The 1,109,548-nt window shown below is 45.8% G+C and overlaps 4 protein-coding genes and 474 non-coding genes across 481 annotated transcripts in view; 301 read left to right on the forward strand and 177 right to left on the reverse strand.

Annotated features, from left to right (window-relative positions):
- LOC126334838 (Golgi-specific brefeldin A-resistance guanine nucleotide exchange factor 1) overlaps positions 1-100,088 on the reverse strand; it is a 290,716-nt gene extending 190,628 nt beyond the window's left edge. For both annotated transcript variants that reach the window (XM_049997502.1, XM_049997501.1), the window contains exons 1-13: positions 99,812-100,088; positions 79,821-79,920; positions 71,171-71,269; positions 65,346-65,464; positions 65,159-65,267; positions 47,800-47,906; positions 44,000-44,150; positions 36,694-37,362; positions 33,452-33,672; positions 26,710-26,887; positions 26,093-26,208; positions 25,873-26,008; positions 17,773-17,924 (exon numbers count right to left, since the gene is read on the reverse strand). In XM_049997502.1, coding sequence (XP_049853459.1) covers positions 17,773-17,924; positions 25,873-26,008; positions 26,093-26,208; positions 26,710-26,887; positions 33,452-33,672; positions 36,694-37,362; positions 44,000-44,150; positions 47,800-47,906; positions 65,159-65,267; positions 65,346-65,464; positions 71,171-71,269; positions 79,821-79,920; positions 99,812-99,928 — 2,274 coding nt within the window. In that variant the 5' untranslated portion in view covers positions 99,929-100,088. The remainder of the gene's footprint in view (positions 1-17,772; positions 17,925-25,872; positions 26,009-26,092; positions 26,209-26,709; positions 26,888-33,451; positions 33,673-36,693; positions 37,363-43,999; positions 44,151-47,799; positions 47,907-65,158; positions 65,268-65,345; positions 65,465-71,170; positions 71,270-79,820; positions 79,921-99,811) is intronic.
- Positions 100,089-166,662: 66,574 nt separating this feature from the next.
- LOC126334839 (pyruvate kinase-like) lies at positions 166,663-168,739 on the reverse strand. Its single transcript, XM_049997503.1, has one exon. The coding sequence runs from the start codon at positions 168,400-168,402 to the stop codon at positions 166,789-166,791; it is 1,614 nt and encodes a 537-aa protein (XP_049853460.1). The 5' UTR covers positions 168,403-168,739; the 3' UTR covers positions 166,663-166,788.
- On the forward strand, positions 168,713-214,032 carry LOC126334842 (uncharacterized). Of its 3 annotated transcripts, none has more exons than XM_049997508.1 (5): positions 168,713-168,985; positions 176,216-176,318; positions 184,099-184,253; positions 206,787-206,891; positions 213,663-214,032. In XM_049997508.1, the coding sequence occupies exons 3-5, from the start codon at positions 184,119-184,121 to the stop codon at positions 213,753-213,755; spliced, it is 333 nt and encodes a 110-aa protein (XP_049853465.1). In that variant the 5' UTR covers positions 168,713-168,985; positions 176,216-176,318; positions 184,099-184,118; the 3' UTR covers positions 213,756-214,032. The 3 variants fall into 3 exon arrangements, with proteins under 3 accessions (XP_049853465.1, XP_049853464.1, XP_049853463.1); XM_049997507.1 differs by having other exon boundaries at positions 168,841-168,985; positions 184,129-184,253; XM_049997506.1 differs by lacking the exon at positions 176,216-176,318 and having other exon boundaries at positions 168,883-168,985.
- Positions 214,033-287,916: 73,884 nt separating this feature from the next.
- Positions 287,917-356,344, reverse strand: LOC126334843 (dihydrolipoyllysine-residue acetyltransferase component of pyruvate dehydrogenase complex, mitochondrial). The gene is made up of 9 exons (XM_049997510.1): positions 355,778-356,344; positions 354,987-355,153; positions 341,765-341,901; positions 326,295-326,555; positions 323,087-323,260; positions 309,774-309,967; positions 299,289-299,451; positions 288,879-289,018; positions 287,917-288,528 (listed from the first exon to the last, which is right to left on the reverse strand). Exons 1-9 carry the CDS (start codon positions 355,894-355,896, stop codon positions 288,399-288,401), a joined length of 1,485 nt encoding a protein of 494 aa, XP_049853467.1. The 5' UTR covers positions 355,897-356,344; the 3' UTR covers positions 287,917-288,398.
- A 16,580-nt stretch (positions 356,345-372,924) lies between these two features.
- Trnav-uac (transfer RNA valine (anticodon UAC)) lies at positions 372,925-372,997 on the reverse strand. The gene has a single exon. It is a non-coding gene; the product is annotated as a tRNA-Val (tRNA).
- Positions 372,998-380,328: 7,331 nt separating this feature from the next.
- Trnap-ugg (transfer RNA proline (anticodon UGG)) lies at positions 380,329-380,400 on the forward strand. Its single transcript has one exon. It is a non-coding gene; the product is annotated as a tRNA-Pro (tRNA).
- Positions 380,401-381,035: 635 nt separating this feature from the next.
- Trnav-uac (transfer RNA valine (anticodon UAC)) lies at positions 381,036-381,108 on the reverse strand. Its single transcript has one exon. It is a non-coding gene; the product is annotated as a tRNA-Val (tRNA).
- Positions 381,109-381,329: 221 nt separating this feature from the next.
- On the forward strand, positions 381,330-381,401 carry Trnap-cgg (transfer RNA proline (anticodon CGG)). The gene has a single exon. It is a non-coding gene; the product is annotated as a tRNA-Pro (tRNA).
- A 3,198-nt stretch (positions 381,402-384,599) lies between these two features.
- Trnap-ugg (transfer RNA proline (anticodon UGG)) lies at positions 384,600-384,671 on the forward strand. Its single transcript has one exon. It is a non-coding gene; the product is annotated as a tRNA-Pro (tRNA).
- Positions 384,672-385,306: 635 nt separating this feature from the next.
- Positions 385,307-385,379, reverse strand: Trnav-uac (transfer RNA valine (anticodon UAC)). Its single transcript has one exon. It is a non-coding gene; the product is annotated as a tRNA-Val (tRNA).
- A 221-nt stretch (positions 385,380-385,600) lies between these two features.
- Trnap-cgg (transfer RNA proline (anticodon CGG)) lies at positions 385,601-385,672 on the forward strand. The gene has a single exon. It is a non-coding gene; the product is annotated as a tRNA-Pro (tRNA).
- Positions 385,673-393,798: 8,126 nt separating this feature from the next.
- On the forward strand, positions 393,799-393,870 carry Trnap-ugg (transfer RNA proline (anticodon UGG)). Its single transcript has one exon. It is a non-coding gene; the product is annotated as a tRNA-Pro (tRNA).
- A 635-nt stretch (positions 393,871-394,505) lies between these two features.
- Trnav-uac (transfer RNA valine (anticodon UAC)) lies at positions 394,506-394,578 on the reverse strand. Its single transcript has one exon. It is a non-coding gene; the product is annotated as a tRNA-Val (tRNA).
- A 221-nt stretch (positions 394,579-394,799) lies between these two features.
- Trnap-cgg (transfer RNA proline (anticodon CGG)) lies at positions 394,800-394,871 on the forward strand. Its single transcript has one exon. It is a non-coding gene; the product is annotated as a tRNA-Pro (tRNA).
- Positions 394,872-396,662: 1,791 nt separating this feature from the next.
- Trnap-ugg (transfer RNA proline (anticodon UGG)) lies at positions 396,663-396,734 on the forward strand. Its single transcript has one exon. It is a non-coding gene; the product is annotated as a tRNA-Pro (tRNA).
- A 635-nt stretch (positions 396,735-397,369) lies between these two features.
- Trnav-uac (transfer RNA valine (anticodon UAC)) lies at positions 397,370-397,442 on the reverse strand. The gene has a single exon. It is a non-coding gene; the product is annotated as a tRNA-Val (tRNA).
- A 221-nt stretch (positions 397,443-397,663) lies between these two features.
- Trnap-cgg (transfer RNA proline (anticodon CGG)) lies at positions 397,664-397,735 on the forward strand. Its single transcript has one exon. It is a non-coding gene; the product is annotated as a tRNA-Pro (tRNA).
- Positions 397,736-399,526: 1,791 nt separating this feature from the next.
- Positions 399,527-399,598, forward strand: Trnap-ugg (transfer RNA proline (anticodon UGG)). The gene has a single exon. It is a non-coding gene; the product is annotated as a tRNA-Pro (tRNA).
- A 635-nt stretch (positions 399,599-400,233) lies between these two features.
- Trnav-uac (transfer RNA valine (anticodon UAC)) lies at positions 400,234-400,306 on the reverse strand. Its single transcript has one exon. It is a non-coding gene; the product is annotated as a tRNA-Val (tRNA).
- A 221-nt stretch (positions 400,307-400,527) lies between these two features.
- Positions 400,528-400,599, forward strand: Trnap-cgg (transfer RNA proline (anticodon CGG)). The gene has a single exon. It is a non-coding gene; the product is annotated as a tRNA-Pro (tRNA).
- A 1,791-nt stretch (positions 400,600-402,390) lies between these two features.
- Positions 402,391-402,462, forward strand: Trnap-ugg (transfer RNA proline (anticodon UGG)). Its single transcript has one exon. It is a non-coding gene; the product is annotated as a tRNA-Pro (tRNA).
- Positions 402,463-403,097: 635 nt separating this feature from the next.
- Positions 403,098-403,170, reverse strand: Trnav-uac (transfer RNA valine (anticodon UAC)). The gene has a single exon. It is a non-coding gene; the product is annotated as a tRNA-Val (tRNA).
- A 221-nt stretch (positions 403,171-403,391) lies between these two features.
- Trnap-cgg (transfer RNA proline (anticodon CGG)) lies at positions 403,392-403,463 on the forward strand. Its single transcript has one exon. It is a non-coding gene; the product is annotated as a tRNA-Pro (tRNA).
- A 1,791-nt stretch (positions 403,464-405,254) lies between these two features.
- Positions 405,255-405,326, forward strand: Trnap-ugg (transfer RNA proline (anticodon UGG)). The gene has a single exon. It is a non-coding gene; the product is annotated as a tRNA-Pro (tRNA).
- Positions 405,327-405,961: 635 nt separating this feature from the next.
- On the reverse strand, positions 405,962-406,034 carry Trnav-uac (transfer RNA valine (anticodon UAC)). Its single transcript has one exon. It is a non-coding gene; the product is annotated as a tRNA-Val (tRNA).
- A 221-nt stretch (positions 406,035-406,255) lies between these two features.
- Trnap-cgg (transfer RNA proline (anticodon CGG)) lies at positions 406,256-406,327 on the forward strand. Its single transcript has one exon. It is a non-coding gene; the product is annotated as a tRNA-Pro (tRNA).
- Positions 406,328-408,118: 1,791 nt separating this feature from the next.
- Positions 408,119-408,190, forward strand: Trnap-ugg (transfer RNA proline (anticodon UGG)). The gene has a single exon. It is a non-coding gene; the product is annotated as a tRNA-Pro (tRNA).
- A 635-nt stretch (positions 408,191-408,825) lies between these two features.
- On the reverse strand, positions 408,826-408,898 carry Trnav-uac (transfer RNA valine (anticodon UAC)). Its single transcript has one exon. It is a non-coding gene; the product is annotated as a tRNA-Val (tRNA).
- A 221-nt stretch (positions 408,899-409,119) lies between these two features.
- Positions 409,120-409,191, forward strand: Trnap-cgg (transfer RNA proline (anticodon CGG)). Its single transcript has one exon. It is a non-coding gene; the product is annotated as a tRNA-Pro (tRNA).
- Positions 409,192-410,982: 1,791 nt separating this feature from the next.
- On the forward strand, positions 410,983-411,054 carry Trnap-ugg (transfer RNA proline (anticodon UGG)). Its single transcript has one exon. It is a non-coding gene; the product is annotated as a tRNA-Pro (tRNA).
- A 635-nt stretch (positions 411,055-411,689) lies between these two features.
- Trnav-uac (transfer RNA valine (anticodon UAC)) lies at positions 411,690-411,762 on the reverse strand. Its single transcript has one exon. It is a non-coding gene; the product is annotated as a tRNA-Val (tRNA).
- Positions 411,763-411,983: 221 nt separating this feature from the next.
- Trnap-cgg (transfer RNA proline (anticodon CGG)) lies at positions 411,984-412,055 on the forward strand. Its single transcript has one exon. It is a non-coding gene; the product is annotated as a tRNA-Pro (tRNA).
- A 1,791-nt stretch (positions 412,056-413,846) lies between these two features.
- On the forward strand, positions 413,847-413,918 carry Trnap-ugg (transfer RNA proline (anticodon UGG)). The gene has a single exon. It is a non-coding gene; the product is annotated as a tRNA-Pro (tRNA).
- A 635-nt stretch (positions 413,919-414,553) lies between these two features.
- Trnav-uac (transfer RNA valine (anticodon UAC)) lies at positions 414,554-414,626 on the reverse strand. Its single transcript has one exon. It is a non-coding gene; the product is annotated as a tRNA-Val (tRNA).
- A 221-nt stretch (positions 414,627-414,847) lies between these two features.
- Positions 414,848-414,919, forward strand: Trnap-cgg (transfer RNA proline (anticodon CGG)). Its single transcript has one exon. It is a non-coding gene; the product is annotated as a tRNA-Pro (tRNA).
- A 1,791-nt stretch (positions 414,920-416,710) lies between these two features.
- On the forward strand, positions 416,711-416,782 carry Trnap-ugg (transfer RNA proline (anticodon UGG)). Its single transcript has one exon. It is a non-coding gene; the product is annotated as a tRNA-Pro (tRNA).
- Positions 416,783-417,417: 635 nt separating this feature from the next.
- Trnav-uac (transfer RNA valine (anticodon UAC)) lies at positions 417,418-417,490 on the reverse strand. The gene has a single exon. It is a non-coding gene; the product is annotated as a tRNA-Val (tRNA).
- Positions 417,491-425,378: 7,888 nt separating this feature from the next.
- On the forward strand, positions 425,379-425,450 carry Trnap-ugg (transfer RNA proline (anticodon UGG)). The gene has a single exon. It is a non-coding gene; the product is annotated as a tRNA-Pro (tRNA).
- Positions 425,451-426,085: 635 nt separating this feature from the next.
- Trnav-uac (transfer RNA valine (anticodon UAC)) lies at positions 426,086-426,158 on the reverse strand. Its single transcript has one exon. It is a non-coding gene; the product is annotated as a tRNA-Val (tRNA).
- Positions 426,159-434,022: 7,864 nt separating this feature from the next.
- On the forward strand, positions 434,023-434,094 carry Trnap-ugg (transfer RNA proline (anticodon UGG)). The gene has a single exon. It is a non-coding gene; the product is annotated as a tRNA-Pro (tRNA).
- Positions 434,095-434,729: 635 nt separating this feature from the next.
- On the reverse strand, positions 434,730-434,802 carry Trnav-uac (transfer RNA valine (anticodon UAC)). The gene has a single exon. It is a non-coding gene; the product is annotated as a tRNA-Val (tRNA).
- Positions 434,803-449,202: 14,400 nt separating this feature from the next.
- Trnav-uac (transfer RNA valine (anticodon UAC)) lies at positions 449,203-449,275 on the reverse strand. The gene has a single exon. It is a non-coding gene; the product is annotated as a tRNA-Val (tRNA).
- A 221-nt stretch (positions 449,276-449,496) lies between these two features.
- Trnap-cgg (transfer RNA proline (anticodon CGG)) lies at positions 449,497-449,568 on the forward strand. Its single transcript has one exon. It is a non-coding gene; the product is annotated as a tRNA-Pro (tRNA).
- A 1,791-nt stretch (positions 449,569-451,359) lies between these two features.
- On the forward strand, positions 451,360-451,431 carry Trnap-ugg (transfer RNA proline (anticodon UGG)). The gene has a single exon. It is a non-coding gene; the product is annotated as a tRNA-Pro (tRNA).
- Positions 451,432-452,066: 635 nt separating this feature from the next.
- On the reverse strand, positions 452,067-452,139 carry Trnav-uac (transfer RNA valine (anticodon UAC)). Its single transcript has one exon. It is a non-coding gene; the product is annotated as a tRNA-Val (tRNA).
- A 221-nt stretch (positions 452,140-452,360) lies between these two features.
- Trnap-cgg (transfer RNA proline (anticodon CGG)) lies at positions 452,361-452,432 on the forward strand. Its single transcript has one exon. It is a non-coding gene; the product is annotated as a tRNA-Pro (tRNA).
- An 8,835-nt stretch (positions 452,433-461,267) lies between these two features.
- On the reverse strand, positions 461,268-461,340 carry Trnav-uac (transfer RNA valine (anticodon UAC)). Its single transcript has one exon. It is a non-coding gene; the product is annotated as a tRNA-Val (tRNA).
- A 221-nt stretch (positions 461,341-461,561) lies between these two features.
- On the forward strand, positions 461,562-461,633 carry Trnap-cgg (transfer RNA proline (anticodon CGG)). The gene has a single exon. It is a non-coding gene; the product is annotated as a tRNA-Pro (tRNA).
- Positions 461,634-463,424: 1,791 nt separating this feature from the next.
- On the forward strand, positions 463,425-463,496 carry Trnap-ugg (transfer RNA proline (anticodon UGG)). The gene has a single exon. It is a non-coding gene; the product is annotated as a tRNA-Pro (tRNA).
- A 635-nt stretch (positions 463,497-464,131) lies between these two features.
- On the reverse strand, positions 464,132-464,204 carry Trnav-uac (transfer RNA valine (anticodon UAC)). Its single transcript has one exon. It is a non-coding gene; the product is annotated as a tRNA-Val (tRNA).
- A 221-nt stretch (positions 464,205-464,425) lies between these two features.
- On the forward strand, positions 464,426-464,497 carry Trnap-cgg (transfer RNA proline (anticodon CGG)). Its single transcript has one exon. It is a non-coding gene; the product is annotated as a tRNA-Pro (tRNA).
- Positions 464,498-466,288: 1,791 nt separating this feature from the next.
- On the forward strand, positions 466,289-466,360 carry Trnap-ugg (transfer RNA proline (anticodon UGG)). Its single transcript has one exon. It is a non-coding gene; the product is annotated as a tRNA-Pro (tRNA).
- A 635-nt stretch (positions 466,361-466,995) lies between these two features.
- Trnav-uac (transfer RNA valine (anticodon UAC)) lies at positions 466,996-467,068 on the reverse strand. The gene has a single exon. It is a non-coding gene; the product is annotated as a tRNA-Val (tRNA).
- A 221-nt stretch (positions 467,069-467,289) lies between these two features.
- Positions 467,290-467,361, forward strand: Trnap-cgg (transfer RNA proline (anticodon CGG)). Its single transcript has one exon. It is a non-coding gene; the product is annotated as a tRNA-Pro (tRNA).
- A 1,791-nt stretch (positions 467,362-469,152) lies between these two features.
- On the forward strand, positions 469,153-469,224 carry Trnap-ugg (transfer RNA proline (anticodon UGG)). Its single transcript has one exon. It is a non-coding gene; the product is annotated as a tRNA-Pro (tRNA).
- Positions 469,225-469,859: 635 nt separating this feature from the next.
- Positions 469,860-469,932, reverse strand: Trnav-uac (transfer RNA valine (anticodon UAC)). The gene has a single exon. It is a non-coding gene; the product is annotated as a tRNA-Val (tRNA).
- Positions 469,933-470,153: 221 nt separating this feature from the next.
- Trnap-cgg (transfer RNA proline (anticodon CGG)) lies at positions 470,154-470,225 on the forward strand. Its single transcript has one exon. It is a non-coding gene; the product is annotated as a tRNA-Pro (tRNA).
- Positions 470,226-472,443: 2,218 nt separating this feature from the next.
- Positions 472,444-472,515, forward strand: Trnap-ugg (transfer RNA proline (anticodon UGG)). The gene has a single exon. It is a non-coding gene; the product is annotated as a tRNA-Pro (tRNA).
- Positions 472,516-473,150: 635 nt separating this feature from the next.
- Positions 473,151-473,223, reverse strand: Trnav-uac (transfer RNA valine (anticodon UAC)). The gene has a single exon. It is a non-coding gene; the product is annotated as a tRNA-Val (tRNA).
- Positions 473,224-481,246: 8,023 nt separating this feature from the next.
- On the forward strand, positions 481,247-481,318 carry Trnap-ugg (transfer RNA proline (anticodon UGG)). Its single transcript has one exon. It is a non-coding gene; the product is annotated as a tRNA-Pro (tRNA).
- A 635-nt stretch (positions 481,319-481,953) lies between these two features.
- Positions 481,954-482,026, reverse strand: Trnav-uac (transfer RNA valine (anticodon UAC)). Its single transcript has one exon. It is a non-coding gene; the product is annotated as a tRNA-Val (tRNA).
- A 221-nt stretch (positions 482,027-482,247) lies between these two features.
- Positions 482,248-482,319, forward strand: Trnap-cgg (transfer RNA proline (anticodon CGG)). Its single transcript has one exon. It is a non-coding gene; the product is annotated as a tRNA-Pro (tRNA).
- A 1,791-nt stretch (positions 482,320-484,110) lies between these two features.
- On the forward strand, positions 484,111-484,182 carry Trnap-ugg (transfer RNA proline (anticodon UGG)). Its single transcript has one exon. It is a non-coding gene; the product is annotated as a tRNA-Pro (tRNA).
- Positions 484,183-484,817: 635 nt separating this feature from the next.
- Trnav-uac (transfer RNA valine (anticodon UAC)) lies at positions 484,818-484,890 on the reverse strand. The gene has a single exon. It is a non-coding gene; the product is annotated as a tRNA-Val (tRNA).
- Positions 484,891-485,111: 221 nt separating this feature from the next.
- Positions 485,112-485,183, forward strand: Trnap-cgg (transfer RNA proline (anticodon CGG)). Its single transcript has one exon. It is a non-coding gene; the product is annotated as a tRNA-Pro (tRNA).
- A 1,791-nt stretch (positions 485,184-486,974) lies between these two features.
- Positions 486,975-487,046, forward strand: Trnap-ugg (transfer RNA proline (anticodon UGG)). The gene has a single exon. It is a non-coding gene; the product is annotated as a tRNA-Pro (tRNA).
- A 635-nt stretch (positions 487,047-487,681) lies between these two features.
- Positions 487,682-487,754, reverse strand: Trnav-uac (transfer RNA valine (anticodon UAC)). Its single transcript has one exon. It is a non-coding gene; the product is annotated as a tRNA-Val (tRNA).
- A 221-nt stretch (positions 487,755-487,975) lies between these two features.
- Positions 487,976-488,047, forward strand: Trnap-cgg (transfer RNA proline (anticodon CGG)). The gene has a single exon. It is a non-coding gene; the product is annotated as a tRNA-Pro (tRNA).
- A 1,791-nt stretch (positions 488,048-489,838) lies between these two features.
- Positions 489,839-489,910, forward strand: Trnap-ugg (transfer RNA proline (anticodon UGG)). The gene has a single exon. It is a non-coding gene; the product is annotated as a tRNA-Pro (tRNA).
- Positions 489,911-490,545: 635 nt separating this feature from the next.
- Trnav-uac (transfer RNA valine (anticodon UAC)) lies at positions 490,546-490,618 on the reverse strand. The gene has a single exon. It is a non-coding gene; the product is annotated as a tRNA-Val (tRNA).
- A 221-nt stretch (positions 490,619-490,839) lies between these two features.
- On the forward strand, positions 490,840-490,911 carry Trnap-cgg (transfer RNA proline (anticodon CGG)). Its single transcript has one exon. It is a non-coding gene; the product is annotated as a tRNA-Pro (tRNA).
- An 8,879-nt stretch (positions 490,912-499,790) lies between these two features.
- Trnap-ugg (transfer RNA proline (anticodon UGG)) lies at positions 499,791-499,862 on the forward strand. The gene has a single exon. It is a non-coding gene; the product is annotated as a tRNA-Pro (tRNA).
- Positions 499,863-500,497: 635 nt separating this feature from the next.
- On the reverse strand, positions 500,498-500,570 carry Trnav-uac (transfer RNA valine (anticodon UAC)). Its single transcript has one exon. It is a non-coding gene; the product is annotated as a tRNA-Val (tRNA).
- Positions 500,571-500,791: 221 nt separating this feature from the next.
- On the forward strand, positions 500,792-500,863 carry Trnap-cgg (transfer RNA proline (anticodon CGG)). The gene has a single exon. It is a non-coding gene; the product is annotated as a tRNA-Pro (tRNA).
- Positions 500,864-502,654: 1,791 nt separating this feature from the next.
- On the forward strand, positions 502,655-502,726 carry Trnap-ugg (transfer RNA proline (anticodon UGG)). The gene has a single exon. It is a non-coding gene; the product is annotated as a tRNA-Pro (tRNA).
- Positions 502,727-503,361: 635 nt separating this feature from the next.
- Positions 503,362-503,434, reverse strand: Trnav-uac (transfer RNA valine (anticodon UAC)). Its single transcript has one exon. It is a non-coding gene; the product is annotated as a tRNA-Val (tRNA).
- A 221-nt stretch (positions 503,435-503,655) lies between these two features.
- On the forward strand, positions 503,656-503,727 carry Trnap-cgg (transfer RNA proline (anticodon CGG)). Its single transcript has one exon. It is a non-coding gene; the product is annotated as a tRNA-Pro (tRNA).
- A 1,791-nt stretch (positions 503,728-505,518) lies between these two features.
- Positions 505,519-505,590, forward strand: Trnap-ugg (transfer RNA proline (anticodon UGG)). Its single transcript has one exon. It is a non-coding gene; the product is annotated as a tRNA-Pro (tRNA).
- Positions 505,591-506,235: 645 nt separating this feature from the next.
- Trnav-uac (transfer RNA valine (anticodon UAC)) lies at positions 506,236-506,308 on the reverse strand. The gene has a single exon. It is a non-coding gene; the product is annotated as a tRNA-Val (tRNA).
- A 221-nt stretch (positions 506,309-506,529) lies between these two features.
- Trnap-cgg (transfer RNA proline (anticodon CGG)) lies at positions 506,530-506,601 on the forward strand. The gene has a single exon. It is a non-coding gene; the product is annotated as a tRNA-Pro (tRNA).
- Positions 506,602-508,392: 1,791 nt separating this feature from the next.
- Positions 508,393-508,464, forward strand: Trnap-ugg (transfer RNA proline (anticodon UGG)). The gene has a single exon. It is a non-coding gene; the product is annotated as a tRNA-Pro (tRNA).
- Positions 508,465-509,098: 634 nt separating this feature from the next.
- Positions 509,099-509,171, reverse strand: Trnav-uac (transfer RNA valine (anticodon UAC)). Its single transcript has one exon. It is a non-coding gene; the product is annotated as a tRNA-Val (tRNA).
- A 221-nt stretch (positions 509,172-509,392) lies between these two features.
- On the forward strand, positions 509,393-509,464 carry Trnap-cgg (transfer RNA proline (anticodon CGG)). Its single transcript has one exon. It is a non-coding gene; the product is annotated as a tRNA-Pro (tRNA).
- A 1,791-nt stretch (positions 509,465-511,255) lies between these two features.
- Trnap-ugg (transfer RNA proline (anticodon UGG)) lies at positions 511,256-511,327 on the forward strand. Its single transcript has one exon. It is a non-coding gene; the product is annotated as a tRNA-Pro (tRNA).
- Positions 511,328-511,961: 634 nt separating this feature from the next.
- Trnav-uac (transfer RNA valine (anticodon UAC)) lies at positions 511,962-512,034 on the reverse strand. Its single transcript has one exon. It is a non-coding gene; the product is annotated as a tRNA-Val (tRNA).
- Positions 512,035-512,255: 221 nt separating this feature from the next.
- Trnap-cgg (transfer RNA proline (anticodon CGG)) lies at positions 512,256-512,327 on the forward strand. Its single transcript has one exon. It is a non-coding gene; the product is annotated as a tRNA-Pro (tRNA).
- Positions 512,328-514,118: 1,791 nt separating this feature from the next.
- On the forward strand, positions 514,119-514,190 carry Trnap-ugg (transfer RNA proline (anticodon UGG)). Its single transcript has one exon. It is a non-coding gene; the product is annotated as a tRNA-Pro (tRNA).
- A 634-nt stretch (positions 514,191-514,824) lies between these two features.
- Trnav-uac (transfer RNA valine (anticodon UAC)) lies at positions 514,825-514,897 on the reverse strand. Its single transcript has one exon. It is a non-coding gene; the product is annotated as a tRNA-Val (tRNA).
- Positions 514,898-515,118: 221 nt separating this feature from the next.
- Trnap-cgg (transfer RNA proline (anticodon CGG)) lies at positions 515,119-515,190 on the forward strand. Its single transcript has one exon. It is a non-coding gene; the product is annotated as a tRNA-Pro (tRNA).
- Positions 515,191-516,981: 1,791 nt separating this feature from the next.
- Positions 516,982-517,054, forward strand: Trnap-ugg (transfer RNA proline (anticodon UGG)). The gene has a single exon. It is a non-coding gene; the product is annotated as a tRNA-Pro (tRNA).
- A 633-nt stretch (positions 517,055-517,687) lies between these two features.
- On the reverse strand, positions 517,688-517,760 carry Trnav-uac (transfer RNA valine (anticodon UAC)). Its single transcript has one exon. It is a non-coding gene; the product is annotated as a tRNA-Val (tRNA).
- A 2,084-nt stretch (positions 517,761-519,844) lies between these two features.
- On the forward strand, positions 519,845-519,917 carry Trnap-ugg (transfer RNA proline (anticodon UGG)). Its single transcript has one exon. It is a non-coding gene; the product is annotated as a tRNA-Pro (tRNA).
- A 633-nt stretch (positions 519,918-520,550) lies between these two features.
- Trnav-uac (transfer RNA valine (anticodon UAC)) lies at positions 520,551-520,623 on the reverse strand. The gene has a single exon. It is a non-coding gene; the product is annotated as a tRNA-Val (tRNA).
- A 2,084-nt stretch (positions 520,624-522,707) lies between these two features.
- Trnap-ugg (transfer RNA proline (anticodon UGG)) lies at positions 522,708-522,779 on the forward strand. The gene has a single exon. It is a non-coding gene; the product is annotated as a tRNA-Pro (tRNA).
- A 635-nt stretch (positions 522,780-523,414) lies between these two features.
- Trnav-uac (transfer RNA valine (anticodon UAC)) lies at positions 523,415-523,487 on the reverse strand. Its single transcript has one exon. It is a non-coding gene; the product is annotated as a tRNA-Val (tRNA).
- Positions 523,488-523,708: 221 nt separating this feature from the next.
- Positions 523,709-523,780, forward strand: Trnap-cgg (transfer RNA proline (anticodon CGG)). Its single transcript has one exon. It is a non-coding gene; the product is annotated as a tRNA-Pro (tRNA).
- A 1,791-nt stretch (positions 523,781-525,571) lies between these two features.
- Trnap-ugg (transfer RNA proline (anticodon UGG)) lies at positions 525,572-525,643 on the forward strand. The gene has a single exon. It is a non-coding gene; the product is annotated as a tRNA-Pro (tRNA).
- A 635-nt stretch (positions 525,644-526,278) lies between these two features.
- Positions 526,279-526,351, reverse strand: Trnav-uac (transfer RNA valine (anticodon UAC)). The gene has a single exon. It is a non-coding gene; the product is annotated as a tRNA-Val (tRNA).
- Positions 526,352-526,572: 221 nt separating this feature from the next.
- On the forward strand, positions 526,573-526,644 carry Trnap-cgg (transfer RNA proline (anticodon CGG)). Its single transcript has one exon. It is a non-coding gene; the product is annotated as a tRNA-Pro (tRNA).
- A 1,791-nt stretch (positions 526,645-528,435) lies between these two features.
- Positions 528,436-528,507, forward strand: Trnap-ugg (transfer RNA proline (anticodon UGG)). The gene has a single exon. It is a non-coding gene; the product is annotated as a tRNA-Pro (tRNA).
- Positions 528,508-529,142: 635 nt separating this feature from the next.
- Trnav-uac (transfer RNA valine (anticodon UAC)) lies at positions 529,143-529,215 on the reverse strand. The gene has a single exon. It is a non-coding gene; the product is annotated as a tRNA-Val (tRNA).
- Positions 529,216-529,436: 221 nt separating this feature from the next.
- Trnap-cgg (transfer RNA proline (anticodon CGG)) lies at positions 529,437-529,508 on the forward strand. Its single transcript has one exon. It is a non-coding gene; the product is annotated as a tRNA-Pro (tRNA).
- Positions 529,509-531,299: 1,791 nt separating this feature from the next.
- Trnap-ugg (transfer RNA proline (anticodon UGG)) lies at positions 531,300-531,371 on the forward strand. Its single transcript has one exon. It is a non-coding gene; the product is annotated as a tRNA-Pro (tRNA).
- Positions 531,372-532,006: 635 nt separating this feature from the next.
- On the reverse strand, positions 532,007-532,079 carry Trnav-uac (transfer RNA valine (anticodon UAC)). Its single transcript has one exon. It is a non-coding gene; the product is annotated as a tRNA-Val (tRNA).
- Positions 532,080-532,300: 221 nt separating this feature from the next.
- Trnap-cgg (transfer RNA proline (anticodon CGG)) lies at positions 532,301-532,372 on the forward strand. Its single transcript has one exon. It is a non-coding gene; the product is annotated as a tRNA-Pro (tRNA).
- Positions 532,373-534,163: 1,791 nt separating this feature from the next.
- Trnap-ugg (transfer RNA proline (anticodon UGG)) lies at positions 534,164-534,235 on the forward strand. Its single transcript has one exon. It is a non-coding gene; the product is annotated as a tRNA-Pro (tRNA).
- A 635-nt stretch (positions 534,236-534,870) lies between these two features.
- Trnav-uac (transfer RNA valine (anticodon UAC)) lies at positions 534,871-534,943 on the reverse strand. Its single transcript has one exon. It is a non-coding gene; the product is annotated as a tRNA-Val (tRNA).
- A 221-nt stretch (positions 534,944-535,164) lies between these two features.
- Positions 535,165-535,236, forward strand: Trnap-cgg (transfer RNA proline (anticodon CGG)). The gene has a single exon. It is a non-coding gene; the product is annotated as a tRNA-Pro (tRNA).
- A 1,791-nt stretch (positions 535,237-537,027) lies between these two features.
- On the forward strand, positions 537,028-537,099 carry Trnap-ugg (transfer RNA proline (anticodon UGG)). Its single transcript has one exon. It is a non-coding gene; the product is annotated as a tRNA-Pro (tRNA).
- A 635-nt stretch (positions 537,100-537,734) lies between these two features.
- Trnav-uac (transfer RNA valine (anticodon UAC)) lies at positions 537,735-537,807 on the reverse strand. Its single transcript has one exon. It is a non-coding gene; the product is annotated as a tRNA-Val (tRNA).
- Positions 537,808-538,028: 221 nt separating this feature from the next.
- On the forward strand, positions 538,029-538,100 carry Trnap-cgg (transfer RNA proline (anticodon CGG)). Its single transcript has one exon. It is a non-coding gene; the product is annotated as a tRNA-Pro (tRNA).
- A 1,791-nt stretch (positions 538,101-539,891) lies between these two features.
- Positions 539,892-539,963, forward strand: Trnap-ugg (transfer RNA proline (anticodon UGG)). Its single transcript has one exon. It is a non-coding gene; the product is annotated as a tRNA-Pro (tRNA).
- A 635-nt stretch (positions 539,964-540,598) lies between these two features.
- Trnav-uac (transfer RNA valine (anticodon UAC)) lies at positions 540,599-540,671 on the reverse strand. Its single transcript has one exon. It is a non-coding gene; the product is annotated as a tRNA-Val (tRNA).
- Positions 540,672-540,892: 221 nt separating this feature from the next.
- Positions 540,893-540,964, forward strand: Trnap-cgg (transfer RNA proline (anticodon CGG)). Its single transcript has one exon. It is a non-coding gene; the product is annotated as a tRNA-Pro (tRNA).
- A 1,791-nt stretch (positions 540,965-542,755) lies between these two features.
- On the forward strand, positions 542,756-542,827 carry Trnap-ugg (transfer RNA proline (anticodon UGG)). The gene has a single exon. It is a non-coding gene; the product is annotated as a tRNA-Pro (tRNA).
- A 635-nt stretch (positions 542,828-543,462) lies between these two features.
- Positions 543,463-543,535, reverse strand: Trnav-uac (transfer RNA valine (anticodon UAC)). Its single transcript has one exon. It is a non-coding gene; the product is annotated as a tRNA-Val (tRNA).
- A 221-nt stretch (positions 543,536-543,756) lies between these two features.
- Trnap-cgg (transfer RNA proline (anticodon CGG)) lies at positions 543,757-543,828 on the forward strand. The gene has a single exon. It is a non-coding gene; the product is annotated as a tRNA-Pro (tRNA).
- Positions 543,829-545,619: 1,791 nt separating this feature from the next.
- On the forward strand, positions 545,620-545,691 carry Trnap-ugg (transfer RNA proline (anticodon UGG)). The gene has a single exon. It is a non-coding gene; the product is annotated as a tRNA-Pro (tRNA).
- A 635-nt stretch (positions 545,692-546,326) lies between these two features.
- Trnav-uac (transfer RNA valine (anticodon UAC)) lies at positions 546,327-546,399 on the reverse strand. The gene has a single exon. It is a non-coding gene; the product is annotated as a tRNA-Val (tRNA).
- A 221-nt stretch (positions 546,400-546,620) lies between these two features.
- Positions 546,621-546,692, forward strand: Trnap-cgg (transfer RNA proline (anticodon CGG)). The gene has a single exon. It is a non-coding gene; the product is annotated as a tRNA-Pro (tRNA).
- Positions 546,693-555,618: 8,926 nt separating this feature from the next.
- Trnap-ugg (transfer RNA proline (anticodon UGG)) lies at positions 555,619-555,690 on the forward strand. The gene has a single exon. It is a non-coding gene; the product is annotated as a tRNA-Pro (tRNA).
- Positions 555,691-556,325: 635 nt separating this feature from the next.
- On the reverse strand, positions 556,326-556,398 carry Trnav-uac (transfer RNA valine (anticodon UAC)). Its single transcript has one exon. It is a non-coding gene; the product is annotated as a tRNA-Val (tRNA).
- Positions 556,399-556,619: 221 nt separating this feature from the next.
- Trnap-cgg (transfer RNA proline (anticodon CGG)) lies at positions 556,620-556,691 on the forward strand. The gene has a single exon. It is a non-coding gene; the product is annotated as a tRNA-Pro (tRNA).
- A 1,797-nt stretch (positions 556,692-558,488) lies between these two features.
- On the forward strand, positions 558,489-558,560 carry Trnap-ugg (transfer RNA proline (anticodon UGG)). The gene has a single exon. It is a non-coding gene; the product is annotated as a tRNA-Pro (tRNA).
- Positions 558,561-559,195: 635 nt separating this feature from the next.
- Positions 559,196-559,268, reverse strand: Trnav-uac (transfer RNA valine (anticodon UAC)). The gene has a single exon. It is a non-coding gene; the product is annotated as a tRNA-Val (tRNA).
- A 221-nt stretch (positions 559,269-559,489) lies between these two features.
- Trnap-cgg (transfer RNA proline (anticodon CGG)) lies at positions 559,490-559,561 on the forward strand. The gene has a single exon. It is a non-coding gene; the product is annotated as a tRNA-Pro (tRNA).
- A 1,797-nt stretch (positions 559,562-561,358) lies between these two features.
- Positions 561,359-561,430, forward strand: Trnap-ugg (transfer RNA proline (anticodon UGG)). Its single transcript has one exon. It is a non-coding gene; the product is annotated as a tRNA-Pro (tRNA).
- A 635-nt stretch (positions 561,431-562,065) lies between these two features.
- On the reverse strand, positions 562,066-562,138 carry Trnav-uac (transfer RNA valine (anticodon UAC)). Its single transcript has one exon. It is a non-coding gene; the product is annotated as a tRNA-Val (tRNA).
- A 221-nt stretch (positions 562,139-562,359) lies between these two features.
- Positions 562,360-562,431, forward strand: Trnap-cgg (transfer RNA proline (anticodon CGG)). The gene has a single exon. It is a non-coding gene; the product is annotated as a tRNA-Pro (tRNA).
- A 1,793-nt stretch (positions 562,432-564,224) lies between these two features.
- Trnap-ugg (transfer RNA proline (anticodon UGG)) lies at positions 564,225-564,296 on the forward strand. Its single transcript has one exon. It is a non-coding gene; the product is annotated as a tRNA-Pro (tRNA).
- A 635-nt stretch (positions 564,297-564,931) lies between these two features.
- On the reverse strand, positions 564,932-565,004 carry Trnav-uac (transfer RNA valine (anticodon UAC)). Its single transcript has one exon. It is a non-coding gene; the product is annotated as a tRNA-Val (tRNA).
- Positions 565,005-572,464: 7,460 nt separating this feature from the next.
- On the forward strand, positions 572,465-572,536 carry Trnap-ugg (transfer RNA proline (anticodon UGG)). Its single transcript has one exon. It is a non-coding gene; the product is annotated as a tRNA-Pro (tRNA).
- A 635-nt stretch (positions 572,537-573,171) lies between these two features.
- Positions 573,172-573,244, reverse strand: Trnav-uac (transfer RNA valine (anticodon UAC)). Its single transcript has one exon. It is a non-coding gene; the product is annotated as a tRNA-Val (tRNA).
- A 221-nt stretch (positions 573,245-573,465) lies between these two features.
- Positions 573,466-573,537, forward strand: Trnap-cgg (transfer RNA proline (anticodon CGG)). Its single transcript has one exon. It is a non-coding gene; the product is annotated as a tRNA-Pro (tRNA).
- Positions 573,538-575,328: 1,791 nt separating this feature from the next.
- Positions 575,329-575,400, forward strand: Trnap-ugg (transfer RNA proline (anticodon UGG)). Its single transcript has one exon. It is a non-coding gene; the product is annotated as a tRNA-Pro (tRNA).
- A 635-nt stretch (positions 575,401-576,035) lies between these two features.
- Trnav-uac (transfer RNA valine (anticodon UAC)) lies at positions 576,036-576,108 on the reverse strand. The gene has a single exon. It is a non-coding gene; the product is annotated as a tRNA-Val (tRNA).
- A 221-nt stretch (positions 576,109-576,329) lies between these two features.
- On the forward strand, positions 576,330-576,401 carry Trnap-cgg (transfer RNA proline (anticodon CGG)). The gene has a single exon. It is a non-coding gene; the product is annotated as a tRNA-Pro (tRNA).
- A 1,791-nt stretch (positions 576,402-578,192) lies between these two features.
- On the forward strand, positions 578,193-578,264 carry Trnap-ugg (transfer RNA proline (anticodon UGG)). The gene has a single exon. It is a non-coding gene; the product is annotated as a tRNA-Pro (tRNA).
- A 635-nt stretch (positions 578,265-578,899) lies between these two features.
- Positions 578,900-578,972, reverse strand: Trnav-uac (transfer RNA valine (anticodon UAC)). The gene has a single exon. It is a non-coding gene; the product is annotated as a tRNA-Val (tRNA).
- Positions 578,973-579,193: 221 nt separating this feature from the next.
- Trnap-cgg (transfer RNA proline (anticodon CGG)) lies at positions 579,194-579,265 on the forward strand. Its single transcript has one exon. It is a non-coding gene; the product is annotated as a tRNA-Pro (tRNA).
- A 1,791-nt stretch (positions 579,266-581,056) lies between these two features.
- Trnap-ugg (transfer RNA proline (anticodon UGG)) lies at positions 581,057-581,128 on the forward strand. The gene has a single exon. It is a non-coding gene; the product is annotated as a tRNA-Pro (tRNA).
- Positions 581,129-581,763: 635 nt separating this feature from the next.
- On the reverse strand, positions 581,764-581,836 carry Trnav-uac (transfer RNA valine (anticodon UAC)). Its single transcript has one exon. It is a non-coding gene; the product is annotated as a tRNA-Val (tRNA).
- A 221-nt stretch (positions 581,837-582,057) lies between these two features.
- Positions 582,058-582,129, forward strand: Trnap-cgg (transfer RNA proline (anticodon CGG)). Its single transcript has one exon. It is a non-coding gene; the product is annotated as a tRNA-Pro (tRNA).
- Positions 582,130-583,926: 1,797 nt separating this feature from the next.
- Positions 583,927-583,998, forward strand: Trnap-ugg (transfer RNA proline (anticodon UGG)). Its single transcript has one exon. It is a non-coding gene; the product is annotated as a tRNA-Pro (tRNA).
- A 635-nt stretch (positions 583,999-584,633) lies between these two features.
- Positions 584,634-584,706, reverse strand: Trnav-uac (transfer RNA valine (anticodon UAC)). Its single transcript has one exon. It is a non-coding gene; the product is annotated as a tRNA-Val (tRNA).
- Positions 584,707-584,927: 221 nt separating this feature from the next.
- Trnap-cgg (transfer RNA proline (anticodon CGG)) lies at positions 584,928-584,999 on the forward strand. The gene has a single exon. It is a non-coding gene; the product is annotated as a tRNA-Pro (tRNA).
- A 1,797-nt stretch (positions 585,000-586,796) lies between these two features.
- Positions 586,797-586,868, forward strand: Trnap-ugg (transfer RNA proline (anticodon UGG)). The gene has a single exon. It is a non-coding gene; the product is annotated as a tRNA-Pro (tRNA).
- A 635-nt stretch (positions 586,869-587,503) lies between these two features.
- On the reverse strand, positions 587,504-587,576 carry Trnav-uac (transfer RNA valine (anticodon UAC)). The gene has a single exon. It is a non-coding gene; the product is annotated as a tRNA-Val (tRNA).
- A 221-nt stretch (positions 587,577-587,797) lies between these two features.
- On the forward strand, positions 587,798-587,869 carry Trnap-cgg (transfer RNA proline (anticodon CGG)). The gene has a single exon. It is a non-coding gene; the product is annotated as a tRNA-Pro (tRNA).
- A 1,796-nt stretch (positions 587,870-589,665) lies between these two features.
- Positions 589,666-589,737, forward strand: Trnap-ugg (transfer RNA proline (anticodon UGG)). The gene has a single exon. It is a non-coding gene; the product is annotated as a tRNA-Pro (tRNA).
- A 635-nt stretch (positions 589,738-590,372) lies between these two features.
- Positions 590,373-590,445, reverse strand: Trnav-uac (transfer RNA valine (anticodon UAC)). The gene has a single exon. It is a non-coding gene; the product is annotated as a tRNA-Val (tRNA).
- A 7,758-nt stretch (positions 590,446-598,203) lies between these two features.
- On the forward strand, positions 598,204-598,275 carry Trnap-ugg (transfer RNA proline (anticodon UGG)). The gene has a single exon. It is a non-coding gene; the product is annotated as a tRNA-Pro (tRNA).
- Positions 598,276-598,910: 635 nt separating this feature from the next.
- Positions 598,911-598,983, reverse strand: Trnav-uac (transfer RNA valine (anticodon UAC)). The gene has a single exon. It is a non-coding gene; the product is annotated as a tRNA-Val (tRNA).
- A 221-nt stretch (positions 598,984-599,204) lies between these two features.
- Positions 599,205-599,276, forward strand: Trnap-cgg (transfer RNA proline (anticodon CGG)). The gene has a single exon. It is a non-coding gene; the product is annotated as a tRNA-Pro (tRNA).
- Positions 599,277-601,067: 1,791 nt separating this feature from the next.
- Positions 601,068-601,139, forward strand: Trnap-ugg (transfer RNA proline (anticodon UGG)). The gene has a single exon. It is a non-coding gene; the product is annotated as a tRNA-Pro (tRNA).
- Positions 601,140-601,774: 635 nt separating this feature from the next.
- Trnav-uac (transfer RNA valine (anticodon UAC)) lies at positions 601,775-601,847 on the reverse strand. The gene has a single exon. It is a non-coding gene; the product is annotated as a tRNA-Val (tRNA).
- Positions 601,848-609,131: 7,284 nt separating this feature from the next.
- Positions 609,132-609,203, forward strand: Trnap-ugg (transfer RNA proline (anticodon UGG)). Its single transcript has one exon. It is a non-coding gene; the product is annotated as a tRNA-Pro (tRNA).
- Positions 609,204-609,838: 635 nt separating this feature from the next.
- On the reverse strand, positions 609,839-609,911 carry Trnav-uac (transfer RNA valine (anticodon UAC)). Its single transcript has one exon. It is a non-coding gene; the product is annotated as a tRNA-Val (tRNA).
- A 221-nt stretch (positions 609,912-610,132) lies between these two features.
- Positions 610,133-610,204, forward strand: Trnap-cgg (transfer RNA proline (anticodon CGG)). Its single transcript has one exon. It is a non-coding gene; the product is annotated as a tRNA-Pro (tRNA).
- A 1,791-nt stretch (positions 610,205-611,995) lies between these two features.
- Positions 611,996-612,067, forward strand: Trnap-ugg (transfer RNA proline (anticodon UGG)). The gene has a single exon. It is a non-coding gene; the product is annotated as a tRNA-Pro (tRNA).
- Positions 612,068-612,702: 635 nt separating this feature from the next.
- On the reverse strand, positions 612,703-612,775 carry Trnav-uac (transfer RNA valine (anticodon UAC)). The gene has a single exon. It is a non-coding gene; the product is annotated as a tRNA-Val (tRNA).
- Positions 612,776-612,996: 221 nt separating this feature from the next.
- Positions 612,997-613,068, forward strand: Trnap-cgg (transfer RNA proline (anticodon CGG)). The gene has a single exon. It is a non-coding gene; the product is annotated as a tRNA-Pro (tRNA).
- Positions 613,069-614,859: 1,791 nt separating this feature from the next.
- Trnap-ugg (transfer RNA proline (anticodon UGG)) lies at positions 614,860-614,931 on the forward strand. Its single transcript has one exon. It is a non-coding gene; the product is annotated as a tRNA-Pro (tRNA).
- A 635-nt stretch (positions 614,932-615,566) lies between these two features.
- On the reverse strand, positions 615,567-615,639 carry Trnav-uac (transfer RNA valine (anticodon UAC)). Its single transcript has one exon. It is a non-coding gene; the product is annotated as a tRNA-Val (tRNA).
- Positions 615,640-623,955: 8,316 nt separating this feature from the next.
- Positions 623,956-624,027, forward strand: Trnap-ugg (transfer RNA proline (anticodon UGG)). The gene has a single exon. It is a non-coding gene; the product is annotated as a tRNA-Pro (tRNA).
- Positions 624,028-624,658: 631 nt separating this feature from the next.
- Positions 624,659-624,731, reverse strand: Trnav-uac (transfer RNA valine (anticodon UAC)). The gene has a single exon. It is a non-coding gene; the product is annotated as a tRNA-Val (tRNA).
- Positions 624,732-624,952: 221 nt separating this feature from the next.
- Trnap-cgg (transfer RNA proline (anticodon CGG)) lies at positions 624,953-625,024 on the forward strand. Its single transcript has one exon. It is a non-coding gene; the product is annotated as a tRNA-Pro (tRNA).
- Positions 625,025-626,821: 1,797 nt separating this feature from the next.
- Positions 626,822-626,893, forward strand: Trnap-ugg (transfer RNA proline (anticodon UGG)). The gene has a single exon. It is a non-coding gene; the product is annotated as a tRNA-Pro (tRNA).
- A 635-nt stretch (positions 626,894-627,528) lies between these two features.
- On the reverse strand, positions 627,529-627,601 carry Trnav-uac (transfer RNA valine (anticodon UAC)). The gene has a single exon. It is a non-coding gene; the product is annotated as a tRNA-Val (tRNA).
- Positions 627,602-627,822: 221 nt separating this feature from the next.
- On the forward strand, positions 627,823-627,894 carry Trnap-cgg (transfer RNA proline (anticodon CGG)). Its single transcript has one exon. It is a non-coding gene; the product is annotated as a tRNA-Pro (tRNA).
- Positions 627,895-629,685: 1,791 nt separating this feature from the next.
- Positions 629,686-629,757, forward strand: Trnap-ugg (transfer RNA proline (anticodon UGG)). Its single transcript has one exon. It is a non-coding gene; the product is annotated as a tRNA-Pro (tRNA).
- A 635-nt stretch (positions 629,758-630,392) lies between these two features.
- Trnav-uac (transfer RNA valine (anticodon UAC)) lies at positions 630,393-630,465 on the reverse strand. The gene has a single exon. It is a non-coding gene; the product is annotated as a tRNA-Val (tRNA).
- Positions 630,466-630,686: 221 nt separating this feature from the next.
- On the forward strand, positions 630,687-630,758 carry Trnap-cgg (transfer RNA proline (anticodon CGG)). The gene has a single exon. It is a non-coding gene; the product is annotated as a tRNA-Pro (tRNA).
- Positions 630,759-632,549: 1,791 nt separating this feature from the next.
- Positions 632,550-632,621, forward strand: Trnap-ugg (transfer RNA proline (anticodon UGG)). The gene has a single exon. It is a non-coding gene; the product is annotated as a tRNA-Pro (tRNA).
- A 635-nt stretch (positions 632,622-633,256) lies between these two features.
- Trnav-uac (transfer RNA valine (anticodon UAC)) lies at positions 633,257-633,329 on the reverse strand. The gene has a single exon. It is a non-coding gene; the product is annotated as a tRNA-Val (tRNA).
- Positions 633,330-633,550: 221 nt separating this feature from the next.
- On the forward strand, positions 633,551-633,622 carry Trnap-cgg (transfer RNA proline (anticodon CGG)). The gene has a single exon. It is a non-coding gene; the product is annotated as a tRNA-Pro (tRNA).
- Positions 633,623-635,413: 1,791 nt separating this feature from the next.
- Positions 635,414-635,485, forward strand: Trnap-ugg (transfer RNA proline (anticodon UGG)). The gene has a single exon. It is a non-coding gene; the product is annotated as a tRNA-Pro (tRNA).
- A 635-nt stretch (positions 635,486-636,120) lies between these two features.
- On the reverse strand, positions 636,121-636,193 carry Trnav-uac (transfer RNA valine (anticodon UAC)). Its single transcript has one exon. It is a non-coding gene; the product is annotated as a tRNA-Val (tRNA).
- A 221-nt stretch (positions 636,194-636,414) lies between these two features.
- Positions 636,415-636,486, forward strand: Trnap-cgg (transfer RNA proline (anticodon CGG)). The gene has a single exon. It is a non-coding gene; the product is annotated as a tRNA-Pro (tRNA).
- Positions 636,487-638,277: 1,791 nt separating this feature from the next.
- On the forward strand, positions 638,278-638,349 carry Trnap-ugg (transfer RNA proline (anticodon UGG)). Its single transcript has one exon. It is a non-coding gene; the product is annotated as a tRNA-Pro (tRNA).
- Positions 638,350-638,984: 635 nt separating this feature from the next.
- Trnav-uac (transfer RNA valine (anticodon UAC)) lies at positions 638,985-639,057 on the reverse strand. Its single transcript has one exon. It is a non-coding gene; the product is annotated as a tRNA-Val (tRNA).
- A 221-nt stretch (positions 639,058-639,278) lies between these two features.
- Positions 639,279-639,350, forward strand: Trnap-cgg (transfer RNA proline (anticodon CGG)). Its single transcript has one exon. It is a non-coding gene; the product is annotated as a tRNA-Pro (tRNA).
- A 1,791-nt stretch (positions 639,351-641,141) lies between these two features.
- Trnap-ugg (transfer RNA proline (anticodon UGG)) lies at positions 641,142-641,213 on the forward strand. The gene has a single exon. It is a non-coding gene; the product is annotated as a tRNA-Pro (tRNA).
- A 635-nt stretch (positions 641,214-641,848) lies between these two features.
- Positions 641,849-641,921, reverse strand: Trnav-uac (transfer RNA valine (anticodon UAC)). Its single transcript has one exon. It is a non-coding gene; the product is annotated as a tRNA-Val (tRNA).
- Positions 641,922-649,632: 7,711 nt separating this feature from the next.
- On the forward strand, positions 649,633-649,704 carry Trnap-ugg (transfer RNA proline (anticodon UGG)). Its single transcript has one exon. It is a non-coding gene; the product is annotated as a tRNA-Pro (tRNA).
- Positions 649,705-650,339: 635 nt separating this feature from the next.
- Trnav-uac (transfer RNA valine (anticodon UAC)) lies at positions 650,340-650,412 on the reverse strand. The gene has a single exon. It is a non-coding gene; the product is annotated as a tRNA-Val (tRNA).
- Positions 650,413-650,633: 221 nt separating this feature from the next.
- On the forward strand, positions 650,634-650,705 carry Trnap-cgg (transfer RNA proline (anticodon CGG)). Its single transcript has one exon. It is a non-coding gene; the product is annotated as a tRNA-Pro (tRNA).
- A 1,791-nt stretch (positions 650,706-652,496) lies between these two features.
- Trnap-ugg (transfer RNA proline (anticodon UGG)) lies at positions 652,497-652,568 on the forward strand. Its single transcript has one exon. It is a non-coding gene; the product is annotated as a tRNA-Pro (tRNA).
- A 635-nt stretch (positions 652,569-653,203) lies between these two features.
- Positions 653,204-653,276, reverse strand: Trnav-uac (transfer RNA valine (anticodon UAC)). The gene has a single exon. It is a non-coding gene; the product is annotated as a tRNA-Val (tRNA).
- Positions 653,277-653,497: 221 nt separating this feature from the next.
- Trnap-cgg (transfer RNA proline (anticodon CGG)) lies at positions 653,498-653,569 on the forward strand. The gene has a single exon. It is a non-coding gene; the product is annotated as a tRNA-Pro (tRNA).
- Positions 653,570-655,360: 1,791 nt separating this feature from the next.
- On the forward strand, positions 655,361-655,432 carry Trnap-ugg (transfer RNA proline (anticodon UGG)). Its single transcript has one exon. It is a non-coding gene; the product is annotated as a tRNA-Pro (tRNA).
- Positions 655,433-656,066: 634 nt separating this feature from the next.
- On the reverse strand, positions 656,067-656,139 carry Trnav-uac (transfer RNA valine (anticodon UAC)). The gene has a single exon. It is a non-coding gene; the product is annotated as a tRNA-Val (tRNA).
- Positions 656,140-656,360: 221 nt separating this feature from the next.
- Positions 656,361-656,432, forward strand: Trnap-cgg (transfer RNA proline (anticodon CGG)). The gene has a single exon. It is a non-coding gene; the product is annotated as a tRNA-Pro (tRNA).
- A 1,791-nt stretch (positions 656,433-658,223) lies between these two features.
- Positions 658,224-658,295, forward strand: Trnap-ugg (transfer RNA proline (anticodon UGG)). Its single transcript has one exon. It is a non-coding gene; the product is annotated as a tRNA-Pro (tRNA).
- Positions 658,296-658,930: 635 nt separating this feature from the next.
- Trnav-uac (transfer RNA valine (anticodon UAC)) lies at positions 658,931-659,003 on the reverse strand. The gene has a single exon. It is a non-coding gene; the product is annotated as a tRNA-Val (tRNA).
- A 221-nt stretch (positions 659,004-659,224) lies between these two features.
- Positions 659,225-659,296, forward strand: Trnap-cgg (transfer RNA proline (anticodon CGG)). Its single transcript has one exon. It is a non-coding gene; the product is annotated as a tRNA-Pro (tRNA).
- Positions 659,297-661,087: 1,791 nt separating this feature from the next.
- Trnap-ugg (transfer RNA proline (anticodon UGG)) lies at positions 661,088-661,159 on the forward strand. Its single transcript has one exon. It is a non-coding gene; the product is annotated as a tRNA-Pro (tRNA).
- A 635-nt stretch (positions 661,160-661,794) lies between these two features.
- Trnav-uac (transfer RNA valine (anticodon UAC)) lies at positions 661,795-661,867 on the reverse strand. Its single transcript has one exon. It is a non-coding gene; the product is annotated as a tRNA-Val (tRNA).
- A 221-nt stretch (positions 661,868-662,088) lies between these two features.
- Positions 662,089-662,160, forward strand: Trnap-cgg (transfer RNA proline (anticodon CGG)). The gene has a single exon. It is a non-coding gene; the product is annotated as a tRNA-Pro (tRNA).
- A 1,791-nt stretch (positions 662,161-663,951) lies between these two features.
- Trnap-ugg (transfer RNA proline (anticodon UGG)) lies at positions 663,952-664,023 on the forward strand. The gene has a single exon. It is a non-coding gene; the product is annotated as a tRNA-Pro (tRNA).
- Positions 664,024-664,658: 635 nt separating this feature from the next.
- On the reverse strand, positions 664,659-664,731 carry Trnav-uac (transfer RNA valine (anticodon UAC)). Its single transcript has one exon. It is a non-coding gene; the product is annotated as a tRNA-Val (tRNA).
- Positions 664,732-664,952: 221 nt separating this feature from the next.
- Trnap-cgg (transfer RNA proline (anticodon CGG)) lies at positions 664,953-665,024 on the forward strand. The gene has a single exon. It is a non-coding gene; the product is annotated as a tRNA-Pro (tRNA).
- A 1,791-nt stretch (positions 665,025-666,815) lies between these two features.
- Trnap-ugg (transfer RNA proline (anticodon UGG)) lies at positions 666,816-666,887 on the forward strand. The gene has a single exon. It is a non-coding gene; the product is annotated as a tRNA-Pro (tRNA).
- A 635-nt stretch (positions 666,888-667,522) lies between these two features.
- On the reverse strand, positions 667,523-667,595 carry Trnav-uac (transfer RNA valine (anticodon UAC)). Its single transcript has one exon. It is a non-coding gene; the product is annotated as a tRNA-Val (tRNA).
- A 221-nt stretch (positions 667,596-667,816) lies between these two features.
- Positions 667,817-667,888, forward strand: Trnap-cgg (transfer RNA proline (anticodon CGG)). Its single transcript has one exon. It is a non-coding gene; the product is annotated as a tRNA-Pro (tRNA).
- A 1,791-nt stretch (positions 667,889-669,679) lies between these two features.
- Trnap-ugg (transfer RNA proline (anticodon UGG)) lies at positions 669,680-669,751 on the forward strand. Its single transcript has one exon. It is a non-coding gene; the product is annotated as a tRNA-Pro (tRNA).
- Positions 669,752-670,386: 635 nt separating this feature from the next.
- Trnav-uac (transfer RNA valine (anticodon UAC)) lies at positions 670,387-670,459 on the reverse strand. Its single transcript has one exon. It is a non-coding gene; the product is annotated as a tRNA-Val (tRNA).
- A 221-nt stretch (positions 670,460-670,680) lies between these two features.
- Positions 670,681-670,752, forward strand: Trnap-cgg (transfer RNA proline (anticodon CGG)). The gene has a single exon. It is a non-coding gene; the product is annotated as a tRNA-Pro (tRNA).
- A 1,791-nt stretch (positions 670,753-672,543) lies between these two features.
- Trnap-ugg (transfer RNA proline (anticodon UGG)) lies at positions 672,544-672,615 on the forward strand. The gene has a single exon. It is a non-coding gene; the product is annotated as a tRNA-Pro (tRNA).
- Positions 672,616-673,250: 635 nt separating this feature from the next.
- On the reverse strand, positions 673,251-673,323 carry Trnav-uac (transfer RNA valine (anticodon UAC)). The gene has a single exon. It is a non-coding gene; the product is annotated as a tRNA-Val (tRNA).
- A 221-nt stretch (positions 673,324-673,544) lies between these two features.
- Trnap-cgg (transfer RNA proline (anticodon CGG)) lies at positions 673,545-673,616 on the forward strand. Its single transcript has one exon. It is a non-coding gene; the product is annotated as a tRNA-Pro (tRNA).
- Positions 673,617-675,407: 1,791 nt separating this feature from the next.
- On the forward strand, positions 675,408-675,479 carry Trnap-ugg (transfer RNA proline (anticodon UGG)). The gene has a single exon. It is a non-coding gene; the product is annotated as a tRNA-Pro (tRNA).
- Positions 675,480-676,114: 635 nt separating this feature from the next.
- Positions 676,115-676,187, reverse strand: Trnav-uac (transfer RNA valine (anticodon UAC)). The gene has a single exon. It is a non-coding gene; the product is annotated as a tRNA-Val (tRNA).
- Positions 676,188-676,408: 221 nt separating this feature from the next.
- Trnap-cgg (transfer RNA proline (anticodon CGG)) lies at positions 676,409-676,480 on the forward strand. Its single transcript has one exon. It is a non-coding gene; the product is annotated as a tRNA-Pro (tRNA).
- Positions 676,481-678,271: 1,791 nt separating this feature from the next.
- On the forward strand, positions 678,272-678,343 carry Trnap-ugg (transfer RNA proline (anticodon UGG)). Its single transcript has one exon. It is a non-coding gene; the product is annotated as a tRNA-Pro (tRNA).
- Positions 678,344-678,978: 635 nt separating this feature from the next.
- On the reverse strand, positions 678,979-679,051 carry Trnav-uac (transfer RNA valine (anticodon UAC)). Its single transcript has one exon. It is a non-coding gene; the product is annotated as a tRNA-Val (tRNA).
- Positions 679,052-679,272: 221 nt separating this feature from the next.
- Positions 679,273-679,344, forward strand: Trnap-cgg (transfer RNA proline (anticodon CGG)). Its single transcript has one exon. It is a non-coding gene; the product is annotated as a tRNA-Pro (tRNA).
- An 8,147-nt stretch (positions 679,345-687,491) lies between these two features.
- On the forward strand, positions 687,492-687,563 carry Trnap-ugg (transfer RNA proline (anticodon UGG)). Its single transcript has one exon. It is a non-coding gene; the product is annotated as a tRNA-Pro (tRNA).
- Positions 687,564-688,198: 635 nt separating this feature from the next.
- On the reverse strand, positions 688,199-688,271 carry Trnav-uac (transfer RNA valine (anticodon UAC)). Its single transcript has one exon. It is a non-coding gene; the product is annotated as a tRNA-Val (tRNA).
- Positions 688,272-688,492: 221 nt separating this feature from the next.
- Trnap-cgg (transfer RNA proline (anticodon CGG)) lies at positions 688,493-688,564 on the forward strand. The gene has a single exon. It is a non-coding gene; the product is annotated as a tRNA-Pro (tRNA).
- A 1,791-nt stretch (positions 688,565-690,355) lies between these two features.
- Positions 690,356-690,427, forward strand: Trnap-ugg (transfer RNA proline (anticodon UGG)). Its single transcript has one exon. It is a non-coding gene; the product is annotated as a tRNA-Pro (tRNA).
- Positions 690,428-691,062: 635 nt separating this feature from the next.
- On the reverse strand, positions 691,063-691,135 carry Trnav-uac (transfer RNA valine (anticodon UAC)). The gene has a single exon. It is a non-coding gene; the product is annotated as a tRNA-Val (tRNA).
- A 221-nt stretch (positions 691,136-691,356) lies between these two features.
- Trnap-cgg (transfer RNA proline (anticodon CGG)) lies at positions 691,357-691,427 on the forward strand. The gene has a single exon. It is a non-coding gene; the product is annotated as a tRNA-Pro (tRNA).
- A 1,790-nt stretch (positions 691,428-693,217) lies between these two features.
- Trnap-ugg (transfer RNA proline (anticodon UGG)) lies at positions 693,218-693,289 on the forward strand. The gene has a single exon. It is a non-coding gene; the product is annotated as a tRNA-Pro (tRNA).
- A 2,778-nt stretch (positions 693,290-696,067) lies between these two features.
- Positions 696,068-696,139, forward strand: Trnap-ugg (transfer RNA proline (anticodon UGG)). Its single transcript has one exon. It is a non-coding gene; the product is annotated as a tRNA-Pro (tRNA).
- Positions 696,140-698,917: 2,778 nt separating this feature from the next.
- On the forward strand, positions 698,918-698,989 carry Trnap-ugg (transfer RNA proline (anticodon UGG)). The gene has a single exon. It is a non-coding gene; the product is annotated as a tRNA-Pro (tRNA).
- Positions 698,990-701,768: 2,779 nt separating this feature from the next.
- On the forward strand, positions 701,769-701,840 carry Trnap-ugg (transfer RNA proline (anticodon UGG)). Its single transcript has one exon. It is a non-coding gene; the product is annotated as a tRNA-Pro (tRNA).
- A 916-nt stretch (positions 701,841-702,756) lies between these two features.
- On the forward strand, positions 702,757-702,828 carry Trnap-cgg (transfer RNA proline (anticodon CGG)). The gene has a single exon. It is a non-coding gene; the product is annotated as a tRNA-Pro (tRNA).
- A 1,790-nt stretch (positions 702,829-704,618) lies between these two features.
- Positions 704,619-704,690, forward strand: Trnap-ugg (transfer RNA proline (anticodon UGG)). The gene has a single exon. It is a non-coding gene; the product is annotated as a tRNA-Pro (tRNA).
- A 2,778-nt stretch (positions 704,691-707,468) lies between these two features.
- On the forward strand, positions 707,469-707,540 carry Trnap-ugg (transfer RNA proline (anticodon UGG)). Its single transcript has one exon. It is a non-coding gene; the product is annotated as a tRNA-Pro (tRNA).
- A 916-nt stretch (positions 707,541-708,456) lies between these two features.
- Positions 708,457-708,528, forward strand: Trnap-cgg (transfer RNA proline (anticodon CGG)). Its single transcript has one exon. It is a non-coding gene; the product is annotated as a tRNA-Pro (tRNA).
- Positions 708,529-710,318: 1,790 nt separating this feature from the next.
- Positions 710,319-710,390, forward strand: Trnap-ugg (transfer RNA proline (anticodon UGG)). The gene has a single exon. It is a non-coding gene; the product is annotated as a tRNA-Pro (tRNA).
- A 2,778-nt stretch (positions 710,391-713,168) lies between these two features.
- Trnap-ugg (transfer RNA proline (anticodon UGG)) lies at positions 713,169-713,240 on the forward strand. The gene has a single exon. It is a non-coding gene; the product is annotated as a tRNA-Pro (tRNA).
- Positions 713,241-713,875: 635 nt separating this feature from the next.
- Trnav-uac (transfer RNA valine (anticodon UAC)) lies at positions 713,876-713,948 on the reverse strand. Its single transcript has one exon. It is a non-coding gene; the product is annotated as a tRNA-Val (tRNA).
- Positions 713,949-714,169: 221 nt separating this feature from the next.
- On the forward strand, positions 714,170-714,241 carry Trnap-cgg (transfer RNA proline (anticodon CGG)). Its single transcript has one exon. It is a non-coding gene; the product is annotated as a tRNA-Pro (tRNA).
- A 1,791-nt stretch (positions 714,242-716,032) lies between these two features.
- On the forward strand, positions 716,033-716,104 carry Trnap-ugg (transfer RNA proline (anticodon UGG)). Its single transcript has one exon. It is a non-coding gene; the product is annotated as a tRNA-Pro (tRNA).
- Positions 716,105-716,739: 635 nt separating this feature from the next.
- On the reverse strand, positions 716,740-716,812 carry Trnav-uac (transfer RNA valine (anticodon UAC)). Its single transcript has one exon. It is a non-coding gene; the product is annotated as a tRNA-Val (tRNA).
- A 221-nt stretch (positions 716,813-717,033) lies between these two features.
- Positions 717,034-717,105, forward strand: Trnap-cgg (transfer RNA proline (anticodon CGG)). Its single transcript has one exon. It is a non-coding gene; the product is annotated as a tRNA-Pro (tRNA).
- A 1,791-nt stretch (positions 717,106-718,896) lies between these two features.
- On the forward strand, positions 718,897-718,968 carry Trnap-ugg (transfer RNA proline (anticodon UGG)). The gene has a single exon. It is a non-coding gene; the product is annotated as a tRNA-Pro (tRNA).
- Positions 718,969-719,884: 916 nt separating this feature from the next.
- On the forward strand, positions 719,885-719,956 carry Trnap-cgg (transfer RNA proline (anticodon CGG)). The gene has a single exon. It is a non-coding gene; the product is annotated as a tRNA-Pro (tRNA).
- Positions 719,957-721,746: 1,790 nt separating this feature from the next.
- On the forward strand, positions 721,747-721,818 carry Trnap-ugg (transfer RNA proline (anticodon UGG)). Its single transcript has one exon. It is a non-coding gene; the product is annotated as a tRNA-Pro (tRNA).
- Positions 721,819-724,596: 2,778 nt separating this feature from the next.
- On the forward strand, positions 724,597-724,668 carry Trnap-ugg (transfer RNA proline (anticodon UGG)). Its single transcript has one exon. It is a non-coding gene; the product is annotated as a tRNA-Pro (tRNA).
- A 2,778-nt stretch (positions 724,669-727,446) lies between these two features.
- Trnap-ugg (transfer RNA proline (anticodon UGG)) lies at positions 727,447-727,518 on the forward strand. The gene has a single exon. It is a non-coding gene; the product is annotated as a tRNA-Pro (tRNA).
- Positions 727,519-730,296: 2,778 nt separating this feature from the next.
- Positions 730,297-730,368, forward strand: Trnap-ugg (transfer RNA proline (anticodon UGG)). The gene has a single exon. It is a non-coding gene; the product is annotated as a tRNA-Pro (tRNA).
- Positions 730,369-733,146: 2,778 nt separating this feature from the next.
- Positions 733,147-733,218, forward strand: Trnap-ugg (transfer RNA proline (anticodon UGG)). Its single transcript has one exon. It is a non-coding gene; the product is annotated as a tRNA-Pro (tRNA).
- A 2,778-nt stretch (positions 733,219-735,996) lies between these two features.
- Positions 735,997-736,068, forward strand: Trnap-ugg (transfer RNA proline (anticodon UGG)). The gene has a single exon. It is a non-coding gene; the product is annotated as a tRNA-Pro (tRNA).
- A 2,778-nt stretch (positions 736,069-738,846) lies between these two features.
- On the forward strand, positions 738,847-738,918 carry Trnap-ugg (transfer RNA proline (anticodon UGG)). Its single transcript has one exon. It is a non-coding gene; the product is annotated as a tRNA-Pro (tRNA).
- Positions 738,919-741,697: 2,779 nt separating this feature from the next.
- On the forward strand, positions 741,698-741,769 carry Trnap-ugg (transfer RNA proline (anticodon UGG)). Its single transcript has one exon. It is a non-coding gene; the product is annotated as a tRNA-Pro (tRNA).
- Positions 741,770-742,685: 916 nt separating this feature from the next.
- On the forward strand, positions 742,686-742,757 carry Trnap-cgg (transfer RNA proline (anticodon CGG)). Its single transcript has one exon. It is a non-coding gene; the product is annotated as a tRNA-Pro (tRNA).
- Positions 742,758-744,548: 1,791 nt separating this feature from the next.
- Trnap-ugg (transfer RNA proline (anticodon UGG)) lies at positions 744,549-744,620 on the forward strand. The gene has a single exon. It is a non-coding gene; the product is annotated as a tRNA-Pro (tRNA).
- A 916-nt stretch (positions 744,621-745,536) lies between these two features.
- Positions 745,537-745,608, forward strand: Trnap-cgg (transfer RNA proline (anticodon CGG)). The gene has a single exon. It is a non-coding gene; the product is annotated as a tRNA-Pro (tRNA).
- A 1,791-nt stretch (positions 745,609-747,399) lies between these two features.
- On the forward strand, positions 747,400-747,471 carry Trnap-ugg (transfer RNA proline (anticodon UGG)). The gene has a single exon. It is a non-coding gene; the product is annotated as a tRNA-Pro (tRNA).
- Positions 747,472-748,106: 635 nt separating this feature from the next.
- Positions 748,107-748,179, reverse strand: Trnav-uac (transfer RNA valine (anticodon UAC)). Its single transcript has one exon. It is a non-coding gene; the product is annotated as a tRNA-Val (tRNA).
- Positions 748,180-748,400: 221 nt separating this feature from the next.
- Trnap-cgg (transfer RNA proline (anticodon CGG)) lies at positions 748,401-748,472 on the forward strand. Its single transcript has one exon. It is a non-coding gene; the product is annotated as a tRNA-Pro (tRNA).
- A 7,535-nt stretch (positions 748,473-756,007) lies between these two features.
- On the forward strand, positions 756,008-756,079 carry Trnap-ugg (transfer RNA proline (anticodon UGG)). The gene has a single exon. It is a non-coding gene; the product is annotated as a tRNA-Pro (tRNA).
- A 916-nt stretch (positions 756,080-756,995) lies between these two features.
- On the forward strand, positions 756,996-757,067 carry Trnap-cgg (transfer RNA proline (anticodon CGG)). Its single transcript has one exon. It is a non-coding gene; the product is annotated as a tRNA-Pro (tRNA).
- A 1,791-nt stretch (positions 757,068-758,858) lies between these two features.
- On the forward strand, positions 758,859-758,930 carry Trnap-ugg (transfer RNA proline (anticodon UGG)). Its single transcript has one exon. It is a non-coding gene; the product is annotated as a tRNA-Pro (tRNA).
- Positions 758,931-759,846: 916 nt separating this feature from the next.
- On the forward strand, positions 759,847-759,918 carry Trnap-cgg (transfer RNA proline (anticodon CGG)). The gene has a single exon. It is a non-coding gene; the product is annotated as a tRNA-Pro (tRNA).
- Positions 759,919-761,709: 1,791 nt separating this feature from the next.
- On the forward strand, positions 761,710-761,781 carry Trnap-ugg (transfer RNA proline (anticodon UGG)). The gene has a single exon. It is a non-coding gene; the product is annotated as a tRNA-Pro (tRNA).
- A 635-nt stretch (positions 761,782-762,416) lies between these two features.
- On the reverse strand, positions 762,417-762,489 carry Trnav-uac (transfer RNA valine (anticodon UAC)). Its single transcript has one exon. It is a non-coding gene; the product is annotated as a tRNA-Val (tRNA).
- Positions 762,490-764,573: 2,084 nt separating this feature from the next.
- Trnap-ugg (transfer RNA proline (anticodon UGG)) lies at positions 764,574-764,645 on the forward strand. The gene has a single exon. It is a non-coding gene; the product is annotated as a tRNA-Pro (tRNA).
- A 635-nt stretch (positions 764,646-765,280) lies between these two features.
- Positions 765,281-765,353, reverse strand: Trnav-uac (transfer RNA valine (anticodon UAC)). Its single transcript has one exon. It is a non-coding gene; the product is annotated as a tRNA-Val (tRNA).
- A 2,084-nt stretch (positions 765,354-767,437) lies between these two features.
- On the forward strand, positions 767,438-767,509 carry Trnap-ugg (transfer RNA proline (anticodon UGG)). Its single transcript has one exon. It is a non-coding gene; the product is annotated as a tRNA-Pro (tRNA).
- Positions 767,510-768,144: 635 nt separating this feature from the next.
- Positions 768,145-768,217, reverse strand: Trnav-uac (transfer RNA valine (anticodon UAC)). Its single transcript has one exon. It is a non-coding gene; the product is annotated as a tRNA-Val (tRNA).
- Positions 768,218-770,301: 2,084 nt separating this feature from the next.
- Positions 770,302-770,373, forward strand: Trnap-ugg (transfer RNA proline (anticodon UGG)). The gene has a single exon. It is a non-coding gene; the product is annotated as a tRNA-Pro (tRNA).
- A 635-nt stretch (positions 770,374-771,008) lies between these two features.
- On the reverse strand, positions 771,009-771,081 carry Trnav-uac (transfer RNA valine (anticodon UAC)). The gene has a single exon. It is a non-coding gene; the product is annotated as a tRNA-Val (tRNA).
- Positions 771,082-773,165: 2,084 nt separating this feature from the next.
- On the forward strand, positions 773,166-773,237 carry Trnap-ugg (transfer RNA proline (anticodon UGG)). The gene has a single exon. It is a non-coding gene; the product is annotated as a tRNA-Pro (tRNA).
- Positions 773,238-776,016: 2,779 nt separating this feature from the next.
- Positions 776,017-776,088, forward strand: Trnap-ugg (transfer RNA proline (anticodon UGG)). Its single transcript has one exon. It is a non-coding gene; the product is annotated as a tRNA-Pro (tRNA).
- Positions 776,089-776,723: 635 nt separating this feature from the next.
- Trnav-uac (transfer RNA valine (anticodon UAC)) lies at positions 776,724-776,796 on the reverse strand. The gene has a single exon. It is a non-coding gene; the product is annotated as a tRNA-Val (tRNA).
- Positions 776,797-778,880: 2,084 nt separating this feature from the next.
- Positions 778,881-778,952, forward strand: Trnap-ugg (transfer RNA proline (anticodon UGG)). The gene has a single exon. It is a non-coding gene; the product is annotated as a tRNA-Pro (tRNA).
- A 635-nt stretch (positions 778,953-779,587) lies between these two features.
- Positions 779,588-779,660, reverse strand: Trnav-uac (transfer RNA valine (anticodon UAC)). Its single transcript has one exon. It is a non-coding gene; the product is annotated as a tRNA-Val (tRNA).
- Positions 779,661-781,744: 2,084 nt separating this feature from the next.
- On the forward strand, positions 781,745-781,816 carry Trnap-ugg (transfer RNA proline (anticodon UGG)). Its single transcript has one exon. It is a non-coding gene; the product is annotated as a tRNA-Pro (tRNA).
- A 916-nt stretch (positions 781,817-782,732) lies between these two features.
- Trnap-cgg (transfer RNA proline (anticodon CGG)) lies at positions 782,733-782,804 on the forward strand. The gene has a single exon. It is a non-coding gene; the product is annotated as a tRNA-Pro (tRNA).
- A 1,791-nt stretch (positions 782,805-784,595) lies between these two features.
- Positions 784,596-784,667, forward strand: Trnap-ugg (transfer RNA proline (anticodon UGG)). The gene has a single exon. It is a non-coding gene; the product is annotated as a tRNA-Pro (tRNA).
- Positions 784,668-785,302: 635 nt separating this feature from the next.
- On the reverse strand, positions 785,303-785,375 carry Trnav-uac (transfer RNA valine (anticodon UAC)). The gene has a single exon. It is a non-coding gene; the product is annotated as a tRNA-Val (tRNA).
- A 221-nt stretch (positions 785,376-785,596) lies between these two features.
- Trnap-cgg (transfer RNA proline (anticodon CGG)) lies at positions 785,597-785,668 on the forward strand. The gene has a single exon. It is a non-coding gene; the product is annotated as a tRNA-Pro (tRNA).
- A 1,791-nt stretch (positions 785,669-787,459) lies between these two features.
- Trnap-ugg (transfer RNA proline (anticodon UGG)) lies at positions 787,460-787,531 on the forward strand. Its single transcript has one exon. It is a non-coding gene; the product is annotated as a tRNA-Pro (tRNA).
- Positions 787,532-788,447: 916 nt separating this feature from the next.
- On the forward strand, positions 788,448-788,519 carry Trnap-cgg (transfer RNA proline (anticodon CGG)). Its single transcript has one exon. It is a non-coding gene; the product is annotated as a tRNA-Pro (tRNA).
- Positions 788,520-793,497: 4,978 nt separating this feature from the next.
- Positions 793,498-793,569, forward strand: Trnap-ugg (transfer RNA proline (anticodon UGG)). Its single transcript has one exon. It is a non-coding gene; the product is annotated as a tRNA-Pro (tRNA).
- Positions 793,570-794,204: 635 nt separating this feature from the next.
- Positions 794,205-794,277, reverse strand: Trnav-uac (transfer RNA valine (anticodon UAC)). Its single transcript has one exon. It is a non-coding gene; the product is annotated as a tRNA-Val (tRNA).
- A 221-nt stretch (positions 794,278-794,498) lies between these two features.
- On the forward strand, positions 794,499-794,570 carry Trnap-cgg (transfer RNA proline (anticodon CGG)). The gene has a single exon. It is a non-coding gene; the product is annotated as a tRNA-Pro (tRNA).
- A 1,791-nt stretch (positions 794,571-796,361) lies between these two features.
- Trnap-ugg (transfer RNA proline (anticodon UGG)) lies at positions 796,362-796,433 on the forward strand. Its single transcript has one exon. It is a non-coding gene; the product is annotated as a tRNA-Pro (tRNA).
- Positions 796,434-797,068: 635 nt separating this feature from the next.
- Positions 797,069-797,141, reverse strand: Trnav-uac (transfer RNA valine (anticodon UAC)). The gene has a single exon. It is a non-coding gene; the product is annotated as a tRNA-Val (tRNA).
- A 221-nt stretch (positions 797,142-797,362) lies between these two features.
- Trnap-ugg (transfer RNA proline (anticodon UGG)) lies at positions 797,363-797,434 on the forward strand. Its single transcript has one exon. It is a non-coding gene; the product is annotated as a tRNA-Pro (tRNA).
- A 2,009-nt stretch (positions 797,435-799,443) lies between these two features.
- Positions 799,444-799,515, forward strand: Trnap-ugg (transfer RNA proline (anticodon UGG)). Its single transcript has one exon. It is a non-coding gene; the product is annotated as a tRNA-Pro (tRNA).
- Positions 799,516-800,150: 635 nt separating this feature from the next.
- On the reverse strand, positions 800,151-800,223 carry Trnav-uac (transfer RNA valine (anticodon UAC)). The gene has a single exon. It is a non-coding gene; the product is annotated as a tRNA-Val (tRNA).
- Positions 800,224-800,444: 221 nt separating this feature from the next.
- Positions 800,445-800,516, forward strand: Trnap-cgg (transfer RNA proline (anticodon CGG)). The gene has a single exon. It is a non-coding gene; the product is annotated as a tRNA-Pro (tRNA).
- Positions 800,517-802,307: 1,791 nt separating this feature from the next.
- On the forward strand, positions 802,308-802,379 carry Trnap-ugg (transfer RNA proline (anticodon UGG)). The gene has a single exon. It is a non-coding gene; the product is annotated as a tRNA-Pro (tRNA).
- Positions 802,380-803,014: 635 nt separating this feature from the next.
- Positions 803,015-803,087, reverse strand: Trnav-uac (transfer RNA valine (anticodon UAC)). Its single transcript has one exon. It is a non-coding gene; the product is annotated as a tRNA-Val (tRNA).
- A 221-nt stretch (positions 803,088-803,308) lies between these two features.
- On the forward strand, positions 803,309-803,380 carry Trnap-cgg (transfer RNA proline (anticodon CGG)). Its single transcript has one exon. It is a non-coding gene; the product is annotated as a tRNA-Pro (tRNA).
- Positions 803,381-805,177: 1,797 nt separating this feature from the next.
- Trnap-ugg (transfer RNA proline (anticodon UGG)) lies at positions 805,178-805,249 on the forward strand. Its single transcript has one exon. It is a non-coding gene; the product is annotated as a tRNA-Pro (tRNA).
- Positions 805,250-805,884: 635 nt separating this feature from the next.
- Positions 805,885-805,957, reverse strand: Trnav-uac (transfer RNA valine (anticodon UAC)). Its single transcript has one exon. It is a non-coding gene; the product is annotated as a tRNA-Val (tRNA).
- A 221-nt stretch (positions 805,958-806,178) lies between these two features.
- On the forward strand, positions 806,179-806,250 carry Trnap-cgg (transfer RNA proline (anticodon CGG)). The gene has a single exon. It is a non-coding gene; the product is annotated as a tRNA-Pro (tRNA).
- A 1,791-nt stretch (positions 806,251-808,041) lies between these two features.
- Positions 808,042-808,113, forward strand: Trnap-ugg (transfer RNA proline (anticodon UGG)). Its single transcript has one exon. It is a non-coding gene; the product is annotated as a tRNA-Pro (tRNA).
- Positions 808,114-808,748: 635 nt separating this feature from the next.
- Trnav-uac (transfer RNA valine (anticodon UAC)) lies at positions 808,749-808,821 on the reverse strand. Its single transcript has one exon. It is a non-coding gene; the product is annotated as a tRNA-Val (tRNA).
- Positions 808,822-809,042: 221 nt separating this feature from the next.
- Positions 809,043-809,114, forward strand: Trnap-ugg (transfer RNA proline (anticodon UGG)). The gene has a single exon. It is a non-coding gene; the product is annotated as a tRNA-Pro (tRNA).
- Positions 809,115-811,117: 2,003 nt separating this feature from the next.
- Trnap-ugg (transfer RNA proline (anticodon UGG)) lies at positions 811,118-811,189 on the forward strand. Its single transcript has one exon. It is a non-coding gene; the product is annotated as a tRNA-Pro (tRNA).
- A 635-nt stretch (positions 811,190-811,824) lies between these two features.
- Positions 811,825-811,897, reverse strand: Trnav-uac (transfer RNA valine (anticodon UAC)). The gene has a single exon. It is a non-coding gene; the product is annotated as a tRNA-Val (tRNA).
- Positions 811,898-812,118: 221 nt separating this feature from the next.
- Positions 812,119-812,190, forward strand: Trnap-cgg (transfer RNA proline (anticodon CGG)). The gene has a single exon. It is a non-coding gene; the product is annotated as a tRNA-Pro (tRNA).
- Positions 812,191-814,686: 2,496 nt separating this feature from the next.
- Trnav-uac (transfer RNA valine (anticodon UAC)) lies at positions 814,687-814,759 on the reverse strand. Its single transcript has one exon. It is a non-coding gene; the product is annotated as a tRNA-Val (tRNA).
- Positions 814,760-814,980: 221 nt separating this feature from the next.
- Positions 814,981-815,052, forward strand: Trnap-cgg (transfer RNA proline (anticodon CGG)). Its single transcript has one exon. It is a non-coding gene; the product is annotated as a tRNA-Pro (tRNA).
- Positions 815,053-824,349: 9,297 nt separating this feature from the next.
- On the reverse strand, positions 824,350-824,422 carry Trnav-uac (transfer RNA valine (anticodon UAC)). The gene has a single exon. It is a non-coding gene; the product is annotated as a tRNA-Val (tRNA).
- A 221-nt stretch (positions 824,423-824,643) lies between these two features.
- Trnap-cgg (transfer RNA proline (anticodon CGG)) lies at positions 824,644-824,715 on the forward strand. The gene has a single exon. It is a non-coding gene; the product is annotated as a tRNA-Pro (tRNA).
- Positions 824,716-826,506: 1,791 nt separating this feature from the next.
- Trnar-ucg (transfer RNA arginine (anticodon UCG)) lies at positions 826,507-826,578 on the forward strand. Its single transcript has one exon. It is a non-coding gene; the product is annotated as a tRNA-Arg (tRNA).
- A 635-nt stretch (positions 826,579-827,213) lies between these two features.
- Positions 827,214-827,286, reverse strand: Trnav-uac (transfer RNA valine (anticodon UAC)). The gene has a single exon. It is a non-coding gene; the product is annotated as a tRNA-Val (tRNA).
- A 221-nt stretch (positions 827,287-827,507) lies between these two features.
- Trnap-cgg (transfer RNA proline (anticodon CGG)) lies at positions 827,508-827,579 on the forward strand. Its single transcript has one exon. It is a non-coding gene; the product is annotated as a tRNA-Pro (tRNA).
- A 1,791-nt stretch (positions 827,580-829,370) lies between these two features.
- On the forward strand, positions 829,371-829,442 carry Trnap-ugg (transfer RNA proline (anticodon UGG)). The gene has a single exon. It is a non-coding gene; the product is annotated as a tRNA-Pro (tRNA).
- Positions 829,443-830,077: 635 nt separating this feature from the next.
- Trnav-uac (transfer RNA valine (anticodon UAC)) lies at positions 830,078-830,150 on the reverse strand. The gene has a single exon. It is a non-coding gene; the product is annotated as a tRNA-Val (tRNA).
- A 221-nt stretch (positions 830,151-830,371) lies between these two features.
- On the forward strand, positions 830,372-830,443 carry Trnap-cgg (transfer RNA proline (anticodon CGG)). Its single transcript has one exon. It is a non-coding gene; the product is annotated as a tRNA-Pro (tRNA).
- A 1,791-nt stretch (positions 830,444-832,234) lies between these two features.
- Positions 832,235-832,306, forward strand: Trnap-ugg (transfer RNA proline (anticodon UGG)). Its single transcript has one exon. It is a non-coding gene; the product is annotated as a tRNA-Pro (tRNA).
- Positions 832,307-832,941: 635 nt separating this feature from the next.
- Trnav-uac (transfer RNA valine (anticodon UAC)) lies at positions 832,942-833,014 on the reverse strand. The gene has a single exon. It is a non-coding gene; the product is annotated as a tRNA-Val (tRNA).
- A 221-nt stretch (positions 833,015-833,235) lies between these two features.
- Trnap-cgg (transfer RNA proline (anticodon CGG)) lies at positions 833,236-833,307 on the forward strand. The gene has a single exon. It is a non-coding gene; the product is annotated as a tRNA-Pro (tRNA).
- A 1,791-nt stretch (positions 833,308-835,098) lies between these two features.
- Trnap-ugg (transfer RNA proline (anticodon UGG)) lies at positions 835,099-835,170 on the forward strand. The gene has a single exon. It is a non-coding gene; the product is annotated as a tRNA-Pro (tRNA).
- Positions 835,171-835,805: 635 nt separating this feature from the next.
- Trnav-uac (transfer RNA valine (anticodon UAC)) lies at positions 835,806-835,878 on the reverse strand. The gene has a single exon. It is a non-coding gene; the product is annotated as a tRNA-Val (tRNA).
- Positions 835,879-836,099: 221 nt separating this feature from the next.
- Positions 836,100-836,171, forward strand: Trnap-cgg (transfer RNA proline (anticodon CGG)). Its single transcript has one exon. It is a non-coding gene; the product is annotated as a tRNA-Pro (tRNA).
- Positions 836,172-837,962: 1,791 nt separating this feature from the next.
- On the forward strand, positions 837,963-838,034 carry Trnap-ugg (transfer RNA proline (anticodon UGG)). Its single transcript has one exon. It is a non-coding gene; the product is annotated as a tRNA-Pro (tRNA).
- Positions 838,035-838,669: 635 nt separating this feature from the next.
- On the reverse strand, positions 838,670-838,742 carry Trnav-uac (transfer RNA valine (anticodon UAC)). Its single transcript has one exon. It is a non-coding gene; the product is annotated as a tRNA-Val (tRNA).
- A 221-nt stretch (positions 838,743-838,963) lies between these two features.
- On the forward strand, positions 838,964-839,035 carry Trnap-cgg (transfer RNA proline (anticodon CGG)). The gene has a single exon. It is a non-coding gene; the product is annotated as a tRNA-Pro (tRNA).
- Positions 839,036-840,826: 1,791 nt separating this feature from the next.
- Trnap-ugg (transfer RNA proline (anticodon UGG)) lies at positions 840,827-840,898 on the forward strand. The gene has a single exon. It is a non-coding gene; the product is annotated as a tRNA-Pro (tRNA).
- A 634-nt stretch (positions 840,899-841,532) lies between these two features.
- Trnav-uac (transfer RNA valine (anticodon UAC)) lies at positions 841,533-841,605 on the reverse strand. The gene has a single exon. It is a non-coding gene; the product is annotated as a tRNA-Val (tRNA).
- Positions 841,606-841,826: 221 nt separating this feature from the next.
- Positions 841,827-841,898, forward strand: Trnap-cgg (transfer RNA proline (anticodon CGG)). The gene has a single exon. It is a non-coding gene; the product is annotated as a tRNA-Pro (tRNA).
- A 1,791-nt stretch (positions 841,899-843,689) lies between these two features.
- Trnap-ugg (transfer RNA proline (anticodon UGG)) lies at positions 843,690-843,761 on the forward strand. The gene has a single exon. It is a non-coding gene; the product is annotated as a tRNA-Pro (tRNA).
- A 626-nt stretch (positions 843,762-844,387) lies between these two features.
- Trnav-uac (transfer RNA valine (anticodon UAC)) lies at positions 844,388-844,460 on the reverse strand. Its single transcript has one exon. It is a non-coding gene; the product is annotated as a tRNA-Val (tRNA).
- Positions 844,461-844,681: 221 nt separating this feature from the next.
- Trnap-cgg (transfer RNA proline (anticodon CGG)) lies at positions 844,682-844,753 on the forward strand. The gene has a single exon. It is a non-coding gene; the product is annotated as a tRNA-Pro (tRNA).
- A 1,791-nt stretch (positions 844,754-846,544) lies between these two features.
- Trnap-ugg (transfer RNA proline (anticodon UGG)) lies at positions 846,545-846,616 on the forward strand. Its single transcript has one exon. It is a non-coding gene; the product is annotated as a tRNA-Pro (tRNA).
- A 626-nt stretch (positions 846,617-847,242) lies between these two features.
- Positions 847,243-847,315, reverse strand: Trnav-uac (transfer RNA valine (anticodon UAC)). The gene has a single exon. It is a non-coding gene; the product is annotated as a tRNA-Val (tRNA).
- A 221-nt stretch (positions 847,316-847,536) lies between these two features.
- Positions 847,537-847,608, forward strand: Trnap-cgg (transfer RNA proline (anticodon CGG)). The gene has a single exon. It is a non-coding gene; the product is annotated as a tRNA-Pro (tRNA).
- A 1,791-nt stretch (positions 847,609-849,399) lies between these two features.
- On the forward strand, positions 849,400-849,471 carry Trnap-ugg (transfer RNA proline (anticodon UGG)). Its single transcript has one exon. It is a non-coding gene; the product is annotated as a tRNA-Pro (tRNA).
- A 626-nt stretch (positions 849,472-850,097) lies between these two features.
- Trnav-uac (transfer RNA valine (anticodon UAC)) lies at positions 850,098-850,170 on the reverse strand. Its single transcript has one exon. It is a non-coding gene; the product is annotated as a tRNA-Val (tRNA).
- Positions 850,171-850,391: 221 nt separating this feature from the next.
- Positions 850,392-850,463, forward strand: Trnap-cgg (transfer RNA proline (anticodon CGG)). The gene has a single exon. It is a non-coding gene; the product is annotated as a tRNA-Pro (tRNA).
- A 2,153-nt stretch (positions 850,464-852,616) lies between these two features.
- Positions 852,617-852,688, forward strand: Trnap-ugg (transfer RNA proline (anticodon UGG)). Its single transcript has one exon. It is a non-coding gene; the product is annotated as a tRNA-Pro (tRNA).
- Positions 852,689-853,314: 626 nt separating this feature from the next.
- Positions 853,315-853,387, reverse strand: Trnav-uac (transfer RNA valine (anticodon UAC)). The gene has a single exon. It is a non-coding gene; the product is annotated as a tRNA-Val (tRNA).
- Positions 853,388-853,608: 221 nt separating this feature from the next.
- Positions 853,609-853,680, forward strand: Trnap-cgg (transfer RNA proline (anticodon CGG)). Its single transcript has one exon. It is a non-coding gene; the product is annotated as a tRNA-Pro (tRNA).
- A 1,791-nt stretch (positions 853,681-855,471) lies between these two features.
- Trnap-ugg (transfer RNA proline (anticodon UGG)) lies at positions 855,472-855,543 on the forward strand. The gene has a single exon. It is a non-coding gene; the product is annotated as a tRNA-Pro (tRNA).
- Positions 855,544-856,178: 635 nt separating this feature from the next.
- On the reverse strand, positions 856,179-856,251 carry Trnav-uac (transfer RNA valine (anticodon UAC)). The gene has a single exon. It is a non-coding gene; the product is annotated as a tRNA-Val (tRNA).
- Positions 856,252-856,472: 221 nt separating this feature from the next.
- Trnap-cgg (transfer RNA proline (anticodon CGG)) lies at positions 856,473-856,544 on the forward strand. Its single transcript has one exon. It is a non-coding gene; the product is annotated as a tRNA-Pro (tRNA).
- Positions 856,545-871,646: 15,102 nt separating this feature from the next.
- Positions 871,647-871,719, reverse strand: Trnav-uac (transfer RNA valine (anticodon UAC)). The gene has a single exon. It is a non-coding gene; the product is annotated as a tRNA-Val (tRNA).
- Positions 871,720-881,788: 10,069 nt separating this feature from the next.
- On the forward strand, positions 881,789-881,860 carry Trnap-ugg (transfer RNA proline (anticodon UGG)). Its single transcript has one exon. It is a non-coding gene; the product is annotated as a tRNA-Pro (tRNA).
- An 11,656-nt stretch (positions 881,861-893,516) lies between these two features.
- On the forward strand, positions 893,517-893,589 carry Trnav-uac (transfer RNA valine (anticodon UAC)). The gene has a single exon. It is a non-coding gene; the product is annotated as a tRNA-Val (tRNA).
- A 635-nt stretch (positions 893,590-894,224) lies between these two features.
- Positions 894,225-894,296, reverse strand: Trnap-ugg (transfer RNA proline (anticodon UGG)). The gene has a single exon. It is a non-coding gene; the product is annotated as a tRNA-Pro (tRNA).
- An 8,355-nt stretch (positions 894,297-902,651) lies between these two features.
- Trnav-uac (transfer RNA valine (anticodon UAC)) lies at positions 902,652-902,724 on the forward strand. Its single transcript has one exon. It is a non-coding gene; the product is annotated as a tRNA-Val (tRNA).
- Positions 902,725-903,359: 635 nt separating this feature from the next.
- On the reverse strand, positions 903,360-903,431 carry Trnap-ugg (transfer RNA proline (anticodon UGG)). The gene has a single exon. It is a non-coding gene; the product is annotated as a tRNA-Pro (tRNA).
- Positions 903,432-905,227: 1,796 nt separating this feature from the next.
- On the reverse strand, positions 905,228-905,299 carry Trnap-cgg (transfer RNA proline (anticodon CGG)). Its single transcript has one exon. It is a non-coding gene; the product is annotated as a tRNA-Pro (tRNA).
- Positions 905,300-905,520: 221 nt separating this feature from the next.
- Trnav-uac (transfer RNA valine (anticodon UAC)) lies at positions 905,521-905,593 on the forward strand. Its single transcript has one exon. It is a non-coding gene; the product is annotated as a tRNA-Val (tRNA).
- A 6,337-nt stretch (positions 905,594-911,930) lies between these two features.
- Trnav-uac (transfer RNA valine (anticodon UAC)) lies at positions 911,931-912,003 on the forward strand. The gene has a single exon. It is a non-coding gene; the product is annotated as a tRNA-Val (tRNA).
- Positions 912,004-912,638: 635 nt separating this feature from the next.
- On the reverse strand, positions 912,639-912,710 carry Trnap-ugg (transfer RNA proline (anticodon UGG)). The gene has a single exon. It is a non-coding gene; the product is annotated as a tRNA-Pro (tRNA).
- A 1,790-nt stretch (positions 912,711-914,500) lies between these two features.
- Positions 914,501-914,572, reverse strand: Trnap-cgg (transfer RNA proline (anticodon CGG)). Its single transcript has one exon. It is a non-coding gene; the product is annotated as a tRNA-Pro (tRNA).
- A 221-nt stretch (positions 914,573-914,793) lies between these two features.
- Trnav-uac (transfer RNA valine (anticodon UAC)) lies at positions 914,794-914,866 on the forward strand. Its single transcript has one exon. It is a non-coding gene; the product is annotated as a tRNA-Val (tRNA).
- A 635-nt stretch (positions 914,867-915,501) lies between these two features.
- Trnap-ugg (transfer RNA proline (anticodon UGG)) lies at positions 915,502-915,573 on the reverse strand. The gene has a single exon. It is a non-coding gene; the product is annotated as a tRNA-Pro (tRNA).
- Positions 915,574-917,364: 1,791 nt separating this feature from the next.
- On the reverse strand, positions 917,365-917,436 carry Trnap-cgg (transfer RNA proline (anticodon CGG)). The gene has a single exon. It is a non-coding gene; the product is annotated as a tRNA-Pro (tRNA).
- A 221-nt stretch (positions 917,437-917,657) lies between these two features.
- Trnav-uac (transfer RNA valine (anticodon UAC)) lies at positions 917,658-917,730 on the forward strand. Its single transcript has one exon. It is a non-coding gene; the product is annotated as a tRNA-Val (tRNA).
- Positions 917,731-918,365: 635 nt separating this feature from the next.
- Positions 918,366-918,437, reverse strand: Trnap-ugg (transfer RNA proline (anticodon UGG)). Its single transcript has one exon. It is a non-coding gene; the product is annotated as a tRNA-Pro (tRNA).
- A 1,791-nt stretch (positions 918,438-920,228) lies between these two features.
- On the reverse strand, positions 920,229-920,300 carry Trnap-cgg (transfer RNA proline (anticodon CGG)). The gene has a single exon. It is a non-coding gene; the product is annotated as a tRNA-Pro (tRNA).
- Positions 920,301-920,521: 221 nt separating this feature from the next.
- Positions 920,522-920,594, forward strand: Trnav-uac (transfer RNA valine (anticodon UAC)). The gene has a single exon. It is a non-coding gene; the product is annotated as a tRNA-Val (tRNA).
- Positions 920,595-921,229: 635 nt separating this feature from the next.
- Trnap-ugg (transfer RNA proline (anticodon UGG)) lies at positions 921,230-921,301 on the reverse strand. The gene has a single exon. It is a non-coding gene; the product is annotated as a tRNA-Pro (tRNA).
- A 1,791-nt stretch (positions 921,302-923,092) lies between these two features.
- On the reverse strand, positions 923,093-923,164 carry Trnap-cgg (transfer RNA proline (anticodon CGG)). The gene has a single exon. It is a non-coding gene; the product is annotated as a tRNA-Pro (tRNA).
- Positions 923,165-923,385: 221 nt separating this feature from the next.
- Positions 923,386-923,458, forward strand: Trnav-uac (transfer RNA valine (anticodon UAC)). Its single transcript has one exon. It is a non-coding gene; the product is annotated as a tRNA-Val (tRNA).
- A 635-nt stretch (positions 923,459-924,093) lies between these two features.
- Trnap-ugg (transfer RNA proline (anticodon UGG)) lies at positions 924,094-924,165 on the reverse strand. Its single transcript has one exon. It is a non-coding gene; the product is annotated as a tRNA-Pro (tRNA).
- Positions 924,166-925,956: 1,791 nt separating this feature from the next.
- Positions 925,957-926,028, reverse strand: Trnap-cgg (transfer RNA proline (anticodon CGG)). Its single transcript has one exon. It is a non-coding gene; the product is annotated as a tRNA-Pro (tRNA).
- A 221-nt stretch (positions 926,029-926,249) lies between these two features.
- Positions 926,250-926,321, forward strand: Trnav-uac (transfer RNA valine (anticodon UAC)). Its single transcript has one exon. It is a non-coding gene; the product is annotated as a tRNA-Val (tRNA).
- A 635-nt stretch (positions 926,322-926,956) lies between these two features.
- Positions 926,957-927,028, reverse strand: Trnap-ugg (transfer RNA proline (anticodon UGG)). Its single transcript has one exon. It is a non-coding gene; the product is annotated as a tRNA-Pro (tRNA).
- Positions 927,029-937,786: 10,758 nt separating this feature from the next.
- Positions 937,787-937,858, reverse strand: Trnap-cgg (transfer RNA proline (anticodon CGG)). Its single transcript has one exon. It is a non-coding gene; the product is annotated as a tRNA-Pro (tRNA).
- A 221-nt stretch (positions 937,859-938,079) lies between these two features.
- Trnav-uac (transfer RNA valine (anticodon UAC)) lies at positions 938,080-938,152 on the forward strand. The gene has a single exon. It is a non-coding gene; the product is annotated as a tRNA-Val (tRNA).
- A 635-nt stretch (positions 938,153-938,787) lies between these two features.
- On the reverse strand, positions 938,788-938,859 carry Trnap-ugg (transfer RNA proline (anticodon UGG)). Its single transcript has one exon. It is a non-coding gene; the product is annotated as a tRNA-Pro (tRNA).
- Positions 938,860-940,650: 1,791 nt separating this feature from the next.
- Trnap-cgg (transfer RNA proline (anticodon CGG)) lies at positions 940,651-940,722 on the reverse strand. Its single transcript has one exon. It is a non-coding gene; the product is annotated as a tRNA-Pro (tRNA).
- Positions 940,723-940,943: 221 nt separating this feature from the next.
- On the forward strand, positions 940,944-941,016 carry Trnav-uac (transfer RNA valine (anticodon UAC)). Its single transcript has one exon. It is a non-coding gene; the product is annotated as a tRNA-Val (tRNA).
- An 8,899-nt stretch (positions 941,017-949,915) lies between these two features.
- Positions 949,916-949,987, reverse strand: Trnap-cgg (transfer RNA proline (anticodon CGG)). The gene has a single exon. It is a non-coding gene; the product is annotated as a tRNA-Pro (tRNA).
- Positions 949,988-950,208: 221 nt separating this feature from the next.
- On the forward strand, positions 950,209-950,281 carry Trnav-uac (transfer RNA valine (anticodon UAC)). Its single transcript has one exon. It is a non-coding gene; the product is annotated as a tRNA-Val (tRNA).
- Positions 950,282-950,916: 635 nt separating this feature from the next.
- On the reverse strand, positions 950,917-950,989 carry Trnaq-uug (transfer RNA glutamine (anticodon UUG)). Its single transcript has one exon. It is a non-coding gene; the product is annotated as a tRNA-Gln (tRNA).
- Positions 950,990-952,787: 1,798 nt separating this feature from the next.
- Positions 952,788-952,859, reverse strand: Trnap-cgg (transfer RNA proline (anticodon CGG)). Its single transcript has one exon. It is a non-coding gene; the product is annotated as a tRNA-Pro (tRNA).
- A 221-nt stretch (positions 952,860-953,080) lies between these two features.
- Positions 953,081-953,153, forward strand: Trnav-uac (transfer RNA valine (anticodon UAC)). The gene has a single exon. It is a non-coding gene; the product is annotated as a tRNA-Val (tRNA).
- Positions 953,154-953,788: 635 nt separating this feature from the next.
- Positions 953,789-953,861, reverse strand: Trnaq-uug (transfer RNA glutamine (anticodon UUG)). The gene has a single exon. It is a non-coding gene; the product is annotated as a tRNA-Gln (tRNA).
- A 7,627-nt stretch (positions 953,862-961,488) lies between these two features.
- Trnav-uac (transfer RNA valine (anticodon UAC)) lies at positions 961,489-961,561 on the forward strand. Its single transcript has one exon. It is a non-coding gene; the product is annotated as a tRNA-Val (tRNA).
- A 7,784-nt stretch (positions 961,562-969,345) lies between these two features.
- Trnap-cgg (transfer RNA proline (anticodon CGG)) lies at positions 969,346-969,417 on the reverse strand. The gene has a single exon. It is a non-coding gene; the product is annotated as a tRNA-Pro (tRNA).
- A 221-nt stretch (positions 969,418-969,638) lies between these two features.
- Positions 969,639-969,711, forward strand: Trnav-uac (transfer RNA valine (anticodon UAC)). Its single transcript has one exon. It is a non-coding gene; the product is annotated as a tRNA-Val (tRNA).
- Positions 969,712-970,346: 635 nt separating this feature from the next.
- Trnap-ugg (transfer RNA proline (anticodon UGG)) lies at positions 970,347-970,418 on the reverse strand. The gene has a single exon. It is a non-coding gene; the product is annotated as a tRNA-Pro (tRNA).
- An 8,041-nt stretch (positions 970,419-978,459) lies between these two features.
- On the reverse strand, positions 978,460-978,531 carry Trnap-cgg (transfer RNA proline (anticodon CGG)). The gene has a single exon. It is a non-coding gene; the product is annotated as a tRNA-Pro (tRNA).
- Positions 978,532-978,752: 221 nt separating this feature from the next.
- On the forward strand, positions 978,753-978,825 carry Trnav-uac (transfer RNA valine (anticodon UAC)). The gene has a single exon. It is a non-coding gene; the product is annotated as a tRNA-Val (tRNA).
- Positions 978,826-979,460: 635 nt separating this feature from the next.
- On the reverse strand, positions 979,461-979,532 carry Trnap-ugg (transfer RNA proline (anticodon UGG)). Its single transcript has one exon. It is a non-coding gene; the product is annotated as a tRNA-Pro (tRNA).
- Positions 979,533-987,336: 7,804 nt separating this feature from the next.
- Trnav-aac (transfer RNA valine (anticodon AAC)) lies at positions 987,337-987,409 on the reverse strand. The gene has a single exon. It is a non-coding gene; the product is annotated as a tRNA-Val (tRNA).
- A 1,029-nt stretch (positions 987,410-988,438) lies between these two features.
- On the forward strand, positions 988,439-988,510 carry Trnap-ugg (transfer RNA proline (anticodon UGG)). Its single transcript has one exon. It is a non-coding gene; the product is annotated as a tRNA-Pro (tRNA).
- A 636-nt stretch (positions 988,511-989,146) lies between these two features.
- Trnav-uac (transfer RNA valine (anticodon UAC)) lies at positions 989,147-989,219 on the reverse strand. The gene has a single exon. It is a non-coding gene; the product is annotated as a tRNA-Val (tRNA).
- Positions 989,220-989,440: 221 nt separating this feature from the next.
- On the forward strand, positions 989,441-989,512 carry Trnap-cgg (transfer RNA proline (anticodon CGG)). Its single transcript has one exon. It is a non-coding gene; the product is annotated as a tRNA-Pro (tRNA).
- A 1,796-nt stretch (positions 989,513-991,308) lies between these two features.
- Trnap-ugg (transfer RNA proline (anticodon UGG)) lies at positions 991,309-991,380 on the forward strand. The gene has a single exon. It is a non-coding gene; the product is annotated as a tRNA-Pro (tRNA).
- A 930-nt stretch (positions 991,381-992,310) lies between these two features.
- Positions 992,311-992,382, forward strand: Trnap-cgg (transfer RNA proline (anticodon CGG)). The gene has a single exon. It is a non-coding gene; the product is annotated as a tRNA-Pro (tRNA).
- A 1,736-nt stretch (positions 992,383-994,118) lies between these two features.
- Trnap-ugg (transfer RNA proline (anticodon UGG)) lies at positions 994,119-994,190 on the forward strand. Its single transcript has one exon. It is a non-coding gene; the product is annotated as a tRNA-Pro (tRNA).
- Positions 994,191-994,825: 635 nt separating this feature from the next.
- Trnav-uac (transfer RNA valine (anticodon UAC)) lies at positions 994,826-994,898 on the reverse strand. The gene has a single exon. It is a non-coding gene; the product is annotated as a tRNA-Val (tRNA).
- A 221-nt stretch (positions 994,899-995,119) lies between these two features.
- Trnap-cgg (transfer RNA proline (anticodon CGG)) lies at positions 995,120-995,191 on the forward strand. The gene has a single exon. It is a non-coding gene; the product is annotated as a tRNA-Pro (tRNA).
- Positions 995,192-996,927: 1,736 nt separating this feature from the next.
- Positions 996,928-996,999, forward strand: Trnap-ugg (transfer RNA proline (anticodon UGG)). The gene has a single exon. It is a non-coding gene; the product is annotated as a tRNA-Pro (tRNA).
- Positions 997,000-997,634: 635 nt separating this feature from the next.
- On the reverse strand, positions 997,635-997,707 carry Trnav-uac (transfer RNA valine (anticodon UAC)). The gene has a single exon. It is a non-coding gene; the product is annotated as a tRNA-Val (tRNA).
- Positions 997,708-1,005,922: 8,215 nt separating this feature from the next.
- Positions 1,005,923-1,005,995, reverse strand: Trnav-uac (transfer RNA valine (anticodon UAC)). The gene has a single exon. It is a non-coding gene; the product is annotated as a tRNA-Val (tRNA).
- Positions 1,005,996-1,008,083: 2,088 nt separating this feature from the next.
- Trnap-ugg (transfer RNA proline (anticodon UGG)) lies at positions 1,008,084-1,008,155 on the forward strand. Its single transcript has one exon. It is a non-coding gene; the product is annotated as a tRNA-Pro (tRNA).
- A 635-nt stretch (positions 1,008,156-1,008,790) lies between these two features.
- Positions 1,008,791-1,008,863, reverse strand: Trnav-uac (transfer RNA valine (anticodon UAC)). The gene has a single exon. It is a non-coding gene; the product is annotated as a tRNA-Val (tRNA).
- Positions 1,008,864-1,010,946: 2,083 nt separating this feature from the next.
- Trnap-ugg (transfer RNA proline (anticodon UGG)) lies at positions 1,010,947-1,011,018 on the forward strand. The gene has a single exon. It is a non-coding gene; the product is annotated as a tRNA-Pro (tRNA).
- A 635-nt stretch (positions 1,011,019-1,011,653) lies between these two features.
- Trnav-uac (transfer RNA valine (anticodon UAC)) lies at positions 1,011,654-1,011,726 on the reverse strand. Its single transcript has one exon. It is a non-coding gene; the product is annotated as a tRNA-Val (tRNA).
- Positions 1,011,727-1,013,809: 2,083 nt separating this feature from the next.
- Positions 1,013,810-1,013,881, forward strand: Trnap-ugg (transfer RNA proline (anticodon UGG)). Its single transcript has one exon. It is a non-coding gene; the product is annotated as a tRNA-Pro (tRNA).
- A 635-nt stretch (positions 1,013,882-1,014,516) lies between these two features.
- Trnav-uac (transfer RNA valine (anticodon UAC)) lies at positions 1,014,517-1,014,589 on the reverse strand. The gene has a single exon. It is a non-coding gene; the product is annotated as a tRNA-Val (tRNA).
- Positions 1,014,590-1,016,678: 2,089 nt separating this feature from the next.
- On the forward strand, positions 1,016,679-1,016,750 carry Trnap-ugg (transfer RNA proline (anticodon UGG)). Its single transcript has one exon. It is a non-coding gene; the product is annotated as a tRNA-Pro (tRNA).
- Positions 1,016,751-1,017,385: 635 nt separating this feature from the next.
- Positions 1,017,386-1,017,458, reverse strand: Trnav-uac (transfer RNA valine (anticodon UAC)). The gene has a single exon. It is a non-coding gene; the product is annotated as a tRNA-Val (tRNA).
- A 2,089-nt stretch (positions 1,017,459-1,019,547) lies between these two features.
- On the forward strand, positions 1,019,548-1,019,619 carry Trnap-ugg (transfer RNA proline (anticodon UGG)). Its single transcript has one exon. It is a non-coding gene; the product is annotated as a tRNA-Pro (tRNA).
- Positions 1,019,620-1,020,254: 635 nt separating this feature from the next.
- On the reverse strand, positions 1,020,255-1,020,327 carry Trnav-uac (transfer RNA valine (anticodon UAC)). Its single transcript has one exon. It is a non-coding gene; the product is annotated as a tRNA-Val (tRNA).
- A 2,089-nt stretch (positions 1,020,328-1,022,416) lies between these two features.
- Trnap-ugg (transfer RNA proline (anticodon UGG)) lies at positions 1,022,417-1,022,488 on the forward strand. The gene has a single exon. It is a non-coding gene; the product is annotated as a tRNA-Pro (tRNA).
- Positions 1,022,489-1,023,123: 635 nt separating this feature from the next.
- On the reverse strand, positions 1,023,124-1,023,196 carry Trnav-uac (transfer RNA valine (anticodon UAC)). The gene has a single exon. It is a non-coding gene; the product is annotated as a tRNA-Val (tRNA).
- A 221-nt stretch (positions 1,023,197-1,023,417) lies between these two features.
- Trnap-cgg (transfer RNA proline (anticodon CGG)) lies at positions 1,023,418-1,023,489 on the forward strand. Its single transcript has one exon. It is a non-coding gene; the product is annotated as a tRNA-Pro (tRNA).
- Positions 1,023,490-1,025,279: 1,790 nt separating this feature from the next.
- On the forward strand, positions 1,025,280-1,025,351 carry Trnap-ugg (transfer RNA proline (anticodon UGG)). The gene has a single exon. It is a non-coding gene; the product is annotated as a tRNA-Pro (tRNA).
- A 635-nt stretch (positions 1,025,352-1,025,986) lies between these two features.
- Trnav-uac (transfer RNA valine (anticodon UAC)) lies at positions 1,025,987-1,026,059 on the reverse strand. Its single transcript has one exon. It is a non-coding gene; the product is annotated as a tRNA-Val (tRNA).
- Positions 1,026,060-1,028,143: 2,084 nt separating this feature from the next.
- Positions 1,028,144-1,028,215, forward strand: Trnap-ugg (transfer RNA proline (anticodon UGG)). Its single transcript has one exon. It is a non-coding gene; the product is annotated as a tRNA-Pro (tRNA).
- A 635-nt stretch (positions 1,028,216-1,028,850) lies between these two features.
- On the reverse strand, positions 1,028,851-1,028,923 carry Trnav-uac (transfer RNA valine (anticodon UAC)). The gene has a single exon. It is a non-coding gene; the product is annotated as a tRNA-Val (tRNA).
- A 2,084-nt stretch (positions 1,028,924-1,031,007) lies between these two features.
- On the forward strand, positions 1,031,008-1,031,079 carry Trnap-ugg (transfer RNA proline (anticodon UGG)). The gene has a single exon. It is a non-coding gene; the product is annotated as a tRNA-Pro (tRNA).
- A 635-nt stretch (positions 1,031,080-1,031,714) lies between these two features.
- Trnav-uac (transfer RNA valine (anticodon UAC)) lies at positions 1,031,715-1,031,787 on the reverse strand. The gene has a single exon. It is a non-coding gene; the product is annotated as a tRNA-Val (tRNA).
- Positions 1,031,788-1,033,859: 2,072 nt separating this feature from the next.
- Trnap-ugg (transfer RNA proline (anticodon UGG)) lies at positions 1,033,860-1,033,931 on the forward strand. Its single transcript has one exon. It is a non-coding gene; the product is annotated as a tRNA-Pro (tRNA).
- A 635-nt stretch (positions 1,033,932-1,034,566) lies between these two features.
- On the reverse strand, positions 1,034,567-1,034,639 carry Trnav-uac (transfer RNA valine (anticodon UAC)). The gene has a single exon. It is a non-coding gene; the product is annotated as a tRNA-Val (tRNA).
- Positions 1,034,640-1,036,723: 2,084 nt separating this feature from the next.
- Positions 1,036,724-1,036,795, forward strand: Trnap-ugg (transfer RNA proline (anticodon UGG)). The gene has a single exon. It is a non-coding gene; the product is annotated as a tRNA-Pro (tRNA).
- Positions 1,036,796-1,037,430: 635 nt separating this feature from the next.
- On the reverse strand, positions 1,037,431-1,037,503 carry Trnav-uac (transfer RNA valine (anticodon UAC)). The gene has a single exon. It is a non-coding gene; the product is annotated as a tRNA-Val (tRNA).
- Positions 1,037,504-1,039,575: 2,072 nt separating this feature from the next.
- Positions 1,039,576-1,039,647, forward strand: Trnap-ugg (transfer RNA proline (anticodon UGG)). Its single transcript has one exon. It is a non-coding gene; the product is annotated as a tRNA-Pro (tRNA).
- Positions 1,039,648-1,040,282: 635 nt separating this feature from the next.
- Trnav-uac (transfer RNA valine (anticodon UAC)) lies at positions 1,040,283-1,040,355 on the reverse strand. The gene has a single exon. It is a non-coding gene; the product is annotated as a tRNA-Val (tRNA).
- A 2,084-nt stretch (positions 1,040,356-1,042,439) lies between these two features.
- Positions 1,042,440-1,042,511, forward strand: Trnap-ugg (transfer RNA proline (anticodon UGG)). Its single transcript has one exon. It is a non-coding gene; the product is annotated as a tRNA-Pro (tRNA).
- Positions 1,042,512-1,043,146: 635 nt separating this feature from the next.
- Trnav-uac (transfer RNA valine (anticodon UAC)) lies at positions 1,043,147-1,043,219 on the reverse strand. Its single transcript has one exon. It is a non-coding gene; the product is annotated as a tRNA-Val (tRNA).
- Positions 1,043,220-1,045,303: 2,084 nt separating this feature from the next.
- Positions 1,045,304-1,045,375, forward strand: Trnap-ugg (transfer RNA proline (anticodon UGG)). Its single transcript has one exon. It is a non-coding gene; the product is annotated as a tRNA-Pro (tRNA).
- Positions 1,045,376-1,046,010: 635 nt separating this feature from the next.
- On the reverse strand, positions 1,046,011-1,046,083 carry Trnav-uac (transfer RNA valine (anticodon UAC)). Its single transcript has one exon. It is a non-coding gene; the product is annotated as a tRNA-Val (tRNA).
- Positions 1,046,084-1,048,155: 2,072 nt separating this feature from the next.
- On the forward strand, positions 1,048,156-1,048,227 carry Trnap-ugg (transfer RNA proline (anticodon UGG)). Its single transcript has one exon. It is a non-coding gene; the product is annotated as a tRNA-Pro (tRNA).
- Positions 1,048,228-1,048,862: 635 nt separating this feature from the next.
- Positions 1,048,863-1,048,935, reverse strand: Trnav-uac (transfer RNA valine (anticodon UAC)). Its single transcript has one exon. It is a non-coding gene; the product is annotated as a tRNA-Val (tRNA).
- A 2,072-nt stretch (positions 1,048,936-1,051,007) lies between these two features.
- Positions 1,051,008-1,051,079, forward strand: Trnap-ugg (transfer RNA proline (anticodon UGG)). Its single transcript has one exon. It is a non-coding gene; the product is annotated as a tRNA-Pro (tRNA).
- A 635-nt stretch (positions 1,051,080-1,051,714) lies between these two features.
- Trnav-uac (transfer RNA valine (anticodon UAC)) lies at positions 1,051,715-1,051,787 on the reverse strand. Its single transcript has one exon. It is a non-coding gene; the product is annotated as a tRNA-Val (tRNA).
- A 2,072-nt stretch (positions 1,051,788-1,053,859) lies between these two features.
- On the forward strand, positions 1,053,860-1,053,931 carry Trnap-ugg (transfer RNA proline (anticodon UGG)). Its single transcript has one exon. It is a non-coding gene; the product is annotated as a tRNA-Pro (tRNA).
- Positions 1,053,932-1,054,566: 635 nt separating this feature from the next.
- Positions 1,054,567-1,054,639, reverse strand: Trnav-uac (transfer RNA valine (anticodon UAC)). Its single transcript has one exon. It is a non-coding gene; the product is annotated as a tRNA-Val (tRNA).
- Positions 1,054,640-1,056,716: 2,077 nt separating this feature from the next.
- Positions 1,056,717-1,056,788, forward strand: Trnap-ugg (transfer RNA proline (anticodon UGG)). The gene has a single exon. It is a non-coding gene; the product is annotated as a tRNA-Pro (tRNA).
- Positions 1,056,789-1,057,423: 635 nt separating this feature from the next.
- Positions 1,057,424-1,057,496, reverse strand: Trnav-uac (transfer RNA valine (anticodon UAC)). The gene has a single exon. It is a non-coding gene; the product is annotated as a tRNA-Val (tRNA).
- A 221-nt stretch (positions 1,057,497-1,057,717) lies between these two features.
- Positions 1,057,718-1,057,789, forward strand: Trnap-cgg (transfer RNA proline (anticodon CGG)). Its single transcript has one exon. It is a non-coding gene; the product is annotated as a tRNA-Pro (tRNA).
- Positions 1,057,790-1,060,019: 2,230 nt separating this feature from the next.
- Trnap-ugg (transfer RNA proline (anticodon UGG)) lies at positions 1,060,020-1,060,091 on the forward strand. The gene has a single exon. It is a non-coding gene; the product is annotated as a tRNA-Pro (tRNA).
- Positions 1,060,092-1,060,726: 635 nt separating this feature from the next.
- Trnav-uac (transfer RNA valine (anticodon UAC)) lies at positions 1,060,727-1,060,799 on the reverse strand. The gene has a single exon. It is a non-coding gene; the product is annotated as a tRNA-Val (tRNA).
- Positions 1,060,800-1,062,876: 2,077 nt separating this feature from the next.
- Trnap-ugg (transfer RNA proline (anticodon UGG)) lies at positions 1,062,877-1,062,948 on the forward strand. The gene has a single exon. It is a non-coding gene; the product is annotated as a tRNA-Pro (tRNA).
- A 635-nt stretch (positions 1,062,949-1,063,583) lies between these two features.
- Positions 1,063,584-1,063,656, reverse strand: Trnav-uac (transfer RNA valine (anticodon UAC)). The gene has a single exon. It is a non-coding gene; the product is annotated as a tRNA-Val (tRNA).
- A 221-nt stretch (positions 1,063,657-1,063,877) lies between these two features.
- Trnap-cgg (transfer RNA proline (anticodon CGG)) lies at positions 1,063,878-1,063,949 on the forward strand. Its single transcript has one exon. It is a non-coding gene; the product is annotated as a tRNA-Pro (tRNA).
- Positions 1,063,950-1,066,179: 2,230 nt separating this feature from the next.
- On the forward strand, positions 1,066,180-1,066,251 carry Trnap-ugg (transfer RNA proline (anticodon UGG)). The gene has a single exon. It is a non-coding gene; the product is annotated as a tRNA-Pro (tRNA).
- Positions 1,066,252-1,066,886: 635 nt separating this feature from the next.
- Trnav-uac (transfer RNA valine (anticodon UAC)) lies at positions 1,066,887-1,066,959 on the reverse strand. The gene has a single exon. It is a non-coding gene; the product is annotated as a tRNA-Val (tRNA).
- A 221-nt stretch (positions 1,066,960-1,067,180) lies between these two features.
- Positions 1,067,181-1,067,252, forward strand: Trnap-cgg (transfer RNA proline (anticodon CGG)). The gene has a single exon. It is a non-coding gene; the product is annotated as a tRNA-Pro (tRNA).
- Positions 1,067,253-1,069,482: 2,230 nt separating this feature from the next.
- On the forward strand, positions 1,069,483-1,069,554 carry Trnap-ugg (transfer RNA proline (anticodon UGG)). The gene has a single exon. It is a non-coding gene; the product is annotated as a tRNA-Pro (tRNA).
- Positions 1,069,555-1,070,189: 635 nt separating this feature from the next.
- On the reverse strand, positions 1,070,190-1,070,262 carry Trnav-uac (transfer RNA valine (anticodon UAC)). Its single transcript has one exon. It is a non-coding gene; the product is annotated as a tRNA-Val (tRNA).
- Positions 1,070,263-1,070,483: 221 nt separating this feature from the next.
- On the forward strand, positions 1,070,484-1,070,555 carry Trnap-cgg (transfer RNA proline (anticodon CGG)). Its single transcript has one exon. It is a non-coding gene; the product is annotated as a tRNA-Pro (tRNA).
- Positions 1,070,556-1,072,345: 1,790 nt separating this feature from the next.
- Positions 1,072,346-1,072,417, forward strand: Trnap-ugg (transfer RNA proline (anticodon UGG)). Its single transcript has one exon. It is a non-coding gene; the product is annotated as a tRNA-Pro (tRNA).
- Positions 1,072,418-1,073,052: 635 nt separating this feature from the next.
- Trnav-uac (transfer RNA valine (anticodon UAC)) lies at positions 1,073,053-1,073,125 on the reverse strand. The gene has a single exon. It is a non-coding gene; the product is annotated as a tRNA-Val (tRNA).
- Positions 1,073,126-1,073,346: 221 nt separating this feature from the next.
- Trnap-cgg (transfer RNA proline (anticodon CGG)) lies at positions 1,073,347-1,073,418 on the forward strand. The gene has a single exon. It is a non-coding gene; the product is annotated as a tRNA-Pro (tRNA).
- A 1,796-nt stretch (positions 1,073,419-1,075,214) lies between these two features.
- Positions 1,075,215-1,075,286, forward strand: Trnap-ugg (transfer RNA proline (anticodon UGG)). The gene has a single exon. It is a non-coding gene; the product is annotated as a tRNA-Pro (tRNA).
- A 635-nt stretch (positions 1,075,287-1,075,921) lies between these two features.
- On the reverse strand, positions 1,075,922-1,075,994 carry Trnav-uac (transfer RNA valine (anticodon UAC)). The gene has a single exon. It is a non-coding gene; the product is annotated as a tRNA-Val (tRNA).
- Positions 1,075,995-1,076,215: 221 nt separating this feature from the next.
- On the forward strand, positions 1,076,216-1,076,287 carry Trnap-cgg (transfer RNA proline (anticodon CGG)). Its single transcript has one exon. It is a non-coding gene; the product is annotated as a tRNA-Pro (tRNA).
- A 1,791-nt stretch (positions 1,076,288-1,078,078) lies between these two features.
- Trnap-ugg (transfer RNA proline (anticodon UGG)) lies at positions 1,078,079-1,078,150 on the forward strand. The gene has a single exon. It is a non-coding gene; the product is annotated as a tRNA-Pro (tRNA).
- Positions 1,078,151-1,078,785: 635 nt separating this feature from the next.
- On the reverse strand, positions 1,078,786-1,078,858 carry Trnav-uac (transfer RNA valine (anticodon UAC)). The gene has a single exon. It is a non-coding gene; the product is annotated as a tRNA-Val (tRNA).
- Positions 1,078,859-1,079,079: 221 nt separating this feature from the next.
- Trnap-cgg (transfer RNA proline (anticodon CGG)) lies at positions 1,079,080-1,079,151 on the forward strand. The gene has a single exon. It is a non-coding gene; the product is annotated as a tRNA-Pro (tRNA).
- A 1,790-nt stretch (positions 1,079,152-1,080,941) lies between these two features.
- Positions 1,080,942-1,081,013, forward strand: Trnap-ugg (transfer RNA proline (anticodon UGG)). The gene has a single exon. It is a non-coding gene; the product is annotated as a tRNA-Pro (tRNA).
- A 635-nt stretch (positions 1,081,014-1,081,648) lies between these two features.
- Trnav-uac (transfer RNA valine (anticodon UAC)) lies at positions 1,081,649-1,081,721 on the reverse strand. The gene has a single exon. It is a non-coding gene; the product is annotated as a tRNA-Val (tRNA).
- Positions 1,081,722-1,081,942: 221 nt separating this feature from the next.
- On the forward strand, positions 1,081,943-1,082,014 carry Trnap-cgg (transfer RNA proline (anticodon CGG)). The gene has a single exon. It is a non-coding gene; the product is annotated as a tRNA-Pro (tRNA).
- Positions 1,082,015-1,083,804: 1,790 nt separating this feature from the next.
- On the forward strand, positions 1,083,805-1,083,876 carry Trnap-ugg (transfer RNA proline (anticodon UGG)). The gene has a single exon. It is a non-coding gene; the product is annotated as a tRNA-Pro (tRNA).
- Positions 1,083,877-1,084,511: 635 nt separating this feature from the next.
- On the reverse strand, positions 1,084,512-1,084,584 carry Trnav-uac (transfer RNA valine (anticodon UAC)). Its single transcript has one exon. It is a non-coding gene; the product is annotated as a tRNA-Val (tRNA).
- Positions 1,084,585-1,084,805: 221 nt separating this feature from the next.
- On the forward strand, positions 1,084,806-1,084,877 carry Trnap-cgg (transfer RNA proline (anticodon CGG)). Its single transcript has one exon. It is a non-coding gene; the product is annotated as a tRNA-Pro (tRNA).
- Positions 1,084,878-1,086,667: 1,790 nt separating this feature from the next.
- Positions 1,086,668-1,086,739, forward strand: Trnap-ugg (transfer RNA proline (anticodon UGG)). Its single transcript has one exon. It is a non-coding gene; the product is annotated as a tRNA-Pro (tRNA).
- A 635-nt stretch (positions 1,086,740-1,087,374) lies between these two features.
- On the reverse strand, positions 1,087,375-1,087,447 carry Trnav-uac (transfer RNA valine (anticodon UAC)). Its single transcript has one exon. It is a non-coding gene; the product is annotated as a tRNA-Val (tRNA).
- Positions 1,087,448-1,087,668: 221 nt separating this feature from the next.
- Trnap-cgg (transfer RNA proline (anticodon CGG)) lies at positions 1,087,669-1,087,740 on the forward strand. Its single transcript has one exon. It is a non-coding gene; the product is annotated as a tRNA-Pro (tRNA).
- Positions 1,087,741-1,089,530: 1,790 nt separating this feature from the next.
- Positions 1,089,531-1,089,602, forward strand: Trnap-ugg (transfer RNA proline (anticodon UGG)). Its single transcript has one exon. It is a non-coding gene; the product is annotated as a tRNA-Pro (tRNA).
- A 635-nt stretch (positions 1,089,603-1,090,237) lies between these two features.
- Positions 1,090,238-1,090,310, reverse strand: Trnav-uac (transfer RNA valine (anticodon UAC)). The gene has a single exon. It is a non-coding gene; the product is annotated as a tRNA-Val (tRNA).
- A 221-nt stretch (positions 1,090,311-1,090,531) lies between these two features.
- Positions 1,090,532-1,090,603, forward strand: Trnap-cgg (transfer RNA proline (anticodon CGG)). Its single transcript has one exon. It is a non-coding gene; the product is annotated as a tRNA-Pro (tRNA).
- Positions 1,090,604-1,092,399: 1,796 nt separating this feature from the next.
- Trnap-ugg (transfer RNA proline (anticodon UGG)) lies at positions 1,092,400-1,092,471 on the forward strand. The gene has a single exon. It is a non-coding gene; the product is annotated as a tRNA-Pro (tRNA).
- A 635-nt stretch (positions 1,092,472-1,093,106) lies between these two features.
- Trnav-uac (transfer RNA valine (anticodon UAC)) lies at positions 1,093,107-1,093,179 on the reverse strand. Its single transcript has one exon. It is a non-coding gene; the product is annotated as a tRNA-Val (tRNA).
- A 221-nt stretch (positions 1,093,180-1,093,400) lies between these two features.
- Trnap-cgg (transfer RNA proline (anticodon CGG)) lies at positions 1,093,401-1,093,472 on the forward strand. Its single transcript has one exon. It is a non-coding gene; the product is annotated as a tRNA-Pro (tRNA).
- Positions 1,093,473-1,095,262: 1,790 nt separating this feature from the next.
- Trnap-ugg (transfer RNA proline (anticodon UGG)) lies at positions 1,095,263-1,095,334 on the forward strand. The gene has a single exon. It is a non-coding gene; the product is annotated as a tRNA-Pro (tRNA).
- A 635-nt stretch (positions 1,095,335-1,095,969) lies between these two features.
- On the reverse strand, positions 1,095,970-1,096,042 carry Trnav-uac (transfer RNA valine (anticodon UAC)). Its single transcript has one exon. It is a non-coding gene; the product is annotated as a tRNA-Val (tRNA).
- Positions 1,096,043-1,096,263: 221 nt separating this feature from the next.
- Trnap-cgg (transfer RNA proline (anticodon CGG)) lies at positions 1,096,264-1,096,335 on the forward strand. The gene has a single exon. It is a non-coding gene; the product is annotated as a tRNA-Pro (tRNA).
- Positions 1,096,336-1,098,125: 1,790 nt separating this feature from the next.
- On the forward strand, positions 1,098,126-1,098,197 carry Trnap-ugg (transfer RNA proline (anticodon UGG)). Its single transcript has one exon. It is a non-coding gene; the product is annotated as a tRNA-Pro (tRNA).
- Positions 1,098,198-1,098,832: 635 nt separating this feature from the next.
- Positions 1,098,833-1,098,905, reverse strand: Trnav-uac (transfer RNA valine (anticodon UAC)). The gene has a single exon. It is a non-coding gene; the product is annotated as a tRNA-Val (tRNA).
- A 221-nt stretch (positions 1,098,906-1,099,126) lies between these two features.
- On the forward strand, positions 1,099,127-1,099,198 carry Trnap-cgg (transfer RNA proline (anticodon CGG)). The gene has a single exon. It is a non-coding gene; the product is annotated as a tRNA-Pro (tRNA).
- Positions 1,099,199-1,100,986: 1,788 nt separating this feature from the next.
- Positions 1,100,987-1,101,058, forward strand: Trnap-ugg (transfer RNA proline (anticodon UGG)). The gene has a single exon. It is a non-coding gene; the product is annotated as a tRNA-Pro (tRNA).
- Positions 1,101,059-1,101,693: 635 nt separating this feature from the next.
- Trnav-uac (transfer RNA valine (anticodon UAC)) lies at positions 1,101,694-1,101,766 on the reverse strand. The gene has a single exon. It is a non-coding gene; the product is annotated as a tRNA-Val (tRNA).
- Positions 1,101,767-1,101,987: 221 nt separating this feature from the next.
- Trnap-cgg (transfer RNA proline (anticodon CGG)) lies at positions 1,101,988-1,102,059 on the forward strand. The gene has a single exon. It is a non-coding gene; the product is annotated as a tRNA-Pro (tRNA).
- A 1,796-nt stretch (positions 1,102,060-1,103,855) lies between these two features.
- Positions 1,103,856-1,103,927, forward strand: Trnap-ugg (transfer RNA proline (anticodon UGG)). Its single transcript has one exon. It is a non-coding gene; the product is annotated as a tRNA-Pro (tRNA).
- Positions 1,103,928-1,104,562: 635 nt separating this feature from the next.
- Positions 1,104,563-1,104,635, reverse strand: Trnav-uac (transfer RNA valine (anticodon UAC)). Its single transcript has one exon. It is a non-coding gene; the product is annotated as a tRNA-Val (tRNA).
- Positions 1,104,636-1,106,718: 2,083 nt separating this feature from the next.
- Positions 1,106,719-1,106,790, forward strand: Trnap-ugg (transfer RNA proline (anticodon UGG)). The gene has a single exon. It is a non-coding gene; the product is annotated as a tRNA-Pro (tRNA).
- Positions 1,106,791-1,107,425: 635 nt separating this feature from the next.
- On the reverse strand, positions 1,107,426-1,107,498 carry Trnav-uac (transfer RNA valine (anticodon UAC)). The gene has a single exon. It is a non-coding gene; the product is annotated as a tRNA-Val (tRNA).
- A 221-nt stretch (positions 1,107,499-1,107,719) lies between these two features.
- On the forward strand, positions 1,107,720-1,107,791 carry Trnap-cgg (transfer RNA proline (anticodon CGG)). Its single transcript has one exon. It is a non-coding gene; the product is annotated as a tRNA-Pro (tRNA).
- The last annotated feature ends 1,757 nt before the right edge of the window (positions 1,107,792-1,109,548 follow it).

A 1,109,548-nucleotide genomic window follows, 5' to 3' on the forward strand; every position in this document is an offset into this window, starting at 1 on the left:
GTGTGAAAATCGGCCTTGAAAACAATGTAAACTTCACAGCGCATGTCTGGTAGAGTGAAAGCATGATGAAAATGCAATTTAGAGTGCAATAGATTGACAGCACAAAGATATGGAATAAAAATTTTTATTTCCCTAATATTTTCCAATCATCTACAAATTCGTCAAAAAGGTGTTGATTTTTTTTTGAAAGAATGAAAGCAGGGTATATTCGATACTTCTTTTACAAATACAGTTTTCTATTAAGGCTTCAAAGCCCCTCTCATTTGAACAACCAATTTTAAGCCCCCACCCTTCCCAGAACAATGATTTATTTTCCAATATTGGCTAACAGAGGCAAAGTAGGAAGAAAAATCGCACAGAGAACAGAGTTTTAACTTTGGCATGTTATTTCTCATTGATCAAAGGCATTTGAAATTGATTACAGAAAAAAAGTTTTGTACAAGTAACCTGAATGTGATCTATATTTGTACTACTAAGGATAAAAGAATATAACTGTCTATGTTATGTCTTAATAATTTCAAAGCATCATATGTAGATTACTGTATGAGTTTTGTTATACTGGTGCAATGTACTCGGCGTAATTACATTTGCCCCAGTACAGATATTGCGCCATCTCAATTGCCAAGTCCGTTCATTTTCCAGCAAACTGCTACATATGAAGAAGTCAGGCATTGTTTGAATAATTTTAAACCTGTTACATCTGTTTCCCATCCTTTATGATCCGGACTTTGGGCAGACACTGGCAAAGTTAAAAATATAAATATTTTTTACATTTTTTTAGTAATTCATTCAGAAGTGTCAAATATTTTCAGATTTAGTTCCCAATGATTAGTAACACTTCTTTGTATAAGTCTCAAAGCAAGGTGCAATACATAATGGAACGTTGCAAGTTTTGCATTGGTATTTTGTTTCCCCGGTTTACTTTCTGTTTAGTGCAAATCACACATCTGCACATAAGAATATTTTTCTGCGAATGTTCACTGACAAATAAAAGCCAGAAAACGTCTCCCTGTGAATTGCAGAGGATTCTCGTCATCGTAGTACCTTCCCCTACCAGCTTTTTTTCGTTCTGCAGCATGTTTTTCTTCCATCTCCCTTACGAGAGAAAGGTGAAACTCTGCGAGTACCATTTTTTGCCCTGTTACTGACCAGTGGAGAGCATGAGCATTTATAAAGCACAAATCCAGAATGTGAAAAAATATTTCTAGTACCATTTCACAGTCTTACGCACTAGTTCCACTGAGCTCAGTAACATGTAACAACATCAACTGCACCCATACTTGAGTTGTAACCTACAATACATTGAAGTTTCGTTATTTTTTCGCCAGTATTTCTGTCAGTCTTCACTGTTTCACTCATTTGTGTTGTACGACTTGTGGGAAACATGCGCACCTCTCTCTTATCGCACCACTTGATAGCAAGGATCTTGTCAATGGACTTAAACTCAGTTTCTCCTCATTTTAATTTCTTCTGCAGTTTTGGCATGTTGTGCCTATTCTTATGACAAGTGACACATGTGGTTGTTCCATGGTTGTGAAACCACAGGAACAGGCCCAAGCTGGAGTACCAATTATCGACATACAGAATATGACCCTGTTCCAAATACAGTCCCATAAGAGTAGCCACTACATCGCCACTTTTCACTAAGTTGTGGAAATACAATTTCTGTTGTTGCACTTGTATATACAACAAAATCCAAAATACACACACACTGACAGTCAGACAGTACAAATGTCTTTATTATGAATCTACTTAGCTTGGTTGGAATAAATGCTTAACAGATAATCGCCATTTGAACATCAAGAGACTTTATCTACACACAGCTTGTGATGTCGACGAAATGAATAACAAAATGTCTTGCAAACTTTGTCAACAATTGTCCTGATTTTAAATAGACTGTCAGCTAAAGTACTTGCAGAGTGATCACTGAAGTATAGCATTCTCAGAAATAGACAAAAATTGTCTCTAGACATAATTTTGCTGAAAACTGGTTTGTTCAAAAGTGTATCTCTAGGCCAATAATCACTTAATTTTAACTTCTTAACTTGTGCCATTAGAAGGCAAATATCAACAAAACAATACATTTCCTCAAATCCAGAGTCTTCCCCCTTTGACAGCCGAGAATAAACAGATTCTGTAGTATTTTCTCTGTAAACGTAAAATCGATTTGTTTCATTTGATATAAATTGCAACAGCTCTTGAGACAGAAATATCACAAAAAATGAAAGAATGCTAAGGTCAGTATCTAGTTTACATTTGTTTCCTGAACTCGAGTCATCAAAGTAATGGTTTAACAGATGGAAATTGGTTTCTTTCCAGTCAAACGTGTCACTGTCACTTTCTGATTCCTCAGATTCACAGGAACTGCTGACTGTAATTCTTGCTCTCCCCTCTGATGTAAAGGGCTGAGGACTACAGCTTTGAGATTCTGTTGGAGACTCATCACTGCTAGCAAAATCAGATAATTCACACTCACTGTCGCTCCTAGTGAGTATATCCACGTCCTCTTTATCTGTGCAACCACGGCACAGTGACATTTCTCCCATTTAAATATTAATAATAATAAGAATAAATCCCGTGCAGGCCCGGAAAAAGAATAGGCCTCTGGTATGTTCTGCCAGTCATAAAAGACGACGAAAAGAACAAACCACTGATAGGGCTACACCCCCCACCCCCCTTTTAGTGTGATTAGTTGGTTCAGGACAGAACTAAAGAAGCCTCGGACAAGCGCCGTCATTGTCGGGGACGACACTTGAACCCTATCCCTGCCCACAATGGTAACAACACTGCTGGCAAACTGTAAAATGATTTAAATCCAAATATAGGATATGCTTCCTGCAACCACCCTAGAAGGAAAACAAAGACCGAGGATGAGTTGGACAGATGTAGTTACCCGACACCTCATGTTCTGTTATTACCAAGCAACAAACCTAGGAACCAACACAACTGGATACAGATCACAAGTATACACAACATTTATAACCAGATACTCAGAATTAAAATTTTTAACAGTACCCAATGACTAGCTGATCAGATCCGTATAATAATAAAAAAAACAACAGGATAACCCAGTCAGAATTAGAAAACATCAAACAAGTACAACAAATACTGAAACAAAATAATGCGCAATCAGAAGAAGAAAAAAATACAGTAATGGATTCAAACATCCCAGAGCAAACAGACAAAGAACAACACGCATCAATTAAACAATCATAGGAAAACAAAATCTTAAGACAGCCACCAGAACAAGCACAAATAGAACACGAAGTGACACACATGTTAGATGTAGAAAAAAATTTCAGCCGACATATATAGAATACAAAGACACAAATACAGACATTAGACCATTCTTGCATAGACCGCCAAATAACCCACAAGTCAAAACAATAAAAACTATCAACAAAATCATACACAACAACATAAATGAAAACACAACTATGGAAGAGTTAAAACTACTGGTTTATATAGGAGCACTCACTACACTAAATATACACACTAGGCAGAGATCAGAACCAACCAACACACAGAAGAAACTCACAAAACCAGCATGGCAACACAGGCTACAGATCAGAATAGAAAAACTGAGAAAAGACATCGGACAGCTAACACAGTTTATAAGAAATGAAATGTCAGAAAAAAATGAAAAGGGTTCGGTAAAATCTCACAACAAGAAGCGATTGAGCAATTAGATGAAAAGAAGCAGAAATTACAAGCATTGGCCAAACGACTTAGAAGATAAAAAAAAGTGAAAATAGGAGGAAACAAAACCAAACATCTGGAGCAACATACGGTCAAACTCTGTACAACACAAACCAAAAGAAATTTTACCATAGATAACACACACAGTAAAATAGACAATCCACCAAACATAACAGACATGGAACACTTCTGGAGCAACATATGGTCAAACCTTGTACAACATAACAGGCATGCACGGTGGACACAAGCAGAAACAGACACATACAAGATGATACCACAAATGCCTGAAGTGATAATTTTGCAACATGAAGTCACCCAAGCAATTAATTCTACTCACAATTGGAAAGCCCCAGGAAAAGATAAAACAGCAAATTTCTGGCTGAAGAAGTTCACCTCAACACATTCACATCTAACTAAATTATTTAACATAATAGAGGGAAACATTCCATGTGGGAAAAATAGATCTAAAAACAAAGATGATGTGACTTACCCTCTCCCTTAAAACCCACATCCTTTCATCTTTCCCTCTCCTTCCCTCTTTCCTGAAGATGCAACCTTGAATTTTGTGTGTACGTTTGTGTGTCTATCGACCTGTAGTGCTTTTGTTTGGTAAGTCACATCATCTTTGTTTTTAGATATAAATTGTTTAACAGTTACATTGCAGACCCATACACATTCCCTGATACACTTACACATGGAATAACTTATCTGAAACCTAAAGATCAAGCAGACACAGCAAACCCAGCAAAATATCGCCCCATAACATGCCTACCAACAATATATAAAATATTAACTTCAGTCATTACACAGAAATTAATGACATATACAACACAGAACAAAATTATAAATGAAGAACAAAAAGGCTGTTGCAAAGGAGCACGAGGATGTAAAGAGCAACTGATAATAGATGCAGAGGTGACATATCAAGCTAAAACTAAACAAAGGTCACTACACTATGCATACATTTATTACCAAAAAGCTTTTGATAGTGTACCCCACTCGGCTACTACAAATATTGGAAATATACAAAGTACATCCTAAATTGATACAGTTCCTAAACATAGTAATGAAAAATTGGAAAACCACACTTAATATCCAAAGAAATTCAAATAATATCACATCACAGCCAATACAGATTAAGTGTGGAATATACCAAGGAGACTCATTTAGTCCTTTGTGGTTCTGCCTTGCTCTGAATCCACTATCCAACATGCTAAATAATACAAATTATGGATACAATTTTACTGGAACATAACAACACAAAATCACACATTTGCTATACATGGATGATCTAAAACTACTGGCACCAACAAATCAAAAACTCAACCAATTACTAAAGGTAACAGAAGTATTAAGCAATGATATAAATTTGACTTTTGGAACAGACAAATGTAAGAAAAATAGCATAGTCAAGGGAAAACACACTAAACAAGAAGATTACATATTGGATAACCACACCGACTGCATAGAAGCGATGGAAAAACAGATGCCTATAAATATCTAGGATACAGACAAAAATAGGAATAGATAATACAAACATTAAAGAAGAACTAAAAGAAAAATATAGACGAAGACTAACAAAAATACTGAAAACAGAATTGACAGCATGAAACAAGACAAAAGCTATAAATACTTATGCTATACCAATATTGACCTACTCATTTGGAATAGTGAAATGGAGTAACACAGACGTAGAAGCACTCAATACAGTTACATGATCACAATGCCACAAATATAGAATACATCACATACATTCAGCAATAGAAAGATTCACATTAAGCAGAAATGAAGGAGGAAGGGGATTTATCGACATGAAAAACCTACCTTAGGAACTGGTAGACAATTTAAGAAAATTCTTTATATAACAAGCATAAACTAGCAAAATACACAAATCAATCACTCATATAAATAGCAATTTCATAACCACTTCTACTACCCTTTAGATTGCATAACATCAACATATACGAAGAAAGAAAATTGGAAAAAGAAAACACTACATGGCAAGCACCCGTATCATCTAACACAGCCACACAGCGATCAAGATGCATCCAACACGTGGCTAAGAAAAGGCAATATATACAGTGAGATGGAAGGATTCATGATTGCAATACAGGATCAAACAATAAACAGCACATATTACAGCAAGCATATTATTAAAGATCCCAATACCAAACAGATAAATGCAGACTTTGCGAACGACAAATAGAAACAGTAGATCACATCACAAGCGGATGTACAATACTAGCAAATACAGAATACCACAGAAGACATGACAATGTAGCAAAAAATAATACATCAACAGTTTGCCTTACAACATACACTTATAAAACAACATGTTCCCAGATACAAGTACGCACCACAAAATGTACTGGAGAATGATGAATACAAATTATACCGGAACAAAACCATTATAACAGATAAAACAACACCATATAACAAACCTGACATCATACTCACCAATAAAAAGAAGAAATCAACACAACTAATCTAAATATCAATACCCAATACAACAAATATACAAAAGAAAACAGGAGAAAAAAAATTGGAAAAAAAAAACATCCAACTGGCTGAAGAAGTCAAGGACATGTGGCATCAGGATAAAGTTGACATTATATCAATTATACTATCAACTGCAAATAAAATAGAAAGAAACTTCCACATGGGAAAAATATATTAAAAACAAATATTCCAAGACTTACCAAGCGGGAAAGCGCCGGCAGACAGGCACAATGAACAAAACACACAAACACACACACAGAATTACTAGCTTTCGCAACCAGCAGTTGCTTCTTCAGGAAGGAGAGGGAAAGACGAAAGGATGTGGTTTTTAAGGGAGAAGGTAAGGAGTCATTCCAATCCCGGGAGCGGAAAGACTTCCCTTCGGGGGGAAAAAAAAGGACAGGTGTACACTCGTGCGCGCGCGCACACACACACACACACACACACACACACACACACACACACACACACACATCCATCCGCACATACACAGACACAAGCAGACATATTTAGGCAAAGAGTAAGGGCAGAGATGTCAGTCGAGGCGGAAGTACACAGGCAAAGAAGTTGTTGAAAGACAGGTGAGGTATGAGCGGCGGCAACTTGAAATTAGCGGAGGTTGAGGCCTGGCGGATATCGAGAAGAGAGGATATACTGAAAGGGCGAGTTCCCATCTCCGGAGTTCGGATAGGTTGGTGTTGGTGGGAAGTATCCAGATAACTCTGACGGTGTAACACTGTGCCAAGATGTGCTGGCCGTGCACCAAGGCATGTTTAGCCACAGGGTGATCCTCATTACCAACAAACACTGTCTGCCTGTGTCCATTCATGTGAATGGACAGTTTGTTGCTGGTCATTCCCACATAGAAAGCGTCACAGTGCAGGCAGGTCAGTTGGTAAATCATGTGAGTGCTTTCACACGTGGCTCTCCCTTTGATCGTGTACACCTTCCGGGTTAGAGGACTGGAGTAGGTGGTGGTGGGAGGGTGCATAGGACAGGTTTTACACCAGGGGTGGTTGCAAGGGTAGGAGCCAGAGGGTAGGGAAGGTGGTTTGGGGATTTCATAGGGATGAACCAAGAGGTTACGAAGGTTAGGTGGACGGCGGAAAGACACTCTTGGTGGAGTGGGGAGGATTTCATGAAGGATGGATCTCATTTCGGGACAGGATTTTAGGAAGTTGTATCCCTGCTGGAGAGCCACATTCAAGGTCTGATCCAGTCCCGGGAAGTATTCTGTCACAAGTGGGGCACTTTTAGGGTTCTTCTGTGAGAGGTTCTGGGTTTGAGGGGATGAGGAAGTGGCTCTGGTTATCTGCTTCTGTACCAGGTTGGAAGGGTAGTTGCGGGATGCGAAAGCTGTTTTCAGGTTGTTGGTGTAATGGTCAAGGGATTCAGGACTGGAGCAGATTCGTTTGCCACGAAGGCCTAGGCTGTAGGGAAGGGACCGTTTGATATGGAATGGGTGGCAGCTGTCATAATGGAGGTACTGTTGCTTGTTGGTGGGTTTGATGTGGACGGATGTGTGAGGCTGGCCATTGGACAGATGGAGGTCAACGTCTAGGAAAGTGGCATGGGACCTGGAGTAGGACCAGGTGAATCTGATGGAACCAAAGGAGTTGAGGTTGGAGAGGAAATTCTGGAGTTGTTCTTCACTGTGAGTCCAGATCATGAAGATGTCATCAATAAATCTGTACCAAACTTTGGGTTGGCAAGCTTGGGTAACCAAGAAGGCTTCCTCTAAGCGACCCATAAATAGGTCGGCATACGAGGGGGCCATCCTGGTACCCATGGCTGTTCCCTTTAATTGTTGGTATGTCTGGCCTTCAAAAGTGAAGAAGTTGTGGGTCAGGATGAAGCTGGCTAAGGTGACGAGGAAAGAGGTTTTAGGTAGGGTGGCAGGTGATCGGCGTGAAAGGAAGTGCTCCATTGCAGCGAGGCCCTGGACGTGTGGGATATTCGTGTATAGGGAAGTGGCATCAATGGTTACAAGGATGGTTTCTGGGGGTAACAGACTGGGTACGGATTCCAGGCGTTCGAGAAAGTGGTTGGTGTCTTTGATGAAGGATGGGAGACTGCATGTAATGGGTTGAAGGTGTTGATCTACGTAAGCAGAGATACGTTCTGTGGGGGCTTGGTAACCAGCTACAATGGGACGGCCAGGATGTTTGGGTTTGTGAATTTTAGGAAGTAGGTAGAAGGTAGGAGTAGGAGGTGTCGGTGGGGTCAGGAGTTTGATGGAGTCAGGTGAAAGGTTTTGTAGGGGGCCTAAGGTTCTGAGGATTCCTTGAAGCTCCACCTGGACATCAAGAGTGGGGTTACCTTGGCAAACTTTGTATGTAGAGTTGTCTGAAAGCTGACGCAGTCCCTCAGCCACATACTCCCGACGATCCAGTACCACGGTCGTGGTGATTTACCAACTGACCTGCCTGCACTGTGACGCTTTCTATGTGGGAATGACCAGCAACAAACTGTCCATTCGCATGAATGGACACAGGCAGACAGTGTTTGTTGGTAATGAGGATCACCCTGTGGCTAAACATGCCTTGGTGCACGGCCAGCACATCTTGGCACAGTGTTACACCGTCCGAGTTATCTGGATTCTTCCCACCAACACCAACCTATCCGAACTCCGGAGATGGGAACTCTCCCTTCAGTATATACTCTCTTCTCGATATCCGCCAGGCCTCAACCTCCGCTAATTTCAAGTTGCCGCCGCTCATACCTCACATGTCTTTCAACAACTTCTTTGCCTCTGTACTTCCGCCTCGACTGACATCTCTGCCCTTACTCTTTGCCTAAATATGTCTGCTTGTGTCTGTGTATATGCGGATGGATACGTGTGTGTGTGTGTGTGTGTGTGTGTGTGTGTGTGTGTGTGTGTGTATGTATGTGTGTGTGTGTATGTGTGTGTGTGTATGTATGTGTGCGCGCGCGCGAGGTACACCTGTCCTTTTTTTCCCCCTAAGGGAAGTCTTTCCGCTCCCGGGATTGGAATGACTCCTTGCCCTCTCCCTTAAAACCCACATCCTTTCGTCTTTCCCTCTCCTTCTTGAAGAAGCAACCATCGGTTGCGAAAGCTAGTAATTCTGTGTGTGTGTTTGTGTGTTTTGTTCATTGTGCCTGTCTGCCAGTGCTTTCCCGCTTGGTAAGTCTTGGAATCTTTGTTTTTAATATATTTTTCCCATGTGGAAGTTTCTTTCTATTTTATTTACGAAATCTGTAATTATTGATACATGTTCAATTACCCAAAAGTTCCCAAAAGCAATGTAACATATACTGTACAGTTAAAAAGAAGTCACGCTTGAGCAAAGGTCTGCGTCACTTTCCATTTTTAACCAGACATAAGAAATAATAATAAAACTGACAAATACATGGAGCAAAGTCAAATTCTGCAAAGAGGGAACACAGAAAGAAACATATACGCATTCTCAAACTATACAGTCAGACCACTGAACAGCTACTGGAAGAGCAGAGTGGAAAGACAGCTATGCGTTTTTACATGTCAGTCATAAGGTAGATGTGACTCAGAGCACCTAAACTCGTCCCTAGCAGTGAAAAGGCCAGTGGCATGGTATGTGCCAACTCATCCTCAGCGCTGTAGGGAAACCCATAGGCCGCACTTAAACACGTCGGGTGTGAAAGGGGAACGGCGAGGCATGTCGAGTTAACACCTCCCCAGCAGTCAAAGGGTTAATTCCAGCTTGTCACCAGCAACCAAGGATGAAGCTCTGACAATGACAGCCTTTTGGGCTGACAAAACCTCAGAGAAATCATTACACAAATGGCTTCTGCAGAAGCCAACAGGCATACGTCAATCTCACCTTTATTCGGTCAGAGACTCCCATTCCTCAAAATACATGCTAACAGGACATTTTGTAACTCCCTTCGCACAAATTATACAGCCTTCTATACTATTGATGATTTATTGAAATGATTTACCAAGTTCAGAAATTTCTGTTAATATGTATTCTTGATCCGTTTTACCTTACAGCCTGATTGTAAAGCAGTGCTTAACATTAGGTTAATGAACAGGCTGCCTTCTACATCATTCTAGAAAGTTTGGAATCAATGAGTCAGCAGCCAGGTGGATCCTACTAGAGATGTATTTCACTTAATCCCATCTCTCCATTTCTTGGCTTTACAGAATCCCATTTATGTTGCTCACTACCGATACACTGCTTTGTCTGGTATATGCATGGGGAAATTGTCACTAGACTTCAAATCATTAGAAACTTCCTACCAAGCAGGGTTTGTGAGGACACAAGAGCAGAACAAGATATCAGTGATGGAGACAGGCAGCAGCTCTGCCTAACTGGCTGTTGCACCTCAGCTTCATATCCACATGGGGCTTAATAGCTCCACCCCAATGGCAAATGAACCTGGAGTCCGGCTGGGAATGCTCTAACAGAAGGCTGTAGTAGTTCCCGAAGGCGGACTTCAGTGCTACTGTCATTATCACTTTTGTGTTCTTCAGAATCAAGACAAAGAGTGATCTGATGCTTTTGAGATTTTTGACAGGCCTACTCAGTCTACGCTTCTATGGCCAGAACTGTTCTTCCTGAGAGGGTGGTGGCAACTTCATTTGTAACACATTCTTTAAGAGTTGTACGTCTGTCTATATGGGTCAACAATGGTCTCCAGGCAAAAATCTCCATTTAAAAAAGTTTTATTGTTTTCTCAAATTCTGCATTGGTCACAGAACAATTGGTGACAAACATTAGTATTTTCATAACATTCTCCCAACCTTCCCCTTTTCAAATGTGGTATTCATTTTTGAGATCAACAGTCCCACTGTCAAGATATTCTTCATCTGGACTTAGTGATGTCTGTGAGAAATTTGGCCAGATTATGAAAGTATGTCTGAGTTATAAAATCTAGGCACTGAAAGCAATACTGATAGAAGAGGTTAAATTACATGGGGTGGGCCATTACATAAGTAAGAGCAGACAACAGGTCACCCAGGGCTCTTCTGAAGTGAGCGAGACCCCACATGCTTCGAACACACCACCAATCGGTCTATTACAGAATAAAGAATAATTTATATTAGGGAGACCCATAATAGCAAAAATTTGAAGGTTAGAAACATAGTGAACATTTGTTGGATGAACAATAATAGATCACGATGAGAGAACTGATAAGGTCTGCAGGTGGATGAGGCCACGCAAGTGTCCCCTGTTGCTCCACATGCCTCTGCTACCCCTGTCCGTCCCCTCGCCACAAATTATCCATACCAACATGTTACGGAGGGAAGTAGTACCTATTATTCACAAAAAAAAAAAAAAAAAAAAAAAAAAAAAAAAAAAAAAAAAAAAGAGTGTAGCAGAAAAAAAGCAATTGAGATAGAGTAAAATAGATATGACCTAGGTAGCTTGCAAAGCAGGTGAGATCAAGTGTTCATCAGACCCAGCATGTGGTGGAACACACGCCAAACCCAGCCACCTGCCCCCAACCCAAAAGTAGTTTATAACATTTTACCTGATAATACCTACCACTTTCACAGAGTAAATGGAGAACCAGTTCAACAGTCCACAAGTTTCCAGCCAATATTACAGGCAACAAATCTCGAAGACCATGTTTAACATGGAGAGTCAGGAGCAGAAAGCAATCCTCCAGGATGTGAGTACTGTCCATTAAGATTTGTGAAAAGAATGTGAGGGTGGATCATTATGTAAAATAAGCTATGAATTAAACTGCTATGACAGATGTGGAAGTATCATAGGATGATATGGATGTAGAGGAATTCCTTCTGAGAGGAACTGATGGAGGAGTACCATCCATCAGTTGTTTCTTTGATAGTTTGATGTTAATTAGAGGGGGCAGTAGGCCACCAGATGTCGTTCCATCTTTGAGTATTGGGAGTTATTTGCAAACGGCAAGACCACACCTGGAATCATCAAAGTGTATGTTGGGCGAAGAATTGCTTCTCTAGGCAAACAATCAGCCAGATCTTTCCCTGGAATACCTACATGACTTGGGGCCCGCAGAAAGACAAATGAGCAGGCAGTACCATTACAGTAAGAGAGAAAGTCACAAACAGCAGGTATTATAGACTGAAGAGTAACACTAACCAACAGCCTGAAGACTGCTCACTGAGCCACTACAAACAAAAATGCAGCCTAGGAAGGCCTATTTAATAAAACATAGGGCTCTGTTAATGTTATCGGCTCTGAAACAACCACTGGGAAATATAAAAGCATATCCCATCTTCTCATTGGTTTTAGAGCCATCATTGTAAATGATGGTAGCACCTTGATATTTCTGAAGAACAAGAGGAACGGATGCCTAAAGGTGATTGGGGCAACTAACTTCAGGACCTTGAAATACAAGGGTTGGAACTTTAATAATGGCAACTATTTATTTACAGCTCATACAGAATAGATACATGTTTACTGATGTTCAGGGTAGTCACCAGCATTGTGTATAACCTGTTGACAGTGATGTCGAAGTCATAGGATACTCCTAGCAGTGCTAGTTGTGTTGACAGTTCAAGCAGTGCGGCCTGTTGCTAGATGAATTTGTAGCATTTGTAGATATTTCCTTCAGTTCAGAAATCTAGTTACACTTACGAAGGCTTAAGTCAGGGGAGTGCAGTAGGTGGTATAGCACTTAGCAGCCCCATCAGTCAAACAAATAAGTAACAGCTTGCACTGTACGTGCTTCAACAATGTCCTGCAAAATGATATCAGGTCCTGCAGCAAGTGTCATCACTTCTGTCTCTATGCTGTTCATTTTTGGAACCTATGACCAGCTTAGAAACAGAAGTGACAACAATTTCTGCAGGACCTGACCATCATTTTGCAAGACAACGCTCAAGCACATACACTGCAAGCTGTTACTGATTTGTTTGACTGATGGAGCTGCTAAGTGCTATACCACCTACTGCACTCCCCTGAGTTAAGCCCTCGTGAGTTCAACTCTATTTCTAAACTAAAGGAAACACTTCACGGCATTCGTTTCAGAACTGCTACAGATTCGTCAGGCAATAGACCACGCCGCTTGAACGGTCAACAAAACTGGCACTGCAAAGACTATCCTACAACTTCTACATCGCTGTCAACGGGTTATACACAATGCTGGTGACTACTCTGAAGGTCAGTAAAACTTTGAAACCCCTATCTATCTTGTACGAGCTGTAAATAAATAGTTGCCACTATTAAAGTCCCAACCCTCGTATATTGGTCCTAATTTGTGTCTGGGTACTAAACAAGGGAGCTGAAGGTGAGCGGCGTCCTGGAAAACACAGGGAGCCCATTCTAAGGACATTAGCAGAGAGTCCCATCAGATTGCTTCATGGTGTACTGGTAATCCCACAGAAGGGTGAGAGTGACTGGGTCGATGACCCTTGCATGCAAAAATAATTTGCTAGGTTGGATGATCGGGAAATTGCCGTATGGTGATTGCATAAGTGAGCACGAGTTGGTATCACCGAAACTGCAGAGGAAAAATTGCTGCTTTGGCGGGGAGATTGTCTATGGGACTAGTTGAATGCACCAGTGGCCAGGCTCATTCCATGATGATGGAGTGAGTCCAATAATTTTAAAACTGAAGTTGCCACTGAAACATTAACCTGGCAACCATAATGCAATCTGGATGAGACCTGGGTTCCAATAAATATGGAAGAGAGCAACAAACTGCACTCCAAAAGGTGTGGGCAAAGATGCAGCCAGTCTAGTTGACAAATATGGCTCACATAAGCTTTTTATCAAAGAAGGGTCCCAAAAAATGGGTCTATGTAACAATATTCAAACAATGGATACCAATGTACGTTTCTGGGTCATGAGGGACCATGGTATTATGACAGTAATGAACAATTCATGTTTTAGCGAAATAACTGCTGGAAGCTATGGGAAAGGGCTCCAGTAGAGGCCCTTCAGTTGGCAATTTGTAGCTGATGTTCAAGGCAAGGCTTCAGTTTGGGACCTATACAAAGTGCACAAATTGCCTTCTTGTATGACAGAGTGACCAGTGATCTGATGGAGATCACTAGCCTGTTCATGAGAATTAAGAAGTGTGCAACACTCGGTACAGAGCCATGAGGGACAAGTAACCATTATGGAGCCTCAAAAGCCCCAAACATGGAGGGTAAAAAAAAAGTGACATGATGGTAAAGAAAATGTGGTGTCATATGCCTCATTCACATCAAAAAAGGCTGCAATGATGTGCTGGTTACAAAATGCCTGTCACAGTACTGTTTCCCACCTAATCAGATGATCGGTTGTGCATCATGCTCCCAAAAACGATACTGATAGGGGGATGAATGGCACCATGATTTGAGAGCCCAGCACAACTGCCAGGAACCATCCTTTCGAGCAGTTTGCGCAGCACATTGCTGAGAATAATCAGTTATGTATGTTTCAATGGTTGATGACTTTTTGCCTAATTAAGGACTGAGACAATAATATTATCTCAGCATTGCGAAAGAGAAACACCTTCAAGCATAATACAACTGAAATACTTATGTTGATCGAATCTTCGAATAACGTTCAGATGTTGGGTCATCACAGCAATAACTGACACATTGGTACAAATACCACCATGCAGGTCTTTGATGGCCCAGAAGACTATGGATCTTGACCTACACCTGAAGTGCAGTGATCCCAGCAATTTTTCTTTCTGTATTGTCCCATAATGGTAAGGGGACAGTGAAAGTAGAAAAGACAGTTTGTGTTAACTGATTTAGAACGCAGGCTACACATCAAGGGTTGAGGTGGTAGGTCCACAGGACAAATATCCTTTAAGTGAGACTTCAGATATTAGCCACAGTAGCAGTGGGGTGACACGTATGGTTGACTTTGTGTATCTCAAGAGATGTGTGGAAGGTGGGAGTCTGGGGAGTGATGCGACAGAGGGCAAAGTTTGAGGAAAAAGGGTTGAGATACACAACAACAATTTCAAAGAACTGATGTAAGTTATTTTATTCCCAGAATTATGTAAAAACATTGAAAAAGTTTTTATTATGAATTATTTTTCTGAACACTGCATGTCACATGTCATATTTCATGCATTCTGTCAGATATTGTGGATCTTCCTAATGTTCAATCTGCAGAATTTTTAGTAAATATCTTTTTGGTATCATCCCTAATTAGAATCAATAGATTCCCCCAATTTTATTATCCAATTTTGACAACTGAAACTCTCTATTTTATTCACTGTTCTACTACTGACAATGAATCCACCTACACTGATCATGTTACATTAAAACAAAGTAAGTACATACCTCACAAACGGTTCACATCTTATTTTAATACTAACTGTAGTTATCCTGCCAAGTTGCTAGAAGCAACTTTATTATATCATGGTCCTAAACATTAATAAAGAAATTTATCTCCAATCTCAAACTACTATGATAACATCCACATACATAAAGAAATTATGATAAAAGAAAAAGTTTTGGATTCCAGATATCCTTCAGTTTTTTAAATGAGGAAATGGCAGGGGCAATTTACCTATCCTATGACATGCAAAATGGTCTCTTATAGTTCAGAGCGAAGATGCCCTTTGCAGGATGCAAAGCAAGGTAATGGAAATTAACAAAGAAATCTGGCAATAAATGACACATGGATAAATGAAAAGCAGGAGAATAAAGTGATGGCCTACTAAAAATACATTTTGCAACTGAGCCATTTGATACACATTATTCAAAAATATGCTACTCTGATTAAACTTCAGACATGCAGCCACAGAAACGTTAGTTTTGTCTATTTACCTTTCAGGCTCTTCAGATTGGACTGACAGACTGAAGCTGCAAAAGTCACTCCATCCTCTTAAATCTTTGGTCTGCATCACTGGGCATGCAGCCATAGATACATTAGCATCAGAGAAGTTGATTGGTGGTAAAGTAATATGCCTAAACTGAATCTATGGCTACGTGGTTGACCTAAGTTGGGATCTATGTATCATTATGAACTCTACCGTAGTGATGACTTTGTGAGTATATTAATGAAAGTGCCAGATTTCATGATTGGTCCAAGTTGAAACCACTATCTACATTGATTAAATTCTGCATCAAATGGCTTTCAATTGCTTCTCTCTCCATGAAGTCCCAAGAAGACTAAGTAGATGCTATGGTTTAGACATTTCATATCATACAGAGTGACCAGTGTTGATAAAGTGCTCCACCACAGCTGATTTAATGGGAAACCCACAGCATTTTGGAGATATCTTGAAAGTGAGGATAAATTATGGAAATTTTCAAACAATCTACTTTCTATTCACAGAAAAATTCAGTTTACAATGAAAATTAAGAAGGAGGGATGCCTTCCATTCTTTGTATGTTTTCATTAATTGCAAAGATGATGGTACTTTCTGAAAAGTAGTTTATTAGAAGCCATCTCGTATGGACTTACATTTACATGCAAATAGCAGTCTTACAAGATGAGTGTTTTCACAACACTAGTTCATGAAGCAAACATCATTGCTCATGAAAACAGTCTGCAGGATGAGCTTCTACTCTTTAAGGGAGATTTGAAGCGAATGGGCTTTCTTCACAACACAAATGCAAGGTACTACAAATAAAACATAAGGTGGAGATAAGGAACGAGAAAGAAGGCACAAACAGATTCAAATCAATGGCTCTCCTGCCATATGTGGGAAGCCTCCACCAAGCACAAGTTAGTGATTTTTTGCCTTTCATCAAAGACAGCATCTATTTTGGGTTCTTACTTGATGCTCCTAAATGCTAGGATCTACGAAGTCCCCTGCAAGTGTGGCCTTTCATACATTAGGCAAGTGACACTTAGAGTTCATGAAAGACGCACAAAGTGAAGCAGGAACACCCAGCTCTTAAAACCCAATAAACTGGCTATGCCAGAGCACTGCATCAACACTGGTCACTATGTGGTATGAAAATATCTAAATTATAGCATCGACTTCATTTTCTTGTAACTTGGTGATAAAAGAAGCAACTGAAATGTGTTTGGCAAAGAATTTAATCAATAGAGACAACAATTTCAGCTTTGACTAATTGTGGAATCCAGGATTTTCTTTAATGAACTCACAAATACTTCACTACAGTGCATCTCATGATGATACACTGATAGCCTAGCATGTATCAGCCACAGATTCCATTTATGTGTACAACTTTGCCACCAATCCACATCTCTGGAACTTACCCAACTGTGGTAGCATGCACAATGGCACAGTCTGCTGGTTTTAAACAACAGAGCAAGTGCTGCAACTTGAATCTGTCGGCACCTTTGAAGGTGGCCAAGAGGTATATGGTCGAAATATTAGAAGGGAAAAAAAATCACTTTTCTGTGCCTGCATACCCAAAATTTCATGGGCCAGCTATTCCTTCATGAAAACGTCAATGTGTGTACTCTCACATTCTACTGCAGTGCGGAGGACAACTTTTCCTGCGAGAAAAATCTCAGTGGTATTGACCTTAAGCCAAGTAATGGATGGAGGAAGCATAACCTATTGGCAAAGTGATCTGTGCAATGATATATGACTCATTTAATTTATTACACAATATCTCTTTTGAAGGATATTTTTCATTCAAAATGTTGTGAAATGTAAGGAACCACTAAGTATTTGCAAACAATTAATAATTTTTTTAGATACCTCCGACTATACCTTTTTCTTATGTTTGATAGCCATCAACTGTTCATGACTTGGTATATTTTCTGATATTTTCTGTCTTCCAAATCTTGATGTATGTTGGCCATATTTCAATATTTCCGCTGCAGCCAGTGACTCTACATCTGAGACAATGTCAGATAAACCATCTGGAAGTAAAGAATTTATCCAAGATAACTTTTTTAATACCAAGACATAGCTTAATGGGATAATAAGCAAGACAAAAACACAATTTCCAGGGCATTTCAGTGAAATGTTTTTGTCTTTTTCGGATTGTACCTTATGTTTAATAACTGTAAATAATTCATTCAATATTGCTTTTTTCGTGGGTAACAGGACAGAGAAGCTGATAATTTATGGTTACAAATTTTAGATAATATGTTAAGTATATGGCAATATGTTACGTTTCAGAAAAATGTAAGTGCTTTTCCAATACAAAACAAATACATTGTTTGAAGCTGCAATAAGAAACTATTATCTTTTTCATAAGCATATCTTTGTATCAGTGACTGCTGCAGGATAGTAACATGCATTACAAATTTTTGTTTCTGCAAAAAAGGCTTGAACCTAATAGGTAACACACAATCAAATAATGTATTACTGGAAAATATATCCATAAATCACATTTTCAACTTTATAAACTTCTCTACTGTTTATGACATCTCACGAGTGCCCCTCATTACCACAACTGTATATTTATCATGTTTTATATGGCATGTGTAAACATGGTGCTCACCTTGAGTCACCTAATTAAGTTTGACAAGACACCTCCTTCTGAATCTGAAACTGTCATATTAATTTAAATATAAAAGACATGCAGTAATTTTTGTTGGTCAGTTCACAGATTACCGAGAAAATACATTTGTCTACCTTCGTAATTGCTCTCTACCTTCACACACCACCCACACATTTATTGCCTTCAGAAGGGGACCAGATGGCAACTGGAATTTTGTAACTCTTTATATTTATGGTAATTGAGATTCAAAACTCACATAGCAATCTTCCAAAGCACTTTGATGTCACTCTCAAAAATTCTTGAGAAAATTGACTGATTTTCTCTAAGCAGTTTTAATTCATTAATGTTACAAAGGTTCGATTCTTGTGTCCATCATTATTTTTTTTCTTCATTTTTTCATTCAATTTGAGTAACTATATTATTTAAAAATAAAATTCGTCAAATGTATGATTCATTTTATCAATATAGCAGCCCTCCATGAGACTGAATTCCCAGATGAATAACCAATGGAATCTAAAAGATATAGAATATATAAAGAAAAACCTGGCAAGAGTTGTGGAGAATGTACACTTCTCGAGGACCGGTCTTGCAGTACACCACAAATGGATTGCAAGTATATTTGACTTCTCCTCTCCCACATGTGATATTGCTACCTCCGTATGCTGCCAGATTGCTCCATGTCAATACCTGGGCCAGCTCTATCTAGGCATATATGACAAAGTGGGCTTCTTGACAACACAACCCAGACAAATATACCTCTGCCTCCAACCAAACTAAAGATCACTTGCGCTCTGAACTTGTTTCTCGTCACACGATGTCAGATGTATTCTGTGCTGACACCGGACTGGGCTACTGACATGTCTACTGCCAGCATTGTGCTGTACTTCAAGCCTTCCTGACTCCGACTCCAGTGACAGCCCCATTGCAGTTTTCACACCAGCTGGTGAGTTGCACAGGATGCACCTTATGGTAGACACAGCCATGCACCTGCTAGCCTGATGCTCTCAGGCATCAAACTGGATCCACCCTGTGGGGATGTTAGTGTGCCCAGGTACCTAACATTCCATCGACTTTGGGGCTGTCTGGTCCCTTGCCACCTCAGCAAGACCACACAGCCAGCTGTTGCCACCACTGCAGTCACCACATAGCCTCAGTGGCCCCCAGCCACTGGGCACTGGCCAATTTTACTGAAAATAATGTGTTGCCAATAAAAGCTGTTTAACCTCTGGCTTCACTATTGCACAGACCCGAAATTTCCCACTCCCAGAGGTCACCCACACTCCATGTCATCATGGCCAAGTGGACATCCTGCTATCCGAGGGTGAATACATAATGGTCAGTAACCCAGAGCACTACATTTAGTATCAGAAGTGTGACTGGAAACCAGTGAGACATTATGGGTGTAGGTCTACAATGAAACTTTACTATTCTGAGTGCAGTACCATTTCTCACACTTATGATTTTGGTGTCGATCCTTTTCTGTTAAATACTTTCCTTTCATTGTACACATGGGCCTTGCAATGTCTAAACAAGTGGTAGAGAAGGTTACCCGATGAAGGCAGTTCACACTTTACTAATTCAAATGGTATATATGTAAGCAGACGATATGGAATTAGGCAAGCAGTTAGAGGCACTGAGGGAACATCGGACGGAACAGTCCTCATTAACTATGGCAACACTAAACCTTGAAGCTTGCACTGCTAGCTAGTCTTTCCTTTTTCTAGTGTAGGAGGTTAGGGTGTTTTTGCATTCCTTGGTAACTGGTTAACAGCTAAGCTGGGTTGGCAGCCAGAGGAACAACTTGCATAAGGCTAAATTACATTTGGCAAGGGACATTAGGTGTGTGTAATATATTTTGAGGAGTTACGGAACACTCCAACATTTGAGAGTCTAAGGGTAGGATTGTTACAGTAATACAAAAGGAAGAACAGCTAAAGGTCGCATAGAAAAAAGTTGACCAATGGGTCACATAAGCATAGAGCACCCATTCAGAATTTAATGAGAAAGTTAAAGAAACTTTATGTCAAAATGTACGAGTAACAGATAGCGATGGCACTAACAGGATCCTGCAAGGGACAGAACAGAGAGCATGAGACGCATTTTTGTGGGAGTTGCCTCCTGATGTGTTGAGGAAAAACACAGGAAGAGTTCCCTAAGAACTTTACTGGAGCCGTAGGAACTGCAACAGCATTGGAATAAACAGAAGTGGTGGCAAGTCCAGAACAGAAGGTGAATTTCTCTGAGGAAGTGTTACCGATACAACTGATCAGGCTACATACACTAGAAATACCATAAGCTGCAGTGTAAGAAATTTGAGAGCGATTAGGACATACAGAAAGGGAGTGGAGACAGAAACCTAAAAAGGGGTCTGATAGATGAACACAGGATGGGAATATTAACCTTCTGTTAAAAAGTAACTGGAGCTCCAGTGTTGCCACATAGGTCTCCCAGTGAATATAAGCAAGGCTAAAATGTGTCTCATGAAAGAATTTTGCTTATGCGGGTTTGTGGATGGAAGGAAACAAGTTTTCATTTGATGCTTATTTACAGGTGTCTGTGTCAAGTCTTGGCCACATGGGGAAAAGGAGGTTGTGCATGCCATGGTGTTAAGATGAGTGGGTAGAACAAACATGTGTTCGGTATTTTCAGTGACACCTAATTTTCAGGTTGAGCTAAAAATTTCTGGGCTCCTATGGAAACACTGTCTCATGCAGGTGATGGTTAATTCACAATCTAATGGTTAGATTTCTTGGTTAAACATCACACTGAAATTGAGCTTTATCAGCACAAGGTAGAAATCAATGTAACAGTGTTCCATCTAGGAGAAATACTGATGATGCCCCACAGCTGCAAGGTCCATCCTTGGTGCAAGGGGCACCATTTAAATTGTGTGCAAGGGCAATAAGGATCAATTCGCACAGTAATGTACTGCAAGGTGCAAGAAAACTGCAATGGGCAAGCATAGAAACTAACTACAGAAGACTGAGGAACTGGTTAAAGCACGGCATTTCGTACACAGGAGTGACGTACATGCACAGGAATTAGATGGTGAGCAGGTAGGACCCGTAAGAATAGAAAACTTTGCGACTATAGGCATGGTGTTGTCTAGAGGGTTGATTATTACTGACAGAGAGATACTTGTGGAAGACGAGATGGACAGAGCAAATTCGGGCCCTAAACTTAAACAAACCAACAGCTTAGCTTCATTATACAAAAAAAGGTAGAGCGCTTGAAAGCAACAGAAAGGTTAGGAATGTAGCACTTAAAAGAGTTTCAGAGTCTGTTTTGTCCTCATGGACCACTGCCAGCAAAGCACAGAAACCCAAACAGAATGAACAATCTGTGTATCATAAGCCCATATTGTATGCCTCATCACCTACAACTGGTGAGGGAGGAGGTTATTAACCAGTAGTTGCAAGGTGGCGTTATTGAAGAAATCAGTCCTTGATACTGGTGGTAATCATCCCAAAGAACATTTAGGATGGTACGAAGGCATATTGTTTTGTTATGATAACAGCTAAATTTGTAACCTCTTGGTAAAAGACACTTATCTGAGTATAATGGAAATTTTGGTTGATCAGTAGCAATGCAGATATTTTTCTAATCTACTGTAGACTGGGAGAAAGTGGAAGTTCAGGATGACCATTGCAAGCTATTTGCAATGCAACTACAATTCACTGTGCACAGCGGACTGTTGTGTAAGAAAAAAAAATTAAAATAGTAACAGACCTTCTGCTGTGGTTCCAGCTACAATGCAGGGGGCAGTATTAAGACAGGCACACATCATGTGGTAGCAGGCCATGGGATTGTGGAACAACGGAATGACCTGTTGTTGAGTAAGTTTAGAGTTGAATAAGGAGATAGGACGTGGGACAGCATTTAAAATACTCTGTATTATATGTTCAACTTGCTGAGTTAATTCACCAATGTATTCAGTTACAGAGATTACCAGAAGCAAGCAAATCATTTGATGTGGTTGGATTGGACATCTTGAGTCCTCTGGGCAAATGTTAGTGGGACAGTGTTGTATGTTAACAGCGACAAATCACTTTTCACATTATGTGGAGATGATAGGTACATGAATAAACAAGCCGATACAGTGACACAAGCAATGGTGAATAATTAGCTCTTAAAATTCAGAATCCCAAAGATTTTGATTGCGGACCAAGTTACTAACTTTGTGTAGGAACTAATAAAGCAAATGTGTCATTTATTGCAAATTTGTAAGTTAACAAGTGTGTTACACCTGCAAGCAAATAGCAGATCAGAAAGTGAGCACAGGATGATATGAGAGATTTTGAGTTCCTATGTTGAGTCACCGTAGCAACTGGGATTTGCTATTACTTTACAGTGTTGCAACACACAATTCAAAAATCAATGAGGGTACAGGTCTGTCTTCATACGATGTGGTATATAATCTGTAGATGATATCACCATCCAAGGGGGAAGGATGGTAAATCAGCACAGAAGTTTGCAAAAACATTACAGACAGTATGGTGCCAAGTGCAGAAAGGAAACAATGAAGCCTTGGAATGGTAAGAGCAAATGGCACAACAAAATGCCAAGTTGCCAAAGAAGATGTAGGATAGTGTGTAATGTTGATAGCCCTTATACCCCAAAGAGGAAGACTACAAAGTTTTGCAATTGCTATTGGTGTCAAAACCAAATAGTGGAGATAACATTGCCAGTAAATGTGACATTGTAATTACTGCGTAGTGAGTAGTCATCCATGTAGGATGTAGGACGTATATGAGCCTTTCAGGGTACAGCAGAAGCTTTGCCATCACTACTGGCATTGGTTCCAAGAAAGGTGGGAGGGGGTTAGAAAAGAAAATTGGAACAACAGGTTGAGCAAGCCACTACTACAAAGTCTGCGCGTACTTTGTCATATGCATGAAGACACAGTGTTAGGCCAATATAAGGAAAAGAGGAAGTTGATTAAAGTTTCGTCACTCGCAGAGATGGCAACAAGAGACATGGCATTATTGATGCTGCTGCACATTTGCAGCAATAGAAGAGACATTGTATTTATCATGTCCATTTTCTGCATCTCATGTTCCATGGTAATGAGAGTATGTGCAGTGAATGATGAGCAAATTATGAAGGGATTTTATTTTCATTTATTTATATATGTAATTTGCTTGAGAATGTACAAAAGTCTTTGAGCACTGGATGGGTACAGCAACCACCGTCTAGCTGCGAAATGACATCCAGATGATGTTGACAGATGGCAAGCAACAATGCTGATTTGAGGTTATAATGTGTTTATGAATTTCATTCTTGTGGTATGTTAATAGTTTATTGTGGGATATTATGTGGGTTGTTTGTATGGACGGATTTCAGTGTCTTGTTAATATAGTAATTTTTTTTTTTTTATGGCAGGGAATAGCGTTTGCTTATTTTGCTGTCTGTACACAGTGAGAGTAAAGCATGAGTATGAGTACTTTCAGATTGTAGATTTAGGTGAAACAGTGGAAATGAAAGTAACTTACAGCTGTTGTGACAGTTGAAAGGTTTTGATGTACAGAGATTTTGGCATGTGTTTAATTCACAGCAGGGCAGAAAGACAGCAATACTGGATCATTAAGTTGACAGCAGAAGAGTTTTGTTAATACCAGAAGGAACGGGTTCAATACGCTCCTCCATGGTGGGTCGAACTGTCATGGGAGCAAGCCAAATGGAGCTATTCCTATGGGGAACAAGTATGGAGGGATGCCCTCAGGACATCCCTGCCTCTTAATCATATTCCAAAAAATAAGGCCGCACTGGGTCTACTTGATGTATGACGCGATCATAGCTATCACTATTTACTACAAGCAAGGGTGTACAATGGACACAGAGTGGTTAGAACTATGGGGTAGCAGGTTACTTCTGAATGGAATTCAACGTGACATCTTGGGATTGACTTTTCAGCTTTCTACAGCAATAACAGGGACTACGGCATTGAATGTGATGTATCCTCTACTGCTCTACTGTATCTGCCAGACAGTCCTTTCAGTAATTTACAAGTAAAAGTTAACCTACTTGAATTACAGCCTTAGTACCATCACAAATTCCCTCAACAAGCTAATAGCAGCATAGAATGAGCACATTAACACAGAACAGTTGTTCCACCATATTCAACAGTACAGCAACAATTACCAGCATCGTAACATGGTAATTGGAATATTATCCTCAGGAACTTTCCTAATCTTGGTAGACTTATATGACAAAAAGAAGAACTTCTTGAACTAACACCACCACCACCACCACCACAAACCACCACAAACCACCACCACCACCACCACCACCACCCAGCAAGTATCGGGGACTTGCACCGTGGACTTGTCTCTTGTCACTTGATGTTAGACCTGTTCCGTCCTGTCATCAGGCTGGACTTCTGTCAAGTTTGTTGACGGCACCATGCTGTGCTTCAACTCCAGTCCTAACTTAGCTTCCAGCCTTCCAAGACCAATGCAGTCCCCACACCAGCTGGTGCCCCCTCGAGTTGCACCTGCTACTATACACAGTTACAGACAAGCTAGCCCGATGTTTTCAGGTGTCAAACTGAATCCATCCAGAGGGGATTGTTCAACATGCACCAGCACCAAGCACTTCATTGGCTTTAGAAATCCTTAGTAAAACCCGGCCAGACCAAGCCCAGCTAGCCACGTCAAGGACTGCCAGCAACATTAGCTGTTATCACCTCACTGCTGTAGGGCTATGGTGTTACAGCCAACCTAAGCAAGTCCACCCAGCTGGCTACTGCCGGCTTTGCACTCAGTGCCTACTGCCACTTCATCGATTCCCAGTCACAGGTGCTTGTCAACTCTGCTGCACACAATACACTGCCAATTACAGCTGTTTACCTTCTCAGAACATTCTTGGGTCCTGCCTTCACCATGAACTTGGCATTATCAATTCCCTGAGGTCACCAATACTTGACATCCTGATGGTCAGGCACCATCCTGCAATCCTTTGGTGACTATGTAATGGTTAGTATCCTGGATTGCTAGAATCAGCTTGAACTCCTGATGTAAGTGAATTGAATTTTACACACTGCCAAAAAGGAATGTTAGTATGTAAGAGAGAAGGCTTTACTCATTTGATTAGCAAACATTATTCTGCAATACCTCAGTTTATTTTCTTCAGTTTTGATCTATCATCAGATAAATGCTCTTTAAGAAAAATAACTCATTGTTCTAGAACTGCTGCGAATTTCCATAAGGAAATATAAAAACTTTTGCAGTAATGAGATAATGAGATGATGAGTGTTATCAGTACTGAAGGCACCAAGCAATAAATATTCATTGTATTATAAACAAAGAGAATGTTACCAGAATGTTTTGACTAGCTGTAGTGATGATATACAGATGACAAACCTGAATGCTGTCTACCATCTTGTTTTTCATTAAGAATACGACTATAACAATGGGCTTCAATTGAGTCTATTATTGTGAGAAGTGCATCCAAAGAAAGCAGATGTGTGTTGTAAATCCCAGACACAGGAAAAGCATTCTGAAAATGAAATTACACAAATCTGAGCAAACATAATTATACATATTACCTGTTCATAAATAATTTTAATACAAATTTATTCACCTTCGACAAGAGCTTTGTAAGATCTTCAAAAAGATTTGGTGAATATAAATCACAGTCATAATTAAGATATAGCTCTGTTACAAGACCTGGAATCCTCCACAACTGGACAATACTTTCTGCAAAAACATGACAAGCATCAATAAGTCACACAATGACATGGTACTTCAAATAATTACTTAGGTATAAAAGATTATCAACAAAATTGAATTATAAAGAAATTTAGGTAGAAAAAATTTACGGAGAGAATTCAGAGTCAACAACAAAACACTACCTTCCAGAACAAGAGATTCCCTCATTATGTACAAGAGACTAAACGGTTTAAGGAAGCAAGACTAATCGAATATACAAATTAATTGAGATCCTGAATAAAGTCACTGATTTACTTGCATTCCTTTACTCTTTGAATGTGTGCACCTATAACTAATTTTTCATTGGTCTCATTTCCTCCATAATTTTCTTGTGTTTCATCGGAGGAACCTCTGATCCTGAAAGCTAGTGTTTTATTGCACGACTAAGTGCCTGTCTCTGGTGGTAAACAGAAATTCTAATTAACTGCATCTGACTGAAATCATAAATTTTGTACTGCAGAGCATCTCAGTATGGTTAAGTTAATTTACCTAATGCCATTTCTTTCTGTTCAAATGAAATCTTTTGAGAAGTTGCAATAATAATATCCATAAGCCTACTCAGGTACAATTCCAACTGGAACTTCAGATGTGTACGCAGAGATTCAAACAGCAGGAATGACACTTGTAGTACTGCAGCAAATATTGAGAGGCGTTCAGTGCTCAGTAACTGGAAATTAAACGATATTTTATTATAATGAGAACACACAAATAAAAAAACATATTACTCATACAACATGTAAGCTGAAATGGATACATCAGATGAGCAAATCCCTTATCAATGTAAAGTAAGGGAAACAGGCACCTGGTATATGGAAGAAGGGCAAGCCAGATTTTATTCACTCGCCACAGTTTTTACAAGGAAAACAATATTTTGTTTAAGTCAGGTTGCTCACACAAGTCAACTTACTAGTCTTTTTTTAGAAGGCTACTGTATAAAAAAAATGATTTCCCTACTATCACTTTAACATTAAAGTCTTATGCATATTTTAAGAAACAGATTTCACCAAGATAGTCAAATTATTTACAGTCAGAAGTAACACTGACGTCTGTTCCGTTACACTGAAGAATCTTTTACAGATGACTTGCAGAAAATGTGGAAGTATCAGGAATATTTTTAAGCCATTAAATGACATAAAACATATTATGAGTCCGTGATCACAACAGCACTAATTAGTGCAATGTTAAGTCTTCATTATTTTTTAATAATTCTGCACATCTTCAGTGGCCATGGTAGAAATCATCTCTAACACTGCCGATTTAGGTATGGTATTAAGCCCAGTTCAGCAACACTGTTCATGAATGATTTACGAAAATCAGTTTTAAAGTATGATGAACAACAGTAATACTATTGCTTCTGGAACAGCAATGGATCTACAGTTGATGCATTATAAGGAGCTGCTGCCAGATGGTAAGTGGTGGTTTCCCAGCCTTAACACTGAGTTGTAAGTGTATGTACCCAGCCTGATCCCCTGACAATGAATAGCATCAATGACCTTAAAGTAAGAGACTGGGACTTGATGAAAACTTTCTAAACCTTTCTGAATGTTTTAAATTTAGAGTGGCATCACTCTTTTGTGCAACTTTTAGATTCCATCCCGGATCGTAATTTGGTGGTGACAGGAATGGCATCTGGTCATCCCTTAGAATTAACCATGCACAAGAAAATTATTATGATGATGGTGATGATTATTAAAACCATTGTACTCCCCCTCCCACTTACACACACACACACACACACACACACACACACACACACACACACACACACACACACACACACAAGAAATTGTTAACAGAATGCTGGCAGTAAGGGGCATGTTGCTATTGCAGAGTTGGGGGGGGGGGGGGGGAAATCATCGCCAAATAAGGAGTACTGTCTAAGTCTTTGTACTACTCGTGACAAAGGTGTACAGACTACTCTTTAAATATTACATTATCTAATTGAAATATACCAGAAAAACTTCATCAAATCACTACCTTAAAAACCACTGAGATATATACTCGATAAGAACTCTTGATGATACTTTCTTTGAAGCGTATAGCACTTACTGTGTTATAGTAATACTACAAAAAAAAAATAACAATTCATATTCCTAACAGAATAAGTAAGTCTGCTTATATTACACTCAACGGTTCTTTACAAATTAGACATACTGAATATTCAGACACATAGACTATTCAATAACTAATCACCTCGATACCGAGTTTTACATTCTGAGAGATTTTGAGAATCTAAGAAATTTTGATTCTCCTGAAACAGAGGAAAAGTGAAACGGGGAATTTATCCTTAGATATATGCATTTCACAGCCTACAAAAGCTTCTATAGGGATATATGGCACCCGCTTAAAGATTTGGTTTCCACGGATATGAACCCTCCACATGGTTGTATTTAAATAAGTATTCCTGAGCAAGATTTTTTTCCCCATTGTTCTGCAGCTTCACATACAATAACTACCTTCCCAGGGATATCTTCTCCCCATTTTTTCCTTAAGTATTTCATGAATTTTGATTTTGTCTTTACAGTTTGGCTTTACAATTATTTCATAAAACGGACTTCCAGGAAGGATGATGCTCAATACCACTGATGAAGACAGTGACAGAGCTGACCCAATTTCTGTGCACTGTTCCGAATTCGGAAAAGACTGGACAGAACAGAGTTTGGATCATAACTTGGATTCACCTGGGAAGGCTGCAAATGAAAAATTTCACACCTGACAACAGAACAAACACCATTTGCAAAAAGAAATGTCAAAATTCACATTACAGCTAGCTCTTTGTAGATGTTTGTTGGCAACACAAAGTTAAAACCTAAAACAATGCACACAGACAGAAGGCGACAAACAATTTGGAAATAATACTTGGTGGATTTTTATTTCCGAGTTATATTCATTCCCTGGAATGACGGAAGGAAGATTAGGGTTTAACATCCCACAGACCTTGAAATCATTACGGATGGAGCACAAACTTGGATTGGTTCAAGGACGGGGAAGATAACTAGCCCAGCCCTTCAAAGGGTTAGGATTTGCCAGGACTGATTCAGGGAGATCATCAGAAACATAAATTTTGATGGCCGGATGTGAGTTTGAACCCTTGTGCTCCAAAAAGCAAGTCCACTGTGCTAAACTCTGCATCACCTTGCTCGGTACATTGCATTCCTTGGAGTTTTGCATGTCTGAGGGAATTCAAAGTGATTGTCATCAGAAATCTACAGCACAAGGGCTATAATTCTGTGGCATCAATATATTATTCAATGAGCTAACAGCCGCAGAGGGATTGTTATAGCAGTTAACAGTCCTTTTAAAAATCCCCCTTTCAATCATTCATTGAACTTCAGACAATGCATCATTCCTTATAGTCAAAGCTACATGATGTAGGATATGAAAGAGAGGATCATGTTCCCTTATTTGTGGCTTACACAGTGTTTGTTAATAGTATTGGAGGTTTTTACGATTTCCAGTAAGTCCCTCTTCTCAGAGTCTGTTCATCCATAAATCTCTCTCTCTCTAAATCCTTTTCGCTGGCTACTTTTTTTTTGTCTTGACATTTGTTGTTGGAATCCTTTTTATTTCCATTTGCTTTATTATTTCTTCCCTCTTATGAATAGACAAATTCTACTTTTTTGTTTTCCTTCACTATGTATGACTCTCTCATAAGACCATTCAGTATTATATCCTTTCTTTATAAACTGTGCAAGATTTTTCAGCTTTTGACGTAGCCACCTCCTTAACCAACAAATCTGTCCACATAATTGAGTCTACATTTAATCCCCATGTACCAACAATGCAATACCATGGCCAAAGAACACAGGGTGACAAACATAACTTTGTTACCTAACATTTTTACACCTTGCACTCACACACGTGCACAAAAACAACTAACTTTGTACCTGTAATTGGTGCAGAATGTATGGCCAGTTTCATCCTTCAGTAGCCTTGCCTCGTTACAAGCCAAAAATCTCCAATAGCTGCCAAAAGATTCCGTCATAACCCATTACACATTTCAGATTCTCCCAGACTTACTTCCCCTGACCCATAAGAACACAGAATCCACACATACTTACAAAATTTTGAAACATCTGCAAAGAGCATTAATTTCACAGAAGATAAGCTCTCTTCTAAGCCCTGTACCCTCCAATGACACCAATCTCACGATCATTAAACCACTCACCATCCACCATCTACAAACTGATGCTGATGCTGACTAGCTATTCTCCCTACACACAAAATGAGCAACTTTGACATGAGCCATTGTAGTCACCTGCAAGAGAGGCAGTGAGACAGACCCTTCCCCAAACAATTTGTTAACACTGACAAACAGAACATGTCTCAGTATTCTGTAGGCCCTGCCAAGGTCTTAGCAGTTCAACACAACCTACCTGATATGACACAGAAAATGATCTCCCAAGTCAAATACACTATCTTTGGCTGTCCCTACGCCACCACTGCTCCCATCCCCTGACCCATAGGTCATTCATTTACAAGACACAGGTGCAATACCTCCTCCACCTCCCCCTCCCATGTGCACACCCACATGCACCCTAGTGCACGTGCACCTTTGTCAGCCGAAGGCTTGAAGGCTTGGCATGACCATTTGGAAAACTGGAAGACTTGTCAGGTGTTCAAGGAATGGTGTGGTGAGCGTCGTAAACATGTGGTGAAACCATGCCCAGATGTCGTGGGGTTTGGCAGCCACCCCTCAATACAGATTTCAGACAACATACACTGAGCAGACTCGTAAAATGGGACAAGTGGCAAACTGTGGTGGAACTAACTTCAGACTTTAATGCTGGACAATGTACAAGTGCTTCTTAACACAAAGTGCATCAAACACTCCTAACAATGGACCTCTGCAGCTGACAACCCACGCGCATGCCAACACCACAACATTGGTAACTGCAACTGAAATTGTCATGCGACCATGTGCACTGAGTGTTGGCACAGTGGCAGAGCAGTGCACAGTCTGATGAATCCTGATACCTTCTTCATCATGACAATGGGACATCACAAATCTGTTGTCATCCAGGAGAACAGCTCCTTGACATCTGTACTGTGGGACAGAGACCATGAGGTCCACAGAGTATTGTACACTTGGTTGCAGACCATATATGCCCATTCCTGACAGAAGTAGCATTTTTCAACAAGATAATGCTCCATGTCACAAGACCAGGAGTGTGATAGAGTGGTTCAAGGAACACAGTAGTTTGTTCCAATTGAGATGCTGGCCCCCAACTCACCACACTTGAACTCAATGGAACACATCTGCGATGAAATTGAACAGGGGTCAGATCTTATCACCCCCCCCCCCTCCCTGGAATTTATGGGATGGGAATTCTGTGACCTCTCTCTCTCTCTCTCTCTCTCTCTCTCTCTCTCTCTCTCTCTCTCTCTGTCTGTCTGTCTGTCTGTCTGTCTGTGTGTGTGTGTGTGTGTGGTGCCAATTCTCACCAGCGACCTACCAAGGCCTCACTGCTTCCATGCCATAATGCATTGCCACTGTTATCTGTGTCAAATGTGGACGTACTGGCTATTAGGTAAGTGGTCATAATGTTACGGCTGATCAGTGTGTGATCACAATTGTGTGTGTACAGTGTTCCTTCAGACATGAATAAACTCCAAACATACAACAGTACAGATATGCCTCAATGATCAAGCCAACTATTTCAATGCGGATGCATACCATTGTTTGGCCCCTTGTGGTGCACAGTGAGGCTGCAGGCAAAGGGAAAAATAAATTAGGTTCAAGTATCAGTCGTGACCAGCACTTGGGAATTTCAGGTGGATGGGAAGCATGACCAGATGACCAAGGCTGTCAAGTCAACTGTTCTTGAGAAACAAAGAACCTGTATTCGAGTCCCAGTATGGTCACAAATTTTCAAGTGCCGCTTTTGAAATAATTCAGTGACAAAGCAGCTAAGTCACAAATTTTCCTTTAGTTGCACAAATGACTACTACCAGTCGTTCTAGCCCTGTCACTGGTTGTTACATCATCTACCAACTTCTCTGCAATCATTGTATAATTTTCTGTATGGGAATGACTATGAATCAGTTATCCACACAAACGAATGGCCAGTTTAACTGTGCCAGACAGCAGTTGGACCACCTAATTGTGAAGGATGCTACTCTGTTTAATGTGGACAACTTTAAGAACTATCTCACAACTCATGTCACCATTCTCCCTCCAATGACCTGCTGTACTGAACTGCCTAGTTATGGCAAACATGGTACTTTCCTTCTCACCCCAAACTCCCACTTATCTTTGTTTTTCTGATACTCTACCTCCGGATCCCCTCCTCACCCTGTACTATATACTCTCAGCACCTGTTCTTTAGTTTGCACCTACATATTTTTTAGTTACCAAGCACTTCTCCTTTGCACACATGGCACATCCCACACCTGTACCTAATGAGATAGCATAATGGACTTGTATTTGGGAAGACAACAATTAAAACCCACATCCAGCCCTCCCAATGTAGGTTTTCCACAACTTCCATAAATCGCTGAAGGCAGATGCAGGGATGGTTTCTTTGGAACGGCATAGTCGTGTTCCTCCAGCCTTCCCTAAACTGAGTTTGGGCTCAGTCTTTAATGAGCTCGCTGTCGATGGGACATTGAATGTAAATCTCCTCCTCCACACCTGTTCAATCTTTCTTGATCTACTCCCTTGCTGTGATCTCTCACGTTCTCCCAGCATTACTGATTAACAGTATGCTTACAGGAGTTCAGTCAAGTTGAAGTCCACACATTGAGCAGAGATAACAGCAAATCCACAGTACATAAAGAAGATGATTGGATCATTCGTTGAAGTATTGTGTATAAAATGAAAAAACAGCTCAGCAGCATGCTATTACTCCATTGCTGTTTCTAACTCTTTTCAACTGATATTTTTTTTCCACCATACAACTCACCTGAGATCAACACATACACCATATGAACTGTAGAGTGAGGGAGGGAGGGAGGGAGGGAGGGAGGGAACTAAACACTTACTATAAAAACTACAAAGTACAGACTAAACTAATAATATCTGGTACTCCTTTTTCAATGTGCCCGACTGACAATCAATAACTCCTCTTCGTGGTGAGTATCATTGTTTTTATTACTGTTATTCCATTCCAGATTTTCCAGTTTTGTGTGTTAAAATATTTTGTTTTATGAACAATTGCAAATCTGACAATCAATAAATTAATTGAAACAATGTTTGGTGCACATTTACAAAATTATGTATAAAACTCACAGAAAAAAGGTTTCTGCAGAATTCATCCTTAACGAGTGCCAACAGAGAGTTGTATTTACCAATACTGTCAGCACCAGTTTCCAAAGCCACTGTTAGCAATGTCAGACCCATATGGATCATCATTTCATCATTCTGCTTATCAAGTGGGTTACAGAGAGAAACCAGGAACCTGAACAGTTCCTGAATACATACAATACCATATGGCACTAAGGACAGCTCACCTACAGAAAAGAAAAACATGTTAGTATTAGCACTACAAACATTTCATTCCTTGATATGTACACTTATTTCACACAAACAAAACCTTTAACAAGCTGTACAGTAAACGGCAGTATTATACAGTTACAAAAAAATATTAAATAAGCAACGATATATAACCTGACAACTTTCATCGACTTAAGAAGTGTATTGCCTTTCAAAAGACTCAGCGGCTGACAACCATTTCTGTTTAATCCTTCTACAACCATGTACAGACTAACCAAGATGCAAAATTTCCATTAAAAGTGCCATTCATTTTCTAATCATGACTCCATTCTTGGGGCTTCTTTTTGGAAATGACGGGACAGATTTTCATACATCCGTGTGGTGAACAACGAAGGGAGGTTCAAATATCACTGCCATGTGCTTATTTTTAATTCTCAGTGAGAGATGATGACTGATAGAGCTTTGAAACACCTCTGTTATCATATTACATTTAAAAGTATTGGTTGTTGTCAAACCACTTTCATTTGAACATGTACGATTTTGAATATAACATGGAAAATAGTACAAAAGCAATGATGATTTATCCTTTTACTTTTCCAGTGATGTATGCACAAAGAAGTGGTAGATATAAATCACATAAAAAAATTTTAAACAGTGTCACAGTTGATCAGTACCAAAATCATTGCAGCCCTAAGGTTATAGAGTGTCAAAATCTTTGACATTTATGCTGGTATTTTTTTTTTTTTTTTTTTTTTTTCTACCAAGAGTTACTTCTGATATTTTCTAAATATTACATATTAACTGATTATTTGTTAGTAAACTAAGTGTAATGTGCAGTTATCAAATACAATACAGCTTTTTCAGTGTAAGCAAATTAACATCTTTAATCATTAATTGAAATCATTTATTTAATTTATTCCCTTGAAACTGCCAGGAAAAAAAAATTTATTTCACATGCTATTTATTAATGAAAAAAGAATGGAGTTCTTACTTTTGATAGGGTGGGTGTTATTGCAAGGTTTGCAGGGACCTATTATTTAATGTAAATTCACTTGGCACTTTTGCCCCAGAGTTTAAGAGAATTGTCACACTAAAATGATTAAAACTGCACTGTGTTTTACAGGCAACACACATTTTAAAAACTACTAAGAAGGCAAGATTACAATTTATTTATTACTGACTTAAAGCTCTTTCCAGGCTGCAAGAAACACACTGTCAAACACTCCTATTATTTGAATCACATCCAATAAGAGTGTAGTATTTCATTAACATAAGCCGCAGACAAGTGCCTGATGACATGACACTAATTTTGCATCTAACAAGCCAAAATACTGACAAAAAGAAATTACTAAATTGCTTCTGCAAAGAAAGGTCATAAATAAGGCCTAAATGAAAGTTTTTTTCTGCTGAACATATGAAATTTTTGATTAAATTGTTTTAACAAAGAAAAGTAGCTGGCAAGGAAAAATGGTTTATTCCTCAGTGCTAGTGCCACAAACAAAATTTTAACAAAAGGTAATTAATTAATGTCCATAAAGCTTAAGTTTAACTCCAAAGGTGTGATTGCATGTTCGTATAGCAAGATCAGGTGTGCTGTGCTATTCTGATATTTCTTAAAAGAACAATTTCAGAAGTTTAATTAAACACAAGGACATTAAAAGTTAAAAAAGTCATCACCATGTACCACACAAAGTCTGATGAAGTAACTATCAAGCATCAGGAAAACAACTTGTAAATGGAAGTAGCTAACTAACTTCTATTCAGTCCCTATAACCTATTACTTTCTGCTGATAGAAGTGGACAGTGTTGAATACTAGGGATTACAGCTCGATAATAAATTCAAACGGAAGGAGCACACTACAGAACTGCTGAAGCGTCTAAACAAATCTCTATTTGCAATGCAGATATAAAAATGAAAAAGCTGGCATACTATGCTTACTTCAACTCTATAATATCATATGGGATTATTTTCTGGGGTAATTCATCAAGCCAAGCTAAAGTTTTCCAGGCACAACAACATGCAATAAGAGTTATATGTAGTGTGAACTCAAAAACATCCTATACAGGCCTGTTGATGGAAGTAGGGATACTAACTACTGCTTCCCAATATATTTATTCCTTAAGGAAATTTGTCATTAAAAATATATCACTTTTTCAAACCAACAGCTCCGTTCGTGGAATCAATACTAGAAATAAGACTAATCTTCACAAGGATTTGAAGTCAGTTACTCTTGTACAAAAAGGTGAGCTTTATTCAGGAACACACATTTTCAATAACTTGCCAGCAGCCATAAAAAGCTTAACAACCAATGAAATTCAGTTTAAGAAAAGCCTAAAGGATTTATTGGTGGCCAACTACTCCAACTCCATTGGTGAATTTCTCAGCAGAACCAACAGATTTTTTTTTTGGTGGGTGCGCGCGTGTGCACAATCTAACTTCTGCACCATTTCAGTGCAGTAACGTGATCATTGTAAATAGGTACTGTAGTAGTTCTATTATATGTTTATTATCTTATAAATAAATAAAAACTTTTTTAATTTTAAATTCAATGTGTTAATGCGATCTTAGTAAATGAGTTGTAAAATGATACTTTCATGTAGTGTTCATTTTTTTTAAAATGACTACCATTCGTCTTGGGACCTGTGAAAGATACATTAGCTTATTTGTTTTGGTAGTAAATATTTGTGATGTATTATTGTTTGACATGTTCTACATCCTGGAGGATCTCCTCATTAAGGATCAATTGGAATGAAAGTAAATCTAATCTAATGATGGTTTCTTTATCAGTGTTTAGCAGAATAACTTCTTACACTAATGAACAAAACAATAATGTGAACATTTAGCATAAATAAACAGCAATACAACACACTGTTTTCTTTTACTGTTAAATGAGTTTACTGGAAAAAAATGGGAGGTTATAAATAGAAATTCTATACACATACATTATTAATTACACTAAGTAATGTTCTTTCTTAAGCAACATCTGGTACTGAAACTAACATCATAGTGTAAATAGAAATATTTGATAAAATTTTACCATTTTCACCAACTTCTTGGTTTATAAATCTGACGCCCTGAGGGTTTACATAATCTTGAGTCTCAGACATCACTGTTCCACTACCTTCATCTGAAATTACAGAGGGCACACCAATGTGTGACTCATTATTTGGCTTTACATTTGCATCTACAGAAACATCTTGACAGCTTATAGTGTCCTGTTTCATAACTTGATCTTCAGAAACTGTAGATTCGTTTTCAGTAAATGCACTATCGGTCAGCACCTGTTTATTTTCTCCTTGGTTGACTGACACACTGTTCACTGGCTCAGTTGGAGCTGCATCAAGCACTGGGCTTTCAACGCTATCGCTACATTCACAAATTTCATTGCTGACACTGTCAGTCTCAACATTGATAACCACACAGGAGTCAGAATCACTTGGACTTAACTGCACGAGCTGCTCTGATGTAACTTTCTCACTGTGAGAGCTGTCTATGTGAGCGGACCCAATGTCTTCCAAACCACTGTCATATTCTGGTGGAGGACTTCCATGATGGACAGAGCCACCACTGTCATATTCCAGAGGTGGACTATCGTGGTGAATAGAGCCCTGCATGTCAACAATATTGCCCCCTGTTTCTGAAACTGGTGTTGTGGCCAAAACAGAATTGGCTGGAATGTCTTCACTTTTGACTGGTCCCACTGGCTCTGAAACAATAACACACAATGATCAAATGAAGTACACACAACATACAGTACAATACATAAAAGTGTAGCTGCCTAAATGAGATTCATAGCAGACCATACCATGAAAAGAAGACTGTCACTGTTAATATTCTTCAGACATTAATACTAAGAGTACACTAAAATGCTTAGTTTTTAGTAATGACAGGCACATCAATGCAGACTTAGTCTTGTAGCAAGTCTACACAGCAAACTAGGCACCAATATTATTGATAAACAGCAGGAGAACTGTTCACTGGACAAAACTTCTATCACACATCAAACATGGAGAGAAGTACCTTCATTAATGACCTAATGCAGTACTTCTGCTACACAGGCAGTAGTCTTTGGAACTCTCAAGAGAATTCACAACACTATAATATCACATGAATGCTCTTAACAACACAATAGTATAAAATCAGTGGAATATTAACATCTGGTGCAATATCAATTATGACAAGCACATCCTTTCATGCTTGCACGTCTCCCTTAAGGACATCTCTATCCATTACACTCTGTGTGAAAAAACTTATATCACTACAGAATACTTTGACAATCATGGGATTAGCTTCTCTTGGGTGCAACCTAAGATTTATCAAATCTGAGATGGCACGGTAAGTTTATACAGGATATTCACAGCATGATAGGTATAAAACATGTCACAAGCAATACAAACCTTATGGATAAATTTAGGTTTCTGAAGTGCAAACAATGGCTCAGCATGTTTCAGTGATCAATCTAACAACAAGTCGATAACCATACACAGAATTCTTCTCTAGGAGATTACTAGGTCTGACTAAAAATCTAAACCTTTAAGAGTATCACCACTGAAAAATCTTAGGCAGTGGTGCTTTGCGAACATTCCTAAAATAATGGGTATGAGTTTATACAAAAAAGTATCAAATTCTGAAGGCAGGAATCACCGAGTGGAAAAAACAGTACATGACTTGCAACCTGAGAACTGCAGTCCTTTTGAAACAAGTGCAAATTAATCTCCTACACTGCATAAGTAGAATGTTTACAATGTCTCACGGCGGTGAGATTATCAGCAGCCTCGCTAAATGATTTGAGATTGATGTGACAAATATACCAAACCCTTTAAGCATAAAGTATGAACTCAGTTAAAAACTCTGAACACTGCCTTCCATTTTCACTCTTCTCTCTCAATCCATCAAGCAATCAAGCAAACAATCAATTAATATACAGAAGTATAAAAATTTAACAAAAGACAAGGAAGACTAAAATAAGAGCTGAGGAAAAAGTGGCTGCCTGAATCATTTGAGAAGCAGACCAGACGTCTTGTCTAGATGGCTTAGAGTCTGAGCACGAGGAAGTTTACAATACAATTATGTCTCACCTGCTCCAGGGACCTCAAGTTCACAATTAATACCCCATCACACACTGTAAAATCATTCAGTAAACAGAGTCTGTGGTAATATATTGAGGGCAGACAGGAATGTCCTTCTGACTGACCCTATTTGTAACTATTACTGCATAGTTGCAGTGCATATTAAATGTCCCAATTTATTGAACTACAAATGTTTCCAGGAGTACTCTTACTTCTTTACTTCAGTAACTAAAATTATTCTGTGGCTCTTCAGTAATGAGGACAGAATTTGATTCCATCCTCAGTTATGATTGGTACAAATTCATACCAAGGTTGTGCTTTGTACAGACTTCAAATGGCTGTCGTTTGTGATGACTTATACAAACTGATTCCATAGCAGTGCAAGCAATGATTTGTAATATCAAAGAGTCTTGACAGCAAGATAGTGCACATCCAACATAGCATGAGGAGCTGCCATCAAACCATAGCACGAGGAGCTACCACCAAACAGTAAGTAGCAGCTTCCACACACCTGCATACAGACCAACATACTTCCACCAAAATGATTAGTGCTAACAGTCTTAACAACATGTACATCTTCATGAATCATAAATCATGCATTATCAAAAATGTTACTGGGCTTGTACAAGAGTTTCATAAAAAGTGGAGTGTGTAAACCATATCTTCCCCATGAGGCCTATGACTTAGCCACTTCACAACATTCAGTGCCTTCAAAATATCAATTAGCTGAGTCAAGTACGAGGCCCAAAAACTCCCTTACCAACTGTTTTAAAATGAGAGATGTAACTGACAAGCTGAAGCCTGAGAGTGAGAAGAGGAACAAAATATTGGAAAATCCTTCACATGTAAGGGGAACAGCAGTGGCTAAGATGTCAATGAACTGTGGCATGGTCATATCGACGGAGTCCTGAGTGGCCAAGCTGAGGAGTTGGCATCAGAAACAGATGGAAGACATTGCAAATGACAGCTAAAAACAAGGCAGCCATGTGTAAACTATGGGCAGACCTTTATAGATACCTGCAGTGGCTGGCAGAAAAGGAGCTGACAGTCCAGATATGTATCCATGCTGGTTTCCCAGCAGCATACATGGCAAAAAGTTCCTCTGATAACTTCCACTGGCTGTTTGAACACAGCACCTTACATAATGTCACATGGACAAAAACCACTTTTAAACTGATTTAGCTTTGAAATTCTAAGTGTGCCAAAATTAACAACTCCGAAAGGCAATTAAGATGAACTAACGACCCAATTTCCATAATAAAAACTCTGTGAGCTACATAACGTTCTGTGATGTACACATGTAGAACATGATTATTTATTATTACTCGAATTCATGATAACACAGAGTCACGGTATATATAAGTCATAAGATTTTCTTACAATTAACAATATATAGACTTGTGATACTTCAGCTTCTCCCAGCACAATTCATAAAGAAATAGTTCATGGATGAACATCTGAATGTCAGTGTCCAATAGTTCGGCAACTGGTCATATTGACATCATCAAGTGTGCTGATGAACTGAATACTTAGGGGCTGCTGGATCACAGCAAGTAAAGACTGGACATGCTGCTCCACTGAACTACTGTTTGCTAAGAGAGAATGCATTGCATTTAATTTATTTATGTAACAGCTCTTCAGGTTTAGATGGTTTTATTATATGAATTAACCACTGTTAGTTTGTGCGTTTTTGTATTTCATGACTCGCGCAATGGGTTAGAATCAAACTCGGTGGAATTAAATGATGTTCAGGAAAGAAATTACAATATAGTCTTATGTCCTTTCTTTGAATAAATGTGGTCCTTTATAGCTCTTATATACTAAATAGATCTGCGATACTGATGAAGTAGCATGAACAGCACCGGAGGTATGAACATGTGCTGCAACTGGTAGCATACCACCCACAAAAGGAAAGAGTTACACCAGACAGGTAATTTTACTTATAAAAATGGTCACACCACAGCTAATAAGAACAAGTAGCAACTAAGTTCATTCCAGTACACTTGCTGCAAAAAGATCACTGAAAATATTAAGGATCCATAAAAGATGGAGGGAGGAAGGGAGGGAGGGCGGGAAGGAAGTCCCCTGCAAGCTAATCAACTGGGAAAATGTATTCAGTACACAAAGTGTGTCTTATAATGTTTCAAAAATGGTTTAGCACTTGTGAATGTGCTTTTCATGCATGTCCTCCATGCAAAAGCTATGTAAAACACAGAAACAACTATTACTTCTAATATTCTAACACATTTTTCAAAATAGTCTGTGTTTCTTATTATCTCCAGCCAAGGTTAATAAATGAGTATCTCCACCAGCATTAGGAAATTGGACAAGATGAATCCATAAAGTAAGTTTCCCTTTGCACAAAGTGACTGCAAATATGTGATACTGTGAAATGGGACTACCTTCACATCCCTATCTGAAATTCCTTCCTCATGTTAACATCCTCTGAAGTGGTCAATTTAGCTCAAATTTTTAACTTTCTCGACTTTATACTGTTATGTCTATAGCCAGTTCCAGTAGTAAACAGCCCTTTAAAAAATTTGTACAAATGAGTTTACTATTTCAGATTAATTTTCACATTAATATGTTACCCAATTTATAACAGCAACTAAGGGCAGTAAGTTGTTTGTTAATAATCCAACTTTGAAATTTCATGATATGAAATGTGCACTCTTCTTGCACCACATTCTTGAAATTTTACTTCTCCCCTATTTTTGAAAGCTACAATGTTTGTTCATTCAAAATTATTTAAAATTATAGCTCTACTCAAGATCTATCAAAAAAAAACCTTAACAATATTTTATTCAAAGTTATTTGTTCATAATTAACTAAAATATAATTTAAATGGTTGTAATGTAAAACTTACTGAAATTGTGTATTGAATTAAGTAAACTTTTCCAAATTGAACATCTGAACATGTAGGCCAACATGTGGCCCATTTGTTGATGAAAGTAATGAAAATCTAATGACTTAATTGTTATTTTGACAATGTATCTGATTGTTTAGTTTTATACAAAAGGAAGTGGCACATGAGCCATAGCAAGGACTAAGCCAAAGAGAATCAGTCAGGGCAGTGAGAGAGAGTGATCAGTCTTGAGTCTGCGTTATTGTCTTTCGAAAGATGTTTGTGGTGTGGCTCTTGGAGGCTGCCAGACAAACGTATATTTCATCAATATACATTCAAATCAGTCATAATACAAAAGAAGTAAATTGATAACACTGTGTTTTATTTAAAAATTAGTACATCAGCAATGTCTAAATCTGGGACTTTGAGGCAACACCACCTGATGATATCAAAATTAAGTACCTCATCATATAGTGCAGTTAAGTTATTATGTGAACTTTTATTAACTGTGATTGAAATTTTCTAGTTTTCACTCTTCTTTGTACTTGAGAATGGTGGAGGCCCAAACTATCAAGTTGCTCCATTGGTACAACTGAGAATTCGCAGTTACCATATCCAATTATAGATAGAATTACAGAAACCATATATATTTTATTCTCATTCAGCATCAGTGGTAATTAAAATGCTTCCCTCCTCTCACACCTTTAAAGATGTCATTTTAACTGTAATGATGTGACACAGTGCATGCACTAAAGGAACCAAAGTCCCTCAGTAGCCTCGTAGCAGCAGCTGAAAATATAGACATGTATTCCAGCTCCTGCCGCGTGTGAATGTGGCCAAGATGAAATTTTTGATTGCATAGAACACTGTGCTGACAGAAATTCATCATCAGCTGTGCCTGGTTGATGGGCCTAACATCATAAAGAAAGCAGATGGTGCATCACTGGTGCAGAGACTTTGCAGCAGGCCACTAAAATATTCATGACGAGGCGTGCAGCAGGAATCCATCCATCATTACGGTGACCTTTTAGAGCTTGTATGGAAATGCATTATGAAGAATTGTTGCTCCACAATCATGAAACTCAGCAGCCAGTTCTCACAGATGTGCAGTTGCTCGTTACACAATATTGTCACAGAGAGCCTGTTTTACTGGGAATTGTGTGCCTAGTGGGTGCCAAAGCGACTGACTGCAGAAAACAAAACCAAGCATATAGGGCAGCTTTGACTTTTCTACAGTGGTACCATGACAATGGCAACAAGTTTCTGGATCAGACCTTCACAGGTGATGAGAGAGGTTGTGTACAAAACTCCAAACCAGGCGGCAGTTAATGGCATACAGCGGCTCTCCCAGCAAGATGAAATCCAAGCAGACTGTCAGTGTCGAAAGTGATGTATTCAGTGCTCTGGTACAGATGAGGACTTGTTCTCACCAAACAACTGACCAGAGGTTACAGGTGACTGAAGTTTACTGCGAAACAATGCAGAAATTGCAATGGACTATTCAAAACAATCAATGGTGAATGGTTAGTGCCAGTGTTGTCTTGCTGCACAATAACACTTGGCCACATGGGTCAATGTACAACAGAGTTCCTGCAAGTGTTTGGCTTGGAGGCATTTGATCATCCACCCTACAGACCAGAGCTCACTCCAAGTGGTTTCTTTATGGTCTGGAACCTCAAGAAATTATTGTTTGGTCGGCATTAGTGTTTTCAGACTGACAGACAGGCAGAGGCAGTTGTCACACAGCAGTTCCAGTCCCAGATGGCACACAACTGTGACACAGGGATGCAAAAGATAGTCCCGTCATATGACAAATGTCTGAATTCCAATAGTGACTATGTTGAAAATGGCTCAGCACTTCCTGTTCTAATAATTTTTTCATTTAAATTGTGTTTTGTTTCTATTCACAGCCCCATGGAACTTTACTTTATGGCTATGCCTTGTACACTAAGATCGAAGACCTAGGTTCTGCAAAATTTTTCTTTATCTAGATTTGTCTAGCATTATCTTAATCTAGCATTCATTTTCAAACTGTAATAAAAGTTTTTAGGCAGTTCCATTATTTATCCAAAGTCCAAATAGTTAGAGGGGAACCACCCACAAATCATACGTAACTTTCCTTTATTGACATGTTTCGCTTGACAGATGCGAGCGTACATTAAATATCCAAATGTCCGTGGCTCCGTATAGTATCACTCATCATGCACATTCTGTATAATGATGGCTTTATATACAGCCATGCATATTTAATGTGTGCCCCTCAGATACTTAATTTCTAAAAAAAGGGTTACTGCTTCTGACGTGTGGTTGTTCTACAATTTTAATTTCTCAGGGTTGCTGTTTGCTCCTGCAAGTGATGTCTGTGCTAACTAAAGTAATATTAATATGAGTTTCCACAGTTGTACAGTTCCTAATTCAAGACATCTCACCTGTCTGACGTGCAGTAGTAGTTTCCTTTGTTGCTAGAGAGGAACTTTCATCATTCTTTGTCGATGTACGATTGGGTTTCATTCGAAAAGAATTTCTGCTTCTTCTCTTAGAATGAGATGAGTCAATAGCACCAGCTCTCACTTTGAGTTTCTGCAACATTAGATATCACATATTCATGCTACATGGTACTAGGGTTATATAAAAAGCTTCGCATTTTTGTCTCCAGCCTCATTTTTATGAAAAAGGTTAGTATAAATCACAAAAGAAAACCATTATTGATGCCTGCATAAGTAATGACAGTAAACTGCATTAACATTAATATGGAACTAGTAATATATTATTCAGTTTAGTACACTGTAGAAATACATGCATCTGTTTAGGGCAATATTGACATGCTTGAAGAAAATTGAAAGATCTATGATCCAGAATACATTCTAAGCTTTGAGTATACATTTCAAATGAATAACCATACATTTCAAATGAACGACTGAGAATGTCAATAACATTGTGTTCAATTTGTGTGTCTACACAGTACTTCTCCCTCTTCAATAAAAGGACCTTTGCTACAGCACAAAGGTTTGTATGCGTAACAATATACAGTGCCAAAGAGGAGATGCAACCACATCACAAAGGTATCTATGGGAAGGTCAAACTAGTATATGATTCCTGAAGAGAGGCAGGCAGTAGCCTCTTTCAGTAGTGACAGGAGAACATTCTGGTTAATTAACTAAGTCTGTCTTGTAACATTAAACAATACATTGGTAGTGATGCATGGCTGAAACAAAGGAAAGCTATAGCCACTCAGCTCCCAGAAGGCATGCAGTTTTTCTGGAAGGTTTAATGTTAATGGTGTTCTTTGGGGTAAAATATTCTAAAAGGTAACATAGTAGCCCATTCAGATCTTTGGGTAGTGATGGCTGAAGAACAAGCAAATATGGCATTCTATGGAATGGACTGTGGTATGTTATGTTACATCCGTTAATAATTGCATCAGAAGGCACATTAAACTGAGAACACTGTTATACCACAAAGAGGCTGATTGACTGGGCCTTTGAGAAATAAATTTTCCAGTACTGTCAATAAAACACTTAAAAGCAGATAAAACTATTTCAAGGTTTTGGAAGTCTTTGTTTATTCCTCAAAGAGTACAAGAGGATTCGAAAGGGAGAGGGTGGGAGGATAGGCTGGTCACTTACACTCCACGTTGAGAAGACCCACTTCTGGTGAGGACAATAGGATATGAAGATTAAGTATTAGCCAGCATTCTGTCGCCTATTAATTTAATGTCTCATGATGGGTGAGAAAGGTTGAAGCGAGAAATAGGTTGAAGTTAGAAATGATGGTAATTAGTTAAGTGCAGTGGCAAAAGATAAGGATTTCTGTTCAGGTGATTACTGAGTTACCAATACAAAAACAAACAGAGCTAAGACAAACACAAGGACATGACTTAGAACAGTAGTACAAGTACAAAAACTTAGTAATTCCACAGATGACGAGAATGAAAAAAAGTATGCTGAGATAAATTATTCAGTATTTTAAGACATACAAAAAATAATTTTGATGAATACAGAATTTTATAGCACGAAAAGCAGAGAATGAAAAATGGCAGAAGAATGTAGACTGGAGAAAAGGACTAAAAGACAGAATGAACCTTCTAAAATTTGGCACAGAGCACTGTTTAACCATTGCCAACACTGTTTCAGTATCATGACTATATGATACTGCGTAGATTCAAAAAACAGGTTTTAAACTGCAAAAAATTTCCGGAGCATGTGGGCTGTCAAAATGCCCTCAGGCTTCAAGATGAATCTAATACTCTTAATATAAAACAAGCCTGGTGTTGATGGGCACATCAGTAATACAATATTACAAAATACTAACATTAATAATATTCGTATAAACTGACTACGGGGAAGACCAGTTTTGGTTCCAGAGAAATTTAGGAACATGCGAAGCAACACCGACCACACAACTTTTAGCATTTGTGGAATGCTTTAGACAATGTAGTACAATACACACTTTGAAATTCTGTAGCGTCAGTGTCAGTAGTAGTAGTAGTAGTAGTAGTAGCAGTAGCAGCAGCAGCAGTAATCATCTTTTTTAGTTCAAAGACTGGTTCGATGCAGCTGTCCACACTAGTCTACCAAGTGGAAGACTCTTCAATTACAAATGACTCCTGAAATTCACATCCATCTGAAGCTGCTTACTGTAGCCATCCCTTGGTCTTCCTCTACAATTTTTAGTCCCCACATTTCCCTCCAATACCAAACTAACAATTCCTTGCAGCCTCAGAATGCATCGTACCAACTGATCCCTTCTTTTACTCATGAAGTGCCTTACTTTTATTTTCTTTCCAGTTCAATTCAGTATAACCTCATTAGTTTCATGATCTACCCATCTAAATATTCAGTAGTTTCCTTGATCACCACATTTCAAAAGCTTCTACTCTCATTTTGTCTGAACTGTTTATCAGCCATGTGTCACTACTGTGCAAGATTACACTCCACATAAATACACTCAGAAAAGACTTCTTAACATTTAAATTTGCATTCAATGTGAAATTATTCTTTTTCAAAAATGCTTTCCTTGTTACAGCCAGTCTGCATTTCATATCCTCTCTACTTTGGCCATCATCAGTTATTTTGCTGCCAAAATAGCAAAAATCTTCTATTACATTTAGTGTCTTTCCTAATTTGACTCTCTCGGCACTGCCTGACTTAATACAACTACATCCCATTACCCTTGTCTTATTTTCGTTGACACTCAAAACTTGAAGTATGGTAAATAAAAAGTACAAAGATTGGCAGGTTATCTACAACCTATACAGAAACTAGACTGTAGCTGTAAAGTTAAAGGAGATGAAAGTTAAGCAGAAGTAGAGAGGGCAATGACAAGATTGCAGCCTATGTCCCATTTTATTTTATCTGTACAGAGAGCAAGCAGCCGAGATAACTGGCAAAGGAATTAATATGCAGGAAGAAGTAGTAAAAACTTTCATGTCTGCCTATGACATTGTAATTCTGATAGAGACAGCAAAGGATTTGGAAGATCAGTTGAACGGAATAGGTAGTGTTTCGACAGAGATTGCTGGATGATTATAAAAACATGTAAAATGAAAGTAAAGGCGTGTAGTAAAATTAAATAAAATGGGGTTGAAGGGAATCACATCATAAAATGGGACACAAAGTAATCTAAGAGTTTTACTATTTAGGTAGCAAAATAACTGACAAAGACTGAAGTACAGAAGATTTAAAATTTATGCTTGTAATAGCAACAAAGATTGCAAAAGGAAGGAAGTTAACATCCAATATAAATTTAAGTGCTAGGAAGTCTCTTCTGAAAGTGTTTGCTTGGAGTGTAGCTTTACATGTAAGTGGAATATGGAATATAAACAGTACAGCCAAGAAAAAAATAAAAGCTACTAAAATTTGATGTTACAAAATACCAACTAAACGATGGGTAGATTAGACAACTAAAAGTGAAGTACTGAATCAAACCAAGGAGATATGGGTTTTACAACACAGCTTTACCACAGTAAGGAGGTTCACATTTATGTACATTGCAGTAGTTATGAAAGATGACAAGACTTGCAAATGGAAGAACTTTTAAGGGATGTACATGCACAGGACAGTTTCATGAATTTTAAAACTCAAACACTGTGTCCTTTGACATACCAAATTGATTGGAAACACATTTGCAGGAGACAATGGATTTCTTAAATACTGTCACTATACCTTTATAGATCCTTGTTGATAGCTATTGAAATTTTAAGTACTATGTAGCTACTTAACATCATTACCTTCACATTTGAGGGGATCCGGTGATCCTCTGAGAAAAGAGGTAATCTGGAAAACAGGAACTGCACCATGTCTTTCAAGCAATGTTCAGCAGACTTTCGCAGTAATTCTGAAATCAATGGAAAACAGTTTTTATATTCTTCGAAGATTATATTAATGTTTTCCCTCATCAATAGCATGAAAAAACATAAATAATTAAATAAATGACCCATTCATCACAATGCCATCAATTCCGAGTGTGAAATTATGAGTGGCGAGTCCACTAAGTGTGGTATGCATACGCAGAATATTTGGTTGAGTGTCTTGTGTCTAGCAACTTGCTGTCGTGTGGCTGGACCACGTCAGTCAGATTTGGCATTTGGCAAACGACCCAGGTTATTGCAGTGAGCTGTGAGCACCCAGGGGTTGGTCAACAGTTTACAGGGCCTCAGTAACTTGGAAATCTTGAGTGGAAGGGGAATATTCCTCTGCGTATTTTAAGTGAGGCAAGACGGTCCAACAACTGAGTGCGTTAAAACTATAACATAATCTAGCAATATTCACCAAAAATGTCATAGCTGATCACAGAAATGCTATGAAAAATCTAAACAGTACCTGGCATTCTGGCTCATGCTGCTGGAGTTGAGTGTGTGAGTGCGTGCGCATGCGCGCAACTTAACATGTCATCTTTACGGGAAGTGGCACTATCTTTTCCTACATTGTTGACATTCCTGATTTTTGACAGTGAGACAAGGTCACTAAAATTATAATCATGTGTATACAGTTGTTATATTAATGAAGTTACCAACAGTTAACACTAGAATAACTTATAAAATCAAACAAAGGATATAGACACACAATATAGGCACACAACACACTGTTGAGTAGCTCTTGATGTCAACAAAGGACTTAACAAGTATCTAATATTGTAAAACAAGTAAGTAAATAGTTATAAATGATATGAAAAATAGTGCCAAAAACACGATTTCTCCAAATGTCCATTATAGATTACTGCCAGCAAGAGATTACTATCCTATTATGCCATCAACCCATATGTTATTTACCAAGACTTTGGTATAGTCATTCGACTAAAGCAGGACTACAACATGTGTGTGTGTGTGTGTGTGTGTGTGTGTGTGTGTGTGTGTGTGTGTGTGTTGTACTGACTATTGTCAGCTGAAGCTCTGGATATGGCAAAGAAAATACAGCTTACTGTTAATGCTAAGTATACTGAGAATATTGTACAATGAAATCAAATTTTACTCAAGATTGTTTAATGTGAATATTTAAAGTTATGTAAACATTCCAACATATCTGATTTAACGAATGATCATCAGGTTGAGAGACCCAAGTATTGGTCATGTGAGCAAGATTTTAAATAGACATACATACGAGATCTAAAGATCTGTTGGCCAGTGTTGTTCGTTTAGGTAAGGTCTTTTGCTGGTGTGGTATTGAAGTGGTAAGGTGGAAGGTACTGTGTGGCCACAGAGCCACTCAGGTTTAAATGGTGTAGTATGGACTCAGAAATACTTAAACATTCACTAATTCAGGACTCAGTAATTGAATAATTCCGACCACAGTAAAATTCGTTTAAATGAAGGGTTGCAGTGGCAGTGGCTCAAGGTGGAGAGGGGGGGAGGAGGAGGAGGGGGGGGGGGGGGGGGAAGAGTCGGGAGTCGTCGCAGCACGTTGGCGGTGGGGCTCCCTGTACGGAGGCAGGTCCAGGCGTCGCTTCCTGGTGCAGCCTGCCCAACCGATCTACTGCCTTTTGCCTTTGCGGTTTTGCATTTGAGAGTTCTTGTCATATTTTTGTTCAATTAACTAACTTATGAAATAGTCAAACACCCTGTGCAGCTACTAAAGCCTCTCATGAATCATAGTCCTCACCCTGTCAAAAACCCATTGGAGGTCATGAAGATACTTTGAGGGACACTACTGAACTGGTCAGCTTTGATGTCAACATCCCTCTTCACACAGGTACCTCTTGAGGACTCCTTGACATTACTAAGGGGCTACTTCGACAAAGACACAGTGGAACCGTTCCACCATGCACTCACAGTCACATACTTCCAATAGGGTGGTAAATTCTACCAACAGTTACGTGGAGAGGTCATGGGTTCTCCCCCTGGCACCATGTATTGCAAATCTACACATGGAACAGTTTGAAGAAACGGCTCTCATAATGGCATGCCTGAAACCAAAAGTGTTCTACTGCTACTTGGACGAAACATTCATGATTTGACCGCATGGTGAAGAAACTCGACAACAATTACTTAAACACCTCAATGACTTACATGACAATATTAAATTCACCATGGAGGTGGAAGAAAACTGATATCTGTCTTTCCTCAACATACTGATAAAGAAGATGACTGACGGCACATTAGGTCATTCTGATAACAGGAACAAGACACATCGACCTAAACCGTAACGCCAATAGCTGCCACTATCCAGCACAATGCAAATCTGTGCTCAACACCTTGGAGAGCAGAGCATGACACATGTGCGACAAGGAGAATCTACCTTCCAAATTGTGTATAGAGAAAAAACCTTCGCGAGAACAGATATTCTGAGACACATAAGATGCACTGTCCTACCAATGAAGAAGAAGACATAAGCGAAGAAGACACTAAGCGCTTTATGTTCCTTCCGTATGATGGGCCACCCGTGCTGAGATTGCAAGAATAGTAGAAGAGAGCAACATTAAAATCATCTTTCGTTCATTGGCCAAAATCCATAATATGCTGGGCTCAGTGAAGGATAAACTACAAATACAGACACCTGGAGTCTACAGCATCAGTTGCGAGAGTGGCAAACAACACATCAGCCAGATGCAGCCAATGTATATTGCAGTGTTGCTCAGAGCATGTAGTGAGGAACATTTGCCCAGGCCAAAAGGAGAAACCTGCAGTGGCAGATCGCAACCTCAATGAGAACCCAATGTTTGATTTCAAACAAATATAGCTGGTATGCAGGGGAACTAGTTCTGGGATTTGATACTTAAAGAGGCTGTGGAGATACAAATCCATGATAACCTTGTCAACTGAGGTAGCGGTTTTCGTCAAAAATACGGACAAGAACACTCCAATGCAAAAACGGTGAATGCATCAGATGGAAAGGACAGGCCGCACCAGGATGCAAAGCTCAACCACGACACCTCTTTTGCAGGCACGCGATTGGCACTGCCAACACAGACAACACAAAGCAGTCTGCGGCCCAGCAGCTGTAAAGAAATGTTGCCACAACCTGGCACCTTGACTCAGTTGATAAACTGAGAAGACTTCATCAATATTATGTTGAGTTAATGATCTGTGTAAGGCCATCATTCAGATACAAATCTGTGTGCGAGTATTTGAATAAACATATTGTCAAGAATAACCTACCTGTTGTAAACTAGGTTATTATGGGGTCTTTTCTTAAATGTTTTCCATTTAATGATCGTTATTCCTATATTTATTTACTTTATTATTTCACTAATTGTGGTGCTTCAAGAATAATCCATGCTTCTATAAAGGCTTAAAGCAACAGCAAGTGGGCCTGGTGATGAGATGATTAGTGCAGTTATCCTGAGTATCACCTGGTCGAAGAGGGAACAGTGTATCCATTATTGTTTTGACCTCCAGTCCCTGGAGCAAAATGAATGCTACGAGGCTGTACTTCAAAACGATGTCTTCTACAAAGAACTCCACAATGTCCAGAACTTCTGCAGTCAGCACAGCTTTGGTGACAGTGTAGTGGGTGAGGAAGTCAATTCAGATTATTGTCCATCGATTCTCATTTGCAACTTGGGAACATCCCAAAGAGATCAATTCCAATTTGGTAGAATGGCACTGCTGCAGATGTAACTGGAACAAGATGCTTTAGAGGTAACTGCAGCATGTACTTCCACTGCTAGCATTCCTTAAAGTGATTCACATAGTGTATAATGGATCGCAAGAGACCTAACCAGTAATGCCTGCGTCTTATTCCGTGTAAAGTTTTCACGAATTCTAGGTGAGCAGATGTTGGAGTGTTATAGAAATACTTCAGAATAGCTGGCTGTAGATGAGCTAGGATGAACTGTGACTGTTTCCACGCGATTGGATAATAGTTCCTTTTGTACAATATTCCCTTTATTAACTCCAAATTCCTCTTTGTTCAATGATTTACAGTTTTCAACAGTCTTTGATCTTCCTTCCATTTAGCAGCAATGCAGTTTATTGCTGCACTGACAGATTTCATCCATACTGCTGTGTTCTTCCCACAGATTCTTGTTAAGGCAATTGCCCTTTTGTTTGTGCCTACTTTTGTAAACCATTGTGACATTTCACTTCTGAACCCTCAGTCAAACCGACATATTTTTCACACTAGTCAGCCAGCGTAGCAAACGGTGGCCGCTCATAACAGTTTATGGTCTTCCAAAAAAATACAGCAAAAACTTGCTTATGACCCAAACAATAGCAGGGCACTCTTTCTCGATTAGAGAGTAGTTCATCTCTCAGACTTTGAGAGTACTAGGAAGCATAAGCTATCATCTTTTTAGCACATTCCTGAATTTGCACTAAACTGCAGCTAAATAGTATGTGCTAGCATCAGGATGAAGTGCTGTCTCAGCATTCTCATCTCCCAAGATGGGGAAGATGTTAGTGCCTCCTTAAGCGTAGAGAAATATCTTTCTTGTACATTTTCCCAGGAAAATTCTGTGTCTTCCTGCAGTAGTTCTTGCAAGGAGTGTGCCTTGATACAAAAGTCCTTTATGGAACACTGATGGTATGAGCACATTCTGAGAGAACTACTTGCATCATCAGTGTGCCAAGTCAGACAGTCGGTGACAGCTATTGTTTTCTTCGGTTTGGGACAGACTCCATTTCCATACACTAGGTGCCCAAGATTTCTTAGGACAAAAGAGGCACTTTCTTAGATTCATGCAGCAGACTGCAGTCTGAACACACTTCAATTGAATTGAATTTTATTTGATCCTGTGAGATTACACTGTGTACAGTAAATGTACGTGTAATATTGGACATGTCAAAGTATTAACATTCTTTATCACTTATTTTTCTACACCTTTAGCTTACATTTTTACATCACTGATAATGAGTAACAATATATACAAATTTAATGGCATAAGTATTCTGCAACACTGCAAAACTCTTTTACAATGAGATAGTCTTTAAATTCTTAGGAAAGTCATTGTGAAGTACACTATCTTTGCAGGTTTTTGGGCAGACTTCTTAGTAGTCTGATACCAGAGTACTGGTGTCATTTTTCTAGCATTGCCAGTTGGTGGGGTATGCTCCGTACTTCTTTCTTGTATTGTGGGTGTGTACACTAGCATTTGTAATCCAGTCCTCACTACCTTTTGTGATGTACGTTATTGTTTTGTATAGATACAACGATGAAAAAGTTAAGATACCTAAATTCTTGAAACAGTTTCTGCATGTTTCACAGGTCTTTCTTCTTAAAATGTTCCTAATTGCTTTTTTTCTAATGTGAACACTCGTTTTGTCTCTTGTTTGTTTGAGTTTCCCCACACAGTCACTACATACTGAAAGTATGGTTCGAAAAGTCCATGATACACTGTACACAGAAGGTTCTTGTCTGAATACTGTGATAGCTGCATCATTAAGAATATGACAGAGCTCAGTTTCTTACAGACATTATTAATATGTTTTTTCCATTTCAGTCCATTGTCCACAAGAATACCTAAGAATCTAGCAGATTCTACTTCTTCCAGCCTTGTTCCATCAACCTCTAAATCCATGTCTATAGCCTTTTCCTTGTTTTTAAACACTGCATACATAGTCTTTTTTAGATTTATAACCAGTTCATTTTCCAACAGCCATAGAGCTGTGACATTTGCAGATATGTATGCTCTTCTCTCAAGCCATTCCATATTTTGGTCACTGTTTAGTATTGTCATGTCATCAGCATATAATATTTTCTTTTCTTCCTCCTCAACACCTATATCATTAACAAATACATTTAATAACAATGGCCCCATTACCGAACCCTGCGGCACTCCATATTTGATGGATTTGGTTTCTGATTGGTACTAGTTTCCTAATGATACATACTGCTTGCAGTTGCACAAGTATGATTTTATCCATTCACCTGGTTGCCCCCAAATTCCATAGTTGCTTAATTTTTGTACCACCATTTCATGGTCAATGATGTCAAATGTCTTTGAAAGATCCAGAAACATTGCAGAGACAACCTTTTTCTCATCTAAGAACTGTAAAATGTATTCTGTTAGACTGACAATTGCTGATTCTGTAGATTTACCCTTTCTGAAACCATGTTGAGAGGGCATGAGAATGTTATGTTTGTCCAAATAGTTAACTAATCTGGTATACATAAGCATTTCTAGGATTTTTGAGAAACGTGATATCAGTGAAACTGGTCTGTAGTTGTTGGGATCATCCTTACATCCTTTCTTGTACACTGCCACTACCTTTGTTATCTTCAGTTTTTCTGGAAAAATTGCATCTCTGAAAGAACAGTTTGCTATGTTCAGCAGTGGTGTTATTATCTCCTCACATAACAGCTTTATTACATGATTTGATATATCATCATCACCAGCTGATTTCTTGGACTTCAGTTTCTGTATAGTTTTCCGCACTTCATCTTCCGTGACTGGTCTCAAGAACATAGTACTGCACAATCTTCTTGGTACCTTAATACCCTTCTGTTTTTGATTATTTCTTTCCAATTTTAGGTTTTCTACTACACTGATATAGTTATTATTCAGTATGTTTGCTATTTCCATACCATCTGTGACCACTGTGTTGTCTATTTTAATTGACCTAATACCTTCTTCTTTGTTTGACCCACCTTTTTCCTTTCTTTCAGCATTGATTGCATTCCAAGCTGCCTTTGTCTTTTTTTTAGTTCACTGTAGTGGTGTTAATTGCTCTTGCTTTCGCTTCTCTTATTGTTTTTCTATACTTCTTTTTTAACATTATTTTTGTATTTCACTGGTAATCCACTGTGTTTGATCTTGCTGCCTTTCTTGTCTCTTTACTCTGGGAAATGCTACATTAAAATGGTACTTAATTGTTAAATAAATGCATCATATTTTTCATTTACACTCTGGGCCTGTAGGGTTTCATTCCAGGTTTCCCTACTTAACATTGTTCTAAAGATATTGATATTTCGTTCACTGATGATCCTAATTTCTTTGGTTGTTTGTTTTGGTTCTAATACTGTGTCATTACTTCCGCAAAAGCAGATTAGTTGTCCATGATGATCAGATATTTCTGTCTGAACTACATGTGACTCATAGTTACACATATTAGTAATTATGTTGTCAATAATTGTCTCACTTTGTGAAGTCACTCCTGTTGGTGCAGTTATTGCCACTTTCATGTTATGCTTTATTAACAATTCTTCAAAATCCTGTCTTATTTTTGTGTCTTTTCCCATGTCAATGTTGAAGTCTCCACATATAATAAGATTTCTCTTCATATTCATTCTCAATAAGCTAGCATTATTTTTTTTTTTTTTTTTTTTGGAATATGCTAATATCGCCACATGGTGACCTGTACACACAAAACACTAAAATCCTCTGCCACTATACCAGTAACTTCAAAGTCTCTTTCTCTAGCTATGGGAAATGTAGCAGCTTCACTGTTTAAATTCTTTGATAGAGTACCTGTTTTAATATATATACAAACGCCACCACCCTTATATTTATATCTGCAGACGTAACTAGCTAGTTTGTAGTCCTTTATTGCCACATTATGTATTGTACTTTCAGTTAGTCCATGTTCACTTATGCATAATATGTCTGGCCTTACTTCACTCAGGAGTACTTCTGCTTCTAATTTTTTGTTACCAAAGTATTGAATTTTTTGATGACGTACTTTTATGTAATTTTTCTTTTGTGGGTTTACAGGTTGTGAGCTGTATTTTGGGGCAAATTCTTTAGTATCGTCTTTCTGTATGGTGCTTATATTTTTCTTTTCCAGCTGGAGTGTAGGATTTTTCACCCGCTTCAGGCCATATTAGTTTCCCTTGCATCTAATGATTTTACAAACATCTGCAAACATTCTGCTGAACGTTACAGACCTCAGTCTATTTAAATGCAAGCCATCCTTCGGTAGCGAGTTTTCACATAGGAATTTGTTTGGGTCTATAAAAATTGCCCCAAGACGATCACATTGTTCTTTAAGAGCACAGTTTATTTTGGCAATATATTTTTCACTCACCAACCTACTGTTTATGATTACGCTAAGTATCAGATGAGATCCTGCATACATATTTCTTACAGAACGAATCATGTTTCTTGTTTTGCTTGCCATTTCTTCCTCACTGCTGCTCCTTAATAAATTCGTTCCAACATGTATAAACACCCCATTATAGTTATGTCTGGTTTCAGAATCTGGTTCTGTAGTATCTCGTCTTGCATTTACCATATTTTTAAAATGTTTACCGAGTTGATGCGTTCTGATACCAGGTCGTACGTCGATCTTGCAATCTGGGACAGCGATAATCTTCAGCAGCGAATCGCCAATTATTAAAAAGTCATTTTCCTTTTGTTGCGTATTTGTCGCCTTGTTTTTCCTTTTGCTGTATGTCACCACCTTCCATTTATATTTATCTTCCAGTTTTTGGCTTACTGAGTTTACCGAGACATCAACGGGAACACTTGAAATGTTGTTTTTAAAGTACGATCGGTCACTCATATTTTCGCGAACATCTTGCTTTTCCGTTTGATGGCTTTTACACACACAGGACTTCTTTTCTTGTATTAATGTATCGTTTTCTTTCTTGATGGTCGAAAGTACGGTTTTTAATGCCTCAATGTCACTTCGTAGTAATTTTGTAATTTCGTTTTTTGTATCAACTGCACTCAAGATCGGCCGTTTCATCATGAAAACAACCGTGACATGTCCACGGAAAATCATCACTGACGATCTTCAGATTTACTTTTGCGCACTTTTCGTGTAACCAGAAGTTGTATTTGATACACAGAATACCCTTCATCACACACTTTTTACATTCTCTACACTAAGAACTGTTCATTTTTTGCCTTTTTAGCGAGAGAGAAGCGTCACTACACTTTCCTATCAGCACCATCTTACAAGACTTGTCCTCCGAGCCTTCAGCATGGCTGTCAGGTGTCTTAGAAGTTCGTCAGAAGTCTTCGGAGACATGAGTGTCATCCACATAAGATGTCAAAGCAGGTTGTTCACAATATGTGTATAGGTGGCTGGAGCTTTACACAGTCCAAATGACATATCTTTGAACCCTCAGAAACTGTCTTGTGTTATGAAGGCAATCTTTCCCCTGCCAACCTCATCAACCTCAATTTGTCAGTGGCTTGTCTGCATATCCACAGCTGAGAAATATTTTGCCTATGCTGTCAATGGGTGTGATTTTGGACAGCCATCGGTAATCAGAACAGAAATGTGTAGTGCTATCCTACTTCCCGAAGACCACAGGAGAAGACCAAGAACTCAAGGTTTAGTAGTGGTATCTTGCAGCAGCATCTTCACTTCTCCTGCAATACAGTTATTAAGCCAGCAACAATCTGCACGACATTGGCTAATCAGTGGATGATCCCCGGTGCTGATACAGTGTTTTACCATGGGCCAGCTGCCCTGTCTTTTCTCCACTCTGGATCCAAAAATTTGTGCAGAACTGCTAACACTCAACGACATTGTTCCTCAGTCAGGCCAGATTCCATTGGCAGTTTGAAAGTAGCAACGTCCCATGCATTGTCTGTAGTGGTAGAGAAGCACAGTTCTTCATTGCTAGAACTAAGTGCAATTCCCAGGTCATTTCAGCTGTCCCCATGCTTGCACCTTTATGCATGATGAGTTGTGGCTGCTTGTGACAATTACTGATCGAAAGTTCTCCTTCACCATCAACAATGTTTATGATCATCACTGACTGGTATGTAGACAACTTTTTGAGCCTCAGTAGCTTTTCGCAATCAACAGAAGCTTGTTTAACCAAGCATCTTGACTGATGACTGGAACTTGTTTCGTTAGTGATGGAGGGATAATATAACCTTCAATGGCAATCTTTGTTATGTGTGCTTGTTGGAATAGCTTCATCTACTTCATCTATCTCAAGCTCTGACCTTCCACTGTCTATGAATGCTTGTGATTCCAGCAAGAAGTTCTGCCCAATAACAACTTTTTGCAAAAAAAGACAAATTCAAAAGACTGCATTCTGTCATTGATAATTGTTCTTGTAGATAATGTTCGTATTGGCTGGATGTATTTCCCATATTTTACTTTCAGCACAATCATTTCCATGTTATGGAACAGTCTTCTTTATCTGACTACTATAAGCACCTGACATTACAGAAAGTGAAGTCCAAGTTGACTAGCACCCAGGCATGTTGAATGTTTATGAAGTCAATGATATTTACTGAAGTCTCCAATCGCCATCCATGGACGCTTTTCATCTGTGGCTGCCCCACCTCCATAGAAGGTCACTTCATTTTATTTTCCTGAATTCAATGGCTAGACAAGCAGATGGTACCTCTGAACAGTGACAAGAAACTATTATGGCATGTTGGGTAGTGACCTCGACCGGGGTACAGCGATGGGCTTCATCTCTCAAGCTGACTACAGTCAACTAGTGTCAACAGAACTGTTGTGATGGCTGATATCTGGCAGCATAGCAGTCATTGAAACCTAGCCTTCTGTCTCTGCAGTAACACACAACATGCCCAGAGCATTACCTGCTGGCATATGAGAGAGAAGAAGTAGTGGCTGTCTTCTACACCTGCCATAGGCACCACATTCAGGCATCTTTTAGTACATGATGGTGATTCAAACTCCTTGCCTAGCCCAAGTATCAATATGGAGAACATATCAGAGATACTCAGCTTACATACGACAACTGCAACTTGCACCTGCACAAGGCGGCGAAACTGTGGCAAGCACATTATTTAGTGCTGCCTCATGACACATGTGCCGCTAAGTACAGAAGCCCAGCTCACCCCAGTTAGTCTCTCTTTAATCTCTATAGTTTTCAGTAATGTTTCATTGGATAATAAAGTCTTGGCCTTGCCTGATTTACATTTGTGATCTGGATTGTTCCGTGGACTGTTATACGGTTAAGACAACATTGCTACACCCAGGATTTGCTACGGTTATCCTATCACTTTATGAACTATGCTTTCATTGACCTCAGGAACTTCTTGTTAATTCTGACTGTCTCTGCTTTACAACTAATGCAAGTGATCATAAACTGTGTTCTACCTACACAAAGTAGAATAGGAAACTGGCAATTATTTCAGTGAAGCACAGATTCAGCAAGAAAAACATTGGGAATTCTACCAGCAACAGCAGTCTTGGCTGTTACGAGTGCTGCAAAACCAACAACAGTCAGCAGCAGCCATTTCCTCAGCTCCCCCTCACCATCTGTCTGCTCCAATGAGGCAAACAAGAGTTGGGAGATATATTTATGTCACTTCATTTTACAGTGCAAGGCAAATCAACTAACTGACCCTGAAAATCAGTTTGTGCTCTTACTGTCTTCTAATAGTGAACTGTATGAAATGGTGCAATACTTAGGCCCACTCTCGTGTTCTAGTAGTGTGACTTTTTCTGATGTTTGTGGTTTGCTGACTGACTATTAATGTCACTAAACTCACAGCATTGCAACAAGTGTAATTAGTGTGTTAGTAATGTAAGCAATCCTATGCAGCATGGTCTACTGAATTACAACACTTGGCATGCAAGTGTGATTTTTTTTTTTCTGTAAACACTGTGGTGCATCATATGTGGACTCCTTGATCCACCATTGCTGTTGTCCATCTCACGCCTGATAGAAAAACTAGTATGAAGGCTTCAGAGGTATCTGAACCCACTCTGACTGATACGTTAGAAATTGCTACAGATCACGAAGTATGTGTGTCAGAGCACACTATGCTTCACAATTCCTCTGGTCTCAACACTGTTAAGAGTACTAGTCACCATTGTGCTCTACTATCACCTGATGACTTCCATTCAACATCAGCAACCAATTTACCAAGCATCCATTCATCTGGTAGTGCTGCAACCTAGGATTCAGTAGTCACCAATCACCCAACCTCATTATCGGTAGATGCACATAAACAAAAATGTTGACATGTTCCAAAGTGAGCGGAGGATCATGGAATGTTTTGCTCTCTATTATTGTCAAAAGACCTCACAAAGGTTCACACCGTCAAATTGTGTTCAGATTGCAACCCAAAGCATCAATGGTGTCACTGTCCTTACTGTGACATTAGTTTTGCATGCTGCAAACTGGAGCACCTCACAAGTATCTGCCACAGCCAGAGTGCATCAAAAACTTCTGCCGTCAGCACCCTACACACTATCTTGCCAGTGCTCATGGCAGCAGCATACAGGATGCAGTGTATCATGTTGCAACTGGACATTAATTTGATGGTGGCAAGTTCCAATTGGACACAGGCTTGGTCATGTATGTGATTACTGAGGACATGTACCCAACGCACTGGCTCCCCGCAGCTGTGGTCTCCTCAGTGCAAAGTGGTGACATACAATGGTTAGTTGATCCTGCTGCAGGGTAATATCTCAATATAAGCTAAGTATAAAAATGCTGCCTGGTACCTAATCTTGTCAGTAGTCATCTCTTGGACAACAACTAACATTTTTTGTTTAGATCCTTTTGTTCTTGGTTTTCCAGTTCAGGACCATGTTAATCTACTTTCAACTGTGATCACATTCATGGAACCTTATTTGTTGCGTGTGCAATTTAAGCAGCTATCTGAACCTATATTAGGCTATAGAACAGGGTTCCAGATCCAAGTATCCTTAAAGCATAACTAGTAAGGTTACTATGTATGTGTATGTGGTATCTCTGGTACCATCTAGCCAGAGGGCTATGCCCATGATTAGAGGTAAGAAACCTAATGTATCACTTTACATTTGACGTGATTGCAAGTCTAGCTTTGATGCTCAAGAAATTGTTGATCTGTATCTACTTCCAAGGCTGGAGGAATTTTTGGCTAAACTGGCCGAGAGGAAAAGCTAAATTGGCTGGGAGCAATAATTTTTCACAGTTATATATCATCGATGGCAACTTTTAACTGCCTGTAGGTACCAGATGAAACAGTTTTTAGTTTTTAATATGCCATTCAGCATATATTGTTATAAGTGCTTCCATAATATTTCAGAGATACTTTGAGCAACTCATCCAATGTATCCCAACTATGTCAATTGCTTAAATGATCTGTTAGTTACCAACCCAAGTAGCAGCAGCTACTGCTCTACCTACAGGTTTTTGGGCAGCTCTAAGCCCATGGTTTTAATTGTGGTCTCTTTGAGCCAAGTGTCAAGTGCTTGGGATACATTAAGTAAATATGGGCTCCCACCCACACAGACCACCTGAATACAATAACCAAATTACCACCTTCTAACAATTTCACAGAACTACAGCAAAGTAAATTTCACAGAACTCAGCAAAGTAAATTATTTTGCCAAGTTTATTCCCAAAGCAGTCCGTATTTTCCATCTGCTCGACTGCACATAAAAAGGTGTTAAATCAGTGTTGTCAGGGGCATGCCAGAAGGCCTTTGTGCAACTTAAGAAGTATGTGTTTAATGCTTGCCACTGATGCATCAGATTGGGGCGTTGGTGCCATACTATCCCACAAATATGCCGACAACACGTCATAACCACTGCATTTGCATCTCAAACATTAAATGCAGTTAAGAGGAATTATTCAACCATCAAGAAAGAAGTGTTGGCTACTTTATATGGCATCCAGACATTTCATGTGCATCTTTATGGTACTAAGTTTCACCTGGTCACTTATCACAAACCATTTTGCTGTTCAGTCCCCATTTGAAAATTCCTAATAAAACAAAGCAGCAGCTGGAATGGTGTTCTTAATTATATATATTTATGAGATCCATTATCAGTCAACTACACAGCACTCCAAAGCTGAAGCACTTTTCCACTTGCCGTGCAGCCTAGATGCCGGATTTGATAGGCACAAGGTGCTGTGCTTTGCCTCAGATGCAAATCAGTGACACGCCCTTGATTTTTCCATTACAGTGCAACAAGTAGCAGCAGACAGGGAGAGTTATCCACCCCTACTCAGGGTGTTGCCAGCTATACAGTAGGGTTCACCACAGGGCTTCCCTAAGGATGCCGACCTGGAATAGCACACAATTTTTCTTTACAGTGCAGACCAACATCACTGAGGAGATCATTATGTTAGTTATGGATGACACTGAAAGCTGGGTCATAGTTCATCCCACAATCCATGCCCACATACTGAAGCTCATCCACACAACACTTTGGGGAATGCACAGAATGCAAGCAATAGCACAGCATCATGTATACTGACCTGAGGTTGATGCCACTGAATGCACCATCTGTAACTGCCATGCCTCCATTTGCAACTGCCCGAGCACAGCATTTCTACCCTTGGCCACGTACTGACCACCCCTGGTAAAGGGTGCACATTGATTTTGATGGTCCATTCTGGGGAGCAACGTGGTTGCTAGTTGTCAATGCTCTGTTTACCTTTCCAGTGTTGCTCAGATTGCTACAACTACTACAGCAATTACAATCCATGCCCTGTCCATCAGATCTGCAATGAAGGGGACACCTCCCATCCTAGTTTCTGGAAACATCCCTCAGTTTATGGCATCTGCATTTCAGGATTTTTGTCAACACAGTGGCATTGAGCACCCAACAACAGCCCCTTCCAATCCCACATCCGACTCAGAAGCTGAGTGGATGGTCAAAACATTCAAGACACAGATGTGCAATATTCTGATGATAGCTGAATCTGGGTACACACTCAACTGCTTCCTCAGAACCTCTCAGTCCATCCCTGTAAAAGGATATAGCCAGCCAAAATGTTATATAAGCATAGGCACCACATCCTGTTCAACCTGCTATGCCTACTACCCACACACAGAGTCATGTAACTGTGTGGGCTCCCACGTTTGGGATCATAACTTTGGCCAGGGTTCCATTTTGACCTAAAACATCATCGTCAGCAAAAAGAGGTGGCAGGTATTTGACACTGCAGCCAGTCAAGAGCAGCTGATTTGACATCAGAATCAGCTCCGTCAACAAGATGAGATACTTACCCCCCCCCCCCCCCCCTTTTTCCCTTCCACCACCAACTCAACATGACTTCCACAACAACTCTAGGACAAGCCAGCACAACATCCTGCCTCTTACTGCTACAACCTCTGCCCTCATGTTCAGCACCAACAGGAAATCGACAATCACTAGTGGTGGGAGCCAATGGAGGTGAAACCACTTCTGCCCACTATACAGCTTCTAACTCCCATCCTTCACCACGGATGGAACTCTCCTCTCACATTCCACAGAGGTTAAATATTTTCAGACCTTGGTTCCCTTGGAGTCAGAACTGTTGGTCACCGCCACATCCAGCACCCACTCCCCAGCACAAAGGCCCAAGCTACATCCCAGACATTGTTGATCAGCCAGGACTCAAAGACGCCATCTTCCAACACAGTCAAACACAATGAGGACCTACAGTGGTACTCTTTGGCAGGGATTCCTGCATCTCCCTCTCCCCTTGCACAGTGAAGTCAGCAAAGGCCACTCCATTTATGGCCCTACACACTGATTAAAAGGGAGAGGGCTTTAGTATTTCCCTCAGATTGAGTACCAATAATAAGAGCACGTCAGAGGTACTCTGGCTACATACAACTGCTGTGGCTTCCAGATGCATGAGGCATAACATGTATTGTTATGTTGATACAGTCAATCATTGTCTCAAAATGGTTACTGTACTGTACACAGTCAAGAATGCTGTAAAACGTGTGTGTGTGTGTGTGTGTGTGTGTGTGTGTGTGTGTCCTTCCACAGTTAGTATTTTCTTAAGCACAATAAGGAGATAACATCATAACTATGTAAAACATAATACCATAATGCTGCCTCCTCTATAATTCACTGCTGGCACGAGAAGTGATGGTAGACACCATCTTTCAGGCAAACGGCAAACTCAAAACCTTCTACTGGATGCCATAGTGTAGAATGTGATTCACCAACCCAAATCATTCTTTACACTACCAGAAGCATAGAAATGTGTGGCTTATGGAGAGCTGATCAACCAATGTACCCCACTCCCTACATGTTTCCACTTCATAATCACATCACAAACAGTCAATCTGGGTAGGTTTACAAGGTTGAAATGTCCCTCGTGGATTTGTCACTCATGTGACATCTTATGATTAGTCCATTTTCTAAGTTGCTGGTCCTTTCTGCTGTTACTGCTTCTCTACTGACAACACTATACTCCCCCGAAATATATATCTTTCTCACCCATATTTTTGGACTACAACCATTAGCAATTAGGAAACAAAGCACGTGAATAAAAGTGTGTCAGAGTGGCAAAATGCAAGGTACAAAACCAGTTATCACAGGTTTGTTTCTTGGGATACAGACAGACCTTGCCATCCAAATGAAAGTTTGTTACATACCACCACATTACTGATTTGTCTTTCCTCAACACACTAACTCTCCAACTTTTGTATCTAACTTGATATCTCCAATGTACACTCATTTACCCATCGTGATCAGCAAATGCTGAACAACGCTTTTAGTTATTGCAAATATAACAAAAGACATTAATTATATGAATATAATAGAAAGAAACATTCCACATGGGAAAAATATATTAAAAATGTTGTGACTTACCAAATGGGAAAGCACTGGTAGATAGACACAATAAAAAACACACAAACACACACACACACACACACACAAACACACAAACACACACACACACACACACACACACACACACACACACACAGATATCAAGCTTTCGCAACCCACAGTTGCTTCATCAGGAAAGAGAAAAGGACAGGTATACACTTGCTTGCACGCACGCACACACACACACACACACACACACACACACACACACACACACACACACAGCCTCTGTACTTCCGCCTCAACTGACATCTCTGCCCAACTCTTTGCCTTTAAGTATGTCTGCTTGCGTCTGTATATGTGCGGACGGCTGTGTGCATGTGTGCGAGCGCACGCGCGAGCGAGCGAGTGTATATCTGTTCCTTTTTCCCCCTAAGGTAGGTCTTTCCACTCCCAGGATTGGAATGACTCCTTACCCTCACCCTTAAAACCACATCCTTTCATCTTTCCCTCTCCTTCCCTCTTTTCTGATGAAGCAACCTTGGGTTGCGATATCTGTGTGTGTGTGTGTGTGTGTGTGTGTGTGTGTGTGTGTGTGTGTGTTTTATTGTGTCTATCTACCAGCACTTTCCTGTTTGGTAAGTCACAACATTTTTTTAATATATAAAATACATTAATATGTATGTGTATACTAGTTCAGAAAGTCTCCATTTCGAACCCATGAAATATGGCTCAAGATGTATGTATTACTAAATAAGAGAAACCATTAAGCATTACTTACCACTCAGCCTTGATTCAAAACATATCCTAAAACAGCTCATTAAAATTTCACATACACTGTCATTGCTAAGCATGATTCCCTCAGGTGAAAACATCAGTGTTCGTAGTACCTAGAATAACATGTAACTGCATTAGTATATAAGGACATAATATTGCTTTAATTTATAAATAATACCACAACACATCACCTGCAGTATGACAAGAAGCACAACACCGTCACTATCTTGGTCAGTGCCCATAAATCTCGCATGTGTAACAGCATCAGCGATGTTTTGCACAGTAGTGGGAACCGATTTCCCTCCTGGGTCTGAAAAATATTCAAAGTATGACAATCAGTCTTCCTTTTTTCTAAATACATTAAGCTTTAAACTACTCATATAGATAGAAAATGTCACTTAGTTTTCATTTCACACAAAACATAATTTTGAAATGTTACATCATGTTGACTTCTCACTTAACAGGCTGATGCAAATGTTAATTGTGGAACACTGTACAACAAATATGAGAGAGTGTAACATGCCACAAATACAGAAATGCGTAGTCAGATGTGTCTAATAAACGTTTGTGCCACTTCTATTGGAGCCTCCTGGCCCCTGCATTCCACCACAGAGAGACCACTTGCGAGAAGCTCTGTATCTTACAGAAGCTGACTTTTAATGACTATTCAGCTTTCCATATAATCATAATGGCCTATGCTATCAGTAAGAATTAATAACTGTGTTCAAGGGTGTGAACGAGCAAGAGTGTGTGTGTCATTTCAATCCTTTGGATAAAAATAAATTTACATACAAAGATTGATTGTTTTGTTTTAGGGCACAAAAACAACTAGGGTCATACACGCCTATATCAGAATGGTAGAACACAAAGACGAAGAGAGGAGTTAAAAGAACGACACATTAATCCTAATCATCAGAAGATAAGACAGCTGACAACAGGGATGTGGAGAAAGGTCTATAAAATACGGCATAGAGAAACGAGGGTCCTGAAATAAAAATTAAATGGCCTTCACCATATTGGTACAACATATAAAAAGTAAAACAGAGTCGACAGCCCACTTGTTTTTTGCTGAAACAGCTGATAACTTAGACGGTAAACACAAACGAGAACGTAAATGGTTAAAAAGGGGCATTCCGTCAGGAAATGGCAGACTGTCAAAGCCTGAGCGCAATGAGCACAAAGTGGTGGGACAGTACCACTTAAACGGTGATGGCTAAAAAGACAATGCCCAATGCACAACCTAGCTAAAATGTTCTCCTCCAGCCGAAGAGAGTTGTGAGAAGAGGTCATCCATGTCACTTGGAGAGGCTTAATAACCCGGAGCTTGTTCCCATGAAGGGAGGACCAGTGGTGATGACAAAGTGGCACCATCTACTGACAAACGGCAACATGGATCATTGGAGGGAATGTAAGAACCAGCGGGGTGAGGTAAGAGGACTGCAGCCTTGGCAGCAGCATCAGCAGCCTCATTTCCTGTCAGCTCACAAAGGCTTGGAAGGACACAGAGTGTCAGAGCAGATGATGCAATTGAAAAGTCTGGGTCACCACATGTGCTGTGTGGCCTGATACAGGCCAAGAGTTCTGCTGTAAATACTGAGCAGTGTTCCAGAAGGCAATAGCAAAAAACATTGGTGGCAGCGAAGAAGGCACACCTGACACCACAGTCAGTTCAAGAGCCATCAGTGTACACAAAAGTACTATTGTGAAGTTACATGCTAAGCTGGTGAAACTTCCAGCAATAGAGCAAGCCTGGAGTAGTGTCCTTGTGAAGCAAATGAAGGCCCAGGTGAACACGGGCCACCACACGAAGCCAAGGAGGTGAAGGGTTCACACCCACCAGGAAAGCTGCAGGTAGCGTAAAGTTAAGCTGCCAGAGCAATAGCCGAAAGCAAACTCCAGAAGTTAACAGAGAAGAGGGACACGCCCCCTACTGGTGATAAAAAGAAGTCATCAAAGAAGGATGCATAGGATGGATGGCCATGCACGGCAGTCAAACAGCATGCATATCTGCTGAGGAGAAAGTCACAGTGGTAGGACCGCAGTAGTTCGGCAGTGTCCACATACAAACTCTCAACTGGGGTAGTGAAAAGGCGTCAGTGGCCAAATGGATGCCACAATGGTGGGTAGTACTGAGACGGCATAAGAGGAACAGACATGCAGATGCCTAAACAAAATGCCCATAGTCTAGAATCAAACGGACAAGGGACTGGTACAAACAAAGAAGGATGGTTCGATCTGCTCCCCAGATAGTTCCACTGAGGGCACACAGGACACTGAGGAACCACATACAGCAGGCTGCTAGGTAAGACATGTGGGAGGACTGAGAAAGTTGCCTAACGGGCACGAGTCCCAGCAATTGTGTAGTTTGAACGAACGGAAGAGCAACAGGCCCAAGATCTAAAGATGGTGCAAGAAACCAATTGCACCACCAGAAATTCATACAAATGGTTTTGTCAGTGGAAAAACAAAAGCCATTGGCAATGCTCCACGAGTGAAGGCGATCAAGACATTGCTGAAGATGCTGCTCAATGAGCAAGTCCGTGATAACTGCAACAGGTAGCAAAATCATCAACAAAAAGGGAGCCAGAGATGCCTGGTGCAAGACAGGCCATCATAAGGTTAATGGCGATAGCGACACTTAGGACATAACTCTTGTAGAGAATACAGAGGACACCAGTCCTCCAGCAGGTGTCATAGGCTTTCTCCAGATCCAAAAACACAGCCACAGTCTGGGATTTCTGCAGAAAACCATTCATGACATGGGTGGACAAAGTGACGAGATGGTCAACTGCAGAACGGTGTGCTCAAAACCCACATTGTGCGGCTGTCAGTAAATTGCGAGATTCAAGCCATCACACCAGTCGGAATGATTCGTATGTTCCATCACCTTGCAAACACAGCTGGTGAGAGAAATGGGGTGTTAGCTACAAGGAAGGTGTTTGTCCTTACCAGGCATGGGTATGGGTACGACAGTGGCTGCACACCAGCATCTTGGAAATGTGCACTCTGCCCAGATGTGGTTGTACGTATGAAGGAGAAAGCAAGACAATGGTGCTACAACATCTGATTGTGAACATCATCTGGCACTGTGGAAGATGACCAGGATGAAGGGAGAGCATGTTCTAGCTCCCTCATAGTCCTGAAGAATGTAACAACACTGTGCATGCAACTGTTTATAATGAATGCAGTTTGCCATCGTAAGATGATGGTTAAAAATGCAGAGAGCATGTTTCCACATGTGAATTGCATTGCAGCACAACTCGGTCCACCAAAGCATGGTGACATGGTGTGGTAAAGAGGGCGTGTGAGGAATGGACCGAGACACAGCACGGTAAAGAGAAAGTGCGAGGAATAGAATGTTCTGCAGCAGAAAGGATAACGTTTGTAAAATATTCTATGTGGTCATCACAACTGGGGAAATGTTGTTCTTTGAGGTCACCAGAGAGGAGTAAAGCCTCCAGTCAGCTTTAACAAGCTGCCACTGGGTGGGGTAGGAGTCAGCAAACAGATAGCACATGCAAAACCTCGCTCGAGTACGTGTCGGAGACAATGGACCATTTGAGACAATGGGCAAGCTGGGCAGTGCAGAAGGATAGGTTCAAATGGGAATAGGAGTGCTGGAGTCTGGAAGAAACATGGGTGCTCCTGTGTTATTGTAGAGGAGGTTAAATTGATTGAAAAGGTCAGCCAAGAGGACACCTCTCTGACAGGCTCTGGGAGAACCCCATAGGGGACAGTGCGCGTTGGTATCACTGAGGAGCAGAAAGGCGATAGGTAGTTGCCCAATAAGCTGGAGGAAGTCCACCCTGGTGACATCGAATGATGGAGGGATTTAAACTGTACAAAGGGAAAAGGTCAAGCGAGGATCAGAGAAGTACATTTGAATTTCTGCCTCAGTCAGCCCATCATGCAGCCTAGTGTAAATAACATGAAGAGAAGAATTCAGAGTTCAATGGGCCTAGACACGAACAGGATAGCTGTGGATGAGCAAAGCGGCAAGCAGTTGTGCTTCCGACACTGAAGTAGTCTACAAAAGCAAGTTGACATTGCACATTGCATAAACGAGAGTAGGATTTCACAGGATGAGCAATTGCATCAGCACCTTTGTGAATAAGAAACGGATTTACCACTGCAAAGGACTGATCTCCTCCAGTATGTGAAACGACGGGAAACCGTGGTGCAGCTGTGAGGATCTTTGAATCAGAAGCTTCATTCTGTTTATGTTTATGTTTATGTTTATGTTTGGTAGACATTGACTGTAAAGATGATGATTGGGTCATTGTGCGAAAATCCCACGATTGTCGGAGTCTCCAATGGCATGCTTTATCCAACTGGGGGGGGGGACTCAGAGTGGTCTCACCTGCCTTAGGTGATTGTTCACACCTCCCAAACACTTGACAGAGGGACCAATCAACAATTTGGAAAGGTAGCACCTCAGACAATCACCCCTCCCTGGGCCTGGCCTGTACCATGGGATACGTGGGATACATACAAACCCTACCCGTCAACACGGAGCTGGGAATTACGCATTATCCAGTCACCTGTTACGTGTCAGCTGCGTGGACCAGCCTTCAGGAGTTCACAAGATGGAAGAAGAAAACGAGGAACCTCAAACATCAAAGCGGTGGAAGGATAGGAGGTGGTGAACGAAGAAAGAAAAAAAGGAACCAAAAACAGTGGTGAAGCTGTTCTTACATCAGCTACTGAAAATGCGGAACACGTTCTCAAAAACACCCAGATATGTTCCCCAGGGGAGGGGAAAAGGGATAGTAAGAGGATAGACACGCAGCACAGAAGGAAAAAAATGCTGCAAAGACTAGGCCCCATGATAGCTAAGCATGAACCCGGCAAAGAGCGGCAATCCGCATGGGGAGTACATACGAAGAATCAACAATATACCCTACAAGTCTCAATTCAACGTCTGACAGAACTGATACAGGTGGAAGACATTCAGCGAAGTTAATATGGTAGCTATGGTTCACTTTGCTGAAATTCTTCATTAAAATGAGCTGAGATGGATAACCCTTTTGACAGACAGCAAAATAAATAGTTAAAAATATCTGTAAGTAACAGTGCACAGAGGACATGAAAGTTTTTAAGTACAGGTATAGTTACCATTATTGATGTACATCTGCCAATCTAATTATTTCTACTAATATACGTTTACAACTTCTCCTTTAACCACCTTAAATTTATACGAAAATGTTATCTTACAATTATTTATATTTAAATTAACTATCCTCATGGTTACTTCATGTTCACACAACCAACTGTCTGCCTAACCTCAGAATCCTCAAATCAAACTGAACGCTTATCACTGACACCTAAATAAATTGTATGAAGAAAGACAAATCAGGAATGGTACAGCCATGTTAGGAGAATGGAGGAAAACGAGATTCCTAAATATATTAGGAGTATTGTCCAGAAAAATACATAACAAAAGACTGATTGAAGGTGAACAGACACATGTCAGATTTAAAATGTAGGAAGCAGAAAAATTAATAGTATTTCCAATTAAAGAAAGAAAATACGAATACAGGGACACTTTATATACACATTTCATTCAATTTTTGTTTAAAAAAACTAACAAATCCATTACCATAGATCATATCATATAAGCTCACCTTTAAATATGCAGCACCAAAACACACAATACCTATATATTATTTTTTTTTTAAATTAATCATCTCTTTTATAGTACAATCAAGGTAAATCATTCCCCTAATACCACATGCACTGACTTTCACTATTTGCTGTTAAATGAAGCAACAAGAATACATAAGAGGCAACTGAAATGTTTCCATTTGACAGTATTGTTTCAGAGTATACGCAACCAACAGTGACCCGATGTGGATATATAAGCACCAACACTTAGGCAAGGGGTTAGTATAGGCCTCTGAATGGAAACTTTTTCACTGCCCGTTATAGAAGTTATTTAGCATGCTAAACAATATCCACAAAATAGAAAAAGTTAGAAAACTTTCAGTATCAAATAATTATTTGAAGTGTTGCTTACCTATCAGGCCATAAGACAAAAACTTATTCACCGATGAAAGTGCTAAGCTAGTAACTGGACCAGTTGTCTCCTCAGAACGAATCACCTCCAGAAATGGGCCTGTAATGAAAGTACTATACTTCATACAGCAGAGAAAGCTCAGTCAGGACTGAAGCTAATATATGTAATCTACAACTACTGTTTTAACCATGTTTCTCAATTTAAGAGGCTCTCTGCATGGTCTCCAGAAAAGTGTTTCAGCTTCACTATTACATTTCATCCATCCATCAACTTGTATTTATTTCTCACTGCCTTCAATATTTAATGCTTTTTAATTTCTTGTTGTGATCATCTACATCTACATCTACATAACGCTGTCAGTGAAACATCTTTTACATTTTTAGGATTATATATTATTGTATGTGCAGATTACTTAATAATTTAACACTGGCAACACACAACTTTGACAATGAGAAAGATACTACGGGCAACACTACAGAAAATCTTGTCTGCAAACTATCACTTCAACGATGGTTGTTTGATTTAAGATCTTTATTCTGCTAATATGTCAAACCTTCAATAACCTACCATGCAATGGCAAAAGTTTTTACAACAGTTAGCAAACACAGAAAGAGAAAGAAGCAGCAGTAACATATAGGAAGTTTTTCATAGACCTATCAGTAAGTCATGCAAAAACTGCTCACAAAAGACACACAAAATGCGATAACCCTATTTGTATCCTTAGAACTTCAGACACATGTGGATCTCAGTGAGTATCAAATGAAATGGATATACAGAGATTTTCATAGATTTCCAAAAAAGTTAGAACAACATGACTGTAAAATTCATAAATTACATGGAAACAATGTTCTATAGAATAGCAGATGGAAACGAGGTGATGATCAATCTTTGTGGAAACATTGAACCATTTCTATTCTGAGCACTGTACTCTTAATTGACGCAGCAAGTTAAGAAAATCAAACTTTTACGACAGTGAATAACTGTATTATAAGCAGTACAATTACTCACACAGTCCGTTCATGAACACTGTGCACAACAGTAACAATTGTCAGTAAGAATGACAGAAAGTAGCACAAAAGTCTAGTTGTGAGGAAGGTGGGTGCATGAGAGGCACAGAACAAATCCTAATTAAGTGTAATTCTTCTGCTGCCAATGTGGTCACATTTAGAAAACTCTTGGGTCTGTTCACCAACATGAACACATGGAAGTTTACAAGTAAACATCTGAATTTTTTTTATTTTTATTATTATTTTTGGGTTTAAGGGCGCTCAACTACTGAGGTCATTAGCGCCCAGTCACAATTATAAGATCACATAGAATCTAGTAAAACTCGGGGGGGGGACCAGAAAGTTCTTACATAGATGCAGATAAAATAAGTGAAAGAGTTAGATGTCTTTGGACAAGCCAGTCAAAGTAATAAAACAAAGAACACTAGCAGCTGCTCGAGCGTCATCAGCTAAAATATCCTGTAAAGTAGATGGAAGAGACAGGACAACACAAGATTGCCTAAAATGGGGACACGACAATAAAACATGGCGCACTGTCAATGCATGACCACAAGAGCACTGCGGGGCTGGGTCACCGGAGAGCTGGTAGCGGTGGCTAAACCGACAATGCCCAATCCGCAACCTGGTCAGAAGGGCCTCTTCTCGCCGAGATGGTCGGAAGGAGGTTGTCCAAGCAGTTGGGAACGGTTTTACGGCCCAGAGCTTGTTTTCGTGAAGTGATGACCAAGTATCCCACCACAATTACACAAGCCTCTTACAAACAACCCCACTAATGTCAGATGACTGGACACAATGGGAGGCTGGCCCCGGCAGGAGGATGGCAGCCTTGGCTGCAGCATCAGCAGCCTCATTCCCAGGCACTCCTACATGGCCGGGAACCCACAGAAAGCTGACAGGAGAGCCATTATCAGCAAAAGAATGGAGGGACTGCTGGATCCGTTGCACCAAGGGATGGACCGGACATGGAGCTCCAAGGCTCTGAAGAGCACTGAGTGAATCAGAGCAGAGTACATATGATGAATGGCGGTGGCGGCGGGCATACTGAACGGCCCGATGGAGAGCAAAAAGCTCGGCCGTAAAGCTGGAACACTGGTCGAGGAGCCGGTATTTAAAGGTGACGGCCCCGACGACAAAGGCACAGCCGACAGACACCATCTTCAGTTTTGGAGCCATCAGTGTAAATCAAGGTGTGACTGGCAAGTCGCGCACGAAGTTCGACAAACCATGAGCAATACACTGCAGCCGGAGTACCCTCCTTCAGGAGCGAGCTGAGGTCGTGATGAATATGAACCGGAGCCTGGAGCCGAGGTGGTGTCGGGCTCTCACCCTCTCTGAAGGTGGTAGGGAGGGCAAAATCCAATTGTCGAAGCAGGCGACAAAAGCGGACTCCAGGGGGCAGCAGGGCAGACACGTACAACCCATACTGACGGTCGAGAGAATCGGCGAAGAAGGACTGATAAGAGGGGTGGCCGGGCATTGACAACAGCCAGCAGGCATACCGACAAAGCAGTACGCCACGCCAGTAGGTCAATGGTAATTCGGCAGCTTCAGCATAAAGACTCTTGATGGGACTAGTGTAGAATGCTCCGGTCGCAAGACGTAGGCCCCGATGGTGGATGGAGTTGAGACGACGTAAGAGGGATGGCCGAGCAGACAAGGCTCCCATAATCCAGCTTTGATTGGACTATGGACCGATACAAGCGAAGCAGGACAGTGCAATCTGCTCCCCAAGATGAACCACTAAGAACTCTAAGGACATTAAGGGAACTTGTACAACGGGCAGCCAAATAAGAGACGTGCGGAGACCAACCAAGTTTCCTGTCCAGTGTGAGCCCTAGAAACTTAGTCGTTTCCACGAATGGGAGAACAACGGGACCGAGATGTAAGGATGAAGGAAGGAATGCTTTATATCGCCAAAAGTTTATGCAAACCGTCTTCTCTTCAGAGAACCGGAAGCCATTATCCACAATCCATGAGTATAGGCTGTCAAGACAACGCTGAAGGCAGCGCTCCAGGAGGCATGTTCTCTGGGCACTGCAGTAGATCGCGAAGTCATCGACAAAAAGAGAGCCTGAGACATTAGGTGGAATGCAATCCATAATTGGATTGATTGCTATGGCAAAAAGGGCTACACTGAAGACGGAGCCCTGAGGCACTCCGTTCTCCTGGAGGAAGACGTCGGACAATACGGAACCCACACGTACCCTAAACTTTCGATCAGTTAAAAAGAAATCAATAAAAAGGGGCAGGCGACCGCGTAGACCCCACCTGTGCATAGTGCGGAGGATACCTCCCCTCCAACAGATATCATAAGCCTTCTCCAAATCGAAGAACACGGCTACCGTTTGGCGCTTTCGTAAAAAGTTGGTCATAATGAATGTCGACAAGGTCACAAGGTGGTCAACAGCGGAGCGGAGGCGACGAAAGCCGCATTAAACATTGGTAAGTAGCCATCGAGATTCAAGAATCCAAACTAACCGAGTGTTAACCATGCTCTCCATCACCTTACAGATACAGCTTGTAAGAGAAATGGGGCGGTAACTAGAAGGAAGGTGTCTATCCTTCCCGGGTTTGGGTATAGGAACAATGACGGCATCACGCTAACGCATGGGGACTTGAGCTTCGGTCCAGACGCGATTGTAGGTACGAAGAAGAAAGCTTTTGCCTGCCGGAGAAAGGTGTGTCAGCATCTGAACATGAATGGCATCTGGCTCCGGAGCAGAGGACCGGGACAGTGCAAGTGCACGTTTGAGTTCCCGCATAGTAAAGGGGGCATTATAATTTTCCAGATTCAGCGAGTGGAAGGAAGGTCGCCGAGCCTCTTCTGCCTCTTTCCTGGGAAGGAAGGCAGGGTGGTAACGGGCAGAACTTGAAACCTCCGCGAAAAAGTGGCTGAAGGCGTTGGAGACATCCACAGGATCAACAAATACCTCATTACCTGAAGTCAGGCCAGGTACCAAGGAGTGGGCCTTAATGCCCGACAGCCGGCGCAGGCCACCCCAGACGACAGAAGAGGGAGTAAAACTGTTAAAGGAGCTGGTGAAAGAGACCCAACAAGCTATTTTGCTGTCTTTGATGACTCTACGGCATTGCGCTCAGAGTTGTTTTTATCCAATACAATTCGCCGACGTAGGATGGCGGCGAAAGGTGTGTAAAGCATGTCGTCGAGCACAGATAGCATCTCTACAAGCCTCATTCCACCAGGGAACAGAAACGAGACGTTAAGAAGAGGTAGTACGAGGAATGGAAAGTTCGGCAGCGGAGCAGAGTGAAAATCTCATTCTGGAAACATCCCCCAGGCTGTGGCTAAGCCATGTCTCCGCAATATCCTTTCTTTCAGGAGTGCTAGTTCTGCAAGTTTCGCAGAAGAGCTTCTGTAAAGTTTGGAAGGTAGGAGACGGATACTGGCAGAAGTAAAGCTGTGAGTACCGGACGTGAGTCGTGCTTCGGTAGCTCAGTTAGTAGAGCACTTGCCCGCGAAAGGCAAAGGTCCCGAGTTCGAGTCTCGGTCGGGCACACAGTTTTAATCTGCCAGGAAGTTTCATATCAGCGCACACTCCGCTGCAGAGTGAAAATCTCATTCTGGAAACATCCCCCAGGCTGTGGCTAAGCCATGTCTCCGCAATATCCTTTCTTTCAGGAGTGCTAGTTCTGCAAGTTTCGCAGAAGAGCTTCTGTAAAGTTTGGAAGGTAGGAGACGGATACTGGCAGAAGTAAAGCTGTGAGTACCGGACGTGAGTCGTGCTTCGGTAGCTCAGTTAGTAGAGCACTTGCCCGCGAAAGGCAAAGGTCCCGAGTTCGAGTCTCGGTCGGGCACACAGTTTTAATCTGCCAGGAAGTTTCACAGGGGAAATGGTCGCTCGAATAGGTGTCAGAAAGAACATACCACACGAACCGACAGGCAAGAGTGGTAGAACAGATCGAGAGGTCCAAGTGGGAGTAGGTATGAGTAGAGTCCGAGAGGAAAGTCGGGGTGCCAGTATTGAGGCAGACAAGATTGAGATGGTTGAAGACATCCCCCAAGAGGGAGCCTCTCTGACAGGATGCAGGAGAGCCCCAAAGGGGATGATGGGCATTGAAGTCGCCAAACAATAAAAACGGCGGAGGAAGCTGAACAATCAGGTGCATCATGTCAGCCCGACTAACTGCGGATGATGATGGCGTGTAGACAGTACAAACAGAAAAAGTAAAGGCAGAAAGAATAATACGGACAGCTATTGCTTGGAGTGGGGTGGTCAATGGGATGGGATGGTAATAGACATCATCCCGAACGAGCAACATAACCACACGATGAGCTGGAATACGGTCCACAGGGGTGAGGTCAGACCGCTCCAAGGTATAGTGGATAAAAGCAATACGGTCAGTTGGGCACAACTTGGTTTCCTGGAGACCAAAGACGAGCAGACAGTGCAGGCGGAGGAGCAGTTGTAATTCCTCCCGATTAGATCGAATACCTCTTATGTTCCAATGTAACAAAGCCATTGCTAGTCAGAGAAAAAGGGGAACGAAACGGGTGAAGAGCTGGTCACCTCGACGGCTGCTGAGGGCCAGGTTTTGAGGGAACAACGCTACAACTGGCGGAAGGCGGATCCTGTTCCATCGAGTCGTCGCCAGCTGCGGCCGCATTCCTGGGTTGCGTAGGAGGGGCAGCATCATTCGCCGACGACAGGCCAGCAGAGCGCCTGGCAGCAGAGCGTCGCGGCGAAACTGAGGACGGCCGGGAGCAGCGACTCACGGATGGAGCGTCAGACAAAACGTGCCGGGGTGAAGAGGGGGATAAAGACTCCTTCTTGGAGGCCTTCTTGTAAGTCCGATGAGGCACGGGGTTGGTGGGCTGGACCTGAAAAAGGTCCTCACGTGCCGGGTCCGTTTTGGAATGGCGGACCTTGGAAGCCGGGGTCCGGAACGTTTCCCCGATGGACGCCTGAGAAGAGGAGGGCGGTGGAGGGGGAGAGGGAAGAAGAGGAGGAGGAGGAGGAGGAGGAGGAGGAGGAGGAGGAGGAGTGGCCTCAGGGGCAGAGGTGACAGGGGCCGCGATGGAGGAGGATTTGGAAGGGAGGGATTTGGGAGGCGGAGGCATAGACCCCGGATGGGGTGAGGAGGTGGAGGGGGGACAGGATAGGGGTGAGGATACTGTGGAAGGAGTGGACACAACTGAGGCAAACGAATTTGTCAACGTCACGGGATGGAGGCGGTCATACTTCTTCCTGGCCTCAGAATAAGAGAGACGGTGCAAAGTTTTTAATTCTTGAATCGTCTTCTCCTTCTGATACGCAGGGCAGTCTAAAGATCTAGGTGAGTGGACGCCAGGACAATTGACGCACTGAGGTGGTGTGGTGCATGTATGTTCCTCACGAAGAGGACGTGCACAATCGCCACAAAGGGGCTCAGCCTCACACCGTGACAAGTGCCTGAAGCGCAAACACCGAAAGCAGCGCATAGGAGGTGGGACGTATGGTCGCACGTCGCACCAGTAGCACATCACCTTTACCTTCTCCGGGAGAACGTCCCCCTCGAAGGCAAGGATAAAGGCCCCGGTGTCGATGCGACAGTCTTTAGGGCCGCACTAGACTCGCCGGACAAAGTGCACGCCTCGGCACTCCAGGTTGGCCCTGAGCTCCTCATCAGATTGCAGCAGGAGGTCCCAATGAAAAATAACCACCTGTGTCCTATTCAGTGCCTGATGCAGGACAATGGACACTGGGATGTTCCCTAGTCAGTCGCACGCCTGGAGCGCCGCCGACTGTGTGGCGGAGGTGGTCTTTATAAGAACAGACCCCGAACGCATTTTACTGAGAGCCTCGATTTCCCTGAATATGTCCTCGATGTGCTGGACAAAGAAAATGGGCTTGGAGGTGGCGTGGCGAACATCCCCCCATCGGTCCGAGAACAGACTAAATAGCGGGGGAAGTACTTTGCCCCAAACCGGCGGGCCTGTCCTGCCTCCCAGGGAGTGGCCAAGGGGGAAAGGGCAGGAGAACCAGAACCAGAGACAGTACCTTTCTCTTTAAAAGACTCGGCCGCAGATCGACCTGATACATGTTGACGTTTCATCTGCGAAACGTCCGCTCCGATACCACCCACTCCGACCAGGGGCTCTCCCCATGGGCGCCACCCAGCCTCAGCAAGGGCCACCTGGCAGGATGACCGTTGCCGGGAGTCCTGATGCCCCAAGGAGACGGGCATCTACTCCTTGGCCGACGTGGGGAGGGTGCAGCTCAGGTATCAGCAGTACGATCCCTGTGTTGTCAGGGGGCTACAACCTAGAGTGTACATGACGACCCCACCACAACGGGTTGGCTATCGTGCTGGATTTCGGGTGCCATGGAAAGTCCATCATGATCGTAGGTGCAGATGGGGACGCACTATTGGCGTAACTTGTGCAACCCATCAGGCATTTAGGCCTAATTTGAGGAATAGTGGGTGCGGTTACAACGCCGTTACAATGCTGAGTGCAAGGTCTTAGTGCACTGAGGACCAGTGATACACCACGTAAGGCATCCTTCCCCAAAAGGCTCGTACTTCAGTAGAATTTTGAAAAATGGAGGTCAAACCCCAAGGGGGACCATCACATGGAAAGCCGAAACGGTTGAAACTCCTTTTAGTCGCCTCTTACGACAGGCAGGAATACCTTGGGCCTATTCTTACCCCGGACCCACAGGGGGGAAACTTCTGAAAGAGCACTAATCAAAATCTGTCTTCCTCACATACATATAAAATAATCACATGTTGGTGACATATGACAAAATTTGGGCTTTTCATCATCTACACTATAGACAGAAACATGGCTACAGGAAGAATAGCAAATAATAAATTTTTACTTAGAGCGTGTTTGTGTGGTGAGAGAGAGAGAGAGAGAGAGAGAGAGAGAGAGAGAGAGAGAGAGAGAGAGATCCTTAATAAGTCTATCTCAGTGTCTTAAGTGAAAACTGACAATACACAATGAGTGTACATCTTATAGTCAAGTTTAGAAATATCTTTAGTTTACCAAAAGCACTGCAGGGTATTTACACTCTTCTTTGTATTTCTTTTGTTGCCCCATCACCATCTTCAAATACCTTAAATGCAAAAATTCATCAACAGAGTTTACGACTTCATTCTTAACTTCTGTTTCTGCATTTTCAATGTACTGAATATACATTAGTGCAGTTTTATTACATTTGATTTTCAAGCCTACTTTTAAAATTAGTTAATTACGTTTTCCATTTGCTACTTAAGGCTCGCTGAGCCAGAAGCAAATGGCATAATATGATCAACAAGATGATGGTTAAGATATGCTCAACTAACACATATCCATTGCAATGCGGAATCTTCCCGCCCAACTTCTTTCAGTTTCTCACTAATACCTAATTTGTTATTACAATAATTAAGGATGAAGTAACTCTTTTCTTCACAAATGCTGTAAATACAAATTTTGTTGAAATTGAGTAAAAATCTTTTGCAGACTCTCTTAATCTAGGCAAAGTATTAATACACATTACTACTTTCTACAATTTTGCCCATTACTTGCAAGTGGTCCATTTGGTTACATCCATTTCAAAAGCCAAACTGTTCCTTTGTCTTACTAAAGCTAAGGACTTTTTTGTGTCTTTTACATTACAAGGAGTATGGATACAAAATCATTCAATAAACAGCCAGCTTACCCAGATAATGGTTAGGATCCAAGTCCCGTAAGTCACCAAGCTGATTAAGAACTTCTTTAACATCAGTGAAGCTTCTGATAAGTTTATCATGTCCTTCATCCTGAAAAAAATCCATAGTTGTATATTTATTTTTTCCTACTCAGAGAACTAAAACACAGGAAGCCGATGCAGCTATAGTGTTCAAGGGAAAGGCTGACACCATATCACAATGTTTTAAAAACAAAACAGTCGACAAAATTTTAATTTCTTATTCATTTTTCTTTACCCACCTGCACAAAACTTTACCTTTGTGCCTTAAGTGCCATATGTTGTGGAGATTAGCATAGGCAAAGAAACACAAATTTTGGATGCTCTAAACAAGGAAGTTTGTTTAGACCAGTAAGTCACAGTACATGTTGGCAGATGCTGAAGGCCAGTACTAGTACAGTAACGACATGAGGCAATGCATCTCACTTATAAACAGAACACTGTTCAGACAGATGGAGTAGGTATTCTTGTGTGATGGGTGTCCACCTGTGATAAAATGGAGCCCTGTTATGTCAGTCATCTCTCATCAGAAATTTGTACAGGAGTGCAATGTCCTATCCTGTGCATCTGTCTGTTTACCTGCAGCAATGTGAAGGCAGTCTGTATTGTCACAAAAAGATTGCATGACACTAACACCTCCAAATTTTGTCAGTGATTTGAACAATAATACAGACATAAGGATACTTGTCTGCTCTCTCCACCGTTCTTCTCCTCCACTCACTTGTTACATGAGATGCTATTAAGTGAGATGCACATACTTTGGACTAAACTGATTGACCTCATAGAGCAATGGGAAGTGGTCAAATATTAGGATGAATCTCAATGCTTTTGATGTTTCATAGAGTCTACCTCATAATCTAACAGCTTTGCACCTCCCTTATTAGCAAACTCTGCCATATCTAGCCCCAAGGCCACTTGTGAAAAGAGGTGTGGGAGGAATAACATCTCGTTTAAAAAGGGTCATTCCATGCCAAGTGGTCTAGAGGCTCCCACATGACCCTCATGGATTTTGATGAAATTTTGTACGAACATTCATACATGTTCTCAATTAACACTGGTAAAGTTTCCGTTTCAGAAATTCAATACTTTCGGAGATACAGTCACTTGTTTAAGACCATGGCACAGCTTTCTATAGTGCGTCCTTGAATTTTCAGCAACTTTGAGGAGATATTTCTGTAAGTATTTGCAAGAAAGAAACAAAACTTTGCCATCTTATACAACTTTTATAGTTCTTTAAAGTAAAATATTAAGAAAAGGATTCCTGAGCAATTTTCATATAGATAATTTGAAGCAAAGTTGGGTGAAAAACTAACTGTTAAAAAAAAATGCTAACTTTAGTTTTTTATATCTCCAAAAGTAATTGTGGGATGTACATGAAACTTTGCACACCATAACTCACCAACACAAGGTCTTAGAATATATAATTTCATTCTCCTGTTGCTTTCCATTATTTCACAAATCTACAGTAAAGTTGACAATTTTTCAAAAAGTGCTAAAAATGGGTATTTTTAGTCAAATTTTTCACAAAAGTGTTTTCTCCAAACAAGAGGAGGACTTTTCCTCCTTGTTGCCTAGTCCTGCATGGCCAGGGAAGGGAACATATTGGGACTGTATTTCATTGCATCATACGAGGCCTTTCCATTCGAAGAAACCACTAGGACCGTGCGACTACAGCAAGAGAAAATTTAAGTCGCTTCATGTTCAAACTATCGCCATCCACTCCAAATGGGAGTTCTCCCCATGGATGCCACCCAGCCACAGCAATGGCTACCAGGCCAGTAATCTGTTTCTGGGAGTCCCCATGCCCCAGTAATGACGGGCACATACTCCATGGCGTACATGGTGAGTGTGCAGCACAGGCACTAACAGTGCGATCCCTTTGTGGTAAGGGAGCTACCACCATGCAGGTACTTGATGATAGCCCCTCCCACAAAACGGGACTGCTACTGTGATGGGTTCTGAGCATACTAAAACAACAGGAAGGAAGGGTACCAGGGTTAAAGGGCATAGGTGCAGAGCATACACCACAGTGGGCAACCTCCCCTGCATGACGCACACTTCTGTAAAATTTGGGAAAGTTGGCAGGTCAAACCCAATAATGGAGACCATATAATCGTTAATGGAAGGTGAAGATAGTGCCGGGAGTGAAACTGGAAATCAAGACCAAAATTTTGAACTAAGTCGAAGCAGGGCCTGCACCAAAAGGACCATCTGACAGAAAGTCAGAAGACTTAAGAGAATCAACATGTAGGTTGGCAGCACACAAAGAGGAAGTAGTGCTGCAAAGGCTGGGATCCCAATGGTAGCCAAGCACGTTCTCACCAAAGAACAGTGAGCCCCTGGAGTGAGAGAGGGGAGAGATGTCATGGAGGTGGATGAGATCATGTCAGATGGATTTGCTGTGAAGGCTTAACTCAATGGTATTTCAGGTCTACAGCAATCTATTGAAGTCAAAATGTTGGAAATTGCACATCCCATTTCATTTCATTTCAGCTGTGGAATACGGTTCCAAGATCATAGTGTGTGTGTCACATTGTTGCACGCTGAGGTCCATCTTAAACAGAATCCCATGTGTAGTTGTTTTTCTTGCTGTCATACCTTCATCTCAAGTCCAATGGCAATGGAATAATAATGGCTGTCTCTGAGACCCCACTGATACTCAGGAATTTGAGCCTACACTTGTATTTGTACACACCTATTTAGGATCACCACCGCCCACCCCGAATGGGGAAGGCCTTAGAAAACATAGGCTAAACATCTGTAGTCTCTCAGCCGACTGGGAGGCCACATTCAGTGGGTCACCACTGATGTGGTAGAACCATGAAGATTACAAAAACTTTAATAATAGGAATGCCCCATGATCCAGCCTTACATGATCTGAAAGATAAGAGGCCTCAGACAAGAACAGTGCTTTTCACCCATGACCTCGATTGAGTTAACATTGATATTACTGTCTTAAGTGACACCAGACTGTCTAGCGATGGTAAATTTAGAATTCAGTTCAGGTTACGACATTTTCTGAAAGGGAAAAGATAAGAGAGTGTCACATTCATGGTGCTAGAATCACCGTGAAGTCCACATTGGTGAATGATCATCAGGTAATTCCAACTGTTGCCAGTGAAATATTTGTGTGTGTCAGAATCCCACTCTCTGAAGACAAATTTATGACATCTCTGCATATGCTTCCAACTTGGATGCTGGGCTAAACCATCACCAAAGTACGACCTAGAGATAAACTGTTATTACATGATGAATTCAAAACCAGAGCTGCTAAAGTTAATCAATTACAAAGCACTGTGATGGTTGGCCTATGTGCTGAATGTGAACTCCCTATTACTATCGCTCAGTTCTGCTTACCTAACCACTACAAGACCACTTGGATGCATCCTCACTTAAACCACTGGCATATCCTCAATTATATCATCACTAAGCAATGTGATAAAATTGAAGTCCTTGTTACCAGGACTGCAAGAAATGTTGGTGACTGCAGGACAGATCATAAGTTCCTTTTTGCCAGCTGAGGATCTCAATTGGTTGTAAACCAAAAAGATCCATCCACAACCAACCTAAGTGGAAATTCAACACTTTTTAACTTTAAATTTACTGCTACAGATTACAGAAAATCAATCCCAAATAAGCTGGTCCATCATCCAGCCAGTACTAATTATGCAAATGAGGAGTGGGCCACACTTCAGAAAATCATTTTTGAGTCTGAGGAAAAAATTGGTTTTATAAAGAAAAAAAAAGAAAAAACTTGTTTGATGAAAATAATGAAGAAATTATGTGTCTGGTCAATGTCAAATGGGAAAGCCCATCTATCCTCCTTCAAGATCCTTCTCCCAGTGTGAAAAATTACATTTAATGGAAGTTATACGGAAAAGCAGGCACAAATTAAGGAAATGAAGAAAAACTGATGGCAACAAAAAGCAAAGTACTGTAAAAACTATCTGATGTCCATGACCTGCAAAACTTGTATGCAGACACAAAAGACATATACAGACCAGTTCATCCTCATCAGGAACACTAAAGACTGCTGACAATTCCCTCAGTTAAACTGACAATGAAAAAATCTTAATGCATTGGAAGGAACATTTCTCTAAGCTCCTAAATTGTGCCTCCAATGTTGCAGAGGACTTTCTTCACTATGTCACTCAGCAACCCCAACAACCATGGATGGCGGTTCCACCCACATACAGAGACTATCAAAGCACTCGTTCAACTCAGACCACGAAAAACTCTTGGTCCTGATAACAGCCCTCTAGAATTGGTACTAAATGGAGATGTACCCTCAAAGACTATACTTTTTACACTCATCCTCTTAATTTCTTAACCCCAGAAGAACCTGTCAACTTTATGAATGTTACCACCATCATTGTCATTAAGAAAGGCCACCATACTACATGTGTGAACTACCATGGTATATCACTGCTGCCAACTGCAGGTAACATTTCCAATTCTATTAAATTGACTAACTCATTTCAGAGAGCATTTTGCCTGAATCTCACTGTGGTTTCTGAGCCTCTACAGGCATAACAGATATTATGATCTGGGACAGACAAGTCAATAAGAAATGAAGAGAGCAACAGAAGCCTCTATACTTAGTTTTCTATGACCTGAGAAAATCCTTTGATTCAGTATGTGAATCTGCCTTGTGGAAACTACTGAGACACTTTGGTTGTTCTGAGCATATGTGGAATTGGTTCAAGTTCTTCACAATAGCATGGTTGCTTAAGTTCTTCACCATGACTCTGCATCCAAATTGTCCTCAATCACTCAGTGTTCGAAACAAATCTGTGTGCTCGCTCTAACACTCTTAGCACTGTACATGGCTTCCATGCTGTATGAATCACCTACAAACAACCAAAGCATGGAGATTAATTTCGTTTTGATGGAGGTCTCTTCAATCTCGCAACATTTCATTCATAAAATCTTACTCAGGTCACAGAACTACAATGTGTCAATGACACCTCCTCTTCTGTTACAACAGTCATTCAACTGCTTTAAAACTGTAATTTCATTGATCTTACCATCAAAATGAAAAAACGAAGGCTTTCACAACCTGGCAACCACATACAGCAGACAACACACATCTTTTCAAACAGTTCCTTTACTCTTTTTACAGCTGTAACAATTCGGATACATTTAGTGTTCTGTAACTGTTAATAATTCATTTCTAAACTGATGGTCTCAAACATGGGTGTGGTGTAAGTATTAAGCCAAAAATCTACATAAAGTGACACAAAATGTCCCATTTTTGTAAAGAAATGTGCTTGCTTAAGCAAGACAGTATGTTATCATTTTTTTAAAAAAAGAGAGAAAGACTTGGGATAAGATCCTTGCAGGTATAAAAGACTGCTGGCAGTGATCGGACCATGTGTCCATTTGCCAAACCCACATTCAGCTGTGTCTAATGCAGAGTCTCCTGACTAACATTGAATAAAATGTTAGTGAGTTTTCAGCTGTGACAAGTGATTAAAATTACATGAGCTTTCAATGAAGCCTTCCTTGGCTGCTCTCAAGTAGTATGACAGCCAATGGGCTGCAGGTACACCCACCCAGGAGGAATATCACAATCTCCAAAGTGATTCTACATGTGAAAACAAACAAAAAAGTCCTATGAACATATGTCCAATTTTCGATCATTATGGAACTGGAAAGGGTTCAAGACTACACACATTGACAAATGATTACTAAAATAAATGTGAATATTACTTACCGAAACACTGTGCAGCGCTGCAGTGCACAGAATAATGGTGGGACAGATGGCTGATCCACCCTACAAAAGGCATTCAGAAAGTCCCCCACCCATCTAAATGCACTTGTCTACACATTGGAGGGTGTGTTGTGTTGCACATCGATCATCATCTTGGCGAGGTTTAGCACAGGCAACAGAGTCGGTGACAGGAGCAAAAATTTTTTCATGTGTATCCACCTTAATGTATACCTCTCTTTAGTAAACCCCATAAACAAAACTCAAACTGGGTTACATCGGATGATCTGGCAGGCCAGTTAATGGCTCCCCTACGGCCAATCCACCGTTGAGGGAATTTGTTATCCAGATAGGAGGATACTTGTCTGGTATGTAACATATGCAACAACCACATTTCTGGAATACTGAGCTCGTGGTTAATACACTGTCTACTGGTGGTGGGACACCATTGCAATAATGTCTTCCCTTCCCTCAATTGGCTAGATAGCCTCACGTTCTGAAGTTACACATACACTAGGTATGTGTTCCAAATTCATGTAATGTTTGAAAAACTCTGGGAAATTCGCTGGCACATGGGGGTTTGACAATCAGGGAAACATCTCTGGTATACTGTCACAGCAGCATGGGTATTGCCATTACAGTACCTGTACACAAACATGTCTGTGTATTCTGCATAGATGAACGTATGTGACGAGTTTGTATACACGGACACAATGGAACTTTCCCAATTAGACAAGACTCAAGAACTATATGCATACGGCCTCATGACTTCTCGCTGATCCAACTCAGGATTGCACACTGGATATGCTTGCAGCTGTTGCTTCGGTGCAATGTCACTGTGTTGCCATCTGTTGGAGAAACCCCACACCCCTCGTAGGGTGGATCAGTCACCTGTGCCACCATTACTCTGTTCACCACAACACCTATGCAGCACTTCAGTAAGTAATACTCACACCTGTATTCATATCCATTCATGGATGCATGTAGTCTTCAACCCACTCCAGTTCCGTATGGATCAGAAATTGGACACATGTTCATAGGCCTTTTTCGGTTTAGTTTCACACGTAGAATCACCTCACAAATTATGTGATATTCCTCCTGAACCACCCTGTGCACTAGCTGCTGGCTGTGATGTCACTGGTGCTTGCGGCATCACCATATATGAGTGTACGCTGACTCAGTTTTTAACTTACCCGCTTCAACCATGCAATCGCTAGACCCTATGCTGAGCTGAGCTGCAGGCCACTGCCTCTATTTAGTGGGTTATGGTGATTTTTATTTCAATGCTTCTTTAATGACATAGTTTCCGGAGCTGCTGGTGCAAGCCATGACACAGGTTCATCAAATTTTATGTGGAGGCCATTTCCTAAAGCATGCTCAGCTAAAGGAGATTTTTCGGGGTAGCACTGGCAGTACAGTCTCTCATGCTCCTTCCTCGATTGTCCCACAGTGCGCCTGCCGGAAGTTAAGACTGGCCACACTTGTAAGGTACCTTGTAGAACACAGGCATTCTGGGACCGGCTACATCTTTAACTGGTCTCAGTAACTGACTGATTTTTGTTAAGGTCTGGGATTGGTTCTAACCTGCAGCACTTCACTGTCCGCCACCCCCAAAATACTATGACATTCCTCGCCCTAGCCTACTCTGAACCCCCACCCAGTTGCCATTACCATCATGCACTGGTGTTGCTGCTAGCAGCGAGGTTTCAGTTGCCTGAGACTGCAGTCACGTGGGCGAGTTGCATTTTGTGTTTCTGTGTGTGTGTGTGTGTGTGTGTGTGTGTGTGTGTGTGTGTGGGGGGGGGGGGGGGGGGAGAGAGAGAGAGAGAGAGAGAGAGAGAGAGATTGTTGACAAAGGCCTTAATGGCTAAAAGCTTTAATTGTGAGTGTCTTTTTGTTGTGCTTATCTGCGGCTCAGCATCTCCGTTATAAGGTGAGCAGCACCTTATCTCATAATAAGGTCAAGGTGAAGGTCATGAACAACAGATACCATACAGGATGAGACAAATCAATGGCCTGGAAACTGCTGATTGAAGCACCACCAATTAAAATGTTGTCAAGGGAGATATTTTCAATAGAAAGGAGAGCTCTGTTAAAAGACATCAACTGAACCTTAATAACACTAAACGTTCCCACAACAATTGATGGTCCTGACCAGTGAGAGATGTAAACGCATATCCCATTTTAATCATGGTTTTAAAGCTGTTATTGTGGGTAACGAACTTTAGGACCTTGAAATAGACTGGTTCTAACTCCTGATCTGTCCCCTAGCCAAGGGTGGCTGGGGAAGGGAGATGCAGAAAACATGGGGACCACACCCTAACTTGGTTAGGCAGACGCATTCAAAGTGGTAACCCCATCCAAAGACATGTGACAGTGGGCTGATGACACTCATACATAAAAATAACTTGATAAGTTTGATGCCCAGGAAATTGTGAGATGGTGATTGTGCAAGTGAACAAGAGTTGGTATCACTGGAAGTGAAGAAGGAAGATCACTGCTTCATCAAGGACTGTCTTAACTACTTGTCTAGAAGAAGCCAGTCGACAGTCTTGCTCCACAATGAAGGACTTGGTACAAGAACTTCAAAGCTGTAGGTGCCACTGAGCCATAAAAATTGCAATCTTAGTCGAATGTGGACAAGACCAGGGTCCGGAAAATAAGAGTGTAGCACGTGCTTCACCCCAGGAGTTTCGGACAAGGAAGCAGAAAGTGTATGACTTCTGCATGTAGCTAGTCTTTAGTTAGTGTATATGAGGCAGCTATGAGTCTTTTTAATCAAGAGGCGCCTCAAATATCAGGAATGTGCAACAACGCCCAAGAGCTGGATAACCAAATACAGTTCTGGGTCAGAATGGACCGTCGTACAACAACAGAAATGCACAACTTGTATTTAGCGGGTTTACAGCCATGTGAAACAGTCCACGCAGAGGCTATTCAGATGGTTGGTGGGTTGGTTGGCTGGACGATTAAAGGGACGAAACTACTAGGTCATCAGTCCCTTTTTCCTTGAAAAGACCAGTCTACATGACTGCACATCAGAGATTGCCTACTGCGCAAAACCCAGCTGAAGGAAACCCCAAGGTCTACCAAAGTCCAAAGAAGGCTAGATAAGGGGCAAAAGAGAAGAAAGGTGGACATAGGAAGAAAGGCAGGTGAAGTGCCCCATCAAGGAAGCAGATGAAAGCCCCGACAGCAGAGTACAATGAGAGGACAATGTCCCCCACTCCTGCCATTTACCAGGAATACCCCACTTAAATTGCCTAGGAAAGACTAGCAACATGGATAGGGCAAGAGAAGCGCACATAGACAAAAGATGACCAAGTCGAACAGACTACATGAAAGGGGGAAGGGGTGTGGAGGAAGAGTAGAAGAACAGGTAGGTTGTGGGCCGGGCTGGGCCACCAAACCCAAAAAAACTGTAGTCTGGTCTGGGCAGAGGAGGCAACAGTGTTCTGCCAACTCTAGAATGAGTCGATAACATTAGCTGGCCCTTTCTTAAAGAGAGGGGTAAAAGCCCCCCTTCATGAATAAAACATAAAACTAAGTCAGTCGCTGAGGCACTGTCTCCTACCAATAGGGGTAACGAGTCAGGGAGATTAAGATTCCACCACTGGGTGGCTCGATTGGAACAGTCCAGCAACATGTGGACCATTATCAAACAGGAACCATGACAGTGGGATGGGTCCTTGCGATGGAGACGACTAAGAGTCAGACAAGTATGGCTGATGCAGAGCTGGCAAAGGACAGGAGAGTCCTTGGGAGAGACCTGCATGGAGGCTAGTGTCCTTTATCATCCATATTTTGTTTAGTGGAGTCAGAGTGAACCATTCCACATTACAGATCTCTAAAACTAGATGGCATAATACCGATCAGAGGTCGGTTTCCAGAATACCGGTCTCAAGAGTCTGTTTAGTAATAGCCAGTTTGGCCAAGCTATCAGCGAGTACATTCCCCAGGATCCCACCGTAGCCTGGGGTCCAGATGAAGGTCACCATTCAGATGGTTTCTTAAAACTGTCATTTAGTCAAAGCTACTGATTGATAGGTATATCATACACAAAAGTTGTCATCTTACAGCACAGGGGTGACCACTGGTCTGAAAGATCACTGGTCCACTGATAGTGATGAGAAAAGTAACACTCAGTACAGAGCCTTTTTAATGGGATAAAAATTGACAGATTTAGGGTGTCTAGTGAAGGAATCCCCAATTTCAAAATAAAATATCTTGGATGCTTCAAAAAGGTATATTTGTGTTATAGCTGTAAGAATTTTATATGAAAGCTATGCATAAGTTTTTAGTTAGTTCGAAAAGCTGCAAGCAGATGGCACTGTGAAGCTCACACATTATCAGCATGTACAATTAAATTAAACATGTGCAAACAGTCAGTGCAATCAAATTGTGATCTTTTCTAAACATCGAATATGCAGGTGGCAGAAAAATAAAACAATGAAAATTGCCATCACATCCTGTACTGTCTTCACAGAAATGGATCCAGATGCCACACAGACTGCCAATTCAACCTCACACAACATGGTGGGGTGGTTCCAGCATACAGTGTCTTCCAGTTGTTGTTGTTGTCTTCAGTCCTGAGACTGGTTTGATGCAGCTCTCCATGCTACTCTATCCTGTGCAAGCTGCTTCATCTCCCAGTACCTACCGCAACCTACATCCTTCTGAATCTGCTTAGTGTACTGATCTCTCGGTCTCCCTCTACGATCTCTACCCTCCACGCTGCCCTCCAATGCTAAATTTGTGATCCCTTGATGCCTCAAAACATGTCCTACCAACCGATCCCTTCTTCTAGTCAAGTTGTGCCACAAACTTCTCTTCTCCCCAATCCTATTCAATACCTCCTCATTAGTTACGTGATCGATCCACCTTATCTTCAGCATTCTTCCGTAGCACCACATTTCGAAAGCTTCTATTCTCTTCTTGTCCAAACTAGTTACCGTCCATGTTTCACTTCCATACATGGCTACACTCCAAACAAATACTTTCAGAAACGACTTCCTGATACATAAATCTATATTCGATGTTAACAAATTTCTCTTCTTCAGAAACGCTTTCCTTGCCATTGCCAGTCTACATTTTATATCCTCTCTACTTCGACCATCATCAGTTATTTTACTTCCTAAATAGCAAAACTCCTTTACTACTTTAAGTGTCTCATTTCCTAATCTAATTTCCTCAGCATCACCCGATTTAATTTGACTACATTCCATTATCCTCGTTTTGCTTTTGTTAATGTTCATCTTATATCCTCCTTTCAAGACACTGTCCATTCCGTTCAACTGCTCTTCCAAGTCCTTTGCCGTCTCTGACAGAATTACAATGTCATCGGCGAACCTCAAAGTTTTTACTTCGTCTCCATGAATTTTAATACCTACTCCAAATTTTTCTTTTGTTTCCTTTACTGCTTGCTCAATATACAGATTGAATAACATCGGGGAGAGGCTACAACCCTGTCTCACTCCTTTCCCAACCACTGCTTCCCTTTCATGCCCCTCGACTCTTATTACTGCCATCTGGTTTCTGTACAAATTATAAATAGCCTTTCGCTCCCTGTATTTTACCCCTGCCACCTTTAGAATTTGAAAAAGAGTATTCCAGTCAACATTGTCAAAAGCTTTCTCTAAGTCTACAAATGCTAGAAACGTAGGTTTGCCTTTTCTTAATCTTTCTTCTAAGATAAGTCGTAAGGTCAGTATTGCCTCAAGTGTTCCAACATTTCGACGGAATCCAAACTGATCCTCCCCGAGGTCTGCATCTACCAGTTTTTCCATTCGTCTGTAAAGAATTCGCGTTAGTATTTTGCAGCCGTGGCTTATTAAACTGATAGTTCGGTAATTTTCACATCTGTCAGCACCTGCTTTCTTTGGGATTGGAATTATTATATTCTTCTTGAAGTCTGAGGGTATTTCGCCTGTCTCATACATCTTGCTCACCAGCTGGTAGAGTTTTGTCACGACTGGTTCTCCCAAGGCCGTCAGTAGTTCCAATGGAATGTTGTCTACTCCGGGGGCCTTGTTTCGACTCAGGTCTTTCAGTGCTCTGTCAAACTCTTCACGCAGTATCGTATCTCCCATTTCGTCTTCATCTACATCCTCTTCCATTTCCATAATATTGTCCTCAAGTACATCGCCCTTGTATAAACCTTCTATATACTCCTTCCACCTTTCTGCCTTCCCTTCTTTGCTTAGAACTGAGTTGCCATCTGAGCTCTTGATATTCATACACATGGTTCTCTTCTCTCCAAAGGTCTCTTTAATTTTCCTGTAGGCAGTATCTATCTTACCCCTAGTGAGATAAGCTTCTACATCCTTACATTTGTCCTCTAGCCATCCCTGTTTAGCCATTTTGCACTTCCTGTCGATCTCATTTTTGAGACGTTTGTATTCCTTTTTGCCTGCTTCATTTACTGCATTTTTATATTTTCTCCTTTCATCAATTAAATTCAATATTTCTTCTGTTACCCAAGGATTTCTAGCAGCCCTCGTCTTTGTACCTACTTTATCCTCTGCTGCCTTCACTACTTCATCCCTCAGAGCTACCCATTCTTCTTCTACTGTATTTCTTTCCCCTATTCCTGCCAATTGTTCCCTTATCCTCTCCCTGAAACTCTGTACAACCTCTGGTTCTTTCAGTTTATCCAGGTCCCATCTCCTTAATTTCCCACATTTTTGCAGTTTCTTCAGTTTTAATCTACAGGTCATAACCAATAGATTGTGGTCAGAGTCCACATCTGCCCCTGGAAATGTCTTACAACTTAAAACCTGGTTCCTAAATCTCTGTCTTACCATTATATAATCTATCTGATACCTTTTAGTATCTCCAGGGTTCTTCCACGTATACAACCTTCTTTCATGATTCTTAAACCAAGTGTTAGCTATGATTAAGTTGTGCTCTGTGCAAAATTCTACTAGGCGGCTTCCTCTTTCATTTCTTAGCCCCAATCCATATTCACCTACTATGTATCCTTCTCTCCCTTTTCCTACACTCGAATTCCAGTCACCCATTACTATTAAATTTTCGTCTCCCTTCACTATCTGAATAATTTCTTTTATTTCATCGTACATTTCTTCAATTTCTTCATCATCTGCAGAGCTAGTTGGCATATAAACTTGTACTACTGTAGTAGGTGTGGGCTTCGTATCTATCTTGGCCACAATAATGCGTTCACTATGCTGTTTGTAGTAGCTTACCCGCATTCCTATTTTCCTATTCATTATTAAACCTACTCCTGCATTACCCCTATTTGATTTTGTGTTTATAACCCTGTAGTCACCTGACCAGAAGTCTTGTTCCTCCTGCCACCGAACTTCACTAATTCCCACTATATCTAACTTTAACCTATCCATTTCCCTTTTTAAATTTTCTAACCTACCTGCCCGATTAAGGGATCTGACATTCCACGCTCCGATCCGTAGAACGCCAGTTTTCTTTCTCCTGATAACGACATCCTCCTGAGTAGTCCCCGCCCGGAGATCCGAATGGGGGACTATTTTACCTCCGGAATATTTTACCCAAGAGGATGCCATCATCATTTAATCATACAGTAAAGCTGCATGTCCTCGGGAAAAATTACGGCTGTAGTTTCCCCTTGCTTTCAGCCGTTCGCAGTACCAGCACAGCAAGGCCGTTTTGGTTAATGTTGCAAGGCCAGATCAGTCAATCATCCAGACTGTTGCCCCTGCAACTACTGAAAAGGCTGCTGCCCCTCTTCAGGAACCACACGTTTGTCTGGCCTCTCAACAGATACCCCTCCGTTGTGGTTGCACCTACGGTACGGCCATCTGTATCGCTGAGGCACGCAAGCCTCCCCACCAACGGCAAGGTCCATGGTTCATGGGGGGAGGTGTCTTCCAGTATGCCCCACAAAAGTAGTCACAAGGAGTTGGTTTGGGCAAATGATTCCTGCACTAGTAAATTTGCAATAATCCCACACTATGAATCTATTGCCAAATTATTCATCAAGAAAGGGAAACAACTGTTCGCTGTGATGTGGTCTGATCCCATCTTGTGTATGAAACACTCAGTGCCTTATCGATCCTGCTATGCAACAAATTGTACCAAAATTGTAATGTAATGTTCACTAGTGATCATTTGTCAGATGAAAAAAGGGCCAGTGATTCCTCTGCTGCCTACTACAGACTAAACAGAAACTTTGGGAGAATACAGTAGTTTTGCCTCACAAATGAGGATTTTTGCAATCCCAAGTCACCAATTCTGTTTACTCACAACTCCATTCAGGTAGAAGTATATTTCATCTGTGAACCGGATGCAGTCAATGTCAAATGCTTCATTATCAATTATTGTGAAAATGTGGTATGCAAAGTCAGCCATCTGTCACACAGCTCATACAGTTATGGATTGGTGGCTCTGAATTTTGAATGGAAATGTGTAGCTCCATCTCAGTATTTTCTGCATACTGGAATGCTTCAAACTAGTCTACTGCAATTCTTCAGATAGATTTTGCTGAATAATTCCAGAAACCATGGCAACATTTTCAGGAGTAGCTACAATTTGCCTGGCAGACATTCCTCACTGGATTGTCAGCCACACTGTCTGTCCATTCTAATTTTTAGAACAGCTTGACAATGGTTTTTGCATTGCATCCTCTTTTAACATTATACCATGTTTGACAACTGTGCCTTGTTGCTGTAGGACTGGGTTCTAACCTATGGTATTCCAACACCAGAAAAACATGTTGTCCAAGGTAAAAGATGATTCCAACCTGTTCCTTCTGTACACTAACTTCCCTTCATCTTTCAAAGGTGGACCTTATCACCTTGAGCTGTGGAACACTATCAATACGCTCTACATATTGCGATAACAGTGCCATCTGTTAGCAGCTTTTTGAACCATTTCGAAACTTCTGTATAAAGTCCGTATAAAATTCTTAAAGCTTTCACAATAAACATGCCATTTGTTGTACTCCACTCATCTATCGACCTCAGTTTTCCAGATATTTAATTTTGAAATTGGGTGCTTGTTCACTGGTCACCCTGTAGAGAACAGTAGGGTGCCTCAAAAACCATTGTCATAGACGGTAAATAAACTGTGATGGCACTAAGGAGTCATATGCCTTATGTAGAGCCAGAAAGAATGCAATGAGGTGGTGGTGGTGGTGGTGGTGTTTAGAAAAAGTCTACTGGATTGCTGTTTACAACCTAACCATATGGCTAGTTGTGGATCACTCCTCTCAGATGCCACACTGATAGGGAGAACAAAAGGCTGCGTGATTTGAGAACCCAGCATAATCACCAAACTACAATCCTTTCCTGCAGTTTGTAGAGTATGTTGGTGAACTGATCAGTTGGTAGTTGATGATACATGTTGGATTTTTGCCTGGTTTAAGGATTGGGATGACAACACCATCTCACCATTGTGAAGGGAAAATGTCACTGCAGGAGAACTGTCACCGAGGGGACACAGATCAAGACTGGAATAAAGATGATCAATCAGAATGTTCTTACCAGATGAAGTAGTGCTTACCTACAGGGGTTGTGCACATTCCACAGGTAGGAGAAATGGGAGGGGGACGAGTTTTGGTTTAAGGTGATGATTTCAAGGTAAGTAAGCATCCTGCCAGATGGTAAATGAACGTTTCACATTATGATCACTGGGCTTTTTAGAACTTGCACTGCTAACACTTCAAACACAGTATGTAGGAGTATCCTCTCACTGATGTGATTTGTGTGCACCAATTCCTTACTTTGATTTCTTAGGGCCAGTACAGTTTTGACTATGTATGGTAACCTCAAAGAGTTGGGGAATGGTCATCAGTGAAGACTTTCTTAGAGAACAAAATACAGATCACACAACAAGAGGTAACTAGTTGCAGCAGTTCTGAAAAAAGGAATAGTAACATCCACCAGAGTAGCCTTCTCCCAAGACTATTTCTCTTCACCTTCTTCTCTTTCACAACCTTTGGCAGCTGAGATTCTTATGAGAGCTTATCTATTAAGGGTGTAGGAATGGAAGAAGAGCAGTCATATCTGGAACCCAAAATCCATGGCTCCCTCAGCCAATGGCTGGTGTTGGGCCTCTGGTCTGTTACGTTTCCAGTGAGCTGGTTCCCAAGAGGGAGCTGTGTCATTGGTGAATATCAGAGCAGAAAGCTGTTTCTGTGGCTGAATGTGGGGACTGGTTCTCAAAGATGAGCCTACAAGAATCAAGAGTCTGGAGGACCTATTGTCCCACCTGTCAAGTTTACTGGCACAATACCAGATGCCTGTGTTTAAAGAGTAAATAGACCAGGTACTACTGATCGCCTGGCCACAGTAGTGTCAAAAATAAATGTCACCAAGACTGGATACAAATCACCATCATATTTCTGAGCTTCGGAACATAAGTGACCTCCAATTCCTGGATTCTGCATTCACTGAGTAGGTTAAAACATTTCAGAGATTGAGGAGGGTGTTATTCTTGCAACTGACACAGGTAGATGAATCTTCCTTATGTGGCAGGCTAGCCTACAAAACTTGGGTTATGCATGCTGAAAAAACATTTGCTCAAAGTACTGGCATTTAAAATACCACATCTGTTTGGGTTACATGACCTCTCATCACACTGGTAACATTATTTTGACCACCTCTGACAGTGAATCCCCCTCAAAATGAGGATGAATGCACCAGTGTCTAACTTGTTATTTGGTGTGTCTTGACAACAATGACATATAAAATAGATTCCACATGTCTTTGAGTGCCCATGTAGTTCTTCATCCATCTGCAGTCCTATGTTCTAGAAAAAAGAAAAAAAAATCCTGCATCATGTTGAGGTTCTCATGGGAGTAATGCCCATGACTGGGGGGGGGGGGGGGGGGGAGATCTGCATTCTTAAGGTGGAACCATGGCAAAATTTTCTACGTGAAGAGTGTTTGCGAAATGCATTTTCAATAGTCTCAACAAAAAAAACCACTGTCTTGTTATCTTATTTTCAATTGCTTTATACTGAGCAGGGTTTTTCTCTTTCAGCTCATTCCTTTTGTCAATGAGTTACAATATTTATGGCATCGTCCAAGGTTTCCTAGATTCTAACTTCTTATTCCTATTAAGTCTGTGGTTGCGTTTGTATATTTTATCATCATCCAATTCATATGCTCCTCATTTCTTATGATATTTCAGCTGGTAATTCTTAAATCTGACACTAAACTTTGCCTCAATAAGTGTAGGTCACTATGTATATCAGCACCACATTAACTATTACCACACTTTACTTGATTCCTGTATATATGCTTTACTGTTATACAATCAATCATACACTGAGGTGACAAAAGTCATGGGATACATTCTAATATTGCGTTAGACCACTTTTTGCCCAACGTACTGCAACAACTCAAGTGGCATGGAATCAACAAATTTTTGGAAGTCCCACACTGAAATATTGAGCCACGTGCCTCTATAGCAGTCCATACTTGAGACAGTGTTGCTGGTGTATGAACTAACCTCTCTTATGTCAAATGTCAGGTGGTCTATGTGGCAAAACGATTCGCTCAAATTGTCCACAACGTTCCTCAAACCAAATACAACCAATTGTGGCCTAGTGCATTGTCATCAATAAAAAAACCATCTTTGTTTGGGAACATGAAGTACATAACCGGTTGCAAATCGTCTCCAAGTAGCTGAACATAATTTCCAGTCATTTCAGTTGGACCAAAGGACCCAGACCATTCCATGTAAATGCAGCCCACACCATTATGGAGCCTCCATTAGCTTGCACAGTGCATTGTTGGTAACTTGAGTCCATGGCTCCATGGGGTCTGCACCACACTCCAACCCTACTATCAGCTCTTAGTAACTGAAATTGGTACTCATCAGGCAATGGTTTTCGAGCCGTCTGAGGTCAAACCAATATGGTCACGAGAACAGGAGAGGTGCTGCAAGCAATGTCATTGCTGTTATTTCAAAGGCACTATTGTAGGCCATCTGCTGCCATAGTCCAACACCAAATTTCGCCGCACTGTCTTAATGGATCCATTCATCATTTAACTCATATTTAATTCTGCAGTTATTTCATGTAATTTTGCTTGCTTGTTAGTACTGACAACTAAGGTATTGCCGCTGCTCTCGGTAATTAAGTGAAGCCATTGGCCACAGCATTGCCTACAGTGAGAGGTAATGCCTGAAGTGTGGTTTACTCAGTACACTCTTGACATTTATCTCGGAATACTGAATTCCCTAACGATTTCTGAAATGGAATGTCACATGCATATATCTCCAACTACCATTCCACATTTAAATTCTTAATTGCTACCATGCAGCCCTTTTCACACGAATTACATGAATACAAATGACAGCTGCGCCAATGCACTATGCTTTTATACCTCATGTACACGATACTACTGTTATCTGTATATGTGCATGTCACTATCCCATGACTTGTCATCTCAGTGTATATTTCCCACTATCACCAGATGCTTTCTACATGGAATGTCTTCTCTTGGGAGCTTCATAACATGCGCTTGTTATTCCCACCTCATGTTGTTTATAAAACTCTAATGTTTTCTCACCTCTAATTCATATTTCCCACTCTGAACTTACCAGCACATTGGCTTGCTTTGTGTTGTTCTCCTTGGAACCAGCAGTTTAAGGATATGGCTTTAAAAGTGTCATAAGAGACTGTAGTAGGAACTAAAGAAATTTTGGTATATTCTACCAACACTGAAACTATCCTGTGTCTACTAAGACCTAGAGTGGAGTTCTGCTCCCAGCTTATGGAGGTGCCTTAGTATCTGGCAAAGCTAGATATGTAAGATAATGCTTCACTGGATGCAGAATGGAGTTTTGTCAGTTACTGGCAATTTATATTTAACTGTTCCAAACTGCATAATTGAAAGTAGTTTCAGGGAAAGATAATCAGTGGTAACACTCAGGTTATATATTTGTGTAACTATTCACAGACATTGCTGCATTGATAATGGTTGATCTCCAACCTCTGTAATCTTACAAGTTCTATATCTAGTGTGGACAAATGGGGAATATCGCTGGAACGAAGCAGTACAAGAGGGGATGGAAGACTGCGAAACAGCAGAAAAAAAAAAATTCATTTGCTGCAAAAAGCCAAGCAAAATTAAATGTAGAATACTGCATTAAATGATGCCTTCAATACCGCTTCACCAGCAACCACCTGAACTGTCACCTTTCAATCTTGGGCTACACTACAGATCAACATGTCATCATAACTATGTCTTTATTTTCACATTTGTTGGCTTTGACAATCAACAACTAGTCTGACACAACCTACATAAAAAAACACAGACAAGAATTCCATTTTCTTTTTGGTTACACACGTCATCATTTATCAGAACAACACTGTCAGTTCACGAGATGAAGCAGACTTCCAATACTAGATGTACAGATGCACAGCCAGCAGCTTGAAATACAACATTTTTAATAAGGGATAAATGAACTGATGAAGTTAAAATCTTCTAGGTCATTAGGCCGCATCATATTTCTACTAAAATGATCGACTTTTCGACCCCTCTGCTGGGAACTTCCTCAGGATCTTCTGGTCTCCACTACTCACTACTATAATATAGTTATATGTACTAGCTTTAAATATTATATAATTGTTCTACCTCATCAGCAACAAAAACGCAATGGTAATCTGAAACTTAGTGATCAAAGTCGGCTATCATTTACCGCTCAATAATAACATAGGCTACTGGTTGACGGTAGTTTTCTCTCACTGTCCAGTCTCGCCCTTTCTTTCTAAATCTCAGAATTTACAAACGTAACCACAGGGGTAAGCCTTTGCGCTGTTGAAAATTTTTGCTATCATGACACTAGATGCAGCCAAAGCAAAATAATTACAGCTTCAACTGATCTACAAATACATAAACGCAGCAGCATTTAATAGATGTACAATCATGTTTAACTTGTACAAAAAAAAGAAACATTCAGGAGATAAATGTAGTAAGTTCCAGTTTTCCTCTAACTAAACTGTTCCTTCTGTGCCGGGACAAGGATGACATTCCATCTGCTTCTTTCAATTAGCGTGTATATTTCTGCTAGAGTTTGCTAACTAACTGAAGGTCTATATGAATGATAGTTGTTTTTCCTGTTATAACCGTGTACCTCTTATTATTCGAATGGAACAAAACAGACGAATAAAAACGAATTGGTTACGATCCACAAAAGCTGTCAATATTTATTGTAAGTAGGCTATGACAATTAACAATACTACAGCTCTCAGACCCATATGTACAAATTACATTAGCTGCATAACAGAAAACAAAAATAATATTTACCTGGTATGAATGTGACGACCACCTAGCCCCTCTTCGCATAGCTGTCAGGAGAATTGTCATCTCCCCTTGCACCACATAAATGCCATTCCCAGGGCAAACCATTTTTTTATTCTCCATTATCGGTATAACCAGACTTAACTACGGTTTAACAAAAATAGGTTTACATTGTTCACATTCGCACAGATTCGACACTCATCAAACGCCACCGCACAACTTCCAACTCGGTAGCATTCTCTATTGGACAGCTGGTAATGTGACATATCAGCTGAAGAGTCGATATATGCACAGCGGACGAGCATCATGTTGATATTATAATTGTGACAGAAAAATAAACTGATATGACTATGTATATAGTTATTGGTATGTAAATACAAAGACGTTAATGCGGACGAAAAGTTTTAAGGTACAAAACATGCATAAATAACATTATTTTTGTTATTTTTTATATCTCTAAGAGACGCTCGGGGACTGTCTGCAGTTTCTGTTCCACGGAATGAAGTGTAGAGTTTACCCAACGTATCATTTTAAAAATCAAGGCGCAACAGAGTAGTTAGTGGTACTGATTCGCATTTGCGTAACTAAAATTTACTGAGAGATTTCAAAGATTTGATTTCATTTTTATTTGGCCCTCTTAAATTAAATTCAGTACAAAGTTTGTACTAATGTACTGTAATGTAGGACAAGCCAGTGAATATAGTATTACATGAGCACAAAGAGAAGAAAAACAAACATTCCTGTAAACATCATAAATGCAAGATACACAATATCAAAGGCAGGTTTTCAAGAAAAACAACACTGAAGAAAATATACATACTAGTTATACAATATTATACACGTTAGCTTACAAATTACATAACTTATAGTATAATACATCTTTACAAAACTTGTACATCTAAAAATTCATTTAATTTAAGAGGAATTGTTTCAGTTCCATACTGAATACATGAGTGTTGTCAGCGTCATTTTTTTACATTCAGTGGGAGCCTATTGTACATTTTTACTACAGCCTGGATAACTCCTTTTTGTACAACACTGAGAGTTACTGAGTCTTTATAAAGGCTTTGTTTCTGCCATGACGGTGAATATCACAGCGAGTTTGAAAAGTAGATATACTGAGTTGTGAGTGTCAATATCCCAAGTGTCTTGGATAGATGTCAACAGAATGTCCAATTTCAAACGCTACAAATCAAACATATAGCTCGTTTTCGTATACCAATATTAAAATTTTTTACCCCTTTTGCAACGTTTCTCAAGAATATGATACCACATGAGATCTGACAATGGAAATATGCAAAACATGACAACATTAGCTTGTTATTTCTCTGTCATCATAGAGTGAAATAGTTTTCTGTGCAAAGCATGTTTAGTTTACTTTCTTGAGCTGATAATCAATATGTTTGGTCCATCTAAACTTATTATCCGCCATAAACTGAGGTGACTTTGCGCCGTGTAATGTCTTTGTACCGACCACACTGTCTGACGAACAAATGCGTTCTAGAATTTAGTAATGTCCCCACCAGAAGAGCTAAGGTGCATAAAAACTTTGTTGGATAGTACTACCATCTGCAGAGTTATTCAGTATTTACATTCTACTTCAGATCGTCCCACGAAACCATTTGCAGCAGTCTGACTATTTTGTGGTATGAGCCTGTTGATTGAAAACCTTCTATAGTGCCTCACACAAAGAAGAACACCAGAAAACTCTGGTTACTACATAGATTTGCTACATTATTTATTAGCGTGACTTCACACTACGACTGTTCTCTCGCTGATGGCTTTGGCACATTAGGGAGAGCTGTTAAAAACTGAAAGATGCAGGGGTGATTTTACACCACCTTTTTATTAAGGCTTTGGGTGACTTTTCAGTAATACACTGTGAGGTACTAGTATTCATAATACTAATTTGCTGTAGACGATGCTATTGCAGAAGATGCCACAGACGTACAAAATATCGCAGATTGTCGTCGCTATGCCGACTACAGGTATTCACCAATGTACCCTCACAGGCAAATTTGCATGGAAAACATCATACACCAGTGAGTAGATAAATTTTATTTAATAAAGAAAAGGAGGATATATTTGCTGCAAAATCTCTGACAATTTGCGATTATAGTTTTCATTTTTAATGGTGGATTTTTGGTGCACTATATAAGCGGATCTTAACCAGTGATGTTCTTCTTTTACATCTGAGAGTCTAAAAACATATAGGACCAGTAAATTCGTAAAGTACTGTAAAATTTGTAATAATACATTGCATACTCAATTAAAAAATAATTATTTTATTCTTATTTATGGACTCTTCTGTTACTTCTTGGTAGAACAATCCCATCTTTAAGATTAAATAACATGAATACTCTTTTGGTTCTACAGATTATTGTTTATTTCTAACTAGTTTTTGGCTTACTGAGTCATCTTCAGGAAACTACTATCATTAGGACAAAAACAATGTACTTCTTATTCAAACTTAATTGTTTTATTGTTAAAAATTATTTACTTTGTATGTTGGTGCCATTAGACCATTCACTGTTTGCCAATGTAAAACCCAAGAACGAGACAAGGCACAAAGTCATAATCCCCTATAAGGTAACATTGTACCAAGTTTCTAAAATACTTTTGAAAGAAAGGTGCAATCCAGAAAATATGTGCACATTTTATTGGATGAGGCATGTTCAACTCATATACCCCTTCAGAATTTACCAAAAACGTTTCTCTAGTTTGTTTTTGTTTTTTGTTTTTTTTGGTAAAAAGCTTTCAGAAGTGGCACAAAGTCATCCCAGATTAAGGCGTTTTGCTTTCCAAGAAACATTATATGTGAAGTTTCATTTATTTTATGACTACTAATATTTAGTTCAAGAACTTGTAGCTTATTTCCTATGTGAAATAGTGTGAAGCTTGTTTTTAACAGGTTTAATCATAGGCTTTTTGACGTAAACCATTTGTATACTTTTGTATTATTGCTTCAGCTGTAATCTGCACTGAAGATTTCATTCCCTAGATCAAGATACTAGTATCATCATCAATGATTAGTATACAGGGTGGTCCATCGACTGTGTACCACATACTTATACGTTCGTGACTATTACAGCGCCATCTACCACAAAGCGAAAAAAGTGGTCCAACTAAAACATTCATATTTCTTTACGTACTACACGAATATGTAATAAAAATGATGCAGTTGATATCCGTTTGACACATGGCAGCGCCATCTAACAGGCCAACCATAGCGCCATCTGGTATCCCCCTTCAAGCTAGACAAGTTTCGTTCTTTGTAGTTTTTTCGTCTGACGCTTAATTCGTGAGACATTTGGCCTGGTCACGATCAATGTACCACCATATATATATATATATATATATATATATATATATATATATATATATATATATATATATATAAGTCTAGCTGACATTGATGCTCTTTTGCAATGAACAATCCTGAGTTCAGATGAATGGAGGCTAAGTATGCGAGTGCTATCCTCCATTAATCCTGATGGGTGGAACATGTTGGGCCTCTCGATGCGGACTGGCCTGATGTTCTCTCTGGCGATAACTATGGAGGACAGGGAAACTGAAAATGCTGGGGACCCAGCTTGAGGAGTGACTTGAGTGCTTCCACATCTTTGGCAGCCAGATTAGCTGGCAGCAGGTGCAGCTGCCAGGCTACCTCCATTTTTCTTCCTGCACCCAAGAAGCTGAGAGCATAATGATGTGATCATAGTTCGCAAGCTGTTGGTGAGCTTCAGTTTCTTCCTCCAGACGACTGAACACAAGACCAATAGGTGCTTGATGAGGTCATAAGGCATGTGAGGAAGAGTGAGCTTGGGTTTGTCTGGATGGTAAGGGGGTGCGGGTTATCAAGGTGGGCGTATGTCCCGACCCTAAGTGCCCCGCAGACCTTATTCAGCAATATGTGGAAGCGGCACTCATCTGGGAGTGGCAGGTGGACGCGCCCATCCACCGCCAATGCAGATGTGTTGTGTGCGGCAACAACAGAAGTCCCTTCTTCTCTGTATGTCTGCTACGCGACCATCTGGCTAGGAGGGAGAGCAGATGACTCGTAGCCCATGGGTGCACCCTCTAGCCCCAGCGAGACCGCGGGATCCGGTGGGCCGTCGCTTAGTACAGCTGCACCCGCAGTAGCGGAAGTGGACGTGCCTGTCTTTGCCGCTCCCAGCTCGTCCCTGGGCAGATGAAGCTCACAGCGCATGCCCAGTGCTTCTGTAGATAGTGCCTCCCATTCCGCTAACACAGCAGCATGAAGGGCAGGCACCGCTTCGTTGGTCGGCGCCTGCAGGGCGGCAGGCGAGCTGACTGTCCATGGGGCAGTGCGGCCCGCCTCCCTCTCTTGGAAGAGGGGGTAGGGCGACTGCCAGCACTGCCCGGGCGATCTGGTTCAAATTACGACATTCAAAGATGCCGTCATCCGGCCGTCACTTCACGTCACGTCGTGTCGTGTCAACGTTGTAAGGGAAGAGAGTTTTTATTAGTGACATAGACTAAAAATGAAAGTTAACCTATTACTGCCGAGCTCATTAATGTTTAGTGTTTTATTTTGTGCTTTTGTATCTTCTAACACTTGTTTACATGGCGAACTACAAATGTTCCATTACGACTTGGCTACTTTTTTTGTTGATTGTTCTTCCGCAAACAAGGTCTGATATCTGAAAGCGAAAAATTATTTATATTACACCACAACAAGACAGAGCTGATACACTGTATATTTATAGTAAAAACATAAGTTGACGAAGCAATTTTCAGTTAACAACATTTCATTGAAAAAGTCAGCTCTAAAGTAGGAAGCAAATACAGTTGTTTATGACATTGTTAATCATATGAGGAAACATAATGGATAAGATAAACAGTCTCTATTTGTTCTGTTATAAATATTATGTGTACATTTTTTGGCTAAAAAATAAATGTCGATGGTTTGAAATGTTTCACTTTTACAAAGTTTATCACAAAAAATGATCAAGAACTAACATTATGAAGTTTGCTTTGGCCTTTCATAAACTTTGTCACTGTTAATTCTTATACCAACCCTATATTCCTACTTTTGTGTCATGGATGGTAAATCATAATTTTACTTTCACTGTGCTATACTGGCCTAAGTGAATTGAGAAGGCGTGATGGACAGTGTGAATAAACCCTCACATAATGATGCGTGAAGTGACATGACATTACATGACAGTCAGTGCCTACTGGCCTTTATATTATAAATCTGATATTGTCCATAGGACTAAGATTTAGGAAGACCTGTAACATGTGCTTCCCAGTTCAGGTTATTACCGAAGAAGTTAGAATATTCTGTTTTATTTGTTGATTAACTCTATACATTATTTATTATGTGGTCAGACCTTGAGCCATAATAAGTAGCATTATTGTGTTTAACATAAATTCCAGAATCAGTTACTAGTTTTCAAGAAAACATTATTTACATTTTAGAGTATTGAAATTGCTCCAATAGACTTGATTTTTAAACTTGCACCATCAGAAATGAAAAATGTGTTTATTTCTGACGTATATGATGGAAGATCATTTATACAGGGTGGTCCATTGATCAAGACCGGGCCAAGTATCTCACGAAATTAAGCGTCAAACGAAAAAGCTACAAAGAACGAAACTTGTCTAGCTTGAAGGGGGAAACCAGATGGCACTATGGTTGGCCTGCTAGATGGCGCTGCCATAGGTCAAACGGATATCATTTGCGTTTCTTCAAACAGGAACTCCCATTTTTTTTACATATTCGTGTAGTATGTAAAAAAATATGAATGTTTTAGTTGGACCACTTTTTTCGCTTTGTGATTGATGGTGCTGTAATAGTCACAAACATATGGATCACAATTTTAGACGAACAGTTGGTTACAGGTCGGTTTTTTAAATTAAAATTCAAACTGTAGGTACGTTTGAACAATTTATTTCGGTTGTTCCAGTGTGATACATGTACCTTTGTTAACTAATCATTTCTGAGAAAGCATGCTGTTACAGCGTGATTACCTGTAAATACCACATTAATGCAATAAATGCTCAAAATGATGTCCGTCAACCTCAATGTATTTGGCAATACGTGTAACGACATTCCTCTCAACAGCCACCCACAATGTTCGCACATGCATTGACAATGCGCTTAACCTTGTCGTCAGGCGTTGTCGGTGGATCACGATAGCAAATATCCTTCAACTTTCCCCACAGAAAGAAATCCGAGGACGTTAGATCCGGTGAATGTGCAGGCCATGGTATGGTGTTTCAAGCACACGCGAGGTATTTGCCGGACATTCATCATCTTGGAAGTATATCGCCATTCTGTCATGCAGTGAAACATCTTGTAGTAACATCGGTACAACATTATGTAGGAAATCAGCATACAGTGCACCATTTAGATTGCCATGGATAAAATGGGGGCCAATTATCCTTCCTCCCATAATACCACACCATACATTAAACCGCCAAGGTCGCTGATGTTCCACTTGTCGCAGCCATCGTGGATTTTCCGTTGCCTAATAGTGCATATTATGCCGGTTTACATTACCGTTATTGGTGAATGACGCTTTGTCGCTAAATAGAATGCGAGCAATAAGTCTGTCATTGTCCCATAATTTCTCTTGTGCCCAGTGGCAGAACTGTCTGAGACATTCAACGTCGTCGCCATGCAATTCCTGGTGCATAGACATATGGTAACGGTGCAATCGATGCTGATGAAGCATTCTCAAAACCGACATTTTTGAGATTCCCGATCCTCGTGCAATTTGTCTGCTACTGATGTGCATATTAGCCGCGACAGCAGCTAAAACACCTACTTGGGCATCATCATTTGTTGCAGATCGTGGTTGACGTTTAACATATGGCTGAGCACTTCCTGTTTCCTTAAATAACATAACTACCCGACGAACAGTCCGCACACTTGGATGATATCGTCCAGGATAACGAGCAGCATAAATAGCACACACCTATTGGGCATTTTGATCACAATAGCTGTACATCAACACAATATCGACCTTTCCCGCAATTGGTAAACAGTCCATTTTGACACGGGTAATGTATCATGAAGCAAATACCGTCCGCACTGGCGGAATGTCACGTGATACCACACACTTATGCATTTGTGGCTATTACAGCACCATCTATCACAAAGCGAAAAAAGTGGTCCAACTAAAACATTCATATTTCTTTACGTACTACAAGAATATGTAATAAAAAATGGGGGTTCGTTTTTAAAAAAAACATAGTTGATATCCATTTGACCTATGGCAGCGCCATCTAGCGGGCCAACCATAGTGCCATCTGGTTTCCCCATTCAGGCTAAATGAGTTTCGTTCTGTGTAATTTTTTCATTTGACGTTTATTTCGTGAGGTATTTGGCCTGGTCACTATGAATGGACCACCCTGTATATAACAGAACCAAGAGTCAACCCAATTTTTGTGCCTATGGTACACAGCAATGAGTATTACCCATTCTGAAGATTTTGTTTCATTGTGAACACGTTTCTTAACCCAGCAACCTGGATCCTATTAGTTGGGACGAAAACCAGGGTTTGAGCTTATGGAGGACAATAGGCCTACTGTGAACTTCAAAATCAAATGCTTTTAACAAGTTATATAAGATATCAGTTGGCAATATCTGTCATTTCAATGTTGTCTTATGCGATTTTTTATATGAAAAACAGCGAATTATGGAAAGAAATACTTTAGAAATCCAAACTGAGGCTGGACAAGTATGTTATTTTTTTATGTACGAATACATAACTTTTCGCAATGCTCCAAGAAGCAGGCAAATTGTGATAGTGGCCTATAGTTGCTAATAACTGGAAAGGAGTCTGCCAACCGGACATTTTAATCTACCTATAACTAAACCCTATGATAGGGATGTGTTGCATATATGACTGAAAACATTGTGTGTATGGAACAGAATTTTAGTACTTTACTCAAGATATTGCCAACTCCATAGATGTTCTTGTATTTGAGGAGTTAAATATATTCTTCATTTCTTTGGCAGAGCATGGAGTATTTTAATTTGCCTTTATGCATGAGGAGAAGGTCCATGCCAATCTCTTGAAATACTCCAAGTAATTATGAAATAAATTGAATATCGGGTTGCTTTAATTTATTATTTGGATGTTTGACACATTGATATCACCTATAAATTCTGTCATTACAGATTTCAAGTACTTCACATTGACATAAACCTTCTTCATAGATCAATTGCACAAACAGTATTATAAGCCTTCACAAATGGTTAAAGTGTTTATTGAACCAATGTCTATGATGAGATCACTCTGTTATCGAATTTAGTCAATGCTAGTAAAATTCTTTCTATAATAAACATGAAAATATGGCTAGAACTATATACAAATAGCACAGTCACCTTTCATTCTGCAATCAATATATATAATGGATGTATAAATGTGTGCAAAAATTAATTGGGAAATAAGAATTCTTTATGAAAATTTTACACAGGGATTTTGATGTTTAAAAATTCAGTTTAAGGAAGAACTGACTTCAAGTTTATAATTTTGTGGGCCATATTACTTAATTAACTCCCCTTGTGTTTATTTACTTTTATTTGCTATGGTTTCATACTATATTTATAATTTTAAGCTTGTGTATTTACTGTAGAAAATAAACATTCAGTGCTGTTCATTACTGAAACATCATTTACTGTTCAAATGTAATGTACCTGGTAAACGGTAAAAGTTATAAATGAGACTTGCAACCAGCAGTGCAATACTTACACGGAATCAGGTCATAGTCAGGTGCAGGACAGTGAACTGCATGTTCAGCAGCTTTTCAAAGCCTCTGGGTTGACAGAATACACTGGATCTTCCTGCAGGAGGTAGTGCATCTGATACCGGGGATAAGTTACTGGTCAGAGCAACCCAGAAACACATCTTTTGCCGTAAAATCACCAAGGAACAACAGTATTTACCCACAGTCCTCGTCTGACCAGCTGGACAATATGTTACGCCTAGTCTGCGCAAATTGGAGCCCTCACCCTAACTCTGATATCACCGGTGGGTCGCGAACGACGAGTCTCTGCCTGCCTACTAACCCAGACAGTCAACACTGCACCAGTTGCTGCTCAGCACTGATCCAGACTTCGACTCTGGAAAAATCCATCGCCTTGTAGCTGGACACAGCGACGTTCCACAGTGGCGAAGACGAAGGTGACAGCTCTGTATCAGTAGTGTGGCCACATCCTGCCACCTCAGTTTCTGAGCTGTTGCATGTGGCAGCTCAGCATGCTGTAATTCCTGCAGTGCGCTCACATTTCTCGCCGTACACTATTGCCTCTGGCCACTAAAGTACCCGCATACTACAAGGGAATAGTGGACCACTCTAGAGTAAAGAGTGCACTCAAAAGACTGTCTAAGCCGAATAAACCAATAAAGGAATGTTATATGATCACCACTGGTTTGTCTGCAGCTTTCTCACACGCCATACCTGTCTCCCAAACCATGTACGGACCATATAACACCCACAGATAACTCAAACATATCCTAACAAGAAGAATTGTGTATGTTCCCTGTTCCCCTTCTGCGCTGTGATAATACTTCTCAGCATACCTTACGTTGCCTGGAGATAATTATGTGGCTGAGAAACTGATAAACATGTGATTAGGCGTACACCAAGCAGCAAAATGTCTTTAGTTTTTAATTTAATAAGAGTTTCGAAATTAGAAATACGTCACTCATTTAACAAGAATGTCATTCTTGCATGGTGGCACATCGATTCATATTTGATAACCTTTCAGGAACCATGGAGCTTGCACTGTAAATATCTTTTCAAAGGGCTATGATTTTTAGATTGTACTCATCCTTCACTATCAACTCTGCCAGATATTCAATGTGAGTAGAAGAAATCGTGTTCCACTCTGTAACATACACTAAAGAGCCAAAGAAACTGGTACACCAGCCTAATATTGTATAAGGACCCTACAAATACGCGGAAGTGCCACAACGTGACATAGCATGGACTCGACTAATGTCTGAAGTAGTGCTGGATGGAACATACTCCATGAATGCTGCAAGGCTGTCCATAAATCCGTAACAGTTTGGGGGGGGGGGGGTGGAGGTCTCTTCTGAACAGCACATTGCAAGGCATGTCAGATATCCTCAATAATCTTCATGTATGGGGCATTTGGTGGCCAGTGGAAGTGTTTAAACTCAAAAGAGTGTTCCTAGAGCACCTCTGTAGCGATTCTGGATGTGTGGAGTGTCACATTGTCCTGCTGGAATTGCCCAAGTCCGTCAGAATGCACAATGAACATGAATGGATACAGGTGATCAGAAAGGACGCTTACATATGTGTCATCTGTCAGAATCATAACTAGATGTATCAGTGGTTCCATATCACTCCAACTGCACACGCCCCACACCATTACAGAGCTTCCACCAGCTTGAACGGATGCATGAGGTTGTCTCCATACCCATACACGTCCATCTTCTCGATACAATTTGAAACAAGACTCGTCCAATCAGGCAAAATGTTTCCAGTCATTGACAGTCCAAAGTCGCTGTTGACAGGGCCAGGCGAGACGTAAAACTTTATGTCTTGCACTGATCAAAGGTACGCAAATGGGCCTTTGGCTCCGAAAGCCCAAATCGATGAACAATCGGGAAATGGTCATACCGGAAACTCTCCACTTCATCATTACCTCGGAGATGCTGTGTCTCATCACTCGAGTGCCGTCTGTTACACTATGTTCAAACTCACTTAAATCTTGATAACTTTCCATTGTAGCAGCAGTAACCGATCTGTAGAATGAAGGCTTTCATGAGCGGGTGACATGGCTGTTGATATACTTTCCGGGATGTGAGGTCGTGGTCCAAGAACATTTTCTGCTCCTTACGTTTCGTCCAGGACTGCGCTGGACTTCCTCAGAGGCGCTGCTCCGCTGAGTCTTGCCGACTGACTGGTCGGGTGTCTGAGAGCGACTTGTATATTGTGAGAAAGGGGGGCGTGGTTCAGGTGACACGTGATGAGCTGTGATAATCCATAGCAAAGATAAGGTTGACTATCGATTACCACCTTGTCAAGATAAAAATTGTTAGCAATTTTGTAGAGCCACTGTCCATATATCGCTGAGTTTCATAGCCTCCTCTTTCCTATTAAAATTACCGTGATGTTTATAAATTTCAATATCTTCTCTGTATAGGCGTGGATAGTAATTTAACGTTGTAGATAAAACTTCGGTATCCAAAAACTTCACATGGTGGTTTCCTGGTTGAAGAGCATGTTCCGCTACAGCTGATTTTTCTATTTTTCCAAGTCGACAAAGACTTTTATGCTCTTTCAGTCGCGTATTTACGCTTCTTTTGGTAGTACCAATATAAACTTTCCCACAGGTACATAGAATTTTATACGCACCACATGTCGACAGAGGAGTGCGTTTATCCTTCACAGATCGTAGTACTTGACTGATTTTCTTTATTGGTTTAAAGACCGGTGTTATGTCATGTTTTCGTAAAATCTTACCGATCCGATCTGTTACTTTTTTAATAAAAGGGAGAACTACTGTATTTTTCTGTCGTTGTGGTTCATTCTTATCTTTTGGTCTTCTGTTCCTTGGATGCAAAATTCTGTTTATCTCTTTTTTTGAGTAGCCCCCCTTTCTCACAATATATAAGTCGCTCTCAGACACCCGACCAGTCAGTCGGCAAGACTCAGCGGAGCAGCGCCTCTGAGGAAGTCCAGCGCAGTCCTGGACGAAACGTAAGGAGCAGAAAAAGTTCTTGGACCACGACCTCACATCCCGGAAAGTATATCAACAGCCAGTAACCGATCTAACAACAGCACCAGACACTTGTTTACAGTGGCGTTGCCGACCGCTACGCCATATTCTAGTTGTTTACAAAGCTCTGTATTTGAATAGCATACCTATACCAGTTTCTTTGGCGCTGTGGTGTATATCGCCCAAGATTTATGATAACTTCCGGAAACAACCGAGATTTTGATTTGTCGCCTTCTTTTCAGTAATGTTTGAACTAAATTTCACCTACAAATTGTATGATTTATGTTTTCCAAATATTTACATTGTACACTAGGGTCGTTGTTAAAATCTTCTATATTTCCAAATTGATGCACAACATAAAAATAATAATTTTGCACATTTCTGGTAAGAAAATTAGTTGTCCTACTGATTCCATGTTACTTTGGTTACCAAAGAGGCCATGTATTTCAGACAATTGCCAACATACCAGTTACATAACTGTTCATGAAAATCGTTTATTCAGAAAATGAAATTTGTTTCTGTGTATAAAAAACGTCTCTACTTTTTCATAAATACAGCCACACAGTAGCAAAAGCTACTCTTAAGGATATAGCATATTTATAAATCTTAAAAATTAATTTTTTCAGCCATTTAAAGCAAACAGTATTACTAAATTTATCCTTACTTTCTTGTAAATTGCAAAATATGTAGCTTTGATTTAAACTATTCGCTACTGAAGAATGGAAATGCATACAATCTTAATTGGAATCATTTCTGTTTACAGAACATTGTTCTCCAGGTACACTATAATTAACCGCTATTACGTTTATTAAGTGAGTGTTTTACTTTTGTTATGACTCACATTCTCATACTTCATACTATCACATATCATCAGTCATGCAGCAACAAACTTCCAAGAAATATTTCTGATCACACTTGTCCTTGACAAGACATCTAGACAAGATTCAGAATTAACAGGCATTCATTTCCAAACTTTAAGTAGCAGTGATAATGTGTCTGCAATTACGTTTCGTTATACCTAGACATAAACTATTTCGGAATTGTACTCTTGAAGAGAAGTGTTCATCTAAGAAGTCGTGGATGAAGCAGCTTGCAGCTCCAAAGACACTTAAACCCTTGTGATCCACGAAAATTCCATAAATGATGTCCATTATGATAGCAATGAAAGTTGCAGAATGTCCACACAATTGTAAGTGCTTCCAATTGAGTCTGAATAGAACTGTTCACATGTATTTTAGACTCACCTAACAAGTCATATTCTACAAGTCGGTATTTCGTCAGTTTCTTAGATTTGGAATAGACAGCATACTAAGTCAATTCCTTAAGCATCTATCATGAGTCCGAATTCAGTATTCACATCAGAATAGTACAACAGTTTGGCATTAATTAACATCCCTTTAACACATTAGAAAGGTCATTGGCATATATCTCCCGCTGATCCATTCCCACATGGTACAGTTCTTTATTAATCCAAGTGCTCCATTGTTTAGTGACTGGGTGTTCACAAACCATCCACAAAAATTACAGAGTCTGAGGGACAGCATCAGTTACTTCTTGTTGTATGGTCCAGAGAAATTTCTATTTACACAGACTTTCTTGGTTTAAGTCAGTTCATTAAACTTTTACAATAACTCATAATTATTCTACGGTACTTTGCATAGATCTTGTAATGTTTAATGTTACTCCAATGTTGCAAAATGCTTTCACTTCACTCTTTATTAGTTCAAGGTGTATTCCCAAGTCTCTGTTATTATTGAATGAATCATACACCTAAACATTCACTTTCTCTAGTGGGTCGTCTTCTAAAACAAAGGCTAGTGGAGCAATGAAAATTCCTTCAAAGAAATTCAAGCCAAATGAGCCAGCTCAAAATTGAAAGCTGCAACAACAAATCTGAATGGAGTAGATTACCTTAATCTTTCTCTAAAGCAATGAGTCAGTACAATGAACGTAAATGAATACTCATAAAGTACTTCAATCTATATTTTTTTTTGTATTTGTTCTTCTAAGTTCTTGGGTTTAGTCTGTATGAGAAAAAATTTGTTAAGTGCTCTAACATCTAACACAAGTATGACAGTATCTGAACATTTATTCGCTACAACCAATGGATTGTTGTATGGGCTTCTACCTTCTTCAATAACATTCAATTACAATTTCTGATTTGTTCCTTAGTTATGGCAATTCATCTTGTTTAGGGTATCGGGTAAGTTCCTCAAACGAAAAAACTACAAAGAACGAAACATGTCTAGCTTGAAGGGGGAAAATAGATGGCGCCATGGTTGGCCCACTAGATGGCGCTGCCATAGGTCATATAAACGGCATTTTTAAAACAGGAACCCCCATTTTTATTACATATTTGTGTAGTAGTAAAGAAATATGTGCATCAAAAAGTTTGAGTGGTTTAAATTTAAGTTTATATTCAGACCATAAAATTGCAAGTGATTTGTCCTGAAAAACATCTAAGTATTGCAAGAGAATGGTTTTAAGCTATAGCTGCTAGATTGCCTCTACATAGTCACATTATCGGAGCTTATGAATAACAGCTTTTCAGTGTCTCCATTCAACTCACACTTCCTTAAAAATTGATGTGGCCCCCTATCATTCATACCTGTCACTCTTACAGTCACTCATTCATATCCTCTTCGTCAACCCCTGCTGGTTCAGTCAATTCCACTTGTGAGGTAACAGACAAGTCGTCATGCTCTGAAGATATTCTAAGTGGCCACACAAAGGCCGCTTGGAGGGTGCGTCTGCTCAGCAGGCCGTCCACATGGCGCTAGACACTGGCTGAAGCAAGAGGGGTCCAGCCGCATGGCTGGGAATTCCGTGGTGACGTTTTGTTGATGGAGACACCCCAGGAGTTCTAAAGATGGTGGACTTCGTGAAACCTTAATGGCAGACATTTCACAGTTTGTATAGAAATTAATAGTAGCCAGATGAATCATGATACCTCAAAAAGAAACATGTACATTACTATTATTTGCACGACGATTCTGATGGTGTAATTAGATTTTCAATATCTTTATTAGTTTAAAGTTTAGTATCTGATGGTAAATTATACAAGTAACACCCAGAAACAAATTTCCAAAATATAAACGCTTCACCCGATTTTGTCAATCGTCTTGTCTTTAGAAAGCTATTAGTGTAAACCTAAATTGGTATAAATTACAGGCATGTAACTTGAATAGGGCATGAGTTATAGGAGGTCAAAGTGGCCGATTACTATCGATCGCGTCAGGCCATAAGTACTCCACAGTACACGAAAACAAGGTAGTAGCATGCTTAAAATATATTTATTCATCTATGTCTTTGTTTATATCTGATATATACTATTCATAAAGAAATTGGTTAAATATTTACTGTGTTTTAGAAAGCACAGAGACCTTAGGCTAGTGGCCTACCTTTTGTTCTATTCCTTCGATATATGTTCATTTAATTTGTTTATGTGTCTAATAATGTGTTGGAGCGTGTTTATGGTCCTACCATATGAATATTTATATAATTATATTTATAAGTTATTTAAATGTAAAACCAGTACTTCGAATGTGTCTCATTATGTTTGTGTGGGTGCATTGGCATGAAGATAGCCAATCACAGTGATCGTCTCTGAGGAGGACACGAGGTAGTTATGAGCAGTGCGGTGGTTCTGGAGAGTACAGCACACGACACAGGAAGTGCTGGACGCGACGGCGCGAAGTCGGTGGAAGAACTTGGAGAGTGGAGAGGTTGTGTGTGGTCAGGAGTGATAGAAACCATCAACCATTCGATTTATATGTGTATTATTTCATGTACTGTAGACTCATTGACCTGTAATGCGGCAACTGCGTATCCCAGTCCCTAGACAACGAAACCAGCCAAGCCTTTTAATATTTCAACAGTGTGTCAGAGGTTACATAGTTGAGGCCACCACACCAACATCACCTCATTTCATTACTATTGTGGAAGCCCGAACATTTCCACTTCTTTTGTCTTTATTCATATTTGTATTTTATATTTACAAAAATCAATTCTTCCAGTTAACATTCAGCAAAAAATCGTTCCCTAGCAAACAACCTTCCACTAGATTATCCACTGTTAAACCAGTTTTATAGCACTTATAATTTCAAATTTGAACAGTGTTTGAACCTGTACTATGTGAAGATAATTCTACAGTCTGATATATATTTTTCCCATCTTCCTCATACATAGAAAAGGTTATTTGAAAATGAGTTTTGTAAATTTAGTTCTTGGTGGAATTATATTTCTGTTAATGTAATTTAGTTGTAATGAATGTGATTGCCATTTTCAATTATTCTGATGTTACAAAGTTTCTGATTTGTTGACATGTTCTTTGAATGCATTTTCTATAGACAGAGAGTAATGTGAATCTGTAATTTTGTGTAAAACTGTAAATCGACATAATCAGAATCTTCGAAAGTGTTATTTGAAGTCAGATGTATGAGCGAAGTGATTCATGCACCATGTCGCTCATTTACCGGAACTGCATTTTGACTTGTTACAGATAAAACTTTGATGTGCAGACTGGTAAGGTGTGTGCACCGCTTAAAGACACTGTTTTCGATTATAGACTGCACAAACTGTTTAGCGCCTTCCATGGAATGAAACAGGAAATTTGGTAATTTGTTTTCGTGTCGTATATTGATACATAGGACTTTAACTGTGAGTGTACAGTGTGTTAATCGCCGCGTGATTGAAATCATTGCATACAAATTTGTGCATGGCACTTATTGTTCAGTTTTAACCATGGAATGATGATCTTAATGTAGAAGTAAATTAAATTTCTGTTGTAAATACTGTAAGGAGTCAAGTTACAGTTAACAGCACAGAAAATAATGAGTCCAGATGAGGTTGTGTTAGCTTAGAAAGGAAAAGATGGAAACGGTGGTCATATGCTCCAGAGAGGTATAAATATTTTAAGAAATCTGCCTCAGAATTCCTGGATATGTACTGGTCTGATGATAGCACATGGATGCAGTGGAAGTTTGTCAGAAGTATCAAGACCTTGATAGTTCTAAAGAAACTGTGAATGTATATTGTGAGGAATTGATGAACAAATTAAAACATTCAGACATTTTATGGAAAAGAAGTAACACTGTTGATGTACTGATAGAGAATTTGCTTTATCATAAGAGATGCAGAGTGCTAGGTCAGATGTATGGACTAAACGATGTCTTGAATGCAGTGATGGATATTAGTAAATGACATTCTAACTGTTATCTGAAAGGAAATGAAAACTTTGATAAAGATTGTGAGTTGTGGGATACAGGAGGAACGGCAGAGAAGTGATTAATTATGAAAACATAAACCCTGGAAGTTCACTACTCTTAAGTGAATACGTGAAGTAGCGTTCATATGACCCACAACTGTTGCAATGCTGTTTCTTTCTTTAGTTTTCTACATTGCTTCCTAATCTTCCACTATCCTTTGTACCTGTCAAAACAACCATCAGCTATCAACCTCTAAAGAAAGGACTGAGTAGATATAACTGGATATGACAATATTAGAGAAAGGGCTAAGTAGTTATAACCAGATATGACGATATTCCTCATAATGAGATATAATTCCTGACGATGTTGAATAGATAAATTAGTGAGAAGTGGAAACATTAAGAATAAGCTAAATGTTTGTGAACAACTTGAAGTAGGTAATTTAGGAGACTGATAAAAAGTAAGACTTGTATAGTAGTGTGGCAGTATCTGAACAGCCAAATTAAGTTGGGCTTTATAATTTGAAAAGGTATAACAAAGAGCTTCGAGTATTTTGTTACTGTATAGGAAAAATGACTGAAAATATATAGGAATTAATGATGGATAATAGGTATATGGAGAAGGGTAGTTGAAGAGTGTGAATGTTTTGCCAATGTGTATGAGTGAAAGAGAAAGAACTAATTTGTGGATGAAGTCAAGAAATTTGATGGGTAATGGTAAGGAAAAGTGTTAGATAATTAGTAAAATGAGAAAGGAGTAAATGATAACAATAGTGAATGAAGACACAGGTAATGTAAGATGAGGAATGATGACAGTAGGAATATGAGATAAAGAGAAATAGAGAAAATCAGATAAGATAAGAGGAAAAGTAAGTTATGTTATAAACTAAACTTGTTAGGGCCTTGCCATAAGATAGTCAGGAGAATTGACTCAATTCAATAAAAAAGTGGAATAAATATGAAATATAGTTTGTGGGGTCAGCAAACAATGTGGAAAGTGAAGGTTAATGTAGTATTATGTATATGAGAAACTGAACGAGTAGTTAGAATGAAATATAAAAGTCTACAGAGCAATAGCTTGAGAGTCTAAATAAGAAACTGTTTTGTAATGTTGCCCATAATAGATATGTTTTCCCAGTATCTGTGTCCAGACGGAATGAGTTGATATTGAGCGGGTACTTTTCTTTTAAACACAAAGAATGTGAGTTTTGTGAGTGTGATTTTTAATTGATGTAGTACTATTGATCCAGATGGTGAACCTCTTTCCAGTAATGGTGACTTAATTGAGGGATTTCTTGGAAAGGAAACTGAAGGAGATAAAGGGAAGACATGATGATAAGTGATTCAGGTGGTGGACCCATTTCCAATATTGTTGACTTAATTTAGGGTGTCAGTGGAAAAGAAACTGTAGAAGAGAAATGGAAGTCATGATGAGAAGATAAAGAAGCTTGATATTAAAGTGGGAAATTTAGTGTTATTAAGATGTATGTAAAGTTCATAGAGATAAATAATGAGACGTCAAAATTTTATTGATGTATGCAGAGATCTGTTCGAGGTAATGAGCATACCACACCCGAATGCGTTCCATTAAGTTTACCCAAAGTCAAAGAAGAAATTTGGTCTTAAGAACATAGTGGATTTGAAACTGTATTATGTTAGATTGATCTGGTGAATGTATAAAACATGTGAATCTAATAAAGCATGTCCCAGACATGCATCTGCAGCAGTTTTCCAGAACATCCAGAGAAACAAAAATTATTATACAAGTAAAATTGTTTTCTTTCCATAAAGAATGCAGAAACGTTTATATCGTTGTTTCAGTCGTTTCCTAACCTTGAAACGAGTTAGTTTTCTGTATTGTTTAGTGAAAGAAGATAATAATAACAGTGTGTTTAAGTGAAACCACATAATAACTGATGTAGTTTGTAGATTATTTATGAAATAGGGATGCCTTTCAAATTTGCGACAGAGAAATTATTCTATATGGTGTTTATTTATGGCAAATGTGATGGTAATGTTATGGCTGCTGTTAACAAATATTGCATACATTATCCAACTCAGAGCATTCCGAATGCACAAACAATTAGTAGAGTATTTTGAATGTTACAGGAGACAGATTTTCTGCCTAGCGTTCATAATCAGTATTAGTGCTCAATACATGAAGACGGTGATGAGGATATTACGAATACTGTTCAGTGCAGTTTGGGTACCAATAGTGTTACTCATGGTGAAAAATTCTCTTCGTTGATGACAGCAGTATTATAGTCACTGAGAAAACAAGAGAACTCCTTGCCGAGAAAGCAGATGTAACTCTCAAGGAAGTTTACGATTGGTCAATAAGCACAATAAGCAATAAAGTGACATTGAACATAAAGAAGACTAATGCAATGAATTTCAGTTTTAAGAGGAAAAAATAATGTTAAATTAAATGTGGATGACATATCTATAGACTGTGTAGCAAATGTAAAATTTCAAGGAATGAATATTGATTCTCAGTTGAAGTGGTGTGTACACACAAAGGTACTTGCAAACAGAATGTCATCAGCATGTTGTGTATGTTTTAGTTATATATTATTCATATGTACACTCAGTTCTTATTTATGGCATTCTATTTTGGGGAACAAACGCACAAAATATGAACACAATTTTCAAACTCCAGAAAAGAGGCATAAGAATAATAACCAAAAATACTAGTTGAGCTCGTTGTAAAGATCTGTTCAAAACACTGGGGATATTAACTGCTCCATGTGAATATATTTACCAGTCAGTTGTACACATCAAAAATAACATTGGTAATTACTGCACAAACAGCTCTGTCCATGACCATGCAACAAGAGATAGTCTAAACTTATATTTACCAAGAAAAAAAATAAACATAAAACTCAAAACAGCATTTTCTACCAAGAAATAAAACTGTACAATAAATTACCAAAATAGATTAAAGAAATCGAAAAAATACGCTTATTTAAAAAGACTGCTGAAAAGTACCACATTTTATGTATTGAAGGATTACTTAGATAAAACAGAGTAGGGGTTTGATAACAAAAATATTATACAAATAAATATTAATAACAATGATTACAAAACATCCAAAATTCCACATAACACCTTACTTTATGGTTTTTTCTTTTCTAGAAATACTCACCCCCAAGCTATGCATAATGCAATTCTAACACCTCTTCCTCTTTCTGAGCTAGACATCTCGCATTATGGAGGGATGCTGATTCAGGTTTGTGTGTTTGTGTGAGTGAATTGTGTGTAGTGATTAAAGTGTTATGAAAAAATGTGTGAATGGTGTGTGCAGTGACTGATAGTGAGATATAAATGAACAGTGAGGCAATACATTAATTAATGTTATTTGTAAGAAAAGTATTGTATACCAGGAGTAAACCTAACGATTGTTTCTAACTAGACATCTGTAAATATATGTGTATACGAATTAGTTTATTTTAAATTGATCCAAATTTGTAAATACTTTGACATGTCCTATATCCCTGCAAAGAGAGATCTACAGATGAATAAAGCTACTACTACTGCTACTGCTACTACTACTACTACTACTACTACTACTACTACATATTTCTCAACGGCTAGGCATTTTACAATGTAAGGTATGGCACACGTGAACTACAATAATCTGTATCCGAACCCTGAACAAAAATTGCATCATTTACATACGAGAGATACTGGCCTTCACTTAGAGTTGTGCAACTCCTTAAATCAGCAGTTACACAAATACATTTTATTTATTGATGAGGCACAGTTTACTCGAGATGGCATAAACAATTTACATAATGAACATGTATGGTCTGAAGCAAATCCAAATGCAACTGTGCAACGCAAATTCCAGCTGTGATTTAGCATAAATGTGTGGTGTGGTTTAATCCACACATACTTTATTGGAACATTCATTTGCCCAGGACGTCTAACTTGTGAGATGTATTTACAATTCTTTCAAGAAGAAATTCCCCACTTGCTTGCAGATGTTCCACTTGCTATGTGAATGCAAATGTATTTTCAACATGACACTGCGCCTCCACCTTTCACCATGGCCACCCAAATCGTCCAGTTTAACACCAATGGATTTTTGTCTATGGAGATGGATGAAAAACATAGTTTATGAGGACAATCTCAATACACATGAGGCATTACTTGCTCACATTATGAATGCAATAGTCTAAATTAAGAAGAACCCATTGAAATTGAAACAGGCAGAAAAATCTGTTCATGCACATGCAGCTAAATGCATTGAACTCTGTGGAGACATTTTTGAACATTTATTGTGAATGTATTGTGAAATCGTATGTATGTTTAACATGATTTCGCAGGTGCTATGGTACTAATAAAAGCAGATTATCTGACACGTTCATACAGTTTCAGTTAATCCTTATTACCATCATTTTTCCAAAATGAAATTCTCCACAACTTCTGTCGAAAACTTTGAGCAGTTGTCTGGAATTAAAAAAAAAAACAATTGAATCAAGTTGTTAATACATTAAAAATTCTATGGAATTACTTCTTTGCTTCCCTGTATGTTCTGGAAAACTACTGCAGATACATATGTGAGACATGTGTAATTATATTCACCAGATCAATTACAACAAAATAAATGGATAATCGTGTTTTACTTTAACAGTTTTGTGATGTCTTGTGGCCAAGATAGACACAAAGCCCACGCCTACTACAGTAGTACAAGTTTATATGCCAACTAGCATATATGCAATTTACAGGCCATCTATTAAGACATAAAGGACTCCTGAACACAATCATAGAGTGATATGTCGAGGGAAAAAGACCAAGAATAAGACCACGACTGAGGTACATGGATCAAATCGTGAAAGATGTGGGATGTAACACCTATAAAGAAATGAAGAGAAAAGCTGAAAGACGCACAGAATGGAGACAAGCTGCCATTGTAGCTGTTGCAAACCAATCCTTGGATTGACCACTACAGAAGAAGAAGAAGAAGCTCTGCAGATGATGAAGAGATTGATGGAATGTATGATGAGATAAAAGAAATTATTCAGATAGTGAAGGGAGACGAAAATGTAATAGTCATGGGTGACTGGAATTCGATAGTAGGAAAAGGGAAAGAAGGAAACGTAGTAGGTGAATATGGATTGGGGATAAGAAATGGAAGAGGAAGACGCCGGGTAGAATTTTGCACAAAGCACAACTTAACCATAGCTAACACTTGGTTCAAGAATCATAAAAGAAGGTTGTATACATGGAAGAAGCATGGAGATACTATAAGGTATCAAATAGATTATACCATGGTAAGACAGAGGTTTAGGAATCAGGTTTTAAATTGTAAGACATTTCCAGGGGCAGATGTGGATTCTGGCCACAATCTATTGGTTATAAACTGTAGATTAAAACTGAAGAAATTGCAAAAAGGTGGGAATTAAGATGAGGGGACCTGGATAAACTGACTAAACCAGAGGTTGTAAAGAGTTTCAGGGAGAGCATAAGGGAAAATTTGATAAAAATGGAGGAAAGAAGTACAGTAGAGGAAGAGTGGGTAGCTTTGAGAAGACCTCAACAAAGAATCAGAAGGGCGAAGAAGAGAGTGAGGTGTCTGTCATGTTGCACATGCAATGCTACAGTGTCTGGGCAGTGCTAAATTTATAATCTTGGTGTGTACTGTGATTAAAGAAGTAATGATTTTACACATCACTTGGCTCACTTAACAGAACTGCGTTTTCACTCATTAAGCATAAAAGTTTGCTGTGCAGACTGGTAAGCTGCATGCACGCTATAAAGATACTGCTTTCGACTCTAGACAGCACAAACTGTTTAGTGCATACCATGAACTGTGGAATGAAACAGAAAATATGGTGAAACGTTTTTGTGTAACATATTGATACACAGAACTTTAACCATGAGTGTAGGGAGTGTTGATAGCCGTGTGATTGGAATGACTGCATAGAAAATTGCGCATGGCACTTATTGTTCAGTTTAAACCATGGACTGATGATCTACAGTACAATCATCTTGAATTACTTTCATAGTCAAGATTATGAAAAGTCATGTTACCTCACACGTTAACTGAAAGAAGCGTGTTTTATTTTTGTCATTGTATGCATATATGTAGACTGGAATTAATTCTACAAATATCGAGCATTCGCAGCTGGAGATCACAATCAAGGAGAGCAGTAAGACGACACCAATTATTGGATTACACACAAAGGACCATGAACTAATGAGTCGGAAGTGGATGACTCACTGGCAGCATCATCTAAGTGGAAATTGTTTTGAAGCAAAATTGACTAAGAGACACCATGAACTACATTGTTCCAACCAGTGATGTAAATACTCTGCAGATATGAACAACAACAATAAGTTATCTTGGCAATTTTATGTAACTGTTAACTGCATTTTAGTAATATTAATTGTCTTTATTTTCAATAACATTCAGTACTGTAGTTAAAACTTGATTTAATTCATTTAATTATTTCTTTTCATAACCATAATAACTTTACAAACCCATTAATTTGTGAAACAGCTCTTTTTGCAAACAATAGTTACTGATACTAATGAGATAAAAGTTAAACAGTTCTGGTTTCTTTTCATTTCCTTCTAATTGCCAATGTTTCTTTCTTTATGTACTCTTAAGCTATGCATTAACTGCCATTGCATTAGTAGCTAGAAACACATCACAAGTTGTTCAGTTTGTTTAGCAGAATATGTTATCAGTGGTAATCAGTTTGGTTTGTGCTGACGGGTATATTTTCGTCGTGTAGAGCTATCCATACTTAATAAATATTCAGACATGCACTGAGAATATAATTGAACGATTTATTACTTGGTATTACAGAAAAAGAAGCACAGTTGCTATAGATAACTTGTAAACAACAAAAACAGTAACCAAGGAACAAAATAAACACAAAAACAAAAGTTGTAAATCCAAGGAGTAGACATCATTATTCAGTGCTCCAAGTGGCGGATTCACACTTGGCGGTTTACGCCAGTCATTTGTTGCCGTGCAGTCATTGAATTCGCGACGCAACTGTATCTATGGATGGCACGAACGGAACTAACGTGTGCGGACACAACAGTCGACGTAAGTAGTGGTCGCTACAGGAGCCCCCCTGGTGAAAGCGGAGCATGGTGCGTCTTCTCTGAACCTGGCTGAGAAGAGGACATGTCGTCTGGAGGGGGTGGTGTGTGTAGGTTCTGCATCGACCTGTTGTGGCGGCGGTTCTGGAAGTCAGGGTGTTGCACCTGTAAGGCGTTGAGCTGTTGACCATAAGGTGAGTGTGTGCCTTCTTGAAAATGTAAGCTCGCTTCACTCTGCTGAGAGACACAGTGGCCTGTTTGCCATTTATTATGATGACCATTGTGTATGTGTCTCTGTGCAGGACACGATGGGATCCAGTATATGGTGGTTGCAGAGGTAGATTTATGCAGTCTGTACATAACATAATGTGTGAACAACTTTCGAGGTTGTTATGCACATAAGTTGTTGGACAACTGTGCCTGAAGGTCTTTGTGAGTTTGATTTGGCTTACATATTCCTGTAACTTGCGAATGAACTCTGGTTGGTCGTCCATTTATGACAGTAGGCCTGTGTTAACAAACTTCTTTGGTAGGTGCAGAGTCTCGCCGTAAACCAAATCAGCTGCCAAGGGGTCTTTATCTGGTTTATATGTGGCTCATACACTCTGCAGGACTATGGGTAGTACAGACGTCCAAGATGTTGCACGGCACATTAGCACAGCCTTCAGCATTCAATGCCGACATTCAAGCATGCCATTGCTGGTTCGATGATAACTGGTCGTTTTGTGATGGATGTAGCCACAGAACTTAACAAATCTGACTCGAACTGTTGGCCTCTTTTGGTGGTGATACGGGGTGGACAGCCGAATCTCGCCAGCCAGGTTGATGTGAAAGCAGTGGCTAGAATTTCCGCAGAGATGTTGTCCATAGGTACTACTTCAGGCATCGCATATATCTGTCAACCATTGTGAATATGTGCTGCTGGCCATCCAATGGAGGAAGCAGTCCTACAACATCAAGATGAACATGGGCGAAGCTTTAAGAACTGTCCAGAAACTCTCCTATTGGGGGATGAATGTGGCGAGTGATTTTGCAAAGTAGGCAACGCTGGCAAGTTCTCGTCCATTCGCTGCAGTCTCTTTCTATCCCTGGCCACATGGCCTTTGAGACACTAGCTAGAATGTCGACTGGATTCCTGGGTGGAAAAGATTAAGTAAGAACTCGAATACTGGCCTGTGAAATGCAATGGGAAAAAAATGGAGTGATCTGCCATGTGACACTTCACAGTACAATTTCATGTTCTCGCCAGGAATGTCGACTTGCTGTATCTTGAGTGCTGCAGTGTCATCATGAATCTTCTTGCTGCCCCCTGGCAAACGCCATCGTGTCCACAGGCTCCGAGACACTGGCCACTCTAGAGAGGCAGTCCGCAACCTCATTAGTGATGCCCGATATATGGCGCATATCCGTACTAAACTGGCTAATAAATTCGAGTTGGCTGTACTGCCGTGGTGAGCAAGTGTTGCTGTTTTTGTTGAAGGCATATGTTAAAGTCTTGTGGTCGGTGTATATCACAAACTTTTGTGTCTCAACCTGTGGTCGAAAGTACTTGATAGCTTGACATATGGGTAAAAGTTCCCGATCAGATGTGCTCCATCTTTGTTGTGCAGGTGACAGCCTGTGTGAGAAATAAGCCAGTGGCTGCCAGGCATCGTCCACACATTGTTGGAGGGCTGCACCAATGGCTAACTGACTGGCATCCACCACTAACGCCAGTGGAGCTTCAAGCTTGTGGTGCGCCAGCAGTGCTGCTTGTGCTAGGCTCTTTTTGGTTACTTCTAAAGCCACGTTCATCTCTTCAGTCCACTGCACAGGAGAACTGCTTTTAACCTTGGGACCAGCCAGCACTGTGTTCAACGGCATCTGTTGTTCAGCAGTGCGTGGTAAATGACGAGGGTAAAAATTGAGCTTTCCTAAGTATCTGCGTAGATCTTTTATTGTAGATGGCTCGGGTAATTGCAATATGGATTCAACCTTCTCAATGAATGGTAATGAGCCCGATGGAGATATTCGATGACCCAGGAAATCGACTTGATGTTGGCCAAACACACATTTAGCTGTGTTTAACACCACGCCATACTTCTCGAAACACTCAAAAACTTTTCTTAGGTGCTGACGATGTTGCTCTTTGGACGATGAATACGCTAACACATCGTCCAGATAGGCAAAACAAAGGTTTAACCCACAAAAGACAGAATCAATGAATGTCTGCCAGATTTGAGTAGCATTACGCAGGCCAAAGGTCATAAACTTGCTTTCACTTTCATACAACCCAAATGGCGTAATAATAGCGGTCTTTGGAATGTCCTCTGTTGCCCCAGAATCTGGGTATAACACTGAATTCAGTAGCTCCATGCAGTGGGTGGCCATAGTCTTTTAGTAGTTGCACTGGGTAGCGATTAGGCATGGTCCGTGAGCTGAGCGCTCTGTAATCGCCACACGGGCGCCAGGCTCCTCCCTGTTTGTGTACTAAATGCAGTGCAGATGACCATGGACTACTTGAGAGTCGGATGATACCTTCTCGTAACATCGTGTCGAATTCTGTTTCAGCAATGGCGAGGAGTTCTGGAGCCAATCGTTTCCACTGGCAAGACACATGTGGTGGACTGTATCGTGCAAAACATGCTGTGGCGCGCCTGGATGTCGGAAACTCATGCAGCAGCGAGCGATACTCCTCGTCTGCAACCTGTATAACCTTGATTTTGTGTGTTCTGGCATCACGATGGTACCCAGTGGTTGTAAGTCCGGTAACATTGTCTATTAGGCGAGAATTCGCTACATCCGGTAGGAGCTGATAGTGATCTAATAAATCGGTACCGGTTATTGCTTCTGCCACGTCTGCTACAGTCTGTTACGTCTGCTACAGTCTGTTACGTCTGCTACAGTAAAGCCCCATGTGAATTGACGTCGGAGCCCTAAATTCAATTCTTCACGTCGTGTGCGATATGTCGCAATTGCTGAATTATTTGCTGCGGACAAGCTAAATGCAGTAGGTGGCCTGCAACAGTGCAGTGACGCTCTGGACAGGATACTAAGGTCACGCCGTGTGTCTACTAAATACTTCCGGCCTGATATCCTGTCAGTAATGAACAGGCGCTGGGATGTAGTTGCCTACGTCCGACTGCCATTTGCATTTGGGTAGGCGCAGTCGCTAGTGCACTTTTTAGCCTGCTCACCAAATCTTCTGTGGCACCAACAAGTGGTCAAACCAGCATCTGATACAGACTGGGTCGAGGAACGGCTCCTAGATCGTTTGCGGCTACGTCCTCTGTAGCGACTACGACCTCCTTGTGACAACAGTGTGCCAATCTGTGCGTTCAGTGCAACAACTTTGGGGGACAGAGCATGTAATTTGCACGTGAAACGGGAAGGACCACGGACTCGACACCACCAGACATTGTCACAGCACTAACCTATTGGTCTGGAGCGATGGCATCTTGGATGCAGTCGGCCAGTTCCGCAACAACGCCCAGGGACATCTCTGTCTGCGATGCGACGATCGCCTTTACCTGCGGCTGCAGACGGTTGCTCCATAGTGTACACAGAAGATCGTCAGGCACTGTTCCGATGTCCACCTTGCTGCGGAGGTGACGCATGTACTGAGACGGTTTTCTGTCGCCTATATCTTCCTGAGTCAGCACTTGTCTGAAACAGTCTTCCTGCGATCCTGCAACCTTACGAATAAGCTCAGTCTTTAATCTTTCGTATGTATTCTCAGTCGGTGGTGCCGTGATTATATCTTGAACTTCGAAGGTGGAGCGTTTGCTCGAGCTGAGTCACTATTAATGCTAACATAATCACATCGGCTGTAATTCCGGCATAACAAAAGCTGGCCTCAACCTTAGCGAACCATAGAACTGGAATATGTGGCCAAAACGGTGAGAGGCGAACAGCCAGTCTCGATACTGCAGGCGACTCCATTCGGGAAGGACCCAGTCAGTTTTGTCGCGGGACCGGTTTTCTCAGCGCGAATCATGTCGGGGTCACCACTGACGTGTACAGCTACCCGTACTTAATAAATATTCAAATCAGCACTGAGAATATACCCGAACGGTTTATTACTTGGTATTACAGAAAAAGAAGCACAGTTGCTATAGGTAACTTGTAAACAACAAAAACGGTAACCAAGGAACAGAATAAACATAAAAATAAAAGTTATAACGCCAAGGAGTAGGCAACAACATTATTAAGCGCTCCAAGTGGCGGATTCAAACTTGGCGATTTATGCCATTCATTTGTTGCCGTGTAGTCACTGAATTCGCGACACAACTGTATCTATGGATGGCGCGAACAGAACTAATGTGTGCGGACACAGCAGTTGACGTGAGTAACGGTTGCTACAGTGCTAATAGGTGATCATTTATATTGTTACAGTTTTCCACTAATTACATGTGTGTGTGAATGTAACGTTCAGCCAAACTGAAGAAAATTAGAGTACTCAAAATTTCAGGGCGCCGTATGTTTAGTGGAGATCGACTGGAGTGCTGTCTGTTCAATTAGTTGAACACTGTCGGTTCTAGCACAGTCAGGACTTGAATAAGTGATGTTTTAGATTATACCATTACATTTTGTGATATCCTGATCTGCTGACACCACAACTGGACATTAACGAGTATCTACTGCACCCAAGATCTTGATATTGCTCACAGGTAGCATTAAAATTTATTTATTCTTCTTACACCGATTATACTTTTCACTGGAAATTAAACTCAAATGTCTTCCGACGTGTATTATCGGTTTTTGCGTTTTCTCCATTGCATTTAATGTTGATGAAACCTAAACTCAAATCAGTTCCAATTGTAATTGGTTCCTGAGTGATTTTCTCATTAATCCCCCATTTTGGTACCTAACGAACTGGATCTTCCTCTTGCCACACGATTCCCTGTGGCTGGCTCATTGGGACTTTCACCTCTGCCTCTGATGCATGTCCTTGTCTTTTATCATAATTCCCTGGATTTCCTTTGCATGTTTGTTGGTTGTTACAGTTCCCTTCCAGTCTCTGACATTCCTGGTTTCTCTTGCTCAGTTTCCTTTATCCTATCCTCTTGCAATTCTGCCTTCTCGCCTATCGCTCTATCGTCTTCTTCGATTAAAAACTCTCTTGTGTTTCCTGTTTTGGTATGACGTGGATTGAATGCCATTCCACGCGGTACGTCTCATGTAATTACTTCCTCATGCACTGAAGTTGTCATATGAGCATATCGTCATGTCTTTCTTTGACATCATCTTTGCCTTGGAAAAACGCTCACCATCCATTACTGTAAGAAGCATGTCAATTGTCTCCTAACATGTACACAAGTCTACAAATGAATGATTGTTCCGATATCTTAATTCAGTGCTATTAACATGTTATCTCTAGTCTTTGTGGGAGACCGGTTCTTTAAATTTTTAAAGCTATGAGTCTGCAGACTCTCCTATTACCAGTATTTCTCCTTATTTCAAAATAATGTCAGAGACCATCTTGACATGGATTAAATGGCCCCCTAATATTTTCTGTACTCCCTTGGATCAGCATGTTTGTAGTAAAGCTTTCTCAGACTCGTTTTGTATCTATTTTAACTATCTGCGACTTTGGAAGCCATAATGCTGTATTTGCCTGTGTTGAATCCTCCTACAACTTTAATTTTGTGGGTGACATATTCCATCATATGATGTTTTAATGATGACTCTAATTACATCTATCCTTCCTGGTGCAGGTTTTTAGAAGTGCCCATGTTTTAGAATGATATCTTCCATTAAGTAAGACGTTAGATTTGGTTCTGTGAACTCCTATCATGGAGACTGAAACAACCTCTACAATGGTCTGTCTGCTAATTAATAAATTCAAATATTTTCTGTGGTGGTATGATGCCTGGACAAGTATCTATTGAAAATGCATTCTGGGTAACTATGTTGCTTCTTAGCCTTCTGTTCACTCTACGTTTTAGTTCATCTAATTTGTTTGATGTGGAAAGGTTGTCAGTCTTTTTTACTTCCAAAGAAATTGATATAGCATTACTTTACACTATATATCAGAACTCATGTTTTCCTATTTAGTTTTCGTCCTTTCTGTGGCGTTATTTCCCTTGGTTTCAGATTTATTGACCTTACTATTGGGACTACTCTCATATTCTTCAAACTTTTAATCAACAGTTTCTCCTGAGTGTTCATCAATTTCCTTGTGTGGTGGTTAAATGCCTTCACTGTATCTGTTTCCCACTCTTTATTTTGTGTTATCTATAATTCATTCAATTTCACATCTAACAATCTTCTATTTACTTTTCCTTTTTTTCTAACCACTTATCAAGCCCATAAACAATCTCCATTTTCTTTGAAATGTCTTTAATTTTATACAGTTCTTCAAAAATACCTTTAATTTTGCTAAATTATGCTGAAGTATCTGTAATTTTGCCATCTTCCTTAGACACTTATTTTATCTTGTTGTTCTCATAGGGATGAACTCTAGTTTTTTTCGAAAATCTCGTTAACCATTGAAATTAAATTGTCTTTTTTGTTAACTAATATGGAAAATTATTTTTTTGGAGCACTGGAAGACACAGAATATCTTATTCTAGACGCATCAAATAAATTAGCCTTCATAGGATTTGAAATTAAAATTTTTGTGCTACATTCTGTAATGATGTCTCTCCTCTACTGTTCATTAACAACAGTGGTTAATGTTTGTTCCATGATTGTTGTCAGAACGCTGGCCAAATTTTCGTGATCCTTTTTGCTGGGGGCTTCAGATTAATATTGTTCAAGAAAGCAGTTTAACCTAATGGGTGATTACAGTTTTACCTTGTGGCGACTCCAGACAATAATGCCGACACAAATCAAAACAATGGAGACATTATGCTCTAACAAATCCTATAATTACCAGACCGCATATCATATGACTCCTATAAGAGGTGAAGTGATGCTCTGCTAAACCAGTCTCTTAATGAAGTTCATCTCTCATGGCACTATCCATGGAGGCGAAACGTAACATTCTTGGTAAAACAAATCCACAAATTCTGTATTTTAATATATTTCTCCATATCCCAGCCGAAAGAAGGAAACAAGAGTACAAGAAAGAAGAGAGAAAGATGCAACAAGAGTAGAAGGGAAGACGAGCAAGAAAGGAGCAAGAAATAAGATAGGCCAGAAGCATGAAAAATTTACCTTTCCAAATTCCATCCTAGAATTTTAATCATTAGTATGAGACTAAGATAATTAAAGTGTCTTGGAACAATTTGTTTGCTTGTCATATCCAGCACATTTTTTTAGCTACACAGCAAAGTCTGATGTAATTGACTCCAATATTGAATTGCTACCAATAACCTCAAGGCGACATCAGCTGATAGCTATGACTCCTATAAGAGGTGAAGTGATGCTCTGCTAAAGCAGTCTCTTAATGAAGTTCATCTCTCATGGCACTATCCATGGAGGCGAAACGTAACATTCTCCTAGTACACACTCTAAGCCATCACTATCGCTGAATTCTTTGATCAAACGTCTTCGCTTACCACGGTTAAAGACGGCAGTGGCAGCAGTGAGAAAGAAATGTATTGGCCGGCCGGTGTGGCTGAGCGGTTCTAGGCGCTTCAGTCTGGAACCAGACAACCACTACAGTCGCAGGTTCAAATCCTGCCTCGGGCATGGATGCGTGTGATGTCCTTAGGTTAGTTAGGTTTAAGTAGTTCTAAGTTCTAGGGGACTGATGACCTCAGATGTTAAGTCCCATAGTGCTCAGAACCATTTTTGAAATGTATTGACTGAGAATCACAGCCGATTAATGAAAAGCAAAAATGTTCAAAGTGTTCTGTCATGAACAGTGCAATACCATGTGAGTGTCATCAAAAAGCTAAATTATTGTGTTCAACAGTTAAAATGAGTCATCTCTCTGAATTGTAGAACAAATCTTGTGCTTATATAGTGCTGAATTTAGGTATGTGTACTTCTATTTGTCTTTGTTGCCATTGAAAATATTTCTGAGCAGAGTGTATTTTGAGTTCATGTGGCCTAATATTTTGTATATTTGTAGTTCATGTGTACTGGCTGTAAACAAGATATGTATATAGTGTATGCTTATATATACTAATAATTGACATAAATAATTTTCTTATATGTTTGACATACGTCAAAAACAACGATAAGATTGGTAGACGATGGATCTAAGATGATGTAAGTTAAGAAAATGTTTCTTGTCTTCACTCATTACCATCATCACACCTAATTTAAGTAAGTGTTAAGAAAAAGTTATTGCCATAATGATGTTTTATTTATATTTTGAGTTCAGTAATGGAATTAGTCTCCAGTTTTACAGAAGTTTCTACAATTCTTCAAATTCTGAATTTAGTAATGGAGATAGTCTCCAATTTTTCAGAATTGTTAGATATAAGGAAAGTTTATGATTTTATAATTTATTGTAATGAAACTATGCCTGCATATAAGTATCAACAGTGATATTATTTCAAGGTAGCACTAAAAAAATAATTTGGATGAGAGTTAAAATTTGATTACAATATTAATGTAAGTCGAATTTTAATGTAGCTGGACAATGTGGGATAGAGCTTAGTTACCACACTGAGAATATTATGTAACTTTGCACTGAGTTATTCAATGCCTCAGCCGTTGATTAAACCCAGGCACAAATTAACTTGAAAGGGGGAGGGTATGTAAGGTGGCAAAGTACTTTACCACCTCACATGTGATTCTCCATGACACCCCAATTCGATTGATAGAATATTTTGGATGTAATTAGTTTAATTTGCATAATGAGGAGTGCAATGAGCAATGGGCATATGTGGCTTTGGTTTACATGGTATTAATAGTTCGTTCCTAATTTGCATGCAGTTAATGTGTACATTTTTATAGCAACATGAAACTGATGTGACCGGGGCCAGTCCCCCAGCTTAGGATACAGTAGCATGGCATGGAAAACCACTATAGGAAACATTAACGAGCCACAGCAAGCCGACTCTCACCACAGGGAGCCAATTTAAGATGACAATGGCCTGGGCGCTCACCTTTGTGCATTTCTAAGTAGATGTAAAATACTGTTTGTGTCACAGTTTTAGTAAACACTCAAATCACGTGATCCTATCGTTAACAGGGCGTGGGCTTCACATGTAAAGACATCTGCCCTGGCGAAACATGAAAGCTTGGATGCTGGTAGAATGAAAGGAAGACATAGAAGGAGAAGGCGACGTTATTGCGACGCAGAAGTTTACTAGAAAAATTCTAACTTGCTTGAACAAGAGAGTACTTAATGTATGCAGTGCTCCCATTGGCCGATACTAGTGTTGGTGTGATGCAAGTTCGCGGTACAGTGGGGCTAGTTCACAACAATAGAGTCAATTGCGGATGGATAATTGCGGCTCTCTTCTCTCGAGAGGCATCGAGTGTTGCACTGGGGCCTTTAAGTCCTGTGGTGACAGAGGCTAGGCTCTGAGTCAGCTACATTCGTGCTGAATCTCACATGAAAGTCCAAAGCGAAGAAAACAAGATGAATTGTTCTAGTTATCGTTTTTGTGAGAACTTTGAGGGCAATATTGTGCACATCGTTCAGCCTTGGGAAATGTACACAGCCATTTTGTCTTAGCCTAGCGACTCCCACATTCTTCTGCTCGTTGTAAACACATACATTTAAACAACCATAGTTTCTGTAATAATTGTGATGACAAGATGATGGAGATCACAGAAACTTTTGCAGGCCACCACCGTGTGTTGACCACACTGCCACCTACACACCCATCCCCCGGCACCCACACTATGGTCCTAACAAACTCTCAGAGATTTCCGGGAGGGAGAGAGAGAGACAGAGACAGAGAGAGAGAGAGAGAGAGAGAGAGAGAGAGAGAGAGACAGAGAGAGAGAGAGAGAGAGAGAGATGGTATTTAATTAATCAATTTAATTAATCGGTAATGAATTTGATATCGAAAGGGGCTTGTATCTGTGGGGTAGGGAGGGTTGGGAATTTACCAGAGGCTGGCAGAGGGGGGGGGGGAGGTTTTTTAGAAGGACTGATTATCCCCAGGGGGCCATAAATCAAGCCCTAGGGGGTCATAAATCAATTAGCATAACAACAGGTTTGACCCTGAATGTGCGCGTGTTACTGATTGTATGCAACATGCACAAACAAAATGTACCAGAAGCGCATTTGCCCTATTACTACTTGCCCAGGCTATGATTATTTCTTGGTATTCATCATTTGGCATCCATCAGATTACTACTATCAATAGAGACAGGCATCTTGAGGGCCACTTGTTTGACAGTGTTATATGCCTGTATATGTGTGATCACATTCACACTGTAAGCTATAATCCCACAAATAACAGGATGGTAAAGCGCCTGCTCTGTATATTGAAGCAAGCTCTGACATGCCATTCTGTTTCTCGGCCTGACGCCCTACCTGTGGTCCTTCTAGGCATTGTCATCACTGTAAAGGAGGGTGTCAGCGGCTCTACAGCTCAGCTTGTCAACAGAGAGATGTTGAGGGACCCACTTGAATTTTTTCTCCCATACCTCCACCCTTCCTGAACTTCATACTGGAGACTTCAAACTCTTCTTATAGAAGCTGCAATAGCATATGCAATTCCTTTCACCACAGAACTCCATACGTCGTGGTACAAAACCTATTATAGAGATTTACATGTATGCCCTTTTGTTTGTCTGAGGGAGAGGGCTATCAAGCCTCCATTCTCCCTGTTATATGGCGACCCCTTTAAGGTGTTTCACTATCTGGACAATACTCTCATCCTAAATGTAAGTGGATATCGCGATTCTGTGTCAATTGACCAACTGAAGCTGGCTTATTTCGAGGAGTATTCAGGTTCTACAGCTACCCAACAGGTGCCAAAAGTGCCTCGATTCGATTCACCCCCTCCTCCTATTCCTCTAGCAAGTCCACTGGTCACTTTTTCGTGGGCCAGTAGGCACATTTCTTGTCGCTTTCTATACATTCAGGGGCTTCCTTGGTTTTCTCACAGACCTCAGTGACGTAATGTGAAGTGCCAGAATTCAAATCGAAGGAAATTTGCTTTCGGAGCTCCACCTTTCAAAACACAAAAAATACAAAAATATCATCAGAGAACAAAACCGACACAAATCGAAACAGAGTGAACATTAAAGTTTAAGGATCTTTTGTAAAAGTGTGTGTCATCTTTGTACCTTCGTTCATTGATAGTCGACTATGGTCTATGTTTGCATTGTACTGTGGAGTTTACATATGTATTCAGTTTTCTATATTAATTGTGAATATTAAGTGTATAGTGCATTCACATCCAGCGTGCATCGTTTTATTCAAGAGGAAGTAACAAATTTCCCAAAACGACATGCCTTCCTACTGTTGATTTCGTTTTGGCAGGAAGCTTCTGGTCAGGCTCTGTTCTCTACTCGTGCTACTACTATTGGACTATAATTATTTATTTAAGTCATGATCAATGAAGCGTGTCTTTGATTAACAAAAACGTTATAAAATCATCCTGTTTAACTGAAGGATGATACCTGATTTTTCATGATACTTATCTACTACATCTACATCTACATCCATCTTCAACAAGCCACTGCGATGTGCAAGGCGTATGTTACTTCGCATTGTGCCAGGCTTTAAGACTTCTATGCATCCCATTCACAGATGGGCATGGGAAAATTTACTGTTTGAATGCGTCTGTGCATGCTGTAATTAATCTAACCTTACGCTGACAATCTCTGTGGGAGCCATACCTAGGGGTTTGCAACATATTTCTTGACTCATCTTTTAAAGCTGGTTCTTGAAATTTTGTAAGCAGGTTTTCTTGGGATTGCTTGTGTCTCTTCTAGTCACCGGAATTCGACACGACTCGGAGACTCAGGCCGACCGGCTGAGGGCGTCGATGGTGAGTCGCCAAAACCACAGAAAGACTGCAGCTATGCACAACAACGAAAACGACGACAACAGCTATAGATGGATGCGACAGAACAGCAAGTCTGAAGAGTGAACCAAATCAAGAATTATTACGTAGCAAGATCAGGAACCGAGCAACGATAAGTTTGTATAATGCCAGAGCGCAGTCGAAACACGACTGACTCCTGAACCCCTGTGCTGCCAGTTTTATAGGGCCGCTGTTAGCGGCAATAGGCCGGTGCAGCGGGCGTGGCCCTCGCACAGCGCTATGACGGCGATAGCCGCGCTCGCAGGTTATAGGGGCGACATCTAGCGACCTTCGATTAGGCCATGCCCTCTGGCGCGCCGTCCAAATTGTCAGAGATACCAGATCTGTGTTCAAGTGTCTGCCAGTCAGTCTCCTCAGCATCTCTGTGACCCTCTCCCATAGGTCAGACAAACCTGTGACCATTTGTGCTGCCCTTCTCTGTATGAATTCAATATCCTCCATCAGTCCTATTTGGCAAGGGTTCCACAAACTTGAGCAATGATCGAGGATGAGTTGCATCACTGGTTTGTCAGCAATCTCATTTGTAAATGATTGTATTTGCTCTTCATATACTTACAAAGTGTTACACCTACGTATTTTTACTAGCTGACAATTGTGATGCGTTGATACTGTAGTCAGAGAACACCATTTTTTCCTTTTTGCTTTTTAAGGTGACCAGTTTTAGACTTCTGAAAATTTAAAGCAAGCTTTCAGTCTATGTACCTCTGTGAAATGAAGACCAATATGTCACCCTACTCTAGAACATACAGATGCACCCGCCAACTACTACTATCAGAATGCTACAATCTTTTGTTTATTTACAAAACAAGCTAAATAAGACATTCTTAAACATCATTGCAAAATATTAATAACACAGTTAAAGGCTGTTTCACTCATGTCTCTGCTTTATTAACTGAAAACGATTCACTGCCTGCAGATGTTACACTCCACAAGAACACACACTGCTATGCACGGACGAGATATGTAAAGTAACGTAGCATACATTGAAGAACCAAAGAAACTGGTACATTTGTCTAATATCGTGTAGGGCCCCTGCAGGCATGCATAAGTGCCATAACATGACGTGGCGTGGTCTTGACTAAGGTACGAAGTAGTGCTGGAGGAAACTGACACCATGAATCCTGCAGTGGTGTCCACAAATCCGTAAGAGTACGAGGGGGTGAGGATCTCTTTTGAACAACACATTGCAAGGTATCCCAGATATGCTCAATAATGTTTATGTCTGGGGAGCCTGGTGGCCAGTGGGAGTGTTTAAACTTAATATAGTGTTCCTGAAGCCACTCTGTAGTAGTTCTGGACGTGTGGGGTGTTGCATTGTCCTGCTGGAATTGCCCAAGTCCGTTGGAACGCACAATGGACATGAATGGATGCAGGTAATCAGACATGATGCTTACATACGTGTCTCCTGTCACAGTCGTATGCATCTGCATCAGGGCCCCCATATCACTCCAACATCCCACACCATTACAGAGCCTCCACCAGCTTGAACAGTCCCCTGCTGACATGCAGGGTCCATTGAGTTGTGTCCGTACCCGTACACGCCCATCCACTCGATACAATTTGAAACGAGACTCGTTCAACGAGGCAACATGTTTCCAGTCATCAACAGTCCAATGTAGGTGTTGATGAGCCCAAGCGAGGCTAAATCTTTCTGTTGTGCAGTCATCAAGGGTAACCGATTGGGCCTTCTGCTCTGAAAGCCCAAATCGATTATGTTTCGTTGAATGGGTCACACACTGACACTTGTTGATGACCCAGCATTGAAATCTGCAGCAATTTTCGGAAGGGTTGTCCTTCTGCCACATTGAACGAGTCTCTTCAGTCGTCGTTGGTCCCGTTCTTGCAGGATATTTTTTCAGCCGCAGTGATGTCGAAGATCTAATGTTTTACCGGATTCCTGATATTCACAGTACACTCGTGAAATGGTACTGAAAAATCCTCACTTCATCGCTACATCGGAACTGCTGTGTACCACCACTCGTACATCAACTATAACATCACGTTCCAACTCACTTAAATCTCGATAACCTGCCATTGTAGCTGGAGTAACTGGTCTAACAACTGCGCCAGACACTGACTGTTTTATATAGGCGTTGGCGACCGCAGCGCCGTATTCTGCCTGTTTACGCATCTCTCTCTGTACTTGAATACACATGCCTACGATAGTTTCTTTGGCGCTTCAGCGTATTAACAACTTGGAGAAAATTAACAGAAGTGCGGGAGCATGTTGTCATTGGGAATAATTGTCAGGAAACTGGAAAAGAACGAAGTGTGTTGAGTGTTACCGAGGAGTTTTGTATTGCTCACACAGCACTGTGTCATGTTCAAGAGGAGCATTCCAAATCCCAGGCATTGCTGCCCGAAGGGAGGAGGTGGTCGGCCATGATCAACTACAGCAGCAGATACCCACTAAATTGTGCAAACGGCAGGAAGAAACCCACATCAGTCGGCGTGTGCAATTGCAACCACATTTAACTGGACTGCAAGGCATGCAATCTCAAGCTACACACTGGCACAGCGAGTCCATAGGGGTGGTATCTTTGCCTCACGACGAGTTCGTTGTCTTCCATTGACACTCGTACATAGGCGATGCCATTTCTGACGGTGCCAAGAGAATAGGGACAAGACCAACGAGGCATGGGTCGCTTGCTTTTCTCGAATGAGAGCAGATTCAGTAGCATCGAACACCACAGACGGTGGACTCTTGGTATGAGAGGGTATGTGACGAATGGACTGACTTGCCTGTTTCCGTGTATTGCAGCATACCCAACGAACCTACGGCAATCCAGCGATTGGAATTATTTTACTGATATTCTTGCTTTCTTCTTCTCCCAAAGTCTCTTCATCTTTTCAGTGTGGTTTTCCTTACATTCTTCAGTACATACCCTCTTAGACGTAACATTAGATTTAGCTTTAAAGTAATACCTGCCAATTAAATTTTGAATGCAGCTCTACTCGAGAGAATTTTGCTTGTAGTGCCTATTCCCTGATGATGATATTTTGCGGTTTCAGGTATACAGTTGTAATTAACTTTTATTGAGAAGACAAGATAGGGAATCATTTTGGTTTGTCAATTATCGTTCATTCTGAGAATGTGGGCATAAATTTCCTGAAAATGTCTGAGATTTTCAGTAAACTTTGATATAACTCATTAGATTTCTGTACATCCAAATTCCTTCAATACAAACTGAACTACAAATTTTAGTTAGTATCTTCTTTTCTCCTTTTTCTATGTCTTCAGTTAATGATCTCCCTCCAATGATTACCGTCTCTGGTTCAAATAATTCTTCAGGTTTGCCTTCTGTAATGTATAAACTTTGCAACATAAGATACTGTAATTATTTTTATTGTACCTATTCCATATAATGCTATAAGCTTTTTATAATTTAATGATTTTCTCTCTGCTTTTTTCACGATTTAATCCAGAACATTGGGTAATTTCTTAAGCATACTTAAATTCGGATACTTAAGATATCCTCCCCCCATGAACCATGGACCTTGCCGTTGGTGGGGAGGCTTGCGTGCTTCAGCGATACAGATGGCCGTACCGTAGGTGCAACCACAACGGAGGGGTATCTGTTGAGAGGCCAGACAAACGTGTGGTTCCTGAAGAGGGGCAGCAGCCTTTTCAGTAGTTGCAGGGGCAACCGTCTGGATGATTGACTGATCTGGCCTTGCAACATTAACCAAAACGGCCTTGCTGTGCTGGTACTGCGAACGGCTGAAAGCAAGGGGAAACTACAGCCGTAATTTTTCCCGAGGACATGCAGCTTTACTGTATGATTAAATGATGATGGCATCCTCTTGGGTAAAATATTCCGGAGGTAAAATAGTCCCCCATTCGGATCTCCGGGCGGGGACTACTCAGGAGGATGTCGTTATCAGGAGAAAGAAAACTGGCGTTCTACGGATCGGAGCGTGGAATGTCAGATCCCTTAATCGGGCAGGTAGGTTAGAAAATTTAAAAAGGGAAATGGATAGGTTAAAGTTAGATATAGTGGGAATTAGTGAAGTTCGGTGGCAGGAGGAACAAGACTTCTGGTCAGGTGACTACAGGGTTATAAACACAAAATCAAATAGGGGTAATGCAGGAGTAGGTTTAATAATGAATATGAAAATAGGAATGTGGGTAAGCTACTACAAACAGCATAGTGAACGCATTATTGTGGCCAAGATAGATACGAAGCCCATGCCTACTACAGTAGTACAAGTTTATATGCCAACTAGCTCTGCAGATGATGAAGAAATTGAAGAAATGTACGAAGAAATAAAAGAAATTATTCAGATAGTGAAGGGAGACGAAAATTTAATAGTAATGGGTGACTGGAATTCGAGTGTAGGAAAAGGGAGAGAAGGAAACATAATAGGTGAATATGGATTGGGGCTAAGAAATGAAAGAGGAAGCCGTCTAGTAGAATTTTGCACAGAGCACAACTTAATCATAGCTAACACTTGGTTTAAGAATCATGAAAGAAGGTTGCATACGTGGAAGAACCCTGGAGATACTAAAAGGTATCAGATAGATTATATAATGGTAAGACAGAGATTTAGGAACCAGGTTTTAAGTTGTAAGACATTTCCAGGGGCAGATGTGGACTCTGACCACAATCTATTGGTTATGACCTGTAGATTAAAACTGAAGAAACTGCAAAAATGTGGGAAATTAAGGAGATGGGACCTGGATAAACTGAAAGAACCAGAGGTTGTACAGAGTTTCAGGGAGAGTATAAGGGAACAATTGACAGGAATAGGGGAAAGAAATACAGTAGAAGAAGAATGGGTAGCTCTGAGGGATGTAGTAGTGAAGGCAGCAGAGGATAAAGTAGGTACAAAGACGAGGGCTGCTAGAAATCCTTGGGTAACAGAAGAAATATTGAATTTAATTGATGAGAGGAGAAAATATAAAAATGCAGTAAATGAAGCAGGCAAAAAGGAATACAAACGTCTCAAAAATGAGATCGACAGGAAGTGCAAAATGGCTAAACAGGGATGGCTAGAGGACAAATGTAAGGATGTAGAAGCTTATCTCACTAGGGGTAAGATAGATACTGCCTACAGGAAAATTAAAGAGACCTTTGGAGAAAGGAGAACCACGTGTATGAATATCAAGAGCTCAGATGGCAGCCCAGTTCTAAGCAAAGAAGGGAAGGCAGAAAGGTGGAAGGAGTATATAGAAGGTTTATACAAGGGTGATGTACTTGAGGACAATATTATGGAAATGGAAGAGGATGTAGATGAAGACGAAATGGGAGATACGATACTGCGTGAAGAGTTTGACAGAGCACTGAAAGACCTGAGTCGAAACAAGGCCCCCGGAGTAGACAACATTCCATTGGAACTACTGACGGCCTTGGGACAACCAGTCCTGACAAAACTCTACCAGCTGGTGAGCAAGATGTATGAGACAGGCGAAATACCCTCAGACATCAAGAAGAATATAATAATTCCAATCCCAAAGAAAGCAGGTGCTGACAGATGTGAAAATTACCGAACTATCAGTTTAATAAGCCACGGCTGCAAAATACTAACGCGAATTCTTTACAGACGAATGGAAAAACTGGTAGATGCAGACCTCGGGGAGGATCAGTTTGGATTCCCTCGAAATGTTGGAACACGTGAGGCAATACTGACCTTACGACTTATCTTAGAAGAAAGATTAAGAAAAGGCAAACCTACGTTTCTAGCATTTGTAGACTTAGAGAAAGATTTGACAATGTTGACTGGAATACTCTTTTTCAAATTCTAAAGGTGGCAGGGGTAAAATACAGGGAGCGAAAGGCTATTTATAATTTGTACAGAAATCAGATGGCAGTCATAAGAGTCGAGGGGCATGAAAGGGAAGCAGTGGTTGGGAAAGGAGTGAGACAGGGTTGTAGCCTCTCCCCGATGTTATTCAATCTGTATATTGAGCAAGCAGTAAAGGAAACAAAAGAAAAATTTGGAGTAGGTATTAAAATTCATGGAGACGAAGTAAAAACTTTGAGGTTCGCCGATGACATTGTAATTCTGTCAGAGACGGCAAAGGACTTGGAAGAGCAATTGAACGGAATGGACAGTGTCTTGAAAGGAGGATATAAGATGAACATTAACAAAAGCAAAACGAGGATAATGGAATGTAGTCAAATTAAATCGGGTGATGCTGAGGGAATTAGACTAGGAAATGAGACACTTAAAGTAGTAAAGGAGTTTTGCTATTTAGGAAGTAAAATAACTGATGATGGTCGAAGTAGAGAGGATATAAAATGTAGACTGGCAATGGCAAGGAAAGCGTTTCTGAAGAAGAGAAATTTGTTAACATCGAATATAGATTTATGTATCAGGAAGTCATTTCTGAAAGTATTTGTTTGGAGTGTAGCCATGTATGGAAGTGAAACATGGACGATAACTAGTTTGGACAAGAAGAGAATAGAAGCTTTCGAAATGTGGTGCTACAGAAGAATACTGAAGATAAGGTGGATAGAGCACGTAACTAATGAGGAGGTATTGAATAGGATTGGGGAGAAGAGAAGTTTGTGGCACAACTTGACTAGAAGAAGGGATCGGTTGGTAGGACATGTTTTGAGGCATCAAGGGATCACAAATTTAGCATTGGAGTGCAGCGTGGAGGGTAAAAATCGTAGAGGGAGACCGAGAGATGAGTACACTAAGCAGATTCAGAAGGATGTAGGTTGCAGTAGGTACTGGGAGATGAAGCAGCTTGCACAGGATAGAGTAGCATGGAGAGCTGCATCAAACCAGTCTCAGGACTGAAGACAACAACAACAAGTTAAGATATTTCGCCAGACTGTAAACATGGTCTGTCCTTGTATGTGTCAATGAGAACCTTACACGTATTGGGTTTTTCAGTCCACTTTTAACTCTATTTCATTGAGTTTTTCAACGCAATTAACTCTCTTTCTTTTTCAAAAGATCGCTAGATCATCTGCATAAGCTAAACATCGTAAATGAGTTTTAGTTTCACTTAGTCTGCCAATGGGTAATCTTTTTACTACTTTTTTTCAAGTTCAAGTTACTTTTTCTAGTACAAGATTGAATAGCAAGTAGGATGACTGTCTTCCTCCCTGTATGACGCCAGTTTTTAGATCAAAAGGCTCAGACATTTCGTCTTGGAACTTATCTTTTGAGCTGGTATCAGTTGATATTTGTTTAATCAACTGTCTTGTCTTTCCACCCGCTTTAAACTCTTCTAGTATATTAAATAGTGTACATCTATCTACTGCACAATATGCTTTTTTCAGTCTATCTTACATTACAAGGGAAATTTGCATTGTTTTAACATCGCTTACATTAATTACAGAAATGTATTTCATTTTCAGAAGCAAGTTATATTTATAAATTTACAGAGTAAATATTCAATTTGTATTTACAGTAAACAATGAATAAAATAAGGATACTAAATTTGTATTATAGTATAACAATTTTGATTTTAGTCTTCTACCTTCTGACTGGTTTGTTGCAGCTTGCTACGAATAGCTGTCCTGTGCTAATTTCATCTCAGGGAAGGGCTTGCACTTTATGTTCTCAATTATTTGTTGGATGTATTCCAATCTCAGTCTTCCCCTACTGTTTCTGCCTTATAAAAATTCCTTTAGTCCCATGGAGGTTATTCCTGATGCCTAATTACTTAGTCTGTCATCCTGTCTCTTCTTCTTGTCAGTATTTTCCATATGTTCCTTCCTTTGCCGAATCTGTGGAGAATCTCCTCATTCGTTATCAGTCCACTGATTTTCAACATTCGTTTGTAGCACCAAATCTCAAATACTTCTATGCTCTTCTATTCCGGTTTTCCAACAGTCCGTGTTTCACCATAATACAACGCTGTGCTCCAAAAGTACAATCTCAGTAATATCTTCCTCAAAATAAGGCCAATGTATGATCCTAATAGACTTCTCTTGCCCAGGAATGCCTTTTTGGCCTTCTTATCCTCCCGCTCTGTCCATCATGGGTTATTTTAGTGCCTAGGTAACAGAATTCCTTATTGTAGGCCACTTTGTTGTTGTTGTTGTTGTGGTCTTCAGTCCTGAGACTGGTTTGATGCAGCTCTCCATGCTACTCTATCCTGTGGAAGATTCTTCATCTCCCACTACCTACGGCAGCCTACATCTTTCTGAATCTGCTTAGTGTATTCATCTCTTGGTCTCCCTCTACTATTTTTAACCTCCACTCTGCCCTCCAGTACTAAATTGGTGATCCCTTGATGCCTCAGAACGTGTCCTACCAACCGATTCCTTCTTCTGGTCAAGTTGTGCCACAAACTCCTCTTCTACCCAATTTTATTCAATAGCTCCTCATTACTTATGTGATCTATCCATCTAATCTTCAGCATTCTTCTGTAGCACCACATTTCGAAACTTTCTATTCTCTTCTTGTCCAAACTAGTTATCGTCCATGCTTCACTTCCATACATGGCTACACTCCATACATATAGTTTCAGAAACGACTTCCTGACACTTAAATCTATACTCCATGTTAACAAATTTCTCTTCTTCAGAAACGCTTTCCTTGCCACTGCCAGTCTACATTTTATATCCTCTCTATTTCGACCATCATCAGTTATTTTGCTCCCCAAATAGCAAAGCTCCTTTACTACTTTAACTGTCTTAATTCCTAATCTAACTCGCTGAGCATAACCCGCCTTAATTCGACTATATTCCATTAACCTAGTTTTGTTTTTGTTGATGTTCATCTTATACCCTCCTTTCAAGACTCTATCCATTCCATTCAACTGCTCTTCCAGGTCCTTTGATGTCTCTGACAGAATTATAAAGTCATCGGGAAACTTCAAAGTTTTTATTTCTTCTCCATGGATTTTAATATCTACATCGAACTTTTCTTTTGTTTCCTTCACTGCTTGCTCAATATACAGATTGAATAGCATTTGGGAGAGCCTACAACCCTGTCTCACCCCCTTCCCAACCACTGCTTCCATAATATTGTCCTCACGAACATCGCACCTGTATAGACCCTCTATATACTCCTTCCACCTTTCTGCTTTCCCTTCTTTGCTTAGAACTGGGTTTCCATCTGTGCTCTTGATACTGATGCAAGTGGTTCTCTTTTTCCAAAGGTCTCTTTAATTTTCCTGTAGGCAGTATCTATCTTACCCCTAGAGAGATAAGCCTCTACATCCTTACCTTTGTCCTCTAGCCATCCCTGCTTAGCCATTTTGCACTTCCTGTCGATCTCATTTTTGAGACGTTTGTATTCCTTTTTTCCTGCATCACTTACTGCATTTTTGTACTTTCTCCTTTCATCAATTAAATTCAGTATCTCTTCTGTTACCCAAGGATTTCTACTAGCCCTCGTCTTTTTACCAACTTCATCCTCTGCTGCCTTCACTACTTCGTCCCTCAGAGCTACCCATTCTTCTTCCACTGTATTTCTTTCCCCCATTCCTGTCAATTGTTTCCTTATGCTCTCCCTGAAACTCTTTACAACCTCTGGTTCTTTCAGTTTATCCATGTCCCATCTCCTTAAGTTCCCATCTTTTTGCAGTTTCTTCAGTTTTAATCTATAGTTCATAACAAATAGAGACCACATATGCCCCTGGAAATGGATCCTAAATCTCTGTCTTACCATTATATAATCTATCTGAAACCTTCTAGTATCTCCAGGGTTCTTTCATGCTTACAACCTTCTTTGATGATTCTTGAACCAAGTGTTAGCTATGGTTAAGTTATTCTCTGTGCAAAATTCTACCAGGCGGCTTCCTCTTGCATTTCTTAGCCCCAATCCATATTCACCTACTACGTTTCCTTCTCTTCCTTTTCCTACTGTCGAATTCCAGTCACTCATGACTATTAAATTTTCGTCTCCCTTCACTATCTGAATAATTTCTTTTATCTCATCATACATTTCAGCAATTTTGTGATAACCCCAATTCTGATGTTATGTTTCTCGCTGTTCTCATTCTGCTTTTTTTCATCACATTCATCCACATTCTATACTCATTATACTGTTTATTCCATTCAATAGATTCTGTAATTATTCTTCTCTTTCACTGAGGAAAGCAATTTCATCAGCGACTCTTATCGGTGGTATCTTTCGACCTTGAATTTTAATTCCACTCATGAACCATTCTTTTGTTTCCATCATTGCTTATTCGATGTATAGATCGAACAATATGGACGAAAAACTACTGCACTGTTGAACGCCCTTTTTAGTCTGTGTACTTCGTTCTTCGTCTTCCAGTCTTATTGTTCCCTCTTGGTTCTTGTACATATTCTATATTACCCATCTTTCCCTTATTGCTCACACCTATTTTTCTCAGAATTTCGAACATCTTGACCTATTTTAAATTGTCGAATGCTTTTTTCAGGTCGATAAAGCATATGAATGTGTCTTAATTTTTCTTTAGTATTGCTTCCATTATCTACTGCAGAATTGCCTCTCTGCTGCCTTTACTTTTCCTAAAGCCAAACCTCATTTTTTTCCATTTTTCTGTATACTATTTTTGACAGTAACTTGGATTTGTGTGCTGTTAAGTAGATTTTGCTATAATTCTCACACTCATCGACTCTCTCTATCTTCTGAAGTGTGTGGATGATGTTTGTGTGAATGTATGATTGTGTATGAGCAGCCTCACACATTTTACATACCAACGTGAATAGTCGTTTTGCTGCCACTTTCCCCATTGATTGTTTTTATTCCTTGTGCCTTTTTTGATTTCAAGTCTTTCAAAGTTCCTTTAAATTCCGATTCTAACACTGTAACCCCTGTCTTTTCCCTGTAGACTTCTGCTTCTTCTTCTATCACATCATTAGACAATTCCCCCCACCCCCTCCTAAAGGCCTTCAGTGTACTTTTTCCAACAATGTGCTCTCTCCTCTGCATCTAACAGTGGAATTCCAATTGAACTATTAATGTTACCGACCTCGCTTTTAACTGCACCGAAGATTGTTTTCACCTTTCTATACTCTGAGTCAGTCCTTCCAAAAATCACTTCTTTTTCGATTTCTTCCCATCTTTCCTGCAGCCATTTCGACTTGGCTGCACTACATTTGCTGTATATTTCATTTCTAAGTGATTTATGTTGCTGTAATCCTGTCTTCCCCTAATCATTTTTGTCCTTCCTTCTTTCATCGATCTGTTAAAATATTTCATTTGTTACACACGGTTTGTTCACTGTTCCCTTCCTTTCACTTATGTTTGTCCAACATCTGCGATTGCCCTTTTGAGAGATGTTCACTCCTCTTTAGCAGAGCTGCCTATTATGGTACCTTATCGTAGCATCCACATCCTCAACGAACTTCCAATGCATCACTTCAGTTTTCAGTGTTGGTATCTCAGAATCCCACTTCATTCCAAATTAATATTTTTGAACGATTCGCTTAACCTTCAGTCTGCTCTTAATCATTATTAAATTGTGGTCTGAATCTACATCTGCACCTAGGTATGCTTTAGAATCCAATATCTGATTTTGGAATCCCTCTTTGACCATGATATGATCCAGCTGGAACCATCCCACGTCTCCAGGTCTTTTTCAAGTATACCTTCTCTTCATTTTATTCTTGACCAGAGTATTCGTTATTACCATCTGAATTATTATAGAGCTCAATTATTCTTTCTTTTCTCTAATTCCTACTGCTAACTCCAGATTATCCTATAACCCTTTCTTCTATTCCTTCCCCTACAATCACGTTCTGATCCCCATGACTATTAGATTTTCATCTCCCTTTACATACTGAATTACCTGTTCAATATCCTCATATACTTCCTCTCTCTCTTTATCTGGTCCTTTCGACATTGACATGGGTAAATGGTGTTGGTTTGCCATCGAATCTGATGCGAACAGTCCTATCACTGAACTGTTTGTAGTAGCTCACTCTCTGCCCTACCTTTCCAATTACTGCTGCTGTTGATATTACCCTACATTTGTCTGACTGGAAATTCTTATCTCCTTTGCATGTCAGTTTACTGCCCCATTGCATCTAGAATGAGCCTTTCCATTTTTCTTTCCAGGATTTCTAGCTTTCCTTCTATGTTCAAACATCTGATATTCCATGCTCTGATTTAAAGAATGTTATCGAGACATTGATCACTCCATCTTTTTCTACCTCCCCCTGGCCAGTTCCCTCCAGGAGATCAGTATTAGGGACTAATTCGAAATATTTTTCAATTGTGAATCATCATACCACTATTTCTATTACAGGCCATATGTTCTGTGGATGCATGTTATGTGTTATCAATCTAACGATTTCCATTGCCTTCCGCACCCTCATGAAGTTGATCATGGCTGATTCTTCCGTCTTTTGGGGGCAGATTCCCACCTCAGGGGCAAGAGAGTGCCTTAATGTCCCTTCCGCTTGTCTTCCCCTCTTGGACAATACTTTTGGCAGAAAGAGGATGACTTCTTATGCCAGGCATCTTTGACCATCATTGCTAATGATTTTTATTCAGATGTTAAACAGTGACTGGGTTCCAACCTGGGACCCAGAAAATTTTGATTAGTAGCCAAAGACTCTGTCCCCAGACCATCGGTGAACACTGGCGTATTTATGGGACACTGTCATACCGTTATTGGTGTTGTTGCTGCTATTGTTTGTGGTGTTGCTGCTGCTGATGCTACTGCTATTTATGTTGCTGCTGCTATTGATGCTACCAATGTTTAGTGGCATTAGTGTTAACTTAGAAATATTCGTGGTACAAATTTTCAAATCTTACCACCACAGCATGGTGGGACCGAAAATTTGTAGATATTTTCTGGTGTTTCATAAAAACAAGACTGTTTCTTCACTATGCCTCTACAGCATCTCAAGCACAAAATTGAAACTGTGACTGCGCAATGGAAATCATAATCAGAAGTGCTACTCTTTTAATTTGGTTGTGTGCACCAGTGCATATTCTACAGCCCAGCCTGCAATATTTCTCTATATCTATTCCATTTTGGCCTAACGATTCAGTTATTTGATATTCATGTCCTGCTTGCAGTATTACCTTCTACCTGGCTAAATGTTGTAGATATTTGCATATCAGTACCTGCCAAAGATTTTCAGTATTATTTTCACATTTGTAGATATCTTCTGAATTAATTTAACTGACTGATTTGACCAATATCTAGTTTTTTCTGAGTTAGACGGTTTATTTGATGTATGGATCAACTAGTTCCTACTATATTGTTTATTGCTTACTGATAATTGCAAGAAGTTAAACTGAAATTTCAAAACTCTTTTAAATAGAGGAGTGGGCCAGTGCCTGTTATTTCTCTGATTACTAGGTGTTAAAACAAGGCACCTTTGTACCAGTACAAAGCTAAAAATAAGTCTTATTTTTTGATTTAACATTGGTGTCCTTAAGTCCATCTTTTCAGTATTGAAAAGTCTTTGACCGTCTTATAAATCTATATAAAATCTGAACTAATAGGCAACAGTTGCCAATAATACTCAGGGAAGTATATTTAAAATACAATTCGCCCAGATGGAAACTACAATGGATTGAGTTTGCAGTATGTGAATGAAATGACGTCTTTTCAACCATTCAGCAATAACTGGAAAGTTAGTGGCCAGAGACATGCAACTGTTACTAAAATTCTATTGTCACACTTTACCCATCTGTTTGCGCTAGTCTATTCATCGCCATCTATATAATTCTACGTGTAGTAAAAATTTTTGTTGTGCCACTGGAACATGGCCAGAAGGAATCCAAGTACAAGATAGGGTGCTGCTGCACCAAAATGTACAGCATCCACAATCTTAACCATTTATACATGTTACACTTTTCTACACAAGCAGTTTCGTGGTTTGCCTTTAGTGCTGTTGGTATGAGATACAAAGATTTTTGGTGTTCAAATAATGTCAATCACTGTAAGTGCTGTCTTTTACGTGATTTTGTCTGTTACTTTTGAAGGTGAATTTTCGGCTTGTCTGATTGATGAAATATTTGTATCAGAAAGAAGTTATTTGGTTATGCTTTATTTTAATTTTATTTACTTATCTTTTGTCCTTTGAGACTAATTTTATGTCAGGTCATCAGGCTGCAATCCACACTCATCATTGATCAAAAGCTGTAAAGTATTCACATAGATAAAGTACTTCTTGTCTACCAGAAAGCGTTTGACTCAGTAATGCACCAATAATATGATCAAATAGCGTAATAAACGAAATTTGTAAATGGACTGCAGATTTCTTGGGAGGAAGGTCGCCATATGTTATCTTGGATGGTGAGTCATCACCTGCTGTAAAGTAGCTTCAGGCATTCCCCATGCAAGTGTACTGGGCCATTTACTGCTTATATTGAATAGTAATGAACTGTCAGACAATGTTAATAGTACCTGAGAATTTTTGCAGATGATGTAGTTACCTATAATGCAACACCCTGTTAAAAAAGCCATCAAGTATTAAATTAGGGGTTCATAAGTTTTCAAAGTAGTGTAAAGGTTTTCAACTCTTTTTAAACGTCCAGAAATATAAATTAGTACCATTCACAAAACAAAAGAACTTAGTATCCTATGACTACAATATCAATTACCTATATCTGCAATCAGTCAACTTGTGTACCTAGTCAGGACAGTATGTATGGTCACAGGTTTATTTGTCACACTGGAGAGCATCATGGAGATGCTGAAAAACCTGAATTGGCTGATATATAATCAGATTCAAAATTTTATTATCTCATTACAAACGTTGATTCAACGTACAGGAGACTCAACAATATGAGTGAGATAACTGAGAAACATGCAGTGTAGCAAAAAAAAAAAATAGTCTTAATTTACAACTCTCACTAAATTTTTGATACATTGCTTTACCAAATAAGCTTTATCGTTGTTTAAAAACTTAGTGACCAAATAATATCTTTGCACAAGGATGGCATACAATTTTCTTTTCAGTAAACATGATTTCATACCGAAAAACGTTTTTAGTTTTAATTTATTATAAATCTCTATAGTCATATAATGGATACAAGAAACAAATTTTTGGAGTGATAGTATCCTATTTACAGTACTTGCATCCCCCAAAAAGATTACTGTGTGTCTCATAACAGATTTAAAGTGGCTCCGATAAACTGTTTTCCTAATGAAGCAGGCAAAAAGGAATACATACGTCACAAAAATGAGATCGACAGAAAGTACAAAATGGCTAAGCAGGGATGGCTAGAGGACAAATGTAAGGATGTAGACGCTTGTCTCACTAGGGGTAAGGTAGATACATGTATGAACATCAAGAGCTCAGATGGAAACCCAGTTCTAAGCAAAGAAGGGAAAGCAGAAAGGTGGGAGTATATAGAGGGTCTATACAAGGGCGATGTACTTGAGGACATTATGGAAATGGAAGAGGATGTAGAAGAAGATGAAATGGGAGATACGATACTGCCTGAAGAGTTTTACAGAGCACTGTACGACCTGAGTCGAGGCCCCGGGAGTAGACAACACTCCATTAGAACTACTGACGGCCTTGAGTGAGCCAGTCCTGACAAAACTCCACCGACTGGTGAGCAAGATGTATGAGACAGGCGAAATGCCCTCAGACTTCAAGATGAATATAATAATTTCAATCTCAAAGAAAGCAGGTGTTGACAGATGTGCAAATTACCGAACTATCACAACTGCAAAATACTAATGCGAATGGAAAAACTGGTAGAAGCCGTCCTCAGGGAAGATCAGTTTGGATTCTGTAGAAATGTCGGAACACGTGAGGCAATACTAACCTTACGACTTATCTTAGAAGAAACCTACGTTTCTAGCATTTGTAGACTTAGAGAAAGCTTTTGACAATGTTGACTGGAATACTCTCTTTCAAATCCTGAAGGTGGCAGGGCTAAAATACAGGGAGAAAAAGACTATTTACAATTTGTACAGAAACCAGATGGCAGTTATAAAAGTCGAGGGACATGAAAGGGAAGCAGTGCTTGGGAAAGGAGTAAGACAGGGTTGTAGTCTCTCCCCGATGTTATTCAATCTGTATATTGAGCAAGCAGTAAAGGAAACAAAAGAAAAGTTCGGTGTAGCTATTAAAATCCATGGAGAAGAAATAAAAACTTTGAGGTTCGCCGATGACATTGTGATTCTGTCATAGACAGCAAAGGACTTGGAAGAGCAGTTGAACAGAATGGATAGTGTCTTGAAAGGAGGATATAAGATGAACATCAACAAAAGGAAAACGAGGATAATGGAATGTTGTCGAATTAAGTCGGGTAATGCTGAGGGAATTAGATTAGGAAATGCAACGCTTAAAGCAGCAAAGGAGTTTTGCTATTTGGGGAGCAAATTAAGTGATGATGGTCGAAATAGAGAGGATATAAAATGTAGACTGACAATGGGAAGGAAAGCGTTTCTGAAGGAGAGAAATTTGTTAACATCGAGTATAGATTTAAGTGTCAGAAAGTCGTTCCTGAAAGTATTTGTTTGGAGTGTAGCCATGTATGGAAGTGAAACATGGACGATAAATAGTTTGGACAAGAAGGGAATGGAAGCTTTCGAAATGTGGTGCTACAGAAGAATGCTGAAGATTAGATGGGTGGATCACATAACTAATGAGAAGCTATTGAATGAAATTGGGGACAAGTGGATTTTGTGGCACAACTTGACAAGAAGAAGGGACCGGTTGGTAGGACATGTTCTGTGGCATCAAGGGATCACATATTTATCATTGGAGGGCAGTGTGGAGGGTAGAAATCGTAGAGGGAGACCAAGAGATGAATACACTAAGCAGATTCAGAAGGATATAGGTTGCAGTAAGTGCTGGGAGATGAAGAAGCTTGCACAGGATAGAGTTGCATGGATAGCTGCATCAAACCAGTCTCATGACTGAAGACCACAACAACAACAACAACATGCAAGAACCCCTATGAATTATGTTATTTCTACGAAAACTACTGACTACAACAGAGTTCTATAGTTTAATAAAGATTGTGATTGAGTCTTTTCCTAGCCAATGTTCATTTGGACAAAGGACTCATGCATTTCTTCATACTGCTAGCAAAATTTTAGATCGTCAATTGTGGCTGCTGTTACATTTATATGTTTTCTGTGTAAGCTGTTTATATTTAAATGTACCGAAAATATGCTCTTACTTTTACTTGTAGTTTTAAGAACTGCTTGTCTTGGGGTTGGTTTAGCTCTTATTTCTTGGTCAGTTGTTCACCAGCATCATTCACCAGGGGTGAACACATCATTTTATTTTGGTGGGCGGATTCGACTAATTGGTAAAATGTAATAATCAAAATTAAAATAATATAGTCACAAACATTATAATAACTTTAATTCACAAACAATGACCAAACGGTCATTACAGAACAAGGGAATGAGGCTTCTTACACAGTTCATCCAGTACTCCATCAGTTTTTATTTCTATGTTTTGGTGAATATACATCAAGCCCAGCCCATTTAATCAGTTCACTCCTACTGTACTCCTTAAATATGTCTTCAGGTACCATAACATTGAGAACAAACGGTCTGGTGAGTAAGTTGATTTGGGGGAAGAGACCAAACAGTCAGGTCAATTGTCTCATCGAATTAGGGAAGGATGGGGAAGTAAGGCGGCCATGGCCTGTCGAAGGAGTCATCCCAGCATGTGCTTGAAATAATTTAGGTTAACCACAGAAAACCAAAATCAGGATGGCTGGACGTGGGATTGAACTGTTGTCCTCCAGAATACAAGTGCAGTGTGCTAACCACTACGCCATCCCGCTCAGTGAACGTTTTTGTGTACTGTAGTTAGTGGCAATGTGCAGAGAAGTTTCAGTGCTTTATGAGTGCAGGGAAAAATAATTAAATTGCAGATATTCAGAACTGTAATAAAATCGCTGGGCAGTAAGAGAAGGTCTTTCTCGTTAATGGTATTTCTTCTCCACATCTCCAGTTCATTGACGAAAGTCTCGGGTGATGCATCAGCATCATTACGACACTAATGTACAATAGTATCAACAGTAGTTTGTAAGTTCTCATCTGATGCTCGCACTACGTTTTTCAGCAACAAAGTTTGTATGTTTTTTCGTATCCTCTTGTGTTTTAAAAACCTGTCCTGATGAAATAGTCTATGAAAGGAAGAAAAATTGAAAGCTTTAAGTACTCTTCAGGACTCTCTGTCTCGAAGTTAGGACGCTGTGTTGCTCTCCCCTTGATTCTTGGAATTCATTCCAGTAAGTCAGCCTCCTTGTACACTGGATGGAAATGTGATCGAAAATCTTTCATTTCTATTCCTAGGTTCCCACTCAAATCACCACATGTATCAAGATCCATCTGTTTCGATTGTAGTAAACCGGCTAAACCAGGTGACAGACTAAAAACCTGACTAGCTACAAACATTGACATCAAGAATGTTGGTTTCTGTATTGTTGCAAAAAATGAAAATGCTTGGCTTGAAGTTTCTGTATCTGGGAATTCGTGTATTTCTGACAAAGACTCAATGACGAGAGAAAATAGATTAACTAAACAAGGAAACAGCATCCATCCTTTCCACCCACCGTATCTCACATAATTTTGTAAGCTTTCTTCTTCTTGCTTTGCAATGAACCTTTAATACTTCATCCTTCAGTATTTTTCCCCTCTTAGGGGAAGCTCTGAAGAATGTAATGATTTTGTTTATGATGCCTAAGGAATTCTTGATTGTAGAAACAGCAGATGAACGGCTCAGAACTAAATTTAATGAACACAACACAGTGAACATAAATTGCCTATGGATAGAACTCTTGGAATTTTGCAGCACATCCTTTGAACACACTGCACATATTTGCTGCCCCATTAAAACCCAATCCACAAACGTCATTCGGATATAATCTCAGATCATGACGGTTTTGTTCCATAAAATGAGCCAAAGCCAATCCACAAAGATCAAAAACAGTAACAAATATGATATAATCTTCACTAATTACAAAAATATTGTTGTCTTTATTTACAATATCGAGCAGAAAGCGCAAACTGTTCTGTCCCACAAATATAGCAGTTTCATCCTGCAGCACACTGAAAAACTTATATTTGTTAATTGTCTCAACAAGTTGTTTGCACACTAAACCACCGGAAGCGACAATATTTCATTCTGAAAACCTTTGCTCAAATACATCACATTTGCTCTTGCACTATCTAGATGATTTTTCAGGGTTTCATTCCCTGCCTCAATTCTGAATGTTATTAGTTGCCTAAATTTACCATCATTTCCACTTACACCTTCATCTAATGACAGCTTTTCATAATATCTGTGTCTTTTCAGTGGCAATCCCTCTCGTCCACAACACAAAACAGTATTAACAACAGGGAAAAGCTTTGCTCAATTTAACTTTTTTTTTTCAAATGTGTGTTCAGTTGATTGTTAACATTATCTGTCTTCTTTACAAACACTAATATAAAATCTGAGATGAAATGCAGGTTTTCGCATGATACCCCGTCTTTTCGTGATCTCTCAATTCTTGTTGAGCACTTTTCCATTTTGTGAACAGTTTTTTTACTGATGAGCTCAGCTGAACATATGCACCTTTCCCTGAGTAAAATTCAGCTGCAAAAATAACACAGAATTTGCACAAAGCGCCCTCATTTACTTCTGAATAAGCTAACCATTGACACTCTGAAAACCACTGATGATGAAATTTCAAATTTCTTTTTCCACAAGAAAATCTGATTTACAGATGGAACCCAAGTTTTCGTAATATAGTTATATCTTTCCTGATCATGGTATTGGCAGTTCTGTGACAAAAGGTACCTATGTGATACTGGGTGTAGTTTTGCCTTGGGTTTGGATGAGTATTTTGAATATTAGGCATATCTGGCTCCGGTTCAATATGCTGGTAATGCTGGCGTCCATTTAGTTTTGTTGTTCCTGATTGTTGCTGGATGTCTTTCTCAGTTTCTCAAGTAATGTTCACTACACCTATAATTTCTGTTGGATTTAAGCACTATCTTTTGTTTTCAGACGAAAAAAATCGAACAAAGTTGCTTGTCTTTTTTTCTTCTTTACTAACTAACTGACAATGTAACTATACAAAACACAACACACTGATCAAAACTATATTGTAGCTTGTGGCACGTTTTTAGACAGAATCATCAGTCACTTAGCCACGACGGCATTCGAATCAGTATGACACATAAGATCCTTCGAAATGTGTGATGCTGGTAACAGGTTGTTCTTAACGTTTTCAAATCCGTCATGAGATGAGCCGGCCTGTACTGCCGCACTCACGCACGAAGCTCAGTGTGTAGGCTCACAGAAATCGCTCAAACACTGGATTAAACAATAGTACGTTTATCGACGACGGTTGGTCCGAAATGTTCACACGTCGCGGTCGCGGGGCTGTAGCTCAACCACTGATCCCGGAGTGTGGACACTCGAATGCGTGATGTAGGAACGAGGTTGGTGTGGACACTCATCCACTCGAACGCTCAAAACACGTATCGTCTCGCAGGACGTCTTTTAATTCGTGGACGCGACGGGACTGCGTTCGGCGTTTGTTCAAATTCACGTAAGCGTCGGTGGGGAGTGCGCGTTGTACTTGACCCAAGTGGTCCACGGATGGCAGAATCAGCGCTAGGAGTAAATGACCACACGGAGTGCGTTCCAGCACGCTGGGGCTTCTGCTCTTGTCTTTTCCGCGCCCGTGGGCGCTGCTTCGTTGCCAATGGTTAACCTAATGGTTAAATTCACCCTCGAGCGCGAATAGAGGTGCGCCGCCATCCACCTGATTCTATAGCACGGCTGCCACACACGTAAATATAGCAGATTCCAGCGATTCCGCTAATTCATAGCGAGAATGTTGACTCACACCACACCATCGCTACCCTGCTCATTTTTAGACCTGTACAAGATCTTGGAAAAGAGCTTTGTCAAAGATTTCATCAAATTTCTTTGACCAAACTGGAGTTATCACACTACTGTAAAATTGTTCGTCATAGGTGCTTGGCAGTGGAAGCTGAATGGTTAATCGTCTTTACAACAGCATTTAATGTGATGGTGGCGAGTCCATTGCTTGAAAATAAAGAGAAATGGAAACCATTGCGCTAGTAACGCAGTAGCGAGAACAAAAGCTCAAACTGTTCACCACAATCTGCTTCATGACCTTGCCTACAGTGCGAGGACGTAACTTCGAAAATCGTTTGAGAATGGGCGACCAAATATTTCAGTAACCTGTATGCAAGTAGCTCCTTATATTTACAAACAAGACATTTAGGAAATGCCTTGTCTCAATTTCATTCACGGAAATCGATATTTCTGGAAGGCCTGCGATTGTTTGATTAATGTTTAAATAATGAAACACTTCGCTAGTTGAGCATTTTTCCACTCTGAATCTGACGTGTTTCGAGAAACTAGTATGATTATGGAAAGTAAATATTTACATAGATATTTTATGTGACCTTTTACAGTGTAGTACAGGTCTTAACAGGAAGTATCTGGTTGCAACTAAAAATTCATAATATGAAACGCACTTGGGCGATTACCAGTCAAGGTCTCAAGGGTGCTGAATTCACATCTCTTTACAATAAAATTTTCGGCAAATTTTCTTCTTCATGGAATTCTTAATTAGATTAATAACTCAGATAAGACATCCGCCTGTAAAAGTGGCGTTGAATAACATTCAAGAAATATATGGTAGTTAAAAAGTTCCTTAATTATTGAAACCCAGATTATCATTTAGCTAAAAAGTTTTCTAAAGGCAGAGGAATGATTATCTGTTTCACGAGCTTGGGTGGTCTGAGTAGAAAAGAATTTGCTCATTATTGCTATTAAAATATGATGTGCCCAAAACATAGGTATTCTTATTATAAGTTTACTCTTGGTGGTGTTCCATATTTCTTGAAGAGGAGGGTTTTTTAGTTTGGTCTTTCAGAAACAGCAGTTGTTAAACAATTTTGTCAGTATTTTCATTACTAGCTGTACTACAATTCTGAAAATTCATAAAATGTTTGTGTTATCATACGTTTTTAATTTCGGGGGCAGGTGGGATATATCCCCCTCCCCTCTCCCATGTGTCTGCCACTGTCACTCATATTTAGTTTCACTTCATTTTCATAATTTTGCGCTTATCGATAAAAATATTGCTAAATACTGTAGAAGTTGCCTGTTCAAACGCAGACCAACCTGTACTAAGCATGTGTGGTTATAAACTCATTAGGACCTATAAATATTGCACTTCACCTATTGCACTGTCCTCTGACAATGCAATTTGTCTATGTACACGCTAAGAAAAAAGAAAGTGCACCACAAAGGAATTATCCCAACTGGACAGAATTTGGTAGAGGTGATGTACATGTATTGACAAACAAATGACTACAGTTTGGGAAGAACTGGGTGATTCATTTATGAGAAAGAGCTTCACAAATCGACCAAGTCAATAATGCATTGCTCCACCTCTGTCCCTTATGCAAACAGTTATTTGATTTGTTTCTGATAGATGGCATTCTTGGATGTCCCCCTGAGGGATATCATGCCAGATTCTGTCCAATTGGCACTTTAAATTATCAGAATCCCGAGGTGGTTGGAGCACCCTGTCCATAACGCTCCAAATGTTCTCAACTGGGGAGACATCCAGCGATTTTCCTGCCCATGGTGGGGTTTGGCAAGCTCAAAGGCAAACAGTAGAAACTGTCACCATATTATGTGCACTATCTTGCTGAAATGTAAGCCCAAAATGGCTTACCATGAAGGGTAACAGAATGGGGTGTACAATATCGTCGATGTACTGCTTTTCTGTAAGGGTGCTGCAGATGACAACCAAATGGGCCCTACTATGAAAATAAATGACACTCCAGACCAGCACTCCTGGTTGTCAGGCTGCACGGTGAGCGACATTCGAGTTGGTACCCCACTACTGTCTGGAGCGACTCTAGACAAGTCTTCGTCCTTGAATCTCGTTGACTAGGATAGAATCATATAGTGAAATAATAAACAACCACTTGCACAAAATAAATGTAGTTTCTTTGCCAGTTTCTGGCGCTTAGTGCCCTTCTTCAGAAGGTAATGCGTATTACACTATTTGTGAGTGTCATAGGTATAACCTTTGTGAAAGGGCACTAAGTGGCCAAAACGTATAAAGAAATTAAATTCCTTTTATGCAACTGGTTGCTTATTATTTCATTATATACGACTACAGTTTTTGAAGATGGATAAAATACTAAGCAGAATTGTCTTCAGTGATCAGTATTGCTTCAAATGGAGCCCTGATGACCAGTAAATTCGTGTCTAGAGACGCTCCCAACAGCTGTCGAATACCAACCTGACTATCGCCCGCCGTACGGCCCAACAGACGAAGTAATGGTTTAGGGTGCCATTTCTTTCCATAGCAGGACCCCTTTCGTTGTCATATGCAGCACCTGGTACCCATACAACACAGTGTAAGCCGACGACAATCTACTTCCAGTTTTGCTGCCCTCCATGACAAGTCATACTGGGCTTATATTTCAACAACAAAGTGCCTTCTTGCACCTGGCGAGAGTTTCTACTGCTTGCCTTCGTGCTTGCCAATCCATACACTGGCCAGCAAGGTCTCTGGATCTCTCCCCAATCAAGAACATATGGAGCAAAGTGGACAGAGCCCTCTAACCACCTCTGAATTCTGATGGCCAATTGGACTCAATTTGGCGTGATATCCCTCAGAGGACATCCAGCAACTCACTCAATCAATCCCAAGCCGAATAACTGTATAAGGGCTAGTCGTGGGCAAATGGGTTATTGACTTGCTCCATTTGTGAAGCTCTTGCTCTTGAATGAAACATTCAATGATTTATCTGCAGATGTACATCACTTCTACCTATTTAAGTACAGTTAGTATAGTTCCTTCGTGGCCCACAGCTGTCTTTACGTTTAACTTATATTTTTTGTCTTAAAGTGAATTTATCGCTTCCTAATCTTCTATATATAATGTCACATGCTACTATTTTCTTGATGTTGGAAATACATTTTTTGTTGTTTCGATCAGATTTCTTGTTTCGCTGACAGTGTCGTCCTGACTGCAATTTCGATGGGCATTTGTTCCCACATGGATAAAAACTGCTTAGTAGTTTGAACTATATCACTGTTGTTATGTCATTACAACAATATGCTATGACCAATGCATAATGCAGAATAACCAGACGAAAATTGCTCCCATTGGTGCCCAAAGAAGGCAAATATGTTCCTCTTCAAGTGAGGAACCAGCTGCCTCAATACTCATTCCACCCCCTCACGAAAAATTTTGTGTGCAAATATATAGGCGCTCTTTTAACACAAAACATTTCAAATCCTTTTACTCAGTCCACTTTGCAGTGAAGCCTGTATTCAGCATCTGCCTCTCTTTGCCATGGTCTATAAATTTCTCTCTCCCACTGTCTCCTTTTTCTCCCTTTGGCATTTTTTCCTGTTGCTTCTCACACTGTCGTTGTCTTCATCATTTTCTCTCGCTATTTCTCACAACTGTCTCCTTCTCTACCTCTTTCATTGTCCCTCTGTCCAACTGTCTTGTCTTTGTCCAATTCTTTTTGTCTCCTATGCCACTGACTCTTTCTCTTTCGCTTACAGTCTTCTGCCTATCTCTTCAGTCTCCACTGACTTCTGTCCACACATGTCCTTGCGATTTTGACTTCTGTGTTGGGAAACTTTAACACATGGCTATAGGGGATGCGTGAAAGCAGGAAAATTTTTCAGTGTTAAAGTTCGCCAGTCTGAGAGGGAGTCCAGGTGCTTGAAACTTATCTATGGTCTCCATTCATCTCAGTTTTTCATCTCCACCGTCATCTCTCTCTTTTGCTTCCACTGCTACTGTCCCTATCCATCTCTTTTACTGCCACTGTCTCTCGCTGACCATCAATGTCTTCTCTCTCTTCAGATCCCACTGCTACTGCTTCATCCATCCCTCTTTCTCTTTCACTGACACTTTCTCTCCCCCAGCATTACTTTCTCCTCTCTTTAGCTCTTCCACTGTCTCTGTCTCCCCTATCTTTCACTGTCAACTGTCACTGCCTCTCTGCTACTCTCTTTCAGAGCAAGATGGATTGAGGATTGAGACAAATGTATCTCCACGTTTCAGCCAGAGTCTTTTAAAAAGGAGTATGTTAGACTGTTTTGTGCTCCAATAGGAGCATTTTTCTGCTGGCTCTCTCCTCTCCCCTTTTATGGGAGAATGTGTTACTTATATTAAATGAATCCCATATATAAGCAAACTTTAACAGTTTATATATATACTCTAACACATTAATATACTTTGACATATAGTAATAACAAATAAGTATGCACACATAAAGTTAACACAATGTCGCCTCCCAACCTATGCAAGTTAACTTTGCATTACAAAATGGTACAACATTTTTAGGGTACACTTACAGTATAATTAAAAAATGTGATGTTTGATTAAAAAATACGAGGAATTTCATGTAGCAAAATAATTCGTTGTAAAGAGGTTAAGCCTCCAGATGGCATCATCCAATAATTTCCAGAAAAAGATAGCCTTTATAGGTGTGAAGTAGCCATCATTCAGAGACAGTCCACCATAACATTTTATTGGTGAAACAATGGTGACAGAAAACACAATTTGGTGACATCTGCACCCATGCCATGTGTCCTCTATGTCAGTTAAACACCATTTATGTCTCAGACTGGATTCATGTGAGTATTTTATATGCACAGCTTTGGATCTTTAAACCTCTGCAGCTCACTAATGGTTAATGATATCGAAAAAGTTTGAAGGTTCCCTGGGAACATCATCTTAAGAACAAACAGAAAAATATTGACGATTTATTATGAACAGAAGTTATAGAAGTGGCCAAACAATTATACTTTGCTAACAAAAAATAATGATTTTTTAAAGTCTATCTTGATAATAGATAAAGAGTTTCAAAAATGGAAAACGCCTTTTTTAGGTAAATGTCTAAAGAATGTAAAATCAGAATTTGAGCTACTTACTATGATTTGTTATTTAGATAATTAATTTATAATGTAGAATCCAAAGGAGATCAGTGCTACGTCCTGTCAAGGCGTCGCTTCCATATACAAGGATGACATAGAACACTTCCGATGGATTTCAGTCTTTGGTATGAATAACCAAAATATAGATAAAGGGGAAACTTCATTATGAGCAAGATTAAATTCAGCCAACTGAATAACAGAGCAATAATAGAATATTCATTGACCTTTGATCATGTTTACATGCAATCTGTGTAACCACATAAGATTTATATGATTTTAGATGGATCCATACATAATTATGTTACAAGGAAGCTTTTATGTACATAACTACTGTAAGAGAGTACACTGTTATCCAAACTGTTCACTTTTTGCAAACCTAAGACAGTATGCCACTATGAATAAGTATATAATGATAATATCTTTGTATCTATACAATATATAAATAATTATAATAATCATAAAATGTGTTTCTGTATTGCTTTATTCATTGACACAGTAAATCAATATAGCAAACTGGTAACTTCCTAAAATGTTACAATTTATAACTTTAAGTATTCTCATCTCAAAACTTCAAGTCATCTGTTGTACATTCTTCAAATTCCTTCGCTGCATAGGATTTTCTTTTTGCCCTTTTTACCCACTTCATTATTATGCCTTTAAATTTATTCAGGAGCAATGAGTGGGCATTTTTAGGCAGTTTGTTAAAATATTTAAGAGTAATATATGTATAACTATTGTCAACCTTTTCTAGTATGGCACATGGACTGTCAATTGCATGCCTATGTCAATTGTTATGATGGTGTATTGATATCCTAAGGTCAAAATTACTCACGTTTTCTTTGCTGCATACTATGAAACTGTAAATACTGGTACTGTCATAATATTCATTTCCTTGAAGAATGTCTACATGATTCTTATGGTGTAAGTCCTGCAATGCATCTGGCGGCCTTTTTTGTAAATTAAATGCAGTCTTAGATCCAGGTGTGTTGCGCCATAGCAAAATTCATTATGTCAAATAGGAATTTAAGAAAGCAAAGTATGCCTGCAGCACCAGAATTTTGCTTACATAGCCTCTCTGGTTATATAGCAGATAAATGACACATGTGAGTCTGGAGCATTACTTGCTCATGTGTGTACCCCAGCTTAGATTTTGATCAATAGAGAATCCAAGAAGTTTCACTGGTTTATTTGCCTTCTTGGGGTCATTTAGATTAAACAGAACATTTTCTGTTTCGCTACTATTTATGTGTTAAGTGTTAACTTGTAACCAGGAGGTACATCTGTCTACTCATATTGCTACATTCATCTGTAACTCATCCATGCTGGTAATGTGAGAAATTAATGTGGTGTCATCTGCATACAGTACAGTGTCGCAGGGCTACACACACACACACACACACACACACACACACACACACACACACACACACACACACACACACACACACACACACAAACACACACACACACATATATATAAAACAGAAAGGGCCCAACAACAGAGTACTGTAGCACTCCCTTTTTAACAGGTAAAGGATCTGACACACACACTAATAGTTTTTATTGCTTAGGTTTGTCTGTTTGTCTTTAGTAGGAGGAGCCCCTCCCCCTTTTCCATAGTAGCTTTCTTACTGGGATACTGTGGGAAACTGCATCAAAGGCTTTTCTTATATCCAGTAGTATCGCACAATTTGTTGACTTACTCTCAAAGCAGTCATATACTTTTGTTATGATTCTGTTCGATACTTTCACTGTAGAGAGGGTAGACCTAAGGCAAGACTGTGTGAGACAGATTAGGTTATTATATTCAAGATATTGATTCATCTAATAGTGAAAACAATGCTCTGTTATTTTAGAAATATTTGGACTAGTAACATGGGTCAGTATTTGTCAGGTGATCTTGTTCTACCTGTCTTGTGGATCAGCTTGATTATAGAGATTTTTAGGCATTCTGGGTACACTCCTTCTGTTAATATCTTTTATTATTTTTGTTAAGGGCATTATTATCTCTTTTCTTCTAGTTTAGTGAGAAAATTAGAAAAGCTGTAGTGATCTTCTGTTTGGGAATTACTGAGTTTATCTATTACTTCACTAACATGTCAAAAAATTATATGACTCCATTCAAAATATTCACTTGCTTTATTCAGTAATGGTGGCAGCATTTTTTCTGCCTTGCTTGCCTAATGCTTGATTTTCTCCCATCATGGTCAAGCACACTTAAGTTATGTGGCAAGTATACTGTAGAAGTGGCAAAGATTGTCCTGGGTTAGATATTTAACTACCTTCTACTACTTTGTATCACTCACCACGCAATCCTACAGTGTCAATCTGACATTTGTGTTACGACAGATAATTGAGCCAATTGGGACTACAGACAAGCATGCTTAAAACAAATTCAAAATTAATTTTCGTCTTTTTCAAATAGATTTGCAAATGATCCTTTGTCATCACCAAGTAATTCATTTATAAGGAATGTTTTTGGTGATAGTTTTTTTCTACAGGAAATCCATATTTACACTCCATTTTTGTGTTTCATTTTTTTCATTCTTCTCCAAGTTTTTGAGGTAAAATCTAGGATAATACATGGACGGGAAAAATAGTTTAATTTGATGCCAAACTGAAATCTATGCCTGTAGAAGTTTTGAACATGGTGTGTCGAAACAGTACTTTACTTTGAAAGCAGTGGACATTTGCCAATGAAAATTTTTCAGAGTATTTGCAGACCCATATTTAACACTGATATTCATGGTCTTGTGACATAACAAGACGACTTGTCGATATGCATGAGTAGTGTTACAGTATAATGACATCTAGCAGCCATGTAGGGGTTTGCTTCCTTAGGAAGGGTGAGTCGATTTGCAGTGGCTTGCTGACAGGTACATGTTCTCAGTGAAGGGATGTCTTACATCTGCCCAGAAGACTGGCTATCTCTAATGGTGGGAAAAACCTGGATGTTGAGAGTGATGTGAGATGTTCAAACTTGAAGAAATGGCAGTTCCCAGACAGACTGCAAAAATGGTATAGTAGCATTTTATATTGTTCATATTAGTCGTGATATTCCTGGGAGAAATAAATATTTTCTATAGACATCAATGGCAAATTGAAGATAAACCTGAGACTGAATTACTGGTTATCAGGGCATTCTAACAACAGTAGAAGTTCCAAAGCTACAGTTAATTGAAAAATATGCTTCATTACCATTTTTTGAAATTGACACATGATGAGCAACTTGCAATACTTTAACTTTTGAACGTATTTTATTCTGGGAGCTGTGCCAGTGTCTATACGCTAAAAGTTGTTGGGACTTACAATGATTACTCGTTTCTTCACAGCCTTCGATGGGAGTGGTAGAATTTAAATTTAGCTTGTCAGCTCTACTTAACTGGTACTCTGATTCAACACACTGTGCATATATGTTGAGAATGATAAACAATTAATTGCACTTTAATTCTTATGTGTGTTGATTACAGTAATTTGAAATCAGCACTACGTTATAAATATATAGAAAAATTTACAGTTGATTTCGATGAACACTATTTTCAAGAACAGAATGAACAGTACATGCAAACCCTTTTTACACAGATTAACTGTAAGCAGTTTTCTGTGCATCACATTCCACTGCCAGGGTAAGATCATCAACATTAATAAAGTGAACTTTATTCTATTTTAAAAACCCAGATAGAAGCCGAAATGTCGCAGTCTGATGGCTGAGAAACAAGATCTGTATTTGAATTAATGTCTTTATTTATTATTGTATAATGGAGTTCATAGAATTTTTACCAACAAATCACACTACACATAAATGATGTATGAAATACATACTTGTTCTAATTCACTGACTACTTTTGATTTAAACTAATAATTTTTTTTGATCTTTGACCTAAATACATAATAATTATTTACCCTCCCTCCCCTCCTAAACGGGATGGTTGTTCATTTGTAAGCCAAGTAGTAAGCCTTTCTGAGTGAGCCTTATTAGGAATCAGAAAAGATTTAAGTAGGACCATAATTCGCAAAACCCATTTTCATTTAGACAATGCCTTATTCTTTCCTGGTTGCGCCTTATTTGGAGGTCACAAAAGAAGAAAGTAGGCTCATGATTCGCAAAAGCCATTTGTATCTAGATGGTAAATGTGGGACACAGTGAACTTTTCATTACTAGCAATTCCTATATGTTTCCAGTATTGTTTTTTTGAGACACTTATTTGGTACCTCAGATTAGTAAACACTTGTGATTTTTTAAAATACAATTGGCCCAGAGCTCTGTTATTATAAAGTATATGTTCCATGTATCTTAGCTAATTTGTGAAATTTTTAAATCTTTCTTCATTACTAATATACTGAGTTTCAACAACCTGTCGGTAATATCAACACAATTGTAACGAGATTAGATAGAAAAGATGTCAAGGAAATATGTAGTAACTAAATGAGGATGATTAGACTAGAATTTTAATGTTAATTATCCCTTAGACAAATGCAATGATTAATCAAATGATTGTGCAAGTTCTCTTTGTGTAGTTGATTAATGGTGTGTTTCTGGATGTTCAGTTAGTTGTTAAAACCAAGTGTCTTTTTCAGATGCTGTTATGGAAACAACAGCACGCCTAGACACTTGGAAACACACCATTAATGATGAATCACTTTGCTAGTTTCCTTATTACTATGTTTTCATACAATAAATTTGTTCTGTTATGTTCCTGTAAATTAGCTGCTTAGTATTCAATTCTAAAACTGAGCTGTGTATCACTCAGTCATACCAGAAGTCAGTTAACAAAGTAGGTGGTTTGTAATACTTATTGGCAACCTGTTGCTGCAATTACGAAACTTTATTAAATATTGTACCAAGTGCACTGAAATAATACACCATACCTGACATTTCTTTAACATTCCTCAAGAATGTGATTATTATATTAATTAAAATATTTGGCTATGTTTTTACATTGATATGGTTCGAAAGGAAATACTTTCTTTTGGGCCTTATATATTATCGTTATATAAAGAATTATACAGTTTACTACATAAGCTAAATTGAAAACAAAAATTTAATGATTTGAATACTGGTTTCTGGATAAAGTAAAATTTCCTCTTGGCCTGAAAAGGGAGAGAATGACAGGTTATCGATAAATATTGCATTTTTTCTGATCTGTTTATGCTCATTCAATAATCTCAAGAGCAATGAAAAAACAATTATTTATTCAAACCATAATTTGCAGTTTAGTCTTCATCAAGAAACACCAATAGCACACGAACGTTCTTTTATCAGACATTCAGTTACAAACAAATCCATCAACACTTATTGTTTATTCTTCAACTTCTGAAAGAATGTACTTGAGACGCAAAGTGTTAGTGTAACCAGATCCTGGACGCCAGCCTGCAACAATAACCACTGCACTTCCCTCTTCTACAAACCCTCGTTGCTTTCCGAAGTCGATAGCAAAATCTATGCGATCATTTTGATCTTCAATCCAGTCTTCTTTCGGTTGAGCCTGATAAATGAGTGGTATTATGCCACGGTACAAGTTAGCTTGACGGGCAACTTGTGCATAACGTGTTATGGTAACTATAGGACAGCGAGGTCTGTATCTGGCCACCAAATGAGCAGACCTTCCAGATACAGTCAACACCACAATCATTGCTGCTTTAGAAAGACGCGCCATTTCTACAGCACCTAGAGCTGTGGCATGCATTGGGTCTGTTGGAGGCGCGATATCAAAACTTAGTTCAGTGCACAGCTGTTTCGACCAGACAGCGGCCTCAGCTTCACGGCAGATTGCTGCCATTGTACGAACACAGACTATAGGAAACTTTCCTTTTGCACTCTCACCTGAAAGCATCACTAGATCAGCTCCATCTAAGATTGCATTTGCCACATCAGAAGATTCAGCACGTGTTGCTCTTGGGTGACTTGTCATTGATTCCAGCATCTGAGTTGCACATGCAACTGGTTTACCTATTCGGTTACATTTCGCAATTATGGCTTTCTGAGCTAGAAACACTTTCTGTGGTGGTATTTCTATACCCATATCTCCACGTGCGATCATGATGCCGTCAGAGGCTTCGATTATTTCATCTACATTGTCAATACCCTGTTGATTTTCTATCTTTGAAATAATTAAAATACTTTTACCATCCTCTCCTAGTACATCACGTACGTCTTGCACTGTCTGCGCATTTCGAATGAAAGACGCGAATATCATGTCAACTCCTTGCTCCACACCGAAACGAAGGTCAGCTGTGTCTTTCTCAGACACGCCAGGTAGGTCAACAGGAACTCCTGGAAGATTCACGCCTTTACGGCTTCCTAATTTGCCTCCGTTTTCTATTTCACAATGCACTTCGTTACCTTCAATTTGCTTCACAATGAGTGATAAGAGTCCGTCATCGACAAAAACTCTATCTCCAGGCTTCACAACGTTCGTAATGTTGTTGTAATCTACGTATACACAATTAATGTTGCTTGCTTCAGCAAATGCGTCGTTGGTAGTAAGTTTTATTTTTTCTCCTTGGACTAACTCAAGTTCTGCTGAAGCTCCACCTTCGAGGAGACCAGTGCGAATCTCTGGTCCACGCGTGTCTAATGCTATTGCAACAGGCCACCTTAACCCAACACGCCTGCTGTACCTAGCAACAGCTTCACGCACCAGTTTAACGGTATTTGCATGATACTCGTGAGAACCGTGTGAGAAATTCATTCGAGCTATATTCATTCCAGCTTCTAACATTTCATCTAATACAGCGGGCTGAGCCGATGCGGGTCCCAAGGTACATATGATCGCCGTTAATTTTTCGGTAGCTATATCTGATCGTACACTTAAATTTGTGAGATGGTCAAGAATAGAATCTGCAAATGCTGATTTGGTTTGTATAGGCAGGATACCCTCCTCATCTCCTCCTGCTGTAGGTTCACCCTCCATAGCTGTCTCACCACTTTTCAAAATGTTTAGTTTTCTTACGATAATTCAAACTGTTACTGACCTGAATTTAATCTCGCCTCAGGAACATGATTCCAGGCAAACGTTAAACAATTAAGAGCCGAAACAAGTATTTTTCTTTGATGTTAAGAAACCTCACTTTTATATCATTTTAACATGAATTTTCGTACATTGTTGTTGTATACTAACTTTCGTTGCTGAACTTTCATGTGTCATGTCAGCGATTACTCAACCTTCGCAGGACCTAGAGCGTCAAACTGAGGAGTGTAACAGTTGAAAAATAAACTGATCCACAGATGTATGAAGCTTTTTGTTTTCAGTTATCTTGTACTTTGTTATTGCGGATATTTATTTTGTAACTGCGTATTCATCACATATATTTTTCATTCCGAACTACAGTCGATATTAAGAATCGAAATATTTGACACATGAGAGTCGCCTGTGTATTGCAAGGGCGTATACTCGTGTAAGTTTATTTATTGTGTTGTAACCACGTTTTGAGGAGTTCGTAGGCAAAGATATTAACAGTCGTCACGCGCATTTCCATGCAAATCAAATTTTCACAGTAAGTTGGCCCCTTTTTATGAATTCTGCTGCTATAATTTAATGCTGTTTCCCTAAATCTATTCAGGAAAATAGCGGAATATTTCTTGTGAAGGAGGTACGACCGAATTTCTTCCTCTGTTCGAGCTATTCCTATCCCCTTAATCTTTCTTTCAAATATTGTGTGTTACATAAATTGCCATGGCGTTTTCATTTGAGGAAAACGTGATGTGTCGTTTCCTAGACCTGTAGTTGCAGAAGACTTAATGGCACAGAAAACTCATGAGCTATTAATTGACCTAATCAATAACGTGTTGTGTGCCGTACATTTAGGAATGATTTACTTATCCACTTTCATTCAGCATTAATCATCAGTCATTGATATAGGATATTTCATTGTAATAGGCTACAATGCCAATCAATTGGCCAAAATATATCTCTTAAGCTAGATAACATGCTTTAAGAGGATGAGGGATAGGACGGGTCCTAACCCCTTAAAGTATGCTGTGTAATATATTGGAAGGATTGCTATATTGGATTGGATGTACGTATGGATTGGCGTTGTATTACCTTGATAAATCCCATATCGTTGTTAGATCTATTGACGACCAAAGGTGAAGAAATGACGGAGTACACCACACTCATGTGGTTGATGTTGATATTAATGTATCCTTGTTTTAACTTTCATAACTATTACATATCCAGCAGTGGTTGGTAAAATGCCTGTATTGCAATTGTGCTGTGGTTATCTGGTAGTTAGTTCAACTAATGTATATGTTAAATGAACTATGAGAGGAAGGTTTAATGGATGTTGATACAGATTGTGTTGGCTAAGATTAGATTAATACTAGTTCCATAGATCATGAATACGACACTTCGTAATGATGTGGAACGTGTCAGGTTAATGAAAGATGTCTGTACAAGATGTTACATTACACAAAATATTGCATGACACTAATGCTTAAGTTAGTTTTTTCCCCTCCCTTAATTTATATCTAAAAATTCAGCCAATGAGTAGGAGCTGTCATCTAGAAATTCTTTTAATTTATTTTTAAATGTTGGTTGACTATCTGTCAGGCTTTTGATGCTGTTTGGTAGGTGACCAAAGACTTTTGTGGCAGCATAATTTACCCCCTTCTGTGCCAAAGTCAGATTTAACCTTGCGTAGTGAAGATCATACTTTCTCCTGGTGTTATAGCTATGCACACTGCTATTACTTTTGAACTGGGCTGGATTATTAAAAACAAATTTCATAAGTGAATATATTTGTGAGGATCCCTATATCCTTAAATAGATGTCTGCAAGATGACCGTGGGTGGGCTCCAGCAATTATTCTGATTACACGTTTTTGAGCAATGAATACTTTTCTACTCAACAATGAATTACCCCAGAATATGAAGCCATACGAAAGCAGTGAATGAAAGTAGGCATAGTAAGCTAATTTATTGAGATTCTTATCACCAAAATTTGCAATAACCCTAATAGCACACGTAGCCGAACTCAGACGTTTTAGTAGACCATCAATGTGTTGCTTCCAGTTTAACCTCTCATCAATGGACACACCTAAAAATTTTGAAAATTCTACCTTAGCTACAGACTTCTGTTCAAATTCTATATTTATTACTGGAGTTGTGCCATTTACTGTACGGAACTGTATATACTGTTTTTTATCAAAATTTAGAGTCCGTTTGCTGAGAACCACTTAATAATTTTGTGAAAAACATCATTTACAATTACATCACTTAGTTCTTGGTATTTGGATGTTATTACTATACTTGTATCATCAGCAAAAAGAACTAACTTTGCATCTACATCAATATGGTATGGTAAGTCATTAATGTATATCAAGAACAGTAAAGAACCTAAGACTGAACCCTGTGGGACCCCGTGCTTGATAGCCCCCCCAGTTTGAGGAATCAGCTGTTGTATTAACATTACATGAACCACTTATTTCAACTTTCTGCATTCTTCCAGTTAAGTATGAATTAAACCATTTGTGCACTGCCCCCCTCAAACCATAATGATTTAGCTTATCTAAAAGAATTCCATGATTTACACAGTCAAAGGGCTTTGAGAGATGACAAAAAATATCAATGGGTGATGTCCGGTTATTCAGAGTACTTAATATTTGATTAGTGAAAGCGTATATAGCATTTTCTGTTGAAAAGCCTTTCTGAAAACCAAACTGACATTTTGTTAGTACTTTATTTTTACATATATGGGAGGCTACTCTTGAATACATTACTTTCTCAAAAAATTTTGATAGAGCTGTCAGAAGAGAGATTGGGCGATAGTTGTTGACATCCGACGTATCCCCCTTTTTATGCAATGGTTTTACAATGGCATATTTCAGTCTATCGGGGAAAACACCCTGCTCCAAAGAGCTATTACATACGTGGCTGAGAATCCTACTTATCTGTGGGGAACAAGCTTTAAGTATCTTGCTGGAAAGGAAAACGTCCCATTGCACCCTCATCAGATTTAGTGGTAAAGTGGCGCAGTGGATAGCCCATCAAAAACTGAACATAGTCAAGCATGAAAATGAGGAGAATGTGTACTGAACTGTGAAAAAAGAAGCAAACTAGAAATAGTTAACGGTCTGAATTAAAGACGTGCAGCATTGAGCGAATTGCATGAACCGTAGCATTATGGTTGTGTGGTAACGGTATTGGACTGTAAAGTGGGAGATTGAGGTTCAAATCTCCCTCTTCATAGTTGTGAACTTTCTGTCCAGTCATTGACGTGTCTTCTTTTTCTTCTGGAGTCTTGGGAATTGTAGTACTATATATTGGTTATAGAGTATGAGTCGTGGTAAGAATATACACTATGTGATCAAAAGTATCTGGATCCCTGGCTGAAAATGACTTAAATTTCATGGCGACCTCCATCAGTAATACTGGAATTCAGTATGGTGTTGGCCCACCCTTAGTCTTGATGACAGCTTCCACTCTCGCAAGCATATGTTCAGTCAGGTGGTGGAAGGTTTCTTGGGGAGTGGCAGCCCGTTCTGCATGGAGTACTGCACTGAAGGGAGGTATTGATGTCGGTCGGTGATGCTAGGCACAAAGTTGATGTTCCAAAACATCCCAATGGTGTTCAAAGGGATTCAGGTCAGTACTTTGTGCAAGCCAGTCCATTACAGGTATGTTATCCACCACTGGCTGTGGATTATGAACAGGTACTCGATTGAGTTGAAATATGCAGTTGCCATCCCCGAGTTACCCTTCAACAGTGGGAAGCAAGAAGGTGCTTAAAACATCAATGTAGGCCTTTGCTGTGATAGTGCCATGCAAAACAACAAGGGGTGCAAGTTCCCCCTGTGAAAAACATGACCACATTATAACACCACTGCCTCAGAATATTACTGTTGGCAATACACAAGCTGGCAGATGACATTCACTGGAAATTTGCTATACTCACACCCTGCCACTGGATTGCCACTTTGTGTACTGTGATTTGTCACTCCACACAATGTTTTTCCACTGTTCAATCATCCAATGTTTATGCTCCTTACACCCAGCGTGGCATCGTTTGATATTTACCAGTGTGATGTATGGCTTATGAGTAGCTGCTTAACCACAAAATCCTCCTGCCTAACTGTCATAGTATTTGCAGTGGATCCTGATGCAGTTTGGAATACCTGTGTGATGGTCTGGATAGATTACACATTTCGACCCACTTCAACTGTCGGTGATCTGTCAGTCAACAGGCGATGTCTGCCTGTATGCTTTAGTGCTGTATGTTTCCCTTTACAATTCCACTTCACTATCACATCTGAAACAGTGGACCTAGGGATGTTTAGGAGTGTGGAAATCTCATGTACTGACATATGACACAAGTGGCACCCAATCACCTGACCATGTTTGAAGTCTGTGAGTTCTGTGGAGTGCCCCATTCTGCTTTCTCACAATGTCTAATGACTACTGAGGTCGCTGATATGGAGTACCTGGTAGTAGATGGCACCACAATGCACCTAATATGAAGAATGTGAGTTTTTGGGGATGTCCGGATACTTTTGATCATAGTGTATGACTGTCACAAGTAAATGTGATGAATAGTGAGAGCAGGCGAGTTGCTGCATTGAGTTCTCTCAAAGTGAAAACAACAAGTAAACAAGTGTGAACTATGTTACAACAAAAGAATTAAATATTCAAAGCTTCCAGAATGAAATACTAAGAGTCGTAACATGTGGTACTTGTGTAGAACAAATGAGGTACACATGCACCTCGCTGTAGCAAACGGTCATCACACCATGACACAGACACAAAATTAAATGCGATAAACAGAGGTCCATATTCCTTTGAAATCCCAATATTGCAAAAACAAAAAGAGAGGAAAAAATGTTTTGCAATTATAAGCTCTGCATTATTTCACAGGTCAATTAAGTCATGCTGAAGTAATCCCCATTCTGAAAATTGATAAGACACATTTAATGTGCTGGATAGCTGAGAAAAAAATATTTCATTGTGTTCGGTCTGGTTGGAGGACACAGTTTCCCATTGTTTGGATAACGCATTTCATCTACACCTACAGTTGTACTCTCACAATGCAGTTTATGGCGTTGCAACATCCCTTTGAACTCCTCGTTTAATTTTTGTGTAATGCAGTGGTAGTATTGCACCTTATACACCTTCAGAAATTTAATTTTCTTTAATTAGACCTGATAATAATACAATAATTTGCAGTATTTTGAGGATTAAACATAATTGTTACTCTTACAGTCATCTGTATCAGCTTATATAGACATGTAAACAAGATTCCTAGCTAAATATTTGAGGGGTAGTTTATGGTAGTGGACACCCCCCCCCCCCCCCCCCCCCCCCCAATGCGCGGCCGCGTGCGCACACACACACACACACACACACACACAAAACCATAAGTTATATACTGGTGGTTGTCTTATTTGTTACAGAGCCAGAGGTCTAGGTTAAGCTGGAATGTTATTATTATGAACTAAAAAACATGAAAAGTGGGTGGGGTCAGAAAATGCACACACATCACACCCATGCAATTTTATGTCTACAGTTAACTGAAAATGTTGAAGGACACGAAATAGTGTCAGCTTTGACCAGTGACTCAACTAGTGTAGCAACTCTTTCATACAATTCCATATTTTAATTATCATACTATTGGGACTGTCACTGGTAATTATCTTTTTTAGTAATTTTGTTAACACATTTAAACATATTGAAAACCTTACTGCAGTGGAAAAATGTACCTCAGTAGTGATGGAAATATGTCTGGACTGTACAATGAAGGATGGGGGAGGGGGGTATAAGTTTGTTCATTTCACCAGTTCAATAGATGATAGAAAGAATGTATGCCTGTCACTGCACAGGTTTGCAAGAACAGGTGTTTTTTAAAGCTTTCCAGTAAGATTGGTTGGTTAGTTATTATGTAGTTATGTGTTCCATTGATCTGCCTCATGGTAACCACTACAATGTGGACCGTATCAAGTGCATAAGAAATGCCCCCATGAATCAAGGGCGTTTTTTGATTACGTACCCCATTCCCTTAAGTGGCACAAAGTGCCTATATTATACATATAGATTTATTTATTGCTATTCAAGAAGTCATCTGTGGTATAGGAGTTGTCAAGGACATATGGTTTCAATTTATTTTTGAGACTATTACTGCTGTATGTAAAACCTTTTATTTCATATGGTAATTTATCAAAAAGTTTTACTGGAGCATATTTTACCTCTTTCTGTGCCAAAGATGGTTAAATATAGGATGGTGGAAGTCTGTGTTTCTTGTGGTATTATAATCATGAATATCACTGTTGATTTTAAACTGGTCCACGTTGTTGAGAACAAATTTCATTATTGGGTAAATGTATTGTGAGGCTGCTGTAAGAATTCTTAAACTTTTAAACAGATGCCTGCAAGATGTGCAACTATTGGTCCTGCACATTATTCTAACCACTTTCTTTTGAGCAGCGAATACTTTTTGCCAAGTGTTGAGTTACCCCAAAATATTATTCCGTATGACATGAGAGAGTGAAAGTATGTTAGCTTGCTAATTTCTATATCCTCAAAATTAGCAATTGTTTTGACTGCAAAAGTTGCTTAACCTAGTCGCTTTAGGAGATCCAAAATATGAATTTTCCAATTAAGATTCTCATCTATATGTACATCCATAAACTTATGCTCTACCCTGGCTACTGACTTCTGGGGTCAACAGAAGTGTCTGATTCCACCTGCCTGCTTTGACACATGACTTAATAGTATTGTAATGTATGATGTCACCACATCATGGAGATTTTGCGTTGGTTTTGTTTGTAGTTGTCGTGTTGTTATATTTGATGGTGCCCTTTGGTTGGGAATGTGACGTGCTGAATTTGTTTGGTATTGGGATCATTTTAGTTTTCGTTGTCATTGTGCTAACGTGGTTCTGAGTATAGGTAGTTGGTGCGATAATGTGGGTTGTGGAAGTGGTTTCAGTGAGTTATTAAGGGTTTTCTTCGCTCATGTTGTTGTTCCCCCTTCCCCCCCCCCCCCCCCCCCCCAAGGTATGATTAGTTTTGTCTTTGTTGTGTGAAAAGAGGTCAGTCTCCCTCCCTCCCTCCCTCCCTCCCCCCCTTTCTTCTTCTTCTTTTTTATGCGGTTTTGAGCGGATCATACCTATGATATGACACTGTGCAGTTTCTGCAGATTTTTGCTATTTTTGTTTTGAGATGGCGCAGTGTTTCTGTATTGTCGTATATTTAGCTTGTTCCCACCCTAAATGCCCAATTCTCCGCAGTTGTCCCATTAGTTTCATTTTATTTTTGGAGTGAAATGGCAGTTGTGTCATTTCTGTTTTTGTTCGCATTTTTTGTCTTGTGTATGTAATGGCGTCTTGGTTGTCATTTTGTATACTCTGGAAGTAGTGACTTCTGCCATATTGATGGGGTCACGGGTCAAAGCAGATGGATGGAATTGGATACTTCTGTAATGCCAAAATATTTGTATTTACTCTCAACTCAAATACCTTGTGTCATAGATGTTATTCGTGCTGTACTTACATATTTTGCTATGGTGTTTCCACATTTATGTACTTAATTTTTTTAATGTAGGAGAATTACTTAAAATTATTTTGGATTTGCCCCCTAAAACAGCTGCATGTACAAGGTATATACTTTGTTTGTAATTAGAAACTATAAATGCTTGCTAAATTCTCACCTCATCCTCTGTCTGTATTTTCCTAGGCAGAGTAATATATTTTGCGCAGTTAGTGTTCAGTTGCTGGTGTAAGTGGTTTTTCTGTTCAGTTGGTTGGCCTGGATTCCCACCTGAGTTCATCTAATTTCAACTTAGAGGAAAACTAGATATTTGCTGTATTGTCCCACTGTCTTCATACGTCAAAATCTCCAGGTAAGTGAAGCACGTCTTTTTCTATTGTTGACTTGCATTATAAGGAGAAAAAATTGTTGGCTAGACTGATGCCGGACCCCTTATGCATGAAATCTGGGTTGTGATGGCAGACTTACATGCAGTGTAGCCCAAGGTCTATGGTAGGTTAGAGAATGATCATTTGATACCAGTGAGTGTAAAGGTTTTTGTGACAAATTGGTCTGCAGTGTAGCATAATGTTCACATTCGCCCCATATTTAATGCACTTTTCATTATAAAGTCTAAAGTTGCACTTTGAATTCAGACATTAGATAATGAAAAATCTGATGAGTATTTTGATATTGTGTACATACGTCATACATAAACTATGAAAAATACAGGCAGGGGTCACTACATAACTTTCACTAAATGTTGCTTGAAAGACTTACTCAATCTTAAGCACTCATCTTGCTAATCATACAATTATGAGGAAAAACATTATGACCCCTTGCCCACTCTCAGATGATTGCCACCTAGTGGCATTTTGGGCACTTGATGTGATAAAGCTAGTATATAAATGGAGGACAGAATACTGGGGAATTATTATACTGATGGATTGAATGGCCCGCAAATGGGGAAATCTGCCGACATAAGTGGCTGGCAAAGGGTAATGTGTTGTGGATCAGCACAAGGGAATGAGCGTCTCAGAAAAGGCAAAATAGTTAATGAGCTACTGTCATGAGCATCCCTGAAAAGTGGGCTTCCAAGGAGTCTGTATTAGTAATTGAAGGCACCATGGCTGCTGTGGCTACATTTACGTACCACCCGCATCCCTTCATTCTTTGTCTTTTCAGGTGGTTGTTGCCTTTTCGGGCAGGGTAATCATGCTAAAGTTGTTTGGGGAATGTAACTGTTAAATCGTGTTGATATCTTGGCTATTAAATTTGATGATCTGAGTGTGTTGGAGCATTTTTGGGGTGCTATTGGGTGTTAGCTTACACCCAAAAACAGTGGGCCTGTGATATATGGGAACTGTATGAGCTGTGGTGCCACATACCTTCAGAAACCTGCCAAGGTCTTGTTGAAAAAATACTACATAGAATTGCTGCTATATGCTGTTGCAAAGGGGAACCATCATGTCATTAAGCAGATGGTCACAATGTTCTCTCTCATCAGTGTAGTTTATAAAAAAATTAATACAAACAGTATTTATTTTTGATGGGAGTATCCCCTTATCTGACGAAACACACATCTGGAAAAGACTGGATATAGAGATTAAAACTTTGCTTTACTCAAGGTATGTTAAGTCTCATTCCACTTCTCTGTTTCAGTGGCTGGTGAGTGGAAGCTCCTTTCTGTGACATTTAGAATGACTGTGCATGATTTGAATTCTGTATTAAGTGAAACAATGGCATGGGTTGTGTGTCTAACATACTTTTCAGCTACATGTATTTCTGTCTGGTTCTTTATAACACACATTCATTTATGTTAGATTGAAACAGTTCTTGTGTTCTGTGCTGAGTGCAGTGGCACTGTGTTTGACACTGAACTATTATTCCCTGTCCAACTATTCAGATTTGATTTTTTGTAGTTACCTTTAATGGATAAAGGTCAACACATTGATTGTTCCTTTGATACCAGCATGACCAGTTTCTTCGACATTCTTGTCCAATTGACCTGGTTCACAATCTTCTAACAGCCTGTTGTTGAGTGCAGCTTAATCGGTATATTCCTTGTTGTGTGTGTCTGTTCAGGTCGATAAACTGGGTGTATATGCATATCTAACTTGGATGTGCTGTTTCTACTTACTTTAAAAATCATGCTTGCAACAGACATATACATGAATATTCTTTGGCACTGTTCACTGTCAAAAATTTGTATGCAGTAAATGGATATCACATTAAAATCTCTACCCATCCAAGATTATTTGAACACATTTGGTGTCTTCCCTGTGATGCCTTCAGATCTTTCTAAGTATGTTAAAAGATCATAAATTGGACAAAACAGGGTTCTATTGCTCTGCACTCTGTTTTGTGATCAAAACAAATGTGAAATGCCGTGTTAGAGGATGGGCATTGCTGCTGTATGTCAGTGGTCTTGTTTGACTCTGTAAGCTGAGTAAGAATGTGAAGATAAATTATAAAACCGCAAGCAAAAGTGTATCAATTTTCATAAAGCACTTTAAATGAAGTGGTAAATAACTAATCATGTTTGATTTTGCTAAAAAAATAGAGGCCACTTTTAAGATGAACTTCATTGTTACAGTGAGGTTATGAAATTTCCCAAAAAAAATACTGCAGTAATGGTTTGGAAAAATTGTAGGCTATGTATTGCAAGATAACAGAAGTTCCATGACAGAAACAAGTGAGAAGGTTCAATGGAACAGTTACAGATCTATTAATCACTGGTTGAATTGTAGGTGGGACATACAGCAACTTAAAGCTTTAAACTGCACCTATTCACTATCTTGAATTTCTTAAAGCCAAATATAATAGAACCTGAATTAATTTTTCACTCTGCTGTGGAAAGTGCACAGTTTTGAAACTCTTGACAGATTAAAACTTCGTGCAGACCAGAATGGAAACTGCGAGCCTTGCCTTTTGTGGGCAGTGCTCTTACGGACTTCAAATATCCAGGCATAGTGCGCCTTCACAGCTTCAGCCCCACCAGTACCTCTCTCCTAAATACTCCACTGAAGCTCTCCTACATACCTTACTGGATTGGCACTCTTGAAAGAAAAGCTATATATATTACCAAACAATTAAACTGTTCCACAGTCACCTAGTCCTCATTGCAGGATGTGTATTTAACGGCCTGCAGGGGCAATAATTTTGATTTTCAGTATTTTTAATAATTATTGATTCAGTGAATTTAAAAATGTAAAATGTGTTAATAATTGACTCAGTAAGAGATATGCTCTTACGTTAAAAATTTAACACAATAAGACAAATATTACACTTAGAAACTGTGTATATATATATTAAAACAAAGATTCCAAGACTTACCAACCGGGAAAGCGCCGTCAGACAGGCACATGAACAAAACACACAAACACACACACACAGAATTACTAGCTTTCGCAACCGATGGTTGCTTCTTCAGGAAGGAGAGGGAAAGACGAAAGGATGTGGGTTTTAAGGGAGAGGGTAAGGAGTCATTCCAATCCCGGGAGCGGAAAGACTTCCCTTAGGGGAAAAAAGGACAGGTGTACACGCGCGCGCGCACACACACACACACACACACACATATATATATATATATATATATATATATATATATATATATATATATATATATATATATATATATATATCCGCACATACACAGACACAAGCAGACATATTTAAAGGCAAAGAGTAAGGGCAGAGATGTCAGTCGAGGCGGAAGTACACAGGCAAAGAAGTTGTTGAAAGACAGGTGAGGTATGAGCGGCGGCAACTTGAAATTAGCGGAGGTTGAGGCCTGGCGGATATCGAGAAGAGAGGATATACTGAAGGGCGAGTTCCCATCTCCGGAGTTCGGATAGGTTGGTGTTGGTGGGAAGTATCCAGATAACTCGGACGGTGTAACACTGTGCCAAGATGTGCTGGCCGTGCACCAAGGCATGTTTAGCCACACGGTGATCCTCATTACCAACAAACACTGTCTGCCTGTGTCCATTCATGCGAATGGACAGTTTGTTGCTGGTCATTCCCACATAGAAAGCGTCACAGTGCAGGCAGGTCAGTTGGTAAATCACGTGGGTGCTTTCACACGTGGCTCTCCCTTTGATCGTGTACACCTTCCGGGTTACAGGACTGGAGTAGGTGGTGGTGGGAGGGTGCATAGGACAGGTTTTACACCGGGCGCGGTTGCAAGGGTAGGAGCCAGAGGGTAGGGAAGGTGGTTTGGGGATTTCATAGGGATGAACCAAGAGGTTACGAAGGTTAGGTGGACGGCGGAAAGACACTCTTGGTGGAGTGGGGAGGATTTCATGAAGGATGGATCTCATTTCGGGACAGGATTTTAGGAAGTCGTATCCCTGCTGGAGAGCCACATTCAAGGTCTGATCCAGTCCCGGGAAGTATTCTGTCACAAGTGGGGCACTTTTAGGGTTCTTCTGTGAGAGGTTCTGGGTTTGAGGGGATGAGGAAGTGGCTCTGGTTATCTGCTTCTGTACCAGGTTGGAAGGGTAGTTGCGGGATGCGAAAGCTGTTTTCAGGTTGTTGGTGTAATGGTCGAGGGATTCAGGACTGGAGCAGATTCGTTTGCCACGAAGGCCTAGGCTGTAGGGAAGGGACCGTTTGATATGGAATGGGTGGCAGCTGTCATAATGGAGGTACTGTTGCTTGTTGGTGGGTTTGATGTGGACGGATGTGTGAAGCTGGCCATTGGACAGATGGGTCAATGTCTAGGAAAGTGGCATGGGATTTGGAGTAGGACCAGGTGAATCTGATGGAACCAAAGGAGTTGAGGTTGGAGAGGAAATTCTGGAGTTGTTCTTCACTGTGAGTCCAGATCATGAAGACGTCATCAATAAATCTGTACCAAACTTTGGGTTGGCAGGCTTGGGTAACCAAGAAGGCTTCCTCTAAGCGACCCATAAATAGGTTGGCATACGAGGGGGCCATCCTGGTACCCATGGCTGTTCCCTTTAATTGTTGGTATGTCTGGCCTTCAAAAGTGAAGAAGTTATGGGTCAGGATGAAGCTGGCTAAGGTGACGATGAAAGAGGTATTAGGTAGGGTAGTAATTCTGTGTGTGTGTGTGTGTGTGTGTGTGTGTGTGTGTGTGTGTGTGTGTGTGTGTGTGTGTGTGTGTGTGTGTGTGTGTGTGTGTTTTGTTCATTGTGCCTGTCTGCCGGCGCTTTCCCGCTTCGTAAGTCTTGGAATCTTTGTTTTTAATATATTTTTCCCATGTGGAAGTGGGATTGTGATTTATTGCTGTATTCCAGTCCCTTCCTTACAGTAACATACAATCACTGTGGACAACGGTTCCTTATGAAGTTAAAATTGGCAATATAGATTGGGTGTAACAGCTGAGGCAAGATTCTGACATAGGTACATGGGGCCTCTTGCCTTTACCACTGTAAGACTTTTACACATCACTTAAAAGTTAGAATGTGTTGGCGGAATAGCTCCTAGATTGTGCACTTTGATGATGTTTTCATTAACGTTGCCTGAAAGTAGTAATAACCTTAACATGTGTTATATATCTTTGGCTGTTTTTATTTACTCGTTCTGCATCACAGAGGTATAATTTACAATATTCTTATCACTATATACTAAAAAAGAAAACAATGTCCATGAGTTCACCACCATAGCCACACTCTTTGCACACGAGTAGATGGTCCATTGTCTGTATTTCACTGCATTTACATACAGTGCTGTCTGCCAGGCCCCACTTGTTCATCAGGTGTTTACATCTCCCAACACTCGTTCTGACCCGGTTTTGTGCTGTCCACACTCTCCTTGGTAGGTTGAAGCCATCAATCTTCTTGTTCGGATCTTTACTAAATTTTTGTTCTTAAGTTCACTTGCCGACCATACTTCGTTCCAGGCCGTTCTCGGCTCATAGGCTCGAAGTTCTTCACCGATTTTCCAAAAAGGTGATCTGGATTTAAGCCTGTTTGTCGGTGTCAGATCTTGGTGGATAGTGAGGTCCGGGTTGTCTATAATTTTCCTGTAGGTTTTTAGGGCTAGCTGTGATCACTGGATTTCTGGAGGCTCTGTGTTCGCTAGTGCGGGAAGCCATGCACAGGGGGTGGCCCTGAGTGTTCCCGAGATTATTCGCATTGTCTCTCTCAGCTGGACATCCACTTTAGATACATGTGCACTTATCCTCCAGGCTGGTGAACAGTATTCAGCTACACTGTAGACAAGGGCTAGTGCTGAAGTTCTCAAAGTGCTCGCTCCACATCCCCATGTTGTTCCAGCCAGTTTAGAAAGGATAGCATTGCGGGATTTTAGTTTCTGCTTTGTGTCTTCGAGTTGTGAGCTGTACGTTAGGGTCCGATCTAGTTTCACTCCCAAATATTTAGGCTTATCCTCATGTCTTATGTTTTGGCCGTTCGAAAAGATCTGTAATTTTCTGTGTGTGTCTCTCTGTTGTTGAGGTGCATTATGGTGCTGGTTGTTTTGTTGGGGTTAGGAAGTAGGTGCCACTTGGAGTAATAGGTGTTCAGGACTTCAAGGTCTGCATTCAGTGTTTCGTCGAGATCGTTGTAGTTTTTACTCTGATATGCGATGGCCATGTCATTTGCATATGCAAATTTGCCTGATTTAGTTTCTGGCAAGTCAGCTATATATAGATTGAAGAGAGCGGGTGCTAGTGCCGAACCCTGTGGCAGACCATTATTCAGAACCATGCTCTTACTGTTCGTACCATGGAGTGAGACCTTGATTTTCCTGTTCGTTAGTATGTTCTTGAGTAGTTTGTAAGTCTGCTTGCAATTTATTATTCTAGTCAGCTTAAGCAGTAACCCTTCAATCCATACTGTGTCGTAAGCTGATGTGAGGTCTATGAGGACCAGGCCAGTTTTCATCTTGTTCTGGAAGCCTTTCTCAATATAGGTTGTGAGGGACAGCACTTGATCGCAGCAGTTTCTACCTGCTCAGAAACCCGCTTGGTATGTTGGGAGGTTGGCTTCGATGTATGGAGTTAATCTAGTCAGCAATATTCTCTCGAATAATTTATAGGAGGTACATAGCAGGGATATTGGTATGTAATTCCTAGGATTATCTCCAGACCTTCCGGGTGTCAGCACTGCGATGACTTTTGCTTCTTTCCATTCCTTAGGCACAATCCCCGTGCTTATGCATTCCGTACAAAGTTTGGCCAATTCCTTTAAGAATTCTGGTAGGATGTTGTCAGGTCCGGCTGCTTTTCCTGTCTTCATTAGCTTCAAGGCCTGGGATATCTCTTCGGTCTCCACTTCTTTTACAATGCCCATGTTGGTTGGGTTATTAAGCAATAAACTGCATAGTTCCTGGGAAATTTCTCTCTTTTCGGCTGTTTTTAGCTGGATTTTGGAGGTCTCTTTCAGGACAGCTGCAATCTCAGATACGCTGTTTCCAAGAGTTGGCCTGTTAGGCGCTGTGGCACCGCCTAATTTCCTCAGCAGGCCCCAGCTCTTCCTGCTGGAGTGGGTAAAATCTAGATTTTCCATTGCCTCCTTCCATCTACTCCTGCGTTCCTCATTCATGGCGTTGATCAATTAGTCTGCAGTCTCCTCGTCCCCAGTCTTCTCATATTCCTCCAGTAGTGTTTCACACTCTTTCGTCCAGCAGGGGGTGTATTCCTTTCTCGATCCTCGTGGAATTGCATTTAGGGCTGGTTTTTGTACTAAGTTTTTGAATCTTTTGTAGTTCTCAGGTTTTGGTGGTATCCGATTTATCGTTTTCTCAACATAGGATCGATATTTATTCCAGTCTGTAATTTGTTATAAAACTTATCACATATTTTGCTACATTAGTACTTCATTTCACTGCAAATAGATTTATATTTCCAAAAATCAGTCAACATTGTTCTTGTAAACCTTTCGTTAAAATACGAAAAAACTTTAAAATACTCCTTATAGTTCTGGAGTTGCTGTCATTCCTTGTAAGAAACAGTTAAAATCTGTTTCTTTCATGTGGGCAAATTTGAGATAAAAAACTATGTTGTCTGAAATGTTAATATCATGCACAACTGCTTTGAAGAACTGTAACATTTTGGAACTTTTCAGTGAATGTATCTAGATATGACCATATGACTTACAGAAAGAATATATAAAGTATGTCAGTGTATCAGTACACAACCTCACCATTGTTTCACTTACGGTGCCACATTTCTCTGTTTTCAGCCATTAATACTTCATTTTAAATGGGTTTAGGTGCTAGTAAAACTGCCAAAATGAGTGATACTGGAGTAGGTGAACTTGTCAAAAATTTGATTGCTAGTGATGCAGTTGTGATATTCTCGAAGACATACTGCCCATATTGCACAATGGCGAAGGAGGTAAGCATTAATTCTTCAGTTCAATTTTAAAATAAATAACCACAAAATCTTTTTTATTAAAAAAGATTGAAAAATCACATTAAAATAATAACTTTAAAGTCCATTTATGTTTATTATATGAGGCTGCCATAAAATGTTTGAAAAAATTGTTGCAGTATTGCTTAGAAGTGCACTATATATACAAACATTCCTCATTTATAGAGAATCTGTATGCATCTAACTTTGTTCTCTTGAAGGTCTTAGCAAAATTACGTAAAATATGAGTGTAAAGACATCCTACTGTATCTCAGCGTGTTGAATCTGAACTTGTCAGTTATGTAAGAGAAAGCTGACCACATGTCCTGCAACCCTTCCACTCTGTGATTGTACACTGATCAACCAGAAACTTATGGCCACCTTACTAATAACCAGTATGTCCATCTTTGGCATGGGTAACAATGACGTGCAGAGATATTATTGGGAGTGCTCCAGCAAAGTGTGATAAAGGTCTTGTTCTCAATTTTCATTTGGTGTTACAAATGGCAGCTATCTCTACGTATGGCAACATGTAAGTTAATGCAGATGAGTAGGAAAAACAATTCTGTATTGTTTGAATACAGTGTAAGTAGTGTGGTGCTTAATGAAGTCACAGCGGATAAATACCTAGACATAACTTAGCAAAGTGGCATGAAATGGAAAGTTGAAGGGAAGGCAGATGGTAGACTCTAGTTTATTGGATGGATTCCAGAAAAGGTTAGCTCATCTATAAAGGAGACTGAGTACAGAATACTTGGGCCACCAAGTCTTGAATAGTAATGGTTTGTGATGCCTGCAAGCTCAGATTAAGTTGGGAGGCCAGCACATCAATTGGAAATCGCCACTGTGTTCCTCAAACCACTCCATCACGCTTGTTTCCTTGTGACATGGTGCATTATCTTGCTGAAAAATATCTCTGCCGTCAGGAAACAAAATAGTCATGAAGGGGTGTACATGGTTTGCAACCTTTGTTGATACTCCTTGGCCATCATGGTGCCTTGCACGAGCTCTGCTGGACCCATGGATGCCAACATGAATGTTTCCCAGAGCATAATGTAGCTACTGTCAACTGTCTCCATCCCCCAATACAGGTGCCAAGGAGCTGTTGCCCTGGAAGATGATGGATTCACACCCTCCCATCAGTATGATGAAGAAGGTATCAGGATTCATCAGTGCTCTGCCACTGTGCCAATGTCCAGTGCTGCTGGTTATGTGTCCATTTCAGTTGTAGTTGTTGATGTTGTGGTGTTAACATTGGCATGTGCATGGACTTTCGGCTGTGGAGCCCCATCTTTGGGACTCGTTGGTTCACTGTGCATCCACACACACTTGAACTCTGCCCAGCATTAAAGTCTAATGTTTGTTCCACCACAGTTTACTGCCTGTACTGTTCTATCAGCCTGCCCACCATATGAAGTCTGATATCTGTAATTAGGGTTACCCTCCCCCCCCCCCCCCCCCCCCAACCCTCCAATAATAACATGACTTTGGGGTGTAGTTTCACCTTGATTTCACCACATGTTGAAGACACTCACCACAGCACTCCTCAAACACTCAACAAATTTTGCAGTTTCCGAAATGCCAATGCTGAGTCTCCAGGCCATCACATTCTACCCTCTGTCGAACTCAGATTGTGCACCTTCCTCCCTCTTCTTCACACACAGTACACTCGCTGGCACTACATGCACCATGCATGTGTCTGACTAGCAGTTATTCCTTGCCAGGTGACACTGATATTGCCTGAACTGGTTTATATTGATAGTAGGTTGGTGATCATAATGTTCTGGCTGATTACTGTATGTATATAGTATAAAAATAAAAATAAAGTGAGCTTATTGGTTCAGAAATTATGAAACCAGATTGAGGGTGGGGTATGCTAGTTTCCGAAACTTTCAAATCATTGAAATGAACAAAACGAAATGCAATTAACTGTTCTGTTGCAAGAAAGCGAGACAGAGAGAACCTGCAAAATTTTGACAAAATGGTAGAATGGTGAAATATTTTAATAAAATGCAGTCTCCAGTCCAATACAAGATAACTAGTTAATCATTTGGTTGCATGTGTAACAATTATTAGGTATGTGTAGTATGATGGAAATATGTGCAGAACAAAGAGAGTGTAGTTTACACAAACATGTAGAAAAGTTTGCTTTTAATCTCCAAGTAATTTAAAAGGGAAATGACTGAGGTTGAAATAAACACAAATAGTGTATGCAGTCTAGTGAGATTTAGGCTTTCCACATTAGCAGTGGAAAGACATTGTCGTTCACTCTTGATTACTAAACTTCTCCCCCTCCCCCCGGGCTCAAAGTCCCTTTTGTGGATACGTGTGTGGCGCACACAGGGCCCTGAGCTATTGCAGTCTCCTTCCTTTTTCCAGACTCCATTACAGTCCCTGTTCCTCTTTCTCCCTCCTTGCTCCTTTCCCTGTTGGTGGACTTCTTTATATCGACCTGGCTATCCTCCCGGCTTTGTTTTGGTATGTGCTCTTGTTCAGTCTGCTGCTTCCATCTCCTTTTCGGCATTTTTGGTCCCCTTGGGGTTTGACCTCCGTTTCCAACGTTTCTCGTACAGTGTGAGCCATTTGAGGTTGAACTCCCAACCTAGTTTCCATGGTGCAGGCTCCTCTCCCACTCCCCTTCCTTTTCCCCTTGCACCCCGGTCCCCTTCCTGCTAGGTCACCAGCACGGTAGTCAGTCCACGTGGTGGGGCTGTTAAGTACCCTCATGGCTGAGCCCCTGACAACACAGGGATCACACTACTAGTATCTGAGCTGTTAACACTTCGTGTATGCCAAGGAGTCAATGCTTATAACTTTGGGGCATCAGAATTCCCAGAAATGGCCATTGTGCAAGACAGACCTTGCTGTAGCTAGGTGGCATCGACGGGGTGAGCCCTGGTCGAAGTGGGTGGTACTAGGGCAGATGCCTTGCACATGAAGTGACAAAAGGTTCAACATCCTGGCCATTCTGTGGCCGTCTGTAAGAGTGATAGCAGACATGACACTCATTCTTCTGATCCTTCGGCTTTCCCCTCCCTGACCACCCCCTGAGGGTCAAGTTCACCTGTGGGGGTTGAAACCTTCCCTTGGTACCTGGTTTGTGTTAGGACAGATGGCGAAAGTTTTGCCACAACCAAGTCTTTGTTTTTTGTGGAGACGATTGAAGATAAGTATGGCAAATTGGAATCCCTGAGTAAAATGCAGTCCGTTTCTTTGCTCATAAAGACATCTTCTGCTGTCCAATCTGAAGCCCTGTGTGCTTGTGACCATCTCAGTGACATCCCAATCTCTGTCACACACCACCAATCTTTGAACTCTGTACAGGGCATCAGTTTCCACCTGGATCTTCTTCTCCAAACTGATGAGGATCTCCGTGAAAACCTCGAACGGTGAGGAGTTCAATTTATCTGCCATATACAACGAAGCCATATAAACTATCACACTGATACAGGTGCCTTTATCCTGGTCTTAAAGTGGGATACCCTCCCAGAGAAGGTCAAGGTGATGGTATATTGGTGTGATGTAATAACTTACATTCCACCACTGATGAGATGCTTTAAATGCTTATGGTTTGGCCACATGTCTATCTGCTGCCCCAATGATCCCCTCTGTGGTGACTGTGGGTGCCCCTTCCGTGAGGGGAGTGCCTGTGCTCCGCCCACCAGTGCGTGTAAATTGTAATGTGCAGCATCCTCCACGCTCGCCAGCATGCCCGGTGTATATGACAGGTTCAAGAGTACAAGACCTTACATCGACTTAATTACACTGAGACTTGTTGAAAGCATGACCGTCTCCATCTCGTGCCTATCACTTCTCTTCTTGCTTCAGTTACATCCATTCCCCCTCCTACCCCCTTCTCTTCCCAGCTCCTCTTCTTTGGCAGCCGCCAGTACTGGAGCTCCCTCCTGGGACGTCTCTTCCTGGCACCCCTTGAAAGGTGATCTGCAGTTCCACATCGGCTGCATGATCCGCTGCCGGTGGGTGCCAAGATTGCCAGGTGTAATTCCGTGCCCGACCTTGCTGCAGTCATCCTTCACGAGGGAAGTAGCAGAAACACAAGAACAAGGGCGAGGTCCCTCTGGTACCCCTTGAGGTGCCGCCTTCCCCTCCTCCAGCCAATGAACCAACAGAGTCTGATCCCACCTCTATGGACATTACCCTGTCCTTATCGGTGATGGATGGCGACTCTGCGGCGTGACCGGCTCCAGTCCCTTTGCTTCCCATTTGGACTCCAGCTTGAGAGTCCTCCAGTGGAATTGTAACGAATATTTGCGCCACCTCCCGGAGTTGCAGCCCCTTCTTTCCTCCAACTCTGCTGCTTGCATTGCTCTATAGGAGACCAGTTTTGTCAATTCTTACTCACCCTCCCTTCATGGATTCCACACTTTGTCGTAACCGAATAGGCCCCTTGAGGGCTTCTGGTGGTGTTTGCACTTTGGTCCACAAGGACATTGTTAGTAAAAGAGTTCCTCTCCATACCACTCTGGAAGCAGTTGCTGTCAGGTTCCATCTGGCCACTCCAATCACTATCTGTAATCTCTACCTCCCATCTGTCAGGCCGCCCACACCCCTTGCCCTAACCACCCTTCATCAACAACTCCCTTTGTACTTCTAGGGGGATTTAGTGCCCACAAAACTCTTTGGGTAGTCACACGACTACTGCCCTGGGCAGGACAGTTGAAGCTGTTCTGGCAGGGCTTGACCTCTGTCTACTAAACACCGGCACTCCCACACACTTTAGTGTGGCACACGGCACTTTCTCTGCCATTGACGTCTCCTTCTGCAGTTCTACATCTACATCCATACTCCGCAAGCCACCTGACGGTGTGTGGCGGAGGGTACCCTGAGTACCTCTATCGGTTCTCCCTTCTATTCCAGTCTTGTATTGTACGTGGAAAGAAGGATTGTCGGTATGCTTCTGTGTGGGCTCTAATCTCTCTGATTTTATCCTCATGGTCTCTTCGCGAGATATACGTAGGAGGGAGCAATATACTGCTTGACTCTTCGGTGAAGGTATGTTCTCGAAACTTTAACAAAAGCCCGTACCGAGCTACTGAGCGTCTCTCCTGCAGAGTCTTCCACTGGAGTTTATCTATCATCTCCGTAACGCTTTCGCAATTACTAAATGATCCTGTAACGAAGCGTGCTGCTCTCTGTTGGATCTTCTCTATCTCTTCTATCAACCCTACCTGGTGCGAATCCCACACTGCTGAGCAGTATTCAAGCATTGGGCGAACAAGCGTACTGTAACCTACTTCCTTTGTTGTCGGATTGCATTTCCTTAAGATTCTTCCAATGAATCTGTCTGGCATCTGCTTTACCGACGATCAACTTTATATGATCATTCCATTTTAAATCACTCCTAATGAGTACTCCCAGATAATTTATGGAATTAACTGCTTCCAGTTGCTGACCTGCTATTTTGTAGCTAAATGATAAGGGACCTATCTTTCTATGTATTCGCATCACATTACACTTGTCTACATTGAGATTCAATTGCCATTCCGTGCACCATGCGTCAATTCGCTGCAGATCCTCCTGCATTTCAGTACAATTTTCCATTGTTGCAACCTCTCGATACACCACAGCATCATCTGCAAAAAGCCTCAGTGAACTTCCGATGTCATCCACCAGGTCATTTATGTATATTGTGAATAGCAACGGTCCTATGACACTCCCCTGCGGCACACCTGAAATCACTCTTACTTCGGAAGACTTCTCTCCATTGAGAATGACATGCTGCGTTCTGTTATCTAGGAACTCCTCAATCCAATCACACAATTGATCTGATAGTCCGTATGCTCTTACTTTGTTCATTAAACGACTGTGGGGAACTGTGTCAAACGCCTTGCGGAAGTCAAGAAACACGGCATCTACCTGTGAACCCGTGTCTAAGGCCCTCTGAGTCTCGTGGACGAATAGCGAGAGCTGGGTTTCACACGACCGTCTTTTTCGAAACCCATGCTGATTCCTACAGAGTAGATTTCTAGTCTCCAGAAAAGACATTATACTCGAACAAAATACGTGTTCCAAAATTCTACAACTGATCGACGTTAGAGATATAGGTCTATAGTTCTGCACATCTGTTTGACGTCCCTTCTTGAAAACGGGGATGACCTGTGCCCTTTTCCAATCCTTTGGAACGCTTCGCTCTTCTAGAGACCTACGGTACACCGCTGCAAGAAGGGGGGCAAGTTCCTTCACGTACTCTGTGTAAAATCGAACTGGTATTCCATCTGGACCAGCGGCCTTTCCTCTTTTGAGCGATTTTAATTGTTTCTCTATCCCTCTGTCGTCTATTTCAATATCTACCATTTTGTCAACTGTGCGACAATCTAGAGAAGGAACTACAGTGCAGTCTTCCTCTGTGAAACAGCTCTGGAAGAAGACATTTAGTAATTCGGCCTTTAGTCTGTCATCCTCTGTTTCAGTACCATTTTGGTCAGAGTGTCTGGACATTTTGTTTTGACCCACCTACCGCTTGGACATAGGACCAAAATTTCTTAGGATTTTCTGCCAAGTCAGTACATAGAACTTTACTTTCGAATTCATTGAAAGCCTCTCGCATAGCCCTCCTCACACTGCATTTCGCTTCGCGTAATTTTTGTTTGTCTGCAAGGCTTTGGCTATGTTTATGTTTGCTGTGAAGTTCCCTTTGCTTCCGCAGCAGTTTTCTAACTCGGTTGTTGTACCACGGTGGCTCTTTCCATCTCTTACGATCCTGCTTGGCACATACTCATCTAACGCATATTGTAACATGGTTTTGAACTTTGTCCACTGATCCTCAACACTGTCTGTACTTGAGACAAAACTTTTGTGTTGAGCCACCAAGTACTCTGAAATCTGCTTTTTGTCACTTTTGCTAAACAGAAAAATCTTCCTACCTTTTTTAATATTTCTATTTACGGCTGAAATCATCGATGCAGTAACCGCTTTATGATCGCTGATTCCCTGTTCTGCATTAACTGATTCAAATAGTTCGGGTCTGTTTGTCACCAGAAGGTCTAATGTTATCGCCACGAGTCGGTTTTCTGTTTAACTGCTCAAGGTAGTTTTCAGATAAAGCACTTAAAAATATTTCACTAGATTCTTTGTCCCTGCCACCCGTTATGAACGTCTGAGTCTCCCAGTCTATATCCGGCAAATTAAAATCTCCACCCAGAACTATAACATGGTGGGGAAATGTACTCGAAATATTTTCCAAATTATTCTTCAGGTGCTGAGCCACAACAGCTGCTGAGCCCGGGGGCCTATAGAGACATCCAATTACCATGTCTGAGCCTGCTTTAACCGTGACCTTCACCCAAATCATTTCACAATTCGAATCTCCGTCAATTTCCTTCGATACTATTGCACTTCTTATCGCTATAAACACGCCTCCCCCTTCACTGTCCAGCCTATCTCTGCGGTATACCTTCCAATCCGAGTTTAGCATTTCATTACTGTTTACGTCTGGTTTCAGCCAACTTTCTGTTCCTAGTACTATATGGGCGTTGTGACCGTTTATTAACGAGAGCAGTTCTGGGACCTTTCTATAGACGCTCCTGCAGTTTACTATAAGCACATTAATATTGTTATTCCTTGTTGCATTTTGCCTACTGCCTTGCCGCGTCTCAGGAGGCGTCTTGTCGGGCCTAGGGAGGGAATTCTCTAACCTAAAAAAACCCCATGTGCACTCCACACGTACTCCGCTACCCTCGTAGCCGCTTCCGGCGTGTAGTGCACGCCTGACCTATTCAGGGGGACCCTACATTTCTCCACCCGATAGCGGAGGTCGAGAAATTTGCACCCGAGCTCTCCGCAGAATCGTCTGAGCCTCTGGTTTAAGCCTTCCACTCGGCTCCAAACCAGAGGACCGCGATCGGTTCTGGGAACGATACTACAAATAGTTAGCTCTGATTCCACCCCGCGAGCGAGGCTTTCCGCCTTCACCAACTCCGCCAGCCGCCTGTACGAACTGAGGATGACCTCTGAACCCAGACGGCAGGAGTCATTGGTGCCGACATGAGCAACAATTTGCAGTCGGGTGCACCCAGTGCTCTCTATCGCCGCCGGTAGGGCCTCCTCCACATCTCGGATGAGACCCCCCGGCAAGCAGACAGAGTGAACACTGGCCTTCTTCCCTGACCTTTCCGCTATTTCCCTAAGGGGCTCCATCACCCGCCTAACGTTGGAGCTCCCAATAACTAATAAACCCCTCCCCCCATGTGCCTGCTCGGACCTTGCTGAAGGAGCAGCCACATGTCCACTCACAGGCAGAGTGGGTGATGCCACACGGCCAGCCTCCACATTGACCCTCCGCCGCGAACGCCGCGAACGCCGCTGAACCCGCCACTCCCCTTGGGGAGAGGGTGGCCCAACCGCGCCCGGTACCCGCGAAGATGTCTCGACAGCAGGGACAGTGGGTGAAGCATGTAACACCTGGGGTGTACCTTGCGACGCACCAGACTCCCCACTGCCGCTACACTCCGAGGCAGCAGCCTGAAGACGGCTGACCGCGGCCATCAACACGCTCAGCTGTTCGCGAAGAGTGGCCAGCTCCTCCTGCGTCCGTACACAGCAGCCACACATCCTATCCATCCTAAGAAGTCAATTTACTATAGAGTGTTAATAAACTTTTAAATAGACTGCTAATTCACTAAAGGCGGTTGATTATTGACTAAAGTGTGATTGCTAACCACTCCTTGTAGAAAACAAGGAAAATAGCACTACCTGTCTCTGGACTGTATTCTAAACAAACACGAGATCTATGGAACACTTAATAGCACTCGACTATTAAAGCTTCCTAAAAGCAAAAACACGCAGAAGAAGAAGTGACAAGTAAGAAAAATACAGTTAATACTTAAATTAAGGTAGCTCGCTGCACAGCAGACGTGAAGCAGACGGCGGTTAGGGCGACACTGACACAGTTCCGGCCTCCTTCCCTCCATTCAGGGGGATGTCCATGATGACTAATGTGACAGTGATCATTACTTGATTTTTTTGACCTTCCTTCATTGTGTCTCACACTGTCACCCTCCCAGGTGGGCCTTCTCTAAAGCTGATTGGGGTGCCTTCTCCTCTACCATCCCCCCTGTACTACCACACAGCAGTATTGATGAGTCTACACAGATTTTGACTGCCGCCATTCTTTCTGCAGCTGTTTCAGCCATCCCTTCTTCCTTGGGTTCCCCCCGTCGGAAGATGATCCCCTGGTGGACTCCGGAAATTGCTGCGGCCATAAAAGACCGCCGCCGTGCTCTTCAACACTTCAGGCAGCACCCTTCTAAGGCTCTCCTTCTGGTCTTCAAATGATTCTGCACCTAGGCCCATTACCTAATCAAATTTGAGAAACAGATTTCCTGGGAATGACATGTGGCTGCCATAGGACTGCACACCCCTTCTTCACAAGTCTGGACGAAACTCAGGCGAATTTTTGGCCATCGTCCTCCCACTGGTGTTGCATTTCTGTGCATGGTGTTGTCCTTACCCATCCAGACTTTGTCCCAGAGCATTTCGCTCAACACCTTGCCCAAGAAGTACTGGTGCTAAATTGTGTGCATTGACCCTGTGCCCATAGTCATGTTGTACAAATGGAGATGATGTCTTAATTATTGACAACACCTTTGGCACAATTGTTTTATTAATCTCCATTGCATGATGTAATTTTAGATTTTTTACTTCTGATGAAGGTATATTTATATATACCAAAACATTGGTCAAGAATTTTAATAAATTTTTAACCTGCAACTGTTTTGGCTGTCATCCTTTATTGTGAAGAATTTCAACAGTTGATGTTTCAGCCATGTTTAAAACCTTACTGGACTGTCACAACTTAGCCTCCTGGTGTTAGCTGACAGTGCCTCAATGTCTGATCTAGTTTTGCAATTTCCTCTTGATGGGGTTTTTTATCGCTTTATTTAAGGGTGGGACCTTCAACCTTATCGGTTGGTGGAGAGGATGGCAGGCCATCTTGCTCTCCCCTTTGCCCCGATTGGGGCTTGGTGGTTCACCCCCGCCCTCTGCCTTCCCACTCCTTTCCTAATGGGTGTCTATCTTGTCTACCGGTGCTTCTTCCTTCATGCCCCTGTCATTAGTCACTTTCTTTCCCTCCTCTCTTCTTCCGCCTTCTTCCTTCCTTCTCTGTCGATAGTTTGTAATTTTATGGCCGTTGTAGTTCCCTGTTACAGTGTGAGGTTTTATCGGTTTTAGTTATTCCAGGGTCGGAGGTACTTATGACAGTGTAGTTTGGTCCCTTCTCCAACCAACCAACTTCACACCCATCATTTTTATAATACCATTGGAGCAATAACAAAATACAGCATAGCAAGCAAACGAAAACCACACAGCAAATTGAACAGATCGATGTAAGAAAGTGCCAAGCCTCAATTTGTTATTAAGATTAGTCTGACCACAGAATCAGTTATCTTCAAATGCACCACAGCTGGTAACAATCTGACAAAGCTGAAATAGTAGGAAAAATGTATTTCTGTATACAAGAACTGTACAAGGACTCTGTGTGGTTGGTGATGGGAATTACTCAGTTGATAGAAGGTGGGTGATGGTTTGACTTAGGACCCATATTCAAGTTACGATCAATATTCATGCTATGTTAAATTTTAATGTGTACTATGTAATCTGTGAAGGTTGTACAGTTTTATATTGCTTAGAAAAACACACACACACACACACACACACACACACACACACACACACACACACACACACACACACACAGAGAGAGAGAGAGAGAGAGAGAGAGAGAGAGAGAGAGAGAGAGAGAGAGAGAGAGAGAGAGAGAGAGAGAGAGAGAGAGAGAGAGTGGGGGGGGGGGGGGGGCTCCTCGTATATTGGAGGAGATCCAAAGTATAAGAGATGTTCAAAAAGAAATGAGCCAGAGAGGCATAATTACAGAAACCAGTACCTGTATATTAGAAGTATTGACCCTGCCTGTTAAGACACTTGTTCCAATGTAACACAAGGTGGTGAATGGCTGCCTCATAAAATTCCCAGGTCTGTGATGTTAACCAGTTTTGCACAAACAACTGGACGTTGTCATCCAAGGTGAACCGTTTGCCCCTCAGAGCCTTTTTAAGAGGACCAAAAATGGCATAATCACAGGGAGAGATGTCCGGACTGTATGGAGGGTGGCCGAGAACCTTCAGTTTGAATTTCAGCAGGAGTGCAGCGACTGTGTTGGCTGTATGAGGCTTTGCATTGTTGTGGAGCAGAATGACCCCATGGGTGAGATCGCCTGGTCATTTTGATTTGATTGCTCAGCGAAGAGTGGTCAAGGTTTGCGAGTAACTCTAGGCATTGACTGTTGTCCCGTGCTGCAGGAAGTGAATCAAAAGGGGGCCATCTTGGTCAAAGAAGAACGTCAGTATAACCTTCCCTGCACTTCTGTGGACGACGACCCTCAGCTGTACATGCGGAACTGGTTCACATCGCAGCCCCGGAAATTTATTGAGACAACCATTCACCGCCTTGTCACAGTGGAACAAGTGTCTCAACAGCCAGGGTCAATACTTCTAACATAAAGGTACTTGTCGCTGTAATTATGCCTTTGGCTTGTTTCTTTTTGAACGCCGCTTACACTACCGTTCATGGAAGGAGATCAGTGATATGAAGAAGCCATTCTTGTAGATTATACACAATGTCAAAAAACTTACACAGTCTAGGGAAAGTGCTGATTTGCACACAAGAAAAAAACTTACCAGTGTAGGTAGGTGAAGAAGTTAAACAGAAATTTTTCTGGTTGAAAAGCCTGGAACTCAAACAAGGAAATGGTGTATGTTCTTCTACTGGGCAGATAAAGATATGAGATAGATCTGATTTGCTTAAATATATGTATTAGTTCCCACTAAATCACTTTGCATAGAGCAACACCCATATGTTGAGTGGACTACTTCCAATATTTTGACCATATTTTGCAGTAGTCGGTACTCATAGAAGAATGCTGTCAAATTATCTTAGGGATAATTTGTTTCTTGTTCTTCTTTAGGAGGGTACTGGTGATGTGGAGCAGAGAGCAGACGTTATCAACAAGCATAATATAAGAGATAAAATGCTGTAAAAAATGTTGGTCACAGGGTGAGAAAACCTCTAATAGTTCTGAAACACAAGATAGGTGGATGTGCTGTGACTATTTAGAGTTAACACTTATGTCCATGGATTCAAAGCAAGTAATATGTGTAACTGAAACATGGAGACACTGTGAGTAGATTGTTTAGTTTCCTTGTGACATTGAAACAAATGTAGGAATATATAAATGAAATATTTTCCCTGCACATTGGAGCCAGAGCATGTGCTGTAGCCCAGTAGCACGCGATTCAACTGTTTAAGGACTGCTAGCCTTCCTCAGCTGGTGCGCATGTGACGCAGATTGAAGTGGCTTGTCCCCTCTGCTATTCTACAGCTCTGAGGCCATGTGACTAGGCCACACAATAATACCCATGAGACAACCACACTATGAACTATGTCAGCATTCACTCTGACATACTCACCTGATCTAAATCATCTGAAGAGACTCCCATTACTTCCTCCCTCCCACCCCCCACTGCCCCTCCCCCCTCCTCCCAAATGTGTGTAGCACTAACTATGGCTGCAGCCGTATTTTGCTTTAGCATGATCAATCACATGAACTGAGTTGTCACAATACTAGAGATTTAGTGAAAAAGAATTAAAATATATGCCAAACAGTTGGAAAGTCCAAGATCGAATAACAATTATATGAAAAGGGTACTATGTGACTCACTTCATTGAGGAGGTATTGAATTGGCGTGAGGCCCAGTGAAAAGACTACCAACCACTTAAGGCTTTGGAGAAAAATGTCCTCTGAAATACAAGACACACCCACACTTACAAAGCACAACACACACGAACATGGCAGCTCTCTCCAGGTGCTGGGACCCGATTGTGAGCAGCAGTCTGCTGGGATGGATGATGGGGTTGGGGAGGGGGTGGGGCAGGGAATGTAGGGGGCCAAAAGACTAGTAGGTGCAGCGGTGGGATAGAAGGTGTGTATAATGCTGGATTGGGAGAAGGGATGGTGATAGTTAGGTGGAGGGCAGGGACTAGCAAAGATAGGAAGAATCTAGATGGTGCAGGCAGTGAAGCTGTCATTGAAATGAAGCACATCATGCTGGGCAGGATGTTAAACAACTGGGTGGTCCAATTGTCATTGGACCACAGCTCAGTGGTGGCCATTCCTGTGGACAGACAGCTTGATAGTTGTCATTTCCATGTGCCATATTAATTGCATCTTAGTTTGTAGATCAGATGGCTGTTTTCATAAGTAGCCCTGCCTTTGATCGGATAGGAGATGCCTGTGATAGGACTGGAGTAGGTAGTACACTCTGATTAAAATCACTTTGTGATTGATAGAGTGCATTGTTGGGGGACAATGTTGCTGGAATGCAGCCAGCTACACTGCAAAACGTGCAGCATCTAACCTACAAAACCAACAACATAGACTTGACCCTCGAAAGTAAACTATGGTTGGCTGACGTCTGGCCCTTACTGCTTACCTTGCTGAAACTTCAATAATGGTGTAATTTTAATTGGAATATAGTGGGAGGATATATGGGACAGGTCTCACATCTAGGCCTATTGCAGGCTTAAGAGACAAGGTGTCGGAGTAGCAATGGATAAGAGTATTGCATAAGTTTGGTGGGCAGCAGAATGCTTCTGTTTAAGGGTGAGGAGGATATTTCTCATTTCAGGGCATGACAAAGAGGTAGTTGGAAACCTTGCAGAGAATATGATTGTTTCCCCAGTTGTGGGTGGTACTGAGTCATGAGAGGAGGACACCGTTGTGGCTGGGCAGTGGGTGTGTTGGAGATGGTAGGTGGCTGGAGAGGCGAGGTTGGGAGGGTAATATCTATCTGTGAAGGCCATAATGATGCCCCGGTCATATTTAGGGAGGGACTGCTTGTTGCTATAGATGGGATGATCTCAGGTGGCTAGGATGGATGGAAATGACTTCTTGTTCTTGGAAATGATTTCTTGTTGTGGGAAGGGTGGCAGCAGTTGTAGTGGAGGTATTGTTAGAGACCGGCTGATTTGATGTGGACGAAGGTGCTGATGTAGCCACCTTTGAGGTGGTGGAGATAAATACACTACTGACAATTAAAATTGCTACATCGAGAAGAAATGCAGATGATAAACGGCCATTCATTGGACAAATATATTGTACTAGAACTGACATGTGATTACATTTTCATGCAATTGGGGTGCATAGATACTGAGAAAGCAGTACTCAGAACAACCATCTCTGGCCGTAATAACAGCCTTGATGCGCCTGGGCATTATCAAACAGAGCTTGGATGGCATGTACAGGTACAGTTGCCCATGCAGCTTCAACACGATACAACAGTTCATCAAGAGTAGTGACTGACGTATTATGATGAGCCAGTTGCTCGGCCACCATTGACGAGACGTTTTCAGTCGGTTGAGATCTGGAGAATGTGCTGGCCAGGGCAGCAGTCGAACATTTTCTGTATCCAGAAAGGCCCATACAGGACTTGCAACATGCGGCCGTGCATTATCCTGCTGAAATGTAGGGTTTCGCATGGATCAAATGAAGGGTAGAGCCACGGGTCGTAACACACCTGAAATGTAGCGTCCACTGTTCAAAGTGACGTCAATGCGAACTAGAGGTGACCAAGACATGTAACCGATGGCACACCATACCATCACACCAAGTGATACGCCAGTATGGCGATGATGAATATGTGCTTCAATGTGTGTTCACCGCGATGTCGCCAAACACGATGCTGTAAACAGAACCTGGATTCATCCGAAAAAATGACGTTTTTCCATTCGTGCACCCAGGTTCATTGTTGATTACACCGTTGCAGCCACTCCTGTCTGTGGTGCAGCGTCAAGGGTAACCGCAGCCATGGTCTCCGAGCTGATAGTCCATGTTGCTGCAAAACATCGTCGAACTTCGTGCAGATGGTTGTTTCCTTGCAAACGTCCCCATCTGTTGACTCAGGGATCGAGACATGGCTGCACGATCCGTTACAACCATGCAGCACAACAACGTTTCAGCAGGCAATGCCGGTCAACTGCTGTTTCTGTATGAGAAATCGCTTGGAAACTTTCCTCATGTCAGCAAGTTGTAGGTGTCGCCACCGGCGCCAACCTTGTGTGAATGCTCTGAAAAGCTAATCATTTGCGTATCACAGCATCTTCTTCCTGTTGATTAAATTCCGCGTCTGTAGCACATTATCTTCATGGTGTAGCAATTTTAATGGCCAGTAGTGTATCAAGACTCATGACTTGTTGAGTTGAGGGGGGAATCTGGTGAAGTGAATGGTGATGGTGTTGAGGTTAAGGTTTCCCCACCTTCATTCCATACTGTGAAGATTTCATCAAAGAATCTGAACCAAGTGAGCAGTTTGGGATTCTGGATGGTTAGGAAGGATTCTTCTAGATGGTCCATGAATAGGTTGACATCGGATGGTGCCATGTGGGTGCCCTACGCTGTAGCATGGATTTGTTTCTCGGTAATGCCTTTAAAAGGGAAAGCATGTTCAATAGAGGCATGACCATGGGCATTAGGGATGTTAGTGCAAAGGGAGGTGTCATCAGCAGTGATGAGCAGGGTAAAGGAACAAGAAATGTGGAGAGTCAGTAGAGGAAATGGTAGATGCCTTTTATATAGGAGGGCCGATTGTGGCCAACAGGCTGAAGGTGTTGATCCACAAGAGCAGAGCGTCTCTCTGAGGACGCACAGTAAACAGCCATAATTGGGTGTCCTGGCTGGTTGTGTTCATGGAATGTAGGATCCATTTAGAAGGTGGTAGTGCAGGGAGGGGTGGGGGTTGGAGGGAGTGATACTCGAGGTTGAGAGATGGACCTAAGAATTTGAGGAGGAGCTGGAGATCATGCTGGATGTCAGGAATGTGATCACTGTGGTAGTGTTTGTAGGTGGACACACCTGACTGCTGGCTGAGTCCCTCTGTCAGGTTCCCTGCAGATCATAACCAGTGGATCCTCTGTAGGAAGATGACTGTATTTTAAGGTCAGGGTCATTTTTTAGGCGATGGGTTGTTCATTCTGTGCATGTAATGTTAGTTTCCAGTAGAGGGATTTAGGGGATGATGGTGAGACAAAATTTGAAGTTAACAAATTCTGGAAAGTTAGCGGAGTAATTTTTGTTGTTGGGGGGAGTGGGTGTGGATCATGGTTGGATAAAGGAGTGAATTGAGTCGAGATTATTTAGTATTGGTTCTGGATTGAGTTTGATTAGAAGGCTGGGTGGCAAAAAATCATTTCCACTGTAGGGACTGGGAGGAGAAAAGGAGGGCTTTAAAAATCCCAGCATGATTGAATTTGGAAGTAGGACAAAAATTAAGGCATTTGAAAGGACTGATACTTCTGTGTGACTGAGGCTTTTAGAGGAAAGATTTGACAGTGTTTTGGGTTTGCGTAGTTCCTGAATTCTGTATAGTAGTGGGTGAGAGTCTCGAGGATGTGATAAATTAGATACATTTGCCAGACAGCATTTGTCAGCCGTGAGAGGATGTGGGAGAGATTTGTGGGGGATTCTTGTAGATATGTTGAATAGTGGTAGCCCATGGTAGGAAAGGGCTGGAAAGTTTTTTGGGTGGCATTATGTATGCTGCATTACATGCAGGTGGGCAGGAGTTCCATCTGGAAGATGAGATGCAAGAATTTGTGATTGCAGAGCAGGAGAATTTTAGGAATGAAGCGGAGGGACTTCAAGGAGATTTGGGCCATATGTGTAACTCACAAAAGAGAGACAGAGAGAGGGAGAGAGATGTGTAATTCACAAAAAAGGGAGAGGTAGAGAGGGGAGAGAGAGAGAGAGAGAGACAAAAGACTTGTTCACATTATAGAAAATCACAGGAACTCTGGTTTCTTTTAATCTGTCTGAAAGAAGTTAATTATTTCTTTAAACTGTATGTAAACAAAAATAAACTATGTAGTTACTTTGTAAAGAAACTTGATGAGAACCTTAACAAACAGTTTCATATAGGTAGACTGAACACTGCTGGCAGCCAAAATTGGTGATGATAGAATTTTACTTTTATTTGCACAAGAAGCCTTTGAGGATAGGGTTTGTAAGTTTGTGAAGAGGAATATTGCTTGGATTGAATGCTTCACGTACATCTATGTTAAACTCAAATTTTTTTTTTTTTTTTTTTTTTTTTTTTTTTTTTTTTTTTTTTTTTTTTTTTTGACAAAACCCTACTACTGGAACTTGATGTTGTCAGAACTTGTTGTCGTGGTCCTTTCTTCCACATTCCTGTGATATGAAGACCTGTCTTGACATGCTGGTCTATTTGAAACTTTTTATTGCACAAAACATTTTGGCCACAAACTCAACAATATAAAACAATTCTGTGATAAAATGTTCCAGGATGGTCAGCTATTCATGAAATGACGTTTCTTCTTCTAGACGGTATGGCGCACAACACGTTACACACTGCACATTGTAAACACGTTCACCTGTGTACAAGTCAATAGAAACCTAACCAAAACAATGGACGTGCAACTAGAAGTTTGCGTAGTTTAGTTTAATTGTTGCCAACGCGTACCGTATGGCAGCGGAGGGGATGAACCGGGGGCGCAAGCGCAGGAGCACTGACTCTACCTGTTCCTGTTCCTCTTCTGTAATAATTTCACTAGGCAGTGGCCTCTTGGTTAGCAGTGGCACGCTGTTCTAGATGCGGTCAATCTGCGAGAGATCAAAACTATATCGAACTAGAGATCGCCTGTCTAAATTTTTAAAATATTGTAAACGTAGAGCGAAAATATGCGTTGTCACTAGTTTTTGTTTAAAATATGGAGAAAAGGAGCCAAAATGCATATGCAACGTGCAAATGCATATAATCTGGTCTCTAGTTACGACAGTGATTGCAGTTTTCTGTATCCCCCTGACACACATTTTATACCCTTCACAGGTAGTGCTGCTACCTGCTGTCTACGCGTAGTTATTGCACATTGAGTTTGGACGTAGGCAGTGGTCACATTAATGTGACTAGACCATGTAGTTTCTTCAGCTCACAGCAGAGTTAGTAGCCCTCCCCTCCTGCCACCAGCATTCTTGTCTCCCTTACCCACTTCAAAAGATACAACATTTCACCCCAGTTGAGCTGCAGTGCAGATGCATTTTATTCGGCCAGGACAACATACCCTTCCGTGTGTGTGTGTGTGTGTGTGTGTGTGTGTGTGTGTGTGTGTGTGTGTGTTTTGGTTATGTACTAGTTAGCTCTGATGAAGGATGTTGTCAGAATGCTTTCAGTTTTATTTGCCTATCAACTGCCCAGTGTCTCAAGTATAGTGAAGGTTGTTACCCTTCTTAGTTGTTATTGCAGTGTTCAGTCCAGAGACTGGATTATACCCTTCATGCTGCCCTCCAATACCAATTGGTGATCCCTTGATGCCTCAGAACATGTCCTACCAACAGATCCCTTCTTCTAGTCAAGTTGTGCCACAAATTTCTCTCCTCTCCAATTCTGTTAAATACCTCCTCATTAGTTATGTGATCTACCCATCTAATCTTCAGCATTCTTCTGTAGCACCACATTTCGAAAGCTTCTACTCTCTTTTTGTGTAAACTATTTATCACCCACATTTCACTGCCATACATGGCTGCACTCCATACAAATACTGTCAGAAACGACTTCCTGACACTAAATCAATACTGGATATCAACAAATTTCTCTTCTTCAGAAACACTTCCCTTGCAATTATCAGTCTACATTTTATATCCTCTCTACTTTGACCATCATCAGTTACTTTGCTCCCCAGATAGCAAAACTCCTTTACTACTTTGTGTCTCATTTCCTAAACTAATTCCCCCGACATAATTTGACTACATTCCATTATCCTCGTTTTGCTTTTGTTGATGTTCATCTTGTATCCTCCTTTCAACACACTGTCCATTCCGTTCAGCTGCTCTTCCAGGTCCTTTGCTGTCTCTGACCGAAATACAATGTCATCGGCGAACCTCAAAGTTTTTATTTCTTCTCCATGGATTTTAATATGTATTCCAAATTTTTCTTTTGTTTCCTTTACTGCTCTCTCAATATACATATTGAATAACATCGGGGAGAAGCTGCAACCCTGTGTCACTCAATTCGCAACCACTGCTTCTCTTTCATGCCCCTCGACTCTCATAACTGCCATCTGGTTTCTGTACAAATTGTAAATAGCCTTTCGCTCCCTGTGTTTTACCCCTGCCACCTTTAGAATTTGAAAGAGAGTATTCCAGTCAGCATTGTCAAAAGTTCTCTTTAAGTCTACAAATGCTAGAAACGTAGGTTTGCCTTTCCTTAATCTATTTTCTAAGATAGTCGTAGGGTCAGTTTTGCCTCATGTGTTCCAACATTTCTATGGAATCCAAACTGATCTTCCCCATCGTCAGCTTCTACCAGTTTTTCCACTCGTCTGAAAAGAATTTGTGGTAGTATTTTGCATCTGTGGCTTATTAAACTGATAGTTCGGTAATTTTCACATCTGTCAACACCTGCTTTCTTTGGGATTGGAATTATTATATTCTTCTCAAAGTCTGAGGGTATTTCGCCTGTCTCATACATCTTGCTCACTAGATGGTAGAGTTTTGTCAGGGCTGGCTCTCCCAAGGCTATCAGTAGTTCTAATGGAATGTTTTGATTTAGGTCTTTCAGTGCTCTGTCAAACTCTTCACGCAGTATAATATCTCCCATTTCATTTTCATCTACATCCTCTTCCATTTCCATAAAATTGTCCTCAAGAGCATCTCCCCTGTATAGACTCTCTATATACTCCTTCCACCTTTCTGCTTTCCATTCTTTGCCTAGAACTGGGTTTCCATCTGAGCTCTTGATAGTCAAGCAAGTGGTTCTCTTTTCTCCAAACATCTCTTTAATTTTCCAGTTACCCCTACTCCTCCATTATTTACACTGATCTAGTTCAGTGCAAGTACGAAGTGTCTGATAAAACTTCAGGAATAAGTAACAGTGAAACCCCTATTTTATGTTTTTGTGTGGTCCAGACTTGATAATCGCAAAGTTGATGAGAATGCAGAGTCGAGGAAAATGTTGAAACCCCCAAAATATGAGCAAAAATACATGTAATTGGCAATACGATTAAAAATCGCGATCCTCTCCAATACTTAATACAATAATTTGTGTTAATGAAGTTTCATCAGTTCATATAAATCACAGATGTGTAACAGCAAGTAAAAATCATCAAAAAATTGAAATTGGTATCTGGGCACGATAATCGAGCTTTTTTCCAACAAGCTGTGGCCACAAATTACACATTCAAAACAAGCATCTTTGAGAGATCATCCTTTGTGCTCACCCAGAAAAAAGCAAAAATTGATGAATGTATCAAATTAAACAAAAAGCATAACAGCAAGTAAATGGTTAAACCATAAGCATAAATGTGGACATGTGTTTAATGGCATATTTTGTCACCGTTGATGTTATTGTTTAACGTTTTCTTACAAGCTGCACTTCATATGCTCACCACTGTTAGTGTTATTTTAGGCTTGATGAGAGACACACACATGAAAAGTAAGTTTACTTCCACAGTTGACATTACAATCTTGTTAGAAGTTGGCTTCAGTGAATATATGTACACTGTGTAATATGAAAATTTGAAAGAAAGCTCAGGTGCTACAGTTTCGCTTCATGCCCTCTATCACTGTTGCCAATCTTTACGATCTACAGTGTGTTATGTGTGCAGTGCAAAGTATAAACACGAGTACTGTATGTAGTTGTTGCAACTGTATCATGTCAGATTTGAACAGGAAAGTCTTTAACATGCGTCATCGCAAAACCCTTGTTCTATTTGCATTTGACGTCTGCCATAGCACATCATCTGTGCGAAAAGTATATTTTCAGTACTTCACAAAATTCTTTCACCCCTACCTGCACTTCCGTTGCAGAAGGGAGACTCCACCTCTCCACACATACAGTAGGCAACCTCATTTCACAGGTGGCAGTGTGGTATGGTGGCTATTGGGTGACTTAACAAGTCACCAGTCAATAAGAGTGTACCAGTCAGAAATGGGTGACATTTCCTCGATTATGACTGAGTGTATTCTATGAGACTCAGTGTTTGAATTTAAAGATCAGCAATTTATATTGTTGCTGAATACAGTACATTAGAAATAAGTGCAAAAAGATGAGACTGAGTTAAAAGTGGTACAAGGAAAGGTGGTGGCTGGGCCCCTTCGTCATATATTGGCTCGGTCCAGAACATTTTGCATTACTGTTTCATTTTTCCATTACCACTGCAGCCTAGCAGAAGTTGTATCATAATTGTGCAGTGAAGCTAAATGTTGCAAGTTGTATTGGCAACACCGATTTCAGATTGGGTCAGCATTTCCTCACACACATCTCTCGTCTCCACAATGGCCTAAAATATGTCCTTAACTCCACCACCACACCTGGTGCGAACCATCCATCTTTGTGCCACTTAACTCATTTAATCTCAGCAAATGTCAACAGGAAGAAAATGGAGTGAAGGCAAGCAAGAATCGAGACAAACCTTTCTAGAAAAAAATGTAAAATTGGGCAATTTTTCGTATTTAAAGGGTTTTTACAGACACTACAAATTCATGGTGTAGAATCACAAAAAAATTAAAATTGGAGAATGTAAAAGTGAAGTTCCATTGTATTATTCCAAAATTTAGTATAAAAGAAACTGGGTGAACCAATTTAAATGTGTACAATTTTTCAGTCGTTGGTGCAGCAAATGTGAAAGATCAGAACAACAAGGACTGGTTTCCTCAGTATGTAAAATTATATCACAATATTTACGGTACAATATAATCCAAAATTGAAAAAAATAATGTACATAAAGAGAAAATGATGGAAAAAAAGATATCAAATAACATATCAATATGTGTTGTCATTGCCTTGAATGTGAGGGAGTATTACAGCTTGTTCCTTAATTGCTTGTAAAGAAAATGTCTTACTTGTAGGGATTTCTTTTGATTTGTGACTCACATATGAGTGTAACAAATATGCTAGGCATCTTGAATCACTTAATCATATGTGGTAATTATTCGGAACAGCCACACATTGTACAGCTCCTTACCTTGAATCTCGTAGAAGAAGTTCAGTCATCTTATGGTTCACCTCCAAAGAAGTCTGAAGTACTCTCCTTAAAATGAGATAGTGATTCTATGCTTCAAAATATTCATAAATACCACTTGTTTGTTTCACACTCATCAATTCAATTCCTCCTGTTTCTCCCCCCTCCCACCTTCTCACAAAAGGTTTTGAGTAATACCAAAACATTCAAGAGCATTTTAGTAATCATTTGTGTGCTTGGTGGTAGAGCAGTCAGAATTAAAGGTGAATTGATAATTTTATCATGAATCTTATTTTTAAATTTATTCCCATTTTAATTTTTTTTCTATTTATTTTTTGGCCCTTTCTGATATTGCTTGCTAAGACTATATTGCACTGAAATATACAATATTCTTGATTTATTGCAGTATAACAAAATTGTTTTTGTTGACAGTTTTGAGAGTTCTTCAATGACAGCTTCTTTTTTCTATTTCAGGTATTTGACAAGTTGAAGTACAAGTATACAGCTATTGAATTAGACAATAGGGATGATGGTGATGCAATCCAGTCTGCGCTAGCAGAAATCACTGGTGCCAGATCAGTAAGTTGCATTGTTCAGTAATGTGTGAATACATTTGTTTCTTTCTGTATGTATCATCCTTGAAGATAAATACAATCAATTTTGGACACAGAGAGAGAGAGAGAGAGAGAGAGAGAGAGAGAGAGAGAGAGAATTGGGGGGGGGGGGGGGGGGTGCTTGCTGCCTTAATATTGCATTCCTGTTTATAATATTGAATTGATACCATTTTTCAAAGTTTCATTGATTCCACACATAATGCGCTTTGCTGGTATGAATCACAATGTGAAATTATTCATCTCTGAACTACATTGTCTTGAATACACCATTGGTTCTTTTTTCCACTTTCCCTTGTAGGTTTTTTCCTGTTATTTGACATAGAAGAGTTGATTCTCTGGAAATATTGAGGGTTTCGGTAAAAATATTTCGTGACTGTCAAAATAGTTGCCTCTCATTTCTATGACAATTGTATACATTGTGTGTTCTGAATTCTAGGAGGCCAAAAATTTTGTATACCTGTTTCATTTTTCATTGTTTCAAATTTCTACACAGTTATAGGTTTTGTGAAATGCATAAATTTCTTCATGTAATGAAAGTACTCGCTTTCAAAATCGCGTTTTCTGAGTGAATCATGTTGTTTAACATTTTATTAATTTCCATTGCATAAAGTTAATGTTACAGTCTTTGTACAACACAGTACAATACAGCGATGAATCAGTCTTTTGACTGACAGATGAACATAATCTTATTCTTTACAGCACATTATGAAGTTAGTTTACAGTGAATAATTATTTGCAATATTACAATAAACATTATAACCTATTTGGGCAATGCAGTCACTGTCCACTGGCTGGATCACTATTGTCCTACCCTACATAGATCTGCTTCAGATGAAAAGGATGCTACTGCGATACCATTATTCTCATCATTGGTCATGTGAATCAAACAACCCAAAACTGTTTGAATGTATTGAAACACAAGTACTGGAAATGCATTAAAATTTTAAAATTTGGATATTTACCTTTTGTTGCTCAGGTGGAAATGGCAACAATGTCACCATCAATCATATGTGACACTACCATCGTACAGAATACTTGGCTGTATCAGGAGCATTTGGAAACATATCCTTCAGGGAGAACCAGATGAATGGAGGAGCTGTTTCCTTGGATGAGGCATAGTGTCAGGGGACACCTCATAAGAAGATACATTGTTCAAATACTGTACCAAGAAAACACGGCATCCTGCCAAAATGTCTGTGAGGACATTACGCATGAGCAGTGTCAGCAAACATGAGAATTTATGTATAACAGCTCTTTGGGGAGGAGATGTAAAAGAACCTAGGAAGCTGTGTAAGCTATGATAGAAAAGGCAATTGGTAAGTACATTTGCCTTCCATCCGACATGACTTTATAGCCATAATGACAAATGCCATGTGAACTTGGCTGCAGCTATCGGAAATAAATGTCAATCAAACTGTGTTGGCGAGGAAAAGATCTAATTGCATCTTCCAGCAGCTATACATGACCTCCAAGAAACCTACGTATCTTCACATGTTTCTTGTTGAAAATATCAATTCCTTGACGTGTGACTGTGTGTGCCTTTGTGGTCCCTAGGCAAAAAGGTAGCAGTTTGTCTAACTTTGAATTTTGTGCAGTAGCACACAGAAGCGTTGTAAGGTGATGAGTTGATCCTTATCAGCCTCTCTAGTAAACAGAGGGAGGATTCCACTGTGAAACTACGAGAGATTGCCACCAGTCTCGGGCTTTACCACTGCTACAGAAGAGGTGGTTGTAGTTCTCACAGTACATATAGCAGTAGTTGATGGCTGTATACTGACCAAGGAAAGACCATCTAATCCATACATATCGAGAGGTGAAATATCACCCTCGGAGCTACAAGAAGATACCAGCATTATACTTCTCGTTGTTAATAAATGAAATGCTGAGTTCGACATGTGATGCCAGGATTCTTATGAGAAGTTGTGTAAGTTCTTGGAAGAACCATTCATAAGATGCCTTGACAGTGACCACATTAGCAGCTAGAAGACTGCATAGCTCCTTAACTCCTCAGGTAGTTTCATGCTAGGACCATTGCGCGAAAAGAGGGGTGCATTGTCAGAAGAGTGTGTGACCCGCATTCCCTGCTGACTGTTGTGCTGTGGTACTAATAACAGGTGCACCAGTGTGGGAGTGAAATGGCACAGCAACTTGAAATGTACTCCAGAGCTGAAGCATGTATGACAGTAAGAGTCTCGTGAGCAAAGCCTCTAAATTGCAAACAGATTCACTGTGAAATTCTGGTGGTATCTGGACGAAATGCAGAGTCATTACCAGCTGTAGTTAAATGATACCAACAGTTTGGTCAAGGCTGCACAAATGTAGATGATGGTGATTGGAGAGGAACGCCATCAATATCAACCACAGACAAAAATGTCCAGGTAATCAAAGAGCTGTTTTGGAGAAATCACAGAGTGGCTGTTGTGAACATTGGCCACTATGTGTGCATCTCAATAGGCAGTGCTTACTCCATTATTTGAGACCGTCCAAAGGGTTGGAAATTGTGCTCATGCTGGATACTGAGATTACTGTCACCTGCACACAAAGGCACAAGGTTTATGGTGTCTCTGGACTAACTCGAAAATTTTTCTGTAGCAGGCAATGATTTCTTAAGCTACGTCATTACAGGCGATGAGACGTAGATTCATAATGGAGATACATCCTACTGCTGCAGGAGGATTGCAAAGCAAGGGAATGTCATGGCCACTGTTTTCTTCAAATGTAAAGGTGTTGTGGGCACAGAGTTTATGGCAAAGGGCACAGTCACTATTGTCGATCCCTACTGTACAGCAACATGCTGTAAAGTATAAGAGGTGTGTAAAATTAAGAAAGGGCTGTCTTCTGCGTGACAGTGCAATGCCCCAAATGGTATGCTAACACAAGCTCTGCTTAAACTTTTGCTGTGGGAGGTGTGGAAGCATCTGCCATACAGTCCAGATCTTGCGCCTTATGGTTTCCACCTTTTAGACAAAATGAAAGAACATCTGAAGAAGGGGAAAGAGATTTTCATCATTGAGAATGTTCACAAAGTGGTTCTCAACTGGCTCTGTGATGGAGTGGATTTATGTTTTTGAGGAAGTGAATGGTGAGTAAAAGTCATGATCATTGTTTACGATGACTTGGTGACTGTTGAAAAATGGGTTCATGAATCTGTGTCACTTTGAATTGTGATGTAGCATTCAATAATACCCACTTGAACTAGCATAATAATGGTAACTTACTTTTTAAATCCCATTATAAACGAGAAAGTTGTCTCATAAGCTTCAAAGTGAATAACATAGTCTCAACTTGCTAGGTTCCTTGAGGCAATGCTGTGCTCCCACATAAAAAGTATGATTATGGAAAGAGTATCTGAATAGATTCCATCCGTTCTCAGTGGACCAAAAACCCAGACATTGGCATGATTAGTTTCTACATAATCTCATTGTTCCTTGGTCTGATGAAAGGATTCATTACGATTAATTGGTGAAAGGTATGATTCTGCAATGAAGAATATGTTCAAGCATGTACTGACTTCTTGTTCAGTGTGTTGTATTTGGAACACGGTCAGTGGTGGTTGTTGGTAGCCTGCTTAGCCTGCTTTCCTGGGCATACTTATGGTGAACTTAGAGGGAGAAGACTTGCAGTCATCTACATGGCTCATTGATCTTGGCATACAGTCAAAGAGCTGCCAGCAGCTGTCATAAAACATCAGTTATTGAGTATGCAACCTATCATTTGACAAGAGCCTTACATCTGAATTACATCAGCCATGGGAAATCTTTCACAAGAATAGGTACTCCAGTGACCAAATTTTTAGAAGTTCTTAAGCATTAATTGGCCACATGAAAAGAGGGGGAAAAATAGAAAAAGCCAAAGGTACTGGTGTATCTCACATTTGGTGGGCCAATGTCTGCAAAAATCAGCAGAATTGTGTAAAAATATGGCAACTTGCGAACTATACAGGGCAAACAATTACTGAACAGTACAAAAGTTGTTTACGTGAGGCAGGAATTCAAAGCATTGTGTATGACTATGATGTTTTCCGCACAGAAACACTAATAGAATCATCAAGATCCAGTGTCTGAAGCACACTTGCGACACACATAAAGTGAAACAAAAGTAGACAGTTACCTGTGGCACTTCGTGGGCTGTAGTCTAACAAAAATCCTTGCATGGACGTTCTGGGATAGTGTTACTTAGAGAGTCAGTTTAGAGCAGATTAATGGAAAATCTTATCAACAGAGATGTTGGCTATGAAATCAGTGATCCTGAGATCCTACTTTAAAACGAATGAATGAATGAATGAATGAGTGAGTGATGGAATGCTCAATGCTCACATAAGCTCACAAAGGAACCAACTCTTGAAAATCCATGTGGATTGTTGCTGGCTTTCTTCCATAGGATTGGATGCTTTGCAGAATACCTCGAATGGATGATGAGTGGTCCAGAATGAATCACATTTGTAACACTGGAGCTAGAACTGCAGGAGTGTGGAGGTAATCAGGATTACCTAAAGGGCAGAGAAGATTTCTGGATGACTGTACATCATGGAGCATCTGGTGACAACTACAAATTACAGAAGTAATGTGACCAGAAGGCACAAGGTCTGGCAGATGTTACATGCAAGAATATCATAATTAGTCAGCATTCTCTTACTTGTTCCAACTGATATGTATATTTGATAAATTATGGTGATATGTTTTGATGCATTTTACAGAACTAAATCTGTTATCTATTTAAACTGTAGAAGAACCTAGCTGTTAGTTGTTTCAAACTTGCAGAACCCTTGAGTTTTGCAATGTTTGTGTAGTGGATCATACAACACACAATGACTGGATCCATTGCATGTGTTTTGAAATATGAGTATCAGCAAGATTATGAATATTATTTTTTTAATTTTTATTTATTTTTTTGAGGGGGGGGGGGGGGGGGAAGCTTTGTCAGAGGCTACATATACTTACCATGCCAATGTCCATGGGGGCTTCCCTGGACAAATGGGAGTGGTAGCCCTTCTCCACAGAGGGAGAACTTGTGTATAGGCATTAGTATTACATTGTCCATCTTCCACAGCACAGACTCCCCATAGCGGATGGATCCTGTATGTCTTGTGCTAATCTGATACATTCATTGATATTCTTGGTCAGTTTTTATGCCATGTTTGTGCAATAGAAGACTACATGACATTTCGTCTGACATGTAATTTCACTGCATGTTGTGTGTTGTGGCACTCCTTATGTAACTGGTGGAATACACAGATTTTCTGGTTCAGCTCATGATTTGAAAGTGTGGTAAGTCAAAAAAGGTATTATTAACACTCTTGTGAGCTGCAGGAACAAGAATTCAACACACGACTCTTCTGAGTTGATTTAAGGAACAAATTGTACTCCATGAGCTAAGTAAGATGTGTCACAAAACCGTACTCTCTTCAAAGTGAAAAACTCAGAAGGATTTGGGTACACCCTTTCTGTTGTTCATCTCCAGGGTGACAGACAGAATCGGTTGCCTATTGCACATGAGGCTATATATAGAACCAACAAAGAACATTATAGGGTATCTCAGATTGGAGGGGGGGGGGCGCACATCTTGCAATGTCAGGATTGTACCACATCCCGTGTACATGTGGAAATTGTCTGTTGGCATGACCAGCTGATCTGCAATACCAGAACACCAAACATAAACGGTATTGCAGTTTGGGACAAGTGAACAAATCTGGTGTGGTAGAGCACTCACTGTCCAGACCAATCATATAATAAAATGTGCTGACACACAGGTTCTCACAGTGAAGAAGAACAGAGCTACCACATGCACTTGTTCATAGATGTCATTGAAATTCATAAACATGGGAAAGGTTTAAGGAGAAATGAGAAGGCTTCAGATAAGTGGACCTTGATTTCCCGTGTTGCAACGAATATCTATTGCAAAGAACGGTGGAGTAGCTACAGCGATAGTGACTGGGAAAATGTCCCCATGGATGTTAGTGTGAGAGTACATATAACCTCCAGCCTCAGACTTGCCTCAAGTTTGCTACCAGCAGTGGAGGTTTAATCTTTTAGGTACTGGCCGATTGTCCGGAAAAATCATTTAACAGACATGGCTTAATATCTCAAGACGAAAGCAAACACACTGTATGTCAATTCGTCTCGTCACAAGAGCCTTAACTGTTTTGTGACAAAGTTTGAATTGAGGAATGTACTTTTGAAATGGTAGTTTAAGTAAGCTGACGAAAGACTTCTCACATGATGGTTGAGAGGACTGTTAATGAGATTTTTGTCATTTAGCAAACACAGAATAAAATTTGTCAAATAGATAATTTGCAAGCATCTTACGGGCTTTAGTTGTACTTATTGTACACTATTCTCATGAAAGGTGACACAGTGATTACCACATTAGACTCACTTTCAGGAGAACAGCGATTCAGACCTGCACCCGATGATCCAGATTTCCAGGATTTTGCTAATTACTCCTGGCAATTGCGAGGATGACAGCTTTGAAAGGGGGAAAAAGGCATAAACACTTTCCATTCCCATTCTCGAAACAATCCAAGCTTGTGCTCCATCTCTAAGGACCTCAGTGTTGATGGGGCAGTTAAATCACTATCTTGCTTCCTTCCTTCTCATGAATTGAGAAGCTTATTAAATAACTAGATTAGTATAATAGTTTACAGCTGTATTGAAATAAGTATCACTTGTTTACATTGTCTTTATGAATGATTGAGATAAAATATTGTTAATGTCTGATGTGTTTTTATTTTCAACAGGTTCCAAGAGTATTTGTAAAGGGGAAATTTGTTGGTGGAGGTACAGATGTCAAACAGCTGTATGAAACTGGACAACTTGTACAGATGCTATAAAATGAATTGTTTCTGTGTCCGTTGGCAATTATATTCGCTACAGAGTTTACTCTTTTTAAGTTAACAGCTTTTGATTACAGATTTTTCAATATAGCTATTTTTTCTATGCTAAGATGTAAAGCTACAAAGAGCAGTATTATTTCATTGTGATGTGAAAGATTGATGCACTACTAAGCGAACAACTGTCATAGATTGTGTTACTTTCCATGGCTGTGCAAAAAAAATTGAAATGAGAAACAAGTTATAGAATTCTAATAAAAGCAACTTTTAGACAAAAGTCTTTCACAGGGCGAATCAAATGATACCCTTACCATCTCCTCCTCCACCACCACCACCACCACCACCACCACCACCACCACCAACTACTCCCTCATGACGTACAGATTTATAAGAAAGTTATGTTTTTCAGAGACAAGTTGGTAAGTATTTCTCATAACTACACTACAGTTAAAAAAATACCTGGAATTGGATTAAGCACCATTAATATATATCTCTCTCTCTCTCTCTCTCTCTCTCTCTCTCTCTCTCTCTGTGTGTGTGTGTGTGTGTGTGTGTGTGTGTGTGTGTGTGTGTGTGTGTGTGTGTGTGTGTGTGTTGCTGCCAGATTGCAGTGTTCGTCTGTTAAGTAACTGTGAAAGTCACTGAGTAGGTGAATGTGTTAGATAAAAGATCTTGTAACGACTTGATTGTGAAAGAAAGGAGAGACACATCTGCTCTTGGTAATCTTGGTTCGCTCAGTGCCATCCACTTTTGTTAGTGACAACTGAATGTAATCTTACGTCAGGGGTATCTGACCCGCAGCCCAGATCCAGTATCAAAGCGGCCCTAGAACTGAGCATCAATTACATGATCAGTTAAAAAAAAATTATGTTAAGTTCTTAAAACTGAATATTTTTAATTTGAAACTCCTGCCACACAATGCTATTTTCTCATTGGTCAATCCCATTATTATTATTATTAAATTTTCCCCTCTTTGATGGTTATTGTGAATATTAAGTATAATTTGTGCGGCTCAAAAATACTATTTTTCTTCCAGTGTGGCCCAGGTAAGCTAAAAGGTTGGACATCCCTGACTTGGGCCACGGGTAATAGTGTGTGTGTGTGTGTGTGTGTGTGTGTGTGTGTGTGTGTGTGTGTGTGTGTGTCCTTCCCCATCCCCCCAGAGCAGATCTTAGATCTTCCATAAACAGCAGATGTCGGTCTGCCAAGATGTTCACATAGGCACCATCCTCCACTCCAGCAGCAGCATCGAGATCACATCATTCGTTTGTGTATTATTGTACAAGCTTCTAACCAGAAGTGACTTATTTAGTTCTGCCTGCATGCTTTTGTAGTTTAATTCTTAAATTTCTTGTATGTTTGTGTATTTTTTATGTTGAGCCTCGTATTTTAGTAGCTCTGTAGTGTTTAGTTCAACCATCTTTTGTATGTATAGGGCCCATGAATGCTGTTTTTCAATGCCAGCTGAGTTGGTGACTGCTCAGAGCTCCAGGTGATACTGCCTTCAGTCACACAGCTTGATATTATTGCCAATGCGCATTAGTGTTTGTATTGCAGGGGGAGGGATCCAAGGAGTATCCAGTGTATGTGAACGAGTCCCCCAGTCAGTCCACTACTGTGTCTCATCCGATTACTGCCTGCATTGAGGTTGACGCTTCATGTGTGGTCAAGTGGACAGCCATTTCATGGTGTGGCATGCAGTGAAAGATGCCTTTCATGAGGTCTGGCAGGTATCATGTGCTATCTGTGGCTGAAAGTGTCCTGAAAAAGATACAGTCACTAGGTCTGTTTCAGAAGCAGGCTCTCAGCCTGCACGGTTGAGGTATTTACAGAGTGCAGGATTGTTGTGGGTTGGGAGCTACAATGTTAGGCAATCATGGGACCCATTAGGGATAGTGTTGCTAAGTATGAGTAGTAGTACAGTGTGCACTCTGTGCGCGTACCTGGGGGGGGGGGGGGGGGGGGGTCATTCCAGATACGGAACAGATTCTTCTGGATGCCGTAAAGATCACAGGATGCAGCCAACGGAAGGCTGTGGCTCATGTCTGTACTAATGTTATGTTGCTTTGGGTCGGAAGGGATTCTTCCTAGTTTCTGTTGGCTGTCTGAGGTGTGGTAAAGACTGCCAGTCTTGCTTGTGAGATAGTGGAGCTCACCATTTGTGGCTTCATCGACAGGACCGAGTACAGACATTTGGTTCAGAGCCAAGTGGAGAGTGAATCAGAGGCTCAGACAGTTCTGTGACTGTGTAGGCTGCAGAGTCCTTGACTTCCATGATAGGGTGAAGACGTGTCGGGTTTTACTTACAGGTCAGAGGCCCATTACATACAGGAAGCTACGTGGGTAGTGGAGGCTGTATTGTGGAGAGGACTAGGCAGCTTTTTTGATTAGAGGATCTGAGGAAAGCACAAAAAGGGCATCAGTCGCGAAGTGGGCAGGCTGTGCACAGGATGAGGGTAGACCTAGATACAAAGACTGGCTGAAGTCAGAGATAAGTTCAGCCAAATTTTTACAAAGGACCTAATTGTGATCAGAAAGGATAGTCGATTGGCTTGTTTTTTGCTGTTACGAGTAGTTAATGTTTTAGTAAATTGAAGTAGGCACTTCCTGTGCTTTGGTATGGTAGAGGTTATGCTTCACAACTGGAATAAATTAATATTTGGTTCCCTTTACCAACTCCCTGACTCAGATGATACAGTTACCGAAAGGTTAAAAGAAAACTTGAGTCTTATTTCAAGCAGGTACCCCACTCACACCATTTTAGTTGGCGACTTAAATTTACTCTCGATATGTTGACAAAAATTCATGTTAAAGTCAGAGATAGACATAAATCATCTGAAATTGTTCTGAATGCATTCTCAGAAAATTATTTTGAACAGTTAGTTCATTAGCTTACTCAGAGTGTAAATGGTTGCAAAAACATACTTGATTTCTTAGCAAAAAAATGTTCCTAAGCCAAGAGAAAGCATCATTGTGGATAAGTATTTGTGACCACAAGGTGGTTGTAATGAAGCCGAGTACCAAGACATCCAAAACCACCAAAAATAAAAGGAAAATTAATCTATTTAAAAAAAAAAGCAGATAAAAATTCGTCAAGACTTCTCCAAGAGACAGTCTCTAGTGCTTTTTCAATTTGTTTATGTAAGTGTAGACAAGATGTGGTTTAAATTCAAGGAAATAGTATCAATGGCTATTGAGCGACATATACCAAATAAATTAATAACAGATGGTACTGATCCCCCATGGTACACTAAACAGGTCAGAAAACTGTTGCACAAGCAACGAAAAAAGCATACCAAATATAAAGAATGAAAATCTCCAATATTGGTGGCGAATTGCTGAAACTCGAAACTTATCCTGGACTTAAATAGGAGATGCTTTTAATATCCTTCTATGTGAAAGTGCCTTGAAATCGGACAGAAAATCCAGAGAGATTTTGGTTTATGTAGAGTACACCACTGGCAAGACAGTCAATACCTTCACTGTGCAGTACAGTGGTAGTGTTACTGATGACAATGTCACTAAATATTGTTTTCCAAAAGTCTTTTACCAGTGCAACAAAGTAAATATTCCAGAATTTTAATAAAGAACTGCTGTTGATATGAATAACTTAGAAGTAGATATCCTCGGGGTAGCAAAACAGTGTAAATCAATTCTTTTCATCTAGGTAGTGTCCCAGTTCGGTTCCTTTCAGAGTATGTTGATACAATAGCACCATTCTGGGCAATCATATACAAACATTCATTCAACAAAAGATCTCTATCTAAAGACTGGAAAGTTGCAGAAATCACTAACACTCCAGAATGGAAATAGAAGTAATCAACTGAATTATGGACCTATATCATGTTGATTTGCAGCAGGATTTAGGAACATATACTGCATGGTTATAATTAAACTTTTGCTACTTGAGAGGGCCCCAATGAAAAAAAGGTGATTGTAGGACAATGAAACTACCCTAGCACACTTCCCATCAGACCCAAATTCTCAACTTATCCACACACTACTAATGTAGTGCCTCTTGCCCATTATCCTCATTACTCACAACATTGGGCTGATTCCTCTAGAGATCGAGCTTGGTGTGCATTCACACTGAAGAGATCATGAGTCATCCCCACCTTAATTTTTTATGTATAGTGTCGTTCTTTTGGATATGCCTGAAAGAATAGACACCACATACATACAATTTGTGGAAAAAATTGTAAGGACATGCAGAAGAGAAATAATGAATAAACCATTGAAAAGAACACACATTTTAATTTCCACATGAAAAGGTAACATTTGTTAGAATTTTCTCATGTTGAGAAATGAGGAGTGCTGGGGTTTTACTTGGTAAAAAAACTTTCAGTAGCAAAGATCTCAAACACTTGTCTTAATTTTTGACAACTCATCTCAACAGATCTGTCATCTTCTAGTACGTAACGTAATGCACATACAGTGAATATATCTCATCTCATGATTTATTGTGTAATATTTGAGAAAAATTTTATTTGACATTACAAAAAAAGACAATGGAAACTGCACAGTTACATACCTTCAAAAATTTCTTGTTCAAAATGTGTTTATTGTGAATAAGTGTCTCATGCCATGTTGTCATTATGGTAGATAAATAAAATATTTGCAATTAAAAAGCACCTTCTGCACTTGGCTATGTCGTTTGGTACAGAAGTAGAACTTAAATGATCATTTATTCTTGAAAATCACATGTAAAATATACATTTGCATGACACTTTCAGTCAGTGAGTATCCACCTTAAAGTATAGGGCGCCACCGGAATGCAGTGTGGCAAAGGCAAAGTATGTACAGTGTATTACAACTACTAGGTGGTTCTTATGCAGGTATAGAAGAATCAGAATGTAAATTATTCTCTCTTAATATTTAAAAATTACAATATTTTGTGAGTGGTCTTTTGAAAAGATTACAAAACAATACTGGAATTGTATATGAAACTTTTTTCATTTTCATGATGTATTCGGACACTCTTATTTCTACATGCACAATAAGTAAATGTTGGTATTTACTCTGCTACAGTTATTTCTGCGTTGTCGTGGAGTGTGCATGCCAACAGCAACAGAACTGTACCTTGCGAGATAGCTGACACACCCAAAAGCCACCAAACATGACGAGCATCATGAAACAAGAGGAAGCAGGAGGGGGAGATGGGGCACATACAGTGACAAAAATACAGACTGGATATATTATACCAGTCTAGCAGGGAAAGTATGAGTGTGGATGGGGGGGGGGGGGGGGGGGGGGGGGGGGAGCAGTGTGCAGGTTCAGTTTACAGTATCTACAAAATATTTACACACAATGTAATTTTAGCCATAATAAAGCATTGTAGTATTGGGTGGTGGAGAGGTATTGCCTATATGTGCCATGGACACTGACAAACTGGAACCTGCAGCACATAGATTTAGTAGATACCATCAATGTACAAAGTGTGTGTAAACCCTATAGCACATTAAAATATTGAGGTATAATTATTCTGAGGCGGTGTATAGTAGTGTAGAATGAATGTAAAATGCAGTCCCCTTGTTACCTACATTGCATACATAATATACACTGCATAGTTCTATTGGTAAATGTCACATACTACTACTAATGTTGCAGTTACTCTGATGTGCGTGTCTATACAGGGTGGTCCATTAATCGTGACCGGGCCAAACATCTCATGAAATAAGCATGAAACGAAAAAGCTACAAAGAACGAAACTTGTCTAGCTTGAAGGGGGAAACCAGATGGCGCATATGGTTGGCCTGCTAGATGGTGCTGCCATAGGTCAAACGGACATCAACTGCATTTTAAAAAATAGGAACCCCCATTTTTTATTACATATTAGTGCCGTCCGTAAAGAAATATTAATGTTTTAGTTGAACCACTTTCTTCGCTTTGTGATAATTGGTCCTGTAAAAGTCACAAACATATGGCTCACAATTTTAGATGAACAGTTGGTAACAGGCAGGTTTTTTAAATTAAAATACAGAATGTAGGTTTGTTTAAACATTTATTTTGGTTGTTCCAATGTGATACTTGTACCTTTGTGAACTTATCATTTCTGAGAACACATGCTGTTACAGTGTGATTACCTGTAAATACCACATTAATTCAATAAATGCTCAAAATGATGTCCATCAACATCAATGCATTTAGCAATATGTGTAATGACGTTCCTCTCAACAGTGAGTAGTTTGCCTTCCGTAATGTTCGCACATGCATTGACAATGCGCTGATTGCATGTTGTCTGGCGTTGTCGGTGGATCATGATAGCAAGTATCCTTCAACTTTCCCCATGGAAAGAAATCCAGGGACATCATATCTGGTGAACGTGCGAGCCATGGTGCCATGGTGTGGTGCTTCAATGACCAATCCACCTGTCATGAAATATGCTATTCAATACCGCTTCAACCTCACGCAAGCTACGTGCCGGACATCCATCATGTTGGAAGTACATCGCCATTTTGTCATGCAGTGAAACATCTTGTAGTAACATTGGTAGAACATTACGTAGGAAATCAGCATACATTGCACCATTTAGATTGCCATCGATAAAATAGGGGCCAATTATCCTTCCTCCCATAATGCCGCACCATACATTAACCCACCAAGGTCCCTGATGTTCCACTTGTTGCAGCCGTAGTGGATTTTCCGTTGCCCAAAAGTGCATATTATGCCAGTTTACATTACCGCTGTTGGTGAATGACGCTTCACCGCTAAATAGAATGTGCTAAAAATCTGTCATCGTCCCATAATTTCTTTTTTGCCCAGTGGCAGAACTGTACATGACGTTGAAAGTCGTCGCCATGCAATTCCTGGTGCATAGAAATATGGTACGGGTGCAATCGATGTTGATGTAGCATTCTCAACACCGAACGTTTTTGAGATTCCCGATTCTCGCGCAATTTGTCTGCTACTGATGTGCAGATTAGCTAAAACACCTACTTGGGCATCATCATTTGTTGCAGATCATGGTTGACATTTCACATGTGGCTGAACGCTTCCTGTTTCCTGAAATAACGTAACTATCCGGCGAATGGTCTGGATACTTGGATGATGTCATTCAGGATACTGAGCAGCATACATAGCACACGCCTGTTGGGCATTTTGATCACAATAACCATACATCAACACTACACCAGCCTTTACCGCCATTGGTAAACAGTCCATTTTAACACGGGTAATGTATTACAAAGCAAATATCTTCTGCACTGGCGGAATGTTACATGATACCACGTATTTAAACTTTTGTGACTATTACAGCGCCATCTGTCACGAAGCGAAAAAAGTGGTCCAACTAAAACATTCATATTTCTTTACGTACTACACGAGTATGTAATAAAAAAAATGGGGGTAAGAATGTGGAGGAGGCCCTGCATGCAGGGTGCAATCATCTGCAAGTTGTGGCTCATGTCGACACCAGTGACACTGTTACTTGGATTCTGAGGCCATCCTCAGTTCATACAGGCAGCTGGTGGAAGTGGTGAAGGCTGCTAGAATCATGGATGGAATGCAAGCAGAGCTTGCAATTTGCAGCATTGTTGCTGGGATAATTTGGTTTGGAGCTTTGTCGACTCTGTGACAGTCTTGGCCCCAGATTTTTGGACCTGTGTTATTGGGTGGGGCATTGTAGGACTCCTCTTGATAAGTCAGGGGTGGAGTACACAAAGGAAGGAGCTACTTGGGTATCAGAGACTAGTGAAGTGCACATGGGGTTTCCTTAGGCTTAGCAGTAGGTTGAAATTATCTTATGAACACTCGCCAGACAACTCACAGATAGCGAAATCAGATGGAATCCATAGTAAAGACACATTGACTGTCAAAAGTTTATCAGTAAATTGCCGAAGTATTTGTAACAAACTTCCCAATTTTACTACCCTCAGGAAACTTCTCACCCTCAAATTATTGTGGCTCAAGAGCTGGCTGAAACCCAAAGTAGAAAGCTCTGAGATATTTAGTGATTTATGGAATATATATCAAAAAGACATAGGTTAATCAAACAGTGGAAAATACAGAATGGAATGTAACAGTATTATGAAAGGGAAAGTTGCTACTCTAGGTTAGATGCCATAGGGGAGCAGGTATGTTCATTGCAGTTGACAAAGTATTGTCTCTACAGAGGACAAATTGACATATGACAGTGAAGTTATCTTGTTATAAGTAATAGGTATAGGTGAAATTTGAGTTAATTTTGGGATGTTTTTACCAGCCACCTGATTTTGCTATGATGGCTTTAGAATCATTGACAGGAAGTCATCAGTTATCATTAATACCCAAATCATGCAAGATTAGTTGGAGGCTTGAGCAGGTAGTTCGACTACCCATGATGCAGAGTGGAAATATTTTAGACCTTGTAACTACAAACAGGCATGGCCTAATCGACAGCGTCAGTATAGGGACAGGTTCTAGTGATCATGATGTCATAGTGACTTTGGTTACTACAGCTAATTACTCAGTCAAGACGATTGGAATATTTCAGCTAGAAAGAGCAGGTAGACATTTATTAGTTTCCCACTTAGACAATGAATTGACATCATTTAGTTCCATTGTGGTGGATGCAAAGGAAACAGATAGTAAATCGTACTGTGGAGAAATTCGTGCCGAGTAAGTGGATTAAGGATGGAAAAGACCCACCATGGTTTAACAACAAAATTCGAAAAGTGCTGAGGAAGCAATGGCTGTTGCACTCTCAATTCAAAAGAGAACGCGCAATTGGTGACAAGCTAAAGTTAATAGAAATTTATGCTTCTGTAAAAACACTAATGCACAAGGCTTACAACTACGACCACTATCATACTTTAGCAGTATATCTTCCTGAGAACCCGAGAAAATTCTGGTCCCATGTAAAATCGCTAAGTGGGTCAAAGGCTTCTAATCAGTCACTTAGTGGCCAGTCTGGTGTGGCAATAGAAGATGCAAAAGTAAAGCCAAAGTTTTAAATTTCATGTTTAGAAAATCATTCATGCAGGGGAATCTTGCGAACATACCGTTGTTTGACAATCGCACAGACTCCCACATGGAGTACTTATTAATAAGCATCCCTGGTGTGGAGAAACAACTGAAAGAGTTGAAAGCAATTAAGTCAACAGGTCCTAAAGGAATACCAGTTTGGTTTTGCATAGAGTACTCTACAGCACTGGCCCCATACTGAGCTTGTATCTATCGATAATCGCTCACCCAGTGCACTATACCAAGTGACTGGAAAAAAGTGCACGTGACTCCTGTGTACAAGAAGGGTAAAAGAGTGGACCCGCAAAATTACGGACCAATATCTTTAACATCAGTTTGCTGCAGAATCCTTGAACATATTCTCTGTTTGAATATAATAAATTTGCTTGAGGGGGGGAAAAGCTTCTGTCCACAAATCAGCATGGCTTTAGAAAGCATTGCTCAGGCGAAACTCAGCTTGCCCTTTTTGCACATGTGATCCTGCAAACTATGGATGAAGGGAAACAGGCGGATTCCATATTCGTAGATTTCCATAAAACCTTGACAGAGTACCCCACTGCAGAATGTACAAGTCAGAATGTACAGGTCAAATTAAAGGAAGACATTGAAGCAAATCCGAGGTGAGCTGCTAGTTTTGTTATCAGCATGCAAGTATTATGAAGATACTTCAGGCATGCAATGGGAATCACTGGGGGAAAGGTGACACTCTTTTTCAAGGACACTGTTGAGAAAATTTAGAGAACTGGCTTCTGAGGCTGATTTCAGAACAATTCTACGGCTGTCGACGTACATTTCACGTAAAGACATGAAAATAAGATTAGGGCAGGTACAGAGGCATGTAGACAGAGGTCACCTTGTACCAGTTTTTCCATTCTTCTGTAGAGAACTCGTGTTAGTATTTTGCAGCCATGGCTTATTAAACTGGTAGTTTGGTCATTTTCACACCTGTCACCACCCACTTTCTTTGGAATTGGGATTATTATATCCTTCTCGAAGTCTGATTGTATTTTTCCTGTCTCATAGATCTTGCTTACAAGATGGAAGAGTTTTGTCATGGCTGGTTCTCCCAAGGCTATCCGTAGCTCTAACAGAATGTTATCTATTCCCAGGGCTTGTTTTGACTTAAGTCTTTCAGTGATTTGTCAAATTCTTCATGCAGTATCATATGTCCCTCCTCATCTTCCTCTATGTGCTCTTCCATTTCCATAATATTGCCCTCAAGTACATTTCCCTTGTATAGACCCTCTGTGTACTCCTTTGACCTTTCTGCTCTCTCTCCTTTGCTTAGGACTGGTTTTCCATCTGAGCTCTTGATGGTGATACAGGTGGTTCTCTTTTCTCCAAAGCTCTCTTAATCTTCCTGCAGGCATTATCTATTTTACCCGTAGTGATACATGCTTCTACATCTTTACATTTGTCCTCCTTCCTATTGATCTCATTTTTTAGACATTTGTATTCCCTTTCTTCCACTTCATTTATTGCATTTTTATACTTTCTACTTTCATCAATTAAATTCAATATCTCTTGTGTTACCCAAGGATTTCTTCTAGGCCTCATCTTTTTACCTACTTGACCCTCTGCTGTCTTCACTATCTCATCTCTAAAAGCTGCTCATTCTTCTTCTAGTGTATTCCTTTCCCCTGTTCTCGTCAATCATACCCTAACGGTCCCTCTGAAATGCTCTATAACTTCTTGTTTTTTCAGTTTATGCAAGTCCCATCTCTTTGAATTTCCCCCTTTTTGTGATTTCTTCAGTTTCAATCTGCAGTTCATAACCAATGAATTGTGGTCAGAGTCCACATCTGCCCCTGAAAATGTCTTACAATTTAAAATCTGGTTCCTAAATCTCTGTCTAACCATTATATAATCAGTCTGAAACCTTCCAGGGTCGCCAGATCTCTTTCATGTATACATCCTTCTCTCATGATTCTTAAGCCAAGTGTTAGTACGATTAAATTAAGCTCTGTGCAAAATTCCACCAGGCACTTCCTCTTTTATTTCTTTCCCCCAGTCGTTATTCACCTACTACATTTCCTCCTCTTTCTTTTCCTACTGTCAAATTCCAGTCCCCCAGAACTATAAAATTTTCAGTTCCCTTAACTGTCTGAAAAATTTCTTTTATCTCATACATTTCCTCACACTCCTCCTCATGTGCGGAGCTACTTGGCCTATAAACTTGTACTACTGTGGTGAGTGTGGGCTTCGTGTCTATCTTGGATACAACAATGCAGTCACTATGCTGTTCATAGTAGCTTATCCGCATTCATATTCTTTAACTCATTATTTAACCTATACTGACAGATTTCAGATAGATTATATAATGGTAAGACAGAGATTTAGGAACCAGGTTTTAAATTGTAAGACATTTCCAGGGGCAGATGTGGACTCTGACCACAATCTATTGGTTATGAACTGTAGATTAAAACTGAAGAAACTGCAAAAAGGTGGGAATTTAAGGAGATGGGATCTGGATAAACTGACTAAACCAGAGGTTGTACAGAGTTTCGGGGAGAGCGTAAGGGAATAAATCGAAGGAATGGGGGAAAGAAATACAGTAGAAGAAGAATGGGTAGCTTTGAGCGATGAAATAGTGAGGGCAGCAGAGAATCAAGTAGGTAAAAAGATGAGGGCTAGTGGAAATCCTTGGGTAACAGAAGATATATTGAATTTAATTGATGAAAGGAGAAAATATAAAAATGCAGTAAATGAAGCAGGCAAAAAGGAATACAAACGTCTCAAAAATGAGATCGACAGGAAGTGCAAAATGGCTAAGCAGGGACGGCTAGAAGATAAATATAAGGATGTAGAAGCTTATCTCACTAGGGGTAAGATAGATACTGCCTACAGGAAAATTAAAGATACCTTTGGAGAAAAGAAAACCACTTGTATGAATATTAAGAGTTCTGATGGAAACCCAGTTCTAAGCAAAGAAGGGAAGGCAGAAAGGTGGAAGGAGTATATAGAGGGTCTATACAAGGACAATGTACTTGAGGACCATATTATGGAAATGGAAGAGGATGTAGATGAAGATGAAATGGGAGATACAATACTGCGTGAAGAGTCTGACAGAGCACTGAAAGACCTGAGTCGAAACAAGGCCCCAGGAGTAGACAACATCCCATTAGAACTACTGACAGCCTTGGGAGAGCCAGTCCTGACAAAACTCTACAATCTGGTGGGCAAGATGTATGAGACAGGCGAAATACCCTCAGACTTCAAGAAGAATATAATAATTCCAATCCCAAAGAAAGCAGGTGTTGACAGATGTGAAAATTACCGAACTATCAGTTTAATAAGTCATGGCTGCAAAATACTAACGCGAGTTCTTCACAGAATGGAAAAACTAGTAGAAGCCGACCTAGGGGAAGATCAGTTTTGATTCCGTAGAAATATTGGAACACGTGAGGAAATACTGACCCTACGACTTATCTTAGAAGCTAGATTAAGGAAAGGCAAACCTATGTTTCTAGCATTTGTAGACTTAGAGAAAGCTTTTGACAATGTTGACTGGAATACACTCTTTCAAATTCTGAAGGTGGCAGGAGTAAAATATAGGGAGCGAAAGGCTATTTACAATTTGTATAGAAACCATATGGCAGTTGTAAGAGTTGAGGGACATGAAAGGGAAGCAGTGGTTGGGAAAGGAGTGAGACAGGGTTGTAGCTTCTCCCCGATGTTATTCAATCTGTATATTGAGCAAAAAACTTTGAGGTTCGCCGATGACATTGTAATTCTGTCAGACACAGCAAAGGACTTGGAAGAGAAGTTGAATGGAATGGACAGTGTCTTGAAAGGAGGATATAAGATTAACATCAACAAAAGCAAAACGAGGATCATGGAATGTAGTCGAATTAAGTCGGGTGATGCTGAGGGAATTAGATTAGGAAATGAGACACTTAAAGTAGTAAAGGAGTTTTACTATTTGGGGAGCAAAATAACTGATGACACTTGAAGTAGAGAGGATATAAAGTGTAGACTGGCAATAGGAAGGAAAGCGTTTCTGAAGAACGGAAAATTGTTAACATCGAGTATAGATTTAAGTGTCAGGAAGCCGTTTCTGAAAGTATTTGTTGGAGTGTAGCCATGTAAGGAAGTGAAACATGGACGATAAATAGTTTACACAAGAAGAGAATAGAAGCTTTTGAAATGTGGTGCAACAGAAGAATGCTGAAGATTAGATGGGTAGATCACATAACTAATGAGGAGGTGTTGAAGAGGGTTGGGGAGAAGAGAAGTTTGTGGCACAACTTGACTAGAAGAAGGGATCGGTTGGTAGGACATGTTCTAAGGCATCAAGGGATCACCAATTTAGTATTGAAGGGCAGCGTGGAGGGTAAAAATCGTAGAGGTAGGCCAAGATATGAATACACCAAGCAGATTCAGAAGGATGTAGGTTGCAGTAGGTACTGGGAGATGAAGAGGCTTGCACAGGATAGAGTAGCATGGAGAGCTGCATCAAACCAGTCTCAGGACTGAAGACCACAACAACAACAACAACAATTCTGGGATTACCCCTATTTGATTTTGTATTTATAACCCTGTCTCACCTGACAACAAGTCCTGTTCCTCCTGCCACCGAACTTCACTAATTCCCACTATATCTAACTTTAACCTATCCATTTCCCTTTTTAAATTTTCTAACCTACCTGCCCTATTAAAGGATCTGACATTCCACGCTCCGATTCGTAGAACGCCAGTTTTGTTTCTCCTGGCAACAACGTCCTCCTGAGTAGTCCCCACCCAGAGATCAGAATGGGGGACTATTTTACCTCCGGAATATTTTAACAAAGAGGATGCCATCACCGTTTAACCATACAGTAGAGCTGCATGCCCTTGGGAAAAACTATGACTGTAGTTTCCCCTTGCTTTCAGCTGCTTGCAGTACCAGCACAGCAAGGCAGTTTTGGTTGATGTTACAACACCAGATCAGTCAATCATCCAGATGTTGCCCTTGTAACCACTGGAAAGACTGCTGCTCCTCTTCAGGAACCACGTGTTTGTCTGGCTTCTCAACAGATACCCCTCTGTTGTGGTTGCACCTACGAATGGCTATCTGTATCGCTGAGGCACGCAAACCTCCCCATCAACGGCAAGGTCCATGGTTCATGGGAAGGCATAAGTTGTTACACTCAGGTATTTTTATGCACTGACAGAACTGATTGCAACTCATTGTTACTGTAGTCATACAAACTGTTTGCATTTTGTGAAGTGCACATTTTTACACTTTCAAGCACTTTAATAAATCACAAAATTTTGTCCCATTTTGATGTGTAATCAAGGTCATACTGGATATTTGGGCTGCTTTTTTCAGATAGTTCCTCAGTATATGAAACACGAACTGCTAAAAGTCTGACAGTGTTATTGTTCTCTGGCAGTATATTAATATACTATGTGAACATCAAGGCTTTCAAAAAACATGCCTGATGCACACTAAATGTTACTACATCTGTCAGTGACACTCTAGCCAACATAACAAACTGTGTCCTCCCTCCCAAGAAATTTTGTTGATAGGTTTTCTTATGTTGCTGAATCAAATACTTTTTGGAAATCAAGAAATATGACATCTATGCAGAGCATTCAGTAAGTAATGCAACACACTTTGTTTTTGAATAGTCACATGGATGAGAAAAGATAAGATACTTTATTTTCACATAACATGTTTTTATACACTCATTTGATTGAGAACATTGGTGACTCATCAGTCTTTAACCTACGTTGTTTCAGTATTTTATATACTACAGGAAATGTGTAATACATACATTGCTTATTATAATGAAAGTACAACATTATTTTAAATCTTTTTGTAACTCATCAAATCATTACCATAGACTTCACACACCTATATGATGTATGGATGTGCACAAACTGCCATTTAAACTATAATTCTATATATAAACATGAAGATACAGTGAACGTGTATACTTTGTATCTATATGGCTTCGAAAATATACCATTTGTACTTGTATCCTTACTCCCTATTACTATTTATAAATTCTTCTAAACTATAACATTTGCTTTTTATTTATTTAGAAATTCTTCTCGACTATAATATCATTTGCTTTTTAAGGATGAGCCAATGGTCTCCAATGTGGATTCCCCAAATATTGACATTATCTTATTTCTGATCTTCAGAGCCATGTAATATGGAGTATTTTCATATAATGTGAATCGGTGACGAGGTAGCATGTATTTCAGTTTAGGTCTAGTTTCATAGGCATGTGTGAATGTATATCCTTCAAACAGATGCGAGATTTTTTTTTTTTTCAGAGGGAAGTACACTCCTGGAAATTGAAATAAGAACACTGTGAATTCATTGTCCCAGGAAGGGGAAACTTTATTGACACATTCCTGGGGCCAGATACATCACATGATCACACTGACAGAACCACAGGCACATAGACACAGGCAACAGAGCATGCACAATGTCGGCACTAGTACAGTGTATATCCACCTTTCGCAGCAATGCAGGCTGCTATTCTCCCATGGAGACGATCGTAGAGATGCTGGATGTAGTCCTGTGGAACGGCTTGCCATGCCATTTCCACCTGGCGCCTCAGTTGGACCAGGGTTTGTGCTGGACGTGCAGACCGCGTGAGACGACACTTCATCCAGTCCCAAACATGCTCAATGGGGGACAGATCCGGAGATCTTGCTGGGCAGGGTAGTTGACTTACACCTTCTAGAGCATGTTGGGTGGCACGGGATACATGCGGACGTGCATTGTCCTGTTGGAACAGCAAGTTCTCTTGCCGGTCTAGGAATGGTAGAACGATGGGTTTGATGACGGTTTGGATGTACCGTGCACTATTCAGTGTCCCCTCGACGATTACCAGAGGTGTACGGCCAGTGTAGGAGATCGCTCCCCACACCATGATGCCGGGTGTTGGCCCTGTGTGCCTCGGTCGTATGCAGTCCTGATTGTGGCGCTCACCTGCACGGCGCCAAACACGCATACGACCATCATTGGCACCAAGGCAGAAGCGACTCTCATCGCTGAAGATGACATGTCTCCATTCGTCCCTCCATTCACGCCTGTCGCGACATCACTGGGGGCGGGCTGCACGATGTTGGGGCGTGAGCGGAAGACGGCCTAACGGTGTGTGGGACCGTAGCCCAGCTTCATGGAGACGGTTGCGAATGGTCCTCGCCGATACCCCAGGAGCAACAGTGTCCCTAATTTGCTGGGAAGTGACGGTGCGGTCCCCTACGGCACTGTGTAGGATCCTACGGTCTTGGCGTGCATCCCTGCGTCGCTGCGGTCCGGTCCCAGGTCGACGGGCACATGCACCTTCCACCGACCACTGGCGACAACATCGATGTACTGTGGAGACCTCACGCCCCACGTGTTGAGCAATTCGGTGGTACGTCCACCCGGCCTCCTGCATGCCCACTACACGCCCTCACTCAAAGTCCGTCAACTGCACATACGGTTCACGTCCACACTGTTGCGGCATGCTACCAGTGTTAAAGACTGCGATGGAGCTCCGTATGCCACGGCAAACTGGCTGACACTGCCGGCGGCAGTGCACAAATGCTGCGCAGCTAGCGCCATTCGACGGCCAACACCGCGGTTCCTGGTATGTCCACTGTGCCGTGCGTGTGATCATTGCTTGTACAGCCCTCTCGCAGTGTCCGGAGCAAGTATGGTGGGTCTGACACACCGGTGTCAATGTGTTCTTTTTTCCATTTCCAGGAGTGTATTTAATATATGAAGATGGAAGGGATTGTCATGAAGTCCAGGCTTTTGAATAGTGGTCTGCATGAATGTCTACAATTGATTTTTGTCATTGCTCTTATTATTATTATTATTATTATTATTATTATTATTATTATTATTGTAGTTTGAAGATTTGAAGGAGGCTTGTCTTTTCAGCAACCCAAAAAATTATTCCATATCTTATAACTGTCATGAAATAAGCATGGTATACAGTTTTCTTCACCGTTAAACCATTACTTTGTGTAGTACCCTCATTGCATAAACTAAACTATTTAATCTCTTCAGTAAACTGTCCACACAGTCGGTCCATTGCAAGTTTTTATTTAAAGTTATCCCAAGAAATTTTACAGAATCAACTGTGGTCAGTTCTTTACCTGAATATTCTATTTGTGATATACATTCAGTAGTTTGTTTGGTCCTGAAGTGTATGATTTGCGTTTTTTCAAGATTTAATTTCATAGCATTATTTTTTATCCATTGTTCAAGTTCTTGTAGGGTTTGTTTCGTGGTCCTTACTAATACATCTTTGTTGTTGCAGCAGACTACAGCAGTTGAGTCATCTGCATAAAGTATTGTATCTGTATTTACTTTGCTATGCATGTCATTTATGTAATATAAGAACAGAAGTGGTCCTAATATTGAGCCATGGGCATGCCTGCTTGAATTTCTTTCCAGCTAGAGCAAGTTTTCTCTCCCTTTTGATGTATCACCCCCTTTGATGTCTGTTTCTGAAATAAGATGAAAACCATCTTACAGATTTTCCATGGAAGCCATAGGTACCCAATTTTTGGAGCAGTAGCTTATGGTTTACTGTGTCAAACGCCTTTGAGAGGTCACAAAAAATACCAGATACACTTCGTTTGTTGTCGAGGCCTTTACTTAATTTAGAGATTAGTTCATTTACAGCTTGTAAAGTGTTTCATCCCTTCTTAAACCCATACTGGTTATTGAGAATAATGTTACCTTCTTTATTGTACTTTTCTAATTGATTACATACTATTCGTTCAACTATTTTAGAGGAAACTGTGAGTATAGACACTGGGCAGAATTTTACTAAATGATCTTGTTTTCCCTTTTTGTAGATTGGACAGACTTCAGCATATTTCAGTCTGTCAGGAAAGCAGCCCTCATCAAATGATTGGTTTTTTATTTTACAGAGTTGAGGTGCAATGCTGTCACTTCCTACCTTTATGATATTTGTTGAAATTTCATCCCAGCCCACAGATTCAATATTTTTTAGGGATTGTATGATGTTAGCTATTTCCTGACATGATACTGCATTAAATTTAAACTCTCTTGATTCCAGCAGTAGGTCTTATTTGTGGAAGCAAGAAGTTATGAATTTTGTTTGTGGTTATGAAGTACTTATTAAATTCTTCACAGATGTGCCGAGTGTTAGTAACACTATTCCCACCAATTTCTAGTTTGTAATTAAAATGTTTAGTTTCTTCAGTACCTGTTTCTTTCTTGACAACCTGCCATACTGCTTTTGATTCATTTGAGGCATTAGCTATATATTTACTGTTTGCCATTTGTTTTGCTTGTTTAACTACTCGATCAAATATTTTTTTGTATTTGATTTTGTACCTAGCAAATTCGGCATCATCGTTGATTTTTGCTTCCTTATGCATTTCCCTCTTTCTAATACTAGAGATCCTGATACCTTCCATAATCTATGTCTTACTTTTATTGTATTTATCATGTGTTGATACAAGGGGAAAGCATTAATTGAAAATGGTCTTGAATTCAGATATGGAAGTGTTGTAATTATTGTTTACTTAAAACTGGTTGCTGAAGGACCAGTGGGTTTCCTTTAATTTCAAGATAAATGTGTTTATATTTGGCTGGCTATATGTGGCTTGGCTGACCTATTTTACTGTGGGCCTATATGTTTTGTCTATGTATGGTAATGACATAAAAAGTGCTGAGTGATCAGATATTCCTAATTCTAATAAATGTGTTTCTGTATTCCCATAATTTTTGCTGTTCACTATATTATCAATGCTTCTGGCAGAAATGGCTGTTACCCTGGTGTACTCCGTAAAATTCAGTGTTAAGCGGTTTGTAGCCAACAAATCCTTCAGGGTGGTAACAAATCTGTTTTCGTCTCTTATATCTATATTAAAATCAGAACAAATTACAATATTTTTATATAGTTTCTTTACATGCAATCTACTTAGCAGAGTTTCAAATTTCTCTATAAATGCCCTAGTAGCCCAATATTACGGGACATGATATATGCTTGTGATTAGTAAACTGTATTCAGACAGCTCAGTGCAACAGCTATCGAATACCTGTCCCTCATTTAAACAATCGAAAGTCGTTTTGGCTTCGAAGTTGTGTCTGTTCAACTAATATACATGATCCCCCATACCCCTTTTTTTCTGCAAAAAACTCGATGCTAACTTGTATCCTGAGAGTGAATTTAGTAGCTTGACATTGTCCCATTTACGCCAATGTTCATTCAAACATATGACTTACAGAGTTTATTTGCCCTAAGAGTATTTCTAAATCATATAATTTGTTCATCATTTCTCTCGACACACCACCTTTGTTTAAGTGCATTATGAAGCTATTTTTACTGACTAAAGAACCTATTAAACTGTCAGCAAAATTTACACCAATGTGAGTCTTTACTGCTAATTTACGGTCTCTGGCTTTGTTAGTTATTTTGGACCTAATTCCATAAGGATTGGTCCGTCATATTAGTTTCTCTGTGAGGGAGCTTCCATTGCAACAGGTCTGGTTTTGTTATCATGAGATATCTGTTCAAGTACATCGTTATTGCTCGCAGCTGATCTTTTACTACCATGTTTGTTGTGATGCATTCCATGGCGTGTAAAACAGTTTCTTTCGTAAGTATCAATATCTATGAGCTTTACATTTACAAATTTGGCACAAAAACTTTTAAACTTATAATTCGTTCATCGAATTTCTTTGTTGACACACAACCAGTCCGGAGGATCATACCTTTGTAGGAGTGTTGTTACAATTACGATTGTGAAATGCAGGAATTGCAGCACTGTGATCAGCTTCGTAACAAAGGCCGTGGCTTCATTTCTGTAAACATTGTTTGCACCTCCTATTATCACCACATTGTCTTTTTTGTGAGTTCTGAGATATCTTCGTTAACACTTTTAACCACATTGTCAAAACTGGCTCCAGGCTTTACAATGCCTGAGATTTAAACATCGTTATTTACACTCTTTGTCAAGAGTTCCCATATGTTGCGGCCATGACTGTCGCCAAATATTTTCACCTTCTTTTTCTGTTGTATCTTGTGTGTAGAATCGTTTTTACAAGACGCTGAGAAGACTTCTTTTGACGTTTCTTTATGTCTATAATCTTCTTTAATCGAGAAATCTTCTTCTCTTACCGAGGAGTAGTCTGGTTTGTTTACACCTGGTTCCTTGTTTTGAAGATGTACCTCTGCTTATTTGTTGTTTAGAGTAAGTAAATCACTTTGAAGTACTCTGATTTTTTTGTCTTTTTTCTTGATGGTTTTTCTGAATTTGTTTTCCACAGCATCACTAACACATGTGAAACAAGTCCATATGTAGACCTCGTTTACAAATTTTATACTTAATTTAGCGCACTTCTCCTGGAACCAGCGGTGACAGCCTTTACGCCGAATACCTTTAATCAGTTTTTTGTTGCACATCTTACAATTGTTAACACTTTTATAGTCACATTTATTGGAGCCATCCTGATTTACTGTTTTACTGTGCGGCACCATCTTGTAACAAGCAAGTGAGCTGCCCTTTCCAACAATGACACAAGGTGGCAAAACAAATATTTACATTAGTTATTGGTGAATATTTATATGTGCATGCCATGTTTACACTAACCTCATCAAAAGGTGTATGAAACTGTTAATGAATCAATTCAGGCTAGAGCCTGTTTGAACATGAAGCATATTATTAAACCTGTTCTGAAGTGTTATATGTCAAGCTTCCTCCCTTCTCAGTGTATTTACCTATAGAGCTGCTTCAATTCCCTTTGGTGTGTGGCCTGTCTCTTATACGGGCTTGGCTACTTCTGGTTTTTTATAGTTGTGTAGTCTAAAGAAACCTCTGTGTTGTTGGAAATATGAGCCTGTATATGTATTACATATAGAGAAGGGAGAAAACTTGACTTACCTGAAAGATATGAAAGAGCAATGCACCAGAACAAATTTAATAATGTGCTTAATGTACAAACAGGAGAGAGTCTCAGAACTGCCTTATTGAGTTGTTCGGATGTCAGTATGAACAGAGCACACACAGATAAATTTTCAATTAATCTGATTAACTACTAACCTAGTTAACTACTTAATAGTAGTTTTACCCACGTTATGAGTCATATACAGGGTGGCAATCATTGAACTATATGAAATAAAATTGTCATAACTTCTGAATGGTTTGCATTAGTACTTTCAAACTGCACGATTGGCCAAGGGGCATGATGGGAATTAGTTTGCACTGTATGGTTCAGTTTAACAACAAAGCCCACTTTAATATGGATGAGTTCATCACTAAGCAAAATTGGTGCATTTGGGGGACTGAGAAGCCGCATTTTATGGCTTTGTAGTCTCTTCACCCTCAATGGGTGAATGTGTGGTATGCAATGTCCAGTCACAGAATAATTGGTGCAATATTCCTTGACGGCACGGTGACTATCAAACGGTAAGTGAAGGTTGTAGAAGGTGATTTCATCCCCATTATCCAAAGTGACCATGATTTCGATAATATGTGGTTCATGTAAGATGGAGCTCGACCCCATCGAAGCAGGAGACTGTTTGATGTCTTGGAGGAGCACTTTGGGGACCGCATTCTGGCTCTGGGGTAACCATAGATGACTGGCATGGGCCTTAATTGGCCACCATGTTGGGGCTGTGTTAAAGGCAAGGTGTACAGTAACACCCCCAAAAACATTGCCGAGCTGAAAACAGCCATTCAGGAGATCTTCAACAGCATCGATGTTCTGACACTTCAGCGTGCCTTGCAGAATTTCACTAGTCGTCTGTGCCACATTTCACCAATGATGGCAGGCACACTAAACAAGTCATAACCTAAATGCAAATATCTGTAGTGATGTTTACATGTTGAATAAAGTTTTTGTCATATAGTTCAATAATTGTCGCCCTGTATGTTTTACATTTGATTGAAATTGCTACAAGCATTACAAAGCTATGCTACAGTTCACCACTTCCCCACCACCATTCATAGTTGTGCTAAGAGTTAAATTTTTGGTACAATGGAGAGAGAGAATTTTTTTTTTTTAATTCAAGAGTTTTTCTGTTGTAAAGCGTAGTAACAGACAGTCGTGTCAGTATACACACACAATAGAGGGAAACATTCCACGTGGGAAAGCGCTGGCAGGTCGATAGACACACAAACACGTGCGGATGGACAAGTGTGTGTGTGTGTGTGTGTGTGTGTGTGTGTGTGTGTGTGTGTGTGAGAGAGAGAGAGTATACCTATCCTTTTTTCCCCCCCTAAGGTAAGTCTTTCCGCTCCCGGGATTGGAATGACTCCTTACCCTCTCCTTTAAAACCCACATCCTCTCATCTTCCCTCTCCTTCCCTCTTTCCTGACGAAGCAACCGCCGGTTGCGAAAGCTCGAAATTCTGTGTGTGTGTTTGTGTGTTTTATTCATTGTTCCTGTCTACCGGCGCTTTCCCGCTTGGTAAGTCTTGGAATCTTTGTTTTTAATATATTTTTCCCATGTGGAAGTTTATTTCTATTTTACTTAAAAGATTCCAAGACTTACCAAGCGGGAAAGTGCTGGTAGACAGGCACAATGAATAAAACATACAAACACACACACAGAATTTCTAGCTTTCGCAACCGACGGTTGCTTCTTCAGGAAGGAGGGAAGGAAAAGGAAAGAGGAAAGGATGTGGTTTTTAAGGGAGAGGGTAAGGAGTCATTCCAATCCCGGGAGTGGAAAGACTTACCCTAGGGGGGAAAAAGGACAGGTGTACACTCGCACACACACACATATCCATCCGCACATACCACACATACACACACATGTGTGTGTGTGTGTGCGAGTGTACACCTGTCCTTTTTTCCCCCTAAGGTATGTCTTTCCACTCCCGGGATTGGAATGACTCCTTACCCTCTCCCTTAAAACCCACATCCTTTCGTCTTTCCCTCTCCTTCCCTCTTTCCTGAAGAAACAACCGTCGGTTGCGAAAGCTAGAAATTCTGTGAGTGTGTTTTATTTATTGTGCCTGTCTACCGGTGCTTTCCCGCATGGTAAGTCTTGGAATCTTTGTTTGTAATATATTTTTCCCATGTGGAAGTTATTATATATATATAAAATAGAAAGAAATATAAATAAATATTTTCGTCACCAACTGTGCTAGTTTCATTTGCCTCCTATTGTCTTGTTCCGTTTATAGTCCACTTCTCTTTTTCTCTTTATTGATTTATTAATTTAACACTCCATTATTATTCCATAGTTTTAACGTTCGTTATTCGCTGTTTTCCAGCCAACAATCACTGCCAACAATCTCTTCCACACCTATCAGTATCGTCCAATTCCGTCGATTTCGTGTTGCTGGTGATATTTTTGTGCCATTGCCTATCTTTCTCTGCCACAGGAAACATTTTTTGGAACATTTCTGCGGCACGCGCGAACTTTTTTGCGGCACGCGCGATCTTTTTTTCGCTACTCGCTATCTCTGTTTTTGAGCAGCGTGTGTTCTTTTTCCCCTGATCTGGACATACTTGCTTGGTCTGGTCAACTTTTTCCGTATTTTTCTTATTTGGTGGTCTTTCTTTGGTATTTAACATTACCAGCACAATTTCTTTCTTTCTCGCCCTTCCTTCCGTGTTTTATTCCTTCTTATTATTACTATTTTAACTTTAGTTATTTAATTTCCCTACCCACCAGTTACCCACTATGTACCCTAATCCTATACCACATTATTTACATTCATTCCGGAAACATGCATTTACCGTAGCCAAACTGCAATTCCACATACTTTTCCTCCGTTCCTGCTTAACCTTTGGAATTACCCCTAAAGGACTTACCTTAAAAGTTCCCATCTCTGGGTGCAATTCCTCCTTCCTCAAATCTCTCCTGGACTTCCACAACCTTCAATCCTTAGCCGTTACCCAATTTGTCCTGAATCTCTACACTACTTCATGTAACCACCACTCCCAACAGCTCCTATCTCTCTTCAAAGTCCTCCACCTCTCAAACCCTTGCTTGGAGAACACACTCAGGAACATCATCTTAGAAGCCAGCCGCAAACTTGAGTCCCATGCCACACACCACCTGAAAAAACTATCCACAGTGCTAGTGCAACACCTAAGAAGTGGGGTCCCTCTCCCTATCCCTCACAAACACCAACCACAACAGAACTGTCAACAAACCCCCCTCACAGCCAACAAACCTAGCCTAGCCACCCTACTCAATCTCCCCATCCCAGCACATACCCCACACAGACCAAATCTCAACTATAACCACAGTCAAATGCCACATATCACCAACCCCAATTCAGTTCTAAACCTCTCATCCAGATCCCTCTCTCCTCCAGAGACATCTGTTCTATCAAAAGGCTTAACCTTTAGCCCAACACCTAAATTCAACCACGCTGCCCTGGTTATAGATCTCCTCTCATTCACCCGGAACCTCAACTGGAAATATCACTTCACTACCCAAACACAGCCCCCAAATACTAGACCCAGTGTTGAACGTTGTCGAGAACAGTTCCAACCGCCTTCTCAAAGGGATCCTCCTCCCCTCCCCCAAAACCATCCCTTGCAGACATTTCAGGAATTCCTCACATCCAGTGTTGCCTCCCAGTCCTTCTTGAAGAACATCCCGACAACCCCCATCACCCCATCTGAATCCCGTGCCATTAAGCAGCTGAAAACAGACCGCTCTATTGTAATCCTTCCGGTGGATAAAGGCTCCACAACTGTGGTACTTGACCATGTGGAGTATGTGGCAGAAGGACTGCGTCAACTCTCCGACACCTCAACCTACAAAACTGTTACCCAGGATCCCATTCCTCCATCCAGACTGAGGTGCAGAAAATCCTAAAAATCCAAGGTCCCTCACAAGGCCTCACAACCGCTTCCATAAACTTACTCACTCCACCTGAGCCACGTACCCCTACCTTCTACCTATTACCCAAAATCCACAAAGAGAACCATCCTGGCCGTCCCATTGTAGCAGGCTTCAAAGCCCCAACAGAACGTATCTCAGCTCTGGTAGACCAACACCTCCAACCTATCACCCGCAGACTCCCATCCTACATCAAGGACACAAACCACTTCCTACAACGCCTCAAATCCATTCCCACTCGTCTCCCACCCGAAACCTTTCTTGTCACCATAGATGCTACATCCCTTTACACAAACATGGTCTCTCTGCCCTTGAGCACTACCCCTCCCAACGCCCACCCGAAGATCTTCCAAAAACCTCGTTCCTTATCACACTTACCAACTTCACCCTCACCCATAATTACTTCGCTTTTGAAGGCCAGACCTACAAACAGATCAGGGGAACTGCCATGGGAACCAGGATGGTTCCGTCCTATGCCAACCTCTTCATGGGCCGCATGGAGGAGGCTTTCCTGAAGACCCAACAGCTGCTTCCCCTGGCCTGGTATAGGTTTATAGATGACATCTTTGTGGTCTGGACTCATGGTGAAGAAACATTCCTTAATTTCCTCCATAACCTCAACTCCTTTTCGAATCTGAATTTCACCTGGTCCTTCTCCAAAACCCAAGCCACCTTCCTGGATGTTGATCTTCATCTTGTTGAAGCTCACATCCACACCTCTGTCCATATCAAACCCACCAACAAACAACAGTACCTTCACTTTGATAGCTGCCATCCATTCCACATCAAACGCTCCCTTCCCTACAGCCTAGGTATTCGTGGCAAACGTATCTGCTCCATTGACGAATCCCTCAACAATTACACCAATAACCTGACCAGTGCTTTCCTCTCCCGCAACTATCCTGCAGACCTTGTCCACAAACAGATCTCCCGAGCAATACATTCCTCCCCGTCCAACAACAATATTCCTACCCTCAGACCACACAGAAGCATCCCCCTTGTCACCCAACATTATCCTGGCCTCGAATACATCAATAAATTACTCCGCCAGGGATATGACTTTCTCAAGTCAACCCCTGAAATGAGATCATCCCTTGACAAAATTCTCCCCACACCACCCAGAGTTACCTTTCGTCGTCCCCCTAACCTCCGTAACATCCTTGTTAAACCCTACAGTATTCCCAGACTACCTTCTCTACCCACCGGTTCCTACCCCTGTAACCGACCCTGCTGCAAAACCTGCCCCATGCATCCCCCCACAACCACCTACTCCAGCTCCGCTACTGGTAAAACATACACAATTCAAGGCAGGGCCACGTGTGAAACTACATGTCATTTATCAGCTGACATGCCTGCACTGCACAGCCTTTTACATTGGTATGACAACAACTAAACTGGCTGAGCGCATGAACGGACACAGATGAACTGTCCGCCTAGGAGATGTCCAATACCCAGTAGCGGAGCATGCCCTCCAGCATAATTCTAGGGACCTAGGAACCTGCTACACCGTATGTGCCATTTGGCTTCTCCCACCCAACACCAGTCCCTCTGAACTGCGGAGATGGGAACTTGCACTCCAGCACATCCTTTCATCCCGCCATCCCCCTGGACTGAACCTACGTTAAACAACCTCACTCCCATTTACTTTTCAGTCTTCTCCTCTTTCCCTTTCCTCTTTATCCATTCATGCATCTTTTCATCCTACATCTTTATACTATACACCTCTTTACTTCTGTATGCATCCTCTTTGGTTTGAAGCTGGCACAGTACCTACAGTAGAATATCTTTGGCTTCCCTCTGACAACCATGCCTCCATCCTTGCTACCTTCCCTGTTTTCCTTTCCCTGTTGCTTCATAACCTGGGTTGTGAGTAACTAAATCCACTTTTCCTTCTTCCCTTTCTTTCCCCTCTCTCCTCCCTGATGAAGGAACATTTATTCCGAAAGCTAGGAACTTAAATTTTCGGTTGTTTTTTGTGTTTCTATCGGCTGTACTGAGCTGAGGTAAGTACTGGCCAGCCCCTCTATCTCTTTGTTAGTAATTGTTTCACATCTTTATATGAGATTTTCCATTAATTAGCTAGTTTGTGTTACATTAGTCTTGTAATAGCTGTTCCATTATTTCATAAAGTTGAGTAATCTTAGTGAGTTTGTATCTTTACGTGACTCAATCAGCACACAGATTAGCTTACTACGAAAGTTATTTCTTTGTCTACTTGTGATGTGAGGGAAATAAATGTAAAACTTGTCTCCACTTCCATTTCTACATTGATTACAACAGCTACTGATCCAATTACACCTCATTTTCCTTTAAACGGGTCACTTTGTATGGGTCATCCAAATGGCCTCATTTACATTTTCGATTTGTCAGCTCATTGACCTCTTTAAACAAGTTTCTTATGTGAGCATCATGCCTCTTGCTCCCATCTCCAAATAGTAGCAAGCATGTTTTTCCTTGGCTCTATATGGCACAAGCTTATTAAGTTATCTCAACTACATACAACATTGAAACCAATTTAACTATCACTTTATGCAGATTCTATTTCTATTGATTTTAGAGAACTTAAGCTTTTAATACTATTGTCTTCATGCAAAGTTTTTATATATATTTTTTCCTACTAATTGTTACTTTCAGATGTTGCAGCCTATATTTACTCTTATTACTATCTTCGACGCTCTTGCCTGGAGTCACAGTATTTCAACAAAAATATTAAATTTTTTAGTGCAAACTCTGTTCTCTTGTTTGCTATTTCACCATATTGGTAATACTACTTGTACTAAGAATATTCTTACTGACTAAGAGCTTATACACAAACATGAAGGGCTATAATTGTGACTCTCAAAGATAAGACAGAAGAAGGAATGAAACCTGAAAATAAAAATAAAGTTTCACTCATTTGGGACTACACAGTTTGCCAAACTGTGTATATGCCACAGGGTGTCAGATTCCCTACTGATTCTAATTATTACTACCTGCAAATTTCTTGAGATCCACAATGATTCTGAGACCCAAGTCTTTATTATCTTTAGGGTACCCAAGCCTGTAAGCATCTGCATGTGGCTGAACTATTAGTCTAAAAGGTCCATGATATACATGCATGTACTTCTTTATTTCAGCCGAAATCTTGGATTTTTGTTGTTGTTTTTGTCTTAACTAACATTAGATCAACAATCCAAAAACTATTGGTGGCAGATAGCGTCATGATTTCTTTTTTTGTCCAATGCTCTTTTACAAATATTTGCTCATGCCTGTATTTCCTTCTCAGCTAGGGAGATTTTAGTCAGAACTGGAAAATCAACCATACTTGAATTAATATTATGTGGGTCCTGACTAATATTAGTTCACAAGAGGTATATCCTGTCGCATTATGTTTGAGGCTGTGATTATCTCTTCAAAGTTATTGCTATAACCAGCCCATGTAGAATGTTTGCTTGCATAATAGATTTGACATACCCAATTTAATTCATGCATAATCCTCTCACTCATATTTCTGTGAGGGAAATAAGCCGAGATTTTTCTGTGTCGATTCTCTGCTTTCTCCAAACATGTTTATCGATTATCTGCCACAAATTGTGGACCATCATCTGATGAGAGACTTTTAGGTTTGCCAATGTTTACAAGATAGTATTTCAGCTTGTCTACAAGAGTGTTTGCATTCACTCTTTGTATTGCATAAAATTTTATATGTTTAGTAAAACCATCAATCAACAGACAAACATGAGTGCGTCCTCCCCTAGAGGTGGGAAAGGGGGCCAAACAGGTTACATTCTTGTGAAGCTAGGACTATGAAAATTGCTATTTTATTTCTCTGTCAGACATTAAAAAATAAATGTTTCAGCATTTCTCCGAAATACAACCACTAAGAGGGATAAATTATGATGAAAGTTTTTTGAAAATAAATCATTATTAAAGACGTGCCTAAAGCATTAAAGCTATATCTATGAAAATAGGTATTAAGTTTCTTGGTTAGAAATAAAAAATTATGTCTTTCAACAATGTGAAAAAAGACAAGAGTACTACTTACCATAAAGAAGACACGATAAGTTACAGACATTCACAATTAAAAGACACTTGCATAACTTTTAGCCACAGCCTTTTCCAACAACAGGGAAATGCACAGCATCCACACATACAAGCAAGCACACCTCATGCACACATGACCACCAACTCCAGAATCTTGGACTAGAATGCAAATATTATGTGGGACAGAAAGTATCAATCTGGAGTGGGTAGGGAAAGGGAAGCGATACTGTAGCTGTGTGTAGGTAGGGAGAAAGAGAGAGAGAGAGACAAACACTGTCTGATGGATTGTGAAGGGACTAGAATGCCAACAGGTGCATCAGAAGGTTGTGGACCAGGGAGGTGGGGCAAAAACGAGAGGAGCCGGAAAAGATGGGTTGGTGCTTGGCAAAGGGCAGCAAATAAACAGGGTGGGTGACAAGAATATGGAGGAAACAATAAGACGGGGGGGAGGGGTGGAAATGTCGGGTTACAGGACTGGAGAATGTGTTGTAAGGATAACTCCTGTCTGTGCAGTTCAGAAAAGGTGGTGGTGGAGGGAAGGATCCCGATGGCTCAGGTAGTGAAGCAGCCATTGAAATCAAGTGTGTTATGTTCAGCTGCATGTTGTGCCACAGGTTGATCTACATTGCTCTTGGCCACAGTTTAGTGGTGGCTGTTCATCCTGGTGGACAGCTGATTGGCAGTCGTACCAGTATAAAAAGCTGTGCAATGATTGCACCAGAGCTGGTAAATGACATTGACTGCCTACACATGTGGCCTGGCCTCCAATGGGGTAGAATAAACCTGTGACAGGACTTGAATAGGAAGTGTTGGATGGGTGGGTTGGGCAAGTCTTGCACCTAGGTCTTCCACAGGGATATGATACTTGTGGTAAGGGGTTGGGAGTGGGAGTGGCATAGTGATGGACTAGGATGTTTTGGAGGTTGGTTAGGCAACAGAACACCACTTTAGAAGGGGGGGGGGGGAGGGGGAGTATTTCGGGTAGGACGTCCCTCATTTCATGGAATGATAGGTAAACAAAGCTCTGCCAAATTGTGTGGGTCAGTTGTTCCAGTCTGGGGTGGTATTGAGTGATGAAGGGGACACTCCTTTGTGGCTGGGAGTATTGGAGGTGCGAAGGGAAATGGCATGGGAGACATGTTCGTGAACTAGGTCTGAAGAATGGTACCTGTCTGTGAAGGCCTTGTGGGACACACAGCATACAGAGCAAGGGAGTTCTTCTCACAGTAGATATGCTGTACCCGGATGGCCAGGCTGTTTGGGAGGGAGTTTTTTGGTGTGAGAGGCAGGTGCTGTTGGTGGTTGATGGGTTTAATGTGGACAAAGAAAAGTGTGGATGGAGCCTTCAGAGAGGAGATCAACATCTAGGAAGGTGGAATGCTGGGTTGACGAGGTCCACATGAAGCAGACAGGAGAGAGTGTGTTGAGGTTATCAGGGAGCGAAGACACAGTGTCTTGATCCTGAGTCCAGATCATGAAGATATCAGTGAACCTGAACCAGACTAGGAATTTGGCATTTTGGGAAGCAAGGGAAGTCTGCTCTAGATAGCCCTTAAAGAGGTTGGCATAGGAGGATGCCATGCTGGTGCCCACGGCTGTGCCATGTATTTGTTTATATAGCTTCACTTGAAAGCATAAGTAGTTGTAGTTTAAGGATAAGTTAGTAAGGTGAATGAGGTAGTGTGTTTGGAGTCTGAAGGACATTGGAAAAGGTAGTGTTTAATAACAGCAAGACCAAGGGCATGAGAGATGTTGGTGTGTAGGGGTGTGGTGTCAACAGTGATGATTACTCTTCTCTACAGCATTATTCTTCTCCATGTCCATTCTTTCCTGTGTTTGTGTGCTAACTTTGAAACTGCATCTACTTCCAAGCCACACTCTGTCAGCAATTGTCCGCATGCAACACAGACTTCATGGCCGTGAAGATTGTTGATACAGCATTCAAAGTCCCAAATTCTTTCCTCCAATAGTTATAATTATATTTATTGGTACTGATCCCACTTCATCCGTCATTGTTAGCTTTTTATTTTCCACACCAGCCCGTGCCACAGGAGTTTTTGATACATGACTTAACCCATCTCCCCTCCCTCTCTCTTCGTTTATCACAAATAACAAACAAACACATACCAACACACACACACACACACACACACACACACACACACACACACACACCTAATCATTCCATTCCTTCCACATTTCTGTACGTTTTTAATATATTTGTGAGAATTTTTACGTGGTTTCACGCAGTTTCAAGTATTTTTGTGTATCTCTGTGTATTTCTGTGAGTCTTTACGCATTTTTACACGTCTTTTTCGCTTAACCAGCTTCTCTCACAACAATCAACGCCTATTTTACCCATTTCTGCATCGACATTTTCTTAACACCATTTCTGCCACAATGAACCCCTGCTCCATCATTCTGCACCAGTTCAGAAAAGTATCTCTTTCCTTGGCTAAAACCCAGTCCCATATCCTGTTTCTCAAATGCTACCTTAACCACAGAATCCCGCCAAATGGCCTATCCTTAAAGATTACTTTCTCTGGATCCCACTCCTCCTTTTCCAGTGACTGGCATGTTTTCAGATTCTGCCAGTCCCTGGCCCTCACAAACCTGGTACCGCAACAATAGATCTTCATGGCAAAGGCATCCCAGAACCACTTCTGCTCCCTCTGCAGGATACTACTATTGTGCAATCCCTACTCTGAAATTGAATCCCTTAACTCCAGCATCTGGATGAGTATTCCAGGCACCACCTCCATTATTTATCCAACCTGCTGACATCCTACTGCCACCTTGGGACACCGTTACTTAACCCCTATCATACCCACAGTATTCCTCCTTGTTCACCCCCCTCTTAACAGCTAAACCCAGCCTAGCCGATCTTTTCAACATGCCACATCCCCCAGGACTCCCCACCAACTCTCCATCAAAACCCTCAGCTCCACAGAAGTTTCAGTCCTACCCAAAGGCTTCACCTTTACCCCTACACCCAAATTTAACCATGTTGGAATGTCAGAGACCTAATCTCCTTTTCCCAATCCCTGCAATGGAAGCACTTTTTTGCCACCAACTCCACCTACCAAAACCACCCTAATACCAACATAGAACATTGCCCCTTCCAGTTCATACCACCATCCAGCCGTGATCCTCTCCCCTCCTCCCACCTAACCACCCACTGGTCAGCTTCCAGAAATTCCTTATCACCAACTTAAGCCTCACCATCCTTCCCCAGGTCCCTTCCTCAGAAACCCAACCTTTCAGTAAGAGAAAGAATAGCTATACACAACCTCAAAAGAAACCCTGAGCCAATCATCCAGCCAGCAGACAAATGTTCTTTCACTGTTGTTATGAGTCATAGTGACTGCCTGGGAGAAGACCTCTACCAATTATCTGACTCCTCCATATATAAACTCTGTCAGAGTGATTCCATTTCAAACATCCTTCACAACCCCCAATCCCTGCTTAAAGCCTTAGGCCCTACCGAGAACGTCTCCCCTGGATCAGTTTTCCTCGTCACCCCTATTACACGCCACAGACCCACCTTCTACATGTTCCCCAAAATCTACAAACTCAACAGTCGTGGGTACCCCATTGTTGCTGGTTATTTTGACCCTACTGAAAGAATATTGACCCTCATTGACCAACATCTCCAGCTAATTGCCCAAAATCTAGCCTCCCACATCAAAGATACCAACCACTTTCTTCATTGACTCTCCACCTTCCCCTCACCTTTACCTCCTGAATCCCTACTCATCACTGTAGACACCACTGCCTTGTACATTAACATCCCTCATGCCCATGATCTTGCCACTATTGAACAATACCTTTCCCAATGCACTTCAGACTCCAACCACAGTACCTCATTCCTCATACACCTTACTAACTTTATCTTAACCCACAACTACTTCTCTTTTGAAGGGAAGATATATAAACAAACCCCAGTTTCACAGCACAACAGCTGCCCATTGTGGCCGAGCAGTTCTAGGCGCTTCAGTCCGGACCCGCGTGGCTGCTATGGTCGCAGGTTCGAATCCTGCCTCGGGCATTGGTGTGTGTAATGTCCTTAGGTTAATTAGGTTTAAGTAGTTCTAAGTTTTAGGGTACTGATGACCTCAGATGTTAAGTCCCATAGTGCTCAGAGCCATTTGAACCACAGCACAGCCATGGCCACACATGTAGCACCCTACTATGCCAACCTTTTCATGGACTTCTAGAGGAGACATTCTCAGGGTCCCAAAACACCAAACCCCTAGTCTGGTTCAGGTTCATTGATGGAGGTTTCATGATCTGGACTCAGGGCTAAGATGCCTTATCTTTGTTCCATCGCAACCTCAACACCTTCTCTCCCATATGCTTCACATGGTCCTCCTCAAAGCAGGTCTTCCTAGATGTTGACCCCCCCCCCCCCCCCCCCCTCTTCTCTGAAGGCTCCGTCTGCACCTCTGTCCATATTAAACCCACCAACCACCAACAGTACCTGCATTCCAACAGCTATCACCCCCTTCACACCATAAAATCCCTCCCATACAGCCTGGTCATCCAGGGACAGCATATCTGCTTTGGGAAGAACTCCCTTGCCTGGCATGCTGAGAGTCCTACCAAGGTTTTCCACAGACAGGCACTTCTCGCCAGACCTAGTTCGCAAACAGATCTCCTGTGTACTACCATCCCAGATTGGGATAACTGAACCACATCCTTTGGCAGAACTTTGATTACCTTTCATCGTGTCATGGAATGAGGGACATCCTGCCTGAGATACTTCCAACCCCTCCTAAAGTGGTGTTCTGTTGCCCACCTAAACTCCAGAACATCGTAGTCCATACCTATGCCACTCCCACTCCTAACCCCCTTGCCACAAGTATCATATCCCTGTGGAAGACCTAGGTGCAAGACTTGCCCAACCCACCCATCCAACACTTCCTATTCCAGTCCTGTCACAGGTTTATCCTACCCCATCGGAGGCCAGGCCACCTATGAAAGCAGCCATGTCATTTTCCAGTTCTGGTGCAATCATTACACAGCTTTTTATACTGGTATGACTGCCAATCAGCTGTCGACCAGGATGAACAGCCACCACTAAACTGTGGCCAAGAACAATGTTGATCAACCTGTGGCACAACATGCAGCTGAACATAACACACTTGATTTCAATGGCTGCTTCACTACCTGAGCCATCTGGATCCTTCTCTCCACTACCACCTTTTCTGAACTGCACAGACAGGAGTTATCCTTACAACACATTTTCCAGTCCTATAACTATCCCAGCCTCAACCTACAGTAATGTACTGTCCCCCTATTCTCCACCAACAGTTTCCATGCCCTCTGTCCTATCATCTCCTCCCCATTCTCATCACCCACCCTTTTTATTTGCCATCCTCGGCCAGTGCACTCGCTCATCTTTCTCCGCTCCTCTCCTTCTTTGCTTCTTTCCCCCCCACCTCCCTGCTCCACAACCTCCTGACACTGCGCCTGCTGGCATTCTAATCCCTGCACACTCCACCAGATGGTATTTGTCTCTCTCTCTCTCTCTCTCTCTCTCTCTCTCTCTCTCTCTCTCTCTCTCTCTCTCCCACCCCTTCCTCTCCCCTGCCCCCTCTAGACCGCTGTTTGGATCCCAGGTGATAGTTGCATTCTGACCCATGATGCTGGAGTGGGTGGTCATGTGTGCATGAGGTGTGCTTGCTTGTGTGTATTAATGGTGTGTGTTTCTCTTTTGATTGTGCCTGTCTGCAACTTAATGTGTCTTCCATATGGTAAGTAGCAATCTGTCTTTTCCTACTTTGTTGATTTCCCTACCTAGAGTTTCCATTGTTTGAAATTATGCCTTTCATTGTTTCTGGAAATTCAATCCCCTAAGGGGTGAAATAGGGAAGGAAAAGTTTTAGTAAATCATTCATTATGAAACTCTTTTCATAGCTAAATCTACGAAAATTTGCATTTGGCATCTCTGTTATAAACATCTTTCACTGTTTTCGGAAATTCAGTCCCCATGCGGGTGTGGTATGGTATGAAAATTTTAAAGAAAATATTTTGTTAGAATAAATAAAGACGTAAATCCATGTGTTCTAACCCAAGAACACTGTAATTTTATTACATGAAAAAGTATTTTATTGTTGTTGTTGTTGTTGTTGTTGTGGTCTTCAGTCCTGGGACTGGTTTGATGTAGCTCTCCATGCTACTCTATCCTGTGCAAGCCTCTTCATCTCCCGGTACCTACTGCATCCTACATTCTTCTGAATCTGCTTAGTGTATTCATTTCTTGGTCTCCCTCTATGATTTTTACCCTCAACGCTGCCCTCCAGTACCAAACTGGTGATCCCTTGATGCCTTAGAACATATCCTACCAACCGATCCCTTCTTCTGGTCAAGTTGTGCCACAAACTCCTCTTCTCCCTAATTCTATTCAATACCTCTTCATTAGCTATGTGATCTACCCATCTAATCTTCAGCATTCTTCTGTAGCACCACATTTTGAAACCTTCTATTCTCTTCTTGTCTAAACTACACTCCTGGAAATTGAAATAAGAACACCGTGAATTCATTGTCCCAGGAAGGGGAAACTTTATTGACATATTCCTGGGGTCAGATACATGACATGATCACACTGACAGAACCACAGGCACATAGACACAGGCAACAGAGCATGCACAATGTCGGCACTAGTACAGTGTATATCCATCCACCTTTCGCAGCAATGCAGGCTGCTATTCTCCCATGGAGACGATCGTAGAGATGCTGGATGTAGTCCTGTGGAACGGCTTGCCATGCCATTTCCACCTGGCGCCTCAGTTGGACCAGCGTTCGTGCTGGACGTGCAGACCGCGTGAGACGACGCTTCATCCAGTCCCAAACATGCTCAAAGGGGGACAGATCCGGAGATCTTGCTGTCCAGGGTAGTTGACTTATACCTTCTAGAGCACGTTGGGTGGCACGGGATACATGCGGACGTGCATTGTCCTGTTGGAACAGCAAGTTCCCTTGCCGGTCTAGGAAGGGTAGAACGATGGGTTCGATGACGGTTTGGATGTACCGTGCACTATTCAGTGTCCCCTCGACGATCACCAGAGGTGTACGGCCAGTGTAGGAGATCGCTCCCCACACCATGATGCCGGGTGTTGGCCCTGTGTGCCTCGGTCGTATGCAGTCCTGATTGTGGCGCTCACCCGCATGGCGCCAAACACGCATACGACCATCATTGGCACCAAGGCAGAAGCGACTCTCATCGCTGAAGACGACACGTCTCCATTCGTCCCTCCATTCACACCACTGGAGGCGGGCTGCACAATGTTGGGGCGTGAGCGGAAGACGGCCTAACTGTGTGCGGGACCGTAGCCCAGCTTCATGGAGACGGTTGCGAATGGTCCTCGCCGATACCCCAGGAGCAACAGTGTCCCTAATTTGCTGGGAAGTGGCGGTGCGGTCCCGTACGGCACTGCGTAAGATCCTACGGTCTTGGCGTGCATCCGTGCGTCGCTGCGGTCCGGTCCCAGGTCGACGGGCACGTGCACCTTCCGCCGACCACTGGCGACAACATCGATGTACTGTGGAGACCTCACGCCCCACGTGTTGAGCAATTCGGCAGTACGTCCACCCGGCCTCCCGCATGCCCACTATACGCCCTTGCTCAAAGTCCGTCAACTGCACATACGGTTCACGTCCACGCTGTCGCGGCATGCTACCAGTGTTAAAGACTGCGATGGAGCTCCGTATGCCACGGCAAACTGGCTGACACTGATGGAGGCGGTGCACAAATGCTGCGCAGCTAGCGCGATTCGACGGCCAACACCGCGGTTCCTGGTGTGTCCGCTGTGCCGTGCGTGTGATCATTGCTTGTACAGCCCTCTCGCAGTGTCCGGAGCGAGTATGGTGGGTCTGACACACCGGTGTCAATGTGTTCTTTTTTCCATTTCCAGGAGTGTATTTATCACCCATGTTTCACTTCCATACATGGCTACACTCAATACAAATACTTTCAGAAAAGACTTCCTGACACTTAAATCTATACTCAATGTTAACAAATTTCTCTTCTTCAGAAACACTTTCCTTGCCATTGCTAGTGTACATTTTATATCCTCTCTACTTCGACCATCATCAGTTATTTTTCTCCCCAAATATCAAAACCCCTTTCCTAATCTAATTCCCTCAGCATAACCCGGCTTAATTCAACTACATTCCATTATCCTTGTTTTGCTTTTGTTGATGTTCATCTTATACCCTCCTTTCAAGACACTGTCCATTCCGTTCAACTGCTTTTCCAAGTCCTTTGCTGTCTCTGACAGAACCTCGAAGTTTTTATTTCTTCTCCATGGATTTTAATACCTACACCGAACTTTTCTTTTGCTTCCTTTACTGCTTGCTCAATATACAGATTGAATAGCATCGGGGAGAGGCTACAACCCTGTCTCACTCCCTTCCCAACCACTGCTCCCCTTTCATGTCCTTCGACTCTTTATAACTGCCATCTACTTTCTGTACAAATTGTAAATAGCCTTTCGCTCCTTGTATTTTACCCCTGCCACCTTCAGAATTTGAAAGAGAGTATTACGTCAACATTGTCAAAAGCTTCCTTTAAGTCTACAAATGCTAGAAACGTAGGTTTGCCTTTCCTTAGTCTTTCTTCTAAGGTAAGTCGTAGGGCCAGTATTGCCTCACGTGTTCCAACATTTCTATGCAATCCAAACTGATCTTCCCCAACATCGGCTTCTACCAGTTTTTCCATTCGCCTGTAAAGAATTCGTGTTTGTGTTTTGCAGCTGTGTCTTATTAAACTGACAGTTTGGTAATTTCCACATCTATCAACATCTGCTTTCTTTGGGATTGGAATTATTACATTCTTCTTGAAGTCTGAGGGTATTTCGCCTGTCTCATACATCTGGGTCACCAGATGGTAGAGTTTTGTCAGGACTGGCTCTCCTAAGGCTGTCAGTAGTTCTAATGGAATGTTGTCCACTCCTGGGGCCTTGTTTTGACTTAGGTGTTTCAGTCCTCTGTCAAACTCTTCACGCAGTATCGTACCTCCCATTTCATCTTCATCTACATCCTCTTCGATTTCCATGATATTGTCCTCAAGTACATCGCCCTTGTACAGATCCTCTATCTCTATATACTCCTTCCACCTTTCTGCTTTCCCTTCTTTGCTTAGAACTGGGTTTCCATCTGAGCTCTTGATATTCATGCAAGTGGTTCTCTTTTCTCCAAAGGTATCTTTAATTTTCCTGTAGGCAGTATCTATCTTACCCCTCATGAGATAAGCTTCTACATCCTTACATTTGTCCTCTAGCCATCCCTGCTTAGCCATTTTGCACTTCCTGTCGATGTTATTTTTGAGACGTTTGTATTCCTTTTTGCCTGCTTCACTTGCTGCATTTTTGTATTTTCTCCTTTCATCAATTAAATTCAGTATCTCTTCTGTTACCCAAGGATTTCTACTAGCCCTCGTCTTTTTACCTACTTGATCCTCTGCTGCCTTCACTACTTCATCACTCAAAGCTACTCATTCTTCTTCTACTGTATTTCTTTCCCCCATTCCTGCCATTTGTTCCCTTACGCTCTCCCCGAAACTCTGTACAACCTCTGGTTTAGTCAGTTTATCCAGATCCCATCTCCTTAAATTCCCACCTTTTTGCAGTTTCTTCAGTTTTTATCTACAGTCCATCACCAATAGATTGTGGTCAGAGTTCACATCTGCCCCTGTAAATGTCTTACAATTTAAAACCTGGTTCCTAAATCTCTGTCTTACCATTATATAATTTATCTGAAACCCTCTAGTATCTTCAGGATTCTTCTATGTATACAACCTTCTTTCATCATTCTTGAAGCAAGTGTTAGCTATGATTAAGTTATGCTTTGTGCAAAATTCTACCAGGTGGCTTCCTCTAGCATTTCTTAGCCCCAATCCATATTCACCTATTATGTTTCCTTCTCTTTCTTTACCTACTCTCGAATTCCAGTCACCCATGACTGTTGAATTTTCATCTCCCTTCACTACCTGAATAATTTCTTTTATCTCATCATACATTTCATCAATTTCTTCATCATCTGCAGAGCTAGTTTGCATATAAACTTGTACTACTGTAGTAGGCATGGGCTTCGTGTGCTGATTGTAGTAGCTGACCCGCACTCCCCTTTTTTTTAAATTCATTATTAAACCTGCTCCTGCATTACCCCTATTTGATTTTGTGTTTATAACCCTGTATTCAACTGACCAAAAGTCTTGTTCCTCATGCCACCAAACTTCACTAATTCCCACTATATCTAACTTTAACCTATCCATATCCCTTTTTAAATTTTGTAACCTACCTGCCCGATTAAGGGATCTGACATTCCATACTTCAATCCGAAGAACGCCAGTTTTCTTTCTCCTGATAACGATGTCCTCCTGAGTAGTCCCCGCCCGGAGATCCGAATGGGGGACTATTTTGCCTCCGAAATATTTTACCCAAGAGGATGCCATCATCATTTAATCATACAGTAAAGCTGCATGTCCTCGGGAAAAATTACGGCTGTAGTTTCCCCTTGCTTTCAGCCGTTCGCAGTACCAGCACAGCAAGGCCATTTTGGTTAGTGTTACAAGGCCGGGTCAGTCAATCATCCACACTGTTGCCCCTGCAACTACTGAAAAGGCTGCTGTGCCCCTCTTCAGGAACTACACATTTGTCTGGCCTCTCAACAGATACCTCTCCGTTGTGGTTTCACCTACGGTACGGCTATCTGTATCGTTCAGGCATGCAAGCCTCCCCACCAATGGCATGGTCCATGATTCATGGGGGAGATGAAAAAGTATAAACACATGAATGACAGAATACATATGACAGACAACACATAAGTGGCCAGCGGAGCCTTGTCCTTCACCCTATATAGTCCTCAGTTCTAAAACTATGAAGCAACACACACACACATCTGTTAGTTACATCACCCCTCTTCCTTTACAAAGAAGTGAGCACTGTACTGACATCCATTTCTTCTGCCATCAGTGGTGGTTGTTCAGTTACGTGATGCACTGCTACTGGTGTGTTGGGTTGAGAATGGCACAAGTGTGGATGGATGTGGTGCTCAACCCTTGTGAGAGACAATATGGTAGTACAGACGATGCTGGCGCAGCTTCCCCATGTCCGAGTCCAACTCCAGTGAAGGAGGCCACAGCAAAGGTGGTGCTGGCTGTAGTGGAGGTGTCAGCTGTGACAGTGCAGGATATGGGGTCCCTGGGACTCACAGCAGAGAAGGCAAGGGCACTGGCTGCAGTGTAAGAGGTTGCCAGGCAAACAGAGGACATGATGGTGGCAGAGGCAAACCCTGTGTGAAGCGGCCCATGCAAGGTCATAGCTGGACAAAGTGTCGTGACACCCTCCCCTTAGCAGTGTGGTTGATGCAGAGGTATTGGCTTTGGTGATTCTCAATGACCACAGCCATTTCAGTCAGCGGCCAAACCCACAATCCCAAACAGCTGTGCCAAGCTGGAAACGTTGTAGCACTGGTGTCGTTGAATGTTGTGGTGTCAGTTACAGAGTTGATGTTTGAGCAACAACTCTGCCAGACTCTTATCTGTAACAGGCAGAAACCTATAAGAACTGAGGAACTGGTCAATAGCCACTTCCAGTGACACATCCAACACACATTTTTTCACCTCAGTCTTAAATGTTCATACTAGTCATTCAGCTTCCCCATTTGATTAAGGGAGGAAAAGAGAGGCCTTGACATTGTGAACACCACTTCTTTAAAAGAAAAATTTCAAATTCCTTAGATGTGAACTGGGGGCCATTTTTTGTAACTATATAGAAGACCTTTTACTGCAAAAATCTTTGAATGAGCTGAAATTGTTGTCACTGCAGAAGTAGAGAGACAATGCACCACATACGGAAACTTGGCAGTTACAAGAATCCAGTAGAAATTCAGTAAAGGTCCTGCAAAATCTACCTCCCCACGGCTGCTGTGGAGCTGGTTAGGGTGACAAAGATGTGCCTCTTCTTTCTGTTAATTTCTTTTCTAGTTGTTTTTCCTCTTTTTTTAATGCATCACAACCTTCACTGATGTCTGTTTTGAAAATGTTTTGTAATTTTGTTAACGGTTGGTCTACTTTGATTTTCAAATCATTATAATTAGAATCAATTTTAAAATCCAAACTGTCTATGTCAGATGTTAATTCAACCCTCAGGGCGTTAAGACTAGGTTCTGTTTCAGTTTTCAATTCTCCAATACTGGAATCAGTTTGTGGTTTCAATTCATTACTATTAGGTCCAGTTCCTGCTTTAAACCACTCTTTAATTCATTATTACTGGACTGTTTTACATCAAACATCAACTGGATACAATCTGCCATCCATAAATTTCCACTTTGCATTATAACCAGCTTCGAAGGAGTGTCTTACATTATCTGACTTGGCTGTATTTCAGACATCTTAAACTCTGATTCACAATCTGACACATTCAACAACTCTACATTTTCTCTCGTAACCTCAGCTTCTATTACACCATCATCAGTAGTTTCTCTATTCTGTACTGCAACTTGGCATTTTTTTTCCCGATAACTCATCACCTGAAATCAGTTCTAATTTCATTTTAATATTTCCCTCTTCATTAGATTCTATGTTTGAGTTACTATACCCCTTAATCCTAAGACAGTGGTTCTATTTTAAATTTAATTTCTCCTTTTTCAGTAGGCTCTATCTTTATCAATTGATTAGAAGCATTTAAAATATATTAAGTACTCTTAACTTAATTGCTTGATGTTGACGAATGATGGCAGTGCAAATCGTGTTGCGCCACATTGTGATGTAATGCAGGTGGCAGCAGCAGCAGCAGCAGCAGCAGCTATGGTGGCAGATATAGCCTATTGCAGTAGCACCGTTGGGGGTTTGCCACTGGTAAAGAACGTGCAGTGATTTGTAGATCCTTGCAGCTCCATAATGACACCACAAATATACACTGTCTGTGGATGACACACCACCATTCTCTGTACTCAGTGTCGATGGCGTCCGCACCACATTACCATCTTCCTCCCTTCAGTCATGTTCAGTGTTGCCGTTGATAGCATTCACAGTTAAGGATTTACACTGCTGCATGAAATTGTTCTCACAGTTTGTTTCACTTGATCATGCCTGTGTATGTTCCAATTCTGTATCCTGTTTGTGCCTATCAAATTCACTTTTTATACCAATCACTTCCACCATTCACTTTCCCAGAACGATTCACACCATACGTGGGATGGCTGGTAAAACTGATTAGGTTTGATATTTAGTTTATAAGTCGAAATGTTTGGTAGTCTTGTGCGATTTTTGGGTACCAGAACCTTTTACATGGGCCTGAAAATTATTAGTGCAAAGAGCCAGAAAGTGACGGAGATGGTGATGTTCAATAATCTTCACTCCATAGTCTACAGTTCAGCTCACCAAATCTGAAATAAAATGTTCTAACACTCTAAAAATTATGCAGGGGAATCAAGCACTACAGTGATAAATAAAAGTCTACTGTTGTTTAACAGATCAGTATATGCTGATAATAGTGCACATGCACAAATAGTAAGTATAAAAATCATGAAAGCTTGTTCTATCATTCTTAGCATTTGAAACAGCTCAGAGCCTATGTCTACTCTTTGTTCCCATTTATGTAAAGTTAATTGCTCATCTTAAAAGTAGAGTCTTTTCTCAGACACATTCCACAGAATTTTCTATTATATCTTAGGCAGCACACAAAACAGAACATCAAGAATGAAACAGGGTTTTCCAGATAAATTACACTGAAGAGCCACAGAAAGTGGTACAAATGGCCTAATATCATGTAGGGCCCCAACAGGCATGCAAACGTTCTGCAGCACGACGTGGTATGGACTCAATTAATGTCTTAAATAGTGCTGGAGGGAAACGACACCATGAAGCCGCAGGGTTTTCCATCAATTTATGAGTTCAAGGAGGAGATCGCTTCTGCAAAGCACATTGCAAAGGATCCCAGATATGCTCAATAATGTTCATTTCTGAGGAGTTTGGTGGCCAGCGGAAGTGTTTAAACACAGAAGAGTGTTTCTGGAGCAACTCTGTAGCAATTCTGGATGCATGGGGTGTGACATTGTCCTGTTGGAATTACCCAAGCCCATCAGAATGCACAATAGACAAGAATGGATGCAGGTGATCAGACAGAATGCTTATGTACGTGTCACTGGTCAGAGTCGTATCTGGACATATCAGAAGTCCCATATCACTCCAACTGCACTTCTGTCACATTGAACGATTCTCTTCAGTAGTCATTGGTCCCATTCTTGCTGCATCGATGTCAGAGATTTGATGTTTTACTGGATTCCTGATATTCACGGTACACTCGTGAAATGGTCATTTAGGAAAATTCCCACTTCCTCACTACCTCAGCGATGCTTTGTCCCATTGCTCATGCACTAACTATAACACCACGTTCAAACTCACTTAAATCTTGATGACCTGCCATTGCAGCAGCAGTAACCATTCTAACAACTTTGACAGACACTTGTTATCTTCATCTACATCTACATCCGTACTCCGCAAGCCACCTGACGGCATGTGACAGAGGGTACCTTGAGTACCTCTATCTTTTCTCCCTTCTATTCCAGTCTCGTATTGTTCATGGAAAGAAGAATTGTTGGTATGCCTCTGCGTGGGCTCTAATCTCTTTGATTTTATCCTCATGGCCTCTTCGCGAGATATACGTAGGAAGGAGCAATATACTGCTTGATTCCTCGGTGAAGGTATGTTCTCAAAACTTCAACAAAAGCTCGTACCGAGCTACTGAGCGTCTCTCCTGCATAGTCTTCCACTGGAGTTTATCTATCACCTCTGTAATGATTTCGCGATTACTAAATGATCCTGTAACGAAGCACACTGCTCTCCGTTGGATCTTCTCTATCTCTTCTATCAACCCTATCTGGTACGGATCCCACACTGCTGAGCAGTATTCAAGCAGTGGGTGAACAAGTGTACTGTAACCTACTTCCTTTGTTTACAGACTGCCTTTCCTTAGGATTCTTCCAATGAATCTCAGTCTGCTTTACCGACGATCAACTTTATATGATCATTCCATTTTAAATAGCTCCTAATGCGTACTCCCAGATAATTTATGGAATTAACTGCTTCCAGTTGCTGACCTGGTATATTGTAGCTAAATTATAAGGGTTCTTTCTATCTATGTATCCACAGCACATTACACTTGTCTACATTGAGATTCAATTGCCATTCCCTGCACCATGCGTCAATTCGCTGCAGATCCTCCTGCATTTCAGTACAATTTTCCATTGTTACAACATTTCGATATACCACAGCATCATCCGCAAAAAGCCTCAGTGAACTTCCGATGTTATCCACAAGGTCATTTATGTATATTGTGAATAGCAACGGTCCTACGACACTCCCCTGCGGCCCATCTGAAATCACTCTTACTTCGGAAGACTTCTCTCCGTTGAGAATGACATGCTGCGTTCTGTTATCTAGGAATTGTTCAATCTAATCACACAATTGGTCTGATAGTCCATATGCTCTTACTTTGTTCATTAGACGACTGTGGGGAATTGTATCGAACGCCTTGCGAAAGTCAAGAAATGCGGCATCTACCTGGGAACCCGTGTCTGTGGCCCTCTGAGTCTCGTGGACGAATAGTGCGAGCTGGGTTTCACACGATCGTCTTTTTCAAAACCCATGCTGATTCCTACAGAGTAGATTTCTAGTCTCCAGAAAATTCATTATACTCGAACATAATATGTGTACCAAAATTCTACTGATCAACGTTAGAGCTATAGGTCTATGGTTCTGCACATCTGTTCGACGTCCCTTCTTGAAAATGGGGATGACCTGTGCCCATTTCCAATCCTTTGGAATGCTACGCTCTTCTAGAGACCTACGGTACACCGCTGCAAGAAGGGGGGCAAGTTCCTTCGCGTACTCTGTGTAAAATAGAACTGGTATCCCATCAGGTCCAGAGGCCTTTCGTCTTTTGAGCAATCTTAATTGTTTCTCTATCCCTCTGTCGTCTATTTCAATATGTACCATTTTGATATCTGTGCGACAATCTAGAGAAGGAACTACAATGCAGTCTTCCTCTGTGAAATAGCTTTGGGAAAAGACATTTAGTATTTCGGCCTTTAGTCTGTCATCCTCTGTTTCAGTAACATTTTGGTCACAGAGTGACTGGATATTTTGTTTTGATCCACCAACCACTTATGTAGGTGTTGAGGCTGCCACACAGTATTCTGCCTGTTTACATATCTCTGTATTTGAATGTGCAAGTATATATCAGTAACTTTAGAACTTCAGTGTATTAATCTAATTAAGTGCCCTTTTGCACAGTTTCATAAGATATAAGCAGTATATCATTCGACCAAAACATAATACCAGTCACACTTATCATCCAAGGCTTAAGCAACCACTGTCACGGACGAAATCATAGCACATTCTATAGTAGACTGTAGCACTTTTCCATATGACTGATGACAGCTTAATAACCTCACTCTTTATACAGGGAGGTCAGAAACAGTCTGAAAAGTTCATAATGGTTTTGCACGACAGGTTGTGCTGATAAATAATTGCCCAGAAAAAAATTAACTTTTGTGCCATTTCTGAGTTAATTAGCATTGAAGTTAGCCAATCAGGCTGTTGCACATGCAGATTCAAGTGACCTGACGCATACAATTAGTGTCAGTTGTTCTCATGGTGTAGGTGGTATCATATGAAACTGCCCAGACCTAGTCTCAGGTTCGACCCTTACCACCACATGTACATTTGAATTTGTGTGTGCAATGGCCTGATTGGCTAACTTCAATGCTGATGAATCAAGGTAATGATATCTTCCTTAATCATTATTTCTCAGCACAACCTACACAGCAGAACTCTCACAAGCTTTCCAAACTATTTCTGATGGCCCTGTATATGCTTAGTGCAGACAGCAAAAGAAACACATGTTCCAAAACTGCTTCCATCATCAGGAGCAATTGCCCCGTCAGCTCCCTTAATGGCTACAAAGTTGTAACTGTTAGCTGAAGACTAACAACAATCCCAATTTTTCGGTACCATTTCTCTGGTATTTTTTTTTATGTTGTATAAAATCCTGAGCTCTATAACTCTTAATTTTTGAACTCTAGAATTTTTCTGTACCCTTGTACAATTCTGATATTATCTTGAAACTTGTTACAGCTTTATTATTACACATAATAAACATACTGCTGTCATGTTGGTTTTGTAGTTTAGTAACAAAAGTTACATTATATATCTCCTTTAGCAAATTTTAGGTATGAAAATTGGTTTTCCTTAATAATTGAAAAAATTAGATGAGGGCATCTTCATGTAAACTTCTTCCATATATTTTGATGATAAACTGAATCTAATTCCAGAAGTAGAACTCTCCATTTTTAACATTATGCACTTCTAAAATTTTCGAAAAAAGTGGAATAATTCTAAAAGTAAAAGAGGTTGCTTCCTGAAAACTTCTGCCATGTGTTTTTATGATAAACTACACGTAACTCCAAAAGTAGAACTTTCTAGGTTAATGTTATGCGTCTTTTAGAATCTTACACAAAGGGGACTTTCGAAGGAACTAATTAGCAGCGCATGTTGAGATTCACAATATTTAATCTTTTCATAATTTCACATTACCTGACCAAACAATATTTAAATATTTAATTTTATGTAAGTATGTTGTGCAGTCTCCTGGATAATAGCGCAAGGCGTATGCTAGGGTAGGTTGTTTTGCCTTTGGCTGTGTGATGAGGAAAAATCAGTACTTCACACACCTCTCAGTGTTTGCTTGCTCCCCTCATTTTATCATCAAAGAGAAAAATCTGCATTGTCCTAATTTGAAATCATTCCAGTAGAAACATAATCTTGTACTTACTGCTTACTTGGAATGAGGACGGGGATGAGGGTGGTTGACGAGGGTAAGTAATCCTCACTATAATTGAAACATTTGCTAAATGGGCTAGTCCACATAATAGTTTGTTGATGTTGGCCTGTGTCTTGGGACCTCAACAACATCCTAAGTTTTGTGCTTAGAGGTACAACTGTTGACTGAGTGACTGATTGATATTTATTCATCCAAAGGACAATACAAATTATACTAATGTAGTCAATTGTTGGTCCAAAGTTTCATATTAAATAAATGTACACTGGAATATTACAATTGTTACAGTTACTTTTTGGCCCAAGCTGCTGGAGTTGGCAGTCATGTGTGCATAAGGTATGTTTGCCTTTTAAATGTGCCTGTGTGCAACTTAATGTGTCACCTTTATGTTAAGTAGCAATCTATGTTGTTTTCCTTCATTGTTTACATTTTTACAATAAGTCAAACAATATGTTTGAGATTACATGTCACTGGTCTGTGCAAGGAGGACCTTTGCTGTCCAATGACAGCAAATAGATGTCAACTTCTGAGTAATATAAGCTTGTCATTTGAAATTAATGTAGGTTTGCTATATACTACATCTGAATCAGAGCAGTTATCCATATAGCACATGCTACGGGGCTCGCTGCCACACTGCTCCTCCTCCCCCCCCCCCCCCCCCCCCCCCCGTTTTTTTCTTAAGGAAAATTAACCAGTGCAGTACTTTTACATAGCTGGAAATAACAGATCATTGATAGGAAATAGTGCTTTTGGAAAATTCATTAGTCATAATTCTGTTCTTTAAACCACATTCCACATTGGCACAAGAATTTTATTTATATGTTCTGTTTCACCTTGGTCAGTTATGTGTTATAATGAAATTATGCTACAATATTCCTGAGGGAGATTGTTTGCTTTAATTTTTTAATAAGGCTCACCTAAAATCATTTGTTGATATAACCTTGTGCCAAACACCGTAGGTTGCTACGAGAAGCAGTCTGACAGCCAGTATTTCCTGAGCCTGACAGCTGATCATTTGAATTAAGGTTAAAAACAATCTAGTGCACTAGGTACTGTTATGCTTGTTTGTCCATCATGTTTTAACAAAAATCTATAAAGTTTCTATACATGCTGCATTGTTTTACCCATTTAGATATATCAGTGGCATGCTTCACTATTGCAGTTTCATATTTTCAGCTTTCATTACTAAGTGCAACTTAGAATATGCTCTCCTGAAAGGTGTTTTGTAATGTTTTAATATATACCACTGAACTATGGAGAGGGTCGCAGAAGTGTACTATCCAGTACTCTACTTTTCAATATGAACTTGAATAATTTTGGGACAGTCTATACAGGCTGACATCTGAAATGGTGGGCAGGTGTGCGCTCTGCTAGCCAGTAATTTCAGAAATGGTAAAAACATGACACAGCAGTCACATTATTCTTCCCATTTAGTGAAAACCAGTGTAATAACAATCTTGTCAATTGGTCAGTTTCCATGTACACTTGGCCTAAGGAGGCAGAGGTTCATGAAGTTACTGTAGGTTTTATGGTAGATAACATATTGTTCATAAAGTATATGATGAATAAAGTTTTTGGACTTGCAACAGTTTTAGTCAGCCTGTAAGTACTGTGAGAAAAGTTATGGGTCACTTCGGTATTTCCATCAGAAATACAACGATAATTTGATTACAATTTCACCATTCAAAATTCTTTTTGAGACACATTTGAGGATGAATCTCCAAAATTTCTCTACTGGTTGACTTTAACAATTTTTCCACTTTCTCATCTTTCTTAGCATTAAATCTTGGGTAAAACGGCACTTCTAATTTTTCCTTTTTGTAATGGGAGTAATGACGTCTACCCAGGTTCTACATGTATGAAAGGACCAGAAAATTAAATAATGATTCTCTTCTTCAGAACTAAAATCCTCTTGAGAAACAAACCTTCTAGGATATCAAACAATCTTCATTAAACTAGAATGTTTGGAAAATTGTTATTTTTAAAACAAAGCTACCTAGTCTTCATGTGTAATGGAGTGCTGACTATGCTGCAAACTGTGAAATCTCTTCTCATATTTCTGGCGGCTCAATTTATTTTGCACTATCCAATGTAATCAGGGCAGGACATAAAACCTGTCTTCCATGTATTAGTTTCTTGTGCAGCCAACGAAAGAAAAAGGACATGGCTAAGTTCCACATCAGGCATTCTTGGCATGTACAGCCACACTACAAACTGTAGCAACATTTTCACCCTGTTAATGCCCACATTGGGTTATAGTGGCAACTATAACATTCCAGTGAGACGTATTTTATGCAGCATTGGACATTAATACCATTTAAATAGTATATGCAGATGTGTAGTAGGGGAGAGTTGTACAAAATGGGGACAGCAATTAAAATGGGAACAGTGTGTATGTGCTGGATTGGTGCTGCTGCAAGTGGAAAAATACAGTAGTAGTGACTCTCGGCATGGCAACAACAGTTTGAGTTGGTTTGTAGCCACGGAAGACTGTCTCTTTCGTCAGTACAAAGTTTCAAAGTTTTTCACTGTTTTTCTTCCGACTTTCTCACATCTTTAGTTGTGCCGAAATACAAAAATAAACATAGAAGGATCAACGGTAAGTTACCATTTCTATTAAGTAGTATTAAGACATTAATTCAACATTTTAACATTAATGTTATCTGAATTCCTACCTTATATATTTTGTTATTCACTGTACGTTCGGGTCAAATGGGGACATAAGAGATTGTACAAAACGGGGACGTCCCTGTTTTGTACAACGCATAATTATTTTAACACTAGTAGGCTAATGTTATATATTAATTTTTATTTTTCATTAGTCTCATATTATTTCAGGCCCACCTGTTATAAAATACATCTTTATGTTTTTAAAAATATTTTATTAATAATATTGTAATAAAATCTCATACTTTTTTTTTTTCTTTTCAAGTATAAAGATGAGTTGGTATGTGAGGAAGACTTACAGGCAGAGCTGGCCCGAAGAGAATGGGGACATTTGATATATTTTGAAATTGTTGTTATACACATTACATTAAAACTCAAATTCCACAAGTTGCAATGTAAATAATAACTTAAGTAGTGTAACTACTTAATAGATCAAGAGGGAATGTGATACATTTGTTAGTAATGTTTTTATATTAAAAAAACTGTTAGCATCTCCATTTTGTACAACTTTCCATAATGTGATTGTGAAATTAGTAGTGATTAGACTGACAGGACTAGATGCAGTTCAAAAGTGGGGTTAGTGTCGCTGGGCAACTGACGTATGGCTAAAGTACCAGGTTGTCAACTCACTGAATTAGAGTTTGATCCCACAACCTGGCCAATTTTTTGCATCCCTGTCATGGTAGGTGCCTTTCTGCATTAGCTTCTCGTGTCATGATGAATAAAGCAATAGTGCGTATTACTTGTAGGCTGTAAGAAAACTATTGCAGTACGAGCTAATGAAAATTATCACAACATTTAAAACAAATTTCACCCAAGTTATTTTGAGGAGAAAGTGATCTTCGTCAGAAGATGGGTAGTATGACACCTCCCAAAACTTCATGAGATATCAACGCTACCACCCGGCTGGAGACCTGAGAAACCTTCATCAATGATTTTAGATTGTCAGAAGTCTAGCAAAATTTTATTTTTTACAAAGATTGTAATCCAAACGTAGTAGAGAGTAACTATTTGAACAATTTGATTCTGCAGCATGAATGAAACTGGTAATGGTATACTTTTTTTCAGATTATACACTCAAACGTAAAAACCAAGCCCAACAGCAGTTATTTTGCCGTTTATTTATGAACACTAAAATTCACTACTGCTCTCAATTTTGAACACAATCAGGTACAAATTGAGTTGCCAAGGAGAAGGTTTGGTGTGTGGCCATAAAAGTATTCACAAATGCAGCAGAAAAAATCATTGAGATGAAATCAAGCAAATTCTGTTAGACTATTTTAAAAAATCCAGTTGGTTGTGTATAATTACCCAAAAGAGAGAAGCAGGTATAAAATTGCACAACCTTCCAACTGGCCCAAGACAAGAGTAGAATATGACTTTCCAACAAAGGTTTATTTCTCCCCAATTTTTCAAGTAAAATGGCACTCACTAACTTTGGTGTTATGCAGGTAAGAAACTATAGATGCCAGATGGTGGAATGTACTACTGGTATCGTTTGACTTACTGGAATTAGAATTTAATTTGAGGAAATGACTATGTTCAGATTTGACATAGTTTTTAATTTACCAATAAGAGAGTATCATTACTGAAAATGATTTTCAATACAGAGGATTGCCTATTGATGGGAGAGTTCCTAATGTGAGGCAGCTACAGTCTGACTAATGTAAGTACTCAGCTCATTGGGAAGTATTAGAACTTAGTACTCATAGTGCCTGAGGTGCAAAGCAGTGACAATAGGACAAGTACAGAGCTGGACATTGTCAATAATCCTTTATTTTAAAAGTATTGAATTTCAAGCTTTTTGAGTATATGTACTGGTAGTGCTTTTATATCTGAAGATCTGAAGTTGACAGTTGTTGCAACAATATTCATAGGACTGAACTCATCACAAAGTACTCTTTTTAGCCACTATAATAAACTGTTCTTCAAACCAAACAGTGTAAATATGAGTCTAACATTCTAGTGCACAATGGCTTATTGCTAATATCCAATATATTGAACATTCTAATACACGAGACATTACATATTACAACACACTCTTTCGTATTAGGATGACTTTAGCTCGCCACCCTAGAAGCTGGATTCAGGTTCATATTTTTTACTAACTGCTGTGATAATTTTGTGAGGCCATCTAGTGGTTATCCTGATGTGCTAACACTTGATGGGCATCATATCACATTTTTGTAATGGATACAGGAAGACAAAACTATGTCCGCATGATCTGCTTATCACCCTATTCCACACACAAAATGCAGCCTCTTTCTTGCATGGAATTCATGAGATCATTTAAGATGCATTATCTACAAGAAATAGAAAACTGATGGACAAATAACCCAGGTCAAGTAAAAACTCCATTTAAGATTACAAGATTATTTGGAGCAGCCTACTTGATAGCAGTAACCATGGGAAATGCTATTAAGGCCTCTGGAAAATGGGACTTTTCCCATGTAACAGGCATATACTTGAAGACAGTGACTTTGTAATGTACCAGGAGCTTGACATGCAGAATGCAAACACCAGAGTAAATGAGAGTCCAAATGGTATCTGACCAACTCTCTCAATCAGAAAGTCACAAGTGCCACCAACTCATGTTTAAATCAGCTTATTCTGGATATGTTACATAATTAACAGCATTTCCATACAGGGAACTTCTGAAACAACTCAAAGAAGAGAAAGAGAGAGAAAGTTTTGAATTCAAAAAAGAACATGAGAAAAAACACAGGAAACACTCTTCCAGTCATTCAAAATCTGATATTAATTTCAGGACAATGCATCAGATGTGCAATCTGAATAAGACAGTTAATGCATATTCTGCAGTGGTTGTTTCTCTGAAGACCAACATAGAAAAATGGGCACAGTGCATGGAATTCTATCCTTGGACTCCTGAAGAATGTTACGTGGAAGAGAGATTTTATATGTCCTGATTGCACTTCTTCTGCACAATAAACAAAGAAAATGTTGGTGAGGCAGCAAGTAAGAGCAAGAGGACATTATAATTTTAGGTTTTACCTGTTCTTACAATGGTCGATATTAAGCATTTTCCCTGACTGTCCCATATTAGGACACAATTTCTATTTCCATTCAAATTGAATTGTTTGTGCTTTTTCAAATTTGCTGGTATTCAGTGTTAAGTAGCAAGAATTTAATAAATAAAATTTAAAGTAAAATGATTTTATATAGATTTCAAAGTAAGAAACATACACTTGTATCAAATATTGTAACAAAAAATGGAGTAATGTGAGACAGGGAAGTTTCACGACAGAGATGTGACTAATATGAGGCCGACCCACCATCTGCAGCAATTACCTTTATCCTCCAATGAGCCATGAAGACTCTGGAAATCGTCCATGAGACTCTCTCATATATCCAACACTAGGTCTTACAGTCAGCGATTGTAAGAAATTCTCAATGGGAGTAAAGTCCGTCACTCAAACAAGCCAGTCAAATGAACAGATGCCAGCTTGCTGAACAATTCGATGTGTGTGAACCTGTAAGGGGATTCCACAGTCACACACTCAGCACCATAGTATGTTTTATGACTAGCACATACTGATCCACAGCAAGAAGACCGTAAAATCAATGAACTATCCCTGTCCCATCTGATGTCATCCATCCCCCTGAGACTGTGGTGTGGTCAACAAGTAAATGTTATGTCATATACTGAGGGTAGTATGTACTTCCTGTGGCCTGTAGACCACCACTGGACTCTCATTCACTGAGCTAAATACTGAGTCATCTGAAAAAGCGATTTGGTGCCAGTCAAGGTCTACATTCAGTTCAGAGAAGGCAGGGCCTATAAAGTTTGTAATCATCAAAGTGTGCCTCTTGATTAACAATCTGTAAGCGGTTGTGATGAGTCTGTGAGCACCTAGGTAAATTGGTCTTATAATTAAGTTAGACAGCATTTAAAAACCAATGTTCCATACATGTGTTAAGTAACACATTCTCTTGCTCAGGCTTTGCACCTTACCTAAGTCCAACTGTGAAGCCAGCCAATAACTGTCTCGCATCATTGCTTTTTCTTTTTTTGTGCACAATGGTAGTAAAGCCACACCTGGCTGCTACTTTCTTCTTACTGGGAAAGTGCCAGGACTATCTCCCATGGCCTTTGTAACCTTCCCCTCACTTATCGACCTTAATGACAGTAAAAAATTAAACTGCATGTACCTAATGGAAATTTGGGAAAAGCAATCGTCACCAAAGTTAATTTGTCGGTAAAGAGGGAGGAAAGGGTTACATCTAAATGAAAGGAAAAATGCAAATGAAATTGGTGGAAATTAATTTTGAAAAGCGATTAAGTTAATAAAAAAAGTAAATGTGCGGTCATTTCATTAAGAATTAATTGGCATTAATTAGATATTTGAGATTTGGGGAAAATTAAGGTCACCAGTCCTATGAACAACTACTATAATAACTGAAAAAGAAACATTATTGCACATATAATTAGCACTAAAAGTGTGGCAATTGAAGGTTGACACATGTTGTGTGAAAACTGAATGTTTGTCAGAAGTAATAAATTTCACTACACTCTGACTTAATTTAGCAAAAGAATTAATAAAACTGGAAAATTGAAAGTTAATTTAGTGACTGAAATTAATAGTGAACTTTGTTTCTGAAGCACTACGAAATTCAATAAAATAAGGTTAGTCTTGGCCTATCTCAACAATCACTTCAAAAGTTACTTGAATCTACGCAATTTAGAAACAAGAGATTTAACTTTGAACTTGAATTAAATGATTCTGAACAATTAGCAATAGTAAAATTTAGTACGTACCAAGCTGGGCTGCAGTCACAGGTAAGCTAAAATACGATAACAAAACTCGCACTCTTAATTTGTCTTGTGTAATCTAAATATTGTAGCCAGCTATGAATACTTTAACTGAATTTTGAAATTAAAGCAGTGAAATGGAATGATATTACTTTAATGCTGGCGTTTGAATTTCAACGACACTTGGGTTCATTCCGGAAAAGGAAGGGACCCTGCTTGGTAATGCAATTGGGACAATGAGCAACAAAGGTTCATGCTACGTTGCTGTAATTTTTAAACAGTTTGAAATGCTGAGGTCTGCCATACAGTTCTAAAACTTTACGTGCTTCCAGTCTTCCTTGTTGGTTGATTGAAGGTTTGAAGTCGTTGATCGAGGAGGTAGTGACAGTCACTCATTGTCGCCCATCGCTGTTGCAGAAGCTGGATGTTGCCACGCCTTCTTCTCGACATGGTCACCAGGCGAAACGGGCTCTTGGAGTGCACCAGCTAATGCTTCCCATCCGCGACACCGTGTCAGAAACTATCACAGCAAGTCAAGTGCAATTACATGCTGCCAAACCCCGAAAGCGCTGCAACTCGCAGGAGCGTCACACAACACACCTGCTCCACTGCCCTACTCCAGCCAGACCCCCTCTGCCCGCACTCCATGCGGCAGAGTTAACACTACCAAAGATCCTAAACACTTTCGTTCTCCACACGACCTATCGATGTAGTCGTTTGTTACCATAGTTTTCCCTAGGCCAGACCCAGCGAAAAAATAAAAATAATATTTACAAAACAAACCAATTATACATATGTCATATCTTCAGGTAACAAATAAAGGAAAAGAATTTATAGTACAATAGATGGAAATAGGAGGATATGCATTTCTGGCATTACACATTCTTACACTGACACATCTTGGCAGCACATTACTTGTCATATACCTATCTGTAGTGCAGTGTGTCATGATTGGCATACCTCAACTATGTTCATGTTATGGTAAAAATACATCCACAAACAATATAACGTAAACAAAATAAAAGGGGAAGGGTGGTGGGAGGACAAGAACTCTACTTACCTCAGTGAAAATATAGAGCCTCAAGTACTGACACATGGCTACCTATTAAGTATACAGATTAACTCTAATTTGATTATTTGAGGCAGAAGCATCTCTGTGTTTCATACACGTAAAAGTGTTGTATGTACAAAACTATATGTGGTAACTACATGCAACCACAGAAAATCAAAAAGGACTAAAAGTACAATCATCACAATATGAAGGAAATGATGTATTTTACACGTAGCTCTGCCGCCATTACTCTCTTGTGTTGCCTAACTGCGGGTGCAAGCTGTACACAACCAAAGGTACCACAGCTTATCAAGCAATGCTAAGTTTTGTTTTGTCAACTGTACATAAACCAAAGATTAAAAATATTTGGAATGCATGTGCAAATATTATATTTTGCTGAAGGAAATATGTCCAGCCAGGTACCAATGCAACTTGGGTATACTGATACAATGTCAGTACTGTACTGATAATCACATCTAACTTTTTCCTTGGGTCTTCTTTGTAGTTACTGATTCTATCACCAAATTACACCAATCACGGTGTACCTCCAATGTGAGTGTTTGAAAATGATCAACCAGAACATTATGACTATTGCCACCTGACACCTGTCCAGGTGATAGCAGCAGCATCTGACAAGGAACAACTGCTAGTTATCAGTGAGCATGCTGACCCGAGTGCAGAATGGGGAGGGCGCATAATCTCTCTGAGTCTGAGGGGAGGCTTGGCATAAGCATTTTGGAAACTGCATGACTTGTCGAGTGTTGGAGGAGTGCTGAGGTGAGTGTCTTCAACACATGGTGAAGCCACGTCCAGACGCCGTAGGGTTGGGTGGCCAACCCTCATTACAGATGTTGGATGTCATAGGCTGGGCAGACTGACAAAACAGGCAGGTGGCAAACTGTGGGGAACTACAATCAGACTTTAATGCCAGGCAGAAAACAAGTGTTGTTGAACACACTTGTACTGAACTCTCCTAATGATGGGCCTCCACATGTGCCAATGTTAACTCCATGATATCAGAACTATGTCTGACGTGGGTATGTGACCATCAGCACTGGACTTGGTGCAGTGGCAGTGTTACATGGTTTGTTGAATCCTGATACATTCTTCACCATGCTGATGGGAGGGCAGAAAATTGTTGTCTTTCAGGGGACAGCTCCATGACACCTGTACTGTAGGATGGTGGCTCCCTTATGCTCTGGGGAACACTCACATGAGCATCCATGGGTCCAGTGGAGCTCGTGCAAGGTATCATGACAGCCAAAGGATATTGTACACTGGTTGCAGACCTTGTACACCCCTTCATGACTATCACATTTTCTTACAGCAGTGGCATTTTTCAACAAGATAATGTGCCATGTCACAAGGCCAGGCGAGGGATGGAGCAGTTTGAAGGACACAGTGGTGAGTTCCAATTGATGGGCTAGTCCCCTGACTCACCAGATCTGAACCCAATTGAACACATCTGGTCTGTGAACCTAAGGCCTCATTCATTGCTTCCATGTCACAAAGCGTTGCCGCTGTTATCTGTGCCAAAGGTGGACATACTGGTTACTATGTACATGGTCATAATGTCCTTGCTGATCGGTGTATACGCCTTCAAACATTGACAGTTCCTTGCTCTGCTTGCCGAAGAGCAGCTGATAATATCTAATAAATATATGAAATGAATACTCGAAGGACTCCATACTGATGTAACTTTCTTGTGAGTAACATGAACATAATCAAACTCAGTAAATCAATGCAACATATTGCTGGGAAACGCCATGTTTTATGGCTGCATTAGGGGAAATCTGTATGACAGTGCATTCTGTTGCCTTGAGAATCATAAGTGCCTCTGAGCCATATATTCTGGTCCTCTTTATAAAAAGTGCCATTGCTGTATTATGAAGGGCACTTTAAAGATACTCTCCCTCAAAACAGACAAAGATGCTGCAAGAATATATCATACTATTAACTCAGATGGAGAGTAGATTGTTGCTACTTTTTAAATGTGTATGCATTGTACTCACTGCAGAAAGCTAGTGTGAATACAGTTAGCTTTCTGTTGCATGTTTCTATGCACCACCTGCCAGTCTGCTATAGGTGAGGGTTTCCAGGAATTTCCATTGTTATCACTGCAATAACTGTGCTTTTATATATTACTTCATACAAGACATCGTTGACAAATGAATAAATAAAAGAGAAATGAATTGAAGGTTTGATTGTATGGATTACATTTTATAAACAAGATGATAATACTGAACAGCTTAAAAATTGTTGCGTGTGATAGAATTTTGAAGCAGTACTAAGTACAGTCTTACATTATATTTTTGCATTATACGAAGTGTGTTCAAAAAGTAAGGTGACTTTATATTTTTACAAAAAAATATTGATTCATCAATATTTATGTTGTCCCCTTCAAAGTAATCCCCCCTAAGGTACAATACACTTGTGCCAATGCTGCTTCCAACCCTTGAAGCACTTCTCATAAGCTCTTTTTGGTACAGCCTTGAGTACTTCCAGAGATGCAGTTTTTATTTCCTCAATCATTGAAAATTCGACCTTTCATAGGTCTCTTCAGTTTTGGGAACAGGAAAAAGTCGCAGTGGCAGATTTTCGGTCAATATGGTGGCTGAGACATGATTGTCATGTTGTTTTTGGCCAAAACATCTGTCATCTGCGTTATTATGATGCAAAAGCCATGAATTGTTTTTCCACAATTCCGGATGATTTTTGCATATTGCTTCTCGCAAACGGAACAAAAGGTCAAGGTACTACTGCTTATTGACCATACGATCTTAAGGCAAAAATTCATGATACACTACGCCACGAAAAAAAAGGGGGGGAGTGAGCTACGCTGATTGATCGAACTTTGTCTGCTTTTGATGGTCTTGGCCCTCTGAGATGCTTCCATTGGGACGCTTAGGCTTTGGTTTCGATGTCATAACCATAAACCCACGTTTTGTCACCAGTTATTACCCTTTTGAGCAAATCTGGAACATCATTGACGTCATTGCTCCTGAGCGATGCTCATGTGATGATTCTTCTGATAAAACTGAGAAGTTTTCGATCAAACTTCCTTGGCACCTGTCTCATGCCTAAAACGTGAGAAAAATTGCATCACACGAGCTGACCGACATGCCAACATCCTCAGCAACTTCTCTTACAGTAATTCAACGATTTTCCAAAGCCATTTTCTTCACAGCTTCAGTGTCATAATCAGTTGATGTGCTGGGGTGCGAGGTTCGTCATTGGTGCATTCTTGGCCATCTTGGAAGAGCTTGTACCACTTGTAAACATTTTTTTTAAGATATTTTTTTTAAGCACACTCATGGTATACCACTAAACACAGCAAGTGTTTTGCAGCACTTGATTCCATTTTTCACACAAAATTTGATGCAAATTCTTTGCTCCACTTTGTATAATAATGGAAAATCAGCAAGCGCACTAAATCTTGTCTAATCTCTCTATCTGTCAAAAAGAAACGGGATATCCTGTACAGTGTAGACTTGAAACTGTGAGCAAACATTTGGGACATATGTACCAATGTAACAAAAAAAAAGAGATCGATAATCGAATGCACATTGCCCACTTAATTTGAAAAGTCACCTTACTTTTTGAACAGCCCCCGTATACTGAACTTGAAAAGTGCCATTGTTTTAACTGACAGGCACATTAAGTGATGTTTTTGTGATGATACCTATCCTTTACTTCTTTGTAATGTATTTCAAAAATTACTTCTGCTAGATTAATGTGGAATTTTCGTATCGTGTCATTTGTTGGAGGTTTTACGTTCACATTTAAGGGAGGACTGTGAACAAATGTATGGAACTTGTTATTAAGATTAATTTCCCTGCCTAAAATTTATATCTGTACCACCCTCGTATCTAATTTTTAATTTTATCAGATTACTTGTATATCTGTGAAGCTACCTGTCTTCGGACACGCATCTCTATTATCTATATACTGGGTGACCAAAAAGTCAGTATAAATTTGAAAACTGAATAAACCATGGAATAATGTAGATAGAGAGGTACAAAATGACACACATCCTTGGAATGACATGCGATTTTATTAGAACCAAAAAAATACAAAAGTTTAAAAAATGTCCAACAGATGGCGCTTCATCTGATCGGAATAGCAATAATCAGCATAACAAAGTATAACAAAGCAATGATGATGATCTTTACAGGAAATGTTCATGTCCACCATCATTCCTCAACAATAGCTGTAGTCGAGGAATAATGTTGTAAACAGCACTGTAAAGCATGTCCGGAGTTATGGTGAGACATTGGCGTTGGATGTTGTCTTTCAGCATCCATAGAGATGTCAGTCAATCACGATACACTTGTGACATCAGGTAACTCCAAACCCAATAATCACACAGATTGAGGGCTGCAGACCTCGGAGGCCAAGCATGACGAAAGTGGCAGCTGAGCACACAATCATCACCAAACGACGCGTGCAAGAGATCTTTCATGGGTCTAGCAATATGGGGTGGAGCGCCATCCTGCATAAACATCGTACGTTCCAGCAGGTGTTCATCAGCCATGCAATTCTGTAACATATTGGCGTACCTCTCACCCGTCACAGTAGCAGTTACAAAACCAGGATCACGCATTTTCTCGAAGAAAAAAGGCCTGATAATGGCAGATGTGGTAAATCCAACCCATACCGTGACTTTCTTGTCGTGCAATGGAGTTTCCAAGACAGTTCTAGGATTTTCGGCAGCCCAAATTCTGCAGTCGTCGAAGTTGACAGACCCTCGGAGCATGAAATGAGCTTCATCGGTCCATAACACATTACTCAACCAATCGTCATCTTCCGCCATCTTTTGAAACACCCACACCGCAAATGCCCTCCGTTTCACTAAATCACCAGGTAATAGTTCATGATGCCGATGGATTTTGTACGGATAGCATCGGAGCATACGCCTAAGTGCCAACCAAACAGTAGTGTATGGAATGCCGGTGCGACATGCGACTGCATGAGCGCTGACTTCCCCATGCATAGACGAACCCGCTACAGTCTCCATTTCTTCCTGAATGGTCTCAGCAGCATTACGCCTTGTGCTCGGTCAGCCACTACGGGACCTATCGTCTAAACAACCCGTGACTTCGAACTTCGAAATCTTTCTCGCCACAGCTGCATTTGTCAACGGACCTTTACCCATTCGAATCCCCTTCCTATGGTGATAGGATCGTAATGCTGAATTAGCACATCCACCATTCTGATAATACAGCTTCACTAAAAGCGCCTTTTCAGGTAACGTCAACATGCTGCGACTGCTGGTGCATCTGATTCTCTCTCTTTATATATATATATATATATATATATATATATATATATATATATATATATATTCTAGTAAAACCCCATGTCATTCCAAGCATGTGTGTCACTTTTTTACCTCTCTATCTACATTATTCCATGGTTTATTAAGTTTTCAAATTTATACTGACTTTTTGATCACCCGGTATCTCTGACAGTATTCCACATAGAAGGCTGCAGTCTTCGCCTGTTGCTATAAGACGCATTGCACTCAACATTAGCTAGTAGCTACTCTGCTGTTTATGATGAGTCTGTCACTTTGCTTAATTTCATATGAAAATTGAAGCAAACTCTGTGCACCACCAAATAGCCACATGAAGTACCACTGAGAGGTCAATTGCTTGATAATACAATGAATGAAATTGAGAAGTGTTGTGGAACGGGCATCAGAAATAACAAATGATTTAGAACGTATGAAAAAAGCAGCCTCAGCCACATACTTCCGCAATCTCTCAAATGATAGGAAACCAGCACATTCAGTTTGCCTGCCTGAATCTCAATTATTCGTGTAAACTATGGATGTCTGCAGTTTCACGAACGTATTTTGAACACAAGAATAATTCTGTTCCTGTTATCGAAGCCATTACACCAACTGGTAGGACTTAGCTCGAAAAGTGGTGATAACTGAAGCGTCTGATTCCACCCTTCTGCTTTGACCAATATGGCGAAAATGACCATTCACAACAATCCCATACCGCTCCTATGATGTCATCATGTAAACATGACAACAAACGAAAATAGATCGGAAAACCACCAAACATAAACACATGCCACTACACCAAACGACAAAAAATTCTAAAATAACAAGCCCCCCCCCCCCCCCAACCTTCCCAAATTACATTACACCCAAAAATCCAATGGAATTGATCACTTACCTTGACCCAAAAAACTTCTGTGTGGGCACACTAATCTGATTTGGACACTTGAGTAACCCAGAATATCGCTGTGTGTATAAATAGTCAGAAATGGGGAGTCAATGATCCTGTGTTGCTGGCAGTGGCTATGCATCCTGGTGGACAGCTGGTTGGTAGTCATATTGACATAAAAAGCCATGCAGTGTTTGCAGTGTGTTGGAGTATGAAAAGGTTGCTTTTACAGGTGGCCCAACCTCTGTTGGGGTAGGACTGGAGTAGACCAAAAAATTCCTCCTATACATCATAACCACTGCAGTGACGAGAACTCCCTTGCCCTGTATGCTGAAGGTCTCACAATCACCTTATAGACAGGCACTACCCTTCAAACAGAGTCCACAAACAGGTTTTTCTTGCAATATCTTTACGGCTGCTGGGCAAATCACACTTAATTGTCTGGCAGAAGGGACATCGGACCACCTTCACACTAATTCTATATTATTTCACTCTCTAACAGCACGCGAAAAAAATGAACACCTACATCTTCCTGTGCGAGCTCTGATTTCCCTTATTTTATTATGGTGATTGTTTCTCTCTTATGTAGGTGAGCATCAACAAACTATTTTCACATTTGGAGGAGAAAGTTGGTGATTGAAATTTCGTGATAAGATCCTACGTGAGAAGTTCCTACTCCAACAAGAAACATCTTGGTTCTAGTGATGTCCACAACACTCGCTCCCTATTTATTGATAACACAAAATGTGCTGCCCTTCTTTGAGCTTTCTCGATGTACTCTGTTAATCTTAACTGGTGAGGATCCCAGACCGTGCAGCAGTGCTCCAAAAGAGGACAGACAAGCATAGTATAGGCAGTCTTTTTAGTAGATCTGTTACATTTTCTAATTGTTCTGGCAATAACACAGTCTTTGGTTTGCCTCCCCTCCAAAATTTTGTGTGTTCTTTCCAATTGAAGTTGTTTGTAATTGTAATTCCTAGGTATTTAGTTGAATTTATGGCCTTTGGATTTGACTGATTTATTGTGTAACCTAAGGTTAATTGGTTCCTTTTAGCACTCATGTGGATAACCTCACACTTTTCATTATTTAGGGTCAACTGCCGATTTTCGCAGCATACAGATTTTGTATATACATCGTTTTGCAATTTGTTTTGATCTTCTGATGACTTCACTACACATAAACGACAGCACCATCAGCAAACGACGTAAAACGGCTGCTCAGATTGTCTCCTGACTTGTTTATGTAGCTCAGGAACAGCAGAAAGCCTAGGCCTATAATACTACCATGAGGAACACCAGAAATATGGGCCTGTTATTTAGTGGATCAGTCCTATTTCCCTTCTTGAATAATGGTGTGACCTGTGCAACTTTCCAGACTTTGGGTACATATCTTTTGATGTATAAGATTGTTAAGTATGGAGCTATTGTATCAGCATACTCTGAAAGGAACCTAATTGATATACAGTCTTGATGGGATCACTTGCTTTTCTTCAGCTGCTTCACTGCTCCAAGCATATTTACTTTTAAGTTACTCATGTTGGCTGGTGTTCTCAGTTCAGTTTTTGGAATATTTACTTTATCTTCTTTGGTGAAGGCATGTCAGAAAGCAGTGTTTAGTAACTCTGCTTTAGCATCACTGTTACTTATAGTATTTCCATTCCTGTCATGCAGAGAAGGTACTGATTGCATCTTGCTGCTAGCATTTTTTATGACCAGAATCTCTCTGGATCTTTTGCTAGGTTTTGAGACAAAGTTTCATTGTGGAAACAGTAATAAGCATCTTACACTGAAGTCCACACTAAATTTCGAGCTTCTGTAAAAGATCACCAGTGTTGGGGATTTTGAATTTGTTATAATTTGGCATGCGTTCTTCATTGTTTCTGCAACAGCTTTCTGACCTGTTTTGTGTACTATGGGTTATCAGCTCCATTGTTTGTTAATTTATTTAGTATAAATCTTGCAAATGCTGTTGATACTATTTCTCTGAATTCAAGCCATATCTGGTCTATACTTACATTGTCAATATCCTTACATCTTGTCAATATCCTTACACTCTCCCAAGAAATGGTTACAAAGGAGCAACCCACCCCCCTCCCCAACCAGGACTGGAACTTAATCAAGGTCCTTCCCACCACTACTATAATGGCATTCCATTGTCCATCCAATCTACACTTCATCTTAGTCCATCCATATGCTACTCTCACTCCCAGTCCCTTGACACAGAATCATATCAGTGGTAGACCAAGGTGGAAGACCTGCCCAAACCACCCACCAATCCTCTCACCCCATCAGAGGCTGGGCCACCTGTGAGAGCAGCTATGTTATATACCAACTTTGCTGCAAACTCTGCACAGCTTCTTATATTGGTATCACCACCACCCAGCTGCCAAACAGGATGAATGGCCACTGTCAAACTGTTGCCAAGAACAAAGCTGACCACCCATCAGCACAACATGCAACTGAGCACATGCTCAGTTTCAATGGCTGCTTCACAACCCAAGCCATGTTGATCTTTCCCTCCACCACCAGTTTTTCTGAACTCTGCAGATAGGAGTTATTCTTAAAACACATCCTCCGCTCCCATAATCGCCCTGTCCTCAGTCTAAAGTAACCCACTGTCCTCATACTCACCATCCAACTGTTTTCCTTTCCTTTGTCCTGTCACCCCCTACGAGTTCCCGTAATGACATCACCTTCAGCATGTGCCGCTCTCCACTGGATCTGCCCCCCCCGGTCCCAAATTTCTAGCTAGCAAACCAGCTGCCTCCCTACAAGCTGCTAGCCACCCAACTCCAATCCTTCTCCCCGACACCACTCCAACCCCACAAGCTAGTCCACATGCTGAAGTGCAGTACACACTATGAACAGCACTCTTCGATCAACAAATATGGTGGCAGACTGTTAAGACCAGAACTGGCACTGTTCGTCCAGCCGGCACCATGCAGGGGTTGAAAGCTATAAAGTTTTCTTTCTTTCGTGTGAGCCTATCAGCAACTAATGCCCCTGCTTTACTGTGAGTGGTCTCTTTTAATCCGCAAGTATTTATTTTCTCAAAATGAAGACATGAGAGGGAGATTAGTGTTTAACATCCCATGGGCAATGAGGTCTTTAGAGATGGAGCTGAAGCTCAGATTTGGGAAGGATGGGGATGGAAGTCTGTCATGCCCTTTCAAAGGAACCATCCTGTCATTTGTGTCAAACAATCTGGGGAAATTATGGAAAATCTAAATCAGGATAGCCGGATGTGGGTTTGATCCATCATTTTCCTGAATGCAAGTCCAGTGTGTTTAAGACATAAAACACACTGCTTAATTTCTATATGGGGCAAGAGAAGGAGCTACAAGAAAGGCTCTAAACAGAAATGGCTGAGGGAGCAAAATTTTTTTTAGTCATGACAAAAGTTGAAAAAAGCTCTAAAGCAGTTATACATTATAAGCTTTGGAATGGGCCAATTGAGAAGGCTTGAATAGAAGTATATTGTATTCAGTGTATGTTAATTCCTATGCAGTGTAAAGTCTACAGAACATCCAGGAATGTCATTTCATGTCTAAATGAAGCAAATTCAGTAACAGGAAATTTAAAGAGATTTATATACTTAACCTGATTCTTGAAACAATTTACTTAGTTTCTGTAGCCAATTTTGTAATACCACTGCCATTGCATTTCAATATTCAATCTTATCTCAAGTTTATGAAACTATTGTAATCAAGTTCTACGATAACATTTTCAGAAATTCTGCTGTCACCCACGTAAGTCTGGACATCCAACGGCACTACTGTATGCGTCGTAAGTGGATGTCTTGTCGCACAGTGTATTAAATTTCATTTTAAATGGAATTTTTTGTTTTCCTATTGAAGCCGTATTTGAGGCAAATTAAAGTGACAGCAAAACTTACATCTTCATTACTGAAAAGGCTATGCATTGCATTTAAAAAATTTAAAGTATATTTTATTTTTCTTCTAACATAGCAGAACTAGTAACTAACTGAACTATTTGATATTTCTTTAAGTCCAGTTTTGTAATATTACAGCCTCTATGTGGTAGCTTATATGAATGAGTGAAATATAGTTAGCAGTTGGAAGAGGGTGGCATTTTTTTTTTGGGGAGTGAGGAAGCGTTGCACGTGTACCTGGAGGCGGCATTGTGTGTCCAGAAGTCACTGTGGAAGGTGTAAGCTCTGGATGAACAGTGAATTGGCTACATAAGATCGGGAAACTTTTACCTGGGTACAATATATGGTTTTGAACTGCTATAAGGGGATTTCAGTGTGTGTTGTTATAGAATTACTGTGGGAGTTTTGAGCACCTAGGCCAATGTTCCAGTCACCTCACATGTAGGACTGATTTGTAGGGCAAAATAAACTTGTCTTAACTAGGAAACCTTGAAATCACTTATGTTGATTCATAGTCGTGGCCACTGGTAATGGTTTTACTAACTTTACAGACAGTGGAATGTAGCTGATGAGTTTGCTGAGCCTTATGTGAGGATTCATGATAAACTCCAGGCAGGATGATTTTTGCATTTTCCATTATATGAGGTACCTTTAAAATTTTGTTTCTTCAAACTGAAGTCTTTTGGAGACTACAGTCACTATGAATATTTCAATTAGTTCCCCAAAGAGGGAGCTTTGGCTCAAATAAGTGCATATTGTAATAAACCAATCTCTCACATACTTGAAAGAATTCTGAATAATAATTTAATAAAATAATTCTTTCATTGAATTTTTAGCCAAGTGAAGCCAATATACATTAATTGAAATCACAAAGAATTTGTTAATATTGTAGCACTTAAATGTGTTTATAATGAGTTATCAGAAAATATTAGGTCAGAAAAAGAAAGGGAATATAACATTAGTGTGCTTATTCAAGACTGACCATTTGCTGCCTGACACTAGTGCTATTACACATATTTTCTGTAGTTTCAAGTAATATGTCGCTGCACAGCTTTGTTTCATTTAACTTCATTTCTCGCACGACATAGGGGAATATTCTTGCATCCATCCCTATAATTTCATGAAGTTCCAATATATGGCGACCTATACGTAACCTTCAAAATTGCATTTGTAACTGAGGTGCGTTCCAATAGAGAGCTGGCATTGAGTTATTTTGGTGGAAAACCAGAGCATCACAGATATCCATAGGCACTTGCTTGCGACTACTTCAATGTTGGAACTTGTGGACACATTCATTCAAGGCGATTGATAGATCACAATCAAACACCTCACTGCACGACTGGACATCTCTGCAGGGTTGACGGACTTGCTTACCAGTTGAGGTAAAACGTTTGTGCCCACTGGGTTTCTCACTGCATAACAGAAGACCATAAAGAGCAATGAAAGACCATCTGTGTGAAACTGCTCACTTGTTAAGAGGCTGATTGTGAAAATTTTTTGTCACAGAAGTTCAAAGCCACACCCTCAGCAGGTAGAGTCATGGTGATGGACTTCTGGGATTTATTCTGTTTTATGTCCTCCCTCATGGTGCCATGGTCAACTCTGAAGTGTATTGTGTTACCCTCTGGAAATTGAAAAAAATGACTTCAGCATGTTCGTCACGACAAAAATTCAAATAAAAGTCTCCTCCTCCATGACAACGCAAGGGCTCACAGGTGTCTGCACACCCAAGAGGAGCTCATAAAACTTCATTGGACTGTTCTTCCTCACCCTCCCAACATCCCAAAGAACACCACCAACCTGCTTTCAGAAAAGAGAAAAAGAATGTTGCAGTATTTATTGAAAGCCCCCTTGTACAAATAGATTGTATCATTAAGATTTTATGTAACTGCAGGACATCTAAAGTTGTCGTAAGTGCTTTAAATGCCTAAACGTCAGTTATGAGTACTTCAAACAACACACACACACACACACACACACACACACACACACACACACACACAGACACACAGACACACAGACACCCCGAATATAGAGGGTGGACTCACCATATTGTGAATTTGGAGAACAAGAAGACATTACCATATTGTACTTGTATGTCAGCAACAGAAACATGAATCCGACGCTAAACAATCATTGAACTTGGGAAACCAGTGACATCAGATGACAGGGCTTTCCAACTATCACCAGACTAAGTACAGTAAAATAAAGCTGTAGACTAAGTAAAGTAAAATAAAGCTGTCCAACACAAAAGTTGGTTTGAATGGCATAATGCTATATTTGGCTTGGTCCTATTGGAGACAGTGTGCCGTCGCCTTCCGCTTCTCTTTAATCTGACTTAGGCAGTTACAGTACGACTGATAATTTGACACGTTCCATGTGGAGGAAGATTTGATGTTTAACCTGTATTGTGTACTGACCCAATGGTCACCTGACAAAAACTTCGCTGAAATGTGGCTCGGGTCACTGGTGTCCTAAATGACGCAAGTTTAATTATACCTGTGTACGACATCACTTCACCATGTAAGTGCTTGCTGGGTTGTCTATAATAAAGGGGACATATTGCTGCATATACTGCTGCAGTAGTGGCCAGCTAGGCCCTGAATAATAATAATAATAATAATAATAATAATAATAATAATAATAATAATAATAATCATCATCATCATCATCATCATCATCATCATCTAAGACTGATTATGCCTTTCAGCATTCAGTTTGGAGCATAGTCCCCTTACAAAATTCCTCCATGATCCCCTATTCCATGCTAACATTTGTGCCTCTTCTGATGATAAGCCTATTACTTCCAAATTATTCTTAACCGAATCTAGGTACCTTCTCCTTGGTCTGCCCTGACTCCTCCTACCCTCTACTGCTGAACCCATGAGTCTCTTGGGTAACCTTGCTTCTCCCATGTGTGTAACATGACCCCACCATCTAAGCCTGTTCGCCCTGACTGCTACACCTATAGAGTTCATTCCCAGTTTTTCTTTGATTTCCTCATTGTGGACACCCTCCTGCCATTGTTCCCATCTACTGGTGCCTGCAATCATCCTAGCTACTTTCATATCCGTAACCTCAACCTTGTTGATAAGGTAACCTGAATCCACCCAGCTTTCGCTCCCATACAACCAAGTTGGTCGAAAGATTGTACAGTGCACAGATAACTTAGTCTTGGTTCTGACTTCCTTCTTAGACTCTGCCTTGTGAAAGGAGAACAACATCATTGCAAAATTTTGAAGAGTGCATTGCCTTGTATTTATGTGGATATGGTACCTGTGCCACTCTTCCTGAAATGAACCTCAAATAATGTGGTTTTGTTGGACTTTTTTTTACCATACTGCTTTATTTAGTAAATTAGGAAACAATAGAAAAAATTATTTTCATATAAACTTTGCACTCTTTAATAACAGCAGTCTTAAAAAGTCGTTCTTGGTTTTATTGTCTCCTGTTCATTTTTGAAGGGCATTTTACCCTACTAATTTATTTGCAAAACACATAAACAACTTATACAAACAATACAAAAAAATACTTATGAACACAACCTTTGAACTGTCTGAACACTGCAGTCTTAAAAAGTCATTCCTGGATGTGGTTTTCAGTGAAACAACTGATGCACATTTTAGATTGTTCTGTGCAGTCATTGCAGAAGATTTTAACTCTGTCTGTTTTGTTGTCTGCTTCGTTTTTTGTCTTCCTAAGCAAAAATCCTTTTATAGCACAATGTGCTGTGACGCCAAAATTTTCTTGCTAGTCCCTCCATTTTTCCCAAAGCATAAGCTTACTTTCTTGATGGGCGAGTCTTAAGTGTTTACTACAGAGGTCCCTAGTAGAAGTTCTGTTGCAACTTTTCTTCACCATTTCACCCCGTCCCCCAATGGTGAATAATACGAAGACATCTGGTAAATAATATCAATGCCTTTTTTGTCATTTACCCACCACAGCCTTTGGTTTCATTACGACTTCTCTCAGTCTGTTGTTTTTCCCGGGGTTCCCTAAAAAAAAATCAGTATGTTCAGAAACCGACGAAATCATTAAAATCTCCTTTTATCCATCCAGTAAAAAATTTTGATTCCACTATTGTTCTCTGCTTCACATATTTCCCCCTTTTTAAGCTGCTTCTTGACAATATCCTTGGGGAGTCCTGCTCTATTTGGACAAATTATTCCACAGGGAAGCGTAGTTTTATATAACAACTTATGTGTTAGAGAAATGCCTGTATAGAAACTGCCAGTATAAAAAATGTGACCTTTCCCAAAAAGACGCTCATACATTTCCATAGAGATAACCTTAGCATGACCTGCACCTTTCAGTTCGTTGTCTTTCCATTGATAGATACACAAGGCTAGGCTCAGTAGAAATTTTGTACAGTTTTACACCATACTTGTGAGACTTGTTGGGGATATACTGCCTAAAAACCAATCTTCCTCACTGAGTAATCACAGAGTCATCAATTGCATCTCTTCCAGAGGTTAGAGCATTTCGAAAGTTGCTCTGCAGATGATATTCATCACAGGTTTGCAGCCGGATAAGGTCATCGTCCAGACATAATATTTCGGCGGACCAGCAGGCCGCCATCTTAAGGTGAGTTAATGCTCCTCGTGCACTGCCTTGCCAGAACTGAATTCCAGCCACAACGAAGGAAACCTTTATACACTACTGACAGAGCACCGCACATGCGCGAGATGGTGGACAGTGCCTCCTGGCGGCAAGTAGACACGCAGGGTGCTGGTTGGAGAAGACAGCAAGAACGATAAATCGCAACAGCACTAGTTGGAAGAATCCAATGATTGAAAAGAAGCCTGTTGTTGTTTAATGTTGGACAAAATCGGATTCCACCTCTCACTTACAGGAAAACCTTTATCCCTGTTAATAATATTACTTGATAATCTAATTTCAATGGATTCGTTAAGAACACATTCCCAATAACGAGAAGCAGGAGAGATCAATTGTGTCCTGTCATACATCATCCTGTGTCCTTTGTTGAGGCAGTGTTCTGCCACTGCCGACTTCTCAGGCTGGAACAACTGAGTGTGCCGATGATGTTCCACACACTGGTCCTGAATAGTTTGACCAATATGCTTCTATCCACAGTAACATGGAATTTCATAAACCCCAAGCTTCCTCAAGCCCAAATTATCTTTAACTGAGCCAAGAAGGGCTCGAGTCTTGGCCACTGGCATAAAAAACACTTTTAATATCATATTTTCTTAAAATTCTTGAAATTTTGGATGGTATACTTCCCGCAAAGGGTAAATAAGCAACAGCTTCAAAAGTATCCTCTATTGGTTCGCGTGACGGACCAAACTGAAGAGCAGGGCATATTTGTTGTTCTGTATATCCATTCTGTTTAAAAACAATCTTCAAATGATTAAGTTCTTATTTCAAATGTTCCTCATCAGAAATGGCATAAGCTATTTTCACCAGAGTCTGCAAAACTCCACTACGTTGGTGTGGTGGATGACAGCTGGTCACACGAAGATCGCGGTCACTATGAGTAGGTTTCCAATACACACTGTGTCCAAAAGTCCCATCATCCTTTCTTTGAACTTAAACATCAAAAAATGGAAGTTTACAATCACTTTAAACTTCCATAGTAAATTGAACACTAGGATGTAGACAATTAAAATGATCTAAAAAGCGATTCAAATCGTCAATTCCATGTGTGGAAATCATTGGCACACTCGGTTGTTCCAGCCTGAGAAGTGTGTGTCTTCTGCTGCCACTTGGTGAGTAGATTTTTTTATCTATCCAATTATGTAAGGGTGTGTATTTCAATACACAAAAATAAGTGACTTGTTTTGTGTAGCATTTGGCACTAAAAGAGCACAACAGAAAAAGAACACAGATTACCCCAACAATTGAAATCCAGCACAAAAAAGTTAATCAGGCCACTGGTGGCTGAATGGAAGCAATAACATATTTGAATTATTTATCTCCTGGTAACTAAATATATACCTTTGAGCCCTCTGCAGCTTAAAATTTGACATAATAATTGCTTTCGCAATTTCGGAAGTCACCAAAATTCAGACCTATCAGGTGGGAAGAACTGCATCATGACACATGGTGGGCTGAGCCACAGGCAACGTGTTAATGTGGACTCCAAATCATGGTGCAATTCTGTATTTTTCAGATTAACAAGAACTGCCAGATCTGAAAGAAGTCATAATTGGAAGAAAAATCCTGATAGTTTCCTACAAAGGCTAAATTCAGAACCTCCAAACCTTCACTGTGAAAGGTAAGGGGAATCAGAAGGGAAAACTGCCATTTCTGGATATGTTAATTGGGAAAACAGTGGATCCCACACTTAGGCATAGTGTTCACTGCAAATTCACACACATGAACCTGTTTCTGCAAGCAGACAGTCGCAACCATTCAGTATAGAGATGAAGTGTTATCAAACATTGATATAAAACGTTGGTAACCCATTGGATGCCAAAAGCTTAACAGCTGAACTAGATTTTGAAATGATATTTTACTCCAATGTAACAACACCAGAGAAGGAAAGTTGCTAATCACCATACAGCAGAGATGCTGAGTCGCGATAGGCACAACAAAAAGATTTACACAATTATAGCTTTCTGCCATTAAGGCCTTTGTCAGCAGTAGACACACACACACACACACACACACACACACACACACACACACACACACACACACACACACACACACACACAATGGAACATCTTTGCTATCTGGATTGAAGGTGAGGACACCTTATTCACATTCCTCCAGAACCTCAACAACTTCTCCCCCATTTGCTTCACCTGGTCCTACTCAACCCAACAAGCCAGCCTCCTAGATGTTTACCTTCACCTCAGAGATGGCTACATCAGTACCTCTGCCTATATCAAACCTACTAACCACCAGGAATACCTCCACTTCGACAGCATCCACCCAATCCATACCAATAAGTCCCTTCCATACAGCCTAGCCACCCAAAGTCGTCGCATTTGCAGTGATGAGCAGTACCTCTCAAAATATACAGAGGGTCTCGCTGAAGCCTTCACTGACCGTGATTATCCTCCCATCCTTGTACAAAAACAAATCTCCTGTGCCTTATCTTTACAGTCTCCCACCATCTCCCAAAGTCCCACAATCCGGCCACAGAGGTGCATTCCCCTCATAACTCAGTACCATCTGGGACTGGAGCAACTGAATTACATTCTCTGCAAGGGTTTCAATTACCTCTTGTCATGCCCTGAAATGAGTAATGTCCTGCCCACTATCCTTTCCACCCCTCCTACTGTGGTATTCTGCCATCCACCGGACCAACACAATATACTCGTCCTTCCTTACAAAACCCCTGTTCACAATCCCTTACCTCATGGCTCATACCCCTGTAATAGTCCTAGATGCAAGATCTGTCCCATACAGCCTCCTACTACCACCTACTCCAGTCCGGTCACTAACATCACCTATCCCATCAAAGGCAGGGCTACCTGTGAAACCAGTCGTAATTTACAAGCTAATCTGCAATCACTGTACTGCATTCTACGTAGGCATAACAACCAACAAGCTGTCTGTCTGCATGAACGGCCACTGACAAACTGTGACCAAAAAACGAGTGGACCATCCTGTTTCTGAACACGCTGCCAAACATGATAGCCCTCATTTCAATGACTGCTTCACAGCCTGTGCCATATGGATCCTTCCCACCAACATTAGCTTTTCTGAATTGCGCAGGTGGGAAATTTCCCTGCAATACATCCTATGTTCCCATAACCCTCCTGTTAGTCACTGTCCTCACCCATCCAGCCCCCTCCCTGTTCCCATTTCATCGCCACGCCCAGTCTTTTAATTTCGTTCTGCTACTTACCCCCTCCCTCCTCCGCACCTTCTCTCCTGCCCCCTGTCTAAACTGTAACACTTCACTGTCCGCCACTCCCACCATACTATCCCTCCCCCTCCCCCCCATCAGCCTCCTCCTTATCCCCACCTAATCGCCACTACCAACATGCACTGGTGTTGCTGCTCGCAGTGTGGTTTCAGCTCTCTGAGACTGCAGGTGTGTGTGTGTGTGTGTGTGTGTGTGTGTGTGTGTGTGTGTGTGTGTACACTGCTGACAAAGGCCTTAACAGCCAAAAGCTACAATTGTGTGAAACGTTTTGTTGTGCCTATCGCGACTCAGCATCTCCACTATATGGTGAGTAGCACCTTTCCTTCTCAGGTATTGTTACATTCCATCCTGGATTTTCCATTGTTTGATTTTACTTCAATGGTTATAATGAATAGAAAATTCATCATTTTTTCCCATCTTTAACAGTGAACTGTTGGGACAACTCAGGAAACAGAAGGTACAAGCCACCTCCTTTCTTCCAAGTGTTACTGTTTACTGTGGCAATATCAACCAAGTACGGAAAAGCATACGGTGTGATTTATGTTCCACCTACAATTAGTTAGTTCCTAAGCAGCATAAAGTCAGTTTGGTTCGTTGAAAGTGAGTATTTTACCATATCCTTTCCCTGTCATATGTAGAACCCATGGTCAGCACTGTGGAAGGATACTGCGCTGAATACTTTTAAAACAGCCAACATAATACCTGCACTGTCTCCAGGTGAGTGGAAGGAGTGATGATCACCAAAAAGTATAAAAGGTGATTGACAGCCAGCCAGCATACCTGATAATGACGTATCTGTTTTTGAAATATCAAAGATATTTGCCACGACATTCGTGAAAGAACTTGGCATTCACATGAATTACTGACTATATTTAATGCTGTCTAAGATGTTCCTTCCACATTCTGTTTTGAGCTAAACCACAATTATCATACTGTCATTGAAGGCTCAGTTTGGAACTGCATTAGAAGTATAAAATGAACTAAATTGAGATTAAGCAGTTAATGTTCAAATAACTGAATGTATGATGTATACATACAATAGGGCAGGGTCAGCTCAAGCATTCAGATTCAGTGCACTCATCATAAAAGTAAACCATAAAGAGGTGGTATTTTATGGTATGGGGATTATAGCTAACAGATTTCATCCATGAATTATACAACCACAGTATTGATTTTCAAATTTGTTATTGACAATTTTTACACATAAAAAATGAGATGCCTAGATTTTCAGAGACTGATAGACAATTCTGGAACACAATAAATTATTTCTGTATTTCAACAATTATATACAAATCCAAAGGATCATCATCAACAAAAATCTGGGATTATATACTGTTTGACAGTATATTATGACAACTGTTCCCAGTTAGGACAAGTTATATGCATTACGATCATTAATGATCGTATTCTGCAAATAAAAGGTGCACATGATACAGAGTAAAATGCATAATCAATACACTTTCTAACAAATGCATATTTCAGAAGTATGCATCCAACTATTACACACAAAGGACACACACAATTCACTGAGACTCCATAACTGAGGTACCTTTCACAAAGTTAACTGTTGGCGAGTCTTATAATATCGGCAGTGTAAAATACACAGGTTTTAAATCCACAGACTAGACAAATTGCCAGGAATGGAAGAGGTTACAGCAGCATTGTATGGGGCTTCTCTATTAACTGCCTAAATGCTGATAACCACGTTGCACCAACTGCGCCATCCACCACACGATGATCACAACTCAATGTCACAGAGAGGAAACTGGCTGGTTTATACCTGTGAAATCCAACATGGAGACAATATGAGCTACATTTTTCTGTACCTATGGTTGAACACATTCATATTAAAAAAAGGAAGCTGTAGCAGCAGAAGACACTTATATTCTGACACAATCCAGAAATTTTACTTTATTATTAATTAACTTATCATGAGAACAAGAGTAGTTTCTTACATACACAGCAAAATGTTTACTTTAGTACCAATTTGTATGGAGCTTACATAACTACAACTTATGTCTTATGATCCACTGCAGGTGCGGCAATTAATTGTAAGCTACTCAACAAAATGAGCACACACACACATTTGGACTATTCAGGCACTCTAATGTGTGAAAGTAATGTCCTTACCCATTTTCAGCTTTGTCATCAGGGATAAGCCTCACTTCAGTTCCTCCTACTGCTAAAATGCAAGCCTGTGGTGGGTTGATAATTGCTGAGAAATTTTTTATTCCATACATTCCAAGATTTGATATGGAAAATGTACCACCCTGGAAAACAACAAATAAAAGACATGAACAATAAATAAACTAAAAATTGAAATGTTTCACAAAATGATTTCAAAAGTGAAGTTTTAAATGTTATTAGACAGTAAAACTGAGATACCTTATTCACTTTTATTTTTGGAGCTTTAGAAACAACAAAATTGTACAGCTATCTTCTTTAAATATTTCGCAGCATCCCAAAGCAGTCCCATTCACTACCTAAATTTTAGCTGTTACTGGCAAAAGGATACTCTTCATTTCAGTGTCCAAAAAAAAAAGTGTGATTTTGTAGTTTCATAGTTATTGGCCATTTAATGATGAGAAGACACACATACAGAATATTAATACTTTATCCAAAGGTATTAGTGTTTTGAATACTTATTTTGTCACCACCTAATCCAACTGACACATATATAGATTACTACATTATGGTGTGCTGCTTGTACACATTTCATGTCTTAAGGCATGAACTACCAGCAGGAGGGACATTGACATTTTTGCTTTAACTTGTGATCCTCAGTCTTGTCTCATCTGTTGTGCTTAACATTATAAATTGCACATATGATGGACAATTACTGAGGTGTATTTGTATAAAGTATGTTGTACATATACATTTTGTGAAAATATGTACCCTACCTTATAAAATCTGACCTGATTATGCTTGCAATTTTTGATCTACACGGGTTACAGATCCAATGATAGCAGCTCAGACCAGCCAAAACCAGTCAGTATAAATAAAGTTATAATTATTGGTCTTGGATGCTGAAGTTTTTACTTGTATACTGCATAATCCACTAGATCACTCCCATACCTGAGTGTTGTCAGGCATATATTCTGTTTAATTGTGGAAGGGATATTTAGTTGAGTCCCTTGTTACTGAGCTGATGTTCATTGCATGGTTCCTGCTTCAGATATCAATTTTGTGACATGAGATTAGTTCTTGGCCTCTGGAGAAAGTTTTTGTGAAATTCCGGAGAGTATGATGAGCATTAACATCCCTAGAGAGCAACAATAGATGAAATAAATTGAATTATTTCCCTGAGAGTCTCTCTGATAAGTGGGCCATATGTTGGGAGATACACTGAACATACGATCTTGGGGAGATATCAGAATTACTACTTACAAGTTGGCGGTGAGTTAGTAAATCTGTAGTGATTAATATCATTTGTGAATATGGTCATACTGCACTTTGCTCTCTAATCACCAAGTTAATATTTCTTGTACAGGGAATACTCTCTTAGGATGGGAGTGCCAGAATCCTTGAAATGTGTGTACCAAATGGCCTTTCTTAAGCTAAGAGTTGTACCTGCTCTATGTCAATTCTTAAACTGTATGCTCTGATGTAGGATGAGATTCATTTACTATTGAGGATTTTCGGATCCCTTTCTCTCAACCTCTGTGAAGACCATCTATTGGTTTTACAATTTGCACTGACTTCTACTAAGTTGTGTGTGTGTGTGTGTGTGTGTGTGTGTGTGTGTGTGTGTGTGTGTGTGTGTGTGTGTTTGAGAGAGAGAGAGAGAGGTGCGCATATTGTTTTCTCAATAACACTTTGACTAAAAGATCAATGTGCACCAGCCTTTTTGTTGTACCTGCCTGCAATTCAACGTGTCAGTAATCTATCTTTTCAGAACACTGTTGATATTCCAACTCTGACTTTCTGTTGTTTGAATTCTATATAAATTTTGTAGGAAAGTTCTGGTCACCTTGGCAGTTAATACACTTTGGTGAATATATACCGTGGAATTCTGTTTTATGTGCTGTTAATCCACATTTAACCACAGATCCATTCACTAAATCAGCAGTACATCAAAGTGTTTGGTATTTTATATCACTCTTTAAACTGTGTGTGTATATCCAGACTGTGTGTTCCAACAGTGTAGCTGTATTAAATATTTGGATGAAAGCTGACAAAGGAAAGTCCAGGTTGGAATATCAACATAGTATGAAAAGAATAGATAGCTATTCACAGTAAAGACAGTTACATATAAGCTTTCTTCAGAAAAGAAAATTCATTTATACAGAGATGTTTCTGTTTACATGGGCATAAACCGCATTCCACAACTTTTCTTTTTCTTTTTGGTTGAAGGTACTCCAATCAGACCCAGTCTGCTTTCCACTGTCAAGCAGTTAATTTTCTGATCTATGTTAACTTATCTGAATATATATCATATTTGTGTTCATACATGTATTGAGAGGAGGAACTGTAGAACTCAACTCTACTTTCAAATGTTCTTTTACAAAGGAAAGCCCAGGAGTATTTCCTCCATTTATTCCTCATATTACTGAAAAGATGAGAAATAGATATTAGTGTCAGTGGCACTGAGACACATCTGAAATTGTTAAAACTGAACAAAGGTTCAGGGCCTTTGGTAATCCCTATCAGATTCTATACTGAATTTTTGGCTGAGTTAGCCTCCTCTTAAGCATAATTTACTTTAGATCCCTCTTATAAAAAATATTGTCCATCAGTTAAGAAAAAGCACACGCCACACTCATCAATAAGAACGGTAGCAAGGGATCCACGAAACTGCTGCCCAATATCCATGACGTATATTTGTTGTAGAATAGTTCAAATGTAATGAGGTATATCTAACAGAATGGCCACCAAACCACCAGCGTGGATTCCAAAAACATCATATGTGAAATCCATCTCGCACTTTTCTCACATCACATACTAAAAGCCAATGATGAAAGCAGTGCAGTCAGGCAGACACAGTATTCCTCAATTTCCAAAATGCATCTGACTCAGTACCACATCCATGCTTATTACCAACGTTATTATCATACAGAGTATGATGTGAAACTTGTGACTGGACTGAGCAATTTTTGGTAGGGAGGATACAGTAAATTATCTTGGATGGAGAGTCACATATTAATGATCTTGCCGACAGTATTAATAGTAACCTCAGACTTTTCACTAACAACACAGTTATCTATAACACAGCACTTTCTGAAACAGCTGTGCAAATATTCAGCCAGCGAAGTGGTGCAAAGATTGGCAACTTTCTTTATATCTTCAGTAATGTAATATGATGCACTTCATGAAATGAAGATACCTACTGTCCTCTGACTGTAGTACCTGTGAGTCGCTGTTGTAATTGGGCAACTCATAAAAATACCTAGGTCTAACAATTTGTAGGAATATGAAAAAGAACTATCACATAGTCTAAGTTGTAGGTAAAGCAGGAAGAAGGCAGACTGCAGTTCATTGGTAGATTACTACTGATGTGCAATTGGTCTACAAAGGAGACTGCATGCAAAACACTCACTTGACCCACCCTAGAATATTGCTCAAGTGTGTGGGACCCATACCAACCATGAATAACAGTGGATACTGAATGGACACAAAAAGGGGCAGCATGAATGTTCCACCCAAGAGAGCATGTCCTGAAGGTGCTGAAAGAACTGAACTCGCTGACATTTGAAGACAGATGTAAATTATCCTGTGAAAATGTACTTACAAAGTTTCAACAACCAACTCAAGTGATGAATTAAGCAATATACAGGGTGTATACATGGACAAGGAAAAAAATTTCCCAGATTTCCTGGTTAAAAACACACTTTCTCCCGAACGAAATACACTTTTTTCGTGTTAAATGACAGGACACATTCCCTCGGGGCCGTTAAAGTTATCAACCCTTTGAAGGGTTAAGGTTTCATGCACCGGCCTGAAATTCCCAGCACATCAGTAAACGAGCGGGAGCGAGGTAAAAAAAAAAAAATTATATGCAGCCACAAGTACACTGCATATTTTCATATTACAAAAGTATAAATTCGAATTTCCACCAGACTCGGGAACTTAGTTTCCGAAGCATAGAAATCGAGTTTGCAATGAGCTTTTGTAAGTCAGTCATAGGTCATGCCATGTGATCTCGCCAGCCAATGAAAGCAGGTATTCAGAGCATAGAACATGCGATGTAGTCATTCAACAGCAACATCACTGTTAAATAGTGCAAACACACAAGTAGGAAAAGTTAATGATTTAAATTAATATAAAAGTGTGGATGCAAGGGAAGGTACGCTTTCACATATAATACTGCTCTCGAAGAACAATTAGCCACCATAAAAGCTAAGGTTTCAATTGGTCTTTTTTTAAAATGTGTTACACTTTAAGATACATCACACAAATTTTCCAGTAAAATTTTAAGTTTAAAACGACAGTCAAACGGCCTGTGGTTTAAGAAATTCATCGCACATTCTCATACGCAACATAATTTATCTTTCGTAAAAGGATATTTACACTGACAGTGACGTGTTTCAAACCACCGTTCGCAATATTTTCCCGCGAGCTATTAGAAACACATTCGTTTCATCAGCTGCCATTGGCAGCCAGAAAACAGTTGTTACTGCCCCCTGCGCACCCTGTATTTAAGTACGTTTAACGCATTAAGAAAAATTACATAACATAATAAAAGAAACAGAACATCACATGATAATCCAAGAGCATCGGAACTTCACAAACCATACTAAAATACCCTATTCCGCTTAAAGTGTACATTTGTATGTACATATTTACAATGAAGTAGGCCCCAACCTGATATTAGCTTTTCAGTGCGGTTTTCTGCATGTAAATTTTCTTGGAGAACCAATACTGCATTATCTCGTGTTTGGTTATTTATTACCGTGGTATCGAATGAAATAAAGACTTGCACCTGGCCGAACTTCCCTGAATAGGAGCCTCCCGGCCAACGGTGCCATACGCTCATTTCATTTTATCGATAACTCCATACATGCCAGAAGATGAAAACACACACTTGAAATCCAGCAAACAGTTGAAATAGCCAATAGTATGGAACGGAACACTTTGTTTCAAATAAATTGACTGTCTCAGTGGAAAAGATTAACAACAATCAAATTTCTTTAGCTAACCGACGAAAATAACTTAATTGTTCTGCAAGGCGAACTGATGGCTTCCAGCCACAGAAATCCATTTTGTTTTTATGACGTTAGATCTGTAAACTAAGAGGAAACAGCAAAATACCTAAATGTAAACACTGTGTGCTAGAAAAAAATTTCTGGGTAGCATCTGGCTGCTTGCTACAGCCACACTTCCAAGTGGCCAGAAGCGAGAGAATGTACTGTTCATACGCGACTGGCATCTTCTCTAATGAAGCTAACAAACAGTTGTGACGTCACACCCATCACAGTTTGCTGTTATGAAGTACTGCATAATCTTTCATCCTAATGCCTTTAACACGCTTTGTTGTTGGCAGACATTTGTGTGTGTGTGTGTGTGTGTGTGTGTGTGTGTGTGTGTGTGTGTGTGTGTCATTTGTTTTGTTATTTCCTTTGCAACTTAAGTTTTACTTAATTTTCTTCTCTCGTTTATGTTTTATTGATGTAGTAGTGAGCTAGCAAAGAAAATTACAAAAATTTAATTGAAAACTACAACTCTGAAAAATTCACGGAGTTCTAAAAAATTCCCATGTTTTTCCCATTTTTCTCCCGGATGAAAAAAATTCCCGGGTTTTTCCCGGATCTCCCGGGGTGTATACACCCTGAATATATGGCAAATCCCCACCCACTCAAGCTCCATTCTCATTGGGATTGTGAAGACAAGAACAGTCTAATTGGACATTTAAGCGGTCATTCTTCCCATGTTCCATACGTGAATGGAACTGGAGAAAGTCCTAGTAACTGATACAATGGAATGTATATTTCACCATGTTCCTCACAGTAGTTTGTACGGTACAGATGTAGGTGCAGAACAATATTCCTCAGTGAAATAACTTCACAAGACAGAATTTAATGTTTCCTTCATTGTGTCAGCCTCCACTTTGGTGCCTATATGATCAGCGACTGAGGGTATAATAGATGGCTGTTGTATTAATTAACATAACATGATATCAACACTATATAAAATTTATTTTTGGTCATATTGTTACGTACAATTTTACTTCAATGTTTCATTAAACGTAGCTCTCATTATATTCACTTAGGACTTGATCAGATTGTTAATCGACAAGACTTTGGTTTTTATTTAATCTGTGATGCATGTGTCTTTGCTTCTGCAGCTACATTGTAACATGGCTTTTGAACCACAACTTTACTCAGGACACGCTGGTCTGAAGAGTACTGTACAGCCATCTACACCTGTATCCACCAATACTCCACACAGTTGACTGCTCAAATAAACTGCATACTGCTTGTTGCATTTGCTAAGTGTAAATGTTTTTCTTCCATTTTTAGATTCTTTTTATAATTGTAGCCATTTACATTATTATAGCTGTCTCATAATCATCGATTTCCTCCTAAACATTAAGAGGATCAAAAATTTCTAATCAGATTGCCACAAAATTTTAATCTTTGATTGGGGGGGAGGGGGGAATGATTCTCTGTACAACTCCCAAAAATATTTTATTCCTCTGTGAGGAGACATTCTCAACATTTATCTGATACCTTATCCTTCTATCTTCCTCAGGAGACTGCTGACTATCTTTCCATTATTATTCAATAATAAGACAGATTAAACTTTTTTGCTGTTGAGTTCAACATTGTTACATTGTGTAATAGATTCATACATGAATCATCTTGCATTTACAGACAAAGCTTTGGCATATATTTAACTTTAAGAACTTGGAAGAGTAAAACAGGAAAAAAGGCTGCAACTATGGTTTTATGAGTCCTATGATGAGCACGAGGAGGGGAGCGGCGAGTGGGCAGCATATTACATCGAGCTGTCAACTATAGAAGTATAAGAAGCATGCTTTGGCTTTTTATGGACATCTACCAGAATGAAATTGCAGTTTGGCTGAATCCATTTGTAGTAGGAATTGAAGTTATTAAAATTGAACAAAATGTCAACAAAAGTATACATTTCTGCAGGAGATGGCAACAATCTAGATAGGGGCCAGTGCCATACTTGAGTCTCATTCTGCAATGTTGTCAATGTTTGCCGTGAGGTAGGATAAGAATAAAAATGGGCGTGTCAGCTGCTGGTTCTGCACAGCCAATGAGAGAGTACCAGTGAACATCATGTATGGACAGAAGAGACAAAGGAATACTGCCATATTCTCACATAAATATAGATATGAAATCTACTATGTATTTGGAATAAATAAGTGTTCTCAGGTCCGAAAAGCTCGGAAATATCATCATTTTCAAATGAAACAGCGGAATATATGTGTCAACCAAGAGGATAAACTTCATCACAACTCATATACAGAAACATATTGCCCCATTTATTCCTGTCATTGATTACATGGAACTGTCATCCCAGATCATGATAGCAGTAATGACAAATGTGACAATGATGACTAAAAACAGTGATACAAGACTGGCTTCAGCCAAAAGGGCAATGAAGACAAAAATTAATGTAAACCATTTCTTTTTTATTTTATTTATCCTTGTATTATAAAAATGTACACAATTAATACATGCCATAAGTTTAGATTAAGTATAATGTTAAACTTTTTAGGCAGATACTTTATGTCAATGAAACAGTGTGTAATTTTGATTAGTCAGAATATATTTAACATACAATTTTCTCATGGAGCCTCTCGAAAAAAGGGGCATCTTATACTTGGGTCAATGCAGTATGTAACACTTCTATTTAGCTACATTGGTTATTTTCTTGAAGGACGCAAAGGTCATGCAACAGTGTTCTGAGAAGGTATAATGAAAGAGTGCATGAGAATGCAGCTTCCATCTCAGTTCTGACTGGGATGAAGTACTGTCACTACTTTGTTAGCATTCCCTGATAGGACTGCCAGCAACAAACAGGATGGACTGTGGTCTCAAGACTCAATGCTTGGTCACTCCCCCACTACCTTACCCACACGACCTGCAACCTGGAACTCGACTGCTGCTGCCACACCCCTCCTTCGTACATTTCTAGAAGATAAAAGGTATGGTCCACAGTAGATACATAGTACCATCGTACAGGACCCAGACACTTCATCAGAAGATGACCAAGTGAGGACCTCAAAATGTAACAATTGTCTCTAGTGAAATAAGCATTTTCTTGTATTATGAGTATAAATTATATGTATAAATTTAAAAGTATGGCATGCTACATGCCTGAAGACACAACTGATCATGGAGGGGGAGCCTGCATTCTCTATAACAAGACCTTTAAGGCGGAATTTTTTCTTTCGGTAAAATTTCAAAATCTTTTCCAATGTAGTTTTTACGTACTTCCTTTTTGCTCTATTTGATTTTCCAACAAATGACTGTTCATGTTGAGAAGCAGCAGCAGCAGCATTCTTTCACCAGTGAAGAGAATGCTGCTCCGATATGAGGTTTTTCTCGACACTATCTTTCTTTTCCCACCCACTACGATAATTACAAAATATACAGAACACTGATTTTGAATTTGTAGCATAGAAGCCCAGATTACCACAGAGCCCTCTCATGGACCATGCAATCCACACTTGACAACAGAACATATAGCAGCAATGACGTACTGAAGGCTGGAAGTACAATAGAAAATAATACTATCCTTGCTGTACAGGAATGCTCAGCATGGTTGCTATATTGCAGACACAACAACATACCAAATAGTCATGAGTATAAACAAATGAGAACACCAGCGGCTCGAGAGGTGGAACTGCTGAGTGGGAGAACAAACACTGCCTTCCTCTCATAGGGCAGCCAGCAGATATCCATGTTCTGTTTTTTGTGATAAAAAGGGAAGCAATGCATAATACACAAAGAAAAGCAAAGAGGAGTGCACAAAGCATTTGGTAACAGCTACTATGCAACTGCTTGCTAATGTTGGCAGCACTGTAAAGAACTTAGCTGAGGCCCAATATCCACTGGTATCTTATGGACCTATATTACGCAACACCCCTGCATCTAAAACAGCCACATTACAGTGTCCATAGTTTTGCAGACTATCAACTTTAGCTGGCATATATACACGAGTTTCTTTGTTAAAAGATGTTAGGCCCATGGCTGAGTCCTACGTTATCATATGCAGTGTGCATCTTACAGTGAGCATTCAACCACTGAATGTTTGATGTGGGACCAGAGCATACCTTATGAGCATACTTGTCACTGTATTTGTGCACGAGTGTGCCTTTTATTCTGCAAACATGTTCTTTTGCTACCAGTAGCAAACAATTTGTTACTTTTGAATATTTATAAGCAGAAAACAAAGCTATTTGCAAACTATTTGTGATAAAATCGTTCATCTGAATACAAATCTGCATGAAATGACATTTATTACCTAAAATCTCACTTTGCGACAGAACTTGTATTTATACTTATTGTAAATGTGAATTTTTCAGGTCCAGGTCCCCATACATAAGAAATTTGTTGAATTCATCACTTTAAAACCGAATTAGCATTTTGCTGATTTCATGAAGTGAAGTCACTAGTACCCACCACAGTTTCCTGAGTCAGCAAGAACCTGAAACTCCTTTTTAATACCAGAATAGTCTTATCATCTCCATCTTTTCTTTCTCTTTTTGTGACACCTCAAATGTAGCACTTATGCCCCCTCTGGTTTTTGTATACTTGCTGCAATTTACTTCTTCAATTTTTGTAACCTTTATATGGCTTTGGCTTCGTTATGGTCAGTCTTCTTTTCCACCCTGTGATGTGGCAGCCCAATAACTATTCAGGTTAAGTATTAAACAATGAAAAACCCAGGATGGAATAATGACAATATTATGAAACAAATAACTGCTTCTCATCATATAGCAGAGATGCTGAGTTGCAGATAGGCAGAACAGAAAGACTGTTAGCAAGTAAGCATTCAGCTAAAAAAGGGTCCCTTTTTCAGAAATAAAAAACATGCGCGTGTACCCGCACCCACCCACCCACACACACACACACACACACACACACACACACACACGCCCCCGACAGCTGACCTCAGCAGCCAGACACTGTGTGTGTGTGTGTGTGTGTGTGTGTGTGTGTGTGTGTGTTTTTCCAATGGTCTTTTTAGTCAAAAGCTTACTTGCTGACAGTCTTTTTGTTGTGCCTACGTACAACTTAGGTTAAATACTGGTATTTCATTCAGAATTCTCAATTTACATCAGAAAACAAATTCACAAACTATTATCCTTTGTTAATTCACCATTTTACTGCGTTCCCTTTACTCCACTCTTCAATCATTTTTCAAAGATTGTCCACGAACTACATTGTGTTTTGATAAGTAATGCTGTCTCACATCATTCAGTATTTTCCTATTACTACAAAGACTGCCTGCATACATTCCCCTTCCTATTCTGAATGTTGACAACTTCAAGTCTAAGATTAAATAATGAAATTCGTACACAGATCACACAGCTGCAATGTTTTTCACTAAAGATCATATACATACCTGAAATTCATGAGGCTGCAATTTCCCTTCCCTGGCTTTTGCTGCAAGTGTCTTCACATCTTGACTTATAAGAATCAAGCCTTTCTTATCAGCTTCAAATACAATTGGTGTTATCAATCCTTTGTCTGTGGCTACTGCTACACTTATGTCCACAGAATGAAATCTGTAACATTAAATATAATCCCTTTTATTTTTTTATGTAACTGGTGCAAAATGCGTGACAAGATAAATATCAATTTTAGATGGGGGAGGAACAGACAATGAGCTACACAGTCACAAAAGGCAACTGTACACATATGACTTGTGTAAGAAAAGTAATGAGACTAATTTTTTATCTATCAAAGTTTTAATTTTATTTTTTGAAACAACAATACTGTCCTTTTGAAACTGGTGCCCTTTGACAGCTACACAGTGGCAGAGTTGTAGCAGCAGCAACACTGAAATGTTTCAACTGGTAGAACCTTTGACATGTCACTCACATTCTTTTGACTGTTCTCCTGGGTCCCAAAATGACGTGCTTTTAACAAATTTTTCAATTTCAAGAAGAGAAAAGCTTCAAAAAGCATCAAATCAGTTGAATATGGGGGAGGGTATGGAACAGCAGGAATGCCTTTTTAGCTCAAAGATTTTGTGGTGAAAGTGGCCTTGTGATATAGGGTATTGTCAGGACGCAGCATCCCTTTTTCTGCAACGTCCGGTCTCACTCGAATCACCCTTTTCCCGAGCCTTTCAAGTACATCTTTGTAAAACACATGGTTGACAGTTTGTCCCGCAAGAACAAATACGGTCAGATCTAAAAAGCATGCACATGTTCGATGTTTTCATCAATTTTTGAAACAAGGTTTCCCCTGAGAAGTGCTTCCTCAATGTTTTCTTGGCCTTTCAAAACTGATTTGTGCCAGCAAAAACCTTGTGCTCTTGATAAGGAATGATCCCCATAGGTCTGTTATTGTTGTAACCCTATAACGTGAGAGCGCTTAAACAACACATGATACAAGAATCTTTTCAGTTGGCCTAGAGCAGTTGCCTCGCAAATGGGACAGATGGAATGGAAAGTGCTGCACCATGTACACAATGGCCCAAAACAGGTTGGAACGCAGTAAATTGCTGATATGGGAATGAAATAAAAAAATAATGGTCACTTAGAAACTTACATTTTTATTTTTCTCATACTGGACAATAACGGAAGTTTTTAATTACATGGTTTAAAAAGTATATCTGGGAAATATTTATATTCACAATCCACACACTGCTGCGTTTTTTTTTCTGAAATTCTCATGCACTCTTTCAAGCGTATCTTCTGGTATTCTTGCAATTTCAGCCTCAATATTGTTCTATAGGCCTTCCAGGGCATTGGGATGGTTGCAATACACATCCGACTTCAGGTAACCCCAAAGATAAAAACTGCATAGGGCTATGCCCGGTGATTGTGCGCGCCAATCGAGAACCCCCATACAAGAGATAAGCCTTCCAGAAAACATTTGCCTCAAAAAATTCAGGGTAATGCTCACTGTGTGTGCAATGGCACCGTCTCATTGAAACCAGCTAGCCTGTAATTGCATTGCCTCGAATGCTGGTCGGAAAACCTCCTACAGCATAGTTAAGTAATGATCCGAATTCACAGTTACAGAACGACAATTTTCCTGGCAAAAGTAAGGGCCAATGATCCCTACTTGTGATATGGCGCATCACATAGTGATGCGGTCTGAGAACAGGGGTCTCCGGTGCATTTGCTTGGGGTTCGTGTTGCTCCAGTACTGCATATTCTGTTTGTTTGCACACCCACTGAAGGGAAAAATTGCCTCATCAGAAAAGAACATATTTGCATCACGGGGTATGGTTGCAAGCCCAATTTTCTTCGTGTTACACAATTCTGTACTGACAACTGATTGACCACGCACGTTTTATTCGGGTGAAAATTCAGTTCATTATGAAGAATCCAATGGAGAGAACATCTTGAAATGCCTAGAGCAAGTGCATGTTTCCATGCTGAGTGTTTAGGAGATTGCAGTTCTGCTGCTCTAACTTGTTCAACATTTTGTGGTGTTTTAACACTTCTCTCAGGTCCTCTCCATAAAGATGACATATTCCCTGTTGTTCAGAATGCGTTTACCCAATTTAAAAGTGATTGCCATTCAGGAACACATCTGCGTGGGGGTACTGAAAATCACAAACAAAAAGCATGCTGCACCGCAATGATCGAGTGAGAGTTCGAGAAACAGACTTCAGCACAAAATGAGCACTCCTCACATGTCCACTGGATTGTTGCAATTTAACAAAACTTGACTGCAAACCTCCCATCGATCACTATCAACCACACCCACTATACCCTCTATTTGACCGAAAGTGCCACCAGAATGTGAATTCTAAAAAGGCAATCAGAAGCACAGTGTGAAGCAGCCGCCGTTGGTTAGCTCACGGGAAGAAGACGATATCTTATCCCTGCAACCACAGCCTCAATACCACATGGGGAAGCACTGTGCTAAGCAGTAGCAGCAGCAATCTGCATCACAAAAGCAGTCATGTGCTTCCCTTCCGTCGTGCCCTTATTGTTTTGAATAGGCCACCTGCACAAAGCATTTAAAAAAAAAGAATGACCACAACTCTTAACCTGCTTCACCAGACATGAACAAGGATGTAAATACTGTTTCCCAAGTGATGGTAGCTGCAAACAAACTCTACAATAACATACATGCAATGGACAAGATGCTAAAAATGCAAGTGGACAAGGGTGCAGCAGTGACTTTGTTAAATTCTCAAACCTATGTGGATCACTGGCATTGTCCCCTGTATCTCAACGTTTGGTGAGTCGCAACCAACAACAAATACCTATACTGGGACAGTTATCTACTGCCATAGTGCAGCTGTTTGGCTTTTGACCTTTTTGGTTGTGGATTATGCCAACACTGGAAACTCATTTGGGTTAAACGTCTTCAAAACTTTTGGGGGCACAGCTTTCTGAGAGAAAATATTTTTTCAAAATAGACTTATCATAAGCCTACTTACAACTGCTTCTGGGTGATTACAAACACATCATCACAGAGAAAACCCCCTTGGGTTACAGCAACACCAGCACACGCCACTTGCTGTGCCTAGCACCCCTGCCATTTTCCAACGATTTTTGGAGCAACTCACAGCCTCCATGCCAAGGTGCATTAACTACTGGATGATATTGTGGTCTACAATTCCTCAACAGAACAACATTTGCAGAACCTTTGTGTCTTGTTCACAATGCCAAAGGCTGCTGGTTTGAAATTTACTTGGACAAATCACAATTTTTTCATTCGTCTATCGTCTATATCGCTTTTGCAGCCTCAAATGCCAGTGTCAAGCCTTTATGTCAGCATATCAGTGCCATTTTGGCTTTTCCATGTCCTATCAATGTTGAGTTGCAAGCATTTCTTGGAAAGATTGCTTACTACCATAAGCTCCTTCCTGGTGCAGCCACATTGGCACAGCCATTTCATGCTCTCTTACATAAAGATGTTTCTTTTCACTAGTTGCCTGTCTTCAAGCGTTGTTTTACTCTCTGAAAGTCAAACTTACACTTGGCACCTTGCTTGGTTACCTTCCAAACATGCCAACACTTTGTTTTGGCCACAGAAGCCTCCCAATACGGCCTTAGGGCCGTTCTCATGCACAAACATATGGACAGTTCGGAATGCCCTACTGTATATACTTAAAAAATTCTGAGTCAGGCGCAACAGCGCTACTTGTGTATAGAAATAGAAGCTTTTCTATGGTGTACAAACTAAAAAGAAAGATTTTTTCCTATATGGTTGTAAGTTTAATCTGGTTACTCATCATAAACCTCTAGTTGTTCTTTCCAATACTTTGGCATCTTTACCAGAAAATGGCCCATCACCTGCAACGTTGGGTCTGCTTTTGTCATGCTGTAGCTATGAGATTCATTTCTGACCCACAGCACAACATGGTAATGTGGATGCTCTTTTGCAAGTAGCCCTGGTCCAGCATTTAATCAGAATGAACTGTTGCGTTTCCATTTAGATGTCAAAGCCCAAAACATCATGGATAGTTTTTCCCATTATCAGTTCTCAGATTTTGGCTGCCGATCCTGTCTTACGTCAGGTTGTTCACTTTGTCTATAACGGTTGGCCAAGCAGCAGATCCTTTGTGTAATTATTATGCTATCTTCCATCACCTCTCAGTTCTTGATGGTATGATAGTATTAGCTACTGCAGCATTGGTGACCAGGACTGTGATACCAGCTGTGCTGCAGTAAGATATCATGCACCCTTTACAACTTGGTAATTGTGGTGTTTTTCATACAAAATTGCTGGCCCACCATCATGTGTTTCGGCCAGGTATTGACAATGAGATCACGTGCACTGTGACAGCCTGCCCGCAGTGTGCCACCCATCAAGCGGCACCACGGGCCTCTCTTTCCCTGTGGCCTCCCCCCAGCATCTCTGATAGCGTATTCATGCTGATTTTGCGGTCTGTTTCTTAACTTTAGGCTTGTAGTAGTTGATGCTTTCTCAAAATTTTCTTACGTGCTGCCCATCCACATCTGTCAGATACGGTCTTGGCCCTCTAAAAGATCTTTTCCTTGAAAGCACTGCTTGTGATGGACAACAGCCCACAGTTTGTGTCTCAAGACTTTGAAGATTTTTGCATAAAGAGTGGCATCTGGCTTGTTACAACCCCTACCTTTCATTCCTAGACTAATGGAGAGGCAGAGCGACTGACCTGTACTTTCATAACCCAGATGAAAAAAATATATCAATCTTCTCTCGCAGAAGCCCTACATAGATTCTGGAGTTCATATAGGTTCACTCCTGTCAGCAACTGTAGCCTGGTGGAGCTGCTTCATGGCCACCAGCCACGTGCACGGCTTTATCTGCTCCGGCTGATGCCTGACCACTGCCGGCACTCACCTCGTAGCATCTGCATTCGATCTCCGTCTTCTGGGCCTGTGAATTGGGCCGGTGCCATAAGTGGATGTCAGAAGTTGACCATTGCCTCCAAAGCTGCTGCCTCTGCATTGTGCAGAACTCTGATAGCTTCGTGCATGACACTACCACCAGTTATATCCCCTGCATCAACAACAGTGTAGTGGAGAGTCCTCTGTTCCTGCAGCCACCTACACTATCTGCACCAGCCCCTGTGGCGAAATCTCCACTCTGGGTGCCACTGCTGCCGAGTGGAGTAGTCAGTGCGGACCGCCTCCATCTTCGCAGCCTGCCACCACAGTCATCTCTGCTGCCTCTATCACTGCACAGAAAATAACAGCAGTCCTATCATACTTCCCTGGGGCATTCCTGGCAATACCCTAGTCTCTAATGATCATCATAATGTGTTCTGTTACGTTACATGTCTGAGCCACACAAGTACCCGTGAACCTAATCCAGAATTGTGGTTTACTCATCTCATGACATACATTTGCAATCCATTTGGTTTGTGAACAGGACGATGATGACTGGTTTGTGGGGCACACAACTGTGTGGTCATCAGTGCCCATACAAAGTCCCAATTTTTACACAGCTCTTCTTTTTCTTTTTTTTTGTGCACGCCAATCTAGCCACTCTCACGAATGATGATGTTGATGCTTTTTTTGTGCAGACCAATTTAGCCACTCTTATGAATGATGATGGTGATGATGTGTACAACACAAACACCCAGTCCCCAGGCAGAGAAAATCCACAACCCGGCCGGGAATCTAACCTGGGATCCCTTGGCCCAGAGATGGCAACGCTAGCCACTAGACCATGAGATGCGGAATTGCGAACAGGAGATGTGTCAAAAATTTATAATACAGTTAAAATGATTTTTACACTAATAAATAATAGCACGAAAATAAATACTAACACTATCATGATATTTCTTGAGATATGTAACACGTTGTACCCAGCTCAAATTTCCAGTTCAGCCTTCATGAATTCATCCACTGAGTAATAACATTTCAGAGCCAGTATCTCATATAGCTTTCTTTTATGTGGAACAAAATTCATCAGCATTAATTTATTCCCTTCTAATCTGTTATAAATTTTCATTCCCATGTATTGATGTATCTGGGCATACAAACAGTTTGGATCTGTCAGCCCTTTCAATATGTTGTGCTGCTTGGTTAATAATGAGGTAAGAAAAGTGCAATTGTGTTCAACTATTCAATTATTGATTGTGAATTGGAAAACGCATGACAAGGTAAAAGTAAAATTTGATGCTGTTTGCACAAGCCCTTCATCATAAATGACAACAATTACACATTTAAACATAGCTGAACATTCACTTTTAATAACAATCATTCAGGATTCCCAACAGATATGCTTACCAATGAAAGCAATGAAAAAAGTCTGCTACACGATTCCCACAATCAATCCAATATGCACGAAGTAGCAAAGGCTAGGTGTATCAACAGGAATGACAGTTTCTCGCATGGAAAGTTACCGATAGACAATTTTTAGCACAATGGGCGCAGCTTTAAAATTCAGAGATAAGTTGGGGCCATTTAAGTGATACTTAAATCTCTCTCTCATGAATCTGCTTCAAAAAAGGTGATGGCAGTGCCACTGGCCACAAAGCTAAGGCAAAAATTTTTTGGGGACATGAAGGGTGTCATACGCAGCCTTCTTAGAGCAGTGAAGGCACTAGAAATGGATTCAGGAGAAGGGTAGTTCAAATCCCATTTAGGTTTCCTATGGTTTCCCTCCTCCCCCCATGAACCATGGACCTTGCCGTTGGTGGGGAGGCTTGCGTGGCTCAGCGATACAGATAGCTGTACCGTAGGTGCAACCACAATGGAGGGGTAGCTGTTGAGAGGCCAGATGAACGTATGGTTCTTGAAGAGGTGCAGCAGCCTTTTCAGTAGTTGCAGAGGCAACAGCCTGGATGATTGACTGATCTGGCCTTGTAGCACTAACCAAAACGGCCTTGCTGTGCTGGTACTGCGAACAGCTGAAAGCAAGGGGAAGCAAGGGGAAACTACGGCCGTAATTTTGCCCGAGGGCATGCACCTCTACTGTATGGATAAATGATGATGGCGTCCTCTTGGGTAAAATATTCCGGAGGTAAAATAGTTCCCCATTCGGATCTCCGGGCGGGGACTACTCCGGAGGACGTCGTTAACAGGAGAAAGAAAACTGGTGTTCTACGGATCGGAGCGTGGAATGTCAAATCCCTTAATCGGGCAGGTAGGTTAGAAAATTTAAAAAGAGAAATGGATAGGTTAAAGTTGGATATAGTAAGAATTAGTGAAGTTCAGTGGCAGGAGGAACAAGACCTTTGGCCAGGTGAATACAGGGTTACAAATACAAAATCAAATAGGGGTAATGAAGGAGTACTACAACAGTAGTACAAGTTTATATGCCAACTACCTCTGCAGATGATGAAGAAATTGAAGAAATGTATGATGAAATAAAAGAAATTATTCAGATAGTGAAGGGAGACGAAATTTAATAGTCATGGGTGACTGGAATTCGAGTGTAGGAAAAGGGAGAGAAGGAAACGTAGTAGGTGGATATGGATTGGGGCTAAGAAATGAAAGAGGAAGCCGCTTGGTAGAATTTTGCACAGAGCACAACTTAATCATAGCTAACACTTGGTTTAAGAATCATGAAAGAAGGTTGTATACATGGAAGAACCCTGGAGACACTAAAAGGTATCAAATAGATTATATAATGGTAAGACAGAGATTTAGGAACCAGATTTTAAATTGTAAGAAATTTCCAGGGGCAGATCTGAACTCTGACCACAATCTATTGGTTATGGACTGTAGATTAAAACTGAAGAAACTGCAAAAAGGTGGGGATTTAAGGAGATGGGACCTGGATAAACTGAAAGAACCAGAGATTGTACAGAGTTTCAGGAAGAGCGTAAGGGAACAATTGACAGGAATGGAGGAAAGAAATACAGTAGAAGAAAAAGGTAGCTTTGAGGGATGGAGTAGTGAAGGCAGCAGAGGATCAAGTAGGTAAAAAGACGAGGGCAAGTAGAAATCCTTAGGTAACAGAAGAAATATTGAATTTAATTCATAAAAGGAGGAAATATAAAAATGCAATAAATGAAGCAGGCAAAAAGGAATACAAACGTTTCAAAAATGAGATCAACAGGAAATGCAAAATGGCTAAGCAGGGATGGCTAGAGGACAAATGTAAGGATGTAGAGGCTTATCTCGCTAGGGGTAAGATAGATACTGCCTACAGGAAAATTAAAGAGACCTTTGGAGAAAAGAGAACCACTTGTATGAACATCAAGAGCTCAGATGGAAACCCAGTTCTATGCAAAGAAGGGAAAGCAAAAAGGTGGAAGGAGTATATAGAGGATCTGTACAAGGGCGATGTACTTGAGGACAATATTATGGAAATTGAAGAGAATGTAGACGAAAGTGAAATGGGAGATATTATACTGCGTGAAGAGTTTGACAGAGCACTGAAAGACCTGAGTCGAAACAAGGACCACGGAGTAGACAACATTCCACTGGAACTACTGAAGGCCTTGGGAGAGCCATTCACAGCTGCAAAATACTAACACGAATTCTTTACAGACGAATGGAAAAACTAGTAGAAGCCAACCTCGGGGAAGATCAGTTTGGATTCCGTAGAAATACTGGAACACGTGAGGCAAAACAGGCCCTACGACTTATCTTAGAAGAAAGATTAAGAAAAGGCAAACCTACGTTTCTAGCATTTGTAGACTTAGAGAAAGCTTTTGACAATGTTGACTGGAATACTCTCTTTCAAATTCTAAAGGTGGCAGGGGTAAAATACAGGGAGCGAAAGGCTATTTACAATTTGTACAGAAACCAGATGGCAGTCATAAGAGTCGAGGGGCATGAAAGGGAAGCAGTGGTTGGGAAGGGAGTAAGACAGGGTTGTAGCCTCTCACTGATGTTATTCAATCTGTATATTGAGCAAGCAGTAAAGGAAACAAAAGAAAAATTCGCAGTAGTTATTAAAATCCATGGAGAAGAAATAAAAACTTTGAGGTTCACCGATGACATTGTCATTCTGTCAGAGACAGCAAAGGACTTGGAAGAGCAGCTGAATGGAATGGACAGTGTCTTGAAAGGAGGGTATAAGATGAACATCAACAAAAGCAAAATGAGGATAATGGAATGTAGTAGAATGAAGTCGGGTAATGCTGAGGGAATTGGATTAGGAAATGAGACAATTAAAGTAGTAAAGGAGTTTTGATATTTGGGGAGCAAAATAACTGATGATGGTCGAAGTAGAGAGGATATAAAATGTAGACTGGCAATGGCAAGGAAAGCGTTTATGAAGAAGAGAAATTTGTTAACATCGAGTATAGATTTAAGTGTTAGGAAGTCTTTTCTGAAAGTATTTGTATGGAGTGTAGCCATGTATGGAAGTGAAACATGGACGATAAATAGTTTGGACAAGAAGAGAATAGAAGCTTTCGAAATGTGGTGCTACAGAAGAATGCTGAAGATTAGATGGGTAGATCACATAACTAATGAGGAAGTACCGAATAGGATTGGGGAAAAGAGAAGTTTGTGGCACAACTTGACCACAAGAAGGGATCGGTTGATAGGACATGTTTTGAGGCATCAAGGGATCACCAATTTAGTATTGGAGGGCAGCGTGGAGGGTGAAAATCGTAGAGGGAGACCAAGAGATGAATACACCAAGCAGATTCAGAAGGATGTAGGTTGCAGCAGGTACTGGGAGATGAAGACGCTCTCACAGGATAAAGTAGCATGGAGAGCTGCATCAAACCAGTCTCAGGACTGAAGACCACAACAACAACAACAACAACAACAACAACCATGTAAGTGAAAAAAAGTTTGGAAAAGGTTTCAAATTATCCTTAAACTTCGTTGGCAGTTAGTAAGCATTTTCTTCATGTAATGGTGGATGAATATAGTCGAGATAATTTGCACTTCATTTTAAATGAAAGCTAGTTTTTCCAGCATCTAAATGTTTATGATGTAATATCTCCTAAACTTTAAGTCACACAATGATATAATTTTGCAGATACATTCAGTGGTATATGGGGATACTGTCTACAAAGGGTGTTGCAAATAGAGTTGGTAGCAAAAAAAGTAATAATCTGAAACACAACATCTGCTACAGAAGTCTTACTGCATGAACACTGAAAATGTAGTAAGCAATGAACTTTTTCCCTGTTACGCAGTATCAAGAATAACAACACAGTTTCTTGCTGTAATACTTGTATTGTTGTGTTAAAACTTTAATATTGGAGTGTACCTTGTAACGTGTAAATTATGACAGAATTTTAAATGTTTAAATTCAGTCAATATTTACATGAAATATTGAAAATCAAATTTTAGTGCCCCTGGAAGCTGTTAGATAGGCAATTTGCAATTGGTACCTGGTACTGGGCTAATCATTTAGTAACACAGATTCCTAAAGAGGACTACAAGAAAACGAAGAAACTCCTAATGACTCCAAGAATTGTTGCAATAACTATTCAATTTATCTATGTTTCAAAAGTGCCTCAACTGTGTATCCCACAAGATAAAATTGTACTCAATGTTAAACTTACTCTCTGATGACTGTGTCCATCCATGAAGAGTTTGCTTCTGGAACTTTTTTGCAAGCCAGTGCAGCTGCTTTGATTACAAAATCATTTATACTTAGTTTAATTTTATCCTTTTCTAGTAATGCGTTGAACTGCTTGCGAAGCTTAAGGACTTGGTCCAATTCAACATCCAGGGACAGGTAATAATGAGGAATTGTCTAAACGAAAAAAAGAAAGAACTCTGTTAATTAAACTGGATTACTTGTCTGAAACTAAGGTTCATAATGGTTTTTTCACAAAATACAAGCTACCACATAATGAACGAAACACATTATTCAAAAACAATATTATGATTGTACAAATAATATTTGGTTCTAAGTAACTGCTGTTAAAATTTCATTTTCTTGGATACACCAAGAAGGTAATGCATAATCTTCCTTACCTGCTATTAGTTTATTTCCACTGTGGTAGTCTGAATCTATGGATTTCTGTAGTAATTGTAACAATGTTCACCATTGTCAAACCCAATAAACAACACAATCAGCCAGCAGTTGGCATTCACCCCTTCAACTTATGATTCATTGAGAAAAACTTAGAATGTGTTCAAAAATGTTAAAAAACCAACAGAGATGCGTTTCCAAGTCATATGAATAATCGATAGACTAACGTGCATTGGATGCTAGGCGCTTTCTGAAACAAGGTTTCTTTCCCTCAAGAACATGAATTCCCCCCCCCCCCCCCCCCCCCCCCAACTTCCTCCTAGATTTCAGCCTGCTGCGCATGCATGAATCTGGCAGGTTGGGCGCTCCAGTAAAATGTTTCCCGTTAGCATCTAACTGCTTGCTGAGACTGTTTACACAGCCACATTTCTGTAGCCAGAAGCAGCAGAAGGTACCACTCAACTGCACATGCGCATGATCCCACTTGCAACTGCTAAAACTAATCTGATGTAAGCAGTTGTGACGTCACGCCCATCGGAGTCAATTTGTTGTTACGAAGTATTGCATAGTCTTCCTAAAGTCTTTGACACATGCTGCTGTGGATAGACACTTGTACGAGCACCATGTTTTGTTGCCATACATGGCGCATTTCCTTTGCAATTTAAGTTTTATTTTCATTTTTTCTCTTGTTCGAGTATCAGTTCTTACCAGCCAATATTACAAAAATTTAACTGAAAACAAAAACAATGAAAAATTCTCAGAATTCTAAATAATTACCAGGTTTTTCCCTGATCTCCCAGGTTGTATACACCCTGTAGAGGGGCACATCATATATATAACATTTTCCAAAAACCCACAACAAGCGACATCATCACACATTTAGTCTTGTTATTCTGTTGTGGATAAACATAGTTTATTTCTGACTGACAGAGCACTTTATGTCCATTTAAGCCCTAATTCTTTAGAGCCCGAATTAATTAATTTGAAATATCACTAAATTCAATGGTTACAGTCCTAATTTAGTACAAAATATATTGAATTTGAAGTCAATCAACATGAGTAACACAGCTGGTATTCTGAGTAAACCTTCTGAATGCATTTATATCACCTTATCTTTTGTCAGTGACATATCTTACAGACTTGCCAATGTCCTAAAAGGCAATAGTTTTAAAATCTCCTATGGTATATGGATACCATATACACACATATTTATGTAGCTTTTTATGTAAAGGCAACATTCAAAGGCGAAAATCAGTTCCTTCAAAAACCATTATTTGATTCTGAATCAAAGTCAATATTTGTTTGGTTATGAGAATCTGTAATGATTTCTCAAGTAGTATGCAAATGACTATTTCAGTCACTGTTCACATATTAGAAGGCCAGGAAAAAATGTCACCAGCTTGTCAACCCACTCTAGAACAAGATAGTGACAGTCAGATGAAATGAGGGGGGAAAAAAATTAATTGACAATTAGACTTCTTACAAATGAAATTAATCACATTAAACTGACTGTAATTGTTATTGCAGGAATAAATTACAGCAGAATACCTATTGTGGATGTAGTACCAACAGGCATCCCTCAATTGCAGGATGAGCAAAATTTCGAGAATTGGACTGAATCATGATTGCTATCTTTTATTTATGTATTATTTGATGTTGTCGCATATGACCTACACCCTAGAAGATATTGTGATCCATCTTTCACTGTTGTTCAAGCAGAGCAGTATGGAGGGATGAAGGGGAAACAGTGACACATCTAGGCTGCGAACTACGATGAGTGTGGGGAGGGGAGTGGTGAGCGGGCAGTAAATTTGTCGTGCTGCCAACCATTGAATGTATACTGCATATTTTGGCTTTTATTAACATCTAGCATGAACCATAGACCTTGCCGTTGGTGGGGAGGCTTGCGTGCCTCAGCGATACAGATGGCCATACCGTAGGTGCAACCACAACGGAGGGGTATCTGTTGAGAGGCCAGACAAACATGTGGTTCCTGAAGAGGGGCAGCAGCCTTTTCAGTAGTTGCAGGGGCAACAGTCTGGATGATTGACTGATCTGGCCTTGCAAAATTAACAAAAACGGCCTTGCTGTGCTGGTACTGCGAACGGCTGAAAGCAAGGGGAAACTACAGCCGTAATTTTTCCCGAGGACATGCAGCTTTATTGTATGATTAAATGATGATGGCGTCCTCTTGGGTAAAATATTCCGGAGGCAAAATAGTCCCCCATTCGGATCTCCGGGCGGGGACTACTCAGGAGGACATCGTTATCAGGAGAAAGAAAACTGGCGTTCTACGGATCGGAGCGTGGAATGTCAGATCCCTTAATCGGGCAGGTAGGTTAGAAAATTTAAAAAGGGAAATGGATAGGTTAAAGTTAGATATAGTGGGAATTAGTGAAGTTCGGTGGCAGGAGGAACAAGACTTTTGGTCAGGTGAATACAGAGTTATAAATACAAAATCAAATAGGGGTAATGCAGGAGTAGGTTTAATAATGAATAAAAAAATAGGAGTGCGGGTAAGCTCTTACAAACAGCATAGTGAACGCAATATTGTGGCCAAGATAGACGCAAAGCCCATGCCTACTACAGTAGTACAAATTTATATGCCAACTAGCTCTGCAGATGATGAAGAAATTGATGAAATGTATGATGAGATAAAAGAAATTATTCAGGTAGTGAAGGGAGACGAAAATTAAATAGTCATGGGTGACTGGAATTCGAGAGTATGTATCAGGAAGTCATTTCTGAAAGTATTTGTATGGAGTGTAGCCATGTATGGAAGTGAAACATGGACGATAACTAGTTTGGACAAGAAGAGAATAGAAACTTTCGAAATGTGGTGCTACAGAAGAATGCTGAAGATTAGATGGGTGGATCACATAACTAATGAGGAGGTATTGAATAGGATTGGGGAGAAGAGAAGTTTGTGGCACAACTTGACTAGAAGAAGGGATCGGTTGGTAGGACATGTTCTGAGGCATCAAGGGATCACAAATTTAGCATTGGAGGACAGTGTGGAGGGTAAAAATCGTAGAGGGAGACTAAGAGATGAATACACTAAGCAGATTCAGAAGGATGTAGGTTGCAGTAGGTACTGGGAGATGAAGAGGCTTGCACAGGATAGAGTGGCATGGAGAGCTGCATCAAACCAGTCTCAGGACTGAAGACAACAACAACAACAACAACAACAACATCTACCATGTTAAAAATGCAGTCTGACTGAATCCATTTGCATTCTGAATTAAACTGACTTTAAAATTGGACAAATACTCAACAATATCATACATTTCTACAGGAGATGTCAAAAGTCTACAGATAAGTACCAGTGGTGTACTTACAAATTTTGTGTTGGATTGTTGTGAATGTTCACCACGAGATATGACAGGAATGATAGAGATGTGTCAGCTGCTAGTTCTAAACAGTTAATGAGATAGCAGTGGGTTGATGATTTTTTTGGAAGCATGAGAAATTGTAACATTTTCACATCACTATATAAGCAAAATCCACTGAGTGTTCAGCTGTATTCTCAGGTCCCACTGTAGCCACAACCTCAGAAATCACAACACATTCACATGACATAGCCAAATATCTGCGACAATGAAGATGTAATTTTCACTGCTCTCTTATTAGGATGACAACAGTGATGACACCACATACAACAGCAAAGAAAACAGTCAGATAAGATAAAAATTAATGTAAACCATTTCTTTTTGTGTCTTTTTTTTCCACTTGCGTTATCAAAATGTAGACAATGAAGAAATGGTGTAAGTTTAGAATAGATGCATTGTTAACTTTATAGGCAGATCAGTGACATCCATAGAAGTCTGTAATTTTGATTGGTCTGAATATACAGTATAACCCCGCTTTTATATTCCTGGAATTAATGTTTTCCCGCTGTCTATGACACTTTTTATCATTCCCATCAAAATGTCCACAATGCTAATTTGCACCCAACTTTGCGTCAACATATTTATAATTTTCTCGCAATTTACACACTACGAAAAAAGTTCATAAAAAATATGCTGGCATGATGTTGGCTGCCTAGCAGTGTTTACAAATATTACAAGGTTAAGTTTCCTGATACCAAGGAACTCTAATCAGCAGATCAGAACCGGTAAATGTGTAAAAGTTGGAACACTCCGTGCCGTATCTCCTGCCACTGCCAAGTTCTGCTTGGCGTGATGGCTGATGGGAGTAACTAAGTTCATTAAAATAAAGATGTCATGACCAATCACAACCATTTCCAAATTGTCTCTGCTATGCAAATGCAGTTTTGTGATTGCTGTGATCATTTGGACCGAGACTCGAACGTGGGACTCTGCCTTTTGCGGGCAAGTGCTCTACCATCTGAGCTACCTAAGCACGACTTACACCTCGTCCTCACAGCTTTACTTTTGCCAGTACCTCTCTGCAATATCCTTTCTTCCAGAAGTGTTAGTTCTGCAACATTTGCAGGAGAGCTTCTGTGAAATTTGGAAAGTAGGAGATGAGGTATTGGTGGAAGTAAAGCTGTGAGGATGGGGTGTTAGTCATGCTTGGGTAGCTCAGAGGGTAGAGCACTTGCCCGCGATTTGTCCCAAGTTCGAGTCTTGGTCCAGCACACAGTTTTAATCTGCCAGGAAGTTTCATATTCGGGTAAACAATGTTTGTTTGGTCGCTAAAAACTAAATTTTTTTATGTTACCATGATGTCCGCCTTGTCAAAATTTAGGTAGTTTTCTTTTTCTTTTTTTGTGACTGGTTGGTCTGCTCCTGACTTTGCTGCCTTTGTCTCTACCACTGTGGCTTAGTGTTTAGTTTTCCCATTACCCCAAAATTTTTAAAGACTTTGTGTTTTTTACTCCCCCCCCCCCTTTCTCCCTCCATGTGTTTACTATCTCCTATCATTTCCCCTCTTACCCCTTTCCTACTCGTGTTCATTTAGATTGATATTTTGGTCCATTGTTAGCAGTTCACTGAAACACTTATTCTCTATGTTGCCACTAGTTCACCTACTTTTAAAATTTTTAAGAGTATTTTTATTCTATTCTGTAATTTTTAATTGACTTCGATCAGCATTTACTTTATTTCAACCGAATTTTACTATCAGGGCCACCACTCGGTGCTTTCATTAAGTTTTGTTTTCACATCTGTCTACTGTGTGATCCAATCACTTCAGCATATAAGTTGTCTGGAGCTGCATTTGTTTATCACTGTGATACCTGGCTGTGATTGCTGACCTATCTTCGCACTGCATATCGCCATGGTTCAGTGAGTTTCATTCTTTGTTCCTAATCCGACACTCATATAGGCTTTCCTCAATCTATATTTGACAACTGAGGTTTTCACTTTATAGTCTGATTTAAAGTAGTAGTCACTTGACAGGCAACGGGCTGCAGGGCTCCCGCCACCAATAAACCAATGGCAGCCGGCGCTGTCGTCTGCCACTGCGTTGCCACTTCGCTCTGCTGAGCTGACTAAGGCATTGTGCTAGCCAGTCCTCACTGAGCCATTGTAGATGTGCGGGTGAGAGATTTGAGTGACTTGTAGCTTCTCGTGTTTACGATGTCTGATGAAAGCAGACGCAAGAGAAGGAGGCCAAGGCTGCACACTGCTCTGAAACCTCCAAAAAATGGTGGACATGGCGTCGTCATACGCAGTCAGGTGCGTGAATACGTGTGTTCCTTAAGGGAGTATTTTGAGAGAGAGAGAGAGAGAGAGAGAGAGAGAGAGAGAGAGAGAGAGAGGGAGGGATGCAGGAGGGCCTCTCGTTCCTTTGGAAAAGGTGGTGGAGCGAACAGCAGCTGCTCTACAAGTTAGCGAACGATCAGTAATAAGAATCTGCAAGGAGAATTTCACGAAAGAAGGCTCAAGTGAATCATCTAAATTGGATACACCTGGGAAAAAGAGACGACTAGGGAAGAGGGTCACAAAACTTGACTCTTTTCAGGAAGATGGCATTTGTTGTCAAATACACGCATTTTATTCGAGGAAGGAGTACCCAACACTCAAAAAACTACATGCTACCCTCACAGCGGCTGACCTGTTTCGGGGTAGTAAATCGTCTTTGTTATGAGTCGTGAAAATGTTAGGATTCTGCTATAAATCCATCTCTGGCAGAAAGTTACTAATGGAACGGCAAGATATTGCAGCCTGGCGATGCCGCTTTCTTAGAGAATTAGTGGGGACAAATTTTGATGATATCGTTTGGCTTGATGAAACGTGGGTGAATGCAGGACACAGTTTAAAAAAAGGCTGGACAGGCGGTACCATCAGCGGAAGTACAGCAGCTCCGATCGCAGAGGAAAAAGGGTAATAGTAGCACATGCCGGAAATTCAAAAGGTTTCATTCCAAATTGTCTGCTGCTATTCAGTTCAAATAAAACCTCCGACTACCACGAAGAGATGAACCACAATACTTTTGTGGCTTTTTTAAAATTTATTTACTGACGCAGATGATTTGGCCCCAGTATTTATCTTTGTGCCTACAAAGCATGCCTGTGTAGCGCTACATATATTCGACGGCAGAAGTTAGTTGTGGCGGCACCTACCAACATTTTTCAGAACTTCTGCTTGTTTTGCACTCAATTCTAAGCCGCAGGCGGTTTTTTGGATTGCAAAAACCGGAAAAAAAGTGCGGCTCAGATTTGAGTAAATACGCTAGTGTATTAATCTCTTGGTCTCCCTCTACGATTTTTATCCTCCACACTGCCCTCCAATACTAAACAGGTGATCCCTTGATGCCTCAGAATATGTCTCACCAACCAATCCCTTCTTCTAGTCAAGTTGTGTCACAAATTTCTCTTCTCTCCAATTATATTCAATACCTCCTCATTAGTTATGTGATCTAATCATCTAATCTTCAGCGTCCTTCTGTAGTGCCACATTTTGAAAGCTTCTATTCTCTTCTTGTCTAAACTATTTATCGTCCATGTTTAACTTCCATACATGGCTACACCCTATACAAATACTTTCAGAAAAGACTTCCTGACACTAAATCTATACTCGATGTTAAATTTCTCTTCTTCAGAAACACTTTCCTTGCCATTGCCAGTCTACATTTTATATCCTCTCGACTTCAACCATCATCAGTTATGTTTGTATCTATATGTAATTCAAGGAAATCAAAAAGCTGGACTTTTGAGTCATATGCTGCACTGCTATAAAAAACAATTTATACAAACAAATCAAAGCTGCAACCCATGCTTTGTTTCATTTTATGCATAATGAATTGAAAACCATATGTTTTGGATTCACATGTTATTTTTACTAAGCAGTTGCTTTGAAATGATTGCAAACACTTTGATGTCACTTAGGTGACTTCCATGTCCCTAAGCAGTTATTCAACTAGGGAAAGGAGAGCCACAGTGTAACATGGAATCTGAGCCATGTCTCGTTTCTGGTGAAGTTCTATATGATTGAGAGGTGAATGCGAGGTTAAAAGGCAGAGTGAAAAAGTGGTCCAGGTGGCATGTGATCCTACAACTTTTTGGTTTCTAGCCAGGCGTTTTACTGCCACACCACCAGACCAGACACAAACTGTGTCATGCATTCTGCTCTCTAAAGTAAGTATTCCTCACTCAAATTATGGTGGCTGCTCACTAGGTGGCAATGGCATTGCTGTCACAACTAAACTGTAATTCATCACAATTCATGCAATTTGTGCAAAATATTTATAAATTGTACAAGAAACCTCCTTCATGAATCAATGTATCCATTGGTCAAAACTGGATAAACAAAGATGATGTAACTTAACAAACGAAAGCATTGATATGTTGATAGAGACACTAACAAACACAAACACACACACAAAATTCATCAGGAAAGAGGGAAGGAGAGGGAAAGATGAAAGGATGTGAGTTTTAAAGGAGAGGGTAAGGAGTCATTCCAATCCTGGGAGCAGAAAGTCTTACCTTAGGGGGAAAAAAGGGACAGGTATAGACACACACACACACACACACACACACACACACACACACACACACACACACACACACACACCAGACATGTGTAAAGGCAAAGAGTTTGGGTAGAGATGTGAGTGGAAGTGGAAGTACAGAGGCAAAGACGTTGTTGAATGACAGGTGAGGTACAAGCGGCGGCTGCGGAGGTTGAGGCCTGGTGGGTAACAGGAAGAGAGAATATATTGAAGGACAAGTTCCTATCTCCGGAGTTCTGATAGGTTGATGCAAAAACTGATTATCTTCATTCATACAGTAGATTGAATACTATGCGGATTTAATTAATTTCATACTGACATCACAAACCAGTTATTTCAAATATAAATATATGAAAGTTATAAATAGAACAAGTTTTATGAGATGTTAAAAATTGAAAACATTTGTTATTGTGATATTCTGAGTGACTATTCGATGTACTGATTTAGGTCTCTACTTTTCTTTCATAGTAGTTATGAGCCTATGTGGTATAGGCGTTTTTCTATTGTGGTGAGGATATTCTTGTTTACATTTCTTACTGTTGGGGGTCCATATTATGCCTAATTTGTGTGAACAGCTCAAGGAAATTATGTACATTTACTACCTGGTTCCAGTTGCTCATTTGGAACTTACTACTTCTAGGAGATCCATTTTCTTGCCTTTGTTGGTGGTATGTAGTAACTGTAAGTATCCTCAGTCTTGGAAACAGTGTCCCTGTTTGTGTCCTTGGGAAAAGATTTACAACCTGACATGAAATAGTGCCTAGGAAAGGAATGCATGCAAATATTTTCTTTGCTGCTCGAGATTGTTTATTTACAAAAGCTGATTTTTATACCTATAATTTTAGTATGAAGATAGTCATTTACTTGCGACATATCCATCATTATTAGCTATGGTTTTGATAACATTTATTTCAGTTCTCTTTGACAGATGCACTAAGGGTTTAAAATGGATCTGAAATAAGCCATTTTGTGCTCTGTAGGATGGCACGAAGAATTATTTGTGACTACATCTATGGTGGTGAGTTTTTTATGAACTTCAAAAGCATGTTCTGATTCAACTTTTTTATTCTCAGATCAAAGAAACTAATACGCAACTGTCTGATGTTCAACAGGGAATATGATATTGGGGTCTTACTCATGGGATTTGAAATGCTTCAATTTCATCTACTGTATTATTGAACAGCATGATTAGGTCACCAGCATACTTTTTTTGTAATAAATCAGTTTATATTTTAAATGGGTAATGGCACTGAAAAATTTGTTTTCCAAATGGTTAACATAAATGTCAGCTGAAGATGGGCATATTTGCCTGAAACCAGTTATGCCTGTAAAACAAAAGCATTTGTGGCTGGCTGCCTTATTATCCAACATTTTCTTCATTATTTAGCCCCATAACATGAAATGCAGAGTTATTTAGTTTTTTTGTATTCTGACAGAAACTTAAAGCCCGTGTACTTGGGCAACTTTAGGAAAGACCTTGCTTATATCCGTTTCAGCACTGATAGTCACATGTTCGGCCACTAGATAGCATCTGGCACTACATTTTTAGCCTGGCTGTCATGTTTTGTTGAGGTGGTTGCTACTGGGTATCATCTTTACTGTGTGCAGCTTTGGATATTTGACCACTAAATGCATGCTTCCAGACTTTCTCCTGTATTGTTGTTTAGGCAATGTTTTCAGAAAGGGATTAATTAAGTGATCCTGTGTTTTGACACTGAATTTTGCAGCTCAGAAAGTGAACAAGAATGTGATGTTACTTCATTAGAGACAAAGTGATGACAGCTTGTCAGTTGAGCAATAAGTACTCGCCAGTGGTACGAGATAAATACATATACTGTGTGCCAGCCGGCTCCTCTAATATTTATGTTCACAGGAAACAATTGTGAAATGCATTATGAGATAAAAGAAATTATTCAAGTAGTGAAGGGAGACGAAAATTTAATAGTCATGGGTGACTGGAATTCATCAGTAGGAAAAGGGAGAGAAGGAAACACAGGTGATTACGGATTGGGGCTAAGAAATGAAAGAGGAAGCTGTCTGGTAGAATTTTGCACAGAGCATAACTTAATCATAGCTAACACTTGGTTCAAGAATCATAAAAGAAGGTTGTATACATGGAAGAATCCTGGAGATACTAAAAGGTATCAGATAGATTATATAATGGTAAGACAGAGATTTAGGAATCAGGTTTTAAATTGTAGGACACTTCCAGGGGCAGATGTGGACTCTGACCACAATCTCTTGGTTATGACCTGTAGGTTAAAACTGAAGGAACTGCAAAAAGGTGGGAATTTAAGGACATGGGATCTGGATAAGTTGAAAGAACCAGAGGTTGTACAGAGTTACAAGGAGAGCATAAGGGAACAATTGACAGGAATGGGGGAAAGAAACACAGTAGAAGAAGAATGGGTAGCTCTGAGGGATGAAGTAGTGAAGGTAGCAGAGGATAAAGTAGGTAAAAAGACGAGGGCTGCTAGAAATCCTTGGTTAACAGAAGAAATATTGAATTTAATTGATGAAAGGAGAAAATATAAAAATGCAGTAAATGAAGCACGCAAAAAGGAACACAAACGTCTCAAAAATGAGATCGACAGGAAGTGCAAAATGGCTAAGCAGAGATGGCTAGAGGACAAATGTAAGGATGTAGAAGCTTATCTCACTAGGGGTAAGATAGATACTGCCTACAGGAAAATTAAAGAGACCTTTGGAGAGAAGAGAACCACGTTTAGGAATATCAAGAGCTCAGATGGCAACCCAGTTCTAAGCAAAGAAGGGAAGGCAGAAAGGTGGAAGGAGTATATAGAGGGTTTATACAAGGGCGATGTACATGATGACAATATTATGGAAATGGAAGAGGATGTAGATGAAGACGAAATGGGAGATACGATACTGCGTGAAGAGTTTGACAGAGCACTGAAAGACCTGAGTCGAAACAAGGCCCCCGGAGTAGACAACATTCCATTCGAGCTACTGACGGCCTTGAGAGAGCCAGTCCTGACAAAACTCTACCATCTGGTGAGCAAGATATATGAGACAGGCGAAATACCCTCAGACTTCAAGAAGGATATAATAATAAATGTTGGAACATGTGAGGCAATACTGACCTTACGACTTATCTTAGAAGAAAGATTAAGAAAAGGCAAACCTACGTTTCTAGCATTTGTAGACTTAGAGAAAGCTTTTGACAATGTTGACTGGAATACTCTCTTTCAAATTCTAAAGGTGGCAGGGGTAAAATAGAGGGAGCGAAAGGCTATTTACAATTTGTACAGAAACCAGATGGCAGTCATAAGAGTCGAGGGGCATGAAAGGGAAGCAGTGGTTGGGAAAGGAGTGAGACAGGGTTGTAGCCTCTCCCTGTTGTCATTCAATCTGTATATTGAGCAAGCAGTAAAGGAAACAAAAGAAAAATTTGGAGTAGGTATTAAAATTCATGGAGAAGAAGTAAAAACTTTGAGGTTCGCCGATGACATTGTAATTCTGTCAGAGACGGCAAAGGACTTGGAAGAGCAGTTGAACGGAATGGACAGTGTCTTGAAAGGAGGATATAAGATGAACACCAACAAAAGCAAAACGAGGATAATGGAATGTAGTCAAATTAAATCGGGTGATGCTGAGGGAATTAGATTAGGAAATGAGACACTTAAAGTAGTAAAGGAGTTTTGCTATTTGGGGAGCAAAATAACTGATGATGGTCGAAGTAGAGAGGATATAAAATGTAGACTGGCAATGGCAAGAAAAGCGTTTATGAAGAAGAGAAATTTGTTAACATCGAATATAGATTTATGTATCAGGAAATCGTTTCTGAAAGTATTTGTATGGAGTGTAGCCATGTATGGAAGTGAAACATGGACACTAAATAGTTTGGACAAGAAGAGAATAGAAGCTTTCGAAATGTGGCGCTACAGAAGAATGCTGAAGATTAGATGGGTAGATCACATAACTAATGAGGAAGTACCGAATAGGATTGGGGAAAAGAGAAGTTTGTGGCACAACTTGACCACAAGAAGGGATCGGTTGATAGGACATGTTTTGAGGCATCAAGGGATCACCAATTTAGTATTGGAGGGCAGCGTGGAGGGTGAAAATCGTAGAGGGAGACCAAGAGATGAATACACTAAGCAGATTCAGAAGGATGTAAGTTGCAGTAGGTACTGAGAGATGATGAAGCTTGCACAGGATAGAGTAGCATGGAGAGCTGCATCAAACCAGTCTCAGGACTGAAAACAACAACAACAACAACATGGTTAGATTTCATGTCTAAACAAAAACTAACAAATAACTTCAAGTTTCAAGATGTTTCAGATAATGTGCAATTTTTGAAATTTTGTAACTAATTATACTGAGCTTTAAAATGGCTCCAAGCACTATGGGATACTGAGCTTTAAAAGCCACCTTTATATGTCTATATGAATGTCATTCATTACATGATGTTTTTCACTAATGAAAAAAATGAATTGTTAGAAAAAATCATTGCAGGGTTAATGTTTTTACAGAAGGATATTTGTAAAGATTACACTGGTTCCCATCCCAGTTGTGAATACTGATAATGTTATTTAGTGGATAATACAAAGTTTTCCAAAAGATATCACATGAAAGCTGTGAACTGTCAACAAAAGTGTTTTGATAATGTCCTCAATAATATCCACTAGATGCTTCAGAAAATCATAATACCTTCTGCAATAGTTACAACATTGTTCTGAGAGAGTGAAAGCATATTAAGCATTTTTCCACAACAGAGCAGGCACTGTGATTATTTCAATGGGTGGCCATATCGGCACAAAACTAGAGAAAGCATTTGACAATGTAAAATGGTGCAAGATGTTCAAAATTTTGAGTAAAATAGGAATAAGCTCTTACGAAAGATTGGCAAAACACACACAAACACAAACACACAAACACAAACACACACACACAAAGAGAGAGAGAGAGAGAGAGAGAGAGAGAGAGAGAGAGAGAGAGAGAGAGAGAGAGACTCACCTGTTTAGACAACAATAATCTCTTTGCTATGACAGATCTCATATTGGAGACTGCGATATCTGTGTAAGCCGCACCAGGTGCACCAGATGGAACGTGAGCTGCTGCTGCAGCACCTGCCGGCATAGCAGCAATATCCTGTGCCTTAATGGAGCCATACAAACCACTCCCTTGACCCTGTAACACATTATAATGCAAAAATCATCAACAAGTATTTCCCAGAATGTCAATATACAATGCAACAGCGTGACTACAGTGAAATTCAGGTGCCTAATGATATACTACAGTAGCATAGAATCCACTGAATCTCTTAAAAATAAGTTGAAAATGTTCACCTGTTCCATTATGCAGAGTGTTAAAAGTAGTTAACTACAACCATAGTACAACTATATATCCGTGGGATGATGCCATATCTAATTACGTAGAATGTGCAACTAAGACTGAAGCAGAGAATCTGATGATATTTGTGTAGTATCAACCACAGCTCTCAATAACCTGAGGGTTGCAGACAAAATATTTTACTAAGAATTGATGTTAGCGGTTTCAAATTGACAGGATCACTCTTTCAATGGCTGCCAACATTTCATATTACTTTTTTATACTGTCTTGATGGCGAGACAGGAGCAGTGTTCTGCTGTAGTTAAAAGTCTGAATATAGTGTTGTAGCAATAAAATCAGAAACATGATTTTCCTTGGTCTAACATTAACTTTTAATTCATATGAATCCTTATTGTGGGCATCACCACACCACGAAACTTAACTCTCAGCAAGAAACTGCAAATGTATCAAAGAAGACTACACAGTAACATGATATTTGGATAAGCATTTTGCCAAAATTAGTAATTTCCTAATCTTTTTCAAGCCTTCATATTATTAGTCACAGATACAAAATTTTGCAGTTAGCAACTAAAACAAAATGTTTTAGATTAATCACTAAAAATTTTAATGGTACCACAAATACTTTTTAATGCAAGATTAAGTTTTGTAGCCCAATACAATGCCAAGTTCGAGTTTTGTATATGGCAGATATCCAACTCAAGAGACAGTACACAATTCCATAGAAACCTTTTGCTCAATTTGGAGAGGTGAAAGAGCTCTGCATCATATAGACTCAAGCAGACTGGCCAGATCTGTTAACATTCAGTGAGGTTATAAATCCAGACAATTAGACACACACTGTTTTGAGGTGGAATTCTGTACAGTTCATGACTGACTAATGTAGTAATGTAGGACTTTGAATAATTTCTGTGAATTATCAACTGAGCTTCGAGTATGTTTTGTCTCTTCTATATGTGTTTGTGGCACAAGACAAACTATTCAAGGGATGAAGGTATAACTAGACTGAATTTTTGCAAATGATGTGGTGTTACATCTATTTTTGTGTGTAACTGATGACTGTTGAAATGGAAGCAACTTGGAAGAAGATAAGGGTGTTTTCTCTTCAAAGGATGTTCCTTCTGCTCTTACAAATAGGTGCACAATACGCTGACCATTTCAAATACTGAAACTAAGAACTGGCTAAACTTAGGAACGGCTACAAGATCTCATTTGAAAACCTTTGTGAATGTAAAAATGAGATGTGGTACTGTCTATCCTATGGTCTGAATGAATTCTGAAATACATACAGCATAAATTACAGCAATCAACAATCATATGCACAATTATTAATTTAGGATGGCAAAAATGGTCAGGAACTAAGGAACTTTGACAAAGAGTTTACAGAAGGCTATGTGTACATTGTTGAGAAAGAAATAAAGGTTTGTAGAATTTTCAGTTCATAATGAAACGTACAGACAGAAGGAGAATAGTGATCACTTTTATAATAGGGAAATAAACAGATACACGATAAACCTGACAGAGGGGCTACTATAAAAACAAACACCTTAACAAGGGTATCACTACTGGTCATATATCAAGTGATGGGAAATGTGCTTAAGGGTAAGAAAGATGGAAAATATGAATTTATGAAATATCAATGCAAGAGACAACAAAAAGAAAGATGGAAAGAACAATTCAAAGTCAAAGAAAATTAAAGGTAAGGTCAGTCATTGAGGTATGGTGGCGTACTAGATACAAATAACAATATTAACTGTGTTTCAATAATGAAATATACACTCAATGTTGTCCATCTATGACATTTGTGATGCTCGTTTCAACATGCCAGAGTAAAGGTTTCTTTTAGATAACTGGTTAAAATTTCTGGAGTGTAATGTGGTTTTGTTTACAATGATGATGATACAGAGGGAAGAGAGAGAAACCTGGTGTTGACAGGCTACTCTTCTTGTACAGCAGTAAAGGGACCATCAAGTTTAACATCCTCAACTGACAGATGGGTCACTATTGACAATATCACAGAATCTTATTTCATTGGAGATAGCAGAAAGTTTTAGAATTTTACAGACAGCATTGGCACTATTATGATCAGAAATTTTACGCAACCACTTCTCTTTATCTTGCTGCATAAATACAGTCACTAGAAACATTTTCACCACAATTCACACAGCCTACTTCTGAGTAGAGCCCATGAACAATTATACATGACTACAGGGACAGGTTCCATAATATGATTTTCTGTGGTGATTATTTGATCTTGTCTTTTAAACAAAGCTTACGTTTTACCAATGCACATTTAAATATTTGCTATGAATGTAGGAATACTTGTAAAAAAATTAATAAAACACTAACAGTTAACCTCCACTAAAAAGAAAATTCTCTGGCCTTTACTTCCACACTTATAGTGAATAGCTTCATAGTTTTGCACCTTTATGTAGTTATTTGATTTACACACTAAAGGAATTATTATCTGATTAATATTCATTAAAAATCCACATAAGTCTGCAATAAATAAATACAAGATTACCATCATTAAGAAGTTTGGGATGATCTGGCCTAAGAAAATGTTTCCTTCTCCTACAGTTTTCAGTTAATCACACAATGAAGTTTACTTTCCCTGCTACTACAATTCAACATTCAGTTGCAGGAATGGCTCTTTTTCTGTACTGAAAATATGCTCATGTGAGGATGAAATTTTAATCAACATATTCCTTAGGAATGGAAATACTGGAGTATCACCGTAGTGGTGTTCGGTCAAGGTATTCATTGCATATTTTCCCATTTCCATCAGTAGTACACTACATTTGGACTATGAGTAATAAAAACAGGAAGAGTCATGATGAAGCAGAAATTAAAAAGAAACTAACAATCAACTCACAGTCAGTTGAACACCTTTTTCTGCTGCAATTCTCTTCGCCAAGGGGCTTGCATAGACCCTCTCTCCTGCTGGTGGTGCTTGGGCAGGTGGTGCCACAGGCTGTGGTGGCGGTGGTGGTGGCGGAGCTGCTGCTGCTGGTGGTGGTGGTGGAGCAGCTGCTTCTGGGGATGGAGCAGCTGGTTTTGGTGCTGGTGCACCAGTATCCACAAAATCTTTAAAAGCTGCCACATCTGCCTCATCCGCCACTATTATGCAGACAAGCTAAGACAGAAACAAATTCACATCATGCAGTACATAAATTAAAAAAACTGGTTTTTCCTATAAAAGTGAAAGTCTAAATATTCTATAATAGAAAACAAAGAGCACAACTGAAGAAACATCTCTAATGACATAGCATTATGTATGTAATAGAAACAATTTTACACCTACGTTGTGAACAATATAGCAATTACCAAAGTTTTCAACACTAATATTTCTGTACAACTTCAATGAATAACTGAACAGAAGTACTTCAAATATCTGATGTCAGGGTTTACAAAGGCATTCCATAGACTTCTGCAGGCAATCTTGCATTTAGCCCTGGGAGATCTATCAAAAATTTCACTATATGTTATTGACATAAAATACTCTGGGTAGGACAAGGGAGGAGGAGGAGGAGGAGGAGGAGGAGGAGGAGGAGAACTTCCTCCTCCTCCCCCCCCCCCCCCATCCTACCTCCGTGTTCCCCTGCCTCTTCCCCAAAAAGTGTCAGAAAGTCTACCCAGAACATCCCTTTAGAAGTTAACTCCCAGTACTACCGATGAAAATACTTAAAACAGAAAATACTCCTAACTTTTGGAACTATATTTCCCTTCACTAGAGATGAAAGGATGATTGATTTGTCAAGATGGAAAAAAAGGTGAAAGTCACTCAGGATGTTGAAAGAACCCCAGTTGCTGTGCAAAGAAAGGGAGACAAAAGTAAATGAAAAGGCATCAGAAAAAGGAAGAGGTATAAGTACATCAGATCAAAAATGACAGAAGAAAGGAAAATAAAAATTAGGAAGTATAATGCAGCTAAAGACTACAAAGAAAGAGTGCTAGGAACAAAAATAATATGGGGTGGGGGAAGAGGGCAGTTAAAGTAAAAATAGAAGAGTAGATAAAATTCTGCACTTGCAAGAAACAGCTATTAATGGTACACAACTGTTTCATTTCTTCTTCATGTGTAGCGAAATTCTATTTCTTAACAAGTATTACGAGATATTTTCTCAGTCAATTATTTATATTGCCATGAGCAAAATGCTATGCATGTCTATTAAGAGTGTAATACAAATGTAATACGTTACCCACTGCCATTACTTCTGATGTCACACGATGTTACTTACACAACGACGAAATGGTTCACTAACACAGCTAACTTCTATGCAGTACTTGACACTTACACGAGTTGAGTTAGAAGCCCACTTTTAAAACAAAGCCATGACTGTTATTTTACCCTCAGATTTTGCACTCTGAGACAGTAATTCAATCTGACTCAGGTTCAAGATTGTTAATTACTATCTAATAGCAAAGAAAATTTATTATAAACCAAGAAACTAATAGATAAGCTTACTCTTGACACCTTAGATGCAACAGGGCCACAGGCACGACCCTAAAGATTTCTACACCACATGATCATTCACCGATTGCCTGATAAACATCTTTGCTTCCTCCTGATAGGAAATATTCACAAGTTATAATTGGAAAAGCTTAGCCACTATAACGAGTGACAGCACATTGTTGTCTGTGGGCAGAGGTTTGTGTACGCACCAGCTCCCCACCACTTATAGCAACAAGCGGCGGCCATCGCTCTGACGAAATATGGCAGGCAGCTGTCCGGCAACGTTTATGACCTACAAACATGCATTTTGCACTAACTAGAGTACACCGGAAGATTAGTCTCCTTCATAAAACACTCACTCTATCCCAAATTGACAAAGAATTATTGAAATGTAACGTTAAAACATAAAACCTGTTATCAAATAAACAGTTATGCACTTTTCTAATGGTTAAACAAAGTCCAATATTAGACTGCTCAGAGCTCACATGAAACCATTCTGCACTATCCACCATACCAATCCTAGCAGGCAAGCTAAACCTAATAGCTTTCTTTGGGTAAAGGAAAATATTTCTAGTTTCTCACACGACCTGACTCTGTTGTGATTGAAGAAGCAGAACCATAATGGACGTAGTTCTGAGCAAACACAAGCCTACCAGCCCCATTAAAAATTTCAGTTAACACTTCCTGGCAGATTTGGCTCTCTTATCTGTCACTGTATCAGGAGTTATTAACGGAGGCCCACATTTTACATTAAGGACTCTCTCTCTCTCTCTCTCTCTCTCTCTCTCTCTCTCTCTCTGTCTGTCTGTCTGTCTGTGTGTGTGTGTGAGAGAGAGAGAGAGAGAGAGAGAGAGAGAGAGAGAGAGAGAGAGAGAAGCAATTACCGATCGTGTTCAGTAATGCTTCACTCAAATTAAGGCAAGAATTGCCATTTATTTTGTAGCTGCAAACAAGGTATGAGAACTTCAGCATCTGAAAGTGACTATGCGTAACCAGATTATCAATCTGCAGTACTTCCAGTAGCATCCTTACATCACAAAACTTAATTGAAGTGAATTTCGTTCTTTGTTTATGTAACGATAACAGAAAACTACTGAGTATTACAATCTGATATTGAGTCTACCACTGTGCCAACGAGCCAGGTACATTTTCGAACGTGTTTCAGCTGTGTGAGTATTGTTTCACCATGAAGACACAGGACAAGCAGCTCACACTCCAAAAGTATGCTTGCCACCACCACAACACTGGATCCTGCTGATTACAGCACATACCACTCGTATTGTGCCACAGAAACCATGCCGAGCCTCACTTAGCTGCACCATCCAGCACCTTTACATAACACAGTCAGAAAACTTTGGAATACAGCCACAATCTCCCCTTTGCACATCAAAATAGCTTATTGATTGACACAGTTATACGTGTTCTCAAAAAATACCTAAAAAAACCACACTTCAAGCTACTTTTAATGATTTACAATGTCGACTTGCAGTTTTCAGACTTCAAGGTACGTTCGTCTCTGGAAAATCAACTGCCACCACCTGCAAGAATATCCAGTGCAGCACAACAATTCAAAAGATATCGCAGGTAGGTTGAATACATTACCGCAAAGGCCATCGATGATGACTTGCAGTAATAAAGAGTACAAGCACAAAGAAACAAAACACATATTGATATGAGATCATAAATGAATACACCACCCCTGCTCTGCCGAGGGCTGTTGGCAAGCGGGGTGCAATCAGCCCTTGTGAGACAAACTAAGGTGCTACTTGATAGAGAAGTAGTGGCTCCGGTCTCTTAAAACTGATGTACGGCTAGGAGAGTGGTGTGCTGATCACATGACCCTCCATATCTTCATCCAGTGACACCTGTGGGCTGAGGATGACACGGCGGCTGGTCGGTATAGTTTGGCCTTCCAAGGCCTGTTTGGACGGAGTTTAGTTTAGCTTATAAGCAGAAATACATGATGGCAGAGATATTGAGAGAAAAGTTCATCAACAGGTCCTGCTCCAGTTATTACTGAAAAAATACTTGAAAATGCTTATTGTCTTCAGTGTAAGGTTTTTGAGCTCTGTCTGCATGTCTATTTTATTATGTATTTTATCTGATAGTCTCCCCTCCCCCCCCCCCCCCTCACTCTAAGCTTGCCTCCCTACTTTGAAGTGTATTTTTATTATATCAGATATAAAAATGTTGAGTGCAATTAGGGGGCACTCAAACTGAGCTGTGGGGAAATAGCACATATAGATACTACACATTATTGTAACTTTGTTCATTTGAAAATGGCAATTTAGGGAAACATCCCAAAAGCTAGGACATACCTCCTTATCTAAATACTGTAAATTTATTTGCTTTCACTGAGACATGCATGCAGTGCACTTTACACAAAATATACTTTTGGTGCTGAATCCAAGCACAGTGTGGGCGCCATAATGCATGTTACTTCAACAATTAAGGTACAGTAGCAATCCCCAGTAAAATGGGAGATAGCAAAAGATTAGCCCATGAGAACCACTAGCAGATACCTCCACAAAAATACATTCAGAATCATTGTCTTGGTGATACCACAAGCTCTGTCACGTATGTCAAAATACGGCACACTGACTTGCCAAGTTCTTGCTTAGTGGCCATGCTATTGTGACTTTAGGCAAACAGAAACGCCGAAACACATAGTCTATCGATTGACATGAAACTTATACACCCACTGATTTCTACGGTAGATCGAGTAAGCTTTGATTGATTCTGATGACATGTTTATTTATGCTACTGATGGGGCACGGTGCATATGCATCTGTTCTCCTGGAATTGCCAGTCAGCACCCACTACAGCATGCTGCTGCAGTTAATTTTTTTGACCCTCTCACTTTCATTGCTTACCCTATTGCCAAGCTGTCAAGCATATTCTGAATTGCTTTCTTCTGTAATTGAGGATCTAGCTGGATTGATTGGAGCTAATCTCTCCAACAGTACCAAGACTAATGCATTCTTTTCCAGCCCATTATACCAAGGTATTGCTCCTCTCTTTTTGCAGAGATCCAACTCGCTTACTCAGGTCTTGCCATAAGGCATCAACAGTGTCCTAATAAAAGAAATGCCTTACAAAAATGTCGAGTGTTTCACATTTCAGTAATGCATGCCTAAACTCAAGGGATAGGAATACAACTTCATTGCTTGTCGGTTGTCACAAAATTGTGTTCCTTCATTGCTAAGTTTACTACCATACAAATTGCTGAATGGCATACTCAGAATTATTCCAAACGAGTGGCCATTTCAAATGTTATATCTGTGTGTGTAATTCTACTAGTCAACGGCTTCTTTGCATGGATTTGCTATACATATGGCTACTGTAAACCCCGCGAGCCACCAATACAGGTTGTAATACATTCCCATTCAGACAGTGAATACCGTGGATAATGTCAGATGAGTCACTACTTCACAGAAATGGCCCTCCCAATAAGTTAATATATAGTGTTTCATGTAACTGTCTACTCAAATTTTATGCAAATCTGTTAAAAAAACTTTATGGAAAAGTAGTTTTTCGATACCAAGAGTAAAAACAATCTATCTATTTGTAATAAAAATGCTTGATACCTAGTTTGATCAATTGCCAATTATGCCTCTTACAGGCTCATTCTGTATTCGTTCCTCTCACTTACTGTTAGTTTACCCCTGTTTATTGTGAGTCACTTGAGCCTCCATTGATGCTATTCCCGCCTGCGAGTGTTCCAGTTGCTGGAGCTCGACACGCTCCCATACGGCCAGCCGGCCCTCTAATCATCTCGACTCTAGGTCTGTATTATGGTGCCCAGGTGACAATGAACTTCAGCTCAGTTACAGCCCAGCTGGCCACTGCCACTGCACCTGCCACTGCCTTGGCTCCATGTACACGGTCGACTACCGGCTGTTGCACTGACTCTGATGTCTTCGCAAAGTGTGCAGAAAAAGACATTATATTACCAGATACGTCCAATTATGAAGGACTCAAGTGACACCAATGAATAATGAAACTATAAAGTAGAAACACAAACTTTGTACCCCCTGCCCCTATTGCATATTTCATGATCAATTTTTTAAAATGAGAAGTTAAGCCTCCATTAGTTTTAAGACCCCTTTTAAGTAAAAAAACACCAAATGTTCATCGCCTTCCAGGTACATCAAAAGAAAAGCACTGTGTTTTGAAGTGGTCATTAAGAGTGATCAGTATCAGAAATTGTAATGACCACAGACCCATAACCAGCTCTCTTGGAAAGGGGAAGGAATTTTAGATGGTAACGGGTAATAATGGTAAAAATTTTTTTATTGTATTCTACTCCCATCATTTTAACTTGGCCTCAGGCAGTGCCGTGAGCAGTTATGTAAACTACTCTGCAGTACGTCTGACTGGCTCCCACACTATTACATTGTGCCAAGGACGCCGTCATTGTACTGCTGAGAGACTTGCCATCTTTTTGCCACAAACCCACCAATGGGACAAGTGGGTGCCGTCACATGAGGTTCGCAAGAGGGTTGGCAAGGTAACGGCCAGAACAGTGCATGTCTCTCTTGCCTGCCAGCTTTCTTACCCTCTGGACATATCCACAAATCCTTCCTATTGAGGGTGAAATGCTCTTTCCGTACCACATGTGGTTCACTCTGTGGCTGTAGCCACTTTGTATCCCTTAGTGGTGGGTCTTGGGAATAAAACCCATTTTTTCCCTGAATCCTGACATTTCTTTTTTTATGTGTAAGAAAAACACACTCAGATGCCCACCTGATACCATCCTGACATGCACAGTTCTTACGTACAACATCTACAGAGGAAGGGCTAAGCTAATGGAGGCTAAGTCCAGGACAGGATGAGTAGATAATGTATGTAGGAGAATAATTCCCATCTCTGGAATTTGGGTTAACTACAGCTCTAATATAATAATTTTATGAAGGGGATATTGCACTGGGAGGAAGCAATGTTTCCAGCATACAGCCACCTACATCTTGCAAGGCCCTGCATGTACCTATGCATAACACTTTTTAAGTAATAATGATTTGCTAGTGCCTGGCTCCTATCACTTGTCTCGCAGAAATTTCAAATTGCCAATGCGGTGTAAGCAGGCCTTCATGTTTCTAATCATGGTTTGGAGCAGGGGTGTCCAACCTGTGACCCACAAGCTGCATGCAGCTCAAAGCAAGTATCAATGTGACAAGTGAGCACCTATCACATGACCAGTAAAAATTAATTGATTACCTTATCTTCTGCAAAGTTGTGATAAATTGAATATTTTCAGTCTGAAACTCACACCACACAATGCTACTCTCTTATTGGTCCTTCCTGTACTTAACAATACCACCCATACTATGCTATACCTAGACCGCTCAAGTGTCTCATTCTAATAACCAACCAATCCATCAGATGTGCTGCTCTGTTATCTTATGACTAATTAAGTTGCAACAGTGAAACTAGAGATTTAGAGATATATAATGAAATTAATTTATGGAAATACAAGGGAATTCTGTGTAATATCTGTTCAATTGCAATAAAGAATCTTTTTCAGTGTAGTTCCGGTTACTATATTATGATAAAAGTTAGAAATATTCACACAGATTACCATTATTGCCAATGTTTGCTATTTAAAACTAGCATAATTCTGTAAGTACTGTAATTAAAACAGCATATTAATTCTATGATTTGTAATTACTTAAAATGAGTCACTAATTATTGCCATTTAGAATAACTACGAAAGTATGATAGTAGCTGAAAAGTTTGTGGGACAAATGTTGCATGGGGCAATGGGGTCTATAATATGATGGTTTCTTGTTGCTAGATGGGGTCGCTTCAGAAATATGAAGGTCAGCTATGTTTTTTAAATGGGATGCCATATTTTGGTACTTATTTTCTGGTAATGGCTATTGAGATGAATCCAATGAGCGATTCATTGGAAGAATCCTAACGAAATGCAATCTGAAAACAAAGGAAGTAGGTTACAGTATGCTTGTTCGCCCACTGCTTGAATACTGCTCACCAGTGTGGGATCCATACCAGATATGGTTCATGGAAGAGATAGGGAATATCCAACGGAGATCAGCACACTTTGTTACAGGATCATTTAGTAATCGCGAAATCACCACCAAAAGAAAAAAAATCCAGAGGCATCAAGTCTGGCAAACAAGCCAGCCACGACACATCTCCTCCACGTCCAGTCCAACAATTTGGGAATTCTTTCTGCAACTCATGTGCATCAGCGAAAAATGTGCTGGACACCCATCGTGTTGATACCACATTCTGTTCCTTGTTTCTAAGGGTATTTCTTCCAATATCTGACCTAATGTTTCCTGCAGGAATGTGATGTACTTCCTAACATTAAGATTTCCTTCGATGACAACAGGGTCTACGATTCTGCCCTCGAGAATCCCACACCACACATTCACTGACTACGTTTTTTGGTGTACAACTTGTCGCAGCCAACAAGGGTTTTCAGATGCCTAATAACGCATGCTATGAAAATTAACATTTCCATGGTTCCTGAATGTAGCCTCATCAGCAAATAAAATCAAATTAATCAATGTGTCGTCCCTCTGAATCTGAAGTTGAGCTCATCGGCAGAATTCAATGTGATGCATACAATCCATGCCAGTTAATTCTTGGTGGAGACTGATATGGTAAGGGCGATATTTATGGTGAGGCAGAACATGAACAATGCTACTTGGGCTCATGTCAGGTTCCACTGTGATTTGCTGCGAACTAATGCAAGAATCTCTAACCACAATGGCAAGAGTACCAATTTCCATTTCCCCGTTAGTAACTTTCCTTTGTCAGATATGTTTCTGATGCGTTAAAGATCCAGTTGTTCTCAATTTATCAAACACATATTTAAATGCACAATTGTAGGGTGAGTATGTTGAGAATATTTTTCAGCATATAAGGCTCTAGCTCTCACTGAATTTCGTTGGCACTCTCCATAAATGAGAAGCATATTGAATTGTTCTTTGAAAGAATAAATCATTCACATTCCCTTGATTCGACGATACTTGTCTTACCGTTCCTATTAGTGTTTTAGTGCGCAACCATTGAATGGTGTTTACATGTCAACGTCACACCAGATGAATACGCTGTATTTGGCAAATATTTAATATTTGCACGATATATGAGAGAGAATTGTCAAGACGCATGCTTCAATAGGTACCAACGCGATAAGGAATACCAATCCATCCATGATAGGAAGATTGCAGCACTGCACTGATACCAATGGTCACCACTTCGAATACCTTCTGTAAACGCACTCTCATGCCACCTTTGCGACCTTCAAAGACCTTACTGTTACACATAATTGGATTCGTCTTGACAGCTGCTATCAGGAAATAAGTACCAAACTATAGCATCCCATTTAAAAAGTTGACCTTCATATCTCCAACGCAACCCCACCAAGCAACAAAATACCAATGTCATATTAGGGCCCCCGTTGTCCGCTGCAACATTTGTCCCACAAACTTTTCAGCTACTATCATACTTTCGGAGTTACTCTAGGTGGCAATAGTTAGTGACTCCCTGTATATAAAATTATTAATGAAATCTCACATATAAAATAACAAAGTAATTCCTCTAGCTTTTTTAGAAAAAGGAATCAAAGTAATAAATTCTGAATTACTTAAATATGTTAACTGTACCTATGATTGTCCCTTTCTCAGTGTTTATTGTTAGTATTGGGCACATTACGTGCAGCTCAAAAACACCCTTCTTCCAACAGTCCACATAAGTTGAAATTATGGACACCTGATTTAGAGCATGTTCCGTAACTATGTACTGGACAGTTCCACGTTTGTTCATGAATTCAGCCGATTTGATCATTCCGTTTGTAATAGTAACTTTCTTCATTTAATGGGCCCAATTATCTACCAGCAAAGAAGGGAAAGCAGAAAGGTGGAAGGAGTATATAGAGGATCTATACAGAGGCGATGTTCTTGAGGACATTATTATGGAAATGGAAGAGGATGAAGATGAAGATGAAATGGGAGATACGATACTGAGTGAAGAGTTTGACAGAGCACTGAAAGACCTAAGTCGAAACAAGGCCACAGGAGTAGACAACATTCCATTAGAACTACTGATGGCCTTGGGAGAGCCGGTCCTGACAACTCTACCATCTGGTGATAAAGATGTACGAGACAGGCGAAATACCCTCAGACTTCAAGAAGAATATAATAATTCCAATCCCAAAGAAAACAGGCATTGACAGATGTGAAAATTACCATACAATCAGTATAATAAGCCACAGCTGCAAAGTACTAATACGAATGGAAAAACTAGTGAAAGCCGACCTCGGGGAAGATCAGTTTGGATTCCGTAGAAATACTGGAACACATGAGGCAATACTGACCTTACGACTTATCTTAGAAGAAAGATTAAGGAAAGGCAAACCTACGTTTCTAGTATTTGTAGACTTAGAGAAAGCTTTTGACAATGTTGACTGGAATAATCTCTTTAAAATTCTAAAGGTGGAAAGATGTAAAATACAGGGAGCAAAAGGCTATTTACAATTTGTACAGAAGCCAGATGGCAGTTATAAGAGTCGAGGGACATGAAAGGGAAGCAGTCGTTGGGAAGGGAGTAAGACAGGGTTGTAGTCTCTCCCTGATGTTATTCAATCTGTATATTGAGCAAGCAGTAAAGGAAACAAAAGAAAAATTCGGAGTAGGTATTAAAATCCAAGGAAAAGAAATAAAAACTTTGAGGTTCGCCGATGACATTGTTATTCTGTCAGAGACAGCAAAGGACTTGGAAGAGCAGTTGAACGGAATGGACAGTGTCTTGAAAGGAGGGTATAAGATGAACATCAACAAAAGCAAAAACAAGGATAACTGAATGTAGTCGAATTAAATCAGGTGATGCTGAGGGAATTAAGATTAGGAAATGATACACTTAAAGTAGTAAAGGAAAATTGCTATTTGGGGAGCAAAATAACTGATGATGGTCGAAGTAGGGAGGATATAAAGTGTAGACTGGCAATGGCAAGGAAATCGTTTATGAAGAAGAGAAATTTGTGAACATCAAGTATAGATTTAAGTGTCAGGTAGTCGTTTCTGAAAGTATTTGTATGGAGTGTAGCCATGTATGGAAGTGAAACATGGACGATAAATAGTTTGGACAAGAAGAGAATAGAAGCTTTCAAAATGGGGTGCTACAGAAGAATGCTGAAGATTAGATGGGTAGATCACATAAGTAATGAGAAGGTATTGAATAGAATTGGGGAGAAGAGGAGTTTTGGCACAACTTGACTAGAAGAAGGGAATGGTTGGTAGGACATGTTCTGAGGCATCAAGGGATCACAAATTTAGTGTTGGAGGGAAGCGTAGAGGGTAAAAATCGTAGAGGGAGATCAAGAGATGAATACAATAAGCAGATTCAGAAGGATGTAGGCTGCAGTAGGTACTGGGAGATGATGAAGCTTGCACAGGATAGAGTAGCATGGAGAGCTGCATCAAACCAGTCTCAGGGCTGAAGACCACGACGACGAATTATCTACCAATTCAGCACCAATGAGGCACCATCAGTATAACCACACGAGTTTTGTGTTCACAAATTACACAAAAATGACCATGAAGTTCAGAAATTCTAACACTCACAAATAGCTGAATGCAAGAACTGCTGTAGACTGGTTGGAGATGTGGCAGTTTACAGTGTATTAAGAAACAGGAAACAACTGTGGGGCATTATATATATCTAAGCTAGTATTGAACTCTAATGCATAATAGAATTGTTGTTAATGGACAGTGGTCGAAGAGTTACTCTGAAGATGAACAAGTAATGATGTAACATGCATGTGTCCAATACGAATGATTTTTGAACATGTCTTCAAGATATATTGTCAAAGAATAGTTTGTGGCAGCCCATCAACTTCGTTCCATAGGCTGGGATGAAACCATTGTTGTAAGTGCTGTCCTTACTGATGTATGAATATCACCTCTATTTGCTATCTTCTGAATGTCAGAGTGAGAAAGCACTTGTTCAGTTGAACAAAAATGGAGGCAAAAAATATGCCACAGTTAAACGAACTTTCACAGCTGTCACCTGATTAAATTTTAGGAAACCAAAGAACGACTTAATTGATACTGACAAGATCAAGTGGAAAATCTACTAGAAGATACAACCTTTCCCAAACAGTATTGAGTCTTTATAGCTGTTTTATTTGACTACAACTTCACATATACCAGTAAAGACGAATCACGAAAATAAGTGTGCCAAAGTTTGCAGGTCCTTTTATCAGAGCAAGTTTCTACCATCCCATCACTGCCCTATACCTATATCAGAATATTCATAAATGAAAAAGTGTTTTTGATTGCACAATTTTATATTCCAGCAGCTGCTAAATTTCTGATCCTTGCAATAGGGGCAAAGACTTGTTGTTACCATGAACTACATGCCTGAATGAACAAAAAGTATGTGCCTAAATGACAACAAATGAGGTTTAGGAAAAACTCAACAGTGTGGTTATTGATCTCTTTGTCTTCTTAATGAGCCAGAGTTTTGTGTGTAATGTAGACAGTCTGATCAAGAGGAGGTGTTATGTCACAAGACGTGACTTACAGAGATCAGTGAACTGAAAGTATTGATAAAATAAGATGGAGAAAATGTGCTGATGAAGAGATAGCAGCAGCAGAAGAAGCGTGTACCCTAAATATCTTCCACAACAAGTGCTAGTGTGAAAGATGTATTCTCCAGTTTCCTTTTTTCCTCCCTCTGCATTGACATTGGAAAAAAATGAAGTCATTGGGTGATAAGGGCTATTTACATTTATTTCAAGTGCAAGGAGGTAAGATTTGTGGATTGATGTCTCGACTGGAATGGAGCCTAGCTTGGACTCCCATTTCTATGGGGCAAAACAAATGACGGGTGTTCCCTCCCTTCCAATTCCACCTCATTAGTCAACTATTACAACAGAAAAAGTGAAGTGCTTTCAGTGTGTCATCATCTAGAAACTATGGCAATGGCATGTCATGAAGTAATCTATGCTGTAGGTAGGTCAAGTGAATACCACATCTCTCTCTCTCTCTCTCTCTCTCTCTCTCTCTCTCTCTCTCTCTCTCTCTCTCTCTCTGTGGAACAGGCAGATAAGTTACAGAGGGAGAGAAAGAAAGTTTATTTGGTGAATGTCTTTTAGCCTAACCACTGTTGTTCTCCATGGTTTAAAACATACATCAGAAGGCGGACATTGGGGATCTGGAAACACATTGCTTAACACAGATGTTTTGATCTATATGTTAACAGCATACAATTAAAGATAGAATACATACTTCAACATGGAGACACTTGTGCCATGGCTGAGAAAGAAAACAGTATTTTTTTAAAATCTCATCCCAGCACATTTTTATGGGTTTCAGTGAGATTTTTTGGGTTTCTTTCTGTGCTGATGATTAAATAGTTCAATTTAAATTCATATGATTAATTTATTCAAAACAATAACCCCTTCTTACAACAACTATATTTGTGCCTCATCTCTTACACTGCCAGCACTGCATCCACTGACAAAATCATTTCCACCTACACAGATATTTGGCCCAAATTAAGGAATAATTTAGGACAGAAACGATCTGAGAAAATAGTGAAGATTGATAAATTTCTGCACTTAAATAAATTGCACTTTGCAGAAATTATGATTCCATATCAAGTTAAAGTTTTTTTCTGGAAGCAAACATGTTCTATAACTGTGTTTCTTATATTGTACGAAAAGGTAAAACACAATACTGATAAAATAAATTCTTGTGGTGGTAAGTAGTTGCCTTCAAAAATTTGACGACTCTATAATTTTTGGAAAGCTAACTATGAAATATTTTGTATGGTAATATTCATAATTAAGAACAGTTATTTTAACTGACTTTTTTGGGTTGGATTAAATTACAACAACCATGTCTTGTGCAGAAGTCCAGTTTATTGACATTGGTGGTTAATTATCTGTTTGATTTTGACTTAAGGTAGAGCGAGCATACTTTGTTCTGTGGATTCGGTAATGAGTGTTCGTTCCAACAAAAGTGTCACGAAAGAGATAAAGCAAACGAGGGGACGCTAGAGGTGTTCAGTCAAGTAGTTACAAGGATTCCCCAATGTGATGCACAAGGTCTAGTAGGCCTAAAACAGACAGAGTTACTGACACATAAGGAAATCAATGGCTGGTAAAATTTTAATATAGTTTGCCAATTTGCTTCCCAAGCAGTGTTTTCAAGGAGGTGCAGGGCACTTCATTTTGAACTGCTGCACATGGTGAAGCAGCAGTCCTAAAAAGCTAAATTCTTCTACCAGTTCTGACAGATTGAATTCAGAGTATCGGTGGGCAGACTGAATGCTGTTGAGGTGCATGCCCCAGAATTTCGTAGGTGAAAAACTATATCCATGATTCTGGGAGCATGTCCATGTCTTCTCAATTGTCACTTGATTATATTCTGCTGATCATATTCTGTCTAATCAAATTTTGTTAAATGTCATCAGGATACTTTGTTTGCTTTAACCACGGAGGTGGTGAAGCATTTGTTGTGTATGGTACCTGGGTTTGGGAGATATCTTTATACAGTGCTAGGGCACTGTTTCAAGCCCAGTCTGTGAAAGGGCTTTTATTCGTCTCTGTCAGGTGTTTAAAAACAGAATGTACTTTCTGTTAAATTTCAATATGAAGTAATTTTTTTGAAGGCTGATACTTGGCATGGTATGCCATGAGTAATTCTACTTGTGTAAAAAGGACTGATTTGAAGTCCTCCTCAGTCTGAAACTCCAGGTATTCCAGCTAGGAAAGAATGTCCATTGTGTCTAAAGTTGTCTGTTGCATGTGCATTCATTGAAGCAATGCACTGTTCCCAAGAAACCCCCTTCTGTTCCATAAAGCTCCTCAAATGTTTCTGTTGGTCTCAGCTATTTCTTGAGGCCATCATGACAAAATGTGTGTAGAGTTCTTAGTTTGTGTACAACTAAACAATGTCTCACATGTTCCTTTGGTTCTCAAATTACAATGTTGAGCATCAACAGATGTAGCAAATTTAGTTGTTTGTAACATAATGGAGTAAGGAAGTCTAAGGTCTTCGTTTTTCTAATTCTAATATCTTCCTGAAAATCATCCAAGCTGCCGGATACTCAGAAACCAACCATGCATCTACAGAGACATGAGGTGCAATTTGCATGATATGCTGCGAGATGATGTGGCCATTTGGATGCCATTTTAATAACCTTACTTTGCACTTGTCTCATGACTGAGAATGCTTAAGTGATACAATGTATCTAACATCGCCTTTGAAAATGACGGCATACTGAAATGTGTAATGTTATTGAACAATTAAAGTGTGGTCAAGACATAAGTAAAGTTATTAAAAACAGGTATGAGGGTTTCAAATAAGACCGACTATATATTTTAGTATCAAGAAGCTGCACAGAACCTTTCTGTGTAAAAAATGTGGAAAATGTCATAAGTTATCTGTTTTGGCTTGTTAACTGTTACGCTTTATGAGTTTCGAAACATCAAATGTCTATCTCACTGTTTATGCATGGTGTAACCACACTTACACGTTCCTGGCACCCTTTGCTGGAAGTTTCCTAGTTTTATTAGTACAGCCTCTGCCAGTTACCCAATGAAAACATAATATTTAAATTAGAGAACAGATCTGCTATCCTCCTCCCTTTTATGCCAAAAGTCAATGAAATTACAGACACTTTTTCTAAACTTCATATTGTAAACATCAATAATCGGAGGCCTACGAGGGCCCACAATTTAAAATAACCTAGTTGTGGCACAAAACTTAACTGCTAGACACACTTCCACTCCATTCTTCCCCATGGACGACAGTAAGATAAAACGTTATGACTGAGTCTCTGTGTCCTACGGAGAGTGATGACACCTATTAGAACTGATTCAGAGCCAAAATTATATGAAACAGCTGTATCACCTTTCCAATAGGCACATCTTTTGTCCCTGCTGGTACAAGTATCTTCGCAAGATAGCCCTCCTCTGGTGTTTCAAATCCCATTGTAGCCTTATCAGTTTCTATTTCTGCCAGCAAGTCTCCTTCATTCAGCTTGTCACCTGGAATATAATGAAGCCAAAGAACAAATGAAGCAAAGTAAACCTACAGAGCAAAGTAATGAAAATAATGTTCCGCAGTTAATTATTGCAAGCTCAGTTTCTATGATTACCACTCTCCCACTAACACCCATTATACAACCAATCATTCTGCAATATTCTATCCCTCAAGCTGATATTGTATTTTACGGACTATAAGATGCCTTTTTTTCTTAAAAAAATTGCCTCCAAAATTCAGGTGCATATTATACTCCAAATTAATATAAAAATGTGCAGTGTTTGATTTAAAATTCCTGCCAGTCTTAAAAATGGCCATTTATTCAATACCGCGGAAAACCAGTGTGACACTAAGCAATATAGCGAATATGGAGAAAACTACTCGACATTTAATGCACCATGTAACATAACTGTTGCCATGAAAGGCGCTAAAACTGTAACTATAAAAACAAGGGGGACATGAAAAAAATGCACTACATTGTTGTTTTTTCATGTTGTGCTGACAGTACTAAACTTAAACCAATGATCATTTTCAAGTGCAAAACAATGCAAAAATTTTCTGAAATAACACCATGTGGTGGTGTTCACTTACATGTCAAGGGTTGGATGTACAAGGCTGATATGCAATTACGGAGTAAGAGTGTGGGAGAGATACTATATTGGATAACAGTTCTCTTCTTGTGCTAGATCAGTTTGGTAATCATTTGGAAAATTCTGTGAAAGACAAATTGCGACATGGAAATACAGAGCTTGTTGATATTCTGGGAGAACTTAATTCACAACTGCAACCTCTTGACGTAGCAATAAATAAACTATTTCAAGTGTATATGGGAGAGGAATGTAACAAATGGATGATGGATGAAACCCACCAAGAATCCACACCAAAGGGAGATATGCAACGACCTACAATCAAACAAAGGTGTCAGTTGGTTGGTTGGGTGTGGGATTGAAGGGACCAGACTGCTAAGGTCATCGGTCCCTTGTTCCACGATAAAATCACACGAAATAAAAGCTATCAGTCGTTAAAAACGGAGAACTGAGACAAGGGACGACACAATACAAGAAAGACAGACAAAGACCAGACAAACGGAACTAAAATCACACCGAGTGTGAAGGTGGTTGGCCGACCATGAAAATAAGGAAAAGCCAACCACCAAATGACATTAAAACCCACAGTTTAAAACCACAGGCCAAAGGCCCATGTCAATACAGGAAATAAAAGGACAAACACTCAAATCATACGATAAAAACCCCCTGCCCGAATAAAACTCAACACGAGGTCCGCCATAGCAACGTCATCACATAAAAGGGCAGGGAGGGTATCAGGCAGTGCAAACGTCTGCCTGAGTCCTGTTAAAAGCGGGCAGTCCACCAAAATGTGGACCACCGTCAGAGCTGCCCCACAGCGACATAGCGGTGGGTCCTCCCGGCGCAACAAATGGCCGTGCGTCAGCCACGTGTGGCCAACGCGCAGCCGGCAGAGGACGACAGAGTCCTTCCGAGAGGCCCGCATGGAGGAGCGCCAAACACCGGTCGTCTCCTTCACCGCCCGAAGTTTGTTGGGCGTGGGCAGGTTGCGCCACTCGTCACCCCAGGCACCAAGCACTTTCTGGCGTAAAAGCGACAGGAGAGCACACTCCATAAGGCCGAGTTCCAGAGCCGGCGAACTCACTGCCTGTTTAGCCAGCGTGTCAACCCGCTCATTGCCCGGGATGCCGACATGACCTGGGGTCCAAACAAAGAACACGGAGCGGCCACAACGGGCAAGAGCATGGAGTGACTCGTGGATGGCCATCACCAGACGGGAACGAGGAAAGCACTGGTCAAGAGCTCGTAAACCACTCAGGGAGTCACTACAGATGACAAAGGACTCACCTGAGCGGGAGCGGATATACTCTAGGGCGCGATAGATGGCAACAAACTCGGCAGTGTATACACTGTTCCCGGGTGCCAGCGACCGTTGCTCACAATGATCCTCTAGAGTAAGAGCGTAACCAGTGCGACCAGAGACCATCGAACCGTCGGTATAGGCCACGGCAGATCCGGGAAACTCGGCAAGGAGAGAAACAAAGCGGCAGCGGAGGAGGGACCGAGTCTTTAGGACCCTGTGCCAAATCCAGCCGAATGCATGGTCGGTGCACACACCAAGGGGGCAGACGGAGATTTGCCCGGAAAACAGGCGGGAGAGGAAAAAACTCAATCCCACACAGTAGAGCCCGGATGCGAACCGCGATCATACACCCTGACCGGGGCCGCCTGTCTGGAAGATGGACGATCGAGTGCGGGAACAGGAGACTGTAGTTGGGATGCCTTGGCAAACTACAAATGTGGGCAGCATAAGCGGCCAGAAGTCGGTCCCGCCGGATCCGCAATGGAGGAACACCAGCCTCCACAAGTAAGCTGTCAACAGGGCTTGTCCGAAATGCTCCTGTGGCGAGTCGGATCCCGCATTGATGGATGGGATCCAGCAATTGCAACGCTGATGGCGATGCCGAACCATAAGCCACACACCCATAATCAAGGCGGGACTGGATCAGCGCTTGATACAGCCGGAGAAGGGTGGACCGATCGGCACCCCATCTGGTGTGGCTAAGGCAACGGAGAGCGTTTAAATGCCGCCAGCATGTTTGTTTAAGCTGCCTAATATGAGGCAGCCAAGTCAACCGGGCATCAAATACCAGTCCCAAGAACCGATGCGTCTCTACCACAGCAAGAGGTTCACCGTCAAGGTAAAGGCGTGGCTCAGGGTGAACCGTGCGACGCCGGCAGAAATGCATAACGCAGGTCTTAGCGGCCGAAAACTGGAAGCCATGCGCTACAGCCCACGACTGCGCCTTGCGGATAGCGCCCTGCAGTTGGTGCTCAGCAACTGCAATGCCAGCGGAGCTGTAGTAGAGGCAGAAGTCGTCTGCATACAACGAAGCTGCGACGGACGATCCCACCACCTCAGCGAGCCCATTGATCGCAATTAAAAACAGGGAGACACTGAGGACAGACCCCTGTGGGACCCCGTTCTCCTGGACCCGGGAGGAACTATGGGACGCAGCAACTTGCACGCGGAAGGAATGATACGACAGAAAATTCTGAATAAAAATCGGGAGCGGGCCCCTAAGACCCCACCCATGAAGTGTGGCCAGGATGTGATATCGCCAAGTCGTATCGTACGCCTTCCGCATGTCGAAGAAGACGGCAACCAGATGTTGGCGGCGTGCAAAGGCTGTACGGACGGCAGACCCTAAGGAGACCAGATTATCGACGGCAGAGCGGCCTTTACGGAACCCACCCTGAGACGGAGCCAGAAGGCCTCGAGACTCGAGGAGCCAACTCAAACTCCGGCTCACCATACGTTCTAGCAACTTGCAAAGAACATTGGTGAGGCTTATGGGGTGGTAGCTGTCCACCTCCAGCGGGTTCTTGCCAGGTTCCAACACAGGGAGGACGATGCTTTCTCGCCATTGAGACGGGAACACACCCTCAACCCAGATGCGGTTGAAAACATCTAGGAGGCGTCGCTGGCAATTCACAGAGAGGTGTTTCAGCATCTGGCTGTGGATGCGGTCTGGTCCAGGAGCCGTATCAGGGCAAGCAGATAGTGCACTCTGGAATTCCCAGTCGCTGAAAGGAGTATTGTACGACTCCGCGTGGCGCGTGTGAAAGGAAAGCCTCCAACTTTCCAACCGCTCTTTCCGGGAGCGGAAGGCCAGTGGGTAATTTGTAGATGCGGAACACTGAGCAAAATGCGCTGCTAACCGGTCCGCAATCGTGTCGGAGTCAGGACACACCACTCCATTCAGCGAAAGCCCAGGGACAGAGACAGGTGGCCGATAGCCATGGAGTCGCCTAATCTTAGCCCAAACCTCCGATGCAGAGGTACAGACGCCAATGGTGGAAACATACCGTTCCCAGCACTCCTGCTTCCGTTGGCGAATAAGGCGTCGGGCACGGGCACGGAGCTGTTTAAAAACGATGAGGTTCTCCAAGGACGGGTGCCGCTTATGGCGTTGAAGAGCCTGCCGGCGATCTCTAATCGCCTCTGCGATCTCGGGCGCCCACCAAGGCACAGTCCCCCACCGAGGGGACCCGGATGAACAGGGAATCGCAGATGCCGCCGCAGAAACGATGCCGGTGGTGACCGACTGAACCACCGCATCAATGGTGTCATGGGAAGGAGGTGCGATAGTGGCGAGAGAGGAGAACAAGCCCCAATCAGCCTTATTTAGAGCCCATCTGGAGGGGCGTTCAGAAGAGTGACGCTGTGGTAGTGACAGAAAGATGGGGAAATGGTCACTACCACATAAGTCGTCATGGACACTCCAGTGGATGGATGGTGAAAGTCCGGGGCTGCAGATAGAAAGGTCGATGGCCGAAAATGTGCCATGGACTACGCTGAAATGTGTCGGCTCTCCCGTGTTTAAGAGGCAGAGGTCAAGCTGCGAGAGAAGAGTCTCGACATTTCTACCCCGGCCAGTAATCGCGGCGCTACCCCACAGGGGGTTATGGGCGTTAAAGTCGCCCAGTAACACAAAAGGAGGACGCAGTTGTGCTATCAATGCAGCCAACACATGACGCGAGACATCACCATCTGGCGGAAGATACAAACTGCAGACAGTAATAGGCTGAGGCGTCCACATCCTTACAGCGACAGCCTCTAAAGGTGTGTGAAGAGGTACACATTCGCTGTAGACAGAGTTAAGGATGTAGACGCAGACTCCACCAGATACCCTCTCATAAGCTGCCCTGTTCTTGTAATAACCCCGATACCCACATAGGGCAGGGGTCCGCATTGCCGGAAACCAAGTTTCCTGTAGGGCAATGCAGAGGAGAGGGTGACTGCTGATGAGTTGGCGAAGCTCAGCAAGGTGGTGGAAAAAAGCGCTGCAGTTCCACTGGAGTATCGCTTTGTCCATGTCCGAAAAAGGCGTGAAGGGACCGAGGAGGCAGATCACGCCACTGGGTCACCTGCTGCCACCGATGGAGGACCAGTACAATCTGCTTCCATGGTGTCTGAGGATCCGGCGAGATCCTGGTCCTCAGCGGACGCCCGGGTCTCCACCTTATCCTCGGACGCAGGGCCTGTAGGGAGCAGTAGGGTGGATGCCGCCGCGTGTGCCTTGGCCTTAGAGGTCTTCTTCTTCGTCTTGTCTCTCTGGTCCTTGGGTTTCATTGGCTGGGAGGGTTCCAGCGAGTCAGTCTCCGGGACGGAGGAGGAGCGGGAAGTCCTGCGACCAGCCGCTGGTCTGCTTTTCTTCCATTGGCTGACGTCACCCTTCCCAGAGGCGGAAACCTGGGAAGGAAGGGACCCAAGGGACCCTTTCCGTGCTATTCGAGCCGGGGAAGTTTGAGGCTTCCCCAGCTTAGAAGTGGGGACTGATGTCCCCGATGGTTGGGGGGTTGCTGCTCCTGAGGCAGGTAATGCAGGAGCAGCAGGGAGTGAAGTGCCCCCCCACCATCAAGGGGGCAGGTGTAGCATGCCGGCTCTGAGAGGTGGCAGTCTGAGGGAGAGCTAATGGGGCCATAACAGTAGTAGCCGCGGCGTAAGAGGCAGTCATTCGAACAGGATGGAGGCGTTCGAACTTCTGCCTGGCCTCAGTGTATGTCAGGCGGTCCAGGGTCTTATACTCCATGATTTTGCGCTCTTTCTGGAAGATCCTGCAGTCCGGCGAGCAAGGCGAGTGGTGCTCTCCGCAGTTTACACAGATGGGAGGCGGAGCACATGGAGTATCGGGATGTGATGGGCGTCCACAATCTTGACATGTGAGGCTGGAAGTACAGCGGGAAGACATATGCCCGAACTTCCAGCACTTAAAGCACCGCATCGGGGGAGGGATATATGGCTTGACGTCACAACGATAGACCATCACCTTGACCTTCTCAGGTAAAGTATCACCCTCGAAGGCCAAGATGAAGGCACCGGTGGCAACCTGCTTATCCCTTGGACCACGATGTACGCGCCGGACGAAGTGAACACCTCGCCGCTCTAAATTGGCGCGAAGCTTGACATCGGACTGCAATAGAAGGTCCCGATGGAATATTATGCCCTGGACCATATTAAGACTCTTATGGGGCGTGATTGTAACTGGAACATCCCCCAGCTTGTGACAATCGAGTAACCGGCGGGACTGGGCGGAAGACACCGATTTGATCAAAAACAAGACCGAGCGCATTTTGGACAAGCCCTCCACCTCCCCGAACTTGTCCTCTAAGTGCTCGACGAAGAACTGAGGCTTCATGGATGTAAAGGATTCACCATCAGCTCTCGTACACACCAGGTAGCGGGGCGAGTATGTTTCGCTGGCATCCTTAGTCTTTCGTTCCTCCCATGGTGTAGCCAGGGAGGGGAACGATTTGGGGTCAATATGTAGTTGCGTTGTATTGAGCCCTGGAACGCTTAGAGACTGCTGGCGGCTGGCCGCCAGCAAGAGATGATGTACCACGCTTCATTGCGGGTCATCCGCCCTGATGCCACCTACTCCGACCAAGGGCCCTCCCCACGGGCGCCACCCAGCCTCAGCAACGACCACCTGGCAGGATGGCCATTGCCGGGAGTCCCAATGCCCCAAGGAGATAGGCATCTACTCCTTGGCATACGTGGGGAGTTAACGGCGCTGGCATCAGCAGAGCGATCCCTGTGTAGTCAGGGGGCTACAACCAACAGGGTACATGGCGGCCCCACCACAACGGACTGGCTACCGTGCTGGATTTCAGGTGATGTAGTCCAATATCGTCATGGGCGCATAAAGCGACACAGCATAGCAGACTGCAATAAACTGCGCCCAAGAACAAATCCACGCCCAAGAGATGGTAGGTGAGCGGGACTGCTAAGCGATGACGACAAACCTGGCTAGAGATGGTAATGCATGATGGACACATCGCTCCTTGTAAGGCACCCTTCCCCAATCGGCTCGCTCTTCGGAAAATTTAGAAGGATGGAGGTCAAACCCGTTAGGGGACCATCTCACAAGGCTAAAACGTTTGAGACTCCTTTTAGTCGCCTCTTACGACAGGCAGGAATACCGTGGGCCTATTCTTACCCCCAAACCCACAGGGGGTCAAAGGTGTCAGTGAATGAAGTAGTCATGGTCTACAGTGAGAGAAGATATTATTGTTAATCTTTCAAGAAGTGTAGCATACATGACACTCTCGATGGCTGTGAAGAGCATCTTATATGTGAAGAGGATAACAATGACAATAAAGGGGAGGAGTAGGAGAAAATAAAAATGGTAAAAATGTCATCTCTTAAAAAACTGCTTAAAAATGAAAGTATGTCTTATAGTCATTAAAATACGATATGTGAAAGAAAATCGATGAAATGCTAAAAAAACTACAACTAAACTAATCACAAAACAAAAATAAAATGAAATACAGTACACCCATCACTATTATTTATCTCTATTAATTTTGACAATTATGAAGATTTCTGGAAGGCAGCAACATTTGGTAAGTCAGTGTTAACAACAGCTGCCATGCCGAATGACCGCGGAGCACCTGTCGTGGCCACTCCACAAGCTCGAAAGTCTGAGATTCAGTACATCATTCACACAGTGCTAAGTGTCACTGTACAACATTTGGTTCTCTTTTGCTTAGTTAATTTTTGCTTTTAACCTGCATCCAAGACACCAACATTTGAAACAAGTGTTCCAAGAATGCATGACACTGTAAAACAGCTTCGTAGTTATGGTGCACCATTTGTAATTTCATTGTTGCACTTTATGCAAAGTAAAGTAGAGATGCCTAAACAATATGATGAGACAGTAATTTGTTGGAGAAGTACTAGCATCTTGGTAAAAACCTCCAGATTTCCAGATGGGGGCAATTTCAAAATACTGCAACATTTTGATGAGTGTCATACTCATCATCTACTGGTGAAGTATATTGTCCAGCTGGCAGGTAGGGAGGGAGCTGAGGCTACAGTGGTGGGGGTAGTGGGTGCTCTATTCGCGTCTTTGTATGTGGATTCTGGCTGCATCTCATGAGCACGATGGTGCTGGTCATGCTCTTGTCCTATTGCTGCTAATACCAGATTCCCTACTGCACTTCGCTGGCATTCTTTCTTTTTGATGAAAAGATTGCCGCAAACCTGTATTTCAATGGTTTCCTCTACAACACAATCCCAACAGCCGGTTGCTAGTAAAGCACCTTGATGTTCTGCAAGTCAAAGCTGTGATCTTCCTTGAGGCTATTTCTGCTATTGCTGTGTCCCAGTTGCACATATCTGATGTGCTCCAGGCGGCGTTTCAAAATACAGTGCTGCGTTTGCCCAATGTACTACTGGCTGCATTTGCAGACGATGCTGTATATTTCCGGTTTGTCATTATTCAGAGCCAGGCCATTCTTTCATCTCCAGTGGTGGTCAGAAGGTGGTATTTATGTTCAATTTTATGGGTAGCCTTGCAATTTTGGCTGAGGTTGGTCCCAGGTATGGGAGCAAAGCAACTGCTTTTCTTTTTCGTCTTCCTCTTCCTGTTGTCTTGTCTCTTCTTGAATGCCAAACTAATCTGTGCTTCATTGTGCCATTTTTGCAGAATACTTCCTCCAGCAGTTTTAGTTCACCTGGGAGGCTTCTTCCTTTATCACTGATGACATGCAGTCAAAACTGTCTGCTGTTACGGTGCATGGTGGCAGCTTATTGCATGCAGGTACAGGGGGGCTGTGTCTTCTTTCCATATACTGAATGGTCTAGTGTACCACCCGCTTCTTCCTTATTAGTATGTCGAGGAAAGAAAGAAAGAACCAATTCTCCTCTATTTCCACAGTGGAGGCAATGTTACAACAGGTGTTTTTAAGGGGGTCCAGAAATTTGTCCACTGCCTGTCTGCCACATTCCCATACCACAAAAGTAATATCGACATAGCATAAGAAGTGCTTGGGTTTCTGGTTAGCAGGTTGAAGAGCCATCTCCTCACAGCGTTTCATGCAGAGGTTCGCAATCCCTGGAGCCAGCAAGGATCTCTCAGCCATTCCATTCATCTATCCATAAAACTCTCCACTGCACTTCTAGTAGATGGTCATCAGTACATGTACAAAGACAAACTAATTGCAGCTCGAAATGTTGAGATAGCAGTGCCAATGAGTCTTATGGAGGTATTTTTGTGAACAGTGATGTAACATTGAAACTCAAAGGAGGTTCTCTTAGTAATAACATAGCCTTAAGTAATTTCACAAAATTGGCCAAGTTCTTAACATGATGACAACAGCTTGCCACAAGGGGTTTTAGAAACATCGTCAAATGTTTGGTCAGTCTGTAATTATGTGAACTGATGGTGTCTAGTATCGGTTGCAGAGACACCTCTTCCCTGTGGATTTTCGACAGTCCGTACATATGTGGTGTCACTGGCAGCCTGGGATACAGTCAGTTCTTCACTGCCTCTGGTCGATCTGAATTCTTCAGCAGGGCCTCAGTTTTCCTTGCCATCACTCCTGTAAGCCGAATCCTGTAGCAGTAAGCCAATTTTATGACAGTAATTGTAGATGTGTATAAGCACTGTTGCAATTCCTTTGTTTGCTGGAAGGACAGGGCCTGCATCATCATTCAGCGATTAGATAGCCTCCCATTCTGCTGCCGTCATGTTCACTTTTTAAAGTCTGAACTTGTTGATGACCCTGCAGGTTTCCTGCCAGTTCTCCTCTGCTTCTTCCCGAGATTTCCTACATACCGCTAATAATGTCCTGTTTTGGTATGGCCCTTTTGCAAAAAGCTAAAATTTTAGCTGCATCCAGTACTTCATTTGTCAAATTTACAATAACTCTGTACTCACCAAGGGGCAGCAGAACGCACACATAAAAGATGGTTGTAATTGGCAAGCTTTCATAGCCAGTGGCTCCTTCTTCAGGCAGAAGGGGAAAGAAGAGAGATGAAGGAAAAGGACAGGAGAGGTCTAGGAAAAAGGGTAAACTTCAGGAAAGTCACCAAGAATTGCGGGCCAGGGGAGACATACCGTACAGAATGAGAAGGAAGATTTTTTATCTATCCAATTAAATAATTTTGTGAATAACTGATTGTTTTCATTGTTACAGTAGTTTTGATGTTGTCTGCCTCCTTGTTGGTTGTCTGAGCACCAGACAGTCTGTCAAAGTTGCTAAGCAGTTTTGTGGCAGCATGTAGTTTCTGTACTTTGCTGTCTGTGTTAAGAGCTTCAGTCCACCCACTCCCCGGTATGTGCCGGTAGTGTCGTTGCCATATGCAGGTGGCATGCGAACAGAGTACATGCATTCTTGCCCAGCTCTTTCCGAGTAAAGCGAATGCTCTCCCTCACTGTGGCCATGCCTGTGCATCATAAAATGCAGTTAGTCTTCTGCAATTTCACTGGGTGTCATAGTTATGCAAACTGTGACAGGATGTCATCTTAATGTCACTGAAGGAAAGTGAGTGTGCTTAGCAATTTCCCTTTCCTGGTGCATTCCTTCTGCAGTTGTTTGAAGCTGCATGTTATCTCCTACCCGTACAGGTGCCGTTTATGTGAATGTGGGCTCCCCTAATACACTGTTAGTGAAAAGCTCTCAGGTTTCCAGCTGAGTGACAGTGTCAAATTATGTTGCGGTATTTTAACAGAGCCACCCAGCTAGAAACCCAAGAGCCTTCCACCAACAGTATACCCCGGAGAACCTACATTCACATAAAATACTGGCATCTTTGTAGTTCAAGTTGAACTGAATTCTTTTTACACATTTACAATAGTGCCATCTGTAGATATTACCCTCTCTGTGATCAACAATCCCATCATGAAACCTTAGCTGGAGAAGTATAATGGAAAGTCTGTTCCCAACCAAAGCAATTTAAAAATGCCTCTGTATGAAGAAAATGTGTAAAAAATAAGATGAGTAGTAGCTGATCAAGTGTGTTTGGTTCTAGATGACAGCACTGGCAGACAAAACATCTCTATTGAATATTCTAGTGGACCTCCTGAATGGGGAACAAATGAAACCCATGCTTTTTTAATTTCATCTCTTGAGAAAATAGACAATGCCACTGTCATGCTAAATTTTAATATTTCATGTTTTGTGTTCTGGCCTCACGGAGTCAAATATGATCAAGTACAGCCAGTATTTACAGATCAAGTTTTTTACTCATTATTTTAATTTTACAATCACACACCTACGTTCTTTAATTTAAAACACACGAACTGAATTGTGCACACTATTTACTGACATTGAGAGTTATCAAAAGAGGAATACTCTTGTGTGACTGAATTTTTATCTTGCACAAAGAAAATCTTGAAGAAATCTGCTGCCAGAATACAAAAGTACCCGCAAATTACTGAGCATCCTTTACCACCTTCCCCTATTATCAATAACAGGGGTACTTTGTTGAAAGCGTCAGTGTTATTATCGACCATATCTGTCCCTCCTGTGGCTTACCATGATTTCCCTAAATTGCTTCAGGCAAATGCCAGGATTGTTCCTTTGAAAGGGCAAGGCTGACTTACTTCCTCATCATTCCCTAATCCGATGGGACCGATGACCTAGCTGTGGGTTGACTGAAGCGTCCGATCCCACCCGTCGGCTATGACCCGTGACGTAAGGCGGCTGTTGTATGTGATGTCACGACGGAGTGGAATTTAGTTTGTGAGAGTGACATGTTTGTAGGTGTCGCTTTGATGTGATTGGTGGCACTCTCTGGTGGTGTTAGGTGATGTTTTTGGTTTAGTTTGCGTGTTTATAGGTGGCGTATTGTTGCGGTTGGTGGTTCTCTCTGGTGGTGCGTTTACGAGTAGCGTGTTACGTGGCGTATGGGGTTCATTTGCGTGATAACATTGGACATGTGTAGTATCGAGACTGTGCTTTCAGCAGATTATTTTTCAGTGAGTTAACATCTTTAGTTTTGTTATTTCGACGTTATTGTAGTTTTTTTCTGTTCGTTGTGTGTGAATTTTGGTAAATTGCTTTTTTGGTAGGTATGGATATGACTGACAAGGTCAACAGTTTTCGGTAATGATAGGGGACAGTATGTTGTCTATAATAAAATTTCTTCACCTATTCAGTTTTTTGGACGAAGTCGTGAAATGTTCAGTATGTCGTGAAGAAATGAGGCTTCCTAAAGTTCCGGTGTCTTGGACCACAGACGGCTGTATGTGGATATGTCGTACAGATAACAGGTCAAGAGAAGCATTCATTTCCAATTTGTGGGATCGGGAGCTGCTGTTGAGGTGTGTAGGTCAAGGAGAGCATCCGATTTCAGACGATATTGTGTTCAGTGGAATTTGGGGGGTTTTGTGTTGTCTTTTTGTTGTTGTTGTTGTTTTGTGTGGTTGGGTATGTGTGTCTAATCTTTTTATATTTACTTTGTCCCCACCCAAAAACCTCCAACTTCCCACACTTGTCACATTAGTTTCATTGGGGTTTTTGTGGAAAGTGTGTGTGTGTTGGTTTTTCAATGTATTTTCGCATTTGTGGTTAAGTTTACATAATGACATCATAGGCACCATATTGGAGTTTTAGTGTATGGTCGTTTCCGCGATAGTTGTGATGTCGTGGTTCAAAGCAGATGGGTGGAATCGGACACTTCTGTATTTCCTTAGCTGTTTGGTCCCCTTCTCCAAATCAGCCAATCAACTAATAATCAATGTAGTTCTCTAATGACTTTTAACCTGTATGAAGACTTTAGGTGCTTTGCCATGTGATTATTCAGCTGTCAGAAAGACTAAAGCTCTATAATGTAAAACATAACCTCAAGACAAATTTATATTGTTTGTGGACATTCCATCCCAATGGCAGTCTTGAGAAAACTAGGGAAGCGTTTTCAGTAAAAAAGAACAGTGGGCCATTTTGACATGAATGCATGTACAGTACAGCAAATCTACCCTCTCTCTAGACATTTGGCATGCGCACCGTAAAACATCCCTAGGGCTGTTTTAATGGCCAAACTTTTATTTGGCTTAAAAAGAATTTTACCTAAAATGATGCATTGCTCGTATTGTCTCCTGGGCACCAGGAAGACATAACCCTGAACACTCTAATGTCTGAATATGTATCTGACTTTTCTTAAATGAATCTGCCATTTAGTATAAGCAGTTTATAGAGTAACAATTTCAGCATAAGATCCATATTCAATCACTGTAATATGCACAAAACACAGAATACTGGCAGACACAAACCTTCCTTTTTTTCCCAACTGACTATTGTTCCCATCTCCATTGTGGGAGACAGTGCAGGCAGAAGAACTTTGTTGTGAGGTGGAAGATCTGAGCTGAAGTAACGCAAGCATCCTTGTGGTTTGTCCCATATTAGTATAGCGTGTCTTGTAAAGGAAGTATTTCCAAACCTGGAACAAGAAACTGCTTTACTTTTAACGTTTTCACTTGGCTAATTATAACAGAAAAACCACCTTCCCGACAATTATTTGATGTCACACAGTTTTGAGTCACAAAATTATATTGAGGCAGCACCTCAATGTATGTTTGTGTAGTTCGGTACACACTAAAAATGGACATGACGTTTGTTAGATGGAAATAAATTAAACTCTGAACATATGGAAAATGAAAAGTTCAAACTAAATTTGTGACACATAGCACCGGAAATTATCACAACAGGCTGGCAGGATGTTTTGATCCATGGGAACAAATAATTAACAAAAAATTAGTCCCAAACAGTGTCACACGAAGGCTGGATGGGAAACAAGAAAATATGAGAGGAAAGGATACATTCTAAAACTAAATCTCGTTGTTCATTCGGTGGCGGCGTGAACGACTCATGACCTAGGGACTATGTCCTTCAAATGTACTTGCTGATAATTGAAAAACCACGTTCCCTTCGACACGACTGTGCCGTTTATAGATGCACTAGGGGTTCATAAACAAAAACTGCAGCCATGGATACCATGAATAATATATGTTCTGTCAAAAATTACGAAACAGCGCCGTACACTTATTTCTCTTACAAAACATACCTCAATATATGCTTGTTTTTGGAGCACTGCACGCTAAGGCACCTTATCACATTGCTTCTGGAAACTCGCTTAAAGGAATTTCTCAGTAACTCAACACGAACCACTGTCGTTCGAAACATAATCGTATTCCTATTTCTACTTCTGCACCTCTATTATTTATCGGAGATCTTCCAGCTGAACACCGAACAGAGAGCTTCTACCAAAGATTCAATGAAATACAAGACAGATGTTCCTACGAGTACTTCACAAAACATAGAATATGAAAAATCTATCGTGAGTGTACTGCCATAGCCTACTAGAGCTGGCTATACTACCGCTCCTGTCGCCAATGACCTTAATTGAGATTCAATTTACAAAAGCAGAATTTTATAAATTCAAGAATTAGGCATGACTTTGGATTTCATAAATATAAACACTTGCTCCCAACGTTGGATGTGTTTTTTATTTGAGTATAATCTTCAACCATTTACGTCAATTGCAGTGTGGAGATGCAGAATTGTTTTTGCGGCATTTTATACCCTTAAGCGCAGAGCGAACTACACTATCGATTCTCACTAGCCGTCAATGGACCCTCCCGCCGCGTCAGGGTGTATTCATACTCGATATCACGTCACGTTAACTCGCTGGCTCTGTCGGTGAATATATGAGTAGGGCCCGGATTTTAATGACAAGTCATATTTTTTTCTGAACTATTGGGTGAATTTTAGAACAACTTACACACAAATCTAGGCATTTTAGTGTCGATAAATGTATTTTGATTGTGCATATAAAGTCATATATCAATAAATTTTAGTAATAGATCACACTGCGGCTAACTTTTAATATAATAGGTCATATTTCCGTCAACTTTTGCCAAAAATGCATATAACGCTTTTCTCGTATCTTACGGGACACACGAATAAGAAAATGAATATGTTGCTCATGAGACAATATTTAATGTGCTATTATGAAAGATAAACAGATAAATTAGTACACAGCTTTATTTCTCAGGACTGTAGCAGAAAATCTGTGTACGACAACAGTCGTTTCGCGAACATAAAATATTGTTGCGCAGAGTCGACAATACGCTCTTAGAGCCAACAAAGGCGGCTTCTGACGTAATAATCATCGGAGTCGCACAGGTGTTCCCAGTAACCAGTTTGAATACAGCCTTTGCCTTGTTCAACATGCCTAAAGCAAAGTACTCCGACAGTGTGAAGTTGCGAGGATATAATCGAGAATTTTGAGAGAAATTCTTCAGTACTGATGGGAAAATATTATTTTGTAAACTGTGTGAAGTTAAAGTTTATGCAGAAAAGCACTTTAATGTGCAACAACACTGTAATACCGCTAAACACAGCAGCTGTGTGAAACGAAGCGCTGAAAATAATAGCAGGCAAACGCTTTTTTTTTAACAGACAGGTCAATCTTCAACCGTGCAATTATTCTGCAAGGAATTGTGTGAGATAATGGTGTCCTGCAACGTCCCATTGGAAAAGCTGAAGAATCCACGCTTCAGACGGTTCTTAGAGAATTACACAACACATCAAGTTCCAGATGAATCTACACTGAGAAAGAAATATTCATCCGTATGCTACAATGATGTGCTCAACAAAATACGAATTACTAGTGCTGAGCAAAAGATCTGGCTATCGATAGATAGATATTAGTGGGCGATATATTGCAAATGATGTTGTTGGTGTTCTAAAAGTTGATGACCCTGGAGATATGCTCCTACTAACGAGTGAAGCTCTCGATAAAGTAAACAATTCGACGATTGCTATTTTATTTGACAACTCTCTGAAGCTACTGTGGCCAGATGGTGTGAAAACAGACAAAACGTTTTGGTGCTTCATATATGGCTAAAGCAGCCAAAGGGCTTCATATTCTCTACCCCAGAATGGTGTACGCCACTTGCCTTGCACATGTGTTGCACAGAGTTGCCGAAGACGTGCGATAAAATTACCCTGACGTGGACAAATTAATTTCCTGTGGCAAGAAAATCTATCTCAAGGTTCCACTATGGGTGCAGAAATTCAAGGAACAAGCACCTTCAACGCCACTCCCACCTAAACCTGTTGTTACATGATGGGGTTCTTGGCTTAATGTTGCTGAGTATTACAGCGCCAACTACACCCAAATAAAGACAATATTCTGTGAGCTTGATAACGATGAATCAAGCGCTATCAAAATTATGAAAGAAATTTTTACAGATACATTGTCTAGAAACTTGGCATACATCAATGCCAATTTTTCAGTGATATCAAAAGCCATCAAACGACTGGAAGCTGTTGGCACTCAGCTATGTGTGGCCCTGAGTATTGTGCAACATGTGCAGAGTGAGTTGGGTCGAGCTCGTGGTCACGTGGCTGACAAAGTGGAAACCAAATTGCAAAGTGTTCTCCATCAGAATCGCGGATATTCTACTCTGCGCAAAATTAGTGACAGTATTTCAGGGAAACATTTGAAGATACTGAAACAAAGCTGAACTCCAATGACCTGGCTGCCTTCAAATACGCTCCAGTGACGTCTTGTGAAGTGGAGAGGAGCTTTTCCAGGTACAAAACTATCCTAAGCGACAACCGTAGATCTCTGACAATGGAAAACCTGAAAAGGCACCTTGTGATCCAGTGCAACTTTGCAGATACTGAAGATTGACATACGGTGTTAAATAATGTGAAACGCTTTAAATACTATATAGAAATAAAGACATTGTCTTACTGTTTCGATAGATGATCTTTTCACTGTACTTTGTGTTTAGAAAATAAAACATTCAGATATTTAAAAAATAGGTGCAAATTAGCCACAAACTCTGCAGAAAGATAGAACTATACTTACAGTATTCTGAGAAGTGAATTTTTTGTTACTTTGTGGTGAATAAAAAATTAAATAAACAAACAAGAATGCTTTAAATAAACTTCTATTAACTCATATTTTATTTTTAAGGTCATATTTATGTAAGTTTTAGCTCACAAATGCTTGTATATTTCACTGTTTTTAGGTAATTAAAATCCGGGCCCTATGTATGAGCGAGCGAGTCACTACTCTGCTTACCCAGCTTTGTCACGAAGTGCTTCTATAGGCTGTTTCACAAAGTTGTGGCGGCGCTACCGCTGGGCGCGCTATTCAGTGGCGACATAGTGCGCAGGTACGTCTGGCAGCGTTTATTTTTTAGACCAATGAGTTAACACTATACGAAACACACAGGACGACTGCCTTCTTCCGAAAGTCAACATTGTAGACTAAATAATTTACATTAACGAAGGAATGGAAGTCATAAGCCCTGATTCACATATCTATTACAAATAAAGAACCAGATCCCTGTTCATCTGAATGCATGTTCGTCTTCTGTCATCCTAAATCGATGAATGTATCCCAATAGGATTTTGAACACGAAACAGTGCAATTATTCTGTGAAAATTAAGACTTTTCTTACGTTATCGCTCGGCTAAGAAGTAGAAGTTTTGTTTGATGGGCTCCTCTGAAATGCAATAATTCTTGCTATGCCAGGATTGTACAAAAAGCAACGGTGAACTCGTAATTTCTTGTGTTGTATTAGTCCGAGTCACACAACTTTTTCGTCATATGTTGGTAAACATGTCTGAAAGGTATGTGTACAGCGTTGGGTTTATCGGATATTTAGACTATTGTCAGCTGTCAAAGAAGGTTACAGTTATTTTGGTAGTATCGACGATTATTTATTTTGTGTAAAAATGCAACGCAGAATTTGTGTTAAGCTATAAGAACAGAATAAATTGCATTAAAGTTTTAAAAATGTTAAATATTGTTTTGGTGAATCTGCTAGGAGTAAACCAAGGATTTTCGATTGGTTTAAGCTTGTCGAAGAATGTCGTGAAGACGTTGAAGATGACAATCTTCCTGGATGCTCCTGCACATCAGCCGATGAAATCGTGGAAAAAGTAAAACAAACGTTAACGAACAATCGCCATATCACAATCGAATCAGTCGCTAATGATGTAGGCCAGGGCTGGCAAAGGGCAACTAGCGAGGTATTCCCCTCCTGTGAGTCCTTCCCTCTCCAACTCTACTTGGAAGGTGTCATCAAGGCCTGGCTGCAGTCTTCGGTTCGTTTGCTGACCAACAATTGAGTGGAGCAGCGTCTCTTCAAAGAGTGCGCCTACTCTAGGCGTTTTTTAAAAATTTACTCTCCTTAAAATTTCGCTATCGTTCAAGTTGTCATTGTCTTTATTTTTTTGCCTCTTATTCTAGTTTTGATTCTGGTTATTTTTGTGGCTTTTTTCTATTGCAGTTCTTAGGAATGTCGAAAAGAAAGCATGCCGAGAAGCGTGTTTTTATGAGGAGTGGCAGATTAAGTACTTTTTTGTGCACAGTTCTGAGGAAGAACCTCTGTGTTTAATGTGTAAAGAGTGCTTAAGTCAAAACAAAGATGGTAATGTTGCTTGTCATTTGTCTTGGATCCATGAAGCAATACAAAGGCGTTACTTACATGAAGAACTGTGCCCTTTTGTCGATAACTTAAAAAGGAGGCATAAGAGTCACCTGAAGCACCACATGTTCAAGAAAAGAGTTTAACTGCTTCATATGTCGTACGTTTAAAATTAGCAAAAGCTCTCAAAAATGTTTCAGAGAAGGCTTACTGATGGAGTAATGTGCAATGGAAGTGACAAAAGAATTTAGTTTTGATGATACCGCTGCACATTTTAAAACAGCTACTTTGCCATATAACACTGAGAATGTTGTTATAGGAAAAAAACTTCCAGAATTGAAAACTGATGGTACCATTTTCTGTATGTGGACAAGAGTACTGTTCGAATAGATCTTAGTTTTTGTTTTTGTGTAATAAAGTAGGACTTTTCAGTACATGAAGCGTTACTCACTTCACTTCCCATCCTTAGAAGTATTAATTCGGATATTTTGCATGGCATTTGACTGCGTGCTGACGAAATGGGTGGTTTCAAAAACGCTCTGCTGTTTGTACATATGGTGCAAAAGCTGTGGTCGGCAACGAAAATGGTTCTGTTGGTCAATTAACAGAAGACGGAATAGTTTAATTTTTTATTGCATTATTCATCAGGAAGTATCTTGTGGGAAAAAGTCAGACTATTGTTCATGGTGAAAGATGTTACTAAATTACGAATATAATATGCTGAGGAATCAATCATTTTTTCATTCCGAAATTCGTTGGTTAAGTGAAGGAAAATGTTAAACTTGTTGTTTTGCACTTAGAATATAACTTTTCAAGTTTTTGAACAGAGAAATGAAATCAGATAATACAGAATCTGAAGAGAAGCTGAAAGATTAACTTTTTTAAAAATCAGAAATAATTTGAATTTACATTTACAAGGAAGGGAACGCTATATTTGTGACACATTTACGAATGTCAATGGAGTCTAGTGTAAAGTTAGGTTTTTTGAATTGCAACTAAATAAGCAAAACTTTCGTTATTACCCTAGCTGCTATCAATTGGAACAAGAATACAAAAACAAACGAACAAACACTGTTGGAACAGGCATTGGAGGACCAATGGTATCGATCAACCGCTGTGTCATCCTCAGCCTGTAAGCATCACTGGATGTGGATATGGAGGAGCATGTTGTCAGCACATCGCTCTCCCAGCCATTGTCAGTTTTCGCAACTTGTGTCGCTATTTCTCAGTCAAGTAGCTCCTCAACTGACCTCACAAGGGCTGAGTGGACCCTGCTTGCCAACAGGACTTGGCAGACCCATATGGTGAGCATATAAGTGCTAGCCAAACCCGTCAGCACTTTACATCGGTGATCTGATGGTAACTAGTGTTACCATTGTGACAAGGCCGTTGGGGAAACAAGAATACACAAAAGAAAAATTCAGGATTAGCTTCCATTACTGGTGAAGGCTCCAGTGAGTTTCATAGTTGTTTTAACAATTTTTAAATATACGCAGCTAGATATAATTTTGTTTAATAATGCAATGAAAATAAGTCATGGAAATGTTGGAAATATCTTCAAGGAGAAGTTCCATTCATGCTGTTCAGTATAGAATTATATGCTGAAATTTTGAAATATGCCACAGGATCGGTACCCAAACATCAGAGAATTTACTCTTAAAATAAAATATTTCTTGGGTCAACATACATTTGTGGAAGTTCGTTTCGTTCAATAATGTACATCAAATCTGCTCAACATAGTGGCTTGTTGAACATGTCATTGCAATTTCAACTTCATTTCACTACAACACAATTTGAAATCGAATTGCAGAACTTGTCAAGACCAAATTAAATAAATGCAAACCTAAATATTTATATATCTCATTAAAATAAGTGTCTAAGGCATATAACTAAATAAAAATCAACACTTTAGTAGTATATGTCTTTTGGCATTTGCTTATATGGAGTTGGTATTATAGAGTTTATGACCCATGGCGACTGACAGTCAACTGACATGGCGACATTGGGACCATGATGTCACCATATGAGTTGAATTAGAGGAGGAAGCACTTGCTGGATCGGAATGTTTTCCGAACTACACTTTGCCAGGCCTGATGTAGGCCCACTAAGACTCAGTCGTCCTGAAGGAAGCGTTTTTGATCGCCAATGTCGAAAAAATCTAGAGAGATGTAGTAAAATGCGATGGTTATGCTTACAAACTTCTTAGATTTCAACTTTACAGAGCACTATGAGTTCTTGCCACAATGAAATGATCAATGAGGTGTACTATATTAGAAAAATATTAAGTGACACCTGCTTACTGGGTGATTAACTGAAATTGTGAAACTTACGATTCAGATTTATTGAAAATAAATATTTTACTTTAAGGGTGGATGTTGAAAATATTGAAGAAAAGGTAAAAATAATATTTGCAGTGTGTGTTTTTAAGAGTTGTTGTTGTTGTTGTTGTTGTGGTCTTCAGTCCTGAGACTGGTTTGATGCAGCTCTCCATGCTACTCTATCCTGTGCAAGCTTCTTCATCTCCCAGTAACTACTGAAACATACATCCTTCTGAATCTGCTTAGTGTATTCATCTCTTGGTCTCCCTCTACGATTTTTACCCTCCACACTGTCCTCCAATGCTAAATTTGTGATCCCTTGATGCCTCAGAACATGTCCTACCAACCGATCCCTTCTTCTAGTCAAGTTGTGCCACAAACTTCTCTTCTCCCCAATCCTATTCGATACCTCCTCATTAGTTATGTGATCTACCCATCTAATCTTCAGCATTCTTCTGTAGCACCACATTTCAAAAGCTTCTATTCTCTTCTTGTCCAAACTATTTATCGTCCATGTTTCATTTCCGTACATGGCTACACTCCATACAAATACTTTCAGAAACGACTACCTGACACTTAAATCTGTACTCAATGTTAACAAATTTTTCGTCTTCAGAAACGCTTTCCTTGCCATTGCCAGTCTACATTTTATATCCTCTCTAATTCAACCATCATCAGTTATTTTGCTCCCCAAATATCAAAAATCCTTTACTACTTAAAGTGTATGATTTCCTAATCTAATTCCCTCAGCATCACCTGACTTAATTCGACTACATTCAATTATCCTTGTTTTGCTTTTGTTGATGGTCATCTTATATCCTCCTTTCAAGACACTATTCATTCCGTTCCACTGGTCTTCCAAGTCCTTTGCTGTCTCTGACATCAGCGAACCTCAAAGTTTTTATTTCTTCTCCATGGATTTTAATACCTACTCCAAATTTTTCTTTTGTTTCCTTCACTGCTTGCTCAGTATACATTGTGGAGAGGCTACAACCCTGTCTCACTCCCTTCCCAACCACTGCTTCCCTTTCATGTCCCTCGACTCTTTGTAACTGCCATCTGGTTTCTGTACAAATTGTAAATAGCCTTTCGGTAATTTTCACATCTCTCAACACCTGCTTTCTTTGGGATTGGAATTATTGTATTCTTCTTGAAGTCTGAGGGTATTTCACCTGTCTCATATATCTTGCTCACCAGGTGGTAGAGTTTTGTCAGGACTAGCTCTCCCAAGGCTATCAGTAGTTCTAATGGGGCTTTGTTAGCTGTCATAAAAAGTACAATGTGAATTATCTAAGAGTTTATGTATGAGTAGAATGTCTATATGGTAGGTTGTTATAGAAATGTAGTAACTGGAGTAGTTTCTAATCTGTGTTGTGTGTCTTATTATATTTCCAATAAAGTTAACACAAAATAATAAAAAATCCAACAGGTTCTGGACCCAGTGCTCTCACAATAAATAAATAAAATCAGATACCACAAAAACAAAATTAAATCCTCTTAAAAGATGTTTCAAGAAAACAAAGCACTTCATGATGTTCAAGTGCTTAAAGACAGCAGTACATTCAGCCTGTGGGATGTTGAAACTGGAATCTTATTTGATACTCAAGATTCCTGTGCTATTGTGAATGGAACTGAAACACAAGAAAACTGTGAAACTGTAGAAAAGAAGAAGAAATGATAGCAATTGGATGGCAAGACAAAACGTTATATAATGAGAACAATTGAAAAAGGTAAAGCTACATATACTGTTTTGTGTAGCTTTCAAAGCTCAAAGAACGCAGCAGTGGCTTCAAGAATTTTGTAGTTTGAAGTATGATGAAACTAGAGACATAGCTAGTAATATAAGTGTATTGTAGAATATCGCATTTGTGCTGAATAATCTCCAATCAGAAAATATGACAGATACTGTGATCATAACTAAGACACTATTTTACCTGGTGAATTAAAACACTTTTCTCCAGCATGGGACTCATCGCACAGTGGTGAGAATAATATGGAAAATGTAATTGGTAGGTCCATAAGAGAAGAATGACAGCAAAATAATAATCAAGAAGAGAGTATTGTCTTTGATGTTCATTTTAACAAATATAAAAGAAAATATAAAACTTATAACAATTGTGGGGGAAATGAACTTTTTCTAGAGAATATAAGAAGCATAAGAATAAAGAACACTGTTTTCTTTGCAAGAAAAATAATCACAAAGAATAAGAGTGCTATTTTAAAAATAAAAATCAAATTCAAGAACCAAAACCAAGATCCTTCAAGCTCTGTCCCCACTGTAAAAGGACAAACCGCAAAGAAGAATATTGCAATTTTAAGAACAAAGACAACACAAAAATATCATTGTTCACTTTGGAAGGCATTAAGAAAAGTCTAGTCACTCAAGAAAACAACAAACAAGACATCAACAAAAGCAGTGTATTTATTGCACATGAATATGACAAAGAGAAGAGTTTCACAAGAAGCCAATGAGAAAGGAGGTATGCTCATGGTTGTTGACAGTACATGTACAGGACATATGTCTAATGAAATGGACAAACTGACAAATGTGAAAGACTATGATAGCATTGTGAGTCACCAAACAAAGTGGGTCAATGAAAATAGACTTTGTAAGTGATAACTGTATTCTCAAAGATGCTACATAAGTTCTCCAACTGTATAGAAATCTGCTATTTGTGAACACTGTTACTGATAATGATTATACAATTATCTTTACTAAATATTCTTTTCAAATCGATAAAGATAAAAATACTCGTTTTGAAATAACACAAAACAAGAAATGGATTGTATGAAGTGAAGATGTCAACTGTCCAAACTTTCCTGTAGAGAAACCTTGATGGTGCCATGATCCAAAGTGATGTGATGGGACAGTCAGAATGTTTTGATGGGATATATCATGAGTGACATAACAGGACATGACGACCAGTGTGAATTGGCCTTGAAATAAAAATAGTGTAGTTGATTGTTATTACAATGTAATAACTTACATAGTTTCTAATCTATGTTGTGTGTCTTATTGTGAACACAAAATAATTAAAAAAAATCTCAACAAAGAAAAGTTCAGATTTGTTTCAGAACAGTTTATAGCTTTTGAACTACGATAATGTATCTGCTCACACTTCGTTGTGTGTTAGTGAATTTTTGGCCAAAAACAATACTGCAGTTATGCCATAGCTTTCATGTAGCTTTTTATGTTCATCATCATTCAAATTCTCATGGGTCAGTCAGCCCTACTCCCTTAATTTCCTTACTTGTATCAAATATTTGTATCACCAATGAAGAAAATTTTAAAGGGCTGCCTTTCACAAGCTTTTATGAGATTAAAAACGCATCACTGAGAGAGCTAAAAGTTATTCCAAAGACACAGTTCCAGGAGTATTTTGGAAATTGGAAAAAAGGCTGGCCTAACTGTATAATGTGTAATGGGGACTATTTTGAAGAGAATAACATTGATTTAGACTAATAATGATTAAACCCAGAATTGGATACAATATTCACCACAATTATAGTGTTACTTCCTCTAACATTGTCCATGATGCTGGCAGTGCCACGACCTAGACAACATTTCCTAAAAGTAACGTTGTTGTCCACCGAAGTTTCGTCAATATATGAAGTGAAATTGTCAGCTGTCAAAACTTTCCTGCAGAGAAACCTTGATGATGTCGTGCTCCAATGTCATGTGATGGGGCAGTCAGCCCTACTCCCTTAATTTCCTTACTTGTATCAAATATTTGTATCGCCAATCAATTACATCAATTTTCGCTACCAGATCTTTCTTTTACTTAGTGATCTCTCACAGGTAAATAGCTTTTCGCGCAATATCTTGTGCAAACCGCCTTTCTGTTAAGCAAAATCGATTTTTGCAATTATAGTAATAAATAATGCGTATAACATCGGCACTGTTTTTCGATTTTTGTAGAATTCCTCCATCGTTCCTCAAATTACTGATTCTTTAAAGTTTTCTATGGTGCATTTCGTTTCAAAAAATTTTAGTGCTACTTCTTGCAGATTTCTGTGAGCCATGTGGTTCCTCCTAATGCATCCCATTTTGGCAGGACTGAGTTTTAAATGAATTCCGATTGCCGATGTTAACCAATTGTTCTATTATTTTATTCTTCATTTTAACACAAGTTGTAAAAGCCTGTTATAAACGACAGAACGCTCTTTACTCGAGAAATAAAGCTCCTTTTTTCTTGTGCTTGTTTTCTTGCGATGTATTATGCTTATCTATCACTTCTGAATAATTAAATATATGGCAAAACATACAAACTGTATTGACTGTCACTGGTAATTAAAAATCACATGAACAGAATCAACTCAAATCACCGCAAGCTGCTTATAATGTTAAGTGGAAAGGGACAACTGATCTTCGGTGTTCCTGCAGAGCAGATTAGGGTACCTCTGGGAAGAGCTACTTCCTCTACCAAGAGGGCTGCTCGCTCATGAGTTAACCATCAGACATTTTTTATTTTTATTTTTTTAATAACACTCATTTTATAAGACTTCCTGCAAACGTGACGCCATTCGACGTGGCAGGCGCCATCACATCTACAACTACACTTGTCAAACCAAAGTGAAATGTTTGGCAGAGGGTTTGTTCCATTGCACCAGTTACAAGGGTTTCTTCCCACTTCATTCACATATAGAGACTGAGGAGAATGACAGTTTAAATGCCTGTTTACATGCTGTAATTAATCTAAAGTTCTCCTTGTGATCCCTATTTGAATGATACACAGGTGGTTGTGGTATGTTCTTGGAGTCATAATTTAAAGCTGCTTATTGAAACTTTGCAAATAGGCTTTCTTGTGATAATTTACAGCTATCGTCAAGAGTCTGGAAGTTCAGTTTCTCAGCATATATGACACTCTCTCCCATGAGTCACACAATCTTGTGACCACTTGTCTGCCTTTTCTGTATACGTTCAATGTCCCCTGCTAGTCTTATTTGATACAGGCCCCAATATACTTGAAAAATATTCTAGATAGGGTCACATGAGTAATTTGTTAGCAATATCCATCGTAGACTGACTGCATTTACCTAGTATTCAACCAACAAACCAAGTAACCTTCTGATTTATCCATTACTAAGCCTATGTGATCATTCTAATTTTATATCACTACAAGCCAGTACACCCAGGTATTTGCATGAGAAGTAGTCTTCAAGAAATGGATAATAAATTTTGCCGGCCAGAATGGAGTTACGAATGTTCCGAGTTACTGAATACCGGTGCACTATGGGAGCAAGAGCATTTGACAGTAAAATGACGCGATATCCGTGTAGCACACGACATTTATTACCCCTGCATACGCAGACGTGACGTTATCTCGGAAATGGAATCCGAAAACGGGTTTAAAAAAAGTCGTGCTTCCGCCCGGGATCGAATCGGGAACCTTCTGCGTGTAAAGCATACGTGATAACCGCTACACCACGGAAACGACGGCTCTGCTGTTGTACTACTTGGAAACCCGTAGCGCCAACAGATTTTTTCCTGCGTAAGCAAGGGCTTCGGCTACGAGCTCCGTCCGATTCTAGAAGTTGCTATAGTAAAAGACATCGATAAAAACAATCAAACCGCAACAGCCAAGGAGAACGCTGGGTGAGCGGAAGCTCTGCATGGTGATATCAAGAACGGAGGCGTCAGTCATGTGCTACGAACAGGCTCGTTGGTCTAGGTTCAAATGGCTCTGAGCACTATGGGACTTAACAGCTGTGGTCATCAGTCCCCTAGAACTTAGAACTCCTTAAACCTAACCAACCTAAGGACATCACACACATCCATGCCCGAGGCAGAATTCGAACCTGCGACCGTAGCAGTGGCGCGGTTCCGGACTGCGCGCCTAGAAACGCGAGACCACCGCGGCCGGCATGTTGGTCTAGGGGTATGATTCCTGCTTCGGGTGCAGGAGGTCCCGGGTTTAAATTCCGGACGAGTCCTTGCGTTTTGTGCAAACGTGCGGCAACTACCGGCATGCCGGCGGCTGTTCCGCGCATTTCCAGCCCTCCAGGTAAGCACAAAAACCAAGTAGCCGGTTCTGAAAGAGTTTCATGTATCATTTGAGCCATCTGCACCCAAGTAGTGGGACGTTTGAAATTGATTTAAATGGTCACAGTAGAGAGAGAGTCTATCTACTGTTAATTATGATACTACTTGTGGATAGTTGTTATTAATACTATTAAGACCACACTATCTGCAGCGTTACAGGTGTGCCAGCTTAGATATAAACCTAATTGTTGGCCGTTCCCACTATGCTAATCCTAGTGGGAGTGCCCCTGGCACTAGGCTGGCTGGTGACATGTCGCTGCACTTCTATGCTATTTCTATTTCCTGGTTAAACCTATAACTAACCGTATATCTAATGTCATATTCGGTGCGTGGTCTTGTTCGGGTATTGATGTATTGCCCCCCTACCTATTCCGAAGACCTGGCGGGTTCCTGCCGTGAGGCGGCTGGCCAAGTCCAAGTCCCGGCGGAACTGAGGGGGTGTACTTGACAAGTCTGGTAATTATTTATTGATTGTTTCGTAAATATTTTTTGAGGACTTGACCTGAGATTACGTCCGCTAGATTATTTACGATGTTAAAGGTATTTTCGTACCTGAGCAACTGGTACGTGTTGTTATTTGGCAGTTGTTCACGTAAGTGGTGTGCAACATCGTCGAGGAGGGGACACTCGTACACCACATGGTCTGGACTGCCCTGCACTGCTCCGCAGTCACACGCTGGTGTTGCCCTTTTCCCGAACCGACACAGATATGTCGGATAGGATCCGTGACCTGTAAGGAAGTGCAGCATGCCTTTGGTGGGTTTGATGTATGTGAGTTTTAGGCGCTCCTGTTTATTTGGAAGCAGCTCGTGTGTTCTGCGGCCAGTCTCGTCATTGTCCCAGAGCTCCTGCCACAATTCAATTCCTCTTGTTCTAATACCATTTTTGTCCCCTACGTGTACCCCCATGATTTCTTCAATTTTCTGTCTTCTATTCTTTTTTATCCAATACCAGGTGTCCTGTTCTCTGATTTTTATGTCCAGTGGACATAGCCCCATGAGTACTAGAAGTGCCTCCCCCTGGAGTTGTTCTATACGCACCTACTGACCGCAGGAGCACATTTCGCTGCACTCTTCTTACGGCCACGGCAGGCATGACCCTCGTGAGCCTGTGTGCCCAGACCGCAGACCCATAGCCTACTATGGATGTAAGGATACTGTTGTGATATAATTTGATTATTTCAGGTGGGAGGTGAAACCTTTTATGTCCTATGCCGAATAAGTTGTTTAATACTATAAGTGATCTTTGTGTAACCATTTCAATGTGTGGTGCATAGTTCCACTTATCGTCCACGATGACACCAAGATACCGGGCCTCCTTGCGCCTGAGTACTGGTAGGCCATTTATTCTAACGGTTGGATTTCTTATGAGTTGACCTTTGAGCAATAAGCAAGTTGACTTATTTGGTGCGACAGTCATTTTTGTTTTGTGGCACCATGTGGTCAGTATTGTGATTGCTCTCTCTACTTTTGGTTCCAGATCTTTGCGGCTGCGGCCGCCGACCAGCAGGAGGAGGTCGTCTGCGTAGGCTATGACCTATAGCACATCTTCACTGTTCTTTAGTTCTTCTGAGAGTGGTTCCATGTTTATATCCCAAAAGAGTGGCCCTAGGACGGATCCCTGAGGACACCCCTTGGTGATTTTCTTGCTAACTTTGCCGCTAGGGGCCGATAGCCAGACCTCCCTTTCTTCACAATAGCTCCTGAGACACCCATATAGCGGCTCGGGGCATTCCTTTTCCCGCAAGCAGGAAAAGAGCGAAGGCCACCACAGGTTATCAAAGGCGCCACTGATGTCCACCATGATGCCGATTATATACTTACGCGGGGCAGAGTCACAGACATCCGCAGCCAGGGCGATTGCGTCAAACGCCGACCGCCCTGTCCGAAAGCCGAATTGTCTGTCACTCATCCCGCACAGGACGCGGTGTGCAGCCAGCCTGTCAGCTAGCAACCTCTCAAAGAGCTTGCCCAACAAGTCCAGTAGACATATTAGTCTGTATGACTTGGTTTCTTTGGGGTCTTTGTCTGGGCCTTTTTTGATAATCACTGCATTCGCCTTCTTCCATATTGAGGGGAATGTCTGTAGCCGTAGGCATTCGTTGTACAGCTGAGTGAGAGGTGCCACCAGCTGGGGGGCGAGGTACTCTATCACTTCCGCAGTGATGCCGTCTGGGCCAGGAGCTTTGCCTCTTTTAAGAGCTTTTATTTGGGAGCATACCTCTTCTTCGGAGAAGGGATAGACCACTCGGTTGTTTTCATAGACCCGTTGGTTTTCTCTTCTTATTCTCTGCTGTTCATCAGAGTCCTCCTCCTCTCTATCGTCAGGTAGCAGGGCACGGAGTAGAACCCCCGCAGTTTCCTGCCAGTTTTCCGTCATCCGGTCCCCATCCCTGACGGTAGATAGCACCATAGGTGATTTGACTTTTTCTCTTACGATTTTGTAAGGTAATCCCCATGGGTCTGTAGCCAATTGGCTTTGCACATAGTTCTCCCAGCTCCTCATCCTAACAGCCTTAAGTTCCTGTTGGAACTGTTCTCTGGCTTCTCTGTATACCTGCAACCAACGCTGCTTTTCATGCCAGACGACGCACCGCTGGTAATACCTCCTCGCCCTCCTTACTGCCTGGCGCAATTGCCCCAGTTCGGCTGACCATGGTGAGGGGGAGGCCGCAACGGCCCTCCTCCTGGTTGGTACAGCTGCCTTCACTGCCCTGGTTATCGCGTTTGTAATCTCTCTGGCATACTCTTCCACGTTGACATCACCCTCCGGTATCGTAGGTGTGTTACACTCCCTCGCCAGGCAGTCCCGATCGGTTTTATTATAGTTGAGCTGTGTCTCCCATCCCATGTCCCAGTGGCACTCACTGTCTCCAATGGTGAATACTATCACATTATGGTCGCTGGTAGTAATTTGATCCCAAACTGTCCAATCCGATAATTTTGTAGCAAGGTTTGGCGTTATCAGAGTAACGTCAATGTTCGTTCCGTGTCCTTCCCCACCAGTGTAGGTATGCGGATTTCCCTGTTTGTTAGCGACCATTAGTTGTAACGACATGATTGTGTCGACAGCTTTTTCTCCTCGGTCGTCCTGAGTACCACTGAACCATAGGGGGGATTTTGCGTTGATGTCTGCAGACACAAGAATTTTTTGACCCCGCAACGCCGTGGCTATCTGAACAAGCTTTCCAAGAAATCATCTATTTGTCTTCCGTACTGGAAGTACATATTCACCACATATAGTAATCCCGCAGGTGAATGAAGCTCCACGACGTTGCAGGGGTCATCTGAGAATTGTGATAGTACTGTGGCTCTCAGTGCCTTGTTTATGATTATGACCGCGGCTCTTGGTTCTGCTCCACTGTAGAATAGTTGCCAATTAACTGCGGTCTGTCCATGCAGGGGTCTTAAGAAGACAGCCGTGTCCAGCCTTTTTGATACCTTTGCAATCGCTTCTTTTGTTGTTTGTGGTTTTGTGACTGCTTGTGCAGCCACTGCAGCCCAGGTTTTGGTTGGTTGCTGTATTAATCTGTTGTTTTTCTTTTCTAATTCCTCGAGTCGCCCCTCGAGCTTTGCACTTGCAATGGCCCAGGCGGCAAGCTCGTTTTTGATAGCCAGGACAGCAGCCAGGCTGATTTTACCATTTTTTACACTAGAATCCAAGATCTGACTGATTTTAGTGTATCTATTTAGAGTGTTTTGCTCTTTTTGTTCCGCTTCCTCCTGTGAGGTGGGAACAGTCGCTGTCGACTCCCTCGAGATCGCACTAGAGTCACTCGTCTCTAAGTCAGCGATATTGATAGACAAGTGAAGAAAAGATGGGAGCCCGTTTCTTGCCCCGGACCGGCTCCTCTGGCATGGGGGGGGAGGGGGGGGGGGGCGTTTGATATGGCAAAAATCTGATACCAGTAAATTACATAGGTCGATTGCTGTAGAAGAGCCGACAGTAATCTTGCATGCAACGGAAAACAAAGGTTGTCTTTGCAGAACGTGTGAAACGTGAGTGGAGACGAAGCTCAATCGTGGAGCAGTCTACCTTCATCTCATTAGCGACAACGTCAACCAAAGAGTCGGATACAAGAATGAGCGTAGTTAAGAGTTTCTCACTATTAGTTACGTTCACACTTCAACAGAGTTGTGACAAGGCGAGTGCAAAGAGCTCAGGAAAGCCAGTATGAAGCGAACTTGAAGTAGTCTTGAAGAAATGGATACTAAATTTTGCAGGCCAGAATGGAGCTACGAGCGTTCTGAGTTACTGAATACCGGTGCACTATGGGAGCAAGAGCATTTGACAGTAAAATGAGGCGATATCGGTGTAGCACACGACATTTATTATCCCGCATACGCAGACGTGACGTTATCTCGGAAATGGAATCCGAAAACAGGTTTAAAAAAAGTCGTGCTTCCGCCCGGGATCGAACCGGGGACCTTCTGCGTGTAAAGCAGACGTGATAACCGCTACACCACGGAAACGACGGTTTTGGCGATATACTACCTGGAAAACCGTAGCTCCAACAGATTTTTCCTGCGTAAGCAAGGGCATCGGCTACTGAGCTCCGTCCGATTGTAGAAGTTGCTATAGTAAAAGACAACGATAAAAACAATGAAACCGCAACAGCCAGGGAGAACGCTGGGTGAGCAGCAGCTCTGCACGGTGATACCAAGAACGGAGGCGTTAGTCATGTGCATCGAGAAGGCTCGTTGGTCTAAGGGTACACAGTCCGGCTTTCGCCGCCGTGCAGTGCGGACGTGTTGTTGTTTCCGCCTGCGGAGCGCGCGCGCTCGCTGTTGTTTACATTTCAGCGGCCGTCACTTACGTGTCGCTTACGTGCACTAGAGCCATGGCCAATCGTTTTCGAAAATCAACTTTACGATTCAACTTCTGCAACGAATACGCACGACCAAAGGCCTTGGTAGTGGAACGCTTCCTACGCGACGTTGCTAAGATCCCAGCTTCCGACATCTTGGGCATCCATTTGTCCATATTAAGCAGTACTGTGTACGTGAAAGTTGTCAACGACGCGGTGTGTGAAAGAATACTTCGTGACACCAACCATGGATTACGCTTTTGCCACGCCGACGGCAATGTCGGAGCGGTCACTGTCGACCATGCCGGCTTAGGAATGCGCACCATACGAGTTTTCGAACTCCCGTTCGAGCTACCGGCGGAAGACGTTATCGCGGCTTTCCGCCCCTATGGCACTGTACATGGCCACACTGCCGAACGCTGGGCGCAATTCCAAACGTACCCCGTTCTTAACGGTGTACGGCAGATCACCATCGACCTCCATCGCCACGTGCCATCTTACCTGCACATTAGCGGGTGCCGAGCGGTTGTCATATACGACGGCCAACCCAAGACCTGTTCCGAGTGCGGAAAAGAAGGCCACCTCAGATCTGAGTGTCTTCAGCGACGGATCACCCAATTGCCAGGCGCTACCGTGGCACCTACGGCTCCGACGACGATTTTACCGATCACCTACGCATCGGCACTCTCTTCTCCTCCCACCGGCCGCCGCTCATCGGACCACGTACCGGTGACCCTTCCAGCTGCTATGGATACCGCTGGGGACGACACGTCGTGCTCAAAGCCAGACGCTACTCCGGCGCCACTACCAACAGCGACGACTACCGACACCCACCCGCCTCTACATATGGACACCCCTTCATTTGACGTTCCCGCGACGGCCTTCCTCTCAGAGCGACGCGACTCCCTTCCGTCTTCCGACACAGAGGGACGAACCCGCAAACAACGTTCACCTAAGAGGCGCAAGAGGAGGCGTCGTATGGTCTCGGAACGAGACGGATCACCTCCCCCTCATGCTCCAGAGGCCGTCCGACAAGACGAGGCCTCAGAGAACCTACACAACGATACGAATGACGACAACATGACGCCGACTGTGGATGTTTCGATGCCAACTCTACTGGCTCGCTCAGGTGCTCCTGAAACAATGGACTCCACCGATGCGACTGCCGCCGAGACGTCCTCCGCCCCTACGACCGAAGTGGAACGTACGACCATCACAACGACAGCGCCCTCAATGGTGTGGAGTGAGGACGTCGATGAGGACCCGGACCACACGCTGGGGACAGAGTTACCCCAGACGGAAGCATCGTTACGCCGCTGATAACGCCGTCAGGTGGCGCACGGCACGACTCGCCGTTGCCTCGCCCCTCTTCATCTTCCGCCGGTAGAGTTCCCCTTCACGGCGGGGGACGGCTCCAAACCTACCGAATAGCAACGATAAACACTAACACCATCAGCTCACCCGTGAAACTTCAACTGCTGCGAGAGATGATATGGGCGTCGGACGTCGATGTAGCACTACTACAGGAAGTACACTTGGCCACACTTCCAGACGTCGCGGGATATAACACTTATCCTTCTCCTGGTGACCACCTGGGACGCGGCGTAGCCATCTACGCCAGAGAAGGCATTCCAGTGACCGATATCACATACCTTCCATCTGCCAGAGGCATGGCCGTCACCGTCATGGGGACGCGTATCGTCAACATTTACGCTCCGTCAGGCTCCACCCACAGGCGCGACAGGGCCCTCTTCTATTCAGAAGAAATCGCTCCTTTGTTTCTTGGACGCTGCGACCATTACTTGTTTGGGGGTGATTTTAATTGTGTCTTGCACCCTAAGGATCAAGTGCCCCACTACAACATCTGTCAAGAACTGCGTCTTATCGTCCGAGATCTGTTGCTCCGCAACACTTGGGAAGTTCAGCACGGCGACGCCCCTGGACATACTTACCAGACGAGTCACTCCGCGAGCCGCCTGGACAGAATTTACGTCTCTCGGGAACTCACACCTGCAGTCCAAGGTGCAGAACTTTGGCCCCTGGCCTTTTCGGACCACTGTGCCTACATCTGCAACATTCTCTTCCCCAAGCAAGTGATCTGGCGTAGTCGTGCACCGTGGAAGCTAAACACCTCCCATCTTCATGATCCCGAATGTCTTCAACGTGTTACTGAGACATGGGCCACCTGTGAACGTCGCTTACCTAAATACTGCACGACCTTGACCTGGTGGCTGGAATGTGCCAAACCTGCCATTCGACGTACTTTGATTCAGTATGGGAAGGAAGTTGCTATGTGGCGCCGGCACACTACCGACTATTTCTACGCCATTCTCCGCGACCTGGACGCCCAACCGCCCACACCCGACACCCAGAGGGAACGTAGCAGGATTAAGGCCCAAATTGTAACTTTGACACGCCGTCGACTGCAGGGGGCTATGGTGCAAACCCGATATCAAGATTCGGCGGAACGGGAACATCCGACCATGCATCATATCGCCTCCGATAGGAAACATCGGCGACAACAACTCATCACCGAGATCACAACCTGTCGCGGCCAGCACGTCACTTGCCAGGCCGAAATCGTCAGTGCCTTTGTCGACCACTACCGCACAATGTACCAGGAGGAGACTACCGACAACCACGCTGAGGAGTCTGTGTTACCACACGTAACTCGCACCCTCACCAGCGACGAAGCGGATGAGCTGATGGAGCCCATTACGCGTGACGAAATCCACGATGCAATCAAAAAAGGTGCTCTGAATACGTCACCTGGTGTCGACGGATAGCCGATAGAATTTTATCGCGCTTTCTTCACACTAATGGCGTCACGGTGGACAACGATGTTTCATGAACTGCTGCCGATGGGGAACGCCGTACCGCCGTCCTTCGTCACGGGAATTATTATACCCATCCACAAACCGACACCAGGTGTGACGACAGCACATTACCGTCCCCTGACTCTGCTTAACACAGACTGTAAAATTTTTACACGCCTCCTGGCAACGCGATGCCGCAAGGTCCTGCCTAGCATTCTATCCCCGGAACAGACAACTCCGGGCGGCTCAGTTAATATACAAACGGCCACAGGAGAATGTCGCGATTTAATTGCACTGGCAGCGGCGTGCAGACTCCGCGCCGCAGTGGTTGCCATTGATTTTGACAGCGCATTCGACAAAGTGCGGCATCCTTTTCTGTTCTCCGTGATGAACCGCATGGGTTTTCCACCAGCCTTTATCAACGTAATCCGGCGCCTGTACGGCACCGCCGAATCGCTGACTCAGGTTAATGGCCGTGTGGCGGGACCAGTGGCGATCCGACGTTCCGTACGGCAAGGCTGCCCACTTTCGACCCTACTCTATGCCATCAGCCTGGAGCCACTCATCGGGAGTCTGACGAGCCACCTTCCTGGTCTCACTTTGCGACAGCACAATTTTCGATGTCGTGCATATGCGGACGACCTCCTTCTCTTGATCCGCTCACGGAGTGAAACACACACGGTACTTGATTTGATATCAACGTACGGCACTGCAGCGGGCAGTAACATGAATGTGACTAAATTCGCGGCGATGCCCATTGGACGCGGCCTCTCACACGACGACTTAGCACCTCTCCCGTGTGTACAGAAACTACGATACCTTGGTATCATTTTCACCTCGACCGTGCGCCGTTCCGCTGCCATCAATTTTTGGCGTGCGCTCCAAATCATCCGCACGACGGTGCGACAAAATCTTCTCCGACGACTCGATTCTTTACAACGTGTCCAATACCTCAATCAACATGTGGCGTCCAGAATGGTCCACATTGCACAGGTCCTCCCGCTACCATCAACTATTGGACGCAGCCTCCAGGCTGCCTTCGGATACTTCCTTACGGCCGGTACGCTCTTTAAGGTACGCTACGACGCGCTCACCCTTCCCCCGCGAGCGGGTGGCCTCGGTCTTGTCAATGTGCGACTCCGCGCGGCGTCCTTGTACATGTCCACCATGCATAAGCAGTGGCACGGCGGCACCTCCCTTACGCGCAGCTTGCTGGAAATTCTTGTGCCCTCGACCATAACACCACCAGTACCAGTCGGACACATCAAGCACCATCTGACGCACATTTCTGATTCCATCGTCGACTTCAGTTATGCTCACACACACTTACCGACCACGCGTTCTCCTCGACCTAAAGATTTTTACACCCCACTCCTTCGTTCCATATCCAGCAACAATATCGAACTGCGACATCCGTCCACACGGTGGCCCACGGTTTAACGTCACATCCACCAGCCTTTTCTTCCCTCCAACGTCCGGGCAACATGGTACCAGGTCGCAAATGAAAAATTCGCCACAAATCATCGTCTTCACGCCATCGGACTAAAGGACTCTCCACGCTGCTCCATGTGCCACCTCATGGATGACGATGTCCATCAACTGACTTGTGCTGCCACCAGTGACGTCTGGAAACTTGCCCGACAGTTCGTTGCCTGTTACCTCCGTGTTCCGCCGGACTCGATTGACCCATGGACTTTTATCCATCCTGAGAATACTTATTTCCCCGCCACCAAAAATCATGCGATTGTATGGGTGAAGGGATGGACCATCACCTATATGTATAATGATGGCGACAAATCACGCCTTGATTTCTGGCAGTACTTACAAACAGCCCACAGTGAAGTCGAACAGCGACCGCGCTACCGCGCCTTCTTCGCTCATTACCTACATGCGATCTTTACGTCACCCCCGCTCAGTTGGATGGTACCACACACCGACAGCACTCCCGCCCCGCCTGCTACCATCTGACCCCTCGCGCTGCTTTCTACATTGTAACCCATAGTGGAGTAGGCGCATGGACACGTGCCTCTTTTCTTTTATGCGCTACACCAGATAAACACTGGTCTTTTCCTCACTCCACTGTAAATTGCATTACACCTCTTAGCTTCCATCAGTATTATTAGTTTTTTTTTGCTACACCTTGTTCATACTAAAAAACTTGCTCACCTTGTACGAGTATCATGTGTTATTTTCGCCGGAAGGATGGCATTTTTCTTGTATTTAAGTTTGTACCAATAAAGATCTTTTGTTCATTTACCCTGTTCCTGGTGAAAAAAAACATAATAAAAATAATCAAATAAAACAAACATAAATAACAAAGCTCGTAAAAAAAAGGTATGATTCCTGCTTCGGGTGCAGGAGGTCCCGGGTTCAAATCCCGGACGAGCCCTTGCGTTTTGTGCAAACGTGTGGCGACTACCGGCATGCCGGCGGCTGTTCCGCGCATTTCCTGCCCTCCAGGTAAGCACAAAAACCAAGTAGCCGGTTCTGAAAGAGTTTCACGTATCATTTGAGCCATCTGCAGCCTGGTGGTTGGACGTTTGAAATTGATTTAAATGTTCACAGTAGAGATTGTAGCAAGTGTCTTGTTGAGTGCGACGAAAAAGTGATTACGCCCGGAATCGAAACGGAGACCTTCTGCCTGTTAGGCAGACGTGATAACCGCTACACCACGGAAACTGCTAAGCTCTGAGATCCACATGTGACACAACTTGCAGGACGATCACAACTTTGGCGTAAAAATCACTTTGCGGAAACGCACAATGCAGGTATTTCGCATTCGTACGCAACAATCGACAGCACCCTTGCCTGTCTGAATGCCACCACGAATAAGAGCCCAAGAAGTCGTCGGACAAGCTCGCGGCCGAGTCCTCGGTAGCATCAGCTACTCTTGCTTTCCGTACGAGCTACCGTCAATTCGCGCAGTCGCTATTGCATATGATGTCACCAAAAGCAATCACTTCGTTAGCGGCAAGGAGCCCGGGCCCAGCGGTAGCTCTACATGGAGGCACCAGCAGCCCCGACAGGCCGCCGCTGGCGCGCCGGCGCCCGGACCCGCGACCCCTAATGACGTTGCAGTCGATGTATTTCTTAATATCGCTTTTGGAAGAAGCAAGCCAGGTGTAAATCACACAGTATTTTACTGATGATCTGGAAACGCAAATTTAGAACAAGTAGAACATTATATAAAATTTGTTGTGTGGTCGAGCGGAACCCACCCTTCGCTCTTCCCAGATTATCGTTGCTGCACGGAATGATTGTTAAAGCACCGACGGCTTCAGAGTTCGTCTTCTCCAACGTTTGCTTTTGCAGTACATTCCGCAATCTTTTCGTTATGAGTCGTCTGTTTCGGTTTCCCGATGTAGTTTTGCTCACACCTCCCGACTTCTCTTAACCCCGAGCCACCACTAGCAGAAAATTCCGCACTGCAGTCCGGTCAATCTGCAGAGCTCGATAAGAGCATCGCGGTCGTTCCTGAGCTAATGAAACGGCCGTGTCTGTAGTTGTTCCCAGATGTCTCCCACAGAAACGGCCTCCCGGACGCCTGCATTACAGGAGTACGCCCCTACTCCCAGCCATACAATTGCATTTGAAAGCAGAATAACATGAGCTACAGAGCAACTCCGACTTTTGTGTCTGACCTACTTTTAATGATACTGTGGTCGGTTTAGTTACTACTATCGCTGCTGGACGAAGCAGACCAGTTGAAAGCCACACGGTATTCTTGTAACGAACAGGTAATGGAAATTTAGGTAAAACGATATCAAAAAAAGTTGCGTGGTGGAGCGACACATACAGTTGGCTCTTCGTAGATGATCATTGCTGCACGGAATAATTCTTAAGGCACCGACGCCTTCAGGAGTCGTGTTTGGAAGTTTTGCTTGCAGTATATTCCGCTATCTTTTCGTTATGAGTTGGTGTTTCGGATTCCCGGTGTTCTTTTGTTTAGTGCATTTGCCTTCCCTTGATGCTAAGAAAGCACATGACGAAAGTGAAACACCACCGTCTGTTCATCTGCAGAGCGCGATGAAATTATTCACTCTACATTCATTGCCTTTAATATTCTTTCCATCAGTGGTGGGCGCTGCCTTCAGAAAGCGCTTTTCTTTCTGATTTACATGAAAGTTTGTGTTCCTCGGAGCTGGACTGCTTGGGATTACCTTCACTGCCACCGGCAAGTGGCTCGTTGGTCTAGGGGTATGATTCCTGCTTTGGGTGCAGGAGGTCCCGGGTTCAAATCCCGGACGAGCCCTACCGTTTTGACCGTGCTGAAGAGTAGGTGGAGCTCACCCACGTTTGTAGCTCTGCAATGAAGAACAGATGCGTGCCGCAGCACGCTGTGTGTGGCCCTACGGTCATGAAGGGACCGTTTGATATGGCAAGAATCTGATACCAGTAAATTACATAGGTCGATTTCTGTAGAAGAGCCGACAGTAATCTTGCATGCAACGGAAAACAAAGGTTGTCTTTGCAGAACGTGTGCACCGTGAGTGGAGACGAAGCTCAATCGTGGAGCAGTCTACCTTCATCTGATTAGCGACAACGTCAACCAAAGAGTGGGATACAAGACTGAGCGTAGTTAAGAGTTTCTCACTATTAGTTACGTTCACACTTCAACAGAGTTGTGACAAGGCGAGTGCAAAGAGATCAGGAAAGCCAGTATGAAGCGAACTTGAAGTAGTCTTGAAGAAATGGATACTAAATTTTGCAGGCCAGAATGGAGCTACGAGCGTTCTGAGTTACTGAATACCGGTGCACTATGGGAGCAAGAGCATTTGACAGTAAAATGAGGCGATATCGGTGTAGCACACGACATTTATTATCCCGCACACGCAGACGTGACGTTATCTCGGAAATGGAATCCGAAAACGGGTTTAAAAAAAGTCGTGCTTCCGCCCGGGATCGAACCGGGGACCTTCTGCGTGTAAAGCAGACGTGATAACCGCTACACCACGGAAACGACGGTTTTGCCGTTGTACTACCTGGAAAACCGTAGCTCCAACAGATTTTTCCTGCGTAAGCAAGGGCATCGGCTACGAGCTCCGTCCGATTGTAGAAGTTGCTATAGTAAAAGACAACGATAAAAACAATCAAACCGCAACAGCCAGGGAGAACGCTGGGTGAGCAGCAGCTCTGCACGGTGATACCAAGAACGGAGGCGATAGTCATGTGCATCGAGAAGGCTCGTTGGTCTAGGGGTATGATTCCTGCTTCGGGTGCAGGAGGTCCCGGGTTCAAATCCCGGACGAGCCCTTGCGTTTTGTGCAAACGTGTGGCGACTACCGGCATGCCGGCGGCTGTTCCGCGCATTTCCTGCCCTCCAGGTAAGCACAAAAACCAAGTAGCCGGTTCTGAAAGAGTTTCACGTATCATTTGAGCCATCTGCAGCCTGGTGGTTGGACGTTTGAAATTGATTTAAATGTTCACAGTAGAGATTGTGGCAAGCGTCTTGTTGAGTGCGACGAAAAAGTGATTACGCCCGGAATCGAAACGGAGACCTTCTGCCTGTTAGGCAGACGTGATAACCGCTACACCACGGAAACTGCTAAGCTCTGAGATCCACATGTGACACAACTTGCAGGACGATCACAACTTTGGCGTAAAAATCACTTTGCGGAAACGCACAATGCAGGTATTTCGCATTCGTACGCAACAATCGACAGCACCCTTGCCTGTCTGAATGCCACCACGAATAAGAGCCCAAGAAGTCGTCGGACAAGCTCGCGGCCGAGTCCTCGGTAGCATCAGCTACTCTTGCTTTCCGTACGAGCTACCGTCAATTCGCGCAGTCGCTATTGCATATGATGTCACCAAAAGCAATCACTTCGTTAGCGGCAAGGAGCCCGGGCCCAGCGGTAGCGGTGGTTGGACGTTTGAAATTGATTTAAATGTTCACAGTAGAGATTGTGGCAAGTGTCTTGTTGAGTGCGACGAAAAAGTGATTACGCCCGGAATCGAAACGGAGACCTTCTGCCTGTTAGGCAGACGTGATAACCGCTACACCACGGAAACTGCTAAGCTCTGAGATCCACATGTGACACAACTTGCAGGACGATCACAACTTTGGCGTAAAAATCACTTTGCGGAAACGCACAATGCAGGTATTTCGCATTCGTACGCAACAATCGACAGCACCCTTGCCTGTCTGAATGCCACCACGAATAAGAGCCCAAGAAGTCGTCGGACAAGCTCGCGGCCGAGTCCTCGGTAGCATCAGCTACTCTTGCTTTCCGTACGAGCTACCGTCAATTCGCGCAGTCGCTATTGCATATGATGTCACCAAAAGCAATCACTTCGTTAGCGGCAAGGAGCCCGGGCCCAGCGGTAGCGGTGGTTGGACGTTTGAAATTGATTTAAATGTTCACAGTAGAGATTGTGGCAAGTGTCTTGTTGAGTGCGACGAAAAAGTGATTACGCCCGGAATCGAAACGGAGACCTTCTGCCTGTTAGGCAGACGTGATAACCGCTACACCACGGAAACTGCTAAGCTCTGAGATCCACATGTGACACAACTTGCAGGACGATCACAACTTTGGCGTAAAAATCACTTTGCGGAAACGCACAATGCAGGTATTTCGCATTCGTACGCAACAATCGACAGCACCCTTGCCTGTCTGAATGCCACCACGAATAAGAGCCCAAGAAGTCGTCGGACAAGCTCGCGGCCGAGTCCTCGGTAGCATCAGCTACTCTTGCTTTCCGTACGAGCTACCGTCAATTCGCGCAGTCGCTATTGCATATGATGTCACCAAAAGCAATCACTTCGTTAGCGGCAAGGAGCCCGGGCCCAGCGGTAGCGGTGGTTGGACGTTTGAAATTGATTTAAATGTTCACAGTAGAGATTGTGGCAAGTGTCTTGTTGAGTGCGACGAAAAAGTGATTACGCCCGGAATCGAAACGGAGACCTTCTGCCTGTTAGGCAGACGTGATAACCGCTACACCACGGAAACTGCTAAGCTCTGAGATCCACATGTGACACAACTTGCAGGACGATCACAACTTTGGCGTAAAAATCACTTTGCGGAAACGCACAATGCAGGTATTTCGCATTCGTACGCAACAATCGACAGCACCCTTGCCTGTCTGAATGCCACCACGAATAAGAGCCCAAGAAGTCGTCGGACAAGCTCGCGGCCGAGTCCTCGGTAGCATCAGCTACTCTTGCTTTCCGTACGAGCTACCGTCAATTCGCGCAGTCGCTATTGCATATGATGTCACCAAAAGCAATCACTTCGTTAGCGGCAAGGAGCCCGGGCCCAGCGGTAGCTCTACATGGAGGCACCAGCAGCCCCGACAGGCCGCCGCTGGCGCGCCGGCGCCCGGACCCGCGACCCCTAATGACGTTGCAGTCGATGTATTTCTTAATATCGCTTTTGGAAGAAGCAAGCCAGGTGTAAATCACACAGTATTTTACTGATGATCTGGAAACGCAAATTTAGAACAAGTAGAACATTATATAAAATTTGTTGTGTGGTCGAGCGGAACCCACCCTTCGCACTTCCCAGATTATCGTTGCTGCACGGAATGATTGTTAAAGCACCGACGGCTTCAGAGTTCGTCTTCTCCAACGTTTGCTTTTGCAGTACATTGCGCAATCTTTTCGTTATGAGTCGTCTGTTTCGGTTTCCCGATGTAGTTTTGCTCACACCTCGCGACTTCTCTTAACCCCGAGCCACCACTAGCAGAAAATTCCGCACTGCAGTCCGGTCAATCTGCAGAGCTCGATAAGAGCATCGCGGTCGTTCCTGAGCTAATGAAACGGCCGTGTCTGTAGTTGTTCCCAGATGTCTCCCACAGAAACGGCCTCCCGGACGCCTGCATTACAGGAGTACGCCCCTACTCCCAGCCATACAATTGCATTTGAAAGCAGAATAACATGAGCTACAGAGCAACTCCGACTTTTGTGTCTGACCTACTTTTAATGATACTGTGGTCGGTTTAGTTACTACTATCGCTGCTGGACGAAGCAGACCAGTTGAAAGCCACACGGTATTCTTGTAACGAACAGGTAATGGAAATTTAGGTAAAACGATATCAAAAAAAGTTGCGTGGTGGAGCGACACATACAGTTGGCTCTTCGTAGATGATCATTGCTGCACGGAATAATTCTTAAGGCACCGACGCCTTCAGGAGTCGTGTTTGGAAGTTTTGCTTGCAGTATATTCCGCTATCTTTTCGTTATGAGTTGGTGTTTCGGATTCCCGGTGTTCTTTTGTTTAGTGCATTTGCCTTCCCTTGATGCTAAGAAAGCACATGACGAAAGTGAAACACCACCGTCTGTTCATCTGCAGAGCGCGATGAAATTATTCACTCTACATTCATTGCCTTTAATATTCTTTCCATCAGTGGTGGGCGCTGCCTTCAGAAAGCGCTTTTCTTTCTGATTTACATGAAAGTTTGTGTTCCTCGGAGCTGGACTGCTTGGGATTACCTTCACTGCCACCGGCAAGTGGCTCGTTGGTCTAGGGGTATGATTCCTGCTTTGGGTGCAGGAGGTCCCGGGTTCAAATCCCGGACGAGCCCTACCGTTTTGACCGTGCTGAAGAGTAGGTGGAGCTCACCCACGTTTGTAGCTCTGCAATGAAGAACAGATGCGTGCCGCAGCACGCTGTGTGTGGCCCTACGGTCATGAAGGGACCGTTTGATATGGCAAGAATCTGATACCAGTAAATTACATAGGTCGATTTCTGTAGAAGAGCCGACAGTAATCTTGCATGCAACGGAAAACAAAGGTTGTCTTTGCAGAACGTGTGCACCGTGAGTGGAGACGAAGCTCAATCGTGGAGCAGTCTACCTTCATCTGATTAGCGACAACGTCAACCAAAGAGTGGGATACAAGACTGAGCGTAGTTAAGAGTTTCTCACTATTAGTTACGTTCACACTTCAACAGAGTTGTGACAAGGCGAGTGCAAAGAGATCAGGAAAGCCAGTATGAAGCGAACTTGAAGTAGTCTTGAAGAAATGGATACTAAATTTTGCAGGCCAGAATGGAGCTACGAGCGTTCTGAGTTACTGAATACCGGTGCACTATGGGAGCAAGAGCATTTGACAGTAAAATGAGGCGATATCGGTGTAGCACACGACATTTATTATCCCGCACACGCAGACGTGACGTTATCTCGGAAATGGAATCCGAAAACGGGTTTAAAAAAAGTCGTGCTTCCGCCCGGGATCGAACCGGGGACCTTCTGCGTGTAAAGCAGACGTGATAACCGCTACACCACGGAAACGACGGTTTTGCCGTTGTACTACCTGGAAAACCGTAGCTCCAACAGATTTTTCCTGCGTAAGCAAGGGCATCGGCTACGAGCTCCGTCCGATTGTAGAAGTTGCTATAGTAAAAGACAACGATAAAAACAATCAAACCGCAACAGCCAGGGAGAACGCTGGGTGAGCAGCAGCTCTGCACGGTGATACCAAGAACGGAGGCGATAGTCATGTGCATCGAGAAGGCTCGTTGGTCTAGGGGTATGATTCCTGCTTCGGGTGCAGGAGGTCCCGGGTTCAAATCCCGGACGAGCCCTTGCGTTTTGTGCAAACGTGTGGCGACTACCGGCATGCCGGCGGCTGTTCCGCGCATTTCCTGCCCTCCAGGTAAGCACAAAAACCAAGTAGCCGGTTCTGAAAGAGTTTCACGTATCATTTGAGCCATCTGCAGCCTGGTGGTTGGACGTTTGAAATTGATTTAAATGTTCACAGTAGAGATTGTAGCAAGTGTCTTGTTGAGTGCGACGAAAAAGTGATTACGCCCGGAATCGAAACGGAGACCTTCTGCCTGTTAGGCAGACGTGATAACCGCTACACCACGGAAACTGCTAAGCTCTGAGATCCACATGTGACACAACTTGCAGGACGATCACAACTTTGGCGTAAAAATCACTTTGCGGAAACGCACAATGCAGGTATTTTTTTTTTTTTTTTTTTTAAAAAAAAAAAAAAACCTTTATTCATCATTAATAATAATAATTATACAATATTAACCCACTTCCTTAATAGCATTAGTGGGTCGTAATATTAATACATTTATTATTGTTTCATGCAGCATGCTACAAAATATGATGTGCTACAGGTTACTACAACAATGGGCATTATACTATATATCCCTACTACTTAAGAAACTATTACTATCACTAATTTCTAATTTCTACACCTGCAGCGTCACATATGTGCCAGTAGAATATATAAACCTACTTTGCAAGCCTTGCTCTTCGGGCTAACCCCAAAGAGCTTGCCCCCGGCACTGGGCTGGCCAAGATGTTAACTCGCTGCAGTTCCATAACCTAACATAATATCCTATTCTAAGTCCTACAGAGCTAACTTATCCTAAGTCAAATCTGGTGCATCTCTAAGTCGGTGAGATTAACCCCTCCTCCCCCTAATCCTGCGCGCGGCGGATCCCAACTGTGATGTGAAGTCGGCCAGTCCGCGCGCTGGCGGTATGGGAAAAGGGATCTAGACAATATCGGTGTTCATTTTCAAATTCTTAGTTAATCTCCCTCAGATATTCATTTAACACTTTCCGAGATACCTCGTTGGCCAGAGTATTAATCATCTGAAAAGTGTCTTCACGTCTGAGGAGTTGATACGTGTCATGGTTTGGTAGTCCGTCTCGAAGTGTAGTCGCTACATCATTGAAGAGAGGGCACTCGTAAATCACATGATCCGGAGTGCCTTCCGGCGCGCCACAGTCACACGCTGGCGTAGCCCTCTTCCCAAACCGACATAAGTATGTCGGGTAGGGTCCATGACCAGTGAGAAAATGGATCAGTCCCCGTGTTGGCTGAAAATACTTCATTTCTAAGCGCTCCCTCACGTTCGGCAAGAACTGAAAGGTTCTGCGACCGGTTTCTTCTGTCTCCCAGGACCCCTGCCAAAGTTCTTCCCCCCTTCTTCTAATCCCCCTTTTGTCCTCTACCCTCACACCCATGATTTCTTCTATTTTCCCCTGGTTCCCTTTTTTTGCCCAATACCAGGCTGCTTGCTCCCTAATCTTGATGTCAAGTGGGCAGAGCCCCATTATGACTAATAGGGCCCCTCCTGGAGATGTTCTATAAGCGCCCACAGATCTTAGAACCATGCTTCTCTGAACCCTTCTCACTGCCATGGCGGGCACAACCCTCGTGAGTCTGTGCGCCCAGACCCCGGAGCCGTAACCCACTACTGAAGTTAGGATGCTATTGTGATAGAGTTTAATGAGATGTGGAGGTAGGTGAAATCTTTTATGTCCTATGGAAATGAGGTTGTTTAATATTTGCAGAGCTTTTTGGGTTACAGTTTCAATGTGTTTTCCGAAGTTCCATTTCTCATCAATGATGACTCCTAGGTAACGTGTGTCTCGTCTTCGCAGTACCGGTGTGCCGTCAATTCTGACCGTAGGGTTCCTGATTAGTTGTCCTTTAAGTAGTAAGTATGTCGATTTGCTTGGTGATATGGTCATTTTCGTGGTGTGGCACCACTGTAGGAGTCTGTCTAACGCTCTCTCTATTTTAGGTTCTATGTCCTCTCGGCTACGGCCACCGACCATCAGGAGGAGGTCATCAGCGTAGGCTATCACCTCTAGCACATCCTCACTTCGTTGCAGGCTGTCTAGTAATGGCTCCATGTGGATGTCCCAAAAGAGCGGCCCTAGGACCGATCCTTGGGGACATCCTTTCGTGACAGCTTTCCCTACCCTTTCGCTAGGGGATGATAGCCAGACCTCCCGATCCTCACAGTAGCTCCTCAGGCAGCCATATAGCGGCCCTGGACACTCCTTCTCCCGCAAGCAGGAGAAGAGCGAGGGCCACCACAGGCTGTCGAAGGCGCCACTGATGTCCACCATGATGCCCACCACGTATTTGTGCGGGGTTGAGCCACAGACCTCGGCCGCCAGGGCGATTGCATCAGATGCCGACCGCCCCGGCCTGAAACCGAATTGCCTACTGCTCATCCCGCACAATACTCTATGTGCTGCCAGTCTGTCAGCCAGCAGTTTTTCCAAGATTTTTCCAAACAAATCTAACAGGCAGATCGGCCTGTACGACTTTACTTCTGCAGGATCCTTGTCCGGTCCCTTCTTAATGATGACGACGTTCCCAGTTTTCCACCTTCTTGGGAACTGTTGTTGCCTCAGGCACTCATTATAGAGGTGGGTAAGCGGGGCAACCAGCTGGGGTGTCAGGAATTGCACCACCTCCGCCACAATGCCGTCTGGCCCAGGAGCTTTGCCTCTTTTAAGTTGCTTTATGTGGGTCGCCACCTCCTCTTCTGAGAAGGGGTAGACCGCCGTGTCATTATTATATATTTCACGGTCTTGTTCTCGCAATTGCCGTTGTCCCTCTGTCTCCCCATCCGCATTGTCATCAGGCAGCAGGGACCGGAGGAGGACCCCAGCAGTCTCCTGCCAGGACTCCGTCATCCTGTCCCCGTGCCTGACTGTAGATAGCTCCATAGGAGAGCGGATTTTCTCCCTGACTAATTTATAGGGGAGTCCCCATGGATCCAGAGCTAGCTGGCTGAGCACATAGTGTTCCCAGCTTCGCCTTCTGACTTCACGTAGTTCACTCTGGAACCTCTGTTTTGCCTCCCTGTACTGCAATTGCCACCTTTGTCTCTCCTGCCAGACGACACTGCGCTGGTAGTGCCTCCTTAGCCTCCTGACAGATTGGCGTAGATCTTCCAATTCAGGCGACCACGGTGACGGAGAAGCCGCCATGGCCTTCCTCCTGATCGGTACAGCAGCCCTCACCGCCCTGGTTACTGCAGTTACTAGTTCATCTGCTCTGTTGTCTACGTTTATGTCTTGTTGTATGTCATCTTCCGGTAATGGAGGAATGTCGCACTCCCTCGCCAGGCGTTCCCAGTCAGCTTTCCTGTAGTTAAATTGTATTTCCCATCCCATGGCCCAGCGGCACTCTCTCTCTCCTACTGTGAAAGTTATTAAGTTATGGTCGCTAGTGGTGGCGTTTCCTACTACTTTCCAATTTTGAATGATGTTTGTTACATTTGGTGTCACGAGAGTGACATCAATATTTGTACCCTGCCCTCCTCCTGCCGTGTAGGTAGGAGGATTACCAGGCCTGTTGGCCACCACGAGTTGCGACGCCATAATGTATTCTTCCACCTTTTCTCCATTTGCGTCTCTTGTGCCACTGAACCATAGGGGGGACTTGGCATTAATATCAGCTGTTATTACAATTTTCCTTCCCCGCAACGCCGTGGTCACCCTCATCAGGTGGTCTAGGTGTATTTCAATGTCATCTCCATACTGGAAATACATATTAATGATGGTGATGATTCCTGCTGGAGATTGGAGCTCCACGACGTTGCAATGGGGAGTTGTAAACTGAGAGAGTGTGGTTACTCTCACGAGTTTGTTTGTAATTATAATTGCCGCCCTTGGGTCTTCTCCTCTGCTTATTACTTGCCATGTGGCGGCAGCAAATGCGACTTTCCCAGCTTGGGAGTACGGCTCCTGCAGACAGAGCACATCCAATCTCCTCTCCTCCACCTCCCTTCGGAGTTCCTGCATCACAAGTCGACTATTATGAGTGTTTAGTTGTCCTATGTTTATTTTGGTCATTATGGAAAGTAGGTGTGTACTCGGTCATGTGGCCAGGTCTTAGTCCAGTCGAACGCAATTCGTCCGTTCGCCAAAACTGCCTGTTCGTAGATGTCATTTAGGTCGAATTTCTCGCCCCTTCTTTCAAACACCTTTCTTAACAAGTCTCGCAGGGCTCCAAAGTCAGTGGGGAGATTCACTGATTTTAGTTGAATTCTGTCCACAGCCTCCATCACCGAGAAGGTTATCTTTCGTCCCTCTTCGTGTCCTACACGAACCACATGTCTCAGGGCAGTGGTCAGGGTAGCCGGCTGCTCAAGTCTTGCTAGTTGCATGGTGTACTCCAAGTTGGGGTACACTCTTACAGGGTCCACAGGTGGTAGTCTAACTACTGGAGTACCCTGTGTGGGAGAACTTGTACTGGAGCTACTGGTTATCAAGTTTTCCTGTATCGGTTGAATGACCTTTTTCTGCTCCTTTCTGGAAACTGCCACAGCCACAGGATGCCCTTGCCGTTTCTGGTGTTCTGTCGGCTCTGCTCCCCGGCTTTCGGAGGAGGGAGCTGCAGCTATGGGGGGATCTGTCTGTATTGCCATATTTATCATATAGATCTCAGTCTGTGTGGCTCTATTTTCAGTTTTCTTGGTGCTCGTAAGCGACCTTAAGAACAACTTAAACTTGTTAGCCCTCATAGCATCCCTCCTCCTTTTGCTCGGGGACTTATGTTTCGGCATCCTGTTCAGTATGCCGGGCTCACCCATAATCAATCCTGGAAATCAGTCTTTGTTCAAGCATCCTGTATGTTGGGCAGTTTCGACCTGTGGCTCCGCATGATTTCTTGCCTCGGTTCCTGCATGGTATGCAGATTGCTGCTGCCTTGCAGTCTTTACGGTTGTGACCGTTCTCTCCACATTTTGTGCAGGCCGACTCCCTGGTGCACAGCCTGAGAATGTGGTCCAAGTCGCCACAGTTGTGGCAACGAGGTACCACGACATAGTCCCTGGTGTTGATGGCATGGAAGCCAACATATATTTTGCCCATTGTCGTAATGCTTTTCCACATCCGCGCTGTAACCTCAGCGACGTGATGTACCACATCTCGACCCCGTGGACCTGTCTTGAATCTGAGTTTAAAGCAGTCTTTGAACTCTTCTTCACTCAGATGCTCAAAGTTTTGTTTCCTGATTGTGTCGCATAACTCTTCATTGGTCATTACAGTTGGAACGTCGTACAGAATCACGAGAGGGTTCCTTTTCCTTGGAGGCTCACACTTAATTACTGAATTTAATTTGTGGTTGTTCAATATTTTTTCTTTATCCTCTTCGGATGCGACTTCCACTATTACTGAATTCTTGCTGGGTTTGATTCTTTTGATCTTTATTTTCTCTTTTACAGGGTCCACAGTAGTCGTGAATAGCTCCTGGATTCTTTTGACACTTGTGTCTTGGCCCGGCAGGGTCCTCAAGAAAACTGCCGTATCTGGCCTCTTAGTCACTTTATCTATGGTATCTCTAGTCGTTTTGGGCTTCGTGGGAGCTTGCGCTGCCACGGCAGCCCAGGTTTTAACTGGTTGTTTCCTCAATCGATTGTTTTCCTTCTCTAATTCTTCCACCCTTCCTTCCAACTTTGCGTGGGCAATGGCCCATGCAGCCAGTTCATTTTTAATTGTTGAGAGTCCTGCTTGACTTATCTTCCCGTTTTTAATGTTTTGCTCCATGAGCAACGTGATTCGTGCTAATCTCTGCGTCACAGTTTCATTTTCGGCCTGTCCCGACTCATCCTGAGGAGAGGGATCAGGCGGCGCAAAAGAAGCCCGTTGAGGCGCACTCGAGTCACTCGTATCGGTTGTCGCCATGATTATACGAGTGATAAAAGAAAGATGGGAGCCCGTCTCTTGCCCCGGACCGGCTCCTCTGGCATGGGGGGGGACTTCTTGCAGCTCGCCCACCGACCTCGCCCCAAGGTCAAGGGCACTCCCAAGCTGCCGGGTTCAGCGCGCCGTCGCCAGCGCACTGGTCCCCATCGATGGCTCCGTCATCGGCGATTTCACGCGACGCTCCTCGGCAACTGCACCCCGCACTCCGGAGAGGCGGATGCACCTCTCGCCCTTCGCCGCCTACTAGCCCGAGTTTCCACCTTACGGCCAAGGACCCACTCCTACTCAGGTGGCGGGCCGGTCCCCCAGACGTTCGGCGGTCTGGACCCAGTTAACCTGGCCCAGGCGATGTCACCACCTCCTGGGTTTGGCAGAACACGCCCCGGTTACCCAGGGGCGCGGCGAGGCACCCTTGCCGACTCGCGCCGCGATCCCACGCCGACAAACGAAGTCGCCGGCATGCAGAGCTCCTGTTGGTCTGGGCCCTGCGAACAGGAAGGGACAGATGTTCGTCCCTTGACACAGCTCCCCCTGTGCCACGCACCCTTCGCTTTCGCATCGGGTTGGGTCGCAGCTCTCCCTTTTGTCGCAAGGCAAAATGCCGAGCTTAACGTCTGGCACCACGGGAAGGCGGAAAGAGCCACTTGGGAAGGAGAGGTTGTAAGAGACACATCACTTCCCCTGTGAGGAGTGCCGCGGCACGCCCGTCTGGAAGCGATACGCCCCAGTGCGAGCCTCCGTGCCTTACGGCGCGCCGGCTACGGGTGGGCCCGCGCCGAACGCGCCGTCGAGCGACCGACCTCACGCCAGAACACAATGCAGGTATTTCGCATTCGTACGCAACAATCGACAGCACCCTTGCCTGTCTGAATGCCACCACGAATAAGAGCCCAAGAAGTCGTCGGACAAGCTCGCGGCCGAGTCCTCGGTAGCATCAGCTACTCTTGCTTTCCGTACGAGCTACCGTCAATTCGCGCAGTCGCTATTGCATATGATGTCACCAAAAGCAATCACTTCGTTAGCGGCAAGGAGCCCGGGCCCAGCGGTAGCTCTACATGGAGGCACCAGCAGCCCCGACAGGCCGCCGCTGGCGCGCCGGCGCCCGGACCCGCGACCCCTAATGACGTTGCAGTCGATGTATTTCTTAATATCGCTTTTGGAAGAAGCAAGCCAGGTGTAAATCACACAGTATTTTACTGATGATCTGGAAACGCAAATTTAGAACAAGTAGAACATTATATAAAATTTGTTGTGTGGTCGAGCGGAACCCACCCTTCGCTCTTCCCAGATTATCGTTGCTGCACGGAATGATTGTTAAAGCACCGACGGCTTCAGAGTTCGTCTTCTCCAACGTTTGCTTTTGCAGTACATTCCGCAATCTTTTCGTTATGAGTCGTCTGTTTCGGTTTCCCGATGTAGTTTTGCTCACACCTCCCGACTTCTCTTAACCCCGAGCCACCACTAGCAGAAAATTCCGCACTGCAGTCCGGTCAATCTGCAGAGCTCGATAAGAGCATCGCGGTCGTTCCTGAGCTAATGAAACGGCCGTGTCTGTAGTTGTTCCCAGATGTCTCCCACAGAAACGGCCTCCCGGACGCCTGCATTACAGGAGTACGCCCCTACTCCCAGCCATACAATTGCATTTGAAAGCAGAATAACATGAGCTACAGAGCAACTCCGACTTTTGTGTCTGACCTACTTTTAATGATACTGTGGTCGGTTTAGTTACTACTATCGCTGCTGGACGAAGCAGACCAGTTGAAAGCCACACGGTATTCTTGTAACGAACAGGTAATGGAAATTTAGGTAAAACGATATCAAAAAAAGTTGCGTGGTGGAGCGACACATACAGTTGGCTCTTCGTAGATGATCATTGCTGCACGGAATAATTCTTAAGGCACCGACGCCTTCAGGAGTCGTGTTTGGAAGTTTTGCTTGCAGTATATTCCGCTATCTTTTCGTTATGAGTTGGTGTTTCGGATTCCCGGTGTTCTTTTGTTTAGTGCATTTGCCTTCCCTTGATGCTAAGAAAGCACATGACGAAAGTGAAACACCACCGTCTGTTCATCTGCAGAGCGCGATGAAATTATTCACTCTACATTCATTGCCTTTAATATTCTTTCCATCAGTGGTGGGCGCTGCCTTCAGAAAGCGCTTTTCTTTCTGATTTACATGAAAGTTTGTGTTCCTCGGAGCTGGACTGCTTGGGATTACCTTCACTGCCACCGGCAAGTGGCTCGTTGGTCTAGGGGTATGATTCCTGCTTTGGGTGCAGGAGGTCCCGGGTTCAAATCCCGGACGAGCCCTACCGTTTTGACCGTGCTGAAGAGTAGGTGGAGCTCACCCACGTTTGTAGCTCTGCAATGAAGAACAGATGCGTGCCGCAGCACGCTGTGTGTGGCCCTACGGTCATGAAGGGACCGTTTGATATGGCAAGAATCTGATACCAGTAAATTACATAGGTCGATTTCTGTAGAAGAGCCGACAGTAATCTTGCATGCAACGGAAAACAAAGGTTGTCTTTGCAGAACGTGTGCACCGTGAGTGGAGACGAAGCTCAATCGTGGAGCAGTCTACCTTCATCTGATTAGCGACAACGTCAACCAAAGAGTGGGATACAAGACTGAGCGTAGTTAAGAGTTTCTCACTATTAGTTACGTTCACACTTCAACAGAGTTGTGACAAGGCGAGTGCAAAGAGATCAGGAAAGCCAGTATGAAGCGAACTTGAAGTAGTCTTGAAGAAATGGATACTAAATTTTGCAGGCCAGAATGGAGCTACGAGCGTTCTGAGTTACTGAATACCGGTGCACTATGGGAGCAAGAGCATTTGACAGTAAAATGAGGCGATATCGGTGTAGCACACGACATTTATTATCCCGCACACGCAGACGTGACGTTATCTCGGAAATGGAATCCGAAAACGGGTTTAAAAAAAGTCGTGCTTCCGCCCGGGATCGAACCGGGGACCTTCTGCGTGTAAAGCAGACGTGATAACCGCTACACCACGGAAACGACGGTTTTGCCGTTGTACTACCTGGAAAACCGTAGCTCCAACAGATTTTTCCTGCGTAAGCAAGGGCATCGGCTACGAGCTCCGTCCGATTGTAGAAGTTGCTATAGTAAAAGACAACGATAAAAACAATCAAACCGCAACAGCCAGGGAGAACGCTGGGTGAGCAGCAGCTCTGCACGGTGATACCAAGAACGGAGGCGACAGTCATGTGCATCGAGAAGGCTCGTTGGTCTAGGGGTATGATTCCTGCTTCGGGTGCAGGAGGTCCCGGGTTCAAATCCCGGACGAGCCCTTGCGTTTTGTGCAAACGTGTGGCGACTACCGGCATGCCGGCGGCTGTTCCGCGCATTTCCTGCCCTCCAGGTAAGCACAAAAACCAAGTAGCCGGTTCTGAAAGAGTTTCACGTATCATTTGAGCCATCTGCAGCCTGGTGGTTGGACGTTTGAAATTGATTTAAATGTTCACAGTAGAGATTGTAGCAAGTGTCTTGTTGAGTGCGACGAAAAAGTGATTACGCCCGGAATCGAAACGGAGACCTTCTGCCTGTTAGGCAGACGTGATAACCGCTACACCACGGAAACTGCTAAGCTCTGAGATCCACATGTGACACAACTTGCAGGACGATCACAACTTTGGCGTAAAAATCACTTTGCGGAAACGCACAATGCAGGTATTTCGCATTCGTACGCAACAATCGACAGCACCCTTGCCTGTCTGAATGCCACCACGAATAAGAGCCCAAGAAGTCGTCGGACAAGCTCGCGGCCGAGTCCTCGGTAGCATCAGCTACTCTTGCTTTCCGTACGAGCTACCGTCAATTCGCGCAGTCGCTATTGCATATGATGTCACCAAAAGCAATCACTTCGTTAGCGGCAAGGAGCCCGGGCCCAGCGGTAGCTCTACATGGAGGCACCAGCAGCCCCGACAGGCCGCCGCTGGCGCGCCGGCGCCCCGACCCGCTACCCCTAATGACGTTGCAGTCGATGTATTTCTTAATATCGCTTTTGGAAGAAGCAAGCCAGGTGTAAATCACACAGTATTTTACTGATGATCTGGAAACGCAAATTTAGAACAAGTAGAACATTATATAAAATTTGTTGTGTGGTCGAGCGGAACCCACCCTTCGCTCTTCCCAGATTATCGTTGCTGCACGGAATGATTGTTAAAGCACCGACGGCTTCAGAGTTCGTCTTCTCCAACGTTTGCTTTTGCAGTACATTCCGCAATCTTTTCGTTATGAGTCGTCTGTTTCGGTTTCCCGATGTAGTTTTGCTCACACCTCCCGACTTCTCTTAACCCCGAGCCACCACTAGCAGAAAATTCCGCACTGCAGTCCGGTCAATCTGCAGAGCTCGATAAGAGCATCGCGGTCGTTCCTGAGCTAATGAAACGGCCGTGTCTGTAGTTGTTCCCAGATGTCTCCCACAGAAACGGCCTCCCGGACGCCTGCATTACAGGAGTACGCCCCTACTCCCAGCCATACAATTGCATTTGAAAGCAGAATAACATGAGCTACAGAGCAACTCCGACTTTTGTGTCTGACCTACTTTTAATGATACTGTGGTCGGTTTAGTTACTACTATCGCTGCTGGACGAAGCAGACCAGTTGAAAGCCACACGGTATTCTTGTAACGAACAGGTAATGGAAATTTAGGTAAAACGATATCAAAAAAAGTTGCGTGGTGGAGCGACACATACAGTTGGCTCTTCGTAGATGATCATTGCTGCACGGAATAATTCTTAAGGCACCGACGCCTTCAGGAGTCGTGTTTGGAAGTTTTGCTTGCAGTATATTCCGCTATCTTTTCGTTATGAGTTGGTGTTTCGGATTCCCGGTGTTCTTTTGTTTAGTGCATTTGCCTTCCCTTGATGCTAAGAAAGCACATGACGAAAGTGAAACACCACCGTCTGTTCATCTGCAGAGCGCGATGAAATTATTCACTCTACATTCATTGCCTTTAATATTCTTTCCATCAGTGGTGGGCGCTGCCTTCAGAAAGCGCTTTTCTTTCTGATTTACATGAAAGTTTGTGTTCCTCGGAGCTGGACTGCTTGGGATTACCTTCACTGCCACCGGCAAGTGGCTCGTTGGTCTAGGGGTATGATTCCTGCTTTGGGTGCAGGAGGTCCCGGGTTCAAATCCCGGACGAGCCCTACCGTTTTGACCGTGCTGAAGAGTAGGTGGAGCTCACCCACGTTTGTAGCTCTGCAATGAAGAACAGATGCGTGCCGCAGCACGCTGTGTGTGGCCCTACGGTCATGAAGGGACCGTTTGATATGGCAAGAATCTGATACCAGTAAATTACATAGGTCGATTTCTGTAGAAGAGCCGACAGTAATCTTGCATGCAACGGAAAACAAAGGTTGTCTTTGCAGAACGTGTGCACCGTGAGTGGAGACGAAGCTCAATCGTGGAGCAGTCTACCTTCATCTGATTAGCGACAACGTCAACCAAAGAGTGGGATACAAGACTGAGCGTAGTTAAGAGTTTCTCACTATTAGTTACGTTCACACTTCAACAGAGTTGTGACAAGGCGAGTGCAAAGAGATCAGGAAAGCCAGTATGAAGCGAACTTGAAGTAGTCTTGAAGAAATGGATACTAAATTTTGCAGGCCAGAATGGAGCTACGAGCGTTCTGAGTTACTGAATACCGGTGCACTATGGGAGCAAGAGCATTTGACAGTAAAATGAGGCGATATCGGTGTAGCACACGACATTTATTATCCCGCACACGCAGACGTGACGTTATCTCGGAAATGGAATCCGAAAACGGGTTTAAAAAAAGTCGTGCTTCCGCCCGGGATCGAACCGGGGACCTTCTGCGTGTAAAGCAGACGTGATAACCGCTACACCACGGAAACGACGGTTTTGCCGTTGTACTACCTGGAAAACCGTAGCTCCAACAGATTTTTCCTGCGTAAGCAAGGGCATCGGCTACGAGCTCCGTCCGATTGTAGAAGTTGCTATAGTTAAAGACAACGATAAAAACAATCAAACCGCAACAGCCAGGGAGAACGCTGGGTGAGCAGCAGCTCTGCACGGTGATACCAAGAACGGAGGCGACAGTCATGTGCATCGAGAAGGCTCGTTGGTCTAGGGGTATGATTCCTGCTTCGGGTGCAGGAGGTCCCGGGTTCAAATCCCGGACGAGCCCTTGCGTTTTGTGCAAACGTGTGGCGACTACCGGCATGCCGGCGGCTGTTCCGCGCATTTCCTGCCCTCCAGGTAAGCACAAAAACCAAGTAGCCGGTTCTGAAAGAGTTTCACGTATCATTTGAGCCATCTGCAGCCTGGTGGTTGGACGTTTGAAATTGATTTAAATGTTCACAGTAGAGATTGTAGCAAGTGTCTTGTTGAGTGCGACGAAAAAGTGATTACGCCCGGAATCGAAACGGAGACCTTCTGCCTGTTAGGCAGACGTGATAACCGCTACACCACGGAAACTGCTAAGCTCTGAGATCCAGATGTGACACAACTTGCAGGACGATCACAACTTTGGCGTAAAAATCACTTTGCGGAAACGCACAATGCAGGTATTTCGCATTCGTACGCAACAATCGACAGCACCCTTGCCTGTCTGAATGCCACCACGAATAAGAGCCCAAGAAGTCGTCGGACAAGCTCGCGGCCGAGTCCTCGGTAGCATCAGCTACTCTTGCTTTCCGTACGAGCTACCGTCAATTCGCGCAGTCGCTATTGCATATGATGTCACCAAAAGCAATCACTTCGTTAGCGGCAAGGAGCCCGGGCCCAGCGGTAGCTCTACATGGAGGCACCAGCAGCCCCGACAGGCCGCCGCTGGCGCGCCGGCGCCCGGACCCGCGACCCCTAATGACGTTGCAGTCGATGTATTTCTTAATATCGCTTTTGGAAGAAGCAAGCCAGGTGTAAATCACACAGTATTTTACTGATGATCTGGAAACGCAAATTTAGAACAAGTAGAACATTATATAAAATTTGTTGTGTGGTCGAGCGGAACCCACCCTTCGCTCTTCCCAGATTATCGTTGCTGCACGGAATGATTGTTAAAGCACCGACGGCTTCAGAGTTCGTCTTCTCCAACGTTTGCTTTTGCAGTACATTCCGCAATCTTTTCGTTATGAGTCGTCTGTTTCGGTTTCCCGATGTAGTTTTGCTCACACCTCCCGACTTCTCTTAACCCCGAGCCACCACTAGCAGAAAATTCCGCACTGCAGTCCGGTCAATCTGCAGAGCTCGATAAGAGCATCGCGGTCGTTCCTGAGCTAATGAAACGGCCGTGTCTGTAGTTGTTCCCAGATGTCTCCCACAGAAACGGCCTCCCGGACGCCTGCATTACAGGAGTACGCCCCTACTCCCAGCCATACAATTGCATTTGAAAGCAGAATAACATGAGCTACAGAGCAACTCCGACTTTTGTGTCTGACCTACTTTTAATGATACTGTGGTCGGTTTAGTTACTACTATCGCTGCTGGACGAAGCAGACCAGTTGAAAGCCACACGGTATTCTTGTAACGAACAGGTAATGGAAATTTAGGTAAAACGATATCAAAAAAAGTTGCGTGGTGGAGCGACACATACAGTTGGCTCTTCGTAGATGATCATTGCTGCACGGAATAATTCTTAAGGCACCGACGCCTTCAGGAGTCGTGTTTGGAAGTTTTGCTTGCAGTATATTCCGCTATCTTTTCGTTATGAGTTGGTGTTTCGGATTCCCGGTGTTCTTTTGTTTAGTGCATTTGCCTACCCTTGATGCTAAGAAAGCACATGACGAAAGTGAAACACCACCGTCTGTTCATCTGCAGAGCGCGATGAAATTATTCACTCTACATTCATTGCCTTTAATATTCTTTCCATCAGTGGTGGGCGCTGCCTTCAGAAAGCGCTTTTCTTTCTGATTTACATGAAAGTTTGTGTTCCTCGGAGCTGGACTGCTTGGGATTACCTTCACTGCCACCGGCAAGTGGCTCGTTGGTCTAGGGGTATGATTCCTGCTTTGGGTGCAGGAGGTCCCGGGTTCAAATCCCGGACGAGCCCTACCGTTTTGACCGTGCTGAAGAGTAGGTGGAGCTCACCCACGTTTGTAGCTCTGCAATGAAGAACAGATGCGTGCCGCAGCACGCTGTGTGTGGCCCTACGGTCATGAAGGGACCGTTTGATATGGCAAGAATCTGATACCAGTAAATTACATAGGTCGATTTCTGTAGAAGAGCCGACAGTAATCTTGCATGCAACGGAAAACAAAGGTTGTCTTTGCAGAACGTGTGCACCGTGAGTGGAGACGAAGCTCAATCGTGGAGCAGTCTACCTTCATCTGATTAGCGACAACGTCAACCAAAGAGTGGGATACAAGACTGAGCGTAGTTAAGAGTTTCTCACTATTAGTTACGTTCACACTTCAACAGAGTTGTGACAAGGCGAGTGCAAAGAGATCAGGAAAGCCAGTATGAAGCGAACTTGAAGTAGTCTTGAAGAAATGGATACTAAATTTTGCAGGCCAGAATGGAGCTACGAGCGTTCTGAGTTACTGAATACCGGTGCACTATGGGAGCAAGAGCATTTGACAGTAAAATGAGGCGATATCGGTGTAGCACACGACATTTATTATCCCGCACACGCAGACGTGACGTTATCTCGGAAATGGAATCCGAAAACGGGTTTAAAAAAAGTCGTGCTTCCGCCCGGGATCGAACCGGGGACCTTCTGCGTGTAAAGCAGACGTGATAACCGCTACACCACGGAAACGACGGTTTTGCCGTTGTACTACCTGGAAAACCGTAGCTCCAACAGATTTTTCCTGCGTAAGCAAGGGCATCGGCTACGAGCTCCGTCCGATTGTAGAAGTTGCTATAGTAAAAGACAACGATAAAAACAATCAAACCGCAACAGCCAGGGAGAACGCTGGGTGAGCAGCAGCTCTGCACGGTGATACCAAGAACGGAGGCGATAGTCATGTGCATCGAGAAGGCTCGTTGGTCTAGGGGTATGATTCCTGCTTCGGGTGCAGGAGGTCCCGGGTTCAAATCCCGGACGAGCCCTTGCGTTTTGTGCAAACGTGTGGCGACTACCGGCATGCCGGCGGCTGTTCCGCGCATTTCCTGCCCTCCAGGTAAGCACAAAAACCAAGTAGCCGGTTCTGAAAGAGTTTCACGTATCATTTGAGCCATCTGCAGCCTGGTGGTTGGACGTTTGAAATTGATTTAAATGTTCACAGTAGAGATTGTAGCAAGTGTCTTGTTGAGTGCGACGAAAAAGTGATTACGCCCGGAATCGAAACGGAGACCTTCTGCCTGTTAGGCAGACGTGATAACCGCTACACCACGGAAACTGCTAAGCTCTGAGATCCAGATGTGACACAACTTGCAGGACGATCACAACTTTGGCGTAAAAATCACTTTGCGGAAACGCACAATGCAGGTATTTCGCATTCGTACGCAACAATCGACAGCACCCTTGCCTGTCTGAATGCCACCACGAATAAGAGCCCAAGAAGTCGTCGGACAAGCTCGCGGCCGAGTCCTCGGTAGCATCAGCTACTCTTGCTTTCCGTACGAGCTACCGTCAATTCGCGCAGTCGCTATTGCATATGATGTCACCAAAAGCAATCACTTCGTTAGCGGCAAGGAGCCCGGGCCCAGCGGTAGCTCTACATGGAGGCACCAGCAGCCCCGACAGGCCGCCGCTGGCGCGCCGGCGCCCGGACCCGCGACCCCTAATGACGTTGCAGTCGATGTATTTCTTAATATCGCTTTTGGAAGAAGCAAGCCAGGTGTAAATCACACAGTATTTTACTGATGATCTGGAAACGCAAATTTAGAACAAGTAGAACATTATATAAAATTTGTTGTGTGGTCGAGCGGAACCCACCCTTCGCTCTTCCCAGATTATCGTTGCTGCACGGAATGATTGTTAAAGCACCGACGGCTTCAGAGTTCGTCTTCTCCAACGTTTGCTTTTGCAGTACATTCCGCAATCTTTTCGTTATGAGTCGTCTGTTTCGGTTTCCCGATGTAGTTTTGCTCACACCTCCCGACTTCTCTTAACCCCGAGCCACCACTAGCAGAAAATTCCGCACTGCAGTCCGGTCAATCTGCAGAGCTCGATAAGAGCATCGCGGTCGTTCCTGAGCTAATGAAACGGCCGTGTCTGTAGTTGTTCCCAGATGTCTCCCACAGAAACGGCCTCCCGGACGCCTGCATTACAGGAGTACGCCCCTACTCCCAGCCATACAATTGCATTTGAAAGCAGAATAACATGAGTTACAGAGCAACTCCGACTTTTGTGTCTGACCTACTTTTAATGATACTGTGGTCGGTTTAGTTACTACTATCGCTGCTGGACGAAGCAGACCAGTTGAAAGCCACACGGTATTCTTGTAACGAACAGGTAATGGAAATTTAGGTAAAACGATATCAAAAAAAGTTGCGTGGTGGAGCGACACATACAGTTGGCTCTTCGTAGATGATCATTGCTGCACGGAATAATTCTTAAGGCACCGACGCCTTCAGGAGTCGTGTTTGGAAGTTTTGCTTGCAGTATATTCCGCTATCTTTTCGTTATGAGTTGGTGTTTCGGATTCCCGGTGTTCTTTTGTTTAGTGCATTTGCCTTCCCTTGATGCTAAGAAAGCACATGACGAAAGTGAAACACCACCGTCTGTTCATCTGCAGAGCGCGATGAAATTATTCACTCTACATTCATTGCCTTTAATATTCTTTCCATCAGTGGTGGGCGCTGCCTTCAGAAAGCGCTTTTCTTTCTGATTTACATGAAAGTTTGTGTTCCTCGGAGCTGGACTGCTTGGGATTACCTTCACTGCCACCGGCAAGTGGCTCGTTGGTCTAGGGGTATGATTCCTGCTTTGGGTGCAGGAGGTCCCGGGTTCAAATCCCGGACGAGCCCTACCGTTTTGACCGTGCTGAAGAGTAGGTGGAGCTCACCCACGTTTGTAGCTCTGCAATGAAGAACAGATGCGTGCCGCAGCACGCTGTGTGTGGCCCTACGGTCATGAAGGGACCGTTTGATATGGCAAGAATCTGATACCAGTAAATTACATAGGTCGATTTCTGTAGAAGAGCCGACAGTAATCTTGCATGCAACGGAAAACAAAGGTTGTCTTTGCAGAACGTGTGCACCGTGAGTGGAGACGAAGCTCAATCGTGGAGCAGTCTACCTTCATCTGATTAGCGACAACGTCAACCAAAGAGTGGGATACAAGACTGAGCGTAGTTAAGAGTTTCTCACTATTAGTTACGTTCACACTTCAACAGAGTTGTGACAAGGCGAGTGCAAAGAGATCAGGAAAGCCAGTATGAAGCGAACTTGAAGTAGTCTTGAAGAAATGGATACTAAATTTTGCAGTCCAGAATGGAGCTGCGAGCGTTCTGAGTTACCGAATACCGGTGCACTATGGGAGCAAGAGCATTTGACAGTAAAATGAGGCGATATCGGTGTAGCACACGACATTTATTATCCCGCACTCGCAGACGTGACGTTATCTCGGAAATGGAATCCGAAAACGGGTTTAAAAAAAGTCGTGCTTCCGCCCGGGATCGAACCGGGGACCTTCTGCGTGTAAAGCAGACGTGATAACCGCTACACCACGGAAACGACGGTTTTGTCGGTGTACTACCTGGAAAACCGTAGCTCCAACAGATTTTTCCTGCGTAAGCAAGGGCATCGGCTACGAGCTCCGTCCGATTCTAGAAGTTGCTATAGTAAAAGACAACGATAAAAACAATCAAACCGCAACAGCCAGGGAGAACGCTGGGTGAGCAGCAGCTCTGCACGGTGATACCAAGAACGGAGGCGATAGTCATGTGCATCGAGAAGGCTCGTTGGTCTAGGGGTATGATTCCTGCTTCGGGTGCAGGAGGTCCCGGGTTCAAATCCCGGACGAGCCCTTGCGTTTTGTGCAAACGTGTGGCGACTACCGGCATGCCGGCGGCTGTTCCGCGCATTTCCTGCCCTCCAGGTAAGCACAAAAACCAAGTAGCCGGTTCTGAAAGAGTTTCACGTATCATTTGAGCCATCTGCAGCCTGGTGGTTGGACGTTTGAAATTGATTTAAATGTTCACAGTAGAGATTGTAGCAAGTGTCTTGTTGAGTGCGACGAAAAAGTGATTACGCCCGGAATCGAAACGGAGACCTTCTGCCTGTTAGGCAGACGTGATAACCGCTACACCACGGAAACTGCTAAGCTCTGAGATCCACATGTGACACAACTTGCAGGACGATCACAACTTTGGCGTAAAAATCACTTTGCGGAAACGCACAATGCAGGTATTTCGCATTCGTACGCAACAATCGACAGCACCCTTGCCTGTCTGAATGCCACCACGAATAAGAGCCCAAGAAGTCGTCGGACAAGCTCGCGGCCGAGTCCTCGGTAGCATCAGCTACTCTTGCTTTCCGTACGAGCTACCGTCAATTCGCGCAGTCGCTATTGCATATGATGTCACCAAAAGCAATCACTTCGTTAGCGGCAAGGAGCCCGGGCCCAGCGGTAGCTCTACATGGAGGCACCAGCAGCCCCGACAGGCCGCCGCTGGCGCGCCGGCGCCCGGACCCGCGACCCCTAATGACGTTGCAGTCGATGTATTTCTTAATATCGCTTTTGGAAGAAGCAAGCCAGGTGTAAATCACACAGTATTTTACTGATGATCTGGAAACGCAAATTTAGAACAAGTAGAACATTATATAAAATTTGTTGTGTGGTCGAGCGGAACCCACCCTTCGCTCTTCCCAGATTATCGTTGCTGCACGGAATGATTGTTAAAGCACCGACGGCTTCAGAGTTCGTCTTCTCCAACGTTTGCTTTTGCAGTACATTCCGCAATCTTTTCGTTATGAGTCGTCTGTTTCGGTTTCCCGATGTAGTTTTGCTCACACCTCCCGACTTCTCTTAACCCCGAGCCACCACTAGCAGAAAATTCCGCACTGCAGTCCGGTCAATCTGCAGAGCTCGATAAGAGCATCGCGGTCGTTCCTGAGCTAATGAAACGGCCGTGTCTGTAGTTGTTCCCAGATGTCTCCCACAGAAACGGCCTCCTGGACGCCTGCATTACAGGAGTACGCCCCTACTCCCAGCCATACAATTGCATTTGAAAGCAGAATAACATGAGCTACAGAGCAACTCCGACTTTTGTGTCTGACCTACTTTTAATGATACTGTGGTCGGTTTAGTTACTACTATCGCTGCTGGACGAAGCAGACCAGTTGAAAGCCACACGGTATTCTTGTAACGAACAGGTAATGGAAATTTAGGTAAAACAATATCAAAAAAAGTTGCGTGGTGGAGCGACACATACAGTTGGCTCTTCGTAGATGATCATTGCTGCACGGAATAATTCTTAAGGCACCGACGCCTTCAGGAGTCGTGTTTGGAAGTTTTGCTTGCAGTATATTCCGCTATCTTTTCGTTATGAGTTGGTGTTTCGGATTCCCGGTGTTCTTTTGTTTAGTGCATTTGCCTTCCCTTGATGCTAAGAAAGCACATGACGAAAGTGAAACACCACCGTCTGTTCATCTGCAGAGCGCGATGAAATTATTCACTCTACATTCATTGCCTTTAATATTCTTTCCATCAGTGGTGGGCGCTGCCTTCAGAAAGCGCTTTTCTTTCTGATTTACATGAAAGTTTGTGTTCCTCGGAGCTGGACTGCTTGGGATTACCTTCACTGCCACTGGCAAGTGGCTCGTTGGTCTAGGGGTATGATTCCTGCTTTGGGTGCAGAAGGTCCCGGGTTCAAATCCCGGACGAGCCCTACCGTTTTGACCGTGCTGAAGAGTAGGTGGAGCTCACCCACGTTTGTAGCTCTGCAATGAAGAACAGATGCGTGCCGCAGCACGCTGTGTGTGGCCCTACGGTCATGAAGGGACCGTTTGATGTGGCAAGAATCTGATACCAGTAAATTACATAGGTCGATTTCTGTAGAAGAGCCGACAGTAATCTTGCATGCAACGGAAAACAAAGGTTGTCTTTGCAGAACGTGTGCACCGTGAGTGGAGACGAAGCTCAATCGTGGAGCAGTCTACCTTCATCTGATTAGCGACAACGTCAACCAAAGAGTGGGATACAAGACTGAGCGTAGTTAAGAGTTTCTCACTATTAGTTACGTTCACACTTCAACAGAGTTGTTACAAGGCGAGTGCAAAGAGATCAGGAAAGCCAGTATGAAGCGAACTTGAAGTAGTCTTGAAGAAATGGATAGTAAATTTTGCAGGCCAGAATGGAGCTACGAGCGTTCTGAGTTACTGAATACCGGTGCACTATGGGAGCAAGAGCATTTGACAGTAAAATGAGGCGATATCGGTGTAGCACACGACATTTATTATCCCGCACACGCAGACGTGACGTTATCTCGGAAATGGAATCCGAAAACGGGTTTAAAAAAAGTCGTGCTTCCGCCCGGGATCGAACCGGGGACCTTCTGCGTGTAAAGCAGACGTGATAACCGCTACACCACGGAAACGACGGTTTTGCCGGTGTACTACCTGGAAAACCGTAGCTCCAACAGATTTTTCCTGCGTAAGCAAGGGCATCGGCTACGAGCTCCGTCCGATTCTAGAAGTTGCTATAGTAAAAGACAACGATAAAAACAATCAAACCGCAACAGCCAGGGAGAACGCTGGGTGAGCAGCAGCTCTGCACGGTGATACCAAGAACGGAGGCGATAGTCATGTGCATCGAGAAGGCTCGTTGGTCTAGGGGTATGATTCCTGCTTCGGGTGCAGGAGGTCCCGGGTTCAAATCCCGGACGAGCCCTTGCGTTTTGTGCAAACGTGTGGCGACTACCGGCATGCCGGCGGCTGTTCCGCGCATTTCCTGCCCTCCAGGTAAGCACAAAAACCAAGTAGCCGGTTCTGAAAGAGTTTCACGTATCATTTGAGCCATCTGCAGCCTGGTGGTTGGACGTTTGAAATTGATTTAAATGTTCACAGTAGAGATTGTAGCAAGTGTCTTGTTGAGTGCGACGAAAAAGTGATTACGCCCGGAATCGAAACGGAGACCTTCTGCCTGTTAGGCAGACGTGATAACCGCTACACCACGGAAACTGCTAAGCTCTGAGATCCACATGTGACACAACTTGCAGGACGATCACAACTTTGGCGTAAAAATCACTTTGCGGAAACGCACAATGCAGGTATTTCGCATTCGTACGCAACAAGCGACAGCACCCTTGCCTGTCTGAATGCCACCACGAATAAGAGCCCAAGAAGTCGTCGGACAAGCTCGCGGCCTAGTCCTCGGTAGCATCAGCTACTCTTGCTTTCCGTACGATCTACCGTCAATTCGCGCAGTCGCTATTGCATATGATGTCACCAAAAGCAATCACTTCGTTAGCGGCAAGGAGCCCGGGCCCAGCGGTAGCTCTACATGGAGGCACCAGCAGCCCCGACAGGCCGCCGCTGGCGCGCCGGCGCCCGGACCCGCGACCCCTAATGACGTTGCAGTCGATGTATTTCTTAATATCGCTTTTGGAAGAAGCAAGCCAGGTGTAAATCACACAGTATTTTACTGATGATCTGGAAACGCAAATTTAGAACAAGTAGAACATTATATAAAATTTGTTGTGTGGTCGAGCGGAACCCACCCTTCGCTCTTCCCAGATTATCGTTGCTGCACGGAATGATTGTTAAAGCACCGACGGCTTCAGAGTTCGTCTTCTCCAACGTTTGCTTTTGCAGTACATTCCGCAATCTTTTCGTTATGAGTCGTCTGTTTCGGTTTCCCGATGTAGTTTTGCTCACACCTCCCGACTTCTCTTAACCCCGAGCCACCACTAGCAGAAAATTCCGCACTGCAGTCCGGTCAATCTGCAGAGCTCGATAAGAGCATCGCGGTCGTTCCTGAGCTAATGAAACGGCCGTGTCTGTAGTTGTTCCCAGATGTCTCCCACAGAAACGGCCTCCCGGACGCCTGCATTACAGGAGTACGCCCCTACTCCCAGCCATACAATTGCATTTGAAAGCAGAATAACATGAGCTACAGAGCAACTCCGACTTTTGTGTCTGACCTACTTTTAATGATACTGTGGTCGGTTTAGTTACTACTATCGCTGCTGGACGAAGCAGACCAGTTGAAAGCCACACGGTATTCTTGTAACGAACAGGTAATGGAAATTTAGGTAAAACGATATCAAAAAAAGTTGCGTGGTGGAGCGACACATACAGTTGGCTCTTCGTAGATGATCATTGCTGCACGGAATAATTCTTAAGGCACCGACGCCTTCAGGAGTCGTGTTTGGAAGTTTTGCTTGCAGTATATTCCGCTATCTTTTCGTTATGAGTTGGTGTTTCGGATTCCCGGTGTTCTTTTGTTTAGTGCATTTGCCTTCCCTTGATGCTAAGAAAGCACATGACGAAAGTGAAACACCACCGTCTGTTCATCTGCAGAGCGCGATGAAATTATTCACTCTACATTCATTGCCTTTAATATTCTTTCCATCAGTGGTGGGCGCTGCCTTCAGAAAGCGCTTTTCTTTCTGATTTACATGAAAGTTTGTGTTCCTCGGAGCTGGACTGCTTGGGATTACCTTCACTGCCACCGGCAAGTGGCTCGTTGGTCTAGGGGTATGATTCCTGCTTTGGGTGCAGGAGGTCCCGGGTTCAAATCCCGGACGAGCCCTACCGTTTTGACCGTGCTGAAGAGTAGGTGGAGCTCACCCACGTTTGTAGCTCTGCAATGAAGAACAGATGCGTGCCGCAGCACGCTGTGTGTGGCCCTACGGTCATGAAGGGACCGTTTGATATGGCAAGAATCTGATACCAGTAAATTACATAGGTCGATTTCTGTAGAAGAGCCGACAGTAATCTTGCATGCAACGGAAAACAAAGGTTGTCTTTGCAGAACGTGTGCACCGTGAGTGGAGACGAAGCTCAATCGTGGAGCAGTCTACCTTCATCTGATTAGCGACAACGTCAACCAAAGAGTGGGATACAAGACTGAGCGTAGTTAAGAGTTTCTCACTATTAGTTACGTTCACACTTCAACAGAGTTGTGACAAGGCGAGTGCAAAGAGATCAGGAAAGCCAGTATGAAGCGAACTTGAAGTAGTCTTGAAGAAATGGATACTAAATTTTGCAGTCCAGAATGGAGCTGCGAGCGTTCTGAGTTACCGAATACCGGTGCACTATGGGAGCAAGAGCATTTGACAGTAAAATGAGGCGATATCGGTGTAGCACACGACATTTATTATCCCGCACTCGCAGACGTGACGTTATCTCGGAAATGGAATCCGAAAACGGGTTTAAAAAAAGTCGTGCTTCCGCCCGGGATCGAACCGGGGACCTTCTGCGTGTAAAGCAGACGTGATAACCGCTACACCACGGAAACGACGGTTTTGTCGGTGTACTACCTGGAAAACCGTAGCTCCAACAGATTTTTCCTGCGTAAGCAAGGGCATCGGCTACGAGCTCCGTCCGATTCTAGAAGTTGCTATAGTAAAAGACAACGATAAAAACAATCAAACCGCAACAGCCAGGGAGAACGCTGGGTGAGCAGCAGCTCTGCACGGTGATACCAAGAACGGAGGCGATAGTCATGTGCATCGAGAAGGCTCGTTGGTCTAGGGGTATGATTCCTGCTTCGGGTGCAGGAGGTCCCGGGTTCAAATCCCGGGCGAGCCCTTGCGTTTTGTGCAAACGTGTGGCGACTACCGGCATGCCGGCGGCTGTTCCGCGCATTTCCTGCCCTCCAGGTAAGCACAAAAACCAAGTAGCCGGTTCTGAAAGAGTTTCACGTATCATTTGAGCCATCTGCAGCCTGGTGGTTGGACGTTTGAAATTGATTTAAATGTTCACAGTAGAGATTGTAGCAAGTGTCTTGTTGAGTGCGACGAAAAAGTGATTACGCCCGGAATCGAAACGGAGACCTTCTGCCTGTTAGGCAGACGTGATAACCGCTACACCACGGAAACTGCTAAGCTCTGAGATCCACATGTGACACAACTTGCAGGACGATCACAACTTTGGCGTAAAAATCACTTTGCGGAAACGCACAATGCAGGTATTTCGCATTCGTACGCAACAATCGACAGCACCCTTGCCTGTCTGAATGCCACCACGAATAAGAGCCCAAGAAGTCGTCGGACAAGCTCGCGGCCGAGTCCTCGGTAGCATCAGCTACTCTTGCTTTCCGTACGAGCTACCGTCAATTCGCGCAGTCGCTATTGCATATGATGTCACCAAAAGCAATCACTTCGTTAGCGGCAAGGAGCCCGGGCCCAGCGGTAGCTCTACATGGAGGCACCAGCAGCCCCGACAGGCCGCCGCTGGCGCGCCGGCGCCCGGACCCGCGACCCCTAATGACGTTGCAGTCGATGTATTTCTTAATATCGCTTTTGGAAGAAGCAAGCCAGGTGTAAATCACACAGTATTTTACTGATGATCTGGAAACGCAAATTTAGAACAAGTAGAACATTATATAAAATTTGTTGTGTGGTCGAGCGGAACCCACCCTTCGCTCTTCCCAGATTATCGTTGCTGCACGGAATGATTGTTAAAGCACCGACGGCTTCAGAGTTCGTCTTCTCCAACGTTTGCTTTTGCAGTACATTCCGCAATCTTTTCGTTATGAGTCGTCTGTTTCGGTTTCCCGATGTAGTTTTGCTCACACCTCCCGACTTCTCTTAACCCCGAGCCACCACTAGCAGAAAATTCCGCACTGCAGTCCGGTCAATCTGCAGAGCTCGATAAGAGCATCGCGGTCGTTCCTGAGCTAATGAAACGGCCGTGTCTGTAGTTGTTCCCAGATGTCTCCCACAGAAACGGCCTCCTGGACGCCTGCATTACAGGAGTACGCCCCTACTCCCAGCCATACAATTGCATTTGAAAGCAGAATAACATGAGCTACAGAGCAACTCCGACTTTTGTGTCTGACCTACTTTTAATGATACTGTGGTCGGTTTAGTTACTACTATCGCTGCTGGACGAAGCAGACCAGTTGAAAGCCACACGGTATTCTTGTAACGAACAGGTAATGGAAATTTAGGTAAAACGATATCAAAAAAAGTTGCGTGGTGGAGCGACACATACAGTTGGCTCTTCGTAGATGATCATTGCTGCACGGAATAATTCTTAAGGCACCGACGCCTTCAGGAGTCGTGTTTGGAAGTTTTGCTTGCAGTATATTCCGCTATCTTTTCGTTATGAGTTGGTGTTTCGGATTCCCGGTGTTCTTTTGTTTAGTGCATTTGCCTTCCCTTGATGCTAAGAAAGCACATGACGAAAGTGAAACACCACCGTCTGTTCATCTGCAGAGCGCGATGAAATTATTCACTCTACATTCATTGCCTTTAATATTCTTTCCATCAGTGGTGGGCGCTGCCTTCAGAAAGCGCTTTTCTTTCTGATTTACATGAAAGTTTGTGTTCCTCGGAGCTGGACTGCTTGGGATTACCTTCACTGCCACCGGCAAGTGGCTCGTTGGTCTAGGGGTATGATTCCTGCTTTGGGTGCAGAAGGTCCCGGGTTCAAATCCCGGACGAGCCCTACCGTTTTGACCGTGCTGAAGAGTAGGTGGAGCTCACCCACGTTTGTAGCTCTGCAATGAAGAACAGATGCGTGCCGCAGCACGCTGTGTGTGGCCCTACGGTCATGAAGGGACCGTTTGATGTGGCAAAAATCTGATACCAGTAAATTACATAGGTCGATTTCTGTAGAAGAGCCGACAGTAATCTTGCATGCAACGAAAAACAAAGGTTGTCTTTGCAGAACGTGTGCACCGTGAGTGGAGACGAAGCTCAATCGTGGAGCAGTCTACCTTCATCTGATTAGCGACAACGTCAACCAAAGAGTGGGATACAAGACTGAGCGTAGTTAAGAGTTTCTCACTATTAGTTACGTTCACACTTCAACAGAGTTGTTACAAGGCGAGTGCAAAGAGATCAGGAAAGCCAGTATGAAGCGAACTTGAAGTAGTCTTGAAGAAATGGATAGTAAATTTTGCAGGCCAGAATGGAGCTACGAGCGTTCTGAGTTACTGAATACCGGTGCACTATGGGAGCAAGAGCATTTGACAGTAAAATGAGGCGATATCGGTGTAGCACACGACATTTATTATCCCGCACACGCAGACGTGACGTTATCTCGGAAATGGAATCCGAAAACGGGTTTAAAAAAAGTCGTGCTTCCGCCCGGGATCGAACCGGGGACCTTCTGCGTGTAAAGCAGACGTGATAACCGCTACACCACGGAAACGACGGTTTTGCCGGTGTACTACCTGGAAAACCGTAGCTCCAACAGATTTTTCCTGCGTAAGCAAGGGCATCGGCTACGAGCTCCGTCCGATTCTAGAAGTTGCTATAGTAAAAGACAACGATAAAAACAATCAAACCGCAACAGCCAGGGAGAACGCTGGGTGAGCAGCAGCTCTGCACGGTGATACCAAGAACGGAGGCGATAGTCATGTGCATCGAGAAGGCTCGTTGGTCTAGGGGTATGATTCCTGCTTCGGGTGCAGGAGGTCCCGGGTTCAAATCCCGGACGAGCCCTTGCGTTTTGTGCAAACGTGTGGCGACTACCGGCATGCCGGCGGCTGTTCCGCGCATTTCCTGCCCTCCAGGTAAGCACAAAAACCAAGTAGCCGGTTCTGAAAGAGTTTCACGTATCATTTGAGCCATCTGCAGCCTGGTGGTTGGACGTTTGAAATTGATTTAAATGTTCACAGTAGAGATTGTAGCAAGTGTCTTGTTGAGTGCGACGAAAAAGTGATTACGCCCGGAATCGAAACGGAGACCTTCTGCCTGTTAGGCAGACGTGATAACCGCTACACCACGGAAACTGCTAAGCTCTGAGATCCACATGTGACACAACTTGCAGGACGATCACAACTTTGGCGTAAAAATCACTTTGCGGAAACGCACAATGCAGGTATTTCGCATTCGTACGCAACAATCGACAGCACCCTTGCCTGTCTGAATGCCACCACGAATAAGAGCCCAAGAAGTCGTCGGACAAGCTCGCGGCCGAGTCCTCGGTAGCATCAGCTACTCTTGCTTTCCGTACGAGCTACCGTCAATTCGCGCAGTCGCTATTGCATATGATGTCACCAAAAGCAATCACTTCGTTAGCGGCAAGGAGCCCGGGCCCAGCGGTAGCTCTACATGGAGGCACCAGCAGCCCCGACAGGCCGCCGCTGGCGCGCCGGCGCCCGGACCCGCGACCCCTAATGACGTTGCAGTCGATGTATTTCTTAATATCGCTTTTGGAAGAAGCAAGCCAGGTGTAAATCACACAGTATTTTACTGATGATCTGGAAACGCAAATTTAGAACAAGTAGAACATTATATAAAATTTGTTGTGTGGTCGAGCGGAACCCACCCTTCGCTCTTCCCAGATTATCGTTGCTGCACGGAATGATTGTTAAAGCACCGACGGCTTCAGAGTTCGTCTTCTCCAACGTTTGCTTTTGCAGTACATTCCGCAATCTTTTCGTTATGAGTCGTCTGTTTCGGTTTCCCGATGTAGTTTTGCTCACACCTCCCGACTTCTCTTAACCCCGAGCCACCACTAGCAGAAAATTCCGCACTGCAGTCCGGTCAATCTGCAGAGCTCGATAAGAGCATCGCGGTCGTTCCTGAGCTAATGAAACGGCCGTGTCTGTAGTTGTTCCCAGATGTCTCCCACAGAAACGGCCTCCTGGACGCCTGCATTACAGGAGTACGCCCCTACTCCCAGCCATACAATTGCATTTGAAAGCAGAATAACATGAGCTACAGAGCAACTCCGACTTTTGTGTCTGACCTACTTTTAATGATACTGTGGTCGGTTTAGTTACTACTATCGCTGCTGGACGAAGCAGACCAGTTGAAAGCCACACGGTATTCTTGTAACGAACAGGTAATGGAAATTTAGGTAAAACGATATCAAAAAAAGTTGCGTGGTGGAGCGACACATACAGTTGGCTCTTCGTAGATGATCATTGCTGCACGGAATAATTCTTAAGGCACCGACGCCTTCAGGAGTCGTGTTTGGAAGTTTTGCTTGCAGTATATTCCGCTATCTTTTCGTTATGAGTTGGTGTTTCGGATTCCCGGTGTTCTTTTGTTTAGTGCATTTGCCTTCCCTTGATGCTAAGAAAGCACATGACGAAAGTGAAACACCACCGTCTGTTCATCTGCAGAGCGCGATGAAATTATTCACTCTACATTCATTGCCTTTAATATTCTTTCCATCAGTGGTGGGCGCTGCCTTCAGAAAGCGCTTTTCTTTCTGATTTACATGAAAGTTTGTGTTCCTCGGAGCTGGACTGCTTGGGATTACCTTCACTGCCACCGGCAAGTGGCTCGTTGGTCTAGGGGTATGATTCCTGCTTTGGGTGCAGAAGGTCCCGGGTTCAAATCCCGGACGAGCCCTACCGTTTTGACCGTGCTGAAGAGTAGGTGGAGCTCACCCACGTTTGTAGCTCTGCAATGAAGAACAGATGCGTGCCGCAGCACGCTGTGTGTGGCCCTACGGTCATGAAGGGACCGTTTGATGTGGCAAAAATCTGATACCAGTAAATTACATAGGTCGATTTCTGTAGAAGAGCCGACAGTAATCTTGCATGCAACGAAAAACAAAGGTTGTCTTTGCAGAACGTGTGCACCGTGAGTGGAGACGAAGCTCAATCGTGGAGCAGTCTACCTTCATCTGATTAGCGACAACGTCAACCAAAGAGTGGGATACAAGACTGAGCGTAGTTAAGAGTTTCTCACTATTAGTTACGTTCACACTTCAACAGAGTTGTTACAAGGCGAGTGCAAAGAGATCAGGAAAGCCAGTATGAAGCGAACTTGAAGTAGTCTTGAAGAAATGGATAGTAAATTTTGCAGGCCAGAATGGAGCTACGAGCGTTCTGAGTTACTGAATACCGGTGCACTATGGGAGCAAGAGCATTTGACAGTAAAATGAGGCGATATCGGTGTAGCACACGACATTTATTATCCCGCACACGCAGACGTGACGTTATCTCGGAAATGGAATCCGAAAACGGGTTTAAAAAAAGTCGTGCTTCCGCCCGGGATCGAACCGGGGACCTTCTGCGTGTAAAGCAGACGTGATAACCGCTACACCACGGAAACGACGGTTTTGCCGGTGTACTACCTGGAAAACCGTAGCTCCAACAGATTTTTCCTGCGTAAGCAAGGGCATCGGCTACGAGCTCCGTCCGATTCTAGAAGTTGCTATAGTAAAAGACAACGATAAAAACAATCAAACCGCAACAGCCAGGGAGAACGCTGGGTGAGCAGCAGCTCTGCACGGTGATACCAAGAACGGAGGCGATAGTCATGTGCATCGAGAAGGCTCGTTGGTCTAGGGGTATGATTCCTGCTTCGGGTGCAGGAGGTCCCGGGTTCAAATCCCGGACGAGCCCTTGCGTTTTGTGCAAACGTGTGGCGACTACCGGCATGCCGGCGGCTGTTCCGCGCATTTCCTGCCCTCCAGGTAAGCACAAAAACCAAGTAGCCGGTTCTGAAAGAGTTTCACGTATCATTTGAGCCATCTGCAGCCTGGTGGTTGGACGTTTGAAATTGATTTAAATGTTCACAGTAGAGATTGTAGCAAGTGTCTTGTTGAGTGCGACGAAAAAGTGATTACGCCCGGAATCGAAACGGAGACCTTCTGCCTGTTAGGCAGACGTGATAACCGCTACACCACGGAAACTGCTAAGCTCTGAGATCCACATGTGACACAACTTGCAGGACGATCACAACTTTGGCGTAAAAATCACTTTGCGGAAACGCACAATGCAGGTATTTCGCATTCGTACGCAACAAGCGACAGCACCCTTGCCTGTCTGAATGCCACCACGAATAAGAGCCCAAGAAGTCGTCGGACAAGCTCGCGGCCTAGTCCTCGGTAGCATCAGCTACTCTTGCTTTCCGTACGATCTACCGTCAATTCGCGCAGTCGCTATTGCATATGATGTCACCAAAAGCAATCACTTCGTTAGCGGCAAGGAGCCCGGGCCCAGCGGTAGCTCTACATGGAGGCACCAGCAGCCCCGACAGGCCGCCGCTGGCGCGCCGGCGCCCGGACCCGCGACCCCTAATGACGTTGCAGTCGATGTATTTCTTAATATCGCTTTTGGAAGAAGCAAGCCAGGTGTAAATCACACAGTATTTTACTGATGATCTGGAAACGCAAATTTAGAACAAGTAGAACATTATATAAAATTTGTTGTGTGGTCGAGCGGAACCCACCCTTCGCTCTTCCCAGATTATCGTTGCTGCACGGAATGATTGTTAAAGCACCGACGGCTTCAGAGTTCGTCTTCTCCAACGTTTGCTTTTGCAGTACATTGCGCAATCTTTTCGTTATGAGTCGTCTGTTTCGGTTTCCCGATGTAGTTTTGCTCACACCTCGCGACTTCTCTTAACCCCGAGCCACCACTAGCAGAAAATTCCGCACTGCAGTCCGGTCAATCTGCAGAGCTCGATAAGAGCATCGCGGTCGTTCCTGAGCTAATGAAACGGCCGTGTCTGTAGTTGTTCCCAGATGTCTCCCACAGAAACGGCCTCCCGGACGCCTGCATTACAGGAGTACGCCCCTACTCCCAGCCATACAATTGCATTTGAAAGCAGAATAACATGAGCTACAGAGCAACTCCGACTTTTGTGTCTGACCTACTTTTAATGATACTGTGGTCGGTTTAGTTACTACTATCGCTGCTGGACGAAGCAGACCAGTTGAAAGCCACACGGTATTCTTGTAACGAACAGGTAATGGAAATTTAGGTAAAACGATATCAAAAAAAGTTGCGTGGTGGAGCGACACATACAGTTGGCTCTTCGTAGATGATCATTGCTGCACGGAATAATTCTTAAGGCACCGACGCCTTCAGGAGTCGTGTTTGGAAGTTTTGCTTGCAGTATATTCCGCTATCTTTTCGTTATGAGTTGGTGTTTCGGATTCCCGGTGTTCTTTTGTTTAGTGCATTTGCCTTCCCTTGATGCTAAGAAAGCACATGACGAAAGTGAAACACCACCGTCTGTTCATCTGCAGAGCGCGATGAAATTATTCACTCTACATTCATTGCCTTTAATATTCTTTCCATCAGTGGTGGGCGCTGCCTTCAGAAAGCGCTTTTCTTTCTGATTTACATGAAAGTTTGTGTTCCTCGGAGCTGGACTGCTTGGGATTACCTTCACTGCCACCGGCAAGTGGCTCGTTGGTCTAGGGGTATGATTCCTGCTTTGGGTGCAGGAGGTCCCGGGTTCAAATCCCGGACGAGCCCTACCGTTTTGACCGTGCTGAAGAGTAGGTGGAGCTCACCCACGTTTGTAGCTCTGCAATGAAGAACAGATGCGTGCCGCAGCACGCTGTGTGTGGCCCTACGGTCATGAAGGGACCGTTTGATATGGCAAGAATCTGATACCAGTAAATTACATAGGTCGATTTCTGTAGAAGAGCCGACAGTAATCTTGCATGCAACGGAAAACAAAGGTTGTCTTTGCAGAACGTGTGCACCGTGAGTGGAGACGAAGCTCAATCGTGGAGCAGTCTACCTTCATCTGATTAGCGACAACGTCAACCAAAGAGTGGGATACAAGACTGAGCGTAGTTAAGAGTTTCTCACTATTAGTTACGTTCACACTTCAACAGAGTTGTGACAAGGCGAGTGCAAAGAGATCAGGAAAGCCAGTATGAAGCGAACTTGAAGTAGTCTTGAAGAAATGGATACTAAATTTTGCAGGCCAGAATGGAGCTACGAGCGTTCTGAGTTACTGAATACCGGTGCACTATGGGAGCAAGAGCATTTGACAGTAAAATGAGGCGATATCGGTGTAGCACACGACATTTATTATCCCGCACACGCAGACGTGACGTTATCTCGGAAATGGAATCCGAAAACGGGTTTAAAAAAAGTCGTGCTTCCGCCCGGGATCGAACCGGGGACCTTCTGCGTGTAAAGCAGACGTGATAACCGCTACACCACGGAAACGACGGTTTTGCCGGTGTACTACCTGGAAAACCGTAGCTCCAACAGATTTTTCCTGCGTAAGCAAGGGCATCGGCTACGAGCTCCGTCCGATTCTAGAAGTTGCTATAGTAAAAGACAACGATAAAAACAATCAAACCGCAACAGCCAGGGAGAACGCTGGGTGAGCAGCAGCTCTGCACGGTGATACCAAGAACGGAGGCGATAGTCATGTGCATCGAGAAGGCTCGTTGGTCTAGGGGCTCAGTTGCGAGTCAGCCGCCGAGCGGGACGGACGTGTGGCGGAGCTGGACGTCTGGCTGTAGTAAACACAGGCTGAGTCGCTGCGTTTGAGGTTAGTGGTGCTGCTAAGCCGCTATTCGTGTTGCACTTGTATTCATGAAGTTTTAGAATGAATAGGTCGAATTATTTGAGGAAAGACACAATCAAGTTTACTTTCGATCGAAATTTCGTTCGACCCAAAGCATTTGAAATTAAAGCATGGTTTATCGAAAAAGTATTGATTAACGGTGATGATGTTGTCGGAGTTTATCTCTCGTTTGTGACAAATGCTGTGTATCTGAAGATGAAAAGTCCAGAATTATGTAGTTCCATTGTGGATCGTTGTGGAGGTAGCGTGAAGTTTAATCATTCTGATGGGAATGTGAGTGACGTTGCTGTTAGTCATGCTGGGTACGGGATTCGTACGATCAGAGTGTTTGAGCTCCCTTTTGAAATTCCGCCCGAAGAACTTAATGTTGCCCTTCGGCCTTATGGCAGAATTATTTCCAATGTGGCAGAAAGGTGGTCTGAAGCTCATATGTTTCCTGTCTTGAACGGCGTAAGGCAAATTAAGATTGAATTACAGAAGCATGTCCCCTCTTATCTTAATATTTGTGGGTATCGTGCTTTGATTATCTATGATGGGCAACCGCGGACTTGCGCTTTATGCAATTCCACGGAACACATTCGTGCAGAATGTTCACGGAGGCGTGTCCCGCAGTTACCGCGTGACGAGTTGCCGAGTCCCGGCCCTGTTGTTGGTATGAAGTTGTCATACGCTGCCGCTGCTGACTTCCGCAGCCGAGGCGAGTCGGTGCCGCCTGTGCGCGGGGAGCCTGCTGCCTCGCGGGCGGTTGTCGATGATACTCCGGCTTCAAGCTCTAGATTTGCGGATGGTCTGCCGATCAGCTCCGCGCCCCTCGAATCTATGCCGACGCCAACTGTTTCCAACTCTCCCGCTGTGGTTGCTCGTTCTTCCGCGGACTCGGCCGAAGATCCCCAAATACCCGCAACGGAGGTTTCCTTGCGTCGTCAGGATTCCCACCAACGTGAGGATATTGCCACTAGCTTCCGAGGAGTGGACGCTCCAGGCATCCACTCTGCGGGAACTATGAACGAAGATAGCAATCTGGACATTGGTTTCACGTTGGCGCCCACAGAAGGCACTTGCGTCAAGGAAACCACAACGAGCGATAGTGTAGAATTGGAGACTGGGTTGCTACCAGTGGGAGCCATGGAAAAAGATGCGCCTCCTTCTGCCGTTGTGGAATGCGATACGCGGACTTTTGTCCGAAAAAAGTAACAGGCGACGTCAGACGTATCATCCGGTACTTCTCCTGACAGGTCGCAAACTTCATCTCCTGCTAGATCGCCGAAGAGATCTTCGAAGAAAGGCAAGAAGAGGAGATTGGCACACAAAGCAGCAGAGAGTTTAGCTCCTGCATTGCGGGAAAAGTTAAAACATTAAAGGGATAATGAACGACTACGAGAACAATGCCCAGTAGCACGAGTTAACGAGTGTACTGAAGCGGAGATGAGTCGTGCCGATGCAGATGATCTTCAACAACAACCTCGCGCACCGCTTGGCGTCGCAGGTTTGCAGACCGGCACTACTATGGATTTAGACCGAACTGTCTCAGGAAAAGGACTTGATTGGGCCGATGCCCAAGAAGATCGCACCGACCACGGAATGGAGATGGACCTGACACATGCTAGTGGCATTTAATTTTTTTTTTTAATGTCTATTTTTCTTTCTGACAGACAGAATGGAATGGTACAGACGTGACTCTGCATGGGGTATACTTCATTAGCCAATTTCTTTTACCTGCACCTATGCCAACGGCACTGACATATAATGTGACCACGATCAATATAAATCGGATTCGCAGTGAAACGAAAGTCGCTTCTTTAAAAGATTTCCTTTACCAGTCGGATACTGATATAGCCCTCCTACAGGAATTTAATGTCCACAACTTTTATGTCCCAGGTTTTCAAGAGATTTTAAATATTGCACCGGAAGCCACATGTGGGACTGCGATCCTTGTCAAAGATGGTATTGATGTGAAGGATATCTGTCTGTTAGAAAATGGGAGGGGCATCAGTTGTAAAATTTTTACTACTACTGTTTTAAATGTATATGTCCCCTCTGGTAACAACGCTAGAGATGATAGGGCTAATTTTTTTAAGAACGATATGGTCTATTTACTTAAGGGGAATCCGGCGGAAGCTTTAATCGGTGGTGACTTTAATTGTGTACTTCACAAAAAGGATCAGCGACCAAATTTTAACTTCTCCAGGGAACTGGCGGCTTTGGTGACAAACATGAAGTGGACAGACGTGTGGGAAAGCAAATACCCCACGTTAGTCAAATTTACGTACATCAGTAGTCGCTCGCAAAGCAGAATAGACAGAATATACGTCACAGCAAACCTGGAAAATAAAATCAGTAGTATCGAAGTAATTCCCACTACCTTTTCGGACCATCTCGCAGTGAAATGCAGCATTCGGTTTCAGAAGCAAGGAACGTATTGGGGTCGCCCCTTATGGAAGCTGAATACCCATATGTTGTTCGAGGGTGGCCTATCAAGAACAGTTGCGGAGGTATGGCTGGCTGCTCTACGTATGCGCCATAAATACAGCTCTCGCCTTGTGTGGTGGACCTCATGTGCTAAAAAGAAATTGAGATCATCCCTAATAGCTTACGGGAGGGAGCGAGCGATGTGGACTCGCAATACCGTTGAATTTTACTATACATGCTTAAGGGAACTATCAGCTGAGCAGATGACTGATGAGGTTTTCATTGAAATAAAGAAGATCAAGGCTCACCTCATAAGTCTTAAGCGACAACAGCTGGAGGGTTTAAAAATTAAATCTCGTGTCCCGACAACGGTGGAGGACGAAAACGCATCGCTGTACCACTTACTCGAACATGAAAGAAATAGAAGACGAGCGTTTATTGCTTGTCTTAGAGTCGGCGATAACCGGGTGCTGACGGAACACTCTGACATTTTAAATGCAGTTTATGGATTTTATCGTACGTTATATACTGATACCCGGTATAATCTAGACTGTGCGAACGATTTGCTACGAACTACAGGTATCGACAACGTTATCAATGACGAGGACAATGTGTCCCTTACCACTGCGATCACATGTGAGGAGGTGTTTGATATACTTAAATATTCGCCTACCCGTAAGTCCCCAGGGCCTGATGGCTTGCCTGTAGAGTTTTATTGTAAATTTTGGCCTCTCATCGGTAATCAATTCACAGAAGTGATAAATGAAGTGTTGCAAGGTGTTACTGTTCCACGCGAGTTCAAAGAAAGCGTAACTGTGCTAATACCAAAGGGAAGGAACGCGACAGTTAAAGATCTCAATCAATTGAGACCAATATGTTTGATGAACTCGGATTATAAAATAATTGCACGTGTACTGAAGGAAAGACTGAGACCTCTAATGGAGAAGATCATAGGTGACCACCAAACCTGTCTCTCGGGGCGGAATATTTTTAAAACTGTTTGTGAATATAGGGATGTCTCTGCAATTTTTGCAACGTCATCCTCACCAGGAGGCCTTGCCTTTATCGACTTCTCAAAGGCTTTTGACAGGGTCAACCACTTAGTTTTGTTCAGAACGTTGACCTATGTGGGTTTTAGTCAACATTTTGTGCAAGTTTTAATTAACATTGTTGAAGGCATCCAAACACAAGTGTCTGTAAATGGGCATTTCACTCCACCCATTGAAATTCGCAACGGCGTCCCGCAGGGAAGTCCTTTGTCAATGCTCCTGTATGTTGTTGCACTGGAGCCTTTACTAAGGAGACTCGATGTCGATCTTGAGGGCATCACGATATCTGGCGTTAACAACGTCACCAATGCATATGCTGATGACGTTGGAGTGGTTATTCGTAGTAACGAAGATTTAGAGAAATTAACTACGAATATTCAGATCTTTTGTGAAGCTACAGGCGCTAGGGTTAACGAGGTGAAGAGTTCGTTTTTAAATCTTAAAGGTCTTCAAGATGTCCGTTTGGAATGGGCACGCTCCGTCGATCGTCACACCGCTCTGGGTGTCACCTTTTACCGATGTCCGCTTCAGACCATGACCTACAATTGGAAGAAAGTACTGGATACAATCAGAGGAGCCACAATACTCAATCAGACCAGACATCTGAACATTAAACAACGAATCAGAATAATTAATTGGTCCATTTTATCAAAAGCTATATATATAGGTCAAATATTGCCAGTTTCGAAACCCATTGCCAAACGTATAATGAGTATCATTTGCCAATTTATATGGACAGGGAATATTTTTAGAGTAGCAGTCGGTACAGTTACGTTACCTTCCGCTGAAGGTGGCCTAGGTTTAACAGATATATGGCGGAAGACTACGGCGTTATATATAAAGAGGACCCTACAAATTATAGAAAAACATCCACATAGTATTACAGCCAGGCTGTATCGACTCCTACAGCCAGAAAATTTACGTCCACCCATAAATATAGGCGGAATTAATTATAAATTGAAATATATTCGCCAGTTCTTTTTAGAGATTAGCTACATGGACAGTATTGTCACGAATCCACAATCAAGGACTTGCAGGAAATTAATGGAACTCTTAACAACGAAAGAACATGTCAACAAAATGGAGTGCAGATATCCCGACAAAGACTGGAAAAGAATTTGGAAAAATATTAGTAATCGTGAACTGTCTTCCGACATTCAGGCAACCTGGTACCGAGTTGTTAATAACGTAGTTTCCACTAACGAAAAGTTGCACTCCATTGGTCTTAGTGACACGATTGTGTGCACCCGATGTGACGCAGTTGACACATTGATCCACCGCTTTCTCTGTGGCGGATACGCCGAAATATGGAGGGGACTCCAACGGCGGGTAGCCTTTATAACCAGAACTGTTAGTACTGACATCAATGTTGAAAAATTACTCTTCCCCGATGGTGTTTTCTTCCCTGTCCAGAAAACCAATGCTGTGTTGTGGTTGTTTGGCAATTATGTACATTACGTTATATCTGAACACGGCAATGACCGTGTTTTAGAATACGAATTATACGAACGAGCAAAATATTATCAGATATGTACGCGCAGGGACCACAAAAAAACTTTTGGTAACATGTTACACATTCTGTTTCAGAGACAAGGGATTGGATAAACATCTTAATAGCCCTCGTCTACGAAAAATGTAGTCACAGGCCAAAGTAGGGGATCGCTGTTGAGGGTGAAGTACGGTGGGGACTTCGTGTGCCCCAGGGCCGCTACGGTAGCCGTGAAGGCCTCGGACAGAACCCCGAAACGGCACTACGGCTTCACACTTACTGCTGGATGAACCCCATATCTCCAGCAACTACTTTCATCTATGATGATTTTCCAGGATCTCGGTAATATCGGAAGGTGGTTTCGTTACACACAATGCAGTGGAAGCTTCTTGCACGTGTTCCTCAGTTACAATCTTTCTATTTTTGTTTAATTTTTTTCAGTATGAAGCAAGAGTGACAATTTATTAATTCCCAAGAAGCCTTAAATTTTCAATTTTCAGTTCTACGGAGGAGAAGCCTCACATGGCGAAGAAGCCAAACATCATTTCATTTCCCTAACTGTCACAGTAAATTTGAAAAAAAAAATCAGTCGATATAGCATAGAAGCTCGCCGAAGAAGGCATAAAAGGAGAGCGAATGGATGGGCTGTGTGGGGAGAAGGGAGGCCCAAAAAAAAAAAAAAAAAAAAAAAAAAAAAAAAAAAAAAAAAAAAAAAAAAAAAAAAAAAAGTATGATTCCTGCTTCGGGTGCAGGAGGTCCCGGGTTCAAATCCCGGACGAGCCCTTGCGTTTTGTGCAAACGTGTGGCGACTACCGGCATGCCGGCGGCTGTTCCGCGCATTTCCTGCCCTCCAGGTAAGCACAGAAACCAAGTAGCCGGTTCTGAAAGAGTTTCACGTATCATTTGAGCCATCTGCAGCCTGGTGGTTGGACGTTTGAAATTGATTTAAATGTTCACAGTAGAGATTGTAGCAAGTGTCTTGTTGAGTGCGACGAAAAAGTGATTACGCCGGGAATCGAAACGGAGACCTTCTGCCTGTTAGGCAGACGTGATAACCGCTACACCACGGAAACTGCTAAGCTCTGAGATCCACATGTGACACAACTTGCAGGACGATCACAACTTTGGCGTAAAAATCACTTTGCGGAAACGCACAATGCAGGTATTTCGCATTCGTACGCAACAAGCGACAGCACCCTTGCCTGTCTGAATGCCACCACGAATAAGAGCCCAAGAAGTCGTCGGACAAGCTCGCGGCCGAGTCCTCGGTAGCATCAGCTACTCTTGCTTTCCGTACGAGCTACCGTCAATTCGCGCAGTCCCTATTGCATATGATGTCACCAAAAGCAATCACTTCGTTAGCGGCAAGGAGCCCGGGCCCAGCGGTAGCTCTACATGGAGGCACCAGCAGCCCCGACAGGCCGCCGCTGGCGCGCCGGCGCCCGGACCCGCGACCCCTAATGACGTTGCAGTCGATGTATTTCTTAATATCGCTTTTGGAAGAAGCAAGCCAGGTGTAAATCACACAGTATTTTACTGATGATCTGGAAACGCAAATTTAGAACAAGTAGAACATTATATAAAATTTGTTGTGTGGTCGAGCGGAACCCACCCTTCGCTCTTCCCAGATTATCGTTGCTGCACGGAATGATTGTTAAAGCACCGACGGCTTCAGAGTTCGTCTTCTCCAACGTTTGCTTTTGCAGTACATTGCGCAATCTTTTCGTTATGAGTCGTCTGTTTCGGTTTCCCGATGTAGTTTTGCTCACACCTCCCGACTTCTCTTAACCCCGAGCCACCACTAGCAGAAAATTCCGCACTGCAGTCCGGTCAATCTGCAGAGCTCGATAAGAGCATCGCGGTCGTTCCTGAGCTAATGAAACGGCCGTGTCTGTAGTTGTTCCCAGATGTCTCCCACAGAAACGGCCTCCCGGACGCCTGCATTACAGGAGTACGCCCCTACTCCCAGCCATACAATTGCATTTGAAAGCAGAATAACATGAGCTACAGAGCAACTCCGACTTTTGTGTCTGACCTACTTTTAATGATACTGTGGTCGGTTTAGTTACTACTATCGCTGCTGGACGAAGCAGACCAGTTGAAAGCCACACGGTATTCTTGTAACGAACAGGTAATGGAAATTTAGGTAAAACGATATCAAAAAAAGTTGCGTGGTGGAGCGACACATACAGTTGGCTCTTCGTAGATGATCATTGCTGCACGGAATAATTCTTAAGGCACCGACGCCTTCAGGAGTCGTGTTTGGAAGTTTTGCTTGCAGTATATTCCGCTATCTTTTCGTTATGAGTTGGTGTTTCGGATTCCCGGTGTTCTTTTGTTTAGTGCATTTGCCTTCCCTTGATGCTAAGAAAGCACATGACGAAAGTGAAACACCACCGTCTGTTCATCTGCAGAGCGCGATGAAATTATTCACTCTACATTCATTGCCTTTAATATTCTTTCCATCAGTGGTGGGCGCTGCCTTCAGAAAGCGCTTTTCTTTCTGATTTACATGAAAGTTAGTGTTCCTCGGAGCTGGACTGCTTGGGATTACCTTCACTGCCACCGGCAAGTGGCTCGTTGGTCTAGGGGTATGATTCCTGCTTTGGGTGCAGGAGGTCCCGGGTTCAAATCCCGGACGAGCCCTACCGTTTTGACCGTGCTGGAGAGTAGGTGGAGCTCACCCACGTTTGTAGCTCTGCAATGAAGAACAGATGCGTGCCGCAGCACGCTGTGTGTGGCCCTACGGTCATGAAGGGACCGTTTGATATGGCAAGAATCTGATACCAGTAAATTACATAGGTCGATTTCTGTAGAAGAGCCGACAGTAATCTTGCATGCAACGGAAAACAAAGGTTGTCTTTGCAGAACGTGTGCACCGTGAGTGGAGACGAAGCTCAATCGTGGAGCAGTCTACCTTCATCTGATTAGCGACAACGTCAACCAAAGAGTGGGATACAAGACTGAGCGTAGTTAAGAGTTTCTCACTATTAGTTACGTTCACACTTCAACAGAGTTGTGACAAGGCGAGTGCAAAGAGATCAGGAAAGCCAGTATGAAGCGAACTTGAAGTAGTCTTGAAGAAATGGATAGTAAATTTTGCAGGCCAGAATGGAGCTACGAGCGTTCTGAGTTACTGAATACCGGTGCACTATGGGAGCAAGAGCATTTGACAGTAAAATGAGGCGATATCGGTGTAGCACACGACATTTATTATCCCGCACACGCAGACGTGACGTTATCTCGGAAATGGAATCCGAAAACGGGTTTAAAAAAAGTCGTGCTTCCGCCCGGGATCGAACCGGGGACCTTCTGCGTGTAAAGCAGACGTGATAACCGCTACACCACGGAAACGACGGTTTTGCCGGTGTACTACCTGGAAAACCGTAGCTCCAACAGATTTTTCCTGCGTAAGCAAGGGCATCGGCTACGAGCTCCGTCCGATTCTAGAAGTTGCTATAGTAAAAGACAACGATAAAAACAATCAAACCGCAACAGCCAGGGAGAACGCTGGGTGAGCAGCAGCTCTGCACGGTGATACCAAGAACGGAGGCGATAGTCATGTGCATCGAGAAGGCTCGTTGGTCTAGGGGCTCAGTTGCGAGTCAGCCGCCGAGCGGGACGGACGTGTGGCGGAGCTGGACGTCTGGCTGTAGTAAACACAGGCTGAGTCGCTGCGTTTGAGGTTAGTGGTGCTGCTAAGCCGCTATTCGTGTTGCACTTGTATTCATGAAGTTTTAGAATGAATAGGTCGAATTATTTGAGGAAAGACACAATCAAGTTTACTTTCGATCGAAATTTCGTTCGACCCAAAGCATTTGAAATTAAAGCATGGTTTATCGAAAAAGTATTGATTAACGGTGATGATGTTGTCGGAGTTTATCTCTCGTTTGTGACAAATGCTGTGTATCTGAAGATGAAAAGTCCAGAATTATGTAGTTCCATTGTGGATCGTTGTGGAGGTAGCGTGAAGTTTAATCATTCTGATGGGAATGTGAGTGACGTTGCTGTTAGTCATGCTGGGTACGGGATTCGTACGATCAGAGTGTTTGAGCTCCCTTTTGAAATTCCGCCCGAAGAACTTAATGTTGCCCTTCGGCCTTATGGCAGAATTATTTCCAATGTGGCAGAAAGGTGGTCTGAAGCTCATATGTTTCCTGTCTTGAACGGCGTAAGGCAAATTAAGATTGAATTACAGAAGCATGTCCCCTCTTATCTTAATATTTGTGGGTATCGTGCTTTGATTATCTATGATGGGCAACCGCGGACTTGCGCTTTATGCAATTCCACGGAACACATTCGTGCAGAATGTTCACGGAGGCGTGTCCCGCAGTTACCGCGTGACGAGTTGCCGAGTCCCGGCCCTGTTGTTGGTATGAAGTTGTCATACGCTGCCGCTGCTGACTTCCGCAGCCGAGGCGAGTCGGTGCCGCCTGTGCGCGGGGAGCCTGCTGCCTCGCGGGCGGTTGTCGATGATACTCCGGCTTCAAGCTCTAGATTTGCGGATGGTCTGCCGATCAGCTCCGCGCCCCTCGAATCTATGCCGACGCCAACTGTTTCCAACTCTCCCGCTGTGGTTGCTCGTTCTTCCGCGGACTCGGCCGAAGATCCCCAAATACCCGCAACGGAGGTTTCCTTGCGTCGTCAGGATTCCCACCAACGTGAGGATATTGCCACTAGCTTCCGAGGAGTGGACGCTCCAGGCATCCACTCTGCGGGAACTATGAACGAAGATAGCAATCTGGACATTGGTTTCACGTTGGCGCCCACAGAAGGCACTTGCGTCAAGGAAACCACAACGAGCGATAGTGTAGAATTGGAGACTGGGTTGCTACCAGTGGGAGCCATGGAAAAAGATGCGCCTCCTTCTGCCGTTGTGGAATGCGATACGCGGACTTTTGTCCGAAAAAAGTAACAGGCGACGTCAGACGTATCATCCGGTACTTCTCCTGACAGGTCGCAAACTTCATCTCCTGCTAGATCGCCGAAGAGATCTTCGAAGAAAGGCAAGAAGAGGAGATTGGCACACAAAGCAGCAGAGAGTTTAGCTCCTGCATTGCGGGAAAAGTTAAAACATTTAAGGGATAATGAACGACTACGAGAACAATGCCCAGTAGCACGAGTTAACGAGTGTACTGAAGCGGAGATGAGTCGTGCCGATGCAGATGATCTTCAACAACAACCTCGCGCACCGCTTGGCGTCGCAGGTTTGCAGACCGGCACTACTATGGATTTAGACCGAACTGTCTCAGGAAAAGGACTTGATTGGGCCGATGCCCAAGAAGATCGCACCGACCACGGAATGGAGATGGACCTGACACATGCTAGTGGCATTTAATTTTTTTTTTTAATGTCTATTTTTCTTTCTGACAGACAGAATGGAATGGTACAGACGTGACTCTGCATGGGGTATACTTCATTAGCCAATTTCTTTTACCTGCACCTATGCCAACGGCACTGACATATAATGTGACCACGATCAATATAAATCGGATTCGCAGTGAAACGAAAGTCGCTTCTTTAAAAGATTTCCTTTACCAGTCGGATACTGATATAGCCCTCCTACAGGAATTTAATGTCCACAACTTTTATGTCCCAGGTTTTCAAGAGATTTTAAATATTGCACCGGAAGCCACATGTGGGACTGCGATCCTTGTCAAAGATGGTATTGATGTGAAGGATATCTGTCTGTTAGAAAATGGGAGGGGCATCAGTTGTAAAATTTTTACTACTACTGTTTTAAATGTATATGTCCCCTCTGGTAACAACGCTAGAGATGATAGGGCTAATTTTTTTAAGAACGATATGGTCTATTTACTTAAGGGGAATCCGGCGGAAGCTTTAATCGGTGGTGACTTTAATTGTGTACTTCACAAAAAGGATCAGCGACCAAATTTTAACTTCTCCAGGGAACTGGCGGCTTTGGTGACAAACATGAAGTGGACAGACGTGTGGGAAAGCAAATACCCCACGTTAGTCAAATTTACGTACATCAGTAGTCGCTCGCAAAGCAGAATAGACAGAATATACGTCACAGCAAACCTGGAAAATAAAATCAGTAGTATCGAAGTAATTCCCACTACCTTTTCGGACCATCTCGCAGTGAAATGCAGCATTCGGTTTCAGAAGCAAGGAACGTATTGGGGTCGCCCCTTATGGAAGCTGAATACCCATATGTTGTTCGAGGGTGGCCTATCAAGAACAGTTGCGGAGGTATGGCTGGCTGCTCTACGTATGCGCCATAAATACAGCTCTCGCCTTGTGTGGTGGACCTCATGTGCTAAAAAGAAATTGAGATCATCCCTAATAGCTTACGGGAGGGAGCGAGCGATGTGGACTCGCAATACCGTTGAATTTTACTATACATGCTTAAGGGAACTATCAGCTGAGCAGATGACTGATGAGGTTTTCATTGAAATAAAGAAGATCAAGGCTCACCTCATAAGTCTTAAGCGACAACAGCTGGAGGGTTTAAAAATTAAATCTCGTGTCCCGACAACGGTGGAGGACGAAAACGCATCGCTGTACCACTTACTCGAACATGAAAGAAATAGAAGACGAGCGTTTATTGCTTGTCTTAGAGTCGGCGATAACCGGGTGCTGACGGAACACTCTGACATTTTAAATGCAGTTTATGGATTTTATCGTACGTTATATACTGATACCCGGTATAATCTAGACTGTGCGAACGATTTGCTACGAACTACAGGTATCGACAACGTTATCAATGACGAGGACAATGTGTCCCTTACCACTGCGATCACATGTGAGGAGGTGTTTGATATACTTAAATATTCGCCTACCCGTAAGTCCCCAGGGCCTGATGGCTTGCCTGTAGAGTTTTATTGTAAATTTTGGCCTCTCATCGGTAATCAATTCACAGAAGTGATAAATGAAGTGTTGCAAGGTGTTACTGTTCCACGCGAGTTCAAAGAAAGCGTAACTGTGCTAATACCAAAGGGAAGGAACGCGACAGTTAAAGATCTCAATCAATTGAGACCAATATGTTTGATGAACTCGGATTATAAAATAATTGCACGTGTACTGAAGGAAAGACTGAGACCTCTAATGGAGAAGATCATAGGTGACCACCAAACCTGTCTCTCGGGGCGGAATATTTTTAAAACTGTTTGTGAATATAGGGATGTCTCTGCAATTTTTGCAACGTCATCCTCACCAGGAGGCCTTGCCTTTATCGACTTCTCAAAGGCTTTTGACAGGGTCAACCACTTAGTTTTGTTCAGAACGTTGACCTATGTGGGTTTTAGTCAACATTTTGTGCAAGTTTTAATTAACATTGTTGAAGGCATCCAAACACAAGTGTCTGTAAATGGGCATTTCACTCCACCCATTGAAATTCGCAACGGCGTCCCGCAGGGAAGTCCTTTGTCAATGCTCCTGTATGTTGTTGCACTGGAGCCTTTACTAAGGAGACTCGATGTCGATCTTGAGGGCATCACGATATCTGGCGTTAACAACGTCACCAATGCATATGCTGATGACGTTGGAGTGGTTATTCGTAGTAACGAAGATTTAGAGAAATTAACTACGAATATTCAGATCTTTTGTGAAGCTACAGGCGCTAGGGTTAACGAGGTGAAGAGTTCGTTTTTAAATCTTAAAGGTCTTCAAGATGTCCGTTTGGAATGGGCACGCTCCGTCGATCGTCACACCGCTCTGGGTGTCACCTTTTACCGATGTCCGCTTCAGACCATGACCTACAATTGGAAGAAAGTACTGGATACAATCAGAGGAGCCACAATACTCAATCAGACCAGACATCTGAACATTAAACAACGAATCAGAATAATTAATTGGTCCATTTTATCAAAAGCTATATATATAGGTCAAATATTGCCAGTTTCGAAACCCATTGCCAAACGTATAATGAGTATCATTTGCCAATTTATATGGACAGGGAATATTTTTAGAGTAGCAGTCGGTACAGTTACGTTACCTTCCGCTGAAGGTGGCCTAGGTTTAACAGATATATGGCGGAAGACTACGGCGTTATATATAAAGAGGACCCTACAAATTATAGAAAAACATCCACATAGTATTACAGCCAGGCTGTATCGACTCCTACAGCCAGAAAATTTACGTCCACCCATAAATATAGGCGGAATTAATTATAAATTGAAATATATTCGCCAGTTCTTTTTAGAGATTAGCTACATGGACAGTATTGTCACGAATCCACAATCAAGGACTTGCAGGAAATTAATGGAACTCTTAACAACGAAAGAACATGTCAACAAAATGGAGTGCAGATATCCCGACAAAGACTGGAAAAGAATTTGGAAAAATATTAGTAATCGTGAACTGTCTTCCGACATTCAGGCAACCTGGTACCGAGTTGTTAATAACGTAGTTTCCACTAACGAAAAGTTGCACTCCATTGGTCTTAGTGACACGATTGTGTGCACCCGATGTGACGCAGTTGACACATTGATCCACCGCTTTCTCTGTGGCGGATACGCCGAAATATGGAGGGGACTCCAACGGCGGGTAGCCTTTATAACCAGAACTGTTAGTACTGACATCAATGTTGAAAAATTACTCTTCCCCGATGGTGTTTTCTTCCCTGTCCAGAAAACCAATGCTGTGTTGTGGTTGTTTGGCAATTATGTACATTACGTTATATCTGAACACGGCAATGACCGTGTTTTAGAATACGAATTATACGAACGAGCAAAATATTATCAGATATGTACGCGCAGGGACCACAAAAAAACTTTTGGTAACATGTTACACATTCTGTTTCAGAGACAAGGGATTGGATAAACATCTTAATAGCCCTCGTCTACGAAAAATGTAGTCACAGGCCAAAGTAGGGGATCGCTGTTGAGGGTGAAGTACGGTGGGGACTTCGTGTGCCCCAGGGCCGCTACGGTAGCCGTGAAGGCCTCGGACAGAACCCCGAAACGGCACTACGGCTTCACACTTACTGCTGGATGAACCCCATATCTCCAGCAACTACTTTCATCTATGATGATTTTCCAGGATCTCGGTAATATCGGAAGGTGGTTTCGTTACACACAATGCAGTGGAAGCTTCTTGCACGTGTTCCTCAGTTACAATCTTTCTATTTTTGTTTAATTTTTTTCAGTATGAAGCAAGAGTGACAATTTATTAATTCCCAAGAAGCCTTAAATTTTCAATTTTCAGTTCTACGGAGGAGAAGCCTCACATGGCGAAGAAGCCAAACATCATTTCATTTCCCTAACTGTCACAGTAAATTTGAAAAAAAAAATCAGTCGATATAGCATAGAAGCTCGCCGAAGAAGGCATAAAAGGAGAGCGAATGGATGGGCTGTGTGGGGAGAAGGGAGGCCCAAAAAAAAAAAAAAAAAAAAAAAAAAAAAAAAAAAAGTATGATTCCTGCTTCGGGTGCAGGAGGTCCCGGGTTCAAATCCCGGACGAGCCCTTGCGTTTTGTGCAAACGTGTGGCGACTACCGGCATGCCGGCGGCTGTTCCGCGCATTTCCTGCCCTCCAGGTAAGCACAGAAACCAAGTAGCCGGTTCTGAAAGAGTTTCACGTATCATTTGAGCCATCTGCAGCCTGGTGGTTGGACGTTTGAAATTGATTTAAATGTTCACAGTAGAGATTGTAGCAAGTGTCTTGTTGAGTGCGACGAAAAAGTGATTACGCCCGGAATCGAAACGGAGACCTTCTGCCTGTTAGGCAGACGTGATAACCGCTACACCACGGAAACTGCTAAGCTCTGAGATCCACATGTGACACAACTTGCAGGACGATCACAACTTTGGCGTAAAAATCACTTTGCGGAAACGCACAATGCAGGTATTTCGCATTCGTACGCAACAAGCGACAGCACCCTTGCCTGTCTGAATGCCACCACGAATAAGAGCCCAAGAAGTCGTCGGACAAGCTCGCGGCCTAGTCCTCGGTAGCATCAGCTACTCTTGCTTTCCGTACGATCTACCGTCAATTCGCGCAGTCGCTATTGCATATGATGTCACCAAAAGCAATCACTTCGTTAGCGGCAAGGAGCCCGGGCCCAGCGGTAGCTCTACATGGAGGCACCAGCAGCCCCGACAGGCCGCCGCTGGCGCGCCGGCGCCCGGACCCGCGACCCCTAATGACGTTGCAGTCGATGTATTTCTTAATATCGCTTTTGGAAGAAGCAAGACAGGTGTAAATCACACAGTATTTTACTGATGATCTGGAAACGCAAATTTAGAACAAGTAGAACATTATATAAAATTTGTTGTGTGGTCGAGCGGAACCCACCCTTCGCTCTTCCCAGATTATCGTTGCTGCACGGAATGATTGTTAAAGCACCGACGGCTTCAGAGTTCGTCTTCTCCAACGTTTGCTTTTGCAGTACATTGCGCAATCTTTTCGTTATGAGTCGTCTGTTTCGGTTTCCCGATGTAGTTTTGCTCACACCTCCCGACTTCTCTTAACCCCGAGCCACCACTAGCAGAAAATTCCGCACTGCAGTCCGGTCAATCTGCAGAGCTCGATAAGAGCATCGCGGTCGTTCCTGAGCTAATGAAACGGCCGTGTCTGTAGTTGTTCCCAGATGTCTCCCACAGAAACGGCCTCCCGGACGCCTGCATTACAGGAGTACGCCCCTACTCCCAGCCATACAATTGCATTTGAAAGCAGAATAACATGAGCTACAGAGCAACTCCGACTTTTGTGTCTGACCTACTTTTAATGATACTGTGGTCGGTTTAGTTACTACTATCGCTGCTGGACGAAGCAGACCAGTTGAAAGCCACACGGTATTCTTGTAACGAACAGGTAATGGAAATTTAGGTAAAACGATATCAAAAAAAGTTGCGTGGTGGAGCGACACATACAGTTGGCTCTTCGTAGATGATCATTGCTGCACGGAATAATTCTTAAGGCACCGACGCCTTCAGGAGTCGTGTTTGGAAGTTTTGCTTGCAGTATATTCCGCTATCTTTTCGTTATGAGTTGGTGTTTCGGATTCCCGGTGTTCTTTTGTTTAGTGCATTTGCCTTCCCTTGATGCTAAGAAAGCACATGACGAAAGTGAAACACCACCGTATGTTCATTTGCAGAGCGCGATGAAATTATTCACTCTACATTCATTGCCTTTAATATTCTTTCCATCAGTGGTGGGCGCTGCCTTCAGAAAGCTCTTTTCTTTCTGATTTACATGAAAGTTAGTGTTCCTCGGAGCTGGACTGCTTGGGATTACCTTCACTGCCACCGGCAAGTGGCTCGTTGGTCTAGGGGTATGATTCCTGCTTTGGGTGCAGGAGGTCCCGGGTTCAAATCCCGGACGAGCCCTACCGTTTTGACCGTGCTGGAGAGTAGGTGGAGCTCACCCACGTTTGTAGCTCTGCAATGAAGAACAGATGCGTGCCGCAGCACGCTGTGTGTGGCCCTACGGTCATGAAGGGACCGTTTGATATGGCAAGAATCTGATACCAGTAAATTACATAGGTCGATTTCTGTAGAAGAGCCGACAGTAATCTTGCATGCAACGGAAAACAAAGGTTGTCTTTGCAGAACGTGTGCACCGTGAGTGGAGACGAAGCTCAATCGTGGAGCAGTCTACCTTCATCTGATTAGCGACAACGTCAACCAAAGAGTGGGATACAAGACTGAGCGTAGTTAAGAGTTTCTCACTATTAGTTACGTTCACACTTCAACAGAGTTGTGACAAGGCGAGTGCAAAGAGATCAGGAAAGCCAGTATGAAGCGAACTTGAAGTAGTCTTGAAGAAATGGATACTAAATTTTGCAGGCCAGAATGGAGCTACGAGCGTTCTGAGTTACTGAATACCGGTGCACTATGGGAGCAAGAGCATTTGACAGTAAAATGAGGCGATATCGGTGTAGCACACGACATTTATTATCCCGCACACGCAGACGTGACGTTATCTCGGAAATGGAATCCGAAAACGGGTTTAAAAAAAGTCGTGCTTCCGCCCGGGATCGAACCGGGGACCTTCTGCGTGTAAAGCAGACGTGATAACCGCTACACCACGGAAACGACGGTTTTGCCGGTGTACTACCTGGAAAACCGTAGCTCCAACAGATTTTTCCTGCGTAAGCAAGGGCATCGGCTACGAGCTCCGTCCGATTCTAGAAGTTGCTATAGTAAAAGACAACGATAAAAACAATCAAACCGCAACAGCCAGGGAGAACGCTGGGTGAGCAGCAGCTCTGCACGGTGATACCAAGAACGGAGGCGATAGTCATGTGCATCGAGAAGGCTCGTTGGTCTAGGGGCTCAGTTGCGAGTCAGCCGCCGAGCGGGACGGACGTGTGGCGGAGCTGGACGTCTGGCTGTAGTAAACACAGGCTGAGTCGCTGCGTTTGAGGTTAGTGGTGCTGCTAAGCCGCTATTCGTGTTGCACTTGTATTCATGAAGTTCTAGAATGAATAGGTCGAATTATTTGAGGAAAGACACAATCAAGTTTACTTTCGATCGAAATTTCGTTCGACCTAAAGCATTTGAAATTAAAGCATGGTTTATCGAAAAAGTATTGATTAACGGTGATGATGTTGTCGGAGTTTATCTCTCGTTTGTGACAAATGCTGTGTATCTGAAGATGAAAAGTCCAGAATTATGTAGTTCCATTGTGGATCGTTGTGGAGGTAGCGTGAAGTTTAATCATTCTGATGGGAATGTGAGTGACGTTGCTGTTAGTCATGCTGGGTACGGGATTCGTACGATCAGAGTGTTTGAGCTCCCTTTTGAAATTCCGCCCGAAGAACTTAATGTTGCCCTTCGGCCTTATGGCAGAATTATTTCCAATGTGGCAGAAAGGTGTTCTGAAGCTCATATGTTTCCTGTCTTGAACGGCGTAAGGCAAATTAAGATTGAATTACAGAAGCATGTCCCCTCTTATCTTAATATTTGTGGGTATCGTGCTTTGATTATCTATGATGGGCAACCGCGGACTTGCGCTTTATGCAATTCCACGGAACACATTCGTGCAGAATGTTCACGGAGGCGTGTCCCGCAGTTACCGCGTGACGAGTTGCCGAGTCCCGGCCCTGTTGTTGGTATGAAGTTGTCATACGCTGCCGCTGCTGACTTCCGCAGCCGAGGCGAGTCGGTGCCGCCTGTGCGCGGGGAGCCTGCTGCCTCGCGGGCGGTTGTCGATGATACTCCGGCTTCAAGCTCTAGATTTGCGGATGGTCTGCCGATCAGCTCCGCGCCCCTCGAATCTATGCCGACGCCAACTGTTTCCAACTCTCCCACTGTGGTTGCTCGTTCTTCCGCGGACTCGGCCGAAGATCCCCAAATACCCGCAACGGAGGTTTCCTTGCGTCGTCAGGATTCCCACCAACGTGAGGATATTGCCACTAGCTTCCGAGGAGTGGACGCTCCAGGCATCCACTCTGCGGGAACTATGAACGAAGATAGCAATCTGGACATTGGTTTCACGTTGGCGCCCACAGAAGACACTTGCGTCAAGGAAACCACAACGAGCGATAGTGTAGAATTGGAGACTGGGTTGCTACCAGTGGGAGCCATGGAAAAAGATGCGCCTCCTTCTGCCGTTATGGAATGCGATACGCGGACTTTTGTCCGAAAAAAGGAACAGGCGACGTCAGACGTATCATCCGGTACTTCTCCTGACAGGTCGCAAACTTCATCTCCTGCTAGATCGCCGAAGAGATCTTCGAAGAAAGGCAAGAAGAGGAGATTGGCACACAAAGCAGCAGAGAGTTTAGCTCCTGCATTGCGGGAAAAGTTAAAACATTTAAGGGATAATGAACGACTACGAGAACAATGCCCAGTAGCACGAGTTAACGAGTGTACTGAAGCGGAGATGAGTCGTGCCGATGCAGATGATCTTCAACAACAACCTCGCGCACCGCTTGGCGTCGCAGGTTTGCAGACCGGCACTACTATGGATTTAGACCGAACTGTCTCAGGAAAAGGACTTGATTGGGCCGATGCCCAAGAAGATCGCACCGACCACGGAATGGAGATGGACCTGACACATGCTAGTGGCATTTAATTTTTTTTTTTAATGTCTATTTTTCTTTCTGACAGACAGAATGGAATGGTACAGACGTGACTCTGCATGGGGTATACTTCATTAGCCAATTTCTTTTACCTGCACCTATGCCAACGGCACTGACATATAATGTGACCACGATCAATATAAATCGGATTCGCAGTGAAACGAAAGTCGCTTCTTTAAAAGATTTCCTTTACCAGTCGGATACTGATATAGCCCTCCTACAGGAATTTAATGTCCACAACTTTTATGTCCCAGGTTTTCAAGAGATTTTAAATATTGCACCGGAAGCCACATGTGGGACTGCGATCCTTGTCAAAGATGGTATTGATGTGAAGGATATCTGTCTGTTAGAAAATGGGAGGGGCATCAGTTGTAAAATTTTTACTACTACTGTTTTAAATGTATATGTCCCCTCTGGTAACAACGCTAGAGATGATAGGGCTAATTTTTTTAAGAACGATATGGTCTATTTACTTAAGGGGAATCCGGCGGAAGCTTTAATCGGTGGTGACTTTAATTGTGTACTTCACAAAAAGGATCAGCGACCAAATTTTAACTTCTCCAGGGAACTGGCGGCTTTGGTGACAAACATGAAGTGGACAGACGTGTGGGAAAGCAAATACCCCACGTTAGTCAAATTTACGTACATCAGTAGTCGCTCGCAAAGCAGAATAGACAGAATATACGTCACAGCAAACCTGGAAAATAAAATCAGTAGTATCGAAGTAATTCCCACTACCTTTTCGGACCATCTCGCAGTGAAATGCAGCATTCGGTTTCAGAAGCAAGGAACGTATTGGGGTCGCCCCTTATGGAAGCTGAATACCCATATGTTGTTCGAGGGTGGCCTATCAAGAACAGTTGCGGAGGTATGGCTGGCTGCTCTACGTATGCGCCATAAATACAGCTCTCGCCTTGTGTGGTGGACCTCATGTGCTAAAAAGAAATTGAGATCATCCCTAATAGCTTACGGGAGGGAGCGAGCGATGTGGACTCGCAATACCGTTGAATTTTACTATACATGCTTAAGGGAACTATCAGCTGAGCAGATGACTGATGAGGTTTTCATTGAAATAAAGAAGATCAAGGCTCACCTCATAAGTCTTAAGCGACAACAGCTGGAGGGTTTAAAAATTAAATCTCGTGTCCCGACAACGGTGGAGGACGAAAACGCATCGCTGTACCACTTACTCGAACATGAAAGAAATAGAAGACGAGCGTTTATTGCTTGTCTTAGAGTCGGCGATAACCGGGTGCTGACGGAACACTCTGACATTTTAAATGCAGTTTATGGATTTTATCGTACGTTATATACTGATACCCGGTATAATCTAGACTGTGCGAACGATTTGCTACGAACTACAGGTATCGACAACGTTATCAATGACGAGGACAATGTGTCCCTTACCACTGCGATCACATGTGAGGAGGTGTTTGATATACTTAAATATTCGCCTACCCGTAAGTCCCCAGGGCCTGATGGCTTGCCTGTAGAGTTTTATTGTAAATTTTGGCCTCTCATCGGTAATCAATTCACAGAAGTGATAAATGAAGTGTTGCAAGGTGTTACTGTTCCACGCGAGTTCAAAGAAAGCGTAACTGTGCTAATACCAAAGGGAAGGAACGCGACAGTTAAAGATCTCAATCAATTGAGACCAATATGTTTGATGAACTCGGATTATAAAATAATTGCACGTGTACTGAAGGAAAGACTGAGACCTCTAATGGAGAAGATCATAGGTGACCACCAAACCTGTCTCTCGGGGCGGAATATTTTTAAAACTGTTTGTGAATATAGGGATGTCTCTGCAATTTTTGCAACGTCATCCTCACCAGGAGGCCTTGCCTTTATCGACTTCTCAAAGGCTTTTGACAGGGTCAACCACTTAGTTTTGTTCAGAACGTTGACCTATGTGGGTTTTAGTCAACATTTTGTGCAAGTTTTAATTAACATTGTTGAAGGCATCCAAACACAAGTGTCTGTAAATGGGCATTTCACTCCACCCATTGAAATTCGCAACGGCGTCCCGCAGGGAAGTCCTTTGTCAATGCTCCTGTATGTTGTTGCACTGGAGCCTTTACTAAGGAGACTCGATGTCGATCTTGAGGGCATCACGATATCTGGCGTTAACAACGTCACCAATGCATATGCTGATGACGTTGGAGTGGTTATTCGTAGTAACGAAGATTTAGAGAAATTAACTACGAATATTCAGATCTTTTGTGAAGCTACAGGCGCTAGGGTTAACGAGGTGAAGAGTTCGTTTTTAAATCTTAAAGGTCTTCAAGATGTCCGTTTGGAATGGGCACGCTCCGTCGATCGTCACACCGCTCTGGGTGTCACCTTTTACCGATGTCCGCTTCAGACCATGACCTACAATTGGAAGAAAGTACTGGATACAATCAGAGGAGCCACAATACTCAATCAGACCAGACATCTGAACATTAAACAACGAATCAGAATAATTAATTGGTCCATTTTATCAAAAGCTATATATATAGGTCAAATATTGCCAGTTTCGAAACCCATTGCCAAACGTATAATGAGTATCATTTGCCAATTTATATGGACAGGGAATATTTTTAGAGTAGCAGTCGGTACAGTTACGTTACCTTCCGCTGAAGGTGGCCTAGGTTTAACAGATATATGGCGGAAGACTACGGCGTTATATATAAAGAGGACCCTACAAATTATAGAAAAACATCCACATAGTATTACAGCCAGGCTGTATCGACTCCTACAGCCAGAAAATTTACGTCCACCCATAAATATAGGCGGAATTAATTATAAATTGAAATATATTCGCCAGTTCTTTTTAGAGATTAGCTACATGGACAGTATTGTCACGAATCCACAATCAAGGACTTGCAGGAAATTAATGGAACTCTTAACAACGAAAGAACATGTCAACAAAATGGAGTGCAGATATCCCGACAAAGACTGGAAAAGAATTTGGAAAAATATTAGTAATCGTGAACTGTCTTCCGACATTCAGGCAACCTGGTACCGAGTTGTTAATAACGTAGTTTCCACTAACGAAAAGTTGCACTCCATTGGTCTTAGTGACACGATTGTGTGCACCCGATGTGACGCAGTTGACACATTGATCCACCGCTTTCTCTGTGGCGGATACGCCGAAATATGGAGGGGACTCCAACGGCGGGTAGCCTTTATAACCAGAACTGTTAGTACTGACATCAATGTTGAAAAATTACTCTTCCCCGATGGTGTTTTCTTCCCTGTCCAGAAAACCAATGCTGTGTTGTGGTTGTTTGGCAATTATGTACATTACGTTATATCTGAACACGGCAATGACCGTGTTTTAGAATACGAATTATACGAACGAGCAAAATATTATCAGATATGTACGCGCAGGGACCACAAAAAAACTTTTGGTAACATGTTACACATTCTGTTTCAGAGACAAGGGATTGGATAAACATCTTAATAGCCCTCGTCTACGAAAAATGTAGTCACAGGCCAAAGTAGGGGATCGCTGTTGAGGGTGAAGTACGGTGGGGACTTCGTGTGCCCCAGGGCCGCTACGGTAGCCGTGAAGGCCTCGGACAGAACCCCGAAACGGCACTACGGCTTCACACTTACTGCTGGATGAACCCCATATCTCCAGCAACTACTTTCATCTATGATGATTTTCCAGGATCTCGGTAATATCGGAAGGTGGTTTCGTTACACACAATGCAGTGGAAGCTTCTTGCACGTGTTCCTCAGTTACAATCTTTCTATTTTTGTTTAATTTTTTTCAGTATGAAGCAAGAGTGACAATTTATTAATTCCCAAGAAGCCTTAAATTTTCAATTTTCAGTTCTACGGAGGAGAAGCCTCACATGGCGAAGAAGCCAAACATCATTTCATTTCCCTAACTGTCACAGTAAATTTGAAAAAAAAAATCAGTCGATATAGCATAGAAGCTCGCCGAAGAAGGCATAAAAGGAGAGCGAATGGATGGGCTGTGTGGGGAGAAGGGAGGCCCAAAAAAAAAAAAAAAAAAAAAAAAAAAAAAAAAAAAAAAAAAAAAAAAAAAAAAAAAAAAGTATGATTCCTGCTTCGGGTGCAGGAGGTCCCGGGTTCAAATCCCGGACGAGCCCTTGCGTTTTGTGCAAACGTGTGGCGACTACCGGCATGCCGGCGGCTGTTCCGCGCATTTCCTGCCCTCCAGGTAAGCACAAAAACCAAGTAGCCGGTTCTGAAAGAGTTTCACGTATCATTTGAGCCATCTGCAGCCTGGTGGTTGGACGTTTGAAATTGATTTAAATGTTCACAGTAGAGATTGTAGCAAGTGTCTTGTTGAGTGCGACGAAAAAGTGATTACGCCCGGAATCGAAACGGAGACCTTCTGCCTGTTAGGCAGACGTGATAACCGCTACACCACGGAAACTGCTAAGCTCTGAGATCCACATGTGACACAACTTGCAGGACGATCACAACTTTGGCGTAAAAATCACTTTGCGGAAACGCACAATGCAGGTATTTCGCATTCGTACGCAACAAGCGACAGCACCCTTGCCTGTCTGAATGCCACCACGAATAAGAGCCCAAGAAGTCGTCGGACAAGCTCGCGGCCTAGTCCTCGGTAGCATCAGCTACTCTTGCTTTCCGTACGATCTACCGTCAATTCGCGCAGTCGCTATTGCATATGATGTCAGCAAAAGCAATCACTTCGTTAGCGGCAAGGAGCCCGGGCCCAGCGGTAGCTCTACATGGAGGCACCAGCAGCCCCGACAGGCCGCCGCTGGCGCGCCGGCGCCCGGACCCGCGACCCCTAATGACGTTGCAGTCGATGTATTTCTTAATATCGCTTTTGGAAGAAGCAAGCCAGGTGTAAATCACACAGTATTTTACTGATGATCTGGAAACGCAAATTTAGAACAAGTAGAACATTATATAAAATTTGTTGTGTGGTCGAGCGGAACCCACCCTTCGCTCTTCCCAGATTATCGTTGCTGCACGGAATGATTGTTAAAGCACCGACGGCTTCAGAGTTCGTCTTCTCCAACGTTTGCTTTTGCAGTACATTGCGCAATCTTTTCGTTATGAGTCGTCTGTTTCGGTTTCCCGATGTAGTTTTGCTCACACCTCCCGACTTCTCTTAACCCCGAGCCACCACTAGCAGAAAATTCCGCACTGCAGTCCGGTCAATCTGCAGAGCTCGATAAGAGCATCGCGGTCGTTCCTGAGCTAATGAAACGGCCGTGTCTGTAGTTGTTCCCAGATGTCTCCCACAGAAACGGCCTCCCGGACGCCTGCATTACAGGAGTACGCCCCTACTCCCAGCCATACAATTGCATTTGAAAGCAGAATAACATGAGCTACAGAGCAACTCCGACTTTTGTGTCTGACCTACTTTTAATGATACTGTGGTCGGTTTAGTTACTACTATCGCTGCTGGACGAAGCAGACCAGTTGAAAGCCACACGGTATTCTTGTAACGAACAGGTAATGGAAATTTAGGTAAAACGATATCAAAAAAAGTTGCGTGGTGGAGCGACACATACAGTTGGCTCTTCGTAGATGATCATTGCTGCACGGAATAATTCTTAAGGCACCGACGCCTTCAGGAGTCGTGTTTGGAAGTTTTGCTTGCAGTATATTCCGCTATCTTTTCGTTATGAGTTGGTGTTTCGGATTCCCGGTGTTCTTTTGTTTAGTGCATTTGCCTTCCCTTGATGCTAAGAAAGCACATGACGAAAGTGAAACACCACCGTCTGTTCATCTGCAGAGCGCGATGAAATTATTCACTCTACATTCATTGCCTTTAATATTCTTTCCATCAGTGGTGGGCGCTGCCTTCAGAAAGCGCTTTTCTTTCTGATTTACATGAAAGTTAGTGTTCCTCGGAGCTGGACTGCTTGGGATTACCTTCACTGCCACCGGCAAGTGGCTCGTTGGTCTAGGGGTACAGTCGGCCTTTGGCTGTGGAGCGGTGCGGTACGTCCCGGCCGCTCCGTGTCGCGTTTCCGGGTGTGTTGTTGTTTACCGCGCCGGGCGCTAGTGTTACGTATTGCCGTCACGTTCCTGACACACGATGGCTCTTTCGTATCGGAAAGCCACGATCAAGCTGCAGTTCGACACTACGTACTCTAGACCCAAGGCCCACGAAGTAGAGCGTTTTTTACGCGATGTGGTACATGTTGATCCTAACGAGCTGATCGGTATCCACTTATCTATTGTCTCCAGCGTCGTATATCTTAAGTTCACTGACGACGAAGCATGTGACAAACTTCTCAGACGCTCGACGGCAGGTTATCGGTTCTGCCACTCAGACGGAAACGTGGGTGTGGTGACGCTTGAACGTGCTGGATTGGGAATCCAAAATGTGCGCGTGTTTGAGCTCCCTTTTGAAGTTCCAGCGGATTTGGTCACCCTTGCTCTTCGACCCTATGGAACAATTCTCGGCCACACGGCCGAAAAATGGAAGACCTTCGACACCTACCCTGTCCTTAACGGGGTGCGACAAGTCCGTATTGACCTGCATCGCCATATTCCTTCGTATCTCACGATCGCTGGTTGCAGGGCAATAATTATTTACGACGGTCAGCCGAGAACCTGCTCCGGTTGTGGCCAGACGGGACACATGCGTACCGAATGCCTGCAACGCCGTCTCGCGCAGACACCCTCGACCGACCAGATTCGTCCGTCGACACCGACCTCTCTGCCGATTACGTATGTTGCGGCGGCCAGACGGGAGACGCCAGCTGTATATGACGACCCCACTGTATTGGTGCGAGCTTTGGAGGACCCTGCAGTAGCTTCCACGGAGCCCCAAGCGTCTTTCAGTGCTGATGCTACTGATGTCCTTTTGTCGGACCCCGGCGCACCGTCACAACGGCTCGCCGACGGTGCGATGGAAGTTGAAGCACAGGATGCAGCGTCCTCCCCTTGCCCTACGTCGGAAACAGAGGCGCGGCAGCGTAAGCAGAAATCACCCAAGCGTCATAAGAAGCGGCGCAAGACAACCGACGACGTAGAACAGCCCGAGGCGACACCGCTGGATGACGAAGTGCCTCAACCGCTCCACCGCGCCGACACAGGCGACCCTACCGTCTCACACGGTCCGACGTCTTCTCCCACTACCGCTGGGTCTGGACCACATGGGGATGCGGGAGATCACCGCAGCTCCGACACCGGGGATGCACCCTTGCCTCCGTCTGCCTCTCGAGATCCAGTGGTGTCAACGTCCCTGGGCGACTGGGCGCAGGAGATGGAGTTGCAGGATGCGTTTCAGAACCAAGACGATGCACCGATGCCGATGGCAGCGTCTACGCGGCCGGCGACAGACGCCTAGGACGGCATGAGCACCTCTCGTCGCTGCCTAGCACTTCGCAAGACCGGCGCTCCACGTCACGACTACTGCCCTCCTGTCATACCATGGTCACCTCCCGAGACTTGATGGACCAGGCATACCGCCTCGCCACGATCAACGTCAATGGCATTACATCTGATGTCAAGACCCGTATGCTGAAGGATACGTTACGCGCTGCGGATCTGGACGTTGTTTTCCTTCAAGAAGTCCGATCAGGACTCTGTCTCGATGCCTACGGATATGACGCCTACACTATGCCTGCAGATGTGGGCGGCGGAGGTACGGCGATTCTACTGCGGGAAGGGATAATGGCCACTGATGTCTCCTATTTACCGTCGGCCCGGGGGGTCGCACTCACGATTGGTACAGTACGTCTGGTGAACTTATATGCTCCTTCAGGCACCGGCAAAAGGAGAGAACGGCGCACCTTTTTTGCCGAAGATATAGCCCCGCTCTTCCAGGGCAATACCGACCACTTGGTAGTAGGCGGCGATTTTAATTGTGTGCTCCGCCCATCCGACCAGGAGCCACACTATACCACCTGCCCGGCACTCCAGGCACTTGTACAGGACTTGGCCTTGTTGGACACCTGGATCATCCAACACGGCGACCGTCGAGCACACACCTACTTTACTAGTCACTCCGCGAGCCGTTTGGATCGAGTCTACGTCACCCGCGGCCTACGATCGGCCGTTGTCGACGCTGAGATGTGGCCGGCAGCGTTCACGGATCACCTCGCATATGTGTGTACTCTCACCCTTCCCCGTCAGCGCGTCCGCCGAAGTAGGGGTCCGTGGCGCCTCAATGTGGCCCTTCTTGATGAGATAAATTGCAGACGCGCAGTCGAGTCCACATGGAGCACTTGCCACCGGCGTTTACCCGCCTACCGTTCTGTACTTCAATGGTGGTTACGGTGTGCAAAACCCGCATTGTGCCGAACATTAGTCAGCTATGGACGCGACCGAGCGCGCTGGTATACTGCGACTACTGATTTTTACTATACTGCGCTCCGCGAACTGGCTGTACAACCGCCGTCGCCAGAGCGACAATCAGCAGTACAACGCGTCAAGGCACAATTGCTTCGTATCAACGCCGTACGTCTTGCGGGTGTGCGGGTGCGAGCGAGGACGACTGATGATGTTCGTGGTGAACGACCTTCCCTCCACCATATCATTCAAGAACGCCGAAGACGCAAGAGGCAGCTCATTACCGAGGTTGAGACGGAGGACGGGCGACGCGTTGACGCACAAATGGATATCGTCCGAGCGTTCACACAGTCATATAAATTTCTTTACGAGAGGGAGTCCCACATGAATGTAGGGGTCAGGGAAGTCCTATCTGACCTACCAGTCTCTCGGAACCTACAAGATGATGCTACGCTCTTGTCGGCGGTGACTTTGGAAGAACTGCGAGAGGCTCTGTTGCGTGGCTCTCCCAACAAAACGCCTGGCCCTGACGGCCTCCCTCTTGAATTTTACAAGCGGTTCTTTGATCTCATGGGCCCAATGTGGGTCAGGATGTACAGTGAACTCCTGGACGCCGATTTTCAGGTACCATCTGACTTTACTGAGGGTCTCTTGATCCCTGTGCCCAAACCCGGCGGAGGCCGTCGCCCTCTTGATTTTCGCCCCTTGACAATGCTAAACACTGACTATAAGCTGTTGACACGCATGCTCCGTGAGAGGCTCAAACCTACGGTAATGGCGGCCATTCACACTGATCAAACCTGCCTCGGGGGCGACACTAATGTGTTTACGACTTTAAGCACCTATAGAGACGTGGTGGCGCTCATGCAAACTTGCCGCCTCCAAGGCGCTCTTGTTGCGCTGGACTTCGACCATGCTTTCGACCGCGTTAACCATGGTTTCCTGCGTGCTGTTATGGAACACATCGGTGTCCCGCGTCTGACGACGTCTGTTGTGCTTCGATTGATCCATGGGGCTGTCACGAGGATTATGATCAACGGCTGTCGGTCCGCCCCCGTCCGTGTCAACAGGTCCGTCCGGCAAGGTTGTCCTCTTTCTGCCATGCTCTTCGCCGTTGCCCTCGAACCAGCTCTTCACGGACTACGGCGACGCTTAGAAGGACTTACCCTCCGTTCCGTAACCTTTCGATGTGGTGCATACGCCGACGATGTGATGTTCTTAGCACGGTCTGGTGACGAAATACACACGGCGTTTTCCTGGCTCCACCAGTATGGGGCGGTGACAGGCAGTGTGCTCAACCTTCGGAAATCACGCTACATGGATTTAGGACGAGGAATGCCTGCAGGTCTGGCCGTACCTCTGACAAAGGTCCCGATGCTCAAGTGTTTAGGGATATCACTCCATCGACAAATACAACGCACGGCGGCCTTTACGTATCGTATGGTCTTACGAAGACTCCGTTTAGAGGCTCGTCTCAATAAATTCAGATCATTGAACATTTTGCAACGCGCCCAATACGTTAATGTGTACATGGCTTCTCACCTTAACCATTACGCCCATGTACTGCCGATAACGGACACGATGGCTTCCAGGATACAGGCAGTGTTTGGACACGTGGTGAACGATGGTGCTGTTTTCAAGATCCGTTTTGTTACGCTTACTTTACCCTTCGACAAAGGCGGTGTTGGACTCACTCACGTCAAGCACAGAGCGCTGGCACTGTATCTCCGTTCCATGAGGCGACTCTGGCTTTCACCAACAGCCAGTCTCCCAGGCCTACTGATTGAAGAAGTGGCCCCACGTACGCTGTACCCACCGGTACCAGTTGGACATTTATCGCCCTCGCTGTCACACATTAGAACGTTTTTCGTAGAGCATAGCTATGTGTTGCGGGTTATATCGGAGGCACGGAATCCGACAGCGAAGACTTATTATAGTGCTCTCCAGCACTGGACTCCGGATAACGACATTGTACGGCGCCACCCTACGGTCGACTGGCCACGAGTATGGCGAGCCATCCACGCGCCGTTCCTGTCTACTTTCGTGCGGTCGACGTGGTATGTGGTCGTTAACGAGAAACTTCCAACCCGACAACGGCTGCATGCCATTCACCTAATTGACGACCCTGTGTGCCCCCGTTGCACGACGTTAGACACGGACGAACATAGACTGAACTGTGGCCCCGCGCGTGAGTGCTGGAAACTGATCCGCCAGATCCTGGCTTTCCTGCTCCGCCGCCCCTACGTTTCGATTTTACCCCAAGAACTCTTTCATCCCGACGCTGTCTATTTCCCTATGACCCGGATGAATGCGGTTAATTGGGTACGAGGAATGGCGATACACTACATATACCGCGATGGAGACAAAGACGTCCTCGATTTATGGTACTATATGATCGACGAGTTTCTGGTCTTAACGAACAGACAGGATTACCGGAACCTTTTTGCGAACTATTTGGGTTCGTCATTCATGGACCCACCACCCAGCTGGGGTGTGCCGGGTGTGAGAAGACATTAACTTGTAGATGTGATCTTTCCACGATTCCCCTATGGTAACAGAAACAGTCTCTGACTGTGTGCAGCGGCCCCGGGCGCTCCAACGATTGGTGGCTGGTGATGTCCAATGCAATGACGACCGCCCGTTCCTGGCCGCCCGCCTAGCAATGTGACCGCGGCGAGCAAGATGGCCCTTTTTAGTTCACTTTATTGGCAACCTTTTGCGCATGGCTGCCAGGTTTTTTTTTTTATGCATTCTCAAAAAAAATGTAGTTAGTAGTTTGTGAAATAAACATTGTAGGCTGTGATTATATTTTTGTTGAGCTTAATAATTAGTGTGTGTAGAAACACCATTTTCTTTAAGTATTCATTGACATATTTCTGTACATGTTATTTGCATAAGTGCCTTAGTACAACTTCAGTTTTGTGGCTTTGTCATCGCATTTCCATGAAAGTAACCAAAAAGATGGGAGGTTATTTTATGCACAGACTGATTTTTTTCTTTTCTTTTTTTGTAATATTTTTATTTTCCATTTGAAGTGTAAAATTTGAGCTTAATTGTTATGTTCTGCACCACAAAGGTGAAGCTTTGTAAGACTTTTCCCAATAAGCTGTTTTCTTGTGTACTATTTTGTAATTGAATCTCATTTGTATTAAAAAATAAATTTTGTACTATGAAGAAAAAAAAAAGGGTAGCGTAATAAAAAAAAAAGGGGGGTAGCGTCTTCCATTCAGAATCAAAACGTCTTCGGTCAAAAAAAAAAAAAATAAATAAATAAATAAATAAATAAATAAATAAATAAAAAAGTGGCTAGCATACTTGCTTAGTAAGCAGGAGACCAGGGTTCGATTCCCGGCCTTGGTAAACATTTTCGACGTTTAGTAGCTTGGTGTACCTTTTGTGTTAGAGCAATCCACGTAGGCAAGATTATAAAAAAAAAAAAAAAAAAAAAAAAAAAAAAAAAAAAAAAAAAGGGGTATGATTCCTGCTTTGGGTGCAGGAGGTCCCGGGTTCAAATCCCGGACGAGCCCTACCGTTTTGACCGTGCTGAAGAGTAGGTGGAGCTCACCCACGTTTGTAGCTCTGCAATGAAGAACAGATGCGTGCCGCAGCACGCTGTGTGTGGCCCTACGGTCATGAAGGGACCGTTTGATATGGCAAGAATCTGATACCAGTAAATTACATAGGTCGATTTCTGTAGAAGAGCCGACAGTAAACTTGCATGCAACGGAAAACAAAGGTTGTCTTTGCAGAACGTGTGCACCGTGAGTGGAGACGAAGCTCAATCGTGGAGCAGTCTACCTTCATCTGATTAGCGACAACGTCAACCAAAGAGTGGGATACAAGAATGAGCGTAGTTAAGAGTTTCTCACTATTAGTTACGTTCACACTTCAACAGAGTTGTGACAAAGCGAGTGCAAAGAGATCAGGAAAGCCAGTATGAAGCGAACTTGAAGTAGTCTTGAAGAAATGGATAGTAAATTTTGCAGGCCAGAATGGAGCTACGAGCGTTCTGAGTTACTGAATACCGGTGCACTATGGGAGCAAGAGCATTTGACAGTAAAATGAGGCGATATCGGTGTAGCACACGACATTTATTATCCCGCACACGCAGACGTGACGTTATCTCGGAAATGGAATCCGAAAACGGGTTTAAAAAAAGTCGTGCTTCCGCCCGGGATCGAAGCGGGGACCTTCTGCGTGTAAAGCAGACGTGATAACCGCTACACCACGGAAACGACGGTTTTGCCGTTGTACTACTTGGAAAACCGTAGCTCCAACAGATTTTTCCTGCGTAAGCAAGGGCATTGGCTACGAGCTCCGTCCGATTCTAGAAGTTGCTATAGTAAAAGACAACGATAAAAACAATCAAACCGCAACAGCCAGGGAGAACGCTGGGTGAGCAGCAGCTCTGCACGGTGATACCAAGAACGGAGGCGATAGTCATGTGCACCGAGAAGGCTCGTTGGTCTAGGGGTATGATTCCTGCTTCGGGTGCAGGAGGTCCCGGGTTCAAATCCCGGACGAGCCATTGCGTTTTGTGCAAACGTGTGGCGACTACCGGCATGCCGGCGGCTGTTCCGCGCATTTCCTGCCCTCCAGGTAAGCACAAAAACCAAGTAGCCGGTTCTGAAAGAGTTTCACGTATCATTTGAGCCATCTGCAGCCTGGTGGTTGGACGTTTGAAATTGATTTAAATGTTCACAGTAGAGATTGTAGCAAGTGTCTTGTTGAGTGCGACGAAAAAGTGATTACGCCCGGAATCGAAACGGAGACCTTCTGCCTGTTAGGCAGACGTGATAACCGCTACACCACGGAAACTGCTAAGCTCTGAGATCCACATGTGACACAACTTGCAGGACGATCACAACTTTGGCGTAAAAATCACTTTGCGGAAACGCACAATGCAGGTATTTCGCATTCGTACGCAACAATCGACAGCACCCTTGCCTGTCTGAATGCCACCACGAATAAGAGCCCAAGAAGTCGTCGGACAAGCTCGCGGCCGAGTCCTCGGTAGCATCAGCTACTCTTGCTTTCCGTACGAGCTACCGTCAATTCGCGCAGTCCCTATTGCATATGATGTCACCAAAAGCAATCACTTCGTTAGCGGCAAGGAGCCCGGGCCCAGCGGTAGCTCTACATGGAGGCACCAGCAGCCCCGACAGGCCGCCGCTGGCGCGCCGGCGCCCGGACCCGCGACCCCTAATGACGTTGCAGTCGATGTATTTCTTAATATCGCTTTTGGAAGAAGCAAGCCAGGTGTAAATCACACAGTATTTTACTGATGATCTGGAAACGCAAATTTAGAACAAGTAGAACATTATATAAAATTTGTTGTGTGGTCGAGCGGAACCCACCCTTCGCTCTTCCCAGATTATCGTTGCTGCACGGAATGATTGTTAAAGCACCGACGGCTTCAGAGTTCGTCTTCTCCAACGTTTGCTTTTGCAGTACATTCCGCAATCTTTTCGTTATGAGTCGTCTGTTTCGGTTTCCCGATGTAGTTTTGCTCACACCTCCCGACTTCTCTTAACCCCGAGCCACCACTAGCAGAAAATTCCGCACTGCAGTCCGGTCAATCTGCAGAGCTCGATAAGAGCATCGCGGTCGTTCCTGAGCTAATGAAACGGCCGTGTCTGTAGTTGTTCCCAGATGTCTCCCACAGAAACGGCCTCCCGGACGCCTGCATTACAGGAGTACGCCCCTACTCCCAGCCATACAATTGCATTTGAAAGCAGAATAACATGAGCTACAGAGCAACTCCGACTTTTGTGTCTGACCTACTTTTAATGATACTGTGGTCGGTTTAGTTACTACTATCGCTGCTGGACGAAGCAGACCAGTTGAAAGCCACACGGTATTCTTGTAACGAACAGGTAATGGAAATTTAGGTAAAACGATATCAAAAAAAGTTGCGTGGTGGAGCGACACATACAGTTGGCTCTTCGTAGATGATCATTGCTGCACGGAATAATTCTTAAGGCACCGACGCCTTCAGGAGTCGTGTTTGGAAGTTTTGCTTGCAGTATATTCGGCTATCTTTTCGTTATGAGTTGGTGTTTCGGATTCCCGGTGTTCTTTTGTTTAGTGCATTTGCCTTCCCTTGATGCTAAGAAAGCACATGACGAAAGTGAAACACCACCGTCTGTTCATCTGCAGAGCGCGATGAAATTATTCACTCTACATTCATTGCCTTTAATATTCTTTCCATCAGTGGTGGGCGCTGCCTTCAGAAAGCGCTTTTCTTTCTGATTTACATGAAAGTTTGTGTTCCTCGGAGCTGGACTGCTTGGGATTACCTTCACTGCCACCGGCAAGTGGCTCGTTGGTCTAGGGGTATGATTCCTGCTTTGGGTGCAGGAGGTCCCGGGTTCAAATCCCGGACGAGCCCTACCGTTTTGACCGTGTTGAAGAGTAGGTGGAGCTCACCCACGTTTGTAGCTCTGCAATGAAGAAGAGATGCGTGCCGCAGCACGCTGTGTGTGGCCCTACGGTCATGAAGGGACCGTTTGATATGGCAAGAATCTGATACCAGTAAATTACATAGGTCGATTTCTGTAGAAGAGCCGACAGTAATCTTGCATGCAACGGAAAACAAAGGTTGTCTTTGCAGAACGTGTGCACCGTGAGTGGAGACGAAGCTCAATCGTGGAGCAGTCTACCTTCATCTGATTAGCGACAACGTCAACCAAAGAGTGGGATACAAGATTGAGCGTAGTTAAGAGTTTCTCACTATTAGTTACGTTCACACTTCAACAGAGTTGTGACAAGGCGAGTGCAAAGGGATCAGGAACGCCAGTATGAAGCGAACTTGAAGTAGTCTTGAAGAAATGGATACTAAATTTTGCAGGCCAGAATGGAGCTACGAGCGTTCTGAGTTACTGAATACCGGTGCACTATGGGAGCAAGAGCATTTGACAGTAAAATGAGGCGATATCGGTGTAGCACACGACATTTATTATCCCGCACACGCAGACGTGACGTTATCTCGGAAATGGAATCCGAAAACGGGTTTAAAAAAAGTCGTGCTTCCGCCCGGGATCGAAGCGGGGACCTTCTGCGTGTAAAGCAGACGTGATAACCGCTACACCACGGAAACGACGGTTTTGCCGTTGTACTACCTGGAAAACCGTAGCTCCAACAGATTTTTCCTGCGTAAGCAAGGGCATCGGCTACGAGCTCCGTCCGATTCTAGAAGTTGCTATAGTAAAAGACAAGGATAAAAACAATCAAACCGCAACAGCCAGGGAGAACGCTGGGTGAGCAGCAGCTCTGCACGGTGATACCAAGAACGGAGGCGATAGTCATGTGCATCGAGAAGGCTCGTTGGTCTAGGGGTATGATTCCTGCTTCGGGTGCAGGAGGTCCCGGGTTCAAATCCCGGACGAGCCCTTGCGTTTTGTGCAAACGTGTGGCGACTACCGGCATGCCGGCGGCTGTTCCGCGCATTTCCTGCCCTCCAGGTAAGCACAAAAACCAAGTAGCCGGTTCTGAAAGAGTTTCACGTATCATTTGAGCCATCTGCAGCCTGGTGGTTGGACGTTTGAAATTGATTTAAATGTTCACAGTAGAGATTGTAGCAAGTGTCTTGTTGAGTGCGACGAAAAAGTGATTACGCCCGGAATCGAAACGGAGACCTTCTGCCTGTTAGGCAGACGTGATAACCGCTACACCACGGAAACTGCTAAGCTCTGAGATCCACATGTGACACAACTTGCAGGACGATCACAACTTTGGCGTAAAAATCACTTTGCGGAAACGCACAATGCAGGTATTTCGCATTCGTACGCAACAATCGACAGCACCCTTGCCTGTCTGAATGCCACCACGAATAAGAGCCCGAGAAGTCGTCGGACAAGCTCGCGGCCGAGTCCTCGGTAGCATCAGCTACTCTTGCTTTCCGTACGAGCTACCGTCAATTCGCGCAGTCGCTATTGCATATGATGTCACCAAAAGCAATCACTTCGTTAGCGGCAAGGAGCCCGGGCCCAGCGGTAGAGATTGTAGCAAGTGTCTTGTTGAGTGCGACGAAAAAGTGATTACGCCCGGAATCGAAACGGAGACCTTCTGCCTGTTAGGCAGACGTGATAACCGCTACACCACGGAAACTGCTAAGCTCTGAGATCCACATGTGACACAACTTGCAGGACGATCACAACTTTGGTGTAAAAATCACTTTGCGGAAACGCACAATGCAGGTATTTCGCATTCGTACGCAACAATCGACAGCACCCTTGCCTGTCTGAATGCCACCACGAATAAGAGCCCAAGAAGTCGTCGGACAAGCTCACGGCCTAGTCCTCGGTAGCATCAGCTACTCTTGCTTTCCGTACGAGCTACCGTCAATTCGCGCAGTCGCTATTGCATATGATGTCACCAAAAGCAATCACTTCGTTAGCGGCAAGGAGCCCGGGCCCAGCGGTAGCTCTACATGGAGGCACCAGCAGCCCCGACAGGCCGCCGCTGGCGCGCCGGCGCCCGGACCCGCGACCCCTAATGACGTTGCAGTCGATGTATTTCTTAATATCGCTTTTGGAAGAAGCAAGCCAGGTGTAAATCACACAGTATTTTACTGATGATCTGGAAACGCAAACTTAGAACAAGTAGAACATTATATAAAATTTGTTGTGTGGTCGAGCGGAACCCACCCTTCGCTCTTCCCAGATTATCGTTGCTGCACGGAATGATTGTTAAAGCACCGACGGCTTCAGAGTTCGTCTTCTCCAACGTTTGCTTTTGCAGTACATTCCGCAATCTTTTCGTTATGAGTCGTCTGTTTCGGTTTCCCGATGTAGTTTTGCTCACACCTCCCGACTTCTCTTAACCCCGAGCCACCACTAGCAGAAAATTCCGCACTGCAGTCCGGTCAATCTGCAGAGCTCGATAAGAGCATCTCGGTCGTTCCTGAGCTAATGAAACGGCCGTGTCTGTAGTTGTTCCCAGATGTCTCCCACAGAAACGGCCTCCCGGACGCCTGCATTACAGGAGTACGCCCCTACTCCCAGCCATACAATTGCATTTGAAAGCAGCATAACATGAGCTACAGAGCAACTCCGACTTTTGTGTCTGACCTACTTTTAATGATACTGTGGTCGGTTTAGTTACTACTATCGCTGCTGGACGAAGCAGACCAGTTGAAAGCCACACGGTATTCTTGTAACGAACAGGTAATGGAAATTTAGGTAAAACGATATCAAAAAAAGTTGCGTGGTGGAGCGACACATACAGTTGGCTCTTCGTAGATGATCATTGCTGCACGGAATAATTCTTAAGGCACCGACGCCTTCAGGAGTCGTGTTTGGAAGTTTTGCTTGCAGTATATTCGGCTATCTTTTCGTTATGAGTTGGTGTTTCGGATTCCCGGTGTTCTTTTGTTTAGTGCATTTGCCTTCCCTTGATGCTAAGAAAGCACATGACGAAAGTGAAACACCACCGTCTGTTCATCTGCAGAGCGCGATGAAATTATTCACTCTACATTCATTGCCTTTAATATTCTTTCCATCAGTGGTGGGCGCTGCCTTCAGAAAGCGCTTTTCTTTCTGATTTGCATGAAAGTTTGTGTTCCTCGGAGCTGGACTGCTTGGGATTACCTTCACTGCCACTGGCAAGTGGCTCGTTGGTCTACTTCTGGCTTTAGCCGTCGCCGCGGTCGGACGTGCTTGTTGTTTACTCCGCGTACGTTAGCGCTATCGCCGGTGTTTGGTGTTTACGTGAAGTTAGCTGTACATTTTCGCTGTTATTTTTTGAGTGGTGTCTCTGATAAGTGTTTTTATAGTGTTTTCGTCCGTTCCACGTCTCGTGCTTCGCCGCAATTTCGGTTGTTGCCGGAATTTCGTCGGAACCGACGATCATGTCTGACACCGTCAGGAAGAATACTTTAGTCTTCTCGTTCGAGAAAGAAACACGGCCGGTCCAACCCACTGCGCTGGAAATCCACGATTGGCTGACTGAGGTAATCGGTATAAATTCTGACTCTGTTCATACCACGCAATTAGATGCTGAAAAATACTGTGTTTTTGTTAAATTTCTGAACTCAGTGACAGTCGATAAGTTGCTTGCAAAATGGGGTAATTCCGTCGAATTTGTTCATCGAGACGGTTTAAAAAGTAATGTCTCTGTACGAAAAGCTGATATCATGTACACCAATGTCAGGATTTTGAATGTTCCAATTGAAATTGATAATCAGTTGATCAAGGACGCTCTATCTAAATATGGCGAAGTTAAATCTATCTATAACGAAAGATGGTCGAAGCTATACAAGATACAGTGTTTTAATGGCATTAGATCCGTTGAAATGGAGGTGAAAGCCAACATTCCGTCCCATATATCCGTTGCAGGCCATAAAGCACATGTTGTGTATTCTGGTCAGGAGCGCACGTGCAATATTTGCAATGAGACAGGTCATTTCCGACAAGATTGTCCGCGCCGTGTTTTTGTTCTTCGGAACAATCTAACACAGCGTCAAAAACTGACCCTCAGCGATGTCTTACCAAATAGCACTTCCCTTCTTTCGGTTAACGACAGTGGTGCATGTACTTCTGCAGTGCCCGCCATAACTACTACGGAGTTCCCTCCCCTGAGCGTCATTACATCACACCCTTCTGTTCCCGATTGCGATCTCCAGAATAAGAAGCGACCGTTGGAAATGACCGATGACGGCTCGGACGGCGAGTCCGCCCGTAATTCGCCTTCCACCCGCAAGCAGAAGCAGTGTAATGCGGATGTGCTCGAGGAAACAAACAGTACATGTATTGACGTGACGACAGCCGCTAAGGCAACCCGGCCGCTGTCGGCGGCTGAACAGGTACAAACGGTCCACGGAGGGGACGCAGTAACGATTGTCGCGGAGACGGAAGAGGCGCACTCCGAAGCACAAGAGGTGACGGAGCGGAACCCAACTCAAGAATTTACAGACCCACAAACCGCCGACTCAGTCAGTGCTCTGGAGCTAGTGACGGAAGAACAAGGAAATGGCACTCGTAAAAAGGACGCTGTTGAGGCAGCTTCGGTCACAACGGTGGTAAAGATAGACAATCCGAATGACGGCGCGTTGAACCAAGATGTCCAAAGACGCCGACTCAAACCGCAACCTAATCTCAAAGCTTCCCGTAACCAAAGCAAACAACAACCAGCACAAGAGGAAGCGACGGCCAAGAACGTCTTGTATGAAATCATCACGGAAAGACCTAAGAAGGTACCTTCAAGTGACATTAGTGATGCAAAGCCCCTCGGTAAAACTAAAACCCGAGATGTTCGGAATCCTGCACCAAAATGAGGCTGTAAGATGAAAAAAAAAAAGGATTTTGTTGAACCAGTTTCATTTCTATTTGTACTACTGTCTTAGTCATATTTCAGAGGAACCAGATGAAGTGTTTACCGAGCTTCAAATACTGACTATTCTTTTAGATGTTTTGTTTAAGCAGAGACGTTTCTCCCTTCTAGGAGCTGCACATCTCTTTTTTTTTTATTAATATTTTGTTATCTTTTTAATCACTTATTTACTTTTTATGCAAACTAAATGTCCCAGGCATATACAATTACGACTATCAATATTAACAGGATTACATCCGTGACTAAAGTTACAGCGCTCAAGGATTATTTATATGAGTCAGGGACGGACATTGCTTTCCTACAGGAAGTAGTGCTGACTAATCTTACAGTGCCTGGATATTTGGCGATTTTAAATGTCTCACTTGACACCAACGTCGGTACAGCAATTTTAGTCAGGGAGGGGATTCCTGTCTCGGATATCGAGAGGTTGGACTCCGGCAGAGCGATAGGTATAAAAGTCTTTGGTTCTACCCTTATCAATCTGTATGCCCCTTCTGGCACATCCAATAGAATGGAAAGAGCACAGTTCTATAAAGAAGAAATCATTTATTTATTACGGAAAAACCCAAAAGATCTTATAATAGGCGGTGATTTTAATTGTGTGATAAATAAGAAAGACCAGGTTCCGAATTTTAATACCTGCACTGAACTGAAGCGTTTCGTCACTGTTTTACAGCTTAAAGATGCTTGGGAATTAATGTATCCCACATTTGTGGCATTTACATTCCTAGGTCCTCACTCACGTAGCAGGATCGACAGACTCTACATATCGCAAAGTCTAGTTAGCTCCTTCATTAAAGCAGAGACGATTCCAGTTTACTTTTCTGATCATAGCTCCGTGCTAGCTTCCATCAACCTTACTGCGCAACCCACTCGCCGTTTTAGAAGTTCATGGCACCTTAATACGTCACTGATGCAGGACGACGGATTAGAAGACAGTTTGACAGAAGCGTGGGCATTGTGCCTCCGCTCTGCAGATAGACACGTCTCAGTACTAGACTGGTGGTGCAACAGGGCAAAGCCTAAACTGAGAAAAGTTCTCATCCAGTATAGTGTACAACGATCGAAAGACTTGAAAAATTCCATAGAATTTTATTATACCATGCTGCGAAATTTATATGAGCAGGCAAACACTTCCAACGTCCGTCTGGCAGATATCAAGCAAACTAAGGCCAAATTGCTCAGTCTTAAAAGACAGCAGATGGAGGGTCTGAAATTAAAATCCAAGGCTACGACAGTCGTGGAGGATGAACATGCTTCCTTGTACCATCTACTGAAGCACGAAAGAAACAGGAGACGCACCTTCATTGATGGACTTCAGTCTGAAACTGGCGAGACACTCACGACTCAGAGAGACATCGTCAATGCAGTGCACAAATATTACGAAGACCTATACACTGCCAACCCGGTATGTGAAGAGTCCTTCGATGAGTTCCTTAGTTACATAGCTCCACAGGTCTCGGACGAGGAAAACGAAGACCTTCTCGTTGAGTGTACTAACGAAGATATCCACAGAATCATCTGCAAATCTCCTCTGAGGAAATCGCCGGGACCGGATGGTTTGCCTGTTGAATTTTATAAACGATACTGGCCACTGATTGGTGACATGTTTACCCGAATGACGAACGAGGTGCTTCAGGGAAAGCATTTACCTGCTGTTTTTAAAGAGAGCACAATAGTACTAATCCCAAAAAATGCTGCAAAAAGAAACCTCAACAACTTTCGTCCTATCTCCCTGTTAAACTCCGATTATAAAATCATCGGCAGAATTTTAAACAACAGACTCTCACAGTTGGCCAAAAAGATAGTAAGTCCATACCAGTCCTGTGTGCCTACCAAGAGCATTTTCAAAAGCATAGCTGAATATAGAGATATAATTGTAATCACTGCTGTGACCACCATAAAATGTGCTGTCATGTTTATTGACTTCCAGAAAGCATTTGATCGTGTGGATCATAGATTCCTTAGTGCCACACTGAACAAAATAGGTTTTAATGAGCGAGTCGTAAGTGTGATCAGAAATGTTGCAACAGGCGTCAGCGCTTGTATATCAGTTAACTGCCAGAGGACAAAGCAGATTCAGATCAGGCGCGGCGTTCCTCAAGGAAGCCCCCTTTCCATGTTCCTATTCGTGCTTTCATTAGAACCTTTCCTCCGCAGTGTTCATGCCACTCTAACTGGCATCACATTATCTGGTCACCGAACAGTCATAAACGCCTATGCCGATGATGTCGGAGTCGTCCTGCGAAATCCCGACGACATTTTGAAATTGGAAACGCTAATTAAAAAGTACTGTAGAGTCTCCGGAGCAGGTGTCAACGCAAACAAAAGCAAACTCCTAAACCTGCGGGGTTTTCAACATACCACCTTAGCCTGGGCCACAATGGTCACCCAATGCAAAGCACTAGGAATAACACTGACACCTTGTCCGTTAAAAATGGCAGCTATCAATTGGAGAAATACGTCGGGACAACTTCTTGGAACAACAAGGGAAAACCTCCACCGTAACATGAACCACGTTCAGAGGGTGATTTTCATTAACCACTGCATTCTCTCCAGGAGTTACTTTATAGCACAGATCTTCCCACTACCGAAAATGATTGGAAAAAAGATAATGTCTACCATTGCCAGCTATCTTTGGAGAGGGGATATATTCAGAGTCGACGCAAAAACTGCGACCTTAGATCCCAGGAATGGAGGTTTGGGGTTAGTTGACATCAGAAATAAGGCGTCTGCGCTTTTTATAAAAAGGACCGCCACTATCCTTAGCGACCACGCTGATAGCATTACAACTAAATTATTTGAAGTTGTCAGGCCTGCCAGTTTACAGGCGCCGGTGAATGTGCAAAAAATAAATAACCGGCTCCAGCACGTTCGTGTATATTTTGTGGAATTCAGCTATCTCGGCGGTGTCATCATCAACTCACGACGGATCACGGCCCGCGATATTCTGTGCCATCGAAAGAAAATGGAGGGGAGAAACAAATTGGAAAGTAAATACCCACACACTGATTGGGACGCCATATGGAAAAATATTAATATGCGTGGTCTACCATCGGACGTCAAGTCAGCGTGGTATAAAACAGTGAATGGGACCGTAAGCACCAATGAAAGGTTACATGCAATCGGCGTTAGCGACACGAACCTATGTCTCAAATGTAAATTGATCGACACGTTAGTGCACAGATTCACGTGCGGTGGCAATCTACAACTCTGTAATTGGATTAGGGAATAACTGGCTTTTCTTACGAGATCTTCGGTGGAAAATTTTCCCCCTGTTACATTCCTCAGGCCTCAGACTTGCTATTTTCCAGCAGCAAAAAACAACTCGGTCCATTGGTTAATGGGACACTATGTGAATTACGTAATTAATCACCTGGGAAATGACAATTCCACTGATTTTTACATGTACTTGAAGTGTGCTTTTTATAACGCCCTGAAATATAAAGACCACAAGAAAAACTACGGCAATATGCTTAAAATTGTATTCGAGCGACTGGGCATTGGTTGACAAGCCAACGAGATAAACAAAAATCGTTTATTTAAGCGAAACGACGCTTAAACAAAAACAATTGGGGAGAAGTACAATTTTACAGTTTCATATTACAATCACTTATCCTCTGCTGGCAAAGAAGGCTATTTTGTTTATTGCACAGAAGAAGCCGAAGCCGAAAGCCAGTATCGCAGGGTTGAAGATAAATTGTTTTCTTATACATTCATTTTATGACTGAGAAGGAAGTCTCATTTGTTTCCATGGAAGGGAACATACTTTTTTATTATTATTATTAATCTCAAGAAGGAAAGGAGGCTATGGAATTAGTGCCTTAACATAAACTTCCTTCTTCACATTCCATGAAGATTTTTCTTTTACAATAAAAAAAATAACAAACAAACAAAAATAATAATAATAACAATAAAAAAACTAAACAGAAATTAAAAAAATAATATACAGGTTCAGGGAAACTATGATAAAGACACGCCTCAGCAACAGGACTGGGTGGAGACATCGCGGCCAGGCCTCGAGATTTTGACCCCTGCCCGCTTTGCCTCCGCCTGCCCCATGCTGCTTATATAAAAAAAAAAAACAAAAAAAAATGGAAAAAAAATAAAAAAAAAGTGGTTAAGGCAAAAAAAAAACAAAGGATAAGGCGTCGGACTTCGGATCTGAAGATTAAAAAAAAACAACAAAAAAAACAAAAAAAAGGGGTATGATTCCTGCTTTGGGTGCAGGAGGTCCCGGGTTCAAATCCCGGACGAGCCGTACCGTTTTGACCGTGCTGAAGAGTAGGTGGAGCTCACCCACGTTTGTAGCTCTGCAATGAAGAACAGATGCGTGCCGCAGCACGCTGTGTGTGGCCCTACGGTCATGAAGGGACCGTTTGATGTGGCAAAAATCTGATACCAGTAAATTACATAGGTCGATTTCTGTAGAAGAGCCGACAGTAATCTTGCATGCAACGGAAAACAAAGGTTGTCTTTGCAGAACGTGTGCACCGTGAGTGGAGACGAAGCTCAATCGTGGAGCAGTCTACCTTCATCTGATTAGCGACAACGTCAACCAAAGAGTGGGATACAAGACTGAGCGTAGTTAAGAGTTTCTCACTATTAGTTACGTTCACACTTCAACAGAGTTGTGACAAGGCGAGTGCAAAGAGATCAGGAAAGCCAGTATGAAGCGAACTTGAAGTAGTCTTGAAGAAATGGGTAGTAAATTTTGCAGGCCAGAATGGAGCTACGAGCGTTCTGAGTTACTGAATACCGGTGCACTATGGGAGCAAGAGCATTTGACAGTAAAATGAGGCGATATCGGTGTAGCACACGACATTTATTATCCCGCACACGCAGACGTGACGTTATCTCGGAAATGGAATCCGAAAACGGGTTTAAAAAAAGTCGTGCTTCCGCCCGGGATCGAAGCGGGGACCTTCTGCGTGTAAAGCAGACGTGATAACCGCTACACCACGGAAACGACGGTTTTGCCGTTGTACTACCTGGAAAACCGTAGCTCCAACAGATTTTTCCTGCGTAAGCAAGGGCATCGGCTACGAGCTCCGTCCGATTCTAGAAGTTGCTATAGTAAAAGACAAGGATAAAAACAATGAAACCGCAACAGCCAGGGAGAACGCTGGGTGAGCAGCAGCTCTGCACGGTGATACCAAGAACGGAGGCGATAGTCATGTGCATCGAGAAGGCTCGTTGGTCTAGGGGTATGATTCCTGCTTCGGGTGCAGGAGGTCCCGGGTTCAAATCCCGGACGAGCCCTTGCGTTTTGTGCAAACGTGTGGCGACTACCGGCATGCCGGCGGCTGTTCCGCGCATTTCCTGCCCTCCAGGTAAGCACAAAAACCAAGTAGCCGGTTCTGAAAGAGTTTCACGTATCATTTGAGCCATCTGCAGCCTGGTGGTTGGACGTTTGAAATTGATTTAAATGTTCACCGTAGAGATTGTAGCAAGTGTCTTGTTGAGTGCGACGAAAAAGTGATTACGCCCGGAATCGAAACGGAGACCTTCTGCCTGTTAGGCAGACGTGATAACCGCTACACCACGGAAACTGCTAAGCTCTGAGATCCACATGTGACACAACTTGCAGGACGATCACAACTTTGGCGTAAAAATCACTTTGCGGAAACGCACAATGCAGGTATTTCGCATTCGTACGCAACAATCGACAGCACCCTTGCCTGTCTGAATGCCACCACGAATAAGAGCCCAAGAAGTCGTCGGACAAGCTCGCGGCCGAGTCCTCGGTAGCATCAGCTACTCTTGCTTTCCGTACGAGCTACCGTCAATTCGCGCAGTCGCTATTGCATATGATGTCACCAAAAGCAATCACTTCGTTAGTGGCAAGGAGCCCGGGCCCAGCGGTAGCTCTACATGGAGGCACCAGCAGCCCCGACAGGCCGCCGCTGGCGCGCCGGCGCCCGGACCCGCGACCCCTAATGACGTTGCAGTCGATGTATTTCTTAATATCGCTTTTGGAAGAAGCAAGACAGGTGTAAATCACACAGTATTTTACTGATGATCTGGAAACGCAAATTTAGAACAAGTAGAACATTATATAAAATTTGTTGTGTGGTCGAGCGGAACCCACCCTTCGCTCTTCCCAGATTATCGTTGCTGCACGGAATGATTGTTAAAGCACCGACGGCTTCAGAGTTCGTCTTCTCCAACGTTTGCTTTTGCAGTACATTCCGCAATCTTTTCGTTATGAGTCGTCTGTTTCGGCTTCCCGATGTAGTTCTGCTCACACCTCCCGACTTCTCTTAACCCCGAGCCACCACTAGCAGAAAATTCCGCACTGCAGTCCGGTCAATCTGCAGAGCTCGATAAGAGCATCGCGGCCGTTCCTGAGCTAATGAAACGGCCGTGTCTGTAGTTGTTCCCAGATGTCTCCCACAGAAACGGCCTCCCGGACGCCTGCATTACAGGAGTACGCCCCTACTCCCAGCCATACAATTGCATTTGAAAGCAGAATAACATGAGCTACAGAGCAACTCCGACTTTTGTGTCTGACCTACTTTTAATGATACTGTGGTCGGTTTAGTTACTACTATCGCTGTTGGACGAAGCAGACCAGTTGAAAGCCACACGGTATTCTTGTAACGAACAGGTAATTGAAATTTAGGTAAAACGATATCAAGAAAAGTTGCGTGGTGGAGCGACACATACAGTTGGCTCTTCGTAGATGATCATTGCTGCACGGAATAATTCTTAAGGCACCGACGCCTTCAGGAGTCGTGTTTGGAAGTTTTGCTTGCAGTATATTCCGCTATCTTTTCGTTATGAGTTGGTGTTTCGGATTCCCGGTGTTCTTTTGTTTAGTGCATTTGCCTTCCCTTGATGCTAAGAAAGCACATGACGAAAGTGAAACACCACCGTCTGTTCATTTGCAGAGCGCGATGAAATTATTCACTCTACATTCATTGCCTTTAATATTCTTTCCATCAGTGGTGGGCGCTGCCTTCAGAAAGCGCTTTTCTTTCTGATTTACATGAAAGTTTGTGTTCCTCGGAGCTGGACTGCTTGGGATTACCTTCTCTGTCACCGGCAAGTGGCTCGTTGGTCTAGGGGTATGATTCCTGCTTTGGGAGCAGGAGGTCCCGGGTTCAAGTCCCGGACGAGCCCTACAGTTTTGACCGTGCTGAAGAGTAGGTGGAGCTCACCCACGTTTGTAGCTCTGCAATGAAGAACAGATGCGTGCCGCAGCACGCTGTGTGTGGCCCTACGGTCATGAAGGGACCGTTTGATATGGCAAGAATCTGATACCAGTAAATTACATAGGTCGATTTCTGTAGAAGAGCCGACAGTAATCTTGCATGCAACGGAAAACAAAGGTTGTCTTTGCAGAACGTGTGCACCGTGAGTGGAGACGAAGCTCAATCGTGGAGCAGTCTACCTTCATCTGATTAGCGACAACGTCAACCAAAGAGTGGGATACAAGACTGAGCGTAGTTAAGAGTTTCTCACTATTAGTTACGTTCACACTTCAACAGAGTTGTGACAAGGCGAGTGCAAAGAGATCAGGAAAGCCAGTATGAAGCGAACTTGAAGTAGTCTTGAAGAAATGGATACTAAATTTTGCAGGCCAGAATGGAGCTACGAGCGTTCTGAGTTACTGAATACCGGTGCACTATGGGAGCAAGAGCATTTGACAGTAAAATGAGGCGATATCGGTGTAGCACACGACATTTATTATCCCGCACACGCAGACGTGACGTTATCTCGGAAATGGAATCCGAAAACGGGTTTAAAAAAAGTCGTGCTTCCGCCCGGGATCGAAGCGGGGACCTTCTGCGTGTAAAGCAGACGTGATAACAGCTACACCACGGAAACGACGGTTTTGCCGTTGTACTACCTGGAAAACCGTAGCTCCAACAGATTTTTCCTGCGTAAGCAAGGGCATCGGCTACGAGCTCCGTCCGATTCTAGAAGTTGCTATAGTAAAAGACAAGGATAAAAACAATGAAACCGCAACAGCCAGGGAGAACGCTGGGTGAGCAGCAGCTCTGCACGGTGATACCAAGAACGGAGGCGATAGTCATGTGCATCGAGAAGGCTCGTTGGTCTAGGGGTATGATTCCTGCTTCGGGTGCAGGAGGTCCCGGGTTCAAATCCCGGACGAGCCCTTGCGTTTTGTGCAAACGTGTGGCGACTACCGGCATGCCGGCGGCTGTTCCGCGCATTTCCTGCCCTCCAGGTAAGCACAAAAACCAAGTAGCCGGTTCTGAAAGAGTTTCACGTATCATTTGAGCCATCTGCAGCCTGGTGGTTGGACGTTTGAAATTGATTTAAATGTTCACCGTAGAGATTGTAGCAAGTGTCTTGTTGAGTGCGACGAAAAAGTGATTACGCCCGGAATCGAAACGGAGACCTTCTGCCTGTTAGGCAGACGTGATAACCGCTACACCACGGAAACTGCTAAGCTCTGAGATCCACATGTGACACAACTTGCAGGACGATCACAACTTTGGCGTAAAAATCACTTTGCGGAAACGCACAATGCAGGTATTTCGCATTCGTACGCAACAATCGACAGCACCCTTGCCTGTCTGAATGCCACCACGAATAAGAGCCCAAGAAGTCGTCGGACAAGCTCGCGGCCGAGTCCTCGGTAGCATCAGCTACTCTTGCTTTCCGTACGAGCTACCGTCAATTCGCGCAGTCGCTATTGCATATGATGTCACCAAAAGCAATCACTTCGTTAGCGGCAAGGAGCCCGGGCCCAGCGGTAGCTCTACATGGAGGCACCAGCAGCCCCGACAGGCCGCCGCTGGCGCGCCGGCGCCCGGACCCGCGACCCCTAATGACGTTGCAGTCGATGTATTTCTTAATATCGCTTTTGGAAGAAGCAAGACAGGTGTAAATCACACAGTATTTTACTGATGATCTGGAAACGCAAATTTAGAACAAGTAGAACATTATATAAAATTTGTTGTGTGGTCGAGCGGAACCCACCCTTCGCTCTTCCCAGATTATCGTTGCTGCACGGAATGATTGTTAAAGCACCGACGGCTTCAGAGTTCGTCTTCTCCAACGTTTGCTTTTGCAGTACATTCCGCAATCTTTTCGTTATGAGTCGTCTGTTTCGGCTTCCCGATGTAGTTCTGCTCACACCTCCCGACTTCTCTTAACCCCGAGCCACCACTAGCAGAAAATTCCGCACTGCAGTCCGGTCAATCTGCAGAGCTCGATAAGAGCATCGCGGCCGTTCCTGAGCTAATGAAACGGCCGTGTCTGTAGTTGTTCCCAGATGTCTCCCACAGAAACGGCCTCCCGGGCGCCTGCATTACAGGAGTACGCCCCTACTCCCAGCCATACAATTGCATTTGAAAGCAGAATAACATGAGCTACAGAGCAACTCCGACTTTTGTGTCTGACCTACTTTTAATGATACTGTGGTCGGTTTAGTTACTACTATCGCTGTTGGACGAAGCAGACCAGTTGAAAGCCACACGGTATTCTTGTAACGAACAGGTAATTGAAATTTAGGTAAAACGATATCAAGAAAAGTTGCGTGGTGGAGCGACACATACAGTTGGCTCTTCGTAGATGATCATTGCTGCACGGAATAATTCTTAAGGCACCGACGCCTTCAGGAGTCGTGTTTGGAAGTTTTGCTTGCAGTATATTCCGCTATCTTTTCGTTATGAGTTGGTGTTTCGGATTCCCGGTGTTCTTTTGTTTAGTGCATTTGCCTTCCCTTGATGCTAAGAAAGCACATGACGAAAGTGAAACACCACCGTATGTTCATTTGCAGAGCGCGATGAAATTATTCACTCTACATTCATTGCCTTTAATATTCTTTCCATCAGTGGTGGGCGCTGCCTTCAGAAAGCGCTTTTCTTTCTGATTTACATGAAAGTTTGTGTTCCTCGGAGCTGGACTGCTTGGGATTACCTTCTCTGTCACCGGCAAGTGGCTCGTTGGTCTAGGGGTATGATTCCTGCTTTGGGAGCAGGAGGTCCCGGGTTCAAGTCCCGGACGAGCCCTACAGTTTTGACCGTGCTGAAGAGTAGGTGGAGCTCACCCACGTTTGTAGCTCTGCAATGAAGAACAGATGCGTGCCGCAGCACGCTGTGTGTGGCCCTACGGTCATGAAGGGACCGTTTGATATGGCAAGAATCTGATACCAGTAAATTACATAGGTCGATTTCTGTAGAAGAGCCGACAGTAATCTTGCATGCAACGGAAAACAAAGGTTGTCTTTGCAGAACGTGTGCACCGTGAGTGGAGACGAAGCTCAATCGTGGAGCAGTCTACCTTCATCTGATTAGCGACAACGTCAACCAAAGAGTGGGATACAAGACTGAGCGTAGTTAAGAGTTTCTCACTATTAGTTACGTTCACACTTCAACAGAGTTGTGACAAGGCGAGTGCAAAGAGATCAGGAAAGCCAGTATGAAGCGAACTTGAAGTAGTCTTGAAGAAATGGATACTAAATTTTGCAGGCCAGAATGGAGCTACGAGCGTTCTGAGTTACTGAATACCGGTGCACTATGGGAGCAAGAGCATTTGACAGTAAAATGAGGCGATATCGGTGTAGCACACGACATTTATTATCCCGCACACGCAGACGTGACGTTATCTCGGAAATGGAATCCGAAAACGGGTTTAAAAAAAGTCGTGCTTCCGCCCGGGATCGAAGCGGGGACCTTCTGCGTGTAAAGCAGACGTGATAACCGCTACACCACGGAAACGACGGTTTTGCCGTTGTACTACCTGGAAAACCGTAGCTCCAACAGATTTTTCCTGCGTAAGCAAGGGCATCGGCTACGAGCTCCGTCCGATTCTAGAAGTTGCTATAGTAAAAGACAAGGATAAAAACAATCAAACCGCAACAGCCAGGGAGAACGCTGGGTGAGCAGCAGCTCTGCACGGTGATACCAAGAACGGAGGCGATAGTCATGTGCATCGAGAAGGCTCGTTGGTCTAGGGGTATGATTCCTGCTTCGGGTGCAGGAGGTCCCGGGTTCAAATCCCGGACGAGCCCTTGCGTTTTGTGCAAACGTGTGGCGACTACCGGCATGCCGGCGGCTGTTCCGCGCATTTCCTGCCCTCCAGGTAAGCACAAAAACCAAGTAGCCGGTTCTGAAAGAGTTTCACGTATCATTTGAGCCATCTGCAGCCTGGTGGTTGGACGTTTGAAATTGATTTAAATGTTCACCGTAGAGATTGTAGCAAGTGTCTTGTTGAGTGCGACGAAAAAGTGATTACGCCCGGAATCGAAACGGAGACCTTCTGCCTGTTAGGCAGACGTGATAACCGCTACACCACGGAAACTGCTAAGCTCTGAGATCCACATGTGACACAACTTGCAGGACGATCACAACTTTGGCGTAAAAATCACTTTGCGGAAACGCACAATGCAGGTATTTCGCATTCGTACGCAACAATCGACAGCACCCTTGCCTGTCTGAATGCCACCACGAATAAGAGCCCAAGAAGTCGTCGGACAAGCTCGCGGCCGAGTCCTCGGTAGCATCAGCTACTCTTGCTTTCCGTACGAGCTACCGTCAATTCGCGCAGTCGCTATTGCATATGATGTCACCAAAAGCAATCACTTCGTTAGCGGCAAGGAGCCCGGGCCCAGCGGTAGCTCTACATGGAGGCACCAGCAGCCCCGACAGGCCGCCGCTGGCGCGCCGGCGCCCGGACCCGCGACCCCTAATGACGTTGCAGTCGATGTATTTCTTAATATCGCTTTTGGAAGAAGCAAGCCAGGTGTAAATCACACAGTATTTTACTGATGATCTGGAAACGCAAATTTAGAACAAGTAGAACATTATATAAAATTTGTTGTGTGGTCGAGCGGAACCCACCCTTCGCTCTTCCCAGATTATCGTTGCTGCACGGAATGATTGTTAAAGCACCGACGGCTTCAGAGTTCGTCTTCTCCAACGTTTGCTTTTGCAGTACATTCCGCAATCTTTTCGTTATGAGTCGTCTGTTTCGGTTTCCCGATGTAGTTTTGCTCACACCTCCCGACTTCTCTTAACCCCGAGCCACCACTAGCAGAAAATTCCGCACTGCAGTCCGGTCAATCTGCAGAGCTCGATAAGAGCATCGCGGTCGTTCCTGAGCTAATGAAACGGCCGTGTCTGTAGTTGTTCCCAGATGTCTCCCACAGAAACGGCCTCCCGGACGCCTGCATTACAGGAGTACGCCCCTACTCCCAGCCATACAATTGCATTTGAAAGCAGAATAACATGAGCTACAGAGCAACTCCGACTTTTGTGTCTGACCTACTTTTAATGATACTGTGGTCGGTTTAGTTACTACTATCGCTGCTGGACGAAGCAGACCAGTTGAAAGCCACACAGTATTCTTGTAACGAACAGGTAATGGAAATTTAGGTAAAACGATATCAAAAAAAGTTGCGTGGTGGAGCGACACATACAGTTGGCTCTTCGTAGATGATCATTGCTGCACGGAATAATTCTTAAGGCACCGACGCCTTCAGGAGTCGTGTTTGGAAGTTTTGCTTGCAGTATATTCCGCTATCTTTTCGTTATGAGTTGGTGTTTCAGATTCCCGGTGTTCTTTTGTTTAGTGCATTTGCCTTCCCTTGACGCTAAGAAAGCACGTGACGAAAGTGAAACACCACCGTCTGTTCATCTGCAGAGCGCGATGAAATTATTCACTCTACATTCATTGCCTTTAATATTCTTTCCATCAGTGGTGGGCGCTGCCTTCAGAAAGCGCTTTTCTTTCTGATTTACATGAAAGTTTGTGTTCCTCGGAGCTGGACTGCTTGGGATTACCTTCACTGTCACCGGCAAGTGGCTCGTTGGTCTAGGGGTATGATTCCTGCTTTGGGTGCAGGAGGTCCCGGGTTCAAATCCCGGACGAGCCCTACCGTTTTGACCATGCTGAAGAGTAGGTGGAGCTCACCCACGTTTGTAGCTCTGCAATGAAGAACAGATGCGTGCCGCAGCACGCTGTGTGTGGCCCTACGGTCATGAAGGGACCGTTTGATATGGCAAGAATCTGATACCAGTAAATTACATAGGTCGATTTCTGTAGAAGAGCCGACAGTAATCTTGCATGCAACGGAAAACAAAGGTTGTCTTTGCAGAACGTGTGCACCGTGAGTGGAGACGAAGCTCAATCGTGGAGCAGTCTACCTTCATCTGATTAGCGACAACGTCAACCAAAGAGTGGGATACAAGACTGAGCGTAGTTAAGAGTTTCTCACTATTAGTTACGTTCATACTTCAACAGAGTTGTGACAAGGCGAGTGCAAAGAGATCAGGAAAGCCAGTATGAAGCGAACTTGAAGTAGTCTTGAAGAAATGGATACTAAATTTTGCAGGCCAGAATGGAGCTACGAGCGTTCTGAGTTACTGAATACCGGTGCACTATGGGAGCAAGAGCATTTGACAGTAAAATGAGGCGATATCGGTGTAGCACACGACATTTATTATCCCGCACACGCAGACGTGACGTTATCTCGGAAATGGAATCCGAAAACGGGTTTACAAAAAGTCGTGCTTCCGCCCGGGATCGAAGCGGGGACCTTCTGCGTGTAAAGCAGACGTGATAACCGCTACACCACGGAAACGACGGTTTTGCCGGTGTACTACCTGGAAAACCGTAGCTCCAACAGATTTTTCCTGCGTAAGCAAGGGCATCGGCTACGAGCTCCGTCCGATTCTAGAAGTTGCTATAGTAAAAGACAAGGATAAAAACAATCAAACCGCAACAGCCAGGGAGAACGCTGGGTGAGCAGCAGCTCTGCACGGTGATACCAAGAACGGAGGCGATAGTCATGTGCATCGAGAAGGCTCGTTGGTCTAGGGGTATGATTCCTGCTTCGGGTGCAGGAGGTCCCGGGTTCAAATCCCGGACGAGCCCTTGCGTTTTGTGCAAACGTGTGGCGACTACCGGCATGCCGGCGGCTGTTCCGCGCATTTCCTGCCCTCCAGGTAAGCACAAAAACCAAGTAGCCGGTTCTGAAAGAGTTTCACGTATCATTTGAGCCATCTGCAGCCTGGTGGTTGGACGTTTGAAATTGATTTAAATGTTCACAGTAGAGATTGTAGCAAGTGTCTTGTTGAGTGCGACGAAAAAGTGATTACGCCCGGAATCGAAACGGAGACCTTCTGCCTGTTAGGCAGACGTGATAACCGCTACACCACGGAAACTGCTAAGCTCTGAGATCCACATGTGACACAACTTGCAGGACGATCACAACTTTGGCGTAAAAATCACTTTGCGGAAACGCACAATGCAGGTATTTCGCATTCGTACGCAACAATCGACAGCACCCTTGCCTGTCTGAATGCCACCACGAATAAGAGCCCAAGAAGTCGTCGGACAAGCTCGCGGCCGAGTCCTCGGTAGCATCAGCTACTCTTGCTTTCCGTACGAGCTACCGTCAATTCGCGCAGTCGCTATTGCATATGATGTCACCAAAAGCAATCACTTCGTTAGCGGCAAGGAGCCCGGGCCCAGCGGTAGAGATTGTAGCAAGTGTCTTGTTGAGTGCGACGAAAAAGTGATTACGCCCGGAATCGAAACGGAGACCTTCTGCCTGTTAGGCAGACGTGATAACCGCTACACCACGGAAACTGCTAAGCTCTGAGATCCACATGTGACACAACTTGCAGGACGATCACAACTTTGGCGTAAAAATCACTTTGCGGAAACGCACAATGCAGGTATTTCGCATTCGTACGCAACAATCGACAGCACCCTTGCCTGTCTGAATGCCACCACGAATAAGAGCCCAAGAAGTCGTCGGACAAGCTCGCGGCCTAGTCCTCGGTAGCATCAGCTACTCTTGCTTTCCGTACGATCTACCGTCAATTCGCGCAGTCGCTATTGCATATGATGTCACCAAAAGCAATCACTTCGTTAGCGGCAAGGAGCCCGGGCCCAGCGGTAGCTCTACATGGAGGCACCAGCAGCCCCGACAGGCCGCCGCTGGCGCGCCGGCGCCCGGACCCGCGACCCCTAATGACGTTGCAGTCGATGTATTTCTTAATATCGCTTTTGGAAGAAGCAAGCCAGGTGTAAATCACACAGTATTTTACTGATGATCTGGAAACGCAAATTTAGAACAAGTAGAACATTATATAAAATTTGTTGTGTGGTCGAGCGGAACCCACCCTTCGCTCTTCCCAGATTATCGTTGCTGCACGGAATGATTGTTAAAGCACCGACGGCTTCAGAGTTCGTCTTCTCCAACGTTTGCTTTTGCAGTACATTCCGCAATCTTTTCGTTATGAGTCGTCTGTTTCGGTTTCCCGATGTAGTTTTGCTCACACCTCCCGACTTCTCTTAACCCCGAGCCACCACTAGCAGAAAATTCCGCACTGCAGTCCGGTCAATCTGCAGAGCTCGATAAGAGCATCGCGGTCGTTCCTGAGCTAATGAAACGGCCGTGTCTGTAGTTGTTCCCAGATGTCTCCAACAGAAACGACCTCCCGGACGCCTGCATTACAGGAGTACGCCCCTACTCCCAGCCATACAATTGCATTTGAAAGCAGAATAACATGAGCTACAGAGCAACTCCGACTTTTGTGTCTGACCTACTTTTAATGATACTGTGGTCGGTTTAGTTACTACTATCTCTGCTGGACGAAGCAGACCAGTTGAAAGCCACACGGTATTCTTGTAACGAACAGGTAATGGAAATTTAGGTAAAACGATATCAAAAAAAGTTGCGTGGTGGAGCGACACATACAGTTGGCTCTTCGTAGATGATCATTGCTGCACGGAATAATTCTTAAGGCACCGACTCCTTCAGGAGTCGTGTTTGGAAGTTTTGCTTGCAGTATATTCCGCTATCTTTTCGTTATGAGTTGGTGTTTCGGATTCCCGGTGTTCTTTTGTTTAGTGCATTTGTCTTCCCTTGATGCTAAGAAAGCACATGACGAAAGTGAAACACCACCGTCTGTTCATCTGCAGAGCGCGATGAAATTATTCACTCTACATTCATTGCCTTTAATATTCTTTCCATCAGTGGTGGGCGCTGCCTTCAGAAAGCGCTTTTCTTTCTGATTTACATGAAAGTTTGTGTTCCTCGGAGCTGGACTGCTTGGGATTACCTTCACTGCCACCGGCAAGTGGCTCGTTGGTCTAGGGGTATGATTCCTGCTTTGGGTGCAGGAGGTCCCGGGTTCAAATCCCGGACGAGCCCTACCGTTTTGACCGTGCTGAAGAGTAGGTGGAGCTCACCCACGTTTGTAGCTCTGCAATGAAGAACAGATGCGTGCCGCAGCACGCTGTGTGTGGCCCTACGGTCATGAAGAGACCGTTTGATATGGCAAGAATCTGATACCAGTAAATTACATAGGTCGATTTCTGTAGAAGAGCCGACAGTAATCTTGCATGCAACGGAAAACAAAGGTTGTCTTTGCAGAACGTGTGCACCGTGAGTGGAGACGAAGCTCAATCGTGGAGCAGTCTACCTTCATCTGATTAGCGACAACGTCAACCAAAGAGTGGGATACAAGACTGAGCGTAGTTAAGAGTTTCTCACTATTAGTTACGTTCACACTTCAACAGAGTTGTGACAAGGCGAGTGCAAAGAGATCAGGAACGCCAGTATGAAGCGAACTTGAAGTAGTCTTGAAGAAATGGATACTAAATTTTGCAGGCCAGAATGGAGCTACGAGCGTTCTGAGTTACTGAATACCGGTGCACTATGGGAGCAAGAGCATTTGACAGTAAAATGAGGCGATATCGGTGTAGCACACGACATTTATTATCCCGCACACGCAGACGTGACGTTATCTCGGAAATGGAATCCGAAAACGGGTTTAAAAAAAGTCGTGCTTCCGCCCGGGATCGAAGCGGGGACCTTCTGCGTGTAAAGCAGACGTGATAACCGCTACACCACGGAAACGACGGTTTTGCCGTTGTACTACCTGGAAAACCGTAGCTCCAACAGATTTTTCCTGCGTAAGCAAGGGCATCGGCTACGAGCTCCGTCCGATTCTAGAAGTTGCTATAGTAAAAGACAAGGATAAAAACAATCAAACCGCAACAGCCAGGGAGAACGCTGGGTGAGCAGCAGCTCTGCACGGTGATACCAAGAACGGAGGCGATAGTCATGTGCATCGAGAAGGCTCGTTGGTCTAGGGGTACAGTGCGGCTCTCGCAGCCGAGCGAAGCGGACGTGCGGTGTGTGCTCTCCGCTGGCAGAGAGGGCCCGCGCGCCTTGTTTACTTTCTTCGGCCGGCACTAACGTGACGCCGTAGCGCTCCAAGACCATGGCAAACCAGTACAGAAGATCAACCTTGAAATTCACATTTCGGAACGACTTTACCCGACCAAAGGCGCTCGAAGTCGAACGCTTTTTGAAAGAGGAAGCCAAGATCCCGGCTGCCGACATTGTCGGCATTCACTTTTCGATCGTCAGTAGCACGGTCTATGTAAAGCTCATAAACGAAACTACCTGCGACAAGGTGCTTCGAGAGATGAAACAAGAACTCCGCTTCTGCCACGCAGATGGAAATGTTGGCAACGTCGAGGTCGGCCATGCCGCAATGGGACTGCGGACTATACGCATCTTCGAACTTCCATTTGAACTCCCAGCGGCAGAAGTTGTAGCGGCGCTCCGCCCCTACGGCACGGTACACGAACACGTGGCTGAAAAATGGACCCAGTTTAAGACGTATCCAGTACTCAATGGAGTACGCCAAGTGCGCATAGATCTCCAACGACACGTGCCATCCTATCTACAGATAGGTGGATGCCGGGCCATTGTTATTTATGACGGCCAACCGAAGACGTGCTCCGGATGCGGTAAGGAAGGTCACCTTCGTTCCGAGTGCCTCCAGCGTCGGATCACACAACTCCCACCGAAGGACGTTGCACCACCAGCGGCGAAGACTATTCTACCCGTTACTTACGCGGCGGCGCTCACGACGTTCTCCACACAACAGACACGGCCGACCGCTTCAGCGGTACAAGAATCACTTTCCACGGACAAAGACTTGGATGATCCGCCGACCTGGCCAGTGGTGGAAAATAGCACTACGACTCTGGAGCTACCGAACGCGACAGTCATTGACGCCAGTAAGATGGCAATTGATTCCCTTATTGTACCGACCGAAGCGTTTGTTCCGGCGGAGCATGAGTCAGTGCCGTCTTCTGACAATGAAGGCCACGTACGGAAACAGCGATCACCGAAACGCCGAAAGCGGCGTCGTCGGACCGTGTCGGAACACAGCGGTTCGCATTCGGCCGGGGAAGAACGACTGACCACTCAAGAAGCCAGCCGCGAATCTGAAGCTGTTTCCACTGACTCCAACCTTGCAGAACAGACAGAAAAACGTGCAGCTTTCGACCATCGGCCCATTGACAGAAACAGTGAGCAGCGGGGAGGTACCAGTGCAGGTAGCGAAGTCGCCCGGTCCCTTACTATCAAACATTCTGAGGCTATGGACCATGAACAGACATCCGCGCCCGCTTCATGGGCCGAGGACGTTGAGACACAAGATCACGACCCGCGGCCAGCTGAGGCGCCGCCGGATCATGCAGCATAAGCAGCACAAGGAGGACCGCGTTCGGCGGGGGGTGACATCACTTCCGATGTTCGCTTCTCTCCACCTTCACCATGGATAACCTCGCCGAAACAACTCGTTGCCAGTCTTACCGCCTGGCGACAATGAATATCAACATGATCAGTTCTCCTGTCAAGATCCAACTTTTGAAAGAAACCATACGGGCCATGGGGGTTGACTTTGCTTTCCTACAAGAAGCGAAAACGACGGCACTCCCGCACTTTTACGGGTACACCACACATGTGACGCCCGGTAGCCCTGCAGATACCGGAGTGGCAATATTAGTGCGTGAAGGTATTGAAGTTACCGACGTCACGTTTCTTCCCTCCGCTCGAGGAATAGCATTTACGGCACTCAACACCCGATTCATTAATGTTTACGCGCCGTCGGGTACCACAAGACGTCACGACCGCGCCAGATTCTACTCCACAGATGTCGCTCCCCTTTTCCTAGGACGATACGACCACAGCGTCTTCGCCGGCGATTTTAATTGCGTACTTCACCCCAAGGACCAAATCCCACATTACACGCCTTGTCCGGAACTGGGTGCGATGATCCAAGAACTTCACTTGCGCGACACGTGGGAAAAAGTCCACCGTAACCGCTCTGGCCACACTCATCTTACCAGTCATTCGGCCAGCCGACTCGACCGCATATATGTGTCACAAGATCTCACACAAGGTGTGGTGGACGCTGAACTATGGCCTCAAGCCTATTCTGATCACAGTGCCTATATCTGCACTATACACCTACGCCCCCAACAAGTCTGGCGCAGCAATGGCTTTTGGAAGCTCAACATAACTCATCTCCAGGACCTGGATTGCCGTCGGCAAGTTGCAGCAACGTGGACTGACTGTGAACGCCGCCACCCTCGATACGCCTCTACCCTGGAGTTGTGGCTCCTTTGTGCCAAACCAGCAATCCGTAGGACACTTATGCAATATGGCAAGGACGTGACTGCGTGGCATCGACAGACCCTCGATTTTTACTACGCGACTCTCAGGGACCTCGACGCCTTACCCCCTTCCCCGGAGAGACAACATGATCAAAGCAGAATCAAGGCTCACATACTATCATTGACGAAGCGCCGACTAGAAGGTGCAGTCGTCCGCTCGCGACGGCACGACCGAACGTTTGCGGAGGAACCCACTACGCATCACGTTGTGGCGGATAAGCGCCGACAACGCCAACACTTAATCACACAACTCAGGACACACGACGGTCGCTTATGTACTACCCAAGCAACCATAGTAAAGGCGGTGGAGGATCATTTTCGTCATCTTTACAAGGAAAGAATCGTCGATGACGAGGCCACTACTGAAATGTTACAGCAGGTAACACGTACTATCGACGAGGCTACCGTGAATGCACTAACAGAGGCAATCTCACTCGAAGAAGTCGAAGACGCCGTGGACAAAGGTGCGGCCAATAAGTCTCCTGGACCTGATGGATTGCCCATCGAATTCTACCGGACTTTCCGTGACATCATGATGCCTCGCTGGGTTATAATGTTCCGCGAACTTACGTCTCCAGACTGTGTTGTGCCGCCAGCGTTTGTAGAAGGACTTCTCATACCGGTACACAAGCCAGGTGGAGGGCTATCGATTAACGACTATCGGCCGCTTACAATGCTGAACGCCGATTACAAGATTTTCACCAGGATTATGGCGAGCCGTATTAAGACGACTTTGCCGATGATCCTCGCTCCTGAACAGACGTCGCAGGGGGGAGAAGCCAACATACACATGGCCACCGGTGACTGCAGGGATTTAATAGCAATCGCTTCTGCGTGCCGTCTGAGAGCGGCGATCGTCTCCGTAGATTTCAACCGCGCCTTTGATAGAGTGCACCACAACTTCCTCCTACGAGTGATGGACTGTATGGGATTCCCCCCGGGCCTCATCGACACCCTACGGCGTCTTTGGACCGCAGCCAGCTCACACGTCCAGGTCAATGGAAGGACGGTAGGACCAGTACCCATTAAGAGGTCTCTACGACAGGGTTGTCCCCTTTCTACCTACCTTTATGCCATCGCACTCGAGCCACTCCTAGGGGGCCTTAACCACCGCCTATCTGGCATCACGCTGAGGGACGTCACCTTTCGCTATAGGACATACGCTGACGACCTGCTACTGCTGGTTCGTTCCAATGACGAAGTTCAAAGCGTACTAACCTGGATTGAGCGATACGGACAGGCCGCAGGCAGTCTTCTGAACATCAACAAGTCGGCGGCGTTGGATATTGGGCGAGGTCTCGGACCGGAAGCCCTCGCTCCCCTCCCACCAGTTTCTGATCTGCGATATTTGGGAATCACGTTCAAGAAAGATGTACGTAAAACAGCTGCAGCAAACTACCGACAGTTATTACAGATCATACGCGCAATGGTGCGACAGAACCTGCTCCGGGACTTGAACCAGCTACAACGTGTTGAATACCTGAACCTCTACGTGGCATCAAAACTCAATCACGTGGCACAAGTCCTCCCACTACCGCTGCAGATAGGTCGCCGGCTTCAAGCGGCCTTCAGTTACTACGTTTCCGCAGGTCATATCTTTAAAGTACGATACGACACTCTTACCCTCCCAGTGCACAAAGGAGGGCTGGGATTGGTCAACATCAGGGCGAGAGCAGCTGCCCTTTACATGAGCAACATGAGGAAACGATGGAAAAGTCAATATACCTCTCTCACGGGTCGTTTACTACAGGTTCTGATGCCAGTCTCTAACGTCCCGCCGGTGTCGGTTGCGCACGTCGCACCACAGCTCTCCCATGTGTCGACCTTCATTCTTGATTACAGCTATGTCAGCTCGAACCTCTCCGCCACGCGTCCACCAAAGGCGAAAGATTTTTACACCAACCTTCTGCGTGCTGTTCCCCATAACGTGGTGGAAAACAAGTACCCTACGGTTCACTGGCCAAGAGTGTGGAAAACCATACACCACAACTTTCTGTCCTCCACGGTGCGTTCGAAGTGATATCAGATCGCCAACAAAAAATATGCCACACTACAGCGACTTCACACTATTGGCCTGCAGACTCCCCTTATTGCCCAGATTGTCACCTTTTGGATACTGATGAACACCGTTTTACTTGCGCATCATCGTCCGGAGTTTGGCGACTAACACAGAAGATATTGGCTTGTTACCTCCGGGTCACACCTGATATGATTGACCCTCAGACCCTACTCTGTCCCGATGAAACTTACTTTCCGGCTGCAAAATATCATGCGCTTACATGGTTCAAAGGACTTACAGTCGCCTACATCTTTCGCGACGGAGAGAAAGAGCAGCTTGATTACTGGTGGTTCCTGCAAAATGCTCACAATGCCCTCGAACGCACACCGAAATACCGTACGCTCTTCGCAAATTATTTACGCAGCGTTTTCGTTAACCCCCCACTCAGCTGGGGAGTGCCGAGCTGCGGTTAATGTTCTGTGCCGCATCACACAAACGGCTGAACGTTCTGCCTTGTCAGCCATGAGCGAAGGAAGAGACAAGCTGCTGCAAGGATGCTGTTTTCCTTGAGGCACTAGCGAAGCTGAATGCCTCCGTTGCAGATGCCCTTCGAAGGCGCAATTGGAGATATCAGATAACGATGACGAGGCTCCAAGTGGAACCAGTTACATTATTGAAGAACCTTTTAGCTGGAATTACATCAGTGATTTATGTTTTTATTTCTGGATTACTCTTTTATGCCACCTTTGTTGTTGTAACACTTACTTGTAACACTTACTTACTAGAATTCACATGTAACAAAAAAAAGTGGCAAAGGATAGCCCTAACCTTGATTTCCCATATTTCCCCTGATATATAGGCAGCTCTCTGGGGTGGGTTTACTCAGGAGCCAACGCCTGAAGTGGATCAGATTTTTTGTTATAGGATGAAAAGTGGCGGTGGCACTTAAGATTTTTTTTTTTAGTTCCATTTTCCTAAGGGGTTTTTAAGGGAAATTACTTTATAAAATTAAAAAAATAAAAAAAAATAAAAAAAAGAAAAAAAAAGAAAAAAAAAAGAAGTTAAGGCGGTCACTCACACAAAGAAGAAAATCAAAGTTCGAGTTCCAGTCCGGCACAATTTTTCCTTGATGTCAATCCCTTATACACGTAATGGTTGTGCGTATTCCCAAGTGCGAATACATTTCATGTACTTCATAGCAGCTCTAGTCGCTGCAGTGGCTGTTCCTTCAGACATGCATGCATGCATGCCCGGAGTAACATTGTTTCATTTTTCTTAACAATACAGGCAACTGCAATATCGTGCTTTTCAATCTATGTAACTATAGACCACATTTGGCTGCAGTTCAGTGAAGTAGTATCAGTAGCTATTTATACAACATAAATGAATAAAAGACGGGACTGATCCCCCAAGGTACACATAATAATTCAGAACACTGTTGCTGCAAAAACGTAAAAAGCGAGTAAAATTTAAAAGAACGCATAAGCTCCAAGGGTGACAATTTTTTACAGATGTTCGAAATTTAGATGCTTTTAATAGTTAAAAAAAAAAAAAAAGGGGGTATGATTCCTGCTTCGGGTGCAGGAGGTCCCGGGTTCAAATCCCGGACGAGCCCTTGCGTTTTGTGCAAACGTGTGGCGACTACCGGCATGCCGGCGGCTGTTCCGCGCATTTCCTGCCCTCCAGGTAAGCACAAAAACCAAGTAGCCGGTTCTGAAAGAGTTTCACGTATCATTTGAGCCATCTGCAGCCTGGTGGTTGGACGTTTGAAATTGATTTAAATGTTCACAGTAGAGATTGTAGCAAGTGTCTTGTTGAGTGCGACGAAAAAGTGATTACGCCCGGAATCGAAACGGAGACCTTCTGCCTGTTAGGCAGACGTGATAACCGCTACACCACGGAAACTGCTAAGCTCTGAGATCCACATGTGACACAACTTGCAGGACGATCACAACTTTGGCGTAAATATCACTTTGCGGAAACGCACAATGCAGGTATTTCGCATTCGTACGCAACAATCGACAGCACCCTTGCCTGTCTGAATGCCACCACGAATAAGAGCCCAAGAAGTCGTCGGACAAGCTCGCGGCCGAGTCCTCGGTAGCATCAGCTACTCTTGCTTTCCGTTCGAGCTACCGTCAATTCGCGCAGTCGCTATTGCATATGATGTCACCAAAAGCAATCACTTCGTTAGCGGCAAGGAGCCCGGGCCCAGCGGTAGCTCTACATGGAGGCACCAGCAGCCCCGACAGGCCGCCGCTGGCGCGCCGGCGCCCGGACCCGCGACCCCTAATGACGTTGCAGTCGATGTATTTCTCAATATCGCTTTTGGAAGAAGCAAGCCAGGTGTAAATCACACAGTATTTTACTGATGATCTGGAAACGCAAATTTAGAACAAGTAGAACATTATATAAAATTTGTTGTGTGGTCGAGCGGAACCCACCCTTCGCTCTTCCCAGATTATCGTTGCTGCACGGAATGATTGTTAAAGCACCGACGGCTTCAGAGTTCGTCTTCTCCAACGTTTGCTTTTGCAGTACATTCCGCAATCTTTTCGTTATGAGTCGTCTGTTTCGGTTTCCCGATGTAGTTTTGCTCACACCTCCCGACTTCTCTTAACCCCGAGCCACCACTAGCAGAAAATTCCGCACTGCAGTCCGGTCAATCTGCAGAGCTCGATAAGAGCATCGCGGTCGTTCCTGAGCTAATGAAACGGCCGTGTCTGTAGTTGTTCCCAGATGTCTCCCACAGAAACGGCCTCCCGGACGCCTGCATTACAGGAGTACGCCCCTACTCCCAGCCATACAATTGCATTTGAAAGCAGAATAACATGAGCTACAGAGCAACTCCGACTTTTGTGTCTGACCTACTTTTAATGATACTGTGGTCGGTTTAGTTACTACTATCGCTGCTGGACGAAGCAGACCAGTTGAAAGCCACACGGTATTCTTGTAACGAACAGGTAATGGAAATTTAGGTAAAACGATATAAAAAAAAGTTGCGTGGTGGAGCGACACATACAGTTGGCTCTTCGTAGATGATCATTGCTGCACGGAATAATTCTTAAGGCACCGACGCCTTCAGGAGTCGTGTTTGGAAGTTTTGCTTGCAGTATATTCGGCTATCTTTTCGTTATGAGTTGGTGTTTCGGATTCCCGGTGTTCTTTTGTTTAGTGCATTTGCCTTCCCTTGATGCTAAGAAAGCACATGACGAAAGTGAAACACCACCGTCTGTTCATCTGCAGAGCGCGATGAAATTATTCACTCTACATTCATTGCCTTTAATATTCTTTCCATCAGTGGTGGGCGCTGCCTTCAGAAAGCGCTTTTCTTTCTGATTTACATGAAAGTTTGTGTTCCTCGGAGCTGGACTGCTTGGGATTACCTTCACTGCCACCGGCAAGTGGCTCGTTGGTCTAGGGGTATGATTCCTGCTTTGGGTGCAGGAGGTCCCGGGTTCAAATCCCGGACGAGCCCTACCGTTTTGACCGTGCTGAAGAGTAGGTGGAGCTCACCCACGTTTGTAGCTCTGCAATGAAGAACAGATGCGTGCCGCAGCACGCCGTGTGTGGCCCTACGGTCATGAAGGGACCGTTTGATATGGCAAGAATCTGATACCAGTAAATTACATAGGTCGATTTCTGTAGAAGAGCCGACAGTAATCTTGCATGCAACGGAAAACAAAGGTTGTCTTTGCAGAACGTGTGCACCGTGAGTGGAGACGAAGCTCAATCGTGGAGCAGTCTACCTTCATCTGATTAGCGACAACGTCAACCAAAGAGTGGGATACAAGACTGAGCGTAGTTAAGAGTTTCTCACTATTAGTTACGTTCACACTTCAACAGAGTTGTGACAAGGCGAGTGCAAAGAGATCAGGAAAGCCAGTATGAAGCGAACTTGAAGTAGTCTTGAAGAAATGGATACTAAATTTTGCAGGCCAGAATGGAGCTACGAGCGTTCTGAGTTACTGAATACCGGTGCACTATGGGAGCAAGAGCATTTGACAGTAAAATGAGGCGATATCGGTGTAGCACACGACATTTATTATCCCGCACACGCCGACGTGACGTTATCTCGGAAATGGAATCCGAAAACGGGTTTAAAAAAAGTCGTGCTTCCGCCCGGGATCGAACCGGGGACCTTCTGCGTGTAAAGCAGACGTGATAACCGCTACACCACGGAAACGACGGTTTTGCCGTTGTACTACCTGGAAAACCGTAGCTCCAACAGATTTTTCCTGCGTAAGCAAGGGCATCGGCTACGAGCTCCGTCCGATTCTAGAAGTTGCTATAGTAAAAGACAACGATAAAAACAATCAAACCGCAACAGCCAGGGAGAACGCTGGGTGAGCAGCAGCTCTGCACGGTGATACCAAGAACGGAGGCGATAGTCATGTGCATCGAGAAGGCTCGTTGGTCTAGGGGTATGATTCCTGCTTCGGGTGCAGGAGGTCCCGGGTTCAAATCCCGGACGAGCCCTTGCGTTTTGTGCAAACGTGTGGCGACTACCGGCATGCCGGCGGCTGTTCCGCGCATTTCCTGCCCTCCAGGTAAGCACAAAAACCAAGTAGCCGGTTCTGAAAGAGTTTCACGTATCATTTGAGCCATCTGCAGCCTGGTGGTTGGACGTTTGAAATTGATTTAAATGTTCACAGTAGAGATTGTAGCAAGTGTCTTGTTGAGTGCGACGAAAAAGTGATTACGCCCGGAATCGAAACGGAGACCTTCTGCCTGTTAGGCAGACGTGATAACCGCTACACCACGGAAACTGCTAAGCTCTGAGATCCACATGTGACACAACTTGCAGGACGATCACAACTTTGGCGTAAATATCACTTTGCGGAAACGCACAATGCAGGTATTTCGCATTCGTACGCAACAATCGACAGCACCCTTGCCTGTCTGAATGCCACCACGAATAAGAGCCCAAGAAGTCGTCGGACAAGCTCGCGGCCGAGTCCTCGGTAGCATCAGCTACTCTTGCTTTCCGTACGAGCTACCGTCAATTCGCGCAGTCGCTATTGCATATGATGTCACCAAAAGCAATCACTTCGTTAGCGGCAAGGAGCCCGGGCCCAGCGGTAGCTCTACATGGAGGCACCAGCAGCCCCGACAGGCCGCCGCTGGCGCGCCGGCGCCCGGACCCGCGACCCCTAATGACGTTGCAGTCGATGTATTTCTCAATATCGCTTTTGGAAGAAGCAAGCCAGGTGTAAATCACACAGTATTTTACTGATGATCTGGAAACGCAAATTTAGAACAAGTAGAACATTATATAAAATTTGTTGTGTGGTCGAGCGGAACCCACCCTTCGCTCTTCCCAGATTATCGTTGCTGCACGGAATGATTGTTAAAGCACCGACGGCTTCAGAGTTCGTCTTCTCCAACGTTTGCTTTTGCAGTACATTCCGCAATCTTTTCGTTATGAGTCGTCTGTTTCGGTTTCCCGATGTAGTTTTGCTCACACCTCCCGACTTCTCTTAACCCCGAGCCACCACTAGCAGAAAATTCCGCACTGCAGTCCGGTCAATCTGCAGAGCTCGATAAGAGCATCGCGGTCGTTCCTGAGCTAATGAAACGGCCGTGTCTGTAGTTGTTCCCAGATGTCTCCCACAGAAACGGCCTCCCGGACGCCTGCATTACAGGAGTACGCCCCTACTCCCAGCCATACAATTGCATTTGAAAGCAGAATAACATGAGCTACAGAGCAACTCCGACTTTTGTGTCTGACCTACTTTTAATGATACTGTGGTCGGTTTAGTTACTACTATCGCTGCTGGACGAAGCAGACCAGTTGAAAGCCACACGGTATTCTTGTAACGAACAGGTAATGGAAATTTAGGTAAAACGATATAAAAAAAAGTTGCGTGGTGGAGCGACACATACAGTTGGCTCTTCGTAGATGATCATTGCTGCACGGAATAATTCTTAAGGCACCGACGCCTTCAGGAGTCGTGTTTGGAAGTTTTGCTTGCAGTATATTCGGCTATCTTTTCGTTATGAGATGGTGTTTTGGATTCCCGGTGTTCTTTTGTTTAGTGCATTTGCCTTCCCTTGATGCTAAGAAAGCACATGACGAAAGTGAAACACCACCGTCTGTTCATCTGCAGAGCGCGATGAAATTATTCACTCTACATTCATTGCCTTTAATATTCTTTCCATCAGTGGTGGGCGCTGCCTTCAGAAAGCGCTTTTCTTTCTGATTTACATGAAAGTTTGTGTTCCTCGGAGCTGGACTGCTTGGGATTACCTTCACTGCCACCGGCAAGTGGCTCGTTGGTCTAGGGGTATGATTCCTGCTTTGGGTGCAGGAGGTCCCGGGTTCAAATCCCGGACGAGCCCTACCGTTTTGACCGTGCTGAAGAGTAGGTGGAGCTCACCCACGTTTGTAGCTCTGCAATGAAGAACAGATGCGTGCTGCAGCACGCCGTGTGTGGCCCTACGGTCATGAAGGGACCGTTTGATATGGCAAGAATCTGATACCAGTAAATTACATAGGTCGATTTCTGTAGAAGAGCCGACAGTAATCTTGCATGCAACGGAAAACAAAGGTTGTCTTTGCAGAACGTGTGCACCGTGAGTGGAGACGAAGCTCAATCGTGGAGCAGTCTACCTTCATCTGATTAGCGACAACGTCAACCAAAGAGTGGGATACAAGACTGAGCGTAGTTAAGAGTTTCTCACTATTAGTTACGTTCACACTTCAACAGAGTTGTGACAAGGCGAGTGCAAAGAGATCAGGAAAGCCAGTATGAAGCGAACTTGAAGTAGTCTTGAAGAAATGGATACTAAATTTTGCAGGCCAGAATGGAGCTACGAGCGTTCTGAGTTACTGAATACCGGTGCACTATGGGAGCAAGAGCATTTGACAGTAAAATGAGGCGATATCGGTGTAGCACACGACATTTATTATCCCGCACACGCCGACGTGACGTTATCTCGGAAATGGAATCCGAAAACGGGTTTAAAAAAAGTCGTGCTTCCGCCCGGGATCGAACCGGGGACCTTCTGCGTGTAAAGCAGACGTGATAACCGCTACACCACGGAAACGACGGTTTTGCCGTTGTACTACCTGGAAAACCGTAGCTCCAACAGATTTTTCCTGCGTAAGCAAGGGCATCGGCTACGAGCTCCGTCCGACTCTAGAAGTTGCTATAGTAAAAGACAACGATAAAAACAATCAAACCGCAACAGCCAGGGAGAACGCTGGGTGAGCAGCAGCTCTGCACGGTGATACCAAGAACGGAGGCGATAGTCATGTGCATCGAGAAGGCTCGTTGGTCTAGGGGTATGATTCCTGCTTCGGGTGCAGGAGGTCCCGGGTTCAAATCCCGGACGAGCCCTTGCGTTTTGTGCAAACGTGTGGCGACTACCGGCATGCCGGCGGCTGTTCCTCGCATTTCCTGCCCTCCAGGTAAGCACAAAAACCAAGTAGCCGGTTCTGAAAGAGTTTCACGTATCATTTGAGCCATCTGCAGCCTGGTGGTTGGACGTTTGAAATTGATTTAAATGTTCACAGTAGAGATTGTAGCAAGTGTCTTGTTGAGTGCGACGAAAAAGTGATTACGCCCGGAATCGAAACGGAGACCTTCTGCCTGTTAGGCAGACGTGATAACCGCTACACCACGGAAACTGCTAAGCTCTGAGATCCACATGTGACACAACTTGCAGGACGATCACAACTTTGGCGTAAAAATCACTTTGCGGAAACGCACAATGCAGGTATTTCGCATTCGTACGCAACAATCGACAGCACCCTTGCCTGTCTGAATGCCACCACGAATGAGAGCCCAAGAAGTCGTCGGACAAGCTCGCGGCCGAGTCCTCGGTAGCATCAGCTACTCTTGCTTTCCGTACGAGCTACCGTCAATTCGCGCAGTCGCTATTGCATATGATGTCACCAAAAGCAATCACTTCGTTAGCGGCAAGGAGCCCGGGCCCAGCGGTAGCTCTACATGGAGGCACCAGCAGCCCCGACAGGCCGCCGCTGGCGCGCCGGCGCCCGGACCCGCGACCCCTAATGACGTTGCAGTCGATGTATTTCTCAATATCGCTTTTGGAAGAAGCAAGCCAGGTGTAAATCACACAGTATTTTACTGATGATCTGGAAACGCAAATTTAGAACAAGTAGAACATTATATAAAATTTGTTGTGTGGTCGAGCGGAACCCACCCTTCGCTCTTCCCAGATTATCGTTGCTGCACGGAATGATTGTTAAAGCACCGACGGCTTCAGAGTTCGTCTTCTCCAACGTTTGCTTTTGCAGTACATTCCGCAATCTTTTCGTTATGAGTCGTCTGTTTCGGTTTCCCGATGTAGTTTTGCTCACACCTCCCGACTTCTCTTAACCCCGAGCCACCACTAGCAGAAAATTCCGCACTGCAGTCCGGTCAATCTGCAGAGCTCGATAAGAGCATCGCGGTCGTTCCTGAGCTAATGAAACGGCCGTGTCTGTAGTTGTTCCCAGATGTCTCCCACAGAAACGGCCTCCCGGACGCCTGCATTACAGGAGTACGCCCCTACTCCCAGCCATACAATTGCATTTGAAAGCAGAATAACATGAGCTACAGAGCAACTCCGACTTTTGTGTCTGACCTACTTTTAATGATACTGTGGTCGGTTTAGTTACTACTATCGCTGCTGGACGAAGCAGACCAGTTGAAAGCCACACGGTATTCTTGTAACGAACAGGTAATGGAAATTTAGGTAAAACGATATAAAAAAAAGTTGCGTGGTGGAGCGACACATACAGTTGGCTCTTCGTAGATGATCATTGCTGCACGGAATAATTCTTAAGGCACCGACGCCTTCAGGAGTCGTGTTTGGAAGTTTTGCTTGCAGTATATTCGGCTATCTTTTCGTTATGAGATGGTGTTTTGGATTCCCGGTGTTCTTTTGTTTAGTGCATTTGCCTTCCCTTGATGCTAAGAAAGCACATGACGAAAGTGAAACACCACCGTCTGTTCATCTGCAGAGCGCGATGAAATTATTCACTCTACATTCATTGCCTTTAATATTCTTTCCATCAGTGGTGGGCGCTGCCTTCAGAAAGCGCTTTTCTTTCTGATTTACATGAAAGTTTGTGTTCCTCGGAGCTGGACTGCTTGGGATTACCTTCACTGCCACCGGCAAGTGGCTCGTTGGTCTAGGGGTATGATTCCTGCTTTGGGTGCAGGAGGTCCCGGGTTCAAATCCCGGACGAGCCCTACCGTTTTGACCGTGCTGAAGAGTAGGTGGAGCTCACCCACGTTTGTAGCTCTGCAATGAAGAACAGATGCGTGCCGCAGCACGCCGTGTGTGGCCCTACGGTCATGAAGGGACCGTTTGATATGGCAAGAATCTGATACCAGTAAATTACATAGGTCGATTTCTGTAGAAGAGCCGACAGTAATCTTGCATGCAACGGAAAACAAAGGTTGTCTTTGCAGAACGTGTGCACCGTGAGTGGAGACGAAGCTCAATCGTGGAGCAGTCTACCTTCATCTGATTAGCGACAACGTCAACCAAAGAGTGGGATACAAGACTGAGCGTAGTTAAGAGTTTCTCACTATTAGTTACGTTCACACTTCAACAGAGTTGTGACAAGGCGAGTGCAAAGAGATCAGGAAAGCCAGTATGAAGCGAACTTGAAGTAGTCTTGAAGAAATGGATACTAAATTTTGCAGGCCAGAATGGAGCTACGAGCGTTCTGAGTTACTGAATACCGGTGCACTATGGGAGCAAGAGCATTTGACAGTAAAATGAGGCGATATCGGTGTAGCACACGACATTTATTATCCCGCACACGCCGACGTGACGTTATCTCGGAAATGGAATCCGAAAACGGGTTTAAAAAAAGTCGTGCTTCCGCCCGGGATCGAACCGGGGACCTTCTGCGTGTAAAGCAGACGTGATAACCGCTACACCACGGAAACGACGGTTTTGCCGTTGTACTACCTGGAAAACCGTAGCTCCAACAGATTTTTCCTGCGTAAGCAAGGGCATCGGCTACGAGCTCCGTCCGACTCTAGAAGTTGCTATAGTAAAAGACAACGATAAAAACAATCAAACCGCAACAGCCAGGGAGAACGCTGGGTGAGCAGCAGCTCTGCACGGTGATACCAAGAACGGAGGCGATAGTCATGTGCATCGAGAAGGCTCGTTGGTCTAGGGGTATGATTCCTGCTTCGGATGCAGGAGGTCCCGGGTTCAAATCCCGGACGAGCCCTTGCGTTTTGTGCAAACGTGTGGCGACTACCGGCATGCCGGCGGCTGTTCCTCGCATTTCCTGCCCTCCAGGTAAGCACAAAAACCAAGTAGCCGGTTCTGAAAGAGTTTCACGTATCATTTGAGCCATCTGCAGCCTGGTGGTTGGACGTTTGAAATTGATTTAAATGTTCACAGTAGAGATTGTAGCAAGTGTCTTGTTGAGTGCGACGAAAAAGTGATTACGCCCGGAATCGAAACGGAGACCTTCTGCCTGTTAGGCAGACGTGATAACCGCTACACCACGGAAACTGCTAAGCTCTGAGATCCACATGTGACACAACTTGCAGGACGATCACAACTTTGGCGTAAAAATCACTTTGCGGAAACGCACAATGCAGGTATTTCGCATTCGTACGCAACAATCGACAGCACCCTTGCCTGTCTGAATGCCACCACGAATGAGAGCCCAAGAAGTCGTCGGACAAGCTCGCGGCCGAGTCCTCGGTAGCATCAGCTACTCTTGCTTTCCGTACGAGCTACCGTCAATTCGCGCAGTCGCTATTGCATATGATGTCACCAAAAGCAATCACTTCGTTAGCGGCAAGGAGCCCGGGCCCAGCGGTAGCTCTACATGGAGGCACCAGCAGCCCCGACAGGCCGCCGCTGGCGCGCCGGCGCCCGGACCCGCGACCCCTAATGACGTTGCAGTCGATGTATTTCTCAATATCGCTTTTGGAAGAAGCAAGCCAGGTGTAAATCACACAGTATTTTACTGATGATCTGGAAACGCAAATTTAGAACAAGTAGAACATTATATAAAATTTGTTGTGTGGTCGAGCGGAACCCACCCTTCGCTCTTCCCAGATTATCGTTGCTGCACGGAATGATTGTTAAAGCACCGACGGCTTCAGAGTTCGTCTTCTCCAACGTTTGCTTTTGCAGTACATTCCGCAATCTTTTCGTTATGAGTCGTCTGTTTCGGTTTCCCGATGTAGTTTTGCTCACACCTCCCGACTTCTCTTAACCCCGAGCCACCACTAGCAGAAAATTCCGCACTGCAGTCCGGTCAATCTGCAGAGCTCGATAAGAGCATCGCGGTCGTTCCTGAGCTAATGAAACGGCCGTGTCTGTAGTTGTTCCCAGATGTCTCCCACAGAAACGGCCTCCCGGACGCCTGCATTACAGGAGTACGCCCCTACTCCCAGCCATACAATTGCATTTGAAAGCAGAATAACATGAGCTACAGAGCAACTCCGACTTTTGTGTCTGACCTACTTTTAATGATACTGTGGTCGGTTTAGTTACTACTATCGCTGCTGGACGAAGCAGACCAGTTGAAAGCCACACGGTATTCTTGTAACGAACAGGTAATGGAAATTTAGGTAAAACGATATAAAAAAAAGTTGCGTGGTGGAGCGACACATACAGTTGGCTCTTCGTAGATGATCATTGCTGCACGGAATAATTCTTAAGGCACCGACGCCTTCAGGAGTCGTGTTTGGAAGTTTTGCTTGCAGTATATTCGGCTATCTTTTCGTTATGAGATGGTGTTTTGGATTCCCGGTGTTCTTTTGTTTAGTGCATTTGCCTTCCCTTGATGCTAAGAAAGCACATGACGAAAGTGAAACACCACCGTCTGTTCATCTGCAGAGCGCGATGAAATTATTCACTCTACATTCATTGCCTTTAATATTCTTTCCATCAGTGGTGGGCGCTGCCTTCAGAAAGCGCTTTTCTTTCTGATTTACATGAAAGTTTGTGTTCCTCGGAGCTGGACTGCTTGGGATTACCTTCACTGCCACCGGCAAGTGGCTCGTTGGTCTAGGGGTATGATTCCTGCTTTGGGTGCAGGAGGTCCCGGGTTCAAATCCCGGACGAGCCCTACCGTTTTGACCGTGCTGAAGAGTAGGTGGAGCTCACCCACGTTTGTAGCTCTGCAATGAAGAACAGATGCGTGCCGCAGCACGCCGTGTGTGGCCCTACGGTCATGAAGGGACCGTTTGATATGGCAAGAATCTGATACCAGTAAATTACATAGGTCGATTTCTGTAGAAGAGCCGACAGTAATCTTGCATGCAACGGAAAACAAAGGTTGTCTTTGCAGAACGTGTGCACCGTGAGTGGAGACGAAGCTCAATCGTGGAGCAGTCTACCTTCATCTGATTAGCGACAACGTCAACCAAAGAGTGGGATACAAGACTGAGCGTAGTTAAGAGTTTCTCACTATTAGTTACGTTCACACTTCAACAGAGTTGTGACAAGGCGAGTGCAAAGAGATCAGGAAAGCCAGTATGAAGCGAACTTGAAGTAGTCTTGAAGAAATGGATACTAAATTTTGCAGGCCAGAATGGAGCTACGAGCGTTCTGAGTTACTGAATACCGGTGCACTATGGGAGCAAGAGCATTTGACAGTAAAATGAGGCGATATCGGTGTAGCACACGACATTTATTATCCCGCACACGCCGACGTGACGTTATCTCGGAAATGGAATCCGAAAACGGGTTTAAAAAAAGTCGTGCTTCCGCCCGGGATCGAACCGGGGACCTTCTGCGTGTAAAGCAGACGTGATAACCGCTACACCACGGAAACGACGGTTTTGCCGTTGTACTACCTGGAAAACCGTAGCTCCAACAGATTTTTCCTGCGTAAGCAAGGGCATCGGCTACGAGCTCCGTCCGACTCTAGAAGTTGCTATAGTAAAAGACAACGATAAAAACAATCAAACCGCAACAGCCAGGGAGAACGCTGGGTGAGCAGCAGCTCTGCACGGTGATACCAAGAACGGAGGCGATAGTCATGTGCATCGAGAAGGCTCGTTGGTCTAGGGGTATGATTCCTGCTTCGGATGCAGGAGGTCCCGGGTTCAAATCCCGGACGAGCCCTTGCGTTTTGTGCAAACGTGTGGCGACTACCGGCATGCCGGCGGCTGTTCCTCGCATTTCCTGCCCTCCAGGTAAGCACAAAAACCAAGTAGCCGGTTCTGAAAGAGTTTCACGTATCATTTGAGCCATCTGCAGCCTGGTGGTTGGACGTTTGAAATTGATTTAAATGTTCACAGTAGAGATTGTAGCAAGTGTCTTGTTGAGTGCGACGAAAAAGTGATTACGCCCGGAATCGAAACGGAGACCTTCTGCCTGTTAGGCAGACGTGATAACCGCTACACCACGGAAACTGCTAAGCTCTGAGATCCACATGTGACACAACTTGCAGGACGATCACAACTTTGGCGTAAAAATCACTTTGCGGAAACGCACAATGCAGGTATTTCGCATTCGTACGCAACAATCGACAGCACCCTTGCCTGTCTGAATGCCACCACGAATGAGAGCCCAAGAAGTCGTCGGACAAGCTCGCGGCCGAGTCCTCGGTAGCATCAGCTACTCTTGCTTTCCGTACGAGCTACCGTCAATTCGCGCAGTCGCTATTGCATATGATGTCACCAAAAGCAATCACTTCGTTAGCGGCAAGGAGCCCGGGCCCAGCGGTAGCTCTACATGGAGGCACCAGCAGCCCCGACAGGCCGCCGCTGGCGCGCCGGCGCCCGGACCCGCGACCCCTAATGACGTTGCAGTCGATGTATTTCTCAATATCGCTTTTGGAAGAAGCAAGCCAGGTGTAAATCACACAGTATTTTACTGATGATCTGGAAACGCAAATTTAGAACAAGTAGAACATTATATAAAATTTGTTGTGTGGTCGAGCGGAACCCACCCTTCGCTCTTCCCAGATTATCGTTGCTGCACGGAATGATTGTTAAAGCACCGACGGCTTCAGAGTTCGTCTTCTCCAACGTTTGCTTTTGCAGTACATTCCGCAATCTTTTCGTTATGAGTCGTCTGTTTCGGTTTCCCGATGTAGTTTTGCTCACACCTCCCGACTTCTCTTAACCCCGAGCCACCACTAGCAGAAAATTCCGCACTGCAGTCCGGTCAATCTGCAGAGCTCGATAAGAGCATCGCGGTGGTTCCTGAGCTAATGAAACGGCCGTGTCTGTAGTTGTTCCCAGATGTCTCCCACAGAAACGGCCTCCCGGACGCCTGCATTACAGGAGTACGCCCCTACTCCCAGCCATACAATTGCATCTGAAAGCAGAATAACATGAGCTACAGAGCAACTCCGACTTTTGTGTCTGACCTACTTTTAATGATACTGTGGTCGGTTTAGTTACTACTATCGCTGCTGGACGAAGCAGACCAGTTGAAAGCCACACGGTATTCTTGTAACGAACAGGTAATGGAAATTTAGGTAAAACGATATCAAAAAAAGTTGCGTGGTGGAGCGACACATACAGTTGGCTCTTCGTAGATGATCATTGCTGCACGGAATAATTCTTAAGGCACCGACGCCTTCAGGAGTCGTGTTTGGAAGTTTTGCTTGCAGTATATTCGGCTATCTTTTCGTTATGAGTTGGTGTTTCGGATTCCCGGTGTTCTTTTGTTTAGTGCATTTGCCTTCCCTTGACGCTAAGAAAGCACATGACGAAAGTGAAACACCACCGTCTGTTCATCTGCAGAGCGCGATAAAATTATTCACTCTACATTCATTGCCTTTAATATTCTTTCCATCAGTGGTGGGCGCTGCCTTCAGAAAGCGCTTTTCTTTCTGATTTACATGAAAGTTTGTGTTCCTCGGAGCTGGACTGCTTGGGATTACCTTCACTGCCACCGGCAGGTGGCTCGTTGGTCTAGGGGCATTCCGCCGCCAGCGGCCGTGCTGTGCGGACGTGCGGTGCGGCTGTTGCGGTGTTTACATCGTCGCTGCGAGCGGCCGGCGCTGTGTGGTGAGTGCGCGCCTTCTGCGTTAGTCATAGTTCACGATAACATTTTTAGATTGACATAATGGATCAGACAACGCGACGCGATACTTTGAAGTTGATTTTCGATCCGAACTACACCCGACCGAAATCTTACGAAGTTGAGGCATTTATCGAAGAAACTTTTCAGATCAAAGTTGATGAATTGATTGGAATACACCTGTCGATTGTCAGTCCGACTGTGTTCCTTAAGTTATCCAGTTCTGACAAGTGCGACCAAATTGTAGAAGCATGTGGTGGGGTGGCAAAATTCAAACATTCAGACGGACACATAGGGCAGGTCACGGTTTCGCGTGCCGGAATGGGAATACGAACGGTTCGAATCTTTGAGCTCCCCTTTGAAATAACGCCCGAGGAGATTAACAACAAACTGAGAGACTATGGCACCATTATCAGCAATGTCGCCGAAAAATGGTCTAGCTTGCACAAGTATCCAGTATTAAATGGAGTCAGGCAAGTTAAGATTGACATGCTGAAACATATCCCGTCGTATCTCTGGATTGGTGGATATAGAGCGATCATCATTTACGATGGCCAGCCGAGAACCTGCTCGGGCTGTGGTTCTACGCAACACGTCCGCGCGCAGTGTGTTCAACGGCGTGTGACGCAACTGCCGACTGGGGAGCGAGACCCGCCTAGTCAAATGGCCACGCTACCCGTGACGTACGCCGCCGCACTACGCAGTGAGGTCGCCGCAGACATGTGTATCGACACAGCGGTAGTTGCTTATGCCGACGTTCCCGATGGTAGCGTAGCCATGGATACTAGCAGCACAGAAGCTACAGGTCCAGCACACTCACAATACGAGGAAACTGACAGGCGTGGAGAACAAGACCAGGCTAAGACGGCAGAAGAAGGCATGTGCAAATCACTCGAAGAAGTCGGGCAACACAAAGAAGATACGGTTGCTACGTCGGAGGATAATGACCAGCAGCCTATAACTGTTTCACCAAAGAAACGGAAGAAACGTCGAATAGCCCGTCAGGGAGCAGCAGAAGCCGCGCCAATTCTGCGCGAAAAGGCGAAACAAATAGGCCAAGAACTGGCGGAGACGACACAGGCAACTCCTCTGGAAGATCGAACAATAAAAAAGAAGACTCGAAATGAGGACACTGACCCCGACCGTGGAATCCACATTCAAGACGGTACAGCTAGTCTGAAGGACCTTCCACCTGTACCCAACACGTACACGCGGGAAGTTACGTGCACGCGAGACTGGGCGGATGACATGGAGGAGCAAAGCCATGATGCAGAGATGGCTGACATAGCACAACGTTCAGGACGGACGGCACCCGACCGTCGACAGGATGTGTCCACCCGGCAACAAACCACCATCAAAGATACTCGTGCGGCAGATGATGATGCCGACTTCTTCTAAGTGGAGCAAGCATCCACTTCCCTTGGCAAACAGTACCCCACCTGACACGGTATAGTCGACATGACGGCTTTACAGGCGTACAGAATTGCAACCTTGAATATAAATAAAATTAGCAGCACCCTCAATCTGAGAAATCTCCAAGATTTTCTGTACGCCGCTGATACTGACATCTTAATGCTGCAAGAAGTAACGGCTATCCGTTTGGACGACATCACTGGCTACAACGCCGTCATCAATCCTGGCAATGACAATAGCCTCGGCACAGCGATTATGACTAAAGAGGGGATCCTACTTACAGACGTGGCGCAACTGCCTAACAGTAGAGGTCTCGCTGTCACGATAAACAACACCAGGTTTATCAACATATATGCCCCGTCAGGAACCGGAAACAAGCGCCGCAGGGCCGAATTTTTCAAAGAGGACATCGCCCCCCTTTTCGCGGTGCGATTTGACCAAATAATTTTTGCGGGTGACTTTAATTGCGTGCTGAGTCCCAAGGATCAGACGCCAAATTTTAACAAATCTCTGGAGCTGGAGGACATCGTCAGAGACTTCCAACTGTTTGATACTTGGGAACTAAAACACGGTGATAGGCTAGGTTTCACCTATATCACCAGCCATTCTGCCAGTCGTATCGACAGAATTTACGCCACATCCAATTTAAGGAGACACGTTTTACAGTCTGAGCTATGGCCCACGATTTTCTCTGATCATATCGCGTACATATGTACGATAAATTTAGAGAAACATGGCACTTACAGGGCGAGAGGTCAGTGGAAGCTAAACGTTACTCATCTTTCGGATCCTGGATGTCACGCCGCCTTCCACACCACTTGGGCAGAATGTGAAAGGAAGTTCCACTTGTACGGCACGGCGCTGAATTGGTGGCTAAACTGCGCGAAGCCCGCAATAGTAAAGACAATGAAAACTTACTCCCGTGAAAAAGTCGCCTGGCGGAAGCGGACAGTAGAGTTTTACTTCAGCTGTCTGAGAGACTTGTGCGTTCGTGATGCTACAGTCATAACAAATTATGGGCAAATCAACAGAATAAAAGCAAAATTGCTCAACCTGCAGAGACACCATCTCGAAGGCTGTAAAATACGAACGCGTTTGCAGAATGGTACACGAGAAGAAACAACATCGATGTACCACATTCTCCAAGAGAACAAAAGACAAAAACTTAAAATTCTGACGGAACTCAAAACTTCAGACGGGAGACTCTTGACAGATCAAGCTGCAATACGAGACGAGATCCATCGACACTTTAGTGAATTGCTGGCCAATACACAGACAGATGAAACGGCGCAGCAAGCTCTCACTGCTAGGACGACAGAGCGACTCACTCCAGAAGAAGCTGATGTGCTCGCAGCGAGAATAACGGACGAAGACGTCGAAGATGCCATCTCGAAGAGCCCAAAGAACAAATCACCTGGACCAGATGGGCTACCCGCTGAATTTTATCAAACTTTTCGCGAACAAATAATTGCTAAATTGACACTCGTATGCAATGAAATACTAAATGCGGACACTGACCTTCCGAAGGAATTCTGTGAAGGTACAGTGGTCTTAGTCCCCAAAACACCAGGAGGCAAAACCGTGGAGAATCTTCGACCCATAACACTTCTCAATAGTGATTATAAAATCTTCGCCCGTATCATGATGCAAAGGTTCAATTCTGTTATTCGTACAGTGACAGGAGCCTACCAGACAAGTGTGGGAAAGGACAGAACGATATTTCAGACCTTATGCGACTACAGAGACATTATAGCGATATCGGAAGCCTGCAACATTCGCTGTGCTCTGATGTCGCTTGACTTTGAAAAAGCTTTTGATAAAGTTAATCATTCGTACCTGCTCCGGTGTATGACATCCATGCACTTCCCCCAGAAAATTATAGCCTCCGTGAAAAACATACTGACGAATAGCACGTCAAGAATCAGTGTCAACGGACAACTCAGTCACCCGATCAATATTCAGAGTTCGGTAAGACAAGGTTGCCCAATGTCCATGACGCTTTTCGCGATTGCGCTTGAACCTCTCTTAGTATCTCTGACTCGGCAACTCCGTGGATTACATATACGCGGACACAAGATCATATGTCAAGCCTACGCGGACGATGTAGTGGTACTTGTGACTGACGAAAGAGAGGTGGAAACAGTACTTGAAGTTGTGGCGACCTACGAAATGGCGTCAGGAGCTAAACTCAACCGCAATAAATCTGGTATTATGAATCTTGGTCGGGGTATAGAGATCAGAGCCGCTGGAAGTATCAACACTGTGGAAAAAATCAAATGCCTTGGAATAGAATATACGAGTAATATCCGCCGCACGGCCGCTCTCAATTATCGAAAATTACTTGCCACCTTACGGGCAAGCATAAAACAACACAGCTTGCGTAATTTAAACGTAATACAAAAAGTGCAACTGGCCAATACATACATCACTTCCAAAGTCAACTATGTTGCTCAAGTGCTGCCTCTGCAGGTCACGAACCATTGCACACCAAATGCAAGCAGCGCTTGGTTATTTTGTCAGTAGAGGTCAGATATTTAAGGTTTCATATGATACCTTGACGCTACCGACATGCAATGGAGGGCTACAACTGACAGACATCTACCTTAAAGCGCAAGCGCTATACGTTAGCAAAACTTATAAACAGTGGCAACGATCGCCGCGGACCTTAGTGGCTCATCTCTTACGTGAAATCACCCCAGTCAGCAGAGATCCACCAATCGATGTGCGTCACATCTCCCACGAGCTGTACCACTATAAACATTTTCTGGTGGAATACAGCTATGTACGCCATAAAATACCGGAGAAGGACATATATCGGGTTAAGGAGGTTTACAACACCTTGCTGGAAGCAAAATTGCGCAATCGAATAGAAAACAAGTTTCGACATTATAATTGGAAAAACATATGGGACAACATATCTGACCCCCATCTACCATCCAATGTGCGATCGACGTGGTACCTCGCAGTCAATAGAAAAATCCCAACCAACTCCAAACTGCACGCGATACGTCTGGCACACACACCAAACTGTTCCAGCTGCAATGTCGTCGACAATGCAGAACATCGCTTCGTCTGTGAAGATGTGAAAGACGTGTGGAATCTCTTCAGGCAAAAACTAGCACATGTGCTACGGACGTCACCTAACACAATTTCACCGACACACGTCCTTCTGCCTGATGACGTGCCATATCCTAACACTAAAAGAAGGTCAGCCAAATGGCTCAAAGGACTGACAGTCCATTACATCTCAACGGCAATGACGAAAAGTGAAGCAGATTATTGGATGTACCTGATGACAGAACATCAAAAGCTCGAACGACAAATGAAATACAAAGACAACTACGCAAATTTTTTGAACCGAACATTGTCTCACCGACAGAGCTGAAGAACGATCAAACGACATGTTGTTCAACCTCAGGATTCCTTTTTTTTCCTTTATGAAATTATCTGTTAAGCTTCTCATTCATTTTATGCCAACAAGGTGGCTATTTCGTTTATCCTTCGCCCTCGTGTCACAGCACTAATAGGTTGCTGACACACACATGAGAAGCCATCAGGCTGAAGTAAGCCTGGCTCTCCTATAAAAATCGCTCCCACACAACGATGGAAGAATGTAACAGAACTATTTGATTTCCATAACCCCAAAAGAAGGGATTTTATTTACTTGTATACATTTAAAAAAAAAAAACTAAAAGAAAAAAAAAAGGGGGGTATGATTCCTGCTTCGGGTGCAGGAGGTCCCGGGTTCAAATCCCGGACGAGCCCTTGCGTTTTGTGCAAACGTGTGGCGACTACCGGCATGCCGGCGGCTGTTCCGCGCATTTCCTGCCCTCCAGGTAAGCACAAAAACCAAGTAGCCGGTTCTGAAAGAGTTTCACGTATCATTTGAGCCATCTGCAGCCTGGTGGTTGGACGTTTGAAATTGATTTAAATGTTCACAGTAGAGATTGTAGCAAGTGTCTTGTTGAGTGCGACGAAAAAGTGATTACGCCCGGAATCGAAACGGAGACCTTCTGCCTGTTAGGCAGACGTGATAACCGCTACACCACGGAAACTGCTAAGCTCTGAGATCCACATGTGACACAACTTGCAGGACGATCACAACTTTGGCGTAAAAATCACTTTGCGGAAACGCACAATGCAGGTATTTCGCATTCGTACGCAACAATCGACAGCACCCTTGCCTGTCTGAATGCCACCACGAATAAGAGCCCAAGAAGTCGTCGGACAAGCTCGCGGCCGAGTCCTCGGTAGCATCAGCTACTCTTGCTTTCCGTACGAGCTACCGTCAATTCGCGCAGTCCCTATTGCATATGATGTCACCAAAAGCAATCACTTCGTTAGCGGCAAGGAGCCCGGGCCCAGCGGTAGCTCTACATGGAGGCACCAGCAGCCCCGACAGGCCGCCGCTGGCGCGCCGGCGCCCGGACCCGCGACCCCTAATGACGTTGCAGTCGATGTATTTCTTAATATCGCTTTTGGAAGAAGCAAGCCAGGTGTAAATCACACAGTATTTTACTGATGATCTGGAAACGCAAATTTAGAACAAGTAGAACATTATATAAAATTTGTTGTGTGGTCGAGCGGAACCCACCCTTCGCTCTTCCCAGATTATCGTTGCTGCACGGAATGATTGTTAAAGCACCGACGGCTTCAGAGTTCGTCTTCTCCAACGTTTGCTTTTGCAGTACATTCCGCAATCTTTTCGTTATGAGTCGTCTGTTTCGGTTTCCCGATGTAGTTTTGCTCACACCTCCCGACTTCTCTTAACCCCGAGCCACCACTAGCAGAAAATTCCGCACTGCAGTCCGGTCAATCTGCAGAGCTCGATAAGAGCATCGCGGTGGTTCCTGAGCTAATGAAACGGCCGTGTCTGTAGTTGTTCCCAGATGTCTCCCACAGAAACGGCCTCCCGGACGCCTGCATTACAGGAGTACGCCCCTACTCCCAGCCATACAATTGCATTTGAAAGCAGAATAACATGAGCTACAGAGCAACTCCGACTTTTGTGTCTGACCTACTTTTAATGATACTGTGGTCGGTTTAGTTACTACTATCGCTGCTGGACGAAGCAGACCAGTTGAAAGCCACACGGTATTCTTGTAACGAACAGGTAATGGAAATTTAGGTAAAACGATATCAAAAAAAGTTGCGTGGTGGAGCGACACATACAGTTGGCTCTTCGTAGATGATCATTGCTGCACGGAATAATTCTTAAGGCACCGACGCCTTCAGGAGTCGTGTTTGGAAGTTTTGCTTGCAGTATATTCCGCTATCTTTTCGTTATGATTGGTGTTTCGGATTCCCGGTGTTCTTTTGTTTAGTGCATTTGCCTTCCCTTGATGCTAAGAAAGCACATGACGAAAGTGAAACACCACCGTCTGTTCATCTGCAGAGCGCGATGAAATTATTCACTCTACATTCATTGCCTTTAACATTCTTTCCATCAGTGGTGGGCGCTGCCTTCAGAAAGCGCTTTTCTTTCTGATTTACATGAAAGTTTGTGTTCCTCGGAGCTGGACTGCTTGGGATTACCTTCACTGCCACCGGCAAGTGGCTCGTTGGTCTAGGGGTATGATTCCTGCTTTGGGTGCAGGAGGTCCCGGGTTCAAATCCCGGACGAGCCCTACCGTTTTGACCGTGCTGAAGAGTAGGTGGAGCTCACCCACGTTTGTAGCTCTGCAATGAAGAACAGATGCGTGCCGCAGCACGCTGTGTGTGGCCCTACGGTCATGAAGGGACCGTTTGATATGGCAAGAATCTGATACCAGTAAATTACATAGGTCGATTTCTGTAGAAGAGCCGACAGTAATCTTGCATGCAACGGAAAACAAAGGTTGTCTTTGCAGAACGTGTGCACCGTGAGTGGAGACGAAGCTCAATCGTGGAGCAGTCTACCTTCATCTGATTAGCGACAACGTCAACCAAAGAGTGGGATACAAGACTGAGCGTAGTTAAGAGTTTCTCACTATTAGTTACGTTCACACTTCAACAGAGTTGTGACAAGGCGAGTGCAAAGAGATCAGGAAAGCCAGTATGAAGCGAACTTGAAGTAGTCTTGAAGAAATGGATACTAAATTTTGCAGGCCAGAATGGAGCTACGATCGTTCTGAGTTACTGAATACCGGTGCACTATGGGAGCAAGAGCATTTGACAGTAAAATGAGGCGATATCGGTGTAGCACACGACATTTATTATCCCGCACACGCAGACGTGACGTTATCTCGGAAATGGAATCCGAAAACGGGTTTATAAAAGGTCGTGCTTCCGCCCGGGATCGAACCGGGGACCTTCTGCGTGTAAAGCAGACGTGATAACCGCTACACCAAGGAAACGACGGTTTTGCCGTTGTACTACCTGGAAAACCGTAGCTCCAACAGATTTTTCCTGCGTAAGCAAGGGCATCGGCTACGAGCTCCGTCCGATTCTAGAAGTTGCTATAGTAAAAGACAACGATAAAAACAATGAAACCGCAACAGCCAGGGAGAACGCTGGGTGAGCAGCAGCTCTGCACGGTGATACCAAGAACGGAGGCGATTGTCCTCTGTCCCGAGAAGGCTCGTTGGTCTAGGGGTATGATTCCTACTTCGGGTGCAGGAGGTCCCGGGTTCAAATCCCGGACGAGCCCTTGCGTTTTGTGCAAACGTGTGGCGACTACCGGCATGCCGGCGGCTGTTCCGCGCATTTCCTGCCCTCCAGGTAAGCACAAAAACCAAGTAGCCGGTTCTGAAAGAGTTTCACGTATCATTTGAGCCATCTGCAGCCTGGTGGTTGGACGTTTGAAATTGATTTAAATGTTCACAGTAGAGATTGTAGCAAGTGTCTTGTTGAGTGCGACGAAAAAGTGATTACGCCCGGAATCGAAACGGAGACCTTCTGCCTGTTAGGCAGACGTGATAACCGCTACACCACGGAAACTGCTAAGCTCTGAGATCCACATGTGACACAACTTGCAGGACGATCACAACTTTGGCGTAAAAATCACTTTGCGGAAACGCACAATGCAGGTATTTCGCATTCGTACGCAACAATCGACAGCACCCTTGCCTGTCTGAATGCCACCACGAATAAGAGCCCAAGAAGTCGTCGGACAAGCTCGCGGCCGAGTCCTCGGTAGCATCAGCTACTCTTGCTTTCCGTACGAGCTACCGTCAATTCGCGCAGTCCCTATTGCATATGATGTCACCAAAAGCAATCACTTCGTTAGCGGCAAGGAGCCCGGGCCCAGCGGTAGCTCTACATGGAGGCACCAGCAGCCCCGACAGGCCGCCGCTGGCGCGCCGGCGCCCGGACCCGCGACCCCTAATGACGTTGCAGTCGATGTATTTCTTAATATCGCTTTTGGAAGAAGCAAGCCAGGTGTAAATCACACAGTATTTTACTGATGATCTGGAAACGCAAATTTAGAACAAGTAGAACATTATATAAAATTTGTTGTGTGGTCGAGCGGAACCCACCCTTCGCTCTTCCCAGATTATCGTTGCTGCACGGAATGATTGTTAAAGCACCGACGGCTTCAGAGTTCGTCTTCTCCAACGTTTGCTTTTGCAGTACATTCCGCAATCTTTTCGTTATGAGTCGTCTGTTTCGGTTTCCCGATGTAGTTTTGCTCACACCTCCCGACTTCTCTTAACCCCGAGCCACCACTAGCAGAAAATTCCGCACTGCAGTCCGGTCAATCTGCAGAGCTCGATAAGAGCATCGCGGTGGTTCCTGTGCTAATGAAACGGCCGTGTCTGTAGTTGTTCCCAGATGTCTCCCACAGAAACGGCCTCCCGGACGCCTGCATTACAGGAGTACGCCCCTACTCCCAGCCATACAATTGCATTTGAAAGCAGAATAACATGAGCTACAGAGCAACTCCGACTTTTGTGTCTGACCTACTTTTAATGATACTGTGGTCGGTTTAGTTACTACTATCGCTGCTGGACGAAGCAGACCAGTTGAAAGCCACACGGTATTCTTGTAACGAACAGGTAATGGAAATTTAGGTAAAACGATATCAAAAAAAGTTGCGTGGTGGAGCGACACATACAGTTGGCTCTTCGTAGCTGATCATTGCTGCACGGAATAATTCTTAAGGCACCGACGCCTTCAGGAGTCGTGTTTGGAAGTTTTGCTTGCAGTATATTCCGCTATCTTTTCGTTATGAGTTGGTGTTTCAGATTCCCGGTGTTCTTTTGTTTAGTGCATTTGCCTACCCTTGATGCTAAGAAAGCACATGACGAAAGTGAAACACCACCGTCTGTTCATCTGCAGAGCGCGATGAAATTATTCACTCTACATTCATTGCCTTTAATATTCTTTCCATCAGTGGTGGGCGCTGCCTTCAGAAAGCGCTTATCTTTCAGATTTACATGAAAATTTGTGTTCCTCGGAGCTGGACTGCTTGGGATTACCTTCACTGCCCCCGGCAAGTGGCTCGTTGGTCTAGGGGTATGATTCCTGCTTTGGGTGCAGGAGGTCCCGGGTTCAAATCCCGGACGAGCCCTACCGTTTTGACCGTGCTGAAGAGTAGGTGGAGCTCACCCACGTTTGTAGCTCTGCAATGAAGAACAGATGCGTGCCGCAGCACGCTGTGTGTGGCCCTACGGTCATGAAGGGACCGTTTGATATGGCAAGAATCTGATACCAGTAAATTACATAGGTCGATTTCTGTAGAAGAGCCGACAGTAATCTTGCATGCAACGGAAAACAAAGGTTGTCTTTGCAGAACGTGTGCACCGTGAGTGGAGACGAAGCTCAATCGTGGAGCAGTCTACCTTCATCTGATTAGCGACAACGTCAACCAAAGAGTGGGATACAAGACTGAGCGTAGTTAAGAGTTTCTCACTATTAGTTACGTTCACACTTCAACAGAGTTGTGACAAGGCGAGTGCAAAGAGATCAGGAAAGCCAGTATGAAGCGAACTTGAAGTAGTCTTGAAGAAATGGATACTAAATTTTGCAGGCCAGAATGGAGCTACGAGCGTTCTGAGTTACTGAATACCGGTGCACTATGGGAGCAAGAGCATTTGACAGTAAAATGAGGCGATATCGGTGTAGCACACGACATTTATTATCCCGCACACGCAGACGTGACGTTATCTCGGAAATGGAATCCGAAAACGGGTTTATAAAAGGTCGTGCTTCGGCCCGGGATCGAACCGGGGACCTTCTGCGTGTAAAGCAGACGTGATAACCGCTACACCACGGAAACGACGGTTTTGCCGTTGTACTACCTGGAAAACCGTAGCTCCAACAGATTTTTCCTGCGTAAGCAAGGGCATCGGCTACGAGCTCCGTCCGATTCTAGAAGTTGCTATAGTAAAAGACAACGATAAAAACAATGAAACCGCAACAGCCAGGGAGAACGCTGTGTGAGCAGCAGCTCTGCACGGTGATACCAAGAACGGAGGCGATTGTCCTCTGTCTCGAGAAGGCTCGTTGGTCTAGGGGTATGATTCCTACTTCGGGTGCAGGAGGTCCCGGGTTCAAATCCCGGACGAGCCCTTGCGTTTTGTGCAAACGTGTGGCGACTACCGGCATGCCGGCGGCTGTTCCGCGCATTTCCTGCCCTCCAGGTAAGCACAAAAACCAAGTAGCCGGTTCTGAAAGAGTTTCACGTATCATTTGAGCCATCTGCAGCCTGGTGGTTGGACGTTTGAAATTGATTTAAATGTTCACAGTAGAGATTGTAGCAAGTGTCTTGTTGAGTGCGACGAAAAAGTGATTACGCCCGGAATCGAAACGGAGACCTTCTGCCTGTTAGGCAGACGTGATAACCGCTACACCACGGAAACTGCTAAGCTCTGAAATCCACATGTGACACAACTTGCAGGACGATCACAACTTTGGCGTAAAAATCACTTTGCGGAAACGCACAATGCAGGTATTTCTCATTCGTACGCAACAATCGACAGCACCCTTGCCTGTCTGAATGCCACCACGAATAAGAGCCCAAGAAGTCGTCGGACAAGCTCGCGGCCGAGTCCTCGGTAGCATCAGCTACTCTTGCTTTCCGTACGAGCTACCGTCAATTCGCGCAGTCCCTATTGCATATGATGTCACCAAAAGCAATCACTTTGTTAGCGGCAAGGAGCCCGGGCCCAGCGGTAGCTCTACATGGAGGCACCAGCAGCCCCGACAGGCCGCCGCTGGCGCGCCGGGGCCCCGACCCGCTACCCCTAATGACGTTGCAGTCGATGTATTTCTTAATATCGCTTTTGGAAGAAACAAGCCAGGTGTAAATCACACAGTATTTTACTGATGATCTGGAAACGCAAATTTAGAACAAGTAGAACATTATATAAAATTTGTTGTGTGGTCGAGCGGAACCCACCCTTCGCTCTTCCCAGATTATCGTTGCTGCACGGAATGATTGTTAAAGCACCGACGGCTTCAGAGTTCGTCTTCTCCAACGTTTGCTTTTGCAGTACATTCCGCAATCTTTTCGTTATGAGTCGTCTGTTTCGGTTTCCCGATGTAGTTTTGCTCACACCTCCCGACTTCTCTTAACCCCGAGCCACCACTAGCAGAAAATTCCGCACTGCAGTCCGGTCAATCTGCAGAGCTCGATAAGAGCATCGCGGTCGTTCCTGAGCTAATGAAACGGCCGTGTCTGTAGTTGTTCCCAGATGTCTCCCACAAAAACGGCCTCCCGGACGCCTGCATTACAGGAGTACGCCCCTACTCCCAGCCATACAATTGCATTTGAAAGCAGAATAACATGAGCTACAGAGCAACTCCGACTTTTGTGTCTGACCTACTTTTAATGATACTGTGGTCGGTTTAGTTACTACTATCGCTGCTGGACGAAGCAGACCAGTTGAAAGCCACACGGTATTCTTGTAACGAACAGGTAATGGAAATTTAGGTAAAACGATATCAAAAAAAGTTGCGTGGTGGAGCGACACATACAGTTGGCTCTTCGTAGATGATCATTGCTGCACGGAATAATTCTTAAGGCACCGACGCCTTCAGGAGTCGTGTTTGGAAGTTTTGCTTGCAGTATATTCCGCTATCTTTTCGTTATGAGTTGGTGTTTCGGATTCCCGGTGTTCTTTTGTTTAGTGCATTTGCCTACCCTTGATGCTAAGAAAGCACATGACGAAAGTGAAACACCACAGTCTGTTCATCTGCAGAGCGCGATGAAATTATTCACTCTACATTCATTGCCTTTAATATTCTTTCCATCAGTGGTGGGCGCTGCCTTCAGAAAGCGCTTATCTTTCAGATTTACATGAAAATTTGTGTTCCTCGGAGCTGGACTGCTTGGGATTACCTTCACTGCCACCGGCAAGTGGCTCGTTGGTCTAGGGGTATGATTCCTGCTTTGGGTGCAGGAGGTCCCGGGTTCAAATCCCGGACGAGCCCTACCGTTTTGACCGTGCTGAAGAGTAGGTGGAGCTCACCCACGTTTGTAGCTCTGCAATGAAGAACAGATGCGTGCCGCAGCACGCTGTGTGTGGCCCTACGGTCATGAAGGGACCGTTTGATATGGCAAGAATCTGATACCAGTAAATTACATAGGTCGATTTCTGTAGAAGAGCCGACAGTAATCTTGCATGCAACGGAAAACAAAGGTTGTCTTTGCAGAACGTGTGCACCGTGAGTGGAGACGAAGCTCAATCGTGGAGCAGTCTACCTTCATCTGATTAGCGACAACGTCAACCAAAGAGTGGGATACAAGACTGAGCGTAGTTAAGAGTTTCTCACTATTAGTCACTATTAGTTACGTTCACACTTCAACAGAGTTGTGACAAGGCGAGTGCAAAGAGATCAGGAAAGCCAGTATGAAGCGAACTTGAAGTAGTCTTGAAGAAATGGATACTAAATTTTGCCGGCCAGAATGGAGCTACGAGCGTTCTGAGTTACTGAATACCGGTGCACTATGGGAGCAAGAGCATTTGACAGTAAAATGAGGCGATATCGGTGTAGCACACGACATTTATTATCCCGCACACGCAGACGTGACGTTATCTCGGAAATGGAATCCGAAAACGGGTTTAAAAAAAGTCGTGCTTCCGCCCGGGATCGAACCGGGGACCTTCTGCGTGTAAAGCAGACGTGATAACCGCTACACCACGGAAACGACGGTTTTGCCGTTGTACTACCTGGAAAACCGTAGCTCCAACAGATTTTTCCTGCGTAAGCAAGGGCATCGGCTACGAGCTCCGTCCGATTCTAGAAGTTGCTATAGTAAAAGACAACGATAAAAACAATCAAACCGCAACAGCCAGGGAGAACGCTGGGTGAGCAGCAGCTCTGCACGGTGATACCAAGAACGGAGGCGATAGTCATGTGCATCGAGAGGGCTCGTTGGTCTAGGGGTATGATTCCTGCTTCGGGTGCAGGAGGTCCCGGGTTCAAATCCCGGACGAGCCCTTGCGTTTTGTGCAAACGTGTGGCGACTACCGGCATGCCGGCGGCTGTTCCGCGCATTTCCTGCCCTCCAGGTAAGCACAAAAACCAAGTAGCCGGTTCTGAAAGAGTTTCACGTATCATTTGAGCCATCTGCAGCCTGGTGGTTGGACGTTTGAAATTGATTTAAATGTTCACAGTAGAGATTGTAGCAAGTGTCTTGTTGAGTGCGACGAAAAAGTGATTACGCCCGGAATCGAAACGGAGACCTTCTGCCTGTTAGGCAGACGTGATAACCGCTACACCACGGAAACTGCTAAGCTCTGAGATCCACATGTGACACAACTTGCAGGACGATCACAACTTTGGCGTAAAAATCACTTTGCGGAAACGCACAATGCAGGTATTTCGCATTCGTACGCAACAATCGACAGCACCCTTGCCTGTCTGAATGCCACCACGAATAAGAGCCCAAGAAGTCGTCGGACAAGCTCGCGGCCGAGTCCTCGGTAGCATCAGCTACTCTTGCTTTCCGTACGAGCTACCGTCAATTCGCGCAGTCGCTATTGCATATGATGTCACCAAAAGCAATCACTTCGTTAGCGGCAAGGAGCCCGGGCCCAGCGGTAGCTCTACATGGAGGCACCAGCAGCCCCGACAGGCCGCCGCTGGCGCGCCGGCGCCCGGACCCGCGACCCCTAATGACGTTGCAGTCGATGTATTTCTTAATATCGCTTTTGGAAGAAGCAAGCCAGGTGTAAATCACACAGTATTTTACTGATGATCTGGAAACGCAAATTTAGAACAAGTAGAACATTATATAAAATTTGTTGTGTGGTCGAGCGGAACCCACCCTTCGCTCTTCCCAGATTATCGTTGCTGCACGGAATGATTGTTAAAGCACCGACGGCTTCAGAGTTCGTCTTCTCCAACGTTTGCTTTTGCAGTACATTCCGCAATCTTTTCCTTATGAGTCGTCTGTTTCGGTTTCCCGATGTAGTTTTGCTCACACCTCCCGACTTCTCTTAACCCCGAGCCACCACTAGCAGAAAATTCCGCACTGCAGTCCGGTCAATCTGCAGAGCTCGATAAGAGCATCGCGGTCGTTCCTGAGCTAATGAAACGGCCGTGTCTGTAGTTGTTCCCAGATGTCTCCCACAGAAACGGCCTCCCGGACGCCTGCATTACAGGAGTACGCCCCTACTCCCAGCCATACAATTGCATTTGAAAGCAGAATAACATGAGCTACAGAGCAACTCCGACTTTTGTGTCTGACCTACTTTTAATGATACTGTGGTCGGTTTAGTTACTACTATCGCTGCTGGACGAAGCAGACCAGTTGAAAGCCACACGGTATTCTTGTAACGAACAGGTAATGGAAATTTTGGTAAAACGATATCAAAAAAAGTTGCGTGGTGGAGCGACACATACAGTTGGCTCTTCGTAGATGATCATTGCTGCACGGAATAATTCTTAAGGCACCGACGCCTTCAGGAGTCGTGTTTGGAAGTTTTGCTTGCAGTATATTCCGCTATCTTTTCGTTATGAGTTGGTGTTTCGGATTCCCGGTGTTCTTTTGTTTAGTGCATTTGCCTTCCCTTGATGCTAAGAAAGCACATGACGAAAGTGAAACACCACCGTCTGTTCATCTGCAGAGCGCGATGAAATTATTCACTCTACATTCATTGCCTTTAATATTCTTTCCATCAGTGGTGGGCGCTGCCTTCAGAAAGCGCTTTTCTTTCTGATTTACATGAAAGTTTGTGTTCCTCGGAGCTGGACTGCTTGGGATTACCTTCACTGCCACCGGCAAGTGGCTCGTTGGTCTAGGGGTATGATTCCTGCTTTGGGTGCAGGAGGTCCCGGGTTCAAATCCCGGACGAGCCCTACCGTTTTGACCGTGCTGAAGAGTAGGTGGAGCTCACCCACGTTTGTAGCTCTGCAATGAAGAGCAGATGCGTGCCCAGCACGCTGTGTGTGGCCCTACGGTCATGAAGGGACCGTTTGATATGGCAAGAATCTGATACCAGTAAATTACATAGGTCGATTTCTGTAGAAGAGCCGACAGTAATCTTGCATGCAACGGAAAACAAAGGTTGTCTTTGCAGAACGTGTGCACCGTGAGTGGAGACGAAGCTCAATCGTGGAGCAGTCTACCTTCATCTGATTAGCGACAACGTCAACCAAAGCGTGGGATACAAGACTGAGCGTAGTTAAGAGTTTCTCACTATTAGTTACGTTCACACTTCAACAGAGTTGTGACAAGGCGAGTGCAAAGAGATCAGGAAAGCCAGTATGAAGCGAACTTGAAGTAGTCTTGAAGAAATGGATACTAAATTTTGCCGGCCAGAATGGAGCTACGAGCGTTCTGAGTTACTGAATACCGGTGCACTATGGGAGCAAGAGCATTTGACAGTAAAATGAGGCGATATCGGTGTAGCACACGACATTTATTATCCCGCACACGCAGACGTGACGTTATCTCGGAAATGGAATCCGAAAACGGGTTTAAAAAAAGTCGTGCTTCCGCCCGGGATCGAACCGGGGACCTTCTGCGTGTAAAGCAGACGTGATAACCGCTACACCACGGAAACGACGGTTTTGCCGTTGTACTACCTGGAAAACCGTAGCTCCAACAGATTTTTCCTGCGTAAGCAAGGGCATCGGCTACGAGCTCCGTCCGATTCTAGAAGTTGCTATAGTAAAAGACAACGATAAAAACAATCAAACCGCAACAGCCAGGGAGAACGCTGGGTGAGCAGCAGCTCTGCACGGTGATACCAAGAACGGAGGCGATAGTCATGTGCATCGAGAGGGCTCGTTGGTCTAGGGGTATGATTCCTGCTTCGGGTGCAGGAGGTCCCGGGTTCAAATCCCGGACGAGCCCTTGCGTTTTGTGCAAACGTGTGGCGACTACCGGCATGCCGGCGGCTGTTCCGCGCATTTCCTGCCCTCCAGGTAAGCACAAAAACCAAGTAGCCGGTTCTGAAAGAGTTTCACGTATCATTTGAGCCATCTGCAGCCTGGTGGTTGGACGTTTGAAATTGATTTAAATGTTCACAGTAGAGATTGTAGCAAGTGTCTTGTTGAGTGCGACGAAAAAGTGATTACGCCCGGAATCGAAACGGAGACCTTCTGCCTGTTAGGCAGACGTGATAACCGCTACACCACGGAAACTGCTAAGCTCTGAGATCCACATGTGACACAACTTGCAGGACGATCACAACTTTGGCGTAAAAATCACTTTGCGGAAACGCACAATGCAGGTATTTCGCATTCGTACGCAACAATCGACAGCACCCTTGCCTGTCTGAATGCCACCACGAATAAGAGCCCAAGAAGTCGTCGGACAAGCTCGCGGCCGAGTCCTCGGTAGCATCAGCTACTCTTGCTTTCCGTACGAGCTACCGTCAATTCGCGCAGTCGCTATTGCATATGATGTCACCAAAAGCAATCACTTCGTTAGCGGCAAGGAGCCCGGGCCCAGCGGTAGCTCTACATGGAGGCACCAGCAGCCCCGACAGGCCGCCGCTGGCGCGCCGGCGCCCGGACCCGCGACCCCTAATGACGTTGCAGTCGATGTATTTCTTAATATCGCTTTTGGAAGAAGCAAGCCAGGTGTAAATCACACAGTATTTTACTGATGATCTGGAAACGCAAATTTAGAACAAGTAGAACATTATATAAAATTTGTTGTGTGGTCGAGCGGAACCCACCCTTCGCTCTTCCCAGATTATCGTTGCTGCACGGAATGATTGTTAAAGCACCGACGGCTTCAGAGTTCGTCTTCTCCAACGTTTGCTTTTGCAGTACATTCCGCAATCTTTTCCTTATGAGTCGTCTGTTTCGGTTTCCCGATGTAGTTTTGCTCACACCTCCCGACTTCTCTTAACCCCGAGCCACCACTAGCAGAAAATTCCGCACTGCAGTCCGGTCAATCTGCAGAGCTCGATAAGAGCATCGCGGTCGTTCCTGAGCTAATGAAACGGCCGTGTCTGTAGTTGTTCCCAGATGTCTCCCACAGAAACGGCCTCCCGGACGCCTGCATTACAGGAGTACGCCCCTACTCCCAGCCATACAATTGCATTTGAAAGCAGAATAACATGAGCTACAGAGCAACTCCGACTTTTGTGTCTGACCTACTTTTAATGATACTGTGGTCGGTTTAGTTACTACTATCGCTGCTGGACGAAGCAGACCAGTTGAAAGCCACACGGTATTCTTGTAACGAACAGGTAATGGAAATTTTGGTAAAACGATATCAAAAAAAGTTGCGTGGTGGAGCGACACATACAGTTGGCTCTTCGTAGATGATCATTGCTGCACGGAATAATTCTTAAGGCACCGACGCCTTCAGGAGTCGTGTTTGGAAGTTTTGCTTGCAGTATATTCCGCTATCTTTTCGTTATGAGTTGGTGTTTCGGATTCCCGGTGTTCTTTTGTTTAGTGCATTTGCCTTCCCTTGATGCTAAGAAAGCACATGACGAAAGTGAAACACCACCGTCTGTTCATCTGCAGAGCGCGATGAAATTATTCACTCTACATTCATTGCCTTTAATATTCTTTCCATCAGTGGTGGGCGCTGCCTTCAGAAAGCGCTTTTCTTTCTGATTTACATGAAAGTTTGTGTTCCTCGGAGCTGGACTGCTTGGGATTACCTTCACTGCCACCGGCAAGTGGCTCGTTGGTCTAGGGGTATGATTCCTGCTTTGGGTGCAGGAGGTCCCGGGTTCAAATCCCGGACGAGCCCTACCGTTTTGACCGTGCTGAAGAGTAGGTGGAGCTCACCCACGTTTGTAGCTCTGCAATGAAGAGCAGATGCGTGCCCAGCACGCTGTGTGTGGCCCTACGGTCATGAAGGGACCGTTTGATATGGCAAGAATCTGATACCAGTAAATTACATAGGTCGATTTCTGTAGAAGAGCCGACAGTAATCTTGCATGCAACGGAAAACAAAGGTTGTCTTTGCAGAACGTGTGCACCGTGAGTGGAGACGAAGCTCAATCGTGGAGCAGTCTACCTTCATCTGATTAGCGACAACGTCAACCAAAGCGTGGGATACAAGACTGAGCGTAGTTAAGAGTTTCTCACTATTAGTTACGTTCACACTTCAACAGAGTTGTGACAAGGCGAGTGCAAAGAGATCAGGAAAGCCAGTATGAAGCGAACTTGAAGTAGTCTTGAAGAAATGGATACTAAATTTTGCCGGCCAGAATGGAGCTACGAGCGTTCTGAGTTACTGAATACCGGTGCACTATGGGAGCAAGAGCATTTGACAGTAAAATGAGGCGATATCGGTGTAGCACACGACATTTATTATCCCGCACACGCAGACGTGACGTTATCTCGGAAATGGAATCCGAAAACGGGTTTAAAAAAAGTCGTGCTTCCGCCCGGGATCGAACCGGGGACCTTCTGCGTGTAAAGCAGACGTGATAACCGCTACACCACGGAAACGACGGTTTTGCCGTTGTACTACCTGGAAAACCGTAGCTCCAACAGATTTTTCCTGCGTAAGCAAGGGCATCGGCTACGAGCTCCGTCCGATTCTAGAAGTTGCTATAGTAAAAGACAACGATAAAAACAATCAAACCGCAACAGCCAGGGAGAACGCTGGGTGAGCAGCAGCTCTGCACGGTGATACCAAGAACGGAGGCGATAGTCATGTGCATCGAGAGGGCTCGTTGGTCTAGGGGTATGATTCCTGCTTCGGGTGCAGGAGGTCCCGGGTTCAAATCCCGGACGAGCCCTTGCGTTTTGTGCAAACGTGTGGCGACTACCGGCATGCCGGCGGCTGTTCCGCGCATTTCCTGCCCTCCAGGTAAGCACAAAAACCAAGTAGCCGGTTCTGAAAGAGTTTCACGTATCATTTGAGCCATCTGCAGCCTGGTGGTTGGACGTTTGAAATTGATTTAAATGTTCACAGTAGAGATTGTAGCAAGTGTCTTGTTGAGTGCGACGAAAAAGTGATTACGCCCGGAATCGAAACGGAGACCTTCTGCCTGTTAGGCAGACGTGATAACCGCTACACCACGGAAACTGCTAAGCTCTGAGATCCACATGTGACACAACTTGCAGGACGATCACAACTTTGGCGTAAAAATCACTTTGCGGAAACGCACAATGCAGGTATTTCGCATTCGTACGCAACAATCGACAGCACCCTTGCCTGTCTGAATGCCACCACGAATAAGAGCCCAAGAAGTCGTCGGACAAGCTCGCGGCCGAGTCCTCGGTAGCATCAGCTACTCTTGCTTTCCGTACGAGCTACCGTCAATTCGCGCAGTCGCTATTGCATATGATGTCACCAAAAGCAATCACTTCGTTAGCGGCAAGGAGCCCGGGCCCAGCGGTAGCTCTACATGGAGGCACCAGCAGCCCCGACAGGCCGCCGCTGGCGCGCCGGCGCCCGGACCCGCGACCCCTAATGACGTTGCAGTCGATGTATTTCTTAATATCGCTTTTGGAAGAAGCAAGCCAGGTGTAAATCACACAGTATTTTACTGATGATCTGGAAACGCAAATTTAGAACAAGTAGAACATTATATAAAATTTGTTGTGTGGTCGAGCGGAACCCACCCTTCGCTCTTCCCAGATTATCGTTGCTGCACGGAATGATTGTTAAAGCACCGACGGCTTCAGAGTTCGTCTTCTCCAACGTTTGCTTTTGCAGTACATTCCGCAATCTTTTCCTTATGAGTCGTCTGTTTCGGTTTCCCGATGTAGTTTTGCTCACACCTCCCGACTTCTCTTAACCCCGAGCCACCACTAGCAGAAAATTCCGCACTGCAGTCCGGTCAATCTGCAGAGCTCGATAAGAGCATCGCGGTCGTTCCTGAGCTAATGAAACGGCCGTGTCTGTAGTTGTTCCCAGATGTCTCCCACAGAAACGGCCTCCCGGACGCCTGCATTACAGGAGTACGCCCCTACTCCCAGCCATACAATTGCATTTGAAAGCAGAATAACATGAGCTACAGAGCAACTCCGACTTTTGTGTCTGACCTACTTTTAATGATACTGTGGTCGGTTTAGTTACTACTATCGCTGCTGGACGAAGCAGACCAGTTGAAAGCCACACGGTATTCTTGTAACGAACAGGTAATGGAAATTTTGGTAAAACGATATCAAAAAAAGTTGCGTGGTGGAGCGACACATACAGTTGGCTCTTCGTAGATGATCATTGCTGCACGGAATAATTCTTAAGGCACCGACGCCTTCAGGAGTCGTGTTTGGAAGTTTTGCTTGCAGTATATTCCGCTATCTTTTCGTTATGAGTTGGTGTTTCGGATTCCCGGTGTTCTTTTGTTTAGTGCATTTGCCTTCCCTTGATGCTAAGAAAGCACATGACGAAAGTGAAACACCACCGTCTGTTCATCTGCAGAGCGCGATGAAATTATTCACTCTACATTCATTGCCTTTAATATTCTTTCCATCAGTGGTGGGCGCTGCCTTCAGAAAGCGCTTTTCTTTCTGATTTACATGAAAGTTTGTGTTCCTCGGAGCTGGACTGCTTGGGATTACCTTCACTGCCACCGGCAAGTGGCTCGTTGGTCTAGGGGTATGATTCCTGCTTTGGGTGCAGGAGGTCCCGGGTTCAAATCCCGGACGAGCCCTACCGTTTTGACCGTGCTGAAGAGTAGGTGGAGCTCACCCACGTTTGTAGCTCTGCAATGAAGAGCAGATGCGTGCCCAGCACGCTGTGTGTGGCCCTACGGTCATGAAGGGACCGTTTGATATGGCAAGAATCTGATACCAGTAAATTACATAGGTCGATTTCTGTAGAAGAGCCGACAGTAATCTTGCATGCAACGGAAAACAAAGGTTGTCTTTGCAGAACGTGTGCACCGTGAGTGGAGACGAAGCTCAATCGTGGAGCAGTCTACCTTCATCTGATTAGCGACAACGTCAACCAAAGCGTGGGATACAAGACTGAGCGTAGTTAAGAGTTTCTCACTATTAGTTACGTTCACACTTCAACAGAGTTGTGACAAGGCGAGTGCAAAGAGATCAGGAAAGCCAGTATGAAGCGAACTTGAAGTAGTCTTGAAGAAATGGATACTAAATTTTGCCGGCCAGAATGGAGCTACGAGCGTTCTGAGTTACTGAATACCGGTGCACTATGGGAGCAAGAGCATTTGACAGTAAAATGAGGCGATATCGGTGTAGCACACGACATTTATTATCCCGCACACGCAGACGTGACGTTATCTCGGAAATGGAATCCGAAAACGGGTTTAAAAAAAGTCGTGCTTCCGCCCGGGATCGAACCGGGGACCTTCTGCGTGTAAAGCAGACGTGATAACCGCTACACCACGGAAACGACGGTTTTGCCGTTGTACTACCTGGAAAACCGTAGCTCCAACAGATTTTTCCTGCGTAAGCAAGGGCATCGGCTACGAGCTCCGTCCGATTCTAGAAGTTGCTATAGTAAAAGACAACGATAAAAACAATCAAACCGCAACAGCCAGGGAGAACGCTGGGTGAGCAGCAGCTCTGCACGGTGATACCAAGAACGGAGGCGATAGTCATGTGCATCGAGAGGGCTCGTTGGTCTAGGGGTATGATTCCTGCTTCGGGTGCAGGAGGTCCCGGGTTCAAATCCCGGACGAGCCCTTGCGTTTTGTGCAAACGTGTGGCGACTACCGGCATGCCGGCGGCTGTTCCGCGCATTTCCTGCCCTCCAGGTAAGCACAAAAACCAAGTAGCCGGTTCTGAAAGAGTTTCACGTATCATTTGAGCCATCTGCAGCCTGGTGGTTGGACGTTTGAAATTGATTTAAATGTTCACAGTAGAGATTGTAGCAAGTGTCTTGTTGAGTGCGACGAAAAAGTGATTACGCCCGGAATCGAAACGGAGACCTTCTGCCTGTTAGGCAGACGTGATAACCGCTACACCACGGAAACTGCTAAGCTCTGAGATCCACATGTGACACAACTTGCAGGACGATCACAACTTTGGCGTAAAAATCACTTTGCGGAAACGCACAATGCAGGTATTTCGCATTCGTACGCAACAATCGACAGCACGCTTGCCTGTCTGAATGCCACCACGAATAAGAGCCCAAGAAGTCGTCGGACAAGCTCGCGGCCGAGTCCTCGGTAGCATCAGCTACTCTTGCTTTCCGTACGAGCTACCGTCAATTCGCGCAGTCGCTATTGCATATGATGTCACCAAAAGCAATCACTTCGTTAGCGGCAAGGAGCCCGGGCCCAGTGGTAGCTCTACATGGAGGCACCAGCAGCCCCGACAGGCCGCCGCTGGCGCGCCGGCGCCCGGACCCGCGACCCCTAATGACGTTGCAGTCGATGTATTTCTTAATATCGCTTTTGGAAGAAGCAAGCCAGGTGTAAATCACACAGTATTTTACTGATGATCTGGAAACGCAAATTTAGAACAAGTAGAACATTATATAAAATTTGTTGTGTGGTCGAGCGGAACCCACCCTTCGCTCTTCCCAGACTATCGTTGCTGCACGGAATGATTGTTAAAGCACCGACGGCTTCAGAGTTCGTCTTCTCCAACGTTTGCTTTTGCAGTACATTCCGCAATCTTTTCGTTATGAGTCGTCTGTTTCGGTTTCCCGATGTAGTTTTGCTCACACCTCCCGACTTCTCTTAACCCCGAGCCACCACTAGCAGAAAATTCCGCACTGCAGTCCGGTCAATCTGCAGAGCTCGATAAGAGCATCGCGGTCGTTCCTGAGCTAATGAAACGGCCGTGTCTGTAGTTGTTCCCAGATGTCTCCCACAGAAACGGCCTCCCGGACGCCTGCATTACAGCAGTACGCCCCTACTCCCAGCCATACAATTGCATTTGAAAGCAGAATAACATGAGCTACAGAGCAACTCCGACTTTTGTGTCTGACCTACTTCTAATGATACTGTGGTCGGTTTAGTTACTACTATCGCTGCTGGACGAAGCAGACCAGTTGAAAGCCACACGGTATTCTTGTAACGAACAGGTAATGGAAATTTTGGTAAAACGATATCAAAAAAAGTTGCGTGGTGGAGCGACACATACAGTTGGCTCTTCGTAGATGATCATTGCTGCACGGAATAATTCTTAAGGCACCGACGCCTTCAGGAGTCGTGTTTGGAAGTTTTGCTTGCAGTATATTCCGCTATCTTTTCGTTATGAGTTGGTGTTTCGGATTCCCGGTGTTCTTTTGTTTAGTGCATTTGCCTTCCCTTGATGCTAAGAAAGCACATGACGAAAGTGAAACACCACCGTCTGTTCATCTGCAGAGCGCGATGAAATTATTCACTCTACATTCATTGCCTTTAATATTCTTTCCATCAGTGGTGGGCGCTGCCTTCAGAAAGCGCTTTTCTTTCTGATTTACATGAAAGTTTGTGTTCCTCGGAGCTGGACTGCTTGGGATTACCTTCACTGCCACCGGCAAGTGGCTCGTTGGTCTAGGGGTATGATTCCTGCTTTGGGTGCAGGAGGTCCCGGGTTCAAATCCCGGACGAGCACTACTGTTTTGACCGTGCTGAAGAGTAGGTGGAGCTCACCCACGTTTGTAGCTCTGCAATGAAGAGCAGATGCGTGCCCAGCACGCTGTGTGTGGCCCTACGGTCATGAAGGGACCGTTTGATATGGCAAGAATCTGATACCAGTAAATTACATAGGTCGATTTCTGTAGAAGAGCCGACAGTAATCTTGCATGCAACGGAAAACAAAGGTTGTCTTTGCAGAACGTGTGCACCGTGAGTGGAGACGAAGCTCAATCGTGGAGCAGTCTACCTTCATCTGATTAGCGACAACGTCAACCAAAGAGTGGGATACAAGACTGAGCGTAGTTAAGAGTTTCTCACTATTAGTTACGTTCACACTTCAACAGAGTTGTGACAAGGCGAGTGCAAAGAGATCAGGAAAGCCAGTATGAAGCGAACTTGAAGTAGTCTTGAAGAAATGGATACTAAATTTTGCAGGCCAGAATGGAGCTACGAGCGTTCTGAGTTACTGAATACCGGTGCACTATGGGAGCAAGAGCATTTGACAGTAAAATGAGGCGATATCGGTGTAGCACACGACATTTATTATCCCGCACACGCAGACGTGACGTTATCTCGGAAATGGAATCCGAAAACGGGTTTAAAAAAAGTCGTGCTTCCGCCCGGGATCGAACCGGGGACCTTCTGCGTGTAAAGCAGACGTGATAACCGCTACACCACGGAAACGACGGTTTTGCCGTTGTACTACCTGGAAAACCGTAGCTCCAACAGATTTTTCCTGCGTAAGCAAGGGCATCGGCTACGAGCTCCGTCCGATTCTAGAAGTTGCTATAGTAAAAGACAACGATAAAAACAATCAAACCGCAACAGCCAGGGAGAACGCTGGGTGAGCAGCAGCTCTGCACGGTGATACCAAGAACGGAGGCGGTAGTCATGTGCATCGAGAGGGCTCGTTGGTCTAGGGGTATGATTCCTGCTTCGGGTGCAGGAGGTTCCCGGTTAAAATCCCGGACGAGCCCTTGCGTTTTGTGCAAACGTGTGGCGACTACCGGCATGCCGGCGGCTGTTCCGCGCATTTCCTGCCCTCCAGGTAAGCACAAAAACCAAGTAGCCGGTTCTGAAAGAGTTTCACGTATCATTTGAGCCATCTGCAGCCTGGTGGTTGGACGTTTGAAATTGATTTAAATGTTCACAGTAGAGATTGTAGCAAGTGTCTTGTTGAGTGCGACGAAAAAGTGATTACGCCCGGAATCGAAACGGAGACCTTCTGCCTGTTAGGCAGACGTGATAACCGCTACACCACGGAAACTGCTAAGCTCTGAGATCCACATGTGACACAACTTGCAGGACGATCACAACTTTGGCGTAAAAATCACTTTGCGGAAACGCACAATGCAGGTATTTCGCATTCGTACGCAACAATCGACAGCACCCTTGCCTGTTTGAATGCCACCACGAATAAGAGCCCAAGAAGTCGTCGGACAAGCTCGCGGCCGAGTCCTCGGTAGCATCAGCTACTCTTGCTTTCCGTACGAGCTACCGTCAATTCGCGCAGTCGCTATTGCATATGATGTCACCAAAAGCAATCACTTCGTTAGCGGCAAGGAGCCCGGGCCCAGCGGTAGCTCTACATGGAGGCACCAGCAGCCCCGACAGGCCGCCGCTGGCGCGCCGGCGCCCGGACCCGCGACCCCTAATGACGTTGCAGTCGATGTATTTCTTAATATCGCTTTTGGAAGAAGCAAGCCAGGTGTAAATCACACAGTATTTTACTGATGATCTGGAAACGCAAATTTAGAACAAGTAGAACATTATATAAAATTTGTTGTGTGGTCGAGCGGAACCCACCCTTCGCTCTTCCCAGATTATCGTTGCTGCACGGAATGATTGTTAAAGCACCGACGGCTTCAGAGTTCGTCTTCTCCAACGTTTGCTTTTGCAGTACATTCCGCAATCTTTTCGTTATGAGTCGTCTGTTTCGGTTTCCCGATGTAGTTTTGCTCACACCTCCCGACTTCTCTTAACCCCGAGCCACCACTAGCAGAAAATTCCGCACTGCAGTCCGGTCAATCTGCAGAGCTCGATAAGAGCATCGCGGTCGTTCCTGAGCTAATGAAACGGCCGTGTCTGTAGTTGTTCCCAGATGTCTCCCACAGAAACGGCCTCCCGGACGCCTGCATTACAGCAGTACGCCCCTACTCCCAGCCATACAATTGCATTTGAAAGCAGAATAACATGAGCTACAGAGCAACTCCGACCTTTGTGTCTGACCTACTTTTAATGATACTGTGGTCGGTTTAGTTACTACTATCGCTGCTGGACGAAGCAGACCAGTTGAAAGCCACACGGTATTCTTGTAACGAACAGGTAATGGAAATTTTGGTAAAACGATATCAAAAAAAGTTGCGTGGTGGAGCGACACATACAGTTGGCTCTTCGTAGATGATCATTGCTGCACGGAATAATTCTTAAGGCACCGACGCCTTCAGGAGTCGTGTTTGGAAGTTTTGCTTGCAGTATATTCCGCTATCTTTTCGTTATGAGTTGGTGTTTCGGATTCCCGGTGTTCTTTTGTTTAGTGCATTTGCCTTCCCTTGATGCTAAGAAAGCACATGACGAAAGTGAAACACCACCGTCTGTTCATCTGCAGAGCGCGATGAAATTATTCACTCTACATTCATTGCCTTTAATATTCTTTCCATCAGTGGTGGGCGCTGCCTTCAGAAAGCGCTTTTCTTTCTGATTTACATGAAAGTTTGTGTTCCTCGGAGCTGGACTGCTTGGGATTACCTTCACTGCCACCGGCAAGTGGCTCGTTGGTCTAGGGGTATGATTCCTGCTTTGGGTGCAGGAGGTCCCGGGTTCAAATCCCGTACGAGCACTACTGTTTTGACCGTGCTGAAGAGTAGGTGGAGCTCACCCACGTTTGTAGCTCTGCAATGAAGAGCAGATGCGTGCCCAGCACGCTGTGTGTGGCCCTACGGTCATGAAGGGACCGTTTGATATGGCAAGAATCTGATACCAGTAAATTACATAGGTCGATTTCTGTAGAAGAGCCGACAGTAATCTTGCATGCAACGGAAAACAAAGGTTGTCTTTGCAGAACGTGTGCACCGTGAGTGGAGACGAAGCTCAATCGTGGAGCAGTCTACCTTCATCTGATTAGCGACAACGTCAACCAAAGAGTGGGATACAAGACTGAGCGTAGTTAAGAGTTTCTCACTATTAGTTACGTTCACACTTCAACAGAGTTGTGACAAGGCGAGTGCAAAGAGATCAGGAAAGCCAGTATGAAGCGAACTTGAAGTAGTCTTGAAGAAATGGATACTAAATTTTGCAGGCCAGAATGGAGCTACGAGCGTTCTGAGTTACTGAATACCGGTGCACTATGGGAGCAAGAGCATTTGACAGTAAAATGAGGCGATATCGGTGTAGCACACGACATTTATTATCCCGCACACGCAGACGTGACGTTATCTCGGAAATGGAATCCGAAAACGGGTTTAAAAAAAGTCGTGCTTCCGCCCGGGATCGAACCGGGGACCTTCTGCGTGTAAAGCAGACGTGATAACCGCTACACCACGGAAACGACGGTTTTGCCGTTGTACTACCTGGAAAACCGTAGCTCCAACAGATTTTTCCTGCGTAAGCAAGGGCATCGGCTACGAGCTCCGTCCGATTCTAGAAGTTGCTATAGTAAAAGACAACGATAAAAACAATCAAACCGCAACAGCCAGGGAGAACGCTGGGTGAGCAGCAGCTCTGCACGGTGATACCAAGAACGGAGGCGGTAGTCATGTGCATCGAGAGGGCTCGTTGGTCTAGGGGTATGATTCCTGCTTCGGGTGCAGGAGGTTCCCGGTTAAAATCCCGGACGAGCCCTTGCGTTTTGTGCAAACGTGTGGCGACTACCGGCATGCCGGCGGCTGTTCCGCGCATTTCCTGCCCTCCAGGTAAGCACAAAAACCAAGTAGCCGGTTCTGAAAGAGTTTCACGTATCATTTGAGCCATCTGCAGCCTGGTGGTTGGACGTTTGAAATTGATTTAAATGTTCACAGTAGAGATTGTAGCAAGTGTCTTGTTGAGTGCGACGAAAAAGTGATTACGCCCGGAATCGAAACGGAGACCTTCTGCCTGTTAGGCAGACGTGATAACCGCTACACCACGGAAACTGCTAAGCTCTGAGATCCACATGTGACACAACTTGCAGGACGATCACAACTTTGGCGTAAAAATCACTTTGCGGAAACGCACAATGCAGGTATTTCGCATTCGTACGCAACAATCGACAGCACCCTTGCCTGTCTGAATGCCACCACGAATAAGAGCCCAAGAAGTCGTCGGACAAGCTCGCGGCCGAGTCCTCGGTAGCATCAGCTACTCTTGCTTTCCGTACGAGCTACCGTCAATTCGCGCAGTCGCTATTGCATATGATGTCACCAAAAGCAATCACTTCGTTAGCGGCAAGGAGCCCGGGCCCAGTGGTAGCTCTACATGGAGGCACCAGCAGCCCCGACAGGCCGCCGCTGGCGCGCCGGCGCCCGGACCCGCGACCCCTAATGACGTTGCAGTCGATGTATTTCTTAATATCGCTTTTGGAAGAAGCAAGCCAGGTGTAAATCACACAGTATTTTACTGATGATCTGGAAACGCAAATTTAGAACAAGTAGAACATTATATAAAATTTGTTGTGTGGTCGAGCGGAACCCACCCTTCGCTCTTCCCAGATTATCGTTGCTGCACGGAATGATTGTTAAAGCACCGACGGCTTCAGAGTTCGTCTTCTCCAACGTTTGCTTTTGCAGTACATTCCGCAATCTTTTCCTTATGAGTCGTCTGTTTCGGTTTCCCGATGTAGTTTTGCTCACACCTCCCGACTTCTCTTAACCCCGAGCCACCACTAGCAGAAAATTCCGCACTGCAGTCGGGTCAATCTGCAGAGCTCGATAAGAGCATCGCGGTCGTTCCTGAGCTAATGAAACGGCCGTGTCTGTAGTTGTTCCCAGATGTCTCCCACAGAAACGGCCTCCCGGACGCCTGCATTACAGCAGTACGCCCCTACTCCCAGCCATACAATTGCATTTGAAAGCAGAATAACATGAGCTACAGAGCAACTCCGACTTTTGTGTCTGACCTACTTTTAATGATACTGTGGTCGGTTTAGTTACTACTATCGCTGCTGGACGAAGCAGACCAGTTGAAAGCCACACGGTATTCTTGTAACGAACAGGTAATGGAAATTTTGGTAAAACGATATCAAAAAAAGTTGCGTGGTGGAGCGACACATACAGTTGGCTCTTCGTAGATGATCATTGCTGCACGGAATAATTCTTAAGGCACCGACGCCTTCAGGAGTCGTGTTTGGAAGTTTTGCTTGCAGTATATTCCGCTATCTTTTCGTTATGAGTTGGTGTTTCGGATTCCCGGTGTTCTTTTGTTTAGTGCATTTGCCTTCCCTTGATGCTAAGAAAGCACATGACGAAAGTGAAACACCACCGTCTGTTCATCTGCAGAGCGCGATGAAATTATTCACTCTACATTCATTGCCTTTAATATTCTTTCCATCAGTGGTGGGCGCTGCCTTCAGAAAGCGCTTTTCTTTCTGATTTACATGAAAGTTTGTGTTCCTCGGAGCTGGACTGCTTGGGATTACCTTCACTGCCACCGGCAAGTGGCTCGTTGGTCTAGGGGTATGATTCCTGCTTTGGGTGCGGGAGGTCCCGGGTTCAAATCCCGGACGAGCCCTACCGTTTTGACCGTGCTGAAGAGTAGGTGGAGCTCACCCACGTTTGTAGCTCTGCAATGAAGAACAGATGCGTGCCGCAGCACGCTGTGTGTGGCCCTACGGTCATGAAGGGACCGTTTGATATGGCAAGAATCTGATACCAGTAAATTACATAGGTCGATTTCTGTAGAAGAGCCGACAGTAATCTTGCATGCAACGGAAAACAAAGGTTGTCTTTGCAGAACGTGTGCACCGTGAGTGGAGACGAAGCTCAATCGTGGAGCAGTCTACCTTCATCTGATTAGCGACAACGTCAACCAAAGAGTGGGATACAAGACTGAGCGTAGTTAAGAGTTTCTCACTATTAGTTACGTTCACACTTCAACAGAGTTGTGACAAGGCGAGTGCAAAGAGATCAGGAAAGCCAGTATGAAGCGAACTTGAAGTAGTCTTGAAGAAATGGATACTAAATTTTGCAGGCCAGAATGGAGCTACGAGCGTTCTGAGTTACTGAATACCGGTGCACTATGGGAGCAAGAGCATTTGACAGTAAAATGAGGCGATATCGGTGTAGCACACGACATTTATTATCCCGCACACGCAGACGTGACGTTATCTCGGAAATGGAATCCGAAAACGGGTTTAAAAAAAGTCGTGCTTCCACCCGGGATCGAACCGGGGACCTTCTGCGTGTAAAGCAGACGTGATAACCGCTACACCACGGAAACGACGGTTTTGCCGTTGTACTACCTGGAAAACCGTAGCTCCAACAGATTTTTCCTGCGTAAGCAAGGGCATCGGCTACGAGCTCCGTCCGATTCTAGAAGTTGCTATAGTAAAAGACAACGATAAAAACAATCAAACCGCAACAGCCAGGGAGAACGCTGGGTGAGCAGCAGCTCTGCACGGTGATACCAAGAACGGAGGCGATAGTCATGTGCATCGAGAAGGCTCGTTGGTCTAGGGGTATGATTCCTGCTTCGGGTGCAGGAGGTCCCGGGTTCAAATCCCGGACGAGCCCTTGCGTTTTGTGCAAACGTGTGGCGACTACCGGCATGCCGGCGGCTGTTCCGCGCATTTCCTGCCCTCCAGGTAAGCACAAAAACCAAGTAGCCGGTTCTGAAAGAGTTTCACGTATCATTTGAGCCATCTGCAGCCTGGTGGTTGGACGTTTGAAATTGATTTAAATGTTCACAGTAGAGATTGTAGCAAGTGTCTTGTTGAGTGCGACGAAAAAGTGATTACGCCCGGAATCGAAACGGAGACCTTCTGCCTGTTAGGCAGACGTGATAACCGCTACACCACGGAAACTGCTAAGCTCTGAGATCCACATGTGACACAACTTTGAGGACGATCACAACTTTGGCGTAAAAATCACTTTGCGGAAACGCACAATGCAGGTATTTCGCATTCGTACGCAACAATCGACAGCACCCTTGCCTGTCTGAATGCCACCACGAATAAGAGCCCAAGAAGTCGTCGGACAAGCTCGCGGCCGAGTCCTCGGTAGCATCAGCTACTCTTGCTTTCCGTACGAGCTACCGTCAATTCGCGCAGTCGCTATTGCATATGATGTCACCAAAAGCAATCACTTCGTTAGCGGCAAGGAGCCCGGGCCCAGTGGTAGCTCTACATGGAGGCACCAGCAGCCCCGACAGGCCGCCGCTGGCGCGCCGGCGCCCGGACCCGCGACCCCTAATGACGTTGCAGTCGATGTATTTCTTAATATCGCTTTTGGAAGAAGCAAGCCAGGTGTAAATCACACAGTATTTTACTGATGATCTGGAAACGCAAATTTAGAACAAGTAGAACATTATATAAAATTTGTTGTGTGGTCGAGCGGAACCCACCCTTCGCTCTTCCCAGATTATCGTTGCTGCACGGAATGATTGTTAAAGCACCGACGGCTTCAGAGTTCGTCTTCTCCAACGTTTGCTTTTGCAGTACATTCCGCAATCTTTTCCTTATGAGTCGTCTGTTTCGGTTTCCCGATGTAGTTTTGCTCACACCTCCCGACTTCTCTTAACCCCGAGCCACCACTAGCAGAAAATTCCGCACTGCAGTCCGGTCAATCTGCAGAGCTCGATAAGAGCATCGCGGTCGTTCCTGAGCTAATGAAACGGCCGTGTCTGTAGTTGTTCCCAGATGTCTCCCACAGAAACGGCCTCCCGGACGCCTGCATTACAGGAGTACGCCCCTACTCCCAGCCATACAATTGCATTTGAAAGCAGAATAACATGAGCTACAGAGCAACTCCGACTTTTGTGTCTGACCTACTTTTAATGATACTGTGGTCGGTTTAGTTACTACTATCGCTGCTGGACGAAGCAGACCAGTTGAAAGCCACACGGTATTCTTGTAACGAACAGGTAATGGAAATTTAGGTAAAACGATATCAAAAAAAGTTGCGTGGTGGAGCGACACATACAGTTGGCTCTTCGTAGATGATCATTGCTGCACGGAATAATTCTTAAGGCACCGACGCCTTCAGGAGTCGTGTTTGGAAGTTTTGCTTGCAGTATATTCCGCTATCTTTTCGTTATGAGTTGGTGTTTCGGATTCCCGGTGTTCTTTTGTTTAGTGCATTTGCCTTCCCTTGATGCTAAGAAAGCACATGACGAAAGTGAAACACCACCGTCTGTTCATCTGCAGAGCGCGATGAAATTATTCACTCTACATTCATTGCCTTTAATATTCTTTCCATCAGTGGTGGGCGCTGCCTTCAGAAAGCGCTTTTCTTTCTGATTTACATGAAAGTTTGTGTTCCTCGGAGCTGGACTGCTTGGGATTACCTTCACTGCCACCGGCAAGTGGCTCGTTGGTCTGGGGGTATGATTCCTGCTTTGGGTGCAGGAGGTCCCGGGTTCAAATCCCGGACAAGCCCTACCGTTTTGACCGTGCTGAAGAGTAGGTGGAGCTAACCCACGTTTGTAGCTCTGCAATGAAGAACAGATGCGTGCCGCAGCACGCTGTGTGTGGCCCTACGGTCATGAAGGGACCGTTTGATATGGCAAGAATCTGATACCAGTAAATTACATAGGTCGATTTCTGTAGAAGAGCCGACAGTAATCTTGCATGCAACGGAAAACAAAGGTTGTCTTTGCAGAACGTGTGCACCGTGAGTGGAGACGAAGCTCAATCGTGGAGCAGTCTACCTTCATCTGATTAGCGACAACGTCAACCAAAGAGTGGGATACAAGACTGAGCGTAGTTAAGAGTTTCTCACTATTAGTTACGTTCACACTTCAACAGAGTTGTGACAAGGCGAGTGCAAAGAGATCAGGAAAGCCAGTATGAAGCGAACTTGAAGTAGTCTTGAAGAAATGGATACTAAATTTTGCAGGCCAGAATGGAGCTACGAGCGTTCTGAGTTACTGAATACCGGTGCACTATGGGAGCAAGAGCATTTGACAGTAAAATGAGGCGATATCGGTGTAGCACACGACATTTATTATCCCGCACACGCAGACGTGACGTTATCTCGGAAATGGAATCCGAAAACGGGTTTAAAAAAAGTCGTGCTTCCGCCCGGGATCGAACCGGGGACCTTCTGCGTGTAAAGCAGACGTGATAACCGCTACACCACGGAAACGACGGTTTTGCCGTTGTACTACCTGGAAAACCGTAGCTCCAACAGATTTTTCCTGCGTAAGCAAGGGCATCGGCTACGAGCTCCGTCCGATTCTAGAAGTTGCTATAGTAAAAGACAACGATAAAAACAATCAAACCGCAACAGCCAGGGAGAACGCTGGGTGAGCAGCAGCTCTGCACGGTGATACCAAGAACGGAGGCGATAGTTATGTGCATCGAGAAGGCTCGTTGGTCTAGGGGTATGATTCCTGCTTCGGGTGCAGGAGGTCCCGGGTTCAAATCCCGGACGAGCCCTTGCGTTTTGTGCAAACGTGTGGCGACTACCGGCATGCCGGCGGCTGTTCCGCGCATTTCCTGCCCTCCAGGTAAGCACAAAAACCAAGTAGCCGGTTCTGAAAGAGTTTCACGTATCATTTGAGCCATCTGCAGCCTGGTGGTTGGACGTTTGAAATTGATTTAAATGTTCACAGTAGAGATTGTAGCAAGTGTCTTGTTGAGTGCGACGAAAAAGTGATTACGCCCGGAATCGAAACGGAGACCTTCTGCCTGTTAGGCAGACGTGATAACCGCTACACCACGGAAACTGCTAAGCTCTGAGATCCACATGTGACACAACTTTGAGGACGATCACAACTTTGGCGTAAAAATCACTTTGCGGAAACGCACAATGCAGGTATTTCGCATTCGTACGCAACAATCGACAGCACCCTTGCCTGTCTGAATGCCACCACGAATAAGAGCCCAAGAAGTCGTCGGACAAGCTCGCGGCCGAGTCCTCGGTAGCATCAGCTACTCTTGCTTTCCGTACGAGCTACCGTCAATTCGCGCAGTCGCTATTGCATATGATGTCACCAAAAGCAATCACTTCGTTAGCGGCAAGGAGCCCGGGCCCAGCGGTAGCTCTACATGGAGGCACCAGCAGCCCCGACAGGCCGCCGCTGGCGCGCCGGCGCCCGGACCCGCGACCCCTAATGACGTTGCAGTCGATGTATTTCTTAATATCGCTTTTGGAAGAAGCAAGCCAGGTGTAAATCACACAGTATTTTACTGATGATCTGGAAACGCAAATTTAGAACAAGTAGAACATTATATAAAATTTGTTGTGTGGTCGAGCGGAACCCACCCTTCGCTCTTCCCAGATTATCGTTGCTGCACGGAATGATTGTTAAAGCACCGACGGCTTCAGAGTTCGTCTTCTCCAACGTTTGCTTTTGCAGTACATTCCGCAATCTTTTCCTTATGAGTCGTCTGTTTCGGTTTCCCGATGTAGTTTTGCTCACACCTCCCGACTTCTCTTAACCCCGAGCCACCACTAGCAGAAAATTCCGCACTGCAGTCCGGTCAATCTGCAGAGCTCGATAAGAGCATCGCGGTCGTTCCTGAGCTAATGAAACGGCCGTGTCTGTAGTTGTTCCCAGATGTCTCCCACAGAAACGGCCTCCCGGACGCCTGCATTACAGGAGTACGCCCCTACTCCCAGCCATACAATTGCATTTGAAAGCAGAATAACATGAGCTACAGAGCAACTCCGACTTTTGTGTCTGACCTACTTTTAATGATACTGTGGTCGGTTTAGTTACTACTATCGCTGCTGGACGAAGCAGACCAGTTGAAAGCCACACGGTATTCTTGTAACGAACAGGTAATGGAAATTTAGGTAAAACGATATCAAAAAAAGTTGCGTGGTGGAGCGACACATACAGTTGGCTCTTCGTAGATGATCATTGCTGCACGGAATAATTCTTAAGGCACCGACGCCTTCAGGAGTCGTGTTTGGAAGTTTTGCTTGCAGTATATTCCGCTATCTTTTCGTTATGAGTTGGTGTTTCGGATTCCCGGTGTTCTTTTGTTTAGTGCATTTGCCTTCCCTTGATGCTAAGAAAGCACATGACGAAAGTGAAACACCACCGTCTGTTCATCTGCAGAGCGCGATGAAATTATTCACTCTACATTCATTGCCTTTAATATTCTTTCCATCAGTGGTGGGCGCTGCCTTCAGAAAGCGCTTTTCTTTCTGATTTACATGAAAGTTTGTGTTCCTCGGAGCTGGACTGCTTGGGATTACCTTCACTGCCACCGGCAAGTGGCTCGTTGGTCTGGGGGTATGATTCCTGCTTTGGGTGCAGGAGGTCCCGGGTTCAAATCCCGGACAAGCCCTACCGTTTTGACCGTGCTGAAGAGTAGGTGGAGCTCACCCACGTTTGTAGCTCTGCAATGAAGAACAGATGCGTGCCGCAGCACGCTGTGTGTGGCCCTACGGTCATGAAGGGACCGTTTGATATGGCAAGAATCTGATACCAGTAAATTACATAGGTCGATTTCTGTAGAAGAGCCGACAGTAATCTTGCATGCAACGGAAAACAAAGGTTGTCTTTGCAGAACGTGTGCACCGTGAGTGGAGACGAAGCTCAATCGTGGAGCAGTCTACCTTCATCTGATTAGCGACAACGTCAACCAAAGAGTGGGATACAAGACTGAGCGTAGTTAAGAGTTTCTCACTATTAGTTACGTTCACACTTCAACAGAGTTGTGACAAGGCGAGTGCAAAGAGATCAGGAAAGCCAGTATGAAGCGAACTTGAAGTAGTCTTGAAGAAATGGATACTAAATTTTGCAGGCCAGAATGGAGCTACGAGCGTTCTGAGTTACTGAATACCGGTGCACTATGGGAGCAAGAGCATTTGACAGTAAAATGAGGCGATATCGGTGTAGCACACGACATTTATTATCCCGCACACGCAGACGTGACGTTATCTCGGAAATGGAATCCGAAAACGGGTTTAAAAAAAGTCGTGCTTCCGCCCGGGATCGAACCGGGGACCTTCTGCGTGTAAAGCAGACGTGATAACCGCTACACCACGGAAACGACGGTTTTGCCGTTGTACTACCTGGAAAACCGTAGCTCCAACAGATTTTTCCTGCGTAAGCAAGGGCATCGGCTACGAGCTCCGTCCGATTCTAGAAGTTGCTATAGTAAAAGACAACGATAAAAACAATCAAACCGCAACAGCCAGGGAGAACGCTGGGTGAGCAGCAGCTCTGCACGGTGATACCAAGAACGGAGGCGATAGTTATGTGCATCGAGAAGGCTCGTTGGTCTAGGGGTATGATTCCTGCTTCGGGTGCAGGAGGTCCCGGGTTCAAATCCCGGACGAGCCCTTGCGTTTTGTGCAAACGTGTGGCGACTACCGGCATGCCGGCGGCTGTTCCGCGCATTTCCTGCCCTCCAGGTAAGCACAAAAACCAAGTAGCCGGTTCTGAAAGAGTTTCACGTATCATTTGAGCCATCTGCAGCCTGGTGGTTGGACGTTTGAAATTGATTTAAATGTTCACAGTAGAGATTGTAGCAAGTGTCTTGTTGAGTGCGACGAAAAAGTGATTACGCCCGGAATCGAAACGGAGACCTTCTGCCTGTTAGGCAGACGTGATAACCGCTACACCACGGAAACTGCTAAGCTCTGAGATCCACATGTGACACAACTTTGAGGACGATCACAACTTTGGCGTAAAAATCACTTTGCGGAAACGCACAATGCAGGTATTTCGCATTCGTACGCAACAATCGACAGCACCCTTGCCTGTCTGAATGCCACCACGAATAAGAGCCCAAGAAGTCGTCGGACAAGCTCGCGGCCGAGTCCTCGGTAGCATCAGCTACTCTTGCTTTCCGTACGAGCTACCGTCAATTCGCGCAGTCGCTATTGCATATGATGTCACCAAAAGCAATCACTTCGTTAGCGGCAAGGAGCCCGGGCCCAGTGGTAGCTCTACATGGAGGCACCAGCAGCCCCGACAGGCCGCCGCTGGCGCGCCGGCGCCCGGACCCGCGACCCCTAATGACGTTGCAGTCGATGTATTTCTTAATATCGCTTTTGGAAGAAGCAAGCCAGGTGTAAATCACACAGTATTTTACTGATGATCTGGAAACGCAAATTTAGAACAAGTAGAACATTATATAAAATTTGTTGTGTGGTCGAGCGGAACCCACCCTTCGCTCTTCCCAGATTATCGTTGCTGCACGGAATGATTGTTAAAGCACCGACGGCTTCAGAGTTCGTCTTCTCCAACGTTTGCTTTTGCAGTACATTCCGCAATCTTTTCCTTATGAGTCGTCTGTTTCGGTTTCCCGATGTAGTTTTGCTCACACCTCCCGACTTCTCTTAACCCCGAGCCACCACTAGCAGAAAATTCAGCACTGCAGTCCGGTCAATCTGCAGAGCTCGATAAGAGCATCGCGGTCGTTCCTGAGCTAATGAAACGGCCGTGTCTGTAGTTGTTCCCAGATGTCTCCCACAGAAACGGCCTCCCGGACGCCTGCATTACAGGAGTACGCCCCTACTCCCAGCCATACAATTGCATTTGAAAGCAGAATAACATGAGCTACAGAGCAACTCCGACTTTTGTGTCTGACCTACTTTTAATGATACTGTGGTCGGTTTAGTTACTACTATCGCTGCTGGACGAAGCAGACCAGTTGAAAGCCACACGGTATTCTTGTAACGAACAGGTAATGGAAATTTAGGTAAAACGATATCAAAAAAAGTTGCGTGGTGGAGCGACACATACAGTTGGCTCTTCGTAGATGATCATTGCTGCACGGAATAATTCTTAAGGCACCGACGCCTTCAGGAGTCGTGTTTGGAAGTTTTGCTTGCAGTATATTCCGCTATCTTTTCGTTATGAGTTGGTGTTTCGGATTCCCGGTGTTCTTTTGTTTAGTGCATTTGCCTTCCCTTGATGCTAAGAAAGCACATGACGAAAGTGAAACACCACCGTCTGTTCATCTGCAGAGCGCGATGAAATTATTCACTCTACATTCATTGCCTTTAATATTCTTTCCATCAGTGGTGGGCGCTGCCTTCAGAAAGCGCTTTTCTTTCTGATTTACATGAAAGTTTGTGTTCCTCGGAGCTGGACTGCTTGGGATTACCTTCACTGCCACCGGCAAGTGGCTCGTTGGTCTGGGGGTATGATTCCTGCTTTGGGTGCAGGAGGTCCCGGGTTCAAATCCCGGACAAGCCCTACCGTTTTGACCGTGCTGAAGAGTAGGTGGAGCTCACCCACGTTTGTAGCTCTGCAATGAAGAACAGATGCGTGCCGCAGCACGCTGTGTGTGGCCCTACGGTCATGAAGGGACCGTTTGATATGGCAAGAATCTGATACCAGTAAATTACATAGGTCGATTTCTGTAGAAGAGCCGACAGTAATCTTGCATGCAACGGAAAACAAAGGTTGTCTTTGCAGAACGTGTGCACCGTGAGTGGAGACGAAGCTCAATCGTGGAGCAGTCTACCTTCATCTGATTAGCGACAACGTCAACCAAAGAGTGGGATACAAGACTGAGCGTAGTTAAGAGTTTCTCACTATTAGTTACGTTCACACTTCAACAGAGTTGTGACAAGGCGAGTGCAAAGAGATCAGGAAAGCCAGTATGAAGCGAACTTGAAGTAGTCTTGAAGAAATGGATACTAAATTTTGCAGGCCAGAATGGAGCTACGAGCGTTCTGAGTTACTGAATACCGGTGCACTATGGGAGCAAGAGCATTTGACAGTAAAATGAGGCGATATCGGTGTAGCACACGACATTTATTATCCCGCACACGCAGACGTGACGTTATCTCGGAAATGGAATCCGAAAACGGGTTTAAAAAAAGTCGTGCTTCCGCCCGGGATCGAACCGGGGACCTTCTGCGTGTAAAGCAGACGTGATAACCGCTACACCACGGAAACGACGGTTTTGCCGTTGTACTACCTGGAAAACCGTAGCTCCAACAGATTTTTCCTGCGTAAGCAAGGGCATCGGCTACGAGCTCCGTCCGATTCTAGAAGTTGCTATAGTAAAAGACAACGATAAAAACAATCAAACCGCAACAGCCAGGGAGAACGCTGGGTGAGCAGCAGCTCTGCACGGTGATACCAAGAACGGAGGCGATAGTTATGTGCATCGAGAAGGCTCGTTGGTCTAGGGGTATGATTCCTGCTTCGGGTGCAGGAGGTCCCGGGTTCAAATCCCGGACGAGCCCTTGCGTTTTGTGCAAACGTGTGGCGACTACCGGCATGCCGGCGGCTGTTCCGCGCATTTCCTGCCCTCCAGGTAAGCACAAAAACCAAGTAGCCGGTTCTGAAAGAGTTTCACGTATCATTTGAGCCATCTGCAGCCTGGTGGTTGGACGTTTGAAATTGATTTAAATGTTCACAGTAGAGATTGTAGCAAGTGTCTTGTTGAGTGCGACGAAAAAGTGATTACGCCCGGAATCGAAACGGAGACCTTCTGCCTGTTAGGCAGACGTGATAACCGCTACACCACGGAAACTGCTAAGCTCTGAGATCCACATGTGACACAACTTTGAGGACGATCACAACTTTGGCGTAAAAATCACTTTGCGGAAACGCACAATGCAGGTATTTCGCATTCGTACGCAACAATCGACAGCACCCTTGCCTGTCTGAATGCCACCACGAATAAGAGCCCAAGAAGTCGTCGGACAAGCTCGCGGCCGAGTCCTCGGTAGCATCAGCTACTCTTGCTTTCCGTACGAGCTACCGTCAATTCGCGCAGTCGCTATTGCATATGATGTCACCAAAAGCAATCACTTCGTTAGCGGCAAGGAGCCCGGGCCCAGTGGTAGCTCTACATGGAGGCACCAGCAGCCCCGACAGGCCGCCGCTGGCGCGCCGGCGCCCGGACCCGCGACCCCTAATGACGTTGCAGTCGATGTATTTCTTAATATCGCTTTTGGAAGAAGCAAGCCAGGTGTAAATCACACAGTATTTTACTGATGATCTGGAAACGCAAATTTAGAACAAGTAGAACATTATATAAAATTTGTTGTGTGGTCGAGCGGAACCCACCCTTCGCTCTTCCCAGATTATCGTTGCTGCACGGAATGATTGTTAAAGCACCGACGGCTTCAGAGTTCGTCTTCTCCAACGTTTGCTTTTGCAGTACATTCCGCAATCTTTTCCTTATGAGTCGTCTGTTTCGGTTTCCCGATGTAGTTTTGCTCACACCTCCCGACTTCTCTTAACCCCGAGCCACCACTAGCAGAAAATTCCGCACTGCAGTCCGGTCAATCTGCAGAGCTCGATAAGAGCATCGCGGTCGTTCCTGAGCTAATGAAACGGCCGTGTCTGTAGTTGTTCCCAGATGTCTCCCACAGAAACGGCCTCCCGGACGCCTGCATTACAGGAGTACGCCCCTACTCCCAGCCATACAATTGCATTTGAAAGCAGAATAACATGAGCTACAGAGCAACTCCGACTTTTGTGTCTGACCTACTTTTAATGATACTGTGGTCGGTTTAGTTACTACTATCGCTGCTGGACGAAGCAGACCAGTTGAAAGCCACACGGTATTCTTGTAACGAACAGGTAATGGAAATTTTGGTAAAACGATATCAAAAAAAGTTGCGTGGTGGAGCGACACATACAGTTGGCTCTTCGTAGATGATCATTGCTGCACGGAATAATTCTTAAGGCACCGACGCCTTCAGGAGTCGTGTTTGGAAGTTTTGCTTGCAGTATATTCCGCTATCTTTTCGTTATGAGTTGGTGTTTCGGATTCCCGGTGTTCTTTTGTTTAGTGCATTTGCCTTCCCTTGATGCTAAGAAAGCACATGACGAAAGTGAAACACCACCGTCTGTTCATCTGCAGAGCGCGATGAAATTATTCACTCTACATTCATTGCCTTTAATATTCTTTCCATCAGTGGTGGGCGCTGCCTTCAGAAAGCGCTTTTCTTTCTGATTTACATGAAAGTTTGTGTTCCTCGGAGCTGGACTGCTTGGGATTACCTTCACTGCCACCGGCAAGTGGCTCGTTGGTCTGGGGGTATGATTCCTGCTTTGGGTGCAGGAGGTCCCGGGTTCAAATCCCGGACGAGCCCTACCGTTTTGACCGTGCTGAAGAGTAGGTGGAGCTCACCCACGTTTGTAGCTCTGCAATGAAGAACAGATGCGTGCCGCAGCACGCTGTGTGTGGCCCTACGGTCATGAAGGGACCGTTTGATATGGCAAGAATCTGATACCAGTAAATTACATAGGTCGATTTCTGTAGAAGAGCCGACAGTAATCTTGCATGCAACGGAAAACAAAGGTTGTCTTTGCAGAACGTGTGCACCGTGAGTGGAGACGAAGCTCAATCGTGGAGCAGTCTACCTTCATCTGATTAGCGACAACGTCAACCAAAGAGTGGGATACAAGACTGAGCGTAGTTAAGAGTTTCTCACTATTAGTTACGTTCACACTTCAACAGAGTTGTGACAAGGCGAGTGCAAAGAGATCAGGAAAGCCAGTATGAAGCGAACTTGAAGTAGTCTTGAAGAAATGGATACTAAATTTTGCAGGCCAGAATGGAGCTACGAGCGTTCTGAGTTACTGAATACCGGTGCACTATGGGAGCAAGAGCATTTGACAGTAAAATGAGGCGATATCGGTGTAGCACACGACATTTATTATCCCGCACACGCAGACGTGACGTTATCTCGGAAATGGAATCCGAAAACGGGTTTAAAAAAAGTCGTGCTTCCGCCCGGGATCGAACCGGGGACCTTCTGCGTGTAAAGCAGACGTGATAACCGCTACACCACGGAAACGACGGTTTTGCCGTTGTACTACCTGGAAAACCGTAGCTCCAACAGATTTTTCCTGCGTAAGCAAGGGCATCGGCTACGAGCTCCGTCCGATTCTAGAAGTTGCTATAGTAAAAGACAACGATAAAAACAATCAAACCGCAACAGCCAGGGAGAACGCTGGGTGAGCAGCAGCTCTGCACGGTGATACCAAGAACGGAGGCGATAGTCCTGTGCATCGAGAAGGCTCGTTGGTCTAGGGGTATGATTCCTGCTTCGGGTGCAGGAGGTCCCGGGTTCAAATCCCGGACGAGCCCTTGCGTTTTGTGCAAACGTGTGGCGACTACCGGCATGCCGGCGGCTGTTCCGCGCATTTCCTGCCCTCCAGGTAAGCACAAAAACCAAGTAGCCGGTTCTGAAAGAGTTTCACGTATCATTTGAGCCATCTGCAGCCTGGTGGTTGGACGTTTGAAATTGATTTAAATGTTCACAGTAGAGATTGTAGCAAGTGTCTTGTTGAGTGCGACGAAAAAGTGATTACGCCCGGAATCGAAACGGAGACCTTCTGCCTGTTAGGCAGACGTGATAACCGCTACACCACGGAAACTGCTAAGCTCTGAGATCCACATGTGACACAACTTGCAGGACGATCACAACTTTGGCGTAAAAATCACTTTGCGGAAACGCACAATGCAGGTATTTCGCATTCGTACGCAACAATCGACAGCACCCTTGCCTGTCTGAATGCCACCACGAATAAGAGCCCAAGAAGTCGTCGGACAAGCTCGCGGCCGAGTCCTCGGTAGCATCAGCTACTCTTGCTTTCCGTACGAGCTACCGTCAATTCGCGCAGTCGCTATTGCATATGATGTCACCAAAAGCAATCACTTCGTTAGCGGCAAGGAGCCCGGGCCCAGTGGTAGCTCTACATGGAGGCACCAGCAGCCCCGACAGGCCGCCGCTGGCGCGCCGGCGCCCGGACCCGCGACCCCTAATGACGTTGCAGTCGATGTATTTCTTAATATCGCTTTTGGAAGAAGCAAGCCAGGTGTAAATCACACAGTATTTTACTGATGATCTGGAAACGCAAATTTAGAACAAGTAGAACATTATATAAAATTTGTTGTGTGGTCGAGCGGAACCCACCCTTCGCTCTTCCCAGATTATCGTTGCTGCACGGAATGATTGTTAAAGCACCGACGGCTTCAGAGTTCGTCTTCTCCAACGTTTGCTTTTGCAGTACATTCCGCAATCTTTTCCTTATGAGTCGTCTGTTTCGGTTTCCCGATGTAGTTTTGCTCACACCTCCCGACTTCTCTTAACCCCGAGCCACCACTAGCAGAAAATTCCGCACTGCAGTCCGGTCAATCTGCAGAGCTCGATAAGAGCATCGCGGTCGTTCCTGAGCTAATGAAACGGCCGTGTCTGTAGTTGTTCCCAGATGTCTCCCACAGAAACGGCCTCCCGGACGCCTGCATTACAGGAGTACGCCCCTACTCCCAGCCATACAATTGCATTTGAAAGCAGAATAACATGAGCTACAGAGCAACTCCGACTTTTGTGTCTGACCTACTTTTAATGATACTGTGGTCGGTTTAGTTACTACTATCGCTGCTGGACGAAGCAGACCAGTTGAAAGCCACACGGTATTCTTGTAACGAACAGGTAATGGAAATTTAGGTAAAACGATATCAAAAAAAGTTGCGTGGTGGAGCGACACATACAGTTGGCTCTTCGTAGATGATCATTGCTGCACGGAATAATTCTTAAGGCACCGACGCCTTCAGGAGTCGTGTTTGGAAGTTTTGCTTGCAGTATATTCCGCTATCTTTTCGTTATGAGTTGGTGTTTCGGATTCCCGGTGTTCTTTTGTTTAGTGCATTTGCCTTCCCTTGATGCTAAGAAAGCACATGACGAAAGTGAAACACCACCGTCTGTTCATCTGCAGAGCGCGATGAAATTATTCACTCTACATTCATTGCCTTTAATATTCTTTCCATCAGTGGTGGGCGCTGCCTTCAGAAAGCGCTTTTCTTTCTGATTTACATGAAAGTTTGTGTTCCTCGGAGCTGGACTGCTTGGGATTACCTTCACTGCCACCGGCAAGTGGCTCGTTGGTCTGGGGGTATGATTCCTGCTTTGGGTGCAGGAGGTCCCGGGTTCAAATCCCGGACAAGCCCTACCGTTTTGACCGTGCTGAAGAGTAGGTGGAGCTCACCCACGTTTGTAGCTCTGCAATGAAGAACAGATGCGTGCCGCAGCACGCTGTGTGTGGCCCTACGGTCATGAAGGGACCGTTTGATATGGCAAGAATCTGATACCAGTAAATTACATAGGTCGATTTCTGTAGAAGAGCCGACAGTAATCTTGCATGCAACGGAAAACAAAGGTTGTCTTTGCAGAACGTGTGCACCGTGAGTGGAGACGAAGCTCAATCGTGGAGCAGTCTACCTTCATCTGATTAGCGACAACGTCAACCAAAGAGTGGGATACAAGACTGAGCGTAGTTAAGAGTTTCTCACTATTAGTTACGTTCACACTTCAACAGAGTTGTGACAAGGCGAGTGCAAAGAGATCAGGAAAGCCAGTATGAAGCGAACTTGAAGTAGTCTTGAAGAAATGGATACTAAATTTTGCAGGCCAGAATGGAGCTACGAGCGTTCTGAGTTACTGAATACCGGTGCACTATGGGAGCAAGAGCATTTGACAGTAAAATGAGGCGATATCGGTGTAGCACACGACATTTATTATCCCGCACACGCAGACGTGACGTTATCTCGGAAATGGAATCCGAAAACGGGTTTAAAAAAAGTCGTGCTTCCGCCCGGGATCGAACCGGGGACCTTCTGCGTGTAAAGCAGACGTGATAACCGCTACACCACGGAAACGACGGTTTTGCCGTTGTACTACCTGGAAAACCGTAGCTCCAACAGATTTTTCCTGCGTAAGCAAGGGCATCGGCTACGAGCTCCGTCCGATTCTAGAAGTTGCTATAGTAAAAGACAACGATAAAAACAATCAAACCGCAACAGCCAGGGAGAACGCTGGGTGAGCAGCAGCTCTGCACGGTGATACCAAGAACGGAGGCGATAGTTATGTGCATCGAGAAGGCTCGTTGGTCTAGGGGTATGATTCCTGCTTCGGGTGCAGGAGGTCCCGGGTTCAAATCCCGGACGAGCCCTTGCGTTTTGTGCAAACGTGTGGCGACTACCGGCATGCCGGCGGCTGTTCCGCGCATTTCCTGCCCTCCAGGTAAGCACAAAAACCAAGTAGCCGGTTCTGAAAGAGTTTCACGTATCATTTGAGCCATCTGCAGCCTGGTGGTTGGACGTTTGAAATTGATTTAAATGTTCACAGTAGAGATTGTAGCAAGTGTCTTGTTGAGTGCGACGAAAAAGTGATTACGCCCGGAATCGAAACGGAGACCTTCTGCCTGTTAGGCAGACGTGATAACCGCTACACCACGGAAACTGCTAAGCTCTGAGATCCACATGTGACACAACTTTGAGGACGATCACAACTTTGGCGTAAAAATCACTTTGCGGAAACGCACAATGCAGGTATTTCGCATTCGTACGCAACAATCGACAGCACCCTTGCCTGTCTGAATGCCACCACGAATAAGAGCCCAAGAAGTCGTCGGACAAGCTCGCGGCCGAGTCCTCGGTAGCATCAGCTACTCTTGCTTTCCGTACGAGCTACCGTCAATTCGCGCAGTCGCTATTGCATATGATGTCACCAAAAGCAATCACTTCGTTAGCGGCAAGGAGCCCGGGCCCAGTGGTAGCTCTACATGGAGGCACCAGCAGCCCCGACAGGCCGCCGCTGGCGCGCCGGCGCCCGGACCCGCGACCCCTAATGACGTTGCAGTCGATGTATTTCTTAATATCGCTTTTGGAAGAAGCAAGCCAGGTGTAAATCACACAGTATTTTACTGATGATCTGGAAACGCAAATTTAGAACAAGTAGAACATTATATAAAATTTGTTGTGTGGTCGAGCGGAACCCACCCTTCGCTCTTCCCAGATTATCGTTGCTGCACGGAATGATTGTTAAAGCACCGACGGCTTCAGAGTTCGTCTTCTCCAACGTTTGCTTTTGCAGTACATTCCGCAATCTTTTCCTTATGAGTCGTCTGTTTCGGTTTCCCGATGTAGTTTTGCTCACACCTCCCGACTTCTCTTAACCCCGAGCCACCACTAGCAGAAAATTCCGCACTGCAGTCCGGTCAATCTGCAGAGCTCGATAAGAGCATCGCGGTCGTTCCTGAGCTAATGAAACGGCCGTGTCTGTAGTTGTTCCCAGATGTCTCCCACAGAAACGGCCTCCCGGACGCCTGCATTACAGGAGTACGCCCCTACTCCCAGCCATACAATTGCATTTGAAAGCAGAATAACATGAGCTACAGAGCAACTCCGACTTTTGTGTCTGACCTACTTTTAATGATACTGTGGTCGGTTTAGTTACTACTATCGCTGCTGGACGAAGCAGACCAGTTGAAAGCCACACGGTATTCTTGTAACGAACAGGTAATGGAAATTTAGGTAAAACGATATCAAAAAAAGTTGCGTGGTGGAGCGACACATACAGTTGGCTCTTCGTAGATGATCATTGCTGCACGGAATAATTCTTAAGGCACCGACGCCTTCAGGAGTCGTGTTTGGAAGTTTTGCTTGCAGTATATTCCGCTATCTTTTCGTTATGAGTTGGTGTTTCGGATTCCCGGTGTTCTTTTGTTTAGTGCATTTGCCTTCCCTTGATGCTAAGAAAGCACATGACGAAAGTGAAACACCACCGTCTGTTCATCTGCAGAGCGCGATGAAATTATTCACTCTACATTCATTGCCTTTAATATTCTTTCCATCAGTGGTGGGCGCTGCCTTCAGAAAGCGCTTTTCTTTCTGATTTACATGAAAGTTTGTGTTCCTCGGAGCTGGACTGCTTGGGATTACCTTCACTGCCACCGGCAAGTGGCTCGTTGGTCTGGGGGTATGATTCCTGCTTTGGGTGCAGGAGGTCCCGGGTTCAAATCCCGGACAAGCCCTACCGTTTTGACCGTGCTGAAGAGTAGGTGGAGCTCACCCACGTTTGTAGCTCTGCAATGAAGAACAGATGCGTGCCGCAGCACGCTGTGTGTGGCCCTACGGTCATGAAGGGACCGTTTGATATGGCAAGAATCTGATACCAGTAAATTACATAGGTCGATTTCTGTAGAAGAGCCGACAGTAATCTTGCATGCAACGGAAAACAAAGGTTGTCTTTGCAGAACGTGTGCACCGTGAGTGGAGACGAAGCTCAATCGTGGAGCAGTCTACCTTCATCTGATTAGCGACAACGTCAACCAAAGAGTGGGATACAAGACTGAGCGTAGTTAAGAGTTTCTCACTATTAGTTACGTTCACACTTCAACAGAGTTGTGACAAGGCGAGTGCAAAGAGATCAGGAAAGCCAGTATGAAGCGAACTTGAAGTAGTCTTGAAGAAATGGATACTAAATTTTGCAGGCCAGAATGGAGCTACGAGCGTTCTGAGTTACTGAATACCGGTGCACTATGGGAGCAAGAGCATTTGACAGTAAAATGAGGCGATATCGGTGTAGCACACGACATTTATTATCCCGCACACGCAGACGTGACGTTATCTCGGAAATGGAATCCGAAAACGGGTTTAAAAAAAGTCGTGCTTCCGCCCGGGATCGAACCGGGGACCTTCTGCGTGTAAAGCAGACGTGATAACCGCTACACCACGGAAACGACGGTTTTGCCGTTGTACTACCTGGAAAACCGTAGCTCCAACAGATTTTTCCTGCGTAAGCAAGGGCATCGGCTACGAGCTCCGTCCGATTCTAGAAGTTGCTATAGTAAAAGACAACGATAAAAACAATCAAACCGCAACAGCCAGGGAGAACGCTGGGTGAGCAGCAGCTCTGCACGGTGATACCAAGAACGGAGGCGATAGTCCTGTGCATCGAGAAGGCTCGTTGGTCTAGGGGTATGATTCCTGCTTCGGGTGCAGGAGGTCCCGGGTTCAAATCCCGGACGAGCCCTTGCGTTTTGTGCAAACGTGTGGCGACTACCGGCATGCCGGCGGCTGTTCCGCGCATTTCCTGCCCTCCAGGTAAGCACAAAAACCAAGTAGCCGGTTCTGAAAGAGTTTCACGTATCATTTGAGCCATCTGCAGCCTGGTGGTTGGACGTTTGAAATTGATTTAAATGTTCACAGTAGAGATTGTAGCAAGTGTCTTGTTGAGTGCGACGAAAAAGTGATTACGCCCGGAATCGAAACGGAGACCTTCTGCCTGTTAGGCAGACGTGATAACCGCTACACCACGGAAACTGCTAAGCTCTGAGATCCACATGTGACACAACTTTGAGGACGATCACAACTTTGGCGTAAAAATCACTTTGCGGAAACGCACAATGCAGGTATTTCGCATTCGTACGCAACAATCGACAGCACCCTTGCCTGTCTGAATGCCACCACGAATAAGAGCCCAAGAAGTCGTCGGACAAGCTCGCGGCCGAGTCCTCGGTAGCATCAGCTACTCTTGCTTTCCGTACGAGCTACCGTCAATTCGCGCAGTCGCTATTGCATATGATGTCACCAAAAGCAATCACTTCGTTAGCGGCAAGGAGCCCGGGCCCAGTGGTAGCTCTACATGGAGGCACCAGCAGCCCCGACAGGCCGCCGCTGGCGCGCCGGCGCCCGGACCCGCGACCCCTAATGACGTTGCAGTCGATGTATTTCTTAATATCGCTTTTGGAAGAAGCAAGCCAGGTGTAAATCACACAGTATTTTACTGATGATCTGGAAACGCAAATTTAGAACAAGTAGAACATTATATAAAATTTGTTGTGTGGTCGAGCGGAACCCACCCTTCGCTCTTCCCAGATTATCGTTGCTGCACGGAATGATTGTTAAAGCACCGACGGCTTCAGAGTTCGTCTTCTCCAACGTTTGCTTTTGCAGTACATTCCGCAATCTTTTCCTTATGAGTCGTCTGTTTCGGTTTCCCGATGTAGTTTTGCTCACACCTCCCGACTTCTCTTAACCCCGAGCCACCACTAGCAGAAAATTCCGCACTGCAGTCCGGTCAATCTGCAGAGCTCGATAAGAGCATCGCGGTCGTTCCTGAGCTAATGAAACGGCCGTGTCTGTAGTTGTTCCCAGATGTCTCCCACAGAAACGGCCTCCCGGACGCCTGCATTACAGGAGTACGCCCCTACTCCCAGCCATACAATTGCATTTGAAAGCAGAATAACATGAGCTACAGAGCAACTCCGACTTTTGTGTCTGACCTACTTTTAATGATACTGTGGTCGGTTTAGTTACTACTATCGCTGCTGGACGAAGCAGACCAGTTGAAAGCCACACGGTATTCTTGTAACGAACAGGTAATGGAAATTTTGGTAAAACGATATCAAAAAAAGTTGCGTGGTGGAGCGACACATACAGTTGGCTCTTCGTAGATGATCATTGCTGCACGGAATAATTCTTAAGGCACCGACGCCTTCAGGAGTCGTGTTTGGAAGTTTTGCTTGCAGTATATTCCGCTATCTTTTCGTTATGAGTTGGTGTTTCGGATTCCCGGTGTTCTTTTGTTTAGTGCATTTGCCTTCCCTTGATGCTAAGAAAGCACATGACGAAAGTGAAACACCACCGTCTGTTCATCTGCAGAGCGCGATGAAATTATTCACTCTACATTCATTGCCTTTAATATTCTTTCCATCAGTGGTGGGCGCTGCCTTCAGAAAGCGCTTTTCTTTCTGATTTACATGAAAGTTTGTGTTCCTCGGAGCTGGACTGCTTGGGATTACCTTCACTGCCACCGGCAAGTGGCTCGTTGGTCTGGGGGTATGATTCCTGCTTTGGGTGCAGGAGGTCCCGGGTTCAAATCCCGGACGAGCCCTACCGTTTTGACCGTGCTGAAGAGTAGGTGGAGCTCACCCACGTTTGTAGCTCTGCAATGAAGAACAGATGCGTGCCGCAGCACGCTGTGTGTGGCCCTACGGTCATGAAGGGACCGTTTGATATGGCAAGAATCTGATACCAGTAAATTACATAGGTCGATTTCTGTAGAAGAGCCGACAGTAATCTTGCATGCAACGGAAAACAAAGGTTGTCTTTGCAGAACGTGTGCACCGTGAGTGGAGACGAAGCTCAATCGTGGAGCAGTCTACCTTCATCTGATTAGCGACAACGTCAACCAAAGAGTGGGATACAAGACTGAGCGTAGTTAAGAGTTTCTCACTATTAGTTACGTTCACACTTCAACAGAGTTGTGACAAGGCGAGTGCAAAGAGATCAGGAAAGCCAGTATGAAGCGAACTTGAAGTAGTCTTGAAGAAATGGATACTAAATTTTGCAGGCCAGAATGGAGCTACGAGCGTTCTGAGTTACTGAATACCGGTGCACTATGGGAGCAAGAGCATTTGACAGTAAAATGAGGCGATATCGGTGTAGCACACGACATTTATTATCCCGCACACGCAGACGTGACGTTATCTCGGAAATGGAATCCGAAAACGGGTTTAAAAAAAGTCGTGCTTCCGCCCGGGATCGAACCGGGGACCTTCTGCGTGTAAAGCAGACGTGATAACCGCTACACCACGGAAACGACGGTTTTGCCGTTGTACTACCTGGAAAACCGTAGCTCCAACAGATTTTTCCTGCGTAAGCAAGGGCATCGGCTACGAGCTCCGTCCGATTCTAGAAGTTGCTATAGTAAAAGACAACGATAAAAACAATCAAACCGCAACAGCCAGGGAGAACGCTGGGTGAGCAGCAGCTCTGCACGGTGATACCAAGAACGGAGGCGATAGTCCTGTGCATCGAGAAGGCTCGTTGGTCTAGGGGTATGATTCCTGCTTCGGGTGCAGGAGGTCCCGGGTTCAAATCCCGGACGAGCCCTTGCGTTTTGTGCAAACGTGTGGCGACTACCGGCATGCCGGCGGCTGTTCCGCGCATTTCCTGCCCTCCAGGTAAGCACAAAAACCAAGTAGCCGGTTCTGAAAGAGTTTCACGTATCATTTGAGCCATCTGCAGCCTGGTGGTTGGACGTTTGAAATTGATTTAAATGTTCACAGTAGAGATTGTAGCAAGTGTCTTGTTGAGTGCGACGAAAAAGTGATTACGCCCGGAATCGAAACGGAGACCTTCTGCCTGTTAGGCAGACGTGATAACCGCTACACCACGGAAACTGCTAAGCTCTGAGATCCACATGTGACACAACTTGCAGGACGATCACAACTTTGGCGTAAAAATCACTTTGCGGAAACGCACAATGCAGGTATTTCGCATTCGTACGCAACAATCGACAGCACCCTTGCCTGTCTGAATGCCACCACGAATAAGAGCCCAAGAAGTCGTCGGACAAGCTCGCGGCCGAGTCCTCGGTAGCATCAGCTACTCTTGCTTTCCGTACGAGCTACCGTCAATTCGCGCAGTCGCTATTGCATATGATGTCACCAAAAGCAATCACTTCGTTAGCGGCAAGGAGCCCGGGCCCAGTGGTAGCTCTACATGGAGGCACCAGCAGCCCCGACAGGCCGCCGCTGGCGCGCCGGCGCCCGGACCCGCGACCCCTAATGACGTTGCAGTCGATGTATTTCTTAATATCGCTTTTGGAAGAAGCAAGCCAGGTGTAAATCACACAGTATTTTACTGATGATCTGGAAACGCAAATTTAGAACAAGTAGAACATTATATAAAATTTGTTGTGTGGTCGAGCGGAACCCACCCTTCGCTCTTCCCAGATTATCGTTGCTGCACGGAATGATTGTTAAAGCACCGACGGCTTCAGAGTTCGTCTTCTCCAACGTTTGCTTTTGCAGTACATTCCGCAATCTTTTCCTTATGAGTCGTCTGTTTCGGTTTCCCGATGTAGTTTTGCTCACACCTCCCGACTTCTCTTAACCCCGAGCCACCACTAGCAGAAAATTCCGCACTGCAGTCCGGTCAATCTGCAGAGCTCGATAAGAGCATCGCGGTCGTTCCTGAGCTAATGAAACGGCCGTGTCTGTAGTTGTTCCCAGATGTCTCCCACAGAAACGGCCTCCCGGACGCCTGCATTACAGGAGTACGCCCCTACTCCCAGCCATACAATTGCATTTGAAAGCAGAATAACATGAGCTACAGAGCAACTCCGACTTTTGTGTCTGACCTACTTTTAATGATACTGTGGTCGGTTTAGTTACTACTATCGCTGCTGGACGAAGCAGACCAGTTGAAAGCCACACGGTATTCTTGTAACGAACAGGTAATGGAAATTTTGGTAAAACGATATCAAAAAAAGTTGCGTGGTGGAGCGACACATACAGTTGGCTCTTCGTAGATGATCATTGCTGCACGGAATAATTCTTAAGGCACCGACGCCTTCAGGAGTCGTGTTTGGAAGTTTTGCTTGCAGTATATTCCGCTATCTTTTCGTTATGAGTTGGTGTTTCGGATTCCCGGTGTTCTTTTGTTTAGTGCATTTGCCTTCCCTTGATGCTAAGAAAGCACATGACGAAAGTGAAACACCACCGTCTGTTCATCTGCAGAGCGCGATGAAATTATTCACTCTACATTCATTGCCTTTAATATTCTTTCCATCAGTGGTGGGCGCTGCCTTCAGAAAGCGCTTTTCTTTCTGATTTACATGAAAGTTTGTGTTCCTCGGAGCTGGACTGCTTGGGATTACCTTCACTGCCACCGGCAAGTGGCTCGTTGGTCTGGGGGTATGATTCCTGCTTTGGGTGCAGGAGGTCCCGGGTTCAAATCCCGGACGAGCCCTACCGTTTTGACCGTGCTGAAGAGTAGGTGGAGCTCACCCACGTTTGTAGCTCTGCAATGAAGAACAGATGCGTGCCGCAGCACGCTGTGTGTGGCCCTACGGTCATGAAGGGACCGTTTGATATGGCAAGAATCTGATACCAGTAAATTACATAGGTCGATTTCTGTAGAAGAGCCGACAGTAATCTTGCATGCAACGGAAAACAAAGGTTGTCTTTGCAGAACGTGTGCACCGTGAGTGGAGACGAAGCTCAATCGTGGAGCAGTCTACCTTCATCTGATTAGCGACAACGTCAACCAAAGAGTGGGATACAAGACTGAGCGTAGTTAAGAGTTTCTCACTATTATTTACGTTCACACTTCAACAGAGTTGTGACAAGGCGAGTGCAAAGAGATCAGGAAAGCCAGTATGAAGCGAACTTGAAGTAGTCTTGAAGAAATGGATACTAAATTTTGCAGGCCAGAATGGAGCTACGAGCGTTCTGAGTTACTGAATACCGGTGCACTATGGGAGCAAGAGCATTTGACAGTAAAATGAGGCGATATCGGTGTAGCACACGACATTTATTATCCCGCACACGCAGACGTGACGTTATCTCGGAAATGGAATCCGAAAACGGGTTTAAAAAAAGTCGTGCTTCCGCCCGGGATCGAACCGGGGACCTTCTGCGTGTAAAGCAGACGTGATAACCGCTACACCACGGAAACGACGGTTTTGCCGTTGTACTACCTGGAAAACCGTAGCTCCAACAGATTTTTCCTGCGTAAGCAAGGGCATCGGCTACGAGCTCCGTCCGATTCTAGAAGTTGCTATAGTAAAAGACAACGATAAAAACAATCAAACCGCAACAGCCAGGGAGAACGCTGGGTGAGCAGCAGCTCTGCACGGTGATACCAAGAACGGAGGCGTTACTCATGTGCATCGAGAAGGCTCGTTGGTCTAGGGGTATGATTCCTGCTTCGGGTGCAGGAGGTCCCGGGTTCAAATCCCGGACGAGCCCTTGCGTTTTGTGCAAACGTGTGGCGACTACCGGCATGCCGGCGGCTGTTCCGCGCATTTCCTGCCCTCCAGGTAAGCACAAAAACCAAGTAGCCGGTTCTGAAAGAGTTTCACGTATCATTTGAGCCATCTGCAGCCTGGTGGTTGGACGTTTGAAATTGATTTAAATGTTCACAGTAGAGATTGTAGCAAGTGTCTTGTTGAGTGCGACGAAAAAGTGATTACGCCCGGAATCGAAACGGAGACCTTCTGCCTGTTAGGCAGACGTGATAACCGCTACACCACGGAAACTGCTAAGCTCTGAGATCCACATGTGACACAACTTGCAGGACGATCACAACTTTGGCGTAAAAATCACTTTGCGGAAACGCACAATGCAGGTATTTTTTTTTTTTTTTTTTAAAAAAAAAAAAAAAAAAAACTTTATTAATAATAATACAACAACATTAATTTAATTATACAACATCTTAATATATAACTAAGTATGATACAAAAAAAAGTCAAATACAAGAAACTATTCCCATACTATTAACCCACCACCTCAAATAATTAGTGGGTCCTTATTACAAACTACTAATTGGCAGTGTATTACTTGTGTGGCACTAACTACGGGCATGATTAATAAGTTACTTGTTAGACTACCTTACATGACTATTCTAGTGTGATCTGCAGTGTTACAGTATGTGCCAGAAGTTATGCATACAAACCTACTGTTATTTAGCCTGCCCACCGAGCTAACCCCAGTGGGCGTGCCCCTGGCACTGGGCTGGCTACGACTTTAACTTCACTGCAGTCCCTACCTGTTAGTATGTTAGTATTTCTAGTTCTTACTTAAACTACTTTCTACTCAAAAAATAGTTGTGCGATGATTCCAATTCCGGGTAGTGCACCTGCCATCCTTGTCCGAAGACGCGGCGGATTCCAGCCATGAAATGGCTGGCCAGATCCGCGCCTGGCGGTAGTGCAGGTGCAACTCGGTCAAGTTCGGTTTGGTACTTGATTAGTTCCTTGCCCTAATAAAGTCCCTCATGACTTTCATCGAGATCTCATTTGCCAGACTGTTGAGGACTCTGAAAGTGTCGGCACGCCGCAGCAAGGTATATGTATCTTGGCTAGGAAGTTGCGCTCTAAGTTCACTTGCCACTCCATCATACAACGTGCAGTTGTAGATGACGTGTTCGGGAGTTCCTTCCGGAGCACCACAGTCACACGCTGGTGTCGCCTGTTTACCAAATCGGCAAAGGTATGCCGGATATGGCCCATGTCCTGTCAGGAAGTGCAGCAGACCCCTACTTGGCTGAAAGTATCCCATTTTTAATCTTTCTGCAACATCTGGAAGTAGCTCAAAAACTCGTCTCCCAGTTCCTTCCCCTTCCCACTGACTCTGCCATAGTTCCTCCCCCCTTCTCTTGATTGCGTATTTGTCCCCTACTTGCACACCCATGATTTCCCTAGTCTTTTCAACTTTCCCGTTTGTTACCCAATACCACGCTGCCTGCTCCCTAATTTTTATATCAAGGGGACATAATCCCATAATAACTAGCAACGCCCCCCCAGGAGTAGTTCTGTATGCCCCAGCAGATCTTAGTAGCATACTTCGCTGCACCCTCCTCACGGCCATGGCAGGCGCCACCCTCGTGAGCCTGTGTGCCCAGACCCCGCTGGCATACCCTACTAAGGAAGTCAGAATACTATTATGATATAATTTTATTAGGTGGGGGGGTAAGTGAAATCTTTTATGTCCTATGTTTATTAAGTTATTAAGGATTTCTATCGCGCGCTGTGCAATCATTTCTATGTGCGTCGCGTAATTCCATTTTTCGTCTATTATTACTCCAAGATACCTAGCTTCGCGTCGCCGGAGAACTGGGGCTCCCGCAATCCTGACAGTTGGATTTCTTATCAGACTGCCTTTTAGTAGAAGATATGTTGATTTGTGTGGTGCAATTCTCATTTTTGCCTCTCGGCACCATTCCTGGAGAATTTGCATTGACCTTTCCACTTTTGGCTCTAAGTCTTCTCGGCTACGGCCACCTACCAGCAGGAGGAGGTCGTCAGCGTAGGCTATCACGTCTAGCACATCTCTACATTGTTGTAACCTGACTAACAGGGGCTCTATGTTTACGTCCCAAAAGAGTGGCCCCAGGACCGATCCCTGGGGGCACCCCTTCGTACAGGTCTTGCTTACTCTCTCGCTAGGCGATGATAGCCAGACCTCCCTGTCCATGCAATAGCTCCTCAGACAGCCATACAGGGGCCCTGGACACTCCATCTCACGCAAACGTGAGAAGAGCGAGGGCCACCAGAGGTTGTCAAAGGCGCCACTGATGTCCACCATGATGCCTACGACATACTTGTGCGTGGATGAGCCACAGACCTCAGCCGCCAGGGCGATTGCGTCAGACGCTGATCGCCCCGGCCTAAAGCCGAACTGCCTGTCACTCATTCCACGCAGCATCCTATGTGCGGTCAGTCTGTCCGCCAGCAGCCTCTCCAGCAGCTTCCCCATGGTGTCTAACAGGCATATAGGTCTATAGGATTTGGGATCCATAGGGTCCTTGTCCTTTCCTTTTTGTATGATTACTACATTTGCAGTCTTCCATACTCTCGGAAATTTCCCAGCTGTGAGACACTCATTGAAGAGCCGCGTTAGAGGAGCCACCAGCTGTGGGGCGAGGAACTGTACCACCTCTGCTACAATGCCGTCCGGTCCTGGCGCCTTCCCCTTCTTTAATGATTTGATATGTGCTGCGACTTCTGCTTCAGAGAAAGGGTACACTCTAGTATTATTGGTATATTCTAGAGAATCCTCCCTGCGGATTTGCCTTTGAGAGTCATCATCATCATGTTCATCATCGTCCGGTAGCAGAGTGCGCAGGAGAACTTCAGCAGTTTCCTTCCACGACTCTGTCACTCGGTCTCCATCTCGGATGGTCGAGAGAACCGCGGGGGATTTAACCTTTTCCCTTACGAGTTTGTAGGGTATTCCCCAGGGATCGGTATCGAGCTGATTTAGCACATACTTCTCCCAACTCCTTGTTCTTACTTCCTTTAATTCCCTTTGAAAATTTTCTTTCTCATCTCTGTAGCGCTGCAGCCAGTATTGCTTCTCTTGCCAGACGGCACTTCGCTGGTAGTACCTCCTCGCCCGTCTAACAGACCGACGCATACCTTCCAGTTCGGCAGTCCATGGTGATGGTGAGGCCGCCACGGCCCTCCTCCTGGTTGGCACGGCGACCTTTACCGCCCTAACGATGGAGCCTACCAGTTCTTCGGCGTACCTGTCGACATCCAGGCCACCCTCAGGCAACGGAGGAACGTCACACTCCTGAGCCAGGCATTCCCAATTTGTCTTGTGATAGTTATATTGAATCTCCCACCCCAGGTCCCAGCGGCACTCTTCATCTCCTATGCAAAAAGTAATCAGGTTGTGATCGCTTGTGGTAGCGTGCTCTATCACATTCCAGCTGTGGATGAGGTTTATAGCATTCGGTGATGCTAACGTCACATCGATGTTGGTGCCTTGTCCCCCTCCTCCTGCATAGGTGGGGGGGTTTCCTGCTTTATTTACTACCACCAGCTGTGACGCCATTATTGCTTCCTCTGCCCTTTCACCATTTTCGTCCCTAGTGCCGCTGTGCCATAGGGGGGATTTCGCGTTCATGTCTGCTGTGACTATTACCTTACGCCCACGTAACGCCATCATTACCCTGGAGAGATGTTCTATGAAATGTTCGAAATTTCCCCCGTACTGAAAGTACATATTGACAATATATAATATCCCAGCGGGTGACTGCAACTCGATGACGTTACAGTGGCAATCAGAGAGTTGCGCTATTTTTGTGGCTCTGAGGGCCTTATTTGTTATTACTATTAACGCCCTTGGCTCCTCTCCTGTAAAGATGGTTTGCCATGTTTTCGACATGAATGATATTTGCCCGGCCCAGTAGTATGGCTCCTGTAGACAGAGTACATCTAGTCTCCTCTCCTCCACTACTTTTCGGAGTTCCTGCATGACCAACCGACTATTATGAGTGTTTAGCTGCCCTACCTTGATTGAATTTAGGGTTGTCATTAAGGAAAATAAGTGTGAAAGTAACATTCAGGCCATGATTTGTTAAAGTCGAATGCTACTCTACCATTAGCTAGGACAGCCTGTGCATAAATTTCGTCCAGCTTGAATTCTTCACCTCTTCTCTCAAATACTTTCTTCACCAGGTCACGCAGGGCTCCGAAATCAGTGGGAAGATTCACTGACTTCAGCTGTATTCTATCTACAGCCTCCATCGCCGTGAAGGTGACCATTCTGCCATGTTCATGACCTACGCGTACGACGTGCCTCAAAGCTGTAGTGAGGATCGCTGGTTGCTCCAGACGCGATAGCTGCATCGCGAACTCCAAGTTGGGATAGATCCGTCTTGGGTCCGCTCCTACAGCCGGTTTATCGTCTTGCAGCTGTGCCATACTTGTGCTCGTAGTGGTGCTTGTGACTGTGCTGTCTTGCAGGGCAAAAGTTGGAAGACTCCCTGGGACAGGAGCAGAGCTGTTCCTTCTGGGTAGAGATTGAGGCTGTGAGCCTGGGTTAACTGCTTTTCCGTCATGCTCCTCATTTTCTTCTTCGGGTTCTGTTTGAATACAAAAATCAACCATTTTTACTTCCTGTGTCCCTTTTAATTCAAGCTTTGAGACGAAAGTTTCAGCTTCAGGGTTTAATTTTGAGTGAGGAGCTGGAGATGTTGAGGGTGGTGACTCACTAGCAGCCCAGAAGTCGTCTACAATTACCTCAATTTCTTTTGTTTCGTGCATTATTTCTCTTATCTCTTCGAATCTCGGATCAGAGTCAGTTTGTGTACTGAAGTCAATCATCGTTGCTTTTCGTTCCTGCATTTGTTTTAGAGACTTCAAAAATTTATTAAACCTTTCTGCCCTTCCAGCGTCCCTTTTTCTTTTGCTGGGAGACTTCCTTTTGATGTTCGTCCTTCTTATGTTGCCAGCATCAGCCATAGTCAATTCGGGATATGAGTCTCTGCTCTAGCAGTTTGTAGGTCGGGCAGTTTCTTCCTGCCATACCACAGGTTTTCTTTCCTCTCCGTGTGCAGGGAATGCACACCACGGACTTCTTACATTCCTTCCTCATATGTTCCTCCTCTCCGCATCTGGAGCAAGCAGGTTTCCTACTACAGTATTTGTGTATGTGATCAATATCCCCACAGTTCTGACACCGGGGGACAACAAGGTAGTCCTTGACATTGACAGAGTGAAAACCTATGTATACCCTGCCCATAGCTGTCAATTTCCTCCATAGGGATCCTGTGACTTCTGCTACGTGGTGGACTGTATCTTTATCCTTAGGCCCAGTTTTAAACCTAAGTTTAAAGTCTTTTAGGAAAGTTTCCATGTTGCTTTCTGAGTCAAAGTTTTGCTCATAGATCGTCTTACACAGGTCCTCGTCCGTTATGGACTTTGGCACATCATAGAGAATGACCAAGGGGTTCTTCTTACGGGGGGGTTCACATCTGACTGCCTTACATAGCTGTTGATTCGCCAAAAGCTTGTTCTTGTCCTCCTCAGTGGCAACGTCGACAATCACTACATTCTTTGTAGCCTTAATCCTGTTAATTTTAATTTTGTCCTTAACTGGGTTGACTGAAGTCGCGAAGACTTCTTGGACCTTCTTTATGTTCTGGCCAGGCATTGGTCTCAAAAAGACCGCTGTTTCCGGCCGCTTGGACACTTTGACAATAGTTTCTCTAGTTGTGGGAGCCTTGGGTGCAGCTTGCGCCGCGACCCCGGCCCATGTCCTAGCAGGCTGTTTCCGGAGCCTTTCATTCTCTCTTTCGAGCTCCTCTAGTCGTCCTTCGAGTTTGGCGTTGGCTATTGCCCATGCCGCCAACTCGTTTTTCAATGCCTGTACCGCGGTTTGACTAATTTTACCGTTCTTTACGTTATGGTCCAGGAACTGGCTTAATCTGAGATGCCTTTCCATGCTGCATTCTACCATTGCCTGACCCAGGCCTTCCTGTGGCGAGGGATCAGCTAGCGTCGAAAGCCTCGCAGGCGCACTCAAATCGCTTGTCTCGTTTGTAGCCATCATTATTTGACAAGCGAAAAAAAGGGGTTGGGAACCCGTCTCTTTCCCCGGACCGGTTCCTCTGGCATGGGGGGGGACTAAGACTGCAGCTCGCTCACCAACCTCGCCCCTAGGTCAAGAGCATTCCTGAGCTGTCAGGTTCAGCGCACCGTTTCCAACGCACTGGTCCTCTTCAGCGGCCTCCTCATCGACGATTTCACCCAGCGATCACCGGCAAGTGCACCCCGCACTCCGGAGAAGCGGATGCACTTCTCGCCCTTCGCCGCCTACTCGCCCGAGCTTCCACCTTTCGGCCAAGGACCCGCTCCTACTCAGGTGGCGGGCCGGTCACCCAGTCTTTCGGCGGTCTGGACCCAGCTAACCTGGCCCAGACGATGTCACCACCATCTGGGTTTGGCGGACCACGCCTCGGTTACCCAGAGGCGCGGCGAAGCACCCTTGCCGAATCGCGCCGAGGTCCCACGCCGACAAAAGAGGTCGCCAGCATGCGGGGCACCTGATGGTCTGTGCCCTGCGTAAAAATAGGGGAGGGGAGGGGAGCAGAAGCTACCCAGTGGTGGGGAGTCGCCAAGGCGCCATCACCCACCCCCGAGCAGCCCCACTCGACCCTCCCCTCCCCAGGGACAGATGTTGTGTCCCTCTTGCGCAGCTTCCCCTGCGCCATGCACCCTTTGCTTTCGCCTTGGGTTGGGAGACATTTAACGTCGTCCAGGACGTGAGGAACGTCGGCAGCCGGACTGCAGGGCCCCAGGAAAGCCGTGAGGCTCACCCTCATACCCTCGCCCGACCACCGGGCTCAACTCAAGGGAGACAGGTGGAGTGTCTCCCGTAACGCAGCTACCCCTGCGCCATGCACCCTTTGCTTTCGCCTGGGTTGGGGGCGTTTTACGTCCTACCATGACGGGAGTTTAACGTCCTTCCTTGACACACGACAACCCTCACGAATCCACAGCCCAGAGATAGACATGACTGGGTCTTATATTGTGGAGTTCGACATCATCGAGACGGTGCGGCACTCAAGCCCGAGTTACGTTCCCCATGGGGGTCTCCACACGTACCGGGGGATCATGACCGACCACGTCTCACCCACCGCTTTTGCTAGTTCACGGTGGGCCAGTGCAGACCGTGAGGATTGCACCCAGTTAAGGGCTAGCCTTTTAACGTCATGCATGGACGGCCCTTCCCGTGTTAGCTTCACTCCTTTCGACGGAGCTACTGAGCACCAGGGCCACGTCAAGGCCACGGGATAGGACATTGCGGTCCCCGCCCCACTCAGGTTCCTCTGAGCCAAGAGCACTTCAGACGTGTCTGAGGATTTCCAGGAATCAGAGGGTCTCCTGGCGGTTTTAACCCAGTTTCGGAAGGCAACACACCTCCCCCAGGTGACGCCACGCAGACCGCTTTCCCAGCGAATGCAGGTATTTCGCATTCGTACGCAACAATCGACAGCACCCTTGCCTGTCTGAATGCCACCACGAATAAGAGCCCAAGAAGTCGTCGGACAAGCTCGCGGCCGAGTCCTCGGTAGCATCAGCTACTCTTGCTTTCCGTACGAGCTACCGTCAATTCGCGCAGTCGCTATTGCATATGATGTCACCAAAAGCAATCACTTCGTTAGCGGCAAGGAGCCCGGGGCCAGCGGCAGCGGTAGCTCTACATGGAGGCACCAGCAGCCCCGACAGGCCGCCGCTGGCGCGCCGGCGCCCGGACCCGCGACCCCTAATGACGTTGCAGTCGATGTATTTCTTAATATCACTTTTGGAAGAAGCAAGCCAGGTGTAAATCACACAGTATTTTACTGATGATCTGGAAACGCAAATTTAGAACAAGTAGAACATTATATAAAATTTGTTGTGTGGTCGAGCGGAACCCACCCTTCGCTCTTCCCAGATTATCGTTGCTGCACGGAATGATTGTTAAAGCACCGACGGCTTCAGAGTTCGTCTTCTCCAACGTTTGCTTTTGCAGTACATTCCGCAATCTTTTCCTTATGAGTCGTCTGTTTCGGTTTCCCGATGTAGTTTTGCTCACACCTCCCGACTTCTCTTAACCCCGAGCCACCACTAGCAGAAAATTCCGCACTGCAGTCCGGTCAATCTGCAGAGCTCGATAAGAGCATCGCGGTCGTTCCTGAGCTAATGAAACGGCCGTGTCTGTAGTTGTTCCCAGATGTCTCCCACAGAAACGGCCTCCCGGACGCCTGCATTACAGGAGTACGCCCCTACTCCCAGCCATACAATTGCATTTGAAAGCAGAATAACATGAGCTACAGAGCAACTCCGACTTTTGTGTCTGACCTACTTTTAATGATACTGTGGTCGGTTTAGTTACTACTATCGCTGCTGGACGAAGCAGACCAGTTGAAAGCCACACGGTATTCTTGTAACGAACAGGTAATGGAAATTTTGGTAAAACGATATCAAAAAAAGTTGCGTGGTGGAGCGACACATACAGTTGGCTCTTCGTAGATGATCATTGCTGCACGGAATAATTCTTAAGGCACCGACGCCTTCAGGAGTCGTGTTTGGAAGTTTTGCTTGCAGTATATTCCGCTATCTTTTCGTTATGAGTTGGTGTTTCGGATTCCCGGTGTTCTTTTGTTTAGTGCATTTGCCTTCCCTTGATGCTAAGAAAGCACATGACGAAAGTGAAACACCACCGTCTGTTCATCTGCAGAGCGCGATGAAATTATTCACTCTACATTCATTGCCTTTAATATTCTTTCCATCAGTGGTGGGCGCTGCCTTCAGAAAGCGCTTTTCTTTCTGATTTACATGAAAGTTTGTGTTCCTCGGAGCTGGACTGCTTGGGATTACCTTCACTGCCACCGGCAAGTGGCTCGTTGGTCTGGGGGTATGATTCCTGCTTTGGGTGCAGGAGGTCCCGGGTTCAAATCCCGGACGAGCCCTACCGTTTTGACCGTGCTGAAGAGTAGGTGGAGCTCACCCACGTTTGTAGCTCTGCAATGAAGAACAGATGCGTGCCGCAGCACGCTGTGTGTGGCCCTACGGTCATGAAGGGACCGTTTGATATGGCAAGAATCTGATACCAGTAAATTACATAGGTCGATTTCTGTAGAAGAGCCGACAGTAATCTTGCATGCAACGGAAAACAAAGGTTGTCTTTGCAGAACGTGTGCACCGTGAGTGGAGACGAAGCTCAATCGTGGAGCAGTCTACCTTCATCTGATTAGCGACAACGTCAACCAAAGAGTGGGATACAAGACTGAGCGTAGTTAAGAGTTTCTCACTATTAGTTACGTTCACACTTCAACAGAGTTGTGACAAGGCGAGTGCAAAGAGATCAGGAAAGCCAGTATGAAGCGAACTTGAAGTAGTCTTGAAGAAATGGATACTAAATTTTGCAGGCCAGAATGGAGCTACGAGCGTTCTGAGTTACTGAATACCGGTGCACTATGGGAGCAAGAGCATTTGACAGTAAAATGAGGCGATATCGGTGTAGCACACGACATTTATTATCCCGCACACGCAGACGTGACGTTATCTCGGAAATGGAATCCGAAAACGGGTTTAAAAAAAGTCGTGCTTCCGCCCGGGATCGAACCGGGGACCTTCTGCGTGTAAAGCAGACGTGATAACCGCTACACCACGGAAACGACGGTTTTGCCGTTGTACTACCTGGAAAACCGTAGCTCCAACAGATTTTTCCTGCGTAAGCAAGGGCATCGGCTACGAGCTCCGTCCGATTCTAGAAGTTGCTATAGTAAAAGACAACGATAAAAACAATCAAACCGCAACAGCCAGGGAGAACGCTGGGTGAGCAGCAGCTCTGCACGGTGATACCAAGAACGGAGGCGATAGTCATGTGCATCGAGAAGGCTCGTTGGTCTAGGGGTATGATTCCTGCTTCGGGTGCAGGAGGTCCCGGGTTCAAATCCCGGACGAGCCCTTGCGTTTTGTGCAAACGTGTGGCGACTACCGGCATGCCGGCGGCTGTTCCGCGCATTTCCTGCCCTCCAGGTAAGCACAAAAACCAAGTAGCCGGTTCTGAAAGAGTTTCACGTATCATTTGAGCCATCTGCAGCCTGGTGGTTGGACGTTTGAAATTGATTTAAATGTTCACAGTAGAGATTGTAGCAAGTGTCTTGTTGAGTGCGACGAAAAAGTGATTACGCCCGGAATCGAAACGGAGACCTTCTGCCTGTTAGGCAGACGTGATAACCGCTACACCACGGAAACTGCTAAGCTCTGAGATCCACATGTGACACAACTTGCAGGACGATCACAACTTTGGCGTAAAAATCACTTTGCGGAAACGCACAATGCAGGTATTTCGCATTCGTACGCAACAATCGACAGCACCCTTGCCTGTCTGAATGCCACCACGAATAAGAGCCCAAGAAGTCGTCGGACAAGCTCGCGGCCGAGTCCTCGGTAGCATCAGCTACTCTTGCTTTCCGTACGAGCTACCGTCAATTCGCGCAGTCGCTATTGCATATGATGTCACCAAAAGCAATCACTTCGTTAGCGGCAAGGAGCCCGGGCCCAGCGGTAGCGGTAGCTCTACATGGAGGCACCAGCAGCCCCGACAGGCCGCCGCTGGCGCGCCGGCGCCCGGACCCGCGACCCCTAATGACGTTGCAGTCGATGTATTTCTTAATATCGCTTTTGGAAGAAGCAAGCCAGGTGTAAATCACACAGTATTTTACTGATGATCTGGAAACGCAAATTTAGAACAAGTAGAACATTATATAAAATTTGTTGTGTGGTCGAGCGGAACCCACCCTTCGCTCTTCCCAGATTATCGTTGCTGCACGGAATGATTGTTAAAGCACCGACGGCTTCAGAGTTCGTCTTCTCCAACGTTTGCTTTTGCAGTACATTCCGCAATCTTTTCCTTATGAGTCGTCTGTTTCGGTTTCCCGATGTAGTTTTGCTCACACCTCCCGACTTCTCTTAACCCCGAGCCACCACTAGCAGAAAATTCCGCACTGCAGTCGGGTCAATCTGCAGAGCTCGATAAGAGCATCGCGGTCGTTCCTGAGCTAATGAAACGGCCGTGTCTGTAGTTGTTCCCAGATGTCTCCCACAGAAACGGCCTCCCGGACGCCTGCATTACAGCAGTACGCCCCTACTCCCAGCCATACAATTGCATTTGAAAGCAGAATAACATGAGCTACAGAGCAACTCCGACTTTTGTGTCTGACCTACTTTTAATGATACTGTGGTCGGTTTAGTTACTACTATCGCTGCTGGACGAAGCAGACCAGTTGAAAGCCACACGGTATTCTTGTAACGAACAGGTAATGGAAATTTAGGTAAAACGATATCAAAAAAAGTTGCGTGGTGGAGCGTCACATACAGTTGGCTCTTCGTAGATGATCATTGCTGCACGGAATAATTCTTAAGGCACCGACGCCTTCAGGAGTCGTGTTTGGAAGTTTTGCTTGCAGTATATTCCGCTATCTTTTCGTTATGAGTTGGTGTTTCGGATTCCCGGTGTTCTTTTGTTTAGTGCATTTGCCTTCCCTTGATGCTAAGAAAGCACATGACGAAAGTGAAACACCACCGTCTGTTCATCTGCAGAGCGCGATGAAATTATTCACTCTACATTCATTGCCTTTAATATTCTTTCCATCAGTGGTGGGCGCTGCCTTCAGAAAGCGCTTTTCTTTCTGATTTACATGAAAGTTTGTGTTCCTCGGAGCTGGACTGCTTGGGATTACCTTCACTGCCACCGGCAAGTGGCTCGTTGGTCTGGGGGTATGATTCCTGCTTTGGGTGCAGGAGGTCCCGGGTTCAAATCCCGGACGAGCCCTACCGTTTTGACCGTGCTGAAGAGTAGGTGGAGCTCACCCACGTTTGTAGCTCTGCAATGAAGAACAGATGCGTGCCGCAGCACGCTGTGTGTGGCCCTACGGTCATGAAGGGACCGTTTGATATGGCAAGAATCTGATACCAGTAAATTACATAGGTCGATTTCTGTAGAAGAGCCGACAGTAATCTTGCATGCAACGGAAAACAAAGGTTGTCTTTGCAGAACGTGTGCACCGTGAGTGGAGACGAAGCTCAATCGTGGAGCAGTCTACCTTCATCTGATTAGCGACAACGTCAACCAAAGAGTGGGATACAAGACTGAGCGTAGTTAAGAGTTTCTCACTATTAGTTACGTTCACACTTCAACAGAGTTGTGACAAGGCGAGTGCAAAGAGATCAGGAAAGCCAGTATGAAGCGAACTTGAAGTAGTCTTGAAGAAATGGATACTAAATTTTGCAGGCCAGAATGGAGCTACGAGCGTTCTGAGTTACTGAATACCGGTGCACTATGGGAGCAAGAGCATTTGACAGTAAAATGAGGCGATATCGGTGTAGCACACGACATTTATTATCCCGCACACGCAGACGTGACGTTATCTCGGAAATGGAATCCGAAAACGGGTTTAAAAAAAGTCGTGCTTCCGCCCGGGATCGAACCGGGGACCTTCTGCGTGTAAAGCAGACGTGATAACCGCTACACCACGGAAACGACGGTTTTGCCGTTGTACTACCTGGAAAACCGTAGCTCCAACAGATTTTTCCTGCGTAAGCAAGGGCATCGGCTACGAGCTCCGTCCGATTCTAGAAGTTGCTATAGTAAAAGACAACGATAAAAACAATCAAACCGCAACAGCCAGGGAGAACGCTGGGTGAGCAGCAGCTCTGCACGGTGATACCAAGAACGGAGGCGATAGTCATGTGCATCGAGAAGGCTCGTTGGTCTAGGGGTATGATTCCTGCTTCGGGTGCAGGAGGTCCCGGGTTCAAATCCCGGACGAGCCCTTGCGTTTTGTGCAAACGTGTGGCGACTACCGGCATGCCGGCGGCTGTTCCGCGCATTTCCTGCCCTCCAGGTAAGCACAAAAACCAAGTAGCCGGTTCTGAAAGAGTTTCACGTATCATTTGAGCCATCTGCAGCCTGGTGGTTGGACGTTTGAAATTGATTTAAATGTTCACAGTAGAGATTGTAGCAAGTGTCTTGTTGAGTGCGACGAAAAAGTGATTACGCCCGGAATCGAAACGGAGACCTTCTGCCTGTTAGGCAGACGTGATAACCGCTACACCACGGAAACTGCTAAGCTCTGAGATCCACATGTGACACAACTTGCAGGACGATCACAACTTTGGCGTAAAAATCACTTTGCGGAAACGCACAATGCAGGTATTTCGCATTCGTACGCAACAATCGACAGCACCCTTGCCTGTCTGAATGCCACCACGAATAAGAGCCCAAGAAGTCGTCGGACAAGCTCGCGGCCGAGTCCTCGGTAGCATCAGCTACTCTTGCTTTCCGTACGAGCTACCGTCAATTCGCGCAGTCGCTATTGCATATGATGTCACCAAAAGCAATCACTTCGTTAGCGGCAAGGAGCCCGGGCCCAGCGGTAGCGGTAGCTCTACATGGAGGCACCAGCAGCCCCGACAGGCCGCCGCTGGCGCGCCGGCGCCCGGACCCGCGACCCCTAATGACGTTGCAGTCGATGTATTTCTTAATATCGCTTTTGGAAGAAGCAAGCCAGGTGTAAATCACACAGTATTTTACTGATGATCTGGAAACGCAAATTTAGAACAAGTAGAACATTATATAAAATTTGTTGTGTGGTCGAGCGGAACCCACCCTTCGCTCTTCCCAGATTATCGTTGCTGCACGGAATGATTGTTAAAGCACCGACGGCTTCAGAGTTCGTCTTCTCCAACGTTTGCTTTTGCAGTACATTCCGCAATCTTTTCCTTATGAGTCGTCTGTTTCGGTTTCCCGATGTAGTTTTGCTCACACCTCCCGACTTCTCTTAACCCCGAGCCACCACTAGCAGAAAATTCCGCACTGCAGTCGGGTCAATCTGCAGAGCTCGATAAGAGCATCGCGGTCGTTCCTGAGCTAATGAAACGGCCGTGTCTGTAGTTGTTCCCAGATGTCTCCCACAGAAACGGCCTCCCGGACGCCTGCATTACAGCAGTACGCCCCTACTCCCAGCCATACAATTGCATTTGAAAGCAGAATAACATGAGCTACAGAGCAACTCCGACTTTTGTGTCTGACCTACTTTTAATGATACTGTGGTCGGTTTAGTTACTACTATCGCTGCTGGACGAAGCAGACCAGTTGAAAGCCACACGGTATTCTTGTAACGAACAGGTAATGGAAATTTTGGTAAAACGATATCAAAAAAAGTTGCGTGGTGGAGCGTCACATACAGTTGGCTCTTCGTAGATGATCATTGCTGCACGGAATAATTCTTAAGGCACCGACGCCTTCAGGAGTCGTGTTTGGAAGTTTTGCTTGCAGTATATTCCGCTATCTTTTCGTTATGAGTTGGTGTTTCGGATTCCCGGTGTTCTTTTGTTTAGTGCATTTGCCTTCCCTTGATGCTAAGAAAGCACATGACGAAAGTGAAACACCACCGTCTGTTCATCTGCAGAGCGCGATGAAATTATTCACTCTACATTCATTGCCTTTAATATTCTTTCCATCAGTGGTGGGCGCTGCCTTCAGAAAGCGCTTTTCTTTCTGATTTACATGAAAGTTTGTGTTCCTCGGAGCTGGACTGCTTGGGATTACCTTCACTGCCACCGGCAAGTGGCTCGTTGGTCTGGGGGTATGATTCCTGCTTTGGGTGCAGGAGGTCCCGGGTTCAAATCCCGGACGAGCCCTACCGTTTTGACCGTGCTGAAGAGTAGGTGGAGCTCACCCACGTTTGTAGCTCTGCAATGAAGAACAGATGCGTGCCGCAGCACGCTGTGTGTGGCCCTACGGTCATGAAGGGACCGTTTGATATGGCAAGAATCTGATACCAGTAAATTACATAGGTCGATTTCTGTAGAAGAGCCGACAGTAATCTTGCATGCAACGGAAAACAAAGGTTGTCTTTGCAGAACGTGTGCACCGTGAGTGGAGACGAAGCTCAATCGTGGAGCAGTCTACCTTCATCTGATTAGCGACAACGTCAACCAAAGAGTGGGATACAAGACTGAGCGTAGTTAAGAGTTTCTCACTATTAGTTACGTTCACACTTCAACAGAGTTGTGACAAGGCGAGTGCAAAGAGATCAGGAAAGCCAGTATGAAGCGAACTTGAAGTAGTCTTGAAGAAATGGATACTAAATTTTGCAGGCCAGAATGGAGCTACGAGCGTTCTGAGTTACTGAATACCGGTGCACTATGGGAGCAAGAGCATTTGACAGTAAAATGAGGCGATATCGGTGTAGCACACGACATTTATTATCCCGCACACGCAGACGTGACGTTATCTCGGAAATGGAATCCGAAAACGGGTTTAAAAAAAGTCGTGCTTCCGCCCGGGATCGAACCGGGGACCTTCTGCGTGTAAAGCAGACGTGATAACCGCTACACCACGGAAACGACGGTTTTGCCGTTGTACTACCTGGAAAACCGTAGCTCCAACAGATTTTTCCTGCGTAAGCAAGGGCATCGGCTACGAGCTCCGTCCGATTCTAGAAGTTGCTATAGTAAAAGACAACGATAAAAACAATCAAACCGCAACAGCCAGGGAGAACGCTGGGTGAGCAGCAGCTCTGCACGGTGATACCAAGAACGGAGGAGATACTCATGTGCATCGAGAGGGCTCGTTGGTCTAGGGGTATGATTCCTGCTTCGGGTGCAGGAGGTCCCGGGTTCAAATCCCGGACGAGCCCTTTGCGTTTTGTGCAAACGTGTGGCGACTACCGGCATGCCGGCGGCTGTTCCGCGCATTTCCTGCCCTCCAGGTAAGCACAAAAACCAAGTAGCCGGTTCTGAAAGAGTTTCACGTATCATTTGAGCCATCTGCAGCCTGGTGGTTGGACGTTTGAAATTGATTTAAATGTTCACAGTAGAGATTGTAGCAAGTGTCTTGTTGAGTGCGACGAAAAAGTGATTACGCCCGGAATCGAAACGGAGACCTTCTGCCTGTTAGGCAGACGTGATAACCGCTACACCACGGAAACTGCTAAGCTCTGAGATCCACATGTGACACAACTTGCAGGACGATCACAACTTTGGCGTAAAAATCACTTTGCGGAAACGCACAATGCAGGTATTTCGCATTCGTACGCAACAATCGACAGCACCCTTGCCTGTCTGAATGCCACCACGAATAAGAGCCCAAGAAGTCGTCGGACAAGCTCGCGGCCGAGTCCTCGGTAGCATCAGCTACTCTTGCTTTCCGTACGAGCTACCGTCAATTCGCGCAGTCGCTATTGCATATGATGTCACCAAAAGCAATCACTTCGTTAGCGGCAAGGAGCCCGGGCCCAGCGGTAGCTCTACATGGAGGCACCAGCAGCCCCGACAGGCCGCCGCTGGCGCGCCGGCGCCCGGACCCGCGACCCCTAATGACGTTGCAGTCGATGTATTTCTTAATAACGCTTTTGGAAGAAGCAAGCCAGGTGTAAATCACACAGTATTTTACTGATGATCTGGAAACGCAAATTTAGAACAAGTAGAACATTATATAAAATTTTGTTGTGTGGTCGAGCGGAACCCACCCTTCGCTCTTCCCAGATTATCGTTGCTGCACGGAATGATTGTTAAAGCACCGACGGCTTCAGAGTTCGTCTTCTCCAACGTTTGCTTTTGCAGTACATTCCGCAATCTTTTCCTTATGAGTCGTCTGTTTCGGTTTCCCGATGTAGTTTTGCTCACACCTCCCGACTTCTCTTAACCCCGAACCACCACTAGCAGAAAATTCCGCACTGCAGTCCGGTCAATCTGCAGAGCTCGATAAGAGCATCGCGGTCGTTCCTGAGCTAATGAAACGGCCGTGTCTGTAGTTGTTCCCAGATGTCTCCCACAGAAACGGCCTCCCGGACGCCTGCATTACAGGAGTACGCCCCTACTCCCAGCCATACAATTGCATTTGAAAGCAGAATAACATGAGCTACAGAGCAACTCCGACTTTTGTGTCTGACCTACTTTTAATGATACTGTGGTCGGTTTAGTTACTACTATCGCTGCTGGACGAAGCAGACCAGTTGAAAGCCACACGGTATTCTTGTAACGAACAGGTAATGGAAATTTAGGTAAAACGATATCAAAAAAAGTTGCGTGGTGGAGCGACACATACAGTTGGCTCTTCGTAGACGATCATTGCTGCACGGAATAATTCTTAAGGCACCGACGCCTTCAGGAGTCGTGTTTGGAAGTTTTGCTTGCAGTATATTCCGCTATCTTTTCGTTATGAGTTGGTGTTTCGGATTCCCGGTGTTCTTTTGTTTAGTGCATTTGCCTTCCCTTGATGCTAAGAAAGCACATGACGAAAGTGAAACACCACCGTCTGTTCATCTGCAGAGCGCGATGAAATTATTCACTCTACATTCATTGCCTTTAATATTCTTTCCATCAGTGGTGGGCGCTGCCTTCAGAAAGCGCTTTTCTTTCTGATTTACATGAAAGTTTGTGTTCCTCGGAGCTGGACTGCTTGGGATTACCTTCACTGCCACTGGCAAGTGGCTCGTTGGTCTGGGGGTATGATTCCTGCTTTGGGTGCAGGAGGTCCCGGGTTCAAATCCCGGACGAGCCCTACCGTTTTGACCGTGCTGAAGAGTAGGTGGAGCTCACCCACGTTTGTAGCTCTGCAATGAAGAACAGATGCGTGCCGCAGCACGCTGTGTGTGGCCCTACGGTCATGAAGGGACCGTTTGATATGGCAAGAATCTGATACCAGTAAATTACATAGGTCGATTTCTGTAGAAGAGCCGACAGTAATCTTGCATGCAACGGAAAACAAAGGTTGTCTTTGCAGAACGTGTGCACCGTGAGTGGAGACGAAGCTCAATCGTGGAGCAGTCTACCTTCATCTGATTAGCGACAACGTCAACCAAAGAGTGGGATACAAGACTGAGCGTAGTTAAGAGTTTCTCACTATTAGTTACGTTCACACTTCAACAGAGTTGTGACAAGGCGAGTGCAAAGAGATCAGGAAAGCCAGTATGAAGCGAACTTGAAGTAGTCTTGAAGAAATGGATACTAAATTTTGCAGGCCAGAATGGAGCTACGAGCGTTCTGAGTTACTGAATACCGGTGCACTATGGGAGCAAGAGCATTTGACAGTAAAATGAGGCGATATCGGTGTAGCACACGACATTTATTATCCCGCACACGCAGACGTGACGTTATCTCGGAAATGGAATCCGAAAACGGGTTTAAAAAAAGTCGTGCTTCCGCCCGGGATCGAACCGGGGACCTTCTGCGTGTAAAGCAGACGTGATAACCGCTACACCACGGAAACGACGGTTTTGCCGTTGTACTACCTGGAAAACCGTAGCTCCAACAGATTTTTCCTGCGTAAGCAAGGGCATCGGCTACGAGCTCCGTCCGATTCTAGAAGTTGCTATAGTAAAAGACAACGATAAAAACAATCAAACCGCAACAGCCAGGGAGAACGCTGGGTGAGCAGCAGCTCTGCACGGTGATACCAAGAACGGAGGCGATAGTTATGTGCATCGAGAAGGCTCGTTGGTCTATCAGTCTGGCTTTAGCCGTCGCCGCGGTCGGACGTGCTTGTTGTTTACTCCGCGTACGTTAGCGCTATCGCCGGTGTTTGGTGTTTACGTGAAGTTAGCTGTACATTTTCGCTGTTATTTTTTGAGTGGTGTCTCTGATAAGTGTTTTTATAGTGCTTTCGTCCGTTCCACGTCTCGTGCTTCGCCGCAATTTCGGTTGTTGCCGGAATTTCGTCGGAACCGACGACCATGTCTGACACCGTCAGGAAGAATACTTTAGTCTTCTCGTTCGAGAAAGAAACACGGCCGGTCCAACCCACTGCGCTGGAAATCCACGATTGGCTGACTGAGGTAATCGGTATAAATTCTGACTCTGTTCATACCACGCAATTAGATGCTGAAAAATACTGTGTTTTTGTTAAATTTCTGAACTCAGTGACAGTTGATAAGTTGCTTGCAAAATGGGGTAATTCCGTCGAATTTGTTCATCGAGACGGTTCAAAAAGTAATGTCTCTGTACGAAAAGCTGATATCATGTACACCAATGTCAGGATTTTGAATGTTCCAATTGAAATTGATAATCAGTTGATCAAGGACGCTCTATCTAAATATGGCGAAGTTAAATCTATCTATAACGAAAGATGGTCGAAGCTATACAAGATACAGTGTTTTAATGGCATTAGATCCGTTGAAATGGAGGTGAAAGCCAACATTCCGTCCCATATATCCGTTGCAGGCCATAAAGCACATGTTGTGTATTCTGGTCAGGAGCGCACGTGCAATATTTGCAATGAGACAGGTCATTTCCGACAAGATTGTCCGCGCCGTGTTTTTGTTCTTCGGAACAATCTAACACAGCGTCAAAAACTGACCCTCAGCGATGTCATACCAAATAGCACTTCCCTTCTTTCGGTTAACGACAGTGGTGCATGTACTTCTGCAGTGCCCGCCATAACTACTACGGAGTTCCCTCCCCTGAGCGTCATTACATCACACCCTTCTGTTCCCGATTGCGATCTCCAGAATAAGAAGCGACCGTTGGAAACGACCGCTGACGGCTCGGACGGCGAGTCCGCCCGTAATTCGCCTTCCACCCGCAAGCAGAAGCAGTGTCATGCGGATGTGCTCGAGGAAACAAACAGTACATGTATTGACGTGACGACAGCCGCTGAGGCAACCCGGCCGCTGTCGGCGGCTGAACAGGTACAAACGGTCCACGGAGGGGACGCAGTAACGATTGTCGCGGAGACGGAAGAGGCGCACTCCGAAGCACAAGAGGTGACGGAGCGGAACCCAACTCAAGAACTTACAGACCCACAAACCGCCGACTCAGTCAGTGCTCTGGAGCTCGTGACGGAAGAACAAGGAAATGGCACTCGTAAAAAGGACGCTGTTGAGGCAGCTTCGGTCACAACGGTGGTAAAGATAGACAATCCGAATGACGGCGCGTTGAACCAAGATGTCCGAAGACGCCGACTCAAACCGCAACCTACTCTCAAAGCTTCCCGTAACCAAAGCAAACAACAACCAGCACAAGAGGAAGTGACGGCCAAGAACGTCTTGTATGAAATCATCACGGAAAGACCTAAGGAGGTACCTTCAAGTGACATTAGTGATGCAAAGCCCCTCGGTAAAACTAAAACCCGAGATGTTCGGAATCCTGCACCAAAATGAGGCTGTAAGATGAAAAAAAAAAAGGATTTTGTTGAACCAGTTTCATTTCTAATTGTACTACTGTCTTAGTCATATTTCAGAGGAACCAGATGAAGTGTTTACCGAGCTTCAAATACTGACTATTCTTTTAGATGTTTGTTTAAGCAGAGTCGTTTCTCCCTTCTAGAAGCTGCACATCTCTTTTTTTTTTTTTTATTAATATTTTGTTATCTTTTTAATCACTTATTTACTTTTTATGCAAACTAAATGTCCCAGGCATATACAATTACGACTATCAATATTAACAGGATTACATCCGTGACTAAAGTTACAGCGCTCAAGGATTATTTATATGAGTCAGGGACGGACATTGCTTTCCTACAGGAAGTAGTGCTGACTAATCTTACAGTGCCTGGATATTTGGCGATTTTAAATGTCTCACTTGACACCAACGTCGGTACAGCAATTTTAGTCAGGGAGGGGATTCCTGTCTCGGATATCGAGAGGTTGGACTCCGGCAGAGCGATAGGTATAAAAGTCTTTGGTTCTACCCTTATCAATCTGTATGCCCCTTCTGGCACATCCAATAGAATGGAAAGAGCACAGTTCTATAAAGAAGAAATCATTTATTTATTACGGAAAAACCCAAAAGATCTTATAATAGGCGGTGATTTTAATTGTGTGATAAATAAGAAAGACCAGGTTCCGAATTTTGATAACTGCATTGAACTGAAGCGTTTCGTCACTGTTTTACAGCTTAAAGATGCTTGGGAAATAATGTATCCCACATTTGTGGCATTTACATTCCTAGGTCCTCACTCACGTAGCAGGATCGACAGACTCTACATATCGCAAAGTCTAGTTAGCTCCTTCATTAAAGCAGAGACGATTCCAGTTTACTTTTCTGATCATAGCTCCGTGCTAGCTTCCATCAACCTTACTGCGCAACCCACTCGCCGTTTTAGAAGTTCATGGCACCTTAATACGTCACTGATGCAGGACGACGGATTAGAAGAAAGTTTGACAGAAGCGTGGGCATTGTGCCTCCGCTCTGCAGATAGACACGTCTCAGTACTAGACTGGTGGTGCAACAGGGCAAAGCCTAAACTGAGAAAAGTTCTCATCCAGTATAGTGTACAACGATCGAAAGACTTGAAAAATTCCATAGAATTTTATTATACCATGCTGCGAAATTTATATGAGCAGGCAAACACTTCCAACGTCCGTCTGGCAGATATCAAGCAAACTAAGGCCAAATTGCTCAGTCTTAAAAGACAGCAGATGGAGGGTCTGAAATTAAAATCCAAGGCTAAGACAGTCGTGGAGGATGAACATGCTTCCTTGTACCATCTACTGAAGCACGAAAGAAACAGGAGACGCACCTTCATTGATGGACTTCAGTCTGAAACTGGCGAGACACTCACGACTCAGAGAGACATCGTCAATGCAGTGCACAAATATTACGAAGACCTATACACTGCCAACCCGGTATGTGAAGAGTCCTTCGATGAGTTCCTTAGTTCCATAGCTCCACAGGTCTCGGACGAGGAAAACGAAGACCTTCTCGTTGAGTGTACTAACGAAGATATCCACAGAATCATCTGCAAATCTCCTCTGAGGAAATCGCCGGGACCGGATGGTTTGCCTGTTGAATTTTATAAACGATACTGGCCACTGATTGGTGACATGTTTACCCGAATGACGAACGAGGTGCTTCAGGGAAAGCATTTACCTGCTGTTTTTAAAGAGAGCACAATAGTACTAATCCCAAAAAATGCTGCAAAAAGAAACCTCAACAACTTTCGTCCTATCTCCCTGTTAAACTCCGATTATAAAATCATCGGCAGAATTTTAAACAACAGACTCTCACAGTTGGCCAAAAAGATAGTAAGTCCATACCAGTCCTGTGTGCCTACCAAGAGCATTTTCAAAAGCATAGCTGAATATAGAGATATAATTGCAATCACTGCTGTGACCACCATAAAATGTGCTATCATGTTTATTGACTTCCAGAAAGCATTTGATCGTGTGGATCATAGATTCCTTAGTGCCACACTGAACAAAATAGGTTTTAATGAGCGAGTCGTAAGTGTGATCAGAAATGTTGCAACAGGCATCAGCGCTTGTATATCAGTTAACTGCCAGAGGACAAAGCAGATTCAGATCAGGCGCGGCGTTCCTCAAGGAAGCCCCCTCTCCATGTTCCTATTCGTGCTTTCATTAGAACCTTTCCTCCGCAGTGTTCATGCCACTCTAACTGGCATCACATTATCTGGTCACCGAACAGTCATAAACGCCTATGCCGATGATGTCGGAGTCGTCCTGCGAAATCCCGACGACATTTTGAAATTGGAAACGTTAATTAAATGTACTGTAGAGTCTCCGGAGCAGGTGTCAACGCAAACAAAAGCAAACTCCTAAACCTGCGGGGTTTTCAACATACCACCTTAGCCTGGGCCACAATGGTCACCCAATGCAAAGCACTAGGAATAACACTGACACCTTGTCCGTTAAAAATGGCAGCTATCAATTGGAGAAATACGTCGGGACAACTTCTTGGAACAACAAGAGAAAACCTCCACCGTAACATGAACCAAGTTCAGAGGGTGATTTTCATTAACCACTGCATTCTCTCCAGGAGTTACTTTATAGCACAGATCTTCCCACTACCGAAAATGATTGGAAAAAAGATAATGTCTACCATTGCCAGCTATCTTTGGAGAGGGGATATATTCAGAGTCGACGCAAAAACTGCGACCTTAGATCCCAGGAATGGAGGTTTGGGGTTAGTTGACATCCGAAATAAGGCGTCTGCGCTTTTTATAAAAAGGACCGCCACTATCCTTAGCGACCACGCTGATAGCATTACAACTAAATTATTTGAAGTTGTCAGGCCTGCCAGTTTACAGGCGCCGGTGAATGTGCAAAAAATAAATAACCGGCTCCAGTACGTTCGTGTATATTTTGTGGAATTCAGCTATCTCGGCGGTGTCATCATCAACTCACGACGGATCACGGCCCGCGATATTCTGTGCCATCGAAAGAAAATGGAGGGGAGAAACAAATTGGAAAGTAAATACCCACACACTGATTGGGACGCCATATGGAAAAATATTAATATGCGTGGTCTACCATCGGACGTCAAGTCAGCGTGGTATAAAACAGTGAATGAGACCGTAAGCACCAATGAAAGGTTACATGCAATCGGCGTTAGCGACACGAACCTATGTCTCAAATGTAAATTGATCGACACGTTAGTGCACAGATTCACGTGCGGTGGCAATCTACAACTCTGTAATTGGATTAGGGAACAACTGGCTTTTCTTACGAGATCTTCGGTGGAAAATTTTCCCCCTGTTACATTCCTCAGGCCTCAGACTTGCTATTTTCCAGCAGCAAAAAACAACTCGGTCCATTGGTTAATGGGTCACTATGTGAATTACGTAATTAATCACCTGGGAAATGACAATTCCACTGATTTTTACATGTACTTGAAGTGTGCTTTTTATAACGCCCTGAAATATAAAGACCACAAGAAAAACTACGGCAATATGCTTAAAATTGTATTCGAGCGACTGGGCATTGGTTGACAAGCCGACGAGATAAACAAAAATCGTTTATTTAAGCGAAACGACGCTTAAACAAAAACAATTGGTGAGAAGTACAATTTTACAGTTTCATATTACAATCACTTATCCTGTGCTGGCAAAGAAGGCAAATAAAATAAAAAATAAAAAAAAAAAAAGGGTATGATTCCTGCTTCGGGTGCAGGAGGTCCCGGGTTCAAATCCCGGACGAGCCCTTGCGTTTTGTGCAAACGTGTGGCGACTACCGGCATGCCGGCGGCTGTTCCGCGCATTTCCTGCCCTCCAGGTAAGCACAAAAACCAAGTAGCCGGTTCTGAAAGAGTTTCACGTATCATTTGAGCCATCTGCAGCCTGGTGGTTGGACGTTTGAAATTGATTTAAATGTTCACAGTAGAGATTGTAGCAAGTGTCTTGTTGAGTGCGACGAAAAAGTGATTACGCCCGGAATCGAAACGGAGACCTTCTGCCTGTTAGGCAGACGTGATAACCGCTACACCACGGAAACTGCTAAGCTCTGAGATCCACATGTGACACAACTTGCAGGACGATCACAACTTTGGCGTAAAAATCACTTTGCGGAAACGCACAATGCAGGTATTTCGCATTCGTACGCAACAATCGACAGCACCCTTGCCTGTCTGAATGCCACCACGAATAAGAGCCCAAGAAGTCGTCGGACAAGCTCGCGGCCGAGTCCTCGGTAGCATCAGCTACTCTTGCTTTCCGTACGAGCTACCGTCAATTCGCGCAGTCGCTATCGCATATGATGTCACCAAAAGCAATCACTTCGTTAGCGGCAAGGAGCCCGGGCCCAGCGGTAGCTCTACATGGAGGCACCAGCAGCCCCGACAGGCCGCCGCTGGCGCGCCGGCGCCCGGACCCGCGACCCCTAATGACGTTGCAGTCGATGTATTTCTTAATATCGCTTTTGGAAGAAGCAAGCCAGGTGTAAATCACACAGTATTTTACTGATGATCTGGAAACGCAAATTTAGAACAAGTAGAACATTATATAAAATTTGTTGTGTGGTCGAGCGGAACCCACCCTTCGCTCTTCCCAGATTATCGTTGCTGCACGGAATGATTGTTAAAGCACCGACGGCTTCAGAGTTCGTCTTCTCCAACGTTTGCTTTTGCAGTACATTCCGCAATCTTTTCCTTATGAGTCGTCTGTTTCGGTTTCCCGATGTAGTTTTGCTCACACCTCCCGACTTCTCTTAACCCCGAGCCACCACTAGCAGAAAATTCCGCACTGCAGTCCGGTCAATCTGCAGAGCTCGATAAGAGCATCGCGGTCGTTCCTGAGCTAATGAAACGGCCGTGTCTGTAGTTGTTCCCAGATGTCTCCCATAGAAACGGCCTCCCGGACGCCTGCATTACAGGAGTACGCCCCTACTCCCAGCCATACAATTGCATTTGAAAGCAGAATAACATGAGCTACAGAGCAACTCCGACTTTTGTGTCTGACCTACTTTTAATGATACTGTGGTCGGTTTAGTTACTACTATCGCTGCTGGACGAAGCAGACCAGTTGAAAGCCACACGGTATTCTTGTAACGAACAGGTAATGGAAATTTAGGTAAAACGATATCAAAAAAAGTTGCGTGGTGGAGCGACACATACAGTTGGCTCTTCGTAGATGATCATTGCTGCACGGAATAATTCTTAAGGCACCGACACCTTCAGGAGTCGTGTTTGGAAGTTTTGCTTGCAGTATATTCCGCTATCTTTTCGTTATGAGTTGGTGTTTCGGATTCCCGGTGTTCTTTTGTTTCGTGCATTTGCCTTCCCTTGATGCTAAGAAAGCACATGACGAAAGTGAAACACCACCGTCTGTTCATCTGCAGAGCGCGATGAAATTATTCACTCTACATTCATTGCCTTTAATATTCTTTCCATCAGTGGTGGGCGCTGCCTTCAGAAAGCGCTTTTCTTTCTGATTTACATGAAAGTTTGTGTTCCTCGGAGCTGGACTGCTTGGGATTACCTTCACTGCCACTGGCAAGTGGCTCGTTGGTCTGGGGGTATGATTCCTGCTTTGGGTGCAGGAGGTCCCGGGTTCAAATCCCGGACGAGCCCTACCGTTTTGACCGTGCTGAAGAGTAGGTGGAGCTCACCCACGTTTGTAGCTCTGCAATGAAGAACAGATGCGTGCCGCAGCACGCTGTGTGTGGCCCTACGGTCATGAAGGGACCGTTTGATATGGCAAGAATCTGATACCAGTAAATTACATAGGTCGATTTCTGTAGAAGAGCCGACAGTAATCTTGCATGCAACGGAAAACAAAGGTTGTCTTTGCAGAACGTGTGCACCGTGAGTGGAGACGAAGCTCAATCGTGGAGCAGTCTACCTTCATCTGATTAGCGACAACGTCAACCAAAGAGTGGGATACAAGACTGAGCGTAGTTAAGAGTTTCTCACTATTATTTACGTTCACACTTCAACAGAGTTGTGACAAGGCGAGTGCAAAGAGATCAGGAAAGCCAGTATGAAGCGAACTCGAAGTAGTCTTGAAGAAATGGATACTAAATTTTGCAGGCCAGAATGGAGCTACGAGCGTTCTGAGTTACTGAATACCGGTGCACTATGGGAGCAAGAGCATTTGACAGTAAAATGAGGCGATATCGGTGTAGCACACGACATTTATTATCCCGCACACGCAGACGTGACGTTATCTCGGAAATGGAATCCGAAAACGGGTTTAAAAAAAGTCGTGCTTCCGCCCGGGATCGAACCGGGGACCTTCTGCGTGTAAAGCAGACGTGATAACCGCTACACCACGGAAACGACGGTTTTGCCGTTGTACTACCTGGAAAACCGTAGCTCCAACAGATTTTTCCTGCGTAAGCAAGGGCATCGGCTACGAGCTCCGTCCGATTCTAGAAGTTGCTATAGTAAAAGACAACGATAAAAACAATCAAACCGCAACAGCCAGGGAGAACGCTGGGTGAGCAGCAGCTCTGCACGGTGATATCAAGAACGGAGGCGATAGTTATGTGCATCGAGAAGGCTCGTTGGTCTAGGGGTATGATTCCTGCTTCGGGTGCAGGAGGTCCCGGGTTCAAATCCCGGACGAGCCCTTGCATTTTGTGCAAACGTGTGGCGACTACCGGCATGCCGGCGGCTGTTCCGCGCATTTCCTGCCCTCCAGGAAAGCACAAAAACCAAGTAGCCGGTTCTGAAAGAGTTTCACGTATCATTTGAGCCATCTGCAGCCTGGTGGTTGGACGTTTGAAATTGATTTAAATGTTCACAGTAGAGATTGTAGCAAGTGTCTTGTTGAGTGCGACGAAAAAGTGATTACGCCCGGAATCGAAACGGAGACCTTCTGCCTGTTAGGCAGACGTGATAACCGCTACACCACGGAAACTGCTAAGCTCTGAGATCCACATGTGACACAACTTGCAGGACGATCACAACTTTGGCGTAAAAATCACTTTGCGGAAACGCACAATGCAGGTATTTCGCATTCGTACGCAACAATCGACAGCACCCTTGCCTGTCTGAATGCCACCACGAATAAGAGCCCAAGAAGTCGTCGGACAAGCTTGCGGCCGAGTCCTCGGTAGCATCAGCTACTCTTGCTTTCCGTACGAGCTACCGTCAATTCGCGCAGTCGCTATTGCATATGATGTCACCAAAAGCAATCACTTCGTTAGCGGCAAGGAGCCCGGGCCCAGCGGTAGCTCTACATGGAGGCACCAGCAGCCCCGACAGGCCGCCGCTGGCGCGCCGGCGCCCGGACCCGCGACCCCTAATGACGTTGCAGTCGATGTATTTCTTAATATCGCTTTTGGAAGAAGCAAGCCAGGTGTAAATCACACAGTATTTTACTGATGATCTGGAAACGCAAATTTAGAACAAGTAGAACATTATATAAAATTTGTTGTGTGGTCGAGCGGAACCCACCCTTCGCTCTTCCCAGATTATCGTTGCTGCACGGAATGATTGTTAAAGCACCGACGGCTTCAGAGTTCGTCTTCTCCAACGTTTGCTTTTGCAGTACATTCCGCAATCTTTTCCTTATGAGTCGTCTGTTTCGGTTTCCCGATGTAGTTTTGCTCACACCTCCCGACTTCTCTTAACCCCGAGCCACCACTAGCAGAAAATTCCGCACTGCAGTCCGGTCAATCTGCAGAGCTCGATAAGAGCATCGCGGTCGTTCCTGAGCTAATGAAACGGCCGTGTCTGTAGTTGTTCCCAGATGTCTCCCACAGAAACGGCCTCCCGGACGCCTGCATTACAGGAGTACGCCCCTACTCCCAGCCATACAATTGCATTTGAAAGCAGAATAACATGAGCTACAGAGCAACTCCGACTTTTGTGTCTGACCTACTTTTAATGATACTGTGGTCGGTTTAGTTACTACTATCGCTGCTGGACGAAGCAGACCAGTTGAAAGCCACACGGTATTCTTGTAACGAACAGGTAATGGAAATTTAGGTAAAACGATATCAAAAAAAGTTGCGTGGTGGAGCGACACATACAGTTTGCTCTTCGTAGATGATCATTGCTGCACGGAATAATTCTTAAGGCACCGACGCCTTCAGGAGTCGTGTTTGGAAGTTTTGCTTGCAGTATATTCCGCTATCTTTTCGTTATGAGTTGGTGTTTCGGATTCCCGGTGTTCTTTTGTTTAGTGCATTTGCCTTCCCTTGATGCTAAGAAAGCACATGACGAAAGTGAAACACCACCGTCTGTTCATCTGCAGAGCGCGATGAAATTATTCACTCTACATTCATTGCCTTTAATATTCTTTCCATCAGTGGTGGGCGCTGCCTTCAGAAAGCGCTTTTCTTTCTGATTTACATGAAAGTTTGTGTTCCTCGGAGCTGGACTGCTTGGGATTACCTTCACTGCCACTGGCAAGTGGCTCGTTGGTCTGGGGGTATGATTCCTGCTTTGGGTGCAGGAGGTCCCGGGTTCAAATCCCGGACGAGCCCTACCGTTTTGACCGTGCTGAAGAGTAGGTGGAGCTCACCCACGTTTGTAGCTCTGCAATGAAGAACAGATGCGTGCCGCAGCACGCTGTGTGTGGCCCTACGGTCATGAAGGGACCGTTTGATATGGCAAGAATCTGATACCAGTAAATTACATAGGTCGATTTCTGTAGAAGAGCCGACAGTAATCTTGCATGCAACGGAAAACAGAGGTTGTCTTTGCAGAACGTGTGCACCGTGAGTGGAGACGAAGCTCAATCGTGGAGCAGTCTACCTTCATCTGATTAGCGACAACGTCAACCAAAGAGTGGGATACAAGACTGAGCGTAGTTAAGAGTTTCTCACTATTATTTACGTTCACACTTCAACAGAGTTGTGACAAGGCGAGTGCAAAGAGATCAGGAAAGCCAGTATGAAGCGAACTTGAAGTAGTCTTGAAGAAATGGATACTAAATTTTGCAGGCCAGAATGGAGCTACGAGCGTTCTGAGTTACTGAATACCGGTGCACTATGGGAGCAAGAGCATTTGACAGTAAAATGAGGCGATATCGGTGTAGCACACGACATTTATTATCCCGCACACGCAGACGTGACGTTATCTCGGAAATGGAATCCGAAAACGGGTTTAAAAAAAGTCGTGCTTCCGCCCGGGATCGAACCGGGGACCTTCTGCGTGTAAAGCAGACGTGATAACCGCTACACCACGGAAACGACGGTTTTGCCGTTGTACTACCTGGAAAACCGTAGCTCCAACAGATTTTTCCTGCGTAAGCAAGGGCATCGGCTACGAGCTCCGTCCGATTCTAGAAGTTGCTATAGTAAAAGACAACGATAAAAACAATCAAACCGCAACAGCCAGGGAGAACGCTGGGTGAGCAGCAGCTCTGCACGGTGATACCAAGAACGGAGGCGATAGTTATGTGCATCGAGAAGGCTCGTTGGTCTAGGGGTATGATTCCTGCTTCGGGTGCAGGAGGTCCCGGGTTCAAATCCCGGACGAGCCCTTGCGTTTTGTGCAAACGTGTGGCGACTACCGGCATGCCGGCGGCTGTTCCGCGCATTTCCTGCCCTCCAGGTAAGCACAAAAAGCAAGTAGCCGGTTCTGAAAGAGTTTCACGTATCATTTGAGCCATCTGCAGCCTGGTGGTTGGACGTTTGAAATTGATTTAAATGTTCACAGTAGAGATTGTAGCAAGTGTCTTGTTGAGTGCGACGAAAAAGTGATTACGCCCGGAATCGAAACGGAGACCTTCTGCCTGTTAGGCAGACGTGATAACCGCTACACCACGGAAACTGCTAAGCTCTGAGATCCACATGTGACACAACTTGCAGGACGATCACAACTTTGGCGTAAAAATCACTTTGCGGAAACGCACAATGCAGGTATTTCGCATTCGTACGCAACAATCGACAGCACCCTTGCCTGTCTGAATGCCACCACGAATAAGAGCCCAAGAAGTCGTCGGACAAGCTCGCGGCCGAGTCCTCGGTAGCATCAGCTACTCTTGCTTTCCGTACGAGCTACCGTCAATTCGCGCAGTCGCTATTGCATATGATGTCACCAAAAGCAATCACTTCGTTAGCGGCAAGGAGCCCGGGCCCAGCGGTAGCTCTACATGGAGGCACCAGCAGCCCCGACAGGCCGCCGCTGGCGCGCCGGCGCCCGGACCCGCGACCCCTAATGACGTTGCAGTCGATGTATTTCTTAATAACGCTTTTGGAAGAAGCAAGCCAGGTGTAAATCACACAGTATTTTACTGATGATCTGGAAACGCAAATTTAGAACAAGTAGAACATTATATAAAATTTGTTGTGTGGTCGAGCGGAACCCACCCTTCGCTCTTCCCAGATTATCGTTGCTGCACGGAATGATTGTTAAAGCACCGACGGCTTCAGAGTTCGTCTTCTCCAACGTTTGCTTTTGCAGTACATTCCGCAATCTTTTCGTTATGAGTCGTCTGTTTCGGTTTCCCGATGTAGTTTTGCTCACACCTCCCGACTTCTCTTAACCCCGAGCCACCACTAGCAGAAAATTCCGCACTGCAGTCCGGTCAATCTGCAGAGCTCGATAAGAGCATCGCGGTCGTTCCTGAGCTAATGAAACGGCCGTGTCTGTAGTTGTTCCCAGATGTCTCCCACAGAAACGGCCTCCCGGACGCCTGCATTACAGGAGTACGCCCCTACTCCCAGCCATACAATTGCATTTGAAAGCAGAATAACATGAGCTACAGAGCAACTCCGACTTTTGTGTCTGACCTACTTTTAATGATACTGTGGTCGGTTTAGTTACTACTATCGCTGCTGGACGAAGCAGACCAGTTGAAAGCCACACGGTATTCTTGTAACGAACAGGTAATGGAAATTTAGGTAAAACGATATCAAAAAAAGTTGCGTGGTGGAGCGACACATACAGGTGGCTCTTCGTAGATGATCATTGCTGCACGGAATAATTCTTAAGGCACCGACGCCTTCAGGAGTCGTGTTTGGAAGTTTTGCTTGCAGTATATTCCGCTATCTTTTCGTTATGAGTTGGTGTTTCGGATTCCCGGTGTTCTTTTGTTTAGTGCATTTGCCTTCCCTTGATGCTAAGAAAGCACATGACGAAAGTGAAACACCACCGTCTGTTCATCTGCAGAGCGCGATGAAATTATTCACTCTACATTCATTGCCTTTAATATTCTTTCCATCAGTGGTGGGCGCTGCCTTCAGAAAGCGCTTTTCTTTCTGATTTACATGAAAGTTTGTGTTCCTCGGAGCTGGACTGCTTGGGATTACCTTCACTGCCACCGGCAAGTGGTTCGTTGGTCTAGGGGTATGATTCCTGCTTTGGGTGCAGGAGGTCCCGGGTTCAAATCCCGGACGAGCCCTACCGTTTTGACCGTGCTGAAGAGTAGGTGGAGCTCACCCACGTTTGTAGCTCTGCAATGAAGAACAGATGCGTGCCGCAGCACGCTGTGTGTGGCCCTACGGTCATGAAGGGACCGTTTGATATGGCAAGAATCTGATACCAGTAAATTACATAGGTCGATTTCTGTAGAAGAGCCGACAGTAATCTTGCATGCAACGGAAAACAAAGGTTGTCTTTGCAGAACGTGTGCACCGTGAGTGGAGACGAAGCTCAATCGTGGAGCAGTCTACCTTCATCTGATTAGCGACAACGTCAACCAAAGAGTGGGATACAAGACTGAGCGTAGTTAAGAGTTTCTCACTATTAGTTACGTTCACACTTCAACAGAGTTGTGACAAGGCGAGTGCAAAGAGATCAGGAAAGCCAGTATGAAGCGAACTTGAAGTAGTCTTGAAGAAATGGATACTAAATTTTGCAGGCCAGAATGGAGCTACGAGCGTTCTGAGTTACTGAATACCGGTGCACTATGGGAGCAAGAGCATTTGACAGTAAAATGAGGCGATATCGGTGTAGCACACGACATTTATTATCCCGCACACGCAGACGTGACGTTATCTCGGAAATGGAATCCGAAAACGGGTTTAAAAAAAGTCGTGCTTCCGCCCGGGATCGAACCGGGGACCTTCTGCGTGTAAAGCAGACGTGATAACCACTACACCACGGAAACGACGGTTTTGCCGTTGTACTACCTGGAAAACCGTAGCTCCAACAGATTTTTCCTGCGTAAGCAAGGGCATCGGCTACGAGCTCCGTCCGATTGTAGAAGTTGCTATAGTAAAAGACAACGATAAAAACAATCAAACCGCAACAGCCAGGGAGAACGCTGGGTGAGCAGCAGCTCTGCACGGTGATACCAAGAACGGAGGCGATAGTTATGTGCATCGAGAAGGCTCGTTGGTCTAGGGGTATGATTCCTGCTTCGGGTGCAGGAGGTCCCGGGTTCAAATCCCGGACGAGCCCTTGCGTTTTGTGCAAACGTGTGGCGACTACCGGCATGCCGGCGGCTGTTCCGCGCATTTCCTGCCCTCCAGGTAAGCACAAAAACCAAGTAGCCGGTTCTGAAAGAGTTTCACGTATCATTTGAGCCATCTGCAGCCTGGTGGTTGGACGTTTGAAATTGATTTAAATGTTCACAGTAGAGATTGTAGCAAGTGTCTTGTTGAGTGCGATGAAAAAGTGATTACGCCCGGAATCGAAACTGAGACCTTCTGCCTGTTAGGCAGACGTGATAACCGCTACACCACGGAAACTGCTAAGCTCTGAGATCCACATGTGACACAACTTGCAGGACGATCACAACTTTGGCGTAAAAATCACTTTGCGGAAACGCACAATGCAGGTATTTCGCATTCGTACGCAACAATCGACAGCACCCTTGCCTGTCTGAATGCCACCACGAATAAGAGCCCAAGAAGTCGTCGGACAAGCTCGCGGCCGAGTCCTCGGTAGCATCAGCTACTCTTGCTTTCCGTACGAGCTACCGTCAATTCGCGCAGTCGCTATTGCATATGATGTCACCAAAAGCAATCACTTCGTTAGCGGCAAGGAGCCCGGGCCCAGCGGTAGCTCTACATGGAGGCACCAGCAGCCCCGACAGGCCGCCGCTGGCGCGCCGGCGCCCGGACCCGCGACCCCTAATGACGTTGCAGTCGATGTATTTCTTAATATCGCTTTTGGAAGAAGCAAGCCAGGTGTAAATCACACAGTATTTTACTGATGATCTGGAAACGCAAATTTAGAACAAGTAGAACATTATATAAAATTTGTTGTGTGGTCGAGCGGAACCCACCCTTCGCTCTTCCCAGATTATCGTTGCTGCACGGAATGATTGTTAAAGCACCGACGGCTTCAGAGTTCGTCTTCTCCAACGTTTGCTTTTGCAGTACATTCCGCAATCTTTTCGTTATGAGTCGTCTGTTTCGGTTTCCCGATGTAGTTTTGCTCACACCTCCCGACTTCTCTTAACCCTGAGCCACCACTAGCAGAAAATTCCGCACTGCAGTCCGGTCAATCTGCAGAGCTCGATAAGAGCATCGCGGTCGTTCCTGAGCTAATGAAACGGCCGTGTCTGTAGTTGTTCCCAGATGTCTCCCACAGAAACGGCCTCCCGGACGCCTGCATTACAGGAGTACGCCCCTACTCCCAGCCATACAATTGCATTTGAAAGCAGAATAACATGAGCTACAGAGCAACTCCGACTTTTGTGTCTGACCTACTTTTAATGATACTGTGGTCGGTTTAGTTACTACTATCGCTGCTGGACGAAGCAGACCAGTTGAAAGCCACACGGTATTCTTGTAACGAACAGGTAATGGAAATTTAGGTAAAACGATATCAAAAAAAGTTGCGTGGTGGAGCGACACATACAGGTGGCTCTTCGTAGATGATCATTGCTGCACGGAATAATTCTTAAGGCACCGACGCCTTCAGGAGTCGTGTTTGGAAGTTTTGCTTGCAGTATATTCCGCTATCTTTTCGTTATGAGTTGGTGTTTCGGATTCCCGGTGTTCTTTTGTTTAGTGCATTTGCCTTCCCTTGATGCTAAGAAAGCACATGACGAAAGTGAAACACCACCGTCTGTTCATCTGCAGAGCGCGATGAAATTATTCACTCTACATTCATTGCCTTTAATATTCTTTCCATCAGTGGTGGGCGCTGCCTTCAGAAAGCGCTTTTCTTTCTGATTTACATGAAAGTTTGTGTTCCTCGGAGCTGGACTGCTTGGGATTACCTTCACTGCCACCGGCAAGTGGCTCGTTGGTCTGGGGGTATGATTCCTGCTTTGGGTGCAGGAGGTCCCGGGTTCAAATCCCGGACGAGCCCTACCGTTTTGACCGTGCTGAAGAGTAGGTGGAGCTCACCCACGTTTGTAGCTCTGCAATGAAGAACAGATGCGTGCCGCAGCACGCTGTGTGTGGCCCTACGGTCATGAAGGGACCGTTTGATATGGCAAGAATCTGATACCAGTAAATTACATAGGTCGAGTTCTGTAGAAGAGCCGACAGTAATCTTGCATGCAACGGAAAACAAAGGTTGTCTTTGCAGAACGTGTGCACCGTGAGTGGAGACGAAGCTCAATCGTGGAGCAGTCTACCTTCATCTGATTAGCGACAACGTCAACCAAAGAGTGGGATACAAGACTGAGCGTAGTTAAGAGTTTCTCACTATTAGTTACGTTCACACTTCAACAGAGTTGTGACAAGGCGAGTGCAAAGAGATCAGGAAAGCCAGTATGAAGCGAACTTGAAGTAGTCTTGAAGAAATGGATACTAAATTTTGCATGCCAGAATGGAGCTACGAGCGTTCTGAGTTACTGAATACCGGTGCACTATGGAAGCAAGAGCATTTGACAGTAAAATGAGGCGATATCGGTGTAGCACACGACATTTATTATCCCGCACACGCAGACGTGACGTTATCTCGGAAATGGAATCCGAAAACGGGTTTAAAAAAAGTCGTGCTTCCGCCCGGGATCGAACCGGGGACCTTCTGCGTGTAAAGCAGACGTGATAACCGCTACACCACGGAAACGACGGTTTTGCCGTTGTACTACCTGGAAAACCGTAGCTCCAACAAATTTTTCCTGCGTAAGCAAGGGCATCGGCTACGAGCTCCGTCCGATTGTAGAAGTTGCTATAGTAAAAGACAACGATAAAAACAATCAAACCGCAACAGCCAGGGAGAACGCTGGGTGAGCAGCAGCTCTGCACGGTGATACCAAGAACGGAGGCGATAGTCATGTGCATCGAGAAGGCTCGTTGGTCTAGGGGTATGATTCCTGCTTCGGGTGCAGGAGGTCCCGGGTTCAAATCCCGGACGAGCCCTTGCGTTTCGTGCAAACTTGTGGCGACTACCGGCATGCCGGCGGCTGTTCCGCGCATTTCCTGCCCTCCAGGTAAGCACAAAAACCAAGTAGCCGGTTCTGAAAGAGTTTCACGTATCATTTGAGCCATCTGCAGCCTGGTGGTTGGACGTTTGAAATTGATTTAAATGTTCACAGTAGAGATTGTAGCAAGTGTCTTGTTGAGTGCGACGAAAAAGTGATTACGCCCGGAATCGAAACGGAGACCTTCTGCCTGTTAGGCAGACGTGATAACCGCTACACCACGGAAACTGCTAAGCTCTGAGATCCACATGTGACACAACTTGCAGGACGATCACAACTTTGGCGTAAAAATCACTTTGCGGAAACGCACAATGCAGGTATTTCGCATTCGTACGCAACAATCGACAGCACCCTTGCCTGTCTGAATGCCACCACGAATAAGAGCCCAAGAAGTCGTCGGACAAGCTCGCGGCCGAGTCCTCGGTAGCATCAGCTACTCTTGCTTTCCGTACGAGCTACCGTCAATTCGCGCAGTCGCTATTGCATATGATGTCACCAAAAGCAATCACTTCGTTAGCGGCAAGGAGCCCGGGCCCAGCGGTAGCGGTAGCTCTACATGGAGGCACCAGCAGCCCCGACAGGCCGCCGCTGGCGCGCCGGCGCCCGGACCCGCGACCCCTAATGACGTTGCAGTCGATGTATTTCTTAATATCGCTTTTGGAAGAAGCAAGCCAGGTGTAAATCACACAGTATTTTACTGATGATCTGGAAACGCAAATTTAGAACAAGTAGAACATTATATAAAATTTGTTGTGTGGTCGAGCGGAACCCACCCTTCGCTCTTCCCAGATTATCGTTGCTGCACGGAATGATTGTTAAAGCACCGACGGCTTCAGAGTTCGTCTTCTCCAACGTTTGCTTTTGCAGTACATTCCGCAATCTTTTCGTTACGAGTCGTCTGTTTCGGTTTCCCGATGTAGTTTTGCTCACACCTCCCGACTTCTCTTAACCCCGAGCCACCACTAGCAGAAAATTCCGCACTGCAGTCCGGTCAATCTGCAGAGCTCGATAAGAGCATCGCGGTCGTTCCTGAGCTAATGAAACGGCCGTGTCTGTAGTTGTTCCCAGATGTCTCCCACAGAAACGGCCTCCCGGACGCCTGCATTACAGGAGTACGCCCCTACTCCCAGCCATACAATTGCATTTGAAAGCAGAATAACATGATTTACAGAGCAACTCCGACTTTTGTGTCTGACCTACTTTTAATGATACTGTGGTCGGTTTAGTTACTACTATCGCTGCTGGACGAAGCAGACCAGTTGAAAGCCACACGGTATTCTTGTAACGAACAGGTAATGGAAATTTAGGTAAAACGATATCAAAAAAAGTTGCGTGGTGGAGCGACACATACAGTTGGCTCTTCGTAGATGATCATTGCTGCACGGAATAATTCTTAAGGCACCGACGCCTTCAGGAGTCGTGTTTGGAAGTTTTGCTTGCAGTATATTCCGCTATCATTTCGTTATGAGTTGGTGTTTCGGATTCCCGGTGTTCTTTTGTTTAGTGCATTTGCCTTCCCTTGATGCTAAGAAAGCACATGACGAAAGTGAAACACCACCGTCTGTTCATCTGCAGAGCGCGATGAAATTATTCACTCTACATTCATTGCCTTTAATATTCTTTCCATCAGTGGTGGGCGCTGCCTTCAGAAAGCGCTTTTCTTTCTGATTTACATGAAAGTTTGTGTTCCTCGGAGCTGGACTGCTTGGGATTACCTTCACTGCCACCGGCAAGTGGCTCGTTGGTCTAGGGGTATGATTCCTGCTTTGGGTGCAGGAGGTCCCGGGTTCAAATCCCGGACGAGCCCTACCGTTTCGACCGTGCTGAAGAGTAGGTGGAGCTCACCCACGTTTGTAGCTCTGCAATGAAGAACAGATGCGTGCCGCAGCACGCTGTGTGTGGCCCTACGGTCATGAAGGGACCGTTTGATATGGCAAGAATCTGATACCAGTAAATTACATAGGTCGATTTCTGTAGAAGAGCCGACAGTAATCTTGCATGCAACGGAAAACAAAGGTTGTCTTTGCAGAACGTGTGCACCGTGAGTGGAGACGAAGCTCAATCGTGGAGCAGTCTACCTTCATCTGATTAGCGACAACGTCAACCAAAGAGTGGGATACAAGACTGAGCGTAGTTAAGAGTTTCTCACTATTAGTTACGTTCACACTTCAACAGAGTTGTGACAAGGCGAGTGCAAAGAGATCAGGAAAGCCAGTATGAAGCGAACTTGAAGTAGTCTTGAAGAAATGGATACTAAATTTTGCAGGCCAGAATGGAGCTACGAGCGTTCTGAGTTACTGAATACCGGTGCACTATGGGAGCAAGAGCATTTGACAGTAAAATGAGGCGATATCGGTGTAGCACACGACATTTATTATCCCGCACACGCAGACGTGACGTTATCTCGGAAATGGAATCCGAAAACGGGTTTAAAAAAAGTCGTGCTTCCGCCCGGGATCGAACCGGGGACCTTCTGCGTGTAAAGCAGACGTGATAACCACTACACCACGGAAACGACGGTTTTGCCGTTGTACTACCTGGAAAACCGTAGCTCCAACAGATTTTTCCTGCGTAAGCAAGGGCATCGGCTACGAGCTCCGTCCGATTGTAGAAGTTGCTATAGTAAAAGACAACGATAAAAACAATCAAACCGCAACAGCCAGGGAGAACGCTGGGTGAGCAGCAGCTCTGCACGGTGATACCAAGAACGGAGGCGATAGTCATGTGCATCGAGAAGGCTCGTTGGTCTAGGGGTATGATTCCTGCTTCGGGTGCAGGAGGTCCCGGGTTCAAATCCCGGACGAGCCCTTGCGTTTTGTGCAAACGTGTGGCGACTACCGGCATGCCGGCGGCTGTTCCGCGCATTTCCTGCCCTCCAGGTAAGCACAAAAACCAAGTAGCCGGTTCTGAAAGAGTTTCACGTATCATTTGAGCCATCTGCAGCATGGTGGTTGGACGTTTGAAATTGATTTAAATGTTCCCAGTAGAGATTGTAGCAAGTGTCTTGTTGAGTGCGACGAAAAAGTGATTACGCTCGGAATCGAAACGGAGACCTTCTGCCTGTTAGGCAGACGTGATAACCGCTACACCACGTAAACTGCTAAGCTCTGAGATCCACATGTGACACAACTTGCAGGACGATCACAACTTTGGCGTAAAAATCACTTTGCGGAAACGCACAATGCAGGTATTTCGCATTCGTACGCAACAATCGACAGCACCCTTGCCTGTCTGAATGCCACCACGAATAAGAGCCCAAGAAGTCGTCGGACAAGCTCGCGGCCGAGTCCTCGGTAGCATCAGCTACTCTTGCTTTCCGTACGAGCTACCGTCAATTCGCGCAGTCGCTATTGCATATGATGTCACCAAAAGCAATCACTTCGTTAGCGGCAAGGAGCCCGGGCCCAGCGGTAGCGGTAGCTCTACATGGAGGCACCAGCAGCCCCGACAGGCCGCCGCTGGCGCGCCGGCGCCCGGACCCGCGACCCCTAATGACGTTGCAGTCGATGTATTTCTTAATATCGCTTTTGGAAGAAGCAAGCCAGGTGTAAATCACACAGTATTTTACTGATGATCTGGAAACGCAAATTTAGAACAAGTAGAACATTATATAAAATTTGTTGTGTGGTCGAGCGGAACCCACCCTTCGCTCTTCCCAGATTATCGTTGCTGCACGGAATGATTGTTAAAGCACCGACGGCTTCAGAGTTCGTCTTCTCCAACGTTTGCTTTTGCAGTACATTCCGTAATCTTTTCGTTACGAGTCGTCTGTTTCGGTTTCCCGATGTAGTTTTGCTCACACCTCCCGACTTCTCTTAACCCCGAGCCACCACTAGCAGAAAATTCCGCACTGCAGTCCGGTCAATCTGCAGAGCTCGATAAGAGCATCGCGGTCGTTCCTGAGCTAATGAAACGGCCGTGTCTGTAGTTGTTCCCAGATGTCTCCCACAGAAACGGCCTCCCGGACGCCTGCATTACAGGAGTACGCCCCTACTCCCAGCCATACAATTGCATTTGAAAGCAGAATAACATGAGCTACAGAGCAACTCCGACTTTTGTGTCTGACCTACTTTTAATGATACTGTGGTCGGTTTAGTTACTACTATCGCTGCTGGACGAAGCAGACCAGTTGAAAGCCACACGGTATTCTTGTAACGAACAGGTAATGGAAATTTAGGTAAAACGATATCAAAAAAAGTTGCGTGGTGGAGCGACACATACAGTTGGCTCTTCGTAGATGATCATTGCTGCACGGAATAATTCTTAAGGCACCGACGCCTTCAGGAGTCGTGTTTGGAAGTTTTGCTTGCAGTATATTCCGCTATCTTTTCGTTATGAGTTGGTGTTTCGGATTCCCGGTGTTCTTTTGTTTCGTGCATTTGCCTTCCCTTGATGCTAAGAAAGCACATGACGAAAGTGAAACACCACCGTCTGTTCATCTGCAGAGCGCGATGAAATTATTCACTCTACATTCATTGCCTTTAATATTCTTTCCATCAGTGGTGGGCGCTGCCTTCAGAAAGCGCTTTTCTTTCTGATTTACATGAAAGTTTGTGTTCCTCGGAGCTGGACTGCTTGGGATTACCTTCACTGCCACCGGCAAGTGGCTCGTTGGTCTAGGGGTATGATTCCTGCTTTGGGTGCAGGAGGTCCCGGGTTCAAATCCCGGACGAGCCCTACCGTTTCGACCGTGCTGAAGAGTAGGTGGAGCTCACCCACGTTTGTAGCTCTGCAATGAAGAAGAGATGCGTGCCGCAGCACGCTGTGTGTGGCCCTACGGTCATGAAGGGACCGTTTGATATGGCAAGAATCTGATACCAGTAAATTACATAGGTTGATTTCTGTAGAAGAGCCGACAGTAATCTTGCATGCAACGGAAAACAAAGGTTGTCTTTGCAGAACGTGTGCACCGTGAGTGGAGACGAAGCTCAATCGTGGAGCAGTCTACCTTCATCTGATTAGCGACAACGTCAACCAAAGAGTGGGATACAAGACTGAGCGTAGTTAAGAGTTTCTCACTATTAGTTACGTTCACACTTCAACAGAGTTGTGACAAGGCGAGTGCAAAGAGATCAGGAAAGCCAGTATGAAGCGAACTTGAAGTAGTCTTGAAGAAATGGATACTAAATTTTGCAGGCCAGAATGGAGCTACGAGCGTTCTGAGTTACTGAATACCGGTGCACTATGGGAGCAAGAGCATTTGACAGTAAAATGAGGCGATATCGGTGTAGCACACGACATTTATTATCCCGCACACGCAGACGTGACGTTATCTCGGAAATGGAATCCGAAAACGGGTTTAAAAAAAGTCGTGCTTCCGCCCGGGAGCGAACCGGGGACCTTCTGCGTGTAAAGCAGACGTGATAACCGCTACACCACGGAAACGACGGTTTTGCCGTTGTACTACCTGGAAAACCGTAGCTCCAACAGATTTTTCCTGCGTAAGCAAGGGCATCGGCTACGAGCTCCGTCCGATTGTAGAAGTTGCTATAGTAAAAGACAACGATAAAAACAATCAAACCGCAACAGCCAGGGAGAACGCTGGGTGAGCAGCAGCTCTGCACGGTGATACCAAGAACGGAGGCGATAGTCATGTGCATCGAGAAGGCTCGTTGGTCTAGGGGTATGATTCCTGCTTCGGGTGCAGGAGGTCCCGGGTTCAAATCCCGGACGAGCCCTTGCGTTTTGTGCAAACGTGTGGCGACTACCGGCATGCCGGCGGCTGTTCCGCGCATTTCCTGCCCTCCAGGTAAGCACAAAAACCAAGTAGCCGGTTCTGAAAGAGTTTCACGTATCATTTGAGCCATCTGCAGCCTGGTGGTTGGACGTTTGAAATTGATTTAAATGTTCACAGTAGAGATTGTAGCAAGTGTCTTGTTGAGTGCGACGAAAAAGTGATTACGCCCGGAATCGAAACGGAGACCTTCTGCGTGTTGGCAGACGTGATAACCGCTACACCACGGAAACTGCTAAGCTCTGAGATCCACATGTGACACAACTTGCAGGACGATCACAACTTTGGCGTAAAAATCACTTTGCGGAAACGCACAATGCAGGTATTTCGCATTCGTACGCAACAATCGACAGCACCCTTGCCTGTCTGAATGCCACCACGAATAAGAGCCCAAGAAGTCGTCGGACAAGCTCGCGGCCGAGTCCTCGGTAGCATCAGCTACTCTTGCTTTCCGTACGAGCTACCGTCAATTCGCGCAGTCGCTATTGCATATGATGTCACCAAAAGCAATCACTTCGTTAGCGGCAAGGAGCCCGGGCCCAGCGGTAGCGGTAGCTCTACATGGAGGCACCAGCAGCCCCGACAGGCCGCCGCTGGCGCGCCGGCGCCCGGACCCGCGACCCCTAATGACGTTGCAGTCGATGTATTTCTTAATATCGCTTTTGGAAGAAGCAAGCCAGGTGTAAATCACACAGTATTTTACTGATGATCTGGAAACGCAAATTTAGAACAAGTAGAACATTATATAAAATTTGTTGTGTGGTCGAGCGGAACCCACCCTTCGCTCTTCCCAGATTATCGTTGCTGCACGGAATGATTGTTAAAGCACCGACGGCTTCAGAGTTCGTCTTCTCCAACGTTTGCTTTTGCAGTACATTCCGCAATCTTTTCGTTATGAGTCGTCTGTTTCGGTTTCCCGATGTAGTTTTGCTCACACCTCCCGACTTCTCTTAACCCCGAGCCACCACTAGCAGAAAATTCCGCACTGCAGTCCGGTCAATCTGCAGAGCTCGATAAGAGCATCGCGGTCGTTCCTGAGCTAATGAAACGGCCGTGTCTGTAGTTGTTCCCAGATGTCTCCCACAGAAACGGCCTCCCGGACGCCTGCATTACAGGAGTACGCCCCTACTCCCAGCCATACAATTGCATTTGAAAGCAGAATAACATGAGCTACAGAGCAACTCCGACTTTTGTGTCTGACCTACTTTTAATGATACTGTGGTCGGTTTAGTTACTACTATCGCTGCTGGACGAAGCAGACCAGTTGAAAGCCACACGGTATTCTTGTAACGAACAGGTAATGGAAATTTAGGTAAAACGATATCAAAAAAAGTTGCGTGGTGGAGCGACACATACAGTTGGCTCTTCGTAGATGATCATTGCTGCACGGAATAATTCTTAAGGCACCGACGCCTTCAGGAGTCGTGTTTGGAAGTTTTGCTTGCAGTATATTCCGCTATCTTTTCGTTATGAGTTGGTGTTTCGGATTCCCGGTGTTCTTTTGTTTAGTGCATTTGCCTTCCCTTGATGCTAAGAAAGCACATGACGAAAGTGAAACACCACCGTCTGTTCATCTGCAGAGCGCGATGAAATTATTCACTCTACATTCATTGCCTTTAATATTCTTTCCATCAGTGGTGGGCGCTGCCTTCAGAAAGCGCTTTTCTTTCTGATTTACATGAAAGTTTGTGTTCCTCGGAGCTGGACTGCTTGGGATTACCTTCACTGCCACCGGCAAGTGGCTCGTTGGTCTAGGGGTATGATTCCTGCTTTGGGTGCAGGAGGTCTCGGGTTCAAATCCCGGACGAGCCCTACGGTTTTGACCGTGCTGAAGAGTAGGTGGAGCTCACCCACGTTTGTAGCTCTGCAATGAAGAACAGATGCGTGCCGCAGCACGCTGTGTGTGGCCCTACGGTCATGAAGGGACCGTTTGATATGGCAAGAATCTGATACCAGTAAATTACATAGGTCGATTTCTGTAGAAGAGCCGACAGTAATCTTGCATGCAACGGAAAACAAAGGTTGTCTTTGCAGAACGTGTGCACCGTGAGTGGAGACGAAGCTCAATCGTGGAGCAGTCTACCTTCATCTGATTAGCGACAACGTCAACCAAAGAGTGGGATACAAGACTGAGCGTAGTTAAGAGTTTCTCACTATTAGTTACGTTCACACTTCAACAGAGTTGTGACAAGGCGAGTGCAAAGAGATCAGGAAAGCCAGTATGAAGCGAACTTGAAGTAGTCTTGAAGAAATGGATACTAAATTTTGCAGGCCAGAATGGAGCTACGAGCGTTCTGAGTTACTGAATACCGGTGCACTATGGGAGCAAGAGCATTTGACAGTAAAATGAGGCGATATCGGTGTAGCACACGACATTTATTATCCCGCACACGCAGACGTGACGTTATCTCGGAAATGGAATCCGAAAACGGGTTTAAAAAAAGTCGTGCTTCCGCCCGGGATCGAACCGGGGACCTTCTGCGTGTAAAGCAGACGTGATAACCGCTACACCACGGAAACGACGGTTTTGCCGTTGTACTACCTGGAAAACCGTAGCTCCAACAGATTTTTCCTGCGTAAGCAAGGGCATCGGCTACGAGCTCCGTCCGATTCTAGAAGTTGCTATAGTAAAAGACAACGATAAAAACAATCAAACCGCAACAGCCAGGGAGAACGCTGGGTGAGCAGCAGCTCTGCACGGTGATACCAAGAACGGAGGCGATAGTCATGTGCATCGAGAAGGCTCGTTGGTCTGGGGGGGGCGGGCGTAGCTCAGATGGTAGAGCGCTCGCTTAGTATGCGAGAGGTACTTGGGTCAACACCCAGTTCCCCAGAATTTTTCACCGCTTGCGACGCGGCAGCGTGCGGACGTTCGGAGCGCTCAGTGTCACTTGCTTGTTTACGTTGTATTTGTGCTTTCTGTTTCACGTGATTGTGCGTGGTTGTGTGTTCGTGTCGTTGTTTGAAGTATTTGCTGTATGCAGTTAGCCCATTTGGGTTAATTTGCAAAATGGTTCCCACGATTCCAAGGAAAAATTCCCTGCAGTTCGAGTTTGACAAGGCTACACGATCAGTTCAGCCAAGTTCACTGGAAGTTCATGAATGGATCGTCGATACAATAGGCATAACCACTGATCAAGTTCTCACTGCCTACTACGACCTGGATTTATACTGCTTCTTCGTGAAGCTTCTGAATCCCCTCTTACTGGAACGTCTTTTGCAGAAACATGGCGGCGGCGTCGATTTCCGGCATCGCGACGGCACTGTGAGTACTGTCAAAATTACTAACGCTGATGTCGAGATCTCCAACGTTCGTATTTACAACCTGCCCCCTGAAGTAGACAACTGTTTCTTAAAAGATGTGCTCACTAAATATGGCGAGGTGCGTAACATTCGACTTGAAAAGTGGTCCAGGCAACATAAGTTGCAATGTTTTTCTGGTATCAGATCGGTTGAGATGCAAGTCAAAGTCAACATCCCATCGCATGTATTTGTTTGTGGTTATAAGGTGCAGTCTACCTATTCCGGACAAGCTTCTACGTGTTTTATCTGCAATGAAAGTGGTCATTTACGGCAAAATTGCCCTAAAAGGGTGACCGTCTTAAAGCCTACTTTCCAGCAACGTAAGAGACTCACTTTAGCTGATTTAGTGACAGGTACTCAATTAACAAGTACTGGGCCGTCCCCCTCCAGTGATACTGTGACTGTACATGAAAAACCTTTTGAAGAAGAGTTCCCTGCTATTCCTCTTGCGACGGGCGGGGATCAGAACCCTCTCACCCGTCCCGTCACTGCGGTAGCGTCCAAGAGACGTCGAACGTGCGACAGTAGTAGTTCCGATGAAGGCGTCTCCGTACCGGTAACACCTGCCACACTTGATATCAAACAACCGGCAGGAGACACTGAGCTTTCGCATGACGCTCTACCAGAATCAAGCGTTGAAGTTGATACTTCTTCGCCCGCTGACGGTAGTGCTACGCCCCAGGTTGGTTGTTGCTTACCATCCGCGTCTATCGCGTCGGCTCTCCAACCGACCGATATTGAACCTCAGCACGTTGCCCACAGTTACGTCGGCGAGGTGTGCCCAAGTTCACAACTCGTATCACAGCAATGCGACACTGACAACAAACACGCTTACGAGTGTGTCAACACAGAGCGAGATCTCAGCCTTGCTTGTCAACAACCTGACCGAGAGAGTGTTTCCACACAATCCCAACGTGTGGCCAAACAAGAACTTAGCGTGTCTCTGGAAGGGTTAACCGGCGAGACGCAACTGCACGTTGCTGTCGCAGGGCAACCTGCACAGGAGACCTGTGTAGATTCTCCGATGCCGCTTTCTGCGGAAAAAGTCGCCAGTGGCGGGAGGAACAAAAAGAAATTCCAACCGAACTTGAATGTACCACGCAGCAAACACAAACAGCAAGCCCTCTCGGATGCAAACGATGGTGATGGCCACTCTCCACCAGCTGTTTCACGAATGGACTGGTTTGCTGGAGACGATGATCACGTTAATTTAAAGTAGCTCCGTAAACTACATGGCACAAGCGTACAAGTTCCTGAGTGTTAATGTAAACAGGATCACGTCTGATTTGAAACTTGCAGTCTTTAGGCAGTTCGTATATGAGTCTGCCGCTGATGTACTTCTATTGCAGGAATTCCTTCTTTCAGATCTGGTCATTCCCGGTTTCCACTGTATTACCAATGTTGCTTTCGAGCTTAGCACTGGTACAGCCATTCTCGTGCGTGAGGGCATCCCCGTCTCGGACGTTGAAACACTGGAGTCAGGGCGTGGCATATGCTGCAAAATATTCGGCGTCACGCTCGTGAACCTATACGCGCCCTCCGGGAGTGACCACAGGTTCGCAAGGACCGAGTTCTTTAAAGACGAACTAATTTACTTGCTTCGTAAAAATCCGACTGCCCTTGTATTAGGCGGAGATTTTAACTGTGTTGTGCATCAAAAAGATCAGAGGCCAAATTTTAACTATTGTAAGGAGCTTCATGATCTGGTTTTACGAATGAATCTCCAGGATACGTGGGAAGTCCTTCACCCTACCCTTGTGAAATTTACATACTTCACTTCCACCTCGAGTAGCCGCCTCGACAGAATATATGTGTCTTCTCAGCTCGGAGAACATGTTGTTGATTCAGAGGTCATTCCCGTCCCATGTAGCGATCACTGCGCCTACGCAACCGTCATACAACTGGACAGACAACCCACCAAACGATTCAGAGGTCACTGGATGTTGAACTTTTCCCACCTTCAGGACGCCGATCTCGAGGAACTTGTCACACGAACTTGGACTTTTTGTCTTCGCTCTGTCAATAGGTACCGTACGAAAGTAGAGTGGTGGACGTCCTTTGCTAAACCAAAGTTGCGACGGTATTTAATTTCGTACTGTAATACGCAATCGAGGGATGCAAAGAAGACCACGGAATTTTATTATTCAATTTTAAGGGAGCTCTACGACAAATCTGGCGTCAATAATATTTACACTGCTCAAATAAAGCAAATCAAGGCTAAGATGCTCAGTATCAAACGTAAACAACTAGAAGGGTTAAAAATCAAGTCCAAAGTCAACTCTTTGGTTCAATCTGAGACAACTTCCATGTACCATCTTATTAAGCATCAGACCAATCGTAGACGCTTATTTATAGACGAACTGGCAACTAATAACGGGGAAATTCTCACTCGGCAACCTGACATAGTCACGGCAATTCAGAGATATTATCACGGCCTGTATTCGGACTACCCAACCAATGATGACTTGACTGCTACTGTACTCCAATTCATGGACACGTCCGTTACTGCGGATGATAATCGTGACTTTCTGGCTCCGTTTAGTGTCGAGGAGACTTTAGAACTTATTGTTAAGTCGCCCGCTAACAAAGCCCCAGGACTGGACGGCCTACCCAAGGAGTTTTACCTTCGGTATTGGGATGTAATTGGTGTTACATTTACAGAAATTTTAAATGAAATCATTGCCGGGGCGCCTGTTCCTAATGCGATGAAGGAGGGTAAAATTGTCCTTGTTCCCAAACGCAAAGGGTGTAAGCGATTTGATAATCTGCACCCGCTCACCCTGCTTAATTTTGACTACAAAACTATAGCCAGAGCTGTTAACGCCCGAATGTCGCCGCTCCTTCACAAAGTTGTCTGGCGGCACCAGACCTGCGTGCCAGGACGGAATGCCATGTCTGCGATGTCTGAAATTAGGGACCTAATCTCCATTGCCTCAGTCACCAACCTGAATTGTGCCCTGCTATTTCTAGACTTTCATAAAGCCTTTGATCATGTGAACCACCGCTATCTTTTTCACATACTGGACAAAATAGGACTCGAGGAAGGGGCATTAAAAGTCCTTCGCAATTTGACATCTGGCATATCGGCGAGGATACAAGTCAATGGACAGCTGACGCAACCAATATCCATTCAGCGGGGTGTCCCCCAGGGCAGTCCACTCTCTATGTCACTTTTTGTGCTGTCACTGGAACCCTTCCTTCGGTCTCTTTATCACCATTTGTCAGGTGTGTCAATGTCAGGTCACACATTCATCGTCCGTGCATACGCTGACGATGTTGCCGTCCTGTTACGCAGTGACGACGAGGTGGTCCGTATTAAACGGGCGATCGACCAGTATAGTGCAGTGTCTGGAGCACAACTAAGTGACCAGAAATGTAAAGTGCTCGATCTCAAGGGTTTTGAGAGCTTAACTATACCGTGGGCGCATCTTGTGGAATCTCACAAACTACTAGGAATCACCTTGAATAGGTGCCCTCTGAAAATGGCGGCCTCCAATTGGAAGTCAGTGACGCATCTGATACAGGGTACCATTATCGAATGTCGCTGGCGTGCTGTGAACATTATAGAAAAAATTAGGATTCTCAATACCTACGTCTTCTCCAAGGCGTATTATGTTGCACAGTTTTTTCCCATTCCCAAGCTTCACGCCAGAAAGATCATGCAGGTTGCCAATCAATACATCTGGAAGGGAAACATATTTAAATTGTCCTCCGATACACTAGCCAAGTCGAGAACTACTGGTGGGCTTGAGTTGGTTAACATCGCCGGGAAGGCAATGGCCTTGTACGTCAAGCGGACCACGACTTTACTGCATGACAGCCACTGCACTGTTACTCAAAAGTTGTACCTCACAGTGCGTCCAGCGAGTGTGCGACCTCCTGTTGACGTTGGAAGAATCCATTACAAATTGAAACACATCAGGGAATTTTTCCTTCATGTTAGTTATACAGATGTTGGTGTTCTACGGCGCCGACCACTGTCAACTCGCGACTTGCAACGTGAGTGGGAAAAGTCGGCGACCCCAAATACAATAGAACGGAAGTATCCGACTACTGACTGGAAAACGGTGTGGGCCAACATCAGCTTGAAAGTACACTCTTCGGATGTTGCTTCAACTTGGTACAGGGTGGTAAATAACACAATTGCCACTAATGAAAAACTACATGCAATTGGGTTAAGTGACACAAATCTCTGCCTCTGTTGTGGACTCGTCGATTCTCTGATCCATCGGTTTACCTGCGGGGGCCATGCACTGAATTGGCGATGGGTCAAGAAAAGGATTGCGGTACTGTCAAGGAGCGCGGAAGACAATCTGCAACTGGATATCCTACTGCGTCCCGACAAAAAGTTTTATCCAGCCACGAAAAACAATACAGTAATGTGGATCCTAGGGCACTACGTCAACTACATCGTTAATGTTCGTGGAAAAAACGATTATATTAGTTTTCTGACCTACATGGAGCTGGCATACTGGAAGATTCAATGTGTCACTAACAGTAAAAAATTATTCGGAAACATGATGGACATCACCTTTGAAAAACATGGCATAGGATGACCACATTGGATGATCGAAGCCAATCAAGAGGAAATCTATTCAGTTTTATTCTATTTTTCTTAAGTTACACTTTCTGTTATACCTGGTCAGTTTACTTCTTTTCATTAGTCTCCTTATACTTGTTTGCTTATTCGTGTCAATTTCACACCTCTAACGGAAGAGCAAAGTATTTCGATATGGATCAAAACACACAACTGACACATGACAAAGACGAAATGTTCCTTTCCAAATGTGTCAGCACTATATACCTCGGAGCAGAGGAGAAACAACTATAAAAATATTAATACTATAACAAAAAAAATATATGTATAGAAACTGTCTGCCTGGAGAAGTGACTCAGGGATGGGCAGGGGGAGCCATCGTGGACAGGCCTCGGGATTCGACCCCTGCCCGCTTTGTCTCCACCTGCACGGAACTGACCACTCACCAATTCTTTTACACAAGAGTCAGGAAAAAAAGGAAAAAAATAGCTTAAAAAAAAGAAAAAAAAGTGGTAAAAAAAAAGTCGGTAGAGCGTCAGACTCTTAATCCCAGGTTTTAAAAAAAAAAAAAAAAAGTTGGTCTAGGGGTATGATTCCTGCTTCGGGTGCAGGAGGTCCCGGGTTCAAATCCCGGACGAGCCCTTGCGTTTTGTGCAAACGTGTGGCGACTACCGGCATGCCGGCGGCTGTTCCGCGCATTTCCTGCCCTCCAGGTAAGCACAAAAACCAAGTAGCCGGTTCTGAAAGAGTTTCACGTATCATTTGAGCCATCTGCAGCCTGGTGGTTGGACGTTTGAAATTGATTTAAATGTTCACAGTAGAGATTGTAGCAAGTGTCTTGTTGAGTGCGACGAAAAAGTGATTACGCCCGGAATCGAAACGGAGACCTTCTGCGTGTTGGCAGACGTGATAACCGCTACACCACGGAAACTGCTAAGCTCTGAGATCCACATGTGACACAACTTGCAGGACGATCACAACTTTGGCGTAAAAATCACTTTGCGGAAACGCACAATGCAGGTATTTCGCATTCGTACGCAACAATCGACAGCACCCTTGCCTGTCTGAATGCCACCACGAATAAGAGCCCAAGAAGTCGTCGGACAAGCTCGCGGCCGAGTCCTCGGTAGCATCAGCTACTCTTGCTTTCCGTACGAGCTACCGTCAATTCGCGCAGTCGCTATTGCATATGATGTCACCAAAAGCAATCACTTCGTTAGCGGCAAGGAGCCCGGGCCCAGCGGTAGCGGTAGCTCTACATGGAGGCACCAGCAGCCCCGACAGGCCGCCGCTGGCGCGCCGGCGCCCGGACCCGCGACCCCTAATGACGTTGCAGTCGATGTATTTCTTAATATCGCTTTTGGAAGAAGCAAGCCAGGTGTAAATCACACAGTATTTTACTGATGATCTGGAAACGCAAATTTAGAACAAGTAGAACATTATATAAAATTTGTTGTGTGGTCGAGCGGAACCCACCCTTCGCTCTTCCCAGATTATCGTTGCTGCACGGAATGATTGTTAAAGCACCGACGGCTTCAGAGTTCGTCTTCTCCAACGTTTGCTTTTGCAGTACATTCCGCAATCTTTTCGTTATGAGTCGTCTGTTTCGGTTTCCCGATGTAGTTTTGCTCACACCTCCCGACTTCTCTTAACCCCGAGCCACCACTAGCAGAAAATTCCGCACTGCAGTCCGGTCAATCTGCAGAGCTCGATAAGAGCATCGCGGTCGTTCCTGAGCTAATGAAACGGCCGTGTCTGTAGTTGTTCCCAGATGTCTCCCACAGAAACGGCCTCCCGGACGCCTGCATTACAGGAGTACGCCCCTACTCCCAGCCATACAATTGCATTTGAAAGCAGAATAACATGAGCTACAGAGCAACTCCGACTTTTGTGTCTGACCTACTTTTAATGATACTGTGGTCGGTTTAGTTACTACTATCGCTGCTGGACGAAGCAGACCAGTTGAAAGCCACACGGTATTCTTGTAACGAACAGGTAATGGAAATTTAGGTAAAACGATATCAAAAAAAGTTGCGTGGTGGAGCGACACATACAGTTGGCTCTTCGTAGATGATCATTGCTGCACGGAATAATTCTTAAGGCACCGACGCCTTCAGGAGTCGTGTTTGGAAGTTTTGCTTGCAGTATATTCCGCTATCTTTACGTTATGAGTTGGTGTTTCGGATTCCCGGTGTTCTTTTGTTTAGTGCATTTGCCTTCCCTTGATGCTAAGAAAGCACATGACGAAAGTGAAACACCACCGTCTGTTCATCTGCAGAGCGCGATGAAATTATTCACTCTACATTCATTGCCTTTAATATTCTTTCCATCAGTGGTGGGCGCTGCCTTCAGAAAGCGCTTTTCTTTCTGATTTACATGAAAGTTTGTGTTCCTCGGAGCTGGACTGCTTGGGATTACCTTCACTGCCACCGGCAAGTGGCTCGTTGGTCTAGGGGTATGATTCCTGCTTTGGGTGCAGGAGGTCCCGGGTTCAAATCCCGGACGAGCCCTACCGTTTTGACCGTGCTGAAGAGTAGGTGGAGCTCACCCACGTTTGTAGCTCTGCAATGAAGAACAGATGCGTGCCGCAGCACGCTGTGTGTGGCCCTACGGTCATGAAGGGACCGTTTGATATGGCAAGAATCTGATACCAGTAAATTACATAGGTCGATTTCTGTAGAAGAGCCGACAGTAATCTTGCATGCAACGGAAAACAAAGGTTGTCTTTGCAGAACGTGTGCACCGTGAGTGGAGACGAAGCTCAATCGTGGAGCAGTCTACCTTCATCTGATTAGCGACAACGTCAACCAAAGAGTGGGATACAAGACTGAGCGTAGTTAAGAGTTTCTCACTATTAGTTACGTTCACACTTCAACAGAGTTGTGACAAGGCGAGTGCAAAGAGATCAGGAAAGCCAGTATGAAGCGAACTTGAAGTAGTCTTGAAGAAATGGATACTAAATTTTGCAGGCCAGAATGGAGCTACGAGCGTTCTGAGTTACTGAATACCGGTGCACTATGGGAGCAAGAGCATTTGACAGTAAAATGAGGCGATATCGGTGTAGCACACGACATTTATTATCCCGCACACGCAGACGTGACGTTATCTCGGAAATGGAATCCGAAAACGGGTTTAAAAAAAGTCGTGCTTCCGCCCGGGATCGAACCGGGGACTTTCTGCGTGTAAAGCAGACGTGATAACCGCTACACCACGGAAACGACGGTTTTGCCGTTGTACTACCTGGAAAACCGTAGCTCCAACAGATTTTTCCTGCGTAAGCAAGGGCATCGGCTACGAGCTCCGTCCGATTCTAGAAGTTGCTATAGTAAAAGACAACGATAAAAACAATCAAACCGCAACAGCCAGGGAGAACGCTGGGTGAGCAGCAGCTCTGCACGGTGATACCAAGAACGGAGGCGATAGTCATGTGCATCGAGAAGGCTCGTTGGTCTAGGGGTATGATTCCTGCTTCGGGTGCAGGAGGTCCCGGGTTCAAATCCCGGACGAGCCCTTGCGTTTTGTGCAAACGTGTGGCGACTACCGGCATGCCGGCGGCTGTTCCGCGCATTTCCTGCCCTCCAGGTAAGCACAAAAACCAAGTAGCCGGTTCTGAAAGAGTTTCACGTATCATTTGAGCCATCTGCAGCCTGGTGGTTGGACGTTTGAAATTGATTTAAATGTTCACAGTAGAGATTGTAGCAAGTGTCTTGTTGAGTGCGACGAAAAAGTGATTACGCCCGGAATCGAAACGGAGACCTTCTGCCTGTTAGGCAGACGTGATAACCGCTACACCACGGAAACTGCTAAGCTCTGAGATCCACATGTGACACAACTTGCAGGACGATCACAACTTTGGCGTAAAAATCACTTTGCGGAAACGCACAATGCAGGTATTTCGCATTCGTACGCAACAATCGACAGCACCCTTGCCTGTCTGAATGCCACCACGAATAAGAGCCCAAGAAGTCGTCGGACAAGCTCGCGGCCGAGTCCTCGGTAGCATCAGCTACTCTTGCTTTCCGTACGAGCTACCGTCAATTCGCGCAGTCGCTATTGCATATGATGTCACCAAAAGCAATCACTTCGTTAGCGGCAAGGAACCCGGGCCCAGCGGTAGCTCTACATGGAGGCACCAGCAGCCCCGACAGGCCGCCGCTGGCGCGCCGGCGCCCCGACCCGCTACCCCTAATGACGTTGCAGTCGATGTATTTCTTAATATCGCTTTTGGAAGAAGCAAGCCAGGTGTAAATCACACAGTATTTTACTGATGATCTGGAAACGCAAATTTAGAACAAGTAGAACATTATATAAAATTTGTTGTGTGGTCGAGCGGAACCCACCCTTCGCTCTTCCCAGATTATCGTTGCTGCACGGAATGATTGTTAAAGCACCGACTGCTTCAGAGTTCGTCTTCTCCAACGTTTGCTTTTGCAGTACATTCCGCAATCTTTTCGTTATGAGTCGTCTGTTTCGGTTTCCCGATGTAGTTTTGCTCACACCTCCCGACTTCTCTTAACCCCGAGCCACCACTAGCAGAAAATTCCGCACTGCAGTCCGGTCAATCTGCAGAGCTCGATAAGAGCATCGCGGTCGTTCCTGAGCTAATGAAACGGCCGTGTCTGTAGTTGTTCCCAGATGTCTCCCACAGAAACGGCCTCCCGGACGCCTGCATTACAGGAGTACGCCCCTACTCCCAGCCATACAATTGCATTTGAAAGCAGAATAACATGAGCTACAGAGCAACTCCGACTTTTGTGTCTGACCTACTTTTAATGATACTGTGGTCGGTTTAGTTACTACTATCGCTGCTGGACGAAGCAGACCAGTTGAAAGCCACACGGTATTCTTGTAACGAACAGGTAATGGAAATTTAGGTAAAACGATATCAAAAAAAGTTGCGTGGTGGAGCGACACATACAGTTGGCTCTTCGTAGATGATCATTGCTGCACGGAATAATTCTTAAGGCACCGACGCCTTCAGGAGTCGTGTTTGGAAGTTTTGCTTGCAGTATATTCCGCTATCTTTTCGTTATGAGTTGGTGTTTCGGATTCCCGGTGTTCTTTTGTTTAGTGCATTTGCCTTCCCTTGATGCTAAGAAAGCACATGACGAAAGTGAAACACCACCGTCTGTTCATCTGCAGAGCGCGATGAAATTATTCACTCTACATTCATTGCCTTTAATATTCTTTCCATCAGTGGTGGGCGCTGCCTTCAGAAAGCGCTTTTCTTTCTGATTTACATGAAAGTTTGTGTTCCTCGGAGCTGGACTGCTTGGGATTACCTTCACTGCCACCGGCAAGTGGCTCGTTGGTCTAGGAGTATGATTCCTGCTTTGGGTGCAGGAGGTCCCGGGTTCAAATCCCGGACGAGCCCTACCGTTTTGACCGTGCTGAAGAGTAGGTGGAGCTCACCCACGTTTGTAGCTCTGCAATGAAGAACAGATGCGTGCCGCAGCACGCTGTGTGTGGCCCTACGGTCATGAAGGGACCGTTTGATATGGCAAGAATCTGATACCAGTAAATTACATAGGTCGATTTCTGTAGAAGAGCCGACAGTAATCTTGCATGCAACGGAAAACAAAGGTTGTCTTTGCAGAACGTGTGCACCGTGAGTGGAGACGAAGCTCAATCGTGGAGCAGTCTACCTTCATCTGATTAGCGACAACGTCAACCAAAGAGTGGGATACAAGACTGAGCGTAGTTAAGAGTTTCTCACTATTAGTTACGTTCACACTTCAACAGAGTTGTGACAAGGCGAGTGCAAAGAGATCAGGAAAGCCAGTATGAAGCGAACTTGAAGTAGTCTTGAAGAAATGGATACTAAATTTTGCAGGCCAGAATGGAGCTACGAGCGTTCTGAGTTACTGAATACCGGTGCACTATGGGAGCAAGAGCATTTGACAGTAAAATGAGGCGATATCGGTGTAGCACACGACATTTATTATCCCGCACACGCAGACGTGACGTTATCTCGGAAATGGAATCCGAAAACGGGTTTAAAAAAAGTCGTGCTTCCGCCCGGGATCGAACCGGGGACTTTCTGCGTGTAACGCAGACGTGATAACCGCTACACCACGGAAACGACGGTTTTGCCGTTGTACTACCTGGAAAACCGTAGCTCCAACAGATTTTTCCTGCGTAAGCAAGGGCATCGGCTACGAGCTCCGTCCGATTCTAGAAGTTGCTATAGTAAAAGACAACGATAAAAACAATCAAACCGCAACAGCCAGGGAGAACGCTGGGTGAGCAGCAGCTCTGCACGGTGATACCAAGAACGGAGGCGATAGTCATGTGCATCGAGAAGGCTCGTTCAGTCTGCCTGCAGCGGCGGTGGCGAGCGGTTCGTCGTGCTGTGCTTCGCTCTGCGGCTGGCTTTGTTTACATCCGCTGTGTAAGTCTGTGCGTTTTCGCCGGCGCTTCGCAGTAGTTAGATATTCTGTCAACGTTCGAAAATGCAGTAATGGCTCAACTTAGTAGAAAGGACACTCTGAAATTTACCTTTGATCGACGTTTTGCTCGACCTAAATCTTTCGAAATTGAGGATTGGTTAGAGGAAGTTGTTCAAGTTCCGTTTGAAGATACTGTTGGTTTTCACTTGTCAATTGTGAGTAGTGTGATGTACTTGAAGCTGAAAAACCCTGAGTTATGCGAACGAGTTGTCAATAATACCGGTGGTAAACTTAAGTTTAAACACAGTGATGGAAATATTGGCGAAGTTACTGTCGATCATGTGGGACTTGGTATTCGAACAATTCGAATTTTTGAGCTACCCTTTGAAGTTCCTACAGATGCGATCAATCTTGTTATTGCACCCTTTGGGAAGGTCCTCAGTAATTTTGCAGAAAAATGGTCCGGTGCTCACAAATATCCGGTTTTGAACGGTGTCAGGCAGTTGAAGGTGGACTTATTACGACATATTCCGTCTTACATTAACGTTTGCGGTTATCGAGGTATCGTCATTTATGATGGTCAACCACGAACGTGTGCAGCTTGCAATTCTCCAGGTCATATTCGTTCTGAATGTATTCAAAGACGTGTTGTGCAGCTGCCGACAGGTGAACCGGTGAAGTCCGCGGAGATGACTATTTTGTCCACCACTTACGCTTCGGTGGCTCGCGACCAACCGACCGACCAACTGCCCATGGATACCGAAGTAGACATTCGCCCCCAACCAACCCTTCCTCCAACGGCCGAGCAACTTGTTGACATTTCTGAGCGACAAGAGCAACACCTGAGTGTGAGTGACGTGGTTGATTCCGTAGCGCAGTCCCCGACTCTGTCAACAGAACAAAATTCCACCTCCTCAGAGACGCAGGTCAGGACTGTGACTGCTGAATGTCGTTCCCCACAACCCCACCATGAAATCTCGGATTCCGATGAGCGTTGTCCACCTGCTAAATCCCCGCGGAAGAACAAGAAACGCAGAATCGCCCGCCAGGGTGCGGAAGAGGCGGCGGCGTCGTTGCGGGGAAAGGTGCAGCAAATCATGGACAAAGTCAGTGCAAAATCACCAGAATCCTCCCGACAACAGGCGCTAACTTCTGCACACCTGCGGGATGAAGATCGTGCAATCACGCTAACTGAGCCCTCTCGCGATGCTACCGGCCAGGTGTCTCCCATGTGCAGTGACGATGTTGATCATTGTTTAAAAGAACAACGACAACATCATCCTCTTGCGTCCAAGAACCCCAGCACTATAGACTGGGCGGCGGAACCAGAGGTCGAACACATGGACGCTGATGCAACTGATATTCCAGTCACTTCCCGATTTCCCGAACAGCCTTCTACGGCAGTAGAACCGGCACATGATGATAAGTTACTGGATCCACGGCAGGCAAACAAAGAAGAGGACTCTGACTTCTTTTAAAACGGCGCCGATTCCTTCTTACTCTCGTAAGAGCGTGAATGACTGATCAGCAGGCGTATAAAATTGGTACATTAAATATAAATAAAATCCGCAGTTCCCTCAAACTCGACAACATCGTAGACCTCTTATACGCCGCCGACATTGATATCCTCTTGCTTCAGGAGGTCGCCGACATTGCTTTGAACCACATTCCCGGTTATAATGTGACGGCCAATCCGGGACACGGTTCCGATTTAGGCACCGCTATTCTCACGAAAGAAGGAATTATCGTCCAGAATGTAGAACGACTCATAAGTTGTAGGGGAATTGGCGTGACTATCAATAATGTTAGACTCCTAAATCTGTATGCACCATCCGGCTCAACTAATAGGCGACGCCGAGCGGACTTTTTCAAGGAAGAAATACTTCCGCTTTTTGCAACACAATATGACCACCTAATATTGGCGGGAGATTTTAACTGTGTACTTAACGCCAAAGATCAGACGCCGCATTTCAATAAATCGATTGAATTAGAACAGATCGTCAAGGATTTACGTTTAGTCGATACGTGGGAGCACAAGTTTGGTACAACACCTGGTTTTACTCACGTCACGAATCATTCAGCGAGTAGATTGGACCGCATTTACGTATCGGACACTCTCAGACAGCGAATTTTACAAACTGAGGTCTGGCCAACCAGTTTCTCCGACCATGCGGCTTATATTTGCACGCTGAATTTGGGGAAACAGGAAACCTACCGAGGCAAAGGACTATGGAAACTAAATGTTGCACATTTAGACGATCCTGAATGCAGAGAAGCCTTCACTCGAGCGTGGAATGAAAGTGAAGCCAAATTCAGTACGTACGGCTCGGCATTGCAATGGTGGCTCGAATGCGCTAAACCGAAAATTCGTAAATCCATGATACAATATTCCCGGAATAAGAACTGGTGGTTTAAGAGAACGATGGAGTTTTATTATCAATGTCTTCGAGACTTATATACTCTTGATGCCACTGTGATTGACAACTACCCCCGCATTAAAAGACTGCAAGCAAAAATATTACTTTTGAAACGAAAACAGATGGAAGGTTACAAAATTAGAGGTCGGGTTTCGACTATGGCAAAAGGCGAACAGCCATCCATTTATCACCTGATACGTGAAACTAAACGAGCACGGACAAAGATCTTAACTGAACTACAATCCGAAGACGGCACGATTCTAACTCGGCAACACGATATCAGAGACGCCGTTCAAACTTATTACACTGACTTGATGTCCAATAAACCTACCGACGACGAAGCCCTTGCAGAGTTCCGGAGCAGCTTAACGCACAGGCTTCGCCCTGCGGATGTAGCCGAACTCGTCACCGATGTAACGGAAGATGAACTGGAAGATGTGGTGTTCCACAGTCCAAAAAACAAATCTCCCGGATGTGACGGTCTCCCGGTGGAACTTTATCAAGTCTTCTGGCCACAACTGAAGACAAAGCTGACGGTGCTCTGCAACGAACTTCTCCAACCGGACATGCCCATTCCTCCGCCATTCAGTGAAGGACTTGTGGTCTTACTCCCGAAACGGACGAGCAATAACACCGTCGCAACTTTGCGACCCATTACGTTGCTCAACAGCGACTACAAAATTTTTGCTCGCATTCTCGCAACGAGAATGAAAACTGTGATGCATACCGTCATTGGATCACATCAAACGAGTGTTGGAAAGGACAGAGCTATATATCAGACATTATCAGACTATCGAGATGTGATTTCTGTTGCGGACGCTTGCAAAATCCGATGTGCTATCGTAACTTTAGATTTCGCACAGGCTTTCGACAGAGTGAACCATCCTTACCTTTTCCAGATAATGCAGACTCTGGGTTTTCCTCCGCAGTTCATCAGCATCATACAGAAATTGTTACGGAATAGTACATCCAAACTTGTCGTTAACGGTCAGCCAAGTCGCGCCGTCCCGATAAACAGTTCTGTTAGGCAGGGCTGCCCTATGTCGATGGCGCTGTTTGCCATTGCGATCGAACCGCTGCTAGTCACCTTGACGGAACGTTTACAAGGACTCCACATACACGGGCAGAAGATAGTGTGCCGAGCTTACGCTGATGATGTTACCTTCCTAGCTATGAATGTCAATGAGGTCGAGAGGGGTCTCCTGATCATCTCACAATATGAAAAGGCATCTGGTGCGAAACTGCATTGGACGAAATCAGGGATCATGAACATTGGGCAAGGCATAGGCGCGATCGGTCATGGCCAGCTTAAAGAGATCACTAGGATGACGTGTCTCGGTGTCGATTTTCGGAACACCATCCGCCACACCATTGCCGCCAATTATAAGCAATTGCTCAACAAAATTCGTGCTTGTGCGAAGTTACATAGCGTCAGGAAATTGGACGAGCTTCAAAAGGTTGAATTGGCCAATATTTATATCACTGCCAAAATCAATTATGTGGCTCAAGTTTTGCCCATCCCCACCGATATAGCCAAATGCATGCTGTCCGCGCTTGGACACTTTGTATGTCGTGGCCAGATCTTTAAAGTTCGATATGACACCTTGACACTCCCAACGCGAGATGGCGGACTCAGTCTCACCGATGTACACAAAAAAGCGAAAGCTCTTTATTTCTGCAAAACTTACAAGCTATGGAAACAGTCACCGACCAGTCTGACCGCTCTTGTCCTGAATGAAATCGCACCGACTGATCTTCAACCGCCAATTGATGTGCACCATATACCGACTGCGCTCTACCACTTCAAGAGTTTTCTCTTAGAGTATAGTTATGTCCATACAACAGTCTCTGAAAAGAATTTGACGACAGTTAAGGCAATCTACAACTCCTTTGTGGCAACTAAATCACGGAATGTTATCGAACAAAAATTTCCAAACTACAACTGGGACGCGACGTGGCAAAACATCCACAGCCCCTACTTACCTTCGCAAGTAAAGGCGACGTGGTACGCTGCCGTCAATAGAAAAATCCCGACGCAGTCCAGGCTTCATGCAATTCATTTGCAGGACTCGCCAATGTGTGTCACGTGTAATCTCATAGACAGCGAAGAACACCGTTTCGTCTGTGGTACCACGAAAGATATATGGGGTTACGCCCGACAGAAACTGTCGAGCATCAAGAGGACCTCACCATCTGCGATAACGCCAGCTGACTTTCTCAACCCTGAAGCAATCCCATTTCCCAGGACAAAGCGGAATGCTGTCAACTGGATAATAGGTCACACAGTGCACTATATTTTTAGTACTGGCGATAAGAACAAAGACGATTTCGTTCTATACCTGACCCTGCAGCACAGCATGATCGCACGCGAACGTAACTACAAGGCGACCTTTGCCAACTTTTTAAGCAAGACCATTGTGTGATATGCGATTCGACACTCGACCCGTCAGTCTTGCCATGACGGGGAACGTAATATTTAAAGAACGCCCGAAACTATACCACGAGACATGAATGCATGTTTAACCTTCTTTCGAAGTAAGGCGAAACCGACTATTCGCTACATCATTGAGGAGCAGCAGAGGACAATAACAGACGAAAGATGTGAAGACAACACTAGAGAAAAAAACAAACACTTTTCGTTTTCTTATATTTTGCACCAACAAAGGAGAAGATTCCTTAAAAAAAAAAAAAAAAAAAAAAAAGTTGGTCTAGGGGTATGATTCCTGCTTCCGGTGCAGGAGGTCCCGGGTTCAAATCCCGGACGAGCCCTTGCGTTTTGTGCAAACGTGTGGCGACTACCGGCATGCCGGCGGCTGTTCCGCGCATTTCCTGCCCTCCAGGTAAGCACAAAAACCAAGTAGCCGGTTCTGAAAGAGTTTCACGTATCATTTGAGCCATCTGCAGCCTGGTGGTTGGACGTTTGAAATTGATTTAAATGTTCACAGTAGAGATTGTAGCAAGTGTCTTGTTGAGTGCGACGAAAAAGTGATTACGCCCGGAATCGAAACGGAGACCTTCTGCCTGTTAGGCAGACGTGATAACCGCTACACCACGGAAACTGCTAAGCTCTGAGATCCACATGTGACACAACTTGCAGGACGATCACAACTTTGGCGTAAAAATCACTTTGCGGAAACGCACAATGCAGGTATTTCGCATTCGTACGCAACAATCGACAGCACCCTTGCCTGTCTGAATGCCACCACGAATAAGTGCCCAAGAAGTCGTCGGACAAGCTCGCGGCCGAGTCCTCGGTAGCATCAGCTACTCTTGCTTTCCGTACGAGCTACCGTCAATTCGCGCAGTCGCTATTGCATATGATGTCACCAAAAGCAATCACTTCGTTAGCGGCAAGGAGCCCGGGCCCAGCGGTAGCTCTACATGGAGGCACCAGCAGCCCCGACAGGCCGCCGCTGGCGCGCCGGCGCCCGGACCCGCGACCCCTAATGACGTTGCAGTCGATGTATTTCTTAATATCGCTTTTGGAAGAAGCAAGCCAGGTGTAAATCACACAGTATTTTACTGATGATCTGGAAACGCAAATTTAGAACAAGTAGAACATTATATAAAATTTGTTGTGTGGTCGAGCGGAACCCACCCTTCGCTCTTCCCAGATTATCGTTGCTGCACGGAATGATTGTTAAAGCACCGACGGCTTCAGAGTTCGTCTTCTCCAACGTTTGCTTTTGCAGTACATTCCGTAATCTTTTCGTTACGAGTCGTCTGTTTCGGTTTCCCGATGTAGTTTTGCTCACACCTCCCGACTTCTCTTAACCCCGAGCCACCACTAGCAGAAAATTCCGCACTGCAGTCCGGTCAATCTGCAGAGCTCGATAAGAGCATCGCGGTCGTTCCTGAGCTAATGAAACGGCCGTGTCTGTAGTTGTTCCCACATGTCTCCCACAGAAACGGCCTCCCGGACGCCTGCATTACAGGAGTACGCCCCTACTCCCAGCCATACAATTGCATTTGAAAGCAGAATAACATGAGCTACAGAGCAACTCCGACTTTTGAGTCTGACCTACTTTTAATGATACTGTGGTCGGTTTAGTTACTACTATCGCTGCTGGACGAAGCAGACCAGTTGAAAGCCACACGGTATTCTTGTAACGAACAGGTAATGGAAATTTAGGTAAAACGATATCAAAAAAAGTTGCGTGGTGGAGCGACACATACAGTTGGCTCTTCGTAGATGATCATTGCTGCACGGAATAATTCTTAAGGCACCGACGCCTTCAGGAGTCGTGTTTGGAAGTTTTGCTTGCAGTATATTCCGCTATCTTTTGGTTATGAGTTGGTGTTTCGGATTCCCGGTGTTCTTTTGTTTAGTGCATTTGCCTTCCCTTGATGCTAAGAAAGCACATGACGAAAGTGAAACACCACCGTCTGTTCATCTGCAGAGCGCGATGAAATTATTCACTCTACATTCATTGCCTTTAATATTCTTTCCATCAGTGGTGGGCGCTGCCTTCAGAAAGCGCTTTTCTTTCTGATTTACATGAAAGTTTGTGTTCCTCGGAGCTGGACTGCTTGGGATTACCTTCACTGCCACCGGCAAGTGGCTCGTTGGTCTAGGGGTATGATTCCTGCTTTGGGTGCAGGAGGTCCCGGGTTCAAATCCCGGACGAGCCCTACCGTTTTGACCGTGCTGAAGAGTAGGTGGAGCTCACCCACGTTTGTAGCTCTGCAATGAAGAACAGATGCGTGCCGCAGCACGCTGTGTGTGGCCCTACGGTCATGAAGGGACCGTTTGATATGGCAAGAATCTGATACCAGTAAATTACATAGGTCGATTTCTGTAGAAGAGCCGACAGTAATCTTGCATGCAACGGAAAACAAAGGTTGTCTTTGCAGAACGTGTGCACCGTGAGTGGAGACGAAGCTCAATCGTGGAGCAGTCTACCTTCATCTGATTAGCGACAACGTCAACCAAAGAGTGGGATACAAGACTGAGCGTAGTTAAGAGTTTCTCACTATTAGTTACGTTCACACTTCAACAGAGTTGTGACAAGGCGAGTGCAAAGAGATCAGGAAAGCCAGTATGAAGCGAACTTGAAGTAGTCTTGAAGAAATGGATACTAAATTTTGCAGGCCAGAATGGAGCTACGAGCGTTCTGAGTTACTGAATACCGGTGCACTATGGGAGCAAGAGCATTTGACAGTAAAATGAGGCGATATCGGTGTAGCACACGACATTTATTATCCCGCACACGCAGACGTGACGTTATCTCGGAAATGGAATCCGAAAACGGGTTTAAAAAAAGTCGTGCTTCCGCCCGGGATCGAACCGGGGACTTTCTGCGTGTAAAGCAGACGTGATAACCGCTACACCACGGAAACGACGGTTTTGCCGTTGTACTACCTGGAAAACCGTAGCTCCAACAGATTTTTCCTGCGTAAGCAAGGGCATCGGCTACGAGCTCCATCCGATTCTAGAAGTTGCTATAGTAAAAGACAACGATAAAAACAATCAAACCGCAACAGCCAGGGAGAACGCTGGGTGAGCAGCAGCTCTGCACGGTGATACCAAGAACGGAGGCGATAGTCATGTGCATCGAGAAGGCTCGTTGGTCTAGGGGTATGATTCCTGCTTCGGGTGCAGGAGGTCCCGGGTTCAAATCCCGGACGAGCCCTTGCGTTTTGTGCAAACGTGTGGCGACTACCGGCATGCCGGCGGCTGTTCCGCGCATTTCCTGCCCTCCAGGTAAGCACAAAAACCAAGTAGCCGGTTCTGAAAGAGTTTCACGTATCATTTGAGCCATCTGCAGCCTGGTGGTTGGACGTTTGAAATTGATTTAAATGTTCACAGTAGAGATTGTAGCAAGTGTCTTGTTGAGTGCGACGAAAAAGTGATTACGCCCGGAATCGAAACGGAGACCTTCTGCCTGTTAGGCAGACGTGATAACCGCTACACCACGGAAACTGCTAAGCTCTGAGATCCACATGTGACACAACTTGCAGGACGATCACAACTTTGGCGTAAAAATCACTTTGCGGAAACGCACAATGCAGGTATTTCGCATTCGTACGCAACAATCGACAGCACCCTTGCCTGTCTGAATGCCACCACGAATAAGAGCCCAAGAAGTCGTCGGACAAGCTCGCGGCCGAGTCCTCGGTAGCATCAGCTACTCTTGCTTTCCGTACGAGCTACCGTCAATTCGCGCAGTCGCTATTGCATATGATGTCACCAAAAGCAATCACTTCGTTAGCGGCAAGGAGCCCGGGCCCAGTGGTAGCTCTACATGGAGGCACCAGCAGCCCCGACAGGCCGCCGCTGGCGCGCCGGCGCCCGGACCCGCGACCCCTAATGACGTTGCAGTCGATGTATTTCTTAATATCGCTTTTGGAAGAAGCAAGCCAGGTGTAAATCACACAGTATTTTACTGATGATCTGGAAACGCAAATTTAGAACAAGTAGAACATTATATAAAATTTGTTGTGTGGTCGAGCGGAACCCACCCTTCGCTCTTCCCAGATTATCGTTGCTGCACGGAATGATTGTTAAAGCACCGACGGCTTCAGAGTTCGTCTTCTCCAACGTTTGCTTTTGCAGTACATTCCGCAATCTTTTCGTTATGAGTCGTCTGTTTCGGTTTCCCGATGTAGTTTTGCTCACACCTCCCGACTTCTCTTAACCCCGAGCCACCACTAGCAGAAAATTCCGCACTGCAGTCCGGTCAATCTGCAGAGCTCGATAAGAGCATCGCGGTCGTTCCTGAGCTAATGAAACGGCCGTGTCTGTAGTTGTTCCCAGATGTCTCCCACAGAAACGGCCTCCCGGACGCCTGCATTACAGGAGTACGCCCCTACTCCCAGCCATACAATTGCATTTGAAAGCAGAATAACATGAGCTACAGAGCAACTCCGACTTTTGTGTCTGACCTACTTTTAATGATACTGTGGTCGGTTTAGTTACTACTATCGCTGCTGGACGAAGCAGACCAGTTGAAAGCCACACGGTATTCTTGTAACGAACAGGTAATGGAAATTTAGGTAAAACGATATCAAAAAAAGTTGCGTGGTGGAGCGACACATACAGTTGGCTCTTCGTAGATGATCATTGCTGCACGGAATAATTCTTAAGGCACCGACGCCTTCAGGAGTCGTGTTTGGAAGTTTTGCTTGCAGTATATTCCGCTATCTTTTCGTTATGAGTTGGTGTTTCGGATTCCCGGTGTTCTTTTGTTTAGTGCATTTGCCTTCCCTTGATGCTAAGAAAGCACATGACGAAAGTGAAACACCACCGTCTGTTCATCTGCAGAGCGCGATGAAATTATTCACTCTACATTCATTGCCTTTAATATTCTTTCCATCAGTGGTGGGCGCTGCCTTCAGAAAGCGCTTTTCTTTCTGATTTACATGAAAGTTTGTGTTCCTCGGAGCTGGACTGCTTGGGATTACCTTCACTGCCACCGGCAAGTGGCTCGTTGGTCTAGGGGTATGATTCCTGCTTTGGGTGCAGGAGGTCCCGGGTTCAAATCCCGGACGAGCCCTACCGTTTTGACCGTGCTGAAGAGTAGGTGGAGCTCACCCACGTTTGTAGCTCTGCAATGAAGAACAGATGCGTGCCGCAGCACGCTGTGTGTGGCCCTACGGTCATGAAGGGACCGTTTGATATGGCAAGAATCTGATACCAGTAAATTACATAGGTCGATTTCTGTAGAAGAGCCGACAGTAATCTTGCATGCAACGGAAAACAAAGGTTGTCTTTGCAGAACGTGTGCACCGTGAGTGGAGACGAAGCTCAATCGTGGAGCAGTCTACCTTCATCTGATTAGCGACAACGTCAACCAAAGAGTGGGATACAAGACTGAGCGTAGTTAAGAGTTTCTCACTATTAGTTACGTTCACACTTCAACAGAGTTGTGACAAGGCGAGTGCAAAGAGATCAGGAAAGCCAGTATGAAGCGAACTTGAAGTAGTCTTGAAGAAATGGATACTAAATTTTGCAGGCCAGAATGGAGCTACGAGCGTTCTGAGTTACTGAATACCGGTGCACTATGGGAGCAAGAGCATTTGACAGTAAAATGAGGCGATATCGGTGTAGCACACGACATTTATTATCCCGCACACGCAGACGTGACGTTATCTCGGAAATGGAATCCGAAAACGGGTTTAAAAAAAGTCGTGCTTCCGCCCGGGATCGAACCGGGGACCTTCTGCGTGTAACGCAGACGTGATAACCGCTACACCACGGAAACGACGGTTTTGCCGTTGTACTACCTGGAAAACCGTAGCTCCAACAGATTTTTCCTGCGTAAGCAAGGGCATCGGCTACGAGCTCCGTCCGATTCTAGAAGTTGCTATAGTAAAAGACAACGATAAAAACAATCAAACCGCAACAGCCAGGGAGAACGCTGGGTGAGCAGCAGCTCTGCACGGTGATACCAAGAACGGAGGCGATAGTCATGTGCATCGAGAAGGCTCGTTGGTCTAGGGGTATGATTCCTGCTTCGGGTGCAGGAGGTCCCGTGTTCAAATCCCGGACGAGCCCTTGCGTTTTGTGCAAACGTGTGGCGACTACCGGCATGCCGGCGGCTGTTCCGCGCATTTCCTGCCCTCCAGGTAAGCACAAAAACCAAGTAGCCGGTTCTGAAAGAGTTTCACGTATCATTTGAGCCATCTGCAGCCTGGTGGTTGGACGTTTGAAATTGATTTAAATGTTCACAGTAGAGATTGTAGCAAGTGTCTTGTTGAGTGCGACGAAAAAGTGATTACGCCCGGAATCGAAACGGAGACCTTCTGCCTGTTAGGCAGACGTGATAACCGCTACACCACGGAAACTGCTAAGCTCTGAGATCCACATGTGACACAACTTGCAGGACGATCACAACTTTGGCGTAAAAATCACTTTGCGGAAACGCACAATGCAGGTATTTCGCATTCGTACGCAACAATCGACAGCACCCTTGCCTGTCTGAATGCCACCACGAATAAGAGCCCAAGAAGTCGTCGGACAAGCTCGCGGCCGAGTCCTCGGTAGCATCAGCTACTCTTGCTTTCCGTACGAGCTACCGTCAATTCGCGCAGTCGCTATTGCATATGATGTCACCAAAAGCAATCACTTCGTTAGCGGCAAGGAGCCCGGGCCCAGTGGTAGCTCTACATGGAGGCACCAGCAGCCCCGACAGGCCGCCGCTGGCGCGCCGGCGCCCGGACCCGCGACCCCTAATGACGTTGCAGTCGATGTATTTCTTAATATCGCTTTTGGAAGAAGCAAGCCAGGTGTAAATCACACAGTATTTTACTGATGATCTGGAAACGCAAATTTAGAACAAGTAGAACATTATATAAAATTTGTTGTGTGGTCGAGCGGAACCCACCCTTCGCTCTTCCCAGATTATCGTTGCTGCACGGAATGATTGTTAAAGCACCGACGGCTTCAGAGTTCGTCTTCTCCAACGTTTGCTTTTGCAGTACATTCCGCAATCTTTTCGTTATGAGTCGTCTGTTTCGGTTTCCCGATGTAGTTTTGCTCACACCTCCCGACTTCTCTTAACCCCGAGCCACCACTAGCAGAAAATTCCGCACTGCAGTCCGGTCAATCTGCAGAGCTCGATAAGAGCATCGCGGTCGTTCCTGAGCTAATGAAACGGCCGTGTCTGTAGTTGTTCCCAGATGTCTCCCACAGAAACGGCCTCCCGGACGCCTGCATTACAGGAGTACGCCCCTACTCCCAGCCATACAATTGCATTTGAAAGCAGAATAACATGAGCTACAGAGCAACTCCGACTTTTGTGTCTGACCTACTTTTAATGATACTGTGGTCGGTTTAGTTACTACTATCGCTGCTGGACGAAGCAGACCAGTTGAAAGCCACACGGTATTCTTGTAACGAACAGGTAATGGAAATTTAGGTAAAACGATATCAAAAAAAGTTGCGTGGTGGAGCGACACATACAGTTGGCTCTTCGTAGATGATCATTGCTGCACGGAATAATTCTTAAGGCACCGACGCCTTCAGGAGTCGTGTTTGGAAGTTTTGCTTGCAGTATATTCCGCTATCTTTTCGTTATGAGTTGGTGTTTCGGATTCCCGGTGTTCTTTTGTTTAGTGCATTTGCCTTCCCTTGATGCTAAGAAAGCACATGACGAAAGTGAAACACCACCGTCTGTTCATCTGCAGAGCGCGATGAAATTATTCACTCTACATTCATTGCCTTTAATATTCTTTCCATCAGTGGTGGGCGCTGCCTTCAGAAAGCGCTTTTCTTTCTGATTTACATGAAAGTTTGTGTTCCTCGGAGCTGGACTGCTTGGGATTACCTTCACTGCCACCGGCAAGTGGCTCGTTGGTCTAGGGGTATGATTCCTGCTTTGGGTGCAGGAGGTCCCGGGTTCAAATCCCGGACGAGCCCTACCGTTTTGACCGTGCTGAAGAGTAGGTGGAGCTCACCCACGTTTGTAGCTCTGCAATGAAGAACAGATGCGTGCCGCAGCACGCTGTGTGTGGCCCTACGGTCATGAAGGGACCGTTTGATATGGCAAGAATCTGATACCAGTAAATTACATAGGTCGATTTCTGTAGAAGAGCCGACAGTAATCTTGCATGCAACGGAAAACAAAGGTTGTCTTTGCAGAACGTGTGCACCGTGAGTGGAGACGAAGCTCAATCGTGGAGCAGTCTACCTTCATCTGATTAGCGACAACGTCAACCAAAGAGTGGGATACAAGACTGAGCGTAGTTAAGAGTTTCTCACTATTAGTTACGTTCACACTTCAACAGAGTTGTGACAAGGCGAGTGCAAAGAGATCAGGAAAGCCAGTATGAAGCGAACTTGAAGTAGTCTTGAAGAAATGGATACTAAATTTTGCAGGCCAGAATGGAGCTACGAGCGTTCTGAGTTACTGAATACCGGTGCACTATGGGAGCAAGAGCATTTGACAGTAAAATGAGGCGATATCGGTGTAGCACACGACATTTATTATCCCGCACACGCAGACGTGACGTTATCTCGGAAATGGAATCCGAAAACGGGTTTAAAAAAAGTCGTGCTTCCGCCCGGGATCGAACCGGGGACCTTCTGCGTGTAACGCAGACGTGATAACCGCTACACCACGGAAACGACGGTTTTGCCGTTGTACTACCTGGAAAACCGTAGCTCCAACAGATTTTTCCTGCGTAAGCAAGGGCATCGGCTACGAGCTCCGTCCGATTCTAGAAGTTGCTATAGTAAAAGACAACGATAAAAACAATCAAACCGCAACAGCCAGGGAGAACGCTGGGTGAGCAGCAGCTCTGCACGGTGATACCAAGAACGGAGGCGATAGTCATGTGCATCGAGAAGGCTCGTTGGTCTCGTATTCTGGCTTTAGCCGTCGCCGCGGTCGGACGTGCTTGTTGTTTACTCCGCGTACGTTAGCGCTATCGCCGGTGTTTTGGTGTTTACGTGAAGTTCGCTGTACATTTTCGCTGTTATTTTTTGAGTGGTGTCTCTGATAAGTGTTTTTATAGTGCTTTCGTCCGTTCCACGTCTCGTGCTTCGCCTCAATTTCGGTTGTTGCCGGAATTTCGTCGGAACCGTCGACCATGTCTGACACCGTCAGGAAGAATACTTTAGTCTTCTCGTTCGAGAAAGAAACACGGCCGGTCCAACCCACTGCGCTGGAAATCCACGATTGGCTGACTGAGGTAATCGGTATAAATTCTGACTCTGTTCATACCACGCAATTAGATGCTGAAAAATACTGTGTTTTTGTTAAATTTCTGAACTCAGTGACAGTCGATAAGTTGCTTGCAAAAAGGGGTAATTCCGTCGAATTTGTTCATCGAGACGGTTCAAAAAGTAATGTCTCTGTACGAAAAGCTGATATCATGTACACCAATGTCAGGATTTTGAATGTTCCAATTGAAATTGATAATCAGTTGATCAAGGACGCTCTATCTAAATATGGCGAAGTTAAATCTATCTATAACGAAAGATGGTCGAAGCTATACAAGATACAGTGTTTTAATGGCATTAGATCCGTTGAAATGGAGGTGAAAGCCAACATTCCGTCCCATATATCCGTTGCAGGCCATAAAGCACATGTTGTGTATTCTGGTCAGGAGCGCACGTGCAATATTTGCAATGAGACAGGTCATTTCCGACAAGATTGTCCGCGCCGTGTTTTTGTTCTTCGGAACAATCTAACACAGCGTCAAAAACTGACCCTCAGCGATGTCTTACCAAATAGCACTTCCCTTCTTTCGGTTAACGACAGTGGTGCATGTACTTCTGCAGTGCCCGCCATAACTACTACGGAGTTCCCTCCCCTGAGCGTCATTACATCACACCCTTCTGTTCCCGATTGCGATCTCCAGAATAAGAAGCGACCGTTGGAAATGACCGATGACGGCTCGGACGGCGAGTCCGCCCGTAATTCGCCTTCCACCCGCAAGCAGAAGCAGTGTAATGCGGATGTACTCGAGGAAACAAACAGTACATGTATTGACGTGACGACAGCCGCTAAGGCAACCCGGCCGCTGTCGGCGGCTGAACGGGTACAAACGGTCCACGGAGGGGACGCAGTAACGATTGTCGCGGAGACGGAAGAGGCGCACTCCGAAGCACAAGAGGTGACGGAGCGGAACCCAACTCAAGAATTTACAGACCCACAAACCGCCGACTCAGTCAGTGCTCTCGAGCTAGTGACGGAAGAACAAGGAAATGGCACTCGTAAAAAGGACGCTGTTGAGACAGCTTCGGTCACAACGGTGGTAAAGATAGACAATCCGAATGACGGCGCGTTGAACCAAGATGTCCGAAGACGCCGACTCAAACTGCAACCTAATCTCAAAGCTTCCCGTAACCAAAGCAAACAACAACCAGCACAAGAGGAAGCGACGGCCAAGAACGTCTTGTATGAAATCATCACGGAAAGACCTAAGGAGGTACCTTCAAGTGACATTAGTGATGCAAAGCCCCTCGGTAAAACTAAAACCCGAGATGTTCGGAATCCTGCACCAAAATGAGGCTGTAAGATGAAAAAACAAAAGGATTTTGTTGAACCAGTTTCATTTCTAATTGTACTACTGTCTTAGTCATATTTCAGAGGAACCAGATGAAGTGTTTACCGAGCTTCAAATACTGACTATTCTTTTAGATGTTTGTTTAAGCAGAGTCGTTTCTCCCTTCTAGGAGCTGCACATCTCTTTTTTTTTTTTATTAATAATTTGTTATCTTTTTAATCACATATTTACTTTTTATGCAAACTAAATGTCCCAGGCATATACAATTACGACTATCAATATTAACAGGATTACATCCGTGACTAAAGTTACAGCGCTCAAGGATTATTTATATGAGTCAGGGACGGACATTGCTTTCCTACAGGAAGTAGTGCTGACTAATCTTACAGTGCCTGGATATTTGGCGATTTTAAATGTCTCACTTGACACCAACGTCGGTACAGCAATTTTAGTCAGGGAGGGGATTCCTGTCTCGGATATCGAGAGGTTGGACTCCGGCAGAGCGATAGGTATAAAAGTCTTTGGTTCTACCCTTATCAATCTGTATGCCCCTTCTGGCACATCTAATAGAATGGAAAGAGCACAGTTCTATAAAGAAGAAATCATTTATTTATTACGGAAAAACCCAAAAGATCTTATAATAGGCGGTGATTTTAATTGTGTGATAAATAAGAAAGACCAGGTTCCGAATTTTAATACCTGCAGTGAACTGAAGCGTTTCGTCACTGTTTTACAGCTTAAAGATGCTTGGGAAATAATGTATCCCACATTTGTGGCATTTACATTCCTAGGTCCTCACTCACGTAGCAGGATCGACAGACTCTACATATCGCAAAGTCTAGTTAGCTCCTTCATTAAAGCAGAGACGATTCCAGTTTACTTTTCTGATCATAGCTCCGTGCTAGCTTCCATCAACCTTACTGCGCAACCCACTCGCCGTTTTAGAAGTTCATGGCACCTTAATACGTCACTGATGCAGGACGACGGATTAGAAGAAAGTTTGACAGAAGCGTGGGCATTGTGCCTCCGCTCTGCAGATAGACACGTCTCAGTACTAGACTGGTGGTGCAACAGGGCAAAGCCTAAACTGAGAAAAGTTCTCATCCAGTATAGTGTACAACGATCGAAAGACTTGAAAAATTCCATAGAATTTTATTATACCATGCTGCGAAATTTATATGAGCAGGCAAACACTTCCAACGTCCGTCTGGCAGATATCAAGCAAACTAAGGCCAAATTGCTCAGTCTTAAAAGACAGCAGATGGAGGGTCTGAAATTAAAATCCAAGGCTAAGACAGTCGTGGAGGATGAACATGCTTCCTTGTACCATCTACTGAAGCACGAAAGAAACAGGAGACGCACCTTCATTGATGGACTTCAGTCTGAAACTGGCGAGACACTCACGACTCAGAGAGACATCGTCAATGCAGTGCACAAATATTACGAAGACCTATACACTGCCAACCCGGTATGTGAAGAGTCCTTCGATGAGTTCCTTAGTTACATAGCTCCACAGGTCTCGGACGAGGAAAACGAAGACCTTCTCGTTGAGTGTACTAACGAAGATATCCACAGAATCATCTGCAAATCTCCTCTGAGGAAATCGCCGGGACCGGATGGTTTGCCTGTTGAATTTTATAAACGATACTGGCCACTGATTGGTGACATGTTTACCCGAATGACGAACGAGGTGCTTCAGGGAAAGCATTTACCTGCTGTTTTTAAAGAGAGCACAATAGTACTAATCCCAAAAAATGCTGCAAAAAGAAACCTCAACAACTTTCGTCCTATCTCCCTGTTAAACTCCGATTATAAAATCATCGGCAGAATTTTAAACAACAGACTCTCACAGTTGGCCAAAAAGATAGTAAGTCCATACCAGTCCTGTGTGCCTACCAAGAGCATTTTCAAAAGCATAGCTGAATATAGAGATATAATTGCAATCACTGCTGTGACCACCATAAAATGTGCTATCATGTTTATTGACTTCCAGAAAGCATTTGATCGTGTGGATCATAGATTCCTTAGTGCCACACTGAACAAAATAGGTTTTAATGAGCGAGTCGTAAGTGTGATCAGAAATGTTGCAACAGGCATCAGCGCTTGTATATCAGTTAACTGCCAGAGGACAAAGCAGATTCAGATCAGGCGCGGCGTTCCTCAAGGAAGCCCCCTTTCCATGTTCCTATTCGTGCTTTCATTAGAACCTTTCCTCCGCAGTGTTCATGCCACTCTAACTGGCATCACATTATCTGGTCACCGAACAGTCATAAACGCCTATGCCGATGATGTCGGAGTCGTCCTGCGAAATCCCGACGACATTTTGAAATTGGAAACGCTAATTAAAAAGTACTGTAGAGTCTCCGGAGCAGGTGTCAACGCAAACAAAAGCAAACTCCTAAACCTGCGGGGTTTTCAACATACCACCTTAGCCTGGGCCACAATGGTCACCCAATGCAAAGCACTAGGAATAACACTGACACCTTGTCCGTTAAAAATGGCAGCTATCAATTGGAGAAATACGTCGGGACAACTTCTTGGAACAACAAGGGAAAACCTCCACCGTAACATGAACCAAGTTCAGAGGGTGATTTTCATTAACCACTGCATTCTCTCCAGGAGTTACTTTATAGCACAGATCTTCCCACTACCGAAAATGATTGGAAAAAAGATAATGTCTACCATTGCCAGCTATCTTTGGAGAGGGGATATATTCAGAGTCGACGCAAAAACTGCGACCTTAGATCCCAGGAATGGAGGTTTGGGGTTAGTTGACATCAGAAATAAGGCGTCTGCGCTTTTTATAAAAAGGACCGCCACTATCCTTAGCGACCACGCTGATAGCATTACAACTAAATTATTTGAAGTTGTCAGGCCTGCCAGTTTACAGGCGCCGGTGAATGTGCAAAAAATAAATAACCGGCTCCAGTACGTTCGTGTATATTTTGTGGAATTCAGCTATCTCGGCGGTGTCATCATCAACTCACGACGGATCACGGCCCGCGATATTCTGTGCCATCGAAAGAAAATGGAGGGGAGAAACAAATTGGAAAGTAAATACCCACACACTGATTGGGACGCCATATGGAAAAATATTAATATGCGTGGTCTACCATCGGACGTCAAGTCAGCGTGGTATAAAACAGTGAATGAGACCGTAAGCACCAATGAAAGGTTACATGCAATCGGCGTTAGCGACACGAACCTATGTCTCAAATGTAAATTGATCGACACGTTAGTGCACAGATTCACGTGCGGTGGCAATCTACAACTCTGTAATTGGATTAGGGAACAACTGGCTTTTCTTACGAGATCTTCGGTGGAAAATTTTCCCCCTGTTACTTTCCTCAGGCCTCAGACTTGCTATTTTCCAGCAGCAAAAAACAACTCGGTCCATTGGTTAATGGGACACTATGTGAATTACGTAATTAATCACCTGGGAAATGACAATTTCACTGATTTTTACATGTACTTGAAGTGTGCTTTTTATAACGCCATGAAATATAAAGACCACAAGAAAAACTACGGCAATATGCTTAAAATTGTATTCGAGCGACTGGGCATTGGTTGACAAGCCAACGAGATAAACAAAAATCGTTTATTTAAGCGAAACGACGCTTAAACAAAAACAATTGGGGAGAAGTACAATTTTACAGTTTCATATTACAATCACTTATCCTCTGCTGGCAAAGAAGGCTATTTGGTTTATTGCACAGAAGAAGCCGAAGCCGAAAGCCAGTATCGCAGGGTTAAAGAGAAATTGTTTTCTTATACATTCATTTTATGACTGAGAAGGAAGTCTCATTTGTTTCCATGGAAGGGAACATACTTTTTTATTATTATTATTAATCTCAAGAAGGAAAGGAGGCTATGGAATTAGTGCCTTAACATAAAATTCCTTCTTCACATTCCATGAAGATTTTTCTTTTACAATAAAAAAAATAACAAACAAACAAAAATAATAATAATAACAATAAAAAAACTAAACAGAAATTAAAAAAAATAATATACAGGTTCAGGGTCCACTACTTCCTACAACTTTATTATATATTACAAAGAAGTATGCTAGGTTGCCGAGAAGCAGTGGACGAGAAAAAAAAAAAAAAAAAAAAAAAAAAACACTAAAGCTATAACCTTCAATCTCTATTGCCTCGGCATGACATAAATTTTTTGTTTCAAATGAAGCATCTTTTGGTTCAGGATTTCGAAGGCAAAACAGCATATATCTACGTATACACAAGATGTAAAATTTCTTATTGAAAACTATGATAAAGACACGCCTCAGCAACAGGACTGGGTGGAGACATCGCGGCCAGGCCTCGAGATTTTGACCCCTGCCCGCTTTGCCTCCGCCTGCCTCATGCTGCTTATATAAAAAAAAAAAAAAGAAAAAAAAAGAAAAAAAAAGTGGCTAGGATACCTGGCTTTCACCCAGGAGGCCCGGGTTCGATTCCCGGTACCGGAAAAAAAAAAAAAAAAATGGTGTAACGGTTAGCACTCTGGACTCTGAATCCAGCGATCCGAGTTCGAATCTTGGTGGTTTACTAAAAAAAAAAAAAAAAAAAAAAAAAAAAAGGGGTATGATTCCTGCTTCGGGTGCAGGAGGTCCCGTGTTCAAATCCCGGACGAGCCCTTGCGTTTTGTGCAAACGTGTGGCGACTACCGGCATGCCGGCGGCTGTTCCGCGCATTTCCTGCCCTCCAGGTAAGCACAAAAACCAAGTAGCCGGTTCTGAAAGAGTTTCACGTATCATTTGAGCCATCTGCAGCCTGGTGGTTGGACGTTTGAAATTGATTTAAATGTTCACAGTAGAGATTGTAGCAAGTGTCTTGTTGAGTGCGACGAAAAAGTGATTACGCCCGGAATCGAAACGGAGACCTTCTGCCTGTTAGGCAGACGTGATAACCGCTACACCACGGAAACTGCTAAGCTCTGAGATCCACATGTGACACAACTTTGAGGACGATCACAACTTTGGCGTAAAAATCACTTTGCGGAAACGCACAATGCAGGTATTTCGCATTCGTACGCAACAATCGACAGCACCCTTGCCTGTCTGAATGCCACCACGAATAAGAGCCCAAGAAGTCGTCGGACAAGCTCGCGGCCGAGTCCTCGGTAGCATCAGCTACTCTTGCTTTCCGTACGAGCTACCGTCAATTCGCGCAGTCGCTATTGCATATGATGTCACCAAAAGCAATCACTTCGTTAGCGGCAAGGAGCCCGGGCCCAGCGGTAGCGGTAGCTCTACATGGAGGCACCAGCAGCCCCGACAGGCCGCCGCTGGCGCGCCGGCGCCCGGACCCGCGACCCCTAATGACGTTGCAGTCGATGTATTTCTTAATATCGCTTTTGGAAGAAGCAAGCCAGGTGTAAATCACACAGTATTTTACTGATGATCTGGAAACGCAAATTTAGAACAAGTAGAACATTATATAAAATTTGTTGTGTGGTCGAGCGGAACCCACCCTTCGCTCTTCCCAGATTATCGTTGCTGCACGGAATGATTGTTAAAGCACCGACGGCTTCAGAGTTCGTCTTCTCCAACGTTTGCTTTTGCAGTACATTCCGCAATCTTTTCGTTATGAGTCGTCTGTTTCGGTTTCCCGATGTAGTTTTGCTCACACCTCCCGACTTCTCTTAACCCCGAGCCACCACTAGCAGAAAATTCCGCACTGCAGTCCGGTCAATCTGCAGAGCTCGATAAGAGCATCGCGGTCGTTCCTGAGCTAATGAAACGGCCGTGTCTGTAGTTGTTCCCAGATGTCTCCCACAGAAACGGCCTCCCGGACGCCTGCATTACAGGAGTACGCCCCTACTCCCAGCCATACAATTGCATTTGAAAGCAGAATAACATGAGCTACAGAGCAACTCCGACTTTTGTGTCTGACCTACTTTTAATGATACTGTGGTCGGTTTAGTTACTACTATCGCTGCTGGACGAAGCAGACCAGTTGAAAGCCACACGGTATTCTTGTAACGAACAGGTAATGGAAATTTAGGTAAAACGATATCTAAAAAAGTTGCGTGGTGGAGCGACACATACAGTTGGCTCTTCGTAGATGATCATTGCTGCACGGAATAATTCTTAAGGCACCGACGCCTTCAGGAGTCGTGTTTGGAAGTTTTGCTTGCAGTATATTCCGCTATCTTTTCGTTATGAGTTGGTGTTTCGGATTCCCGGTGTTCTTTTGTTTAGTGCATTTGCCTTCCCTTGATGCTAAGAAAGCACATGACGAAAGTGAAACACCACCGTCTGTTCATCTGCAGAGCGCGATGAAATTATTCACTCTACATTCATTGCCTTTAATATTCTTTCCATCAGTGGTGGGCGCTGCCTTCAGAAAGCGCTTTTCTTTCTGATTTACATGAAAGTTTGTGTTCCTCGGAGCTGGACTGCTTGGGATTACCTTCACTGCCACCGGCAAGTGGCTCGTTGGTCTAGGGGTATGATTCCTGCTTTGGGTGCAGGAGGTCCCGGGTTCAAATCCCGGACGAGCCCTACCGTTTTGACCGTGCTGAAGAGTAGGTGGAGCTCACCCACGTTTGTAGCTCTGCAATGAAGAAGAGATGCGTGCCGCAGCACGCTGTGTGTGGCCCTACGGTCATGAAGGGACCGTTTGATATGGCAAGAATCTGATACCAGTAAATTACATAGGTCGATTTCTGTAGAAGAGCCGACAGTAATCTTGCATGCAACGGAAAACAAAGGTTGTCTTTGCAGAACGTGTGCACCGTGATTGGAGACGAAGCTCAATCGTGGAGCAGTCTACCTTCATCTGATTAGCGACAACGTCAACCAAAGAGTGGGATACAAGACTGAGCGTAAGAGTTTCTCACTATTAGTTACGTTCACACTTCAACAGAGTTGTGACAAGGCGAGTGCAAAGAGATCAGGAAAGCCAGTATGAAGCGAACTTGAAGTAGTCTTGAAGAAATGGATACTAAATTTTGCAGGCCAGAATGGTGCTACGAGCGTTCTGAGTTACTGAATACCGGTGCACTATGGGAGCAAGAGCATTTGACAGTAAAATGAGGCGATATCGGTGTAGCACACGACATTTATTATCCCGCACACGCAGACGTGACGTTATCTCGGAAATGGAATCCGAAAAGGGGTTTAAAGAAAGTCGTGCTTCCGCCCGGGATCGAACCGGGGACCTTCTGCGTGTAACGCAGACGTGATAACCGCTACACCACGGAAACGACGGTTTTGCCGTTGTACTACCTGGAAAACCGTAGCTCCAACAGATTTTTCCTGCGTAAGCAAGGGCATCGGCTACGAGCTCCGTCCGATTCTAGAAGTTGCTATAGTAAAAGACAACGATAAAAACAATCAAACCGCAACAGCCAGGGAGAACGCTGGGTGAGCAGCAGCTCTGCACGGTGATACCAAGAACGGAGGCGATAGTCATGTGCATCGAGAAGGCTCGTTGGTCTAGGGGTATGATTCCTGCTTCGGGTGCAGGAGGTCCCGGGTTCAAATCCCGGACGAGCCCTTGCGTTTTGTGCAAACGTGTGGCGACTACCGGCATGCCGGCGGCTGTTCCGCGCATTTCCTGCCCTCCAGGTAAGCACAAAAACCAAGTAGCCGGTTCTGAAAGAGTTTCACGTATCATTTGAGCCATCTGCAGCCTGGTGGTTGGACGTTTGAAATTGATTTAAATGTTCACAGTAGAGATTGTAGCAAGTGTCTTGTTGAGTGCGACGAAAAAGTGATTACGCCCGGAATCGAAACGGAGACCTTCTGCCTGTTAGGCAGACGTGATAACCGCTACACCACGGAAACTGCTAAGCTCTGAGATCCACATGTGACACAACTTGCAGGACGATCACAACTTTGGCGTAAAAATCACTTTGCGGAAACGCACAATGCAGGTATTTCGCATTCGTACGCAACAATCGACAGCACCCTTGCCTGTCTGAATGCCACCACGAATAAGAGCCCAAGAAGTCGTCGGACAAGCTCGCGGCCGAGTCCTCGGTAGCATCAGCTACTCTTGCTTTCCGTACGAGCTACCGTCAATTCGCGCAGTCGCTATTGCATATGATGTCACCAAAAGCAATCACTTCGTTAGCGGCAAGGAGCCCGGGCCCAGCGGTAGCGGTAGCTCTACATGGAGGCACCAGCAGCCCCGACAGGCCGCCGCTGGCGCGCCGGCGCCCGGACCCGCGACCCCTAATGACGTTGCAGTCGATGTATTTCTTAATATCGCTTTTGGAAGAAGCAAGCCAGGTGTAAATCACACAGTATTTTACTGATGATCTGGAAACGCAAATTTAGAACAAGTAGAACATTATATAAAATTTGTTGTGTGGTCGAGCGGAACCCACCCTTCGCTCTTCCCAGGTTATCGTTGCTGCACGGAATGATTGTTAAAGCACCGACGGCTTCAGAGTTCGTCTTCTCCAACGTTTGCTTTTGCAGTACATTCCGCAATCTTTTCGTTATGAGTCGTCTGTTTCGGTTTCCCGATGTAGTTTTGCTCACACCTCCCGACTTCTCTTAACCCCGAGCCACCACTAGCAGAAAATTCCGCACTGCAGTCCGGTCAATCTGCAGAGCTCGATAAGAGCATCGCGGTCGTTCCTGAGCTAATGAAACGGCCGTGTCTGTAGTTGTTCCCAGATGTCTCCCACAGAAACGGCCTCCCGGACGCCTGCATTACAGGAGTACGCCCCTACTCCCAGCCATACAATTGCATTTGAAAGCAGAATAACATGAGCTACAGAGCAACTCCGACTTTTGAGTCTGACCTACTTTTAATGATACTGTGGTCGGTTTAGTTACTACTATCGCTGCTGGACGAAGCAGACCAGTTGAAAGCCACACGGTATTCTTGTAACGAACAGGTAATGGAAATTTAGGTAAAACGATATCAAAAAAAGTTGCGTGGTGGAGCGACACATACAGTTGGCTCTTCGTAGATGATCATTGCTGCACGGAATAATTCTTAAGGCACCGACGCCTTCAGGAGTCGTGTTTGGAAGTTTTGCTTGCAGTATATTCCGCTATCTTTTGGTTATGAGTTGGTGTTTCGGATTCCCGGTGTTCTTTTGTTTAGTGCATTTGCCTTCCCTTGATGCTAAGAAAGCACATGACGAAAGTGAAACACCACCGTCTGTTCATCTGCAGAGCGCGATGAAATTATTCACTCTACATTCATTGCCTTTAATATTCTTTCCATCAGTGGTGGGCGCTGCCTTCAGAAAGCGCTTTTCTTTCTGATTTACATGAAAGTTTGTGTTCCTCGGAGCTGGACTGCTTGGGATTACCTTCACTGCCACCGGCAAGTGGCTCGTTGGTCTAGGGGTATGATTCCTGCTTTGGGTGCAGGAGGTCCCGGGTTCAAATCCCGGACGAGCCCTACCGTTTTGACCGTGCTGAAGAGTAGGTGGAGCTCACCCACGTTTGTAGCTCTGCAATGAAGAACAGATGCGTGCCGCAGCACGCTGTGTGTGGCCCTACGGTCATGAAGGGACCGTTTGATATGGCAAGAATCTGATACCAGTAAATTACATAGGTCGATTTCTGTAGAAGAGCCGACAGTAATCTTGCATGCAACGGAAAACAAAGGTTGTCTTTGCAGAACGTGTGCACCGTGAGTGGAGACGAAGCTCAATCGTGGAGCAGTCTACCTTCATCTGATTAGCGACAACGTCAACCAAAGAGTGGGATACAAGACTGAGCGTAGTTAAGAGTTTCTCACTATTAGTTACGTTCACACTTCAACAGAGTTGTGACAAGGCGAGTGCAAAGAGATCAGGAAAGCCAGTATGAAGCGAACTTGAAGTAGTCTTGAAGAAATGGATACTAAATTTTGCAGGCCAGAATGGAGCTACGAGCGTTCTGAGTTACTGAATACCGGTGCACTATGGGAGCAAGAGCATTTGACAGTAAAATGAGGCGATATCGGTGTAGCACACGACATTTATTATCCCGCACACGCAGACGTGACGTTATCTCGGAAATGGAATCCGAAAACGGGTTTAAAAAAAGTCGTGCTTCCGCCCGGGATCGAACCGGGGACCTTCTGCGTGTAACGCAGACGTGATAACCGCTACACCACGGAAACGACGGTTTTGCCGTTGTACTACCTGGAAAACCGTAGCTCCAACAGATTTTTCCTGCGTAAGCAAGGGCATCGGCTACGAGCTCCGTCCGATTCTAGAAGTTGCTATAGTAAAAGACAACGATAAAAACAATCAAACCGCAACAGCCAGGGAGAACGCTGGGTGAGCAGCAGCTCTGCACGGTGATACCAAGAACGGAGGCGATAGTCATGTGCATCGAGAAGGCTCGTTGGTCTAGGGGTATGATTCCTGCTTCGGGTGCAGGAGGTCCCGGGTTCAAATCCCGGACGAGCCCTTGCGTTTTGTGCAAACGTGTGGCGACTACCGGCATGCCGGCGGCTGTTCCGCGCATTTCCTGCCCTCCAGGTAAGCACAAAAACCAAGTAGCCGGTTCTGAAAGAGTTTCACGTATCATTTGAGCCATCTGCAGCCTGGTGGTTGGACGTTTGAAATTGATTTAAATGTTCACAGTAGAGATTGTAGCAAGTGTCTTGTTGAGTGCGACGAAAAAGTGATTACGCCCGGAATCGAAACGGAGACCTTCTGCCTGTTAGGCAGACGTGATAACCGCTACACCACGGAAACTGCTAAGCTCTGAGATCCACATGTGACACAACTTGCAGGACGATCACAACTTTGGCGTAAAAATCACTTTGCGGAAACGCACAATGCAGGTATTTCGCATTCGTACGCAACAATCGACAGCACCCTTGCCTGTTTGAATGCCACCACGAATAAGAGCCCAAGAAGTCGTCGGACAAGCTCGCGGCCGAGTCCTCGGTAGCATCAGCTACTCTTGCTTTCCGTACGAGCTACCGTCAATTCGCGCAGTCGCTATTGCATATGATGTCACCAAAAGCAATCACTTCGTTAGCGGCAAGGAGCCCGGGCCCAGCGGTAGCTCTACATGGAGGCACCAGCAGCCCCGACAGGCCGCCGCTGGCGCGCCGGCGCCCGGACCCGCGACCCCTAATGACGTTGCAGTCGATGTATTTCTTAATATCGCTTTTGGAAGAAGCAAGCCAGGTGTAAATCACACAGTATTTTACTGATGATCTGGAAACGCAAATTTAGAACAAGTAGAACATTATATAAAATTTGTTGTGTGGTCGAGCGGAACCCACCCTTCGCTCTTCCCAGATTATCGTTGCTGCACGGAATGATTGTTAAAGCACCGACGGCTTCAGAGTTCGTCTTCTCCAACGTTTGCTTTTGCAGTACATTCCGCAATCTTTTCGTTACGAGTCGTCTGTTTCGGTTTCCCGATGTAGTTTTGCTCACACCTCCCGACTTCTCTTAACCCCGAGCCACCACTAGCAGAAAATTCCGCACTGCAGTCCGGTCAATCTGCAGAGCTCGATAAGAGCATCGCGGTCGTTCCTGAGCTAATGAAACGGCCGTGTCTGTAGTTGTTCCCAGATGTCTCCCACAGAAACGGCCTCCCGGACGCCTGCATTACAGGAGTACGCCCCTACTCCCAGCCATACAATTGCATTTGAAAGCAGAATAACATGAGCTACAGAGCAACTCCGACTTTTGTGTCTGACCTACTTTTAATGATACTGTGGTCGGTTTAGTTACTACTATCGCTGCTGGACGAAGCAGACCAGTTGAAAGCCACACGGTATTCTTGTAACGAACAGGTAATGGAAATTTAGGTAAAACGATATCAAAAAAAGTTGCGTGGTGGAGCGACACATACAGTTGGCTCTTCGTAGATGATCATTGCTGCACGGAATAATTCTTAAGGCACCGACGCCTTCAGGAGTCGTGTTTGGAAGTTTTGCTTGCAGTATATTCCGCTATCTTTTGGTTATGAGTTGGTGTTTCGGATTCCCGGTGTTCTTTTGTTTAGTGCATTTGCCTTCCCTTGATGCTAAGAAAGCACATGACGAAAGTGAAACACCACCGTCTGTTCATCTGCAGAGCGCGATGAAATTATTCACTCTACATTCATTGCCTTTAATATTCTTTCCATCAGTGGTGGGCGCTGCCTTCAGAAAGCGCTTTTCTTTCTGATTTACATGAAAGTTTGTGTTCCTCGGAGCTGGACTGCTTGGGATTACCTTCACTGCCACCGGCAAGTGGCTCGTTGGTCTAGGGGTATGATTCCTGCTTTGGGTGCAGGAGGTCCCGGGTTCAAATCCCGGACGAGCCCTACCGTTTTGACCGTGCTGAAGAGTAGGTGGAGCTCACCCACGTTTGTAGCTCTGCAATGAAGAACAGATGCGTGCCGCAGCACGCTGTGTGTGGCCCTACGGTCATGAAGGGACCGTTTGATATGGCAAGAATCTGATACCAGTAAATTACATAGGTCGATTTCTGTAGAAGAGCCGACAGTAATCTTGCATGCAACGGAAAACAAAGGTTGTCTTTGCAGAACGTGTGCACCGTGAGTGGAGACGAAGCTCAATCGTGGAGCAGTCTACCTTCATCTGATTAGCGACAACGTCAACCAAAGAGTGGGATACAAGACTGAGCGTAGTTAAGAGTTTCTCACTATTAGTTACGTTCACACTTCAACAGAGTTGTGACAAGGCGAGTGCAAAGAGATCAGGAAAGCCAGTATGAAGCGAACTTGAAGTAGTCTTGAAGAAATGGATACTAAATTTTGCAGGCCAGAATGGAGCTACGAGCGTTCTGAGTTACTGAATACCGGTGCACTATGGGAGCAAGAGCATTTGACAGTAAAATGAGGCGATATCGGTGTAGCACACGACATTTATTATCCCGCACACGCAGACGTGACGTTATCTCGGAAATGGAATCCGAAAACGGGTTTAAAAAAAGTCGTGCTTCCGCCCGGGATCGAACCGGGGACCTTCTGCGTGTAACGCAGACGTGATAACCGCTACACCACGGAAACGACGGTTTTGCCGTTGTACTACCTGGAAAACCGTAGCTCCAACAGATTTTTCCTGCGTAAGCAAGGGCATCGGCTACGAGCTCCGTCCGATTCTAGAAGTTGCTATAGTAAAAGACAACGATAAAAACAATCAAACCGCAACAGCCAGGGAGAACGCTGGGTGAGCAGCAGCTCTGCACGGTGATACCAAGAACGGAGGCGATAGTCATGTGCATCGAGAAGGCTCGTTGGTCTAGGGGTATGATTCCTGCTTCGGGTGCAGGAGGTCCCGGGTTCAAATCCCGGACGAGCCCTTGCGTTTTGTGCAAACGTGTGGCGACTACCGGCATGCCGGCGGCTGTTCCGCGCATTTCCTGCCCTCCAGGTAAGCACAAAAACCAAGTAGCCGGTTCTGAAAGAGTTTCACGTATCATTTGAGCCATCTGCAGCCTGGTGGTTGGACGTTTGAAATTGATTTAAATGTTCACAGTAGAGATTGTAGCAAGTGTCTTGTTGAGTGCGACGAAAAAGTGATTACGCCCGGAATCGAAACGGAGACCTTCTGCCTGTTAGGCAGACGTGATAACCGCTACACCACGGAAACTGCTATGCTCTGAGATCCACATGTGACACAACTTGCAGGACGATCACAACTTTGGCGTAAAAATCACTTTGCGGAAACGCACAATGCAGGTATTTCGCATTCGTACGCAACAATCGACAGCACCCTTGCCTGTTTGAATGCCACCACGAATAAGAGCCCAAGAAGTCGTCGGACAAGCTCGCGGCCGAGTCCTCGGTAGCATCAGCTACTCTTGCTTTCCGTACGAGCTACCGTCAATTCACGCAGTCGCTATTGCATATGATGTCACCAAAAGCAATCACTTCGTTAGCGGCAAGGAGCCCGGGCCCAGCGGTAGCTCTACATGGAGGCACCAGCAGCCCCGACAGGCCGCCGCTGGCGCGCCGGCGCCCGGACCCGCGACCCCTAATGACGTTGCAGTCGATGTATTTCTTAATATCGCTTTTGGAAGAAGCAAGCCAGGTGTAAATCACACAGTATTTTACTGATGATCTGGAAACGCAAATTTAGAACAAGTAGAACATTATATAAAATTTGTTGTGTGGTCGAGCGGAACCCACCCTTCGCTCTTCCCAGATTATCGTTGCTGCACGGAATGATTGTTAAAGCACCGACGGCTTCAGAGTTCGTCTTCTCCAACGTTTGCTTTTGCAGTACATTCCGCAATCTTTTCGTTATGAGTCGTCTGTTTCGGTTTCCCGATGTAGTTTTGCTCACACCTCCCGACTTCTCTTAACCCCGAGCCACCACTAGCAGAAAATTCCGCACTGCAGTCCGGTCAATCTGCAGAGCTCGATAAGAGCATCGCGGTCGTTCCTGAGCTAATGAAACGGCCGTGTCTGTAGTTGTTCCCAGATGTCTCCCACAGAAACGGCCTCCCGGACGCCTGCATTACAGGAGTACGCCCCTACTCCCAGCCATACAATTGCATTTGAAAGCAGAATAACATGAGCTACAGAGCAACTCCGACTTTTGTGTCTGACCTACTTTTAATGATACTGTGGTCGGTTTAGTTACTACTATCGCTGCTGGACGAAGCAGACCAGTTGAAAGCCACACGGTATTCTTGTAACGAACAGGTAATGGAAATTTAGGTAAAACGATATCAAAAAAAGTTGCGTGGTGGAGCGACACATACAGTTGGCTCTTCGTAGATGATCATTGCTGCACGGAATAATTCTTAAGGCACCGACGCCTTCAGGAGTCGTGTTTGGAAGTTTTGCTTGCAGTATATTCCGCTATCTTTTCGTTATGAGTTGGTGTTTCGGATTCCCGGTGTTCTTTTGTTTAGTGCATTTGCCTTCCCTTGATGCTAAGAAAGCACATGACGAAAGTGAAACACCACCGTCTGTTCATCTGCAGAGCGCGATGAAATTATTCACTCTACATTCATTGCCTTTAATATTCTTTCCATCAGTGGTGGGCGCTGCCTTCAGAAAGCGCTTTTCTTTCTGATTTACATGAAAGTTTGTGTTCCTCGGAGCTGGACTGCTTGGGATTACCTTCACTGCCACCGGCAAGTGGCTCGTTGGTCTAGGGGTATGATTCCTGCTTTGGGTGCAGGAGGTCCCGGGTTCAAATCCCGGACGAGCCCTACCGTTTTGACCGTGCTGAAGAGTAGGTGGAGCTCACCCACGTTTGTAGCTCTGCAATGAAGAACAGATGCGTGCCGCAGCACGCTGTGTGTGGCCCTACGGTCATGAAGGGACCGTTTGATATGGCAAGAATCTGATACCAGTAAATTACATAGGTCGATTTCTGTAGAAGAGCCGACAGTAATCTTGCATGCAACGGAAAACAAAGGTTGTCTTTGCAGAACGTGTGCACCGTGAGTGGAGACGAAGCTCAATCGTGGAGCAGTCTACCTTCATCTGATTAGCGACAACGTCAACCAAAGAGTGGGATACAAGACTGAGCGTAGTTAAGAGTTTCTCACTATTAGTTACGTTCACACTTCAACAGAGTTGTGACAAGGCGAGTGCAAAGAGATCAGGAAAGCCAGTATGAAGCGAACTTGAAGTAGTCTTGAAGAAATGGATACTAAATTTTGCAGGCCAGAATGGAGCTACGAGCGTTCTGAGTTACTGAATACCGGTGCACTATGGGAGCAAGAGCATTTGACAGTAAAATGAGGCGATATCGGTGTAGCACACGACATTTATTATCCCGCACACGCAGACGTGACGTTATCTCGGAAATGGAATCCGAAAACGGGTTTAAAAAAAGTCGTGCTTCCGCCCGGGATCGAACCGGGGACCTTCTGCGTGTAACGCAGACGTGATAACCGCTACACCACGGAAACGACGGTTTTGCCGTTGTACTACCTGGAAAACCGTAGCTCCAACAGATTTTTCCTGCGTAAGCAAGGGCATCGGCTACGAGCTCCGTCCGATTCTAGAAGTTGCTATAGTAAAAGACAACGATAAAAACAATCAAACCGCAACAGCCAGGGAGAACGCTGGGTGAGCAGCAGCTCTGCACGGTGATACCAAGAACGGAGGCGATAGTCATGTGCATCGAGAAGGCTCGTTGGTCTAGGGGTATGATTCCTGCTTCGGGTGCAGGAGGTCCCGGGTTCAAATCCCGGACGAGCCCTTGCGTTTTGTGCAAACGTGTGGCGACTACCGGCATGCCGGCGGCTGTTCCGCGCATTTCCTGCCCTCCAGGTAAGCACAAAAACCAAGTAGCCGGTTCTGAAAGAGTTTCACGTATCATTTGAGCCATCTGCAGCCTGGTGGTTGGACGTTTGAAATTGATTTAAATGTTCACAGTAGAGATTGTAGCAAGTGTCTTGTTGAGTGCGACGAAAAAGTGATTACGCCCGGAATCGAAACGGAGACCTTCTGCCTGTTAGGCAGACGTGATAACCGCTACACCACGGAAACTGCTAAGCTCTGAGATCCACATGTGACACAACTTGCAGGACGATCACAACTTTGGCGTAAAAATCACTTTGCGGAAACGCACAATGCAGGTATTTCGCATTCGTACGCAACAATCGACAGCACCCTTGCCTGTTTGAATGCCACCACGAATAAGAGCCCAAGAAGTCGTCGGACAAGCTCGCGGCCGAGTCCTCGGTAGCATCAGCTACTCTTGCTTTCCGTACGAGCTACCGTCAATTCGCGCAGTCGCTATTGCATATGATGTCACCAAAAGCAATCACTTCGTTAGCGGCAAGGAGCCCGGGCCCAGCGGTAGCTCTACATGGAGGCACCAGCAGCCCCGACAGGCCGCCGCTGGCGCGCCGGCGCCCGGACCCGCGACCCCTAATGACGTTGCAGTCGATGTATTTCTTAATATCGCTTTTGGAAGAAGCAAGCCAGGTGTAAATCACACAGTATTTTACTGATGATCTGGAAACGCAAATTTAGAACAAGTAGAACATTATATAAAATTTGTTGTGTGGTCGAGCGGAACCCACCCTTCGCTCTTCCCAGGTTATCGTTGCTGCACGGAATGATTGTTAAAGCACCGACGGCTTCAGAGTTCGTCTTCTCCAACGTTTGCTTTTGCAGTACATTCCGCAATCTTTTCGTTATGAGTCGTCTGTTTCGGTTTCCCGATGTAGTTTTGCTCACACCTCCCGACTTCTCTTAACCCCGAGCCACCACTAGCAGAAAATTCCGCACTGCAGTCCGGTCAATCTGCAGAGCTCGATAAGAGCATCGCGGTCGTTCCTGAGCTAATGAAACGGCCGTGTCTGTAGTTGTTCCCAGATGTCTCCCACAGAAACGGCCTCCCGGACGCCTGCATTACAGGAGTACGCCCCTACTCCCAGCCATACAATTGCATTTGAAAGCAGAATAACATGAGCTACAGAGCAACTCCGACTTTTGAGTCTGACCTACTTTTAATGATACTGTGGTCGGTTTAGTTACTACTATCGCTGCTGGACGAAGCAGACCAGTTGAAAGCCACACGGTATTCTTGTAACGAACAGGTAATGGAAATTTAGGTAAAACGATATCAAAAAAAGTTGCGTGGTGGAGCGACACATACAGTTGGCTCTTCGTAGATGATCATTGCTGCACGGAATAATTCTTAAGGCACCGACGCCTTCAGGAGTCGTGTTTGGAAGTTTTGCTTGCAGTATATTCCGCTATCTTTTGGTTATGAGTTGGTGTTTCGGATTCCCGGTGTTCTTTTGTTTAGTGCATTTGCCTTCCCTTGATGCTAAGAAAGCACATGACGAAAGTGAAACACCACCGTCTGTTCATCTGCAGAGCGCGATGAAATTATTCACTCTACATTCATTGCCTTTAATATTCTTTCCATCAGTGGTGGGCGTTGCCTTCAGAAAGCGCTTTTCTTTCTGATTTACATGAAAGTTTGTGTTCCTCGGAGCTGGACTGCTTGGGATTACCTTCACTGCCACCGGCAAGTGGCTCGTTGGTCTAGGGGTATGATTCCTGCTTTGGGTGCAGGAGGTCCCGGGTTCAAATCCCGGACGAGCCCTACCGTTTTGACCGTGCTGAAGAGTAGGTGGAGCTCACCCACGTTTGTAGCTCTGCAATGAAGAACAGATGCGTGCCGCAGCACGCTGTGTGTGGCCCTACGGTCATGAAGGGACCGTTTGATATGGCAAGAATCTGATACCAGTAAATTACATAGGTCGATTTCTGTAGAAGAGCCGACAGTAATCTTGCATGCAACGGAAAACAAAGGTTGTCTTTGCAGAACGTGTGCACCGTGAGTGGAGACGAAGCTCAATCGTGGAGCAGTCTACCTTCATCTGATTAGCGACAACGTCAACCAAAGAGTGGGATACAAGACTGAGCGTAGTTAAGAGTTTCTCACTATTAGTTACGTTCACACTTCAACAGAGTTGTGACAAGGCGAGTGCAAAGAGATCAGGAAAGCCAGTATGAAGCGAACTTGAAGTAGTCTTGAAGAAATGGATACTAAATTTTGCAGGCCAGAATGGAGCTACGAGCGTTCTGAGTTACTGAATACCGGTGCACTATGGGAGCAAGAGCATTTGACAGTAAAATGAGGCGATATCGGTGTAGCACACGACATTTATTATCCCGCACACGCAGACGTGACGTTATCTCGGAAATGGAATCCGAAAACGGGTTTAAAAAAAGTCGTGCTTCCGCCCGGGATCGAACCGGGGACCTTCTGCGTGTAAAGCAGACGTGATAACCGCTACACCACGGAAACGACGGTTTTGCCGTTGTACTACCTGGAAAACCGTAGCTCCAACAGATTTTTCCTGCGTAAGCAAGGGCATCGGCTACGAGCTCCGTCCGATTCTAGAAGTTGCTATAGTAAAAGACAACGATAAAAACAATCAAACCGCAACAGCCAGGGAGAACGCTGGGTGAGCAGCAGCTCTGCACGGTGATACCAAGAACGGAGGCGATAGTCCTGTGCATCGAGAAGGCTCGTTGGTCTAGGGGTATGATTCCTGCTTCGGGTGCAGGAGGTCCCGGGTTCAAATCCCGGACGAGCCCTTGCGTTTTGTGCAAACGTGTGGCGACTACCGGCATGCCGGCGGCTGTTCCGCGCATTTCCTGCCCTCCAGGTAAGCACAAAAACCAAGTAGCCGGTTCTGAAAGAGTTTCACGTATCATTTGAGCCATCTGCAGCCTGGTGGTTGGACGTTTGAAATTGATTTAAGTGTTCACAGTAGAGATTGTAGCAAGTGTCTTGTTGAGTGCGACGAAAAAGTGATTACGCCCGGAATCGAAACGGAGACCTTCTGCCTGTTAGGCAGACGTGATAACCGCTACACCACGGAAACTGCTAAGCTCTGAGATCCACATGTGACACAACTTGCAGGACGATCACAACTTTGGCGTAAAAATCACTTTGCGGAAACGCACAATGCAGGTATTTCGCATTCGTACGCAACAATCGACAGCACCCTTGCCTGTTTGAATGCCACCACGAATAAGAGCCCAAGAAGTCGTCGGACAAGCTCGCGGCCGAGTCCTCGGTAGCATCAGCTACTCTTGCTTTCCGTACGAGCTACCGTCAATTCGCGCAGTCGCTATTGCATATGATGTCACCAAAAGCAATCACTTCGTTAGCGGCAAGGAGCCCGGGCCCAGCGGTAGCTCTACATGGAGGCACCAGCAGCCCCGACAGGCCGCCGCTGGCGCGCCGGCGCCCGGACCCGCGACCCCTAATGACGTTGCAGTCGATGTATTTCTTAATATCGCTTTTGGAAGAAGCAAGCCAGGTGTAAATCACACAGTATTTTACTGATGATCTGGAAACGCAAATTTAGAACAAGTAGAACATTATATAAAATTTGTTGTGTGGTCGAGCGGAACCCACCCTTCGCTCTTCCCAGGTTATCGTTGCTGCACGGAATGATTGTTAAAGCACCGACGGCTTCAGAGTTCGTCTTCTCCAACGTTTGCTTTTGCAGTACATTCCGCAATCTTTTCGTTATGAGTCGTCTGTTTCGGTTTCCCGATGTAGTTTTGCTCACACCTCCCGACTTCTCTTAACCCCGAGCCACCACTAGCAGAAAATTCCGCACTGCAGTCCGGTCAATCTGCAGAGCTCGATAAGAGCATCGCGGTCGTTCCTGAGCTAATGAAACGGCCGTGTCTGTAGTTGTTCCCAGATGTCTCCCACAGAAACGGCCTCCCGGACGCCTGCATTACAGGAGTACGCCCCTACTCCCAGCCATACAATTGCATTTGAAAGCAGAATAACATGAGCTACAGAGCAACTCCGACTTTTGAGTCTGACCTACTTTTAATGATACTGTGGTCGGTTTAGTTACTACTATCGCTGCTGGACGAAGCAGACCAGTTGAAAGCCACACGGTATTCTTGTAACGAACAGGTAATGGAAATTTAGGTAAAACGATATCAAAAAAAGTTGCGTGGTGGAGCGACACATACAGTTGGCTCTTCGTAGATGATCATTGCTGCACGGAATAATTCTTAAGGCACCGACGCCTTCAGGAGTCGTGTTTGGAAGTTTTGCTTGCAGTATATTCCGCTATCTTTTGGTTATGAGTTGGTGTTTCGGATTCCCGGTGTTCTTTTGTTTAGTGCATTTGCCTTCCCTTGATGCTAAGAAAGCACATGACGAAAGTGAAACACCACCGTCTGTTCATCTGCAGAGCGCGATGAAATTATTCACTCTACATTCATTGCCTTTAATATTCTTTCCATCAGTGGTGGGCGCTGCCTTCAGAAAGCGCTTTTCTTTCTGATTTACATGAAAGTTTGTGTTCCTCGGAGCTGGACTGCTTGGGATTACCTTCACTGCCACCGGCAAGTGGCTCGTTGGTCTAGGGGTATGATTCCTGCTTTGGGTGCAGGAGGTCCCGGGTTCAAATCCCGGACGAGCCCTACCGTTTTGACCGTGCTGAAGAGTAGGTGGAGCTCACCCACGTTTGTAGCTCTGCAATGAAGAACAGATGCGTGCCGCAGCACGCTGTGTGTGGCCCTACGGTCATGAAGGGACCGTTTGATATGGCAAGAATCTGATACCAGTAAATTACATAGGTCGATTTCTGTAGAAGAGCCGACAGTAATCTTGCATGCAACGGAAAACAAAGGTTGTCTTTGCAGAACGTGTGCACCGTGAGTGGAGACGAAGCTCAATCGTGGAGCAGTCTACCTTCATCTGATTAGCGACAACGTCAACCAAAGAGTGGGATACAAGACTGAGCGTAGTTAAGAGTTTCTCACTATTAGTTACGTTCACACTTCAACAGAGTTGTGACAAGGCGAGTGCAAAGAGATCAGGAAAGCCAGTATGAAGCGAACTTGAAGTAGTCTTGAAGAAATGGATACTAAATTTTGCAGGCCAGAATGGAGCTACGAGCGTTCTGAGTTACTGAATACCGGTGCACTATGGGAGCAAGAGCATTTGACAGTAAAATGAGGCGATATCGGTGTAGCACACGACATTTATTATCCCGCACACGCAGACGTGACGTTATCTCGGAAATGGAATCCGAAAACGGGTTTAAAAAAAGTCGTGCTTCCGCCCGGGATCGAACCGGGGACCTTCTGCGTGTAACGCAGACGTGATAACCGCTACACCACGGAAACGACGGTTTTGCCGTTGTACTACCTGGAAAACCGTAGCTCCAACAGATTTTTCCTGCGTAAGCAAGGGCATCGGCTACGAGCTCCGTCCGATTCTAGAAGTTGCTATAGTAAAAGACAACGATAAAAACAATCAAACCGCAACAGCCAGGGAGAACGCTGGGTGAGCAGCAGCTCTGCACGGTGATACCAAGAACGGAGGCGATAGTCATGTGCATCGAGAAGGCTCGTTGGTCTAGGGGTATGATTCCTGCTTCGGGTGCAGGAGGTCCCGGGTTCAAATCCCGGACGAGCCCTTGCGTTTTGTGCAAACGTGTGGCGACTACCGGCATGCCGGCGGCTGTTCCGCGCATTTCCTGCCCTCCAGGTAAGCACAAAAACCAAGTAGCCGGTTCTGAAAGAGTTTCACGTATCATTTGAGCCATCTGCAGCCTGGTGGTTGGACGTTTGAAATTGATTTAAATGTTCACAGTAGAGATTGTAGCAAGTGTCTTGTTGAGTGCGACGAAAAAGTGATTACGCCCGGAATCGAAACGGAGACCTTCTGCCTGTTAGGCAGACGTGATAACCGCTACACCACGGAAACTGCTAAGCTCTGAGATCCACATGTGACACAACTTGCAGGACGATCACAACTTTGGCGTAAAAATCACTTTGCGGAAACGCACAATGCAGGTATTTCGCATTCGTACGCAACAATCGACAGCACCCTTGCCTGTTTGAATGCCACCACGAATAAGAGCCCAAGAAGTCGTCGGACAAGCTCGCGGCCGAGTCCTCGGTAGCATCAGCTACTCTTGCTTTCCGTACGAGCTACCGTCAATTCGCGCAGTCGCTATTGCATATGATGTCACCAAAAGCAATCACTTCGTTAGCGGCAAGGAGCCCGGGCCCAGCGGTAGCTCTACATGGAGGCACCAGCAGCCCCGACAGGCCGCCGCTGGCGCGCCGGCGCCCGGACCCGCGACCCCTAATGACGTTGCAGTCGATGTATTTCTTAATATCGCTTTTGGAAGAAGCAAGCCAGGTGTAAATCACACAGTATTTTACTGATGATCTGGAAACGCAAATTTAGAACAAGTAGAACATTATATAAAATTTGTTGTGTGGTCGAGCGGAACCCACCCTTCGCTCTTCCCAGGTTATCGTTGCTGCACGGAATGATTGTTAAAGCACCGACGGCTTCAGAGTTCGTCTTCTCCAACGTTTGCTTTTGCAGTACATTCCGCAATCTTTTCGTTATGAGTCGTCTGTTTCGGTTTCCCGATGTAGTTTTGCTCACACCTCCCGACTTCTCTTAACCCCGAGCCACCACTAGCAGAAAATTCCGCACTGCAGTCCGGTCAATCTGCAGAGCTCGATAAGAGCATCGCGGTCGTTCCTGAGCTAATGAAACGGCCGTGTCTGTAGTTGTTCCCACATGTCTCCCACAGAAACGGCCTCCCGGACGCCTGCATTACAGGAGTACGCCCCTACTCCCAGCCATACAATTGCATTTGAAAGCAGAATAACATGAGCTACAGAGCAACTCCGACTTTTGAGTCTGACCTACTTTTAATGATACTGTGGTCGGTTTAGTTACTACTATCGCTGCTGGACGAAGCAGACCAGTTGAAAGCCACACGGTATTCTTGTAACGAACAGGTAATGGAAATTTAGGTAAAACGATATCAAAAAAAGTTGCGTGGTGGAGCGACACATACAGTTGGCTCTTCGTAGATGATCATTGCTGCACGGAATAATTCTTAAGGCACCGACGCCTTCAGGAGTCGTGTTTGGAAGTTTTGCTTGCAGTATATTCCGCTATCTTTTGGTTATGAGTTGGTGTTTCGGATTCCCGGTGTTCTTTTGTTTAGTGCATTTGCCTTCCCTTGATGCTAAGAAAGCACATGACGAAAGTGAAACACCACCGTCTGTTCATCTGCAGAGCGCGATGAAATTATTCACTCTACATTCATTGCCTTTAATATTCTTTCCATCAGTGGTGGGCGCTGCCTTCAGAAAGCGCTTTTCTTTCTGATTTACATGAAAGTTTGTGTTCCTCGGAGCTGGACTGCTTGGGATTACCTTCACTGCCACCGGCAAGTGGCTCGTTGGTCTAGGGGTATGATTCCTGCTTTGGGTGCAGGAGGTCCCGGGTTCAAATCCCGGACGAGCCCTACCGTTTTGACCGTGCTGAAGAGTAGGTGGAGCTCACCCACGTTTGTAGCTCTGCAATGAAGAACAGATGCGTGCCGCAGCACGCTGTGTGTGGCCCTACGGTCATGAAGGGACCGTTTGATATGGCAAGAATCTGATACCAGTAAATTACATAGGTCGATTTCTGTAGAAGAGCCGACAGTAATCTTGCATGCAACGGAAAACAAAGGTTGTCTTTGCAGAACGTGTGCACCGTGAGTGGAGACGAAGCTCAATCGTGGAGCAGTCTACCTTCATCTGATTAGCGACAACGTCAACCAAAGAGTGGGATACAAGACTGAGCGTAGTTAAGAGTTTCTCACTATTAGTTACGTTCACACTTCAACAGAGTTGTGACAAGGCGAGTGCAAAGAGATCAGGAAAGCCAGTATGAAGCGAACTTGAAGTAGTCTTGAAGAAATGGATACTAAATTTTGCAGGCCATAATGGAGCTACGAGCGTTCTGAGTTACTGAATACCGGTGCACTATGGGAGCAAGAGCATTTGACAGTAAAATGAGGCGATATCGGTGTAGCACACGACATTTATTATCCCGCACACGCAGACGTGACGTTATCTCGGAAATGGAATCCGAAAACGGGTTTAAAAAAAGTCGTGCTTCCGCCCGGGATCGAACCGGGGACCTTCTGCGTGTAAAGCAGACGTGATAACCGCTACACCACGGAAACGACGGTTTTGCCGTTGTACTACCTGGAAAACCGTAGCTCCAACAGATTTTTCCTGCGTAAGCAAGGGCATCGGCTACGAGCTCCGTCCGATTCTAGAAGTTGCTATAGTAAAAGACAACGATAAAAACAATCAAACCGCAACAGCCAGGGAGAACGCTGGGTGAGCAGCAGCTCTGCACGGTGATACCAAGAACGGAGGCGATAGTCATGTGCATCGAGAAGGCTCGTTGGTCTAGGGGGTATTCTGGCTTTAGCCGTCGCCGCGGTCGGACGTGCTTGTTGTTTACTCCGCGTACGTTAGCGCTATCGCCGGTGTTTGGTGTTTACGTGAAGTTAGCTGTACATTTTCGCTGTTATTTTTTGAGTGGTGTCTCTGATAAGTGTTTTTATAGTGCTTTCGTCCGTTCCACGTTTCGTGCTTCGCCGCAATTTCGGTTGTTGCCGGAATTTCGTCGGAACCGACGACCATGTCTGACACCGTCAGGAAGAATACTTTAGTCTTCTCGTTCGAGAAAGAAACACGGCCGGTCCAACCCACTGCGCTGGAAATCCACGATTGGCTGACTGAGGTAATCGGTATAAATTCTGACTCTGTTCATACCACGCAATTAGATGCTGAAAAATACTGTGTTTTTGTTAAATTTCTGAACTCAGTAACAGTCGATAAGTTGCTTGCAAAATGGGGTAATTCCGTCGAATTTGTTCATCGAGACGGTTCAAAAAGTAATGTCTCTGTACGAAAAGCTGATATCATGTACACCAATGTCAGGATTTTGAATGTTCCAATTGAAATTGATAATCAGTTGATCAAGGACGCTCTATCTAAATATGGCGAAGTTAAATCTATCTATAACGAAAGATGGTCGAAGCTATACAAGATACAGTGTTTTAATGGCATTAGATCCGTTGAAATGGAGGTGAAAGCCAACATTCCGTCCCATATATCCGTTGCAGGCCATAAAGCACATGTTGTGTATTCTGGTCAGGAGCGCACGTGCAATATTTGCAATGAGACAGGTCATTTCCGACAAGATTGTCCGCGCCGTGTTTTTGTTCTTCGGAACAATCTAACACAGCGTCAAAAACTGACCCTCAGCGATGTCTTACCAAATAGCACTTCCCTTCTTTCGGTTAACGACAGTGGTGCATGTACTTCTGCAGTGCCCGCCATAACTACTACGGAGTTCCCTCCCCTGAGCGTCATTACATCACACCCTTCTGTTCCCGATTGCGATCTCCCGAATAAGAAGCGACCGTTGGAAACGACCGATGACGGCTCGGACGGCGAGTCCGCCCGTAATTCGCCTTCCACCCGCAAGCAGAAGCAGTGTAATGCGGATGTGCTCGAGGAAACAAACAGTACATGTATTGACGTGACGACAGCCGCTGAGGCAACCCGGCCGCTGTCGGCGGCTGAACAGGTACAAACGGTCCACGGAGGGGACGCAGTAACGATTGTCGCGGAGACGGATGAGGCGCACTCCGAAGCACAGGAGGTGACGGAGCGGAACCCAACTCAAGAACTTACAGACCCACAAACCGCCGACTCAGTCAGTGCTCTGGAGCTAGTGACGGAAGAACAAGGAAATGGCACTCGTAAAAAGGACGCTGTTGAGGCAGCTTCGGTCACAACGGTGGTAAAGATAGACAATCCGAATGACGGCGCGTTGAACCAAGATGTCCGAAGACGCCGACTCAAACCGCAACCTACTCTCAAAGCTTCCCGTAACCAAAGCAAACAACAACCAGCACAAGAGGAAGCGACGGCCAAGAACGTCTTGTATGAAATCATCACGGAAAGACCTAAGGAGGTACCTTCAAGTGACATTAGTGATGCAAAGCCCCTCGGTAAAACTAAAACCCGAGATGTTCGGAATCCTGCACCAAAATGAGGCTGTAAGATGAAAAAAAAAAAGGATTTTGTTGAACCAGTTTCATTTCTAATTGTACTACTGTCTTAGTCATATTTCAGAGGAACCAGATGAAGTGTTTACCGAGCTTCAAATACTGACTATTCTTTTAGATGTTTGTTTAAGCGGAGTCGTTTCTCCCTTCTAGAAGCTGCACATCTCTTTTCTTTTTTTTTATTAATATTTTGTTATCTTTTTAATCACTTATTTACTTTTTATGCAAACTAAATGTCCCAGGCATATACAATTACGACTATCAATATTAACAGGATTACATCCGTGACTAAAGTTACAGCGCTCAAGGATTATTTATATGAGTCAGGGACGGACATTGCTTTCCTACAGGAAGTAGTGCTGACTAATCTTACAGTGCCTGGATATTTGGCGATTTTAAATGTCTCACTTGACACCAACGTCGGTACTGCAATTTTAATCAGGGAGGGGATTCCTGTCTCGGATATCGAGAGGTTGGACTCCGGCAGAGCGATAGGTATAAAAGTCTTTGGTTCTACCCTTATCAATCTGTATGCCCCTTCTGGCACATCCAATAGAATGGAAAGAGCACAGTTCTATAAAGAAGAAATCATTTATTTATTACGGAAAAACCCAAAAGATCTTATAATAGGCGGTGATTTTAATTGTGTGATAAATAAGAAAGACCAGGTTCCGAATTTCAATAACTGCATTGAACTGAAGCGTTTCGTCACTGTTTTACAGCTTAAAGATGCTTGGGAAATAATGTATCCCACATTTGTGGCATTTACATTCCTAGGTCCTCACTCACGTAGCAGGATCGACAGACTCTACATATCGCAAAGTCTAGTTAGCTCCTTCATTAAAGCAGAGACGATTCCAGTTTACTTTTCTGATCATAGCTCTGTGCTAGCTTCCATCAACCTTACTGCGCAACCCACTCGCCGTTTTAGAAGTTCATGGCACCTTAATACGTCACTGATGCAGGACGACGGATTAGAAGAAAGTTTGACAGAAGCGTGGGCATTGTGCCTCCGCTCTGCAGATAGACACGTCTCAGTACTAGACTGGTGGTGCAACAGGGCAAAGCCTAAACTGAGAAAAGTTCTCATCCAGTATAGTGTACAACGATCGAAAGACTTGAAAAATTCCATAGAATTTTATTATACCATGCTGCGAAATTTATATGAGCAGGCAAACACTTCCAACGTCCGTCTGGCAGATATCAAGCAAACTAAGGCCAAATTGCTCAGTCTTAAAAGACAGCAGATGGAGGGTCTGAAATTAAAATCCAAGGCTAAGACAGTCGTGGAGGATGAACATGCTTCCTTGTACCATCTACTGAAGCACGAAAGAAACAGGAGACGCACCTTCATTGATGGACTTCAGTCTGAAACTGGCGAGACACTCACGACTCAGAGAGACATCGTCAATGCAGTACACAAATATTACGAAGACCTATACACTGCCAACCCGGTATGTGAAGAGTCCTTCGATGAGTTCTTTCGTTCCATAGCTCCACAGGTCTCGGACGAGGAAAACGAAGACCTTCTCGTTGAGTGTACTAACGAAGATATCCACAGAATCATCTGCAAATCTCCTCTGAGGAAATCGCCGGGACCGGATGGTTTGCCTGTTGAATTTTATAAACGATACTGGCCACTGATTGGTGACATGTTTACCCGAATGACGAACGAGGTGCTTCAGGGAAAGCATTTACCTGCTGTTTTTAAAGAGAGCACAATAGTACTAATCCCAAAAAATGCTGCAAAAAGAAACCTCAACAACTTTCGTCCTATCTCCCTGTTAAACTCCGATTATAAAATCATCTGCAGAATTTTAAACAACAGACTCTCACAGTTGGCCAAAAAGATAGTAAGTCCATACCAGTCCTGTGTGCCTACCAAGAGCATTTTCAAAAGCATAGCTGAATATAGAGATATAATTGCAATCACTGCTGTGACCACCATAAAATGTGCTATCCTGTTTATTGACTTCCAGAAAGCATTTGATCGTGTGGATCATAGATTCCTTAGTGCCACACTGAACAAAATAGGTTTTAATGAGCGAGTCGTAAGTGTGATCAGAAATGTTGCAACAGGCATCAGCGCTTGTATATCAGTTAACTGCCAGAGGACAAAGCAGATTCAGATTAGGCGCGGCGTTCCTCAAGGAAGCCCCCTCTCCATGTTCCTATTCGTGCTTTCATTAGAACCTTTCCTCCGCAGTGTTCATGCCACTCTAACTGGCATCACATTATCTGGTCACCGAACAGTCATAAACGCCTATGCCGATGATGTCGGACTCGTCCTGCGAAATCCCGACGACATTTTGAAATTGGAAACGCTAATTAAAAAGTACTGTAGAGTCTCCGGAGCAGGTGTCAACGCAAACAAAAGCAAACTCCTAAACCTGCGGGGTTTTCAACATACCACCTTAGCCTGGGCCACAATGGTCACCCAATGCAAAGCACTAGGAATAACACTGACACCTTGTCCGTTAAAAATGGCAGCTATCAATTGGAGAAATACGTCGGGACAACTTCTTGGAACAACAAGAGAAAACCTCCACCGTAACATGAACCAAGTTCAGAGGGTGATTTTCATTAACCACTGCATTCTCTCCAGGAGTTACTTTATAGCACAGATCTTCCCACTACCGAAAATGATTGGAAAAAAGATAATGTCTACCATTGCCAGCTATCTTTGGAGAGGGGATATATTCAGAGTCGACGCAAAAACTGCGACCTTAGATCCCAGGAATGGAGGTTTGGGGCTAGTTGACATCAGAAATAAGGCGTCTGCGCTTTTTATAAAAAGGACCGCCACTATCCTTAGCGACCACGCTGATAGCATTACAACTAAATTATTTGAAGTTGTCAGGCCTGCCAGTTTACAGGCGCCGGTGAATGTGCAAAAAATAAATAACCGGCTCCAGTACGTTCGTGTATATTTTGTGGAATTCAGCTATCTCGGCGGTGTCATCATCAACTCACGACGGATCACGGCCCGCGATATTCTGTGCCATCGAAAGAAAATGGAGGGGAGAAACAAATTGGAAAGTAAATACCCACACACTGATTGGGACGCCATATGGAAAAATATTAATATGCGTGGTCTACCATCGGACGTCAAGTCAGCGTGGTATAAAACAGTGAATGAGACCGTAAGCACCAATGAAAGGTTACATGCAATCGGCGTTAGCGACACGAACCTATGTCTCAAATGTAAATTGATCGACACGTTAGTGCACAGATTCACGTGCGGTGGCAATCTACAACTCTGTAATTGGATTAGGGAACAACTGGCTTTTCTTACGAGATCTTCGGTGGAAAATTTTCCCCCTGTTACATTCCTCAGGCCTCAGACTTGCTATTTTCCAGCAGCAAAAAACAACTCGGTCCATTGGTTAATGGGACACTATGTGAATTACGTAATTAATCACCTGGGAAATGACAATTCCACTGACTTTTACATGTACTTGAAGTGTGCTTTTTATAACGCCCTGAAATATAAAGACCACAAGAAAAACTACGGCAATATGCTTAAAATTGTATTCGAGCGACTGGGCATTGGTTGACAAGCCAACGAGATAAACAAAAATCGTTTATTTAAGCGAAACGACGCTTAAACAAAAACAATTGGGGAGAAGTACATTTTTTACAGTTTCATATTACAATCACTTATCCTCTGCTGGCAAAGAAGGCTATTTTGTTTATTGCACAGAAGAAGCCGAAGCCGAAAGCCAGTATCGCAGGGTTCAAGATAAATTGTTTTCTTATACATTCATTTTATGACTGAGAAGGAAGTCTCATTTGTTTCCATGGCAGGGAACATACTTTTTTATTATTATTATTAATCTCAAGAAGGAAAGGAGGCTATGGAATTAGTGCCTTAACATAAAATTCCTTCTTCACATTCCATGAAGATTTTTCTTTTACAATAAAAAAATAACAAATAAAAAAAAAAAAAAAAAAAAGGGGGTATGATTCCTGCTTCGGGTGCAGGAGGTCCCGGGTTCAAATCCCGGACGAGCCCTTGCGTTTTGTGCAAACGTGTGGCGACTACCGGCATGCCGGCGGCTGTTCCGCGCATTTCCTGCCCTCCAGGTAAGCACAAAAACCAAGTAGCCGGTTCTGAAAGAGTTTCACGTATCATTTGAGCCATCTGCAGCCTGGTGGTTGGACGTTTGAAATTGATTTAAATGTTCACAGTAGAGATTGTAGCAAGTGTCTTGTTGAGTGCGACGAAAAAGTGATTACGCCCGGAATCGAAACGGAGACCTTCTGCCTGTTAGGCAGACGTGATAACCGCTACACCACGGAAACTGCTAAGCTCTGAGATCCACATGTGACACAACTTGCAGGACGATCACAACTTTGGCGTAAAAATCACTTTGCGGAAACGCACAATGCAGGTATTTCGCATTCGTACGCAACAATCGACAGCACCCTTGCCTGTTTGAATGCCACCACGAATAAGAGCCCAAGAAGTCGTCGGACAAGCTCGCGGCCGAGTCCTCGGTAGCATCAGCTACTCTTGCTTTCCGTACGAGCTACCGTCAATTCGCGCAGTCGCTATTGCATATGATGTCACCAAAAGCAATCACTTCGTTAGCGGCAAGGAGCCCGGGCCCAGCGGTAGCTCTACATGGAGGCACCAGCAGCCCCGACAGGCCGCCGCTGGCGCGCCGGCGCCCGGACCCGCGACCCCTAATGACGTTGCAGTCGATGTATTTCTTAATATCGCTTTTGGAAGAAGCAAGCCAGGTGTAAATCACACAGTATTTTACTGATGATCTGGAAACGCAAATTTAGAACAAGTAGAACATTATATAAAATTTGTTGTGTGGTCGAGCGGAACCCACCCTTCGCTCTTCCCAGGTTATCGTTGCTGCACGGAATGATTGTTAAAGCACCGACGGCTTCAGAGTTCGTCTTCTCCAACGTTTGCTTTTGCAGTACATTCCGCAATCTTTTCGTTATGAGTCGTCTGTTTCGGTTTCCCGATGTAGTTTTGCTCACACCTCCCGACTTCTCTTAACCCCGAGCCACCACTAGCAGAAAATTCCGCACTGCAGTCCGGTCAATCTGCAGAGCTCGATAAGAGCATCGCGGTCGTTCCTGAGCTAATGAAACGGCCGTGTCTGTAGTTGTTCCCAGATGTCTCCCACAGAAACGGCCTCCCGGACGCCTGCATTACAGGAGTACGCCCCTACTCCCAGCCATACAATTGCATTTGAAAGCAGAATAACATGAGCTACAGAGCAACTCCGACTTTTGAGTCTGACCTACTTTTAATGATACTGTGGTCGGTTTAGTTACTACTATCGCTGCTGGACGAAGCAGACCAGTTGAAAGCCACACGGTATTCTTGTAACGAACAGGTAATGGAAATTTAGGTAAAACGATATCAAAAAAAGTTGCGTGGTGGAGCGACACATACAGTTGGCTCTTCGTAGATGATCATTGCTGCACGGAATAATTCTTAAGGCACCGACGCCTTCAGGAGTCGTGTTTGGAAGTTTTGCTTGCAGTATATTCCGCTATCTTTTGGTTATGAGTTGGTGTTTCGGATTCCCGGTGTTCTTTTGTTTAGTGCATTTGCCTTCCCTTGATGCTAAGAAAGCACATGACGAAAGTGAAACACCACCGTCTGTTCATCTGCAGAGCGCGATGAAATTATTCACTCTACATTCATTGCCTTTAATATTCTTTCCATCAGTGGTGGGCGCTGCCTTCAGAAAGCGCTTTTCTTTCTGATTTACATGAAAGTTTGTGTTCCTCGGAGCTGGACTGCTTGGGATTACCTTCACTGCCACCGGCAAGTGGCTCGTTGGTCTAGGGGTATGATTCCTGCTTTGGGTGCAGGAGGTCCCGGGTTCAAATCCCGGACGAGCCCTACCGTTTTGACCGTGCTGAAGAGTAGGTGGAGCTCACCCACGTTTGTAGCTCTGCAATGAAGAACAGATGCGTGCCGCAGCACGCTGTGTGTGGCCCTACGGTCATGAAGGGACCGTTTGATATGGCAAGAATCTGATACCAGTAAATTACATAGGTCGATTTCTGTAGAAGAGCCGACAGTAATCTTGCATGCAACGGAAAACAAAGGTTGTCTTTGCAGAACGTGTGCACCGTGAGTGGAGACGAAGCTCAATCGTGGAGCAGTCTACCTTCATCTGATTAGCGACAACGTCAACCAAAGAGTGGGATACAAGACTGAGCGTAGTTAAGAGTTTCTCACTATTAGTTACGTTCACACTTCAACAGAGTTGTGACAAGGCGAGTGCAAAGAGATCAGGAAAGCCAGTATGAAGCGAACTTGAAGTAGTCTTGAAGAAATGGATACTAAATTTTGCAGGCCAGAATGGAGCTACGAGCGTTCTGAGTTACTGAATACCGGTGCACTATGGGAGCAAGAGCATTTGACAGTAAAATGAGGCGATATCGGTGTAGCACACGACATTTATTATCCCGCACACGCAGACGTGACGTTATCTCGGAAATGGAATCCGAAAACGGGTTTAAAAAAAGTCGTGCTTCCGCCCGGGATCGAACCGGGGACCTTCTGCGTGTAAAGCAGACGTGATAACCGCTACACCACGGAAACGACGGTTTTGCCGTTGTACTACCTGGAAAACCGTAGCTCCAACAGATTTTTCCTGCGTAAGCAAGGGCATCGGCTACGAGCTCCGTCCGATTCTAGAAGTTGCTATAGTAAAAGACAACGATAAAAACAATCAAACCGCAACAGCCAGGGAGAACGCTGGGTGAGCAGCAGCTCTGCACGGTGATACCAAGAACGGAGGCGATAGTCATGTGCATCGAGAAGGCTCGTTGGTCTAGGGGTATGATTCCTGCTTCGGGTGCAGGAGGTCCCGGGTTCAAATCCCGGACGAGCCCTTGCGTTTTGTGCAAACGTGTGGCGACTACCGGCATGCCGGCGGCTGTTCCGCGCATTTCCTGCCCTCCAGGTAAGCACAAAAACCAAGTAGCCGGTTCTGAAAGAGTTTCACGTATCATTTGAGCCATCTGCAGCCTGGTGGTTGGACGTTTGAAATTGATTTAAATGTTCACAGTAGAGATTGTAGCAAGTGTCTTGTTGAGTGCGACGAAAAAGTGATTACGCCCGGAATCGAAACGGAGACCTTCTGCCTGTTAGGCAGACGTGATAACCGCTACACCACGGAAACTGCTAAGCTCTGAGATCCACATGTGACACAACTTGCAGGACGATCACAACTTTGGCGTAAAAATCACTTTGCGGAAACGCACAATGCAGGTATTTCGCATTCGTACGCAACAATCGACAGCACCCTTGCCTGTTTGAATGCCACCACGAATAAGAGCCCAAGAAGTCGTCGGACAAGCTCGCGGCCGAGTCCTCGGTAGCATCAGCTACTCTTGCTTTCCGTACGAGCTACCGTCAATTCGCGCAGTCGCTATTGCATATGATGTCACCAAAAGCAATCACTTCGTTAGCGGCAAGGAGCCCGGGCCCAGCGGTAGCTCTACATGGAGGCACCAGCAGCCCCGACAGGCCGCCGCTGGCGCGCCGGCGCCCGGACCCGCGACCCCTAATGACGTTGCAGTCGATGTATTTCTTAATATCGCTTTTGGAAGAAGCAAGCCAGGTGTAAATCACACAGTATTTTACTGATGATCTGGAAACGCAAATTTAGAACAAGTAGAACATTATATAAAATTTGTTGTGTGGTCGAGCGGAACCCACCCTTCGCTCTTCCCAGGTTATCGTTGCTGCACGGAATGATTGTTAAAGCACCGACGGCTTCAGAGTTCGTCTTCTCCAACGTTTGCTTTTGCAGTACATTCCGCAATCTTTTCGTTATGAGTCGTCTGTTTCGGTTTCCCGATGTAGTTTTGCTCACACCTCCCGACTTCTCTTAACCCCGAGCCACCACTAGCAGAAAATTCCGCACTGCAGTCCGGTCAATCTGCAGAGCTCGATAAGAGCATCGCGGTCGTTCCTGAGCTAATGAAACGGCCGTGTCTGTAGTTGTTCCCAGATGTCTCCCACAGAAACGGCCTCCCGGACGCCTGCATTACAGGAGTACGCCCCTACTCCCAGCCATACAATTGCATTTGAAAGCAGAATAACATGAGCTACAGAGCAACTCCGACTTTTGAGTCTGACCTACTTTTAATGATACTGTGGTCGGTTTAGTTACTACTATCGCTGCTGGACGAAGCAGACCAGTTGAAAGCCACACGGTATTCTTGTAACGAACAGGTAATGGAAATTTAGGTAAAACGATATCAAAAAAAGTTGCGTGGTGGAGCGACACATACAGTTGGCTCTTCGTAGATGATCATTGCTGCACGGAATAATTCTTAAGGCACCGACGCCTTCAGGAGTCGTGTTTGGAAGTTTTGCTTGCAGTATATTCCGCTATCTTTTGGTTATGAGTTGGTGTTTCGGATTCCCGGTGTTCTTTTGTTTAGTGCATTTGCCTTCCCTTGATGCTAAGAAAGCACATGACGAAAGTGAAACACCACCGTCTGTTCATCTGCAGAGCGCGATGAAATTATTCACTCTACATTCATTGCCTTTAATATTCTTTCCATCAGTGGTGGGCGCTGCCTTCAGAAAGCGCTTTTCTTTCTGATTTACATGAAAGTTTGTGTTCCTCGGAGCTGGACTGCTTGGGATTACCTTCACTGCCACCGGCAAGTGGCTCGTTGGTCTAGGGGTATGATTCCTGCTTTGGGTGCAGGAGGTCCCGGGTTCAAATCCCGGACGAGCCCTACCGTTTTGACCGTGCTGAAGAGTAGGTGGAGCTCACCCACGTTTGTAGCTCTGCAATGAAGAACAGATGCGTGCCGCAGCACGCTGTGTGTGGCCCTACGGTCATGAAGGGACCGTTTGATATGGCAAGAATCTGATACCAGTAAATTACATAGGTCGATTTCTGTAGAAGAGCCGACAGTAATCTTGCATGCAACGGAAAACAAAGGTTGTCTTTGCAGAACGTGTGCACCGTGAGTGGAGACGAAGCTCAATCGTGGAGCAGTCTACCTTCATCTGATTAGCGACAACGTCAACCAAAGAGTGGGATACAAGACTGAGCGTAGTTAAGAGTTTCTCACTATTAGTTACGTTCACACTTCAACAGAGTTGTGACAAGGCGAGTGCAAAGAGATCAGGAAAGCCAGTATGAAGCGAACTTGAAGTAGTCTTGAAGAAATGGATACTAAATTTTGCAGGCCAGAATGGAGCTACGAGCGTTCTGAGTTACTGAATACCGGTGCACTATGGGAGCAAGAGCATTTGACAGTAAAATGAGGCGATATCGGTGTAGCACACGACATTTATTATCCCGCACACGCAGACGTGACGTTATCTCGGAAATGGAATCCGAAAACGGGTTTAAAAAAAGTCGTGCTTCCGCCCGGGATCGAACCGGGGACCTTCTGCGTGTAAAGCAGACGTGATAACCGCTACACCACGGAAACGACGGTTTTGCCGTTGTACTACCTGGAAAACCGTAGCTCCAACAGATTTTTCCTGCGTAAGCAAGGGCATCGGCTACGAGCTCCGTCCGATTCTAGAAGTTGCTATAGTAAAAGACAACGATAAAAACAATCAAACCGCAACAGCCAGGGAGAACGCTGGGTGAGCAGCAGCTCTGCACGGTGATACCAAGAACGGAGGCGATAGTCATGTGCATCGAGAAGGCTCGTTGGTCTAGGGGTATGATTCCTGCTTCGGGTGCAGGAGGTCCCGGGTTCAAATCCCGGACGAGCCCTTGCGTTTTGTGCAAACGTGTGGCGACTACCGGCATGCCGGCGGCTGTTCCGCGCATTTCCTGCCCTCCAGGTAAGCACAAAAACCAAGTAGCCGGTTCTGAAAGAGTTTCACGTATCATTTGAGCCATCTGCAGCCTGGTGGTTGGACGTTTGAAATTGATTTAAATGTTCACAGTAGAGATTGTAGCAAGTGTCTTGTTGAGTGCGACGAAAAAGTGATTACGCCCGGAATCGAAACGGAGACCTTCTGCCTGTTAGGCAGACGTGATAACCGCTACACCACGGAAACTGCTAAGCTCTGAGATCCACATGTGACACAACTTGCAGGACGATCACAACTTTGGCGTAAAAATCACTTTGCGGAAACGGACAATGCAGGTATTTCGCATTCGTACGCAACAATCGACAGCACCCTTGCCTGTCTGAATGCCACCACGAATAAGAGCCCAAGAAGTCGTCGGACAAGCTCGCGGCCGAGTCCTCGGTAGCATCAGCTACTCTTGCTTTCCGTACGAGCTACCGTCAATTCGCGCAGTCGCTATTGCATATGATGTCACCAAAAGCAATCACTTCGTTAGCGGCAAGGAGCCCGGGCCCAGCGGTAGCTCTACATGGAGGCACCAGCAGCCCCGACAGGCCGCCGCTGGCGCGCCGGCGCCCGGACCCGCGACCCCTAATGACGTTGCAGTCGATGTATTTCTTAATATCGCTTTTGGAAGAAGCAAGCCAGGTGTAAATCACACAGTATTTTACTGATGATCTGGAAACGCAAATTTAGAACAAGTAGAACATTATATAAAATTTGTTGTGTGGTCGAGCGGAACCCACCCTTCGCTCTTCCCAGATTATCGTTGCTGCACGGAATGATTGTTAAAGCACCGACGGCTTCAGAGTTCGTCTTCTCCAACGTTTGCTTTTGCAGTACATTCCGCAATCTTTTCGTTACGAGTCGTCTGTTTCGGTTTCCCGATGTAGTTTTGCTCACACCTCCCGACTTCTCTTAACCCCGAGCCACCACTAGCAGAAAATTCCGCACTGCAGTCCGGTCAATCTGCAGAGCTCGATAAGAGCATCGCGGTCGTTCCTGAGCTAATGAAACGGCCGTGTCTGTAGTTGTTCCCAGATGTCTCCCACAGAAACGGCCTCCCGGACGCCTGCATTACAGGAGTACGCCCCTACTCCCAGCCATACAATTGCATTTGAAAGCAGAATAACATGAGCTACAGAGCAACTCCGACTTTTGTGTCTGACCTACTTTTAATGATACTGTGGTCGGTTTAGTTACTACTATCGCTGCTGGACGAAGCAGACCAGTTGAAAGCCACACGGTATTCTTGTAACGAACAGGTAATGGAAATTTAGGTAAAACGATATCAAAAAAAGTTGCGTGGTGGAGCGACACATACAGTTGGCTCTTCGTAGATGATCATTGCTGCACGGAATAATTCTTAAGGCACCGACGCCTTCAGGAGTTGTGTTTGGAAGTTTTGCTTGCAGTATATTCCGCTATCTTTTCGTTATGAGTTGGTGTTTCGGATTCCCGGTGTTCTTTTGTTTAGTGCATTTGCCTTCCCTTGATGCTAAGAAAGCACATGACGAAAGTGAAACACCACCGTCTGTTCATCTGCAGAGCGCGATGAAATTATTCACTCTACATTCATTGCCTTTAATATTCTTTCCATCAGTGGTGGGCGCTGCCTTCAGAAAGCGCTTTTCTTTCTGATTTACATGAAAGTTTGTGTTCCTCGGAGCTGGACTGCTTGGGATTACCTTCACTGCCACCGGCAAGTGGCTCGTTGGTCTAGGGGTATGATTCCTGCTTTGGGTGCAGGAGGTCCCGGGTTCAAATCCCGGACGAGCCCTACCGTTTTGACCGTGCTGAAGAGTAGGTGGAGCTCACCCACGTTTGTAGCTCTGCAATGAAGAACAGATGCGTGCCGCAGCACGCTGTGTGTGGCCCTACGGTCATGAAGGGACGTTTGATATGGCAAGAAACTGATACCAGTAAATTACATAGGTCGATTTCTGTAGAAGAGCCGACAGTAATCTTGCATGCTACGGAAAACAAAGGTTGTCTTTGCAGAACGTGTGCACCGTGAGTGGAGACGAAGCTCAATCGTGGAGCAGTCTACCTTCATCTGATTAGCGACAACGTCAACCAAAGAGTGGGATACAAGACTGAGCGTAGTTAAGAGTTTCTCACTATTAGTTACGTTCACACTTCAACAGAGTTGTGACAAGGCGAGTGCAAAGAGATCAGGAAAGCCAGTATGAAGCGAACTTGAAGTAGTCTTGAAGAAATGGATACTAAATTTTGCAGGCCAGAATGGAGCTACGAGCGTTCTGAGTTACTGAATACCGGTGCACTATGGGAGCAAGAGCATTTGACAGTAAAATGAGGCGATATCGGTGTAGCACACGACATTTATTATCCCGCACACGCAGACGTGACGTTATCTCGGAAATGGAATCCGAAAACGGGTTTAAAAAAAGTCGTGCTTCCGCCCGGGATCGAACCGGGGACCTTCTGCGTGTAACGCAGACGTGATAACCGCTACACCACGGAAACGACGGTTTTACCGTTGTACTACCTGGAAAACCGTAGCTCCAACAGATTTTTCCTGCGTAAGCAAGGGCATCGGCTACGAGCTCCGTCCGATTCTAGAAGTTGCTATAGTAAAAGACAACGATAAAAACAATCAAACCGCAACAGCCAGGGAGAACGCTGGGTGAGCAGCAGCTCTGCACGGTGATACCAAGAACGGAGGCGATAGTCATGTGCATCGAGAAGGCTCGTTGGTCTAGGGGTATGATTCCTGCTTCGGGTGCAGGAGGTCCCGGGTTCAAATCCCGGACGAGCCCTTGCGTTTTGTGCAAACGTGTGGCGACTACCGGCATGCCGGCGGCTGTTCCGCGCATTTCCTGCCCTCCAGGTAAGCACAAAAACCAAGTAGCCGGTTCTGAAAGAGTTTCACGTATCATTTGAGCCATCTGCAGCCTGGTGGTTGGACGTTTGAAATTGATTTAAATGTTCACAGTAGAGATTGTAGCAAGTGTCTTGTTGAGTGCGACGAAAAAGTGATTACGCCCGGAATCGAAACGGAGACCTTCTGCCTGTTAGGCAGACGTGATAACCGCTACACCACGGAAACTGCTAAGCTCTGAGATCCACATGTGACACAACTTGCAGGACGATCACAACTTTGGCGTAAAAATCACTTTGCGGAAACGCACAATGCAGGTATTTCGCATTCGTACGCAACAATCGACAGCACCCTTGCCTGTCTGAATGCCACCACGAATAAGAGCCCAAGAAGTCGTCGGCAATGAACGCGGCCGAGTCCTCGGTAGCATCAGCTACTCTTGCTTTCCGTACGAGCTACCGTCAATTCGCGCAGTCGCTATTGCATATGATGTCACCAAAAGCAATCACTTCGTTAGCGGCAAGGAGCCCGGGCCCAGCGGTAGCTCTACATGGAGGCACCAGCAGCCCCGACAGGCCGCCGCTGGCGCGCCGGCGCCCGGACCCGCGACCCCTAATGACGTTGCAGTCGATGTATTTCTTAATATCGCTTTTGGAAGGAGCAAGCCAGGTGTAAATCACACAGTATTTTACTGATGATCTGGAAACGCAAATTTAGAACAAGTAGAACATTATATAAAATTTGTTGTGTGGTCGAGCGGAACCCACCCTTCGCTCTTCCCAGATTATCGTTGCTGCACGGAATGATTGTTAAAGCACCGACGGCTTCAGAGTTCGTCTTCTCCAACGTTTGCTTTTGCAGTACATTCCGCAATCTTTTCGTTATGAGTCGTCTGTTTCGGTTTCCCGATGTAGTTTTGCTCACACCTCCCGACTTCTCTTAACTCCGAGCCACCACTAGCAGAAAATTCCGCACTGCAGTCCGGTCAATCTGCAGAGCTCGATAAGAGAATCGCGGTCGTTCCTGAGCTAATGAAACGGCCGTGTCTGTAGTTGTTCCCAGATGTCTCCCACAGAAACGGCCTCCCGGACGCCTGCATTACAGGAGTACGCCCCTACTCCCAGCCATACAATTGCATTTGAAAGCAGAATAACATGAGCTACAGAGCAACTCCGACTTTTGTGTCTGACCTACTTTTAATGATACTGTGGTCGGTTTAGTTACTACTATCGCTGCTGGACGAAGCAGACCAGTTGAAAGCCACACGGTATTCTTGTAACGAACAGGTAATGGAAATTTTGGTAAAACGATATCAAAAAAAGTTGCGTGGTGGAGCGACACATACAGTTTGCTCTTCGTAGATGATCATTGCTGCACGGAATAATTCTTAAGGCACCGACACCTTCAGGAGTCGTGTTTGGAAGTTTTGCTTGCAGTATATTCCGCTATCTTTTCGTTATGAGTTGGTGTTTCGGATTCCCGGTGTTCTTTTGTTTAGTGCATTTGCCTTCCCTTGATGCTAAGAAAGCACATGACGAAAGTGAAACACCACCGTCTGTTCATCTGCAGAGCGCGATGAAATTATTCACTCTACATTCATTGCCTTTAATATTCTTTCCATCAGTGGTGGGCGCTGCCTTCAGAAAGCGCTTTTCTTTCTGATTTACATGAAAGTTTGTGTTCCTCGGAGCTGGACTGCTTGGGATTACCTTCACTGCCACCGGCAAGTGGCTCGTTGGTCTAGGGGTATGATTCCTGCTTTGGGTGCAGGAGGTCCCGGGTTCAAATCCCGGACGAGCCCTACCGTTTTGACCGTGCTGAAGAGTAGGTGGAGCTCACCCACGTTTGTAGCTCTGCAATGAAGAAGAGATGCGTGCCGCAGCACGCTGTGTGTGGCCCTACGGTCATGAAGGGACCGTTTGATATGGCAGGAATCTGATACCAGTAAATTACATAGGTCGATTTCTGTAGAAGAGCCGACAGTAATCTTGCATGCAACGGAAAACAAAGGTTGTCTTTGCAGAACGTGTGCACCGTGAGTGGAGACGAAGCTCAATCGTGGAGCAGTCTACCTTCATCTGATTAGCGACAACGTCAACCAAAGAGTGGGATACAAGACTGAGCGTAGTTAAGAGTTTCTCACTATTAGTTACGTTCACACTTCAACAGAGTTGTGACAAGGCGAGTGCAAAGAGATCAGGAAAGCCAGTATGAAGCGAACTTGAAGTAGTCTTGAAGAAATGGATACTAAATTTTGCAGGCCAGAATGGAGCTACGAGCGTTCTGAGTTACTGAATACCGGTGCACTATGGGAGCAAGAGCATTTGACAGTAAAATGAGGCGATATCGGTGTAGCACACGACATTTATTATCCCGCACACGCAGACGTGACGTTATCTCGGAAATGGAATCCGAAAACGGGTTTAAAAAAAGTCGTGCTTCCGCCCGGGATCGAACCGGGGACCTTCTGCGTGTAAAGCAGACGTGATAACCGCTACACCACGGAAACGACGGTTTTGCCGTTGTACTACCTGGAAAACCGTAGCTCCAACAGATTTTTCCTGCGTAAGCAAGGGCATCGGCTACGAGCTCCGTCCTATTCTAGAAGTTGCTATAGTAAAAGACAACGATAAAAACAATCAAACCGCAACAGCCAGGGAGAACGCTGGGTGAGCAGCAGCTCTGCACGGTGATACCAAGAACGGAGGCGATAGTCATGTGCATCGAGAAGGCTCGTTGGTCTAGGGGTATGATTCCTGCTTCGGGTGCAGGAGGTCCCGGGTTCAAATCCCGGACGAGCCCTTGCGTTTTGTGCAAACGTGTGGCGACTACCGGCATGCCGGCGGCTGTTCCGCGCATTTCCTGCCCTCCAGGTAAGCACAAAAACCAAGTAGCCGGTTCTGAAAGAGTTTCACGTATCATTTGAGCCATCTGCAGCCTGGTGGTTGGACGTTTGAAATTGATTTAAATGTTCACAGTAGAGATTGTAGCAAGTGTCTTGTTGAGTGCGACGAAAAAGTGATTACGCCCGGAATCGAAACGGAGACCTTCTGCCTGTTAGGCAGACGTGATAACCGCTACACCACGGAAACTGCTAAGCTCTGAGATCCACATGTGACACAACTTGCAGGACGATCACAACTTTGGCGTAAAAATCACTTTGCGGAAACGCACAATGCAGGTATTTCGCATTCGTACGCAACAATCGACAGCACCCTTGCCTGTCTGAATGCCACCACGAATAAGAGCCCAAGAAGTCGTCGGCAATGAACGCGGCCGAGTCCTCGGTAGCATCAGCTACTCTTGCTTTCCGTACGAGCTACCGTCAATTCGCGCAGTCGCTATTGCATATGATGTCACCAAAAGCAATCACTTCGTTAGCGGCAAGGAGCCCGGGCCCAGCGGTAGCTCTACATGGAGGCACCAGCAGCCCCGACAGGCCGCCGCTGGCGCGCCGGCGCCCGGACCCGCGACCCCTAATGACGTTGCAGTCGATGTATTTCTTAATATCGCTTTTGGAAGGAGCAAGCCAGGTGTAAATCACACAGTATTTTACTGATGATCTGGAAACGCAAATTTAGAACAAGTAGAACATTATATAAAATTTGTTGTGTGGTCGAGCGGAACCCACCCTTCGCTCTTCCCAGATTATCGTTGCTGCACGGAATGATTGTTAAAGCACCGACGGCTTCAGAGTTCGTCTTCTCCAACGTTTGCTTTTGCAGTACATTCCGCAATCTTTTCGTTATGAGTCGTCTGTTTCGGTTTCCCGATGTAGTTTTGCTCACACCTCCCGACTTCTCTTAACTCCGAGCCACCACTAGCAGAAAATTCCGCACTGCAGTCCGGTCAATCTGCAGAGCTCGATAAGAGAATCGCGGTCGTTCCTGAGCTAATGAAACGGCCGTGTCTGTAGTTGTTCCCAGATGTCTCCCACAGAAACGGCCTCCCGGACGCCTGCATTACAGGAGTACGCCCCTACTCCCAGCCATACAATTGCATTTGAAAGCAGAATAACATGAGCTACAGAGCAACTCCGACTTTTGTGTCTGACCTACTTTTAATGATACTGTGGTCGGTTTAGTTACTACTATCGCTGCTGGACGAAGCAGACCAGTTGAAAGCCACACGGTATTCTTGTAACGAACAGGTAATGGAAATTTTGGTAAAACGATATCAAAAAAAGTTGCGTGGTGGAGCGACACATACAGTTTGCTCTTCGTAGATGATCATTGCTGCACGGAATAATTCTTAAGGCACCGACACCTTCAGGAGTCGTGTTTGGAAGTTTTGCTTGCAGTATATTCCGCTATCTTTTCGTTATGAGTTGGTGTTTCGGATTCCCGGTGTTCTTTTGTTTAGTGCATTTGCCTTCCCTTGATGCTAAGAAAGCACATGACGAAAGTGAAACACCACCGTCTGTTCATCTGCAGAGCGCGATGAAATTATTCACTCTACATTCATTGCCTTTAATATTCTTTCCATCAGTGGTGGGCGCTGCCTTCAGAAAGCGCTTTTCTTTCTGATTTACATGAAAGTTTGTGTTCCTCGGAGCTGGACTGCTTGGGATTACCTTCACTGCCACCGGCAAGTGGCTCGTTGGTCTAGGGGTATGATTCCTGCTTTGGGTGCAGGAGGTCCCGGGTTCAAATCCCGGACGAGCCCTACCGTTTTGACCGTGCTGAAGAGTAGGTGGAGCTCACCCACGTTTGTAGCTCTGCAATGAAGAAGAGATGCGTGCCGCAGCACGCTGTGTGTGGCCCTACGGTCATGAAGGGACCGTTTGATATGGCAGGAATCTGATACCAGTAAATTACATAGGTCGATTTCTGTAGAAGAGCCGACAGTAATCTTGCATGCAACGGAAAACAAAGGTTGTCTTTGCAGAACGTGTGCACCGTGAGTGGAGACGAAGCTCAATCGTGGAGCAGTCTACCTTCATCTGATTAGCGACAACGTCAACCAAAGAGTGGGATACAAGACTGAGCGTAGTTAAGAGTTTCTCACTATTAGTTACGTTCACACTTCAACAGAGTTGTGACAAGGCGAGTGCAAAGAGATCAGGAAAGCCAGTATGAAGCGAACTTGAAGTAGTCTTGAAGAAATGGATACTAAATTTTGCAGGCCAGAATGGAGCTACGAGCGTTCTGAGTTACTGAATACCGGTGCACTATGGGAGCAAGAGCATTTGACAGTAAAATGAGGCGATATCGGTGTAGCACACGACATTTATTATCCCGCACACGCAGACGTGACGTTATCTCGGAAATGGAATCCGAAAACGGGTTTAAAAAAAGTCGTGCTTCCGCCCGGGATCGAACCGGGGACCTTCTGCGTGTAAAGCAGACGTGATAACCGCTACACCACGGAAACGACGGTTTTGCCGTTGTACTACCTGGAAAACCGTAGCTCCAACAGATTTTTCCTGCGTAAGCAAGGGCATCGGCTACGAGCTCCGTCCTATTCTAGAAGTTGCTATAGTAAAAGACAACGATAAAAACAATCAAACCGCAACAGCCAGGGAGAACGCTGGGTGAGCAGCAGCTCTGCACGGTGATACCAAGAACGGAGGCGATAGTCATGTGCATCGAGAAGGCTCGTTGGTCTAGGGGTATGATTCCTGCTTCGGGTGCAGGAGGTCCCGGGTTCAAATCCCGGACGAGCCCTTGCGTTTTGTGCAAACGTGTGGCGACTACCGGCATGCCGGCGGCTGTTCCGCGCATTTCCTGCCCTCCAGGTAAGCACAAAAACCAAGTAGCCGGTTCTGAAAGAGTTTCACGTATCATTTGAGCCATCTGCAGCCTGGTGGTTGGACGTTTGAAATTGATTTAAATGTTCACAGTAGAGATTGTAGCAAGTGTCTTGTTGAGTGCGACGAAAAAGTGATTACGCCCGGAATCGAAACGGAGACCTTCTGCCTGTTAGGCAGACGTGATAACCGCTACACCACGGAAACTGCTAAGCTCTGAGATCCACATGTGACACAACTTGCAGGACGATCACAACTTTGGCGTAAAAATCACTTTGCGGAAACGCACAATGCAGGTATTTCGCATTCGTACGCAACAATCGACAGCACCCTTGCCTGTCTGAATGCCACCACGAATAAGAGCCCAAGAAGTCGTCGGACAAGCTCGCGGCCGAGTCCTCGGTAGCATCAGCTACTCTTGCTTTCCGTACGAGCTACCGTCAATTCGCGCAGTCGCTATTGCATATGATGTCACCAAAAGCAATCACTTCGTTAGCGGCAAGGAGCCCGGGCCCAGCGGTAGCTCTACATGGAGGCACCAGCAGCCCCGACAGGCCGCCGCTGGCGCGCCGGCGCCCGGACCCGCGACCCCTAATGACGTTGCAGTCGATGTATTTCTTAATATCGCTTTTGGAAGGAGCAAGCCAGGTGTAAATCACACAGTATTTTACTGATGATCTGGAAACGCAAATTTAGAACAAGTAGAACATTATATAAAATTTGTTGTGTGGTCGAGCGGAACCCACCCTTCGCTCTTCCCAGATTATCGTTGCTGCACGGAATGATTGTTAAAGCACCGACGGCTTCAGAGTTCGTCTTCTCCAACGTTTGCTTTTGCAGTACATTCCGCAATCTTTTCGTTATGAGTCGTCTGTTTCGGTTTCCCGATGTAGTTTTGCTCACACCTCCCGACTTCTCTTAACTCCGAGCCACCACTAGCAGAAAATTCCGCACTGCAGTCCGGTCAATCTGCAGAGCTCGATAAGAGAATCGCGGTCGTTCCTGAGCTAATGAAACGGCCGTGTCTGTAGTTGTTCCCAGATGTCTCCCACAGAAACGGCCTCCCGGACGCCTGCATTACAGGAGTACGCCCCTACTCCCAGCCATACAATTGCATTTGAAAGCAGAATAACATGAGCTACAGAGCAACTCCGACTTTTGTGTCTGACCTACTTTTAATGATACTGTGGTCGGTTTAGTTACTACTATCGCTGCTGGACGAAGCAGACCAGTTGAAAGCCACACGGTATTCTTGTAACGAACAGGTAATGGAAATTTTGGTAAAACGATATCAAAAAAAGTTGCGTGGTGGAGCGACACATACAGTTTGCTCTTCGTAGATGCTCATTGCTGCACGGAATAATTCTTAAGGCACCGACACCTTCAGGAGTCGTGTTTGGAAGTTTTGCTTGCAGTATATTCCGCTATCTTTTCGTTATGAGTTGGTGTTTCGGATTCCCGGTGTTCTTTTGTTTAGTGCATTTGCCTTCCCTTGATGCTAAGAAAGCACATGACGAAAGTGAAACACCACCGTCTGTTCATCTGCAGAGCGCGATGAAATTATTCACTCTACATTCATTGCCTTTAATATTCTTTCCATCAGTGGTGGGCGCTGCCTTCAGAAAGCGCTTTTCTTTCTGATTTACATGAAAGTTTGTGTTCCTCGGAGCTGGACTGCTTGGGATTACCTTCACTGCCACCGGCAAGTGGCTCGTTGGTCTAGGGGTATGATTCCTGCTTTGGGTGCAGGAGGTCCCGGGTTCAAATCCCGGACGAGCCCTACCGTTTTGACCGTGCTGAAGAGTAGGTGGAGCTCACCCACGTTTGTAGCTCTGCAATGAAGAAGAGATGCGTGCCGCAGCACGCTGTGTGTGGCCCTACGGTCATGAAGGGACCGTTTGATATGGCAGGAATCTGATACCAGTAAATTACATAGGTCGATTTCTGTAGAAGAGCCGACAGTAATCTTGCATGCAACGGAAAACAAAGGTTGTCTTTGCAGAACGTGTGCACCGTGAGTGGAGACGAAGCTCAAGCGTGGAGCAGTCTACCTTCATCTGATTAGCGACAACGTCAACCAAAGAGTGGGATACAAGACTGAGCGTAGTTAAGAGTTTCTCACTATTAGTTACGTTCACACTTCAACAGAGTTGTGACAAGGCGAGTGCAAAGAGATCAGGAAAGCCAGTATGAAGCGAACTTGAAGTAGTCTTGAAGAAATGGATACTAAATTTTGCAGGCCAGAATGGAGCTACGAGCGTTCTGAGTTACTGAATACCGGTGCACTATGGGAGCAAGAGCATTTGACAGTAAAATGAGGCGATATCGGTGTAGCACACGACATTTATTATCCCGCACACGCAGACGTGACGTTATCTCGGAAATGGAATCCGAAAACGGGTTTAAAAAAAGTCGTGCTTCCGCCCGGGATCGAACCGGGGACCTTCTGCGTGTAAAGCAGACGTGATAACCGCTACACCACGGAAACGACGGTTTTGCCGTTGTACTACCTGGAAAACCGTAGCTCCAACAGATTTTTCCTGCGTAAGCAAGGGCATCGGCTACGAGCTCCGTCCTATTCTAGAAGTTGCTATAGTAAAAGACAACGATAAAAACAATCAAACCGCAACAGCCAGGGAGAACGCTGGGTGAGCAGCAGCTCTGCACGGTGATACCAAGAACGGAGGCGATAGTCATGTGCATCGAGAAGGCTCGTTGGTCTAGGGGTATGATTCCTGCTTCGGGTGCAGGAGGTCCCGGGTTCAAATCCCGGACGAGCCCTTGCGTTTTGTGCAAACGTGTGGCGACTACCGGCATGCCGGCGGCTGTTCCGCGCATTTCCTGCCCTCCAGGTAAGCACAAAAACCAAGTAGCCGGTTCTGAAAGAGTTTCACGTATCATTTGAGCCATCTGCAGCCTGGTGGTTGGACGTTTGAAATTGATTTAAATGTTCACAGTAGAGATTGTAGCAAGTGTCTTGTTGAGTGCGACGAAAAAGTGATTACGCCCGGAATCGAAACGGAGACCTTCTGCCTGTTAGGCAGACGTGATAACCGCTACACCACGGAAACTGCTAAGCTCTGAGATCCACATGTGACACAACTTGCAGGACGATCACAACTTTGGCGTAAAAATCACTTTGCGGAAACGCACAATGCAGATATTTCGCATTCGTACGCAACAATCGACAGCACCCTTGCCTGTCTGAATGCCACCACGAATAAGAGCCCAAGAAGTCGTCTAACAAGCTCGCGGCCGAGTCCTCGGTAGCATCAGCTACTCTTGCTTTCCGTACGAGCTACCGTCAATTCGCGCAGTCGCTATTGCATATGATGTCACCAAAAGCAATCACTTCGTTAGCGGCAAGGAGCCCGGGCCCAGCGGTAGCTCTACATGGAGGCACCAGCAGCCCCGACAGGCCGCCGCTGGCGCGCCGGCGCCCGGACCCGCGACCCCTAATGACGTTGCAGTCGATGTATTTCTTAATATCGCTTTTGGAAGGAGCAAGCCAGGTGTAAATCACACAGTATTTTACTGATGATCTGGAAACGCAAATTTAGAACAAGTAGAACATTATATAAAATTTGTTGTGTGGTCGAGCGGAACCCACCCTTCGCTCTTCCCAGATTATCGTTGCTGCACGGAATGATTGTTAAAGCACCGACGGCTTCAGAGTTCGTCTTCTCCAACGTTTGCTTTTGCAGTACATTCCGCAATCTTTTCGTTATGAGTCGTCTGTTTCGGTTTCCCGATGTAGTTTTGCTCACACCTCCCGACTTCTCTTAACTCCGAGCCACCACTAGCAGAAAATTCCGCACTGCAGTCCGGTCAATCTGCAGAGCTCGATAAGAGAATCGCGGTCGTTCCTGAGCTAATGAAACGGCCGTGTCTGTAGTTGTTCCCAGATGTCTCCCACAGAAACGGCCTCCCGGACGCCTGCATTACAGGAGTACGCCCCTACTCCCAGCCATACAATTGCATTTGAAAGCAGAATAACATGAGCTACAGAGCAACTCCGACTTTTGTGTCTGACCTACTTTTAATGATACTGTGGTCGGTTTAGTTACTACTATCGCTGCTGGACGAAGCAGACCAGTTGAAAGCCACACGGTATTCTTGTAACGAACAGGTAATGGAAATTTTGGTAAAACGATATCAAAAAAAGTTGCGTGGTGGAGCGACACATACAGTTTGCTCTTCGTAGATGATCATTGCTGCACGGAATAATTCTTAAGGCACCGACACCTTCAGGAGTCGTGTTTGGAAGTTTTGCTTGCAGTATATTCCGCTATCTTTTCGTTATGAGTTGGTGTTTCGGATTCCCGGTGTTCTTTTGTTTAGTGCATTTGCCTTCCCTTGATGCTAAGAAAGCACATGACGAAAGTGAAACACCACCGTCTGTTCATCTGCAGAGCGCGATGAAATTATTCACTCTACATTCATTGCCTTTAATATTCTTTCCATCAGTGGTGGGCGCTGCCTTCAGAAAGCGCTTTTCTTTCTGATTTACATGAAAGTTTGTGTTCCTCGGAGCTGGACTGCTTGGGATTACCTTCACTGCCACCGGCAAGTGGCTCGTTGGTCTAGGGGTATGATTCCTGCTTTGGGTGCAGGAGGTCCCGGGTTCAAATCCCGGACGAGCCCTACCGTTTTGACCGTGCTGAAGAGTAGGTGGAGCTCACCCACGTTTGTAGCTCTGCAATGAAGAAGAGATGCGTGCCGCAGCACGCTGTGTGTGGCCCTACGGTCATGAAGGGACCGTTTGATATGGCAGGAATCTGATACCAGTAAATTACATAGGTCGATTTCTGTAGAAGAGCCGACAGTAATCTTGCATGCAACGGAAAACAAAGGTTGTCTTTGCAGAACGTGTGCACCGTGAGTGGAGACGAAGCTCAATCGTGGAGCAGTCTACCTTCATCTGATTAGCGACAACGTCAACCAAAGAGTGGGATACAAGACTGAGCGTAGTTAAGAGTTTCTCACTATTAGTTACGTTCACACTTCAACAGAGTTGTGACAAGGCGAGTGCAAAGAGATCAGGAAAGCCAGTATGAAGCGAACTTGAAGTAGTCTTGAAGAAATGGATACTAAATTTTGCAGGCCAGAATGGAGCTACGAGCGTTCTGAGTTACTGAATACCGGTGCACTATGGGAGCAAGAGCATTTGACAGTAAAATGAGGCGATATCGGTGTAGCACACGACATTTATTATCCCGCACACGCAGACGTGACGTTATCTCGGAAATGGAATCCGAAAACGGGTTTAAAAAAAGTCGTGCTTCCGCCCGGGATCGAACCGGGGACCTTCTGCGTGTAAAGCAGACGTGATAACCGCTACACCACGGAAACGACGGTTTTGCCGTTGTACTACCTGGAAAACCGTAGCTCCAACAGATTTTTCCTGCGTAAGCAAGGGCATCGGCTACGAGCTCCGTCCTATTCTAGAAGTTGCTATAGTAAAAGACAACGATAAAAACAATCAAACCGCAACAGCCAGGGAGAACGCTGGGTGAGCAGCAGCTCTGCACGGTGATACCAAGAACGGAGGCGATAGTCATGTGCATCGAGAAGGCTCGTTGGTCTAGGGGTATGATTCCTGCTTCGGGTGCAGGAGGTCCCGGGTTCAAATCCCGGACGAGCCCTTGCGTTTTGTGCAAACGTGTGGCGACTACCGGCATGCCGGCGGCTGTTCCGCGCATTTCCTGCCCTCCAGGTAAGCACAAAAACCAAGTAGCCGGTTCTGAAAGAGTTTCACGTATCATTTGAGCCATCTGCAGCCTGGTGGTTGGACGTTTGAAATTGATTTAAATGTTCACAGTAGAGATTGTAGCAAGTGTCTTGTTGAGTGCGACGAAAAAGTGATTACGCCCGGAATCGAAACGGAGACCTTCTGCCTGTTAGGCAGACGTGATAACCGCTACACCACGGAAACTGCTAAGCTCTGAGATCCACATGTGACACAACTTGCAGGACGATCACAACTTTGGCGTAAAAATCACTTTGCGGAAACGCACAATGCAGGTATTTCGCATTCGTACGCAACAATCGACAGCACCCTTGCCTGTCTGAATGCCACCACGAATAAGAGCCCAAGAAGTCGTCGGACAAGCTCGCGGCCGAGTCCTCGGTAGCATCAGCTACTCTTGCTTTCCGTACGAGCTACCGTCAATTCGCGCAGTCGCTATTGCATATGATGTCACCAAAAGCAATCACTTCGTTAGCGGCAAGGAGCCCGGGCCCAGCGGTAGCTCTACATGGAGGCACCAGCAGCCCCGACAGGCCGCCGCTGGCGCGCCGGCGCCCGGACCCGCGACCCCTAATGACGTTGCAGTCGATGTATTTCTTAATATCGCTTTTGGAAGAAGCAAGCCAGGTGTAAATCACACAGTATTTTACTGATGATCTGGAAACGCAAATTTAGAACAAGTAGAACATTATATAAAATTTGTTGTGTGGTCGAGCGGAACCCACCCTTCGCTCTTCCCAGATTATCGTTGCTGCACGGAATGATTGTTAAAGCACCGACGGCTTCAGAGTTCGTCTTCTCCAACGTTTGCTTTTGCAGTACATTCCGCAATCTTTTCGTTATGAGTCGTCTGTTTCGGTTTCCCGATGTAGTTTTGCTCACACCTCCCGACTTCTCTTAACTCCGAGCCACCACTAGCAGAAAATTCCGCACTGCAGTCCGGTCAATCTGCAGAGCTCGATAAGAGAATCGCGGTCGTTCCTGAGCTAATGAAACGGCCGTGTCTGTAGTTGTTCCCAGATGTCTCCCACAGAAACGGCCTCCCGGACGCCTGCATTACAGGAGTACGCCCCTACTCCCAGCCATACAATTGCATTTGAAAGCAGAATAACATGAGCTACAGAGCAACTCCGACTTTTGTGTCTGACCTACTTTTAATGATACTGTGGTCGGTTTAGTTACTACTATCGCTGCTGGACGAAGCAGACCAGTTGAAAGCCACACGGTATTCTTGTAACGAACAGGTAATGGAAATTTTGGTAAAACGATATCAAAAAAAGTTGCGTGGTGGAGCGACACATACAGTTTGCTCTTCGTAGATGATCATTGCTGCACGGAATAATTCTTAAGGCACCGACACCTTCAGGAGTCGTGTTTGGAAGTTTTGCTTGCAGTATATTCCGCTATCTTTTCGTTATGAGTTGGTGTTTCGGATTCCCGGTGTTCTTTTGTTTAGTGCATTTGCCTTCCCTTGATGCTAAGAAAGCACATGACGAAAGTGAAACACCACCGTCTGTTCATCTGCAGAGCGCGATGAAATTATTCACTCTACATTCATTGCCTTTAATATTCTTTCCATCAGTGGTGGGCGCTGCCTTCAGAAAGCGCTTTTCTTTCTGATTTACATGAAAGTTTGTGTTCCTCGGAGCTGGACTGCTTGGGATTACCTTCACTGCCACCGGCAAGTGGCTCGTTGGTCTAGGGGTATGATTCCTGCTTTGGGTGCAGGAGGTCCCGGGTTCAAATCCCGGACGAGCCCTACCGTTTTGACCGTGCTGAAGAGTAGGTGGAGCTCACCCACGTTTGTAGCTCTGCAATGAAGAAGAGATGCGTGCCGCAGCACGCTGTGTGTGGCCCTACGGTCATGAAGGGACCGTTTGATATGGCAGGAATCTGATACCAGTAAATTACATAGGTCGATTTCTGTAGAAGAGCCGACAGTAATCTTGCATGCAACGGAAAACAAAGGTTGTCTTTGCAGAACGTGTGCACCGTGAGTGGAGACGAAGCTCAATCGTGGAGCAGTCTACCTTCATCTGATTAGCGACAACGTCAACCAAAGAGTGGGATACAAGAGTGAGCGTAGTTAAGAGTTTCTCACTATTAGTTACGTTCACACTTCAACAGAGTTGTGACAAGGCGAGTGCAAAGAGATCAGGAAAGCCAGTATGAAGCGAACTTGAAGTAGTCTTGAAGAAATGGATACTAAATTTTGCAGGCCATAATGGAGCTACGAGCGTTCTGAGTTACTGAATACCGGTGCACTATGGGAGCAAGAGCATTTGACAGTAAAATGAGGCGATATCGGTGTAGCACACGACATTTATTATCCCGCACACGCAGACGTGACGTTATCTCGGAAATGGAATCCGAAAACGGGTTTAAAAAAAGTCGTGCTTCCGCCCGGGATCGAACCGGGGACCTTCTGCGTGTAAAGCAGACGTGATAACCGCTACACCACGGAAACGACGGTTTTGCCGTTGTACTACCTGGAAAACCGTAGCTCCAACAGATTTTTCCTGCGTAAGCAAGGGCATCGGCTACGAGCTCCGTCCTATTCTAGAAGTTGCTATAGTAAAAGACAACGATAAAAACAATCAAACCGCAACAGCCAGGGAGAACGCTGGGTGAGCAGCAGCTCTGCACGGTGATACCAAGAACGGAGGCGATAGTCATGTGCATCGAGAAGGCTCGTTGGTCTAGGGGTATGATTCCTGCTTCGGGTGCAGGAGGTCCCGGGTTCAAATCCCGGACGAGCCCTTGCGTTTTGTGCAAACGTGTGGCGACTACCGGCATGCCGGCGGCTGTTCCGCGCATTTCCTGCCCTCCAGGTAAGCACAAAAACCAAGTAGCCGGTTCTGAAAGAGTTTCACGTATCATTTGAGCCATCTGCAGCCTGGTGGTTGGACGTTTGAAATTGATTTAAATGTTCACAGTAGAGATTGTAGCAAGTGTCTTGTTGAGTGCGACGAAAAAGTGATTACGCCCGGAATCGAAACGGAGACCTTCTGCCTGTTAGGCAGACGTGATAACCGCTACACCACGGAAACTGCTAAGCTCTGAGATCCACATGTGACACAACTTGCAGGACGATCACAACTTTGGCGTAAAAATCACTTTGCGGAAACGCACAATGCAGGTATTTCGCATTCGTACGCAACAATCGACAGCACCCTTGCCTGTCTGAATGCCACCACGAATAAGAGCCCAAGAAGTCGTCGGACAAGCTCGCGGCCGAGTCCTCGGTAGCATCAGCTACTCTTGCTTTCCGTACGAGCTACCGTCAATTCGCGCAGTCGCTATTGCATATGATGTCACCAAAAGCAATCACTTCGTTAGCGGCAAGGAGCCCGGGCCCAGCGGTAGCTCTACATGGAGGCACCAGCAGCCCCGACAGGCCGCCGCTGGCGCGCCGGCGCCCGGACCCGCGACCCCTAATGACGTTGCAGTCGATGTATTTCTTAATATCGCTTTTGGAAGAAGCAAGCCAGGTGTAAATCACACAGTATTTTACTGATGATCTGGAAACGCAAATTTAGAACAAGTAGAACATTATATAAAATTTGTTGTGTGGTCGAGCGGAACCCACCCTTCGCTCTTCCCAGATTATCGTTGCTGCACGGAATGATTGTTAAAGCACCGACGGCTTCAGAGTTCGTCTTCTCCAACGTTTGCTTTTGCAGTACATTCCGCAATCTTTTCGTTATGAGTCGTCTGTTTCGGTTTCCCGATGTAGTTTTGCTCACACCTCCCGACTTCTCTTAACTCCGAGCCACCACTAGCAGAAAATTCCGCACTGCAGTCCGGTCAATCTGCAGAGCTCGATAAGAGAATCGCGGTCGTTCCTGAGCTAATGAAACGGCCGTGTCTGTAGTTGTTCCCAGATGTCTCCCACAGAAACGGCCTCCCGGACGCCTGCATTACAGGAGTACGCCCCTACTCCCAGCCATACAATTGCATTTGAAAGCAGAATAACATGAGCTACAGAGCAACTCCGACTTTTGTGTCTGACCTACTTTTAATGATACTGTGGTCGGTTTAGTTACTACTATCGCTGCTGGACGAAGCAGACCAGTTGAAAGCCACACGGTATTCTTGTAACGAACAGGTAATGGAAATTTTGGTAAAACGATATCAAAAAAAGTTGCGTGGTGGAGCGACACATACAGTTTGCTCTTCGTAGATGATCATTGCTGCACGGAATAATTCTTAAGGCACCGACACCTTCAGGAGTCGTGTTTGGAAGTTTTGCTTGCAGTATATTCCGCTATCTTTTCGTTATGAGTTGGTGTTTCGGATTCCCGGTGTTCTTTTGTTTAGTGCATTTGCCTTCCCTTGATGCTAAGAAAGCACATGACGAAAGTGAAACACCACCGTCTGTTCATCTGCAGAGCGCGATGAAATTATTCACTCTACATTCATTGCCTTTAATATTCTTTCCATCAGTGGTGGGCGCTGCCTTCAGAAAGCGCTTTTCTTTCTGATTTACATGAAAGTTTGTGTTCCTCGGAGCTGGACTGCTTGGGATTACCTTCACTGCCACCGGCAAGTGGCTCGTTGGTCTAGGGGTATGATTCCTGCTTTGGGTGCAGGAGGTCCCGGGTTCAAATCCCGGACGAGCCCTACCGTTTTGACCGTGCTGAAGAGTAGGTGGAGCTCACCCACGTTTGTAGCTCTGCAATGAAGAAGAGATGCGTGCCGCAGCACGCTGTGTGTGGCCCTACGGTCATGAAGGGACCGTTTGATATGGCAGGAATCTGATACCAGTAAATTACATAGGTCGATTTCTGTAGAAGAGCCGACAGTAATCTTGCATGCAACGGAAAACAAAGGTTGTCTTTGCAGAACGTGTGCACCGTGAGTGGAGACGAAGCTCAATCGTGGAGCAGTCTACCTTCATCTGATTAGCGACAACGTCAACCAAAGAGTGGGATACAAGAGTGAGCGTAGTTAAGAGTTTCTCACTATTAGTTACGTTCACACTTCAACAGAGTTGTGACAAGGCGAGTGCAAAGAGATCAGGAAAGCCAGTATGAAGCGAACTTGAAGTAGTCTTGAAGAAATGGATACTAAATTTTGCAGGCCATAATGGAGCTACGAGCGTTCTGAGTTACTGAATACCGGTGCACTATGGGAGCAAGAGCATTTGACAGTAAAATGAGGCGATATCGGTGTAGCACACGACATTTATTATCCCGCACACGCAGACGTGACGTTATCTCGGAAATGGAATCCGAAAACGGGTTTAAAAAAAGTCGTGCTTCCGCCCGGGATCGAACCGGGGACCTTCTGCGTGTAAAGCAGACGTGATAACCGCTACACCACGGAAACGACGGTTTTGCCGTTGTACTACCTGGAAAACCGTAGCTCCAACAGATTTTTCCTGCGTAAGCAAGGGCATCGGCTACGAGCTCCGTCCTATTCTAGAAGTTGCTATAGTAAAAGACAACGATAAAAACAATCAAACCGCAACAGCCAGGGAGAACGCTGGGTGAGCAGCAGCTCTGCACGGTGATACCAAGAACGGAGGCGATAGTCATGTGCATCGAGAAGGCTCGTTGGTCTAGGGGTATGATTCCTGCTTCGGGTGCAGGAGGTCCCGGGTTCAAATCCCGGACGAGCCCTTGCGTTTTGTGCAAACGTGTGGCGACTACCGGCATGCCGGCGGCTGTTCCGCGCATTTCCTGCCCTCCAGGTAAGCACAAAAACCAAGTAGCCGGTTCTGAAAGAGTTTCACGTATCATTTGAGCCATCTGCAGCCTGGTGGTTGGACGTTTGAAATTGATTTAAATGTTCACAGTAGAGATTGTAGCAAGTGTCTTGTTGAGTGCGACGAAAAAGTGATTACGCCCGGAATCGAAACGGAGACCTTCTGCCTGTTAGGCAGACGTGATAACCGCTACACCACGGAAACTGCTAAGCTCTGAGATCCACATGTGACACAACTTGCAGGACGATCACAACTTTGGCGTAAAAATCACTTTGCGGAAACGCACAATGCAGGTATTTCGCATTCGTACGCAACAATCGACAGCACCCTTGCCTGTCTGAATGCCACCACGAATAAGAGCCCAAGAAGTCGTCGGACAAGCTCGCGGCCGAGTCCTCGGTAGCATCAGCTACTCTTGCTTTCCGTACGAGCTACCGTCAATTCGCGCAGTCGCTATTGCATATGATGTCACCAAAAGCAATCACTTCGTTAGCGGCAAGGAGCCCGGGCCCAGCGGTAGCTCTACATGGAGGCACCAGCAGCCCCGACAGGCCGCCGCTGGCGCGCCGGCGCCCGGACCCGCGACCCCTAATGACGTTGCAGTCGATGTATTTCTTAATATCGCTTTTGGAAGAAGCAAGCCAGGTGTAAATCACACAGTATTTTACTGATGATCTGGAAACGCAAATTTAGAACAAGTAGAACATTATATAAAATTTGTTGTGTGGTCGAGCGGAACCCACCCTTCGCTCTTCCCAGATTATCGTTGCTGCACGGAATGATTGTTAAAGCACCGACGGCTTCAGAGTTCGTCTTCTCCAACGTTTGCTTTTGCAGTACATTCCGCAATCTTTTCGTTATGAGTCGTCTGTTTCGGTTTCCCGATGTAGTTTTGCTCACACCTCCCGACTTCTCTTAACTCCGAGCCACCACTAGCAGAAAATTCCGCACTGCAGTCCGGTCAATCTGCAGAGCTCGATAAGAGAATCGCGGTCGTTCCTGAGCTAATGAAACGGCCGTGTCTGTAGTTGTTCCCAGATGTCTCCCACAGAAACGGCCTCCCGGACGCCTGCATTACAGGAGTACGCCCCTACTCCCAGCCATACAATTGCATTTGAAAGCAGAATAACATGAGCTACAGAGCAACTCCGACTTTTGTGTCTGACCTACTTTTAATGATACTGTGGTCGGTTTAGTTACTACTATCGCTGCTGGACGAAGCAGACCAGTTGAAAGCCACACGGTATTCTTGTAACGAACAGGTAATGGAAATTTTGGTAAAACGATATCAAAAAAAGTTGCGTGGTGGAGCGACACATACAGTTTGCTCTTCGTAGATGATCATTGCTGCACGGAATAATTCTTAAGGCACCGACACCTTCAGGAGTCGTGTTTGGAAGTTTTGCTTGCAGTATATTCCGCTATCTTTTCGTTATGAGTTGGTGTTTCGGATTCCCGGTGTTCTTTTGTTTAGTGCATTTGCCTTCCCTTGATGCTAAGAAAGCACATGACGAAAGTGAAACACCACCGTCTGTTCATCTGCAGAGCGCGATGAAATTATTCACTCTACATTCATTGCCTTTAATATTCTTTCCATCAGTGGTGGGCGCTGCCTTCAGAAAGCGCTTTTCTTTCTGATTTACATGAAAGTTTGTGTTCCTCGGAGCTGGACTGCTTGGGATTACCTTCACTGCCACCGGCAAGTGGCTCGTTGGTCTAGGGGTATGATTCCTGCTTTGGGTGCAGGAGGTCCCGGGTTCAAATCCCGGACGAGCCCTACCGTTTTGACCGTGCTGAAGAGTAGGTGGAGCTCACCCACGTTTGTAGCTCTGCAATGAAGAAGAGATGCGTGCCGCAGCACGCTGTGTGTGGCCCTACGGTCATGAAGGGACCGTTTGATATGGCAGGAATCTGATACCAGTAAATTACATAGGTCGATTTCTGTAGAAGAGCCGACAGTAATCTTGCATGCAACGGAAAACAAAGGTTGTCTTTGCAGAACGTGTGCACCGTGAGTGGAGACGAAGCTCAATCGTGGAGCAGTCTACCTTCATCTGATTAGCGACAACGTCAACCAAAGAGTGGGATACAAGAGTGAGCGTAGTTAAGAGTTTCTCACTATTAGTTACGTTCACACTTCAACAGAGTTGTGACAAGGCGAGTGCAAAGAGATCAGGAAAGCCAGTATGAAGCGAACTTGAAGTAGTCTTGAAGAAATGGATACTAAATTTTGCAGGCCATAATGGAGCTACGAGCGTTCTGAGTTACTGAATACCGGTGCACTATGGGAGCAAGAGCATTTGACAGTAAAATGAGGCGATATCGGTGTAGCACACGACATTTATTATCCCGCACACGCAGACGTGACGTTATCTCGGAAATGGAATCCGAAAACGGGTTTAAAAAAAGTCGTGCTTCCGCCCGGGATCGAACCGGGGACCTTCTGCGTGTAAAGCAGACGTGATAACCGCTACACCACGGAAACGACGGTTTTGCCGTTGTACTACCTGGAAAACCGTAGCTCCAACAGATTTTTCCTGCGTAAGCAAGGGCATCGGCTACGAGCTCCGTCCTATTCTAGAAGTTGCTATAGTAAAAGACAACGATAAAAACAATCAAACCGCAACAGCCAGGGAGAACGCTGGGTGAGCAGCAGCTCTGCACGGTGATACCAAGAACGGAGGCGATAGTCATGTGCATCGAGAAGGCTCGTTGGTCTAGGGGTATGATTCCTGCTTCGGGTGCAGGAGGTCCCGGGTTCAAATCCCGGACGAGCCCTTGCGTTTTGTGCAAACGTGTGGCGACTACCGGCATGCCGGCGGCTGTTCCGCGCATTTCCTGCCCTCCAGGTAAGCACAAAAACCAAGTAGCCGGTTCTGAAAGAGTTTCACGTATCATTTGAGCCATCTGCAGCCTGGTGGTTGGACGTTTGAAATTGATTTAAATGTTCACAGTAGAGATTGTAGCAAGTGTCTTGTTGAGTGCGACGAAAAAGTGATTACGCCCGGAATCGAAACGGAGACCTTCTGCCTGTTAGGCAGACGTGATAACCGCTACACCACGGAAACTGCTAAGCTCTGAGATCCACATGTGACACAACTTGCAGGACGATCACAACTTTGGCGTAAAAATCACTTTGCGGAAACGCACAATGCAGGTATTTCGCATTCGTACGCAACAATCGACAGCACCCTTGCCTGTCTGAATGCCACCACGAATAAGAGCCCAAGAAGTCGTCGGACAAGCTCGCGGCCGAGTCCTCGGTAGCATCAGCTACTCTTGCTTTCCGTACGAGCTACCGTCAATTCGCGCAGTCGCTATTGCATATGATGTCACCAAAAGCAATCACTTCGTTAGCGGCAAGGAGCCCGGGCCCAGCGGTAGCTCTACATGGAGGCACCAGCAGCCCCGACAGGCCGCCGCTGGCGCGCCGGCGCCCGGACCCGCGACCCCTAATGACGTTGCAGTCGATGTATTTCTTAATATCGCTTTTGGAAGAAGCAAGCCAGGTGTAAATCACACAGTATTTTACTGATGATCTGGAAACGCAAATTTAGAACAAGTAGAACATTATATAAAATTTGTTGTGTGGTCGAGCGGAACCCACCCTTCGCTCTTCCCAGATTATCGTTGCTGCACGGAATGATTGTTAAAGCACCGACGGCTTCAGAGTTCGTCTTCTCCAACGTTTGCTTTTGCAGTACATTCCGCAATCTTTTCGTTATGAGTCGTCTGTTTCGGTTTCCCGATGTAGTTTTGCTCACACCTCCCGACTTCTCTTAACTCCGAGCCACCACTAGCAGAAAATTCCGCACTGCAGTCCGGTCAATCTGCAGAGCTCGATAAGAGAATCGCGGTCGTTCCTGAGCTAATGAAACGGCCGTGTCTGTAGTTGTTCCCAGATGTCTCCCACAGAAACGGCCTCCCGGACGCCTGCATTACAGGAGTACGCCCCTACTCCCAGCCATACAATTGCATTTGAAAGCAGAATAACATGAGCTACAGAGCAACTCCGACTTTTGTGTCTGACCTACTTTTAATGATACTGTGGTCGGTTTAGTTACTACTATCGCTGCTGGACGAAGCAGACCAGTTGAAAGCCACACGGTATTCTTGTAACGAACAGGTAATGGAAATTTTGGTAAAACGATATCAAAAAAAGTTGCGTGGTGGAGCGACACATACAGTTTGCTCTTCGTAGATGATCATTGCTGCACGGAATAATTCTTAAGGCACCGACACCTTCAGGAGTCGTGTTTGGAAGTTTTGCTTGCAGTATATTCCGCTATCTTTTCGTTATGAGTTGGTGTTTCGGATTCCCGGTGTTCTTTTGTTTAGTGCATTTGCCTTCCCTTGATGCTAAGAAAGCACATGACGAAAGTGAAACACCACCGTCTGTTCATCTGCAGAGCGCGATGAAATTATTCACTCTACATTCATTGCCTTTAATATTCTTTCCATCAGTGGTGGGCGCTGCCTTCAGAAAGCGCTTTTCTTTCTGATTTACATGAAAGTTTGTGTTCCTCGGAGCTGGACTGCTTGGGATTACCTTCACTGCCACCGGCAAGTGGCTCGTTGGTCTAGGGGTATGATTCCTGCTTTGGGTGCAGGAGGTCCCGGGTTCAAATCCCGGACGAGCCCTACCGTTTTGACCGTGCTGAAGAGTAGGTGGAGCTCACCCACGTTTGTAGCTCTGCAATGAAGAAGAGATGCGTGCCGCAGCACGCTGTGTGTGGCCCTACGGTCATGAAGGGACCGTTTGATATGGCAGGAATCTGATACCAGTAAATTACATAGGTCGATTTCTGTAGAAGAGCCGACAGTAATCTTGCATGCAACGGAAAACAAAGGTTGTCTTTGCAGAACGTGTGCACCGTGAGTGGAGACGAAGCTCAATCGTGGAGCAGTCTACCTTCATCTGATTAGCGACAACGTCAACCAAAGAGTGGGATACAAGACTGAGCGTAGTTAAGAGTTTCTCACTATTAGTTACGTTCACACTTCAACAGAGTTGTGACAAGGCGAGTGCAAAGAGATCAGGAAAGCCAGTATGAAGCGAACTTGAAGTAGTCTTGAAGAAATGGATACTAAATTTTGCAGGCCATAATGGAGCTACGAGCGTTCTGAGTTACTGAATACCGGTGCACTATGGGAGCAAGAGCATTTGACAGTAAAATGAGGCGATATCGGTGTAGCACACGACATTTATTATCCCGCACACGCAGACGTGACGTTATCTCGGAAATGGAATCCGAAAACGGGTTTAAAAAAAGTCGTGCTTCCGCCCGGGATCGAACCGGGGACCTTCTGCGTGTAAAGCAGACGTGATAACCGCTACACCACGGAAACGACGGTTTTGCCGTTGTACTACCTGGAAAACCGTAGCTCCAACAGATTTTTCCTGCGTAAGCAAGGGCATCGGCTACGAGCTCCGTCCTATTCTAGAAGTTGCTATAGTAAAAGACAACGATAAAAACAATCAAACCGCAACAGCCAGGGAGAACGCTGGGTGAGCAGCAGCTCTGCACGGTGATACCAAGAACGGAGGCGATAGTCATGTGCATCGAGAAGGCTCGTTGGTCTAGGGGTATGATTCCTGCTTCGGGTGCAGGAGGTCCCGGGTTCAAATCCCGGACGAGCCCTTGCGTTTTGTGCAAACGTGTGGCGACTACCGGCATGCCGGCGGCTGTTCCGCGCATTTCCTGCCCTCCAGGTAAGCACAAAAACCAAGTAGCCGGTTCTGAAAGAGTTTCACGTATCATTTGAGCCATCTGCAGCCTGGTGGTTGGACGTTTGAAATTGATTTAAATGTTCACAGTAGAGATTGTAGCAAGTGTCTTGTTGAGTGCGACGAAAAAGTGATTACGCCCGGAATCGAAACGGAGACCTTCTGCCTGTTAGGCAGACGTGATAACCGCTACACCACGGAAACTGCTAAGCTCTGAGATCCACATGTGACACAACTTGCAGGACGATCACAACTTTGGCGTAAAAATCACTTTGCGGAAACGCACAATGCAGGTATTTTTTTTTTTTTGTTTTTTTTTTTTTTTTTTTTTTAAAAAAAAAAAATCTTTATTTATTTCAACTACAATAATAGTTATACTTAATAACCCACTCCCTTAGTTGATTAGTGGGCCTGTATTTTATACAATGATTATTACAAGTATGCAGCTCTTAATTCTAACTTGTAAGTGAGCTACAGGTGTTTCACAATAATGGGCACTACTAATATTATTGTCTATACCTACAATTAAATACTACTTCTTATCACTAAGTTCTAACATCTGCAGCGTCACATATATGCCAGCAGAGAGTATAAACCTACTGATAATTGCCTTGCTCTTCGAGCTAAACCCGAAGAGCATGCCCCTGGCACTGGGCAGGCCAAGATGTTATTACGCTGCAGTTTCCTAAATGTAAATATCCTAGTCTAATTCCTACAAACTAAGCTTATCCTAAGTCAAATCCGGTGCTTTACATTTTTGTAAAGGTGACCCCTACTCCCCCTATTCCTGCACGCGGCGGTTCCCAACTATGGTGGATAGTCGGCCAGTCCGCGCACAGGCGGTATGGGAACAGGGATCTAGACGAAATCGGTGTATATTTCTGAGTTTATGTTAATTCATGTCCCTCAGATATTCCATCAACACCTTACGTGATACCTCGTTTGCCAGAGTGTTAAGCAGTTGAAAGGTATCTTCGCGTCTCAGAAGTTGGTATGTGTCTTGGTTTGGTAGTCTATCTCGGAGTGTGGCTGCAACATCATTGAAGAGAGGACACTCGTAGATCACATGTTCAGGAGTACCTTCCGGGACGCCACAGTCACACGCGGGCGTTGCCTTCTTCCCAAACCGACATAGGTATGTCGGGTAGGGTCCATGTCCAGTGAGAAAGTGGAACAATCCCTTTGTTGGCTCAAAATACTTCATTTGCAAGCGTTCCCTCACGTCCGGAATGAACTGAAAAGTTCTACGTCCGGTTTCCTCCGTTTCCCAAGTCCCCTGCCATAATTCTTCTCCCCTTTTCATAATTTCCCTCTTATTTGCCACCCTCACCCCCATAATCTCTTCAATTTTACCTAGATTCCCCTTTTTTGCCCAATACCAGGCTGCTTGCTCCCTTATCTTTATATCTAGTGGGCAGAGCCCCATTATGACTAACAGGGCCCCCCCTGGAGACGTTCTATAAGCCCCCACAGATCGTAATATCATACTTCTTTGCACCCTTCTCACTGCCATGGCAGGCACAACCCTCGTGAGTCTATGCGCCCAGACTCCCGAGCCGTAACCCACCACTGAGGTTAAGATACTATTATGATATAGTTTAATGAAGTGTGGAGGGAGGTGAAATCTTTTATGTCCTATGGAAATGAGGTTATTTAGAATTTGTAGGGCCTTTTGGGTTACGGTTTCAATGTGCCTCCCGAAGTTCCATTTCTCATCAATGATGACTCCTAAGTATCGTGTGTCACGTCTTCGTAATACTGGTGAACCGTCAATCCTGACTGTCGGGTTCCTGGTTAGTTGTCCTTTCAGCAGTAAGTAAGTTGACTTACTTGGTGAGACTGTCATTTTGGTGGTGTGGCACCACTGTTGAAGTTTGTCTATGGCCCTTTCTATCTTAGGTTCAATGTCTTCTCGGCTCCGGCCACCGACCAACAGGAGGAGGTCATCTGCGTAGGCTATCACCTCTAGCACATCCTCGCATTGTTGTAGATTGTCCAATAAAGGCTCCATATGGATGTCCCAAAAAAGCGGTCCAAGGACCGATCCCTGGGGACATCCTTTCGTGATCACTTTACTAACTCTCTCGCTAGAGGATGATAGCCAGACCTCTCGTTCCTCGCAATAGCTCCTCAGGCAACCATATAGCGGCCCTGGACACTCTTTCTCCCGCAAGCAGGAGAAGAGCGAAGGCCACCACAGGTTGTCAAAGGCGCCACTGATGTCCACCATGATGCCCACCACGTATTTATGCGGGGTTGAGCCGCAGACCTCGGCTGCCAGGGCGATTGCATCAGATGCCGATCGCCCTGGCCTGAAACCGAATTGCCTGCTGCTCATCCCGCACAAAACTCTGTGTGCCGCCAGTCTGTCAGTCAGCAACTTCTCAAATAATTTACCAAGCAAGTCCAACAGGCAGATTGGCCTGTATGACTTCACTTCCGCTGGATCTTTATCTTGTCCTTTCTTTATAATGACAACATTTGCCTTTTTCCATCTCCTTGGGAACTGTTGTTGCCTTAGGCATTCATTGTATAAATGCGTTAATGGCGCAACCAGCTGGGGGGCCAGGAATTGCACCACCTCCGCCACAATGCCATCTGGCCCAGGAGCTTTCCCTCTTTTGAGAGATTTTATGTGGGCCGCCACCTCCTCTTCCGAGAAGGGGTAGACCGCTGCATCGTTGTTATATTGCACTTGATCCTCCTCTCGCAGTTGCCGCTGTGCTTCGGTTTCCCCGTCCGCATAGTCATCAGGCAACAGGGACTGGAGGAGGACCCCAGCAGTTTCCTGCCAGGACTCCGTCATCCCGCCCCCGTGCCTGACAGTTGATAGCTCCATAGGAGAGCGGATCTTTTCCCTCACTAACTTGTAGGGAAGTCCCCATGGATCCAGCACAAGTTGACTGAGCACATAGCGTTCCCAGCTCCGTGTCCTGACCTCGCATAGTTCCTTTTGGAACTGTTGCTTGGCCTCCCTATACCGCAACTGCCATCTTTGTTTCTCTTGCCAGACGACACTGCGCTGGTAGTACCTCCTTAGCCTTCTGACAGACTGACGCAATTCCTCTAGTTCAGGCGTCCATGGTGACGGAGAGGCCGCCATGGCCCTCCTCCTGGTTGGTACAGCAGCCCTCACCGCTCTAGTTATGGCGGTCACTATGTCGTCAGTTCTGTCGTTTACGTCTATATCTTGTTGTGCGTCCCCTCCCGGTATTGGAGGAATGTCGCACTCCCTCGCTAGCCGCTCCCAATCTGCTCTATTAAAGTTATATTGCAATTCCCACCCCATGGCCCAGCGGCACTCTCTATCCCCTATGGTGAAAGTTATTAAATTATGGTCGCTTGTGGTGGCATTCCCTATTACCTTCCAATTTTGGAGTATGTTTGTAACATTCGGTGTTGTTAGAGTTATGTCAATATTTGTCCCTTGTCTTCCTCCCGCCGTGTAGGTAGGAGGATTGCCCGGCCTATTAGCCACCACAAGTTGGGTTGCCATAATAAATTCTTCTACCTTCTCCCCATTTGCATCTCGTGTGCCACTGTACCACAGGGGGGATTTGGCATTTATGTCAGCTGTAATTATCAACTTTCTCCCCCGCAACGCCGTGGTCACTCTCGTTAGGTGATCTAAGTGTGTTTCAATATTATCACTGTACTGAAAGTACATGTTTATTATAAAGACGATTCCGGTTGGGGATTGCAACTCCACGACGTTGCAGTGGGTAGTTGTGAATTGAGAGAGCGTGGTGACTCTCAGGAGCTTATTTGTTATTATTATCGCCGCTTTCGGGACTTCTCCTTTGCTAATTACCTGCCATGTTGCGGCAGCAAAAGCGACCTTTCCAGCTTGGGAGTACGGCTCCTGTAGACAGAGCACATCCAATCTCCTCTCCTCCACCTCCCTTCGGAGTTCCTGCATTACGAGTCGGCTGTTATGTGTATTTAGTTGTCCTATGTTAAGCTTTGTCATCAAGGGAAGTATGTATGTATGCGGTCATTTGGCCAGGTTTTAGACCAGTCAAATGCAATTCTTCCATTGGCTAGAACTGCCTGCTCGTAAATGTCGTCTAAGTTGAATTTCTCCCCTCTCCTTTCGAAGACTTTTCGTAGCAGGTCCCGCAGGGCTCCGAAGTCGGTGGGGAGATTCACTGATTTTAGTTGGATTCTGTCAACAGCCTCCATCACCGAGAAGGTTACCCTTCTTCCTTCTTCATGTCCTACACGAACCACATGTCTCAGGGCTGTGGTCAGGGTAGCCGGCTGTTCAAGTCTTGCTAGCTGCATAGTATATTCTAAATTAGGGTAGACCCTCACAGGATCCACAGGTGTCAATCTGACCACTGGAGTACTCTGTTCAGTGGAATTTATGCTGGAGCTAGTTACTTCATTTTCTTGAACCGGTTTCTCATGCTTGTTCTGTTGCTTTTCAGAGACTGTTATGGCCGCAGGATGCCCTTGCCGTTTCTGATGTTTTATCGGCTCTGCTCCCCGGCTTTCAGAGGAGGGAGCTGCTGCTATAGGGTGATCTGTTTGTATTGCTATGTTCACCCATTGGGGCTCAGTTTGAATGGCTATATCTGTTGTTTCAGGTTTTCCGGCGCCCGTAAGCGACCTCAGAAATAACTTGAATTTACTTGCCCTCATAGCGTCCCTCCTCCTCTTGCTCGGGGATTTGCGCTTCGGCATCCTGTTCGGTATGCCGAGTTCAGCCATAATCAGTTCTGGAGATTAATCTTTGTTCCAACATTCTGTATGTTGGGCAATTCCGACCTACAGCTCCGCAAGACTTCTTCCCTCTGCTTTTGCATGGTATGCAGATTTGTGTACCTTTACAGTCCTTACGATTATGGCCACTTTCTCCGCACTTGGTGCACGCCGGCTCCCTGGTGCACAGCCTGAGAATGTGGTCCAGGTCACCACAGTTGTGGCAACGAGGTACCACGACATAGTCTTTGGTGTTGATGGCATGGAAGCCAACATAGATCCTGCCCATTGTTGTGATGTTCTTCCACATCTGTGCTGTCACTTCAGCGACATGATGTACAACATCACGACCTCGTGGACCCGTTTTAAATCTAAGTTTAAAACAATTATTAAATTCTTCAGCGCTTAGATGCTCAAAATTTTGTGCCCTGATTGTCTCTGACAACTCTTCATTCGTCATAATAGATGGCACGTCATATAGTATGACGAGAGGATTTCTTTTTCTTGGTGGCTCACATTTCACCACTGAGTTCAGCTTTTGGTTCTTCAGCAGCTTTTCTTTATCCTCTTCCGAGGCAACTTCTACGATGACTGAGTTCCTGCTCGGTTTGATTCTCTTTATCTTTATTTTTTCCTTCACAGGGTCCACGGTTTTCGTGAATAACTCCTGTATTTTCTTTATGCTTGTGTCTTCTCCAGGAAGTGTTCTCAAAAAGACTGCCGTATCTGGCCTCTTAGTTACCTTATTTATTGTCTCTCTGGTGGTGTTGGGCTTGGTGGGAGCTTGCGCTGCCACTGCCGCCCAAGTTTTCACTGGCTGCTTTCTTAGTCTATTGTTTTCTTTTACTAATTCTTCTAGCCTACCTTCTAGTTTTGCATGGACAATGGCCCAAGCTGCCAATTCATTTTTAATGGCTGACATTCCGGCTTGGCTGATCTTGCCATTTTTTACAGATTGCTCCATGAGCGTAGTTATTCTGGCAAGTCTTTGCATAACTGACTCATTCTCGACCTGTCCCAGCTCGTCCTGAGGAGAGGGATCAGGCGCAGTAGACGCACGTTGAGGCGCACTCGAATCACTCGTATCTGTCGTCGCCATGATTTACGAGTGATATAAAAAAGGGGTGGGAGCCCGTCTCTTACCCCGGACCGGCTCCTCTGGCATGGGGGGGGGACTTCTTGCAGCTCGCCCACCGACCTCGCCCCAAGGTCAAGGGCCCTCTCGAACTGCCGGGTTCAGCGCGCCGTTGCCAGCGCACTGGTCCCCATCGATGGCTCCGTCATCGGCGATTTCACGCGACGCTCCTCGGCAACTACACCCCGCACTCCGGAGAGGCGGATGCACCTCTCGCCCTTCGCCGCCTACTAGCCCAAGTTTCCACCCTTCGGCCAAGGACCCACTCCTACTCAGGTGGCGGGTCGGTCCCCCAGACGTTCGGCGGTCTGGACCCAGTTAACCTGGCCCAGGCAGTGTCACCACCTCCTGGGTTTGGCAGAACACGCCCCGGTTACCCAGGGGCGCGGCGAAGCGCCCTTGCCGACTCGCGCCGCGATCCCACGCCGACGAACGAAGTCGCCGGCATGCAGGGCTCCTGCTGGTCTGGGCCCTGCGAACAGAAAGGGACAGCTGTTCGTCCCTCGACACAGCTCCCCCTGTGCCACGCACCCTTCGCTTTCGCATCGGGTTGGGTCGCAGCTCTTCCTTTTGTCGCAAGGCACACCCGGGCAAGCCCGAGAAATGCCGAGCTTAACGTCCGGCACCACTTGAAGGCGGAAAGAGCCACTTGAGAAGGAGAGGCTATATATGACGCATCACTTCCCCTGTGGGCACGTCCGACTGGAAGCGATACGCCCCAGTGCGAACCCCTGTGCCTTACGGTGCGCCGGCGCGGACTGGCCCACGCCAAAAGGCGCACCGCGAGACAACAGGTCCCACGCCAGACAGGTATTTCGCATTCGTACGCAACAATCGACAGCACCCTTGCCTGTCTGAATGCCACCACGAATAAGAGCCCAAGAAGTCGTCGGACAAGCTCGCGGCCGAGTCCTCGGTAGCATCAGCTACTCTTGCTTTCCGTACGAGCTACCGTCAATTCGCGCAGTCGCTATTGCATATGATGTCACCAAAAGCAATCACTTCGTTAGCGGCAAGGAGCCCGGGCCCAGCGGTAGCTCTACATGGAGGCACCAGCAGCCCCGACAGGCCGCCGATGGCGCGCCGGCGCCCGGACCCGCGACCCCTAATGACGTTGCAGTCGATGTATTTCTTAATATCGCTTTTGGAAGAAGCAAGCCAGGTGTAAATCACACAGTATTTTACTGATGACCTGGAAACGCAAATTTAGAACAAGTAGAACATTATATAAAATTTGTTGTGTGGTCGAGCGGAACCCACCCTTCGCTCTTCCCAGATTATCGTTGCTGCACGGAATGATTGTTAAAGCACCGACGGCTTCAGAGTTCGTCTTCTCCAACGTTTGCTTTTGCAGTACATTCCGCAATCTTTTCGTTATGAGTCGTCTGTTTCGGTTTCCCGATGTAGTTTTGCTCACACCTCCCGACTTCTCTTAACTCCGAGCCACCACTAGCAGAAAATTCCGCACTGCAGTCCGGTCAATCTGCAGAGCTCGATAAGAGAATCGCGGTCGTTCCTGAGCTAATGAAACGGCCGTGTCTGTAGTTGTTCCCAGATGTCTCCCACAGAAACGGCCTCCCGGACGCCTGCATTACAGGAGTACGCCCCTACTCCCAGCCATACAATTGCATTTGAAAGCAGAATAACATGAGCTACAGAGCAACTCCGACTTTTGTGTCTGACCTACTTTTAATGATACTGTGGTCGGTTTAGTTACTACTATCGCTGCTGGACGAAGCAGACCAGTTGAAAGCCACACGGTATTCTTGTAACGAACAGGTAATGGAAATTTTGGTAAAACGATATCAAAAAAAGTTGCGTGGTGGAGCGACACATACAGTTTGCTCTTCGTAGATGATCATTGCTGCACGGAATAATTCTTAAGGCACCGACACCTTCAGGAGTCGTGTTTGGAAGTTTTGCTTGCAGTATATTCCGCTATCTTTTCGTTATGAGTTGGTGTTTCGGATTCCCGGTGTTCTTTTGTTTAGTGCATTTGCCTTCCCTTGATGCTAAGAAAGCACATGACGAAAGTGAAACACCACCGTCTGTTCATCTGCAGAGCGCGATGAAATTATTCACTCTACATTCATTGCCTTTAATATTCTTTCCATCAGTGGTGGGCGCTGCCTTCAGAAAGCGCTTTTCTTTCTGATTTACATGAAAGTTTGTGTTCCTCGGAGCTGGACTGCTTGGGATTACCTTCACTGCCACCGGCAAGTGGCTCGTTGGTCTAGGGGTATGATTCCTGCTTTGGGTGCAGGAGGTCCCGGGTTCAAATCCCGGACGAGCCCTACCGTTTTGACCGTGCTGAAGAGTAGGTGGAGCTCACCCACGTTTGTAGCTCTGCAATGAAGAACAGATGCGTGCCGCAGCACGCTGTGTGTGGCCCTACGGTCATGAAGGGACCGTTTGATATGGCAAGAATCTGATACCAGTAAATTACATAGGTCGATTTCTGTAGAAGAGCCGACAGTAATCTTGCATGCAACGGAAAACAAAGGTTGTCTTTGCAGAACGTGTGCACCGTGAGTGGAGACGAAGCTCAATCGTGGAGCAGTCTACCTTCATCTGATTAGCGACAACGTCAACCAAAGAGTGGGATACAAGACTGAGCGTAGTTAAGAGTTTCTCACTATTAGTTACGTTCACACTTCAACAGAGTTGTGACAAGGCGAGTGCAAAGAGATCAGGAAAGCCAGTATGAAGCGAACTTGAAGTAGTCTTGAAGAAATGGATACTAAATTTTGCAGGCCAGAATGGAGCTACGAGCGTTCTGAGTTACTGAATACCGGTGCACTATGGGAGCAAGAGCATTTGACAGTAAAATGAGGCGATATCGGTGTAGCACACGACATTTATTATCCCGCACACGCAGACGTGACGTTATCTCGGAAATGGAATCCGAAAACGGGTTTAAAAAAAGTCGTGCTTCCGCCCGGGATCGAACCGGGGACCTTCTGCGTGTAAAGCAGACGTGATAACCGCTACACCACGGAAACGACGGTTTTGCCGTTGTACTACCTGGAAAACCGTAGCTCCAACAGATTTTTCCTGCGTAAGCAAGGGCATCGGCTACGAGCTCCGTCCGATTCTAGAAGTTGCTATAGTAAAAGACAACGATAAAAACAATCAAACCGCAACAGCCAGGGAGAACGCTGGGTGAGCAGCAGCTCTGCACGGTGATACCAAGAACGGAGGCGATAGTCATGTGCATCGAGAAGGCTCGTTGGTCTAGGGGTATGATTCCTGCTTCGGGTGCAGGAGGTCCCGGGTTCAAATCCCGGACGAGCCCTTGCGTTTTGTGCAAACGTGTGGCGACTACCGGCATGCCGGCGGCTGTTCCGCGCATTTCCTGCCCTCCAGGTAAGCACAAAAACCAAGTAGCCGGTTCTGAAAGAGTTTCACGTATCATTTGAGCCATCTGCAGCCTGGTGGTTGGACGTTTGAAATTGATTTAAATGTTCACAGTAGAGATTGTAGCAAGTGTCTTGTTGAGTGCGACGAAAAAGTGATTACGCCCGGAATCGAAACGGAGACCTTCTGCCTGTTAGGCAGACGTGATAACCGCTACACCACGGAAACTGCTAAGCTCTGAGATCCACATGTGACACAACTTGCAGGACGATCACAACTTTGGCGTAAAAATCACTTTGCGGAAACGCACAATGCAGGTATTTCGCATTCGTACGCAACAATCGACAGCACCCTTGCCTGTTTGAATGCCACCACGAATAAGAGCCCAAGAAGTCGTCGGACAAGCTCGCGGCCGAGTCCTCGGTAGCATCAGCTACTCTTGCTTTCCGTACGAGCTACCGTCAATTCGCGCAGTCGCTATTGCATATGATGTCACCAAAAGCAATCACTTCGTTAGCGGCAAGGAGCCCGGGCCCAGCGGTAGCTCTACATGGAGGCACCAGCAGCCCCGACAGGCCGCCGCTGGCGCGCCGGCGCCCGGACCCGCGACCCCTAATGACGTTGCAGTCGATGTATTTCTTAATATCGCTTTTGGAAGAAGCAAGCCAGGTGTAAATCACACAGTATTTTACTGATGATCTGGAAACGCAAATTTAGAACAAGTAGAACATTATATAAAATTTGTTGTGTGGTCGAGCGGAACCCACCCTTCGCTCTTCCCAGATTATCGTTGCTGCACGGAATGATTGTTAAAGCACCGACGGCTTCAGAGTTCGTCTTCTCCAACGTTTGCTTTTGCAGTACATTCCGCAATCTTTTCGTTATGAGTCGTCTGTTTCGGTTTCCCGATGTAGTTTTGCTCACACCTCCCGACTTCTCTTAACTCCGAGCCACCACTAGCAGAAAATTCCGCACTGCAGTCCGGTCAATCTGCAGAGCTCGATAAGAGAATCGCGGTCGTTCCTGAGCTAATGAAACGGCCGTGTCTGTAGTTGTTCCCAGATGTCTCCCACAGAAACGGCCTCCCGGACGCCTGCATTACAGGAGTACGCCCCTACTCCCAGCCATACAATTGCATTTGAAAGCAGAATAACATGAGCTACAGAGCAACTCCGACTTTTGTGTCTGACCTACTTTTAATGATACTGTGGTCGGTTTAGTTACTACTATCGCTGCTGGACGAAGCAGACCAGTTGAAAGCCACACGGTATTCTTGTAACGAACAGGTAATGGAAATTTAGGTAAAACGATATCAAAAAAAGTTGCGTGGTGGAGCGACACATACAGTTTGCTCTTCGTAGATGATCATTGCTGCACGGAATAATTCTTAAGGCACCGACACCTTCAGGAGTCGTGTTTGGAAGTTTTGCTTGCAGTATATTCCGCTATCTTTTCGTTATGAGTTGGTGTTTCGGATTCCCGGTGTTCTTTTGTTTAGTGCATTTGCCTTCCCTTGATGCTAAGAAAGCACATGACAAAAGTGAAACACCACCGTCTGTTCATCTGCAGAGCGCGATGAAATTATTCACTCTACATTCATTGCCTTTAATATTCTTTCCATCAGTGGTGGGCGCTGCCTTCAGAAAGCGCTTTTCTTTCTGATTTACATGAAAGTTTGTGTTCCTCGGAGCTGGACTGCTTGGGATTACCTTCACTGCCACCGGCAAGTGGCTCGTTGGTCTAGGGGTATGATTCCTGCTTTGGGTGCAGGAGGTCCCGGGTTCAAATCCCGGACGAGCCCTACCGTTTTGATCGTGCTGAAGAGTAGGTGGAGCTCACCCACGTTTGTAGCTCTGCAATGAAGAACAGATGCGTGCCGCAGCACGCTGTGTGTGGCCCCACGGTCATGAAGGGACCGTTTGATATGGCAAGAATCTGATACCAGTAAATTACATAGGTCGATTTCTGTAGAAGAGCCGACAGTAATCTTGCATGCAACGGAAAACAAAGGTTGTCTTTGCAGAACGTGTGCACCGTGAGTGGAGACGAAGCTCAATCGTGGAGCAGTCTACCTTCATCTGATTAGCGACAACGTCAACCAAAGAGTGGGATACAAGACTGAGCGTAGTTAAGAGTTTCTCACTATTAGTTACGTTCACACTTCAACAGAGTTGTGACAAGGCGAGTGCAAAGAGATCAGGAAAGCCAGTATGAAGCGAACTTGAAGTAGTCTTGAAGAAATGGATACTAAATTTTGCAGGCCAGAATGGAGCTACGAGCGTTCTGAGTTACTGAATACCGGTGCACTATGGGAGCAAGAGCATTTGACAGTAAAATGAGGCGATATCGGTGTAGCACACGACATTTATTATCCCGCACACGCAGACGTGACGTTATCTCGGAAATGGAATCCGAAAACGGGTTTAAAAAAAGTCGTGCTTCCGCCCGGGATCGAACCGGGGACCTTCTGGGTGTAAAGCAGACGTGATAACCGCTACACCACGGAAACGACGGTTTTGCCGTTGTACTACCTGGAAAACCGTAGCTCCAACAGATTTTTCCTGCGTAAGCAAGGGCATCGGCTACGAGCTCCGTCCGATTCTAGAAGTTGCTATAGTAAAAGACAACGATAATAACAATCAAACCGCAACAGCCAGGGAGAACGCTGGGTGAGCAGCAGCTCTGCACGGTGATACCAAGAACGGAGGCGATAGTCATGTGCATCGAGAAGGCTCGTTGGTCTAGGAGTATGATTCCTGCTTCGGGTGCAGGAGGTCCGGGTTCAAATCCCGGACGAGCCCTTGCGTTTTGTGCAAACGTGTGGCGACTACCGGCATGCCGGCGGCTGTTCCGCGCATTTCCTGCCCTCCAGGTAAGCACAAAAACCAAGTAGCCGGTTCTGAAAGAGTTTCACGTATCATTTGAGCCATCTGCAGCCTGGTGGTTGGACGTTTGAAATTGATTTAAATGTTCACAGTAGAGATTGTAGCAAGTGTCTTGTTGAGTGCGACGAAAAAGTGATTACGCCCGGAATCGAAACGGAGACCTTCTGCCTGTTAGGCAGACGTGATAACCGCTACACCACGGAAACTGCTAAGCTCTGAGATCCACATTTGACACAACTTGCAGGACGATCACAACTTTGGCGTAAAAATCACTTTGCGGAAACGCACAATGCAGGTATTTCGCATTCGTACGCAACAATCGACAGCACCCTTGCCTGTTTGAATGCCACCACGAATAAGAGCCCAAGAAGTCGTCGGACAAGCTCGCGGCCGAGTCCTCGGTAGCATCAGCTACTCTTGCTTTCCGTACGAGCTACCGTCAATTCGCGCAGTCGCAATTGCATATGATGTCACCAAAAGCAATCACTTCGTTAGCGGCAAGGAGCCCGGGCCCAGCGGTAGCTCTACATGGAGGCACCAGCAGCCCCGACAGGCCGCCGCTGGCGCGCCGGCGCCCGGACCCGCGACCCGTAATGACGTTGCAGTCATGTATTTCTTAATATCGCTTTTGGAAGAAGCAAGCCAGGTGTAAATCACACAGTATTTTACTGATGATCTGGAAACGCAAATTTAGAACAAGTAGAACATTATATAAAATTTGTTGTGTGGTCGAGCGGAACCCACCCTTCGCTCTTCCCAGATTATCGTTGCTGCACGGAATGATTGTTAAAGCACCGACGGCTTCAGAGTTCGTCTTCTCCAACGTTTGCTTTTGCAGTACATTCCGCAATCTTTTCGTTATGAGTCGTCTGTTTCGGTTTCCCGATGTAGTTTTGCTCACACCTCCCGACTTCTCTTAACCCCGAGCCACCACTAGCAGAAAATTCCGCACTGCAGTCCGGTCAATCTGCAGAGCTCGATAAGAGCATCGCGGTCGTTCCTGAGCTAATGAAACGGCCGTGTCTGTAGTTGTTCCCAGATGTCTCCCACAGAAACGGCCTCCCGGACGCCTGCATTACAGGAGTACGCCCCTACTCCCAGCCATACAATTGCATTTGAAAGCAGAATAACATGAGCTACAGAGCAACTCCGACTTTTGTGTCTGACCTACTTTTAATGATACTGTGGTCGGTTTAGTTACTACTATCGCTGCTGGACGAAGCAGACCAGTTGAAAGCCACACGGTATTCTTGTAACGAACAGGTAATGGAAATTTAGGTAAAACGATATCAAAAAAAGTTGCGTGGTGGAGCGACACATACAGTTGGCTCTTCGTAGATGATCATTGCTGCACGGAATAATTCTTAAGGCACCGACGCCTTCAGGAGTCGTGTTTGGAAGTTTTGCTTGCAGTATATTCCGCTATCTTTTCGTTATGAGTTGGTGTTTCGGATTCCCGGTGTTCTTTTGTTTAGTGCATTTGCCTTCCCTTGATGCTAAGAAAGCACATGACGAAAGTGAAACACCACCGTCTGTTCATCTGCAGAGCGCGATGAAATTATTCACTCTACATTCATTGCCTTTAATATTCTTTCCATCAGTGGTGGGCGCTGCCTTCAGAAAGCGCTTTTCTTTCTGATTTACATGAAAGTTTGTGTTCCTCGGAGCTGGACTGCTTGGGATTACCTTCACTGCCACCGGCAAGTGGCTCGATGGTCTAGGGGTATGATTCCTGCTTTGGGTGCAGGAGGTCCCGGGTTCAAATCCCGGATGAGCCCTACCGTTTTGACCGTGCTGAAGAGAAGGTGGAGCTCACCCACGTTTGTAGCTCTGCAATGAAGAACAGATGCGTGCCGCAGCACGCTGTGTGTGGCCCCACGGTCATGAAGGGACCGTTTGATATGGCAAGAATCTGATACCAGTAAATTACATAGGTCGATTTCTGTAGAAGAGCCGACAGTAACCTTGCATGCAACGGAAAACAAAGGTTGTCTTTGCAGAACGTGTGCACCGTGAGTGGAGACGAAGCTCAATCGTGGAGCAGTCTACCTTCATCTGATTAGCGACAACGTCAACCAAAGAGTGGGATACAAGACTGAGCGTAGTTAAGAGTTTCTCACTATTAGTTACGTTCACACTTCAACAGAGTTGTGACAAGGCGAGTGCAAAGAGATCAGGAAAGCCAGTATGAAGCGAACTTGAAGTAGTCTTGAAGAAATGGATACTAAATTTTGCAGGCCAGAATGGAGCTACGAGCGTTCTGAGTTACTGAATACCGGTGCACTATGGGAGCAAGAGCATTTGACAGTAAAATGAGGCGATATCGGTGTAGCACACGACATTTATTATCCCGCACACGCAGACGTGACGTTATCTCGGAAATGGAATCCGAAAACGGGTTTAAAAAAAGTCGTGCTTCCGCCCGGGATCGAACCGGGGACCTTCTGCGTGATAACCGCTACACCACGGAAACGACGGTTTTGCCGTTGTACTACCTGGAAAACCGTAGCTCCAACAGATTTTTCCTGCGTAAGCAAGGGCATCGGCTACGAGCTCCGTCCGATTCTAGAAGTTGCTATAGTAAAAGACAACGATAAAAACAATCAAACCGCAACAGCCAGGGAGAACGCTGGGTGAGCAGCAGCTCTGCACGGTGATACCAAGAACGGAGGCGATAGTCATGTGCATCGAGAAGGCTCGTGGGTCTAGGAGTATGATTCCTGCTTCGGGTGCAGGAGGTCCCGGGTTCAAATCCCGGACGAGCCCTTGCGTTTTGTGCAAACGTGTGGCGACTACCGGCATGCCGGCGGCTGTTCCGCGCATTTCCTGCCCTCCAGGTAAGCACAAAAACCAAGTAGCCGGTTCTGAAAGAGTTTCACGTATCATTTGAGCCATCTGCAGCCTGGTGGTTGGACGTTTGAAATTGATTTAAATGTTCACAGTAGAGATTGTAGCAAGTGTCTTGTTGAGTGCGACGAAAAAGTGATTACGCCCGGAATCGAAACGGAGACCTTCTGCCTGTTAGGCAGACGTGATAACCGCTACACCACGGAAACTGCTAAGCTCTGAGATCCACATTTGACACAACTTGCAGGACGATCACAACTTTGGCGTAAAAATCACTTTGCGGAAACGCACAATGCAGGTATTTCGCATTCGTACGCAACAATCGACAGCACCCTTGCCTGTTTGAATGCCACCACGAATAAGAGCCCAAGAAGTCGTCGGACAAGCTCGCGGCCGAGTCCTCGGTAGCATCAGCTACTCTTGCTTTCCGTACGAGCTACCGTCAATTCGCGCAGTCGCTATTGCATATGATGTCACCAAAAGCAATCACTTCGTTAGCGGCAAGGAGCCCGGGCCCAGCGTTCGCTCTACATGGATTCACCAGCAGCCCCGACAGGCCGCCGCTGGCGCGCCGGCGCCCGGACCCGCGACCCGTAATGACGTTGCAGTCATGTATTTCTTAATATCGCTTTTGGAAGAAGCAAGCCAGGTGTAAATCACACAGTATTTTACTGATGATCTGGAAACGCAAATTTAGAACAAGTAGAACATTATATAAAATTTGTTGTGTGGTCGAGCGGAACCCACCCTTCGCTCTTCCCAGATTATCGTTGCTGCACGGAATGATTGTTAAAGCACCGACGGCTTCAGAGTTCGTCTTCTCCAACGTTTGCTTTTGCAGTACATTCCGCAATCTTTTCGTTATGAGTCGTCTGTTTCGGTTTCCCGATGTAGTTTTGCTCACACCTCCCGACTTCTCTTAACCCCGAGCCACCACTAGCAGAAAATTCCGCACTGCAGTCCGGTCAATCTGCAGAGCTCGATAAGAGCATCGCGGTCGTTCCTGAGCTAATGAAACGGCCGTGTCTGTAGTTGTTCCCAGATGTCTCCCACAGAAACGGCCTCCCGGACGCCTGCATTACAGGAGTACGCCCCTACTCCCAGCCATACAATTGCATTTGAAAGCAGAATAACATGAGCTACAGAGCAACTCCGACTTTTGTGTCTGACCTACTTTTAATGATACTGTGGTCGGTTTAGTTACTACTATCGCTGCTGGACGAAGCAGACCAGTTGAAAGCCACACGGTATTCTTGTAACGAACAGGTAATGGAAATTTAGGTAAAACGATATCAAAAAAAGTTGCGTGGTGGAGCGACACATACAGTTGGCTCTTCGTAGATGATCATTGCTGCACGGAATAATTCTTAAGGCACCGACGCCTTCAGGAGTCGTGTTTGGAAGTTTTGCTTGCAGTATATTCCGCTATCTTTTCGTTATGAGTTGGTGTTTCGGATTCCCGGTGTTCTTTTGTTTAGTGCATTTGCCTTCCCTTGATGCTAAGAAAGCACATGACGAAAGTGAAACACCACCGTCTGTTCATCTGCAGAGCGCGATGAAATTATTCACTCTACATTCATTGCCTTTAATATTCTTTCCATCAGTGGTGGGCGCTGCCTTCAGAAAGCGCTTTTCTTTCTGATTTACATGAAAGTTTGTGTTCCTCGGAGCTGGACTGCTTGGGATTACCTTCACTGCCACCGGCAAGTGGCTCGATGGTCTAGGGGTATGATTCCTGCTTTGGGTGCAGGAGGTCCCGGGTTCAAATCCCGGATGAGCCCTACCGTTTTGACCGTGCTGAAGAGAAGGTGGAGCTCACCCACGTTTGTAGCTCTGCAATGAAGAACAGATGCGTGCCGCAGCACGCTGTGTGTGGCCCCACGGTCATGAAGGGACCGTTTGATATGGCAAGAATCTGATACCAGTAAATTACATAGGTCGATTTCTGTAGAAGAGCCGACAGTAACCTTGCATGCAACGGAAAACAAAGGTTGTCTTTGCAGAACGTGTGCACCGTGAGTGGAGACGAAGCTCAATCGTGGAGCAGTCTACCTTCATCTGATTAGCGACAACGTCAACCAAAGAGTGGGATACAAGACTGAGCGTAGTTAAGAGTTTCTCACTATTAGTTACGTTCACACTTCAACAGAGTTGTGACAAGGCGAGTGCAAAGAGATCAGGAAAGCCAGTATGAAGCGAACTTGAAGTAGTCTTGAAGAAATGGATACTAAATTTTGCAGGCCAGAATGGAGCTACGAGCGTTCTGAGTTACTGAATACCGGTGCACTATGGGAGCAAGAGCATTTGACAGTAAAATGAGGCGATATCGGTGTAGCACACGACATTTATTATCCCGCACACGCAGACGTGACGTTATCTCGGAAATGGAATCCGAAAACGGGTTTAAAAAAAGTCGTGCTTCCGCCCGGGATCGAACCGGGGACCTTCTGCGTGATAACCGCTACACCACGGAAACGACGGTTTTGCCGTTGTACTACCTGGAAAACCGTAGCTCCAACAGATTTTTCCTGCGTAAGCAAGGGCATCGGCTACGAGCTCCGTCCGATTCTAGAAGTTGCTATAGTAAAAGACAACGATAAAAACAATCAAACCGCAACAGCCAGGGAGAACGCTGGGTGAGCAGCAGCTCTGCACGGTGATACCAAGAACGGAGGCGATAGTCATGTGCATCGAGAAGGCTCGTGGGTCTAGGAGTATGATTCCTGCTTCGGGTGCAGGAGGTCCCGGGTTCAAATCCCGGACGAGCCCTTGCGTTTTGTGCAAACGTGTGGCGACTACCGGCATGCCGGCGGCTGTTCCGCGCATTTCCTGCCCTCCAGGTAAGCACAAAAACCAAGTAGCCGGTTCTGAAAGAGTTTCACGTATCATTTGAGCCATCTGCAGCCTGGTGGTTGGACGTTTGAAATTGATTTAAATGTTCACAGTAGAGATTGTAGCAAGTGTCTTGTTGAGTGCGACGAAAAAGTGATTACGCCCGGAATCGAAACGGAGACCTTCTGCCTGTTAGGCAGACGTGATAACCGCTACACCACGGAAACTGCTAAGCTCTGAGATCCACATTTGACACAACTTGCAGGACGATCACAACTTTGGCGTAAAAATCACTTTGCGGAAACGCACAATGCAGGTATTTCGCATTCGTACGCAACAATCGACAGCACCCTTGCCTGTTTGAATGCCACCACGAATAAGAGCCCAAGAAGTCGTCGGACAAGCTCGCGGCCGAGTCCTCGGTAGCATCAGCTACTCTTGCTTTCCGTACGAGCTACCGTCAATTCGCGCAGTCGCTATTGCATATGATGTCACCAAAAGCAATCACTTCGTTAGCGGCAAGGAGCCCGGGCCCAGCGTTCGCTCTACATGGAGGCACCAGCAGCCCCGACAGGCCGCCGCTGGCGCGCCGGCGCCCGGACCCGCGACCCGTAATGACGTTGCAGTCATGTATTTCTTAATATCGCTTTTGGAAGAAGCAAGCCAGGTGTAAATCACACAGTATTTTACTGATGATCTGGAAACGCAAATTTAGAACAAGTAGAACATTATATAAAATTTGTTGTGTGGTCGAGCGGAACCCACCCTTCGCTCTTCCCAGATTATCGTTGCTGCACGGAATGATTGTTAAAGCACCGACGGCTTCAGAGTTCGTCTTCTCCAACGTTTGCTTTTGCAGTACATTCCGCAATCTTTTCGTTATGAGTCGTCTGTTTCGGTTTCCCGATGTAGTTTTGCTCACACCTCCCGACTTCTCTTAACCCCGAGCCACCACTAGCAGAAAATTCCGCACTGCAGTCCGGTCAATCTGCAGAGCTCGATAAGAGCATCGCGGTCGTTCCTGAGCTAATGAAACGGCCGTGTCTGTAGTTGTTCCCAGATGTCTCCCACAGAAACGGCCTCCCGGACGCCTGCATTACAGGAGTACGCCCCTACTCCCAGCCATACAATTGCATTTGAAAGCAGAATAACATGAGCTACAGAGCAACTCCGACTTTTGTGTCTGACCTACTTTTAATGATACTGTGGTCGGTTTAGTTACTACTATCGCTGCTGGACGAAGCAGACCAGTTGAAAGCCACACGGTATTCTTGTAACGAACAGGTAATGGAAATTTAGGTAAAACGATATCAAAAAAAGTTGCGTGGTGGAGCGACACATACAGTTGGCTCTTCGTAGATGATCATTGCTGCACGGAATAATTCTTAAGGCACCGACGCCTTCAGGAGTCGTGTTTGGAAGTTTTGCTTGCAGTATATTCCGCTATCTTTTCGTTATGAGTTGGTGTTTCGGATTCCCGGTGTTCTTTTGTTTAGTGCATTTGCCTTCCCTTGATGCTAAGAAAGCACATGACGAAAGTGAAACACCACCGTCTGTTCATCTGCAGAGCGCGATGAAATTATTCACTCTACATTCATTGCCTTTAATATTCTTTCCATCAGTGGTGGGCGCTGCCTTCAGAAAGCGCTTTTCTTTCTGATTTACATGAAAGTTTGTGTTCCTCGGAGCTGGACTGCTTGGGATTACCTTCACTGCCACCGGCAAGTGGCTCGATGGTCTAGGGGTATGATTCCTGCTTTGGGTGCAGGAGGTCCCGGGTTCAAATCCCGGATGAGCCCTACCGTTTTGACCGTGCTGAAGAGAAGGTGGAGCTCACCCACGTTTGTAGCTCTGCAATGAAGAACAGATGCGTGCCGCAGCACGCTGTGTGTGGCCCCACGGTCATGAAGGGACCGTTTGATATGGCAAGAATCTGATACCAGTAAATTACATAGGTCGATTTCTGTAGAAGAGCCGACAGTAACCTTGCATGCAACGGAAAACAAAGGTTGTCTTTGCAGAACGTGTGCACCGTGAGTGGAGACGAAGCTCAATCGTGGAGCAGTCTACCTTCATCTGATTAGCGACAACGTCAACCAAAGAGTGGGATACAAGACTGAGCGTAGTTAAGAGTTTCTCACTATTAGTTACGTTCACACTTCAACAGAGTTGTGACAAGGCGAGTGCAAAGAGATCAGGAAAGCCAGTATGAAGCGAACTTGAAGTAGTCTTGAAGAAATGGATACTAAATTTTGCAGGCCAGAATGGAGCTACGAGCGTTCTGAGTTACTGAATACCGGTGCACTATGGGAGCAAGAGCATTTGACAGTAAAATGAGGCGATATCGGTGTAGCACACGACATTTATTATCCCGCACACGCAGACGTGACGTTATCTCGGAAATGGAATCCGAAAACGGGTTTAAAAAAAGTCGTGCTTCCGCCCGGGATCGAACCGGGGACCTTCTGCGTGATAACCGCTACACCACGGAAACGACGGTTTTGCCGTTGTACTACCTGGAAAACCGTAGCTCCAACAGATTTTTCCTGCGTAAGCAAGGGCATCGGCTACGAGCTCCGTCCGATTCTAGAAGTTGCTATAGTAAAAGACAACGATAAAAACAATCAAACCGCAACAGCCAGGGAGAACGCTGGGTGAGCAGCAGCTCTGCACGGTGATACCAAGAACGGAGGCGATAGTCATGTGCATCGAGAAGGCTCGTGGGTCTAGGAGTATGATTCCTGCTTCGGGTGCAGGAGGTCCCGGGTTCAAATCCCGGACGAGCCCTTGCGTTTTGTGCAAACGTGTGGCGACTACCGGCATGCCGGCGGCTGTTCCGCGCATTTCCTGCCCTCCAGGTAAGCACAAAAACCAAGTAGCCGGTTCTGAAAGAGTTTCACGTATCATTTGAGCCATCTGCAGCCTGGTGGTTGGACGTTTGAAATTGATTTAAATGTTCACAGTAGAGATTGTAGCAAGTGTCTTGTTGAGTGCGACGAAAAAGTGATTACGCCCGGAATCGAAACGGAGACCTTCTGCCTGTTAGGCAGACGTGATAACCGCTACACCACGGAAACTGCTAAGCTCTGAGATCCACATTTGACACAACTTGCAGGACGATCACAACTTTGGCGTAAAAATCACTTTGCGGAAACGCACAATGCAGGTATTTCGCATTCGTACGCAACAATCGACAGCACCCTTGCCTGTTTGAATGCCACCACGAATAAGAGCCCAAGAAGTCGTCGGACAAGCTCGCGGCCGAGTCCTCGGTAGCATCAGCTACTCTTGCTTTCCGTACGAGCTACCGTCAATTCGCGCAGTCGCTATTGCATATGATGTCACCAAAAGCAATCACTTCGTTAGCGGCAAGGAGCCCGGGCCCAGCGGTAGCTCTACATGGAGGCACCAGCAGCCCCGACAGGCCGCCGCTGGCGCGCCGGCGCCCGGACCCGCGACCCCTAATGACGTTGCAGTCGATGTATTTCTTAATATCGCTTTTGGAAGAAGCAAGCCAGGTGTAAATCACACAGTATTTTACTGATGATCTGGAAACGCAAATTTAGAACAAGTAGAACATTATATAAAATTTGTTGTGTGGTCGAGCGGAACCCACCCTTCGCTCTTCCCAGATTATCGTTGCTGCACGGAATGATTGTTAAAGCACCGACGGCTTCAGAGTTCGTCTTCTCCAACGTTTGCTTTTGCAGTACATTCCGCAATCTTTTCCTTATGAGTCGTCTGTTTCGGTTTCCCGATGTAGTTTTGCTCACACCTCCCGACTTCTCTTAACCCCGAGCCACCACTAGCAGAAAATTCCGCACTGCAGTCCGGTCAATCTGCAGAGCTCGATAAGAGCATCGCGGTCGTTCCTGAGCTAATGAAACGGCCGTGTCTGTAGTTGTTCCCAGATGTCTCCCACAGAAACGGCCTCCCGGACGCCTGCATTACAGGAGTACGCCCCTACTCCCAGCCATACAATTGCATTTGAAAGCAGAATAACATGAGCTACAGAGCAACTCCGACTTTTGTGTCTGACCTACTTTTAATGATACTGTGGTCGGTTTAGTTACTACTATCGCTGCTGGACGAAGCAGACCAGTTGAAAGCCACACGGTATTCTTGTAACGAACAGGTAATGGAAATTTAGGTAAAACGATATCAAAAAAAGTTGCGTGGTGGAGCGACACATACAGTTGGCTCTTCGTAGATGATCATTGCTGCACGGAATAATTCTTAAGGCACCGACGCCTTCAGGAGTCGTGTTTGGAAGTTTTGCTTGCAGTATATTCCGCTATCTTTTGGTTATGAGTTGGTGTTTCGGATTCCCGGTGTTCTTTTGTTTAGTGCATTTGCCTTCCCTTGATGCTAAGAAAGCACATGACGAAAGTGAAACACCACCGTCTGTTCATCTGCAGAGCGCGATGAAATTATTCACTCTACATTCATTGCCTTTAATATTCTTTCCATCAGTGGTGGGCGCTGCCTTCAGAAAGCGCTTTTCTTTCTGATTTACATGAAAGTTTGTGTTCCTCGGAGCTGGACTGCTTGGGATTACCTTCACTGCCACCGGCAAGTGGCTCGTTGGTCTAGGGGTATGATTCCTGCTTTGGGTGCAGGAGGTCCCGGGTTCAAATCCCGGACGAGCCCTACCGTTTTGACCGTGCTGAAGAGTAGGTGGAGCTCACCCACGTTTGTAGCTCTGCAATGAAGAACAGATGCGTGCCGCAGCACGCTGTGTGTGGCCCCACGGTCATGAAGGGACCGTTTGATATGGCAAGAATCTGATACCAGTAAATTACATAGGTCGATTTCTGTAGAAGAGCCGACAGTAATCTTGCATGCAACGGAAAACAAAGGTTGTCTTTGCAGAACGTGTGCACCGTGAGTGGAGACGAAGCTCAATCGTGGAGCAGTCTACCTTCATCTGATTAGCGACAACGTCAACCAAAGAGTGGGATACAAGACTGAGCGTAGATAAGAGTTTCTCACTATTAGTTACGTTCACACTTCAACAGAGTTGTGACAAGGCGAGTGCAAAGAGATCAGGAAAGCCAGTATGAAGCGAACTTGAAGTAGTCTTGAAGAAATGGATACTAAATTTTGCAGGCCAGAATGGAGCTACGAGCGTTCTGAGTTACTGAATACCGGTGCACTATGGGAGCAAGAGCATTTGACAGTAAAATGAGGCGATATCGGTGTAGCACACGACATTTATTATCCCGCACACGCAGACGTGACGTTATCTCGGAAATGGAATCCGAAAACGGGTTTAAAAAAAGTCGTGCTTCCGCCCGGGATCGAACCGGGGACCTTCTGCGTGATAACCGCTACACCACGGAAACGACGGTTTTGCCGTTGTACTACCTGGAAAACCGTAGCTCCAACAGATTTTTCCTGCGTAAGCAAGGGCATCGGCTACGAGCTCCGTCCGATTCTAGAAGTTGCTATAGTAAAAGACAACGATAAAAACAATCAAACCGCAACAGCCAGGGAGAACGCTGGGTGAGCAGCAGCTCTGCACGGTGATACCAAGAACGGAGGCGATAGTCATGTGCATCGAGAAGGCTCGTTGGTCTAGGAGTATGATTCCTGCTTCGGGTGCAGGAGGTCCCGGGTTCAAATCCCGGACGAGCCCTTGCGTTTTGTGCAAACGTGTGGCGACTACCGGCATGCCGGCGGCTGTTCCGCGCATTTCCTGCCCTCCAGGTAAGCACAAAAACCAAGTAGCCGGTTCTGAAAGAGTTTCACGTATCATTTGAGCCATCTGCAGCCTGGTGGTTGGACGTTTGAAATTGATTTAAATGTTCACAGTAGAGATTGTAGCAAGTGTCTTGTTGAGTGCCACGAAAAAGTGATTACGCCCGGAATCGAAACGGAGACCTTCTGCCTGTTAGGCAGACGTGATAACCGCTACACCACGGAAACTGCTAAGCTCTGAGATCCACATGTGACACAACTTGCAGGACGATCACAACTTTGGCGTAAAAATCACTTTGCGGAAACGCACAATGCAGGTATTTCGCATTCGTACGCAACAATCGACAGCACCCTTGCCTGTTTGAATGCCACCACGAATAAGAGCCCAAGAAGTCGTCGGACAAGCTCGCGGCCGAGTCCTCGGTAGCATCAGCTACTCTTGCTTTTCGTACGAGCTACCGTCAATTCGCGCAGTCGCTATTGCATATGATGTCACCAAAAGCAATCACTTCGTTAGCGGCAAGGAGCCCGGGCCCAGCGGTAGCTCTACATGGAGGCACCAGCAGCCCCGACAGGCCGCCGCTGGCGCGCCGGCGCCCGGACCCGCGACCCGTAATGACGTTGCAGTCATGTATTTCTTAATATCGCTTTTGGAAGAAGCAAGCCAGGTGTAAATCACACAGTATTTTACTGATGATCTGGAAACGCAAATTTAGAACAAGTAGAACATTATATAAAATTTGTTGTGTGGTCGAGCGGAACCCACCCTTCGCTCTTCCCAGATTATCGTTGCTGCACGGAATGATTGTTAAAGCACCGACGGCTTCAGAGTTCGTCTTCTCCAACGTTTGCTTTTGCAGTACATTCCGCAATCTTTTCGTTATGAGTCGTCTGTTTCGGTTTCCCGATGTAGTTTTGCTCACACCTCCCGACTTCTCTTAACCCCGAGCCACCACTAGCAGAAAATTCCGCACTGCAGTCCGGTCAATCTGCAGAGCTCGATAAGAGCATCGCGGTCGTTCCTGAGCTAATGAAACGGCCGTGTCTGTAGTTGTTCCCAGATGTCTCCCACAGAAACGGCCTCCCGGACGCCTGCATTACAGGAGTACGCCCCTACTCCCAGCCATACAATTGCATTTGAAAGCAGAATAACATGAGCTACAGAGCAACTCCGACTTTTGTGTCTGACCTACTTTTAATGATACTGTGGTCGGTTTAGTTACTACTATCGCTGCTGGACGAAGCAGACCAGTTGAAAGCCACACGGTATTCTTGTAACGAACAGGTAATGGAAATTTAGGTAAAACGATATCAAAAAAAGTTGCGTGGTGGAGCGACACATACAGTTGGCTCTTCGTAGATGATCATTGCTGCACGGAATAATTCTTAAGGCACCGACGCCTTCAGGAGTCGTGTTTGGAAGTTTTGCTTGCAGTATATTCCGCTATCTTTTCGTTATGAGTTGGTGTTTCGGATTCCCGGTGTTCTTTTGTTTAGTGCATTTGCCTTCCCTTGATGCTAAGAAAGCACATGACGAAAGTGAAACACCACCGTCTGTTCATCTGCAGAGCGCGATGAAATTATTCACTCTACATTCATTGCCTTTAATATTCTTTCCATCAGTGGTGGGCGCTGCCTTCAGAAAGCGCTTTTCTTTCTGATTTACATGAAAGTTTGTGTTCCTCGGAGCTGGACTGCTTGGGATTACCTTCACTGCCACCGGCAAGTGGCTCGATGGTCTAGGGGTATGATTCCTGCTTTGGGTGCAGGAGGTCCCGGGTTCAAATCCCGGATGAGCCCTACCGTTTTGACCGTGCTGAAGAGAAGGTGGAGCTCACCCACGTTTGTAGCTCTGCAATGAAGAACAGATGCGTGCCGCAGCACGCTGTGTGTGGCCCCACGGTCATGAAGGGACCGTTTGATATGGCAAGAATCTGATACCAGTAAATTACATAGGTCGATTTCTGTAGAAGAGCCGACAGTAACCTTGCATGCAACGGAAAACAAAGGTTGTCTTTGCAGAACGTGTGCACCGTGAGTGGAGACGAAGCTCAATTGTGGAGCAGTCTACCTTCATCTGATTAGCGACAACGTCAACCAAAGAGTGGGATACAAGACTGAGCGTAGTTAAGAGTTTCTCACTATTAGTTACGTTCACACTTCAACAGAGTTGTGACAAGGCGAGTGCAAAGAGATCAGGAAAGCCAGTATGAAGCGAACTTGAAGTAGTCTTGAAGAAATGGATACTAAATTTTGCAGGCCAGAATGGAGCTACGAGCGTTCTGAGTTACTGAATACCGGTGCACTATGGGAGCAAGAGCATTTGACAGTAAAATGAGGCGATATCGGTGTAGCACACGACATTTATTATCCCGCACACGCAGACGTGACGTTATCTCGGAAATGGAATCCGAAAACGGGTTTAAAAAAAGTCGTGCTTCCGCCCGGGATCGAACCGGGGACCTTCTGCGTGATAACCGCTACACCACGGAAACGACGGTTTTGCCGTTGTACTACCTGGAAAACCGTAGCTCCAACAGATTTTTCCTGCGTAAGCAAGGGCATCGGCTACGAGCTCCGTCCGATTCTAGAAGTTGCTATAGTAAAAGACAACGATAAAAACAATCAAACCGCAACAGCCAGGGAGAACGCTGGGTGAGCAGCAGCTCTGCACGGTGATACCAAGAACGGAGGCGATAGTCATGTGCATCGAGAAGGCTCGTGGGTCTAGGAGTATGATTCCTGCTTCGGGTGCAGGAGGTCCCGGGTTCAAATCCCGGACGAGCCCTTGCGTTTTGTGCAAACGTGTGGCGACTACCGGCATGCCGGCGGCTGTTCCGCGCATTTCCTGCCCTCCAGGTAAGCACAAAAACCAAGTAGCCGGTTCTGAAAGAGTTTCACGTATCATTTGAGCCATCTGCAGCCTGGTGGTTGGACGTTTGAAATTGATTTAAATGTTCACAGTAGAGATTGTAGCAAGTGTCTTGTTGAGTGCGACGAAAAAGTGATTACGCCCGGAATCGAAACGGAGACCTTCTGCCTGTTAGGCAGACGTGATAACCGCTACACCACGGAAACTGCTAAGCTCTGAGATCCACATTTGACACAACTTGCAGGACGATCACAACTTTGGCGTAAAAATCACTTTGCGGAAACGCACAATGCAGGTATTTCGCATTCGTACGCAACAATCGACAGCACCCTTGCCTGTTTGAATGCCACCACGAATAAGAGCCCAAGAAGTCGTCGGACAAGCTCGCGGCCGAGTCCTCGGTAGCATCAGCTACTCTTGCTTTCCGTACGAGCTACCGTCAATTCGCGCAGTCGCTATTGCATATGATGTCACCAAAAGCAATCACTTCGTTAGCGGCAAGGAGCCCGGGCCCAGCGGTAGCTCTACATGGAGGCACCAGCAGCCCCGACAGGCCGCCGCTGGCGCGCCGGCGCCCGGACCCGCGACCCGTAATGACGTTGCAGTCATGTATTTCTTAATATCGCTTTTGGAAGAAGCAAGCCAGGTGTAAATCACACAGTATTTTACTGATGATCTGGAAACGCAAATTTAGAACAAGTAGAACATTATATAAAATTTGTTGTGTGGTCGAGCGGAACCCACCCTTCGCTCTTCCCAGATTATCGTTGCTGCACGGAATGATTGTTAAAGCACCGACGGCTTCAGAGTTCGTCTTCTCCAACGTTTGCTTTTGCAGTACATTCCGCAATCTTTTCGTTATGAGTCGTCTGTTTCGGTTTCCCCATGTAGTTTTGCTCACACCTCCCGACTTCTCTTAACCCCGAGCCACCACTAGCAGAAAATTCCGCACTGCAGTCCGGTCAATCTGCAGAGCTCGATAAGAGCATCGCGGTCGTTCCTGAGCTAATGAAACGGCCGTGTCTGTAGTTGTTCCCAGATGTCCCCCACAGAAACGGCCTCCCGGACGCCTGCATTACAGGAGTACGCCCCTACTCCCAGCCATACAATTGCATTTGAAAGCAGAATAACATGAGCTACAGAGCAACTCCGACTTTTGTGTCTGACCTACTTTTAATGATACTGTGGTCGGTTTAGTTACTACTATCGCTGCTGGACGAAGCAGACCAGTTGAAAGCCACACGGTATTCTTGTAACGAACAGGTAATGGAAATTTAGGTAAAACGATATCAAAAAAAGTTGCGTGGTGGAGCGACACATACAGTTGGCTCTTCGTAGATGATCATTGCTGCACGGAATAATTCTTAAGGCACCGACGCCTTCAGGAGTCGTGTTTGGAAGTTTTGCTTGCAGTATATTCCGCTATCTTTTCGTTATGAGTTGGTGTTTCGGATTCCCGGTGTTCTTTTGTTTAGTGCATTTGCCTTCCCTTGATGCTAAGAAAGCACATGACGAAAGTGAAACACCACCGTCTGTTCATCTGCAGAGCGCGATGAAATTATTCACTCTACATTCATTGCCTTTAATATTCTTTCCATCAGTGGTGGGCGCTGCCTTCAGAAAGCGCTTTTCTTTCTGATTTACATGAAAGTTTGTGTTCCTCGGAGCTGGACTGCTTGGGATTACCTTCACTGCCACCGGCAAGTGGCTCGTTGGTCTAGGGGTATGATTCCTGCTTTGGGTGCAGGAGGTCCCGGGTTCAAATCCCGGACGAGCCCTACCGTTTTGACCGTGCTGAAGAGTAGGTGGAGCTCACCCACGTTTGTAGCTCTGCAATGAAGAACAGATGCGTGCCGCAGCACGCTGTGTGTGGCCCCACGGTCATGAAGGGACCGTTTGATATGGCAAGAATCTGATACCAGTAAATTACATAGGTCGATTTCTGTAGAAGAGCCGACAGTAATCTTGCATGCAACGGAAAACAAAGGTTGTCTTTGCAGAACGTGTGCACCGTGAGTGGAGACGAAGCTCAATCGTGGAGCAGTCTACCTTCATCTGATTAGCGACAACGTCAACCAAAGAGTGGGATACAAGACTGAGCGTAGATAAGAGTTTCTCACTATTAGTTACGTTCACACTTCAACAGAGTTGTGACAAGGCGAGTGCAAAGAGATCAGGAAAGCCAGTATGAAGCGAACTTGAAGTAGTCTTGAAGAAATGGATACTAAATTTTGCAGGCCAGAATGGAGCTACGAGCGTTCTGAGTTACTGAATACCGGTGCACTATGGGAGCAAGAGCATTTGACAGTAAAATGAGGCGATATCGGTGTAGCACACGACATTTATTATCCCGCACACGCAGACGTGACGTTATCTCGGAAATGGAATCCGAAAACGGGTTTAAAAAAAGTCGTGCTTCCGCCCGGGATCGAACCGGGGACCTTCTGCGTGATAACCGCTACACCACGGAAACGACGGTTTTGCCGTTGTACTACCTGGAAAACCGTAGCTCCAACAGATTTTTCCTGCGTAAGCAAGGGCATCGGCTACGAGCTCCGTCCGATTCTAGAAGTTGCTATAGTAAAAGACAACGATAAAAACAATCAAACCGCAACAGCCAGGGAGAACGCTGGGTGAGCAGCAGCTCTGCACGGTGATACCAAGAACGGAGGCGATAGTCATGTGCATCGAGAAGGCTCGTTGGTCTAGGAGTATGATTCCTGCTTCGGGTGCAGGAGGTCCCGGGTTCAAATCCCGGACGAGCCCTTGCGTTTTGTGCAAACGTGTGGCGACTACCGGCATGCCGGCGGCTGTTCCGCGCATTTCCTGCCCTCCAGGTAAGCACAAAAACCAAGTAGCCGGTTCTGAAAGAGTTTCACGTATCATTTGAGCCATCTGCAGCCTGGTGGTTGGACGTTTGAAATTGATTTAAATGTTCACAGTAGAGATTGTAGCAAGTGTCTTGTTGAGTGCCACGAAAAAGTGATTACGCCCGGAATCGAAACGGAGACCTTCTGCCTGTTAGGCAGACGTGATAACCGCTACACCACGGAAACTGCTAAGCTCTGAGATCCACATGTGACACAACTTGCAGGACGATCACAACTTTGGCGTAAAAATCACTTTGCGGAAACGCACAATGCAGGTATTTCGCATTCGTACGCAACAATCGACAGCACCCTTGCCTGTTTGAATGCCACCACGAATAAGAGCCCAAGAAGTCGTCGGACAAGCTCGCGGCCGAGTCCTCGGTAGCATCAGCTACTCTTGCTTTTCGTACGAGCTACCGTCAATTCGCGCAGTCGCTATTGCATATGATGTCACCAAAAGCAATCACTTCGTTAGCGGCAAGGAGCCCGGGCCCAGCGGTAGCTCTACATGGAGGCACCAGCAGCCCCGACAGGCCGCCGCTGGCGCGCCGGCGCCCGGACCCGCGACCCGTAATGACGTTGCAGTCATGTATTTCTTAATATCGCTTTTGGAAGAAGCAAGCCAGGTGTAAATCACACAGTATTTTACTGATGATCTGGAAACGCAAATTTAGAACAAGTAGAACATTATATAAAATTTGTTGTGTGGTCGAGCGGAACCCACCCTTCGCTCTTCCCAGATTATCGTTGCTGCACGGAATGATTGTTAAAGCACCGACGGCTTCAGAGTTCGTCTTCTCCAACGTTTGCTTTTGCAGTACATTCCGCAATCTTTTCGTTATGAGTCGTCTGTTTCGGTTTCCCGATGTAGTTTTGCTCACACCTCCCGACTTCTCTTAACCCCGAGCCACCACTAGCAGAAAATTCCGCACTGCAGTCCGGTCAATCTGCAGAGCTCGATAAGAGCATCGCGGTCGTTCCTGAGCTAATGAAACGGCCGTGTCTGTAGTTGTTCCCAGATGTCTCCCACAGAAACGGCCTCCCGGACGCCTGCATTACAGGAGTACGCCCCTACTCCCAGCCATACAATTGCATTTGAAAGCAGAATAACATGAGCTACAGAGCAACTCCGACTTTTGTGTCTGACCTACTTTTAATGATACTGTGGTCGGTTTAGTTACTACTATCGCTGCTGGACGAAGCAGACCAGTTGAAAGCCACACGGTATTCTTGTAACGAACAGGTAATGGAAATTTAGGTAAAACGATATCAAAAAAAGTTGCGTGGTGGAGCGACACATACAGTTGGCTCTTCGTAGATGATCATTGCTGCACGGAATAATTCTTAAGGCACCGACGCCTTCAGGAGTCGTGTTTGGAAGTTTTGCTTGCAGTATATTCCGCTATCTTTTCGTTATGAGTTGGTGTTTCGGATTCCCGGTGTTCTTTTGTTTAGTGCATTTGCCTTCCCTTGATGCTAAGAAAGCACATGACGAAAGTGAAACACCACCGTCTGTTCATCTGCAGAGCGCGATGAAATTATTCACTCTACATTCATTGCCTTTAATATTCTTTCCATCAGTGGTGGGCGCTGCCTTCAGAAAGCGCTTTTCTTTCTGATTTACATGAAAGTTTGTGTTCCTCGGAGCTGGACTGCTTGGGATTACCTTCACTGCCACCGGCAAGTGGCTCGATGGTCTAGGGGTATGATTCCTGCTTTGGGTGCAGGAGGTCCCGGGTTCAAATCCCGGATGAGCCCTACCGTTTTGACCGTGCTGAAGAGAAGGTGGAGCTCACCCACGTTTGTAGCTCTGCAATGAAGAACAGATGCGTGCCGCAGCACGCTGTGTGTGGCCCCACGGTCATGAAGGGACCGTTTGATATGGCAAGAATCTGATACCAGTAAATTACATAGGTCGATTTCTGTAGAAGAGCCGACAGTAACCTTGCATGCAACGGAAAACAAAGGTTGTCTTTGCAGAACGTGTGCACCGTGAGTGGAGACGAAGCTCAATTGTGGAGCAGTCTACCTTCATCTGATTAGCGACAACGTCAACCAAAGAGTGGGATACAAGACTGAGCGTAGTTAAGAGTTTCTCACTATTAGTTACGTTCACACTTCAACAGAGTTGTGACAAGGCGAGTGCAAAGAGATCAGGAAAGCCAGTATGAAGCGAACTTGAAGTAGTCTTGAAGAAATGGATACTAAATTTTGCAGGCCAGAATGGAGCTACGAGCGTTCTGAGTTACTGAATACCGGTGCACTATGGGAGCAAGAGCATTTGACAGTAAAATGAGGCGATATCGGTGTAGCACACGACATTTATTATCCCGCACACGCAGACGTGACGTTATCTCGGAAATGGAATCCGAAAACGGGTTTAAAAAAAGTCGTGCTTCCGCCCGGGATCGAACCGGGGACCTTCTGCGTGATAACCGCTACACCACGGAAACGACGGTTTTGCCGTTGTACTACCTGGAAAACCGTAGCTCCAACAGATTTTTCCTGCGTAAGCAAGGGCATCGGCTACGAGCTCCGTCCGATTCTAGAAGTTGCTATAGTAAAAGACAACGATAAAAACAATCAAACCGCAACAGCCAGGGAGAACGCTGGGTGAGCAGCAGCTCTGCACGGTGATACCAAGAACGGAGGCGATAGTCATGTGCATCGAGAAGGCTCGTGGGTCTAGGAGTATGATTCCTGCTTCGGGTGCAGGAGGTCCCGGGTTCAAATCCCGGACGAGCCCTTGCGTTTTGTGCAAACGTGTGGCGACTACCGGCATGCCGGCGGCTGTTCCGCGCATTTCCTGCCCTCCAGGTAAGCACAAAAACCAAGTAGCCGGTTCTGAAAGAGTTTCACGTATCATTTGAGCCATCTGCAGCCTGGTGGTTGGACGTTTGAAATTGATTTAAATGTTCACAGTAGAGATTGTAGCAAGTGTCTTGTTGAGTGCGACGAAAAAGTGATTACGCCCGGAATCGAAACGGAGACCTTCTGCCTGTTAGGCAGACGTGATAACCGCTACACCACGGAAACTGCTAAGCTCTGAGATCCACATTTGACACAACTTGCAGGACGATCACAACTTTGGCGTAAAAATCACTTTGCGGAAACGCACAATGCAGGTATTTCGCATTCGTACGCAACAATCGACAGCACCCTTGCCTGTTTGAATGCCACCACGAATAAGAGCCCAAGAAGTCGTCGGACAAGCTCGCGGCCGAGTCCTCGGTAGCATCAGCTACTCTTGCTTTCCGTACGAGCTACCGTCAATTCGCGCAGTCGCTATTGCATATGATGTCACCAAAAGCAATCACTTCGTTAGCGGCAAGGAGCCCGGGCCCAGCGGTAGCTCTACATGGAGGCACCAGCAGCCCCGACAGGCCGCCGCTGGCGCGCCGGCGCCCGGACCCGCGACCCGTAATGACGTTGCAGTCATGTATTTCTTAATATCGCTTTTGGAAGAAGCAAGCCAGGTGTAAATCACACAGTATTTTACTGATGATCTGGAAACGCAAATTTAGAACAAGTAGAACATTATATAAAATTTGTTGTGTGGTCGAGCGGAACCCACCCTTCGCTCTTCCCAGATTATCGTTGCTGCACGGAATGATTGTTAAAGCACCGACGGCTTCAGAGTTCGTCTTCTCCAACGTTTGCTTTTGCAGTACATTCCGCAATCTTTTCGTTATGAGTCGTCTGTTTCGGTTTCCCCATGTAGTTTTGCTCACACCTCCCGACTTCTCTTAACCCCGAGCCACCACTAGCAGAAAATTCCGCACTGCAGTCCGGTCAATCTGCAGAGCTCGATAAGAGCATCGCGGTCGTTCCTGAGCTAATGAAACGGCCGTGTCTGTAGTTGTTCCCAGATGTCCCCCACAGAAACGGCCTCCCGGACGCCTGCATTACAGGAGTACGCCCCTACTCCCAGCCATACAATTGCATTTGAAAGCAGAATAACATGAGCTACAGAGCAACTCCGACTTTTGTGTCTGACCTACTTTTAATGATACTGTGGTCGGTTTAGTTACTACTATCGCTGCTGGACGAAGCAGACCAGTTGAAAGCCACACGGTATTCTTGTAACGAACAGGTAATGGAAATTTAGGTAAAACGATATCAAAAAAAGTTGCGTGGTGGAGCGACACATACAGTTGGCTCTTCGTAGATGATCATTGCTGCACGGAATAATTCTTAAGGCACCGACGCCTTCAGGAGTCGTGTTTGGAAGTTTTGCTTGCAGTATATTCCGCTATCTTTTCGTTATGAGTTGGTGTTTCGGATTCCCGGTGTTCTTTTGTTTAGTGCATTTGCCTTCCCTTGATGCTAAGAAAGCACATGACGAAAGTGAAACACCACCGTCTGTTCATCTGCAGAGCGCGATGAAATTATTCACTCTACATTCATTGCCTTTAATATTCTTTCCATCAGTGGTGGGCGCTGCCTTCAGAAAGCGCTTTTCTTTCTGATTTACATGAAAGTTTGTGTTCCTCGGAGCTGGACTGCTTGGGATTACCTTCACTGCCACCGGCAAGTGGCTCGTTGGTCTAGGGGTATGATTCCTGCTTTGGGTGCAGGAGGTCCCGGGTTCAAATCCCGGACGAGCCCTACCGTTTTGACCGTGCTGAAGAGTAGGTGGAGCTCACCCACGTTTGTAGCTCTGCAATGAAGAACAGATGCGTGCCGCAGCACGCTGTGTGTGGCCCTACGGTCATGAAGGGACCGTTTGATATGGCAAGAATCTGATACCAGTAAATTACATAGGTCGATTTCTGTAGAAGAGCCGACAGTAATCTTGCATGCAACGGAAAACAAAGGTTGTCTTTGCAGAACGTGTGCACCGTGAGTGGAGACGAAGCTCAATCGTGGAGCAGTCTACCTTCATCTGATTAGCGACAACGTCAACCAAAGAGTGGGATACAAGACTGAGCGTAGTTAAGAGTTTCTCACTATTAGTTACGTTCACACTTCAACAGAGTTGTGACAAGGCGAGTGCAAAGAGATCAGGAAAGCCAGTATGAAGCGAACTTGAAGTAGTCTTGAAGAAATGGATACTAAATTTTGCAGGCCAGAATGGAGCTACGAGCGTTCTGAGTTACTGAATACCGGTGCACTATGGGAGCAAGAGCATTTGACAGTAAAATGAGGCGATATCGGTGTAGCACACGACATTTATTATCCCGCACACGCAGACGTGACGTTATCTCGGAAATGGAATCCGAAAACGGGTTTAAAAAAAGTCGTGCTTCCGCCCGGGATCGAACCGGGGACCTTCTGCGTGTAACGCAGACGTGATAACCGCTACACCACGGAAACGACGGTTTTGCCGTTGTACTACCTGGAAAACCGTAGCTCCAACAGATTTTTCCTGCGTAAGCAAGGGCATCGGCTACGAGCTCCGTCCGATTCTAGAAGTTGCTATAGTAAAAGACAACGATAAAAACAATCAAACCGCAACAGCCAGGGAGAACGCTGGGTGAGCAGCAGCTCTGCACGGTGATACCAAGAACGGAGGCGATAGTCATGTGCATCGAGAAGGCTCGTTGGTCTAGGGGTATGATTCCTGCTTCGGGTGCAGGAGGTCCCGGGTTCAAATCCCGGACGAGCCCTTGCGTTTTGTGCAAACGTGTGGCGACTACCGGCATGCCGGCGGCTGTTCCGCGCATTTCCTGCCCTCCAGGTAAGCACAAAAACCAAGTAGCCGGTTCTGAAAGAGTTTCACGTATCATTTGAGCCATCTGCAGCCTGGTGGTTGGACGTTTGAAATTGATTTAAATGTTCACAGTAGAGATTGTAGCAAGTGTCTTGTTGAGTGCGACGAAAAAGTGATTACGCCCGGAATCGAAACGGAGACCTTCTGCCTGTTAGGCAGACGTGATAACCGCTACACCACGGAAACTGCTAAGCTCTGAGATCCACATGTGACACAACTTGCAGGACGATCACAACTTTGGCGTAAAAATCACTTTGCGGAAACGCACAATGCAGGTATTTCGCATTCGTACGCAACAATCGACAGCACCCTTGCCTGTTTGAATGCCACCACGAATAAGAGCCCAAGAAGTCGTCGGACAAGCTCGCGGCCGAGTCCTCGGTAGCATCAGCTACTCTTGCTTTCCGTACGAGCTACCGTCAATTCGCGCAGTCGCTATTGCATATGATGTCACCAAAAGCAATCACTTCGTTAGCGGCAAGGAGCCCGGGCCCAGCGGTAGCTCTACATGGAGGCACCAGCAGCCCCGACAGGCCGCCGCTGGCGCGCCGGCGCCCGGACCCGCGACCCCTAATGACGTTGCAGTCGATGTATTTCTTAATATCGCTTTTGGAAGAAGCAAGCCAGGTGTAAATCACACAGTATTTTACTGATGATCTGGAAACGCAAATTTAGAACAAGTAGAACATTATATAAAATTTGTTGTGTGGTCGAGCGGAACCCACCCTTCGCTCTTCCCAGGTTATCGTTGCTGCACGGAATGATTGTTAAAGCACCGACGGCTTCAGAGTTCGTCTTCTCCAACGTTTGCTTTTGCAGTACATTCCGCAATCTTTTCGTTATGAGTCGTCTGTTTCGGTTTCCCCATGTAGTTTTGCTCACACCTCCCGACTTCTCTTAACCCCGAGCCACCACTAGCAGAAAATTCCGCACTGCAGTCCGGTCAATCTGCAGAGCTCGATAAGAGCATCGCGGTCGTTCCTGAGCTAATGAAACGGCCGTGTCTGTAGTTGTTCCCAGATGTCTCCCACAGAAACGGCCTCCCGGACGCCTGCATTACAGGAGTACGCCCCTACTCCCAGCCATACAATTGCATTTGAAAGCAGAATAACATGAGCTACAGAGCAACTCCGACTTTTGAGTCTGACCTACTTTTAATGATACTGTGGTCGGTTTAGTTACTACTATCGCTGCTGGACGAAGCAGACCAGTTGAAAGCCACACGGTATTCTTGTAACGAACAGGTAATGGAAATTTAGGTAAAACGATATCAAAAAAAGTTGCGTGGTGGAGCGACACATACAGTTGGCTCTTCGTAGATGATCATTGCTGCACGGAATAATTCTTAAGGCACCGACGCCTTCAGGAGTCGTGTTTGGAAGTTTTGCTTGCAGTATATTCCGCTATCTTTTGGTTATGAGTTGGTGTTTCGGATTCCCGGTGTTCTTTTGTTTAGTGCATTTGCCTTCCCTTGATGCTAAGAAAGCACATGACGAAAGTGAAACACCACCGTCTGTTCATCTGCAGAGCGCGATGAAATTATTCACTCTACATTCATTGCCTTTAATATTCTTTCCATCAGTGGTGGGCGCTGCCTTCAGAAAGCGCTTTTCTTTCTGATTTACATGAAAGTTTGTGTTCCTCGGAGCTGGACTGCTTGGGATTACCTTCACTGCCACCGGCAAGTGGCTCGTTGGTCTAGGGGTATGATTCCTGCTTTGGGTGCAGGAGGTCCCGGGTTCAAATCCCGGACGAGCCCTACCGTTTTGACCGTGCTGAAGAGTAGGTGGAGCTCACCCACGTTTGTAGCTCTGCAATGAAGAACAGATGCGTGCCGCAGCACGCTGTGTGTGGCCCTACGGTCATGAAGGGACCGTTTGATATGGCAAGAATCTGATACCAGTAAATTACATAGGTCGATTTCTGTAGAAGAGCCGACAGTAATCTTGCATGCAACGGAAAACAAAGGTTGTCTTTGCAGAACGTGTGCACCGTGAGTGGAGACGAAGCTCAATCGTGGAGCAGTCTACCTTCATCTGATTAGCGACAACGTCAACCAAAGAGTGGGATACAAGACTGAGCGTAGTTAAGAGTTTCTCACTATTAGTTACGTTCACACTTCAACAGAGTTGTGACAAGGCGAGTGCAAAGAGATCAGGAAAGCCAGTATGAAGCGAACTTGAAGTAGTCTTGAAGAAATGGATACTAAATTTTGCAGGCCATAATGGAGCTACGAGCGTTCTGAGTTACTGAATACCGGTGCACTATGGGAGCAAGAGCATTTGACAGTAAAATGAGGCGATATCGGTGTAGCACACGACATTTATTATCCCGCACACGCAGACGTGACGTTATCTCGGAAATGGAATCCGAAAACGGGTTTAAAAAAAGTCGTGCTTCCGCCCGGGATCGAACCGGGGACCTTCTGCGTGTAAAGCAGACGTGATAACCGCTACACCACGGAAACGACGGTTTTGCCGTTGTACTACCTGGAAAACCGTAGCTCCAACAGATTTTTCCTGCGTAAGCAAGGGCATCGGCTACGAGCTCCGTCCGATTCTAGAAGTTGCTATAGTAAAAGACAACGATAAAAACAATCAAACCGCAACAGCCAGGGAGAACGCTGGGTGAGCAGCAGCTCTGCACGGTGATACCAAGAACGGAGGCGATAGTCATGTGCATCGAGAAGGCTCGTTGGTCTAGGGGTATGATTCCTGCTTCGGGTGCAGGAGGTCCCGGGTTCAAATCCCGGACGAGCCCTTGCGTTTTGTGCAAACGTGTGGCGACTACCGGCATGCCGGCGGCTGTTCCGCGCATTTCCTGCCCTCCAGGTAAGCACAAAAACCAAGTAGCCGGTTCTGAAAGAGTTTCACGTATCATTTGAGCCATCTGCAGCCTGGTGGTTGGACGTTTGAAATTGATTTAAATGTTCACAGTAGAGATTGTAGCAAGTGTCTTGTTGAGTGCGACGAAAAAGTGATTACGCCCGGAATCGAAACGGAGACCTTCTGCCTGTTAGGCAGACGTGATAACCGCTACACCACGGAAACTGCTAAGCTCTGAGATCCACATGTGACACAACTTGCAGGACGATCACAACTTTGGCGTAAAAATCACTTTGCGGAAACGCACAATGCAGGTATTTCGCATTCGTACGCAACAATCGACAGCACCCTTGCCTGTTTGAATGCCACCACGAATAAGAGCCCAAGAAGTCGTCGGACAAGCTCGCGGCCGAGTCCTCGGTAGCATCAGCTACTCTTGCTTTCCGTACGAGCTACCGTCAATTCGCGCAGTCGCTATTGCATATGATGTCACCAAAAGCAATCACTTCGTTAGCGGCAAGGAGCCCGGGCCCAGCGGTAGCTCTACATGGAGGCACCAGCAGCCCCGACAGGCCGCCGCTGGCGCGCCGGCGCCCGGACCCGCGACCCCTAATGACGTTGCAGTCGATGTATTTCTTAATATCGCTTTTGGAAGAAGCAAGCCAGGTGTAAATCACACAGTATTTTACTGATGATCTGGAAACGCAAATTTAGAACAAGTAGAACATTATATAAAATTTGTTGTGTGGTCGAGCGGAACCCACCCTTCGCTCTTCCCAGGTTATCGTTGCTGCACGGAATGATTGTTAAAGCACCGACGGCTTCAGAGTTCGTCTTCTCCAACGTTTGCTTTTGCAGTACATTCCGCAATCTTTTCCTTATGAGTCGTCTGTTTCGGTTTCCCGATGTAGTTTTGCTCACACCTCCCGACTTCTCTTAACCCCGAGCCACCACTAGCAGAAAATTCCGCACTGCAGTCCGGTCAATCTGCAGAGCTCGATAAGAGCATCGCGGTCGTTCCTGAGCTAATGAAACGGCCGTGTCTGTAGTTGTTCCCAGATGTCTCCCACAGAAACGGCCTCCCGGACGCCTGCATTACAGGAGTACGCCCCTACTCCCAGCCATACAATTGCATTTGAAAGCAGAATAACATGAGCTACAGAGCAACTCCGACTTTTGAGTCTGACCTACTTTTAATGATACTGTGGTCGGTTTAGTTACTACTATCGCTGCTGGACGAAGCAGACCAGTTGAAAGCCACACGGTATTCTTGTAACGAACAGGTAATGGAAATTTAGGTAAAACGATATCAAAAAAAGTTGCGTGGTGGAGCGACACATACAGTTGGCTCTTCGTAGATGATCATTGCTGCACGGAATAATTCTTAAGGCACCGACGCCTTCAGGAGTCGTGTTTGGAAGTTTTGCTTGCAGTATATTCCGCTATCTTTTGGTTATGAGTTGGTGTTTCGGATTCCCGGTGTTCTTTTGTTTAGTGCATTTGCCTTCCCTTGATGCTAAGAAAGCACATGACGAAAGTGAAACACCACCGTCTGTTCATCTGCAGAGCGCGATGAAATTATTCACTCTACATTCATTGCCTTTAATATTCTTTCCATCAGTGGTGGGCGCTGCCTTCAGAAAGCGCTTTTCTTTCTGATTTACATGAAAGTTTGTGTTCCTCGGAGCTGGACTGCTTGGGATTACCTTCACTGCCACCGGCAAGTGGCTCGTTGGTCTAGGGGTATGATTCCTGCTTTGGGTGCAGGAGGTCCCGGGTTCAAATCCCGGACGAGCCCTACCGTTTTGACCGTGCTGAAGAGTAGGTGGAGCTCACCCACGTTTGTAGCTCTGCAATGAAGAACAGATGCGTGCCGCAGCACGCTGTGTGTGGCCCCACGGTCATGAAGGGACCGTTTGATATGGCAAGAATCTGATACCAGTAAATTACATAGGTCGATTTCTGTAGAAGAGCCGACAGTAATCTTGCATGCAACGGAAAACAAAGGTTGTCTTTGCAGAACGTGTGCACCGTGAGTGGAGACGAAGCTCAATCGTGGAGCAGTCTACCTTCATCTGATTAGCGACAACGTCAACCAAAGAGTGGGATACAAGACTGAGCGTAGATAAGAGTTTCTCACTATTAGTTACGTTCACACTTCAACAGAGTTGTGACAAGGCGAGTGCAAAGAGATCAGGAAAGCCAGTATGAAGCGAACTTGAAGTAGTCTTGAAGAAATGGATACTAAATTTTGCAGGCCAGAATGGAGCTACGAGCGTTCTGAGTTACTGAATACCGGTGCACTATGGGAGCAAGAGCATTTGACAGTAAAATGAGGCGATATCGGTGTAGCACACGACATTTATTATCCCGCACACGCAGACGTGACGTTATCTCGGAAATGGAATCCGAAAACGGGTTTAAAAAAAGTCGTGCTTCCGCCCGGGATCGAACCGGGGACCTTCTGCGTGATAACCGCTACACCACGGAAACGACGGTTTTGCCGTTGTACTACCTGGAAAACCGTAGCTCCAACAGATTTTTCCTGCGTAAGCAAGGGCATCGGCTACGAGCTCCGTCCGATTCTAGAAGTTGCTATAGTAAAAGACAACGATAAAAACAATCAAACCGCAACAGCCAGGGAGAACGCTGGGTGAGCAGCAGCTCTGCACGGTGATACCAAGAACGGAGGCGATAGTCATGTGCATCGAGAAGGCTCGTTGGTCTAGGAGTATGATTCCTGCTTCGGGTGCAGGAGGTCCCGGGTTCAAATCCCGGACGAGCCCTTGCGTTTTGTGCAAACGTGTGGCGACTACCGGCATGCCGGCGGCTGTTCCGCGCATTTCCTGCCCTCCAGGTAAGCACAAAAACCAAGTAGCCGGTTCTGAAAGAGTTTCACGTATCATTTGAGCCATCTGCAGCCTGGTGGTTGGACGTTTGAAATTGATTTAAATGTTCACAGTAGAGATTGTAGCAAGTGTCTTGTTGAGTGCCACGAAAAAGTGATTACGCCCGGAATCGAAACGGAGACCTTCTGCCTGTTAGGCAGACGTGATAACCGCTACACCACGGAAACTGCTAAGCTCTGAGATCCACATGTGACACAACTTGCAGGACGATCACAACTTTGGCGTAAAAATCACTTTGCGGAAACGCACAATGCAGGTATTTCGCATTCGTACGCAACAATCGACAGCACCCTTGCCTGTTTGAATGCCACCACGAATAAGAGCCCAAGAAGTCGTCGGACAAGCTCGCGGCCGAGTCCTCGGTAGCATCAGCTACTCTTGCTTTTCGTACGAGCTACCGTCAATTCGCGCAGTCGCTATTGCATATGATGTCACCAAAAGCAATCACTTCGTTAGCGGCAAGGAGCCCGGGCCCAGCGGTAGCTCTACATGGAGGCACCAGCAGCCCCGACAGGCCGCCGCTGGCGCGCCGGCGCCCGGACCCGCGACCCGTAATGACGTTGCAGTCATGTATTTCTTAATATCGCTTTTGGAAGAAGCAAGCCAGGTGTAAATCACACAGTATTTTACTGATGATCTGGAAACGCAAATTTAGAACAAGTAGAACATTATATAAAATTTGTTGTGTGGTCGAGCGGAACCCACCCTTCGCTCTTCCCAGATTATCGTTGCTGCACGGAATGATTGTTAAAGCACCGACGGCTTCAGAGTTCGTCTTCTCCAACGTTTGCTTTTGCAGTACATTCCGCAATCTTTTCGTTATGAGTCGTCTGTTTCGGTTTCCCGATGTAGTTTTGCTCACACCTCCCGACTTCTCTTAACCCCGAGCCACCACTAGCAGAAAATTCCGCACTGCAGTCCGGTCAATCTGCAGAGCTCGATAAGAGCATCGCGGTCGTTCCTGAGCTAATGAAACGGCCGTGTCTGTAGTTGTTCCCAGATGTCTCCCACAGAAACGGCCTCCCGGACGCCTGCATTACAGGAGTACGCCCCTACTCCCAGCCATACAATTGCATTTGAAAGCAGAATAACATGAGCTACAGAGCAACTCCGACTTTTGTGTCTGACCTACTTTTAATGATACTGTGGTCGGTTTAGTTACTACTATCGCTGCTGGACGAAGCAGACCAGTTGAAAGCCACACGGTATTCTTGTAACGAACAGGTAATGGAAATTTAGGTAAAACGATATCAAAAAAAGTTGCGTGGTGGAGCGACACATACAGTTGGCTCTTCGTAGATGATCATTGCTGCACGGAATAATTCTTAAGGCACCGACGCCTTCAGGAGTCGTGTTTGGAAGTTTTGCTTGCAGTATATTCCGCTATCTTTTCGTTATGAGTTGGTGTTTCGGATTCCCGGTGTTCTTTTGTTTAGTGCATTTGCCTTCCCTTGATGCTAAGAAAGCACATGACGAAAGTGAAACACCACCGTCTGTTCATCTGCAGAGCGCGATGAAATTATTCACTCTACATTCATTGCCTTTAATATTCTTTCCATCAGTGGTGGGCGCTGCCTTCAGAAAGCGCTTTTCTTTCTGATTTACATGAAAGTTTGTGTTCCTCGGAGCTGGACTGCTTGGGATTACCTTCACTGCCACCGGCAAGTGGCTCGATGGTCTAGGGGTATGATTCCTGCTTTGGGTGCAGGAGGTCCCGGGTTCAAATCCCGGATGAGCCCTACCGTTTTGACCGTGCTGAAGAGAAGGTGGAGCTCACCCACGTTTGTAGCTCTGCAATGAAGAACAGATGCGTGCCGCAGCACGCTGTGTGTGGCCCCACGGTCATGAAGGGACCGTTTGATATGGCAAGAATCTGATACCAGTAAATTACATAGGTCGATTTCTGTAGAAGAGCCGACAGTAACCTTGCATGCAACGGAAAACAAAGGTTGTCTTTGCAGAACGTGTGCACCGTGAGTGGAGACGAAGCTCAATTGTGGAGCAGTCTACCTTCATCTGATTAGCGACAACGTCAACCAAAGAGTGGGATACAAGACTGAGCGTAGTTAAGAGTTTCTCACTATTAGTTACGTTCACACTTCAACAGAGTTGTGACAAGGCGAGTGCAAAGAGATCAGGAAAGCCAGTATGAAGCGAACTTGAAGTAGTCTTGAAGAAATGGATACTAAATTTTGCAGGCCAGAATGGAGCTACGAGCGTTCTGAGTTACTGAATACCGGTGCACTATGGGAGCAAGAGCATTTGACAGTAAAATGAGGCGATATCGGTGTAGCACACGACATTTATTATCCCGCACACGCAGACGTGACGTTATCTCGGAAATGGAATCCGAAAACGGGTTTAAAAAAAGTCGTGCTTCCGCCCGGGATCGAACCGGGGACCTTCTGCGTGATAACCGCTACACCACGGAAACGACGGTTTTGCCGTTGTACTACCTGGAAAACCGTAGCTCCAACAGATTTTTCCTGCGTAAGCAAGGGCATCGGCTACGAGCTCCGTCCGATTCTAGAAGTTGCTATAGTAAAAGACAACGATAAAAACAATCAAACCGCAACAGCCAGGGAGAACGCTGGGTGAGCAGCAGCTCTGCACGGTGATACCAAGAACGGAGGCGATAGTCATGTGCATCGAGAAGGCTCGTGGGTCTAGGAGTATGATTCCTGCTTCGGGTGCAGGAGGTCCCGGGTTCAAATCCCGGACGAGCCCTTGCGTTTTGTGCAAACGTGTGGCGACTACCGGCATGCCGGCGGCTGTTCCGCGCATTTCCTGCCCTCCAGGTAAGCACAAAAACCAAGTAGCCGGTTCTGAAAGAGTTTCACGTATCATTTGAGCCATCTGCAGCCTGGTGGTTGGACGTTTGAAATTGATTTAAATGTTCACAGTAGAGATTGTAGCAAGTGTCTTGTTGAGTGCGACGAAAAAGTGATTACGCCCGGAATCGAAACGGAGACCTTCTGCCTGTTAGGCAGACGTGATAACCGCTACACCACGGAAACTGCTAAGCTCTGAGATCCACATTTGACACAACTTGCAGGACGATCACAACTTTGGCGTAAAAATCACTTTGCGGAAACGCACAATGCAGGTATTTCGCATTCGTACGCAACAATCGACAGCACCCTTGCCTGTTTGAATGCCACCACGAATAAGAGCCCAAGAAGTCGTCGGACAAGCTCGCGGCCGAGTCCTCGGTAGCATCAGCTACTCTTGCTTTCCGTACGAGCTACCGTCAATTCGCGCAGTCGCTATTGCATATGATGTCACCAAAAGCAATCACTTCGTTAGCGGCAAGGAGCCCGGGCCCAGCGGTAGCTCTACATGGAGGCACCAGCAGCCCCGACAGGCCGCCGCTGGCGCGCCGGCGCCCGGACCCGCGACCCGTAATGACGTTGCAGTCATGTATTTCTTAATATCGCTTTTGGAAGAAGCAAGCCAGGTGTAAATCACACAGTATTTTACTGATGATCTGGAAACGCAAATTTAGAACAAGTAGAACATTATATAAAATTTGTTGTGTGGTCGAGCGGAACCCACCCTTCGCTCTTCCCAGATTATCGTTGCTGCACGGAATGATTGTTAAAGCACCGACGGCTTCAGAGTTCGTCTTCTCCAACGTTTGCTTTTGCAGTACATTCCGCAATCTTTTCGTTATGAGTCGTCTGTTTCGGTTTCCCCATGTAGTTTTGCTCACACCTCCCGACTTCTCTTAACCCCGAGCCACCACTAGCAGAAAATTCCGCACTGCAGTCCGGTCAATCTGCAGAGCTCGATAAGAGCATCGCGGTCGTTCCTGAGCTAATGAAACGGCCGTGTCTGTAGTTGTTCCCAGATGTCTCCCACAGAAACGGCCTCCCGGACGCCTGCATTACAGGAGTACGCCCCTACTCCCAGCCATACAATTGCATTTGAAAGCAGAATAACATGAGCTACAGAGCAACTCCGACTTTTGTGTCTGACCTACTTTTAATGATACTGTGGTCGGTTTAGTTACTACTATCGCTGCTGGACGAAGCAGACCAGTTGAAAGCCACACGGTATTCTTGTAACGAACAGGTAATGGAAATTTAGGTAAAACGATATCAAAAAAAGTTGCGTGGTGGAGCGACACATACAGTTGGCTCTTCGTAGATGATCATTGCTGCACGGAATAATTCTTAAGGCACCGACGCCTTCAGGAGTCGTGTTTGGAAGTTTTGCTTGCAGTATATTCCGCTATCTTTTCGTTATGAGTTGGTGTTTCGGATTCCCGGTGTTCTTTTGTTTAGTGCATTTGCCTTCCCTTGATGCTAAGAAAGCACATGACGAAAGTGAAACACCACCGTCTGTTCATCTGCAGAGCGCGATGAAATTATTCACTCTACATTCATTGCCTTTAATATTCTTTCCATCAGTGGTGGGCGCTGCCTTCAGAAAGCGCTTTTCTTTCTGATTTACATGAAAGTTTGTGTTCCTCGGAGCTGGACTGCTTGGGATTACCTTCACTGCCACCGGCAAGTGGCTCGATGGTCTAGGGGTATGATTCCTGCTTTGGGTGCAGGAGGTCCCGGGTTCAAATCCCGGATGAGCCCTACCGTTTTGACCGTGCTGAAGAGAAGGTGGAGCTCACCCACGTTTGTAGCTCTGCAATGAAGAACAGATGCGTGCCGCAGCACGCTGTGTGTGGCCCCACGGTCATGAAGGGACCGTTTGATATGGCGAGAATCTGATACCAGTAAATTACATAGGTCGATTTCTGTAGAAGAGCCGACAGTAACCTTGCATGCAACGGAAAACAAAGGTTGTCTTTGCAGAACGTGTGCACCGTGAGTGGAGACGAAGCTCAATCGTGGAGCAGTCTACCTTCATCTGATTAGCGACAACGTCAACCAAAGAGTGGGATACAAGACTGAGCGTAGTTAAGAGTTTCTCACTATTAGTTACGTTCACACTTCAACAGAGTTGTGACAAGGCGAGTGCAAAGAGATCAGGAAAGCCAGTATGAAGCGAACTTGAAGTAGTCTTGAAGAAATGGATACTAAATTTTGCAGGCCAGAATGGAGCTACGAGCGTTCTGAGTTACTGAATACCGGTGCACTATGGGAGCAAGAGCATTTGACAGTAAAATGAGGCGATATCGGTGTAGCACACGACATTTATTATCCCGCACACGCAGACGTGACGTTATCTCGGAAATGGAATCCGAAAACGGGTTTAAAAAAAGTCGTGCTTCCGCCCGGGATCGAACCGGGGACCTTCTGCGTGATAACCGCTACACCACGGAAACGACGGTTTTGCCGTTGTACTACCTGGAAAACCGTAGCTCCAACAGATTATTCCTGCGTAAGCAAGGGCATCGGCTACGAGCTCCGTCCGATTCTAGAAGTTGCTATAGTAAAAGACAACGATAAAAACAATCAAACCGCAACAGCCAGGGAGAACGCTGGGTGAGCAGCAGCTCTGCACGGTGATACCAAGAACGGAGGCGATAGTCATGTGCATCGAGAAGGCTCGTGGGTCTAGGAGTATGATTCCTGCTTCGGGTGCAGGAGGTCCCGGGTTCAAATCCCGGACGAGCCCTTGCGTTTTGTGCAAACGTGTGGCGACTACCGGCATGCCGGCGGCTGTTCCGCGCATTTCCTGCCCTCCAGGTAAGCACAAAAACCAAGTAGCCGGTTCTGAAAGAGTTTCACGTATCATTTGAGCCATCTGCAGCCTGGTGGTTGGACGTTTGAAATTGATTTAAATGTTCACAGTAGAGATTGTAGCAAGTGTCTTGTTGAGTGCGACGAAAAAGTGATTACGCCCGGAATCGAAACGGAGACCTTCTGCCTGTTAGGCAGACGTGATAACCGCTACACCACGGAAACTGCTAAGCTCTGAGATCCACATTTGACACAACTTGCAGGACGATCACAACTTTGGCGTAAAAATCACTTTGCGGAAACGCACAATGCAGGTATTTCGCATTCGTACGCAACAATCGACAGCACCCTTGCCTGTTTGAATGCCACCACGAATAAGAGCCCAAGAAGTCGTCGGACAAGCTCGCGGCCGAGTCCTCGGTAGCATCAGCTACTCTTGCTTTCCGTACGAGCTACCGTCAATTCGCGCAGTCGCTATTGCATATGATGTCACCAAAAGCAATCACTTCGTTAGCGGCAAGGAGCCCGGGCCCAGCGGTAGCTCTACATGGAGGCACCAGCAGCCCCGACAGGCCGCCGCTGGCGCGCCGGCGCCCGGACCCGCGACCCGTAATGACGTTGCAGTCATGTATTTCTTAATATCGCTTTTGGAAGAAGCAAGCCAGGTGTAAATCACACAGTATTTTACTGATGATCTGGAAACGCAAATTTAGAACAAGTAGAACATTATATAAAATTTGTTGTGTGGTCGAGCGGAACCCACCCTTCGCTCTTCCCAGATTATCGTTGCTGCACGGAATGATTGTTAAAGCACCGACGGCTTCAGAGTTCGTCTTCTCCAACGTTTGCTTTTGCAGTACATTCCGCAATCTTTTCGTTATGAGTCGTCTGTTTCGGTTTCCCGATGTAGTTTTGCTCACACCTCCCGACTTCTCTTAACCCCGAGCCACCACTAGCAGAAAATTCCGCACTGCAGTCCGGTCAATCTGCAGAGCTCGATAAGAGCATCGCGGTCGTTCCTGAGCTAATGAAACGGCCGTGTCTGTAGTTGTTTCCAGATGTCTCCCACAGAAACGGCCTCCCGGACGCCTGCATTACAGGAGTACGCCCCTACTCCCAGCCATACAATTGCATTTGAAAGCAGAATAACATGAGCTACAGAGCAACTCCGACTTTTGTGTCTGACCTACTTTTAATGATACTGTGGTCGGTTTAGTTACTACTATCGCTGCTGGACGAAGCAGACCAGTTGAAAGCCACACGGTATTCTTGTAACGAACAGGTAATGGAAATTTAGGTAAAACGATATCAAAAAAAGTTGCGTGGTGGAGCGACACATACAGTTGGCTCTTCGTAGATGATCATTGCTGCACGGAATAATTCTTAAGGCACCGACGCCTTCAGGAGTCGTGTTTGGAAGTTTTGCTTGCAGTATATTCCGCTATCTTTTCGTTATGAGTTGGTGTTTCGGATTCCCGGTGTTCTTTTGTTTAGTGCATTTGCCTTCCCTTGATGCTAAGAAAGCACATGACGAAAGTGAAACACCACCGTCTGTTCATCTGCAGAGCGCGATGAAATTATTCACTCTACATTCATTGCCTTTAATATTCTTTCCATCAGTGGTGGGCGCTGCCTTCAGAAAGCGCTTTTCTTTCTGATTTACATGAAAGTTTGTGTTCCTCGGAGCTGGACTGCTTGGGATTACCTTCACTGCCACCGGCAAGTGGCTCGATGGTCTAGGGGTATGATTCCTGCTTTGGGTGCAGGAGGTCCCGGGTTCAAATCCCGGATGAGTCCTACCGTTTTGACCGTGCTGAAGAGAAGGTGGAGCTCACCCACGTTTGTAGCTCTGCAATGAAGAACAGATGCGTGCCGCAGCACGCTGTGTGTGGCCCCACGGTAATGAAGGGACCGTTTGATATGGCGAGAATCTGATACCAGTAAATTACATAGGTCGATTTCTGTAGAAGAGCCGACAGTAACCTTGCATGCAACGGAAAACAAAGGTTGTCTTTGCAGAACGTGTGCACCGTGAGTGGAGACGAAGCTCAATCGTGGAGCAGTCTACCTTCATCTGATTAGCGACAACGTCAACCAAAGAGTGGGATACAAGACTGAGCGTAGTTAAGAGTTTCTCACTATTAGTTACGTTCACACTTCAACAGAGTTGTGACAAGGCGAGTGCAAAGAGATCAGGAAAGCCAGTATGAAGCGAACTTGAAGTAGTCTTGAAGAAATGGATACTAAATTTTGCAGGCCAGAATGGAGCTACGAGCGTTCTGAGTTACTGAATACCGGTGCACTATGGGAGCAAGAGCATTTGACAGTAAAATGAGGCGATATCGGTGTAGCACACGACATTTATTATCCCGCACACGCAGACGTGACGTTATCTCGGAAATGGAATCCGAAAACGGGTTTAAAAAAAGTCGTGCTTCCGCCCGGGATCGAACCGGGGACCTTCTGCGTGATAACCGCTACACCACGGAAACGACGGTTTTGCCGTTGTACTACCTGGAAAACCGTAGCTCCAACAGATTATTCCTGCGTAAGCAAGGGCATCGGCTACGAGCTCCGTCCGATTCTAGAAGTTGCTATAGTAAAAGACAACGATAAAAACAATCAAACCGCAACAGCCAGGGAGAACGCTGGGTGAGCAGCAGCTCTGCACGGTGATACCAAGAACGGAGGCGATAGTCATGTGCATCGAGAAGGCTCGTGGGTCTAGGAGTATGATTCCTGCTTCGGGTGCAGGAGGTCCCGGGTTCAAATCCCGGACGAGCCCTTGCGTTTTGTGCAAACGTGTGGCGACTACCGGCATGCCGGCGGCTGTTCCGCGCATTTCCTGCCCTCCAGGTAAGCACAAAAACCAAGTAGCCGGTTCTGAAAGAGTTTCACGTATCATTTGAGCCATCTGCAGCCTGGTGGTTGGACGTTTGAAATTGATTTAAATGTTCACAGTAGAGATTGTAGCAAGTGTCTTGTTGAGTGCGACGAAAAAGTGATTACGCCCGGAATCGAAACGGAGACCTTCTGCCTGTTAGGCAGACGTGATAACCGCTACACCACGGAAACTGCTAAGCTCTGAGATCCACATTTGACACAACTTGCAGGACGATCACAACTTTGGCGTAAAAATCACTTTGCGGAAACGCACAATGCAGGTATTTCGCATTCGTACGCAACAATCGACAGCACCCTTGCCTGTTTGAATGCCACCACGAATAAGAGCCCAAGAAGTCGTCGGACAAGCTCGCGGCCGAGTCCTCGGTAGCATCAGCTACTCTTGCTTTCCGTACGAGCTACCGTCAATTCGCGCAGTCGCTATTGCATATGATGTCACCAAAAGCAATCACTTCGTTAGCGGCAAGGAGCCCGGGCCCAGCGGTAGCTCTACATGGAGGCACCAGCAGCCCCGACAGGCCGCCGCTGGCGCGCCGGCGCCCGGACCCGCGACCCCTAATGACGTTGCAGTCATGTATTTCTTAATATCGCTTTTGGAAGAAGCAAGCCAGGTGTAAATCACACAGTATTTTACTGATGATCTGGAAACGCAAATTTAGAACAAGTAGAACATTATATAAAATTTGTTGTGTGGTCGAGCGGAACCCACCCTTCGCTCTTCCCAGATTATCGTTGCTGCACGGAATGATTGTTAAAGCACCGACGGCTTCAGAGTTCGTCTTCTCCAACGTTTGCTTTTGCAGTACATTCCGCAATCTTTTCGTTATGAGTCGTCTGTTTCGGTTTCCCGATGTAGTTTTGCTCACACCTCCCGACTTCTCTTAACCCCGAGCCACCACTAGCAGAAAATTCCGCACTGCAGTCCGGTCAATCTGCAGAGCTCGATAAGAGCATCGCGGTCGTTCCTGAGCTAATGAAACGGCCGTGTCTGTAGTTGTTCCCAGATGTCTCCCACAGAAACGGCCTCCCGGACGCCTGCATTACAGGAGTACGCCCCTACTCCCAGCCATACAATTGCATTTGAAAGCAGAATAACATGAGCTACAGAGCAACTCCGACTTTTGTGTCTGACCTACTTTTAATGATACTGTGGTCGGTTTAGTTACTACTATCGCTGCTGGACGAAGCAGACCAGTTGAAAGCCACACGGTATTCTTGTAACGAACAGGTAATGGAAATTTAGGTAAAACGATATCAAAAAAAGTTGCGTGGTGGAGCGACACATACAGTTGGCTCTTCGTAGATGATCATTGCTGCACGGAATAATTCTTAAGGCACCGACGCCTTCAGGAGTCGTGTTTGGAAGTTTTGCTTGCAGTATATTCCGCTATCTTTTCGTTATGAGTTGGTGTTTCGGATTCCCGGTGTTCTTTTGTTTAGTGCATTTGCCTTCCCTTGATGCTAAGAAAGCACATGACGAAAGTGAAACACCACCGTCTGTTCATCTGCAGAGCGCGATGAAATTATTCACTCTACATTCATTGCCTTTAATATTCTTTCCATCAGTGGTGGGCGCTGCCTTCAGAAAGCGCTTTTCTTTCTGATTTACATGAAAGTTTGTGTTCCTCGGAGCTGGACTGCTTGGGATTACCTTCACTGCCACCGGCAAGTGGCTCGATGGTCTAGGGGTATGATTCCTGCTTTGGGTGCAGGAGGTCCCGGGTTCAAATCCCGGATGAGCCCTACCGTTTTGACCGTGCTGAAGAGAAGGTGGAGCTCACCCACGTTTGTAGCTCTGCAATGAAGAACAGATGCGTGCCGCAGCACGCTGTGTGTGGCCCCACGGTCATGAAGGGACCGTTTGATATGGCAAGAATCTGATACCAGTAAATTACATAGGTCGATTTCTGTAGAAGAGCCGACAGTAATCTTGCATGCAACGGAAAACAAAGGTTGTCTTTGCAGAACGTGTGCACCGTGAGTGGAGACGAAGCTCAATCGTGGAGCAGTCTACCTTCATCTGATTAGCGACAACGTCAACCAAAGAGTGGGATACAAGACTGAGCGTAGTTAAGAGTTTCTCACTATTAGTTACGTTCACACTTCAACAGAGTTGTGACAAGGCGAGTGCAAAGAGATCAGGAAAGCCAGTATGAAGCGAACTTGAAGTAGTCTTGAAGAAATGGATACTAAATTTTGCAGGCCAGAATGGAGCTACGAGCGTTCTGAGTTACTGAATACCGGTGCACTATGGGAGCAAGAGCATTTGACAGTAAAATGAGGCGATATCGGTGTAGCACACGACATTTATTATCCCGCACACGCAGACGTGACGTTATCTCGGAAATGGAATCCGAAAACGGGTTTAAAAAAAGTCGTGCTTCCGCCCGGGATCGAACCGGGGACCTTCTGCGTGATAACCGCTACACCACGGAAACGACGGTTTTGCCGTTGTACTACCTGGAAAACCGTAGCTCCAACAGATTTTTCCTGCGTAAGCAAGGGCATCGGCTACGAGCTCCGTCCGATTCTAGAAGTTGCTATAGTAAAAGACAACGATAAAAACAATCAAACCGCAACAGCCAGGGAGAACGCTGGGTGAGCAGCAGCTCTGCACGGTGATACCAAGAACGGAGGCGATAGTCATGTGCATCGAGAAGGCTCGTGGGTCTAGGAGTATGATTCCTGCTTCGGGTGCAGGAGGTCCCGGGTTCAAATCCCGGACGAGCCCTTGCGTTTTGTGCAAACGTGTGGCGACTACCGGCATGCCGGCGGCTGTTCCGCGCATTTCCTGCCCTCCAGGTAAGCACAAAAACCAAGTAGCCGGTTCTGAAAGAGTTTCACGTATCATTTGAGCCATCTGCAGCCTGGTGGTTGGACGTTTGAAATTGATTTAAATGTTCACAGTAGAGATTGTAGCAAGTGTCTTGTTGAGTGCGACGAAAAAGTGATTACGCCCGGAATCGAAACGGAGACCTTCTGCCTGTTAGGCAGACGTGATAACCGCTACACCACGGAAACTGCTAAGCTCTGAGATCCACATTTGACACAACTTGCAGGACGATCACAACTTTGGCGTAAAAATCACTTTGCGGAAACGCACAATGCAGGTATTTCGCATTCGTACGCAACAATCGACAGCACCCTTGCCTGTTTGAATGCCACCACGAATAAGAGCCCAAGAAGTCGTCGGACAAGCTCGCGGCCGAGTCCTCGGTAGCATCAGCTACTCTTGCTTTCCGTACGAGCTACCGTCAATTCGCGCAGTCGCTATTGCATATGATGTCACCAAAAGCAATCACTTCGTTAGCGGCAAGGAGCCCGGGCCCAGCGGTAGCTCTACATGGAGGCACCAGCAGCCCCGACAGGCCGCCGCTGGCGCGCCGGCGCCCGGACCCGCGACCCCTAATGACGTTGCAGTCATGTATTTCTTAATATCGCTTTTGGAAGAAGCAAGCCAGGTGTAAATCACACAGTATTTTACTGATGATCTGGAAACGCAAATTTAGAACAAGTAGAACATTATATAAAATTTGTTGTGTGGTCGAGCGGAACCCACCCTTCGCTCTTCCCAGATTATCGTTGCTGCACGGAATGATTGTTAAAGCACCGACGGCTTCAGAGTTCGTCTTCTCCAACGTTTGCTTTTGCAGTACATTCCGCAATCTTTTCGTTATGAGTCGTCTGTTTCGGTTTCCCGATGTAGTTTTGCTCACACCTCCCGACTTCTCTTAACCCCGAGCCACCACTAGCAGAAAATTCCGCACTGCAGTCCGGTCAATCTGCAGAGCTCGATAAGAGCATCGCGGTCGTTCCTGAGCTAATGAAACGGCCGTGTCTGTAGTTGTTCCCAGATGTCTCCCACAGAAACGGCCTCCCGGACGCCTGCATTACAGGAGTACGCCCCTACTCCCAGCCATACAATTGCATTTGAAAGCAGAATAACATGAGCTACAGAGCAACTCCGACTTTTGTGTCTGACCTACTTTTAATGATACTGTGGTCGGTTTAGTTACTACTATCGCTGCTGGACGAAGCAGACCAGTTGAAAGCCACACGGTATTCTTGTAACGAACAGGTAATGGAAATTTAGGTAAAACGATATCAAAAAAAGTTGCGTGGTGGAGCGACACATACAGTTGGCTCTTCGTAGATGATCATTGCTGCACGGAATAATTCTTAAGGCACCGACGCCTTCAGGAGTCGTGTTTGGAAGTTTTGCTTGCAGTATATTCCGCTATCTTTTCGTTATGAGTTGGTGTTTCGGATTCCCGGTGTTCTTTTGTTTAGTGCATTTGCCTTCCCTTGATGCTAAGAAAGCACATGACGAAAGTGAAACACCACCGTCTGTTCATCTGCAGAGCGCGATGAAATTATTCACTCTACATTCATTGCCTTTAATATTCTTTCCATCAGTGGTGGGCGCTGCCTTCAGAAAGCGCTTTTCTTTCTGATTTACATGAAAGTTTGTGTTCCTCGGAGCTGGACTGCTTGGGATTACCTTCACTGCCACCGGCAAGTGGCTCGATGGTCTAGGGGTATGATTCCTGCTTTGGGTGCAGGAGGTCCCGGGTTCAAATCCCGGATGAGCCCTACCGTTTTGACCGTGCTGAAGAGAAGGTGGAGCTCACCCACGTTTGTAGCTCTGCAATGAAGAACAGATGCGTGCCGCAGCACGCTGTGTGTGGCCCCACGGTCATGAAGGGACCGTTTGATATGGCAAGAATCTGATACCAGTAAATTACATAGGTCGATTTCTGTAGAAGAGCCGACAGTAACCTTGCATGCAACGGAAAACAAAGGTTGTCTTTGCAGAACGTGTGCACCGTGAGTGGAGACGAAGCTCAATCGTGGAGCAGTCTACCTTCATCTGATTAGCGACAACGTCAACCAAAGAGTGGGATACAAGACTGAGCGTAGTTAAGAGTTTCTCACTATTAGTTACGTTCACACTTCAACAGAGTTGTGACAAGGCGAGTGCAAAGAGATCAGGAAAGCCAGTATGAAGCGAACTTGAAGTAGTCTTGAAGAAATGGATACTAAATTTTGCAGGCCAGAATGGAGCTACGAGCGTTCTGAGTTACTGAATACCGGTGCACTATGGGAGCAAGAGCATTTGACAGTAAAATGAGGCGATATCGGTGTAGCACACGACATTTATTATCCCGCACACGCAGACGTGACGTTATCTCGGAAATGGAATCCGAAAACGGGTTTAAAAAAAGTCGTGCTTCCGCCCGGGATCGAACCGGGGACCTTCTGCGTGATAACCGCTACACCACGGAAACGACGGTTTTGCCGTTGTACTACCTGGAAAACCGTAGCTCCAACAGATTTTTCCTGCGTAAGCAAGGGCATCGGCTACGAGCTCCGTCCGATTCTAGAAGTTGCTATAGTAAAAGACAACGATAAAAACAATCAAACCGCAACAGCCAAGGAGAACGCTGGGTGAGCAGCAGCTCTGCACGGTGATACCAAGAACGGAGGCGATAGTCATGTGCATCGAGAAGGCTCGTGGGTCTAGGAGTATGATTCCTGCTTCGGGTGCAGGAGGTCCCGGGTTCAAATCCCGGACGAGCCCTTGCGTTTTGTGCAAACGTGTGGCGACTACCGGCATGCCGGCGGCTGTTCCGCGCATTTCCTGCCCTCCAGGTAAGCACAAAAACCAAGTAGCCGGTTCTGAAAGAGTTTCACGTATCATTTGAGCCATCTGCAGCCTGGTGGTTGGACGTTTGAAATTGATTTAAATGTTCACAGTAGAGATTGTAGCAAGTGTCTTGTTGAGTGCGACGAAAAAGTGATTACGCCCGGAATCGAAACGGAGACCTTCTGCCTGTTAGGCAGACGTGATAACCGCTACACCACGGAAACTGCTAAGCTCTGAGATCCACATTTGACACAACTTGCAGGACGATCACAACTTTGGCGTAAAAATCACTTTGCGGAAACGCACAATGCAGGTATTTCGCATTCGTACGCAACAATCGACAGCACCCTTGCCTGTTTGAATGCCACCACGAATAAGAGCCCAAGAAGTCGTCGGACAAGCTCGCGGCCGAGTCCTCGGTAGCATCAGCTACTCTTGCTTTCCGTACGAGCTACCGTCAATTCGCGCAGTCGCTATTGCATATGATGTCACCAAAAGCAATCACTTCGTTAGCGGCAAGGAGCCCGGGCCCAGCGGTAGCTCTACATGGAGGCACCAGCAGCCCCGACAGGCCGCCGCTGGCGCGCCGGCGCCCGGACCCGCGACCCCTAATGACGTTGCAGTCATGTATTTCTTAATATCGCTTTTGGAAGAAGCAAGCCAGGTGTAAATCACACAGTATTTTACTGATGATCTGGAAACGCAAATTTAGAACAAGTAGAACATTATATAAAATTTGTTGTGTGGTCGAGCGGAACCCACCCTTCGCTCTTCCCAGATTATCGTTGCTGCACGGAATGATTGTTAAAGCACCGACGGCTTCAGAGTTCGTCTTCTCCAACGTTTGCTTTTGCAGTACATTCCGCAATCTTTTCGTTATGAGTCGTCTGTTTCGGTTTCCCGATGTAGTTTTGCTCACACCTCCCGACTTCTCTTAACCCCGAGCCACCACTAGCAGAAAATTCCGCACTGCAGTCCGGTCAATCTGCAGAGCTCGATAAGAGCATCGCGGTCGTTCCTGAGCTAATGAAACGGCCGTGTCTGTAGTTGTTCCCAGATGTCTCCCACAGAAACGGCCTCCCGGACGCCTGCATTACAGGAGTACGCCCCTACTCCCAGCCATACAATTGCATTTGAAAGCAGAATAACATGAGCTACAGAGCAACTCCGACTTTTGTGTCTGACCTACTTTTAATGATACTGTGGTCGGTTTAGTTACTACTATCGCTGCTGGACGAAGCAGACCAGTTGAAAGCCACACGGTATTCTTGTAACGAACAGGTAATGGAAATTTAGGTAAAACGATATCAAAAAAAGTTGCGTGGTGGAGCGACACATACAGTTGGCTCTTCGTAGATGATCATTGCTGCACGGAATAATTCTTAAGGCACCGACGCCTTCAGGAGTCGTGTTTGGAAGTTTTGCTTGCAGTATATTCCGCTATCTTTTCGTTATGAGTTGGTGTTTCGGATTCCCGGTGTTCTTTTGTTTAGTGCATTTGCCTTCCCTTGATGCTAAGAAAGCACATGACGAAAGTGAAACACCACCGTCTGTTCATCTGCAGAGCGCGATGAAATTATTCACTCTACATTCATTGCCTTTAATATTCTTTCCATCAGTGGTGGGCGCTGCCTTCAGAAAGCGCTTTTCTTTCTGATTTACATGAAAGTTTGTGTTCCTCGGAGCTGGACTGCTTGGGATTACCTTCACTGCCACCGGCAAGTGGCTCGATGGTCTAGGGGTATGATTCCTGCTTTGGGTGCAGGAGGTCCCGGGTTCAAATCCCGGATGAGCCCTACCGTTTTGACCGTGCTGAAGAGAAGGTGGAGCTCACCCACGTTTGTAGCTCTGCAATGAAGAACAGATGCGTGCCGCAGCACGCTGTGTGTGGCCCCACGGTCATGAAGGGACCGTTTGATATGGCAAGAATCTGATACCAGTAAATTACATAGGTCGATTTCTGTAGAAGAGCCGACAGTAATCTTGCATGCAACGGAAAACAAAGGTTGTCTTTGCAGAACGTGTGCACCGTGAGTGGAGACGAAGCTCAATCGTGGAGCAGTCTACCTTCATCTGATTAGCGACAACGTCAACCAAAGAGTGGGATACAAGACTGAGCGTAGTTAAGAGTTTCTCACTATTAGTTACGTTCACACTTCAACAGAGTTGTGACAAGGCGAGTGCAAAGAGATCAGGAAAGCCAGTATGAACCGAACTTGAAGTAGTCTTGAAGAAATGGATACTAAATTTTGCAGGCCAGAATGGAGCTACGAGCGTTCTGAGTTACTGAATACCGGTGCACTATGGGAGCAAGAGCATTTGACAGTAAAATGAGGCGATATCGGTGTAGCACACGACATTTATTATCCCGCACACGCAGACGTGACGTTATCTCGGAAATGGAATCCGAAAACGGGTTTAAAAAAAGTCGTGCTTCCGCCCGGGATCGAACCGGGGACCTTCTGCGTGATAACCGCTACACCACGGAAACGACGGTTTTGCCGTTGTACTACCTGGAAAACCGTAGCTCCAACAGATTTTTCCTGCGTAAGCAAGGGCATCGGCTACGAGCTCCGTCCGATTCTAGAAGTTGCTATAGTAAAAGACAACGATAAAAACAATCAAACCGCAACAGCCAAGGAGAACGCTGGGTGAGCAGCAGCTCTGCACGGTGATACCAAGAACGGAGGCGATAGTCATGTGCATCGAGAAGGCTCGTGGGTCTAGGAGTATGATTCCTGCTTCGGGTGCAGGAGGTCCCGGGTTCAAATCCCGGACGAGCCCTTGCGTTTTGTGCAAACGTGTGGCGACTACCGGCATGCCGGCGGCTGTTCCGCGCATTTCCTGCCCTCCAGGTAAGCACAAAAACCAAGTAGCCGGTTCTGAAAGAGTTTCACGTATCATTTGAGCCATCTGCAGCCTGGTGGTTGGACGTTTGAAATTGATTTAAATGTTCACAGTAGAGATTGTAGCAAGTGTCTTGTTGAGTGCGACGAAAAAGTGATTACGCCCGGAATCGAAACGGAGACCTTCTGCCTGTTAGGCAGACGTGATAACCGCTACACCACGGAAACTGCTAAGCTCTGAGATCCACATTTGACACAACTTGCAGGACGATCACAACTTTGGCGTAAAAATCACTTTGCGGAAACGCACAATGCAGGTATTTCGCATTCGTACGCAACAATCGACAGCACCCTTGCCTGTTTGAATGCCACCACGAATAAGAGCCCAAGAAGTCGTCGGACAAGCTCGCGGCCGAGTCCTCGGTAGCATCAGCTACTCTTGCTTTCCGTACGAGCTACCGTCAATTCGCGCAGTCGCTATTGCATATGATGTCACCAAAAGCAATCACTTCGTTAGCGGCAAGGAGCCCGGGCCCAGCGGTAGCTCTACATGGAGGCACCAGCAGCCCCGACAGGCCGCCGCTGGCGCGCCGGCGCCCGGACCCGCGACCCCTAATGACGTTGCAGTCATGTATTTCTTAATATCGCTTTTGGAAGAAGCAAGCCAGGTGTAAATCACACAGTATTTTACTGATGATCTGGAAACGCAAATTTAGAACAAGTAGAACATTATATAAAATTTGTTGTGTGGTCGAGCGGAACCCACCCTTCGCTCTTCCCAGATTATCGTTGCTGCACGGAATGATTGTTAAAGCACCGACGGCTTCAGAGTTCGTCTTCTCCAACGTTTGCTTTTGCAGTACATTCCGCAATCTTTTCGTTATGAGTCGTCTGTTTCGGTTTCCCGATGTAGTTTTGCTCACACCTCCCGACTTCTCTTAACCCCGAGCCACCACTAGCAGAAAATTCCGCACTGCAGTCCGGTCAATCTGCAGAGCTCGATAAGAGCATCGCGGTCGTTCCTGAGCTAATGAAACGGCCGTGTCTGTAGTTGTTCCCAGATGTCTCCCACAGAAACGGCCTCCCGGACGCCTGCATTACAGGAGTACGCCCCTACTCCCAGCCATACAATTGCATTTGAAAGCAGAATAACATGAGCTACAGAGCAACTCCGACTTTTGTGTCTGACCTACTTTTAATGATACTGTGGTCGGTTTAGTTACTACTATCGCTGCTGGACGAAGCAGACCAGTTGAAAGCCACACGGTATTCTTGTAACGAACAGGTAATGGAAATTTAGGTAAAACGATATCAAAAAAAGTTGCGTGGTGGAGCGACACATACAGTTGGCTCTTCGTAGATGATCATTGCTGCACGGAATAATTCTTAAGGCACCGACGCCTTCAGGAGTCGTGTTTGGAAGTTTTGCTTGCAGTATATTCCGCTATCTTTTCGTTATGAGTTGGTGTTTCGGATTCCCGGTGTTCTTTTGTTTAGTGCATTTGCCTTCCCTTGATGCTAAGAAAGCACATGACGAAAGTGAAACACCACCGTCTGTTCATCTGCAGAGCGCGATGAAATTATTCACTCTACATTCATTGCCTTTAATATTCTTTCCATCAGTGGTGGGCGCTGCCTTCAGAAAGCGCTTTTCTTTCTGATTTACATGAAAGTTTGTGTTCCTCGGAGCTGGACTGCTTGGGATTACCTTCACTGCCACCGGCAAGTGGCTCGATGGTCTAGGGGTATGATTCCTGCTTTGGGTGCAGGAGGTCCCGGGTTCAAATCCCGGATGAGCCCTACCGTTTTGACCGTGCTGAAGAGAAGGTGGAGCTCACCCACGTTTGTAGCTCTGCAATGAAGAACAGATGCGTGCCGCAGCACGCTGTGTGTGGCCCCACGGTCATGAAGGGACCGTTTGATATGGCAAGAATCTGATACCAGTAAATTACATAGGTCGATTTCTGTAGAAGAGCCGACAGTAACCTTGCATGCAACGGAAAACAAAGGTTGTCTTTGCAGAACGTGTGCACCGTGAGTGGAGACGAAGCTCAATCGTGGAGCAGTCTACCTTCATCTGATTAGCGACAACGTCAACCAAAGAGTGGGATACAAGACTGAGCGTAGTTAAGAGTTTCTCACTATTAGTTACGTTCACACTTCAACAGAGTTGTGACAAGGCGAGTGCAAAGAGATCAGGAAAGCCAGTATGAAGCGAACTTGAAGTAGTCTTGAAGAAATGGATACTAAATTTTGCAGGCCAGAATGGAGCTACGAGCGTTCTGAGTTACTGAATACCGGTGCACTATGGGAGCAAGAGCATTTGACAGTAAAATGAGGCGATATCGGTGTAGCACACGACATTTATTATCCCGCACACGCAGACGTGACGTTATCTCGGAAATGGAATCCGAAAACGGGTTTAAAAAAAGTCGTGCTTCCGCCCGGGATCGAACCGGGGACCTTCTGCGTGATAACCGCTACACCACGGAAACGACGGTTTTGCCGTTGTACTACCTGGAAAACCGTAGCTCCAACAGATTTTTCCTGCGTAAGCAAGGGCATCGGCTACGAGCTCCGTCCGATTCTAGAAGTTGCTATAGTAAAAGACAACGATAAAAACAATCAAACCGCAACAGCCAGGGAGAACGCTGGGTGAGCAGCAGCTCTGCACGGTGATACCAAGAACGGAGGCGATAGTCATGTGCATCGAGAAGGCTCGTGGGTCTAGGAGTATGATTCCTGCTTCGGGTGCAGGAGGTCCCGGGTTCAAATCCCGGACGAGCCCTTGCGTTTTGTGCAAACGTGTGGCGACTACCGGCATGCCGGCGGCTGTTCCGCGCATTTCCTGCCCTCCAGGTAAGCACAAAAACCAAGTAGCCGGTTCTGAAAGAGTTTCACGTATCATTTGAGCCATCTGCAGCCTGGTGGTTGGACGTTTGAAATTGATTTAAATGTTCACAGTAGAGATTGTAGCAAGTGTCTTGTTGAGTGCGACGAAAAAGTGATTACGCCCGGAATCGAAACGGAGACCTTCTGCCTGTTAGGCAGACGTGATAACCGCTACACCACGGAAACTGCTAAGCTCTGAGATCCACATGTGACACAACTTGCAGGACGATCACAACTTTGGCGTAAAAATCACTTTGCGGAAACGCACAATGCAGGTATTTCGCATTCGTACGCAACAATCGACAGCACCCTTGCCTGTTTGAATGCCACCACGAATAAGAGCCCAAGAAGTCGTCGGACAAGCTCGCGGCCGAGTCCTCGGTAGCATCAGCTACTCTTGCTTTCCGTACGAGCTACCGTCAATTCGCGCAGTCGCTATTGCATATGATGTCACCAAAAGCAATCACTTCGTTAGCGGCAAGGAGCCCGGGCCCAGCGGTAGCTCTACATGGAGGCACCAGCAGCCCCGACAGGCCGCCGCTGGCGCGCCGGCGCCCGGACCCGCGACCCCTAATGACGTTGCAGTCGATGTATTTCTTAATATCGCTTTTGGAAGAAGCAAGCCAGGTGTAAATCACACAGTATTTTACTGATGATCTGGAAACGCAAATTTAGAACAAGTAGAACATTATATAAAATTTGTTGTGTGGTCGAGCGGAACCCACCCTTCGCTCTTCCCAGATTATCGTTGCTGCACGGAATGATTGTTAAAGCACCGACGGCTTCAGAGTTCGTCTTCTCCAACGTTTGCTTTTGCAGTACATTCCGCAATCTTTTCGTTATGAGTCGTCTGTTTCGGTTTCCCGATGTAGTTTTGCTCACACCTCCCGACTTCTCTTAACCCCGAGCCACCACTAGCAGAAAATTCCGCACTGCAGTCCGGTCAATCTGCAGAGCTCGATAAGAGCATCGCGGTCGTTCCTGAGCTAATGAAACGGCCGTGTCTGTAGTTGTTCCCAGATGTCTCCCACAGAAACGGCCTCCCGGACGCCTGCATTACAGGAGTACGCCCCTACTCCCAGCCATACAATTGCATTTGAAAGCAGAATAACATGAGCTACAGAGCAACTCCGACTTTTGTGTCTGACCTACTTTTAATGATACTGTGGTCGGTTTAGTTACTACTATCGCTGCTGGACGAAGCAGACCAGTTGAAAGCCACACGGTATTCTTGTAACGAACAGGTAATGGAAATTTAGGTAAAACGATATCAAAAAAAGTTGCGTGGTGGAGCGACACATACAGTTGGCTCTTCGTAGATGATCATTGCTGCACGGAATAATTCTTAAGGCACCGACGCCTTCAGGAGTCGTGTTTGGAAGTTTTGCTTGCAGTATATTCCGCTATCTTTTCGTTATGAGTTGGTGTTTCGGATTCCCGGTGTTCTTTTGTTTAGTGCATTTGCCTTCCCTTGATGCTAAGAAAGCACATGACGAAAGTGAAACACCACCGTCTGTTCATCTGCAGAGCGCGATGAAATTATTCACTCTACATTCATTGCCTTTAATATTCTTTCCATCAGTGGTGGGCGCTGCCTTCAGAAAGCGCTTTTCTTTCTGATTTACATGAAAGTTTGTGTTCCTCGGAGCTGGACTGCTTGGGATTACCTTCACTGCCACCGGCAAGTGGCTCGTTGGTCTAGGGGTATGATTCCTGCTTTGGGTGCAGGAGGTCCCGGGTTCAAATCCCGGACGAGCCCTACCGTTTTGACCGTGCTGAAGAGTAGGTGGAGCTCACCCACGTTTGTAGCTCTGCAATGAAGAACAGATGCGTGCCGCAGCACGCTGTGTGTGGCCCTACGGTCATGAAGGGACCGTTTGATATGGCAAGAATCTGATACCAGTAAATTACATAGGTCGATTTCTGTAGAAGAGCCGACAGTAATCTTGCATGCAACGGAAAACAAAGGTTGTCTTTGCAGAACGTGTGCACCGTGAGTGGAGACGAAGCTCAATCGTGGAGCAGTCTACCTTCATCTGATTAGCGACAACGTCAACCAAAGAGTGGGATACAAGACTGAGCGTAGTTAAGAGTTTCTCACTATTAGTTACGTTCACACTTCAACAGAGTTGTGACAAGGCGAGTGCAAAGAGATCAGGAAAGCCAGTATGAAGCGAACTTGAAGTAGTCTTGAAGAAATGGATACTAAATTTTGCAGGCCAGAATGGAGCTACGAGCGTTCTGAGTTACTGAATACCGGTGCACTATGGGAGCAAGAGCATTTGACAGTAAAATGAGGCGATATCGGTGTAGCACACGACATTTATTATCCCGCACACGCAGACGTGACGTTATCTCGGAAATGGAATCCGAAAACGGGTTTAAAAAAAGTCGTGCTTCCGCCCGGGATCGAACCGGGGACCTTCTGCGTGATAACCGCTACACCACGGAAACGACGGTTTTGCCGTTGTACTACCTGGAAAACCGTAGCTCCAACAGATTTTTCCTGCGTAAGCAAGGGCATCGGCTACGAGCTCCGTCCGATTCTAGAAGTTGCTATAGTAAAAGACAACGATAAAAACAATCAAACCGCAACAGCCAGGGAGAACGCTGGGTGAGCAGCAGCTCTGCACGGTGATACCAAGAACGGAGGCGATAGTCATGTGCATCGAGAAGGCTCGTTGGTCTAGGAGTATGATTCCTGCTTCGGGTGCAGGAGGTCCCGGGTTCAAATCCCGGACGAGCCCTTGCGTTTTGTGCAAACGTGTGGCGACTACCGGCATGCCGGCGGCTGTTCCGCGCATTTCCTGCCCTCCAGGTAAGCACAAAAACCAAGTAGCCGGTTCTGAAAGAGTTTCACGTATCATTTGAGCCATCTGCAGCCTGGTGGTTGGACGTTTGAAATTGATTTAAATGTTCACAGTAGAGATTGTAGCAAGTGTCTTGTTGAGTGCGACGAAAAAGTGATTACGCCCGGAATCGAAACGGAGACCTTCTGCCTGTTAGGCAGACGTGATAACCGCTACACCACGGAAACTGCTAAGCTCTGAGATCCACATGTGACACAACTTGCAGGACGATCACAACTTTGGCGTAAAAATCACTTTGCGGAAACGCACAATGCAGGTATTTCGCATTCGTACGCAACAATCGACAGCACCCTTGCCTGTTTGAATGCCACCACGAATAAGAGCCCAAGAAGTCGTCGGACAAGCTCGCGGCCGAGTCCTCGGTAGCATCAGCTACTCTTGCTTTCCGTACGAGCTACCGTCAATTCGGGCAGTCGCTATTGCATATGATGTCACCAAAAGCAATCACTTCGTTAGCGGCAAGGAGCCCGGGCCCAGCGGTAGCTCTACATGGAGGCACCAGCAGCCCCGACAGGCCGCCGCTGGCGCGCCGGCGCCCGGACCCGCGACCCCTAATGACGTTGCAGTCGATGTATTTCTTAATATCGCTTTTGGAAGAAGCAAGCCAGGTGTAAATCACACAGTATTTTACTGATGATCTGGAAACGCAAATTTAGAACAAGTAGAACATTATATAAAATTTGTTGTGTGGTCGAGCGGAACCCACCCTTCGCTCTTCCCAGATTATCGTTGCTGCACGGAATGATTGTTAAAGCACCGACGGCTTCAGAGTTCGTCTTCTCCAACGTTTGCTTTTGCAGTACATTCCGCAATCTTTTCGTTAAGAGTCGTCTGTTTCGGTTTCCCGATGTAGTTTTGCTCACACCTCCCGACTTCTCTTAACCCCGAGCCACCACTAGCAGAAAATTCCGCACTGCAGTCCGGTCAATCTGCAGAGCTCGATAAGAGCATCGCGGTCGTTCCTGAGCTAATGAAACGGCCGTGTCTGTAGTTGTTCCCAGATGTCTCCCACAGAAACGGCCTCCCGGACGCCTGCATTACAGGAGTACGCCCCTACTCCCAGCCATACAATTGCATTTGAAAGCAGAATAACATGAGCTACAGAGCAACTCCGACTTTTGTGTCTGACCTACTTTTAATGATACTGTGGTCGGTTTAGTTACTACTATCGCTGCTGGACGAAGCAGACCAGTTGAAAGCCACACGGTATTCTTGTAACGAACAGGTAATGGAAATTTAGGTAAAACGATATCAAAAAAAGTTGCGTGGTGGAGCGACACATACAGTTGGCTCTTCGTAGATGATCATTGCTGCACGGAATAATTCTTAAGGCACCGACGCCTTCAGGAGTCGTGTTTGGAAGTTTTGCTTGCAGTATATTCCGCTATCTTTTCGTTATGAGTTGGTGTTTCGGATTCCCGGTGTTCTTTTGTTTAGTGCATTTGCCTTCCCTTGATGCTAAGAAAGCACATGACGAAAGTGAAACACCACCGTCTGTTCATCTGCAGAGCGCGATGAAATTATTCACTCTACATTCATTGCCTTTAATATTCTTTCCATCAGTGGTGGGCGCTGCCTTCAGAAAGCGCTTTTCTTTCTGATTTACATGAAAGTTTGTGTTCCTCGGAGCTGGACTGCTTGGGATTACCTTCACTGCCACCGGCAAGTGGCTCGTTGGTCTAGGGGTATGATTCCTGCTTTGGGTGCAGGAGGTCCCGGGTTCAAATCCCGGACGAGCCCTACCGTTTTGACCGTGCTGAAGAGAAGGTGGAGCTCACCCACGTTTGTAGCTCTGCAATGAAGAACAGATGCGTGCCGCAGCACGCTGTGTGTGGCCCTACGGTCATGAAGGGACCGTTTGATATGGCAAGAATCTGATACCAGTAAATTACATAGGTCGATTTCTGTAGAAGAGCCGACAGTAATCTTGCATGCAACGGAAAACAAAGGTTGTCTTTGCAGAACGTGTGCACCGTGAGTGGAGACGAAGCTCAATCGTGGAGCAGTCTACCTTCATCTGATTAGCGACAACGTCAACCAAAGAGTGGGATACAAGACTGAGCGTAGTTAAGAGTTTCTCACTATTAGTTACGTTCACACTTCAACAGAGTTGTGACAAGGCGAGTGCAAAGAGATCAGGAAAGCCAGTATGAAGCGAACTTGAAGTAGTCTTGAAGAAATGGATACTAAATTTTGCAGGCCAGAATGGAGCTACGAGCGTTCTGAGTTACTGAATACCGGTGCACTATGGGAGCAAGAGCATTTGACAGTAAAATGAGGCGATATCGGTGTAGCACACGACATTTATTATCCCGCACACGCAGACGTGACGTTATCTCGGAAATGGAATCCGAAAACGGGTTTAAAAAAAGTCGTGCTTCCGCCCGGGATCGAACCGGGGACCTTCTGCGTGATAACCGCTACACCACGGAAACGACGGTTTTGCCGTTGTACTACCTGGAAAACCGTAGCTCCAACAGATTTTTCCTGCGTAAGCAAGGGCATCGGCTACGAGCTCCGTCCGATTCTAGAAGTTGCTATAGTAAAAGACAAGGATAAAAACAATCAAACCGCAACAGCCAGGGAGAACGCTGGGTGAGCAGCAGCTCTGCACGGTGATACCAAGAACGGAGGCGATAGTCATGTGCATCGAGAAGGCTCGTTGGTCTAGGAGTATGATTCCTGCTTCGGGTGCAGGAGGTCCCGGGTTCAAATCCCGGACGAGCCCTTGCGTTTTGTGCAAACGTGTGGCGACTACCGGCATGCCGGCGGCTGTTCCGCGCATTTCCTGCCCTCCAGGTAAGCACAAAAACCAAGTAGCCGGTTCTGAAAGAGTTTCACGTATCATTTGAGCCATCTGCAGCCTGGTGGTTGGACGTTTGAAATTGATTTAAATGTTCACAGTAGAGATTGTAGCAAGTGTCTTGTTGAGTGCGACGAAAAAGTGATTACGCCCGGAATCGAAACGGAGACCTTCTGCCTGTTAGGCAGACGTGATAACCGCTACACCACGGAAACTGCTAAGCTCTGAGATCCACATGTGACACAACTTGCAGGACGATCACAACTTTGGCGTAAAAATCACTTTGCGGAAACGCACAATGCAGGTATTTCGCATTCGTACGCAACAATCGACAGCACCCTTGCCTGTTTGAATGCCACCACGAATAAGAGCCCAAGAAGTCGTCGGACAAGCTCGCGGCCGAGTCCTCGGTAGCATCAGCTACTCTTGCTTTCCGTACGAGCTACCGTCAATTCGCGCAGTCGCTATTGCATATGATGTCACCAAAAGCAATCACTTCGTTAGCGGCAAGGAGCCCGGGCCCAGCGGTAGCTCTACATGGAGGCACCAGCAGCCCCGACAGGCCGCCGCTGGCGCGCCGGCGCCCGGACCCGCGACCCCTAATGACGTTGCAGTCGATGTATTTCTTAATATCGCTTTTGGAAGAAGCAAGCCAGGTGTAAATCACACAGTATTTTACTGATGATCTGGAAACGCAAATTTAGAACAAGTAGAACATTATATAAAATTTGTTGTGTGGTCGAGCGGAACCCACCCTTCGCTCTTCCCAGATTATCGTTGCTGCACGGAATGATTGTTAAAGCACCGACGGCTTCAGAGTTCGTCTTCTCCAACGTTTGCTTTTGCAGTACATTCCGCAATCTTTTCGTTATGAGTCGTCTGTTTCGGTTTCCCGATGTAGTTTTGCTCACACCTCCCGACTTCTCTTAACCCCGAGCCACCACTAGCAGAAAATTCCGCACTGCAGTCCGGTCAATCTGCAGAGCTCGATAAGAGCATCGCGGTCGTTCCTGAGCTAATGAAACGGCCGTGTCTGTAGTTGTTCCCAGATGTCTCCCACAGAAACGGCCTCCCGGACGCCTGCATTACAGGAGTACGCCCCTACTCCCAGCCATACAATTGCATTTGAAAGCAGAATAACATGAGCTACAGAGCAACTCCGACTTTTGTGTCTGACCTACTTTTAATGATACTGTGGTCGGTTTAGTTACTACTATCGCTGCTGGACGAAGCAGACCAGTTGAAAGCCACACGGTATTCTTGTAACGAACAGGTAATGGAAATTTAGGTAAAACGATATCAAAAAAAGTTGCGTGGTGGAGCGACACATACAGTTGGCTCTTCGTAGATGATCATTGCTGCACGGAATAATTCTTAAGGCACCGACGCCTTCAGGAGTCGTGTTTGGAAGTTTTGCTTGCAGTATATTCCGCTATCTTTTCGTTATGAGTTGGTGTTTCGGATTCCCGGTGTTCTTTTGTTTAGTGCATTTGCCTTCCCTTGATGCTAAGAAAGCACATGACGAAAGTGAAACACCACCGTCTGTTCATCTGCAGAGCGCGATGAAATTATTCACTCTACATTCATTGCCTTTAATATTCTTTCCATCAGTGGTGGGCGCTGCCTTCAGAAAGCGCTTTTCTTTCTGATTTACATGAAAGTTTGTGTTCCTCGGAGCTGGACTGCTTGGGATTACCTTCACTGCCACCGGCAAGTGGCTCGTTGGTCTAGGGGTATGATTCCTGCTTTGGGTGCAGGAGGTCCCGGGTTCAAATCCCGGACGAGCCCTACCGTTTTGACCGTGCTGAAGAGTAGGTGGAGCTCACCCACGTTTGTAGCTCTGCAATGAAGAACAGATGCGTGCCGCAGCACGCTGTGTGTGGCCCTACGGTCATGAAGGGACCGTTTGATATGGCAAGAATCTGATACCAGTAAATTACATAGGTCGATTTCTGTAGAAGAGCCGACAGTAATCTTGCATGCAACGGAAAACAAAGGTTGTCTTTGCAGAACGTGTGCACCGTGAGTGGAGACGAAGCTCAATCGTGGAGCAGTCTACCTTCATCTGATTAGCGACAACGTCAACCAAAGAGTGGGATACAAGACTGAGCGTAGTTAAGAGTTTCTCACTATTAGTTACGTTCACACTTCAACAGAGTTGTGACAAGGCGAGTGCAAAGAGATCAGGAAAGCCAGTATGAAGCGAACTTGAAGTAGTCTTGAAGAAATGGATACTAAATTTTGCAGGCCAGAATGGAGCTACGAGCGTTCTGAGTTACTGAATACCGGTGCACTATGGGAGCAAGAGCATTTGACAGTAAAATGAGGCGATATCGGTGTAGCACACGACATTTATTATCCCGCACACGCAGACGTGACGTTATCTCGGAAATGGAATCCGAAAACGGGTTTAAAAAAAGTCGTGCTTCCGCCCGGGATCGAACCGGGGACCTTCTGCGTGTAAAGCAGACGTGATAACCGCTACACCACGGAAACGACGGTTTTGCCGTTGTACTACCTGGAAAACCGTAGCTCCAACAGATTTTTCCTGCGTAAGCAAGGGCATCGGCTACGAGCTCCGTCCGATTCTAGAAGTTGCTATAGTAAAAGACAACGATAAAAACAATCAAACCGCAACAGCCAGGGAGAACGCTGGGTGAGCAGCAGCTCTGCACGGTGATACCAAGAACGGAGGCGATAGTCATGTGCATCGAGAAGGCTCGTTGGTCTAGGAGTATGATTCCTGCTTCGGGTGCAGGAGGTCCCGGGTTCAAATCCCGGACGAGCCCTTGCGTTTTGTGCAAACGTGTGGCGACTACCGGCATGCCGGCGGCTGTTCCGCGCATTTCCTGCCCTCCAGGTAAGCACAAAAACCAAGTAGCCGGTTCTGAAAGAGTTTCACGTATCATTTGAGCCATCTGCAGCATGGTGGTTGGACGTTTGAAATTGATTTAAATGTTCACAGTAGAGATTGTAGCAAGTGTCTTGTTGAGTGCAACGAAAAAGTGATTACGCCCGGAATCGAAACGGAGACCTTCTGCCTGTTAGGCAGACGTGATAACCGCTACACCACGGAAACTGCTAAGCTCTGAGATCCACATGTGACACAACTTGCAGGACGATCACAACTTTGGCGTAAAAATCACTTTGCGGAAACGCACAATGCAGGTATTTTTTTTTTTTAAAAAAAAAAAAAAAATTCTTTATTTCCATAAACAATGTTAATTTTACATCTAGCCCACTGCCTTATTTGATTAGTGGGCCAAGTTAATTATACAAGGATAATTAGCAGCTAATTCTAAGTTCTATGTAGTAACTAGTTAGTATATAAGTGAACAGTAAGCAATGGGCAACATTATTGTTAGTCTACTACAAACATTTAATCTTTAGACTAGTTACTAATCCTACAGCGTTACAGTTGTGTCAGCTAATTTATATAAACCTACTATAGAGCCTTGCTCATTGAGCTAACCCCAATGAGCGTGCCCCTGACACTGGGCAGGCCGAGATGGTAATCGCTGCAGGTTACTAATAATAATAATATCTAAGAACTAAGTCCTACAACTAACTTATCCTAATGTCAAGTCCGGTGCGTTGTCTGGTTTGGTAAGGCTGCACCCCACCCCCCCAGAATCCTGTGGCGCGGCGGATTCAGACTGAGGAAGTCGGCCTTTCCGCGCCCAGGCGGTTTGGGAGTAGGGTATCAAACTCTATCTGTGTCCTGGTTTATTTCTTTTTTGTGCTACTATAGGTCTTTCAGGTAGTCCTTTAGGACTTTCTGAGATACCGCGTTAGCCAGTTTGTTTATGATGTCGAAAGTGTCGCGATGTCTGATTAGTCTAAAAGTGTCGTTGTGTGGTAGTTGGTCCCGCAGTACTGAGGCCACATCATTGAAAAGGGGGCACTCGTAGACTACATGGTCAGGAGTACCCTCCGGAACACCACAGTCACACGCAGGTGTCGCCTTTTTACCAAATCGACATAGATATGTCGAGTACGGTCCATGTCCAGTGAGGAAGTGGATGAGTCCCCGGGATGGATCGAAATGTGACATTTCCATCCTTTCCCTAACATCTGGTAGGAGCTCAAAGGTACGACGCCCTGTTTCTTCGGTTTCCCACGAAAGTTGCCATAGCAGCTCCCCTTTTTTCCTAATTTCTACTTTGTTTTCTGTCCTGCTGCCCAGAATTTCCTCGGTTTTTTCCAAATTCCCCTTTTTAGTCCAGTACCAAGCGGCCTGCTCCCGAATTTTGATATCCAGGGGGCAAAGCCCCATAATAACTAACAGGGCTCCTCCCGGTGTAGTTCTGTATGCCCCCACTGATCTCAGGATCATATTTCTCTGCACTCTCCTCACTGTCATGGCGGGCACCACCCTCGTGAGCCTGTGTGCCCAGACTCCGGATCCGTAACCCACTATGGATGTTAGTATACTGTTATGATAGAGTTTGATGAGATGTGGTGGAAGATGAAACCGCTTATGCCCAATGGAGATGAGGTTGTTGAGTACCTGTAAAGCTCTTTGAGTTACGGTTTCGATGTGTCTACTAAAAGTCCACCTTTCATCAATGATGATACCTAGATAGCGTGTCTCACGTCGCCGGAGAACTGGTGATCCATCTATCCTAACAGTTGGGTTACGAGCTAATTGTCCCTTTAGAAGAAGATAGGTAGACTTGGCCGGTGAAATTGTCATTTTTGTCTTGCGGCACCACAGTTGGAGTGTGTTTATTGCTCTCTCGATCTTAGGCTCTATGTCCTCTCGGCTACGGCCGCCGACCAGTAGGAGGAGATCATCTGCGTAGGCTATCACCTCCAGCACTTCGTCACTTTGTTGTAATGTATCTAGTAAGGGTTCCATGTGGATGTCCCAGAACAGCGGACCCAGTACGGAACCCTGGGGACATCCCTTGGTGATAGTTTTCCTTACTCTTGTGCTAGCAGATGATAGCCAGACCTCCCGATCTTCACAATAGCTCCTCAGACAGCCATATAGCGGCCCTGGACACTCCTTCTCCCTTAAGCAGGAGAAGAGCGAAGGCCACCACAGGTTGTCGAAGGCGCCACTTATATCCACCATGATGCCAACAACGTACTTGTACGGGGTAGAGCCGCAGACCTCGGCCGCCAGGGCGATTGCATCAGATGCCGATCGTCCAGACCTGAAGCCAAACTGCCTGTTGCTCATTCCGCACAGCACTCGGTGTGCCGCCAGTCTATCAGCCAGAAGTCTCTCCAGAATCTTCCCAAGCAGATCAAGCAGGCAGATAGGTCTATAAGATTTGGTTTCCGCTGGGTCTTTGTCAGCCCCTTTCTTTATAATTACCACATTTGCCCTCTTCCATATTCGAGGGAACTTTTTCTGCCTGAGGCATTCGTTATATAAATGAGTTAGAGGGGCGACTATCTGGGGGGCCAGGAATTGCACCACTTCCGCCACAATACCGTCTGGCCCAGGAGCTTTTCCTCTCTTCAGGGAATTTATGTGGCCAGCTACCTCTTCTTCTGAGAATGGGTAGACTGCCATATCATTTTCATACGCATTGTTGTTATTCTCCCGCAGCTGCCGTTGTTCATCTGTCTCATCCGCTGTATCATCAGGCAACAGGGAGTGGAGAAGGACCTCAGCAGTTTCCTGCCAAGACCCCGTCATCCGGTCCCCATGCCTGACGGTTGAAAGCTCCATCGGAGAACGGATCTTTTCCCGGACAAGCCTGTAGGGAACTCCCCATGGGTCTAATGCTAGTTGGTTCAGAACAAAGTGTTCCCAACTTTTTGTTCTAACTTCCCGTAGCTGTTTTTGGAAGTTATCTTTGGCTTCCCGGTAAAGCTGCAGCCATCTTTGTCTTTCTTGCCAGACGACACTGCGCTGGTAGTGCCTCCTGAGCCTTCTGACCGACCGGCGCATCTCCTCTAGTTCAGCAGACCATGGTGATGGAGAGGCCGCCATGGCCCTCCTCCTAGTAGGTACGGCTGCTTTGACTGCTCGAGTTATTACTGAGACCAGTTCTTCGGCTCTGTTGTCAACGTCAAAGTGTCTGTGGTCGTCACCTTCTGATATCGGAGGAATGTCGCACTCCCCAGCAAGTCTTTCCCAGTCGGCTCTATTGTAATTGTATTGTATTTCCCACCCCATGGCCCAGCGGCTCTCGCCATCTCCTATGTTGAAAGTAATGAGATTGTGGTCACTTGTAGTGGCATTCTCAACTACTTTCCATTGCTGGATTAGGTGTGCTGCATTTGGCGTAGCCAGGGTCACATCGATGTCTGTGCCTTGGCCCCCTCCCGCCGCATAGGTCGGAGGGTTGCCTGGCTTGTTAGCCACTACAAGCTGCAAGGCCATGATGGCTTCTTCTGCCTTCTCTCCATTGGGATCCCTGGTGCCGCTGTACCATAAGGGGGATTTGGCATTCATATCGGCAGTCACAAATGTTTTCCGCCCCCGCAACGCCGTGATAGCTGTGGTGAGATGAGCTAGGTGTCTTTCAATATCATCACCATATTGGAAGTATGTGTTGATCATAATAATAGCTCCTGCTGGAGATTGCAGCTCCACGACGTTGCAGTGGCTGGTTGTGAACTGCGTTAGAACTGTAGCCCTTATCAGTTTGTTAGTGATAATAATTGCCGCTTTTGGGTCTTCACCTCTGCAGACGACTTGCCAGGTCGCAGCTGTGAAAGCTATCTTCCCGTTTAGGGAGTACGGCTCCTGCAGGCAGACCACATCCAGTCTCCTCTCCTCCACTTCCCTTCGCAACTCCTGCATGACAAGTCTGCTGTTATGGGTGTTGAGTTGGCCAATGGTGATTTCCGTCATGTAGTTGTCTATGGAGTGTATGTGTGAATCCTGTCATGAGGCCATGTTTTGTTCCAGTCAAATGTAATACGTCCATTTGCCAGAACAGCTTGTCGATAAATTTCATTCAGGTCGAATTTTTCTCCACGTCTGTCAAAGACTTTCTTTAGTAGGTCACGCAGGGCTCCGAAGTCAGTGGGGAGATTCACTGACTTGAGTTGAATTCTGTCCACAGCCTCCATTACCGAGAAGGTGACTCTCTGTCCATATTCATGTCCCACCCGAACCACATGTCTCAAGGCAGTGGTCAGGGTAGTCGGCTGCTCCAGCCTCGCCAGTTGCATGGTGAGTTCAAGGTTTGGATAGACTCTGACTGGATCGACAGGTGGCAGTCTCACTACAGGATCTTTTATTGCATCTGGTTCACTTGAACTAGTTATTTTATTTTCTTGAACTGGTTGTTTTGTTGTTATATTTAATTCTGCTGAGACTGCCACCGTCTCTGGTACAGGATGCCGTTGCCGTAGGTCTTTAGTCGGCCTTGTTTCCCTGCTTGGGGAGGAGGGGAGCGTGACTGCCAGAGGCCTCGTTTGTGTCCCTCTATCCGTAGTGGTAGAGTCGGTTTGAGTGCTTTTATCTACGGTTCTGGTTGTGGTGCCCATGTGCAACCTCAAGAAAAGCTTGAAAGCACTCGCCCTCAGGGCATCCCTCCTCCTTTTGCTAGGGGATTTCCTTTTGGGCATCCTGTTGGCTTTGGTTTGATCAGCCATAGTCTATTCTTGAAATAAGCCTTTGTTCCAGAAGTCTGTGGGTGGGGCAGCTACGTCCCGTGGTACCACAGGGCTTTTTACCCCGTCTCTTGCAGGGGATACAAACCGCCGCAGCCCTACAGTCCTTCCTGACGTGGCCATCCTCGCCACATTTCGAGCAGGCCGACCCCCTGGTACAGTGCCTCAAAACGTGGTCGAGATCTCCACAATTGTGGCAACGCGGTACGACCAGAAAGTCGCGTGTATTAATGGCGTGAAAGCCGACATATAGTCTGCCCATTGCTGTAATTCTTTTCCACATGTTAGCGGAGACCTCGGCAACGTGATGGACCACATCACGGTCCCGAGGCCCGGTTTTGAATCTCAAATTGAAGTTTGCTTTGAATTCTTCTTCTGTCATATCATCAAAATTCTGAGCCTTTATAGATTTTTGCAGTTCTTCATTCGTCATGACTGTTGGTACATCATACAAGATGACCAATGGGTTTCTTTTCCTCGGTGGCTCGCATTTGACCACCGAGTTTAGTTTTGCATTACTTAACAGTTTCTCTTTGTCTTCTTCTGAGGCTACTTCAACAATAACAGAGTTTCTGCTGGGTTTTACCTTATTTATTTTAATTTTGTCTTTTGCTGGATTGATAGTTGTCGTAAGTAATTCCTGGATTCTTTTTACGCTAGTGTCTTGACCTGGTAGGGTTCTTAGGAATACCGTTGTGTCAGATCTTTTAGTAACTTTTGCAATGGTATCCTTTGTAGTCTGCGGTTTTGGTGGCGCTTGTGCGACCACCGCCGCCCAGGTCTTTCCGGGTTGTTTCCTTAGTCTCTCATTTTCTTTTGTTAGTTCTTCCACTCGGCCCTCAAGCTTGGCGTTTGCGATAGCCCACGCCGCCAGTTCATTTTTAATTATAGTCAGAGCCGCTTGACTAATTTTACCATTTTTAATATGTTGCTCGAGGAGCAATGATATTCTCGTGTGTCTTTGTAGAACATTTTCCTCGGTTGCCTGTCCCGACTCGTCCTGAGGAGCGGGTTCAGACATCACGGAAGCTCGCGTTGGCGCACTCGAATCACTCGTTTCTGGTGTAGCCATGATGAACGAGTGATAAAAAAGGGGTGGGAGCCCGTCTCTTGCCCCGGACCGGCTCCTCTGGCATGGGGGGGGACTTCTGCAGCTCGCTCACCGACCTCGCCCCTAGGTCAAGAGCACTCCAGAGCTGCTGGGTTCAGCGCGCCGTTTCCAGCGCACTGGTCCCCCTCGGTGACTTCGTCATCGGCGATTTCACGCGACGCACCCCGGCAACTGCACCCCGCACTCCGGAGAGGCGGATGCACCTCTCACAATGCAGGTATTTCGCATTCGTACGCAACAATCGACAGCACCCTTGCCTGTTTGAATGCCACCACGAATAAGAGCCCAAGAAGTCGTCGGACAAGCTCGCGGCCGAGTCCTCGGTAGCATCAGCTACTCTTGCTTTCCGTACGAGCTACCGTCAATTCGCGCAGTCGCTATTGCATATGATGTCACCAAAAGCAATCACTTCGTTAGCGGCAAGGAGCCCGGGCCCAGCGGTAGCTCTACATGGAGGCACCAGCAGCCCCGACAGGCCGCCGCTGGCGCGCCGGCGCCCGGACCCGCGACCCCTAATGACGTTGCAGTCGATGTATTTCTTAATATCGCTTTTGGAAGAAGCAAGCCAGGTGTAAATCACACAGTATTTTACTGATGATCTGGAAACGCAAATTTAGAACAAGTAGAACATTATATAAAATTTGTTGTGTGGTCGAGCGGAACCCACCCTTCGCTCTTCCCAGATTATCGTTGCTGCACGGAATGATTGTTAAAGCACCGACGGCTTCAGAGTTCGTCTTCTCCAACGTTTGCTTTTGCAGTACATTCCGCAATCTTTTCGTTATGAGTCGTCTGTTTCGGTTTCCCGATGTAGTTTTGCTCACACCTCCCGACTTCTCTTAACCCCGAGCCACCACTAGCAGAAAATTCCGCACTGCAGTCCGGTCAATCTGCAGAGCTCGATAAGAGCATCGCGGTCGTTCCTGAGCTAATGAAACGGCCGTGTCTGTAGTTGTTCCCAGATGTCTCCCACAGAAACGGCCTCCCGGACGCCTGCATTACAGGAGTACGCCCCTACTCCCAGCCATACAATTGCATTTGAAAGCAGAATAACATGAGCTACAGAGCAACTCCGACTTTTGTGTCTGACCTACTTTTAATGATACTGTGGTCGGTTTAGTTACTACTATCGCTGCTGGACGAAGCAGACCAGTTGAAAGCCACACGGTATTCTTGTAACGAACAGGTAATGGAAATTTAGGTAAAACGATATCAAAAAAAGTTGCGTGGTGGAGCGACACATACAGTTTGCTCTTCGTAGATGATCATTGCTGCACGGAATAATTCTTAAGGCACCGACGCCTTCAGGAGTCGTGTTTGGAAGTTTTGCTTGCAGTATATTCCGCTATCTTTTGGTTATGAGTTGGTGTTTCGGATTCCCGGTGTTCTTTTGTTTAGTGCATTTGCCTTCCCTTGATGCTAAGAAAGCACATGACGAAAGTGAAACACCACCGTCTGTTCATCTGCAGAGCGCGATGAAATTATTCACTCTACATTCATTGCCTTTAATATTCTTTCCATCAGTGGTGGGCGCTGCCTTCAGAAAGCGCTTTTCTTTCTGATTTACATGAAAGTTTGTGTTCCTCGGAGCTGGACTGCTTGGGATTACCTTCACTGCCACCGGCAAGTGGCTCGTTGGTCTAGGGGTATGATTCCTGCTTTGGGTGCAGGAGGTCCCGGGTTCAAATCCCGGACGAGCCCTACCGTTTTGACCGTGCTGAAGAGTAGGTGGAGCTCACCCACGTTTGTAGCTCTGCAATGAAGAACAGATGCGTGCCGCAGCACGCTGTGTGTGGCCCTACGGTCATGAAGGGACCGTTTGATATGGCAAGAATCTGATACCAGTAAATTACATAGGTCGATTTCTGTAGAAGAGCCGACAGTAATCTTGCATGCAACGGAAAACAAAGGTTGTCTTTGCAGAACGTGTGCACCGTGAGTGGAGACGAAGCTCAATCGTGGAGCAGTCTACCTTCATCTGATTAGCGACAACGTCAACCAAAGAGTGGGATACAAGACTGAGCGTAGTTAAGAGTTTCTCACTATTAGTTACGTTCACACTTCAACAGAGTTGTGACAAGGCGAGTGCAAAGAGATCAGGAAAGCCAGTATGAAGCGAACTTGAAGTAGTCTTCAAGAAATGGATACTAAATTTTGCAGGCCAGAATGGAGCTACGAGCGTTCTGAGTTACTGAATACCGGTGCACTATGGGAGCAAGAGCATTTGACAGTAAAATAAGGCGATATCGGTGTAGCACACGACATTTATTATCCCGCACACGCAGACGTGACGTTATCACGGAAATGGAATCCGAAAACGGGTTTAAAAAAAGTCGTGCTTCCGCCCGCCATCGAACCGGGGACCTTCTGCGTGATAACCGCTACACCACGGAAACGACGGTTTTGCCGTTGTACTACCTGGAAAACCGTAGCTCCAACAGATTTTTCCTGCGTAAGCAAGGGCATCGGCTACGAGCTCCGTCCGATTCTAGAAGTTGCTATAGTAAAAGACAACGATAAAAACAATCAAACCGCAACAGCCAGGGAGAACGCTGGGTGAGCAGCAGCTCTGCACGGTGATACCAAGAACGGAGGCGATAGTCATGTGCATCGAGAGGGCTCGTTGGTCTAGGGGTATGATTCCTGCTTCGGGTGCAGGAGGTCCCGGGTTCAAATCCCGGACGAGCCCTTGCGTTTTGTGCAAACGTGTGGCGACTACCGGCATGCCGGCGGCTGTTCCGCGCATTTCCTGCCCTCCAGGTAAGCACAAAAACCAAGTAGCCGGTTCTGAAAGAGTTTCACGTATCATTTGAGCCATCTGCAGCCTGGTGGTTGGACGTTTGAAATTGATTTAAATGTTCACAGTAGAGATTGTAGCAAGTGTCTTGTTGAGTGCGACGAAAAAGTGATTACGCCCGGAATCGAAACGGAGACCTTCTGCCTGTTAGGCAGACGTGATAACCGCTACACCACGGAAACTGCTAAGCTCTGAGATCCACATGTGACACAACTTGCAGGACGATCACAACTTTGGCGTAAAAATCACTTTGCGGAAACGCACAATGCAGGTATTTCGCATTCGTACGCAACAATCGACAGCACCCTTGCCTGTCTGAATGCCACCACGAATAAGAGCCCAAGAAGTCGTCGGACAAGCTCGCGGCCGAGTCCTCGGTAGCATCAGCTACTCTTGCTTTCCGTACGAGCTACCGTCAATTCGCGCAGTCGCTATTGCATATGATGTCACCAAAAGCAATCACTTCGTTAGCGGCAAGGAGCCCGGGCCCAGCGGTAGCTCTACATGGAGGCACCAGCAGCCCCGACAGGCCGCCGCTGGCGCGCCGGCGCCCGGACCCGCGACCCCTAATGACGTTGCAGTCGATGTATGTCTTAATATCGCTTTTGGAAGAAGCAAGCCAGGTGTAAATCACACAGTATTTTACTGATGATCTGGAAACGCAAATTTAGAACAAGTAGAACATTATATAAAATTTGTTGTGTGGTCGAGCGGAACCCACCCTTCGCTCTTCCCAGATTATCGTTGCTGCACGGAATGATTGTTAAAGCACCGACGGCTTCAGAGTTCGTCTTCTCCAACGTTTGCTTTTGCAGTACATTCCGCAATCTTTTCGTTATGAGTCGTCTGTTTCGGTTTCCCGATGTAGTTTTGCTCACACCTCCCGACTTCTCTTAACCCCGAGCCACCACTAGCAGAAAATTCCGCACTGCAGTCCGGTCAATCTGCAGAGCTCGATAAGAGCATCGCGGTCGTTCCTGAGCTAATGAAACGGCCGTGTCTGTAGTTGTTCCCAGATGTCTCCCACAGAAACGGCCTCCCGGACGCCTGCATTACAGGAGTACGCCCCTACTCCCAGCCATACAATTGCATTTGAAAGCAGAATAACATGAGCTACAGAGCAACTCCGACTTTTGTGTCTGACCTACTTTTAATGATACTGTGGTCGGTTTAGTTACTACTATCGCTGCTGGACGAAGCAGACCAGTTGAAAGCCACACGGTATTCTTGTAACGAACAGGTAATGGAAATTTAGGTAAAACGATATCAAAAAAAGTTGCGTGGTGGAGCGACACATACAGTTGGCTCTTCGTAGATGATCATTGCTGCACGGAATAATTCTTAAGGCACCGACGCCTTCAGGAGTCGTGTTTGGAAGTTTTGCTTGCAGTATATTCCGCTATCTTTTCGTTATGAGTTGGTGTTTCGGATTCCCGGTGTTCTTTTGTTTAGTGCATTTGCCTTCCCTTGATGCTAAGAAAGCACATGACGAAAGTGAAACACCACCGTCTGTTCATCTGCAGAGCGCGATGAAATTATTCACTCTACATTCATTGCCTTTAATATTCTTTCCATCAGTGGTGGGCGCTGCCTTCAGAAAGCGCTTTTCTTTCTGATTTACATGAAAGTTTGTGTTCCTCGGAGCTGGACTGCTTGGGATTACCTTCACTGCCACCGGCAAGTGGCTCGTTGGTCTAGGGGTATGATTCCTGCTTTGGGTGCAGGAGGTCCCGGTTTCAAATCCCGGACGAGCCCTACCGTTTTGACCGTGCTGAAGAGTAGGTGGAGCTCACCCACGTTTGTAGCTCTGCAATGAAGAACAGATGCGTGCCGCAGCACGCTGTGTGTGGCCCTACGGTCATGAAGGGACCGTTTGATATGGCGAGAATCTGATACCAGTAAATTACATAGGTCGATTTCTGTAGAAGAGCCGACAGTAATCTTGCATGCAACGGAAAACAAAGGTTGTCTTTGCAGAACGTGTGCACCGTGAGTGGAGACGAAGCTCAATCGTGGAGCAGTCTACCTTCATCTGATTAGCGACAACGTCAACCAAAGAGTGGGATACAAGACTGAGCGTAGTTAAGAGTTTCTCACTATTAGTTACGTTCACACTTCAACAGAGTTGTGACAAGGCGAGTGCAAAGAGATCAGGAAAGCCAGTATGAAGCGAACTTGAAGTAGTCTTGAAGAAATGGATACTAAATTTTGCAGGCCAGAATGGAGCTACGAGCGTTCTGAGTTACTGAATACCGGTGCACTATGGGAGCAAGAGCATTTGACAGTAAAATGAGGCGATATCGGTGTAGCACACGACATTTATTATCCCGCACACGCAGACGTGACGTTATCTCGGAAATGGAATCCGAAAACGGGTTTAAAAAAAGTCGTGCTTCCGCCCGGGATCGAACCGGGGACCTTCTGCGTGATAACCGCTACACCACGGAAACGACGGTTTTGCCGTTGTACTACCTGGAAAACCGTAGCTCCAACAGATTTTTCCTGCGTAAGCAAGGGCATCGGCTACGAGCTCCGTCCGATTCTAGAAGTTGCTATAGTAAAAGACAACGATAAAAACAATCAAACCGCAACAGCCAGGGAGAACGCTGGGTGAGCAGCAGCTCTGCACGGTGATACCAAGAACGGAGGCGATAGTCATGTGCATCGAGAGGGCTCGTTGGTCTAGGGGTATGATTCCTGCTTCGGGTGCAGGAGGTCCCGGGTTCAAATCCCGGACGAGCCCTTGCGTTTTGTGCAAACGTGTGGCGACTACCGGCATGCCGGCGGCTGTTCCGCGCATTTCCTGCCCTCCAGGTAAGCACAAAAACCAAGTAGCCGGTTCTGAAAGAGTTTCACGTATCATTTGAGCCATCTGCAGCCTGGTGGTTGGACGTTTGAAATTGATTTAAATGTTCACAGTAGAGATTGTAGCAGGTGTCTTGTTGAGTGCGACGAAAAAGTGATTACGCCCGGAATCGAAACGGAGACCTTCTGCCTGTTAGGCAGACGTGATAACCGCTACACCACGGAAACTGCTAAGCTCTGAGATCCACATGTGACACAACTTGCAGGACGATCACAACTTTGGCGTAAAAATCACTTTGCGGAAACGCACAATGCAGGTATTTCGCATTCGTACGCAACAATCGACAGCACCCTTGCCTGTTTGAATGCCACCACGAATAAGAGCCCAAGAAGTCGTCGGACAAGCTCGCGGCCGAGTCCTCGGTAGCATCAGCTACTCTTGCTTTCCGTACGAGCTACCGTCAATTCGCGCAGTCGCTATTGCATATGATGTCACCAAAAGCAATCACTTCGTTAGCGGCAAGGAGCCCGGGCCCAGCGGTAGCTCTACATGGAGGCACCAGCAGCCCCGACAGGCCGCCGCTGGCGCGCCGGCGCCCGGACCCGCGACCCCTAATGACGTTGCAGTCGATGTATTTCTTAATATCGCTTTTGGAAGAAGCAAGCCAGGTGTAAATCACACAGTATTTTACTGATGATCTGGAAACGCAAATTTAGAACAAGTAGAACATTATATAAAATTTGTTGTGTGGTCGAGCGGAACCCACCCTTCGCTCTTCCCAGATTATCGTTGCTGCACGGAATGATTGTTAAAGCACCGACGGCTTCAGAGTTCGTCTTCTCCAACGTTTGCTTTTGCAGTACATTCCGCAATCTTTTCGTTATGAGTCGTCTGTTTCGGTTTCCCGATGTAGTTTTGCTCACACCTCCCGACTTCTCTTAACCCCGAGCCACCACTAGCAGAAAATTCCGCACTGCAGTCCGGTCAATCTGCAGAGCTCGATAAGAGCATCGCGGTCGTTCCTGAGCTAATGAAACGGCCGTGTCTGTAGTTGTTCCCAGATGTCTCCCACAGAAACGGCCTCCCGGACGCCTGCATTACAGGAGTACGCCCCTACTCCCAGCCATACAATTGCATTTGAAAGCAGAATAACATGAGCTACAGAGCAACTCCGACTTTTGTGTCTGACCTACTTTTAATGATACTGTGGTCGGTTTAGTTACTACTATCGCTGCTGGACGAAGCAGACCAGTTGAAAGCCACACGGTATTCTTGTAACGAACAGGTAATGGAAATTTAGGTAAAACGATATCAAAAAAAGTTGCGTGGTGGAGCGACACATACAGTTGGCTCTTCGTAGATGATCATTGCTGCACGGAATAATTCTTAAGGCACCGACGCCTTCAGGAGTCGTGTTTGGAAGTTTTGCTTGCAGTATATTCCGCTATCTTTTCGTTATGAGTTGGTGTTTCGGATTCCCGGTGTTCTTTTGTTTAGTGCATTTGCCTTCCCTTGATGCTAAGAAAGCACATGACGAAAGTGAAACACCACCGTCTGTTCATCTGCAGAGCGCGATGAAATTATTCACTCTACATTCATTGCCTTTAATATTCTTTCCATCAGTGGTGGGCGCTGCCTTCAGAAAGCGCTTTTCTTTCTGATTTACATGAAAGTTTGTGTTCCTCGGAGCTGGACTGCTTGGGAATACCTTCACTGCTACCGGCAAGTGGCTCGTTGGTCTAGGGGTATGATTCCTGCTTTGGGTGCAGGAGGTCCCGGGTTCAAATCCCGGACGAGCCCTACCGTTTTGACCGTGCTGAAGAGTAGGTGGAGCTCACCCACGTTTGTAGCTCTGCAATGAAGAACAGATGCGTGCCGCAGCACGCTGTGTGTGGCCCTACGGTCATGAAGGGACCGTTTGATATGGCAAGAATCTGATACCAGTAAATTACGTAGGTCGATTTCTGTAGAAGAGCCGACAGTAATCTTGCATGCAACGGAAAACAAAGGTTGTCTTTGCAGAACGTGTGCACCGTGAGTGGAGACGAAGCTCAATCGTGGAGCAGTCTACCTTCATCTGATTAGCGACAACGTCAACCAAAGAGTGGGATACAAGACTGAGCGTAGTTAAGAGTTTCTCACTATTAGTTACGTTCACACTTCAACAGAGTTGTGACAAGGCGAGTGCAAAGAGATCAGGAAAGCCAGTATGAAGCGAACTTGAAGTAGTCTTGAAGAAATGGATACTAAACTTTGCAGGCCAGAATGGAGCTACGAGCGTTCTGAGTTACTGAATACCGGTGCACTATGGGAGCAAGAGCATTTGACAGTAAAATGAGGCGATATCGGTGTAGCACACGACATTTATTATCCCGCACACGCAGACGTGACGTTATCTCGGAAATGGAATCCGAAAACGGGTTTAAAAAAAGTCGTGCTTCCGCCCGGGATCGAACCGGGGACCTTCTGCGTGTAAAGCAGACGTGATAACCGCTACACCACGGAAACGACGGTTTTGCCGTTGTACTACCTGGAAAACCGTAGCTCCAACAGATTTTTCCTGCGTAAGCAAGGGCATCGGCTACGAGCTCCGTCCGATTCTAGAAGTTGCTATAGTAAAAGACAAGGATAAAAACAATCAAACCGCAACAGCCAGGGAGAACGCTGGGTGAGCAGCAGCTCTGCACGGTGATACCAAGAACGGAGGCGATAGTCATGTGCATCGAGAAGACTCGTTGGTCTAGGAGTATGTTTCCTGCTTCGGGTGCAGGAGGTCCCGCGTTCAAATCCCGGACGAACCCTTGCGTTTTGTGCAAACGTGTGGCGACTACCGGCATGCCGGCGGCTGTTCCGCGCATTTCCTGCCCTCCAGGTAAGCACAAAAACCAAGTAGCCGGTTCTGAAAGAGTTTCACGTATCATTTGAGCCATCTGCAGCCTGGTGGTTGGACGTTTGAAATTGATTTAAATGTTCACAGTAGAGATTGTAGCAAGTGTCTTGTTGAGTGCGACGAAAAAGTGATTACGCCCGGAATCGAAACGGAGACCTTCTGCCTGTTAGGCAGACGTGATAACCGCTACACCACGGAAACTGCTAAGCTCTGAGATCCACATGTGACACAACTTGCAGGACGATCACAACTTTGGCGTAAAAATCACTTTGCGGAAACGCACAATGCAGGTATTTCGCATTCGTACGCAACAATCGACAGCACCCTTGCCTGTTTGAATGCCACCACGAATAAGAGCCCAAGAAGTCGTCGGACAAGCTCGCGGCCGAGTCCTCGGTAGCATCAGCTACTCTTGCTTTCCGTACGAGCTACCGTCAATTCGCGCAGTCGCTATTGCATATGATGTCACCAAAAGCAATCACTTCGTTAGCGGCAAGGAGCCCGGGCCCAGCGGTAGCTCTACATGGAGGCACCAGCAGCCCCGACAGGCCGCCGCTGGCGCGCCGGCGCCCGGACCCGCGACCCCTAATGACGTTGCAGTCGATGTATTTCTTAATATCGCTTTTGGAAGAAGCAAGCCAGGTGTAAATCACACAGTATTTTACTGATGATCTGGAAACGCAAATTTAGAACAAGTAGAACATTATATAAAATTTGTTGTGTGGTCGAGCGGAACCCACCCTTCGCTCTTCCCAGATTATCGTTGCTGCACGGAATGATTGTTAAAGCACCGACGGCTTCAGAGTTCGTCTTCTCTAACGTTTGCTTTTGCAGTACATTCCGCAATCTTTTCGTTATGAGTCGTCTGTTTCGGTTTCCCGATGTAGTTTTGCTCACACCTCCCGACTTCTCTTAACCCCGAGCCACCACTAGCAGAAAATTCCGCACTGCAGTCCGGTCAATCTGCAGAGCTCGATAAGAGCATCGCGGTCGTTCCTGAGCTAATGAAACGGCCGTGTCTGTAGTTGTTCCCAGATGTCTCCCACAGAAACGGCCTCCCGGACGCCTGCATTACAGGAGTACGCCCCTACTCCCAGCCATACAATTGCATTTGAAAGCAGAATAACATGAGCTACAGAGCAACTCCGACTTTTGTGTCTGACCTACTTTTAATGATACTGTGGTCGGTTTAGTTACTACTATCGCTGCTGGACGAAGCAGACCAGTTGAAAGCCACACGGTATTCTTGTAACGAACAGGTAATGGAAATTTAGGTAAAACGATATCAAAAAAAGTTGCGTGGTGGAGCGACACATACAGTTGGCTCTTCGTAGATGATCATTGCTGCACGGAATAATTCTTAAGGCACCGACGCCTTCAGGAGTCGTGTTTGGAAGTTTTGCTTGCAGTATATTCCGCTATCTTTTCGTTATGAGTTGGTGTTTCGGATTCCCGGTGTTCTTTTGTTTAGTGCATTTGCCTTCCCTTGATGCTAACAAAGCACATGACGAAAGTGAAACACCACCGTCTGTTCATCTGCAGAGCGCGATGAAATTATTCACTCTACATTCATTGCCTTTAATATTCTTTCCATCAGTGGTGGGCGCTGCCTTCAGAAAGCGCTTTTCTTTCTGATTTACATGAAAGTTTGTGTTCCTCGGAGCTGGACTGCTTGGGAATACCTTCACTGCTACCGGCAAGTGGCTCGTTGGTCTAGGGGTATGATTCCTGCTTTGGGTGCAGGAGGTCCCGGGTTCAAATCCCGGACGAGCCCTACCGTTTTGACCGTGCTGAAGAGTAGGTGGAGCTCACCCACGTTTGTAGCTCTGCAATGAAGAACAGATGCGTGCCGCAGCACGCTGTGTGTGGCCCTACGGTCATGAAGGGACCGTTTGATATGGCAAGAATCTGATACCAGTAAATTACGTAGGTCGATTTCTGTAGAAGAGCCGACAGTAATCTTGCATGCAACGGAAAACAAAGGTTGTCTTTGCAGAACGTGTGCACCGTGAGTGGAGACGAAGCTCAATCGTGGAGCAGTCTACCTTCATCTGATTAGCGACAACGTCAACCAAAGAGTGGGATACAAGACTGAGCGTAGTTAAGAGTTTCTCACTATTAGTTACGTTCACACTTCAACAGAGTTGTGACAAGGCGAGTGCAAAGAGATCAGGAAAGCCAGTATGAAGCGAACTTGAAGTAGTCTTGAAGAAATGGATACTAAACTTTGCAGGCCAGAATGGAGCTACGAGCGTTCTGAGTTACTGAATACCGGTGCACTATGGGAGCAAGAGCATTTGACAGTAAAATGAGGCGATATCGGTGTAGCACACGACATTTATTATCCCGCACACGCAGACGTGACGTTATCTCGGAAATGGAATCCGAAAACGGGTTTAAAAAAAGTCGTGCTTCCGCCCGGGATCGAACCGGGGACCTTCTGCGTGTAAAGCAGACGTGATAACCGCTACACCACGGAAACGACGGTTTTGCCGTTGTACTACCTGGAAAACCGTAGCTCCAACAGATTTTTCCTGCGTAAGCAAGGGCATCGGCTACGAGCTCCGTCCGATTCTAGAAGTTGCTATAGTAAAAGACAAGGATAAAAACAATCAAACCGCAACAGCCAGGGAGAACGCTGGGTGAGCAGCAGCTCTGCACGGTGATACCAAGAACGGAGGCGATAGTCATGTGCATCGAGAAGACTCGTTGGTCTAGGAGTATGTTTCCTGCTTCGGGTGCAGGAGGTCCCGCGTTCAAATCCCGGACGAACCCTTGCGTTTTGTGCAAACGTGTGGCGACTACCGGCATGCCGGCGGCTGTTCCGCGCATTTCCTGCCCTCCAGGTAAGCACAAAAACCAAGTAGCCGGTTCTGAAAGAGTTTCACGTATCATTTGAGCCATCTGCAGCCTGGTGGTTGGACGTTTGAAATTGATTTAAATGTTCACAGTAGAGATTGTAGCAAGTGTCTTGTTGAGTGCGACGAAAAAGTGATTACGCCCGGAATCGAAACGGAGACCTTCTGCCTGTTAGGCAGACGTGATAACCGCTACACCACGGAAACTGCTAAGCTCTGAGATCCACATGTGACACAACTTGCAGGACGATCACAACTTTGGCGTAAAAATCACTTTGCGGAAACGCACAATGCAGGTATTTCGCATTCGTACGCAACAATCGACAGCACCCTTGCCTGTTTGAATGCCACCACGAATAAGAGCCCAAGAAGTCGTCGGACAAGCTCGCGGCCGAGTCCTCGGTAGCATCAGCTACTCTTGCTTTCCGTACGAGCTACCGTCAATTCGCGCAGTCGCTATTGCATATGATGTCACCAAAAGCAATCACTTCGTTAGCGGCAAGGAGCCCGGGCCCAGCGGTAGCTCTACATGGAGGCACCAGCAGCCCCGACAGGCCGCCGCTGGCGCGCCGGCGCCCGGACCCGCGACCCCTAATGACGTTGCAGTCGATGTATTTCTTAATATCGCTTTTGGAAGAAGCAAGCCAGGTGTAAATCACACAGTATTTTACTGATGATCTGGAAACGCAAATTTAGAACAAGTAGAACATTATATAAAATTTGTTGTGTGGTCGAGCGGAACCCACCCTTCGCTCTTCCCAGATTATCGTTGCTGCACGGAATGATTGTTAAAGCACCGACGGCTTCAGAGTTCGTCTTCTCCAACGTTTGCTTTTGCAGTACATTCCGCAATCTTTTCGTTATGAGTCGTCTGTTTCGGTTTCCCGATGTAGTTTTGCTCACACCTCCCGACTTCTCTTAACCCCGAGCCACCACTAGCAGAAAATTCCGCACTGCAGTCCGGTCAATCTGCAGAGCTCGATAAGAGCATCGCGGTCGTTCCTGAGCTAATGAAACGGCCGTGTCTGTAGTTGTTCCCAGATGTCTCCCACAGAAACGGCCTCCCGGACGCCTGCATTACAGGAGTACGCCCCTACTCCCAGCCATACAATTGCATTTGAAAGCAGAATAACATGAGCTACAGAGCAACTCCGACTTTTGTGTCTGACCTACTTTTAATGATACTGTGGTCGGTTTAGTTACTACTATCGCTGCTGGACGAAGCAGACCAGTTGAAAGCCACACGGTATTCTTGTAACGAACAGGTAATGGAAATTTAGGTAAAACGATATCAAAAAAAGTTGCGTGGTGGAGCGACACATACAGTTGGCTCTTCGTAGATGATCATTGCTGCACGGAATAATTCTTAAGGCACCGACGCCTTCAGGAGTCGTGTTTGGAAGTTTTGCTTGCAGTATATTCCGCTATCTTTTCGTTATGAGTTGGTGTTTCGGATTCCCGGTGTTCTTTTGTTTAGTGCATTTGCCTTCCCTTGATGCTAAGAAAGCACATGACGAAAGTGAAACACCACCGTCTGTTCATCTGCAGAGCGCGATGAAATTATTCACTCTACATTCATTGCCTTTAATATTCTTTCCATCAGTGGTGGGCGCTGCCTTCAGAAAGCGCTTTTCTTTCTGATTTACATGAAAGTTTGTGTTCCTCGGAGCTGGACTGCTTGGGAATACCTTCACTGCCACCGGCAAGTGGCTCGTTGGTCTAGGGGTATGATTCCTGCTTTGGGTGCAGGAGGTCCCGGGTTCAAATCCCGGACGAGCCCTACCGTTTTGACCGTGCTGAAGAGTAGGTGGAGCTCACCCACGTTTGTAGCTCTGCAATGAAGAACAGATGCGTGCCGCAGCACGCTGTGTGTGGCCCTACGGTCATGAAGGGACCGTTTGATATGGCAAGAATCTGATACCAGTAAATTACGTAGGTCGATTTCTGTAGAAGAGCCGACAGTAATCTTGCATGCAACGGAAAACAAAGGTTGTCTTTGCAGAACGTGTGCACCGTGAGTGGAGACGAAGCTCAATCGTGGAGCAGTCTACCTTCATCTGATTAGCGACAACGTCAACCAAAGAGTGGGATACAAGACTGAGCGTAGTTAAGAGTTTCTCACTATTAGTTACGTTCACACTTCAACAGAGTTGTGACAAGGCGAGTGCAAAGAGATCAGGAAAGCCAGTATGAAGCGAACTTGAAGTAGTCTTGAAGAAATGGATACTAAATTTTGCAGGCCAGAATGGAGCTACGAGCGTTCTGAGTTACTGAATACCGGTGCACTATGGGAGCAAGAGCATTTGACAGTAAAATGAGGCGATATCGGTGTAGCACACGACATTTATTATCCCGCACACGCAGACGTGACGTTATCTCGGAAATGGAATCCGAAAACGGGTTTAAAAAAAGTCGTGCTTCCGCCCGGGATCGAACCGGGGACCTTCTGCGTGTAAAGCAGACGTGATAACCGCTACACCACGGAAACGACGGTTTTGCCGTTGTACTACCTGGAAAACCGTAGCTCCAACAGATTTTTCCTGCGTAAGCAAGGGCATCGGCTACGAGCTCCGTCCGATTCTAGAAGTTGCTATAGTAAAAGACAAGGATAAAAACAATCAAACCGCAACAGCCAGGGAGAACGCTGGGTGAGCAGCAGCTCTGCACGGTGATACCAAGAACGGAGGCGATAGTCATGTGCATCGAGAAGGCTCGTTGGTCTAGGAGTATGTTTCCTGCTTCGGGTGCAGGAGGTCCCGCGTTCAAATCCCGGACGAACCCTTGCGTTTTGTGCAAACGTGTGGCGACTACCGGCATGCCGGCGGCTGTTCCGCGCATTTCCTGCCCTCCAGGTAAGCACAAAAACCAAGTAGCCGGTTCTGAAAGAGTTTCACGTATCATTTGAGCCATCTGCAGCCTGGTGGTTGGACGTTTGAAATTGATTTAAATGTTCACAGTAGAGATTGTAGCAAGTGTCTTGTTGAGTGCGACGAAAAAGTGATTACGCCCGGAATCGAAACGGAGACCTTCTGCCTGTTAGGCAGACGTGATAACCGCTACACCACGGAAACTGCTAAGCTCTGAGATCCACATGTGACACAACTTGCAGGACGATCACAACTTTGGCGTAAAAATCACTTTGCGGAAACGCACAATGCAGGTATTTCGCATTCGTACGCAACAATCGACAGCACCCTTGCCTGTTTGAATGCCACCACGAATAAGAGCCCAAGAAGTCGTCGGACAAGCTCGCGGCCGAGTCCTCGGTAGCATCAGCTACTCTTGCTTTCCGTACGAGCTACCGTCAATTCGCGCAGTCGCTATTGCATATGATGTCACCAAAAGCAATCACTTCGTTAGCGGCAAGGAGCCCGGGCCCAGCGGTAGCTCTACATGGAGGCACCAGCAGCCCCGACAGGCCGCCGCTGGCGCGCCGGCGCCCGGACCCGCGACCCCTAATGACGTTGCAGTCGATGTATTTCTTAATATCGCTTTTGGAAGAAGCAAGCCAGGTGTAAATCACACAGTATTTTACTGATGATCTGGAAACGCAAATTTAGAACAAGTAGAACATTATATAAAATTTGTTGTGTGGTCGAGCGGAACCCACCCTTCGCTCTTCCCAGATTATCGTTGCTGCACGGAATGATTGTTAAAGCACCGACGGCTTCAGAGTTCGTCTTCTCCAACGTTTGCTTTTGCAGTACATTCCGCAATCTTTTCGTTATGAGTCGTCTGTTTCGGTTTCCCGATGTAGTTTTGCTCACACCTCCCGACTTCTCTTAACCCCGAGCCACCACTAGCAGAAAATTCCGCACTGCAGTCCGGTCAATCTGCAGAGCTCGATAAGAGCATCGCGGTCGTTCCTGAGCTAATGAAACGGCCGTGTCTGTAGTTGTTCCCAGATGTCTCCCACAGAAACGGCCTCCCGGACGCCTGCATTACAGGAGTACGCCCCTACTCCCAGCCATACAATTGCATTTGAAAGCAGAATAACATGAGCTACAGAGCAACTCCGACTTTTGTGTCTGACCTACTTTTAATGATACTGTGGTCGGTTTAGTTACTACTATCGCTGCTGGACGAAGCAGACCAGTTGAAAGCCACACGGTATTCTTGTAACGAACAGGTAATGGAAATTTAGGTAAAACGATATCAAAAAAAGTTGCGTGGTGGAGCGACACATACAGTTGGCTCTTCGTAGATGATCATTGCTGCACGGAATAATTCTTAAGGCACCGACGCCTTCAGGAGTCGTGTTTGGAAGTTTTGCTTGCAGTATATTCCGCTATCTTTTCGTTATGAGTTGGTGTTTCGGATTCCCGGTGTTCTTTTGTTTAGTGCATTTGCCTTCCCTTGATGCTAAGAAAGCACATGACGAAAGTGAAACACCACCGTCTGTTCATCTGCAGAGCGCGATGAAATTATTCACTCTACATTCATTGCCTTTAATATTCTTTCCATCAGTGGTGGGCGCTGCCTTCAGAAAGCGCTTTTCTTTCTGATTTACATGAAAGTTTGTGTTCCTCGGAGCTGGACTGCTTGGGAATACCTTCACTGCCACCGGCAAGTGGCTCGTTGGTCTAGGGGTATGATTCCTGCTTTGGGTGCAGGAGGTCCCGGGTTCAAATCCCGGACGAGCCCTACCGTTTTGACCGTGCTGAAGAGTAGGTGGAGCTCACCCACGTTTGTAGCTCTGCAATGAAGAACAGATGCGTGCCGCAGCACGCTGTGTGTGGCCCTACGGTCATGAAGGGACCGTTTGATATGGCAAGAATCTGATACCAGTAAATTACGTAGGTCGATTTCTGTAGAAGAGCCGACAGTAATCTTGCATGCAACGGAAAACAAAGGTTGTCTTTGCAGAACGTGTGCACCGTGAGTGGAGACGAAGCTCAATCGTGGAGCAGTCTACCTTCATCTGATTAGCGACAACGTCAACCAAAGAGTGGGATACAAGACTGAGCGTAGTTAAGAGTTTCTCACTATTAGTTACGTTCACACTTCAACAGAGTTGTGACAAGGCGAGTGCAAAGAGATCAGGAAAGCCAGTATGAAGCGAACTTGAAGTAGTCTTGAAGAAATGGATACTAAATTTTGCAGGCCAGAATGGAGCTACGAGCGTTCTGAGTTACTGAATACCGGTGCACTATGGGAGCAAGAGCATTTGACAGTAAAATGAGGCGATATCGGTGTAGCACACGACATTTATTATCCCGCACACGCAGACGTGACGTTATCTCGGAAATGGAATCCGAAAACGGGTTTAAAAAAAGTCGTGCTTCCGCCCGGGATCGAACCGGGGACCTTCTGCGTGTAAAGCAGACGTGATAACCGCTACACCACGGAAACGACGGTTTTGCCGTTGTACTACCTGGAAAACCGTAGCTCCAACAGATTTTTCCTGCGTAAGCAAGGGCATCGGCTACGAGCTCCGTCCGATTCTAGAAGTTGCTATAGTAAAAGACAACGATAAAAACAATCAAACCGCAACAGCCAGGGAGAACGCTGGGTGAGCAGCAGCTCTGCACGGTGATACCAAGAACGGAGGCGATAGTCATGTGCATCGAGAAGGCTCGTTGGTCTAGGAGTATGTTTCCTGCTTCGGGTGCAGGAGGTCCCGCGTTCAAATCCCGGACGAACCCTTGCGTTTTGTGCAAACGTGTGGCGACTACCGGCATGCCGGCGGCTGTTCCGCGCATTTCCTGCCCTCCAGGTAAGCACAAAAACCAAGTAGCCGGTTCTGAAAGAGTTTCACGTATCATTTGAGCCATCTGCAGCCTGGTGGTTGGACGTTTGAAATTGATTTAAATGTTCACAGTAGAGATTGTAGCAAGTGTCTTGTTGAGTGCGACGAAAAAGTGATTACGCCCGGAATCGAAACGGAGACCTTCTGCCTGTTAGGCAGACGTGATAACCGCTACACCACGGAAACTGCTAAGCTCTGAGATCCACATGTGACACAACTTGCAGGACGATCACAACTTTGGCGTAAAAATCACTTTGCGGAAACGCACAATGCAGGTATTTCGCATTCGTACGCAACAATCGACAGCACCCTTGCCTGTTTGAATGCCACCACGAATAAGAGCCCAAGAAGTCGTCGGACAAGCTCGCGGCCGAGTCCTCGGTAGCATCAGCTACTCTTGCTTTCCGTACGAGCTACCGTCAATTCGCGCAGTCGCTATTGCATATGATGTCACCAAAAGCAATCACTTCGTTAGCGGCAAGGAGCCCGGGCCCAGCGGTAGCTCTACATGGAGGCACCAGCAGCCCCGACAGGCCGCCGCTGGCGCGCCGGCGCCCGGACCCGCGACCCCTAATGACGTTGCAGTCGATGTATTTCTTAATATCGCTTTTGGAAGAAGCAAGCCAGGTGTAAATCACACAGTATTTTACTGATGATCTGGAAACGCAAATTTAGAACAAGTAGAACATTATATAAAATTTGTTGTGTGGTCGAGCGGAACCCACCCTTCGCTCTTCCCAGATTATCGTTGCTGCACGGAATGATTGTTAAAGCACCGACGGCTTCAGAGTTCGTCTTCTCCAACGTTTGCTTTTGCAGTACATTCCGCAATCTTTTCGTTATGAGTCGTCTGTTTCGGTTTCCCGATGTAGTTTTGCTCACACCTCCCGACTTCTCTTAACCCCGAGCCACCACTAGCAGAAAATTCCGCACTGCAGTCCGGTCAATCTGCAGAGCTCGATAAGAGCATCGCGGTCGTTCCTGAGCTAATGAAACGGCCGTGTCTGTAGTTGTTCCCAGATGTCTCCCACAGAAACGGCCTCCCGGACGCCTGCATTACAGGAGTACGCCCCTACTCCCAGCCATACAATTGCATTTGAAAGCAGAATAACATGAGCTACAGAGCAACTCCGACTTTTGTGTCTGACCTACTTTTAATGATACTGTGGTCGGTTTAGTTACTACTATCGCTGCTGGACGAAGCAGACCAGTTGAAAGCCACACGGTATTCTTGTAACGAACAGGTAATGGAAATTTAGGTAAAACGATATCAAAAAAAGTTGCGTGGTGGAGCGACACATACAGTTGGCTCTTCGTAGATGATCATTGCTGCACGGAATAATTCTTAAGGCACCGACGCCTTCAGGAGTCGTGTTTGGAAGTTTTGCTTGCAGTATATTCCGCTATCTTTTCGTTATGAGTTGGTGTTTCGGATTCCCGGTGTTCTTTTGTTTAGTGCATTTGCCTTCCCTTGATGCTAAGAAAGCACATGACGAAAGTGAAACACCACCGTCTGTTCATCTGCAGAGCGCGATGAAATTATTCACTCTACATTCATTGCCTTTAATATTCTTTCCATCAGTGGTGGGCGCTGCCTTCAGAAAGCGCTTTTCTTTCTGATTTACATGAAAGTTTGTGTTCCTCGGAGCTGGACTGCTTGGGAATACCTTCACTGCCACCGGCAAGTGGCTCGTTGGTCTAGGGGTATGATTCCTGCTTTGGGTGCAGGAGGTCCCGGGTTCAAATCCCGGACGAGCCCTACCGTTTTGACCGTGCTGAAGAGTAGGTGGAGCTCACCCACGTTTGTAGCTCTGCAATGAAGAACAGATGCGTGCCGCAGCACGCTGTGTGTGGCCCTACGGTCATGAAGGGACCGTTTGATATGGCAAGAATCTGATACCAGTAAATTACGTAGGTCGATTTCTGTAGAAGAGCCGACAGTAATCTTGCATGCAACGGAAAACAAAGGTTGTCTTTGCAGAACGTGTGCACCGTGAGTGGAGACGAAGCTCAATCGTGGAGCAGTCTACCTTCATCTGATTAGCGACAACGTCAACCAAAGAGTGGGATACAAGACTGAGCGTAGTTAAGAGTTTCTCACTATTAGTTACGTTCACACTTCAACAGAGTTGTGACAAGGCGAGTGCAAAGAGATCAGGAAAGCCAGTATGAAGCGAACTTGAAGTAGTCTTGAAGAAATGGATACTAAATTTTGCAGGCCAGAATGGAGCTACGAGCGTTCTGAGTTACTGAATACCGGTGCACTATGGGAGCAAGAGCATTTGACAGTAAAATGAGGCGATATCGGTGTAGCACACGACATTTATTATCCCGCACACGCAGACGTGACGTTATCTCGGAAATGGAATCCGAAAACGGGTTTAAAAAAAGTCGTGCTTCCGCCCGGGATCGAACCGGGGACCTTCTGCGTGATAACCGCTACACCACGGAAACGACGGTTTTGCCGTTGTACTACCTGGAAAACCGTAGCTCCAACAGATTTTTTCTGCGTAAGCAAGGGCATCGGCTACGAGCTCCGTCCGATTCTAGAAGTTGCTATAGTAAAAGACAACGATAAAAACAATCAAACCGCAACAGCCAGGGAGAACGCTGGGTGAGCAGCAGCTCTGCACGGTGATACCAAGAACGGAGGCGATAGTCATGTGCATCGAGAAGGCTCGTTGGTCTAGGAGTATGTTTCCTGCTTCGGGTGCAGGAGGTCCCGCGTTCAAATCCCGGACGAACCCTTGCGTTTTGTGCAAACGTGTGGCGACTACCGGCATGCCGGCGGCTGTTCCGCGCATTTCCTGCCCTCCAGGTAAGCACAAAAACCAAGTAGCCGGTTCTGAAAGAGTTTCACGTATCATTTGAGCCATCTGCAGCCTGGTGGTTGGACGTTTGAAATTGATTTAAATGTTCACAGTAGAGATTGTAGCAAGTGTCTTGTTGAGTGCGACGAAAAAGTGATTACGCCCGGAATCGAAACGGAGACCTTCTGCCTGTTAGGCAGACGTGATAACCGCTACACCACGGAAACTGCTAAGCTCTGAGATCCACATGTGACACAACTTGCAGGACGATCACAACTTTGGCGTAAAAATCACTTTGCGGAAACGCACAATGCAGGTATTTCGCATTCGTACGCAACAATCGACAGCACCCTTGCCTGTTTGAATGCCACCACGAATAAGAGCCCAAGAAGTCGTCGGACAAGCTCGCGGCCGAGTCCTCGGTAGCATCAGCTACTCTTGCTTTCCGTACGAGCTACCGTCAATTCGCGCAGTCGCTATTGCATATGATGTCACCAAAAGCAATCACTTCGTTAGCGGCAAGGAGCCCGGGCCCAGCGGTAGCTCTACATGGAGGCACCAGCAGCCCCGACAGGCCGCCGCTGGCGCGCCGGCGCCCGGACCCGCGACCCCTAATGACGTTGCAGTCGATGTATTTCTTAATATCGCTTTTGGAAGAAGCAAGCCAGGTGTAAATCACACAGTATTTTACTGATGATCTGGAAACGCAAATTTAGAACAAGTAGAACATTATATAAAATTTGTTGTGTGGTCGAGCGGAACCCACCCTTCGCTCTTCCCAGATTATCGTTGCTGCACGGAATGATTGTTAAAGCACCGACGGCTTCAGAGTTCGTCTTCTCCAACGTTTGCTTTTGCAGTACATTCCGCAATCTTTTCGTTATGAGTCGTCTGTTTCGGTTTCCCGATGTAGTTTTGCTCACACCTCCCGACTTCTCTTAACCCCGAGCCACCACTAGCAGAAAATTCCGCACTGCAGTCCGGTCAATCTGCAGAGCTCGATAAGAGCATCGCGGTCGTTCCTGAGCTAATGAAACGGCCGTGTCTGTAGTTGTTCCCAGATGTCTCCCACAGAAACGGCCTCCCGGACGCCTGCATTACAGGAGTACGCCCCTACTCCCAGCCATACAATTGCATTTGAAAGCAGAATAACATGAGCTACAGAGCAACTCCGACTTTTGTGTCTGACCTACTTTTAATGATACTGTGGTCGGTTTAGTTACTACTATCGCTGCTGGACGAAGCAGACCAGTTGAAAGCCACACGGTATTCTTGTAACGAACAGGTAATGGAAATTTAGGTAAAACGATATCAAAAAAAGTTGCGTGGTGGAGCGACACATACAGTTGGCTCTTCGTAGATGATCATTGCTGCACGGAATAATTCTTAAGGCACCGACGCCTTCAGGAGTCGTGTTTGGAAGTTTTGCTTGCAGTATATTCCGCTATCTTTTCGTTATGAGTTGGTGTTTCGGATTCCCGGTGTTCTTTTGTTTAGTGCATTTGCCTTCCCTTGATGCTAAGAAAGCACATGACGAAAGTGAAACACCACCGTCTGTTCATCTGCAGAGCGCGATGAAATTATTCACTCTACATTCATTGCCTTTAATATTCTTTCCATCAGTGGTGGGCGCTGCCTTCAGAAAGCGCTTTTCTTTCTGATTTACATGAAAGTTTGTGTTCCTCGGAGCTGGACTGCTTGGGAATACCTTCACTGCCACCGGCAAGTGGCTCGTTGGTCTAGGGGTATGATTCCTGCTTTGGGTGCAGGAGGTCCCGGGTTCAAATCCCGGACGAGCCCTACCGTTTTGACCGTGCTGAAGAGTAGGTGGAGCTCACCCACGTTTGTAGCTCTGCAATGAAGAACAGATGCGTGCCGCAGCACGCTGTGTGTGGCCCTACGGTCATGAAGGGACCGTTTGATATGGCAAGAATCTGATACCAGTAAATTACGTAGGTCGATTTCTGTAGAAGAGCCGACAGTAATCTTGCATGCAACGGAAAACAAAGGTTGTCTTTGCAGAACGTGTGCACCGTGAGTGGAGACGAAGCTCAATCGTGGAGCAGTCTACCTTCATCTGATTAGCGACAACGTCAACCAAAGAGTGGGATACAAGACTGAGCGTAGTTAAGAGTTTCTCACTATTAGTTACGTTCACACTTCAACAGAGTTGTGACAAGGCGAGTGCAAAGAGATCAGGAAAGCCAGTATGAAGCGAACTTGAAGTAGTCTTGAAGAAATGGATACTAAATTTTGCAGGCCAGAATGGAGCTACGAGCGTTCTGAGTTACTGAATACCGGTGCACTATGGGAGCAAGAGCATTTGACAGTAAAATGAGGCGATATCGGTGTAGCACACGACATTTATTATCCCGCACACGCAGACGTGACGTTATCTCGGAAATGGAATCCGAAAACGGGTTTAAAAAAAGTCGTGCTTCCGCCCGGGATCGAACCGGGGACCTTCTGCGTGTAAAGCAGACGTGATAACCGCTACACCACGGAAACGACGGTTTTGCCGTTGTACTACCTGGAAAACCGTAGCTCCAACAGATTTTTCCTGCGTAAGCAAGGGCATCGGCTACGAGCTCCGTCCGATTCTAGAAGTTGCTATAGTAAAAGACAACGATAAAAACAATCAAACCGCAACAGCCAGGGAGAACGCTGGGTGAGCAGCAGCTCTGCACGGTGATACCAAGAACGGAGGCGATAGTCATGTGCATCGAGAAGGCTCGTTGGTCTAGGAGTATGTTTCCTGCTTCGGGTGCAGGAGGTCCCGCGTTCAAATCCCGGACGAACCCTTGCGTTTTGTGCAAACGTGTGGCGACTACCGGCATGCCGGCGGCTGTTCCGCGCATTTCCTGCCCTCCAGGTAAGCACAAAAACCAAGTAGCCGGTTCTGAAAGAGTTTCACGTATCATTTGAGCCATCTGCAGCCTGGTGGTTGGACGTTTGAAATTGATTTAAATGTTCACAGTAGAGATTGTAGCAAGTGTCTTGTTGAGTGCGACGAAAAAGTGATTACGCCCGGAATCGAAACGGAGACCTTCTGCCTGTTAGGCAGACGTGATAACCGCTACACCACGGAAACTGCTAAGCTCTGAGATCCACATGTGACACAACTTGCAGGACGATCACAACTTTGGCGTAAAAATCACTTTGCGGAAACGCACAATGCAGGTATTTCGCATTCGTACGCAACAATCGACAGCACCCTTGCCTGTTTGAATGCCACCACGAATAAGAGCCCAAGAAGTCGTCGGACAAGCTCGCGGCCGAGTCCTCGGTAGCATCAGCTACTCTTGCTTTCCGTACGAGCTACCGTCAATTCGCGCAGTCGCTATTGCATATGATGTCACCAAAAGCAATCACTTCGTTAGCGGCAAGGAGCCCGGGCCCAGCGGTAGCTCTACATGGAGGCACCAGCAGCCCCGACAGGCCGCCGCTGGCGCGCCGGCGCCCGGACCCGCGACCCCTAATGACGTTGCAGTCGATGTATTTCTTAATATCGCTTTTGGAAGAAGCAAGCCAGGTGTAAATCACACAGTATTTTACTGATGATCTGGAAACGCAAATTTAGAACAAGTAGAACATTATATAAAATTTGTTGTGTGGTTGAGCGGAACCCACCCTTCGCTCTTCCCAGATTATCGTTGCTGCACGGAATGATTGTTAAAGCACCGACGGCTTCAGAGTTCGTCTTCTCCAACGTTTGCTTTTGCAGTACATTCCGCAATCTTTTCGTTATGAGTCGTCTGTTTCGGTTTCCCGATGTAGTTTTGCTCACACCTCCCGACTTCTCTTAACCCCGAGCCACCACTAGCAGAAAATTCCGCACTGCAGTCTGGTCAATCTGCAGAGCTCGATAAGAGCATCGCGGTCGTTCCTGAGCTAATGAAACGGCCGTGTCTGTAGTTGTTCCCAGATGTCTCCCACAGAAACGGCCTCCCGGACGCCTGCATTACAGGAGTACGCCCCTACTCCCAGCCATACAATTGCATTTGAAAGCAGAATAACATGAGCTACAGAGCAACTCCGACTTTTGTGTCTGACCTACTTTTAATGATACTGTGGTCGGTTTAGTTACTACTATCGCTGCTGGACGAAGCAGACCAGTTGAAAGCCACACGGTATTCTTGTAACGAACAGGTAATGGAAATTTAGGTAAAACGATATCAAAAAAAGTTGCGTGGTGGAGCGACACATACAGTTGGCTCTTCGTAGATGATCATTGCTGCACGGAATAATTCTTAAGGCACCGACGCCTTCAGGAGTCGTGTTTGGAAGTTTTGCTTGCAGTATATTCCGCTATCTTTTCGTTATGAGTTGGTGTTTCGGATTCCCGGTGTTCTTTTGTTTAGTGCATTTGCCTTCCCTTGATGCTAAGAAAGCACATGACGAAAGTGAAACACCACCGTCTGTTCATCTGCAGAGCGCGATGAAATTATTCACTCTACATTCATTGCCTTTAATATTCTTTCCATCAGTGGTGGGCGCTGCCTTCAGAAAGCGCTTTTCTTTCTGATTTACATGAAAGTTTGTGTTCCTCGGAGCTGGACTGCTTGGGATTACCTTCACTGCCACCGGCAAGTGGCTCGTTGGTCTAGGGGTATGATTCCTGCTTTGGGTGCAGGAGGTCCCGGGTTCAAATCCCGGACGAGCCCTACCGTTTTGACCGTGCTGAAGAGTAGGTGGAGCTCACCCACGTTTGTAGCTCTGCAATGAAGAACAGATGCGTGCCGCAGCACGCTGTGTGTGGCCCTACGGTCATGAAGGGACCGTTTGATATGGCGAGAATCTGATACCAGTAAATTACATAGGTCGATTTCTGTAGAAGAGCCGACAGTAATCTTGCATGCAACGGAAAACAAAGGTTGTCTTTGCAGAACGTGTGCACCGTGAGTGGAGACGAAGCTCAATCGTGGAGCAGTCTACCTTCATCTGATTAGCGACAACGTCAACCAAAGAGTGGGATACAAGACTGAGCGTAGTTAAGAGTTTCTCACTATTAGTTACGTTCACACTTCAACAGAGTTGTGACAAGGCGAGTGCAAAGAGATCAGGAAAGCCAGTATGAAGCGAACTTGAAGTAGTCTTGAAGAAATGGATACTAAATTTTGCAGGCCAGAATGGAGCTACGAGCGTTCTGAGTTACTGAATACCGGTGCACTATGGGAGCAAGAGCATTTGACAGTAAAATGAGGCGATATCGGTGTAGCACACGACATTTATTATCCCGCACACGCAGACGTGACGTTATCTCGGAAATGGAATCCGAAAACGGGTTTAAAAAAAGTCGTGCTTCCGCCCGGGATCGAACCGGGGACCTTCTGCGTGTAAAGCAGACGTGATAACCGCTACACCACGGAAACGACGGTTTTGCCGTTGTACTACCTGGAAAACCGTAGCTCCAACAGATTTTTCCTGCGTAAGCAAGGGCATCGGCTACGAGCTCCGTCCGATTCTAGAAGTTGCTATAGTAAAAGACAAGGATAAAAACAATCAAACCGCAACAGCCAGGGAGAACGCTGGGTGAGCAGCAGCTCTGCACGGTGATACCAAGAACGGAGGCGATAGTCATGTGCATCGAGAAGGCTCGTTGGTCTAGGAGTATGTTTCCTGCTTCGGGTGCAGGAGGTCCCGCGTTCAAATCCCGGACGAACCCTTGCGTTTTGTGCAAACGTGTGGCGACTACCGGCATGCCGGCGGCTGTTCCGCGCATTTCCTGCCCTCCAGGTAAGCACAAAAACCAAGTAGCCGGTTCTGAAAGAGTTTCACGTATCATTTGAGCCATCTGCAGCCTGGTGGTTGGACGTTTGAAATTGATTTAAATGTTCACAGTAGAGATTGTAGCAAGTGTCTTGTTGAGTGCGACGAAAAAGTGATTACGCCCGGAATCGAAACGGAGACCTTCTGCCTGTTAGGCAGACGTGATAACCGCTACACCACGGAAACTGCTAAGCTCTGAGATCCACATGTGACACAACTTGCAGGACGATCACAACTTTGGCGTAAAAATCACTTTGCGGAAACGCACAATGCAGGTATTTCGCATTCGTACGCAACAATCGACAGCACCCTTGCCTGTTTGAATGCCACCACGAATAAGAGCCCAAGAAGTCGTCGGACAAGCTCGCGGCCGAGTCCTCGGTAGCATCAGCTACTCTTGCTTTCCGTACGAGCTACCGTCAATTCGCGCAGTCGCTATTGCATATGATGTCACCAAAAGCAATCACTTCGTTAGCGGCAAGGAGCCCGGGCCCAGCGGTAGCTCTACATGGAGGCACCAGCAGCCCCGACAGGCCGCCGCTGGCGCGCCGGCGCCCGGACCCGCGACCCCTAATGACGTTGCAGTCGATGTATTTCTTAATATCGCTTTTGGAAGAAGCAAGCCAGGTGTAAATCACACAGTATTTTACTGATGATCTGGAAACGCAAATTTAGAACAAGTAGAACATTATATAAAATTTGTTGTGTGGTCGAGCGGAACCCACCCTTCGCTCTTCCCAGATTATCGTTGCTGCACGGAATGATTGTTAAAGCACCGACGGCTTCAGAGTTCGTCTTCTCCAACGTTTGCTTTTGCAGTACATTCCGCAATCTTTTCGTTATGAGTCGTCTGTTTCGGTTTCCCGATGTAGTTTTGCTCACACCTCCCGACTTCTCTTAACCCCGAGCCACCACTAGCAGAAAATTCCGCACTGCAGTCCGGTCAATCTGCAGAGCTCGATAAGAGCATCGCGGTCGTTCCTGAGCTAATGAAACGGCCGTGTCTGTAGTTGTTCCCAGATGTCTCCCACAGAAACGGCCTCCCGGACGCCTGCATTACAGGAGTACGCCCCTACTCCCAGCCATACAATTGCATTTGAAAGCAGAATAACATGAGCTACAGAGCAACTCCGACTTTTGTGTCTGACCTACTTTTAATGATACTGTGGTCGGTTTAGTTACTACTATCGCTGCTGGACGAAGCAGACCAGTTGAAAGCCACACGGTATTCTTGTAACGAACAGGTAATGGAAATTTAGGTAAAACGATATCAAAAAAAGTTGCGTGGTGGAGCGACACATACAGTTGGCTCTTCGTAGATGATCATTGCTGCACGGAATAATTCTTAAGGCACCGACGCCTTCAGGAGTCGTGTTTGGAAGTTTTGCTTGCAGTATATTCCGCTATCTTTTCGTTATGAGTTGGTGTTTCGGATTCCCGGTGTTCTTTTGTTTAGTGCATTTGCCTTCCCTTGATGCTAAGAAAGCACATGACGAAAGTGAAACACCACCGTCTGTTCATCTGCAGAGCGCGATGAAATTATTCACTCTACATTCATTGCCTTTAATATTCTTTCCATCAGTGGTGGGCGCTGCCTTCAGAAAGCGCTTTTCTTTCTGATTTACATGAAAGTTTGTGTTCCTCGGAGCTGGACTGCTTGGGATTACCTTCACTGCCACCGGCAAGTGGCTCGTTGGTCTAGGAGTATGATTCCTGCTTTGGGTGCAGGAGGTCCCGGGTTCAAATCCCGGACGAGCCCTACCGTTTTGACCGTGCTGAAGAGTAGGTGGAGCTCACCCACGTTTGTAGCTCTGCAATGAAGAACAGATGCGTGCCGCAGCACGCTGTGTGTGGCCCTACGGTCATGAAGGGACCGTTTGATATGGCAAGAATCTGATACCAGTAAATTACATAGGTCGATTTCTGTAGAAGAGCCGACAGTAATCTTGCATGCAACGGAAAACAAAGGTTGTCTTTGCAGAACGTGTGCACCGTGAGTGGAGGCGAAGCTCAATCGTGGAGCAGTCTACCTTCATCTGATTAGCGACAACGTCAACCAAAGAGTGGGATACAAGACTGAGCGTAGTTAAGAGTTTCTCACTATTAGTTACGTTCACACTTCAACAGAGTTGTGACAAGGCGAGTGCAAAGAGATCAGGAAAGCCAGTATGAAGCGAACTTGAAGTAGTCTTGAAGAAATGGATACTAAATTTTGCAGGCCAGAATGGAGCTACGAGCGTTCTGAGTTACTGAATACCGGTGCACTATGGGAGCAAGAGCATTTGACAGTAAAATGAGGCAATATCGGTGTAGCACACGACATTTATTATCCCGCACACGCAGACGTGACGTTATCTCGGAAATGGAATCCGAAAACGGGTTTAAAAAAAGTCGTGCTTCCGCCCGGCATCGAACCGGGGACCTTCTGCGTGATAACCGCTACACCACGGAAACGACGGTTTTGCCGTTGTACTACCTGGAAAACCGTAGCTCCAACAGATTTTTCCTGCGTAAGCAAGGGCATCGGCTACGAGCTCCGTCCGATTCTAGAAGTTGCTATAGTAAAAGACAACGATAAAAACAATCAAACCGCAACAGCCAGGGAGAACGCTGGGTGAGCAGCAGCTCTGCACGGTGATACCAAGAACGGAGGCGATAGTCATGTGCATCGAGAGGGCTCGTTGGTCTAGGGGTATGATTCCTGCTTCGGGTGCAGGAGGTCCCGGGTTCAAATCCCGGACGAGCCCTTGCGTTTTGTGCAAACGTGTGGCGACTACCGGCATGCCGGCGGCTGTTCCGCGCATTTCCTGCCCTCCAGGTAAGCACAAAAACCAAGTAGCCGGTTCTGAAAGAGTTTCACGTATCATTTGAGCCATCTGCAGCCTGGTGGTTGGACGTTTGAAATTGATTTAAATGTTCACAGTAGAGATTGTAGCAAGTGTCTTGTTGAGTGCGACGAAAAAGTGATTACGCCCGGAATCGAAACGGAGACCTTCTGCCTGTTAGGCAGACGTGATAACCGCTACACCACGGAAACTGCTAAGCTCTGAGATCCACATGTGACACAACTTGCAGGACGATCACAACTTTGGCGTAAAAATCACTTTGCGGAAACGCACAATGCAGGTATTTCGCATTCGTACGCAACAATCGACAGCACCCTTGCCTGTTTGAATGCCACCACGAATAAGAGCCCAAGAAGTCGTCGGACAAGCTCGCGGCCGAGTCCTCGGTAGCATCAGCTACTCTTGCTTTCCGTACGAGCTACCGTCAATTCGCGCAGTCGCTATTGCATATGATGTCACCAAAAGCAATCACTTCGTTAGCGGCAAGGAGCCCGGGCCCAGCGGTAGCTCTACATGGAGGCACCAGCAGCCCCGACAGGCCGCCGCTGGCGCGCCGGCGCCCGGACCCGCGACCCCTAATGACGTTGCAGTCGATGTATTTCTTAATATCGCTTTTGGAAGAAGCAAGCCAGGTGTAAATCACACAGTATTTTACTGATGATCTGGAAACGCAAATTTAGAACAAGTAGAACATTATATAAAATTTGTTGTGTGGTCGAGCGGAACCCACCCTTCGCTCTTCCCAGATTATCGTTGCTGCACGGAATGATTGTTAAAGCACCGACGGCTTCAGAGTTCGTCTTCTCCAACGTTTGCTTTTGCAGTACATTCCGCAATCTTTTCGTTATGAGTCGTCTGTTTCGGTTTCCCCATGTAGTTTTGCTCACACCTCCCGACTTCTCTTAACCCCGAGCCACCACTAGCAGAAAATTCCGCACTGCAGTCCGGTCAATCTGCAGAGCTCGATAAGAGCATCGCGGTCGTTCCTGAGCTAATGAAACGGCCGTGTCTGTAGTTGTTCCCAGATGTCTCCCACAGAAACGGCCTCCCGGACGCCTGCATTACAGGAGTACGCCCCTACTCCCAGCCATACAATTGCATTTGAAAGCAGAATAACATGAGCTACAGAGCAACTCCGACTTTTGTGTCTGACCTACTTTTAATGATACTGTGGTCGGTTTAGTTACTACTATCGCTGCTGGACGAAGCAGACCAGTTGAAAGCCACACGGTATTCTTGTAACGAACAGGTAATGGAAATTTAGGTAAAACGATATCAAAAAAAGTTGCGTGGTGGAGCGACACATACAGTTGGCTCTTCGTAGATGATCATTGCTGCACGGAATAATTCTTAAGGCACCGACGCCTTCAGGAGTCGTGTTTGGAAGTTTTGCTTGCAGTATATTCCGCTATCTTTTCGTTATGAGTTGGTGTTTCGGATTCCCGGTGTTCTTTTGTTTAGTGCATTTGCCTTCCCTTGATGCTAAGAAAGCACATGACGAAAGTGAAACACCACCGTCTGTTCATCTGCAGAGCGCGATGAAATTATTCACTCTACATTCATTGCCTTTAATATTCTTTCCATCAGTGGTGGGCGCTGCCTTCAGAAAGCGCTTTTCTTTCTGATTTACATGAAAGTTTGTGTTCCTCGGAGCTGGACTGCTTGGGATTACCTTCACTGCCACCGGCAAGTGGCTCGTTGGTCTAGGGGTATGATTCCTGCTTTGGGTGCAGGAGGTCCCGGGTTCAAATCCCGGACGAGCCCTACCGTTTTGACCGTGCTGAAGAGTAGGTGGAGCTCACCCACGTTTGTAGCTCTGCAATGAAGAACAGATGCGTGCCGCAGCACGCTGTGTGTGGCCCTACGGTCATGAAGGGACCGTTTGATATGGCAAGAATCTGATACCAGTAAATTACATAGGTCGATTTCTGTAGAAGAGCCGACAGTAATCTTGCATGCAACGGAAAACAAAGGTTGTCTTTGCAGAACGTGTGCACCGTGAGTGGAGACGAAGCTCAATCGTGGAGCAGTCTACCTTCATCTGATTAGCGACAACGTCAACCAAAGAGTGGGATACAAGACTGAGCGTAGTTAAGAGTTTCTCACTATTAGTTACGTTCACACTTCAACAGAGTTGTGACAAGGCGAGTGCAAAGAGATCAGGAAAGCCAGTATGAAGCGAACTTGAAGTAGTCTTGAAGAAATGGATACTAAATTTTGCAGGCCAGAATGGAGCTACGAGCGTTCTGAGTTACTGAATACCGGTGCACTATGGGAGCAAGAGCATTTGACAGTAAAATGAGGCGATATCGGTGTAGCACACGACATTTATTATCCCGCACACGCAGACGTGACGTTATCTCGGAAATGGAATCCGAAAACGGGTTTAAAAAAAGTCGTGCTTCCGCCCGGGATCGAACCGGGGACCTTCTGCGTGTAAAGCAGACGTGATAACCGCTACACCACGGAAACGACGGTTTTGCCGTTGTACTACCTGGAAAACCGTAGCTCCAACAGATTTTTCCTGCGTAAGCAAGGGCATCGGCTACGAGCTCCGTCCGATTCTAGAAGTTGCTATAGTAAAAGACAACGATAAAAACAATCAAACCGCAACAGCCAGGGAGAACGCTGGGTGAGCAGCAGCTCTGCACGGTGATACCAAGAACGGAGGCGATAGTCATGTGCATCGAGAAGGCTCGTTGGTCTAGGAGTATGATTCCTGCTTCGGGTGCAGGAGGTCCCGGGTTCAAATCCCGGACGAGCCCTTGCGTTTTGTGCAAACGTGTGGCGACTACCGGCATGCCGGCGGCTGTTCCGCGCATTTCCTGCCCTCCAGGTAAGCACAAAAACCAAGTAGCCGGTTCTGAAAGAGTTTCACGTATCATTTGAGCCATCTGCAGCCTGGTGGTTGGACGTTTGAAATTGATTTAAATGTTCACAGTAGAGATTGTAGCAAGTGTCTTGTTGAGTGCGACGAAAAAGTGATTACGCCCGGAATCGAAACGGAGACCTTCTGCCTGTTAGGCAGACGTGATAACCGCTACACCACGGAAACTGCTAAGCTCTGAGATCCACATGTGACACAACTTGCAGGACGATCACAACTTTGGCGTAAAAATCACTTTGCGGAAACGCACAATGCAGGTATTTCGCATTCGTACGCAACAATCGACAGCACCCTTGCCTGTTTGAATGCCACCACGAATAAGAGCCCAAGAAGTCGTCGGACAAGCTCGCGGCCGAGTCCTCGGTAGCATCAGCTACTCTTGCTTTCCGTACGAGCTACCGTCAATTCGCGCAGTCGCTATTGCATATGATGTCACCAAAAGCAATCACTTCGTTAGCGGCAAGGAGCCCGGGCCCAGCGGTAGCTCTACATGGAGGCACCAGCAGCCCCGACAGGCCGCCGCTGGCGCGCCGGCGCCCGGACCCGCGACCCCTAATGACGTTGCAGTCGATGTATTTCTTAATATCGCTTTTGGAAGAAGCAAGCCAGGTGTAAATCACACAGTATTTTACTGATGATCTGGAAACGCAAATTTAGAACAAGTAGAACATTATATAAAATTTGTTGTGTGGTCGAGCGGAACCCACCCTTCGCTCTTCCCAGATTATCGTTGCTGCACGGAATGATTGTTAAAGCACCGACGGCTTCAGAGTTCGTCTTCTCCAACGTTTGCTTTTGCAGTACATTCCGCAATCTTTTCGTTATGAGTCGTCTGTTTCGGTTTCCCGATGTAGTTTTGCTCACACCTCCCGACTTCTCTTAACCCCGAGCCACCACTAGCAGAAAATTCCGCACTGCAGTCCGGTCAATCTGCAGAGCTCGATAAGAGCATCGCGGTCGTTCCTGAGCTAATGAAACGGCCGTGTCTGTAGTTGTTCCCAGATGTCTCCCACAGAAACGGCCTCCCGGACGCCTGCATTACAGGAGTACGCCCCTACTCCCAGCCATACAATTGCATTTGAAAGCAGAATAACATGAGCTACAGAGCAACTCCGACTTTTGTGTCTGACCTACTTTTAATGATACTGTGGTCGGTTTAGTTACTACTATCGCTGCTGGACGAAGCAGACCAGTTGAAAGCCACACGGTATTCTTGTAACGAACAGGTAATGGAAATTTAGGTAAAACGATATCAAAAAAAGTTGCGTGGTGGAGCGACACATACAGTTGGCTCTTCGTAGATGATCATTGCTGCACGGAATAATTCTTAAGGCACCGACGCCTTCAGGAGTCGTGTTTGGAAGTTTTGCTTGCAGTATATTCCGCTATCTTTTCGTTATGAGTTGGTGTTTCGGATTCCCGGTGTTCTTTTGTTTAGTGCATTTGCCTTCCCTTGATGCTAAGAAAGCACATGACGAAAGTGAAACACCACCGTCTGTTCATCTGCAGAGCGCGATGAAATTATTCACTCTACATTCATTGCCTTTAATATTCTTTCCATCAGTGGTGGGCGCTGCCTTCAGAAAGCGCTTTTCTTTCTGATTTACATGAAAGTTTGTGTTCCTCGGAGCTGGACTGCTTGGGATTACCTTCACTGCCACCGGCAAGTGGCTCGTTGGTCTAGGAGTATGATTCCTGCTTTGGGTGCAGGAGGTCCCGGGTTCAAATCCCGGACGAGCCCTACCGTTTTGACCGTGCTGAAGAGTAGGTGGAGCTCACCCACGTTTGTAGCTCTGCAATGAAGAACAGATGCGTGCCGCAGCACGCTGTGTGTGGCCCTACGGTCATGAAGGGACCGTTTGATATGGCAAGAATCTGATACCAGTAAATTACATAGGTCGATTTCTGTAGAAGAGCCGACAGTAATCTTGCATGCAACGGAAAACAAAGGTTGTCTTTGCAGAACGTGTGCACCGTGAGTGGAGACGAAGCTCAATCGTGGAGCAGTCTACCTTCATCTGATTAGCGACAACGTCAACCAAAGAGTGGGATACAAGACTGAGCGTAGTTAAGAGTTTCTCACTATTAGTTACGTTCACACTTCAACAGAGTTGTGACAAGGCGAGTGCAAAGAGATCAGGAAAGCCAGTATGAAGCGAACTTGAAGTAGTCTTGAAGAAATGGATACTAAATTTTGCAGGCCAGAATGGAGCTACGAGCGTTCTGAGTTACTGAATACCGGTGCACTATGGGAGCAAGAGCATTTGACAGTAAAATGAGGCGATATCGGTGTAGCACACGACATTTATTATCCCGCACACGCAGACGTGACGTTATCTCGGAAATGGAATCCGAAAACGGGTTTAAAAAAAGTCGTGCTTCCGCCAGGCATCGAACCGGGGACCTTCTGCGTGATAACCGCTACACCACGGAAACGACGGTTTTGCCGTTGTACTACCTGGAAAACCGTAGCTCCAACAGATTTTTCCTGCGTAAGCAAGGGCATCGGCTACGAGCTCCGTCCGATTCTAGAAGTTGCTATAGTAAAAGACAACGATAAAAACAATCAAACCGCAACAGCCAGGGAGAACGCTGGGTGAGCAGCAGCTCTGCACGGTGATACCAAGAACGGAGGCGATAGTCATGTGCATCGAGAGGGCTCGTTGGTCTAGGGGTATGATTCCTGCTTCGGGTGCAGGAGGTCCCGGGTTCAAATCCCGGACGAGCCCTTGCGTTTTGTGCAAACGTGTGGCGACTACCGGCATGCCGGCGGCTGTTCCGCGCATTTCCTGCCCTCCAGGTAAGCACAAAAACCAAGTAGCCGGTTCTGAAAGAGTTTCACGTATCATTTGAGCCATCTGCAGCCTGGTGGTTGGACGTTTGAAATTGATTTAAATGTTCACAGTAGAGATTGTAGCAAGTGTCTTGTTGAGTGCGACGAAAAAGTGATTACGCCCGGAATCGAAACGGAGACCTTCTGCCTGTTAGGCAGACGTGATAACCGCTACACCACGGAAACTGCTAAGCTCTGAGATCCACATGTGACACAACTTGCAGGACGATCACAACTTTGGCGTAAAAATCACTTTGCGGAAACGCACAATGCAGGTATTTTTTTTTTTTTTTTTTTTTTTTTTAAATATCTTTATTAACCAATGTTATATTATGATACAGAATAACCCACCACCTGAAGCATTAGTGGGTCTTTGCTTACATACAATAATACAATTACTACAGCATTCATTGCTTAATATTATTACCTACTTTTTAGTGTTAGTTTTTTTTTTTTTGTTTTCACTATGGGCATTTCTACTTCTAATATTAACCTACTTAATCTAACTGCAACGTTACACACGTGCCAGCGTGAGTATAAACCTACTGTTTGTGGCCGGGCCCACTGAGCTGATCCCAGTGGGCATGCCCCTGGCACCGGGCTGGCCTAAGACGTTTGAACCGCTGCAGTTTATGCTAAGGTATTATCCTAACTTATCCTACTTCTTATCCTATTCCTACGCTACTGTCAATTTCGGTGTGTTGGTCAAATCCGGTAGAAATGTGCACCCTCCTCCTGGTCCAGGAGCGTGGCGGATCCCAGCCGTGAAACGGCTGGCCAATTCCACGTCTGGCGGAAAGGGACGGGTGCACTTAGGTCTGGTCAGGTGTTTGTCAGTTTCGGGTTAATTTTGATTGTTCCTAAGAAAGTCCTTTAATATTTTGCCCGAGATCTCATTCGCAAGATTATTTAAAGTTTGAAAGTGATCCTCGCGCCTGAGTAAGTGGTACGTGTCTTGATTTGGTAGTTGGAGTCTGAGTTGTGATGCTACTTCGTCAAAGAGATGGCACTCATACACCACATGGTCTGGGGTGCCCTGTGGGGCCCCACAGTCGCACGCTGGTGTAGCCCGTTTCCCAAATCTGCATAAGTATGCTGGATAGGGTCCATGTCCAGTGAGGAAGTGCAGAAGTCCTCTTGATGGCTTGAAATATCTGAGCTGTAAGCGCTCCTTAATATTTGGCAGCAGTTCATGCGTTCTCCGACCTGCGTCGTCCGCATCCCATTGCTCTTGCCAAAGTTCTTCCCCCCTATTTCTAATTTCCGATTTAGAGCCCGTGTAGATCCCCATTATTTCTATCATTTTATCCCTGTTGCCTTTCTTGGCCCAGTACCATGCCGCCTGTTCTCTTATTTTAATGTCCAGAGGACACAGCCCCATGAGTACTAATAGCGCCCCCCCAGGTGTTGTTCTATATGCTCCTACAGAGCGCAGGAGCATATTCCGCTGCACTCTCCTCACGGCCATGGCAGGCATGACCCTCGTGAGCCTGTGAGCCCAGACTCCTGACGCGTATCCCACAATGGAGGTCAGTATGCTGTTATGATATAGTTTGATTAGGTCTGGTGGTAAGTGAAACCGCTTGTGTCCTATGCCAATGAGTTTATTTAGTGTTTCTAGGGATCTCTGTGTTATTGTGTCAACATGCGATGTATAGTTCCATCTCTCATCGACGATTACGCCCAAGTACCGGGCCTCACGTCGCCGAAGCACTGGCGAGCCGTCTATTCTCACCGTCGGGTTCCTAACTAGTTGTCCCTTGAGCAACAGATATGTAGACTTACTGGGTGATATAGTCATTTTTGTTCTGTGACACCATGTGGTCAAGATAGAAATTGCTCTCTCAATTTTCGGTTCCAGTTCTTCGCGGCTGCGGCCGCCAACCAGCAGAAGGAGGTCGTCTGCGTAGGCTATGCCCTCTAGCACATCCTCGCTATTCTGCAGATCTTCTAAGAGTGGTTCCATTGTTATGTCCCAAAAGAGTGGCCCAAGGACAGAGCCCTGTGGACACCCCTTTGTAATCTTCTTTCTAACCCTCCCGCTAGGGGACGATAGCCAGACCTCCCTTCCCTCACAGTAGCTCCTAAAACAACCATATAGCGGCCCTGGACACTCTTTCTCTCGCAAGCGAGAGAAGAGCGAGGGCCACCACAGATTGTCGAAGGCGCCGCTGATATCCACCATGATGCCAACAATGTATTTGTGCGGGGCTGAGCCACAGACCTCCGCGGCAAGGGCGATAGCGTCAGACGCTGATCTCCCCGACCGGAAACCGAATTGCCTGTCGCACATCCCACACAACACACGATGTGCAGCCAGTCTGTCTGCCAGCAACCTCTCAAAAAGTTTCCCCAGTATGTCTAGTAGGCAGATGGGCCTGTATGATTTGGCTTCTTTTGGGTCCTTATCTGGGCCTTTCTTAAGTATTACAGCATTTGCCTTCTTCCAGGTGTTAGGGAATTTTCTGAGTCTCAAGCACTCATTGTACAACTTGGTGAGAGGTGCCACCAGCTGGGGAGCCAGGAACTGCACTACTTCCGTTGTGATACCGTCTGGTCCAGGAGCCTTCCCCTTTTTGAGGGCTTTTATCTGGGCTTCGACCTCCTCTTCTGAGAAGGGATAGACCATACTGTTGTTTTCATAATCTTGTCGGTCTTCCTCCCTGATCAGCCTTTGTACTTCTGTATCCTCTTCTTCCACATCATCAGGCAGCAGGACCCGGAGAAGGACCTCGGCAGTTTCCTGCCAGGTCTCTGTCATCCGGTCCCCGCTCCTGACGGTGGACAGCACCATGGGCGATCTTATTTTCTCCCGTACTAGTTTGTAAGGGGTACCCCATGGGTCTGTGGCGAGTTGATTTAAAACAAATTTTTCCCAGCTTGCAAGTCGGACTGCCCTGAGCTCCTGTTGAAAATGGTCCTTCGCCTCTCTGTAAATTTGTAGCCATCGTTGTTTTTCCCTCCAGACGGCACACCGCTGGTAGTACCTCCTAGCCCTCCTTACAGACTGGCGCATCTGTTCTAGTTCTGTCGACCATGGTGTTGGGGAGGCCGCGACGGCTCTCCTCCTGGTTGGTACAGCTGCTTTCACCGCTCTGTTGACTGCACTCACCAGTTCTTCGGCGTATAGCTCCACGTTTACGTCACCCTCCGGCCATGTCGGAATGTCACACTCTCTCGCCAGGCGATCCCAGTCGGCCTTATTGTAGTTGAATTGCAGCTCCCACCCCATGTCCCAGCGGCACTCCTTGTCTCCCAGTGAAAAGGTAATCAGATTGTGGTCACTTGTTGTCATGTGTTCCCATACTTTCCAATCAATTACCTTGGTTGCGGCGTTGGGCGTTACCAAGGTAATATCAATATTGGTACCTTCCCCCCGCCACCTGCATAGGTAGGGGGGTGCCCTTGCTTGTTAGCGACCATGAGTTGTAGGGCCATGATGGTCTCTTCAGCACAATGCAGGTATTTCGCATTCGTACGCAACAATCGACAGCACCCTTGCCTGTCTGAATGCCACCACGAATAAGAGCCCAAGAAGTCGTCGGACAAGCTCGCGGCCGAGTCCTCGGTAGCATCAGCTACTCTTGCTTTCCGTACGAGCTACCGTCAATTCGCGCAGTCGCTATTGCATATGATGTCACCAAAAGCAATCACTTCGTTAGTGGCAAGGAGCCCGGGCCCAGCGGTAGCTCTACATGGAGGCACCAGCAGCCCCGACAGGCCGCCGCTGGCGCGCCGGCGCCCGGACCCGCGACCCCTAATGACGTTGCAGTCGATGTATTTCTTAATATCGCTTTTGGAAGAAGCAAGCCAGGTGTAAATCACACAGTATTTTACTGATGATCTGGAAACGCAAATTTAGAACAAGTAGAACATTATATAAAATTTGTTGTGTGGTCGAGCGGAACCCACCCTTCGCTCTTCCCAGATTATCGTTGCTGCACGGAATGATTGTTAAAGCACCGACGGCTTCAGAGTTCGTCTTCTCCAACGTTTGCTTTTGCAGTACATTCCGCAATCTTTTCGTTATGAGTCGTCTGTTTCGGTTTCCCGATGTAGTTTTGCTCACACCTCCCGACTTCTCTTAACCCCGAGCCACCACTAGCAGAAAATTCCGCACTGCAGTCCGGTCAATCTGCAGAGCTCGATAAGAGCATCGCGGTCGTTCCTGAGCTAATGAAACGGCCGTGTCTGTAGTTGTTCCCAGATGTCTCCCACAGAAACGGCCTCCCGGACGCCTGCATTACAGGAGTACGCCCCTACTCCCAGCCATACAATTGCATTTGAAAGCAGAATAACATGAGCTACAGAGCAACTCCGACTTTTGTGTCTGACCTACTTTTAATGATACTGTGGTCGGTTTAGTTACTACTATCGCTGCTGGACGAAGCAGACCAGTTGAAAGCCACACGGTATTCTTGTAACGAACAGGTAATGGAAATTTAGGTAAAACGATATCAAAAAAAGTTGCGTGGTGGAGCGACACATACAGTTTGCTCTTCGTAGATGATCATTGCTGCACGGAATAATTCTTAAGGCACCGACGCCTTCAGGAGTCGTGTTTGGAAGTTTTGCTTGCAGTATATTCCGCTATCTTTTGGTTATGAGTTGGTGTTTCGGATTCCCGGTGTTCTTTTGTTTAGTGCATTTGCCTTCCCTTGATGCTAAGAAAGCACATGACGAAAGTGAAACACCACCGTCTGTTCATCTGCAGAGCGCGATGAAATTATTCACTCTACATTCATTGCCTTTAATATTCTTTCCATCAGTGGTGGGCGCTGCCTTCAGAAAGCGCTTTTCTTTCTGATTTACATGAAAGTTTGTGTTCCTCGGAGCTGGAGTGCTTGGGACTACCTTCACTGCCACCGGCAAGTGGCTCGTTGGTCTAGGGGTATGATTCCTGCTTTGGGTGCAGGAGGTCCCGGGTTCAAATCCCGGACGAGCCCTACCGTTTTGACCGTGCTGAAGAGTAGGTGGAGCTCACCCACGTTTGTAGCTCTGCAATGAAGAACAGATGCGTGCCGCAGCACGCTGTGTGTGGCCCTACGGTCATGAAGGGACCGTTTGATATGGCAAGAATCTGATACCAGTAAATTACATAGGTCGATTTCTGTAGAAGAGCCGACAGTAATCTTGCATGCAACGGAAAACAAAGGTTGTCTTTGCAGAACGTGTGCACCGTGAGTGGAGACGAAGCTCAATCGTGGAGCAGTCTACCTTCATCTGATTAGCGACAACGTCAACCAAAGAGTGGGATACAAGACTGAGCGTAGTTAAGAGTTTCTCACTATTAGTTACGTTCACACTTCAACAGAGTTGTGACAAGGCGAGTGCAAAGAGATCAGGAAAGCCAGTATGAAGCGAACTTGAAGTAGTCTTGAAGAAATGGATACTAAATTTTGCAGGCCAGAATGGAGCTACGAGCGTTCTGAGTTACTGAATACCGGTGCACTATGGGAGCAAGAGCATTTGACAGTAAAATGAGGCGATATCGGTGTAGCACACGACATTTATTATCCCGCACACGCAGACGTGATGTTATCTCGGAAATGGAATCCGAAAACGGGTTTAAAAAAAGTCGTGCTTCCGCCCGGGATCGAACCGGGGACCTTCTGCGTGTAAAGCAGACGTGATAACCGCTACACCACGGAAACGACGGTTTTGCCGTTGTACTACCTGGAAAACCGTAGCTCCAACAGATTTTTCCTGCGTAAGCAAGGGCATCGGCTACGAGCTCCGTCCGATTCTAGAAGTTGCTATAGTAAAAGACAACGATAAAAACAATCAAACCGCAACAGCCAGGGAGAACGCTGGGTGAGCAGCAGCTCTGCACGGTGATACCAAGAACGGAGGCGATAGTCATGTGCATCGAGAAGGCTCGTTGGTCTAGGAGTATGATTCCTGCTTCGGGTGCAGGAGGTCCCGGGTTCAAATCCCGGACGAGCCCTTGCGTTTTGTGCAAACGTGTGGCGACTACCGGCATGCCGGCGGCTGTTCCGCGCATTTCCTGCCCTCCAGGTAAGCACAAAAACCAAGTAGCCGGTTCTGAAAGAGTTTCACGTATCATTTGAGCCATCTGCAGCATGGTGGTTGGACGTATGAAATTGATTTAAATGTTCACAGTAGAGATTGTAGCAAGTGTCTTGTTGAGTGCGACGAAAAAGTGATTACGCCCGGAATCGAAACGGAGACCTTCTGCCTGTTAGGCAGACGTGATAACCGCTACACCACGGAAACTGCTAAGCTCTGAGATCCACATGTGACACAACTTGCAGGACGATCACAACTTTGGCGTAAAAATCACTTTGCGGAAACGCACAATGCAGGTATTTCGCATTCGTACGCAACAATCGACAGCACCCTTGCCTGTTTGAATGCCACCACGAATAAGAGCCCAAGAAGTCGTCGGACAAGCTCGCGGCCGAGTCCTCGGTAGCATCAGCTACTCTTGCTTTCCGTACGAGCTACCGTCAATTCGCGCAGTCGCTATTGCATATGATGTCACCAAAAGCAATCACTTCGTTAGCGGCAAGGAGCCCGGGCCCAGCGGTAGCTCTACATGGAGGCACCAGCAGCCCCGACAGGCCGCCGCTGGCGCGCCGGCGCCCGGACCCGCGACCCCTAATGACGTTGCAGTCGATGTATTTCTTAATATCGCTTTTGGAAGAAGCAAGCCAGGTGTAAATCACACAGTATTTTACTGATGATCTGGAAACGCAAATTTAGAACAAGTAGAACATTATATAAAATTTGTTGTGTGGTCGAGCGGAACCCACCCTTCGCTCTTCCCAGATTATCGTTGCTGCACGGAATGATTGTTAAAGCACCGACGGCTTCAGAGTTCGTCTTCTCCAACGTTTGCTTTTGCAGTACATTCCGCAATCTTTTCGTTATGAGTCGTCTGTTTCGGTTTCCCGATGTAGTTTTGCTCACACCTCCCGACTTCTCTTAACCCCGAGCCACCACTAGCAGAAAATTCCGCACTGCAGTCCGGTCAATCTGCAGAGCTCGATAAGAGCATCGCGGTCGTTCCTGAGCTAATGAAACGGCCGTGTCTGTAGTTGTTCCCAGATGTCTCCCACAGAAACGGCCTCCCGGACGCCTGCATTACAGGAGTACGCCCCTACTCCCAGCCATACAATTGCATTTGAAAGCAGAATAACATGAGCTACAGAGCAACTCCGACTTTTGTGTCTGACCTACTTTTAATGATACTGTGGTCGGTTTAGTTACTACTATCGCTGCTGGACGAAGCAGACCAGTTGAAAGCCACACGGTATTCTTGTAACGAACAGGTAATGGAAATTTAGGTAAAACGATATCAAAAAAAGTTGCGTGGTGGAGCGACACATACAGTTGGCTCTTCGTAGATGATCATTGCTGCACGGAATAATTCTTAAGGCACCGACGCCTTCAGGAGTCGTGTTTGGAAGTTTTGCTTGCAGTATATTCCGCTATCTTTTCGTTATGAGTTGGTGTTTCGGATTCCCGGTGTTCTTTTGTTTAGTGCATTTGCCTTCCCTTGATGCTAAGAAAGCACATGACGAAAGTGAAACACCACCGTCTGTTCATCTGCAGAGCGCGATGAAATTATTCACTCTACATTCATTGCCTTTAATATTCTTTCCATCAGTGGTGGGCGCTGCCTTCAGAAAGCGCTTTTCTTTCTGATTTACATGAAAGTTTGTGTTCCTCGGAGCTGGACTGCTTGGGAATACCTTCACTGCCACCGGCAAGTGGCTCGTTGGTCTAGGGGTATGATTCCTGCTTTGGGTGCAGGAGGTCCCGGGTTCAAATCCCGGACGAGCCCTACCGTTTTGACCGTGCTGAAGAGTAGGTGGAGCTCACCCACGTTTGTAGCTCTGCAATGAAGAACAGATGCGTGCCGCAGCACGCTGTGTGTGGCCCTACGGTCATGAAGGGACCGTTTGATATGGCAAGAATCTGATACCAGTAAATTACGTAGGTCGATTTCTGTAGAAGAGCCGACAGTAATCTTGCATGCAACGGAAAACAAAGGTTGTCTTTGCAGAACGTGTGCACCGTGAGTGGAGACGAAGCTCAATCGTGGAGCAGTCTACCTTCATCTGATTAGCGACAACGTCAACCAAAGAGTGGGATACAAGACTGAGCGTAGTTAAGAGTTTCTCACTATTAGTTACGTTCACACTTCAACAGAGTTGTGACAAGGCGAGTGCAAAGAGATCAGGAAAGCCAGTATGAAGCGAACTTGAAGTAGTCTTGAAGAAATGGATACTAAATTTTGCAGGCCAGAATGGAGCTACGAGCGTTCTGAGTTACTGAATACCGGTGCACTATGGGAGCAAGAGCATTTGACAGTAAAATGAGGCGATATCGGTGTAGCACACGACATTTATTATCCCGCACACGCAGACGTGACGTTATCTCGGAAATGGAATCCGAAAACGGGTTTAAAAAAAGTCGTGCTTCCGCCCGGGATCGAACCGGGGACCTTCTGCGTGTAAAGCAGACGTGATAACCGCTACACCACGGAAACGACGGTTTTGCCGTTGTACTACCTGGAAAACCGTAGCTCCAACAGATTTTTCCTGCGTAAGCAAGGGCATCGGCTACGAGCTCCGTCCGATTCTAGAAGTTGCTATAGTAAAAGACAACGATAAAAACAATCAAACCGCAACAGCCAGGGAGAACGCTGGGTGAGCAGCAGCTCTGCACGGTGATACCAAGAACGGAGGCGATAGTCATGTGCATCGAGAGGGCTCGTTGGTCTAGGGGTATGATTCCTGCTTTGGGTGCAGGAGGTCCCGGGTTCAAATCCCGGACGAGCCCTACTGTTTGCCGGCACGGTATCTCAGCGTGTTCGGTCAGGGGGTTAACAGCCCTCTGTAATAAAAAAACTGAGTTAACCGATCAACGACAAACTGCAACGGATGTCTTACGACGTCCGCCCCGAGCACATACAACGAACGAAATCGAAAAAAAAGGGGTATGACTCCTGCTTCGGGTGCAGGAGGTCCCGGGTTCAAATCCCGGACGAGCCCTTGCGTTTTGTGCAAACGTGTGGCGACTACCGGCATGCCGGCGGCTGTTCCGCGCATTTCCTGCCCTCCAGGTAAGCACAAAAACCAAGTAGCCGGTTCTGAAAGAGTTTCACGTATCATTTGAGCCATCTGCAGCCTGGTGGTTGGACGTTTGAAATTGATTTAAATGTTCACAGTAGAGATTGTAGCAAGTGTCTTGTTGAGTGCGACGAAAAAGTGATTACGCCCGGAATCGAAACGGAGACCTTCTGCCTGTTAGGCAGACGTGATAACCGCTACACCACGGAAACTGCTAAGCTCTGAGATCCACATGTGACACAACTTGCAGGACGATCACAACTTTGGCGTAAAAATCACTTTGCGGAAACGCACAATGCAGGTATTTCGCATTCGTACGCAACAATCGACAGCACCCTTGCCTGTTTGAATGCCACCACGAATAAGAGCCCAAGAAGTCGTCGGACAAGCTCGCGGCCGAGTCCTCGGTAGCATCAGCTACTCTTGCTTTCCGTACGAGCTACCGTCAATTCGCGCAGTCGCTATTGCATATGATGTCACCAAAAGCAATCACTTCGTTAGCGGCAAGGAGCCCGGGCCCAGCGGTAGCGGTAGCTCTACATGGAGGCACCAGCAGCCCCGACAGGCCGCCGCTGGCGCGCCGGCGCCCGGACCCGCGACCCCTAATGACGTTGCGGTCGATGTATTTCTTAATATCGCTTTTGGAAGAAGCAAGCCAGGTGTAAATCACACAGTATTTTACTGATGATCTGGAAACGCAAATTTAGAACAAGTAGAACATTATATAAAATTTGTTGTGTGGTCGAGCGGAACCCACCCTTCGCTCTTCCCAGATTATCGTTGCTGCACGGAATGATTGTTAAAGCACCGACGGCTTCAGAGTTCGTCTTCTCCAACGTTTGCTTTTGCAGTACATTCCGCAATCTTTTCGTTATGAGTCGTCTGTTTCGGTTTCCCGATGTAGTTTTGCTCACACCTCCCGACTTCTCTTAACCCCGAGCCACCACTAGCAGAAAATTCCGCACTGCAGTCCGGTCAATCTGCAGAGCTCGATAAGAGCATCGCGGTCGTTCCTGAGCTAATGAAACGGCCGTGTCTGTAGTTGTTCCCAGATGTCTCCCACAGAAACGGCCTCCCGGACGCCTGCATTACAGGAGTACGCCCCTACTCCCAGCCATACAATTGCATTTGAAAGCAGAATAACATGAGCTACAGAGCAACTCCGACTTTTGTGTCTGACCTACTTTTAATGATACTGTGGTCGGTTTAGTTACTACTATCGCTGCTGGACGAAGCAGACCAGTTGAAAGCCACACGGTATTCTTGTAACGAACAGGTAATGGAAATTTAGGTAAAACGATATCAAAAAAAGTTGCGTGGTGGAGCGACACATACAGTTGGCTCTTCGTAGATGATCATTGCTGCACGGAATAATTCTTAAGGCACCGACGCCTTCAGGAGTCGTGTTTGGAAGTTTTGCTTGCAGTATATTCCGCTATCTTTTCGTTATGAGTTGGTGTTTCGGATTCCCGGTGTTCTTTTGTTTAGTGCATTTGCCTTCCCTTGATGCTAAGAAAGCACATGACGAAAGTGAAACACCACCGTCTGTTCATCTGCAGAGCGCGATGAAATTATTCACTCTACATTCATTGCCTTTAATATTCTTTCCATCAGTGGTGGGCGCTGCCTTCAGAAAGCGCTTTTCTTTCTGATTTACATGAAAGTTTGTGTTCCTCGGAGCTGGACTGCTTGGGAATACCTTCACTGCCACCGGCAAGTGGCTCGTTGGTCTAGGGGTATGATTCCTGCTTTGGGTGCAGGAGGTCCCGGGTTCAAATCCCGGACGAGCCCTACCGTTTTGACCGTGCTGAAGAGTAGGTGGAGCTCACCCACGTTTGTAGCTCTGCAATGAAGAACAGATGCGTGCCGCAGCACGCTGTGTGTGGCCCTACGGTCATGAAGGGACCGTTTGATATGGCAAGAATCTGATACCAGTAAATTACGTAGGTCGATTTCTGTAGAAGAGCCGACAGTAATCTTGCATGCAACGGAAAACAAAGGTTGTCTTTGCAGAACGTGTGCACCGTGAGTGGAGACGAAGCTCAATCGTGGAGCAGTCTACCTTCATCTGATTAGCGACAACGTCAACCAAAGAGTGGGATACAAGACTGAGCGTAGTTAAGAGTTTCTCACTATTAGTTACGTTCACACTTCAACAGAGTTGTGACAAGGCGAGTGCAAAGAGATCAGGAAAGCCAGTATGAAGCGAACTTGAAGTAGTCTTGAAGAAATGGATACTAAATTTTGCAGGCCAGAATGGAGCTACGAGCGTTCTGAGTTACTGAATACCGGTGCACTATGGGAGCAAGAGCATTTGACAGTAAAATGAGGCGATATCGGTGTAGCACACGACATTTATTATCCCGCACACGCAGACGTGACGTTATCTCGGAAATGGAATCCGAAAACGGGTTTAAAAAAAGTCGTGCTTCCGCCCGGGATCGAACCGGGGACCTTCTGCGTGTAAAGCAGACGTGATAACCGCTACACCACGGAAACGACGGTTTTGCCGTTGTACTACCTGGAAAACCGTAGCTCCAACAGATTTTTCCTGCGTAAGCAAGGGCATCGGCTACGAGCTCCGTCCGATTCTAGAAGTTGCTATAGTAAAAGACAACGATAAAAACAATCAAACCGCAACAGCCAGGGAGAACGCTGGGTGAGCAGCAGCTCTGCACGGTGATACCAAGAACGGAGGCGATAGTCATGTGCATCGAGAAGGCTCGTTGGTCTAGTCGTATGATTCCTGCTTCGGGTGCAGGAGGTCCCGGGTTCAAATCCCGGACGAGCCCTTGCGTTTTGTGCAAACGTGTGGCGACTACCGGCATGCCGGCGGCTGTTCCGCGCATTTCCTGCCCTCCAGGTAAGCACAAAAACCAAGTAGCCGGTTCTGAAAGAGTTTCACGTATCATTTGAGCCATCTGCAGCATGGTGGTTGGACGTTTGAAATTGATTTAAATGTTCACAGTAGAGATTGTAGCAAGTGTCTTGTTGAGTGCGACGAAAAAGTGATTACGCCCGGAATCGAAACGGAGACCTTCTGCCTGTTAGGCAGACGTGATAACCGCTACACCACGGAAACTGCTAAGCTCTGAGATCCACATGTGACACAACTTGCAGGACGATCACAACTTTGGCGTAAAAATCACTTTGCGGAAACGCACAATGCAGGTATTTCGCATTCGTACGCAACAATCGACAGCACCCTTGCCTGTTTGAATGCCACCACGAATAAGAGCCCAAGAAGTCGTCGGACAAGCTCGCGGCCGAGTCCTCGGTAGCATCAGCTACTCTTGCTTTCCGTACGAGCTACCGTCAATTCGCGCAGTCGCTATTGCATATGATGTCACCAAAAGCAATCACTTCGTTAGCGGCAAGGAGCCCGGGCCCCGCGGTAGCTCTACATGGAGGCACCAGCAGCCCCGACAGGCCGCCGCTGGCGCGCCGGCGCCCGGACCCGCGACCCCTAATGACGTTGCAGTCGATGTATTTCTTAATATCGCTTTTGGAAGAAGCAAGCCAGGTGTAAATCACACAGTATTTTACTGATGATCTGGAAACGCAAATTTAGAACAAGTAGAACATTATATAAAATTTGTTGTGTGGTCGAGCGGAACCCACCCTTCGCTCTTCCCAGATTATCGTTGCTGCACGGAATGATTGTTAAAGCACCGACGGCTTCAGAGTTCGTCTTCTCCAACGTTTGCTTTTGCAGTACATTCCGCAATCTTTTCGTTATGAGTCGTCTGTTTCGGTTTCCCCATGTAGTTTTGCTCACACCTCCCGACTTCTCTTAACCCCGAGCCACCACTAGCAGAAAATTCCGCACTGCAGTCCGGTCAATCTGCAGAGCTCGATAAGAGCATCGCGGTCGTTCCTGAGCTAATGAAACGGCCGTGTCTGTAGTTGTTCCCAGATGTCTCCCACAGAAACGGCCTCCCGGACGCCTGCATTACAGGAGTACGCCCCTACTCCCAGCCATACAATTGCATTTGAAAGCAGAATAACATGAGCTACAGAGCAACTCCGACTTTTGTGTCTGACCTACTTTTAATGATACTGTGGTCGGTTTAGTTACTACTATCGCTGCTGGACGAAGCAGACCAGTTGAAAGCCACACGGTATTCTTGTAACGAACAGGTAATGGAAATTTAGGTAAAACGATATCAAAAAAAGTTGCGTGGTGGAGCGACACATACAGTTGGCTCTTCGTAGATGATCATTGCTGCACGGAATAATTCTTAAGGCACCGACGCCTTCAGGAGTCGTGTTTGGAAGTTTTGCTTGCAGTATATTCCGCTATCTTTTCGTTATGAGTTGGTGTTTCGGATTCCCGGTGTTCTTTTGTTTAGTGCATTTGCCTTCCCTTGATGCTAAGAAAGCACATGACGAAAGTGAAACACCACCGTCTGTTCATCTGCAGAGCGCGATGAAATTATTCACTCTACATTCATTGCCTTTAATATTCTTTCCATCAGTGGTGGGCGCTGCCTTCAGAAAGCGCTTTTCTTTCTGATTTACATGAAAGTTTGTGTTCCTCGGAGCTGGACTGCTTGGGAATACCTTCACTGCCACCGGCAAGTGGCTCGTTGGTCTAGGGGTATGATTCCTGCTTTGGGTGCAGGAGGTCCCGGGTTCAAATCCCGGACGAGCCCTACCGTTTTGACCGTGCTGAAGAGTAGGTGGAGCTCACCCACGTTTGTAGCTCTGCAATGAAGAACAGATGCGTGCCGCAGCACGCTGTGTGTGGCCCTACGGTCATGAAGGGACCGTTTGATATGGCAAGAATCTGATACCAGTAAATTACGTAGGTAGATTTCTGTAGAAGAGCCGACAGTAATCTTGCATGCAACGGAAAACAAAGGTTGTCTTTGCAGAACGTGTGCACCGTGAGTGGAGACGAAGCTCAATCGTGGAGCAGTCTACCTTCATCTGATTAGCGACAACGTCAACCAAAGAGTGGGATACAAGACTGAGCGTAGTTAAGAGTTTCTCACTATTAGTTACGTTCACACTTCAACAGAGTTGTGACAAGGCGAGTGCAAAGAGATCAGGAAAGCCAGTATGAAGCGAACTTGAAGTAGTCTTGAAGAAATGGATACTAAATTTTGCAGGCCAGAATGGAGCTACGAGCGTTCTGAGTTACTGAATACCGGTGCACTATGGGAGCAAGAGCATTTGACAGTAAAATGAGGCGATATCGGTGTAGCACACGACATTTATTATCCCGCACACGCAGACGTGACGTTATCTCGGAAATGGAATCCGAAAACGGGTTTAAAAAAAGTCGTGCTTCCGCCCGGGATCGAACCGGGGACCTTCTGCGTGTAAAGCAGACGTGATAACCGCTACACCACGGAAACGACGGTTTTGCCGTTGTACTACCTGGAAAACCGTAGCTCCAACAGATTTTTCCTGCGTAAGCAAGGGCATCGGCTACGAGCTCCGTCCGATTCTAGAAGTTGCTATAGTAAAAGACAACGATAAAAACAATCAAACCGCAACAGCCAGGGAGAACGCTGGGTGAGCAGCAGCTCTGCACGGTGATACCAAGAACGGAGGCGATAGTCATGTGCATCGAGAGGGCTCGTTGGTCTAGGAGTATGATTCCTGCTTCGGGTGCAGGAGGTCCCGGGTTCAAATCCCGGACGAGCCCTTGCGTTTTGTGCAAACGTGTGGCGACTACCGGCATGCCGGCGGCTGTTCCGCGCATTTCCTGCCCTCCAGGTAAGCACAAAAACCAAGTAGCCGGTTCTGAAAGAGTTTCACGTATCATTTGAGCCATCTGCAGCATGGTGGTTGGACGTTTGAAATTGATTTAAATGTTCACAGTAGAGATTGTAGCAAGTGTCTTGTTGAGTGCGACGAAAAAGTGATTACGCCCGGAATCGAAACGGAGACCTTCTGCCTGTTAGGCAGACGTGATAACCGCTACACCACGGAAACTGCTAAGCTCTGAGATCCACATGTGACACAACTTGCAGGACGATCACAACTTTGGCGTAAAAATCACTTTGCGGAAACGCACAATGCAGGTATTTCGCATTCGTACGCAACAATCGACAGCACCCTTGCCTGTTTGAATGCCACCACGAATAAGAGCCCAAGAAGTCGTCGGACAAGCTCGCGGCCGAGTCCTCGGTAGCATCAGCTACTCTTGCTTTCCGTACGAGCTACCGTCAATTCGCGCAGTCGCTATTGCATATGATGTCACCAAAAGAAAACACTTCGTTAGCGGCAAGGAGCCCGGGCCCAGCGGTAGCGGTAGCTCTACATGGAGGCACCAGCAGCCCCGACAGGCCGCCGCTGGCGCGCCGGCGCCCGGACCCGCGACCCCTAATGACGTTGCAGTCGATGTATTTCTTAATATCGCTTTTGGAAGAAGCAAGCCAGGTGTAAATCACACAGTATTTTACTGATGATCTGGAAACGCAAATTTAGAACAAGTAGAACATTATATAAAATTTGTTGTGTGGTCGAGCGGAACCCACCCTTCGCTCTTCCCAGATTATCGTTGCTGCACGGAATGATTGTTAAAGCACCGACGGCTTCAGAGTTCGTCTTCTCCAACGTTTGCTTTTGCAGTACATTCCGCAATCTTTTCGTTATGAGTCGTCTGTTTCGGTTTCCCGATGTAGTTTTGCTCACACCTCCCGACTTCTCTTAACCCCAAGCCACCACTAGCAGAAAATTCCGCACTGCAGTCCGGTCAATCTGCAGAGCTCGATAAGAGCATCGCGGTCGTTCCTGAGCTAATGAAACGGCCGTGTCTGTAGTTGTTCCCAGATGTCTCCCACAGAAACGGCCTCCCGGACGCCTGCATTACAGGAGTACGCCCCTACTCCCAGCCATACAATTGCATTTGAAAGCAGAATAACATGAGCTACAGAGCAACTCCGACTTTTGTGTCTGACCTACTTTTAATGATACTGTGGTCGGTTTAGTTACTACTATCGCTGCTGGACGAAGCAGACCAGTTGAAAGCCACACGGTATTCTTGTAACGAACAGGTAATGGAAATTTAGGTAAAACGATATCAAAAAAAGTTGCGTGGTGGAGCGACACATACAGTTGGCTCTTCGTAGATGATCATTGCTGCACGGAATAATTCTTAAGGCACCGACGCCTTCAGGAGTCGTGTTTGGAAGTTTTGCTTGCAGTATATTCCGCTATCTTTTCGTTATGAGTTGGTGTTTCGGATTCCCGGTGTTCTTTTGTTTAGTGCATTTGCCTTCCCTTGATGCTAAGAAAGCACATGACGAAAGTGAAACACCACCGTCTGTTCATCTGCAGAGCGCGATGAAATTATTCACTCTACATTCATTGCCTTTAATATTCTTTCCATCAGTGGTGGGCGCTGCCTTCAGAAAGCGCTTTTCTTTCTGATTTACATGAAAGTTTGTGTTCCTCGGAGCTGGACTGCTTGGGAATACCTTCACTGCCACCGGCAAGTGGCTCGTTGGTCTAGGGGTATGATTCCTGCTTTGGGTGCAGGAGGTCCCGGGTTCAAATCCCGGACGAGCCCTACCGTTTTGACCGTGCTGAAGAGTAGGTGGAGCTCACCCACGTTTGTAGCTCTGCAATGAAGAACAGATGCGTGCCGCAGCACGCTGTGTGTGGCCCTACGGTCATGAAGGGACCGTTTGATATGGCAAGAATCTGATACCAGTAAATTACGTAGGTCGATTTCTGTAGAAGACCCGACAGTAATCTTGCATGCAACGGAAAACAAAGGTTGTCTTTGCAGAACGTGTGCACCGTGAGTGGAGACGAAGCTCAATCGTGGAGCAGTCTACCTTCATCTGATTAGCGACAACGTCAACCAAAGAGTGGGATACAAGACTGAGCGTAGTTAAGAGTTTCTCACTATTAGTTACGTTCACACTTCAACAGAGTTGTGACAAGGCGAGTGCAAAGAGATCAGGAAAGCCAGTATGAAGCGAACTTGAAGTAGTCTTGAAGAAATGGATACTAAATTTTGCAGGCCAGAATGGAGCTACGAGCGTTCTGAGTTACTGAATACCGGTGCACTATGGGAGCAAGAGCATTTGACAGTAAAATGAGGCGATATCGGTGTAGCACACGACATTTATTATCCCGCACACGCAGACGTGACGTTATCTCGGAAATGGAATCCGAAAACGGGTTTAAAAAAAGTCGTGCTTCCGCCCGGGATCGAACCGGGGACCTTCTGCGTGTAAAGCAGACGTGATAACCGCTACACCACGGAAACGACGGTTTTGCCGTTGTACTACCTGGAAAACCGTAGCTCCAACAGATTTTTCCTGCGTAAGCAAGGGCATCGGCTACGAGCTCCGTCCGATTCTAGAAGTTGCTATAGTAAAAGACAACGATAAAAACAATCAAACCGCAACAGCCAGGGAGAACGCTGGGTGAGCAGCAGCTCTGCACGGTGATACCAAGAACGGAGGCGATAGTCATGTGCATCGAGAAGGCTCGTTGGTCTAGGAGTATGATTCCTGCTTCGGGTGCAGGAGGTCCCGGGTTCAAATCCCGGACGAGCCCTTGCGTTTTGTGCAAACGTGTGGCGACTACCGGCATGCCGGCGGCTGTTCCGCGCATTTCCTGCCCTCCAGGTAAGCACAAAAACCAAGTAGCCGGTTCTGAAAGAGTTTCACGTATCATTTGAGCCATCTGCAGCATGGTGGTTGGACGTTTGAAATTGATTTAAATGTTCACAGTAGAGATTGTAGCAAGTGTCTTGTTGAGTGCGACGAAAAAGTGATTACGCCCGGAATCGAAACGGAGACCTTCTGCCTGTTAGGCAGACGTGATAACCGCTACACCACGGAAACTGCTAAGCTCTGAGATCCACATGTGACACAACTTGCAGGACGATCACAACTTTGGCGTAAAAATCACTTTGCGGAAACGCACAATGCAGGTATTTCGCATTCGTACGCAACAATCGACAGCACCCTTGCCTGTTTGAATGCCACCACGAATAAGAGCCCAAGAAGTCGTCGGACAAGCTCGCGGCCGAGTCCTCGGTAGCATCAGCTACTCTTGCTTTCCGTACGAGCTACCGTCAATTCGCGCAGTCGCTATTGCATATGATGTCACCAAAAGCAATCACTTCGTTAGCGGCAAGGAGCCCGGGCCCAGCGGTAGCTCTACATGGAGGCACCAGCAGCCCCGACAGGCCGCCGCTGGCGCGCCGGCGCCCGGACCCGCGACCCCTAATGACGTTGCAGTCGATGTATTTCTTAATATCGCTTTTGGAAGAAGCAAGCCAGGTGTAAATCACACAGTATTTTACTGATGATCTGGAAACGCAAATTTAGAACAAGTAGAACATTATATAAAATTTGTTGTGTGGTCGAGCGGAACCCACCCTTCGCTCTTCCCAGATTATCGTTGCTGCACGGAATGATTGTTAAAGCACCGACGGCTTCAGAGTTCGTCTTCTCCAACGTTTGCTTTTGCAGTACATTCCGCAATCTTTTCGTTATGAGTCGTCTGTTTCGGTTTCCCGATGTAGTTTTGCTCACACCTCCCGACTTCTCTTAACCCCGAGCCACCACTAGCAGAAAATTCCGCACTGCAGTCCGGTCAATCTGCAGAGCTCGATAAGAGCATCGCGGTCGTTCCTGAGCTAATGAAACGGCCGTGTCTGTAGTTGTTCCCAGATGTCTCCCACAGAAACGGCCTCCCGGACGCCTGCATTACAGGAGTACGCCCCTACTCCCAGCCATACAATTGCATTTGAAAGCAGAATAACATGAGCTACAGAGCAACTCCGACTTTTGTGTCTGACCTACTTTTAATGATACTGTGGTCGGTTTAGTTACTACTATCGCTGCTGGACGAAGCAGACCAGTTGAAAGCCACACGGTATTCTTGTAACGAACAGGTAATGGAAATTTAGGTAAAACGATATCAAAAAAAGTTGCGTGGTGGAGCGACACATACAGTTGGCTCTTCGTAGATGATCATTGCTGCACGGAATAATTCTTAAGGCACCGACGCCTTCAGGAGTCGTGTTTGGAAGTTTTGCTTGCAGTATATTCCGCTATCTTTTCGTTATGAGTTGGTGTTTCGGATTCCCGGTGTTCTTTTGTTTAGTGCATTTGCCTTCCCTTGATGCTAAGAAAGCACATGACGAAAGTGAAACACCACCGTCTGTTCATCTGCAGAGCGCGATGAAATTATTCACTCTACATTCATTGCCTTTAATATTCTTTCCATCAGTGGTGGGCGCTGCCTTCAGAAAGCGCTTTTCTTTCTGATTTACATGAAAGTTTGTGTTCCTCGGAGCTGGACTGCTTGGGAATACCTTCACTGCCACCGGCAAGTGGCTCGTTGGTCTAGGGGTATGATTCCTGCTTTGGGTGCAGGAGGTCCCGGGTTCAAATCCCGGACGAGCCCTACCGTTTTGACCGTGCTGAAGAGTAGGTGGAGCTCACCCACGTTTGTAGCTCTGCAATGAAGAACAGATGCGTGCCGCAGCACGCTGTGTGTGGCCCTACGGTCATGAAGGGACCGTTTGATATGGCAAGAATCTGATACCAGTAAATTACGTAGGTCGATTTCTGTAGAAGACCCGACAGTAATCTTGCATGCAACGGAAAACAAAGGTTGTCTTTGCAGAACGTGTGCACCGTGAGTGGAGACGAAGCTCAATCGTGGAGCAGTCTACCTTCATCTGATTAGCGACAACGTCAACCAAAGAGTGGGATACAAGACTGAGCGTAGTTAAGAGTTTCTCACTATTAGTTACGTTCACACTTCAACAGAGTTGTGACAAGGCGAGTGCAAAGAGATCAGGAAAGCCAGTATGAAGCGAACTTGAAGTAGTCTTGAAGAAATGGATACTAAATTTTGCAGGCCAGAATGGAGCTACGAGCGTTCTGAGTTACTGAATACCGGTGCACTATGGGAGCAAGAGCATTTGACAGTAAAATGAGGCGATATCGGTGTAGCACACGACATTTATTATCCCGCACACGCAGACGTGACGTTATCTCGGAAATGGAATCCGAAAACGGGTTTAAAAAAAGTCGTGCTTCCGCCCGGGATCGAACCGGGGACCTTCTGCGTGTAAAGCAGACGTGATAACCGCTACACCACGGAAACGACGGTTTTGCCGTTGTACTACCTGGAAAACCGTAGCTCCAACAGATTTTTCCTGCGTAAGCAAGGGCATCGGCTACGAGCTCCGTCCGATTCTAGAAGTTGCTATAGTAAAAGACAACGATAAAAACAATCAAACCGCAACAGCCAGGGAGAACGCTGGGTGAGCAGCAGCTCTGCACGGTGATACCAAGAACGGAGGCGATAGTCATGTGCATCGAGAGGGCTCGTTGGTCTAGGGGTATGATTCCTGCTTTGGGTGCAGGAGGTCCCGGGTTCAAATCCCGGACGAGCCCTACTGTTTGCCGGCACGGTATCTCAGCGTGTTCGGTCAGGGGGTTAACAGCCCTCTGTAATAAAAAAACTGAGTTAACCGATCAACGACAAACTGCAACGGATGTCTTACGACGTCCGCCCCGAGCACATACAACGAACGAAATCGAAAAAAAAGGGGTATGATTCCTGCTTCGGGTGCAGGAGGTCCCGGGTTCAAATCCCGGACGAGCCCTTGCGTTTTGTGCAAACGTGTGGCGACTACCGGCATGCCGGCGGCTGTTCCGCGCATTTCCTGCCCTCCAGGTAAGCACAAAAACCAAGTAGCCGGTTCTGAAAGAGTTTCACGTATCATTTGAGCCATCTGCAGCCTGGTGGTTGGACGTTTGAAATTGATTTAAATGTTCACAGTAGAGATTGTAGCAAGTGTCTTGTTGAGTGCGACGAAAAAGTGATTACGCCCGGAATCGAAACGGAGACCTTCTGCCTGTTAGGCAGACGTGATAACCGCTACACCACGGAAACTGCTAAGCTCTGAGATCCACATGTGACACAACTTGCAGGACGATCACAACTTTGGCGTAAAAATCACTTTGCGGAAACGCACAATGCAGGTATTTCGCATTCGTACGCAACAATCGACAGCACCCTTGCCTGTTTGAATGCCACCACGAATAAGAGCCCAAGAAGTCGTCGGACAAGCTCGCGGCCGAGTCCTCGGTAGCATCAGCTACTCTTGCTTTCCGTACGAGCTACCGTCAATTCGCGCAGTCGCTATTGCATATGATGTCACCAAAAGCAATCACTTCGTTAGCGGCAAGGAGCCCGGGCCCAGCGGTAGCTCTACATGGAGGCACCAGCAGCCCCGACAGGCCGCCGCTGGCGCGCCGGCGCCCGGACCCGCGACCCCTAATGACGTTGCAGTCGATGTATTTCTTAATATCGCTTTTCGAAGAAGCAAGCCAGGTGTAAATCACACAGTATTTTACTGATGATCTGGAAACGCAAATTTAGAACAAGTAGAACATTATATAAAATTTGTTGTGTGGTCGAGCGGAACCCACCCTTCGCTCTTCCCAGATTATCGTTGCTGCACGGAATGATTGTTAAAGCACCGACGGCTTCAGAGTTCGTCTTCTCCAACGTTTGCTTTTGCAGTACATTCCGCAATCTTTTCGTTATGAGTCGTCTGTTTCGGTTTCCCGATGTAGTTTTGCTCACACCTCCCGACTTCTCTTAACCCCGAGCCACCACTAGCAGAAAATTCCGCACTGCAGTCCGGTCAATCTGCAGAGCTCGATAAGAGCATCGCGGTCGTTCCTGAACTAATGAAACGGCCGTGTCTGTAGTTGTTCCCAGATGTCTCCCACAGAAACGGCCTCCCGGACGCCTGCATTACAGGAGTACGCCCCTACTCCCAGCCATACAATTGCATTTGAAAGCAGAATAACATGAGCTACAGAGCAACTCCGACTTTTGTGTCTGACCTACTTTTAATGATACTGTGGTCGGTTTAGTTACTACTATCGCTGCTGGACGAAGCAGACCAGTTGAAAGCCACACGGTATTCTTGTAACGAACAGGTAATGGAAATTTAGGTAAAACGATATCAAAAAAAGTTGCGTGGTGGAGCGACACATACAGTTTGCTCTTCGTAGATGATCATTGCTGCACGGAATAATTCTTAAGGCACCGACGCCTTCAGGAGTCGTGTTTGGAAGTTTTGCTTGCAGTATATTCCGCTATCTTTTCGTTATGAGTTGGTGTTTCGGATTCCCGGTGTTCTTTTGTTTAGTGCATTTGCCTTCCCTTGATGCTAAGAAAGCACATGACGAAAGTGAAACACCACCGTCTGTTCATCTGCAGAGCGCGATGAAATTATTCACTCTACATTCATTGCCTTTAATATTCTTTCCATCAGTGGTGGGCGCTGCCTTCAGAAAGCGCTTTTCTTTCTGATTTACATGAAAGTTTGTGTTCCTCGGAGCTGGACTGCTTGGGATTACCTTCACTGCCACCGGCAAGTGGCTCGTTGGTCTAGGGGTATGATTCCTGCTTTGGGTGCAGGAGGTCCCGGGTTCAAATCCCGGACGAGCCCTACCGTTTTGACCGTGCTGAAGAGTAGGTGGAGCTCACCCACGTTTGTAGCTCTGCAATGAAGAACAGATGCGTGCCGCAGCACGCTGTGTGTGGCCCTACGGTCATGAAGGGACCGTTTGATATGGCAAGAATCTGATACCAGTAAATTACATAGGTCGATTTCTGTAGAAGAGCCGACAGTAATCTTGCATGCAACGGAAAACAAAGGTTGTCTTTGCAGAACGTGTGCACCGTGAGTGGAGACGAAGCTCAATCGTGGAGCAGTCTACCTTCATCTGATTAGCGACAACGTCAACCAAAGAGTGGGATACAAGACTGAGCGTAGTTAAGAGTTTCTCACTATTAGTTACGTTCACACTTCAACAGAGTTGTGACAAGGCGAGTGCAAAGAGATCAGGAAAGCCAGTATGAAGCGAACTTGAAGTAGTCTTGAAGAAATGGATACTAAATTTTGCAGGCCAGAATGGAGCTACGAGCGTTCTGAGTTACTGAATACCGGTGCACTATGGGAGCAAGAGCATTTGACAGTAAAATGAGGCGATATCGGTGTAGCACACGACATTTATTATCCCGCACACGCAGACGTGACGTTATCTCGGAAATGGAATCCGAAAACGGGTTTAAAAAAAGTCGTGCTTCCGCCCGGGATCGAAACGGGTACCTTCTGCGTGTAAAGCAGACGTGATAACCGCTACACCACGGAAACGACGGTTTTGCCGTTGTACTACCTGGAAAACCGTAGCTCCAACAGATTTTTCCTGCGTAAGCGAGGGCATCGGCTACGAGCTCCGTCCGATTCTAGAAGTTGCTATAGTAAAAGACAACGATAAAAACAATCAAACCGCAACAGCCAGGGAGAACGCTGGGTGAGCAGCAGCTCTGCACGGTGATACCAAGAACGGAGGCGATAGTCATGTGCATCGAGAAGGCTCGTTGGTCTAGGAGTATGATTCCTGCTTCGGGTGCAGGAGGTCCCGGGTTCAAATCCCGGACGAGCCCTTGCGTTTTGTGCAAACGTGTGGCGACTACCGGCATGCCGGCGGCTGTTCCGCGCATTTCCTGCCCTCCAGGTAAGCACAAAAACCAAGTAGCCGGTTCTGAAAGAGTTTCACGTATCATTTGAGCCATCTGTAGCATGGTGGTTGGACGTTTGAAATTGATTTAAATGTTCACAGTAGAGATTGTAGCAAGTGTCTTGTTGAGTGCGACGAAAAAGTGATTACGCCCGGAATCGAAACGGAGACCTTCTGCCTGTTAGGCAGACGTGATAACCGCTACACCACGGAAACTGCTAAGCTCTGAGATCCACATGTGACACAACTTGCAGGACGATCACAACTTTGGCGTAAAAATCACTTTGCGGAAACGCACAATGCAGGAATTTCGCATTCGTACCTAACAATCGACATCACCCTTGCCTGTCTGAATGCCACCATGAATTAGAGCCCAAGAAGTCGTCGGCAATGAACGCGGCCGAGTCCTCGGTAGCATCAGCTACTCTTGCTTTCCGTACGAGCTACCGTCAATTCGCGCAGTCGCTATTGCATATGATGTCACCAAAAGCAATCACTTCGTTAGCGGCAAGGAGCCCGGGCCCAGCGGTAGCTCTACATGGAGGCACCAGCAGCCCCGACAGGCCGCCGCTGGCGCGCCGGCGCCCGGACCCGCGACCCCTAATGACGTTGCAGTCGATGTATTTCTTAATATCGCTTTTCGAAGAAGCAAGCCAGGTGTAAATCACACAGTATTTTACTGATGATCTGGAAACGCAAATTTAGAACAAGTAGAACATTATATAAAATTTGTTGTGTGGTCGAGCGGAACCCACCCTTCGCTCTTCCCAGATTATCGTTGCTGCACGGAATGATTGTTAAAGCACCGACGGCTTCAGAGTTCGTCTTCTCCAACGTTTGCTTTTGCAGTACATTCCGCAATCTTTTCGTTATGAGTCGTCTGTTTCGGTTTCCCGATGTAGTTTTGCTCACACCTCCCGACTTCTCTTAACCCCGAGCCACCACTAGCAGAAAATTCCGCACTGCAGTCCGGTCAATCTGCAGAGCTCGATAAGAGCATCGCGGTCGTTCCTGAGCTAATGAAACGGCCGTGTCTGTAGTTGTTCCCAGATGTCTCCCACAGAAACGGCCTCCCGGACGCCTGCATTACAGGAGTACGCCCCTACTCCCAGCCATACAATTGCATTTGAAAGCAGAATAACATGAGCTACAGAGCAACTCCGACTTTTGTGTCTGACCTACTTTTAATGATACTGTGGTCGGTTTAGTTACTACTATCGCTGCTGGAAGAAGCAGACCAGTTGAAAGCCACACGGTATTCTTGTAACGAACAGGTAATGGAAATTTAGGTAAAACGATATCAAAAAAAGTTGCGTGGTGGAGCGACACATACAGTTGGCTCTTCGTAGATGATCATTGCTGCACGGAATAATTCTTAAGGCACCGACGCCTTCAGGAGTCGTGTTTGGAAGTTTTGCTTGCAGTATATTCCGCTATCTTTTCGTTATGAGTTGGTGTTTCGGATTCCCGGTGTTCTTTTGTTTAGTGCATTTGCCTTCCCTTGATGCTAAGAAAGCACATGACGAAAGTGAAACACCACCGTCTGTTCATCTGCAGAGCGCGATGAAATTATTCACTCTACATTCATTGCCTTTAATATTCTTTCCATCAGTGGTGGGCGCTGCCTTCAGAAAGCGCTTTTCTTTCTGATTTACATGAGTTTGTGTTCCTCGGAGCTGGACTGCTTGGGATTACCTTCACTGCCACCGGCAAGTGGCTCGTTGGTGTGGGGGTATGATTCCTGCTTTGGGTGCAGGAGGTCCCGGGATCAAATCCCGGAAGAGCTCTACCGTTTTGACCGTGCTGAAGAGTAGGTGGAGCTCACCCACGTTTGTAGCTCTGCAATGAAGAACAGATGCGTGCCGCAGCACGCTGTGTGTGGCCCTACGGTCATGAAGGGACCGTTTGATATGGCAAGAATCTGATACCAGTAAATTACATAGGTCGATTTCTGTAGAAGAGCCGACAGTAATCTTGCATGCAACGGAAAACAAAGGTTGTCTTTGCAGAACGTGTGCACCGTGAGTGGAGACGAAGCTCAATCGTGGAGCAGTCTACCTTCATCTGATTAGCGACAACGTCAACCAAAGAGTGGGATACAAGACTGAGCGTAGTTAAGAGTTTCTCACTATTAGTTACGTTCACACTTCAACAGAGTTGTGACAAGGCGAGTGCAAAGAGATCAGGAAAGCCAGTATGAAGCGAACTTGAAGTAGTCTTGAAGAAATGGATACTAAATTTTGCAGGCCAGAATGGAGCTACGAGCGTTCTGAGTTACTGAATACCGGTGCACTATGGGAGCAAGAGCATTTGACAGTAAAATGAGGCGATATCGGTGTAGCACACGACATTTATTATCCCGCACACGCAGACGTGACGTTATCTCGGAAATGGAATCCGAAAACGGGTTTAAAAAAAGTCGTGCTTCCGCCCGGGATCGAACCGGGTACCTTCTGCGTGTAAAGCAGACGTGATAACCGCTACACCACGGAAACGACGGTTTTGCCGTTGTACTACCTGGAAAACCGTAGCTCCAACAGATTTTTCCTGCGTAAGCGAGGGCATCGGCTACGAGCTCCGTCCGATTCTAGAAGTTGCTATAGTAAAAGACAACGATAAAAACAATCAAACCGCAACAGCCAGGGAGAACGCTGGGTGAGCAGCAGCTCTGCACGGTGATACCAAGAACGGAGGCGATAGTCATGTGCATCGAGAAGGCTCGTTGGTCTAGGAGTATGATTCCTGCTTCGGGTGCAGGAGGTCCCGGGTTCAAATCCCGGACGAGCCCTTGCGTTTTGTGCAAACGTGTGGCGACTACCGGCATGCCGGCGGCTGTTCCGCGCATTTCCTGCCCTCCAGGTAAGCACAAAAACCAAGTAGCCGGTTCTGAAAGAGTTTCACGTATCATTTGAGCCATCTGCAGCCTGGTGGTTGGACGTTTGAAATTGATTTAAATGTTCACAGTAGAGATTGTAGCAAGTGTCTTGTTGAGTGCGACGAAAAAGTGATTACGCCCGGAATCGAAACGGAGACCTTCTGCCTGTTAGGCAGACGTGATAACCGCTACACCACGGAAACTGCTAAGCTCTGAGATCCACATGTGACACAACTTGCAGGACGATCACAACTTTGGCGTAAAAATCACTTTGCGGAAACGCACAATGCAGGTATTTCGCATTCGTACGCAACAATCGACAGCACCCTTGCCTGTTTGAATGCCACCATGAATAAGAGCCCAAGAAGTCGTCGGACAAGCTCGCGGCCGAGTCCTCGGTAGCATCAGCTACTCTTGCTTTCCGTACGAGCTACCGTCAATTCGCGCAGTCGCTATTGCATATGATGTCACCAAAATCAATCACTTCGTTAGCGGCAAGGAGCCCGGGCCCAGCGGTAGCTCTACATGGAGGCACCAGCAGCCCCGACAGGCCGCCGCTGGCGCGCGGGCGCCCGGACCCGCGACCCCTAATGACGTTGCAGTCGATGTATTTCTTAATATCGCTTTTGGAAGAAGCAAGCCAGGTGTAAATCACACAGTATTTTACTGATGATCTGGAAACGCAAATTTAGAACAAGTAGAACATTATATAAAATTTGTTGTGTGGTCGAGCGGAACCCACCCTTCGCTCTTCCCAGATTATCGTTGCTGCACGGAATGATTGTTAAAGCACCGACGGCTTCAGAGTTCGTCTTCTCCAACGTTTGCTTTTGCAGTACATTCCGCAATCTTTTCGTTATGAGTCGTCTGTTTCGGTTTCCCGATGTAGTTTTGCTCACACCTCCCGACTTCTCTTAACCCCGAGCCACCACTAGCAGAAAATTCCGCACTGCAGTCCGGTCAATCTGCAGAGCTCGATAAGAGCATTGCGGTCGTTCCTGAGCTAATGAAACGGCCGTGTCTGTAGTTGTTCCCAGATGTCTCCCACAGAAACGGCCTCCCGGACGCCTGCATTACAGGAGTACGCCCCTACTCCCAGCCATACAATTGCATTTGAAAGCAGAATAACATGAGCTACAGAGCAACTCCGACTTTTGTGTCTGACCTACTTTTAATGATACTGTGGTCGGTTTAGTTACTACTATCGCTGCTGGACGAAGCAGACCAGTTGAAAGCCACACGGTATTCTTGTAACGAACAGGTAATGGAAATTTAGGTAAAACGATATCAAAAAAAGTTGCGTGGTGGAGCGACACATACAGTTTGCTCTTCGTAGATGATCATTGCTGCACGGAATAATTCTTAAGGCACCGACGCCTTCAGGAGTCGTGTTTGGAAGTTTTGCTTGCAGTATATTCCGCTATCTTTTGGTTATGAGTTGGTGTTTCGGATTCCCGGTGTTCTTTTGTTTAGTGCATTTGCCTTCCCTTGATGCTAAGAAAGCACATGACGAAAGTGAAACACCACCGTCTGTTCATCTGCAGAGCGCGATGAAATTATTCACTCTACATTCATTGCCTTTAATATTCTTTCCATCAGTGGTGGGCGCTGCCTTCAGAAAGCGCTTTTCTTTCTGATTTACATGAAAGTTTGTGTTCCTCGGAGCTGGACTGCTTGGGATTACCTTCACTGCCACCGGCAAGTGGCTCGTTGGTCCATTCTGGCTTTAGCCGTCGCCGCGGTCGGACGTGCTTGTTGTTTACTCCGCGTACGTTAGCGCTATCGCCGGTGTTTGGTGTTTACGTGAAGTTAGCTGTACATTTTCGCTGTTATTTTTTGAGTGGTGTCTCTGATAAGTGTTTTTATAGTGCTTTCGTCCGTTCCACGTCTCGTGCTTCGCCGCAATTTCGGTTGTTGCCGGAATTTCGTCGGAACCGACGACCATGTCTGACACCGTCAGGAAGAATACTTTAGTCTTCTCGTTCGAGAAAGAAACACGGCCGGTCCAACCCACTGCGCTGGAAATCCACGATTGGCTGACTGAGGTAATCGGTATAAATTCTGACTCTGTTCATACCACGCAATTAGATGCTGAAAAATACTGTGTTTTTGTTAAATTTCTGAACTCAGTGACAGTCGATAAGTTGCTTGCAAAATGGGGTAATTCCGTCGAATTTGTTCATCGAGACGGTTCAAAAAGTAATGTCTCTGTACGAAAAGCTGATATCATGTACACCAATGTCAGGATTTTGAATGTTCCAATTGAAATTGATAATCAGTTGATCAAGGACGCTCTATCTAAATATGGCGAAGTTAAATCTATCTATAACGAAAGATGGTCGAAGCTATACAAGATACAGTGTTTTAATGGCATTAGATCCGTTGAAATGGAGGTGAAAGCCAACATTCCGTCCCATATATCCGTTGCAGGCCATAAAGCACATGTTGTGTATTCTGGTCAGGAGCGCACGTGCAATATTTGCAATGAGACAGGTCATTTCCGACAAGATTGTCCGCGCCGTGTTTTTGTTCTTCGGAACAATCTAACACAGCGTCAAAAACTGACCCTCAGCGATGTCTTACCAAATAGCACTTCCCTTCTTTCGGTTAACGACAGTGGTGCATGTACTTCTGCAGTGCCCGCCATAACTACTACGGAGTTCCCTCCCCTGAGCGTCATTACATCACACCCTTCTGTTCCCGATTGCGATCTCCAGAATAAGAAGCGACCGTTGGAAATGACCGATGACGGCTCGGACGGCGAGTCCGCCCGTAATTCGCCTTCCACCCGCAAGCAGAAGCAGTGTAATGCGGATGTGCTCGAGGAAACAAACAGTACATGTATTGACGTGACGACAGCCGCTAAGGCAACCCGGCCGCTGTCGGCGGCTGAACAGGTACAAACGGTCCACGGAGGGGACGCAGTAACGATTGTCGCGGAGACGGAAGAGGCGCACTCCGAAGCACAAGAGGTGACGGAGCGGAACCCAACTCAAGAATTTACAGACCCACAAACCGCCGACTCAGTCAGTGCTCTGGAGCTAGTGACGGAAGAACAAGGAAATGGCACTCGTAAAAAGGACGCTGTTGAGGCAGCTTCGGTCACAACGGTGGTAAAGATAGACAATCCGAATGACGGCGCGTTGAACCAAGATGTCCGAAGACGCCGACTCAAACCGCAACCTAATCTCAAAGCTTCCCGTAACCAAAGCAAACAACAACCAGCACAAGAGGAAGCGACGGCCAAGAACGTCTTGTATGAAATCATCACGGAAAGACCTAAGGAGGTACCTTCAAGTGACATTAGTGATGCAAAGCCCCTCGGTAAAACTAAAACCCGAGATGTTCGGAATCCTGCACCAAAATGAGGCTGTAAGATGAAAAAAAAAAAAGGATTTTGTTGAACCAGTTTCATTTCTAATTGTACTACTGTCTTAGTCATATTTCAGAGGAACCAGATGAAGTGTTTACCGAGCTTCAAATACTGACTATTCTTTTAGATGTTTGTTTAAGCAGAGTCGTTTCTCCCTTCTAGGAGCTGCACATCTCTTTTTTTTATTAATATTTTTTTATCTTTTTAATCACTTATTTACTTTTTATGCAAACTAAATGTCCCAGGCATATACAATTACGACTATCAATATTAACAGGATTACATCCGTGACTAAAGTTACAGCGCTCAAGGATTATTTATATGAGTCAGGGACGGACATTGCTTTCCTACAGGAAGTAGTGCTGACTAATCTTACAGTGCCTGGATATTTGGCGATTTTAAATGTCTCACTTGACACCAACGTCGGTACAGCAATTTTAGTCAGGGAGGGGATTCCTGTCTCGGATATCGAGAGGTTGGACTCCGGCAGAGCGATAGGTATAAAAGTCTTTGGTTCTACCCTTATCAATCTGTATGCCCCTTCTGGCACATCCAATAGAATGGAAAGAGCACAGTTCTATAAACAAGAAATCATTTATTTATTACGGAAAAACCCAAAAGATCTTATAATAGGCGGTGATTTTAATTGTGTGATAAATAAGAAAGACCAGGTTCCGAATTTTAATACCTGCAATGAACTGAAGCGTTTCGTCACTGTTTTACAGCTTAAAGATGCTTGGGAAATAATGTATCCCACATTTGTGGCATTTACATTCCTAGGTCCTCACTCACGTAGCAGGATCGACAGACTTTACATATCGCAAAGTCTAGTTAGCTCCTTCATTAAAGCAGAGACGATTCCAGTTTACTTTTCTGATCATAGCTCCGTGCTAGCTTCCATCAACCTTACTGCGCAACCCACTCGCCGTTTTAGAAGTTCATGGCACCTTAATACGTCACTGATGCAGGACGACGGATTAGAAGAAAGTTTGACAGAAGCGTGGGCATTGTGCCTCCGCTCTGCAGATAGACACGTCTCAGTACTAGACTGGTGGTGCAACAGGGCAAAGCCTAAACTGAGAAAAGTTCTCATCCAGTATAGTGTACAACGATCGAAAGACTTAAAAAATTCCATAGAATTTTATTATACCATGCTGCGAAATTTATATGAGCAGGCAAACACTTCCAACGTCCGTCTGGCAGATATCAAGCAAACTAAGGCCAAATTGCTCAGTCTTAAAAGACAGCAGATGGAGGGTCTGAAATTAAAATCCAAGGCTAAGACAGTCGTGGAGGATGAACATGCTTCCTTGTACCATCTACTGAAGCACGAAAGAAACAGGAGACGCACCTTCATTGATGGACTTCAGTCTGAAACTGGCGAGACACTCACGACTCAGAGAGACATCGTCAATGCAGTGCACAAATATTACGAAGACCTATACACTGCCAACCCGGTATGTGAAGAGTCCTTCGATGAGTTCCTTAGTTACATAGCTCCACAGGTCTCGGACGAGGAAAACGAAGACCTTCTCGTTGAGTGTACTAATGAAGATATCCACAGAATCATCTGCAAATCTCCTCTGAGGAAATCGCCGGGACCGGATGGTTTGCCTGTTGAATTTTATAAACGATACTGGCCACTGATTGGTGACATGTTTACCCGAATGACGAACGAGGTGCTTCAGGGAAAGCATTTACCTGCTGTTTTTAAAGAGAGCACAATAGTACTAATCCCAAAAAATGCTGCAAAAAGAAACCTCAACAACTTTCGTCCTATCTCCCTGTTAAACTCCGATTATAAAATCATCGGCAGAATTTTAAACAACAGACTCTCACAGTTGGCCAAAAAGATAGTAAGTCCATACCAGTCCTGTGTGCCTACCAAGAGCATTTTCAAAAGCATAGCTGAATATAGAGATATAATTGCAATCACTGCTGTGACCACCATAAAATGTGCTATCATGTTTATTGACTTCCAGAAAGCATTTGATCGTGTGGATCATAGATTCCTTAGTGCCACACTGAACAAAATAGGTTTTAATGAGCGAGTCGTAAGTGTGATCAGAAATGTTGCAACAGGCATCAGCGCTTGTATATCAGTTAACTGCCAGAGGACAAAGCAGATTCAGATCAGGCGCGGCGTTCCTCAAGGAAGCCCCCTCTCCATGTTCCTATTCGTGCTTTCATTAGAACCTTTCCTCCGCAGTGTTCATGCCACTCTAACTGGCATCACATTATCTGGTCACCGAACAGTCATAAACGCCTATGCCGATGATGTCGGAGTCGTCCTGCGAAATCCCGACGACATTTTGAAATTGGAAACGCTAATTAAAAAGTACTGTAGAGTCTCCGGAGCAGGTGTCAACGCAAACAAAAGCAAACTCCTAAACCTGCGGGGTTTTCAACATACCACCTTAGCCTGGGCCACAATGGTCACCCAATGCAAAGCACTAGGAATAACACTGACACCTTGTCCGTTAAAAATGGCAGCTATCAATTGGAGAAATACGTCGGGACAACTTCTTGGAACAACAAGGGAAAACCTCCACCGTAACATGAACCAAGTTCAGAGGGTGATTTTCATTAACCACTGCATTCTCTCCAGGAGTTACTTTATAGCACAGATCTTCCCACTACCGAAAATGATTGGAAAAAAGATAATGTCTACCATTGCCAGCTATCTTTGGAGAGGGGATATCTTCAGAGTCGACGCAAAAACTGCGACCTTAGATCCCAGGAATGGAGGTTTGGGGTTAGTTGACATCAGAAATAAGGCGTCTGCGCTTTTTATAAAAAGGACCGCCACTATCCTTAGCGACCACGCTGATAGCATTACAACTAAATTATTTGAAGTTGTCAGGCCTGCCAGTTTACAGGCGCCGGTGAATGTGCAAAAAATAAATAACCGGCTCCAGTACGTTCGTGTATATTTTGTGGAATTCAGCTATCTCGGCGGTGTCATCATCAACTCACGACGGATCACGGCCCGCGATATTCTGTGCCATCGAAAGAAAATGGAGGGGAGAAACAAATTGGAAAGTAAATACCCACACACTGATTGGGACGCCATATGGAAAAATATTAATATGCGTGGTCTACCATCGGACGTCAAGTCAGCGTGGTATAAAACAGTGAATGAGACCGTAAGCACCAATGAAAGGTTACATGCAATCGGCGTTAGCGACACGAACCTATGTCTCAAATGTAAATTGATCGACACGTTAGTGCACAGATTCACGTGCGGTGGCAATCTACAACTCTGTAATTGGATTAGGGAACAACTGGCTTTTCTTACGAGATCTTCGGTGGAAAATTTTCCCCCTGTTACATTCCTCAGGCCTCAGACTTGCTATTTTCCAGCAGCAAAAAACAACTCGGTCCATTGGTTAATGGGACACTATGTGAATTACGTAATTAATCACCTGGGAAATGACAATTCCACTGATTTTTACATGTACTTGAAGTGTGCTTTTTATAACGCCCTGAAATATAAAGACCACAAGAAAAACTACGGTAATATGCTTAAAATTGTATTCGAGCGACTGGGCATTGGTTGACAAGCCAACGAGATAAACAAAAATCGTTTATTTAAGCGAAACGACGCTTAAACAAAAACAATTGGGGAGAAGTACAATTTTACAGTTTCATATTACAATCACTTATCCTCTGCTGGCAAAGAAGGCTATTTTGTTTATTGCACAGAAGAAGCCGAAGCCGAAAGCCAGTATCGCAGGGTTAAAGATAAATTGTTTTCTTATACATTCATTTTATGACTGAGTAGGAAGTCTCATTTGTTTCCATGGAAGGGAACATACTTTTTTATTATTATTATTAATCTCAAGAAGGAAAGGAGGCTATGGAATTAGTGCCTTAACATAAAATTCCTTCTTCACATTCCATGAAGATTTTTCTTTTACAATAAAAAAAATAACAAACAAACAAAAATAATAATAATAACAATAAAAAACTAAACAGAAATTAAAACAATAATATACAGGTTCAGGGTCCACTACTTCCTACAACTTTATTATATATTACAAAGAAGTATGCTAGGTTGCCGAGAAGCAGTGGATGAGAAAAAAAAAAAAAAAAAAAAAAAAAAAAAAAAAAAAAAAAAAAAAAAAAAAAAAGCACTAAAGCTATAACCTTCAATCTCTATTGCCTCGGCATGACATAAATTTTTTGTTTCAAATGAAGCATCTTTTGGTTCAGGATTTCGAAGGCAAAACAGCATATATCTACGTATACACAAGATGTAAAATTTCTTATTGAAAACTATGATAAAGACACGCCTCAGCAACAGGACTGGGTGGAGACATCGCGGCCAGGCCTCGAGATTTTGACCCCTGCCCGCTTTGCCTCCGCCTGCCTCACGCTGCTTGTTTAAAAAAAAAAAAAAAAAAAAAAAAAAAAAAAAAAAAAAAAAAAAAAAAAAAAGCTCAGTCAGTAGAACATGATATTCTTAATCTCAGGGTCGAGGGTTCGAGCTCCCGCTGGGCGGAACTGAATTTTGAAAAAAATTCAAAAAAAAAAAAAAAAAAAAAAAAAAAAAGGATAGCGTCTTTGATTCATAATCAAAACGGCTTCGTTCCCGGGTTCGATCCCCGCCACTGCCTAAATTTTGATGAAAAAAAAAAAAAAAAAAAAAGTGGTTAAGGCGTCTGACTCGAAATCAGATTCCCTCTGGGAGCGTAGGTTCGCATCCTACCGGCTGCGTGCGATTTTGCGTAAAGAGGAGCAAATATTTTCACACACGTGAACGCGGTTGCAAACCGATGGCGCCATCTTCAACAAGACGAAAATTTCCGTTTAACAATACTGAGTGTCGCGACGGCTGCTGCTTACTGTGGCTACAGGTTCTCCTCTCACTGACGCTGGGACTGCAGAAAGCCGTCGCAGGCCAGACGAGTGCGCTCCCGTCATTTTCTCGCGTCGACGCCGAGTTCGTGAGTACACAGACGTGCTTGGAAGCGTTGGACAGAGCCAACATTCATTTCTCTCTTTTTTAAGAATCGCAATTCAGTCATTCGAGTGCGGAAAAAGCAATGGTGCAGCGTTTCTTTTCTTAAGATCTCGCAGCTACTTGCAAGTATGTCGACCACTTAAGACGACAGATAATAAAAAAAAAAAAAAAAAAAAAAGGGGTATGATTCCTGCTTTGGGTGCAGGAGGTCCCGGGTTCAAATCCCGGACGAGCCCTACCGTTTTGACCGTGCTGAAGAGTAGGTGGAGCTCACCCACGTTTGTAGCTCTGCAATGAAGAACAGATGCGTGCCGCAGCACGCTGTGTGTGGCCCTACGGTCATGAAGGGACCGTTTGATATGGCAAGAATCTGATACCAGTAAATTACATAGGTCGATTTCTGTAGAAGAGCCGACAGTAATCTTGCATGCAACGGAAAACAAAGGTTGTCTTTGCAGAACGTGTGCACCGTGAGTGGAGACGAAGCTCAATCGTGGAGCAGTCTACCTTCATCTGATTAGCGACAACGTCAACCAAAGAGTGGGATACAAGACTGAGCGTAGTTAAGAGTTTCTCACTATTAGTTACGTTCACACTTCAACAGAGTTGTGACAAGGCGAGTGCAAAGAGATCAGGAAAGCCAGTATGAAGCGAACTTGAAGTAGTCTTGAAGAAATAGATACTAAATTTTGCAGGCCAGAATGGAGCTACGAGCGTTCTGAGTTACTGAATACCGGTGCACTATGGGAGCAAGAGCATTTGACAGTAAAATGAGGCGATATCGGTGTAGCACACGACATTTATTATCCCGCACACGCAGACGTGACGTTATCTCGGAAATGGAATCCGAAAACGGGTTTACAAAAAGCCGTGCTTCCGCCCGGCGTCGAAGCGGGGACCTTCTGCGTGTAAAGCAGACGTGATAACCGCTACACCACGGAAACGACGGTTCTGCCGTTCTACTACCTGGAAAACCGTAGCTCCAACAGATTTTTCCTGCGTAAGCAAGGGCATCGGCTACGAGCTCCGTCCGATTCTAGAAGTTGCTATAGTAAAAGACAACGATAAAAACAATCAAACCGCAACAGCCAGGGAGAACGCTGGGTGAGCAGCAGCTCTGCACGGTGATACCAAGAACGGAGGCGATAGTCATGTGCATCGAGAAGGCTCGTTGGTCTAGGAGTATGATTCCTGCTTCGGGTGCAGGAGGTCCCGGGTTCAAATCCCGGACGAGCCCTTGCGTTTTGTGCAAACGTGTGGCGACTACCGGCATGCCGGCGGCTGTTCCGCGCATTTCCTGCCCTCCAGGTAAGCACAAAAACCAAGTAGCCGGTTCTGAAAGAGTTTCACGTATCATTTGAGCCATCTGCAGCATGGTGGTTGGACGTTTGAAATTGATTTAAATGTTCACAGTAGAGATTGTAGCAAGTGTCTTGTTGAGTGCGACGAAAAAGTGATTACGCCCGGAATCGAAACGGAGACCTTCTGCCTGTTAGGCAGACGTTGTAACCGCTACACCACGGAAACTGCTAAGCTCTGAGATCCACATGTGACACAACTTGCAGGACGATCACAACTTTGGCGTAAAAATCACTTTGCGGAAACGCACAATGCAGGAATTTCGCATTCGTACCTAACAATCGACATCACCCTTGCCTGTCTGAATGCCACCATGAATTAGAGCCCAAGAAGTCGTCGGCAATGAACGCGGCCGAGTCCTCGGTAGCATCAGCTACTCTTGCTTTCCGTACGAGCTACCGTCAATTCGCGCAGTCGCTATTGCATATGATGTCACCAAAAGCAATCACTTCGTTAGCGGCAAGGAGCCCGGGCCCAGCGGTAGCTCTACATGGAGGCACCAGCAGCCCCGACAGGCCGCCGCTGGCGCGCCGGCGCCCGGACCCGCGACCCCTAATGACGTTGCAGTCGATGTATTTCTTAATATCGCTTTTCGAAGAAGCAAGCCAGGTGTAAATCACACAGTATTTTACTGATGATCTGGAAACGCAAATTTAGAACAAGTAGAACATTATATAAAATTTGTTGTGTGGTCGAGCGGAACCCACCCTTCGCTCTTCCCAGATTATCGTTGCTGCACGGAATGATTGTTAAAGCACCGACGGCTTCAGAGTTCGTCTTCTCCAACGTTTGCTTTTGCAGTACATTCCGCAATCTTTTCGTTATGAGTCGTCTGTTTCGGTTTCCCGATGTAGTTTTGCTCACACCTCCCGACTTCTCTTAACCCCGAGCCACCACTAGCAGAAAATTCCGCACTGCAGTCCGGTCAATCTGCAGAGCTCGATAAGAGCATCGCGGTCGTTCCTGAGCTAATGAAACGGCCGTGTCTGTAGTTGTTCCCAGATGTCTCCCACAGAAACGGCCTCCCGGACGCCTGCATTACAGGAGTACGCCCCTACTCCCAGCCATACAATTGCATTTGAAAGCAGAATAACATGAGCTACAGAGCAACTCCGACTTTTGTGTCTGACCTACTTTTAATGATACTGTGGTCGGTTTAGTTACTACTATCGCTGCTGGACGAAGCAGACCAGTTGAAAGCCACACGGTATTCTTGTAACGAACAGGTAATGGAAATTTAGGTAAAACGATATCAAAAAAAGTTGCGTGGTGGAGCGACACATACAGTTGGCTCTTCGTAGATGATCATTGCTGCACGGAATAATTCTTAAGGCACCGACGCCTTCAGGAGTCGTGTTTGGAAGTTTTGCTTGCAGTATATTCCGCTATCTTTTGGTTATGAGTTGGTGTTTCGGATTCCCGGTGTTCTTTTGTTTAGTGCATTTGCCTTCCCTTGACGCTAAGAAAGCACATGACGAAAGTGAAACACCACCGTCTGTTCATCTGCAGAGCGCGATGAAATTATTCACTCTACATTCATTGCCTTTAATATTCTTTCCATCAGTGGTGGGCGCTGCCTTCAGAAAGCGCTTATCTTTCTGATTTACATGAAAGTTTGTGTTCCTCGGAGCTGGACTGCTTGGGATTACCTTCACTGCCACCGGCAAGTGGCTCGTTGGTCTAGGGGTATGATTCCTGCTTTCGGTGCAGGAGGTCCCGGGTTCAAATCCCGGACGAGCCCTACCGTTTTGACCGTGCTGAAGAGTAGGTGGAGCTCACCCACGTTTGTAGCTCTGCAATGAAGAACAGATGCGTGCCGCAGCACGCTGTGTGTGGCCCTACGGTCATGAAGGGACCGTTTGATATGGCAAGAATCTGATACCAGTAAATTACATAGGTCGATTTCTGTAGAAGAGCCGACAGTAATCTTGCATGCAACGGAAAACAAAGGTTGTCTTTGCAGATCGTGTGCACCGTGAGTGGAGACGAAGCTCAATCGTGGAGCAGTCTACCTTCATCTGATTAGCGACAACGTCAACCAAAGAGTGGGATACAAGACTGAGCGTAGTTAAGAGTTTCTCACTATTAGTTACGTTCACACTTCAACAGAGTTGTGACAAGGCGAGTGCAAAGAGATCAGGAAAGCCAGTATGAAGCGAACTTGAAGTAGTCTTGAAGAAATAGATACTAAATTTTGCAGGCCAGAATGGAGCTACGAGCGTGCTGAGTTACTGAATACCGGTGCACTATGGGAGCAAGAGCATTTGACAGTAAAATGAGGCGATATCGGTGTAGCACACGACATTTATTATCCCGCACACGCAGACGTGACGTTATCTCGGAAATGGAATCCGAAAACGGGTTTACAAAAAGCCGTGCTTCCGCCCGGCGTCGAAGCGGGGACCTTCTGCGTGTAAAGCAGACGTGATAACCGCTACACCACGGAAACGACGGTTCTGCCGTTCTACTACCTGGAAAACCGTAGCTCCAACAGATTTTTCCTGCGTAAGCAAGGGCATCGGCTACGAGCTCCGTCCGATTCTAGAAGTTGCTATAGTAAAAGACAACGATAAAAACAATCAAACCGCAACAGCCAGGGAGAACGCTGGGTGAGCAGCAGCTCTGCACGGTGATACCAAGAACGGAGGCGATAGTCATGTGCATCGAGAAGGCTCGTTGGTCTAGGAGTATGATTCCTGCTTCGGGTGCAGGAGGTCCCGGGTTCAAATCCCGGACGAGCCCTTGCGTTTTGTGCAAACGTGTGGCGACTACCGGCATGCCGGCGGCTGTTCCGCGCATTTCCTGCCCTCCAGGTAAGCACAAAAACCAAGTAGCCGGTTCTGAAAGAGTTTCACGTATCATTTGAGCCATCTGCAGCCTGGTGGTTGGACGTTTGAAATTGATTTAAATGTTCACAGTAGAGATTGTAGCAAGTGTCTTGTTGAGTGCGACGAAAAAGTGATTACGCCCGGAATCGAAACGGAGACCTTCTGCCTGTTAGGCAGACGTGATAACCGCTACACCACGGAAACTGCTAAGCTCTGAGATCCACATGTGACACAACTTGCAGGACGATCACAACTTTGGCGTAAAAATCACTTTGCGGAAACGCACAATGCAGGAATTTCGCATTCGTACCTAACAATCGACATCACCCTTGCCTGTCTGAATGCCACCATGAATTAGAGCCCAAGAAGTCGTCGGCAATGAACGCGGCCGAGTCCTCGGTAGCATCAGCTACTCTTGCTTTCCGTACGAGCTACCGTCAATTCGCGCAGTCGCTATTGCATATGATGTCACCAAAAGCAATCACTTCGTTAGCGGCAAGGAGCCCGGGCCCAGCGGTAGCTCTACATGGAGGCACCAGCAGCCCCGACAGGCCGCCGCTGGCGCGCCGGCGCCCGGACCCGCGACCCCTAATGACGTTGCAGTCGATGTATTTCTTAATATCGCTTTTCGAAGAAGCAAGCCAGGTGTAAATCACACAGTATTTTACTGATGATCTGGAAACGCAAATTTAGAACAAGTAGAACATTATATAAAATTTGTTGTGTGGTCGAGCGGAACCCACCCTTCGCTCTTCCCAGATTATCGTTGCTGCACGGAATGATTGTTAAAGCACCGACGGCTTCAGAGTTCGTCTTCTCCAACGTTTGCTTTTGCAGTACATTCCGCAATCTTTTCGTTATGAGTCGTCTGTTTCGGTTTCCCGATGTAGTTTTGCTCACACCTCCCGACTTCTCTTAACCCCGAGCCACCACTAGCAGAAAATTCCGCACTGCAGTCCGGTCAATCTGCAGAGCTCGATAAGAGCATCGCGGTCGTTCCTGAGCTAATGAAACGGCCGTGTCTGTAGTTGTTCCCAGATGTCTCCCACAGAAACGGCCTCCCGGACGCCTGCATTACAGGAGTACGCCCCTACTCCCAGCCATACAATTGCATTTGAAAGCAGAATAACATGAGCTACAGAGCAACTCCGACTTTTGTGTCTGACCTACTTTTAATGATACTGTGGTCGGTTTAGTTACTACTATCGCTGCTGGACGAAGCAGACCAGTTGAAAGCCACACGGTATTCTTGTAACGAACAGGTAATGGAAATTTAGGTAAAACGATATCAAAAAAAGTTGCGTGGTGGAGCGACACATACAGTTGGCTCTTCGTAGATGATCATTGCTGCACGGAATAATTCTTAAGGCACCGACGCCTTCAGGAGTCGTGTTTGGAAGTTTTGCTTGCAGTATATTCCGCTATCTTTTGGTTATGAGTTGGTGTTTCGGATTCCCGGTGTTCTTTTGTTTAGTGCATTTGCCTTCCCTTGACGCTAAGAAAGCACATGACGAAAGTGAAACACCACCGTCTGTTCATCTGCAGAGCGCGATGAAATTATTCACTCTACATTCATTGCCTTTAATATTCTTTCCATCAGTGGTGGGCGCTGCCTTCAGAAAGCGCTTATCTTTCTGATTTACATGAAAGTTTGTGTTCCTCGGAGCTGGACTGCTTGGGATTACCTTCACTGCCACCGGCAAGTGGCTCGTTGGTCTAGGGGTATGATTCCTGCTTTGGGTGCAGGAGGTCCCGGGTTCAAATCCCGGACGAGCCCTACCGTTTTGACCGTGCTGAAGAGTAGGTGGAGCTCACCCACGTTTGTAGCTCTGCAATGAAGAACAGATGCGTGCCGCAGCACGCTGTGTGTGGCCCTACGGTCATGAAGGGACCGTTTGATATGGCAAGAATCTGATACCAGTAAATTACATAGGTCGATTTCTGTAGAAGAGCCGACAGTAATCTTGCATGCAACGGAAAACAAAGGTTGTCTTTGCAGAACGTGTGCACCGTGAGTGGAGACGAAGCTCAATCGTGGAGCAGTCTACCTTCATCTGATTAGCGACAACGTCAACCAAAGAGTGGGATACAAGACTGAGCGTAGTTAAGAGTTTCTCACTATTAGTTACGTTCACACTTCAACAGAGTTGTGACAAGGCGAGTGCAAAGAGATCAGGAAAGCCAGTATGAAGCGAACTTGAAGTAGTCTTGAAGAAATAGATACTAAATTTTGCAGGCCAGAATGGAGCTACGAGCGTGCTGAGTTACTGAATACCGGTGCACTATGGGAGCAAGAGCATTTGACAGTAAAATGAGGCGATATCGGTGTAGCACACGACATTTATTATCCCGCACACGCAGACGTGACGTTATCTCGGAAATGGAATCCGAAAACGGGTTTACAAAAAGCCGTGCTTCCGCCCGGCGTCGAAGCGGGGACCTTCTGCGTGTAAAGCAGACGTGATAACCGCTACACCACGGAAACGACGGTTCTGCCGTTCTACTACCTGGAAAACCGTAGCTCCAACAGATTTTTCCTGCGTAAGCAAGGGCATCGGCTACGAGCTCCGTCCGATTCTAGAAGTTGCTATAGTAAAAGACAACGATAAAAACAATCAAACCGCAACAGCCAGGGAGAACGCTGGGTGAGCAGCAGCTCTGCACGGTGATACCAAGAACGGAGGCGATAGTCATGTGCATCGAGAAGGCTCGTTGGTCTAGGAGTATGATTCCTGCTTCGGGTGCAGGAGGTCCCGGGTTCAAATCCCGGACGAGCCCTTGCGTTTTGTGCAAACGTGTGGCGACTACCGGCATGCCGGCGGCTGTTCCGCGCATTTCCTGCCCTCCAGGTAAGCACAAAAACCAAGTAGCCGGTTCTGAAAGAGTTTCACGTATCATTTGAGCCATCTGCAGCATGGTGGTTGGACGTTTGAAATTGATTTAAATGTTCACAGTAGAGATTGTAGCAAGTGTCTTGTTGAGTGCGACGAAAAAGTGATTACGCCCGGAATCGAAACGGAGACCTTCTGCCTGTTAGGCAGACGTTGTAACCGCTACACCACGGAAACTGCTAAGCTCTGAGATCCACATGTGACACAACTTGCAGGACGATCACAACTTTGGCGTAAAAATCACTTTGCGGAAACGCACAATGCAGGAATTTCGCATTCGTACCTAACAATCGACATCACCCTTGCCTGTCTGAATGCCACCATGAATTAGAGCCCAAGAAGTCGTCGGCAATGAACGCGGCCGAGTCCTCGGTAGCATCAGCTACTCTTGCTTTCCGTACGAGCTACCGTCAATTCGCGCAGTCGCTATTGCATATGATGTCACCAAAAGCAATCACTTCGTTAGCGGCAAGGAGCCCGGGCCCAGCGGTAGCTCTACATGGAGGCACCAGCAGCCCCGACAGGCCGCCGCTGGCGCGCCGGCGCCCGGACCCGCGACCCCTAATGACGTTGCAGTCGATGTATTTCTTAATATCGCTTTTCGAAGAAGCAAGCCAGGTGTAAATCACACAGTATTTTACTGATGATCTGGAAACGCAAATTTAGAACAAGTAGAACATTATATAAAATTTGTTGTGTGGTCGAGCGGAACCCACCCTTCGCTCTTCCCAGATTATCGTTGCTGCACGGAATGATTGTTAAAGCACCGACGGCTTCAGAGTTCGTCTTCTCCAACGTTTGCTTTTGCCGTACATTCCGCAATCTTTTCGTTATGAGTCGTCTGTTTCGGTTTCCCGATGTAGTTTTGCTCACACCTCCCGACTTCTCTTAACCCCGAGCCACCACTAGCAGAAAATTCCGCACTGCAGTCCGGTCAATCTGCAGAGCTCGATAAGAGCATCGCGGTCGTTCCTGAGCTAATGAAACGGCCGTGTCTGTAGTTGTTCCCAGATGTCTCCCACAGAAACGGCCTCCCGGACGCCTGCATTACAGGAGTACGCCCCTACTCCCAGCCATACAATTGCATTTGAAAGCAGAATAACATGAGCTACAGAGCAACTCCGACTTTTGTGTCTGACCTACTTTTAATGATACTGTGGTCGGTTTAGTTACTACTATCGCTGCTGGACGAAGCAGACCAGTTGAAAGCCACACGGTATTCTTGTAACGAACAGGTAATGGAAATTTAGGTAAAACGATATCAAAAAAAGTTGCGTGGTGGAGCGACACATACAGTTGGCTCTTCGTAGATGATCATTGCTGCACGGAATAATTCTTAAGGCACCGACGCCTTCAGGAGTCGTGTTTGGAAGTTTTGCTTGCAGTATATTCCGCTATCTTTTGGTTATGAGTTGGTGTTTCGGATTCCCGGTGTTCTTTTGTTTAGTGCATTTGCCTTCCCTTGACGCTAAGAAAGCACATGACGAAAGTGAAACACCACCGTCTGTTCATCTGCAGAGCGCGATGAAATTATTCACTCTACATTCATTGCCTTTAATATTCTTTCCATCAGTGGTGGGCGCTGCCTTCAGAAAGCGCTTTTCTTTCTGATTTACATGAAAGTTTGTGTTCCTCGGAGCTGGACTGCTTGGGATTACCTTCACTGCCACCGGCAAGTGGCTCGTTGGTCTAGGGGTATGATTCCTGCTTTGGGTGCAGGAGGTCCCGGGTTCAAATCCCGGACGAGCCCTACCGCTTTGACCGTGCTGAAGAGTAGGTGGAGCTCACCCACGTTTGTAGCTCTGCAATGAAGAACAGATGCGTGCCGCAGCACGCTGTGTGTGGCCCTACGGTCATGAAGGGACCGTTTGATATGGCAAGAATCTGATACCAGTAAATTACATAGGTCGATTTCTGTAGAAGAGCCGACAGTAATCTTGCATGCAACGGAAAACAAAGGTTGTCTTTGCAGAACGTGTGCACCGTGAGTGGAGACGAAGCTCAATCGTGGAGCAGTCTACCTTCATCTGATTAGCGACAACGTCAACCAAAGAGTGGGATACAAGACTGAGCGTAGTTAAGAGTTTCTCACTATTAGTTACGTTCACACTTCAACAGAGTTGTGACAAGGCGAGTGCAAAGAGATCAGGAAAGCCAGTATGAAGCGAACTTGAAGTAGTCTTGAAGAAATGGATACTAAATTTTGCAGGCCAGAATGGAGCTACGAGCGTTCTGAGTTACTGAATACCGGTGCTCTATGGGAGCAAGAGCATTTGACAGTAAAATGAGGCGATATCGGTGTAGCACACGACATTTATTATCCCGCACACGCAGACGTGACGTTATCTCGGAAATGGAATCCGAAAACGGGTTTAAAAAAAGTCGTGCTTCCGCCCGGGATCGAACCGGGGACCTTCTGCGTGTAAAGCAGACGTGATAACCGCTACACCACGGAAACGACGGTTTTGCCGTTGTACTACCTGGAAAACCGTAGCTCCAACAGATTTTTCCTGCGTAAGCAAGGGCATCGGCTACGAGCTCCGTCCGATTCTAGAAGTTGCTATAGTAAAAGACAACGATAAAAACAATCAAACCGCAACAGCCAGGGAGAACGCTGGGTGAGCAGCAGCTCTGCACGGTGATACCAAGAACGGAGGCGATAGTCATGTGCATCGAGAGGGCTCGTTGGTCTAGGGGTATGATTCCTGCTTCGGGTGCAGGAGGTCCCGGGTTCAAATCCCGGACGAGCCCTTGCGTTTTGTGCAAACGTGTGGCGACTACCGGCATGCCGGCGGCTGTTCCGCGCATTTCCTGCCCTCCAGGTAAGCACAAAAACCAAGTAGCCGGTTCTGAAAGAGTTTCACGTATCATTTGAGCCATCTGCAGCCTGGTGGTTGGACGTTTGAAATTGATTTAAATGTTCACAGTAGAGATTGTAGCAAGTGTCTTGTTGAGTGCGACGAAAAAGTGATTACGCCCGGAATCGAAACGGAGACCTTCTGCCTGTTAGGCAGACGTGATAACCGCTACACCACGGAAACTGCTAAGCTCTGAGATCCACATGTGACACAACTTGCAGGACGATCACAACTTTGGCGTAAAAATCACTTTGCGGAAACGCACAATGCAGGTATTTCGCATTCGTACGCAACAATCGACAGCACCCTTGCCTGTCTGAATGCCACCACGAATAAGAGCCCAAGAAGTCGTCGGCAATGAACGCGGCCGAGTCCTCGGTAGCATCAGCTACTCTTGCTTTCCGTACGAGCTACCGTCAATTCGCGCAGTCGCTATCGCGTATGATGTCACCAAAAGCAATCACTTCGTTAGCGGCAAGGAGCCCGGGCCCAGCGGTAGCTCTACATGGAGGCACCAGCAGCCCCGACAGGCCGCCGCTGGCGCGCCGGCGCCCGGACCCGCGACCCCTAATGACGTTGCAGTCGATGTATTTCTTAATATCGCTTTTCGAAGAAGCAAGCCAGGTGTAAATCACACAGTATTTTACTGATGATCTGGAAACGCAAATTTAGAACAAGTAGAACATTATATAAAATTTGTTGTGTGGTCGAGCGGAACCCACCCTTCGCTCTTCCCAGATTATCGTTGCTGCACGGAATGATTGTTAAAGCACCGACGGCTTCAGAGTTCGTCTTCTCCAACGTTTGCTTTTGCAGTACATTCCGCAATCTTTTCGTTATGAGTCGTCTGTTTCGGTTTCCCGATGTAGTTTTGCTCACACCTCCCGACTTCTCTTAACCCCGAGCCACCACTAGCAGAAAATTCCGCACTGCAGTCCGGTCAATCTGCAGAGCTCGATAAGAGCATCGCGGTCGTTCCTGAGCTAATGAAACGGCCGTGTCTGTAGTTGTTCCCAGATGTCTCCCACAGAAACGGCCTCCCGGACGCCTGCATTACAGGAGTACGCCCCTACTCCCAGCCATACAATTGCATTTGAAAGCAGAATAACATGAGCTACAGAGCAACTCCGACTTTTGTGTCTGACCTACTTTTAATGATACTGTGGTCGGTTTAGTTACTACTATCGCTGCTGGACGAAGCAGACCAGTTGAAAGCCACACGGTATTCTTGTAACGAACAGGTAATGGAAATTTAGGTAAAACGATATCAAAAAAAGTTGCGTGGTGGAGCGACACATACAGTTGGCTCTTCGTAGATGATCATTGCTGCACGGAATAATTCTTAAGGCACCGACGCCTTCAGGAGTCGTGTTTGGAAGTTTTGCTTGCAGTATATTCCGCTATCTTTTGGTTATGAGTTGGTGTTTCGGATTCCCGGTGTTCTTTTGTTTAGTGCATTTGCCTTCCCTTGACGCTAAGAAAGCACATGACGAAAGTGAAACACCACCGTCTGTTCATCTGCAGAGCGCGATGAAATTATTCACTCTACATTCATTGCCTTTAATATTCTTTCCATCAGTGGTGGGCGCTGCCTTCAGAAAGCGCTTATCTTTCTGATTTACATGAAAGTTTGTGTTCCTCGGAGCTGGACTGCTTGGGATTACCTTCACTGCCACCGGCAAGTGGCTCGTTGGTCTAGGGGTATGATTCCTGCTTTGGGTGCAGGAGGTCCCGGGTTCAAATCCCGGACGAGCCCTACCGCTTTGACCGTGCTGAAGAGTAGGTGGAGCTCACCCACGTTTGTAGCTCTGCAATGAAGAACAGATGCGTGCCGCAGCACGCTGTGTGTGGCCCTACGGTCATGAAGGGACCGTTTGATATGGCAAGAATCTGATACCAGTAAATTACATAGGTCGATTTCTGTAGAAGAGCCGACAGTAATCTTGCATGCAACGGAAAACAAAGGTTGTCTTTGCAGAACGTGTGCACCGTGAGTGGAGACGAAGCTCAATCGTGGAGCAGTCTACCTTCATCTGATTAGCGACAACGTCAACCAAAGAGTGGGATACAAGACTGAGCGTAGTTAAGAGTTTCTCACTATTAGTTACGTTCACACTTCAACAGAGTTGTGACAAGGCGAGTGCAAAGAGATCAGGAAAGCCAGTATGAAGCGAACTTGAAGTAGTCTTGAAGAAATGGATACTAAATTTTGCAGGCCAGAATGGAGCTACGAGCGTTCTGAGTTACTGAATACCGGTGCTCTATGGGAGCAAGAGCATTTGACAGTAAAATGAGGCGATATCGGTGTAGCACACGACATTTATTATCCCGCACACGCAGACGTGACGTTATCTCGGAAATGGAATCCGAAAACGGGTTTAAAAAAAGTCGTGCTTCCGCCCGGGATCGAACCGGGGACCTTCTGCGTGTAAAGCAGACGTGATAACCGCTACACCACGGAAACGACGGTTTTGCCGTTGTACTACCTGGAAAACCGTAGCTCCAACAGATTTTTCCTGCGTAAGCAAGGGCATCGGCTACGAGCTCCGTCCGATTCTAGAAGTTGCTATAGTAAAAGACAACGATAAAAACAATCAAACCGCAACAGCCAGGGAGAACGCTGGGTGAGCAGCAGCTCTGCACGGTGATACCAAGAACGGAGGCGATAGTCATGTGCATCGAGAGGGCTCGTTGGTCTAGGGGTATGATTCCTGCTTCGGGTGCAGGAGGTCCCGGGTTCAAATCCCGGACGAGCCCTTGCGTTTTGTGCAAACGTGTGGCGACTACCGGCATGCCGGCGGCTGTTCCGCGCATTTCCTGCCCTCCAGGTAAGCACAAAAACCAAGTAGCCGGTTCTGAAAGAGTTTCACGTATCATTTGAGCCATCTGCAGCCTGGTGGTTGGACGTTTGAAATTGATTTAAATGTTCACAGTAGAGATTGTAGCAAGTGTCTTGTTGAGTGCGACGAAAAAGTGATTACGCCCGGAATCGAAACGGAGACCTTCTGCCTGTTAGGCAGACGTGATAACCGCTACACCACGGAAACTGCTAAGCTCTGAGATCCACATGTGACACAACTTGCAGGACGATCACAACTTTGGCGTAAAAATCACTTTGCGGAAACGCACAATGCAGGTATTTCGCATTCGTACGCAACAATCGACAGCACCCTTGCCTGTCTGAATGCCACCACGAATAAGAGCCCAAGAAGTCGTCGGCAATGAACGCGGCCGAGTCCTCGGTAGCATCAGCTACTCTTGCTTTCCGTACGAGCTACCGTCAATTCGCGCAGTCGCTATCGCATATGATGTCACCAAAAGCAATCACTTCGTTAGCGGCAAGGAGCCCGGGCCCAGCGGTAGCTCTACATGGAGGCACCAGCAGCCCCGACAGGCCGCCGCTGGCGCGCCGGCGCCCGGACCCGCGACCCCTAATGACGTTGCAGTCGATGTATTTCTTAATATCGCTTTTCGAAGAAGCAAGCCAGGTGTAAATCACACAGTATTTTACTGATGATCTGGAAACGCAAATTTAGAACAAGTAGAACATTATATAAAATTTGTTGTGTGGTCGAGCGGAACCCACCCTTCGCTCTTCCCAGATTATCGTTGCTGCACGGAATGATTGTTAAAGCACCGACGGCTTCAGAGTTCGTCTTCTCCAACGTTTGCTTTTGCAGTACATTCCGCAATCTTTTCGTTATGAGTCGTCTGTTTCGGTTTCCCGATGTAGTTTTGCTCACACCTCCCGACTTCTCTTAACCCCGAGCCACCACTAGCAGAAAATTCCGCACTGCAGTCCGGTCAATCTGCAGAGCTCGATAAGAGCATCGCGGTCGTTCCTGAGCTAATGAAACGGCCGTGTCTGTAGTTGTTCCCAGATGTCTCCCACAGAAACGGCCTCCCGGACGCCTGCATTACAGGAGTACGCCCCTACTCCCAGCCATACAATTGCATTTGAAAGCAGAATAACATGAGCTACAGAGCAACTCCGACTTTTGTGTCTGACCTACTTTTAATGATACTGTGGTCGGTTTAGTTACTACTATCGCTGCTGGACGAAGCAGACCAGTTGAAAGCCACACGGTATTCTTGTAACGAACAGGTAATGGAAATTTAGGTAAAACGATATCAAAAAAAGTTGCGTGGTGGAGCGACACATACAGTTGGCTCTTCGTAGATGATCATTGCTGCACGGAATAATTCTTAAGGCACCGACGCCTTCAGGAGTCGTGTTTGGAAGTTTTGCTTGCAGTATATTCCGCTATCTTTTCGTTATGAGTTGGTGTTTCGGATTCCCGGTGTTCTTTTGTTTAGTGCATTTGCCTTCCCTTGATGCTAAGAAAGCACATGACGAAAGTGAAACACCACCGTCTGTTCATCTGCAGAGCGCGATGAAATTATTCACTCTACATTCATTGCCTTTAATATTCTTTCCATCAGTGGTGGGCGCTGCCTTCAGAAAGCGCTTATCTTTCTGATTTACATGAAAGTTTGTGTTCCTCGGAGCTGGACTGCTTGGGATTACCTTCACTGCCACCGGCAAGTGGCTCGTTGGTCTAGGGGTATGATTCCTGCTTTGGGTGCAGGAGGTCCCGGGTTCAAATCCCGGACGAGCCCTACCGCTTTGACCGTGCTGAAGAGTAGGTGGAGCTCACCCACGTTTGTAGCTCTGCAATGAAGAACAGATGCGTGCCGCAGCACGCTGTGTGTGGCCCTACGGTCATGAAGGGACCGTTTGATATGGCAAGAATCTGATACCAGTAAATTACATAGGTCGATTTCTGTAGAAGAGCCGACAGTAATCTTGCATGCAACGGAAAACAAAGGTTGTCTTTGCAGAACGTGTGCACCGTGAGTGGAGACGAAGCTCAATCGTGGAGCAGTCTACCTTCATCTGATTAGCGACAACGTCAACCAAAGAGTGGGATACAAGACTGAGCGTAGTTAAGAGTTTCTCACTATTAGTTACGTTCACACTTCAACAGAGTTGTGACAAGGCGAGTGCAAAGAGATCAGGAAAGCCAGTATGAAGCGAACTTGAAGTAGTCTTGAAGAAATGGATACTAAATTTTGCAGGCCAGAATGGAGCTACGAGCGTTCTGAGTTACTGAATACCGGTGCACTATGGGAGCAAGAGCATTTGACAGTAAAATGAGGCGATATCGGTGTAGCACACGACATTTATTATCCCGCACACGCAGACGTGACGTTATCTCGGAAATGGAATCCGAAAACGGGTTTAAAAAAAGTCGTGCTTCCGCCCGGGATCGAACCGGGGACCTTCTGCGTGTAAAGCAGACGTGATAACCGCTACACCACGGAAACGACGGTTTTGCCGTTGTACTACCTGGAAAACCGTAGCTCCAACAGATTTTTCCTGCGTAAGCAAGGGCATCGGCTACGAGCTCCGTCCGATTGTAGAAGTTGCTATAGTAAAAGACAACGATAAAAACAATCAAACCGCAACAGCCAGGGAGAACGCTGGGTGAGCAGCAGCTCTGCACGGTGATACCAAGAACGGAGGCGATAGTCATGTGCATCGAGAGGGCTCGTTGGTCTAGGGGTATGATTCCTGCTTCGGGTGCAGGAGGTCCCGGGTTCAAATCCCGGACGAGCCCTTGCGTTTTGTGCAAACGTGTGGCGACTACCGGCATGCCGGCGGCTGTTCCGCGCATTTCCTGCCCTCCAGGTAAGCACAAAAACCAAGTAGCCGGTTCTGAAAGAGTTTCACGTATCATTTGAGCCATCTGCAGCCTGGTGGTTGGACGTTTGAAATTGATTTGAATGTTCACAGTAGAGATTGTAGCAAGTGTCTTGTTGAGTGCGACGAAAAAGTGATTACGCCCGGAATCGAAACGGAGACCTTCTGCCTGTTAGGCAGACGTGATAACCGCTACACCACGGAAACTGCTAAGCTCTGAGATCCACATGTGACACAACTTGCAGGACGATCACAACTTTGGCGTAAAAATCACTTTGCGGAAACGCACAATGCAGGTATTTCGCATTCGTACGCAACAATCGACAGCACCCTTGCCTGTCTGAATGCCACCACGAATAAGAGCCCAAGAAGTCGTCGGCAATGAACGCGGCCGAGTCCTCGGTAGCATCAGCTACTCTTGCTTTCCGTACGAGCTACCGTCAATTCGCGCAGTCGCTATCGCATATGATGTCACCAAAAGCATTCACTTCGTTAGCGGCAAGGAACCCGGGCCCAGCGGTAGCTCTACATGGAGGCACCAGCAGCCCCGACAGGCCGCCGCTGGCGCGCCGGCGCCCGGACCCGCGACCCCTAATGACGTTGCAGTCGATGTATTTCTTAATATCGCTTTTCGAAGAAGCAAGCCAGGTGTAAATCACACAGTATTTTACTGATGATCTGGAAACGCAAATTTAGAACAAGTAGAACATTATATAAAATTTGTTGTGTGGTCGAGCGGAACCCACCCTTCGCTCTTCCCAGATTATCGTTGCTGCACGGAATGATTGTTAAAGCACCGACGGCTTCAGAGTTCGTCTTCTCCAACGTTTGCTTTTGCAGTACATTCCGCAATCTTTTCGTTATGAGTCGTCTGTTTCGGTTTCCCGATGTAGTTTTGCTCACACCTCCCGACTTCTCTTAACCCCGAGCCACCACTAGCAGAAAATTCCGCACTGCAGTCCGGTCAATCTGCAGAGCTCGATAAGAGCATCGCGGTCGTTCCTGAGCTAATGAAACGGCCGTGTCTGTAGTTGTTCCCAGATGTCTCCCACAGAAACGGCCTCCCGGACGCCTGCATTACAGGAGTACGCCCCTACTCCCAGCCATACAATTGCATTTGAAAGCAGAATAACATGAGCTACAGAGCAACTCCGACTTTTGTGTCTGACCTACTTTTAATGATACTGTGGTCGGTTTAGTTACTACTATCGCTGCTGGACGAAGCAGACCAGTTGAAAGCCACACGGTATTCTTGTAACGAACAGGTAATGGAAATTTAGGTAAAACGATATCAAAAAAAGTTGCGTGGTGGAGCGACACATACAGTTGGCTCTTCGTAGATGATCATTGCTGCACGGAATAATTCTTAAGGCACCGACGCCTTCAGGAGTCGTGTTTGGAAGTTTTGCTTGCAGTATATTCCGCTATCTTTTCGTTATGAGTTGGTGTTTCGGATTCCCGGTGTTCTTTTGTTTAGTGCATTTGCCTTCCCTTGATGCTAAGAAAGCACATGACGAAAGTGAAACACCACCGTCTGTTCATCTGCAGAGCGCGATGAAATTATTCACTCTACATTCATTGCCTTTAATATTCTTTCCATCAGTGGTGGGCGCTGCCTTCAGAAAGCGCTTATCTTTCTGATTTACATGAAAGTTTGTGTTCCTCGGAGCTGGACTGCTTGGGATTACCTTCACTGCCACCGGCAAGTGGCTCGTTGGTCTAGGGGTATGATTCCTGCTTTGGGTGCAGGAGGTCCCGGGTTCAAATCCCGGACGAGCCCTACCGCTTTGACCGTGCTGAAGAGTAGGTGGAGCTCACCCACGTTTGTAGCTCTGCAATGAAGAACAGATGCGTGCCGCAGCACGCTGTGTGTGGCCCTACGGTCATGAAGGGACCGTTTGATATGGCAAGAATCTGATACCAGTAAATTACATAGGTCGATTTCTGTAGAAGAGCCGACAGTAATCTTGCATGCAACGGAAAACAAAGGTTGTCTTTGCAGAACGTGTGCACCGTGAGTGGAGACGAAGCTCAATCGTGGAGCAGTCTACCTTCATCTGATTAGCGACAACGTCAACCAAAGAGTGGGATACAAGACTGAGCGTAGTTAAGAGTTCTCACTATTAGTTACGTTCACACTTCAACAGAGTTGTGACAAGGCGAGTGCAAAGAGATCAGGAAAGCCAGTATGAAGCGAACTTGAAGTAGTCTTGAAGAAATGGATACTAAATTTTGCAGGCCAGAATGGAGCTACGAGCGTTCTGAGTTACTGAATACCGGTGCTCTATGGGAGCAAGAGCATTTGACAGTAAAATGAGGCGATATCGGTGTAGCACACGACATTTATTATCCCGCACACGCAGACGTGACGTTATCTCGGAAATGGAATCCGAAAACGGGTTTAAAAAAAGTCGTGCTTCCGCCCGGGATCGAACCGGGGACCTTCTGCGTGTAAAGCAGACGTGATAACCGCTACACCACGGAAACGACGGTTTTGCCGTTGTACTACCTGGAAAACCGTAGCTCCAACAGATTTTTCCTGCGTAAGCAAGGGCATCGGCTACGAGCTCCGTCCGATTCTAGAAGTTGCTATAGTAAAAGACAACGATAAAAACAATCAAACCGCAACAGCCAGGGAGAACGCTGGGTGAGCAGCAGCTCTGCACGGTGATACCAAGAACGGAGGCGATAGTCATGTGCATCGAGAGGGCTCGTTGGTCTAGGGGTATGATTCCTGCTTCGGGTGCAGGAGGTCCCGGGTTCAAATCCCGGACGAGCCCTTGCGTTTTGTGCAAACGTGTGGCGACTACCGGCATGCCGGCGGCTGTTCCGCGCATTTCCTGCCCTCCAGGTAAGCACAAAAACCAAGTAGCCGGTTCTGAAAGAGTTTCACGTATCATTTGAGCCATCTGCAGCCTGGTGGTTGGACGTTTGAAATTGATTTAAATGTTCACAGTAGAGATTGTAGCAAGTGTCTTGTTGAGTGCGACGAAAAAGTGATTACGCCCGGAATCGAAACGGAGACCTTCTGCCTGTTAGGCAGACGTGATAACCGCTACACCACGGAAACTGCTAAGCTCTGAGATCCACATGTGACACAACTTGCAGGACGATCACAACTTTGGCGTAAAAATCACTTTGCGGAAACGCACAATGCAGGTATTTCGCATTCGTACGCAACAATCGACAGCACCCTTGCCTGTCTGAATGCCACCACGAATAAGAGCCCAAGAAGTCGTCGGCAATGAACGCGGCCGAGTCCTCGGTAGCATCAGCTACTCTTGCTTTCCGTACGAGCTACCGTCAATTCGCGCAGTCGCTATCGCATATGATGTCACCAAAAGCAATCACTTCGTTAGCGGCAAGGAGCCCGGGCCCAGCGGTAGCTCTACATGGAGGCACCAGCAGCCCCGACAGGCCGCCGCTGGCGCGCCGGCGCCCGGACCCGCGACCCCTAATGACGTTGCAGTCGATGTATTTCTTAATATCGCTTTTGGAAGAAGCAAGCCAGGTGTAAATCACACAGTATTTTACTGATGATCTGGAAACGCAAATTTAGAACAAGTAGAACATTATATAAAATTTGTTGTGTGGTCGAGCGGAACCCACCCTTCGCTCTTCCCAGATTATCGTTGCTGCACGGAATGATTGTTAAAGCACCGACGGCTTCAGAGTTCGTCTTCTCCAACGTTTGCTTTTGCAGTACATTCCGCAATCTTTTCGTTATGAGTCGTCTGTTTCGGTTTCCCGATGTAGTTTTGCTCACACCTCCCGACTTCTCTTAACCCCGAGCCACCACTAGCAGAAAATTCCGCACTGCAGTCCGGTCAATCTGCAGAGCTCGATAAGAGCATCGCGGTCGTTCCTGAGCTAATGAAACGGCCGTGTCTGTAGTTGTTCCCAGATGTCTCCCACAGAAACGGCCTCCCGGACGCCTGCATTACAGGAGTACGCCCCTACTCCCAGCCATACAATTGCATTTGAAAGCAGAATAACATGAGCTACAGAGCAACTCCGACTTTTGTGTCTGACCTACTTTTAATGATACTGTGGTCGGTTTAGTTACTACTATCGCTGCTGGACGAAGCAGACCAGTTGAAAGCCACACGGTATTCTTGTAACGAACAGGTAATGGAAATTTAGGTAAAACGATATCAAAAAAAGTTGCGTGGTGGAGCGACACATACAGTTGGCTCTTCGTAGATGATCATTGCTGCACGGAATAATTCTTAAGGCACCGACGCCTTCAGGAGTCGTGTTTGGAAGTTTTGCTTGCAGTATATTCCGCTATCTTTTCGTTATGAGTTGGTGTTTCGGATTCCCGGTGTTCTTTTGTTTAGTGCATTTGCCTTCCCTTGATGCTAAGAAAGCACATGACGAAAGTGAAACACCACCGTCTGTTCATCTGCAGAGCGCGATGAAATTATTCACTCTACATTCATTGCCTTTAATATTCTTTCCATCAGTGGTGGGCGCTGCCTTCAGAAAGCGCTTATCTTTCTGATTTACATGAAAGTTTGTGTTCCTCGGAGCTGGACTGCTTGGGATTACCTTCACTGCCACCGGCAAGTGGCTCGTTGGTCTAGGGGTATGATTCCTGCTTTGGGTGCAGGAGGTCCCGGGTTCAAATCCCGGACGAGCCCTACCGCTTTGACCGTGCTGAAGAGTAGGTGGAGCTCACCCACGTTTGTAGCTCTGCAATGAAGAACAGATGCGTGCCGCAGCACGCTGTGTGTGGCCCTACGGTCATGAAGGGACCGTTTGATATGGCAAGAATCTGATACCAGTAAATTACATAGGTCGATTTCTGTAGAAGAGCCGACAGTAATCTTGCATGCAACGGAAAACAAAGGTTGTCTTTGCAGAACGTGTGCACCGTGAGTGGAGACGAAGCTCAATCGTGGAGCAGTCTACCTTAGCGACAACGTCAACCAAAGAGTGGGATACAAGACTGAGCGTAGTTAAGAGTTTCTCACTATTAGTTACGTTCACACTTCAACAGAGTTGTGACAAGGCGAGTGCAAAGAGATCAGGAAAGCCAGTATGAAGCGAACTTGAAGTAGTCTTGAAGAAATGGATACTAAATTTTGCAGGCCAGAATGGAGCTACGAGCGTTCTGAGTTACTGAATACCGGTGCTCTATGGGAGCAAGAGCATTTGACAGTAAAATGAGGCGATATCGGTGTAGCACACGACATTTATTATCCCGCACACGCAGACGTGACGTTATCTCGGAAATGGAATCCGAAAACGGGTTTAAAAAAAGTCGTGCTTCCGCCCGGGATCGAACCGGGGACCTTCTGCGTGTAAAGCAGACGTGATAACCGCTACACCACGGAAACGACGGTTTTGCCGTTGTACTACCTGGAAAACCGTAGCTCCAACAGATTTTTCCTGCGTAAGCAAGGGCATCGGCTACGAGCTCCGTCCGATTCTAGAAGTTGCTATAGTAAAAGACAACGATAAAAACAATCAAACCGCAACAGCCAGGGAGAACGCTGGGTGAGCAGCAGCTCTGCACGGTGATACCAAGAACGGAGGCGATAGTCCTGTGCATCGAGAGGGCTCGTTGGTCTAGGGGTATGATTCCTGCTTCGGGTGCAGGAGGTCCCGGGTTCAAATCCCGGACGAGCCCTTGCGTTTTGTGCAAACGTGTGGCGACTACCGGCATGCCGGCGGCTGTTCCGCGCATTTCCTGCCCTCCAGGTAAGCACAAAAACCAAGTAGCCGGTTCTGAAAGAGTTTCACGTATCATTTGAGCCATCTGCAGCCTGGTGGTTGGACGTTTGAAATTGATTTAAATGTTCACAGTAGAGATTGTAGCAAGTGTCTTGTTGAGTGCGACGAAAAAGTGATTACGCCCGGAATCGAAACGGAGACCTTCTGCCTGTTAGGCAGACGTGATAACCGCTACACCACGGAAACTGCTAAGCTCTGAGATCCACATGTGACACAACTTGCAGGACGATCACAACTTTGGCGTAAAAATCACTTTGCGGAAACGCACAATGCAGGTATTTCGCATTCGTACGCAACAATCGACAGCACCCTTGCCTGTCTGAATGCCACCACGAATAAGAGCCCAAGAAGTCGTCGGCAATGAACGCGGCCGAGTCCTCGGTAGCATCAGCTACTCTTGCTTTCCGTACGAGCTACCGTCAATTCGCGCAGTCGCTATCGCATATGATGTCACCAAAAGCAATCACTTCGTTAGCGGCAAGGAGCCCGGGCCCAGCGGTAGCTCTACATGGAGGCACCAGCAGCCCCGACAGGCCGCCGCTGGCGCGCCGGCGCCCGGACCCGCGACCCCTAATGACGTTGCAGTCGATGTATTTCTTAATATCGCTTTTGGAAGAAGCAAGCCAGGTGTAAATCACACAGTATTTTACTGATGATCTGGAAACGCAAATTTAGAACAAGTAGAACATTATATAAAATTTGTTGTGTGGTCGAGCGGAACCCACCCTTCGCTCTTCCCAGATTATCGTTGCTGCACGGAATGATTGTTAAAGCACCGACGGCTTCAGAGTTCGTCTTCTCCAACGTTTGCTTTTGCAGTACATTCCGCAATCTTTTCGTTATGAGTCGTCTGTTTCGGTTTCCCGATGTAGTTTTGCTCACACCTCCCGACTTCTCTTAACCCCGAGCCACCACTAGCAGAAAATTCCGCACTGCAGTCCGGTCAATCTGCAGAGCTCGATAAGAGCATCGCGGTCGTTCCTGAGCTAATGAAACGGCCGTGTCTGTAGTTGTTCCCAGATGTCTCCCACAGAAACGGCCTCCCGGACGCCTGCATTACAGGAGTACGCCCCTACTCCCAGCCATACAATTGCATTTGAAAGCAGAATAACATGAGCTACAGAGCAACTCCGACTTTTGTGTCTGACCTACTTTTAATGATACTGTGGTCGGTTTAGTTACTACTATCGCTGCTGGACGAAGCAGACCAGTTGAAAGCCACACGGTATTCTTGTAACGAACAGGTAATGGAAATTTAGGTAAAACGATATCAAAAAAAGTTGCGTGGTGGAGCGACACATACAGTTGGCTCTTCGTAGATGATCATTGCTGCACGGAATAATTCTTAAGGCACCGACGCCTTCAGGAGTCGTGTTTGGAAGTTTTGCTTGCAGTATATTCCGCTATCTTTTCGTTATGAGTTGGTGTTTCGGATTCCCGGTGTTCTTTTGTTTAGTGCATTTGCCTTCCCTTGATGCTAAGAAAGCACATGACGAAAGTGAAACACCACCGTCTGTTCATCTGCAGAGCGCGATGAAATTATTCACTCTACATTCATTGCCTTTAATATTCTTTCCATCAGTGGTGGGCGCTGCCTTCAGAAAGCGCTTATCTTTCTGATTTACATGAAAGTTTGTGTTCCTCGGAGCTGGACTGCTTGGGATTACCTTCACTGCCACCGGCAAGTGGCTCGTTGGTCTAGGGGTATGATTCCTGCTTTGGGTGCAGGAGGTCCCGGGTTCAAATCCCGGACGAGCCCTACCGCTTTGACCGTGCTGAAGAGTAGGTGGAGCTCACCCACGTTTGTAGCTCTGCAATGAAGAACAGATGCGTGCCGCAGCACGCTGTGTGTGGCCCTACGGTCATGAAGGGACCGTTTGATATGGCAAGAATCTGATACCAGTAAATTACATAGGTCGATTTCTGTAGAAGAGCCGACAGTAATCTTGCATGCAACGGAAAACAAAGGTTGTCTTTGCAGAACGTGTGCACCGTGAGTGGAGACGAAGCTCAATCGTGGAGCAGTCTACCTTAGCGACAACGTCAACCAAAGAGTGGGATACAAGACTGAGCGTAGTTAAGAGTTTCTCACTATTAGTTACGTTCACACTTCAACAGAGTTGTGACAAGGCGAGTGCAAAGAGATCAGGAAAGCCAGTATGAAGCGAACTTGAAGTAGTCTTGAAGAAATGGATACTAAATTTTGCAGGCCAGAATGGAGCTACGAGCGTTCTGAGTTACTGAATACCGGTGCTCTATGGGAGCAAGAGCATTTGACAGTAAAATGAGGCGATATCGGTGTAGCACACGACATTTATTATCCCGCACACGCAGACGTGACGTTATCTCGGAAATGGAATCCGAAAACGGGTTTAAAAAAAGTCGTGCTTCCGCCCGGGATCGAACCGGGGACCTTCTGCGTGTAAAGCAGACGTGATAACCGCTACACCACGGAAACGACGGTTTTGCCGTTGTACTACCTGGAAAACCGTAGCTCCAACAGATTTTTCCTGCGTAAGCAAGGGCATCGGCTACGAGCTCCGTCCGATTCTAGAAGTTGCTATAGTAAAAGACAACGATAAAAACAATCAAACCGCAACAGCCAGGGAGAACGCTGGGTGAGCAGCAGCTCTGCACGGTGATACCAAGAACGGAGGCGATAGTCCTGTGCATCGAGAAGGCTCGTTGGTCTAGGGGTATGATTCCTGCTTCGGGTGCAGGAGGTCCCGGGTTCAAATCCCGGACGAGCCCTTGCGTTTTGTGCAAACGTGTGGCGACTACCGGCATGCCGGCGGCTGTTCCGCGCATTTCCTGCCCTCCAGGTAAGCACAAAAACCAAGTAGCCGGTTCTGAAAGAGTTTCACGTATCATTTGAGCCATCTGCAGCCTGGTGGTTGGACGTTTGAAATTGATTTAAATGTTCACAGTAGAGATTGTAGCAAGTGTCTTGTTGAGTGCGACGAAAAAGTGATTACGCCCGGAATCGAAACGGAGACCTTCTGCCTGTTAGGCAGACGTGATAACCGCTACACCACGGAAACTGCTAAGCTCTGAGATCCACATGTGACACAACTTGCAGGACGATCACAACTTTGGCGTAAAAATCACTTTGCGGAAATGCACAATGCAGGTATTTCGCATTCGTACGCAACAATCGACAGCACCCTTGCCTGTCTGAATGCCACCACGAATAAGAGCCCAAGAAGTCGTCGGCAATGAACGCGGCCGAGTCCTCGGTAGCATCAGCTACTCTTGCTTTCCGTACGAGCTACCGTCAATTCGCGCAGTCGCTATCGCATATGATGTCACCAAAAGCAATCACTTCGTTAGCGGCAAGGAGCCCGGGCCCAGCGGTAGCTCTACATGGAGGCACCAGCAGCCCCGACAGGCCGCCGCTGGCGCGCCGGCGCCCGGACCCGCGACCCCTAATGACGTTGCAGTCGATGTATTTCTTAATATCGCTTTTCGAAGAAGCAAGCCAGGTGTAAATCACACAGTATTTTACTGATGATCTGGAAACGCAAATTTAGAACAAGTAGAACATTATATAAAATTTGTTGTGTGGTCGAGCGGAACCCACCCTTCGCTCTTCCCAGATTATCGTTGCTGCACGGAATGATTGTTAAAGCACCGACGGCTTCAGAGTTCGTCTTCTCCAACGTTTGCTTTTGCAGTACATTCCGCAATCTTTTCGTTATGAGTCGTCTGTTTCGGTTTCCCGATGTAGTTTTGCTCACACCTCCCGACTTCTCTTAACCCCGAGCCACCACTAGCAGAAAATTCCGCACTGCAGTCCGGTCAATCTGCAGAGCTCGATAAGAGCATCGCGGTCGTTCCTGAGCTAATGAAACGGCCGTGTCTGTAGTTGTTCCCAGATGTCTCCCACAGAAACGGCCTCCCGGACGCCTGCATTACAGGAGTACGCCCCTACTCCCAGCCATACAATTGCATTTGAAAGCAGAATAACATGAGCTACAGAGCAACTCCGACTTTTGTGTCTGACCTACTTTTAATGATACTGTGGTCGGTTTAGTTACTACTATCGCTGCTGGACGAAGCAGACCAGTTGAAAGCCACACGGTATTCTTGTAACGAACAGGTAATGGAAATTTAGGTAAAACGATATCAAAAAAAGTTGCGTGGTGGAGCGACACATACAGTTGGCTCTTCGTAGATGATCATTGCTGCACGGAATAATTCTTAAGGCACCGACGCCTTCAGGAGTCGTGTTTGGAAGTTTTGCTTGCAGTATATTCCGCTATCTTTTCGTTATGAGTTGGTGTTTCGGATTCCCGGTGTTCTTTTGTTTAGTGCATTTGCCTTCCCTTGATGCTAAGAAAGCACATGACGAAAGTGAAACACCACCGTCTGTTCATCTGCAGAGCGCGATGAAATTATTCACTCTACATTCATTGCCTTTAATATTCTTTCCATCAGTGGTGGGCGCTGCCTTCAGAAAGCGCTTATCTTTCTGATTTACATGAAAGTTTGTGTTCCTCGGAGCTGGACTGCTTGGGATTACCTTCACTGCCACCGGCAAGTGGCTCGTTGGTCTAGGGGTATGATTCCTGCTTTGGGTGCAGGAGGTCCCGGGTTCAAATCCCGGACGAGCCCTACCGCTTTGACCGTGCTGAAGAGTAGGTGGAGCTCACCCACGTTTGTAGCTCTGCAATGAAGAACAGATGCGTGCCGCAGCACGCTGTGTGTGGCCCTACGGTCATGAAGGGACCGTTTGATATGGCAAGAATCTGATACCAGTAAATTACATAGGTCGATTTCTGTAGAAGAGCCGACAGTAATCTTGCATGCAACGGAAAACAAAGGTTGTCTTTGCAGAACGTGTGCACCGTGAGTGGAGACGAAGCTCAATCGTGGAGCAGTCTACCTTAGCGACAACGTCAACCAAAGAGTTGGATACAAGACTGAGCGTAGTTAAGAGTTTCTCACTATTAGTTACGTTCACACTTCAACAGAGTTGTGACAAGGCGAGTGCAAAGAGATCAGGAAAGCCAGTATGAAGCGAACTTGAAGTAGTCTTGAAGAAATGGATACTAAATTTTGCAGGCCAGAATGGAGCTACGAGCGTTCTGAGTTACTGAATACCGGTGCTCTATGGGAGCAAGAGCATTTGACAGTAAAATGAGGCGATATCGGTGTAGCACACGACATTTATTATCCCGCACACGCAGACGTGACGTTATCTCGGAAATGGAATCCGAAAACGGGTTTAAAAAAAGTCGTGCTTCCGCCCGGGATCGAACCGGGGACCTTCTGCGTGTAAAGCAGACGTGATAACCGCTACACCACGGAAACGACGGTTTTGCCGTTGTATTACCTGGAAAACCGTATCTCCAACAGATTTTTCCTGCGTAAGCAAGGGCATCGGCTACGAGCTCCGTCCGATTCTAGAAGTTGCTATAGTAAAAGACAACGATAAAAACAATCAAACCGCAACAGCCAGGGAGAACGCTGGGTGAGCAGCAGCTCTGCACGGTGATACCAAGAACGGAGGCGATAGTCCTGTGCATCGAGAAGGCTCGTTGGTCTAGGGGTATGATTCCTGCTTCGGGTGCAGGAGGTCCCGGGTTCAAATCCCGGACGAGCCCTTGCGTTTTGTGCAAACGTGTGGCGACTACCGGCATGCCGGCGGCTGTTCCGCGCATTTCCTGCCCTCCAGGTAAGCACAAAAACCAAGTAGTCGGTTCTGAAAGAGTTTCACGTATCATTTGAGCCATCTGCAGCCTGGTGGTTGGACGTTTGAAATTGATTTAAATGTTCACAGTAGAGATTGTAGCAAGTGTCTTGTTGAGTGCGACGAAAAAGTGATTACGCCCGGAATGGAAACGGAGACCTTCTGCCTGTTAGGCAGACGTGATAACCGCTACACCACGGAAACTGCTAAGCTCTGAGATCCACATGTGACACAACTTGCAGGACGATCACCACTTTGGCGTAAAAATCACTTTGCGGAAACGCACAATGCAGGTATTTCGCATTCGTACGCAACAATCGACAGCACCCTTGCCTGTCTGAATGCCACCACGAATAAGAGCCCAAGAAGTCGTCGGACAAGCTCGCGGCCGAGTCCTCGGTAGCATCAGCTACTCTTGCTTTCCGTACGAGCTACCGTCAATTCGCGCAGTCGCTATTGCATATGATGTCACCAAAAGCAATCACTTCGTTAGCGGCAAGGAGCCCGGGCCCAGCGGAGACCTTCTGCCTGTTAGGCAGACGTGATAACCGCTACACCACGGAAACTGCTAAGCTCTGAGATCCACATGTGACACAACTTGCAGGACGATCACCACTTTGGCGTAAAAATCACTTTGCGGAAACGCACAATGCAGGTATTTCGCATTCGTACGCAACAATCGACAGCACCCTTGCCTGTCTGAATGCCACCACGAATAAGAGCCCAAGAAGTCGTCGGACAAGCTCGCGGCCGAGTCCTCGGTAGCATCAGCTACTCTTGCTTTCCGTACGAGCTACCGTCAATTCGCGCAGTCGCTTTTGCATATGATGTCACCAAAAGCAATCACTTCGTTAGCGGCAAGGAGCCCGGGCCCAGCGGTAGCTCTACATGGAGGCACCAGCAGCCCCGACAGGCCGCCGCTGGCGCGCCGGCGCCCGGACCCGCGACCCCTAATGACGTTGCAGTCGATGTATTTCTTAATATCGCTTTTCGAAGAAGCAAGCCAGGTGTAAATCACACAGTATTTTACTGATGATCTGGAAACGCAAATTTAGAACAAGTAGAACATTATATAAAATTTGTTGTGTGGTCGAGCGGAACCCACCCTTCGCTCTTCCCAGATTATCGTTGCTGCACGGAATGATTGTTAAAGCACCGACGGCTTCAGAGTTCGTCTTCTCCAACGTTTGCTTTTGCAGTACATTCCGCAATCTTTTCGTTATGAGTCGTCTGTTTCGGTTTCCCGATGTAGTTTTGCTCACACCTCCCGACTTTTCTTAACCCCGAGCCACCACTAGCACAAAATTCCGCACTGCAGTCCGGTCAATCTGCAGAGCTCGATAAGAGCATCGCGGTCGTTCCTGAGCTAATGAAACGGCCGTGTCTGTAGTTGTTCCCAGATGTCTCCCACAGAAACGGCCTCCCGGACGCCTGCATTACAGGAGTACGCCCCTACTCCCAGCCATACAATTGCATTTGAAAGCAGAATAACATGAGCTACAGAGCAACTCCGACTTTTGTGTCTGACCTACTTTTAATGATACTGTGGTCGGTTTAGTTACTACTATCGCTGCTGGACGAAGCAGACCAGTTGAAAGCCACACGGTATTCTTGTAACGAACAGGTAATGGAAATTTAGGTAAAACGATATCAAAAAAAGTTGCGTGGTGGAGCGACACATACAGTTGGCTCTTCGTAGATGATCATTGCTGCACGGAATAATTCTTAAGGCACCGACGCCTTCAGGAGTCGTGTTTGGAAGTTTTGCTTGCAGTATATTCCGCTATCTTTTCGTTATGAGTTGGTGTTTCGGATTCCCGGTGTTCTTTTGTTTAGTGCATTTGCCTTCCCTTGACACTGAGAAACCACATGACGAAAGTGAAACACCACCGTCTGTTCATCTGCAGAGCGCGATGAAATTATTCACTCTACATTCATTGCCTTTAATATTCTTTCCATCAGTGGTGGGCGCTGCCTTCAGAAAGCGCTTATCTTTCTGATTTACATGAAAGTTTGTGTTCCTCGGAGCTGGACTGCTTGGGATTACCTTCACTGCCACCGGCAAGTGGCTCGTTGGTCTAGGGGTATGATTCCTGCTTTGGGTGCAGGAGGTCCCGGGTTCAAATCCCGGACGAGCCCTACCGCTTTGACCGTGCTGAAGAGTAGGTGGAGCTCACCCACGTTTGTAGCTCTGCAATGAAGAACAGATGCGTGCCGCAGCACGCTGTGTGTGGCCCTACGGTCATGAAGGGACCGTTTGATATGGCAAGAATCTGATACCAGTAAATTACATAGGTCGATTTCTGTAGAAGAGCCGACAGTAATCTTGCATGCAACGGAAAACAAAGGTTGTCTTTGCAGAACGTGTGCACCGTGAGTGGAGACGAAGCTCAATCGTGGAGCAGTCTACCTTAGCGACAACGTCAACCAAAGAGTGGGATACAAGACTGAGCGTAGTTAAGAGTTTCTCACTATTAGTTACGTTCACACTTCAACAGAGTTGTGACAAGGCGAGTGCAAAGAGATCAGGAAAGCCAGTATGAAGCGAACTTGAAGTAGTCTTGAAGAAATGGATACTAAATTTTGCAGGCCAGAATGGAGCTACGAGCGTTCTGAGTTACTGAATACCGGTGCACTATGGGAGCAAGAGCATTTGACAGTAAAATGAGGCGATATCGGTGTAGCACACGACATTTATTATCCCGCACACGCAGACGTGACGTTATCTCGGAAATGGAATCCGAAAACGGGTTTAAAAAAAGTCGTGCTTCCGCCCGGGATCGAACCGGGGACCTTCTGCGTGTAAAGCAGACGTGATAACCGCTACACCACGGAAACGACGGTTCTGCCGTTGTACTACCTGGAAAACCGTAGCTCCAACAGATTTTTCCTGCGTAAGCAAGGGCATCGGCTACGATCTCCGTCCGATTCTAGAAGTTGCTATAGTAAAAGACAACGATAAAAACAATCAAGCCGCAACAGCCAGGGAGAACGCTGGGTGAGCAGCAGCTCTGCACGGTGATACCAAGAACGGAGGCGATAGTCATGTGCACCGAGAAGGCTCGTTGGTCTAGGGGTATGATTCCTGCTTCGGGTGCAGGAGGTCCCGGGTTCAAATCCCGGACGAGCCCTTGCGTTTTGTGCAAACGTGTGGCGACTACCGGCATGCCGGCGGCTGTTCCGCGCATTTCCTGCCCTCCAGGTAAGCACAAAAACCAAGTAGCCGGTTCTGAAAGAGTTTCACGTATCATTTGAGCCATCTGCAGCCTGGTGGTTGGACGTTTGAAATTGATTTAAATGTTCACAGTAGAGATTGTAGCAAGTGTCTTGTTGAGTGCGACGAAAAAGTGATTACGCCCGGAATCGAAACGGAGACCTTCTGCCTGTTAGGCAGACGTGATAACCGCTACACCACGGAAACTGCTAAGCTCTGAGATCCACATGTGACACAACTTGCAGGACGATCACAACTTTGGCGTAAAAATCACTTTGCGGAAACGCACAATGCAGGTATTTCGCATTCGTACGCAACAATCGACAGCACCCTTGCCTGTCTGAATGCCACCACGAATAAGAGCCCAAGAAGTCGTCGGACAAGCTCGCGGCCGAGTCCTCGGTAGCATCAGCTACTCTTGCTTTCCGTACGAGCTACCGTCAATTCGCGCAGTCGCTATCGCATATGATGTCACCAAAAGCAATCACTTCGTTAGCGGCAAGGAGCCCGGGCCCAGCGGTAGCTCTACATGGAGGCACCAGCAGCCCCGACAGGCCGCCGCTGGCGCGCCGGCGCCCGGACCCGCGACCCCTAATGACGTTGCAGTCGATGTATTTCTTAATATCGCTTTTGGAAGAAGCAAGCCAGGTGTAAATCACACAGTATTTTACTGATGATCTGGAAACGCAAATTTAGAACAAGTAGAACATTATATAAAATTTGTTGTGTGGTCGAGCGGAACCCACCCTTCGCTCTTCCCAGATTATCGTTGCTGCACGGAATGATTGTTAAAGCACCGACGGCTTCAGAGTTCGTCTTCTCCAACGTTTGCTTTTGCAGTACATTCCGCAATCTTTTCGTTATGAGTCGTCTGTTTCGGTTTCCCGATGTAGTTTTGCTCACACCTCCCGACTTCTCTTAACCCCGAGCCACCACTAGCAGAAAATTCCGCACTGCAGTCCGGTCAATCTGCAGAGCTCGATAAGAGCATCGCGGTCGTTCCTGAGCTAATGAAACGGCCGTGTCTGTAGTTGTTCCCAGATGTCTCCCACAGAAACGGCCTCCCGGACGCCTGCATTACAGGAGTACGCCCCTACTCCCAGCCATACAATTGCATTTGAAAGCAGAATAACATGAGCTACAGAGCAACTCCGACTTTTGAGTCTGACCTACTTTTAATGATACTGTGGTCGGTTTAGTTACTACTATCGCTGCTGGACGAAGCAGACCAGTTGAAAGCCACACGGTATTCTTGTAACGAACAGGTAATGGAAATTTAGGTAAAACGATATCAAAAAAAGTTGCGTGGTGGAGCGACACATACAGTTGGCTCTTCGTAGATGATCATTGCTGCACGGAATAATTCTTAAGGCACCGACGCCTTCAGGAGTCGTGTTTGGAAGTTTTGCTTGCAGTATATTCCGCTATCTTTTCGTTATGAGTTGGTGTTTCGGATTCCCGGTGTTCTTTTGTTTAGCGCATTTGCCTTCCCTTGATGCTAAGAAAGCACATGACGAAAGTGAAACACCACCGTCTGTTCATCTGCAGAGCGCGATGAAATTATTCACTCTACATTCATTGCCTTTAACATTCTTTCCATCAGTGGTGGGCGCTGCCTTCAGAAAGCGCTTTTCTTTCTGATTTACATGAAAGTTTGTGTTCCTCGGAGCTGGACTGCTTGGGATTACCTTCACTGCCACCGGCAAGTGGCTCGTTGGTCTAGGGGTATGATTCCTGCTTTGGGTGCAGGAGGTCCCGGGTTCAAATCCCGGACGAGCCCTACCGTTTTGACCGTGCTGAAGAGTAGGTGGAGCTCACCCACGTTTGTAGCTCTGCAATGAAGAACAGATGCGTGCCGCAGCACGCTGTGTGTGGCCCTACGGTCATGAAGGGACCGTTTGATATGGCAAGAATCTGATACCAGTAAATTACATAGGTCGATTTCTGTAGAAGAGCCGACAGTAATCTTGCATGCAACGGAAAACAAAGGTTGTCTTTGCAGAACGTGTGCACCGTGAGTGGAGACGAAGCTCAATCGTGGAGCAGTCTACCTTCATCTGATTAGCGACAACGTCAACCAAAGAGTGGGATACAAGACTGAGCGTAGTTAAGAGTTTCTCACTATTAGTTACGTTCACACTTCAACAGAGTTGTGACAAGGCGAGTGCAAAGAGATCAGGAAAGCCAGTATGAAGCGAACTTGAAGTAGTCTTGAAGAAATGGATACTAAATTTTGCAGGCCAGAATGGAGCTACGAGCGTTCTGAGTTACTGAATACCGGTGCTCTATGGGAGCAAGAGCATTTGACAGTAAAATGAGGCGATATCGGTGTAGCACACGACATTTATTATCCCGCACACGCAGACGTGACGTTATCTCGGAAATGGAATCCGAAAACGGGTTTAAAAAAAGTCGTGCTTCCGCCCGGGATCGAACTGGGGACCTTCTGCGTGTAAAGCAGACGTGATAACCGCTACACCACGGAAACGACGGTTTTGCCGTTGTACTACCTGGAAAACCGTAGCTCCAACAGATTTTTCCTGCGTGAGCAAGGGCATCGGCTACGAGCTCCGTCCGATTCTAGAAGTTGCTATAGTAAAAGACAACGATAAAAACAATCAAACCGCAACAGCCAGGGAGAACGCTGGGTGAGCAGCAGCTCTGCACGGTGATACCAAGAACGGAGGCGATAGTCCTGTGCATCGAGAAGGCTCGTTGGTGTAGGGGTATGATTCCTGCTTCGGGTGCAGGAGGTCCCGGGTTCAAATCCCGGACGAGCCCTTGCGTTTTGTGCAAACGTGTGGCGACTACCGGCATGCCGGCGGCTGTTCCGCGCATTTCCTGCCCTCCAGGTAAGCACAAAAACCAAGTAGCCGGTTCTGAAAGAGTTTCACGTATCATTTGAGCCATCTGCAGCCTGGTGGTTGGACGTTTGAAATTGATTTAAATGTTCACAGTAGAGATTGTAGCAAGTGTCTTGTTGAGTGCGACGAAAAAGTGATTACGCCCGGAATCGAAACGGAGACCTTCTGCCTGTTAGGCAGACGTGATAACCGCTACACCACGGAAACTGCTAAGCTCTGAGATCCACATGTGACACAACTTGCAGGACGATCACCACTTTGGCGTAAAAATCACTTTGCGGAAACGCACAATGCAGGTATTTCGCATTCGTACGCAACAATCGACAGCACCCTTGCCTGTCTGAATGCCACCACGAATAAGAGCCCAAGAAGTCGTCGGACAAGCTCGCGGCCGAGTCCTCGGTAGCATCAGCTACTCTTGCTTTCCGTACGAGCTACCGTCAATTCGCGCAGTCGCTATTGCATATGATGTCACCAAAAGCAATCACTTCGTTAGCGGCAAGGAGCCCGGGCCCAGCGGTAGCTCTACATGGAGGCACCAGCAGCCCCGACAGGCCGCCGCTGGCGCGCCGGCGCCCGGACCCGCGACCCCTAATGACGTTGCAGTCGATGTATTTCTTAATATCGCTTTTGGAAGAAGCAAGCCAGGTGTAAATCACACAGTATTTTACTGATGATCTGGAAACGCAAATTTAGAACAAGTAGAACATTATATAAAATTTGTTGTGTGGTCGAGCGGAACCCACCCTTCGCTCTTCCCAGATTATCGTTGCTGCACGGAATGATTGTTAAAGCACCGACGGCTTCAGAGTTCGTCTTCTCCAACGTTTGCTTTTGCAGTACATTCCGCAATCTTTTCGTTATGAGTCGTCTGTTTCGGTTTCCCGATGTAGTTTTGCTCACACCTCCCGACTTCTCTTAACCCCGAGCCACCACTAGCAGAAAATTCCGCACTGCAGTCCGGTCAATCTGCAGAGCTCGATAAGAGCATCGCGGTCGTTCCTGAGCTAATGAAACGGCCGTGTCTGTAGTTGTTCCCAGATGTCTCCCACAGAAACGGCCTCCCGGACGCCTGCATTACAGGAGTACGCCCCTACTCCCAGCCATACAATTGCATTTGAAAGCAGAATAACATGAGCTACAGAGCAACTCCGACTTTTGTGTCTGACCTACTTTTAATGATACTGTGGTCGGTTTAGTTACTACTATCGCTGCTGGACGAAGCAGACCAGTTGAAAGCCACACGGTATTCTTGTAACGAACAGGTAATGGAAATTTAGGTAAAACGATATCAAAAAAAGTTGCGTGGTGGAGCGACACATACAGTTGGCTCTTCGTAGATGATCATTGCTGCACGGAATAATTCTTAAGGCACCGACGCCTTCAGGAGTCGTGTTTGGAAGTTTTGCTTGCAGTATATTCCGCTATCTTTTCGTTATGAGTTGGTGTTTCGGATTCCCGGTGTTCTTTTGTTTAGTGCGTTTGCCTTCCCTTGATGCTAAGAAAGCACATGACGAAAGTGAAACACCACCGTCTGTTCATCTGCAGAGCGCGATGAAATTATTCACTCTACATTCATTGCCTTTAATATTCTTTCCATCAGTGGTGGGCGCTGCCTTCAGAAAGCGCTTTTCTTTCTGATTTACATGAAAGTTTGTGTTCCTTGGAGGTGGACTGCTTGGGATTACCTTCACTGCCACCGGCAAGTGGCTCGTTGGTCTACATTCCGCCGCCAGCGGCCGTGCTGTACGGACGTGCGGGGCGGCTGTTGCGGTGTTTACATCGTCGCTGCGAGCGGCCGGCGCTGTGTGGCGAGTGCGCGCCTTCTGCGTTAGTCATAGTTCACGATAACATTTTTAGATTGACATAATGGATCAGACAACGCGACGCGATACTTTGAAGTTGATTTTCGATCCGAACTACACCCGACCGAAATCTTACGAAGTTGAGGCATTTATCGAAGAAACTTTTCAGATCAAAGTGGATGAATTGATTGGAATACACCTGTCGATTGTCAGTCCGACTGTGTTCCTTAAGTTATCCAGTTCTGACAAGTGCGACCAAATTGTAGAAGCATGTGGTGGGGTGGCAAAATTCAAACATTCAGACGGACACATAGGGCAGTTCACGGTTTCGCGTGCCGGAATGGGAATACGAACGGTTCGAATCTTTGAGCTCCCCTTTGAAATAACGCCCGAGGAGATTAACAACAAACTGAGAGACTATGGCACCATTATCAGCAATGTCGCCGAAAAATGGTCTAGCTTGCACAAGTATCCAGTATTAAATGGAGTCAGGCAAGTTAAGATTGACATGCTGAAACATATCCCGTCGTATCTCTGGATTGGTGGATATAGAGCGATCATCATTTACGATGGCCAGCCGAGAACCTGCTCGGGCTGTGGTTCTACGCAACACGTCCGCGCGCAGTGTGTTCAACGGCGTGTGACGCAACTGCCGACTGGGGAGCGAGACCCGCCTAGTCAAATGGCCACGCTACCCGTGACGTACGCCGCCGCACTACGCAGTGAGGTCGCCGCAGACATGTGTATCGACACAGCGGTAGTTGCTTATGCCGACGTTCCCGATGGTAGCGTAGCCATGGATACTAGCAGCACAGAAGCTACAGGTCCAGCACACTCACAATACGAGGAAACTGACAGGCGTGGAGAACAAGACCAGGCTAAGACGGCAGAAGAAGGCATGTGCAAATCACTCGAAGAAGTCGGGCAACACAAAGAAGATACGGTTGCTACGTCGGAGGATAATGACCAGCAGCCTATAACTGTTTCACCAAAGAAACGGAAGAAACGTCGAATAGCCCGTCAGGGAGCAGCAGAAGCCGCGCCAATTCTGCGCGAAAAGGCGAAACAAATAGGCCAAGAACTGGCGGAGACGACACAGGCAACTCCTCTGGAAGATCGAACAATAAAAAAGAAGACTCGAAATGAGGACACTGACCCCGACCGTGGAATCCACATTCAAGACGGTACAGCTAGTCTGAAGGACCTTCCACTTGTACCCAACACGTACACGCGGGAAGTTACGTGCACGCGAGACTGGGCGGATGACATGGAGGAGCAAAGCCATGATGCAGAAATGGCTGACACAGCACAACGTTCAGGACGGACGGCACCCGACCGTCGACAGGATGTGTCCACCCGGCAACAAACCACCATCAAAGATACTCGTGCGGCAGATGATGATGCCGACTTCTTCTAAGTGGAGCAAGCATCCACTTCCCTTGGCAAACAGTACCCCACCTGACACGGTATAGTCGACATGACGGCTTTACAGGCGTACAGAATTGCAACCTTGAATATAAATAAAATTAGCAGCACCCTCAATCTGAGAAATCTCCAAGATTTTCTGTACGCCGCTGATATTGACATCTTAATGCTGCAAGAAGTAACGGCTATCCGTTTGGACGACATCACTGGCTACAACGCCGTCATCAATCCTGGCAATGACAATAGCCTCGGCACAGCGATTATGACTAAAGAGGGGATCCTACTTACAGACGTGGCGCAACTGCCTAACAGTAGAGGTCTCGCTGTCACGATAAACAACACCAGGTTTATCAACATATATGCCCCGTCAGGAACCGGAAACAAGCGCCGCAGGGCCGAATTTTTCAAAGAGGACATCGCCCCCCTTTTCGCGGTGCGATTTGACCAAATAATTTTTGCGGGTGACTTTAATTGCGTGCTGAGTCCCAAGGATCAGACGCCAAATTTTAACAAATCTCTGGAGCTGGAGGACATCGTCAGAGACTTCCAACTGTTTGATACTTGGGAACTAAAACACGGTGATAGGCTAGGTTTCACCTATATCACCAGCCATTCTGCCAGTCGTATCGACAGAATTTACGCAACATCCAATTTAAGGAGACACGTTTTACAGTCTGAGCTATGGCCCACGATTTTCTCTGATCATATCGCGTACATATGTACGATAAATTTAGAGAAACAAGGCACTTACAGGGCGAGAGGTCAGTGGAAGCTAAACGTTACTCATCTTTCGGATCCTGGATGTCACGCCGCCTTCCACACCACTTGGGCAGAATGTGAAAGGAAGTTCCACTTGTACGGCACGGCGCTGAATTGGTGGCTAAACTGCGCGAAGCCCGCAATAATAAAGACAATGAAAACTTACTCCCGTGAAAAAGTCGCCTGGCGGAAGCGGACAGTAGAGTTTTACTTCAGCTGTCTGAGAGACTTGTGCGTTCGTGATGCTACAGTCATAACAAATTATGGGCAAATCAACAGAATAAAAGCAAAATTGCTCAACCTGCAGAGACACCATCTCGAAGGCTGTAAAATACGAACGCGTTTGCAGAACGGTACACGAGAAGAAACAACATCGATGTACCACATTCTCCAAGAGAACAAAAGACAAAAACTTAAAATTCTGACGGAACTCAAAACTTCAGACGGGAGACTCTTGACAGATCAAGCTGCAATACGAGACGAGATCCATCGACACTTTAGTGAATTGCTGGCCAATACACAGACAGATGAAACGGCGCAGCAAGCTCTCACTGCTAGGACGACAGAGCGACTCACTCCAGAAGAAGCTGATGTGCTCGCAGCGAGAATAACGGACGAAGACGTCGAAGATGCCATCTCGAAGAGCCCAAAGAACAAATCACCTGGACCAGATGGGCTACCCGCTGAATTTTATCAAACTTTTCGCGAACAAATAATTGCTAAATTGACACTCGTATGCAATGAAATACTAAATGCGGACACTGACCTTCCGAAGGAATTCTGTGAAGGTACAGTGGTCTTAGTCCCCAAAACACCAGGAGGCAAAACCGTGGAGAATCTTCGACCCATAACACTTCTCAATAGTGATTATAAAATCTTCGCCCGTATCATGATGCAAAGGTTCAATTCTGTTATTCGTACAGTGACAGGAGCCTACCAGACAAGTGTGGGAAAGGACAGAACGATATTTCAGACCTTATGCGACTACAGAGACATTATAGCGATATCGGAAGCCTGCAACATTCGCTGTGCTCTGATGTCGCTTGACTTTGAAAAAGCTTTTGATAAAGTTAATCATTCGTACCTGCTCCGGTGTATGACATCCATGCACTTCCCCCAGAAAATTATAGCCTCCGTGAAAAACATACTGACGAATAGCACGTCAAGAATCAGTGTCAACGGACAACTCAGTCACCCGATCAATATTCAGAGTTCGGTAAGACAAGGTTGCCCAATGTCCATGACGCTTTTCGCGATTGCGCTTGAACCTCTCTTAGTATCTCTGACTCGGCAACTCCGTGGATTACATATACGCGGACACAAGATCATATGTCAAGCCTACGCGGACGATGTAGGGGTACTTGTGACTGACGAAAGAGAGGTGGAAACAGTACTTGAAGTTGTGGCGACCTACGAAATGGCGTCAGGAGCTAAACTCAACCGCAATAAATCTGGTATTATGAATCTTGGTCGGGGTATAGAGATCAGAGCCGCTGGAAGTATCAACACTGTGGAAAAAATCAAATGCCTTGGAATAGAATATACGAGTAATATCCGCCGCACGGCCGCTCTCAATTATCGAAAATTACTTGCCACCTTACGGGCAAGCATAAAACAACACAGCTTGCGTAATTTAAACGTAATACAAAAAGTGCAACTGGCCAATACATACATCACTTCCAAAGTCAACTATGTTGCTCAAGTGCTGCCTCTGCAGGTCACGAACCATTGCACACCAAATGCAAGCAGCGCTTGGTTATTTTGTCAGTAGAGGTCAGATATTTAAGGTTTCATATGATACCTTGACGCTACCGACACGCAATGAAGGGCTACAACTGACAGACATCTACCTTAAAGCGCAAGCGCTATACGTTAGCAAAACTTATAAACAGTGGCAACGATCGCCGCGGACCTTAGTGGCTCATCTCTTACGTGAAATCACCCCAGTCAGCAGAGATCCACCAATCGATGTGCGTCACATCTCCCACGAGCTGTACCACTATAAACATTTTCTGGTGGAATACAGCTATGTACGCCATAAAATACCGGAGAAGGACATATATCGGGTTAAGGAGGTTTACAACACCTTGCTGGAAGGAAAATTGCGCAATCGAATAGAAAACAAGTTTCGACATTATAATTGGAAAAACATATGGGACAACATATCTGACCCCCATCTACCATCCAATGTGCGATCGACGTGGTACCTCGCAGTCAATAGAAAAATCCCAACCAACTCCAAACTGCACGCGATACGTCTGGCACACACACCAAACTGTTCCAGCTGCAATGTCGTCGACAATGCAGAACATCGCTTCGTCTGTGAAGATGTGAAAGACGTGTGGAATCTCTTCAGGCAAAAACTAGCACATGTGCTACGGACGTCACCTAACACAATTTCACCGACACACGTCCTTCTGCCTGATGACGTGCCATATCCTAACACTAAAAGAAGGTCAGCCAACTGGCTCAAAGGACTGACAGTCCATTACATCTCAACGGCAATGACGAAAAGTGAAGCAGATTATTGGATGTAGCTGATGACAGAACATCAAAAGCTCGAACGACAAATGAAATACAAAGACAACTACGCAAATTTTTTGAACCAAACATTGTCTCACCGACAGAGCTGAAGAACGATCAAACGACATGTTGTTCAACCTCAGGATTCCTTTTTTTTCCTTTATGAAATTATCTGTTAAGCTTCTCATTCATTTTATGCCAACAAGGTGGCTATTTCGTTTATCCTTCGCCCTCGTGTCACAGCACTAATAGGTTGCTGACACACACATGAGAAGCCATCAGGCTGAAGTAAGCCTGGCTCTCCTATAAAAATCGCTCCCACACAACGATGGAAGAATGTAACAGAACTATTTGATTTAAATAACCCCAAAAGAAGGGATTTTATTTACTTGTATACATTTAAAAAAAAAAAACTAAAAGAAAAAAAAAAAGGGGGGGTATGATTCCTGCTTCGGGTGCAGGAGGTCCCGGGTTCAAATCCCGGACAAGCCCTTGCGTTTTGTGCAAACGTGTGGCGACTACCGGCATGCCGGCGGCTGTTCCGCGCATTTCCTGCCCTCCAGGTAAGCACAAAAACCAAGTAGCCGGTTCTGAAAGAGTTTCACGTATCATTTGAGCCATCTGCAGCCTGGTGGTTGGACGTTTGAAATTGATTTAAATGTTCACAGTAGAGATTGTAGCAAGTGTCTTGTTGAGTGCGACGAAAAAGTGATTACGCCCGGAATCGAAACGGAGACCTTCTGCCTGTTAGGCAGACGTGATAACCGCTACACCACGGAAACTGCTACGCTCTGAGATCCACATGTGACACAACTTGCAGGACGATCACAACTTTGGCGTAAAAATCACTTTGCGGAAACGCACAATGCAGGTATTTTGCATTCGTACGCAACAATCGACAGCACCCTTGCCTGTCTGAATGCCACCACGAATAAGAGCCCAAGAAGTCGTCGGACAAGCTCGCGGCCGAGTCCTCGGTAGCATCAGCTACTCTTGCTTTCCGTACGAGCTACCGTCAATTCGCGCAGTCCCTATTGCATATGATGTCACCAAAAGCAATCACTTCGTTAGCGACAAGGAGCCCGGGCCCAGCGGTAGCTCTACATGGAGGCACCAGCAGCCCCGACAGGCCGCCGCTGGCGCGCCGGCGCCCGGACCCGCGACCCCTAATGACGTTGCAGTCGATGTATTTCTTAATATCGCTTTTGGAAGAAGCAAGCCAGGTGTAAATCACACAGTATTTTACTGATGATCTGGAAGCGCAAATTTAGAACAAGTAGAACATTATATAAAATTTGTTGTGTGGTCGAGCGGAACCCACCCTTCGCTCTTCCCAGATTATCATTGCTGCACGGAATGATTGTTAAAGCACCGACGGCTTCAGAGTTCGTCTTCTCCAACGTTTGCTTTTGCAGTACATTCCGCAATCTTTTCGTTATGAGTCGTCTGTTTCGGCTTCCCGATGTAGTTTTGCTCACAGCTCCCGACTTCTCTTAAGCCCGAGCCACCACTAGCAGAAAATTCCGCACTGCAGTCTGGTCTATCTGCTGAGCTAGATAAGAGCATCGCGGTCGTTCCTGAGCTAATGAAACGGCCGTGTCTGTAGTTGTTCCCAGATGTCTCCCACAGAAACGGCCTCCCGGACGCCTGCATTACAGGAGTACGCCCCTACTCCCAGCCATACAATTGCATTTGAAAGCAGAATAACATGAGCTACAGAGCAACTCCGACTTTTGTGTCTGACCTACTTTTAATGATACTGTGGTCGGTTTAGTTACTACTATCGCTGCTGGACGAAGCAGACCAGTTGAAAGCCACACGGTATTCTTGTAACGAACAGGTAATGGAAATTTAGGTAAAACGATATCAAAAAAAGTTGCGTGGTGGAGCGAGACATACAGTTGGCTCTTCGTAGATGATCATTGCTGCACGGAATAATTCTTAAGGCATCGACGCCTTCAGGAGTCGTGTTTGGAAGTTTTGCTTGCAGTATATTCTGCTATCTTTTCGTTATGAGTTGGTGTTTCGGATTCCCGGTGTTTTTTTGTTTAGTGCATTTGCCTTCCCTTGACGCTAAGAAACCACATGACGAAAGTGAAACACCACCGTCTGTTCATCTGCAGAGCGCGATGAAATTATTCACTCTACATTCATTGCCTTTAATATTCTTTCCATCAGTGGTGGGCGCTGCCTTCAGGAAGCGCTTTTCTTTCTGATTTACATGAAAGTTTGTGTTCCTCAGAGCTGGACTGCTTGGGATTACCTTGACTGCCACCGGCAGGTGGCTATTTGGTCTAGGGGCAAGTCTGCCTGCGGCAGCGGTGGTGAGCGGACCTCCAGGGCCAGCGCGCTGTGGCAGGAAGTGTTTACGTCAGGCGGTGAGTCGCGTGCTTACATCGTCTGCTTATTAGTATTCGTTCCGTTCTGTAGGATCTGATATGGAATTATGAATCCGACTAACAGGAAAGATACCTTGAAGTTTACCTTTGATAGGATCTTTTCGAAACCAAATTCGTTTGAAGTTGAAGCATGGTTAGAGGAAACAGCTAAGATTACTTTTGATGACATTGTAGGGATCAATTTCTCTATCGTGACTAGTGTTGTTTATGTGAAATTAACGTCCTCTGAAATGTGTGATAGAATTGTGGAGTCCAGTGGAGGTGTACTGAAGTTTAAACATAGAGATGGTACCGTCAGTGACGTCAGCTTTACGCATGCTGGACTGGGCATCCGAACGGCACGTATTTTCGAACTCCCGTTTGAAATATCAGCCGCGCAAATAAATTCTGCATTAACACCTTACGGGAGGGTCATTAACAATTTTGCGGAGCGTTGGTCCAAAGCCCACAAATTTCCGGTGCTTAACGGCGTCAGGCAGGTTAAGATCGATCTGCAGAAGCACATACCTTCATATATTTACGTAGCTGGACATCGCGGAATTGTCATATATGATGGGCAGCCAAAAGCGTGTGCCGGCTGTGGTGCGCCCGGCCACGTGCGCTCTGAATGTATACAAAGACGCGTGACGCAGATACCTGTCGGTGAAGCCGCTAGCCCCCCTGTGACGACGGCACTGCCACTGACATACGCTGTCGCGGCTTCTGGTCTTCCACCCGCGACCCCGCCTGTAGATGCCCCTCGTTTGAATGATGTTTTGGCCGATAACGTCAAAGAACCGAGTGCTGACGCGGCACCGCCGCTACCACACTCAGAGACGGAGGTAACGACGGATGACTCCCCAGTGGTTGGTGCCACTGGTACTGAGGATGAAGCAGACGCTGTGTTCCCGGCGGATCAACCCCAGAGTCAACAGTCCACTTCGGATGTTGATGATACCGCGAACCCTAACAGGAAGCCTTCCAAAAAGAAGCGGAGACTTGCACATCAAGGAGCCAATCAGCTCGCCCCACAGCTCCGCGAAAAAGCGAAACGAATAAGCAGCCAAATGAGTCAGAACACATCTGAACCCTCTGAAGTTGGTCTCCCTGCGTCTGGTCGAATGGACATTGATCCTGTAGTGTCTCCCCCTGTGAGTCCACGACGGGTGGAAGATAGTGATACCTCGAATAGAGTCTTTTTGCCGGATACCCACGCTCAAGGAAACGCAGGATCGCTTTTGTCAGAGGCCACTCTCACTGGGAATTGGGCACAGGAAATGGAAGTATTGGATGCGAGCAATGATGCGGCTGTCATGCGGACCATTGAGACGGAACTTTCGGCACCCCCCACAGAGCAGCATACACCAACCGTACCGGGAACTACAGGAACTCCGACTGACGCGCTTGGCCTCAATTTCGTTAGCCATCCTTCTAAGACTGTTTAATTAACAGTATGTGCCTTCTCCCATGAACGAGCCCCAAGCCTATAAAATTGCCACGTTAAACATCAATAAGATACAGTCGTACTGGCGGCTCCGTAATCTACAAGATTTTGTATACGCAGCGGATATCGATATTCTGTTACTTCAAGAAGTCGCTGCGATTGAACTTGACCGAATAACTGGTTATACTACTCTCTCCAATTCCGGGAGCGGTGCGAATTTAGGGACAGCGATTTTGTTAAAAGAAGGGATTGTAGCGACCGACGCAGAAAAACTGCCTGATCATAGAGGGATCGCTGTCACTTTCCATCGGACACGCATAATCAATGTTTACGCCCCGTCCGGCAGTAGCAATAGGCGTGCTAGGGCTGAGTTCTTCACAAGCGCCATAGTCCCACTTTTTAGGGGAACCTACGATCATATAATTTTTGCGGGTGACTTCAATTGTGTCTTAAGTCCAAAAGACCAGACGCCTAATTTTAACAAATCTGGAGAAATAGAACGTATCGTCCAAGAAATGAACCTCATTGACACATGGGAGCATACGCACTGAGCGGCACCTGGGTTCACTCATGTCACGAACCACTCTGCAAGCCAGCTAGACAGAATCTATGTATCGGCGTGTATGAAGACTCAAGTCCTCCATTCCGAAGTTTGGCCCACAATTTTTTCCGATCATGCCGCATATATTTGTACTGTTAACATGGTCAAGCAAGGCACATTTCGCGGCAGAGGTTTCTGGAAACTTAACAATGCTCTCCTTAACGATGTTGACTGTCACCGTGTATTTAACGAAACATGGGAGGCATGTGAACGACGGGTTGCACAGTATGCCTCCGTTACTGAATGGTGGATAACACATGCCAAACCAACTTTATCAAAAATGTTTAAACGCTACGCTCGGGACAAAACATGGTGGCAACGGCAAACGTCTGAGTTTTATTTTACTTGTCTTAGGGAGCTCTACCAGTCCGATGTGACTGTACCTGAAAATTTTATGCAGATTAAAAAATTAAGGCAAAATTATTAAAACTTCAGCGGCAGCAGGCAGAAGGCTTTCAAATAAGGTCCAGGCCCCAGAATGTGATAGACGACGAAATGACATCCATGTTTCACGTCATTCGTGAACATAAGAGGGTGCGGCGGAGATTAATAACTCGTCTTCAGTTGAGTGAAGGCGTTGCGCTCACGCGGCAACAAGACATAATGAACGCACTTCACAATCATCTGGCAGATCTGCTGGCAACGACACATACCGACGATGGAACTCACGATGAATTACTCAATAACTTGCAAAGGACTTTGGGTGCTGCTGAAGTCGAAACTCTCATGCGAGAAATTGATGAAGACGAATTGGATTCTGCGCTATCACGAAGTCCGAAAAATAAATCGCCGGGACCCGACGGTCTCACTGCCGAATTTTATCTTACTTTCCGCGACAAATTAAAGCCCAGGTTGTTGAGTATGTTTAATGAAATTTTACGGCCTGATTTTAATGTTCCTCAGGCTCTCGTGGAAGGCATCGTGGTTTTAATCCCTAAACGCCCAATGTGCAGTTCTGTTGACGATTTTCGGCCGCTTACTTTACTGAACAGTGACTACAAAATTTTAGTACGTATTATTTCTAATAGATTGAAAATGTTGATGAATACTGTCATTGGTCAGTACCAGACCAGTGTAGATGTCGGTAGGACGATCTTCCAAAATTTGTCTCAATACAGGGACGTCATAGCCATTGCAGATGCGTGCAAGATACGGTGTGCGCTAGTTTCCCTTGACTTTTCAAAGGCATTCGACAGAGTAAACCATCAGTTTCTCATCCGGACGATGCATGTCATGGGATTTCCACTACGTTTTATCAATCTTATACATGAGCTCCTTCGTAAAGGAGTAACTCGACTCATGGTGAATGGCCAGCTGAGCGCATCGATTAATATTACTAATTCAGTGCGACAGGGATGCCCTATGTCAATGGCCTTGTTTGCCATTGCCATTGAGCCTTTGCTTGTCACCTTGACACAGCGTCTACAAGGATTAACCATCCACGGCATTAAGATTGTTTGTACTGCATATGCGGATGACGTCGGATTTTTGGTCATGGACGAAGGTGAAGTCGAGGAAGCCCTTCAGATCGTCAAAAACTACGAACTTGTTGCGGGTGCGAAGTTGAATGCCAGGAAATCTGGCATTATGAACATAGGACGCGGCATCTCGCTGCACCATCACGGTCAGTTGCAACTACTTTCTAAAATGAAATGCCTTGGTATTGAGTACAGGAGCAACATACAGCACACAATTGCGGTGAACTATAGGAATCTCCTGGCAAGTATGCGTGCTTGCATGCAGACCCACTACCTAAGGAGCCTTGATGAACTGCAGAAAGTCACCTTCGCTAATGTCTACCTCACTTCAAAGATTAACTACGTTGCACAAGTACTGCCCATGCCACAGGAGACAGCGAAGCGTATGATGTCCGCTCTAGGCCATTTTGTCACACGTGGACACATTTTTAAAGTCAAGTACGATACGCTCACTCTCTCCACGACCGATGGAGGCTTAAATTTAACAGATGTTCGTTCCAAGTCACTAGCTTTGTACGTATGCACCACCTACAAACGGTGGAGGTCGTTACCGAACAGTCTAACGGCTCACTTGTTAACCGAAATAGCGCCGGCCTGCCTGCAGCCTCCCGTCTCTGTTCAACATATTCCGCCTGCGATGACTCACTTTAAGAGCTTTTTCATTGAGTTCAGTTACGTACGGTCAACTCTCCCAGAAAATGAGCTTTCCGTGGTGAAGTTAGTTTATAATAAACTACTGGCAACCAAGAACAGGAACAACATCGAACACAAATACCCCAATCATCGCTGGCCAGTGATATGGAAAAACATACATAGCCGTGATTTACCAACGTCAGTGAAAGCCTCTTGGTACAGGGTCGTGAACCGTAAAATAAGTACCAATTCACGACTTCATGCTCTACATTTGGCTGACTCACCTTTGTGCCTTACGTGCAACTTGCCTGATACTGATGAACATCGTTTTCTGTGCACCACTGTCCAAGCAGTTTGGCCATGCATTCGCCGAAAACTGGCTACGATTATGAGGACTTCCCAGCTTTGTATTAAACCTGAAGATTTCCTGTATCCGGATTCAGTGCCGTACCCGAACACCAAACGGAACTCTGTCAATTGGTTGAAGGGTCATTATGTTCATTATTTACAGACGCAAGAACCCAAGAGTGAGGCGGCGTTCTGTCTTTACCTGGCATTACAGTTTCACATACTTTCACAGACGAGATATTACAGGAAACGATATGCGAATTTTTTAGAAGTCGTTCTTTGATGAAAGAAGTATTTTTTTCTTTCCTTCATTCTACATTGCTTTGTTTTTTTTCTTTTCTTCTTCAAATGTCACAGTGACGTATACTGAACAGTGTTACGACAAGGACTATTTTATTTTCTTCTGTTTTTCTAGAGGACCAGAGTTCCTTGTTTCATTTTCTATTAAAACAAAAAAAAAACAAAAAAAATAAATAAATTATAATAAAAAATAAACAATTATAAAAGTTGATAAAAAAACCAACAACACAAAGAAAGCACTAAAAAGTACAACAAACAACAGAAAGAGTGTTGCAGACCAGAAGTAGGGGATTGCTGCCTGGGGTGAAGTACGGTGGGGACTTCGTGGGCCCTCTCGACGCTACGGTAGCCGTGACGGTCCAGGACAAATCTCTGAAAATGGAATACAACACACGCACCAAAAAAAAGATATATTCTCCTTTGTCACCATTGCGGGACTATGCATTAGGTTTAGAAGTATCTTTGGTTTCGAAATTGGAATAGTTCAGAAGAATAAGTAATTCAGAAATCATGGCAGATGAAGCCGACGCGATTTATGGCGAGCGCAAGGCGGGGCTGAAGGGGAGGAAGGAGGCCCCATTTAAAAAAAAAAAAAAAAAAAAAGAAAAAAAAAAAAAAAAAAGTTGGTCTAGGGGTATGATTCCTGCTTTTGGTGCAGGAGGTCCCGGGTTCAAATCCCGCACGAGCCCTACCGTTTTGACCGTGCTGAAGAGTAGGTGGAGCTCACCCACGTTTGTAGCTCTGCAATGAAGAACAGATGCGTGCCGCAGCACGCTGTGTGTGGCCCTACGGTCATGAAGGGACCGTTTGATATGGCAAGAATCTGATACCAGTAAATTACATAGGTCGATTTCTGTAGAAGAGCCGACAGTAATCTTGCATGCAACGGAAAACAAAGGTTGTCTTTGCAGAACGTGTGCACCGTGAGTGGAGACGAAGCTCAATCGTGGAGCAGTCTACCTTCATCTGATTAGCGACAACGTCAACCAAAGAGTGGGATACAAGACAGAGCGTAGTTAAGAGTTTCTCACTATTAGTTACGTTCACACTTCAACAGAGTTGTGACAAGGCGAGTGCAAAGAGATCAGGAAAGCCAGTATGAAGCAGACTTGAAGTAGTCTTGAAGAAATGGATACTAAATTTTGCAGGCCAGAATGGAGCTACGAGCGTTCTGAGTTACTGAATACCGGTGCACTATGGGAGCAAGAGCATTTGACAGTAAAATGACGCGATATCGGTGTAGCACACGACATTTATTATCCCTGCATACGCAGGCGTGACGTTATCTCGGAAATGGAATCCGAAAACAGGTTTAAAAAAAGCCGTGCTTCCGCCCGGGATCGATCCGGGGACCTTCTGCGTGTAAAGCAGACGTGATAACCGCTACACCACGGAAACGACGGTTTTGCCGTTGTACTACCTGGAAAACCGTAGCTCCAACAGATTTTTCATGCGTAAGCAAGGGCATCGGCTACGAGCTCCGTCCGATTCTACAAGTTGCTATAGTAAAAGACAACGATAAAAACAATCAAACCGCAACAGCCAGGGAGAACGCTGGGTGAGCAGCAGCTCTGCACGGTGATACCAAGAACGGAGGCGTTAGTCATGTGCATCGAGAAGGCTCGTTGGTCTAGGGGTACGATTCCTGTTTCGGGTGCAGGAGGTCCCGTGTTCAAATCCCGGACGAGCCCTTGCGTTTTGTGCAAACGTGTGGCGACTACCGGCATGCCGGCGGCTGTTCCGCGCATTTCCTGCCCTCCAGGTAAGCACAAAAACCAAGTAGCCGGTTCTGAAAGAGTTTCATGTATCATTTGAGCCATCTGCAGCCTGGTGGTTGGACGTTTGAAATTGATTTAAATGTTCACAGTAGAGATTGTAGCAAGTGTCTTGTTGAGTGCGACGAAAAAGTGATTACGCCCGGAATCGAAACGGAGACCTCCTGCCTGTTAGGCAGACGTGATAACCGCTACACCACGGAAACTGCTACGCTCTGAGATCCACATGTGACACAACTTGAGGACGATCACAACTTTGGCGTAAAAATCACTTTGCGGAAACGCACAATGCAGGTATTTCGCATTCGTACGCAACAATCGACAGCACCCTTGCCTGTCTGAATGCCACCACGAATAAGAGCCCAAGAAGTCGTCGGACAAGCTCGCGGCCGAGTCCTCGGTAGCATCAGCTACTCTTGCTTTCCGTACGAGCTACCGTCAATTCGCGCAGTCCCTATTGCATATGATGTCACCAAAAGCAATCACTTCGTTAGCTGCAAGGAGCCCGGGCCCAAGTAGCCGGTTCTGAAAGAGTTTCATGTATCATTTGAGCCATCTGCAGCCTGGTGGTTGGACGTTTGAAATTGATTTAAATGTTCACAGTAGAGATTGTAGCAAGTGTCTTGTTGAGTGCGACGAAAAAGTGATTACGCCCGGAATCGAAACGGAGACCGTCTGCCTGTTAGGCAGACCTGACAACCGCTACGTTAGTTCCGCTTCAGACGCCGTGCAGTGTGGACGTGCCTAGTCTTCCGCTCCGCCGTAGCGTTACGTATAGTGGGATATCGTTTGTTTACGTGTAGTGTTGTACCTTCTGTAAGTTTTTCTCCGTCGTTGTTTCGTTCCTTGTGTTACTTTCTGTGTGTATTTCAGTGTTTTTGTTTAGCGGTTTAGACCGCGTAGTTTTTGAAAATGTCGTCTCAGGTTATTCCTCGTCAGGCTACAGTTAGTTTTGCTTTCGACAAGTCCACCCGCCATGTGCAACCTAGTTCCCTTGAGATTCATGATTGGTTAGTAGATACCTTTGGCATTAATTCGGATCAGGTGCACACTGCTTATTTTGATACAGAACTCTATGTTTTCTTTGTTAAATTTATGGACCCCCTTCAGGTTGATAAAATTATTTCCAAATTTCGTCATCAGGTTCTCTTTCGGCATCGGGATGATTCTGTCAGTACCGTACTGCTTTCAAATGCTTCCATTACGTACACCAGTGTTCGTGTTTACAACCTTCCGCCGGAGGTGGATAATGTGTATCTTAAGGAGGGTTTACTCAAGTATGGTGATGTTAAGAGTATTCGCCTTGAACGCTGGTACAGCCAACATAGTCTGCAGTGTTACAGTGGTATTCGTTCCGTCGAAATGCACGTGAAGCAGAATATTCCCTCGCACCTGCAGATCGGTGGATATCGTGTCCATGTAACATATAGTGGTCAGGTTGGCACCTGTTTCTTGTGTAATGAGAGTGGCCACGTGCGTACCGACTGTCCGCGGAGGGTTTTTGTGTTAAAAAATTCTCTCGAACAGCGTCGCAAGTTAACGGTCGCTGACCTCGTTGCCGGTGGTTCTGCTCTTGGTGTCGAACAGTCCAGTGGTAGTAGCGCCCCGCCGCAGGTTTTGCACGCCCCTGACACAGAATTTCCTCCTTTGCGTGCCAAATCTGATGTTGTTCCGTCTGTTTCTCAGGTGGGTGTGCCGCTTTTGAATAATAAACGGCGTCGCGCACAAGATGGAAATAGTACGGATGAGGATCTCCCCGAGATGCCCCAATCCGAGAGACCGACATCCTCCGAGCCACAGAGTAGTGTAGATGCTCCCTGTTCCCCTGAAGTAGCTGTTCCGGTAGCGGCTGCTGACGCCCCTCCGGCTTCCGACGCGACGCGGCTTCTCTCGAGTCGGCTCGTCGGTCGGGCCTGTTGGCGCCGCCTTCCGAACCGACTTCGTTGTCACAACAAGTTGAGCCGCATAACTTCCTGCTTCGCTGCCCCATACCTCTGCCAGCGGAGCTGCTCCGCTTCCTTCCAACTTAGCAGCTTCGGAGCTTCCAGCTCACGTTTCGCCTCCGTGTAGTCCATGTTTGCCGGAAGCTAGTATTGGTGTAGATCAGTCCGTTTCGTCGGATGTTTCCCCCGCGACCCCGGACCCTGACTGTGGACCGGCGCGGGTGGTGTCGGATACAGAACTTGACCCTCCTACGTCACCGGCGGCTGCCGCTTCCTTGCCCGTCAGCCGACGCAAGTTGCGCGTTCAGCCGAACGTCAATGCTGTTCGTAAAAAACCGAAACGTAAGGGATCCGCGGAAGGGGGTAGCAGTCCCCTTCCCTCGGATGCCTCCGTCTCCCCTGCTATGGACTGTGATGTTGATGCGTCGGTGTAGGTGATTTCTTCTCTCGATTTTCTCTCCATGGTTCAAGCATACACCTTTCTTACCTTAAATGTTAACCGTATTGAGTCCGACGTTCGCATTGCCTCTTTGCGGCAGTTTCTCTACGACTCCTGTGCGGACGTAGTATTTTTGCAGGAAGTATTGTTTTCTGATCTCTCTCTACCTGGATTTCAAACTGTTTTTAATGTCGCACCGGAAAATTGAACAGGAACTGCTCTTTTCTTTCGAGAAGGTATTCCTGTTACTGACATTGAATTCCTTGACTCTGGCCGTGGGATTGGTTGTCGTCTTTTCTTACCTCTGCCCAGTTGTTTTGTATGCCCCCTCTGGTTCGGATCGTACTGTGGCTCGATCGCGCTTTTATAAGGAAGAGCTTATTTATCTTTTGCGCAAGAGTCCTCGGGGTCTCCTGCTCGGAGGCGATTTTAATTGTGTTTTACGCCCTGAAGACCAGTCCCCCAATTTTAATTATTGCCGAGATTTACATGACTAGGTTCGTACGATGCACCTGCGTGATGTTTGGGAACACAAATATCCAACCCTGGTGAAATTTACGTATTTTACCGCGTCCTCATGCAGTAGACTCGACAGATTCTACTTCTCTGATTTTTTATGTGATAACATTCTTTCTGTCGATGTTATTCCTACTAGTTTTTCTGACCATTGTGCTTTTACTGCAACTGTAAATCTTAGTCACCAGCCAGCAAAACTTTATCGTTCCCAGTGGATGTTAAATGTTTCCCACCTTGCCGACAGTGCCATTGACGAAGTTGTAAGTGCCGTGTGGGAGCGATGTCTTCGCTCTGTCCCGCGTTACCCCTCCTTGCTCGTTTGGTGGACTGCGTTTGCCAAGCCCAAGATTCGTCAGTCTTTGATTTTTTACTGTGCCGCAAGGGCGCGTGATTTTAAGAACACGTATGAATTTTACTACTCTGTCCTGCGTGAACTGTATGACGCGGCGGGTACTTCTCCTCTGCGGATCCATGATGTTCGTCGTATTAAAGCAAAGCTCTTGACCCTCAAACGACGACAGTTGGATGGTCTGCGAGTAAAGTCGAAACCTCACTCTCTTGTTGAAGGTGAACTGACTTCTTTGTACCACCTGCTGCGGCATCAGACTCGACGTCGTCGCACCTTCATCTCTTCTCTTATGGTGGATGATGGACGACAGCTTATTGCACAGGAGGATATGACGCGTGCTCTTCATCAGTATTACGCTAGTCTCTATTCTGCCGATGATTCTGGTGCGTCACTTTCTGATGATGTCCTTGAGGATCTTCCTGCGACGATCACGCCTGACGCGAACGGCGACTTTCTCCGGGAGTTCCAGGTAGATGATGTTTTTGATTTTATTGCTCGCTCTCCGTCCGGTAAATCGCCGGGTCCTGACGGCCTGCCTAAAGAATTTTATCTCCATTTTTGGCCTCTTTTGGGTGGCACTTTTACGCAGATTTTAAATGAGATTGTCAGGGGGATGGATGTGCCAGCCGATTTTAAAGTAGGGAAAATTGTTTTAATTCCGAAGTCCACTGGACGTTTATCTACTGCCAAACTTCGTCCGCTCACATTGCTGAACTTTGATTACAAGACAGCTGCTAGAGCGCTCAATAGTCGATTGTCTTCTCTGCTTCGGGGTGTGATTGGTGCACATCAATGTTGTTTTCCTGGTAGATCTATTCTGACCCCAGTAGCCGAATATCGGGATGTTGTCTCGGTTGCGGCGGTTACAAACGTTCATTGTGCCTTTGCTTTCCTCGATTTTTACAAGGCTTTTGATCACGTCAGTCATGTGTTTTTAAATCGTGTTTTAGATACAATAGGTTTTAACGCTTCATCACGTGGTGTTCTTGGTAATTTGTATAGGGGAATAACTGCTCGGGTGTCAGTCAATGGGCAGCTGACGCCGCCCATTTCTATCCGCCGAGGGGTACCTCAGGGTAGTCCGCTCTCTATGTCTCTATTCATATTGTCCCTGGAACCGCAGCTTCGGACTCTTGCTTTCAAGCTTCAGGGTATGACCCTCTCTGGTGGGAAGTTCACTGTTAAGGCGTACGCGGACGATGTCGTTGTTCTCCTCCGTCAACGTGATGATATCACATTGTTGAAAGGGGCAGTTGATGCATACTGTTGTGTCTCTGGAGCGCGTCTCAATCAGGGTAAATGTAAGTTCCTTGATATTCGAGGGTTTCGCGATGCTGATGTCCCTTGGGCCACTTTTGTCGATCGTCATACGTCATTGGGGATTACCATTGATCGCGATGCTGATGTCCCTTGGGCCACTTTTGTCGATCGTCATACGTCATTGGGGATTACCATTGATCGGTGTCCTATAAAAATGGCAGCTCTTAATTGGAAATCTGTCACCGAGAAGATACAGGGGGCTCTGATGGTCCATGAGCAGCGCTCTGCTACCATTTTGCAAAAAGTCAGAATTTTAGACACGTACGTGTTATGTAAAGGCTATTATGTTGCTCAGCTGTTCCCACTTCCCATTACGGTGGCGAAAAGGTTGCGCCAATTGTCTAGCAGGTTTATATGGAAGGGTCATCTATTCAAGTTGCGTTACGAGGTTATGACGAAACCGCGTATCTCCGGAGGCTTGGGCCTCACTGACATTACTCGCAAGGCATCTGCCTTGTACGTCCGCCGTACGACTCTCATTGTTACGCAAGAAGTGACTTCAATTACATCCAGACTTTTTACTGTTCTGCGTCCGAAGAGCCTTGCTCCACCTGTCGACGTCGGTCGCCTCAATTTTAAGTTGAAACACGTCCGGGAATTTTATATTGCGGTTAGTTACCTCGGTGACGTCTTCTTGCGACGACCGGTGTCAACGACCAAGAGCTTGATTGCCCGTTGTGAGGGGCTGGCTGGTCCCAATCCAATCGAACTGGCGTCTCCATCAGTGTCCTGGAGGAACATCTGGAAGAATGTTAGTCTGCCGATCCACTCAATGGCTGTGGCGTCCACGTGGTGTAGGGTAGTTAATGGTTTGGTGCCCACCAACGTACGACTGCACCGTATTGGTTTTTCTGACACGGACAACTGCACTCGGTGTGGTCTCCTGGACACACTTGAGCATAGATTCACCTGCAGTGGGCACCTTGCTAATTGGCTTTGGCTCAGGAAACAACTGGCTTTTGTCACTAGGACTGCCGAAACCGCTTATACCATTGACATCATCGTACGGCCCGATTCTTCCTTTTATCCGCGAACGAAGCTCAATACCGTTATGTGGTTGCTTGGACACTTCGTACATTTTGTCAATAGTTGTCATGAAGAGGATGAACACCTAACGTTTCGGCAGTACATCCTTACTGCTTACTGGAACCGATTGCGCTTGCCAGGACTCTGTAAAGATTTTGCAAATATGCTTAGCCTGACATTTGAAAGGGAGGGTGTTGGCTAAGGTCGCCTGTGTGAGCCGATTTCTTTTATACTGTAGCTGGTTTTGCCGCCTTTATGTAAAATTATTCTCTACACCTGGACTGAAGTTTACGTGGACCTTTAGGGCGAACAAGAAAAACAAAAGTAAGACAAAAAAAAAGTGGTAGAGCACTGGTGTAGTAAACCAGGGGTCGTAAGTTCCATCCTCAGAGGAGGAAGACGAATTTTGGAAATCAGTTTCGCGTCGTGGCCGTATAGCTAACAGTATCTGTGATGACAAACAATTAGCGACAGGCCTTTTATTAAGAATTACTCTCAGATGTGATTAAGGCGAATGGCGCAGATAAAACATTTGCCAAAGCGGTACAGCATAAGGTGGGACGAGGCAGTCTGAATTACATTATATAGATGTCTTTCTCACATATCTCAGAGCCTCTCGCGGTCGTCGTCGTCGTCGTCGTCGTCGTCGCCGCCGCCGCTTCTGCAGAAGTAGCAAATGGCCATCGTAGCAAATGCGGCGAGGGACGCCCTGCCTTCGATTCCGAATGCACAAAGTGTGTGGTCTTGTTTCCCAGTCTATATTTGGTCGGTCTCATAAGAGGTTGAATGTAACGAATGGGTGGGAAAGAGCAAGGGGCAGCGGCTGTGTAGAACGAAAACACAATTCCTCAGGGGGTGTGAGCGTTACGAGATGAGTTGTATACAAGTTATAGTTGGTCGTCAGTGACCGTGTGGCCTAATGGATCAGGCGTCGGACTTCGGATCTGAAGATTACAGGTTCGAATGCTGTCACGCTCGTGTTTTTCCAGTTCTGAAAAAGAAACATACCGTTTTAATGTAGCAATTGAGCAGTACGAAACCGTCTGAATGTTGCTGTTGACCATTTTTTGCTTGGAGTTGCTCTTGAGCTTGAAACAAACACAACAAGACCGGTGTTAACTAGCGAAATGGTCGGCAGAGTGCCGTCACCGAGAGTTTTGACTGGCACTTGCACATCTAAAACAACGTCGGAAAGTAACTCGTTCGGCTTTTGAGTCACATCAAGTATGTGTGTTAATTTTGATGCCACTGGCTCTGGATGTTGTCATGCAATTCTTTAACCTCTCAGAAATGATTATGAATTAAAAGTGAAGTACGTGACGAGTGTGACGTTAGGAAAACATTAGGCAGCATGGAGAGATTCTGTATGGGACCACCCAACCCAAACGAGTACTGTGTGACGTGCTAACCGGCAGGTATTAACCGAGACAGCCGGCTAGCTGAGTTGGTAGAGCGTGAGACTCTTCATCTCAGGGTCGTGGGTTCGAGCCCTACTCTGGGCGGAATGGAATTTTGTTCCGCTGCAGATGTGAATTACCGTTTTTCTGATTAACGTGATGTAATGGAAATAGCAACTTTAAACTTTGCCTACGTCTCTGTCAGTCGCAAGGAAACTGTATTTGAAAGTGAAGGTGATTTTGTAGACATGTGTGAAAGACATGTTCTGAAATGCAAGTGTTGTTGTTTGGAGAGCACATAGGTTACGTGTCAGATGTAAAAAAAAATAAAAAATAAAAAGGGGTATGATTCCTGCTTCGGGGGCAGGAGGTCCCGGGTTCAAATCCCGGACGAGCCCTTGCGTTTTGTGCAAACGTGTGGCGACTACCGGAATGCCGGTGGCTGTTCCGCGAATTTCCAGCCCTCCAGGTAAGCACAAAAACCAAGTAGCCGGTTCTGAAAGAGTTTCATGTATCATTTGAGCCATCTGCAGCCTGGTGGTTGGACGTTTGAAATTGATTTAAATGTTCACAGTAGAGATTGTAGCAAGTGTCTTGTTGAGTGCGACGAAAAAGTGATTACGCGCGGAATCGAACTGGGGACCTTCTGCCTGTTAGGCAGAAGTGATAACCGCTACACCACGAAAACTGCTAGGCTCTGAGATACACATGTGACACAACTTGCAGGACTATCACAACTTTGCGGAAACGCACAATGCAGGTATTTCGCATTCGTACGCAACAATCGACAGCACCCTTGCCTGTCTGAATGCCGTGGTTGGACGTTTGAAATTGATTTAAATGTTCACAGTAGAGATTGTAGCAAGTGTCTTGTTGAGTGCGACGAAAAAGTGATTACGCCCGGAATCGAACTGGGGACCTTCTGCCTGTTAGGCAGACGTAATAACCGCTACACCACGAAAACTGCTAGGCTCTGAGATACACATGTGACACAACTTGCAGGACTATCACAACTTTGCGGAAACGCACAATGCAGGTATTTCGCATTCGTACGCAACAATCGACAGCACCCTTGCCTGTCTGAATGCCGTGGTTGGACGTTTGAAATTGATTTAAATGTTCACAGTAGAGATTGTAGCAAGTGTCTTGTTGAGTGCGACGAAAAAGTGATTACGCCCGGAATCGAACTGGGGACCTTCTGCCTGTTAGGCAGACGTGATAACCGCTACACCACGAAAACTGCTAGGCTCTGAGATACACATGTGACACAACTTGCAGGACTATCACAACTTTGCGGAAACGCACAATGCAGGTATTTCGCATTCGTACGCAACAATCGACAGCACCCTTGCCTGTCTGAATGCCACCACGAATAAGAGCCCAAGAAGTCGTCGGACAAGCTCGCGGCCGAGTCCTCGGTAGCATCAGCTACTCTTGCTTTCCGTACGAGCTACCGTCAATTCGCGCAGTCGCTATTGCATATGATGTCACCAAAAGCAATCACTTCGTTAGCGGCAAGGAGCCCGGGCCCAGCGGTAGCGGTAGCTCTACATGGAGGCACCAGCAGCCCCGACAGGCCGCCGCTGGCGCGCCGGCGCCCGGACCCGCGACCCCTAATGACGTTGCAGTCGATGTATTTCTTAATATCGCTTTTCGAAGAAGCAAGCCAGGTGTAAATCACACAGTATTTTACTGATGATCTGGAAACGCGAATTTAGAACAAGTAGAACATTATATAAAATTTTGTTGTGTGGTCGAGCGGTACCCACCCTTCGCTCTTCCCAGATTATCGTTGCTGCACGGAATGATTGTTAAAGCACCGACGGCTTCAGAGTTCGTCTTCTCCAACGTTTGCTTTTGCAGTACATTCCGCAATCTTTTCGTTATGAGTCGTCTGTTTCGGTTTCCCGATGTAGTTTTGCTCACAGCTCCCGACTTCTCTTAACCCCGAGCCACCACTTGCCGAAAATTCCGCACTGCAGTCTGGTCAATCTGCAGAGGTCGATAAGAGCATCGCGGTCGTTCCTGAGCTAATGAAACGGCCGTATCTGTAGTTGTTCCCAGATGTCTCCAACAGCAACGGCCACCCGGATGCCTGCATTATAGGAGTACGCCACTACACCCAGCCATACAATTGCATTTGAAAGCAGAATAACATGAGCTACAGAGCAACTCAGATTTTTGTGTCTGACCTACTTTTATTCTTTTATTCCTTATTTTTTTATTCTTTATTCTTCTTTTTATTCTTGTAACAAACAGGTAATGGAAATTTAGGTAAAACGATATCAAAAAAAGTTGCGTGGTGGAGCGACACATACAGTTGGCTCTTCGTAGATGATCACTGCTGCTCGGAATAATTCTTAAGGCACCGACGCCTTCAGGAGTCGTGTTTGGAAGTTTTGCTTGCAGTATATTCCGCTATCTTTTCGTTATGAGCTGGTGTTTCGGATTCCCGGTGTTCTTTTGTTTAGTGCATTTGCCTTCCCTTGAGACTGAGAAACCACGTGACGAATGTGAAACACCACCGTCTGTTCAGCTGCAGAGCGCGATGAAATTATTCACTCTACATTCATTGCCTTTAATATTCTTCCCATCAGTGCTGGGCGCTGCCTTCAGAAAGCGCTTTTCTTTCTGATTTACATGAAAGTGTGTGTTCCTCGCAGCTGGACTGCTTGGGATTACCTTCAGTGCTACCGGCAGGTGGCTCGTTGGTCTAGGGGTATGATTCCTGCTTTGGGTGCAGGAGATCCCGGGTTCAAATCCCGGACGAGTCCTACCGTTTTGACCGTGCTGAAGAGTAGGTGGAGCTCACCCACGTTTGTAGCTCTGCAATGAAGAAGAGATGCGTGCCGCAGCACGCTGTGTGTAGCCATATGGTCATGAAGGGACCTTTGATATGGCAAGAATCTGATACCAGTAAATTACATAGGTCGATTTCTGTAGAAGAGCCGACAGTAATCTTGCATGCAACGGAAAACAAAGGTTGTCTTTGCAGTACGTGTGCACCGTGAGTGGAGACGAAGCTCAATCGTGGAGCAGTCTACCTTCATCTGATTAGCGACAACGTCAACCAAAGAGTGGGATACAAGACTGAGCGTAGTTAAGAGTTTGTCACTATTAGTTACGTTCACACTTCAACAGAGTTGTGACAAGGCGAGTGCAAAGAGCTCAGGAAAGCCAGTACGAAGCGAACTTGAAGTAGTCTTGAAGAAATGGATACTAAATTTTGCCGGCCAGATTGGAGCTACGAGCGTTCTGAGTTACTGAATACCTGTGCACTATTGGAGCAAGAGCATTTGACAGTAAAATGACGCGATATCGGTGTAGCACACGACATTTATTATCCCGCATACGCCGACGTGACGTTATCTCGGAAATGGAATCCGAAAACGGGTTTAAAAAAAGTCGTGCTTCCGCCCGGGGACCTTCTGCGTGTAAAGCAGACGTGATAACCGCTACACCACGGAAACGACGGCTTTGCCGTTGTACTACCTGGAAAACCGTAGCTCCAACAGATTTTTCCTGCGTAAGCAAGGGCATCGGCTACGAGCTCCGTCCGATTCTAAAAGTTGCTATAGTAAAATACAACGATAAGAACAATCGAACCGCAACAGCCAGGGAACACGCTGGGTGAGCAGCAGCTCTGCACGGTGATACCAAGAACGGAGGCGTTAGTCATGGGCATCGAGTAGGCTCGTTGGTCTAGGGGTATGATTCCTGCTTCGGGTGCAGGAGGTCCGAGGTTCAAATCGCGGACGAGCTCTTGCGTTTTGTGCAAACGTGTGGCGACTACCGGAATGCCGGCGGCTGTTCCGCGCATTTCCAGCCCTCCAGGTAAGCACAAAAACCAAGTAGCCGGTTCTGAAAGAGTTTGATGTATCATTTGAGCCATCTACAGCCTGGTGGTTGGACGTTTGAAATTGATTTAAATGTTCACAGTAGAGATTGTAGCAAGTGTCTTGTTGAGTGCGACGAAAAAGTGATTACGCCCGGAATCGAAACGGAGACCTTCTGCCTTTTAGGCAGACGTGATAACCGCTACACCACGGAAACTGCTACGCTCTGAGATCCACATGTGACACAACATGCAGGACGATCACAACTTTGGCGTAAAAATCACTTTGCGGAAATGCACAATGCAGGTATTTCGCATTCGTACGCAACAATCGACAGAACCCTTGCCTGTCTGAATGCCACCACGAATAAGAGCCCAAGAAGTCGTCGGAAATGCTCGCGGCCGAGTCCTCGGTAGCATCAGCTACTCTTGCTTTCCGTACGAGCTACCGTCAATTCGCGCAGTCGCTATTGCAAATGATGTCACCAAAAGCAATCACTTCGTTAGCGGCAAGGAGCCCGGGCCCAGCGGTAGCGGTAGCTCTACATGGAGGCACCAGCAGCCCCGACAGGCCGCCGCTGGCGCGCCGGCGCCCGGACCCGCGACCCCTAATGACGTTGCAGTCGATGTATTTCTTAATATCGCTTTTCGAAGAAGCAAGCCAGGTGTAAATCACACAGTATTTTACTGATGATCTGGAAACGCGAATTTAGAACAAGTAGAACATTATATAAAATTTTGTTGTGTGGTCGAGCGGTACCCACCCTTCGCTCTTCCCAGATTATCGTTGCTGCACGGAATGATTGTTAAAGCACCGACGGCTTCAGAGTTCGTCTTCTCCAACGTTTGCTTTTGCAGTACATTCCGCAATCTTTTCGTTATGGGTCGTCTGTTTCGGTTTCCCGATGTAGTTTTGCTCACAGCTCCCGACTTCTCTTAACCCCGAGCCACCACTAGCCGAAAATTCCGCACTGCAGTCTGGTCAATCTGCAGAGCTCGATAAGAGCATCGCGGTCGTTCCTGAGCTAATGAAACGGCCGTATCTGTAGTTGTTCCCAGATGTCTCCCACAGCAACGGCCTCCCGGACGCCTGCATTACAGGAGTACGCCACTACTCCCAGCCATACAATTGCATTTGAAAGCAGAATAACATGAGCTACAGAGCAACTCAGATTTTTGTGTCTGACCTACTTCTAATGATACTGTGGTCGGTTTACTTACTACTATCGCTGCTGGACGAAGCAGACCAGTTGAAAGCCACACGGTATTCATGTAACGAACAGGTAATGGAAATTTAGGTAAAACGATATCAAAAAAAGTTGGGTGTTGTAGCGACATATACAGTTGGCTCTTCGTAGATGATCATTGCTGCACGGAATAATTCTTAAGGCACCGACGCCTTCAGGAGTCGTGTTTGGAAGTATTGCTTGCAGTATATTCCGCTATCTTTTCGTTATGAGTTGGTGTTTCGGATTCCCGGTGTTCTTTTGTTTAGTGCATTTGACTTCCCTTGACACTGAGAAACCACATGACGAAAGTGAAACACCACCGTCCGTTCATCTTTAGAGAGCGAAGAAATTATTCACTCTACATTCATTGCCTTTAATATTCTTCCCATCAGTGGTGGGCGCTGCCTTCAGAAAGCGCTTTTCTTTCTGATTTACATGAAAGTTTGTGTTCCACGGAGCTGGACTGCTTGGGATTACCTTCACTGCCACCGGGCTTCAGTCGGCCTTTGGCTGTGGAGCGGTGCGGTACGTCCCGGCCGCTCCGTGTCGCGTTTCCGGGTGTGTTGTTGTTTACCGCGCCGGCGCGTTAGTGTTACGTATTGCCGTCACGTTCCTGACACACGATGGCTCTTTCGTATCGGAAAGCCACGATCAAGCTGCAGTTCGACACTACGTACTCTAGACCCAAGGCCCACGAAGTAGAGCGTTTTTTATGCGATGTGGTACATGTTGATCCTAACGAGCTGATCGGTATCCACTTATCTATTGTCTCCAACGTCATATATCTTAAGTTCACTGACGACGAAGCATGTGACAAACTTCTCAGACGCTCGACGGCAGGTTTTCGGTTCTGCCACTCAGACGGAAACGTGGGTGTGGTGACGCTTGAACGTGCTGGATTGGGAATCCAAAATGTGCGCGTGTTTGAGCTCCCTTTTGAAGTTCCAGCGGATTTGGTCACCCTTGCTCTTCGACCCTATGGAACAGTTCTCGGCCACACGGCCGAAAAATGGAAGACCTTCGACACCTACCCTGTCCTTAACGGGGTGCGACAAGTCCGTATTGACCTGCATCGCCATATTCCTTCGTATCTCACGATCGCTGGTTGCAGGGCAATAATTATTTACGACGGTCAGCCGAGAACCTGCTCCGGTTGTGGCCAGACGGGACACATGCGTACCGAATGCCTGCAACGCCGTCTCGCGCAGACACCCTCGACCGACCAGATTCGTCCGTCGACACCGACCTCTCTGCCGATTACGTATGTTGCGGCGGCGAGACGGGAGACGCCAGCTGTATATGACGACCCCACTGTATTGGTGCGAGCTTTGGAGGACCCTGCAGTAGCTTCCACGGAGCCCCAAGCGTCTTTCAGTGCTGATGCTACTGATGTCCTTTCGTCGGACCCCGGCGCACTGTCACAACGGCTCGCCGACGGTGCGATGGAAGTTGAAGCACAGGATGCAGCGTCCTCCCCTTGCCCTACGTCGGAAACAGAGGCGCGGCAGCGTAAGCAGAAATCACCCAAGCGTCATAAGAAGCGGCGCAAGACAACCGACGACGTAGAACAGCCCGAGGCGACACCGCTGGATGACGAGGTGCCTCAACCGCTCCACCGCGCCGACACAGGCGACCCTACCGTCTCACACGGTTCGACGTCTTCTCCCACTACCGCTGGGTCTGGACCACATGGGGATGCGGGAGATCACCGCAGCTCCGACACCGGGGATGCACCCTTGCCTCCGTCTGCCTCTCGAGATCCAGTGGTGTCAACGTCCCTGGGCGACTGGGCGCAGGAGATGGAGTTGCAGGATGCGTTTCAGAACCAAGACGATGCACCGATGCCGATGGCAGCGTCTACGCGGCCGGCGACAGACGCCTAGGGCGGCATGAGCACCTCTCGTCGCTGCCTAGCACTTCGCAAGACCGGCGCTCCACGTCACGACTACTGCCCTCCTGTCATACCATGGTCACCTCCCGAGACTTGATGGACCAGGCATACCGCCTCGCCACGATCAACGTCAATGGCATTACATCTGATGTCAAGACCCGTATGCTGAAGGATACGTTACGCGCTGCGGATCTGGACGTTGTTTTCCTTCAAGAAGTCCGATCAGGACTCTGTCACGATGCCTACGGATATGACGCCTACACTATGCCTGCAGATGTGGGCGGCGGAGGTACGGCGATTCTACTGCGGGAAGGGATAATGGCCACTGATGTCTCCTATTTACCGTCGGCCCGGGGGGTCGCACTCACGATTGGTACAGTACGTCTGGTGAACTTATATGCTCCTTCAGGCACCGGCAAAAGGAGAGAACGGCGCACCTTTTTTGCCGAAGATATAGCCCCGCTCTTCCAGGGCAATACCGACCACTTGGTAGTAGGCGGCGATTTTAATTGTGTGCTCCGCCCATCCGACCAGGAGCCACACTATACCACCTGCCCGGCACTCCAGGCACTTGTACAGGACTTGGCCTTGTTGGACACCTGGATCATCCAACACGGCGACCGTCGAGCACACACCTACTTTACTAGTCACTCCGCGAGCCGTTTGGATCGAGTCTACGTCACCCGCGGCCTACGATCGGCCGTTGTCGACGCTGAGATGTGGCCGGCAGCGTTCACGGATCACCTCGCATATGTGTGTACTCTCACCCTTCCCCGCCAGCGCGTCCGCCGAAGTAGGGGTCCGTGGCGCCTCAATGTGGCCCTTCTTGATGAGATAAATTGCAGACGCGCAGTCGAGTCCACACGGAGCAATTGCCACCGGCGTTTACCCGCCTACCGTTCTGTACTTCAATGGTGGTTACGGTGTGCAAAACCCGCACTGTGCCGAACATTAGTCAGCTATGGACGCGACCGAGCGCGCTGGTATACTGCGACTACTGATTTTTACTATACTGCGCTCCGCGAACTGGCTGTACAACCGCCGTCGCCAGAGCGACAATCAGCAGTACAACGCGTCAAGGCACAATTCCTTCGTATCAACGCCGTACGTCTTGCGGGTGTGCGGGTGCGAGCGAGGACGACTGATGATGTTCGTGGTGAACGACCTTCCCTCCACCATATCATTCAAGAACGCCGAAGACGCAAGAGGCAGCTCATTACCGAGGTTGAGACGGAGGATGGGCGACGCGTTGACGCACAAATGGATATCGTCCGAGCGTTCACACAGTCATATAAACTTCTTTACGAGAGGGAGTCCCACATGAATGTAGGGGTCAGGGAAGTCCTATCTGACCTACCAGTCTCTCGGAACCTACAAGATGATGCTACGCTCTTGTCGGCGGTGACTTTGGAAGAACTGCGAGAGGCTCTGTTGCGTGGCTCTCCCAACAAAACGCCTGGCCCTGACGGCCTCCCTCTTGAATTTTACAAGCGGTTCTTTGATCTCATGGGCCCAATGTGGGTCAGGATGTACAGTGAACTCCTGGACGCCGATTTTCAGGTACCATCTGACTTTACTGAGGGTCTCTTGATCCCTGTGCCCAAACCCGGCGGAGGCCGTCGCCCTCTTGATTTTCGCCCGTTGACAATGCTAAACACTGACTATAAGCTGTTGACACGCATGCTCCGTGAGAGGCTCAAACCTACGGTAATGGCGGCCATTCACACTGATCAAACCTGCCTCGGGGGCGACACTAATGTGTTTACGACTTTAAGCACCTATAGAGACGTGGTGGCGCTCATGCAAACTTGCCGCCTCCAAGGCTCTCTTGTTGCGCTGGACTTCGACCATGCTTTCGACCGCGTTAACCATGGTTTCCTGCGTGCTGTTATGGAACACATCGGTGTCCCGCGTCTGACGACGTCTGTTGTGCTTCGATTGATCCATGGGGCTGTCACGAGGATTATGATCAACGGCTGTCGGTCCGCCCCCGTCCGTGTCAACAGGTCCGTCCGGCAGGGTTGTCCTCTTTCTGCCATGCTCTTCGCCGTTGCCCTCGAACCAGCTCTTCACGGACTACGGCGACGCTTAGAAGGACTTACCCTCCGTTCCGTAACCTTTCGATGTGGTGCATACGCCGACGATGTGATGTTCTTAGCACGGTCTGGTGACGAAATACACACGGCGTTTTCCTGGCTCCACCAGTATGGGGCGGTGGCAGGCAGTGTGCTCAACCTTCGGAAATCACGCTACATGGAGGTAGGACGAGGAATGCCTGCAGGTCTGGCCGTACCTCTGACAAAGGTCCCGATGCTCAAGTGTTTAGGGATATCACTCCATCGACAAATACAACGCACGGCGGCCTTTACGTATCGTATGGTCTTACGACGACTCCGTTTAGAGGCTCGTCTCAATAAATTCAGATCATTGAACATTTTGCAACGCGCCCAATACGTTAATGTGTACATGGCTTCTCACCTTAACCATTACGCCCATGTACTGCCGATAACGGACACGATGGCTTCCAGGATACAGGCAGTGTTTGGACACGTGGTGAACGATGGTGCTGTTTTCAAGATCCGTTTTGTTACGCTTACTTTACCCTTCGACAAAGGCGGTGTTGGACTCACTCACGTCAAGCACAGAGCGCTGGCACTGTATCTCCGTTCCATGAGGCGACTCTGGCTTTCACCAACAGCCAGTCTCCCAGGCCTACTGATTGAAGAAGTGGCCCCACGTACGCTCTACCCACCGGTACCAGTTGGACATTTATCGCCCTCGCTGTCACACATTGGAACGTTTTTCGTAGAGCATAGCTATGTGTTGCGGATTATATCGGAGACACGGAATCCGACAGCGAAAACTTATTATAGTGCTCTCCAGCACTGGACTCCGGATAACGACATTGTACGGCGCCACCCTACGGTCGACTGGCCACGAGTATGGCGAGCCATCCACGCGCCGTTCCTGTCTACTTTCGTGCGGTCGACGTGGTATGTGGTCGTTAACGAGAAACTTCCAACCCGACAACGGCTGCATGCCATTCACCTAATTGACGACCCTGTGTGCCCCCGTTGCACGACGTTAGACACGGACGAACATAGACTGAACTGTGGCCCCGCGCGTGAGTGCTGGAAACTGATCCGCCAGATCCTGGCTTTCCTGCTCCGCCGCCCCTACGTTTCGATTTTACCCCAAGAACTCTTTCATCCCGACGCTGTCTATTTCCCTATGACACGGAAGAATGCGGTTAATTGGGTACGAGGAATGGCGATACACTACATATACCGCGATGGAGACAAAGACGTCCTCGATTTATGGTACTATATGATCGACCTTTTTGCGAACTATTTGGGTTCGTCATTCATGGACCCACCACCCAGCTGGGGTGTGCCGGGTGTGAGAAGATATTAACTTGTAGATGTGATCTTTCCACGATTCCCCTATGGTAACAGAAACAGTCTCTGACTGTGTGCAGCGGCCCCGGGCGCTCCAACGATTGGTGGCTGGTGATGTCCAATGCAATGACGACCGCCCGTTCCTGGCCGCCGCCTAGCAATGTGACCGCGGCGAGCAAGATGGCCCTTTTTAGTTCACTTTATTGGCAACTTTTTGCGCATGGCTGCCTTGTTTTTTTTTATGCATTCTAAAAAAAATGTAGTTAGTAGTTTGTGAAATAAGCATTGTAGGCTGTGATTATATTTTTGTTGAGCTTAATAATTAGTGTGTGTAGAAACACCATTTTCTTTAAGTATTCATTGACATATTTCTGTACATGTTATTTGCATAAGTGCCTAAAAAAAAGGATTAGCGAAAAAAAAAGAAAAAAAAACAAAAAAATAAAAAAAAGAAAAAAGAGGGGTATGATTCCTGCTTTGGGTGCAGGAGGTCCCGGGTTCAAATGCCGGACGAGCCCTACCGTTTTGACCGTGCTGAAGAGTAGGTGGAGCTCACCCACGTTTGTAGCTCTGCAATGAAGAACAGATGCGTGCCGCAGCACGTTGTGTGTGGCCCTACGGTCATGAAGGGACCGTTTGATATGGCAAGAATCTGATACCAGTAAATTACATAGGTCGATTTCTGTAGAAGAGCCGACAGTAATCTTGCATGCAACGGAAAACAAAGGTTGTCTTTGCAAAACGTGTGCACCGTGCGCGAATTGACGGTAGCTCGTACGGAAAGCAAGAGTAGCTGATGCTACCGAGGACTCGGCCGCGTTCATTGCCGGCGACTTCTTGGGCTCTTATTCATGGTGGCATTCAGACAGGCAAGGGTGCTATCGATTATTAGGTACGAATGCGAAATTGTGCGTTTCCGCAAAATGATTTTTACGCCAAAGTTGCGATCGTCCTCAAGTTGTGTCACATGTGGAGCTCACAGCGTAGCAGTTTCCGTGGTGTAGCGGTTATCACGTCTGCCAACACGCAGAAGGTCACCGGTTCGGTCCCGGCGGAAGCACGACTTTTTTAAAACCTGTTTTCGGATTCCATTTCCGAGATAACGTCACGTCTGCGTATGCGGGATAATAAATGTCGTGTGCTACACCGATATCGCCTCATTTTACTGTCAAATGCTCTTGCTCCCATAGTGCACCGGTATTCAGTAACTCAGAACGCTCGTAGCTCCATTCTGGCCTGCAAAATTTAGTATCCATTTCTTCAAGACTACTTCAAGTTCGCTTCATACTGGCTTTCCTGAGCTCTTTGCACTCGCCTTGTCACAACTCTGTTGAAGCGTGAACGTAACTAATAGTGAGAAACTCTTAACTACGCTCAGTCTTGTATCCCACCCTTTGGTTGACGTTGTCGCTAATCAGATGAAGGTAGACTGCTCCACGATTGAGCTTCGTCTCCACTCACGGTGCACACGTTCTGCAAAAACAACCTTTGTTTTCCGTTGCATGCAAGATTACTGTCGGCTCTTCTACAGCAATCGCCCTATGTCATTTACTGGTATCAGATTCTTGCCATATCAAACGGTCCCTTCATGACCGTAGGGCTACACACAGCGTGCTGCGGCACGCATCTCTTCTTCATTGCAGAGCTACAAACGTGGGTGAGCTACACCTACTCTTCAGCACGGTGAAAACGGTAGGGCTCGTCCGGGATTTGAACCCGTGACCTCCTGCACCCAAAGCAGGAATCATACCCCTAGACCAACGAGGCACCTGCCCGTAGCAGTGAAGGTAATCCCAAGCAGTCCAGCTCCGAGGAACACAAACTTTCATGTAAATCAGGAAGAAAAGCGCTTTCTGAAGGCAGCGCCCACCACTGATGGCAAGAATATTAAAGGCAATGAATGTAGAGTGAATAATTTCATCGCGCTCTGCAGATGAACAGACGGTGGTGTTTCACTTTCGTCATGTGGTTTCTCAGTGTCAACGGAAGGCAAATGCACTAAACAAAAGAACACCGGGAATCCGAAACAACAACTCATAACGAAAAGATAGCGGAATATACTGCAAGCAAAACTTCCAAACACGACTCCTGAAGGCGTCGGTGCCTTAAGAATTATTCCGTGCAGCAATGATCATCTACGAAGAGCCAACTGTATGTGTCGCTCCACCACGCAACTTTTTTTGATATCGTTTTACCTAAATTTCCATTACCTGTTCTTTACAAGAATACCGTGTTTCTTTCAACTGGTCTGCTTCGTCCAGCAGCGATAGTAGTAAGTAAACCGACCACAGTGTCATTAGAAGTAGGTCAGACACAAAAATCTGAGTTGCTCTGTAGCTCATGTTATTCTGCTTTCAAATGCAATTGCATGGCTGGGAGTAGTGGCGTACTCCTGTAATGCAGGCGTCCGGGAGGCCGTTTCTGTGGGAGACATCTGGGAACAACTACAGATACGGCCGTTTCATTAGCTCAGGAACGACCGCGATGCTCTTATCGAGCTCTGCAGATAGATCAGACTGCAGTGCGGAATTTTCGGCTAGTGGTGGCTCGGGGTTAAGAGAAATCGGGAGGTGTGAGCAAATCTACATCGGGAAACCGAAACAGACGACTCATAACGAAAAGATTGCGGAATGTACTGCAAAAGCAAACGTTGGAGAAGACGAACTCTGAAGCCGTCGGTGCTTTAACAATCATTCCATGCAGCAACGATAATCTGGGAAGAGCGAAGGGTGGGTACCGCTCGACCACACAACAAAATTATATATAATGTTCTATTTGTTCTAAATTCGCGTTTCCAGATCATCAGTAAAATACTGTGTGATTTACACCTGGCTTGCTTCTTCGAAAAGCGATATTAAGAAATACATCGACTGCAACGTCATTAGGGGTCGCGGGTCCGGGCGCCGGCGCGCCAGCGGCGGCCTGTCGGGGCTGCTGGTGCCTCCATGTAGAGCTACTGCTACCGCTGGGCCCGGGCTCCTTGCCGCTAACGAAGTGATTGCTTTTGGTGACATCATATGCGATAGCGACTGCGCGAATTGACGGTAGCTCGTACGGAAAGCAAGAGTAGCTGATGCTACCGAGGACTCGGCCGCGTTCATTGCCGACGACTTCTTGGGCTCTAATTCATGGTGGCATTCAAACAGGCAAGGGTGATGTCGATTGTTAGGTACGAATGCGAACCGCTGGGCCCGGGCTCCTTGCCGCTAACGAAGTGATTGCTTTTGGTGACATCATTTGCAATAGCGACTGCGCGAATTGACGGTAGCTCGTACGGAAAGCAAGAGTAGCTGATGCTACCGAGGACTCGGCCGCGTTCATTGCCGACGACTTCTTGGGCTCTAATTCATGGTGGCTTTCAGACAGGCAAGGGTGCTGTCGATTGTTAGGTACGAATGCGAAATTCCTGCATTGTGCGTTTCCGCAAAGTGATTTTTACGCCAAAGTTGCGATCGTCCTCAAGTTGTGTCACATGTGGAGCTCACAGCGTAGCAGTTTCCGTGGTGTAGCGGTTATCACGTCTGCCTAACAGGCAGAAGGTCTCCGTTTCGATTCCGGGCGTAATCACTTTTTCGTCGCACTCAACAAGACACTTGCTACAATCTCTACTGTGAACATTTAAATCAATTTCAAACGTCCAACCACCAGGCTGCAGATGGCTCAAATGATACATGAAACTCTTTCAGAACCGGCTATTTGGTTTTTGTGCTTACCTGGAGGGCTGGAAATGCGCGGAACAGCCGCCGGCATGCCAGTAGTCGCCACACGTTTGCACAAAACGCAAGGGCTCGTCCGGGATTTGAACCCGGGACCTCCTGCACCCGAAGCAGGGATCATACCCCGTGACCAACGAGCCTTCTCGATGCACATGAGTAACGCCTCCGTTCTTGGTATCACCGTGCAGAGCTACTGCTCACCCAGCGTTCTCCCTGGCTGTTGCGGTTTCATTGTTTTTATCGTTGTCTTTTACTATAGCAACTTCTAGAATCGGACGGAGCTCGTAGCCGATGCCCTTGCTTACGCAGGAAAAATCTGTTGGAACTACGGTTTTCCAGGTAGTACAACGGCAAAACCGTCGTTTCCGTGGTGTAGCGGTTATCACGCCTGCTTTACACGCAGAAGGTCCCCGGTTCGGTCCCGGGCGGAAGCATGACTTTTTTTAAACCTGTTTTCGGATTCCATTTCCGAGATAACGTCACGTCTGCGTATGCGGGATAATAAATGTCGTGTGCTACACCGATATCGCCTCATTTTACTGTCAAATGCTCTTGCTCCCATAGTGCACCGGTATTCAGTAACTCAGAACGCTCGTAGCTCCATTCTGGCCTGCAAAATTTAGTATCCATTTCTTCAAGACTACTTCAAGTTCGCTTCATACTGGCTTTCCTGAGCTCTTTGCACTCGCCTTGTCACAACTCTGTTGAAGCGTGAACGTAACTAATAGTGAGAAACTCTTAACTACGCTCAGTCTTGTATCCCACCCTTTGGTTGACGTTGTCGCTAATCAGATGAAGGTAGACTGCTCCACGATTGAGCTTCGTCTCCACTCACGGTGCACACGTTCTGCAAAAACAACCTTTGTTTTCCGTTGCATGCAAGATTACTGTCGGCTCTTCTACAGCAATCGACCTATGTAATTTACTGGTATCAGATTCTTGCCATATCAAACGGTCCCTTCATGACCGTAGGGCTACACACAGCGTGCTGCGGCACGCATCTCTTCTTCATTGCAGAGCTACAAACGTGGGTGAGCTACACCTACTCTTCAGCACGGTCAAAACGGTAGGGCTCGTCCGGGATTTGAACCCGGGACCTCCTGCACCCAAAGCAGGAATCATACCCCTAGACCAACGACCCACCTGCCCGTAGCAGTGAAGGTAATCCCAAGCAGTCCACCTCCGAGGAACACAAACTTTCATGTAAATCAGGAAGAAAAGCGCTTTCTGAAGGCAGCGCCCACCACTGATGGCAAGAATATTAAAGGCAATGAATGTAGAGTGAATAATTTCATCGCGCTCTGCAGATGAACAGACGGTGGTGTTTCACTTTCGTCATGTGGTTTCTCAGTGTCAACGGAAGGCAAATGCACTAAACAAAAGAACACCGGGAATCCGAAACAACAACTCATAACGAAAAGATAGCGGAATATACTGCAAGCAAAACTTCCAAACACGACTCCTGAAGGCGTCGGTGCCTTAAGAATTATTCCGTGCAGCAATGATCATCTACGAAGAGCCAACTGTATGTGTCGCTCCACCACGCAACTTTTTTTGATATCGTTTTACCTAAATTTCCATTACCTGTTCTTTACAAGTATACAGTGTTTCTTTCAACTGGTCTACTTCGTCCAGCAGCGATAGTAGTAAGTAAACCGACCACAGTGTCATTAGAAGTAGGTCAGACACAAAAATCTGAGTTGCTCTGTAGCTCATGTTATTCTGCTTTCAAATGCAATTGCATGGCTGGGAGTAGTGGCGTACTCCTGTAATGCAGGCGTCCGGGAGTCCGTTGCTGTGGGAGACATCTGGGAACAACTACAGATACGGCCGTTTCATTAGCTCAGGAACGACCGCGATGCTCTTATCGAGCTCTGCAGATAGATCAGACTGCAGTGCGGAATTTTCGGCTAGTGGTGGCTCGGGGTTAAGAGAAGTCGGGAGCTGTGAGCAAAACTACATCGGGAAACCGAAACAGACGACTCATAACGAAAAGATTGCGGAATGTACTGCAAAAGCAAACGTTGGAGAAGACGAACTCTGAAGCCGTCGGTGCTTTAACAATCATTCCGTGCAGCAACGATAATCTGGGAAGAGCGAAGGGTGGGTACCGCTCGACCACACAACAAAATTTTATATAATGTTCTACTTGTTCTAAATTCGCGTTTCCAGATCATCAGTAAAATACTGTGTGATTTACACCTGGCTTGCTTCTTCGAAAAGCGATATTAAGAAATACATCGACTGCAACGTCATTAGGGGTCGCGGGTCCGGGCGCCGGCGCGCCAGCGGCGGCCTGTCGGGGCTGCTGGTGCCTCCATGTAGAGCTACCGCTGGGCCCGGGCTCCTTGCCGCTAACGAAGTGATTGATTTTGGTGACATCATTTGCAATAGCGACTGCGCGAATTGACGGTAGCTCGTACGGAAAGCAAGAGTAGCTGATGCTACCGAGGACTCGGCCGCGTTCATTGCCGACGACTTCTTGGGCTCTAATTCATGGTGGCATTCAGACAGGCAAGGGTGATGTCGATTGTTAGGTACGAATGCGAAATTCCTGCATTGTGCGTTTCCGCAAAGTGATTTTTACGCCAAAGTTGCGATCGTCCTCAAGTTGTGTCACATGTGGAGCTCACAGCGTAGCAGTTTCCGTGGTGTAGCGGTTATCACGTCTGCCAACACGCAGAAGGTCACCGGTTCGATTCCGGGCGGAAACACATTTTTGTCGCACTCAACAAGACACTTGCTACAATCTCTACTGTGAACATTTAAATCAATTTCAAACGTCCAACCACCAGGCTGCAGATGGCTCAAATGATACATGAAACTCTTTCAGAACCGGCTATTTGGTTTTTGTGCTTACCTGGAGGGCTGGAAATGCGCGGAACAGCCGCCGGCATGCCAGTAGTCGCCACACGTTTGCACAAAACGCAAGGGCTCGTCCGGGATTTGAAGAACGCGAGAGCTGACGCTCTCCAATCGGCCTATATCAGAAGGACAAGCACGCGAAACGACTGAGAGAGGTATGTCGAGGCGGGCACAACATTACTTATGCCTCAAGTAAAGACCTGCTGCCTGTTATCGTGCATTGTGTGATTTTACATGTTCTGTCAGACAAATTCAGTTTTATTACTAGCACATTTCTTTTTTTCTTTGTTGAAAATTTTACAACACGCTCCTTTATTTCACTGTGGCTGCACGGCGCGACTTGGCATACCGAGAGGCAAAACGTGGCGCCATTGCCCTAGACCGAATAGCGCTGCAGCTCCGAAACCGACGAGAAAAGAGAAATACGAATTGAAACTGTCGGCAGCGCCATGTGTTCGCAGGCGGTCACCCGCCCAAGCACTGACAACGCCCAGCGTCGCGCAGTAGCGGTGATCGGACGAGAAACTGTGTGTTCAGCGTGCTGTGACCTGTGAAGTGTTTTAGCGCGTCCCGACAAGTCGCTTTCGGGTCCCCTATCAGCTCCCACACAATGTGACGATTTCTTTGTCACCATACTTGCCCGGGGAAATCGGCGTTGCCTTTTTGAAGTAGTAAAATCGAGGTGGCTCGTGGGGGGATCGAACCCACGACCTTCGCGTTATTAGCACGACGCTCTAACCAACTTTTTTTTTTTTTTCCACTCGGCCACCTTTTTTTTTTTTTTTTATTAACACGCAACCTTCTGTTCTGGAGTCAGACGCGCTACCGTTGCGCCACCCTTTTTTTTTTCCTCCCAACTGAGCTATTTTTTTTTCCTACCACTTTTTTTTCTTTTTTAAGCTATTTTTTTCCTTTTTTTTCCTGACTCTTGTGTAAAAGAATTGGTGAGTGGTCAGTTCCGTGCAGGTGGAGACAAAGCGGGCAGGGGTCGAATCCCGAGGCCTGTCCACGATGGCTCCCCCTGCCCATCCCTGAGTCACTTCTCCAAGCAGACAGTTTTTATACATATATTTTTTTTGTTATAGTATTAATATTTTTATAGTTGTTTCTCCTCTGCTCCGAGGTATATAGTGCTGACACATTTGGAAAGGAACATTTCTTCTTTGTCGTGTGTCAGTTGTGTGTTTTGATCCATATCGAAATACTTTGCTCTTCCGTTAGAGGTGTGAAATTGACACGAATAAGCAAACAAGTATAAGGAGACTAATGAAAAGAAGTAAACTGACCAGGTATAACAGAAAGTGTAACTTAAGAAAAATAGAATAAAACTGAATAGATTTCCTCTTGATTGGCTTCGATCATCCAATGTGGTCATCCTATGCCATGTTTTTCAAAGGTGATGTCCATCATGTTTCCGAATAATTTTTTACTGTTAGTGACACATTGAATCTTCCAGTATGCCAGCTCCATGTAGGTCAGAAAACTAATATAATCGTCTTTTCCACGAACATTAACGATGTAGTTGACGTAGTGCCCTAGGATCCACATTACTGTATTGTTTTTCGTGGCTGGATAAAACTTTTTGTCGGGACGCAGTAGGATATCCAGTTGCAGATTGTCTTCCGCGCTCCTTGACAGTACCGCAATCCTTTTCTTGACCCATCGCCAATTCAGTGCATGGCCCCCGCAGGTAAACCGATGGATCAGAGAATCGACGAGTCCACAACAGAGGCAGAGATTTGTGTCACTTAACCCAATTGCATGTAGTTTTTCATTAGTGGCAATTGTGTTATTTACCACCCTGTACCAAGTTGAAGCAACATCCGAAGAGTGTACTTTCAAGCTGATGTTGGCCCACACCGTTTTCCAGTCAGTAGTCGGATACTTCCGTTCTATTGTATTTGGGGTCGCCGACTTTTCCCACTCACGTTGCAAGTCGCGAGTTGACAGTGGTCGGCGCCGTAGAACACCAACATCTGTATAACTAACATGAAGGAAAAATTCCCTGATGTGTTTCAATTTGTAATGGATTCTTCCAACGTCAATAGGAGGTCGCACACTCGCTGGACGCACTGTGAGGTACAACTTTTGAGTAACAGTGCAGTGGCTGTCATGCAGTAAAGTCGTGGTCCGCTTGACGTACAAGGCCATTGCCTTCCCGGCGATGTTAACCAACTCAAGCCCACCAGTAGTTCTCGACTTGGCTAGTGTATCGGAGGACAATTTAAGTATGTTTCCCTTCCAGATGTATTGATTGGCAACCTGCATGATCTTTCTGGCCTGAAGCTTGGGAATGGGAAAAAACTGTGCAACATAATACGCCTTGGAGAAGACGTAGGTATTGAGAATCCTAATTTTTTCTATAATGTTCACAGCACGCCAGCGACATTCGATAATGGTACCCTGTATCAGATGCGTCACTGACTTCCAATTGGAGGCCGCCATTTTCAGAGGGCACCTATTCAAGGTGATTCCTAGTAGTTTGTGAGATTCCACAAGATGCGCCCACGGTATAGTTAAGCTCTCAAAACCCTTGAGATCGAGCACTTTACATTTCTGGTCACTTAGTTGTGCTCCAGACACTGCACTATACTGGTCGATCGCCCGTTTAATACGGACCACCTCGTCGTCACTGCGTAACAGAACGGCAACATCGTCAGCGTATGCACGGACGATGAATGTGTGACCTGACATTGACACACCTGACAAATGGTGATAAAGAGACCGAAGGAAGGGTTCCAGTGACAGCACAAAAGTGACATAGAGAGTGGACTGCCCTGGGGGACACCCCGCTGAATGGATATTGGTTGCGTCAGCTGTCCATTGACTTGTATCCTCGCCGATATGCCAGATGTCAAATTGCGAAGGACTTTTAATGCCCCTTCCTCGAGTCCTATTTTGTCCAGTATGTGAAAAAGATAGCGGTGGTTCACATGATCAAAGGCTTTATGAAAGTCTAGAAATAGCAGGGCACAATTCAGGTTGGTGACTGAGGCAATGGAGATTAGGTCCCTAATTTCAGACATCGCAGACATGGCATTCCGTCCTGGCACGCAGGCCTGGTGCCGCCAGACAACTTTGTGAAGGAGCGGCGACATTCGGGCGTTAACAGCTCTGGCTATAGTTTTGTAGTCAAAATTAAGCAGGGTGAGCGGGCGCAGATTATCAAATCGCTTACACCCTTTGCGTTTGGGAACAAGGACAATTTTACCCTCCTTCATCGCATTAGGAACAGGCGCCCCGGCAACGATTTCATTTAAAATTTCTGTAAATGTAACACCAATTACATCCCAACACCGAAGGTAAAACTCCTTGGGTAGGCCGTCCAGTCCTGGGGCTTTGTTAGCGGGCGACTTAACAATAAGTTCTAAAGTCTCCTCGACACTAAACGGAGCCAGTAAGTCACGATTATCATCCGCAGTAACGGACGTGTCCATGAATTGGAGTACAGTAGCAGTCAAGTCATCATTGGTTGGGTAGTCCGAATACAGGCCGTGATAATATCTCTGAATTGCCGTGACTATGTCAGGTTGCCGAGTGAGAATTTCCCCGTTATCAGTTGCCAGTTCGTCTATAAATAAGCGTCTACGGTTGGTCTGATGCTTAATAAGATGGTACATGGAAGTTGTCTCAGATTGAACCAAAGAGTTGACTTTGAACTTGATTTTTAACCCTTCTAGTTGTTTACGTTTGATACTGAGCATCTTAGCCTTGATTTGCTTTATTTGAGCAGTGTAAATATTATTGACGCCAGATTTGTCGTAGAGCTCCCTTAAAATTGAATAATAAAATTCCGTGGTCTTCTTTGCATCCCTTGATTGCGTATTACAGTACGAAATTAAATACCGTCGCAACTTTGGTTTAGCAAAGGACGTCCACCACTCTACTTTCGTACGGTACCTATTGACAGAGCGAAGACAAAAAGTCCAAGTTCGTGTGACAAGTTCCTCGAGATCGGCGTCCTGAAGGTGGGAAAAGTTCAACATCCAGTGACCTCTGAATCGTTTGGTGGGTTGTCTGTCCAGTTGTATGACGGTTGCGTAGGCGCAGTGATCGCTACATGGGACGGGAATGACCTCTGAATCAACAACATGTTCTCCGAGCTGAGAAGACACATATATTCTGTCGAGGCGGCTACTCGAGGTGGAAGTGAAGTATGTAAATTTCACAAGGGTAGGGTGAAGGACTTCCCACGTATCCTGGAGATTCATTCGTAAAACCAGATCATGAAGCTCCTTACAATAGTTAAAATTTGGCCTCTGATCTTTTTGATGCACAACACAGTTAAAATCTCCGCCTAATACAAGGGCAGTCGGATTTTTACGAAGCAAGTAAATTAGTTCGTCTTTAAAGAACTCGGTCCTTGCGAACCTGTGGTCACTCCCGGAGGGCGCGTATAGGTTCACGAGCGTGACGCCGAATATTTTGCAGCATATGCCACGCCCTGACTCCAGTGTTTCAACGTCCGAGACGGGGATGCCCTCACGCACGAGAATGGCTGTACCAGTGCTAAGCTCGAAAGCAACATTGGTAATACAGTGGAAACCGGGAATGACCAGATCTGAAAGAAGGAATTCCTGCAATAGAAGTACATCAGCGGCAGACTCATATACGAACTGCCTAAAGACTGCAAGTTTCAAATCAGACGTGATCCTGTTTACATTAACACTCAGGAACTTGTACGCTTGTGCCATGTAGTTTACGGAGCTACTTTAAATTAACGTGATCATCGTCTCCGGCAAACCAGTCCATTCGTGAAACAGCTGGTGGAGAGTGGCCATCACCATCGTTTGCATCCGAGAGGGCTTGCAGTTTGTGTTTGCTGCGTGGTACATTCAAGTTCGGTTGGAATTTCTTTTTGTTCCTCCCGCCACTGGCGACTTTTTCCGCAGAAAGCGGCATCGGAGAATCTACACAGGTCTCCTGTGCAGGTTGCCCTGCGACAGCAACGTGCAGTTGCGTCTCGCCGGTTAACCCTTCCAGAGACACGCTAAGTTCTTGTTTGGCCACACGTTGGGATTGTGTGGAAACACTCTCTCGGTCAGGTTGTTGACAAGCAAGGCTGAGATCTCGCTCTGTGTTGACACACTCGTCAGCGTGTTTGTTGTCAGTGTCGCATTGCTGTGATACGAGTTGTGAACTTGGGCACACCCCGCCGACGTAACTGTGGGCAACGTGCTGAGGTTCAATATCGGTCGGTTGGAGAGCCGACGCGATAGACGCGGACGGTAAGCAACAACCAACCTGGGGCGTAGCACTACCGTCAGCGGGCGAAGAAGTATCAACTTCAACGCTTGATTCTGGTAGAGCGTCATGCGAAAGCTCAGTGTCCCCTGCCGGTTGTTTGATATCAAGTGTGGCAGGTGTGACCGGTACGGAGACGCCTTCATCGGAACTACTACTGTCGCACGTTCGACGTCTCTTGGACGCTACCGCAGTGACGGGACGGGTGAGAGGGTTCTGATCCCCGCCCGTGGCAAGAGGAATAGCAGGGAACTCTTCTTCAAAAGGTTTCTCATGTACAGTCACAGCATCACTGGACGGGGGCGGCCCAGTACTTGTAAATTGGGTACCTGTCACTAAATCAGCTAAAGTGAGTCTCTTACGTTGCTGGAAAGTAGGCTTTAAGACGGTCACCCTTTTAGGGCAATTTTGCCGTAAATGACCACTTTCATTGCAGATAAAACACGTAGAAGCTTGTCCGGAATAGGTAACCTGCACCTTATAACCACAAACAAATACATGCGATGGGATGTTGACTTTGACTTGCATCTCAACCGATCTGATACCAGAAAAACATTGCAACTTATGTTGCCTGGACCACTTTTCAAGTCGAATGTTACGCACTTCGCCATATTTAGTGAGCACATCTTTTAAGAAACAGTTGTCTACTTCAGGGGGCAGGTTGTAAATACGAACGTTGGAGATCTCGACATCAGCGTTAGTAATTTTGACAGTACTCACATTGCCGTCGCGATGCCGGAAATCGACGCCGCCGCCATGTTTCTGCAAAAGACGTTCCAGTAAGAGGGGATTCAGAAGCTTCACGAAGAAGCAGTATAAATCCAGGTCGTAGTAGGCAGTGTGAACTTGATCAGTGGTTATGCCTATTGTATCGACGATCCATTCATGAACTTCCAGTGAACTTGGCTGAACTGATCGTGTAGCCTTGTCAAACTCGAACTGCAGGGTATTTTTCCTTGGAATCGTGGGAACCATTTTGCAAATTAACCCAAATGGGCTAACTGCATACGGATATACTTCAAACAACGACACGAACACACAACCACCCACAATCACGTGAAACAGAAAGCACAAATACAACGTAAACAAGCAAGTGACACTGAGCGCTCCGAACGTCCGCACGCTGCCGCGTCGCAAGCGGTAATGCACCCCGAGACCAACGAGCCTTCTCGATGCACATGAGTAACGCCTCCGTTCTTGGTATCACCGTGCAGAGCTACTGCTCACCCAGCGTTCTCCCTGGCTGTTGCGGTTTCATTGTTTTTATCGTTGTCTTTTACTATAGCAACTTCTAGAATCGGACGGAGCTCGTAGCCGATGCCCTTGCTTACGCAGGAAAAATCTGTTGGAACTACGGTTTTCCAGGTAGTACAACGGCAAAACCGTCGTTTCCGTGGTGTAGCGGTTATCACGCCTGCTTTACACGCAGAAGGTCCCCGGTTCGGTCCCGGGCGGAAGCACGACTTTTTTTAAACCTGTTTTCGGATTCCATTTCCGAGATAACGTCACGTCTGCGTATGCGGGATAATAAATGTCGTGTGCTACACCGATATCGCCTCATTTTACTGTCAAATGCTCTTGCTCCCATAGTGCACCGGTATTCAGTAACTCAGAACGCTCGTAGCTCCATTCTGGCCTGCAAAATTTAGTATCCATTTCTTCAAGACTACTTCAAGTTCGCTTCATACTGGCTTTCCTGAGCTCTTTGCACTCGCCTTGTCACAACTCTGTTGAAGCGTGAACGTAACTAATAGTGAGAAACTCTTAACTACGCTCAGTCTTGTATCCCACCCTTTGGTTGACGTTGTCGCTAATCAGATGAAGGTAGACTGCTCCACGATTGAGCTTCGTCTCCACTCACGGTGCACACGTTCTGCAAAAACAACCTTTGTTTTCCGTTGCATGCAAGATTACTGTCGGCTCTTCTACAGAAATCGACCTATGTAATTTACTGGTATCAGATTCTTGCCATATCAAACGGTCCCTTCATGACCGTAGGGCTACACACAGCGTGCTGCGGCACGCATCTGTTCTTCATTGCAGAGCTACAAACGTGGGTGAGCTACACCTACTCTTCAGCACGGTCAAAACGGTAGGGCTCGTCAGGGATTTGAACCCGGGACCTCCTGCACCCAAAGCAGGAATCATACCCCTAGACCAACGAGCCACCAGCTGGTAGCAGTGAAGGTAATCCCAAGCAGTCCACCTCTGAGGAACACAAACTTTCATGTAAATCAGGAAGAAAAGCGCTTTCTGAAGGCAGCGCCCACCACTGATGGCAAGAATATTAAAGGCAATGAATGTAGAGTGAATAATTTCATCGCGCTCTGCAGATGAACAGACGGTGGTGTTTCACTTTCGTCATGTGGTTTCTCAGTGTCAACGGAAGGCAAATGCACTAAACAAAAGTACACCGGGAATCCGAAACACCAACTCATAACGAAAAGATAGCGGAATATACTGCAAGCAAAACTTCCAAACACGACTCCTGAAGGCGTCGGTGCCTTAAGAATTATTCCGTGCAGCAATGATCATCTACGAAGAGCCAACTGTATGTGTCGCTCCACCACGCAACTTTTTTTGATATCGTTTTACCTAAATTTCCATTACCTTTTCTTTACAAGAATACCGTGTTTCTTTCAACTGGTCTGCTTCGTCCAGCAGCGATAGTAGTAAGTAAACCGACAACAGTGTCATTAGAAGTAGGTCAGACACAAAAATCTGAGTTGCTCTGTAGCTCATGTTATTCTGCTTTCAAATGCAATTGCATGGCTGGGAGTAGTGTCGTACTCCTGTAATGCAGGCGTCCGGGAGGCCGTTGCTGTGGGAGACATCTGGGAACAACTACAAATACGGACGTTTCATTAGCTCAGGAACGACCGCGATGCTCTTATCGAGCTCTGCAGATTGACCAGACTGCAGTGCGGAATTTTCGGCTAGTGGTGGCTCGGGGTTAAGAGAAGTCGGGAGCTGTGAGCAAAACTACATCGGGAAACCGAAACAGACGACTCATAACGAAAAGATTGCGGAATGTACTGCAAAAGCAAACGTTGGAGAAGACGAACTCTGAAGCAGTCGGTGCTTTAACAATCATTCCGTGCAGCAACGATAATCTGGGAAGAGCGAAGGGTGGGTACCGCTCGACCACACAACAAAATTTTATATAATGTTCTACTTGTTCTAAATTCGCGTTTCCAGGCCATCAGTAAAATACTGTGTGATTTACACCTGGCTTGCTTCTTCGAAAAGCGATATTAAGAAATACATCGAATGCAACGTCATTAGGGGTCGCGGGTCCGGGCGCCGGCGCGCCAGCGGCGGCCTGTCGGGGCTGCTGGTGCCTCCATGTAGAGCTACCGCTACCGCTGGGCCCGGGCTCCTTGCCGCTAACGAAGTGATTGCTTTTGGTGACATCATTTGCAATAGCGACTGCGCGAATTGACGGTAGCTCGTACGGAAAGCAAGAGTAGCTGATGCTACCGAGGACTCGGCCGCGTTCATTGCCGACGACTTCTTGGGCTCTAATTCATGGTGGCATTCAGACAGGCAAGGGTGATGTCGATTGTTAGGTACGAATGCGAAATTCCTGCATTGTGCGTTTCCGCAAAGTGATTTTTGCGCCAAAGTTGCGATCGTCCTCAAGTTGTGTCACATGTGGAGCTCACAGCGTAGCAGTTTCCGTGGTGTAGCGGTTATCACGTCTGCCAACACGCAGAAGGTCACCGGTTCGATTCCGGGCGGAAACACATTTTTGTCGCACTCAACAAGACACTTGCTACAATCTCTACTGTGAACATTTAAATCAATTTCAAACGTCCAACCACCAGGCTGCAGATGGCTCAAATGATACATGAAACTCTTTCAGAACCGGCTACTTGGTTTTTGTGCTTACCTGGAGGGCTGGAAATGCGCGGAACAGCCGCCGGCATGCCAGTAGTCGCCACACGTTTGCACAAAACGCAAGGGCTCGTCCGGGATTTGAACCCGGGACCTCCTGCACCCGAAGCAGGGATCATACCCCGAGACCAACGAGCCTTCTCGATGCACATGAGTAACGCCTCCGTTCTTGGTATCACCGTGCAGAGCTGCTGCTCACCCAGCGTTCTCCCTGGCTGTTGCGGTTTCATTGTTTTTATCGTTGTCTTTTACTATAGCAACTTCTAGAATCGGACGGAGCTCGTAGCCGATGCCCTTGCTTACGCAGGAAAAATCTGTTGGAACTACGGTTTTCCAGGTAGTACAACGGCAAAACCGTCGTTTCCGTGGTGTAGCGGTTATCACGCCTGCTTTACACGCAGAAGGTCCCCGGTTCGGTCCCGGGCGGAAGCACGACTTTTTTTAAACCTGTTTTCGGATTCCATTTCCGAGATAACGTCACGTCTGCGTATGCGGGATAATAAATGTCGTGTGCTACACCGATATCGCCTCATTTTACTGTCAAATGCTCTTGCTCCCATAGTGCACCGGTATTCAGTAACTCAGAACGCTCGTAGCTCCATTCTGGCCTGCAAAATTTAGTATCCATTTCTTCAAGACTACTTCAAGTTCGCTTCATACTGGCTTTCCTGAGCTCTTTGCACTCGCCTTGTCACAACTCTGTTGAAGCGTGAACGTAACTAATAGTGAGAAACTCTTAACTACGCTCAGTCTTGTATCCCACCCTTTGGTTGACGTTGTCGCTAATCAGATGAAGGTAGACTGCTCCACGATTGAGCTTCGTCTCCACTCACGGTGCACACGTTCTGCAAAAACAACCTTTGTTTTCCGTTGCATGCAAGATTACTGTCGGCTCTTCTACAGCAATCGACCTATGTAATTTACTGGTATCAGATTCTTGCCATATCAAACGGTCCCTTCATGACCGTAGGGCTACACACAGCGTGCTGCGGCACGCATCTCTTCTTCATTGCAGAGCTACAAACGTGGGTGAGCTACACCTATTCTTCAGCACGGTCAAAACGGTAGGGCTCGTCCGGGATTTGAACCCGGGACCTCCTGCACCCAAAGCAGGAATCATACCCCTTTTTTTTGTTTTTTACACCATTTTTTTATTTTTTCTTTTTTTTGTTTTTTTTTTATATTTTCTTTATTATTTTTTCTTTTTATTTTTTTTTATTTTTTTTTACTTTTATTATTAAGGCCTCCTTCCTCCCCTACAGCCCGTCCTTCCGCTCGCCATTTGTGCCTTCTTCGGCTAGCTTCTGTGCTATGTTTGGTCCATATGAGATAGGTGAGTGACGAAGTAAATGTATACAAGTAAATAAAAATCCCTTCTTTTGGGGTTATGGAAAGGAAATAGTTCTGTTACATTCTTCCATCGTTGTGTGGGAGCGATTTTTATAGGAGAGCCAGGCTTACTTCAGCCTGATGGCTTCTCATGTGTGTGTCAGCAACCTATTAGTGCTGCGACACGAGGGCGAAGGATAAACGAAATAGCCACCTTGTTGGCGTACAATGAATGAGAAGCTTAATAGATAATTTCATAAGGGAAAAAAAAGGAATCCTGAGGTTGAACAACATGTCGTTTGATCGTTCTTCAGCTCTGTCGGTGAGACAATGTTCGGTTCAAAAAATTTGCGTAGTTGTCTTTGTATTTCATTTGTCGTTCGAGCTTTTGATGTTCTGTCATCAGGTACATCCAATAATCTGCTTCACTTTTCGTCATAGCCGTTGAGATGTAATGGACTGTCAGTCCTTTGAGCCAGTTGGCTGACCTTCTTTTAGTGTTAGGATATGGCACGTCATCAGGCAGAAGGACGTGTGTCGGTGAAATTGTGTTAGGTGACGTACGTAGCACATGGCTAGTTTTTGCCTGAAGAGATTCCACACGTCTTTCACATCTTCACAGACGAAGCGATGTTCTGCATTGTCGACGACATTGCAGCTGGAACAGTTTGGTGTGTGTGCCAGACGTATCGCGTGCAGTTTGGAGTTGGTTGGGATTTTTCTATTGACTGCGAGGTACCACGTCGATCGCACATTGGATGGTAGATGGGGGTCAGATATGTTGTCCCATATGTTTTTCCAATTATAATGTCGAAACTTGTTTTCTATTCGATTGCGCAATTTTCCTTCCAGCAAGGTGTTGTAAACCTCCTTAACCCGATATATGTCCTTCTCCGGTATTCTATGGCGTACATAGCTGTATTCCACCAGAAAATGTTTATAGTGGTACAGCTCGTGGGAGATGTGATGCACATCGATTGGTGGATCTCTGCTGACTGGGGTGATTTCACCTAAGAGATGAGCCACTAAGGTCCGCGGTGATCGTTGCCACTGTTTATAAGTTTTGCTAACGTATAGCGCTTGCGCTTTAAGGTAGATGTCTGTCAGTTGTAGCCCTCCATTGCGTGTCGGTAGCGTCAAGGTATCATATGAAACCTTAAATATCTGACCTCTACTGACAAAATAACCAAGCGCTGCTTGCATTTGGTGTGCAATGGTTCGTGACCTGCAGAGGCAGCACTTGAGCAACATAGTTGACTTTGGAAGTGATGTATGTATTGGCCAGTTGCACTTTTTGTATTACGTTTAAATTACGCAAGCTGTGTTGTTTTATGCTTGCCCGTAAGGTGGCAAGTAATTTTCGATAATTGAGAGCGGCCGTGCGGCGGATATTACTCGTATATTCTATTCCAAGGCATTTGATTTTTTCCACAGTGTTGATACTTCCAGCGGCTCTGATCTCTATACCCCGACCAAGATTCATAATACCAGATTTATTGCGGTTGAGTTTAGCTCCTGACGCCATTTCGTAGGTCGCCACAACTTCAAGTACTGTTTCCACCTCTCTTTCGTCAGTCACAAGTACCCCTACATCGTCCGCGTAGGCTTGACATATGATCTTGTGTCCGCGTATATGTAATCCACGGAGTTGCCGAGTCAGAGATACTAAGAGAGGTTCAAGCGCAATCGCGAAAAGCGTCATGGACATTGGGCAACCTTGTCTTACCGAACTCTGAATATTGATCGGGTGACTGAGTTGTCCGTTGACACTGATTCTTGACGTGCTATTCGTCAGTATGTTTTTCACGGAGGCTATAATTTTCTGGGGGAAGTGCATGGATGTCATACACCGGAGCAGGTACGAATGATTAACTTTATCAAAAGCTTTTTCAAAGTCAAGCGACATCAGAGCACAGCGAATGTTGCAGGCTTCCGATATCGCTATAATGTCTCTGTAGTCGCATAAGGTCTGAAATATCGTTCTGTCCTTTCCCACACTTGTCTGGTAGGCTCCTGTCACTGTACGAATAACAGAATTGAACCTTTGAATCATGATACGGGCGAAGATTTTATAATCACTATTGAGAAGTGTTATGGGTCGAAGATTCTCCACGGTTTTGCCTCCTGGTGTTTTGGGGACTAAGACCACTGTACCTTCACAGAATTCCTTCGGAAGGTCAGTGTCCGCATTTAGTATTTCATTGCAGACGAGTGTCAATTTAGCAATTATTTGTTCGCGAAAAGTTTGATAAAATTCAGCGGGTAGCCCATCTGGTCCAGGTGATTTGTTCTTTGGGCTCTTCGAGATGGCATCTTCGACGTCTTCGTCCGTTATTCTCGCTGCGAGCACATCAGCTTCTTCTGGAGTGAGTCGCTCTGTCGTCCTAGCAGTGAGAGCTTGCTGCGCTGTTTCATCTGTCTGTGTATTGGCCAGCAATTCACTAAAGTGTCGATGGATCTCATCTCGTATTGCAGCTTGATCTGTCAAGAGTCTCCCGTCTGAAGTTTTGAGTTCCGTCAGAATTTTAACTTTTTGTCTTTTGTTCTCTTGGAGAATGTGGTACATCGATATTGTTTCTTCTCGTGTACCGTTCTGCAAACGCGTTCGTATTTTACAGCCTTCGAGATGGTGTCTCTGCAGGTTGAGCAATTTTGCTTTTATTCTGTTGATTTGCCCATAATTTGTTATGACTGTAGCATCACGAACGCACAAGTCTCTCAGACAGCTGAAGTAAAACTCTACTGTCCGCTTCCGCCAGGCGACTTTTTCACGGGAGTAAGTTTTCATTGTCTTTATTATTGCGGGCTTCGCGCAGTTTAGCCACCAATTCAGCGCCGTGCCGTACAAGTGGAACTTCCTTTCACATTCTGCCCAAGTGGTGTGGAAGGCGGCGTGACATCCAGGATCCGAAAGATGAGTAACGTTTAGCTTCCACTGACCTCTCGCCCTGTAAGTGCCTTGTTTCTCTAAATTTATCGTACATATGTACGCGATATGATCAGAGAAAATCGTGGGCCATAGCTCAGACTGTAAAACGTGTCTCCTTAAATTGGATGTTGCGTAAATTCTGTCGATACGACTGGCAGAATGGCTGGTGATATAGGTGAAACCTAGCCTATCACCGTGTTTTAGTTCCCAAGTATCAAACAGTTGGAAGTCTCTGACGATGTCCTCCAGCTCCAGAGATTTGTTAAAATTTGGCGTCTGATCCTTGGGACTCAGCACGCAATTAAAGTCACCCGCAAAAATTATTTGGTCAAATCGCACCGCGAAAAGGGGGGCGATGTCCTCTTTGAAAAATTCGGCCCTGCGGCGCTTGTTTCCGGTTCCTGACGGGGCATATATGTTGATAAACCTGGTGTTGTTTATCGTGACAGCGAGACCTCTACTGTTAGGCAGTTGCGCCACGTCTGTAAGTAGGATCCCCTCTTTAGTCATAATCGCTGTGCCGAGGCTATTGTCATTGCCAGGATTGATGACGGCGTTGTAGCCAGTGATGTCGTCCAAACGGATAGCCGTTACTTCTTGCAGCATTAAGATGTCAATATCAGCGGCGTACAGAAAATCTTGGAGATTTCTCAGATTGAGGGTGCTGCTAATTTTATTTATATTCAAGGTTGCAATTCTGTACGCCTGTAAAGCCGTCATGTCGACTATACCGTGTCAGGTGGGGTACTGTTTGCCAAGGGAAGTGGATGCTTGCTCCACTTAGAAGAAGTCGGCATCATCATCTGCCGCACGAGTATCTTTGATGGTGGTTTGTTGCCGGGTGGACACATCCTGTCGACGGTCGGGTGCCGTCCGTCCTGAACGTTGTGCTGTGTCAGCCATTTCTGCATCATGGCTTTGCTCCTCCATGTCATCCGCCCAGTCTCGCGTGCACGTAACTTCCCGCGTGTACGTGTTGGGTACAAGTGGAAGGTCCTTCAGACTAGCTGTACCGTCTTGAATGTGGATTCCACGGTCGGGGTCAGTGTCCTCATTTCGAGTCTTCTTTTTTATTGTTCGATCTTCCAGAGGAGTTGCCTGTGTCGTCTCCGCCAGTTCTTGGCCTATTTGTTTCGCCTTTTCGCGCAGAATTGGCGCGGCTTCTGCTGCTCCCTGACGGGCTATTCGACGTTTCTTCCGTTTCTTTGGTGAAACAGTTATAGGCTGCTGGTCATTATCCTCCGACGTAGCAACCGTATCTTCTTTGTGTTGCCCGACTTCTTCGAGTGATTTGCACATGCCTTCTTCTGCCGTCTTAGCCTGGTCTTGTTCTCCACGCCTGTCAGTTTCCTCGTATTGTGAGTGTGCTGGACCTGTAGCTTCTGTGCTGCTAGTATCCATGGCTACGCTACCATCGGGAACGTCGGCATAAGCAACTACCGCCGTGTCGATACACATGTCTGGGGCGACCTCACTGCGTAGTGCGGCGGCGTACGTCACGGGTAGCGTGGCCATTTGACTAGGCGGGTCTCGCTCCCCAGTCGGCAGTTGCGTCACACGCCGTTGAACACACTGCGCGCGGACGTGTTGCGTAGAACCACAGCCCGAGCAGGTTCTCGGCTGGCCATCGTAAATGATGATCGCTCTATATCCACCAATCCAGAGATACGGTGGGATATGTTTCAGCATGTCAATCTTAACTTGCCTGACTCCATTTAATACTGGATACTTGTGCAAGCTAGACCATTTTTCGGCGACATTGCTGATAATGGTGCCATAGTCTCTCAGTTTGTTGTTAATCTCCTCGGGCGTTATTTCAAAGGGGAGCTCAAAGATTCGAACCGTTCGTATTCCCATTCCGGCACGCGAAACCGTGACCTGCCCTATGTGTCCGTCTGAATGTTTGAATTTTGCCACCCCACCACATGCTTCTACAATTTGGTCGCACTTGTCAGAACTGGATAACTTAAGGAACACAGTCGGACTGACAATCGACAGGTGTATTCCAATCAATTCATCCACTTTGATCTGAAAAGTTTCTTCGATAAATGCCTCAACTTCGTAAGATTTCGGTCGGGTGTAGTTCGGATCGAAAATCAACTTCAAAGTATCGCGTCGCGTTGTCTGATCCATTATGTCAATCTAAAAATGTTATCGTGAACTATGACTAACGCAGAAGGCGCGCACTCACCACACAGCGCCGGCCGCTCGCAGCGACGATGTAAACAGCCGCACCGCACGTCCGCACAGCACGGCCGCTGGCGGCGGAATGCCCCTAGACCAACGAGCCTTCTCGATGCACATGACTATCGCCTCCGTTCTTGGTATCACCGTGCAGAGCTGCTGCTCACCCAGCGTTCTCCCTGGCTGTTGCGGTTTGATTGTTTTTATCGTTGTCTTTTACTATAGCAACTTCTAGAATCGGACGGAGCTCGTAGCCGATGCCCTTGCTTACGCAGGAAAAATCTGTTGGAGCTACGGTTTTCCAGGTAGTACAACGGCAAAACCGTCGTTTCCGTGGTGTAGCGGTTATCACGTCTGCTTTACACGCAGAAGGTCCCCGGTTCGATCCCGGGCGGAAGCACGACTTTTTTTAAACCCGTTTTCAGATTCCATTTCCGAGATAACGTCACGTCTGCGTGTGCGGGATAATAAATGTCGTGTGCTACACCGATATCGCCTCATTTTACTGACAAATGCTCTTGCTCCCATAGTGCACCGGTATTCAGTAACTCAGAACGCTCGTAGCTCCATTCTGGCCTGCAAAATTTAGTATCCATTTCTTCAAGACTACTTCAAGTTCGCTTCATACTGGCTTTCCTGATCTCTTTGCACTCGCCTTGTCACAACTCTGTTGAAGTGTGAACGTAACTAATAGTGAGAAACTCTTAACTACGCTCAGTCTTGTATCCCACTCTTTGGTTGACGTTGTCGCTAATCAGATGAAGGTAGACTGCTCCACGATTGAGCTTCGTCTCCACTCACGGTGCACACGTTCTGCAAAGACAACCTTTGTTTTCCGTTGCATGCAAGATTACTGTCGGCTCTTCTACAGAAATCGACCTATGTAATTTACTGGTATCAGATTCTTGCCATATCAAACGGTCCCTTCATGACCGTAGGGCCACACACAGCGTGCTGCGGCACGCATCTGTTCTTCATTGCAGAGCTACAAACGTGGGTGAGCTCCACCTACTCTTCAGCACGGTCAAAACGGTAGGGCTCGTCCGGGATTTGAACCCGGGACCTCCTGCACCCAAAGCAGGAATCATACCCCTAGACCAACGAGCCACTTGCCGGTGGCAGTGAAGGTAATCCCAAGCAGTCCAGCTCCGAGGAACACAAACTTTCATGTAAATCAGAAAGAAAAGCGCTTTCTGAAGGCAGCGCCCACCACTGATGGAAAGAATATTAAAGGCAATGAATGTAGAGTGAATAATTTCATCGCGCTCTGCAGATGAACAGACGGTGGTGTTTCACTTTCGTCATGTGCTTTCTTAGCATCAAGGGAAGGCAAATGCACTAAACAAAAGAACACCGGGAATCCGAAACACCAACTCATAACGAAAAGATAGCAGAATATACTGCAAGCAAAACTTCCAAACACGACTCCTGAAGGCGTCGGTGCCTTAAGAATTATTCCGTGCAGCAATGATCATCTACGAAGAGCCAACTGTATGTGTCGCTCCAGCACGCAACTTTTTTGATATCGTTTTACCTAAATTTCCATTACCTGTTCGTTACAAGAATACCGTGTGGCTTTCAACTGGTCTGCTTCGTCCAGCAGCGATAATAGTAACTAAACCGACCACAGTATCATTAAAAGTAGGTCAGACACAAAAGTCGGAGTTGCTCTGTAGCTCATGTTATTCTGCTTTCAAATGCAATTGTATGGCTGGGAGTAGGGGCGTACTCCTGTAATGCAGGCGTCCGGGAGGCCGTTTCTGTGGGAGACATCTGGGAACAACTACAGACACGGCCGTTTCATTAGCTCAGGAACGACCGCGATGCTCTTATCGAGCTCTGCAGATTGACCGGACTGCAGTGCGGAATTTTCTGCTAGTGGTGGCTCGGGGTTAAGAGAAGCCGGGAGGTGTGAGCAAATCTACATCGGGAAACCGAAACAGACGACTCATAACGAAAAGATTGCGGAATGTACAGCAAAAGCAAACGTTGGAGAAGACGAACTCTGAAGCCGTCGGTGCTTTAACAATCATTCCGTGCAGCAACGATAATCTGGGAAGAGCGAAGGGTGGGTTCCGCTCGACCACACAACAAATTTTATATAATGTTCTACTTGTTCTAAATTTGCGTTTCCAGATCATCAGTAAAATACTGTGTGATTTACACCTGGCTTGCTTCTTCCAAAAGCGATATTAAGAAATACATCGACTGCAACGTCATTAGGGGTCGCGGGTCCGGGCGCCGGCGCGCCAGCGGCGGCCTGTCGGGGCTGCTGGTGCCTCCATGTAGAGCTACCGCTGGGCCCGGGCTCCTTGCCGCTAACGAAGTGATTGCTTTTGGTGACATCATATGCAATAGCGACTGCGCGAATTGACGGTAGCTCATACGGAAAGCAAGAGTAGCTGATGCTACCGAGGACTCGGCCGCGAGCTTGTCCGACGACTTCTTGGGCTCTTATTCGTGGTGGCATTCAGACAGGCAAGGGTGCTGTCGATTGTTGCGTACGAATGCGAAATACCTGCATTGTGCGTTTCCGCAAAGTGATTTTTACGCCAAAGTTGTGATCGTCCTGCAAGTTGTGTCACATGTGGATCTCAGAGCTTAGCAGTTTCCGTGGTGTAGCGGTTATCACGTCTGCCTAACAGGCAGAAGGTCTCCGTTTCGATTCCGGGCGTAATCACTTTTTCGTCGCACTCAACAAGACACTTGCTACAATCTCTACTGTGAACATTTAAATCAATTTCAAACGTCCAACCACCAGGCTGCAGATGGCTCAAATGATACGTGAAACTCTTTCAGAACCGACTACTTGGTTTTTGTGCTTACCTGGAGGGCAGGAAATGCGCGGAACAGCCGCCGGCATGCCGGTAGTCGCCACACGTTTGCACAAAACGCAAGGGCTCGTCCGGGATTTGAACCCGGGAACTCCTGCACCCGAAGCAGGAATCATACCCCTAGACCAACGAGCCTTCTCGATGCACATGACTATCGCCTCCGTTCTTGGTATCACCGTGCAGAGCTGCTGCTCACCCAGCGTTCTCCCTGGCTGTTGCGGTTTGATTGTTTTTATCGTTGTCTTTTACTATAGCAACTTCTAGAATCGGACGGAGCTCGTAGCCGATGCCCTTGCTTACGCAGGAAAAATCTGTTGGAGCTACGGTTTTCCAGGTAGTACAACGGCAAAACCGTCGTTTCCGTGGTGTAGCGGTTATCACGTCTGCTTTACACGCAGAAGGTCACCGGTTCGATCCCGGGCGGAAGCACGACTTTTTTTAAACCCGTTTTCGGATTCCATTTCCGAGATAACGTCACGTCTGCGTGTGCGGGATAATAAATGTCGTGTGCTACACCTATATCGCCTCATTTTACTGACAAATGCTCTTGCTCCCATAGTGCACCGGTATTCAGTAACTCAGAACGCTCGTAGCTCCATTCTGGCCTGCAAAATTTAGTATCCATTTCTTCAAGACTACTTCAAGTTCGCTTCATACTGGCTTTCCTGATCTCTTTGCACTCGCCTTGTCACAACTCTGTTGAAGTGTGAACGTAACTAATAGTGAGAAACTCTTAACTACGCTCAGTCTTGTATCCCACTCTTTGGTTGACGTTGTCGCTAATCAGATGAAGGTAGACTGCTCCACGATTGAGCTTCGTCTCCACTCACGGTGCACACGTTCTGCAAAGACAACCTTTGTTTTCCGTTGCATGCAAGATTACTGTCGGCTCTTCTACAGAAATCGACCTATGTAATTTACTGGTATCAGATTCTTGCCATATCAAACGGTCCCTTCATGACCGTAGGGCCACACACAGCGTGCTGCGGCACGCATCTGTTCTTCATTGCAGAGCTACAAACGTGGGTGAGCTCCACCTACTCTTCAGCACGGTCAAAACGGTAGGGCTCGTCCGGGATTTGAACCCGGGACCTCCTGCACCCAAAGCAGGAATCATACCCCTAGACCAACGAGCCACTTGCCGGTGGCAGTGAAGGTAATCCCAAGCAGTCCAGCTCCGAGGAACACAAACTTTCATGTAAATCAGAAAGAAAAGCGCTTTCTGAAGGCAGCGCCCACCACTGATGGTAAGAATATTAAAGGCAATGAATGTAGAGTGAATAATTTCATCGCGCTCTGCAGATGAACAGACGGTGGTGTTTCACTTTCGTCATGTGCTTTCTTAGCATCAAGGGAAGGCAAATGCACTAAACAAAAGAACACCGGGAATCCGAAACACCAACTCATAACGAAAAGATAGCGGAATATACTGCAAGCAAAACTTCCAAACACGACTCCTGAAGGCGTCGGTGCCTTAAGAATTATTCCGTGCAGCAATGATCATCTACGAAGAGCCAACTGTATGTGTCGCTCCACCACGCAACTTTTTTTGATATCGTTTTACCTAAATTTCCATTACCTGTTCGTTACAAGAATACCGTGTGGCTTTCAACTGGTCTGCTTCGTCCAGCAGCGATAGTAGTAACTAAACCGACCACAGTATCATTAAAAGTAGGTCAGACACAAAAGTCGGAGTTGCTCTGTAGCTCATGTTATTCTGCTTTCAAATGCAATTGTATGGCTGGGAGTAGGGGCGTACTCCTGTAATGCAGGCGTCCGGGAGGCCGTTTCTGTGGGAGACATCTGGGAATAACTACAGACACGGCCGTTTCATTAGCTCAGGAACGACCGCGATGCTCTTATCGAGCTCTGCAGATTGACCGGACTGCAGTGCGGAATTTTCTGCTAGTGGTGGCTCGGGGTTAAGAGAAGTCGGGAGGTGTGAGCAAATCTACATCGGGAAACCGAAACAGACGACTCATAACGAAAAGATTGCGGAATGTACAGCAAAAGCAAACGTTGGAGAAGACGAACTCTGAAGCCGTCGGTGCTTTAACAATCATTCCGTGCAGCAACGATAATCTGGGAAGAGCGAAGGGTGGGTTCCGCTCGACCACACAACAAATTTTATATAATGTTCTACTTGTTCTAAATTTGCGTTTCCAGATCATCAGTAAAATACTGTGTGATTTACACCTGGCTTGCTTCTTCCAAAAGCGATATTAAGAAATACATCGACTGCAACGTCATTAGGGGTCGCGGGTCCGGGCGCCGGCGCGCCAGCGGCGGCCTGTCGGGGCTGCTGGTGCCTCCATGTACAGCTACCGCTGGGCCCGGGCTCCTTGCCGCTAACGAAGTGATTGCTTTTGGTGACATCATATGCAATAGCGACTGCGCGAATTGACGGTAGCTCGTACGGAAAGCAAGAGTAGCTGATGCTACCGAGGACTCGGCCGCGAGCTTGTCCGACGACTTCTTGGGCTCTTATTCGTGGTGGCATTCAGACAGGCAAGGGTGCTGTCGATTGTTGCGTACGAATGCGAAATACCTGCATTGTGCGTTTCCGCAAAGTGATTTTTACGCCAAAGTTGTGATCGTCCTGCAAGTTGTGTCACATGTGGATCTCAGAGCTTAGCAGTTTCCGTGGTGTAGCGGTTATCACGTCTGCCTAACAGGCAGAAGGTCTCCGTTTCGATTCCGGGCGTAATCACTTTTTCGTCGCACTCAACAAGACACTTGCTACAATCTCTACTGTGAACATTTAAATCAATTTCAAACGTCCAACCACCAGGCTGCAGATGGCTCAAATGATACGTGAAACTCTTTCAGAACCGGCTACTTGGTTTTTGTGCTTACCTGGAGGGCAGGAAATGCGCGGAACAGCCGCCGGCATGCCGGTAGTCGCCACACGTTTGCACAAAACGCAAGGGCTCGTCCGGGATTTGAACCCGGGACCTCCTGCACCCGAAGCAGGAATCATACCCCTAGACCAACGAGCCTTCTCGATGCACATGACTATCGCCTCCGTTCTTGGTATCACCGTGCAGAGCTGCTGCTCACCCAGCGTTCTCCCTGGCTGTTGCGGTTTGATTGTTTTTATCGTTGTCTTTTACTATAGCAACTTCTAGAATCGGACGGAGCTCGTAGCCGATGCCCTTGCTTACGCAGGAAAAATCTGTTGGAGCTACGGTTTTCCAGGTAGTACAACGGCAAAACCGTCGTTTCCGTGGTGTAGCGGTTATCACGTCTGCTTTACACGCAGAAGGTCCCCGGTTCGATCCCGGGCGGAAGCACGACTTTTTTTAAACCCGTTTTCGGATTCCATTTCCGAGATAACGTCACGTCTGCGTGTGCGGGATAATAAATGTCGTGTGCTACACCGATATCGCCTCATTTTACTGTCAAATGCTCTTGCTCCCATAGTGCACCGGTATTCAGTAACTCAGAACGCTCGTAGCTCCATTCTGGCCTGCAAAATTTAGTATCCATTTCTTCAAGACTACTTCAAGTTCGCTTCATACTGGCTTTCCTGATCTCTTTGCACTCGCCTTGTCACAACTCTGTTGAAGTGTGAACGTAACTAATAGTGAGAAACTCTTAACTACGCTCAGTCTTGTATCCCACTCTTTGGTTGACGTTGTCGCTAATCAGATGAAGGTAGACTGCTCCACGATTGAGCTTCGTCTCCACTCACGGTGCACACGTTCTGCAAAGACAACCTTTGTTTTCCGTTGCATGCAAGATTACTGTCGGCTCTTCTACAGAAATCGACCTATGTAATTTACTGGTATCAGATTCTTGCCATATCAAACGGTCCCTTCATGACCGTAGGGCCACACACAGCGTGCTGCGGCACGCATCTGTTCTTCATTGCAGAGCTACAAACGTGGGTGAGCTCCACCTACTCTTCAGCACGGTCAAAACGGTAGGGCTCGTCCGGGATTTGAACCCGGGACCTCCTGCACCCAAAGCAGGAATCATACCCCTAGACCAACGAGCCACTTGCCGGTGGCAGTGAAGGTAATCCCAAGCAGTCCAGCTCCGAGGAACACAAACTTTCATGTAAATCAGAAAGAAAAGCGCTTTCTGAAGGCAGCGCCCACCACTGATGGAAAGAATATTAAAGGCAATGAATGTAGAGTGAATAATTTCATCGCGCTCTGCAGATGAACAGACGGTGGTGTTTCACTTTCGTCATGTGCTTTCTTAGCATCAAGGGAAGGCAAATGCACTAAACAAAAGAACACCGGGAATCCGAAACACCAACTCATAACGAAAAGATAGCAGAATATACTGCAAGCAAAACTTCCAAACACGACTCCTGAAGGCGTCGGTGCCTTAAGAATTATTCCGTGCAGCAATGATCATCTACGAAGAGCCAACTGTATGTGTCGCTCCAGCACGCAACTTTTTTTGATATCGTTTTACCTAAATTTCCATTACCTGTTCGTTACAAGAATACCGTGTGGCTTTCAACTGGTCTGCTTCGTCCAGCAGCGATAATAGTAACTAAACCGACCACAGTATCATTAAAAGTAGGTCAGACACAAAAGTCGGAGTTGCTCTGTAGCTCATGTTATTCTGCTTTCAAATGCAATTGTATGGCTGGGAGTAGGGGCGTACTCCTGTAATGCAGGCGTCCGGGAGGCCGTTTCTGTGGGAGACATCTGGGAACAACTACAGACACGGCCGTTTCATTAGCTCAGGAACGACCGCGATGCTCTTATCGAGCTCTGCAGATTGACCGGACTGCAGTGCGGAATTTTCTGCTAGTGGTGGCTCGGGGTTAAGAGAAGTCGGGAGGTGTGAGCAAATCTACATCGGGAAACCGAAGCAGACGACTCATAACGAAAAGATTGCGGAATGTACTGCAAAAGCAAACGTTGGAGAAGACGAACTCTGAAGCCGTCGGTGCTTTAACAATCATTCCGTGCAGCAACGATAATCTGGGAAGAGCGAAGGGTGGGTTCCGCTCGACCACACAACAAATTTTATATAATGTTCTACTTGTTCTAAATTTGCGTTTCCAGATCATCAGTAAAATACTGTGTGATTTACACCTGGCTTGCTTCTTCCAAAAGCGATATTAAGAAATACATCGACTGCAACGTCATTAGGGGTCGCGGGTCCGGGCGCCGGCGCGCCAGCGGCGGCCTGTCGGGGCTGCTGGTGCCTCCATGTAGAGCTACCGCTGGGCCCGGGCTCCTTGTCGCTAACGAAGTGATTGCTTTTGGTGACATCATATGCAATAGCGACTGCGCGAATTGACGGTAGCTCGTACGGAAAGCAAGAGTAGCTGATGCTACCGAGGACTCGGCCGCGAGCTTGTCCGACGACTTCTTGGGCTCTTATTCATGGTGGCATTCAGACAGGCAAGGGTGCTGTCGATTGTTGCGTACGGATGCGAAATACCTGCATTGTGCGTTTCCGCAAAGTGATTTTTACGCCAAAGTTGTGATCGTCCTGCAAGTTGTGTCACGTGTGGATCTCAGAGCTTAGCAGTTTCCGTGGTGTAGCGGTTATCACGTCTGCCTAACAGGCAGAAGGTCTCCGTTTCGATTCCGGGCGTAATCACTTTTTCGTCGCACTCAACAAGACACTTGCTACAATCTCTACTGTGAACATTTAAATCAATTTCAAACGTCCAACCACCAGGCTGCAGATGGCTCAAATGATACGTGAAACTCTTTCAGAACCGGCTACTTGGTTTTTGTGCTTACCTGGAGGGCAGGAAATGCGCGGAACAGCCGCCGGCATGCCGGTAGTCGCCACACGTTTGCACAAAACGCAAGGGCTCGTCCGGGATTTGAACCCGGGACCTCCTGCACCCGAAGCAGGAATCATACCCCTAGACCAACGAGCCTTCTCGATGCACATGACTATCGCCTCCGTTCTTGGTATCACCGTGCAGAGCTGCTGCTCACCCAGCGTTCTCCCTGGCTGTTGCGGTTTGATTGTTTTTATCGTTGTCTTTTACTATAGCAACTTCTAGAATCGGACGGAGCTCGTAGCAGATGCCCTTGCTTACGCAGGAAAAATCTGTTGGAGCTACGGTTTTCCAGGTAGTACAACGGCAAAACCGTCGTTTCCGTGGTGTAGCGGTTATCACGTCTGCTTTACACGCAGAAGGTCCCCGGTTCGATCCCGGGCGGAAGCACGACTTTTTTTAAACCCGTTTTCGGATTCCATTTCCGAGATAACGTCACGTCTGCGTGTGCGGGATAATAAATGTCGTGTGCTACACCGATATCGCCTCATTTTACTGTCAAATGCTCTTGCTCCCATAGTGCACCGGTATTCAGTAACTCAGAAAGCTCGTAGCTCCATTCTGGCCTGCAAAATTTAGTATCCATTTCTTCAAGACTACTTCAAGTTCGCTTCATACTGGCTTTCCTGATCTCTTTGCACTCGCCTTGTCACAACTCTGTTGAAGTGTGAACGTAACTAATAGTGAGAAACTCTTAACTACGCTCAGTCTTGTATCCCACTCTTTGGTTGACGTTGTCGCTAATCAGATGAAGGTAGACTGCTCCACGATTGAGCTTCGTCTCCACTCACGGTGCACACGTTCTGCAAAGACAACCTTTGTTTTCCGTTGCATGCAAGATTACTGTCGGCTCTTCTACAGAAATCGACCTATGTAATTTACTGGTATCAGATTCTTGCCATATCAAACGGTCCCTTCATGACCGTAGGGCCACACACAGCGTGCTGCGGCACGCATCTGTTCTTCATTGCAGAGCTACAAACGTGGGTGAGCTCCACCTACTCTTCAGCACGGTCAAAACGGTAGGGCTCGTCCGGGATTTGAACCCGGGACCTCCTGCACCCAAAGCAGGAATCATACCCCTAGACCAACGAGCCACTTGCCGGTGGCAGTGAAGGTAATCCCAAGCAGTCCAGCTCCGAGGAACACAAACTTTCATGTAAATCAGAAAGAAAAGCGCTTTCTGAAGGCAGCGCCCACCACTGATGGAAAGAATATTAAAGGCAATGAATGTAGAGTGAATAATTTCATCGCGCTCTGCAGATGAACAGACGGTGGTGTTTCACTTTCGTCATGTGCTTTCTTAGCATCAAGGGAAGGCAAATGCACTAAACAAAAGAACACCGGGAATCCGAAACACCAACTCATAACGAAAAGATAGCGGAATATACTGCAAGCAAAACTTCCAAACACGACTCCTGAAGGCGTCGGTGCCTTAAGAATTATTCCGTGCAGCAATGATCATCTACGAAGAGCCAACTGTATGTGTCGCTCCAGCACGCAACTTTTTTTGATATCGTTTTACCTAAATTTCCATTACCTGTTCGTTACAAGAATACCGTGTGGCTTTCAACTGGTCTGCTTCGTCCAGCAGCGATAATAGTAACTAAACCGACCACAGTATCATTAAAAGTAGGTCAGACACAAAAGTCGGAGTTGCTCTGTAGCTCATGTTATTCTGCTTTCAAATGCAATTGTATGGCTGGGAGTAGGGGCGTACTCCTGTAATGCAGGCGTCCGGGAGGCCGTTTCTGTGGGAGACATCTGGGAACAACTACAGACACGGCCGTTTCATTAGCTCAGGAACGACCGCGATGCTCTTATCGAGCTCTGCAGATTGACCGGACTGCAGTGCGGAATTTTCTGCTAGTGGTGGCTCGGGGTTAAGAGAAGTCGGGAGGTGTGAGCAAATCTACATCGGGAAACCGAAGCAGACGACTCATAACGAAAAGATTGCGGAATGTACTGCAAAAGCAAACGTTGGAGAAGACGAACTCTGAAGCCGTCGGTGCTTTAACAATCATTCCGTGCAGCAACGATAATCTGGGAAGAGCGAAGGGTGGGTTCCGCTCGACCACACAACAAATTTTATATAATGTTCTACTTGTTCTAAATTTGCGTTTCCAGATCATCAGTAAAATACTGTGTGATTTACACCTGGCTTGCTTCTTCCAAAAGCGATATTAAGAAATACATCGACTGCAACGTCATTAGGGGTCGCGGGTCCGGGCGCCGGCGCGCCAGCGGCGGCCTGTCGGGGCTGCCGGTGCCTCCATGTACAGCTACCGCTGGGCCCGGGCTCCTTGTCGCTAACGAAGTGATTGCTTTTGGTGACATCATATGCAATAGCGACTGCGCGAATTGACGGTAGCTCGTACGGAAAGCAAGAGTAGCTGATGCTACCGAGGACTCGGCCGCGAGCTTGTCCGACGACTTCTTGGGCTCTTATTCATGGTGGCATTCAGACAGGCAAGGGTGCTGTCGATTGTTGCGTACGGATGCGAAATACCTGCATTGTGCGTTTCCGCAAAGTGATTTTTACGCCAAAGTTGTGATCGTCCTGCAAGTTGTGTCACGTGTGGATCTCAGAGCTTAGCAGTTTCCGTGGTGTAGCGGTTATCACGTCTGCCTAACAGGCAGAAGGTCTCCGTTTCGATTCCGGGCGTAATCACTTTTTCGTCGCACTCAACAAGACACTTGCTACAATCTCTACTGTGAACATTTAAATCAATTTCAAACGTCCAACCACCAGGCTGCAGATGGCTCAAATGATACGTGAAACTCTTTCAGAACCGGCTACTTGGTTTTTGTGCTTACCTGGAGGGCAGGAAATGCGCGGAACAGCCGCCGGCATGCCGGTAGTCGCCACACGTTTGCACAAAACGCAAGGGCTCGTCCGGGATTTGAACCCGGGACCTCCTGCACCCGAAGCAGGAATCATACCCCTAGACCAACGAGCCTTCTCGATGCACATGACTATCGCCTCCGTTCTTGGTATCACCGTGCAGAGCTGCTGCTCACCCAGCGTTCTCCCTGGCTGTTGCGGTTTGATTGTTTTTATCGTTGTCTTTTACTATAGCAACTTCTAGAATCGGACGGAGCTCGTAGCAGATGCCCTTGCTTACGCAGGAAAAATCTGTTGGAGCTACGGTTTTCCAGGTAGTACAACGGCAAAACCGTCGTTTCCGTGGTGTAGCGGTTATCACGTCTGCTTTACACGCAGAAGGTCCCCGGTTCGATCCCGGGCGGAAGCACGACTTTTTTTAAACCCGTTTTCGGATTCCATTTCCGAGATAACGTCACGTCTGCGTGTGCGGGATAATAAATGTCGTGTGCTACACCGATATCGCCTCATTTTACTGTCAAATGCTCTTGCTCCCATAGTGCACCGGTATTCAGTAACTCAGAAAGCTCGTAGCTCCATTCTGGCCTGCAAAATTTAGTATCCATTTCTTCAAGACTACTTCAAGTTCGCTTCATACTGGCTTTCCTGATCTCTTTGCACTCGCCTTGTCACAACTCTGTTGAAGTGTGAACGTAACTAATAGTGAGAAACTCTTAACTACGCTCAGTCTTGTATCCCACTCTTTGGTTGACGTTGTCGCTAATCAGATGAAGGTAGACTGCTCCACGATTGAGCTTCGTCTCCACTCACGGTGCACACGTTCTGCAAAGACAACCTTTGTTTTCCGTTGCATGCAAGATTACTGTCGGCTCTTCTACAGAAATCGACCTATGTAATTTACTGGTATCAGATTCTTGCCATATCAAACGGTCCCTTCATGACCGTAGGGCCACACACAGCGTGCTGCGGCACGCATCTGTTCTTCATTGCAGAGCTACAAACGTGGGTGAGCTCCACCTACTCTTCAGCACGGTCAAAACGGTAGGGCTCGTCCGGGATTTGAACCCGGGACCTCCTGCACCCAAAGCAGGAATCATACCCCTAGACCAACGAGCCACTTGCCGGTGGCAGTGAAGGTAATCCCAAGCAGTCCAGCTCCGAGGAACACAAACTTTCATGTAAATCAGAAAGAAAAGCGCTTTCTGAAGGCAGCGCCCACCACTGATGGAAAGAATATTAAAGGCAATGAATGTAGAGTGAATAATTTCATCGCGCTCTGCAGATGAACAGACGGTGGTGTTTCACTTTCGTCATGTGCTTTCTTAGCATCAAGGGAAGGCAAATGCACTAAACAAAAGAACACCGGGAATCCGAAACACCAACTCATAACGAAAAGATAGCGGAATATACTGCAAGCAAAACTTCCAAACACGACTCCTGAAGGCGTCGGTGCCTTAAGAATTATTCCGTGCAGCAATGATCATCTACGAAGAGCCAACTGTATGTGTCGCTCCAGCACGCAACTTTTTTTGATATCGTTTTACCTAAATTTCCATTACCTGTTCGTTACAAGAATACCGTGTGGCTTTCAACTGGTCTGCTTCGTCCAGCAGCGATAATAGTAACTAAACCGACCACAGTATCATTAAAAGTAGGTCAGACACAAAAGTCGGAGTTGCTCTGTAGCTCATGTTATTCTGCTTTCAAATGCAATTGTATGGCTGGGAGTAGGGGCGTACTCCTGTAATGCAGGCGTCCGGGAGGCCGTTTCTGTGGGAGACATCTGGGAACAACTACAGACACGGCCGTTTCATTAGCTCAGGAACGACCGCGATGCTCTTATCGAGCTCTGCAGATTGACCGGACTGCAGTGCGGAATTTTCTGCTAGTGGTGGCTCGGGGTTAAGAGAAGTCGGGAGGTGTGAGCAAATCTACATCGGGAAACCGAAACAGACGACTCATAACGAAAAGATTGCGGAATGTACTGCAAAAGCAAACGTTGGAGAAGACGAACTCTGAAGCCGTCGGTGCTTTAACAATCATTCCGTGCAGCAACGATAATCTGGGAAGAGCGAAGGGTGGGTTCCGCTCGACCACACAACAAATTTTATATAATGTTCTACTTGTTCTAAATTTGCGTTTCCAGATCATCAGTAAAATACTGTGTGATTTACACCTGGCTTGCTTCTTCCAAAAGCGATATTAAGAAATACATCGACTGCAACGTCATTAGGGGTCGCGGGTCCGGGCGCCGGCGCGCCAGCGGCGGCCTGTCGGGGCTGCTGGTGCCTCCATGTAGAGCTACCGCTGGGCCCGGGCTCCTTGCCGCTAACGAAGTGATTGCTTTTGGTGACATCATATGCAATAGCGACTGCGCGAATTGACGGTAGCTCGTACGGAAAGCAAGAGTAGCTGATGCTACCGAGGACTCGGCCGCGAGCTTGTCCGACGACTTCTTGGGCTCTTATTCGTGGTGGCATTCAGACAGGCAAGGGTGCTGTCGATTGTTGCGTACGAATGCGAAATACCTGCATTGTGCGTTTCCGCAAAGTGATTTTTACGCCAAAGTTGTGATCGTCCTGCAAGTTGTGTCACATGTGGATCTCAGAGCTTAGCAGTTTCCGTGGTGTAGCGGTTATCACGTCTGCCTAACAGGCAGAAGGTCTCCGTTTCGATTCCGGGCGTAATCACTTTTTCGTCGCACTCAACAAGACACTTGCTACAATCTCTACTGTGAACATTTAAATCAATTTCAAACGTCCAACCACCAGGCTGCAGATGGCTCAAATGATACGTGAAACTCTTTCAGAACCGGCTACTTGGTTTTTGTGCTTACCTGGAGGGCAGGAAATGCGCGGAACAGCCGCCGGCATGCCGGTAGTCGCCACACGTTTGCACAAAACGCAAGGGCTCGTCCGGGATTTGAACCCGGGACCTCCTGCACCCGAAGCAGGAATCATACCCCTAGACCAACGAGCCTTCTCGATGCACATGACTATCGCCTCCGTTCTTGGTATCACCGTGCAGAGCTGCTGCTCACCCAGCGTTCTCCCTGGCTGTTGCGGTTTGATTGTTTTTATCGTTGTCTTTTACTATAGCAACTTCTAGAATCGGACGGAGCTCGTAGCCGATGCCCTTGCTTACGCAGGAAAAATCTGTTGGAGCTACGGTTTTCCAGGTAGTACAACGGCAAAACCGTCGTTTCCGTGGTGTAGCGGTTATCACGTCTGCTTTACACGCAGAAGGCCCCGGTTCGATCCCGGGCGGAAGCACGACTTTTTTTAAACCCGTTTTCGGATTCCATTTCCGAGATAACGTCACGTCTGCGTGTGCGGGATAATAAATGTCGTGTGCTACACCGATATCGCCTCATTTTACTGTCAAATGCTCTTGCTCCCATAGTGCACCGGTATTCAGTAACTCAGAACGCTCGTAGCTCCATTCTGGCCTGCAAAATTTAGTATCCATTTCTTCAAGACTACTTCAAGTTCGCTTCATACTGGCTTTCCTGATCTCTTTGCACTCGCCTTGTCACAACTCTGTTGAAGTGTGAACGTAACTAATAGTGAGAAACTCTTAACTACGCTCAGTCTTGTATCCCACTCTTTGGTTGACGTTGTCGCTAATCAGATGAAGGTAGACTGCTCCACGATTGAGCTTCGTCTCCACTCACGGTGCACACGTTCTGCAAAGACAACCTTTGTTTTCCGTTGCATGCAAGATTACTGTCGGCTCTTCTACAGAAATCGACCTATGTAATTTACTGGTATCAGATTCTTGCCATATCAAACGGTCCCTTCATGACCGTAGGGCCACACACAGCGTGCTGCGGCACGCATCTGTTCTTCATTGCAGAGCTACAAACGTGGGTGAGCTCCACCTACTCTTCAGCACGGTCAGAACGGTAGGGCTCGTCCGGGATTTGAACCCGGGACCTCCTGCACCCAAAGCAGGAATCATACCCCTAGACCAACGAGCCACTTGCCGGTGGCAGTGAAGGTAATCCCAAGCAGTCCAGCTCCGAGGAACACAAACTTTCATGTAAATCAGAAAGAAAAGCGCTTTGTGAAGGCAGCGCCCACCACTGATGGAAAGAATATTAAAGGCAATGAATGTAGAGTGAATAATTTCATCGCGCTCTGCAGATGAACAGACGGTGGTGTTTCACTTTCGTCATGTGCTTTCTTAGCATCAAGGGAAGGCAAATGCACTAAACAAAAGAACACCGGGAATCCGAAACACCAACTCATAACGAAAAGATAGCAGAATATACTGCAAGCAAAACTTCCAAACACGACTCCTGAAGGCGTCGGTGCCTTAAGAATTATTCCGTGCAGCAATGATCATCTACGAAGAGCCAACTGTATGTGTCGCTCCAGCACGCAACTTTTTTTGATATCGTTTTACCTAAATTTCCATTACCTGTTCGTTACAAGAATACCGTGTGGCTTTCAACTGGTCTGCTTCGTCCAGCAGCGATAATAGTAACTAAACCGACCACAGTATCATTAAAAGTAGTGAAGCAAAGCAAGCGCTGTATCATGTATAAGATACAGAGGCGAGCGAGTGCACGGGACTTACCCTAGTTCACTGCTAGTAGCGTTACGTCATCGTAACGCGCCTGCATATAGTATTGCACCACATTTAACATAAAAGTAAAAATTAAGATTTGTGTGTAAAACTTTGTTAAAGTATAGTTCTATGTAATAATGTTTCAGGTAACAAATCTTAATGTTATAAAATTAGTAGTTTACGTAAAATTCACTTTTTGAAAGAAAAATAGGAGGCGCTAAATAATGACGCTAGGAAGCCAAAATTTGGTGAGAAGGTGCAGTAAGAAGTCATTAATGAGTGGTGCTGGTTTCCAAAACCATAAAACTAAAATTGACTCCAGAATCCGCGTTTTTCGGAAAAATCAGAGGCGCGAAATAATAGAGCTACAATATTGAAAATTGGTAGGATGCTTCAGTTCACCCTAATAATAATAATGGAAATACCACAATCAGTTACCTCTTCTAGTTTTTTAGTAATTTAGTAAAAACTACTTTTGTGAGTAAAATGTACATAAGCATTATAGATTAAGTACTTTAAATTTTAATGGTAAAACAAATTCTTTAAGACCAATGATCAGATAGGACAATTAACAAAGCCACACCAAGTTTTAGTCTTGTAGCATAATTAACAGCTGATACAAGTCTTGATAAAGCTATGGTTCAGAGGTAACAATCTACCGTTAGTTCCATTGTAAAAATTCTAGAGAGTAAAATTTTAATTTTAGCGGGCTGAGATTTTCTACGTGCTTCTGTACTGCTCAGATGTATGTATACAAAAATTGAGAAGTTTGTAAAGCTATTATTAAATGTGATATTTAAGATTATGTGCCTGAGATAGCGATCATTTGGACGCTGCAGGCATCTGCATAGGAATGGAAAGAACAGATGCTCTCTTGGCGGTACGCGCCGGAGCTATATAAAAAGAGCGGCAGAGGCAGTAGTAAGCTCACTCCGCATTAGACCAACGCCTAGTCCACGCGAGCTTAACGTCCGATCGCGCCTCGCCTCGGGTGACGTCATAGCGGGCTGTGACATGCGCGTACTTAGCAATGTAAACGGACATTGAAAATCGCGAGGACTGTACACCGTCCTGGATCGTTTAGACTTCGGTAACAAACTGTTATTGTGCCGTCCGTGTGAAGTATAATTCCGCGTGGCAAGTGGTGACTAACTCCACTTTTAAGGCGAGCATTAATCTTTTTTTTTAACATTATTGCGAACTATTAATAGAGCACCGTTAGTTAGAGTAATGAACTATTCGGGAGGAACTTGCTGTAGAAGTCGCCTCTGAACTATTAAACGATTGGCTGAATTAACAATATTTAATGTCTTTAGCATTTTCAGAAGTTTCGAGTAATTTGTGTGAGCCTTTAAGATAATAAAATCTTGTTTGGAACTTTAAATTTTATTGAAGCAGCCCTAATCTCGTGAAGAACTATGGATATTTTTCGTTTAGCTGGGCTGTACAGGAATGTGGCCGTGCAGACTGGGAACTAAGGTCAGTAAGTTTCCCTTCGCTTTCTGACTGGCCACCAAATTAGTTGCCAGGCTCGCGTGATTTAAGGTGGCGATGTTCAACTTTCATTCAACATTAAACAACGACTTCTTCGCCGTCCCACATATGTTGCATCGGCAATAGTCTGTTACGTGAAATGAACATTCAAACAACTCATTCGACGACTTCTTCGCCGCCCCACATATGGTGCTTATCGGCCGGGAAAACTGAATTAAAAGCAAATAAATGTGCTCGATGTGTGAAAGCGATTGGTATAAATTAACGAACTCGGTAGGCAATAACAGGACACTGAATTGAACTAGTGTGGGAACAGTGTTACCAGTAAAGGCGGGTGTAGTGTATAAACAATAAGTGTCTACCGCTGTACGTTGGTTAGTGACGATGGTGAGAAAGGCGACGATGCTGGATCGCGGCTGCCGACGGCGCTGAGACTAAAGGAAGACGGTGCGTCATCGCGGAGCTGCGCTGATCTGCGAGACAGCTGCCGGCTGCGCCGAGCGGTCAACGGTGCCTTGCTGCCCCCCCCTGGAGCTATTGCAGTAGGCGATTCCTGTGGCGGTACTCGACGCTACGGCTGCTGCTGCTGCCTTCAATACGTCGCGACGCGTCGCATCACGATTGCTGGTACACCGCGACGACATCATTCGTCGAAATCAAGCATTTAAGTTAAGTCAAAGACTTTTAAAATATTTATTAACTGCTGCTAACAAACTAAAAGATATGGAAAGTAGTGTACATTTCAGAAGGGAACCGGTCTCTGACCAAGAATCCTCACGATCAGGAATTGAGTTTAATGAGGATGGTTCCATTAATCCCTCAAATATTGAACTAGAACGTAATTTGTCACCAGTAAATTATGACTTTAATTTAAATGAGAGTGTAGGGATGCAATCAATAAGTGAAATAGAAGTCAAAAGGGAGCCAGTAGAGTTGCTAACTTTCTCAGGTAGTGAAACTGAGCTCAATATATCTCCAGCTCAGTCAAGTCAAGAGATACAAAGTATCAAGGTAGAAGCTCCGGATTGGATGCAAATACTGTTTGCCAAACTCGAATCAAACCAAAATAAAATTGAGGCTAAAATTGAAAATAGTAGTAAAGAGTTGGAGAATAAAATTGAGGTTAGTAATAAAGGGTTGGAAAATAAAATTGAAAATAGTAATAAAGAGTTGGAGAATAAAATTGAGGTTAGTAATAAAGGGTTGGAAAATAAAATTGAGGATAGTAATAAAGAACTAAAAGAAGAACTGCAATCAAAATGGAATAGTTTGAATTATAAGATAGATGCTATTCATCATGACATTCAAGTAAAAGTAGGGCAACAGTTAACTAAAATGCATAGTACTTTCAAATGTGAAATAGATCAAATTCAAAAAAATTATCAAGAGGCAGATGAACTTTTGGAAGTGAGGTTGTCCGAAAGATTGAGCAACGAGTCCAAACTTTGCTCTGACAAAGTTAAAGAGGTACAAATTAAAGTAGATACTTGTCAGAAAAACATTGAGAAAGTAAAAGAAACCTGTACCGAAATTCGTGGTGCAGTGGAACAAAGATGTTCTGCCAGGATAGAAGCAGTAGAGTCACAAGTAGAGGAATTAAATACTAACATTGCTAACCTAGAAAATAGAGTAACCTCTGTTAATTCTAGTCATTCTACTGTACAGCATGTGACTTCAGTTGACGCCGCTTTTATAGGGTGTCGACAGTTTTTGCGCTTTGATCCTGATAAGTACATTCACCCTCTTGAATTTTGGAATGACTTTGAGGATGTTCTCCCCAACACTTGGTCAGAAAGAGAAAAAATTTCATTTATAAGAAGTCATTTGTCAGGTGATGCTTTGCGATGGTCAGCGGATGTAATGATCAAATGTAAAACTTTATCTGAATTTAAGTCTGCATTTCTCAACGAATACTGGTCACATAACAAACAAAATGATGTGTTAAGGGAATTCTGGAGTGGTAAGAAGTTTTTCCCAGGGCGTGAATCAGTAAAGGATTTCGCTAGGAAGTGGGTTTCAAGACTGTCACATTTGACAGAAAAGATGAAGCCAGATATGATCATTATGGGTTTAGAAGGTAAGCTGCCGTGGTACTGGCAGAAGAGGATCATTTCCGCCCCTAGAGATAATATAGACAAATTTATTGAATATCTGGAAAGAGTGGAAAGAGTAGCTGCTGCTGAGGAGCAGGTGCAGCAGAATAACAAATCTTCTAACAATCACGTACAAAATAATGGAAACGTGAACGTTAGAAATATGGAAGTTAGGCACACCAAAACAAACTATCGAAACCAAAGCCGTGGCAGAGGAAGAGGGGGTAGATACTCACCACGCTTTCGTAACAACTACTATGACGAAAGTGGAGAAGTAAATACTATGCCATTAAGACAAGAAGGGAGTCATGATGCTACTATATCTAGTGGTGTCACAGATGAACACAACAGGCCGCGTGTGGGAAACTAAATCCCGTCTATGAGGAAACTGGCGCTCACCAGGCGGTAACAGTAACACAGCCAGTAACGGAAACACAGACAATCAGCCAACATACACAGACAGACAACATGGATGACGAAATAAATACAGATAATACCAGTGATGTGTTAAGCCACTCTCACAAAATAGTGGATAGTATTTTGGATACACTAGAAAAATGGGTCAAGGAAGAACAGGAACTCAAGGTAGATAATGGGGAAGAAATAGATAATGGGTTTGAGTCTGATGGGAATAATGATGAAGTAAAAGCTTACATCTTCGATGAAAATGGCAATCTAAAAGCTGAAGTAGAAGTAGCAGAAGTAGAATCAGTACTGCAAAACTTTAGAGAGGAGGAAATGATGAATGAAGGGGGTAGAAATAGTAACGAGGTGAAAGAATCTAGTAGCTGTGTAAACGTGCCACAAATGGTTGAAGGTGACGACATTCTTATGAACAGCAATATTGCGCAGGGACGCAGTTGCTCAGAGGTAGAGGATAGTTTGGCTGATGTGCAGCAAACAAAAGTAGAAAAAGTCGTCAGATGCTTCGATTTAAAGTTAGTGGACAGATTAGAGAAAGCAGCTAAGATTATAGAGCATGATGAGCCCCAGGATGTAAATGTAAATGTAATTGCAACTGATCAGAATTACTTTAGCTGGAAGAACATAGAACGAGATTTATTAGACGAGGTGTGTGAGCAACCTGTTCAATGTAAAATAACTCACCCTGTTATCAAAGTAAACATATCAGGAGTCACTGTGCGTTGTCTGCTTGACAGTGGCAGTGAAGCAAGTGCTTTATCACAAACATTTTTTGACACCATACCCAATAAAGAGAAGTTAACAGTTATGAAAGTAAGTGGCTTAAAGATTATAGGTGCTACTGGAAAAGTCTCTAGACCAGTTCAACACGAAGCTTTGATACCCATTGGTATAAATGACATAGTAATAGATCATCCTTGTTTGATTGTGCTAGGCTTAAGTGTTGATATGTTGATTGGTACTGATTTCTTATCAAAGTACCAGGGAAAGATCAATTTTGATCAGAACAACTTAATTTTAACTTTACCTGACTCTAAAGTGATAAGAGAGTCTTTTATAGGAAGTCAAATAGGCGGTAGTAATGAAACTTGGGAACTGCCTATTAGAGTAATAAAGAATAAAGGATACTTGCAGGAAAATTTGGTTTTCAGTGAGAATGAGGAAAGTGCTAAGGTTGAAGAGAGACACATCCTAAAGGAAATAGAGGAAAAGGTACAATCAACAAAGCAAATTGCTGACGAACAAAGATACAGAGGTGAGCTAGTGCTGGTCAAAACAAAAGAAAAATCAAAGAAAATTTCTGCAGAAACTAAAAAGTTTATGCATGTATATCATGGACCATTTAGAATAGTAAGTAAACCTCATGCAAATGCCTATCGTTTGGAATATCCAAAGAGTAAGAGAGAACTAGGTCTAAGAAATATTGTGGATCTAAAGGAATTTAAAATTAACAGTAATTAATTACTGTAGGGAGTCTGCCACTCTTTGGCGGATACACGGTTTGGCGTACCGTGCAGTCCCAGCTGGGTGAAACTTTATTTCCTTTTCAAGTTTCATTCCCTTCTTCTGGTCTATCATAACAGGTAAGAATCACATATGTCTTCATGTTGTATATATGCTATTAGGTTTTAAGTATTCTTAGTAAGGATCTACCTAGTGAATGGCAAAACAAAAGTCTGAGTACCAATAAGAGGCAAACATGGCTAAAATAAATAAATTAAAATATTTCATGTAATTGTAAAGGGTTAGAAACTACAACTAAGAGAGACACTTTGCAGTATACGAAGTACGGTATGAATATGAATAATCCATGAGATTATGCAGAAGGTAGTATGTTGCTAGAAATAAGGTTGTCTGAAGGAAAACAGCGTAAGAAGGTAATGCTCATAGAGGCAAGCAATGGCGTTTTAGAATTAAATAAATGGAGATGTGTGGAAGTGGTGTGAGGATCGCACCAAATATATAGAAACAGGACGTCAATAGGCTGACAAAAGGAAAAGGGAGAAAGAAGTGGAGAAATGAAGTATTTTTGAATCTGGAAGAAAAGGGAGAAAATGAATAAGGTGAAGAAGTGAAGTAAGTAAATTGAAGTAAATGATGTAGGATTAAAGAATAATTCCCTCACGTCTCGTGAAATGGTGAAAAACGCTAAATCTTGCTTGAGGCAAATAAATAGTTAAACATACAACAGAAACACACAAATATTGGAAAATGCAGAAATTTGGAATCGGTATACTGAAAATAACTAATTTCTTTAGTAATTCATACAATAAAGCAAAGTGCTGGTCAGCAAATGACTTCTTTGATGAACTAATCCATACGATAATTAAGCCAGAGTACATTAAAACTAAAAGGTTACTCAATTTTCTAAGTTGAAGCAAGATCTTAATATATTAATTTGCTAAAAGAATTTTCACTATTTAGGAACCTAAAAGATTATTTATGAAAGAAGAAAGTAGGAGCTATTGTATCAGATACGACTTAGTGCTAAATGTCTTTCTGACAACTTCACAATTAGTAAAATAGTGCCAGAATATAAACTATAAAATGTACTTTGTCCTACCTTAGATATAAGTTGAAAACAGAAACTTAGACTGTATTGTCTGTTTCTCAGGGACATGCAGGCTGCATGAATGACTGACAACAAGCGGTAGGGAGATTGGAAGTAGAGACGCAAACCACAGTGAATACAATTTCCTCCCACAATTTTGTCAATCAGTGAAATTAAATGAGTGTTACAATAGGACACCCACCACAGTGCCGAGTATTATAGTAAAAGAAAAATGTGAGTGCGTTGCAGTGATAAAAGTCGTGTGTATTTTCTTTTTCAGGAAGAGACTGATTTAAAAAAAAAAAATAACTATTTTGTAACCATTGAAAAATTTATATTTCCATGTAAATGTATGTAAATAATTTGTGAATGTCTTCTGTACTAGGTTTTCTATGTGTATATGAGTATGGTTATTTTGTGTATGTAGTAATAAGGAATTTCCTAAGAAGAAGCAAATTAAGTTGAAAGAGGTATACTAAAGTAATCCATCGCTTGTTTGTTCTTTTAGAAATTTAATTTTGTTCAAAAATAGATTTTCACGAAAATTAAAAAGGGGGTGATGAAGCAAAGCAAGCGCTGTATCATGTATAAGATACAGAGGCGAGCGAGTGCACGGGACTTACCCTAGTTCACTGCTAGTAGCGTTACGTCATCGTAACGCGCCTGCATATAGTATTGCACCACATTTAACATAAAAGTAAAAATTAAGATTTGTGTGTAAAACTTTGTTAAAGTATAGTTCTATGTAATAATGTTTCAGGTAACAAATCTTAATGTTATAAAATTAGTAGTTTACGTAAAATTCACTTTTTGAAAGAAAAATAGGAGGCGCTAAATAATGACGCTAGGAAGCCAAAATTTGGTGAGAAGGTGCAGTAAGAAGTCATTAATGAGTGGTGCTGGTTTCCAAAACCATAAAACTAAAATTGACTCCAGAATCCGCGTTTTTCGGAAAAATCAGAGGCGCGAAATAATAGAGCTACAATATTGAAAATTGGTAGGATGCTTCAGTTCACCCTAATAATAATAATGGAAATACCACAATCAGTTACCTCTTCTAGTTTTTTAGTAATTTAGTAAAAACTACTTTTGTGAGTAAAATGTACATAAGCATTATAGATTAAGTACTTTAAATTTTAATGATAAAACAAATTCTTTAAGACCAATGATCAGATAGGACAATTAACAAAGCCACACCAAGTTTTAGTCTTGTAGCATAATTAACAGCTGATACAAGTCTTGATAAAGCTATGGTTCAGAGGTAACAATCTACCGTTAGTTCCATTGTAAAAATTCTAGAGAGTAAAATTTTAATTTTAGCGGGCTGAGATTTTCTACGTGCTTCTGTACTGCTCAGATGTATGTATACAAAAATTGAGAAGTTTGTAAAGCTATTATTAAATGTGATATTTAAGATTATGTGCCTGAGATAGCGATCATTTGGACGCTGCAGGCATCTGCATAGGAATGGAAAGAACAGATGCTCTCTTGGCGGTACGCGCCGGAGCTATATAAAAAGAGCGGCAGAGGCAGTAGTAAGCTCACTCCGCATTAGACCAACGCCTAGTCCACGCGAGCTTAACGTCCGATCGCGCCTCGCCTCGGGTGACGTCATAGCGGGCTGTGACATGCGCGTACTTAGCAATGTAAACGGACATTGAAAATCGCGAGGACTGTACACCGTCCTGGATCGTTTAGACTTCGGTAACAAACTGTTATTGTGCCGTCCGTGTGAAGTATAATTCCGCGTGGCAAGTGGTGACTAACTCCACTTTTAAGGCGAGCATTAATCTTTTTTTTTAACATTATTGCGAACTATTAATAGAGCACCGTTAGTTAGAGTAATGAACTATTCGGGAGGAACTTGCTGTAGAAGTCGCCTCTGAACTATTAAACGATTGGCTGAATTAACAATATTTAATGTCTTTAGCATTTTCAGAAGTTTCGCGTAATTTGTGTGAGCCTTTAAGATAATAAAATCTTGTTTGGAACTTTAAATTTTATTGAAGCAGCCCTAATCCCGTGAAGAACTATGGATATTTTTCGTTTAGCTGGGCTGTACAGGAATGTGGCCGTGCAGACTGGGAACTAAGGTCAGTAAGTTTCCCTTCGCTTTCTGACTGGCCACCAAATTAGTTGCCAGGCTCGCGTGATTTAAGGTGGCAATGTTCAACTTTCGTTCAACATTAAACGACATCTTCGCCGTCCCACATATGTTGCATCGGCAATAGTCTGTTACGTGAAATGAACATTCAAACAACTCATTCGACGACTTCTTCGCCGCCCCACATATGGTGCATCGGCCGGGAAAACTCATTCGACAACTTCTTCGCCGCCCCACAGTAGGTCAGACACAAAAGTCGGAGTTGCTCTGTAGCTCATGTTATTCTGCTTTCAAATGCAATTGTATGGCTGGGAGTAGGGGCGTACTCCTGTAATGCAGGCGTCCGGGAGGCCGTTTCTGTGGGAGACATCTGGGAACAACTACAGACACGGCCGTTTCATTAGCTCAGGAACGACCGCGATGCTCTTATCGAGCTCTGCAGATTGACCGGACTGCAGTGCGGAATTTTCTGCTAGTGGTGGCTCGGGGTTAAGAGAAGTCGGGAGGTGTGAGCAAATCTACATCGGGAAACCGAAACAGACGACTCATAACGAAAAGATTGCGGAATGTACTGCAAAAGCAAACGTTGGAGAAGACGAACTCTGAAGCCGTCGGTGCTTTAACAATCATTCCGTGCAGCAACGATAATCTGGGAAGAGCGAAGGGTGGGTTCCGCTCGACCACACAACAAATTTTATATAATGTTCTACTTGTTCTAAATTTGCGTTTCCAGATCATCAGTAAAATACTGTGTGATTTACACCTGGCTTGCTTCTTCCAAAAGCGATATTAAGAAATACATCGACTGCAACGTCATTAGGGGTCGCGGGTCCGGGCGCCGGCGCGCCAGCGGCGGCCTGTCGGGGCTGCTGGTGCCTCCATGTAGAGCTACTGCTACCGCTGGGCCCGGGCTCCTTGCCGCTAACGAAGTGATTGCTTTTGGTGACATCATATGCAATAGCGACTGCGCGAATTGACGGTAGCTCGTACGGAAAGCAAGAGTAGCTGATGCTACCGAGGACTCGGCCGCGAGCTTGTCCGACGACTTCTTGGGCTCTTATTCGTGGTGGCATTCAGACAGGCAAGGGTGCTGTCGATTGTTGCGTACGAATGCGAAATACCTGCATTGTGCGTTTCCGCAAAGTGATTTTTACGCCAAAGTTGTGATCGTCCTGCAAGTTGTGTCACATGTGGATCTCAGAGCTTAGCAGTTTCCGTGGTGTAGCGGTTATCACGTCTGCCTAACAGGCAGAAGGTCTCCGTTTCGATTCCGGGCGTAATCACTTTTTCGTCGCACTCAACAAGACACTTGCTACAATCTCTACTGTGAACATTTAAATCAATTTCAAACGTCCAACCACCAGGCTGCAGATGGCTCAAATGATACGTGAAACTCTTTCAGAACCGGCTACTTGGTTTTTGTGCTTACCTGGAGGGCAGGAAATGCGCGGAACAGCCGCCGGCATGCCGGTAGTCGCCACACGTTTGCACAAAACGCAAGGGCTCGTCCGGGATTTGAACCCGGGACCTCCTGCACCCGAAGCATTAATCATACCCCTAGACCAACGAGCCTTCTCGATGCACATGACTATCGCCTCCGTTCTTGGTATCACCGTGCAGAGCTGCTGCTCACCCAGCGTTCTCCCTGGCTGTTGCGGTTTGATTGTTTTTATCGTTGTCTTTTACTATAGCAACTTCTAGAATCGGACGGAGCTCGTAGCCGATGCCCTTGCTTACGCAGGAAAAATCTGTTGGAGCTACGGTTTTCCAGGTAGTACAACGGCAAAACCGTCGTTTCCGTGGTGTAGCGGTTATCACGTCTGCTTTACACGCAGAAGGTCCCCGGTTCGATCCCGGGCGGAAGCACGACTTTTTTTAAACCCGTTTTCGGATTCCATTTCCGAGATAACGTCACGTCTGCGTGTGCGGGATAATAAATGTCGTGTGCCACACCGATATCGCCTCATTTTACTGTCAAATGCTCTTGCTCCCATAGTGCACCGGTATTCAGTAACTCAGAACGCTCGTAGCTCCATTCTGGCCTGCAAAATTTAGTATCCATTTCTTCAAGACTACTTCAAGTTCGCTTCATACTGGCTTTCCTGATTTCTTTGCACTCGCCTTGTCACAACTCTGTTGAAGTGTGAACGTAACTAATAGTGAGAAACTCTTAACTACGCTCAGTCTTGTATCCCACTCTTTGGTTGACGTTGTCGCTAATCAGATGAAGGTAGACTGCTCCACGATTGAGCTTCGTCTCCACTCACGGTGCACACGTTCTGCAAAGACAACCTTTGTTTTCCGTTGCATGCAAGATTACTGTCGGCTCTTCTACAGAAATCGACCTATGTAATTTACTGGTATCAGATTCTTGCCATATCAAACGGTCCCTTCATGACCGTAGGGCCACACACAGCGTGCTGCGGCACGCATCTGTTCTTCATTGCAGAGCTACAAACGTGGGTGAGCTCCACCTACTCTTCAGCACGGTCAAAACGGTAGGGCTCGTCCGGGATTTGAACCCGGGACCTCCTGCACCCAAAGCAGGAATCATACCCCTAGACCAACGAGCCACTTGCCGCTGGCAGTGAAGGTGATCCCAAGCAGTCCAGCTCCGAGGAACACAAACTTTCATGTAAATCAGAAAGAAAAGCGCTTTCTGAAGGCAGCGCCCACCACTGATGGAAAGAATATTAAAGGCAATGAATGTAGAGTGAATAATTTCATCGCGCTCTGCAGATGAACAGACGGTGGTGTTTCACTTTCGTCATGTGCTTTCTTAGCATCAAGGGAAGGCAAATGCACTAAACAAAAGAACACCGGGAATCCGAAACACCAACTCATAACGAAAAGATAGCGGAATATACTGCAAGCAAAACTTCCAAACACGACTCCTGAAGGCGTCGGTGCCTTAAGAATTATTCCGTGCAGCAATGATCATCTACGAAGAGCCAACTGTATGTGTCGCTCCACCACGCAACTTTTTTTGATATCGTTTTACCTAAATTTCCATTACCTGTTCGTTACAAGAATACCGTGTGGCTTTCAACTGGTCTGCTTCGTCCAGCAGCGATAGTAGTAACTAAACCGACCACAGTATCATTAAAAGTAGGTCAGACACAAAAGTCGGAGTTGCTCTGTAGCTCATGTTATTCTGCTTTCAAATGCAATTGTATGGCTGGGAGTAGGGGCGTACTCCTGTAATGCAGGCGTCCGGGAGGCCGTTTCTGTGGGAGACATCTGGGAACAACTACAGACACGGCCGTTTCATTAGCTCAGGAACGACCGCGATGCTCTTATCGAGCTCTGCAGATTGACCGGACTGCAGTGCGGAATTTTCTGCTAGTGGTGGCTCGGGGTTAAGCGAAGTCGGGAGGTGTGAGCAAAACTACATCGGGAAACCGAAACAGACGACTCGTAACGAAAAGATTGCGGAATGTACTGCAAAAGCAAACGTTGGAGAAGACGAACTCTGAAGCCGTCGGTGCTTTAACAATCATTCCGTGCAGCAACGATAATCTGGGAAGAGCGAAGGGTGGGTTCCGCTCGACCACACAACAAATTTTATATAATGTTCTACTTGTTCTAAATTTGCGTTTCCAGATCATCAGTAAAATACTGTGTGATTTACACCTGGCTTGCTTCTACCAAAAGCGATATTAAGAAATACATCGACTGCAACGTCATTAGGGGTCGCGAGTCCGGGCGCCGGCGCGCCAGCGGCGGCCTGTCGGGGCTGCTGGTGCCTCCATGTAGAGCTACCGCTGGGCCCGGGCTCCTTGCCGCTAACGAAGTGATTGCTTTTGCTGACATCATATGCAATAGCGACTGCGCGAATTGACGGTAGCGCGTACGGAAAGCAAGAGTAGCTGATGCTACCGAGGACTCGGCCGCGAGCTTGTCCGACGACTTCTTGGGCTCTTATTCGTGGTGGCATTCAGACAGGCAAGGGTGCTGTCGATTGTTGCGTACGAATGCGAAATACCTGCATTGTGCGTTTCCGCAAAGTGATTTTTACGCCAAAGTTGTGATCGTCCTGCAAGTTGTGTCACATGTGGATCTCAGAGCTTAGCAGTTTCCGTGGTGTAGCGGTTATCACGTCTGCCTAACAGGCAGAAGGTCTCCGTTTCGATTCCGGGCGTAATCACTTTTTCGTCGCACTCAACAAGACACTTGCTACAATCTCTACTGTGAACATTTAAATCAATTTCAAACGTCCAACCACCAGGCTGCAGATGGCTCAAATGATACGTGAAACTCTTTCAGAACCGGCTACTTGGTTTTTGTGCTTACCTGGAGGGCAGGAAATGCGCGGAACAGCCGCCGGCATGCCGGTAGTCGCCACACGTTTGCACAAAACGCAAGGGCTCGTCCGGGATTTGAACCCGGGACCTCCTGCATCCGAAGCAGGAATCATACCCCTACACCAACGAGCCTTCTCGATGCACGTGACTATCGCCTCCGTTCTTGGTATCACCGTGCAGAGCTGCTGCTCACCCAGCGTTCTCCCTGGCTGTTGCGGTTTGATTGTTTTTATAGTTGTCTTTTACTATAGCAACTTCTAGAATCGGACGGAGCTCGTAGCCGATGCCCTTGCTTACGCAGGAAAAATCTGTTGGAGCTACGGTTTTCCAGGTAGTACAACGGCAAAACCGTCGTTTCCGTGGTGTAGCGGTTATCACGTCTGCTTTACACGCAGAAGGTCCCCGGTTCGATCCCGGGCGGAAGCACGACTATTTTTAAACCCGTTTTCGGATTCCATTTCCGAGATAACGTCACGTCTGCGTGTGCGGGATAATAAATGTCGTGTGCTACACCGATATCGCCTCATTTTACTGTCAAATGCTCTTGCTCCCATAGTGCACCGGTATTCAGTAACTCAGAACGCTCGTAGCTCCATTCTGGCCTGCAAAATTTAGTATCCATTTCTTCAAGACTACTTCAAGTTCGCTTCATACTGGCTTTCCTGATCTCTTTGCACTCGCCTTGTCACAACTCTGTTGAAGTGTGAACGTAACTAATAGTGAGAAACTCTTAACTACGCTCAGTCTTGTATCCCACTCTTTGGTTGACGTTGTCGCTAATCAGATGAAGGTAGACTGCTCCACGATTGAGCTTCGTCTCCACTCACGGTGCACACGTTCTGCAAAGACAACCTTTGTTTTCCGTTGCATGCAAGATTACTGTCGGCTCTTCTACAGAAATCGACCTATGTAATTTACTGGTATCAGATTCTTGCCATATCAAACGGTCCCTTCATGACCGTAGGGCCACACACAGCGTGCTGCGGCACGCATTTGTTCTTCATTGCAGAGCTACAAACGTGGGTGAGCTCCACCTACTCTTCAGCACGGTCAAAACGGTAGGGCTCGTCCGGGATTTGAACCCGGGACCTCCTGCACCCAAAGCAGGAATCATACCCCTAGACCAACTTTTTTTTTTTTTTTTTTTTTTTTTTTTTTTCAGCTACAAGTACATCACACTACTCACAATTGACAAGTGAAAACCAACAGTATCTTCAAACGGAACTTGAACAACTTCCTCTAACCAATCCTCAATTTCGAAAGATTTAGGTCGAGCAAAACGTCGATCAAAGGTAAATTTCAGAGTGTCCTTTCTACTAAGTTGAGCCATTACTGCATTTTCGAACGTTGACAGAATATCTAACTACTGCGAAGCGCCGGCGAAAATGCACAGACTTACACAGCGGATGTAAACAAAGCCAGCCGCAGAGCGAAGCACAGCACGACGAACCGCTCGCCACCGCCGCTGCAGGCAGACTGCGAACCAACTGAGCTAACGGGCCTCGACAGATGCAGTTGCTCAGGCCTACGCTGGAACCGTGTGGCATGAAGCCATACACCATTTCTATGGCCGTCGTGTGTCTGCTTCCCTCGTCTATATTCTGCTGACTGTCACGAAACAGTAGCTATATTGCGAGCAGGACGGGAAACGGCAGCTCGGACAGCTCAAACTTGTCACGAGTAGTGTGGAAAAAATTCCGTTCCGGTACCGGGAATCGAACCCGGGCCTCCTGGGTGAAAGCCAGGTATCCTAGCCACTTTTTTTTTTTTTTTTTTTTTTTTTTTTTTTTTTTTTTTTTTTTTTTTTTTTTTTTATCACGCGTGCAGAGCACATTGGATTAGCAGTCCAACGCCTTAACCACTTTTTTTTTTTTTTTTTTTTTTTTTTTTTTTTTTTTTTTTTATCCACTTTTTTTTTTTTTTTTTTTTTTTTTTTTTTTTTTTTTTTTTTTTTTTTTTTTTTTTTTTTTTTTTTTAATGAAGTAGTGGCAGGCAGGCGGCGGCAAAGAGGGCAGGGGTCAAGAATCCTGAGGCCTGGCCTCGATGTCGCCCCCATACCAGTCACCCATTTGTATATGTGAAATTTTTTTAATTTTTTTATTTTTTATTTATAATTTTGTTTGAACCACTTTTTTTTTTTCCTCTTTTTTTTTTTTTTTTTATGAGGATCTTCCAGAAGGGATCCATTCTTCCACCAGAACTCAATCCATTTCTTCTAGGTGAGTGAGGCGTTAACGGCAAAAAAAAAAAAAAATGATGACACTATCAACTATGTTAAGCAGTGTCGAACTAAAGTACCTTTTCTGGTTAGGATTAATAAATAAATAAATAAGAAATAAGTGATTAAAAAGGAATCTTCTCCTTTGTTGGTGCAAAATATAAGAAAACGAAAAGTGTTTGTTTTTTTCTCTAGTGTTGTCTTCACATCTTTCGTCTGTTATTGTCCTCTGCTGCTCCTCAATGATGTAGCGAATAGTCGGTTTCGCCTTACTTCGAAAGAAGGTTAAACATGCATTCATGTCTCGTGGTATAGTTTCGGGCGTTCTTTAAATATTACGTTCCCCGTCATGGCAAGACTGACGGGTCGAGTGTCGAATCGCATATCACACAATGGTCTTGCTTAAAAAGTTGGCAAAGGTCGCCTTGTAGTTACGTTCGCGTGCGATCATGCTGTGCTGCAGGGTCAGGTATAGAACGAAATCGTCTTTGTTCTTATCGCCAGTACTAAAAATATAGTGCACTGTGTGACCTATTATCCAGTTGACAGCATTCCGCTTTGTCCTGGGAAATGGGATTGCTTCAGGGTTGAGAAAGTCAGCTGGCGTTATCGCAGATGGTGAGGTCCTCTTGATGCTCGACAGTTTCTGTCGGGCGTAACCCCATATATCTTTCGTGGTACCACAGACGAAACGGTGTTCTTCGCTGTCTATGAGATTACACGTGACACACATTGGCGAGTCCTGCAAATGAATTGCATGAAGCCTGGACTGCGTCGGGATTTTTCTATTGACGGCAGCGTACCACGTCGCCTTTACTTGCGAAGGTAAGTAGGGGCTGTGGATGTTTTGCCACGTCGCGTCCCAGTTGTAGTTTGGAAATTTTTGTTCGATAACATTCCGTGATTTAGTTGCCACAAAGGAGTTGTAGATTGCCTTAACTGTCGTCAAATTCTTTTCAGAGACTGTTGTATGGACATAACTATACTCTAGGAGAAAACTCTTGAAGTGGTAGAGCGCAGTCGGTATATGGTGCACATCAATTGGCGGTTGAAGATCAGTCGGTGCGATTTCATTCAGGACAAGAGCGGTCAGACTGGTCGGTGACTGTTTCCATAGCTTGTAAGTTTTGCAGAAATAAAGAGCTTTCGCTTTTTTGTGTACATCGGTGAGACTGAGTCCGCCATCTCGCGTTGGGAGTGTCAAGGTGTCATATCGAACTTTAAAGATCTGGCCACGACATACAAAGTGTCCAAGCGCGGACAGCATGCATTTGGCTATATCGGTGGGGATGGGCAAAACTTGAGCCACATAATTGATTTTGGCAGTGATATAAATATTGGCCAATTCAACCTTTTGAAGCTCGTCCAATTTCCTGACGCTATGTAACTTCGCACAAGCACGAATTTTGTTGAGCAATTGCTTATAATTGGCGGCAATGGTGTGGCGGATGGTGTTCCGAAAATCGACACCGAGACACGTCATCCTAGTGATCTCTTTAAGCTGGCCATGACCGATCGCGCCTATGCCTTGCCCAACGTTCATGATCCCTGATTTCGTCCAATGCAGTTTCGCACCAGATGCCTTTTCATATTGTGAGATGATCAGGAGACCCCTCTCGACCTCATTGACATTCATAGCTAGGAAGGTAACATCATCAGCGTAAGCTCGGCACACTATCTTCTGCCCGTGTATGTGGAGTCCTTGTAAACGTTCCGTCAAGGTGACTAGCAGCGGTTCGATCGCAATGGCAAACAGCGCCATCGACATAGGGCAGCCTTGCCTAACAGAACTGTTTATCGGGACGGCGCGACTTGGCTGACCGTTAACGACAAGTTTGGATGTACTATTCCGTAACAATTTCTGTATGATGCTGATGAACTGCGGAGGAAAACCCAGAGTCTGCATTATCTGGAAAAGGTAAGGATGGTTCACTCTGTCGAAAGCCTGTGCGAAATCTAAAGTTACGATAGCACATCGGATTTTGCAAGCGTCCGCAACAGAAATCACATCTCGATAGTCTGATAATGTCTGATATATAGCTCTGTCCTTTCCAACACTCGTTTGATGTGATCCAATGACGGTATGCATCACAGTTTTCATTCTCGTTGCGAGAATGCGAGCAAAAATTTTGTAGTCGCTGTTGAGCAACGTAATGGGTCGCAAAGTTGCGACGGTGTTATTGCTCGTCCGTTTCGGGAGTAAGACCACAAGTCCTTCACTGAATGGCGGAGGAATGGGCATGTCCGGTTGGAGAAGTTCGTTGCAGAGCACCGTCAGCTTTGTCTTCAGTTGTGGCCAGAAGACTTGATAAAGTTCCACCGGGAGACCGTCACATCCGGGAGATTTGTTTTTTGGACTGTGGAACACCACATCTTCCAGTTCATCTTCCGTTACATCGGTGACGAGTTCGGCTACATCCGCAGGGCGAAGCCTGTGCGTTAAGCTGCTCCGGAACTCTGCAAGGGCTTCGTCGTCGGTAGGTTTATTGGACATCAAGTCAGTGTAATAAGTTTGAACGGCGTCTCTGATATCGTGTTGCCGAGTTAGAATCGTGCCGTCTTCGGATTGTAGTTCAGTTAAGATCTTTGTCCGTGCTCGTTTAGTTTCACGTATCAGGTGATAAATGGATGGCTGTTCGCCTTTTGCCATAGTCGAAACCCGACCTCTAATTTTGTAACCTTCCATCTGTTTTCGTTTCAAAAGTAATATTTTTGCTTGCAGTCTTTTAATGCGGGGGTAGTTGTCAATCACAGTGGCATCAAGAGTATATAAGTCTCGAAGACATTGATAATAAAACTCCATCGTTCTCTTAAACCACCAGTTCTTATTCCGGGAATATTGTATCATGGATTTGCGAATTTTCGGTTTAGCGCATTCGAGCCACCATTGCAATGCCGAGCCGTACGTACTGAATTTGGCTTCACTTTCATTCCACGCTCGAGTGAAGGCTTCTCTGCATTCAGGATCGTCTAAATGTGCAACATTTAGTTTCCATAGTCCTTTGCCTCGGTAGGTTTCCTGTTTCCCCAAATTCAGCGTGCAAATATAAGCCGCATGGTCGGAGAAACTGGTTGGCCAGACCTCAGTTTGTAAAATTCGCTGTCTGAGAGTGTCCGATACGTAAATGCGGTCCAATCTACTCGCTGAATGATTCGTGACGTGAGTAAAACCAGGTGTTGTACCAAACTTGTGCTCCCACGTATCGACTAAACGTAAATCCTTGACGATCTGTTCTAATTCAATCGATTTATTTAAATGCGGCGTCTGATCTTTGGCGTTAAGTACACAGTTAAAATCTCCCGCCAATATTAGGTGGTCATATTGTGTTGCAAAAAGCGGAAGTATTTCTTCCTTGAAAAAGTCCGCTCGGCGTCGCCTATTAGTTGAGCCGGATGGTGCATACAGATTTAGGAGTCTAACATTATTGATAGTCACGCCAATTCCCCTGCAACTTATGAGTCGTTCTACATTCTGGACGATAATTCCTTCTTTCGTGAGAATAGCGGTGCCTAAATCGGAACCGTGTCCCGGATTGGCCGTCACATTATAACCGGGAATGTGGTTCAAAGCAATGTCGGCGACCTCCTGAAGCAAGAGGATATCAATGTCGGCGGCGTATAAGAGGTCTACGATGTTGTCGAGTTTGAGGGAACTGCGGATTTTATTTATATTTAATGTACCAATTTTATACGCCTGCTGATCAGTCATTCACGCTCTTACGAGAGTAAGAAGGAATCGGCGCCGTTTTAAAAGAAGTCAGAGTCCTCTTCTTTGTTTGCCTGCCGTGGATCCAGTAACTTATCATCATGTGCCGGTTCTACTGCCGTAGAAGGCTGTTCGGGAAATCGGGAAGTGACTGGAATATCAGTTGCATCAGCGTCCATGTGTTCGACCTCTGGTTCCGCCGCCCAGTCTATAGTGCTGGGGTTCTTGGACGCAAGAGGATGATGTTGTCGTTGTTCTTTTAAACAATGATCAACATCGTCACTGCACATGGGAGACACCTGGCCGGTAGCATCGCGAGAGGGCTCAGTTAGCGTGATTGCACGATCTTCATCCCGCAGGTGTGCAGAAGGTAGCGCCTGTTGTCGGGAGGATTCTGGTGATTTTGCACTGACTTTGTCCATGATTTGCTGCACCTTTCCCCGCAACGACGCCGCCGCCTCTTCCGCACCCTGGCGGGCGATTCTGCGTTTCTTGTTCTTCCGCGGGGATTTAGCAGGTGGACAACGCTCATCGGAATCCGAGATTTCATGGTGGGGTTGTGGGGAACGACATTCAGCAGTCACAGTCCTGACCTGCGTCTCTGAGGAGGTGGAATTTTGTTCTGTTGACAGAGTCGGGGACTGCGCTACGGAATCAACCACGTCACTCACACTCAGGTGTTGCTCTTGTCGCTCAGAAATGTCAACAAGTTGCTCGGCCGTTGGAGGAAGGGTTGGTTGGGGGCGAATGTCTACTTCGGTATCCATGGGCAGTTGGTCGGTCGGTTGGTCGCGAGCCACCGAAGCGTAAGTGGTGGACAAAATAGTCATCTCCGCGGACTTCACCGGTTCACCTGTCGGCAGCTGCACAACACGTCTTTGAATACATTCAGAACGAATATGACCTGGAGAATTGCAAGCTGCACACGTTCGTGGTTGACCATCATAAATGACGATACCTCGATAACCGCAAACGTTAATGTAAGACGGAATATGTCGTAATAAGTCCACCTTCAACTGCCTGACACCGTTCAAAACCGGATATTTGTGAGCACCGGACCATTTTTCTGCAAAATTACTGAGGACCTTCCCAAAGGGTGCAATAACAAGATTGATCGCATCTGTAGGAACTTCAAAGGGTAGCTCAAAAATTCGAATTGTTCGAATACCAAGTCCCACATGATCGACAGTAACTTCGCCAATATTTCCATCACTGTGTTTAAACTTAAGCTTACCACCGGTATTATTGACAACTCGTTCGCATAACTCAGGGTTTTTCAGCTTCAAGTACATCACACTACTCACAATTGACAAATGAAAACCAACAGTATCTTCAAACGGAACTTGAACAACTTCCTCTAACCAATCCTCAATTTCGAAAGATTTAGGTCGAGCAAAACGTCGATCAAAGGTAAATTTCAGAGTGTCCTTTCTACTAAGTTGAGCCATTACTGCATTTTCGAACGTTGACAGAATATCTAACTACTGCGAAGCGCCGGCGAAAACGCACAGACTTACACAGCGGATGTAAACAAAGCCAGCCGCAGAGCGAAGCACAGCACGACGAACCGCTCGCCACCGCCGCTGCAGGCAGACTAGACCAACGAGCCACTTGCCGGTGGCAGTGAAGGTAATCCCAAGCAGTCCAGCTCCGAGGAACACAAACTTTCATGTAAATCAGAAAGAAAAGCGCTTTCTGAAGGCAGCGCCCACCACTGATGGAAAGAATATTAAAGGCAATGAATGTAGAGTGAAATAATTTCATCGCGCTCTGCAGATGAACAGACGGTGGTGTTTCACTTTCGTCATGTGCTTTCTTAGCATCAAGGGAAGGCAAATGCACTAAACAAAAGAACACCGGGAATCCGAAACACCAACTCATAACGAAAAGATAGCGGAATATACTGCAAGCAAAACTTCCAAACACGACTCCTGAAGGCGTCGGTGCCTTAAGAATTATTCCGTGCAGCAATGATCATCTACGAAGAGCCAACTGTATGTGTCGCTCCACCACGCAACTTTTTTTGATATCGTTTTACCTAAATTTCCATTACCTGTTCGTTACAAGAATACCGTGTGGCTTTCAACTGGTCTGCTTCGTCCAGCAGCGATAGTAGTAACTAAACCGACCACAGTATCATTAAAAGTAGGTCAGACACAAAAGTCGGAGTTGCTCTGTAGCTCATGTTATTCTGCTTTCACATGCAATTGTATGGCTGGGAGTAGGGGCGTACTCCTGTAATGCAGGCGTCCGGGAGGCCGTTTCTGTGGGAGACATCTGGGAACAACTACAGACACGGCCGTTTCATTAGCTCAGGAACGACCGCGATGCTCTTATCGAGCTCTGCAGATTGACCGGACTGCAGTGCGGAATTTTCTGCTAGTGGTGGCTCGGGGTTAAGAGAAGTCGGGAGGTGTGAGCAAATCTACATCGGGAAACCGAAACAGACGACTCATAACGAAAAGATTGCGGAATGTACTGCAAAAGCAAACGTTGGAGAAGACGAACTCTGAAGCCGTCGGTGCTTTAACAATCATTCCGTGCAGCAACGATAATCTGGGAAGAGCGAAGGGTGGGTTCCGCTCGACCACACAACAAATTTTATATAATGTTCTACTTGTTCTAAATTTGCGTTTCCAGATCATCAGTAAAATACTGTGTGATTTACACCTGGCTTGCTTCTTCCAAAAGCGATATTAAGAAATACATCGACTGCAACGTCATTAGGGGTCGCGGGTCCGGGCGCCGGCGCGCCAGCGGCGGCCTGTCGGGGCTGCTGGTGCCTCCATGTAGAGCTACCGCTGGGCCCGGGCTCCTTGCCGCTAACGAAGTGATTGCTTTTGGTGACATCATATGCAATAGCGACTGCGCGAATTGACGGTAGCTCGTACGGAAAGCAAGAGTAGCTGATGCTACCGAGGACTCGGCCGCGAGCTTGTCCGACGACTTCTTGGGCTCTTATTCGTGGTGGCATTCAGACAGGCAAGGGTGCTGTCGATTGTTGCGTACGAATGCGAAATAACTGCATTGTGCGTTTCCGCAAAGTGATTTTTACGCCAAAGTTGTGATCGTCCTGCAAGTTGTGTCACATGTGGATCTCAGAGCTTAGCAGTTTCCGTGGTGTAGCGGTTATCACGTCTGCCTAACAGGCAGAAGGTCTCCGTTTCGATTCCGGGCGTAATCACTTTTTCGTCGCACTCAACAAGACACTTGCTACAATCTCTACTGTGAACATTTAAATCAATTTCAAACGTCCAACCACCAGGCTGCAGATGGCTCAAATGATACGTGAAACTCTTTCAGAACCGGCTACTTGGTTTTTGTGCTTACCTGGAGGGCAGGAAATGCGCGGAACAGCCGCCGGCATGCCGGTAGTCGCCACACGTTTGCACAAAACGCAAGGGCTCGTCCGGGATTTGAACCCGGGACCTCCTGCACCCGAAGCAGGAATCATACGACTAGACCAACGAGCCTTCTCGATGCACATGACTATCGCCTCCGTTCTTGGTATCACCGTGCAGAGCTGCTGCTCACCCAGCGTTCTCCCTGGCTGTTGCGGTTTGATTGTTTTTATCGTTGTCTTTTACTATAGCAACTTCTAGAATCGGACGGAGCTCGTAGCCGATGCCCTTGCTTACGCAGGAAAAATCTGTTGGAGCTACGGTTTTCCAGGTAGTACAACGGCAAAACCGTCGTTTCCGTGGTGTAGCGGTTATCACGTCTGCTTTACACGCAGAAGGTCCCCGGTTCGATCCCGGGCGGAAGCACGACTTTTTTTAAACCCGTTTTCGGATTCCATTTCCGAGATAACGTCACGTCTGCGTGTGCGGGATAATAAATGTCGTGTGCTACACCGATATCGCCTCATTTTACTGTCAAATGCTCTTGCTCCCATAGTGCACCGGTATTCAGTAACTCAGAACGCTCGTAGCTCCATTCTGGCCTGCAAAATTTAGTATCCATTTCTTCAAGACTACTTCAAGTTCGCTTCATACTGGCTTTCCTGATCTCTTTGCACTCGCCTTGTCACAACTCTGTTGAAGTGTGAACGTAACTAATAGTGAGAAACTCTTAACTACGCTCAGTCTTGTATCCCACTCTTTGGTTGACGTTGTCGCTAATCAGATGAAGGTAGACTGCTCCACGATTGAGCTTCGTCTCCACTCACGGTGCACACGTTCTGCAAAGACAACCTTTGTTTTCCGTTGCATGCAAGATTACTGTCGGCTCTTCTACAGAAATCGACCTATGTAATTTACTGGTATCAGATTCTTGCCATATCAAACGGTCCCTTCATGACCGTAGGGCCACACACAGCGTGCTGCGGCACGCATCTGTTCTTCATTGCAGAGCTACAAACGTGGGTGAGCTCCACCTACTCTTCAGCACGGTCAAAACGGTAGGGCTCGTCCGGGATTTGAACCCGGGACCTCCTGCACCCAAAAGCAGGAATCATACCCCTAGACCAACGAGCCACTTGCCGGTGGCAGTGAAGGTAATCCCAAGCAGTCCAGCTCCGAGGAACACAAACTTTCATGTAAATCAGAAAGAAAAGCGCTTTCTGAAGGCAGCGCCCACCACTGATGGAAAGAATATTAAAGGCAATGAATGTAGAGTGAATAATTTCATCGCGCTCTGCAGATGAACAGACGGTGGTGTTTCACTTTCGTCATGTGCTTTCTTAGCATCAAGGGAAAGGCAAATGCACTAAACAAAAGAACACCGGGAATCCGAAACACCAACTCATAACGAAAAGATAGCGGAATATACTGCAAGCAAAACTTCCAAACACGACTCCTGAAGGCGTCGGTGCCTTAAGAATTATTCTGTGCAGCAATGATCATCTACGAAGAGCCAACTGTATGTGTCGCTCCAGCACGCAACTTTTTTTGATATCGTTTTACCTAAATTTCCATTACCTGTTCGTTACAAGAATACCGTGTGGCTTTCAACTGGTCTGCTTCGTCCAGCAGCGATAATAGTAACTAAACCGACCACAGTATCATTAAAAGTAGGTCAGACACAAAAGTCGGAGTTGCTCTGTAGCTCATGTTATTCTGCTTTCAAATGCAATTGTACGGCTGGGAGTAGGGGCGTACTCCTGTAATGCAGGCGTCCGGGAGGCCGTTTCTGTGGGAGACATCTGGGAATAACTACAGACACGGCCGTTTCATTAGCTCAGGAACGACCGCGATGCTCTTATCGAGCTCTGCAGATTGACCGGACTGCAGTGCGGAATTTTCTGCTAGTGGTGGCTCGGGGTTAAGAGAAGTCGGGAGGTGTGAGCAAAACTACATCGGGAAACCGAAACAGACGACTCATAACGAAAAGATTGCGGAATGTACTGCAAAAGCAAACGTTGGAGAAGACGAACTCTGAAGCCGTCGGTGCTTTAACAATCATTCCGTGCAGCAACGATAATCTGGGAAGAGCGAAGGGTGGGTTCCGCTCGACCACACAACAAATTTTATATAATGTTCTACTTGTTCTAAATTTGCGTTTCCAGATCATCAGTAAAATACTGTGTGATTTACACCTGGCTTGCTTCTTCCAAAAGCGATATTAAGAAATACATCGACTGCAACGTCATTAGGGGTCGCGGGTCCGGGCGCCGGCGCGCCAGCGGCGGCCAATCGGGGCTGCTGGTGCCTCCATGTAGAGCTACTGCTACCGCTGGGCCCGGGCTCCTTGCCGCTAACGAAGTGATTGCTTTTGGTGACATCATATGCAATAGCGACTGCGCGAATTGACGGTAGCTCGTACGGAAAGCAAGAGTAGCTGATGCTACCGAGGACTCGGCCGCGAGCTTGTCCGACGACTTCTTGGGCTCTTATTCGTGGTGGCATTCAGACAGGCAAGGGTGCTGTCGATTGTTGCGTACGAATGCGAAATACCTGCATTGTGCGTTTCCGCAAAGTGATTTTTACGCCAAAGTTGTGATCGTCCTGCAAGTTGTGTCACATGTGGATCTCAGAGCTTAGCAGTTTCCGTGGTGTAGCGGTTATCACGTCTGCCTAACAGGCAGAAGGTCTCCGTTTCGATTCCGGGCGTAATCACTTTTTCGTCGCACTCAACAAGACACTTGCTACAATCTCTACTGTGAACATTTAAATCAATTTCAAACGTCCAACCACCAGGCTGCAGATGGCTCAAATGATACGTGAAACTCTTTCAGAACCGGCTACTTGGTTTTTGTGCTTACCTGGAGGGCAGGAAATGCGCGGAACAGCCGCCGGCATGCCGGTAGTCGCCACACGTTTGCACAAAACGCAAGGGCTCGTCCGGGATTTGAACCCGGGACCTCCTGCACCCGAAGCAGGAATCATACGACTAGACCAACGAGCCTTCTCGATGCACATGACTATCGCCTCCGTTCTTGGTATCACCGTGCAGAGCTGCTGCTCACCCAGCGTTCTCCCTGGCTGTTGCGGTTTGATTGTTTTTATCGTTGTCTTTTACTATAGCAACTTCTAGAATCGGACGGAGCTCGTAGCCGATGCCCTTGCTTACGCAGGAAAAATCTGTTGGAGCTACGGTTTTCCAGGTAGTACAACGGCAAAACCGTCGTTTCCGTGGTGTAGCGGTTATCACGTCTGCTTTACACGCAGAAGGTCCCCGGTTCGATCCCGGGCGGAAGCACGACTTTTTTTAAACCCGTTTTCGGATTCCATTTCCGAGATAACGTCACGTCTGCGTGTGCGGGATAATAAATGTCGTGTGCTACACCGATATCGCCTCATTTTACTGTCAAATGCTCTTGCTCCCATAGTGCACCGGTATTCAGTAACTCAGAACGCTCGTAGCTCCATTCTGGCCTGCAAAATTTAGTATCCATTTCTTCAAGACTACTTCAAGTTCGCTTCATACTGGCTTTCCTGATCTCTTTGCACTCGCCTTGTCACAACTCTGTTGAAGTGTGAACGTAACTAATAGTGAGAAACTCTTAACTACGCTCAGTCTTGTATCCCACTCTTTGGTTGACGTTGTCGCTAATCAGATGAAGGTAGACTGCTCCACGATTGAGCTTCGTCTCCACTCACGGTGCACACGTTCTGCAAAGACAACCTTTGTTTTCCGTTGCATGCAAGATTACTGTCGGCTCTTCTACAGAAATCGACCTATGTAATTTACTGGTATCAGATTCTTGCCATATCAAACGGTCCCTTCATGACCGTAGGGCCACACACAGCGTGCTGCGGCACGCATCTGTTCTTCATTGCAGAGCTACAAACGTGGGTGAGCTCCACCTACTCTTCAGCACGGTCAAAACGGTAGGGCTCGTCCGGGATTTGAACCCGGGACCTCCTGCACCCAAAAGCAGGAATCATACCCCTAGACCAACGAGCCACTTGCCGGTGGCAGTGAAGGTAATCCCAAGCAGTCCAGCTCCGAGGAACACAAACTTTCATGTAAATCAGAAAGAAAAGCGCTTTCTGAAGGCAGCGCCCACCACTGATGGAAAGAATATTAAAGGCAATGAATGTAGAGTGAATAATTTCATCGCGCTCTGCAGATGAACAGACGGTGGTGTTTCACTTTCGTCATGTGCTTTCTTAGCATCAAGGGAAAGGCAAATGCACTAAACAAAAGAACACCGGGAATCCGAAACACCAACTCATAACGAAAAGATAGCGGAATATACTGCAAGCAAAACTTCCAAACACGACTCCTGAAGGCGTCGGTGCCTTAAGAATTATTCTGTGCAGCAATGATCATCTACGAAGAGCCAACTGTATGTGTCGCTCCAGCACGCAACTTTTTTTGATATCGTTTTACCTAAATTTCCATTACCTGTTCGTTACAAGAATACCGTGTGGCTTTCAACTGGTCTGCTTCGTCCAGCAGCGATAATAGTAACTAAACCGACCACAGTATCATTAAAAGTAGGTCAGACACAAAAGTCGGAGTTGCTCTGTAGCTCATGTTATTCTGCTTTCAAATGCAATTGTACGGCTGGGAGTAGGGGCGTACTCCTGTAATGCAGGCGTCCGGGAGGCCGTTTCTGTGGGAGACATCTGGGAATAACTACAGACACGGCCGTTTCATTAGCTCAGGAACGACCGCGATGCTCTTATCGAGCTCTGCAGATTGACCGGACTGCAGTGCGGAATTTTCTGCTAGTGGTGGCTCGGGGTTAAGAGAAGTCGGGAGGTGTGAGCAAAACTACATCGGGAAACCGAAACAGACGACTCATAACGAAAAGATTGCGGAATGTACTGCAAAAGCAAACGTTGGAGAAGACGAACTCTGAAGCCGTCGGTGCTTTAACAATCATTCCGTGCAGCAACGATAATCTGGGAAGAGCGAAGGGTGGGTTCCGCTCGACCACACAACAAATTTTATATAATGTTCTACTTGTTCTAAATTTGCGTTTCCAGATCATCAGTAAAATACTGTGTGATTTACACCTGGCTTGCTTCTTCCAAAAGCGATATTAAGAAATACATCGACTGCAACGTCATTAGGGGTCGCGGGTCCGGGCGCCGGCGCGCCAGCGGCGGCCAATCGGGGCTGCTGGTGCCTCCATGTAGAGCTACTGCTACCGCTGGGCCCGGGCTCCTTGCCGCTAACGAAGTGATTGCTTTTGGTGACATCATATGCAATAGCGACTGCGCGAATTGACGGTAGCTCGTACGGAAAGCAAGAGTAGCTGATGCTACCGAGGACTCGGCCGCGAGCTTGTCCGACGACTTCTTGGGCTCTTATTCGTGGTGGCATTCAGACAGGCAAGGGTGCTGTCGATTGTTGCGTACGAATGCGAAATACCTGCATTGTGCGTTTCCGCAAAGTGATTTTTACGCCAAAGTTGTGATCGTCCTGCAAGTTGTGTCACATGTGGATCTCAGAGCTTAGCAGTTTCCGTGGTGTAGCGGTTATCACGTCTGCCTAACAGGCAGAAGGTCTCCGTTTCGATTCCGGGCGTAATCACTTTTTCGTCGCACTCAACAAGACACTTGCTACAATCTCTACTGTGAACATTTAAATCAATTTCAAACGTCCAACCACCAGGCTGCAGATGGCTCAAATGATACGTGAAACTCTTTCAGAACCGGCTACTTGGTTTTTGTGCTTACCTGGAGGGCAGGAAATGCGCGGAACAGCCGCCGGCATGCCGGTAGTCGCCACACGTTTGCACAAAACGCAAGGGCTCGTCCGGGATTTGAACCCGGGACCTCCTGCACCCGAAGCAGGAATCATACTTTTTTTTTTTAAATTACCAGCGTCTGGCTCGAACCCACGACCCTGGGATTAAGAGTCTGACGCTCTACCGAGTTTTTTTTTTATTTTTTCTCTACCACTTTTTTTTTCTTTTTTTTAAGCCATTTTTTTTCCTTTTTTTCCTGACTCTTGTGTAAAAGAATTGATGAGTGGTCAGTTCCGTGCAGGTGGAGACAAAGCGGGCAGGGGTCGAATCCCGAGGCCTGTCCACGATGGCTCCCCCTGCCCATCCCTGAGTCACTTCTCCAAGCAGACAGTTTTTATACATATATTTTTTTTGTTATAGTATTAATATTTTTATAGTTGTTTCTCCTCTGCTCCGAGGTATATAGTGCTGACACATTTGGAAAGGAACATTTCTTCTTTTTCGTGTGTCAGTTGTGTGTTTTGATCCATATCGAAATACTTTGCTCTTCCGTTAGAGGTGTGAAATTGACACGAATAAGCAAACAAGTATAAGGAGACTAATGAAAAGAAGTAAACTGACCAGGTATAACAGAAAGTGTAACTTAAGAAAAATAGAATAAAACTGAATAGATTTCCTCTTGATTGGCTTCGATCATCCAATGTGGTCATCCTATGCCATGTTTTTCAAAGGTGATGTCCATCATGTTTCCGAATAATTTTTTACTGTTAGTGACACATTGAATCTTCCAGTATGCCAGCTCCATGTAGGTCAGAAAACTAATATAATCGTCTTTTCCACGAACATTAACGATGTAGTTGACGTAGTGCCCTAGGATCCACATTACTGTATTGTTTTTCGTGGCTGGATAAAACTTTTTGTCGGGACGCAGTAGGATATCCAGTTGCAGATTGTCTTCCGCGCTCCTTGACAGTACCGCAATCCTTTTCTTGACCCATCGCCAATTCAGTGCATGGCCGCCGCAGGTAAACCGATGGATCAGAGAATCGACGAGTCCACAACAGAGGCAGAGATTTGTGTCACTTAACCCAATTGCATGTAGTTTTTCATTAGTGGCAATTGTGTTATTTACCACCCTGTACCAAGTTGAAGCAACATCCGAAGAGTGTACTTTCAAGCTGATGTTGGCCCACACCGTTTTCCAGTCAGTAGTCGGATACTTCCGTTCTATTGTATTTGGGGTCGCCGACTTTTCCCACTCACGTTGCAAGTCGCGAGTTGACAGTGGTCGGCGCCGTAGAACACCAACATCTGTATAACTAACATGAAGGAAAAATTCCCTGATGTGTTTCAATTTGTAGTGGATTCTTCCAACGTCAATAGGAGGTCGCACACTCGCTGGACGCACTGTGAGGTACAACTTTTGAGTAACAGTGCAGTGGCTGTCATGCAGTAAAGTCGTGGTCCGCTTGACGTACAAGGCCATTGCCTTCCCGGCGATGTTAACCAACTCAAGCCCACCAGTAGTTCTCGACTTGGCTAGTGTATCGGAGGACAATTTAAATATGGTTCCCTTCCAGATGTATTGATTGGCAACCTGCATGATCTTTCTGGCCTAAAGCTTGGGAATGGGAAAAAACTGTGCAACATAATACGCCTTGGAGAAGACGTAGGTATTGAGAATCCTAATTTTTTCTATAATGTTCACAGCACGCCAGCGACATTCGATAATGGTACCCTGTATCAGATGCGTCACTGACTTCCAATTGGAGGCCGCCATTTTCAGAGGGCATCTATTCAAGGTGATTCCTAGTAGTTTGTGAGATTCCACAAGATGCGCCCACGGTATAGTTAAGCTCTCAAAACCCTTGAGATCGAGCACTTTACATTTCTGGTCACTTAGTTGTGCTCCAGACACTGCACTATACTGGTCGATCGCCCGTTTAATACGGACCACCTCGTCGTCACTGCGTAACAGAACGGCAACATCGTCAGCGTATGCACGGACGATGAATGTGTGACCTGACATTGACACACCTGACAAATGGTGATAAAGAGACCGAAGGAACGGTTCCAGTGACAGCACAAAAAGTGACATAGAGAGTGGACTGCCCTGGGGGACACCCCGCTGAATGGATATTGGTTGCGTCAGCTGTCCATTGACTTGTATCCTCGCCGATATGCCAGATGTCAAATTGCGAAGGACTTTTAATGCCCCTTCCTCGAGTCCTATTTTGTCCAGTATGTGAAAAAGATAGCGGTGGTTCACATGATCAAAGGCTTTATGAAAGTCTAGAAATAGCAGGGCACAATTCAGGTTGGTGACTGAGGCAATGGAGATTAGGTCCCTAATTTCAGACATCGCAGACATGGCATTCCGTCCTGGCACGCAGGCCTGGTGCCGCCAGACAACTTTGTGAAGGAGCGGCGACATTCGGGCGTTAACAGCTCTGGCTATAGTTTTGTAGTCAAAATTAAGCAGGGTGAGCGGGCGCAGATTATCAAATCGCTTACACCCTTTGCGTTTGGGAACAAGGACAATTTTACCCTCCTTCATCGCATTAGGAACAGGCGCCCCGGCAATGATTTCATTTAAAATTTCTGTAAATGTAACACCAATTACATCCCAATACCGAAGGTAAAACTCCTTGGGTAGGCCGTCCAGTCCTGGGGCTTTGTTAGCGGGCGACTTAACAATAAGTTCTAAAGTCTCCTCGACACTAAACGGAGCCAGAAAGTCACGATTATCATCCGCAGTAACGGACGTGTCCATGAATTGGAGTACAGTAGCAGTCAAGTCATCATTGGTTGGGTAGTCCGAATACAGGCCGTGATAATATCTCTGAATTGCCGTGACTATGTCAGGTTGCCGAGTGAGAATTTCCCCGTTATTAGTTGCCAGTTCGTCTATAAATAAGCGTCTACGGTTGGTCTGATGCTTAATAAGATGGTACATGGAAGTTGTCTCAGATTGAACCAAAGAGTTGACTTTGGACTTGATTTTTAACCCTTCTAGTTGTTTACGTTTGATACTGAGCATCTTAGCCTTGATTTGCTTTATTTGAGCAGTGTAAATATTATTGACGCCAGATTTGTCGTAGAGCTCCCTTAAAATTGAATAATAAAATTCCGTGGTCTTCTTTGCATCCCTCGATTGCGTATTACAGTACGAAATTAAATACCGTCGCAACTTTGGTTTAGCAAAGGACGTCCACCACTCTACTTTCGTACGGTACCTATTGACAGAGCGAAGACAAAAAGTCCAAGTTCGTGTGACAAGTTCCTCGAGATCGGCGTCCTGAAGGTGGGAAAAGTTCAACATCCAGTGACCTCTGAATCGTTTGGTGGGTTGTCTGTCCAGTTGTATGACGGTTGCGTAAGCGCAGTGATCGCTACATGGGACGGGAATGACCTCTGAATCAACAACATGTTCTCCGAGCTGAGAAGACACATATATTCTGTCGAGGCGGCTACTCGAGGTGGAAGTGAAGTATGTAAATTTCACAAGGGTAGGGTGAAGGACTTCCCACGTATCCTGGAGATTCATTCGTAAAACCAGATCATGAAGCTCCTTACAATAGTTAAAATTTGGCCTCTGATCTTTTTGATGCACAACACAGTTAAAATCTCCGCCTAATACAAGGGCAGTCGGATTTTTACGAAGCAAGTAAATTAGTTCGTCTTTAAAGAACTCGGTCCTTGCGAACCTGTGGTCACTCCCGGAGGGCGCGTATAGGTTCACGAGCGTGACGCCGAATATTTTGCAGCATATGCCACGCCCTGACTCCAGTGTTTCAACGTCCGAGACGGGGATGCCCTCACGCACGAGAATGGCTGTACCAGTGCTAAGCTCGAAAGCAACATTGGTAATACAGTGGAAACCGGGAATGACCAGATCTGAAAGAAGGAATTCCTGCAATAGAAGTACATCAGCGGCAGACTCATATACGAACTGCCTAAAGACTGCAAGTTTCAAATCAGACGTGATCCTGTTTACATTAACACTCAGGAACTTGTACGCTTGTGCCATGTAGTTTACGGAGCTACTTTAAATTAACGTGATCATCGTCTCCGGCAAACCAGTCCATTCGTGAAACAGCTGGTGGAGAGTGGCCATCACCATCGTTTGCATCCGAGAGGGCTTGCTGTTTGTGTTTGCTGCGTGGTACATTCAAGTTCGGTTGGAATTTCTTTTTGTTCCTCCCGCCACTGGCGACTTTTTCCGCAGAAAGTGGCATCGGAGAATCTACACAGGTCTCCTGTGCAGGTTGCCCTGCGACAGCAACGTGCAGTTGCGTCTCGCCGGTTAACCCTTCCAGAGACACGCTAAGTTCTTGTTTGGCCACACGTTGGGATTGTGTGGAAACACTCTCTCGGTCAGGTTGTTGACAAGCAAGGCTGAGATCTCGCTCTGTGTTGACACACTCGTAAGCGTGTTTGTTGTCAGTGTCGCATTGCTGTGATACGAGTTGTGAACTTGGGCACACCCCGCCGACGTAACTGTGGGCAACGTGCTGAGGTTCAATATCGGTCGGTTGGAGAGCCGACGCGATAGACGCGGATGGTAAGCAACAACCAACCTGGGGCGTAGCACTACCGTCAGCGGGCGAAGAAGTATCAACTTCAACGCTTTATTCTGGTAGAGCGTCATGCGAAAGCTCAGTGTCTCCTGCCGGTTGTTTGATATCAAGTGTGGCAGGTGTTACCGGTACGGAGACGCCTTCATCGGAACTACTACTGTCGCACGTTCGACGTCTCTTGGACGCTACCGCAGTGACGGGACGGGTGAGAGGGTTCTGATCCCCGCCCGTCGCAAGAGGAATAGCAGGGAACTCTTCTTCAAAAGGTTTTTCATGTACAGTCACAGTATCACTGGAGGGGGACGGCCCAGTACTTGTTAATTGAGTACCTGTCACTAAATCAGCTAAAGTGAGTCTCTTACGTTGCTGGAAAGTAGGCTTTAAGACGGTCACCCTTTTAGGGCAATTTTGCCGTAAATGACCACTTTCATTGCAGATAAAACACGTAGAAGCTTGTCCGGAATAGGTAACCTGCACCTTATAACCACAAACAAATACATGCGATGGGATGTTGACTTTGACTTGCATCTCAATCGATCTGATACCAGAAAAACATTGCAACTTATGTTGCCTGGACCACTTTTCAAGTCGAATGTTACGCACCTCGCCATATTTAGTGAGCACATCTTTTAAGAAACAGTTGTCTACTTCAGGGGGCAGGTTGTAAATACGAACGTTGGAGATCTCGACATCAGCGTTAGTAATTTTGACAGTACTCACAGTGCCGTCGCGATGCCGGAAATCGACGCCGCCGCCATGTTTCTGCAAAAGACGTTCCAGTAAGAGGGGATTCAGAAGCTTCACGAAGAAGCAGTATAAATCCAGGTCGTAGTAGGCAGTGTGAACTTGATCAGTGGTTATGCCTATTGTATCGACGATCCATTCATGAACTTCCAGTGAACTTGGCTGAACTGATCGTGTAGCCTTGTCAAACTCGAACTGCAGGGTATTTTTCCTTGGAATCGTGGGAACCATTTTGCAAATTAACCCAAATGGGCTAACTGCATACAGCAAATACTTCAAACAACGACACGAACACACAACCACGCACAATCACGTGAAACAGAAAGCACAAATACAACGTAAACAAGCAAGTGACACTGAGCGCTCCGAACGTCCGCACGCTGCCGCGTCGCAAGCGGTAATGAGTCAGCGTTCTCCCTGGCTGTTGCGGTTTGATTGTTTTTATCGTTGTCTTTTACTATAGCAACTTCTAGAATCGGACGGAGCTCGTAGCCGATGCCCTTGCTTACGCAGGAAAAATCTGTTGGAGCTACGGTTTTCCAGGTAGTACAACGGCAAAACCGTCGTTTCCGTGGTGTAGCGGTTATCACGTCTGCTTTACACGCAGAAGGTCCCCGGTTCGATCCCGGGCGGAAGCACGACTTTTTTTAAACCCGTTTTCGGATTCCATTTCCGAGATAACGTCACGTCTGCGTGTGCGGGATAATAAATGTCGTGTGCTACACCGATATCGCCTCATTTTTCTGTCAAATGCTCTTGCTCCCATAGTGCACCGGTATTCAGTAACTCAGAACGCTCGTAGCTCCATTCTGGCCTGCAAAATTTAGTATCCATTTCTTCAAGACTACTTCAAGTTCGCTTCATACTGGCTTTCCTGATCTCTTTGCACTCGCCTTGTCACAACTCTGTTGAAGTGTGAACGTAACTAATAGTGAGAAACTCTTAACTACGCTCAGTCTTGTATCCCACTCTTTGGTTGACGTTGTCGCTAATCAGATGAAGGTAGACTGCTCCACGATTGAGCTTCGTCTCCACTCACGGTGCACACGTTCTGCAAAGACAACCTTTGTTTTCCGTTGCATGCAAGATTACTGTCGGCTCTTCTACAGAAATCGACCTATGTAATTTACTGGTATCAGATTCTTGCCATATCAAACGGTCCCTTCATGACCGTAGGGCCACACACAGCGTGCTGCGGCACGCATCTGTTCTTCATTGCAGAGCTACAAACGTGGGTGAGCTCCACCTACTCTTCAGCACGGTCAAAACGGTAGGGCTCGTCCGGGATTTGAACCCGGGACCTCCTGCACCCAAAGCAGGAATCATACCCCCTTTTTTTTTTTTTTTTCCCGCACGACCACTTTTTTTTTTTTTTAAATTTCTAATAAGACGCTACCCCCTTTTTTTTTTATCTGGACAGGAAAGGAAAAACTACAAAAAAAATGTCTATTTGCCACCGCCACTTGTATTCTAACAAAAAAATAAAATTAAAAGCACCTCTTCAGGCGTTGGCACCTATCTACACCTATTCCAAAACAACAAACCTATTACTGCAAAGGTGTAGGAAAGGAAGAAAGTAGGGGGGAAGAAACATAGAGAGTAGCGATAAAAAAATGAAATTTGTTGTGAACAGGAACTTTTTTGTTTTTTTTTTTAGTTTATTGTATTGCATTTTTGTTTTCTTTATTTTTCTTTGTTTTTTTGTATGTATGTTTTTATTTATTCATTTTTTTGTATTATGGCAGCCGTTGCACCAGAATTCTAGGAGTCGCTTGCGCCGTCTGATTGGCGGAACATCCAAACGTGTCTTCTCGAAATTTTAGTGGGGATTCCGTGTGTAGTACGTTCAGAACATCATATCGGCAAAAAAGCATCAGCATCTCATGGCTTGGACGTTCCAGCTGGAAGGCGGGTCATGAATGGCGCTCCGTAGAAAATTGGAAAAGAACTGCTTGTATCTGGGGTTGCGAACAAGTGCACAATGTCGATCATTAAGGTACGTCCAATAACCTAGTTCTGATTTCTCATCGGGCCCAAAAAGGTAGCGGACTGTATGACCGCGTATCCAATTCACGGCATTAGTTTTTGTTGTGGGGTAATGAATCACATCCGGGAATAGAAGCGTCAGGTAAATAATCTGAGCAGGCGGCTGTCGGGTGAGGAAAGCCAGGATACGCTGCGCGAGCCTCCAGACGTCAGCAGACGGACCACATGAGAACCGATGAGCGTCCGTGTCCTGTACACCACAGTGAACACAGAGTGGTGTGTCAGCAAGGCGGATGCGGTGCAAACGAGACTGGTTGACCTGTTTGCCATTGACGGTGATATACCAGGTGGACTGAACGCTGGTGTCGAGGTAACCAGCATGCACTGCTTTCCACACACGGCGCCATATGATCTGGGGAAACTTGTGTTCAATGGGGTTGGGGGTTTGACACATTTGTAAGGTGTCGTATACAGTCTTTGTCTGGAGTATACGGAGAAGGGGTAAGGAGTGCAGAATGTAACTGATTTCAAAGAAGAAGTACCGAAAGTGATAAAAGGGGGGTGGAATGTCGGATAACATGACCGGGGCTGACATGGAGACTGGTGCGTATTCACGCAAAAGCAGTCCGGTCAGGCTCGTCGGGCAGCGACGCCAGACTTTCAGTTGGGAGCTAGCAAAAAGTGCGGTAACTCTGTCTGGCACATGGAATAAGCCCACTCCACCACGCTCCCGCGGGAGGGCAAGGGAGGAATATTGAACTTTAAATAACATCCCGGCACAGACAAAGGATCCCATCGCCATCAACATACGACGTGCGAGGGTAATCGGAACCGGGAACACTTGTGCCACATGGGGGATGCGTGAGGCGTGATAAACATTCACGTATTGCGCGCGCTGTATAATGTCGAGGGATCGAAGCCGGTGGTCCACAAGGCCAGCCCTGATCGTTTGTAGGAGACGTCGACCGTTGGTTGCCGCTGAGCGACGGAGGTCATTCATAAAATCAATGCCCAAACAGCGGACACTGGTGGCCACACTAAGAGGAGCGACAGATCTTTCTGGTAGACCCTCACCAATGAGCAGAACCTTCGATTTGGAAATGTTAAGAGAACTGCCCGATGCCTCCCCATAAGTCGTCACCCAAGTCAGAGCAGCGCGAACATCGTCTTCATTGCGGAGGTAGAGGACTAGATCGTCAGCATAGGCTGTACAACAGAAGCGGTGCCCATGCAATGTCAGGCCCACCAGGCGTTGGCGAAGCCCCTGTAGGAGGGGCTCTAATGCCAAAGCATACAGTATCGTGGAAAGTGGGCATCCCTGTCGGACAGAGCGCTCGATCGCTAGAGGCGCGGTGAGGCGACCATTACAGAGTATTCTTGAAGTTGCGCCGCTCAAGAGCCGCATTACCACGGTGATTGTACGAACCGGAAAACCCATGTGTTGGAGGACCGATTTCAGAAAAGTATGGTCGACACGGTCGAAAGCTTGACGGAAGTCAAGCGATGCCAATGCGCCAGGTAAATGTCGCGAGCGCGCGAGCGCAATCATGTCCCTATAACGGCAAAGGGCCGTATGGATGTTGTTGTCACCGCCCAACGAAGTCTGATCAAGGGAGGTGACGGATCTTGCTGCCTTCTTGAGGCGTGAGGCCAACAAACGGGTGAAAATTTTCATGTCACTGTTGAGTAGAGTGATGGGCCGGTAATCACAGATCCGTGATCGCCCATGTGGCTTAGGGACCAGGGTGATGACCCCATCAAGGAAGGTGGCTGGGATCATCGTTGTGGGTGACATCAATTCACGACAGATGGACGTCCAAGCAGGTAACAAAAGGTAGCTAAAATACTTATAAAAGTCGAGGGGGAGGCCGTCAGGTCCAGGGGACTTGTTGGCAGCCCCCACCTTGATTGCATCTAGGACTTCATCAGAGGTCACTTGTTGCTGAAGTTCTTGAGCCACATCCTCTGGCATGGTGTTGACAGTCATTGCTGCCACCTCCTCAATTAAGGTCGGGGGATGAGGGACGGCAGCGAACAGTTGACGGAAATGAGAATAGAAAGCGTGACCAATGTCGCATTGCGTAGTGTGTCGTCGTCCTTCCACATCTGTGAGATCGTGGATGAGGGTTCGACGACGACGTCGGCGTTCCCTGAGAAGGTGGTACATCGATGGCGTTTCATGAGGCATATGGTCACGGGTGCAGGATCTGACAAGAGTCCCTTCTAAGCGCCGTCGCGTGAGGGAAGTGATCTGCGCTTTAGCACGATGCACCATCATCTGACGATCAGGCGAGAAGGCCATCGAAGTGCAGTCACGAAGGACTGCATAATAAAAGTCCATGGTGCTCGCTTGCCAGGCTTTGAAGTCTTTGCCATATCCTATCAGCGCCCTGCGCAGAGCTGGTTTCGCGCATGATACCCACCACGATAAGGTGGATGCGTAGGCGGGGCGACGACGATGACAGAGGGCCCACGCATCCTCAACGATTCGTCGGCAGTCAGGGACAGTCAGGTGGGAAACGTTGAATTTCCACAAGCCGCGGCTGTGCCACACTTGTTGGCGGGCGAGGACGACATCGCAGATGTAGACGTCATGGTCAGAGAAAGCCAGAGGCCATACTTCGGCATGTCGAGTGTCGGCAGCAAGGGAACGTGTGAGGTATATACGATCGAGACGACTAGATGAATGCGCCGTATAATATGTGAAACCTGCACGGGTGCCATGCACCTTTGTCCATGTGTCAACAAGCTGGAGTCGGACCATATCATCTAGGGGACCCTCAAACAGCGGCGTTACCTCGTCAGCAAAGAAAGTGTGTCGATCACGACGTCGACTGGAGCCGGACGGCGCATATACATTGAGGATACGGACGCCGAACAGCGTGAGAGCCATACCCCTAGCATTAGCAAGGTACACTACATCTTCAGCAGGGAGTCCAGAACGGAGGAGGATGGCAACTCCACTACCGTTGTCAGAAGCATGGGAGATGTGTGCCACGTAGCCAGTGGGGGCATGGAAATCGGCGACAAACACTTCTTGGAGGAGGGCAATGTCGACATCAGCAGCATAAATGGTCTCACGGAACATTGCCAGTTTATGGGGGGCCCGAATGGTGGCCAGATTCATCGTCGCTATGCGGTAATGTTGGGGGCGTGTTCCCACCATTGGCACAGATGTTCCGGCAGAGATGTCTGGCTGGCGTGTAACATCTGACGTAGTCACCGTTGTCGTAATCACTGGCTGGAAGGTGGGTCAGGCACCTCCATGGGGCACTGCCTGATGGGAGGACCACCATCTCGAACTGCTCCTTCGTCGATATCATCAGCCCAGGAGACTGGAACAGACGGTGAGCGACTGTCACACTCCTCGGGGGCGAGTTGTAGCGACGCTGCTGTAGTGGGGTCCAGGGAGGCACCCTCCTTGGAATCCGTCATATTCGTGTGAGATCGTTCTTCAGATGGGACATCAGGAGCAGCCTCTCCTGTCGTCAGAACGCTCGAAGGGAGATCACTGTCGTGTATCAGCTCCACTGCCTGTGATGCCACATGAAGAAGTGTGTCGTCAGATGGCGTTTGACTCCTCTTCTTCCGTTTTCTGGGCGACCGTTGCTTTCGGAGGTGCTGTTCTGAATCAGAATGTGGATGTTCGATGTCCGAGGTCGCGCCAGTCTGAAGAAAGGCAGAGGTAGGCACCGCATTCGCGTCGATGTCCATCGAGCTCTGGAGAGTTGGTGGTGTCGTAGCCGTCAGAGGAGATGGTGCCGGTGAGGCCATGGCAGCACCGTCATTTCCAGTGGGGAGTGCCGGGTGGAGAAGAGGTGCTTCCTGAAGTGACGCATCGGGGCTGCGTACGGCTGTGGCGTAGCTATCTGGTAAAGAAGCGGCCGTCACTTTGGGAGCTGAGTCACTGGTCGGGACCTGGAGCAAACGTCGGCGGAGACATTCTGACCGAACATGGCCCTCCTGTCCGCAACCGGCACACGTCCGCGGCTGGCCATCATACATAACGATGGCTCGCACGCCACCTATCAGCAGATAGGATGGTACATGTTTGGAGAGTTCGATTTTGATTTGGCGGACACCATTCAAAACGTTGTATGTCGTGAATGTCTGCCATTTCTCCGCGATGTGCCCCACAACATTGCCATAGGGTCGGAAAGCTTCGACGACCACATCTTGCGGCACTTCGAAAGGGAGCTCAAAAACCCGGATTGTTCGAAGTCCGAAACCAGCGTGATCGACCGTCACCTCTCCAATATGTCCGTCAGAATGTTTGAACTTGAGTCCGCGTGCGTGTTGTCGAACTACGTTAGCACACGCTTCCTCCGTCGTCATCTTAATATAGACGATGCTGCTAGTGATAGAGAAATGAATACCTATCACTTCCTGAGGGTCCAGACGTAGCTCTTCGCGAATGAATTGCTCAATTTCAAAAGCGCGTGGTCTAGCATGTTCGGCTTGGAATGTTACTTTAACTGTCGCTCGGCGGTAACAGTGCGCCATGAGGTGCAATAGAAATGGACGCTACACAACACGAAATACCGCGACGCGGAAGTAAACAAACTACGGTGCGCTGTCCGGCGCGCGGAGCCGGTCCGCACGCGACCACGGCCGAAAGCCGACTGTACCCCTAGACCAACGAGCCACTTGCCGGTGGCAGTGAAGGTAATCCCAAGCAGTCCAGCTCCGAGGAACACAAACTTTCATGTAAATCAGAAAGAAAAGCGCTTTCTGAAGGCAGCGCCCACCACTGATGGAAAGAATATTAAAGGCAATGAATGTAGAGTGAATAATTTCATCGCGCTCTGCAGATGAACAGACGGTGGTGTTTCACTTTCGTCATGTGCTTTCTTAGCATCAAGGGAAGGCAAATGCACTAAACAAAAGAACACCGGGAATCCGAAACACCAACTCATAACGAAAAGATAGCGGAATATACTGCAAGCAAAACTTCCAAACACGACTCCTGAAGGCGTCGGTGCCTTAAGAATTATTCCGTGCAGCAATGATCATCTACGAAGAGCCAACTGTATGTGTCGCTCCACCACGCAACTTTTTTTGATATCGTTTTACCTAAATTTCCATTACCTGTTCGTTACAAGAATACCGTGTGGCTTTCAACTGGTCTGCTTCGTCCAGCAGCGATAGTAGTAACTAAACCGACCACAGTATCATTAAAAGTAGGTCAGACACAAAAGTCGGAGTTGCTCTGTAGCTCATGTTATTCTGCTTTCACATGCAATTGTATGGCTGGGAGTAGGGGCGTACTCCTGTAATGCAGGCGTCCGGGAGGCCGTTTCTGTGGGAGACATCTGGGAACAACTACAGACACGGCCGTTTCATTAGCTCAGGAACGACCGCGATGCTCTTATCGAGCTCTGCAGATTGACCGGACTGCAGTGCGGAATTTTCTGCTAGTGGTGGCTCGGGGTTAAGAGAAGTCGGGAGGTGTGAGCAAAACTACATCGGGAAACCGAAACAGACGACTCATAACGAAAAGATTGCGGAATGTACTGCAAAAGCAAACGTTGGAGAAGACGAACTCTGAAGCCGTCGGTGCTTTAACAATCATTCCGTGCAGCAACGATAATCTGGGAAGAGCGAAGGGTGGGTTCCGCTCGACCACACAACATATTTTATATAATGTTCTACTTGTTCTAAATTTGCGTTTCCAGATCATCAGTAAAATACTGTGTGATTTACACCTGGCTTGCTTCTTCCAAAAGCGATATTAAGAAATACATCGACTGCAACGTCATTAGGGGTCGCGGGTCCGGGCGCCGGCGCGCCAGCGGCGGCCTGTCGGGGCTGCTGGTGCCTCCATGTAGAGCTACCGCTGGGCCCGGGCTCCTTGCCGCTAACGAAGTGATTGCTTTTGGTGACATCATATGCAATAGCGACTGCGCGAATTGACGGTAGCTCGTACGGAAAGCAAGAGTAGCTGATGCTACCGAGGACTCGGCCGCGAGCTTGTCCGACGACTTCTTGGGCTCTTATTCGTGGTGGCATTCAGACAGGCAAGGGTGCTGTCGATTGTTGCGTACGAATGCGAAATACCTGCATTGTGCGTTTCCGCAAAGTGATTTTTACGCCAAAGTTGTGATCGTCCTGCAAGTTGTGTCACATGTGGATCTCAGAGCTTAGCAGTTTCCGTGGTGTAGCGGTTATCACGTCTGCCTAACAGGCAGAAGGTCTCCGTTTCGATTCCGGGCGTAATCACTTTTTCGTCGCACTCAACAAGACACTTGCTACAATCTCTACTGTGAACATTTAAATCAATTTCAAACGTCCAACCACCAGGCTGCAGATGGCTCAAATGATACGTGAAACTCTTTCAGAACCGGCTACTTGGTTTTTGTGCTTACCTGGAGGGCAGGAAATGCGCGGAACAGCCGCCGGCATGCCGGTAGTCGCCACACGTTTGCACAAAACGCAAGGGCTAGTCCGGGATTTGAACCCGGGACCTCCTGCACCCGAAGCAGGAATCATACCCCTAGACCAACGAGCCTTCTCGATGCACGTGACTATCGCCTCCGTTCTTGGTATCACCGTGCAGAGCTGCTGCTCACCCAGCGTTCTCCCTGGCTGTTGCGGTTTGATTGTTTTTATCGTTGTCTTTTACTATAGCAACTTCTAGAATCGGACGGAGCTCGTAGCCGATGCCCTTGCTTACGCAGGAAAAATCTGTTGGAGCTACGGTTTTCCAGGTAGTACAACGGCAAAACCGTCGTTTCCGTGGTGTAGCGGTTATCACGTCTGCTTTACACGCAGAAGGTCCCCGGTTCGATCCCGGGCGGAAGCACGACTTTTTTTAAACCCGTTTTCGGATTCCATTTCCGAGATAACGTCACGTCTGCGTGTGCGGGATAATAAATGTCGTGTGCTACACCGATATCGCCTCATTTTTCTGTCAAATGCTCTTGCTCCCATAGTGCACCGGTATTCAGTAACTCAGAACGCTCGTAGCTCCATTCTGGCCTGCAAAATTTAGTATCCATTTCTTCAAGACTACTTCAAGTTCGCTTCATACTGGCTTTCCTGATCTCTTTGCACTCGCCTTGTCACAACTCTGTTGAAGTGTGAACGTAACTAATAGTGAGAAACTCTTAACTACGCTCAGTCTTGTATCCCACTCTTTGGTTGACGTTGTCGCTAATCAGATGAAGGTAGACTGCTCCACGATTGAGCTTCGTCTCCACTCACGGTGCACACGTTCTGCAAAGACAACCTTTGTTTTCCGTTGCATGCAAGATTACTGTCGGCTCTTCTACAGAAATCGACCTATGTAATTTACTGGTATCAGATTCTTGCCATATCAAACGGTCCCTTCATGACCGTAGGGCCACACACAGCGTGCTGCGGCACGCATCTGTTCTTCATTGCAGAGCTAAAAACGTGGGTGAGCTCCACCTACTCTTCAGCACGGTCAAAACGGTAGGGCTCGTCCGGGATTTGAACCCGGGACCTCCTGCACCCAAAGCAGGAATCATACCCCTAGACCAACGAGCCACTTGCCGGTGGCAGTGAAGGTAATCCCAAGCAGTCCAGCTCCGAGGAACACAAACTTTCATGTAAATCAGAAAGAAAAGCGCTTTCTGAAGGCAGCGCCCACCACTGATGGAAAGAATATTAAAGGCAATGAATGTAGAGTGAATAATTTCATCGCGCTCTGCAGATGAACAGACGGTGGTGTTTCACTTTCGTCATGTGCTTTCTTAGCATCAAGGGAAGGCAAATGCACTAAACAAAAGAACACCGGGAATCCGAAACACCAACTCATAACGAAAAGATAGCGGAATATACTGCAAGCAAAACTTCCAAACACGACTCCTGAAGGCGTCGGTGCCTTAAGAATTATTCCGTGCAGCAATGATCATCTACGAAGAGCCAACTGTATGTGTCGCTCCACCACGCAACTTTTTTTGATATCGTTTTACCTAAATTTCCATTACCTGTTCGTTACAAGAATACCGTGTGGCTTTCAACTGGTCTGCTTCGTCCAGCAGCGATAGTAGTAACTAAACCGACCACAGTATCATTAAAAGTAGGTCAGACACAAAAGTCGGAGTTGCTCTGTAGCTCATGTTATTCTGCTTTCACATGCAATTGTATGGCTGGGAGTAGGGGCGTACTCCTGTAATGCAGGCGTCCGGGAGGCCGTTTCTGTGGGAGACATCTGGGAACAACTACAGACACGGCCGTTTCATTAGCTCAGGAACGACCGCGATGCTCTTATCGAGCTCTGCAGATTGACCGGACTGCAGTGCGGAATTTTCTGCTAGTGGTGGCTCGGGGTTAAGAGAAGTCGGGAGGTGTGAGCAAAACTACATCGGGAAACCGAAACAGACGACTCATAACGAAAAGATTGCGGAATGTACTGCAAAAGCAAACGTTGGAGAAGACGAACTCTGAAGCCGTCGGTGCTTTAACAATCATTCCGTGCAGCAACGATAATCTGGGAAGAGCGAAGGGTGGGTTCCGCTCGACCACACAACATATTTTATATAATGTTCTACTTGTTCTAAATTTGCGTTTCCAGATCATCAGTAAAATACTGTGTGATTTACACCTGGCTTGCTTCTTCCAAAAGCGATATTAAGAAATACATCGACTGCAACGTCATTAGGGGTCGCGGGTCCGGGCGCCGGCGCGCCAGCGGCGGCCTGTCGGGGCTGCTGGTGCCTCCATGTAGAGCTACCGCTGGGCCCGGGCTCCTTGCCGCTAACGAAGTGATTGCTTTTGGTGACATCATATGCAATAGCGACTGCGCGAATTGACGGTAGCTCGTACGGAAAGCAAGAGTAGCTGATGCTACCGAGGACTCGGCCGCGAGCTTGTCCGACGACTTCTTGGGCTCTTATTCGTGGTGGCATTCAGACAGGCAAGGGTGCTGTCGATTGTTGCGTACGAATGCGAAATACCTGCATTGTGTCTGGCGTGGGACCTGTTGTCTCGCGGTGCGCCTTTTGGCGTGGGCCAGTCCGCGCCGGCGCACCGTAAGGTACAGGGGTTCGCACTGGGGCGTATCGCTTCCAGTCGGACGTGCCCACAGGGGAAGTGATGCGTCATATATAGCCTCTCCTTCTCAAGTGGCTCTTTCCGCCTTCAAGTGGTGCCGGACGTTAAGCTCGGCATTTCTCGGGCTTGCCCGGGTGTGCCTTGCGACAAAAGGAAGAGCTGCGACCCAACCCGATGCGAAAGCGAAGGGTGCGTGGCACAGGGGGAGCTGTGTCGAGGGACGAACAGCTGTCCCTTTCTGTTCGCAGGGCCCAGACCAGCAGGATCCCTGCATGCCGGCGACTTCGTTCGTCGGCGTGGGATCGCGGCGCGAGTCGGCAAGGGCGCTTCGCCGCGCCCCTGGGTAACCGGGGCGTGTTCTGCCAAACCCAGGAGGTGGTGACACTGCCTGGGCCAGGTTAACTGGGTCCAGACCGCCGAACGTCTGGGGGACCGGCCCGCCACCTGAGTAGGAGTGGGTCCTTGGCCGAAGGGTGGAAACTTGGGCTAGTAGGCGGCGAAGGGCGAGAGGTGCATCCGCCTCTCCGGAGTGCGGGGTGTAGTTGCCGAGGAGCGTCGCGTGAAATCGCCGATGACGGAGCCATCGATGGGGACCAGTGCGCTGGCAACGGCGCGCTGAACCCGGCAGTTCGAGAGGGCCCTTGACCTTGGGGCGAGGTCGGTGGGCGAGCTGCAAGAAGTCCCCCCCCATGCCAGAGGAGCCGGTCCGGGGTAAGAGACGGGCTCCCACCTTTTTTATATCACTCGTAAATCATGGCGACGACAGATACGAGTGATTCGAGTGCGCCTCAACGTGCGTCTACTGCGCCTGATCCCTCTCCTCAGGACGAGCTGGGACAGGTCGAGAATGAGTCAGTTATGCAAAGACTTGCCAGAATAACTACGCTCATGGAGCAATCTGTAAAAAATGGCAAGATCAGCCAAGCCGGAATGTCAGCCATTAAAAATGAATTGGCAGCTTGGGCCATTGTCCATGCAAAACTAGAAGGTAGGCTCGAAGAATTAGTAAAAGAAAACAATAGACTAAGAAAGCAGCCAGTGAAAACTTGGGCGGCAGTGGCAGCGCAAGCTCCCACCAAGCCCAACACCACCAGAGAGACAATAAATAAGGTAACTAAGAGGCCAGATACGGCAGTCTTTTTGAGAACACTTCCTGGAGAAGACACAAGCATAAAGAAAATACAGGAGTTATTCACGAAAACCGTGGACCCTGTGAAGGAAAAAATAAAGATAAAGAGAATCAAACCGAGTAGGAACTCAGTCATCGTAGAAGTTGCCTCGGAAGAGGATAAAGAAAAGCTGCTGAAGAACCAAAAGCTGAACTCAGTGGTGAAATGTGAGCCACCAAGAAAAAGAAATCCTCTCGTCATACTTTATGACGTGCCATCTATTATGACGAATGAAGAGCTGTCAGAGACAATCAGGGCACAAAATTTTGAGCATCTAAGCGCTGAAGAATTTAATAATTGTTTTAAACTTAGATTTAAAACGGGTCCACGAGGTCGTGATGTTGTACATCATGTCGCTGAAGTGACAGCACAGATGTGGAAGAACATCACAACAATGGGCAGGATCTATGTTGGCTTCCATGCCATCAACACCAGAGACTATGTCGTGGTACCTCGTTGCCACAACTGTGGTGACCTGGACCACATTCTCAGGCTGTGCACCAGGGAGCCGGCGTGCACCAAGTGCGGAGAAAGTGGCCATAATCGTAAGGACTGTAAAGGTACACAAATCTGCATACCGTGCAAAAGCAGAGGGAAGAAGTCTTGCGGAGCTGTAGGTCGGAATTGCCCAACATACAGAATGTTGGAACAAAGATTAATCTCCAAAACTGATTATGGCTGAACTCGGCATACCGAACAGGATGCCGAAGCGCAAATCCCCGAGCAAGAGGAGGAGGGACGCCATGAGGGCAAGTAAATTCAAGTTATTTCTGAGGTCGCTTACGGGCGCCGGAAAACCTGAAACAACAGATATAGCCATTCAAACTGAGCCCCAATGGGTGAACATAGCAATACAAACAGATCTCCCTATAGCAGCAGCTCCCTCCTCTGAAATCCGGGGAGCAGAGCCGATAAAACATCAGAAACGGCAAGGGCATCCTGCGGCCATAACAGTCTCTGAAAAGCAACAGAACAAGCATGAGAAACCGATTCAAGAAAATGAAGTAACTAGCTCCAGCATAAATTCCACTGAACAGAGTACTCCAGTGGTCAGATTGCCACCTGTGGATCCTGTGAGGGTCTACCCTAATTTAGAATATACTATGCAGCTAGCAAGACTTGAACAGCCGGCTACCCTGACCACAGCCCTGAGACATGTGGTTCGTGTAGGACATGAAGAAGGAAGAAGGGTAACCTTCTCGGTGATGGAGGCTGTTGACAGAATCCAACTAAAATCAGTGAATCTCCCCACCGACTTCGGAGCCCTGCGGGACCTGCTACGAAAAGTCTTCGAAAGGAGAGGGGAGAAATTCAACTTAGACGACATTTACGAGCAGGCAGTTCTAGCCAATGGAAGAATTGCATTTGACTGGTCTAAAACCTGGCCAAATGACCGCATACATACATACTTCCCTTGACGACAAAGCTTAACATAGGACAACTAAATACACATAACAGCCGACTCGTAATGCAGGAACTCCGAAGGGAGGTGGAGGAGAGGAGATTGGATGTGCTCTGTCTACAGGAGCCGTACTCCCAAGCTGGAAAGGTCGCTTTTGCTGCCGCAACATGGCAGGTAATTAGCAAAGGAGAAGTCCCGAAAGCGGCGATAATAATAACAAATAAGCTCCTGAGAGTCACCACGCTCTCTCAATTCACAACTACCCACTGCAACGTCGTGGAGTTGCAATCCCCAACCGGAATCGTCTTTATAATAAACATGTACTTTCAGTACAGTGATAATATTGAAACACACTTAGATCACCTAACGAGAGTGACCACGGCGTTGCGGGGGAGAAAGTTGATAATTACAGCTGACATAAATGCCAAATCCCCCCTGTGGTACAGTGGCACACGAGATGCAAATGGGGAGAAGGTAGAAGAATTTATTATGGCAACCCAACTTGTGGTGGCTAATAGGCCGGGCAATCCTCCTACCTACACGGCGGGAGGAAGACAAGGGACAAATATTGACATAACTCTAACAACACCGAATGTTACAAACATACTCCAAAATTGGAAGGTAATAGGGAATGCCACCACAAGCGACCATAATTTAATAACTTTCACCATAGGGGATAGAGAGTGCCGCTGGGCCATGGGGTGGGAATTGCAATATAACTTTAATAGAGCAGATTGGGAGCGGCTAGCGAGGGAGTGCGACATTCCTCCAATACCGGGAGGGGACGCACAACAAGATATAGACGTAAACGACAGAACTGACGACATAGTGACCGCCATAACTAGAGCGGTGAGGGCTGCTGTACCAACCAGGAGGAGGGCCATGGCGGCCTCTCCGTCACCATGGACGCCTGAACTAGAGGAATTGCGTCAGTCTGTCAGAAGGCTAAGGAGGTACTACCAGCGCAGTGTCGTCTGGCAAGAGAAACAAAGATGGCAGTTGCGGTATAGGGAGGCCAAGCAACAGTTCCAAAAGGAACTACGCGAGGTCAGGACACGGAGCTGGGAACGCTATGTGCTCAGTCAACTTGTGCTGGATCCATGGGGACTTCCCTACAAGTTAGTGAGGGAAAGAATCCGCTCTCCTATGGAGCTATCAACTGTCAGGCACGGGGGCGGGATGACGGAGTCCTGGCAGGAAACTGCTGGGGTCCTCCTCCAGTCCCTGTTGCCTGATGACTATGCGGACGGGGAAACTGAAGCACAGCGGCAACTGCGAGAGGAGGATCAAGTGCAATATAACAACGATGCAGCGGTCTACCCCTTCTCGGAAGAGGAGGTGGCGGCCCACATAAAATCTCTCAAAAGAGGGAAAGCTCCTGGGCCAGATGGCATTGTGGCGGAGGTGGTGCAATTCCTGGCCCCCCAGCTGGTTGCGCCATTAACGCATTTATACAATGAATGCCTAAGGCAACAACAGTTCCCAAGGAGATGGAAAAAGGCAAATGTTGTCATTATACAGAAAGGACAAGATAAAGATCCAGCGGAAGTGTAGTCATACAGGCCAATCTGCCTGTTGGACTTGCTTGGTAAATTATTTGAGAAGTTGCTGGCTGACAGACTGGCGGCACACAGAGTTTTGTGCGGGATGAGCAGCAGGCAATTCGGTTTCAGGCCGGGGCGATCGGCATCTGATGCAATCGCCCTAGCAGCCGAGGTCTGCGGCTCAACCCCGCATAAATACGTGGTGGGCATCATGGTGGACATCAGTGGCGCCTTTGACAACCTGTGGTGGCCTTCGCTCTTCTCCTGCTTGCGGGAGAAAGAGTGTCCAGGGCCGCTATATGGTTGCCTGAGGAGCTATTGCGAGGAACGAGAGGTCTGGCTATCATCCTCTAGCGAGAGAGTTAGTAAAGTGATCACGAAAGGATGTCCCCAGGGATCGGTCCTTGGACCGCTTTTTTGGGACATCCATATGGAGCCTTTATTGGACAATCTACAACAATGCGAGGATGTGCTAGAGGTGATAGCCTACGCAGATGACCTCCTCCTGTTGGTCGGTGGCCGGAGCCGAGAAGACATTGAACCTAAGATAGAAAGGGCCATAGACAAACTTCAACAGTGGTGCCACACCACCAAAATGACAGTCTCACCAAGTAAGTCAACTTACTTACTGCTGAAAGGACAACTAACCAGGAACCCGACAGTCAGGATCGACGGTTCACCAGTATTACGAAGACGTGACACACGATACTTAGGAGTCATCATTGATGAGAAATGGAACTTCGGGAGGCACATTGAAACCGTAACCCAAAAGGCCCTACAAATTCTAAATAACCTCATTTCCATAGGACATAAAAGATTTCACCTCCCTCCACACCTCATTAAACTATATCATAATAGTATCTTAACCTCAGTGGTGGGTTACGGCTCGGGAGTCTGGGCGCATAGACTCACGAGGGTTGTGCCTGCCATGGCAGTGAGAAGGGTGCAAAGAAGTATGATATTACGATCTGTGGGGGCTTATAGAACGTCTCCAGGGGGGGCCCTGTTAGTCATAATGGGGCTCTGCCCACTAGATATAAAGATAAGGGAGCAAGCAGCCTGCTATTGGGCAAAAAAGGGGAATCTAGGTAAAATTGAAGAGATTATGGGGGTGAGGGTGGCAAATAAGAGGGAAATTATGAAAAGGGGAGAAGAATTATGGCAGGGGACTTGGGAAACGGAGGAAACCGGACGTAGAACTTTTCAGTTCATTCCGGACGTGAGGGAACGCTTGCAAATGAAGTATTTTGAGCCAACAAAGGGATTGTTCCACTTTCTCACTGGACATGAACCCTACCCGACATACCTATGTCGGTTTGGGAAGAAGGCAACGCCAGCGTGTGACTGTGGCGTCCCGGAAGGTACTCCTGAACATGTGATCTACGAGTGTCCTCTCTTCAATGATGTTGCAGCCACACTCCGAGATAGACAACCAAACCAAGACACATACCAACTTCTGAGACGCGAAGATACCTTTCAACTGCTTAACACTCTGGCAAACGAGGTATCACGTAAGGTGTTGATGGAATATCTGAGGGACATGAATTAACATAAACTCAGAAATATACACCGATTTCGTCTGGATCCCTGTTCCCATACCGCCTGTGCGCGGACTGGCCGACTATCCACCATAGTTGGATCCGCCGCGTGCAGGAATAGGGGGAGTAGGGGTCAACTCTACCAAAAGGGAAAGCACCGGATTTGACTTAGGATAAGCTTAGTTTGTAGGAATTAGACTAGGATATTTACGTTTAGGAAACTGCAGCGTAATAACATCTTGGCCTGCCTAGTGCCAGAGGCATGCTCTTCGGGTTTAGTTCGAAGAGCAAGGCAATTATCAGTAGGTTTATACTCTCTGCTGGCATATATGTGACGCTGCAGATGTTAGAACTTAGTGATAAGAAGTAGTATTTAATTGTAGGTATAGACAATAATATTAGTAATGCCCATTATTGTGAAACACCTGTAGCTCACTTACAAGTTAGAATTAAGAGCTGCATACTTGTAACAATCATTTTTTAAATAAAAAAAAAAATACCTGCATTGTGCGTTTCCGCAAAGTGATTTTTACGCCAAAGTTGTGATCGTCCTGCAAGTTGTGTCACATGTGGATCTCAGAGCTTAGCAGTTTCCGTGGTGTAGCGGTTATCACGTCTGCCTAACAGGCAGAAGGTCTCCGTTTCGATTCCGGGCGTAATCACTTTTTCGTCGCACTCAACAAGACACTTGCTACAATCTCTACTGTGAACATTTAAATCAATTTCAAACGTCCAACCACCAGGCTGCAGATGGCTCAAATGATACGTGAAACTCTTTCAGAACCGGCTACTTGGTTTTTGTGCTTACCTGGAGGGCAGGAAATGCGCGGAACAGCCGCCGGCATGCCGGTAGTCGCCACACGTTTGCACAAAACGCAAGGGCTCGTCCGGGATTTGAACCCGGGACCTCCTGCACCCGAAGCAGGAATCATACGACTAGACCAACGAGCCTTCTCGATGCACATGACTATCGCCTCCGTTCTTGGTATCACCGTGCAGAGCTGCTGCTCACCCAGCGTTCTCCCTGGCTGTTGCGGTTTGATTGTTTTTATCGTTGTCTTTTACTATAGCAACTTCTAGAATCGGACGGAGCTCGTAGCCGATGCCCTTGCTTACGCAGGAAAAATCTGTTGGAGCTACGGTTTTCCAGGTAGTACAACGGCAAAACCGTCGTTTCCGTGGTGTAGCGGTTATCACGTCTGCTTTACACGCAGAAGGTCCCCGGTTCGATCCCGGGCGGAAGCACGACTTTTTTTAAACCCGTTTTCGGATTCCATTTCCGAGATAACGTCACGTCTGCGTGTGCGGGATAATAAATGTCGTGTGCTACACCGATATCGCCTCATTTTTCTGTCAAATGCTCTTGCTCCCATAGTGCACCGGTATTCAGTAACTCAGAACGCTCGTAGCTCCATTCTGGCCTGCAAAATTTAGTATCCATTTCTTCAAGACTACTTCAAGTTCGCTTCATACTGGCTTTCCTGAGCTCTTTGCACTCGCCTTGTCACAACTCTGTTGAAGTGTGAACGTAACTAATAGTGAGAAACTCTTAACTACGCTCAGTCTTGTATCCCACTCTTTGGTTGACGTTGTCGCTAATCAGATGAAGGTAGACTGCTCCACGATTGAGCTTCGTCTCCACTCACGGTGCACACGTTCTGCAAAGACAACCTTTGTTTTCCGTTGCATGCAAGATTACTGTCGGCTCTTCTACAGAAATCGACCTATGTAATTTACTGGTATCAGATTCTTGCCATATCAAACGGTCCCTTCATGACCGTAGGGCCACACACAGCGTGCTGCGGCACGCATCTGTTCTTCATTGCAGAGCTACAAACGTGGGTGAGCTCCACCTACTCTTCAGCACGGTCAAAACGGTAGGGCTCGTCCGGGATTTGAACCCGGGACCTCCTGCACCCAAAGCAGGAATCATACCCCTAGACCAACGAGCCACTTGCCGGTGGCAGTGAAGGTAATCCCAAGCAGTCCAGCTCCGAGGAACACAAACTTTCATGTAAATCAGAAAGAAAAGCGCTTTCTGAAGGCAGCGCCCACCACTGATGGAAAGAATATTAAAGGCAATGAATGTAGAGTGAATAATTTCATCGCGCTCTGCAGATGAACAGACGGTGGTGTTTCACTTTCGTCATGTGCTTTCTTAGCATCAAGGGAAGGCAAATGCACTAAACAAAAGAACACCGGGAATCCGAAACACCAACTCATAACGAAAAGATAGCGGAATATACTGCAAGCAAAACTTCCAAACACGACTCCTGAAGGCGTCGGTGCCTTAAGAATTATTCCGTGCAGCAATGATCATCTACGAAGAGCCAACTGTATGTGTCGCTCCACCACGCAACTTTTTTTGATATCGTTTTACCTAAATTTCCATTACCTGTTCGTTACAAGAATACCGTGTGGCTTTCAACTGGTCTGCTTCGTCCAGCAGCGATAGTAGTAAGTAAACCGACCACAGTATCATTAAAAGTAGGTCAGACACAAAAGTCGGAGTTGCTCTGTAGCTCATGTTATTCTGCTTTCACATGCAATTGTATGGCTGGGAGTAGGGGCGTACTCCTGTAATGCAGGCGTCCGGGAGGCCGTTTCTGTGGGAGACATCTGGGAACAACTACAGACACGGCCGTTTCATTAGCTCAGGAACGACCGCGATGCTCTTATCGAGCTCTGCAGATTGACCGGACTGCAGTGCGGAATTTTCTGCTAGTGGTGGCTCGGGGTTAAGAGAAGTCGGGAGGTGTGAGCAAAACTACATCGGGAAACCGAAACAGACGACTCATAACGAAAAGATTGCGGAATGTACTGCAAAAGCAAACGTTGGAGAAGACGAACTCTGAAGCCGTCGGTGCTTTAACAATCATTCCGTGCAGCAACGATAATCTGGGAAGAGCGAAGGGTGGGTTCCGCTCGACCACACAACATATTTTATATAATGTTCTACTTGTTCTAAATTTGCGTTTCCAGATCATCAGTAAAATACTGTGTGATTTACACCTGGCTTGCTTCTTCCAAAAGCGATATTAAGAAATACATCGACTGCAACGTCATTAGGGGTCGCGGGTCCGGGCGCCGGCGCGCCAGCGGCGGCCTGTCGGGGCTGCTGGTGCCTCCATGTAGAGCTACCGCTGGGCCCGGGCTCCTTGCCGCTAACGAAGTGATTGCTTTTGGTGACATCATATGCAATAGCGACTGCGCGAATTGACGGTAGCTCGTACGGAAAGCAAGAGTAGCTGATGCTACCGAGGACTCGGCCGCGAGCTTGTCCGACGACTTCTTGGGCTCTTATTCGTGGTGGCATTCAGACAGGCAAGGGTGCTGTCGATTGTTGCGTACGAATGCGAAATACCTGCATTGTGTCTGGCGTGGGACCTGTTGTCTCGCGGTGCGCCTTTTGGCGTGGGCCAGTCCGCGCCGGCGCACCGTAAGGCACAGGGGTTCGCACTGGGGCGTATCGCTTCCAGTCGGACGTGCCCACAGGGGAAGTGATGCGTCATATATAGCCTCTCCTTCTCAAGTGGCTCTTTCCGCCTTCAAGTGGTGCCGGACGTTAAGCTCGGCATTTCTCGGGCTTGCCCGGGTGTGCCTTGCGACAAAAGGAAGAGCTGCGACCCAACCCGATGCGAAAGCGAAGGGTGCGTGGCACAGGGGGAGCTGTGTCGAGGGACGAACAGCTGTCCCTTTCTGTTCGCAGGGCCCAGACCAGCAGGATCCCTGCATGCCGGCGACTTCGTTCGTCGGCGTGGGATCGCGGCGCGAGTCGGCAAGGGCGCTTCGCCGCGCCCCTGGGTAACCGGGGCGTGTTCTGCCAAACCCAGGAGGTGGTGACACTGCCTGGGCCAGGTTAACTGGGTCCAGACCGCCGAACGTCTGGGGGACCGGCCCGCCACCTGAGTAGGAGTGGGTCCTTGGCCGAAGGGTGAAAACTTGGGCTAGTAGGCGGCGAAGGGCGAGAGGTGCATCCGCCTCTCCGGAGTGCGGGGTGTAGTTGCCGAGGAGCGTCGCGTGAAATCGCCGATGACGGAGCCATCGATGGGGACCAGTGCGCTGGCAACGGCGCGCTGAACCCGGCAGTTCGAGAGGGCCCTTGACCTTGGGGCGAGGTCGGTGGGCGAGCTGCAAGAAGTCCCCCCCCATGCCAGAGGAGCCGGTCCGGGGTAAGAGACGGGCTCCCACCTTTTTTATATCACTCGTAAATCATGGCGACGACAGATACGAGTGATTCGAGTGCGCCTCAACGTGCGTCTACTGCGCCTGATCCCTCTCCTCAGGACGAGCTGGGACAGGTCGAGAATGAGTCAGTTATGCAAAGACTTGCCAGAATAACTACGCTCATGGAGCAATCTGTAAAAAATGGCAAGATCAGCCAAGCCGGAATGTCAGCCATTAAAAATGAATTGGCAGCTTGGGCCATTGTCCATGCAAAACTAGAAGGTAGGCTCGAAGAATTAGTAAAAGAAAACAATAGACTAAGAAAGCAGCCAGTGAAAACTTGGGCGGCAGTGGCAGCGCAAGCTCCCACCAAGCCCAACACCACCAGAGAGACAATAAATAAGGTAACTAAGAGGCCAGATACGGCAGTCTTTTTGAGAACACTTCCTGGAGAAGACACAAGCATAAAGAAAATACAGGAGTTATTCACGAAAACCGTGGACCCTGTGAAGGAAAAAATAAAGATAAAGAGAATCAAACCGAGTAGGAACTCAGTCATCGTAGAAGTTGCCTCGGAAGAGGATAAAGAAAAGCTGCTGAAGAACCAAAAGCTGAACTCAGTGGTGAAATGTGAGCCACCAAGAAAAAGAAATCCTCTCGTCATACTTTATGACGTGCCATCTATTATGACGAATGAAGAGCTGTCAGAGACAATCAGGGCACAAAATTTTGAGCATCTAAGCGCTGAAGAATTTAATAATTGTTTTAAACTTAGATTTAAAACGGGTCCACGAGGTCGTGATGTTGTACATCATGTCGCTGAAGTGACAGCACAGATGTGGAAGAACATCACAACAATGGGCAGGATCTATGTTGGCTTCCATGCCATCAACACCAGAGACTATGTCGTGGTACCTCGTTGCCACAACTGTGGTGACCTGGACCACATTCTCAGGCTGTGCACCAGGGAGCCGGCGTGCACCAAGTGCGGAGAAAGTGGCCATAATCGTAAGGACTGTAAAGGTACACAAATCTGCATACCGTGCAAAAGCAGAGGGAAGAAGTCTTGCGGAGCTGTAGGTCGGAATTGCCCAACATACAGAATGTTGGAACAAAGATTAATCTCCAGAACTGATTATGGCTGAACTCGGCATACCGAACAGGATGCCGAAGCGCAAATCCCCGAGCAAGAGGAGGAGGGACGCCATGAGGGCAAGTAAATTCAAGTTATTTCTGAGGTCGCTTACGGGCGCCGGAAAACCTGAAACAACAGATATAGCCATTCAAACTGAGCCCCAATGGGTGAACATAGCAATACAAACAGATCTCCCTATAGCAGCAGCTCCCTCCTCTGAAAGCCGGGGAGCAGAGCCGATAAAACATCAGAAACGGCAAGGGCATCCTGCGGCCATAACAGTCTCTGAAAAGCAACAGAACAAGCATGAGAAACCGATTCAAGAAAATGAAGTAACTAGCTCCAGCATAAATTCCACTGAACAGAGTACTCCAGTGGTCAGATTGCCACCTGTGGATCCTGTGAGGGTCTACCCTAATTTAGAATATACTATGCAGCTAGCAAGACTTGAACAGCCGGCTACCCTGACCACAGCCCTGAGACATGTGGTTCGTGTAGGACATGAAGAAGGAAGAAGGGTAACCTTCTCGGTGATGGAGGCTGTTGACAGAATCCAACTAAAATCAGTGAATCTCCCCACCGACTTCGGAGCCCTGCGGGACCTGCTACGAAAAGTCTTCGAAAGGAGAGGGGAGAAATTCAACTTAGACGACATTTACGAGCAGGCAGTTCTAGCCAATGGAAGAATTGCATTTGACTGGTCTAAAACCTGGCCAAATGACCGCATACATACATACTTCCCTTGACGACAAAGCTTAACATAGGACAACTAAATACACATAACAGCCGACTCGTAATGCAGGAACTCCGAAGGGAGGTGGAGGAGAGGAGATTGGATGTGCTCTGTCTACAGGAGCCGTACTCCCAAGCTGGAAAGGTCGCTTTTGCTGCCGCAACATGGCAGGTAATTAGCAAAGGAGAAGTCCCGAAAGCGGCGATAATAATAACAAATAAGCTCCTGAGAGTCACCACGCTCTCTCAATTCACAACTACCCACTGCAACGTCGTGGAGTTGCAATCCCCAACCGGAATCGTCTTTATAATAAACATGTACTTTCAGTACAGTGATAATATTGAAACACACTTAGATCACCTAACGAGAGTGACCACGGCGTTGCGGGGGAGAAAGTTGATAATTACAGCTGACATAAATGCCAAATCCCCCCTGTGGTACAGTGGCACACGAGATGCAAATGGGGAGAAGGTAGAAGAATTTATTATGGCAACCCAACTTGTGGTGGCTAATAGGCCGGGCAATCCTCCTACCTACACGGCGGGAGGAAGACAAGGGACAAATATTGACATAACTCTAACAACACCGAATGTTACAAACATACTCCAAAATTGGAAGGTAATAGGGAATGCCACCACAAGCGACCATAATTTAATAACTTTCACCATAGGGGATAGAGAGTGCCGCTGGGCCATGGGGTGGGAATTGCAATATAACTTTAATAGAGCAGATTGGGAGCGGCTAGCGAGGGAGTGCGACATTCCTCCAATACCGGGAGGGGACGCACAACAAGATATAGACGTAAACGACAGAACTGACGACATAGTGACCGCCATAACTAGAGCGGTGAGGGCTGCTGTACCAACCAGGAGGAGGGCCATGGCGGCCTCTCCGTCACCATGGACGCCTGAACTAGAGGAATTGCGTCAGTCTGTCAGAAGGCTAAGGAGGTACTACCAGCGCAGTGTCGTCTGGCAAGAGAAACAAAGATGGCAGTTGCGGTATAGGGAGGCCAAGCAACAGTTCCAAAAGGAACTACGCGAGGTCAGGACACGGAGCTGGGAACGCTATGTGCTCAGTCAACTTGTGCTGGATCCATGGGGACTTCCCTACAAGTTAGTGAGGGAAAGAATCCGCTCTCCTATGGAGCTATCAACTGTCAGGCACGGGGGCGGGATGACGGAGTCCTGGCAGGAAACTGCTGGGGTCCTCCTCCAGTCCCTGTTGCCTGATGACTATGCGGACGGGGAAACTGAAGCACAGCGGCAACTGCGAGAGGAGGATCAAGTGCAATATAACAACGATGCAGCGGTCTACCCCTTCTCGGAAGAGGAGGTGGCGGCCCACATAAAATCTCTCAAAAGAGGGAAAGCTCCTGGGCCAGATGGCATTGTGGCGGAGGTGGTGCAATTCCTGGCCCCCCAGCTGGTTGCGCCATTAACGCATTTATACAATGAATGCCTAAGGCAACAACAGTTCCCAAGGAGATGGAAAAAGGCAAATGTTGTCATTATACAGAAAGGACAAGATAAAGATCCAGCGGAAGTGAAGTCATACAGGCCAATCTGCCTGTTGGACTTGCTTGGTAAATTATTTGAGAAGTTGCTGGCTGACAGACTGGCGGCACACAGAGTTTTGTGCGGGATGAGCAGCAGGCAATTCGGTTTCAGGCCGGGGCGATCGGCATCTGATGCAATCGCCCTAGCAGCCGAGGTCTGCGGCTCAACCCCGCATAAATACGTGGTGGGCATCATGGTGGACATCAGTGGCGCCTTTGACAACCTGTGGTGGCCTTCGCTCTTCTCCTGCTTGCGGGAGAAAGAGTGTCCAGGGCCGCTATATGGTTGCCTGAGGAGCTATTGCGAGGAACGAGAGGTCTGGCTATCATCCTCTAGCGAGAGAGTTAGTAAAGTGATCACGAAAGGATGTCCCCAGGGATCGGTCCTTGGACCGCTTTTTTGGGACATCCATATGGAGCCTTTATTGGACAATCTACAACAATGCGAGGATGTGCTAGAGGTGATAGCCTACGCAGATGACCTCCTCCTGTTGGTCGGTGGCCGGAGCCGAGAAGACATTGAACCTAAGATAGAAAGGGCCATAGACAAACTTCAACAGTGGTGCCACACCACCAAAATGACAGTCTCACCAAGTAAGTCAACTTACTTACTGCTGAAAGGACAACTAACCAGGAACCCGACAGTCAGGATCGACGGTTCACCAGTATTACGAAGACGTGACACACGATACTTAGGAGTCATCATTGATGAGAAATGGAACTTCGGGAGGCACATTGAAACCGTAACCCAAAAGGCCCTACAAATTCTAAATAACCTCATTTCCATAGGACATAAAAGATTTCACCTCCCTCCACACCTCATTAAACTATATCATAATAGTATCTTAACCTCAGTGGTGGGTTACGGCTCGGGAGTCTGGGCGCATAGACTCACGAGGGTTGTGCCTGCCATGGCAGTGAGAAGGGTGCAAAGAAGTATGATATTACGATCTGTGGGGGCTTATAGAACGTCTCCAGGGGGGGCCCTGTTAGTCATAATGGGGCTCTGCCCACTAGATATAAAGATAAGGGAGCAAGCAGCCTGCTATTGGGCAAAAAAGGGGAATCTAGGTAAAATTGAAGAGATTATGGGGGTGAGGGTGGCAAATAAGAGGGAAATTATGAAAAGGGGAGAAGAATTATGGCAGGGGACTTGGGAAACGGAGGAAACCGGACGTAGAACTTTTCAGTTCATTCCGGACGTGAGGGAACGCTTGCAAATGAAGTATTTTGAGCCAACAAAGGGATTGTTCCACTTTCTCACTGGACATGGACCCTACCCGACATACCTATGTCGGTTTGGGAAGAAGGCACCGCCAGCGTGTGACTGTGGCGTCCCGGAAGGTACTCCTGAACATGTGATCTACGAGTGTCCTCTCTTCAATGATGTTGCAGCCACACTCCGAGATAGACAACCAAACCAAGACACATACCAACTTCTGAGACGCGAAGATACCTTTCAACTGCTTAACACTCTGGCAAACGAGGTATCACGTAAGGTGTTGATGGAATATCTGAGGGACATGAATTAACATAAACTCAGAAATATACACCGATTTCGTCTAGATCCCTGTTCCCATACCGCCTGTGCGCGGACTGGCCGACTATCCATCATAGTTGGGATCCGCCGCGTGCAGGAATAGGGGGAGTAGGGGTCAACTCTACCAAAATGGAAAGCACCGGATTTGACTTAGGATAAGCCTAGTTTGTAGGAATTAGACTAGGATATTTACATTTAGGAAACTGCAGCGTAATAACATCTTGGCCTGCCCAGTGCCAGGGGCATGCTCTTCGGGTTTAGTTCGAAGAGCAAGGCAATTATCAGTAGGTTTATACTCTCTGCTGGCATATATGTGACGCTGCAGATATTAGAACTTAGTGATAAGAAGTAGTATTTAATTGTAGGTATAGACAATAATATTAGTAGTGCCCATTATTGTGAAACACCTGTAGCTCAGAATTAAGAGCTGCATATTTGTAATAATCATTGTATAATAATAAAGGCCCACTAATCAACTAAGGGAGTGGGTTATTATGTGTAATTATTATTGTCGTTGAAATAAAGATTAAAAAAAAGCAATCACTTCATTAGTGGCAAGGAGCCCGGGCCCAGCGGTAGCAGTAGATATTGTAGCAAGTGTCTTGTTGAGTGCGACGAAAAAGTGTTTCGACCCTGAATCGAACCGGGGACCTTCTGCGTGTTAGGCAAACGTGATAACCGCTACACCACGGAAACTGCTACGCTCTGAGCTCCTGAAGTGACACAACTTGTAGGACGATCGGAACTTTGGCGTAAAAATCACTTTGCGGAAACGCAAAATGCAGATATTTCGCATTCGTATGCAACAATCGACAGCACCCTTGCCCGTCTGAATGCCACCACGAATAAGAGCCCAAGAAGTCGTCGGAAATGCTCGCGGCCAAGTCCTCGGTAGCATCAGCTACTCTTGCTTTCCGTACGAGCTACCACAATTCGCGCAGTCGCTTTTACAAATGATGTCACCAAAAGCAATCACTTCGTTAGCGGCAAGGAGCCCGGGCCCAGCGGTAGCAGTAGCTCTACATGGAGGCACCAGCAGCCCCGACAGGCCGCCGCTGGCGCGCCGGCGCCCGGACCCGCGACCCCTAATGACGTTGCAGTCGATGTATTTCTTAATGTTGCTTTTGGATGAAGCAAGGCAGGGTTAAATCACACAGTATTTTACTGATGATCTGTAAACGCAATTTTAGGACAAGTAGAACATTATATAAAATTTGTTGTGTGGTCGAGCTGTACCCACCCTTCGCTCTTGAAAGCCACACGGTATTCTTGTAACAAACAGGTAAAGGAAGTTTAGGTAAAACAATATAAAAACAGGTTGCGTGGTGGAGCGACACATACAGTTGGCTCTTCGTAGATGATCATTGCTGCACGGAATAATTCTTAAGGCACCGACGCCTTCAGGAGTCGTGTTTGGAAGTTTTGCTTGCAGTATATTCCGCTATCTTTTCGTTATGAGTTGGTGTTTCGGATTCCCGGTGTTCTTTTGTTTAGTGCATTTGCCTTCCCTTGACACTGAGAAACCACATGACGAAAGTGAAACACCACCGTCTGTTCATCTGCAGAGCGCGATGAAATTATTCACTCTACATTCATTGCCTTTAATATTCTTGCCATCAGTGGTGGGCGCTGCCTTCAGAAAGCGCTTTTCTTCCTGATTTACATGAAAGTTTGTGTTCCTCGGAGGTGGACTGCTTGGGATTACCTTCACTGCTAGCAGCAGGTGGCTCGTTGTTCTAGGGGTATGACTCCTGCTTTGGGTGCAGGAGGTCCCGGGTTCAAATCCCGGACGAGCCCTACAGTTTTGACCGTGCTGAAGAGTAGGTGTAGCTCACCCACGTTTGTAGCTCTGCAATGAAGAAGAGATGCGTGTCGCAGCACGCTGTGTGTAGCCCTACGGTCATGAAGGGACCGTTTGATATGGCAAGAATCTGATACCAGTAAATTACATAGGTCGATTTCTGTAGAAGAGCCGACAGTAATCTTGCATGCAACGGAAAACAAAGGTTGTCTTTGCAGAACGTGTGCACCGTGAGTGGAGACGAAGCTCAATCGTGGAGCAGTCTACCTTCATCTGATTAGCGACAACGTCAACCAAAGAGTGGGATACAAGACTGAGCGTAGTTAAGAGTTTCTCACTATTAGTTACGTTCACGCTTCAACAGAGTTGTGACAAGGCGAGTGCAAAGAGCTCAGGAAAGCCAGTATGAAGCGAACTTGAAGTAGTCTTGAAGAAATGGATACTAAATTTTGCCGGCCGGAATGGGGCTACGAGCGTTCTGAGTTACTGAATACCGGTGCACTATGGGAGCAAGAGCATTTGACAGTAAAATAACGCGATATCGGTGTAGCATACGACATTTATTATCCCTGCATACGCAGACGTGACGTTATCTCGGAAATGGAATCCGAAAACGGGTTTAAAAGAAGTCGTGCTTCCGCCCGGGATCGAACCGGGGACCTTCTGCGTGTAAAGCAGACGTGATAACCGCTACACCACGGAAACGACGGTTTTGCCGTTGTACTACCTTGAAAACCGTAGTTCCAACAGATTTTTCCTGCGTAAGCAAGGGCATCGGCTACGAGCTCCGTCCGATTCTAGAAGTTGCTATAGTAAAAGACAACTATAAAAACAATCAAACCGCAACAGCCAGGGAGAACGCTGGGTGAGCAGTAGCTCTGCACGGTGATACCAAGAACGGAGGCGTTACTCATGTGCATCGAGAAGGCTCGTTGGTCTCGGGGTATGATCCCTGCTTCGGGTGCAGGAGGTCCCGGGTTCAAATCCCGGACGAGCCCTTGCGTTTCGTGCAAACGTGTGGCGACTACTGGCATGCCGGCGGCTGTTCCGCGCATTTCCAGCCCTCCAGGTAAGCACAAAAACCAAGTAGCCGCTTCTGAAAGAGTTTCATGTATCATTTGAGCCATCTGCAGCCTGGTGGTTGGACGTTTGAAATTGATTTAAATGTTCACAGTAGAGATTGTAGCAAGTGTCTTGTTGAGTGCGACAAAAATGTGTTTCCGCCCGGAATCGAACCGGTGACGTTCTGCGTGTTGGCAGACGTGATAACCGCTACACCACGGAAACTGCTACGCTGTGAGCTCCACATGTGACACAACATGAGGACGATCGCAACTTTGGCGTAAAAATCACTTTGCGGAAACGCACAATGCAGGAATTTCGCATTCGTACCTAACAATCGACAGCACCCTTGCCTGTCTGAATGCCACCATGAATAAGAGCCCAAGAAGTCGTCGGCAATGAACGCGGCCGAGTCCTCGGTAGCATCAGCTACTCTTGCTTTCCGTACGAGCTACCGTCAATTCGCGCAGTCGCTATTGCAAATGATGTCACCAAAAGCAATCACTTCGTTAGCGGCAAGGAGCCCGGGCCCAGCGGTAGCAGTAGCTCTACATGGAGGCACCAGCAGCCCCGACAGGCAGCCGCTGGCGCGCCGGCGCCCGGACCTGCGACCCCTAATGACGTTGCAGTCGATGTATTTCTTAATATCGCTTTTCGAAGAAGCAAACCAGGTGTAAATCACACAGTATTTTACTGATGATCTGGAAACGCAAATTTAGAACAAGTAGAACATTATATAAAATTTTGTTGTGTTGTCGAGCGGTACCCACCCTTCGCTCTTCCCAGATTATCGTTGCTGCACGGAATGATTGTTAAAGCAGCGACGGCTTCAGAGTTCGTCTTCTCCAACGTTTGCTTTTGCAGTACATTCCGCAATCTTTTCGTTATGAGTCGTCTGTTTCGGTTTCCCGATGTAGTTTTGCTCACACCTCCCGACTTCTCTTAACCCCGAGCCACCACTAGCAGAAAATTCCGCACTGCAGTCCGGTCAATCTGCAGAGCTCGATAAGAGCATCGCGGTCGTTCCTGAGCTAATGAAACGGCCGTGTCTGTAGTTGTTCCCAGATGTCTCCCACAGAAACGGCCTCCCGGACGCCTGCATTACAGGAGTACGCCCCTACTCCCAGCCATACAATTGCATTTGAAAGCAGAATAACATTAGCTACAGAGCAACTCCGATTTTTGTGTCTGACCTACTTCTAATGATACTGTGGTCGGTTTACTTACTACTATCGCTGCTGGACGAATCAGACCAGTTGAAAGCCACACGGTATTCTTGTAAAGAACAGGTAATGGAAATTTAGGTAAAACGATATCAAAAAAAGTTGCGTGGTGGAGCGACACATACAGTTGGCTCTTCGTAGATGATCATTGCTGCACGGAATAATTCTTAAGGCACCGACGCCTTCAGGAGTCGTGTTTGGAAGTTTTGCTTGCAGTATATTCCGGTATCTTTTCGTTATGAGTTGGTGTTTCGGATTCCCGGTGTTCTTTTGTTTAGTGCATTTGCCTTCCCTTGACACTGAGAAACCACATGACGAAAGTGAAACACCACCGTCTGTTCATCTGCAGAGCGCGATGAAATTATTCACTCTACATTCATTGCCTTTAATATTCTTGCCATCAGTGGTGGGCGCTGCCTTCAGAAAGCGCTTTTCTTCCTGATTTACATGAAAGTTTGTGTTCCTCGGAGGTGGACTGCTTGGGATTACCTTCACTGCTAGCAGCAGGTGGCTCGTTGGTCTAGGGGTATGATTCCTGCTTTGGGTGCAGGAGGTCCCGGGTTCAAATCCCGGACGAGCCCTACCGTTTTGACCGTGCTGAAGAGTAGGTGTAGCTCACCCACGTTTGTAGCTCTGCAATGAAGAAGAGATGCGTGCCGCAGCACGCTGTGTGTGGCCCTACGGTCATGAAGGGACGTTTGATATGGCAAGAATCTGATACCAGTAAATTACATAGGTCGATTTCTGTAGAAGAGCCGACAGTAATCTTGCATGCTACGGAAAACAAAGGTTGTCTTTGCAGAACGTGTGCACCGTGATTGGAGACGAAGCTCAATCGTGGAGCAGTCTACCTTCATCTGATTAGCGACAACGTCAACCAAAGCGTGGGATACAAGACTGAGCGTAGTTAAGAGTTTCTCACTATTAGTTACGTTCACACTTCAACAGAGTTGTGACAAGGCGAGTGCAAAGAGCTCAGGAAAGCCAGTATGAATCGAACTTTGAAGTAGTCTTGAAGAAATGGATACTAAATTTTGCCGGCCAGAATGGGGCTACGAGCGTTCTGAGTTACTGAATACCGGTGCACTATGGGAGTAAGAGCATTTGACAGTAAAATAACGCGATATCGGTGTAGCATACGACATTTATTATCCCTGCATACGCAGACGTGTCGTTATCTCGGAAAAGGAATCCGAAAACGGGTTAAAAAAAAGTCGTGCTTCCGCCCGGGATCGAAACGGGGACCTTCTGCGTCTTATGCAGGCGTGATAACCGCTACACCACGGAAACCACGGTTTTGCCGTTGTACTACCTGGAAAACCGTAGTTCCAACAGATTTTTCCTGCGTAAGCAAGGGCATCGGCTACGAGCTCCGTCCGATTCTAGAAGTTGCTATAGTAAAAGACAACGATAACAACAATCAAACCGCAACAGCCAGGGAGAACGCTGGGTGAGCAGTAGCTCTGCACGGTGATACCAAGAACGGAGGCGTTACTCATGTGCATCGAGAAGGCTCGTTGGTCTCGGGGTATGATCCCTGCTTCGGGTGCAGGAGGTCCCGGGTTCAAATCCCGGACGAGCCCTTGCGTTTCGTGCAAACGTGTGGCGACTACTGGCATGCCGGCGGCTGTTCCGCGCATTTCCAGCCCTCCAGGTAAGCACAAAAACCAAGTAGCCGCTTCTGAAAGAGTTTCATGTATCATTTGAGCCATCTGCAGCCTGGTGGTTGGACGTTTGAAATTGATTTAAATGTTCACCGTAGAGATTGTAGCAAGTGTCTTGTTGAGTGCGACAAAAATGTGTTTCCGCCCGGAATCGAACCGGTGACGTTCTGCGTGTTGGCAGACGTGATAACCGCTACACCACGGAAACTGCTACGCTGTGAGCTCCACATGTGACACAACTTGAGGACGATCGCAACTTTGGCGTAAAAATCACTTTGCGGAAACGCACAATGCAGGAATTTCGCATTCGTACCTAACAATCGACAGCACCCTTGCCTGTCTGAATGCCACCATGAATAAGAGCCCAAGAAGTCGTCGGCAATGAACGCGGCCGAGTCCTCGGTAGCATCAGCTACTCTTGCTTTCCGTACGAGCTACCGTCAATTCGCGCAGTCGCTATTGCAAATGATGTCACCAAAAGCAATCACTTCGTTAGACAGGCCGCCGCTGGCGCGCCGGCGCCCGGACCCGCGACCCCTAATGACGTTGCAGTCGATGTATTTCTTAATATCGCTTTTCGAAGAAGCAAGCCAGGTGTAAATCACACAGTATTTTACTGATGATCTGGAAACGCAAATTTAGAACAAGTAGAACATTATATAAAATTTTGTTGTGTTGTCGAGCGGTACCCACCCTTCGCTCTTCCCAGATTATCGTTGCTGCACGGAATGATTGTTAAAGCAGCGACGGCTTCAGAGTTCGTCTTCTCCAACGTTTGCTTTTGCAGTACATTCCGCAATCTTTTCGTTATGAGTCGTCTGTTTCGGTTTCCCGATGTAGTTTTGCTCACAGCTCCCGACTTCTCTTAACCCCGAGCCACCACTAGCCGAAAATTCCGCACTACAGTATGGTCTCTCTGCAGAGCTCGATAAGAGCATCGCGGTCGTTCCTGAGCTAATGAAAAGGCCGTATATGTAGTTGTTCCCAGATGTCTCCCACAGCAACGGCCTCCCGGACGCCTGCATTACAGGAGTACGCCACTACTCCCAGCCATACAATTGCATTTGAAAGCAGAATAACATTAGCTACAGAGCAACTCCGATTTTTGTGTCTGACCTACTTCTAATGATACTGTTGTCGGTTTACTTACTACTATCGCTGCTGGACGAATCAGACCAGTTGAAAGCCACACGGTATTCTTGTAAAGAACAGGTAATGGAAATTTAGGTAAAACGATATCAAAAAAAGTTGCGTGGTGGAGCGACACATACAGTTGGCTCTTCGTAGATGATCATTGCTGCACGGAATAATTCTTAAGGCACCGACGCCTTCAGGAGTCGTGTTTGGAAGTTTTGCTTGCAGTATATTCCGCTATCTTTTCGTTATGAGTTGGTGTTTCGGATTCCCGGTGTTCTTTTGTTTAGTGCATTTGCCTTCCCTTGACACTGAGAAACCACATGACGAAAGTGAAACACCACCGTCTGTTCATCTGCAGAGCGCGATGAAATTATTCACTCTACATTCATTGCCTTTAATATTCTTGCCATCAGTGGTGGGCGCTGCCTTCAGAAAGCGCTTTTCTTCCTGATTTACATGAAAGTTTGTGTTCCTCGGAGGTGGACTGCTTGGGATTACCTTCACTGCTAGCAGCAGGTGGCTCGTTGGTCTAGGGGTATGATTCCTGCTTTGGGTGCAGGAGGTCCCGGGTTCAAATCCCGGACGAGCCCTACCGTTTTGACCGTGCTGAAGAGTAGGTGTAGCTCACCCACGTTTGTAGCTCTGCAATGAAGAAGAGATGCGTGCCGCAGCACGCTGTGTGTGGCCCTACGGTCATGAAGGGACGTTTGATATGGCAAGAATCTGATACCAGTAAATTACATAGGTCGATTTCTGTAGAAGAGCCGACAGTAATCTTGCATGCTACGGAAAACAAAGGTTGTCTTTGCAGAACGTGTGCACCGTGATTGGAGACGAAGCTCAATCGTGGGGCAGTCTACCTTCATCTGATTAGCGACAACGTCAACCAAAGCGTGGGATACAAGACTGAGCGTAGTTAAGAGTTTCTCACTATTAGTTACGTTCACACTTCAACAGAGTTGTGACAAGGCGAGTGCAAAGAGTTCAGGAAAGCCAGTATGAAGCGAACTTGAAGTAGTCTTGAAGAAATGGATACTAAATTTTGCCGGCCAGAATGGGGCTACGAGCGTTCTGAGTTACTGAATACCGGTGCACTATGGGAGTAAGAGCATTTGACAGTAAAATAACGCGATATCGGTGTAGCATACGACATTTATTATCCCTGCATACGCAGACGTGACGTTATCTCGGAAAAGGAATCCGAAAACGGGTTTAAAAAAAGTCGTGCTTCCGCCCGGGATCGAAACGGGGACCTTCTGCGTGTAAAGCAGGCGTGATAACCGCTACACCACGGAAACGACGGTTTTGCCGTTGTACTACCTGGAAAACCGTAGTTCCAACAGATTTTTCCTGCGTAAGCAAGGGCATCGGCTACGAGCTCCGTCCGATTCTAGAAGTTGCTATAGTAAAAGACAACGATAACAACAATCAAACCGCAACAGCCAGGGAGAACGCTGGGTGAGCAGTAGCTCTGCACGGTGATACCAAGAACGGAGGCGTTACTCATGTGCATCGAGAAGGCTCGTTGGTCTCGGGGTATGATCCCTGCTTCGGGTGCAGGAGGTCCCGGGTTCAAATCCCGGACGAGCCCTTGCGTTTCGTGCAAACGTGTGGCGACTACTGGCATGCCGGCGGCTGTTCCGCGCATTTCCAGCCCTCCAGGTAAGCACAAAAACCAAGTAGCCGCTTCTGAAAGAGTTTCATGTATCATTTGAGCCATCTGCAGCCTGGTGGTTGGACGTTTGAAATGGATTTAAATGTTCACCGTAGAGATTGTAGCAAGTGTCTTGTTGAGTGCGACAAAAATGTGTTTCCGCCCGGAATCGAACCGGTGACGTTCTGCGTGTTGGCAGACGTGATAACCGCTACACCACGGAAACTGCTACGCTGTGAGCTCCACATGTGACACAACTTGAGGACGATCGCAACTTTGGCGTAAAAATCACTTTGCGGAAACGCACAATGCAGGAATTTCGCATTCGTACCTAACAATCGACAGCACCCTTGCCTGTCTGAATGCCACCATGAATAAGAGCCCAAGAAGTCGTCGGCAATGAACGCGGCCGAGTCCTCGGTAGCATCAGCTACTCTTGCTTTCCGTACGAGCTACCGTCAATTCGCGCAGTCGCTATTGCAAATGATGTCACCAAAAGCAATCACTTCGTTAGACAGGCCGCCGCTGGCGCGCCGGCGCCCGGACCCGCGACCCCTAATGACGTTGCAGTCGATGTATTTCTTAATATCGCTTTTCGAAGAAGCAAGCCAGGTGTAAATCACACAGTATTTTACTGATGATCTGGAAACGCAAATTTAGAACAAGTAGAACATTATATAAAATTTTGTTGTGTGGTCGAGCGGTACCCACCCTTCGCTCTTCCCAGATTATCGTTGCTGCACGGAATGATTGTTAAAGCAGCGACGGCTTCAGAGTTCGTCTTCTCCAACGTTTGCTTTTGCAGTACATTCCGCAATCTTTTCGTTATGAGTCGTCTGTTTCGGTTTCCCGATGTAGTTTTGCTCACAGCTCCCGACTTCTCTTAACCCCGAGCCACCACTAGCCGAAAATTCCGCACTGCAGTCTGGTCTATCTGCAGAGCTCGATAAGAGCATCGCGGTCGTTTCTGAGCTAATGAAAAGGCCGTATCTGTAGTTGTTCCCAGATGTCTCCCACAGCAACGGCCTCCCGGACGCCTGCATTACAGGAGTACGCCCCTACTCCCAGCCATACAATTCCATTTGAAAGCAGAATAACATGAGCTACAGAGCAACTCCGACTTTTGTGTCTGACCTACTTTTAATGATACTGTGGTCGGTTTAGTTACTACTATCGCTGCTGGGCGAAGCAGAACAGTTGAAAGCCACACGGTATTCTTGTAAAGAACAGGTAATGGAAATTTAGGTAAAACGATATCAAAAAAAGTTGCGTGGTGGAGCGACACATACAGTTGGCTCTTCGTAGATGATCATTGCTGCACGGAATAATTCTTAAGGCACCGACGCCTTCAGGAGTCGTGTTTGGAAGTTTTGCTTGCAGTATATTCCGCTATCTTTTCGTTATGAGTTGGTGTTTCGGATTCCCGGTGTTCTTTTGTTTAGTGCATTTGCCTTCCCTTGACACTGAGAAACCACATGACGAAAGTGAAACACCACCGTCTGTTCATCTGCAGAGCGCGATGAAATTATTCACTCTACATTCATTGCCTTTAATATTCTTGCCATCAGTGGTGGGCGCTGCCTTCAGAAAGCGCTTTTCTTCCTGATTTACATGAAAGTTTGTGTTCCTCGGAGGTGGACTGCTTGGGATTACCTTCACTGCTAGCAGCAGGTGGCTCGTTGGTCTAGGGGTATGATTCCTGCTTTGGGTGCAGGAGGTCCCGGGTTCAAATCCCGGACGAGCCCTACCGTTTTGACCGTGCTGAAGAGTAGGTGTAGCTCACCCACGTTTGTAGCTCTGCAATGAAGAAGAGATGCGTGCCGCAGCACGCTGTGTGTGGCCCTACGGTCATGAAGGGACGTTTGATATGGCAAGAATCTGATACCAGTAAATTACATAGGTCGATTTCTGTAGAAGAGCCGACAGTAATCTTGCATGCTACGGAAAACAAAGGTTGTCTTTGCAGAACGTGTGCACCGTGATTGGAGACGAAGCTCAATCGTGGAGCAGTCTACCTTCATCTGATTAGCGACAACGTCAACCAAAGCGTGGGATACAAGACTGAGCGTAGTTAGGAGTTTCTCACTATTAGTTACGTTCACACTTCAACAGAGTTGTGACAAGGCGAGTGCAAAGAGCTCAGGAAAGCCAGTATGAAGCGAACTTGAAGTAGTCTTGAAGAAATGGATACTAAATTTTGCAGGCCAGAATGGAGCTACGAGCGTTCTGAGTTACTGAATACCGGTGCACTATGGGAGCAAGAGCATTTGACAGTAAAATAACGCGATATCGGTGTAGCATACGACATTTATTATCCCTGCATACGCAGACGTGACGTTATCTCGGAAATGGAATCCGAAAACGGGTTTAAAAAAAGTCGTGCTTCCGCCCGGGATCGAACCGGGGACCTTCTGCGTGTAAAGCAGACGTGATAACCGCTACACCACGGAAACGACGGTTTTGCCGTTGTACTACCTGGAAAACCGTAGTTCCAACAGATTTTTCCTGCGTAAGCAAGGGCATCGGCTACGAGCTCCGTCCGATTCTAGAAGTTGCTATAGTAAAAGACAACGATAACAACAATCAAACCGCAACAGCCAGGGAGAACGCTGGGTGAGCAGTAGCTCTGCACGGTGATACCAAGAACGGAGGCGTTACTCATGTGCATCGAGAAGGCTCGTTGGTCTCGGGGAATGATCCCTGCTTCGGGTGCAGGAGGTCCCGGGTTCAAATCCCGGACGAGCCCTTGCGTTTCGTGCAAACGTGTGGCGACTACTGGCATGCCGGCGGCTGTTCCGCGCATTTCCAGCCCTCCAGGTAAGCACAAAAACCAAGTAGCCGCTTCTGAAAGAGTTTCATGTATCATTTGAGCCATCTGCATCCTGGTGGTTGGACGTTTGAAATGGATTTAAATGTTCACCGTAGAGATTGTAGCAAGTGTCTTGTTGAGTGCGACAAAAATGTGTTTCCGCCCGGAATCGAACCGGTGACGTTCTGCGTGTTGGCAGACGTGATAACCGCTACACCACGGAAACTGCTACGCTGTGAGCTCCACATGTGACACAACTTGAGGACGATCGCAACTTTGGCGTAAAAATCACTTTGCGGAAACGCACAATGCAGGAATTTCGCATTCGTACCTAACAATCGACAGCACCCTTGCCTGTCTGAATGCCACCATGAATAAGAGCCCAAGAAGTCGTCGGCAATGAACGCGGCCGAGTCCTCGGTAGCATCAGCTACTCTTGCTTTCCGTAAGAGCTACCGTCAATTCGCGCAGTCGCTATTGCAAATGATGTCACCAAAAGCAATCACTTCGTTAGCGGCAAGGAGCCCGGGCCCAGCGGTAGCAGTAGCTCTACATGGAGGCACCAGCAGCCCCGACAGACCGCCGCTGGCGCGCCGGCGCCCGGACCCGCGACCCCTAATGACGTTGCAGTCGATGTATTTCTTAATATCGCTTTTCGAAGAAGCAAGCCAGGTGTAAATCACACAGTATTTTACTGATGATCTGGAAACGCAAATTTAGAACAAGTAGAACATTATATAAAATTTTGTTGTGTGGTCGAGCGGTACCCACCCTTCGCTCTTCCCAGATTATCGTTGCTGCACGGAATGATTGTTAAAGCAGCGACGGCTTCAGAGTTCGTCTTCTCCAACGTTTGCTTTTGCAGTACATTCCGCAATCTTTTCGTTATGAGTCGTCTGTTTCGGTTTCCCGATGTAGTTTTGCTCACAGCTCCCGACTTCTCTTAACCCCGAGCCACCACTAGCCGAAAATTCCGCACTGCAGTGTGGTCTATCTGCAGAGCTCGATAAGAGCATCGCGGTCGTTTCTGAGCTAATGAAAAGGCCGTATATGTAGTTGTTCCCAGATGTCTCCCACAGCAACGGCCTCCCGGACGCCTGCATTACAGGAGTACGCCCTACTCCCAGCCATACAATTGCATTTGAAAGCAGAATAACATGAGCTACAGAGCAACTCCGACTTTTGTGTCTGACCTACTTTTAATGATACTGTGGTCGGTTTAGTTACTACTATCGCTGCTGGGCGAAGCAGACCAGTTGAAAGCCACACGGTATTCTTGTAAAGAACAGGTAATGGAAATTTAGGTAAAACGACATCAAAAAAAGTTGCGTGGTGGAGCGACACATACAGTTGGCTCTTCGTAGATGATCATTGCTGCACGGAATAATTCTTAAGGCACCGACGCCTTCAGGAGTCGTGTTTGGAAGTTTTGCTTGCAGTATATTCCGCTATCTTTTCGTTATGAGTTGGTGTTTCGGATTCCCGGTGTAGGGGGGGTGGGCGTAGCTCAGATGGTAGAGCGCTCGCTTAGCGTGCGAGGGGTACTGGGATCGTTACCCAGCGCCTCCAGAAAAAAAACGTCGAGGCGCGGCCGTCGTGCAGGTCGGACGTGCCTGGAGCGTTGTTTACATGCTCAGCTGCGGCCTGCGGTGCGGCACGTGGTGAGTCGAGGGCCGTTGCGGCGCGCAAACATCTTGTTTGTAACGAATAGAACCTAACATGGATCACCCAGAGCGGAAAGATACTTTGAAGTTTATGTTTGATGGAAGTTTTTCTCGACCGAAATATTACGAAGTCGAACGATTTCTCGATGAAGACGTAAAATTGCCTCCCACCGATATCATTGGTATCCATTTGTCTATTGTCAGTAGCACAGTTTATATCAAAATGCGTGACCCAGAATTGTGCGACAAAATCATAGATTCATGTGGCGGTACCTATAAATTTCGACACAGTGACGGGAATGTTGGTGAGGTGACTGTTGTCCACGCTGGTCTTGGTATTCGTACCGTCAGGATTTTCGAGTTGCCTTTTGAAATCTCGGCCGAACAAATTAATGCTTCTATTAAGTCCTACGGCAAAATTATCAGTAACATTGCCGAAAAGTGGGCCTCGTTCCATAAGTACCCTGTTTTGAACGGTGTGCGGCAAATTAAGATCGAATTGCAACGGCATATTCCGTCCTACCTAACGATTTGTGGATATAGGGCGATAATCATATATGAGGGACAGCCTCGTACATGTTCAGGCTGTAATTCCACGGGACACGTCCGGGCACAGTGCATCCAACGACGTGTAACGCAGCTGCCTGCGGGTGAACTGGGCCCTCCCCCGCAACCGACAATATTACCGACTACTTATGTAGCGGCGGTCCGTGCAAATACACCCACTGCGTCGGCTGCGGAAGTCGGACTTAGTGTGGCAGATGTTACGAATGACGGAGATGTACCTATGGAAATCTCTACCGCTCAGGAAGCTTTGCCGGTCGCTGGCTTACTAGCCGCGGTGCCCCGTGACGACTCACGTGAGGAAGCCAGGGTTGACGTTGTGGAGGCGGCCACTACCGCCACTGACAGCCAGCAAGAGACAGAGGCTCTTCCTCTTCCTTTAAAGAATGCGGAAGCCTCTGTCAGTGGGTCCTCCCCGAAAAAGCACAAGAAACGTCGGATCGCTCGTCCGGCGGCAGCTCAATCGGCACCTCCCTTGCGTGAAAAGGCCAAACACGCGGGCCGCATGATCTGCGATGACACTTCGGGGACCGAAGATTATCTTCCGTCGTTGGCCTCACCCATGAATATTGACGATGATGTATCCAACCTTGACACGGGGAGGGCACATATTAGTGCACCACCGCGGACGGCCCAAGTTGCAGATGTGCAGGGCGACGGCCCGCAATGCGGTTCCGGAACTGCTGCAGCAGGCGCGACGACGGCTGTGTCTGTCGATAATTGGGCGGATGATATTGAAGATATGACTGGCAATCCCGAGCGTGAAGAACCGATGGCAACTGGTGATACGCTGCTTACGTCTCGGCGCAATGCAGCGTCCACGGACGGCGACGTCTAGACTTATACGACCTCCGAAGCGGACGACTGATGAAGGGATAAAAATCGTACCTGTTTTCATCTGCAGATGACCACTCATCCCACATTGCTCTGTTCACGACAATCCTATAAGATTTCTACCATAAATGTTAACCGCATTGTCTCTCAAGCAAAAATCCACAGCCTTCGACATTATTTACGGGCCGCTGATATAGACATTCTGTTCGTACAGGAAGCACTGACTCCACTCCTAGCCGACGTACCCGGTTATGACGCCATTGTCAATATAGGGACGGAGGCAGGTACGATCATTCTGTATCGGGAAGGCATTGAATGTTCTTGTTTGTCCATGTTACCTACCGGACGAGGCATTGCCGCACAGTTCCATGATGTACTCCTTCTTAATGTGTACGCCCCTTCCGGTTCCAACGCGCGAGCGGCGAGGAGGGAGTTTTACACGGGAGAGATAGCGAATCTAATCACCGACTTGCGTCTGCGTATTATTATGGGTGGTGACTTTAACTGCGTATTGCGCCGCACCGATCAAACGCCGAACTTTAACTTCAGCCAGGAACTGCTAACACTGGTTACAGAATTGCAGTCAGTCGACACGTGGGCGACCTTACACCCAGATGAAGTTGCCTTTACTCACTTTACGCAGACATCTTCCAGCAGGTTAGATCGCATATATGTGCAACGCGGTCTTTTAGCCGACGTGGGAACTTGCGAATATTGGCCCGTTAATTTCAGTGACCATATCGCTTACCACATCGTCTTTAATCACTCACCGCAGAAAGTTTATAGAGGCTTCGGACGATGGCAACTCAACTGTCGCCTCTTACAAGACGCCACTTTAGAGCGTGAGATCCGGTCAGTTTGGCACTCCGTAACATCAAGCAGGCCCACGTATTCCACGTGGATTGATTGGTGGACGCTTCATGCAAAGGGGAAACTCATTACTTGCATCAAGCACCACGCCCGGATTCGCGCTCGCGGTGAGAAGGAAATCACTGAATTCTATTTCTGTGCCCTGCGAGAATTGTACCGGGATTATCATCAGGTGCCTAATAACATCACGCACGTACGCAGACTCCAAGCCAAGATTACATCCTTGACGGGCTGCACCGCCGTCGGCCACCAGATTCGAGCACGTGACTCCACAAACTTGCCGCAACAGCAGACGTCAGTCCATCATATCGTCCAACAGTTACGTGCAGCGCGTAGGAAACTTATTCATAAGTTGCAGGATGCAGACGGTGCTTGTTATACCCTACAGCGAGACATCAAAAACCATGTTACCAACCACTTTGCTGCACTTTACACCTGTGCTGGTGTACCACATGAGAAAGTGCGAGAATGGTATCATTCTGGACCCCCGCCGTACTGCATTACCGACGACCTCAATCGGGACCTGCTTGCTCCCTTTACCAAAGAAGAACTGAAGGATGCCCTGCTTGCTGCGCCACGAAATAAATCTCCGGGCACGGACGGGCTCTCTGTCGAGTTTTACGTCAAATATTGGCCTATATTAGGGGACGAACTCACAGAGATGTACAATGAAGTACTACGTGGGATTGCTCTACCCCCAGCCTTCACAGAAGGGTTAACTGTTTTAATACCTAAGACGCCGACGCCGACCACCACCAAAGATCTGCGGCCCATTACTCTGCTCAATGCCGACTTTAAGCTTCTGACGCGCGCCCTCAATGCCCGATTACGGCAGCTGTTACCCTATCTTCTGGGACCATACCAAATGAGTGCGATCCGTGGTCGGTCGCTGTCCACCATTTTGGCGCTATATCGGGATCTCGTCTCCCTCACCTGGGCCACCCGTACTCCTATGGCCATAGCATTTCTTGACTTCGATAAGGCTTACGATCGAGCTGACTATCACTATCTCAGCGGCGTGATGGAATCAATGGGCTTCAGTCTTAATTTTATCCACCTCATCAACAACTGTATCAGTGGTACCCGTACACGCTTCCTGATCAATAATACATTGACGGAGTACGTCCAGCTCTCACGGGGTATCAAGCAAGGCTGTCCACTTTCAACGACGCTCTATGCGATCCTCATGGAACCCTTGTTGCGCCATCTACATCATAGCCTCCCTGGATTCCAGTTTTATGGTATCAAGTCTGTGGTCCAAGCTTACGCAGACGATGTCAGCGTGCTTCTTAACGACGTTCGCGATGTCACCGCAGCGAAACGCATTCTTGAGGAATTCCAAAGAGATAGTGGTGCCATGTTAAACGTCAATAAATCCGCCGCCTTAACGCTTGGTCAAGAACGACCTATCACAGGCGAAGCTTGGCTGCCCTGTGTACAGACTAGAAAACACCTTGGTCTCTACGTTACGGCCCGGCCTCTGGACATGTCTCACAAAAATTGGATACCCAAAATTCAGGCGATAAAAGCACTCCTGCGCGACCAGAACATGCGACACCTCGATCGTCTGCAGCGAGCCTTTTTCGTCAACTCTTATGCCCTCTCCAAATTACAATTTGTTGCCGCCGTCCTACCTATGCCACCCACAGTAGCAAGATCACTCCTAGCGGCGGCCGCCTGGTACGTCTGGAAGCTCAATATTTTTAAGGTTTCCTTCACCACGACAGCACTGCCATGCGATATGGGAGGCCTTGGCTTGAAAAACCCCGGCATTCATGCCCTAGCCCTGTATCTGAAACGCTCATGGCAGATACTCACCGCCAGCGAGGACACCGTCACGAAGCGGCTCTATCAACTGTCCCGCCCCCGCAATATATCTCCGCCTGTGGACATTGGCCACGTCGGCCCGCACTTTCAGCATATAGCACTGTATTACCTTGAAAGTAGCTATCTCGACGACGAGCTTTTCAAGAAGCCGACGGTAAAACTGTACCGCCACTTACTTCGGCCGTCACTGCCTGGGCCCTTGGAAAAGAAGTATCCGGCTTGCAATTGGTCCCTCGTTTGGGCTAACATCCATAATCCAACGCTTCCGACAGATGTCCGCTCCAAATGGTATGACGTGGTCGCTGACACTATTCCGACGAAAGAAAAGCGGCACAGGATTAATCTTGCACCCAGTCCCTACTGCGACTTGTGCCACATGGTTGAGACTATTGCACATCTGTTTGTCTGCAAGGATCAAGTGCACATCTGGAATTGGACGCGCAAAAAACTCGCTGTGCTCAACCGGACTGCGCCTCATGCGATTCAGATCCACGACATTCTGCGCCCGGACTACCGACTCTTCCCTGCAGCCAAACATAACAGCTACCTATGGCTTATGGGACATTTTATCCACTATATTCTGTCCGGCAGTGCGCCTAATGTCTTAGATTTTCAAGTATATCTCTCACACCAACACTGGCGCACAACCAACCAATATGGGCACCGGTATCAGTCAACATTTCAAAATTTTCTTCACATCGTCCTTGAGATGAAGTAGGACGTGGATAACATGAATATCTGTTATAACAATTCGTTTTTCCTGTACTATAGTCAAGGTTATACTCACTGCAAAGACTTAAATTTGTCTCATTGTGATTCTGAATAAAGCAACGTATGAGATCAAGAATATGTCCTTCCCAGGAGCAGTTATTTCTACGACATATTAAATTAGGTGTATTTTGCATGAAACAAAAGCGCAAAACAGACAGTAGAAACGAGCAAAAAAGATGGATAGAAAACAAACGAATATACAAATTACAACGAACAAAAAAAAAAAAAACTAAAAAAAAACAAAAAACAAAAAAAATGGATAAGGCAAAAAAAAGTTGATAAAAAAAAGAAAAAAAAAAAAGGTATGATTCCTGCTTAGGGTGCAGGAGGTCCCGGGTTCAAATCCCGGACGAGCCCTAGCGTTTTGTGCAAACTGATCGCATGTGTGTGGCTGAGTCGACGCAAAATGCTCGGCGGCAGTATCAAATGAATTTCATATTTGATGTGAGCAATTGACACTCTGATCCGACGTGTGAAGGCGATTACGAAGGTTTTTGGGTACAGATGGAAGCAGATGCATGTTACTATGTCTTGTTTTTAATGATGAAAAAGTGTTTCCGCCCGGGATCGAACCGGGGACCTTCTGCGTGTTAGGCAGACGTGTAGAAAAAAAAAAAAAAAAAAAAAAAAAAAAAAGGGGTATGATTCCTGCTTTGGGTGCAGGAGGTCCCGGGTTCAAATCCCGGACGAGCCCTACCGTTTTGACCGTGCTGAAGAGTAGGTGTAGCTCACCCACGTTTGTAGCTCTGCAATGAAGAAGAGATGCGTGCCGCAGCACGCTGTGTGTGGCCCTACGGTCATGAAGGGACGTTTGATATGGCAAGAATCTGATACCAGTAAATTACATAGGTCGATTTCTGTAGAAGAGCCGACAGTAATCTTGCATGCAACGGAAAACAAAGGTTGTCTTTGCAGAACGTGTGCACCGTGATTGGAGACGAAGCTCAATCGTGGAGCAGTCTACCTTCATCTGATTAGCGACAACGTCAACCAAAGCGTGGGATACAAGACTGAGCGTAGTTAAGAGTTTCTCACTATTAGTTACGTTCACACTTCAACAGAGTTGTGACAAGGCGAGTGCAAAGAGCTCAGGAAAGCCAGTATGAAGCGAACTTGAAGTAGTCTTGAAGAAATGGATACTAAATTTTGCAGGCCAGAATGGAGCTACGAGCGTTCTGAGTTACTGAATACCGGTGCACTATGGGAGCAAGAGCATTTGACAGTAAAATAACGCGATATCGGTGTAGCATACGACATTTATTATCCCTGCATACGCAGACGTGACGTTATCTCGGAAATGGAATCCGAAAACGGGTTTAAAAAAAGTCGTGCTTCCGCCCGGGATCGAACCGGGGACCTTCAGCGTGTAAAGCAGACGTGATAACCGCTACACCACGGAAACGACGGTTTTGCCGTTGTACTACCTGGAAAACCGTAGTTCCAACAGATTTTTCCTGCGTAAGCAAGGGCATCGGCTACGAGCTCCGTCCGATTCTAGAAGTTGTTATAGTAAAAGACAACGATAAAAACAATCAAACCGCAACAGCCAGGGAGAACGCTGGGTGAGCAGTAGCTCTGCACGGTGACACCAAGAACGGAGGCGTTACTCATGTGCATCGAGAAGGCTCGTTGGTCTCGGGGAATGATCCCTGCTTCGGGTGCAGGAGGTCCCGGGTTCAAATCCCGGACGAGCCCTTGCGTTTCGTGCAAACGTGTGGCGACTACTGGCATGCCGGCGCCTGTTCCGCGCATTTCCAGCCCTCCAGGTAAGCACAAAAACCAAGTAGCCGCTTCTGAAAGAGTTTCATGTATCATTTGAGCCATCTGCAGCCTGGTGGTTGGACGTTTGAAATTGATTTAAATGTTCACCGTAGAGATTGTAGCAAGTGTCTTGTTGAGTGCGACAAAAATGTGTTTCCGCCCGGAATCGAACCGGTGACGTTCTGCGTGTTGGCAGACGTGATAACCGCTACACCACGGAAACTGCTACGCTGTGAGCTCCACATGTGACACAACTTGAGGACGATCGCAACTTTGGCGTAAAAATCACTTTGCGGAAACGCACAATGCAGGAATTTCGCATTCGTACCTAACAATCGACAGCACCCTTGCCTGTCTGAATGCCACCATGAATAAGAGCCCAAGAAGTCGTCGGCAATGAACGCGGCCGAGTCCTCGGTAGCATCAGCTACTCTTGCTTTCCGTAAGAGCTACCGTCAATTCGCGCAGTCGCTATTGCAAATGATGTCACCAAAAGCAATCACTTCGTTAGCGGCAAGGAGCCCGGGCCCAGCGGTAGCAGTAGCTCTACATGGAGGCACCAGCAGCCCCGACAGGCCGCCGCTGGCGCGCCGGCGCCCGGACCCGCGACCCCTAATGACGTTGCAGTCGATGTATTTCTTAATATCGCTTTTCGAAGAAGCAAGCCAGGTGTAAATCACACAGTATTTTACTGATGATCTGGAAACGCAAATTTAGAACAAGTAGAACATTATATAAAATTTTGTTGTGTGGTCGAGCGGTACCCACCCTTCGCTCTTCCCAGATTATCGTTGCTGCACGGAATGATTGTTAAAGCAGCGACGGCTTCAGAGTTCGTCTTCTCCAACGTTTGCTTTTGCAGTACATTCCGCAATCTTTTCGTTATGAGTCGTCTGTTTCGGTTTCCCGATGTAGTTTTGCTCACAGCTCCCGACTTCTCTTAACCCCGAGCCACCACTAGCCGAAAATTCCGCACTGCAGTCTGGTCTATCTGCAGAGCTCGATAAGAGCATCGCGGTCGTTCCTGAGCTAATGAAACGGCCGTATCTGTAGTTGTTCCCAGATGTCTCCCACAGCAACGGCCTCCCGGACGCCTGCATTACAGGAGTACGCCCTACTCCCAGCCATACAATTGCATTTGAAAGCAGAATAACATGAGCTACAGAGCAACTCCGACTTTTGTGTCTGACCTACTTCTAATGATACTGTGGTCGGTTTACTTACTACTATCGCTGCTGGACGAAGCAGACCAGTTGAAAGCCACACGGTATTCTTGTAAAGAACAGGTAATGGAAATTTAGGTAAAACGATATCAAAAAAAGTTGCGTGGTGGAGCGACACATACAGTTGGCTCTTCGTAGATGATCATTGCTGCACGGAATAATTCTTAAGGCACCGACGCCTTCAGGAGTCGTGTTTGGAAGTTTTGCTTGCAGTATATTCCGCTATCTTTTCGTTATGAGTTGGTGTTTCGGATTCCCGGTGTTCTTTTGTTTAGTGCATTTGCCTTCCCTTTACACTGAGAAACCACATGACGAAAGTGAAACACCACCGTCTGTTCATCTGCAGAGCGCGATGAAATTATTCACTCTACATTCATTGCCTTTAATATTCTTGCCATCAGTGGTGGGCGCTGCCTTCAGAAAGCGCTTTTCTTCCTGATTTACATGAAAGTTTGTGTTCCTCGGAGGTGGACTGCTTGGGATTACCTTCACTGCCAGCAGCAGGTGGCTCGTTGGTCTAGGGGTATGATTCCTGCTTTGGGTGCAGGAGGTCCCGGGTTCCAATCCCGGACGAGTCCTACCGTTTTGACCGTGCTGAAGAGTAGGTGTAGCTCACCCACGTTTGTAGCTCTGCAATGAAGAAGAGATGCGTGCCGCAGCACGCTGTGTGTGGCCCTACGGTCATGAAGGGACGTTTGATATGGCAAGAATCTGATACCAGTAAATTACATAGGTCGATTTCTGTAGAAGAGCCGACAGTAATCTTGCATGCAACGGAAAACAAAGGTTGTCTTTGCAGAACGTGTGCACCGTGATTGGAGACGAAGCTCAATCGTGGAGCAGTCTACCTTCATCTGATTAGCGACAACGTCAACCAAAGCGTGGGATACAAGACTGAGCGTAGTTAAGAGTTTCTCACTATTAGTTACGTTCACACTTCAACAGAGTTGTGACAAGGCGAGTGCAAAGAGCTCAGGAAAGCCAGTATGAAGCGAACTTGAAGTAGTCTTGAAGAAATGGATACTAAATTTTGCAGGCCAGAATGGAGCTACGAGCGTTCTGAGTTACTGAATACCGGTGCACTATGGGAGCAAGAGCATTTGACAGTAAAATAACGCGATATCGGTGTAGCATACGACATTTATTATCCCTGCATACGCAGACGTGACGTTATCTCGGAAATGGAATCCGAAAACGGGTTTAAAAAAAGTCGTGCTTCCGCCCGGGATCGAACCGGGGACCTTCAGCGTGTAAAGCAGACGTGATAACCGCTACACCACGGAAACGACGGTTTTGCCGTTGTACTACCTGGAAAACCGTAGTTCCAACAGATTTTTCCTGCGTAAGCAAGGGCATCGGCTACGAGCTCCGTCCGATTCTAGAGGTTGTTATAGTAAAAGACAACGATAAAAACAATCAAACCGCAACAGCCAGGGAGAACGCTGGGTGAGCAGTAGCTCTGCACGGTGACACCAGGAACGGAGGCGTTACTCATGTGCATCGAGAAGGCTCGTTGGTCTCGGGGAATGATCCCTGCTTCGGGTGCAGGAGGTCCCGGGTTCAAATCCCGGACGAGCCCTTGCGTTTCGTGCAAACGTGTGGCTACTACTGGCATGCCGGCGGCTGTTCCGCGCATTTCCAGCCCTCCAGGTAAGCACAAAAACCAAGTAGCCGCTTCTGAAAGAGTTTCATGTATCATTTGAGCCATCTGCAGCCTGGTGGTTGGACGTTTGAAATGGATTTAAATGTTCACCGTAGAGATTGTAGCAAGTGTCTTGTTGAGTGCGACAAAAATGTGTTTCCGCCCGGAATCGAACCGGTGACGTTCTGCGTGTTGGCAGACGTGATAACCGCTACACCACGGAAACTGCTACGCTGTGAGCTCCACATGTGACACAACTTGAGGACGATCGCAACTTTGGCGTAAAAATCACTTTGCGGAAACGCACAATGCAGGAATTTCGCATTCGTACCTAACAATCGACAGCACCCTTGCCTGTCTGAATGCCACCATGAATAAGAGCCCAAGAAGTCGTCGGCAATGAACGCGGCCGAGTCCTCGGTAGCATCAGCTACTCTTGCTTTCCGTACGAGCTACTGTCAATTCGCGCAGTCGCTATTGCAAATGATGTCACCAAAAGCAATCACTTCGTTAGCGGCAAGGAGCCCGGGCCCAGCGGTAGCTTCTACATGGAGGCACCAGCAGCCCCGACAGGCCGCCGCTGGCGCGCCGGCGCCCGGACCCGCGACCCCTAATGACGTTGCAGTCGATGTATTTCTTAATATCGCTTTTCGAAGAAGCAAGCCAGGTGTAAATCACACAGTATTTTACTGATGATCTGGAAACGCAAATTTAGAACAAGTGGAACATTATATAAAATTTTGTTGTGTGGTCGAGCGGTACCCACCCTTCGCTCTTCCCAGATTATCGTTGCTGCACGGAATGATTGTTAAAGCAGCGACGGCTTCAGAGTTCGTCTTCTCCAACGTTTGCTTTTGCAGTACATTCCGCAATCTTTTCGTTATGAGTCGTCTGTTTCGGTTTCCCGATGTAGTTTTGCTCACAGCTCCCGACTTCTCTTAACCCCGAGCCACCACTAGCCGAAAATTCCGCACTGCAGTCTGGTCTATCTGCAGAGCTCGATAAGAGCATCGCGGTCGTTCCTGAGCTAATGAAACGGCCGTATCTGTAGTTGTTCCCAGATGTCTCCCACAGCAACGGCCTCCCGGACGCCTGCATTACAGGAGTACGCCCTACTCCCAGCCATACAATTGCATTTGAAAGCAGAATAACATGAGCTACAGAGCAACTCCGACTTTTGTGTCTGACCTACTTCTAATGATACTGTGGTCGGGTTACTTACTACTATCGCTGCTGGACGAAGCAGACCAGTTGAAAGCCACACGGTATTCTTGTAAAGAACAGGTAATGGAAATTTAGGTAAAACGATATCAAAAAAAGTTGCGTGGTGGAGCGACACATACAGTTGGCTCTTCGTAGATGATCATTGCTGCACGGAATAATTCTTAAGGCACCGACGCCTTCAGGAGTCGTGTTTGGAAGTTTTGCTTGCAGTATATTCCGCTATCTTTTCGTTATGAGTTGGTGTTTCGGATTCCCGGTGTCCTTTTGTTTAATGCATTTGCCTTCCCTTTACACTGAGAAACCACATGACGAAAGTGAAACACCACCGTCTGTTCATCTGCAGAGCGCGATGAAATTATTCACTCTACATTCATTGCCTTTAATATTCTTGCCATCAGTGGTGGGCGCTGCCTTCAGAAAGCGCTTTTCTTCCTGATTTACATGAAAGTTTGTGTTCCTCGGAGGTGGACTGCTTGGGATTACCTTCACTGCTAGCAGCAGGTGGTTCGTTGGTCTAGGGGTATGATTCCTGCTTTGGGTGCAGGAGGTCCCGGGTTCCAATCCCGGACGAGTCCTACCGTTTTGACCGTGCTGAAGAGTAGGTGTAGCTCACCCACGTTTGTAGCTCTGCAATGAAGAAGAGATGCGTGCCGCAGCACGCTGTGTGTGGCCCTACGGTCATGAAGGGACGTTTGATATGGCAAGAATCTGATACCAGTAAATTACATAGGTCGATTTCTGTAGAAGAGCCGACAGTAATCTTGCATGCTACGGAAAACAAAGGTTGTCTTTGCAGAACGTGTGCACCGTGATTGGAGACGAAGCTCAATCGTGGAGCAGTCTACCTTCATCTGATTAGCGACAACGTCAACCAAAGCGTGGGATACAAGACTGAGCGTAGTTAAGAGTTTCTCACTATTAGTTACGTTCACACTTCAACAGAGTTGTGACAAGGCGAGTGCAAAGAGCTCAGGAAAGCCAGTATGAAGCGAACTTGAAGTAGTCTTGAAGAAATGGATACTAAATTTTGCAGGCCAGAATGGAGCTACGAGCGTTCTGAGTTACTGAATACCGGTGCACTATGGGAGCAAGAGCATTTGACAGTAAAATAACGCGATATCGGTGTAGCATACGACATTTATTATCCCTGCATACGCAGACGTGACGTTATCTCGGAAATGGAATCCGAAAACGGGTTTAAAAAAAGTCGTGCTTCCGCCCGGGATCGAACCGGGGACCTTCAGCGTGTAAAGCAGACGTGATAACCGCTACACCACGGAAACGACGGTTTTGCCGTTGTACTACCTGGAAAACCGTAGTTCCAACAGATTTTTCCTGCGTAAGCAAGGGCATCGGCTACGAGCTCCGTCCGATTCTAGAGGTTGTTATAGTAAAAGACAACGATAAAAACAATCAAACCGCAACAGCCAGGGAGAACGCTGGGTGAGCAGTAGCTCTGCACGGTGACACCAAGAACGGAGGCGTTACTCATGTGCATCGAGAAGGCTCGTTGGTCTCGGGGAATGATCCCTGCTTCGGGTGCAGGAGGTCCCGGGTTCAAATCCCGGACGAGCCCTTGCGTTTCGTGCAAACGTGTGGCGACTACTGGCATGCCGGCGGCTGTTCCGCGCATTTCCAGCCCTCCAGGTAAGCACAAAAACCAAGTAGCCGCTTCTGAAAGAGTTTCATGTATCATTTGAGCCATCTGCAGCCTGGTGGTTGGACGTTTGAAATTGATTTAAATGTTCACCGTAGAGATTGTAGCAAGTGTCTTGTTGAGTGCGACAAAAATGTGTTTCCGCCCGGAATCGAACCGGTGACGTTCTGCGTGTTGGCAGACGTGATAACCGCTACACCACGGAAACTGCTACGCTGTGAGCTCCACATGTGACACAACTTGAGGACGATCGCAACTTTGGCGTAAAAATCACTTTGCGGAAACGCACAATGCAGGAATTTCGCATTCGTACCTAACAATCGACAGCACCCTTGCCTGTCTGAATGCCACCATGAATAAGAGCCCAAGAAGTCGTCGGCAATGAACGCGGCCGAGTCCTCGGTAGCATCAGCTACTCTTGCTTTCCGTAAGAGCTACCGTCAATTCGCGCAGTCGCTATTGCAAATGATGTCACCAAAAGCAATCACTTCGTTAGCGGCAAGGAGCCCGGGCCCAGCGGTAGCTTCTACATGGAGACACCAGCAGCCCCGACAGGCCGCCGCTGGCGCGCCGGCGCCCGGACCCGCGACCCCTAATGACGTTGCAGTCGATGTATTTCTTAATATCGCTTTTCGAAGAAGCAAGCCAGGTGTAAATCACACAGTATTTTACTGATGATCTGGAAACGCAAATTTAGAACAAGTAGAACATTATATAAAATTTTGTTGTGTGGTCGAGCGGTACCCACCCTTCGCTCTTCCCAGATTATCGTTGCTGCACGGAATGATTGTTAAAGCAGCGACGGCTTCAGAGTTCGTCTTCTCCAACGTTTGCTTTTGCAGTACATTCCGCAATCTTTTCGTTATGAGTCGTCTGTTTCGGTTTCCCGATGTAGTTTTGCTCACAGCTCCCGACTTCTCTTAACCCCGAGCCACCACTAGCCGAAAATTCCGCACTGCAGTCTGGTCTATCTGCAGAGCTCGATAAGAGCATCGCGGTCGTTCCTGAGCTAATGAAACGGCCGTATCTGTAGTTGTTCCCAGATGTCTCCCACAGCAACGGCCTCCCGGACGCCTGCATTACAGGAGTACGCCCTACTCCCAGCCATACAATTGCATTTGAAAGCAGAATAACATGAGCTACAGAGCAACTCCGACTTTTGTGTCTGACCTACTTCTAATGATACTGTGGTCGGTTTACTTACTACTATCGCTGCTGGACGAAGCAGACCAGTTGAAAGCCACACGGTATTCTTGTAAAGAACAGGTAATGGAAATTTAGGTAAAACGATATCAAAAAAAGTTGCGTGGTGGAGCGACACATACAGTTGGCTCTTCGTAGATGATCATTGCTGCACGGAATAATTCTTAAGGCACCGACGCCTTCAGGAGTCGTGTTTGGAAGTTTTGCTTGCAGTATATTCCGCTATCTTTTCGTTATGAGTTGGTGTTTCGGATTCCCGGTGTTCTTTTGTTTAGTGCATTTGCCTTCCCTTTACACTGAGAAACCACATGACGAAAGTGAAACACCACCGTCTGTTCATCTGCAGAGCGCGATGAAATTATTCACTCTACATTCATTGCCTTTAATATTCTTGCCATCAGTGGTGGGCGCTGCCTTCAGAAAGCGCTTTTCTTCCTGATTTACATGAAAGTTTGTGTTCCTCGGAGGTGGACTGCTTGGGATTACCTTCACTGCTAGCAGCAGGTGGCTCGTTGGTCTAGGGGTATGATTCCTGCTTTGGGTGCAGGAGGTCCCGGGTTCAAATCCCGGACGAGCCCTACCGTTTTGACCGTGCTGAAGAGTAGGTGTAGCTCACCCACGTTTGTAGCTCTGCAATGAAGAAGAGATGCGTGCCGCAGCACGCTGTGTGTGGCCCTACGGTCATGAAGGGACGTTTGATATGGCAAGAATCTGATACCAGTAAATTACATAGGTCGATTTCTGTAGAAGAGCCGACAGTAATCTTGCATGCTACGGAAAACAAAGGTTGTCTTTGCAGAACGTGTGCACCGTGATTGGAGACGAAGCTCAATCGTGGAGCAGTCTACCTTCATCTGATTAGCGACAACGTCAACCAAAGCGTGGGATACAAGACTGAGCGTAGTTAAGAGTTTCTCACTATTAGTTACGTTCACACTTCAACAGAGTTGTGACAAGGCGAGTGCAAAGAGCTCAGGAAAGCCAGTATGAAGCGAACTTGAAGTAGTCTTGAAGAAATGGATACTAAATTTTGCAGGCCAGAATGGAGCTACGAGCGTTCTGAGTTACTGAATACCGGTGCACTATGGGAGTAAGAGCATTTGACAGTAAAATAACGCGATATCGGTGTAGCATATGACATTTATTATCCCTGCATACGCAGACGTGACGTTATCTCGGAAATGGAATCCGAAAACGGGTTTAAAAAAAGTCGTGCTTCCGCCCGGGATCGAACCGGGGACCTTCAGCGTGTAAAGCAGACGTGATAACCGCTACACCACGGAAACGACGGTTTTGCCGTTGTACTACCTGGAAAACCGTAGTTCCAACAGATTTTTCCTGCGTAAGCAAGGGCATCGGCTACGAGCTCCGTCCGATTCTAGAAGTTGCTATAGTAAAAGACAACGATAAAAACAATCAAACCGCAACAGCCAGGGAGAACGCTGGGTAAGCAGTAGCTCTGCACGGTGACACCAAGAACGGAGGCGTTACTCATGTGCATCGAGAAGGCTCGTTGGTCTCGGGGAATGATCCCTGCTTCGGGTGCAGGAGGTCCCGGGTTCAAATCCCGGACGAGCCCTTGCGTTTCGTGCAAACGTGTGGCGACTACTGGCATGCCGGCGGCTGTTCCGCGCATTTCCAGCCCTCCAGGTAAGCACAAAAACCAAGTAGCCGCTTCTGAAAGAGTTTCATGTATCATTTGAGCCATCTGCAGCCTGGTGGTTGGACGTTTGAAATTGATTTAAATGTTCACCGTAGAGATTGTAGCAAGTGTCTTGTTGAGTGCGACAAAAATGTGTTTCCGCCCGGAATCGAACCGGTGACGTTCTGCGTGTTGGCAGACGTGATAACCGCTACACCACGGAAACTGCTACGCTGTGAGCTCCACATGTGACACAACTTGAGGACGATCGCAACTTTGGCGTAAAAATCACTTTGCGGAAACGCACAATGCAGGAATTTCGCATTCGTACCTAACAATCGACAGCACCCTTGCCTGTCTGAATGCCACCATGAATAAGAGCCCAAGAAGTCGTCGGCAATGAACGCGGCCGAGTCCTCGGTAGCATCAGCTACTCTTGCTTTCCGTACGAGCTACTGTCAATTCGCGCAGTCGCTATTGCAAATGATGTCACCAAAAGCAATCACTTCGTTAGCGGCAAGGAGCCCGGGCCCAGCGGTAGCAGTAGCTCTACATGGAGGCACCAGCAGCCCCGACAGGCCGCCTCTGGCGCGCCGGCGCCCGGACCCGCGACCCCTAATGACGTTGCAGTCGATGTAATTCTTAATATCGCTTTTCGAAGAAGCAAGCCAGGTGTAAATCACACAGTATTTTACTGATGATCTGGAAACGCAAATTTAGAACAAGTAGAACATTATATAAAATTTTGTTGTGTGGTCGAGCGGTACCCACCCTTCGCTCTTCCCAGATTATCGTTGCTGCACGGAATGATTGTTAAAGCAGCGACGGCTTCAGAGTTCGTCTTCTCCAACGTTTGCTTTTGCAGTACATTCCGCAATCTTTTCGTTATGAGTCGTCTGTTTCGGTTTCCCGATGTAGTTTTGCACACAGCTCCCGACTTCTCTTAACCCCGAGCCACCACTAGCCGAAAATTCCGCACTGCAGTCTGGTCTATCTGCAGAGCTCGATAAGAGCATCGCGGTCGTTCCTGAGCTAATGAAACGGCCGTATCTGTAGTTGTTCCCAGATGTCTCCCACAGCAACGGCCTCCCGGACGCCTGCATTACAGGAGTACGCCACTACTCCCAGCCATACAATTGCATTTGAAAGCAGAATAACATGAGCTACAGAGCAACTCCGATTTTTGTGTCTGACCTACTTCTAATGATACTGTGGTCGGTTTACTTACTACTATCGCTGCTGGACAAAGCAGACCAGTTGAAAGCCACACGGTATTCTTGTAAAGAACAGGTAATGGAAATTTAGGTAAAACGATATCAAAAAAAGTTGCGTGGTGGAGCGACACATACAGTTGGCTCTTCGTAGATGATCATTGCTGCACGGAATAATTCTTAAGGCACCGACGCCTTCAGGAGTCGTGTTTGGAAGTTTTGCTTGCAGTATATTCCGCTATCTTTTCGTTATGAGTTGGTGTTTCGGATTCCCGGTGTTCTTTTGTTTAGTGCATTGGCCTTCCCTTGACACTGAGAAACCACATGACGAAAGTGAAACACCACCGTCTGTTCATCTGCAGAGCGCGATGAAATTATTCACTCTACATTCATTGCCTTTAATATTCTTGCCATCAGTGGTGGGCGCTGCCTTCAGAAAGCGCTTTTCTTCCTGATTTACATGAAAGTTTGTGTTCCTCGGAGGTGGACTGCTTGGGATTACCTTAACTGCTAGCAGCAGGTGGCTCGTTGGTCTAGGGGTATGATTCCTGCTTTGGGTGCAGGAGGTCCCGGGTTCAAATCCCGGACGAGCCCTACCGTTTTGACCGTGCTGAAGAGTAGGTGTAGCTCACCCACGTTTGTAGCTCTGCAATGAAGAAGAGATGCGTGCCGCAGCACGCTGTGTGTGGCCCTACGGTCATGAAGGGACGTTTGATATGGCAAGAATCTGATACCAGTAAATGACATAGGCCGATTTCTGTAGAAGAGCCGACAGTAATCTTGCATGCTACGGAAAACAAAGGTTGTCTTTGCAGAACGTGTGCACCGTGATTGGAGACGAAGCTCAATCGTGGAGCAGTCTACCTTCATCTGATTAGCGACAACGTCAACCAAAGCGTGGGATACAAGACTGAGCGTAGTTAAGAGTTTCTCACTATTAGTTACGTTCACACTTCAACAGAGTTGTGACAAGGCGAGTGCAAAGAGCTCAGGAAAGCCAGTATGAAGCGAACTTGAAGTAGTCTTGAAGAAATGGATACTAAATTTTGCAGGCCAGAATGGAGCTACGAGCGTTCTGAGTTACTGAATACCGGTGCACTATGGGAGTAAGAGCATTTGACAGTAAAATAACGCGGTATCGGTGTAGCATACGACATTTATTATCCCTGCATACGCAGACGTGACGTTATCTCGGAAATGGAATCCGAAAACGGGTTTAAAAAAAGTCGTGCTTCCGCCCGGGGTCGAACCGGGGACCTTCAGCGTGTAAAGCAGACGTGATAACCGCTACACCACGGAAACGACGGTTTTGCCGTTGTACTACCTGGAAAACCGTAGTTCCAACAGATTTTTCCTGCGTAAGCAAGGGCATCGGCTACGAGCTCCGTCCGATTCTAGAAGTTGCTATAGTAAAAGACAACGATAAAAACAATCAAACCGCAACAGCCAGGGAGAACGCTGGGTGAGCAGTAGCTCTGCACGGTGACACCAAGAACGGAGGCGTTACTCATGTGCATCGAGAAGGCTCGTTGGTCTCGGGGAATGATCCCTGCTTCGGGTGCAGGAGGTCCCGGATTCAAATCCCGGACGAGCCCTTGCGTTTCGTGCAAACGTGTGGCGACTACTGGCATGCCGGCGGCTGTTCCGCGCATTTCCAGCCCTCCAGGTAAGCACAAAAACCAAGTAGCCGCTTCTGAAAGAGTTTCATGTATCATTTGAGCCATCTGCAGCCTGGTGGTTGGACGTTTGAAATTGATTTAAATGTTCACCGTAGAGATTGTAGCAAGTGTCTTGTTGAGTGCGACAAAAATGTGTTTCCGCCCGGAATCGAACCGGTGACGTTCTGCGTGTTGGCAGACGTGATAACCGCTACACCACGGAAACTGCTACGCTGTGAGCTCCACATGTGACACAACTTGAGGACGATCGCAACTTTGGCGTAAAAATCACTTTGCGGAAACGCACAATGCAGGAATTTCGCATTCGTACCTAACAATCGACAGCACCCTTGCCTGTCTGAATGCCACCATGAATAAGAGCCCAAGAAGTCGTCGGCAATGAACGCGGCCGAGTCCTCGGTAGCATCAGCTACTCTTGCTTTCCGTAAGAGCTACCGTCAATTCGCGCAGTCGCTATTGCAAATGATGTCACCAAAAGCAATCACTTCGTTAGCGGCAAGGAGCCCGGGCCCAGCGGTAGCAGTAGCTCTACATGGAGGCACCAGCAGCCCCGACAGGCCGCCGCTGGCGCGCCGGCGCCCGGACCCGCGACCCCTAATGACGTTGCAGTCGATGTATTTCTTAATATCGCTTTTCGAAGAAGCAAGCCAGGTGTAAATCACACAGTATTTTACTGATGATCTGGAAACGCAAATTTAGAACAAGTAGAACATTATATAAAATTTTGTTGTGTGGTCGAGCGGTACCCACCCTTCGCTCTTCCCAGATTATCGTTGCTGCACGGAATGATTGTTAAAGCAGCGACGGCTTCAGAGTTCGTCTTCTCCAACGTTTGCTTTTGCAGTACATTCCGCAATCTTTTCGTTATGAGTCGTCTGTTTCGGTTTCCCGATGTAGTTTTGCTCACAGCTCCCGACTTCTCTTAACCCCGAGCCACCACTAGCCGAAAATTCCGCACTGCAGTCTGGTCTATCTGCAGAGCTCGATAAGAGCATCGCGGTCGTTCCTGAGCTAATGAAACGGCCGTATCTGTAGTTGTTCCCAGATGTCTCCCACAGCAACGGCCTCCCGGACGCCTGCATTACAGGAGTACGCCACTACTCCCAGCCATACAATTGCATTTGAAAGCAGAATAACATGAGCTACAGAGCAACTCCGATTTTTGTGTCTGACCTACTTCTAATGATACTGTGGTCGGTTTACTTACTACTATCGCTGCTGGACAAAGCAGACCAGTTGAAAGCCACACGGTATTCTTGTAAAGAACAGGTAATGGAAATTTAGGTAAAACGATATCAAAAAAAGTTGCGTGGTGGAGCGACACATACAGTTGGCTCTTCGTAGATGATCATTGCTGCACGGAATAATTCTTAAGGCACCGACGCCTTCAGGAGTCGTGTTTGGAAGTTTTGCTTGCAGTATATTCCGCTATCTTTTCGTTATGAGTTGGTGTTTCGGATTCCCGGTGTTCTTTTGTTTAGTGCATTTGCCTTCCCTTGACACTGAGAAACCACATGACGAAAGTGAAACACCACCGTCTGTTCATCTGCAGAGCGCGATGAAATTATTCACTCTACATTCATTGCCTTTAATATTCTTGCCATCAGTGGTGGGCGCTGCCTTCAGAAAGCGCTTTTCTTCCTGATTTACATGAAAGTTTGTGTTCCTCGGAGGTGGAGTGCTTGGGATTACCTTCACTGCTAGCAGCAGGTGGCTCGTTGGTCTAGGGGTATGATTCCTGCTTTGGGTGCAGGAGGTCCCGGGTTCAAATCCCGGACGAGCCCTACCGTTTTGACCGTGCTGAAGAGTAGGTGTAGCTCACCCACGTTTGTAGCTCTGCAATGAAGAAGAGATGCGTGCCGCAGCACGCTGTGTGTGGCCCTACGGTCATGAAGGGACGTTTGATATGGCAAGAATCTGATACCAGTAAATTACATAGGTCGATTTCTGTAGAAGAGCCGACAGTAATCTTGCATGCTACGGAAAACAAAGGTTGTCTTTGCAGAACGTGTGCACCGTGATTGGAGACGAAGCTCAATCGTGGAGCAGTCTACCTTCATCTGATTAGCGACAACGTCAACCAAAGCGTGGGATACAAGACTGAGCGTAGTTAAGAGTTTCTCACTATTAGTTACGTTCACACTTCAACAGAGTTGTGACAAGGCGAGTGCAAAGAGCTCAGGAAAGCCAGTATGAAGCGAACTTGAAGTAGTCTTGAAGAAATGGATACTAAATTTTGCAGGCCAGAATGGAGCTACGAGCGTTCTGAGTTACTGAATACCGGTGCACTATGGGAGTAAGAGCATTTGACAGTAAAATAACGCGATATCGGTGTAGCATATGACATTTATTATCCCTGCATACGCAGACGTGACGTTATCTCGGAAATGGAATCCGAAAACGGGTTTAAAAAAAGTCGTGCTTCCGCCCGGGATCGAACCGGGGACCTTCAGCGTGTAAAGCAGACGTGATAACCGCTACACCACGGAAACGACGGTTTTGCCGTTGTACTACCTGGAAAACCGTAGTTCCAACAGATTTTTCCTGCGTAAGCAAGGGCATCGGCTACGAGCTCCGTCCGATTCTAGAAGTTGCTATAGTAAAAGACAACGATAAAAACAATCAAACCGCAACAGCCAGGGAGAACGCTGGGTAAGCAGTAGCTCTGCACGGTGACACCAAGAACGGAGGCGTTACTCATGTGCATCGAGAAGGCTCGTTGGTCTCGGGGAATGATCCCTGCTTCGGGTGCAGGAGGTCCCGGGTTCAAATCCCGGACGAGCCCTTGCGTTTCGTGCAAACGTGTGGCGACTACTGGCATGCCGGCGGCTGTTCCGCGCATTTCCAGCCCTCCAGGTAAGCACAAAAACCAAGTAGCCGCTTCTGAAAGAGTTTCATGTATCATTTGAGCCATCTGCAGCCTGGTGGTTGGACGTTTGAAATTGATTTAAATGTTCACCGTAGAGATTGTAGCAAGTGTCTTGTTGAGTGCGACAAAAATGTGTTTCCGCCCGGAATCGAACCGGTGACGTTCTGCGTGTTGGCAGACGTGATAACCGCTACACCACGGAAACTGCTACGCTGTGAGCTCCACATGTGACACAACTTGAGGACGATCGCAACTTTGGCGTAAAAATCACTTTGCGGAAACGCACAATGCAGGAATTTCGCATTCGTACCTAACAATCGACAGCACCCTTGCCTGTCTGAATGCCACCATGAATAAGAGCCCAAGAAGTCGTCGGCAATGAACGCGGCCGAGTCCTCGGTAGCATCAGCTACTCTTGCTTTCCGTACGAGCTACTGTCAATTCGCGCAGTCGCTATTGCAAATGATGTCACCAAAAGCAATCACTTCGTTAGCGGCAAGGAGCCCGGGCCCAGCGGTAGCAGTAGCTCTACATGGAGGCACCAGCAGCCCCGACAGGCCGCCTCTGGCGCGCCGGCGCCCGGACCCGCGACCCCTAATGACGTTGCAGTCGATGTAATTCTTAATATCGCTTTTCGAAGAAGCAAGCCAGGTGTAAATCACACAGTATTTTACTGATGATCTGGAAACGCAAATTTAGAACAAGTAGAACATTATATAAAATTTTGTTGTGTGGTCGAGCGGTACCCACCCTTCGCTCTTCCCAGATTATCGTTGCTGCACGGAATGATTGTTAAAGCAGCGACGGCTTCAGAGTTCGTCTTCTCCAACGTTTGCTTTTGCAGTACATTCCGCAATCTTTTCGTTATGAGTCGTCTGTTTCGGTTTCCCGATGTAGTTTTGCACACAGCTCCCGACTTCTCTTAACCCCGAGCCACCACTAGCCGAAAATTCCGCACTGCAGTCTGGTCTATCTGCAGCGCTCGATAAGAGCATCGCGGTCGTTCCTGAGCTAATGAAACGGCCGTATCTGTAGTTGTTCCCAGATGTCTCCCACAGCAACGGCCTCCCGGACGCCTGCATTACAGGAGTACGCCACTACTCCCAGCCATACAATTGCATTTGAAAGCAGAATAACATGAGCTACAGAGCAACTCCGATTTTTGTGTCTGACCTACTTCTAATGATACTGTGGTCGGTTTACTTACTACTATCGCTGCTGGACAAAGCAGACCAGTTGAAAGCCACACGGTATTCTTGTAAAGAACAGGTAATGGAAATTTAGGTAAAACGGTATCAAAAAAAGTTGCGTGGTGGAGCGACACATACAGTTGGCTCTTCGTAGATGATCATTGCTGCACGGAATAATTCTTAAGGCACCGACGCCTTCAGGAGTCGTCTTTGGAAGTTTTGCTTGCAGTATATTCCGCTATCTTTTCGTTATGAGTTGGTGTTTCGGATTCCCGGTGTTCTTTTGTTTAGTGCATTTGCCTTCCCTTGACACTGAGAAACCACATGACGAAAGTGAAACACCACCGTCTGTTCATCTGCAGAGCGCGATGAAATTATTCACTCTACATTCATTGCCTTTAATATTCTTGCCATCAGTGGTGGGCGCTGCCTTCAGAAAGCGCTTTTCTTCCTGATTTACATGAAAGTTTGTGTTCCTCGGAGGTGGAGTGCTTGGGATTACCTTCACTGCTAGCAGCAGGTGGCTCGTTGGTCTAGGGGTATGATTCCTGCTTTGGGTGCAGGAGGTCCCGGGTTCAAATCCCGGACGAGCCCTACCGTTTTGACCGTGCTGAAGAGTAGGTGTAGCTCACCCACGTTTGTAGCTCTGCAATGAAGAAGAGATGCGTGCCGCAGCACGCTGTGTGTGGCCCTACGGTCATGAAGGGACGTTTGATATGGCAAGAATCTGATACCAGTAAATTACATAGGTCGATTTCTGTAGAAGAGCCGACAGTAATCTTGCATGCAACGGAAAACAAAGGTTGTCTTTGCAGAACGTGTGCACCGTGATTGGAGACGAAGCTCAATCGTGGAGCAGTCTACCTTCATCTGATTAGCGACAACGTCAACCAAAGCGTGGGATACAAGACTGAGCGTAGTTAAGAGTTTCTCACTATTAGTTACGTTCACACTTCAACAGAGTTGTGACAAGGCGAGTGCAAAGAGCTCAGGAAAGCCAGTATGAAGCGAACTTGAAGTAGTCTTGAAGAAATGGATACTAAATTTTGCAGGCCAGAATGGAGCTACGAGCGTTCTGAGTTACTGAATACCGGTGCACTATGGGAGTAAGAGCATTTGACAGTAAAATAACGCGATATCGGTGTAGCATATGACATTTATTATCCCTGCATACGCAGACGTGACGTTATCTCGGAAATGGAATCCGAAAACGGGTTTAAAAAAAGTCGTGCTTCCGCCCGGGATCGAACCGGGGACCTTCAGCGTGTAAAGCAGACGTGATAACCGCTACACCACGGAAACGACGGTTTTGCCGTTGTACTACCTGGAAAACCGTAGTTCCAACAGATTTTTCCTGCGTAATCAAGGGCATCGGCTACGAGCTCCGTCCGATTCTAGAAGTTGCTATAGTAAAAGACAACGATAAAAACAATCAAACCGCAACAGCCAGGGAGAACGCTGGGTAAGCAGTAGCTCTGCACGGTGACACCAAGAACGGAGGCGTTACTCATGTGCATCGAGAAGGCTCGTTGGTCTCGGGGTATGATCCCTGCTTCGGGTGCAGGAGGTCCCGGGTTCAAATCCCGGACGAGCCCTTGCGTTTCGTGCAAACGTGTGGCGACTACTGGCATGCCGGCGGCTGTTCCGCGCATTTCCAGCCCTCCAGGTAAGCACAAAAACCAAGTAGCCGCTTCTGAAAGAGTTTCATGTATCATTTGAGCCATCTGCAGCCTGGTGGTTGGACGTTTGAAATGGATTTAAATGTTCACCGTAGAGATTGTAGCAAGTGTCTTGTTGAGTGCGACAAAAATGTGTTTCCGCCCGGAATCGAACCGGTGACGTTCTGCGTGTTGGCAGACGTGATAACCGCTACACCACGGAAACTGCTACGCTGTGAGCTCCACATGTGACACAACTTGAGGACGATCGCAACTTTGGCGTAAAAATCACTTTGCGGAAACGCACAATGCAGGAATTTCGCATTCGTACCTAACAATCGACAGCACCCTTGCCTGTCTGAATGCCACCATGAATAAGAGCCCAAGAAGTCGTCGGCAATGAACGCGGCCGAGTCCTCGGTAGCATCAGCTACTCTTGCTTTCCGTACGAGCTACCGTCAATTCGCGCAGTCGCTGTTGCATATGATGTCACCAAAAGCAATCACTTCGTTAGCGGCAAGGAGCCCGGGCCCAGCGGTAGCTCTACATGGAGGCACCAGCAGCCCCGACAGGCCGCCTCTGGCGCGCCGGCGCCCGGACCCGCGACCCCTAATGACGTTGCAGTCGATGTAATTCTTAATATCGCTTTTCGAAGAAGCAAGCCAGGTGTAAATCACACAGTATTTTACTGATGATCTGGAAACGCAAATTTAGAACAAGTAGAACATTATATAAAATTTTGTTGTGTGGTCGAGCGGTACCCACCCTTCGCTCTTCCCAGATTATCGTTGCTGCACGGAATGATTGTTAAAGCAGCGACGGCTTCAGAGTTCGTCTTCTCCAACGTTTGCTTTTGCAGTACATTCCGCAATCTTTTCGTTATGAGTCGTCTGTTTCGGTTTCCCGATGTAGTTTTGCTCACAGCTCCCGACTTCTCTTAACCCCGAGCCACCACTAGCCGAAAATTCCGCACTGCAGTCTGGTCTATCTGCAGCGCTCGATAAGAGCATCGCGGTCGTTCCTGAGCTAATGAAACGGCCGTATCTGTAGTTGTTCCCAGATGTCTCCCACAGCAACGGCCTCCCGGACGCCTGCATTACAGGAGTACGCCACTACTCCCAGCCATACAATTGCATTTGAAAGCAGAATAACATGAGCTACAGAGCAACTCCGATTTTTGTGTCTGACCTACTTCTAATGATACTGTGGTCGGTTTACTTACTACTATCGCTGCTGGACAAAGCAGACCAGTTGAAAGCCACACGGTATTCTTGTAAAGAACAGGTAATGGAAATTTAGGTAAAACGATATCAAAAAAAGTTGCGTGGTGGAGCGACACATACAGTTGGCTCTTCGTAGATGATCATTGCTGCACGGAATAATTCTTAAGGCACCGACGCCTTCAGGAGTCGTGTTTGGAAGTTTTGCTTGCAGTATATTCCGCTATCTTTTCGTTATGAGTTGGTGTTTCGGATTCCCGGTGTTCTTTTGTTTAGTGCATTTGCCTTCCCTTGACACTGAGAAACCACATGACGAAAGTGAAACACCACCGTCTGTTCATCTGCAGAGCGCGATGAAATTATTCACTCTACATTCATTGCCTTTAATATTCTTGCCATCAGTGGTGGGCGCTGCCTTCAGAAAGCGCTTTTCTTCCTGATTTACATGAAAGTTTGTGTTTTTCGGAGGTGGACTGCTTGGGATTACCTTCACTGCTAGCAGCAGGTGGCTCGTTGGTCTAGGGGTATGATTCCTGCTTTGGGTGCAGGAGGTCCCGAGTTCAAATCCCGGACGAGCCCTACCGTTTTGACCGTGCTGAAGAGTAGGTGTAGCTCACCCACGTTTGTAGCTCTGCAATGAAGAAGAGATGCGTGCCGCAGCACGCTGTGTGTGGCCCTACGGTCATGAAGGGACGTTTGATATGGCAAGAATCTGATACCAGTAAATTACATAGGTCGATTTCTGTAGAAGAGCCGACAGTAATCTTGCATGCAACGGAAAACAAAGGTTGTCTTTGCAGAACGTGTGCACCGTGATTGGAGACGAAGCTCAATCGTGGAGCAGTCTACCTTCATCTGATTAGCGACAACGTCAACCAAAGCGTGGGATACAAGACTGAGCGTAGTTAAGAGTTTCTCACTATTAGTTACGTTCACACTTCAACAGAGTTGTGACAAGGCGAGTGCAAAGAGCTCAGGAAAGCCAGTATGAAGCGAACTTGAAGTAGTCTTGAAGAAATGGATACTAAATTTTGCAGGCCAGAATGGAGCTACGAGCGTTCTGAGTTACTGAATACCGGTGCACTATGGGAGTAAGAGCATTTGACAGTAAAATAACGCGATATCGGTGTAGCATACGACATTTATTATCCCTGCATACGCAGACGTGACGTTATCTCGGAAATGGAATCCGAAAACGGGTTTAAAAAAAGTCGTGCTTCCGCCCGGGGTCGAACCGGGGACCTTCAGCGTGTAAAGCAGACGTGATAACCGCTACACCACGGAAACGACGGTTTTGCCGTTGTACTACCTGGAAAACCGTAGTTCCAACAGATTTTTCCTGCGTAAGCAAGGGCATCGGCTACGAGCTCCGTCCGATTCTAGAAGTTGCTATAGTAAAAGACAACGATAAAAACAATCAAACCGCAACAGCCAGGGAGAACGCTGGGTGAGCAGTAGCTCTGCACGGTGACACCAAGAACGGAGGCGTTACTCATGTGCATCGAGAAGGCTCGTTGGTCTCGGGGAATGATCCCTGCTTCGGGTGCAGGAGGTCCCGGGTTCAAATCCCGGACGAGCCCTTGCGTTTCGTGCAAACGTGTGGCGACTACTGGCATGCCGGCGGCTGTTCCGCGCATTTCCAGCCCTCCAGGTAAGCACAAAAACCAAGTAGCCGCTTCTGAAAGAGTTTCATGTATCATTTGAGCCATCTGCAGCCTGGTGGTTGGACGTTTGAAATTGATTTAAATGTTCACCGTAGAGATTGTAGCAAGTGTCTTGTTGAGTGCGACAAAAATGTGTTTCCGCCCGGAATCGAACCGGTGACGTTCTGCGTGTTGGCAGACGTGATAACCGCTACACCACGGAAACTGCTACGCTGTGAGCTCCACATGTGACACAACTTGAGGACGATCGCAACTTTGGCGTAAAAATCACTTTGCGGAAACGCACAATGCAGGAATTTCGCATTCGTACCTAACAATCGCCAGCACCCTTGCCTGTCTGAATGCCACCATGAATAAGAGCCCAAGAAGTCGTCGGCAATGAACGCGGCCGAGTCCTCGGTAGCATCAGCTACTCTTGCTTTCCGTAAGAGCTACCGTCCATTCGCGCAGTCGCTATTGCAAATGATGTCACCAAAAGCAATCACTTCGTTAGCGGCAAGGAGCCCGGGCCCAGCGGTAGCTTCTACATGGAGGCACCAGCAGCCCCGACAGGCCGCCGCTGGCGCGCCGGCGCCCGGACCCGCGACCCCTAATGACGTTGCAGTCGATGTATTTCTTAATATCGCTTTTCGAAGAAGCAAGCCAGGTGTAAATCACACAGTATTTTACTGATGATCTGGAAACGCAAATTTAGAACAAGTAGAACATTATATAAAATTTTGTTGTGTGGTCGAGCGGTACCCACCCTTCGCTCTTCCCAGATTATCGTTGCTGCACGGAATGATTGTTAAAGCAGCGACGGCTTCAGAGTTCGTCTTCTCCAACGTTTGCTTTTGCAGTACATTCCGCAATCTTTTCGTTATGAGTCGTCTGTTTCGGTTTCCCGATGTAGTTTTGCTCACAGCTCCCGACTTCTCTTAACCCCGAGCCACCACTAGCCGAAAATTCCGCACTGCAGTCTGGTCTATCTGCAGAGCTCGATAAGAGCATCGCGGTCGTTCCTGAGCTAATGAAACGGCCGTATCTGTAGTTGTTCCCAGATGTCTCCCACAGCAACGGCCTCCCGGACGCCTGCATTACAGGAGTACGCCACTACTCCCAGCCATACAATTGCATTTGAAAGCAGAATAACATGAGCTACAGAGCAACTCCGATTTTTGTGTCTGACCTACTTCTAATGATACTGTGGTCGGTTTACTTACTACTATCGCTGCTGGACGAAGCAGACCAGTTGAAAGCCACACGGTATTCTTGTAAAGAACAGGTAATGGAAATTTAGGTAAAACGATATCAAAAAAAGTTGCGTGGTGGAGCGACACATACAGTTGGCTCTTCGTAGATGATCATTGCTGCACGGAATAATTCTTAAGGCACCGACGCCTTCAGGAGTCGTGTTTGGAAGTTTTGCTTGCAGTATATTCCGCTATCTTTTCGTTATGAGTTGGTGTTTCGGATTCCCGGTGTTCTTTTGTTTAGTGCATTTGCCTTCCCTTGACACTGAGAAACCACATGACGAAAGTGAAACACCACCGTCTGTTCATCTGCAGAGCGCGATGAAATTATTCACTCTACATTCATTGCCTTTAATATTCTTGCCATCAGTGGTGGGCGCTGCCTTCAGAAAGCGCTTTTCTTCCTGATTTACATGAAAGTTTGTGTTTTTCGGAGGTGGACTGCTTGGGATTACCTTCACTGCTAGCAGCAGGTGGCTCGTTGGTCTAGGGGTATGATTCCTGCTTTGGGTGCAGGAGGTCCCGGGTTCAAATCCCGGACGAGCCCTACCGTTTTGACCGTGCTGAAGAGTAGGTGTAGCTCACCCACGTTTGTAGCTCTGCAATGAAGAAGAGATGCGTGCCGCAGCACGCTGTGTGTGGCCCTACGGTCATGAAGGGACGTTTGATATGGCAAGAATCTGATACCAGTAAATGACATAGGCCGATTTCTGTAGAAGAGCCGACAGTAATCTTGCATGCTACGGAAAACAAAGGTTGTCTTTGCAGAACGTGTGCACCGTGATTGGAGACGAAGCTCAATCGTGGAGCAGTCTACCTTCATCTGATTAGCGACAACGTCAACCAAAGCGTGGGATACAAGACTGAGCGTAGTTAAGAGTTTCTCACTATTAGTTACGTTCACACTTCAACAGAGTTGTGACAAGGCGAGTGCAAAGAGCTCAGGAAAGCCAGTATGAAGCGAACTTGAAGTAGTCTTGAAGAAATGGATACTAAATTTTGCAGGCCAGAATGGAGCTACGAGCGTTCTGAGTTACTGAATACCGGTGCACTATGGGAGTAAGAGCATTTGACAGTAAAATAACGCGGTATCGGTGTAGCATACGACATTTATTATCCCTGCATACGCAGACGTGACGTTATCTCGGAAATGGAATCCGAAAACGGGTTTAAAAAAAGTCGTGCTTCCGCCCGGGGTCGAACCGGGGACCTTCAGCGTGTAAAGCAGACGTGATAACCGCTACACCACGGAAACGACGGTTTTGCCGTTGTACTACCTGGAAAACCGTAGTTCCAACAGATTTTTCCTGCGTAAGCAAGGGCATCGGCTACGAGCTCCGTCCGATTCTAGAAGTTGCTATAGTAAAAGACAACGATAAAAACAATCAAACCGCAACAGCCAGGGAGAACGCTGGGTGAGCAGTAGCTCTGCACGGTGACACCAAGAACGGAGGCGTTACTCATGTGCATCGAGAAGGCTCGTTGGTCTCGGGGAATGATCCCTGCTTCGGGTGCAGGAGGTCCCGGATTCAAATCCCGGACGAGCCCTTGCGTTTCGTGCAAACGTGTGGCGACTACTGGCATGCCGGCGGCTGTTCCGCGCATTTCCAGCCCTCCAGGTAAGCACAAAAACCAAGTAGCCGCTTCTGAAAGAGTTTCATGTATCATTTGAGCCATCTGCAGCCTGGTGGTTGGACGTTTGAAATTGATTTAAATGTTCACCGTAGAGATTGTAGCAAGTGTCTTGTTGAGTGCGACAAAAATGTGTTTCCGCCCGGAATCGAACCGGTGACGTTCTGCGTGTTGGCAGACGTGATAACCGCTACACCACGGAAACTGCTACGCTGTGAGCTCCACATGTGACACAACTTGAGGACGATCGCAACTTTGGCGTAAAAATCACTTTGCGGAAACGCACAATGCAGGAATTTCGCATTCGTACCTAACAATCGACAGCACCCTTGCCTGTCTGAATGCCACCATGAATAAGAGCCCAAGAAGTCGTCGGCAATGAACGCGGCCGAATCCTCGGTAGCATCAGCTACTCTTGCTTTCCGTACGAGCTACCGTCAATTCGCGCAGTCGCTATTGCAAATGATGTCACCAAAAGCAATCACTTCGTTAGCGGCAAGGAGCCCGGGCCCAGCGGTAGCTTCTACATGGAGGCACCAGCAGCCCCGACAGGCCGCCGCTGGCGCGCCGGCGCCCGGACCCGCGACCCCTAATGACGTTGCAGTCGATGTATTTCTTAATATCGCTTTTCGAAGAAGCAAGCCAGGTGTAAATCACACAGTATTTTACTGATGATCTGGAAACGCAAATTTAGAACAAGTAGAACATTATATAAAATTTTGTTGTGTGGTCGAGCGGTACCCACCCTTCGCTCTTCCCAGATTATCGTTGCTGCACGGAATGATTGTTAAAGCAGCGACGGCTTCAGAGTTCGCCTTCTCCAACGTTTGCTTTTGCAGTACATTCCGCAATCTTTTCGTTATGAGTCGTCTGTTTCGGTTTCCCGATGTAGTTTTGCTCACAGCTCCCGACTTCCCTTAACCCCGAGCCACCACTAGCCGAAAATTCCGCACTGCAGTCTGGTCTATCTGCAGAGCTCGATAAGAGCATCGCGGTCGTTCCTGAGCTAATGAAACGGCCGTATCTGTAGTTGTTCCCAGATGTCTCCCACAGCAACGGCCTCCCGGACGCCTGCATTACAGGAGTACGCCACTACTCCCAGCCATACAATTGCATTTGAAAGCAGAATAACATGAGCTACAGAGCAACTCCGATTTTTGTGTCTGACCTACTTCTAATGATACTGTGGTCGGTTTACTTACTACTATCGCTGCTGGACGAAGCAGACCAGTTGAAAGCCACACGGTATTCTTGTAAAGAACAGGTAATGGAAATTTAGGTAAAACGATATCAAAAAAAGTTGCGTGGTGGAGCGACACATACAGTTGGCTCTTCGTAGATGATCATTGCTGCACGGAATAATTCTTAAGGCACCGACGCCTTCAGGAGTCGTGTTTGGAAGTTTTGCTTGCAGTATATTCCGCTATCTTTTCGTTATGAGTTGGTGTTTCGGATTCCCGGTGTTCTTTTGTTTAGTGCATTTGCCTTCCCTTGACACTGAGAAACCACATGACGAAAGTGAAACACCACCGTCTGTTCATCTGCAGAGCGCGATGAAATTATTCACTCTACATTCATTGCCTTTAATATTCTTGCCATCAGTGGTGGGCGCTGCCTTCAGAAAGCGCTTTTCTTCCTGATTTACATGAAAGTTTGTGTTCCTCGGAGGTGGACTGCTTGGGATTACCTTCACTGCTAGCAGCAGGTGGCTCGTTGGTCTAGGGGTATGATTCCTGCTTTGGATGCAGGAGGTCCCGGGTTCAAATCCCGGACGAGCCCTACCGTTTTGACCGTGCTGAAGAGTAGGTGTAGCTCACCCACGTTTGTAGCTCTGCAATGAAGAAGAGATGCGTGCCGCAGCACGCTGTGTGTGGCCCTACGGTCATGAAGGGACGTTTGATATGGCAAGAATCTGATACCAGTAAATTACATAGGTCGATTTCTGTAGAAGAGCCGACAGTAATCTTGCATGCTACGGAAAACAAAGGTTGTCTTTGCAGAACGTGTGCACCGTGATTGGAGACGAAGCTCAATCGTGGAGCAGTCTACCTTCATCTGATTAGCGACAACGTCAACCAAAGCGTGGGATACAAGACTGAGCGTAGTTAAGAGTTTCTCACTATTAGTTACGTTCACACTTCAACAGAGTTGTGACAAGGCGAGTGCAAAGAGCTCAGGAAAGCCAGTATGAAGCGATCTTGAAGTAGTCTTGAAGAAATGGATACTAAATTTTGCAGGCCAGAATGGAGCTACGAGCGTTCTGAGTTACTGAATACCGGTGCACTATGGGAGTAAGAGCATTTGACAGTAAAATAACGCGATATCGGTGTAGCATACGACATTTATTATCCCTGCATACGCAGACGTGACGTTATCTCGGAAATGGAATCCGAAAACGGGTTTAAAAAAAGTCGTGCTTCCGCCCGGGATCGAACCGGGGACCTTCAGCGTGTAAAGCAGACGTGATAACCGCTACACCACGGAAACGACGGTTTTGCCGTTGTACTACCTGGAAAACCGTAGTTCCAACAGATTTTTCCTGCGTAAGCAAGGGCATCGGCTACGAGCTCCGTCCGATTCTAGAAGTTGCTATAGTAAAAGACAACGATAAAAACAATCAAACCGCAACAGCCAGGGAGAACGCTGGGTGAGCAGTAGCTCTGCACGGTGACACCAAGAACGGAGGCGTTACTCATGTGCATCGAGAAGGCTCGTTGGTCTCGGGGAATGATCCCTGCTTCGGGTGCAGGAGGTCCCGGGTTCAAATCCCGGACGAGCCCTTGCGTTTCGTGCAAACGTGTGGCGACTACTGGCATGCCGGCGGCTGTTCCGCGCATTTCCAGCCCTCCAGGTAAGCACAAAAACCAAGTAGCCGCTTCTGAAAGAGTTTCATGTATCATTTGAGCCATCTGCAGCCTGGTGGTTGGACGTTTGAAATTGATTTAAATGTTCACCGTAGAGATTGTAGCAAGTGCGACAAAAATGTGTTTCCGCCCGGAATCGAACCGGTGACTTCCTGCGTGTTGGCAGACGTGATAACCGCTACACCACGGAAACTGCTACGCTGTGAGCTCCACATGTGACACAACTTGAGGACGATCGCAACTTTGGCGTAAAAATCACTTTGCGGAAACGCACAATGCAGGAATTTCGCATTCGTACCTAACAATCGCCAGCACCCTTGCCTGTCTGAATGCCACCATGAATAAGAGCCCAAGAAGTCGTCGGCAATGAACGCGGCCGAGTCCTCGGTAGCATCAGCTACTCTTGCTTTCCGTACGAGCTACCGTCAATTCGCGCAGTCGCTATTGCAAATGATGTCACCAAAAGCAATCACTTCGTTAGCGGCAAGGAGCCCGGGCCCAGCGGTAGCTTCTACATGGAGGCACCAGCAGCCCCGACAGGCGGCCGCTGGCGCGCCGGCGCCCGGACCCGCGACCCCTAATGACGTTGCAGTCGATGTATTTCTTAATATCGCTTTTCGAAGAAGCAAGCCAGGTGTAAATCACACAGTATTTTACTGATGATCTGGAAACGCAAATTTAGAACAAGTAGAACATTATATAAAATTTTGTTGTGTGGTCGAGCGGTACCCACCCTTCGCTCTTCCCAGATTATCGTTGCTGCACGGAATGATTGTTAAAGCAGCGACGGCTTCAGAGTTCGTCTTCTCCAACGTTTGCTTTTGCAGTACATTCCGCAATCTTTTCGTTATGAGTCGTCTGTTTCGGTTTCCCGATGTAGTTTTGCTCACAGCTCCCGACTTCTCTTAACCCCGAGCCACCACTAGCCGAAAATTCCGCACTGCAGTCTGGTCTATCTGCAGAGCTCGATAAGAGCATCGCGGTCGTTTCTGAGCTAATGAAACGGCCGTATCTGTAGTTGTTCCCAGATGTCTCCCACAGCAACGGCCTCCCGGACGCCTGCATTACAGGAGTACGCCACTACTCCCAGCCATACAATTGCATTTGAAAGCAGAATAACATGAGCTACAGAGCAACTCCGATTTTTGTGTCTGACCTACTTCTAATGATACTGTGGTCGGTTTACTTACTACTATCGCTGCTGGACGAAGCAGACCAGTTGAAAGCCACACGGTATTCTTGTAAAGAACAGGTAATGGAAATTTAGGTAAAACGATATCAAAAAAAGTTGCGTGGTGGAGCGACACATACAGTTGGCTCTTCGTAGATGATCATTGCTGCACGGAATAATTCTTAAGGCACCGACGCCTTCAGGAGTCGTGTTTGGAAGTTTTGCTTGCAGTATATTCCGCTATCTTTTCGTTATGAGTTGGTGTTTCGGATTCCCGGTGTTCTTTTGTTTAGTGCATTTGCCTTCCCTTGACACTGAGAAACCACATGACGAAAGTGAAACACCACCGTCTGTTCATCTGCAGAGCGCGATGAAATTATTCACTCTACATTCATTGCCTTTAATATTCTTGCCATCAGTGGTGGGCGCTGCCTTCAGAAAGCGCTTTTCTTCCTGATTTACATGAAAGTTTGTGTTTTTCGGAGGTGGACTGCTTGGGATTACCTTCACTGCTAGCAGCAGGTGGCTCGTTGGTCTAGGGGTATGATTCCTGCTTTGGGTGCAGGAGGTCCCGGGTTCAAATCCCGGACGAGCCCTACCGTTTTGACCGTGCTGAAGAGTAGGTGTAGCTCACCCACGTTTGTAGCTCTGCAATGAAGAAGAGATGCGTGCCGCAGCACGCTGTGTGTGGCCCTACGGTCATGAAGGGACGTTTGATATGGCAAGAATCTGATACCAGTAAATTACATAGGTCGATTTCTGTAGAAGAGCCGACAGTAATCTTGCATGCAACGGAAAACAAAGGTTGTCTTTGCAGAACGTGTGCACCGTGATTGGAGACGAAGCTCAATCGTGGAGCAGTCTACCTTCATCTGATTAGCGACAACGTCAACCAAAGCGTGGGATACAAGACTGAGCGTAGTTAAGAGTTTCTCACTATTAGTTACGTTCACACTTCAACAGAGTTGTGACAAGGCGAGTGCAAAGAGCTCAGGAAAGCCAGTATGAAGCGAACTTGAAGTAGTCTTGAAGAAATGGATAATAAATTTTGCAGGCCAGAATGGAGCTACGAGCGTTCTGAGTTACTGAATACCGGTGCACTATGGGAGTAAGAGCATTTGACAGTAAAATAACGCGATATCGGTGTAGCATACGACATTTATTATCCCTGCATACGCAGACGTGACGTTATCTCGGAAATGGAATCCGAAAACGGGTTTAAAAAAAGTCGTGCTTCCGCCCGGGGTCGAACCGGGGACCTTCAGCGTGTAAAGCAGACGTGATAACCGCTACACCACGGAAACGACGGTTTTGCCGTTGTACTACCTGGAAAACCGTAGTTCCAACAGATTTTTCCTGCGTAAGCAAGGGCATCGGCTACGAGCTCCGTCCGATTCTAGAAGTTGCTATAGTAAAAGACAACGATAAAAACAATCAAACCGCAACAGCCAGGGAGAACGCTGGGTGAGCAGTAGCTCTGCACGGTGACACCAAGAACGGAGGCGTTACTCATGTGCATCGAGAAGGCTCGTTGGTCTCGGGGAATGATCCCTGCTTCGGGTGCAGGAGGTCCCGGGTTCAAATCCCGGACGAGCCCTTGCGTTTCGTGCAAACGTGTGGCGACTACTGGCATGCCGGCGGCTGTTCCGCGCATTTCCAGCCCTCCAGGTAAGCACAAAAACCAAGTAGCCGCTTCTGAAAGAGTTTCATGTATCATTTGAGCCATCTGCAGCCTGGTGGTTGGACGTTTGAAATTGATTTAAATGTTCACCGTAGAGATTGTAGCAAGTGTCTTGTTGAGTGCGACAAAAATGTGTTTCCGCCCGGAATCGAACCGGTGACGTTCTGCGTGTTGGCAGACGTGATAACCGCTACACCACGGAAACTGCTACGCTGTGAGCTCCACATGTGACACAACTTGAGGACGATCGCAACTTTGGCGTAAAAATCACTTTGCGGAAACGCACAATGCAGGAATTTCGCATTCGTACCTAACAATCGACAGCACCCTTGCCTGTCTGAATGCCACCATGAATAAGAGCCCAAGAAGTCGTCGGCAATGAACGCGGCCGAGTCCTCGGTAGCATCAGCTACTCTTGCTTTCCGTACGAGCTACCGTCAATTCGCGCAGTCGCTATTGCAAATGATGTCACCAAAAGCAATCACTTCGTTAGCGGCAAGGAGCCCGGGCCCAGCGGTAGCTTCTACATGGAGGCACCAGCAGCCCCGACAGGCGGCCGCTGGCGCGCCGGCGCCCGGACCCGCGACCCCTAATGACGTTGCAGTCGATGTATTTCTTAATATCGCTTTTCGAAGAAGCAAGCCAGGTGTAAATCACACAGTATTTTACTGATGATCTGGAAACGCAAATTTAGAACAAGTAGAACATTATATAAAATTTTGTTGTGTGGTCGAGCGGTACCCACCCTTCGCTCTTCCCAGATTATCGTTGCTGCACGGAATGATTGTTAAAGCAGCGACGGCTTCAGAGTTCGTCTTCTCCAACGTTTGCTTTTGCAGTACATTCCGCAATCTTTTCGTTATGAGTCGTCTGTTTCGGTTTCCCGATGTAGTTTTGCTCACAGCTCCCGACTTCTCTTAACCCCGAGCCACCACTAGCCGAAAATTCCGCACTGCAGTCTGGTCTATCTGCAGAGCTCGATAAGAGCATCGCGGTCGTTCCTGAGCTAATGAAACGGCCGTATCTGTAGTTGTTCCCAGATGTCTCCCACAGCAACGGCCTCCCGGACGCCTGCATTACAGGAGTACGCCACTACTCCCAGCCATACAATTGCATTTGAAAGCAGAATAACATGAGCTACAGAGCAACTCCGATTTTTGTGTCTGACCTACTTCTAATGATACTGTGGTCGGTTTACTTACTACTATCGCTGCTGGACGAAGCAGACCAGTTGAAAGCCACACGGTATTCTTGTAAAGAACAGGTAATGGAAATTTAGGTAAAACGATATCAAAAAAAGTTGCGTGGTGGAGCGACACATACAGTTGGCTCTTCGTAGATGATCATTGCTGCACGGAATAATTCTTAAGGCACCGACGCCTTCAGGAGTCGTGTTTGGAAGTTTTGCTTGCAGTATATTCCGCTATCTTTTCGTTATGAGTTGGTGTTTCGGATTCCCGGTGTTCTTTTGTTTAGTGCATTTGCCTTCCCTTGACACTGAGAAACCACATGACGAAAGTGAAACACCACCGTCTGTTCATCTGCAGAGCGCGATGAAATTATTCACTCTACATTCATTGCCTTTAATATTCTTGCCATCAGTGGTGGGCGCTGCCTTCAGAAAGCGCTTTTCTTCCTGATTTACATGAAAGTTTGTGTTTTTCGGAGGTGGACTGCTTGGGATTACCTTCACTGCTAGCAGCAGGTGGCTCGTTGGTCTAGGGGTATGATTCCTGCTTTGGATGCAGGAGGTCCCGGGTTCAAATCCCGGACGAGCCCTACCGTTTTGACCGTGCTGAAGAGTAGGTGTAGCACACCCACGTTTGTAGCTCTGCAATGAAGAAGAGATGCGTGCCGCAGCACGCTGTGTGTGGCCCTACGGTCATGAAGGGACGTTTGATATGGCAAGAATCTGATACCAGTAAATTACATAGGTCGATTTCTGTAGAAGAGCCGACAGTAATCTTGCATGCTACGGAAAACAAAGGTTGTCTTTACAGAACGTGTGCACCGTGATTGGAGACGAAGCTCAATCGTGGAGCAGTCTACCTTCATCTGATTAGCGACAACGTCAACCAAAGCGTGGGATACAAGACTGAGCGTAGTTAAGAGTTTCTCACTATTAGTTACGTTCACACTTCAACAGAGTTGTGACAAGGCGAGTGCAAAGAGCTCAGGAAAGCCAGTATGAAGCGATCTTGAAGTAGTCTTGAAGAAATGGATACTAAATTTTGCAGGCCAGAATGGAGCTACGAGCGTTCTGAGTTACTGAATACCGGTGCACTATGGGAGTAAGAGCATTTGACAGTAAAATAACGCGATATCGGTGTAGCATACGACATTTATTATCCCTGCATACGCAGACGTGACGTTATCTCGGAAATGGAATCCGAAAACGGGTTTAAAAAAAGTCGTGCTTCCGCCCGGGATCGAACCGGGGACCTTCAGCGTGTAAAGCAGACGTGATAACCGCTACACCACGGAAACGACGGTTTTGCCGTTGTACTACCTGGAAAACCGTAGTTCCAACAGATTTTTCCTGCGTAAGCAAGGGCATCGGCTACGAGCTCCGTCCGATTCTAGAAGTTGCTATAGTAAAAGACAACGATAAAAACAATCAAACCGCAACAGCCAGGGAGAACGCTGGGTGAGCAGTAGCTCTGCACGGTGACACCAAGAACGGAGGCGTTACTCATGTGCATCGAGAAGGCTCGTTGGTCTCGGGGAATGATCCCTGCTTCGGGTGCAGGAGGTCCCGGGTTCAAATCCCGGACGAGCCCTTGCGTTTCGTGCAAACGTGTGGCGACTACTGGCATGCCGGCGGCTGTTCCGCGCATTTCCAGCCCTCCAGGTAAGCACAAAAACCAAGTAGCCGCTTCTGAAAGAGTTTCATGTATCATTTGAGCCATCTGCAGCCTGGTGGTTGGACGTTTGAAATTGATTTAAATGTTCACCGTAGAGATTGTAGCAAGTGCGACAAAAATGTGTTTCCGCCCGGAATCGAACCGGTGACGTTCTGCGTGTTGGCAGACGTGATAACCGCTACACCACGGAAACTGCTACGCTGTGAGCTCCACATGTGACACAACTTGAGGACGATCGCAACTTTGGCGTAAAAATCACTTTGCGGAAACGCACAATGCAGGAATTTCGCATTCGTACCTAACAATCGACAGCACCCTTGCCTGTCTGAATGCCACCATGAATAAGAGCCCAAGAAGTCGTCGGCAATGAACGCGGCCGAGTCCTCGGTAGCATCAGCTACTCTTGCTTTCCGTACGAGCTACCGTCAATTCGCGCAGTCGCTATTGCAAATGATGTCACCAAAAGCAATCACTTCGTTAGCGGCAAGGAGCCCGGGCCCAGCGGTAGCTTCTACATGGAGGCACCAGCAGCCCCGACAGGCCGCCGCTGGCGCGCCGGCGCCCGGACCCGCGACCCCTAATGACGTTGCAGTCGATGTATTTCTTAATATCGCTTTTCGAAGAAGCAAGCCAGGTGTAAATCACACAGTATTTTACTGATGATCTGGAAACGCAAATTTAGAACAAGTAGAACATTATATAAAATTTTGTTGTGTGGTCGAGCGGTACCCACCCTTCGCTCTTCCCAGATTATCGTTGCTGCACGGAATGATTGTTAAAGCAGCGACGGCTTCAGAGTTCGTCTTCTCCAACGTTTGCTTTTGCAGTACATTCCGCAATCTTTTCGTTATGAGTCGTCTGTTTCGGTTTCCCGATGTAGTTTTGCTCACAGCTCCCGACTTCTCTTAACCCCGAGCCACCACTAGCCGAAAATTCCGCACTGCAGTCTGGTCTATCTGCAGAGCTCGATAAGAGCATCGCGGTCGTTTCTGAGCTAATGAAACGGCCGTATCTGTAGTTGTTCCCAGATGTCTCCCACAGCAACGGCCTCCCGGACGCCTGCATTACAGGAGTACGCCACTACTCCCAGCCATACAATTGCATTTGAAAGCAGAATAACATGAGCTACAGAGCAACTCCGATTTTTGTGTCTGACCTACTTCTAATGATACTGTGGTCGGTTTACTTACTACTATCGCTGCTGGACGAAGCAGACCAGTTGAAAGCCACACGGTATTCTTGTAAAGAACAGGTAATGGAAATTTAGGTAAAACGATATCAAAAAAAGTTGCGTGGTGGAGCGACACATACAGTTGGCTCTTCGTAGATGATCATTGCTGCACGGAATAATTCTTAAGGCACCGACGCCTTCAGGAGTCGTGTTTGGAAGTTTTGCTTGCAGTATATTCCGCTATCTTTTCGTTATGAGTTGGTGTTTCGGATTCCCGGTGTTCTTTTGTTTAGTGCATTTGCCTTCCCTTGACACTGAGAAACCACATGACGAAAGTGAAACACCACCGTCTGTTCATCTGCAGAGCGCGATGAAATTATTCACTCTACATTCATTGCCTTTAATATTCTTGCCATCAGTGGTGGGCGCTGCCTTCAGAAAGCGCTTTTCTTCCTGATTTACATGAAAGTTTGTGTTTTTCGGAGGTGGACTGCTTGGGATTACCTTCACTGCTAGCAGCAGGTGGCTCGTTGGTCTAGGGGTATGATTCCTGCTTTGGGTGCAGGAGGTCCCGGGTTCAAATCCCGGACGAGCCCTACCGTTTTGACCGTGCTGAAGAGTAGGTGTAGCTCACCCACGTTTGTAGCTCTGCAATGAAGAAGAGATGCGTGCCGCAGCACGCTGTGTGTGGCCCTACGGTCATGAAGGGACGTTTGATATGGCAAGAATCTGATACCAGTAAATTACATAGGTCGATTTCTGTAGAAGAGCCGACAGTAATCTTGCATGCAACGGAAAACAAAGGTTGTCTTTGCAGAACGTGTGCACCGTGATTGGAGACGAAGCTCAATCGTGGAGCAGTCTACCTTCATCTGATTAGCGACAACGTCAACCAAAGCGTGGGATACAAGACTGAGCGTAGTTAAGAGTTTCTCACTATTAGTTACGTTCACACTTCAACAGAGTTGTGACAAGGCGAGTGCAAAGAGCTCAGGAAAGCCAGTATGAAGCGAACTTGAAGTAGTCTTGAAGAAATGGATACTAAATTTTGCAGGCCAGAATGGAGCTACGAGCGTTCTGAGTTACTGAATACCGGTGCACTATGGGAGTAAGAGCATTTGACAGTAAAATAACGCGATATCGGTGTAGCATACGACATTTATTATCCCTGCATACGCAGACGTGACGTTATCTCGGAAATGGAATCCGAAAACGGGTTTAAAAAAAGTCGTGCTTCCGCCCGGGGTCGAACCGGGGACCTTCAGCGTGTAAAGCAGACGTGATAACCGCTACACCACGGAAACGACGGTTTTGCCGTTGTACTACCTGGAAAACCGTAGTTCCAACAGATTTTTCCTGCGTAAGCAAGGGCATCGGCTACGAGCTCCGTCCGATTCTAGAAGTTGCTATAGTAAAAGACAACGATAAAAACAATCAAACCGCAACAGCCAGGGAGAACGCTGGGTGAGCAGTAGCTCTGCACGGTGACACCAAGAACGGAGGCGTTACTCATGTGCATCGAGAAGGCTCGTTGGTCTCGGGGAATGATCCCTGCTTCGGGTGCAGGAGGTCCCGGGTTCAAATCCCAGACGAGCCCTTGCGTTTCGTGCAAACGTGTGGCGACTACTGGCATGCCGGCGGCTGTTCCGCGCATTTCCAGCCCTCCAGGTAAGCACAAAAACCAAGTAGCCGCTTCTGAAAGAGTTTCATGTATCATTTGAGCCATCTGCAGCCTGGTGGTTGGACGTTTGAAATTGATTTAAATGTTCACCGTAGAGATTGTAGCAAGTGTCTTGTTGAGTGCGACAAAAATGTGTTTCCGCCCGGAATCGAACCGGTGACGTTCTGCGTGTTGGCAGACGTGATAACCGCTACACCACGGAAACTGCTACGCTGTGAGCTCCACATGTGACACAACTTGAGGACGATCGCAACTTTGGCGTAAAAATCACTTTGCGGAAACGCACAATGCAGGAATTTCGCATTCGTACCTAACAATCGACAGCACCCTTGCCTGTCTGAATGCCACCATGAATAAGAGCCCAAGAAGTCGTCGGCAATGAACGCGGCCGAGTCCTCGGTAGCATCAGCTACTCTTGCTTTCCGTAAGAGCTACCGTCAATTCGCGCAGTCGCTATTGCAAATGATGTCACCAAAAGCAATCACTTCGTTAGCGGCAAGGAGCCCGGGCCCAGCGGTAGCTTCTACATGGAGGCACCAGCAGCCCCGACAGGCCGCCGCTGGCGCGCCGGCGCCCGGACCCGCGACCCCTAATGACGTTGCAGTCGATGTATTTCTTAATATCGCTTTTCGAAGAAGCAAGCCAGGTGTAAATCACACAGTATTTTACTGATGATCTGGAAACGCAAATTTAGAACAAGTAGAACATTATATAAAATTTTGTTGTGTGGTCGAGCGGTACCCACCCTTCGCTCTTCCCAGATTATCGTTGCTGCACGGAATGATTGTTAAAGCAGCGACGGCTTCAGAGTTCGTCTTCTCCAACGTTTGCTTTTGCAGTACATTCCGCAATCTTTTCGTTATGAGTCGTCTGTTTCGGTTTCCCGATGTAGTTTTGCTCACAGCTCCCGACTTCTCTTAACCCCGAGCCACCACTAGCCGAAAATTCCGCACTGCAGTCTGGTCTATCTGCAGAGCTCGATAAGAGCATCGCGGTCGTTTCTGAGCTAATGAAACGGCCGTATCTGTAGTTGTTCCCAGATGTCTCCCACAGCAACGGCCTCCCGGACGCCTGCATTACAGGAGTACGCCACTACTCCCAGCCATACAATTGCATTTGAAAGCAGAATAACATGAGCTACAGAGCAACTCCGATTTTTGTGTCTGACCTACTTCTAATGATACTGTGGTCGGTTTACTTACTACTATCGCTGCTGGACGAAGCAGACCAGTTGAAAGCCACACGGTATTCTTGTAAAGAACAGGTAATGGAAATTTAGGTAAAACGATATCAAAAAAAGTTGCGTGGTGGAGCGACACATACAGTTGGCTCTTCGTAGATGATCATTGCTGCACGGAATAATTCTTAAGGCACCGACGCCTTCAGGAGTCGTGTTTGGAAGTTTTGCTTGCAGTATATTCCGCTATCTTTTCGTTATGAGTTGGTGTTTCGGATTCCCGGTGTTCTTTTGTTTAGTGCATTTGCCTTCCCTTGACACTGAGAAACCACATGACGAAAGTGAAACACCACCGTCTGTTCATCTGCAGAGCGCGATGAAATTATTCACTCTACATTCATTGCCTTTAATATTCTTGCCATCAGTGGTGGGCGCTGCCTTCAGAAAGCGCTTTTCTTCCTGATTTACATGAAAGTTTGTGTTCCTCGGAGGTGGAGTGCTTGGGATTACCTTCACTGCTAGCAGCAGGTGGCTCGTTGGTCTAGGGGTATGATTCCTGCTTTGGGTGCAGGAGGTCCCGGGTTCCAATCCCGGACGAGCCCTACCGTTTTGACCGTGCTGAAGAGTAGGTGTAGCTCACCCACGTTTGTAGCTCTGCAATGAAGAAGAGATGCGTGCCGCAGCACGCTGTGTGTGGCCCTACGGTCATGAAGGGACGTTTGATATGGCAAGAATCTGATACCAGTAAATTACATAGGTCGATTTCTGTAGAAGAGCCGACAGTAATCTTGCATGCTACGGAAAACAAAGGTTGTCTTTGCAGAACGTGTGCACCGTGATTGGAGACGAAGCTCAATCGTGGAGCAGTCTACCTTCATCTGATTAGCGACAACGTCAACCAAAGCGTGGGATACAAGACTGAGCGTAGTTAAGAGTTTCTCACTATTAGTTACGTTCACACTTCAACAGAGTTGTGACAAGGCGAGTGCAAAGAGCTCAGGAAAGCCAGTATGAAGCGAACTTGAAGTAGTCTTGAAGAAATGGATACTAAATTTTGCAGGCCAGAATGGAGCTACGAGCGTTCTGAGTTACTGAATACCGGTGCACTATGGGAGTAAGAGCATTTGACAGTAAAATAACGCGATATCGGTGTAGCATACGACATTTATTATCCCTGCATACGCAGACGTGACGTTATCTCGGAAATGGAATCCGAAAACGGGTTTTAAAAAAGTCGTGCTTCCGCCCGGGGTCGAACCGGGGACCTTCAGCGTGTAAAGCAGACGTGATAACCGCTACACCACGGAAACGACGGTTTTGCCGTTGTACTACCTGGAAAACCGTAGTTCCAACAGATTTTTCCTGCGTAAGCAAGGGCATCGGCTACGAGCTCCGTCCGATTCTAGAAGTTGCTATAGTAAAAGACAACGATAAAAACAATCAAACCGCAACAGCCAGGGAGAACGCTGGGTGAGCAGTAGCTCTGCACGGTGACACCAAGAACGGAGGCGTTACTCATGTGCATCGAGAAGGCTCGTTGGTCTCGGGGAATGATCCCTGCTTCGGGTGCAGGAGGTCCCGGGTTCAAATCCCGGACGAGCCCTTGCGTTTCGTGCAAACGTGTGTCGACTACTGGCATGCTGGCGGCTGTTCCGCGCATTTCCAGCCCTCCAGGTAAGCACAAAAACCAAGTAGCCGCTTCTGAAAGAGTTTCATGTATCATTTGAGCCATCTGCAGCCTGGTGGTTGGACGTTTGAAATTGATTTAAATGTTCACCGTAGAGATTGTAGCAAGTGTCTTGTTGAGTGCGACAAAAATGTGTTTCCGCCCGGAATCGAACCGGTGACGTTCTGCGTGTTGGCAGACGTGATAACCGCTACACCACGGAAACTGCTACGCTGTGAGCTCCACATGTGACACAACTTGAGGACGATCGCAACTTTGGCGTAAAAATCACTTTGCGGAAACGCACAATGCAGGAATTTCGCATTCGTACCTAACAATCGACAGCACCCTTGCCTGTCTGAATGCCACCATGAATAAGAGCCCAAGAAGTCGTCGGCAATGAACGCGGCCGAGTCCTCGGTAGCATCAGCTACTCTTGCTTTCCGTAAGAGCTACCGTCAATTCGCGCAGTCGCTATTGCAAATGATGTCACCAAAAGCAATCACTTCGTTAGCGGCAAGGAGCCCGGGCCCAGCGGTAGCTTCTACATGGAGGCACCAGCAGCCCCGACAGGCCGCCGCTGGCGCGCCGGCGCCCGGACCCGCGACCCCTAATGACGTTGCAGTCGATGTATTTCTTAATATCGCTTTTCGAAGAAGCAAGCCAGGTGTAAATCACACAGTATTTTACTGATGATCTGGAAACGCAAATTTAGAACAAGTAGAACATTATATAAAATTTTGTTGTGTGGTCGAGCGGTACCCACCCTTCGCTCTTCCCAGATTATCGTTGCTGCACGGAATGATTGTTAAAGCAGCGACGGCTTCAGAGTTCGTCTTCTCCAACGTTTGCTTTTGCAGTACATTCCGCAATCTTTTCGTTATGAGTCGTCTGTTTCGGTTTCCCGATGTAGTTTTGCTCACAGCTCCCGACTTCTCTTAACCCCGAGCCACCACTAGCCGAAAATTCCGCACTGCAGTCTGGTCTATCTGCAGAGCTCGATAAGAGCATCGCGGTCGTTCCTGAGCTAATGAAACGGCCGTATCTGTAGTTGTTCCCAGATGTCTCCCACAGCAACGGCCTCCCGGACGCCTGCATTACAGGAGTACGCCACTACTCCCAGCCATACAATTGCATTTGAAAGCAGAATAACATGAGCTACAGAGCAACTCCGATTTTTGTGTCTGACCTACTTCTAATGATACTGTGGTCGGTTTACTTACTACTATCGCTGCTGGACGAAGCAGACCAGTTGAAAGCCACACGGTATTCTTGTAAAGAACAGGTAATGGAAATTTAGGTAAAACGATATCAAAAAAAGTTGCGTGGTGGAGCGACACATACAGTTGGCTCTTCGTAGATGATCATTGCTGCACGGAATAATTCTTAAGGCACCGACGCCTTCAGGAGTCGTGTTTGGAAGTTTTGCTTGCAGTATATTCCGCTATCTTTTCGTTATGAGTTGGTGTTTCGGATTCCCGGTGTTCTTTTGTTTAGTGCATTTGCCTTCCCTTTACACTGAGAAACCACATGACGAAAGTGAAACACCACCGTCTGTTCATCTGCAGAGGGCGATGAAATTATTCACTCTACATTCATTGCCTTTAATATTCTTGCCATCAGTGGTGGGCGCTGCCTTCAGAAAGCGCTTTTCTTCCTGATTTACATGAAAGTTTGTGTTCCTCGGAGGTGGACTGCTTGGGATTACCTTCACTGCTAGCAGCAGGTGGCTCGTTGGTCTAGGGGTATGATTCCTGCTTTGGATGCAGGAGGTCCCGGGTTCAAATCCCGGACGAGCCCTACCGTTTTGACCGTGCTGAAGAGTAGGTGTAGCTCACCCACGTTTGTAGCTCTGCAATGAAGAAGAGATGCGTGCCGCAGCACGCTGTGTGTGGCCCTACGGTCATGAAGGGACGTTTGATATGGCAAGAATCTGATACCAGTAAATTACATAGGTCGATTTCTGTAGAAGAGCCGACAGTAATCTTGCATGCTACGGAAAACAAAGGTTGTCTTTACAGAACGTGTGCACCGTGATTGGAGACGAAGCTCAATCGTGGAGCAGTCTACCTTCATCTGATTAGCGACAACGTCAACCAAAGCGTGGGATACAAGACTGAGCGTAGTTAAGAGTTTCTCACTATTAGTTACGTTCACACTTCAACAGAGTTGTGACAAGGCGAGTGCAAAGAGCTCAGGAAAGCCAGTATGAAGCGATCTTGAAGTAGTCTTGAAGAAATGGATACTAAATTTTGCAGGCCAGAATGGAGCTACGAGCGTTCTGAGTTACTGAATACCGGTGCACTATGGGAGTAAGAGCATTTGACAGTAAAATAACGCGATATCGGTGTAGCATACGACATTTATTATCCCTGCATACGCAGACGTGACGTTATCTCGGAAATGGAATCCGAAAACGGGTTTAAAAAAAGTCGTGCTTCCGCCCGGGATCGAACCGGGGACCTTCAGCGTGTAAAGCAGACGTGATAACCGCTACACCACGGAAACGACGGTTTTGCCGTTGTACTACCTGGAAAACCGTAGTTCCAACAGATTTTTCCTGCGTAAGCAAGGGCATCGGCTACGAGCTCCGTCCGATTCTAGAAGTTGCTATAGTAAAAGACAACGATAAAAACAATCAAACCGCAACAGCCAGGGAGAACGCTGGGTGAGCAGTAGCTCTGCACGGTGACACCAAGAACGGAGGCGTTACTCATGTGCATCGAGAAGGCTCGTTGGTCTCGGGGAATGATCCCTGCTTCGGGTGCAGGAGGTCCCGGGTTCAAATCCCGGACGAGCCCTTGCGTTTCGTGCAAACGTGTGGCGACTACTGGCATGCCGGCGGCTGTTCCGCGCATTTCCAGCCCTCCAGGTAAGCACAAAAACCAAGTAGCCGCTTCTGAAAGAGTTTCATGTATCATTTGAGCCATCTGCAGCCTGGTGGTTGGACGTTTGAAATTGATTTAAATGTTCACCGTAGAGATTGTAGCAAGTGCGACAAAAATGTGTTTCCGCCCGGAATCGAACCGGTGACGTTCTGCGTGTTGGCAGACGTGATAACCGCTACACCACGGAAACTGCTACGCTGTGAGCTCCACATGTGACACAACTTGAGGACGATCGCAACTTTGGCGTAAAAATCACTTTGCGGAAACGCACAATGCAGGAATTTCGCATTCGTACCTAACAATCGCCAGCACCCTTGCCTGTCTGAATGCCACCATGAATAAGAGCCCAAGAAGTCGTCGGCAATGAACGCGGCCGAGTCCTCGGTAGCATCAGCTACTCTTGCTTTCCGTACGAGCTACCGTCAATTCGCGCAGTCGCTATTGCAAATGATGTCACCAAAAGCAATCACTTCGTTAGCGGCAAGGAGCCCGGGCCCAGCGGTAGCTTCTACATGGAGGCACCAGCAGCCCCGACAGGCCGCCGCTGGCGCGCCGGCGCCCGGACCCGCGACCCCTAATGACGTTGCAGTCGATGTATTTCTTAATATCGCTTTTCGAAGAAGCAAGCCAGGTGTAAATCACACAGTATTTTACTGATGATCTGGAAACGCAAATTTAGAACAAGTAGAACATTATATAAAATTTTGTTGTGTGGTCGAGCGGTACCCACCCTTCGCTCTTCCCAGATTATCGTTGCTGCACGGAATGATTGTTAAAGCAGCGACGGCTTCAGAGTTCGTCTTCTCCAACGTTTGCTTTTGCAGTACATTCCGCAATCTTTTCGTTATGAGTCGTCTGTTTCGGTTTCCCGATGTAGTTTTGCTCACAGCTCCCGACTTCTCTTAACCCCGAGCCACCACTAGCCGAAAATTCCGCACTGCAGTCTGGTCTATCTGCAGAGCTCGATAAGAGCATCGCGGTCGTTCCTGAGCTAATGAAACGGCCGTATCTGTAGTTGTTCCCAGATGTCTCCCACAGCAACGGCCTCCCGGACGCCTGCATTACAGGAGTACGCCACTACTCCCAGCCATACAATTGCATTTGAAAGCAGAATAACATGAGCTACAGAGCAACTCCGATTTTTGTGTCTGACCTACTTCTAATGATACTGTGGTCGGTTTACTTACTACTATCGCTGCTGGACGAAGCAGACCAGTTGAAAGCCACACGGTATTCTTGTAAAGAACAGGTAATGGAAATTTAGGTAAAACGATATCAAAAAAAGTTGCGTGGTGGAGCGACACATACAGTTGGCTCTTCGTAGATGATCATTGCTGCACGGAATAATTCTTAAGGCACCGACGCCTTCAGGAGTCGTGTTTGGAAGTTTTGCTTGCAGTATATTCCGCTATCTTTTCGTTATGAGTTGGTGTTTCGGATTCCCGGTGTTCTTTTGTTTAGTGCATTTGCCTTCCCTTGACACTGAGAAACCACATGACGAAAGTGAAACACCACCGTCTGTTCATCTGCAGAGCGCGATGAAATTATTCACTCTACATTCATTGCCTTTAATATTCTTGCCATCAGTGGTGGGCGCTGCCTTCAGAAAGCGCTTTTCTTCCTGATTTACATGAAAGTTTGTGTTCCTCGGAGGTGGACTGCTTGGGATTACCTTCACTGCTAGCAGCAGGTGGCTCGTTGGTCTAGGGGTATGATTCCTGCTTTGGATGCAGGAGGTCCCGGGTTCAAATCCCGGACGAGCCCTACCGTTTTGACCGTGCTGAAGAGTAGGTGTAGCTCACCCACGTTTGTAGCTCTGCAATGAAGAAGAGATGCGTGCCGCAGCACGCTGTGTGTGGCCCTACGGTCATGAAGGGACGTTTGATATGGCAAGAATCTGATACCAGTAAATTACATAGGTCGATTTCTGTAGAAGAGCCGACAGTAATCTTGCATGCTACGGAAAACAAAGGTTGTCTTTACAGAACGTGTGCACCGTGATTGGAGACGAAGCTCAATCGTGGAGCAGTCTACCTTCATCTGATTAGCGACAACGTCAACCAAAGCGTGGGATACAAGACTGAGCGTAGTTAAGAGTTTCTCACTATTAGTTACGTTCACACTTCAACAGAGTTGTGACAAGGCGAGTGCAAAGAGCTCAGGAAAGCCAGTATGAAGCGATCTTGAAGTAGTCTTGAAGAAATGGATACTAAATTTTGCAGGCCAGAATGGAGCTACGAGCGTTCTGAGTTACTGAATACCGGTGCACTATGGGAGTAAGAGCATTTGACAGTAAAATAACGCGATATCGGTGTAGCATACGACATTTATTATCCCTGCATACGCAGACGTGACGTTATCTCGGAAATGGAATCCGAAAACGGGTTTAAAAAAAGTCGTGCTTCCGCCCTGGATCGAACCGGGGACCTTCAGCGTGTAAAGCAGACGTGATAACCGCTACACCACGGAAACGACGGTTTTGCCGTTGTACTACCTGGAAAACCGTAGTTCCAACAGATTTTTCCTGCGTAAGCAAGGGCATCGGCTACGAGCTCCGTCCGATTCTAGAAGTTGCTATAGTAAAAGACAACGATAAAAACAATCAAACCGCAACAGCCAGGGAGAACGCTGGGTGAGCAGTAGCTCTGCACGGTGACACCAAGAACGGAGGCGTTACTCATGTGCATCGAGAAGGCTCGTTGGTCTCGGGGAATGATCCCTGCTTCGGGTGCAGGAGGTCCCGGGTTCAAATCCCGGACGAGCCCTTGCGTTTCGTGCAAACGTGTGGCGACTACTGGCATGCCGGCGGCTGTTCCGCGCATTTCCAGCCCTCCAGGTAAGCACAAAAACCAAGTAGCCGCTTCTGAAAGAGTTTCATGTATCATTTGAGCCATCTGCAGCCTGGTGGTTGGACGTTTGAAATTGATTTAAATGTTCACCGTAGAGATTGTAGCAAGTGCGACAAAAATGTGTTTCCGCCTGGAATCGAACCGGTGACGTTCTGCGTGTTGGCAGACGTGATAACCGCTACACCACGGAAACTGCTACGCTGTGAGCTCCACATGTGACACAACTTGAGGACGATCGCAACTTTGGCGTAAAAATCACTTTGCGGAAACGCACAATGCAGGAATTTCGCATTCGTACCTAACAATCGCCAGCACCCTTGCCTGTCTGAATGCCACCATGAATAAGAGCCCAAGAAGTCGTCGGCAATGAACGCGGCCGAGTCCTCGGTAGCATCAGCTACTCTTGCTTTCCGTACGAGCTACCGTCAATTCGCGCAGTCGCTATTGCAAATGATGTCACCAAAAGCAATCACTTCGTTAGCGGCAAGGAGCCCGGGCCCAGCGGTAGCTTCTACATGGAGGCACCAGCAGCCCCGACAGGCCGCCGCTGGCGCGCCGGCGCCCGGACCCGCGACCCCTAATGACGTTGCAGTCGATGTATTTCTTAATATCGCTTTTCGAAGAAGCAAGCCAGGTGTAAATCACACAGTATTTTACTGATGATCTGGAAACGCAAATTTAGAACAAGTAGAACATTATATAAAATTTTGTTGTGTGGTCGAGCGGTACCCACCCTTCGCTCTTCCCAGATTATCGTTGCTGCACGGAATGATCGTTAAAGCAGCGACGGCTTCAGAGTTCGTCTTCTCCAACGTTTGCTTTTGCAGTACATTCCGCAATCTTTTCGTTATGAGTCGTCTGTTTCGGTTTCCCGATGTAGTTTTGCTCACAGCTCCCGACTTCTCTTAACCCCGAGCCACCACTAGCCGAAAATTCCGCACTGCAGTCTGGTCTATCTGCAGAGCTCGATAAGAGCATCGCGGTCGTTTCTGAGCTAATGAAACGGCCGTATCTGTAGTTGTTCCCAGATGTCTCCCACAGCAACGGCCTCCCGGACGCCTGCATTACAGGAGTACGCCACTACTCCCAGCCATACAATTGCATTTGAAAGCAGAATAACATGAGCTACAGAGCAACTCCGATTTTTGTGTCTGACCTACTTCTAATGATACTGTGGTCGGTTTACTTACTACTATCGCTGCTGGACGAAGCAGACCAGTTGAAAGCCACACGGTATTCTTGTAAAGAACAGGTAATGGAAATTTAGGTAAAACGATATCAAAAAAAGTTGCGTGGTGGAGCGACACATACAGTTGGCTCTTCGTAGATGATCATTGCTGCACGGAATAATTCTTAAGGCACCGACGCCTTCAGGAGTCGTGTTTGGAAGTTTTGCTTGCAGTATATTCCGCTATCTTTTCGTTATGAGTTGGTGTTTCGGATTCCCGGTGTTCTTTTGTTTAGTGCATTTGCCTTCCCTTGACACTGAGAAACCACATGACGAAAGTGAAACACCACCGTCTGTTCATCTGCAGAGCGCGATGAAATTATTCACTCTACATTCATTGCCTTTAATATTCTTGCCATCAGTGGTGGGCGCTGCCTTCAGAAAGCGCTTTTCTTCCTGATTTACATGAAAGTTTGTGTTTTTCGGAGGTGGACTGCTTGGGATTACCTTCACTGCTAGCAGCAGGTGGCTCGTTGGTCTAGGGGTATGATTCCTGCTTTGGGTGCAGGAGGTCCCGGGTTCAAATCCCGGACGAGCCCTACCGTTTTGACCGTGCTGAAGAGTAGGTGTAGCTCACCCACGTTTGTAGCTCTGCAATGAAGAAGAGATGCGTGCCGCAGCACGCTGTGTGTGGCCCTACGGTCATGAAGGGACGTTTGATATGGCAAGAATCTGATACCAGTAAATTACATAGGTCGATTTCTGTAGAAGAGCCGACAGTAATCTTGCATGCAACGGAAAACAAAGGTTGTCTTTGCAGAACGTGTGCACCGTGATTGGAGACGAAGCTCAATCGTGGAGCAGTCTACCTTCATCTGATTAGCGACAACGTCAACCAAAGCGTGGGATACAAGACTGAGCGTAGTTAAGAGTTTCTCACTATTAGTTACGTTCACACTTCAACAGAGTTGTGACAAGGCGAGTGCAAAGAGCTCAGGAAAGCCAGTATGAAGCGAACTTGAAGTAGTCTTGAAGAAATGGATACTAAATTTTGCAGGCCAGAATGGAGCTACGAGCGTTCTGAGTTACTGAATACCGGTGCACTATGGGAGTAAGAGCATTTGACAGTAAAATAACGCGATATCGGTGTAGCATACGACATTTATTATCCCTGCATACGCAGACGTGACGTTATCTCGGAAATGGAATCCGAAAACGGGTTTAAAAAAAGTCGTGCTTCCGCCCGGGGTCGAACCGGGGACCTTCAGCGTGTAAAGCAGACGTGATAACCGCTACACCACGGAAACGACGGTTTTGCCGTTGTACTACCTGGAAAACCGTAGTTCCAACAGATTTTTCCTGCGTAAGCAAGGGCATCGGCTACGAGCTCCGTCCGATTCTAGAAGTTGCTATAGTAAAAGACAACGATAAAAACAATCAAACCGCAACAGCCAGGGAGAACGCTGGGTGAGCAGTAGCTCTGCACGGTGACACCAAGAACGGAGGCGTTACTCATGTGCATCGAGAAGGCTCGTTGGTCTCGGGGAATGATCCCTGCTTCGGGTGCAGGAGGTCCCGGGTTCAAATCCCGGACGAGCCCTTGCGTTTCGTGCAAACGTGTGGCGACTACTGGCATGCCGGCGGCTGTTCCGCGCATTTCCAGCCCTCCAGGTAAGCACAAAAACCAAGTAGCCGCTTCTGAAAGAGTTTCATGTATCATTTGAGCCATCTGCAGCCTGGTGGTTGGACGTTTGAAATTGATTTAAATGTTCACCGTAGAGATTGTAGCAAGTGCGACAAAAATGTGTTTCCGCCCGGAATCGAACCGGTGACGTTCTGCGTGTTGGCAGACGTGATAACCGCTACACCACGGAAACTGCTACGCTGTGAGCTCCACATGTGACACAACTTGAGGACGATCGCAACTTTGGCGTAAAAATCACTTTGCGGAAACGCACAATGCAGGAATTTCGCATTCGTACCTAACAATCGCCAGCACCCTTGCCTGTCTGAATGCCACCATGAATAAGAGCCCAAGAAGTCGTCGGCAATGAACGCGGCCGAGTCCTCGGTAGCATCAGCTACTCTTGCTTTCCGTACGAGCTACCGTCAATTCGCGCAGTCGCTATTGCAAATGATGTCACCAAAAGCAATCACTTCGTTAGCGGCAAGGAGCCCGGGCCCAGCGGTAGCTTCTACATGGAGGCACCAGCAGCCCCGACAGGCCGCCGCTGGCGCGCCGGCGCCCGGACCCGCGACCCCTAATGACGTTGCAGTCGATGTATTTCTTAATATCGCTTTTCGAAGAAGCAAGCCAGGTGTAAATCACACAGTATTTTACTGATGATCTGGAAACGCAAATTTAGAACAAGTAGAACATTATATAAAATTTTGTTGTGTGGTCGAGCGGTACCCACCCTTCGCTCTTCCCAGATTATCGTTGCTGCACGGAATGATTGTTAAAGCAGCGACGGCTTCAGAGTTCGTCTTCTCCAACGTTTGCTTTTGCAGTACATTCCGCAATCTTTTCGTTATGAGTCGTCTGTTTCGGTTTCCCGATGTAGTTTTGCTCACAGCTCCCGACTTCTCTTAACCCCGAGCCACCACTAGCCGAAAATTCCGCACTGCAGTCTGGTCTATCTGCAGAGCTCGATAAGAGCATCGCGGTCGTTCCTGAGCTAATGAAACGGCCGTATCTGTAGTTGTTCCCAGATGTCTCCCACAGCAACGGCCTCCCGGACGCCTGCATTACAGGAGTACGCCACTACTCCCAGCCATACAATTGCATTTGAAAGCAGAATAACATGAGCTACAGAGCAACTCCGATTTTTGTGTCTGACCTACTTCTAATGATACTGTGGTCGGTTTACTTACTACTATCGCTGCTGGACGAAGCAGACCAGTTGAAAGCCACACGGTATTCTTGTAAAGAACAGGTAATGGAAATTTAGGTAAAACGATATCAAAAAAAGTTGCGTGGTGGAGCGACACATACAGTTGGCTCTTCGTAGATGATCATTGCTGCACGGAATAATTCTTAAGGCACCGACGCCTTCAGGAGTCGTGTTTGGAAGTTTTGCTTGCAGTATATTCCGCTATCTTTTCGTTATGAGTTGGTGTTTCGGATTCCCGGTGTTCTTTTGTTTAGTGCATTTGCCTTCCCTTGACACTGAGAAACCACATGACGAAAGTGAAACACCACCGTCTGTTCATCTGCAGAGCGCGATGAAATTATTCACTCTACATTCATTGCCTTTAATATTCTTGCCATCAGTGGTGGGCGCTGCCTTCAGAAAGCGCTTTTCTTCCTGATTTACATGAAAGTTTGTGTTTTTCGGAGGTGGACTGCTTGGGATTACCTTCACTGCTAGCAGCAGGTGGCTCGTTGGTCTAGGGGTATGATTCCTGCTTTGGGTGCAGGAGGTCCCGGGTTCAAATCCCGGACGAGCCCTACCGTTTTGACCGTGCTGAAGAGTAGGTGTAGCTCACCCACGTTTGTAGCTCTGCAATGAAGAAGAGATGCGTGCCGCAGCACGCTGTGTGTGGCCCTACGGTCATGAAGGGACGTTTGATATGGCAAGAATCTGATACCAGTAAATTACATAGGTCGATTTCTGTAGAAGAGCCGACAGTAATCTTGCATGCTACGGAAAACAAAGGTTGTCTTTACAGAACGTGTGCACCGTGATTGGAGACGAAGCTCAATCGTGGAGCAGTCTACCTTCATCTGATTAGCGACAACGTCAACCAAAGCGTGGGATACAAGACTGAGCGTAGTTAAGAGTTTCTCACTATTAGTTACGTTCACACTTCAACAGAGTTGTGACAAGGCGAGTGCAAAGAGCTCAGGAAAGCCAGTATGAAGCGATCTTGAAGTAGTCTTGATGAAATGGATACTAAATTTTGCAGGCCAGAATGGAGCTACGAGCGTTCTGAGTTACTGAATACCGGTGCACTATGGGAGTAAGAGCATTTGACAGTAAAATAACGCGATATCGGTGTAGCATACGACATTTATTATCCCTGCATACGCAGACGTGACGTTATCTCGGAAATGGAATCCGAAAACGGGTTTAAAAAAAGTCGTGTTTCCGCCCGGGATCGAACCGGGGACTTTCAGCGTGTAAAGCAGACGTGATAACCGCTACACCACGGAAACGACGGTTTTGCCGTTGTACTACCTGGAAAACCGTAGTTCCAACAGATTTTTCCTGCGTAAGCAAGGGCATCGGCTACGAGCTCCGTCCGATTCTAGAAGTTGCTATAGTAAAAGACAACGATAAAAACAATCAAACCGCAACAGCCAGGGAGAACGCTGGGTGAGCAGTAGCTCTGCACGGTGACACCAAGAACGGAGGCGTTACTCATGTGCATCGAGAAGGCTCGTTGGTCTCGGGGAATGATCCCTGCTTCGGGTGCAGGAGGTCCCGGGTTCAAATCCCGGACGAGCCCTTGCGTTTCGTGCAAACGTGTGGCGACTACTGGCATGCCGGCGGCTGTTCCGCGCATTTCCAGCCCTCCAGATAAGCACAAAAACCAAGTAGCCGCTTCTGAAAGAGTTTCATGTATCATTTGAGCCATCTGCAGCCTGGTGGTTGGACGTTTGAAATTGATTTAAATGTTCACCGTAGAGATTGTAGCAAGTGCGACAAAAATGTGTTTCCGCCCGGAATCGAACCGGTGACGTTCTGCGTGTTGGCAGACGTGATAACCGCTACACCACGGAAACTGCTACGCTGTGAGCTCCACATGTGACACAACTTGAGGACGATCGCAACTTTGGCGTAAAAATCACTTTGCGGAAACGCACAATGCAGGAATTTCGCATTCGTACCTAACAATCGACAGCACCCTTGCCTGTCTGAATGCCACCATGAATAAGAGCCCAAGAAGTCGTCGGCAATGAACGCGGCCGAGTCCTCGGTAGCATCAGCTACTCTTGCTTTCCGTACGAGCTACCGTCAATTCGCGCAGTCGCTATTGCAAATGATGTCACCAAAAGCAATCACTTCGTTAGCGGCAAGGAGCCCGGGCCCAGCGGTAGCAGTAGCTCTACATGGAGGCACCAGCAGCCCCGACAGGCCGCCGCTGGCGCGCCGGCGCCCGGACCCGCGACCCCTAATGACGTTGCAGTCGATGTATTTCTTAATATCGCTTTTCGAAGAAGCAAGCCAGGTGTAAATCACACAGTATTTTACTGATGATCTGGAAACGCAAATTTAGAACAAGTAGAACATTATATAAAATTTTGTTGTGTGGTCGAGCGGTACCCACCGTTCGCTCTTCCCAGATTATCGTTGCTGCACGGAATGTTTGTTAAAGCACCGACGGCTTCAGAGTTCGTCTTCTCCAACGTTTGCTTTTGCAGTACATTCCGCAATCTTTTCGTTATGAGTCGTCTGTTTCGGTTTCCCGATGTAGTTTTGCTCACAGCTCCCGACTTCTCTTAACCCCGAGCCACCACTAGCCGAAAATTCCGCACTGCAGTCTGGTCTATCTGCAGAGCTCGATAAGAGCATCGCGGTCGTTCCTGAGCTAATGAAATGGCCGTATCTGTAGTTGTTCCCAGATGTCTCCCACAGCAACGGCCTCCCGGACGCCTGCATTACAGGAGTACGCCACTACTCCCAGCCATACAATTGCATTTGAAAGCAGAATAACATGTGCTACAGAGCAACTCCGATTTTTGTGTCTGACCTACTTCTAATGATACTGTGGTCGGTTTACTTACTACTATCGCTGCTGGACGAAGCAGACCAGTTGAAAGCCACACGGTATTCTTGTAAAGAACAGGTAATGGAAATTTAGGTAAAACGATATCAAAAAAAGTTGCGTGGTGGAGCGACACATACAGTTGGCTCTTCGTAGATGATCATTGCTGCACGGAATAATTCTTAAGGCACCGACGCCTTCAGGAGTCGTGTTTGGAAGTTTTGCTTGCAGTATATTCCGCTATCTTTTCGTTATGAGTTGGTGTTTCGGATTCCCGGTGTTCTTTTGTTTAGTGCATTTGCCTTCCCTTGACACTGAGAAACCACATGACGAAAGTGAAACACCACCGTCTGTTCATCTGCAGAGCGCGATGAAATTATTCACTCTACATTCATTGCCTTTAATATTCTTGCCATCAGTGGTGGGCGCTGCCTTCAGAAAGCGCTTTTCTTCCTGATTTACATGAAAGTTTGTGTTCCTCGGAGGTGGACTGCTTGGGATTACCTTCACTGCTAGCAGCAGGTGGCTCGTTGGTCTAGGGGTATAATTCCTGCTTTGGGTGCAGGAGGTCCCGGGTTCAAATCCCGGACGAGCCCTACCGTTTTGACCGTGTTGAAGAGTAGGTGGAGCTCACCCACGTTTGTAGCTCTGCAATGAAGAACAGATGCGTGCCGCAGCACGCTGTGTGTGGCCCTACGGTCATGAAGGGACGTTTGATATGGCAAGAATCTGATGCCAGTAAATTACATAGGTCGATTTCTGTAGAAGAGCCGACAGTAATCTTGCATGCTACGGAAAACAAAGGTTGTCTTTGCAGAACGTGTGCACCGTGATTGGAGACGAAGCTCAATCGTGGAGCAGTCTACCTTCATCTGATTAGCGACAACGTCAACCAAAGAGTGGGATACAAGACTGAGCGTAGTTAAGAGTTTCTCACTATTAGTTACGTTCGCGCTTCAAGAGAGTTGTGACAAGGCGAGTGCAAAGAGCTCAGGAAAGCCAGTATGAAGCGAACTTGAAGTAGTCTTGAAGAAATGGATACTAAATTTTGCCGGCCAGAATGGGGCTACGAGCGTTCTGAGTTACTGAATACCGGTGCACTATGGGAGCAAGAGCATTTGACAGTAAAATAACGCGATATCGGTGTAGCATACGACATTTATTATCCCTGCATACGCAGACGTGACGTTATCTCGGGAATGGAATCCGAAAACGGGTTTAAAAAAAGTCGTGCTTTCGCCCGGGATCGAACCGGGGACCTTCTGCGTGTAAAGCAGACGTGATAACCGCTACACCACGGAAACGACGGTTTTGCTGTTGTACTACCTGGAAAACCGTAGTTCCAACAGATTTTTCCTGCGTAAGCAAGGGCATCGGCTACGAGCTCCGTCCGATTCTAGAAGTTGCTATAGTAAAAGACAACGGTTTAAACAATCAAACCGCAACAGCCAGGGAGAACGCTGGGTGAGCAGTAGCTCTGCACGGTGATACCAAGAACGGAGGCGTTACTCATGTGCATCGAGAAGGCTCGTTGGTCTCGGGGTATGATCCCTGCTTCGGGTGCAGGAGGTCCCGGGTTCAAATCCCGGACGAGCCCTTGCGTTTCGTGCAAACGTATGGCGACTGCTGGCATGCCGGCGGCTGTTCCGCGCATTTCCAGCCCTCCAGGTAAGCACAAAAACCAAGTAGCCGCTTCTGAAAGAGTTTCATGTATCATTTGAGCCATCTGCTGCCTGGTGGTTGGACGTTTGAAATTGATTTAAATGTTCACCGTAGAGATTGTAGCAAGTGTCTTGTTGAGTGCGACAAAAATGTGTTTCCGCCCGGAATCGAACCGGTGACGTTCTGCGTGTTGGCAGACGTGATAACCGCTACACCACGGAAACTGCTACGCTGTGAGCTCCACATGTGACACAACTTGAGGACGATCGCAACTTTGGCGTAAAAATCACTTTGCGGAAACGCACAATGCAGGAATTTCGCATTCGTACCCAACAATCGCCAGCACCCTTGCCTGTCTGAATGCCACCATGAATAAGAGCCCAAGAAGTCGTCGGCAATGAACGCGGCCGAGTCCTCGGTAGCATCAGCTACTCTTGCTTTCCGTAAGAGCTACCGTCAATTCGCGCAGTCGCTATTGCAAATGATATCACCAAAAGCAATCACTTCGTTAGCGGCAAGGAGCCCGGGCCCAGCGGTAGAGATTGTAGAGATTGTAGCAAGTGTCTTGTTGAGTGCGACAAAAATGTGTTTCCGCCCGGAATCGAACCGGTGACGTTCTGCGTGTTGGCAGACGTGATAACCGCTACACCACGGAAACTGCTACGCTGTGAGCTCCACATGTGACACAACTTGAGGACGATCGCAACTTTGGCGTAAAAATCACTTTGCGGAAACGCACAATGCAGGAATTTCGCATTCGTACCCAACAATCGCCAGCACCCTTGCCTGTCTGAATGCCACCATGAATAAGAGCCCAAGAAGTCGTCGGCAATGAACGCGGCCGAGTCCTCGGTAGCATCAGCTACTCTTGCTTTCCGTAAGAGCTACCGTCAATTCGCGCAGTCGCTATTGCAAATGATGTCACCAAAAGCAATCACTTCGTTAGCGGCAAGGAGCCCGGGCCCAGCGGTAGCGGTAGCTCTACATGGAGGCACCAGCAGCCCCGACAGGCCGCCGCTGGCGCGCCGGCGCCCGGACCCGCGACCCCTAATGACGTTGCAGTCGATGTATTTCTTAATATCGCTTTTCGAAGAAGCAAGCCAGGTGTAAATCACACAGTATCTTACTGATGATCTGGAAACGCAAATTTAGAACAAGTAGAACATTATATAAAATTTTGTTGTGTGGTCGAGCGGTACCCACCCTTCGCTCTTCCCAGATTATCGTTGCTGCACGGAATGTTTGTTAAAGCACCGACGGCTTCAGAGTTCGTCTTCTCCAACGTTTGCTTTTGCAGTACATTCCGCAATCTTTTCGTTATGAGTCGTCTGTTTCGGTTTCCCGATGTAGTTTTGCTCACAGCTCCCGACTTCTCTTAACCCCGAGCCACCACTAGCCGAAAATTCCGCACTGCAGTCTGGTCTATCTGCAGAGCTCGATAAGAGCATCGCGGTCGTTTCTGAGCTAATGAAACGGCCGTATCTGTAGTTGTTCCCAGATGTCTCCCACAGCAACGGCCTCCCGGACGCCTGCATTACAGGAGTACGCCACTACTCCCAGCCATACAATTGCATTTGAAAGCAGAATAACATGAGCTACAGAGCAACTCCGATTTTTGTGTCTGACCTACTTCTAATGATACTGTGGTCGGTTTACTTACTACTATCGCTGCTGGACGAAGCAGACCAGTTGAAAGCCACACGGTATTCTTGTAAAGAACAGGTAATGGAAATTTAGGTAAAACGATATCAAAAAAAGTTGCGTGGTGGAGCGACACATACAGTTGGCTCTTCGTAGATGATCATTGCTGCACGGAATAATTCTTAAGGCACCGACGCCTTCAGGAGTCGTGTTTGGAAGTTTTGCTTGCAGTATATTCCGCTATCTTTTCGTTATGAGTTGGTGTTTCGGATTCCCGGTGTTCTTTTGTTTAGTGCATTTGCCTTCCCTTGACACTGAGAAACCACATGACGAAAGTGAAACACCACCGTCTGTTCATCTGCAGAGCGCGATGAAATTATTCACTCTACATTCATTGCCTTTAATATTCTTGCCATCAGTGGTGGGCGCTGCCTTCAGAAAGCGCTTTTCTTCCTGATTTACATGAAAGTTTGTGTTCCTCGGAGGTGGACTGCTTGGGATTACCTTCACTGCTAGCAGCAGGTGGCTCGTTGGTCTAGGGGTATGATTCCTGCTTTGGGTGCAGGAGGTCCCGGGTTCAAATCCCGGACGAGCCCTACCGTTTTGACCGTGCTGAAGAGTAGGTGTAGCTCACCCACGTTTGTAGCTCTGCAATGAAGAAGAGATGCGTGCCGCAGCACGCTGTGTGTGGCCCTACGGTCATGAAGGGACGTTTGATATGGCAAGAATCTGATACCAGTAAATTACATAGGTCGATTTCTGTAGAAGAGCCGACAGTAATCTTGCATGCTACGGAAAACAAAGGTTGTCTTTACAGAACGTGTGCACCGTGATTGGAGACGAAGCTCAATCGTGGAGCAGTCTACCTTCATCTGATTAGCGACAACGTCAACCAAAGCGTGGGATACAAGACTGAGCGTAGTTAAGAGTTTCTCACTATTAGTTACGTTCACACTTCAACAGAGTTGTGACAAGGCGAGTGCAAAGAGCTCAGGAAAGCCAGTATGAAGCGATCTTGAAGTAGTCTTGATGAAATGGATACTAAATTTTGCAGGCCAGAATGGAGCTACGAGCGTTCTGAGTTACTGAATACCGGTGCACTATGGGAGTAAGAGCATTTGACAGTAAAATAACGCGATATCGGTGTAGCATACGACATTTATTATCCCTGCATACGCAGACGTGACGTTATCTCGGAAATGGAATCCGAAAACGGGTTTAAAAAAAGTCGTGTTTCCGCCCGGGATCGAACCGGGGACTTTCAGCGTGTAAAGCAGACGTGATAACCGCTACACCACGGAAACGACGGTTTTGCCGTTGTACTACCTGGAAAACCGTAGTTCCAACAGATTTTTCCTGCGTAAGCAAGGGCATCGGCTACGAGCTCCGTCCGATTCTAGAAGTTGCTATAGTAAAAGACAACGATAAAAACAATCAAACCGCAACAGCCAGGGAGAACGCTGGGTGAGCAGTAGCTCTGCACGGTGACACCAAGAACGGAGGCGTTACTCATGTGCATCGAGAAGGCTCGTTGGTCTCGGGGAATGATCCCTGCTTCGGGTGCAGGAGGTCCCGGGTTCAAATCCCGGACGAGCCCTTGCGTTTCGTGCAAACGTGTGGCGACTACTGGCATGCCGGCGGCTGTTCCGCGCATTTCCAGCCCTCCAGATAAGCACAAAAACCAAGTAGCCGCTTCTGAAAGAGTTTCATGTATCATTTGAGCCATCTGCAGCCTGGTGGTTGGACGTTTGAAATTGATTTAAATGTTCACCGTAGAGATTGTAGCAAGTGCGACAAAAATGTGTTTCCGCCCGGAATCGAACCGGTGACGTTCTGCGTGTTGGCAGACGTGATAACCGCTACACCACGGAAACTGCTACGCTGTGAGCTCCACATGTGACACAACTTGAGGACGATCGCAACTTTGGCGTAAAAATCACTTTGCGGAAACGCACAATGCAGGAATTTCGCATTCGTACCTAACAATCGACAGCACCCTTGCCTGTCTGAATGCCACCATGAATAAGAGCCCAAGAAGTCGTCGGCAATGAACGCGGCCGAGTCCTCGGTAGCATCAGCTACTCTTGCTTTCCGTACGAGCTACCGTCAATTCGCGCAGTCGCTATTGCAAATGATGTCACCAAAAGCAATCACTTCGTTAGCGGCAAGGAGCCCGGGCCCAGCGGTAGCAGTAGCTCTACATGGAGGCACCAGCAGCCCCGACAGGCCGCCGCTGGCGCGCCGGCGCCCGGACCCGCGACCCCTAATGACGTTGCAGTCGATGTATTTCTTAATATCGCTTTTCGAAGAAGCAAGCCAGGTGTAAATCACACAGTATTTTACTGATGATCTGGAAACGCAAATTTAGAACAAGTAGAACATTATATAAAATTTTGTTGTGTGGTCGAGCGGTACCCACCGTTCGCTCTTCCCAGATTATCGTTGCTGCACGGAATGTTTGTTAAAGCACCGACGGCTTCAGAGTTCGTCTTCTCCAACGTTTGCTTTTGCAGTACATTCCGCAATCTTTTCGTTATGAGTCGTCTGTTTCGGTTTCCCGATGTAGTTTTGCTCACAGCTCCCGACTTCTCTTAACCCCGAGCCACCACTAGCCGAAAATTCCGCACTGCAGTCTGGTCTATCTGCAGAGCTCGATAAGAGCATCGCGGTCGTTCCTGAGCTAATGAAATGGCCGTATCTGTAGTTGTTCCCAGATGTCTCCCACAGCAACGGCCTCCCGGACGCCTGCATTACAGGAGTACGCCACTACTCCCAGCCATACAATTGCATTTGAAAGCAGAATAACATGTGCTACAGAGCAACTCCGATTTTTGTGTCTGACCTACTTCTAATGATACTGTGGTCGGTTTACTTACTACTATCGCTGCTGGACGAAGCAGACCAGTTGAAAGCCACACGGTATTCTTGTAAAGAACAGGTAATGGAAATTTAGGTAAAACGATATCAAAAAAAGTTGCGTGGTGGAGCGACACATACAGTTGGCTCTTCGTAGATGATCATTGCTGCACGGAATAATTCTTAAGGCACCGACGCCTTCAGGAGTCGTGTTTGGAAGTTTTGCTTGCAGTATATTCCGCTATCTTTTCGTTATGAGTTGGTGTTTCGGATTCCCGGTGTTCTTTTGTTTAGTGCATTTGCCTTCCCTTGACACTGAGAAACCACATGACGAAAGTGAAACACCACCGTCTGTTCATCTGCAGAGCGCGATGAAATTATTCACTCTACATTCATTGCCTTTAATATTCTTGCCATCAGTGGTGGGCGCTGCCTTCAGAAAGCGCTTTTCTTCCTGATTTACATGAAAGTTTGTGTTCCTCGGAGGTGGACTGCTTGGGATTACCTTCACTGCTAGCAGCAGGTGGCTCGTTGGTCTAGGGGTATAATTCCTGCTTTGGGTGCAGGAGGTCCCGGGTTCAAATCCCGGACGAGCCCTACCGTTTTGACCGTGCTGAAGAGTAGGTGGAGCTCACCCACGTTTGTAGCTCTGCAATGAAGAACAGATGCGTGCCGCAGCACGCTGTGTGTGGCCCTACGGTCATGAAGGGACGTTTGATATGGCAAGAATCTGATGCCAGTAAATTACATAGGTCGATTTCTGTAGAAGAGCCGACAGTAATCTTGCATGCTACGGAAAACAAAGGTTGTCTTTGCAGAACGTGTGCACCGTGATTGGAGACGAAGCTCAATCGTGGAGCAGTCTACCTTCATCTGATTAGCGACAACGTCAACCAAAGAGTGGGATACAAGACTGAGCGTAGTTAAGAGTTTCTCACTATTAGTTACGTTCGCGCTTCAAGAGAGTTGTGACAAGGCGAGTGCAAAGAGCTCAGGAAAGCCAGTATGAAGCGAACTTGAAGTAGTCTTGAAGAAATGGATACTAAATTTTGCCGGCCAGAATGGGGCTACGAGCGTTCTGAGTTACTGAATACCGGTGCACTATGGGAGCAAGAGCATTTGACAGTAAAATAACGCGATATCGGTGTAGCATACGACATTTATTATCCCTGCATACGCAGACGTGACGTTATCTCGGGAATGGAATCCGAAAACGGGTTTAAAAAAAGTCGTGCTTTCGCCCGGGATCGAACCGGGGACCTTCTGCGTGTAAAGCAGACGTGATAACCGCTACACCACGGAAACGACGGTTTTGCTGTTGTACTACCTGGAAAACCGTAGTTCCAACAGATTTTTCCTGCGTAAGCAAGGGCATCGGCTACGAGCTCCGTCCGATTCTAGAAGTTGCTATAGTAAAAGACAACGGTTTAAACAATCAAACCGCAACAGCCAGGGAGAACGCTGGGTGAGCAGTAGCTCTGCACGGTGATACCAAGAACGGAGGCGTTACTCATGTGCATCGAGAAGGCTCGTTGGTCTCGGGGTATGATCCCTGCTTCGGGTGCAGGAGGTCCCGGGTTCAAATCCCGGACGAGCCCTTGCGTTTCGTGCAAACGTATGGCGACTGCTGGCATGCCGGCGGCTGTTCCGCGCATTTCCAGCCCTCCAGGTAAGCACAAAAACCAAGTAGCCGCTTCTGAAAGAGTTTCATGTATCATTTGAGCCATCTGCTGCCTGGTGGTTGGACGTTTGAAATTGATTTAAATGTTCACCGTAGAGATTGTAGCAAGTGTCTTGTTGAGTGCGACAAAAATGTGTTTCCGCCCGGAATCGAACCGGTGACGTTCTGCGTGTTGGCAGACGTGATAACCGCTACACCACGGAAACTGCTACGCTGTGAGCTCCACATGTGACACAACTTGAGGACGATCGCAACTTTGGCGTAAAAATCACTTTGCGGAAACGCACAATGCAGGAATTTCGCATTCGTACCCAACAATCGCCAGCACCCTTGCCTGTCTGAATGCCACCATGAATAAGAGCCCAAGAAGTCGTCGGCAATGAACGCGGCCGAGTCCTCGGTAGCATCAGCTACTCTTGCTTTCCGTAAGAGCTACCGTCAATTCGCGCAGTCGCTATTGCAAATGATATCACCAAAAGCAATCACTTCGTTAGCGGCAAGGAGCCCGGGCCCAGCGGTAGAGATTGTAGAGATTGTAGCAAGTGTCTTGTTGAGTGCGACAAAAATGTGTTTCCGCCCGGAATCGAACCGGTGACGTTCTGCGTGTTGGCAGACGTGATAACCGCTACACCACGGAAACTGCTACGCTGTGAGCTCCACATGTGACACAACTTGAGGACGATCGCAACTTTGGCGTAAAAATCACTTTGCGGAAACGCACAATGCAGGAATTTCGCATTCGTACCCAACAATCGCCAGCACCCTTGCCTGTCTGAATGCCACCATGAATAAGAGCCCAAGAAGTCGTCGGCAATGAACGCGGCCGAGTCCTCGGTAGCATCAGCTACTCTTGCTTTCCGTAAGAGCTACCGTCAATTCGCGCAGTCGCTATTGCAAATGATGTCACCAAAAGCAATCACTTCGTTAGCGGCAAGGAGCCCGGGCCCAGCGGTAGCAGTAGCTCTACATGGAGGCACCAGCAGCCCCGACAGGCCGCCGCTGGCGCGCCGGCGCCCGGACCCGCGACCCCTAATGACGTTGCAGTCGATGTATTTCTTAATATCGCTTTTCGAAGAAGCAAGCCAGGTGTAAATCACACAGTATCTTACTGATGATCTGGAAACGCAAATTTAGAACAAGTAGAACATTATATAAAATTTTGTTGTGTGGTCGAGCGGTACCCACCCTTCGCTCTTCCCAGATTATCGTTGCTGCACGGAATGTTTGTTAAAGCACCGACGGCTTCAGAGTTCGTCTTCTCCAACGTTTGCTTTTGCAGTACATTCCGCAATCTTTTCGTTATGAGTCGTCTGTTTCGGTTTCCCGATGTAGTTTTGCTCACAGCTCCCGACTTCTCTTAACCCCGAGCCACCACTAGCCGAAAATTCCGCACTGCAGTCTGGTCTATCTGCAGAGCTCGATAAGAGCATCGCGGTCGTTCCTGAGCTAATGAAACGGCCGTATCTGTAGTTGTTCCCAGATGTCTCCCACAGCAACGGCCTCCCGGACGCCTGCATTACAGGAGTACGCCACTACTCCCAGCCATACAATTGCATTTGAAAGCAGAATAACATGAGCTACAGAGCAACTCCGATTTTTGTGTCTGACCTACTTCTAATGATACTGTGGTCGGTTTACTTACTACTATCGCTGCTGGACGAAGCAGACCAGTTGAAAGCCACACGGTATTCTTGTAAAGAACAGGTAATGGAAATTTAGGTAAAACGATATCAAAAAAAGTTGCGTGGTGGAGCGACACATACAGTTGGCTCTTCGTAGATGATCATTGCTGCACGGAATAATTCTTAAGGCACCGACGCCTTCAGGAGTCGTGTTTGGAAGTTTTGCTTGCAGTATATTCCGCTATCTTTTCGTTATGAGTTGGTGTTTCGGATTCCCGGTGTTCTTTTGTTTAGTGCATTTGCCTTCCCTTGACACTGAGAAACCACATGACGAAAGTGAAACACCACCGTCTGTTCATCTGCAGAGCGCGATGAAATTATTCACTCTACATTCATTGCCTTTAATATTCTTGCCATCAGTGGTGGGCGCTGCCTTCAGAAAGCGCTTTTCTTCCTGATTTACATGAAAGTTTGTGTTCCTCGGAGGTGGACTGCTTGGGATTACCTTCACTGCTAGCAGCAGGTGGCTCGTTGGTCTAGGGGTATAATTCCTGCTTTGGGTGCAGGAGGTCCCGGGTTCAAATCCCGGACGAGCCCTACCGTTTTGACCGTGCTGAAGAGTAGGTGGAGCTCACCCACGTTTGTAGCTCTGCAATGAAGAACAGATGCGTGCCGCAGCACGCTGTGTGTGGCCCTACGGTCATGAAGGGACGTTTGATATGGCAAGAATCTGATGCCAGTAAATTACATAGGTCGATTTCTGTAGAAGAGCCGACAGTAATCTTGCATGCTACGGAAAACAAAGGTTGTCTTTGCAGAACGTGTGCACCGTGATTGGAGACGAAGCTCAATCGTGGAGCAGTCTACCTTCATCTGATTAGCGACAACGTCAACCAAAGAGTGGGATACAAGACTGAGCGTAGTTAAGAGTTTCTCACTATTAGTTACGTTCGCGCTTCAAGAGAGTTGTGACAAGGCGAGTGCAAAGAGCTCAGGAAAGCCAGTATGAAGCGAACTTGAAGTAGTCTTGAAGAAATGGATACTAAATTTTGCCGGCCAGAATGGGGCTACGAGCGTTCTGAGTTACTGAATACCGGTGCACTATGGGAGCAAGAGCATTTGACAGTAAAATAACGCGATATCGGTGTAGCATACGACATTTATTATCCCTGCATACGCAGACGTGACGTTATCTCGGGAATGGAATCCGAAAACGGGTTTAAAAAAAGTCGTGCTTTCGCCCGGGATCGAACCGGGGACCTTCTGCGTGTAAAGCAGACGTGATAACCGCTACACCACGGAAACGACGGTTTTGCTGTTGTACTACCTGGAAAACCGTAGTTCCAACAGATTTTTCCTGCGTAAGCAAGGGCATCGGCTACGAGCTCCGTCCGATTCTAGAAGTTGCTATAGTAAAAGACAACGGTTTAAACAATCAAACCGCAACAGCCAGGGAGAACGCTGGGTGAGCAGTAGCTCTGCACGGTGATACCAAGAACGGAGGCGTTACTCATGTGCATCGAGAAGGCTCGTTGGTCTCGGGGTATGATCCCTGCTTCGGGTGCAGGAGGTCCCGGGTTCAAATCCCGGACGAGCCCTTGCGTTTCGTGCAAACGTATGGCGACTGCTGGCATGCCGGCGGCTGTTCCGCGCATTTCCAGCCCTCCAGGTAAGCACAAAAACCAAGTAGCCGCTTCTGAAAGAGTTTCATGTATCATTTGAGCCATCTGCTGCCTGGTGGTTGGACGTTTGAAATTGATTTAAATGTTCACCGTAGAGATTGTAGCAAGTGTCTTGTTGAGTGCGACAAAAATGTGTTTCCGCCCGGAATCGAACCGGTGACGTTCTGCGTGTTGGCAGACGTGATAACCGCTACACCACGGAAACTGCTACGCTGTGAGCTCCACATGTGACACAACTTGAGGACGATCGCAACTTTGGCGTAAAAATCACTTTGCGGAAACGCACAATGCAGGAATTTCGCATTCGTACCCAACAATCGCCAGCACCCTTGCCTGTCTGAATGCCACCATGAATAAGAGCCCAAGAAGTCGTCGGCAATGAACGCGGCCGAGTCCTCGGTAGCATCAGCTACTCTTGCTTTCCGTAAGAGCTACCGTCAATTCGCGCAGTCGCTATTGCAAATGATATCACCAAAAGCAATCACTTCGTTAGCGGCAAGGAGCCCGGGCCCAGCGGTAGAGATTGTAGAGATTGTAGCAAGTGTCTTGTTGAGTGCGACAAAAATGTGTTTCCGCCCGGAATCGAACCGGTGACGTTCTGCGTGTTGGCAGACGTGATAACCGCTACACCACGGAAACTGCTACGCTGTGAGCTCCACATGTGACACAACTTGAGGACGATCGCAACTTTGGCGTAAAAATCACTTTGCGGAAACGCACAATGCAGGAATTTCGCATTCGTACCCAACAATCGCCAGCACCCTTGCCTGTCTGAATGCCACCATGAATAAGAGCCCAAGAAGTCGTCGGCAATGAACGCGGCCGAGTCCTCGGTAGCATCAGCTACTCTTGCTTTCCGTAAGAGCTACCGTCAATTCGCGCAGTCGCTATTGCAAATGATGTCACCAAAAGCAATCACTTCGTTAGCGGCAAGGAGCCCGGGCCCAGCGGTAGCAGTAGCTCTACATGGAGGCACCAGCAGCCCCGACAGGCCGCCGCTGGCGCGCCGGCGCCCGGACCCGCGACCCCTAATGACGTTGCAGTCGATGTATTTCTTAATATCGCTTTTCGAAGAAGCAAGCCAGGTGTAAATCACACAGTATCTTACTGATGATCTGGAAACGCAAATTTAGAACAAGTAGAACATTATATAAAATTTTGTTGTGTGGTCGAGCGGTACCCACCCTTCGCTCTTCCCAGATTATCGTTGCTGCACGGAATGTTTGTTAAAGCACCGACGGCTTCAGAGTTCGTCTTCTCCAACGTTTGCTTTTGCAGTACATTCCGCAATCTTTTCGTTATGAGTCGTCTGTTTCGGTTTCCCGATGTAGTTTTGCTCACAGCTCCCGACTTCTCTTAACCCCGAGCCACCACTAGCCGAAAATTCCGCACTGCAGTCTGGTCTATCTGCAGAGCTCGATAAGAGCATCGCGGTCGTTCCTGAGCTAATGAAACGGCCGTATCTGTAGTTGTTCCCAGATGTCTCCCACAGCAACGGCCTCCCGGACGCCTGCATTACAGGAGTACGCCACTACTCCCAGCCATACAATTGCATTTGAAAGCAGAATAACATGAGCTACAGAGCAACTCCGATTTTTGTGTCTGACCTACTTCTAATGATACTGTGGTCGGTTTACTTACTACTATCGCTGCTGGACGAAGCAGACCAGTTGAAAGCCACACGGTATTCTTGTAAAGAACAGGTAATGGAAATTTAGGTAAAACGATATCAAAAAAAGTTGCGTGGTGGAGCGACACATACAGTTGGCTCTTCGTAGATGATCATTGCTGCACGGAATAATTCTTAAGGCACCGACGCCTTCAGGAGTCGTGTTTGGAAGTTTTGCTTGCAGTATATTCCGCTATCTTTTCGTTATGAGTTGGTGTTTCGGATTCCCGGTGTTCTTTTGTTTAGTGCATTTGCCTTCCCTTGACACTGAGAAACCACATGACGAAAGTGAAACACCACCGTCTGTTCATCTGCAGAGCGCGATGAAATTATTCACTCTACATTCATTGCCTTTAATATTCTTGCCATCAGTGGTGGGCGCTGCCTTCAGAAAGCGCTTTTCTTCCTGATTTACATGAAAGTTTGTGTTCCTCGGAGCTGGAGTGCTTGGGATTACCTTCACTGCTAGCAGCAGGTGGCTCGTTGGTCTAGGGGTATGATTCCTGCTTTGGGTGCAGGAGGTCCCGGGTTCCAATCCCGGACGAGCCCTACCGTTTAGACCGTGCTGAAGAGTAGGTGTAGCTCACCCACGTTTGTAGCTCTGCAATGAAGAAGAGATGCGTGCCGCAGCACGCTGTGTGTGGCCCTACGGTCATGAAGGGACGTTTGATATGGCAAGAATCTGATGCCAGTAAATTACATAGGTCGATTTCTGTAGAAGAGCCGACAGTAATCTTGCATGCTACGGAAAACAAAGGTTGTCTTTGCAGAACGTGTGCACCGTGATTGGAGACGAAGCTCAATCGTGGAGCAGTCTACCTTCATCTGATTAGCGACAACGTCAACCAAAGAGTGGGATACAAGACTGAGCGTAGTTAAGAGTTTCTCACTATTAGTTACGTTCGCGCTTCAAGAGAGTTGTGACAAGGCGAGTGCAAAGAGCTCAGGAAAGCCAGTATGAAGCGAACTTGAAGTAGTCTTGAAGAAATGGATACTAAATTTTGCCGGCCAGAATGGGGCTACGAGCGTTCTGAGTTACTGAATACCGGTGCACTATGGGAGCAAGAGCATTTGACAGTAAAATAACGCGATATCGGTGTAGCATACGACATTTATTATCCCTGCATACGCAGACGTGACGTTATCTCGGGAATGGAATCCGAAAACGGGTTTAAAAAAAGTCGTGCTTTCGCCCGGGATCGAACCGGGGACCTTCTGCGTGTAAAGCAGACGTGATAACCGCTACACCACGGAAACGACGGTTTTGCTGTTGTACTACCTGGAAAACCGTAGTTCCAACAGATTTTTCCTGCGTAAGCAAGGGCATCGGCTACGAGCTCCGTCCGATTCTAGAAGTTGCTATAGTAAAAGACAACGGTTTAAACAATCAAACCGCAACAGCCAGGGAGAACGCTGGGTGAGCAGTAGCTCTGCACGGTGATACCAAGAACGGAGGCGTTACTCATGTGCATCGAGAAGGCTCGTTGGTCTCGGGGTATGATCCCTGCTTCGGGTGCAGGAGGTCCCGGGTTCAAATCCCGGACGAGCCCTTGCGTTTCGTGCAAACGTGTGGCGACTACTGGCATGCCGGCGGCTGTTCCGCGCATTTCCAGCCCTCCAGGTAAGCACAAAAACCAAGTAGCCGCTTCTGAAAGAGTTTCATGTATCATTTGAGCCATCTGCAGCCTGGTGGTTGGACGTTTGAAATTGATTTAAATGTTCACCGTAGAGATTGTAGCAAGTGTCTTGTTGAGTGCGACAAAAATGTGTTTCCGCCCGGAATCGAACCGGTGACGTTCTGCGTGTTGGCAGACGTGATAACCGCTACACCACGGAAACTGCTACGCTGTGAGCTCCACATGTGACACAACTTGAGGACGATCGCAACTTTGGCGTAAAAATCACTTTGCGGAAACGCACAATGCAGGAATTTCGCATTCGTACCCAACAATCGCCAGCACCCTTGCCTGTCTGAATGCCACCATGAATAAGAGCCCAAGAAGTCGTCGGCAATGAACGCGGCCGAGTCCTCGGTAGCATCAGCTACTCTTGCTTTCCGTAAGAGCTACCGTCAATTCGCGCAGTCGCTATTGCAAATGATGTCACCAAAAGCAATCACTTCGTTAGCGGCAAGGAGCCCGGGCCGTGCGGTAGCTCTACATGGAGGCACCAGCAGCCCCGACAGGCCGCCGCTGGCGCGCCGGCGCCCGGACCCGCGACCCCTAATGACGTTGCAGTCGATGTATTTCTTAATATCGCTTTTCGAAGAAGCAAGCCAGGTGTAAATCACACAGTATCTTACTGATGATCTGGAAACGCAAATTTAGAACAAGTAGAACATTATATAAAATTTTGTTGTGTGGTCGAGCGGTACCCACCCTTCGCTCTTCCCAGATTATCGTTGCTGCACGGAATGTTTGTTAAAGCACCGACGGCTTCAGAGTTCGTCTTCTCCAACGTTTGCTTTTGCAGTACATCCCGCAATCTTTTCGTTATGAGTCGTCTGTTTCGGTTTCCCGATGTAGTTTTGCTCACAGCTCCCGACTTCTCTTAACCCCGAGCCACCACTAGCCGAAAATTCCGCACTGCAGTCTGGTCTATCTGCAGAGCTCGATAAGAGCATCGCGGTCGTTCCTGAGCTAATGAAACGGCCGTATCTGTAGTTGTTCCCAGATGTCTCCCACAGCAACGGCCTCCCGGACGCCTGCATTACAGGAGTACGCCACTACTCCCAGCCATACAATTGCATTTGAAAGCAGAATAACATGAGCTACAGAGCAACTCCGATTTTTGTGTCTGACCTACTTCTAATGATACTGTGGTCGGTTTACTTACTACTATCGCTGCTGGACGAAGCAGACCAGTTGAAAGCCACACGGTATTCTTGTAAAGAACAGGTAATGGAAATTTAGGTAAAACGATATCAAAAAAAGTTGCGTGGTGGAGCGACACATACAGTTGGCTCTTCGTAGATGATCATTGCTGCACGGAATAATTCTTAAGGCACCGACGCCTTCAGGAGTCGTGTTTGGAAGTTTTGCTTGCAGTATATTCCGCTATCTTTTCGTTATGAGTTGGTGTTTCGGATTCCCGGTGTTCTTTTGTTTAGTGCATTTGCCTTCCCTTGACACTGAGAAACCACATGACGAAAGTGAAACACCACCGTCTGTTCATCTGCAGAGCGCGATGAAATTATTCACTCTACATTCATTGCCTTTAATATTCTTGCCATCAGTGGTGGGCGCTGCCTTCAGAAAGCGCTTTTCTTCCTGATTTACATGAAAGTTTGTGTTCCTCGGAGGTGGAGTGCTTGGGATTACCTTCACTGCTAGCAGCAGGTGGCTCGTTGGTCTAGGGGTATGATTCCTGCTTTGGGTGCAGGAGGTCCCGGGTTCCAATCCCGGACGAGCCCTACCGTTTTGACCGTGCTGAAGAGTAGGTGTAGCTCACCCACGTTTGTAGCTCTGCAATGAAGAAGAGATGCGTGCCGCAGCACGCTGTGTGTGGCCCTACGGTCATGAAGGGACGTTTGATATGGCAAGAATCTGATGCCAGTAAATTACATAGGTCGATTTCTGTAGAAGAGCCGACAGTAATCTTGCATGCTACGGAAAACAAAGGTTGTCTTTGCAGAACGTGTGCACCGTGATTGGAGACGAAGCTCAATCGTGGAGCAGTCTACCTTCATCTGATTAGCGACAACGTCAACCAAAGAGTGGGATACAAGACTGAGCGTAGTTAAGAGTTTCTCACTATTAGTTACGTTCGCGCTTCAAGAGAGTTGTGACAAGGCGAGTGCAAAGAGCTCAGGAAAGCCAGTATGAAGCGAACTTGAAGTAGTCTTGAAGAAATGGATGCTAAATTTTGCCGGCCAGAATGGGGCTACGAGCGTTCTGAGTTACTGAATACCGGTGCACTATGGGAGCAAGAGCATTTGACAGTAAAATAACGCGATATCGGTGTAGCATACGACATTTATTATCCCTGCATACGCAGACGTGACGTTATCTCGGGAATGGAATCCGAAAACGGGTTTAAAAAAAGTCGTGCTTTCGCCCGGGATCGAACCGGGGACCTTCTGCGTGTAAAGCAGACGTGATAACCGCTACACCACGGAAACGACGGTTTTGCCGTTGTACTACCTGGAAAACCGTAGTTCCAACAGATTTTTCCTGCGTAAGCAAGGGCATCGGCTACGAGCTCCGTCCGATTCTAGAAGTTGCTATAGTAAAAGACAACGGTTTAAACAATCAAACCGCAACAGCCAGGGAGAACGCTGTGTGAGCAGTAGCTCTGCACGGTGATACCAAGAACGGAGGCGTTACTCATGTGCATCGAGAAGGCTCGTTGGTCTCGGGGTATGATCCCTGCTTCGGGTGCAGGAGGTCCCGGGTTCAAATCCCGGACGAGCCCTTGCGTTTCGTGCAAACGTGTGGCGACTACTGGCATGCCGGCGGCTGTTCCGCGCATTTCCAGCCCTCCAGGTAAGCACAAAAACCAAGTAGCCGCTTCTGAAAGAGTTTCATGTATCATTTGAGCCATCTGCAGCCTGGTGGTTGGACGTTTGAAATTGATTTAAATGTTCACCGTAGAGATTGTAGCAAGTGTCTTGTTGAGTGCGACAAAAATGTGTTTCCGCCCGGAATCGAACCGGTGACGTTCTGCGTGTTGGCAGACGTGATAACCGCTACACCACGGAAACTGCTACGCTGTGAGCTCCACATGTGACACAACTTGAGGACGATCGCAACTTTGGCGTAAAAATCACTTTGCGGAAACGCACAATGCAGGAATTTCGCATTCGTACCCAACAATCGCCAGCACCCTTGCCTGTCTGAATGCCACCATGAATAAGAGCCCAAGAAGTCGTCGGCAATGAACGCGGCCGAGTCCTCGGTAGCATCAGCTACTCTTGCTTTCCGTAAGAGCTACCGTCAATTCGCGCAGTCGCTATTGCAAATGATGTCACCAAAAGCAATCACTTCGTTAGCGGCAAGGAGCCCGGGCCCAGCTGTAGCAGTAGCTCTACATGGAGGCACCAGCAGCCCCGACAGGCCGCCGCTGGCGCGCCGGCGCCCGGACCCGCGACCCCTAATGACGTTGCAGTCGATGTATTTCTTAATATCGCTTTTCGAAGAATCAAGCCAGGTGTAAATCACACAGTATCTTACTGATGATCTGGAAACGCAAATTTAGAACAAGTAGAACATTATATAAAATTTTGTTGTGTGGTCGAGCGGTACCCACCCTTCGCTCTTCCCAGATTATCGTTGCTGCACGGAATGTTTGTTAAAGCACCGACGGCTTCAGAGTTCGTCTTCTCCAACGTTTGCTTTTGCAGTACATCCCGCAATCTTTTCGTTATGAGTCGTCTGTTTCGGTTTCCCGATGTAGTTTTGCTCACAGCTCCCGACTTCTCTTAACCCCGAGCCACCACTAGCCGAAAATTCCGCACTGCAGTCTGGTCTATCTGCAGAGCTCGATAAGAGCATCGCGGTCGTTCCTGAGCTAATGAAACGGCCGTATCTGTAGTTGTTCCCAGATGTCTCCCACAGCAACGGCCTCCCGGACGCCTGCATTACAGGAGTACGCCACTACTCCCAGCCATACAATTGCATTTGAAAGCAGAATAACATGAGCTACAGAGCAACTCCGATTTTTGTGTCTGACCTACTTCTAATGATACTGTGGTCGGTTTACTTACTACTATCGCTGCTGGACGAAGCAGACCAGTTGAAAGCCACACGGTATTCTTGTAAAGAACAGGTAATGGAAATTTAGGTAAAACGATATCAAAAAAAGTTGCGTGGTGGAGCGACACATACAGTTGGCTCTTCGTAGATGATCATTGCTGCACGGAATAATTCTTAAGGCACCGACGCCTTCAGGAGTCGTGTTTGGAAGTTTTGCTTGCAGTATATTCCGCTATCTTTTCGTTATGAGTTGGTGTTTCGGATTCCCGGTGTTCTTTTGTTTAGTGCATTTGCCTTCCCTTGACACTGAGAAACCACATGACGAAAGTGAAACACCACCGTCTGTTCATCTGCAGAGCGCGATGAAATTATTCACTCTACATTCATTGCCTTTAATATTCTTGCCATCAGTGGTGGGCGCTGCCTTCAGAAAGCGCTTTTCTTCCTGATTTACATGAAAGTTTGTGTTTTTCGGAGGTGGAGTGCTTGGGATTACCTTCACTGCTAGCAGCAGGTGGCTCGTTGGTCTAGGGGTATGATTCCTGCTTTGGGTGCAGGAGGTCCCGGGTTCCAATCCCGGACGAGCCCTACCGTTTTGACCGTGCTGAAGAGTAGGTGTAGCTCACCCACGTTTGTAGCTCTGCAATGAAGAAGAGATGCGTGCCGCAGCACGCTGTGTGTGGCCCTACGGTCATGAAGGGACGTTTGATATGGCAAGAATCTGATGCCAGTAAATTACATAGGTCGATTTCTGTAGAAGAGCCGACAGTAATCTTGCATGCTACGGAAAACAAAGGTTGTCTTTGCAGAACGTGTGCACCGTGATTGGAGACGAAGCTCAATCGTGGAGCAGTCTACCTTCATCTGATTAGCGACAACGTCAACCAAAGAGTGGGATACAAGACTGAGCGTAGTTAAGAGTTTCTCACTATTAGTTACGTTCGCGCTTCAAGAGAGTTGTGACAAGGCGAGTGCAAAGAGCTCAGGAAAGCCAGTATGAAGCGAACTTGAAGTAGTCTTGAAGAAATGGATGCTAAATTTTGCCGGCCAGAATGGGGCTACGAGCGTTCTGAGTTACTGAATACCGGTGCACTATGGGAGCAAGAGCATTTGACAGTAAAATAACGCGATATCGGTGTAGCATACGACATTTATTATCCCTGCATACGCAGACGTGACGTTATCTCGGGAATGGAATCCGAAAACGGGTTTAAAAAAAGTCGTGCTTTCGCCCGGGATCGAACCGGGGACCTTCTGCGTGTAAAGCAGACGTGATAACCGCTACACCACGGAAACGACGGTTTTGCCGTTGTACTACCTGGAAAACCGTAGTTCCAACAGATTTTTCCTGCGTAAGCAAGGGCATCGGCTACGAGCTCCGTCCGATTCTAGAAGTTGCTATAGTAAAAGACAACGGTTTAAACAATCAAACCGCAACAGCCAGGGAGAACGCTGTGTGAGCAGTAGCTCTGCACGGTGATACCAAGAACGGAGGCGTTACTCATGTGCATCGAGAAGGCTCGTTGGTCTCGGGGTATGATCCCTGCTTCGGGTGCAGGAGGTCCCGGGTTCAAATCCCGGACGAGCCCTTGCGTTTCGTGCAAACGTGTGGCGACTACTGGCATGCCGGCGGCTGTTCCGCGCATTTCCAGCCCTCCAGGTAAGCACAAAAACCAAGTAGCCGCTTCTGAAAGAGTTTCATGTATCATTTGAGCCATCTGCAGCCTGGTGGTTGGACGTTTGAAATTGATTTAAATGTTCACCGTAGAGATTGTAGCAAGTGTCTTGTTGAGTGCGACAAAAATGTGTTTCCGCCCGGAATCGAACCGGTGACGTTCTGCGTGTTGGCAGACGTGATAACCGCTACACCACGGAAACTGCTACGCTGTGAGCTCCACATGTGACACAACTTGAGGACGATCGCAACTTTGGCGTAAAAATCACTTTGCGGAAACGCACAATGCAGGAATTTCGCATTCGTACCCAACAATCGCCAGCACCCTTGCCTGTCTGAATGCCACCATGAATAAGAGCCCAAGAAGTCGTCGGCAATGAACGCGGCCGAGTCCTCGGTAGCATCAGCTACTCTTGCTTTCCGTAAGAGCTACCGTCAATTCGCGCAGTCGCTATTGCAAATGATGTCACCAAAAGCAATCACTTCGTTAGCGGCAAGGAGCCCGGGCCCAGCGGTAGCTTCTACATGGAGGCACCAGCAGCCCCGACAGGCCGCCGCTGGCGCGCCGGCGCCCGGACCCGCGACCCCTAATGACGTTGCAGTCGATGTATTTCTTAATATCGCTTTTCGAAGAAGCAAGCCAGGTGTAAATCACACAGTATCTTACTGATGATCTGGAAACGCAAATTTAGAACAAGTAGAACATTATATAAAATTTTGTTGTGTGGTCGAGCGGTACCCACCCTTCGCTCTTCCCAGATTATCGTTGCTGCACGGAATGTTTGTTAAAGCACCGACGGCTTCAGAGTTCGTCTTCTCCAACGTTTGCTTTTGCAGTACATCCCGCAATCTTTTCGTTATGAGTCGTCTGTTTCGGTTTCCCGATGTAGTTTTGCTCACAGCTCCCGACTTCTCTTAACCCCGAGCCACCACTAGCCGAAAATTCCGCACTGCAGTCTGGTCTATCTGCAGAGCTCGATAAGAGCATCGCGGTCGTTCCTGAGCTAATGAAACGGCCGTATCTGTAGTTGTTCCCAGATATCTCCCACAGCAACGGCCTCCCGGACGCCTGCATTACAGGAGTACGCCACTACTCCCAGCCATACAATTGCATTTGAAAGCAGAATAACATGAGCTACAGAGCAACTCCGATTTTTGTGTCTGACCTACTTCTAATGATACTGTGGTCGGTTTACTTACTACTATCGCTGCTGGACGAAGCAGACCAGTTGAAAGCCACACGGTATTCTTGTAAAGAACAGGTAATGGAAATTTAGGTAAAACGATATCAAAAAAAGTTGCGTGGTGGAGCGACACATACAGTTGGCTCTTCGTAGATGATCATTGCTGCACGGAATAATTCTTAAGGCACCGACGCCTTCAGGAGTCGTGTTTGGAAGTTTTGCTTGCAGTATATTCCGCTATCTTTTCGTTATGAGTTGGTGTTTCGGATTCCCGGTGTTCTTTTGTTTAGTGCATTTGCCTTCCCTTGACACTGAGAAACCACATGACGAAAGTGAAACACCACCGTCTGTTCATCTGCAGAGCGCGATGAAATTATTCACTCTACATTCATTGCCTTTAATATTCTTGCCATCAGTGGTGGGCGCTGCCTTCAGAAAGCGCTTTTCTTCCTGATTTACATGAAAGTTTGTGTTCCTCGGAGGTGGAGTGCTTGGGATTACCTTCACTGCTAGCAGCAGGTGGCTCGTTGGTCTAGGGGTATGATTCCTGCTTTGGGTGCAGGAGGTCCCGGGTTCCAATCCCAGACGAGCCCTACCGTTTTGACCGTGCTGAAGAGTAGGTGTAGCTCACCCACGTTTGTAGCTCTGCAATGAAGAAGAGATGCGTGCCGCAGCACGCTGTGTGTGGCCCTACGGTCATGAAGGGACGTTTGATATGGCAAGAATCTGATGCCAGTAAATTACATAGGTCGATTTCTGTAGAAGAGCCGACAGTAATCTTGCATGCTACGGAAAACAAAGGTTGTCTTTGCAGAACGTGTGCACCGTGATTGGAGACGAAGCTCAATCGTGGAGCAGTCTACCTTCATCTGATTAGCGACAACGTCAACCAAAGAGTGGGATACGAGACTGAGCGTAGTTAAGAGTTTCTCACTATTAGTTACGTTCGCGCTTCAAGAGAGTTGTGACAAGGCGAGTGCAAAGAGCTCAGGAAAGCCAGTATGAAGCGAACTTGAAGTAGTCTTGAAGAAATGGATACTAAATTTTGCCGGCCAGAATGGGGCTACGAGCGTTCTGAGTTACTGAATACCGGTGCACTATGGGAGCAAGAGCATTTGACAGTAAAATAACGCGATATCGGTGTAGCATACGACATTTATTATCCCTGCATACGCAGACGTGACGTTATCTCGGGAATGGAATCCGAAAACGGGTTTAAAAAAAGTCGTGCTTTCGCCCGGGATCGAACCGGGGACCTTCTGCGTGTAAAGCAGACGTGATAACCGCTACACCACGGAAACGACGGTTTTGCCGTTGTACTACCTGGAAAACCGTAGTTCCAACAGATTTTTCCTGCGTAAGCAAGGGCATCGGCTACGAGCTCCGTCCGATTCTAGAAGTTGCTATAGTAAAAGACAACGGTTTAAACAATCAAACCGCAACAGCCAGGGAGAACGCTGGCTGAGCAGTAGCTCTGCACGGTGATACCAAGAACGGAGGCGTTACTCATGTGCATCGAGAAGGCTCGTTGGTCTCGGGGTATGATCCCTGCTTCGGGTGCAGGAGGTCCCGGGTTCAAATCCCGGACGAGCCCTTGCGTTTCGTGCAAACGTGTGGCGACTACTGGCATGCCGGCGGCTGTTCCGCGCATTTCCAGCCCTCCAGGTAAGCACAAAAACCAAGTAGCCGCTTCTGAAAGAGTTTCATGTATCATTTGAGCCATCTGCAGCCTGGTGGTTGGACGTTTGAAATTGATTTAAATGTTCACCGTAGAGATTGTAGCAAGTGTCTTGTTGAGTGCGACAAAAATGTGTTTCCGCCCGGAATCGAACCGGTGACGTTCTGCGTGTTGGCAGACGTGATAACCGCTACACCACGGAAACTGCTACGCTGTGAGCTCCACATGTGACACAACTTGAGGACGATCGCAACTTTGGCGTAAAAATCACTTTGCGGAAACGCACAATGCAGGAATTTCGCATTCGTACCCAACAATCGCCAGCACCCTTGCCTGTCTGAATGCCACCATGAATAAGAGCCCAAGAAGTCGTCGGCAATGAACGCGGCCGAGTCCTCGGTAGCATCAGCTACTCTTGCTTTCCGTAAGAGCTACCGTCAATTCGCGCAGTCGCTATTGCAAATGATGTCACCAAAAGCAATCACTTCGTTAGCGGCAAGGAGCCCGGGCCGTGCGGTAGCTCTACATGGAGGCACCAGCAGCCCCGACAGGCCGCCGCTGGCGCGCCGGCGCCCGGACCCGCGACCCCTAATGACGTTGCAGTCGATGTATTTCTTAATATCGCTTTTCGAAGAAGCAAGCCAGGTGTAAATCACACAGTATCTTACTGATGATCTGGAAACGCAAATTTAGAACAAGTAGAACATTATATAAAATTTTGTTGTGTGGTCGAGCGGTACCCACCCTTCGCTCTTCCCAGATTATCGTTGCTGCACGGAATGTTTGTTAAAGCACCGACGGCTTCAGAGTTCGTCTTCTCCAACGTTTGCTTTTGCAGTACATTCCGCAATCTTTTCGTTATGAGTCGTCTGTTTCGGTTTCCCGATGTAGTTTTGCTCACAGCTCCCGACTTCTCTTAACCCCGAGCCACCACTAGCCGAAAATTCCGCACTGCAGTCTGGTCTATCTGCAGAGCTCGATAAGAGCATCGCGGTCGTTCCTGAGCTAATGAAATGGATGTATCTGTAGTTGTTCCCAGATGTCTCCCACAGCAACGGCCTCCCGGACGCCTGCATTACAGGAGTACGCCACTACTCCCAGCCATACAATTGCATTTGAAAGCAGAATAACATGTGCTACAGAGCAACTCCGATTTTTGTGTCTGACCTACTTCTAATGATACTGTGGTCGGTTTACTTACTACTATCGCTGCTGGACGAAGCAGACCAGTTGAAAGCCACACGGTATTCTTGTAAAGAACAGGTAATGGAAATTTAGGTAAAACGATATCAAAAAAAGTTGCGTGGTGGAGCGACACATACAGTTGGCTCTTCGTAGATGATCATTGCTGCACGGAATAATTCTTAAGGCACCGACGCCTTCAGGAGTCGTGTTTGGAAGTTTTGCTTGCAGTATATTCCGCTATCTTTTCGTTATGAGTTGGTGTTTCGGATTCCCGGTGTTCTTTTGTTTAGTGCATTTGCCTTCCCTTGACACTGAGAAACCACATGACGAAAGTGAAACACCACCGTCTGTTCATCTGCAGAGCGCGATGAAATTATTCACTCTACATTCATTGCCTTTAATATTCTTGCCATCAGTGGTGGGCGCTGCCTTCAGAAAGCGCTTTTCTTCCTGATTTACATGAAAGTTTGTGTTCCTCGGAGCTGGAGTGCTTGGGATTACCTTCACTGCTAGCAGCAGGTGGCTCGTTGGTCTAGGGGTATGATTCCTGCTTTGGGTGCAGGAGGTCCCGGGTTCAAATCCCGGACGAGCCCTACCGTTTTGACCGTGCTGAAGAGTAGGTGTAGCTCACCCACGTTTGTAGCTCTGCAATGAAGAAGAGATGCGTGCCGCAGCACGCTGTGTGTGGCCCTACGGTCATGAAGGGACGTTTGATATGGCAAGAATCTGATGCCAGTAAATTACGTAGGTCGATTTCTGTAGAAGAGCCGACAGTAATCTTGCATGCTACGGAAAACAAAGGTTGTCTTTGCAGAACGTGTGCACCGTGATTGGAGACGAAGCTCAATCGTGGAGCAGTCTACCTTCATCTGATTAGCGACAACGTCAACCAAAGAGTGGGATACAAGACTGAGCGTAGTTAAGAGTTTCTCACTATTAGTTACGTTCGCGCTTCAAGATAGTTGTGACAAGGCGAGTGCAAAGAGCTCAGGAAAGCCAGTATGAAGCGAACTTGAAGTAGTCTTGAAGAAATGGATACTAAATTTTGCCGGCCAGAATGGGGCTACGAGCGTTCTGAGTTACTGAATACCGGTGCACTATGGGAGCAAGAGCATTTGACAGTAAAATAACGCGATATCGGTGTAGCATACGACATTTATTATCCCTGCATACGCAGACGTGACGTTATCTCGGGAATGGAATCCGAAAACGGGTTTAAAAAAAGTCGTGCTTTCGCCCGGGATCGAACCGGGGACCTTCTGCGTGTAAAGCAGACGTGATAACCGCTACACCACGGAAACGACGGTTTTGCTGTTGTACTACCTGGAAAACCGTAGTTCCAACAGATTTTTCCTGCGTAAGCAAGGGCATCGGCTACGAGCTCCGTCCGATTCTAGAAGTTGCTATAGTAAAAGACAACGGTTTAAACAATCAAACCGCAACAGCCAGGGAGAACGCTGGGTGAGCAGTAGCTCTGCACGGTGATACCAAGAACGGAGGCGTTACTCATGTGCATCGAGAAGGCTCGTTGGTCTCGGGGTATGATCCCTGCTTCGGGTGCAGGAGGTCCCGGGTTCAAATCCCGGACGAGCCCTTGCGTTTCGTGCAAACGTGTGGCGACTACTGGCATGCCGGCGGCTGTTCCGCGCATTTCCAGCCCTCCAGGTAAGCACAAAAACCAAGTAGCCGCTTCTGAAAGAGTTTCATGTATCATTTGAGCCATCTGCAGCCTGGTGGTTGGACGTTTGAAATTGATTTAAATGTTCACCGTAGAGATTGTAGCAAGTGTCTTGTTGAGTGCGACAAAAATGTGTTTCCGCCCGGAATCGAACCGGTGACGTTCTGCGTGTTGGCAGACGTGATAACCGCTACACCACGGAAACTGCTACGCTGTGAGCTCCACATGTGACACAACTTGAGGACGATCGCAACTTTGGCGTAAAAATCACTTTGCGGAAACGCACAATGCAGGAATTTCGCATTCGTACCCAACAATCGCCAGCACCCTTGCCTGTCTGAATGCCACCATGAATAAGAGCCCAAGAAGTCGTCGGCAATGAACGCGGCCGAGTCCTCGGTAGCATCAGCTACTCTTGCTTTCCGTAAGAGCTACCGTCAATTCGCGCAGTCGCTATTGCAAATGATGTCACCAAAAGCAATCACTTCGTTAGCGGCAAGGAGCCCGGGCCGTGCGGTAGCTCTACATGGAGGCACCAGCAGCCCCGACAGGCCGCCGCTGGCGCGCCGGCGCCCGGACCCGCGACCCCTAATGACGTTGCAGTCGATGTATTTCTTAATATCGCTTTTCGAAGAAGCAAGCCAGGTGTAAATCACACAGTATCTTACTGATGATCTGGAAACGCAAATTTAGAACAAGTAGAACATTATATAAAATTTTGTTGTGTGGTCGAGCGGTACCCACCCTTCGCTCTTCCCAGATTATCGTTGCTGCACGGAATGTTTGTTAAAGCACCGACGGCTTCAGAGTTCGTCTTCTCCAACGTTTGCTTTTGCAGTACATTCCGCAATCTTTTCGTTATGAGTCGTCTGTTTCGGTTTCCCGATGTAGTTTTGCTCACAGCTCCCGACTTCTCTTAACCCCGAGCCACCACTAGCCGAAAATTCCGCACTGCAGTCTGGTCTATCTGCAGAGCTCGATAAGAGCATCGCGGTCGTTCGTGAGCTAATGAAATGGCCGTATCTGTAGTTGTTCCCAGATGTCTCCCACAGCAACGGCCTCCCGGACGCCTGCATTACAGGAGTACGCCACTACTCCCAGCCATACAATTGCATTTGAAAGCAGAATAACATGTGCTACAGAGCAACTCCGATTTTTGTGTCTGACCTACTTCTAATGATACTGTGGTCGGTTTACTTACTACTATCGCTGCTGGACGAAGCAGACCAGTTGAAAGCCACACGGTATTCTTGTAAAGAACAGGTAATGGAAATTTAGGTAAAACGATATCAAAAAAAGTTGCGTGGTGGAGCGACACATACAGTTGGCTCTTCGTAGATGATCATTGCTGCACGGAATAATTCTTAAGGCACCGACGCCTTCAGGAGTCGTGTTTGGAAGTTTTGCTTGCAGTATATTCCGCTATCTTTTCGTTATGAGTTGGTGTTTCGGATTCCCGGTGTTCTTTTGTTTAGTGCATTTGCCTTCCCTTGACACTGAGAAACCACATGACGAAAGTGAAACACCACCGTCTGTTCATCTGCAGAGCGCGATGAAATTATTCACTCTACATTCATTGCCTTTAATATTCTTTCCATCAGTGGTGGGCGCTGCCTTCAGAAAGCGCTTTTCTTCCTGATTTACATGAAAGTTTGTGTTCCTCGGAGGTGGAGTGCTTGGGATTACCTTCACTGCTAGCAGCAGGTGGCTCGTTGGTCTAGGGGTATGATTCCTGCTTTGGGTGCAGGAGGTCCCGGGTTCAAATCCCGGACGAGCCCTACCGTTTTGACCGTGCTGAAGAGTAGGTGTAGCTCACCCACGTTTGTAGCTCTGCAATGAAGAAGAGATGCGTGCCGCAGCACGCTGTGTGTGGCCCTACGGTCATGAAGGGACGTTTGATATGGCAAGAATCTGATGCCAGTAAATTACGTAGGTCGATTTCTGTAGAAGAGCCGACAGTAATCTTGCATGCTACAGAAAACAAAGGTTGTCTTTGCAGAACGTGTGCACCGTGATTGGAGACGAAGCTCAATCGTGGAGCAGTCTACCTTCATCTGATTAGCGACAACGTCAACCAAAGAGTGGGATACAAGACTGAGCGTAGTTAAGAGTTTCTCACTATTAGTTACGTTCGCGCTTCAAGAGAGTTGTGACAAGGCGAGTGCAAAGAGCTCAGGAAAGCCAGTATGAAGCGAACTTGAAGTAGTCTTGAAGAAATGGATACTAAATTTTGCCGGCCAGAATGGGGCTACGAGCGTTCTGAGTTACTGAATACCGGTGCACTATGGGAGCAAGAGCATTTGACAGTAAAATAACGCGATATCGGTGTAGCATACGACATTTATTATCCCTGCATACGCAGACGTGACGTTATCTCGGGAATGGAATCCGAAAACGGGTTTAAAAAAAGTCGTGCTTTCGCCCGGGATCGAACCGGGGACCTTCTGCGTGTAAAGCAGACGTGATAACCGCTACACCACGGAAACGACGGTTTTGCTGTTGTACTACCTGGAAAACCGTAGTTCCAACAGATTTTTCCTGCGTAAGCAAGGGCATCGGCTACGAGCTCCGTCCGATTCTAGAAGTTGCTATAGTAAAAGACAACGGTTTAAACAATCAAACCGCAACAGCCAGGGAGAACGCTGGGTGAGCAGTAGCTCTGCACGGTGATACCAAGAACGGAGGCGTTACTCATGTGCATCGAGAAGGCTCGTTGGTCTCGGGGTATGATCCCTGCTTCGGGTGCAGGAGGTCCCGGGTTCAAATCCCGGACGAGCCCTTGCGTTTCGTGCAAACGTGTGGCGACTACTGGCATGCCGGCGGCTGTTCCGCGCATTTCCAGCCCTCCAGGTAAGCACAAAAACCAAGTAGCCGCTTCTGAAAGAGTTTCATGTATCATTTGAGCCATCTGCAGCCTGGTGGTTGGACGTTTGAAATTGATTTAAATGTTCACCGTAGAGATTGTAGCAAGTGTCTTGTTGAGTGCGACAAAAATGTGTTTCCGCCCGGAATCGAACCGGTGACGTTCTGCGTGTTGGCAGACGTGATAACCGCTACACCACGGAAACTGCTACGCTGTGAGCTCCACATGTGACACAACTTGAGGACGATCGCAACTTTGGCGTAAAAATCACTTTGCGGAAACGCACAATGCAGGAATTTCGCATTCGTACCCAACAATCGCCAGCACCCTTGCCTGTCTGAATGCCACCATGAATAAGAGCCCAAGAAGTCGTCGGCAATGAACGCGGCCGAGTCCTCGGTAGCATCAGCTACTCTTGCTTTCCGTAAGAGCTACCGTCAATTCGCGCAGTCGCTATTGCAAATGATGTCACCAAAAGCAATCACTTCGTTAGCGGCAAGGAGCCCGGGCCGTGCGGTAGCTCTACATGGAGGCACCAGCAGCCCCGACAGGCCGCCGCTGGCGCGCCGGCGCCCGGACCCGCGACCCCTAATGACGTTGCAGTCGATGTATTTCTTAATATCGCTTTTCGAAGAAGCAAGCCAGGTGTAAATCACACAGTATTTTACTGATGATCTGGAAACGCAAATTTAGAACAAGTAGAACATTATATAAAATTTTGTTGTGTGGTCGAGCGGTACCCACCCTTCGCTCTTCCCAGATTATCGTTGCTGCACGGAATGTTTGTTAAAGCACCGACGGCTTCAGAGTTCGTCTTCTCCAACGTTTGCTTTTGCAGTACATTCCGCAATCTTTTCGTTATGAGTCGTCTGTTTCGGTTTCCCGATGTAGTTTTGCTCACAGCTCCCGACTTCTCTTAACCCCGAGCCACCACTAGCCGAAAATTCCGCACTGCAGTCTGGTCTATCTGCAGAGCTCGATAAGAGCATCGCGGTCGTTCCTGAGCTAATGAAATGGCCGTATCTGTAGTTGTTCCCAGATGTCTCCCACAGCAACGGCCTCCCGGACGCCTGCATTACAGGAGTACGCCACTACTCCCAGCCATACAATTGCATTTGAAAGCAGAATAACATGTGCTACAGAGCAACTCCGATTTTTGTGTCTGACCTACTTCTAATGATACTGTGGTCGGTTTACTTACTACTATCGCTGCTGGACGAAGCAGACCAGTTGAAAGCCACACGGTATTCTTGTAAAGAACAGGTAATGGAAATTTAGGTAAAACGATATCAAAAAAAGTTGCGTGGTGGAGCGACACATACAGTTGGCTCTTCGTAGATGATCATTGCTGCACGGAATAATTCTTAAGGCACCGACGCCTTCAGGAGTCGTGTTTGGAAGTTTTGCTTGCAGTATATTCCGCTATCTTTTCGTTATGAGTTGGTGTTTCGGATTCCCGGTGTTCTTTTGTTTAGTGCATTTGCCTTCCCTTGACACTGAGAAACCACATGACGAAAGTGAAACACCACCGTCTGTTCATCTGCAGAGCGCGATGAAATTATTCACTCTACATTCATTGCCTTTAATATTCTTGCCATCAGTGGTGGGCGCTGCCTTCAGAAAGCGCTTTTCTTCCTGATTTACATGAAAGTTTGTGTTCCTCGGAGCTGGAGTGCTTGGGATTACCTTCACTGCTAGCAGCAGGTGGCTCGTTGGTCTAGGGGTATGATTCCTGCTTTGGGTGCAGGAGGTCCCGGGTTCAAATCCCGGACGAGCCCTACCGTTTTGACCGTGCTGAAGAGTAGGTGTAGCTCACCCACGTTTGTAGCTCTGCAATGAAGAAGAGATGCGTGCCGCAGCACGCTGTGTGTGGCCCTACGGTCATGAAGGGACGTTTGATATGGCAAGAATCTGATGCCAGTAAATTACATAGGTCGATTTCTGTAGAAGAGCCGACAGTAATCTTGCATGCTACGGAAAACAAAGGTTGTCTTTGCAGAACGTGTGCACCGTGATTGGAGACGAAGCTCAATCGTGGAGCAGTCTACCTTCATCTGATTAGCGACAACGTCAACCAAAGAGTGGGATACAAGACTGAGCGTAGTTAAGAGTTTCTCACTATTAGTTACGTTCGCGCTTCAAGAGAGTTGTGACAAGGCGAGTGCAAAGAGCTCAGGAAAGCCAGTATGAAGCGAACTTGAAGTAGTCTTGAAGAAATGGATACTAAATTTTGCCGGCCAGAATGGGGCTACGAGCGTTCTGAGTTACTGAATACCGGTGCACTATGGGAGCAAGAGCATTTGACAGTAAAATAACGCGATATCGGTGTAGCATACGACATTTATTATCCCTGCATACGCAGACGTGACGTTATCTCGGGAATGGAATCCGAAAACGGGTTTAAAAAAAGTCGTGCTTTCGCCCGGGATCGAACCGGGGACCTTCTGCGTGTAAAGCAGACGTGATAACCGCTACACCACGGAAACGACGGTTTTGCCGTTGTACTACCTGGAAAACCGTAGTTCCAACAGATTTTTCCTGCGTAAGCAAGGGCATCGGCTACGAGCTCCGTCCGATTCTAGAAGTTGCTATAGTAAAAGACAACGGTTTAAACAATCAAACCGCAACAGCCAGGGAGAACGCTGGGTGAGCAGTAGCTCTGCACGGTGATACCAAGAACGGAGGCGTTACTCATGTGCATCGAGAAGGCTCGTTGGTCTCGGGGTATGATCCCTGCTTCGGGTGCAGGAGGTCCCGGGTTCAAATCCCGGACGAGCCCTTGCGTTTCGTGCAAACGTGTGGCGACTACTGGCATGCCGGCGGCTGTTCCGCGCATTTCCAGCCCTCCAGGTAAGCACAAAAACCAAGTAGCCGCTTCTGAAAGAGTTTCATGTATCATTTGAGCCATCTGCAGCCTGGTGGTTGGACGTTTGAAATTGATTTAAATGTTCACCGTAGAGATTGTAGCAAGTGTCTTGTTGAGTGCGACAAAAATGTGTTTCCGCCCGGAATCGAACCGGTGACGTTCTGCGTGTTGGCAGACGTGATAACCGCTACACCACGGAAACTGCTACGCTGTGAGCTCCACATGTGACACAACTTGAGGACGATCGCAACTTTGGCGTAAAAATCACTTTGCGGAAACGCACAATGCAGGAATTTCGCATTCGTACCCAACAATCGCCAGCACCCTTGCCTGTCTGAATGCCACCATGAATAAGAGCCCAAGAAGTCGTCGGCAATGAACGCGGCCGAGTCCTCGGTAGCATCAGCTACTCTTGCTTTCCGTAAGAGCTACCGTCAATTCGCGCAGTCGCTATTGCAAATGATGTCACCAAAAGCAATCACTTCGTTAGCGGCAAGGAGCCCGGGCCGTGCGGTAGCTCTACATGGAGGCACCAGCAGCCCCGACAGGCCGCCGCTGGCGCGCCGGCGCCCGGACCCGCGACCCCTAATGACGTTGCAGTCGATGTATTTCTTAATATCGCTTTTCGAAGAAGCAAGCCAGGTGTAAATCACACAGTATCTTACTGATGATCTGGAAACGCAAATTTAGAACAAGTAGAACATTATATAAAATTTTGTTGTGTGGTCGAGCGGTACCCACCCTTCGCTCTTCCCAGATTATCGTTGCTGCACGGAATGTTTGTTAAAGCACCGACGGCTTCAGAGTTCGTCTTCTCCAACGTTTGCTTTTGCAGTACATTCCGCAATCTTTTCGTTATGAGTCGTCTGTTTCGGTTTCCCGATGTAGTTTTGCTCACAGCTCCCGACTTCTCTTAACCCCGAGCCACCACTAGCCGAAAATTCCGCACTGCAGTCTGGTCTATCTGCAGAGCTCGATAAGAGCATCGCGGTCGTTCCTGAGCTAATGAAATGGCCGTATCTGTAGTTGTTCCCAGATGTCTCCCACAGCAACGGCCTCCCGGACGCCTGCATTACAGGAGTACGCCACTACTCCCAGCCATACAATTGCATTTGAAAGCAGAATAACATGTGCTACAGAGCAACTCCGATTTTTGTGTCTGACCTACTTCTAATGATACTGTGGTCGGTTTACTTACTACTATCGCTGCTGGACGAAGCAGACCAGTTGAAAGCCACACGGTATTCTTGTAAAGAACAGGTAATGGAAATTTAGGTAAAACGATATCAAAAAAAGTTGCGTGGTGGAGCGACACATACAGTTGGCTCTTCGTAGATGATCATTGCTGCACGGAATAATTCTTAAGGCACCGACGCCTTCAGGAGTCGTGTTTGGAAGTTTTGCTTGCAGTATATTCCGCTATCTTTTCGTTATGAGTTGGTGTTTCGGATTCCCGGTGTTCTTTTGTTTAGTGCATTTGCCTTCCCTTGACACTGAGAAACCACATGACGAAAGTGAAACACCACCGTCTGTTCATCTGCAGAGCGCGATGAAATTATTCACTCTACATTCATTGCCTTTAATATTCTTGCCATCAGTGGTGGGCGCTGCCTTCAGAAAGCGCTTTTCTTCCTGATTTACATGAAAGTTTGTGTTCCTCGGAGCTGGAGTGCTTGGGATTACCTTCACTGCTAGCAGCAGGTGGCTCGTTGGTCTAGGGGTATGATTCCTGCTTTGGGTGCAGGAGGTCCCGGGTTCAAATCCCGGACGAGCCCTACCGTTTTGACCGTGCTGAAGAGTAGGTGTAGCTCACCCACGTTTGTAGCTCTGCAATGAAGAAGAGATGCGTGCCGCAGCACGCTGTGTGTGGCCCTACGGTCATGAAGGGACGTTTGATATGGCAAGAATCTGATGCCAGTAAATTACATAGGTCGATTTCTGTAGAAGAGACGACAGTAATCTTGCATGCTACGGAAAACAAAGGTTGTCTTTGCAGAACGTGTGCACCGTGATTGGAGACGAAGCTCAATCGTGGAGCAGTCTACCTTCATCTGATTAGCGACAACGTCAACCAAAGAGTGGGATACAAGACTGAGCGTAGTTAAGAGTTTCTCACTATTAGTTACGTTCGCGCTTCAAGAGAGTTGTGACAAGGCGAGTGCAAAGAGCTCAGGAAAGCCAGTATGAAGCGAACTTGAAGTAGTCTTGAAGAAATGGATACTAAATTTTGCCGGCCAGAATGGGGCTACGAGCGTTCTGAGTTACTGAATACCGGTGCACTATGGGAGCAAGAGCATTTGACAGTAAAATAACGCGATATCGGTGTAGCATACGACATTTATTATCCCTGCATACGCAGACGTGACGTTATCTCGGGAATGGAATCCGAAAACGGGTTTAAAAAAAGTCGTGCTTTCGCCCGGGATCGAACCGGGGACCTTCTGCGTGTAAAGCAGACGTGATAACCGCTACACCACGGAAACGACGGTTTTGCCGTTGTACTACCTGGAAAACCGTAGTTCCAACAGATTTTTCCTGCGTAAGCAAGGGCATCGGCTACGAGCTCCGTCCGATTCTAGAAGTTGCTATAGTAAAAGACAACGGTTTAAACAATCAAACCGCAATAGCCAGGGAGAACGCTGGGTGAGCAGTAGCTCTGCACGGTGACACCAAGAACGGAGGCGTTACTCATGTGCATCGAGAAGGCTCGTTGGTCTCGGGGTATGATCCCTGCTTCGGGTGCAGGAGGTCCCGGGTTCAAATCCCGGACGAGCCCTTGCGTTTCGTGCAAACGTGTGGCGACTACTGGCATGCCGGCGGCTGTTCCGCGCATTTCCAGCCCTCCAGGTAAGCACAAAAACCAAGTAGCCGCTTCTGAAAGAGTTTCATGTATCATTTGAGCCATCTGCAGCCTGGTGGTTGGACGTTTGAAATTGATTTAAATGTTCACCGTAGAGATTGTAGCAAGTGTCTTGTTGAGTGCGACAAAAATGTGTTTCCGCCCGGAATCGAACCGGTGACGTTCTGCGTGTTGGCAGACGTGATAACCGCTACACCACGGAAACTGCTACGCTGTGAGCTCCACATGTGACACAACTTGAGGACGATCGCAACTTTGGCGTAAAAATCACTTTGCGGAAACGCACAATGCAGGAATTTCGCATTCGTACCTAACAATCGCCAGCACCCTTGCCTGTCTGAATGCCACCATGAATAAGAGCCCAAGAAGTCGTCGGCAATGAACGCGGCCGAGTCCTCGGTAGCATCAGCTACTCTTGCTTTCCGTAAGAGCTACCGTCAATTCGCGCAGTCGCTATTGCAAATGATGTCACCAAAAGCAATCACTTCGTTAGCGGCAAGGAGCCCGGGCCCAGCGGTAGCAGTAGCTCTACATGGAGGCACCAGCAGCCCCGACAGGCCGCCGCTGGCGCGCCGGCGCCCGGACCCGCGACCCCTAATGACGTTGCAGTCGATGTATTTCTTAATATCGCTTTTCGAAGAAGCAAGCCAGGTGTAAATCACACAGTATTTTACTGATGATCTGGAAACGCAAATTTAGAACAAGTAGAACATTATATAAAATTTTGTTGTGTGGTCGAGCGGTACCCACCCTTCGCTCTTCCCAGATTATCGTTGCTGCACGGAATGTTTGTTAAAGCACCGACGGCTTCAGAGTTCGTCTTCTCCAACGTTTGCTTTTGCAGTACATTCCGCAATCTTTTCGTTATGAGTCGTCTGTTTCGGTTTCCCGATGTAGTTTTGCTCACAGCTCCCGACTTCTCTTAACCCCGAGCCACCACTAGCCGAAAATTCCGCACTGCAGTCTGGTCTATCTGCAGAGCTCGATAAGAGCATCGCGGTCGTTCCTGAGCTAATGAAATGGCCGTATCTGTAGTTGTTCCCAGATGTCTCCCACAGCAACGGCCTCCCGGACGCCTGCATTACAGGAGTACGCCACTACTCCCAGCCATACAATTGCATTTGAAAGCAGAATAACATGTGCTACAGAGCAACTCCGATTTTTGTGTCTGACCTACTTCTAATGATACTGTGGTCGGTTTACTTACTACTATCGCTGCTGGACGAAGCAGACCAGTTGAAAGCCACACGGTATTCTTGTAAAGAACAGGTAATGGAAATTTAGGTAAAACGATATCAAAAAAAGTTGCGTGGTGGAGCGACACATACAGTTGGCTCTTCGTAGATGATCATTGCTGCACGGAATAATTCTTAAGGCACCGACGCCTTCAGGAGTCGTGTTTGGAAGTTTTGCTTGCAGTATATTCCGCTATCTTTTCGTTATGAGTTGGTGTTTCGGATTCCCGGTGTTCTTTTGTTTAGTGCATTTGCCTTCCCTTGACACTGAGAAACCACATGACGAAAGTGAAACACCACCGTCTGTTCATCTGCAGAGCGCGATGAAATTATTCACTCTACATTCATTGCCTTTAATATTCTTGCCATCAGTGGTGGGCGCTGCCTTCAGAAAGCGCTTTTCTTCCTGATTTACATGAAAGTTTGTGTTCCTCGGAGCTGGAGTGCTTGGGATTACCTTCACTGCTAGCAGCAGGTGGCTCGTTGGTCTAGGGGTATGATTCCTGCTTTGGGTGCAGGAGGTCCCGGGTTCAAATCCCGGACGAGCCCTACCGTTTTGACCGTGCTGAAGAGTAGGTGTAGCTCACCCACGTTTGTAGCTCTGCAATGAAGAAGAGATGCGTGCCGCAGCACGCTGTGTGTGGCCCTACGGTCATGAAGGGACGTTTGATATGGCAAGAATCTGATGCCAGTAAATTACATAGGTCGATTTCTGTAGAAGAGCCGACAGTAATCTTGCATGCTACGGAAAACAAAGGTTGTCTTTGCAGAACGTGTGCACCGTGATTGGAGACGAAGCTCAATCGTGGAGCAGTCTACCTTCATCTGATTAGCGACAACGTCAACCAAAGAGTGGGATACAAGACTGAGCGTAGTTAAGAGTTTCTCACTATTAGTTACGTTCGCGCTTCAAGAGAGTTGTGACAAGGCGAGTGCAAAGAGCTCAGGAAAGCCAGTATGAAGCGAACTTGAAGTAGTCTTGAAGAAATGGATACTAAATTTTGCCGGCCAGAATGGGGCTACGAGCGTTCTGAGTTACTGAATACCGGTGCACTATGGGAGCAAGAGCATTTGACAGTAAAATAACGCGATATCGGTGTAGCATACGACATTTATTATCCCTGCATACGCAGACGTGACGTTATCTCGGGAATGGAATCCGAAAACGGGTTTAAAAAAAGTCGTGCTTTCGCCCGGGATCGAACCGGGGACCTTCTGCGTGTAAAGCAGACGTGATAACCGCTACACCACGGAAACGACGGTTTTGCCGTTGTACTACCTGGAAAACCGTAGTTCCAACAGATTTTTCCTGCGTAAGCAAGGGCATCGGCTACGAGCTCCGTCCGATTCTAGAAGTTGCTATAGTAAAAGACAACGGTTTAAACAATCAAACCGCAACAGCCAGGGAGAACGCTGGGTGAGCAGTAGCTCTGCACGGTGATACCAAGAACGGAGGCGTTACTCATGTGCATCGAGAAGGCTCGTTGGTCTCGGGGTATGATCCCTGCTTCGGGTGCAGGAGGTCCCGGGTTCAAATCCCGGACGAGCCCTTGCGTTTCGTGCAAACGTGTGGCGACTACTGGCATGCCGGCGGCTGTTCCGCGCATTTCCAGCCCTCCAGGTAAGCACAAAAACCAAGTAGCCGCTTCTGAAAGAGTTTCATGTATCATTTGAGCCATCTGCAGCCTGGTGGTTGGACGTTTGAAATTGATTTAAATGTTCACCGTAGAGATTGTAGCAAGTGTCTTGTTGAGTGCGACAAAAATGTGTTTCCGCCCGGAATCGAACCGGTGACGTTCTGCGTGTTGGCAGACGTGATAACCGCTACACCACGGAAACTGCTACGCTGTGAGCTCCACATGTGACACAACTTGAGGACGATCGCAACTTTGGCGTAAAAATCACTTTGCGGAAACGCACAATGCAGGAATTTCGCATTCGTACCCAACAATCGCCAGCACCCTTGCCTGTCTGAATGCCACCATGAATAAGAGCCCAAGAAGTCGTCGGCAATGAACGCGGCCGAGTCCTCGGTAGCATCAGCTACTCTTGCTTTCCGTAAGAGCTACCGTCAATTCGCGCAGTCGCTATTGCAAATGATGTCACCAAAAGCAATCACTTCGTTAGCGGCAAGGAGCCCGGGCCGTGCGGTAGCTCTACATGGAGGCACCAGCAGCCCCGACAGGCCGCCGCTGGCGCGCCGGCGCCCGGACCCGCGACCCCTAATGACGTTGCAGTCGATGTATTTCTTAATATCGCTTTTCGAAGAAGCAAGCCAGGTGTAAATCACACAGTATCTTACTGATGATCTGGAAACGCAAATTTAGAACAAGTAGAACATTATATAAAATTTTGTTGTGTGGTCGAGCGGTACCCACCCTTCGCTCTTCCCAGATTATCGTTGCTGCACGGAATGTTTGTTAAAGCACCGACGGCTTCAGAGTTCGTCTTCTCCAACGTTTGCTTTTGCAGTACATTCCGCAATCTTTTCGTTATGAGTCGTCTGTTTCGGTTTCCCGATGTAGTTTTGCTCACAGCTCCCGACTTCTCTTAACCCCGAGCCACCACTAGCCGAAAATTCCGCACTGCAGTCTGGTCTATCTGCAGAGCTCGATAAGAGCATCGCGGTCGTTCGTGAGCTAATGAAATGGCCGTATCTGTAGTTGTTCCCAGATGTCTCCCACAGCAACGGCCTCCCGGACGCCTGCATTACAGGAGTACGCCACTACTCCCAGCCATACAATTGCATTTGAAAGCAGAATAACATGTGCTACAGAGCAACTCCGATTTTTGTGTCTGACCTACTTCTAATGATACTGTGGTCGGTTTACTTACTACTATCGCTGCTGGACGAAGCAGACCAGTTGAAAGCCACACGGTATTCTTGTAAAGAACAGGTAATGGAAATTTAGGTAAAACGATATCAAAAAAAGTTGCGTGGTGGAGCGACACATACAGTTGGCTCTTCGTAGATGATCATTGCTGCACGGAATAATTCTTAAGGCACCGACGCCTTCAGGAGTCGTGTTTGGAAGTTTTGCTTGCAGTATATTCCGCTATCTTTTCGTTATGAGTTGGTGTTTCGGATTCCCGGTGTTCTTTTGTTTAGTGCATTTGCCTTCCCTTGACACTGAGAAACCACATGACGAAAGTGAAACACCACCGTCTGTTCATCTGCAGAGCGCGATGAAATTATTCACTCTACATTCATTGCCTTTAATATTCTTGCCATCAGTGGTGGGCGCTGCCTTCAGAAAGCGCTTTTCTTCCTGATTTACATGAAAGTTTGTGTTCCTCGGAGCTGGAGTGCTTGGGATTACCTTCACTGCTAGCAGCAGGTGGCTCGTTGGTCTAGGGGTATGATTCCTGCTTTGGGTGCAGGAGGTCCCGGGTTCAAATCCCGGACGAGCCCTACCGTTTTGACCGTGCTGAAGAGTACGTGTAGCTCACCCACGTTTGTAGCTCTGCAATGAAGAAGAGATGCGTGCCGCAGCACGCTGTGTGTGGCCCTACGGTCATGAAGGGACGTTTGATATGGCAAGAATCTGATGCCAGTAAATTACATAGGTCGATTTCTGTAGAAGAGCCGACAGTAATCTTGCATGCTACGGAAAACAAAGGTTGTCTTTGCAGAACGTGTGCACCGTGATTGGAGACGAAGCTCAATCGTGGAGCAGTCTACCTTCATCTGATTAGCGACAACGTCAACCAAAGAGTGGGATACAAGACTGAGCGTAGTTAAGAGTTTCTCACTATTAGTTACGTTCACGCTTCAAGAGAGTTGTGACAAGGCGAGTGCAAAGAGCTCAGGAAAGCCAGTATGAAGCGAACTTGAAGTAGTCTTGAAGAAATGGATACTAAATTTTGCCGGCCAGAATGGGGCTACGAGCGTTCTGAGTTACTGAATACCGGTGCACTATGGGAGCAAGAGCATTTGACAGTAAAATAACGCGATATCGGTGTAGCATACGACATTTATTATCCCTGCATACGCAGACGTGACGTTATCTCGGGAATGGAATCCGAAAACGGGTTTAAAAAAAGTCGTGCTTTCGCCCGGGATCGAACCGGGGACCTTCTGCGTGTAAAGCAGACGTGATAACCGCTACACCACGGAAACGACGGTTTTGCTGTTGTACTACCTGGAAAACCGTAGTTCCAACAGGTTTTTCCTGCGTAAGCAAGGGCATCGGCTACGAGCTCCGTCCGATTCTAGAAGTTGCTATAGTAAAAGACAACGGTTTAAACAATCAAACCGCAACAGCCAGGGAGAACGCTGTGTGAGCAGTAGCTCTGCACGGTGATACCAAGAACGGAGGCGTTACTCATGTGCATCGAGAAGGCTCGTTGGTCTCGGGGTATGATCCCTGCTTCGGGTGCAGGAGGTCCCGGGTTCAAATCCCGGACGAGCCCTTGCGTTTCGTGCAAACGTGTGGCGACTACTGGCATGCCGGCGGCTGTTCCGCGCATTTCCAGCCCTCCAGGTAAGCACAAAAACCAAGTAGCCGCTTCTGAAAGAGTTTCATGTATCATTTGAGCCATCTGCAGCCTGGTGGTTGGACGTTTGAAATTGATTTAAATGTTCACCGTAGAGATTGTAGCAAGTGTCTTGTTGAGTGCGACAAAAATGTGTTTCCGCCCGGAATCGAACCGGTGACGTTCTGCGTGTTGGCAGACGTGATAACCGCTACACCACGGAAACTGCTACGCTGTGAGCTCCACATGTGACACAACTTGAGGACGATCGCAACTTTGGCGTAAAAATCACTTTGCGGAAACGCACAATGCAGGAATTTCGCATTCGTACCCAACAATCGCCAGCACCCTTGCCTGTCTGAATGCCACCATGAATAAGAGCCCAAGAAGTCGTCGGCAATGAACGCGGCCGAGTCCTCGGTAGCATCAGCTACTCTTGCTTTCCGTAAGAGCTACCGTCAATTCGCGCAGTCGCTATTGCAAATGATGTCACCAAAAGCAATCACTTCGTTAGCGGCAAGGAGCCCGGGCCGTGCGGTAGCTCTACATGGAGGCACCAGCAGCCCCGACAGGCCGCCGCTGGCGCGCCGGCGCCCGGACCCGCGACCCCTAATGACGTTGCAGTCGATGTATTTCTTAATATCGCTTTTCGAAGAAGCAAGCCAGGTGTAAATCACACAGTATCTTACTGATGATCTGGAAACGCAAATTTAGAACAAGTAGAACATTATATAAAATTTTGTTGTGTGGTCGAGCGGTACCCACCCTTCGCTCTTCCCAGATTATCGTTGCTGCACGGAATGTTTGTTAAAGCACCGACGGCTTCAGAGTTCGTCTTCTCCAACGTTTGCTTTTGCAGTACATTCCGCAATCTTTTCGTTATGAGTCGTCTGTTTCGGTTTCCCGATGTAGTTTTGCTCACAGCTCCCGACTTCTCTTAACCCCGAGCCACCACTAGCCGAAAATTCCGCACTGCAGTCTGGTCTATCTGCAGAGCTCGATAAGAGCATCGCGGTCGTTCCTGAGCTAATGAAATGGCCGTATCTGTAGTTGTTCCCAGATGTCTCCCACAGCAACGGCCTCCCGGACGCCTGCATTACAGGAGTACGCCACTACTCCCAGCCATACAATTGCATTTGAAAGCAGAATAACATGTGCTACAGAGCAACTCCGATTTTTGTGTCTGACCTACTTCTAATGATACTGTGGTCGGTTTACTTACTACTATCGCTGCTGGACGAAGCAGACCAGTTGAAAGCCACACGGTATTCTTGTAAAGAACAGGTAATGGAAATTTAGGTAAAACGATATCAAAAAAAGTTGCGTGGTGGAGCGACACATACAGTTGGCTCTTCGTAGATGATCATTGCTGCACGGAATAATTCTTAAGGCACCGACGCCTTCAGGAGTCGTGTTTGGAAGTTTTGCTTGCAGTATATTCCGCTATCTTTTCGTTATGAGTTGGTGTTTCGGATTCCCGGTGTTCTTTTGTTTAGTGCATTTGCCTTCCCTTGACACTGAGAAACCACATGACGAAAGTGAAACACCACCGTCTGTTCATCTGCAGAGCGCGATGAAATTATTCACTCTACATTCATTGCCTTTAATATTCTTTCCATCAGTGGTGGGCGCTGCCTTCAGAAAGCGCTTTTCTTCCTGATTTACATGAAAGTTTGTGTTCCTCGGAGCTGGACTGCTTGGGATTACCTTCACTGCCACCGGCAGGTGGCTCGTTGGTCTAGGGGTATGATTCCTGCTTTGGGTGCAGGAGGTCCCGGGTTCAAATCCCGGACGAGCCCTACCGTTTTGACCGTGCTGAAGAGTAGGTGTAGCTCACCCACGTTTGTAGCTCTGCGATGAAGAAGAGATGCGTGCCGCAGCACGCTGTGTGTGGCCCTACGGTCATGAAGGAACGTTTGATATGGCAAGAATCTGATACCAGTAAATTACATAGGTCGATTTCTGTAGAAGAGCCGACAGTAATCTTGCATGCTACGGAAAACAAAGGTTGTCTTTGCAGAACGTGTGCACCGTGATTGGAGACGAAGCTCAATCGTGGAGCAGTCTACCTTCATCTGATTAGCGACAACGTCAACCAAAGCGTGGGATACAAGACTGAGCGTAGTTAAGAGTTTCTCACTATTAGTTACGTTCACGCTTCAAGAGAGTTGTGACAAGGCGAGTGCAAAGAGCTCAGGAAAGCCAGTATGAAGCGAACTTGAAGTAGTCTTGAAGAAATGGATACTAAATTTTGCCGGCCAGAATGGGGCTACGAGCGTTCTGAGTTACTGAATACCGGTGCACTATGGGAGCAAGAGCATTTGACAGTAAAATAACGCGATATCGGTGTAGCATACGACATTTATTATCCCTGCATACGCAGACGTGACGTTATCTCGGAAATGGAATCCGAAAACGGGTTTAAAAAAAGTCGTGCTTCCGCCCGGGATCGAACCGGGGACCTTCTGCGTGTAAAGCAGACGTGATAACCGCTACACCATGGAAACGACGGTTTTGCCGTTGTACTACCTGGAAAACCGTAGTTCCAACAGATTTTTCCTGCGTAAGCAAGGGCATCGGCTACGAGCTCCGTCCGATTCTAGAAGTTGCTATAGTAAAAGACAACGGTTTAAACAATCAAACCGCAACAGCCAGGGAGAACGCTGGGTGAGCAGTAGCTCTGCACGGTGATACCAAGAACGGAGGCGTTACTCATGTGCATCGAGAAGGCTCGTTGGTCTCGGGGTATGATCCCTGCTTCGGGTGCAGGAGGTCCCGGGTTCAAATCCCGGACGAGCCCTTGCGTTTCGTGCAAACGTGTGGCGACTACTGGCATGCCGGCGGCTGTTCCGCGCATTTCCAGCCCTCCAGGTAAGCACAAAAACCAAGTAGCCGCTTCTGAAAGAGTTTCATGTATCATTTGAGCCATCTGCAGCCTGGTGGTTGGACGTTTGAAATTGATTTAAATGTTCACCGTAGAGATTGTAGCAAGTGTCTTGTTGAGTGCGACAAAAATGTGTTTCCGCCCGGAATCGAACCGGTGACGTTCTGCGTGTTGGCAGACGTGATAACCGCTACACCACGGAAACTGCTACGCTGTGAGCTCCACATGTGACACAACTTGAGGACGATCGCAACTTTGGCGTAAAAATCACTTTGCGGAAACGCACAATGCAGGAATTTCGCATTCGTACCTAACAATCGCCAGCACCCTTGCCTGTCTGAATGCCACCATGAATAAGAGCCCAAGAAGTCGTCGGCAATGAACGCGGCCGAGTCCTCGGTAGCATCAGCTACTCTTGCTTTCCGTAAGAGCTACCGTCAATTCGCGCAGTCGCTATTGCAAATGATGTCACCAAAAGCAATCACTTCGTTAGCGGCAAGGAGCCCGGGCCCAGAGGTAGCTCTACGTGGAGGCACCAGCAGCCCCGACAGGCCGCCGCTGGCGCGCCGGCGCCCGGACCCGCGACCCCTAATGACGTTTAGTCGATGTATTTCTTAATATCGCTTTTCGAAGAAGCAAGCCAGGTGTAAATCACACAGTATTTTACTGATGATCTGGAAACGCAAATTTAGAACAAGTAGAACATTATATAAAATTTTGTTGTGTGGTCGAGCGGTACCCACCCTTCGCTCTTCCCAGATTATCGTTGCTGCACGGAATGTTTGTTAAAGCACCGACGGCTTCAGAGTTCGTCTTCTCCAACGTTTGCTTTTGCAGTACATTCCGCAATCTTTTCGTTATGAGTCGTCTGTTTCGGTTTCCCGATGTAGTTTTGCTCACAGCTCCCGACTTCTCTTAACCCCGAGCCACCACTAGCCGAAAATTCCGCACTGCAGTCTGGTCTATCTGCAGAGCTCGATAAGAGCATCGCGGTCGTTCCTGAGCTAATGAAATGGCCGTATCTGTAGTTGTTCCCAGATGTCTCCCACAGCAACGGCCTCCCGGACGCCTGCATTACAGGAGTACGCCACTACTCCCAGCCATACAATTGCATTTGAAAGCAGAATAACATGTGCTACAGAGCAACTCCGATTTTTGTGTCTGACCTACTTCTAATGATACTGTGGTCGGTTTACTTACTACTATCGCTGCTGGACGAAGCAGACCAGTTGAAAGCCACACGGTATTCTTGTAAAGAACAGGTAATGGAAATTTAGATAAAACGATATCAAAAAAGTTGCGTGGTGGAGCGACACATACAGTTGGCTCTTCGTAGATGATCATTGCTGCACGGAATAATTCTTAAGGCACCGACGCCTTCAGGAGTCGTGTTTGGAAGTTTTGCTTGCAGTATATTCCGCTATCTTTTCGTTATGAGTTGGTGTTTCGGATTCCCGGTGTTCTTTTGTTTAGTGCATTTGCCTTCCCTTGACACTGAGAAACCACATGACGAAAGTGAAACACCACCGTCTGTTCATCTGCAGAGCGCGATGAAATTACTCACTCTACATTCATTGCCTTTAATATTCTTTCCATCAGTGGTGGGCGCTGCCTTCAGAAAGCGCTTTTCTTTCTGATTTACATGAAAGTTTGTGTTCCTCGGAGCTGGACTGCTTGGGATTACCTTCACTGCCACCGGCAGGTGGCTCGTTGGTCTAGGGGTATGATTCCTGCTTTGGGTGCAGGAGCTCCCGGGTTCAAATCCCGGACGAGCCCTACCGTTTTGACCGTGCTGAAGAGTAGGTGTAGCTCACCCACGTTTGTAGCTCTGCAATGAAGAAGAGATGCGTGCCGCAGCACGCTGTGTGTGGCCCTACGGTCATGAAGGGACGTTTGATATGGCAAGAATCTGATGCCAGTAAATTACATAGGTCGATTTCTGTAGAAGAGACGACAGTAATCTTGCATGCTACGGAAAACAAAGGTTGTCTTTGCAGAACGTGTGCACCGTGATTGGAGACGAAGCTCAATCGTGGAGCAGTCTACCTTCATCTGATTAGCGACAACGTCAACCAAAGAGTGGGATACAAGACTGAGCGTAGTTAAGAGTTTCTCACTATTAGTTACGTTCGCGCTTCAAGAGAGTTGTGACAAGGCGAGTGCAAAGAGCTCAGGAAAGCCAGTATGAAGCGAACTTGAAGTAGTCTTGAAGAAATGGATACTAAATTTTGCCGGCCAGAATGGGGCTACGAGCGTTCTGAGTTACTGAATACCGGTGCACTATGGGAGCAAGAGCATTTGACAGTAAAATAACGCGATATCGGTGTAGCATACGACATTTATTATCCCTGCATACGCAGACGTGACGTTATCTCGGGAATGGAATCCGAAAACGGGTTTAAAAAAAGTCGTGCTTTCGCCCGGGATCGAACCGGGGACCTTCTGCGTGTAAAGCAGACGTGATAACCGCTACACCACGGAAACGACGGTTTTGCCGTTGTACTACCTGGAAAACCGTAGGTCCAACAGATTTTTCCTGCGTAAGCAAGGGCATCGGCTACGAGCTCCGTCCGATTCTAGAAGTTGCTATAGTAAAAGACAACGGTTTAAACAATCAAACCGCAATAGCCAGGGAGAACGCTGGGTGAGCAGTAGCTCTGCACGGTGACACCAAGAACGGAGGCGTTACTCATGTGCATCGAGAAGGCTCGTTGGTCTCGGGGTATGATCCCTGCTTCGGGTGCAGGAGGTCCCGGGTTCAAATCCCGGACGAGCCCTTGCGTTTCGTGCAAACGTGTGGCGACTACTGGCATGCCGGCGGCTGTTCCGCGCATTTCCAGCCCTCCAGGTAAGCACAAAAACCAAGTAGCCGCTTCTGAAAGAGTTTCATGTATCATTTGAGCCATCTGCAGCCTGGTGGTTGGACGTTTGAAATTGATTTAAATGTTCACCGTAGAGATTGTAGCAAGTGTCTTGTTGAGTGCGACAAAAATGTGTTTCCGCCCGGAATCGAACCGGTGACGTTCTGCGTGTTGGCAGACGTGATAACCGCTACACCACGGAAACTGCTACGCTGTGAGCTCCACATGTGACACAACTTGAGGACGATCGCAACTTTGGCGTAAAAATCACTTTGCGGAAACGCACAATGCAGGAATTTCGCATTCGTACCCAACAATCGCCAGCACCCTTGCCTGTCTGAATGCCACCATGAATAAGAGCCCAAGAAGTCGTCGGCAATGAACGCGGCCGAGTCCTCGGTAGCATCAGCTACTCTTGCTGTCCGTAAGAGCTACCGTCAATTCGCGCAGTCGCTATTGCAAATGATGTCACCAAAAGCAATCACTTCGTTAGCGGCAAGGAGCCCGGGCCCAGCGGTAGCAGTAGCTCTACATGGAGGCACCAGCAGCCCCGACAGGCCGCCGCTGGCGCGCCGGCGCCCGGACCCGCGACCCCTAATGACGTTGCAGTCGATGTATTTCTTAATATCGCTTTTCGAAGAAGCAAGCCAGGTGTAAATCACACAGTATTTTACTGATGATCTGGAAACGCAAATTTAGAACAAGTAGAACATTATATAAAATTTTGTTGTGTGGTCGAGCGGTACCCACCCTTCGCTCTTCCCAGATTATCGTTGCTGCACGGAATGTTTGTTAAAGCACCGACGGCTTCAGAGTTCGTCTTCTCCAACGTTTGCTTTTGCAGTACATTCCGCAATCTTTTCGTTATGAGTCGTCTGTTTCGGTTTCCCGATGTAGTTTTGCTCACAGCTCCCTACTTCTCTTAACCCCGAGCCACCACTAGCCGAAAATTCCGCACTGCAGTCTGGTCTATCTGCAGAGCTCGATAAGAGCATCGCGGTCGTTCCTGAGCTAATGAAATGGCCGTATCTGTAGTTGTTCCCAGATGTCTCCCACAGCAACGGCCTCCCGGACGCCTGCATTACAGGAGTACGCCACTACTCCCAGCCATACAATTGCATTTGAAAGCAGAATAACATGTGCTACAGAGCAACTCCGATTTTTGTGTCTGACCTACTTCTAATGATACTGTGGTCGGTTTACTTACTACTATCGCTGCTGGACGAAGCAGACCAGTTGAAAGCCACACGGTATTCTTGTAAAGAACAGGTAATGGAAATTTAGGTAAAACGATATCAAAAAAAGTTGCGTGGTGGAGCGACACATACAGTTGGCTCTTCGTAGATGATCATTGCTGCACGGAATAATTCTTAAGGCACCGACGCCTTCAGGAGTCGTGTTTGGAAGTTTTGCTTGCAGTATATTCCGCTATCTTTTCGTTATGAGTTGGTGTTTCGGATTCCCGGTGTTCTTTTGTTTAGTGCATTTGCCTTCCCTTGACACTGAGAAACCACATGACGAAAGTGAAACACCACCGTCTGTTCATCTGCAGAGCGCGATGAAATTATTCACTCTACATTCATTGCCTTTAATATTCTTGCCATCAGTGGTGGGCGCTGCCTTCAGAAAGCGCTTTTCTTCCTGATTTACATGAAAGTTTGTGTTCCTCGGAGCTGGAGTGCTTGGGATTACCTTCACTGCTAGCAGCAGGTGGCTCGTTGGGCTAGGGGTATGATTCCTGCTTTGGGTGCAGGAGGTCCCGGGTTCAAATCCCGGACGAGCCCTACCGTTTTGACCGTGCTGAAGAGTAGGTGTAGCTCACCCACGTTTGTAGCTCTGCAATGAAGAAGAGATGCGTGCCGCAGCACGCTGTGTGTGGCCCTACGGTCATGAAGGGACGTTTGATATGGCAAGAATCTGATGCCAGTAAATTACATAGGTCGATTTCTGTAGAAGAGCCGACAGTAATCTTGCATGCTACGGAAAACAAAGGTTGTCTTTGCAGAACGTGTGCACCGTGATTGGAGACGAAGCTCAATCGTGGAGCAGTCTACCTTCATCTGATTAGCGACAACGTCAACCAAAGAGTGGGATACAAGACTGAGCGTAGTTAAGAGTTTCTCACTATTAGTTACGTTCACACTTCAAGAGAGTTGTGACAAGGCGAGTGCAAAGAGCTCAGGAAAGCCAGTATGAAGCGAACTTGAAGTAGTCTTGAAGAAATGGATACTAAATTTTGCCGGCCAGAATGGGACTACGAGCGTTCTGAGTTACTGAATACCGGTGCACTATGGGAGCAAGAGCATTTGACAGTAAAATAACGCGATATCGGTGTAGCATACGACATTTATTATCCCTGCATACGCAGACGTGACGTTATCTCGGGAATGGAATCCGAAAACGGGTTTAAAAAAAGTCGTGCTTTCGCCCGGGATCGAACCGGGGACCTTCTGCGTGTAAAGCAGACGTGATAACCGCTACACCACGGAAACGACGGTTTTGCTGTTGTACTACCTGGAAAACCGTAGTTCCAACAGATTTTTCCTGCGTAAGCAAGGGCATCGGCTACGAGCTCCGTCCGATTCTAGAAGTTGCTATAGTAAAAGACAACGGTTTAAACAATCAAACCGCAACAGCCAGGGAGAACGCTGGGTGAGCAGTAGCTCTGCACGGTGATACCAAGAACGGAGGCGTTACTCATGTGCATCGAGAAGGCTCGTTGGTCTCGGGGTATGATCCCTGCTTCGGGTGGAGGAGGTCCCGGGTTCAAATCCCGGACGAGCCCTTGCGTTTCGTGCAAACGTGTGGCGACTACTGGCATGCCGGCGGCTGTTCCGCGCATTTCCAGCCCTCCAGGTAAGCACAAAAACCAAGTAGCCGCTTCTGAAAGAGTTTCATGTATCATTTGAGCCATCTGCAGCCTGGTGGTTGGACGTTTGAAATTGATTTAAATGTTCACCGTAGAGATTGTAGCAAGTGTCTTGTTGAGTGCGACAAAAATGTGTTTCCGCCCGGAATCGAACCGGTGACGTTCTGCGTGTTGGCAGACGTGATAACCGCTACACCACGGAAACTGCTACGCTGTGAGCTCCACATGTGACACAACTTGAGGACGATCGCAACTTTGGCGTAAAAATCACTTTGCGGAAACGCACAATGCAGGAATTTCGCATTCGTACCCAACAATCGCCAGCACCCTTGCCTGTCTGAATGCCACCATGAATAAGAGCCCAAGAAGTCGTCGGCAATGAACGCGGCCGAGTCCTCGGTAGCATCAGCTACTCTTGCTTTCCGTAAGAGCTACCGTCAATTCGCGCAGTCGCTATTGCAAATGATGTCACCAAAAGCAATCACTTCGTTAGCGGCAAGGAGCCCGGGCCCAGCGGTAGCTCTACATGGAGGCACCAGCAGCCCCGACAGGCCGCCGCTGGCGCGCCGGCGCCCGGACCCGCGACCCCTAATGACGTTGCAGTCGATGTATTTCTTAATATCGCTTTTCGAAGAAGCAAGCCAGGTGTAAATCACACAGTATTTTACTGATGATCTGGAAACGCAAATTTAGAACAAGTAGAACATTATATAAAATTTTGTTGTGTGGTCGAGCGGTACCCACCCTTCGCTCTTCCCAGATTATCGTTGCTGCACGGAATGTTTGTTAAAGCACCGACGGCTTCAGAGTTCGTCTTCTCCAACGTTTGCTTTTGCAGTACATTCCGCAATCTTTTCGTTATGAGTCGTCTGTTTCGGTTTCCCGATGTAGTTTTGCTCACAGCTCCCTACTTCTCTTAACCCCGAGCCACCACTAGCCGAAAATTCCGCACTGCAGTCTGGTCTATCTGCAGAGCTCGATAAGAGCATCGCGGTCGTTCCTGAGCTAATGAAATGGCCGTATCTGTAGTTGTTCCCAGATGTCTCCCACAGCAACGGCCTCCCGGACGCCTGCATTACAGGAGTACGCCACTACTCCCAGCCATACAATTGCATTTGAAAGCAGAATAACATGTGCTACAGAGCAACTCCGATTTTTGTGTCTGACCTACTTCTAATGATACTGTGGTCGGTTTACTTACTACTATCGCTGCTGGACGAAGCAGACCAGTTGAAAGCCACACGGTATTCTTGTAAAGAACAGGTAATGGAAATTTAGGTAAAACGATATCAAAAAAAGTTGCGTGGTGGAGCGACACATACAGTTGGCTCTTCGTAGATGATCATTGCTGCACGGAATAATTCTTAAGGCACCGACGCCTTCAGGAGTCGTGTTTGGAAGTTTTGCTTGCAGTATATTCCGCTATCTTTTCGTTATGAGTTGGTGTTTCGGATTCCCGGTGTTCTTTTGTTTAGTGCATTTGCCTTCCCTTGACACTGAGAAACCACATGACGAAAGTGAAACACCACCGTCTGTTCATCTGCAGAGCGCGATGAAATTATTCACTCTACATTCATTGCCTTTAATATTCTTGCCATCAGTGGTGGGCGCTGCCTTCAGAAAGCGCTTTTCTTCCTGATTTACATGAAAGTTTGTGTTCCTCGGAGCTGGAGTGCTTGGGATTACCTTCACTGCTAGCAGCAGGTGGCTCGTTGGTCTAGGGGTATGATTCCTGCTTTGGGTGCAGGAGGTCTCGGGTTCAAATCCCGGACGAGCCCTACCGTTTTGACCGTGCTGAAGAGTAGGTGTAGCTCACCCACGTTTGTAGCTCTGCAATGAAGAAGAGATGCGTGCCGCAGCACGCTGTGTGTGGCCCTACGGTCATGAAGGGACGTTTGATATGGCAAGAATCTGATGCCAGTAAATTACATAGGTCGATTTCTGTAGAAGAGCCGACAGTAATCTTGCATGCTACGGAAAACAAAGGTTGTCTTTGCAGAACGTGTGCACCGTGATTGGAGACGAAGCTCAATCGTGGAGCAGTCTACCTTCATCTGATTAGCGACAACGTCAACCAAAGAGTGGGATACAAGACTGAGCGTAGTTAAGAGTTTCTCACTATTAGTTACGTTCGCGCTTCAAGAGAGTTGTGACAAGGCGAGTGCAAAGAGCTCAGGAAAGCCAGTATGAAGCGAACTTGAAGTAGTCTTGAAGAAATGGATACTAAATTTTGCCGGCCAGAATGGGGCTACGAGCGTTCTGAGTTACTGAATACCGGTGCACTATGGGAGCAAGAGCATTTGACAGTAAAATAACGCGATATCGGTGTAGCATACGACATTTATTATCCCTGCATACGCAGACGTGACGTTATCTCGGGAATGGAATCCGAAAACGGGTTTAAAAAAAGTCGTGCTTTCGCCCGGGATCGAACCGGGGACCTTCTGCGTGTAAAGCAGACGTGATAACCGCTACACCACGGAAACGACGGTTTTGCTGTTGTACTACCTGGAAAACCGTAGTTCCAACAGATTTTTCCTGCGTAAGCAAGGGCATCGGCTACGAGCTCCGTCCGATTCTAGAAGTTGCTATAGTAAAAGACAACGGTTTAAACAATCAAACCGCAACAGCCAGGGAGAACGCTGGGTGAGCAGTAGCTCTGCACGGTGATACCAAGAACGGAGGCGTTACTCATGTGCATCGAGAAGGCTCGTTGGTCTCGGGGTATGATCCCTGCTTCGGGTGCAGGAGGTCCCGGGTTCAAATCCCGGACGAGCCCTTGCGTTTCGTGCAAACGTGTGGCGACTACTGGCATGCCGGCGGCTGTTCCGCGCATTTCCAGCCCTCCAGGTAAGCACAAAAACCAAGTAGCCGCTTCTGAAAGAGTTTCATGTATCATTTGAGCCATCTGCAGCCTGGTGGTTGGACGTTTGAAATTGATTTAAATGTTCACCGTAGAGATTGTAGCAAGTGTCTTGTTGAGTGCGACAAAAATGTGTTTCCGCCCGGAATCGAACCGGTGACGTTCTGCGTGTTGGCAGACGTGATAACCGCTACACCACGGAAACTGCTACGCTGTGAGCTCCACATGTGACACAACTTGAGGACGATCGCAACTTTGGCGTAAAAATCACTTTGCGGAAACGCACAATGCAGGAATTTCGCATTCGTACCTAACAATCGACAGCACCCTTGCCTGTCTGAATGCCACCATGAATAAGAGCCCAAGAAGTCGTCGGCAACGAACGCGGACGAGTCCTCGGTAGCATCAGCTACTCTTGCTTTCCGTAAGAGCTACCGTCAATTCGCGCAGTCGCTATTGCAAATGATGTCACCAAAAGCAATCACTTCGTTAGCGGCAAGGAGCCCGGGCCCAGCGGTAGCTTCTACATGGAGGCACCAGCAGCCCCGACAGGCCGCCGCTGGCGCGCCGGCGCCCGGACCCGCGACCCCTAATGACGTTGCAGTCGATGTATTTCTTAATATCGCTTTTCGAAGAAGCAAGCCAGGTGTAAATCACACAGTATCTTACTGATGATCTGGAAACGCAAATTTAGAACAAGTAGAACATTATATAAAATTTTGTTGTGTGGTCGAGCGGTACCCACCCTTCGCTCTTCCCAGATTATCGTTGCTGCACGGAATGTTTGTTAAAGCACCGACGGCTTCAGAGTTCGTCTTCTCCAACGTTTGCTTTTGCAGTACATTCCGCAATCTTTTCGTTATGAGTCGTCTGTTTCGGTTTCCCGATGTAGTTTTGCTCACAGCTCCCGACTTCTCTTAACCCCGAGCCACCACTAGCCGAAAATTCCGCACTGCAGTCTGGTCTATCTGCAGAGCTCGATAAGAGCATCGCGGTCGTTCCTGAGCTAATGAAATGGCCGTATCTGTAGTTGTTCCCAGATGTCTCCCACAGCAACGGCCTCCCGGACGCCTGCATTACAGGAGTACGCCACTACTCCCAGCCATACAATTGCATTTGAAAACAGAATAACATGTGCTACAGAGCAACTCCGATTTTTGTGTCTGACCTACTTCTAATGATACTGTGGTCGGTTTACTTACTACTATCGCTGCTGGACGAAGCAGACCAGTTGAAAGCCACACGGTATTCTTGTAAAGAACAGGTAATGGAAATTTAGGTAAAACGATATCAAAAAAAGTTGCGTGGTGGAGCGACACATACAGTTGGCTCTTCGTAGATGATCATTGCTGCACGGAATAATTCTTAAGGCACCGACGCCTTCAGGAGTCGTGTTTGGAAGTTTTGCTTGCAGTATATTCCGCTATCTTTTCGTTATGAGTTGGTGTTTCGGATTCCCGGTGTTCTTTTGTTTAGTGCATTTGCCTTCCCTTGACACTGAGAAACCACATGACGAAAGTGAAACACCACCGTCTGTTCATCTGCAGAGCGCGATGAAATTATTCACTCTACATTCATTGCCTTTAATATTCTTTCCATCAGTGGTGGGCGCTGCCTTCAGAAAGCGCTTTTCTTTCTGATTTACATGAAAGTTTGTGTTCCTCGGAGCTGGA

Source organism: Schistocerca gregaria, chromosome 2, assembly GCF_023897955.1.
Source record: "Schistocerca gregaria isolate iqSchGreg1 chromosome 2, iqSchGreg1.2, whole genome shotgun sequence".
NCBI classification, from domain to species: Eukaryota; Metazoa; Arthropoda; class Insecta; order Orthoptera; family Acrididae; genus Schistocerca; species Schistocerca gregaria.

Excerpts from the sequence above, each read along its gene's own strand:
- LOC126334843 (XM_049997510.1), bottom strand. The coding sequence starts at position 355,896 with ATGTTTCGAACGACAGTGGTTCGTGTTGAGTTACTGAGAAATTCCTTT. Across the intron at positions 289,019-299,288 it reads TGCAGCCTCATGAATTTCAG|GGTGGTACATTTTCCATATC; the intron begins GTATGTATATGA and ends GTTGTTTTCCAG. Across the intron at positions 288,529-288,878 it reads GATGACAAAGCTGAAAATGG|GTATAAACCAGCCAGTTTCC; the intron begins GTAAGGACATTA and ends TGGATTTCACAG.
- LOC126334839 (XM_049997503.1), bottom strand. The coding sequence starts at position 168,402 with ATGGAGGGTGAACCTACAGCAGGAGGAGATGAGGAGGGTATCCTGCCT.
- LOC126334842 (XM_049997508.1), top strand. The coding sequence starts at position 184,119 with ATGGGTTTAGGTGCTAGTAAAACTGCCAAAATGAGTGATACTGGAGTA. Across the intron at positions 184,254-206,786 it reads ATTGCACAATGGCGAAGGAG|GTATTTGACAAGTTGAAGTA; the intron begins GTAAGCATTAAT and ends TTTCTATTTCAG. Across the intron at positions 206,892-213,662 it reads AAATCACTGGTGCCAGATCA|GTTCCAAGAGTATTTGTAAA; the intron begins GTAAGTTGCATT and ends TATTTTCAACAG.